Source organism: Podarcis pityusensis (genome assembly GCF_964106645.2).
Source record: "Podarcis pityusensis genome assembly, chromosome: 1".
Taxonomy (NCBI): Eukaryota; Metazoa; Chordata; class Lepidosauria; order Squamata; family Lacertidae; genus Podarcis; species Podarcis pityusensis.
Genome location: NC_138028.1, coordinates 54,244,434 through 55,397,866, shown reverse-complemented (window position 1 = coordinate 55,397,866; position 1,153,433 = coordinate 54,244,434). Strand labels below are relative to the sequence as shown.

The window sequence follows — 1,153,433 nt, the reverse complement described above, 5'->3', positions numbered from 1 at the left end:
TAATAAAAGATTCTTTTCTGAGAAAGCACTGATGGTGTTTGTGAGTAATTTTTGAGGTCACTTTGCCACCTAGATAATATATTCCCGAGGATTGCATGATGTGATCCACATTTTCATAAATGTGCTGGTTTCTCAACCAGCTCTACTAGACTGATAGCATCCTGTCCTCTGGCAAAATAAAGTAACAGCTGAAGAGAAAAGAGATCTCCCTGACACTTCAGCTAAATTCTTTCACCAATTTGTGTTCTGGAAGGGATTATTCCCTGAGCATGGAGGTGGGGGGGGCGGAGGGAGTGAAAGGTTTCAGACATGTACAGAGACATGTATTCTGAGCAAAGATGGTAACATTGGTCTTCCCACATCTGGGAAATAGAAATTAAAGTACGGGGGGTGCAGAGGGTTAAGTAGGTGATTCAATTGGCTTAAGAAAATCTCTGAAAATTTAAAGTTGCATTATAATTAGGTGTGAGGCAGGCAGATAAATATTATTTTATAATTATTTTTGTTCAATAAAACTTGATGGAACTAAGTCACTCAAAATAGGAAGGGTATTATAAAGTAACGAGACCTTTCATTACAAAGAAGAACTTAACCAAGGTTATGTGTTCATATATTGTTTGAGATAATATTCAATTCATATATTAATTAAGCTATGGAGATATTTTTACTAGGCATCTTGGGGGCCCTCATGGGCTAGTCTGTTCCTGGCCAACAATTTTTATTATATTTACTTAAATTTTTGTTAGCACAAATTCTATCATTTTGCATTTAGGCTAGAAAAGCCCTAGGTTTCTTGCTGCTGATTATGTATCTTATAAATTACAGAGGAAAATGATACTTTGATAGATGATTGCAATCAGAATGATAATATATAATTTTGATTAATCAAGGGAGTTTGATTAATTTCAGTGTTGATCTTTGAATAACCCTGTGCTGAAATGGTGTTTACTGTCATTCACTGTTAGTAATAACAGGGAGCAAATTGAGCTCTCTTATTTGAACCTCCTTAAAACACCAGCCTGATGACTTTCTACATTTTCAGGTGTTTAATTAGTCTGCTCAAAAGTAAACAGGATGCAGAGGTGTTTGACCACAATTCAGAATCATTCTGAACATGTACCAAGCTGTACTGCCACTGTCAGCTCTTGAGAGGGTCAGAATCCTTACTCTATGATTATTTCTCATCATTGCTATAGCAGGGTAGTTCTGTTGTATGAGGTGTGAGGATTATTTCATGGAAATGTCACCATCACCATTTTCACTGATTTGCAGGAAAAGGTAGGTAGGGAAAATGCAAACACTTCTTCAAAGTTCCCTTCTCACATTTCCGAAAAGCCTTTGAAGCTCACACATAGCAACCAATTGGTCAGAATGGCACTAAGGGGTCACATGTCAATCTCCTGATAGCTACGATTCTATTATATGTCTGTCTCTCCCCCCACTTGAACCTCTTCCCCACCAGTACCAGGGCTTCTGTCCTTCAACATGCCACACCCATACCAAACATTTACATTACTCCTATGCCACTTTAATAGTCATGGCTCCCTCCAGAAATGAATCCTGGGAATTGTAGTTGGCTAAGGGTGTTGGGAACTGTCACTCTGTGGGGAGTAAACTACAGTTCCCAGAATTCATTTCTGGCAGGTGCCATGACTATTAAAGTGGTATAAATGTGCTTTAAATTAGGTGTTCTTGGATCTTCTGAGTGCCTGTAGCCTTCCCTGCCATGGTTCACAACTTTTAGCTTAGTCCAGGCATGTTATGTACCAATAAGTAATAGTTGTGTGTTAAAGGTCTCTTGATCCTTGTCCGTTTTCCTTCTACCCCAATACAAAACCACACTGCTGCAATAATATAGCAGCAGAGAGAAGTCAATATAATCATCACCAGATAGACATATATTATGCGGTGCTTTCAATGAAAGTACACAACCAGTTGTTTTCATAGGTTATGAAACTTAGGATACTGGATTGTTTGGAAAAGGAAAATGTACATCTTGAGTACCAAATACGGACCTCCCAGTAACTGAGGTCCTCACATAAGCCAGAACATCACTTTGGTGATCTAGAAATTTCCCCTTCCTCTTAACATTTTAGAAGTGGTGCCAAAGTCACAGACTCTGTGAAGGTCAATAAAGTTCCTCTTTGTGCATGCATGGGTGAATGCTGGGCACTGAGCATCTGTTCTAAACCAGGGAGACACATGGAGGCCATTATAAAAGTTCTGCCTAATGTTCAGTTCTGGCCTCATAGTTTGGCTTCTAGCATAAAGACCCTTGCCTCTCCATTTTGAATCACAGTGGAATAACCTAACGCAAATCAGTCACACTAATGTCACCATTTGCAATTATGACCTAGTGGAAAATTGCTATCTAATACACATAGAGATTGCACCATCATGGAAAGTTAAACTCTGCCATCCAGGCCATCAGTTTGGAAACTGCCATGATACAACTGTGAATGGATGGCTGCCAGCTTCAGTGTTCAAAGGGGATTGATCAGATTTTGCATAAATGAGAACTCATTCTAATTACTGTGATTTTGGCCTCGGCTTCACCAACCTAGAAAATCTATATCTGTTTGGTATCGCTGCAGGTGGTGGCTTACAAGGCTATATATGGGTGATTTGGGAAATTCAAATATAATCCTTCTACCTAATATGGGGAAGATATGATCTATATCTATATAGAGTTTATATGATCTCCAAATAATGATCTATTATAAGGTTACCAGATTTTTTTTTCAATGAATCCGGGGACACTTTTCAACTTCAATGGATTTTGTATGGGGACTGATTTGTAAATCCGGGGACTGTCCCCAGGAAACGGGGACGCCTGGTAACCTTAATCTATTAAGCAGAAGGATCATAGTCTAAACTTCTGTCTACAGATTAGTTTTCTATGCGCAGGGATTTGTTTTTGTGATTATTTGTTCAATAATGTGGAGAATAATAGTCTGCTGCTGCACAAACATAGGATTACCACTTCTGTGAGATGATGATGATGATGATGATGATGATATTAATAGCCTTCCCTGAAATCATCTTAAGGTGGTGTATAGTAAAAACAGCAAAGAACAATTAAAAACACCCCCCAAAAAGCAGATAAACTAAAACCGTACCAAACAGACACTCAGGACAAAGCCCCATTTATACAGCTGGAACAAAAACGTCTTCAATCATTTGTGTAAAGTGCAGATAGTGGGTGCCTTTCATATCTTGACAGGAATGTTATACCACAGAACAGAAACAGCCACATTAAAGGTGCTGTTCTGGGTTGCTATAGAGTAGGTTTGTGTAATCTTTGGAACTTACTGGAGAAACTCTCTCACAGAATGCTTGGGTGCATAAAGGATAAGACTGACTCTTAAGAACAAAACCTCAAATATAGCAGCTTGGGTAGGATGCATAAGAGCACTTAAATGCAACTTAACCTTCACTTTACATAGTATGAAACAATGAACAAAATGGACATCAGCTGTGTTATTTAGGTAACTGTTGGTATCATTGACAACATCAAGGGTCTCATCCACCCCCTCCATTTTGGCATTTTGGGCATGGGTGCCAAGGCTGCTCCAAACATAGTAGCCCCTTCCTCAAATCCTTTGGGTAACCTGCTTTTGTTTTTCTTTCTAAGAGCAAGCCACATGTAATATTCTCTTTATTTGCTCAACTTTCAACCAGGAAACGAAAATTGAACAACAACAAACCACAAAAACTATGTAGTTTTCTGCCCCAGGCTGACTTCTGACATATATTGGGGTAGGAGAATATCTCAATCAAAGCTGTTATGTGTTGCACCCACACACTGTAACCTAATACATCTTTGAGGAACAAATACAGTACTGTAAAGGAAGAAAAGCAGAATCTAAGAGAAGTCAGATGTGCAAATAAAGTAACTTTTATGCTTCATGAAGTACCATGTTTTTGAAATCTCTGCTTGCCTTAACACGAAATAGACTAACCATATTTTTAACTACGAAATTAATGCTGTTTACTGAATTAATGATAAGAAAGAGACTTATCTAAATAATGATTTCTTCTTATAAAAAACACACCACAGCCCAAACCGTTACTTTGGTACATTAAAGCTGCACTGATTCAAAGGAACATTGCCTTAAAAAAGATTTAATGGGACATGAAAGCATAAAAATAATGCATTATTTTATAAGCCACTACGGCTTTCTTAGAAGGAAAGCTTCCTACACTATATGACTATTTTATAGATCTTGGCGACTCCTCTAAACGTTCCTGCTGATTTCTCTGCATTTCTTTAGAAATAGGAACTTGAGACTTTTCATAGAAAGACAAATAAGACTTGGTCTCATAAGAACACAAGAATAACTCTGCTGGATCAGCCAGTGGCCAATCTCACAGGGGACAACCAGATTCCTTGGGGAAGCCTACCAGCAGGACCTGAGGTCCTCTCCTCACCTGTGTTTCCAGAGCTACACTGCCTCTGAAAGTGACTAGTAGCCATTGATCACCTTAACCTCCATAAATTTGTCAAATCCTCTTCTAAAGCCATTCGTCCAAGTTGGTGTCAGTCATTGCCTCTTGTGGGAGCAAATTCCACAGTTTAAGTATGAAGAAGTACTCTCTTGTCTATCCTGTATCCAGAGGTGGGTTTAGGGGAGCCTGACGGGTTTTGGGGAGCAGAGCCTTGGAGGCCCTGCAGGTGATGCTGCAACTATGATTTAGAATTGCCACTGCTGCATCTTCCAACATTCAGCTTCATTTGACGTTCATGAGTTCTAACATCACAAGAGAGGGGGAGAAACTTATCCAGATCCTTCCTTCTAAAACGTGCATGCTCGTAATTCTGACTCAGAAATCTTGCTCCAACCATTGGTCAAATTAATAGCTGGCTTATAAAGTAGACAGCCCTGAGTAGTAAATAAATCTGGTGATGTGAAATGAGAATCCTCATTAGTTGATAGCTTGGAGATATTTAAAATGATATTGTTATCTGATCCAGACTAGGTTACTGAGTATAGTATATTCTGGATAGGAATGCCTTCAAAAAATTTTCAGGCACTGTAATTGGTTCAAAAATACAGATTATTTAGTTGGATAGATTGCAAAAAACATGTGATGTCCATTTGAAAAGAATGTCATTTGCTCCCAGATGGTTTGCCATAAGCTTCAAAGCCCTAAATAATTTGGAATGAATATACCTAAAGCTCCACCTTCTTCCATATGAATCTAAAAATCTTCCTTGAACTCTTATCCCATTAAAATCAATGGGACAAATCAGTCAGGATCTACCGTATTTTTTGCTCTATAGGGCGCACCAGGCCATAGGGTGCACCTAGTTTTTTTGGGGGGGGAAATAAAGAAAAAAAAATTATCCCCCCCCCCAGCCCCAAAGAGCAAAGAAGCCAAGACAGCCAGTGGGATCCATCCCACTGGCTGTCTTGGCTTCCTCTTTAGCCACACACAATCTTTCCAGCCAGGAGAGGCTGTGCGCGGCTTTGGCAGAAGCCAAGACAGTGAGCGGGATGGATCCCGCTCGCTGTCTTGGCTTCCTTTTTAGCTGCGAGGCTAGGGCGGGGGAAGAATGGGTCCTGGAGTGAAGGCGAGGTTGCGCACAACCTCGCCTTCGCTCCCGGAGCTTGCCGGGCGGAGGGCGGGGGGAGCCCGAGCTTCCCCTGCCCCCAGCCCCCAGAACGGGTCCGGGAGCGGGGGCAAGGTTGCGCGCAACCTCGCCTTCGCTCCCGGAGCTTGCTGCTATCTGCAAGCCTTCAGAGCCTGGCGGGAACTCCTGCCGGGCTCCAAAGGCTTGCGGATAGCTGCCCAAAGCCCAGGGTGTGCAGCACTGTGCTCCCCGGGCTTTGGGCTGCTATCCGCAAGCCTTGGGAGCCCGGCGGGCACTCCCGCCGCGCTCCGAAGGATTGTGGATAGCTTCCTGAAGCCTGGAGAGCGAGAGGGGTTAGTTCGCACCAACCCCTCTCACTCTCCAGGCTTTAGCGAAAGCTTGCATTCGCTCCATAGGACACACACACATTTCCCCTTCATTTTTGGAGGGGAAAAAGTGCGTCCTATAGAGCGAAATATACAGCAAATCTCATTGACTTCAGTGGGAATTAATGGTGACTAACTTTCAGAACAGTCCAAACTCTGACCAGCTTTTCTCCATCTGGATGATGGAGGTGGTGTCTTTCTTCCCAGCTGTGCCTGGTTATGTCAGGGCAGGGCTGTTTTGCCCATGAGGTTGGCTTAAGCAGCCTCCCTGGGTAGCAGAACCCTATGAGGCAGTGCCCTGTGGGTGCCCTGCTCATCCCTGCCACCACCAAGGTTGCACAGCTCCTGAAGCTTCTTCTGGTGAGATCTTGTGGGATCTCGTGAAACTCTAACGAAATCTCATGAGATCTGCTGCTACCACCACACAAACCTGGTAAGCAAGTCTTCAGCAGGACGGGAGTGGCGGCAGGGAGAGTTGCAGGACATTTCTGTTTTGCCTCAGGTGGCAAAACAGGATGGGCTGCCCTTGTGTGAAGCTCTTCCAGAAGTGGGAGTGGGGACTGATACCTTGGAACTTCTAACTGCCCCAACTTAAACTGCAGGTGGAATGAGCCTACCTCCCATGGAATTCCCACTGGAATCAGCATATTGCTCCAAAACGGGATGGAGAGTTCAGGGCAGGCAGACAGCTGTGTCAGCCAAAGATCAAGCCAGGGTAGTTTTGCTCTCTCCCCCTTTGCACAAGAGGTGTGATTCTACATGTGGCAGTGGTTCTGCTGCTCCCTTGCCCTGGCTCTGAATATTGTTGAAATCCTAACCTAAGTTTTTAAACTTGCAACCCCCACCCCACCCCACTCTGTCCTCCAAACTTTTTCTCCCTGTTAAATACAAATTTCCTTTTGCTGCTTCTTCATCTTTTTATAACCCACTACCTAACATGCAATTGCTATGATTGAATCTTCAAAGCCTTGCAGAGATACAAGATATTTTTAGAGTAGCCCCCTGGACCCGGACCACAGGTGGCAGTACATGTTTAAGTTTGAAATGCACTTCAGTAGCTTCTGTAAGTGAATTGAAGGGGGTGGGGAGGGGGGTAGCTTTGCTTCCTTCTTACAGCAGCTCTTAAAACCTCATTTTGTTCATAAACTAAAGGATGATACACAGAGATAATACCGAGAGCTCATCAAGTATTAAGCAGAGATGAACAAAATGATTCATACTTTAAAAGAGACAGGAACAATTTGCATTGTAAATTAATGGTAGAGTGAATTTCCCCCAACCCCTTAAAGCAGCCCCTTTTAAATAAAGAGAAGTTCGGGCTGAGAGCCCTTCTTACAAATTTCCACAGATATTTTCCAAGCAAATTAATTAGCTTGTCAAAACCACATATAGATGAATTTATTAATGAGTCCATTTCAATTCAGGGATGTATTTGGTCCACTGATTTTTTGAGCTTTCCCTGTTCTACTTGCATTGGTAAAAAATGCCATTTTAGTTCACAAATGGCAAATGTCCTGGTACTGCTGAATATTAAGTTGTCACATACTTAGAAGAACACTCTCCACAGGAAGATGAAGCAGATGCAATAATAATTTTAAAAAAATATATCAAGCTTGTTTTTTATTATTATTACCGCAGTATCAGTTGAACAACTTTTCTCATCAGAATACATATATGATAGATGCCGGTTTCAAAATCATTAATTTTGAAGGCAAAAGCAGAAAAGAAGAAGAAGAAGAGAAGAGTTTGGATTTGATATCCCGCCTTTCACTCCCTTTAAGGAGTCTCAAAGCGGCTAACATTCTCCTTTCCCTTCCTCCCCCACAACAAACACTCTGTGGGGTGAGTGGGGCTGAGAGACTTCAAAGAAGTGTGACTGGCCCAAGGTCACCCAGCAGCTGCATGTGGAGGAGCGGAGACGCGAACCCGGTTCCCCAGATTACGAGACTACCGCTCTTAACCACTACACCCCAACACATTTTAAAGCTAGAGTCTGTTCTTTGGGGAGGGGAATCTGATCAATAATGGTCAATAATTTTATTCTTCACTATGACTTAAATTGCACTCCTTTCAAAACAAGCTGCATAGTTTCTGTGGATAATGAAAAGCCTAAATTGTATACTTAATAATCACCAAGCCCAACTTGCTTTAAAATGGATGGCAGGAGGTATTCAATAAAGCAAAAGTTATCTGATGTGTCAAAATGTAGTCAGAAGGAGGGTTTTGTTATGTGTGTTGATTTAAGTTGGCCTTAATGTGATCCCCATGCTGAGGAGCTTCTGTTTATACCTTAAAGAATCCTTCTTTGTTTTCAGCTTTTATAGTACTATTGCAAGACCGAAAGCAATCCTAATGAGTGTGGAGTCACCACTGTATATGAAGCCCAGTTGGTTTGTGAAGCCAAGGACCAACTTCTGTGTTGTATCCATTTCAGACCACATTCACAGCATACATGATACCACTTAAAACAATCATTGCTTCCCACAAAAACTCCTTGGAGCTGTAGTTTGTTAAGGGTGCTGAGAGCTGTTAGGAGATCCCTATTCTCCCTCACAAAGCTACACTTCTCAGAGTGGCTTCATAAACAATCCCTCTTCACAGGAAACTCTGAAAATTGAGGGGAATATGGGTTTTCTAACAACTCTCAGGACCTTTAAGAAAACTACAGCTCCCATAATTCTTTGGCTGTTTAAAATGGTATCACAGTTCTTTAATGTACGGTACGAATGTAGTCTCAGTCATGCTAACAGTAGACCTATTAAAATTAATGAACTTAATTTAGTGATTGTCTGATTTCAATGGAACACCTGTGAGCATAGTTCAATGCAACCCTTTGTTTTGTTTTTGCTTCACCAATTCCAGGCTGGCACAGCAGACCGGTCTGAATTGGGCCCTTCTCTGGGAGATAAACTAGCACAGGATTCAGTAGATCTGTGGGCAGCCCAGCTTCATCTCTAGACTCCTAATGGCTCATTTTGTGTCTCCCACTGGTTACTGCCAGCAGGAACACCACCACAGATGGTGTTGCTTCCACCTTACTTGAACAGGCACAAATGGAATAAAATAGTGTTACAGAAAGCCTGGTTCAAAAACTATTCAGGGCTTTAAAGGTTAACACCAACAACCTGAAATAGAGTTGGAGCATTGTTGGAGTTATGTGCTTAGTTCAGCAAGCCCTAGTTCGCTGTTTGCATTTTGGACCTATTTCAGTTTAAGAGGTTTCCAAGGACAGTCCCATATAGAGCACATTACCACCTGGATGTTATCAAAGCATAAATTATTTCAACCAATCTGAGTCTTCTAGATAAGAGGAGAATTGATGTTCTAGCCTAATCTGGTAACTACTGCTGCCTAGGCCTCCAAAAGCAACACCACATCCTACAGCACCCTAAGCTGCAGACCTGAGTGCAACCCTATCAAGTGGTACACATACTCAGAGACCAGCTAGTCTTGAAAATCAAGAGTGCTTCTGTCAAGAGTACTTCTGTCTTGTTAAATGATGCACAAAATCAGGCAAAAAGACTATGTGAGCTGCCTATTCCCATTGAATTGTATTTATTTATGAACTAAAGCAGGTTTTGAAAGACTTGGCATTGGTCCCACCATGCACTAGGGAATCACCGTCTTCCACTCATGTTTACTGCTCACCAATATACATCACAAATGTTTTTTTTAAAGAAAAGATATTTATTGAGAATTTTAAAATTACACAGAAAAAAGAAGGAAAAAAACAAGAGAAAGAGAAAAAGAAAGAAAAAAGTAGATAAAAGTAACAATTAAACAATACAAATCAATAAAAACCAAAGTCAAAAAGAAAAAACAAAACACACAATGCATCAAAATCAAAAAGCAAAAATAAACAAAAAAATTAAAAACAAATCCAATATTCCCAAACCCTTAACTTTCATTAACTTATTTCATCGACCTCCTCACACCTTCCTTTTTTGTATTCTAGTTATTAATTATCTCAGCAAATCCTTTCCATCTTTCACAATATTCTGTCATTAAATTACCTTAATCTATTTTAACCTTATCTTACCATAAAAAACCCTAAAACTTAAAACTTAAATCTTATTTATACCAAATTCTTTTAACCATAACATATTCTTACATAATTCTTTTTAACATTTCTGCTAAAGCCAAATAATTTCATTCCAACATTTTTCTAATAGTCATTAATTTTACAATACTTTTCTAAATAAATTTTTAAAACTTTCTTCCAATCTTCATCCATCGTCTCTTCTTCCTGGTCTCGGGTTTTGTCAGTCCTTTCTATCCCATCCATCTAGTCCATCAACCTGGTGACCTTATATCCGAGGCTCTTAAGTCTTTTTTTTTCCTTTTTTTTCTTTTTTTTAAAAAGATATTTATTAAAAGTTTAACAATTACAGAAAAAGAGAAAAAAAGAGAACAGTAAAAAATTACAATACATTACATCAAAAGAAAATAAAAACCAGATTAGAAAGAAAATAATACAGCACAACAATAAAAACAAAAAAAAGAAAGCAAAAACATTTAAAAACAAAAAACATTCAAAAACACATCCAATATTCCTTATCTTTACCTTTCATTTACCTGTTTCATCGATCTCCTCACACCTCCCTTTTTGTATTCTAGTTTAGTTAACTATTTCAGCAAATTCTTTCCATCTTTCTCTGCTTTTGTTCTATAATTTATCTTAACAATCTAATCTTTAATTTTTCCATTTTTACCCATTATCAATCAACTTTTACTTAAATCTTTATTACATTTCTGTTAAAACCATATAGTTTCATTCCAACATCCTTCTAACATTCATTAATTTTGCAATGTTTTTGTAAATATACTTTAAATTTTTTCCAATCTTCTTCCACCGACTCTTCTCCCTGGTCTCGGATTCTGCCAGTCATTTCCGCCAGTTCCATGTAGTCCATCAGCTTCATCTGCCATTCTTCCCTGGTAAGTAGATCTTGTGTCTTCCAGTGCTTTGCAATGAGTATTCTTGCTGCTGTTGTGGCATACATAAAGAAAGTTCTATCCTTCTTTGACACCAGTTGGCCGACCATGCCCAGGAGAAAGGCCTCTGGTTTCTTCAGGAAGGTATATTTAAATACCTTTTTAATTTCATTATAGATCATCTCCCAGAATGCCTTAATCTTTGGGCATGTCCACCAAAGGTGGAAAAATGTACCTTCAGTTTCATTACATTTCCAACATTTGTTATCGGGCAAATGATAAATTTTTGCAAGCTTGACTGGTGTTATGTACCACCTATAAATCATTTTCATTAAATTCTCTTTTAAGGCATTACATGTCGTAAACTTCATACCAGTGGTCCATAACTGTTCCCAGTCAGCCATCATGATATTATGTCCAACATCTTGTGCCCATTTAATCATAGCAGATTTCACCATTTCATCTTGTGTATTCCATTTCAACAGCAAGTTATACATTCTTGACAAATTCTTAACTTTAGGGTCTAACAATTCTGTTTCCAGTTTTGATTTTTCCACCTAGAAGCCTAATTTTTTATCCAAATTATATGCCTCCATTATTTGATAATAGTGGAGCCAATCTCGTACTCTATTTTTTAGTTTTTCAAAACTCTGCAATTTTAATCTGTCTCCCTCTTGTTCCAAGATTTCCCAATACTTCGGCCATTTGGCCTGCATATTAAGTTTTTTCTGTGCCTTTGCTTCCATTGGTGACAACCATCTTGGGGTTTTATTTTCTAACAAATCCTTATATCTTATCCAAACATTAAACAATGCTTTTCTAACAATATGGTTTTTAAACGCTTTGTGTGCTTTAACCTTATCATACCACAGGTATGCATGCCAACCAAATACATTGTTGAAACCTTCCAAGTCCAGCACATCCGTGTTTTCAAGAAGCATCCATTCTCTCAGCCAGCAAAATGCGGCTGATTCGTAATAAAGTTTAAGGTCTGGCAGGGCAAATCCACCTCTTTCTTTAGCATCTGTTAGTATCTTAAATTTTATTTGAGGTTTCTTGCCCTGCCAGATAAATCTAGAGATATCTCTCTGCCACTTCTTGAAACAGTCCATTTTATCCAGGATTTGCAAAGTTTGAAACAAAAACAGCATTCTTGGCAATACATTCATTTTTATCGCAGCAATTTGGCCTAACAATGATAACTTCAAATTTGACCATATTTCTAGATCCTTTTTCACTTCAGCCCAGCATTTTTCATAATTATCCTTAAATAAATTCACATTCTTAGCGGTCATGTTAACCCCCAGGTATTTTACTTTCTTTACCAGTGTTAATCCTGTCGCTTTCTGAAACTTATCTCTCTCCATTTCAGTTAAGTTTTTCTCTAAAACTTTAGTTTTCATCTTGTTCAACTTGAATCCTGCTACCTGACCAAATTCTGGAATCAGTTCTAATACTCTTTTAGTACTTGATTCTGGTTCCTGTAAAGTCAATACCAAGTCATCAGCAAATGCTTTCAATTTGTACTGTTTGGCTCCCACTTGTATACCTTTTACCAATTGGTCCCTTCTAATCATATTTAGCAAAACCTCCAGGACCGAGATAAAAAGCAATGGAGAGATTGGGCAACCTTGTCATGTTCCTTTCTCAATCTTAAATTCTTCCGTCACTACGTTGTTCACAATTAATTTAGCCTTTTGTTCTGAATAAATTGCACCTATACCGTTTCCAAAACCTTGACCAACCCCCATCCCCAGTAAATTCTTCTTCATAAAACTCCAGGAAATGTTGTCAAAGGCTTTCTCTGCGTCCACAAATATCAAAACTGCTTTAGTATTGATCTTCACTTGTAATTTTTCTAGGATGTTAATTATGTTCCTCGTATTATCAGACAAGTGTCTGCCTGCTTGATCTTTATGAATTACTTCTGTTAACACCTTTTTTAATCTTTTAGCCAAAATATCTGCAAAGATTTTATAGTCCACATTAAGCAATGATATGGGGCGATAGTTCTTAAGCTGCGTCTTTTCAGTCTCTGTTTTCGGTATAAGTGTGATGTACGCTTCCTTCCACGACTCTGGTGCCCAAGACCTGCTCCGATCATAATGCTGTGAAGATGGAAATGAAATTGATGCCAGTTGGTTCCTTCAGATGGAGGATGAATGACTCTTTGTTTAGGAATGAAGAATTTACTAAGAAGGCCCAAAAAACTTTGAGAGACTATTTTGAGATAAATATGAACACTACTGTGGAAAAAAGAGTAACCTGGGATGCAAGTAAAGCTGTCATGAGAGGATTTTTGATACAACAGAATGCAATTAAGAAGAGAATGCAAAATGAGAGAAAAAATAAAATTCTGGAAAAAATAAAGGAAGGAGAGAAGAAATTGAGGGTGAAACCAAAGTCCCATGAGATTTTGAAAGAAATAAAGTTATATCAAGTACAATACATGAAAATGATGAATCAGGAAATAGAATGGAAGATCAAACAGATGAGACAAAAGACATTTGAATCGGCAAATAAGTGTGGGAAACTGTTGGCTTGGCAAATGAAAAAAAGACAAAAACTTAACACCATTACGAATTTGGAAGTAGAAGGAAAGAATATACAGAACCCAGTGGAAATTAGAAAGTGCTTCCAGAGGTATTTTAAACAACTATATACACAGGAGAAGCAGAAAGAAATGGACATTGAAATTTTTTTGAAAAGGAATGGACTACAAAAAATTTCCCTAGAAAATAAATTAATGTTGAATTATAAAATAACAGAACAGGAAGTAGAAGGGGCCATTCAGAATATGCAATTGGGTAAATCTCCAGGACCGGATGGACTGACTTCTAGATATTATAGATCTTTGAAAGAATGGTTAATACAACCTTTAAAGGAAGTCTGTAATGAAATATTGGAGGGGAAAAGGGCACCAGGCTCTTAAGTCTTTTCCATGTCCCTTTTGCAGGTCTTCTTCATGTTTATACCTGTACTTTGCTTTGTCTTCTGCTCCTTTCACTCGGGGAGACTCCAGCTTGACAATATTTTTGTCCCTTCTCGACAAGTCAGCCCCTTTTCCATAGTCAACACTGAAATCCATGTGGTATTTAAAGGCATGTTTCAAGCTCCCTCCAAAGTTAAGGGCCCCCACAACTCCGAGCTCCCCCCGGCCCAAAGCCAGACTTGAAAGGTCCAAACATCCCTGCATAGGGGGGTCTATCCAGCCCCCCATCTCCAAGCCAAACAGAACTCCATCTCTCCAAATCTGACTTTTTCCAGGTTCGTTCGTCAAAGCCAACAACTCATGTTCCTGCTGGGCCACAGCTCCCTCCATCTCTTCCACCCGAGGTCCAGCAGCAACCTCCTCTTCCACCCGAGGTCCAGCAGCAACAGGTGATAAACATGACCAACTCTGAGACTACTTTACATAGAACCCAACCAGTAGAGGGTTGAAACACACAACACCATAAATCCCATGCACTGAGTCATAGGAGGAGCAATGGTTGCACTCAATCGTCTTTTCACCCTTCATATGACACATACCACAGCCCCCTTTCTCAACCCAAACAATTTTCTAAAATAAACGAACATGTCACTGGACTTGAGTGCTGAAGATTGTGGCATCAAAGGTTACAAGCACTTGGTACTGCAGACAATACCAACAAGAAAGAAAAGTGGGAAGCATCTAAAGAAACTGGTGTGGCTGCATAAGGAGCTTACAGATGAGCTGAGAGTTAAGAAGGGCATGCATAAGAAATGGAAGAAAGGGGAAATCACAAAGGAGGTGTATATATGAGTAGCCAACAATTGCAGGGGGAAAGTCAGGCTGGCTAAATCTCAGAATGAGCTCAGGCTTGCAAGAGAGGTTAAAAATAATAATAAAGGTTTTTTCATCTGAAGTAAGAGGAAGAAGAAGCAAGTGGTAGGTCCTTTGTGTGGGGAACATGGAGAAATGCTAGGATAAGAGGTAGTAAGGAAACACTTAGCAGCTTTAAATGAATTCAAATCTCCAGGGCCTGATGAGCTGCATCCAAGGGTACTAAAGGAGCTTGTGAATGTAATTTCAGAGCCTTTGTCTATTATCTTTGAGAATTCTTGGAGAACAGATAAGGTCCCTACAGACTGGAGACAGGCAAATGTTGTCACCATCTTCAAAAAGACGCAGGTAATTACCAATCTGTGAGCTTGACATCAATACCAGGGAAGGTCCTAAAACAGATAATTCAACAGTTAGTCTGTGAGCATTTAGAAAAAGATGCTGTGATTACTACCAGTCATGTCATACCAATCTTATTTCCTTTTTTGATGGAATTACAAACTTGGTGGATCAGGGAAATGCTGTGGACATGGTACATCTTGATTTCAGTAAGACTTTGGAGAAAGTCCCCTATTATATTCTTGTGAGGAAGCTGGTAAAATGTGGGTTGAATGAGGTAACTGTTAGGTGGATTTGTAGTTGGTTGACAGACTGAACCCAAAAGAGTACGCATTAATGATCCCTTGTCGTCCTGGAAAAAAGTGACAAGTGGGGTGCTGCAGGGTAGTGTCCTGGGCCCACTGTTGTTCAACGTCTTTATAAATAACCTGGATGAAGGAATTGAGGGAATGTTAATCAAATTTGCAGATGGCACCTACTGAGAGGGGTAGCTAATGTCAAAGAAGACAGAATCAGAATTCAGAATGACCATAACAGATTGGAAAACGTGGCACAAGCTAACAACATGAATTTCAATAGGGGCAAATGTAAGGTTCTGCATTTAGGCAGAAAGAACCATGGCCCAAAAAGCTGTCTGTGGACAAACGCCAGCTGCCCTCGGCCTGAAAATGAGATAAGCACCACACCCCATAGTCGCCTTTGACTAGACTTAACTGCCCAGGGGTCCTTTACCTTTACCTTTCTTTTTTTTTACCTGACCCAGAAGCTCAAGGCATTTCAGGCTGTCAGTTGGGCTTCTAATTCAAGGTGCACAGGGTACACAGAAAGCCAATGCCCACACCTTTTATTTGCAACCAGTTGGAAAGGTGTTTTCATCAGCAGAAACAAGATGATTGCAGAGATAAACACAGAGGCAAAATACTGCAAGGCCCCCTAAATCTCCACTCTCCTTTCTTGCATGTTTATAGCACATATCATTAAGCTGCACCAGGGTGTACACAAGGGAAAATGATGAACCAAGGAGTTCACTGAGTCTGATGAGTTCAAAGCTTCATATATAAATATATGCCTTGTAATTTGAGTAGACTAGGGCACTTGCCTCTCTGAAAGTTTGATTCACTAGCACAGAGTGAAATCCTCTTACATGTGGCATGTACACTTTGATTAAGAATAGATCCCCACATGCTTGGTGGACAGGAAATCAGTATTTATCATTTATTATTCCCTATGTGAAATTTTATTCCCATTCGTGGACTATACTTGCAGCCTACAGGACATTACTGAGTCTTTTGCATCTCTTTCCATAACCGTTCAAAGAATTTAAGGTAGATGGCCTTTCACTGTGTTTCCTTCTGTTCTGCTTCATTTGAAATTCACTCCATCCTTTTCTGCACTTCTTTCACCCACTTTTACCAGAACCTATGTGTTTACAACAGAAAAGACTGGAATTTGCATCACACTCATCTCATTGTTGGCTTCCATCTTCTGCCAGGTTGACCCCATTGGAGTTATTTAACATGAACAGACCACAAGCAAAGCTTTTTACTTAGATGATTAAGCTTTTAATCAGAGTGAATTGCTCATTTTTCATGTGAATGTATACCTTCCCTTATGCAAGTCAATGGAGAGAGAGAGAGAGAGACTCCATGGGAGGACAGAAGCTCACTACTCAACAGCTTGAGATAACAGGGGCCTTACTGGAGGGTGAAATTTTCCTCATCCCAGGCTTCCCTTGCAATTTATGCTATTTTCCCACCACCCTCATCCAGTGGGAAGATCTCTTTTTCTCATGCAGAAAACATTGTATCCCCTACGATCAGTGAAAGAGCAGAAGTGGATCCCCACCACCAACTCTTGGTGTATCAGGATCCTTGCAGTGGGGTGGCATTCCTGGGGATGCATGCTGTTTTTTTCCACACACACACACACACACACACCCTGTGATTCCTATTGTACATACCCACAAGTGGTAAAATATGCTTTTATATGGTGAACCACCACAGCTATCTTTCTGAAATTTGTCAGGCTTCATCCCCTCAAAAGAGGTGACTTTCCCTCCCAATTGCATCCAATTCTGCAAGAAGAGAAACAAAAAAAAAGTTATAGACTTTTCCTTTGCTTTTCTAAAAAACAAACAAACAAACAAAATAACCCCAAGGTGCCCTGCATGAGAACCCCTGGATTTAACTGCCTACTGTTTGACAACCTTAATTCTTGATAAAACCTGCCGTAGCTCAGATTTTATCCATTTAAGGCATATCAAGCATGAGCAGAGCTGTCCAACTCCAATCATATTTCCCACACAGTAGCCCAATGAGAAAGGAACCAATTCATAATGTAATATCACTCCCAGGGACACTATTAGGATTTATATATAGCTGTCCATACAAGGGCCACAAGTAAATGGTTGAAAATACTGCCCCCGCTTCACGCACACCCCTCAGTTTTTCCACCCTGGAGATGGGCCTTCAAAAGTAGGATGACATTTTGGCTCCAGTCCACGCCACTTTAAAGCCCAGGAGACAATATAGTCAAAATGATATGCCACATTTCACTCAGACTATAGCTTTAAATATCTCCCTGTGTCTGTTTCTTTAAGTAGGCAGCTAAGCATGACTCTTACTTGCAAGTAAATGCATTTAAAACTGAGGTGCAATATTATTACCAATTGTATCTAATGTTGCTTTATAAACCATTGTTAAAAAGACCATTTATTGGAGCTTAGAATCCTGAAAGCCAATATGGGAGTAATATGGAAAAATGGCTCCTATTAGCAGAATTCCCCCCCCCCCAACCCAGTCATATTTTGTATTATGGCACTGACCTTTCCGATCTTAGTTCCCCAACCACTGGATAAAGTAAAAATCCATAAAGTCTCTGTAGAATTGCTCAGAGTTTTTTAAATGGTATTTTCAAGTGACTCTAGTAATTCTTCCATTTCTCTAATGATTTTTTTCCACTGCCTTCAGCAAATTAGCCTTTTCTTTTTCAGAGAAATAATCGGCAGTTTTCACATTTACTGTATAGTGCTGTGTGTGATTAATAGTTCGCCTTTGAAAAAAATATTTTTTATTTTTGGAATTAAATAAAAATAGTGGCATACACTTTTTTACTGTGATGATTCCCCTACTAATAGCATCTCATGTTAAAGGCCATGTCAATTAACCAACAGACCTTATAGCTATCTAAAACTGCCAGTATTAAACATTGTACAGATTTGTTTGTGGCAAGGAATAAACAACTTGACCTATTCTTAACTGTAGCAACCAATCTGCAGAGCAGAATAAAATAAGATTAAGTATAACTTGAAATGTATCTATGGAATCTGTCGGGTACCAAACAGACTTGTTCAAGTCAATAAAATATTGAAATAACCATTGAATATTTTATGATATCCTAGAAGGGCATCCCAGGGGCCATGGAATATGATGGATCTTCCTCTCTACGGGTAAAGAGGGATGCCCACTTTCGGAGAGGAAATTCCACACTTGGTTGCATTCCTATAGTGATGATCTATAGCCATTTTTTTATTTGCTGCAATTGCTCTAATGCTGGATAGGGAGAAAATGGAGTATTCGAGGGTGTGTTGGGGTAGAATATAAGAAACTATGGATCAGGCCTTAGAGTCCCCACAGAATATAGGGGGGAGTTAATTGGCCCTGGAACTGTCATACCCAGGAAGTGACTTCAGCAAAACATGGACTCCCACTTCCCAGTTGGAACTTCCTTCTGCTCCACCAGCATTAGCAATAGAGGACTTTCAATTTGAACATGTTAGATTCTCCTAACAGAGGGTCCATGTTGTACTCGGCTCCTGAAACTCTTCCCCAACCGCCTTGTGGGCGCGGCTTGCCCTGCTCCAAGCCGGTGGTGCCACAGTTATGCCACTGGCCTTTAGCCAATCGGCATTGTGGCAAAGGTTGGGGGTTGGGGGTATCTATTTGGCAATGCGACGTAGGGACCTCCTTTTGCTTCGTGCTGCCGAACACCTGCCCACCCACCCGTTAATTAGGTCATGTTTGGCCTTGCTTTGGACTTCGGTTGGCTGCCTGTTTTGGAATGGGGGCCGGGTAGGAATTTTTCCCAATGTGGCAGCTTGGCTGTGGCCACTTGGTTTTTGCCTACCTCATCACAACTGTGTAAGGTTTGGCAGTTAGGCATTGGTTTGGGGGGAATGTGGGGAGGGGAGGTGCGGCCATCACCTGCTCCTCCAATGAATAGGGTATTCCGTTAAAGGAATCTGGGGGTCTGGATCTCGTCCGAAGCCCGGAGAGGGGCTAGGGCCATGCCAGGAGCCCCGGGAACCCCACGGGTGAGCACCAGGCAATATACACTGATGGAGAGCTCCCTGCTGGTTGTTTAGCCTTACAGGGTTCCTGCAGGGTGGGGCAGGAGCCAGGTATAGTTTTGATACCAATGCCTAAGTCAATACCAGTCACATTTGTGTATTCAATAAAGTTGTGGCCAAAATTTGCCCATTAACATTTAAACTAAATTCTGTCTCCACTGTGTCTTTATTTCCGTGAGGGATGGGTTTTGGGGCTTGGAGCACAATCATTCCACTCTGCCACATTAGAAGAAAGAGGGCTGGGAAGAAAGTAGAGCAGGTGTGTTGGGAACCTCCGACATAGCTGTCAACTTTTCCCTTTTCTTGCGATGAATCCTATTCGGAATAAGGGAATTTCCCTTAAAAAAAGGAAAACGTTGACAGCTATGACCTCCGATCCCATTCAGTGACATTTTGGGCCCTGCTGAAAGAGTATTCCAAGAGAATCTTCAACTTGATGAAAACAATCCTACTCTCATTGTTGAAGTCTTTCAGATAGATGCATAGTTTCCATTCCTTTTGGTGTCTGTGTCAATGGGTGGGGTACATGACATCAAGGGTAGAGTCAGTAAATGAAATTTTGCTTTCCCTCCACATCTTAGGTGTAACTGATGTACCTACTGAAAGGGGCTTTGTGAATCTAGAAATTGGTCTACAGTTGGGGGCAACTGAGCCCTGGAATGTCAAATATGTCAGTTTTAAAATTACTCTGATGGCACAGGCTGTAGCCTGAACTGCAAGAGGGTGGGAAGGAGGGGAGACTAGATAACCCAGCCCCTCCTTTGATCCTCAGTGCTGCTTTGATTTTTATTCCCTGCCTGCCTGCCTGCACTAAATAGCCCTTTAACCCCTGAAACTTATTTATTGTCCTGCTAATTCTCTGTACTGGATAATGAGATAATTAGGTGTGAAAAGAACAAAAAGGACTTGGACAAAGTTAAACTGAAAACAGATTTAGCTTTTATTAAAGATTTTGTTAGGGCAGTAGTTTAAACAGCTATTATAAAATTGTTCTTGGGAGAACATGCTTATTTTAAAATTATTCAAACCATAAAATAAGCCATAAAGGGAACCATTACCCACAAGAGAAAATGAAAACAACCACAAGAGAAAATGATAACAATATAGGAAAATATATTCCAGGAGTTATCAACCATTTTGGGCCAGTGAGCACATTTGGAATTTTGAGAAAGTGCCGTGAGCATCAGTCATAAAATGGCAGCTATGGGGGTGTGGCATAGCACCACTTAGACCCCATGTGGGAATGGCATAATACAGAATGGCTGCCACATCTGAAAGAGCAGAAAAAGAACCACCACCACCACAAGAATTTTATTATTTGTACCCCACCCATCTGATTGGGTTGCCCCAGCCAACTGGGTGGTAATACTCCATCACTCCATCAATGGCAACAAGACACCTATAACAGCCCCTGGTGCCCTTTGGTCCTCTTCTCTGTTTAGATGGAAGGTACGGGCAGGGGTACCTTTACCTTTTTTTAAGTTCCTGTCATCTCATAAGAGATATTTAAGAGTGACATTTAAGAAGACACTGAGCCAGTGCAACCATAAACTGAGCAGGAAAAGCAAACGCTCTTTCATGCATGGTGGATTTTTGATGGGATATTTACTGAGACATTTTACTGGTACCATAAGAGGTATTGGTGGCCACACTGGCACTTGCCAGCAGCACACTGGCAACCCCTGAAGTATTTAACTTCCTTATGAGTGACCGTCAACCCAACATATTATATGTGCATGCGTGTGTATGAATTTACAACCCAGCCACGAATTTTCAGGGCAGTATACTGGATGTATTTGGTTGGGAGGATGCATGCTTTAAGGTGGAAATATTCTATAGGAATGAAGCCTTCAGCTTCATGGTGAGCAGCCAGCTTCAACTTACCGTACTTTAGCATTAATACTGCACAGCAGTCAGAAGTTTGGGTTGGGGGCATATTGCTTCATTTAGTTGTAGGCCCCCACTTGCATTTACTAAAACTTGCTCTGGGAAGTAAAGTCACATAGACTGCAAAGCGGATTTCTTCCGAGGATTCAGGATTGCAACATACTGAAGCTTCGTTCCAAGTTTAGGCTGTAGCAGCCTAGCTGGGATATGGAAGACTCCATGAGTAAGAATTCAGTAGTATTTAAAACATTGATGATAAACGCTTCGATTCTCTCTATGATCTTTCTCTTTTTGTAAGAAAATTGCATCCTGGCAAACGTTAGCTTTAAGATTATCCTGTTCAGCACTGGATAAAATGTCTGCTGATGGACAGAATATTCTTTTTCAGTCTGCTTAGGGCAGCCAAATACCTTGGGCTACTCATGCACACAGTTATAAAACAAATACTAGTGCCATACCCATTCTGCTTGACTTCCTCCAGAAAACAGTTAAAGCTTTTGTAATTAAAAAATAATCACTTGTGTCAGATCCTAAATGAATGAAGCTACAATTAACTCCAGGCAGCTCTAATCAATCATCTTTTCTTGGAGTAATTAAAATTCTTTTCATTTATGTCAAGCAGTTGCCAGGTGGGAATGTTAGACCTCTCCCTCACAGTACAGTATGCAGAATAAAGAATGGAAAAGTACATTGGAAGCTGCTGCTGGATTTCAAGCCATTGTGTTTCTTCAAGCAAAGATCTGTTCTCTCTGTCAAATGGTATTGTGTGTGTGTGTGCATGTTTAATTCATGCATAGCTTCAAGCTGATGCCCTAAAGAGCACTGCTGAGCATCATAGTACAGTGGAACCTTGGGTTGTGAATGTGATCTGTGTGGGAGGCACTTTCGCGATCCGCAGCACCGCGTCTGCGCATGCGCAAAGTGCGATTTACTGTTTCTGCACATGCGTGAGTGCCAAAACCCGGAAGTAACCCGTTCCAATACTTCTGGGTTCAGTGCGGTGCGCAACCCGAAAGTGTGTAACCCGAAGCTTCTGTAATCCGAGGTACCACTGTATCAGGATTGCAGTCTGTTGTGAAGCATCTTCCTCTTGGTGGTGGGAATCTACACTGACTTGCTACTCTGCTGCACCCAATAATGGGCAGGTGAGTCAGGTATATGAAGGTGGCCCTGACACCATCAGTGCTCATACTAAGTATATGGACTTTCAAGTAGATCCATTTTGAGTGATCATAATGAATATGTTTTACATTTTCATTGGAGCAGAATCAGGTTGGGGCTTGAACCTGAATTGTGTCCTTATTGTCCCTAGTTCTATTCTTTTTGCCTTGCAGAGAGGATCACCAGAAAAGAAACTCATCAAGAATTGTCTTTGTATGGATCTGTGATACACACACCAATAGCACAACAATACTGTGTTACCCCAGTATTTCTGTACCAACATATAAAATATGAGGATGGTGTAGAACATTAAGACATAAACATCTTGTAAAAAATAAAAAGGAAAACACAGATAATCATTAAGTTGACTGTCCAATAAAGTACAAAAATAAAAAAACGAAACAGATGCAAAGGCCTGTCAGCAATTTTACAGGTTTATTTAAGTTCTCTCCCAGCCCCCCAGCCCCCCCCACACCAGAATTATGCTTGGGGGAAATTAGTAGCACTGAAATATTCCTGATGTCTCCCAGAATAAATTACAGTGGTACCTCGGGTTACATACGCTTCAGGTTACAGACTCCGCTAACCCAGAATAGTGCTTCAGGTTAAGAACTTTGCTTCAGGATGAGAAGAGAAATCATGCTGTGGCGGCGCGGCAGCAGCAGGAGGCCCCCATTAGCTAAATTTGTGCTTCAGGTTAAGAACAGTTTCAGGTTAAGTACGGACCTCCGGAACGACTTAAGTACTTAACCTGAGGTACCACTGTACAAATATAGATGCTCAGTGACTGCCATATTGCAATTTACCATTTGAGACAGACAAATAGTGTGGGGTGTGACTGCCTGGATTGACCATTTTCTCGCCTTTGTTAATGGGAAGACAGATGGTAAAATGGCATTGAATTTAACAGAGAAATGAACTTGTATGAATGTTGGTAGAAGTACTGAATGGGCATCCATTGTGGAATGTTGGAAGAGATTTCATGTAAGACACAACATGGTGGTGGCCCTGAAATGGTAATGAATGCATAATGAATAATGCATTTCCTTAATTATGGATTAATTCATCATGATTAATGTTTTTATGATGGAAACCCAAGGCACTGATAATGATTAACCTATTTATTACAGAGTGTTGCTGACTACAATAATATTTTTGCAATATTGGCACTATGAACACTACATCTTTCTATGCTATTTATGTGAACACAGATGCAGGATATTTTAATGTTCCTATTGCCATCTCTCTGAGAGAGAAAAAGTAAGCTGAATGAATTGAGCTGCAGAGTTGTCCAGTTTAGGTCTCATGAAAGTCTAATCTTGACAATAAATTATGTATTAAACAGACTTACAGTCCTTTTCTTCTAAAATAGCACTGCTAAAATTATTTCTGGGGTGCACATTACCTTGAGACCATAATAGAGACAGTGTGAGAGGTGGCCCATGGTGTTGCACTGGGAAGTGGGAATTAGTGAAAACTGCTGCCACCTTCCTCCAGCAGGAGCATCTCTTAGATCCCAGTTCCTATCACTGAACATAAGGAATCCTTCCATTTGGAGTTGGCCAAGTCTGGATCTAGCCCTACAAAAAGGAATGTAGTAAAAAGGAATGACGCACACACAATTGCTCAGGATTATCCTGAGTTACATGAAACAAAGGACTGCTTTGCAAAATTCCTGTGTAGAGGGGAGGTGACGTATCGGGATTGGCTGTGGCTTCCCAGAACATGTCTTTCTGCATCAGTAAATGTGCATTCCTTCTGGGAAGTGCAATCTATACTGGGCTTTTGTATTATATGAAAGCATCCATCTGATATCATTTACTGTACCCCTGGTACAGTGGTACCTCGGGTTAAGAACTTAATTCATTCTGGAGGTCTGTTCTTAACCTGAAACTGTTCTTAACCTGAGGTACCACTTTAGCTAATGGGGCCTCCTGCTGCTGCTGCGCCACCGGAACATGATTTCTGTTCTCATCCTGAAGCAAAGTTCTTAACCCAAGGTACTATTTCTGGGTTAGTGGAGTCTGTAACCTGAAGCGTCTTATTTGTGTGAAGTTACATGATTTTTGTAGTAATGGTACATGTTGAGATATGACTATGATCAAAAATACTCCAAAATAGTTCTGCTTTGGTTCTGCTTGTGGATTGTGAAACAACTTCTAGGGGTTGTAAGATTGGCAAGAGGTCATTTTTTTATTTTTAAACCAGGTCTTCTAGGCAATGAGTTCTTCATCCATCCACATGATTCATAGTGGCAGAGTAATGGCATAAACATGTGGTCCCTGCCTTGATCTCACTGGGTAGCCAAAAACCATCCAGGATGCAACCAAGGAGATATGATGTGGTAGCTCATCTGTTCCTGCTGCTGACATTAAGAAATGGTTAATGCCTTTTGGAGTGTTATATCTTGATTGGCATTGAATCAACTTACAAGCACAACAGCCAGAGAAAACTATATGAATTGGAAATAAGATGGTTACTGTTGGTGATATAAGGCCATAATAATACCACAGACAGACACAGACATGGGTAACTGTGATTTGTTTAAACTCAAGTTCATGAGAACAAGACAATATTTAAACAGTTTTAAATCTTGGCTTTTTCTCAAAGACAAAGAATTTAAGCAAACCATAGTCCATCTAATTCAGACTTCATGGATAAATGTGGTTAGTTTCTGATCTCTTCCTCTATCAAATAATTGGGGTGGGTGGGGGTGGGGTGGAAGGCCAAGACCTTACTCTGCATTATTTTTTCTAGTGGGAAATCATAGTTTTCCATTACATCTGAATTGAGCTAGAGTTCAAACATCAAATGGAATCAGTAGTGCCCTTTCTTCCTTATTTTACTCTCCCTCTGTAAATAAAACTGTGCCATCAACATTATTTATACTGCCTAGTATTGATGTTGTTACTGCTGTGCTGCTTATTTGTGATCCCATAGTTGGCACAGCAAGTTCTGTTCTCTAAGCATCTTATCCTAAACCACACACCATACTTTCCAAGCCACAACAAACCACAGCTGATTATTGGAGTTTGCAAAATCTAGTGCCTTTGCCCACATACTTTAATTTCAAACCATGCATGCAAAAATGGTTCACCCGACATCATTATCCGACATCACCTCTCGGCCTTTTGGCTAAGATCAAGTGAAGTGTCTGGTGATTGACAAGTGGGTCGCCAGATTCAGCTCCTCACTCCTGAACTAAGGGGAACCTAGAGTAAAGTGATGTGTAAAATGTCTTTTGTAATCTCCAAGTTCCTTCACCACCAGTGCTATAGTTTTGACTACAATGATATAGAAGATGAGGGAAAAGCTCAATGGTAGCAGGCTGGTGGCAATTGTTCATGAAACATGCTAAAGTTCACTAGGGGAACATGGCAGGTTCAGTGCACTTACAATGCATTCTGGTCACAATCAAAGGGATTTTTTTTTTTTTTTTGGTCTTTTCATTGTTTTTCCCCTCTGATAACAACTCAGGGATACAAGAGAGAGAAAGAGTAGGCTTCAGTTTTGTAAATACTTTTGTGAAGTTGACCTTAAAACTATAGTAACAGCAGCCGTTTGATGTTCCTACACATTTATGCAAGAAATATGACAAGGCTTCAGTTTGACACTTTGAAAACAATTTTGGAAACCACAAATGCTGGAGCTGACTTCTGGAGGAAGCAACAGTTTTTTCAATAGGATTGTGTGGTTAGGGTCCTTTAATATTAGACATATGGAAATTTAACTGTTGAGGGGGATTGACTAGACTTTCAGTTTCAAAACTTGTATGGAAGCACAAAAGTCTGAAAACATGTCTCTGGGTCAAGAAGACCAAAATTATTGGGGTAGGCCCAGGGAGGAGCAAATAAATGCAGTGATATATTTTAATAATGACAAGGAACACTTAAGAATTCATAGTACTTGCCAAAAGTGGACATGTAAATTAAATCAGGAATAGCTTACCTGATGCTCTCCAGATTTTGTTGGGCCACAGCTCCCACCATCTCTGTCTATGGTTCATACTGGTTGGAACTGACAGGAGTTGGAGTGCAAGAACTTCTGGAAGGCCACAGATTTGCCACCGTTGGCATAACTATATGACAATTTAGGATAGATTTTAATAGATAAATAAAATAACAATAAACATGTAGTTTGATGCATTATTTTCTCAGTAGAATTCCAAGCATTGTACTTGTATGAAAAAGAGGTTGCCATGCTATCAGACCATTGCACGTGAAAAGAAGCAGATGTTATTTCAAAAGGACATTAAGATATGCCATTGGTAAGGTGCATTTTTAAGGTGAGTCAGTGCACCTCCCCACCACCCCCAACTATGGGATGACTGTACCAGAAAATTCCAGCAGGTACAGATGGTCTAGTTGCACACCAATGGAGATTATCTTAAAAAATTCCAAAGCTGATTTGAATCAAATTGAGATTGAGGGGCTTCCGGGGTGGCGCCATCGGCAATGGCGGACTCCCTCTGAACTGGAGGGACTAGCTCCGCGCGAAACGTGTCTTTTCCGCTACGGCGAAGCGGGGACCCTTTTAAAAATCACAGGCGGATGAAGCCTGTGACCATGGGACTCGGCGGGCACCCTTAGCACCCCCCCAACCCGCAAAGGAACCCACTAACGGGCTCCGAAGCGAAGAGGGGGAAGCGGCGCGGTGCTGTGAGTCAACTGCTATTTCTGTGGAGCGAAGCCGCATAGCCGTTGCCGGAGAGCGCTGCCTTTTTCCTGGGACAATTTGGCTTCTAAAATAAGCACCCGTGAGTGCTTAAAACTTTGAACAAATTGGACTTTAAACAAGGATTTGCGAGCAGAAAGGAATTGGATTCAAAAATTTACTTTAATTTGGTACTGAAACAGGAAGGTCTAAACAGGAAGTCAGCCTTCCGTTTCTTTGTAGATAGATTAAAGCAAAGACAATGTAAACTAGAGCTTAGAAAATCGCTTCTAAAGGATTGGCTTTCATCATTTAAAATCCTCGAACCCCCCTTCAGCAGCAGGAGAAGAAGGGGGATCTTTTTCGGACTGTTTAAACCTGCAGAAGTGAGAAGTAAAGTAACTTTCCACCGTCCTGATCCTGGAGCGGGGTGTCAGGACTGACGTTTGAAGCTCATTGACCAGAGACAAACGTTTTTGACAGATAGCTAAAAGAAGAGAAACATAGTGATTCCAATGTTTCCTTTCGCATTTTAAAGGAACAAATATTGACAAAATATCTCAAAAAAGAAACTTTGTTGCAAGAACAATTATAAGTTTTCCCCCTAGAGGGAGACTGGGAAACTGTAACTAATTCCAGGGAGCTTGCAACTGTCACAGATTACAATCGTGGGAAAAGGCTTGTGACCTTGTAGGACAATGTATTCAGAAGCTCTGTTGTGTGCTCTCTGTAAAATAAATGCTCTACTGGAACAGTTAACCGAGAAGATGGATTTGATGACTAATGCGGCCAGAATTTTTGAACAGGCAGTGGGAAACTATATGGAGCCCACTCAGGAATTAAATCAGGAGTGTGCCCTGACAGAACAGATGAGAGAAGAGGATGTTGCGGAATCTTGGGCGCCAGAGATGGAGGGAGCTGCGGCCCAGCAGGAACATGAGCTTTTGGATTTGACAAATGAACTTGGAAAAAGCCAGATTAGGAAAGATAAAGTTTGGACTGATTTGGAAATGGGGGGTTGGCTAGACCCCCCTATGCAGGGATGTTTGGACTTTCTGAGTCTGGCAGTGGGCCGTGAGATGTTTGGAGCTGTGGGGGCTCTCAACTTTGGAGGGATTCTGAAACATGTCTTTAAATACTACATGGAGTTTAGTCTGGACTATGGAAAAGGAGCTGATTTGTTGAAAAGGGTCAAAAATATTACCAAGCTGGAGTTCCCACGAGTGGAAGGTGAATATGAAGAAGAGCTGCGGAAGGGACATGGAAGGGACTTAAGGGCCTCGGATATAAGGTTACCAGGTTAATGCGCTAGATCGATGGGATAAAAAGGACTGACAAAACCCGGGACCAGGAGGAAGGGACGCTGGATGAAGATTGGATTGTTTCTATTTCTTTTTTTTACTACTAGGATTGTTTTATAAAACTGATGACTGTTAGAAAAATGTTGGAACGAAATTACTTGGCTCTAGCAAAAATGTTTAAAATAAGATTTAAGTTTTAAGGTTTTTTATAAGATAAGATGAAAATAGATAAAGGTAATGTAATGACAGAATATTATGAAATATGGAAAGGATTTGCTGCGATAATTAATAACTGGGATACAAAAAAAGGGAGGAGGAGGAGGTCAAAGAAAGAAGGTAATGAAAGTTGAAGATTTGAGAATGTTGGTTTTATTTTTATATGTTTGTGGTGTATATTTGGTTTTTGAATTTGTATTATTGGATGTGGTTTGTTTTCTTTTTCTCTTTTTTGTTTCTTTTTTCTTTTTCTGCTTTGTCTTTTTTTGTAATTTTAAAAATTTTCAATAAATATCATTTAAAAAAAAATATGAATCAAATTGAGATTGAGACTAGCTCCAGCATTGAGATTAATTACAAAGGGTGTGAGTGAGTCTGTAACCTCCTTGCTTTCATTTCTCTTTTTCATGAGATCTGCACCACAATAAAACTATTAAAAGTGAGCTGAATGCAATTGCTGTTTATTGAGTCACAAGTTGTGTGATGGAGTGAGCTGACATTTCATTGTGTGTGCCAAATAATGCACACATGAATGTGACATTCAGCACAATATAGTTGTGTGAACCTGGCCGTCAGAGAACAGTTTGCCTCTGTGTTTGCATATGAATTTGGATATAGCTGCTTTCAAATTTGTTTCTAGTTCTCCTTTTCTGCTGTTTTATACTGTAGATGCCAGAAAATATTTTAGACACATTAGACTTCTCATTCTTCTTGTCAGGACTCTCCTTCCCACCCACTGAAGAAACACGGCACAGGACTGAATCTTCCCACTTACCAGGTGTCATGCAGAGGACTTGATCCGGCATGATGTTGTTCAATGCCAATTTATGAATGGCTTCCAAGTGTGCAGGGAAGCCATTTGTGAAGGAGCCTCTTCCATCGTGTGTGTGTGTGTGTGTCCTTAGCCCAACCCCTCCCAGTTGTTTCAGGTTGTCCCCAGGGTGGCTTATGGCAGATCAGACTAATCTAGGTGCCACAAATCAGGGCCACAGAGCAGATTGGTGGGGGTGGGTAGGCTGTGCACAGTCCTAATCTTTATATTTTAATGGCTTTGTATTACTTGATTTTTATGTTTTGTAAAGCTGTAAAAGTCCCAATCCTGATAAATCTGGATGAAACCATGAAGCTGAAGGCACATACTGTTTGCTACTTTGCTTGAGCACATCTTTGGTGAAGGACTCTCTGAAGTATGTTAATGGAAGTTGGGGATTTCTAAATAACAACAATGTTCTACTTGGAAATTGAATATAGTGAGGTTGGCAGATCCCTAAACGATGCAGGACAATATGCTAAATAAGCTCTTTTGAAAGACTGCATGACCCTTGGAAGACGGCCAATAACTTGCTTCTTGAGATCTGCAAAAAGGAAAGGATATCCTTATGGTGTTATGCCCTAAAAAAGGTAAATTTAAAACTAAAGGAGGGTTCTGCCCTCTTAGAAGTTCAAGTAATTTTTTAGTCCTCATTGAATTCCAAATTATTGGTGATTTTTTTACCTTATGTTTTGAGAGAATGACCAGCTTTTCCCAATAAGTCAAGTATCAAGGAAAGTGAAGGTGCCTCCCTACTGAAAGGTTTTTCAAAAGTTGAGTATATTGTTTTTCAGAGAGCGTATGGCCCTATCTAAATCCCTATGCTCTTTGACCTTCCAGATTATCTGGCTTGAGTTTCCATTTATTCACTTCATCCAGTCCATTCCAGTTTTACTGACATTGCAGATGACTTGGGATAGTAAATGCAGACCATAGTAGAATTCAGGTCTGCGTAATAGATAGGATTGGGTTAAAAATTCAAATCCATTTCTTGCACAGCTCTTGTGGCTACCCACTGAATATTTCAAGTTGGCCTGGTAAACACTTCTGCCCATTCACTCCATCTACTACTGCTTCTTTTAAGAGCAAAAATCTCAGTAATTGGTGCTTGAGAGGGGTGGCAAGATTCAGCTACCTGCTCTTTGCTCCCCATTCCCAACCAACCAGATGGCTAGTAGAATTTCAGCTTTAAAAGTATTCTTTTGGGGGGGAGGGGAGGGGAATTCTCTGCATGCACTGTGTTGGATTGGAGCCCTGGCCTTACAGTTACTTTCTGTGCTCTTTAGGCTATCCTTCATTCTTTTTTGTCATGTGTATTTCTGGAGACTAGCTTGGTATATTTTATTTTGTCTTAATTTATTTCTGGCAAGCCATCTGCTCAGTGCACCAACTGGTAAATACCAAACACGAGCACCCTTGCCAGCACAGCTTATGTATTCCTGTCAATTTCTGCCTGCTAAAAAACATGCTTCTTTTCACAACAGCCAGAAACCAAGGCGACAGGAGCCAAGAATCAGTGTTCTGATCTTTTCTTCCAAGTTGTGTCATGTTGCACATTTAGAACAAAAGGGGAAGGCATTTTAATTCGAAACCCCTTCATTTCCAAAAAGTCTTATTTGCTCCCTGGCACATTCCTTGGAAGCTACCAGAAGACGGAAGTAATGAGAAGACTAAATAATACTAATTTTTAATGACAGATAATATATATATATATTGTAATTTCACTCAAAATGTGTCTCTAGAAGAAAATACTGCTTTTGCTTAGTGCCAACTAACATCATAGTACATGCCTTGGGGGCTATAATAATGGCCGGTTCTTTCCAGTAACTGGATTATGAAGAGAAGTATGCATCATGGACATTTTTCTCATGACTCATTTTATTTAGTATTTTTTTTAAGAGGGTCATTCAGCTGAGAGTTGTATTCTGAAGAAAAAAAATGTGATAAAAGGAACTGATCTATTCCCAAGACAAGAGGCATGCAAACATTCCAGCAGAACATGATTCTGAGAGGATAGAGATGGTGGCTATGCTCCCTATCAACTTTTTAAGACTAGCATTCAGCTTTGAAGACTTCCAAGGTCAGCTTTAGTCTTTAAAATCAAGTAAAAAATATTTGCATTCATCAGCACTACCCACTCTGATATTTGGGTTGGGCAACATTTCTACTCAGCCATTGGACTTTCGGAATCAGACTAGAGCCAAGCTGAGAGAACATAAGAAGAAAGCTTTAAGTGGGAGGTAATATAGTTCTCATGATGTTAATCACAGGCCATCTTGACATTCGTTTCCAAAATTATGATCACCACCACCACTACTGCTGCTTTGTACCATCCCTTTCCTTGTTTACATTTTCTTCTCTGTCTTAGAATAATGTTGGCCAATCAGGAATCACATAATCAATATGATAATGTTACAATTTTATGCAGCCAGACATATTTGGCTTCATGTCACTGAGGGCAAACAAAATCGATTGAGATTCAAAGCAATGCTTCCTATACTGGTCACGTTGGGGAGCCTAGCCTATTAGGAATGTGAGGGCAAATAAAGGATATTTCAGAGTGTGCTTCCTGAAGGCGTGATCATTTTCATCCTCTTCACAACCCCAGAAATGTGTGTGCATTGTCTCAGTTCAAAGATACGTTTTCACAAAATAGCATGTTCCCCATTGGCTTAATCCTAGTATTTAGTCTTCCATTCATCAAGCAGTCAGAAGGGAAAAGATATTTGTTCACAATGAGCAACCAGACAATATTTTAAAGCAAATTATCTGACACAGTTGCAAATTATGATGTCCTTTGTTTGTTGCTTCACAGACACAGGGCTGACATAGAATCGCTTCTTCTTTAGGATTAATTAATTTAACAAGAGAAGTCATGTTCATAAAATATGCCTTCAGTGTCTTCAGCTGTTTTACTCTGGTTATAATTATGTCTCATTATCTTTAACTTTATGAGCATTTCTCTACTCTTCTGTTGTTATCATTACTAGCACTGTAGAAATTTTTATTAACCAAATTCGCACACACAAAACCAAAGCTCACAAGAGAAATTCATTCCTGTACAGATGTTCAAATCAGATTAAATGCAGAACCAAGTGGTGTGGATGGAATGGAATTAAAATGAAGAGGGTGAGTCTGTCAGATCTGATGGCCAAAACTGTACAGTAACCTAATAGATATTATTATTCACAAGAATACAGAGTGTGAAATCTTCTTAGGCTGCCATAGACGGGACCAACACTCTCCCCTTGAGCTGTATATGGCTCAGTGACTTCAGTTATGTCACAATCTTTATTGATTTCAAAGGAGATGTGCCAAGTGCATAACAAGTAAGCATTTGGCCAAGACACTGGAGATTAAATTAGTATTTTAGATCTGGTCCAGGAAACACTGGAGCTGAAATTATTGTTTTAGGTTGCCCATAAATAATTTTGGTCAGCATCTTCTCATTTCATTTGCTTCAATTTTTCTCATGGTTAATTTCCATATAATAGAAAACAATAAAGATTGATATGGTAAACCAACAGTGATTGGATAAACCAGCAGATGGATCCCAACCTACAACTATATTCAAGGGTGTTATGAATCTTGTGCTTGGAAGGTTCCTTATTAAAAAGGGTCAAAATGAACCAATAATTCTGGTAGCAAGAAATATTTCCCCATAAATAAAGAGGGCCAACATGGTTCTTCATGCTTTTGCCCAGTTCCCTGATAGTTAATTGGTTATGGACTATCTATGCAGCTTCTATAATTTGTCCATAGGAAAGTAGTGTACAGAAGAAGCAATGATCCCAACAGCCTTTATTAGTTGTGGCTCCAGGAATCTGCATACAGGCCCATTGCTTTTTATTCTTTAAAAAATGCTTAGGGGCAGTGCCAAAGCTGCATGATCAGCACTGGGGGCGGAGAGCTGGTGGGGGCATGGCTGGCACATGTCCTGGGGGCATGGCATGCCCCCTGGAGGGACGTGGCACTTCACCTGCGGGGGCGTGGCACACATCCTAGGGGCGTGGCACATCGCATGTGGGGGTGTGGCACCCAGCGTGGGGGGGGGCGGCACATGTCCAGGGGTGGCCACGATGGTACCCCCTCCCCGATGGTGCTGGGGTGGTGTGTTCCCCCCATTCCTCCACCAGTGTTTAGGGGTACTCTCATTTTCCTATTCATATTGAAATTCTGCCCCTCAATGAGGCCAAATTTAGTTTCACAAAATGTTTAGGGGTATGCGTACCCCTGCGTAACCCCCCCCCCCCCCGAATTAAGCACTGTCCAGGTCTATATGCAGTTAACTATACTGTTACTCTTTGGGTACAGTTTTGGGATGTGTGTATAACTGACATGATTCTTTATCATTAGTCTTCCTGCATTGTTTTCTGAATGAAGACTTATTCACAAGACCCACAAGAAAACTATGATCTAGGAGCCATAAAAGCATATATAATTTTTGCACAGCACAGCATACAATGTATCATTATCAGCTTATCCATATTATCTGAATAAACCAATGCATGGAAAATATCTATGTAAGAGTATGGAAAAATGTTCTATATATTGTTAACAGAAGCATAAAGCCGAGGTTAGATTATAGAATATGATATTGAGTGTATGGGTTTGGCTTAGAAAAATAGACTGCATCCTAATGACAATATATTATAAGAGATATATCTGGTAAGGGAAGCTGTGTGCAGCGGTATATGCAAATCTTGAGTTTTTATAAAAAGAATAAATAAAAGTATGCACACAAAGTGTTTTATGGTGATGCATATGGAAAACATCCCCCGTTAGATGGATTCCTGTGAGTTTTCAACTAATAAATATTATGACTTACTAATTCATATTACCAAGTGTTTTTCCAGTGAGCTGCTTATTTCTGATCATAAATAACAACACTGTTTTACTAATAGCTTTTTAATGAGTAATAAATAATTGCTCCATTAATATAAAGTGCACTAATTTGTTCTACTCATGAACTTATTTCTCTCTTGTGTATAAAGCATAGATTTCAAAATTATGGATACCCTTATCCTATAAGGTACAATAATAATTATGATTATAAACAGATTAAGTGACAGAAACAAAATAAGGTTATATTTACATCAATGGAGGTGGACAGGTTTTGATATAGTTTCCAATGCTTTTTCACGTGAAGGTCGTCTGGTTTGAATGAGAGCAGTTAAGAAGTTGGGAATTAATTACACAGTATATATAAAGAAAGGTGATGGAATCTGGTTGCTTTGGTCTTACATTTAGGGTTTTTGCTGCCAGAGAACTTCATCCCAGTCTCATATATTGACATGTAATTAGGAAAGGCCCAAACACAGTTTCTTTATTTACCAAGTGGGGATGCAATACTAACTTAATTTACTTGTGTGAAAACTCCATTGAATTCAATAGGACTTACTTTTGAGTAGACATGATTAGGTTTGTGCTGTAACTCTCCGTGCTTCGCAGTATATTTTTGGGTTCCATGTCTGAAGTAAGCCTCTTTTAGGAAAACTATAATCACATCTTGAAATTTAAGTTTGATTTTTGCTTCCTGTGAAGTATCAAACACACAATCTCACATAGTGGTCTTTGTTCTTTCTCTCTTTTACCTTGGTGAGGTTTGGGTTGAGCATAACTACTCCATTCTGTAAGAGTAGCAGCCCCATTGAGATGCTCTACCCTTTGGAGCCTGATCTAATCTGATGGATTGCAGAATGCTTTGAGGAATTTTCTGGCTCACATGGCTGGCACTCCTATCAAGGCTCTTGTCTCATGGTGGAATGGTGAGATGCATAGAGTCTTTGACATGATCACTCCTGAGAGCTGCAGAGCATGTTGGTCCCCTTGGAACTCCAGTGACCTGTGTGCAATGAACCAGGAGGGTCAGTGGTTAGAGCTTAGGTGGTGTAAGTCTCAATCTGAACCTGACTGAACATGCGTGAAGCTACACAACTGGTGAAGAAAGCTGACTTCTCTGCCACTACTGAGCCCACAAGCAGCAATCTGGCAAAACTTTTCTGAGTGGTGAATGGTATCCTATGAAGAAGATATCCTATTCTCTTATCAAGTGCGCATGGACAGACATTCTCAGGGGTTATTGGTAGATAGGGACTGAATTTAACATTTGATTGATTGCTGGTGTTACAGTTTTTAAGTTACTATAGCAAAGCACTTTGATCTACTGTTACCCAGCTGCGGCTCTGAATCAGATGGAAATATGGTGAGAGATCTGTTGCAATAATGCCACTGTTAGATTTTACACATGCTTATAAGACTATGTTCATAAAAAGTATAATTTTGAAGAGCTTTAAAATTCATAATAATAAAGGTTCATAGAAGAAGACACACAAGTCAGTGTTTCTGTAAATGCCTTGTTATTAAATTGCTAACTCCACTCATTGATACAGTAACCACATGCAAAGGTGGTTTTGTTTCTCATTTATTTTTCTGATGAGACTCTGTCTCCAGTGGGGCTTCGGTTTTGATGTTGTTTTCCTTGCTGTTGACTGGATTTATTTTCTTTCCACAGAAATATCCCCTGTGTCATCCTTCATCATTTTAGAATACAGTCTTTATGCTTACACACAGAACTCTAGTTTTGTTCAGGGAATTTGGGGCTTTTCTTAAAGAAAATGGTGGCGTTCCCTTCCCCTTTGTATGAATGAATGGCCCTGATTTAATTTATAACAGTATACAAAGTGAATGCATACAAGATGAGAAAGGATAATGTGTCTAGTTTAATGCTTTTCAAGAGGCCCAGTTACAAGGAATATCCATCTTTCAGATTTGGTGGTGCTATGGCATAAATAGTAAATATTATACAACAAGGCCCTTTATATGATGGCATCAGGTCATCACTGTTTATCTCACTTTTAGCACTGGAAATCTTGATAAGGTGCTCTAAGATGTGGTAGGTATGATCATGCTGGCCTGGAATGAGCTTCAAATCTGTATGAAGCTTTATGCTTATATTTGCACTTGGCCAAAATATAGCAAAGGGCAGAATCTGCAAATTATGCCATGATCAAACACTGAAAAGCTGAAATTTGAACTAAATTGTGAAAGGCCCCACAGAGCTGGTGAATCTGGAAGGAAAAAGAAGTAGTGCTAATCGTGGGGCAAGAAGGACAGGAGAACTATAGGAAGGACTGAAGCTGAATGCTCAGGACATTAGCAAAGTAGAATACAGTCATACCTTGGTTTTTGAACAGCTTAGTTCTAGAACATTTTGGCTCCCGAACGCCGCAAACCCAGAAGTGACTGTTCTAGTTTGTGAACTATGTTTGGAAGCTGAACGCCCGACAGGGCTTCTGTGGCTTCCAATTGTCTTCAGGAGCTTCCTGAGCCAATCAGAAGCCACGCTTTGGTTTCCAAGTGTTTTGGAAGTTGAACGAACTTATGGAATGGATTCCGCTTGATTTCTAACTGTAAAGATCATCATGTTTCCCATTGGAGTAGAGGAAGACTTCCTCTTTCATCCAGACATTTTCTGCAGGGATCACACTGCATTGGTAGCACCTGAAGAAATAGTGTGAAAGTGCTTTGAGGTCATTTCACAGTTATTCAAAACATGAGGGATGAAAAATTCTAGCATGTGGACAGAAAAAAAAATTCTATATATTTATGAATGCTGTTGTCCACCTTGAGCTGCATGTCAGTAGCGTGAATGATTCATTCAAATATATAAATAATGCCACCCTCCACAATAGCACATTGCCCTACATTCCACCACCATCCCATCAGTTTCTATCACTTTTCTGTTGTTTATGGCAATAAAGTAATTGTTGAGAGAGCGAGAAAATGTAATATTAATGCAGGATATTACATTCATCAAAACTGAAAAGTAGCTGAAGACACCCATCACCAGCCACATTAGTTAGCCCTTTTCAATACCCATCTGTTCTCCTTGTGATCACATATCTGAACTAATGGAAAGGCAGGATGCCAGAGTGCATAGCTGCCAATAACAGAACAGCTGTGAAAAATATGTAGCCTAATACAATATTCAAACCTGTAAATATTGGGTTCTCAGTGGACTGTCACTTAGTCTGCGCAAACACATACCACAAAGAACTCTCAACATCAATTGGTAATACAGAGCATCGTTTTGTCACTCTCTGCATTTTGTGATTCACCAATACATGCACTCAAACACTTACCTTTTATTGTGGTATAGTTGCTGTTTGATCCTAGATTTCTTTGAGATAATTTAGAGCTTCATGTCCGCAGCTTGGATCAGCTGAAGCTGTACATGAGAGAGTGCATGTCGTTTCCCCCCATTCTCACCAATGGCTGGTTGTGTCTAGATCAAGAAGTGTTCAATGGCTGCAGACATGCCCCACTCTCATTTTCCTCTGGCTAAGCATTAGATTTATGAGCATGGATGCTGGGTACAGAGAGCCCCTCTATGTTTTTGCTTCTGTATATAACACCTGGTATTCCAGAATTCTAAACCTGTGGAGTTTAGAATTAGGGAAAGAAAAATACCTGTGTCTTTCTGAGCTATGGTGAACCTGGTTATTAAGATTAAATTTTGATGTAGCCATCTGTCATGGATGCTTTAGCTGAAATTCCTGCATTGCAAGGGGTTTGACTAGATGCCCCTCAGGGTCCCTTCCAACTCTACAATTCCATGATTCTAGAAAACCACTTTGGAATCATTGTCAAATATGCAGTGGATACTAACCATTCATCCATCTAGCTCAGTATTGGCAGCAACTCCCCAGGTTTTCAGACATGAGGTTTTTTCCCCCAGCACCACCCAGAGATGCCAGGATTGAATTTAGGGTCTCTGACATACAAAACATGTTCTCTACTACTGAGGTATAGGCTCTTTCTCAAAGATCCTTTAATCAGATACTGCAATCTTTAACATAATTATCTGGAAGTAAGTCCCATTGAAGCCAATGATTAATCCTATTACAATCAATGTCTCTTCAGCTCGTTCCATTATAAAAGTAAGTACACATCCACTTCCAATGTATTCTCCTAGCTTTTGAGCAAAAATATCACAAATCCTGTATGTATTATCATATTTACCTGACATCCCTATTAAAATTCCAAATGTGCAAGATTCCTTAATCATCAGTTCAAACCTGCCTAATTAGAATGTTCTCATTAAAGTAATTAGTCCCTCTCCTGAAGGGCTAATCCATTGATCTGTAATATTTTCATGTTAAGCCTTGCACTAATGCCCTTCCCAAGATGAAGGTCTGTCAATATTAAAAGAACTTGTGTGAAATGATGATTAAAGAGATTTCTGCTTTTGTTTGTAATTTTCATTATAAATGGATGGAATAACAATCACAGTACTTTTAATATGCCATCTTTCATCTATAGGGCCCTACAAATATACATTTGTAATTACCTTTGGTTAGTAACACCAATTATCATATTATATTAGGTTTTTTCCTACACAAACAGTTTTTCTGGGTTAATAGTCATATTCAAAGCTAAATCTCTGCTATTTTACATGTTCAAATGGGTGCATTGGATTCTGAAATTAGCAGCAGGAGAGGGCAATATCTACTGTCATGGGCTGGCTGGATACAGAGGAGTGGTGGAAGGAACCAGCTGGAGAACTCCAAAGGGAACCCCCAGGAGAAGAAGGCTCAGAGGCTGGGGATTGGTGGTGGGATGAGAATGTGTGGTCAGAGGGAAAAGAGGAAGCAGACTGGAAGGAGGAGGTGTCAGAAGCTGAAGAAGTAACAAGGTTTAATGAGCAGAGAGGTTTAATGTGGCAGAGAGCGGTCCAGAATCAGAGGCAGAAGCAGAGACTGCAGAGGAATGGGGGCTGGTTGCTGAAGAAGCCTGGGAGTCTCATGTCCTGCTGTGACCAGCTCCTCTCCTACCTGGTCTCCCAGAGCATGAAAAGGAATGAAGAGGGCACAGCAAAGAGAGACAACATGAAGGAGCCTCAGGTTGCTGGGAAAGGACCTGGGGGGAAAGGAACCTTAGAGAGTTGTGGAAGGCGGGGACCTTCAGTCCTCATAACTGTCTCATTGGGACAAGACCTATTGGGAAGAGTTGCTGTGATCATTAGGCCTGAGGTGTTTTGTTTCTTTGAATAAAGAGTTAATTTCACTGACACACTGAGAATTATTGCTGACTTGTGCCCAACTCCCTTCTTGACACCTTTGTAAATTCCCTTGATTCATATGTGCATTGATCTGTGCAGAGGCTGTGCAGTTCAACTTGCTGTGAGGCCTGCAAGGTCTGGTCCCTGCTCTCTTTCATGCCTTTTTCCACTTGGATTGAGAGGGCAGGGCCCTGACTGACTCCAACTACAAAGGTTGCTACAGCTGTTCAAGGTGCCTCAATTATATCTATTGTTAAGCATTAATATTAACGTGATGTAAACTTTGTTATGTCTTGTCATTACAGTGGTACCTCTGGTTAAGAACTTAATTCATTCCTGAGGTCTGTTCTTAACCAGAAACTGTTCTTAACCTGAAGTATCACTTTAGCTAATGGGGCCTCCCGCTGCCGCTGCACCGCCGCCATGCAATTTCTGTTCTCATCCTGAAGTAAAGTTCTTAACCTGAGGTACTACTTCCGGGTTAGCAGAGTCTGTAACCTGAAGTGTTTGTAACCCAAAGTATTTGTAACCCGAAGTACCACTGTATTAAGAAATTGTCTTTTGTTTTTTTTGTTTTTTGTTTTTTGTTTTTGATGTTTGTGAGCCACTTTGAGCATGGAAAAGCAACATACAAAGGAACAGTGATGATGATACATAGGTTCTCTGTGGAATCTTTAAACTGCATTGCACTAAGAAAGAAAATCTGTTTCTACTGCTCTGCGCTGACTGTAAACCCTATGAAGACTTTGTTCTCTACTAATCAATTTCCTCCAGCTCTTTTCCAAGTCTTCCTATGGACAACTTGGCTTGTTCCCTTATTTCCAATAGTATCATCTTTAACAAGGTAGGCAGAAGTAATAATGATACTACCCTCAAGTCTAGAGAGGCTTCTATGACCAAATAACCACTAATGATTTTTTTCGCTTATATGCTGGAGGTTGGGAATATTTAATTAACTGGTACAGATAAGCCGGTATCTGCATTAGCTGCTTAATCTATCTTGCAAGATTGTGTTTTAACTAGTGTTGAGCTTTAAGTTCTCAGCAGAGAACAGCACCCACATTTCAGTCAACCAAGAAGAGCAGGAAGGAATGGCATCATTATGAATGATTGGGAAGAGTTCCTGCACACCAAGATATTGTGCAGAGTGCCTGGGAGGGCAAAAGATTCTGGGTGCCAAGCCTAGGGGGTGCTGCTGGGTGTCACAGCTATGATGTAGTGTATTCAGCAGAGCAGAAGTCAAGATGCAGAGTGCGTCAAATTTTGGCCTCACACAAGGTGCTGGTGAAATTTGAAAAACCAAAGTCTGCCCCTTCTGAATGCACACACATGCATGTACACGCACGCATGCACGCACACCTCTAACACAGTTGTAAAATTAGGACAAAGAAGTTTCAACCCAGTGCCTCTACAACATGAATTTAGTTTTGGACAGCAACTCTGCATCCATTTGCAAAACGGGAAGCAAGTTTTGCATAGGGCAAAAATGCTAGCAAACTGTGCTTATGCCCATACTTGTTTTGGTTCAGGTTTTTTCTTTCTTTCTTTTATTTGTCCTTCAGTGAAACTGAGTATTTTTGACACCATGAGCATTATGGAAATGCTGACCTGGGACACTGTTTTGATAATGGATATCTCTGTTAATTTAAGACAGCTTCCTCTTAACTCAGCAAGGCAATACATCTTCATTAATGAGAGAACAATTTGTGTCTGTCAGACTTCAATTTGAATCTCCTGGGGTTACTCCCAGTGATTTTCTATATTTATTTATTATGCCTTATTGTGGTTCTTCCCCCCATCCTTTTGTCTATATTTCCTTCTGGACAAAACATCCTTTGTTTGTTTAGCTGAGATGCTCAGTTTTAAATTATGCATAATGTAATTGCTGTAAAATGCCTATTGCTTAATCAAATTGCTACTCCCCCCTCCTTCAATAACAATGCTTTGCATTGGATTTTCTCATTCTTATAAGTCCACTTTATATTCATTCTCATTCATGGTCTTATTCTAAATGCATAAATCTTCACTTTATTCGATGTATTATGGAAATCTATATCACAATATTTCCTTCTCACTTTGGCCAGGAAGCATATTCCCTGCTGTTAATTGTTCTGAAGCTGTTGTCATTGACACATTATATGGCATTAAACTGCATTGCCATCAAGTATACCTTCAACAGGGAGCAATATCTAACTTTTTCTGTTAGAAGAGTATCAGTTCCAAGCAAGAAGTTGTATGTTGGTTCTGCCGTTATTGACGGTCTTGAGGACACTGATTGTAACCATCATAAAGCCACCTCTGCCTTTCCCCATCAAGGTCCTCAGTATGGGTCTTTTACTTCATAATGGTTAAGGCTAATCAACATATTTAGCTGTAGAATTAAAAGGGGGAAAGTAAGCACAAAAAGTAATATCACTTTGGGGCCTTTTAATTCGAACCTTCCCTACAACTTAGTGAAGTTCCAGATAGGCCTGGGATGTGGTTTAGATAACATTAGCCGGAGGGATCATTCCCTTTCAGTGGCTTCCTTAGGTATTCTTTCTGTTTTTTTAAACATTTGCTATTTATCAGTCCTAAATGCTAAGCAAGGAATTCACTTTAATTTCAATGAGAGCCAGACTGATCAGTGTGGTGGACAGAGCTATGGAGCCATCCTCCCGGTCTGACACCTCTACAGCTTACTTGCACAGAGATGAAAGAAGTGGCTGCAAAATCAGAGCTGAATGGACATGCCAGTTGAGCCAATCTGGAGCTTCCACCAGTGCATCTGAACAACCCTGACCTCGCCACTTCCCCAGCCAGCTCTGGCCCCATCTAAGTAAGATGCAGATACACCATTTTGAGGAGGGCAGTTCCAGGGCTCTGCCCTACTACACCGGCCCCTAATGAATAATGGTTTTTGAACTTCTAGCTCATTAAAAAAAAATCTCTGGACAAGTACCTCTTTTGTGCCTTCTCTGTTTGAAGCATCATTGCTCAATAGTTAAAAGCAAGGTGTCTAATTTCAGAAAGATAAGCTGTCATAGAGAACTATTTTAAGACTACACCATATGGAATTATTTTAAGACCACAGTTGTTTTTCCTGTGTTGCTATTATTGCCCGTAGTATATGGATAAAAATTGGAAACCTTTAGCCACTTTGAAAATCGATGCAAACTGCTTGTTACTCAGATGGACTGTCATACAACAGAAGACTGTGCAATTAATGAGCTGCACTCTCAGATAAAGCACTAAGAAACCTATATCACCATTTAGAAGTGGAAAAAAAAAATTATTACTGTTTTAAAAAGTGATGGAGCATGTGATTTATACTGACAGATTTACCCTCCATCTAAACCTTGCAAAACATGGTGAATTCCTTGTGAAAAGCCAAACTAGTTATCCTCATAGGTGATGGGAGAAAGGTCTGAGCTGTCATGATCAAGGGGACCAGACTTAGGTCCACAAAGCTGAAAGGCTTGTTGCAATTTTGCCAACAGACACAACCCGTTTACTTGTAGATTTACAATGAACAAGATTGGAACAGATATTACCGAGAGTCCTTTGAAAATCAGTCAGGCATGGTGACACACAAGTAGTTTTACTAGCAGAAAAGGTTGCCTAGGACTTTATTTTCATAATTTAACACATGCAATTATCAAAAAATAATTGGCTGCAGTAAAAGTAAGACAAGGGCAGTTTAAAATGGGTAAAAGGGCACCATTGTCATGTTAACCAAAGGTGGTAGAGAGCTCACAGCTCATTGCCCCCTTTATTGTTGTTTAAGTAATTGATCATTCTCACTTCCAATATATTGATTCTCCTCATATGCAACAGAGAAAAATAAAAACAATTGCTTTTTCTTTCTTCTTCTTTTTAGGAATGCAGATCTACATGCACCATTCATAATTACAGTGAGACTATGGCAAATAATGTCATCTTTCTCTTTTAACAGAAGACTTGTTTGCTTCTGGGCTACTGCAGTTGTATAATTTGGGGCTTTCACTAGCTAAGGGGATATATTATTTATTGTTTGTTTATTCTAAAGATTTATACTATGCTTTTTGCTCAAATAGCCAACAACCAACTGCTTAAAATACAGAAAATATGCAAAGCAATTACTCACCTTTTGGAGATGGAGTGCCTAAGAGAGATTCCTGGAGGAAGCATGATTTTAAAGCCTCTCCGAAGCTGAGTGCTGGGGATCGGAGCAGACACTCACCTGACCTCAGGTGCTTATGGAGACATAAGGGGTACATGAAAACAAGGTTGAAATTATGAAAATACAAGCACTTTTGCATTTGCACTGTACCCACCTTGCCCCCCGGTCTTGCCCCTCCTCTACTTCCTGGTAAGCAGCAGCAACACAACCAATTGCTGCCCATGTGAGCAAGGGGCAGCTGTGCATGATGTGTTTGTGCATGATGGGCCTGGAACAATGAGTTGCCCCGGCCACTCTGGCCAGCTCCCAACACATATAAAAACATAATAAAACATCAAATACTAAAAACTGCCTGATACAGGGCTGCCTTCAGATGTCTTCTAAAAGTTGTATAGTTATTTATCTCCTTGATTGGAGGGCTTTCCACAGGGAGGGGGTCACTGCCAAGAAGGCCATCTGCCTAGTTCCCTGTAACTTCACTTTTCACAGTGAGGGAACTGCCGGAAGGCCCTTGGAGCTGAACCTCAGTGTCCAGGCTGAACGATGGGGCTTTAAAGGTCAGCACCAACTCTTTGAATTGTGTGCAGAAAAGTACTGGGAGTCATATGAGTCTTTGGTGTCCATTTTGGCTGTCTTAAAGCAGCAAGTTTGGGAGACAGGTGAATATGTGTTAATCTGTCTGTGTAAAGACTGAGGGTTATGTTGATCTTCGGACTTCCAGAAAGGGGTAGTTTTTAAAAGCACAATGAAAGAACGTTTTCAGTATCAACTATGGCAGAGGTGGCCAATGCAGCAGTTGTTAGACCACAACTCCCATCATCTTTGATAATTGAGCATGCTGGCTGGAGCTCATGGGAGTTGCAGTCCAGCAACACTTGGAAGGTACTGCGTTGGCAATTTCTGTACTAGAAGATGCAGACAGCTATATTTTTTATTAGCCTTGGGGAGCTACTTTCCATTCCTCTGACTTTCATTTATGGAAGTGTAGCTTCTGAGTTATGCCTCTTGCTTCTTCCTTCTTCCTGCTACACATCCAACAAGATCAACTAGTCATTATTGCTCTGTATGTTTTCCTTTTGAATTCACAATATGTTTTGGAGTATTGTTGCATCTTTAATTCTGCTCAGTTTACCACTGTAAATGATGCCAACCAGGCAAACAAAATGCTTCCTGGCCAGTAAAGCTAGATAGTTTTAGCAGTGCCCTTCACCACAGTTATTGTATATCTTTGTAGCTGTTTGAGTATATTATTTGTGCCTTGGCAAGGAAAAGGAAGGGGATATGAACTTTCTTGAATGCTCTTGCCTTTGTCAGCTTATATACAGCTTGTGAAGGGATGTGAAAATGCTTATAGAATATCTGTTTACTCCAAGGAAAGAAGGGAGTGTGCTCTCTGTTAAAATATATTTATGAAAATGAGATTCAAATGACTGCATTGCCACACTTATCTACATAAACAAACAGATTCAAGGGCACCATGATCCCGCAGTCAAATAAAAGTTTCTCTAAAGCCACCATCACTTTTACAGCCCCACATTTTTTACACTCGCTTAAGTTGACTGAATTATTACCGTAAATGCAGGTGGAGTGGTAAATGAGGTCATGTCTTCTGGTAAACATTTCATTCCACAGAAATGAGAAATAAAAGTGGAGGGAAGTTTATTTCACTACATAGTGCTTTAGATACTTGCAAACTCTTGATCTATTTCCTATAAATGTACAAAGGGACCATCGCTGAAACTACATACACAGCATTAAAGGTACCGTGCTGCAAACTTATAGTAACTCATCTTTCCTACTGTAATTTGCCAGCTTGTTAACAGCGTGTTCAGCCCTTCCCCATCCCATGTACCTCACCATGAATGGATCCATGAACTCACTCCTTCCAAAACACCTGACATGGAAGCTGTTTAGCACAAGAGTGGCAGGTATCAGGGCTGAGCTATAGCCTTTAGGTACACATGAGCAGGTAGATAGTAAAGGAGGCAGGAGATGAGAAAGGATTCAGAACGGAATCCTTCACACAGAGGGAGCAAGAGGTGGGGTTTGGCAAAAACACAAAACAAAAAAAACCCAGAAAGTTTCCTCTTTTTTGTTTGTTTTTGAAGTTCAGATCTCCTTGAGATTGTCGGAATCTTCAAATGGAATTCTTGAAGCTCCTGATTCAGATGTAGAGCAAGCTCCAGTCTTCTTACCCATCTCAAATGGTGAACAGCGACACAATACAGGAACATTTGGTGGGGCAGGGCAAGTGGGGCAACATTGCTCACCTGGCTTCCTAATGCTGAACACTGCTGATTGTTTCTGAGAGGGAGATGGAGAGGAGCAAGGCAGTGGAGAGCTTGCTGCAGGTGCTGCAGGGGAAGCCTAGAATTGACTCCACCACTGATTCTGTGCTGCTCTGGCACTGCAACAAACTCCCAGCCACAAACTCTCAGCGTTAAGAAGTCAGGTGAGCAATGTTGCTGCACCAATATTGTGTCGATATTCACTCTTTGAGATGGGTGGACGCTATTTGGCATAGATGGAGCTTGCCTCAAATATGTAACAGGAGCTTCCATAATTCCATTTCAAGATTCAGAACCCCCTTAAGGAGATCTAAACTTTAAAAAAATGCTCAAAGGGCTTCTCCTTCCTTCCTTCTTCCTTCCTTCCTTCCTTCCTTCCTTCCTTCCTTCCTTTTTTTCTTTTCTTTTTCAGTACTCTGCCTCTTGCTATCTCATCCCTATTTCTGAAGGGGAGAGGAAACTCAGCTTTGGTTATAGGAAAAGGGTATAAGTCTACAGGGAGTTATGATGTCTTTTTCCTGCAAGGGAAAAGTTAATTCCTTCATTTGAAAAAAAAAAAAAGACTGTCAGCATTACTTGGACAGCAGTTATGGAAGAAGGAGAGGCCTAATAATGTTTGCCTATCTTCCTGCTACTGTTCCCCAGGGTTGCTTGATGATGATGATGATGATATTTATACCCTGCCCTTCTGGCTGGGTTCCTTAGGAAGAATGAAGTGGCAACAAGTGGATGAGTGCCAGCAGAATTAAAGCAGAGGGCCATTTCACAACAGACTGTACTCCCCTCAATTCTGCTTGCAAAAATTAGAGCAGACCAATCTCTGTATACCTGTGAAAGCACACACATGAACACCAGTTTCAATACCTTTGACATGCCTATTCACTGTTGAATCATTCTAAGGCAATTTGGATGAAGCTGGAAGAAAATGTCCCTGGTGTCATATTAGCTTGCAAACTAGAGCAGTTTAAGAACATTTACATCCCCCTACAATCAGTGTGTCTTAAAACACAGTTGACAAGATGGTGCTGGATCATGCCCTGAAATCATCTGCTATGTTCTCATCTTGCTGTTGGCACTCCTGTCACAGCTGTTGGCCACCAGCTTTTCTAATGGGGGTGACAGAAGGCACAGCATCCCAAGGGAAGGATTATTTCTCTTTAAAGTATATCCAGAGACAAACAAGATTAACATTCCTATCCTAAGCATATTACTTGGAAGTAATTCTCATTGATTTTGAAGTAATGTGCTTAGGATCAGGATGACAGACAGATGCAAATGTATTTGGGTAATGCAAGAACAAGTTTTTTAAAAAAATAATAATAGTCAATTTAAAAGTAACCCGATACTTGAATTTAGGAAGTTCCTGTATAAAATTAATTCTGGCAAGCTGCTTTAAAGTAAAGATCCCTTTCCTCTACTCCCAACATGCATCAAAATGCCCCTTGTGGCAAAAACATTTGAGCCAAAAAAAAAAAAAAAGGCTGAACTGAATATTCACTCATTTGGGCTTTGGGTTCAAAAGCAGTTCTTTCATGGACCCCAAGATATTTCCTTTAAAAAACCCCAAAACAAAAACAAACCAAGGATAGAATCCAACGTAGCACTCTCATTCTGTCAGTGCAAGGATTCCTCCTTTTGCAGCTGAATGTTATCCCCTTCTCCTTTCCTGTGCACCCCAAAATCTGAGCTTCCCCAACCTTCTGGAGTACATCTGGGAAGGATGCAGGGCACATGCAGGAGAGAAGGAGGAAAGTCCATGATGGGATCTGGCAGTTGAATACTGCTCCTACACATTGTTCTTTCTACTTTATTATTGTTTGCTGTTACTCTACCCCCAATGAGCCATTCTCTGTGCCATTCTCTCCTGTGCATTCCAGGCATCCTTATCCTTCAAAGAGTGTCCAAAACTAATCAGGAATCATAGTAGCAATGAAGATGTCAGATGCTATACAGCCAATCATATTTGCCCTAAATGGCTTCAGCCCTGTATACCTGAAGGGGTGTCTCCACCCCCATCATTCAGCCCAGACACAGAGGTCCAGCGCCGAGGGCCTTCTGTCGGTTCCCTCACTGCGAGAAGTGAGGTTACAGGGAACCACACAGAGGGCCTTCTTGGTAGTGGTGCCCGCCCTGTGGAACATCCTCCCATCCGATGCCAAGGAAATAAACAACTCTCTGACTTTTAGAAGACATCCAAAGTTTTAAATATTTGATGTTTTATTGTGTTCAGTGTTTTAATTTGTTAGAAGCTGCCCAGAACGCACAACACACAACACAGTCAGATGGGCGACATATGAACATATTAACAACAACAACACTTTTATTGGGCAGCATATAGATGCTCTTAATGAATAACTAATAATAAATAACCAGTTTAAGAAATCTGATTTACACCCTAATTCCCTTCTGTTCTGCTTTACTCTAAAGTAAGTTCACCTTGCAGCCTCGAGGAAAATGTTTCCTGGGCTGAGCACCTGAGTGATCCTAGCTAATCAGATTGTGAAATAATTCATACAAAACATACTCAAGGCAATGCTTCCTAAATAGGTGAATGCTTCCCCTTCTTTTGTGGCGATGCACAACAAATCATATTTTCATTTCCCCCTTCCCTTTCTAGCTTAGCCCTCTTCATGAAAGGCAATATAGCATTGAATAGCAGCCGCAAAATAAGCAACGTTTTCTGGGTCTAAGACTGTGCAATTTCTGCTTTCTTGCTGCCTTGCAATTTACAAGTGATTGCTAACCCCTAGTGGCAGCTTTACAGGGAAGTAGTTGCTCCTTCTAGCTGTAGCCAGCCTTTGACAAACAGCTAATGGATTGCAGAAAGAATTAGTGGCACATAAAAGCCCACAATTCTCCTTGTTGAAAGGGAATTGTATGTGGGCATAGACGCGTGAATGGATTGGTCATGTTGCATGTCATGAATATTTTTCAAACATTTACACTGGTGAAGAAAACGCAAAGCTTGTTGGGCAGATTAAATCCCCGCTTCGTGATTTCTCTTATTTTGGGGTAGAGGTAGGGAAGGGCACTTTAATTGTTAAATACCATAGAAGAGTTTATTATATAATGCAGTCTGAATGTAGCTGTGAAGTACTGATTTAATGGTCTATTTTCTTCATGTAAGCCAAAAACGTAATTATTACAGCTTCATAATTTCATGAAGTAGAGCATGCATAATCAGGATGTGCATTGTGCACACACAAACACAACCACGCGAACACACTTGCATGCAGACGCACTTTCAATCCTGCATGACTTGAGTATGTAATCCTACTAAAGCCCTATACATGCATTGATAGAGAGAGGGGTGGGGCCCCACTTTAAGCCCCAACACTAAATCTTCCACCCTCAACTGTGCATTGCACAGAGTTGTGTACGAAGCACACACAACACATGAGTGCTTCCTGCACAAGAGCAGGGACTGCATATGATTCTGACACTCAATTGTGACTGACAGGTCAAGCTCATAGTCAGTGGGGCTGATTTTACCTAAAACTGCCCAGCTCCAGTGCTTTGGGGGAGGAAAGTGAATCCCTTTCAGTTCTCCCTACAAATCAACTTTAAAAACACAAAAACCACTGGACCAACCTGACAGCAACTTTTTTTTCAGGTATACTCTCATTGGAAAACCATTGTGGCTATCCTTCTGAAATATGACAGGTTTTGTTTTTAGTAGAGGCTACTTTGCCCGCAATTATTTCAAATTCTATAAATCAATAATTAACTTATAGGCAGGGCCAGCCCACCCATAAGGCAAGGTGAGGTGACTGCCTCAGGTGGCAGAATCCACAGAGACGGCAGATCCAGTTTCCAAGGAATGCATTGGCTGCCATTACTCCTGCAGGGCCAATGGCAGCTGCAGTGATGCAGCACGCTCTTTGAAGGCCAGATATGCTACCTCCTTGGCAGCCCTGCCCCCAATGCTGCCTCCATAGTGGCCTCTTGGTGGCGCTGCTGGTTTCCACCCTCCTGCTGCTACCAATGATGATATTTATTCCCCACCTTGTTCCTGTTGTAGATCTTCATGCCCCACTTTTTCCATGGTGCAGCCAGGGCATTTTGTGATTCATTTCAGGTGCCAAACATCTTGGACTGCCGCTGGTTATAGATGCCCCTCCATCCATATGCAAATAAAAATAAACCCTGGACCTATAGTTCCCTAGTTTGGCAAGCTTAATGCACCCTGGTAAAGGAGGGGTTGACTATGCCTATAAATTATATAAATTTCTCTTGGAAGGAAAAGTTGTGGTTGTTTTTTTAAATTTCCCAATAGTGAATAGAGATTGGGGGAAGGCCTTTCCTCTAACTTATGAGGCCTTGGACCCTGAAAAAAACTGGGCATTGAAGAAAGAACAAATGAATGAATAAATGTGAATTCTAGTGAAATAAAAACTGCTAATTTATTGAGTATATACCACTGATAATTCATTTCCCCCAAAGCATAAGAAAATGTTAATTGTGTCATATGCACTAATATATTAAACTCTATTGAAAAGTGGGTGCTGTATTAAATAAATATGAATCAATTACAGAATTCATCATGAATATATCTCTTCCATTTTCCTCTGTATGAAAACTGATTTTTATTTGATTTTTATGTTTGATGAAAGAATTCTCAGGAGTTAATTATTTCTTCTCTTTGCCTTTAAAATTAATGGTAGTATGGTTGTTTTATAGCCATTGGTAACCTTTTGCTGTATATTGATCTGCTGTTTTTATGAGGATGTGGATGACACTCTTTGCTGTAAATATTGCTAATAATACGTGGAGGAGACTTGGTGGAGAATATAAATTTTGATCTTGAGCCTTAGTACAGTCATTCTGATGCATTGGATAGCTCAGTCGGTAGAGCATGAGACTCTTAATCTCAGGGTTGTGAGTTCAAGACCCATGTTGAACAAAAGATTCCTGCATTGCAGGGGATTGAACATGACCCTCACTGTCCCTTCCAACTCTACAATTCTATTATTCTTTATTAGACAAACTTTTCTGAATACAGGTTTCGACTTGCTTGCACAGGAGTGGGCGACCAATATGACCCAAGTGGTCCACTTGCTAAAGGAAATGATCAGCTTTAAAATACAAGGTGGAAGCCAAAATGCTTAGGAGAGAGGAGTTCATTCTGAAGGGCTACTCTTCACATTAGCTGGTAGAGAGAAGCAATCTCAAAAGACAGCAGCTTATTTGTTAAGTACAATTGTCACAGCAAGAATGAGGCATTGATACTTTGTGATCTATGAACTCCACCAGACGAATCGGGACTCAGCTAGAAAGAAAGAAATGGTAAAGAAAAAGCCATTTATATGTACTGTATGTGCGATATAGCATTGTGCCACCAGATGGTGATGTAGAGTCCTGTTTTTCTCTACCTGTTTTCCCCTGTTTAAATTTACAATGCTTTAAACTGAAATGCTTCTTTGATGTGTCCAACCTTGGTTACTAGGCTGAATAAAAGATGTTAGCATTTATGCATCTATGAAGTTGTGAGCCAGTGCTCTCTGACCTTTGCTGGCTGTAAACAAGAAAATGGAGCAAGGCAGCCTCTGAAGGAAACCTCACTCGTTATATTCAAGGATGAACAATTTTATGGTGGGAAATAAAACAACCGAGGAGTCAGTATGCATCTGTAAATGAGTGTGAGGTACTTTTTCTCCAGCAGTCTTCCACATTTGTCAAAGAAGGAAATAAGGAGCTTGATTCTAGTGTGGGCCAACTCCAAATTAATCCTTGTGCTAGTAATATGATTTACAGATTATGGTTGATGAGAGAGTGGGAGGACACTCTACTAGTACTTTTTGAAATAGTTTATGTTATTCATTTCCTCACATTTATATCTTTCTTCCAATGTTGAATCAAAGGTGGCATACATTTGCTACCCAGGCATTCACTGAACCAAGTTCCAAGTACAGCCGTACCTTGGTTCTCAAATTTAATCCATTCCGGGAGTCCATTCAACTCCCAAAACTGTTCCAAAACCAAGGCACGGCTTCTGATTGGCTGCAGAAGCTTCCTGCACTCAAGCGGAAGCCGTCTTGGATGTTCTGTTTCCAAAAAACGTCCGCAAACCAGAACACTTACTTCCGGGTTTGTGGCATTTGGGACCCGATTTGTTCGCGTGCCAAGCCATTTGAGAACCAAGGTACCACTGTACTGGCAAGACCTGGACCTGCTTACCTTCAGCATGGAGGCTGCAGACCATTTACTGGGACCACTGTACTACTGCTTTGTTAGCTGTCGTACTAGGGCATCAATGAATGATCCAGTGCCAGAGTCTCACATCTGAGCCTCGGAGTAGCCCTTTTCCATGTTACACATGTTGAACACCAATCAGTTGCCTGGAGTAGCCCTACTCCTGATATCCATTCATTCAGCATCCATGTCTGAAAAGTGACCCACGAACACATATAGTTTCCTCTTCTGAAGGTCCCACTCAAGCTCAAAGCACGAATATCAGGGGGCAGGGCGAGTCTGAGTCTGGGACACCAGGTGAAGGTTAAGAAATATCACATAGCTCCTTTTTCAATAGGACTAGGGGTGGATCTAGACAATATAAATAAGTCAGAAATTAGATTTTTTTAACAAAAGAAAAAATCTCAATGGATAATCGTGTTTTAAAATTTCCTGCTCTCTGACGCCATCTGGTGTTGAATGTTTATAGCACATTCAAATTGCTGTTTCTTTACTAATGTAGCTTGGAGCTCAGACACAATCCTGAGTCTTGTTGGTCTACTTTAATTAGTCCTCTTTCTTTTTTTTAATGACAATAGTCTCCACTTCTTATGCCATTATAGCTTTATTTTGGAGCCCTGTGAACTGTAGTACCCTGCAGGATGCCTTGTGAATGAAAGCTTTCTAAAACAAAGAAACTCTTCAGAAAATTCTGGGAGGAATTGTGAGAAAATTCTTTGGCAGATTTGAAGATTTGTGAAAAGTGGCTGAGGAGACGGGGAATAATAAGTAACACCCAGAGACAACAGTGGAGGAGAAAACATCACATTCACATTTCATTTACATCCCTGTTTTCAAGACCAGCACATCTGAGGCCTCATACGAATTTGATAAATTCACAACAAAATGCAACATGCCAATTTCTTTCTCTGCTCAAAGGGGAATTTACAATTTGTGAGCATTGTGGTATACAATAAGCAGTTCCACATGTCTTAGATTTGCAGTTATGCTTTTTTTTTCTGTATGCTCTCTCGTTAATGATATCTTAGCAAGTATTTTCTTTCCAGTGAAAGCAATAAGCAATGTCTGTATTGAATTAAGCCTTTAATAAAGAAGAAAGGTTATAGCTTAAATTCAATAAAAATAGATCTAAAACCAAACGTTGTTCTCATGATATAATTTTGCCCAATTTTATTCTATTTCAAATAGATAAGGAATCTGAAATACATAATATTACAGTACTGAGCTGGATGCAGCCTTTTATGTTATAGTTCTGAATTGGTGTGAGAAGCTGCCCTTAAATCTTTCTTTCTTTCTTTCTTTCTTTCTTTCTTTCTTTCTTTCTTTGTTTATAAAAATACATATAGCAAACAATCCCCACATACACCCACCCTAAAAAACAAATCACGCTTGTACAATGTAAATAATACAGTCAAAAATAAAGTATGTTTATAAACAGTTAAGTACAGATTACATCAGTTAAGATGGCTTCAACTCTATGCCTTAGCAGGTTGTCTCATTTTATCGGGCTACTGCTCCTTTGAACTCAACTCCTATGTCCTTTTATCTCCTTTCATTTCACTGAGTGCCACTTTTATTCAGTGAAAAGCATGCCGCAACTTCTGTGTGACTTTGCAAAAGTCCTCTCAAAAAGTTTTCATCATATTGCAGACCAAGAAAGAAGGGGTAGATAAAAACACAGGATATTACATTTCACAGATTACCAAACTCATCATCCTTACCATCTATGGCAAACAAACCAACGAACCCATCTTGGATTCTTGAGAGATACAGTGGCCTTGGGTGGCATGCCTCTGGCTATCAAGAGATCTTGCTATTTTGCTTCTGCTTTGAATGGAATGCAGAGAAAGATCCTGTTTGTTCAGGCCTATAGTCTGATAGCGGTGATAATCAGGCTCACTGTCGTAAGGTTGTGGTGTGTGTGTATGTGTTTTATTATATCCCTGACTGTGCTTCTGCTGGCAGTATTCCAAGGACATTGATCACAAGAGCCTGAAACTTGCTGAAAGCCCAAGGAGAGGCAAACTGCATTTACTTAGGTGTGTAGTGAATTTTCATGATCTAATCAGATTAAAAAATATATCCAAGGATCAAAGGCAACACACACACACATGCCTTCGTTGAACATGCCCCAAAGATATTTTTCCCAGCCTGATCTGGAGGAGAGTGGGAGAGGGAGAGAGAGAGAGAGAGAGAGAGAGAGATAATATGCACAGGAACATTAAGTTTGATAATGTGCTCTTCCTCCTTTCCTCCCTCCCTATGTTAGCACAGCATTTACTGATGTGCTTGATCCTGCAGTCAGCAGTGAATTCATTCACTATTTATTAAGGGAACATTCCCCTTGATATGCACAAATGGTAAGAAGACCCTTTGAGCATCATTTTATGCATCCCATCTGGGGGCACACACAAATAAAGAGCTGACAAGTAATCTCCTGCTGACATTTGAGAGCCTGTCCTGAAACAGTGGCAGCAGATTTTCTATGCACACATTGGCCCTTTTTAAAACACATTAAGCATGCAAGGCTTCATCTGTTACCTCATATTGAATAATGAAGGTAAGGTGTATTTGGAAAGTCAGAAATCTCCCAAGGAAAGAAGCTTGCCTGCTCGTAGGAACATTACACAAAGCTGTGGTACAAAACCTTGAATGTCGACTTCACTGTGCAGAATGAGACCTGCATATCTATGTCATGCAGCCCTGCTGGGTACTATAGTGATTACCAAATGACTGGAATCATAGACGCTGGCTCCAGGGGGCCAAGACACTGTAGGTCCCTTCAAAAAAAAAATTGAGGGGGCCAGGCCTCCTGATTGTTGGAGCTGGGCATGGAGCGACACCAGGACATCACACAACGTCAGGGTGTTGTGTCGGGCCTCCTCAGTGTGCTTCAGAAGATGCTGTCTCTGACTGGAATTGGTAGGATGAATTTCCTGCAGTGAATACCAAAGTAAACAAGACATTAAGTGCATTGTGGGCATTTCGCGTGCATGCTTCAAAGAGCAAGATTGGGGCTGGGCTGTGTGGGGATGAGAGGATAGCCAGTGGTGCCAGCTATATGCGCCCCTTCCAAAATAAGTACCAGCCTATGGTAAGATGTGGCGGTGTGAAGATTTAGCCCCCTTCGCTTCCCAATGAGTCATGGTTTCAAGATTGCTTTATATATATAAAAAATTATATATAATTTTTTTTATTCATTTTTCTTTTTCATTCATTACATACATCTCAAATTCTTAACAATTACTATATATTCCTTCCTCCCTCCCCTCCAAGACTTCCCCCAACTTGCGCTTCTGGTTTGTTTCTATTTTCACCCACTTTGCTATCTCTTAACAGAAGAAGTTATTAATAACATAACATCAAACCTAAAAATATAAAAATAAAAGTAAATACACCATCATATTTCACTATCTTCTAAACATTTTCTGATGCTGATAATGTGAATGTTTATTTAAATCCTGCCATCAAGTCTATTGACTTTCTTTGTTTCTGCAAATATAATATGAATGGTTCCCAATCTTTTTCAAAGTCTCTGTTGTCTTTTTCTCTTAGTCTATCTGTCATTTCTGCCAGTTCTGCATAGTTCACAGTTCATTTCTATTGTGTCTGTACGTTACTTTTAGTCATTTCCTGGAGTAAAACATCATCATCATCATCAATTTTAATTCACAGGTATGATAGGTTTGACTGTGTTTTTAAATACAAAAACAACCAAACTTTTCGGGCAACATAGAATATGGTCACTGAAAACTACCAAGCACTCTCATTGCTTTAAACCTATACATGCTCTTTGCAGAAGTCGGTTAATCAGTGCAGCCAATAAAATAGATTTCTAGTTTTCTGAGAGAGGAGACAATGGTAGGGGACCCCTGAATAAATACAGCTCACTACTGCTTTGTCTGTGAATGTTGTAGTAGGAGATTACATGGAGGAGAGAGAAACTCTGGGTTTTCAAACTTTGTACTTAACTTTTAATTGCCATTTAGCTTGATTTAACTCCCCATGCTTTGATTTCTGCATCTCCAAAATGAAGTAAATATCACTTACCTACCATTTCAGAATGCTCTTAGATTTAGTTAATTCACTCTGAAAGAGATCTTTGAGAGCCCTGGATGAATAGGGCTTAATAAGTGGTGAATTAAATTGACTTTCAGTATATATTAGTCATGGATACAGAATAAAGCACATCAGAATGTAGAGTTTCATTACACTGTTGTTCATTTAAGCGGCCTGATTTCTCAGCCACTTTCTCAGCTTTTACTCATATGAATCCCATTGACTTAATGAGACTATTCATATGAGCAAAAGAAAGAGCTTGTGCAAATGAAGCCAACGTCATCAAGATGAGTTGGTTAGAGGCGCAGAGAAGAAACGAGGACTGTTTTGGCATTTAAGACTAGAGCACAGAGCTCAAGGAGAGCCTGCGAATCCTGAAGGTTCTTGTACAAAGTTAAAAGTGTTGCTCTTCCAAAAAATGTTATTTTGAAAATGTTGAGATTTGGCTTACATGGGCATGATGTATGCAGTTAATAAGCTCTGTTAAGGCTCCCTGATTTCAGTGGTTGAGATGTAAGCACAACAGTAAGTCTACTGATGTTCTCTTGCTTGGAAGTGTGTATGTTTAACTCAGCCTTTCCCAGTCTGATGTCAGTCAGATGTTTTGAACCAGAATCCTCAACGTTATCCTACATGTGCTGGCTGATGGGAGTTGTAGTCCAAAACTTCTGGTGGGCTATTTTAATGCATCATATACTTTGTAAGAGTCAAGTAGGTGGAATGAATAGGCCTGGGGAGATCTAGGTTAAAATCCCCATTCTGTAAAAATAAAAAATAAAAATAAAAATTGGTTGGAGAAATCACTTTCTCACTACCTCACAGGGTTGTTCTGAGCATAAAATGAGAGAGACGTCCACATATATAGCACTTTGTTCTCCCTAGAGGAAAGACAATAAGCATAGGGGTGTTTTATTTCAATGGCTTAACCCTTTAAAAAATAAGCTGTGTTGAATGTTTTTCAGTTTCAGTTTAGGAATAAATGCCCACCCTCCAAAATATACTTTGTCAGTGAGAATATTCGTTTTCAGCTCAATCCTGGGGTGCTTCCAGGCAGCTGCCATTTTGCAGGCAAGATACAATGGAGTGATTCGAGTGCTGGATTAGGACCTGGGAGACCAGAGTTCAAATCCCAACTCAGCAAAGGTAACTTTGTGCCAGTTACTACCTCTCAGCCTAACCCTCCTCACAGGTTCATTTTGATGATAGGGAGAAGTGAGCACATTGGAGAAAAGGTGGAATATAAATGTAATGCTAAATAATAAATAAAAATTGCATATGAGCACATTCAGGTTGCACAATTAAAGTGTATTTGGTATTCTCACACAACAAACCCAGTGCCCCCCCCCAAAAAATAAGTTTTTAAAATTAAAAATATATATCTTTATTTCCAAGGATTCAGGTCAGGTAGCTGATGTAATCTGTACCACCATGGTGAGATTCACCACTGCAAAAATTATTTGTGATAAGGATATTGTCAGGGGAATGCACTGGAAAGTGTGGGACGTATGTCACAACATTGTATAACCTCCCCAGAAACAAAACAGGATGAATACTGAATAAACTGTTGATGTCATAGAGCCTACCCGCAAACCACAGCGCAAATAAATCAGGAGGAATGCTCAATAAACAGGTTGTCTTGAAGTGACCCTTGGTTGGCACCATCATTTCCCATCCCTGTTGTTGATTTGGCACATTCTCCCACTTCCCCAGCTGCTGCTGTTTCATTTTTGGATGAATCACACAAGAAAGTGTAACCCGTCAGGGATCACCCATTGCAATACTACAGAATTTCTAGAATTTGGCTTATGTAACGGTGATCCCGGAGGCGGGTGTGAGCAACTGAATTGAAAGGCAACATAGTTGAATAAATGACTGTTCAGAAGGAATGTTGAAAAGATTCAGCATGTTTAGGCACTGATGATTCTCAGGGTGGGAGATACAGGAAGCTGCCATGCTCATATCAATCACATCAAACCATTGTTACTTTAGCACAATACATAGCTGTCAACTTACAGATTTGAAAATAAGGGACCAGCAGCCTCAAAAATAAGGGATCAGCAGCCAAAATAAGGGATTTTAGTCAACCAGCTGAAATGCGAAGTTAAAAGGGAACAGATAATTTGGGAGAGCAGCACTGGTTTTTAGCCCTTCGTTTCCAGAGGTTGCTGCTCAAGACACCAGCTGATGAAACACTGCAATTAAATAACTACAAGCAGCAACCACTTTTCATGCAAAACAAAGTCCAAGCTATGAAGATGCTGCTGCAGTTCTGTATCTTTTCTCTTGTGCTCCATCTGCAGCTCTCAGTTCCATCAGGCGGGGCGGGAGGGGGGGGAAATAGCGCCCAAAGTAAACCCACAGATCAGACCATCTATGCTAGTCTACCACTACAAATCTATGGGAGAAGCGCTTGCGGTCCTTCCTCCGCTTTCCCCCTCTATGGTTAGCCCTTGGAACACCTGCCTGTACCTTCCCCCCTCCTCCTCCTCCTGTCTCTGAACTGCTTTCTCTATGGTTGCCCTCGCTCTCCTCTCAAGGCTCCTCAGCAATTCATAGGCCGCGCCAGGCTGCCCATATCATCCGGGTCCTTCAGCGGTGCAGCCACAGTACGGCCTAGCGGGAGCGGTGACGGGCAGAGGGGAGGCCCCAGGCAGAGACGCTCAGTTTGGCAGCCGCGAGGAGGATGGTGGTGGAAGGGCCCGAGTCTCCAGCCAGTCCCAGCAGGGAGGGGCTCCCGGGGACCAAAGCTGGTGAGAGGAGGCCAGAGGGGGGGTGGGCCAGGCAGCCAAGCAACACAGGGACGGAGGGAGAGGAGCTGCTTCCTTTGAAACCCGGGAAATTTAAGGGACATCATCAATAAGGGACAGCAGCGGGACACGGCGCTAGGATAAGGGAGTTTCTCGCCAAATAAGGGACGGTTGACAGCTATGGCACAATATTAACTAAACTGACAGTGGCTCTACAACGTTTCGGACACGGATCTTTCCCTTTGGGACTCGGGAGTTTCTAGACTAAACCGCAGACCTCTTGCTTGCAAAGGATGTGTTTTTCCACTGAGCTGTGGCCCTATAAATGAGGTAGTTAATGAAGTTCTCCCCATTGATCTGCCCTTACTCTACAAAAGTGTATGCATTCTCTAGCACTTTTCCTCTAAGAAGTTCAGAGTTACATTTGCATTTTTTTCTTCCTGCAGTGAGCGCACTGATTGGGAAAATAATCTAAACTAATAGTCCTTAATCACACAACAAGAATTAAGTGGCTTGGGTATCTTGGGAGACCAGCTCTCTATATCATTATTGACTAGATGTAGCAACTAGAGGCCCAGGGGCCAATTCCAGACCCTGAAGGGTTTTCATCAGACTGCCATCATGACGCCAAATTGATCTCCCCCTCACCACACACAGAGACATAGATGTAATTTAGCCACTTTTTTCCAGGCTGATAAACAAGAAAGGGAACTTCAGTGCCTTCTCCTGCCTGGTAGAAAGCAAGAGAGGCTTTGGTAGAGCTCTCCATTTTGGGAAGTGTTGTATTTCAGTCGAAGAAGATCCGCTTTGCATGCAGAAGGTCCCAGGTTCGATCTCTTGATTCTCCAGGTGTGGCTGGGAGATACTATTGCCTGAAACATTGGGCAGCTGCTACCAGTCAGTGTACACAATACTATGCTAGATAGGCAGCTTCCTATGCTATACATACAGGTTCAAATCACTTGAGCATAAGCCACTACACAGAAAGATGGGAAAGAGCAGCTGAGATGTTTCTGTGTAAGCCTCTGCTGAAGTTTCTCTTGACACTGGGGAAGAGGGAGGTTGAAGACAGCTTTGCCCAGGACTTTGTTTAATGTTGGACCATATTACATTCTTCTTCAAGCAGTGGTATCTCACGTTAAGCCCTCCCTCAACCAGGATGTTATCTAGTTGACGGTAATCCAGAAAAGATGGAAAGTGCAATCACAACCCACTGTTAAGGTAGCATGGGCAGTCATTTCTCCATAATTTTTTGCTATTATGGCTTAGTTGAGCTCCACCTCCCTCCCGCTTCCACCTCCTCTGCCCACCTTCTCTGCAACACTGTTGTTTCTGGGAGTGAGCCTGGTTATTTCCAGCTAGTTGGGGATAGCAGCTGCCAGCCGTAGCTGCAGTGGGCTAAGTTTGGTTAACCTTCCTGCCCCAAACACACACTTTATTAGCCCTTTAAAAAACCCAAATGTGTGCAATATTGATAGTATGTATACATACTCCAGCTGTGCTCAAATGTATTTACCATCTCCCGGCCTCAGCTGCCCAAGGTGGGAGGAAGATCGATAGATCTTTCTGCTTCGGACACTGACAGCCCATCCCTTTCATCTGGTTACCTGTCTGTGGGTTGCAATTTCTATAACGCTTGTTAACAACCCTTAGATGTTCTGAATCACAGGAGGTTGGCTGCCTTGTGCAGCTGATGTGTTGCATTTGTGTGCTTTTGTGTTTCTGTGAATTGGGGGCAAGGATGGCGTTTTGTCTTTCACATTTCTTCTTTATGTGCTGTACACGTTCTAGTGGAAATTTGATCTCCGAGATCAGGGAGAAGAGTCGGTGGAAGAAGATTGGAAAAAGTTTAAAGACTATCTACAGAAATATTGCAAAATTAATGAATGTTAGAATGATGTTGGATAGAAATTAAGTGGTTTTTAGCTGTAATATTATAAGGGAATATGAAAAATGGATTATTAATAGGTTAAAATTCAATGTCACAATATTTTAAGATTAAAGACTAGGATAAACAAAGAGGGGAAGGATTTGCTGAACTAACAAACTGAATTGGAATACAAAAAAGGGAGGCGCGAGGAGGTCCGGGAAACAAGCCAATGAAAGACAAGTAACGGAAAGATTGAGTTGTTTTTAACTATTTTTATTTTGTATTTTTCTTTTTTCTTTTTTTCATTTTGTAATACTTTAAAAATTTTAATAAATATCTTTTTAAAAAAAAAGAAATTTGAAAGGTGCATGGGCTTTTCTTGAAAGAGAAAAACCCTGTGAAATAATGCCTCCATGCACACACATCAGAGAAGTAAGAAACTGGTCTGTTTCCTACCCTGTCCAGCATCATTGGCTACCCAGTGGCATCTATATATTTTCCCTTCCTGTATATTTTGTGCTTTACTGTAGATTTGATTTTACATGGTGATTTTCTGAGTTGTATGCTGATGAACAATGAACAAATGGTTTGCTTGATTTTTTCAAATATATTATTTCCTAATTACAATAATATATAGACATACTGTACATGCACACACACACACATGCACATCACCCTGTATTGGTGCCAGTGTGGTGTAGTTGTTAAGAGCGGTAGTCTCGTAATCTGGGGAACCGGGTTCGCGTCTCCGCTCCTCCACATGCAGCTGCTGGGTGACCTTGGGCCAGTCACACTTCTTTGAAGTCTCTCAGCCCCACTCACCTCACAGAGTGTTTGTTGTGGGGGAGGAAGGGAAAGGAGAATGTTAGCCGCTTTGAGACTCCTTAAAGGGAGTGAAAGGCGGGATATCAAATACAAACTCTTCTTCTTCTTCTTCATGCCATGCCAACCATTTTCCTCTAATTTCTATGACAATACAACTTGAAGATCTGACATAACATTTTTATACTGAAAATAATCCCTTGCTCCCCTGACCGAATGTGGAGGCCATCATTTCACATCTGAGCCTGTCTGTTTTACTCCTTTGGTAATGTTAGGCTGGCATTAGCTAAGACCTGCACAAAATCCATTTGAAATTAGGCAGTGTTTTTGTTTTGTTTTTAAAGTAATAGCTGTCTTATTCCTTGTAAAAACTCAACAACCTCAAGAAACAGTGGGACTTCTTCAGGGCAAAGACATCCATCAACTGTCTGGAATTGATTCCATTGCTAATGCTGTTTTCTGTCTTAATTTCAAGGAGCTATACACAGATCAGCTGCTGTTGGAACAAGCACAAGTTCATCTTTTTCATGCTCCATTCCCACAACGAGGAAAGAAGAGAGGGTTTCAGTGTAACACCACGACCCTAGGCAATGTGTTTGCTACTCCATCTGCTGGCTCCAATGCTGAATCCTGCAAACAGCATTGAACTGGGCCCTTTTGCGAGCCAAAATGTGTCAGTGGTTTTCACTGACATAATGTACCATCGCACAGCAGGTTAGACATCTGGTGAGAAGCCTGGAGGGATCCTAACTCTGTAATTTGCTGGCCGGCAATGTTAGGCAGGGAGAAGGGAGTCAGTCATTGTGTAGTGGTAAGTTCAATTCTGGGTGGTCCAATTAAAAAATGTTCTCAAACAGTGCAAACTCTATTTCAGACCTCAGCAGTCCTAACAGTTGCCACCCATATGCCAATCCCCTCCTGGTGCTGGCAGTAATGATTTGCTGAGAACATGATGCTGGCAGTCCAACCAATTCAGACACCAGATGACTTTCTACTGTCTATCGGGCAAGCATATTTTATGCATTTGCTTCCTTTGTTAGAAAGTAGCAGTGTCTTCCTGGCAAGGCAAGAAAATAAACTTGTGAACATTTTCCTACAGAATGCTGTTGCCTGAAGTTTGATTCTACTTTTTGAGAGAATATCACCATTGCCATTTTGAAAACAAAACAAAAATCCCTTTCAAAATCCAACCTGCACGAAGGCCACAAATTACCTTGATGTAGGCCACAATTATTCTGCAATTGATTCATTTGCCTTTCAGTTCCAATCAGCCAAATGTTGGTGCTAAAAGAAGTAAAGTCATCAGACAGATGGGTTTTTAGGTGACACATTTGAAAAGTGTGGATTGTTTCTTTTTGTTTTTGGACCACTTGCATTCCCTTGAGGAGAAATGTTAGCCCTACCACCACAACTACCATGCACAATGGTGCTTATTTCATGAAAGTGAATTATGCCTTTGTGTTTTTCTCCTTTGAAGACCCTCCTTGAACCAGTTCTCTTTCCCCTTGAAATAAGTGGTGTCATTTATACCACACTGCCTGTGGTATTCTGCCTGAAGTTTAACACAATGGTTTTCAAATGGCATTACAGTGATTACGCAGTTTATCAGGCACCCTTTCCTGGGGACATCAGTAGTGGCAGACGAGCTTTCCCAAAAGGCATATTTGTGACCTAATGGATGAATAAAGAGACAGACACAGAAGCTGGGTTGAACTAGGGCCACTTTATTTAGGCTTTTAAACTTATGCTGATGTAGAAAATGAAAGTTTCTTGAATTCTTGGTGCTGGATCAATCCATTCAGATTATTTCCCTCCTTTTTCCTGGTTCACTCTGACCTTGTTTAGAAGTAAGAACTTTCCACTCTTGGTTATGCTAAATATGAACAATAATGCATTATAATTATGTATACTAGTTGACCCATTATCCCAATACTTTTTGTATACCATTTTTTTGGGGGGGGGGATATAGGTTATTTTTAATGACAATTCATGAAAAGTTTGGAAAGAAGCAGACACTTAATGCAAGAGGCATTTGAATGCAGGACAAAACTCATACTAGTCAAATCCATGGATGCAATGGATTCATTTAAAATGGATTCCTCTACCATTCCTATGTTGATGAAACCTGATTGCTATATGCTGTTGTGAAGAAACGTTGAATGTGTTCATTTCTCTCACTTTTATCCACAATGGAACATTTTAATCATGTTGCTACTTTCCTTTTCTATTTCCATTCCCACATTAATCCATCTGATGTGCAAAAACTCTATTGCCCTTCAAGTAAAATCACTTTGCAGCTGCCACACACAAAAATCCAGATTCCTGCCCTTATGCTTCTCTTGGACCCCCTGCCTCTGACTCCACTGCCAATGGCTAATTGGCAGGCTTTACTGATCTTCTGCACTAGCAGTTCTGCTTTCTTCCCCCCACATTGCTTGGCCCAAGGCAGCCTGGGATATGCTCCCTCACTCCAATCGTACACAAGCATGAAGTGTTGTCAACAACAGACGTTGCAGCAGGCCTGGCTTTGGGAGTAGTGGCATCAGCGAGAGCAGAGGGTGGCCTCTGAGGCAGTTTTCTATGCTATGTCAGGAAGCCAACCTGCCTTCTCACATCCTAGGAAGACTGTTTCTGGTTTGATTAATTGGCCAAGTGAAATGGGGCTTTTGGACTAATTTACTTGTTTGGCGTTTTGTGGGCCCGAGAGTTTGCTTGTTCCACAGCATGGTAATTCCACTGAATGTTGAAACATTGAAATAAAATTTGGTACACAAAGCTACTTTTTGGATGCAAAGCCCACCCAGACATGCTCACCCAGTTTCAAGGACTTCACTGGTATAGTGATATGCTCCATTGGTATAGTGAAGCATTACATAGTGAAGCAACGTTTGAATGCTTCGTTGTGTCAAACTAACTCTAAGTTTTGCTGCTAATGTGTAGAAGTGTGTGTGTGTGTGTGTGTGTGTGTGTGTGTGTTTGGCATGTCCGATCTGTTGGGTTTGGAACTTAACAGGTTAAGTTGTTCCCATGATGCCTCAACATTCTGACGTCAGCTTTAGAAGCTGGGAGGAGTCTGGGAGGAGTTTCGTTTCTGTTCCTCTCTGGTCTCTGAGAGAAAGAGGTCGCAGTTTGTCATGGCTGCGGTGAGCCCAGGAGATTCCTGGGGAATGTCGGAATAAAGGACTGATATTAGACAAACCTGGTCTCTGTGTGTTTGTCTGAAGCTAAGTGAAGCTACGTGACAGTTTTCGCTGCTGTGTTCAACTCTGCTGAGGCGTGACTGGAGAGCTACTGGAGACGGAGCTGAGTGGCGCAGCTCGGAGGAAGCGCGCCGGGCATAAAGAGCTAATTGGGGACCGTAAATCAATTAGCGGGGTCACGCCAATAAATCAATTGCACAGGTTATGGACCCTTAATCACCGATCGTAAAAACTGTCACAGGAACGCTTTGAAGTGCCGGAATGCGTTTGAAGTCGCTGGCAGGAGTTTTTGCCTGGTGTTAAGAGGCAAAGGAGAGCTGCGGAGCTCAGAGCAGCTGAAAGACGCAAAGTGTTTGCCTGTGCTGAGAGCTGAGTGCTGGGAGCTGAAGAGCAGCTGGAAAATCGTTTCCCCACGGATGGGTGCCGGAGGAGCTTGTAATCTGTGAGTACAGCTTGGGGCCCCTTGGGAGAACGGAAGACAATGGCAGGCAGCCAGGTCTTGGAGGACGTTCCGATTGAACAGCTCACTCTAAGAAGTTGGGCAAGGGCGTAAAGTCAGCAAGGGCTGCCTGGGATGTGCTGTGAAGCTTCAGCAGGAGGCCAGAGCCCTGGAGAAGTATTGAGAAAAGCCTAAAGATGGCTGGTGCCCCTGTTCCTGATGTTTTAGCCTCAAGGAGTGCTAGTGAGCAGATCGGGGGGGGCGAAGGATTCCAAAGGCAAGTGTAAAGGCTTGTCCACTGTGCGTGCTGGAGTGGAATGTCAACAAAGCAGGTTCCCAGAAAGCCGCAGTGGGAGCCAGGCCAGAGGGGGCGGAGCTGGCAAGGAGTGCTTTTCCGGAAGAAGGAGAAGGAGGCCAGCTGGGAGGAGCCCCGGGCAGTGTTTTTCCACTGGAGTTCGTCGTTGCTATGTGTGCAATTTGACGCGACGCTTGCTACGTGTGCCCATGGAGAGCGGAGACAGCTGGGCAGGAAGGTCCCAAGGTCAACCAGCTGAGTTCTCATGGGAATCAGTCTCGGAGAGGAGGCCAGCGTGGGAACGCAAGGGAAGGACGTGGCTCAGACGCTGGGGAGGGTTGTTTTCTTATCACTGCTTCTATGGCAACTGTGAAGAACAACTCCAGCCAGGACACGGTGACACGCTGAGTTTTGAATACTGCTGTTGGTCAGCACCTGCTAAGCGAGCCTGCTGGCGAAATGCGGAACTGCAGGGCTGTTTTCAACAGGACACAACTGTGATGTTAGCAGACGGAATGAGAAAGTCGGTTTCTGCTGTGGCTAACATGTTTTTTTCTCCTTTACAGGAGGAGCTAGAGGTCTACGTTGTGCCAGGTCTGAATTGTTGTTTGTTATCTGTATCAGCTCTAATGAAGCAGGGATACAAAAATTTGCTTTGAAAATGACACCTGTTCCATTTTCAGAGGGGGGAAACAAGTGGCCAACGTGAAAAGGGGGCAGAACAATCTCTTTGTTCTGGAGTCACCTCTGGAGGGTGGTGGGAATGCTGGAAAAGCACAGGCGCAGTGTGCTAAGGTTCCCAGTCATGTGCAAAAGCTGCACAGGTGCACAAAAGGGTACAAACTCCGGAAATGTGGGAGGTCCCTAGGGTGCAGGGCATGCAAGGGTGCACAGGTACATGGTTTTCCCGGGTTTGGGAAGGTAGCCAAAGAGCCCTTTGAGCTCTTTGAGGCAGGTGGTCCAAAGGTTCAGGACATGATCTTCTGTGGATATGATCCTGCAACCAATGGGTGGAAGTTTGCATACCCAGTGGGTGATCAAACCAAGCTGCTGGTCAGTAAGCAGGCTGAGTTCTGTGAACAGGATGGGTGTTCAAGACTCAGGGATAGTTCTGTTTTTCTCTCAGAATGTCTGTCTGATTCTGAGGAGGAAAGGGAGGCAGAGGCTGATCCCGGTGATAGGGACCAGGTCCAGGATCAGGGTTCAGAACCCGGTGATGGGGACCAGGTTCAAGATCAGGGTTCAGGGCAGGTCTGGGCATCTCCAAAGGTTGTGAAAGGAGTGTCCAGGTGTGAGGCTTCATCTCCGGTTAGCGTAATGGAGAAAGCTCACAAACAGGGTGTCAAGTCAGAGGGGGAAGGATCTGACGGAGAAGACACAACTGCTGGCCCAAATGGGTCAGTAGGGTATCAGGTCACAAGTGCGTGGAAAAGTGTCGCACAGTGTGATTCTGGGAGTGTTGAAGGGGTTCAACAGGTGCCTGGGAAAGATGCCGGGAAGTGGCATAAGGCAAAGGGGAAGGTGTTGAACTCAAAAAGGTCTTGTCAGAATGGTTCGGCAAGAGGGGGTGTTGGGTTTGGAACTTAACAGGTTAAGTTGTTCCCATGATGCCTCAACATTCTGACGTCAGCTTTAGAAGCTGGGAGGAGTCTGGGAGGAGTTTCGTTTCTGTTCCTCTCTGGTCTCTGAGAGAAAGAGGTCGCAGTTTGTCATGGCTGCGGTGAGCCCAGGAGATTCCTGGGGAATGTCGGAATAAAGGACTGATATTAGACAAACCTGGTCTCTGTGTGTTTGTCTGAAGCTAAGTGAAGCTACGTGACAGTTTTCGCTGCTGTGTTCAACTCTGCTGAGGCGTGACTGGAGAGCTACTGGAGACGGAGCTGAGTGGCGCAGCTCGGAGGAAGCGCGCCGGGCATAAAGAGCTAATTGGGGACCGTAAATCAATTAGCGGGGTCACGCCAATAAATCAATTGCGCACGATCACCCTTTCTGGTGTGGTGGCATTGCAAGATGACAGTGGTTTCTCCAGGGCTCCAACAAGGGAATCGTGACAATGGAGTTCCATTTGGATAGGGGGCACTGGCGTAAGCCCACACCACCTATCAGAAGCTGAATCCTAGCCTGCATCCTGGATTTGCAAATGGGGATGCAGACTGGGACACTGGCTGGGCTGGGGGGGTGGAGCCAACAGAGCAGGAAGGCCATTTAAACAGTTCTCACCTGGGACCCTACCTGCTTTTAGCCCTTCAGGTTCCTCCATCTGCTCTCCTTGGTTCAAGCTGATGGTTAAGGTCTTTGCTGTGGCTACCAGCAATGGTGGCCAATCCGCAAGGGGCTGCAACTGCTGACCACCTGGAAAAGGGATAAGTGGCCATTCTGCAACATCCCTAGTGTGTGTGTGTGCTGGAATCACAGATGCAGCTTGATCCCACACATTAAGAGAATATTAACCTACTAGACATGAAGTTTACCTCAAGTGAAAATCAGTGTTGCCCAATCTTGACCCTGATACAGTTGTCAAACTTCTATTTTCTGAATTACTTCTTTATCATTCCGCCCTTTTTTTACAATACAAAACTGGATTGCCACCTGCGTCCAAACTGTATCTGTGAATAACAGATTGCAATAATTATGTTAGTGTTCAGCTGCCACGCATTAAAATGAAATGCAGCAATGAGGATGACTTATAGCAGAATATACCATTTTGATTTCGAAAGCTGATAAGCAGAGAAGCATGAATTATTAAAGTGAATAGTGACATTATAGAAAGGCCAGTAATCAAAAATTTGCTTGCACAAAACAAGAAAGCTGTGACTAATTTCATATAATGATGTTTGCCTAACATAATGGTACATTTAAAGGTCAGCTTAATAATAGAAGGCATTTGATTCCAAGAGAAAGGAGTACCTTCATCTTTACTGTATAATCCACTTGACGCACACTGCATGTTCGATGACATAACATAATCACGCTTCTTGAAACATAAGCTGGAGGCAACTTGTAGACTGAGAAGGTCTTTTAAAATTGTGTAACTCTTCTATGATCTGAGAAAGGAGTTTGGTAATGGGAGTTTAGAGAAGCTTCCCTTCTTTGTTTTGACACATCACAGTAAGCCAAACTGTAGTTTACCTTGACAATGGAAATGTGTGGGCTCTTGTAGTGTGATCTTTTTGTCTCCCACAATGTGCTGTACTAAACCAAGCCAAGTTTTGGCTTAACTTGTCATCCAAAGTTAACTTGAGGTTAAGCTCTCTTCTCACCGAACACACTCTCTAGCCAAGAACAAATACAGTGGTACCTTGGTTGTCGAACTTAATCTGTTCCAGGAGTCCGTTCAACTCCTGGAACTGTTCAAAAACCAATGCTTCCGGAAGCCGTGGAAGCAGCATCGAACGTTCCGTTTCCAAAAAATGTTTGCTAACTGGAACATACCACTGTAATGTGGGAGTAAAAAAAAGACTGGTGTAGCAAAGCAGTTGTGAGATCCTCTATGGGAGTCTTCACATTTGTGTGGTCACAGTAAGCGATCATTTGGCTTACCATGATTTGCAAACCAGACCATTCTGTGTTAAGCTGCAGAGGCTTCTGTAGGCCTGGCTAGAACTTGATGCCATAATATTCTCAAAAGCTTCTAGGTAGGTGAGCCAGACATATATTGTCTGGAGTTCCATAGCTTGTTCTGCATTGCCAAAAGAGAGGATGTCAAAAGAGCAGACCAATTTGCATTTGCTTCCCTGGACAACTTTGATTTTGCCCTGAGCTCCTTCGGGTAAGATACAACAGACTTGTCCTAAGACACACATATATGCAAATTTACTAAGAATTACAGAATTCACTTATAATTAATATAAATAGAAATATTTAGAATAATATAGAAACATAAATATAATTATTCTCACCAAAGTGCAGAACAAGACTGCGACCATATAAGCTGTTTGCCTGCCTGCTCAGTCTGCTGTCCAGGTGTTAAATTTTCTATACATTTTATTTTATTTCTTTTGATTATTTGCATAAAATCCCATAATAATGAAGTATTTTTAAATCATGAGTTGGTCTGGTCACATATCATATCAGATATCATATATTTAAATAAACATCATCCAGTTGCATCATGCCAAGAAGGCCTATTTTTATCATCTCACCCATTTTCTTTTTATTCTAATGTCTAATAAAAAGTTGCCAGTTTGGTTGAAAGGTCTGAATTGCTTCTACTTCCATTCTCAAATTCCTAACATTTATATGCCACTTGATTCTGAAAAGAAACCCTTAAAACAGTTCATAGAATGAATGAAATAATGAAATTATCAGTAATAATAGTTAAAAACAACTAGTGAAAATATTCAATAATTATTAAAATCAGCAATAAGCTAAAAAAAACCACTCTGCTTAGGTCAGCATTCTCCATATCTGGGTAGGGTTGCCTAGACAAAAATATTTTTAGCAGGTGCTGAAAAGGCACCTGTCTGGTGACAATAAGCAGGAAGTTGTGAAAAATAAATTATTTTAAAAAAAAATCAATTTCTTACAAACGTGGAGCAGATATCATGTGCCACTTATAATAGTGCCAGTTCTGCAGTTTTGTTCATAACCATGTGGTCCCACACTTGTCTTAGTCTATTAAAGGTTCTCTAGGATTTTGTTATAATCATCCTAGATAACAGCTAATAACTGGCAGGATGCCATTTATGTTTATTTATCTGCTGATTGATATGATCTAAAAACATTGTGGTTGGATTCAGCTGCAAAGTATGCCACCTGGAAACAAAAAGCCAGCTGTGCCTGAGTTGTCAACTCCCTCATCTATCACAGGTGAGGTTCTGACTTTTTATGCTCTTGTTTTTAGCTCTTTAAAAGGGTCCCTAAAGCCATGGTTATATATGAAGCCACAATGCTGATGTATCTTTAAGGATACTGGTTGCTGGGTATAGAACAGGCTTCCTCAACCTCGGCCCTCCAGATGTTTTTGGCCTACAACTCCCATGATCCCTAGCTAGCAGGACCAATGGTCAGGGATGATGGGAATTGTAGTCTCAAAACATCTGGAGGGCCAAGGTTGAAGAAGCCTGGTCTAAAGGATGTGAGCTGTGAGCAGCGATGGGTGAGATATTTCCGTTTCTCATTTCCCCAACCTTAAATTCAGTTCTCCACATTTCCACAGTGTTAAAAAAGGTCCCCATGGAAGGTCCTCTCCCAATTTGCCCTTTTTTTTTGGTTTGCAATTTTTCTATATGTCATGAATTTTGTATGCTGTTCTCATGAATATATGCATTTTTATGTACACTTTACGCAGAAAATGCATCTTTGTGTACATTACTTGGATAGAAAACCAAAGTGCAAAATTCAGAGAAGTGCAAATTTCCAAGGATGACTATTTTGGTTCACATATTGCTTCAGAAAGTGCGAATTCTCACCTTTAAAAGTGAACTGAGTTTAATTTCTCTCGCCTGCCCATCCTTACTTGCACAACTTGTAAGGCTCAGTTGCTTTCTTTTTGTTCATGTTTTAGCCTTCCAGTCTCCAAATAGTAGAGAGCTTATGCTTGGTGGTGGATATAACTTGGTGATACATTGTTTTCTAGCTGCATAATTATTCTCTGCATCTCTTGCCAAAATGACACATTCACAGAGCAGCTTGAAGGCATGGTCACAATCCAACACAGAGCTGACTACTTAAGTCTTAAGCTGATTGATTTCAATAGGCTTAATCATACTTAACCCAGTGTTGGATTATGATTTGGGGTTGCTTAAGGGGCATTACATTTTCAACAATTTGTATGAGTGAGCACCATATTTTTTGGTAACCTTTTTTCATATTTCCAAAGTGTTTGGGGTGTTTGTGGAAAGCTTGACGAGATGTACTTGTGGATATGCTTTCATTACTCAGGCTAAAATGGACATTCCGTTTTGCCGTCCTTATTGTCTACAGATCTAGTATCAGCATGATATATAGGCAGATGGTATTATTTTTTGCAATTTCCCTGTCTATTATAAATTTTATATGATGTTGTACCTGAAACCACATAGTCTTTAAGCCCATATACAGCTCGTAAAAGTGATTCACTGGACAGCGAGCCAAGAAATACCTGTCAATATGGATGTCATAGAATTCAGATGAAAGCAGAAATTGGATTAGAATGTCCACTTATTTGTCCCATGTCCAGAATGGAAATCAATCCAGTGGATGTGAATGGTATTTGCTATTGTCGTTGCTTTTAGTCCACAAATAATAGGTTTACATTCCCACCACCACCATCTGCATTGTGTTTCCTTTGGATTGAAATGGACGGGGTGGCATAACATAATGACCACATATGTTACATATTTTTTTCTGTCACAAAAAGCTGAGACAAACTAGTTTTTGGCAGAAGATGACTTGCATGTCGAGGTCCCCAAGCCACCCCCCTAAATAAATCACAATTCACACAGAATTTTTGTTTAAGGTTTTTGGCATAATTTTGGCCACAACTTTATTAAAATACATACATGTGAATGGTTGCTTAGGCATTGGTTACGACTATGTGTCCACACCCCGAGACAGAACTGACTTCCAGATTCCAGCGAAAGCCAGTATGGGAAAACAATATTGGGGAGAGAATGGTGCTGGGCACCATACCGTTACCCCTCCCCACATGCTCCCAGGGGCTTGCACGGCCCTAGCCCCTTGCCGGGGATACGGACAAATGTATGGCAAACCCCTGGATTCCTTTAACGGAATTCCCTTGCAGCAGCAGCATTGGAGGGGCAGGCACAGCCAACCCTTACCCCTCCACCAACCAAATTTTAACCAATGCCTAACCACAACCTTGCAAGTTGTGACGATTTGCTACGCAGTAGGCAAAAACCAAATGGCACCAACCAATCTGCCGAATGGACAAAATTCCTACCAGGCCCCTGCCCCCAAAGCAGACAACCCCATGACAGGCATAGCAATGTCAAATGCAACAGCCATGAATTACGGAGGGTGGGTGGGCGATCCGATGCATGCAGCAAAAGAGGCCGAAAAAAGTTGTGTGCCAAGAAAATATAACCTTCAGGCCAACCCTCTAAATGGCAACAATTCTGCCCAACAACCCAATTTGGCCCAGTCACAGTCATGGCCATCCAAATGGTTCCACCCAGTAACCCAGAGGAATGCTTTGTTAGACCCCACCGCAACACGTGCTCCATATGAAGGAGTACATGCGTTGCAGTAAAATGGAAATGGTGCTGTATGCAATGAACACAAGGTGGAACAGAAAACGAGCCCATCTTATTTCCCTACTGGTGAGTCAAGAATCTGTGAAGATGACTTAGGCAAGCCAGGATTCTCCCAGCATCCCCACCCCAAATCTACAATCATGAAATAATAATAATACAGACTAACCTCAAAGAGGTGGTGCAAGAATGTCATTATCAGGAAGACAGCTCAGTGGGACAGCAGATGAGTTGTAGGTTTGAGCCCCACATTGGGCTAAATATTCCTGCATTGAAGGAGGTTGGACTAGATAACCCTCATGGTCCCTTCCAACTCTACAATTCTACAATTTTATGTTTTATGTGAAGTGTGACATTAAATCCATAGCATCACCAAGGTTCTCACTTGGCAAAACTGGGGGAAATTCTGATTTCTTGGCATGATGCTGCCAGTCAGCCTTTACCTGTGGTAGATAAGTCAATGGCCTGGCCTCAAAGAAGGCACCTTTCATATGCCATAATGTATGAACTGCCATGAGACCCCCGGGTATAGGGTGGTATATAAATTCTATTAATAATAATAATAATAATAATAATAATAATAATAATGTAAGAAATGCTTTGAAAATTATAGCAAAGGTTACTGCTTCTGCATGAGTTAAAGACAGTAGACAGAAATGTAATACTGGGAAGCCTTTATCAATTTTTGACATATAGTACATTCTTCAAAACATGCTGATAGCAATTGCTGTCTGTAATATTTTAGATTTTAAATCGTTTTAAATCGTTTTAATGTAATTTTACGGTTGTGAGTTGCCCTGCACTGCCTATGGGGAGAAAGGGTGGATTATAAATTTGAAATAATAATACTTAATAATAAGATATTTATTTGAAATGTTGCAAAATGCATATTAACTGGAGTCTATGTAATTTTGTAAAGGGTTCCTATGGTGTGACTATAATTAGTTAAAAGAAGCTTAGAAAAGAGGTGTTAAATAATAATTTGTTGCTTTTAGTTATCGCGGTTGTTGTGACAACTTATTTATATTCTGTGTTTAGCCCAAAGACCTCCCCCAAATCAGAGAATAGCATATTAAAACAAAAGACGCATTAGATTACAATAAAATGTCATAAATCAACGAGGAAGTATAACGTTTATAAGGCTGTAATACTAAACACACTTACTTGGGAGTAAGGCCCATTGAACTCAGTGGGGCTTATTTTGGAGCAGACATGCATAGGATTGATAGATTGGCTTTGCCTGATATTTCTAATTCATGTACCACTTAACATAACAAAAGTTCCAAGCAGGTCACACAAATTGCAATTATAAAATTATAAAGCAAAAGTATGTTCTGCCAATAGAGATACAGCAAACACCTTCCATTTTAGTTTTCAAACATCTGTTGAAAACCTTTCTATGCTCCCAGTTAGGCAAATACAGTGTATGGAAATATCTATCTGAAATAAGTTTTTTTTCTGATTTTAACATTTTACAAGGTTTTTATGTTTCTTGTAAACCACTTTGATTTTTTAATGAAGAATGGTGCACACATTTTTAAAATAGATACATAAATATTTAATATAAATATTTTTTAAAAAATAATTTATTTTGCACTGTTTAAATAGTATATTTTAAAGCACATATATTGTACATAAAAAAGAAGTATGTAATGTACTTGCAAAGTATGGTCATTGTCATCAGGGCCAGGTAGGGACCCCAAGATCTCCTGCAATTCTTTTGCAAAGTTTTTTGCAGATAAAGTCGCTCAGATTCGGAAGGAGGTAGACTCCACTGTGGGAACAGGGCCTGTGCGGGAGAGTGCTAGAGTCCTGTCTAGTCATGTTATATGGGATCAATTTCAATCTGCTACCTCCGAGGATATGGACAGGCTGCTTGGACAAGTGAAACCAACCATCTGTCTTCTTGATCCTTGTCCATCCTGGCTGATAAAAGCAAGCCGGGAGGGGCTGGGCGATGGGCTCTGTGGAGTGGTGAATGCTTCCCTCTGTGAGGGAGCCTTCCCAGACCCGCTGAAAGAGGCGGTCATTAAACCACTTCTTAAAAAAAAATCTTTAGACCCGGCCAGTATGGCCAACTATCGTCCAGTCACAAATCTTCGATTCTTGGGCAAGGTGATTGAGTGGGTGGTTGCTGAACAACTCCAGGCATGCCTGAAGGATGCGGACCATTTGGATCCCTTCTAATCGGGATTCAGGCCTCATCATGGGACTGAAACTGCCTTGGTCACGCTGGTTGATGATCTCCGGTGGGCTAGGGACAAAGGTGAGAGCTGTTTCCTAGTTCTGCTGGATCTCTCAGCGGCCTTTGATACAATCGACCATAACATCCTTCTGGACCGTCTAGAGGGGCTGGGAGCTGGGGGCACTGTTATACAGTGGTTCTGCTCCTTCCTCCTGGGCCGTGTCCAGAAAGCGGTGTTGGGAGATGAGTGTTCAGACCTCTGGGCTCTCACTTATGGGATGCCTCAGGGTTCCGTCCTCTCACCCATGCTTTTTCTATATGAAGCCACTGGGAGAGATCATCAGGGGGTTTGGGCTGGGTGTTCATCAGTATGCAGATGACACCCAGCTCTACCTCTTTTAAATCAGAACCAGTGAAGGCAGTGAAGGTCCTGTGTGAGTGCCTGGAGGCAATTGGAGGGTGGATGGCGGCCAACAGATTGAGGTTGAATCCTGACAAGACAGAAGTACTGTTTTTGGGGGACAAGAGGCGGGCAGGTGTGGAGGATTCCCTGGTCCTGAATGGGGTAACTGTGCCCCTGAAGGACCAGGTGCGCAGCCTGGGAGTCATTTTGGACTCACAGCTGTCCATGGAGGTGCAGGTTAATTCTGTGTCCAGGGTGGCTGTCTACCAGCTCCACCTGGTACGCAGGCTGAGACCCTACCTGCCTGCAGACGGTCTTGCCAGAGTGGTGCATGCTCTAGTTATCTCTTGCTTGGACTACTGCAATGCGCTCTACGTGGGGCTACCTTTGAAGGTGACCCGGAAACTGCAACTAATCCAGAATGCGGCAGCTAGACTGGTGACTGGGAGTGGCCGCCGGGACCACATAACACCGGTCCTGAGAGATCTGCATTGGCTCCCAGTACATTTCTGAGCACAATTCAAAATGTTGGTGCTGACCTTTAAAGCCCTAAACGGCCTCGGTCCTGTATACCTGAAGGAGCGTCTCTACCCCCATCGTTCAGCCCGGACACTGAGATCCAGCACCGAGGGCCTTCTGGCGGTTCCCTCATTGCGAGAAGTAAGGTTACAGGGAACCAGGCAGAGGGCCTGCTCGGTAGTGGCGCCTGCCCTGTGGAACGCCCTCCCTTCAGATGTGAAGGAAATAAGTAGCTATCTTATCTTTAAAAGACATCTGAAGGCAGCCCTGTTTAGGGAAGTTTTTAATATTTAATGCTGTATTGTTTTTAACACTCAGTTGGAAGCCGCCCAGAGTGGCTGGGAAAACTCAGCCAGATGGGTGGGGTATAAATAATAAATTATTATTATTATTATAATGCCATTTCCATCTTTTCTTTGAGTCTGAGAAAAATACATTTTGGGTCTCTTCTTCACCCTCACTCCAGGCAACAGCCTGCCTTTCTAAAGTAACACAAACATACTTAGGAACTTTGTTAGAGATTATAATTGCATTGGTACTTTTGTAAGTGGCATGTTGAAGCCAGCAATTTATTTAATGTCAGCAGAGGGGCTTTTCTGTATTTTTGACATGTCCATTCACTGTTTGAACAATCATCAATGGGACCAGGAAATACTTAAAAATACTTACAGGGCATTTAACGTTTTGCACACGCTGTCAGCTGAAAGCAGAACTGATACAGGATCTGTTGTTTGTCTTCATTTGCTGGCACTTAAAACCATTGAGCTTTTAGTTTGATTTTGGTGGGCATTTACCAGAAATGATTGACAATGGCATGGCGACAATAGCTTCACACTCATGGACACTTCAAAGTGGGAGGGAGAAACTTGTAGAATTATGTTGATCCACAGGAAAAGAGAATTGTTTTCCCCCTCTATGACTGTGACTATACCATGCAGCCATGGGGAAAGAAAGGGGTGGTAAAATGTTACAAATGAAGCAAGTGAAATCCCTACCCTTGCCCTGCTGGGGGAATGAAACCATGTGACGACCATGTAGAATTAAATGGACATAGCTTTATTAACAAGAAAATGACAACAGCAGGCAAATTGGAAGTAAGAAGTGTGGGCAGATGACATAAATTGCCAAGTGACTAAAAAAGGGCAAAAACACCTGGTTTGGGCCATGAGCCAGCCAATAGAATGAGTCCTTCTCTAATAATAATAAGTATTTTATTTTCATTTTTTAAACAGAATTTTGATACATTAACATCATTTTCAAATCTGGAATTGCTGGAATCTCTTAGGCTCCCCCCTCCCCGATTTCCAAATTTCCCCTTATTTCTTTGCATCTAATTACATTTTTCTAATTTCTTCTTTTATCACATTCCTCCCCCTTTAACTAATATTACATTATACGTGTTACAATATTTCTGCTAACGTTTTTTAAGTATACACAGTGGTCTTTAATATATTCTATAAACTTTTTCCACTCTTGATTGAATTTCTTGTCATCTTGGTGTCTGATCCTCATGATCATCTTTGCCATTTCGGCATAGTCCATCATCTTGGTTATCCACTCTTATTTGGTTAGGAAGTTTTCTTCCTTCCACTTCTGGGCAGGTAACATTCTTGTGGCTGTTGTCGCATACATAAATAGTCTTTTTAATTCTTTTGGTATTTCATCTCATATCAATCCTAGTAAAAAGGCTTCTGGTTTTTTTGATAAAGGTTATCTGAAACTTTTTTTCAGTTCATCGTATATCATTTCCCAGAAGCCTTTTACTATCTTGCATGTCCACCACATATGGTAAAAAGTGCAATCTTTATCTGTACACCTCCAAGATGAGTTGGAGGTGTTTTTATACATTTTTGCTAGTTTTACCGGAGTCAAATACTAACGGTACATCGTTTTCATGCAGTTCTCTTTCAATGTACAACAAGCCATAAATTGTAAGTCCTCTTTCCATAACTTTCCCCATAGATTAAAGGATACATTGTGACCCACATACTTTGCCCAGTGAGCCCTGCTCTTCTTTGCCTCCTCCCAAAGAGGAGTTGAGGAGGCATTATGGACAGCCCCTGCTGATCAGCATTCAGCAGAGTACATCCAATGGACCCAAGGACCACCTCAATGCAACTTGCCTTGAGCCAGCCTTGAGCCAGCTGTGAGGTGTGTTGTGACCATCAGTCATCCTGTAGGTGCCTCAAGGTACCTTGCCAGTAACTCACCCTACCTGCAATTCCCACCCAATGAGCCAGATCACAGCCTAAGGGTGGAGTTGGCCAAAAAAGAGGAGCCCACAAGGCCAGGTTAGGAAACCCTCTCAAAAGTTCACACTCAGCCCCTCCAAAGGAGCAGCTAGCCCAAGCCCAAGTTGACACCAGGAAGGGAGGATGCAGTGCTATGCCAAAGAAGACCAACACCAGTGTAGCATCTCAACTCCCCCATCTGCTGCACATTCCCTCAAATCTGCTTCCCACCAAACAAGGTAAAGCAGCATGATGCAACAAGGAGGAAGACTGCATGGCCACTGGGCAAATAATAAGCAAATTAAAGTTCAAATATCTGAAATCCAGAGTGAGGAACCTTCAGTTTCTGAGTCAATCTAGGGCCATCAAGCCATTTGCCCCCAAACCATGCCTACTTACCCATCAGCTGCTACCACTGCCTGCACCTTCAGATCTCTGCTGCTGCCTGGCTACTTACAGGAGAAGCAGAGCAAAACAGTCTCCCCATTTTAAAGGTGGGTAAGGATTCTTCTAAGGGTTCTTTGCTACTTTATTTAAAGGAGCAAGTTGTTGTCTTATAAGTGGAAATGAAACACCCTTTGTCACAGCCAATCTGACTTCAAGGACATTTTTATCCACATAATATGGTGATTTTGTTTAATGTAGTATAAGCAAATATTTTTCTGCTTTGGGACAACTGTGTTGGGGGGGGGGAATTGAATCCTGCCATTTCTGAATAAATGCCAAGCAGTGACATTTTGGAACAATTAACTTTTTATAGGAGGAATAACCATTGATTAAGCAATACAAGATAAAGGACAGTATAAAATAACATGGGCTGGAGGTTTGTCATAGCCACACCATTGTCATTTCATTTCATTTACTTAAGTTTTTTTTTGGGGGGGAAGCAAAATGTGTTTGTTTCACATGGTATTGCAAACTTGGAACTTGGCTCTCTGAAGGTTGCTCCATTTTGAGCCAATTATTTTGGCTGGAACAAAATAAAATCCTGTATTTGCATTTCTGTGAAGAACAAGCTTTTCATAGACAGATTGTGGGATTTACTGCCACCCTTTGGGGTCTGCAAATGCCATGGCTGTGACATTCCAAACTTGGCATGAAACTGACCCAGCCCATGGAAGATTACAACATATGCAAATGAAAATGGATAACAAAAGAATCAGAGGTAAGTTGAGCAAGAGGAGTTTTAAATCTCCACTCATTAGCAACAATAAGCCTTTAATTTAGAGAATGAACTCTGATGGTCTTATTCTGTTACTTTAAGACACAAACATAATCGGTGCCTGCTGAGAAGTCACACCATATTTTATCGCAGTATAATTCAAGCATCTCAAAACCAGTGCAGAGTAGAGCTTAACTAGAGGATAGCTAATTTGACTTGGCTTTGTGGTGTATTTTAAGTGGATACAACAAGAAAGTGTCTGTTGATTTGCAGTTCATAACAGAGAACTTATTCATGACTGGTTTGGTTATGTATGTAACAAGAAGGGACAGTCTTGCCCTCTGTAGTCTTTCCAAAAATGACAGCCCAAAGGAAACAGATTGCATGTGTATCAGGAATCAAGTACACAAATACACATTTGGCTCATGTGATCTGCTTTGGTAGTTAATGTGGCCTGAGTTCATCACATTTCACAAAGTACAAGAGAGGTCCTTGTCATAAGTAGCTTCTAAGCTAAAATTCCATGGAGAAGGGAATTCCAATAGGAGAAGGGAAAAGAAACAGAGGCCAGGTTCAGGGCTGGCCCAAGACGTCTTGGCACCTGAGGTGAACCACAGCTTCCACCAGGGAAAAAAGAGTGAGTGAAAATCTAGTGGTACCTCAGGTTAAGTACTTAATTCGTTCTAGAGGTCCGTTCTTAACCTGAAACTGTTCTTAACCTGAAGCACCACTTTAGCTAATGGGGCCTCCTGCTGCCGCCATGCCACCGGAGCCTGATTTCTGTTCTTATCCTGAAGCAAAATTCTTAACCTGAAGCACTATTTCTGGGTTAGCGGAGTGTGTAACCTGAAGCGTATGTAACCCGAGGTACCACTGTACATCAGAATCAGGTGGGGAGTGAAGATCTACATTGAGAACAAGGGTCGAATAAAGATCTACATCAGGAACAAGGAGGTAAATGAAGTTCTACATTGGAAATGAGGGAGTCAAATCAACCTTACCTGACTGTCGAAGTGGAAATCAAAAGCTGTTGTGGCCTCTGAATCATGCCCAGTGGCTGCAGGGGCCCAGGAAACGCCAGGGGGCAGCCTCTGCCATTTCTTCCCTTGGGTTGGGAGGAGACCAGCAGCACCTCCTATTTCCCAAGAGGCCACTGCTGAGGCAGCATGTTGGGGGCTGCTGAAGAGGCAGCAGATCCACAGAACATGGTACAACTGTACCAGCATGGAGCTGCAGCAGCAATAAGCTCCATTCTGGTGGATTCTGTGACAGCCTCAGCCTTTTACTTCGCTCAGAAGACCCCATCATGGAGGGTTTACTTCAAGATCCTGTTGGTGGGCACCTTAAAGGCAGTACTTCGCCCACCCACTTGTATTCAGTTCCACCACCAGCCCAGCACAATGAAGGTTTGGGTTTTAGTGTAAGACATTTAGCACACACTTCATGTCTTTAGTTAATGCCCATTTTAGTTTCATGTTAATTTCTTTACTGACCAACAACTACAAGAAACAATTACAACTTTATCAGTGTCATATGATGTTGATGTCTTAGAAATCCTTCTTCTTAAAAGGAGGAAGAGTGAGGAAAGTACCGTATCTAAAAAGACCTACATCCCAAGGCTGCTTTCTGCTCCTCCAGCCCATCTATCTTTCTAGTGCAGACATGCAGAAAGTGTAATCAAATTCATGTTTCCAGCTAATAGTTGTCCTAAATAAGCAGCTTTGACTCAAGTTTTGCCACAATGCGGTTTATTCTAATTTCTTAGAGTGATGATATATCAATTAAAACTAATCCATCTTCCAAGTAGGAGCTGTTTCAGACTCCTTTTATCCCGAGGAAGGGAGTGCATGAATCAGTAATTACAAAGCATTGCTCAGCTTCCCCCACTTAACTTTCATCTTCTGAGGAGATTAATAGCCATCCTTGGGACACCAGCTGCTTTCTATTTATCAAAGGGATGCCAGCGGCTGGCAGCTCTCATGAAAGACCAAGGAAAACTCTCTGTGTGTAGTGAGTAACATCCTTGAGATCTTGCCTGGGCAGTGGGGGAGGGGGAGAGAATCGCTATTTGTACATTATTAGTCAGGTTGTCCCGAGTAGTTTGTAGATATGATCTTGTGAGTGACAGAGCAATCACAGAACCTTTCCTTTCCTTTTCCTCACAGTGACATTCAGATCCATCAGCCAGTCAGGCTTAAGGGCAATCAGAAACTCAGTTTTTGATTCGATCTTCTCACATTCATGACTCTGTTATGAAAATGTTGCCCTTCTCTTTGAAATTCAAACATAACTGCCCCATCAGTTCTCATGCACCTCCTCTGAAGAGTTGGTATTACAAGTTGGATGGCTTGATCAGCAGAACCATTGGGGTGGTTCTAGTGCTTTAATGTTATAAAACATGCCCTTGGAGGTCAACAAGGCTTATATTCAGAAGCTACATGCAAACAAACACCATTGTTTTGTTTTCTTCACACCCAATTCCATTTGACACGCTACTCTGCTGTTGGTGCCATCCTACAATGAATTTGCATGGGAATTAGTCTTAGCCTGGAAATGCACTCAGAATTATCACTTGATGAAAAAGGTGACCTGTTCTTTTCTACTTAATTTAAAGCCCAACACATTGGTGTTCACTCAGTGATTTACAGTATCGAAAGCACATTGCCTAGTTCTTGAATGTGTACAGTAAATTGCCATGAAATAGCTTTATTTCTGTTCTTGTTCCTTTTCTTTCTATGGGTATTCACGAGCACTTCTTCCACCAAGTGGGTTAGAAAGAGTTCAGACACAGGTCAGTACAAATGAGGACATCACATCTCCTTTTGACATCATTTGTAGCAGACATTGCATCAAACTATGACAATAGCAATGGCAATAGCAGAATCAGGATTCTGTCCTAACAACCTAATAGCATAAAAGATTGTGATATTATAGATCTTTCCTTGGTTCACATCTTAATTATTGCAGAAATAAAATATCTACATATGTCTATTATATACGTATATACATATACGTACTATATAATTCAAAGCATTTTTACGTGCTCTTCGTAACAAATGAAATTTGTGCTACAAATTAAAGCAAATTCAAATACATCAGAGACAGGGGACTCCCCTGAGAAGGAGGCTAGTTCACCAACACAGGAGCCAGATATATGGAGAAACGTGACTCAAAGAAGTAGGAGGCCCAGGGTTCGCTCTGATTGTTTAGAAATACACAATCGCTTTGAGGTCCTCTCCCCTAGCATGGAAGACGAAGAGCAGACTCCATTTGAGGATCTCTCCCTCATTACAGTCGATCAGGTATATGAAGACGAGCAGCAAAGTCAGCCCTCAGGGAATGTGCAGGCGACCTTGGAACGGACAGCTCACGGAAGAACCCCGACCAAACCCAAGAGGAGGCGTGTAGTGGTGATAGGGGATTCCCTACTGAGGGGAACAGAAGCAGTGATCTGTGGGCCTGACAAGATGTCTTGGGAAGTGTGCTGTCTCCCCGGGGTTAAGATCCAAGATGTAACTGAACGACTGCAAGGAATCATAAAACCCATTGACAAATACCCCTTCCTCTTGGTTCATGTGGGAACCAATGACACTGCAAGCAATAGCCTCCAGAAGATCAAAAGAGACTACGAGGCTCTGGGCAGGAAATTGAAGCAATTAAATGCACAAATTGTCATCTCACAACGGTTGGGAGGAATGTTTTTGCCAAAAAACTCAGAAACCTCATCAGGAGGGCTTTAAACTGACTAATGTGGGGGAGGGAGACAGTGCTCCTGAAGGTAGGAGTCTATCAATTGATGAAAATGATCATCCAAATGTCATAGACCAAATGGAGCAAATAGCACGCAGACCTAGTGGTGGGAGGAAAAAAATCCTTAAATAAGAGTCACGGGGGAATGATTAATGGACTTCAATGTCTGTACACTAATGCGCAAAGCATGGGAAATAAACAAGATGAGCTTGAGCTCTTGGTACAGCAAACTAAATATGACATAATAGGCATCACTGAAACCTGGTGGGATAAGTCCCACGACTGGAATGTAATAATGGAGGGATACAATCTATTTCAGAGAAACAGACCAGACAAGAAAGGAGGAGGAGTGGTGTTATATGTCAGGGATGTGTATACCTGTGAAGAGATCCAAGATTTAGAACCTCAAAGCCAAAGTGAGAGCATTGGGGTCAAAATTAAGGGAGAGAAGAATAACAGTGACCTCATTGTGGGAGTTTACTATAGATCCCCAAGCCAAACGGAGGCCATAGATGGTGCCTTCCTGGAACAGATGGCCAAGCATGCAAAAGGCAGGGAGATAGTAGTAATGGGGGACTTCAATTACCCGGATATTTGTTGGATGTCAAACTCAGCCAAGAGCATAAGGTCAAACAGATTCCTCACTGGCCTTGCAGACAACTTCATTGTCCAGAAAGTGGGAGAAGCAACAAGAGGAACAGCCATTTTAGATCTGGTCCTAACCAATGTTGATGACCTGGTTAGTGGGGTAGAAGTGGAAGGATCATTAGGCGCGAGTGATCATGCTCTTCTGAAGTTTACTATACAGCGGAAAGGAGCAGCCAAGCATACTAGGCCTCAATTTCTTGACTTTAAGAAAGCCGACTTCATAAAACTTAGGGAAGTGCTGGGTGAGATCCCATGGACAGTAATACTAAAAGGAAAGGGAGTTCATGATGGCTGGGAGTTTGTTAAGAGGGAGATAGTAAAAGCACAACTTCAGGCAATACCAATGAGACGGAAACATGGAAGGTTCCTAAAGAAGCCAGGGTGGCTATCTAAAGAACTTTTAACTGAGTTAAGATTAAAAAAGGATGTGTACAAAAAATGGAAAAGGGGGGAAACTACCAAAGAGGAATTCAAACAAATAGCCAGCACGTGTAGACACAAAGTCAGAAAAGCTAAAGCACAGAATGAACTCAGGCTTGCTAGAGAGGTTAAAAGCAACAAAAAAGGCTTTGATGGGTATGTTCGTAGCAAAAGGAAGAACAAAGAAACAGTGGGGTCACTCAGAGGAGAAGATGGTGAAATGCAAACAGGGGACACAGAAAGGGCTGAACTCCTCAATGCCTTCTTTGCCTCAGTCTTCTCCGATAAAGAAAACAATGCCCGACCTGAAGAATTTGGAGCAAATGATTCAGCAGAGGAAACACAGCCCAGAATAACTAAGGAGATAGTACAAGAATACTTGGCTAGTTTAGATGTATTCAAGTCTCCAGGGCCAGATGAACTGCATCCAAGAGTATTAAAAGAACTGGCAGATGTGATCTCAGAACCACTGGCAGTCATCTTTGAGAATTCCTGGAGAACAGGCGAAGTCCCGGCAGACTGGAGGAGGGCAAATGTTGTCCCTATTTTCAAAAAGGGGAAAAGAGAGGACCCAAATAATTACCGCCCAGTCAGTCTGACATCAATACCAGGGAAGATTCTGGAGCAGATCATTAAGCAAACAGTCTGTGAGCACCTAGAAAGGAATGCTGTGATCACCAATAGTCAGCATGGATTTCTGAAAAATAAGTCATGTCAGACTAACCTGATCTCGTTTTTTGACAGAATTACAAGCCTGGTAGATGAAGGGAACGCAGTGGATGTAGCCTACCTTGATTTCAGCAAGGCATTTGACAAGGTGCCCCATGATATTCTTGTAAAGAAGCTGGTAAAATGCGGTCTTGACTCTGCTACCACTCAGTGGATTTGTAACTGGCTGACTGACCGAACCCAAAGGGTGCTCATCAATGGTTCCTCTTCATCCTGGAGAAGAGTGACTAGTGGGGTGCCACAGGGTTCTGTCTTGGGCCCGGTCTTATTCAACATCTTTATCAACGACTTGGATGATGGACTCAAGGGCATCCTGATCAAATTTGCAGATGACACCAAACTGGGAGGGGGGCTAACACCCCAGATGACAGGATCACACTTCAAAACGACCTTGACAGATTAGAGAACTGGGCCAAAACAAACAAGATGAATTTTAACAGGGAGAAATGTAAAGTATTGCACTTGGGCAAAAAAAATGAGAGGCACAAATACAAGATGGGGGACACCTGGCTTGAGAGCAGTACATGTGAAAAGGATCTAGGAGTCTTGGTTGACCACAAACTTGACTTGAGCCAACAGTGTGATGCGGCAGCTAAAAAAGCCAATGCAATTCTGGGCTGCATCAATAGGAGTATAGTATCTAGATCAAGGGAAGTAATAGTGCCACTGTATTCTGCTCTGGTCAGACCTCACCTGGAGTACTGTGTCCAGTTCTGGGCACCACAGTTCAAGAAGGACACTGACAAACTGGAACGTGTCCAGAGGAGGGCAACCAAAATGGTCAAAGGCCTGGAAACGATGCCTTATGAGGAACGGCTAAGGGAGCTGGGCATGTTTAGCCTGGAGAAGAGGAGGTTAAGGGGTGATATGATAGCCATGTTCAAATATATAAAAGGATGTCACATAGAGGAGGGAGAAAGGTTGTTTTCTGCTGCTCCAGAGAAGCGGACACGGAGCAATGGATCCAAACTACAAGAAAGAAAATTCCACCTAAACATTAGGAAGAACTTCCTGACAGTAAGAGCTGTTCGACAGTGGAATTTGCTGCCAAGGAGTGTGGTGGAGTCTCCTTCTTTGGAGGTCTTTAAGCAGAGGCTTGACAACCATATGTCAGGAGTGCTCTGATGGTGTTTCCTGCTTGGCAGAGGGTTGGACTCGATGGCCCTTGTGGTCTCTTCCAACTCTATGATTCTATGATTCTAGGTTCTAAGAACAAGGCAGAAAGCTACAACCAGCCAAATAAAAGAAGCATCACCACTTCCACTAAATAACCCTTGTGAATAACCAGATCTTCAGCTAACATTGAAAGGTTAAGGAGAAAGCACCAGTCATATCTTGGCACAGAGGCACTTCCAAAAGCTAGGGCACCACCACCAAGAAGGCTTTCCTCTGTCATACAGTGGGCCTCTACTAAAGCTGGCATTACTTAAAAGAGCCTCCCTGGGAGATCTTAACAAATGGGTTGGTTTATATATGAGCAGACATTTTCTCAGGTAACCAGGTACAAAGCTGTATAGGACTTTGTAAGCCAGTACAAGTTCATTGAAATTGGCCTGGTAGACATGGGCAGCCAGTGCAATTGTTTCAAAATTCATGTTAGATGTTCATGGCAAGCCTGTAGCTTCTGCACCAGTTTCGAGGGAACCCCACATAAAACACATTACAGGGTGTTTAGGCCTTTGTTTCCAGTGCCTTTCCCACTGCACTGAGTACAGCAGATAGGCAGGATAAACACAAAATCTCAATAGAGGAAGGCAAATAGGATATAACAGGCATGATTGAAACCTTGAATGGAGAGTAAAGCTGAAGGGTATAACCATCTTGGCTGGCTTTTAGTGCAGGCCCAGGTCATTGTGCCTCAGCTTTCACAGTCACCACCCACCATGAAACACCACTGGTAGGTTTGGTGGCAACAGGTATGTTCTATGATTTGGATAATATTTTATTCTCTTGCTGATTGTGCTGTTTTGAATGTGAATTTTATGTTGACTTTCTTCAGTAATGTTTTATTTTGGGTTGTTTTATTTGATGTTTTAACGTGTTGTAAACCCCTTTGAGATTTTTTTCTCTTAAAAATATAAAGCGGTATAGAAATGAAAGGGATAATAATAACTTATTCAAAAGAAACAGACTTAACAGGGGGAGAAAGGAAGAGCTCCTTTCTATGTAAAGGTTGTGTGTACAAATGCAAACAGACAAAGCTGCAAAGCTGAATGCAGTTACCTATAGTGCTGGGAATCAAATACAGTTTTAGAATGATAAGGCAACTATCAGTGCCTCAAGCCACCAGAAAGTAACTATTCCAAAAATCATGGGGGAGGAGGAGGAAGAGACAACTATTTCTATATATTTATATCATCTATCTGTCATCATTTTCTGTGCATGGTAATCAGATTACAGTCTGTAAGATAGTTTGTTTTTTAATGACTCCAAGTTGTGACAGGAAGCTTAGCAATCGGAAAGAGTCTAATATTGTTACATAGGTTCTGGTCATCCACCATACATCAGGGATGCAGGATAATCTCATTATCCCTTCCTTGTACAGATAGTTTTCTCCTGTTATGTTGATGATTTCCAGCACGTTTCACGTAAGTTTTATTTTCTTTTTTTCTCGTGGTACCTCCTTCTTGGAAATAAAAATACAATTTGTCACTGGAAATGAGATAATCATGTATCGTTTTGCTTTTTTATCATTATCTGTATTGCATTACAGTACATCCCTGGGCAATTTGAGTACTTAGGTTGTGTGGAAAATACAGCAATGGACTTTTCTGGACAGGGCATCTGCATATTTCAGTTTCATTACCTTTCAGTGCATAAGGGTGACATACTCACATTAGCGAAGACATTGTAGTCAAATGATTGCAGCAGGAAATTGAGTCAGGCTTCTGTATTCTATTAAGGATTGGGCAAACTAACTGTAATGGATAATTTATCTGATTAACTTGTTTCTTCCCCCAGTGTGCTTTTTAAATGTAAGTTTAATGGTAATTATTTGGAAAACACTTTGTACAGAAATATTTCAGCCTATTAAGTTCACTTGAGTTTAATCCTTACATTTCTAAAGGTCATAAAGGAGTAAAATAACATATTGGGAAAGGCAATATAATGAACTCATTTATTCAGCAGAACCTGCATCTAGTTTCATTCACAGCTAATGAAACATCTACAGCAGAGGAGGCAGTCTAAACCTAGGGATAGGCTTCATTTCCCCCCGGTTGGTTGGCAACTCCAGACCCGTACACCTGAGGGCTTTCTAATCAACCCTCTCACTATTAATGCAAAATAAAAGCCCATTAACATTTGCACAAACTAATAAGTGTTCTCATAGGTCTGTACCATAACAGTTTTCACAAGAGAACTCATGAAAGCCTTGTTCTAGGTCATGGCTCCTTCTCTCTGAGTGCCTCCTGCCCATCACATTGTCAAGCTTGCAACCTCCTTGTCTCGCTCCTCCTTCCTAATCCTCTTACCACTCCTTGGAGGTTTATGAACCTCTTGGGCAGCTGAATGTTCACCTGTTCACTCAAGCTTTTCCTGCCTATTAGTGCCTGAGCCTGCTCTGTTTACTAGGGTCCTAGGCTGCAGTTATAAACTTCTCCAGCCCAGGAGGGCACTGCAGGATGGTGTGGCTGCAGTTGCCAGCCAGGGTGGAAGGTTAAGGGGTGGCAGCATATTGGTCAAAATTGGGACCAATATGCTGCCACCAATTCCATCACATGACAGCAGCAGGGCCAGCTCAGGATCCAGTAGATCCTTGCTAGACTAAAGCCTCAAGTGCCTGTCACTGCCCCATGCTCCAGTTGCTTACTTTGGAGTACTTGGGCAGGAGAAAGAGTTGGGTAAAAACAGACACTCCAAAGGGCTGCTTTGGAGGTCCTAACACAGCATCTTTTCCAACTAGGGCTGGAAATGATAGTGCAAGTCCCATCACCAGTGAGAACAGATGCTCAGAATGGGTATGGGAACACCTGCAGCAACTTCACTTGCAGGGAAGAGGTAAGCCTTGAGTAAGTGCTTGAACAGAGCACTCAGAAAAGGTTTGAGCTCTTGCAAGCACTCAAATCAGATCAAGTGCTCAGAAAATTCAACCCATTTAAGTGATGCTTATGTATCCATAGTACGGTAATTGAAGAATAGTGTCTATTGTGGTGTGCCAATGAAAAAGAACAGGAACACCTTCTTTTGTAAGGGATTTTTTTGAGGTAGAACAAGAACATAGGAATTGATTTGCTGGATCATCTAATCCAGATCTGTCTTCAACTGTGGAGCTGACCCTCAGAAACATGGCATGTGGTGATACTTTGAATTAAGCCAAAATTTGCCTATTAAGCTTAACAGGCCTGTTTGCAGGTTGCTAAGTTGCAGCCCCCATTTTGTCTCAGCTTCTGGAAGGGGGATAAAGTTTGCCACATATGCTGCCCACCCCTTCACCTATATCTTATGTTGCAGTTGGCAGCCTTAGTGATCCTCAGAGACATCCCTCCGCCTCTTTCTTCTTATAGTGAGAGTAGTCTGGGAAAGTCTCCCTACATTGCCTAGGCAACTCCTTCCTGTCTTCTGTTCAGCAGCACAGTGTGGGAAGGTAGGAAAGACTCCATACCGCCTAGGCAACAAAGCAACTCATTTCTCTGTTCACTGTGGCTGGGGAAAAAACTAAAGACGACACAGAATTAAATAAAGGTACATAGGCATTTCAAGAGCGGGTCAAAATATATTAGGAGTTATTTTTCTGAGAATTTTCTTTTCTGTCTCCACTCAAAATGTTGAATTCTACCGCCACCTCAACCCCAAGAACAGTTGATGAAATGCTCCTGCAAATACTCTCTCTTGCCACCCACAAATAGCACGAATAATTTTGGGAGACCATTTTCTCTCAACCCTAAAATAAATGGATGAGCAGAATGCTATCTGCCTCAATTCTTAGCCTATCCTATATAGGCTCCCATAGTTGTATTAATGGGGGAGCAGGTCTGTTTGCACAAAGGAATGTGTGATTGTCCCTTTCTTCACCTGCAGTGAGTGGAGGCACCCACAATTTAGACATTCTCGTGGAACATATCGGAGCTGTTCCCAGTCCTGAAACCTAGAGCAAACCTCTACATGCAAGAAGTCTACTGTGCATGTATTACCATATATTATTACGTGTGTGTGTGTGTGTGTGTATTATTACCTTTGTAGTGAGATGGCCTAGAATCTTTAGATTTTCTTCCTACTATATATTTTCTTGTGTATGTGGCTTTGTGAGGGATGTGTGTGTTTGTCAAACATTTCAATACAAGGTGCACTGGGATGATGCCAAGTGTTTTCAGTCTTTGATTTTCTGTGAGCCCTCAGGCCATGGCTATAGTTCCCTGAATTCCAGACTTTTGTCCATGAAGTAAGCCACCACAGAATATAGGAAGTGATTAATGTTCATGTACTGCTACCCTGAGGACCTGACCTTGGCACTAGTGGGACCTGACTTGGTGGGGGGGAAATCCCTATCTCATCTTTCCTTAGCATTAGTCACTGTAACCACCGCTTGGCCTAGATGTTGAGCAGCTAAGTGAATCACAAAGCTATCTTTTATCTTCAGCACACATAAATTCTCCCATACATAACCTTTACAAATAGTAGGAGCATGTGGGCTGGGTGGGAGAAATGAAGAATGCATAATGTACGGTTATTTTTCTTCTCTTTCTCACAAGGGACTTTTGTTTCTAAATAGCTCTGCTGTAATATTAGCAATTACATGAATCATGCCACATGGTTTTAACTTTCCTGGTTGTTATATAACGATAGCTTAGTAGTTTTAGAAATAAGCTTTCATTATGAACAGTGAAACTGTTCAATTATTCAATATTCTTCCCCCTCTTTTTTGGAGAGGAAGCTATTTTTCTCGTATGGGGTGCTATAAGACTTGAACATTGTGAATTCTAAAAACTGACCTGAACCGCATCTCCAGAAATAATATTACTATCAGCCTAGTTATGTTTCAGTTTTTGCATTTCTCCTAATATTGCCATGGCTCAAAAAAAATACTATGTGTTTAAAAAATGTATCTTGAGAGAAAATACATTCAGACAACTGCATTTTGTGACAAAATCTGCTCAAAAGTCTATTTCAAAATATCTAAAGCAAAGTTTTATGTAATGGTTATTTAATTCTCAGATTTTGGTAGAAATTGGGACAGAAGAGATTTATGAATGAACAGCTGTGAAATTAACATGTACTGCAAACAGATTAATTGGTCCATCCCTATTCATGTCTGCTATTTGTATCATTCTTGGCAAATTATCCTGGTTAATCTGTGCACATTGCACCAGCACTTAACAAACCATGTGATGTTGTATGTTCTACCTCTCCCTTACAAGTGCTTCCCTTGCTTTTTCGTCAGCTTCTGTTTTCTTATCCAGGTTGCTCTTTTCCTTTCTTTTTTAACCAGGCATCAATGCCAGCCCCTCCAGCAATATGATAGTGCACATAAGCAACATGTAAATGAATACTGAATAATCCTATTCATATAAAAAAGCTATATCTGTATGAGCCTAATCATTTGTGCCACCATTTGAGAAGATCTGCATATTTCCTACATCATCTAGTTTGATCTCTGATCCCACCCTGCCTAACACATGTCCCATTGAGGATCTCACCTGCTCACATTGCCTGAAAACCCTGAGGTAAAGAGCTGAGAGACAAGTTAATGACATAGAAGTTATCATTATTACTATACCTTGATGATCTGCAGCAATAAAGAACAATGCAATAAAGAGCTGGCAAGAGGCAACCATGCATACACTGAATGCCACCCTGGGCAAGATCACTAGCTGAATCACCATTTACTTACTTACTTACTTACTGTCAGAGCTGCTTCCAGATCCTAGCTCACAGAGGATCACGCTAGCCAGCGATCATTAAATAAAAGTCTTTATTGAGTTACAGTTTCCATTCTCAAGCTGCTGCGTGCAACTCTACGTCTCATGGTTAGATCGGCGAAGCTCCATCTGAGTCTCCGCCCCTTGTACACCAACTTAATATCCTAGCCTTGCTCCACCTTTTCCGCCTGACTGTTCTTCTCTGGGTCCCTCTGCCCCCCGGGGTCTCTTCCTTCCGGGATTCCTCTGACGCTGACGCTGACCCCCCTGACTCTTCTCCCTCCTTTCGGCGGGCTTTAGGACCTGGCTCCCTTTCCGGGCTGCCTACTGCGCCACCTTCCTGTGCATTTGAACTTGGCACGCGCGCCCAACCTTCCACCTTCCGTCTGACCGTTTCTTCGCTCCCCGATGGAGGTGTGGCCACTCCTGACTCGTGCCCTCCCCCCTGTTGTGAGCTGCCAGTGCTTGATCCCTGGCGCCCTTCCTCTTCCCTGCTCTCTGGCGGTGACGCTGGTCCTGATTTCCAACTGCTCCCCTCTGAGTCCCCTCTGGCTCTATCTTCCTGGGGTGTCCCCCTAGGCTCCCCCCTTGCCCTGGCCACTGGTGCTCCTTTCTGTGAATCTTCTGATTCACTGGAAAGACTCGGAGATCTCGGGTCGTCGTCATCACTCATCTTTTCTTCTGCCTCCTCTCCCTCGCTCTCTGTTTCCTCCCTTGCCCTTGCCTCTGCTCCTGAACCCCTGACATCCATCCCCCCCTCGAAGCCCCCTCTTCCCCCCTCCCCTCCTTCCGGTGCGGGATCTGGGTGCTGCCGTGTCAGGGGGACGAATGTCGGATACAGTTCGCTTCCCGTGGCGGGCCGCCATCCGAAGTCTTCCGGTTCTTCCTCCCTGCTCTCGTTGACGACGGTCACCTCCGCTTCCATCTCTGTGCCGCCGTGCTCGAAACCCGGGTCGTCCCCGAAAACGTCCATGTCCGTCTCTCCTTCGTTGCCTTCTGGAGACGTTGCTCGTCCTGGACCCTCCAGCCACCTTCTGTGGAACTGCTCCTCTGGTCGATCATCCCACCAATACGAGGGTTCTGAAGCAGATCCCGAGGGTGACCCCTCCGGGGAACGGGCGTCTCGTGTCGGTTCCTCGTCCGAGTCGAACCCCCGGAACGTGCTGGCTGAAAGCGTGGGCGTGAAAAGCCAGTCGTCGAAAAAGTCTGCTGGCATTGGCCTATGTGGGAAGAGGGCATGAAACTCTTCTTTGAGCAGAGGTTTGTCTAAAGCGTAGCCCGGCACCCAGCTGTTGGCACTGGCCGGGGTGCCCTCCTTGGCGAGAAGGTATTCTACCCCCTCTTCCCCCCATCTGGAGTCCAAAATCTCCGTGACTTCGTTGATGCGCTCCTCCTGTGCCACTCCCCCTTGCCCGGTTCTCTCTCGGAGCGGACCCGGTGCCGTTCCTGGTTCCTGAAACCTGTGAGGTGCCTTGTAGGGAGTGAGCACCGATCTGTGGAACACCGGATGCATTCTGGAACCCTCCGGAAGAGCCAGCCTGAAAGCCACCGGGTTGACCTGTTCGTCGACTTGGTAGGGCCCCAGTTGTTTATGCCCTAGTTTCTTCTTCGCCAACGACCTGGCCGGCACTGCGTGGGCTGCTAACCAGACCCAGTCTCCCACATGGATCTCTTCGCCAACCCTTCTGTGTTTGTCCGCTTGTACCTTGTATGCGTGTTTAGCCAGCTCCAGGTGCCGCCGCAGCTGATCGTGGACCTCCTGCAACTCCGACGCGAACGCATCTGCTGTCTGCGGCTCCCCCTCCCCCATTCTTTCCAGTCCCGGGAAGGTTCTAGGGTGCCTCCCGTTGTTGGCGAAGAACGGCGTGACCCCCGTGGACACGTGCTTCGTGTTGTTGTAGGCGAACTCGGCAAGAGGCAGGTAATCCACCCACGTCGCAGGCTGTTGATTCGCATAACATCTCAGGTACTGCTGCATGATGGCATTGACCCGCTCCGCTTGCCCGTTGGTCTGCGGGTGTCTAGCCGACGCCAGGTTGATCTTGACGTTCAGGAAGCCCATCAGCCTCTGCCAGAAGTTTGAGATGAACTGTCGCCCTCGGTCGGACAGAATAGACCGCGGCAGACCGTGAACCTTGAACACGTGGTCTATGAACAGTTTGGCGGTTTGTTCCGCCGTGGCCACCTTCGCACACGGAATGAAATGTGCCATCTTGGAGAACAAATCCACCACCACCAGCACAGCCGTCTTGCCCCTCGAGCTGGGCAGATCCGTGACAAAGTCCAGGGCCACTCTCTCCCATGGCTCGAACGGAGTTTGCAGCGGTTCCAGCAGTCCGGCCGGCGGTCTGTGCACTGGTTTGGACCTCTGGCAGGTGTCACACCTCGCCACGTAGTCCGCGACTTCCCCTCTCATTCCGGGCCACCAGAAGTCTCTGGCTACTAATTCCACCGTCTTCTCCTTGCCAAAGTGCCCGGCAGTGGGCGCGTCGTGCAGCTGCTGCAGTACCTTGGCGCGAAGTTCGTCTCCCGGCACGTAGATGGCCCCTTTACGGATGAGCAAACCATCTCGCAGCTGGAACTCGTCGGTCGCTGCCGTGCCCCTGTGCACCTCTGCCATCTTTGCTTGCGCGAAGGAGTCATCCTGCAACGCTCGTCGCACCGCATCCAGGTCAACTGTTGCAGCAGCGCACGCCCACACTGTCGGTGCGAAGATGTGCATGGCGGCCGCTGGCGTTGCCTCCTCCAGATACTGTGGCTTACGGGAGAGAGCATCCGCCATGATGTTGGTGTCCCCCGGGACATACTCTATTCGGAAGTCGAAATTCGCAAAGAACTCAGCCCAACGTATCTGCCTCTGGTTCAGGAACTGTGCCGTGCGCCAGTGCTCTAGATTCTTGTGGTCCGTGCAGACCTGCACCGTGTGCTTGGCGCCGATCAGGAAGTGCCTCCACGCTTTGAACGCTGCATGAATGGCCAGCAACTCCCTGTCCCAGATGGTGTAGTTCTGTTCGGACTTGCTGAGCTTCCTTGAGTAAAACGCTCCCGGCCTCCAAACCCCCTGCGGGTCTTTCTGCAGCAGGACTGCTCCCACGGCTCTGTCCGAAGCGTCTGTCTCCACCCTCATCGGCCTGCTGGGGTTGACATGAAGCAGCTGCTCTTCCGACGCGAAGAGACGCTTGAGTGCCTGAAAGGACTGCTCCGCCTGCTCTGTCCAGATGAACTTCTTTTTCTTGGAGCTGAGCGTGTCCGTGATGGCCGCTGTCTGCATCGCAAAGCCTTTGATAAACTTGCGATAGAAGTTCGCGAAGCCGACAAACCGTTGGACCTCCTTCCGGTTGCGTGGGCTTTTCCAATCCAACACTGCTCGGACCTTGGCGCTGTCCATGGCGAGCCCTTTATCAGACAACTTGTAGCCCAGGAAATCCACCTCGGTCACGTCGAATTGGCACTTCTCCAGCTTGGCGTAAAGCCTATGTTGCTGTAGCCTGCTCAGCACTTCCTTGACGTGTCTGTCATGCTCCTGCTGCGATTCCGAAAAGATCAGGATGTCATCCAAGAAACAGACGCACGTCTTGTAGAGGAGCCCCGCCAACACGTGATGCATGAAAGCTTGAAAAACGTGGGAGCCATTTTGCAATCCAAAAGGCATAACTCTATATTCGTAGGTGCCCAGGGGCGTGAACATGGCTGTCTTCCACTCATCTCCCTCCCGCATGCGAATGAGGTTGTATGCCCCTCGCAGGTCCAACTTGGTGAACACTCTGCCCTTCCGTACCTTTGCGAGGAGGTCGTCGATTCGGGGCATGGGGAAGTCCGATGGCTTGGTCACACTGTTCAAGATGCGAAAGTCCACTACAACTCTTTTTTGGGGCGTGTCCCGCTTCTTAACAAAGAATACCGACTGCCCCCCGCTGCCTTGGACTCTCGGATGAAACCGCGCTCCAAATTATGATCTATGAACTCTTTGAGTTCCTGCAGTTCGTCCTCAGACATGGAATACAGCTTCCCTTTGGGTAGCGCCGCCCCCGGCAGCAGGTCAATTTTGCAGTCATATGGTCTGTGGGGGGGTAGCCTGTCTGCCTCTTTCTCGCAGAAAACCTCCAAAAATTCTGCGTACTTGTGGGGGACCGCTTGCAGCGTGCCTAGCTGCAGCTGTGACTCCTCTTCCCCTCCTTCCTGCCTGGGCACGATGCAGTGTTCAGCGCAAAAGGAAGAGCCGAAGGTCAGCTGCCGCTGGTACCAAGCCAGCGTCGGGCTGTGCTTGTCCAGCCAACTCATGCCCAATACAATGGGCGTGTCCGATAGTTGAGTGACATTGAAGCTGATGATTTCCCTGTGATTCCCAAGTCGCATCACCATTGGTGGCGTCTGCTTCACCACTTGCCCCCCTAGCAGCTCCCTGCCATCCACCGTGACAACCTGCAGGGGCAGCGTGGCAGGCAGCAACTGTATAGCGTGCCGGTCGACAAAGTCCTGCCCTATAAAGTCCGCATTGCTTCCGGAGTCAATGGTGATTGGCACGTCCATGGTGATTCCATTGGGCAGCTGGAGCGACGCGGTGAGCTTCACTACCGGTTTGGGCGGGAGGGGGTCCATGGGCTGTAAAATCTCTGGGGACTGCTTCACTGACACGTCTGGTTGGGCCCCAGTGCCTCTTTCTCCAACCAGACTCCTTCGTTTCCCTGCTGTGGTTGTCCTTGCTGCGTTGCTGCAGTTACCATTGCTGAGGCTGCAGTGTGCTTGTGGAGCCTCTGGGGACACTCTTTCGCCATATGCTGTGGATCATCGCAGATGTAACACTTCCTGTTCCCTCTAGGAGGCTTCGCTTTCACTGCTGCCGGTGCTAGGGCTCTGGCTGCTGACTGAGCCCTTGCACCTCCAACCTCCATAGGTTCCGCTCCTCCTCCTGGCGGAGGCGTGGATTGCGCACGCGCTGCTTCTCTGGGAAGGAAGGAGGAGCCCCTGGCTGGTTCGCGCCCTCCACGCCCTTCGTCCCTGCTCCACGGACGTCCTTCCAGCCGCACCCCCACCGCCAGCGCCCTCTGAACGATCTCCTGCGTGGTCCGGGGTCTCTCCCCCCTCGCAATTTCATCTTTAACCGAGCCGTGCAATCCCTCCCAAAACAGGTCTCTTACAGGAGCCGAATCTCTGTCCCATTCCAGGGCACTGACCAAAGCGAAAAAGCGGGCATGGTACTGCCTTACGCTGGCCCTCCCTTGCTTCAGTCCATGTATCTCCTGCCGAGCAAGATCCACGTCAATGCTTGATAAAAAGCACCCATCCATCGCTTTAATAAAGGCATCCGCATTTTGGAGCGCCGGATCATTATCTCTCCACAAATTGCGCAGCCATGCTTTAGCATCTCCATGCAAATGGGACATGATGAATCCCACCTTCTCTTGCTCATCTCTAAAGTCTTTGTTCAGCAGTTGCAGTGCACACATTACATCTGCTCTAAAGTTGGGGTACTGTTGCAAATTCCCATCGAAGTGAGAGACCAGACCGCCTGTTCGTCTCCCCAACCCAATCCCCTCCGGTTTGGGTGTCAGTTGCCCTTGCTTCGTAAGCACTTCCAACCTGACCTGGAGATCCCTGTAGGCGGCAGCTGCGTCCTCCTCTCTCTTCCTGGATGCAAGAGCCTCGGCATTCAGTCGTGTCACTGCTTCTCTGAGTTCCACTATCTGCTGTTCGGCCGTCATGTTGTCTGCCGTTCGTGAGCTCGCTAGTAGGCACCCTCTTTCTCTCCTCTCCGCGAGGACGTAGATGCCCACAATCTAGAGATGGAGCTTACTGTCAGAGCTGCTTCCAGATCCTAGCTCACAGAGGATCACGCTAGCCAGCGATCATTAAATAAAAGTCTTTATTGAGTTACAGTTTCCATTCTCAAGCTGCTGCGTGCAACTCTACGTCTCATGGTTAGATCGGCGAAGCTCCATCTGAGTCTCCGCCCCTTGTACACCAACTTAATATCCTAGCCTTGCTCCACCTTTTCCGCCTGACTGTTCTTCTCTGGGTCCCTCTGCCCCCCGGGGTCTCTTCCTTCCGGGATTCCTCTGACGCTGACCCCCCTGACTCTTCTCCCTCCTTTCGGCGGGCTTTAGGACCTGGCTCCCTTTCCGGGCTGCCTACTGCGCCACCTTCCTGTGCATTTGAACTTGGCACGCGCGCCCAACCTTCCACCTTCCGTCTGACCGTTTCTTCGCTCCCCGATGGAGGTGTGGCCACTCCTGACTCGTGCCCTCCCCCCTGTTGTGAGCTGCCAGCGCTTGATCCCTGGCGCCCTTCCTCTTCCCTGCTCTCTGGCGGTGACGCTGGTCCTGATTTCCAACTGCTCCCCTCTGAGTCCCCTCTGGCTCTATCTTCCTGGGGTGTCCCCCTAGGCTCCCCCCTTGCCCTGGCCACTGGTGCTCCTTTCTGTGAATCTTCTGATTCACTGGAAAGACTCGGAGATCTCGGGTCGTCGTCATCACTCATCTTTTCTTCTGCCTCCTCTCCCTCGCTCTCTGTTTCCTCCCTTGCCCTTGCCTCTGCTCCTGAACCCCTGACACTTACTTACTTACTTACTTACTTACTTATTAAATTTATATACCATCCTATACCTGGAGGTCTCAAGGCTGTTCACAGAAAAGATCACAATATATAAAATCAAAATAAAAACAATACAGTGGTACCTCGCAAGACGAATGCCTCGCAAGACAAAAAACTCGCTAGACGAAAGGGTTTTTTGTTTTTTGAGCTGCTTCGCAAGACGATTTTCCCTATGGGCTTGCTTCGCAAGACGGAAACGTCTTGCAAGTTTGTTTCTTTTTTCTTAACACCATTAATACAGTTGCCACTTGACTTCGAGGAGCAACTCATAGAACACAGTGTGGTAGCCTTTTTTGAGGTTTTTAAAGACTTTGGTGATTTTTGAAGCTTTTCCAAAACTTTCCCAACACCGTGCTTCGCAAGACGAAAAAAAATCGCAAGACGACAAAACTCACGGAACGAATTAATTTCGTCTTGCGAGGCACCACTGTACCCCCCCCCAAAAAAAAGAGCCACATTTTAAAAGGTATAAGATGTCAATCAGGTCAACCAAAGGCATGGTTAAAAAGGAATGTTTTTCCCTGGCTCCTATTTTTTTTTTTAATGATATTTATTGAAAATTTTAAAATTACAAAAGAGAACCAAAAAAGAAAAAAAGAAAGAAAAAACAAAGAAAAGACAAACCACAGTCAAACAATACAGATTAATAAAAATCAAAATCAAAAAATAACACGACACAATTAAAAAACAAAAATATACCACAAACATTTAAAAACAAATCCAATATTCTCATATCTTTAACTGTCATTACCTTCTTTCTTTGACCTCCTCCTCCTCCCTTTTTTTGTATCCTGATTATTAATTGTCACAGCAAATCCTTTCCATATTTCATAATATTCTGTCATTACTTTACCTTAATCTATTTTAATCTTATCTTACTATGAAAACCTTAAAACTTAAATCTTATTTTTACCAATTTCTCATAACCATAATATTCTTACATAATTCTTTAAACATTTTTGCTAAAGCCAAATAATTTCGTTCCAACATTTTTCTAACATTCATCAATTTTATAAAACAATCATAATAAAAGAAATAACAATCCAATCTCCATCCAGCATCTCTTCCTCCTGGACCCGGGTTTTGTCAGTCCTTTCTATCCCATCAATCTAGCGCATTAACCTGGTAACCTTATGTCCGAGGCCCTTAAGTCTCTTCCATGTCCCTTCCGCAGCTCTTCTTCATATTTATAGCTATATTTTCCTTTATCTCCTACTTCTTTCACTCTTGGGAACTCCAGCTTGACAATGCTTTTGACCCTTCTCGACAAATCAGCCCCTTTCCCATAGTCCCCACTAAGCTCCATGTGATATTTAAGAACATGTTTCAAAGAACCTCCAAAATTGAGAGCCCCCACAACCCCAAACATCTCACGGCCCATTGCCAGACTCGAAAAGTCCAAACCTCCCTGCATAGGGGGGTCTATCCAACCCCCCATTTCCAAACCAAACCAAACTTTATCTTTCCAAATCTGGCTTTTTCCAAGTTCATTTGTCAAATCCAAGAATTCATGTTCCTGCTGGGCCGCAGCTCCCTCCATCCCTGGCGCCCAAGATTCCGCAACATCCTCTTCTCTCATCTGTTCTGTCAGGGCACACTCCTGATCTAATTCCTGGGTGGGCTCTATATAATATGCCACTGGCTGTCCAAAATTTCTAATCGCATCAGTCATAAAATCCGTCTTCTCATGTAGCTGTTCCAGTATGGCACTTGTTTTACAGAAAGCACTCAACAGAGCTTCTGAATACATTGTCCTGCAAGGTCAGAAGTCTATTCCCACGATCGTAATCTGTAACAGCTGCGAGCTTCCCGATTCAAAATTGGTTACAGTTTCACAGGCTCCCTGTAGGGGAAAAACTTCTGCTTGTTCTTTTCTTTTAAAAACAAATCTAACAACAAAGTTTCCTTTTACAGATATTTTGTCAATATTTGTTCCTTTAAAATGCGAAGGGGAACAATGGAATCACTATGTATCTCTTCCTTTAGCTATCTGTCAAAAACGTTTGTCTCTGGTCAATGAGCTTCAAAGAACATCAGTCCTGACACCCCGCTCCAGGATCAAGACGGTGGAAAGTTACTTTACTTTACACTCGCTTCTGCAGGTTTAAACAGTCCAGAAAAAATCCCCCCTCTTCTCCTGCTTCCAAAGGGGGTTCCACAATTTTAAATGATGAAAGTTAATCCTTTAGAAGCGATTTTCAGAACTTTAGTTTGCTGTGTCTTTGCTTTAATCTATCTACAAAGAAATGGAAGGCTGACTTCCTGTTTAGACCTTCCCGTTTCAGTGCCAAATTAAATTAAACTTTTAAGTCCATCGGCAATGGCGGACTGCAGTTTCTTGAAGATGGACTTCTGGCAAGCGATGGGCTGCACCTCACAACGGTTGGAGGAATGTTTTTGCCAAAAATCTCAGAAACCTCATCAGGAGGGCTTTAAACTGACTAATGTGGGGGAGGGAGACAGTGCTCCTGAAGGTAGGAGTCTATCAATTGATGAAGATGATCATCCAAATGTCAAAGACCAAATGGAGCAAACAGCATGCAATGGATTCCCTCTGAACTGGAGGGACCAGCTCCATGGGAATCGGGTCTTTTCCGCTACGGCGAAGCGGGGACCCATTCAAAAATCACAGGCGGATGCAGACCTAGTGGTGGGAGGAAAAAAATCCTTAAATAAGAGTCACGGGGGAATGATTAATGGACTTCAATGTCTGTACACTAATGCGCAAAGCATGGGAAATAAACAAGGAGCTTGAGCTCTTGGTACAGCAAACTAAATATGACATAATAGGCATCACTGAAACCTGGTGGGATAAGTCCCACGATTGGAATGTAATAATGGGGGGATACAATCTATTTCAGAGAAACAGACCAGACAAGAAAGGAGGAGGAGTGGCGTTATATGTCAGGGATGTGTATACCTGTGAAGAGATCCAAGATTTAGAACCTCAAAGCCAAAGTGAGAGCATTTGGGTCAAAATTAAGGGAGAGAAGAATAACAGTGACCTCATTGTGGGAGTTTACTATAGATCCCCAAGCCAAACGGAGGACATAGATGATGACTCTCTGGAACAGATGGCCAAGCATGCAAAAGGCAGGGAGATAGTAGTAATGGGGGACTTCAATTACCTGGATATTTGTTGGATGTCAAACTCAGCCAAGAGCATAAGGTCAAACAGATTCCTCACTGGCCTTGCAGACAACTTCATTGTCCAGAAAGTGGGAGAAGCAACAAGAGGAACAGCCATTTTAGATCTGGTCCTAACCTATGTTGATGACCTGGTTAGTGGGGTAGAAGTGGAAGGATCATTAGTCACGAGTGATCATGCTCTTCTGAAGTTTACTATACAGCAGAAAGGAGCAGCCAAGCATACTAGGACTCAATTTCTTGACTTTAAGAAAGCCAACTTCATAAAACTTAGGGAAGTGCTGGGTGAGATCCCATGGACAGTAATACTATAAGGAAAGGGAGTTCATGATGGCTGGGAGTTTGTTAAGAGGGAGATACTAAAAGCACAACGTCAGGCAATACCAATGAGACGGAAACATGGAAGGTGCCTAAAGAAGCCAGGGTGGCTATCTAAAGAACTTTTAACTGAGTTAAGATTAAAAAAGGATGTGTACAAAAAATGGAAAAGGGGGGAAACCACCAAAGAGGAATTCAAACAAATAGCCAGCACGTGTAGACACAAAGTCAGAAAAGCTAAAGCACAGAATGAACTCAGGCTTGCTACAGAGGCTAAAAGCAACAAAAAAGGCTTTGATGGGTATGTTAGTAGCAAAAGGAAGAACAAAGAAACAGTGGGGTCACTCAGAGGAGAAGATGGTTAAATGCAAACAGGGGACACAGAAAGGGCTGAACTCCTCAATGCCTTCTTTGCCTCAGTCTTCTCCGATAAAGAAAACAATGCCCGACCTGAAGAATTTGGAGCAAATGATTCAGCAGAGGAAACACAGCCCAGAATAACTAAGGAGATAGTACAAGAATACTTGGCTAGTCTAGATGTATTCAAGTCTCCAGGGCCAGATGAACTGCATCCAAGTGTATTAAAAGAACTGGCAGATGTGATCTCAGAACCACTGGCAGTCATCTTTGAGAATTCCTGGAGAACAGGCGAAGTCCCGGCAGACTGGAGGAGGGCAAATGTTGTCCCTATTTTCAAAAAGGGGGAAAGAGAGGACCCAAATAATTACCGCCCAGTCAGTCTGACATCAATACCAGGGAAGATTCTGGAGCAGATCATTAAGCAAACATTCTTTGAGCACCCAGAAAGGAATGCTGTGATCACCAATAGTCAGCATGGATTTCTGAAAAATAAGTCATGTCAGACTAACCTGATCTCGTTTTTTGACAGAATTACAAGTCTGGTAGATGAAGGGAACGCAGAGGATGTAGCCTACCTTGATTTCAGCAAGGCATTTGACAAGGTGCCCCATGATATTCTTGTAAAGAAGCTGGTAAAATGCGGTCTTGACTATGCTACCACTCAGTGGATTTGTAACTGGCTGACTGACCGAACCCAAAGGGTGCTCATCAATGGTTCCTCTTCATCCTGGAGAAGAGTGACTAGTGGGGTGCCACAGGGTTCTGACTTGGGCCCAGTCTTATTCAACATCTTTATCAACGACTTGGATGATGGACTCAAGGGCATCCTGATCAAATTTGCAGATGACACCAGACTGGGAGGGGTGGCTAACACCCCAGAGGACAGGATCACACTTCAAAACGACCTTGACAGATTAGAGAACTGGGCCAAAACAAACAAGATGAATTTTAACAGGGAGAAATGTAAAGTATTGCACTTGGGCAAAAAAAATGAGAGGCACAAATACAAGATGGGGGACACCTGGCTTGAGAGCAGTACATGTGAAAAGGATCTAGGAGTCTTGGTTGACCACAAACTTGACATAAGCCAACAGTGTGACACAGCAGCTAAAAAAGCCAATGCAATTCTGGGCTGCATCAATAGGAGTATAGTATCTAGATCAAGGGAAGTAATAGTGCCACTGTATTCTGCTCTGGTCAGACCTCACCTGGAGTACTGTGTCCAGTTCTGGGCACCACAGTTCAAGAAGGACACTGACAAACTGGAACGTGTCCAGAGGAGGGCAACCAAAATGGTCAAAGCCCTGGAAACGATGCCTTATGAGGAACGGCTAAGGGAGCTGGGCATGTTTAGCCTGGAGAAGAGGAGGTTAAGGGGTGATATGATAGCCATGTTCAAATATATAAAAGGATGTCACATAGAGGAGGGAGAAAGGTTGTTTTCTGCTGCTCCAGAGAAGCGGACACAGAGCAATGGATCCAAACTACAAGAAAGAAGATTCCACCTAAACATTAGGAAGAACTTCCTGACAGTAAGAGCTGTTCGACAGTGGAATTTGCTGCCAAGGAGTGTGGTGGAGTCTCCTTCTTTGGAGGTCTTTAAGCAGAGGCTTGACAACCATATGTCAGGAGTGCTCTGATGGTGTTTCCTGCTTGGCAGGGGGTTGGACTCGATGGCCCTTGTGGTCTCTTCCAACTCTATGATTCTATGATTCTATGGTTAAGCAACACAGATTGAAAACAAGAAATATTGTTCTTTAAAGTATGCTTTGTTTCCATCATCTTGATGATTGAGTATTTCAATGAACAATAGACATGAAATGCACAATTTATTTGAATAAACAACACAAAGAACCAGGAAGATATTTTAAAGACAGCTCTAGGAGCATTAATGAATTCTTCGGGCCATTATCCACTGGAGTTATTAAAGATCACAAATGAGAGGAAATAGAAAGTACGGGGGGGGGGGACTTTTGTGATGAAGAAGAAAGTGGTATGCCTGTAATAAGCAAGTCACGTTGTCTGGGAAAGTGAATGAAATATAAAAGGGATAGATTGCACATATTCTGTTTAGGTTGGAAGGCATGCAAAAGTACAAAAACAGCTTACTCTACAAGCAATCCAGTTTAATTTTTAATGACATGTTATGATCTGAGTGTCATAGAAGTACATTTCTACTTTCTACTTAGTTTGTTGCTTTTTTGCTTTCCATATTCATGGGAGATTTCCGGAAAAGAAGGGAAATGAAAATATTGCATTAAATGATTAGTAGTGGTGTAGAAGCCTTACTTGGATGTTATAAATGGCTTTTGGGGTGCTTATTGAGGTAATGTAAACAAGTTTCTGACCAGGTTTAATCACTGATCAATATATTGTCATATCACACTACATTTTAAACATTGGGAAAGAACCGTATGGTTCCAATTTCATCAACACAAAACGTAGACTTTTTCTGGACACAATTAACATAGACATTAGGACTGAACTTCCATTAGATGTTCCAGACATCGCTTTTATGTCATGTAAAAGATCGCCAAAAAATGTGAAAATGAACATTCAAGGAAATGTGATGACGATGGAATGAAGTGCTGTCTGAATGCAAGCTGCGTGTTGTAGCCATATAGTTTCCTTAACTATCAGCCCTGCAATAATCCCCCATATTTCACACATGCAACAACAAAGATTCTAAGTGCCAGTTGTTAGAAAAGAATGGCAGAAGACAATTTGCTTCCTGTGTTGTTGTGAATGCCTATTGTCAACTGGCTGACTACTAAATAGATCAGTGGCTCGGATTTTAGTAGGCTCTTCCAAGGCAATTCATAGGTCCTTAGTCTTTTTCTTTATTGGCTTGTGGGTGGTGGTGGGAGCTTTTGTGAGCCAACAACATTTCCAACAAATCAGCAATATTACAAAAAAGTGGCAAGCAATTGTGCACACCGCTGGGAGAAGGGAAGAGCAAAGCACATTCACAGCAAATATAAAGTCCTTATAAATCAGAGGAGTGTTCCAGCAATCGGGTAGCCAAATCTGATCCTGAACGCAGTGGTGTGTAAATCAAAACTTAATTTTTAAGATTTACTGACAAGATTTATAAAGCAGAACTCAGCTATACATTTCTGGCTCCTTAGCATCTAACTCGGGAGCAAGATCCATGATTGTATGAGAGCACACAGCAGCACACGTTAGAAACAAAACAAAGCTCTAGGAACAAGTTATACCTATGCAAAATTCCAAGTCATCTAATATTGTACCTCAGGACTCTCACAAATAACAATGAGCAAAACTTAAGACTTACTTTCCATGGATCTGTATGTGAACATAGTTGGAATGTATTGTGTGTCCATTGAGTCTAGTAAGTTTCTGGGACGGATTAGCCTGCAGGAGCTACATGATATCCCCCCCTTCTATCCTCACAAAAGCCCTTCAAGTAGGTAATAATAATAATAATAATAACAATAATAATAATAATAATATTTATACCCCGCCCATCTGGCTGGGTTTCCCCAGCCACTCTTTGACAGCTCCCAACAAAATATCTCTGGGCTAGTAGCATCTGGGCGGCTGTTGTTCTGTAAAAACAAGGTATTTTCTGTTCCTTTGGGATGTCGGTACCTGTAATTTCTAATTTAAAAAAAGCTGCTGGTTTTTAACAAAAGTTATTTTAAACATTTTTATCATCTCCCAAAACGCTTTTATCACCTTACAAGTCCACCACATATGATAAAAGGTACCTTCTTTTTCTTTACATGTCCAAAAGATATTTGTACTTGTCCTATACATTTTTGCCAGCTTAGGAGGATTCATATACCACCGGTACATCATTTTCATATAGTTTTCTTTCAGAGTACAACAGAGTAAATTTCAGGTGACATCACTATATTTTCTACTGTATCTGCATTTCTTTCTTTTTATGTAACAACTGAAATCAAATCTATAATAGTTTAAATTTTCTCTGTAGAATATAATGTTGAAATGAAATGAACTTTCAGGAAGGCTAAACTGAGGAACAAAGGGAACCATAATATTATCATCTGACCCCCTCCCTTTTTTTTCCACTGAGGGGATGCATGAGTGCAAGTTTTATCATTTGGTGTAAATCCATCCAGTCTGTTTTAACGTAAAAATCCTACTAATCCAGAAAATGAAATACAAAGATTAAGTTGCATCACACATACAGCCCAGTATGACTCATTCATTTCACTCATAAGGCACATTTTAAATAAACTATTAATTTTTTTCTTGTGCTCTCTAAATATAAAAATGTACTCACAGGAATGACAAATTTATTACTGCACTAATTCTGCAATTTGAAGCATTACTCAAAGTCTACCCAACTGTCTAACAACGAATCACTTAAATTAGTTATTTTGATCCAAGTAATGATTCCATAAAATGGGGATTTATGTTAAAATTTTGCAAGTAATTTCACTTTATTAGTGACACACCATAAAGTAATTATGGAGCTGGTAATTGCAGCAGTGACACCTTTTCTTCTACTTAAAGTAAATAAAATAGCATTAAAAAATAAAATAAAATCACAAATATATAACCATTGGCAATTATTAATGTAAACAATTAATCAGAAATTGCAATGGCAAAGTAAATAGCTGTTCCCTGTACAAACTTAATTATGCCTTTTATAAGGGTCGGGAACCCAATCTCACACTATGAATTATTTAAAAACAACAACAAACCTGATTTAGGTGCATTATCTTCTCAACACTGCAAATGGAAGTGGATGGATTCCCAGTGAATAATCACAAATGTGCCTGTACACAAAGCCTCATATTTTGGATTCAAAGTGCAAGCAGGAAAATGTTTATTTGGAGGTAAATCCCACTGACTTCAGTGGGGATTAGGCCCAAGTAAATGTGCAGAGGATTACAGTCCCATAAACCATGGTATAGCCTGGAGAGGTTCCATTTCCTTTGAATGCCCATTTTGTTTGCAGAAAATATGGATACCTGGTCACAAAAAAACCCCCACATTCTGATCTCTTTCAAATTTTAGAACCAGAAGGAGCATTTAAAGCATGGGTAGGCAAACTAAGACCCGGGGGCCGGATGCGGTCTGGGAATCAGCATGTTGTTACATGAGTAGAATGTGTGCTTTTGTTTAAAATGCATTTCTGAGTTATTTGTGGGGCATAGGAATTTGTTCATTTTTTTCTTCTTCAAAATATAGTACTGGCCCCCTGCTGAAAAAGTTTGCTGACCCCTGATTTAAAGGGACATTTGCTTATATCTAGAATCTTGGCATGAAGGAAGCAGATCGCGTGATGCCCTCTGGGACTATAGTCTCCGTCAGCCCCAGCCATCAAGTGTTGTAGTTCAAGAACTTCTGAAGATCTACAGGTTCAACATCCTTGTCCTGAACGGAGCTCTAATGCCTAATCACAAGGTTCTTTACCAACTCCTACAATCCTGACAAGGAAGTTGGAGAGGATAATACTGAATTCCTGTAACAGAATGATAGGAATTCCCCCACCCTCCCTTAGCAATGAATTATTATTATTTTTTCTCTCTGTGGAAGAAATGTATACTTCTTTTGTTCTGAAGAAATACAGAATTTTGAACAGCCACATTTTTGTATGCACCCCATCCCCTCTTTAAAAATATTCTTTCAGCATTTCGCAGAGAGTTGCAAAATCTATATGTATGGAGCATGGGCATGCATTTCTGATGGCTCTGGGAGACAGTAGAAAACATTCTGGGCATGCATGCATTCTTCCTGCAATGAACATGATTTAGGAATGGAAATGTAATGGAGTTCTTTACTCTTGTTCCTTTCTTTTAAAAAGAAAGGAACACCTAGCTACTTTAAATGAACTCAAATCCCCAGGGTCTGATGAGCTGCACCCAGTGGTCCTAGAGGAGCTTGTGGATGCAATTTCAGGGCCTCTGTCTATAATTTTTGAAAACTCTTGGAGTCTTATCCTTCAGACTGAATTATCCTCCAGACTGGAGGCAGGCAAATGTTATCTTCATCTTCAAAAGCGTGTGTGGGGGGTGTATGTGGAGAAGACCCAGGTAACTACTGACCAGTCAGCTTGACGTCAAAACCAGGAAAGGTCCTAGAACAGATTATTAAACAGTTCGTCTGGGTGCACTTAGAAAAGGATGCTGTGAGTACTAAGACCCAGCATAAGTTTCTCAAAAACAAGTCATGCCAGGAGAATCTCATTACTTTTTTGGTAGAGTTACAAGGGGTATGCTGTTGAAGTAGAGCTTCTTGATCTCAGTAAGGCTTTGGACAAAGCCCCTCGTGATATTCTTGTGGAGAAGATGGTAAAATGTGGGCTGGATTAAGTAACTGTTAGGTGGATTTGAAGCCGGTTGACTGACCAAACCCAAAGAGTGCTCACTAATGGTTCTTTGTCATCCTTGAAAAAAGTGACAAGTAGGGTGTTGTTGTTCCTTAGAAGGAGGAATTGAGGGGATGCCCAGCCAATTTTCAGATAACACCAAACAGGGAGGGGTAGCGAATGCTGCAGAAGATAGAATTGGGATTCATATGACCTTAAAAAGTTGGAGAACTGCACCCAAGGTAACAAAATGAATTTCTCTAGGGACAAATACAAGGTTCTGCACTTAGGCAGAAAGAACCAGCTGCACAAATAAAAGAAGGAGGATACCTGGCTTGCCAGTAGTACATGTGAAAAAGATCTAGGGGTCTTAGTGGACCACAAGCTTAACATGAGTTAGCAGTGTGATGCAGTAGCAAAAAAAAAGCTAATGCTATTCTAGGCTGCACCAAGAGAAGTATAGTGACCCAGCCAAGGGAAGTAATAAAGATAATAAAGGGTCTGGAAACCAAGCCTTATGAGGAACAGTTGAAGATGTTTAGCCTGGATAAGAGCAGACTGAGAGGAGACATGATAGCCATCTTCACATATCTACAGGACTGTCACATGGAAAATGGAGCAAGCTTGTTTTCTCCTGCTCCAGAGGGTAGGACCCAAACTAATGACTTCAACTTACAAGGAAAGAGAAGTAGCACGTGTAGCAAACTAGCATCCAGGTACACACTTGTAACAGCTATTACAACTAAACATCAGGAAGAACTTTCTCATGGTAAGAACTGTTTGACAGTGGAATTGACTCCTTCAGGAAGTTGTAGACTCTCCTTCACTGGAGGGTTTTAAGGTTGAATGGCCATCTGTCATGGATGCTTTAGGTGAGATTCTTGCATTACAGAAGAGTGGACTAGATTACATTTAAGGGTCCCTTCCATCTCTACAATTCTATGACCTGTACACTGTGAAGGAAACAACCTTTAGTGCATATCAAGGCATTTAAATGTCTGGGCACTGCCTGATAAACACCCTGCCCTAGTTGAGTCTGTGCCAGCAGCGTTGCAAATCTAGATGCCATAGCAATAGATTGGATGCCCAGTTGGGAGCAATACAAGTTTCCATAAAAAGAGAGGAGGTTGAGGTGTCAGTGACAAAAACATTAAACTGCTGTTAAAGTGAAGATTTATCTTCAATGTGTTTCCTTTTTTAATCTGTTTTTACTTCCACACCACACCATGCAACAAAAATAATATTGATTAAGCTGTAAATAGAAATTGACCCCCTGCATTGAAGAGTATTCAAGGAGTCACATAACGTGTTTTTTTTTAAAAAAACAGCCACAATATAGTATACAAACAGGATGAAGAATATTTTGTTTAATATAATTTTCAATCTACTTTAATATATAATACAATTTTTTCCTCTGGAGTATTCACTGTTTTTTAAACCTATAATCAAAACAAATTACCCCATTAATTGGATCCACATTTCATTTTTCTTGATTTCGCTAACCCTTTTTCTCATTTACTTTGGTTGAAGACAAATATATTGTAAGCGTGGTGCATTTGTGGCCATTTCTGCAAAACAGCCCCCTTCTATTGTGGGAGTTGAACAGAAATAGTCATGTGCATAAAATTGTAGGCAAATGTTTGGATGACATTTTGAAGGCTATGGTTTTGACCCCAAAAAGATTTAAGGGTAATAGGGAGCACTTGTTACGGCAGCGGCGGGGAGCTTCTCCCTACTTCCCCAACCCCTGAAGCATCAACCAGAACACCAAGCATCCCTACCTTACTCCTCACCTCTTCATCTTCAATACAGCATTTTAAAGGCCTCACTCAACAGGGGTCTTGCTGGTGCTCTTAGAAGCCTTAGTTTGGAGCAATATTCTAATTATGCACTGGTCATTGCACTGGTCATTGGATTTAAGGTTTGGGGTTCTTTAAGTAGTGTTTTACTGATGTTTTCTTTGAGTCACTTTCAGGATCTAACAGTGGAACATGTGATTTTGGAGGGTCCTGATTATTTGGATATGTTCCAATCTGGATTCTGGCTTGATTTCGGAACTGAAACAGCCTTGGTTGCTCCTGCAGATGACAGGCTGAAATATGGATTGGGCTGTATGGGAAATACAACCTAATCAGTTCTAGCCACTTCTCAGTGGTTTTAGATACTATTGATATCCTTCTGGGATAACTTGCCAAGTTGGGCATATGGGGCATGGCATTTTAATGGATCCAGTCCTTACTACAGCATAGTTCTCTAAAAGTACTGCTGTCGGATTTCTGTCCCACCCCATGACCTTTGATTTTTGCCTGTTAAAACTTAGCAGTTTTGAGTTGACTGGAAACAGAGCCTTATAAGGAATGGTTGAGGTAGTTGGGTATGTTATCATGGATAAGAGGAGACTAAGAGGGAATATGATAGCAATCTTCAAATATCTAAAGGGCTGTCACAAGAAAGATGGAACAAGCTTGAACCAATGACTTCAAGTTACAAGAAAGGAGAAAAGTGCTGTTGGACAGTGGAATGGACTCCCTCTGAAGGTAGAGGAGGTCCTTAAGCAGAGGTTGGGTGACCATCTGTCACAGATGCTTTAGTTGGATTCCCGCATTGTAGGGTGCTAGACCAGATGGCCTTCAAGGTCCCTTCCAATTCTACAGTTCTAAGATTCTGTTACTTCTTTCTCTTCAGGTCTCTTTGTGCTGCTGGTTTAACATTGTTGAGTAGTTTAATTTGTGTGTGTGTGTGTGTCTCTGTGTGATATGACACATCTTTAGGAGATTAAATGGCTGTTTTTATTAACTGGTTTTGCAAAACTGTTTTGCATAGATCCCAAGATTCATTACATAGATCCCAAGATTCTCATTCTGTGTAGCTCTGTGCTCTCTCGGGTTCAATATGTGCTGCAGTTCTAAGCCACTCTAAATAAAGCAAAGCTCCATGCCCTTCATTCAGTATAATAGGGAATGTAAAACAAGCTATAACCTGTCCCCTTTCAGCCAGAGAGGATGAAATTTGCAGGTTCATGCGAACTCCCAGACTAAATTAAGGCTGGGAAAAGTAATACGGATTCATTTTTCTCCTTGCTGGGATGAGTGGAGGCTTGTTTATTACCTTATAATAAGTAAAAAGTAGCTTAGTGGTGTGTATTTGTGCTTATGCATTTTTAGAAAACTTTGCAGCTTCACCTGGGCTCTCCTGATGCTTGTTTTTATCTTTCAAAAGGCCTTGCCTTGCGAGGATGGCTAGAATCCTATATGGGTTCTGAAGAGCTCTAGATTTATTTGTTTATTGTTTAAGCAGAACAGTGCAAGGTTTTTGTACAAAACAACAACAACCCAACAGCTTTTAATTTTTGAAAGAAGAGAACACTTCACTGTTGTGCTTTAACAGCAACATTTCTTTTTCCAGACATTAACATACAACGGGGACACACACACTTCTTGGAAACACCATAGACCTTGAAATATATGGCACAGAAACAGAGCAACAGAGTGACACAAGGCTTTGTGGGGCCCTGAGTCAATTTGCTAGGTTTTTAACAATACACTTTGACTTAGGGGGGAAGGAAAGGCTCCTCAAATACTCCAATTTATCTCATTATCCCCCCTCCCATGCAGAGGGATACATTGATGTACACACCTGGCTTTTAATAATGTTGGAAATTATCTTGCATATGTATTAATTTTATGCCACTGAACTATATTTGTTTGAATCTAATGCTTACGTAATTTTCTTAATCTGTAAGATGCCTTGTGTTGCAGCCTAAGATACATCAAAACACACATGTTTGTGCCAGTGCCTGTGTGTTACATAAGCTGTAGTCACAAAGCAAAGAATATACATATATGAAGCAGACCTTAATCCTATTGAACTGAGTACTTTTGAGTAACCAAGCAAGAGATCAAGCTCCTCTTTATTTGAAAGATATATTCAAGGGCATATGAACAGACAGATGAACCGCAATCATCTGTTTATTTTGTGAAACATGAACCACTGAAAACTGCACCCAAATTCAAAAAGTTTCATATGATAATACAAATATTCCAGTATTTTAATGATTGCTATATCCATAATTTTGTTTTTCTTTTGTATCCATGTTCAAAGGCACAGGTGTGGAGTTTGGGGTGTCGATTATGAACAGTCATCAAAAGGACACTTCAAAGAGTCTCCCTCCTTTCCCCAAGAATAAAGAGAACTAAAGCAGGACAATGATGGAAAAGGAAATATTATATGCATAAAGGCAACACGCTAGGCTTTGATTATAGAAGAGAAAGCTATACCAATAAACAAAAATAAAGTTTTTATTAACGAAAGTTTTCATTGAGGGGGAAATGCAATCATTATCATTGTAAAGTGACAATGAGGTTTGCCATGGTTCAAAGGATTGCCATTTCATTTTGAACAAAATGCAGCATTGCCTGCTTTCATGTATACACTAGAATATTGTACTGTCAATCCAAATTAATAGACAGAAGCCATATACTAATAGCAAACTCGTTTTTTTACTGTGGGTTCTTATGTAGCCAGTAGCCACCACTCACAAGAGGGAGATATCAGTAGGCTCCTGGCTATGATGCCTGTACACCAAATCCTATTTGTGGGGAATGCACTGGTGAGCAGAAGATTCAATCCTGCCAGCTTCTCTTCAGGGAGGCTCTTGCAAAGCAGCACAGCAGGATTGTATGTTCCTGCTCGGAGTGCAGTCAAGAGGCAGGGGAAGAGGTGAGGAAGCACAGGATCTTCTTCTTCCCCCACCCAACTCCTTCCCAGCCATAAAAACACAAAGTAAATATTAGTTCCTCATCCAAATTATGTGGGTCATGTGTTCTCTGGGCCAGGATGGGTTGGGTAGGGGCTTAAATTAGATAGGTGGGTTGTGTACAGCCCTAATGTTTACTGCATTCCTAGCTCCCAGCATGGTCAGTGGTGATGAGAGTTCTAGTTATGAACTTAATTTGTTCCAGAGGTCCGTTCTTAACCCGAAACTGTTCTTAACTAGAGGCGTGCTTTTGCTAATGGGGCCTCTTGCTGCCGCTGGGCTGCTGGCACACAATTTCTGTTCTCATCCTGGGTCAAAGTTCTCAACTCGAGGTAACTCTTCCAGGTTAGCGGAGTTTGTAACCTGAAGCGCTTGTAACCTGAGGCATTTGTAACTCGAGGTACCACTGTACTCTAATTTTGTGGGGTTTGGCTGTGCATCCTTGAAGAAGCACAAGGACTCTTGTTGGATACAGAATGACCAACCATTTGTAACAGTAATGTAGCAAAGGTAGTGCTAAATAGCCAGCTCAAAGACTAAGGGGTTGCATGAGTGGCATGCCACTAAAGCAACAGGAATTTCGTTTCCCTCTCTCTGCACACCCAGATCCCTTGGAGCAGATTTTGAGGGTGTGCTGTGAGCTACAGGGGAGAGGAAGGGGAAGCCCCATTGCATAAGTGAAAGTCTGTTAAATAAGTGGAGTACACAGCATTGGATAAAACCTTAAGTTTTGTTATGTATGGCAACAATTATAAACATTTCAAATGTCATGGATGGATCTAGAGGTGTCCTTCAGTAGATGGACAGAAGGTTCTCCTCCTAATTTCACCCAAGTTCCTGACATCTCCCATCCTTTTTATGTTATGATATCCAATAGCCTTTTCACAATATTGTGCAGAATATTTCACAATATCATTGGAATTCCTTCAGCTGGCATATCTCCAGAGCCTACCCTGTAGCTTATATGTAGACCAAGGCCTGAGGTCAGATAATAATTTGTGCAATATAATTTAAAAAGTAAACAATGTGGGGGGTTTTCAGTCTCTGGGTATGGATTTTTAAACTATCACATGTTGGAAAGCGGAACACGACAAATTTTTAAGCGCTATATATTATATAGGTTCTTGGTCCAAATTAAAATACAGAAAAGCATATGTAAGAAAGCAACAAGAGCAGATGTGGAAGGAAGTAGGAATGCATTCCCAAGACTTCAAATAACTTTTCCCCCCAAGGGAAGTGGTCTTTCTGTACCTTCTCAATGCTCGTGGCCAAGAAACCCCTTCTAAAAAATGATGCATAAAATATGGCGGCAGCTCTGCTCAAAGCCAATTTAAAAATAGTGAGCATCTGAAATAGCGTAGTCTGTTTTCCGTGCCTATTTCTGAAATGGTTTGGATTTCAAAAGATAACGTTTTTAGCCATTTGGCATTGAGCTTGCAAAGTCCATTTCCCTTAAAAAAAAGAATTTCACTTGAAACACTGGGGATGTCTATATTTGCTGCCTCTCCTCCCCACCCCACACATTAGACAGCATATGCCAGGATGTGTTTAAGCTACAGATTTCTGGATTGCTGAACCTGCCCTTAACGCCTTTTCGTTTCTCATTCTAGGAAGACAAACTGAATAGATGTATATTTCAAAAAACTTTAGTTTGCAATACTTTTTTATCATAATGAAACAAGGGATAGGAACTTTGAAGTCAGAGGGATAACACCTAATTTTGGAAATATGGATTATATATATATTGGGAGACTAAACGACTGGCATTGTTCTGGGCTTTCTCCCCAGTTGCAGATAAAGGAGATCATAAGGGTTTGGAAGCTCTCTTACAAAGTCCTTCAGAAAAGGGATCATTGCTACAGTAGATGGTGGCCACAGTCATAGACAGTTTATTTAAAATTCTAATGTCTATTAGCTTGATACCTAGAAATAGAAACATCTCAATCAGTGGCAATGTACCTCTGATTGCAGATACTGCATATAGACAACAAGAACAGCTGTCACTATCTTATCTTCTTGCAGACTTCCCTGGAGCATTTGACTAGTCACTGTCAGAGATTGATGTGTTAGATTTGCAGGTGGAGTTGGCACATTTGTACTTATATTCTTTGTTTTGCTTTATTTCTTCTTATCCTATATACTTCCTAGGCTCCCTGATTTTATTTTGTATCCTTTGTCCAAGGAGTTCTTTCTGGAAAAAAGGCCTGTAGTCTTAATAGCTATAGATATTTTACTTTCAAAAAATGCTTCAGTGCCTTGGTAAATGTTCTGATTGCTCATGCATCTTAAACAGTTTGTTTGCAAAGTACAAAAAGAGAGAGGAATGGCTGGCAGGTCCTTCAAATATTCTGTTCTTTTCATTTCACATATTGCAGATACACAAAAAGCCCTGTGTAATAAATAAACATACCATCTCTATGTTTGGATGTGAATTTTAATCTATGCTAATTTTATACACAACAGTTGCTGCAGCCAGATTCTATTTACAGTCTTTCCGCAGTTTGGGAGACATTGATATCCTCCTGAAATAAGTGTTTTTGTATAAAACCCCTCAGTTGCTGTGTGTGCTGATAACTGATAACATCAGTGGAATGCCAAGAGCTGTGTTTATCAAATAAATTAGAAAGCCTGAGACATGAATTCTGCACCAACTGGGATAAGGAATTTCTAATTGAGCAGCCCCAGAGGACACACAGCAGAAACTCTTAGCCATTATATCAGCCAGGGCTTACAGATTTGAGTAATGGTTCCAATTTTTGACTCATACATACCAAAGCATGAAATGAACTACCAAGGCACACTAACAATTCAGAACATGGATGGGGAATCCTTGGCCTTCCAGATGTTGTTGGACTCCAACTCCCATCAGCCCCAGCCAACATGGTCAAATGTATTGGAATCTGGAGTCCAATAACATCTGGTGCCCCATGCCTGGCTCAGAATATAAAACTCAGATCTGAAAATGTTGAATACCAAAATACCCAAATTCACATCTGAGCTTTTTCTCTCTAAATTTGCAGAAAGTGAAAATGTGCTCACAACTAAGGAATCCTGGAATTTATGCCCCTGGTATAGAATGTTTATCATGAGTATTTAAAAATGGCTGTCTTCATGTGGACTCAACATCTAAAGTATCCCTTAATGAAATCCAAAGGAACATTTCTCTGTTCAGAGCTTAAAACATGACTAATGTTGAGCTGGTGGTAGGTGAGTGCATATCCTGTCTCTCTGTGTTACCCAGAGGCAGTCATTTGAAAGGGACTCTTCAAAGCCTGTTAGAATGTGGAAGAGAAGGCAGGTATGTTTTTCATGGATGAGAGTGGATTATTTTCAGCTCCTTGATTTGTCCATTGGGACCTCTGTTCAGGACAAGGAGCTTGCTAAATTGAGATACTATCATGAGTCACTTTGCCACCATCTACTGTTAAATCAGGATTGAGTTTAATGTTACTGAATAAATCATTTTCTGCTCAGAACCACAACATATTTTTAGTGATATTACAGGATGTTCAGTCACTGAGTGGCAAGAAAGGAATTGGGCAGGCTATGTAAACTGGATTTATAAAGTGATTTATACACAAGAGCAAAATGAGAATCCCATCTCCAAACTTCATAAAACATAGCCAGGTCATTTTGCATTACAAAGACAGATGTAGCTGCTAAGAGCAACGTTTTAGGGCTTGTGTTTTAAGGATACTGTCAAAAAGAAGGTGTTACCGATAGTTTCATAAATGAAGCTTAATAAAAAGAAGAGCAACAGCTAATGAGCCATGAATGTATTCTGCAGTGATATCAATTTCTATTGGACATGTGGCCCTCAACAGGGGGAGAAAAGCTTGCCAAACTCCAGCCTATCAAGAAGCACATCCACTAAATGTGCTTCCGAACACATTTTCAGAACATGTTGATGCATAACCAACCTGCTGGTTTCCCCCAAGGATTTCGGCATTTGTGAAATACAGACATCATTTCATAATTAAGTTTATCACAGGTAGAATTTGTATATGCAAACAGAAAATCCTGTACCTCACCTAGAAAATAATTAGATCTTCTTTGAGGATGGATTAGTTTTTTTATGGCCAAGAGATGCGGGTGGTGTTGTGGTCTAAACCGCCGAGCCTCTTGGGCTCGCTGATTGTAAAATCAGCAGTTCGAATTTGTGATACAGGGTGAGCTACAGTTGCTTTCTCCCAGCTTCTGCCAAACTAGCAGTTTGAAAGCATACCAGCGCAAGTAGATAAATAGGTACCAATGTGGCAGGAAGGTAAATGGCATTTCCATGTGTTCTGGCACTCGTCATGGTGTTCCATGCACCAGAAGCCATTTAGTTATGCTAGCCACATGACCCAGAAAGCTGTTTGCAGACAAACGCTGGCTGCCTCAGCCTGAAAGCAGAGATGAGTGCTGCACCCCATGGTTGAATTTGACTGGACTTAACCATCCAGGGGTCCTTTACCTTTACCTTTACCTTTACCTTGCTTTATGCCCATTGAGTTTAAAGAATGCATGCATGTTCAAATATGTGAGTCAAGACTATAAAGTATTCTACGCAAGGTTTTTACTGAATACTATTTGCAAGTATGTGCAACTATTTGAATAGGAGGTGTCATGTGACTGACTGACTGATTGACTTCAAGAGGGGGAAAGGCCGAGTTCCAATTACTTTTTATTCCTGTAGTTTAGTGGGAAACATAATTTCACTTACCTCTCAGCCTGGCCTGCCACACAGGGTTGTTGTGAGAGTAAAACAGGAACTCTCAGAGAACCCAACTTGAAGGGAGGGATATAAATGTGATTATAGCCCTATTCAATTACCCAGAAACAAGAAACTGTCATTCCAAGAGGAGAGGGGCCACGCCACACTTCTGCGCTTGCATTTCAGGCCAGCTCCTCACTGAGATTGCAAATAGGTTGAACAACTGTCTGCTTTAGGGCAGCCTGTCAAACAGATGTAGGCTATTTCTGTGAGCTGGAACCATGAACATTGGGGATGGGCCAATATGGGGCTGAGGTACTCAAAGCCCCACTCTTCCCATCCATCATTCTTCTTCTTCTTCTCACATATATTTAAATGACTAAATATGGCTTATGCTATCCCATATCCATACAATATAGGGGAGTGGCCTTGCAGTGCAGAAATAACATGCTCACCAAATCCACTTACCCCCTTTTAGAGGTGCAGCAGCTCTGTGTCGGAGTCTCTCTTTGCTGGATGATGAGCTTTGGTTCATGCTCCTGGCTTGAAATCCTGCTCCATGTCAGCCTGCCAAATTGGCCAATGGCAGGCTGGCACAATGGGCTGGGCTCACTGAGGGCGGGCCTGAGGGAACCATCAGGCTTCCCTTGGGTCTGCTCCCAGAGGATTTAAAGCAGCCCGTACCAGCCCCCAATATCCAGCTCTTCTTCATCAGATCAAGCTCAGTGCAAGACCGGGGGATTTTTCTGGATAGCAAGTGTGGGATCTACAAGTGTGGAACAGCACCGGGGGCACCTAAGCTACTGTAGAAAGATAAAGAAAACTTTATTTTAGAGACAGTACAGTGTGCTTTATTTCAGTGTCTGCCCTGCTGTGTTGCAGGGTGAAATAATATGCTTCAGACAGCACCATGCATTTGTTGTTGTTGTGTGTAGACAACAATTGGTGTCTAATTTGTGCAATAATACTTTTTAAAGTGTTGCCCCTATTGAGGTTTGGTGATAAATGTCAATGCTCCCTCCTTCCGGCAACAAAATGGCTAAGGCTGATCCCACTTCTTTTTCTAGATCTCCCTACAATGTCCATTTTGCAATCCTTTTACATGGCTTCATCCTCATCCTAGGTGTACCTCATGCACAGAAAGCATCAGGCTGTCCCCTTTAACTCACAAACAGCTCTCTTGATTTCAGGAAAATCACAGTGTGAAACATTTTAGGCAAGAAAAGTATGGGTAGGTTAATTTATTCTATTACAGGGAGATGTGTTCTCCTTGACTTGAGAGGCAGATTTTACAGCCCTTACAGATCTTTCTTTTCTTTTCTTTTCTTTTCTTTTCTTTTCTTTTCTTTTCTTTTCTTTTCTTTTCTTTTCTTTTCCAGTGAGGAAAAAAAACCCAACTCACAATAACTATTGCTGGAGGAAAAGTGTGCTCATCATTTCTGGAACTATCTTAAAGTTCTACGTATTGGTCTTGTTTAATTTATAAACTTTATCTTATTATTTCCTTATTACGCGTTCCTTAATTGCTTATTACTTATTTTTTTAGTAATAAGAAAAAAGCAATAAGGGAAAGTTGATAAAATGAAAGCTGACCAACACAAAATGATGCTAGCATGATTCTTAATTAGATGGAATCACTTTACCAAATTGGGAGGGGGGGGGGAATCTAGCCAGAAATATTAAATGGTGCAGAAACAGCAGCAAACAAAATGTGACTTCTCCCAAACTGTTCCTGAGGTGGGACAGAAGAATCTTTCTCACACCTACCCACTCAAAGTAGAATTTTTTTCAGTCAGCACAGCCCTAGTTTTTCCAAGGAAAGAATTAATCCATATTATATGACTTGTATTTAGCTGAAGATGGTATAGCTAATCCATATTTAATAGCTAGATGGACAATTTTAAGCTGGTGCTATTAAACTGATGTAATAGGACTTATGCTGATTTAAGCTCAGTCATATGAGCTGATGTGCTGAGTTCAAAGAACTCACAGTACCCATGTGAGAAGGGGGACTTTAGAGAAGCCAGTGTGAAGTCATTAGTAGTACACTGCTCCTGCCATTAGGACCAGCCCAAGCCTTGGGATGCTGTCCATAGAGTTGGGGACCATCATAGGAAGCAGGAAAGTATCAGTTACATTCACATATTCCATTGTCTTCCAGAGAACATAAGCATACTTTTGCTGGATTGTGTGCTCTGTAGAGTTAATAGAATAAAAGCAGCCTGAACCACTGATTTCAGTTGGCTCAAGCATACTTAAACCCCCACCCCATAGTGTTACTCATGTAACGGGGGCATTGCACTGTTATTGCAGAATGGGGCCATGCTCCTAGCTCCAACTCTGGCACTCTGAATGCTGCTGACCCTGCCTCTGGATGGATATCCGCACATTAGTTGTGTGTTTGTATGCAGTGAAGCAGCTGCTCATGTGTAAGCTTCCATGTGACTAGGACACCAACATTATTTCTTGTGCACAGGAACATCTTGTTTATTATTTATTTATTTAGGCACATATAAATCACACTTTCCCATAAAACATCACAAGGTTTCATACAACCTAAATAAAAATAAAAATAAAAATGCCACAGCGAAACAATTAAACGTCAAACACATTGGTAAAAGCCGGTTAGCAAAGAATCTCAGGTTTGGAAGGCCTGTCTGAATAACGCAGCTTATGGAAGACATCTAAAAATGGGCAGCGCTTACTCCTGATGAAGCATTGTTGACAATGTTCAGCCCCTGGTATAGGTCAGCCAATTTCAGTTGCTCATTGATAGGTTGCAAACGATTACACTAATGCATGGACAAACGAATATAGGGCTAGTGGTAAGCCAAATATTGATAAAGGGTTAGGAGTATGGCCCACAGTGAACTCCTCCAGAGGGTTTGGAGCACAGGTGGCGCTGTGGTCTAAACCACTGAGCCTAGGGCTTGCCGATCAGAAGGTTGGCAGTTCGAATCCCCACGACAGGGTGAGCTCCCGTTGCTCGGTCCCAGCTCCTGCCAACCTAGCAGTTCAAAAGCAAACAGTGCAAGCAGATAAATAGGTACCGCTCTGGCAGGAAGGTAAACGGCGTTTCCGTGCGCTGCTCTGGTTCGCCAGAAGCAGCTTAGTCATGCTGGCCACATGACCCGGAAGCTGTACAGCGGCTCCCTTGGCCAATAAAGTGAGATGAGCGCCGCAACCCCAGAGTCTGGACCTAACGACTGGACCTAAAGGTCAGGGGTCCCTTTACCTTTACCTAGATGCTACTTGGGAAGGGGTGTGTGATAAACTGTTGCTCAATCAGTTTTCTCTTGTGCAAATGGGTGGGCATCATTTGCTGTTGCCTATTGGTTCATCTTCCTGTTTCCATGTGATGGAAGTGATGGTAAGAAGAACAGAAAACGAGAAGCTGATCTTTTAAAGCAAAATAAAAGGGACAATTCAAATAGGTGCATTTTTAGTTAGCCTTTTTGTTATGTAATTCCAATTGTTATTCTGAACAGAAACATACCCTGAGAATAACAGAAACTAAAGCGACTGAGCATCTGAAACAATAATTTGCCAGACAAATTATTCCTGATTAATCAGTGACAATGAAGAAATTGTATAAACTGGTGCATTCATGAAAGACATCATGTTATATTCATAATGTCAGAAAGCTGAAAGAATTCCTGAAGATATGCCAATTCTCCTCTTGTAAGAGCTGTGAAGGAGAGACTATTTTGGCAGGCGCAGTTTGTTATGTGGGATGTATCTGCCCAAATTCCCTTCTCCTATACCACTATTAAAGGCATGACCCAGGCCCTCTTTTACTGGTCACTGTCATTGGAAGGCTCTGTCAGTTACCACTGTAAGTGGTAAGCCAAATATTGATAAAGGGTTAGGAGTATGGCCCACAGTGAACTCCTCCAGAGGGTTTGGGGCACAGGTGGCGCTGTGGTCTAAACCACTGGGCCAGCTGACTCAAGCTGCTGCAATGGGACACTGCGTAGAACAGATGTTCTGATAGCATGATATCTGCAGGAAGCCTTCTCCTACAATATGGATAGAGTATGTAGGAACTAAGATGGTATTTTAGGTATCTTGGTCCCAAACCATACAGGACACCATGAATCTGGCCTGGTAACTGATTGGAAGCCAGAACAATTCTTTCAGCAGCAGCATAATGTGATGTTGACATTCTTCCCACCCATCACTAAAATAAAAAATAAAATCAATACCATCTCTGTAGCTCAACTGTGCAATCTAGGTCACTGTGTGATCCAAAGGCATGCGTATAAATTTCAACTTATAATTGTTAAATTATGTGCTAAATTATGTAAGAAGCAGCAAATAACACTTTTGAACTCAGTCTGAACTGATAAATCCTGTTGCAAGGTTGTGTGTGGTTTATATATTATGGTACAAGTAAAAAAATAAAGACAAGAACATAGACTGAATCATCCTTACTGCTAGTAGCTGGGCAAACCAATTCATTTATTCTTTTTTTATTTTCATATTCAGGTCTGGTTTGAAGTACTTGATGTTTTGATAAGATTAATGATGACTAAAGAAAGGGGATGCATAGAAGGTGAAGTAGTGCATATTGTCTAGGAGATAAAAAGTTAGTATTTCCCTCCCTGTTTTCACCCTGGTGATTATTTCTGAGAAGTAATTTTATGAGATGCCTGTCATTTGTTTTATTCATTGTGTATTTCTTTTCTGTCCTCTGAATCATTTTCATGGGCCCCATTTGTCTAGCATGTAGCCTTCACAAATGTAAATCAACCAAGGAGTGCATGGACTCCAGGAGAGTAAATCCCACAAATAGAAAGTTTCACCCCCCACCATAAATTAACTGCCATACATTGTGACATTTTGCTGAATCCATTAGCAGTGACGGGGCTGTAGTGGAAGTCACAACTGAAAGGCAAGGAACAAGCAAACAAAGTGTCATAAGCCAACTTTGACTTCAGAATGTTGCCCTGCTATTTTGCACAATCTATTCTGAACATGACTACTATGCATGAGTTCTGTTTTCTTATTGAGGGAAACCTCAACAAATGACTACCAGTGCTAGGCTTCAATGTAAACGGACAATCTATTTTGTTTTGGCTAGATCCATTTAGCTCTCCTTGCCACACAGGAGCCCATTTAGAAGACTCAGCATGATGAGAAGCCTCCGATTGACTGCAACAGTTCCAAAAACTGGAATCTGCCCGGCGTTGTGAGAAGAATAGTGAGTAAGGAGGTGGGTGGTCAGTGGCAGCAGCAGTGCTAAGGGAGGGCTGGAAAGAATCTCTCAGTAGGTAGCAGCAGCCACTTGGAACTGCTACATTCTCTCAGAGGCTTATCACCATGTGAAGCCTTATTCACAGGCTTCTGTGTGAACTCTGGCTATGTTTTAAGACAAAGCAACAAGCTAAAATAAAACTTTAAAGCACGCAACAGTGGCTTAGGTTACTTATTCTACTTTACAAAAAGCCATGAATGTATCTGTTGATTTCTTTGAATCCATTTCAAGTGCTGGTCATAACATTTCAAGTCGTAAAGAATAATTTAAAGGCAGGAGCAGCCTGTTTAAAGACCTTTAGAAATTTGGCCTGCACACTAAGCCAGCACACTGTTCCTCCTCAGATCAGAATGTGAGAACTTATTCTATGTTTTAAATGTCTCAGAAATGTGCTTGGTTGGTAGAGGGTCTTTTTGGATGCACCATTCATCTCCTGGCCAGAGAAGATCCACTTAGCTAATTCCTTGTTCACACACCTGCCCACCCACAATGTTTGCATCAAGAAAGCTGATGAGAAAGCAGCTGTTCACATATAGGCTTCTACAGCCACATATAAAAAAATAATTCTATATCTAAAAACAATATAGAAGCAGTTTTCTTCATTTTAAGCAGTTCACCAGCTATAGCTACTCCAGGATAAGGCTAGTTTAGCTATATTGATTTGTGATCTGGTAATATCCCAGTTTGAACTACTGTGATCCATTATATTCGGGAGAGTCCTGAAACATGACGCAGAAGCTTCAATTAGTCTAGAACTCAGCTGTAAGAATTCTGTCTGCTGTCGGTAGGCAAAGCTATATTACACCAATTATTAAAGAGCTACACAGGCTGCCTACTTTCTTACAGGCCCAATCCAAGGTTCCAGTGCTTAGATTTAAAAGCCCTAGATGGTTAGGGACAAAAATACCTGAAGGATTTTTCCTGCTGACGGTGAAATAAGAAGGCCTCTCTAAGGTGGAATCTATACACATATAAAAACACTGTGAAAATGCTTTAAAAAAAAGTTTTTAAAAAAATATATTGTATTTGCCATAGCTCACAATCTCCATCTAGTGTCACATTTGTATATTGCACTTTAAAACACACTCAAAACGTTTTCTTTGCATCTGTATAGCTGAGTCCTAAGTGAGTTACTTTCTTGCTTTCTTGCCAATCTGCACTATGTCTTCACTTGCATTTGGGAAAGAGCCTTAAAAGTCTGCATTCAATTGCAGCTGCTTGCATCACAGAAAAGGCTTTTGCTCTAGTAGCGTATTGACTTTGGAATGCCCTTCATAGAAAGGTTTGACTGGTGTCAGGATTGAGGTCTTTTGCATGTGGCTAAGGAATTCTAGTTCACCCAGGCATTTTTATTTATCTTCATTCTGTGTTTTGGTTTTTAGCTGTTGTCTTTTAGCTTTTACTCTTTACGTATTATGGGATTTGTTTTTGTTATATTTGTTACCATCATAGCCATTTATCATTTTGGATGAAGGGTGGTTCAGAAATCTCTAACCTAAATAAAACAAACCAATTGATTTATTAAATAAATACTGCATATATGAGCTGCAATAAACTAAGTCACACCTTTTTAAAAGTCAGAGCACACCTTTTCAAAGGAAGTCCATTGACTCCAATGGGTCTATTCTGGTTATGATTTTGTTGGATTCGGCCCATTGTATGTGTTTCCTTCATGTGTAGCATTTGTCAGGAAAGTGTTTCATGCTTAGAAAGCTTTATTCCAGTGTCATGGTTATAGGGGATGGTGTAAATGAGAGAGGATTAAGTTTTCCTCCCATCCAGCTAGGATTACCGCTCAAATTAATGCAGTGCTGCAGGAACAGCGGATTAAAAACTGTCAACTCAAAATTTTGATTTCCTGCTCAGAACAACAACAACAAAATGTTGTAGGTTTTACTTGTGGCTGTTCCTATGAGATTTTTTTCTTTACAAGATGAACTCAGAATACAAACCGTGACTGTCATTCAAAGGCAGTAAAGTATGTGGGGTTATTGCAAGCAGTAGATAACATACAAAAAATAAAATTGTTCATCTTATTACTCCATGCAAATATAATGTGTTGCTTGGCTCCTCATTAGATTTCTTCCCGCACAACCTCCCTGCCGATCCTCTGGTGACATTGCAACAAAATAAACCTAACAAATCAAACATGTGCAGCAATCTACTTTAAAGCTTTCACATTGAAACAATAGTTTAGAGAGTTCTGAGGCAAAATAAATAAATACAGTGGTACCTTGGTTCTCAAATTTAATCTGTTCCGGCTGTCCATTCAACTACCAAAACCATTCGAAGACCGAGTCACGGCTTCCGATTGGCTGCAGGAGCTTCCTGCACTCAAGCAGAAGCTATGTTGGACGTTTGGCTTCTGAAAAACATTCACAAACCGGAACACTTACTTCTGGGTTTGCGGTGTTCGGGAGCCGATTTGTTCCACAACAAAGCCGTTCAAGAATCAAGGTACCACTGCAAATAGATGCCTAATACCTGACTAAAATACATGGATGAGATTCTACTTGACTTTTTTTTAATTTTTACGTAGATATTTTCCCTTCCGTAACTCATACTGTACAGCTGTCCTATTTTAAGTAGGACATCTCAGATTAACAGAAGTTTCTATTCCTGGTTTTTGATCCCAATCCCAGATGTCCTGTTTTTGATCCCATGCTCTGGCCATGCCAGAGCACAGGACCAAAATACACATATTTTGGGGTTCTGAACTGTGGCATGAGAGTGGGCCCCTAGACAGGCACCTCTTTTAGACGCTTTTAGCGGGGTCCCCAATGGACTACAGATCCAACCCAATGCCTAATCTGCCAAAAGTTGTGATGATTGCTATGAGGTAGGCGAAAACCTAAAGATAGAACAATTTGTCTGTATAAGGTAAAGGTAAAAAGTAAAGGACCCCTAGATGGTTAAGTCCAGTCAAAGTTGACCATGGGGTGCGGTGCTCATCTCGCTTTCAGGCCAAGGGAGCCGGTGTTTGTCCACAAACAGCTTTCCACATCATGTGGCCAGCATGACTAATCTGCTTCTGGTGCAACAGAACACCGTGACGAGTGCCACAGCACACAGAAATGCCATTACCTTCCCTCCGCAGCGGTACCTATTTATCTACTTGCACTGGCATGCTTTCAAAGTGCTAGGTTGGCAGAAGCTGGGACAGAGTAATGGGTGCTCACTCCTTCATGCAGATTTGAACAGTCGACCTTCCTCCCTGACTCTGAACACGGGGATCATATATTCCCATCTCAACATTGTTTTTGAAAACTCTGTGGTTTCCCCACTAAAATTTATGGTTTTGTGGACATTCAGTGCAAGAAATGCCTGTCAAGTTGTATATTGAAAATGAAATCATATTTCTGACACTGAGTAGCGGGGAGATTTCTTAATAGGTTTGGAAGCTGTTGCAATAATATTGAACTAATTTTGGACCCACAAGTGGAGGCAGCTTTTATGAACCAAATCTGCCAGAAGTAATTGATACCCAAGTTGATTGTGTAATGATAAGACTCTCTGGCCTGCCCACCTGAATTATTGCTGCAAAGGCAGAGAAAGAAGAGAGTGAACCAATGACTGTTTCTATTGTGATAATATAGCTCTAGCTAATTCCATTTAATTGGTGATGTATAGTCATTATCTTCTGGTTGTGTTTCTAAGTTGTGTTTAAATAAATTAATTCATGTCGGGGGGGGCATTACCACTGCATAATGCAAACAGGGATTGTTCACATTGTTTAGTGGGTTCTAAATCTCATGTTATTGGGATGCTGGAGCTGGGGTTGCTGTTGTTTTGTCATTTTGGCAACATTGCCTAGCAGAAATTTGACCTGAACTGGGAAATTTTCTTTGCTGCCATTGTCTGGATTGACTGTTGCATAGACAAGCTATTTGCCGAGCTGCTTGGGGTGTGTGGAGAGGAAAATAAAATCATTTAACAGACTATATTTTGATTGATTTGCAAATCAAACAGCAGAACAGTAAGGGAAGATTTCTCCACTAAAGTCACTGACCCAGGCGTGTGCAGAGCTTGTATGAGGCCAGAGGTGGGAGCCTTGCCTTGGCATGAGAGCATAAGTTCAGCAGCTGGCTTAGCCCTCTGAGACATGGGGCAAGTGTACCTGGCTGCCCACCCACCACTGCTGGCCAGGCCTTCACTGACCCAGTAGACAGAGCATGGAACAAACTCAGGGGTACCAAAGTGAATCCTGGATTTGGGAATGATTTTCACTTACCGGTGTTAGTGCCCAGAAAGGGAAATGATCTGATCACTTTGAAAAATGAGAATCACAATTTGCTGAAGCTTTCCCTTTCTTGTGTGTGGTGTGGAGCAATCCTAAAAAGGGATTGTCCTCCAGCGTGCATGATGGTGGATCTAGGAACTGGGGGTGCCTGGTGAGCCTAAAGCATAATCTGTATAATTTCTTCTGCAGAAGCCTCATTAAAGTGAATGGAAACTGCACATGAATACCATGACAGGCATTTGATTGCAATAGCACATGTTGATAGGAGGGAGGAGAGCAACATTAGTATTCTTACCTGCTGTTATCAATTTGAATTTGGCTATTTTAAGTGTATTAAATGCTTTGTAGCCTAGCCAAAGCCTCTGAGGTTGGGCAATGTAGAATAAAATCTAAAGAAATAAAAAGGAAAAGACATTCTAGCTGAATTCAATTCACTATTAATTATGATTAATTTCCATTGAAATTGCTGGAGAACAAGCATTCTTAAATACGTGATGTATTGCAGCCCTTACATTACCTGTCCTTATTTATGAACAGAATAGCAAAATTGTAATAACAGGTTAATATGCCACTGTTGCTCAAGCAGGAGACCTTTTGTGCAGCTAATATTTGCCTTTCACTCGGCAGTTCTCTGTACCTCTGAAAAGCCACTTCAGAGAGAGCAGGGCACCTGCACAGCAAAGGAATCACTTGAAATTGGGCAGAGAGTTCTTGTGTCAGATTGATTGTACAAGATGTCTTTTGCTTGCACAGCCATGGGATAAATTTATTATTATTACTATTATTAATAATAATGGAAAAGTAAGTAATGTGCTACTAATAATAATATGAACAATGCAGTAATATTACTTAAATGGCTCTTATAAAGTGACCTTCAACTGAAACAAATGAACAAACGAAAATGCACAGCAATGACAAATGTTGAAGACGCAATCAAGTTTCAGGCTAAATCACATAATTGCAGGATGCCCAAAACTTTCCAAATCCATTTTGCCTCAGTAGACATAATAACATAAGAAAAAAAGTTACATCACCAAATTGGATCAAGTGGTAAATTTGTATATAATCCAATCTCGTATTCTAAATACATACCGGAAGCTGCTTCAGAAGATGATAGATGGACACTTCACTGAGATAAATCTATAATTACACAGAGATTCATTGGCTTTTAAGAGCTCAGGCATTGTTCTTCTTAAGAAAGCTAAATAACGTGCTACAGACATATAGGAAGATTGCATTAAAAAGTTAAAAAGACACATTTATCAGTAGAAGATCAAAAATCCAGAGGAGAAGCAAGAGGAGTATTGTGCAAGTGAATGTTCCTGTGTTGACTTCTTCTAATGGGACTGGATAGTTGAATCCCACTCTTTGTGATTCCGATCGTTGTGGGTGTACATCAACAATAATACATTCCCAGATATGCAGTCAACTGTGAGTTCAGACCCACCATAGGACATCATCTTTGAGAACTCTTGTATGTCTAATATTATGTCTAATGAATTCAGCAATTGATCTGAAACTAAAATCTCAGATGTGGAAACCTGAATCTTGTGAGAGTATGAACTACATTGTATTAATTTCTATGATAAGTAGCCTTGAATTCAATTACACAAAGTAAGGCTTTGCCTTTTGAAGCCTTACTATCCATTCTTATTTTTTATTTCTTTAGGGTTGGGAATTCAAAATGAATTCAGTAATTGATTTGAAAAAGAAAGATACTTGCAGCATGAATACTGAAATATTTACCATTTTGGTAATTTATTTACTTCGCTTGGAAATTCTGCTCTCCTCTTGAGAATTATATTGGGATTTTATGCACATTTTGATTCATTTACTTTTTTTTTGCACATTGCTGATGTAGCAGCAACTTGAAAAGAAATACTGAAGTGGAATGGAAGAAACAGAATCCTGTGGCATCTTAAAGTCTGATTCATTTGGCTTTCTTACACAAGTACATAATTAATAACTTTCATGAACAGTTGGTGAAGGATCTTGATGATTGCATGTATATTATGTGATATTATTCTATACCCTGCAGATACAAAGATGGGTCTGGATTGATTTTGTTTAGAAGATCAGTTTTACTAGTTAAAAGGTAAAGGATGCCCGCCCGCCCGCCCACACAATGGAAAAAGAGCAATGCAGTACATTCACACCATAAGTTTAAAATATTATTATACCATTTTAAACAATCACAGACTCCCCAAAGAATTCAGAGAGCTATAGTTTGTTGAGAATGTTGAGAGTTGACAGGAAACCCTTGTCCTCATCACAGAACCACAATTTCCAGAGACTGGCAACACCTCCCCAGGATTTCAGGCAGAGTTTTCTTCCAGGTTTTTTTGTTTTTTGAGGTGGGAGCTTCTGTATGCAAAGCAGATGCTCTACCACTGAGTTCTGTCCTCTTCTCCTATTTTTTGGAGAGAAGCTTCTACAGTACCTTGGATCTCAAACACCTTGACTCCTGAACAAATCGGCTCCCGAACAAAACCTGGAAGTGAGTGTTCTGATTTTGAATGATTTTCAGAAGCCGAAAAGCTGGCGCGGCTTCTGCAGCTTCCGATTGGCTGCAGGAGCTTCCTGCAGCCAATTGGAAGCCTCGCTTTGGTTTCTGAACATTTTGGAAGTCGAACAGACTTCCAGAACAGCTTCCATTCTGCTTCCAAGATACGACTGTATAGGCTACCAAGTGAAAGTTCACTTCTAAGGCGAATAACAGCTTCTGGGTGTGTAACCTTCCCTCCCCACATCCCCTCAACTTGAGTTTAAAATAACCCTACCCCTTCATATCTGTTATTTAGAAGAAGAAAACTAGACTTGTTAAATGCAATTGTCCATTTAATGTCACATCTAGTTTGGCCCTGCAGAGGAAGAGAAAGTATCACCCTCTAGAGTGGAGGAGAGTCTTATGTCTCGCAGATGTGATGCCTGCCAGAAAGTCACACATTTTATCCTAATGGTTCAAAATAGGCCACTTTAACTACTGAAGAAATCCATTTCCCATGCTCCCGAGCATCACTGGCTTCATTTGCAGAATGAAAGTTTGCAGATAGAAAATATTCAATAGGGTTCATCCAGCTCCAGTCCATTTTCCACCACCCTCTGCTGTATATTATCTCAGAAGACTTACCTGCCTTCCTTTGAAGCCTTGAAAGGGTCTTTCCCTTAGATTTCTACATAAGCGTGTGTGGGGGGGGAGAGACCTATTGCATTTCCTGCCCCAAAGAGAAGGCAGCTCTTAGGGGAAAAGAGTTGGTTTGTTACCTTCATGTGCTGCAGGGTTCGTTAATAAAATACCCAATTTTTAATACCTTGACACCTTTAAAAAAAAAGCATTAAATCCGCACAATATATTTTCTTTAGCTCTGCTACCCAAGTATGGTTCATTATGTTTAACATCTGTTTTAGGCACACTGTTTTTTTTTTCTCATTGCAAGTAAATCAATAAATCAAACCTTGGTTAGGGTACTTGGAGCCTTAAGACTGGAAAAAATGAGAAACGGAAAGAAACAGAAAATGAGAGCTCCTCCTACCCTAGGGTTACCAGACATCCCCGGATTTGCACATCTGTCCCCGGGAAACATGGCAGCAGCAGCCTCACAGCCCGGAGCCAGCCTGGTAGCGCAGTTGGCTCTGACTGGCTTCAAGAGCTGCTTGCTGCCGATGCCACTGCCGAAGGGGAACTGGGGATGTCCAGCGGTACAGATCTCCTGCCCCCTGCCCCCTTTGTTTTGACAGATCGGTGGAGGCTCAGGAGTTGCATGTGGGTGGCCGTTGCCTAGGAGGGGCGCAAGGTGAGAGGTTTCTCTGTCAGGCAAGGTGCAAAGCCCTTCAGTCAAAACAAAGGGGGAAGCAGGCAGGAGATCAGTGGAGGCTTGGGAGTCACGGGTGGGCGGCATGCAGTTGCCCAGTTTTTCAAAAAGTCTACGCATTTATGTTTCACAGGGTGCGAAAGAAGGGCTTTGCAGCATACGCGGCAGAGAAACTGTGCAACTTGCGCCCCTCCTGGGCAATGGCACACCACCCACCCATGACTTCTGAGCCTTCCCCAATCTCCTGCCCCCTTCCCCCTGTTTTGACAGATCAGGGGAGGCTTGGGAGTTGCGGGCGGGCGGCGCGCTGTTGCCCAGCTTTTCAAAAACTCTGCACAGGGAGCAAAAGAAGGGTTTTGCACCTTTATACAATATGCATGTGTGCTTGGGCTCAGGGTCTTTTGCCTCACCATCCCCACTACTGACTCCCTGTTGCTACTCAGCTTCAAAAGAAAAGAAAAGAAAAGTGTCCTCGGATTCATTGAAAAAAATCTGGTAACCATTATACCCCTTAATGTGAGATTAAAAATTTACACATAAAATGAATGCTGGTGGGACAAGGATTATCTACTGCCCTGTTACTGTGCAGAAAATCCTTCTGACTCCCCAGCTACCTCTGCAATATATAGCCCTCCTCCCAACTCCGCATACACTCACCTCTGCCGGAATAATGGCAGGGCACTTTAGCAAGGAAGACAGCAAAATAGCTTGAACTGGCACAGCAATGAGATGACTCAATTTCTGCACTTTTATGCCATGCCTTCAAGATGGAGCTCGGTCTAATCTAACAAGGCAAATAATCTTACATTCCGTTTAAATGCTTTTGATTGCACAAATCACCCAGCAAATATATGGATGTGTGAGAGATGTGCTTAGCTCTCTGCAGTGGAGAAGAAAAAGAAGAATAAACAAGGTTGGGATCTGTGTCTGTGCCAGTAGTGGAGAAAGGGGGGTGCGGGCTGCCCCAGCTGTCATCACTGAGGGATGTGTGTGACAAAATGACAAAAATATGAGGGGTTTTTGTTTAAAAAATGGGCTCACGAAACTTTTTAGTTCAGTCAACAAACGTAACGGAGCGTGGCTGGCACTGGGCGCCACACTGCAGGGGCCGGCACTTACCGTGGGTCTTGCAGCGTGCTCAAGCCATGCATCTCTCCTGGGAGTGATGTGGTGGCTAGGGCACCTGCAGGCTCCACGCTGCCTGAAACGGCAGTGCACCCCGCCCCCATGGCCAGCTTGCCACGCCCCCATGGGCAGCTCACCCCTCCCCTGGCTGGAGGACGCACATGCCGCACCGGGCACCCGAGCAGCTAGCTATGCTGCTGCTATGTGCATGTACATTTGTGCTAGTGAAAGCGCAATTTTAGGGTTGTTTGCACATTTACACCAAACAGAGGTGCAAGCTGTTTCTACAGATGCCTAAGTGTTTGTGTGAAAGAGTGAACACTTTTTCTCAAATGCTCATTCAGATCATACAGGTTAAGCCACCACCTTTTGAAATTAAGATATACAGATCCCGAACTCCTTAGCAGTCAAACGTTTTGGCTCCCAAATGACGCAAACCCAGAATTGAGTGTGCCGGTTTGCGAACCTTCTTTGGAACCCAAACGTCCACTGCAGCTTCCGATTGGCCACAGGAGCTTCCTGCAGCCAATCACAAGCTGTGTCTTGGTTTCCAAATGTTTTGGAAGTCAAATAGATTTCTGGAACAGAATCTAAATTAAACATTCTAATATTCAGGGGAAATCCCTGACTGGCATTAGAAACTGATGTTGTTCCATATTTGCCTGCAAAAGTGACCTTCCAAAATTCACTAAATTTTTAGCTGTCCTGAAACACAAGTACTCCATATTCTTTATAGATTGTCCTCTGGACTCAGTGTTTATATCAGGCAAACTCCGTTTGACAACTTTACTTTCCCCACACATGCCCTCCCATAAACCCCTTTTATGACAGCCTGTGTCAGAAATATTTTGTGTCAAAATGAAATTCACTCCATTTATAAAGTATCCTTTAGCACTGGCCTCTGTTTGTTGCAGTTAACCTTGCACCTCTGAGTACCAAATTCTGCTCAAGGCTGACTCTTCACTTTGTCCAGCTGATCCAAACTGAGGAAAATTAGAATGAGCATTGCTGCCTTTCTCTCTTGGTTTATCTAGTTTACAAGCAGCATATTTATATATGAAATAAAAGAGAGCAACAAACAAAGCTTGGAATAAGTACTCTGATCTTTTAAAAGTTAAATCAATATTAGTAATGCATAAAATGATTCACCTAACTGTAAGTTTGTAGTGTAGCCTGATATAAAAAATTATTTTTATCCAATAATTAAAGATGCAGGAATCCTTTCTTCTGTTGCATCTGTTCACTCTTAAATATGCATACAGGTCTCTTTCTTTCACACACATGTATTTCTTTTCATCACTGAGGCTACAATTACACATTCACTTACTAAGAGGTTTGTACTTGTGATTTCTGCATTTAGCTGTGATTTGTGCATTACACTGGGTTGGTCTAGATAACTGTCTGGGTACCATCCAGCTCTACAATTCTATGATTCTACTAGGGGTGTGCATTGACTGCAAGATTTGGGCCCTAGTTCAGTGCTTTGAAAAACAACCTTTCTTGGTCCAAGGTGCCTTATAGACTGTCTGATTCAATTTAAAGGATTCAGCTTTTATCTGCATGCCTTTTGTTGTGGATATCAATTCAATGGCATGGTCCTAGTGGGATCGGATGCAGAGCAGCAAGTTAAGTGGTTTGGTTTGAGGACTGAGTAGGCTTGAGCTCTGGGAACTTCCACCTTGTGGACCCTTACTTTTCCCCACCCCAAATCCTCCATATTTGCTGGCCTGAGCTGCTATTGCATCTTGTCAGGGTAGGGATTGAGCCTGAGACTGAGAAGAGGACTTCTCACTTTTGCTGTCTCTGCCTTGTGCACCTCTTGAACGTCTTCCCTGACTCCCTCTTCCAAACCGCAACTGCTTCGGGTCATAACTTTTCCAACAGCAACAGTGAAGGTGAATTTGAATTTGGTGGAGGGAGAATTCAAATTGTCAAGGCTGCTGTCAACACTTCTACCATTGGGGCCACCATTTGGTGGTGGTGGTGGGAAAGACTGCACACAAGATTTGACTTCTATTTGTATCTGTCATGAAGTGGCTAGGTGAAGAGGAGTGGTGGGAGACAACAGCCAGGGGACCCTAGAGAACCCCCAGGAAAAGAAAGCTCAGAGCCAGGGGATTGATGGTGGGATGACAACGAGTGGCCAGAGGGAGAAGACTGAGGGGAGGCGGTGTTGGAATCTGGAGGGGCGACAGGGTTTAGTGAGCAGGAAGAGTCTGTGGCAGAGTGCAGCTCAGACTCTGCAGCTGAAGCAGAGTGGGGGTCAAGAGGCTGCTGAAGAATCCAGGGAGTCTTCCCCTCCTGCTGCAACTAACTCCCCCCCCCCAGTCTCCAAAAATGCACAGAGAAATGAAAAGAGCAGAAAAGAAATTAGTTGTGTGCAGACACACTTTGAGAAAAACCTGGGAGGGTAGAAGCTTTAGAAAGGGGTGGGAAGACAGAGACCTTCAGTCCTTGCAACTGTGTCTTCGGGGCAAGACCTCCTAAGAAGATTTGCTGAGATCACCAGGCATGAGCTGTGGTTTGTTTCCTTGAATAAAAAAGAATAAGATTTATTTATTTTTGTTGCTAACCTATCTGCAGCTTTTGGGAGCAGCTTGATTTGTTTTGCAGCTGTTCTGGTTTTTTCTGTTCAGCATGTTATCTGGGAATCAAATCTGATGTGTTAAAAACAACATTCAGTCCTTCCTCCATTCACTTTAATGAGGAATCTAAAAATGGCTATAACTCCTTCCCTTTTTCACAGAAGTGCATAACATTTTCAGGCAATTCCCTCCAGATTGGGTTGTAAGCATATACATGTACAGTCATACTTCGGGTTACAGCCGCTTCAGGTTGCGTCTTTTTGGGTTGCGGAATGCCAAAACCCGGAAGTACTGGAAAGGGTTACTTCCAGGTTTTGGTGGTTGCGCATGCGCAGAAGCGCTAAATCGTGCTTTGCGCATGCGCAGAAGTGCCAAATCACAACCTGCACGTGCGCATATGTGGGTTGCGAACGCCGCAGGTTGCAAACGTGCATCCCGCACGGATCACGGAGAGTCCACTGTATCTCAGTATTACATATCTCCCTAAACCATTCATGGACAGAAGATACTCCCCTTTTTCCAAATACCTGATTGGTTCATATCACAGTATTTGTACTTTCACAGTATAACATAAGAATGGTCTATAGATATATCCATTTCTATGCTGGGCACAAACATCCAAGAATCTAATGATAGTTCTGCACACCACTGTCAACTCCACATATAAAATGGGCTTTTATATTAATTTTTCTGGCAATAAAATTTTAAATGTAGGAGTTTCAACTCAGGTGACTCAGGATTTTAGTATGGGAAATGGTTCTTGGTGAAGGCATCCCCATAAGATATTTAAAGAATAAATACCTGGGATTTAAATTTGTGGGTGACTTCATTATCTATAATAACATCCAAACAGCATCAGTAGCTTGTGCTTCATGTCTATCTTGAATTTATAACCAGAGCCCATAATGAACTCATATTATTGCAAACAGTTGCTGAGCTTTGAAAATGTATATCAATGATGCTTATGTTTGCTCTTTATTAAAGCTCAAACAGGTAGATACATTGAAATCAATGGGTTAAGCAACTTAAACTAATTGTTTTAATGGGTCTATTGTCAGTAGGAAATAGTTGGATATTGCCTATTTTATTTTGCTTAATATTGTGGTTTTATGATGGTATTGGTTTTAATTGTTGTAAGCCACTTTCAGAGATGTGCATGGAAGGGGTGGAAATTCTCATCTAAATCAATAAGACCCAATATTTTTACAGATTTTTTAAAATAAAAAAATATTGTTGATACTGGGCAGGGAGTAGGCGGGAGTTTTGATAAGTTAAAGTGGAACCAAGCTGTTTTAGGGAGCAATACATATCCCACTGAATAGCAAATCCCCCACATATTTTAATGTCTGTATACTGCCCGCATTAACCTTAGTACTGCCTTCATACTCAACTCTTAACCTTAGTACTCTACTAATGGTTGCCTTCATTAACCTTAGCCCTCAACTCAATTGTAATCTTTGGCTTGAGTAATCAGAAAAGTGAAAGTAGACATATCTCCTCTGGCATCTAAAATGCCCACACAATTTGTTAACCAAGACAACAGGAGTAATGGTATTAAAAATGATATTTGAAACGTTCGGGTGTTTCTTTTATTTTTTTACTTTTTTTAATATGAGCTAACTGCCTTGGGTAATAGTCATATATCTGTCAAAGAAAAGGAGACAAGTATTCGATGCTGAAATTCATTCAGCCTTCTGGATCTTGCTTAGCAGCCTATCTATGACAACAGGGGTAGGCAACCTAAGGCCTGGGGGCTGGATGCAGCACAATCGCCTTCTTAATCCGGCCCATGGATGGTCTGCAAATCAGCATGTTTTTACAGGAGTAGAATTTGACCTTTTATTTAAAATGCACCTCTGGGTTATTTGTGGGGCACAGGAATTTGTTCATTCCCCCCGCCAAAAAAAATATATAGTTCGGCTCACCACATGGTCTGAGGGATGGTGGACCGGCCCACAGCTGAAAAAGGTTGCTGACCCCTGTATTACAACAACGGAGGAAGGAAAATTTGACTAGTAATGCTGTGCTGACACCTGTCCTCAGGGACAGGGTTTAAGTTTGATGAGGCCCTAAGCTACATGGGACCCTTTATATGTGCAACTGTCCTTTGTCAACAACAAATTGTCACTGGTTTTTGTGTTGAATATATGCTATATGGTAATTTATGGACCGTTATCTAAAGCCATTTGCACATCACAAAATATGTATTTTATCAAAGTAATTGTTGAACTGAAATAAAATTAATTGTACAATTGTTTTTTAATTTAATTATATTTGTAAATGTACATCCAGGGTTTTTTTCCTTTAATTTTTTGGGGGAGCCCCAAGAGAGTGGGGCCCTAAACTATAGCTTGTTTAGCTTATAAATAAATCTGGCACTGCCTGTCCTCCATTTTCTCAAGCGTTTTCTTCTTAAGGTGCTCTACTCAGGTGGGGTCAGTCCAGCCAGCAGCAGGTGATTTCACTGAGTGCAAGTCTTTTTGCCTTATAGGGCTTGCTCCATGCAGTCCTATAGCCTCCCACAAAGAGAGCACAATGAGACCAGGGAAGCCTTCCTAGATTGAGACTGGCCAGCTGCAGACTAGATAGGGTGGGAATCATAAGTCATAGCTACTCTGTATAGGTTGGGGATCACCAATGGAAGCCAACCTCCCTGGAGCGAGAAAACTTGCACACCTGGTAAAGGGTTCTGAGCTCTCTGTTGTGCTTTTTGTGATCAGCCTACAGGGCATAGTGTTTGTATGTGAGCCCTGACCTGCAGGCTGGGGTGAAGTGGGGAGATCCAGGCAAGGGGCCACTCAGACAAATGGGGTCCTACTTCTGTTAGTACTAGGTGGTGTTATAGAACTTGACCTGTTCCTGAGGCTCTCTAAGTTCAAATACATTGTGAAATATGTGTGGAACAGAGTGTGGCTACAGGAAAACTTTTTTCTTTTTCTTTTTTAAAAAAACTTGACATTTCATATGATAAAGCTAAGCCCTGGTTGTCTCCACTGACTTTAATGGGGGAGTAGAAGAAATGAAGAGTGGAAGTTTTAAATATATGATGTTTCACTGTGTTTTTATGTTCTGTTGGAAGCTGCCCAGAGTCGTTGGGGCAACCCAGTCAGATAGGTGGGTTATAAGTTGTTGTTGTTGTTGTTGTTGTTGTTTATTCAAGGATTGTTTATAGTCTGTACATACACTATCCGTCCTAACAATGTCAGTGCCTTCCTCTGCCCTAACCCCCAAGGCAGACATGATACAGGAAAGAGCAGTGATGTTCAATCTAATATAATTTATTATTATTATTATTATTATTATTATTATTATTATTTACATAATTAAGATTGCCATAACAAATATCAACAACCTCAGATATGCAGATGACATAACTTTGATGGCAGAAACTGAGGAGGAATTAAAGAACTTCTTAATGAGTGTGAAAGGGGAGAGCACAAAATACAGTCTAAAGCTCAACATCATGGCCATTGGTCCCATCACCTCCTGGCAAATAGAAGGGGAAGAAATACAGGCAGTGAAAGATTTCACTTTCTTGGGCTCCATGATCACTGCAGATGGTGACAGCAGCCACAAAAATAAAAGATGCCTGCTTCTTTGGAGAAAAGCGATGACAAACCTAGACAGCATCTTAAAAAGCAGAGACATCACCTTGCCGACAAAGGTCCGTATAGTTAAAGCTATGGTTTCCCCAGCAGTGATGTATGGAAGTGAAAGCTGGACCATAAAGAAGGCTGATCGCCGAAGAATTGATGCTTTTGAATTATGGTTCTGGAAGAGACTCTTGAGAGTCCCATGGACTGCAAGAAGATTAAACCTATCCATTCTTAAGGAATTCATCCCTGAGTGGTAACTGGAAGGACAGATCGTGAAGCTCCAGTACTTTGGCCACCTCATGAGAAGAGAAGACTCCCTGGAAAAGACCCTGATGTTGGGAAAGATTGAGAGCACAAGGAGAAGGGGACGACAGAGGACCAAATGGTTGGACAGTGTTCTCGAAGCTACCAACATGAGTTTGACCAAACTGCGAGAGGCAGTGGAAGACAGGAGTGTCTGGCATGCTCTGGTCCATGGGGTCATGAAGAGTCGGACATGACTAAACGACTAAACACACAACAAATGTATATGTTGCCCATCTGACTGGGTTGCACGAGCCACTCTGGTTGTCTCTCAACAGAAATTAATCCTGTAGCCAAGTAAAAATATCTTATTTGCTAAAATAAGAGATTCAGATTTTGTATTTGCAATGGGAGTGGAGGTGGCACAAACCTATTTAAAGAAAGAGAACCAGCTGCCAGGGTGGTGTTGTCAACTGAGCACACATATAACCTGATTTCCTAAAAGTAACAGCCTTTCATATTCAGTGCAAGATATTAACAGATGTATATCAGGGACTCTGCTGAGACTGTCTCTTTGAATATTTCCAGTATTTATCTATTGTTGACATTTTATACACATTTTTCTTGCGAAATCCATTAGCCTGCTGTGTTATCAAGAAAAAAATATTCTTTCTGTATTAAAAAAAAAATCACAATATTAAGATAGATATCATTGTAGTAACGGAATAAAAAAATTGAAAAATATGGCAGTGAAGGAGATTGCTGGCTGGGAACTGGCTTCTCGTTGAGAGCATAAATGTTTAACTTGTTTCTGTTGCTGTTTTTTTTAATGAAAAATATATTCCAATTTGTATGGGGGTTCTCCAGCAGGAGTGTTTAGCTTCGCATCCCGCTTGGAAATTAGAGAGAAATTAAAGAGTAGATGATTGATTCTTCCATTCTTATACCTGATAACTGTTTGTGGACATTTGAAACAAGCCCTTTCCAACCCAAGAGCACAGGGAGCACAGCTTCCAAGAGGCTCATGATGATGTAATTGTGACATCAGGTGACTGACAGGTGGGCAGACAAATTTGGCCTGTGAATGGTAGGTCAGATACAGATCTGACCCACTAGGGAAATATATTTTCCCCTCCCTTCTGTGTTCTATGAGTACTTCCTTTTCTCTGTGCTGAGTTTTCCTTCCAAAGTTCAGCTTTCTTAGATAATGTCTGATTGTAGTATTAAAAACTCAGTATCTCCATGCTATAGATAATTTTATGCATGTCTGTCATGTCCTCTCTCTTCCTTATCCATCATTGTATTTCAGGGCTGGCTAGCAACATAAGAAAGACCCTTACTACAAATTTGAAATTGTTTTGCTTGGTATGCTATGCTGTTTATCTTCTGTTCCCTTCTACTTTCCTCATCTCTTTCTCTAAATACAAGCTTGTTACTGAAATAGTAAATGCCCTGTTAAACTATCTATAGCAAGCACAGGATGATAATTAACATGTGTCAGTTCTGCATATTTCCATTTGTTAATTAGAACATCACTACTTGATTCAAAGATAAAAAAGCTATGCACAACAATTATTTTGGTTTAGCAAGTGTTTTACTGACAGCTTGAAAATTGTCAGTAATAACACCGTTAAAAATAGGGACAGAGCATTGGAATTAAACTTCTTTGAGAGACTGTTGAGCTCTAGATATCGTGTTTGACTATCACTGTGCTTTTAAAACAACTCTATCATTCTCATTCCATTAAGAAATAGAATGCAGCTGAAATCTGAGACATGGGGCTAATTCACCCATTGATCATATTGGGGAGCTGCTTCCCACTGTCATATGTGTGTGTAAATCTGAACTTATTTCCATGGTTTAACACTGTAGATCATGGCATTAATAATATGGTTGACATAACTCTAATATGACAGGAGACCCTCCCTGATAAACTTTGGTGACCCTGGTACAAGCCAGAGAAACTCAGCACAGAGAAAAGGAAGTACTCTTTTAGTATTAAAAGAACTGGCAGGTGTGATCTCAGAACCACTGGCAGTCATCTTTGAGAATTCCTGGAGAACAGGCGAAGTCCCGGCAGACTGGAGGAGGGCAAATGTTGTCCCTATTTTCAAAAAGGGGAAAAGAGAGGACCCAAATAATTACCGCCCAGTCAGTCTGACATCAATACCAGGGAAGATTCTGGAGCAGATCATTAAGCAAACAGTCTGTGAGCACCTAGAAAGGAATGCTGTGATCGCCAATAGCCAGCATGATATTCTTGTAAAGAAGCTGGTAAAATGCGGTCTTGACTATGCTACCACTCAGTGGATTTGTAACTGGCTGACTGACCGAACCCAAAGGGTGCTCATCAATGGTTCCTCTTCATCCTGGAGAAGAGTGACTAGTGGGGTGCCACAGGGTTCTGTCTTGGGCCCGGTCCTATTCAATATCTTTATCAACGACTTGGATGATGGACTCAAGGGCATCCTGATCAAATTTGCAGATGACACCAAACTGGGAGGGGTGGCTAACACCCCAGAGGACAGGATCACACTTCAAAACGACCTTGACAGATTAGAGAACTGGGCAAAAACAAACAAGATGAATTTTAACTTCTCAACAGTGTGTAGATGAACATACATGACTGTTGGTTGCACACATGTGAGTCCAGATACACACTTGTAACACCTGCATCATTAAACCTTGCAGGCATCTCAAAGGTTAGAAGGGTGACTAATTCATACTCTTTTTGTACCCATTAAAGATGGGTCCATGACCTACAGTTCTTGGGGTGCATCCAAAATGCTAAAAATTGCTTAAGTAATACAGCAGTATCTTTTCAGAACAAGCCCCCATTCCAACATATGATATATGGTGAAAGACACACCCTGTCTGTTTATAGGCTGTCTTGAATTAGCACCACCATTAAACTGACAAGTCTTTTCTATCTGGATTTTCACTGTTTGAAATATGTAAACCCTGTTGATGTTTAGTTGTTTAGTCATGTCCAACTCTTTGTGACCCCATGGACCAGAGCACACCAGGCACTCCTGTCTTCCACTGCCTCCTGCAGTTTGGTCAAACTCATGTTCGTAGCTTTGAGAACACTGTCCAACCATCTCATTCTCTGTCGTCCCCTTCTCCTTGTGCCCTCAATCTTTCCCAACATCAGGGTCTTTTCCAGGGAGCCTTCTCTTCTCATGAGGTGGCCAAAGTACTGGAGCCTCAGCTTCAGGATCTGTCCTTCCAGTGAGCACTCAGGGCTGATTTCCTTAAGAATGGATAGGTTTGATCTTCTTGCAGTCCATGGGACTCTCAAGAGTCTCCTCCAGCATCATAATGATGCTTAAAAGTCAAGGAGGGTAATAATTGAGCTTACCCATTGAGTTTTTTTCTCTTGCAGGGTAACCGTGTAGAGATGCTACTGGCATGCAACAGTATCCCACAGATGATCTTGAATTTTTTGGGCCAAAATTGTTGTCACTGTCGACATGGGTTGCCATACTTCTGGATGTTCCCAGACATTTTTGCCGATTTCCGCCCAGACACTGCCAACTGCAGTGTTCCAGATATGTCTGGGAAATTCTGGATGTATGGCAATCCTAGCATAGGCTGGCAAGAAAAGGGAGACTTGGTACTTTAAATACATGGACCCTAAGCTGTTTTGAGTGTTATACATTAGTATTTGCATCTAGAATTGGGTAGCATACAGACACCAGTGCAGTGGTTTGAGGATCTGAGCTATATGGACATACCACCAGGGCTGGCCTAAGACATTTTGGCACCTGATACAAACCACAAAATGCCCACATCCCAGCCAGAGAAGAAAGGGTGAGTGAGAAGCTGCATCAGAAAGAAGGGAGCATTAATATCTACATTGGGAATAAGGGTAGAAGGCAACCAGCAATGCCTCCCATATGACAAGAGACCACTTAGAGATGGCATTGGTGGGGCCTGCCAAGGAGAAGGCTGATCTAACCTCTAAGGGGTGAGCCACAGCCATTGTTGACACTGTGGCTGCCGCAGCAGCCCCAGTGGGTAACACATTCCTTGGAACATGGATCTGCTGGCCTTTTGAATACAGCCACCCTGCGGTGGTCACTTCACCTTGCCCCATGCATGTGCCAGCACTGCCCACCACACTGCCCCATAATGCAGCTGACATATGCATTCAGAAGTAGCATGCATGCTCACAATGGGTCCCAGGTTTCAGGAAATTTGGTGGGTGGGGCCAGTGGCTTTTTTTCTGGGGGTACGCATACCCCTAAACATTTTGTGAATCTAAGTTTAGCCTCATTGAGGGGCAGTATCTCAATAAGAGTAGGAAAATGAGAGTATCCCTAAACATTTTTTTTAAAGAAAAAAGCACTGGGTGAGGCAGTACATACTGAGGGGAGGGGACAACAATGCAACCGATGAATATATCCTATCATGCACCACCTACAAAAGTCAGTGGGAAACACTGAGATAGCTTTCTATTTTATGGCTCCAGAAATCTATCATGTGTGGGTGGAAGGCACACAAACACACACCTGGAAAGAGTGACCTACTTTTTCGTGAATGGCCTACTGTGGTCATAGCTTTGGTCATGGCTCACCTAAATCTCATTCATTTCAGTTGACCCAGTCTGGATCCAATCCAGTATGTCCCAGAATATTTTCTGGTCATCAAGAAGTTTCCTCCAAACCTGTGAGCATTCACAGAATCAATAGATGGTAGCAGTTCTGAAGACAGTAATTGCCATGATGGATGAGGCTTCATAAGCATTGCAAGGCTTCAAAAGAGCAGCGGATGATGAATACTGTTTCTATGACTATTCTTACCACTTAAACATTTTGACTTCTTGTCTGGCTTCACTTCCCCATCACAGCTAGAAGAGGGTAAGAAGTAACATTGTATGGTCAAATGAAAAAGAAGGACAGCTAACTGGATCCCATCACCACATGGCCCCCTGATCCATATTGTTCCTGATTGCTGCAAAACATCTACATTCTGGAGCCTGAGGGAAACATATTCAACCAACCAGTCCCACTAGCAGAAGCCCATGCAAGGACTTATGGTAGAGTAACAGGGCTTTCCCCATTGTTTACCCCCCCCCCCCATGAATTGAGAACCCCCAGGACAAGATGCAGGGAGAGGAGAGAGAAGATAATTCGATCAGGAAGGAGAAAAGCTTGTGCTGACAAAGCAATCTGCTTAGTGATATGTTGAATTCCTTCCTAGGAGTTTAATTGATAGCTACATGTTTAGTTAGGAAGGACTTTCCCTTTATTGATTGACAGCAATAATGTCTTCCATGCAGCACGATGCATGGCTTGAACGCTTGCCTAAGCCAGCTAAGGATGCTCCATAAAACGTATTTGTTCTTTTCCTGGTCCCTCTGGTTTTGACTGATCACTTTTGCTCTCTGCTTGAGGTAGACTATCAAAGCCTTGCGAAGGGACTTTTCAAGAACAGAAGTAAGGGATGTAAGACTCCTGAGCATTTCTAAGTCTCTCTCTCTCTCTCTCTCTCTCTCTCTCTCTCTCTCTCTCTCTCCCCTTTCCCTCCTGTTTTTGCTTCTGCCACCCACCAGCCCCATACTTTTTCACCCTTCATATATAACATAAAAACAACAGACAAGCTTCCAGGAAAGACAACTTGTCCACTTCTGCCATCCCCTGAAATGTGTGTCCACAGGGACTTGTTCACTGTATGATAGGATGTATACCAGCACCATTATGGTCAGTGTCATGTTCAAACTGATGGTATGTCATTGCACAGTCTCCCTAATCATCTGCAACTTGCAGATATCCCTTGATAGATAAGCTGAAGTGAATAGGATTCCATGAGAAAAGAATGTTTAAAATAAACTACTGTAGGGGGCTAGATAATCTTCAGATGCCTTCATTCCCCACCTCTGTGAGGTTGGATCCAAACTTAGACATGGTAAGAGCAGACCCACTGAAATCAATGGGACTTTTGTCACACTTGACAAACTTAAGTGCCATTTATTTCAATGAGTTTATTCTAAGCATGTATAAGTTTGGATCCCACCCATGAGAACTGTGGTTTTAGATGCATTTATTTAAACCATCTTTAGAAAGCTGTAATGATTTGTAACAACATCAGTTAAGTAAATTAAAGTATTTGTCATTCATATTAGCCTCTATGCCGATAAGCCCTTTAAGAAACAAACATGCAGCTATTTGATGTAGTAATAGAAGATGCTTTGTTCAATCTGTCACACGGATCTTAGTGACTTCCAGGATGAAACAGTGTTTGTGAGAGAATCCAAAATAGTTTTTCTTGAAACAGAGCATTTGTGTGATTTGATCCATCTGTTTTATCATTTGATCTGTGATTTTCTGCAGACAACAATATTGCCACATGCTGAGTCTTTAAAAGAACTTTAGAATCATTGCTAATAAGACTTGCCTTTGTGACAGGGTGACAGGAAATTAAAATGATGCTGCCATTTATTTAGCTGCGTATATTTGCCAAATAAGGCTTCGTTTCTCAATAGACGGTGGTTCTGATTTTATAAACAACTAAGCTGCTGTCATCAAGACTATTCTTTCATATCAAGCACTAGGTGATATAAGAAAATCTCCCTCAAAAGCTGTCAGTTTCTGGTCAAGGAGCCATTCCCAAGGGCTTTTCTAAACAATGCATACAGATGTTGTATGTGAATCAGTCCTTTGATACCAGTTGATGTTCATTGTACTGTCTAAATGGGCCTTTCATCACAAGAACATTCAATCCAGCTAATGGTAAGCAGCTAAAAATTATATAGATTTCTGGAATTAAAACAAAATAGTGTAATAAAAAGGCTCCTTATTTAACTCACAGGCTAATAGATCTGTCTAGAGTAAATATAAATATATAAATATATAAATATAAAAATATAAACATATAAATCCAAAAAATAATAATTTCTTAGCAGCAAATAAAATAAAAGACTATGTAGGCAAACACGTGAAGACAATCTTTCATTAAGCAGAAGGATATATCTCTAGGGGTTGCTTTATTCCAGTCATTCTTTTAGTAGTATACCAATGCAAGCAGAAGTCCTTCTGTGAATGGAACAGCTTAGATACATAGGAAGCTGCCTTATAGTACTCAGTCAGAGCATTGATCCTTCTAGTTCAGTATTGCCTACACTACCTGGCAGCAGCTCTGCAGGTTTTCAGGCAGGTGATATTTCCACCCCTACCTGGAAATGCCAAGGGTTGAACCTTCATGCAAGGCAGATCCTTTACCACTGTACTATGCTCCTTCCCCAACCCATAGTTGCTCCATGCGCTGTGTCTGAATACAGTAACTAAGGCTGGTATCAAGCTCTCACCTTGGCACTCTCACAAACATAACTAAAACACATCACTTTTTTTAAAATCTCTGACATCATGCAACTATCACAGCAGCTTGATGTTGCTAAAAGAAAACAATGCCTTAATTATTAATCTCTTTTCCCAAAAAAAGTATTCAGAAAAGTAGAGGATTATGGTATCCTAGAGTGCTTTTCATAATGATTCTCTCTTTTTTTTAAGCACTTAACAAAGCATGGGTTTTTTTATTGTATTATATCTATCCATCTGCTGGAACTATGCTGTCAATGTAGGCAAGCAAAGCCTCTATTATGCCTGCAACAATAGCGTTCCCAGACCATTGGACATTAGAGCAGAAAATGTTGCTGCTCATTTGGCAAGGCGTACACAGGAGCCCTCCTTCCTGAGACTTTGTGGCTTTCTTTTTTCTTCCTGTGTAATATTCAAAGCTAATTGGGTATTGAAAATTCCAGCTTAGATTTCATAATAGAGCACTTCAGTGAAACCCCTAGATAAACCTATTAAGAAGAATAGAGAAACCTATGATTTTCTTCTTCTTCTGAGCCCTGGGTTTTAGCTCCTGTAGTCCAAAGTATAAAGCTGCCTTCAGAGCATCTTTATGCACCTTATTCTTGTGTGCACACAATATGATCTTGGCAGGCTAATCTACTTAAAGTGTGTCAAGTTTATTCCCCCAACCTCCTTCTATCCATTCTTTGTCATGGGAGTGACATCGGCAGTACCTTTTAGCACAGTTTGTGTAGTCTTTTATTAAGTTTGAAAAGGTAAGGGGGATAAAGATGCATGAAATATGAGGGTTTTCCCACCCCCTGTGAACTAGAAATCTAGTCCTGTTGAAAACTTCTCTCTTGGAAAGACATCGAGTTGGGAAGGGTGCTAGTAATTTTATGAGTCTATGAGCTGATTCTGCAGACAAGCAAAATGATGCTAGTGGTGATGGGGATCAGAGGGAAAATGTTGAGGCTAGCACAGGGATTCTTTGGGAGGTGCACCCCATCTATGGGTATTCTGTCTGCATCTTGTCCTAGTGACCACAAAAGAAAAAGTAAAAAGATAAAGGACCCCTGAACAGTTAAGTCCAATCAAAGGTGACTATGGGATTGCGGTACTCAACTCGCTTCAGGCCAAGGGAGCTGGCATTTGTCCACAGACAGCTTTACAGCTTTCTGGGTCATGTGGCCAGCATGACTAAACCGCTTCTGGTGCAATGGAACACCGTGATGGAAGCCAGAGCACACGGAAACACTGTTTACCTTCCTGCCACAGCGGTACCTATTTATCTACTTGCACTGGTGTGCTTTCGAACTGGTATGTAGGCAGGAGCCAGGACAGAGCAACAGGAGCTCACCCCATTGTGCGGATTTGAACCAACGACTTTTTGATTGGTAAGCCCAAGAGGCTCAGTGGTTTATACCACAGCGCCACCCGCCGACCACAAGCTTGTTCGTTGTCCAGTAGCAAAAGCTGCTGCTTATTTTATCCCATAGCAGTGGAAGGCTGCCATTGTTGGGAACAGGAAGAACGGAATGGGAAGAAGGAAGACATCCTATCAGAATTGTCTTTCATGTAGGTTGATTTAGCCACTATTCTGCACAGCCCATAGCAATGCTAACCTCAAAGTCAGGAAGTTACAGGCTCAGACAGGGAACCTGAGTTGGACAATGGTTAAGGTAAAGGGACCCCTGACCATTAGGTCCAGTCATGACCGACTCTGGGGTTGCAGCACTCATCTCGCTTTACCACCACTGTGAAGGGAAAGATACCCTTGATCCTTTCATTTGTCTCCAGCTGTGGCATCTTTTCATTTTTCAGTCTCAGAAGCCGAAGCAGCCCTCAGTTAAAACAGTCCTGCTGCTGAAGAAAGAGAAACAAGGCAGGAAAAACAATAACACTCAGATAACAGCCTGAGGCAAGCGTCCCCTTCTTTTCTGCATTGGTGAGGGGAATTAAATGCACCCATCATGCTTAACTTGGGCTTTATATAATCTTTATACACACACACACACACACACACTTACTTATTGGTTTTTCACAATTTTATACATTTTAACTTTAACCTTTTCAAACATTAAAATAAAAAGTTCTTTTAAACCTTCAGACCTCCTTCCCTCCCTCCATGGTTTCCATATTTAAGATTAAATTTTCTGCATCTTTTACCATTATCAATCTATTTTCTATCTATAGTTACCATAATAAAATCCACATTACAAGTGCCATTACATGTCAATGGGCTTTATATAATCAATGACTGCCAAAGTTCACAGAAAGAGGGACTCAGTTCTAGTACACATGCAACATAACCGTTGCCCAAAAAGTGTGTGTGTGTGGGGGGGGGGAATTTGAATTATAGTGATGAAAGTTAACTTGAAATAAGCACATCTATTCACAAAGCATATCCGTCCTCAAAGGAAGGGAGGATAAATTAGTCCTTGGTGAAAGTTTATATAAGTAATTGAAAGAAAATATAGCGAGAAATGGGATACAGCAAGAAATTGAATTCTTTCATTTAATACAGAAAGTAGAAAAAAACTCTGAGAGACACATAATGTAGACACTACAATAGGTATCCAACAGTGAAAAGAAAAAAGTGTTGTACCTTATTGTTACAGAGTTTAGCAGGCAGTATTTTCCTTTCTCCCCTTGTAACGTAATGGAAAACCATGCGAGGAGCGATGTCCTATGGTTTCAAGGTTATTGTGAGAAAACTTGGATTATGCTGTTGCTTGACAAAATTGAGCAAAGACACCTGAGAATACAGAATTAAGGTTGTGGATGGTATATTTGACCTGTATACCAGACAAACAATCCACTGAGGCATTCTTTCAGTATTGTTGTATCAATTCTGTTCTTTTCAATGAGACTCACATAGGTGATATACCCCATGGATTGTTCCTTCAGTTATTATTTGCCAGCAATAAATGAAGTGGCAATTCCTTGGAACCTTTGCAGAATTAAATAGTATATACTAGACCTAAACTCTATGCTGCATTGTAAATTACCTGTGCTCCAAAGCCTGTAGGTAACAGGACTGTGGTAAGCTGTATGGGTTACTTCTGCATGGTCCTAAAGATTCTGCTTTTTATGCCAGTCCCCTTAAAAAGAAAAGAAAAGGGAGGGGGGAGATGCATAGCAGAAAAACAGAGTGCAGATATGGAAACACAGTTAAGCAAAATGGTAGCATTAACTATAAGAAATGTACCCAAATATGAATTGTACAAATTGAAGGAGTAAACAGTCCTGACTTTGTTGAAATTAATGCTACATAGGAAATCAATATGGGACAAAGGATATTAAAATGGCTGTTTCATGTATTAGATCCAACATTTATAATGAAAGAGAGTCAGAAAATGAAACAAAACCCACAAATAATGTAAACTGCAATGTGAATTTCAAACTGGATTGTTTAACCACTGGAGGCAGCACTAGTATTTTAACATGAAATTTGAACACAAGCACTATTATTATAAATATTCAGGATGTGTCTCAGGGGAAAAATATTTGATGACACACAAATATATTCACTCTTCAGGCCTGCATTATTCTGCTACCATATATTTAAAACTTTGCCATCACACCCAAAGAAGAGACACAAGACACAATAAGCATGGTGAAAACAGGTTATATTTATTAAAATATATATATATAAAATAGGATCTGCAAAAGCAATTAATCAGATTAGCCAAGCCAAATTATTCAGGGCAGGAGAATTCTGCAATAAGTGGTGGAGGGGAGCAGATTAGATCTTCCTGCCAAAAGCAAAGAGTTAAACTATGGAGTTCACCATTAGATAATGTTGCGACGGCTGCCAACTTGGACAGCTTTAAAAAAGGAAACAGACAAACTCAGGGCAGATAAGGTTATCTATGCATACAAGTCATGATGGTATTATATACTATTGGTAGTATCAGAAGTCATATCCCTCTAAAATACCAATTGCTGGGAGAGAGAGAAAAAGCCTGAGGGGCAGGGACTGTGTTATTGTTAGATACATTATTTTTATTTTTTCCATCTGAGTACTGGGAGGTAAATGTTTTGAATGAATGAATGAGCAAACATGAGTAAGAGGGCCAGGGGTGGCACATCCCATTGCAACACTTATGACAAAATGGGAAGCTGCCACTCCACCGCTGCCAAAGTCTCTCTTACCTAGGTCACACTGTGGGGCCTGCAGAGCAAAAATGGGTTCCAGTGAGTTCTTGTGGCGCTCTCACAGGAACTCATGGAGCTCTTGTGCGATCTCATGGAGTACATGAGATCTCCTGTGATTTAGGTGAGATCTTGTGATATTCCAGCAAGATCTCATGAGAGCTTGCTGGAAGCTGCCATTGCCATTCCTGCTTCTCTGTCAATGGCAGGGGCAGCAAGATGAGTGGGATGGCTGTGTGCACCTCCTCTTGGCTTTCTACCACCTGAAGTGGCTGCCTCATCTCATGGGCAGGCCAGCCCTGGAAAGGGAAACATCACACGCATGTCCTGATTGTGGGCTTCCTGTAGGCATCTGATGGCCACTGGTGTTGCAATAGATAGACATTTTGTCTCATCCAACATGGTTATTTTTATGTGCCGTTCTATCACTAAAACATTACTGAGGTTACCAGTGTTTGGTACCTGCTAACTTAAAATCTTAATTCCTCTACCTTCTTTACATGTTTATCCTATCTACTTTGTTTGTCCTATTCTTGAGCTCTTATTCCTCAGAACCTTAGCAGCTATTTGTTCATTATTTATTTGTCTCACAAAAATGTCGCGTGCAGTCTTTGTCTCCATACTGAACTTTCATCATCCTCACAGAGGCTGCACATATTTTCCAATGTTATATCATATTTACCATCAGCAATCTGAATGCTTTTGGACATGCCACAACACTGCAGAACCTTAAGCAGCGTTTAAGGGAGATTCTGCACAAATCACAGATGAAAGCAATCAAAAATCAAGAGTGATAAAGAAAGGTCTGTTGAAATTCTTTTTTTAAAAAAATATTTTAAATTATTGAAGACAGATCAAGAAAATAAAGAAGGTTTGTTTGTTTGTTATCAACCAAATGTCTAGACCACTCTTCATCATATGGCACAGAGCTGTTTTCAAACATAATACATAAAACAACATATTGTACAGTGCACTAAATAGCCACCAAAAAATCAGTTAAAACCAATTAAGCCATAAGAAATAATAGAACTGTAACATATTGAAATAATCTCAATGAATTTTCTCGAAAGGCATGAAAGAAAGAAACCCGATGTCAGAATTCCAAACAGGTTGTGTCCAGCCACACCTCCACTGGGAGAAGGCTCCACAATTTGTGTGCCATCAGGGCCAGCCCATCCATGAGACAAGGTGATGTGACAACCTCAGTTGGCAGTAGCCACAGACACAGCAGATCCCAATGCAGATCTCCTTCCCTGGTGGGAAGAGGAACGCCATTTTGTAGTTCACCTCAGGTGCCAAAATGTATTGGGCCGGCCTTGGGTGCCACTCCAGAGAAGGCTGTATCCTAGAAACTCTATCTCCACACATCCCCTCAAACTTAGAGCCCTTTTCAGTTGATATGGGGAGAAGCACTCCAAAAAGTATCAGGATCCCATATTTTATAAGTCTTGCAAGTCAGTATTAACACCATAAACTGAGCTTGGTAAAATATAAGCAGCCAGTGCAGACTTTATGAAATAGGCATTATAGGATTCTATACAGACATATCCCTCAGTATGCTATCAACAGCATGGTACATTAGCTGGTGCTTCTGGACCATTTCTAAGAGAAACCCTACACAGCTTGCATTATAGTAATCTAAAGGCATGGTTACTAAAGTTTGGATCACTGTGCCAATGCTATCCCGGTCGAAAAGTCGCTATAATTGGTGAGTCAGCAGCAGCTGACAGACACATGCTCATCCAGGGCTACACACCTGTTCTTTCAAAGTGAGTGTGATACCATCTAGCTATGTACCAAATTCCCAGAAACAAGAAACACACATCAACAGTGCCTCCATCTTGTCAGGTTTCAGCTGAAGTTCATTGACCCTCATCTAACGCTTTGCTGCCTCCACCATGTCAACACCAATCCAGGATACCATAGCTGATGGTACCAAAAGCTGCTGAGAGATCCAGAAGTAGCAATGTGGTTGCAGTTCCCATCTCTTTTCCAATACAATTCAACCAGGATGAACCAAGACATCTTAGTACAGACCTTGGCCTGAAACCAGATTGAAATGCATGTTTCCCTCAGACATCTCTGGCCACTGTGAGAACAAGATGCTGAACTAGATGGGCTATTGACTTGATCCAGCAGGCTCTTCTTATTGTCACATGATATGGGTCAAGATAAAATGCAAGAATGTCTGGAGTTGCATGGCCACAGCTCTTTTGAGAGCCTTGCCAAAGAAGGAGATATTAGCAATTGGATGGCAGGTATCACAGATCTAAGGGTCCAAAGAGAACAATTAAAGAAGAAGTACAATACTAACTATTTAAATGAAGAACCCCCTCCCACAGTGAGATACCCACTCATTCCTTCCATTTAGCTATTAAAAACTGTCCATTAAACTTTAATTAGTTTAATGTTAAGTAAACGTCCAGTGCGCTTCCAACGCCATAAGTCTTATCTCAGCAGAGAATTTCATGCAGCGGTTGAAGAAGGCAGGAGAGTCAGTACCTTTCAATGAAGAATCCTGGAGCAAGCACTTTGGAACTAAAAAAAAAAACTTTATTTACAAAAGAAAAAACCCTGGCGATAAAGCACACATGCTTTATCTCCGGCATAAAGAAAACTTTACTCTAAACTTAACTCATATTAGCAAACACACCCATGCCCACAAACTGAGTCTGCGAGTCAGGTCGGGGGGGGGGGGAGAGAGAAAACACACGGGTGAACTGACTATTTATACAAACTAACTCACATTCCTGGATGCTTAATGACTTCCAGCTGCTCAGTGATTAGAGCGACTTGTTACCTCTTAACCCTTTAGTACCAACAAAAACCAATATGAGCAAGTATCAAGAGAGCAAGTTCCCATGAACAGACCTCTACTAACAGGCTGCTCAACCTGTGGATTTTTTTTGATGATTCTCCCTTTCCCACCTAGTCCCATTCGCTCCTCCACCCCCACCCCCCAAAAAATGCTCCAGTGGGTTTCAGCAATCTGCTGAAACAACATGAGCTCATATGATAGACTAGATGGAAAAGAGAAAATGGCCAAAAAACTACAACCACTCTACAACTGTGTTTACCAGAAGAAGTCTTGGCCTGATAAGAGTCCCTTCTGTGATTGCAGGATTCAAGTCACTGTATTTTTATGTAGGTGTAAACATTCTTTCATATCAATCTAAATAAATAACAGTGAAAAATTCAGTTCCACGAAAAATTCAGTTCTGATAAGAATTCAAATATTAATTAAGTACATTTGCCCCAGAGATAACATGTACCTAATGATTTTTATATACTGTATTTATATGGGATATTATATGCTATTTATTTATAAAGCTGCTCCTGTGAGGACATATTCATAGCATTTAAATCAATGACCCATTCACCATGATACTATACCTGTTTCCTTGAAAGCAAATGCCAACTTCAGTAAGTCTCTATGGATCTGTTCTCAGCAATTAGAGCCTTGTAGTTTTCCTTGTGGACTTTTTAATACTTCTGCTTATGGTTTTGAATCTGTGTGCTTTAGTTGTCCTGGAGGGACTTGGAAGCAAGACTCAGAAGAATCCTATACATGTCTACATAAAAGAACTTTCCATAGAGTTGTATTGAATTCCTTACTTACTTACTTACCACCTTCAGATGCTTCCCCCATGGTCCAACAAGATATATTTAAACTATAGGCACTGAAATGGCTGGAGGAGAACCTGTAGTTTATGTAAACTACATAAGCCTAATGCCTGTTTGATTATTTTAGGAAATAGAGCTAATCTGAGGAACTACAAAAAGTCTATTGGGAACTCGTGTGTGTGTGTGTGTGTGTGTGTGTGTGTGTGTTTAATGAACTGGGCAGTGATGTAAGATGAGTAAAAATAGCATAAAGTACTCTATGGAACGCAGCTGAATGCCATAAAACAGGTGCAGGAAACTTTTGGTGCTCCAGATACAGTTGAATTCGAGCTCTCATCAACCCATCCAACATGGCCAGCCAGAGATGATGGGAACTGTAGTGCCAACAGCATCTAGTAGGCCACAAATTCACCAGCCCTGCCATAAAACTACCGATATCATGACAACATACACCAAAATTTTATATTCTCTACTTGTAAGAAAGAATCATCCTTAAAAGGAACATGCTTGGGCCAGGTAAAAGTATGAAAGTATTGACACAAATCTTTAAAATGGGCTGAATGCTGGCCTTACCTTCACATGTGAATGTTGATGATCCAAATGAATATTGTGAATATCCGAAAGCTCGGAGATACACCAGTGATGGTTAACATTCACCTAAATAAAATTGTGAGCGTTCTCCAGTGTTAGCTGGACAAGCAACAACGTACTCCCAAAAACCTATTCCAGTGAAATACCCAAATTTGTTTAGGATTCTCTACATTCTCATATGAAAGTTGTGATTTACTAGATTTTGAACTTTTACCAAAGAACAATAGGAGCTGTTATATTTTGCTCAAAATATTTCTTGTTTGCAGCTTGCACACTATCTTTTCTGCAGCACATTTACAACCATTTATGTAAAAATAACTTTTAAAATTGAACGTCAACATTTTATATAGAAAAGTGTCTGCAGAACTGCAGAGAGAACATAACTGAGTGAAACTATCACTCAGCTGATGAACAGCATGCCTGGTAGGCCAGTTGGAAGGGGGACGACGCACCAATTCTTCAGGACCTGCCAAACAGTTTGCAATTTAGAGATATTGCACAGCTCCAATGGGTGGGAGTTTCAGAGCTGTAGGGACACCACAAAGCGTCCTTATTGTCTTAGTGGGTAGGCACACCAGGAGATCCGACGAAGCAGATCTTAAGCTGTGGGCAGGACTGTATGGGTGTGGGTAGTTGAAAAAATAGCTGATGTCCACAGCATCCCACTCCCAGTTTATAGAGTGCTAAAAATAACTACAAGTGTTGTGCCATGTTTTAGTGTAGTGCCATGTAATTGAAATCAACATTGACTCCATCATTCTAGATCGATGTAAATGCCACCCTAAGACTTGGAAGTTAATGCTAAAAATATGCCTATGTGTAACTAAGTAAAACTATGTAACAGAAAGCAAATTCCCCTGCACCAAGCAGTCAAAATTCTATAAATAATTCACCTTTTAAATATGTAATGGAGACTTTAAAGGCACATAACTCTAGCACTCTTGTATGTGAAAGCTCTTCATTCTCTGCCACTTTAGATATTTATAACTTTCAGAAACAGAATTTATTAATATTTCATTGTAACCCAAACACTAGTTAAACAAAAGAAGCTTGGGGAAGTAGTTAACCTCTTAGCTGAGAACCAAGGAAAACCTGCCTATTATTATGTTCAAGTACACTGTTGTCTGTTGGCCTCTTATACAATATGATAATCTTTATTGTCATTGTCCCATACAGAACAACGAAATTGAAAAAATCTACATCAGACATTCAAAAACCAACAAGCTTGCTATCCCAGCTATCTCAGCCTGGTTAGCCCCCTAAAAACTCTGATATCCCATAATTAAATACAATAGAGAATACCTTACACTGTGTTTAAAACCAAAATCACATTTGGATAGAAACTGTTTCTCAGGCGGCTAGTCCTAGTCTTTATAACCCTGTACCTTCTTCCAGAAGGCAGAAGCTGAAAGAGATCATTTCTGGGGTGCGCACTATCCTGCATTATGTCTGCAGCTTTCTTATGGCACCTTGAAGCATAGATTTGATCCAAGGTGGGAAGAGTGCACCCAATTATTCTCTCTGCAGTCTTTACAACCCTGGACAGCATTGTTTTTTCCCTGACTGTGCAACTCCCAAACCACACACACAGACCATAAGTTAATACATTCTCAACAGTACAATGGTAAAATGCCATCAGCATCATGCATCAGTTCATACGCCACCTCCATTTCTTCTTTGTAAGCCTAAAAACACCCCTAGTCCAGCTGGAGTCATGGCACAGATCTTGGAGTCTTGGGGTATTTCTTGAATAGGAAATAAAATCCAAAACAAACAGAGTGAGACAAACCTAAAAGTTGTTTAATGAAGCATTTCATTAAAAAAATGTTATGGTGATAGCCTAATTAGGGCCATTGGTTTCTTATAATCTTTTGAGATCCACCTCCCATTGTTGCTAATCCATGTCCATTTTGTGGAGTAAAATCTTAAAATGCATTTTTTTTCCCTGGAGCAGAGAACCTAACCACTACTGGCATTTGTCGCTTTGTAACTGCAAGGTGGAATTATTGCAATGCTCTCTACATGTAGGGTAAATGATTCCAATGTGTTCTACATAAAGCTGCCCTTGAAGGCTGTTGGGAAAATAGAACTACTGCAGAATGTGCCAAAGCTCATTTCCTTAGTGGTGTTGGTAGATACAAGTATATTCAGCTGATTTTTTGTGACCATTGCGTTGGCAGCTACTATGCTCTGGGCACAATTCAAGGTGCTAGTTTTGACCCATAAAGAAAAATATAACCCATACCCTAAAGTCTTTCTGGTGGTCTCATATAGAGAAAGACAGAAACAGTGTTATCGCATTGCCTGTCTTCTTCAGCTGTTGCAGCATTTTGAGGAATAGGCACTAAAATACACAAGGACAATGTAAGATCCCTATAGCTGTGTGAAGAAATACCGTATTTTTTGCTCTATAGGACGCACCGTACCATAAGGACGCACCTTCTTTTAGAGGGGGAGAACAAGAAAAAAAATTCTCCCCCTCTCTGCTCAGCGCCCCTTCAGCGAAGTGGCAGGAGAAACGGAGCCCCTTCCATTTCTCCTCCTGCTTGGCTGAAGGGGCGCTGCGGAGCTCTCCTTCTCTGCTGAAACCAGGAGAGCAAGACTTGCTCTCCTGGCTTCAGCGAAAGGAACCCGAAGCCTGCGGAGTGCAGCGGGAACTCGTGCTGTGCTCCGCAGGCTTCAGGCAGCTATCCCTGAAGCCTGGAGAGCAAGAGGGGTCAGTGTGCACCGACCCCTCTTGCTCTCCAGGCTTCAGCGAAAGCTTCGGAGGCTTCGTGTTGCTATTGCTGAAGCCAAGGAACCTGCATTCGCTCCATAGGACACACACACATTTCCCCTTAATTTTTGGAGGGGGAAAAGTGTGTCCTATAGAGCGAAAAATACGGTACACGGGGGAGGAGCTTGAGTCTTCCAACATTCAGCTTCATTGTATGTCCCCGAATTCGACTGTTAGGAGAGAGTGAGAAAAACAAAGAACTAGCTCACTTTTTAGTAAGTACATTGGGGGGACCACTGGTTTAATCTACATAAAAATGAACTTCTGGTCAGAGTGCAAAAACACCTCTTTTTCGCCCCACATGAATGAATATGCACTTGCCTTCTTACAACACAGTTTGACATGCCTTATTTGCTGAGACACAAGACAAGTGCTTGGAGTTTGCTGAGATCACATCCAAACCACCCACAGATAAATATTCATTAATATCAATACAGTAACACTCAGTTAAATGCACTAGTCCAGTAAATTCCCACAAGACATGTGTACACAAGTGGTGATATGAAAGGCAACAATGCTATTAACCTGTTATTAAGGATCTGCAGCTATTGCAAGAATAAATTATTTTACTGCTTGGAGGCATAGCCAATTCACAAAGACAAAAGTGGAGATGTAATGTTCCTCTGTTGCCTCATGTACCTGTAATTTGACTGGTACATGTTTCCCGTTGCCAGAAAGGCAACTCACTCCAACTTTTGATAGTCAGCTTTCAGAAGGCTAAATCTTCCAGGGCTCAAGAGTCTCTAATCAACACAATCCCCATGAGCCAGTCAGCAACAGGAAGGGGCTGTCAAGTGCTCTTCATTCAACAGTGCCTCTGAACATCCTAAACTAGTCTTCTTCCCTACCCAGCGCTATACACCACCAGAAGGAGCCAGTTTTGTTTTGGCAAATGCATGCAACTTCCTGGCCAACAGGTTGAATGAGACTCACTGAAGATCCTTTTTGAATGTGTCATGTCCTGAAGAAGAATGAAGAACAGATGAAGAAGAAAGTGCTGAATATGTGGATGCGGGAAGTTATGTTCTGCCATCAGTCAACATCCTTCTTAATATGCAAATTAACCATCTATCTGACTCTTTCCACTTAATTAGAGTTCAACACCCTCCACTGGAATTCTTTCAAAGTTCTGAAGTCATACCAGAAAGAGATGCAATATTCTTCAGTTCCAGGGTGGCATCATTCTCACCAAGATGCTTCAACAATTGGTCTCATGGAAAACTGAAGAGATAACGCATACAGTTTTGCATGTTAATACAAAACTACCTAATTTGCTCTTTCCAAGACGATGCACAAACCAAAACACAGCTATCCTTCAAAATCACACTTTTCCAAATATTGTGATGCAGTTTGTCAACCAATTAATGTGCTTAAGAAGGCACATATGAGTGAAAAGTAACATACAAAGAAACTTTATATTATAGGAAATTGTGTAAGGCTTCTAAGTCCATTACACTTATCCTATCTGCTGCCTGAACTTATTCAGACCTTGGCATGAGCTCAGAAGACATTATAGTATGGCAGAAGTTCAACACCTATGCTACACTAGATGAAAGAGGAAGCGACCTTTATACAGGGGATGTCTGCCCTTTCCTGATTGGTGAAAGCTCATCAATCAAATTGCTCTCACCGCTCATTCTAACTGAATGAAGTCTTTCAGAGCTTCTTCTGCTATGGGGTTGGACAAACTCAGCCCAATTTAAGAGTCAGGGGTGCACCAGTGAATATATTTCCCCCCTCTCCATTTATTATTGCACTGGTGGTCTGTTATTGTGAGAGCACCAAGGAAATGCATTCATTTATTTATCTGGTTCCATTTTTTAGACAGTTGGTATTTAAACAGAGGAACTTAATCAAATATAATGAGAGAATGGAAGTACTCTGATGAAAATACTATTGCTGACTTGACAATCACTGTGTTATTCAAAATACTATTTGGAAAGTTTGAGCTTTTTGATTATGGCTGCTATTTATAACTTATATTCATAATCTGTCTAGAACAAAATGTATCATTTAGGCTGATAAAAGGGAAATGGGAAATGTCAGGAGGTTTTTCTCCATAAACCAAAACTGATAATGGGCCTTAAGTCTTCAACTTGCTATGTAAATACAAATCAGTGTATAGCTGCGTATACAAATGAAACCATACCGAGGCAGAATAATGCAGGGATATTCGTTTTAAATTTAGCTTTTCAAATGAATATTCGAGCGAGGTTTTGAAATGTTTTAACTCTTGTTTTAACTTTGTACTCTATTGGAATTATGTGTGAACTTGTTTTTCATAAAATATATTGGTTGTCTTTTGTCCTAAGAAGCAGTCGGGAAACCTCTAGAATAATTTGGAGTCAACATGTTCCTATACATAGAGATTATACACATTATAGCAGGCATAGGCAAACTTGACCCTCCAGATGTTTTGGGACTACAACTCCCATCATCCCTAGCTAACAGGACCAGTGGTCAGGGATCATGGGAGTTCTAGTCCCAAAACATCTGGAGGGCCGAGTTTGCCTATGCCTGCATTATAGGGATGACATACTCAGGGTAATGCATGAAGAAGAAAAACTAAAGGAATATAAAAAACTTAAAATACAGTCTCAAGTCACATATTTGTAACGCTCTCATGACCATTAAAGTTTTTACATGAAAAAATGTCAAGTGCTATTGACAATGGATTTCTGTGATAATGAGGGTTTATTCTCTCTACTCCCATTCCGTGGAGAAATATTGATTATTAATTAAAAGTGCAACCTTTCATCATATTGAGATTGGTTCTTTCTCTCTTGCTTTTGCATAATCAAAATAGGAATCACAGAGGAATTCCTTGGGTGTCTTGATGAAACCAATTCAGTTGATCCCTAAAGGAAGAGGGTTAGCTGACATGCATTGGGCCCAATGAACAGTTTCAATTACACCTTTTGAGTGTACTTTTGAAACTGTTCTTAACCTGAAGCACCACTTTAGCTAATGGGGCCTCCTGCTGCTGCCGCGCCGCCGGAGCCCGATTTCTGTTCTTATCCTGAAGCACTATTTCTGGGTTAGCGGAGTCTGTAACCTGAAGCGTATGTAACCTGAAGCACCACTGTATTTATATGCAATTTTGCCTAATTAATAAGCATATTTATGCAAAGCAATTCCCCACATATAAGGCCCTTTTGCATGGTATTTTCACTAATGCATGCATTTTTATTTACCCTTATATGTGCATTTTTATACATGTTACACGGCAGGAGAACTTCATTGAAAAATTTGGAGAAGTGTGAATTCTGAAGGATGATTGTGTTTGGCTTGCGTATTGTTTCAGAAAGTGTGAATTCCCCCTTCCCCCTTCCACACAATCAAATGAATCTCACTTCAGTCAATCAAAGGCAAACAACCATGCCCTGGGTCCCCATCAACCTTCTCTCACTGCCCATGTAAACTAACAGATGTGTAGGAAGAGAACCTACCAAAATGACACTGACATAAAAACCTCAAACATATACCAAGTTGGAAAAATGAAAAAATAGTGTGTAAGTTTATCCCTCTCCCCTCTATTCTCTCCCCCTACCTCTGGATACCATATTGCCTTACATTGAACGTAACCAAAATACTTTATAATCTGAACCGAGAGAGAGAGAGATCCCACTTTTTTTGTAATTCATGAAAATCTTTAAGAAAAATTATTTTAAAAAAGAAAGAAAGTGTGAATTGGGTGAGTCTGTATTTCAATGCAAGCTGAATTAAATCTCTCCTCATCTCTAGTTTGAAGGCACAGGGTGTTCGTGGTCATAGAGAAAATTAAGAAAAAATAATGGAAATAGCAGCTACGCGCAAGCCAAGTGATAGCCCACCCACACCAAAATGTGCTACAATTGTGGCACACACTGCAGATAGGATTTCTGCCAAGAGTGGGTGGAATAAAACCAGTAATTGACTTCAATTGCAGGGCCCACTTGATCTTAGGAACGCATGTACACCTGTTGAATATCTAATGCCAGTAGCATTTCCATTCGGAATGTGGCTTGTTCCTCCTTCTGCTCTTTCCTTGTGAGGGGGCAGGGTGACTATACAGGCCACTATCAAATATTCTGATGAATGTGGAAAGATTTGAACCATGACAATTAAGCAAGCTTGGCTGCACTGCCACTTACTATTCTGTTTCCATTTTTAAAAATCATACCCTCCGTGTGGAAACTGGAAGGCATGATCTTTCCAGCAACCAGAAGAAAATAAATTAATTACTGGGACAGCCTATTAATTTACAGCCCATTTATCAGAAAGACCTAATGACCCTTACATCACTCTATCACTCATTCCGCAACCTGTTTTACCACCCCTGTTCCTTACATCTGTTCGTTGTTGTTCTGCAGATTTTTTGAGAGGCTAGAAAATGAGCTGCCAGCGGCCAGTTCTCAACAGTGAACAGAGACTCTGGGGCAAAGGGTTGGCAGAGACCTAGTCCAGCTGAGGCAGCCCTAGTGCCAGCCTTGCTTTAGTACTTTTGGCCTGTTTACATGATCATAACAGATGGGTTCTTATTCTCTAATGTTTTGCTACTTGCAAGAATAAAATGTTGCCTGCTTGTCATTCTATTTTTCATGCTGAACAAAGGTGAGCTCGATGGCTGGAAAACAAACCAGGGATGTGGGACAAAGAGAGGGAAATAATGGAAGCATCACACCTCGTTTTTTCAGAATGAAATGAGGTTGTGTGATCTCATTTCTTACCATTTGTAGATAGGTTTTATCATATTAGACTAACGTGCTTTGTGTTAAATGGCATATTATATGAAACTGTCTAACGCTAAGTTAGATCAGTGGTCCATCTAGAGTAGTACGGTCAACTGTGATTAACAGAAAAAGAAAGAAAAAATCGCCTAAAAAACTGTGATTAACAGCAGCTCCCAATTATCTGCACCCACTGTGGAGCTTCTTTCTGAGTAGGCCTGCAGAAAATTGCACTGTCAGTTGATTTATTTGGCATTCCCAGTGGAACCCTTTACAAGCCTTGCCTTGTATGTATATTGACAACATGCCCAATATATAGATCGAGGTGGGGGGATATTACTTTCTAAGTATTTTGGGCTGAGACTTTTTGGAGCATTTACTTTTAAAAAATAAATAAACCACAACCCAAAATAGTTCAGTTAACAAAGGACCCGGCCTGTGCTCCTGTCTACAAGGCTTGTCAGGATTTTGAGTACTTGGGTGTGGGTGGGGTGTAAAATGTTGTAATTTCTAATGTGGCTATTGCGGTAAACTGATTTTTTTTCCAGAAAGGGGGAGCTCTTTGCCAAGGGTGCAAGTGACCATAGGTATGCCTCTGGGAGGAATCTCCCTTGATATAATTTGAATCCATTTATCTGGGCCCTGGTCTCCAGAGCAGCAATGTTTTTCCTTGCCAAAAAAGCATAGAATATAGTTTCAGATTGAAGTTTTTGTTGGTCCTTCACTTCTGTCTGATGTGACATAACTGAAGCTTTCTACAAAAGACAGCAGAAAAGTGCTTTCCCCAAGGATTAGTCACAAAACTGCAACAGAATAAACTCTTACTGCAAGTTCTATGCCTGAATATAGCTTTTTTGTTTTTGAATGTTGAATCACATCTTGCCAAGTCCCATACCTAAGCCAAGTGAATCAATTTACTATGTACAATTTGCTATGTCCAACACAAATTGTTGATCATGTGAAGTAAAAGCCTCGCCTTTATGTACCCAGGAGTTTAATTATCCTATATACGTAGAGAGTTCTTTCCCTGGTGCTCAGTTCCTACAGTGAAGAGATTCAATTGCAGGTCAGGATAGACAGAAACATGCCAGAAACTCAGATACAGATATCAAGTAAGCTGTAGTAGTCATCATTTAATACACACTAGTCAGTATTCAGCAGGCACAACAGTTTTTACACATGTATTGAGAAGACAGGTATTGTTAGAGAATATGCTGTATGGAGTATGTGATTATACGGTTGCAGCTCACTCTAGTGTGGAGCTTGACGTCTGCTTCAACTACACCATTAAACAAAATGCAGCTGCTCAGCTAGAAACTATAGAATGTTGTAAGTAGGCCAGGATATAATTAATCTCAGATGACATTTAGGCAGGTTGTTGCAATTACTGTAACGCCACAGTTCTAATGCTTTTTAATAATCACTGTACTGTAGTTGTTCTGTACCAGTCATCCTTCCCTAAATAATGTTATTTAGCATCTGCATGGTGCTTGTAGTTTCAGGAGGGGGGAAATCCTCAGTTTCCCTCCCTTTAGAAATAATAAATCCAAGGTTCTAAGTAGTAATATTCATTTTTTAAAGAAATGCTGTAAGTCAATGGCAAAAAAATCCTGAGCTGTAAAACGAAAATCATATTCTCTAGAGTAGTCTCACTGAAAATGATGTATTTGATCTCACAGCTTTTTCATTGACACAATAGCTGTTTCTTCAAATCTCACCTGTGATTAACCAGAGGTTATTGAAACATTCTGGTGTGCTGTGGAAGCTAAACATTAGTCACTGCAAAATGGCTGTGCACGATAGTATTTAGGAGCCCAAGTTAGTCCTGGATGTTAGGCAAGTCAATGGGAAAAAGCTTAACAACTTTCAGGGTTTCCCAAAGAAAGCTCAACAATTTTATATGTGTGTAGAGCTCTGGATTGGTGCTGGCTTGGAGTTGGCAGGCTGAACAAAGGAAAGACTTAGGAGACTGGAAAAGGCCTGGAGGTCAATGGTTCACCGGTCTGACCTTCTCTCTCTCCCCCTCTCCCAACACACATAATTATAAGCACAAGCAATATTGGCCTCCTATTTTCCACATTAAATAGCCACCGTAGCATAATTTGCTGGTGGTCTTACCATACTGAAACCAAACATGAGAATGTTACATAGTAGCAGAGTGTTTATTCAGCAGGAACTTGGGGAAGTCAGCTCTGCACCTCTCAGGTAGGTATACCTTTGCCATTCTAAGAGAATGAGGGACATGTTCATAGTGAGTTCTGGCACACCTCTTTTTCTAGAAAAATAGCACTGCATACTAGCTATAAGGGAATGAACCTGTACATCTGTGGGAGTATGTAAATTCAAAGATGAAACAAACAAGCTCACAAGCTCTTTTGGCTTAGCATTATTAGTGATGCTTTGTAAATCTTAGCTTGAACGAAGTGGCTGCTGAAGTTTTAGCAAGTTCCAACTATTTTAATTTATTCAGCCTTCCTGACATGGCAATCTGCATAGTATTACCCATAATAATGGGATTTTACTTTTCTTAATTTATCTTCCAAGAGTTACTCTATCCTTAGTCTGTCTCTAAAGCTTTTACCATGGCGATTATCTGCTGCTGTAGTGTGAGGAGTGACACACAAATGTAAAACGAAAGAGATTTTGAGGTGATGCTATTTCTGTTTGATCAGCCAATTGGGTGAGCTGTATTACAATTACCCCACTTCCATAGCCCGAGTCTCGTCCAACTGCTTGTCAGAACACATGCCATGATTGATAGATGCACAAGCCCTCCCACTGTGTCGGGTGATTGGCATAAGAAGGCAAAAATTAAATGTCACTCAGCACAAGTTTAAGCAAATGAGGCTGAGAAAACTTTCTTTCAGATATTCATTGAATGGAAGGAAATGGGGATTTCATGAGCTGTCCGCACCTCTGACTTCCATGTGTTTATTTGAAGACTGGAACACATTCTGCAAATCACTCAGCAATGCAGGTGTACCTATCTCCACACTTGTCATGGTCGGGCTGGATACAGAGGAGTAGTGGTAGGCACCAGCTGGGGAACCCCCAAGGGAACCCCCAGGGAAAGAAGGCTCAGGGCCAGGGTATTGCTGGTGGGATGCCAATGAGTGGTCAGAGGGAGCAGACTGGGAGGAGGAGGTGTCAGAAGCAGGAAGAGGCTGTGGTGAAGGGCAGTACAGAATCAGAAGCCAAAGCAGAGGCTGGATAGAAGTGGGGGCAGTTTGCTGAAGATGCCAGGGAGTCTGCCCCTCCTGCTGTGACTAGCTCCCCTCCCCCTGGTCTCCCAGAACACCGGGTGGAATGAAGAGTGCAGAGAAAAGAAAGACAAGATGAAGGGAATAACCCAGGGGAGGAGTATTGGAGGCGGGAAGGCTGAGACCTTCAGTCCTTGAAACCACCTCATTGCAGAAAGACCTACTGAGAAGAGATGCTGTGATCAGTAGGCCTGCACTGTTTTGGTTTCTTTTGGGTGTTTGGGTGTTTAATTGGTGACCTGCTTCTGACTCCAGCTCCTGACAACACTTCTGGAGGAACCATTACAAAGTAGGGTTTCCTACATATAGTGGTACCTCGGGTTAAGTACTTAATTCATTCCGGAGGTCCGTTCTTAACCTGAAACTGTTCTTAACCTGAAGCACCACTTTAGCTAATGGGGCCTCCCGCTGCCGCCACGCCACCAGAGCACGATTTCTGTTCTCATCCTGAAGCAAAGTTCTTAACTTGAAGCACTATTTCTGGGTTAGCGGAGTCTGTAACCTGAAGCATATGTAACCTGAAGCATATGTAACCCGAGGTACCACTGTACAGTTGCATATACGTAGGTTCTGTCCTGTCATTTAAAGGAGAAGAACAGGTACAGTGTGGGCAATCCTGACCACCCTCATACCTTTCTTTATCCCCCATGCAGACAAACAAGAGGCATCATTAGTATTTAATAACACATTCCAGAAGATTCTAGTACATTCAGGGGAAGGGCCACAGCTCTGCTTTGTATGCAGAGGGCCCCTGTTTCAATCCCTGGCATCTCCAGTTGGGGCTTGGAGAGAACCTTGTTTGAAACCCTGGAGTGCTATTCCCAGCCAGTATGGACAGTACTGATGCACTATGCAGCTTCCTATGTTCCGTATCAAAAACACAGGATGTGAAGCAGGGAAAGTGGCATGTGTGGTCTGGGGACATTTCTGAGGGCCAGTTAGAGAAGCATGCATGACTGTATTCAGGCCCTGAGCCTGAGGTCCCCCACTTTGGTTCTAAAACCCCATGGAGCAGGGTTTGCCCCGACTGTTGCCACAACAATGGAATTTTCAACAGCCCCTGTTCTGGCTTTTCATTATAGTTCCCACCCCAGCTCCCCCAAAGCTGCATAATTCCATATTGCCTGTCAACCTCTCATCACAGCAAAGCCCATATCCTACCTGACGCACAACACTTCTTCACACTCCTTAAAAATAGATACCCCCAAGAAGAAATATTCAACAGAAATCTTTCCTTCTGATCTTTAAAAGCATCTAACCAGCAGTGTCAACACAGTCGCTCCGTGCCAAAGCCTGTGCTTTCCATCTTTCCCACTTAAGTCAGCAGAAGTGTTGGGATGAAATACTCTCTATCAATCCCAGCAGCCTCTGTTTTCTCCACATCAACAGACTGATTTATCTCCATCCATCCATCCAAATATTTATGCAATTCAGTGTGAATTTCTCTACACCCATGTACTCTAGACATGATTGATTTTAATTCAATAATTGAATAAGGGAACATGCCGGTGCACAAATCAAAGATAAGAATTTACAACTGCATGATTCTCCCTCCTCACATTATAGAGGACAGTCACTTTCTACCGGGTGATGGGTGGAGAGAGAAGATATATGCTAACAAGAATCTGAGAAAGAGAGTGTGTTAGATAAACTGGTCTTGGAAGATTGACAACATATCCATCTTATATCTGCAGGAAGTACAGCAGGAGGAGTTGATTGGTTCTAATTTGAATATCATGAGCTTGCGAGTATTAATGCAGTGTGTGACATTTCTTACATCAGCTATCCCAGAACTTGGCAACCAATTGTCTACAGATGTGTGGATTTATTATAGGCATTTTTGACATTCACTGCTGTATGTAACACCAGCATACTGTACATGGCATTTGGTCTTCAGAGCTCAATGAATCACAGATGGTAGTAGACCTACAGAATGAGCTGGAACTACACAAAGCCCAGTTAGCAAAGGAAGCACAAAAAACCGTTTGCAGACATGCACTTGGGGATTTAGAGAAAGACAGACATTTAATGGTACAGCAGATTGTCACTGATCAGATATTACTAGAAGCAGCTTCTGCCACCAGATATATTATATTACTCATGGGGAGGGTAACACTGTTTTGAACTGGAATCAAGGCTCCCCACAATGCACAACTGTCAGTAGAGCCCCAATGTGTGTGAGTTCCTGCTTGTGTGTAGGGTTTCCATGAGACCAGACCCCCAGCAGGTCAAGTTTTGTTTTGTTTTGCAGCCTTGTCCAACATGCAGTTGCTGGAGAACACAGATGTAGCATTGACTCTGGGGTTATAAGCACAGTCCTGCTTCTCATTTAACTCAGCATTGCCCTACATGCAAGGAATGTGTGCAAAGGGTTGCTATATACTTAGTATGGTTGTTAGTGCAAGACAGTGTCAAGGTGGTTCATTAATTGCGAAAACTTATTCTGATTTTCTTCCAAAGGTCCAGAGTAGCAGTGTACATGAGAAGGATGTTAGAGGGGTTTTTTCACTGGTGGCAGATGACAGAGACTGTGACACCACGAGACTGGTGTAAAACAAAACCAAATAAAGGTTTTATTTCAAAATAACAAACAGCAAAGCTTGTGGGTGTTTTTCCTGCAGGCAGAGTTCAAACGGCAGCTTTTCTCCTTTTGTAGTCATGGCCAGCTGCACCCAATCAGCCCAGAGCTTACAGAAACTGTTCTTAAAGGTACAAACATGTTTCTGTTAACAGTGTCTTGACAGTGTCAAGGTGGTTCATTAATTGCGAAAACTTATTCTGATTTTCTTCCAAAGGTCCAGAGTAGCAGTGTACATGAGAAGGAAGTGTGGGGGGGGGGGGGTACCAGTGCAATTTTTCTGGAAAAGGGGGTTCTGGAACTCACCATGAACACCTCCCTTGCTTTCTTATAATGACAATGGTGCCCACCTAAAAGGTGCCAGAACTGAGTTCTGATGAGTTCCAAATAAAAGAAAGCCCTGGGGGCAGGGTACCCCATTATTAAAATAATAATCAGCATCTTTTTTATTGAAAAAGAAAATTGCTCAATGAGACTTACAACAGTATAAATGACATATCATCAACATATTTTTAAAAAGGGAAAGAATCCAAAAGGAAATAGGAATCTAATAAACTAGAACAGCTACTTGCATTTTTAAACACACACACTTTATAAAAATAAATTACAATTAAAATTAGATAAACTATTGATGTAGTAAACTATTAGCTACCTCATCCAGCAAGAATACTAAAAAAAAGATTGGGATGCTAAATATATATACAATCCCCAAACCCAAAGGTAACAATATTTTTATAGTAGTCAGAAACCCTCTTTCTCAAATCCTGAAAAATGTAGTCAGCTACATTTCTAACGAGTTCCCGTTCTAAGACTCCCACTCCAGCTGTCACTTAAACTGCCTTTCCCTTCTTTTTATTTAAGTAAAGTAACTATTGTTTCACAAGGAGACGGGAATGTCCCTGGCTGGTTTTTACATACCTTCCACTGCTAGCAGAGGCACAGTTGATGGGCAGGAGGGAGAAGAACTTCATTGTAACAAAGAGGCTATGAAATTCTTTGCTTGGGGAAATCCAGTGCCTTGGCTGCATTTAGAAGCCAAGTAAAGACTATTTAATTTCAGCTCTTTTATTTGGCTTGATCAGCTCTCAAAGGAATCTTTCCTTTAAAAAAAAGGGGGGGGGGAGATCCCTTGCTTTTTGTGTGTGTGTGTTATATCTGCCGTTTTATCTTTTAGTATTTAGAAACTGTAATATTGCTGCTTCTGATTAAAAATGTTATTGGGTACCCTCATCAGGGATGATTCATAAATTATTGTATGGAGGACTGCAAAGCCGGGTGCCTCAGTATAACCATTCATATTCACACGCCATCCATCATGTGAAGAGGCTACGCTTATTAGCTCTACCTCTCCTGTTGCATCCTCACTGGCCATATGGAGACCCTGTGCATGTAGAGAAAACCCCTTGCCAACATGTGGGCAGTGGGGCCCTGAAGACACACTAGTAGCAGCTGGTGCCAGCAAGTAAGGCCTCACTCTGACCCTCATGTGATGGGGAACATGTGACTATAAATATTTGTAAGGGGCTTTATTGATCACTTCATTGAGAGCCACGGGGCTTATGCTAGTAACAGAAGATTATCTATGGGAGCTTGGGGCTATTCTGTCCAGCTTCCACATACCATAGGTAGGATTTACACTGAGCTTTTTCTTGAAAGGACTATGAAGCAAATGGCTTATTTCTCTTTTTACATATATATATAGTATTTATTAATTTTCCAACAATTTAAACACAACACTACAAAAGAAAAAAAACAAAAAAGAAAAAAAACAATGCAATACAATACAAAGACACTACATAACACTAACACATAAAACTAATAAAACAAAAACAAAACCATTTCATTATCTTATCTTTCGTTCACTTGTTTCCACAACCTCCTCACACCTCCCTTTTTGTATTCCACTTCTGTTAATTGTTTCAGCAATTCCTTTCCATCTTTCTCTGTTTTCTATCCTATAATTGTCTTAACACATTCTAACCTTATTTTTCCCTTTAATACTCTATTAATCTATTTATACTCAATTCCTTATAACATTTCTACTAAAGCCATATAACTTCATTCCAACATTTTTCTAACATTCATTAATTTTACAGTATTTCTGTAAATAATCTTTAAACTTTTTCCAGTCATCTTCCACCGATTCTTCTCCCTGGTCTCGGATTCTGCCAGTCATTTCCGCCATTTCCATATAGTCCATCAACTTCATCTGCCATTCTTCCCGGGTGGGTAAATCTTGTGTTTTCCAATACTTCGCAATAAGTATTCTTGCTGCTGTTGTTGCAAACATAAAATAAGTTCTATCCTTCTTTGGCACCAATTGGCTGACCATGCCCAGGAGAAAGGCCTCTGGTTTCTTCAGGAAGGTATATTTAAATACCTTTTTCATTTCATTATAAATCATCTCCCAGAATGTCTTAATCCTTGGGCATGTCCACCAAAGGTGAAAGAATGTGCCTTCAGTTTCATTACATTTCCAACATTTATTGTCAGGTAACTTATAAATTTTTGCAAGCTTGACTGGTGTCATGTACCACCTATAAATCATTTTCATTAAGTTCTCTCTTAAGGCATTACATGCCGTAAATTTCATACCTGTGGTCCATAACTGTTCTCAGTCAGCCATCATAATGTTATGTCCAATGCCTTGTGCCCATTTAAACATAGCAGATTTCACCATTTCATCCTGAGTGTTCCATTTCAACAGCAAGTTACACATTTTTGACAAATTCTTAATTTTAGGATCTAACAATTCTGTTTCCAATTTTGATTTTTCCACCTGGAAACCAACTTTTTTATCCAGGTTATATGCCTCCATTATTTGATAGTAATGGAGCCAATCTCGCACTCTGTTTTTCAATTTTTCAAAGCTCTGCAGTTTTATTCTGTCTCCATCTTGTTCTAAAATTTCCCAATATTTCGGCCATTTGGCCTCCATATTGAGTTTTTTCTGAGCCTTCGCTTCCATTGGTGACAACCATCTTGGGGTTTTATTTTCTAGCAAATCCTTATATCTTATCCAAACATTAAACAGTGCTTTTTCTAACAATATGGTTTTTAAATGCTTTATGTGCTTTTACCTTATCATACCACAAATATGCATGCCAGCCAAATACATTGTTGAAACCTTCTAAATCCAGCACATCAGTATTTTCAAGAAGTAGCCATTCTCTCAGCCAGCAAAAAGCAGCTGATTCATAATAAAGTTTAAGGTCTGGCAGGGCAAATCCACCTCTTTCTTTAGCATCAGTTAATATCTTAAATTTTATTCGAGGCTTCTTGCCCTGCCAGACAAATCTAGAGATATCTCTCTGCCACTTCTTGAAACAATCCATCTTGTCCAAAATCTGCAACGTTTGAAACAAAAACAACATCCTCGGCAGCACATTCATTTTTATCACAGCAATTCGGCCTAGCAATGATAACTTCAAATTTGACCATATTTCTAAGTCTTTTTTCACTTCAATCCAACATTTTTCGTAGTTATCCTTAAATAAGTTCACATTCTTGGCAGTCATGTTCACCCCTAAATATTTCACTTTCTTTACCAATGTTAATCCTGTCTCCTCCTGAAACTTTTCTCTCTCATTCACAGTTAAATTTTTCTCTAAGACCTTAGTTTTCATCTTATTCAGCTTAAAACCTGCTACCTGTCCAAATTCTTGAATCAGTTCCAATACCCTTTTAGTACTAGATTCTGGCTCCTGTAAAGTCAATACTAGGTCATCTGCAAATGCTTTCAGTTTGTACTGTTTAGCTACCACTTGTATGGCTTATTTCTCACTCTTGCTGTAAATATATTCACCACAGTTTTTTAATGACCGGTAAAAACTCTCACTCATGTGAATATGAATTCCCCAAACATAGCTTTCATCAACATTATACTGAAGTGAAGGCAAACTTTGGCTGCAGTCCTTCACCCAGTCACCTGGGAGTCAGCCTGCAATGGGAGTTTCTTCTGAGCAGACACAAATTGCAACTGCTAGTAATGAAATTGTGATATATCTGTAGTTCTGTTGTTTCTTCCACATTCATTGTCTCATGACATAATTTTTGAAAGTGAAAAAAACCAAAAGAAAAGAAAAACCTGTGGCTGTCTATAAAATCCTTACAACACCTGCAATATTCTACAACAGAACACAGCATAGACTTTTCTTTCCTGTAGAATTTTGAATTTCTTGTTTCATGCTCCAGCTAAAATAAAATGCAGCTGCAGATGTGCAGCGCTCCAATCATTTGTGATAGCTTGTTAAAGTGAGAAATGCAAAAGGTTAATTTTCTAATTACATACTCCCTAAGTTAAATTATGCATGTTATTGCACCCATTGACACTCTATAATAGAACTTTTTATAGCAAAGTGATTTACTCCAGAGTTATGTTAACTAATAGTGTGGTGTATTTTTAGAGTATTTGTAGACACTGAGGTTAGGGGACCAGCCCATTTCTAAGGAGTCTAAACTTTTTACACTGCAGTTTCTATTTAAGAGCTGGGTAATATGCTCACCCCCAATTTTGCAGTCCAAAATTGTGAAATGTGGGTAAGGGAGTATGCCTATAGTAAGTGTGAAACTCTGAATGTTGGGTAATTCAGGACAGACAAAAGAAAGCTCTTTTTCACAAGCACATAGTTAAATTATGAAGTTCACTTCCACAGGATGTAATGGCCACCAACTTGGGTGGCTTTAAAGGGAACTTAGGCAAAATCAGAGGCAGTATACATCTGAATACTAGTTGCTCATATTTGTCTGTATGCTCTACAGACAGTGACTGAATATAGGATTACAGTTTCAGAGAAAATTGGCTAATGTGGAAGCAATGAAGTTGATGTAGAAGGATTCATTGAATATTCAAGTTTGAAAACCACTCTGCAACTTAAAAAAGAAAGATTTTTTTTTAAGAAAAGCACTGAGCTAGCCCCTTAGCAAAAAGCATTTTAAAAAACCATTTATGTGCATGTGGAATAAATAGTATTGTTGCTTTCATCTGATTCTTTAAAACACATAATTGTTTACATACTGTCCCAAATCTGATTACCTGTTGTGTTTTGACCATTACATTGAAAAGGGTCTGATGCATCTAAGATCTCCTCATGTGAGATATATCAATTTCCTTTACTGTCATCAAACCCATATGGTGTCTACTCTTAAGTAGTTTTCCTCTTTTGAGGGAGCACTTAGCACTGACTTTTCTCAGTGCAGGCCTCTGAACAGGCCTACATACACTATATATGCACTACATGCATATTATCAGGGTCCCTGACTATTGCACAGTTCATCATCATGCATACAACTTGTCCATTACATGCATACAACTCATACATTGTTCATGTGCAGTCTCTATTCCAAACATTGGTAGAGCGGGCAAGTGTGTGAAACTTTGGTATGTGGGTTAGGAAACGCAATCCCCAGTTCTAGCTCAACCCACTCACCCCAATCCATGTGTTCACTGAATGTGTGAAAAGGAGTAAAAGAGGTTTCTCTATTATAATCAAGACCTACATTGTCTTTCTAGTACTGTCAAATAGCAGTCTGGGTAAAGCAGCAAATCAGATATAAATGATTAGCAATGATCTAGTGCACTAACCTTATGTCAGCATAGAAACAGATGCTTTGCACTCTGTAAATTTACCATTTATTAAAGATAACAAGATGAATGGGCTTATCATTTACTCCATAGTAGATCCAGGCTTGCGAACCACCAGTGAGAAAATTTGTGGAAAGCTTCTGGGATAGAATGGCCAAGTGGCAGCAAAGCAGGTGGGGCAGGAAGTGGAAGGGGTGAATGAAAGAATCAGCAGGTTCACCAGAGAGGAATAAATATCTTGTCACAATCTTTTTGCTGAAAAATGCTCCCCCCCCCCCGCAATGATTTCTGCAGAGTTTGCTTCCATCCTGATACATGGAGGACAGGAATCTAGCTTACGGAGGTTAGGTATTGGGAAATGGCTGGGATATTTTCTTTCCCTTTTATATCTGCCCTTTCCCCATTTCATATTAAAGCAGAGTTCTTCCCATCCCGGTTTGACTCATGCCTATAATGAGTAGGGGCTTTATCATACAAGGTCCATTGCACCAGCTTAAGTTCAGCAGCAAAAACAACTGGTGTGCTGGTTCAAAAGACAGCTAGATTCCAAATGGTTGAAATGATAACTTTTAATAAACACAGTTTATTTTTATCATAAATATAAGTTGCCACCAAGTTTATACAGGCAATTAAGAAAATATATTTCTGTAATAGGTGATCTCTGGTTTTAATTTTTTTACATGGTTTTTATTGTATATTTGCATGGTTTCTGTAAACCATTTTGAAAAACCATTTTTATGTATTATTTTAATTTATTACCCAACCTTCATCCTAAGGTCCCTGGAAGGGTTACAACAAATAAAACACCATATTAAATAATACAACTTTAATACAACTTACAATCATAGAAATAAGATGGGCCCTAGAAATATACATCTCAAGTATCAAGTGAACAACGGTGTACAAACATTTTTTGGAATAAATAAAAAAACCAAAACATATTATATGAACTAAATTTTAATTGGTGAGTAAGGTAAAGAGACCCCTGACCATTAGGTCCAGTCGCAGACGACTTTGGGGTTGCAGCGCTCATCTCACTTTACTGGCCAAAGGAGCCAGCGTACTTTCACTTCGTGCTTTCAGACTGCTAGGTTGGCAGGAGCAGGGACCGATAGTCAGCTGTTTATTGTAGTATACTCTCTTATAATGCAATCCTGTAAGCCTCAGAAGTAAGCCTCAGAGTTCAGGTAGCAGGATCTAGTATTACAGCGTTAGCATACTTGAAAAGCTGGTGTTTCTTTTGGAATGTTAGAGCAGTGGGATGAATATCTATTCCTGCTTTGCATGAGTCACTCACTTGATTTGCTTAACAAAGTTATAATTTGACTTTGAAAATTTCATTTATGGTGGAACTATGTGAAATGAAATGAAAATGACTTGTGTCAAGCTGAACTTTTTTCAGTGTTGCAAATTGGGAGCTGAATGATGCTCGCTGAAAGAAATAGGCACGTTAATCTCATGGATCTGCTCAAATAGAGCACCTCACTGTCTTTTTGTGAGTGTGACCGCTAGATGAACGGATATGTGTTATATGGCTATGTGCCGACACAACAAATCGAAAACCATTTCAAAACTGTTTTACTGAGGGCCCCTTTCAGATTGCTGTTTTGTATTATTTTTTACAAGTGTATCCCGCAACATGCCACTAGTGGTGGATTTCCACTGGACCATCACATCATTCCACTCATCAGTCCTTCTGCAACATTTCCGCAGTATCATCCCAATACTGCCATCTGAAGGGGCACTCTTGCACTTTGCGCAACAAATCAGGACCAAACAAACAACTGAAACAGGATTTCAGACATACTGTAAGTTATAGGAGATACATGTATTGGAAAGAATGCAGGTAACTACTGAATAGTCAGCTTGATACCTAAAACAGATAACAAACAACAACAAATTATTATTAAATTAAATAATAAATGGTGATTTGTTGTTGTCAGAGCTGCTTCCAGATCCTAGCTCACAGAGGATCACGCTAGCCAGCGATCATTAAACAAAAGTCTTTATTGAGTTACAGTTTCCATTCTCAAGCTGCTGCGTGCAACTCTACGTCTCATGGTTAGATCGGCGAAGCTCCATCTGAGTCTCCGCCCCCTGTACACCAGTTTAAGATTCTAGCCTTACTCCACCTCTTCCGTCTCTCCTTTCTCCTCTGGGTCCTGCTACCCCCCGGGGTCCCTTCCTTCCTGGATTCTTCTGACGCTGACGTTGACCCCCCTGACTCCTCCCCGTCTTTTCGGCGGGCTTTGGGACCTGGCTCCCTATCCGGGCTGCCAACTGCACCGCCCTCCTGTACATTTGAACTTGGCGCGCGCGCCCAGCCTTCAACCTTCCTCTCGACCGTTTCCTCGCTCCCCGATGAAGGCGTGGCCAATCCTGACTCATGTCCTCCCACTGGCAGTGCGCCGCCTGATCCCGATGCCTGGGACTCCTCCCCCCTACTGCACTCTGGTGTGGACGCTGGTCCTGATTTCCAACTGCTTCTCTCTGAGTCCCCTCTGGCCCCTTCTTCCTGGGGTGTCCCCCTCGGCACCCCCCTTGCTCTGACCATGGGAGCCCCTTTCTGTGAATCTTCCGATTCGCTGGAAAGACTCAGAGACCTCGGACCGCTGTCATCGCTAACATTACCTTCGGACTCCTCCCCCTCGCTCTCTATTTCCTCCCTTTCCTGTGCCTCTGCTCCTGAACCCCTGACATCCATCCCCCCCTCGAAGCCCCCCCTTCCCCCCTCCCCTCCTTCAGGTGTGGGTACTGGGTGCTCCGTCGTTGTGGGGGTGAGTGCCGGATACAGTTTGTCCCCCGTGGCGTGCATCCAGCCGGATAAGTCCGGCTCGTCCTCCGTGCTCTCGCCGACCTCGATTTCCTCTGCTTCCATCTCTTTGCCGCCGTGCTCGAACCCAAGGTCCTCCCCCAACACGTCCATGTCCGTCTCTCCCCCGGTCTCCTCCGGGGACGTTGCCTGCCAAGGACCCCCCAGCCACTTCCTGCGCCACTGCTCCTCTGGTCGATCGTCCCACCAATAGGAACGGTCTGAGGCCGACCCCGAGGGTGATCCCTCCGGGGAACGTGTTTCTAGTGCCGGTTCCTCGTCCGAGGTGAACCCCTGGAATGTGCTGGCTGAAAATGTGGGTGTGAAAAGCCAGTCGTCGAAATACTCGGCTGGCATGGGCCTGTGTGGGAAAAGGGCATGAAACTCGTCCTTGAGAAGAGGCTCGTCCAAGGCATAGTCCGGCACCCAACTGTTGGCGCTGGCCGGGGTACCTTCTCTGGCGAGAAAATATTCTACACCCTCTTCCCCCCATCTCGAGTCTAAAATCTCTGTGACCTCGTTGATGGGTTCCCCCCTTGGCGACCCCCTCCTTGGGGGCGTCTCCCTGAGCGGGTCTGGTGCCGTGCCCGGCTCCTGAAATCTGTGAGGTGCTTTGTAGGGCGTGAGCACTGATCTATGGAACACTGGGTGCATTCTGGATCCCTCCGGAAGTGTCAACCGGAAGGCCACTGGATTGACCTGTGCCTCGACTTGGTAAGGGCCTAGCTGCTTATGTCCGAGCTTCTTCTTCGCTAACGATCTGGCCGGCACCGCCTGGGCTGCTAACCAAACCCAGTCTCCCACCTGTATGTCTTCCCCAACCCTTCTGTGCTTGTCAGCCTGCAGTTTGTATGCGTGCTTTGCTAGTTCTAACTGCCTCCGAAGCTGTTCGTGAACCTCCTGCAACTCTGACGCTAAGGCTTCCGCTGCCTGTGGCTCCCCCTCCCCCAGTCTCTCTAATCCCGGGAAGGTTCTGGGATGCCTCCCGTTGTTGGCGAAGAACGGTGTCACCCCCGTGGACACGTGCTTCGTGTTGTTGTAGGCGAACTCAGCGAGCGGCAGGTAGTCCACCCATGTTGCCGGCTGCTGATTTGCGTAGCATCTCAGATACTGCTGCATGATGGCGTTGACTCGCTCCGCTTGTCCGTTGGTCTGCGGGTGTCTTGCCGACGCTAGGTTGATCTTGACGTTCAGGAAACCCATCAGCTTCTGCCAGAAGTTCGAGATGAACTGTCGCCCCCGGTCGGACAGGATAGACCGTGGCAGACCGTGAACCCTGAACACGTGGTCTATGAACAGTTTGGCGGTCTGTTCCGCTGTGGCCACCTTTGCGCACGGAATGAAGTGGGCCATTTTGGTGAACATGTCCACCACCACTAGCACTGCCGTCTTGCCCCTCGAGCTGGGCAGATCCGTGACAAAGTCCAGGGCCACTCTCTCCCATGGTTCGAACGGAGTTTGCAGCGGTTCCAGCAGTCCGGCCGGCGGTCTGTGCACTGGTTTGGCCCTCTGGCAGGTGTCACACCTCGCCACGTAGTCCGCGACTTCCCCTCTCATTCCGGGCCACCAGAAGTCTCTGGCGACTAATTCCACCGTCTTCTCCTTGCCAAAGTGCCCGGCAGTGGGCGCGTCGTGCAGCTGCTGCAGTACCTTGGCGCGAAGTTCGTCTCCCGGCACGTAGATGGCCCCTTTACGGATGAGCAATCCATCTCGCAGCTGGAACTCGTCGGTCGCTGCCGTGCCCTTGCGCACCTCTGCCATCTTTGCTTGCGCGAAGGAGTCATCCTGCAACGCTCGTCGCACCGCCTCCAGGTCAACTGTTGCAGCAGCGCACGCCCACACTGTCGGTGCGAAGACGTGCATGGCGGCCGCTGGCGTTGCCTCCTCCAGATACTGTGGCTTACGGGAGAGAGCATCCGCCATGATGTTGGTGTCCCCCGGGACATACTCTATTCGGAAGTCGAAGTTCGCAAAGAACTCAGCCCAACGTATCTGCCTCTGGTTCAGGAACTGTGCCGTGCGCCAGTGCTCCAGATTCTTGTGGTCCGTGCAGACCTGCACCGTGTGCTTGGCGCCGATCAGGAAGTGCCTCCACGCTTTGAATGCTGCATGAATGGCCAGCAACTCCCTGTCCCAGATGGTGTAGTTCTGTTCAGACTTGCTGAGCTTCCTGGAGTAAAACGCTCCTGGCCTCCAAGCCCCCTGCGGGTCTTTCTGCAGCAGGACTGCTCCCACGGCTCTGTCCGAAGCGTCTGTCTCCACCCTCATCGGCCTGCTGGGGTTGACATGAAGCAGCTGCTCTTCCGACGCGAAGAGACGCTTGAGTGCCTGAAAGGACTGCTCCGCCTGCTCTGTCCAGATGAACTTCTTTTTCTTGGAGCTGAGCGTGTCCGTGATGGCCGCTGTCTGCATGGCAAAGCCTTTGATAAACTTGCGATAGAAGTTCGCGAAGCCGACAAACCGTTGGACCTCCTTCCGGTTGCGTGGGCTTTTCCAATCCAACACTGCTCGAACCTTGGCGCTGTCCATGGCGAGCCCCTTGTCAGACAACTTGTAGCCCAGGAAATCCACCTCGGTCACGTCGAATTGGCACTTCTCCAGCTTGGCGTAAAGCCTATGTTGCTGTAGTCTGCTCAGCACTTCCTTGACGTGTCTGTCATGCTCCTGCTGCGATTCCGAAAAGATCAGGATGTCATCCAAGAAACAGACGCACGTCTTGTAGAGGAGCCCCGCCAACACGTGATGCATGAAAGCTTGAAAAACGTGGGAACCATTTTGCAATCCAAAAGGCATAACTCTATATTCGTAGGTGCCCAGGGGCGTGAACATGGCTGTCTTCCACTCATCTCCTTCCCGCATGCGAATGAGGTTGTACGCCCCTCGCAGGTCCAACTTGGTGAACACGCTGCCCTTCCGTACCTTTGCGAGGAGGTCGTCGATTCGGGGCATGGGGAAGTCCGATGGCTTGGTCACACTGTTCACAATGCGATAGTCCACTACAAGTCTTTTTTGGGGCGTGTCCCACTTCTTAACAAAGAATACCGGACTGCCCCCCGCTGCCTTGGACTCTCGGATGAAACCGCGCTCCAAATTATGATCTATGAACTCTTTGAGTTCCTGCAGTTCGTCCTCAGACATGGAATACAGCTTCCCTTTGGGCAGCGCCGCCCCCGGCAGCAGGTCAATTTTGCAGTCATATGGTCTGTGGGGGGGTAGCCTGTCTGCCTCCTTCTCGCAGAAAACCTCCAAAAATTCTGCGTACTTGTGGGGAACCGCTTGCAGCGTGCCTAGCTACAGCTGTGACTCCTCTTCCTCTCCTTCCTGCCGGGGCACGATGCAGTGTTCAGCGCAAAAGCAAGAGCCGAAGGTCAGCTGCCTCTGGTACCAAGCCAGCGTCGGGCTGTGCTTGTCCAGCCAACTCATGCCCAATACAATGGGCGTGTCCGATAGTTGAGTGACATTGAAGCTGATGATTTCCCTGTGATTCCCAAGTCGCATCACCATTGGTGGCGTCTGCTTCACCACTTGCCCCCCTAGCAGCTCCCTGCCATCCACCGTGACAACCTGCAGGGGCAGCGTGGCAGGCAGCAACTGTATAGCGTGCCGGTCGACAAAGTCCTGCCCTATAAAGTCCGCATTGCTTCCGGAGTCAATGGTGATTGGCACGTCCATGGTGATTCCATTGGGCAGCTGGAGCGACGCGGTGAGCCTCACTACTGGTTTCGGCGGGAGGGGGTCCATGGGCTGTAAAATCTCTGGGGACTGCTTCACTGACATGTCTGGCTGGGCCCCAGTGCCTCTTTCTCCAGCCAGACTCCGTCGTTTCCCTGCTGTGGTTCTCCTTGCTGCGTTGCTGCAGTTACCATTGCTGAGGCTGCAGTGTGCTTGTGGAGCCTCTGGGGACACTCTTTCGCCATATGCTGTGGATCATCGCAGATGTAACACTTCCTGTTCCCTCTAGGAGGCTTCGCTTTCACTGCTGCCGGTGCTAGGGCTCTGGCTGCTGACTGAGCCCTTGCACCTCCAACCTCCATAGGTTCCGCTCCTCCTCCTGGCGGAGGCGTGGATTGCGCACGCGCTGCTTCTCTGGGAAGGAAGGAGGAGCCCCTGGCTGGTTCGCGCCCTCCACGCCCTTCGTCCCTGCTCCACGGACGTTCTTCCAGCCGCACCCCCACCGCCAGCGCCCTCTGAACGATCTCCTGCGTGGTCCGGGGTCTCTCCCCCCTCGCAATTTCATCTTTAACCGAGCCGTGCAATCCCTCCCAAAACAGGTCTCTTACAGGAGCCGAATCTCTGTCCCATTCCAGAGCACTGACCAAAGCGAAAAAGCGGGCATGGTACTGCCTTACGCTGGCCCTCCCTTGCTTCAGTCCATGTATCTGCTGCCGAGCAAGATCCACGTCAATGCTTGATAAAAAGCACCCATCCATCGCTTTAATAAAGGCATCCGCATTTTGGAGCGCCGGATCCTTATCTCTCCACAAATTGCGCAGCCATGCTTTAGCATCTCCATGCAAATGGGACATGATGAATCCCACCTTCTCTTGCTCATCTCTAAAGTCTTTGTTCAGCAGTTGCAGTGCACACATTACATCTGCTCTAAAGTTGGGGTACTGTTGCAAATTCCCATCGAAGTGAGAGACCAGACCGCCTGTTCGTCTCCCCAACCCAATCCCCTCCGGTTTGGGTGTCAGTTGCCCTTGCTTCGTAAGCACTTCCAACCTGACCTGGAGATCCCTGTAGGCGGCAGCTGCGTCCTCCTCTCTCTTCCTGGATGCAAGAGCCTCGGCATTCAGTCGTGACACTGCTTCTCTGAGTTCCGCTATCTGCTGTTCGGCCGTCATATTGTCTGCCGTTCGTGAGCTCGCTAGTAGGCACCCGCTTTCTCTCCTCTCCGCGAGGCCGTAGATGCCCACAATTTAAGGGATGGAGCTTACTGTCAGAGCTGCTTCCAGATCCTAGCTCACAGAGGATCACGCTAGCCAGCGATCATTAAACAAAAGTCTTTATTGAGTTACAGTTTCCATTCTCAAGCTGCTGCGTGCAACTCTACGTCTCATGGTTAGATCGGCGAAGCTCCATCTGAGTCTCCGCCCCCTGTACACCAGTTTAAGATTCTAGCCTTACTCCACCTCTTCCGTCTCTCCTTTCTCCTCTGGGTCCTGCTACCCCCCGGGGTCCCTTCCTTCCTGGATTCTTCTGACGCTGACGTTGACCCCCCTGACTCCTCCCCGTCTTTTCGGCGGGCTTTGGGACCTGGCTCCCTATCCGGGCTGCCAACTGCACCGCCCTCCTGTACATTTGAACTTGGCGTGCGCGCCCAGCCTTCAACCTTCCTCTCGACCGTTTCCTCGCTCCCCGATGAAGGCGTGGCCAATCCTGACTCATGTCCTCCCACTGGCAGTGCGCCGCCTGATCCCGATGCCTGGGACTCCTCCCCCCTACTGCACTCTGGTGTGGACGCTGGTCCTGATTTCCAACTGCTTCTCTCTGAGTCCCCTCTGGCCCCTTCTTCCTGGGGTGTCCCCCTCGGCACCCCCCTTGCTCTGACCACGGGAGCCCCTTTCTGTGAATCTTCCGATTCGCTGGAAAGACTCAGAGACCTCGGACCGCTGTCATCGCTAACATTACCTTCGGACTCCTCCCCCTCGCTCTCTATTTCCTCCCTTTCCTGTGCCTCTGCTCCTGAACCCCTGACAGTTGTAATAAACGATAATTAAATTGTCAGTCTGTGAGCGCTTAGAAAAGGATGCTGTGATAACTAAGAACCAGCATGAGTTTCTTAAAAGCAAGTTATGCCAGACAAATCTTATTTCTTTCTCTTTTTGAAAGAATTACAAAATTGGTGGTTCAGGGGAATGCTTTGGATGTAGTGTATCTTAATTCTATTAAGGCTTTTGACAAAGCCCCCCTGGTATTCCTGTGGATAAACTGGTAAAATTTGGGCTGGACGAGGTTACTGTTAGGTGATGTAGTAGTCATGCGCTGCCAGCCATGGCAGAGATCAGTGGAGGGAGAAGCCAGCCAATCAGTCAAGTCTCAGTGGGGTACTTGCCTGGAGACAGAGTCAATACACAAGGTTCAGGAGTATCTCACTTCACATAGTCAGGCGATACAAGGGTCAAGAAAGCTGAGGGTCCAAGGTCACAAGAAGCAGCAAGGTCTGGTCAGGAACAACAAATGCTGTTTCCAGCAACTGACTGAGGCTGGAGACCCTGCTTAAGAAAGCTGGAGCCAGCTGGTTCTCATCAGGAGCAAGAAGGCTGATCAGCAGCAGGTAGAGTCACTTTGCCTTCTGCTCTTTCAGGCTGCTGCTCAGCAGGTGAAGCTGACTCCTGGCCCATGACAGATGACTGTGTAGCTGGTTGACTGACCGAACCAAACAAATGCTCACTAATGGTTCCTCGTCAATTCAGTTCACATTTAGAGGCCAATCTATCCAATTTGCAGTTTTTGAAACAATATGAGAACTGAAATGCAAGCATTCTTTGAAATTCTCCCTCTTCTGAATTTTGCAATGCAGTTCTCCAGCCATGCAATGCGTTCAGAAATGCATATAATGAGATGAAGTGTAAATAAAAATGCATTATATTATGGGAAATTGCTTTGCAAACGTGTGTAAATTAGGGAAAAATCCATACAAACATGGATGTAAGGAGAGATGTGTAACAAAATGCTGGTGAATTTGGAAGAGAATTTTTTTAAAAATACAGTTTTCAAACTGTGGACTAGATCATCCCCAGGGATCCTTCCAACTCTACAATTCTATGATTCTATATGTAAAAGACATGTTGAAAACTGGATTTAGGATTGAAAGAACAAGCAACTAAAACTGACAGACCTGCCTATCCCTAGCTGGCATAGCATCTCATTCCTAGATGCCTTCTAGACCCGTAAATGCAGCTGGTAGGCTGCAGAAGAACTGTGGACAGCAATGCCGCCCCCACCCCCCAGCTAATAATAATAATAAACCCTGTGGCTGCCTCATAACTAAGTCAATTCTGCTCCCCTTTGAAACTGTCTGTGAAGATTCCTTGCCCTCACTCAAGGGGAATTCACTTGTGCATTGCTGTACAGTGCTCAAAAAGATTGCCACAAAAATATTTGGTTCATGGTTAGCCTTCACCATGATTAAGAAAATCAGGCTCATTTAATTTTGATGAAAAGAAAATAGAAAGAAAACCATTTGGTGGAAACATAAGTTGGCATTGCACATATGCTTTATGAATTATCATCTTGTGTCTTGTGTTTACTTGAAACAATCTATTTTACAGTAACAGAATAATTTATTTTTTTCACTTTTGCTGTTGTGGCATATGAAAATCAAACTGTCTCCTCTCTCTGTCCTACGCTGCAATGCCAGCAGAATAGTCAACGAGTAAGAAAACATGTGCAGATTTTAAACTGGTAATGAATGATGGATGAGCTAAAAGGACACAAGGACAAAAGTGATTTCTTTAAGCTACAGTAGTCTAGCAACTGAAGAAGGGAGCAGGGAAGGACTGAAACTGAGGGGGTTTTGTGTGTAATAAATTGAGCCTATATGATGTGGGAGCAGCAAATACATTTCTAAAGTAGAAATTCCAGGAGATTGCTATATCATTGGTTGATGAAGTCCAGATATTCTAATACTTATTGTAAAGTGTCATCTGCATCTTGCAGAAGCTGCAGTTGGCATCATTTCCTGGTAACTGCAACAGGTAGGCAGTAAAGTGAGACAGTGGGGCATAGGTAAATGCTATACAATACACCTGTCTGTAATATTTGCTGGGTGCTTGAGGAATCTGCACCTCAGGGACTAACATGTGGATCGGAATTTAACAATCTGCTAGGATTTCACACTTCCCAAATATTCCAACATAAATCTCATCTCAAATCATTATATACTTACATTTTTAAAGAGGGAATGCCATTCCCAATCTTTAGCTGAGGTCAATTTACACCCACCAACTGAAGGAGGAAGGCTCCCAAAAGGAGGGGTGAGGGATACCCCCGTCGCCTCTTCTGACCAACTGGTTTTGGGGGAGCAGACCTCTTATAAAATGAGGCCCCTCACTTTCTTCTTTGTCTCTTTTCAGCATCCTACTCTTCCACCCTCTTTTGCCATTCACCATGTAGGGCTGAGTAGGGTTTTTTTTGGAGATGTTCTTTCATTGGTCTTTTTTGGGGGGGGGGTCCTTTTTATCTACTCTACCCTGCTCTTAATTTCATTGGCTTTCGGAAGCTTACTTTCAATCTGACTGTTGTCTGCTGGCACGTAGAGGAGGCAGAAAGTGGATTTTAACATGGGGTAGCACCCTGTGGCATGTTTAGTGATTGGTATATCACAACCCCCCTCTTATCGTTGACTGACTTGGGGGGCAGCATGGGTTTTGAACTTTCAGGACCTGGCACATGTCACCTGTTGGACACTGAACAGCAGGGGTGACTAACACAGGTAAGGTCGCACCCCCATGACTTCCCTTTCGGGAAAAATACTATTGGCCTACCATCACCATGCCTGTGTTGAATCTGAGCCAGGATACGGGAATATTTTATAGAATATTAATTGTAAAATTGTAGAAATGGGTTGATTGCCTTTAGTTTAGTGAGTCTCTACTTTTTGTTATATTGCTATTGTGGTTCGAGGACCCGACCCCCGCGATGTGAAATGAATACACAAGGACACGTGATATAAGGTTAATGGGCATGGAAAGGCCACAACTTTATTGATTACAGCAGTGAAAAGGTATTGGCTTAGGCATTGGATATCTAAAACACGTGGGTTTATTCACCAGTAGGTGGAGCCTGTTGATGCTAATCCAACTATAGGCTCCCCCCTGATGTCACCGAGGGTCGTGCCATGGCCTCCCGCCAAGCAGGCATCGGACAGAACACACGACCGCCAGATTCCTTTAACGGAATACCCAAAAATTGAAGGCATAGGCGATGGCCACACCTAGCCCTTCGACACACCACAACACATTATTCCAATGCCTAACCTACCCACCAATACCACAAAAGTTGTGACGATTGCTACGAGGTAGGCGAAAAAACCAAAAAGCCTAATGCCAAATGGAAAAACTCCTACCAGGCCCCCTGGACAACCAGGGCGACCAACCTAAGGTCCATAGCAAGGCCAATGACCTAAGCCCTAACTCTAAGGGAGTGGAGGGTGGGTGACTCGCGACGAGACGACGGCGAAGAATGAGGCCAGGGAGAGGCTGGCACCGCAGCATAAGGCTGCTGAACACGCCCCCTCCGAGGCACCTGGTTGGATGCCTGCAGAGGGGGCATGGACGCCAGCCAGGTGAGGTGGAGGCAGGGGGCAACCGTCTTGGATTACGCCGGACAAGAGTGTAAACAGAGGCTGAACATGGAGCCTGGCACACTTCCCTTGCGTAACTCTGCAAGCTATCCGTGCTCTGCGAAAGTCCTCCTCAGGCCTCTTTCTCTTGCCGGTAGCAGAGCGTACACAGCGGTGAGAAGCAGATTGCAGACAGTGGGGTAATAAATTCAGAGCAGACACAAGGCAGTCCTTATCTTCTCTTGCCTTTAATCATGAAGAATAACACCATAAATTCAGACCTGGCGAGAACTGACACATTCTCCCTCTCGCATAGCGTCCCAGAGTCAGACTGAAAACACTCGGAGTCAAACCCCTCCCTTAAGTGTTTCTAACCACGCCTCAGGAAAGAGACGTCACCAGAACTCTTTAACTCTGTGAGTTCTGAAACCATTAACACCCCCTCTCGTCACGAATCCTGAGGGAAACTGTGAACCCCTATTTACAGACCTCTTTGAGTTCAACTCACCTCCCATTGCCTTTTGCCTCCCACTGGCATCTATCCCAGGCAATTGTTGAATCCCTTCCACACTCCCAGAATCACACTGTGCGAAACCAACCCACGCACTGGTGACCTGAAACCTCTCAGGTGGAATCCCCTTTGTGGTCCGAGTTGACCGCCGGAGCACAACCTCAGGCGCTCCTCCTGACCCACTGGGGTCAGCAAGTGTGTCTCCCAGCACAGAGGACTCCCCCTCTGACTTGCTGCGTCTTCGGGCCTCCTGCACTTGGCTAACAGGAGATGAAGGCTCACTCTTGGGTTCCCTCTTAACCTGTGGAGAAACCCACCCCTGTGCTTGACCATCATCAGCAACCTGGTCTTCAGCAACAGGCTCCGCCTCTGCCTCTCCTTCCTTCCTTTCTTCCTCCCTTTCCTCCCCCTCAGAATCGGACAAGCATTCTGAGAGAAAATCAGAACCAACCCTAGGCTGTGACCAACCACCCTGCTCAAAGAACTCAGCATGCTTGCTGACCAGCAGCTTGGTCTGATCACCCTCTGGGTATGCAAACTTCCACCCATTTGTTGCAGGATCATACCCACAGAAGATCATGTCCTGGTACCTAGGACCACCCTCCTTCCGTTGCGCTGTTGGTATTGGCACTGAAGCCCTGGAACCAAACGAACGGAAGAAATTCACCTGTGGCTTCCTCTTGTGCAACAGAAAATACGGTGTGTCACCTACATCGTGATTGTAGGACCTGTTAAAAACAAAGCTGGCAAACTTCCAAGCCTCACTCCAAAAGCTCTGAGGCAGCCCAGAGTCACACAGCAAAACCCTGACAGCTTCAGCCAGTGCTTCACTCCTGTGCTCTGCCACGCCTCTCTCTTGAGGAGACTTTGCACCCGTCACCTGGTGACGAATTCCCTTTTCCTTGAAGAACTCCTTCAGAGCAGACCCAGTGAACTGTGACCCACGGTCGCTCCTGAACTCTTGCACCTTGGTGGAGAACCTTAGTTCCACCTCCGCAACCCAATCCTGGATGAGTTGCGCCGCTTCTCTCTGCGTCCTGAGAGAGAAAGACCATAAATTCTGAGAAAAATCATCCGCTATCGTTAGCAGATACCTGGCCCCACCCAGACTCTCACACTTCATTGGCCCTGTAAGGTCTGTGTGAACCAACTCAAAAGGTTTTGTGGTTACCCTCTTTACCTCGGGAAACCTGCACCTTTGAACCTTGCTGCATGCCCTGCACACTAGGGATCCCTCACATGGCGTGATTTTACAACCTTTGGTGCAGACTGGCAACCTTTTAACATCCTCCAGACAAGCATGAGACATTCTCTTGTGCCATACATGAACACATGAATCATGGCTGGGAACACTAGCACACTGCGCCTGTGCTTTCCCTGCATTCCCACCACCCTCCAGAGGTGTTTCCAGAACAAAGAGATTGTTCTTGCTTTCCACGTTGACAAGTTGCCTCCCCCCTCTGAAAATGGAACAGGTATCATTTTCAAAACAAATTTTGTATCCCTGCTTCGCCAGAGCAGAAATCGATAACAAGCAACACTTCATCCCTGGTACAATGAAGCACTCCAGCTCCGCCTGCAAAACAGAAACATAGACATTTGCTGCTTTAGAAACATTTCTTTTTGTCCTGTCAGCTAATGTAACAGTCATTCCAGCCAAAACAGCTCTGCAATTCTGCAGCTCCCCAGCAGATGGCGTTATCAGGTGATGACTCGCTCCTGAGTCCAACACCCACTTCACAGTTGTGTCCCTGCTGGCATTGCTCTGTAGCGTTGCCATGCCAACAAACGTCTGGCTGCACCTGTCCTTGGCAGTGTCCGTAACCGCAACACCCGGCGTTGCTCTGAAGACTGGACTTATCTCAGAGTTCCCAGACAACTCTGCAGCACGTATCTCCCTCTGCAGCAGATGGCTGGCCTTGAAGCCTTTAGCTCTGTCCTGTTTCCCAGGCTTCGACTCACGACGCAAACAACTCTTGGCAGCCTTTGGAAAAAGAGGCTTCTCTGAGCTTTTACTGCTCACCGCCCCCCCACTGCTCCCAGGGCTCCCAGGACGCTTTCCTGCACCCCCAGTGATGGGTAAAGGGCCCCCAGCAGCTTGCCTCTCTCCAAGCTCCTCACGCAGACATGTTGCATCACCCACGCAGCTTTTAGACTCTGCTAAACCAGCAGCAACAGCAGTAGTGGCAATAGTCCCTTCGCCCCCCTCAGGGGTCCCACAGCCTTTCCCAGCTGTGCACCGGCTTTCCGTGCTTTCTTGCCTTTTCTGTCCTGATGCAGCCATCTCCCGGCCCTTGCCTCCGCCCCCAGCTTTACACGCTTCCTGGAGAGCTACCCAAGCGACCTCAGGCTTCCTTGCATCCAGAACAATAGGCCTCAAATCAGCACTCACGTTCTCAGCCAGAAAAGTAAGCACACGCTCCTCAGCTTCACGTTGGCTTGCAACCGCCCCAGCTGACGTAGACATCGGCGTGACTGTTTCCCAGAGCTTAGCTCCGACTAGGGACAACTCTGCTAAATAACTCCACTCCAGCCACGAGTTAATGGTTAACTTCGCACATGGCAGCTTAAGCTCAAAGCCGTGTTCCTGGGACTGAGCCATCTCCTCCCCCGGGGTAAGCTTACTCACGTCTCGGCAGTAGCTTCCTCCGGCCTCCGGCAGATCGGCTCCTCCTCCCAGCGAGCTCCTTCCAGCTTCAAAGACACAGCTCCAGAGCTCCAGCTGGCCCCAGCAACTTTTCAGCTAGTATGCTGGCTTCCCCCACACGTGGGACGTTCCTGCAATGCTTCAAAGCGTCGGCAAGCATCCATAACCTCTTGGGATACGCCGGACAAGAGTGTAAACAGAGGCTGAACATGGAGCCTGGCACACTTCCCTTGCGTAACTCTGCAAGCTATCCGTGCTCTGCGAAAGTCCTCCTCAGGCCTCTTTCTCTTGCCGGTAGCAGAGCGTACACAGCGGTGAGAAGCGGATTGCAGACAGTGGGGTAATAAATTCAGAGCAGACACAAGGCAGTCCTTATCTTCTCTTGCCTTTAATCATGAAGAATAACACCATAAATTCAGACCTGGCGAGAACTGACACATTCTCCCTCTCGCATAGCGTCCCAGAGTCAGACTGAAAACACTCGGAGTCAAACCCCTCCCTTAAGTGTTTCTAACCACGCCTCAGGAAAGAGACGTCACCAGAACTCTTTAACTCTGTGAGTTCTGAAACCATTAACAAACCGCCCCCTGCTAGGGGCGGTGCTCGGGCTCCCGCTCACAACCACTCCCCTCTCTTCCAGGGAGGAGAGTCTTTATCTTACCATCCACCACTTTTGTAGCTTTTGTGTGTGAAACAGTTTATAAAACTGCAAATAAAGGAATTAAAAAAAGGGAATAAGACAAAGCCTCTCTCTCCCTCTCTAGTATTCCACTTCAGATTGCAAACTTGGCAGCTGATTCATATTTTAAAAGGCAGAAGAAGAAGAATCCCAGAATGACCCATAATAGTACTTCTGCCTTTTAATGTTCAGTCTGTGTATTGAGACATTTCTGCCAAAAGACAAATTGCTTGCAGCAGAACGTGGGCATCTAGTTTATATAAACAGCACTTCAGAATTATTCAGTTGCATGATGATAATCTTCTGCCTTTATAATCTTCTCCCTTTTTAATACCATCAAAGAAATGATTTTTCTTCTTAAGATGCAGTAATCTTTGGTTGTGTAAATAGATTTTTCAGATTCTTGCACAGTTACCTATAAGGTCCTTCAGCATAATGCTTATGAGAAACTATTCAGTGTGATTTAAGAAGTCAGATAATCTTATTTATTTCTCTTTTCTTTCCCGTTCCTTTTGTGTGTTTCCTTCACTCCTCTTTTCTCTCCTTTTCTTTTCTGAGGTCTTTTCCTCCATTCATCCTTGGAAATTTTGCTTGTATATTTTCATGGCTGGTTGGAATGTTGTGCTAGTTCATAAAAAAGTGTGTGGGCAAAAACAAAAACAAAAAAAATAAAAAAATAAAAAACCTTTGCCCATTATTTGATAGAAGAAGAAGAAAGAAAGTTCATGTACACCAGGTGTGAGGAACCTTTGCTTGCCCACAGATATTGCAGAACTACAACTCTCATCATCCATGACCAGTGACTATTCGTGGTGGGAGCTGTAGTTCAGCAGCACCCATAAAGCCAAAGGTTTCTCAGTCCTGGTTCATACTGTATTGCAAATACAGGTATTTTTCCTGATGCTACATTGATTTTATTTGATCGCTGAGTGATTGCTGGATCTGCCATCATTTAAGGCTACCGGACAGATAATCATGTAAAAGAAAGGCAGAGAGAGAGAGAGAGAGAGAGAGAGAGAGAGAGAGAGAGAATTTTCCATGCAACAGCTGATGATGAACATGTTCCACAGACTCTGGAATGTTTTTCAACAATATGAGTACTTCTGAAAAAAGAATTATTATTATTAGTAGTAGTAGTATTAGTATTACTACTACTACTACTACTACTACTACTACATATTTATTATGACCATAGGTCAGCATAAGGTAAAAACACCTATATACATAAGTAGAGCGTGCTAAATAGGCAATAGGGCAACTGTAGAAGTAGGGGTTGAAGCAGGAGTATTACTGAAGAAGTAATACTCAGTGACAATATTGTGAAATGGTTCTGAAAAAGTCATTCATCTGAGGCATGAGAGCAAATCCCATGAGAAAAAAAATCTCATCAGGGAAAATAAATGGCTGATTGAGGCCAATAACATGGTCCACTTTTTGCCTGTCTTGAAAGTCAGAAGATCTCACTTATACACATATGAAAACATTTATTTTTCATTTTTGATACATACAAATCCAAAATAACAAATGTCTCCACTTCTGACAACAGCACAATAAATGGGACTATGAAATATTGATTCAATTTTAATATCCTCTTCTTTAATATCCTCAATATTACATGTATATTCAGTGGTGGATGTAACAAATCAGTCCATTTAATATATGCTCACCCTAACTTGGGCTGTCGGTTTTTCCATAAGAGCAATATGCCACTATCTTTTACAGCTTTCTTCCACCATTCATGTTCCAGATCTCTTCCAGTTTTAGCAATGCTGAAATAGGCCATTAATTTTACCAACATTCTAAGCTATGATCTAGAATAATATTTATCTTCCAGCATCTCCCAAACTATAGACTTTCAAAGTTAAAACAAGGTACGTGGCTTAGGTCATGGCTGAACATTTTCTTTTTCTTTTTTCTTTGCTATCCACTCTTTTTCTTTCTTTCTTTTTGCAATCCTAACCATGAATAGCTTTGTATTCTATTAATTTCCCCAAAACACTTTCTTGAATATCCATCACACTCTTCCCACTACCATCTGAGGAAGCATATTTTGCAGGCTTCTGAATTGCTTCAAAACCTATTTGATCATACATACCAGTTGGATAAAGAAATATTTGTGTGCTGGAAAGGCAATGATTCTTTTATCCACACCCAACATCACCACATGGCATCCCTGGGCAGCTGCTGGTTTCCCAGCAATTGAGACAATCCCAGGGACACCGTTTAATTTCTTTTCTGGTGCTCATTGCAGGTGGCCACCATTTTAATTTCCCCAACACTGTCCTTGAAGTAGCATTGTTACAACGAACTGTGACAGTGGTTGCCTTGAGCTGATCAAATGAGCTCCACTGGACAAACACTGCACCCAGTAGGCTCACAGTGGAGGTGGGAGGAATGGCAGAAAAACATAGTAACATAAAAAAGAGCTGTGGTGGATCAGGCCAAAGGCCCCTCTAGTCCAACATCCTGTTCTCACAGTGGCCCACCAGATATCTATGGGAAACCCACCAGCAGGACCGGAGTGCAACAGCACTCTCCCCACTTCTGCTACTCAGCAACTGCCATTCAAGAGCACACTGCCACTGACAATGGAAGCAGAACACAGCCATCAAGGCTAGTAGCCACTGACAGCCTTTTCCTCCATGAGCTTGCCTAATCCTCTTTTAAAGCCAGCCAAGTTGGTGGACTTCATTACTTCTTGTAGGAGTGAATTCCACAACCTCGGAAGGTGGTGGGCTTTCCTTCCTTGGGGGTTTTTAAGCAGAGGTTGGATGGCCATCTGTCATGGATGCCTTAGCTAAGATTCCTGCATTGCAGGGGGTTGGACTAGATGACCCTTGGGGTCCCTTCCAGCTCTCCGATTCGATGATCCTATGTGTGCTGTGCAAAGAGCACTTAGTTTTGTCCAACCTGAATCTTCCAACATTCTAGTATTATGTCTTTTAATGTCTGACGCTGTATTGTTTTTAATATTCGGTTGGAAGCTGCCCAGAGTGGCTGGGGAAACCCAGCCAGATGGGTGGGGTATAAATTATTATTATTATTATTATTATTATTATTATTATTATTATTATGGAGGGGGGATCCTGTCCACCATGCATAGTTTCATACAGCTGTCTCATGTCTCCTCTTACTAGCCTTTCCTATAAATTAAAGAGCCCCAAAGGTTGTAACATTTCCTGATAGGGAAGTTGCTCATCTCCTTGATCATTTTGGTTGTTCTTTTCTGAACCATTTCCAGCTCTACAGTAGGAGGGCACCCAGTGCCAAGGACACCCACAGAACTGGAACCCGCCTTGCTTCTATCATATCACATTTGTCTTCAAGGGGGGAAATATTCTCAGGGGACAACAGCAAAGATGTGGGTGTTTCTTGATTAGTGTACAGGGCTTTATTTCCGCTGTTTTGCCAGACAAGATTTGGTTTTCGTCATGTTTTGCCTCCAGACCTTTGCTAGAACAACTTCTTCCCTCTACTACCTTAATTTTATTTTTGTTTCGGAAGTGTTTTTTTGCCTCATAAGGAAATGCATTCTGACAGAGAGAAGAAAATAAAATAAAAGCTTCTCCTTGAGAACATAGCGCAAAGAAGCAGCTACCTTGTAAAACAAGAAGTCTGTGAGGATTTTTCAATCTCTCTTGTTATCACTGAAAGTGTAGAACGAGAGTGGGGAGTGATCGCTCAACAAGAGCCATTGATGACATGAAAAGTCAAGAGGAACAAGGACATAACACTGAACTACAGATAGTTACTTTCTCTTATCAGTCTCAGTCTTTTAGCACCCTCACTGTGATCCAGAAAAACACTTGGACAAATGCATTTGCCATTAATACACACAAGTCCCATATACAGGCCCAAGCTCCACTGCTGGTAAGGTAGTGGTGCTGACAGTATATCTCCCCTTCATTTCACTCCCCTCCCCATCTCCCATTATGATTTAAATAGAATACTCTCAATGTGACACTAATACAATTGTTCTGACAGTGCAAGTATTTCTGCTTTCCAGACAGAATGATTTTCCTCCTCCTCCTCCTCCTCCACCACCACCACCACCAGCAGCAGCAGCTGTTATGGGGGTTCTCCCAATCCCACAGAGCTGGTGGTGAGGGAAGTTAGGGCATGCAGGGGAGCAAGGAAGAAAAGCCACAGTGTGCTAGCAAAACAACGTGGTGGCTCCCACTATTTAGTTGAATCCAGCCCTTAGTCCCCGTGACACTCAGTAAGAACACTTGCTGGTGGTATGCCAGGGACATTTGCATGACCAGCTTTAACACAAGGGGAAGTGAGACAGGCCACCCCAGCAGACAAATTCTGGAGTATCAACGAAGGGCAAATTGCCACCTACATACTTGGTTAAAAATAAAAACAAATAGTAACAGGAAGAGACCTGTTCATATATCTATGGCAGGAATAGGATACCTTAGCGGGTGAATGCATCCCTCCAGGCCTCTCTGCCTAGCTCCTGGGGCTCTCCCCAGGCCGCCATCACCCACCAGACCTGCTTCACACAACCTTTATGTTTCGTTTGACTAGAATGTGCCCTTGCCCTCTATTAATGCATCTTTCTTGCCCACATGGAAGACAGAGGTGGATGTGTGATTAAATTAACACCTGTTGCTCCACCCACATTTGCTTCTGGCCCCAAACGCTACTAGCATGTGCCCCTTAAAAAGTCTAGAAGGGAATGAAGCCCTCAGGCTGGGCATAAAGGTCCCCCCCCCCGACTAATGGTGACAAAATATCGTGCACCCCCCCCTCTCATGGATTCAGAATTTAGCTTGCAGCATCTGCTCTTACTTCTCCTAAGGGAGCCCTACTTCAGTTGCACTGGCCTGAGAGTGGCAGTACAGAAGAAGCCTCTTCTGAAATACACTGTAGAAGAAAGGCACCCCACCAGAGTTTCTTCACAGAGCTGGGCTTTCAAACCTGTCTCCACCTCACACACAGTGCCTGGGGAAACAGATTTTAGCAAAGTGATAGCTCAGGTTGGTATTTCCCCATTCTAGGAAGCAATTAGGCAAGAACAGGAGCACAAAAGTGGCACTGGATAAAATACTTGCAATTGTACCACAGAATGAATTATGGAACACTAAAGTGGGGGGAGACCTGTTAGGATTTTTTTCTTTAAATCATTGTTGTTTCTCACATACTTTTACAAAAAAAAATCGACCTTCTGGGAGGAGATCTAGAAACCTCCAGAAACTTCTATACAATCTTATAAGTTAAAGCAAGAGGGTTTTTCAATGGCAAGCTTCAAAGAAGCTTGTATTTGTAGTGAAAGTCAACTGTCGCTTGAGAGCCAGTATGAGATGAAAAGGTCCTAAGAGTTTCATTGGGGTGCTTGAATAGAAAGCTTTCCTGGATCTGAAGGTTCAGCAGCAGATTGCTACTGAAATTTCATTTAAGCATTTAAGGAGTTTGGATTTGATATCCCGCCTTTCACTCCCTTTAAGGAGTCTCAAAGCGGCTAACATTCTCCTTTCCCTTCCTCCCCCACAACAAACACTCTGTGAGGTGAGTGGAGCTGAGAGACTTCAAAGAAGTGTGACTGGCCTAAGGTCACCCAGCAGCTGCATGTGGAGGAGCGGAGATGCGAACCCAGTTCCCCAGATTACGAGACTACCGCTCTTAACCACTACACCACACTGGCTTGAATTGAAGAGTGGGATAGAAGACCATCAACAACATCACCATCCTCATCACATGATGGAATCCAGTAAATACTAGGGGCAAACCTTCAAGATACAGTTGCTTCAAGAAACAAGAAGTGACCCGCTGCCTCTGACAAACAGAACTATATATTGGAAACACTTTCGCGTTCTGCCTGCCTGATGTGGGAAGCTTCTTTGTTGGCACCCCAAGAGACTGGAAAGACACAAGGATGCATTGACTGTTCTGCCACAAGCGGTGATGGGAAGACGAAACAAGCTTAAGGTAGCCACATACTTTCCTGGGTCTCTTTCCTGTGGTGACAATGAGCTGCCTTAAGCAGTTTAGAACAGGGTAAGGCTAGCCAATCAATTATTAAGGTAAAAAATGAGTACAATGGTACTTTGGTTCTCAAACGTCTTGGTACTCAAACACTCAAAACCCCGAAGTAAGTGTTCCTGTTTTTGAATGTTTTCAGAAGCTGAACATCCGATGTGGCTGTTGGCTATTGTTTTCAGGGTACCTGCACCAATCAGAAGCTGTGCCTTGGTTTGCGAACATTTTGGAAGTCAAACGGACTTGTGGAATGGATTAAGTTTGGCCCTTTTGTTTCTGCTATTTATTTTGTGTTTTTGTTTTTGAGGCTTTTTCAGTTAATTTGTTTTTGTGACTGTGTGGAACCCAATTCAACTATTGATTGATTGATTGTGTGACTGTAAATTGATAAAAGCCCCCCATACAAACAATGACTATAATCAGTGCAGGTAAAAAAACAAATTAATTCATTTTTATCATCTACAATACTGTCTTATTTTATAGTACAGTACATTGATTATTGCTTTCATTTTATGGATCAATGGTCTCGTTAGATAGTAAAATTAATGTTAAATTGTTTTTTTAGGGGTTGTTTTTAAAAGACTGGAACGGATTAATCCATTTTGCATTACTTTCTATGGGAAGGTGTGCCTTGGTTTTGGAATGGACTTTTGGAAAGGATTAAGTTTGAGAACCAAGGTACCACTGTATGCTTGATTTCCCTTTAACATGGTCAGGTGAAGGATGCCTTCTGTGGGGATGGTGCAAGCTATACTCCTTCTCTTAATGTCTATGTCTCTCCATTTCTTTTCCCACTAGCACCCCTAAAAAAAGAACCTAGACCACAAATAAATGGCTGTCATGTGAGTGATCCACATTAGGTCAAAGCATAATCTACTCCAGGGCCCCAAGTTGTCAACTGAAGTCCAATGCATTACATTGCAATCGGTCTGAGTAATATTTGAGCTTTGTCATTTGATGCAGCAAATATTTCTATCATACAAGGCATGGAGAAAGAGCAGTCTATCGGTTGGTTTTGTTTGCAGGGAAGCAGAGATTTTACTTTTCAACTTGTTTTGTACGGCGGTGTTCAGGAGGCATAGGTAACCGCAGAGATTGGCATCATGATTTCATAGAAATAAGTCAAATGAAATAGATTTTCTTAGACAGATGGAAATTAGTGCTAGGTAGAAAATGAAGATGTGAAATTGGAATTTGACATTTAAATGAGAAGGAATTGCGTCTGCGATGATTTGACAGGATCTTGGATAAAATGACAAGTCATCTGTCTTCGTAATACAAGGTAGAAATTGGCCATCAATTTGGATCAGGAATATGCTTCTCTTTCCTACCCCTTGCTGGGGAATTGTACAATGAGGTGTGTTGGGATTTTACATTCCTCTCAAGCATCTGCGCCAGAGGCAGGAGGACAGATTAGTTGACATCCCACTGAGTTGCTTTGGTACAATATGCCCCATGTAAGAAACACAAATATTTCAATCCTAATTTATCAACATGATGCTGGTACAACAGAATCTACTTAAAAGCTTATGTATCCCAAGAACAATATTCATTGCTGACAATGGCACATGGAAGGCTAGGTATGACTCAACCACTTTTTGACCTCAAATATAGCAAAAGACAAATTGAGCGGAGGAACTTTGTAAATCCATAGTTTAATTTGATACCTCTTTCTTTCTTTCTTTCTTTCTTTCTTTCTTTCTTTTGAAGTGTAGAGGAGGAGGCTATATCTGAACATGGGTTGTCCTTGGATAACCTTGATAATTAAGTGTAATGCAATTCTAAATAAAACAGGGGTGAACTGCTTAGGATACCAAACCAACAAACTAACAAAAAACCCTATAAGGAAATGCAATAAATATAATTAGATAAGAATGTAGGGAGACGCCTTATACAGAGTCAAGCCATTGGTACTTCCAGCTCACTATTGCCTATGCTGACTGGCAGTAGTTTTCCCAGGTTTCGGCCAGGAGTCTATCTCAGCCCTGCCTGGAAATATCAGTGATTAACCCTTTGTATGCAAAGCGTGTGCTTTCCCCCTTGAGCCACAAACCTTACCCTAGTAAGTTGATTTAACTATAGAGTCAGGGTTCACGTCACTGTCTCCTGGTACTTACCAAATCTGGTGATACACAGACATTCTCTCACCTAGGAATGGAGGAGGAAATAATGTAAACATAATTTGGTTGCTCCAAGCCAGTTGGGTTTTGCTGGCAGCAGACCACCTCCTGTGTCCAAACTGAGCACCTGCTTATGTCCAAACTGTGCATTACTGCACAACTAATTGTATTCAAAATTAAACAGTAAAAAATGTGTATGTATACACATTTATATGTATACACAGAAATATGGATATGCATCATCCATATAAAAAAGTCAAGTGCCGTGTAGTACCTAAATTTCTGCATGATTATTTTATAAATATTAATAGAAAAATGTTTTTAAACAGATAAAGGAATTTTTATTTTTTATTTTTGAAATTTATATACCACTCTTCATCATAAGATCTCAGGGTGGTTCACAGGATAAAATACAAGATAAAAAGACAAATAAATAATTAAAACAACGAAACAATAACTGCCCTCTTCCCACAGGCAAACATTAAAAGGCTGTAGAATACTAACCAGACTGGTTGAAGGGGAATTGTTGTTTGTATCTGTTTTTGTGCAGATATACATAGAGGTCACAGGCTTATTTTCAGCAGAACTGGTAGAAAATAACTCACTTCTTATCCACATGAAGGAGCAAGATTGGAATGGGGAGGAATCTCTGCAGATAAATTCAACATTGATGTTATCAGAAAACCCCACCCCTACCATCGCTTTCCATAGTGCTGACCATTCTCTCATGCTTTGATAGTGCAAAAGAGTTGCAGCTTGTACTGTTACAACCTGACTCCTCATTCTCAGCTGGAAAACACCATCTGGAGTGAGTAATTTGCAAGTGAGACATGACAGTAGGGAGTGGGAAAGCGTTCAGTTTAGTTTACAGTTAAATGTGAACCTACCAAATTTGCAGTTTCTGAAATAATAAGACAACCATCCTTTGAAATTTGCACTTTTATGAATTTTTGCAATGCAGTTCTCCAGACAAGTAATGCGTGCAAAAATTGCATATAAAGTGTGCATATATTAGTGAAAATAGCATACAAAAATGTATTCTACTGGTTTGCAAACATGGGTCTGTTTGGCAAAAATTCAACATGTATACATTAGGAGAAATTTGCAGTAAAATGCTGGTGAATGGTGAGAACATTTTTACTTTTTAATTGCAAATGGATGTGGAAATGTGGAGACTTGAACCTAAGATCTGAAAATGAGAAACGAAGAGAGACCAAAATGGATCAATTTTCCCATGGACAGCAGGCAAAAAAAAAAGTGGGTGAACCCTCCACTTGGTGACCACTTTCTCCTTGCAACTACCTCAGTCATTTCCCCTTTCAATAAAGGATTCAGTGCACCTTATCCCACCAACAGCTTTTTATCTTAAAATTGCCTCCTAGGGTCTAGTGACAAAGGTTGTAGGCAAGCAAGATAGTTCCACCTTTAGATGCTGGAGGACCAAGCTGGTGGACAATGAACCATTTTTATGGAGACACAAATGAGGAGAATCATTCAAAATTTAAAATCCAAATGAACTCCATGCTCTAGGTTGCCTACACTATTTAATGGAGGTGAAGAGCTCTCTAGAAGTAGACAGTATGCTACTTGAATACAACACATAGGTGAGTGATAGTCTTTTCTTTTCTTTTTTTTATTGGACCAGTTCTGAAAGTGAAGCTTTTCTCATCTATGCAAAAATAGTGGGAGCATTTGATGGAGTTCAAATATTTGGTACAGCACCAATAGGGATATAAGAAGGAAATGAGATTGGGCTAATATGGAATATTTTTTCATCTGGCAAATTTAAATTAGCCTGTGCAACTCTTCCATGCATTTACCATGTGCCCACACTCCTGCTAACTGAGTGCTAACTGAGTGGGAGATGTGCCATGGAATGAAGGCAGAGTTCATTTCCTAATGGTCTGTCTGATAAATGTCATTCAGGCTTTATTGACTTGTACAAGGGAACTAATTTTCTTGAAGGAGGACAATGGTCTTACATCACAAGTGGAAGATCTTAGGTGATCACAATTGCCTATAAACAATGGACAAATGTCATGACAAATTCAGTCTGCAGGCCTGTTTGCAGTAATTAACAGGTGTGAATTTCTATTTGCTAGTACAAACCTCCCACTGTGCAGGCTTCTGCTGGGTTTCAGCTGCTTCCTGACTGCATTTTGGCTTCTAAAAAAGTAGCTGTCACCTCAGTGTTGTTCCTTCAATACGTTAACTCAAATGCTTATTTTAAATTCATTTGAGATGTGTTGTATTAAGGACTATGTATTAATGGTACTGTGTATTAATGCAATGATGAGCTTATAGGGGCTGTAAATGAGTAAGTTTATATGCATTTTAAAAACATAGTAGCCTGGACATGTAGCTATAAAGTCTGTTTGACAGACTATTTTTACGTGTTCTACCCCAATCACCTCCGCATAGAACATTTGCTTGGGTTACCGAATGGAGTATTATCAGGTATATTCAAAGATATCATTTGTACTTGTTCCTCTCCTTTCCTCCCACTTCCATTCCTTTCCTAATTCCCTGGTGGACAAAACATGATGAATCAGCCAAATGAGCAACAGGAATGGCACTGTGGTCTAAACCACAGAGCCTAGGGCTTGCCGACTGAAAGGTCAGCAGTTCGAATCCCCGCGACAGGGTGAGCTCCCATTGTTCAGTCCCAGCTCCTGCCCACCTAGCAGTTCAAAAGCAAATCAAGTGCAAGTACATAAATAGGTACAGCTCCGGCGGGAAGGGAAACAGTGTTTCCATGCGCTGCTCTGGTATGCCAGAAGCAGCTTAGTCATGCTGGCCACATAACCCGGAAGCTGTCTGCGGACAAACGCCAGCTCCCTCGGCCAATAGAGGGAGATGAGCGTGCAACCCTAGAGTTGTCCGTGACTGGACTGTGGGATGTAAACACAGGAGCAGTCAATGACAACATTCCTAGAGTGTACATGTTAGAACATGGGGAGGGATGTCTGTCCAGCAAGCAGGTAAACTTCCTGGGGACGGACTTCCTCCGCATGTGACCAGAGGTGGGTGTGGCCTCACCTGTGCAGGTAATGACAAAAGCACAGGGCAGGCAGCCATCTCTCTCTCTCTGCCATTTTCCTTCGATGAGGAAGCATCTAAAGATGCTCTCTTGGCTCTCAGCCAAGAGAGGAGGAAAGGACTATCTTGCTATAAGATAGATTCTGAATGTATATAACCTTTTTAAGCCTGTCTGCCTTCTGGGATCATATTGTGAACAGAACGTGAGTAAACTCTTTTATACTTTCATAAAGACTGTGTTGTGTCTTGTATTTTAAGAGGGAACAAAGGGGAAATTACCAGGGTAATTATTATAGAGGTTCTAGCGAACCTGTGCACACGTTACCGTTGCGAACTTAAAGGGGAATGTTTATAAACTCTGCTGATATTTTGGGAACTTGTTAGCACAAGTTGGATAAGGATATAATTAGTCAATATATCCTCTCCTCCACCCCAGAACATTCCCACATGGACCTAATGGTCAGCGGTACCTTTACCTTTTAATGGCACTAGAGTAGACCTGGTGAGTTTCTTAGAAGTGTTCAATCACAGAACAGAAATATGTGTGGAGTTGCTGCTTCAAAGGAGAAAGGTAGACAGTACCTTACCATTGGCAAGGCAAAGGAGATGGTGTTGGACTTTCGGAGGAAGAGAGGGGAACTAGCCCCATTGTATATCGGAGGGGGGGACTGTGTGGAGAGAGTCTCTTCCTTTAAATTCCTGGGGGTCCATCTTAGTGAAGACCTTACTTGGAAGGTCAATACAGCCCAGGTGGTTAGGAAGGCCCAACAGAGACTTCATTTCCTTAGGGTCTTGCAAAAGAACAATGTTAGACAGCAACTGATGATTTCCTTCTATCGGTCCACGATAGAAAGTGTTCTCTCATACTGTATTACGGTGTGGTACGCTGGTTTGACAGCCATGGACAGAAAGTCCCTACAGAGGGTGGTGAAGACAGCACACAATATCATGGGCTGTCCCCTGAGTCCACTAGATGTCATCGCAGGAGACAGTTGCCTCAGAAGAGCGAGGAACATTCTCAGGGATGACTCACACCCTGGCCAGCACCTTTTTAATCTCCTGTCCTCGAGCAGGAGATATAGAAGCATGATAAGCCGCACCAACAGGTTAAAGAACAGTTTCTAACCCATGAGCCATGAGGCTGCTGAATGGAAGACAGCAACATTGCAGCTGACGTTCAAGGTTGGTGGTCATACGACAGCACACAGAGTGTAACAAGGACTGAGAGATTGGGGGGGGGTCGTTTAATCTCACTGTAAACAAGTGGTACAGTGACAATAAAGCATTTCTATTTCTATAGAACAGTTTACATACTGCAATGGGAAAAGAAATTACAAGCACTTTGCTGCTTCCAAGGCTTTTTAGGGTAGATGGCAATTAAATTGAATCATAGAATCATAGAGTTGGAAGAGACCACAAGGGCCATCGAGTCCAACCCCCTTGCCAAGCAGGAAACACCATCAGAGCACTCCTGACATATGGTTGTCAAGCCTCTGCTTAAAGACCTCCAAAGAAGGAGACTCCACCACACTCCTTGGCAGCAAATTCCACTGTCGAACAGCTCTTACTGTCAGGAAGTTCTTCTTAATGTTTAGGTGGAATCTTCTTTCTTGTAGTTTGGATCCATTGCTCCGTGTCTGCTTCTCTGGAGCAGCAGAAAACAACCTTTCTCCCTCCTCTATGTGACATCCTTTTATATATTTGAACATGGCTATCATATCACCCCTTAACCTCCTCTTCTCCAGGCTAAACATGCCCAGCTCCCTTAGCCGTTCCTCATAAGGCATCGTTTCCAGGCCTTTGACCATTTTGGTTGCCCTCCTCTGGACACGTTCCAGTTTGTCAGTGTCCTTCTTGAACTGTGGTGCCCAGAACTGGACACAGTACTCCAGGTGAGGTCTGACCAGAGCAAAATACAGTGGCACTATTACTTCCCTTGATCTAGATACTATACTCCTATTGATGCAGCCCAGAATTGCATTGGCTTTTTTAGCTGCCGCGTCACACTGTTGGCTCATGTCAAGTTTGTGATCAATTAAGACTCCTAGATCCTTTTCACATGTACTGCTCTCAAGCCAGGTGTCCCCCATCTTGTATTTGTGCCTCTCATTTTTTTTGCCCAAGTGCAATACTTTACATTTCTCCCTGTTAAAATTCATCTTGTTTGTTTTGGCTCAGTTCTCTAATCTGTCAAGGTCATTTTGAAGTGTGATCCTGTCCTCTGGGGTGTTAGCCACCCCTCCCAGTTTGGTGTCATCTGCAAATTTGATCGGGATGCCCTTGAGTCCATCATCCAAGTCGTTGATAAAGATGTTGAATAAGACCGGGCCCAAGACAGAACCCTGTGGCACCCCACTAGTCACTCTTCTCCAGGATGAAGAGGAACCATTGATGAGCACCCTTTGGGTTTGGTCAGTCAGCCAGTTACAAATCCACTGAGTGGTAGCATAGTCAAGACCACATTTCACCAGCTTCTTTACAAGAATATCATGGGGCACCTTGTCAAATGCCTTGCTGAAATCAAGGTAGGCTACATCCACTGCGTTCCCTTCATCTATCAGGCTTGTAATTCTGTCAAAAAACGAGATCAGGTTAGTCTGACATGACTTATTTTTCAGAAATCCATGCTGACTATTGGTGATCACAGCATTCCTTTCTAGGTGCTCACAGACTGTTTGCTTAATGATCTGCTCCAGAATCTTCCCTGGTATTGATGTCAGACTGACTGGGCGGTAATTATTCGGGTCCTCTCTTTCCCCCTTTTTGAAAATAGGGACAACATTTGCCCTCCTCCAGTCTGCCGGGACTTCGTCTGTTCTCCAGGAATTCTCAAAGATGACTGCCAGTGGTTCTGAGAGCACATCTGCCAGTTATTTTAATACTCTTGGATGCAGTTCATCTGGCCCTGGAGACTTGAATACATCTAAACTAGCCAAGTATTCTTGTACTATCTCCTTAGTTATTCTGGGCTGTGTTTCCTCTGCTGAATCATTTGCTCCAAATTCTTCAGGTCGGGCATTGTTTTCTTTATCAGAGTAGACTGAGGCAAAGAAGGCATTGAGGAGTTCAGCCCTTTCTGTGTCCCCTGTTTGCATTTCACCATCTTCTCCTCTGAGTGACCCCACTGTTTCTTTGTTCTTCCTTTTGCTACAAACATACCCATAAAAGCCTTTTTTGTTGCTTTTAACCTCTCTAGCAAGCCTGAGTTCATTCTGTGCTTTAGCTTTTCTGACTTTGTGTCTACACGTGCTGGCTATTTGTTTGAATTCCTCTTTGGTGGTTTCCCCCCTTTTCCATTTTTTGTACACATCCTTTTTAAATCTTAACTCAGTTAAAAGTTCTTTAGATAGCCACCCTGGCTTCTTTAGGCACCTTCCATGTTTCCGTCTCATTGGTATTGCCTGACGTTGTGCTTTTAGTATCTCCCTCTTAACAAACTCCCAGCCATCATGAACTCCCTTTCCTTTTAGTATTACTGTCCATGGGATCTCACCCAGCACTTCCCTAAGTTTTATGAAGTCGGCTTTCTTAAAGTCAAGAAATTGAGTCCTAGTATGCTTGGCTGCTCCATTCCACTGTATAGTAAACTTCAGAAGAGCATGATCACTCGCGCCTAATGATCCTTCCACTTCTACCCCACTAACCAGGTCATCAACATTGGTTAGGACCAGATCTAAAATGGCTGTTCCTCTTGTTGCTTCTCTCACTTTCTGGACAATGAAGTTGTCTGCAAGGCCAGTGAGGAATCTGTTTGACCTTATGCTCCTGGCTGAGTTTGACATCCAACAAATATCCGGGTAATTGAAGTCCCCCATTACTACTATCTCCCTTCCTTTTGCATGCTTGGCCATCTGTTCCAGGAAGGCATCATCTATGTCCTCCGTTTGGCTTGGGGATCTATAGTAAACTCCCACAGTGAGGTCACTGTTATTCTTCTCTCCCTTAATTTTGACCCAAATGCTCTCACTTTGGCTTTGAGGTTCTAAATCTTGGATCTCTTCACAGGTATACACATCCCTGACATACAACGCCACTCCTCCTCCTTTCTTGTCTGGTCTGTTTCTCTGAAATAGATTGTATCCCTCCATTATTACATTCCAATCGTGGGACTTATCCCACCAGGTTTCAGTGATGCCTATTATGTCATATTTAGTTTGCTGTACCAAGAGCTCAAGCTCATCTTGTTTATTTCCCATGCTTTGCGCATTAGTGTACAGACATTGAAGTCCATTAATCATTCCCCCGTGTCTCTTATTCAAGGATTTTTTCCTCCCACCACTAGGTCTGCGTGCTGTTTGCTCCATTTGGTCTATGACATTTGGATGATCATCTTCATCAATTGATAGACTCCTACCTTCAGGAGCACTGTCTCCCTCCCCCACATTAGTCAGTTTAAAGCCCTCCTGATGAGGTTTCTGAGATTTTTGGCAAAAACATTCCTCCCAACCATTGTGAGGTGCAGCCCATCGCTTGCCAGAAGTCCATCTTCAAGAAACTGCAGTCCATGATCTAAGAATCCAAACCGTTCCTGTTTACACCATTTGCGAAGCCAGCTGTTCACTTCCACTATTTTTCCCTCTCTCCCTGGACCACGTCGTTCAACTGGGAGGACAGATGAGATCACAATTTGTGCATTTAATTGCTTCAATTTCCTGCCCAGAGCCTCGTAGTCTCTTTTGATCTTCTGGAGGCTATTGCTTGCAGTGTCATTGGTTCCCACATGAACCGAGAGGAAGGGGTATTTGTCAGTGGGTTTTATGATTCCTTGCAGTCGTTCAGTTACATCTTGGATCTTAGCCCCGGGGAGACAGCACACTTCCCGAGACATCTTGTCAGGCCCACAGATCACTGCTTCTGTTCCCCTCAGTAGGGAATCCCCTATCACCACTACATGCCTCCTCTTAGGCTTGGTCGGGATTCTTCCGTGAGCTGTCCGTTCCAAGGTCGCCTGCACATTCCCTGAGGACTGACTTTGCTGCTCGTCTTCATATACCTGATCGACTGTAATGAGGGAGAGATCCTAGGCTTCCGGGTTGGCGCCATCGGTAATGGCGGATTCCCTCTGACTTTCCGAAGGATCAGCTCCGCGGGATCGGGTCTTACCGCTGCGGCGAAGCGGGGGCCCTTCAAAAATCACAGGCGGGTGAAGCCTGTGAACGTGGGACTCGGCGGGCACCCTTTGCGCCCCCCCAATTTGCGAAGGAACCCATTTACGGGCTCCGGAGCGAAACGGGGTGAGCGGCGCGGTGCTGAGAGTCGACTGCTTCTTCCGCGGAGTGAAGCCGCACAGCCGTTATCGGAGAGCGCTGACTTTTTCCTGGGACAATTTGGTTTCAAAAGTAACTACTCGTGAGTTGGATAAAATTGGATTTAAAGGGAGAAAAACAATTAATTCGGCACCGAAGCGGGGAGGCATAAACAGGAAGTCCGCCTTCCGTTTCTTGTAAACAGATCAAAGCAAAGAGACTGTAAGCGGAAACTTTGAAAGACGTTTGAAAAAGGACTCAAATCCTAACATGAGATAAGCGATCTCCCCTCCGGATTGCAGGAGAGGGTGGGGGAAAGGTTTGAACTGTATTTTTCTGCAAAAAAAGAGAGGAAAGGAAGCTAAAATCCACCGCTTAGAGCCTGGGAACGGACTGCCTAGGGACAATAGGAATGCCATTCTGTGAAAAGCACTACTGGTAAATAGAGTACTGTTGACAGCTAACTCTGCAAGAGAGATACAGTGTTTCTGGTCTTCTGGTTTTAAAGTAACTGGAGATTAAGAGCAATTGAAACTGTCGTCTTTTTGTGAATTGGGGGATTTAAAAAGGTTGCTTTCTCTTTAAAGTTACAAGTTTGGACTGTTACTGTGTCACCCTAGAGGAGGTTTGACATTGTTACAATAACAACTGGGCCAGGGGAATTTTCCACTTCAAAACAAATCCTAGCCGTGGGACTGACCTTGGATTCTAACTAGAGTGTTATGGCAGATGGAAGAGGAAAGTTAGAGTTGCTTCAGGAAAAAACTACGAGGTCTGGTAGATCATTTCATACAGATACTGGGTCGCAGCGGAGAGCATCAACATCTGGTCCGTCTGGACTATCTGGATTATCAGGGGCTGCACCTGTACAAGTTAAACCAAAAGAAATGTCGTCTGAAGACGTTTAGGAAAAATTAATGAATCTTTGAAAAACCTAAGTAAACAAGTAGCTGAAACAAATAAACAAGTAGCTGAAGCATCAGTTAAAATTGATCAAAATACTACAAGTATTAACAATTTGGGACAGAAGGTGAACACCAACACAGAGACCATTGAGAAATTGTTACAGGAATCTACTTTGACCCGAAAGACAGCTGAAGAAGCAAAGGACATAGCAACTGCTACTGAAGAGAAGATACCACCGATATATAGGCAACTCGAGGACCACAGTTTGATGTTGAATTGAAGGAGAAACAAACGAATCTGAGAATCAGGGCCGCACCTGAACTTGAGAAAGATAATTTGATTGACTTTCTTACGCAGGAATTTGCAGACTTCTGGCAACTGGATTTGGGGAAGGAAGAATTTAAGATAGTGAGTGCATTCAGGCTTGGAAGAGGAGGAAAGAAGAACAAGGTGAGAGACTGTTTGATCACCCTTCGAACAAAAGAGGAGAGAGACAAAATCTTGAATCTGCATTTCCGAAAGACTCTGGAAATACATCAGTCAAGTGTGGAGATATTTAAGGACATTCCAAAACATCTTTTGGATTTAAGGTTTAACTACGGAGATCTGGTTGCCCTGTTGAGAAGCAATAGAATCATCTTTAGGTGGGAATTTCCCCAAGGCCTGTCTTTTAAATATAAAGGAAGAAAGATAAAAATAAGATCAGTCGACGACAAAGATAGATTTCTGAAAGATCATGGAGAAGACTTACAGAAAGAAGTGGAATCTGGAGAAGAGCCAAGAGCACTGGAAAGAGGAATACTAGACATAGCAAATTTATCGTTTGGATTGCATGGTTCAGAGAAAGTGACACCACCGACAGAACAAGAACAAACACTTGGTGCAGTTGGAGGTAAAGCAAAGTAATTACATCATGGTTCTGCAACTATTAGGCTGGAATTGTAATGGCCTTAACTCTCCTCGGAAAAGGAAAAGTGTTTTTCATTTACTAAAAAAGGAACAATTGGACTTGATTTGCTTACAGGAAACACACGTGATAAGGCTACATAGAAAAGTACTGATTAATAAGAGATTGGGACAGGAGTTTATTTCATCTGACAAAGTTAAAAAAAGAGGAGTAGTGATTTATGCAAAGGAGAGATTATCACCGAAATTTATCTTTAAAGACGATCAAGGAAGATTTGTGGCAATTGAAATTCAAATACAGGGAGAGAAATTTTTGATAGTAGGAGTTTATGCACCGAATGAGGGGAAATCTGAATTCTTTAAAAAGTTGCATGAGACCTTAATGGACTATTTGGATTACAATCTGATTTTGATGGGAGATATGAACGGAGTGGTATCTACAAACATGGATAAGGCACAAAGACAGGTAGTCACCAAGGATGGTAGACTACCGAAAACATTTTTTGAGATGACAGGCAACTTGGACTTAGTCGACATTTGGAGAACAAAGAATCCCTTGGGAAGAGAGGGAACTTTCTTTTCTGAAGCCAAGATGACATGGACTAGAATTGACCAAATATGGGTAACTAGAGGAACGGCACCAATGATAAAGAAAGCGGAAATTTGTCCAAAAACCTGCTCCGACCATAATGCTGTAAGGATGGAGATGAAACTAATACCAACTGGCTCCTTCAGATGGAGGATGAATGACACCTCATTTAGAGATGAAGATGTGATTAAGAAGGCCCAAAAAACTTTGAGAGACTATTTTGAGATAAATATGAACACTAATGTCGAAAAAAGAGTAATCTGGGACACAAGTAAAGCGGTTATGAGAGGGTTCCTGATACAACAGAATGCAATAAAGAAGAGAAGCCAAAATGAGAAGAAAGACAAGATTTTGGAGAAAATAAAAGAAAGTGAGAAGAAATTGAGAGCAAAACGAAAGTCGCAGGAGATCTTGAGAGAAATAAAGTTATATCAAGTACAATATATGAAAATGATGAATCAGGAAATAGAATGGAAAATTAAACAAATGAGACAAAAAACATTTGAATCAGCGAATAAATGTGGCTTGGCAAATGAAAAAAAGACAAAAACTAAATACTATTATAAATTTAGAAGTGGAAGGAAAGAATATACAGAACCCAGCCGAGATCAGAAACTGTTTCCAGAGGTATTTTAAACAATTATATACACAAGGGCCACAGAAAGAAATTGATATAGATCAATTTTTGAAGATAAATGGATTACAAAAAATCTCTCAAGAAAGTAAATTAATGTTAAATTATAAAATATCTGAACAGGAAGTAGAAGGTGCCATTCAAAACATGCAATTAGGCAAATCTCCAGGACCAGATGGGCTGACTTCTAGATACTATAGATCCTTAAAAGAGTGGTTAGTACAACCTTTAAAGGAAGTCTGTAATGAAATATTGGAAGGGAAAGGGGCACCAGAGTCGTGGAAAGAAGCGTATATTACACTTATACCAAAAACAGAGACTGAAAAGACTCAGCTTAAGAACTAGCGCCCCATATCATTACTATTGTTAACAATGAGGTGACGGAGGAATTTAAGATAGAAAAAGGGACACGACAAGGCTGCCCAATCTCCCCATTGCTTTTTATATCAGTCCTGGAGGTTTTGTTGAATATGATTAGAAGGGACCAGTTGGTTAAAGGTATACAAGTCGGAGCTAGACAGTATAAATTGAGAGCTTTTGCAGATGATTTAGTATTGACATTACAGGAGCCAGAATCTAGTACTAAAAGAGTTTTGGAACTGATTCAAGAATTTGGTCAAGTTGCAGGATTTAAACTGAATAAATTAAAAACAAAGGTTTTAGAGAAAAATTTAACAGTGATTGAAAGAGAAAGGTTTCAGAATGAGATAGGTTTAACAGTGGTTAAGAAAGTGAAATACCTTGGGATTAATATGACAGCTAAGAATGGGAACTTATTTAAAGACAATTATGAAAAATGTTGGACGGAAGTGAAAAAAGACTTAGAAATTTGGTCAAATCTGAAGCTTTCACTGCTAGGCCGTATTGCTGCGATAAAAATGAATGTATTGCCTAGAATGTTATTTTTGTTTCAAACATTGCAAATTTTGGATAAGATGGATTGTTTCAAGAAGTGGCAGAGAGATATCTCTAGATTTGTCTGGCAGGGCAAGAAGCCTAGAATAAAATTTAAAATATTAACGGATGCAAAGGAAAGAGGCGGATTTGCCCTGCCAGACCTTAAACTTTATTATGAATCAGCAGCCTTTTGCTGGTTGAAAGAATGGCTGCTTCTTGAAAACACAGACATCTTGGATTTAGAAGGTTTTAACAATGTATTTGGATGGCATGCATATTTATGGTATGACAAGGTCAAAGCACATAAAGCATTTAAAAACCATATTGTTAGGAAAGCATTGTTTAATGTCTGGATAAGATATAAGGATTTACTTGAAAATAAAACCACAAGGTGGTTGTCACCGATGGAAGCGAAAGCACTGAAAAGGCTCAATATGGAGGCCAAATGGCCAAAATACTGGGAAATTCTGGAACAAGAGGGAGACAGATTGAAACTGCAGAGTTTTGAGAAACTAAAAAATAAAGTGCGAGATTGGCTTCATTATTATCAGATAATGGAGGCATATAATTCGGACAAGAAAATTGGCTTCCAGGTGGAAAAATCAAAATTAGAAACAGAACTGTTAGAACCCAAAACTAAGACTTTATCAAAGATGTATAACTTGCTGTTGAAATGGAATACGCAGGATGAAACGGTGAAATCTGCTATGATTAAATGGGCACAAGACGTTGGACATAACATAATGATGGCGGACTGGGAACAGTTATGGACCACAGGTATGAAGTTTACGGCATGCAATGCCTTAAGAGAGAATATTATGCAAATGATATACAGGTGGTACATGACACCAGTCAAGCTTGCAAAAATCTATCATTTGCCCGATAATAAATGCTGGAAATGTAAAAAACTGAAGGTACATTCTTTCACCTCTGGTGGACGTGCCCAAGGATTAAGGCTTTCTGGGAGATGATATATAATGAATTGAAAAAGGTATTTAAATATACCTTCCTGAAGAAACCAGAGGCCTTTCTCCTGGGCATAGTCGGCCAATTGGTGTCAAAGAAGGATAGAACTTTCTTTATGTATGTCACAACAGCAGCAAGAATACTTATTGCAAAGTACTGGAAGACACAAGATCTACCCACCCTGGAAGAATGGCAGATGAAGGTGATGGACTATATGGAATTGGCGGAAATGACTGGCAGAATCCGAGACCAGGGAGAAGAGTCGGTGGAAGAAGACTGGAAAAAGTTTAAAGACTATTTACAGAAATATTGTAAAATTAATGAATGTTAGAATGATGTTGGATAGAAATTAAGTGGTTTTTAGCTGTAATAGTATAAGGGAATATGAAAAATGGATTACGAATAGGTAAAAATTTAATGTTACAATATTTTAAGATTAAAGACTAGGATAAACAAAGAGGGGAAGGATTTGCTGAACTAACAAACTGAACTGGAATACAAAAAAGGGAGGCGCGAGGAGGTCCGGGAAACAAGCTAATGAAAAATAAGTAATGGAAAGATTGAGTTGTTTTTAACTATTTTTATTTTGTATTTTTCTTTTTTCTTTTTTCATTTTGTAATATCTTGAAAATTTTAATAAATATCTTTTAAAAAAAAGAGAGAGAGAGATCCTCAAATGGAGTCTGCTCTTCGTCTTCCATGCTAGGGGAGAGGACCTCAAAGCGATTGTGTATTTCTAAACAATCAGAGTGAACCCTGGGCCTCCTACTTCTTTGAGTCACGTTTCTCCATATATCTGGCTCCTGTGTTGCTGAACTAGCCTCCTCCTCAGGGGAGTCCCCTGTCTCCTCCTTGGTGGTTTGACTTAGTTCATTATCTGAATGGTTTGGCTTGAGGTTTGGCTTAGTATATTATCTGAATTTAGGATTGTGATTAAGATCCTCCTTAACCACAATATGTAGCCAAGGTTTGTTCTATGATTACAGAAATTAACCATGAACTGAGGTTTGGATAGCATAATGTGGCTTGCTGTGGTCTCATATGTACCATACATTTAAAGCAGTATTAAACCACTTTAACAGTCATCACTTTCCTCAGAGAATCATAGGAACTGTAGTTTGTTAAGGGTCCTTAGAGTCAGTGCTTTTTCTCTGGCGGTATACAACAGAACACAGTACTGGCACCATTCTTTTTTCTTCTTTTTTTTCAAATCTTGTGATGCCAGCACATCTTCAGAGATGCCCATGGCAGGTGCACACACACACACACACACACACACTGCCTTCCCACCCTTTAGCTGCCTCTGGGTGGGGCCCAAAGCTTTCAGTCAGTGTGGAGGGAGGGAAAAGAAGAAGCCTGGGGTGCAGGGGTGGGTTTGGGGTGGATGTGGCCTGCGCATTCGCAATGGTGCAGGTGTAGTGCAGCCTGGCTGCTGTGAGGGAACAATACAGGGCAAGCTGGCAGCTGGCTGCCTTGACTCCTTCACATATTCTAAGGTTGAGCTACCTGTTCCATCAAAGTAGTTTCTGAAACTTCCCTGGCTCAAATTCACTCTACCATACTGACTGGGGCGGCGGGGGGGGGGGGGCGGGGGCGGATAGGTTAAGCTGTCCAGAATGCTTAAATTTCAAAAACAGCTAACTAATTAAAATTTCAGGGCAGGTTTCTGTGAACTTGTTGCCACACAATGCACCATCTACGTTTTTACTCATTCATTGAAAGTCAAAATGATCAGACATACCAGGTTGAAACTGTAGAGGTGAATCTCCTCCTGGTGTGGCCTGTTCCTCCCCCCACCCCCATAAGCAACCAAAATAATATCCAATAATCTGCTGGCTCAATGTACCTTAGTGAGGGAGGTGAGAGATGATGTGGTGACTTCAGACTGCTTTTAATAAAGGAGTGAGGCAAAATAATAATAACCCTGACATTTTACGTGTGATGGGTTTTGCTAATGAGTTTTCCTTCTGCCTTACTGAAAAGGATTACATACAGATGCATCCCTTTGGTGTAAAGATTATCTGTAATCTGTGGTGCTGGACAGTTTGATGTTTTCACAGCATGCCTTCTGACATGCCTTTAATGCAAAGCCCATGATGCTCATTTCCTTGCCTTGGTGTTACTAAGGGTTGGTACTACACATGCAGTAAAATAAAGGGTTAGAATGGACTGTACCATTTTGAAATGCATGGTTGGGATCCCAATGTTGAATTTCCCCTGTGAGCTTAAAAAAGAGAGAAAGAAATATGTTTTAAATGTGTTTAAAACTAGCAAGCTGGGAGAGGGTAAACTAGAATCTCCCTCACCAATGTGCTTCTTTTTTTTAGCTGCAGAAGGCTTGGAAACTTTCCACAATCGGGGCCAGAAGTCTGAAGTGGAACAATTTGCTCTACCACCTCAGGACCTATTCTGTTGGATGTGTGGATCAAAGCTTAATCTACTGGTGTGTGGCTGCATGTTTTCCTTGGTTATTCCCAGTAAAGGATAAAGAACACATAAATAGCCAAGCCGAGAGATCCATTTGCTCAACAATAGCGGAAGAAATGCCACACTGAAGTGCATCAAGTCCATTAGTCTATGTCATATATTAGGTATTTTGCATCAAACACCATTATTTGTGAAGCAGCGCAGGAGAATAAAGAGCACGACTTCTTATAATTGCAGGAGAAAGAGCAGCAGGCTGCTCTCAGTTTTCTAGGTTTCCTTTTCTTGAAAGAAAAAAGGATATTTATGACATGCCATCTCCTTTCTCCATTTAAAGCACTACCAATTATCAGTGGACATTGTGCAGTTTAGTTATAAATTAGCAGAAGAGAGTAACCCAGACAAAGCACTTAAAGCTCCTTAGCAAAACAGAGTAAAAAATGTTGATCTAAATGAGGCCAGAGATATTCAATTAGAGAGCTTAAATCCTCTTAAAGGAGAAAATCTTGTTGCCTTCAAAGAGGCTTTGGGCTTTGTTTGGGCACATTTGAGTGTAATTGTGTTACTGGATCTTTTATATATTTATTAGTATAGAAGATACGGAAGACTTGTATATGATTTTCTTTTTAAAGCTCCATTATGCCTTCCCTTCCTCCTTTTGACCGTGAACAAAAGTTTAAAATATTATTCAGGTAGATGGTTTCACTTCTTTTCCTCTCTTTTACTGTCCATTAGTTCAAAAGCTGCAAAAATGCACGGGCTTAACAATTCTGCACAACTAGGCTCACAAGGTCAATATGATACTCATTAACTCACTCATTTCACATCAAGAAACGTGTTCCTTGTTAGTTTTCTTTTTTCTCATTTTTCTACTTGTACGTTCAGCTCTCCACATTTTCACATCAGTTTACTCTTTTAAAAAAAGTTTTCATGAAAATTCATCAGCATTTTGGTGTTTCTTCTAATATACTTTCTTTTTTTTTCTTTTTTCTTTTTGCAAAACGGCTACCTTTAATACAGTCTCTGTCTGTGCTATTTTCATTAATAGATGCACTTTACCCTAATATATGCATTTATTTATACATTATTTGGCTGGAGGACTCCACTGCAAAACACAGAGAAATGTGAATCTTGAAGGACTGCTGTTTCGGGTCGTATACTGTTGTAGAAAGAGAACTGAATGTGAACTGAACTGAATTTCTCCCCCATCCTTACTGATGGTGAACTTCTGTAAATAGAGCCTAGCCACAGTTCTCCATGCTCTGGTAACTTTCCATTTAGATAACTTATGACATATATTTTAGTTGGTGCAAAATGTGACATTCATAGTTTTGATTGGGGGTGCTGTGTCTGACCATATATTGCCAATTCAGAGATAACACAACTGCCTTCCTGTCACGATTTAGTTGGCTCCTTGGCTTAATTAGGCAGCAAGCAAACTCCGTCAGTTTTCAAGCACTTTTATTATATACCGTATTGGCCTGGATATAAGCCTCATTTCCCCCCCAAATTCCGACTGTAAGAAGTTAAAGTACGGCTTATATTCACGACCTTACGGTATGCAGCCAAGAGCTGGCAAACAGCGCCAGGAACGCGGCAAAGTGGCGCCTGCCCCACGCGTAGTCCCCCGTCCTCTCCCCTAAGGCCAGGAAGGGAGAGACCGAGGAAGGGGAAAGGCTGCCGGAAACGCAGTGTGGCTCCACCCTCCTCCCAGTATGCAGCCAGGAGCAGCAAGGAAGGGAGCGGTTTATATTCAGGTATTTTTTCTTCCCCTCATCTGATTTTAGAGGTGTGGCTTATATTCAGGTGTGGCTTATATTCGGGCCAATATGGTACAGTAATTACACTCAGAGCCGCTCCCACAGCTACCGACTCCTTTCAAGACATTGAGGCATCTGGGCATTTCACCGCTAACAGGAAGTCCTCCAGAAGCCCCCCTTTCGTGTATTTGATTGACAGCTTTCCCTGACCCTCGTTAACCTACAAGCACAGGGGGATTCTGGCTGGCATTCTACTCCTTCCTCTGATGAATCATCCTTCTCTTGTGTTGTTGCTAGAGACCACTGATCAGTGCCTTGGCCTCTCTCCAGCCCTCTCTCTCTTCCCTGAGAACTTATCTCCTCTTCTCCGGCAGAGGAGAAGGGGGGTTGTGGGGAGCTGTCTTCAAATGGCTGAGAAGGAAGGAGAACTACTCCTTCCTCCTCTAACTCTGTCTCTCTGGGGAGCCCTGTCTCTGACACTTCCTTATTTGCTTTTGTAGGCTCAATTCAAAGTGCTGATGCTTGCATTGCAAGCCCTAAAAAGTTTTGGATCCAAGTGGTTGAGGGACCAACACTTCACATACCAACCTGCCCGCATGATAAGCTCAAGGTACAATGCCCTGCTCCAATGACCATCTCTGTGTGAGGTGTGCTGTTCCTCAATATGGCTTCTCCAGGTGTCCTGCCCAATTTGTGGATTGTCTTGGTGCCAGCTATGGCCACATTCGCACCATACATTTAAAGCACTGTGATACTTCTTTGAACAATCATGGCTTCCCCTAAACAATCCTGGGGAATGTAGTTTGTGATTTTTGCATTTCTGTATGCTTGCTTTGCTGTTGTTGCTGTTCAGTTTTAAATTAATTATTTGTATTTTACACATTGTGACTAATTTTGACGGCTTATAGCTTTTAGCAATAAAGATTTTATTCATTCAGTGTGTTAAGACTGCTGAAAGTTCTTAGTAAAGGTAAAGGTAAAGGTAAAGGTAAAGGTAAAGGGACCCCTGACCATTAGGTCCAGTCGTGACCGACTCTGGGGTTGCTTTATTGCTTTCATCTCGCTTTATTGGCCGAGGGAGCCGGCGTACAACTTCCAGATCATGTGGCCAGCATGACTAAGCCACTTCTGGCGAACCAGAGCAGCGCACGGAAACGCCGTTTACCTTTCCGCTGGAGCGGTACCTATTTATCTACTTGCACTTTGACGTGCTTTGGAACTGCTAGGTTGGTAGGAGCAGGGAACAAGCAACAGGAGCAACCCCATTGTGGGGATTCGAACCGCTGACCTTCTGATCGGCAAGTCCTAGACTCTGTGGTTTAACCCACAGCGCCACCCGCCTCCCCTGCTGAAAGTTCTTAGGCAGCCCCTATTACCCACACAGGCAAGATGAGGGGAATAGGGAGCTCCTATCAACTCTCAGCAGCCACAACGCACTACAGCTCCCAGAATTCTTTGGCGAAAGCCATGACTGTTTAAAATAGAATCATAGCATTTTAAATATATGGTATGAATGAGACCCAAGTTATGTTTCAGGCACCAGGAAACTGCTATTTTATTCATCCTGGCAACTTGCAACAAGCCGCTGGCCATGACTGAAGAATACCCAGTGAAGAAAGATCAGGACAGAAGCAGTGCAGAAAGAAAACATGGAAACCCCGCTCCCAATACGGAGAGTTTTGTATACAAAACCTGAATTAACATTGCATGGCACTCTGACAATTGGCTAGAAGCAGCAGCCATCTATAACAGTGACTGTCAGTAGCAGAAGAATGTGGTGGTCAGGCCTGGCAGAGACAGCATGCAGGGAGACCGATACATAATCTGTACATTATCAGGAAAGGCCCAGATCTTCGTGTACAATGTGCTGCAGCTTAACAGTCCCTTAGGATCAAGCAGTTAGGAAGAAATAGAAAGCAGGGAGGGAGCCCCTTTGGATTTTAAATAGAGAGCATTATCCTAATATTTATTTCTTATATGACCTGGGAATATACAAGACTGGATAAATGTGTCAACAAGCATTTAATAGCTGGATCCAGCTTCAAGCCTGAAATGGGGTGGGGGGGGAGAAGAAGCATTCTGATTGGACTGCATCTCTGGGAAAAGTCTGAGAATTCTTTGGAGAGTCTGTATAAGTTGCCAGCTTGTTGTCATATTTGTAAATAAAGAGAATTATTTTTATAATAATTCAGCAGCATGTGACGTTTATTCCAGCCATAGATCTCAAACGAGCTCAAAGAACAGCTTTAGGGCTGAGCAACAACTGTATAAATATAAAACCAAGACAAACAGGCAGATTTCTTCACTATATCACAGGAGCACAGATTCTGCGCCTGCACCAACAAAGAAGGCTTTATATATGCCAGCAGAATGTACTTTTAAAATGGCGACCTTATGAGCCTCTGGCATTCTCGATTCATTTGATGAAGAGATGGTCTCACTCTTTATTGTAGGGAAAGTCTGCATGAATAATCAGTCGACACACCCATTCTTTAAAGCTGCCATTTTGCACTACAGGAAGAATCAAGTGTTTCATGCTAATCTGGTTGGTTTTAATGCACTGATAGAAAGCATCCATTATTTCTTGGATCCTAGGCACAAGCAAGTAAGTCCTGTTGATTGCAAATTGAACTTCCTTTTGCATAATTGCTGTGATTCAGAGGACACCGGGTTCGGATTATATAACCAGCAGAGTTCAAGTATAGAGCTGGAAATAAAGAGGTGAGGCGTTTGTGTGAGGTTAACTAGGGCCTCAACTTTATTCAACCTAGCATGAAGATCTGCATTATTTAAAACTGTGTGGGTGCTGTCTTAAATCAGGAAATGTCTTTCTTCAGTTACAGGCAAGCTTGCCCTGCTGTGCTGTGTCCAGAACCAGTGAACCTTCCCACACCAAAAACTCTGCCTGGTGTGTTGCAAGCAGCCTACATCATTCACCAGCATCCCTGGTCACTGTGACCTTACATGCCCGTATTTTTTAACAGAAGCCAATGGCCGCGATTTAGCAAAAAGTTAGCCATATTTAAAACTAATAAGAGTTTAAGATTGCCAAAACTGTATACTTGATTGTTGCTTATGTGTTTCAATAGAGTACTTGAGGTCTATTGAAATCAGGACAAGGTAGGTGTGGTTATTTAATCCAGCTGAAGTGAGCCAATAGTTTCAAAAACTTTTTTTGTGAGAGTGCATTTGTGGGAAATGTGAGAAAAAGAAATGCCCCCAAAGACTGGATGTTTGTGGAATTTCTCCAAAGTATTTTTTTAAGGATGAGTTTGCTACAGGTCCTATTATATGGAAAAAGAGATGATTATCCTCATAGGTACATGGAGACAGCCATCTTTTTCCTCTATATACCGTATTTTTTGCTCTATAAGACTCACTTTTTCCCTCCTAAAAAGTAAGGGGAAATGTGTGTGCGTCTTATGGAGTGAATGCAGGCTGCGCAGCTATCCCAGAAGCCAGAACAGCAAGAGGGATTGCTGCTTTCACTGCGCAGCGATCCCTCTTGCTGTTCTGGCTTCTGAGATTCAGAATATTTTTTTTCTTGTTTTCCTCCTCCAAAAACTAGGTGCGTCTTGTGGTCTGGTGCGTCTTATAGAGCGAAAAATACGGTAATTACCCAGGAAAGGACTCTCACTTTCAGTGTCCTTAGACCTCTTCAGATGTTCACATAATTGGTTAAGCAAATATGCGGGGGGGGGGAGCATGTGCGTGACCATCACTGTTCCTGTTCATCACGACCAATTTGGAGGGGTGACTGTGTTAAGCAGGGAGCTTGTGGAGGCATTCTGCATGATGTAGAACCCCGTCTTCCAGAATTCTAAATCACGTGGTGAGTAGCCAAGAGTACAAGATGCCATCAGCTCAGATGCTTGCCCATTGCCCCCAAATTTTGGGTGATGACTGGGAATGACAAAAGGAGACAGAAATGGCACATTCATCCTTGCATCCACTCATATACTGAATGCTTAATGTGATTATTATTTCAGTGCCTTCCCCACCTACATAGTGGGAAGGGAATAGTGGGAGTGAAATTTAAAGTTGTATATAAGTTAAACTATGACAAATGGGATTGAAAAGAGAAACCATTAAGATCGCCTCCTTGTTATTGAATCACATATGCAGTCTTGCCTTGGCCAGTAGTTAATGGCTTAGGGTGCAGGAACCTAGTCTGAGTGCAAGGCAGATAAATTTATTTTAAGTTAGGCTTGCCATACGTCTGGAAAATTCCTAACATGTCCTGGTGAAAATGCAAGGGGGGAATTTTGCCGAATTGGAAAAATGTCTTGGAAAACCCAATGTATGGCAATGTGATGGAAACAGCAGTGGAAACAGCTCCAAAGGCTTTTTTGAGGGAAGCTCAACACTTTGCATGTGTCAGGAATTTTACCTTTTGAAATATGGCAACCCTATTTTAAGTTCACATTCTGTTCAGATTTATTTGAGGGGTAGGATGAACTTTCTGAACTGATCTTTGAAGTGGGGGTCAATTTCAGCTTGATCCCCTACCCCTAATTAGTAAACCCATATTTCATTTATTTTTGGTTGTCTTCTGCTCAGCTGAAATATTAAAATGCACATACATTCCAATTCTCTTTTTGACTTGGTGCAATTTAATTTGCGCCCCCTTGGACTTGCCACTGTTGTAGTGAAGTTTCAGGAATTAGCCAAGCATTAAATACATCTAATATAGCTTTGCCAGGTATAAGATCTGCATAGTAGTCTAGGGCCAAATGGTAATATGTACACTGCTCTCCTCATAGTATCTTAGCACAGCAATCTCCAACATACACACGGTTAAAATTCCCTATTCTGCAATGAATGTAGATAATGAACTCCTTGGACATCACTTGCATGCTCCATAATATATGTTCAGGTGATAGCAGACTTCTTAATTGAGGTGAGTGAGGTTGATAAAGCTTTTGATCCAGTCTCCTATCCACTTTGATCCCTGAATGGCGCTAGCATACTTGGTAGGTTGTTTATGTTTGTACTGCTAAATGCCTGCCCCTCTCTCTCTCTCTCTCACACACACAAAGCAGCAGTCTCAAGAAAGACTGTTCCTCCTGCCCTCTGGTGCCTGTCATATCACTGCACTCATCCTTACAGAGGGCTGTGTGCACATTGCACAATTGAGCTAGTAGCATTGAAAGATTATCTGTCCTAGAAGTGATAACTCTTCAAAGAAAAGGAAAAAAAGAGAGGAAAAAAGGTTTGTGCAGCAGCCTTGCTCACTGCAGATGACATAAATTCCTTCATATTTATTGAAAACAATCTGAGAGGAAGGTTGATTCTAGTCATATATCAGTTAAATTGGTATTTTTGTGATTGTAGCATTGGTCATGGGCATGGGAGTTTCTTTGCCACGCAGTACCATTTGCCTTAGACCCTCAACACGGGAATAGAGCTTTGAATTTATTGCACATCCTCCTACATCATGTTCAAGGGCAGGGGAGACAGGAGCTTGCCATTGCCTTCCCGAATAGCACTGTGGCAGATCTTTGTTGGGCTGATACCGCATGAGTATATGAAGCTGTCTGCCCTGTTCAATGAGGGGTATTGGCTGCTGTGATACATTTGGATCTTTCTGATTTGAGTAATGGTATGCATTTTTATCACTGATTATGTGTGTGTGTGTGTGTGTGTGTGTGTGTGTGTGTGTGTGAGAGAGAGAGAGAGAGAGAGAGAGAGAGAGAGAGGAGTCAGACCAAATAGGCCACTACAGTAACCCTTCAAGGCTATTTCTCAGCCCTCTTACCTAAGACATTTCAAAATGCAAAGGCGAGGCATTGAACCAGGAGTATTCTTCATGCAAAACATGTATTCTGGTACATGTTTTATATGTACATCTCCTTCACACATTTCTCCAGCCTGTCACAACAGCCTTCTCTGTCTCCCACTGTATGCCACAGCCTGGATTCCCTAAGGAATTAACACCTAGCACAGCCTTTCCTCAACCTAGTGTCATCTGCATGTTTTGAACTACAACTCTCATCTTCCCTAAGTATTGGTTGTGCTGGCTCGGGCTGATGGGAGTTGTAGCTCAAAACATCTGGATGGCACCAGGTTAGGAAACAACATTTTAGGTGGGAATTTGGCTACTTAAACCAAGCATTTTTACAAGCAAAACTGGGGGCCCAAACACATGGCGTGCTAGATCACTACTTCCATGCTTTCTTCACCTGATATTGTAGGCTGCTGAAGGTGAGCAGGCAATTTTTTCAGTAAGCACTTGGTGACCCTTGTCAAAGGAGTAAGACAAAGAACAGGAACTCCTTACACACTCAAACACACACACACACAGTCCAAGGCAGGATCATATTGCTGCTGGTTTTGGAGGAATGGTAGCATCTCACAGAGTGTGCCTAGAGTCTGTTTTGTCCTTCTCAGCAACTAGTTTACTCTGTAACGATGGTTATTATTATTATTATTATTATTATTATTATTATTATTATTATTATGCCATAGTTCTTTGAGCTCCGTAAGTAGGAATGTGGCAAACACATAAATAGTAATGCAATCAGTAGAGGTTCAGAATGTTCTTCTAGTGCCTGAAAATTGATTTAGGAAGTTCTGTGGTACATAGATATAGATTCGCTCACACATTAGCAGGGATTTTAGCAGTCAGGACTTGAAGCTGGGAGAATGTGATGTTTGCATTCCTTACCACACTGTTCCTCACTTTTCATGGACTCATTGTAGGGCATTTTTCCAAAAGAATGTTCTCTTTTCCTCCGCCGTGTTCCTGTTCTTTCACAGTCTGTGTGGGTGGGAAGCACTAGCCTCAGAGATAACACCTGGATTGCTCAAGTGAGCTGAATGCAGTGATTGCAACTCACAGATGTTAGAAGCTTTTTGGTATTTTAACACTTTGGACTTCAGGTTTTTTGTTAATGACCCGAGGTATAGCCTTGGGGTTCTGTTGTTCCCTGGAGCTATCCAGTGTGGGGTAATTTGAGTTGATCAAATGACCCTTAACTGAAAACAGTTGGAGATGTGTTCTGCAGCTGAAGCTTGCCATAATAATATTGTTCAAGGGATTCATGCTGGTGGTCTGCTGAGCATTTGGGAGAGATTGCACTCTGGCGCTGGCCTGAGATGAAGGAAATTCTGAAGTCACTGTTGCATTTTCTCTTCATTTAAGACAGTACTTGCATAGAATGATGCCGTCACTATAGACACAAAGTTGAAGCAATCTTATTGTGCAATCCTTTGATCCCTGGGAGGACATCTCAAGGGCCATTTTGTGAATCTCCCTCTTTATTGACTGAGCAGGATGTTTGCCTGCTCTGAGGGATATAGGGAGGTCTATCTTTGGAAGTCCTCTCCTGCTGCCAGAGAAAGGACTTTTGCCATTGGTGATGCTCTGATGGCACAGGGGCAGGGTTCTGTGGGCAATCCACTAGATCAAAAGATCTCCTATCCCATTGCCGTGTTCTCCATCCCTCACTGGCTGCCTAAAACCATTTGGCAGGTTCACCAACACAGATTTGCATGTGAAGTTAGTGATGTGTGTGTTCATACCCCTGCTTTTGAAAGGCCTAGAATGGTTGCCATGAATCTCAGACTGCAACTTGTCAAAGCATATCTACTAACCCCTCTTCTTTGCCACCATCTGTTCCTGCCCTTTTTCTGCTGGCCAGCTCGAGCTACATAGACAAAGAAACTGAAAGGCTCTGATGCCTTCTTATGTTCATGTTCAGAGCATAATTTTATGGCAGAGTGAAGATGACAGGTCGGAGCATAGCAATCAAGTTTCCATTTAAACACAGCTTGAAAAGAGCTAAATTAATAATGAGTAGCTTGTCTGTCACCTATGAAGCAATTTATAAGAAATGTATTAATAAAAGCCTAAATCATGGCCTTTTATTGGAAACTGCTCAACATCAACATTGTGCTGCTACAATTCAGTACAAAGGAAATGATAAAAGATCATTATTGGCCATTTGCAAATGATATTTCTGCAGTCATATGCCAAACCACATAGTGCAGGATTCTGGACATCAATGATATAAAGGATTAATTGCATGTGCATAGCATCAGAAACAAATGCCTCCAGAAGCCTAAACAGAGTGGGCGGGAGTTGTAGATAATTTGATCCTTTTTGTTCTTCAGCATTGCACTGGTGGCAATGAAGCCTCTGAGATGGATTGGTTAGGCTGGAGTGATGGCATGGATTGTTTACAAACTTCCCAAGTGCTCATGGAATCAGGCTGTTGACTGCCCTGTGTACCTGTGAGGGAAGAGAGGTTGTCATTTGGCTGGAATTATAACCCCACCTAGGGCCTAAGAGCAAAAGTACTTTTGTGGGGCATTCTGAACATGAAAACTGAGCATGGATGAGAGCGGAACTAAGGAGCAGGAAGTCATAGACAAGGCTGCTGAAGGAATGGTTCAGAATAGGCAACAGTAAGAAGCAGGTAGGTGAAAGAGAAGATTTCTGGGGAAAGGCAGATAATGGACACGGGGGAGACGGTCAATGTCATATATTAAGGTCATATTCACACAAAACATAGAAAGCACTATACTACTTTAAACAGTCATGAAAGAAATCCTGGGAACTGTAGTTTGAAGAGGGATGAGAGTTATTAGGAGACCCATATGCTTCTCACAGAACTACCATTTCCAGAGTGGTTTAACAACCAATCCCCCTTCTAAGGGAACTCTTAAAACTGTAGCTTTACAAGGGGAATAGGAGATTCCTAGCAGCTCTCAACACCTTTAACAAACTGCAGCTAACAGGATTCTTTGGGAGAAGTCATGACTGTTTAAAGTGTTATCATAGTGTTTTAAATGTGTGATTGTGGCCTAATTTGAACTAACCAACCTAGCATTTGGTTGCAGGCTTCTAGTAACTTCTGTTGATATATGTGAGAAAGTTGGTGCATTAGAATGTTTGTCAGCTAGGAACTATTACAAGTTATTTGCAAGGCTAGAATAACTTTGAAAATAACATTCAAATAAAATTGTTACCTAGTCAATGCAAGGCCTGTTAAAGATAATACCATTGGAGGATTTTGATACAAACACAACTAGCTCCTCAAACCAGTTGCAACCTACCATCAAAAAGATTTATCCTTGTATTAAATCGTCACTTGAAATTCTATTTCTGAAAGTGTTGTCTTACTTAAACCAAAACAAATATTTTCATACATTAAGTATGAATGTAGGAAGCTGTTCTTACCAATCCTGCTTTAAAATAGACATCATTGTCCAAATTACTGTTGCTCTAACAGTTGTCTAGGCAACAGGCCTTCCTCAAATTGGAGGGGTGTGTTGTACATCCCTTAAATAGCCCACTTCTTAAAAGTATTATTTCAACCTGAAACTCCACTGACTCTAATGACAGTAGGGTAGTTTGAGATTTGGAACCTCAAGCCACTATCCAGTCTCTTAAATTCAATCAGTAAATTTTATGTATCAATTTAATTATAATAGATTATTTGCTTCTGCAGTCGCATTAAATGTATCAGCAGGAGGTCCAATATATTAGTATACATTCTGAATAACTAAGCATGTTATGCAAAAGCATAAAAGATGAGGTTGCATTATCAGAACTTCACAGCAGCTGTGGCTATCTTATCTGGCCAGCTGTTCTTTCTTGCCTTCTGTAAAATACAAAAGCAATATGTTTCTTGACATATATCAGAGACTTCAGCTTCTTGGACAGCAAAACCACTGACAAGAGCTTTATTTGCTAATAAATATTTATAGCATTTATAGCTTTTATACCACAGTGTTTAGAATACTGGAAAACATCACGCATGTGGCAAATTCTGTCAGCTTGGGCCTAGGAAAGGGCATTCTGTGGGGCTCTTTTCAAAGAGGTTTTTCTTTTCCATGACAATCAATTCTTCAAGGTCAATATCATAATGAAATGGAATGAACAACATGACTTGCTTTACTGCATATGTGAGCTAAAGGTGTACCTAGATTCCACAGTGAAAAATGGCCTGAAGATAGATGGATGATAGATAGATATAGATAGATAGATAGATAGATGATAGATAGATAGATAGATAGATGATAGACAGATGGATGGATGAATATATTCTCAAATCCCTGAAGAGTTATATTTTGGACCCTGTTGGAAATGTTATGTGTGTCTGGCATAATGAGCTGGTGGCCATTGGCCAAGGAAGTCCTAACTGAAGCATGTATAAACAAAGTAGTGAGTAGTGTTCTAGAGTATCATGGGATATATTTGGGGTGCTCTACAAGGCTTGAGGAGACTTTTGAGAGTCCCATGGACTGCAAGAAGATCAAACCTATCAATTCTGAAGGAAATCAGCCCTGAGTACTCACTGGAAGGACAGATCCTGAAGCTGAGGGTCCAGTACTTTGGCCACCTCATGAGAAGAGAAGACTCCCTGGAAAAGGCCCTGATGTTGGGAAAGATGGAGGGCACAAGGAGAAGGGGACGACAGAGGACGAGATGGTTGGACAGTGTTCTCGAAGCTACTAACATAAGTTTGACTAAACTGCGGAAGGCAGTGGAAGACAGAAGTGCCTGGCATGCTCTGGTCCATGGGGTCACAAAGAGTCAGACACAACTAAACGACTAAACAACAACAACAAGGCTTTCACACATGCTTAGAGCCTTTAGCACAGCCAAAAAGTAGTGAAAACACCATCTGCTATCTGCTCACTGCTCAAAAATGTGATCAGGACTACATTTGAATGATCACAATTTGTTCCCATATTCTGTCACACACTTAATATTTAATCTACTTTATTCATGTTTTCATTACTAACACTTTGTGGGATGTAACATTATTAAACTACTCCATATATATAAATAAAAAAAATCCTTCCAGTAGCACCTTTAAGACCAACTAAGTTAGTTCTTGGTATGAGCTTTCGTGTGCAAGCACACTTCTTCAGATACACTGTGTATCTGAAGAAGTGTGCTTGCACACGAAAGCTCATACCAAGAACTAACTTAGTTGGTCTTAAAGGTGCTACTGGAAGGATTTTTTTTATTTTGACTATGGCAGACCAACACGGCTACCTATCTGTAACTGGATCCATATATATATATATATATATATATATATATATATATATACACATATATATACACACCCTCATTAAAATTAGGCCAAGTCTGGCCTGCAGGCTGTTCCCCCACAAGCCACAGTCACCTGCCCCTTACCTGACATCATATGTCAGGTGTGATGTCAGTTGTTGGGTACATATTGAAACAACTACAAATGAAGAATTGGGAGTTTCAAGTGAGCTCTGATTGTTCCTTAGGAAGCAGTCCTAACTGCTGGCACATTCCCCACCGCTGCTTTAGGAATGATCTACCTGCATGAAAAGTATAATAAGTGTTCTGGAAGTTACATTTGGACAATTAAGAGATCACAAAATTTTCTACAGCTGACATCTGCTGGGAGGAGGCCACTTTCATGAGTAACAATGACTCCCTGTCAATGAATGATGAAAACAGTAAAAAGCAACCTGGGAGTCCTCAGCTAGAGAACCACAGGCCTGTTCTAGTTTACGGTATCAACAAACTTTGCACACACTTTTGATAAGCCACAATACGGTTCCAAAAATATTATTTTCAGACTATCATGTACTGGGATACATAATTTGCTCCTTGTGGTTTAGTACATTGCCATATGGCTCCACTGGGTCAGAAGATATATTAAAATAACTTCTAAAAAATCCCACATTGTTTGGTAATTGAAGGCCATGCAGGCATACAGTTGTGACTTATAGAAGAGTCCAAATGTGAAAAAGCCCATGTTGAACTGTTCAGTGTACATTAATGCAAAAAAAGTTTGCCCTTTTAGTAGAAAACAAGACACGGCTGAAAGGTTCATTATGAAAGTGTCATGTTGATGTCCTGATCCCTTCTGTCTTAGCAAGAAAAGAGAGATGACAAGAGAGGGGGAGGGAGAACCGTCACTAACCTAATGCCATCAGAAATTCATTTAAAAGACTTTTCATCCCTCGCCAACTTCTCTAAAAGAACGAATTTGTTCTTCACAAACCAGTCCTGTTCTACTCAGCAATGTTATCTCTGTCCCCAGGGTTGTCTCTGCCCTTTAGAGCATGACAGCTTGATCAAACTTTTCAAATTGCATTTCCCCCCCCTAATTCAAATAAGATTTTGCTAACATATAACTGGATGGGGAAGGGGGGGAAGGAAATGAAAACTTCTTCTATTACATCAAGAAACAATAATTAAGCACAAAGGGTTCTAATGTCTAGTTCCCATAAAGAGCAGGTGTGCAGTTGACTGATTCTGGGTTTGGTACCAATATGAGCAGCAACTGGACACTGGCGTGATTGAATGTTCCTCCATTTAACAAATATCTCCAACAATTAGAAAACCAGTATCTCAGGGAGAAACCTAGAACCCTTCTACCCAACATCTAATTTTCAATGTTCTAGACATAGGAGTATTGGGACATGTGACATGCCCCCTAAAGGCTGGCACGATACAGTCTAGAAAGAGCATTACTTCCTCATCTGCTATTGTTGTGAACAGGCCAATGAATCTGAGTTTTCAGATAACTTTGCCACATCCTCTTTGCACTGTGGCAGAATATAGAAATAACTTTATATTGAATCAAGGACACAAGAACTGGAGTTGTTGTATCCCTGAAAATGCTACTGCTGGAGGCAAATGCCCCAACAAACTGAACATAACCAAATGTGCATAACCTCAGTTTACAGATCACTTAAACTTGTGTGGTGCTAATTATTGCAACAAAATGTCCATGCAGACTTGAAATGTTTACAATGGCTTATTGAAAATAAGGTGTTTGAAAGATTTAGGTGTCAGTTGGTCATTTTACGTTGCTTCTTAGAACACGTAGGAGAATTGGTTTCACTCCATGGATATATTTCCAGTGAGCTGATGTCAACTGCCACTGTAGCCTTTAATGAAGGATGATCACCCTTCTGTTCCCCAAAAGGAGCTACACTAGGATTTGTGCATATTCACAGGCACCATCTCTTCCACCACCTATCTCTGCCCCAGAACTTACCTGGTGGCAGGTAGAGGATGAGGGAGCATCAGCAGAAGGGTTTGAGCATAATCAACAGTGTCCACTTTGATTCAACTTGCAATAAATCACTTATGGAAGCACCCCTGGTTGAAGGCCCATGTCACCCCTAGTCATCGATAAAGGTCCCACTCCATAAAGGAGGCACTACAGACACATACTTATGTACCGTGTCTTAGCAAACAAGTGGATTGAAAAAGCTGAGTCTTTCATATGTAGTGAGATATATGGACCTTCTGTCTGGAAGACTGCCTCTTCAAGATGAAGTCTACAAAAATAAGAAGGTTGCCTCTTCAAGTTGAGGTCTACAAAAATAATAGCAGTGTGACTCTAGTGGAATAATTCTGGATATTCCAATTTCCAAGGGGGCTGGAGTTTCATGCACAGGGATACTGCAGCCAGATCTGTGGGGCTGTGCAGCTGCAATGCTGCTGTAAGACTATGTCTTTCATACTGTACTGAGAGAGAGATAATAGTCCATCTTGGTAAGAATAGGAGAGAACAAAGAGAACATTATCTGGAGAAAGGAGAGAAAAGTCCTTGTCAGAGAGCAGGAAAGGAAAATAAAAAGAGCAATTTTGAATCTCTTAAAATAACCCGTTTGTTGTACCTGGCTTAGTTCTTCTCAAGGATATGTGACTGGTGATCAGCCTTGCCATTTAGGTTGTTTGCACATTGCAGTCCTTTAGAATTAAAGTGATGCTTTTCCTCAGTTACCTGCAAGTGCAATTAAAGCAGAGGTTCCACAGAAGAGGTTAAGATAATGTTATATTATCCAGAAATGTCCTCCCCGTGCCATGACCTTTCTATAACAAGCATGACCAAGTAGAGAACTTCACCAGTCTGCATTTTTTGAAAAAGCATTGCTTTATTGCTTTTTATTCCCTGCCCTGGGTTCCTTTGGAGGAAGAATGGGACACAATGGTAATAAATAAATAAAGTTTCTCATGTGGAAGGGCTGTTCATCAAAGGTCATCTTCAATCTTAATCAAATGTTTCCTGTTCACAGGTTCTGCCCATTTGGGGTGGGGTGGAGTTCCAGTTGATCAAAATTAAAGTATTAGTATGAATTATGCTACTGTTACTTTCTTTTTCCGTAAATGGAGAATACTGATTCTCCCCCTACCCCCCTTTTCCGACAAAGAAAGAAGTATTTTCTTCATTCTCAAAGAAAAAGTTAGAGGAAATAAGTAATTAAAGCCTCTTTCTCCACAGATGTCAGGAGTGCTCTGATGGTGTTTCCTGCTTGGCAGGGGGTTGGACTCGATGGCCCTTGTGGTCTCTTCCAACTCTATGATTCTATGAGACACTAGGGCAATTAAGTGAGGCTATTCAGCTGGACAGTTAAGTGACTATTCAAGATTAATGCTCAAATGATGATCAACAGGACACAATAAAGCCAACAGAGAACCTGGAAACAAGAAATCTGAAGGAACAGCACAGACAACAGTGGACTACAATGATTTGCCAACAATGAGAACATAAAAAGAGCCTGCTGGATCAGGCAGTTATCACATAATTGGAAAGGACTATGGAGATTATTCTAATCTAACGTCTTCAGTGCAGGAATTTTTCACTCAATGTGTGGCTCAAACCCACAAGCCTGAGATTAGGTGTCTCATTTTCTACCAACTGAGCTAGGCCAATAGCCCTGCTAGTGTTGTCTGGAATCTCCATGAAAAGTGACTGAAGGATAAGGATGTTGGACAAAAGAGTGGTTGTGTAAGCAACATTGGTGAGCTAGCTGGGTGTGTGTGGGCTTCCTACACATATGTAGATCTTGAGGAGAAGCTTGCATGTAGGTCTGGAGCTTGCTAATATAGGGTTGTATCCCCACCACCACAAATGATCGTTCTACCTACGCTGAACATCTGAAAAGGATGATATAAACTTGGGTTTTAGTGGAACGTGCTGTAAAATAAGTGTGCTTGGGAAAGACGCATTACTCTTTATCATGGAATTCAATAGAATTGCAGCAGCCACACCAACAGTGGGCACATTTATTTATTTATTTATTTTAATGGAAGCAAGTCCTCGATTTAAATGAAACATACTTCTACATAATGTGTTCAGGATCAAAGTTCAACAGTCCTTAAATCCAAATAAAGAGGCATGAGTCACATTTGGATTGTGATTTGTGCTTGTAGCATCACCCAGTAGAAAACCTATCCAGTATGCAGTGGGGAAACATTGTGAGGATAATTAGTGAGCAGGTTGTATTTCAGTTTGTCTTTCTTGTACTGCTGAATCAGTGTTTCTCAAACTTCCAGTGACTGAGACACATTTATGTCCATCACCTGAAAAAGTGTACATTTAGTGAGGAAGTGCAAGAAGTACAAAAATAGTATTTCTGCTTTTCCTCCTTGAACAAATTCCAGCAAAACAAAAACATCAGAGAGCAGACAAAGAAGAATATGCTCTCCCTTTCCAGTATACTTTTTTCTTGCAAGGTCCTTGTAGGTGTTTTTTCTTTTCTTTTCATTCAGACATAAAGCTCCTACCTGTATCCTGTTATGTACAAATATTACATTTGAAACTAGCCCACATCTTGCGTCAAGACTTAAGAAAACAATGACTCACTGGGCCTTAGGACTTATTAATCTTCCCCCCAATTAGTTACGTTTTTCAAGGGAAAATATATACTGTATCCAAAAGCATTGTGGTGCTAAATAAGCTTTTGAGTTTTACCAGCGCAAAGCTTGCTCTATTGCTGTTAAGGCATCTCAGCACTTTGCTGAGTGCTGTACAGAGGGCGAACCATAACAAGCAACATGTCTCTACCTCAAGTAGATCGCTGTCTAAAGGCAAGGGAAGGTTCAGTGAACCCACACTGCTGTGCAGAAAGCACATGCTTCTCATTACAGCAAGAGAAGAAAATAGCATACATGAAATTGCTCTGTACCATTATTTTTGCCCTGTCTCTTCCTTTTCTTGTTTTGATTATTTTCGGCAAGTTCTTTTCTTTAAAACAACATGCATCATGGTGGGTGTGGGCATGTACATATGTATGTATACACACAATTGAGGACAGCAGATGAAAAGAACATATATGTGTTCCTCAGTTTAGTTGAGCTTTGAATACAAGTCAGTTCTGAACATACCTGAACTTTTGGTGTGTTTTGTACATGCCCAAGTCCCTGTCCATCCTCATATGACTGATTTGAAAGGTGAGCACCAATTTGCTAATGTACACATGAAGTTGCGCACAAAAGTGGAGGGAGAGAAATGTAAACTCTTTGCAGTGTGTGCTTCTACGACCATATCTTCTGTTTCTACTGGTGACTTGGTTTTCACCACTTTCATATTTGAAGCTGGCATGTCTTAACTCAGTGTCTTTTTTGTTTTGTTTTAGTTCACTGGCAGAGCATCTGCTTTGCATGCAGAACATCTAAGTTTCCATCTCTGGCATCTCCATGTAGGGCTGTCTGAAATCCTGGGACCCACTGCCAGTCAGTGTAGGCAGTTCTGAGCTAGATGGGCCAATATTCTGTCTCAGGGAAGGCAAACGTCTGAATCAGGGATTCACCTCTGTGACTAGAACATTCCCATGTGATTCAGAACCCTGGCCAATCTGGGTACAATGCACATCTGAAGAAGTGTGGGACAGTTAAGATTTGATTTGCAAACTTTAGCATGGAATCGGGTCATTTTGCTTCAGAATTCAGAAAGATTGAATTCCGCAAGCATCCCCGATTCCTAGAACTGTGAGACTCAATCCACCTAAATTAAGTACTGGTATTTAAACTGATTGACATCCTACTATAAAAGTCAAGTCCTACTGTGACAAAATAATTCCCCAAAGAGATATATATCCCAGTTATAAGATTAAATGTGAAGGTTAATTGTGGAGATAAAACCATGTTTGTTTTATCTACACCATTATCCTTCCAAAATGAAAAGACACAAGTAAATGGATTTGGGAATTTCACAGTCCAAGATATATTGAGCTGGATTCAACTAAGTAGGTGTGCTAGCTTGAGTCAGGGCAATAAATCCCCCTAGTGCAACAAGACATCCCCTTCTCTCCTCCTCCTGTCCCCAATCAGCTGTTGGGGGTCTGGAGAAGTCCTAGAACATAGTGAGGGCAGATCATTCAACTGGGCAAGCTGAAATATCTGTGCTGAAAAAAGCAATAGGAAGAGTGTTATGTTGAATTCCTCGTATTATTTTTCCACTGACATCAACAATGTAAATATATATCCCCAGGTATATAGAAAATTAAACAGATGAACTTCAGTATATATAATAAACACAATGCTCACAATATGGCTAATCTATAGCAATGCATCCTCAGTTACTATCCCCAAGTTCCTCCTTCTACATGTTGAGATGCATAATTTGGGCCCAAAGGATGGAGGACAAAATTGGTTGGTGATGCATATGCTGAATTCCTGCCAGACATCCCTCAGGCCGCCATTTCACAGCTTTCTGTGGGCTCTGCTTCTGACACTAGACTATTTCCTGTGGATGCTGTTTTGCACCAATTCAAATAACATCCTATTTTTCTACAATTAGTCATCAAGATTTCACTGTTTGGTCATTATGAGATTTAAGTTCCATTTTGAAGTACAATTCACAAGCTCCTAAACTGCCAGGCCACATATAATTCATCTTCCACCGTTAAGATGCTGCGTGTTTCTCTTTCTAAAATGATACAATCTATTTTCGTAATTTGCCATCTCACAGAATGAGTCAATATTGTGAAATAAGCACACCCACAAAGTGGGTGAAAGCCCTAGAGCAGCAGATGCTGTTATTAATAGAACCAGCGGAGTTATATATACTTGCCAGTCACAGTACATGACAGCCAGGGCTTCAAGCTTATGTTCCTGTGGCTATAAGTTTAGGAATTTGTCCTCAGAGGTTGGTGGTCCTGGCTCTAGTCCTCCTAGCCTGCCCCTTTTCCATAGCCATGGATTTGCTGAGTTCATTTAAACATGATCGTGGCTGCTTCCCTGTGACTGGAATCTATTACAATGCTATGAAATGAGCTTTGCAAAGCATATAATGAGAACCAGCACCATACATAAGCCAGATGGGAAAGTAAGGATAGAATAGTCAACCCCAGGAAGTTATGGAGAACCCAGCTGAGAATCTACTGACATAGATAGAGTACAGTGATGTAGCAGAAGCTCATCATGATATTTTCCCATCGCTACACCCACAAGGAGACTCTAAAATTCAGGCAGCTATGTTGATCCATTATTGTACATTCACACATAATGAAAGAGCAGCATTACATATACAGTGGTACCTCGGGTTAAGTACTTAATTCGTTTCAGAGGTCCGTTCTTAACCTGAAACTGTACTTAACCTGAAGCGCCACTTTAGCTAATGGGGCCTCCTGCTGCTGCCACGACTCCGGAGAACGATTTCTGTTCTCATTCTGAAGCAAAGTTCTTAACCTGAGGTAATATTTCTGGGTTAGCGGAGTCTGTAACCTGAAGCGTATGTAACCCAAGGTACCACTGTAGCACAATATGAAACATGTGCAGAGGAAGTCAAGCCATATGAGGAATGGTTGAGGGAGCTGGGCATGTTTAGCCTGGCAAGAGGAGACTGAAAGGAGATATGTGAGTCATCTTGAAATATCAAAAGGGCTGCTACATGGAAGATGAAGCAAGCTTGTTTCTTCATGCTCTGGAAGCTAGGACCCAAACCGATGACCAAGTTACAAGAAAGGAGATTCCAACTAAACATCAGGAAAAACTTTCTGACAGTTAGAGCTGTTCAACAGTGGAACAGACTCCCTCAGCAGAGTGTTGACTCTCCTTCCTTGGAGAGAAGGTGGCCATTTTTAAGCAGAGGTTGGGTGGTCATTTGTCACTGATGCCTTAGTTAAGATTCCTGTATTGCAGTGTTGGAATAGATGGCCCTCAAGATCCAAATCTACAATTCTGTGGTTTTATTTTATTTGGCTCAGAACAACTGTAATCCTGTGCATGGTTTCCTGGAAGTAAGCTTTACTGAACAATGTGGGACTTACACACTTATAAATATATCGCTTCAACTTGTAAAAGACATTGAGCTTCTGTTTTCAAAAAAAGATCTTCAGCCAGCTGAAAGGCAACCTTTACTTTTTAATTATGAGTGCAAAAAATCTCACACAGAATTGTTACTTCTGGCATTTAAACCATGAATATGAAGTGGGAAGAAAAGGAAGAAGAAGACAGCCTCTACTTGATTATTTTCTTTCTTCCTCTATGTTAATCTGTCACAAACAAAAGCAAAAGCTTCAGTATCATCACATTTCCGGGGCAACAGCAAGAAGGTGTCAGTTACCCAGCACTTTAGCAGATGACTTTACTGTTGATGCTGTGCAAAAAGTCTATGAGCTATACACTGACTTGTCCTTCCATTGCACCACTGGTATGGTAGCCATGCTTCTTACTTGACAGAACACTCTCTTTTATTTCTTTTTTTACCTACTTACTTACTTATATAGCCTGCCTGCCTTCTACCATGGAACCCAAGGTGGCATACATGTGGTTCCCAGGTGGTCATCTAATCAAGTAGACCTACTTAACTTTAACAAGGTGGTGGGCTCATTGCCTTCAGAGTGCACCTTGGCACAATTGAAAGGGACCTCTATTTGAAAGGCTCTCCAGTCATTGTGATTGAAAGGTAAAGAATGGCAAAAAAAAAGAAAGAAAGAAAAAGAGGAGGGGCCTTGAAGATGTCTATCAACAGTTAGCACTTGGACAGCACACACTGAGGAGGCACACAGGTTGCCTGATCCCAGTCTTTCCCCCTATGGTAATATGCACTTCCAACTAAATTATAATAATTCTATTTAAATATGTGTTTATGTAAAAAATAACATATGCAAATATATTCCCTATTTTGTCTTCATTTTTAGTAAATACAAGGGACATATGGGGAGGGATCACTCTTTTCCCACTTTGGAAAGGCCCCTGAAATGCAACTCAATTTCAGCTGTGGCCCCGGGCTTCTACTTGAAGAGTTTTGGTGAAATGATATGAAAGACTGTCCCTGTATTTATACCATTCCAACATTTCTTATGGATGTTGAAAGCTGATATCAGTCAGGAGCAATGAAGCACAGTTCATGCTTTATCTGCCCTATACTTCTAAGAGAACAGGCTGAAATAAGCTCTTAGGAAAACTAGAGTTTTGTACATCTCCATGGCAATTTCTGCTGCCTTAAGTATATGGAGCTATTGCTTAGTCTTGGTATTTTTGGCATAGGAAGATCAGCACGGGGGGGGGGGGGAATACAATGGGTTAATCAGTTTAATCTTGCAGCCTCCTCCACATTACTGAAAGCTGAGTATAGGGAAGGTGATGCAAGCTGCACAAATGCACACATTCACACTTGTCATTGCTCCCACGTGTGTCTGTTGCTCAATGTGGGCAGTAAATCTGAAGATATTTCCATACAAGCACGAGAAAAGAGCAAATGGAATTCACACACACACATTCACATCTCATTAAAAAATCTCCCAAGCATAGAACATTTTTCTTGCAGCCAGGATCATCTATTGCTCTTCTTTTTCTGTTTTATTATTTCTTTCTCACTATCAAGTATACAATTAATAATGAAAGACACTTGAAGCTGAGCTAATGCTCCCAGTTTGGTTCCTTCCTATACATGTTAACTATTTACTTCATATATTTATATACTCTTCTCCTTCCTTCGGTAGGTGGGTGGTGGGCACCCATGGAGACACCTCTTGAATTTTGCCACCTGAGGCAGCTCCTTCAGTCTGCCGTATGGACAGGCTGGCCCTGATACGAAGACAGTCTCTAAATGGTTTCCAAAGTAACAATACGTATACATAACAAACAATGAAAAAGTTGCATTATGTGACCCATGAGAGCAGGAAATAACCAGACACTAAAATGGTGATGGGATAAAATCAGGCCAATTCTTTATTGACAGCAGCAGGCAGGGCAAGGGTTGGCATGGCATTCATCATTCCACAAACCCCAGATTGATTGATGGAATGGCTCTGCTGGTTTTAGACCACCCCAAACCCATTCCATGGGAATTGGCCAGTGTTGAACCTTGCTGTGGTTCAAGCCAAGCAAGCAAGGTGTCACTGGGTGACCAGGGTACAGAATCAAACCAATCCTCCCCACAGGACCCTTATGAGGGCCCCCCCATTACTATGTTGATCCTGCCATTTTCCTATGCCATTTCCCTCAACAAACCATGTTCTTCCACCTAACAAAGGAAGGCCATAATTTCACTGAGGGAAAAGTGAAGAAAGCTCAACCAAGTGCCATTCAGGTTGAGAGAGGAAAAAAATCATTTCCAGCCCGCCAATGAGTGATGCAAAATTGCTCAGTGAAGGCTCTAACTCAAGGGTGGGCAAGTGGGAAGCTCTTGAGGGGAAATTGCCCTGAGCTCCAGAGGAAGCAACTTTATAAAGGCTTTTCCATCCCTTTTGCAAAGGCTCATGGGACAGCTTTTTCCTATGAACCCATTGCATGAGTAAAATGGCAAAACTTTGTCCAGTATATTGCTCCAATCTGTGGGCCCCAGTGCTGCTGGGCAAAGATGTCCCCACTTACTGGTTTCTATCACTGTGTTCTTTTGCATCAGAGGTGGTTTAGTCATGCTGGCCACATGACCCGGAAAGCTGTCTGTGGACAAACGCCAGGTCCCTAGGCCTGAAAGCAAGATGAGCACCACATCCCATAGTCGCCTTTCACTGGACTTAACCGTCCAGGGGTCCTTTACCTTTACCTTTAGGTAAGTAGAATATAGGGATGTATATAGGGTCACCACACATGTACATACAGTTTCCTAATGTCATCAACCTCTTTTTCTCACTTGAAATTCCTCAAATGTTCTGCCTTCAAAGAAACTCCTAGTTTGATTTCAAATTTCATTCGCAGTAAAAATTTCAGTAGCTACTTTATGGCAGATAGATTGGACACATTTTTCTAGCAGTCATGTATTTTCTGAGTTCTTTTCTATTTTCTGAAATGCTGCAATTTTATTAGCCACTGGACTGAAACAAAGATTTTTTTTTACTGCTTATCATAAATTGAATGTGTTTAGCAACTCTGCCATATAGTCAATTGCATACAAATTGAGAAGCAGCTCCATTTATAACCATTTCATGAGTATGCAAACACACTGCATCAGCAGGAACTCAGCTTTTTAATATACCACAGTAAAGGCTTTGAGAGCATCAAAGTCAGTGGAAAGATAGGTGTAGATAACACCTGTGGTTTTTTGTTTTTTTTTAACGATACCTAGTTTAAAATATCAAAATAACTCTTGTAAATTTCTCAGGGGACAAATGCTTTATGCTTCAAATTTTCCTGGCATCATGAGTCAAAAATATGAAGGCAAAGACGCACGAAAGAGAAGTATGATAGTACTTGTCAGAAATGAGCATATAATGTACTATTAAGAGATAGTATATTAATGAATCATAAAGCTCAAGCAATATGAGTGGGTAATCTCCAAACTTTCTTTCAGAGCTGAACTGAGGATTCATTATGACATTGTTTCTCTCTTTTTCTTTCTCTTTACATATTTTTTCCTGTTCTTTTATTGTACCCACCTCCCAGTTTTGTTGTTGAGGCAGAGTAGGCTGCAAGTATTCTTCAATAAATAAATGATGGGTGGGATTCAACTAATGGGTCCCGTTAGGGGAAACCCTGCACAAGGACTTCCACTTGTTCAATGAGACTCCCCCATCTTTCATTATGCTCCTTGCCCCTCCAAAATTTTGCTCAGGGGGGTGTCAGGAGAATCACCAGAACAGTACAAGGGAGAGAAGAGGGCAATGCTTTTCCTGATGAATTCCTCCTGATTTCTGTAAGAAATGAATGCCCCAGCATTCATCCCTATGGAGGGCAGCTCCATCCCACCATAACCACTGAGCTGAAAACCCCACACAAAGCTTTCCTTTTTTTTCTCAGTCTCACTCAAAAACTGTATTGCTTCCTTCATCTTTTACTAGGGGAAAGGAGAGAAGCAAACTAGCTTTCACTTTCCAACAGTGTTTCCAGCTATTTCCTAGTTGGCCATGTACAGTGGTACCTCGGGTTACATACGCTTCAGGTTACAGACGCTGCAGGTTAAGAACAGACCTCCGGAACCCAGAAATAGTACCTCGGGTTAAGAACTTTGCTTCAGGATGAGAACAGAAATTGTGCTTTGGCGGCACGGCGGCAGCAGGAGGCCCCATTAGCTAAAGTGGTCTTCAGGTTAAGAACAGTTTCAGGTTAAGAACGGACCTCCAGAACAAATTAAATACTTAACCCGAGGTACCACTGTACCTAGGGACGCGGGTGGTGCTGTGGGTTAATCCACAGAGCCTAGGACTTGCTGATCAGAAGGTTGGTGGTTCGAATCCCCGCGACGGGGTGAGCTCCTGTTGCTTGGTCCCTGCTCCTGCCAACCTAGCAGTTCAAAAGCACGTCAAAGTGCAAGTAGATAAATAGGTACCGCTCCAGCGGGAAGGTAAATGGTGTTTCTGTGCGCTGCTCTGGTTCACCAGAAGCAGCTTAGTCATGCTGGCCACATGACCCAGAAGCTGTATGCCAGCTCCCTCGGCCAATAAAGCAAGATGAGCACCGCAACCCCAGAGTCGGTCAGGACTGGACCTAATGGTCAGGGGTCCCTGTACCTTTACCACTGTACCTGTAATTTCCCTGCCAAAAATGTGACAGGCATGTGTTGCCAGTGTACATTTTAAAAGTCCCAATAAGTTGCTCTGGCTTCATTGACCCTCTCCCATTCAGATTCCCAAACACTAAGTAGCATTTCCTCTACCCCAAAGCATTTTTAAGCTAGATATAGTTTTTATATATAGTGTTCTTCCAACTTCTGATAAGTAAGAATCAAACTATTATCATGAAAAAGAATATGCAACTACAGGTGAGATTAAGAACGTACAGGACATTTCAGTTGGCACTGTATGAATAACCAAATATTCATAACTTGCCTATCGTGGCTTGCTTTGGATTTATGTATATCAGAAAGAGAATAAAGCTTTTGGATGACATGGCTCACCAAAGGCATGGAACATTAAGCTTATGAGACCTTGGCGGCTCTGCAAGGTGAATTGAATGCTGTGGTGATTTTTCTCTTGGCCTCCACAATGAATCTTATTTCACTTTGGTGTCTCTTCTTTTCTCTATCGAAAGGAAGAATCCAGAGAGCCTCAATTCAATTTGCAAATTGTACAAATTTGCCCATTAACTAATTTGTCATTCAGCAAGGAAACGAATCAGTTTTTATTGCTCCTATTGATTTCACTGTGATAAGAGTTTTCAATGCATTTCACTTCAGCTGAAGGAAAATTGGGCATGCCTTTGCATTAATGTTCAGAATTTTTCTCACGTACGCATGTACAGGCATGCAATATTTGAAATCAGTAGAGTTATGCCAGAATTACATTGATTTTAATGAAATTAGCTCCTGGCTTTGCTGCTACAGGTGGCCTTTTACTTATGCAGGTATTCTGGATGAGTGATTGAAACTTTTGAAGAAAAGAACCCATATCATCTCACTAATTGTTGAGCCTATCCCTTCAATGTTAACCAGGAATACCAGGTTCCTGGAAATGTATGTTTCCTATATTTTGAGGACGTTGTCTTTTTTTCCATTACCCTCCCCACGCCAATCAGGTTACCTTTAATAGGTAAAGTATAGCAAATGACAGTTTCATTACCATGGTAACATACTTTTTCTTACATGTGATCAAGCTGCCTGCCCCCCCCTTTCTTCTTTTTTGCTTTGTTTTAGAAGAGTAAAGATCACAGATGTAAGGAACGTGGGTTCCCTTTGCCATTTAATACATGGAATAAACACATTTAAGGAAAGGATCTATACCCTAATAATAGAATATGCTTATACTTAATTACTCACTGCTGTTATTTTGAAAGCATAGTGCTGTAGACAAACAGGGTGACTCTCTGCTCCATGGAGTAATTAATAGTGTTGTTTATTGTGCTATAAGTTTTCTCTTTTTGTCAGACACAATTTGTTAAGTAAATTAGAAGCTGAAATGCATATGGGCTTAAAATATAGCAAATAATAAAGCATTACCAAGGATTTAATGATACTAAAATAGCTTAAGGGAAAAATAGCATTCTGATGAGAACAGTTGCCATGGTAATGAGTTAAAACCTCCAGTATTTAATATGTGCACAATTTTGGAGCCTCTAAATTTCTACCTATGTTTTCAGAAGCAAACACAAACAGATGGGAGAACATGAATTGATGTTCCACTATGGACAAAGTATCGCCATCTTAATCCCGATCCAATCCACATTATTTAGAACTTGCACTGAAAAGCATGAAATCTGTTCAAAAGAAAAAGTGTTTAAGACTGGAGATCAAGATATCTTCATGCACCAAAGCACAGACACTTGTAAGCAGCTATATCCTGTGGTCATTATGTGGTATAAAAGTCCCTGCGGGAGGTCAGTTGCAGTCTGTTTTTTTTCATATTTTAGTATGGATTTTATTAATAGGTAGAATTTACTCATTAAACAGGCAGAGTGCTAGATGGAAGCTAAATTTTCATCCTGGGGCAAATTGTTAAATACTAGTGCTGTGCCAAAAGTTTCTTTCACATTTTTTTTACCTGCTACTGCCCTGAGACCTCTGGGTATAGGGAAGTATATAAATTCAATTAATGATAACAATTAATGAGAAAAGAGATTGCAAACAAAAGCTATCAAATGAAAGATAATTTTGGTGCATCATTGTGGATGGGATGCAGGAATTCATTGTTGTTGTTGCACTCACTTTTCTTTGGGGGCAGCCAAGGGACTGTGAGAATGTCCTTTCCTTCTACCAATATTTTCTCAGGTGGTCTGGATTAGTTAGTTTGTGTTAGCTAGATAGGTGCATATGAAAATGCAAACCAAACTGAATTTCTCCCCCATCCGTATTGGTTTTTGTGCTGCACTGTGGAAAAGGGACTCTACTTCCTCACAGCACCTTACAAAATCACTCAAGGTTTTCTCATGAGAACAAAATCTATAGTTGCTCCATATAAACAGGGCAGCCACTTTTGCCCTTAAATACATAAATGCTGTTGTAAAATGTTTCTGTGGTTGGGGATATATAAATATTCACCTTCATTTTATTCCACGCACTTAATAAACAAAGCACAATGTAATTGTTCTTTCGCTTCCATAAAGGAGAATTGAGATTCCACCCCCCGCCTCTGTTGTTCCAAACACACCCAGGGTATCTCAACTGGATTTATGATACAATAAAAAATGGCCAATAACTGAGCATCTTTATAATAAATTTTCAAATTATTAATGTCCATACCCTGCCAATTCTCTGCTGTAATACTCTCCTAGGTACCTTAGATCCCTAGACCCTCGCCCATCATTTATAAATTTACCCAGGTTCCCATAAGCATCTATTTTATATATTAATTGGTACTGACTAATAAAATTCAGCCAGAACAATTGCTGCCAATTTACAAACATCTTACTATCTATTCTACCTTGTTATCTTTCTCTTATTTCCTTTTATTTCCTTCTTGTTATCACCACACACAGAGATAAAATTAACTGGGAGAGGGATCCAGTGATTATGGCTACAGTCTTACAGCAATTTAAGCTGAGTGTTAGCCCTACTGAATTTAATGTAACTTACTTCTGAGTACAACATGTACAGCAACGAAATGATATGAAGACAGGTTTATTTTATTATTTTAAAGATAGCAGCAGCAACAACAACAACAACAACAACAATACTTGTGCTTGTTTGTAAATTTTGGGGCCATGTTTTACAGGAAATCAAGGATATAGTGGGCATACTGATCTATTCAGATCCATAACTTTGTTTGCTGTCCATTTTCACAAATGGATTTGCTTGTAGCCACTCAACTAACCATTGCCAAGGGATGGAGGATTAATTCGGCCTTTTATCTTGATACCTGGTTCAAGAAGGTCTTATTTATTTATTGAAATATCTGAAAAACTATTACTAATTGCAGTATCTGAAAAACTCACTCATTATTTTCCAGTTTCCAGGAGCAAAGCGAAACCTATGGATTATGCAGCTATATGGTGGTCATTCCAAAGACAAGCTTATGGCTGATGAGTTCTTGCAAAGTATAGGTTTGCCTGTATTCCATGACTTATTATTGCTGCTCCATTGTGCTCCCATGGAATCATGACCATATTATTGATATCATTGTTATTATCTCTCTGCAACATAGGAGCCAACTCCTAGGGTCCCTTTGCCCCCCCCATATAATATTTGAGGGGGCCGCCTTCCCAATGTGGATGGGCATTGTCAATCAAATGGTATGTGTGTGATGCATCTTGTGAGTGATTCTTCAGGGCAGGGCTTAGCTATGCCCCACCCCCAATATTTTATTCAGGTTGGCACTCCTGCTCTGCAATAACCATTTTTCCACTCTGTGCAATTTTCTTTCTTAAGTTGTGGACCATATGATGTCAAACAGGCAAGCCATTGTTCATTTTTGTCAAACATTTGTATTGGTATATGTAGCAAAATATCATCTTCATCATTGTTTTGTCTACAAATGGATGCAGGAAATGGCAGGAGTTAAGAAGCATAAGCTGCTTTAAGGGAAACCAAATAAGGTAGAAGTGAATTATTAACAGAACAGTTGCCTAGGGTTGAGCATTTACAGATTCTTGGGCAAATATAGCTACAGGTTAAATGTTGTGTGGAACCATAAGTTTAATCCCACAGAGAAGCAAAGCCTCTATAGAACGAAAGGGACTAGTATTGATCCATCCTTCCTCATAATGAAACAGACTTGTAGCTATATGTAACTTGCATCTAGAGGTTACCATGTTTATTGTTTTTTTATTTATTAAATTTCTAAGCCACTCTTTATCCGAGGATCACAGGGCAGTTACTTTATCCATTAAGGTTTCATATGCTACAAATCCAATACCCTTTTTGTGGTGTCCAGACCAAGCAAGTTGCCAGGCCCCTGCAGGGGTGGGGCCGGGTGGGTACATTTGTCCTGGGCATTGGAGGGCTTAGCTGGCATGGGGGGGGGGGGCTCCCAGGGACCAGCTGCTTTTTTGTTTATCGTAACAAGACTCCTGGATCAAGCCGCAGACAAGCTCTGCCTGCCCCTGCAAGTTGCAGTTAGTTCTCATGGAAATCAGTGGAACATGTCACATTGATTTCCATGAGAACTAACTGCAACTAGCTGATTTAACACAGGACCAGGTGAAGATGGATTAAGTAGAGGTATCCTTCTGCTTACCTCCACTGGCTGAGCCAGCCACCCATTCCTCCTGTCCCACTCTTGCCTTCTGCCTCAGTCTCCACGAGTGGCTGGTCTGCAGATGTGGTGGTCGCCTCAACAAGCATCACCAGCATGGGAGGCTAAGTGATTCAATTGTGCCCTAAATCTAGCCCTGACCCTAACCCTTTTTGTCATTTTGGAATTTGATTAATTCCCCTTTTTAGCTGCATCCTGTAACGTGGGATACACACACACACAAATGCACACCCACATCAAATTTCAACTCTAAAGACAACTCTAATAGATGTAGTAGACTGACGTAGAACCAATTCACAGCAACGTATCAGATCCTGGGATTTCTTTCCCAATAACAATAAAGTTTAGCCTTGGGTTGTAAGTGCTTTCTTGAAAATATTTGTGTTGAATTGACATGTTGGTCATTGCACAGTCAATGCCAAATTATTTAATAACTTTTAAACTTTTTGCTTTAGGGTTGAATAATATCTCAGCTTTAATATAGTCTTCCTTGCCAAGGGTTTTATTTATATTTGCTCATTTTCTCTTCTTGTAGCAAAACTAATTCATTACAACAGGAAATGCTTGGCTAAAGAAGGATGCTTTTGAAAAAGAAACTGAATTAGAGGCCAAAGGAAGCCCTGATACATCAGTAAAGAGCACACCATCTGCACTGCTGTGTCCCACTGGCTATAAAATATATAACCACCGTTCTTCAACTATACCGAAAAGGCTCTGCCTAACGGTCTCAAAAAAATATGCTGCTTTATCTCAGCTGTTTTACAACCTTAAACAATAGGGCAGTCCTCCTGGGAAAGTGAATGCCAATATGGTATATGATTACTGCATGAGTTACCTAGGCAGAAAAATGTCAAGAAAAATATAATAGGCTTTGGGGGCAATGGATCTTTTTTTAAGTAGAAATGTACGATTGCTTCTTCTGACTTATTTATTCTGTAACACTTTCCTGATTTAACAGCAACTAGGATAACAGCTAATCAGTTACACTTTACCAAACAAAACTCCAAACACTCTGCCTTTTAATAATAATAATAAGGGTGTTGTTGTTGTTGAAAAAGTGATCCAAATAACATGTTGCTCTAAAAGGGATGTTAAATATACTTTTTCATAGAAAATCATCATCATCAACAACATCAACATCACCACCACCACCACCACACCACTATATATGCTTAATGCTCAGGTAGATATCTGTAACCAGAGAGAGATATTTCAAATCAACACGTGAAATTCAAGCTGTTTCTCCTTGCTTTACACTAACCCTTACTTCGTTGGGTCAGTTCCTGCAACATTCGGTCTCTTCCATCTATACAGCCCTCATTTTTCCCTGCTGTGATGCCTCTAAGCACATTATCAGTTGGTTTCTACATCTCCTGAGCTTTCCTCCCCCTTTACTCCTTCACCCAACTGCCCTACGTTTGTGAGATCAAAACAGAATATGTTTGTGTTTGTCTATATCTATCTATCTATCTATCTATCATCTATCTATCTATCTATCTATCTATCTATCTATCTATCTATTTATCTATCTATCTATCTATCTTCTATTGTGATATATCCTGCTAATACATGTTACATCCACTCACACAAAATATAAATGCAATCAAGGAAACCAATTGTTGCATTATGGTGGCTTTAAGGAGAGCATTTCATAAATGTACAGAAAATAATGAATCAGGAGGTAGTGGTATAAAAAAAGGTAAAGGTACCCCTGCCCGTACGGGCCAGTCGTGTCCGACTCTAGGGTTGTGCGCCCATCTCACTTAAGAGGCCGGGGGCCAGCGCTGTCCGGAGACACTTCCAGGTCACGTGGCCAGCGTGACGAAGCTGCTCTGGCAAGCTGGCACCAGCGCAGCACACGGAAACGCCGTTTACCTTCCCGCTATAAAGCGGTACCTATTTATCTACTTGCACTTAGGAGTGCTTTCGAACTGCTAGGTGGGCAGGAGCTGGGACCGAAAGATGGGAGCTCACCCCGCCGTGGGGATTCGAAACGCCGATCATGCAATTGGCAAGCCCTAGGCGCTGAGGTTTTACCCACAGCGCCACCCAAGATTCAGGGTAAGTGTTTGTTAAAAGATAACTTGGTCCCTGCCCACCTAGCAGGAGCAGGGAACCAGTGGTCCTTCAGGTGTTGCTGGACTACATCTCCTATCACCACGTACTGTTGGCTATGCTGACTGAGGCTGATGGGAACTGGAGTCCAACAGTTCCCGTGGGGGGCCACAGGTTTCTCATTCCTGCTTGGTAGGATTATTAGACAGAAACTTGTTGAACTAACCTTATATACTAAGAAAGCAACTATATTTTGAGCATTATGCACAGAAATTTAGGAAAACAATATTCTCAAGATGGGAACCTGATTTAATAGGAAGAAACTTCTTTTCATGGGACACTCTCACTAAATGCAGGGAGGTGGTGGTTTTTACCACTCCCTCCTTTCCCCTATGATTTCCTGAACCTCCTAAAAATCTACTCCAGAAGTTTGCGAGTTCTATTGGGACAATGTGGGAGGTGGCACTGGAAGCTGAGGGAAATGGTTAAAAGTAGCCTCCTCTGCCATCTTTCCTCCACCAGAGGCCTGTGCTGAATCTCAGTCCCTTCCACAAATGGAAGCCCATACATTCCCATAAGGGCAAGTCTATTTGATTATAACTTTCTGAAGGGCATCTTTTGCAAACAAGGTTTGACTTCATTGAAATGAATGAGGAAACCTACATGCACACAGAGGTTCCAGTGTCTTCAATGAATCACTGGATCAAGATGCCTTTATGCAATAGTGAATACCTTAGTGCAAGTGATGCATTACTTTTTCATGAAAAGAGACTGGGGAGACAATACCTTAGGTTGCACCTTACTGTCACCATGCACTAGACCAGGGTGGTCCAACTTTTCTTTTTTTTAAAATGATATTTATTGAGAATTTTAAAGTTACAAAGAAAAAAAGAAGAAGGAAAAAATAAGAAAAAGAGAAAAAAAGAGAAAAGATTAAATAAGAGTAACAATTAAACAATACAAATCAATAAAAACCAAAATCAAAAAGAAAAAACAAAACACACAATGCAACACAATAAAAAAACAAAAATATACAGCAAATTTAAAAACAAATCCAATATTCCCAAATCCTTAACTTTCATTAACTTATTTCATCGACCTCCTCACACCTCCCTTTTTTGTATTCTAGTTGTTAATTATCTCAGCAAATCCTTTCCATCTTTCACAATATTCTGTCATTAAATTACCTTAATCTATTTTAACCTTATCTTACCATAAAAAACCTTAAAACTTTAAAACTTAAATCTTATTTATACCGAATTCTTTTAACCATAACATATTCTTACATAATTCTTTTTAACATTTCTGCTAAAGCCAATTAATTTCATTCCATCATTTTTCTGATACTCATTAATTTTACGATACTTTTCTAAATAATTTTTTAAAACTTTCTTCCAATCTTCATCCATCGTCTCTTCTCCTGGTCTCGGGTTTTGTCAGTCCTTTCTATCCCATCCATCTAGTCCATCAACCTGGTGACCTTATATCCGAGGCTCTTAAGTCTTTTCCATGTCCCTTCCGCAGGTCTTCTTCATGTTTATACCTGTACTTTACTTTGTCTTCTGCTCCTTTCACTCTGGGAGACTCCAGCTTGACAATATTTTTGTCCCTTCTCGACAAGTCATCCCCTTTTCCATAGTCAACACTGAAATCCATGTGGTATTTAAAGGCATGTTTCAAGGCCCCTCCAAAATTAGGGGCCCCCACAACTCCGAGCTCCCCACAGCCTGAAGCCAGACTTGGAAAATCAAAACATCTCTGCATAGGGGGGTCCATCCAGCCCCCCATCTCCAAACCAAGCAGAACGCCGTCTCTCCAAATCTGACTTTTTCCAGGCTCATTCATCAAATCCAATGACTCATGTTCCTGCTTGGCCACAGCTCCCTCCATCTCTGCCACCCGAGGTCCAGCAACAGCCTCCTCCTTCATCTCATCTGTCAAAGCACATTCCTGGATTGATTCCTGAGTAGGTTCTATATCGGTACCCACTGCCTGTCCAAAATTTCCTATCGCAACTGTCATCAAATCCATTTTCTCATGTAACTGTTCCAATAAAGCACTTGTCTTGCAAAAGGCAAGCACCAGAGCTTCTGAGCACATTCTTATTCAAGGTCGAAGTCTGGTCCCACGATCTTAATCTTTTACAGCTGCAAAACTCAGGGTGGTCCAACTTTTCATACCAAATGGGCCACAAAAATACTTTGACATGGAACCCATGGGCCTCACACTGCCTTGACATGTAGTGGGGGACTGAAGCCAAAAATTGATGCCTTCACCCCCCAACCTCACACTGCCTTCTGGAAGTTGGAAAGGTGCTAACTAGGCTTTGAGAAGGAAGCAGGGGTACTCTAGTCAAAGCCCTCGTGCCTCCTTCCCAAAGTCCAGCGCTATACTTACCCAGCTTTGGGAAGACAACATGAAGGCTGGACGATAGGGGCATCAAATGTTGCTGAGGGCTGCCAAAAAGTCTTTGAGAGTTGCATGGAGCCCTCAGGTTGTGCATTTGTCTAGACATTTCTCAGACGCATTCAAAATGGTGTCAGTTTGAGAATAACATCAGATAACAGTTTAGTCATTGAAACAAGTGCCAGAATAAGACATCAATAAGCACAGCAGCTGGCCAACTGTTTATGCTTTTAGGACTAGCTTTCTCAATCAAAAGCACAGACAAAAGGTAGAAGTGCATGGTGCTTTTTCAGTTCACTGAAGAAAATGATTTAAATGCTGCTGCCAGATTTCTCAAAGGAACAAATAATGCTGCCAATACTGTTTATACCAAAATGTATGATATAGGATGGGGAAAACTAAACCTCATACTTTAGAGATTTCTTGTATTTTCTTCAAGAAGCGAAAAGTAAATTTCCACCCTACTCCTCACATACAGAACTGCAGATGGACTGATTTTATGATGGGGGTGGTTTGTTTTCTTTCTTCTGTTTTTCTTTGCTGAAGTGTTAGGTATTGATCACTTTGGGAGACAGAATACAGAACTTCATGGATCAATGGCCCAATCCGATATTGTATCCTATGGATTTATGCGTCTTTCACGTTATCACTTTGCCTCCTAAGATTTAGTGTGTCATTTGGGTAGGTACAAGTAGGTTGTTTGATAATTTATAATGCAGTGCAGGTAGGGTGAAAGTAGGATATGAATCATGATGGTTTTCCCAAGTACTGGAATACATCTAAGAGAGGCACAAGAATTGCTTTCCACCAGGTCAGGGGCAGGGAGATTCAGGAAGATGGGCTTTATAAATATATGTAAATATAGTTAATATAATCCAGTGAGGGTGAAAATAATAAAAACATACAATTCAAAACAAATAAAAGAAGAAAAATCTGTTTGTACAATGATAAGAAATAAAGAAATAGAACAATGCCAAGTAAAGATTTATAATTTAAAAAAGGTAAGGAGGGAGAAGAATTGATGCTTTTGAATTATGGTGCTGGAGTCCCATGGACTGCAAGAAGATCAAACCTCTCCATTCTTAAGGAAATCAGCCCTGAGTGCTCACTGGAAGGACAGATCCTGAAGCTGAGGCTCCAATACTTTGGCCACCTCATGAGAAGAGAAGACTCCCTGGAAAAGACCCTGATGTTGGGAAAGATGGAGGGCACAAGGAGAAGGGGACGACAGAGGACGAGATGGTTGGACAGTGTTCTCAAAGCTACCAGCATGACTTTGACCAAACTGTGGGAGGCAGTGGAAGACAGAAGTGCCTGGCGTGCTCTGGTCCATGGGGTCACGAAGAGTCGGACACGACTAAACGACTAAACAACAACAACAAAGAAGGGAGACATTGTAAAGGTTATGGGATTATAAATGTGTGGAAAGGGTGAATAGGAAGAAGATTTTCTCTGTCTCTTTTAATACTAGAACCCAGGGCCATCCAATGAAGTGGAATGTTGGAAGTTTAAGGATATATATAAAAAAGACCTTCACACATCACACCATTAAACTGTGGAATTCACTCTTGCAATATGTTGTGTTGGTCTCCAAGTTAAATGGCTTTACGAGAAGATTAGACAAATTGATGGAAGATCGCTACAAAAGTTGGATGCCGTCCCCACTCTCTGCCAAGTTATAGCAAGAGTGGAGATTATTGTGGCTTTAAGAAATATGGTTTATTCACCTATTTACACCTTCAGTCTGCATGGCGGGAGTCCAGATCATACAGCATGGTCATTTCTAAAGGGGCTCGTGCCCCACAGCAGTGCAGCCATAGAATCCAAGACATCTCTCCCAGCCATCCTTCAGCCAGCCTGCCCAAGATGAATCCCAGTCTTTGTTCTTCCCTCTTTTTCTTCCCAGAATATCTTGCTCAAAACTTGTCTGTCAAACACACACCCTATCAAATTGGCAACTTCTGTTTACCCAGTCCAAAGGATTCCTCTCAGGTGGCCTATCAACCCCTTTTGTCATGTTAACAGATTTGCTCTTTGTTGGACCAGGCCGGCTGGCTTGCGTAAACCAGCCAGGGGTTCCTTGTCTGGCACAGTTCTGCAGCTTGTACTTTCATCCATGTCCCAATTAATCAAAATCCTACCATTTATTAATTTATAGGGTTTGCCACCCCCCCCAAAAAAATCCATAACACTATGTTCTACTTCCACCGTCTGAGGCAGTATGCCTCTGAATACCAGCTGCTGAAAATTACTAGTGGGGAAAGTGATGTCTTTGATCCTATTTACAGATTCCCCATGTTTGGCCACTGTGAGAACAGGATACTGGACTAGATGGGCCTTTGCCCTGATATAGCTTGGGAATAAATAAGGCCCATGTACTCATTTGTGGGCCCCCCAAATATAGGAATTGTCCTGGACGTGATGTGCACAGAGATCAATACCTATTGTGGATTATACTGCAAAAGAGGAAGTTTCCTGAAACGTTCATAAAAGAGATTGCTAGGGAGTATATCAAGAAATCCATAATTATTTATTGAGTCACTATGCAACAAACCTTCAATTTTGTTAAGAATCAGCTAGAAGTAAAGCAGGTTTGTGGATTTGCATGTATGAAGTCCAGGTCACTGTGTACAGAGGTGCTTCCCTCAGAACAATTTTCTTAGCACTGATGCATTCAAGCAATGTTGACAGGGTGCTACACCTTTACACTTTACAAGGATGGTAAAGTGGCTACGCTGGAACAAATGAGCTATTCTGTTTTTGTTTTGCATTGTATTATGCAGTGCATGGAAAACTGGAAGCCGGTAAGCACAATATATGTATTGTCTATAGAAAAGCAGCATATCTTAAGATGACAGGAGGCTGGAAATCAGCTAAGACAACCTAAATTGTGGTCATATAAAAAATAAAATATCTGACAGATCATACAGAGCCAGAGACGCAATAAATTTATTGGGTCAACGATTGATCCTATTTAAGCCAGTGTTAAAGAGGTAGCTCTATGAATAATAGTACACTTGAGCCTAGATTAACCTTAACATAAATTGTAACATATTCAGTTTGCAGAGTTCTTACTGGTAATTCCAAAGTAAAACATTTGAAATAAGCAACTGCATCAATGTTGCTGCAGAACTCAAACAGGGAAATTGGAACTGTTAAATCTATGGAGACTAATATACCGTCTAATGCAAATTGCTACATAAACTCTCCCTAGGGCCATCCCAGGATATATTGCTGCTACATGAAAGGAGATATATACAGAACTTTCTGGTAGTAAGAGCTGTTTGACAGTGGGCTGCACTGGCTTGGAAGGTGTTAGTTTTTCCTTCCTTGGAGGTTTTTAAGCAGCGGCTGGATGTCCATCTATCATGGATGCTTTAGCTGAGATTCTTTCATGGGGGGGGGGGCCTTCCAACTCTACGATTCTATGATTTTTCTGGGCAAGTTCAACCTTCCTCTGTATTTTATGCACAGAAGGTAACTGGAATGGTGGTTGAATCTTAATACAACACTGATGACTGGAGAACATCTTCCACTGCTGCCTACTTTGTTGCCACTTGGACAAATGTTGTGTGCATGATTGCTGCCTGAGTGCGTTACCTGGGCTCCTTCTCTCTGCCTGTTCACAACTGGTGTTGTGATGGGAGAAGGTGATGAAATGAGAAACAAGGGCAGCTCAGAAGGTCTGCAAAAAGTATCATCACTACTGGATTTCCAGCTAGTGACTGACAGGGAATGCACCCCTGCAATAGCTACTGGTGGAGGCAGTGGCACAAGTAAAGGGGGACTGAGAGAGAAAAGGGTGGGAGACAGACAGAAAGCCCAGACCCAAGCTTAAAACTAAATAATTGTTCTTATAATAACCAGCTGCTCACGTGCAGATGATGCCGGATAGAGCTGATGGAATTAGCCCTGCTTCTCACCTTTCCCGCTCTTTTTTCACTGAGGATCTCATTTTGAATGTCACGTTTTCTTGATGAGAGAGTTGTCAGTGTAGCCTTTTCAAAATGTAATCGAATTCAATTGTTGAAACACCCTTCAGTTTAACATATTGTGTTAAAACATTTCCATTTCCTCAAGAGCTTCACAGTTGGCGTTGTTTGATTGTTAACAATACAAATCTCATTAAAACAATACAGTAATGAAATAGAAGATTCGAGCTGAGAGATCACGAGAATGCCTGTATGACCATGTGTGTCTTCAGAAGCTGGTGGAATGCCAGTACAGATAGGGTTGTATTTCATCAGGGAGTGTATTCCATAATACTTCTGCTACCAGTGGAGGCAGTGGAAGACAGGAATGCCTGGTGTGCTCTGGTCCATGGGGTCATGAAGAGTTGGACACAACTAAACGGCTAAACAACAACCAGTGGAAAAGCCTGCCTCTGCATTTTCAGAAGCCAATAATCATCAGATTGTGGCAAGGCTAATTGGGTTTCATTTGCTGATCTTAATGCCCTTACTGGGCAGTGGAGGAGGACATGCTAACATTGGCCATTGGTTATCTCCACCTCAGTGCCATCCACCCTGTTAGGAACCCCATGGCTTGGACATTAACCGCCTTGCACCTTGCATACCTTGTCATGTCCAAGGCTTCTACCTAACTGACAGGTACCCCTACAGCAACAAAACCTGCAGCAGAGGATGTGAAAAAAGAAGTGCAAAAGAAAACTACATTGCAGCATCAAGAGAACACCTGAAAGAGCTTGAGTATTTATTTAAAGCAGAAACGTTTTATTTGCAGTTTGATGAATTATGTATTATAAACAGCTTCAAATCTCCGAGAAAAGCAAGGTAAAATGCTCTAAATAAAGAAATGCACATAAATCATTCCTGTTTTAGGCTTATTTTGCTACCACACAGTGGCAGAGATGGCAACACTAGGAGACAGGACGCAGGTGGTAGGACAAGTTCAAAGACGGCTCGCATGATATATATTACAAGTCTAGTGCAAATTTACTATGGTTATACTGGAGATGTCTGATAGCAAAGGTGGAGTTTTTGAATGTCCTCTGCTCTTTTCTTGTGAAGTAAACACGATTCAGAACAAAATCTATTGAGAAGACTTTGCACTGTCTTGAAATGTGGGACTTTCATAATTCTTTTCGGATTATTGTTTCATTTTTATTGTAAGGGGAATGGTCAAGATTATACACATCTCAGCTATGATGTTCTCTCTTTCTTCCTTCAAGTTTGTTTCTGCATTTCTTCACGGTGTGTCCATTTGAAACCAGTTGAAAACAGATTTGGGTGAGTGGTCCTGGCAATGGGCAGTGCAGCCACACTTGCCCAATGACATTGTGTATACCAAAATCACAATAATCACTTCCTTCTTCATTCAGCTGGGGCATAGAATCATAGTTGGAAGTGACCACAAGGGTCATATAGTCCAACCCCCTGCAACACAGGAATCTCAGCTAAAGCATCCTTGACAATTGGCCATTCAACCTCTGTTTAAAAACATCCAAGGAAGAAGAGTCCACCACTTCTCGTGGGAGTCTGTTCCACTGCTGAACAGCTTACTGTCAGAAAGTTCTTCCTGATGTTTAGTTGGAATCACCTTTCTTGTAACTTGAAGCCATTGGTTCATGCCCTACCCTCTACAGCAGGAGAAAACAAGCTGACAAGGTGACAACCCTTTAGATATTTGAAGATGGCTATCATATCTCCTCTCAGTCTCCTCTTTACCAGGCTAAACATATCCAATTCCCTCAACTGTTTTTTATAAGGCTTGGTTTCCTGACCCTTGATCATCTTGGTATCTCTTCTTCACACCTTCCAGCTTGTCAATATCCTTAAATTGTGGTTCCCAGAACTGGACACAGTACTACAGGTGTGGTCTGACCAAGGCAGAATAGAGTAGGACTATTACTTCCTTTAATTTGGACACTATACTTCTGTTGATGCAGCCTAGAATAGCAGTAGCTTTTTTTGCTGCTGCATCACACTGTTGACTCATGTTAAGCTTGTGGTCCACCAAAACCCTAGATCCTTTCCACTTGTACCCCATCCAGATGTCCCCCATCCTATATTTGTGCATCTGGTTCTTCCTGTCTAAGTGCAGAACCTTACATTTGTCCCTATTGAAATTCATTTTGTTAGCTTGTGCTTGGAGGGTGGGGGTGGGAATCAGACAGCCAATAAAAGAAAAGTGATGTTACTTTTAATTAGCAGGGGTGTTGAAATCAGAACAAACCAAACAGCAACCCCAGAAGTGAACCAGCTACCTTTTTACTATTAGACTGTAACAATGTTATATATTGTATAAATAAGGTTTCATGACCTTTAGAGCCAGCTCGAATCCAATAAATGACATCAATCCTGGATCTGTCCATGGTGCTGTTTATTGGCACATATACTGGACTTCCATAATCATCTATACAATTTTATTTTTATGCACAGAGACTGAATTATTCAATCCTTACATATTTACCATATTTTAAGAAGCTAGTAAGAAAAGCTAGCTGCCATGGTGAGAGGCTCTGTCTCTGAGCAAGGCCAGTTTTATTGTGCTTGAACATACGTTTATGCTGCAAAAATATCCACATTTCCTTATTGAAGTGAGGGATTTGGGGAGGTGTGATTCTATTTTCCTAAGGTATACCACCACTTCCTCAAGGTGTCATTAAAGACCTTGTGAAGATATCGTGTTGATGGGAATGAAGTTTTAATTTATATGGTATAAAGCAATGTACTTTATACGTTTGGAAGTTTTCATGCTAGCTCAATGAAAGGGTGATTTAACTAGGACTGGGGCCTTAACAGACAGATCTGAGGACAAGTTGGTGGTGAGATACTCAGCATGCAAAAGAGGGGTTGAAGCTATGCATATTTTGATTGGTGGACGTAGATGTGGAATTTTCAGCCAGACAGCATGAATGGCTGGGGCTGGACTAGTGGAGGCAGACAGACAGACAGACAAAGTCAGATGTTGGCCAACAGGAGCGTTCAAGGAGTTTGAGCATTGTGATTAAGCAGGAAAAAAGGAGCCAGACAGAAGTGGACTGGGGGATATGAAAGAAGAAGGTTGAGTAGTTTGGTGGCTGAGGACGAGCTGAAGATAGCCAAATCACCTGGCTCAGACTGAAGAGACAAGGAGAGAATCTGTTGTGACAAACTCCCCCACTGAAATGAGTAGTGGGGCAACATGACTGAGTCTGTGTGGGTTTTTTTTAACCTTAGTCACTCCCTGTCTACAACAAATGAAAGTTCTGAGTTTCTCTATACAGTGGTACCTTGGGTTAAGAACTTAATTCGTTCTGGAGGTCTGTTCTAAACCTGAAACTGTTCTTAACCTGAAGCACCACTTTAGCTAATGGGGCCGCCTGCTGCTGCTGCTGCGCTGCCAGAGCACAATTTCTGTTCTCATCCTGAAGCAAAGTTCTTAACCCGAGGTACTATTTCTGGGTTAGCAGAGTCTGTAACCTGAAGCGTCTGTAACCTGAAGCGTCTGTAACCTGAAGTGTTTGTAACCCGAGGTACCAATGTATGTGGTAGCATATATTATGAATCCTCAGCAAGGACACTTGATATTGGGGGTTCCTGTGACAACTTACCGTATTTTTCTGTCTATAAGACACCCCCATGTATAAGATGCCTCCTATTTTGGGGGATTCAGATTTAAGAAAATGGGAGGAGATGTATCAGTGTATAAGACGCCCCCTAATTTTTGACATTTTTAAAGAAATAAACCTAGTCTTATACATGGAACAATACGGTATTCCCTGAACTCAGTGTCAATGAAAGTTGAGATATGATGGAAAATGAAAACTGTATTTTTATTAAGAAACACTCCATGAGGGAAAAAGCTGGAGTGTTTCAGTATTAATGACACAAACTTATTTTCTGTCAGAAGTACTTTTACTTCTAATTCTTTGCTAGTCATTGAATATAAGCTGTTGGTAGTAAACTTGACAGTAGCAGGTTTCTCAATTTTAGAACGGCTGGGATGGTTCTACAGTGGTCATGTTACATTCTCTGTTAAAACCTGAAAATCTGCTTATTCAATTAAAATACCGACGACGACAACAACAACAACTTGTATCTATTCATGACCTTCAATCGGATTCCCAGGGCAGCTTACATAAACATGGAATAACAAGTTTCAGAAATGTGGCATAGAATAAAAGCAACAGCAACTGTGGATATAGAAAAGCAGCAGAAAATAATTTGGCAGAGATTTGCCTGGAGAGATGGCTTAGTATATATAGCAAGGAGTTAGGAAAAAGCCAGGGAGAGTCACATAAAAACAAACAGGTAAGATTTATTTATTTAAAATTATTTGCAACTCACTGTTCCTCCCTAATGAGATCAGGGCAACATACAGTAAAATAATGCTATAAAATACAATCAAACAGAAGAAAACCCAGTTAATGTTTGGAAGAAAGGTTTTCTGGGTGTTATTGTAAATGTGCAGAGGCAGGGAGTGATGATAAACCAAAATGGAATAGAATAGATAATATTTTTAATTCTTCATTGCTCATACCTATAGCATCTTTAAGATAATTCTGCAGGGCTTACAGTGCAGTCCTAATATTGTCTACTCAGAACTGCTATTGAATTCAGTGGGGTTTATCCCAAGGTAAGTGGGGTTAGCATTGCCATCTTGATTGTGCAGTGGGGTAAGGATAGACTATATTTTTAGAACTAATTCTGTTTAAGAGATTGTTCTCAGATTTACAATGGAAAGCAGGTATAGGAATGAGAAAGTATGGGATAAAAGAAAGAAAAAAATGTCATATAAAATTAAATCAAAACAATCATCTCTTTCTTAATGGGTAGCCTAGGATCTGAAAATCTTTAAAAGATGAGCTGATGCTATCTACAAACACTGTTCAAAAATCATGGAGGCAGCAAGTTAACTTTCCTGCCTTAACTTGCACAATATCTTTGCAATCGAGGGACACAGCAGCTGGACTCTTGCCGAAGGAGTGTGACTGCCCAGCCGCCAGATGACAAATGTGGTATTTCTAAGAGCACAAATTAACATCTCTGTGAGCATAACACAAAAGATAGAAATCTGATGTGGAAGAAAAACAATAAATGAAAAAGAAAGGCAATGCAGTTGTAGGAGAAATAAAGAGTTTGTTGGTAGGAAAATGATGCTGGGGATATGGGGATCATGGCCCTGACTAAGGATGGGTAAATCTGTTGGTTTTGGTTTCTTTCTGCTTCTCATTTCTTCCAGTCCTTAGTGCAGTTCTCCTCATTTCCAAATCAGTTTGTGATTATTATTATTATTTAGTTCTAATGAAAATTTATCAACATTTTAGTGCTCAAGTATCACACTGCTGTGTACATTTGCTTAATATACATCTTTCTGCAAGAGATTTGGCCTGTTATAATGGATTGCTATTTGTTATGTTTTGAGGCATACTTTACCCCTAGTATATGCATTTTTTTTTCACATTCCTTGGCTGGAGAACTGCATTGCAAAATGTGGAGTATTGTGAATTGTTTCAGGAAGCAAAAATTGGGCAGGTTCACCTTTAAATGTTAATTGTTCCAAATTTCTCATCCATTTCTAGTTCTTAATCTGATCTTCATGGTAATTGTGGATGCTTGTGTTTAGTTAAAAAGAAAAACAAAGAGATGGGGAATTCTGAGAATAAAATTAAAAGATGAATTTCAAAGTGACACCTTGTTTGGCCTAACAACCAATATTTTGAATTTTTTAAAAAAAATTAAACAGATTATAAATACCACATAAATGGCTGGTAAATTGTGCCAATTAGCAGAATTAGAAGGGGAGAAGCTTAACTGGACCAACATCCAATTAAAATGTGACCCACAATTTGGTTACAATTTGAATTTCTAAATTGCTCTAATGCTCCAGCCCCCTCTTCCCTCCCCCCTCACAAAAACCTCAGGAAATTCCTTCCTGTTTCATATCAAGAGAGAGAGAAAATTATGTATTTTTGTGCTATTTGTGTTAGTAAACCATCCTGTGATCCTCAGATGAAGGGCAGTGTAGTGATGATGATGATGATGATGATGATGTGTGAGAAACATGGGCAAAAAGTGTTCAACATTTAGCACAGAACTATTGCCTGAAAACCTATTGCTAATTTGTACTGAGAAATGTAGAAACTGCTACACAGCATAGAACAAAGTATCTCCTGTGCATACATGACAGGCATCAAATTCCCCTATTTTATCCCATAAATCTACCACTACCACATCCATTTCTGTCTCCAGAGTAACAGCAATGCTGTACTTCTGGAAAATGGCTTTTGTCTGTGACATTACCCATTTGACAGTTCCATTTGATCTCCTGGTTCTGTCAAGCCCAACTTCTTTCTGGAGCCAACAAACTTACCTGTAGAATCTTATTGTAATTGAAGCACAATTTCATCTATATTAACTGCTTCCTAAAGACCTCACCACATACTAATCTGGCACATGTTTATGGTGAGGAGGATCACAACATGAGATGACCCGACGGTTCATTGATCATTTATATAAATGTTCCCTAAGTCTCTGAAATATGCCCTAGACACTTGCAGTGATTTATTACAGTTTATAACTGTGTTGACTTTAAAACAGAAAGCTTGGCTCACAAGTTTTTTCAAATGTCAACATGTCTGCCAGGATGATGAACATGAATTTATATCACTGCATTACCTCATGGTCCGCACTGCCTCATGGTCTGCACATTGGGTGGTGGAAATAAAAATTTGCCTCACCACAGTTCCTCCTACGCCATGGAAATCACAAAGCAAACTAGCACTGAAAGGCATTTTAAACCTCATTTTTATCACATTTCTCATTTATGGACACAGGAGCAAACAATCTGTTATTGAAAGTCCATGCTCTACACACCAGCTCCATAAATCTGCTTACCCATTTGACCCCCACCCCACCCCCCGATATAGGAAGAAATGAAACTGCTTTACACCACAGGTCCATCTACCTCACAATATTTGGGTGAGGAAGCAGTGGTCCTCCAGATATTGCTGGGCCATACTTCCCATCATCTCTGACCATTGGCCATCCTGGCTGGGCGTGATGAGTGAAGTCTAATATCTGGTGGCTTCAACTTCTTGTCTCCACTGACTGCTGTTAGCTCTCCAAGGTTTCTGACAGGGTTATTCCCATATACTATCAAAAGGTGTTAGAAATTTGAGATCTGGGTGGCTCTTGATGTTTTATCTGAAATATTGTCAGGGTACCAAAATGTTTGTCAGACATGAAGAAAAAGACATTTACCTATAATAAGAAAAACCCATTTCCACAGACCAATGCTTTGGTGCATATCAATTGTGATTCTCTGTGTTGGTCTGTGATGGAGATATTACTCCTGTTATTCTCCAATAAGTAAGAATGAAGCTTTCAGAAGCCAATGCTTAAGCTATTCGATATTGAGTGTGTTCATTACTAACAAGTGCATTAACATGTGAAATAAAAACGTTTGGGAAGCATTAAACATAGCACTAAGGAGAGATTGCTCCTCAGCACAAGCATTTCTGTTTTCTGGATGGAACAATCTCATGTCTATTTCCCCCCATGGTGTTCTGGGGGTAGTCTTTACCCCTCCCCCTGGGCCATTTTGGGGTGGCTTCGGGGGCACAGGGGGAGGAGAGGAGGAAAGCACTATTGCACTAGCAGAAATCTTTCTTCAGGCTTCTGCTAATGAGACCCATTTGTTGAATCCAGCCCATTTTGTTCTAATATACTCATTTTCCATGCATTCTGTGTTTTTTATATATAGCTGAGAACTGCATTGCAAAATACAGGAAAAAGGCAGTGGCATTCTGATCCACGCATCCAAAAGGAACAAATTAGGTCAGATTGCTTTAAAATATGGACTGGACAAAATTCCCCATCCTATCTGTAAATTCCATCTTAATTTTGTGGATTTTTTAAAAATAGAAATCATGTTCCTGAGCATCCAGCCCCGGTGACATGTCAGCCGGACAGCCAAATAAGAGTTCTGCTCTGATGCTAATGTGAGCCCATCAGGGAAGTGAGCCTGGCAATAGGAGTGTGCTGGGCAGATAATACACCATAAAAACCAGAGGGATAAAACACCTTACAGCCGCTGCCTATGCTTTCCCAATAAAGCCAGACAGAAGGGATGGAAATGAGAAAAGGGTGCACTTGCAAGGCAGTCATTCTTGCTTTCAGCAACCTTTATGGCTTTTCAACAGGCCACAAAAGGGCATTCCTCTAGAATATGAATCAGATATAGTCAAGGCTTCAGACAGTAAAAGTAACCAGCACTAGACCTCCCTCTTTGGGCCCTAATAGCTTTTTCCACCTCAGTAACCTCTCCTGGTAAACAATGCAAGTGATTTTAAACAGCATTTCCCTTCTCTCCCTTTGATTATTATTCCAAGGGGGAGGAGGGTCTTGAGTAACTCTCAAAGATTTAGCAGCCATAAAGCAACCTCCTACCACCTCCCCCGCTCCCTCTTTGGATTCACTTCACAAACACCATAGCTTGGGTTTCTGTGAGGAATACATGACTGACACAGAACTGGAAAGAGTAAAAAAGGGAATTCTAAAGCTTGGGTATTCTCTCCCCTAAGTACATCCCTCAGACACACAGGGCGATGATATTAGTTGGGGCGGGGAGAGGCATTTTATCACTGTCTCCGGAGAAAGTGTAGAAAAGCCCATTTGATTTATGCCATACTAGCCTGTTCCAAATCATCGCCCTTCAAGCGCCTTCAGTTGAATGCATTTGCAATCTAGATACAGGCTTTCCCAGGGCAAAAGAATATATCCCAATGTATCATGCCTCCACTATCACTTGCTCAGAGTACTTGAATGATGGATACTTGTCAGTCAAATGTCTTTGAAACGTCTAGCAGCAGAGCATTTATGCCTGCCCCTGTGATTCCCATGGCTACAAATCAGCTCTGAGGTTGTGAACTGGTACAGCGCACATACAGAGCAATGGCATTTCTTGCTTTCTCAGCATTAATCTGCTCCAGGATCTGTAAAGGATTACGACAACAGTAGGGGTAGCAGCCCACGTACATACTCTTTACAGTGGATTGGTTCAGCTCATTGTTTATTATTTTGCCACCATTTACATAAAGTTTGGCCACACCTGATGGGGAAATCTGCTCATTTGCTATTAATAGAAGCCTTTCAGAGAAAGGTTCAGCTTGTGTGGCTTCTCCTGTTCCTGGGCAGTGTGAGAAGAGGAGAGCATGAACACTTCCTGATTTTGCAGCTGTAAAGGGCAGAGAAAACCACACTGGTTCAGCTCATTGGCATCCCTGATTCAATTTTTTTTTTTTTTTTTTACCAGAATACTTAGATTATGTGTATCAACTTGAAAGTACTTGGGGTGGGGAGTAGAATATAATTTGCTTATTTTTATGCCACCTTCCACATGAAAATGTTGTTATATTTACACTGTACTTTATATAAGTGGTGGTTCTAACTTGTTCTAACTTGTTGATTCAACTCGATTGTATATAAAAGAAAATATAATTTTTTTGGACAGAATGGATTAAACTGATACACACGGGGGGGTTGCTATGGATTAAGGAGATTTCTGCAGGGTGAGAATCCAATCAGTTTATTTCTACTAGCTGAACAGGGAAGAGTAGAATAATAATACTGAAAACAGAAATTGAAGAAGGGAGGAGTTATGTCTTTGCAGAAAAATCTTATTGATATTCTTTTTCTGTATGGACACTGGCACAGGACTGACCTCACAACTAGTCTCAGGAAGCACTTTGTATGCAGCATATGTAATGCAGTACTGGGTAAAAAAATAGATTTCTCTCGGACTTCCGGGTTAGCGCCATCGGCGAATGGCGGAGTTCCTCCGACCGGAGGAACTGGCTCCGTGGAAACTGGGTCTTCCCGCCGCGGCGAAGGTGGGGACCCGCTAGAAATCCCAGGCGGAGGAACCTGGGGTTCGGCATGGCACCAGGAGCGCCCCCCTTCTCACGGGGAACCCCATTTCGGGGTTCCGGAGTGAAGTGAGGTGAGCGGTGCTGCGAACTGATTGCTACTTTCACGGAGTGAAGCCGCATAGCCATTGCCGGAGAGCGCTGACTTTTTCCTGTGGACAATTGGATTTAAAACAAGTACCCGTGAGTAGAAATGGAAAATTGGATCAAGAAATATCTTAATTTGGCACCGAAGCAGGAAGGTTCAAAACAGGAAGTCCGCCTTCCGCTTTTTGTACATAGACTGAAGCAAAAACCTTGTAAGCTAAAGCCTGGAAAGTCGTTAAAAAAGTCTAAATTTCCTTCATTTATAACTACTGAAACCCCCTTGGAAGCAGGAGAAAAGGGGGGGGGGGACTTTGTTTAATGCCTGCAGGAGAGGGAGTGAAGAAAGATAAGTTTCCACCGTCTCTAACCTGGGAACGGGGTGTCAGAGACAGAAATTGCTGGAGAGGTTTATTGACTGTGAATGAAATACTTTGACAGATAGCTAAAGAAGAGAAATAAACTGATTCTAATGTTGCCTTTTGCATTCTAAAGAAACAAAATATCTGAAAAATGAAAGTAATTTTCCTTTGTTGTACTTGCCTTAAAAAGATGGATACAAATAGAAATTGTCTCCTCTAGAGGGAGCTTGCTAAATTGTTGCTGCAGTCTACTTGAGGACTCTACAGCTGTGAGATTAAGATTGTGGGACCAGTCCTTTTGTCCTTGACTAAATATGAGCTGGGAGGAAGTTTTGGTGCTTGCTTTATGCAAGACAAGTGCTTTGCTGGAACAGATGCATGAGAAGGTGGATTTGATGAATGAGAAAATGGATTTGATGACTGTTGTGGTCAATAACTGTGGACAAACAGGGAATATTGATACAGAAACCATTCAGGGACCAAATCAGGAACCTGTATTGATTGGGCAAGTGCAGAAGATAATGGAGGAGGTTGTGTTTCCACCTCAAATAATACAAATGGAGAGACCCGAGGCCCTACAGGAGCATAAGCCGCTGTTTTTGAAGATTGGAGTGGGCCAGGGGGAGTCTGGAGCTGAGAAGGTTCTTAACTTTGGAGAGACTTTGAAATATGCTCTTAAATATTTTTTGGATTACATTGATGACTGTGGGGAGTGGGACTGTGGGGAATGGGCTGGTTTGATGAAGGGAGACGGAGATAATTTTGGGTTGGATCCTCCCAGAGACCTACTCCTCAATGAGAAAGGAAAGAAATTAAGAAAGAGACCAACAAAAGACAAGGAAAAGTGCAGGTATAAACAAGAAGAAGAAGATCTGCAGAAGGGACATGGAAGAGACTTAAGGGCCTCGGACATAAGAGTACCAGGTTGATAGACTAGATGGAATGGACAGTAAGGACTGACATGACCCGAGACCAGGAAGAAGAGACGTTGGATGAAGATTGGAAGAAAATTTATAAAGAAAAATTTTTATTTAGGGAATTAGCCTAAAATTAATGAATATTAGGGAAAATGTTGGAATGAAACTATATGGCTCTAGTAGAAATGATATCAGGAGTTATGTATAATTGAGTATTAAGTTTCAAGCTCTAAGGTATTTTACGGTAAGATAAGGTTAAATAAATTAAGGTAATTTGAATAACAGAATATGGGGAAAAGATGGAAAGGATTTATTGAGTTAATTAATAGGTTAAATTGTTAAGATAAATTATTTAATAAAAATTGAGAAAGATGGAAAGAATTTGCTGAAATAACTAATTAAACTAGAATACAAAAAGGGAGGCGTGAGGAGGTCAATGAAACAAGCAAATGGAAGTTAAAGATATGTAATATGGGATTTGTGTCTTTTTCTTCTTCTTTTTTATCTTTTTGCTGTATTGTTGTATTGGTTTTTATGTTTTGCTTTTTTTCTTCTTTTCTATGTACTGTAGTGTTGTTTTTTATTTTTTATTTTTTTCTGTAATTCTGAAACTATCAATAAATATTTTTTATTTTTTTTAAATAGATTTCTCTCTTAGCAATATCTAGCTGGTGTACTCAGGTACAAGAAGATGTGAATTTAGGACAGATCTGGATAATGTATAGTTAGTAGTCAAGGAAATCCAGTAGTACATACATTTTTTTTTCCTGGAGTGCTTTTTCTGAATTAGCTCAACTTTATTTCACAAGGGGGGAAGTGCTTTGAGGTGGCATGGAACCAGCACAACAAAGCTTTCTATTTAGCTGGCAGATAAATGGCATTTTGTGACCTTTGAAGGTACCTAAGGAATAAGGAGAAGGGCTGGCTTCTCCATCTGCAAAAAGTTCTTGGAAGAGATTGCTAGTGCAAAAAAGGAGCAATAGGTTGCTAATGCTGCTCATAGGGTGGAAGAGCTCAGGAGCCAAAGCTCACAAGTTGGCAGTCACATTTTTCTACAAATGGAAATGGAATTAACTGGAAGTTTGCAGTGTGAGGTGTTTTACTGCTCCTTCCGCTGATAAAATTAAGTGATATCAATAAATATTATTTTAATCCAAAGGAACATCACGAAGGAAAGCTTGGCCCATGGAAACTGAAGAGGGGAACCCAAATGATCCAGGAGATGAAGCAGCTCCCCTCTTTGGAAAAGTTGCAGCATTTCAGACTTTTTAGTTTACTGAATAGGTTAAGAGGTGACAATATAAAAGTATATCATAATGCTTGGCATGGAAAAGTGGATAAATAAATGTTTTTACCTCTCTCTCATAATGCTAGAACTCGTGGGCATCAAAAAACCTTTTATTTGGTAGATTCAAGAAAGATAAAAATTACCTCTTCACAGAGAACACATTTAAGCTGCGTAATTTGCTCCTGGAGGAAGCAGTAGTGGCCACTGTCATGGAGTCAGCTTTGCCTGCTGAACAGCAGCCTGAAGGGGGAGAAGGAGAAGTGACTCCACATGCAGCTGATCAACTGTCAAAGACTCAGAGGATAAGGCACTGATGAGAACCAGCTGGCTTCAGCCTTCTTAAGCAGAGCTTCCAGCAGCAGTCAAATGCAGGTAACAACGCTTGTAGATTCTGGCCCTACCTTGTTGCTTCCTGCTCATCTTGACCCTTGACCCCATAATCATTGGATTCCCTGACCCCGGGACCATCTGACCATGTGGATTGCTGTTCGCCTGATCCTAGGACTGGGCCTGACTTCAGATGTTGACTCTGCATCCAGGCAAGTACACTCCAGAGACTTTTCAGGCTCGCTGGCCTCCCAGTCCACTGATCTCTGCATGTTGTTGCTCAGCCTGAGACTATGATAGCTGCCAGCTTGGGTGCTGTTAAAAGAGGATTAGACATGTTCCAGGATGAAAGAGTTATCAATGGCTGCTAGACATGATGGCTGTTCTCTGCATCCATGGTCAGAAGCTTCTGAATACCAGCGTCTGGAAACTGCAAGATGGGAGAGCGTTGTTCTGCTCAGGTCTTGTTTGTGGGCTTCCCAAAGCCATCTGGTGAGTCACTGGCTTGATGTGGGATGCAGGACTAGATGGGTCATTGGTCGGATCCAGCAGACTCTTCTTATGTTAATTGCTGAGGGGAGTGGAAAGATATATGCACCTGAAATAGTTTACATTACAGAGGAACACAATGCTTTATTTTCTAGTGTTCAGTTAAAAACATAGAATCCATCATCAGAAGTGTGGAATGTCAGCAAATGTTAAGAAAGGCATATCTATTATGCTTGCCTTACAAACTTCTAATTTTGTTCTAGTGACATTTTTATGCACGGACTGTTTTACTACATTTTTTTGCACACCCACTTCCTAGAGAAAAGGCCTATAGTAAAACTTAATGAGAACTTGTAAAACAGACTAATGAGCTCACAGGTTTGGGGAATATGCTATTCAGATACCAGCTGGATCCCTCCACAGCAAGCTCAAAGTTTACTAACACTTGGACACCAGTTCACAAAGCATGCCTTTCTTACTGTTTAAATGGCAAAAATCTCATTTACCTTTTCCTTCTTTTTGGTGGGTGCTAATTAAATAGGTTATTCTGGCAGAAAAGAGAGCCAGCTAATGTTGACTCATCTGCCATGGTATCCTGCAGCTTTTTGCTTTCTCTACTCTAACAAAGTGCAAAACCAGAAACTCAACAATCACAATGTAGTTATTGAACGAGTTGTCAAATTTCAGAATTACACACACAAAGGCAACTCATTAGGTGTCTTCTGCTGTAGTAAATAACTTGCTGACTGAATTAGCTATGCGCTGCATGTTTCAGGGAATAAGCCTGACATCTACTTCCTTCCAACTTCTCTGTAGGAGCACAGGATTGTTTTTCTTGTTGGATTTGGTTTCTGTGAGCATCTCTTGAAGGAGCTGACAGTTTTAAACTGCCTTTCAAGGGTCTAAAGTAGGGGGGTGGGGAACACAATGGTGTCATCTCTGCAACAAATGAGGGAGCCACCAGTCCTTTTTCCTTTAAAACACCAAAGAAAGCAGGCTATGGGGATGGAGGGGGGACTGGAAGCCCTCCTAGTATTAAAAAGTTAGGGAGACTCTGTGAGTCTTTAGGAGTTAATGATGTCACATCAACAAATCTACCTTACATGAAAGGAGTCAGAAGTGACTTGCTGGGTAGAGCCCCTACACTACCTTCCTCCTTTCTTTTAGGAGAAAAGAAGTTTGGAAATGAGTATTTTTCACACCAAAAGAAGTCTAGATTTTATTTTTTTTACAGGAAATGCTTAAAAACATGGAAATGCAAATATTCGTGCAAATTTAAGGAATAAAAATAGAGAGACTCTGGTCCTGCACAGTTGTATCCAATTGCACGTCATAATTAATGGAAGGCTCATTGTCCCAGTAGGAGCTTTCACAAATGAAAGGGAGAGGGAAGTGACTTTTTGCAAATCCTTCCTTTCTCCTGCAGCATCCCCACTCACCCCAGGCTCATGCCACTTCCCTAAAAATTCCAGAGGAATCCAAATCCTCTGGAGCAGATTGGAGAAGAGCAGAACCATCCCTCTCCTGCCATTTACGGAAGCCTTTTATGGATCAAAGAGCTTTCTGTGAGTGGGATGACACCACTGGACAAACAACCCATAGAGAGATGCTGTGTAATAATCTCATTTTATATGACTTCTTCCAGGTTGCCAAAGATGCAACACACAAGCACTTTACAGTAGTACAGTAGAATCATGCATAGAATGCAGTTCATTCCTCTGGAGTAATTTCTGATTGGGTCTTTTATTTCCTTGTAGCCCAATGGCCCTAATAGCCCTCTAGCAGGATTTCTGCATCTAATGTACTCTTGAAATTGCTATTTGTTTTGGTTGTTCACTTGCACAGATTTAGAATTTCTCAGGAGGGCCCAGAACCTTGTGAGATCAGCTTCTATATCTCCTTTATAGCCTGATTAAATTGTCTTTGCATGCCATGTTTTCTAATTCTGTTCTCATTCAAAGTGCTGTTATTTGAATGCTATCTAATTTGTCCGATGCCATTTATATAATGCAAGGGCCATTATTTGGAAGAGAATTACTTACATCCAGCTTATTAAAGACTCATTCGGTTGCATATATGCCATTTCCCTCTAGGTTTCCCTGTGTGGTTATTAGCCATAACTGGTCTTTTCTGGTGTAAACAACACCACATATAAAGAATGATCTGATTTCCAACTTGTGCATTCCAATTTGTTTCTCTTATTCCATCTAATTCTTTTTAATGGCTTTCCCTAACAGCTTATGTAAACATAAATACTAACCTTTTGAAAACATTTTATGGACTCCCATTAATTCCTGAAAGCTTTTTTGACAGAACACACACCAGAGAGGTGCATTGTGCTTTCTATTCACCGACGCAAATAACACCACAGAGCACCTTCATTTTAAGAGGCTTTTGTTAGCCTTAATCTACTTGTAACAACTTGTTAACAAGTTACTGAGTGGTATGGTAGTTGGGGTGAAACCCAGTGCTATCATTCTGCTCACATAATGGCTCTGGATCCAGCAAAGCAGTCTGCTGATGTAAAAAGAAGAGTAGGTGATTTTCTCCAATGTGCTGTTCGCTTTCCAATGCCCACAACACTCTGGATGAGATTTTGGGGCATGTGGATGGTTGTAGTGGCAAGAGGGACAAATGGGTGAGAATTGCCTCCCTTTCTTTGTCTTCAAGCGAGCATGTTTACTGTATCAAAAAAATAAAAAATACATTCACAGTTGGAATGAGAACACTGGATTTCAACCCACACAATAGCCAGTGTGATGTCTTTGGGACAGTCACTATCACTCAGTCTGATCTACCTCACAGAGTGAGGTGCTGACCTTTAAAGTCCTAAACGGCCTCGGCCCAGTATACCTGAAGAAGCGTTTCCACCCCATCGTTCAGCCCAGACACTGAGGTCCTCCTCCGAGGGCCTTCTGGCGGTTCCCTCACTGTGAGAAGTGAAGTTACAGGGAATCAGGCAGAGGGCCTTCTTGGTAGTGGTGCCCACCCTGTGGACCGCCCTCCCACCAGGTGTCAAGGAAATAAACAACTATCTAACTTTTAGAAGACATCTGAAGGCAGCCCTGTTTAGGGAAGTTTTTAATGTTTGATCTTTTATCGTGTTTTTAATATTCTGTTGGGAGCTGCCCAGAGTGGCTGGGGGGGGGGGCGGCCAGATGGGCGGGGTCTAATTATTATTATTACTATTATTATTATGAACCATATATACTGCCTTCTATTCCTAGGAGGAAAGGTAAAATATAAATATATATATTTTTTGAAGTGTCAAGAAAACAGTTTAAACAAGTAAAGCATTGCTAAGCAAGAAGAGCAAGGTTAAACAACAGGATAAAGAAAGAGAAAAAGCAGTTCAAGTTGGACTAGATTTCAAATTCCTGGTACTATCTTCAAATTTACAGGTGCCAAGTGCTTGACATTTTTCCAGACCAGTAACCGCAGTGGCTTTAACTAAGTGTCTGGAGGGCAGGAAACCTTGACTGACAACATTCATTATTATAATTGCTATATTGACAGCAGCAATCAAAGTGGTAAGAGCTGAAAAAGAACACAATTGCTGCTAGAGAATTTACTAAGGTAAATGAAGGCTAGGATAGACATGACTGTAAATCATATTTCAACAAGGCAGTTCTGTAAAGTTTTCTGTGATTTTTCCCAACTAGTGTCATTACATCAAGCCGTAATGATATAGCTTGATGTAATGATACTAGCTGGGGAAAATATACATCCTGTCATATTGGCACACAAAATACCAAGCATTCAATACAGAAAGATCCTATGTGAATTTCTAATTGAGAACATGTCTATTTAAGTAAATAGCCAGGGAATATTTCAAACATCTGGATGCTCAGAGCTCTAGATAACTAAAGGGGCTGTTTATATGGGTGAAGAGGTTCATAGTGAGGACACTCTGTGATTCAGATTAACAGGAGGATTTGGATAATCAAGATTTAGATAACAGGGTTTCATTAAATTTAGTAGATTGTGTACAGGAATCATTTAATCTATACTCAACAAAGGCAGTCCATGATGGAACACCAACAGTATTTTTTAAAAGAAACTTTGAAATGAGATAGAAAAAGTGAGGCAATTCTAAAACATGGTGCAAACTTCTTGCAAAAAGCCCAGTAGGGGAAATATAATTTGAGACTTTGATTTAAAAATTACTTTTGAGTATTGTCTGGCAGCCTAATTATTTATATGCGGCTTTTAAAAAAAATCAAGCTATCAGATATTAGGTGCATGCTGAGTATGGAATTTGATATGTTGAATATGGAATTTTCTATAGCAAAATGAGATTTTATCTCAAACATGTAAGATTCCATTGCAAGCTGTTTAGGGAAAGGAATTATTGCTAAGACAGACTTCTGCAACCTGAGTTGGCTGGAGCTGATGGGAATTGAAGTCCAAAACTTCTGGAGGGCACTAGGTTTGAAAAAGGATGAGCTAAGAAGTAGCTGAGGAAAATAAACCTCTAGTTTGAATTGAAATCACTAAGATGTTCTCATGTTTATCTATGTTGTTTCCTCATAAGTATGCAGTAAAAATGTAGCAGAAAAGTCATCAAAGGCTTCATTGCTCCTAATTCTTTTTAAACATCTAACATAAATCTTACTAGCACATTTTATACATGCCAGGTCCCATTTTTATTGAGACTGAGTAGATTTAAATACCAAAGATATTAACTAAGAGTTTCGCTTAGCTAGTTCTAAACAAAATGAAAGAACTGAGATATTTTCAGAATTATTCTCATTGCATTTCAAGTCACTCAGTATGAAATTGTGATTAGGTCATATAGTAAATAGCATTTTTAAAAAGCAAATACAAAACCTTGCAATTCTCAGCTTGCACAAACAAGTCATCTGTTATTATTTCTCCGTCTGCATTCATTCAGCTTCATTACCAAAGCTTTGCAATGATGATGGAGGAGGAGGAGGAGGAGGAGGAGAAGGAGGAGGAGAAGGAGAAGGAGAAGGAGAAGGAGAAGGAGAAGGAGAAGGAGAAGAAGAAGAAGAGATAGACATAGCTGAACTCTGCCACAATGCTATTTGAATCCCAAGGCAGCCTAATTAGTTAGGTCCCATTGTAAGAACAATGTTTTGCAATTATTTCAGCCTATGGTTTACTCCCCAAACACCTGATGAATATACAGTGGTACCTTGGTTTAGTAACTTAATCCGTTCCGGAAGTCCATTCTTAAACCAAAACCGTTCTTAAACCGAGGCAAGTTTTCCCTAATGAGGCCTCCCACCGCCGGTGCCCTTCCACCATTTGGCTTCCATTCATAAATTGAGGTAAAATTCTCAAACCAAGACACTATTTCTGGTTTTGCGGGGTTCATAAACCAAATTGTTCTTAAACCAGACTGTTCTTAAACCAAGGTACCACTGTAAATGTAAGTGCATTGGCATAGCTGTTGGTACAATCCAACTCAATCCATCCTAAGCATTTTGATGCCAGCAAAGAAAGACTTGGGGATCCAATCTATGTATCTCTCTTTCTGTGTTCAGTTGATAATTGAAAGTGGCTACTTCTATTACTAACTACTTGTTTTGTCAGTAACATGCACCTGGAAAAGAGGAGAGTAAGATGAGATATGAGAGTCATCTTCAAATATCTTAAGAGTTGTCACATGGAAGATGGAGCAAGGTTGTTTTCTCCTGTTCCATAGGGTAGAACCCAAATAAATGGATTCAAGTTACAAGTTACATCACGAAAAACATTCTGACAGTAAGACCTATTCAATAGTGGAATGGACTCCCTTGGAAGGTGGTGGATGCTCCTTCCTTGGATGTTTTTCAGCAGAGCTTAGATGGTCATCTGTCATGGATGCTTTAGTTGAGATTCCTGCATTGTAGGGAGCTGGACTAGATGAGTAGGTCAACCCTAGAAGTCTATTATTCTATGAACATATGCTGAACTAAAGAAATTAGTCTTAAACAGGTTGACTACCACTCTCTGGAATTACAATTTTATGCAAACCTTCTCCAGAAATATGTTAAATGCTTCTAGCGCCACATTGTTAGTCCTCACCCACAACATTGCACATGCCTCTGGCCCTAATTCTTGCTGTTTTGTGTCCAGCATACAGTACATACCCACGTACATGTCTATAGCTGTACATGGGTAGGCACCTCACACAATCCAGACACTTGAATGATTGTTGGTTGTCAATGAATGGTGCACCTACATGCACACAGTTGTACATGGGCAAGTGCCTCTTTGCAAGATAATGTGCTGCGAAACATATGAAGGGGCATGGTCGCAATGCACAAATGTCAGGGAAGGGACCAGCAATGTGATTCCCCTTCCACACACTTTAGAATACTCCTGGTCTGAAAAACCAGAGCTTCAGCTTCTGGCATGAGTCATGCCTTACAAATGCAGAGAAGTTGCTTTATTAGATGATCCAGCATTTAGATAGGTTGTGTGTGTGTGTGTGTGTGTGTGTGTGTGTGTGTGTAATATATTGAGACGGGGAGGATGGAAGAGTTATCATTAACACCCATATGCCCTTTTTGGCAAATACCTCATCAGTGCTGAATACTATATTAAATGATCACAGATGCATTATATTATTATTTTTATTGAACTGGTAATGTGTCACAGCTGGGCAATTTGTGCCTATGGGCTGTGATAAAGAGCCTTCGTAGAGGACTTGTGCCAAAAATGATATGATTATAGCTGCCATGTGCCAACTCTAGCAGTTGTCCATTTACTCAGTTCCACAACCCGCTCGACCTCCATCATTCTGTTTCTCCCCCTCCCTTTTTGTCAAGACTTCTGGCTTAGCCACTCAGATATTAGGCACATACTGGAATTGTGTGACATAACCCTTTATGGGTTGGCTCTCAATCCATAATGAAAAGATCATATGGATCCTATTTTTTCAAAGGGAGGAGGGCAAAGGTGACAGAAATAGCATGTGCTTTGCAAGCATAGTGACTGGGATTTCCAGCTGGGTAGCAGGGCTGCGAAAGATCCCTGGCAGAGATCCAGGAGATCTGCCAGACAGAGAAGACATATAGTGGGATTATCAGGCCAATGGTCTGATTCCATATAAGGTAATTCCATATACCCAGATCCCCCCCCCCCCCACATCAGAGCACTTCCTAGGGAAAGTCACATTTTCAAGCTAAAAGACTCAAAAGAAGACACATGTATCAGACCTTCAGTGTGCAAAAGAAGGGAGGAATGGTGCAAATGCATCAATCTATTAAGCATGTGGCAGAGAAAGCCCTGGAGGTTGTGTTGGGGAAGAAAGCAGAAGAAGTGGGTGCTGGAATTATGGTACAACATGCCTCCAGGATTGTTTTTGAAGCAGGATTGATGACATCATAACTATTGTTAGCTACCCTGGGCACTTTTTTAAAGGAAGAGAGGGTTGTACAGATGTAACTAAGGCGTCACTTATCAGCAGGTGTTCTGAATTAATTGATGGGTTAGCTTTGCTCTCGCAAGTGAATGAGATGATAATGAGGCTTTCAAGTTTGTGACAGATTGGCATAAAGGGAGTCAAAGAATGAGGAAAATAATCAAGCAGAGGTTGTATACTTCTTTCCTTTTATTTGATGAGGTTCCTGTTTCACACCAGCAATTTAAAGGGTAATGTTTCTTTGCAAGATTGCTTGCATTTTTAATTAAAAGGTAAATGTTACATTTCAGTTGGCTTTTGTTGGAGCTCAAAGTGCTTTAAAAGTTGAATCTAAGCAGTAAGAAGTAAACAGGAGGCGCAACATCACAGTCCTGCTGATCCTTATGCTATGTTATACTTTGCTTTTCTTTGGTGTTTATGTGTGTGTAATAATGGCTCAACACAACACCTTTCATTTTTGAACTTGTGAGAGAAGCTTTCAGGGCTACCATGATGAACTCCTGCAGTTCAAAATTTACCAGTAAACCATTGCATGTTTCACACATTACATTCAGAGAGTGTGATAATCGGTTCAGCTGCAAATTTGTACAGTGATTCATGTGCAACATTCAGTGAATGTATCCATGTATACAAAGCAAACACTTCTATGGTGTGTAGAGATTTCTTGTACCTTTGTGTTCATTGTAATATGTGAACAAATTTATTATTTTTAACTGCTAGCAGATGAAAAAACCCCCAGTAAAGTACCCTTCCCAAAAATTAAATATGGGAATAGCAAGAAGTTTATTCTTTTCTATATTACTCACATTTACTATAGAGGTGCTGATTTTTTTAATTCTTTTTGGCTAGTAATGGGTAAGCACCCACCTACTATAACCAATGACTTAAATGGACTTCTTGAATTGTGCAGCATAACCTTTCTATTTGGGGCTCATCAACATAATGTAGATCAGCGATTGCCTGGCCCCTGGGAAAAGTTCAGAAATAGTTACAAATCAAAGGTTAAGCATCCTTGCCATCTGATATAATTCTAATGAACAGAAAGTTTGGCTCATCACACATAGCTTTGACTTAAAAGGGGGAGAAAAACCCAACTTATTTCTACTTTAGTGCCTTCTTTCCCATTTGGCTTCTCATTGCCCTCATTTTAAAACCACTTGTAATTTATCTGGTGGTTCTAATTAAGCTGTTCCTAGGGATTGTAAGCCTTATTTAATGAAATTCATTAATGTATTTATCTATATAATAAAACCTAACCTACTCACCGGGCTAGCTTTCCCAGGCTCCCATGGCTCTAATAGGGGAGAAAAATCAAATGTGCACAGCTTAAATTTTAAATACATGCCTGCAGCATAAGAAAGCCACAAGGTTCCTGTAAGAAGCTTAGATATTTGCAGACTCTGAACTTCTCAATAAATAAATCTAGACCTGATACAAAAGACACTGATCCTAGCAACCTAAACTACAGATAATCCACAGTGTCCTAGTAGACTGAATGCGTGTGTATTTTAGTGCTCTCTGCTCATGCTGCTCTGAACCCTTCAGGAAACCTTCTTGAACTTAATCCTGCCAGACATTGCATGTGGTAGCAGGATGCAGGTATTACCACAGGTCTACACTCAATGCCACCTTAGAGCTTATATTATTTATATTATTTAATATTTATTTCTACTCAAGGCGGCTTCAAGATAAAAATAAGAACAGCTAAAAACATAGGAAAAGCCAATCATATACACATTAAAAACAACTAATAAAACCATACACATAATTACCCCAACACTACCAAAACAAAACTAAACTAAAAACCTAGCATGGGACCAGCTCTTTCATTAAAAACAGTCAGTTCCCTAAAGCCTGATGTGACAAGAAAGTCTTCTTTTTGCAGGCAGAAGGACAAGGAGGTAGTCAGTCTAACTTCTTGAAGGAGGGAGTATCAAAGTTCGAGAACAACCACCAATAGGCCTTTGCTGCATCCCTACCAAATTCCTAAGCATGAAATAAAATAGGTGAATCTATTGACCCAAGTTCTATCATATTGATAGAACAGCAAGGACAGCCAAAATGGTGCCTTCCACATGTTAAGAACATAAGCAGAGCCTGCTGGATCAGTTCAGTGGCCCATCTAGCCCAGTATTCTGTTCTCACAGTGGGTAACGAGAAGCCTATGGTGAAATCTGTATGCTAGACTTGTGGGGCCACAGCATGCTCACCGCTTGTGATTCTCAGCAAGTGGTCTTCTGAGGTAGAATGCTTCTGACAGGCGAGGAGGAACATAATCACTAGGGTTAGGGATCATGGATAGCCATACCTTCCACAAATTTGTCTAATCCTCTTTGGAAGTCATCGAAGTTGGTGGCCATGATTGCCTCTTGTGGGAAGACTACAACTACAGGGTTGGACTGCAACTCCCATAATTCCCTATCATTGGTCATGCTGACGAGGGCTGATGGGAGCTGGAGTCCAACAACCTCTGAAAGTCCCCCATGTTGGCAGCCCCTTACTAAGCAGATGTCCCTTCCATGGACCATGACTTTGAATTGTTTGCTTGAGAGCAGCCTGAACAGGCCCGGATTAAACTGTTCTTAAATGGATGTTGAGCATCATGGTGGGAATAACAAAAGAATTTGAATGAGTGCCGGCCATGAAAGCTTCGTGACAGATGTGTCCATGAGGTAGCGAGATAAAAGCGAGGTCTGATCAGAGTACACTGGCAGTCAATGAACATCAACGCCACGTACAAGGGCACAAACGGCAAAAGGAGACATCAATCACTTGTAGGTTTGGTTAAAAGTAGAGTTGGGTTGCCTGAAATAGTTGCTTTCCACTCACTCTGTCTCCAGCTATGCTGCATCTAACCAGTAGTAGAGGCATTTAAAAGAAAAGGCGCACACACCCCAAAAGAGAGAGCGAGAGAGCTTCTAACTGCAACCTCGCTTGAAATGTGCGTCTTGCACTGGGAACTGCATTAATCATTTCCATCAACACAGCAAAGAGGTTATTAAGTGTTTGCCACACAAAAAGATTTAATTTCTCCAGCTGGACTCTCTTGCTGCTTCCTCCCAGCACACTGCTCCTGTCACAGTGGTTTAGCACCATTTTAAAATGCATTTATTTCAGCCTCGGGCTAGCATATGCAGCCATCGTGCTTGTTTGTTCTTCCTTCATCTTCACTTCCTCAGTAATTGAAGAGGGGTACTGAATGGAAAGGTCCTGATGAGCCGTGAGAAATCAAGCTTAGCTTAGGTGCGTATTGATGTGAAACGATTCATCTTTCCAACCATTTCTAATGGGAGAAATAAGACTTGATTCATCATGTTGCCTCTCTATCGCCCTTCTTTTAAAAATGCCTTTGATCAATGGCAGCTCTATAGATGAGGGGAATCAAAAAAATACTGTATATATTTATATCCCACGGAATGAATGCATTCTTTTATTTGTACATAATAGATACGTAATTGCCTGTTGTGACATAGGCCATGTGTTTAGGCTGCTTTGTTATCAGGTGTACACGCTTGAAATATACTCAGAGTCGAGAGTGGATTTCATGCTCTTTATTCAGCTCATAGTGGTGAGGAGGAATGAATGTCCCCTCAAACTATCTGCTTTATATACATTATTTACACAATGGGCTGCACTTGATTGGCTAATTCCGGAATTCTCCTGTAGGCCAATCAGGTTGTGGAGATAGTAGTAATGGGGGACTTCAAATACCCGGATATTTGTTGGATGTCAAACTCAGCCAAGAACATAAGGTCAAACAGATTCCTCACTGGCCTTGCAGACAACTTCATTTTCCAGAAAGTGGGAGAAGCAACAAGAGGAACAGCCATTTTAGATCTGGTCCTAACCAATGTTGATGACCTGGTTAGTGGGGTAGAAGTGGAAGGATCATTAGGCGCGAGTGATCATGCTCTTCTGAAGTTTACTATACAGCGGAAAGGAGCAGCCAAGCATACTAGGACTCAATTTCTTGACTTTAAGAAAGCCGACTTCATAAAACTTAGGGAAGTGCTGGGTAAGATCCCATGGACAGTAATACTAAAAGGAAAGGGAGTTCATGATGGCTGGGAGTTTGTTAAGAGGGAGATAGTAAAAGCACAACTTCAGGCAATACCAATGAGACGGAAACATGGAAGGTGCCTAAAGAAGCCAGGGTGGCTATCTAAAGAACTTTTAACTGAGTTAAGATTAAAAAAGGATGTGTACAAAAAATGGAAAAGGGGGGAAACCACCAAAGAGGAATTCAAACAAATAGCCAGCACGTGTAGACACAAAGTCAGAAAAGCTTGTTGGGTTGAAATAAACGACAGACGAATGACAAGTGTCATATGGGAGGCATCTGCCGAGCATGTCTCGGGAAGTCCCTTTTATTGAATATTACAGCATTGCCACATATGTGCTTGTTGCTGATTGGTTAAGACAAATACAATGCAAGGGTTGCATATAGGCATTAATCATCAATAGATTAAAGGTTGGGAAAGGGAACACATGGTTAGACAGGTATGAAAACCTCCTTATTAAACTATTACTAGTGATTGATATTACAGAACTTAAAAGAACATAACTATCACATTCCGTAGATGTGGTCAACCATGCATTAAGAACAGGTCAGGGTACAATGTTTCATGAACTCAATGTGAACTGAACATTCTAGGGTGGATGAGGAAGGAATGCTTCAGCTCAGAGCGGTTTGCCAGACTCATGTGCAGAAGCAGAACTTCCCATCAAAAGCTAAAGCACAGAATGAACTCAGGCTTGCTAGAGAGGTTAAAAGCAACAAAAAAGGCTTTTATGGGTATGTTTGTAGCAAAAGGAAGAACAAAGAAACAGTAGGGTCACTCAGAGGAGAAGACGGTGAAATGCAAACAGGGGACACAGAAAGGGCTGAACTCCTCAATGCCTTCTTTCCCTCAGTCTTCTCCGATAAAGAAAACAATGCCCGACCTGAAGAATTTGGAGCAAATGATTCAGCAGAGGAAACACAGCCCAGAATAACTAATGAGATAGTACAAGAATACTTTGCTAGTTTAGATGTATTCAAGTCTCCAGGGCCAGATGAACTGCATCCAAGAGTATTAAAAGAACTGGCAGATGTGATCTCAGAACCACTGGCAGTCATCTTTGAGAATTCCTGGAGAACAGGCGAAGTCCCGGCAGACTGGAGGAGGGCAAATGTTGTCCCTATTTTCAAAAAGGGGGAAAGAGAGGACCCAAATAATTACCGCCCAGTCAGTCTGACATCAATACCAGGGAAGATTCTGGAGCAGATCATTAAGCAAACAGTCTGTGAGCACCTAGAAAGGAATGCTGTGATCACCAATAGTCAGCATGGATTTCTGAAAAATAAGTCATGTCAGACTAACCTGATCTCGTTTTTTGACAGAATTACAAGCCTGGTAGATGAAGGGAACGCAGTGGATGTAGCCTACCTTGATTTCAGCAAGGCATTTGACAAGGTGCCCCATGATATTCTTGTATAGAAGCTGGTAAAATGTGGTCTTGACTATGCTACCACTCAGTGGATTTGTAACTGGCTGACTGACCGAACCCAAAGGGTGCTCATCAATGGTTCCTCTTCATCCTGGAGAAGAGTGACTAGTGGGGTGCCACAGGGTTCTGTCTTGGGCCCGGTCTTATTCAACATCTTTATCAACGACTTGGATGATGGACTCAAGGGCATCCTGATCAAATTTGCTGATGACACCAAACTGGGAGGGGTGGCTAACACCCCAGAGGACAGGATCACACTTCAAAACGACCTTGACAGATTAGAGAACTGGGCCAAAACAAACAAGATGAATTTTAACAGGGAGAAATGTAAAGTATTGCACTTGGGCAAAAAAAATGAGAGGCACAAATACAAGATGGGTGACACCTGGCTTGAAAGCAATACATGTGAAGAGGATCTAGGAGTCTTGGTTGACCACAAACTTGACATGAGCCAACAGTGTGATGCGGCAGCTAAGAAAGCCAATGCAATTCTGGGCTGCATCAATAGGAGTATAGCATCTAGATCAAGGGAAGTAATAGTGCCACTGTATTCTGCTCTGGTCAGACCTCACCTGGAGTACTGTGTCCAGTTCTGGGCACCACAGTTCAAGAAGGACACTGACAAACTGGAACGTGTCCAGAGGAGGGCAACCAAAATGGTCAAAGGCCTGGAAACGATGCCTTATGAGGAACGGCTAAGGGAGCTGGCCATGTTTAGCCTGGAGAAGAGGAGGTTAAGGGGTGTTATGATAGCCATGTTCAAATACATAAAAGGATGTCACATAGAGGAGGGAGAAAGGTTGTTTTCTGCTGCTCCAGAGAAGCGGACACGGAGCAATGGATCCAAACTACAAGAAAGAAGATTCCACCTAAACATTAGGAAGAACTTCCTGACAGTAAGAGCTGTTCGACAGTGGAATTTGCTGCCAAGGAGTGTGGTGGAGTCTCCTTCTTTGGAGGTTTTTAAGCAGAGGCTTGACAACCATATGTCAGGAGTGCTCTGATGGTGTTTCCTGCTTGGCAGGGGGTTGGACTCAATGGCCCTTGTGGTCTCTTCCAACTCTATGATTCTATGATTCTAAGATTCCTAATGTAGAATAGCATGTCCCTATTTTCATTGAAGAGATGTTGGAGGGTATGGTGCACAGGGATTTTTTCGTCCCCTGGTTGTGGGCATTTCATGAACTCATAGAATTGCAGACTTGGAAGGCACTTAACACCCTGCTACACTCTCACACGTCTTCAATGAACAGAAGAAATTGTGCATGCAAAGAAGAGTTCGGTGTTTCCCAAGTCTGAAATGTCTGGTTGAGGAGCCTGGATCTTCTCCCCTGCCAAATGAGTGATCCCTTGATTGGAGTTTTCTGCCTTGGAAAACATTTATGTGCATCTTTTTTTGGGATCTGTTTAATAGTCTTCTTCCATGATGTATTCATGATCCCTGCAACAGGTGGAGTGCCCTGATGACAAAACGAAAAAGTTGCACCAAACTCAGCAACCAATTGCATGTGGTCTAAACCACTGAGCCTCTTGGGCTTGCCGATTAGAAGGTCGGCAGTTCGAATCCCTGCAATGGGGTTAGCTCCCATTGCTCTGTCCCAGCTCTTGCCAACTTAGCAGTTCAAAAGCACACCAGTGCAAGCAGATAAATAGGTACCACTGTGGCGGGAAGGTAAATGGCATTTCCGTGCACTCTGGTTTCTGTCATGGTGTCCCGTTGCACCAGAAGCGGTTTAGTCATGCTGGTCACATGACCAGGAAAGCTGTTTGTGAACAAAAGCTGGTTCCCTCGGCCTGAAAGTGAGATGCGTGCCACACCCCATAGTCGCCTTTGCTTGGACTTGACCATCCAGGGGTCCTTTACCTTTACCTTTTTGCATTCTCCAGAAAGCTCAAGCTGAGACCTCAGACTGAAATTTTCAAATAATTAGCCATATTTGCCTATTACCTTCCCTATTTCTAAGAAATAAACAGCAGCATTTTTTCCCTGGCATCAATGGGTGGGGTGGGGGGAGTAAGAAAACGGATTTGAAATGTAATTGTGCCCAGTTGACTATAATGCAGAAATTAAAGAGCTAATCTTGAAATGAGACTTATCTTTCTCTAATCTGTCATTTACATCTCCGATGCAGGTTCAACAAGCAGCTGAGGCGTTTCTTTAAAAAATAATAATAATATGTAAACCTCTTTCCTTTCCTTATCTCCACCCCCCTCTTCGATTTCTATTTGTTCGGCTACATCCTGTTTAATTTCACTAAAAATAAAGGACTAACTTCACCCGCTGATTTATGTGTAGTCATATCACCTTAGGCTTGGAGCTAAAGAAATCTGATAAAATTAGCAGAACAAAGCAAGGTCAAGACGTGAAAGGAATGAGGATGCTGGCAACGAGGCCTGCCAGAGCTGGTGCTGGAGCAATGCAAAAATAAAAAAAATAAAAATGCATGCCTGCTGTGCCAGAAAGATACCTATAAGAATGCTGGCCACTCAATGCTAAAACATTTCCTTGGAAGTAAGACTCTGAGATAGCAATATAACCTACTTCCAATGAAACATGCTTAGGACTACAGAGCTATGTTTTGAAGTTAAAATGGTAGACTGAAAACTCATCCTCTTTTCATATAGATATCGCATGTCCTAAATTGCTTGATAAACGGGTCTGCAGTGCAACCTTTAGGAAATGGTATGTTTTAAAATTACGGCCACCTAGTGGTGGGAAAGAGAAATTACCTGGAGAATTTAAGGCACAGCTGGGTGAAACCAATTTCTATATTTATTTCAAAATGATTTTTTAAATAAATATATGTAGAGCAATAAAGAAAATTGGGAAAGTAAGAGATAGGCTTGTAACCCTTGATCAAATATGATTTAATATGGGTTTTTGTTTTGGTCTTGTTCTATAATTAGCTGTGATTTAAGTGTTTGCTGTGAAATGACCTATTCATTCTGTTTTGCTTGCGCTAAGCTTACGCAGAGGTGAGGTTATAGCTGGAGTTTATGGAGAATTTGTTCTGAATTGTTTGCAGGGCAGTTAAATGAGCATTCATCCTCATTTGCGAAGGGCATGCTATATTTTGCTTATAAAAATTCTTTAAGAGATTGCATTAGCCCTTCGTGCAGCCTCAAGTTTCTCTTTTGTTTCCTTGATTACTTAATACACTAACTAAACTGGATTTTGGATTTGCTTGTAGGGTGTTTGTACACTCTCCCACTTGTTGTTCTGTCCATGCTCATCAATACATTTTTCTATTGCTTTCCTTAACCACAAAAGCAGTTTCTTTTTAAAAGTGAACTTGTTGCACTAGGTCAGCACAACACTTTAATTGACCTCAGTTGCACAAACCTTGTTCCAGTATGCACTTCAACCCTTCCTGTAGAATAATGTCAGTCTAGAGAGCCCCTGGATTATTGTGAGGTAGAGATTCTAGTACGTAAAGTATTTTTTTGCTGGTTGTGTTCTTGTAAGTGCTACTTAGCATCAGCTCTCACCTTGCTATATTAAAATTTTAAATGAATTCCTACGTTGAAATATCCAAAGCCAGCAGCATCTGAGCTCTTCTGATGCCACTATGCCACTATGACTGATAAAAAAAAACCTAGTAAAAATCAATCCATCGGAAAGGGAAACCAAGCTCGCTAATGACAATTTGCAGCATATAAATCACTTATCGCATGTAACGTTCCCTTTTACCACAGAAAGAGTTCCAATGTAAAATGTAGTAAATCACTTGCATCTAAAATATTCTACAAGGTTTAAACCAGGCATCACAGAGCTTACACAGAAAGAGAAAACTTGACGTGATGTAATGTGAATAGCTGCATATAAAAGAGAGGTCAGAGATATCTCTGACAGAGGAGGGGGTGGGCAAAGATTTTCATCCCCCCCCCCATTCTCGCTGCTCACACTCCTAGCTTCAAGCAGAAGGCTGAGGTTGAGTGAAAGCTCAAAGCCAAATCAAATGTCTAGCAGCTGGGGCATTTGCTAGTTCTAACCACTTGCTAGGTAAACCCTTCTTACTATATATATATATATATATATATATATATATATATATAATTTTACTTTAGAAAAATAAAAATGTCTCTCTGATGAATCACTTCCTGGGTCACTCAAATAGTTACCCCTAAGAAGGGAAACGATGATTTATTGTCTGGCTTTGCAGCACAAGCTTATACATATTTAGCCAGAAGCAAGTCCCAGTGTTTCAAAGTGGTTTACTGCCAGGTAAGTAGGCATGGGACTGCAGCCTGAAGATACAAGTCCTTTTGAGGCAACTTAGCATTAAGGCCAAATTCAATAACAAAGCCACATAAGACAACATAGGAACTCCTCAGGGAAGTCTGCATCAGTTGACAGCTGTAACTTAGGTCACAGCCACACCATACATTTAAAGCAAGTGGCTTTCTCCTAATGAACAGCAGAAGCATAGAATTGCAGAGTTGAAAGGGACCCCAAGAGTCATCTGGTTTAACCCCCCGCAACGCAGGAATCTCAACTAAAGCATCCATCCAACCTCTGCCTAAAAACCTCCAAGGAAGGAGAATCCACCACCTCTTGTTGGTGTCTGTTCCAAAGACCCCGGGGGGGGGGTAGTTTACCCTTCACAGAGCTAAAATTCCCAGAACCCTTAACAAATTACAGTTCCCAATACATAAATGTTATTTAGATGTATGGTGTGAGTGTGACCTAGTCATAGAGTACCTGCTTTGCATACATTTTCAATCCTTGGCAGCTTCATTTGGGGCTCAGGAAAACCACTGAAATTCCAGAGACCATGTTGAGTTGGATGGTCTGACTCAAGAATAAGGCACCTCCCTATGTTCCTCTGTAGTCCTGCTGATGCAGGCTCTGGTGTCCTTTTTTGGCCTCGGTTTCTCATGCTCCTGTTTCTTATCACAGAGAAGTTTGTAGCAGATGGCCCTGTGAATGGGGGAGTGGGGCATTCCAGCAGCAGCTGGATGCACAGCTGTCCCCTGCTAGTGACACAAGCCTGTGTAAGTCATCTCACTTAAAATGCCACGTGAGGGCAAGAACCGCCATAATAGGTCTCGATCGCTTTCTAGTACAGGGCCATTCTCCTCTGTGCTTGCAAAGTTACAGAGATTTTGGTCCTATGTGCTGCTGTGGAAGGAGAGTGATTCATAGAATCAGGCTGCTAGTTGCATAAATATTCACTAATTAACCAATTAAAAATGACACATCTGTTTAAAACATAGTTTTTGTGCATTTACAATCTGAACATTTCCAAAGTGAGTAGAGTGTGTTATCCAGTTATAATGACAGGAAATTCACTATTCTGTTAAATCTTTAGGCTGCAGACTAAATCCTTCTTTGCATTTCTAGTGTGCTCTGCCCATGGGGAAATGTGGCTTCCATCCACTGTAAGGATGAGCCATCTGCTAGCTAAGAGCCAGAAGAGGAGATCCAAGAAAGAAGTCCGAAAAGCGGAGGGGAGATGGCTGCATGGTCAGCTAGGGTGATGCCCATCTACACACAAGGGGAAGAGGCTTCAAAGCAGGTATGCCAGGAGGTCCTCCCTGTCTGGAGCCACATTCCCATGTGTCCATTCTAGGCAACAGGAAAACGTTGTACAGTGGTACCTCAGGTTACGTACGCTTCAGGTTACATACGCTTCAGGTTACAGACTCCGCTAACCCAGAAATATTACCTCAGGTTAAGAACTTTGCTTCAGGATGAGAACAGAAATCGTGCAGCGGTGGTGCAGTGGCAGCAGGAGGCCCCATTAGCTAAAGTGGTGCTTCAGGTTAAGAACAGTTTCAGGTTAAGAACAGACCTCCAGAATGAATTAAGTTCTTAACCCGAGGTACCACTGTACTTAACTGCTTCAGTGATGATACATCCCACAAGTACTGAATAGAATTGTACGTCAATTCGTGAATCTCTTAGGGTCCTTATCTGCTGTTCCAAGTAAAGATTTCTGGTTAATTTGATTGGAAAGCAAAATAAATAAATAAATTCCCATCTATCTTGCAGACTCAAATGATTCGACTTTAGCACTCCAGAATGACTGCAGTGATGAAGGACAGCCATAGGCCAAATATGACTAAGAATGTATCTCTGCTAAGGGTTGGTTGGTATCCATCTATCTTGGAAGACAATGGAGCAGTGCACCTTTGAGGGTGAAGTCAAACTGTTGGAGACTTACAGTGCCTGCTGTGGCTGTAGAGACTGATGCAGCAGAGACATATTTTGTTGCAGGTGGAGGAGATGAAGGCATCCGGTTGTACTGATGTGGGTGTACCATGGCCTGTCTTCTGTCTGCAGTCCTCCTAGTGGTCATTCCTCCTCTGGCTACTGCTGTAGTCACATAAATCGCAAACATGCTGGGAATGTGGGCTTGGGAGAGCACATCTTTGTTTGAGACTCTGTCCTGCTGGACGCGGGTGGCGCTGTGGAACTCACCATGAATGCCTCCTTCTTTCTCTTAGAATGGCAATGGCACCCACCTGAGAGGATGCCAGAACTGAGTTCCAGAGTGTTCCCCCTGAAAAAAGCCCTGGGCTTGGGATGTGGGTGGCACTGTGGGTTAAACCACAGAGCCTAGGGCTTGCCGATCAGAAGGTCGGCGGTTCGAATCCCCGTGACGGGGTGAGCTCCCATTGCTCAGTCCCTGCTCCTGCCAACCTAGCAGTTCGAAAACACGTCAAAGTGCAAGTAGATAAATAGGTACCGCTCCGACGGAAAGGTAAATGGCGTTTCTTTTTTCTTTTTTAATGATATTTATTGAGAATTTATAATTACAGAGAGAGAAAGGGAAAAAAAGAGAGAAAAGAAAAAGGAAAAAAGGTAGACAAAACTGAAATTAAACAATACAAGTCAATAAAAACAAAAGTCAAAGAAAAAACAAAACACACAATACATCAAAATCAGAGACAAAAATAAACAAAAAAATAAAAACAAATCCAATATTCCCAAATCTTTATCTTTCGTTAACTTGTTTCATCGACCTCCTCACACCTCTCTTTTTTGTATTCTAGTTATTAATTATCTCAGCAAATCCTTTCCATCTTTCACTATATTCTGTCATTAAATTACCTTAATTTATTTTAACCTTATCTTACCATAAAAAGCCCTAAAGCTTAAAACTTAAAACTTATTTATACATAATTCTTTTTAACATAACATATTTATACATAATTCTTTTTAACATTTCTACTAAAGCCAAATAGTTTCATTCCAACATTTTTCTAATACTCCTTAATTTTACAATGATTTTCTAAATGAATTTTTAAAACTTTCTTCCAATCTTCATCCATTGCCTCTTCTTCCTGGTCTCGGGTTTTGTCAGTCCTTTCTATCCCGTCCATCTAGTCCATCAACCTGGTGATCTTCTATCCAAGGCTCTTAAGTCTTTTCCATGTCCCTTCTGCAGGTCTTCTTCATGTTTATACCTGCACTTTACTTTATCTTCTGCTGCTCTTATTCTTAATTTCCTTCCTTTCTCTCGGGGAGATTCCAACTTGACAATATCTTTATCCCTTCTCAACAAGTCAGCCCATTCTCCATAGTCGACACTGAAATCCAAAAGATATTTGAAGGCATGTTTCAAAGTCCCTCCAAGGTTAAGGGCCCCCACAACTCCAAACTCCCCCTGGCCCAAAGCCAGATCCGAAAAGTCAAAACATCCCTGCATAGGGGGATCTATCCAACTTCCCATCTCCAGACCAAACAGTACTCCATCTCTCCAAATCTGACTTTCTCCAGGTTCAGTCGTCAGAAACAACAACTTACGTTCCTGCAAGGCCACAGCTCTCTCCATTTCTATTACTTGAGGTTCAGCAACAACCTCCTCCTTTATCTTCTTCACCACTTGCTCTGTCAAAGCACATTCCTGGATTAATTCCTGTGTGGTTTCTATATAGGTATTCACTGTTTGTCCAAAATTTCCAACTGCAACAGTCATCAAATCCATCTTCTCATGTAGCTGTTCCAGTAAAGCGCTTGTCTTGCAAAAGGAAGCACTAAAGCTTCTTCTGGGCACATTCTTGTTCAAGGTCAATGTCTGGTCTCACGATCTTTAATCTCTACAGCTGTAGAGTTCTTCAGATCGACTCTAACAACAGTTTCACAAGCTCCCTCTAGAGGAAACAATTTCTCTTTGTATCCGTCTTTTTAAAAGCAGATGTAACAACAAAGTTCCTTTCATTTTTCAGATATTTTGTTTCGGAAAGGTAAATGGCATTTCTGTGCGCTGCTCTGGTTCGCCAGAAGTGGCTTAGTCATGCTGGCCACATGACCCGGAAAAACTGTCTGTGGACAAACGTCGGCTCCCTCAGCCAGTAAAGCGAGATGAGTGCCACAACCCCAGAGTCATCTGCGACTGGACCTAATGGTCAGGGGTCCCTTTACCTTTACCTGCCGTGGGATGCCCCAAATCTTGGCATAAGGTATGACTACTACAGGTTGCCTTTGTAAGTGGGAGAAATAATTGTGTCTCACTGGTCAGCTGCCGCCTGTCTTAAGCTGGACAGCCCACAGTCAATACCGTTTTGACCTGCCACTCTCCACTTGCTTCTATCAGTGCTTGGAGCTCAGAGTACCAGAAAAGTTGACTTCCGGGTTAGCGCCATCGGCGAATGGCGGAGTTCCTCCGACCGGAGGAACGGGCTCCGTGGAAACTGGGTCTTCCCGCCGCGGCGAAGGTGGGGACCCGCTAGAAATCCCAGGCGGAGGAAGCCTGGGAATGTGGGGTTCGGCAGGGCACCAGGAGCGCCCCCCTACTCACGGGGAATCCCATTTTGGGGTTCTGGAGTGAAGTGGGGTGAGCGGCGCGGTGCTGCGAACTGATTGCTACTTTCACGGAGTGAAGCCGCACAGCCATTGCCGGAGAGCGCTGACTTTTTCCTGTGGACAATTGGATTTAAAACAAGTACCCGTGAGTAGAAACAGAAAATTGGATCAAGAAATATCTTAATTTGGCACCGAAGCGGGAAGGCTCAAAACAGGAAGTCCACCTTCCGCTTTTTGTATATAGACTGAAGCAAAAACCTTGTAAGCTAAAGCCTGGAAAGTCGTTAAAAAAGTCTAAATTTCCTTCATTTATAACTACTGAAACCCCCTTGGAAGCAGGAGAAAAGGGGGGGGGCTTTGTTTAACGCCTGCAGGAGAGGGAGTGAAGAAGGATAAGTTTCCACCGTCTCTAACCTGGGAACGGGGTGTCAGAGACAGAAATGGTTGGAGAGGTTCATTGACTGTGAATGGAATATTTTGACAGATAGCTAAAGAAGAGAAATAAACTGATTCCAATGTTGCCTTTTGCATTCTAAAGAAACAAAATATCTGAAAAATGAAAGTAATTTTCCTTTGTTGGACTTGCCATAAAAAGATGGATACAAATAGAAATTGTCTCCTCTAGAGGGAGCTTGCTAAATTGTTGCTGCAGTCTACTTGAGGACTCTACAGCTGTGAGATTAAGATCGTGGGACCAGTCCTTTTGACCTTGACTAAATATGAGCTGGGAGGAAGTTTTGGTGCTTGCTTTATGCAAGACAAGTGCTTTGTTGGAACAGATGCATGAGAAGATGGATTTGATGAATGAGAAAATGGATTTGATGACTGTTGTGGTCAATAACTGTGGACAAACAGGGAATATTGATACAGAAACCATTCAGGGACCAACTCAGGAACCTGTATTGATTGGGCAAGTGCAAAAGATAATGGAAGAGGTTGCGGTTGCACCTCAAATAATATAAATGGAGAGACCCGAGGCCCTACAGGAGCATAAGCCGCTGTTTTTCAAGATTGAAGTTGGAGTGGGCCAGGGGGAGTCTGGAGCTGAGGAGGTTCTTAACTTTGGAGAGACTTTGAAATATGCTCTTAAATATTTTTTGGATTACATTGATGACTGTGGGGAGTGGGACTGTGGGGAATGGGCTGGTTTGATGAAGGGAGACGGAGATAATTTTGGGTTGGAACCCCCCAGAGACCTACTCCTCAATGAGAAAGGAAAGAAATTAAGAAAGAGACCAACAAAAGACAAGGAAAAGTGCAGGTATAAACAAGAAGAAGAAGATCTGCAGAAGGGACATGGAAGAGACTTAAGGGCCTCGGACATAAGACTACCAGGTTGATAGACTAGATGGAATGGACAGTAAGGACTGACATGACCCGAGACCAGGAAGAAGAGACGTTGGATGAAGATTGGAAGAAAAATTATAAAGAAAATTTTTATTTAGGGAATTAGCCTAAAATTAATGAATATTAGGGAAAATGTTGGAATGAAACTATATGACTCTAGTAGAAATGATATCAGGAGTTATGTATAATTGAGTATTAAGTTTCAAGCTCTAAGGTATTTTACGGTAAGATAAGGTTAAATAAATTAAGGTAATTTGAATAACAGAATATGGGGAAAAGATGGAAAGGATTTGTTGAGTTAATTAATAGGTTAAATTGTTAAGATAAATTATTTAATAAAAATTGAGAAAGATGGAAAGAATTTGCTGAAATAACTAATTAAACTAGAATACAAAAAGGGAAGTGTGAGGAGACCAGAAAAGTTGGTGGTTTTTTGTTTGCTTCTGTTTTTGGTGGGAGAGATACATGCTTCCCCACCCCTTGGAAAACTAGCTTACTTTCCTCACCCTCATCACATTACTGGAACCCTACAGCTACCTGAAGGAAAAGTATATAAATTATTGGTTAATAACCAGCTGGGAATTCAAATAAGGCTGCAATCTTAAGCATGCTTCCTTGAAAATTAACTCCTCCAAAATCAATAGGATCACTTCAGACAAATATGTTCAGTATAACAGTTTTAAAGTGAAATATACCATTATTTCACTTCAGAAATCTAGCATGTGGATCACAGCTCACTTGCCCCACCCCTTCTATTACCTTTACCCGATCTGTACCTCCCCAAAAAAAGATTTTCCCGTGCTGTTCTGACACACATTAAAAATGTATTTTTCATTTAGTTGTTGCCACTTGCAAGCTCACAGAAACACATACTGTTAAGAGGTGTAGCATATAGCAATTTATTCTTTTTATCATTTCTGTTAAATAACTGAGGCCATGTGTGCGGGAGAGACATAGTATATCCATCATCTCCTGAATGCTGAACATTTAATGCAGATCTCCTATCGATCCTTTTTCCTTCAAATACTAATTTTTATTTATTTCCCGTCCCTGAGGGGTTTAGCAAATAAAATATGATATCCCTTCCAAGAAGGATTTATAGAGCCTGAAGGGAGATGAAATAAGTAAGCCTAGCTTATTTCATCAATTCTTATTCATAAGCCCCTTTCAATTATTAGCTGCCTTAAAAAAACAAAACAAAACCATCCTCTTTCAAAACATGCATTGCTGTGGCAAAGAGGAACTGTCCAGAGTGAGAAAAGAAACTCCATCTTTACCTACCATTATCCAGAATTTTCCAGATGCAAATCTGCAGTGTTTGCATGATCTGCAGAATTTGCATGAATGAAAGTTTGCTATATTGAGATAAAGAATGAAACCTAGTCAAGCCCAAGGAGAACTTGGTTCTACTTTATGCTTTTCAGGTCTTTCTTTGAATTGCACCCTTTCATGCTGTTGTATTGATTTTATGTCAATATACTGTCTAAAGTTCAGTCTGTGGAGATGTGATGACACGCACACACACACAAAAGATGAAGTTATTTTACATTTCAAGAGGCTATACCAAGACTCTCTTCTGCTGTTAAACTGCCTATCATTCTATTCATTCTGTCATTCTCATTTATCTCCTATTTTGAGACAGAACTCATTTAAATGAAACTGGTTTAAAGACTGAAGCAAGAGATGGATACAACCTTGCTCTTACTTCTGACTTTGGAATGGTATCAACTTGTTGCATCCGCTTGACATTTTCTTAGGCCAAGTTTACATTATGCTGGTGGAGTGGCTACCACCAGGATCCCAACGCACATGTCAGTATGCATGACAATCTGTTGATATGTAGACAGGCACTCAAGTTGTTTGGGCTTATTATAACTACTCCTGGGAAGCCCTGAGAAATAAGTTGTTTGAGTCAATTATGTAGCAATGCCTTGGAAACCCTATTAATGCAAGCAGGTAACCCCACAGAGAGGCAACTGGCTATGCTGCCAGCATAATGTAAATTTTGTGAACCTTACATCAACTCAATAATCAATGGAAGAAATGTTCTCTGAAATACATACTGTTGTATCTACTTCTAAAGTTACTAATACAGAAACTATTGTTGCCCATGATTGTACCATTCCAAATAATGATGCAATTCTTTGCATGGATAGATACTTATGCAGCCAGATAAGACAGGAATATCTCCAGGGACTGACATGACTTATGGAGAAAGGACAATAAGATGCCAATGGAGAAACAGGGGTGGTTGAAGCAAGATTGATTCTGTACTAGTGAAGAGCATCTTTGACATGCATCTGGGAATCAGTTTAACAGTTTCAATGTTTCAATGATATGCATAGCTCAGAATAAGTAAACAACAAATATACCACAGATCTCAGACTGGTCTTACAGAATATTGCAATTTGTTCTATTAACTAAACTGATCTAAAGGTAAAGGGACCCCTGACCATTAGGTCCAGTCGTGGCTGACTCTGGGGTTGCGGCGCTCATCTTGCTTTATTGGCCGAGGGAGCCGGCGTACACTTCCAGGTCATGTGGCCAGCATGACTAAGCCGCTTCTGGTGAACCAGAGCAGTGCACGGAAATGCTGTTTACCTTCCCACCAGAGCAGTACCTATTTATCTACTTGCACTTTGACGTGCTTTCAAACTGCTAGGTTGGCAGGAGCAGGGACCGAGCAATGGGAGCTCACCCCTTTGCGGGGATTCGAACCACCGACCTTCTGATCGGCAAGTCCTAGGCTCTGTGGTTTAGCCACCTGGGTCCCATCTAAACTGATCTACTTTATGATTTATTTTTTTTACAGAACTTGAGCAGATTCACAGGACAATTGTCACTTATTTTTATTTGTTTGTTTTACTTTTGAAGCATTTGTTCTAATTTGGACAGTACAGTACGATCACTTTTCCCTCTAATACTATATTTCTAACTTTGTCAACAATATTCCTTTATAGTAAGTATTATTTTTTGATTTTTATACATAGTGTAATAAAAATACATGGAAAAGTGTGGGTCCTCAGAGAAGGTTTAAAATAATAGGAGAAAATTGCTTTAAGTGTATATTGCCTTTTCACATCATAATTCTCAATTCGTTTAGAACAGCCTTTCATTTCCATGTTATAACACTTCAAACAGATATGGCTTACCCTGTGCTATTTTTCTAGAAAAATAGCTTCTGGAACTCACCATGAATGCCTCCTTCTTTCTCTTAGAATGGCAATGGCACCCACCCGAGAGAATGCCAGAACTGAGTTCCAGAGAGTTCCCCCTGAAAAAAGCCCTGGGATTGGCATGCTGGTGGCGCTGTGGGTTAAACCACAGAGCCTAGGGCTTGGCAATCAGAAGGTCGGTGGTTCGAATCCCCGCAAAGGGGTGAGCTCCCATTGCTCGGTCCAAGATGGACAGGTCATAGTGGAGAGTTTTGACCAAATGTGATCCACCTGGAGCAGGAACCGGCAAGCCACTCCAGTTTCCCTGCCAAGAAAACTCCATGGACAAAGACAACAGGCATATAAAAGTTATGATGCTGGAAGATGAGCCCCTCAGTTCGGAAGGCATCCAACATGCTACTGAGGAAGAGTGGAGGACAAGTACAAGTAGATTCAGAGCTGATGAAGCGGCTGGGTCAAAGCTGAAAGGACGCTCAGTTGTGGATATGCCTGGAAGCGAAAGGAAAGTCCAATGCTGTAAAGAAAAATATTGCATAGGAACCTGGAATGTAAGAACCATGAACCTTGGTAAGTTGGATATGGTCAAAAATGAGATGGCAAGAATAAATTTTGACCTCCTGGGCATCAGTGAACTAAAATGGACGGGAATGGGCGAATTCAGTTCGGATGACCATCATATCTACTACTGTGGGCAAGAATCCCGTAAAAGAAATGGAGTGGCCCTCATAGTCAACAAAAGAGTGGCAAAAGCTGTACTGGGGTGCAATCTCAAAAATGATAGAATGATCTCGATACGAATCCAAGGCAGACCTTTTAACATCACAGTAATCCAAGTTTATGCACCAACCACTGGTGCTGAAGAAACTGAAATTGAGCAATTCTATGAAGACTTACAACACCTTATAGAAATGACACCAAAGAAGGATGTTCTTCTCATTATAGGGGATTAGAATGCTAAAGTAGGGAGTCAAGAGATAAAAGGAACAACTGGCAAGTTTGGCCTTGGAGTTCAAAACGAAGCAGGGCAAAGGCTAATAGAGTTCTGCCAAGAGAACAAGCTGGTCATCACAAACACTCTTTTCCAACAACACAAGAGATGACTCTACACATGGACATCACCAGATGGGCAGCATCGAAATCAGATTGATTATATTCTCTGCAGCCAAAGATGGAGAAGCTCTATACAGTCAGCAAAAACAAGACCTGGAGCTGACTGTGGCTCAGATCATCAGCTTCTTATAGCAAAATTCAAGCTTAAACTGAAGAAAGTAGGAAAAACCACTGGGCCGGTAAGATACAATCTAAGTCAAATCCCTTATGAATACACAGTGGAAGTGAGGAACAGGTTTAAGGATTTAGATTTGGTAGACAGAGTGCCTGAAGAACTATGGATGGAGGCTCGTAACATTATACAGGAGGCAGCAACTAAAACCATCCCAACGAAAAGGAAATGCAAGAAAGCAAAGTGGCTGTCCAATGAGGCCTTACAAATAGCGGGGGGGAGAAGGCAAGCAAAGTGCGAGGGAGATAGTGAAAGATACAGGAAACTGAATGCAGATTTCCAAAGAATAGCAAGGAGAGACAAGAAGGCCTTCTTAAACGAGCAATGCAAAGAAATAGAGGAAAACAATAGAATGGGAAAAACCAGAGATCTGTTCAAGAAAATTGGAGATATGAAAGGAACATTTCGTACAAAGATTACCATAATAAAAGACAAAAGTGGAAAGGACCTAACAGAAGCAGAAGACATCAAGAAGAGGTGGCAAGAATACACAGAGGAATTATACCAGAAAAAAATGGATGGCTCGTACACCCCAGGTAGTGTGGTTGCTGACCTTGAGCCAGACATAATAATAATAATAATAATAATAATAATAATAATAATAATAATATCTTTATTGTCATTGCCCCCTTCGGGGACAACGAAATTACTTGACTGCTCCATAAAAACACTAATTAAACAATACAGTATAATACAGCAAGGGAGATTAGATGACTTTCAAAGTCTGGGCTTCCCATTCAGGGCCGAGATTGCTCTGGAGAAGAAGCTGTTCTTAAGACGGCTCGTTCTTGTCTTCATCGTCCTGTATCTCCGTCCCGATGGCAAGAGCTCGAAGAGACAGTGACCAGGATGCGATGGATCTTTTACTATGTCCAGTGCCTTCCTATGGCACCTTGTGGCATAAATCTGCTCTAAGGTGGCGAGTGGGCAGCCAACAATGCTCTCTGCTGCCTTAACAACCCTGCACAACCCCATCCTGTCCTGGGTAGTACAGCTTCCGTACCACACACATAAGCCATAAGTAAGCACGCTCTCAATGGCACAGTGATAGAAGGCAAGCAGCAGTTTCTGCGGAAGATGGTTTTTCCTTAGTATTCTCAAAAAGTACAGTCTCTGCTGCGCCTTCTTCACAAGCCCCCTTGTGTTGACACTCCAGGACAGATCCTCTTGTAATTCAATGCCCAAAAATCTGAACGTTTTTACCCTCTCCACACAGACCCCATCAATCAAAAGTGGCTGGACGTTGCTCTTCTGTCTCCTGAAGTCCACCACAAGCTCCTTTGTCTTCCTTGTATTTATGAGCAAGTTGTTAGCTCTGCACCACTCTGTCAGCCACTCCACCTCATCTCTATAATCTGTTTCACCCTCCCTTTCAGGGATGAGCCCAATCACGGTTGTGTCATCTGCAAATTTAACAACCCTGTTATTAGGGTGAGTAGCGACACAATCGTACGTGTAGAGAATATAAAGGAGCGGACTGAGTACGCATCCCTGTGGTGTTCCTGTGTTAGTCTTAAGCACATTAGAGGTATAAGGGCCCAACCGAACCCTCTGGGGGCGGTCTGACAAAAAGTCCAATATCCACCCACAAAGTGATAACGGAAGCCCCAGATCTTCCAGTTTAGACATCAGACGTTGTGGTAGAATGGTATTAAATGCCGAGCTGAAATCTAAAAAAAGCAGTCTGGCATTACCCCCCCCCCCCCGCTGCTCCAAATGTGCAAGGACGGCATGGAGGGCAATCGCAACAGCGTCCTCTGTCCACATCCTGGAGAGTGAGGTCAAATGGGCCTTAGAAAGCACTGCTAATAACAAGGCTAGTGGAAGTGATGATATTCCAGCTGAACTATTTAAAATTTTAAACGATGATGCTGTTAAGGTGCTACACTCAATATGCCAGCAAGTTTGGAAAACTCAGCAGCGGCCAGAGGATTGGAGAAGATCAGTCTACATCCCAATCCCAAAGAAGGGCAGTGCCAAAGAATGCTCCAACTACCGCACAATTGCACTCATTTCACACGCTAGCAAGGTTATGCTTAAAATTCTACAAGGTAGGCTCAAGCAATATGTGGACTGAGAACTCCCAGAAGTGCAAGCTGGATTTCGAAGGGGCAGAGGAACCAGAGACAAAATTGCAAACATACGCTGGATTATGGAGAAAGCTAGAGAGTTCCAGAAAGACATCTACTTCTGCTTCATTGACTATGCAAAATCCTTTGACTGTGTCGACCACCGCAAACTATGGCAAGTTCTTAAAGAAATGGGAGTACCTGATCACCTCATCTGTCTCCTGAGAAATCTCTATGTGGGACAAGAAGCTGCAGTTAGAACTGGATATGGAACAACTGATTGGTTCAAAATTGGGAAAGGAGTACGGCAAGGCTGTATATTGTCTCCCTGCTTATTTAACTTATATGCAGAATTTATTATGTGAAAGGTTTGGCTGGATGAATCCCAAGCTGGAATTAAGATTGCCGGAAGAAATATCAACAACCTCAGATATGCAGATGACACAACCTTGATGGCAGAAAGTGAGGAGGAATTAAAGAATCTTTTAATGAGGGTGAAAGAGGAGAGCACAAAATATGGTCTGAAGCTCAACATCAAAAAAACGAAGATCATGGCCACTGGTCCCATCACCTCCTGGCAAATAGAAGGGGAAGAAATGGAGGTAGTGAGATATTTTACTTTCTTGGGCTCCATGATCATGGCAGATGGTGACAGCAGTCACGAAATTAAAAGACGCCTGCTCCTTGGGAGAAAGGCAATGGCAAACTTAGACAGTATCCTAAAAAGCAGAGACATCACCTTGCCAACAAAGGTCCGTATAGTTAAAGCCATGGTTTTCCCAGTAGTGATGTATGGAAGTGAGAGCTGGACCATAAAGAAGGCTGATCGCCAAAGAATTGATGCTTTTGAATTATGGTGCTGGAGGAGACTCTTGAGAGTCCCATGGACTGCAAGAAGATCAAACCTATCCATTCTGAAGGAAATCAGCCCTGAGTGCTCACTGGAAGGACAGATCGTGAAGCTGAGGCTCCAATACTTTGGCCACCTCATGAGAAGAGAAGACTCCCTGGAAAAGACCCTGATGTTGGGAAAGATTGAGGGCACAAGGAGAAGGGGACGACAGAGGACGAGATGGTTGGACAGTGTTCTTGAAGCTACAAACATGAGTCTGACCAAACTGCGGGAGGCAGTGGAAGACAGGAGTGCCTGACATGCTCTGGTCCATGGGGTCACGAAGAGTCGGACACGACTAAATGACTAAACAACAACAAAAAACTGAGCACCCTTAACAAACTTCAGGTTTCAGGATTATTTGAGGGAAGCCATGGCAGTGGTATGCTACTGCTTTAAATGTATAGGACGCAGGTGGTGCTGTGGTCTAAACCACTGAGCCTCTTGGGCTTGCCAATCAGAAGGTTGGTGGTTCGAATCCCTGTGATGGGGCGAGCTTCCGTTGCTCTGTCCCAGCTCCTGCCAACCTAGCAGTTCGAAAACAACCAGTGTAAGTAGATAAATAGGTGCTGCTGTGATGGGAAGGGAAATGGTGTTTTCGTGCACTCTGGTTTCCATCACCATGTTCTGTTGTTCCAGAAGCAGTTTAGTCATGCTGGCCACATGACCTGGAAAGCTGTCTGTGGACAAACGCCAGTTCCCTCGGCCTGAAAGCGAGATGAGCAGAATACCGCACCCTGTAGTCACTTTTGACTGGATTTAACTGTCCAGGGGTCCTTTATGTTTATCTTTTTACCTTATAGTGCCAATGGGAGAAAGATATGTGGACCAAACATCTATATGCATAATGAAAGGACTGAGAAGAGTTTTTGAGTGATTAGTGAAGAGAAACAGAGGTGCAGAGATTTAGATAGGTTAAAATCCAAGGACTAAAATTTTGTGCAGGATAGTGCAGGAGCAAGCATAAGATGTAAAGAGCAGGTGAGAAGATAACAGAATGGAACAATGACTTTAGAATAAACAAAGCAAACCAGGAATAGAGGGCAAGAGATCTTAAATAGCAGAGTTGGTATAAGGACATATCAGAGATGAAAACCTATGACTCTCTGGGTGTCATTGGACTTCAACTTTCATCAGAGCCTCCCAGCATGGGGAGGGACATACATTCCCCATCCCTCACTTAATCAATAGGTTTAGGAAGGAATGGGCTGTGAAGAAAAAAGAAGTTTTAGTGTATGACTGAAAAATGCTTTGGGTCAGCTGAAGATGACCCCATTGTATTGTCCTAGCCCTGATGAAAAAATTATAGCATTGCCAAAAACAGGATCAAGGGATACAAACTTAGCTCAGTGTCCTTTGCTTCTATGCACCTTCGTGAGTCTGATTCCTAGTGTGGAACAAGACTGAAATTCCTATGTTTCTCCCTGGTGCTTGAACATTTTACTTTTTTCAGATTTCATATTGGATTTGAAACTCCGCATTCCATACATGTACAAAGTACAGGATTGGGCTCATGCAATATGCCACCACTAGTTACCTCAGCTTGCAGTCCAGAGCTGGAAATTTATCAGGCCTGAAATCAGTACAGAAGCTTCATTCACATGACAAGTGCATTACAGCAAGAGGAGGAGGAACATGGAAGTGTGCTTCAACCCCATAATCTCTCTATATATAGCCAGCGTCAGCCACTCTAAGGCAGAGAAAGAGAGTCTTAATGGCAAGCCTAATGAACACTATGGCAATCTTGGACCACTTAATCTGCCAGCGGCTTTATGAACCTGAATAGATTTTGCTTATGCAAGTGTTTATTTCCCCTTTACTCTTCCAGTTTTGCTTTTATATATTTTTAGTCAAGCCTCCTGCGTACTCGAGCTAAAAAATTGCTGAGGTTTTCTCTCCACACAAATTTAGGACATTTCCACTCATTGCGCCACATGAATCAGCAAACCTTCCTCCTTAAATACCAAGAAAGATATTCATTCTCTCTCTCTCTCTCTCTCTCTCCCCCTCATGCAAGAGCGAAAGCAGAATTGCTTGACCTCCATATAGACGGCAAACTATAGAAGTCCCAATTTCTTTCCTCCTGTTATGATTATTTATCTCTTTCTGTATAAAACTATAAACCTACTAACTTACTTCTGAGGACAGTTGATCTAGAATGCAACTCAACTTTTTTTTTAGTGAAACAGTCCTCCTTTCCTTATACAACATGTCTTGAGCATGTCAATATGCTGTGGAATTATTTAGTTGTAAAGCTCATGTTAGCATACCTTAACTTATGTATGCCTTTCCTGAGGAAATCATCTTGTAGTGTTCAAGGTAGGACTGTTTCACTTTTAAAAAAAGTTGAGTTACTATACATGTTGTCATTTTTGTATCTGTTGCCAGATACAATCCAGTTCAAGTCAATTAATCTTACATAACTGTTACCCCAGTCGTGCAGCCCTCCATGCCTCTCTATCTGCCCCTTTAAGCTCCTCCTACTCCATACTACTAGCTCTACCTCATAACCACAGTGAGAGTTTTTGCCTGGCTGGAACGTGTCCTTGCGTTGCAATAACTTCTCAATAGTTGGGGGCACTAAAGAACACCAGTTGCTCAAAAGCCTCAGGAATGTATTTTCCCAGGCCGGTGCAAAACTAGGCTTTATTTCACCGGGGTCAAAGATCCAGTTTTGCACCTCCCATGCAAATTTGCATATCCACAGAGAGACAGGCTGGGAGCCCAGGTGGGGATATGTTTGTTCCTCAATCCAAAAAACGTTCCTCCAAGTTGGGGCGTGTGAGAGTGCATTCCCATTCAGAAAGACATACTAGTTCTATCTGAATATTCTACTCACTGTTAGAACTGAAAGGAGTATGACAAGGCTGTATATTGTCTCCCAATTAATCATGTGAAGGGCTGGACTGGATGAATCCCAAACCGGAATTAAGAATGCCGGAAGAAATATCAACAACCTCAGATATGCAGATGACACAACTTTGATGGCAGAAAGTGAAGAGGAATTAAAGAACCTCTTAATGAGGGTGAAAGAGGAGAGCACAAAATATGGCCTGAAGTTCAACATCAAAAAAACGAAGATCATGGCCACTGGTCCCAACACCTCCTGACAAATAGAAGGGGAAGAAATGGAGGCAGTGAAAGATTTTACTTTCTTGGGCTCTATGATCACTGCAGATGGTGACAGCATCTTGGGAGAAAAGCAATGACAAACCTAGACAGCATCTTAAAAAGCAGAGATATCACCTTGCCAACAAAGGTCTGTATAGTTAAAGCTACGGTTTTCCCAGTAGTGATGTATGGAAGTGAGAGCTGGACCATAAAGAAGGCTGATCACCAAAGAATTGATGCTTTTGAATTATGGTGCTGGAGGAGACTCTTGAGAGTCCCATGGACTGCAAGCAGATCAAACCTATCCATTCTTAAGGAAATCAGCCCTGAGTGTTCACTGGAAGGACAGATCCTGAAGCTGAGGCTCCAATACTTTGGCCATCTGATGAGAAGAGAAGACTCCCTGGAAAAGACCCTGCTGTTGGGAAAGATTGAGGGCACAAGGAGAAGGGGACGACAGAGGATGAGAGGGTTGAACAGTGTTCTCGCAGCTACTAACATGAGTTTGACCAAACTGTGGGAGGCAGTGGAAGACAGGAGTGCCTGTCGTGCTCTGGTCCATGGGGTCACGAAGAGTCGGACATGACTAAACGACTAAACAACAACAACTCACTGTTAAGAACACACAAGAAGGAAAAAGGAGTACACTTTCTCTGGTGGGAAGGAAGGGAGGCTTCATGTATATAGGTCCCCATGCAAACTGGAACTCTGATTGCTCATGGTTCCAGATCATGTTGAAACCTGTACATGAGAAGAATCTGTCCTTCAGACACGTGCTGTACACGTGGATGCTAAAGAAAGGGCTACTCATCTCAGCCCTGCATTCATGTTAACCATGAGTAGAATGCTTCAATAAATATTTAAGGTTAACTCTATTGGAGCTGGGTGAGCACTATAAGGCAAATGTGACTGCACACCAAGGTTTGTACCTGCACTGGCTAAGCATGAAGAAGTGAATTCACCACTTTAGAGCAGCCATCCTACTTGGCACACTCATGGTAAGCTCAAGAGAGCATTCCCAAATCAGCCTTGGAAGGCATTCTAGAGCATAGTTTATGAAGGGAAACTAATATATGTCTCTTCACTGAATTAGATGTATTCACAAGAGGGTATTGGGTGTTGCTGTTCTGAAGGAAGATGAGGGTGATATTTATCAAAGCAAAAATAAATTTTACATCAGATATAACTTTTGAGTCCAGCAATTGTTGACTTGTTTCTTGCTTCTTTTCACATTTAGCCGCACTCTCTGCAGCCATACAAACTCTCTGACTATCTCCTTTATAATCATAAAGCTACAGTAGGTACAAGCCTCTGCTTGGTGCCAGCTAACTATATCAACATTTTTCCTTCCCCAGTAGCTACCTTGAGAAAATACAAAAATATCTCAAGGAAAGAGAAGTTGTCTTTTTAAAAACAGCAACAACTGCATAACCAAGTCAAATCTACCATTTGGAATTCCATGGGAATGGAAGGAAAATAAAGACAGAAATTGCTCTTAAAATCAAGCATTTTGTTACTCCTCGCAGGTCTGGAATTCTCCAGAGTCTTCAACACAGTAAATATGAAACATTGAACACTAAAGAATCCTTAAGCACATCATAAACATAGTGCTTACAACATTTTATGGTAGAAAACTCCCCAAAAGGCAACAAGTATAATAATTATCTTAGTAAACTACTACACAGAAGCCATATCTATTTTTGCAAGCACTTGTATTTGGAAAGAGCAAAATTACTTGCTGTGGGTAATTAATGGAAAGGACCCTACTTTTTTAAAAAAAAAAACTATAAAAAATAGATACTTATATAAAATGGTTTTTTTCCTGTGCACTGCCAATAATTTCCAGTTCTGTAATCAAATGATGTAGGCATGTGTGAGCAAGCATGCACGTTTCCATACATCATAGGGCAGATGTGGGTAACTTTGGCCCTTCAGCTATTGCTGAATGACAACTCCTTCAGCCCCAGTATGCATGAGCAATGGCCAGAGATGTGGGGAGTTGTAGTTCAGCAACAACTGGAACTCCAAAGTTTCCCTCACACCTGTTACAGAGAGTACAATACACCCAGCCTTGAGAAGATTAGAGAGACATCCAATTACAATTAACATTTGTGCATATAGTACTTCCTCTAGAGTTTTCTTTCTCTTGTATCCAGAGGAAGTACTGCATGATGCACTTTCATTTTTATTATATGTAAGGTTAGCTGAAACTCAGGTCTAATAACTGAACAACTACAATCAGTATCTCTAGCCATAAAGTTTTGAGAAAAGCTTAGGTATTTGCTAATATTGAGAAAAGCATTAGTGCAACCTTGATATCAATGAAAACCTTGCCAGTTAAAACCTGTGTGCTTAATTAATGAGGAAGTGTAGCAGAAACACAGTTGCCAATTCCCAAATGGCTATTCTCAAATGGGGATGAGAATGCAGAACAATAACAGTTTCATCATTATGGCAGCATTTAATTGCTGGCTGTTGTGCAAAAATGACAGAGAATCTTTCTGATGGACTTCCTATTTATGGGTAGGGGTAATAAAATTAAGAATATTGGATACATTTGCTACAATGGTCATTAGTAAGAACCTGATTGTTTCTCGTCCCCTCCGCCCCAAGTGTTTTCTACTTTCAATAGGGAATAAAAAGTATTGAGCAATGCTCAGATACTAAGTACCTTCCAAGGCACAGCCCATTATCTGACTGCTACAAGTAAAGCAGCAAAGCTAATTACTATGCATTGTCTCCTTCCTTGGCATTTGAGTTGATGTTATCTGTCTATAAACCTTATCTGATCAGATCAATTTCAAACCAAAACCCTGGTAGAAAAACAAGTTCAAGCTTTGTATGCATTTTGCTCAACCAACTCTCTTCCTCTAATTGAAAGAATTTGCATATTATGTAGTTCTACTGCAAATCAGTTTTTAGTCAAGTGATCACACATAATATATCTGAAAAATTACCACTCCGCCATGGAAAACCAACAGGATGACTATTGATGAATTTCATTGATTTAGGCAATGCATGTAACAGACTGAATGTGTGATGCTCACAAAGCTAGAACGTAACCAATGATAATTAATTTTTTTTTCATGTTTTCAGACTACTCTAACATCAAGCAAGGAAGCAGAGCAGTATCATCACTACTGTAGAGTGAGACTTAGAAGAACTATTATCCCTTGGTGAATTTCATGGTAGCCATTATCCTATATGCTAACTGCAATTTATTCTCTGTATCTCTGTTCTTCTTTTTGTTGGTATCCATCTGTCTCAGGAAACAATGGAGGAGTGCTCATTTGTGGGTGAAGCCAAACTGTTGGAAGGTTGCAGTGCCTGCTATGGTTGTAGAGATCAATATGAAAGAAAAATGTTTTGTTGCAGCTGGGGTAGATGAAGGGATCCAGTTGTGCTGCTGCAGATGCACCATGCCATTTTTTCCTCTTCACTCCTCCCAGCAGTCATTCCTTCTCTTATCACTCCTATGGATACACAACCTGACCATTTGTCTCTGGGCCCTGCAGTCATCTGCAAGGGGTGTTCCCAGCCTTCATTTCACATTTGATAACATCCTTGTAAAACAGAGTTGGTCTGCCAACCAACCCGGGGCCTGAAGCCAACTCCCTGCAGAGCACATCCTTGGAGATCCTGCCTTCTTCCATTCTGTGGACATGACCAAGCCAGCATAGACATCGCTGGGACAGGAGTGTGAACATGCTGGGAATGTGGGCTTGGGAGAGCACATCTGCATTTGAAACTCTGTCTTGCCATGTGATACCCAAAATCTTCCTAATGCAGCACATGTGGAAGGCATTGAGGCTTCGCTCCTGACAGTTGTCAATTGCCCACAACTCACTTCCATAAAACAGGGTGCTCAACAAGCAAGCCTGGCAGACCTTCATCTTGGTGTTGGATGTTAGCACCACACTCTCCCATACCCTTTTGGAGAGGTGTGCCATTGCTATAGCTGCCTGCCAATACAGCGGTAACTCGTGTTGCGTAACCTCCAGGTTATGGAATCTTCGGGTTATGGCCGTGGCAAACCTGGAAGTGTATACTTCCGGGTTTCACCATGTGTGTGTGTGTGCAGAAGTGGTCGCGCCACATGCATGCGCAGAAGGGCGCCTCTGGTTATGAAGTTTTCAGGATACGGCCGGGCCTCCGGAACGGATCCTGTTCATAACCGGAGGTACCACTTTACACTTCTCCAGTTCAGCATCATTGGAGAGGTTGCTGGTTATTCTTGAACCCAGATAGGCAAAATCTTCTACCACCTCAAGCGTGTGATGCTGATGATGTTCTGACCCGGGATGTTGGTCTTTGCCATTCGTTATTTTGGAGCCTATTTGGTTCAATATCATGTATTCTGGAATGAAAGCATGGGGTAACAAATGGGCATTAATTAGTGTCAAGTTCTCCTGTGATTTTTTTCCCCCAAAACATCCTCCATCAGTTTATGAGAAAGGAAATTGCATTTGAAAATTATGAATGGACTTATTGTGTGTCAAATTCTCATTGCCCTTTTTGTTGTGCATAACTTACTTTCACAGTGGCCAAAGGGTACTTGTGAATGTCCTTTCATTCATTCTACACATCACCTATCCACTCTTCTGAATTCTGCTTTCTTGGTGCCTACATTTCCTGAAAAACCCCTTGGCATCCTCAGCTGAGATTTCCTATAAGCACCTGGAGGTGGGTAGCCTCCCTGCTGTGCACCTGGCAACTATTCATTGTTGTTGTTGTTGTTGAAGTGAAACCTTCCTTTTAAATAAATCAGGGCAGAAACACAAAAAATCAGTGACCGCACCTATCACAGAAATTCAGTAGACAGCCTCTCCATGCTCTTCAATTAAAGTTCAGGGGCAGATGTCATAAAGTATCTTTTCTCATGAGGATTTTTCAGATCAGAAAAAGCAGGTAGCTTCTTCACAGGCCACAGAGGATTGATGAAATACACACAGACACCATTCATAGCTAGGTTCAGCACCTTGAAATGCTAAAGCACTCTGAGAAAGAGGCAGAAAAAATGGAAGCCTCTTTTGCAGGGAAAGAAAACTTGAAAAATTGGAGGTTCATTTTCAGTATAGCAGTAGTATGAGTGAGCATATGTTTCATTACGTATATGAAACACAGCTACACTATGAAACTCACACTTCTCTTAATTGTGTGATGCAGTGTATAAAAATGTGTACTATTAAGGAAAAGCATGCTTTAAAATGCATATATCAATGAAAGTAACATACAGTACAAAACTGCATATTGGGGGAAGATGCTTGTTAAAATGGGAAGTGTGCGCTAACTGCAGGTAAATTTCCATGAGGGCGTTAAACAAAAAATCACAAAGCAATGCAGAAATGTGGTAAGGTAAACTTAAATTGGGAAAAATTGAGAATGGAAAGAAATTGAAGATTTTCCCATCTTTCTTCAGTCATAGTTATGCAATTACTACTTCATCAGAGGCAAATTGCTGGATCAACACCATAACAAGTGAAGTGGACAAAGTTAGGCTGATGAGGAGGAGTTCATACAGATCCCTCCCCTTTAAATTTTGGGAAATGCATAGTATCCTTGTCTGTGGTACTCTGAACTATCCCATGTAGCTCTCTTGTGATTGTCTATAGAAGCCCTAAAATCAATAGCTGTCGTAGTAAGCTAATGATTGTTTTTGATAGTGGCGGGGGGGGGGGGCAGGAAGAATTTGCCTCTCAGCTCACTCCACTAACTAAGAAGCTTTACAACAATGAAAAGAGGCTTTCTTTCCATTATCTGAGATTTATTTTCCATTTCATGATACTTACACAAAGCTACTGACAACTCAGCTTCCCTCTCAGGACTGGCATTTCTCTAAGTGATAGTATATTTAAGGCTAAGTTTGAGAAACATCATTTGCAGAAAATAATAATCATAAATACTTCATTTCATTCCACACCCTCCCCAAAGAAATAAGAGAAATGTTGGGAACATTTAGCAACCAATTGCCCAGTAAGAACATGGTTTGTCCAGTGATGGCAACTGCCCCAGTTTGTTGTAGCTGCCAACACTCTTTAATATTCTGAGTCTGATGCCTACACAGTTATCAAAAGCAGACACTTGTTCTTGCTCAACCAGGCAAAACAACATTTGAGCTGATTTTACAGCCCCCTCTTCCTGGGCTTTTCAAAATTCCTCCAGATAAATATGCATGTTGTCAAGTAAGGGGGAGGGGGGAACAAACAGCAACTTTTTTCACTGACTAGGATTTTATTAATTAGCATTTAATAAACCCTGCATTTTTGGCAGAATATTATTTTGCACCTCCTGCATAGAAGAAAACAATCTGACCTGCATGGAACACTACTGTGTCTTATAGAGGGTTTTTTCATAAATGGATAAAAAGATGGCAGGAAATCTCTAACCCAATCCTGAATTACTATATGGAGGATGTTAAGTCATACAAAAATCAAGATCTAATCAGGCTACAAATGCCTGAAAATTATGCATTAATTTCTCTCAAGTATAAAGGCCCTGATCCAGCTGTTAGCCATAACTTCTGTCCCATTAAAAGCAATGAGGCTTTAATTGGTCGTGACTATTTTTTTGTATTTGACTCAATTAGACACCAGATGCAGACCTTCTAAGCCCATCCCAAGATAAATAGATTTTCCTGGCAAAGGAAATGTTGCTTCTATGGACAGTAGCAACATCCTTATTGACCCCATGGTCTAGACTGGTGCTGCACCAAGTAACCTGAAGGACAGAGCTGAGGTAGACCAAGGCCACCCAGTCACTTATACGACTCATTATTACATGCCAGGTCTGCCCCTTCATCCACAATCATTTCAGGGATGAGCTTATTGCATTCAATAACAGGACCACCAAACCAGTGAGCTTAATGGATAAGCTACCAGTGGAGTAGTAGTAAGGCTGAAATGGGGGACAGGGACCAAACCTCTAGGCCTCCACCCCAGTGGGAAGCCACTTCACTCCAAATATACATTCCCCAACCCACCACCAAATCTCCCTGTTACATGTCCACCCAGACACACCCTTGTACCATCATCCAATGTCATACTATAGAGTTGGGAGTTTAGTGCCATAGGACATTAAAAAGGTCAAGGAGAAAGAACATCCCATGCTGCCAGGCAGAAGACAGTAATTTCACTACAACTCTCCTACACCCATCTCACACTAGGAGAACGCAGAAAATCAAACTCCCCCTTCCCCAAGGCTCTAGTCTTGAATAAGGATCACAGGCCTACAATTACATACTTTGACTGTTGGCATGTTCCACCTGTACTGCTCCAAGGAGACAGCAACCCTCCACCGCATGGACCAGTATCTGCTACTGTAGGAAGGCAAGCTCTGGACCACACAGGCATCCCAGCTGTATATACTTGGCCAATACGAATCATTGCAATCAAGCACAAATACTCTCTTGCTCGCAGGCAGAATCTATCAGCACAAACAAACTGGTACAGGCAGAATAGACATGCGTAAGTTTGTAGTTGGGGTGATGCATCCTGTTTTGCCACTTGAGGCTCTGCTGTACTACTTGCCACACCACCTCTGCTGCCATGCTGCTTCTGCTGCTGGTGGAGAAGGGGTGCCAGCGTCAGTGATGATTTCTCACAGTTCATGAGATTTGGGTGAGATCTCATCACTAATCCTGGTGCTGCTTCTCTGCCAGCAGTGGCGGGGCAGGTGGGGTACCTGAAGGGGTTCTCCCTCAGGGGCTTCTGCTGACTCAGGCAGCTGCTTCACTCTGCTTCATGTAGTTACAATAGTTCAGTGGATCATTTCCCCCTGGGGGAGCCACCTGGCATTATGCTCATTGGATAAACTTGACACTATCGCTAACTTCCCAGGGACTTTGTGAAGATAGAATGGCCTCTTGTGTATGCTAGCCTGAGCACTATGCTGCCACTTGTCCTTAACTTCCCAAAAGTTTTCTTCTATTACGAAAGAAGCTTTGAGTTCTCTTCCCCTTTCTCGGGGAGTTTCTTTATTATTTCAGCAGGTGCAGGACTGAGCTCATTGTTGTGAGATGGTGGCGGGTGGTGTCTCTGTTTTGTATTTCTAGAACTCTGCAGCCTCCCCAGCTTCTTGATCTGAAACAGCCCAAGCTAGTGCCAAGTTATCCTGGTGACATTTCCCACAGAGCTTTAATTAACACTCAGGAAGCCAGAGAGGTTGGTTACTGAGCCCTGAGATTAGTGTAGCCTCTGAGTTTGTTTCAGAGCAGTCCCATGGCTTGTGTGTGTGTGTGTGTGTGTGTGTGTGTGTGTGTTTGTTTGTGTGTGAGTGAATGCTGATGTATTTGTACTTTTAAAAAGGTAATGTCTTTTTTTAAGTCTGTAAAGGTTAAAAAACAATGAACAGCTGTTAAGCACATATTATTTTAGCTTTCCCATGTGTAATGATTTTGGAATGAGGAATGGCTTGAAACAACTTTATTCTCCAGAGCCTCTAAGACAAATTTCTAGGTCTTGGGTCTACCTGGGTGATATGAACTTAGGGCAAGTCTTCAAATTACCAACTTCTTTATACTAAAAGAGTGTCTCTAAATTAAGAACACCAATGTTACTGCATGTTTAGAGGAAAGCCCAGGTGATGATGCCATAGGTATCTTTCCAGGAAACATGGGCACCCAGGAAGGCTCCTGCTGGCAGACAACTAAACAGGTAAGTTGAAGAATGAAAGGAAGGAAACTCACATGTGGCTCTTGGCTACCTGGAAAGTGAGATAAGTACAAAACAACAACAACAACAACAACAACAACACACCACCATGTCCCATCCAAACAGATCCCCCCCCCCACACACTCCCCTTTCATAATTTTCCAAATACAATTTCTGATTTCATAAGGAATGGTCAGGTTAAAAAAAACAGAAAAGCTACAAGAGAAATTTTGGTTCAGCAGTGGTTTGAGCTCCTTGGAGAAAGGGGTAGGGTGCAAATGTGATAAAGAAGCAATATATCAAGAGATTGAGGTACCGGTTATTACTGTATCAGCCTTCATAACGCGTATTTAGTGCAAGGATTTCTTTTGGAAAGATTAGCTAAGCAGGTTGCTGTTAATGTTTAACCATCCTTGAATTTCGCAAATGTGCTGATCCCAAAGGAAACTTCCTTTTCAACTTTTAGTTTCTCTTTGTGCCTTGCTGCTCTTCTCTCTCCTTTATGCTTTACTCTTGGCATTCCAAAGCTAATCTGCATGAAGCATAGCAAGTACTCTTGAAAACCTTAAAAGAATACTGATATAATCCAAACATTTATAATGCTATGGCTTGCAGTGAGAGGAAATTAAATCATTTTTTCCCTAGCAAAACTAGGCTCCTATTAGAACACCAGCAAGCATGTAATGTTGATTACTACTTAGAGACTTCAGCAAATGTCTTTTAACTGAAGTTGTTTTGAAGCTGTCCCCTAGCAATTGTCTTTCTTTTTCAGCTGTAATTAACAATTAGCCACCCAGACAGTAGCTGTATTGTTGTTTTTTTCAGTGTGTTGAAAATGTGTTTTTTAAAAACAACAACATGGCTGTCCTTTTAAAATTAGTAGTAAACTTAACAGCTTTTCTAAAAGCAGTTGTTTGCAGTCCCTAGAGCCGGGGGTGGGAAACTGTTTGCAGCTGGTTGATCAGATACTAATGTCCCCCCAACCTCTGTAAACAATTTTGACATATAAGTGGGACTGTATGTTTGCAACCATTGATGTTCATTGTGATGCTTGCAGAAACATAGAACTGTGCAGGCATTGCCGATAAGATGATAAGGGGTGCTGGCAGACCCCGCTTCTGGCAGGTTTATTTACCTGCCACACACTTGATGTAATACATAGTGTCAAGTGGGAATGGCCTGGAGAAAATGGCCTGATGTGCCAAATTAGGCTCCTTGCCAGGTCTAGACCTCTGGGTTCCCCACTGCTGCCTCAGGGGATGTTAGTCAAATGGAGCAATAATTATGTTTCTCACTTTATGTTTCCAATGGAGGAGCTCAGGTTCTTCCTAGACTGACTTGTAGTTCCAAACAACTGGGAGAATTCTTGGATTGGGAGAAACGACAGCATAGACTTCTCCTGTGTGGCCAAGATCTCCTAACAAAGTTTTGCAACATGGAAAAGAGTGTTCTGTAGAAATTCTCATGACTGTGGGGTGAGAAGGGACCAACAAGGGTGACACCACTCCAAATTTGACTTCTGTTTCCAAGTGTGCATTTGATAGAACAGAATCCAAAACCTTAACTCAGATTTTATAGGCACCAAGATCTGCTTGCTGGCCGTATCCAGTGCAGGAGGAAGTCTGACTACTAAATCACATGGAAGGCTGTTTCGTGACGCTGTGTAATGCTCCATTCCCACACTAGAAGGAAATGCACAAAATAGATTATTATTCTTTAAACAGCAAACTGAGGTGATTGGATGATGGCAAGATTGGGGCCAAAATAGAGCCTCTGGGAAACAAGAGGTTGGTATCAACATGTTCAGGTTATTTACTCAGATAAAAATCTTTAAATTTAAATTTCAACCACCCCCACACAAGAGGACTGATAATGCTGAACCGGACAAGAAAAATGGGATGGGGTGAAGTAAACTGGCCTGTTTGATCCCCTTACAGCTTACAATATCATGAAGGAAAGCAATAGCTAGCTGGAAGTCTGAACAGGAGTGCTTCTGTTAGGCATTAGGGATAAAATGCCCTATTTAGTTTCAGGTCCACTTTATCTAGCCTAGGCTGTGTATGCACATTATACCTTTAAATCACATTCTTTCCTTCAAAGAATTCTAGGCATTATAGTTTGTTAAGGATTGCTGGGAATTGTAACTCTGAGGACTAAACCACACTGCCCGAATTCTTTGAGGGAAATAATGCACTTTAAGTGTGCTTTAAAGGCAATGAAAGCTGGGAGGGAGAAGAACCTTTCAAAGTCAACCTACTCTTCACATATAGCACATACAATCCAGCCCTGTTTTGCCATTTTTAACTTCCATACAGAAAGTTGTTTGCAATCTGTTAAGTTTCTTGAGCAACTGCATATTCTAACCCACCACCAGCTGAGCTTTTCCATTACAGAGGTTTTTGCTGCCAGAAGTGCAAAACTATATAGGCAAATCTTGCATATGGGCACTGCTTTTCAAGTGGTCCATTAATACAGTAATGTTGACAGCTGGGGAAAAAAATCATAGTATAATTTCCTGCAGTGCTTTGGAAAAGAAAAAAAATCCCCTTTCAGTCAAGTAGTGATTGAGCAGCTCTGTTTTTTTGTGAGGCAAACACAGCCTCTTGCTCTGCTGTTGTTTTTAATTTCTGCTAAGTCATCTCTGTATTTAGCCACCTTAGTCACAAGTTTTTCAAATGCACCAGCTCAGTAACAAACAAAGATGATTATATTCTAACTACAGCTTGACACCTGATTAGTAGACCAAATGTTTTAATCCTGCTACTTGAGCCACTAGTAGAAAATGTTGTAGAGTCCGGGAGACTTGAAAAGTGGAAGAAGGGGAAAGTACAGTTGGAAGAGTACAGTTGGTCACAGCAGCAGAAAGGAGCCAGGAGATGTTACCTCATGATGTCTTCCCATGAGACACCAGTAACCTAGGAATGCTGACCCCTAAGTACTAGAGCAGGCTTCCTCAACCTCGGCCCTCCAGATGTTTTGAGACTACAATTCCCATCATCCCTGACCCCTGGTCCTGCTACCTAGGGATCATGGGAGTTGTAGGCCAAAAACATCTGGAGGGCCAAGGTTGAGGAAGCCTGTACTAGCGAATGGTGCACTAACTGATTTGTTTTTAAGGAAAGTTCTCCATTTTACTTTTTTAAAATTATATATATATATATATATATATATATATATATATATATATATATTCACTTGTACTTCTTTAACAGTAAAAATAATTTAAAATAAATGAACAGCTCTCAGGCACTGTTACTGCAGCATTGTGACTTATCAATCCAGACATATGAAGGGCCAAAACGCATGGAGCAGAAGCTGAACTTCATACCTAATCTGACTTTAAAATTTATTCTTTGGCTGCAAGCTTCAAATACACAGAAGCAGTATAATGAATATATCTCGGTATTAATCTGAACACTAGGTAACATTTTGGGAAACTATAAGGAGAGAATGGAGACTGAAGGCAGCTTTAGATGCTTTTAGGAGCAAGGATACTAGGTTGCTTGAGTTACTTGTGCATTCAATTTTTTGCTTCTGACATAAACCCACCCACCTGCAACAAAAATGGATTTTAAGTTACAAAGATGTGCAAGGTCCCATTTGAGGTGTTAAAGCATCAAACATTGTGCAACATCCAACACTTCCTTAATAAAGTCAAGTTATCATCTTTTGTATCACTGGCCTGTAATAATGGTGTGGAACAAGTTCCAGCACTTCGTTTTATTCCATTGATGGTATATCTTGAATTCCAGTATTTCCTCCAGTACTGATTTTGCTGTTTACTACTACCTACCGTAGTGTATTACCTACAGTCCACAACTAAACTCTGGCTTGCTTCTTGAATCTGAATATATCAAGACACTATGGTGTAGTTTGGGGTGTCCCAGAACTAATAGCATTCTGGTCGGTGTATGGACCCATTGAGCATGCTCACATCAGTAGTTCCATATCACAGCTATATAATTATTATTTTTTTAAAAGTGGTTGCACTACAATGACAGTGCCTGCAGATCTGAAGAATTATGTGCCTTTTGAGAGAGTTTATGTCTTTAAAGTGTGCCAACATAGGAATAAAGATCCTAAGCCAGGATATGTAACCTAATACAATTCATCTGCTTCTGTTTTGCGCTATGCTTCAGTAATATTCCATAGGTCTTGAAAATTCATGCATGTCAAGGAAACTAGAGCTGGTTTGGTAAAATACATCAAATCTTCTTTCCCTAATCTGTTTCATGCCATAGAAGCAACAATATAGCAGAACAGCTATAGTCATACCTTCCAACATTTCTCCAATGAAATTAGGGACATCCTATTCCGTAATAATAATAACAAAAGTAATATTTATACCCTGCCCATCTGACTGGGTTGCTCCAGCCACTCTGGGCAGCTTTTAACATGTATAAAAACAGAATAAAAATATTAACTTTAAAAACCTTCCTATACATGGCTGCCTTCAGATGTCTTCTAAAGGTTGTATAGTTACTTATCTCCTTGGCTTGGAGATCACATAACTCTATACCCTCCAACATTTCTCCAATGAAAATAGGGATGGCCTAAGGAAAAGTGGGACATTCTGGGGTCAAATTAGGAACTGTAACAGCTTCTGTAAATCTGGGACTGTCCCTGGAAAATAGGCACACTTAGAGGGTCTGGCTACAGTTGCTACTTTCACTATGAAAATCACTGGGTATTGTCTTCGCAGCAGTGTTCACTTGGAACTTTTTTAGTAGAAAATGTCAGTTGTGTCTCAGCAAAGCTCATGCCATTCCTTTGTTGCCTGGACACATGCATGGTTGTTGTAATGTTTTTTCCTTAAAAAATAATAATGAATAATTGCTTTTAGGTAAACCGGCATGGCGAGAAAGAGGTTGAAAGGCCCTACCGGCCGGTTATTTATCCTTCCCCTGGGCGTGGTGCCAAGCACTGCTAGTGGTCAGTAGGCACCATGCCCAGGTGACACCTCCTAAATACCTGCCACCATTGGCCAATTTGGTGGCAGGGGTACAATCCGGCCAGCCATAGGCTGGTTCATAGGGAAGACACGGTGCCCGCCCATGAAGCCGCCCACCTAGGAAGGGCCAACAGACCTACCCTACTCCTATATCTGGCAAACTATTCACATGTAATCTTCAGGGATATGAGATAAAAGGCACGATATTGTTGAGAATGGATGGGGAACCTCAGGCTTGGAACCCAAAGTTGGCCCTCAATACATTTCTGTCAGGCCCTCAAGACTCTCACCTGGCCTGCTATTCAGCCTCTTTGTGGGCTTTTTCTTAGCAGGAATGTGCGCTGTGGTAATTCCTCTTACTTGCCTGGATGAAGAGGTAGAAGGGCACATGTAATCCTCTGATTTTGCATGGGTTCAGTCACATCTATTAAGCTGCTCACTTTTGCCTCTGGCTTTGACTATCACTTGTATGTGGCCCCTCAAATGTTGCCCACAGGGGAATTCAATCCTTTGCCCTAAAAGGGCTCCCCGCTACTGGTTTTAGAATATACAAGCCTCTTTGGGGTAACAAATGTTGAAGCACAGCCCAGGCAGCCATTTTGCTTCCTTTTGAATCAGCCTAATAGAAATGAGATTTTATTCAGTGTTTTACTGATGCTCCCATTATACACCAGGACAATCAAGAAATGTCAACGACAAGAGAATGAAATGAATTCAATCCCGAGCTCCAGTTCTGAAGCTGCCTGTCATTGACTCTTTGTTAATATATAAATCATTTAGTGAAATGCAGGCATTCTGAGGAGGCCATCATTTGTATGCACATGAGTGTCTGCCTGTTTTTGCCAAGAATGAGTCATGTTTGATGAACATCAAACAAATACTTGGTCAAAAATTGACATTTCAGGCCCCAATTCTGATTATAGAATCAGTATCTTCAAAACCATCACCAGTATACACTCTGTGTAACCTGCTAACATAAAAATTATATGTTAATATAATATGCTGTAAAATTTACCAAAAAATGGGATAATGCAGGGAACTATTACAGATGATTTGGATATAGGCAATTTGAGAGAATGAAGAGGAAAATGGTAAGCTTGGGTGGGGTTTTGTTTAAAAAACACTTCTGTAACATAACTGTCTCCAGGTATTATTAATTTTTATCCATGTAGGGGCACAAAGACATACCCACTATCTTTGCTCACTCACACCTTACATTTCTGCATTGAGTAAGGTCTAAAGGAGAAATGTTATGAAGTTTGACTGACTGTACTTATAATCCTTCCAGCAGTAGAGACTCCTGACCATACAGGGCTCCTGATTGTTAGTACCATCTGATCCTCCCTACATGTTTGTTCTTGTCCTCTAATGTCAGGAGGTATGTTCAAGGCAGCTACATCTTAATCTTCTATGTAGCAGGATCTCAGAGAATAACAATGTTCTCATAGATTCCCTACATAATAATGACTGTGCCTTCATACCAATGATATTGATACTTGGAAGCTGAGCATTGAAGAGCATTTCTCATGTCTTTGAATTAGAAGACAACAGGTACAGATCAAGGGTGTGTATTGTGATATAGTTCTCCATCAGCGGCGTAGCGTGGGTTATCAGCACCCGGGGCAAGGCAAGTAATTTGCGCCCCCTAACCTGGGGCAAGGCAAATAATTTGCGCCCCCTAACCCGGGGCAAGGCAAGTACAGTAATTTACTCTCCCAAGCAGCAGCAGCAGCAGCGAGGCTTCTCTTTCCCCCGCGCTCTCCTGGAGCTGCCTCTTTTCTTTCCTTTTTTCCCTTTCTCCAAGGCTTTTCGCTTTCTCTCCTTAATTGATTCCTCCTCCACACCGCAGGGTTTCCTAGCTGCTTCCCCCCCCCCTTCCCCTCTCTCTCCTCCTCGCTCTGCTTGCCTTGCCCTGCACCGGCAGCAGCAGGCGCAGCCAGACCCCCGCCAGCCAGCCCGCCCGCCCGCCCACCCGGCTTCCTCTCCTTTTTTTGCCCGCGGCAGAAGGCTTCGCTCTCCCCCTTCCGCGACCTCCTTGCCAAGCCGAGCGAGCGCGGGCTCCCTAACCCGTGGATTTTAGTAGGGGCAGAGAGCTGCTAGTGCGAGCGCGCCCCCCGCCCATGTTGCGCCCGGTGCGGCCGGCCCCCCTGGCACCCCCCACGCTACGCCACTGTTCTCCATTAGAATCATAGAATCATAGAGTTGGAAGAGACCACAAGGGCCATCAAGTCCAACCCCCTGCCAAGCAGGAAACACCATCAGAGCACTCCTGACATATGGTTGTCAAGCCTCTGCTTAAAGACCTCCCAAGAAGGAGACTCCACCACACTCCTTGGCAGCAAATTCCACTGTCGAACAGCTCTTACTGTCAGGAAGTTCTTCCTAATGTTTAGGTGGAATCTTCTTTCTTGTAGTTTGGATCCATTGCTCCGTGTCCGCTTCTCTGGAGCAGCAGAAAACAACCTTTCTCCCTCCTCTATGTGACATCCTTTTATATATTTGAACATGGCTATCATATCACCCCTTAACCTCCTCTTCTCCAGGCTAAACATGCCCAGCTCTCTTAGCCGTTCCTCATAAGGCATCGTTTCCAGGCCTTTGACCATTTTCTAACATTTTCTAACATTTTCTAACATTTTCTAACATTTTCTAACATTTTCTAACTAACATTTTCTATAAACTCGCCAAGCTCTCTGCTGACATGAACTGAAATATCCTCTATGCCGACTTCCACTCTTCTGAAAGATTTGAAATAGCACTTCCTCTTGAAATTCATCATCATTTTCTGCTAAATAAAAACTTGAGGGGAAAGAAAAAAGATGATAAACTTTGACTCCTTCTGACAGCTGACCTTTCAGGATTTAAAAAGGATGATAATAACAATGCAAAATAAGTCTTGACTTGGTCAAAACATTATCCATCATGTCAGCCAAGGTCCTTCTTGGATTGCCAGTGTTTAATGTTCTGTGTTCCATAACCCCCATAATTCAAAGATAAAGCTAGGTACATTCACTTGCCTCTTTTCTTCTCTTCTTCCTTCTATTGGTGTCACCAAGAGTTACTGTAATTAATACAGAACTCCCATTCACGGGAATCTTGCAATGGTTGGGATATGTCACTAAAACAACTAAACTTGAAAAAAATTAATAAAGAACCAACAGGGCATCAGTCCTGCTCAGATCAGTTTGTAGGCAGAAAATTACCAAACAAACAAACAAACAAACAAACCCAACTCCTCATAAAAGTGTTCATTTTCGTGACTTGACTCTTAACAAAAAAAATCCATCCTAAATGCCCTACTGATTAGGAAAGGAAGCTGCAGCAACCTTAAAGTTATTGCCCTGAACACACACACTTTCCACTACATCCTCTCATATACATGATCACAGAAATATGAGAAAAGGTACAGCAGCAGTAATTTGTGAGTGTTGTAAATAATAATAGTGTGAGGAGGCAAAGATGTGCCTCCATGGGTCCCCACAGGAGACTCCACTGACAAAAAAAACACACCAAGGCAAGGCTGGAAGGCACAAACACCAAGAGGGGTGTAGCATCTTGAGCAGGAACACTGACTTAGGCCCCAGATGGGTGCCCAGTGGTGTGCGTGAGGTAATGTGACATCATGATATCACATTGTGTCGTGACGTCATGACGTCATGTTACGTCGCGTGCAACAAAGCGCCACCTGGGAGTCCCGGAAGCCACATCGGAGGCCCCGTGAGGCCTCCTGCAGCCCTGCAAGGCCTCAGATGCAACTTCCAGTGCTTTGAGAAGACCTGGAAGTCACGTCAGAGACCCCACAAGGCCTTGGACACCATCTGTGAGGCCCTGTGAGGCCCTGGACATGACTTTTGGTGCTTCGCGAGGCCCCAGAAGTTGTGTTGGAGGTCGAGGTACCGAGCACCCATAACAAAATTTTGTATGTGCCTGGCCCCCCAGGGCCCCCTATGGTTGGCACCAGTGAGCTTGAGGGAGAAAGCAGAGGGAGAGACAACTGCAGGAAAATCCCCAAAACATTTGGAGCTTACTACAGGAGCCAAGTCAGGTACAGACAGGCAAGGATTAAGGTGGTCCCTTCTATCTCAATGCTGCAGAAGACCAAATGTTGCAAAGCTAAGTGTTGAGGGTAGCAACATAAATTCCTAAAAAAGGAACACTGGGTGCATATTGAAGGGTGGCATTGAGGGAAGGAACAGTACTAATTTTTGAAATAGTAAGTTGGCACGGGGGTGAACCTAAGAACAGGAAGCTAGGAGGAGTCCATAACAGGGTTCTCTGGTGAACCTGATTTCCAAGTTCTAAGAACAAAGAACCCACCATATCAATTCTGAAGCAAGAGTGGCATAGCATTCTTAGGAACCTCAAGGTTAGAGGGGAGACTATTCCATTGTGAAGTGTAACATAGAACTACTTCTACTAATAATAATTTAATATTAACATAATCTTTTTCAACATTTTCTCTTTTTTTCTAAGGTTTGTTAGATAATATGTTGCCATGCTTGAAGGCCATGCATTTCCCCCTTCATTGTTGCCATCTCACATCACACTTTGACTGATTTAGGTGGCTAGAGCCTCACATGGCCTATGGCTGTTTGGCAACTGCTTTCAGGTGGCCAAAGCATGCAGGAAAAATAATAAATTTTAATTTCCAAATCATCAGAAAATGCCTTTGGAAAATCAGTTGGATTTGAGCCATAATATCACTCGAGCACTTTCAAAAAGCCTACACTGTTTGTAAGCCATGTTGTTGATGCTGTGTGCAGAGAATTCCCAGTACTGAGCATATTGTGAATGTCTTGGCAACATTTATAAAGCAAAAGACAAAACTCTAAACAATTCAGTTTGCTGAACAAAATGCACCTCCTGTGTTGCTTGCTGTTGCAGGTATGTCATGCTCCATTACTGCTTCAGTAGAACATCAATAGAACACAACAGCAGAGAGAATGCAATGGAAAACAAGCTGAGAATGTTCAATAAACCCATAGCCATGCTCTAGGCTGTGGTCAATAAAACTGGATGGGAGGCTTTCCTATTCTGCTTTTCTTTCCCTCCTCCTTTTGAATTTGAGAGTCACTTCTCCCTAGGAGGTCAGTCTAGTTCAAGAAACATAACACACCTTCAGAGCAGCAGTGCCAAAATTCTAGAAAAGGCAGAACTAAAATGTTCATGGGATAAAGTTCTCTGTGCCAAATGCTGCAGCCCATGAGGTTGGAATGACATGCCATGCAACATGTTATATTTCCTAAGCTACACTGCAAAGCAGGACGTGGGTGGCATTGTGGTCTAAACCACTGAGCCTCTTGGGCTTGCCGATCAGAAGGTCGGCGGTTCGAATCCCCATGATGGGGTGAGCTCCCGTTGCTCTGTCTCAGCTCCTGCCAACCTAGCAGTTTGAAAGCACCTCAAGGTGCATGTAGATAAATAGGTACTGCTCTGGTGGGAAGCTAAATGGTGTTTCCGTGCGCTGCTCTGGTTCGCCAGAAGTGGCTTAGTCATGCTGGGACATGACCTGGAAGCTGTACGCTGGCTCCCTCGGCCAATAAAGCAAGATGAGCGCCGCAACCCCAGAGTTGTTCGTGACTCGACCTAATGGTCAGGGGTCCCTGTACCTTTACACTGCAAAGCAACATCAGAAAGGATTGATTTGGGGGGGGGGATGTGGGAGCTGGAAATATTCTTATCACTCAGCCTGCCTGCTGCTCTCCCTTCCCACTTTGCCACCCTGTGAGGGTTCTGTCTATGCAATGTAAGCCTCCATGAAAAATCTCACCTTGCGGGAAAGTAGTGGGCATGGGAGCACCTAGATAAACTCCCCCCTGCATGCCAGTTATCCCCTGGAAATTGCCAAAGAACACTGGCAGCATTCATAAGAGCATAGGAAGAGCCTGATGAATCAAGCCAAGGACCAATGTAGCCTAGCACTCTTTTCACATATTAGCCACCCAGATACTTGTGGGAAACCTACAAACAGGACCTGAACATAAGAGCAGTCTCTCCTGCTTTGGTTTCCAGCAACTGGCATTCAGAAGCATACTGCCTCTGACTGTGGACACAAGGCATAGCCATCATGACTAGCAGCCATTGACAGCCCTCTCCTCCATGAATTTGCCTAGTCCTCTTTCAAAGCCACCCAGGTTTATGGCCGTCACTGCCTCCTGTGGGAGCAAGTTCCACAATTTAAGTATGTGCTGTGTGAAAAAGTATTCTTTTATCTGCCCTGAATCTTCCAGTGTTCAGCTTTGTTGAACCTTTTCTCTATCTACTTTCTCTGTGTCCTGCATTTTTTGAAATAACTTCTATCATGTCACCTCATACTCACCTTAAATTCCCAAATGATGCAACCTTTCTTCATTGGGAAGTCACTCTATCCTTTGATCATTTTCAAATTTCCTATACTTCCAAGGAGGATCAAGGACAACAGAGCCCTTCTTGTCTTTTTCCTGTGGACACAACTGTTTACTCCGCTCTCCAAGATGCAGAAAATTTACCTCAATAAGAGAAGCCAATGGGGAGGACTTTATTCAGGGAATTGATGTCTCATTTTGTGTAGCAAAACCAATGAGGAAGGTCTTTTCCAGACTGGACATGTCTTTTTTTTCTAAACTGAAGTGCCACAAATGTTATATATAATCTTTCCTCATAGGGAGTTGTACCATCTTGCTTACATTGATTTTCACCTGCCATTCTACTGCCCATCCGCCCAGTTTGGAGAGCTCTTTGCAATCCCTTTTGTTTTATTCACCCTGAACAATCTGGTATCATTGGAAAATTGGGTTTCCTGAATTTCAATCCTAGCTCTAGATAATTTATGAACAATTTAATAAGCATAGGTTGTCTAGGCAACACACAGTTTCCTCCAATGTTTTCAAATGGCAGTGGGAATCTGCACATATATTAAAAATTATAAAGCAAATTGTTTTTGATTTAAATTTTATTATATTTTTCAAATGTGTACAATTTAAACAACTTACTTACCTCCCACATCAGCTTACATGGTTGAAAGAAATCACAAATTCTCTGTCAGATCCATCATTGTTTTCTCAGTACCAAAAACTGAGCGCACCTGAGAGTTACAGTCTCAGTTAAATCAATGTAAATGAATGTTCTTTCCAGAGTGAAAGAGAAATTGTGAAAACCAGCTAATTGTGTCCAGGGTCAAGTAGATGTTGGTGGAGATGACAGTCCAAGATCTGCTATGCTAACAAGCATGTACCAAACAGATTTAAAAGTTTCTTTTTCTTTTTCTGCCCACAAGCAAACTCTTAACTTGTGTGTTAGCTTTTCAAGCAAAGCCATCTGCTTCTAACTCAACAAAATAAAGTTTGAAGACCTGATCATTTAAAAATGAAGAATAATCAGAGAACACATTTCAACCAGTTCTGCAAGATTTTGATTGAGCTCATCAATTGTGTAAAGTAGCAATCTTTTAGAGTAAAGAAATGAAGAAACAAAAACATTGCTTTCCATCCACTCACCAGGCAAATGCTATGTGAAAAGGCACCTTGTTTTCCTGTTTCATCTCTGCCTAGTGTTCTCTGCTTCATTGCTGGTGTCACAATTTTTACTGTCTGGGACTTTCACCTTTGTAATCCTCAGGGTTAACAACAACCAAAAGTGCAGCTTGACACAGCGGCTTTTTCTCTCTTATCTGTTCCATTTCCCTCTGCTTAAGCATATGCTTCTTGTTTTAGAATATAGATTTTTAGTCATTTTGTCCCATGATGGCATTATTAGCTGTCTCAGAGATATGCTATCTCTTCTATTAAATCTAACATCTCCCAGGCATTCTTCTCTTGCACACATAGACAAAGCCAAATATTCTCCAATATATTCTTATTGCCTTTCAGCTGAGCAAGCAATATAACAGCAGAAGGGGAGGGGGGGCTGGCAGCAGACAATTGCAGGACCTGTTCTGTGTTTAGAAACATCATTGCAATTGCATACTGTGGGTGATAGGCAATTCAGTGGTGCCCAGAGTAGACTCACTGAAATCAGTGGATTTAAAGGGTCCTAAGTCTAAGTTGGTTAAATTGTGCTGTTTTACTGTATTTTTATTTATTTATTGCATTAATAATTCACCCTTCATCCCAAAGTAACCTAAGAAAGCAACCATATCAGCATAAAACCATTTTTAAAATCTTTAAAAGAAATCCCAATACAGATGCAGACTGCGAAAGAGCTCTAGTTGTAAGGCTTGTTGGAAGAAGAAGAATTTCATTAGGCACCAAAAAGACAACAGAGATAGCAATAATCCATTATATTCTTCTCAAAATCCCTGGGCCTGCAATTTGGCAGGTTTAATCCACTCTTGAGGGCCTCATGTGTCTGCAAATTTAATCTGCTTCTGCCAAATAGGGAAAAAAAGTTATACTGTACTTATTTTTAGATTCCTCAGAAGAGTGAATGTGGTGTACTAAAATAGGTTGCCATGCAAATAAAGTTTGAAGATATGATCATTTAAAAATGAAGAATAATCAGACAACGTATTTCAACCAGTTCTACAAGATTTTAATTGAGCTCATCAATTGTGTAAAGAGGCAATCAACAGTAAAAAGTCAATAGTCTGTGGGCATTATTGAATAGGCAAACCCTTTTATATGAGCTGAGGAGCCCCATAGTCACCAGAGCCCCTGAAATCAAGAAAGCTTGCTGTAAATATTATGTTAAGAGAATGAGTTTCAAAACATCAGTACGCAATGTCAAGTTATACACACATGTATCAGAGTGGAGGGCAATCTTCTTTCTATATGTTGGTTATCCATATGCTCATCCCACTTGTTAAAGTATATCACATCTGAACTGTCTCATACACATATTATGATATGTAATATGTGCATTTCTTTTAATGGTGGCAGAATTGACAGTCAGGAGATCTGAGTGTTATAATTATTCTGGCTAAACGCAAAGCAAACAGTTTCCTATTGCTACTGAAAGCACTTGAGCCAATTAATACAATAGTAACATTTAATCACAGGAGAAAATTACACCATTTCATGTGCTGAGAGCAAGCCAAGGAGAAAAACAACAACAACTGTGCCATATGGCTTATCATGATGCTTCCTGTAGGTTTCACAAAACACTGCAGCATTAAAACTGCATGCTCTGTTTAAAGATGATAAAAATTAAGGATGCCGACTATCTTAGATGTTTCCTCTGTTCATCCACAACAGTGATGGGGAAACGTTGGCCCACCAGATTGTTTCTGAACTACAATTCCCATAATCCCTGAGTACTGGCCATGCTGGCTGATGATGATGGAAGTTTGAGTCAGACAACATCTGGTGGACCTCAAGTTCCCGATCTATGAAGTGAATTATACCTGTGGATTCTGCACTTTAAAAAATAAAATAAAATTTAAAAACAACCACTACATCTAATTAAACTCAACACAGTGGCCAAATATTATGTTCCAATTACTCTGGGAAGCAAGTGAGAAGTGACATGCATCTTACCAGTGCAGTGAGGGGTGATAATAAATAATAATAAAATTTTATTTATACCCCGCCCTCCCCAGCCAGAGTCGGGCTCAGAGCGGCTAACACCAGTAAAATTACAATAAAAACATAATGGGGGGGGGGGGAGAAAAAAGAAAAGAAAAATTAAAATACGGGTTAAAATACAATTTAAAATGCAGCCTCATTTTAATAGTAGCCCATAGATCAAATCCATAAGGGGAGGGAAAAATAAGTCCAAACCAAAGGCCAGGCGGAACAGCTTTGTCTTGCAGGCCCTGCGGAAAGATGTAGTGCATGTAGTTACGCTAAGATGGATAACTCCCATTTCTCAGAATTTTTATAACAGTAGTACCATGAAACACAAGTCACTGTATTTGATGCAGGGTCTGTCTCAGAGATTCAAGCAACAGAAGTCACTATTGTGGATATTCTGATAAAGCATGTTCTCCAATAAATGAGAGCACGTGTTGCGGTGTGGGCCGCCGGGCCAGGCCTCTTGTTGCCAGGCAGGTTAATAATTGTTGCCTGGCATTGCGATTGGATAACCGGGTTGCTGGGGCAAATTGTATGTTGCAAATTGGGGGGGTGGGACCATAGTCTTTAAATATTGGTGCACTCTGGTTTCTCTTTCTCTTTGCAGAGTGCATCGGATCACCCGCCCACCCACCCTCTTTTCCGGTTGACCTTGCTTTGCCTGTCATGGGGTCGTCTGCCTTGGCGCAGGGGCCTAGTAGGAATTTTGCCATTTGGTGATTGGCTGTGCCATTTGGTTTTTGCCTACTACTCAGCAATTCGTCACAACTTGTAAGGTTGCGGTTAGGCATTGGTTATAATATGCTGGTGGTGGAGGGGTCAGGATAGGCTGCGCCTGCCCCTCCTATTGCGCTGAAGGGAATTCCGTTAAAGGAATCCTGGGGCTTGCCATGATTTCATCCAATCCCTGTCATGGGACCAGGGCCGGCAAGCTTTCGGGGAGCTGCTGGGGTGAGCGGCGTGGGTCCAACGCTTAGCTCAAATGACCCCCAAGTTTGACTTTCCCTTCTACTGGCTACCGATCGGACCTCGAGGTGTCAGTTCTGTCCCAGGCGGGGGGGGGGGGGGCAGGTAGTCATAACCAATGTCTAAACAACCACTCACTGATTTTGTATTTTAATAAAGTTGTGGCAAAAATAGTGCCCAAAAACCAAAACTAAAATTACGTGTTATGTGTGAAGTTATTTGAGGGGTGGCCCGGGGACCTACACACGCAATAATCACTTCCATGCTCACACTGTGGCTTCACTGTTCACAGATCCTTCTGGTATATCACAATTTATAACTTACAAAGACTGTTGGAGTTTCAGGAATGTATTGCTAGCTATGTGAAAGATGTAATTGCAACAAGGTCTTTCACAGTATCACTGTGTGATCAGAAGTTCTCTACGCGACCCTAGGAATACAGTCAAAATGTGATGGGGCTGTTAGTGGACACTTTTAAAGGGATAACTATTGACAAAATCTATATTCTTATTGGAAGGCAGATTTATGTCCCTATTCTCTCTGCTTTCCTTTTATGCAGAAATTTAATTGTGTGGTTGTTTTTCTATGCTGAATATCATTGATTATACTGGTCGTATTAAAAAGAGAGTAGTGTAACATATAGGCTGTAGTTAGCAACTCTTCTCAACTTCTGTAAAGCCAAATGGGAGGACATGAGCTGTTGCAATATACTGGGGTAGCAAGGGCTTTTGCTTTTCCTCTAATCAAGTTCTAGGAAGCAAGGGTGAGGCTCTGAAGAAGCAGAAAGGTAGCCTCAGAAAACATATTGAAGCACTGTGGCTCAGGGGTAGCGTAGGTGCTTTGTATGCAAAAGGATTTCCATGTAGGACCGGGGGAGACCCTATCTGAAATATTGGAGTGCCGAAGCTGGTAGGCATAGGTAAGCCTTCCTCAGCCTCATGTTTTGGAGTACAACTCCCATCACTCCCAGCCAGCATAGTCAATTGTCAGGAATGAGCAGAGCTATAATCCAAAACATCTAGAAGTCACCAGCTTGGAGGAAGGCTGGTGTTGACAATACAAATATATCTGGATGAATGTTCTGACTTGGTATTAGACAGATCCCTTGGTATTAGATCCCTATGGTTCTGTTGCAAGACACCAGCCTTGCATTATAATATAAATGATATAAGATTAGTAATATAAGGGTTTTTACAACCTCCCTGTTCTGTTATGCATGACAACTAGATGGAGTGGGAAGTTTCATATGTCTGACAAGGCAACTTTCAACCACTGGTCATGAACAGAAGCAGTGGCAGATGGTATCACTATCTTATAGATTCAGCTAATAGCACCTAAAGGAGCTTTCCGCTGTGTGCATGAGTCAGTGTAAGATTTGCTGCTTAACAAATAATAATAATATTGACTGTGACAACCACAGTACCTGGAGATAGACAGTCAGGTCATGTATCCACAAGAATGACCAGAAGAGAAATGACTGCTAGGAGGAGTCAGAGAGCTGCCAACTTGATTATAATGGAGTCTATGGACATCTATAACCTTTTTGATCATCTAAGAAAATTAAAGTTGTATATCTTCAAATTTCTACCTTCTCAAATTCAATAATTTATTAAACTGCATGTAGTGTTGTTGTTCAGGAGTTGGGTTTTTTTTGGGGGGGTCATTGCTATGAAAAAGAAAAACATCAAGGATAGGATATAATTATTCAGAACAGAAAGTGCTGAAGCCATTTTGATAATCAATAGCCTAAACCAAAGGAGATCAGGGTGTAACAATTTAAATGTGTTCAAAGTAGATTCAGAACTATTGATTTGATTTGACTCCAGCACTGCGGTTCTCTTTGAGTCATATGGTATAGTTATTCTGTCCTTCAGGAGATTGCATTGGTTAAAAAAGAGACCACACAACTCTCTCTCCCCACCCCCTTTAATTGTATTGTCACCTAATACTGCGTAGGAAGGTGTGTTTTTCCCCTCTCCATCATTTGTTCTGCATTCAAGAAAGAAGAATGATTGCAAGTGGGTGGCTCTTGACAATTTCCAAGTAGGCTTAGTCTCTTACAGACTGTGAATCTAATGCTTTTATATAAGCTTCAGAGAAGCATTTAGTTGTCAGGGACATCCCTAGCAATGTTGACACAGGTAGAGTGAATAAAACTCTTTCCCGATCTAAAAGAGAGAGTTCTAGGCAGTGCTTACTTACAAAAGAAATATATGAGACAGGTAATGGAAAACCTTGATGGTGCACACTTGGGTGAATGTTCCATTTGTCTGTCGCCTGCTGGAACAAGTGTTGTCTACATAACAAAAGTGTGAAATCAAGGAACAGATGATGCTAAAAAGGGGGGGGGGACAAAAAACAAACCCTAGGTGGTTTCCAGTTGTGTCCCATCAGCATGATGAATTTCCCCCTCCATTCATGTGCACCTGGTGCCCTCCCCAAATCTGATATCTAGGATTGTGGAAAGTCTTCATTGCAGGGGCCACATGTGGGGAGAGTACTGTTGTGCAAGCTGAAATCCTTGCATTGATGGGACGCATTAGTTGGCTATTGTCCCCTTCTGTATATAGGAGAAAAAGAAGCAAGGACACCATCCCCTAGGGCAGACATAGGCAAACCCGGCCCTCCAAATGTTTTGGGACTACAATTCCCATCATCCCTGACCACTGGTCCTGTTAGCTAGGGATGATGGGAGTTGTATTCCCAAAACACCCCCAAGTCCAAAGGCCTCCTGAGGAGGCCAAGCATGGAGCTGAGTATGGCGTGGCCTCAATGGCCACAGCTCCCCCTTCCCCTCCTGCCTCATCCTCTCTTGCAATTTATTTATCTACTACACAGCCTCACAGGACTCAAGACTTCTTTAAGTTAAAAATAATAATGTGCCAGGGAGAATGTAATTCCCCTCTGTGTGTAGCATCTAGTTGGGCCCAACTATTTGCATTCTTTCCTTCCTAATGAAAGGGAAGGTGTGTAAGGAAACAAACTTAAGTTGCATTTCTGTTTTGGTGCAATGCAGGAATAAAGTGATCCTTATTTTTAATGAGGATTTAGCTTTCATTCTCAAAGGGTTCTTGGAAGCACAAACAACAGGAAAGACAGAGGTCTAAAACAATAGTAACAAGGCCAAAATGACTTTCTACTTCATGAATTTCCAAGAGCCTACTTAGTAGGTAGGGATCACTCCGTTCTCTTTGTTTAGTAATGAGCAAATGGCAAAGCCTGGCTGGTTTTGCCAGTAGACAACAAGCAACCTTCCAAGAAGCAAGCGGGGAGAGTTTCAGAAAGATTCCAGCTTCTGTTCTACAGGATCATTTTATTAGTCAAGTCCAACTATACAGGTGCTTCATTAAAGTCTCCCACACCTTGATGTGTATCTGAGAAACTCTCACTGCAATTGGCAGCATTCTTTTTCCAAATGTTGTGATAAATGGCAAGAGCATCTATGAAGAAAGAAGAAGAATTTCAGCAACAGATTAAACAGGAACTGCAATTAATGAACTACTCAAGTATTTCCAGCAGTATTCTGGCAACAGCACTTGAGCAAACTGTGCTCACAGAAATAGGGTCCTAGAGAGCTTCTGTTTTCCAGTAAACATGTTGCCAACACACCTGTGTCAAAAAGCAGCTGAAAGCCAAAGAGCAATAGAAAGTCCCCACAGTGAAACGAAAAGCAGCTAAAGCTGTAATCTTATGGCCATGCATATGGAGAAGATCCTAGTAAAGTATCATGCATAGTGATGGGTAGGGAAGGGGGGGGGGGAATTCAATTCAGTTTGTATTTGAAGGTGAATGTAAAGGTGAATCTTCACTTTCTAAAACAATTCACGAACCAAAACACAGCCGTCCTTTGAAATGTATACTTCTCCGAATGTTGCAGTGCAGTTGTCCAGCAAGTAATGTGTATAAAAATGGATATATGAGGGTTATGTGTGCATCAAAATGCATAATTTAGTGAAAATTACCTGCAAAAATTAGAGGTGTGCAAGGTCATCCTGCTTCACTTCAGGGCCCAACTCAGCACTTTGGATTGGACCCCTATTGAGTTCAGATTGCTTCAGGGGGGGGGGTCGCCTTTGTCCTTGAATATGAAGCAATATTCCAAAAATTGAATCTTAGATCATCCCAATGAGCAGCACTAGGAAACCCAAATGGCCATGTCGGTGCTTCCACATAGGTGCATGGAACATGCAGATGTGATAGCCTGCAAAGAAGGGGCTAACCCTGCTGAATTTCAGACAGGTAGATCCACAGGTGGTGATGCTGGTGCTACTAGTAGCAACTCTACCAACTCTGCCTGTGGTTACACCATGGTTGCTTCATAGAGGCTTCATCATGCTACTAGTGCAAACTTATTGAGTTTGCTTTGGGAATGTGCAATGGACTCAGCCAGCTCTGAAGTCCCAAACTGAATCAGGCAGATTCAGAGAGATTTGGGTGTCACTTCATTTGCATTGGGACAGCCTCAGATTCTTGCAGGTAGGGCAGGGTAGTTCAGATTCAGATGCAGGGGTTAGGCAGGAAAACAGGCACCAGGGAGGAGGGAAGTGGCTCTACCTAACTAACTATTATTGCTAAAGAGTAACAGTAACTAAGATACCAACAAAAAGCAACAAATGATATCTAAGACAGAATAAAGAAGGGAACAGAATGGATTTGGAAGGGTGGGAAAGAACTGAGAGAAAGCAATCCAACTCCAAGTGGTCTTTGCAATATTCAGAGGACTAGTCAAAAAGTGAAGAAAACAAGGCGTTGGCGAAAGGTTTTATAGAATCACATAAGTGATCAGTTTATGGACCTTGTTTGTTTGAAGCTACACAATGATACTTATCATAGAACTGTCTTTTAGAAGGTGTAGCCATACTATGAGTGAGAGGGAAATATAGAGGGTGATTGGAACAGCAAAACGGGCAAACATCTAGCACCCTCATCCCCACTACCCCATATCATGTGTCCACTCCAGACGCCCTGCATCTTTGGTCCTTTTCCATACAATGTTCTATATGCTGGGAAGGGCTAAGCCATATGCTCATCCCAATTGTAATCACCAGTTAAAGTATATCATATCTGAACTATGGGTATGCATTAGCAATGACTAAACAGATATATAGGGATGCAGGTTGCGCTGTGGTCTAAACCACAGAGCCCAGGGCTTGCTGATCAGAAGGTTGGCAGTTCGAATCCCCACGACAGGGTGAGCTCCCATTGCTCGGTCCCTGCTCCTGCCAACCTAGCAGTTCAAAAGCACGTCAAAGTGCAAGTAGATAAATAGGTACCGCTCCAGCGGGAAGGTAAACGGCGTTTCTGTGTGCTGCTCTGGTTCAGCAAAAGTGGCTTAGTCATGCTGGCCACATGACCCGGAAGCTGTACGCTGGCTCCCTCAGCCAATAAAGCGAGATGAGCGCCACAACCCCAGAGTCGTTAGTGACTGGATTTAACGGTCAGGGGTCCCTTTACCTTTAAGTAGATATATGATCACAGAGTTAAGCCCAGTGCCACCAGCCCTATTTATCTGCTTGGTGATGGGGACTAGTAATGCAGTTTACCACTTTCCCATGCCACCAAAAATAATCACATTTGTTTGTTTGTTTGTTTGTTTCATTTATCTACAAGGTTTATACCCTGCCATTCATCACATGTGATCTTACAGTGGGTCACAGCAAACAAACAAATATAATTTAAAGCCAGAATTCATAAAATGTTGCCATCCCTCAAGCAGAACATAAGTGATCAGTTTATGGACCTTGGTTGTTTGAAGCTACACAATAATTCTTATCATAGAACTGTCTTTTAAAAGGTGTAGCTGTACCCTTAAAATTGTGTCATACAGACTTAGTTTTCTTTAAAAACAACTACTACTACTCTGTGTACCCAATTACTTGCATTGAGATGGATTTGGAGCCTTATCACAATGGTCACTGAACAGTGTAAGTTGTGCTGATGTCTAAATAATGGCTGAGTATATACAGCCAACCCTTTTTCTTTTCTTTCTTTTTTTTATATCTGCAAAAAAATAAAATAAAAATGGATCTCTTTATTGCCTAACAGGAAAAGAAGAAACCACCAGAGCTCTACACAGAAGCTTCTTTTATTCTTTTTATATTCTGTGTAATTCATCTGTTGTGCTACAATATAAAGCTCAATCCCTGACTGAGTCTAAGTGTGTCTTATTTGGGATTTTGGACCTGAGCATTCTGGGAGTTGGGATAAAGAACCAAAATCTTTATTCTCACATGGCTCCATCTTTGGATCTTCAGGCTTAGCTTTGTGTTCTGTTTGGTGCTTCTAGGCTGAATCAGTGAAAATAAAACTGTTTGAGAAAACGGTAAACCAAAATGTAGGCGCAAACATACCAAAGCAGAGGTTAAACATATCCCACAAAGAACAGTTTTAGATTTATTACAGCAAAGTTAACTGATGGAGAACTGGGGCTTCATAAACTTCAAGCTCCTGTCTGCAAGTCTATTTCAACTATACTATCAGACCAACAAAAAAAAATACCAATAGGGATACAAATGTGGCACCCGTGGATCAATAATGTATCTTTGGGCCAGGGTTGGTTCAAGACTGCTTTATTTATTTAATGTATAGCCCACTCTTCCTTCCAAAGGAGCCCAGGGTAGCAAACAACAAGTGAAAAAAACATTAGAAATATCTTTAATAAAAATCCAATATAGATGCAGACTGTGGAAAATCTTAATTTAAAAGGCTCATTGAGAGAGAATGGGTCTTTACTACGTGCCCAAAGCAACACAAATGTTACCTGTCTAATATCAAGGGGAGTGCATTTCAAAGGGTAAGTCCGACAATGCTAAAGGCCCAATTCCTACCTTGCGCCAAATAGACCTTCTGATAAGATGATATCTGCAGGAGGCTCTCACCTGCAGAGTGCAATGTTGAATTGGGTATATAAGGGGTAAGATGAAATTTCAGACTCATCCAAGGGCTTGACAGTAGTTTATTTTAGTTTCTTTTACTTTGATACCCATTGCATATTCCATCAGACTACAGGATATATAGAGAGATGGGACTTCAGGGCTACTCTATCAGCTCTGCCAAGATACCAGCTATGTTAGACTTTTCTCTCAACTGTAATCTAGCACCAGTCTTTTCACCAGGGAGAGATAGGACTGTCAATGCCTCTCAATAAATTCTTCTTAAAGAAAAGCTCCATCAGGCTTCTCCCTGAAATGTTGTCTAGTAGCAGTTGTTCCATTGGATTGTAGCACATCTCCATTCACTCTGGTAAAAGACAAGCAACTTTTGGCTCCTTCTCCCCCAAATCCTTAAATTCTAGCTAGTCAATACAAAAATTTCATGACTAAGAATGAGTTTCTGAGCTTGGTTCCCCACTGCCGCCGCATTCTCCTCTCCCAATCCCTTTTCTTTTTTAAAAATTCTGTGTTACAAAGATTTCTGCAAACTTGACGTGAAGGCTGGAAACATGAACCCTGTCATGTGGGAATCCTTTGCAGAGACAGTCAGGTCATGTATCCATAGCATTGAGGAATGAGCGCTGGGAGGAGTGCAGAAGAAATGCCATGGTGCATCTGCAGCAGCACAACTGGACACCTTTAACTGCCCTAGCTGCAACAAAACATGTCTCTCCCATAACTGTCTCTACAGCCACAGCAGGCACTGCAACCTCCCAACATTTTGACCTCAACCCCAAGGCACACTCCTCCATTGTATCCCAAGACAGACATATGGCAATCAGCCTATGGAAGAGGAATCATGCTTATTGGATTAATTGTGGTATTATCTTAAAAGCAATATCCTTAAAAGAAGCATTCTCTTTTCTAGAATATAAGGTGTGCAGTATGTTATCTGGGTTGACTAAAGCTGAGGACAGCTAGCACTGCATCATGTCACAAGCATACAATTCCGCTGTCTGAGTTTGCATGAGATGCAAGGAGCCTTTCTTCTCTGAGTGTTTTACATTTCTGCAATATTAAGTTGAAAGCAGATAATGGAGATTATTGAGCAAGAGACTGTAATTAACATGTTCTGTCAGACCTCAGCACTTCAAGCAATTAAAGTAATTGAATAGAAGGATGGTGTGTGGTTTTTTTATCCGAGTCTGGCAAACTTGAGCAATGCATACTGTCAACCAAATAACATACACAGCAGCGGCAAGGAAATTGGACATCAGATGAGGCAATGAGATGATCGCTGAGGATTTCATATTTTGATTTGGGCTTTAACCAGAAGGTTAATTTTGATTCTTAATACAGTGCTGCCAGCTGAAAGGAATCCAAGGCTCTTGAGAGTGTGGGGAGAGGTAGGGGAAACCCGTCCTGGACACAGCTTGGATTAAGTGTGCAAACTGAAGTTCACTGACGTTTAATTAGGTCACATATTTTTACTAGAGAACTCAGAAACTCTGTTGGTTTATTATGAGCTCATAGTAGGGATGGAGGAGAAATTCAATTCAGTTTGCATTTAAATGTCAACTTACCTTATCAGCACTTTCTGGAACAGTTTGTGAATCAAAACACAGTCATCTTTCAAAATCCACGCTTCTCTGGCATATCCTAGCGGACACCCTTGTAACTTTCTGCTGAACTAACTGTAGTGTGGCAGGTGGCACTGTGGTCTAAACCACTGAGCCTCTTGGGCTTGCCAATTGGAAGGTGGGCAGTTCGAATCGCTGTGATGGGGTGAGCTCCCGTTGCTCTGCCCCAGTTCCTGCCAACCTAGCAGTTCGAAAGCATGCCAGTGCAAGTAGATAAATAGGTACCGCTGCAATGGGAAGGTAAACAGTGTTTCTGTATGCTCTTGCTTCCATCACGGTGTTCCATTGTGCCAGAAGCGGTTTAGTCATGCTGGCTACATGACCCAGAAAGCTGTCTGTGGACAAACACTGGCTCCCTTGGCCTGAAAGTGAGATGAGTGCCACAACCCCATAGTTGCCTTTGACTGGACTTAATCATCAAGGGGTCCTTTAGCTTTTTTACAGTATATACATTATCCTCTAATCTTTGATCCATAGACAACTGAATTTTGATTTGATAGGGGACACAAACTGTAAATGGTAATATGTTAATTTATATCAACTGACAATGTACATGAAGACTGCTTTATACTGCAGACTGCAGACATGCAAATGAAGTCCTTTCAGGTGCCGGGCAGTTATATGGTGGTATCAAGTCCCATGATGAAGAAGCAAAACAGTGACCGATTCCTCATCTTTGTAAATACAACCCCCCCAAGCACTTACCTTTAAGGCAAAACACAGAGGTTCTTTGATATGTAGGAAACAGGAATAAATAGAAACTAAGCAACCTTTATAGCAGAGGTGGAAATGAACTTTAGGTGGTGTGTCAGGTCAAAAAAAAAAAGAAAAAACAATAGGTATCAAACTGGGTAGCTTTATCTAGTGTTTGGGTGGAATGTTCCCTTAGATAAAATCTTCAAGTGGTATAAGATCTTCCTCCAGTGTAGGATCCCACGGTTTAAATTGGTATTTTCTAAGTAACACAAAAAGTAATGGTAGCTGTGTGGACCCATAAGCAATCTGGAGAGCACTTTCACTCTTCTTTGACAAACGGGGGAAATCAGGTCACCTTTGGTACTACACAAGATTATTTAAAATCAAACATATCACCGATTCTTTCCAGGAAAGTGAAGAGGTGTGCCTATAGCAGCAACAGTCAGCAACTAGAAAAGGAGAAAGAGCGAGAGCACCGAATAAACTAAGGAGTGAAATAGACACTGTCAGTAATATTTCTGTAAAAGTTCTTCATTTGCCTTTTTTTTCAGAATTGTTCAATGAATCATGCATGTCTGTTATTACCAATTTTCTGGGAAGTTTGCAGCAAGATCACTGGCTTATACTTAGAGTTGTGGCTTGGGAGCACCAAAGTACATCTCTAGATCTGTTAAGCTGGTGTTATGTGCAGTGAGACAGAAATTGTAACATTTTTCACCAGGATGATTCTGATGGGCGAACCTAGTTTCATTAAGCAACTGGAACTAGCCGAGTGCTTTAGGAGAGTGTCAGTGGAGATTCATCACGCTGACTGCTTAACTGTTCAATTCCTCTGCCGTTTGCCGTTTGCTGAAGTGTATGCAGATAGATACCGTGTGTGTATATTTTTCCTCCTAATATTATTGCATGAAATATAATATCAAAGGGAGCTGAGGGTTCTGCGAAAGAACAAATAGATTTGTCTACTGCTATTCATTCATGAGCTTTCTGGGTTTTTTAAAATGTTCCAAGCAAAAGAAACAACACCATGTGATTTAAGAGGCCAATCCAGCACTGTAAATAACATACAAAGAAACAGCTTTTGTGAACACTTCGCTGATAGCCCAGGGGCTGAAATGTGTTTGCTCAAACTGTTCATTAAATAATCATAAATAGGAAATAAAAGTCAGAGTGACTAGTTCATCTCTTTCTTGTACAACATGCAAAAGTGAATGCAGAACTCACACAGTAAGAATAAGGTATGTGAACCATTTTAAGGCTTCCTATCCTATGATGGAGGCTTGCTTTTCAAAAATAAAGCAGTATTTCCCAATTATACCAATCATGTTTTTTTAAGTGAGTAAAAGCTTTTGGCTAGTGCTTATTAACGATGTGCCCTGCAATGTGATTTGTTTCCATTATTTAAATTTGCACTCAGTGGCGTAGCGTGGGTTCTCAGCACCCGGGGCAAGGCAAGTAATTTGCGCCCCCTAACCCGGGGCAAGGCAAGTAATTTGCGCCCCCTAACCCGTGGATTTTAGCACTCGAGTCTCTTCCGCACCCCCTCCAGATGTTGCGCCAGGTGCAGCAGGCCCCCCTGCACCCCCACGCTACGCCACTGCTCCCACCACAAGTCTTCAGGACAGCCATCCGAAGGCTGGCGCGGGGAGAAGGTCTCTCCGCCCGACCGCCAGGCTTCGGAGCAGCCTTCCGAAGGCTGGTGCGGGGAGAAGGTCTCTCCGCCCCACCGCCAGGCTTCGGAGCAGCCTTCCGAAGGCTGGTGCGGGGAGAAGGTCTCTCCGCCCGACCGCCAGGCTTCGGAGCAGCCTTCCGAAGGCTGGTGCGGGGAGAAGGTCTCTCCGCCCCACCGCCAGGCTTCGGAGCAGCCTTCCGAAGGCTGGCGCGGGGAGAAGGTCTCTCCGCCCCACCGCCAGGCTTCGGAGCATCCTTCCGAAGGCTGGCGCGGGGAGAAGGTCTCTCCGCCCCACCGCCAGGCTTCGGAGCAGCCATCCGAAGGCTGGCGCGGGGAGAAGGTCTCTCCGCCCCACCGCCAGGCTTCGGAGGAGCCTTCCGAAGGCTGGCGGTGGGGCGGAGAAACCTCCTCCCGCCGCCAGGCTTCGGAGCAGCCTTCCGAAGGCTGGCGGTGGGGCGGAGAGCCCTCCTCCCGCCCCCAGCCTTCGGAGCAGCCTTCCAAAGCCTGGCGGCGGGAGGAGGTCTCTCCGCCCCACCGCCAGGCTTCGGAGCAGCCTTCCGAAGGCTGGCGCGGGGAGAAGGTCTCTCCGCCTCACCGCCAGGCTTCGGAGCAGCCTTCCGAAGGCTGGCGCGGGGAGGAGGTCTCTCCACCCCACCGCCAGCCTTCGGAGGAGGTCCGAGGACAGTGGGGTTCCTGCTTCCTCCAGGAGGGCCGGCCAAACGCGCCCCCCCCCAAATGTTGCGCCCGGTGCGGCCGGCACCCCTGGCACCCCCCACGCTACGCCACTGTTTGCACTTATTCATTTTTACAAATTACATTTATTCTGTTATTTTATTTGTTTTCAACACATACATTTTCTTTCTGCTAATTTTTAAAAAATAATAGCTTTATTTTCAACATTATAAAGAAAGTATGTAATACTAAAATATGCATAAATGAGCACACTTCTAATGCACAGATTTACTAATAAATATATACCAGTAAATTCTGTAGCATACCACCCTAATCTCTGAGTGGTGTGAGATTCCAGGCGTTCCAGGCACTTACCCAAGTTCCGTGTTTCCCTTCAGAATGAGGTGCAGTGGAAACTGTGTTGTCTTTATGTTATATGGTTTATTTACTCATATATATAAGTTGAGCGGATGGATGTGTTCAGAGCACTACCACCCCTTGCTTCTCTCACCCCTTGCTTCTCTCACCCCTTGCTTCTCTCACAGCCACAGCCTTGGATTCAAACAGAAATCAACCATTGTGCTCTGACTCTCTCTCTAGCTTGCTGCTTTCCCTCTAGTTCACATCACAGCCCAAAAACTCTACTCCTGACTTTGTCTGTTGAGGGAGGAGCTGCCACCCATTTTCCATCTCACAAGAAGCCCCCGAATACAAATGGACCGTTACCCAGGCGATCACCTAATCAAGAAGCCAGCCTGGATTATATTTTAACATTTGCTGGATCCAGGGGTTAGAGGTGTCATAACACACCCAAATTCATAACAAAGTAGTTGAATTATACTTTATCAAGCCATTCTTAAGTAAAATGTGTGGCTGAGCAGTATGCTATACTTTCAGATTCTAATACTATTTCTGAACAAACCCATCCTTCCTTTCTTTAAGAACACAAGAAGATCCTGCTGGATCAGACCAAAGGCCAATTTAATCCAGCACCCTGTTTTTACAGCGGCTAGCCAGATGCTTATGGAAAGCACATAAGCAAGACTTGAACTCAATAGCACTCTCTGCTTCTACCGTTTCCAGCAACTGGTGTTCAGAAGCAACTGCTTCCAACAGTGGAAGTGGAATATATCCCTTAGAGTTAGTAGCCTTATTTTCCCATTTGTGCAATCCACTTCTAAAGCCAAGTTGGTTGGCTATGATCAGCAATTCAGGTTCCAAGCACAGTCTATGTAAAATGAAGCTCTGTGTTCCCCATTCTTTCATTTTGGACTCGCTTTTTGCAGAGTCCATGGACCTACAGAAACAAAGAGATGAGAGTGGAGTGTGGGGTGGAGATAGAGCTATAAACTACTGAAAGACAGAAAGAACAGGACTTCTGGGAATGCTGCTCCATCTCAGGGCACTTTATTGACCTTACACTTCATCTTGATAGATGGGGGTAGCCAAATCACCTTGCTTCATGTTACAATTAAGTATTTTTGGTACAATATTTTGTATACCTCTAAATGGTGAACAACCTTGAGAAAGGTAGCTGGTAAGGCATCTATGTAAGAGATTGTTAATTAGATGTGTACAAAAGTACGAGCAGGGGTTGAAGATAGCTGAAAAGATGACTCCTACTAGGCATAATGATTTCAGAAGAGAAATAGAATTACATTTTTATAATGGGCCGTTTAAAATAAAACTTTTCTGAGGTCTTGCACTATTGGTATATCATTGGTAAACTAAAAAAACAAAACAAGATATACCTTGATGTTAATAATAGCTGTTGGAAAGGATGCTGACTCCATTCACATACAGTAGTCCTCTTTAAAAAAAAGATAGCAACTTTTAGAAGAATGTTGTAGAACAGATAGTGCGACTGGACACTCTGTCCCCATTCATCCTTTGTACAGTCTAATTTGGGTTTCTGAAAGAAATAATAAAAAATGAGAACTTAGAGCCTCTAAGCAGTAGTATATAATTACTAAATGGCTACAATCTAGCACTTCTGCTATAAAATAACGAATGAATGAAGTATGTTACATAGCCCCTATCATTAAATTGAGATAATGCGTCTACCTACATGAAGATAAGGACAAAAGGGAAAGGGTGAGATCCAAAATAATGTTAGTGTAATTAGCTGGAAAGCAGTGTTGCTGCCACCAAGTACAATACAGTGGTACCTTGGGTTAAGTACTTAATTCGTTCCGGAGGTCCGTACTTAACCTGAAACTGTTCTTAACCTGAATCACCGCTTTAGCTAATGGGGCCTCCTGCTGCTGCCATGCTGCTGGAGCACAATTTCTGTTCTCATCCTGAAACAAAGTTCTTAACCTGAAGCACTATTTCTGGGTTAGCGGAGTCTGTAACCTGAAGCGTATGTAACCTGAAGAGTATGTAACCCGAGGTACCACTATAGTATTAATGGTTGTGTTAGAAGCTGCAACACATCTCTTGAAAGCACAAGACACGACACTAAGTATAAGGCTCCTGCTGACCCAGGTATGAGAAACCAAAGAAACAGGGGCAGAATGTGGCCCTCCAGCCTTTTCCAGCTCCCCTTTGGAACTCATCCAATTCACACACTTTTCCTCACCAGGCCACCAGAATGTGTCCTTGGACTCTGGTGTCCTTGAGCCTCTTACTTGTCTGTATTGGAAGACAGAGAAGGGTGTGCAAATGTGTGTAGAAAGTAGCCTATTGTGCACAGGTGAAATTTACATTCATTGTATATCAGAAAGGCACCACAGTAGAAACAATCAAAAACACCCCTTGGCCATCTTGGAATTAACATCAGTGCAAGTAAAACTATACACACCACCTATGAGAATCTACCTAGAATGTTATTTCCCCTTTAATATTTTAATGAAATATATTTTCTCATAACTGATAGAATGATTGGAAAAGAAGACAGTGGAAATGTTGAGCACAGCATTATTTTCAACATACCAGCATACCTATGAGGTTATTTTTATTTAGTATTTTATTTTTTATTTATTAAATTTGTTTTTCACTCTTCACCCAAATCTCAGGGCAGTTCACGGCATAAAAATAGAAGTTAAAAACACCAATACACAATAAAAATAAGAACAGAAATAAGACAAAGCAATAACCGCTTTCCTTTTGCCTCCTTATGAAATTTGTTCATTTTTAAATATCTCTGTTACCCTTTGGAATGCTGTTTCTGCTATATCATTTTGCACATCAAATCTTTGCGTCTTTCACATGCTCTTAATTCCCAATAGAAATGTCATACACACCACCATGCAGATTTAAATCTTGTGGTGACACTGGAGGCTGTGTTTAGATTTATTTGCTTCATCATATTTCTCTCTCATGATACTTGTTTTTAAAAGTCATTGGCAATGCATGGTGTATGTGTGGGAGATGCTTTGCCATTTATTTCCTGAGACAGGAAAAAAGTGTCGACACTTGCTATCCTGCAGGGTAAAGCACTCTGCTTTGGGCCACACCCTGAGAGAGGACAGAGGAAGGCAGGAGGAATTGGTGTAGCAAGACTTTGCAAAATGCATTTGGCTGACACTGGATGTAAATAATTCCCATTTTTAGAAAAAGTGAAAATAGATGAGATCCTCGTTAACAAGGGTCCTGGTTGTGCACGGGCCCCTGAGACAACCCCCGCCAGGTTGAAGGTGCTGGGCGTGGCCCAGGCCTTGTCTGTATGGCCCCACAATCATACCAGGCCGTTTGAGCCAATCAGTGCAGGTGGCATGATTGGCGGGGGCCTATAAAAGTGGCAGCGCGACGTGACTGAGACACTTGCTTCATGCTGCTGAACACCCGCCCTCCTGTCCTTATTTGTAGGTGTTGCTGCTTTGGCCTTGCTTTGGATATTGGTTGGTTTTGGAACAGGGGCCGGATAGGAATTTTTCCATTTGGCAAATTGGCAGTGGCCACTTGGTTTGCACCTACCCCCTTAGCAATCATCACAACTTTGTAAGGTTTGGCGATTAGGCATTGGCTTAATGAAGTGTGTGGGAGGGGAGGTGCGGCCATCACCTGCCCCTCCATGAATAAGGGTATTCCAGTAAAGGAATCTGGGGGTCATGGATCTCATGCGAAGTCTGCTTGAGGGGCTAGGGCCATGCCAGGACCATAGGAACCCCGGGGTGAGCTTCAGTTGGTTGCCATCGATGGAGCTCCCTCATTTGGTGTTTACCCTTTCAGACTACCAGCCAGAGAGGCAGGAGTCAGTTATAGTCTGTTGCCAATGCTTAAGCCAATACCACTCACTTTGCCGTAATCAATAAAGTTGTGGCCTAAATTTTGCCCATTAACTTAAACCAAAATTACGTGTCAATGTGAAGTTATTTACTTGGGAAAGGGCTTGGGGGCCTTGGGACGCAACATTGATTATACAGTGGTACCTCGGATTATTCAGGTGGTACCTGAAACTGTTCTTAACCTGAAGCACCGCTTTAGCTAATGGGGCCTCCTGCTGCCGCTGCACAGCTGGAGCCAAATTTCTGTTCTTATCCTGAGGCAAAGTTCTTAACCTGAAGCACTATTTCTGGGTTAGCGGAATGTGTAACCTGAAGCGTATGTAACCTGAAGCGTATGTAACCCGAGGTACCACTGTGTATATATATATATATATATATATATATATATATATCTGCACATCCCACTGTGATGTATTTGAGTGTATTTTTAAGAGAATAATTTTCTGTCCCCTTCCCAATTTCTCTGGGAAGAGTGGAATTGTGGGTATGTGGTACACAGAATGTCCAGCGTTTTCCAAGCAAGCAGCACCCTGGGGAAACTGCTTTTTAGTGCACAACTGCAGCAAAGGGCAATTTGGTTTCCTGCAGATTGCAGTTTGTTCTGATTTAAAGCTAAAGAGTGGGTTTTCCCTGAGAAAGGAGTGGTTCAAAGGGGAAAACATTTTCACCCATGCCTAGAAAGTTCAGGTCAAACAGAAAACCGTTGGCATGGGAGAAGCAGAAGTGTGGACAAGTCCATACCCTCTGAAGTGTGGTGATGGGTTTTTTCCCTTTAAAATAAACACACACAAACCAAAATCTCCAAAATGGTCCAGATATATTTAGAAGTCCTTTCTCTGTTTCAAGGTGCTTCAGACAGTGGCGGAGCTTCATACTCTGGCACTGGGGGAGGGGGCAGATAGCAGGCGGGGGCAGAGCCGGCGCATGTCCTGGGGGCGGGGGGTGCTGCCCGCAGGGGCATGGAGCCCAGCACGGGAGGGCAGCCGTGATGGCACCCCACCAGGATCATGTTGTCAGGGGCAGTGTGCTCCCCCCGCACTCCTCTGCCTCCGCCAGTGGCTTCAGAGAGACACTAACCCTCAATCTGTCCAAAGCTGCCCACTTAGGTATAAAGGTAAAGGTAAAGGGACCCCTGACCATTAGGTCCAGTCGTGGCCGACTCTGGGGTTGCAGCGCTCATCTTGCTTTATTGACCGAGGGAGCCGGCGTACAGCTTCCGGGTCATGTGGCCAGCATGACTAAGCCGCTTCTGGCAAACCAGAGCAGTGCACGGAAATGCCGTTTACCTTCCCGTTGGAGCGGTAACTATTTATCTACTTGCACTTGATGTGCTTTCAAAATGCTAGGTTGGCAGGAGCAGGGACCGAGCAATGGGAGCTCCCCCCCCCCCCGTTGCAGGGATTCGAACCGCCGACCTTCTGATTGGCAAGTCCTAGGCTCTGTGGTTTAACCCACAGCGCCACCTGCGTCCCTCACTTAGGTATAACGTAAAGGTAAACGTACCCCTGCCCGTTCGGGCCAGTCTTGCCAGACACTAGGGTTGTGCGCTCATCTCACTCTATAGGCCGGGAGCCAGCGCTGTTCGCAGACACTTCCGGGTCACGTGGCCAGCGTGACAAGCTGCATCTGGCGAGCCAGCGCAGCACACGGAACGACGTTTACCTTCCCGCTGGTAAGCAGTCCCTATTTATCTACTTAGGTATAGGCAGTGCTTTTTCTACTCCTATTGAAATACTACCCCTCAATGAGGCCAAACTTAGATTCACAAAATGTTTAGGGGTATGTGTACTCCTGTGTTCCCCCAGAAAAAAAAGCACTGGGACTAGGATTTATCCAAATCTGATGCACACCCCTGAACTTTAGCAATTTAAAATGTTCTATATGCTGTGCCACTCTGAAAGGTTTATATATGCAGATGCATAGCACTAAGAGCAAAATGCATTATGGTTATTAGTGTTATGTAAAAAATGTGTGTCCATGGTCTATTCTTCACTGTTAAAAGTTTTGGATCGCATCAGCTCCCGTGTCTTCTCAGAGCAAGCTGTTCTTTTGGCACAGATCACAGTACATCTTGCAAATGTAACCACTTATTTTTCTCTCTTTTTTTCCTGCAGTGACTTGCTTCACAGCAGACCTGTAACACTTAATTAACAAGCCTAATTTGAAGAACAACATAGCCAAAAAGGAAAAAGTGTGTGCAGGGGGGAGACAATCAAGTTTTCGAGAGCCAGTGTGGTGTAGTGGTTAAGAGCGGTAGACTCGTAATCTGGTGAACCGAGTTCGTGTCTCCGCTCCTCCACATGCAGCTGCTGGGTGACCTTGGGCCAGTCACACTTCTCTGAGGTCTCTCAGCCTCACTCACCTCACAGAGTGTTTGTTGTGGGGAAGGAAAGGAAAGGAGAATGTTAGCCGCTTTGAGACTCCTTCGGGTAGTGATAAAGCGGGATATCAAATCCAAACTCTTCTTCTTCTGTTAAGCGTAAATGGTTTTCCTTCAGTTTGTTACACTGCATTCAAAGAGATCAGTGAACATTAGAGAGGATCATAGGCACCAGTTCTAGGATGCCACGGTCCCTTGCCCCTCCTAATAATTTTCTTATTCTCAGCCCCCTCAACATTTTCTCCCCCCCCCCATCTGCCAACCTTCCCACCTCCCTCCTTCTCAGCTAGGCACCCCCCTCTGATTCCGGCTTGCTTCCAGGAGGAACAAGGGGGGCACAGCAGTGGCAGCAGGTGTGTGTGTGTGTGTGTCTATTGCCTGCCTGGCTGCTTGTCCCCCCTTCACCCGCTTGCTTGCTCCCTCCATGTGCTATGACATGGAGCATCCCAGAAGGAGTGCACAGGCAGGTGGGAGGGCCAGCAGAATACCTGCTGGTGGTCCTGGGAGAGACCAGCTTGAGCTTCTTTCAAATTCACAGGGGTGAGGCAAATTAGTTCCCAGTGAGAGCAGACGCATCAATGTGAACTCAGTACTCATGCAAGTTTTCCTGCAACATCTGCACAGTCATTCTCATCAAAATGCCATCCCGTATTCTTTTATCCCATTTAATCATTTCTGTGTTTGTTTTTTTTAAAAAAAATAATTGGATTTTCTGTGGAAATGCTAAATCCAGATTTAAGAAATATGAGATAGCATTTTGATGAGGATGACATCATGTCAATGTTATGCAAAACTTTCAGGCATGAGCATCACCGGGTCCACAACAACTGTGTAGTTGTGCCCTGTGTATACACCATGCATTTAAAGTACATTTAAAGCATCCCCAAAGAACCCCGGGAACTGTACTTTATACCTCACCAATCTATAATTTCCAGCACTCCGCAAAAGCTACAGTTCCCAAGATTACTTGGGTGCACTTTATATGTGTTTTACATGTACAGTGTGAGTGTACAGTGTGTACACTCACAAAGGTGCTATATAAATATACACAGTATATAAATATGAGCACTTTCATGGAATAAGGTCCATGGATGACTGCTAGACATCATAACTGTGGGAGCTGATTACTAATTGCACTGGAAGAAGCAATGGCAGAGGTGTCTCCTCCAGGCCCTTCTTGCAGGTATTGCAGAAAGCATTTGATAAAAACGGGATGTTGAACAAGATGATACTCAAGTATGATCCAGCAGACCTTTTGCCATGGTATACAACTTTAATTCTCTGTGCAGATACAAAAACTGATACACATGCAGGCACACTGCTGGAAACAGGGTGTCTCTGAATACCAGTTATTTGGAATCAAAAGCAGTGAGAATGAATGTTGAATATTAGTCACTGGGATCAGAATTAGGGAGAGTTTTGTTGGATTCATGCCCTGCTGGCGGGCTTCCCATTGCATTTCGTTAGCCACCACGAGAACAAGGTGCTGGGCTAGATGGGCTTTTGTCTGATTCAGTAGGGCTCTTACATTATTATGATTCTTTGCTGCATAATTCTTTGCTCCTTGAGGGCTTATTGCCAATTGAGAAAGGTGCTGGAGAAGTTCTCACTACAAAGGAATCAACAATCATGCAAATGCCAATCACCATTTCACCCCTTAAATTTATTATTATCGAGGTCCCACACTTCAATTATTTAGATCATTGAGCATTTTTGCTCCAAAGGGACAGTTTAGCCATTTCAATGCAATGTCATATTGTCTGAGGAAATTAAATGACATGAAATGAAATATTTCGGGGGCGGCGGGGGGGGGGGAATCACCCTAATAGAATGATTGAATTTGTTCAAAGAGTCACTCTGAGGACTGCTTTTACGCATACTTGCAGAAACGCACATGCTTATATGACAGTGTAATATCAATAAAAACAGCAAAAATGCCTGCTTCTCAGTTTTTTGAAGAAGTAAACATTCTTTAAAGTACAGTGGCACCTCAGGTTAAGAACTTAATTCATTCTGGAGGTCCATTCTTAACCTGAAACTGTTCTTAACCTGAGGTACCACTTTAGCTAATGGGGCCTCCCGCTGCCACCACACAATTTCTGTTCTCATCTTGAAGCAAAGTTCTTAACCCGAGGTACTATTTCTGGGTTAGCGGAGTCTGTAACCTGAAGCGTCTGTAACCCAAGGTACCACTGTATTCCATCAAACAGTTTCACTGTTCCTTAATCCCTGGGACCTTGAAACTGACATCAGGACACTGACCATCTCCTTCAGGCCACGAGTGATGAGCACCCCCAGATTCTAACATCTTCTTGCCTCTCCTCCCTGTACAGTATATTGCTTTATGGACTAGGAAATTAACATATATACCCACTTTATATATATAGATTAATGGATGTCAGCAATAACAGTGACTATAATTTGAATGAAAATTGAATATGCTTCACCTTGGTGGGAACAATGGTGGACTGTGTGCCTGCTTAGGCTACTGTCCAGGTACTGACTGTTGATGGTTCAGTTCAAGGTCCCTGTTCTCCTTTTATTAAGGTTATTTCTCTTTTAAGCAGACTGAAAGCAGAGGACTTCTCTTTTAAGCAGATCTTCAAACAGAGATCTTCTTCAAATGAAGAACTCTTCTCTGAAAGCCCTTCATATGTGAAGTATGACACTAGCACCTTAGGGCAGGTGGGTAGGTCTTCCTTGTAAACACCAGGGAGAGAAATGAGAAGGATACGGCACCATTTCTGAGGAAGGGCTTGGAAGCAGCGGAGACATCACCAATGGAGAAGACAGATGGAGCAGCAATTAAATGGTGTTGGGTTCTTAGTTGCTGCCCAGCCATTGTGCATTCTGATTCTCATGTGCATGACCTCAGCATAACCATTTATGTCAATGAAGGGAAATGTATACATGGTGCCATTATGCTGTTAAAGTGAATGGGGAATCTGCATGAATACATTATAGTTTGTATGTCTACAAGATATCACAGCATTTGTTTGTTTGTTTGTTGGGGAAAATGTATGAAAAATATGGTTGCATATATAAAGTAGTGTGTAGAATGCATTGCTGTAAGAAACTGAGGCTACTTGGGTTCCTATCACAAGGGTGCACATCTCTTAAATGCAGTGAACATCATGCTTTCCTCCTTTTCCTATGATCATCCATTTCAAAGGACAAAAGTTGCACAATTTTTCCAATGTTATGCACACAAATAATGGGAATAATTTGTGAGAAATGATCCAGAAAACGATCTGGAACTTCGACTATCTTTTGTCTTTATTTTGTCTAAGTGGATGGAATGCATTCTTCCAAACAGATCCACATACTACATGAAAGTGTTCGTGCAAATATTATTGCCTCCAAACATCACACCAGACAAACAGAATTCATAATTCACTGTGTTCCTGTTCAGATTGTGAGCCCTTCTGGAAGGGGCTTGCCTATTTCATTATTTGTATGAAGCTCAGCAGAACACTAAGTGCTTAACGTATTATAATTATAATAATCTTTTTTAATGCATGAAACTAATCAAGTAGTGAGACAATGCCTAGTCTTTGGTATGCACAGGTAGAGAGCAGGCAATGAGACAGAAAATGTGAACAATTCATAGGTTGAACAGTATTTTGACAATGTTTATAACACTAAAAACTTTATCAATGGTAGGCTTTGCAAACTGAATACAGAACTTCAACAATGCAGAACTACAGTGTGTCTGTGTATATTGTGGGTGGGGAGGGATATCAACCAAAATGGATGTGAGCATTATGTACTTCTTTGATAGACTTTGGGTTGCAATCCTCATAAGAAATAATTAAAAGATAGACCTTCCAGTCACCAAGCAGAAGATTCTAAATTAAGTTGTCCACATAGTTACAAATTTTGTACCAAATAGATTGAATATGCAGGCATTCTGCACTCCGGAAAATTGTTTTTAAGTTTACAAATATTTGTTCTTCTGTACCTGTGCCCTAAAACCAATGATATTTTTTTCCCCACCGTTTGATATGGAAGTTGCCAAAATATTTCAGTATCAAATATGGGCTTTCTCTGTGGTCTTAGTTAATGTTTCAATCTGTGTATTACTGTTCGGCATTTGTTTAATATTAATTGTTCTGGTTTACCCATTTGGTATTGATGTATGTCATCACAAATAAATATATATATATATATATATATATATATATATATATATATGGAAAAAACATAATAGTAAATGCCAGTGTGAAATGTGTCCGCTTGGATGTGAAATAAATTTTTATGTTGAGTTTTGTAAATTGATGATTAGATGCATTCCTTAGAAGGCCGAAAGATAACATTTCAGTATTTGAAATGAGAGAGGAAAACAAGATAAACTGATTGATCTAGATATTTTTTCCTTGTATTCTCCAGTGGTAACACACATAAATGCAGTAGAGGATAGATTACAACAGCAGGTCAAGTCTGCCAGCAAATGCCTGTTTAAACTAGTACAATTTCTGAAAACACTGAAAGAAATATACTACAGTCTTTGGGACCAACTTATTCCATTGTTCCTTTCCGCCATTTCTAGTCTTTTGGAACCATTTCTAGTCTTTCTAGGTTTTGTTTTTTTACAAGATAGCATCCAGGTTTTCTCCTGCTAGATCCTTTCAGATCCTTAATCTTCCCTCAAAATGCCCCTGGGAATAACACTATTGTATTGTATTCATTTGTATTGGTAGTTTTATTGTATTATTATTATTATTATTTGGAAAGTGTGTATGTTTTTATTTACTACACATTTATTGGAGGTATTTTATATATTAAATAAAATAAATAAACAAGTAAAATAGTAGTAGTAGTAGTATTAGCATTCATATGACTTCTACATTTATACCCCACTTTTCCTCCAATGAGCTCTGGATAACATACATGGTTCTTCGCTTCTGCATTTTATCATCACAACAACACTGCGAAGCAGCTTCGTGAGGTAAGTTTAATAAATTTAAGAAATAAATAAATAAGGCTAAGAGACAGCAATTGGCCCAATATCATTCAGTGAGTTTCATCAGTGAGTGGAGATTGAATGCTGGTCTCCCAGGTCCTTGCCCAATACTGTACTTCCGCCGATATACCACACAGGCTTCTTCCAGCAATATTCTTGCTATTCCAGAATATTGTTGTTGTTGTTTAGTCGTTTAGTTGTGTCCGACTCTTCGTGACCCCCCTGGACCAGAGCACGCCAGGCGCTCCTGTCTTCCACTGCCTCCCACAGCTTGGTCAAACTCATGCTGGTAGCTTCGATGACACTGTCCAACCATCTCGTCCTCTGTCGTCCCCTTCTCCTTGTGCCCTCAATCTTTCCCAACTTCAGTGTCTTTTCCAGGGAGTAGCCAAAGTATTGGAGCCTCAGCTTCAGGATCTGTCCTTCCAGTGAGAACTCAGGGCTGATTTCCTTCAGAATTGATAGGTTTGGTCTTCTTGCAGTCCATGGGACTCTCAAGAGTCTCCTCCAGCACCATAATTCAAAAGCATCAATTCTTCGGCGGTCCAGAATATTAATCATTAATAATTCAGACAGGCATCTACTTCTTATAAGGTTCATCATTTCTCCATCTTTTCATACTCAGACAATAAAGATTTCTCCACAGAAACTGGGTTTTTCCTACATTTCTCTCCCTCCCTCTCTCTTTTTGTTTGCCATTTTGCTTCCTGTATAACTTGTTTCTGAACCTGCCAGTTTCTCTTGAGTTTTCTCTTCCCCCCACCCCACCCATCCCCTGTTTGATTTTGCTTATCTCTTCACAGGGCATTGCTTACCAACTCTCTGAATTTGTTGATGTTCTGCAGCAATCTATATAAAAGCCAACCTTGCATTTTCTATTGATATTTGATCAATGGCTCTGACAAAATATGTGAGTGATTATTCATAGGCTGGCTTGATACAGTGATTGATGTATGGCTATATTTAGATCATAAAGATGAAACAGTGCCCAGATAGACTGCATCTTGATATTGCCCTGAATTTGGAAAAGCAACAGATTCATATTTCAGCGACACAACTGAGCATTTCAAAGGCTGCTTTGGAATCAAACTAAAATTACTTTGCAAGGCGTTTCGGGTGGCTCCATTTCCTGAGCACCAGATTTTGGAATGGCTTCACTCCAACCAGGTTTCATTCATGTTCTGCCCCATTTCATACTACTGGGATGACTTTGTCGGGAGTGCTGGAAGTGAGGAATATGCAGAATTGTGATTCCTCTTTCAAGAACTGGCTCACCATCTGCATAGAAGCATATGAGAAGATAGAAAAGAAGACTGCATAACTGACCAAGCATCCCATTGAAATCAATCAGCTGACTTTGTAAAAATGAATTATTTTGCAATGAAAAACATTTTGCTAAACTAAAGCTTTATATAAGGATATGACTAACTGTTGACCTAGAGATTGCTAGAGAACAACAATTATCAACCCTGACTATAGGCAATGTTGACTGGGCTGGTGGGAATTTTAGTCAAACATCATCCAGAGGGCCACACTGCTTTAAAGGTTAATTTGTCTGTTTATAGATGTCAGGGATCGTGCTGAGAAGGGCTGCACTGAAGAAGAATAGTGGGAGCCACCTCCTCCCCCTGATCCTGAATCTTCTCAGGAGCAGGAGGACAGTATAGATTTGGAAGAGTGGTTTACAGAGGGACATAGTTCAGAAGGCAGAAGCTGGGAAATACTGGATAGGGAACAGCTAGCAGAAGAAACACTAGAAGAGAGAGAGTTAACAGATTCACAGTCTCTGGACAGCATTCACTCACACCCTTCCCCAAAGACACAGAGAGCTCAGAAGGTGTCAGAACAGAAAGCGCAGAGGGTACAAACTCAGATTACAAGACGTAGGAGTGACATAGATTAATAGGGACGGGGGGAGTGAGCCTTAATTGGGAAAACCGTCATTTCTAGGTAAACGTGCTCTTTTATCTCTCACTGTGATTATTAAAGAATCTAACTGGTAAGACGTTCCTTTTGATTGATCTTCTTATTTACTGTCACGGGGGAGGAAGCCAATTCCCCAAAGCCTGATAATAGAATATATACCATTAGGATGTTCTATTAGAACATATATTTTCAAACTGTTCAGATCCAGGATCCACTTTCAACCCAAATATGCATTTGGTGACTTGTTTCTTTCCTTTGTAAGATTTTTTACATACGGCATAATGCTGTTTTTTAATCTTTTCCATTAATTTGCATGGTGGTGCCTCTGTTCTAACCCACCTTGAATCAGACCACAACCCACCAATGGGCCCCGAGCCACCAGTTGAAGACCAGAGTGTGAAAACACATACAGTGGTACCTCAAGTTAAGAACTTAATTCGTTCCGGAGGTCCATTCTTAACCTGAAACTTCTTAACCTGAGGTACCACTTTAGCTAATGGGGCCTCCCGCTGCTGCCGCACTGCCGCCACATGATTTCTGTTCTCATCCTGAAGCAAAGTTCTTAACCCAAGGTACTATTTCTGGGTTAGCGGAGTCTGTAACCTGAAGCGTATGTAACCTGAAGCGTCTGTAACCCGAGGTACTGCTGTACATATATATATCAAAACATCAACAGGATAATGCTTTTATTGGAAACAACAACAACAACAAAATCACCCAATAGTCAGCAAGTTTTGTTCGACTTGGCTTCAGGCTAGATGTTATGTTAAACAAAAATAAAAATAAATGTTTCTGTGGTGGCGGCGGCAGCAGCAGCAGCATTAGGTCGTGGCAATAAAGCCCCAGTGTGGGTGAAAGTATAACTTCAGAAATATAGAGAGGGTAATTTCAGAATTAAATTATTCAGGAAATGACCCGTGAAATGGTACTGTAGGAAGAACTTATGACATGGGGGGGGGGGGCAAGAGGTCCATATTACAAGTTTGACCTGGGTCCCTAAAGTGATTTGAGCCCCGGATCTGTGTGTGGAAACGTGAATCAACACCTGTCCAAAAATAGCTATGCAACAGCCTCAATATTTCTTGTTTGCAAACGGAAACCGTCTACATGAAAATATACCTAAATAACAAAACAGATATTAAATTCATTTCTAACATAACAAAAGATTTTTAACATCAGTTATACATCTTTAAATGTAGTCCATAGGGCTTAGTGGAGAGGCACATGTGGAGAGGCAGTCCTTAAAGTTTGCATGTTTATGTGGTGGGAGGAGTTGTCTTGAGGAGAGGTTTTATGAAGAAAGAGATAGAGCAAGAGGTCTAGATTTTGGGAGCAGACATTGATAAAGAAAGGATCCTTTGTTTAATGCAACTGAATCACTTACTTCCCTGGAAGATACCCGCTTGGCTGAGTAGACAGAGTAGGTTTCAAAGCTACTTAACACACTCTACTCTACAGGATAATGCTTGGCAAAGCCTTTAAACACAGTCCCACTGCTACTGGCTGAATAACATGTTTTGAACAGGATCTTCAGCTGAACAAAGACCAACATTATCTAAAGACCCTCTGCCAAAATTGGTTTGAGAACAACTGAAAGTATCAAGTTTGTATCAGTCACGAATGGTGGGAATGGCTTTGCTGGTGCATTTGCACAGCGCAGAACTCCCCACCACCCCGCCCCTTCCACTCTATTTTCTAGTAAACAGCAGGGACTCCATTGTCAGGAGGTCAGGTAAGCATTGCCTTCCCAACCCGTCACCCACTACATGTTGTGTTCAGCAACATGCAAGGGAAAGGTCTTAGCTCTGTTGCAGAGCACACAATTTGCATGCAAAAGGCTTTAGAGTCAAACCCTGGTGTCTGCTGGTAGAGTAAGGTTTCTCCTGAAACCTTGGAGAGCTTCTGCCTAGGCAGAAAAATGGTCTGGCTTGGTATAAGGCAGTGTTTTTATGTCCCTATGTTCAAATAATAACTCTTTGTTTGCAAAAGTGATTCGGCAGATGAATGTATTCTACTAATCACTCCTGTTTCAAGGACAGGATGTGTTATAAACCTGAAAGCTTCACATCATGTTTAAAAGGATAGAAAGGTTGAGCCAGGATTGCTCTACCTCTTAAAAGGTTATCCCCCCCAGAAAAAAAAAACATTGTCAGATGAAAAGGAATTGTGTTCTAAATTAATCTGTCATTCTGCTGTTGTTAATAAAGGTTTAGCTTCCGACTGTGCCTCCTATTTTATTAATACTTTCAAATTTCACTTTGATTTTGAGGAACAACCAAACACTTCCTCATTATTCATTGCTGTTTGCCATTCTTTAGATGTTACAGAGCTTATTCCTGTCATATGCCTTTGAAAAGAGATTTCCCTCCACCCTTCAGCATCAGATATGATGAAGCAGTTCAGTTACAGCAGCACACTTTGACGAACAAAGGGAAACTTCTCTTTTACCACCTGTCTAATAATTGTTCCTTGCACCTTCAGCATGTTTAGGGTTCACCCCCCCTCTACTGTGTGAACATTGTTCTTTTAGTTTAAAAATAGCATCTCCCTGCTTTTTGCTTAGTTCCCTGCTGTTTTGCAACAATGTGAGGCTGCTGCTATTGCTAGAAAATAGACAACAAAGCATTTGGGCTTAGGTTTCATTTATCTCCAGGAATTTTAATACATTTTAGAGATTAACCTTGAGGCACCTCGGTTCTGTCACTTGTCTCATGCGATAGTAGACTAATTAGTGACTCCTACATAGAAATGGACAATCTGTCAATGTTGGTTTCTATCATTTTCCCAATCTTCAGTTCTTTACTTTCCCTGTCCTCATGAAAAATTGTCAACATTTTAATGTGAATTTATCCTAATATTCATATTTTTGTATGCAATTTCCCTTAACATAATGCATTTTTAATGCTATCTGCAGGACCCTATTCTCCCATATGAACCTACATGGGCTTTGAGTTGGTTGGAGGAGGCCCTTCGCTTAGTCCCACCAACCTCACAGACACTGGAGTGGGAACACAGGTTAGGGCCTTCTTAGTGGCTGCTCCTGGGCTTTGAAACTCCGTTCCTAGAGAGGCTCCCTGCTTGTTGTTCTTCCTCCAGCAGGTGGAAACTGTTTCATTCCAGCAGACTTTGGGGAACTGACTGCTTTTAGAGAAATGGTTCTGAACGGGGTATTGTACTGTTTCCCCCATCTCCCACCAATTATCTGCATTTTAATAGATTTTGTTTACATTGTTTTCATTCTATAGATTGCTTATGTATTTTTTAACCAAAACCTTATATGTTTTTAGCTAAGTTTTTATTTACTTATAATTGTTTTCATTTTTGTGAACCGCCTTGAGTCCCGGTATTGAGAGATGTCAATTAATGTAATAAAATAATTAACGTAATGCATTTTTTAATGCACACTTCCCCCTAATATACTCATGCTTGTGCACATTATTTGGTCAGGGAATGATACCACAAAATTAAAAGAAGTGTGGATTTAGAAGGATAGCTGCATTTCAGCTCTCATATTGTTTGGGGAAATACAAATTACAGTGGTACCTTAGGTTAAGAACTTAATTCGTTCTGGAGGTCCGTTCTTAACCTGAGGTACCGCTTTAATTAATGGGCCTTTTTGTTGCTGCCTCACCGCTGGTGTGCTATTTCTGTTCTCATCCTGAGGTAAAGTTCTTAACCCGAGGTACTATTTCTGGGTTAGCAGAGTCTGTAACCTGAGGTACCACTGTAGGTTTGCACTGACATGCAAACTAAACAGAATTTCTCCCCTTTTACTCCTACAGGTGCCTCTTGCATTTCCCCAGCCTTTCCAGTTTCCCAGGAAACCTCTATCTTGTTGCTATGGCCAGCATAGATCCTACTCCCTTCAAAGATCTTCCCTAAACTAGCCAGAATGGTGAAATGTATTCAGCTCTCATGGGAGAGCTTTTTGCAAAAACTGCAAAACGATACTTTGAGCAGGAGCTTCTTCAGAACTAAACATTCCCTGATGAATTACTGCCTCTCACTTCATCAATGCATTAGGTTTCCTGTTTTGTGATATATTGAATTTCGGAGGTATCACTACTCTCTTCTGACCTTTAGTGATCAAGCATTACTGTATTTTGTGCCACACCAACACTAGATATGCCAGCTGTGCCATGGGCAGTGTTTCTTAGTATTATCAAAAGGATTAGAGCCATCTTTAAAACTCTGTGTGGGGCTTCCCTTGCACTTGGTCGGGAAACTGTGGTTGATGCAGAATGTTGCAGCATAATTATTGACAGGATCAAAATTCAGTTACCATATTTCACATCTTCCCGAGGAGCTGTAATGGCTGCTAATTTTTTTTCAATTTTCTTTTACTGGGCCAAGTTCAAGGTGTTACTATTAGTATGCAAAGTCTTCTGTTTAGTTGAAGGATCACCTTAGCCCATACATGCCCATATCTGTGGAAGTTTATTTGTTTTGTCATTCATAAAATTTACAAACTGTTTGACTGTAAAAAAAACAAAACAACACCCTCAAAGCATCTGACAAAAAGTTAAAACAAGAAAATCAAGAAAAATTCACAACCCTATTCTAAAACGTACAAAAGTTAAAATGCTGTAACAGATTAAAATCACCTCAACTTTCTAAGCATTTGAGTAAAGGTAAAGGGGACCCCTGACCATTAGGTCCAGTCATGGCTGTCTCTGGGGTTGCAGCACTCATCTCGCTTTATTGGCTGAGGGAGGCGGCATACAGCTTCCGGGTCATGTGGCCAGCATGACTAAGCCGCTTCTGGCAAACCAGAGCAGCACACGGAAACGCCGTTTACCTTCCCGCTGGAGCGGTACTATTAATCTACTTGCACTTTTAATGTGCTTTCGAACTGCCAGGTTGGCAGAAGCAGGGACTGAGCAACAGGAGCTCACCCTGTCGTGGGGATTCGAACCTCTGACCTTCTGATTGGCAAGTCCTAGGCTCTGTGGTTTAACCCACAGCGCCACCTGCGTCCCATTTGAGGAGGCTTACCTAAATAAGGAGGTTTTTGGCACAGGCTGAAAAGAGTACAATGAAGATGCCTCCTCGATCTCAATAGGCATATAATGTGCCATATAATGTTTGTTTTGCACTTGTGAGAAAATGATCTTTTTAGTGTGACAGCACCCATTCTCTATAACTCCTTCCCTATTAACATTAGATAGGAGTCATGGTACAGTTTTCAACATACTTCAAAAGGGTTTTGTTTTTGACAACAAAAGACATGTAATTTTATTAAGAATTCTTGTTTAAAATTGTGTTAGTTTCATCTATATATTTTTTTATAATGTCATTATATATACTTGTATTTAAATTCTGTTAACTTTTGTGGCACTTTTCTATAAACACTATTTTATGCAAACTGTTTAGAGAGTTTTTATGGAGACTCCATTAAACAGTCTATAAATTTTGTTAACTAAATGAATAAAATTTATATATGACACATTCGATCTCCAAATGTCAAAGTTTTCTTTACCTGTCAATGACTTCATATCTGAAAATATGAGAGGAGAAGATGAGAATACAATTGTTCTGCACTTTCTATTGTTCGTCATTTCTGAATAAGTAACCAAAAAATAACATCATGTTCTGTTATTTATTCATTTATTTAACAAACCTTTTCAAACATCTCTAGATGCCTGTCTTGATACATTTATACTGCTGAGAGCTGCATCACAACATTTGGAGAAGTGTGGAATCTAGTAGCCAAGTTCTGATCTACATATTAGTTTGAGAAGTAGAGATTGGGTCATTTTGGATTGGAATTCATTATGGATAAATTATTCAAGTATCCTTGCAAGAGATGAACAAGACTTTCATGTGTCAATAGCCACGTTCTATGCTTGTTCTTAGACTCAAAGCTATTCTCAGTGGCTGGAAGGGCATCAAAGCCAGCTGACAATATGAAATTTGGGGAAACGGGTTGAGATAAAGGGCCCCTCCAGATTGGTGTTTTATTGTGTACATTTTCTGAAACATATTCTTAGCATAATAATAGTGCATTAGTGGTGGATGTAGTCTGCTTTAGTTTGTTCTGCAATGCTTCTCCAATACCACTTTTTCTGTCCAAAGCAGGGCAAAAATAAACCAGAACATCTGTACCATAAATGTTATGTGATTTAAGCCAGAAGTTATAGGATATGCACTGACTGGAAATGAAGGATCTGTATAATGGAAATGAAGGATTTGTGTAAATCTATGCATATCCACAGGCCCCTAGTGTATACATATGCATGCAAGGACACACTTCAAAATCACTCCCTCTCATGCAACCACTTGAAATACCATCAGTGAAACACAGTGCAAATATTCTCTGTGCTAATTTAACTATTCAGATGGAACAGGCAAGGACATTTGCAATGTGCATTGCTCGGCAGTCAGTGGACATGGATTACCAAGCGACAGGGTCATTAAAACAGTTCCTAAGGAGAAAGGAAGAAAATATACCTTACATTAGCATTAATCTCCAAAAGATTTTTTTAAAAATAATAATTTGGCCATAGGCACTGCCTTCTCCTATTTTTACAAGTCATTAGGAACAAGTCCTGAATTGTTTAAGCCTGCAAGGGACAATGGACGCATTAGCGATAAACTGTCGTGGCTGCGGGAAGGATGAGGAAACATAATTGTAGCTGGGGGAAGCCCATGTTTTGCAATAGTAATTCCACTCGCATGCTTGCCCGTTTTTATGCATGCAAGGAAGATGACTGCAGACAAGGAAGATAGGTGTTGTGATGGTTTAAAGCAGGGGTAGGCAACCTAAGGCCCGTGGACCAGATGCGGCCCAATAACCTTCTCAATCCAGCCCGCAGACCGCCCAGGAATCAGCATGTTTTTACATGAGTAGAATGTGTCCTTTTATTTAAAATGCATCTCTAGGTTATTTGTGGGGCCTGCCTGGTGTTTTTACATGGGTAGTATGTGTCCTTTTATTTAAAATGCATCTCTGGGTTATTTGTGGGGCATAGGAATTCGTTCATTTCCCCTCCCCCCCCAAAAAATAAAAAGTCCGGCCCACAAGATGGTCTGAGGGACGTTGGGCCGGCCCATGGCTGAAGAAGGTTGCTGACCCCTGGTATACTTGAAGGAGTGTCTCCACCCCCATTGTTGTGCCTGGACACTGAGGTCCAGTGCCGAGGGCCTTCTGGCAGTTCCCTCACTGCGAGAAGCCAAGTTACAGGGAACCAGGCAGAGGGCCTCTCGGTAGTGGCACCCGCCCTGTGCAACGCCCTCCCACCATATGTCAAAGAGAAACACAACTACCAGACGTTTAGAAGACATCTGAAGACAGCCCTGTTTAGGGAAGCTTTTAATGTTTGACTTACTATTGTAATATTGTAATATTTTGCGGCTGGGGAAACCCAGCCGGATGGGTGGGGCATAAACAATAAATTGTTGTTGTTGTTGTTGTTGTTGTTTATTTCAGATCAAGCATAGCAGAAAAGAAATAATGTCACAAGGTACCATCCTGCACATGTTCCATTAAGTATTGGGGACTATAGATAGTGCAAATGCAAATACAGCAGGATATAAGCTCTCTAGATACAGGGCTTTTTCTCAGCACCTCAGTTCCAGCACCTCTCAAGTAGGCACCATTGCCATTCTAAGAGAATGAGGTAGGTGTTCATGGTGAGTTCCAGCACCTCTTTTTCTAGAAAAATAGCACTGTATAGATAGCTAAGTAAATAAATAAATATGTAAAAATGTGAAATATTTTCTCTGTCCTTGCTTGGTTGGTTGGTTGGTTGGTTGGTTGGTTGGTTGGCATTCATCTGCCTCGGACAGTGCTTTGCTGCTTCTGCTCTCATGTGTCTTTGTCACATGATAGAATCATGCACCTATTGAATTAGAAAGAAGCACTAAAGCGCTGTGCAAAAGAGGCAGGAAAACGTAAGCTCTTTTCACAACACATTTGAGAAATCGGAGGATAGGTTTCAGTACAGCACCAGTCTCTGTTTATATGCAGAATGCTTCATAGTGTTCTCTGTTTTCAGCTCCCTCTAAAATTCCTCCTACATTTTTTATGATGGAATTCACTCCCTTATCTTGCCAACTAAAGATCCCCACGTTGGAGTGGATGTAAAAGTGGGAAGCCTGGCTATATACAATCCTAACAGGAAAAAAAGTGGCAGCTTTCTTCAAGCGATGATCTAATCACTGAGATTGTACTATGAGTAAACCAAGCTTTGAGGACAATCTTCCACAGAATTAAAAGACAAGAATGAAATATTGCAGATGGGCAGATAGTAAAAAAAAAAAAAATGTCTATGGAAACAAATTATCTCCAGATAATCCAATTGCCTGTTGCTTGCAGATATCCAATCTGTTAATTATTTCCATTCATCCTGAATCAGATATCTGCTACAGAGATTCATTAAAAGCCCATCCAAGTCTGCAGAACTATTCAGCATCTTTTATTTCCATCAAAGCTCCGCATCATCTTCATTGCTAGGAAAGCCCTGAAGGCCGAGTTGCCTTCCTCAGATATATTGACATAAATCTTTTTATTGAAGTCAGTGGAGCTTATTGGTGTGCATTTTCCAATGCTCCCTGTCACATCTGCTGCACCTCATCTGGAGGCAAGGAAGATAGCTGGGGCAGAGGGACTCAGAAGTCTACCTTACAATGACAAGATTTCACACCTGGATCACCTGCAGCTTTGTCTGCCCCAGTGTTTGCCCCTGCCTTTTTCAAGCCAGCAGGTAAAAAGGTAAGCACCAAAGGAACTGTGGCTATGTACATATTAGCAGCTTAAAATGCAATGTGATCCCCACCACCACACACACTGATTTCAAGTTGCTTTACACACCGGAGAGAGGGCAGGGATGTCTTCACCGAATGCATATTACCTGTTTTGTTTCTTCTTGCCTGACCCTCACACCCTAACTCCTATTTATGAAGTTGTTATCTGCCCATGAGTCGCCATCTGCACATGTGCAATGGGTATCTTGAATGTACACACCTCAGCTTAACAATGAAGTGAATGTGGCTTTCTTTTTCATATCAGAGACAGTTAGTGCACCATGCTCAGTTGGAACAAGTTGCTGCTCTTACACTCAAACTGGAGCCCTGTACACCAGTCACTTCCTGTCACACAGAGCATCCAGTCCTCTGAAACCTAAATTTGATGGAGAAAAATCACAAAATCACATTGATATTAAATGCAACTTCTGGACTATTTTTATTCTAATAACATAGCTGCCGAAAGATCAATTGGATTTTTTTCTGAGGTCAAAAAGGGCATGCATTGCTATGTAAAAAAGCTTGTGAAAGTATATCCCAAACCACAGCCTTGTTAAGTTGAAGTAGGGAGATTTAAGATGATTTAACCGCGTTGGCATTAATCTGTTTAAATTGACTTAAATCAAATTATTCTGATTTAATGGATTGGGGATGGAGTGTGCAAGTAACAGCCACAAAGGAGTGCAGAACCACAGCTAATTTATGGTGTCTTTCAATATAAATGCAAGGCTAGGGCATACAGGGCAGAAATCCTGAGGCGCTATTCCCTGATGGAAAACACTAGAACACTGTCAATTAGAATAAGGGTTCAATTCCTTTAAAATAACACACAGACTCTCTCTCCAGTCATATCCAGTGCTCAAGTGTGATTAGTTAATGACCGCAGATCCATTGCCTACATGCTCTTATTTCTATTCACATTTCAGCTGTGCTATAAGGGAAAATTGGTGACCCTTGTTTTAATAGGTTAATCAGCACCTGAAAACCTGATTTGTGGCACTTTTTTTTGCTCCTTCTTTTTTTTTTCTTTTCTTTTTTTTTTTTTTTTTGCTAAATGAGAAATATGCACAAATGAAACATTTCAGCACAAGGTTTGTGTGTATGAAAATAAAGCCAGGATGAAAATGCCCAGGGGTGTCTCCAAATGGGCAGTACGGTGTGGGTAAGATCCAAGCACATACTGGAAAAATTAGGTTGGTACATTTAAAGCGAAAAAGTGCTTGTTGGCATAGTGCAGGAAATTCACTCAGGGAAAAAGAAACAGATCTTTTGAGGTTAGGAAAGGGATTGGGGAAATGCATTGTGTGATGAATGAATAAATGAATGAAAAGTATGGCTAATAGTTTGTGGAATGCTCTCCTCAGGGAGGCCCACTTGGTTCCATCCCTATCTTATTCCCCTAGACCTTTGGACCTTAATTTCCCCATTAGCAGTGGCAAAGCAAGGTCAGGTGGTACCCGGTGCAGAAAATTTCTTGTCACCCCCACCCCCCATTGAATATGGTTTGACTTTATTTCATATTTTGGGGGGGAGCCAAAGTTGTTGAGCTTCTTTTGGGGAGATCACATGCCTTGGACTACTGCAATGTGCTCTATGTGGGGCTACCTTTGAAGGTGACCCGGAAACTGCAACTAATCCAGAATGTGGCAGCTAGACTGGTGACTGGGAGCGGCTGGCGAGACCACATAACACCGGTCCTGAGAGATCTGCATTGGCTTCCAGTACGTTTCCGAGCACAATTCAAAGTGTTGGTGCTGACCTTTAGAGCCCTAAACGGCCTCAGTCCTGTATACCTGAAGGAGCGTCTCCATCCCCATCATTCAGCCCGGACACTGAGATCCAGCGCCGAGGGCCTTCTGGAGGTTCCCTCCCTCCAAGAAGAGAGGTTACAGGGAACCAGACAGAGGGCCTTCTCGGTAGTGGCGCCCACCCTGTGGAACACCCTCCCTTCAGATGTGAAGGAAATAAGGAAATAAGCAGCTATCCTATCTTTAAAAGACATCTGAAGGCAGCCCTGTGCAGGGAAGTTTTTAATATTTAATGCTGTACTGTTTTTAACAGAGTGGCTGGGGAAACTCAGCCAGATGGGTGGGGTATAAATAAATTGTTGTTGTTGTTGTTGTTGTTGTTGTGATGAGAAGTCTGCCTGCCACCCTACAGCTGAGGGGGAGGTGGCGGGTGGACAGTTTTGACAGTGGGAAGCCTGTGCGTGCCATACCCACCCACAGCATCTCTCACAGACGTTGAATGCCGCACTGCAATTTGTCACCTCCCTCGGAGGTGACACCTGGGGCAGACCGCACCCACCTTGCTCCGCCCCTGCCCCTTAGTGGAGTGAAATTGAGTTGGTAAGCATTTTAGTTTGTTCATATACTTGTGTTTGATGTTTATTTTAAGCTCACCTTTCTTAAGCCCGCTGTGGGGGCGGGCTAATTTATTGTTATTATTCCTACTGCTACTTCTATTACTACTTCATTACAGTTGCCTGTAAAATCACTGATGACGATGTATGAGCAAAGGCAGTTCATGAAGTGCCCTAATCCCCAACTGCATTTCAAATTGAGCCCAGAAATAAATAGGCAATCAGTGCAGCTGGTACTAAGTCACTAAATTCGTTTCTGAATCTCCAGCATGAATCTATAACGTTTTAATCCTATGGTACCCGGAAGGATGTCCCAAAGGTCATAGGATCAGTTAGAACAAGCCTGCCCTCAGAAAGGGAAATCCAGCCTCAGGTGCTTCCTCTGTAAGGCTACAAAGAGGCCTGCAGTTATTCCTCTCTAGGTGAATCCTGTTGGTTCCAATGGAAAGAAATCTGAATGGGAAGAGAAAACTAAAACAAACAAGCCTTCCCTCCTTTAAATACAAAACCAGGAGATTATTGCAAAGGTATCTTTCAACCTTCAGCAATCTCTGTTTTTTGATTGCCTTACCCATCAGTGAAATGCAATAATTGTTGCACTTTGGATTGCTGTTTGCAGTTAGACCAAATCTATTCAAAACTGCAGGATACAATATTTGTATAAGGTTAATGAAAATGTCAATATGCAATTAACAGCATTAGCTTAACAGATCTGACCTATAGGAAGGAGACAAACGGCCAAACGGGCAGCAAAAATGAAAACTGGTTTTATTTATTTTGATTATTAAAAACATTTATATATTTATTTCCATTTCCAAATAAACACCCAAGGTGGCTCAGATTTTTTCCTTTTAAAGAACAATAGTAAATAAGTAAACAGCACTACCAATAACTTGACAATAAAACAAATTTAAAGCCACAGGTATGATAAATTGATCACATACTAAGGAATAACTCTCAATGAAATACATAGGATGTGCTTCCAGGTATATGTGCATAGGACTGAGCTGCTAATGTGGAATAACATGTCCCTTCTTGTGCTGATTCCTTATCCACTGCAAGCTTCAATATCTTTTTTTAAAAAATAAATCCCGTGATTTATTACTTCTATTTAACTGCCAGCTGTGGTTGGTATGCCAGCTTCATCTGTTCCTGGGCCACAATGGCCTGACCCAATTGGTAACCCCAAGGTTTGATTACTGTAACATGATTTAAGTGGGGCTACCCTTGTACATGGTGCAACAGCTGCAGGTAGCACAGAAAACAGAGGCCAGGCTGAGAATTGTCTTTTAATCAAGCAGTGTTTCTGGATTTTTAAAATGATGCTTTTATCGATGTTTTCTTTATCACTGCATAGCTTTTGTATAGTCCACACCAGTGGTTCCCAATTAGTGATCTCATACCCTCAAACATTTCTCCAATGAAAAAAGGGATGTCCTATTCCATTTATTTATTTATTTATTTTATTCCCCGCCCATCTGGCTGGGCTTCTCCAGCCACTCTTGGTGGCTTCCAGCAGAATATTAAAATACAATAATTCAACAAATATTAAAAGCATCCCTAAACAGGGCTGCTTTCGGATGTCTTCTAAAAGTCAGATAGTTGTTTATTTCTTTGGCATCTGATGGGAGGGCGTTCCAAAGTGCGGGCACCACCACTGAGAAGGCCCTCTGCCTGGTTCCCTGTAACTTGGCTTCTTGCAGTGAGGGAACCGCCGGAAGGCCCTCAGCGCTGGATCTCAGTGTCCGGGCTGAACAATGGGGGTGGAGACGCTCCTTCAGGTATACAGGACCGAGGCTGTTAGGGCTTTAAAGGTCAGCACCAACACTCTGAATTGTGCTCGGAAACGTACTGAGAGCCAATGTAAGTCTTTCAGGACCGGTGTTATGTGGTCTCAGCGGCCGCTCCCAGTCACCAGTATAGCTGCCACATTCTGGATTAGTTGTAGTTTCTGGGTCACCTTAGCAAATGAAAACCTTAGCAGGATTTTAATAACACTTGTAATGTAGTGAATATTATGGATAATATGGAAAGATATAAAATATGGACTATGAAATAATATGCAGTTGAGAAGGTAGACAATAGCATCCATGGAGGGGAAGGTGGGAAGTCCAGAGATTTGGAGAAATCTCTAAATAGGGATATGTAATTTGGATTGTTATAATTCTATATTTGTAAAATCAAATAAAAATTATTATATATGTAAAATGGGAGGCTTGGGCGGTGGTGAGTTGGGGCGGCACCTTCCCATTTCATATCAGGTGATGAAACAGGGTGGCACTGTCCTTGCCCGTCCCTCAAAAATGCCATCTAAGAGGAGGAAAGGAATTCCTGCAGCAGGGCCTCCCTTTCTTGAATGTACACTCTGTAAAATGGAAGACCTTGCAGTATGAGGAGACCAGTCTTATAGCACACAGTCAACCCAAGTGGAGGTGATGATCCTCTTGTCATTGCCCCAGTCCCATCCTTGAAACTACAGTCTGTAAAGAGGAAAGAAGGAGACACTCTAAGCAGAACAGGAAGAGAGAACTGCCTTCTACTGAGCTCCACCCAGTGCCCCTAGGTTGCCCAGAGTTGTCGACAGGGGTGTACGAAGGGGGTGCAGGTTCCATGCTGGAGGGGACAAAATGTCGGGCAGCACACACAGTTGCTGTACTGTCCTCCTGCTGCCTCCGCCCCTCCTCCCCGCATGGTGGTTAACTGTTTCAGCTGCACACGCAGCACCCGGAACACTGTGTAATGTTGCATCCTGTGCGATGCATCCTGTTGCGTACGCCAAGCTGCGGGTTCCTTTGCTGGTTTTTACGCTGTCGCCGCACACTCCCAGCGCCATCCAGTGTGGGGTGCCAGTACAGAACGATGGGGAATGCAAGTGGCATCAGAGGCAACATCTCTGGACAGGATCCGTGTGCTCCTATTCGTCAGATTTTGTTGCTGCCTTCGGTGCTGTCGGCACACGGTGGATCCCACCACAACGTTACATGGCGCTTTGGGCACGGCACCAAAACAGTTAGCTGCCATGCAGCTGGGGCAAGAGCCAACACCCGAGTGGAGCCGAGCCTTCTGCTGCTGTGGCTCAGCGTGAGTTAGGGGGTGAGTGTTGGAATCCGGGGAAGAGCCACCTGCAGCAGAAGCGCCAGCAGCGCTCCGACAGGCTCTGCTCTGTTCAACTGTTGGTGGCTCTTCCGTGTACTCCAATGCTCGGCCCTGGACTCTTGGCCTGGTGTCCGTGAGAGCCCGGTGCCCTGGTGCCATGCACCCCTAGTGCCAATGGTTGAGACGGCCCTGCTCCTATATAGGATATAGCCAGTGCCAGATTTATGTATAGGCTAAGTAGGCTGAATCCTAGGTCCTCTAAATCTAGAGGGTCTCATCAATCTGTCCACTCCCCAGCAAGCAACCTCCCCTCTCCCAAAATTGCAAATCCAATACTTCATGCGAGGGCAGGGCAACTTGGGGCCTCTAAATCTAGGGGCCCTCGCCAGCCTGCCATCTCCCCAGTGCTGTAGTCTTCCCTCTCCCAAAATTGGAATCCCAAGACTTCATGCCAGGGCAGGGAAACTCAGGCCCAGCAACTATAAGACTCAGGGCTAGCCAGTGGGGGCCCAATTTGAAGAAGTGGGGCCCAACTTTAGTTTTTTTCTGTAGGGACCCAGTTCACAGCCAAAGTCTACAAAATGTCATAGATATAAATAAAATCCATCTAGATTGCCCTGGTGTGGGGGCCACTTTAGGAGCGGCCCGCAGGGCCCAATTTGGCCCAATTGTTTCAATTGCCTTAAGGTCAGCCCTGATGAGTCTGTGCAGGGGTTGGACTGACAATCCCTGCACATTCTAGGTCCCTGGTGTCACTATTCAGAGTACAGATTCAAGGACTTGTAATGTAAATAAAGGGGGGCACTTATTGGAAATCAGTTTTGTCACCCCCCCCAAACCCCAGGACGATGAGCTCAGCTACCTTTTATTCACAGTTGCATAAGCACTACACCACAGCATGGCCATAAAGCTGTACGTTTAACTGCTGAAATACACACCCAATATGTAGCAACGGAGATTTACCGTATGTTACTGCTTTATGAATGAACACTGTGTTTTATTAATGGACTGTATTTTTGGAATTACCTAAGAGCCACCAATAGGGATCTCTAGAATCTGACAGCTAACCAATTGGGTACTACCAAACAGCGACCCCTATTGCTGAAAGCAGGTAGCTAGCAGGAAACGCTTCAGCTCAGCCTTTGCACTGTTGATTGAACACCCCTGCTGTGCAGATAATGGAGAAAGATCATAAATTGTATCCATTCTTTTGTCCTGGCCAACTCTATTACGCTGGTGTAAACCCTCGTGCGCCAGGAACCCAGAATAAGAGCAAATAAAATCCGCTGATATGTCAGCGACTTATAAGACTTGTCAACCTGTTATTCCAAAGTCTTCCTAGATTATAAAGCTCCAAAATTCAGGCCAAAAGAGAGCAGGTCTGGAAAGAGTGAGCCATACAATGGGCACCACCAGTGAAAAGGCCCTGCTCCGTGTAGCTCCTGCCTTTTCATTTGATAGGGTATCCACTTGCCCTCCTTCTTGACATGGAATGCTCTCTATTGGAGTCTCCACGTCCAATATAAAGACCATAAAAAGGGAGAGCAGTGACCTTGAAGTTCCCAACAGCTGTTAAGCAAGCAAGCAAGCAAGCAAGCACAAAGCTCACCTTTGTCACAGGTGTGTCACACATATGTCCTGGCCAGGCCTGCACCCAATCTTGTTTCTGTACACTCTTGTTTGCTCTCAGTAACCAAAAACATATTATCAACATATACAAGGAGAACAGTTGTTTTCCTTCATTTGCAAGGAATCGTACAAAACAAAGTGGCACTAATAAAGAAAAGTTCCAGGGTGGCAACAGAAAGGAAACTAAAAAATGCTTTTGCAGTTCATCAGAACTATCCAGCAATATCAAGTTATAGGAAAACTGGTGCTATTAACAGTAACCCTAGTTGGTTAATTGATTTGACAACTTCCATGCACATGACGTGGTGCTAATTCCCCCCCCCCAAAAGAGTTAAATGAGATTCAGGTGAGGGTCAGGTGCCTTGTCAATCCCAGCAGGTATATAACAGGAAGACCCGATGGCCTGCCCAGGCTGATGGCGCAAAAACGTGGTTACAAAGCATGGATCCACATGGATCCTCAGGATTTTTACATTGGGTCACCCCAAATTCACCATCAGATCACATAGCATGCCCATGGCTACTGCCTGCACCAAAAAAATCACACATCCACTGTTTCGTGGGGCCACAATGCCGCAAAAACCTGGTTACAAAGCACGGATCCACATGGATTCTCAGGATTTTTACATTGGGCTACCCCAAACTCACCGTCAAATCACATATCATGTCTGTGGTCACAGCATGAACCACAAAAATCATACATTCACTGTTTAGTTCAGATTTTTTTTTCTTGTTTCCTCCTCTAAAAACTAGGTGCGTCTTATGGAGCGAAAGATACGGTGATTGGGAACACCACTTTGTCTAGCGTATGTTTTCATAAAAGTGCAGTTTAGAAATAAATAAATCAGCATAGAGGAAGTGGCAGCATCACCTTCCTATCCTAGCCAGAATTGGTCTGGAGCAATAGGGACTCATTAGCAAAAAGCATATGAGAATTTTTCCGTGTTTGCAAGCCCTCCTCTTTTGCAATTGTTCTGTTGGCAGACTGTTAATAGCAACAGTGCAGAGGTCTGACATCAGTGCTGCTGAGGTTAACAGCATAGTAATTAGTTGGCAGGTGTGCATAAAGCAGAGGGCATGGCAGACGTGGAGGAGAAGGCACTGTCGGTGGAGAGGCCGCATGGATTTTTTAAGCTCAAAAGAAATGGAGGTTGAACTTTACTTATCCACATCACAGCCATTGTTGGGAAATGGGAGAAAGGCTGACAGCCCCCTGCCAAGTAGTTGTATTCTGTCTGGTCTCTTTAAAAAATGCAATTAGCTGGAGGGTGAAGAAAGCAGAGAAAAAGAGGCACACAAAAAGAGTTTCCTCATGCACATATTCTGGAATGGTCTTCTCAATTTAGTGGTGAAGATTCGAGATCTTCAAGGTTTTCTTGATATAACTATACAGTCATACCTCGGGATAAATGTGCTTCAAGTTAAGTATTTTCCGGTTGCGCTCCGCGGTGACCCGGAAGTAACGGAGTGCATTACTTCCGGGATTCGCTGCGCACACATGCGCAGACGGTAAAAATGATGTCATGTGCAGAAGTGGCGAAACGCGACCTGCGTATGCACAGACACGGGTTGCGTTCGCTTCAGGATGCGAACGGGGCTCCGGAATAGATCCTGTTCGCATCCCAAGGTACCACTGTATAGCCAGGAGGTGCATCACATCTAACTTGCAATGCAGTCTTAAGTATTTAATAACCTGAGAAGAAATGGATGGATCTAGACATAATTTGATCGCCATTTACAAGCTAAGAGTGTAAATGTCCATTAGTTGTAGACATAAACTATGGTGATGTTCTTTATTTTTCTTTTATTTAAATATTTGCTTAGTTCCCAATATCCAAAAAGAGGAGTGAAAGTTGCTTTAACAATAGCAATAGCAATAATACACATGGACAGCAGGAGATCTTAGTAACTTTATGAACTTGTTAGGTATAATAAGTTCATGGGTTATCTATTCTAACATGCATGTGCCGGCTTATGACGATTTGTTGGTTAGATGAATTTGTTTTGTTGCCCAAGCTTTTGCTGCTGTTTCCCTAGTTTATTGTATATTTCTTTTGTAATGTGTTATTGTTTATCTTCCTGATTGGTTTTATGTTATGCTTTATGTTTCAAAAGTAGCTTAGACCTTTTACTAGGGCTGCACAGAGGAAATGTTTTAGAAATGGGCAAACTAGGTATCTTCATGTAAACTGACTACATTTGTGTTCCAGTCTCGACAAACAAGTATAATGTATTGAAACACCTAAAATGACAGTGCCCAGAACAGCAAGTCATAAAAATGACCAGAGAAACAGCACTCTAAACTTATTCATGAGTGGTGTCTGGGACCTGGTATAAGATGTAAATGTTGTTCAACTAACTGGGAGCAGTGGCCATAGTGCTATTAATTTAATATACACATATAATAAATATACACATAAATGGCCAATTGTCGAGAAAATCTAACATGGTCCCATGAAGAACTGTAACAGTTCATGGGTGACTACCCAGTTACTTGTGAAGTAGCACCACACAGGTATGAATCCTCTGCTCAGCAGCTGTTACATAGCAACTAATAATAGCAATAATATTAATAATACCGGTAATTTCCCCTAATCTCAGTTAACAACTCTTTAGTGGTCTTAGAGTGTCAGCCTCAGAAGTATGCTGTCCGTTTGTGATTCTGGGCATAAAAACCATTTGGCTAAGAATTATTTCTAGCCCTGGTGACCGGCAACTTCAAAAATGTGAACACAATTCCATATATTCTTGTGTCTTGTGTAGTGTAATACGACAGGTCCTTCTCTAATATTCAGCAAATATTCAGCAAAGCAGGAAATTGGTTGCTGCATTTCCAGATCAGTTATTCCACAAGAGTTTAAGAAGAGACTTTACTCTGTTCACTGAAGTTTTGTCTCCAGCTAACATGGTAATGCACCCCACATCAAGCCTTTATCTACGCACTTCATAATATAAAAGTTCATTTGCTGCACTGAATAATGGGCACATTATATTTCTAATTAAGATTACTCATCTGTTCACACCCACCCAGATTTCCACAGCTTTTAATTTATCATTGCTTAGTTAAATATACCAAGTTTAATCACAGTAATGCCAGGAATAAGGTTATTATAACCAAATCTGTAGTGAATCAGTATATTCTTTTGGAAGAGATGAGTAGATTTGGAAGATCCCCCCCCACCCCCCACATAGTGTTACTCACCCAGCTCCTATTATATCCAAATGCTAAATTACAATTGTCACGCCAAAGTACATTTCACCGTTTTCTTTTTTTAAGTTTAACTTTCACTTCGACGCTGCATATTAGTTTAAATGTACAATGTAGGGTTCCTTAGTAGCAATGAGTCAGGCTCTGTAAAAGCATCCTTCCCTTACAGAACTCGTCACATGGAAAGAACAAAAAACACCAAAAACCGTTCTCCATCCTTCTGTAAAATTCTTTCCTTGAACTGATGGAAATGTTCAAGAATCCCTTCTAAATGTTAATACTCCATGTTTGACTGTATCATTTACATGGTATGTGCATGGAATGCTTCCCGGAGTGCATATGGAGGGTGTCTGTTATAAGTATTTTCAGAAAAATAAAGTTAAGCAAAGAATCCCTTCTAAATACATTTTGCAAAATAAATCAGCTGTGCTCAAGAAATAGTATGGTAGGTTTTGTGTAGATTAGTTGTTGCGCATGCTGAAGTGAGTCATAAGCAACCTTTTGAACTGGGAAGGGGGAGAAAGCCTGCTATCAAAATTTAAAGAAAAGTGCTTATGGGGGTTGGCATATGGCAGCAGACAACATCCTGGATGGCCACAAAAGAGAATTGGGAAAATTCATGGAGGCTAAGGCTATCAAAGGCTACTAATCTTAATGTCTGTGTTCTACCTCACCTGTCAGAGGAAGTCTGCTTTTGAATACCAGTTGTTGGAACCACAAGAGTGCTGTTGTGCTCTGGTCCTGCATCTGGTTGGCCACTGAAAGAACAGGAAGCTGGGCCACTGCCTCACCCAGCAGGCTCTTCTTATATTCCTAACATTTCCGATCTACACATGCCCATTTGTGTGCACAGAATGCCCATGCATACAGAAGGCTCACAGTGATGCTTTCTCAAGGTTCCTGAGTGCAATGAGAGAGCCTTCCGCACTCGTAGGCTCTCTACACCCACCATCCATTTGATTGTGGCAAAGTTACAAGCACTGACATCATATATAACTATGTTCAGGCAACTAGCAATACAACTTGTCATGAGGTAAATGTTCTTACAATTTTAGTTAAACACAGGTGTCCAAAATTCTGTTCACCACTCTCACCTTGGTAAGTGTTCTTTCACCCTTTAATGAGAAACCCAAGCATTTTCCTCTAGGTTAGAGCTGACGAAAGGGCAGGGACTGTCCCTGAAGCTTGGCTGAACTTCACCATAACCACATAGAAGAAGAGCCTTATTTCCTTCTCTAAAACCGAGTTGGAGAAGAGCCCTGGGCTTGCTATTTTAATACAAAGCTATTGAGGTGCATGGAGCACTTCAGCTGTCCAATGCCAATAATAATAATGATAATGATGATAATGATAATAATTTATTTATACCCTGCCCACCTGGCTGGGTTTCTCCAGCCACTCTGGGTGGCTTCCAACAGAATATTAAAATACAATAGTCTATTAAACATTAAAAGCTTCCCTAAACAAGACCCTGTTTTCCCTACTGACTTCAGAAACGAAGGTTGGAGCTGGTTGTTGTCATCTAAAACAAAGCAATTAGCAATCTAGCACCTTCTCCCCCCCCCCCCATTAAGGTCTAAAATTGGAGGTGCAGAGGGTGTGGAAATCATCTCACATTTCTGCTGAGCTTGTGATGTTCTAGCACTTTTGAAGTCTAGTGCAACTGCATCAGCGATCTCTAGGATATTTGCTAGTTCCCACCTTGGAACAGTGGAATGGGAACAGGAGAGTATCCTGTCTTCACATGGAGATGCACCATGTACTCAGGTACAAAGGAGAAGAGCAGGGTTACAAATTTAGCCTTGCAACATTGCACTTGCAAAGCCAGCTAAAGGTTGTGGCCCATTAGTTAAACACAGTGTGGAAAAGCAAACTTAGCAAGGCGTCAGGACATGCCAATGTATAAATTTCCAGCAAGGAATGAGAGTGGTGCTGTAACTGGGATAGGATATTTGACTTGTTCTAGAATGGTTTCCAACACAGCTGGGAGTTTTCGTTAAACTTGTCTGATATTTACCTTATCACCAACTCTTAAGGTATTAATTAAACACTTTCAGACACCCAAAACTATAGCTATCTGCATTCTTTTTTCTTCAGGCTTTTCATGGTCACTACCCTTAGCAGCAGGCTGCTCAGCCACCATTGGTTCTCACACTATCAAGCTCAGTCAGCGTTAATTACTTATGGTAATGAATAGTTGTGTTCCCTCAGAGTTATTTCCTCTGGGTTCTTCCATGCTTGTTGTATCTGTATTGAAATCTCCTTGGCTGTGTAATAGTTGCAATTTCCCACTCAGCTTGTGACTTTTCCAGCCAAAATACGTTTGGCAGCATCTGGGTCCAATGAACTGGGACTTTTGTTTTTAAATCCCCCATTGCAGATGTTCTTCAACCACTGGAACACTTCCAAAAGTCCCCATTAAAGCATGACCAGAAGACTTCACTTCTGTCCTTGGCAGACATGAGAGGATTCTTGTATGATAACAGCTACATTTTTTTCCTGCTTTGAACCACACAGAACTGAACTTCAGGATCTACGTATGCAGAAATATGGTAAGAATGGCATGGAAGAACAAGGTGGAAGAGCCCTGAAATAGCACAAATGACTGTGCAGAAATGACAGAAATGACTGGCAGCGGCTTACTAGGCTTTCTAGCAGAAGTATTCCCCGTTTTCACCTGAAGAAGACTGGAGTTGAACCTGTGACTTTCTGCAAATGAAACATGTGTACTACTGAATTATCACCTTTTCCCAAAGACAGTGTAGTGTGTTAGACAGCTTTGACCGTATCTGGATCAGGATAATCTGACCACTGTCATTCATGCATTGGTAACCTCCAGGCTGAATTACTGCAATGCACTATATGTGGAGCTGCTCTTGAGCTTGGTCTAGAAGCTGCAGCTAGTGAAATGTGGCTGAGATGGCTGAATGAAATTAAAAGTTGACCTTTAGAAGAGACTCTTATGGGGGGGAGGGGTGCTAGCTCCACAAATATGAATGCATACCCAAATCACACAAGTGAATATTCAATCGGGCGGGGGATTTAACTGAATTGCATGGGACAAGGGAAGTCATACTGAGATGGTGCTAATTATAGTGCATTGTTTTAGTGCTTTCCATTTTCAGAGTGCAGACATACAGGATGGTTCAGTCCTATTGTAAGATAACACAGTTGACAGAAACATGCATTGAACCAACGTAGGATAGTAGTTCAGCACAGGCACAGCTCATGCCTTGCAGCAAAAGGTACTCCAGAATAAGCGGAATCTGCTTTCCCCCCGGGACACTTCTGCTTCTGGCTGTGTACAACAGAAACCCAATTAGGAAAATCATAAGCTGCCAACAAGATAGGCCCCAAGGCCTCATATATATTCTTCCAAGAGAAATGCTTTCCAATTCCAGGTGTTCTAGGCTGCAGGCTATTGATCAGCTCTGATGGTAATGATAAAAAGATGGTGTATTTTATGAAATGTGTTTATGGTAGAAGTGTGTTTGTGATAGAAAGAGGCCATTCATGTATGCTTTTTGTTTTACATGGTTCTTTCCCCCTTTCCCTGTTGCTCTCATTCCCACTTTTCACATCAGGTTGGAATCAAATGAAAAGGCCAAATCAGTTTTTTTGTTCTGGGTTTCCTCCCTTGTGTTGTGAAAAATTTAGCTCCAGTGAGCTATCCGTGGGGTATATGGTCTTCCCCTGCTTTGTTTAATCCCCACAACAACCCTGTGAGGTAGGATCACATCACTCTGTTCCACCACTGCATTAGGAGTGACTGAACATTTCAGGACTTCCAGTGGAGAGAGACAGCAAATTTACCCAGAGCTGCAGGGCCTGCAAAGATACAGTCAGCTGCCTCCCCTTTGGGTTGCTGGCAGTCACTAGTTATTTAATGTATTTGCTTCTCCTGGTGTTCAGGCGCAGATCTCTAATAGCACACGTGTGTGCCCTGGCAAACACATCCAAGGACTGTCTGCATTAAAGACTCGGTATTCCATATTCCAGGTACCTGCAGAGATTTGTGAGTTCATAGCGTACTGTAGAAATCATGATGATACAGCTGCAGAAATACCGTGCTCCTGCCAACTGCATCATTCCATCATTTTGAATGGTACCCATGGAATTAATAATCATTTGAATGGTTTTAGGGCAGGCCCAGTGTATCACTTAAAAAACCCAAAAACCTGTGGATTTTAAAATCCCCTCTAGGTTTCCTATTGCTTAAGTGCTTCTTGATACCAGGAACTTGGTTAAATTGCTTATATGGAGAGAGCGGTGCTAAACTGCAAGTTGCATTAATTCCCCTAGCTGCTGAGGGATCTGTACCATAATGGGGGGTCATACAATAAAACCTCAATACTAATAAGAAGCAGCAAGAGATACTTTCAGTAGGTTTGGTGTTTCATTCTTCCATTTACACGTACATGTTTTATCACTGACTTTGTGTCCTTTAGTAAAAGTTGCCTCTCTAGACAACGTAACCTTTTATTGTTTTCTAACACTTAATGATTCTCTGCCTCTTCCATTAGGAGCTGGTGTTTATGAATGACTCCTGTATCTCACCAATGTCATACATTTCCAGATAAGCAGGCAGAACTCTTTATAGGCCACTGGACATGCTGGTATATAACAAAGGAGTGCAGGTACAGTAACAAGATATCCCAAGGGCTGTTGTTTCCTTTCAAGGAAAGGGTAATGAAAGAAAATTGGAAAGAGGAGTCTGAAAATATCAAATAAGAAGCTAGGAGTCCAGAGATGAAATAATACCTATGCTAAGGGAGCGTGCATGTCACTGAGGCAAATTAAGAGTGGATTGGAACCATAGCAAAGTCAAAGCGAGCCTGGAAGATCAGATGCAAAAATCCCAACAGAGATTTCTATATCAATGTTGTTTACTGCTATAAAATTACCCATAGCTGTACTCCTGCTGCGTCAAGAACTTAATTAGGATACCTAAGCTGGTCAAAGCTCCAAAGGAAAAAAATGGGGGGGGGTGAGATAGAGTCTAAATAGCCAGGGAGAAGTGGGGGACGTACTTAGAGCATATCTTACTGCTGGGCTGGAAACACTAGAAAGGTTTGCAACTCCATGATTATCACTAGTGCAAGAGGAATTCTCCCTCTGCTCTCCACTGCACTCCTCCCACCCTCAAATCTGGTTGTGGGGAAACTCATAACGGATTTAGAGGGTGCACAGGGTGGGAGAACATTCCGCTCCATGAGGAGATATTATTGCAGAATGTCCACCATAGCACTACACTGAATACAACCCAATGTACCATACAGATATAGGTCAGATCTTGTCTTTAAAGTATTGGTAGTTGGTTGGGTGTGTGTGTGTAATATCCTTGATTGCCGCTTGTTTGATGTCCAATAGCAAGCTATTGTTACTTCATATTTTAAATTTTGCAGTACTCATAAGCTGTCCAGACTTTGATCTCAGATATCTACATATTGACAGGCAAAGGCCTAAATTACTTGGGCTTTCTATATATGTAGGAGGATTTCCTTCTATTTAGGGGTTCGCATATGCAAGGGAGACCTTCTTAGCAGTTGCTGCATACCTGCCAAACGCCCCATTTTAAGTGGGATGGCTCTGCTTTATTTAAAGGCACCCTGGGCTCTGCCTTCATCCCAGAGTGCCCTAGTTTAGCACATTGGGTAGATGAAAAAGAGTGGCTATTATGTGGGTGGATGGGTGGGAGAAGGAGTGTGGAGATTGGGGTGCCGATGGTGGTGATAGGAGCACAGAGTTGCGGCAGGTGGGCAGGGCAAAAGAGCATGGAGATTAAGCAGCACAGTTGGAGAAGGAACACAGAGATCAGGTGTGTGAGTGGGGGAAAGAGTGAGAGAAAGGCAGACGGGATGGCATGGGGAGGGATGTCCCACTTTGCCTTTCCAAAATGTGGGAGGGTATGTTGCTGTGCAGTTTGTGGTGGTGTGTGAGAGGGAGAAGACCTTCTCTCTGGTGGCCCCTGGGTTGCCCTCCTTTCTGAGGTACATCTGGTTTCATCATTGTATTCCTTTTGGCATCAGGTCATAACATACATGTTTGCTCAGGCTTGTAGGGTTGGAGGAGATCAGAATAATCCTACCATTGTAGTGCTGTTTCTATTTCTGATTGCAGTTCAGTTTCTTTTATAGGCTACTAATGTCTCTTTGTTACATAGTTTACTTGTACTGAGCTAAATGTCACTTTCTTTGAACTCCATAGTGAAGGATGGGAAAGAGTCCCCAAGCACTGTTATCATGGTGAGGAAAATGAAATTCCATACTAGTATGTCATCCAAGTTCTAGCTTTCATGATAATAGCAAGCCAGCTTCTTTTATTCTATTAACCTCTTAAGAAAGAAAAAAAAAAACTTTTAGCAAGTCACCTGCATATGTAGACATCCATATAAGCTTCCATGATTTAGTCTATTGTCCCTTTAGTAGTTTTATCATTAATTCCCAGCAAGATATTTTAGTCTGCAAATGAGATAATCTACTTTTAGACTCCAATTATCTCTTAATATCTGTGGTAATTTTGGGGAGCCAAGTTCTACATAATTTTTTTTATTTAAATGTGATATTCAATATACCATCTGTGATAACTTCAGCATATCTTTTTGAAAAGAATTTAGGGCATGTGAACAGTGTGTGGGGGAAAGTGTTTCTGCGACTGCAGTATTCCAAACTTCTTTTATTCAAGCGAGAGCAAAGAACTATCTGAAACTGTTGTTGCTGGCATCCATCTGTATCTTTGTCATTCTATTTGGAGGTATTCTTCCATTTCCCAAGTTTGTTATATTTGGCATGAGAATATTTATATCAGCTGTTTTGACTGCCAATAAACCAGCATCTATTCTGGCCTACTGCTGTAGAAAGACAACTAAAGCAGCATCTTTTTTTTCCAGTTTTGTCTTAGTTATACAGGGTGGAAGTCAATATAGCACTAAGTGGGATATGTGTCTGTGGAACAAGTTCTGTTCACTCAAAGGGACTTCCACTCCTCCCCCAGCATGCCACCTCCTCAGCTCCTAAACCTGTTCTGTGTTTCCCCCCAACCATCCAAAGAAGATATAGGGATGCAGAGGAAGGAACAGAGGGAAGTCATGTTGCACATGCAAAAATTTAGTTGAATCCTGTCCATAATCAATGAGCTTTGTGGGAAGAGAGCCAATCCATAGCTACTAGAGAAAGATAAAAATGCCCACTTCTACAAATTGAAGTCCCAGCTTTTGGTGACCATATGCAAAGTTGATCAAAGTATGCATTTAATAATTGCATAGAAGAGAAGGCATTTTGGCCAGTGCAGCTTGGGGTGCACGTGTCAGAACATCTGCATGTACTGAAATTATATTTCGTATCCTTTAAAGATAGGCCCAAACTAACACCTACACCCAGTGCTTTTTTAATGGGGGGGATGCAGAGGGACGCATACCCCTAAACATTTGGTGAATCTAAGTTTGGCCTCATTAAGGGGCAGTATTTCAATAGGAGTAGGAAAATGAGAGTACCCCTAAACATGTTTTTAGAAAAAAGCACTGCCTACACCAATACCTTCACACCTACACCCATGAAAAGAAAGAGTGGTTCTCTGCTGCTTTCAGGGCTGTTTGGGAGAAATTTTCCCTGTATATTCTTGAGATGAGGAAAGTAGCTGCTTACTTACTAACATCATGTGTTAGGATATTTCCGTTCCACCTTAAAAGGGAGCAGGCTTTGTGAGTCACACAGCCTGCGCATTTCCTGTTTCACAGGATGTTTCTGTTGTGTCTTCGTTTTCGCTCTCTGTGTGTCAGAGACACTGAAGCAGGCAGTCATGTTTTTCTTTGTTCTGATCAACGCTGAATAAAACTTGTAAATAATGCTCTCCTGCGTGCAATTTTCGCTGTGCATTATCTGCTGATAGAGCGTGCATGAGTTCTGGAATGTGGCAGGCTATTTCTGGAGCTCGTGTCGCTAATTGCTGATACTGTATCTACGGGAGATCGATGGATCGTCCGGCACCCGGCTTGGGGGCCATGATGGACTTTGTCTCCCTGGCAGTATCCCAACATTATGAAGTGACCTTTATCTATCATCTATCTATCTATCTATCTATCTATCTATCTATCTATCATCATCTATCATCTAGTTCCCGCCCTCCCACCAGATGTCAAAGAGGGGAAAAACTACCAGACTTTTAGAAGACATCTGAAGGCAGCACTGTTTAGGGAAGCTTTTAATGTTTAAGAGACTATTGTATTTTAATATTTTGTTGGAAGCCGCCCAGAGTGGCTGGGGAAACCCAGCCAGATGGGCGGGGTATAAATAATATGTTGTTGTTGTTGTTGTTATCACACATTTTTCCCTGACAGGATCTCAAGGTGGCTTACAAATTTAAAATAAGAAAAACACAGAAAAAGCCATCATTAAAAAACAATTAAACATTGATAGAATTAAAAAGTGCCCCACTCCAGCTTTTTAAACTAAAAAAATAAAAAAAGTATCACAACCCCTTACAGTGACATGAGACTTCCTTGCCCACTCAGCACTTCCTGGAATGCCCATGAGAAAAAACACTACATCATATTGTAAAGCTACATAAGGCAAGCAGCAAAATGACTGTTCCAAGAAAATTATGAGAAAGAGAGAGAAAGAGAATTTTCCTGCCTCCAATGTTTGGGGCAAGGGAAGACAGTGTCATCTTAGAATGAATGGCTGAAAAACTGGGACTAAAGCTTCAGCCCAGCTCTAGTTATACTATCAAAGGTAGAAATGTCTTATTTTCCTTTGCATCTGCTTTTTTTATGACCTACTTTTTATACAAAGAGGCCAAACTACTCCCTCACATGAGCCTCTAAGTCAAACGTCTCCAGCCTTCCTGGTGTTTTTGACTACGGCTCTCCTCAGCCACAGATTCTTAGTGCTAAAAATGTTTGAATACTTTTTGTGGAGTTCTGGAAGTGTGCCATAAGATGGACTGGTAGCTGCAATGCTCATTGTGGTTTGAAGGGCTTAAAGATGTGGCAGTGAGCGTTTAGGATTTATTCTGTCCTTATTTATTGGCAACTTCCCATGGCACTGCCATTTGAATTTTATTTTATGTGAAAATGTGAATCTTCTGTCTCTCCTTAGCCACAATTTGTGGCTTATTTACACAATGTTTGGTATGATCCCTGTGGTCAGAGGCGCAGCGTGGAGGGTGTCGTGGCCCAGGCACAATTTTGAGAGGTGGATATAAACAGACATCCCCACAGCAGGCTCCTTCATCGGAGCCTGGTTTCGCAGCAGAAGGAGCTGTGCCTTGGCTGCGACGCTTGTGCCTGGTGCAGCTCTGCCCCCGGGTCAGGTTTGCTGGTGATAAGGGAAATCTAAAACCAACAGAAGGCATAGGTTGTGTTTGAGTAAAATGTGCACTAACTAAACAGAGAGAATTTCATTATTATGCACTGGCACCCAGGAAAGTGAAAAAGCTTTACTTGGTAATGCAAAACTTAGAATACAAAGGCTGCAGCCTGGCCGTAGCAGCTCCGCTGTTGGTATATACATTGGTATATACATTGAGTCCACAAGGTTTCGAAGAATCAAGACAAAATAAAGATTATTCGAATATAGATATGAAAAGGATAGTTTGCTAGCATGCAAGCAGCATCCCATTTTAGCAAAAGAACAGAATAAGGGTTAAGCGCAAATCCTCTTTCCTTGTGGGCAAAACTCCCCGCTGCGTTGCGACTGTTCTTCTCTATAAGAACTCAGTATGGGCTCCTTGACACTTTTCTCCCAGGCATATAAAACCTTTGTGCTCATCTGAGATCCACCTTAATCTAAACTCTCAAAGGCAGCTACTCCCAGAAATAGCTTCTGGTATGTGACTTTCAATACATACACACACAAAAAACAACAACAAGGGAGATAGAGGTTTTCCATTCACAACTCCAGATAGCCAGCCTCAATGAAATCCACCATATTCCAGTTTGTTTTTGTTGCAGATAACAAGTTAATCCCATAACCCCCAACCAACAAACATGCAAGATATTGGATTGTCTTATAATACGTAACAGTTTATAAAAGTAGCATCCATTCACATAGCCCATATAAGAACATTTCCTCCACAATCCCCCAAATTAATGACACCCGTCCAATACAGAAATGATGAGTTGAAATGTCTTGGTGCAGAGAGAATTGCCTTCTTTTGCACTGATGCTCAGCACAATTCCTTTGGGATTTTGCTGTGGAAAAGAAGAGTGCTTTTTAAAAGTAAAAATAATAAATGTATATGTAAACCAGCCACCTGCCTCCTCATTGTATATTTTTTGTAAATTAAATTAGTGTTGTGAGGGGTGGGGTGGGGATTTAGGCTGTATGCCTGAGTCCCTTCTAATTCCTGGATCCAGCAAATATTCAATTATTGAATTAACCAGGCAAGGGGCATAATAGCCCCCTAAAGTATGTTAAGGTAACAAACGAAGTGGCTCTGTACCAAAAGGCAAATGGGTGGGCCCCATTCCCTCAGCTGGCTGGTAGTTAGGAGTTGAGTTGTGTGAGGGAGCTGGAAGCTAGAAGCAGGCTGAAGGCTGGGTAGCTGAGAGACAGGGCCATGCATGCCAGAATCCAAGGCTGTGGCTATGGGAGAAGCAAGACCTAAGTGTGTTAGTGCTGTGAGCCCCTCCATTGTAGGTTCAGGTTCTTTATATATGTAAATAAACCATACATCCTAAAGACACCACAGTCTCCAGTGTCCCTTATTCCAAGGAAATTGAACCCTGAGCAAGTGTCTGAAAATTTTGGAAACTTGCACCGCTTGGAAATTGGGATGCTGTGCAACATTATAATATAATTAAATTTAAAAAGAAGAAGAAGAAGAAAGGATGATGCAGCGCTCAGAATCTGCCCCAGAGGGTGGGACCAGATGCAGTTGTCGGACCTGTTTCCTACTGACCCCACTCATCTGCAACTCTCACAGTGGGCATTGTGGGGGTGTATTAGGCTGTGCGGCAGTAGACTTTAGCCACAAGCTCCAGCTCTATCTGTACCAGTAAATATGAGCACTTAGGCTTCATTTTACAGCCCACAAGGTCATTGCATTTATAAAGAAAATAAAGGCTTTCATCCCAGAAGTGCCAATAGGTGTTACATGATTCCCCCCCCCCTTTCATTTTTCAAACTAAATAAGAGATCAGCAGGAGGTTTGCTTAGTCAGAGACCAGAACAATCCTGCTGTTCTGCTTCCAACAGCCCTTTCTATCCTTTCCTCATTTTGACTCTTTCCACAGCTTGCAGCTGTTTATTTTCGCGCTCTGGGTTTGGGGTGGGGGTTGTTTTCATAATGTTCAATTTTTAAATTGGCGTTTTTAATCTGTACTGTTGCTTAATATTGGATATTTTTATATTGTTTATCACCTCAAGGGTTCTCGTGGACAAAAACAACGTTTTCTTCTGATAGCCTAATCAATGTATTAAAAGTCTCCCAAAATTGAAATGGAGGAAGGGAACCAATTTTTAGGATGCTGTATTTGACCATTACTCCAAATGAGATGAACTGAAGAAAAGGCATGTAACTATAATTCTGCTGATGCAACTACAGATGAGCAAACGCTTATTGACAGAATTTATACCCAAGATAGTATCTTGAATGATATACTTTAGGAAAATCATAGACACACTGAGAAAACAGATGTGTAATGGCCTCTTAACTTTTTCCATTATAGCTTTAAATATGCTGGAAATAGCAGAAAGATGTATGAACATAAACTGAACTTTCTCTCACTACCCTCATGTCTACGATAACATATGTACGTTATTGTATTGCTGATACTGTATTTTGTTTTGATGCTTCATGCTTTATGTAGCTACCATTGTAATGTATCCTGGAGTCCATAATCATTCTTTCAGTCATATTCTGACACAGCTGGAGTTCCTTTCTTTGAACAACTGTCTTCAAAGGCAGCCCCCAACAGACCATGTTACAATAATCTAGTCTGGACAGTTGGACGATGTTAGAACCAATCAATTCTTTTCAGTTGAATTTAGTTGATTACTGGGCTCTGCTCTACCCAAATGCATCACAGCAGGAATGTAGTACTGCAGAAATAGTTCACTTCCCAATTTTGGTTGCTTGTCCTGCCCTGCAAATCAAAGAATTAGGGAGTAAACCAAACACAATGTCAATTTGGTCAGCTTGCTCACATGACCTAGGAACCCAGCTATTGGCACAAAATATGGTTTAAGACAAACTATTTTATTTTATTTTATTTATTTATTGCCTTAAGAAAATTATACAGACAGCAAAACGAAGAATCCTGAATTAACATTGCCTTCTACCTATAAGAAATAATAATAATTATTACAATAATGAAAATACTAAAAATACATTTACTTCCCCTTTTGAACTTCTATTCTGGTTACAATATATTACTATTCTATAAGAATCTATTATATCTTTTGCTGTCCCATATATTATTTTATTTCCCAAATTCAACCTAACCCCTCCTCCCCACTGCTTCCCTTCACCTGTGTGAGATCTTCCCATCATAATATTTTTTTCTAGTTGCTTTAATAAAATAGAATAACATGAAAACTGTTAAATTATAATTACTTCTTTTGTCCTTACACGCTTAACAATTGCCTAATAAGAGTTCTGCTTTAACACCATATTTCTTCATGTATTCCCCTATGCATTCCCATTCTGTATAGAATTTTTGATTGGAGCAGCCCCTGACTGATGCAGTCATTTTTGCCATCCCAATTTGGTCACATGACCTAGGAACCCAGCTATTGGCACAAAATATGGTTTAAGTCAAACTATTTTAAAGACTTGTTCCCTCTGCTAGACTTGGGCTAGCTCAGTCAGCAATAGCCCTACTCCTGAAGAGAGTTTGGAATTGGTGTAAGCTCTCGCAGCATAAATTTCACTGGCTTCCTATAGTTTGGCTTGCTCTGCACATGAGTCAAACCCTTTAAAAAAATGCTAAGTGGACTCCAGCAGCCTCATGGAATTTGCATTTAGATGCAGAACCAGGCTAGACTTGAATGAGTCCTTCAGAAGTCTACTTCAGATGATGAACAGAAAAGAAACGATCCTGAATTGTCAGATAAATATGTTGTGCTCTCCAAATGTTGGACTGCAACTTCCATTATCCATGAAAATTGACTATCCTGACTGGGGCTGATGGGTGTTGGGAGTCCAAAATCCGGAGAGCACCTTTTTGGCTACAGAAAGGAGCAGAACACAACCCCTTGCCTGGCTGCTCAAAAGTAAAGCAAGACCTCACATAAATCACCAGCAGCTTCTACGTGTTGGGTTGGGCAGTCGGGTTTAAAAGGGACAAGGATGTCTATATGAGAAATGGTACTTCAGATACAGTGCATGGTGGAGAACATGTCACACCTTAGTTTTTATAACTCATTCTTCCTTTTAGCTACAGCAGGTTTGCTGGTGATAAGGGAAATCTAAAACCAGCAGAAGGCAAAGGTTGTCTTTGAGTAAAATGTGCACTAACTAGAGAGAGAGAATTTCATTATTATGCACTGGCACTCAGGAAAGTGAAGAGGCTTCATTTGGTAATGCAAAACTTAGAATACAAAGGCATCTCCTGACCCATAATATTATGCTCTGTTGTTGTTGATGTTGATGTTGTTGTTGTTGTTGTTGTTGTTGTTGTTGTTTTCGGTATGAATTCACTGAATTTCTGTACTTATTTGTTTTTATATGCCTTTGTACTACCATATTACTGGCTTTATGTGATATTTTTGTTTAATGGCATTGTTTACTGTTTTTATGTTGTACATCACTTAGAGATTTATAAAATATTAAGTGGATCATAAATATTTTAGATAAATAAAATAAGTATTATCAAGTGCAAAACATCGTACAGCGCCCTCCAAAAGGAAGTCCAAAGCAAAACATTATCTGACAACTCATTTGATAATCAATATAATATGCAGGATATATATCATGAGCTACTCTAATGAAGACACCAATAAATTACCTTCAGACTATACTGCCCTTTAAAATTTCTGTACACACACAGAGAAAAATAGGAACAGTTTGGTTTAGTAAGATACACAAATTTAGGATCAAAAAGCAAGGGTGGGGGAAATCAAATACTCATTTCACTATTTTGGGATCATGAATTGAAGCTTGGTGGTTGAAGGATAGGGCAATTCCTGTTGTTTAAACAAGCAAGCCAATATTCTCTTTCCCCACATTCAGAAGGCTATTTAAGTAAATGGCCTCTAGAAAATGAACTGTTCATTGATCTTCTGCAGACTGGTTTGTACTCATTTAAGTGGAACTAGAAATGGTGGGAGAAATTCTGTTAATGACTGCAACTATATAAATCTTTTGAGAATCCATTTAAGGACTCTCCTCCATGAGCAATTCTCAGATTAACTCAGAGAAAAATGATTTGCTAGAACCTGGATATATTATTTAGGCCTAGGTTGACATGGAGGACTGCCTCTTTTCATATCAACCTGCCTAGGTGTTAAGTTCAGCAGAACTGATTCCCTCTATAGTACATTAAAGTGTCTTCTCTATTGTAGTCCTCAGGTTGTGGAATGACTCCCCTCCAAGGTGTGCCTCAGATAATCATTATGTGGAGTTGTCTTTTTTAATTGGTCAAAATACACTTCTTTCTCCATGAGTGGATATTTTCCCACCTGCTGCTACACTATTATCCTGTACCACCTGTTTTGATGATTTTTAATTCGTTAATAACAATTCTAATGATGATAACAATAATAATAATAATAATACAGTGGTACCTCGGGTTACATACGCTTCAGGTTACATACACTTCAGGTTGCAGACTCCGCTAACCCAGAAATATTACCTCAGGTTAAGAACTTTGCTTCAGGATGAGAACAGAAATTGTGCTCCGGCAGCGCGGCAGCGGCAGGAGGCCCCATTAGCTAAAGTGGTGCTTCAGGTCTAGAACAGTTTCAGGATAAGAACGGACCTCCAGAACGAATTAAGTACTTAACCCGAGGTACCACTGTACTAATGTAGTTTTGAGGTGGCAAATCACTGTCTTGACTGCACAGCTTCAGACTAAGGAGTTGTAACCCACTACAGAGAGAACAAGGGTCTTAGTGGCTTTTATGTTCCTAAAACAGATAACAGAAGGGTGATTGCTTCTCTTTGAAAAACTGATAACTCTTGTTGTCTGCTGCTTCAAGATTTAAATTACACAAGTGTTGGAAAAATGTGAAGGGGCTTGAAAAGTGGTTCTCTCAGTCAGCACTTTCTGTGTGGAAGCATTGACACACACACACTGCTATGAGCAATCACCATTCAGGTTTGAAATTGCTGAAAATGGAAGGAAACTCTACTTGTGCGTCTAATGTAACCAAAGACTCTGTGCAATAACTAGCTCGGGTCTAGCAGATGTTTTTAAACTGGAAATACAAATGATGGTGATGATTAAAATTTGTATACCACACTTCTTCCGGAGATTTCAAGGTGGTTCATAGCATAAAAGTACAAAATAAAAACACAAAATCCGTAATAAAAACAATCACATTAACAAAGCAATAGCCCCCTCCCACAAACACATTTAAAGGGACATCAAATTTCAATCAGCCAATGACATGGTTGAAGAGAAATGTTTTTGCTTGATGCCTAAAGATATGCAATGAATGCACCAGGCGAACCTTCCTGGGGAGAGCATTTCACAAACAGAGAGCCGCTGCAGAAAAGGCCCGTTCTCATGTTGCTGCCCTCTGGATCTCTCATGGAAGGGGCTCATGAAGAAGGGCCTCGGATTATGATGGCAGGGTCCGGGTCGATTCATATGGTTCACAGAGCTGGAATTGGTATTGAAGATTGTGTATTGCAGTTATAGGATTCCCTAGAGCTGAACCTTAGATGGCAAGCCAATGTAATAAAATTGCACATGCCCACTAAGATGGAAAGTGTTAGGTGCATTTTTTCAAAGCCATGAATAGGTAAAGGTAAAGGGACCACTGACCGTTAGGTCCAGTCGTAGCTGACTCTGGGGTTGCAGCGCTCATCTCTCTTTACTGGCCAAGGGAGCCAGCGTACAGCTTCCGGGTCATGTGGCCAGCATGAACCAGAGCAGTGCACGGAAATGCTGTTTACCTTCCTGCTGGAGCGGTACCTATTTATCTACTTGCACTTCATGCTTTCGAACTACTAGGTTGGCAGGAGCAGGGACTGAGCAACGGGAGCTCACCCCATCGCGGGGATTCGAACCACTGACCTTCTGTTCGGCAAGTCCTAGGCTCTGTGGTTTAACCCACAGCGACACCCGCATCCCAAAGCCATGAATACTTGCATACAATTAAGAATACCTTACTCATTTGTCTCCTTGCTCATTAAGTTCCGCTGTGTTGATTCTCCATTCTTCCATGTAGATAGAATGAAGAGCAGGGACTTCCGTGTTGTGGCCCTTTCATTCATGTATGTTTCAATGACAACTTTGGAAAGCCTTTGCCTAGTATGTGCTGGGGAGCTTTATCTGCTGCTTGTTTCACATGATGATGGTTTGTTGGAAAGTGAGGACCGTGGGATTGAAAAGGGTTCATACTCTCAGCAATTGCTTCAGAGTTCCATTTGGACAAGGCCAGTCAGATTCTGCTAGACTCAATCCTTGGCATCGCTCTTTATACCCAGAGTCTCCCTATCTTAAAGAAGAAAAAGAAAACCAGTGAATTATGAGTAGATGCCATTAAATCTTGAAGCTCTCACCTATTCTCACACTGCATGTCTTTCAATGGCATGCAATATCTTCACAATCTCTAGAAACTGTCTGCTAGAATTAAGCAAAAGGTCTTAGGGGTTTTTGTGGGGGTTTTTTACTCCTGCTTGCCTAGGATAGTGAACTGAACCTCGTTATATAATGAGCCACATTTGTTACAGTTCCAACAAAACGGAACTGAAATATCTTTTGATACCATAGCTTTAAAGGGAAGTGACTTCTGACTGTCGAGCTTTAGCCCCCTTGCCTCCTGGCCATTTACTGAACAGCAGCAAATGAGTCATTTTGAAGAAACCAGATTCACCTTGCCTTTCATTAGCTTGGGTTATTTGGATGGAAAACATTTGGGATGCAAATGCTAGGATGGCAAAAGCAAGCAGATAACCCTGCGGCTAAAGCAACAAGATCAGCGCCACATTTTAAAGTCCTATTTTCCTCTTTTAATGCTCCGACTGCTGGTTCCCGATAATGACGTTCTACCTCCTTGCATTTGCTTTTTTAAAAACTCATGAAATGGTGGTAGCTATATTGTCAGGAAGCCTACGTTGTTGTGTTGTTGTTGTTGTTTTTTAAAAAAATAGTGATCTCGTAGAATTTATAAATCTTCAGTTTGGAAAGAGTTGATGGGAAAACCAAGTCATTCTGTAAACAAATAAGTCAATATTCATAGTATGGCCTCTATCCAAATTCAAAAGCAAAGGCTCACTCTTTTTTTTTTACTTTTTTTGACTAGTAAATACTCCCATGAGTATTTACTAACACAAAAGCACACACACACACAAAGAGAGAGTGAGTGAGTGAGTGAGACAGGTGGGGGGTTAAGTAGAAGAAATGGAGGAAAAACAAAAAAGGAACCCCAGCAGACTCAGTATATAAACCCCACTGACAAAGTATAAAGCCACGGTAAGAAGTGAGTTAAGCAGCTGAGCAAGTTTTGGCAGTGTGGAAGGGAGACCAGGGCAGATTACTCCTTTCTGACCTGACAGATTTCAGACTTCTAAGTAAATTAAGTAACAACAACAGCAATGATAATGATAGCTGTGGTGCCATAAAAGATATGTAGGTAGAAAGACAGTGGGGTGTGGAGGCTACCTAATTTATTATCCAGACTGTCCCATGTGACTACTGGACATGGTATAATGAGCTCCTGACTCCCAGGAAATGAGTTCATTCCCTTGAGACCAAAGTGGCTAACTTGGAGAAGCTGGGAGAGGAAAAGAGGTTGACGGATAAGGCCTTTGGGGACGTGAAAGCTGTGTCACACTTTCAGAAGGCAGTTTCCACACTGCCGTTGAAAATAAGAGTCTCTGGAAAGGAGGGAAATGCTATCTCAATAGTGACCCATTCCTTGAAAGAGAGGCAGTTATCCTCTCATGCTAAGGATGCTCATCTGAGGGGTAGAGGGTTCTTGGTGATTTTATCATTATGGACATAGGTAGCTGGGTTTGTGGCATCTACTTTGTAGTGGTGTAAGAAGGGGGGTGCAGTGGGTGTAGTCCACCCTGAGTGTCACCATTAAGGGGGTGACAAAATGGCAAAAATATGTGTTTTTAAAATAAGAAATTTCCATCATGAAAAAAGGTTTTAAGTGCTTATGCTTACAATGTTCAGTAAATAAACCAGAAAATCACACTTGGAACTGTAAGTATCTTATTTTTCCTTCTTTTAATAATTTCAGTGCGGGGCGTGACAAGAAATTTTCCACACTGGGTACCACCTGACCTTGCTACGCCACTGCTACCTTGATGAACGTGGAAGTTATGGCCATCTTTAGATTCCCTGTTATAATAAATGAGGGAGGCAGATCTTCATTATATTCAGAGCAGCTTAGAAGCCAAACTGCAGATTAAAGCAATGATAGAACAGAGCAACTCACAGACAGATTTGTTTTGTTTTGTTTTTTTAAAAAGTCTAAAACCTCACAGATACAAGGCAACACCAATTGTGAGACCTGAGCACATGTGTCCCATGTACACATATGGCATTAATTATGAAGGAGTCTGTGTGCATAGGTGCTGTTCATGTAATAAATGACCTTCCCAAAATCTCACACTCTTTTTCAAGTTATACTATAAAGGTAAAGGTAAAGGTACCCCTGACCATTAGGTCCAGTCGCAGACGCCTCTGGGGTTGTGTGCTCATCTCGCTTTATAGGCCGAGGGAGCCGGCATTTGTCTGCAGACAGCTTCCGGGTCATGTGGCCAGAATGACTAAGCCGCTTCTGACGAAACCAGAGCAGTGCATGGAAACGCTGTTTACCTTCCCGCCGGAGCGGTACCTATTTATCTGCTTGCACTTTGACGTGCTTTCGAACTGCTAGGTTGGCAGGAGCTGGGACCAAGCAACTGGAGCTCACCCTGTTGTGTGGATTCAAACTGCCAACCTTCTGATCGGCAAGCCGTAGGCTCTGTGGTTTAGACCACAGCGCCACCCGCTATACACATGTATAAAAGGACCCATCAAGGACAATCCTACTTCTTGTTCTGGATCCTTTAGAACATACTGCACTTGAAGAGATATTTGGCAAAGTGAAAGTTTTATTTGTGGAATTATATCTGAGATGTTCCACCCACACAAAACATCATTTAATGCTGCTTCTAAAACTGATGAATGTGTATGTGAGATGATAGTGATAATTATATTATTTGTACCTCTCCCATCTGACTGGATCTGATGAAGAAAATAAATATATCTAGGTGGGATGATCAGTTTGAAACCTCATTCCAGGTTCTGATTCCATACATACTTACCTTTGAGTAAGTCCCACTAAACTGAATAGGACATACTTCTGAGCAGGCAAGCATAGGAAAGCACTATAAATAGCTCTGAACATTTATTTATTCACAGCATTTATATGCCACCCTTAACAACAACCACAGTTATCTGGGCAGCTTACAACACAAAGATAAAGAAATGTTTTAAAATGCAAGGCCCACCACAGTAAAACAATAAATCATATGCACCATTAGGACTCAAACAGTGGTGAATAAAAAATGTGCCTGGCTATCACAGATTTAAATAGACCAAGAAATATTTTGAAAGGTTAACTCCAAAATAACTCCATGGCCTCACAGTTACTTTACATATGCATCAACCTAGGACAGGTGAGCCTCATAGGAAATATGAGGGAAATCACTCAGCCTCCCTCTTTGGGAACATTTTCTAAAAAACTGAGTAAATTAATTTGAGGCAGCAACCCCACAAATGCCACTCAGGTCCTACCATTGTAATTTCCAGCTTTTCTCATAATTTACAGTATCAAAAGACACTGAAATATCTATGAGATCAATAGAGACCCAAAATCCCCCTGTTGATTTCTAGTTGAAAATCATTGACAAAGCCGCAAGAACTGTCTTACTGCCAGGGGCCATGAGCCAGAATGTTAAGGATATAACAGCTCAGTTTGCCAGAATGTGAATGAGGGCAAAGGAGACAAAGGAGAACTGTCAAGTAATCTCAAAATAACCAGATATTTGGATTTGCAAATATAATTTGTGGAAGAGTGAAGTTCTGCAGCAGCCCACCACACTGACAAACCAGTGTGGCCTAATAGTGACCAGATATGGTGCCTGTTTAATATTTAATGGAAGGGAATTCCAAAGGGTAAGTGACAGGACACTAAAGGCCCAGTTTCTATAAAGTATGGAATGGACCTCCTGATAAGATGGTATCCTCGGGAGGCCCTCATCTGCAGAGAGCAGTAAGGTTGACTGGTTATATGAGAAGTAGGGCTCTATACATCCAAATCAGTACCAGTACCTTAAACTTAACCCAGTAACTAACTGGCAGCCCCTGCAATTCTTTTCCACAGCAATGACATCATATCCCAGTGAGCAGTCGAGCTACCACTTTTTGCACTAGCTACAGCTTCTAAACCAGTGGTGGCCAAACTTGGCCCTCCAGCTGTTTTGGGACTACAATTCCCATCATCCCTGACCACTGGTCCTGTTAGCTAGGGATGATGGGAGTTGTAGTCCAAAAACAGCTGGCGGGCCAAGTTTGGCCACCACTGTTCTAGACCAAGGTCACCATGTGGGGGTAGAGTAGCACATGTTGAGAGAAGGTGTGTGACATTCCTCTGAAGAAGACTAATGGAATCCATAATTGTTTCCCTTCTCTCTCTATGGTTGATGCCATGGGTCTATTGACAGAGGATCAGACGGACAGCACAAATGCAAAATTTTCTCATTTTTAACTAGCCTCATCATTTCACCATCAATTTAAAAATTTCAAACAGGTCAGGTTGACAGTGGCAAGAGCAAGAGAAATTCTTCCAAATATTTCAGTATGCGCTTATTTGCAAAACCGTAGATACTAGAACATTAATCTGGAAAAAAGAAAAGAAAAGAAGCAAAGCCATTTGGAATGATAGGTTTGAAAAGCCTCTGTGTTCAATGTTAGTAATTAAAATAATACCGTAGGCACGTTAATATTAAGCAGTAGCAGAGCACGGAGAAACACCACTGGGAACATTATCCTGTGCTATTTCTTGCTGCTTATGTTTTGCTTGAGAAAATTAATGCTAACATTGATAAGCCAGACTCTAAAAGGCTCATAACAAATTCAGGTCAGACTGAGCTTTGCAGTCATATTCTGAGAGTGGAAATCATTTCAAAGACTTAGCAGCTCTTTTCTTAACATTCTCAGAAGCCTGAATAACACCCAAGGCGATCAGATAGGTGTCAACAGGGTTTCACCAATGGAACTTCAAATTAAGCTTTTATTGTAATGCTGATTTGGGAGGGGGTGGGAAGGACGTGACCATTTTACTTGATGTTTGGTTTCGGTAAATAACAAGTGGATTCCGCTTTTGTTTTTTTCCAGGGTATTTTTTGCTTTTAAAGTTGGGCTTTCAGCAATTTGGGAGAATTTATCTTCCTTTAGAGGTTCACTCAATGGAGAGCAAACAGATAAATCTTTTCTTTGTTTGCAGACCCATCCAAAGAAAGCACATCTCTCAAGGTAAATAATTTCTTGAATCACAAATGGATTTTGCTGGGGTAATCTTAGGGGATTGGTAATAGGATTTGGAGCCTTTCACTTCTAGGATGATCTTTCCAGTGGCACAGGTGAGCAGTCATCAAAAGTAATTTCTGGCTGATAGCTGCCTGGTGGGCAATTCAAAAGGAACTGGCAGGCCTCTGGTAGGCTGTGAGGCACAACAGGGACAACCATATAAAAAGACAACTGCAGCAGTACCCTCACAACAACTTTTGAATCAATGAAGAATTGAGCGCTCAGAGTGCAATAACAACGAGTAGTTTGCTTAAGTACTTATCAGATGTTACAGGACAGAGAGGTTTGCCTGGTTGCAAGTCCCTTTGCTTTGTCTTGGGCAAGCCAAAGCGACTAACAAATTTAATAAATAATTAAATAATAGCAATAACCATGAGCCCAGAGGCCAAACACAGCCAATTGTGCATCTCTGTTTGACCCTTGGGACTCCTCCCAGGCCGTACCCTCACAGACATCCTTTCCCCAGATGACACACTAACTGTCCCTGCTTTGCAGTCTCCTTCAGGGCTTTTACCTGGCTTGAAGTACGGTATCTATGAATTCTGATAATGCTTCTTGTTTGCCTGGATGAAGGATAGAGGGGGAATACGAGTACCAGTTCGCTGAAGAAATCACATCAATTGCTCTGCCCATTTTTGTGTCTGGCCCCATCCACTTCTGGCATCTGGCTCCTGGAAAGTTGTCCAGAAGTGAATACTGAAAAGTCTTCTGTTACCTTTTTGTAGGGGCTTAAAACAAACATATATGAGAGCAAGCTGCTGCAGAGAACTGTTAGGAAACCCCTATCCCCCTCAGAGTTAACAGTTCCCAGAGTTCCCTGTGAAGAGGGATTGATTGTTAACCTCAGTCTGGGAATTAGCCCTGAGAGATGAATAGGATGTTCCTGACAATTCTCAGCACCCTTTACAAACTACAGTACCCAGAATTCTTTGGGGAAGCCTCGGCTGTTTAAAGTGCTATCAGTGCACGCAGTAAATGTGGCCCATGTAAGAACACAAAACAGCCTGCTGCCTCCGGCCACTGGCCATATAATCCAGCCTGGGATGTGGGTGGTGCTGTGGTCTAAACTACTGAGCCTCTTGGGCTTGCCGATCAGAAGGTCAGCGATTCAAATCCCTGCAACAGAGTGAGATCCAGTTGCTCTGTCCCAGCTCCTGCCAACCTAGCAGTTTGAAAGCATGCCAGTGCAAGTAGATAAATAGGTACCGCTGTGGCAGGAAGGTAAACAGCACTTCCATGCACTCTGGTTTCCATCACGGTGTTCCATTGTGCCAGAAGCGGTTTAGTCATGCTGGTCACATGACCCGGAAAGCTGTCTGCGGACAAACGCTGGCTTCTTCGGCCTGAAAGCGAGATGAGCACCACAACCCTATAGTCACCTTTGACTGGACTTAACCATCCAGGGGTCCTTTACCTTACTTAATCCAGCATCCTGTTCTCACAGTGCCAGCTATGTGCCACAATAAGAACCTGGGTGCAGCAGTATTCTTGCCCCTTGTGATTCCCAGCACCTGGCATTCAGAGTCATGCTGTCTCCTACAATGGAGGTAGAATATAGCTATCATAGTACTTTGAAAATGTTGTACGTTTGTGTGAATATTATTATCTGAAGAAAGGAAAGAAAGAAGCAGCAACTGACTCCATACTGTTAATGTAAGATTATTGCCTGTCTGGGTAGAAACACTATATACTTACAAGAGTGTTAACATGCCTTTGAAAGGGGTTTTGTTCAAAAGGTAAACCACAAAATACTGATGAAAGTTGAATGGAAATGAATCATCTTGCTTAACCCTTTGATTATTGGCATTTGAGAATCTGCCAACAAGGCAATTGCATACCAATAGCAGAATTAAAGAGCCCAATTAGGAAGTGTGTTGTGTAAATAAAATCCCACGGGAAATCAGAACAGTATTAGTAGCTGCTCTGTTGGCAACTCCCACAGTAGTTTTCCCCCCTTGCAGTTCACTTTATTTTTTATTCAAGACCAGATTATTACAGAGTAACTTCTACATTTATTTATTTCAAAGTAATATTTGCAGAGGTTTCTGAATGAATCTCCAAAATGAATGCCCCAAACAACAATAATGCCTCTTTTCAAAAACAAACTTTCCGAAGCAAAAACAATGGCGAGATCAGACCACATCACTTTGAGAATACCATCCTAAGTCTCCAAATGAAAGGTAATTGTACTTTTTAAAGCAATTGCAGATTGGCCTGAAGCCTGGGCACAGCAAGAATTTGTGTGAATGTTGTTTAATATTATAGATAGAATGACTGGTACTCAGGTATTCTTAACAGACAAATCACATTCCTTTGTAGGGTTATGTAGAGGTGATATTTTTCAAGCAGCATCATTGTTCCTAGAGCTTTTCTGATCTGCATGTGACCTGGCTCCATAGTGTCTTCTGGGCACAATTCAAGATGCTTGCTTTAATTAATTAAGCCCCAAACACACCCAAGAAATGGGAACCACTATTATATCCCAGTGTGACTGACAAGCATTAAGTAGTGATAAGAGAGGATGGAACTACATGACCCTTCAAATACAATGCCCTTTAAAGGCGTCAGAGAGAAAATCCCAGCAGGAATGTGCCTGATGGGTTCTGTTCCTTCATGTGTCTGGAAAACACTTATAAAAGATGCGGGGGACATGTGACAGAAGGAGAAGGTGAAAGACCTATTGTGCGAGCAGTAGTCTTCCACTGACAGGGCTGGTTAGGTGAAACCAGCCCCCTAATTTTGGCAAGGTCCCCAGTCACATGGGGACATAGATTCTTCCATAATTTATGTCATATATGTGTATGGGCTGCACTTGCATAGAGCACAAGTAAGCACACTCCCATCTCTAGGCATGTTTAATTCTTCCACGTTGTTGTGGATCATCAGGCATGCAGTATTACTATCTGCTCATATGATGCTTAAATTCCTATACAAGCTCCCTGCCTGCTACCAAATCCAGAACAAGCAACTTGTCCTGCAGCATTCTTCATGGCTCCCACAGCCATGTCTTCCACTCTTATATCTCTATAAACCCCTGTCCATCCTTTTCACACCTCCAGTACCACCACCCTCCACCAGAGTGTGTCTTCTTTTTAACAACAGGAACAATGGAAGCTTTGCCCACCTAGATCAGTATTGTCCACACTGATTGGGAGAGATTCTCAGAATTTCAGAGAGGAGACATTTCCAGCCCTTTCTGTAACCACCAGGAATTGAACCAGAGATCTTCTGCATGCAAAGCAGATGCTCTACCACTAACCAATGGTCCTTCCCCCAAATGTTATACATTTGTAGGTGCACAAAGATGGATTCTTGGTGCAGTTCCTGCAGATATGGGAATCCCTTCCTTCAGAAACCTAAAATCCAAGCAGCTCTTCATAGTACACATTTATTCCACCCTCAGCCCTCCTTTTTAATGCATGCAAACATTCTGAATATATTTACGCACTCCAAGGTTGCTTGATTCAATGAACTTACACTGCAGCTTGTCCTTGTTTAGCATCTACCCACTCGTTCCTTGAGCTGTGTATTATGAATGTCTCACCCATCAATGAGAAATACACGAAAAATCCTGCCACTGTAAGTCAGGGATGCCCTTATTAGGATGTTGGCTTTGTGTTGGGAAACTCAAAGTTCAGTTCCTCACTCAATGGCAAAACACATTTTCTAGGCCAAACCAACATCACAGACCGGATGCAGGGCCAAATATTACCCTGGCACCCTTGTAAAAAGGGCAAGATATTTAACAAATACATACAGAAAAATAAGCTATGGCTATGTTAGCTATTAGCCCATTCTCCAGAAGGGTAAAGCAGTCTCACCACACAGCACAGGGCAAGAGATGTACCTAAATCTGGAATAAAGAGGTAAGACACAGGTCAGTGGATTGAACTAGGTTCATAATTTATTAAACATTATTATGATAAAATGTACTTTATGTACTGTGTGGGATACTAAGGGTGATATTCAGCTAGATTTTATTCCAAGTAGACCCATCAAAACTAATGAGCATGTCCAAGGTTCATCAATTTCAGTAGGCCTACTCTGAGTAAAACCACCCTAATTTCAACAAGAGTAACCACATGGCTATAACCTGCCTGAAATTTGAGCAAGCCTGCCCCTGCCTTGGGTTAGAGGTACTTCAACAATTTATATACTGCTTAACATCACAGTCACTAAATGGTGTACGATGAGGTTAAAGAGATACAATAATGTTGAAATCAGTTAAAACTATCCATACAATCAGGGGGGAAAATGCTTAAAATGCCTGATGAAAGAAAAATAAAAAAGTATTCAGCAGGCCCTGGAAGTTCAGCAGGGATGTCTGACTTCAGCTGGAAGGAAGTTTCACAGAATCGGGGCCAGAATACTTGAACACATTGTTCCTGGTGGATTCTAGTTGTGTGTCCAAGGCATGGAGGAATCACTAACAGCAAAACCTGCAAAGGCCTCAGTGATTGGGAAGAGATGTAAGGAATCATTTAGCCCTTAAGATATCATGGACCCCGGTTGTTAAGGGCCTTGTAAATGAGTACAATTATGTTGAACTTGTCCCTTGGAGAACAATAAATAAATAACCAGGCACATCAGTGCAAATTGCAAGTACACAATATAGAGGTGGAAATAATAATAATGATAATAAAATCCTGCAAACTACAGCCAACCTCATATACAACCAAACACCATCATTATCATGCTTGGCCCATTAGTGACCACCTAGCCCTACACTGGGATGTGGGTGGTGCTGTGGGTTAAACACAGAGCCTAGGACTTGCCGATCAGAAGGTCGGCGGTTCGAATCCCTGTGACGGGATGAGCTCCTCTTGCTCGGTCCCAGCTCCTGCCAACCTAGCAGTTCGAAAGCACATCAAAGTGCAAGTAGATAAATAGGTACCACTCTGGCGGGAAGGTAAACGGCATTTCCGTGCGCTGCTCTGGTTCGCCAGAATTGGCTTAGTCATGCTGGACACATGACCTGGAAGCTGTACGCCGGCTCCCTCAGCCAGTAAAGCGAGATGAGCGCCGCAACCCCAGAGTCGGCCACGACTGGACCTAATGGTCAGGGATCCCTTTACCTTTACCTTTAGCCCTACACTAGGATGAAAAGGTAGCTGGGTGAGTGCTGCAAAATCAAAAAAAGGGTGGGTCAGGACAGAATGAACTTATGCAGCCTTGTAGGCTCTGACCCTGCCTAGTGCCAGCATGGCATACATTTGCATGCTAGTGCCAAGTGTGCCGCACCCAGTTCCTTCAGATTCAGCCTGACTTGAACCCCACCCAAACCCTCCTGAGATGGGCAGGCAGACCTGCTATGCTGTTACTTTCTCATTATGCAAATCTCTCTGTCTTTCTCACTCTTTTTGTGCCTAATTAAGTCTTTCCTTGTATGTCAGCCTAAAGCAAGATAATCTCTACTTTATAAAGATTAACCCCATTTATACCAATTAACACATGGTAAAGAAGGCTTTTAATGTTTTACACCAACAGAGAAAGGAGAATGCTGTGGAGCAGGATTAGAGTGGATCACCTATTTCTTTAGTTTGAAACGTCTCATTAAATAATATATTATATCTGCCAAATCTTTTGTACTTTGGAAATTGCAAGTGTTTAAAGCTGCAGAATCTATTGCAAGGGAGTTAAAGAGAGGAGAACACATAGTCACAACTGCTATTCGGGAGTAGGAAGATGTAGGAGGGATTGCAGTAAAACGTGATGGCTGCAGCTCAGCATACAGGATTCTGGGTTAATGGGGTGCCACGACTCCATTTTGAAAGATGTATGGGAACTAATATTTCTTAGTGATTTTTACCAAGGTAGAAAGGGTAACACTCATTCCAATATGTGATATTACACAAATTTAGATAGCTAGACTCAGGTGTTGAGAATATTTCCAATGGTTATTACACAACTGTGGAACTTCCTTTCCTTGCAAGATACCTAACATATAATGGCCTTAAATGGTCAAGAATCAGCCAGTACTTAAGAAAGGATGCGGCTATGTGAGGAAATGATTATGATCATATGTTTGGAACCGGAGCGGGAAAGCTGATTTTAAGAAATTAAATTAAATTAAATTGGTTTGTAATAATTTGTAAAATTAATAAAAATAATTTGGAAAAATAATCAGCCAGTAGTTGTGAGCATGTGTGTGGGAATGGGGCTCAGTGTTAGCAATTGTCATAGTTTTATGTGTTCTTCAACTCCTGGTGAGCCACATACGGAACTGGGGCACATAGAAATCTACAATGTTTTATATTGCCAAAATACCACAAAATCCTGAGATTTGCCAAACATGTTTTATTTTGAGCATCTCAAGTACATTTTAACAAAATACATATTTACTTATGGGTAGATATGGACGAATGCATGCAGCATCCAGCTTTATAACAGAACTCTCAATTCAGCAGTGTTCATCTCTTCTGAATGTAATTCCATGCAATGGTTGGGGAGCTGTATCTGCTGGTCCCAGTTCCATCTGTGTCTCAACATGAACCATTGTTGTTTTTTTAACAGACTTTGTAGTGTGATAAAAATACACTAGCCTTAGGCTGCAGGTTTCTAAGAGGGAAGGGATTCTGGACTAAATCTTGCTTAGAATTTGTGCGCTGCAAGGACTAACTGTGTGTGTGTGTGTGTGTGTGTGTGTGTGTGTGTACTCTTGTGTACACATATTGTGCACTCTTGTGTACTCTTTTGTCACTTGCTGTGGTGCCAGTGAGATATATCTGTATCTATATCTATATCTATAATCACTGGCACCACAGCAAGTGACAAAAGAGTACACAAGGTTGTTGTACTTCAATGCAATTATGAATAAAGAGGTTATCTGAGTGTCAAGCTCTGGAGAGAGAAATGATTAAAAAAAAAAAAGTACCAAGGTGGCTGAAGTTAGTGGCAAAGTGACCAACTCAATCTAATGGGAACTGGGCAGCTAATTGTTCTTTCTCATTCCTTTGAAAAGTGCTGTGTTCTGGCAGGAACCTCAAGGTCTTAAACCTCTTGGATGGAAAATGAGCTTGACTGTGTTAGTACCTGGCAGCATATTGACCGTTATTAATCAGCAGCATTAGTAATGAAGATGCTACTTCATTATGTTGACAAATTTTCAGTGCTGCATTAGAAACGCAAAGGGCTAAAAGCGTAATCCAATCCATGCAGATGTTGGGAGGTGAGGAGCTATGGGTATAGTCCTCTCTCAGGACTGTGGTGCTTTTTAAATGTTACATTAGCAACTATGGGATGTGTTTTCTCTGGGGTTTCGTCCCACATAATTACTGCACTGCTGAAAAATCAACAACCTCATGTAGTCTTTAAACACTACAGAATATAGATGGAAAAGCACATTCACTCCTTTAATGTTTAAGGGGCACCTCAGTATGTGGAAGCACTTGTGCCTGAAAGCACTCTTGAGTCAAAGTCTCTGTCCTGACACAGGAATACTGACTAGTGAACAAGTCACATCAAATATCCCTGTATTTGGAATTTCACCACCACCTCTGATCCTGAATGCTCTGAAACATAGGAAGTTGACTTAGACTGAGCCAGACCCCTTGGTTCCTCTAGCTCAGGAGTGTCTACATTGACTAGGCTTTCAGACAGGGCACATAACTAGCTCTACCAGGAGATGTCAGGAACGAAACCTTCTGCATGCAAATCAGATGCTTTACCAATGAGCAATGTGACCCCTTCTTTGTCTGTGGCCACTTGTATAGGAGTCACAAGTATTTTCAAAAATATTGATACACTTCAGCTTTAATTGTTTTCCCAATACTGCACAATACTTTAGCTTTATGAGGGTAATGTTCATTGAAAAACAAAACTAGAGAGAAAAGCAATGTGCCTGGATGATGATTTTCACCAAGTGCCTCTTCTTAGACTTTTCACTCTTGAAAAAGCTCAGTGTCAGTGTCATCAGAACCAGTGAGAAGTTTTCCTGAAAAAGGCATCTCATGGATGGTTTAAACATGCATATTAGTTACTTGGCCTCACATCAGGATATTGACCTGCATATGTGAATGAACATCACAGGTCATCATGGAACATTACCTCACAGTTCCTCCAACACTATGAAATTTGTTCACTCATGCAGGTGTCTGACATTCACATTTGAACCATCTTTTAGTTCATGTTCTGCTCCATAGTTATCTCTGTCACCAGGAAGAAGCAATGGCTCAAACAAGAGAATGAGAAGCAGGTTTACGATTTCCCAAATGCTGGATTGAGTTTGTGGTGGACAGGAATAAGAGTTTTAGGTCAGCAATGCAGGGACAGGAGCCTCAGGACCATGGACAGCAATCCTGCTACTGAGTGAAGAAGCTGCCTTATAGCAGGTTTGTTGCAACTGCTAGAATTTTATCGTGTGGCCTAGATTTATCAAGACCAAACCCCTGCCTGAATGCTACAAAATGCCAGTTAAAATGCTATGCCCTTTTGGGGAGCAGTTTGCTCCTTCTAAATGACAGCTGTGGAAGCATAGTAAGACTTCACTGACCACCAGAGAAGTTGGTATCATCCATTCCTCAGGGCCCATAGTTAGAGGTGCACCCTCAGGTTCAGGCTAATTGTAGTTGTGCTTGCGGGTCTACTCATGATGGTTGTGGGTCCATCTCTTCCTTTGAACTACTGATATACATAAGCAAAAGTTTGTGCAATTATTTTTCTTCTTCTAAGATGAGTAGTTTCTACATGGAGTGATAATAACAGTAGGATATTGGGAGGATATTACCAAACCCTTTCTCTTCTCCTCTCCTCTTCCTGGAAATGTAGTCTGTGTGTAGATCCTTGTTGTGCCAATTCCAAAAATAACTGGTATCACACAAGTATCAGCAGTCAAATATGCAAACAACTCACACATGAATAAAAAAAGGATACGGTCACCTGTTGGTTGTTGGCACATTCTACCTCTTGCATGGGCAGTTTTATTATGGGTGGGATGGCAAGTATGTATTGGGTGATATGAGCCAAATTTCTATTCCCCCTTTTTTTCTCTTTCTCTGTCTCTCAGGTTATACCAGAGCCCTTGTTTACCATCTATAGAAAAAAGAACCAAAAACCTGGTTATTGAAAGTATCTGGTTACCCTTTCAGTTTTCTGCTTAGACTGGTTGGGTTCTAGTTCAGGTTGAAGGTAAATATAAGATGCTAGGTTTTGGTCCTGTCTGGGTTTCAGTTCAGATACTATTTGAGATGGTGCTTAAGGATACATTGACACCAGCTTGCAGAGAGGAGCACCAAAGCAGAGTCTTGGATGAATAAGACTTTGTTAAAGGGATTTGAATGAGGACAAGGAAGTGGTCTGATGGACAGGGGGAACCTATCTCAGACAAAATGGCTCAGAAGCAGGAGCAAGAGAAGGAGATCAAAGGCCATACAGAATGCAAGATTGCCCAGAATAGGGGACTCAGAGAACCAATGTTAGTGGAGACAGAAAAGGAAGCAGATGAGAACAGAGAGCTTCAAAGATAATGAAAAGTAAATCTTAAAAACAAAAGTGAAACCAGCTTATTCACCTAAACGTGCTGTACTCTTCAATATCAGCAGAGGGGTAGAAAAACAGTCTTTCCCCTCCATCCTTTGAAGTTACTGAGCCATAGAGCTCTGATCAACAGCTGCTACTAGCTGTCCACAGAATGCCTGCCATTGTTCCATTTCAATAACAGTACGAGTACTCATATCACAGAGAGGCATAGAACTCATCTCTCAATAAGAGCCTTGAAGGCCCCAGGGCAGTGTTGCTTTCATAAAAGGAATAGATTTGATTTACTCTGCTATTTTTAACAGAATTGAAAAGGAGCAGAGGGAGAGTGTCTCATCACTGTATCAGTCCTGACATGCTGACACCCCAAGCTTCATTCGATGAACAGCCCTCAGTCAGCTGGCGTATGTCAAGAAAGCATGCAGAGTGGGGACATTTACCTTCCACTCCCATCTATTTTGCCTAAACTAATATCATAGTTGTTGACACATCCTTATTGATTCAGACCCAGCTTGGTCTATGACAAGCTTCCTGTTGGTTGCCTGGTAACCAAAACAATCTTGCAAAGGTAGCCAGGAGCCGGCATTCCAATTCCAAGATGCAACTTTTAAACTTTTGTTAAATTAAGCATTTGATTGCTTTTGGGCAAACCACACTACTGGAATGTGTTTGTGGGGTATGTGTGTATTTGTGCATATTTATTTTTAATGACTGGAAGAACGAAAAATATAATTCCCTTATAGGTACAGAACAATGCACACAACGTGTCCAGAGGAGGGCAACCAAAATGGTCAAAGGCCTGGAAACGATGCCTTATGAGGAACGGCTAAGGGAGCTGGGCATGTTTAGCCTGGAGAAGAGGAGGTTAAGGGGTGATATGATAGCCATGTTCAAATATATAAAAGGATGTCACATAGAGGAGGGAGAAAGGTTGTTTTCTGCTGCTCCAGAGAAGCGGACACGGAGCAATGGATCCAAACTACAAGAAAGAAGATTCCACCTAAACATTAGGAAGAACTTCCTGACAGTAAGAGCTGTTCAACAGTGGAATTTGCTGCCAAGGAGTGTGGTGGAGTCTCCTTCTTTGGAGGTCTTTAAGCAGAGGCTTGACAACCATATGTCAGGAGTGCTCTGGTGGTGTTTCCTGCTTGGCAGGGGGTTGGACTCGATGGCCCTTGTGGTCTCTTCCAACTCTATGATTCTATGATTCTATGAACTAGAGAAAGAGCATTTATGCCTATTTGTGCAATATTTATTAGGTAGAATTAATCTAATTTATCTCCACTAGCTCCCTCCCATAATTCCCCTGTGATTTTTGAGTTCAGTGAATGGTCCAAGTGTCACATTGCATAAGGGGGCCTCTTGTGTTATAATGGCTAGGGAAATAGCTATGAGGTTTCTTCTTAAAGTTTGTGTTGGGGGTTAGAAGTTCATTGTGCCTACACTTGTAGTATTGTTCATATGAAGGACATACATTTGTCAACTGCACGAGGGGAATGTGTGGTCATTTTGGTACTTCCTACCCACCTCAACTTACCAGTAGTGGAGAAAGCTGGGAAAATGTTTTGAAGCCAAGGGTCCCAGTCCTCTCTAGGCAACCTCCCCAGATAAAAGAATGGATGAAAAGGCAATCAATGGCTACTAGCCATGATAGCTATGCTTTACTTCAACTGTCAGAAGCAGCATGCCTCTGAATGCCAGTTGCTGCGGAATCACAGGTGACAGGAGAACTGTTGCATTCAGAGCCTGTTTTTACCCTTCCCATAGGCATTTGACTAGCTACTCTGAGAACAGGATGTTGGACTAGATGAGCCACTGGTCTGATACAGCAGGCTTTTCTTATGTTCTTGTCCCTGATCTATGCTCACAAGCTCATAGCGCTTGCAGAACATACAGAAGTAAGGGTGAGGGCTGCCTCTGCTACTGTGATTCCTCTTTCCCCCTCCTTCATCCAGTCAGCCAGTGAATATAAGAAGGGGACTTGTCTGGAATACTCTCAGGTGAGCAGCAACAATTCCGTTGATGAAATGAGTAGTTCTCTATGAATAGGAAACCCAGAACCTGGTTTAATTACCAGTCATACAGAATTTACCTGGAATAGGCAGAGCAAGAAAGACCTGTAAGAAAATGTTGCAGTGTGCTATGCTCCTGACTGGGGCACCAGCCATACTGGCTTCCATGAGGCTCCATTCTATCCCCCCCCCCCTATTTTCTGTTTTCCTTTCCCTACAACAGTCAGCTAGCATTTTGTCATGACTAAGCATGCACATTCTATATTGGGCTTGTGTGTGTGCATGTGTGTGTTTGTACTTCAGCAAAATCTGAGGTTTTCCCAAGCCTGCTTCTACCCCCTCTTCTGGGTTGACGGTGCCATTCTGCTTTTCTAGGAATCAGCACTCAGACAATCAGTTCCCAAAAAGTATTTAGGGTTAGCTTGAGAATAACATCTATTCGCAAAAGAACAGAATGTACTGAACCTGACTATTGATGTGACGAGACAGAATTGAATAGTAGGTTGCTCGAAAGTGGTTAAGCCTTGAGCCTAATGAAAGTTGCTTGCCTTGGAAGTTACACTCTTTGTGCCCGATGTGGTACCAATACAAACTCTATTTGTAAAAGGCCGACTTTTTTCAAACCACCAAAAGTTTCCAGAGGTATTTCTTCCAAAGGAACTCAACCCTGTAAATCAGGGATCGGCAAAAATGTTTAGCCCTGGGCCAGTCTACTGTCCCTCAGACCTTGTGGCAGGCCGCAGAAGTGGCATCGGGGGGGGGGGGGCTGGAAGAAGAGGCAAGGGGGGCAAGTAGTCCTCCTTCTCACCCCCCAGCCCCAGCCCCAGCTGCTGTGCTTACCTTCCCACTACCACCACTGCTGCTGCTGCTTCTCGTGGGTAGGCAGAGCAAGCTTGTCCGCTCCACTCTCTGGCCCACAGGAGCACCAGGGAAGTGGCGGCAGAGGGAAGATGAGTGGTGCAAAAGGGCTGGCTCCAGAGAGGGGCTGCTTAAAATGACACTCAGCCAGCTCAGTCCAGCCCCCTTCCTCCTCTAGGCAGGGTGGGGAGAAGCTAGGAGGAGGGAGGGAGAAGGCGCCGCTGCAGTGTCTGTGAGGGAGAGGGGGGGAAATGGAATGGTGCAAGGGGGGAGATGGCACAGCCCGAATGAACAGAATCCCCATGCGGATCCACAGACAGTCCATGGGCTAGATCCTGAAGGCAATTGGGCTTGGTCCGGCCTGCAGGCCTTAGTTTGCCGACCCCTACTATAAATGTTCTATGTATATGATTTTGTTGTTGTTGTTGTTGTTGTTGCTTTTCACAATAACATTTCAGGGTGGGTTAACATGATAGAATATAAAATTATAAAATCAGATAGAAGTTTTCCATTTCTACAACTGGTTCCAAATGGGACAGAACAGTATAAATTCAGCAAAAGAGGTGGGTACCATAAAACAAAATATCTTGCCTGTCAAAGGCCAAGGTAAAATGGTGCGCTTTCCAGCATATGGCAAAATCTGTGCAGTGAAGAGATTTCCACTGTTCAGGAAAGGAAGAGCCAGACAAACTCATGGGTGGTATTCAACTAAAAAAAAATGAGAGAGGGAGAATCCACCCCTGTGTGTATCCTGCACTGCCCCCCAAATCTGTTCCAAAGGGTTGGGGAAAAACCAGAACAGATTTCAGGCACATTGGAGGTGGGGGTGGGAGTTGTGCATGTGGAAACTGAGGGACAATCATATGAAGAATCCATTCATAATCACTTGCTACTGTGGCAAAACAAGGTACTAATGGATAGCTATGTAGTTAATTTGCTCTAATGCTACTGGTCACAGAGACTGTCACGCTATGGGCCAAATGCTGTTGTTTCTTCTAGGCTGGCATAATGAAATTTGTGGCAATGGGGAACTGAAGCTAACACAGGGCTTTCCCCAGTTTTTACTCTTGTCATCATGTTTTGAAGGCACCTCCACTGCAAATCCTCTTTTAAAGGATACTCTCATGTTTCCTTTGCACCCACTGGCCTTTATTACAAGTGCATAGACTGTATATTTATATTTAGTACCAGTTCTTAGAAAGTGACAAAAGGTTAAGTGCAGGTAAGAACATATGGCACTGTTTGCTTAAAACAAACCTCATCCATATGTAACACACTGGTCCATGCAGTGTTCTGTTCAAGTTTACTTTCCCAGGCATAATGATTAGGTCTAAGTTAAATGGCATCTTTGCAGGGACTAACACATTATGCTGCTAATAATATTAATCCATAGCACTCTGGAAGAATTAAGTATTGTTATTATCGTCACTGCCTGAATTTGCGAATTGTGTGTTTATTCACTAAAGAGACTAAGGATATTACCACCAGTTAACACAATATTCCACAGTCTTTACATCAGACTGTTCTTCTACCTTATTTCAAGGGAGGTGACTCAGACATTTAAAATAGCAAGATGTGGGAGGCAGAAAATTTTGCACCTCAGAGCTCAGGGTAACTGTGGCCCAGACTCAATTACCAGTAACCAAGTGCACTAGCAGAAGTCAGTGCAAGGATTCCCACTAGTGCAGCAGGATCCCCCCTCCCTGTGCACCCCCTCCTCGCCCCTGGACCTGCTCTTTAGGGTCAAGCAAACCCATATACCAGTGTGTGGGAGGAGGAAAGGGAAGGTTGTTCCACCAGGCAAACAGAAATGCTTGCACTGACACCACTAGAAACACAGCTTATATCACAAATCTCAAAATGTGGGTCCACCTCAATGCTAATGTGAGGCCTTTGATAATGGAGGGCTTGGTGAAAGAGAGGCTTGCACAAATAGTAAACAGCTGAGGCTAATAGCAAGACCACGAAGAGCCAACAAATAATGACTGCTTTTTCAGAGCCCTTTGTTGCCCTCTGCTTTTATCCCTTAGACATATACCAAGATGCTCAAATCCACTGTTGTTATTGGGCTGCAAGGACAAGGCAAATACGAGTAAGCAGTGGTGAGAGGAGGAGGAGAAGAAGAAGACGAGTTTGGATTTGATATCCCACTTTATCACCACCCGAAGGAGTCTCAAAGCGGCTAACATTCTCGTTACCCTTCCTCCCCTACAACAAACACTCTGTGAGGTGAGTGGGGCTGAGAGACTTCAGAGAAGTATGACTAGCCCAAGGCCACCCAGCAGCTGCATGCGGAGGAGCAGAGACGCAAACCCGGTTCACCAGATTACGAGTCTACCACTCTTAACCACTACACCACACAGGCACATCAGGGAATAAATCAAAGTTATACGTCAGGGTTAGGATACATTTGTGTATCTTTTCCACTGCATGCCTTTCCTCCAAAGTTCTGGCATAACTGGTGGCAGGGCTCCAACAATGGAATGGCCAAAGGGCAGATGTTCCAGAAAGTGATTGGGATCCAAAGGATCCTAAGCACACCATGTACCCCAAACCAGGGGGAAATCTAGGCATGCTTCTCTACGTTGTCTAAACCTGCTCTTCCCCTTTCTCTAACATTGCTTCCAAAGGGAAGGAAAACATCAAAAAATAACAACAGGAAAACAAAAGAGGAATGGAGCCTTGTTCTTCTACCCTGCCAGCCTGATAGGATAAGGTTTCCTTCATATTTCTACCACTTCCTTAGGATTTCAAGATAGTGGGTGATAAACTGTGGATTAATGGCTCCAACCTACTATATATGTGGTGTGTGTGTGTGTGTGTGTGTGTGTGGTATAATTTCTGTGACAGCGCTGTGGATTCTTGATGATCACTGCATGTTGATTAATGCATTCCATGCACGGGGGAATTATCAGCAAGCATGGTTGTGCCTGGTGGATGGTGCTGGAATTTTGAAGGAATTTTGAAGGACGGTTGTCAATGTTACTATGGTGACTTGTTTCTGCTGTAAATTACTAGCTATTCTGTTTAGCTTCTGAAAGCACATAGGAGGTCTACTGTTATGTCCATACAGTGCTGGCCGTGGGACTAGCCTGTTAATATGTTCAGTTTTAGGTGGGGGGAAATAGCAACAGCACACAAGTTGTTGACAATTTTCAGATATTTTGATGTCTGAACAAACAGGAAACAGGGTGGTTCTCTAAACACCTGCTTCCTTCAGGCATTACACATGTAAAGAAGGAAAGTATGCAAAGAAAGGCTGTAGCACATGTTTTGTTAGGTTTTTTATATTCTGTTGGAAGCCACCCAGAGTAACTAGGGCAACCCAGTCAGATGGGTGGGGTGTAAGTAATTTATCATCATCATCATCATCATCATCATCATCATCATCATCATGTGTTTCACATCACCCACAACAATGCACAGCTTCTCCTATTCCCTCTCAACATTTGAGGAAGTGGAGTCTTTCTACACGGATCTCTCTGTAGATTTTCCCGGGTCCTGAAATTCTCTGTGATCAGGTTTGCAGGATATGGGAAAGCCTATGCATGTTAGAAGTCTATGCATTAAGGCCTCCTTGCTTCTGACATTCATTCTGACACATGGATGGCAAGAGAAGTCATGTGCTAGTTGTATGGAGTGGAGAAAAACTTGATTCCATTTCCATTTAAAGGCATTTACACTTTCTGAAGTGAAATAAAAGCACAGCTTTCCTTTGAAATTCACACATCTTTGAATTTTGTAGTGCTGCTCACCATCCCCTGTATTTGTACAAAAGTGCACATTAGTGTAAAATGTACACTAAAATGCATATGTTAGTGAACAATAACATTCAAAACTGTGTTGTATTAGGGGGAATCTTTTACAAAAATGTGTATATTCGGAGAAGTTTACCGTTGAATTGGAAATAATTTTTTTAGAGGGGGAAAATTCAAACTGATTTGAAAATGTGGGGAACTGACATTTGAGAAACTGAGACAAACCAAAACTGACAGTTTTGTCCATCCCTAGCCAGGAGTGGAATCAGAGGGGCAGGTCTCCACAGACCAAGTTTACAGGGAAGTTATATGTGGAGGGGGCTACTACTGCTTGAGGAAGCCAAATTTTTTTGTTGGTTTTTTTTTAAGTCTTTTGAGTTTTTTTTACAGCCTTCTGGCCTGTTCTGTTCTATCTGCCTTCTGTCTTACCTGTTCCCTGTTGGCCTTCTGGGAAAAGAGTAAGGCCAGTCTGTCACGGCAGCTAAAGGAGGACAGTGGATCCTTCATTTTATCCAGCATTCTAAAATATTTTTGTTCAACTCATCCCTTATGGAGGGGAAATTGAATGCAGCTAAACATTGATCTTGCAGCAGGGCAACCTGGGAATAAGTTCCAAATGTTCCATATTACTAAGTGCTTAAATTTTTATTCATGGTCTTGGTCCACTGAACTAGTGGAAGTAATCAGAAAGAGACACGAGTCAGACCAAATATAATTAAAAAATTGAAATGATTTATTTAAATCAAAGCAAAAAATGATGAAAATATCAAAATTCTGCAATATCTAAAAGATAAGAATAAAAAGAATGTACAAATGAACTATAAGAGAGCATTTCATAAATGTAATATGATATTCAACTGGCAAATAAAAATAGGTAACCAAATAGATACTGATAACGCATACTATTTCTAAGCTCTAAATTATATTCTCTTAAATTTAAACTAGTTCAAAGCTTACTAAATTCCCAGCCTTATAGCAGTTTATACTAATGATTAATTTTGTAGCTGGGGTAGGCAATATTGGTCCAAGGAATTGACTTCTGTGCCCAAAGTGGGGAAATGATTCCAAGATCTAGTGCATAGGCTCCAGACTGGTTCAAATGGGAAATAGGTTTAGGTAAAAGTACAGTGGTACCTCGGGTTACATACGCTTCAGGTTACATACGCTTCAGGATACGGACTCCACTAACCCCAAAATAGTACCTCAGGTTAATAACTTTGCTTCAGGATGAGAACAGAAATAGTGCAGCGGTGGTGCAGCAGCAGCAGGAGGCCCCATTAGCTAAAGTGGTGCTTCAGGTTAAGAACAGTTTCAGGATAAGAACAGACGTCCAGAACAAATTAAGTTCTTAACCCGAAGTACCACTGTAGAGGGGAAATTGTTTCAAGTTGGAATAGTGAAATAAGAGCCTCACAAGGGAATAAACAGAAAGTAAAATTAAGATTAAAAGTATCTGGGGAAAGTTAAAAGGCAGGATTCTACATCTGTTCAAAACTGTTCATGAGCCAGATATTCAGGTCCAAAAAGACTGGCTCAGTAAAAATGACTTTAGAAACTGAAGGAGGGACATGCTCAAAATTAGAAATCCTTTCTTCTCTCAGAGGGCAACCAAAAACCTTTTAGAAACATTAAGCAAAGAAGAGAGCAGTCAGGAGCACACACCTGTAAAAACAGAGGTTTTTTTTTTCCTTTTTAATTAATTATTAGGATGGATTGACATATTCCCAAGCCTTATCAGCATACAAAGACTCTCTTAAAGGTCATTCGGAGCTGCTAAGAAGTCTTGTTCCCTTTTCATTCTGGTACATGATCTCAGCTTCACTAAAGCATTGCCAAGCCTTCTGTTTCTCATGTTCCAGCAGGGTCCAGGCAGACAAGAGACGCTTTTGCCCTTAAAGCAGACATCCAGGCATTCTTAAATCATGAGCCAGAGTTTGTTCTTTTTTTTGTCCAGAGTTTGCTTCCATTTCACATTGTAGTTCTCTGTGACGAACATCTTCACCATATATGCCAATTCCCTGCCGCCACCCTCGGAATGAGCAGAGTAAAAGCTTCCAGGCAAATTCATGATAAAGAATAGCTTTGTTGTTGGCATTTGCCTGTCTCAAGAGAAAACAGAGTGCGCCTCCGAGGGTGAAGCCAAACCGCTGTGTCATGAGCACCAAAGTGACCTCCCTGGGGAGCAAAACTGGGCAGTGTGTATGGAGGATAAGAGTTTTCCTTCTCCTAGATGGGCTATATTCCCAGGTTGATGAACCCGATCTGCTCCTCACTTCCCTCAATAGCATATGCAGAAACTGCCTTCTCGAACTTTGGAACCACAATTGATATTGTCCACTCAATCTGCCAGAGCCTGTCTCTGCCTGCAGGGGACATCCCTAACTAGTAGAGGGTATGAGACCCATCAGCTATCCTCACCTGGTTTAGCTGACTAGTCAAAGTGTTATGTACATCCTAGAACAATAGGCAGGTAGGACTGTAGAATGCAACAACTGATTGGCCTGCAGGAGAAGACCAATCAGGCTCCAGGAGGGAAGCAGAATCAGCCAATCAGACAGGACTCATTGTGTAAATAATGTATATAAAAGCCTAAGGTTTGGGGGGGGGGGGATTCAATTACTGTTTTACAAGCTACAATAAAGAGCATGAAATTACTGCAGGACTCCGAGTATATTTCACAAAGCAAACATCTGAACATAAGAAGAGCCTGCAGGATTAGGCCAATAGCTCATCCTGTTCTCACAGTGGCCAACCAAATACCTATGGGAAACGTCCAAGCGATTTCCCTTCCTGTGGTTTCCAGCAACTGGTTCTCAGAAGCCCACAGGATCCTCAGCCCTGCTCTATAGATAAGTAAGTAGGAAGGCAGAAAACTAACAAAAGGAACAGGTAAACAAGGCTATAAATATATCTTAAACGTATTTCCGTCTTAAACCCCGCTAAAAGGCCTTATGCAGGCCTTTTTAACAGAATAAATTAAATTTAAATTGGTTATATGATTCCCCTCAAAAAACAAATTTCATCAGAGTTTCCTTTAAGGAAAACAATTCATTGTTTCTGTGCTTCATATCTGGCTGAATAGGACTCGCGTGGCTGGGTATGATGTAAAGCAAGCATTGTACGGATGACTGCAGTTGCCAAGGGGATCGTGATGCAGGCCTATCTTCTCTTGGAGGTGTATAATTGCAGGTACTCAGAATAGATATAAATCCTTATCCTACTTTCAGTGGTGCTCAGCAACCCACCACTTTCTTTGGAGACAAAAGTAGGAAGATAAAAAAAAAAAATTGAAATTCAAAGCGGGTGGGGTGACATGGCAGGGCCAACGTGCAGAACCATCCGGTCACATCCCAAACATATTGCAAATGTGTTAAGTCTCTGGGGGAATTCAAAGGGTCTGCTCATACTGTCACTTTCTCCCTACATCCCAGAAGCCATATGCTTGCAATAGCATGGGGAAATGTTCTCGGGAACCAGGTTGAATAAGGATACACTGAAGAGTGATTCCACAACAAAGTGTTCCCTAGCATGGGCATTGCTTCTGGCAAGGCTCATGCTAACTTTTCCTCCCATTTGATCATAGCCATGTGCAGTGCCAATGGCAGACAACTGTTCGCACTACAAAAACTCAGTGTTTGAATTGGCCTAAAGATGTACGATGGAATGAATCTATTTACCATGTGTTTCCCATGAGGCAAATTGGAGCTACACGGAGGGCAACAGAGATCAGGAAAGCTGTGTGAGGAATGAGAATGGGGAATAGATTCAATGCAGTTCACATTTAAAGGCAAAATTATCTAATTTACACTTTCCAAAACAATGTGATACAAAGCTATCCTTCAAAATTTGCACTTCTCTGAATTTTGCAGTGCCGTTCTCCAGCCAAGTATTGTGTACAAAAATGTATCTACTAAAGTAAGATGTGCATGAATGTAACTTACAAAAATGTATTCCAGGGGAAATTGCTCTGAAAAAAGACATCTATTAAGATAAAGTGATGCTAAAATGCTGACAAGTTTTCATGGGGATTTTAATTATGAAAACAACATAGACTGATGTAGAAATATGGGTAACAGAACCTAGGATTTGAAAAATGATAATCTTAGAGAGATCTAAATTGATAGATTTACCCATTCCTAGTAAGGTACAATGGCTAAACTCTTTTCTTCTTCTGAGGCCACAATGTTAATCCAAATTAATTTAGCTTTTAATTTAAAATAAAAATGGTGCAGAATAAAGCACAACTTGACTGGCTTAGTTACATGGTTACTAACAGAACAAGTGGGGCCTGGAACAAAATATTTCAATGTGGAGTACTGCTATTCAGGGTTCTATCCACTCAGCCACCTTTTCCAGCACACTCCAATCCACACACATCCCAAGCCAAACCAATTAACATTCCATGCCAACTCAACATGCTTGGTCTTCATTGAGCTGTAGCTTTCTGTTTTTAATGAAAGGGCTGGTGCGATTCTGTTTTTATTGCAATTAACTGTATGCATTTAATTGATTTTGTTTGTGTGCGTATTTAATTCTAGTAAAGGGTAAAGGGACCCCTGACAGTTAAGTCCAGTCGTGAATGACTCTGGGGTTCTACTCTAAACGACTAAACAACAACAAGGAGTCTCCAAGCGGCTAACATTCTCCTTTCCCTTCCTCCCTTATTTTGCTACACTGCCCCTTTCCTTCTTCACATGTCCTTCTCCTCTCCTTCCCTCCCTTTCTACTTCACTTGTTTCCTTTTTTCTTGACAAGCAAGGTTGTTTGATGTTGTTTGGCTCTGAAGTGTAATAATAAACACCTGGATAGCTCATTTGGTTAGAGCATGGTGCTGATAATGCCAAAGTTGCAGGTTTGATACCGTTTGGGACAGTTTCCTGGTCCTGCTTTGCATGGGGTTGGACTGGATGATCCTTAGGGTCCCTTCCAACTCTATGATTCTAGGCTAATATAACATTCATTATTAAAATAAAATAAACTGCAGAGGTTGGAAGAGCATGGCTGAGGTGGTTTTGCTGTACCAGCTTCCCACCGCCATGCTTCGTTGCTGGTTACCAAGAAGGGAAGTGAGGCTCTGCAGGCATGGTGGCAGATCCAATCCAATGCTCCCAATGCTGTACCTCCACTGTGCTCAGCTCCCCACTGCCTTGTCCCTTCCCCCCTCATTAACTGGCAGTGACATGCAGCTTGTTAAATAGCAACACAGCCCCACCCATGGCATGGTGACAGCAGCCCCTGTTTACTGGTGATAGCAATTATTCCCTGGCCTGAAAGGTGGGTGTCTGGTCAATTCACAATGCCTGTGAGCACTCAGATTTCACCATGTTAATCGTCTATGATTTCCATTATGCAGGGCTACGTTCTTCATGCAAATAGGTGGGCTACGGTGTCTTTACTGTGTGGCATTATGACACGTTCCTGGCTTGACCTGGTCCCATTTTCCCATATTAGTTGGCTTTGTTTCTGACCTCGTCGTGAGGCGTATTAAAATTATGAAAACACATACCTAGAATAATTTGACTTCGGAATAAACCTATTATGTTCCTTAGGCAGAACTGGTCATACGCTCTCAATAGGAGAAACTTTAGTACAGTGGCTTTGGAAAGGATTTCTTCCCAGCTGGCTCATAAACTTGTGGAGGGAGAAATTCTTTCCTTTCCTCATTTGGATACTTCCTCCTCGCTTCTTGATTTGTAGCATTCATTTGCTGGCTGCCATAACCCACCTTGTCCTGAAAGCTCTTGCTAAATAGCACTATGTGTATTAAAACAGCAGCTCTATGATAACTGTTCTTCAGCCAAGATTCAGAAGCTTTCAAAACAAAGTATGACCCAAAATGCCCAGTAAAATCAAATTGTAATAGGGCAGAATAAAATGCCAGCATAAAACAATATAAGCATACTAAAGTTTAAAGGTGTTTCCAGATGGGCTCTTCTATTGCAAGTTGGTCATTCAGATCTGATTTTTCCTGTGTGTGTGTCTGGCCTATGAGCTTCCAATACATTCCCCTTTCCTGAGATGTAATATTTATTGCTATTCTGTTGCTTGCTCTTCAAACCAGTGGGAGGAGATGTATCTGAGATGCATTTTCCTATCCTTTGCCTCAGACACTCCCTCTGCCCTCCACTACCTTCTTCCACTCTGGAATTTCAGTGTCCAAGTACACAATAGCTAACTACTAGCCTTCTCCACAATGCACACAGTAGAAGCTTGGGTTCTTTTTTTTGGGGGGGGGAGGGAATAGCCATTTGCATTTTTTAATACTGAGGTCTTGTGCAGTATTCAAATCCACATGTACTGTGATTATACTTTCCAAGTAACCTCCTACATTTACTGTGTAGCGATCTTGAGAGAGTATCTCGTCTCTTCCAAACTTGTCATGTAGCAATCAATGGAAATACTGTAGGTAACAAGTTTCCACTCCAGCAGTGACTGCAGATGTAAAATGTATTATTTTCTACTCAAGTTTCCACATTAAGGGGAGATGTAGATTAAACATTTTTTAAAAAATTAAGGATTAATTTAAATGGCAGTGACAAAGGGTAGTATTCATCCCATCAGCACATGAATTTTCACTTGCACAATGAGACACCCACCCTCTCACAAATCTGCTCCAAATGGTAGAGAAAACCCCTAGAACAGATTTAGGAGTAAGTGGGGAAGGAGGAGAGGTGAATATTCCATTGCTTAAGGGGAAATCCTTCTTCTGACAGAAGGTTCATTGAGTGCTACATTGGATTCCACTCGCTGTGTGGATGCCACAAGAAACTTGTGAGAGTGAGCGGTATTGATTACACAATAAGCTCCTATCTGGAAGCACCTTAAAAATATTGGGTAGCTATAGCTATATTATAATATATAATATACAACAATACAATGGAATGCAATGCAATGCAATGCAATGCAATGCAATGCAATGCAATGCAATGCAATGCAATGCAATGCAATGCAATATATTCAAAGACAGTTTACTTATTGCCTCTTTTCTTCCAACCTGCATGCTACCTTCAGTGAGAGACTGTGGCAGGCTTCAGTATCACATAAGAATGTAAGAGCCTGCTGGATCAGGCCAAAGGCCCATCTAGCCCACCATTGTGTTCTTACAGTAGTCAGCCAGATGACTATGGGAAGCTTGCAAGCAGGACCAAAGCTCAACCTCACTCATCCCATTTGTAAGTACCAGAAACCAGTATACAAAGGCATAGGGTAGAGGAAGAACACAGTCTCCCTGACTAGTAGGCATCAATAGCCTTATCCTCTAGGAAATGTAATATCACATTTATAGGAGACATATAGAAAACCAATTATCAATTTAGCTTCATAAAATGTGTGATATAATTGATTTCATTTATTTCTGTACCACCTTTTCACAGTGACCTGTGACCAAAGAGACTTGCAACAAACATATATTTATCAACATACATTATTATTATTATTATTAGGGAGAAAATCAGTTTACAAAACATAGTAATAAATTCAAATAGGGCAAAATCAACTATTCAGAAAACATAAAAGAAACTGAATATCAAAAAAGAAAACTATCTATATTTAACTATATACAGTAGGTACAGAGCAAAAAAGAATGTTAACAGGCAATTAAGTTAACATTCAGGTTTGACTATTGTACTGGTAAAAAGAGACCAACACATCTCTCCTATCTTTTCTTCAGCCACAGCTTCCAAATCATTCCACCTCAACAGTCCTGATGTCACAGTATATGCTAGGAAGCTTCATGCTAGAATATAAGGTGAGAATGAAATGAAGGTGTCAGAGTGTATCACTGACAGGCATAGAGAGACGGTATCAAGGGCAGGGAAGCCAACACAATTTCTCTGCTCTCCTCCACTTCGGACAACTTATTTTGTTGTTTTTAAATATAACTATTCACATATTGCGCTACAAAAATACTCTAGGTGTCTTAAAATGAAAAAGCAAAATGCTTACAAAAGGACAACCAAGATGTCAGGGAACTGCCATCAGCTCAGAGGCAGGAGGTGGAAGGGCAGTTGGGTTACAGGGAGCCGCCAAAGATCGTGAGAAGCGGCTCGTCCTCCGGGGAGGAGCGAAGCCATGGCTCCAGTGGGGAAGGGATGCTTGGCTCGGAAGATGCAAGGGAGAGCTGCAACACCGAACCTGAGCAAAGCGGGGGGGGGCAAGTCCCCCTTTGCCCATGCCCTCTCTGAGCAGAAGGCTTAAGCGTAGAGAGGGGAGGCGTAGGACGGGGGTAAAAAAAAAGTTTAAGGACCGCCCACTCCCAGATTCTGCTAGCGACTGAGCAGACATGGAATTGAGTTGATCTGCATTGTGAACGTTTTGGACAGATAGTAAAGCCTTGAAAATACCAACGGGGAGTCTTGCCTGATTGCTCTCGAGCAACCATGCCAGCACACATAACAATAGCCATTGAAATTCAAGCCAAGCAAACTAACACAACAGAGGAGAATAGTGAGTCTCTTGGTCTATTTAGCCCAGTGCTATTAATACTGACAGTGGATTTCCAAGGTTTCAGTCAGAGACCTTTCTCAGCCCTGCCTGGAGATGCCATGGACTGATCCTAGGAACTCCTGCATACAAAGCAGATACTCATCTTGTTTCTCCCTCTTCTTGTTCTAGCAGTAGCACACACAAGCCATATATATTGTTATGGGTTTGGAGGAGGGGGAGCAGGCTCTATGCAAGATTCTTCTAATGGTTAGGCTGGGCACCATCCATTCCACTTCACTGTCCAGGCGACTTGGTCATTTAGTGTCTTCTGTATAGTTGGCAGTGGTTTGTGAAATAGGAGGAAGACATGTGGAGAAGACCTGTCAGGAAAAGAGAAAGTGAAGGAGACAGCAAGACCGAGCTCCATCAGAGGCGCTAGGAAGCTTCGTTTCGTCAGGGTCAAGTTTACACTTCCAGAGTTAACACTAAATACATGACTTCTGCTAAATGAATCACAATAGCTGCTAGAGGGCCGTGAAAATTTGTGTCCTGGGCTTTTTAGATTCGTCTACCCATGTACTATCTGAAACCAAAGGGGCACATTGGTTGCCAGATGTGAAATATATTGGCATTCTTTTCAGCTCTCCTACTGCAGTAAAGTGACAGAACTCACAGCCTAAACACAGAAGGAAATAGGAGAAATGATACAATTATTCTGTGAACTAACATAACAAGTAGGAAAAGACCAGTCATATAATGCTCTCACTATCACTATCCAGTCGCCCCTAGGAGAATTATCAGCAGTTAGTAGTTAACCTTTGCCCTACTACAGCAATGAGTCCCAGCCAGCAAGTGGTCAAGGATGATGGGAGTTGTAGTTCAGCAACATCTGGAGAGCCACATGTTCCCTGATTTACAAATCAGGTGAAATTGTATAACCAGTGCTTTTTTCTGGGGGGACGCGGGGGTACGCATACCCCTAAACATTTTGTGAATCTAAGTTTGGCCTCATTGAGGGGCAGTATTTCAATATGAGTAGGAAAATGAGAGTACCCCTAAACACTTTTTTAAGGAAAAAAAGCACTGTGTATAACTCAGTTGCAAATTATACTATTATACTTTCCTATTAGATGCCCAGGGAGAGAGAACAACTTTTTCCTGCATGGCAACTCACAATTTTCTTGTACCCTTTTGGGCAAAGATTATATATATGAAACAAGCAATAATGGATTCTTATCACTCCTCCCCATTTTCTATCCATAGATTGAAGAGGATGTGACATAATTGTGTTATTTCAGGCAATAAAACAAATCATCCACCGCAGAGAAGTGATCATGCAATTTCAAATGGCTGATTAGGCACCTGGATTTTGAAGCTGGTTTTTTTATGTTTTAAATAGATCCTACTGTATTTCCCCTTTCAATTGTGAAATATATCTAAAGAGATGTGGGAAAAAGAGGCTTCACATAATTATATATATTTGTTTTCTGTGGGAGGGAAGATATTTTTTCTGCCCTGTGCATGTATTTTTATCAATTTACAATGTAATTCTGTGCATATTTGGAAGCCAGTCCAACTTGGATTCATTTGCAAGTAAGCAATATACGTAGGTTTGCAGTCTGTAAGGATATTGGTGAATTGAATTGTGCATGTATGGTTATATGAAAGAATTGGAAGGAACACAGAAGCTGGAGGTGGGAGGAAGTTCCTTATGAAACTTTTAGGAGGAACAGATTGAGCTTCCCTGCCTCCCCCCTCCTTGCTTTCCCTTTTCTTTGTCCAAGAATTTCATACTGTGGGCTCTCTTGTTAATTTACTGTGATACTTTAAGAAGCAAGGAAAGCTGTTATAAATCCCACAGACAAAAGAGGAGCTGTAGGAGGCTGGAAGACAGATGATGATTATATCACAGAGTAGTGTGCAGTGTGGCAACCTATTTATATTATTTTGTAAAGCCCAAGGCAATGAGGTCAGATCAATTTGATTCAGTCTACATAAGGTCAGCTGTGAAGTTACGATCCACATCCAAATTCATCCTAAACTCTTAGGGCTGAGGGTTTTGATCCTAATTCTTATTCATTTGCACTTCAATAAAAAGAGGTTTTTTTCATGTTTGGGATTGAGTGGGGGAGAGGGAGAGGGAAATGGAAAGAGAGGTGAAGTGATTGCCAACTTGACCATGCAAAGGCCTTCACTGAAGGTTTTTGGGTCTAGGAATGGAATAGTAGCCAAGGCAGTGCCCTCCAGATATTGTTGTACTCCAGTTCCCATTGTCCTTGATCATAGGCTGTGCTGGTGAGGGTGGATGGAGGTTGGAGTCCAGCATCATCTGAGGAGGCACCACATTGGGCCACCTTGAGCAACAACAATCAGCAATAAAGAATTTCACATAGAAGAAAACTCAGGACTGGGGTTATAAAAGTACAAAGCTGTTCTGTAGCATGACAGGTTGTGACTGGTACCTCTAAAAGGTGCATATATTCTGCCAAGGTCATGACATAGTTCTGCCCATAAGACAACCCAATGGTTCTTTGACCTCACATGACTATAAATACTTCCAGGTCAGGTTTGAAACTTTGTTTTGACAGCAGCCAATCTCTGGCCCTCTTGTGGCTTCCTAGTTTTGTGTCTGATTGGTCTATATGTCTGTCTGTTTCTCTTGTATGTCCTTGTCTTCCTGAATTATTTCTCCACCATTTTTTGCTGGATTTCAGACTCTGACCTTTATTGAAGCTCCTAGGGATCTACCTCCATAACTCCATCCATTACTCTCTTGTATAAATTCTAGCAAGATTCACTTTTCAGCTTGCTCTGGTGATAGTCATTAAGGCTGCAGATGAAAAACAGCAATTGTGGTCATTAGATTGGAATATAGTTAGCTTGCTCTTTTGCATGCTTCAAATCTTTTCCCCTTGCACTTGAGAGCTGTAGACCAAGAACAATTATGTGTCCCTTCCCCAGCAACGCATATGAGCTAAAAGCAGGTCTCAACAAAAGCAAAGCATTTTTTAAAAATCATTGAAATGATCTATAATCAAATTGTTACAGAACAACAACACCATATCATATCAGTAAAACAAAAAACAAGAACCCAAGAACAAACAATTCAATAAACAATAAGTTGATATCCATGTATTAATTAAGAACAATCCTGGATCAGTTAAAAGGGGATAGTGGAGAAATCCCCCCCCCCCCTTTCCCAGTTCATCAAATGCTAGTGGCCATGAAGAAGCAGGCTGACAATCTAATTTATACACCTGGAAGTAATATCTTGGAATCTACTGTTTGTGGAAGAACTACCCATGGCAAAATTAAACAGTGACTGCTGTTACTATATCTGCTGGGCATGTAGTAGCCTATTCATAATTAATTTAGCCATCCAATTTCATGTCTAATAGATCCATTTAAGAGTCATCAACACGTCTGCCACTAATCACCTCACCCCCTCAGTTGCACAAGGTCAAAGCAGAGAAGGAATGGAGACTGAATTCCTCTCTCCCCTACAGGTGCTTTCTTCAGGTTAAACAAACAAACAAACAAAAACCAATTCTTTGGTGCCCATCAAACACATCAGTCATCTTTGGTTGGCAGTTAGTTACATTCCATAGAAACATCACTGTCTATCACAGTTATATCCTTAAGGTGGTGTACAGTTGTGTTTTTTCTTGTTTTTCATTTTATCCTTACAATAACCCTGATAGTGACTGGCCCAAAACTCACTTCATGAGTTTCTTCTCTGATCAGTAATTCCAATCACACTCTTTGGTTCCATGCTCAACAATCAAACCACTACATCACATATTTTTTTTATAAGTAATAAGCTGAAGGAGCATCTCCACTCCCATCGTTCTACCGGGACACTGAGGTCTAGCACCGAGGGCCTTCTGGCAGTTCCCTCACTGTGAGAAGCCAAGTTACAGGGAACCGGGCAGAGGGCCTTCTTGGAAGTGGCACCCGCCCTGTGGAACGCCCTCCCACCAGATGTCAAAGAGAACAAGAACTACCAGACTTTTAGAATACATCTGAAGGTATCCCTGTTTAGGGAAGTTTTTAATGTTTGATGCATTACTGTATTTTAATATTTTGTTGGAAGCCGCCCAGAGTGGCTGGGGGAGCCCAGCCAGATGGGCAGGGTATAAATAAATAAATAAATAAATAAATAATGATAATGGCATCTGCTGCCATCCTGCAGTCTTATAATTCACCCAGACATCAGAATCATTGGCCATAATAAATTAAAGAAGGTCTTGGTTATGGATCTCAATCTATCACAACAAATACAGTATGGTGCACTGATTTCATTGCAATTGGTGTGTATTTGTTAACTACTAAGATATTAAGGGTGGAATTTAACACTGCTCTAAGGAGATCGTTCTGTCAGTGGAAATGTGTTGTGGGCGTGGGAGCCAAGTTGCATGATTCAGTTGAATCCGGCCCTTAGTAAACAGAAAGGGGGAGAATATTATCAAAGCACAAAGAAATCAAATGTTGCAAAAGCACAGATGCTGAAATGAGAGTGACTGAAGTTGTGATAAAAAAACCATTCAGATTATTACCTTATGTATTGCCTTTAGATTATAATCAGAACATACAGCTAACAAGCATAGAAGTTGTATTAACTTAAGCATTTGCATTTTCTTGCCAGGAATACAGTGGTACCTTGGGTTAAGTACTTAATTCATTCTGGAGGTCCGTTCTTAACTTGAAACTGTTCTTATCCTGAAGCACCACTTTAGCTAATGGGGCCTCCTGCTGCCACTGGGCCGCGGGAGAACGATTACTGTTCTCATCCTGAAGCAAAGTTCTTAATCTGAAGCACTATTTCTGGGTTAGCAGAGTCTGTAACCTGAAGCGTATGTAACCTGAAGCGTATGTAACCCGAACTACCACTGTATCTCTGTAAGGATAAAATACTGCACCTATTTATTTGGGAATGAATCTCAGTGAAATCAGTAGTAACTGGCATATGGCCTTGCCTAATGTAATGGATGGATTCCTATGTAAATTTGAAGGTTGGCAGGTTGTTGCTTGTGGTGTATTCAGACACAGTGAATTAATGGTGCACTGTCCTATTAGGAGAAGACCAGACCAGCTTCCAGACGCTACCTATTTCTACTGGTTCTTTCCTTCGACTAAGTCAGAGAAACCCTGCCGTAGGCTAGGAATGTACAGCCCTGCCAGGGGGAGGTATATAAAACCTGGTTTATCAGAACAAAATAAAAAAAATCCTTCCAGTAGCACATTACAGACCAACTAAGTTTGTTATTGGTATGAGCTTTCGTGTGCATGCACACCTCTTCAGATATGATATCTGAATAGGTATCTGAAGTAGTGTGCATGCACACGAAAGCTCATACCAATAACAATAACCAATACTGGAAGGAATTTTTTTTAATTTTGTTTCGACTATGGCAGACCAACACGGCTACCTACCTATATCTGGTTAATCAGGTGAGTTATGGAAACCTTTGAATAAACAACATTCATCAAAAATCTCTACTAATCTGTGAAAGCTGTAAACCTTACTTTTAAAATACCAAGGGGAGAAGAGGTAGATTAAGAAAGTGTATTGATTGATTGCTGTATGTTATTCTAGTCTTATTGGATATAGAACAACAAACAACAACAACAACATAAAAACCGCTAAGTGAAATGCTGGGGTGACAAATTCTGGCATGACAAGTAAATATGGATCAGGATAAGATTGAACTTCAAGTATATGTGCTTACCTGTTTTGTTTTTTTACACACACACAAAAAATTGTAAACTTGCTGGTATTGACTAAAAGCTATTTTGCTCTATGTGAAGTGTCGCTACTGCTACTTGTACACCTAGACATTTATTTAATACCAATGTTTTAGGCACCAAAAGAACAGTGATCCTGTTGTCCACTAGTTTATAATCTACATTAAGTGAACAAAATAGAGAAGGGGATGAGAGCTCTGATACTGACAAATGACAGGAGGAAGTCATATGACAGTGGAAGTGTAGGAAATTGAGGCTATACCTGAGAAGAAAAGCTTTGCTGGAAAAGTGGATCTCACTTTGAGGAAGGGCATACAGGAAGTATGGGGCATCATTTCATGAGAAGTAATAGCTATGGGAAAGGAAATTGATGGTGAATGAGCTTCATACGTTTTTGGCAGTGATAAGTGTTCAAAGGGGAGACAGTCTGGACTGCAAAGCAACACACTAAGTTTTAGAATATCTATCAAGGGTTTTCTTCTGGTTTGTAATAAGAAAATGGGTGCTTCCAATCACACATTGTGGCAAATGGTTATTTTGCTATTAAGAGACTGGGCAACTGCTTCTTTCTTCATTGCATGTTGACTAATGAACTGACGTGAGACTGGGTATTCTGAACAGAGAATTAAAGAAAATAGATGTAACAGAGGAGATAATGGACAGTCAAGGACTGATGGTGCCTGAGTGTGGTGCTAACCAGAGAACCATTTTCTTTTTAGAAACTGCTTCTAGGTAAAATGTCAGGTATGGTGCTCTTGCCATTAGTGGAACAAGACTGACAATATTAAAAAGAGACTCAATCTCTGAAATCAGAGACCTTTATACATGTGCTGATAGCAGGCACCCATCTTCAAAAATTAATCCTATCATAGGAATAGATACAGAGGTCTAGAAAATGTTGATTGTCCCTCCAGTTTCTATCTTGAAGGTGTGGTCTTTAGCAGAAAAGGATATTTTGTGGCCTAAGATGGACATGGTAAGGAGGTAAGACAGGGTAGGGAAGAGGAGTAGGGAAATAAAATGGAGAAAAGCATAGGAAGTGCAATTTCCTGAGAGCAAAATCAGAATATTCCTGAAGTATAATGTACCATTTAGCAATAAAGCACATGAAAGACTAACCAGATTGCTTTTTTGACCAATTTGCAAAATCGGTGAATCATAAAAATAAGAGATAGGAAATGTCTATTAGATCATCTACGTCATTCCCCCTCCAATGTAGAGTGAAATTAAGAAATGGACAATATATGCTGTATGTTTGGAGAACCTTTCTAAAAGTTAGAACTAAGACTGGAACAATGTTCCGTGGGAAATGGTGGAAATGACATTGTTTGAAATAACTAATGTTCTGTAGAAAAAGAGAGGGGGAGAGAGAAAACAGACTTGCAGATCCGTCCGAAATACTCAGCAGTCCCAAACACGGTTCCCAAAAGAACCTGAGGAGTCAGTATTTAGCTCTATGTGAAGTTCCCAAAAGAACTTGACTTCAGTATTCCTGTGTAGGCCAGCCCTTCCCCCTATTCTAAACATCAGATGTTGAGCTTTCACCTGAACTTGGCTAGAACCCTCCTTTTGATTGGGAATCTTTATTGCACAGGCTCCTAGTGTCAGAGAGAATTCTAACCACATTCAGAGCCAGTGTGGTGTAGTGGTTAAGAGGCTGTGGACTCGTAATCTGGTGAACTGGGTTCGCGTCCCCACTCCTCCACATGCAGCTGCTGGGTGACCTTGGGCTAGTCACACTTCTCTGAAGTCTCTCAGCCCCACTCACCTCACAGAGTGTTTGTTGTGGGGGAGGAGGGGAAAGGAGAATGTTAGCCGCTTTGAGACTCCTTCGGGTAGTGATAAAGCAGGATATCAAATCCAAACTCTTCTTCTTCTTAAAAGAATCCCCATTCAGACATCAGTGCATGAAGATCAGGAGCGTAGAGTCAGCATGTATGGGGATGTTAGGAGTGGGACTGGTGCATGCATGGTCTTGCCTCATAGCTTGAGTCCTCCCATGTTATTTTCCATATGCCTGAATAGAGGTAAAATTTCAATTCAATACAATTTACTTTTAATTATGTATTCTCTTTCTTTTTTTTATTTAAAAAAATAATATTTATTAAATTTTAAAGGGTTACAAAAAGAAAAAATTAAAAAACAGCATATTTAAGAAATACAAAACATCACATCACATCACAATAATAGAAAAAAAACAAAAAGAAAAAAGGGGAAAAAAAGAAAATACAATAAATCTTCCCATATCTTATCTTTCATTTGCTTATTCCCTTGACCTCCTCACACCTCCCTTTTTTGTATTCTAGCTCAATTAACTATTTCAGCAAATCCTTTCCCTCCTTTCCAGTTTTTGTCCTCTATTTTATCTTAATATAATGTAACTTTACTTTCCCTCCTTCACCGTTTAGCAATCTATTTTTCCTTAATCCTTTATAACATTTCTTTAATTATGTATTCTCAAGGTTTGCTGCCGTAAGAGATTATACTAGTCTGCCAGGGATTGAGGAAAGGGGGATTGTGAAAGTGGGATTTTGTTGGTGCAATCTAGAGAATCATGGAGAAGTATTCAACCAAATAGTTGCACTATCACAATGATTAGTGCTACCACCAGTGTTTTTCCCCTTTTTCTGGGGGTATGCAGGGGTACGCAAACCCCTAAACATTTTGTGTATCTTTGTACTTTTGTCCATTTACTGTATTTACTTTTCCCGTTTTAAACTATAAAATGGTGAATTTCTTGAGTCAAAATGAGAGTACCCCTAAACATATTTTTAAGAAAAAAGCACTGGCTAGCACTGTGGGATTTTCCCATTCCCCCCCCCCCCATGTGTGCCCTCTGCCATCCCCAAATCTGCTCCAGAGGGGTTGTAGAGCTGCCAGAACAGAGTTGTGGGGTACACAAGGGAAGGAGCAGAGGAGATTGTTCCATTGTGCAAGAAGAAATCCTTGGGCTGACAAAATGTTAGCCTTAATGCTACATTGGATACAACCCATAAACATTAGCCAAATAATGTTGCAAACAGCCTGAGCTTCCTATGAGCATTTCCCCTGCAGTAGGTCCCATTCAATTATTGTTGTTGTTGTTGTTGAAGTAGAAAGCTTCTTTTTCAACTCGCTTTAAGGAGTTGGAGCTCCTTTTGAAAAAGTTTCAAAGAGAGCTCCCACTATTTTTGTATAAATGACAATCATTGGATCGCAATTATGCAATAATCATGAATCATGGCTCAGACCATTTCCCCATCTAATCCAGAATCCTGTTGTCATAGTGGCCAACCAGGTGCCCCTGGGGAGTATGCAAGCAGCATCTGAGAACAAGGGCGCCCTCCTCTCCTACAGTCTCCAGCATTCAGAAGCATGCTGCCTCTGATCAGGGTGGCAGAGTTTAGTCATTGCATGGCCATAATATTATTGCACTATAATACTATATTATCCCATTTTGGGGTCCCATTTTGCAAGTCAGTTTAACATTTACATTCTATGGTTAGGCTTAGGCTTGGATTAATTCAAGCCCAAACCTAAGGAGAGACCCTCTTTTTATTAACATGGGTTTGAGTACGACATGGCTATTATTTTCAAACATAACATGCTAATGAACTCTTGTCCTCACGGGAATAAACAATTGCACCATTTCCCATAATGTGAAGTGTAAAGTGTTGGCACATGGAGGAATAGATGACAATAAAATAAAAATATTTGAGTTCCTTCCGCATTAAACCTCAAATTGCTTAGCATGGTTTACAAGATGTCCTTATTTCATTCTAGTCCCTCAGTAATATTTGCTTACTTATATATTTATTTACAAAAATATTTATATACAAGTATTCATTTTTAAAAAAAAATAAAAAGAGTGGTTGACAACAAATCTACTTAAAAGTATACTCTCTCTCTATATATATATATTATACGTATATATATATATAAATGTGAAAATTGAGAATCAATGGACTGCTAGGAAAAGATTTAATCAGTTTAGAAGCTGAAACAGAGGATTCCTGCTGAATCTTTATTGACACAGTATTCCAGAATACTGAGGACAATGATAAAGGCTCAGTTTTTTGTTGTCAAATGAACATCACCAACTCAGGAAATGGCCAGTGATGTTCCTGTAGATGATCTCAGTGAATGAACTGGGATACAATATCATGAGAGAAGAATGACATAGCAGAAGAAGTCCTGAATCCAGGTCACACTGAATTCACTATAGCAACTGGTATTTAAAGGAGAGATGTAGCCAATCCTTTGCACATTAAACAATTTTCAGATGAGCAGTTAAAAATGCATATCAATATCATGTAATTGTTGGTTGCTTACACACCTAAAGCTGAATTTCAAAAACTGCAAATAACTAACAAGCTTTCTAACCTTTATTGGAGAAAAATAAACTTAAGTCTGCAGTGGTATACTTAACATTCACATATAGCAAATATAATGGATCAAAGCAATGGAAGACTGACTTCCTTGAGATGTACTTACCCATGGAGCGATTCTGAGGGCGTCTCTGACATCTGAGGTGTTGAAAGTAAACAAAGACCAATGGGTTCATCAAAAATAACAGTCAACAGTTTCTCAATTGAAAGACCAACTCTTTCTCAACAAAAACACATATTTGATGACGTGTACATTGTGCTGATGTTTCAGCTAAATCTAATTTTAGTGATTGCTGTCAGGTTGGGAGGGATATGCCATCCCTAACATGTATTCTGTGCTAGCTGCAGCTTCTATGGTGTCTTTAAAGGTAGCCCCATATAGAGTGCACTGCAGTAATCTATTTGGCTGGTTACCAGAGCATGGACTGCTGTAGCCAGGCTGTCTCTGTCTAGGAAAAGTCCTAGCTGACCTAATGTGCTCTAAGCCACTAAAGCCACCAATCCCTTGAGCTTCAAGGGATAATAAGGTTGAGCCTAGGAGCACTCCCAGACTATTTATCTGTTGTTGCTGCTCCACCTCTTTGAAGGCAGCGTATACCACTTTTGGCACAATGAGGCATTAATCACTCCCTGAATTCACCTAGTCAGTTGATCCACCTGCTAGCTCTTCTCAGCTGTGAAGAGTCAAGTGTGTGGATGGATTCCAGCATCTTGTCTAGCTCCTCATGCCTAAACAAGTGAAACTGAATATCAAGAAGCCTGACTGGATACCTCTCAAGATACTGCCCCCAGTTCTGGTGTCAAGTTGAAGTCTTATTCACCAAGGAGTTCTTTTTGAAGAAACAAAAACATCATGGCCGCTGTAGAGTTGCCTCAGCATTCCCTCCCTCCCTCCCTCCCTCCCTCCCTTCTTTCCTTCCTTCCTTCCTTGGGGTTGACTTCACTGAAGTGACTGAATGGGATGAGTGTATGTCTGTTTCCTTCACCTCCTCGGCAGCATGTTCTGCTTCATCCTGTTTCTGTCAGGCCCTAATCCTATCACAGATTTTTAAGCTGAGGTGGGGAGAAGAAAGCATGGCTACCTCATTTAATAGTAAAGCAACCCTACCCTGATCCTCTGTTGCAGCCAACCAGGCCGTAATGGCAAAGAGACCCCTGGTGCAGGCCCTGGCCCAGTTGCAGGGCACCAGAGGTAAGGCAGTGGCCAATGGTTGGCACACAGCAACAGCGGGGGGATGTAAGCCAGGCACCCACACAAATTGTTTTATGGATGTCCGGGCCCCCAGGACCCCCTGGAGATGGCGCCCTGTTTGTGGAATGGTCTCCCCAGGGAGATGCAGCTGGTGCCTTCATTATACACCTTTAGGGGCTGGGCAAAAGCATTTCTCTTCAGTTAGGCCTTTTGCTGATTCATCTTTTACCCCTTTTAAATATTTGTGGGAAGGGGTGAGGGGATGGGGGGTATTGGTTTGTGGTTTTGTTCTTGTTTTTATTGTGTATTTTGTGTTTTTACATTGTAATTTTATGTTGTGAATCAACCTGAGATCTACAGACGAAGGGTGGTATGCAAATAAAATACTAATAATTTTTTTTTAAAAAACAACCACTGCCACCCTGAAATCCTACCTCACCCCCCACCAGGTCCCCATAGTAGCAGAAATCACCCTGCTCTCTCATTGGGGAAGGGGGTGGGAATGATCCCAGGAAAGAGTCATCTTAATTTTCAGGACAACAAGAGTTGAAACCGCATCAAGGGCATCAAGTATTTATCTTAGGTTGCAATTCATACACATTTACTTGGGAGTAAGGCCCCTTTTCTCAGTGGAACATATTTCTGAGTAAATATATATTTGGCCACATAATCCTTCACTTTTAATATTAAAGTAGCCAGGCTTTGAGGGGATAACTGCTCATTTCTTTTCCAAAATAATTAGATTTAGTGATGTATGTTTTAGAAGTCAGATGATGGGGAATTTTTTGTTCACCAGTGTGGACTTCAAAGGGAATGCAAAGCGCGATGTACCAGTTTCCTGGGTATGTATGTTAGAAATGCAGAAAACAAGGTTACACGTGTAGGAGGGGAGGGCATGTTGTCAAGGGAGACATCTGTGTTGTTATGGAAACAATCCTAACACAGCATATGGACATAGAAAGATATAGAGATGCTTTATACTTCGTCAGACTGAGACATAGCATACCCACAGAGTTTCACTTCCTCACAGCTTCATCCCAAACCTCCCCAGCAATCTATGCAATATTTAAACCACATGGGAAGGAAACTCTTGTGCAGATTTGGGGCACATGATGGGGAAGGAGAAAAGGAAAGCCCCGCAGTACTAACAGGAGCCCTTGCACTGCCTTCCACTAGCATGCCAGGTTAGTTGAATCTGAGACAGTGAATCTATAAACACAGTAGGAAAAGATGTGTGTCAAAATAATTTGAATAAAACAGATCAAGAAAAGTTTAAGAGAGTATACCAAGCTGCAACACCACTGGTATCCACCTGCAACATCTCAGAAAACCCAGTTTCTCTGGTTCTCAAGGAAATGTGAACAAAACAGATGAAAGGGAACTATTTCAAATGCAAAAATGTAATTAGGTGGACAAATTATTATACCACCAATCTGCACTAAATAAATTGGTAAATCATTTTGAACAAGGTTCTTATGTGGTATTATGAGATTCCTCAACTAAACAGATTAAGAAACATGACACAGAAAGGATTATATAGTGGTACCTCGAGTTAAGTACTTAATTTGTTCCAGAGGTCCGTACTTAACCTGAAACTGTTCTTAACCTGAAGCACCACTTTAGCTAATGGAGCCTCCTGCTGCCACCGCGCCACCGGAGCACGATTTCTGTTCTCATCCTGAAGCAAAGTTCTTAACCTGAGATACTATTTCTGGGTTAGTGGAGTCTGTAACCTGAAGCGTATGTAACCTGAAGCATATGTAACCCGAGGTACCACTGTATATGAATATAACTGGTGGATGGTTGACAAGAAGCCATCTCATACTGAAGCAAAGGAACTTGTTTACCTGAGTTAATTATGTATTACAAACCTCAACTGGCACAAAACTTTACCCATTTGCTTTCCCCTCGTTTATGAGATGGCTAAACACTGAATCATGGGGATAATGTGGCCTAACAATAAATGTGTTGAACTGAACATCACAAGCAAATATAAAAGGGGCACTTCCACTAATGCTGTGCTCATATTAGTCAAAATACCTTATTTTTCTCTCTATAAGACGCACCAGACCACAAGACGCACCTAGTTTTTGGAGGAGGAAAACAAGAAAAAAAATATTCTGAATCTCAGAAGCCAGAACAGCAAGAGGGATCGCTACGCAGTGAAAGCAGCAATCCCTCTTGGTGTTCTGGCTTCTGGGATAGCTGCGCAGCCTGCATTCACTCCATAAGACGCACACACATTTCCCCTTACTTTTTAGGAGGGAAAAAGTGAGTCTTATAGAGCAAAAAATATGGTAATTTAGAAAAAAATACTAGGGAAATTTGCTTGCAAAAAAGGACACGTTGGCCAAGATTGTATATAAGAATGATTGAATTAGATAAAATGAATATTTCATGCAGAATTGCATTTAAAAAAGAAAGAAAAGAAAGAAAGAAAACAAATGTGAAAATGAAGAGAAGCAAACCTAATACTGGGGAAATGAGAAATCAAGTGAAACCAAAATTATGAGATTAATCCACCCCGGTGTGTGTTTGAGCTGTTTCAGACAAAAATTGTTTGATTACTGTTGTCAAATCTTGAAATTAAGTACTTGGTGCTGCCTGAGAAAAGAGCCCAAAGTGGATTGAAAGGTGGCAGGTTCAAAGGTTTATTCATAGATCCAGCAGCATAGTTTAGCTTGAGGAGAAGCCCAGTGATTTCAGCCAGAGCTTTAATGCAAAGGTTTCTTGGAGGCAAACACTTTTAAGAGGGGAACTATATACTCATTTGCTTTTCAAGCAACTGGTCAAAAAAACAATTAAACAAACAAATTGCTGGGGACACTTTTTGAACTGTTAGTTGTAAATCGAGAGGAAGGACCTTCTAGCTACAATAGCTATGCTCCCCACACATGGTCAGAGACAGTATGCTTCTGAATACCAGCTGTTGGAAATAATAATAGAGGAGAGTGCTTATGGGCTTCCCATAGCATCTGGTTGGCCACTGCAAGAAAAGGATGCTGGATTACATGGGACGTTGGTCTGATCCAGCAGGCTCTTCTTATGCTCTTAAGCAGCGCTGTTTTTCTAGAAAAAAGAGGTGGTGGAGCACCTTCCATGTTCTCTTATAATTGCAATGGTTCTCACCTGAGAGGTGCCAGAACTGAGTTTGAGTGAGTTCTGGCTGGAAAAAAGCCCTGCCCTTAAGCCAAATGTGATTTGGTTATTCAGATCTAGGAAGTGCAGTGTGCAGCTATCCTGAGGGATAAATATGACTTCCTAGATAGTCTGCATGCCTGTTAAATTACAACCAGCCCTATGAATGTAGAGGAGAGAGACTTGAGACTGCTAAATCACATGTTCACATTGTTCTACTACCACTATAACACTTCTTCTTCTTCTCTCTCTCTCTCTTTTTTTACAATAAAACAAATTTCTAATTTAATGCTGCAGTTGTAGAAATACTACAGTGAAGTTTGCATTTTGTAGCTTTCCCTAAATCTATGCCATTCAGATGCCATAGTAAATAGCAATATAAAAACGCCTCTCTGATATATATCTTTCCATGACAAAATACATTTGATCAGAAAAAAGAGAATAGAGCGTCATGCTGGGTTTTGCCTTCCTGTTTCAAAGTCAGGAAACAATGGATTATTACGCATGCCAAATATTTTGCTGCAGAAGATGTGCCTCATAATTATTTGATCTCTTCCATCTTGTGACATGACTTCCAAAACATAATTATAATATAATATCATTATAGGGTCTTCATTTAAGAGACTGATTGACATAAAGCAGCATATGTTTGACCCCTGCCAAGCACCTGCAAAACCATTCATCCAAAAAAATCAGTGCTGATTGCAGGATCAGTCCATCGCAATGCTACACTAAATTGCCCATGCAATAAACTGAAAAAAGGATAGCCCCAACTATTTTGGCTGTCATTGGTCTGTGATTGTGATGAGTCCAATCATCACTGGAAGCAGATGCTGCAACAAATTTCACATTTGGAGGACTTCCGGGGAGGCGCCTCCGGTAATGGCGGAATTCCTCTGACCGGGAGGAATCTGCTCCGTGGGAATTTGGGTCTGGCCGCCACGGCGAAGGCGGAGACCCGTTAAAATCACAGGCGGGAGAAGCCTGTGAACGTGGGATTCAGCGGGCACCTTTTGTGCCTCCCCCACTCGCGGGGAACCCCGGTTTTTGGGGCTCCGGAGCGACGTGGGGTGAGCGGCACGGTGCATCGAATTGTCTGCTTCTTCCACGGAGCGAAGCCGCATAGCTGTTGCTGGAGAGCGCTGACCTTTTCCTGTGGACAATTTGACTTTAAAGTAATTACCCGTGAGTAGATCTGAAACGGAAGAATTGGATTTCTAAATGTTTAATTTGGTATTGCAACGGGGAGGTTCAAAACAGGAAGTCCGCCTTCCCCTTTTGTAAATAGACTGAGGCAATGAAGTTGCAAGCTGGAGTCCTGGAAAGTCTTTTGTAAAAGATTAAATTTCCATCAATAAAGAACATTAAACCCCCTCTTGGAGGCAGGAGAAGAGAGGGGGAAGTTGCGGATTGATTATGCCTGTGGGAGAGAGTGAAGAGATTTAAAACACCGCTGCTCTGACCCTGGAAACGGGCTGCTAGTAGGACTGACGTCTTTTGGAATGTTCATTGACAGCGTTTAGACCGTTCATTGACAGCTAGTTAAACAAGAGAAATACATTGTTTCTACTGTCTCCGGCTGCTTTAAAAAGGAGTAAAAGTAACTGAAAATTGAAACTAATTTGAAACTAACTTTGGATTGTTGAAAAGAGGATACTATTGACTATTACAAATAGAAACTGTTTCCCCCTAGTGGAAGTCTTTGAAACCGGTTGTTTTATAAGAGCTGGGCTAGGGGAATTTCCAGCTGCAAGTTAAAAACCGTGAGACTCTGGGACTGACCTTGAATCTTTTAAGTGTTATGGTAAATGGAAGAGGAAAAACAGACCAGTCAACTGCTGACAAAACATTAAGGTCTGGGAGGACTTGGCAACAATCCAGAAGAGGTCCATCATCAGGCCCCCTGCTCCTTCTGTTGCTGCCTTTGTACCAGCATATTTAAAACCAAGAAGAATGTCGACAGAAGAGGCTTTAGTGGCTGCATTTTATAAGATAAATGACTTATTGGATCAGCTTAACAGGAAAATGGACACAATAAATGCGAAAATGGATGTTTCAATTAAAAGCAACCTAAATACAGAAAGTATAAATAATACCAATACAGAAACCACCCAGAAATTGATACAGGAACCTACTTTGATACGGCAAACTGCGGAGGAAGCCAGGGAAAAAGCTGTTGTTGCTGAATGTAAAGTAACACAACTGGAGAGAAAGAGAAAGAGAGCCCCAGCCCTACAGAGGCAATTTGATGAACATAAGTTGACGCTTGCTATGACTGGACTTAAAGAAAAACAGACGAATTTGAGGATTAGAGTTCACTTTTGGTGGACATGCCCAAGGATTAAGACACTTTGGGAGATGATTTATAACGAAATGAAAAAAGGCATTTAAATATACCCTTTTGAAGAAGCCAGAGGCCTTTCTCCTGGGCATGGTCGGCCAATTGGTGTTAAAGAAGGATAGAACTTTTTCCACGTATGCAACAATAGCAGCAAGAATACTCATTGTGAAGTACTGGAAGACACAAGATTTATCTATTCGGGAAGAATGGCAGATGAAGTTGATGGACTATATGGAATTGGCGGAAACGACTGGCAGAAATCCGAGACCAGGGAGAAGAGTCAGTGGAAGAAGACTGGAAAAGGTTTAAGACTATTTATAGAAATACTGTAAAAATAATGAACGTAAGAAAAATGTTGGAATGAAGCTATATGGCTCTAGTAGAAATGCTATAAGGAATTAAGTATAAATAGATTAATAGAGTATTAAAGGGAAAAATAAGGTCAGAATATGTTAAGATAATTATAGGATAGAAACAGAGGAAGATGGAAAGGAATTGCTGAAACAATTAATAGAAGTGGAATACAAAAAGGGAGGTGTGAGGAGGTCGTGGAAACAAGGGAATGAAAGATAAGATATTGAAATTGTTTTTTGTGTTAAATGGTTTGTGTCTTATTTTGTTATGCTTTTTTGTCTATTTTGTTGTGTTTAAAAGGTTGAAAATTAATAAATATTATTTTTTTTAAAAAAACCAACAAATTTCACATTTGATTTTGGCAATTTTGGAAATATCGGCATATATTGGCAAGCATAGGTAAAAGTGGAAGTGTGAAACTTCCATTGGGTTTGGGGTTTCTTTTTTATGTAGATGTTACATAGGCAAGTAAAATGGGTTTGTCACATGTGGAACAGGCTGTCTGCAGCAGATGGGTCCCACAGTTCTTAACACCTCATCAGTCTTGAAATACCATGACTAACCTGGTCTCCCAGGTTCTAGTACAACCACTACACTACTCAGGTTTCATAAAGAAAAATAAATCACCAAATCCAATTGGCATTAACTTGAGAGTTCTTAAATAACTCAAATGTGAATTTGCTGATATTCTAATAAAATTAGGTAGGTTGTCCCAAAGATCTAGACTCTAAACCAGAGGACTGTAAAGTGGCTTATGTAAACAGAGAGAGATCTGGGGTGATCTCATAAATTAGATACTAGTTAGCTTAACATCTGTTCCAATAAAATTGGTGGAAAGTATTATTCAAGATAGAATTGCCAAAATAAAAAGGCGGTGTGAAGAAATGCCGAAGGATGGATTGACATTAAGATGACAAGTGCAGTTCAATATAAACAAGTGTAAAGTGATGCACAATGGAGGGGGGGGGGACCCACCCCTAACTTCACATATATGCTAATGGGGTCTGAATGGGTAGCCAACCCAGTGAGTGGCAGCGGTGAAGAAAAACCAATTCCGTGTTAGTGGGTATTATGAAAGGGACTGAAAACAAAGCCACCACTTTAAAACAAATCTGTGGTGTGACCACATTTGGAAAACTCTACAGATCTGGTTGCTACACATCAAAAAGGAGATTGAACAGTTGGGAAAGATCAGAAAAGGACAACCAAGATCATCAAGAGGCTGGAGCAACTCCCCTCTGATGAAAGGTTGCAACATTTGAGGCTTTCTAGTTTAGTAACAGAGGACATGATCGACATATATAAAATTTTGTATGGCATGGAGTTTTTTCGGCCTCTCTCATAATAATAGAACTTGGTGTCGTCCAATGAAGCTGAGCTTTGGAATATTCAGGATAGTAATTCTTCACCCAGCACGTAGCTATGAACAATGGAATTCACTACCACAAGCTACAGACATAATCACCAACTGGGATGGTTCAAAAATATCCATGGAAAATGATGGTTTTCAATGGGGACTATCATGAGGGTTGTCTACTACATCCATTATCAGTTTCGGGTGCACATGGTTAGGGTGAGTCCTACCATACTCATGTCCTACTTGCATATCTCCCCCTGATTGGTCACTGTGAGAATAGGTTACATTTTGATCTGATCTAATGCAGCTCTTTCTCATGTTCTTATGTTGTAAAAATGAGATTGACATTCAAGAATGGTCCATTTTGCACCACTGCTCCAGAAAGGCCCCAAGTGGAGCAGAGAAATGTGCTGATCTTCTCACCGCAAATTGCTTCCTCTCAACTGACAAATTAGGTTCCACTGCAATATGCTAATTGAGAGTCAGCTCTCAGCCAGTGCACACCTGGCTACAGAAATGGTCCCCAGGTCCAATAAATAAAACCCATTCTGGGGAATCATAGTATCTCAATTGTAAACACATATGTGCATAAAGATAATCCCAGGTTCATTCTTCAGCATGTGTAGTTAAAAGGATACTGAGCAGCTGATCCTTAGGGATTAGCTGCCAGTAACACTACATAATACTGGGCTAGATGAACTAGTAATCTGATTCAGCCTAAGCAACTCCTTGTGTCAATATGTCTATTCACTTTTACGGGTATTCTTTGATGCTTCTATAAAAACAGAACTTTGTTGAGCCTATGGGAAATTCAAGGTGAAAATAAAATAAAGCAAACAGAGGAAGTCTTATCTCACTTTCATATATATATGTCTATGAGGCAAGGATAGAGCAGCCTCATTTTCAAGTTAACGTTGTCTACTCTGTCTCCAATGTCTTTGTTCTGAGTACTACATCATGACAGCAAGTCATGAGCTTGTAATGGGGGGGGGGTTGCATCTCTTTAGGGTTTCTTTGTCCTAGAAATTAGAGGTTTGGCCCTTCAGAAAATGTATTTTGAAGCATGGATACACTTTGATTCTCAGACTGTTTAGGAAAGATCAGGTAGATTCATCTTTAAATGTGAACTACCGGTAATTCCGATTTCTCTTCCATCCCTTCTTCACATGCACAAAAAGGCATAAGAAAACTTTTAGAAAATATAAAGTCTAGTGATATTAAAAGAAAGAACTTTCTGAAATGGCTAATTAGTTAAGAACTGATGAACTGGAGTGAATCTCAAAAGGTAATATGGTTCATCTACCTGAAATTGGGATAGACAGATCCATTGAAGTCTGATGTGCCCCAGTTTTCTAAGATATTTTTTTTAAAAAAAGAAAAGATCCATAGAAATCTACACAGCACATAATGGGTAAAAATACAACACTTATGATGTGGTCTGAGGCATGTAGTGCTGTTTCCATTCCTTTTCATTTTTTAAAAAGACAATCCAGCTCTTTAGAACTCCAAAAGGTTAGTGCACTCATCTCCTTGCATAAGTTATGTAAGAAATGCTCCAAGTCCCTTTAGAAGTTATGGGATTTGATAATGAGCTGGGAAACGTATGCGGAAAACATGGCTGGCAGTGCTACAGCTCTCAGACCACCCCATAAAAGGATCCAGAGGACTGGGATTCAGAAGCAGATTTATTACCTGTTGTAATTTTGTGATCTGACCAGATGGAGTCAGGTGAGTCCTCTTGAGTTTGGCAGATTCCTTCCACATCCCCAAACTGAAGAAAATTCAGGGTTTGTTGACTGGAAATAGCTCCTACTGAAATGTGTAAACAGCAACAGCATTGCCAGATTTTCCCTTTGCTCAAAAAAGTTGATCTGTGCACCAAGCTTTCACTGTTCCACAGACCATAGTGAAAGCCCCTCATTTTAGTGCACTTCTCCACCATGGAGTAGTTAATTGAGCACAATATTTTTAAAAATAATGTTTCACTCTTCATTTTTGTAGAGAGAACACTTTTCATGGGACACCATGAGGAGCTTCTCTTAGGACCATATAAAGATACTAGTAGTACATCTCTCCATTCTTTCTAATCCTATGATGCTAAAGCATTACCTACCAAAATGCTTTCCCATACGAGGTGGACGCAATACTGGGTGAATGTATCTTTTCCAAAGTAGGTCAAAAGGAACTTGGGAAAGAGAATTCTTAGTATGCATTAAATACTTCATCTACTGCTGGTCCAATCAAATTTGGACCACACCACACCATTAACATGTGTGTGTGTGTGGTGGTGGTGGGGAATCAGGAGATATACTTCATGTTCCCCTGACATTTCATCTAGTTTGACCCTCACAGCACCCTATCAAGTTCCAGAAATTCATTTTAAGGTCCATCTCAAAGGTGAATTGATGTTCCCATTCGCATTTGCACACTGAACATCAATTCATGTTAAACATGAATTTGTATATTAGTGATGTTATTTGAAAATGAAGTTTCAGGGATACTTTATTATGCTGTTCCTTCTGTCACATAAGACAGTCTGATGAAAATAAAAAATAGGAATCTTTAATTAATTATAATGATAATCAAGAATTAATAATAAATTGGGAGATAAAACATTGAAGATTTCCCTTTCATTTTCATCTTAATGAGACCAGAGAATATACAATTCAATTCGAGCTACAGAAATTTATTATAAGTTATTATATTTTTTTCTACCTTAGTACAGCCGCTAAGAGATAGGGAATGAGTCTGAACTCATTCAGCTGAACCTGTCAAAGGCATCTGCTCACTTGCACTTGGATAAACCAGTAACATCATTTGCCATATACTGGCTGCTAAAACCTCTGGGCAGACACTGCATAATTGTAGCTGAACTAATCCTGGGCCACCTCTACCCATCTTTGCACTTTGCTTTCTTCTAGTGGTGCCATTAGGTTAGGACTTTGCAGTAGAAGCTCAGGGTCACACTCACAAAAATGAGCAGGGGAACCCCAGATGCAGCAGGGCTGGTGTACTGTATTTTGAGGTAAGTGAATTGGATTTTCTGCATCGACAGGGGGCTGGACTTTGAGGTTCCCTCCAGCTCTTACAAGTTTAAGTAAGGTAACAACCACACAATATAATTCATGCACATCTCATACACATTTAAAGCACATGGCCTCCCCCAAAGAATTCTCAGAAATGTTTGTTAAATGTGAGGCCACGTTCTTTAAATGTGCATCAAATAGATGGTGTGGGCAGGACCTAATACACATTACAATTGAAAAAGAGCACATTGGGTCCTAGGTCTTAAATGACTTCACAGGACCGCCATCTCTTCCTAGTGGTTGAGCTAAATACTTGAACCCTCACTGCCCTTTGGGTTGCTGTTTTAAGATGGTGTCTGAGAAGAATATTTGCAGGTACTCCTTCCCCTCATGAGTTGCAGTTGGATTCTTATGTAAGTGGCTCTAAATGCATTCGTTGTGTCTCTCCAAAATGCCTCCTAAAGATCTTTCTCTACAACATTGGCACATTGTACACATTAGAATTTTCTGCATTTTCTCAATTCAGCGCTAGCTTGTATATATGTAGAAAGAGTTTGGGATGCTTAAGAGCATCCACAAACTTAAAGGTGCCTGACAGAATCCAAGCATTACATATTTTCCTGATTATTAAGAAAAAAACAGACAAAAAACCCCTTATTTCATTCTCACATGAATAATAGGAAAATTAAGGAAGCAATGGCAATTTAGACAAAAAATGGTTGAACTAGGACAGGGGTCAGTAAACTTTTTCAGCAGGGGGCTGGTCCACTGTCCCTCAGACCTTATGGGGGGCCAGACTATATTTTTTGGGGAAATGAACGAATTCCTATGCCCCACAAATAACCCAGAGATGCATTTTAAATAAAAGGACACATTCTACTCATGTAAAAACACACTGATTCCCGGACCATCCATGGGCCGGGTTTAGAAGGCGATTGGTCTGGATCCAGCTCCTGGGCCTTAGTATGCCTACCCATGAACTAGGAAAAAGGTTTAAAAGGGAGCGGTGATGGTATTTTTTTCCTGGAAATCTCCCCGGTGTTGGATAATGCAGCTCAAAGTACACAGCCTGTCCTTTGGTATAAATCCAGTTATTTGGACAAACAGCAGCCCTGGGATGAACCAGATATGTTGAACAAACTACATCTGCACTTGCTGAGTAGACTACATCACAATGTTCTATTGATTTTGACTGGGGCTGCAGGAAAAATGTTAGCAGTTCATTTTTAATGGTGAACCAGCAAATAGACAGGTCATAGGAAATCTCTCTACTGAGGAATTAAGTACATTGATTCATATGTGTCTCTCTCTCTCTCTCTCTCTCTCTCTCTCTGTGTGTGTGTGTGTGTGTATACACACTCTCTCTTTCTTAAATTCCCTTAGTCTTTAATGCTATTTCGGGAAAAAGAGAAAACGACATTTTGCAAAACGTTCCTGGGAGAGTATTACAAATTATATTTCTTGTGTCTCACACAGAGGATGCTTCATGGTAATCCACACTCAGGGTCCTTTTTACAGGTTTCCCTTCAGCCTGTAACAGTCACTTGGCAGTCTTAGGAACAAATGCAGCCCCCATCACAGCTGTGTTAAGCATTTCAGTTTGCTCAAGAGACCTTCCACATAACAAGCAGGTCAGTTCTTCTACAGACTGTTGATCTTGCTCACTCTTAAGACTGAGTAGTATGAATTAAAACAAAAACAAAAAGGCAAAAAAAAAAGTCATAAATTATAGACTAGATTGAGGAGAAGGAAAAAATACTTAGATAAATAAATTCTGATTTGACATACAAATCATTATCCTCAATTAGATTATTAGATTTTGTTGCAATAATTTACCGCATGAGGAAGTGAGCCCATCATATGTAGATAATCTTACATCGTTGACAGGCAACATTGGGTCTCAGCATTGATTCAATTAAACTCTACGTAAACCCCATCAAAGGCATTTGATTCCAATTAGAAATGCATCAGACTCATGTTTGTAACTGAGCTCCATTTATACACTTTTGGACCTCTGCAGACTTGCTCAAGTTCTGTTTTTAATATATCAACCTCTTGTGACCAAACTCATGGTTCTATAATTTGTAAATGTAAAACAAACAAACAAACAAAGTTCAAACTAAACCTATATTAATTACATGGCTTCATCAGCAGCCAATCCTAAATGGGAACTAATTTTCGTAAGGACTGCAGTGCACAGGGATGGGAGGTTAAATCTTCCCCAAGCCAGCCATGATCCTGGAAAGAAAGAAAAAACTCTCAATAAATCAATTATCCTTTAAAAAAAAGCACACAAAAAAACCCCAATTTGTGCCAATAGGAGCTTTTCTTCTTAAGGTTAACTGTAACACAGAAGGGGAGAGTAATGATTGGTTAAGCCTGTTTTCCCTGTGTGCTATGGTCCCAATGAAGGTCACCCTAATCTGTGCCTAGGATTGAATGTTTTGAAATCTGACGTGGATGTTAGCTACACCATTAAAATAGCATCTACTTTGGCTCCCAAACAGAAGACTTGTGAATGGCAAAGCCACTTCTCAAATTTTGTTCTTCATGGGTATCCTCTGCCAACTAGTGGATGGTATACTTGTATTACAGTGGTACCTTGGGTTAAGAACTTAATTCGTTCTGGAGGTCTGTTCTGAACCTGAAATTGTTCTTAACCTGAAGCACCACTTTAGCTAATGGGGCCTCCTGCTGCCGCTGCTGCACAATTTCTGTTCTCATTCTGAAGCAAAGTTCTTAACCCAAGGTAATATTTCTGGGTTAGCGGAGTCTGTAACCTGAAGCGTATGTAACTTGAAGCATATGTAACCTGAAGTGTATGTAAACTGAGGTACCACTGTACACTGGAATGAATATACATGAATTTGGTTTTCAAATATCTTTTGAGACAACTTTGATTTAGCCCCTCAAAGGGATGAAGATGTGAATTCAACTTTCTTATAAGAATATAGTGGTCCAGTTGAAAGTAGGAATGAGATCCTTTTACTTCTTTCATCCCGTAGTTTTGGATTCCACTCTTCAGCCAGAGCTCCAAATCTTTAAAATTTGGTCCAAAATAAAATATTTTGCAGTGGCATGGGGGATAAATAGGATTAGCATACTTCTGCAGAAATGCAAAAGATAGATAACATTAACATATACTGTTTGGTCTTCAGTTAACTTTACCAGAGTAGCACAAAAGGCGGGCTTACTTCTCCAAATCCATCCCCTCCAGCTGTTGAGAAAGGGAATGTGACAGAAAATCTCCAGGAAAAGATACAATAGAGACAAGAATGTGGAAAGCCTATAGGAAATGCATATGGGAGTGTCTCCTCCTTTTACCTACCCCTTTCCCCTCTCAGCTGGAACTCCCCTTCTCCAAGATTCCAAGTTTCCAGCCCCTAATATGTGGCGTTCTTTAGACAAATGTGCAAATACCCAACAGGAAATAATGTCATTTTGTCTGGTTGCAATCAACTCACAGTAATGCCAGTAACTTTTGACACTATTAATTCAGTTAACAATACAATACATAAAAAACCAGACTGCAAAGATATTTATTTCAGCAATAGTAATGTTGACTATTTTATTAGCATCTCAACCCCAAATCAAGTTAATAAGAATGTATCAGTTAAACGGGTCATTCACGAGCCACTTTCTGGCTCCCATATTGGGTCTCAAAACCTTTCATTTTAAAACTTGCGAGTGGTCTGGACTCTGCTGCAGACCTGTGACATTTTTGTTGTTTTAGTCACCAGCTTGATCCTCCAGTTCCTATTCTTAAACAGGCCATCAATTTGTTTTAACTCGGTCAACATATGCAACAAATGGTCCAGCTCTACTTAAAAGGTGCAGATATTACATTTCTTCTGTCTGAATCCTGTCATGGAGAGTATGCTATGGAGTCGACCACTTTACCTGCTTGCCTTCTGGATTTTTTCTCTTGCATAGATAGAAGGGCTAATCCTTAGGTAGATGGAAGCTGTCCTACTCTTAATTGGCTGATCACATGCCCCTCTTTTATAGTCTGTTTGAGGACCTCTCAGCTACCCATTAGACTGTGACAAAAGGGTCTGGATGTGGTCTACCAGTAGTGACTGTTTGCTCTGCAAAACAGCAGGACACAAGTCTTCATGAAAGTTGCATTTCCTTTCTCCCTAGCTGCTGTTTTCCTGAGAGAATTCACTCCTAGTGAAGTACAGAGTTTTCCTGGAGTTGTCCACATCCCAGTTTGTATACATCCATTTTGAAATGGCTCCCTCTTAACTTTTGGAAATGGCTTGAAACCAAATGATGCTTCTAAGACTACCACTTTTGAGGACTCTGGTATTTCAGTTTTGCCAGCCTGTGTAGAAATGCATTTGCACACGTAACCTTTTGTTGTACTCTTTTAATGCTGTTTCCAACTGCTCCTTTTCTGTAACAACTCTCTTTTGTTTTGATAAGAAATTGTCTGTTGGCACCCACCTTCTTAACGAAGGAGTCTGCCTATCATTTGGCTACACGTACTTTTCTTAAAAGGAGTTGCTTGCCCAGACAAACAAGGAGGACCAAACATTCCTACCTTGTGGCTTGTGTTCCTTTCCCTTCATTGTTTGGAACACCCTGAAAGATCTTCAAGCTGTTGAAAAATAGTCCTTGCCACTTGCATAAACACTGGGCAGACTGAGAAGCTTTTCTCCCATTAAAGGCACCATGGGGGTAAAAGGGTTTCAAAGGGCTAGAAACCCTTAACAGATGTCATGTACAAGTACCAGAAGGGGATCCTAACAGAACAACCCTGTGTAGTGCTTTGTCACTAGGATAAACTCAGAGACATGTGCTGGTAAGAGGTATGTTAATGGCAGCTGGAGTTGGTGTTAGACATGGCACAGTGTGTCCCGAGTCACCTCAGACTGGCTTGCTTTACTACCAAATTATGTATTTAGAAATAACTTTATTTTCAGAGGCTCAAAACATAACCTCCACTCTCCACCAGCTTTCCATCCTCCCAAACATCTTCCAGTATACTCTCACTTCCCAAAATACCCCCTTTCCCTTTCATTCAAAGACTTACATGGAATGTGGAAGAGATACATTATTTCCATTCCCCACCACCCAAGGCATCCTGGAGTCTGAGCTCATCAATGAACTGTGGATCAGCATATAATTGTGCCCTGTAACCCATGGGAGATGGAGTTCTCCCAAGAGCTACTGCTGGAATTGTAGTACATAGCATGCCTGCATGGTTGGGCTCTAGGACACTGGCTGTGGTGATTGGGTGGGTGGTGGGTGGGGAGATATGCAAAAAAACCCTCCTTACTTCTGCTCTTGGTACACTGAGTCATCTAAGCTGCTTCCCGTTTCCCCATTTTTAATGCAGGAATATTATTTCACCAGAGGATGATTTCCACTAAGATCTGCTTCCCACACCACAAAAAAATAGATCCACACATTTCCACCAACACGCTGATTGTATCACTGCTGTAAAGCTGGGTGGGAAGACACGTCTTCCAAAAATGTTCCACAGGGACTCCACATCTGCCTTCTCATTTGGGAACTGTAGTACTTATGGCTTTTACTTTTTCCATTCATTTGACTCTAATCAAAACAATTTGTTAGAACATCTTAATTTCTTTGTTAACCCCTTGATGTTGCAAGTTCTTCCTGAAAGTTATCAGTACCTTGATTGCATTTTAGCTCATCATGCTCAGACATCTTTTGATTGTGCTGGCTAGTTAAACAACTTTCAAGTTTGCATCCGTGAGTGTTTTCATTCAACCAAAGTAATGACCTGAGTGTATGTTTAGTTCTAGATCAGCAATAGTAAGTAAAACCATGGCCTAGGACCATTTTAAAAAAATATTATACAACCAGCCCTGTCAAATCTAACTTCTCCCACCCTCGCTGCTGCTGCCACATGTCCTCTTCCCATTCTGGAAGATGTCCCAAAAGCCAGAAAGAATTTAAAATGTATTCTATGGTTAATTATCTTTATTTGTTGCAGAAGGCATCCAGAAGTATGGATAAATCTTTGGGGGATGAAATTTACACACTTTTGGTTGGGGGTTGGCTTGCATTTAAGTCAAGGTGGACTAGGGGTTTGCTCTCTTTTATTTGACATGGGGGGGGGGATACCAATGGGAAGCCCCCCAAGAATCCACTTGTGAATGATGCTACATTATGACATAATTTTGCTCTACCAGGACAACTCTGTTCCAAATTCCAAAGGGAAGACTTCCAGGCTGCTGAAGCCATCCAGGCTTCCAATGGAAATGGCAATAAAGCCTGTTTGTTTGTTTGTTTGTTTGTTTGTTTGTTTGTGAAGAAAACCCTCAGCCACCTCAACTTTAAGGTTAAGCCCAGCCGCCACCCAAGCATTCTTCATTTTGTCTGTCACCCGAAAGCCACTGATACCCAGCCTTTTTTGTGGGGGATTAATGGTCCCATGAATATGGAGCATGGAGATCTCTGGCTCAGCTTGAGTTAAGACCCCTTTCCGTGATAGGCTGGTGTTATGGCAACTGTTGCATGGCTTCTTCCTGAACTGTTTAAGTAACATTTTAAAAAAACCGATATGTGGGGAGAAGCCCATTCTGCAAGCCTTTCCCCTTGACAGTGTAGACGTATGAAGGGACCACAGCACGGGCTCCTTCCATGTGGTCCAGGACTTTTCACATTATCTGAGCAGGGTGGGATGGAATTATGCTGCAGCAGGTCGCAAACCATCAATACAATATGAACCGGGTTGATTTGGCCACTATTCTTCACACATGGTATGCTAATGTTTACATAGGCTAAAAGTAAATATATTACTAATGATGAGTTAAAATCCAAACTGTTGTAAGTTATAAAGTTTTCATTTTTTAGGAAAATGCAAGAGAGGGGAATGTAGAATTTTTAACCACCTTTTGACATCAGAAGCCACACTAAAAATGATTTCTGTGCAAATACAGAAAAAACCAACAATATTTTATTTATAATCTTATTTTAGTGTTTGAACTACAAATCCTGGTTCTAGAATTGTTTAAAAGATCATGGGTTTTATAGATGCTCACATGAAAATTAATTTCTTGGATTGTTTTTGTTTTTGTTTTCTTCTTCCACAGAATGGTCCCTTCAGGAAATACAGAACAGGTCATTATGTGAAAAATAAAAATAAAAATAAAATATTTTGTTATTTTTGCTGTTGTTGTTCCTTGATTGTTCTTATGAATCTACCACTAACATCCATTTCCCTGTTGAACCATTTCAAAAAGGGCATGAGAATAAAATGAAATGAAGAAAGACAAAATAGACCGAATCTCACCACTAGAATTCACCATAAAAATTCCCAAAGCGTTAACAGAATTCTTACAAAAATCCCTAGACCAGTTTTTTTTAATCTTTTTTTTTTAGAGAATCAAGTTGTTCTATGAAAAATATGGCAAATGGGCTTGGGAAGGGGGAAGAAGAAAGGGGAGGAAAGAAGTAGGGTAAATAAGTGCAGCAAAAAGAGGTTCTGAGGAATACACATAATTTTGTCTGCTTTCTCTCACAATAGAATTTTTAATAAATAAATTTCTTTTTTTTGTAAAGACACTTTTTTTGAAACAGTAGATTTAGCCCAGTCATTTGTGTCATTTTTTTTTAATAAACTGTCTTGTGTTTTAAATCTGTAAATGTTTTAGATCTGAGTCTCTTGCACATTGTCTTTTGAGTTCATTCGGATCAATAATGGTTCATGCACTGAACTGTGTATTGAATTTATTGTGTTAACTGTTGTTGTGTGGTTGAAAGGAGACTTATAAGAGTTATAGTGATTTAGGTGCTCATGCTCTATTGCTGGCATGGGCAAATGACTTTCTATAGGCGTGTCACCTGTAAGCTCATCATCCACATTAATGATCTCTACAGTTCGTGTTGGAGCATGGTGGTTTTGCCGGTGATGTTGCTTTCTCATTTTGTAGAAAATGACCAACATCACCGCTGCCATAAGAGTGATTGCCACAAAACAACCAATTATGATTTTGGTAGTCTTCATAACCTCATCTATTCCTGGAATCCCATTGCTCAAATCTGTCACAGCGATGGTGAATGTTTTTTCCGTTGACCTTGTGCTCTGTGGTGTGAGAGAGGTTGTCACATTGGTGGTGTCCCATTCAATGACCGGTGTGGGCCAAACCTGCTCTGTTGTCCGCGCCTCATCCTGAGAAGGTTCCACAGTTTCTACTGTGATGGTTGAAAAATAAGTAATACACTCCTGTGCAGTTACATTGAGTGTTGCAGAAGCTGTGGTATTCCCAACAGAGTTACTCACCAAGCACGTATACAAGCCCGTGTCTTGCGCAGTCACCCTCGTAAAATTTAACGTGCCATCGCTGAGCACAGAAATCCGAACCCTATAAGCCCCATGTGTTATAACAGACCCATTTGGAGTAATCCAAGATATGGAGGTCAGGGACGTCGATGCTCGGCATTTCAGCTCTGCAGCCATGCCTTCAGTGACGTTGAGGTCTGTTGGTGGCTCCACAATCACAGGAGCGTAGCACGTGAAGTAATTCAGGTCCAGCTCACCAATGTACCTCCCTTTCAAGCTAGGAGGCGTGTTGCAACGGGCACAGCATGCAGTGTTCGAGGGCGCTTTGTCTTTAATCCACCAGCTGAGCCACAGGATGTCACAGTTGCAGTTCCAAGGGTTGTGATGTAGGTGGATCCTTTCTAGACGGAGAGGTGTAAAGAGGTCGTGAGGCAGTAGTGTTAGATTGTTGTGAGCCAGGTTGATCTCCACTAGCGACTGAAGGTTATCAAAGGCATTCCTTTCAATCACTTGAATCTGGGATTGGATCAGCCACAATTTCTGAAGGTGCATTAATCCTTGAAAGGACCCAGGCTTGATAGCAGTTAAGTGATTCCCAGAAAGGTCTAGCTCATCCAGTTTTACAAGTGGCGTGAGGTTAGGGATCTCCCGAAGGTTGCACATAGCAAGGTTCAAATACCTCAAATTGGACAGACCTTCAAAGGCACCTTCTGAGATATATGAAAGCCTTTTCAATTCCCCCAAGTCCAACCTTCGCAGGGAAGGGATTCTATTAAAAGCATAAGAAGGAATACTCTCAATGGGGTTGTTTCGCAACCAAAGCTCCTTCAGTTTTGACAAGTACACAAAAGCCCCATTTGGGATGGTGCTAAGACGATTGTCAAAAAGTTCCAAAGTATTGAGATTAGCCAGACCATTGAAGGCCCCTATTTCAATTGTTCTAATGTGATTTCTGCTCAGCTGCAAGACTTCTAGATGTCTCAGGTGTTTGAAGCTATTCACCTTAATGATTTGGATCTGGTTCTCATGGAGATTCAATAACCGTGTGTTTGTGGAGATGGCGTCAGGGACCTCTCTCAGATTCTTCCTCACACAAATTACTTTGCTAAACTGATTGCTGCAGGAACAGACAGACGGGCAAGTCTGAGCTCTGACCAAACCAGCCACCACAAGAAGTTGAAGAGCCAGTAGCACCACAAGCAAGGGGTCAAATAGGGCCCTGTTAAACCTAGGACCTATCATTATCTGCTGTGGATGTAAGGTCATCTTGTTCAACATTCATAATTTATTTGGTGTTGGTCCTTCAGGAGTTCCAATAGTCTGAAAGAAACAAATAAAGAAGGATCATGTTAGCTCCAATTGTTAATTTGCGCTACAATTTCCTCAACTTTATATATTTTTAAAATGGTAATTTTATGAAATACTTCATACACATAATTTCCCATTCACCTGCCTTCAAATTTCTGGGGAATGCATCTTAATATACTAATGGAGGCTTAAAATTGCTACTTGAGCCTTTGAACTCTCTGTTGAACTATGCAGCCTAGTCACCAAAAGAAAATAACACATAAAATGGCATACAATTCTAACTGAAATATAAGATCGTTTCCGGTGGTGCCAATTCTTCCTCCCTTTTGCAGTGCTCTGCACCCCTTCCCACACTGTTCTGAAGGGCCATTCAATCTTCTGGAACAGATTTGCAGGGGCCACAAGGAGGGGAGAGGGAGAATTGGCAAGATTCTGCTGATGGAAGCCTGTGCTGTTTCTGGCAGCAAAGGGACATGATTGAATACAATATTGGAAATCATGAAAAAATTCTGCAAATGAATAATAATAATAATAATTAAAAAAAATATGAAAATGCAACACTATCATTGTTGTGATATATGCTTGTCTTGTTTTTGTTTTTTTTATCAAGAAGAACTTCCATGAAACCATGCATAGAATGGAACTGGAATGTCATAGCCCATGTTTGTTTTTCCGTTGATACAGAAATTCTAACAATTAAGATGGGGACCCAACATGTCAGGGAATGAGTTCAGAACAAGAACCAAGAATGGTACATTTTGAAACTTCATTGCTGCTTAAAAAAATGGAAAGAAGTCGAGACAATTGTTTGAATGTAAAACCAAAAATGTGGCCAATGTAGTTTGCCTCTAGTTTACCAAGAGCAGTGATTAAAAGGCAAGCATGAGTATAGCATTGACATGCATGTATGGTCTATGTGACACAGTCAAATCTGCAGACTCCTATTGCCTTTACTTCTTGTGCTATTTCCCCTAAAGGACAGTCGCCATGGTGTACACAACATAGAACTGAGGAATGGTGCAAGTAAAGCTTTTACTACTTGAATAGAAATGCTCACCAAATGCTTATTGTTTGCTTCTTTCAGGAAAGCAGATAAAAAGGAGTTTCTGTGAACTGCTGAGCTGAGCATCAGCTCTCTCCCACCATTAAGCAGACTCATCTGATTTCCTGATACACTCTCCACTATCCTCATATTTGGCCATAGCAGCAGAGAAAGTCTCATTAGTAAATGTGTGCTGAACACAGGAATAAAGAATGGCTATTTAAACGACAGAAAAAAATATATCTCCCATAGCTGCAGGGTTAGCAATTTCAGTGTTACCTCCAAAAATGTTTCTTTCGGATCTTAGTGTAAGTGAAAAAAGACCTTTCGACTCTGCAAATGATCATTACTATTCAAAGTCTCTCAGTGCTGATTCATTTGTGGTAGCTTCTAAAAAACCCAGCCCTGGCTTCATTTTCAATCTGCTACTCACTGCAAGGTCCCTGTGCTGTAGAGATTAATGAAATTTCCTATAAATCAGCCAAAAGTGAAGTCTTATAAATTACAGCAAGCGCCAAGCACATTTATAACCCAAAGCACACAGATGCATAATACATGCATTTAGTTGAACAAAAATACTATCAGCCAAAGGTTTTCCATTTTAAGCTTCAAATTGTTTCATTTTGTAGTAAGGAGGTGGAGGTGGAAATGGTATACTTTGAAAAACAGGGTGAAAATATATTATTATTCACATAGTAGTCTATTTAGTAAAAGGTGATTTTTATAATCAGATAATATATATTTATGAATTTACTTATGCATGTTTGACACTAGCTTCTTGCAGTAACAGAAAACTATTAAAGCTTTTGTGCAGCACTGTGAAGACTGTATTCCATACGTTTCCTCAGAGACGAGAGGTTAAAAGCACCGGGTTAGAATGAAAAAACGGAAAGCAGCACCAAAGAGCAAGAGAAAAGAGCAGAAAGAAGGAACCTCAGCAGGTGCTAGGACACTGTTTATTGAAATGAATCTGGTGTGTTTTGCCATTTCTGACACTTCAGTCCTACACATGTTTACAATGAGCTGGTTTGCAGAGCCAAACTATGGCTTTGTACAAATGCAGGAGTGTGCAGGCTCCCAGAGACGAGAGAATGGCCACTTTTCTCCTTCTCTGCGTCTTCTGCTGCCAGTTAAGTCTTAATTTGGTTCAGTGTGTTGCCCAAACCCAGGCTTATGGTTTATATTGCTTCAGCAAACCAAGGTTTGCCCCTGGGTTTACCACTCATGGTTTGTTCTGAGCAAGACAAACCTTAATCCACAACAGTACAGCAGCAGCAGTTGCTATCTCCTCTACAGGAAACCTCAGGTTTGTGTGGTCACACCAAGCCATTGTTTGGCTTAGTGTCACATGGGAATCAGCTCTCAGTGTCCAATAGAGCTTACTCTCAGGCAGAGGTGGATTTAGGGGAGCACAACCGAACCAGATGCAGAACCTCAGGGGTGACACAGGGCATTCCACAACTATGAGGTAGAATGGAAGGCGAGAGGTGGGAGGGGAGGGTTACCACTGCATAGGGGGCCGCTGAAATTTGAGTCCCCCAGATTCGACACTGTCCCAGGAGTATTGTAAATGTGTTCTGGTATGTGTGTTCAGGAACACTCTCTTAGTGTCTGCTGATGTACCCCTGTTTATTATTTTGTTTTAAAGCACAGGTTTAATCATCAATAAACTTAGTTCAATTTGTTTTCAACCAACTGTATTTTTTATACAGGGGAAGAGGGGGCGGGCAGGTGGGGGGACTACTCCCTGATCCTGAATGAGGCAACTGTGCCCCTGAAGTACCAGGTGCGTACCCTGGGAGTCATTTTGGACTGTCCATGGAGGTGCAGGTCAATTCTGTGTCCAGAGCAGCTGTCTACCAGCTCCATCTGGAATGCAGGCTGAGTCCCTACTTGCCTGCAGACTGTCTCGCCAGAGTGGTGCATGCTCTAGTCATCTCCCGCTTGGACTACTGAAACGTGCTCTACGTGGGGCTACCTTTTAAGGTGACCTGGAAACTACAACTAATCCAGAATGTGGCAGCTAGACTGCTGACTGGGAGCGACCGCCAAGACCACATAACACTGGTCTTGAAAGACCTACACTGGTTCCCAGTATGTTTCCGAGCACAATTCAAAGTGTTGGTGCTGACCTTTAAAGCCCTAAACAGCCTCGGTCCAGTATACCTGAAGGAGCATCTCCACCTCCATCGTTCTGCCCAGACACTGAGGTCCAGCGCTGAGGGCCTTCTGGTGGTTCCCTCACTGTGAGAAGCAAAGTTACAGGGAACCAGGCAGAGGGCCTTTTGGGTAGTGGCGCCCACCCTGTGGAACATCCTCCCATCAGATGTCAAAGAAATAAGCAACTATATGACATTTAGAAGACATCTGAAGGCTGCCCTGTTTAGGGAAGTTTTTAATGACTGATGTTTTATTGTATTTTTAACGTTCTGTTGGAAGCTGCCCAGAGTGGCTGGGGAGGCTCAGCCAGATGGGCAGGGTAGAAAATAATAATAATAATAATAATAATAATAATAATAATAATAATAATAATTTTAACAGGGTTATGTGAGAGCTGTTTCTGACCATGACACCAATCTAATGTCTGGCTCACCTGTATATGCATAACACTTGATAGGTCATCATTCAACAGTAAATCTCTCAATCATTTCTGCTAAATATTTGAACCGCTTCTGTTGAAAACTACTATTTGAAAAACGGTATTAGGAGATCTGGAAAATGATTTGTGGTTTTTGATCTGTTGCAAGCAAGCCACCAAATGATGAACATGCATATGCAAATTATTAATAAAGGTACCTGCTGTACCCACCAGATATATGTCCATTTTCTGTTAACTTTTATACCATGCCTCAGGGAAGAGACTGCAGCACTTTGTATGAAAAAGCTCTCAGGTTCAAACACCAGTGTCTTCAGGCAGGGCTGAGAAAGGCTCTAATCTGCAAACTTGTAAACCACTGCCCCTAGACAATACTGAGGAAGAGGGACCAGTGGTCTGACCTGTAATACAGCAACTTCCTCATATAAAAAAGGAACATCCTTACCAGGGTCCAAACCCATCCTAGGGTCAACCACTAATAATTAAAAATGAATATTTCATATGATCTTTCTAAAACCCAAGCAGCTCATTCCAATATCTCAGCTGCAGTCATGTCTACAGAGGAAGGATGGTGAAACTGTTCATTTTGGTTCTCTTAGTATCCCACATTTTCAGTCTTAAGTTCCTCAGACGTCATCAAAATTCTTTTTGTGTCTGTGTGCAAATTTCTCCTATTATACACATTTTTAATACATTTTCCCCAATATGCACATTCATAGTATTAATGCATTTCCACCAATATATGATTTTGTATGCAATATTTACCCCAGTATATGCATTTTTGTGCTTTGGCTGGAGAGCTGCATTCCAAATTCAGAGACGTATGAATTTTGAAGGATGGCTGTGTTTCAGTCCTCATAATATTTCAGAAAGTGCAAATTAGGGAGATTGGCCTTTAAATGTGTTTTGAATTAAACTTTCCTTCCATCCCTACCACAAAGTAGTGGCCAAGCTCCAAATCAGAGTGCCTCTCTGAGCAAAATTGAGATAAGTGAACTATTTCTTAATTTGCAACACTTGAAGTGAGATAAAGGTTGTGCTTGCTAAACCCCAGAAACTGTCTGGATGGCCATACTTATCTAGTCCAACCCCCTGTAATGCGGAAATCCCAGCTAAAGCATCCACGACAAATGACCATCTGCTTAAAAACCTCCAAGAAAGGAGATAGACCGGAACACTGAAAATTATCAAGCGTCTCTGTGCAAAGTGTTTTTGTTTGATGTGTTCTTTGCTTTGACATCACCATTAACATGTACATACTCAACACCATGGCTGCAGTAGCATCCCTTGCAAGGTTGCTGAAATAATAATTGTAGTTAATAGATAATTGTAGATAATTGTTCTGGGCCGATAGTCATGGTTGCTGGGGCACACATACATGGTGTGTTGTTGTGTCCCTGGGAAAAGAAGGGAGTGTTGTTGTTGTTTTTGGCATGGAGGTAGATATTTAACACTTCCCTCCTCTTTCATGATCTTGATGAACCCCCCCCCCCCGGTGCTGCAGTTAGATTTAAGGGGGAAACTTCCCATTATTGTCAACCAGAGTTTTTCGAGTTTTCTGTGTCTGCATATAAATTGCAAGAGGGGAAATAAAGGTCCAGCCTCCCCTGCAATTTAATAAAAGTTGAGCTCCATGCCTGAAATTAACTACAGAAAAACTAATAATGTGATTGCAAGTGACACAATTAGCATCATGTATAGTTAGGTGCTGGGAAGAGTAGGAGATCTATGGTTGTATAAAGTGCAATCCTTGAGTGGATTTTGGCACAGGATGACACATTAAGGCTACATTTGTAAACACCCCACTTTTAACAGAATGGACCTATTTCCAAGTAAACACACACACACACACACACACACACACACACTTGTGCTGAAAAACTTTTATGTTGAAAGACTAGCAGAGAAGCAACTAAAAAGAATGTTGCTCATTTGTCTTTTTGTTTTGTCTTGCCTACTCTTTTCCCCTAAAGGACTATGCTTGAATAATGAATCACATTAGCTAGTGATAAAACAGATAAAGGAAACATGGGACCAAAGTCCTCTCTCAATTATTCTATATTGTTTCCATAAAAACAATAATATAACCAAACCCAGCTTGCTACAGTTCATATCAGAGCTGGGAACTAGCAATCTTGATATGATACATCTTATCATTTGGACGGGGCTGTTATTCAGTAATGTACTTTACATGTAAAAGGTCTCAGGTTCAACTTTTGACATGTAAAGTACATTACTGTACTGAACAACAGCCCCGTCCAAATGATAAGATGCATCATATCAAGACTGGATACAAGATTGTGGGAGGAATTATGGAAGATGCAGAGGATACTTGTTTTCTTAGTGAATTGGGGGTCTTTAAATGAATAGGTTCCACAATATGAGTAGTGCTTGGCTGCCAGGCAATGATGGAATTCAACATAGCAGTAAGGAGATTGTTATGCTTCCACTGACCTATATCCGTGCCTGATGCAGTAACCTCCCTTCCTCTCTTCCTACACAGAGTGGATTTGTGGGAGTCAAGGGGGAAGAAGAGAGGTAATCCCCATCACACTTGCAGAAGTCATTATGAGGGCTTCTGCTTGTGGAATGGGTTAGTTGCATCTGCCCCCAGGAGTTTCAAGTAGTTAGCACGTGGTAAACTAAATTCTGGTGTGACATTCACTTTTGTAACTACCAAAGATGCTTATTTATCTAAAACTATAGTAAGCGAGGAATGCAGACTGCTGAGGACCTTCACTGAAGAAGCCATAACACTGTTTATTCCAGTTATATGAATATCTATAACAGAAGATATAACAACACTTTCAAGATGGTGAACATAAAATGGGGAAATGTATATGTATTTAGGTTGTGCTAAGACAGGGGTCAGCAAACTTTTTCAGCAGGGGGCTGGTCCACTGTCCCTCAGACCTTGTTGGGGGCTGGACTATATTTTTTTGGGGGGATGAACAAATTACTATGCACCACAAATAACCCAGAGATGTGTTTTAAATAAAAGCACACATTCTACTCATGTAAAAACACGCTGATTCCCAGACCATCTGCGGGCCAGATTTAGAAGGTGATTGCACCAGATCCATCCCCCGGGCCTTAGTTTGCCCACCCATGTGCTAAGGTCTACTAACTTATACACTTCCCTAAAGGGAAATGAGAATGCAAGTATAATCATCAGGCAGAGTTGTGCCAAAGGAGTTTAGGTTTTAACACTGTTTTATGATCTGCATTTTATTCTATTTCTGTACACCACTTGTGTATTCTCTGAATGTAGAGTCGTTTATAAATTCTAAACTAAACTAAACCAAACTAAAATAAATATTCTCCCCTCCCAGCATTTTGGAGTTTGAGTGTACACAGGACACCTTTAAGAGAACATGTTCCATGGAAAAGTTATTTGCTAATTGAATACTATTTAGGGCTTATCCATACTTCTTGTCTTGCTGCTTCCCTCAGAGGAAATCTGCCAGAGTAGATGGCAATCAGGTTTTCCATGGACTGCCATTTGTTCTGATTTAAAGGTAAAGAGTGGGTTTTCCCTGGAAAAGGAGCAAGGCAAGGGGAAAACAGCTGATACTCATAGCTGTCAACGTTTCCCTTTTTTAAAAAGGGAAATTCCCTTATTCCGAATAGGATTCCTCACAAGAAAAGGGAAAAGTTGACAGCTATGCTGATACCCATGTCTAGAAAGCATGGATCAAGTGGAACAACGCTGCTTGCACACATGCTTTCTAGGCATGGGACAAGTCCTTAGAGTTTGACCTCTGATAAATTATCTATCATTCCAACTCATAACAATCTAGCCAAGTTACTTTGAATCAAGAGTTTCTAACTTGAAATTTCTACTGACCACTTTAAGATACAAATCAGTGGTTTAATGACACAAGGTTTTCTAATGGATTGTTAATCCTTGAGCTATCTAAGCTTCACTTCAGTAACTCCTGAAGGGAAATTGATCTTCTGAAGGCTTTTTGCTGTTTTTGAGTTTCCTTATTCTCAAGGACTACATCATAAGGAACAAACAAGAGGGAAATAAAGGAAGACCAGACAGCTAATCAAAGAAAAATCCAAAGTAACTCAGGAAATAGAAACCTCGTAAATATTCAGACCACCGAGTTTATAAACCACGTGTGCTCACTGAAGAGAATATATCAAAATTGCATCAGTGTATTCTAAATGCAGTGGTTTCATGCCAAGGAATATTTCACCTGGTAATGATTAAATAGCAACACCTCTGTAATTAAAGGGAGTTTCAGATACAGATTTGCTTTGTAAACAATTATCAACATATTACTAACATACCTGCAGGTTCGTTTCAATCTGAGAAAAATAAAAATAGCCTAAAAAATAGCATAAGCAAATAGGTATGCTATCTCATCTACCTCTCTATCCAATGAGTGTATTTTGAAAAAAGTAAATGACAGTGTATGTATCCATCTATCTATTATCTACCATATCTCACTGAATCAGTCCTCAAAAGTACTATCAAGGTACCTCACACGAGCATTAAATTAAGTGCCATATTTTTCGCTCCATAAGACGCACCAGACCACAAGACGCACCTAGTTTATGGAGGAGGAAAACAAGAAAAAAAATATTCTGAATCCCAGAAGCCAGAACAGCAAGAGGGATCTGGCTTCCGGGATGGCCTCTTGCTGTCCTGGCTTATGGGATAGCTGCGCGCAGCTTCTCCCGGGCTGGGGGATGAAGGCTCCCCCCTGCCCAGAAGTAGCTGCACGTGGCTAAGACAGAAGGCTCCCCTAAGAGCCATGCTCCCTTTAAAGAGCGTGCAGAGCATGTGTGCGGCTCTTGGGGGCTTTTCCCCAAGGAGGGAGAGGGGCAGCCCTTCTCCCTCCTCAGGGAAAAGCCCTCAAGAGCCGCACACACGCTCCATGCGGCTCTTAAAGGGAGCGCTGAGCAGAGCCTCCCGTCTGCATTCACTCTATAAGCCGCACACACATTTCCCCTTACTTTTTAGGAGGGGAAAAGTGCGTCTTATAGAGCAAAAAATACGGTACATATCAACAAGAAGCAATGTCTAATTCTGAATTATTTTATTTTTGTTTTACTCATTAAACCAATATTCAGGTTTGAACACGTATGCATGAGGTAGCACATAAACACAGCCATCCCACTCCACAAATAGTGTTGCTGGAAAGCACTATTCTGTCTCCATTTGTGAGTCCCATCATGAACACCTTGGCTGAAGATGTTGTTTTTTTTCTGAAAGGTTGGTTGGCAAGGATCTAGCAAACCAGGACAATGCAAACTGGAAAGTTTCCTGCCAAACCCTCTATTAAAATGGACAGTAGCGTGGAACTTCCTAAAATTGTTTGTGCTCAATCTTACTCCAGTTCCTAATTTATTCAAAGCCTTTTGACTGGCAGTGGAGAATGCTGCCATTTTGGATGCCCTTTACAAGAATTTCTTTAAAGTCCACCTAAAGCATAGAACCAGTCTTCTCTTTAAAAAAAAAAAAAAAATTATTAACCGACCAATCACATCAAATCAAACCAAATTACATAAATTCCAAATTACACAGCCGAATTTTAAATTTTTGTTGGGGGTACCCATATTTCAAGTTCCGAAGGGATCCAATCAACTTCTTGCTTCTTACTGCTGTTTTAATGTCCACAAATCTAACCTTATGATATTCACAGTACTATCCAGTCTTTTCTTATTATTTTTCCACATCTCTTGTTGTTATTTTCATATATTTTTCCTTTCTCTTTGTGACCTCTGATAGTCTCCGCAAGCTGGTTAGAACAGTTTGTAATCCTGCGTGGATATTTTTTTTTTTTATCCAGTAGCCATATCCAGACGTTTTCCATATAACATCACTTCCATACATCAAAACAGTCTTAGCGTCATTAATCTTCACCAATCTGGCTCCTTTCTCAAAACCTCTGAGGAGATTCACTAGGAATGCAGTCTGAAAAAAAGTCCATTCTTCCTCCCGGCTATAAATCCTTTGGCAAGATGGCGACTCCGAATTAATTGCTGCGCCATTCCCAAAAGCTCTTATTGCTTCTCGGTCTCCATAAAGCATACTTTTGGTTAAAGTTTATCTCCACACAGACCTTAATCATCCTGCTTGGGTCAGTTCAACCGACGGTTCTAACGAGGAGGGGTTCTTGTAAATCACATAGAAGGAAAGTAAAAAAGCCCCCCCCCTTCAGCCCCGTTGTCAACATACCCCGCCTTTGGTGTATCTTCATCGTAAAATATTCCTGTTTCTCCAGCCCGTCGTCTTCTTTTGCAGAGGTCACTTAAATTAGCAGACTTCACTCCCCTTCTTCACTTGAAATATGTGCATTTGCTTCTTTTGTAATTAATTATTCCAAATTGCTGCACCTAGTGCGCGATCAGAGACAGCGTCCAGGAGAGCCGAGGTCCACACGGGGGCATTCTGCCTAGGGCCCTCACCCCCTTCTTTTGAATTAGGGGGTGATTTATGGGCACAGCAGGCAAGGGCAGTGTTCCCCATTTCCTTGGGGCAACAAGGGAGGCTGCCTACTCCCATAACAGCCTCTTAATTACTCCGTGTGGGTCGGAGAGATGGTATTGTCGGCCAGCTTCCAATGCGCCCCCTAGTGGCCCCCTGTGGATTCATTAAGTGCACCTTTAAACACAATCTTAATCAAAATTCTCTCCCATGCCTAGCTACAACTGTGGAAGATATTTGAGTCTTCTCTTAAGCAAGACCAGAAGACTTTAGTCATCCAGGGCTATAACTAGTTTTTGATCTATGAACTCAACTAGTTTCTCAGTGTAATCTCTCTGGTAAAGCCCTGGCATGGTTGAGGAAATCACCAATGGAATTGGATTTACCAAAATACACACAGCACTAAGGATCTTGCTGTCCTCACCTATGTTCTGACAAAGCACAAGGAAATAAAGTTAAAGCTCTCCAGCATTTCAGTTCACACTGCAGCACCCCTCCCTTCCCTTTCTCAGCATCCAAGGAATCACCATGTAGCATCTGTGAGTGGCAACCCTGAAACCCCTCCCACTTCTGCCTTCAAAGTCAATTAGTAAATGGCCATTTTGTTTCCTTTCACAGTAGAACTTCATTTCTGTAATAGCTGTAATTTTTGTCACTGCCGCTTCCCTTAGTACCTTATGAGGGCACTCTGTTATTTTGATTAAATGGTCCAAAGTAATTCACATAGTGTTCCTTTGTACTTGGAAAGAGTGCTCCTTTGAGGGCCAGCAATTCTAGACTGACAACGGCCTATCTTCTGGCAGAACAGACCTAGGGTCGCAGTGGGAAACAGTTTTAGCACATTTGAACCAAATCTATCCAAGTTATTAATGCTCCAGGAGTTAGTCCCTTCCTTTTGTACTTTTGCTTCTAGGCTGGTATGAAAGCATCCTGCAGGGGACTGATTTGGCCTAGGTTCTCAGATAGCAAAGGTTTTCAGAAATGACTGGGTATTTTTGTTCACTTATGCCTTTCCTTTTCCACAAGCAGCTCAAAACAGTGTTCCCCCTTTTTAGTTTCACAAATTCTTATGAGGCAGGATAGTCAGATATAGTGACTAGCCCAGTGGGCTTCATTGCTGAATGGATGCTTGAGTTTTGGACTCTCCAGCCCTAATATGACATTCTACTCAACACAATACACTGAGTCTCTGTTACTTGACAAATAGCTTGTTCATCTAGGAGTGCAGTTTAAAATGACCCCTTTGTGTAAAATGACCCCTTTGTGTTGGCTCTTCATGTGCAGCCAGTCTTGAATATTTAAGGAGTTGTGAAAGTTATCTGAATTTGATTTCAAACTAAGATACTTAAGTAACAGAGGTGGGTCATAAGAGTATGCTGTTGAGAAATCAATGCTGAGCAAAAAATATATGTACAACATAACTTCAGTGAAGCCTCCAAAGCTTTGAACTCAGGAGTCTAAAGTTCATTTTCTGCACTCAGATGATGAGAAATCTTCATAGCAGGAGAGGGAAACATTTCAGGCAGAGGGCAACAATACCCCTCTGGCAAGTCATCTGGGGCCACATCCCAAAACTGGACAGGGCTACACACACACACACACACACACACACACACCATCCCACAGAGAAATTGTCCATGGACATGTAAAAAGTCCGATCACTGCCAAGTAACTCCATCAGTGTCCATGCATTTGCACTATTTATTTTTATCATCATCTTCATTTTCATATCTGACATTCATTGCAAGGGTTACAAGGCTGCTTACAGTGCTATAAAATACAATATTAAAGCCAGCTAAAACAATTTACAGAAGAATAGGGTTGGTCCTAAATATATATCTGATGTCAAAGGTCAGAACAAATAGGTGCTTAGTCAGCATTTTCTGAACAAACGGATCATCCACACGTTCTACATTTACTCAAAAATCAAAAGCAAGTCTCAATGTGCTCAATGGTTAGCTTGTAATAAGTTATCAGTCTGAAAATGCACACAGCTCCACACTAGCCCTAACTATTTCACTGAATTAAACCTACTCCCAGGGAAGCATATGCAAGTGGACTGGAGTCTGTCATGTGTGCCCAGTTGCGTGTGGAGTCTTGCAGAACATACACGAGGCCAGTTCTCAACTCAGAGGAGGAGACTCTCTCCAGGTTGCAGGTTAAAGCTGTCAAATGCCATGAAAAGAATAAAGGGGGAGAATATTTTTAGGGTTCAATCTTATAAACCAGGATGGCTAACCTGTGGCCCTCCCTGCCTACTGGCTTTGCTAGTTAGGGCCAAAATGGGAGTTGATATCCCAACCACATTTGGAGAGCACCTGCTATACACACATATTTGGGGAAATGAATGGATTTGCTTCCAAGTATACATGCATAGGTTTACTCTGTGAGAGAACTGTACTTGCTAAGTGCATTTTGGAATTTACACGAGGATCACCCAGCAAAGAATGATGGGGTGGATAAAGTTAAGTCACCCAGGTTATGAAATTCTGGTACATACTAGAGTGAACTAACATAGCAAAATACTTCAGATCTGAAACAGTCACCATTCCATTCTATTACATAATGTCACATTATCGAAGCACCCAGCCTGGAAACTCATTGTAGGGTACATATACTTGGGGGTGACGACCCTATATTGCATGAAAGGCCATGGATGGGAATGCTTAAAAACCTGCTGTCCAGCAAACAGTGACTATACCTCTTGTCCTTGGTAACTATGGAAACATTCTGAATGTAAGATTGGAACATAGACATTTTGTGGTCTACAGTTTACAAGCTGTTTATGTAATTATGAATGAGCATTCGACTGTTAGGGGGGGATAAAATTATTATACCGCTATGGCATTTTGGAGACAAAAAATAGGTATGGAGAAGCAAGAAGTTAATTTTTTGGAAAATTACTTGTTTTATTGACATTTTATGTAACAGCGACACATTGTTGTTGGTTTTTATATTGGGATTTGGGGATTTTCTTTCTGTAGGAGGGACTTGTAAATCCAAAATTAGCAATATGACATTTTGAAATAATGTCTCTCAGCAGCTTCACAGCAATTATGTCCTTTTTATGCCCAGTGAACAAAACCAAGGTCAGAGTGTATTTTCAATTAAACTCCGGGTGTTACGAAGTACAGCACAGCCAGAATTTCAAGCACATTATTACCAGATCTATCACTGCTGAGCAATGAATAGGTCACAGGCACTCCTGCGTACAATATTTGTATCTGTTTCAGTATTGCAACAGGGAAAACAGCTCAAGTTGATTTTAGAGGTGGCAAATGACATAAAATTAAGAAAGCTGTGTGATGACTCAGGGGGGAAACTAGCAGCACTCAATATGGATTTTGTGAGTTAAAAGTTGAAGAGCCATGGACACGGTCTTAAGGAGTTGCAAAAGAGACAGTATTAGCCACTGAAGCCAGTAAGAAGCTTGGCTGTACAAAGGTTGAATGCAAAAACCAGAGCTCAGCTATTGTTTGCCATTTCTCAAGTGAAGTGGATAAGTTACAGCAACATGGAAGCTAAATTCAGTCCTGAGGACCTAACCAAAGGCTATATGAATGGCATGGTTATCAATTACCTTGTGGCTTTTAAGTTAAATACCAGGCTTGGGGAAGGGGGAAATGACCCATGAGGCGTTTGCTAAGGCTTCCCTCCCTAGCCACAATATTGACGAAAATCTGTCCCCTGTGGCAATTTACATTAGGAGAAAAGTTTCCATTAGCACCAATGGGAATTTTTTTCCTAATGCAAATTGCTTCGGGGGAATTTTCACTGAGAATGTGACTGGGAAGGGAAAATGTAAAACTCTCCTAGCCTGAGGACAATTGTACTCCTGAGGACAATCCTGGCCCTGTGTCTGGTATTTGATGTTTTAAGCAACACAACATGATTGCTAATCACATCATTCACATCAAGTGCAGTTACTAGGCCTTGACTCTCAGGACAGAGACAATAAGAAAATTTTCACTGGAGCCAACTGTTTGCTGGAGCAGCAAATTCTGATACGACAAAAATGAGCAGAAGCTTTAAATCATTAAAAAGCAGATGAGCACGTTACTAGATGGATTCAACTGCAGAGCTAAATAGGAATGCAAGGCTAAAGGATGAGAGGAAGCGACTAAGATTGTGGAGAGTAGGGACCTGGGCAGGTAGTAGTAAGAGAAGAACCAAGGAAAAAACAAGGGCATTTGAGCAATCTCAAATTACCCCATTATGCTTCCCACTTACAAGAAAGGGGAAAACAAAGGGTTGCATCCAACAAAGCCTATTTGCACAATGACTTCCAATTGAGAAATGAAACTCCTGCTGTCTTCTCTCTGTGGTCTCTAAGCATCCACCCCATCTGTTCTGGAGGGTTGAGGAAAAGCCCAGAACAGATTTGGAAGGTCCATAGATGGAGAGTGTGGTGTTTACACACCTTCCCATTAATTACGTCTTAACTTCATATTTTCCTAACCACAAAAAGTCTGATTTATTTATTTTTGTTTAAAAAAGTTATTTAACGGTCTGAACCTAATTTTCTAGTTTTATTTATTTAATAAAATGTATACATCACTTGAATGTAAAAAGTCACCAATTTATATATATATATATATATAAAAGTAAAATCAAGAAAGATTCACAATCCCACTTTAAACCATACAAAAGTTAAAATACTAAAACAACTTTCTAAGCATCTGGGTAGGCTTGCCTAAACAAGAATGGTTTCAGCAGGCACCAAAAAGAGTATACAGGGAAGGCACCTGTTTGATCTCAATAGGCAGGGAGTTCCAATGTGTAGGTGTTGCCATACTAAACAACCAAGTTCTTACAAATGCAGAACAGGTATCCTGTGGCACCTGTAGTAAGCCAGTTCCACTGACTGCAGAAATTGAGTGGGGATATGTAAGGTAAGCAGATCTTATGGGTAAACTGGTCTCAAGTTGCTAAGGGTTTTATATACTAAAAGTAACATCTTGAACTTGGCCCAGTAACAAATTGGCAACCAGTGCAGATCTCTGAGCACATGAACTACTGTGGCAAGGCCTCTTGGGTCCAGGAATTGTGATAGCTGTGGAATCAGATGCAACTGGTAAAAGGCACTTCCAGCACCTCTAAGCTGAGCTTCCAGTGACACAGCCAGATCCAGAATCACCCCCCAACGTGAATCCCTTCTGCCAATTACTGACAGCCTGGAGATGACCACGGTTCTTTATCACGAAACAGATTGTCCTTCAAGCCAAGGGCACCTTCAATTCTAAGGCACATAGCTTCTCCACATAATCCCAGGAACTGCAGTATACCCATCAGAGAGCTACATTTCCCAGCACTCCTAACAAACTGCAACTCCTGGGATTTTTTAAAAGTTACATGTTTACCGGTAAATATGTTTTAAATCATGGACAAGAAGGACTGACAAAACCCGAGACCAGGAAGAAGAGACGTTGGGTGAAGATTGGAAGAAAGTTTTTAAAAAAATTATTTTGAGAATTAGTGTAAAATTAATGAGTATTAGGAAAAACGTTGGAATGAAACTATTTGGCTTTAGTAGAAATGATATAAGGAGTTATGTACATTTAAGTTTTAAGTTTTAAGGTTTTTTTTATGGCAAGATAAGGTTAAATAAATTAAGGTAAATTGAATGACAGAATATAGTGAAAGATGGAAAGGATTTGTTGAGTTAATTAAAAGGTTAGATCGTTAAGATAAATTATATAACAAAAATTGAGAAAGATGGAAAGAATTTGCTGAAACAATTAATTAAATTAGAATACAAAAAGGGAGGTGTGAGGAGGTCGATGAAACAAGTAAATGAAAGATAAAGATATGGAACATTGGATGTGTGTTTTAATGTTATTGGTTTTTTTTTGCTGTATTGTTGTATTGTTTTTTATGCTTTTCTCTTTATGTAATGTAATGTATGCTTTGTTAAATTTTTTGTTGTTTTCTTTTTTCTGTAATTCTTAAACTCTTAATAAATATCATTAAAAAAAATGTTTTAAATCAGGCTTCCTCAACCTCGGCCCTCCAGATGTTTTTGGCCCACAACTCCCATGATCCCTAGCTGGCAGCACCAGTGGTCAGGGATGCTGGGAATTGTAGTCTCAAAACATCTGGAGGGCCAAGGCTGAGGAAGCCTGCTTTAAATGAAGGGTGTAAACACAGCCTAAGTAGGACACATGACCACCTTTCCTTGAATGATGTAAAAAAAGAAGAAAAACATAAAAAAGACAGAATTGTAGGTCTTAAGTATTCCTATCATGCATTTCCATTTTAAATTATTTTATCATTCATGTGACTAAAATCAACTTAAAAACTTAACATTCTTAATATATATTCTTCAGCATAGATTGTATGGCTGCAACATCAGTGAAGTCTATCATTTGGGCTTCAATATGTGCTCCTTTTTAGAGATATAATCAATCATATCTAAATATAAATCATTGGGGGGGATTTTGAAGTGTCATATTGTCTCTCAAATCCAGTGATTAGACAAATAAAGAAAAGATATTAAAGAATGGTCTCTGTTATAGTTAACAATTATGGAAAGAACTGGTGCTATAAAACTGTTAGCTTTGCCAAAATTAAAACCACTTCTTTCAAACATTCGCCATAACAATTGATTCAAAAGATTTGGCACGATGGCAAAAAAAAGTCACAAAGTTCATTTATCAAGGGAAAAGACCAACACTTGCAAAGACTCTGAGGCAAAAGCAATTAGATCAATGGGGATGAGGAGAACTACGTGTCCATAAATATTATGAAGCAAATAAATTAAGAATCATGGTGTCATAATAAAGAGACAGCTTTAGAGAAGCTGTATGTAGGCATGGAAGTAATGGGGACACATTTACAATTAACTGAAATGAATTCCAATAGGGACAAATAAGTTTTGGACTCATGCAGGAAGAACCAGATGCACAAACATAAAATGGGGGACACCTGGCTAACTAGCAGTACATGTGAAAAGGATCTAGGGGTCTTGGTGGACCACAAGCTTAACATGAGTCAACAGTGTGATGCAGCAGCAAAAAAGAGACAGCAAATGGTGTTCTAGGCTGCATCAACAGAAGTATAGTATCAAGATCAAAGGAAGTAATAGTACTACTCTGTTCTGCCTTGGTCAGACCACACCTGAAATACTATGTTCAGTTCTGGGCACCACAATTTAAGAAGGATATTGACAAGCTGGAATGTGTGTAGAGAAGAGCAACCAAGATGATCAAGGGTCTGGAAACCAAGCCTTATGAGGAGCGTTTGAAGGAGCTGGATATGTGATCAATTTATCATTGAAAATAGTTACTTCTGTTACTAACTACTTGTTTTGTCAACACCTGGAAAAGAGAAGACTAAGAGGAGATGTGATAGCCATTTTCAAATATCTAAAGGGCTGTCACATGGAAGATGGAGCAAACTTGTTTTCTCCTGCTCTGGAGGGTAGGACTCGAACCAATGGCTTCAAGTTACAAGAAAGGAGATTCCAACTAAACATCAGGAAGAATTTTCTCAGTAAGAGCTGTTCGACAGTGGAATGGACTCCCTCAGGAGGTTGTGGACTCTCCTTCCTTGGAGGTTTTTAAGCAGAGGTTGGATAGCTATCTGTCATTGATGCTTTAGCTGAGATTCCTGCATTGCAGGGGGGTGGACTAGATGACCCTTGGGGTTCCTTCCCATTCTATGATTCTATGAACAGAATTTTGGTGTGGGGAAAAAAGTAGATTTCAAATGGGGAGCAAACCCTTTGGAATTTTGGAGTGCTAATCAAAGAATTAAATACAAAATATGGATGACTCAATGAAAGAAAACTATATCAACAAATCCTTAGGGAGAATTTAAAAGTATTACACCAATGGCATGTTATGCCAGTACATCTGGCAAGAATAACAAATACAAATAATACAGAATGTTGGTGAAATTGGTATCAATGAGGTTTATCTTTCTATCTAGAGAAAACATTTTGTGGTAATTTTGAGTAATCAGTGGCAGGAAAAGAAATGCTTAAATAGTCTGCTAAATCCGACACGATCCACAGTGATAACAGAAACAGAAGTAAAGTACAACATGTCCCATGTAGTTTCTCCTTTGGAAGACATAATTAAAATATGGAATCCAAAATTTCATGGATCACTGTCAATAAAATTAAATACTCATATGCACAAAAATAGTCTTGTAACTACTGTAGTGTGTTAAACATGGGGTTATCTTTGTTGGCTGCTTATGAGCTTTACAGTTGCAAAATAGTGGCACCAGTGGCATATCTTACCAATCCTAAAACAGCTCCACTGGCTTTCTGTTTGTTTCCAAGCACAATTCATAATGCTGCTGTTAACCTTGAAGTTCTTATGTGGCTACAGTCCAGGGTATCTAGAAGTAGTACTGCCTTCTGAACCTGCACAAGAGTTGATATCATCATCAAAGTCCCTTGGCCAAGCTCCTCACCACACATCGGAGATGTCCAGTTGCTGTTAGTGTCCTATTTACTCTGTAGTGTCCTATAATATTCTGGAAGGGACCCTCAACTGCTGCCTTCACTCTCCTCACCACTCATCGGAGATGCCCAGTTGATGTTAGTGTCCTATTTACTCTGTTTACTCTCGAGTTTCAGCCTTCAGGTCAAAACCTTTTAACTGATTCAGATATTTTCAATGTGTGTTTTTGTTTTCTTCATACATTGAATGATTTATTTCCATTATTTATAAGTGATATTTTATATCATGTGCCTCTATTTTGCTGTTTATATCTGCAGGGTGTTTGTTTGTTTGTTTAAAATGATTTCCTCGTTCTTATTTGTTGTGAAATAGTCACTTTTAGATTATTGTTGTCCAAATTAGGCATTTTTTCCACATATTACATTGATATCTCTATCTATAGATAACATCTGTAAAAGGTTAAGGGATTGGGTGGAATCCTAGTTGTCAAACATTAGTTGAAGTGGTGCATCGCCCAATACTCTTTTAGCATTGTTGACAGGGTACCCCATTGGAGGGGTCTCCTATCCAGAAGCCAAACATAGGGCAGATGAGCCATAGGGCTTCCAGCCGTAGCCTTAGGATGGCCAACTCACTAGATCAACATATTGGGAAGGCCCTAATCCATGGCATGACCCTGAAGCAGTTCCAGCCCTCTGGCAGGAGGGTGAAATGGATATACACCCAATGTCTGAGCCTAAGTTCCACTTATACCTGTAATCAATAAAGTTGTGGCCAATTTTTATCCAAATTGTTGTCTGCTTGTGTTTGTTCTGTCGCACCTGACAAAGTATTAGGCCGGGGAAGGAAGGCACTGTGACTGCAGTAGTTGCCTTTAGATTGTTGTTAGGTATGTGGACATTAGGCATTTTGTTCACATATTGCATTGTTAATATCCATATCTATATATCATATCTGTAAAATGGGGATTAAATATCTCACAAACAAACAAACAAACAAAAACCTCATGGTGATGTTAACAGACCATACATAATGAGGTTATAAAACTTGGAATATACCTAAAGAAGTCAATAAGTGACAAGTTTACAGCTACTACACTTAGGAAAGCCACAATCAGTAGCTTGGTGAATGAACTGTTGACTATGAAGTTCATTTCATGCTGGAAATCAGCAAGCTGGACCAGTTCAGTCCTTCATAAATATGGAAATAATCTATGAAACTGGCCTGGCATTTACCAGCACAAATTACACTGCTGTCCACATTATCTCTTTTCTCCTTTATGCATTTCTCAACAGTGAATCTTTAAGGATAGTAAAAAGCTGAAATGTAACTGCTACTTTTCCATTAACGATAAAAAGAAAAGGAGGAAATGGGTAATTTAATGCGCAGGTCATTCACGTGCATGGCCTAGCTGGCTGGACTCAAAAAATAATATAGACAAGTTGAAAGAACAGTTTATGCAGAAATTGAAAATTACAAATTTTTTGAAAGAATTTCAGAACCATGAAAGGGTGGAACAACAGTGCACAACCAATCCATGCAATATTGATTTTTTAAAAGGGAAATCTGTTTACTTGCTTGAAGATTACTAATATAAAGCAACTATTCTGCTGTTATTTTAGTCATATTTAAGTGTGTGTGTGTGCATCCGAAGGGGGAACTACAATGACTACAAAACTGGGGGTGAGGGAATAAAACAATATATTAAAACCATATACATTTTAAAGCATTTTGCTACCTAAGTAAGTAAGCTGTAATTCCCCCACTTGATTTTATCACAATATGTTTAACAAGACACCTGCAATTTAAAGTATAGCAGAGTACGCATTTCCATGGATCATGTGCAGATCTTTACATGTACTTCATAGGATCTTGTCTCTCTAGCATGGGCATTTACAGTGCAGTCCTAAACATGGCAATTCAAAAGATAGTCCCATTGAGTTTACTCCCAGTAAACATATATATAGCATTGCAGCCTGAGTGGACTAATTGATAATAATGACTTTCATTTATAGAGCCTTCTGAATCTGGACTCTTCTCAGTGGACTTGCAGTTAACAAGCATGAGGGACATAGACACAGCATGAATATCATGTATCGACTGCTCAAAATGCTCTGAGATGTGCTACCTGAAACCATTAATAATAATAATAATAATAATAATAATAATAATAATAATAATTTATTTCTACCCCACCCATACAACTTACAGGAGCATGGTAGGGCTTGATTAAAAATATAGGGCGGTATTCAACTAAGTTTTATTCAGAGAAGTCCCACTGAAGCTATTGGACCTCACTTGGTCATGTTCATTAATCTCAATAGGTCTACTCTGAGTTAAATGCAGTTGACTATCACCCATAAGATAATTTGTCACAAATGTGTTAACAACTTAAAGCGTCTAAGGCGCTGTCTTTGGGTCTCGTTCAAATAAGTAGCCCTTCCGATGGCACAGTGCCCTCTGGCATGGAGCTACAGTGTTGGCTAACTAATAGAAAATGGGAAAGCTGCACTTAATGAATCAACAAAGTCATTTCCTGCAACTGTCTGCATTTCCCTGGACACCTTCCCCTCCAAGTGCTGACCAGGCACAATGCTGCTGTTCAGCACATGACAAATAGCAACTGCAGGATTCAAGGCTTTGTGACCACAATTCCATTACATGAGAGCAGGAGCAACATGCACACGCCATGTTACCTAATCTATCCATCAGTATCTGCAATGATTCTTGACAGCTGGCCTTTGCTATTATGGCATTTGTCTTCATGAGCCCAGAGACAAAGGATTAGCTGAAAGTGGTTTGGCTGTGAGTTATCCCGTCTCTTATCACAATTGTGTTAAGATAAATTGTGCGGCAAGTCAGCCATTGTGTACTATATGTATTGCAGGTTCTGTTCAAACCCTTACAGTAACATTTTTGGGGGTACCTCTATGCCTTTGTGGGACACGGGTGGCACTGTGGGTTAAACCACAGAGCCTAGGACTTGCCAATCAGAAGGTCGGTGGTTCGAATCCCCGCGATGGGCCGAGCTGCCGTTGCTCAGTCCCTGCTCCTGCCAACCTAGCAGTTCGCAAGCACATCAAAGTGCAAGTAGATAAATAGGTACCGCTCTGGCGAGAAGGTAAATGGCGTTTCCGTGTGCTGCTCTGGTTTGCCAGAAGCGGCTTAGTCATGCTGGCCACATGACCCGGAAGCTGTACGCCGGCTCCCTCAGCCAATAAAGCGAGATGAGCGCTGCAACCCCAGAGTCGGTCACGGCTGGACCTAATGGTCAGGGGTCCCTTTACCTTTCCCTATGCCTTTAAGAAGGCTGGCAAGCCTACTCCTTTGACAACCACAGTTGACCACATCCACATGCAGTTACAAGGAGATTTGGTCCTAACATACCAGCTTCATTTTAGTAAATGAATAAATGCTTTCAAGGGCTCCTCCTAAGTGTCCCTTTAAACAACATTCCATTGATGTAGTCTACAGGAATAACCAAATAACCTGATAACGAAAGCAGCTATTCTTTACCTCTTTTGACCACTAGCCAAGCTCTCTTGAAGTTCTATGCTATGAAGGGCCAGATATCATTGCAGAAGAACTGAAAGATTATCATTTACTATAGCCACATAAATTTGGTGGCTTCCCTATAAGGTATCAAAGTAGTACAGGAATGTACCTTTCAGTTTAATTAATGGTATGTCAAGCATTTCTAATCTAAAACCTCATTTTTCTCCCCAAAGGGATACTAAATCCGCTGTTTTAAATTGCATTTACCTGCAGTTTGGTGTCCAAGTTGTCAGCTCTGGTACGATTTATTTTTTTCCTTAAACACTGTACAAATTACCTAGCCATTTTAAAATTATATAGCAGCAGGAAGCAAAGTTGCTGGGTTTTTTCTTTTTTAATGATTCAGGGTGCTTTATTTCAAGCTCACTTACAGGTACACTAAAAACAACTACATTTTTCAAAAATGAAATTTAACAAGCAACACTTAAGAGTGAGAAAAATGCTCGCTAGACTAAACTTGATCACACTTCACTCTCCTTTTTTCTTTTCTACTTAGAGGTGAGGAAAGAAGGAAAGGCAAAGTGTGAAATACAACTGTGGGGATTGGGAAAGTCGATCCAATCCCAAGAGGGCTGACTAAATGCCTGCATGCTCTAGTTTAAAACTTGCCAATGCTGTATCTCAACGGTGCTTGGGATTGCAATAAAAGTCTGTTTGTGAAGTTAAAGAAAAACACAAGTTCTTTGAGGTATGTGATATTAATTTCATGGCATGTGGTAGTATTTCTTTTCAATCAACATCATGATTTGTACAAGCTATTCTGTTTTCTAGTTGCTTTTTTGCAGTATTAATACAGACACACATACATTCAAGTACATGTGGTGCTCTCCTCAGTTAATGTTGGACCCCAGCTATCACACAAGTTACTTGAAAATTGAGGATAATCATGCTTTGATTTTTTTTTTAACCCACCACCAATATTTCCCTAAATCCATGCTTGATGTACAACTTATAAATGTGACACATTATAGGTTTGTCAGAAGTGTCTCTCTTTATTAGCCAATGCAACATCAAAAATGCCTAAGATATCCCTACATCAAATTGCTTCTCCCCCTCTCTCTGTTATTTATGACTAATTACATTAATGCAAAAGAAAGAAATGTCCTCCATTCTTAATTCTTTCTCAAGGCTTGGATAAATGATTGCAAATGAAAAATGAAAAGAACCCATGATATTGTCTAAAAATGATATCAATGATCCCCATATAGGACAGCTCCATATTCCTGCATTGCAGGGGGTTGGACTAGATGATCTTCAGGGTCCCTTCCAACTCTACAATTCACTGATTCTATGATATATAGCCAGGTAAAGCCTTTTCAGGGAAATTTGTATAACTTTGCATTTATAAAGTGACATTTATGAAGAGATTTTACTTTCTTGGGCTCCATGATCACTGCAGATGGTGACAGCAGCCACGAAATTAAAAGACACCTGCTTCTTGGGAGAAAAGCAATGACAAACCTAGACAGCACCTTAAAAAGCAGAGACATCACCTTGCCAACAAAGGTCCGTATAGTTAAAGCTATAGTTTTCCCAGTAGTGATGTATGGAAGTGAGAGCTGGACCATAAAGAAGGCTGATCGCTGAAGAATTGATGCTTTTGATTTATGGTGCTGGAGGAGACTCTTGAGAGTCCCATGGACTGCAAGAAGATGAAACCTATCCATTCTGAAGGAAATCAGCCCTGAGTGCTCACTGGAAGGACAGATCGTGAAGCTGAGGCTCCAATACTTTGGCCACCTCACGAGAAGAGAAGACTCCTGGAAAAGACCCTGATGTTGGGAAAGATTGATGGCACAAGGAGAAGGGGACGACAGAGGACGAGATGGTTAGACAGTGTTCTCAAAGCTACTAACATGAGTTTCACCAAACTGTGGGAGGCAATGGAAGACAGGAGTGCCTGGGGTGCTCTGGTCCATGGGGTCACGAAGAGTCGGACACAACTAAATGACTAAACAACAACAACAAATATTTACCTCCTCCAATTTCCCTACTCTAAACAAGGCAATTATGTACTCTTTGTTCAGGTATATGATAGTGGTACTTCTGAAAAAAGTAATGATTAAGTCTTTCAAGATATTAATAACAAAAAAATACTAACATCCTTCCTTCACCCTGCTATGCAATGGGCAGAAAACTTTAGTATAGTTCAACTTCATAGATTTAACTCAAACATGAATTAGCAATACATAGACTAAACGACTAAACAACAACAACAAAAGTAGAAAAGCAGAGGTGACAGAGTTACCCATTATGCTCAAAGCTTAATCTTAATAGGGTCTGACTACACATCGAATGCGGGACACGGGTGGTACTGTGGGTTAAACCACAGAGCCTAGGACTTGCCAAATCAGAAGGTCGGCGGTTCGAATACCCGCGATGGGGTGAGCTCCCGTTGCTCAGTCCCTGCTCCTGCCAACCTAGCAGTTCAAAAACACATCAAAGTGCAAGTAGATAAATAGGTACCACTCCTGTGGGAAGGTAAACGGCATTTCCGTGCGCTGCTCTGGTTCGCCAGAAGCGGCTTACTCATGCTGGCCACATGACCCAGAAGCTGTATGCTGGCTCCCTCGCCAATAAAGCGAGATGAGCGCTGCAACCCCAGAGTCGGCCACGACTGGACCTAATGGTCAGGGATCCCTTTACACATCAAATGAGTTATAACAATATGCATAAAGCTATCAGTACTGTATTAAAATCTGGAAACTGCAAACCTTGATGTTTTGATTCCTTTTTTATTCATATAAAGGGAAGAATAAGTGAACAGATTTTCCTCCATTTTACATAGCGACAGACTGCAAAATCTGTCTGGAAAAGTTAAGGAAGCATTTTACTAAACTATATCTTAGGTATATGACTGATTGTAGGTGTGAAGGAATGAAACTGCTCCACCATTTCATTTTTCTCTCCTTTATTACAAGAACATTTTTTTTCTTTTCCCTTCTTTCCTTTTCGTTAAAAAAAATGTGTCTGTTCTAAGTTAACAGAAGAAAAAAATATGCAGCCCAGCAACTTGGTAGTTAAGGAAACATGTATCCTCAAGATTTAAGGGAGAGAAATTGAGCAGGTTGAAAGGATGGAAACTTATCCACAAGTGTACTCCCCTTCTAACTGACCATGAGGTTCAGGGGGAGAGTAGAAATAATGTGTATAAGGAGACAGTTGAAACATAGTATGATCACAGTGGAAGATAGAGAAAAAGGGAGTATTTGTGTGAATGCTGAAACGATGGTGGTGGGGAAACAAATTGAAACATTGTGGAAGTATGTCAGTTTGCATTTCTTAGTACATAAAGTATTGATCCAATGTACGGTATCTTTCCCATTCTACTTAATTCAAGAGAAGCTTCTCTGTGTGAAAGAAACAAGCATAAGGTTCATGATGTTTGGGTTGCTCCTTCAGAGAAGCTGAGTACAGCTGGTTTAAACTGGTTCTCTTATCTTTTCTGTCAAGGTCATGCTGACTATAATAATAGGCAAGAAGGAGCCTGGGTTTCCCTTTCCCTTTCTGTCTCTCTTTCCTTCTTGTGTGGTGTTCTGTATATAGTATGCCTATTGTTAAAGTTTTAGACTTATTATAAGTTATCGTAAGTTTAAGTTAAGTCTGCTGCAACTGGATTTCTTAAGGACAGTGCCAATCCTGAATGTATTAGATTTGTGACCATTATGCTCATTTGCCTTCAGTAGCAGTAAAGCCCTGCTGGATGAAATACAATTGCCTCTCGTCTATTTTGTGGGAATCCTGCAATGTGTTTAAATTTTTACTCTGCTAACTATACATTGGAGTTCTGCTCTGGATCAATATCGAGCAGGATTTCAATGACAAAGTAAGGAAGCACAGTAGAAGCACTGCACAAGGAAGAAGCCAGGAAAGGAGGCTGCAAATGGAACTGGAAGCTCAGCTCTGAGAAAGTATTGAGCAGGTGAGAAAAGTAATCTAGTCTAGCTTGAGGTGGATACAATTTCTTCTGTCATTTTGATTTTGCTCCTTGGTATCAACATTCAAAGTGTTCTTAACTTTTTCCTTTTTAAGAACAGGTTTCCAAAACTGGAAAAGGTTAAGCTTTTTAAAAGTTGTTGTTGTTGTTAAATTTGTCATTTTATTACTCACCCCATACCTAATTGCTTTCATACTCTACCGAGGACAGAAAATTGGCTGAGCCAGTGGGTTTTGCAAGTGCCAGAAGCTGGAGCGTAGAAGCATAGAATTGTATAGTTGGAAGATACCCTAAGGGTCATGTAGTCCAACTTCCTGCAGTACAGGAATTCTGCACACAGCTGTCCCAGGTGGGCTTGAACCACCAACTTTCTGGTTAACAGCCAGAAACATTGATCCACTGAGCTACATTCGGGGGGGGGGGGGCAGTTGGCATGCACACTATACCTTTAAAGCACTTTTGAAACTCATTTCGCTGTCAAAGAATTCTGGTCATTGTAGCTTACTGCTCACAGTAACGATACCTAGAAACACTAGGACCCTCGTACCTACGGTACCGCCTCTCCTGGTATGCCCCGTGGAGGACCTTAAGGTCCATAAATAGCAACACTTTAGAGGTCCCGGGCCCTAAGGAAGTCAGATTAGCCTCAACCAGGGCTAAAGTGGGCCTAAATGTTTTGCTTTCTGTAATATAAAAAAAGTATTCCTCAATTTTATTGAACCTCATAAATAAAATGTCATTCATATCATGTGCATGGGGAATATGTTAATTGAGAAAGAATATGTGATTTTGCAGGATCAAATAACTGTAGTTAAAAAATGAATATAAACCAAAGTCTTACGTTTAAACATATCAGTCAGTGAAATTAATTGATCCATGTATAACTCAGGTTAAAATAGGCCTTTTAAAATCAGCTTTAAATAAGATCTATCGAATGTGAGAAGGTATTCATTGGTTAACGTATTATTCCCTTGATATAGGAAATATTGTAAAGTTGATTTTTGAAGTAATGAATTGCCTGTGATTTAGGTGGAAGTTATACCCTTGAAAATTTAAATTACATTGAGACATTAATTTTAGTAAATTAATTAGGAAATAAAGTAAATGAAAGATAGTTAATTTGACTGAAGTAATGTAACAGTATGAGAAATTTAACAGTTTAAGTTTTCCTTCTTATTATTCACAGAAATTTGTGTCTTCTACCACTCTACAGCATCTATTAATGACATCCACATATTTAGCCACCCATGGATAGCATGAGAGTGTTAGAATTCCTGCTCCATGATTGCAATCATGGGATTTTTGTCTATCACATGATGGTGTATGTTTTGACTCCACAGAGTGGGAAGTGATGGAGACAGGATGTTTGTGTTACTGTGTTCTGTGAAGTGGGACTATTGTCCTTTGTTCTTTTTTCTCTTTGCTGTCTGATGCTAGAGAGAGATGGAGCCATGTTGCAGTGCTCAGTGTGTGTTTATATGTAAATAAAGTAGATTAGCCAAAACTTGCTGAGGTCTGTCACGCATGATGTGCAAACTCTGCGGATCCCTGAGTGTGCCGGTGTTGGTTGGCATTAGTCGCTGTGATATTCGGACAGAAGAAACCTTTTGAAGTTCCTGAACTATCAACCAGGAGGGAGGGAACATGCCAGTTGGGCATGTGTCTCTGGCAAGGTCCTACTCGAGTGTAGGCTGAACTCCTGACAGAGATATCTCATATTTTCCTCATATTATTTGTGCACTGTGCGTCATTCTCATCTCTGAAAAAGCTCTCTAGTTAGTCAGTTAGTTAGTTAGTTTATTAAATTTCTATACTGCCCTTCATTGAAGGATCACAGGGCAGTTTACAATATAAAAACACAAAATTGCATAAACAAATACAATACCCCCAACCTACAATATTTTATTTATTACATTTAAATTTAAAAATGACTTCTGAAGGGCTGGCAGTTTATGTATAATTATGCATCATAATTATGCCAATATATGTTGAACAATTTCAAAAAAGAAAAACAAAAAGGGAGGGAGGGAGGGCAAATGAGCATAATAAAAGCAAACAAAGTGATACTTGAGTCTTCCGCGAAGATTTTGACAGAGGAGAAACCACTGTATATGAAACACCGGTGTACTGCACCCTGATATAAGAGCACAGAGTCCAATCCCTCAAGATGCTGCACATATATGAAGTTCTATCCAAGTTTTCCTGCCCCCTTAAAATCCTGTTATTATTATTCTACAGTGCTTTATACAATTTTAGGCATGATCATCATATAAGCACTTTTGTCACCATTTGGCTGGATCAAAGCAGAATCTAGAATAGTGTGATCTACCAGTTTCTTTCACTTCCTTGGCCTGGCCTGATGACCCAATTTTATTTTAACACAGCAATTTTTACAAAGGATCAATTTTCCCAAAATGGATGTATGAAAAATGAAAATGCAACAAATATGTCAGCAATCAAGTTCTCCCAATATCGACCACATCTTCCACTGCAATTAGTCCTCCCACAGGGCACATTGGGATTTACAGAGAAGGTGCACAGGATGGGACACAGGAGCAGCCCCCCTGTCCCCACTCTCACCCCACACATGTCCTTATGTTGAAGATGAAAGCTGAATGAACTGAAAGTGGCACTTTATGGGTAGAGAGTGTTTCAGTTAATTGATGGGAAATTCATGATGGCTGGTGGGGAAGCCAACTTAGGGCCCTGTCAGGGAAAAAGACAAGGTATAAATAAATACATAATAACAATAATTTCTCCACTACTTTGTAGTTTTTTAAAAAAAAATGCACAAGTCAGAAACACTTAGCATGTCATTTATGGTTTTGGTATCATAGATTCAACCCTAACTCTGTTTAGGATCACTGCACAGACTGATCAGAAGGTATTCTAGCTCCAAAAGGCCACTCAAGAGTTAATCTTACAGCCAAAGCCCACTCAGTTGACTCACATGGTGTGGAAACACTGTTGGAAAAGCTTCCATAAACCATCTGAGAACACTGAACAAAATGCTCTTTAATAATCGTGAATGAAGTACAATCTTTGATTCACTGTTAATTACCTGTTTGACCCACCAGAATTATCTGCAATTTAACAGCATAGCAGGTAACAACTGGAGAGTTCTAAATCCCTGCCTGAAAGATTGATAATGTTTTCTTCTTAACAGACAGACAGACACAGTCCTCAGTACTATAAGCAGTGCTTTTGGGGGGGGGGTACACAGGGGTACGCATACCCCTAAGCATTTTGTGAATCTTTGTACTTTTGTCCATTTACTGTATTCATTTTTCCCAGTCTGAACTATAAATGATGGTTTTCATAGTACTGGGTTATAGAATGGAAAATACCATAGTGTGCATGCCATTCTTTTATACCATGTTGTACAGGATTTTAAAATGTTATGGCTATCCTTGTTAATCTATGGATTTTAATAGTTAATTGTTCCCATATTACTGACCTCTAGAAGATGGTTTGCAACATGCTACTGAAATGATGCAAGTGTTAAACAAATGCCAAGTGTTTAGGACAAACTCTCCAGAGAACCTAAGATGTCACTTTTATTCAACACTGCATGGTTTTACACGGATACAAAAGGTGAAAGAGTATAATGAAGGACTGGGAGAAGCTTATATACTGCCAGGCAGCTTTGAAGAGGTAAATAATTAAAGATCCAAGGAAAGCAAAAAAAAACAAAAAACAGTTTGTAGGGCTATCAGAGGTCTAGCATATATATGATGGGCAAAAGATTAAAGATAGGATGAACACAGATGCTCAATGGAAGTTCACACAACCTCCCATGTCTTAAAACAGGGATCACCAATGTGGTGCCCATGAGCGCCCGTGCACGCATATTGGCCTTCTCTGGCAGCCACAGGGTCCCCTCCTGCTGTGGAAATTAAGGTTGCATGAAGTGCTCTGCTGTAGTCAGTAAAAGACATTCTGCTGTGTGTTTGGATGTGTATGTGTATGCATACACACAGTGCCCAGTCCCTTATTTGCAAATATGCTCATGGGCCCCCCAAAAAACTGGCAATGCCTGTGTTAAAAGGAAATGTGAAGGATCAGCTTCATTCCTTCACACTTGACCCTACTGGCTGCACATTTGGCAATGATGAAAAGGAGGTGTACATGGGCACTAATGTGTTGTGCAAAGCGCCTCCACTGTAGGGGGAATCCTGGGCTAACATGTTTGTTGGTATGTGTGCAGGGCCCTTTCTCAGGGCTGCCAACCATACAGCTCACAGAGGTGTAGACAAGTGGACGTGCTGGAAGCAGGCCTCACACCCCAAATGTTTTATGGTTTCCGTTGTTCTACTTCTTGTTACCTATGAAGTGAAGAACTGTTTCTCATACACTAATGTTTTGTCGCTACACCCTGTTTGTTCAAGAAAGGAGTTGGTTAATATTTTCACATAATCTTAAAAGTTTATTCAAACTATAATGCTATTGTATCAAAGGGGCTGAGTAAAACAACGTCAACAATCTCCTCCTCCTCCTCTTCCTTGGGTTTTTTTTTCCTCTCTCTCCTAGGACAAATGCCTGACTCTTTAAAAAGAAGATTACATTGCTTTTTTGCCTGAGAATTCCTCCATTATGCGGCTTTTAAGCTTCAGTTTTAAAGCCTGAAAATCCATCTATTGTGTGCAATTTCACACCTTGAAATTAAGATTAGTCATATATATGTGAACCCAACACAGCTCCTTCATCACACAGATTGCTCAGAACTATAACCTCAGAGATATGACTACAATCTCTGCTTTAAAATAAATCCCTCAATGCCAGTAGAGTGGTACCTCAGGTTAAGTACTTAATTCGTTCTGGAAGTCCATTCTTAACCTGAAATTGTTCTTAACCTGAGGTACCACTTTAGCTAATGGGGCTTCCTGCTGCCGCTGCGCGGCCGCCGTGCGATTTCTGTTCTCATCCTGAAGCAAAGTTCTTAACCCGAGGTACTATTTCTGGGTTAGTGGAGTCTGTAACCTGAAGCGTCTGTAACCCGAGGTACCACTGTATTATAATATGAACATGATGGGGTTAAATTTAGAACCTGTTATCATCATCTAGAACACTGTGCCTTCTAGGCAGAGGGCCTTCTCAGTAGTGGCACCCGCCCTACGGAGCGCCCTCCCATCAGATGTCAAGGAAATAAACAAGTATCTGACATTTGAAGGCAGCCCTGTCTAGGGAAGTTTTTAATGTTTGCAGTTTTATTCTGTTTTTAATGTTTTGTTGAAAGCTGCCCAGAGTGGCTGGGGAAATCGAGCCAGATGGGTGGGTAGAAATAAATTATTATTTATTATTGTTGTTGTTATTTTTCCAGATGTTGTTGGGCTACAATACTCATCATTACCAGTCAGCATGGCCAATGGTCAGGGATGATGGGAGTTGAAGTCCAGCCATATTTGGAGGGTACTGCTCTATGGACAGATTCTACCTTTAGACCTCTCTGTCACCCCCCCCCCCCCATTCTCTCTCTGTTCCTTGTCCATACATAGCCTACAAATAAAGTGGGTATTATATGCATTTTAAGATTCCCATTCAAAACCCAAGCAATTATTTGAAATGGCTTATAAAATACCCCACAAAACTGCCAATATTTAACTCTTTCTTTTTTTTTTAAAGCGTTTATTAATTTTCCAATAAAAACATCCAATTAACATATCAAATCAAATCCAATAAAAATAAAAAACTAAAATAAAAAAGGTCCAATTGTCTTCCAAATTGTAATAATTTTGTTTTGACTTCCCACGGTCTGAATTTCGAAGTGCATTCAACATCATAGTTCTGCCTCTCATCATCCTCAATGTTATTCATAATTCCATGTCCGATTTTTCCCTTCCACATTTTGACTCTGGTTCTATGATCCTCACTCATGTCAGAAAACCGATACTTTTTTTTTTCCTATGGAGTGCAGATTTGTCCGTATATTGTACTCCTTGAGCTGTTTTTTCATCGCACCACTTCATAGAATCATAGAATCATAGAATCATAGAGTTGGAAGAGACCACAAGGGCCATCGAGTCCAACCCCCTGCCAAGCAGGAAACACCATCAGAGCACTCCTGACATATGGTTGTCAAGCCTCTGCTTAAAGACCTCCAAAGAAGGAGACTCCACCACACTCCTTGGCAGCAAATTCCACTGTCGAACAGCTCTTACTGTCAGGTAGTTCTTCCTAATGTTTAGGTGGAATCTTCTTTCTTGTAGTTTGGATCCATTGCTCCGTGTCATTTAATTGCATCCAATTTCAAAGTTCTGTCCAGCTCTTTGAGTTGTTATTTTGGCAGCTCCCAGATCGTTAATCTTTCCCGTCCAGGTGTTATCAAAGAAACAGAGAGAAATTTCCTTCTGTACCCTCCTTGTTGATTTATCTTAAAAAGAATGTTTGCAATGTAGCCATATATCAGACAGTTAGTATTTGGCCTTTGGAATCTTCCCAGTCCCCCCCTCCGGGTCCTAGAGGGGGGATGCCAGACATCCATTTAGCCCTCTCTCGCTCGTAATCAAAAAAACATCTTTTTGCAAACAGTTGTATATGTAATATTGTTTCCAGTCTTTATAACCAACCATCTGTTAGCTCCTGTTTCTCTTAATCAGGGAAGTATTTCAGATATTCAATAATGACGTGGTGGGAGACGCCATTTTGTCCTTTGTCCTTTGTTTTCGTCTTTAACAGACATTTCCGGTCTTAGAAGAGAAGTGGCTGCGAGTAGATCCCAATTATATATGAAAGTCCATCTGAACTCACTTTTTGAAGAGCAATTTAAGTTCTTAATGAGACTTGGCATGCATTACGGATTGATGATGTTAAGGATAAAAGAATGTTTTTTTTTACATACCAAGCCCCTCCACATTCCAAACGTCATGATGAGGATCTCTTTGAAGTTTGATCTTTTGCATCAGAGACTGTACACACTGCAGGTTTTTTTTCCAGCTTCTTCAATTCAGAGCGTGTCTGTTTGTTTTCCAAATCTTTATATTTTCCCAAACAGATGCGTCTGGCTATGGGGTGGCGTTGCAGGAGTGTCAGCTGTCCCTAGCTCCGTGACCCAGTGCCCCTGCCGTCTGCCACATCGGCAATCTGGGGCAGACCGCGGGTCGTTGAGACAGTCCTCCCCTGCCCTGGGGAGGCTGCCAGGGCTAATTACCCCCATATCAGCCCTGAATTATCGGAACGGCTGAAGCACGATTGTGTGGGATCAGCCATTTTCCACCGCCGGAAACAGGAAGGAATATTTAACTCTTTCAAAATATATAGACCAATACTTAGAATATAAATATGACATTTGAAACTTAAAATATGAAAATTTTGGACCAAAAACAGTGAAGACAAACTATTCCTCAAAGCTACTCTGTGATACTCTATAGCAGATGTTGTAGGATACACATCCCATCAGCCCCAGCCAACATGGCCAATGGTCAGAGATGACCAGTCTTGCCCAGATTGATAAAAAACAACACTGCTTTTACTGAATGTATTCCATTAGCCAGAATTAGATGAAATAAAGGTTTCATGAAGAAGTAATTCCATGAAAGAGTGATTTCTATGCAGCCCACTCCTTTCTAGAGGAATGCAGCACCAAGCCCTTTGAAACAGGCTATCTTCCTGCTGAAGACAACAGCACAATCAATTTGATCTTGCGCGACTGATTTAGTGAGTTAATATATTCACATATTTTACATACATACATATGCAAAGCCATACATACAATGCAGCAGAGATTGGAATTAGGGCCTCGGGAGAGGAGAGGAATCACTTACCTACTGAGTCACCACAGTCCAGCATTGTTCCAGGGTAGTCATATGTAACCCATTAATTTAAAATATAATTATGCTCCGCTACTAAGTACATATGCACAGAACCTTACACAACCAAGGAGATATTTTCAAAGCTTTCTCCTCTGCAGAAACATCTGCAGTACCTATTTTTAAACCGAGGACCTAGCATTATGTCTTCACTGAAATTAAGCTAATCTCGGCACACTGAACCAAAAGAGCATATTTCTAATTAGTAGTGCTGCATAAGGAAAGAAAGAGAATTCCATTCAAGTCCCAAGGTAGAATCCAAATCTCCAACAGACGTGTCTAATGTTTGCTGTGAGTGATTGACAAATGGATGTTTCAAGAAAATGAGCCAATTAGTCCAAAGCTTTAGTTACTGTAACTGCTGTGGATCATAAAATGCAGGTTCATCTCTTTTATATCTATACCATAGAATGGTGTATGCATTGAGGGAATGGGAGATAAGTGGGAAGATGCCTGGGCAACATTAAAAATTCCATCACCTTGGCATGGATCTTGATGCTCAGGAACTACTTAAAGGGCAGAGTCAGTTGGCCTACAGATTACCACTGTTTTCACAACAGCTTCTTGCTTAAAAGAAGAAGGGCTGACCTTTAGGGAAAGCATCAGAGTAGCGCTACAGGAAATACCCAGATGACTGCCAAACGAATACAGCAAGGAACCTGGAAATACAGAATGAAATCTAACCCAGACACTATTAAACATGTGGAATCAGCTGCAAAGCTGCCTGTAGTAAAAAGAAATAGGAAAATAGAGTCAACGATGAGCTCTTAACCAATGGGAAGGGGAATACAATGTTTAACATTTTGTACTCTCTGCTGGAAAGAGACAGCAAGATGTCTTAACTAGAATATCATATTTACTAAGAATAATTTACAATCCCAACAGGTTTCTTCTCTTTTCTGGTGCTCCCCAAATTTCCTGGACTCGATGTCTTCAGTTAAGTGAAGCTTGCCTAAAAGTACAGCTACAGATTTTAACTGCAGTGCATTACCCTTGCACAAAGTATAATACCAATGTGCATTTGATGTTCAGACTCAGTTCTGTGTGGCTTTTCACATTCATGGAATATGATTTGGCTTTCACACTGACATCTCATTCAGCTCACCCTATTAATCTCCAAGTATTTACGCAAGTACCTGGCTGATATAAACAGGAGCCAAACTGATTTGAAATCTACATGCTTCTTTCTTATTTAACAATGGGGACTTCCCAGCCTCCTTCGAGACTATTAATTGATGCAATCTATATGACAGTAAAACCATAGTGTAATATTTACAACTAGTCAGTGTTCTGAATTGACTGATCAGATTATACTATGGCATGCATATCTTATTCCAAAGGGAAAACCTGCTGTTGTCTTAAGAATCAATGTATTTATGTATGCTGCTTAATTAAAAGAAAAGGGGGAAAGGGGAAAGATAACAAATTGATGGCTGAAACAGAAAAAGTTTGATCTTAAAGTTTCTACATGATATATAGGCTACAATCCTAACCTTGATTACCAGAGAGTAGGCTCAACTGAATTCAATAGAATTGACTTCTGAGTATACAGTACATTTTTAGCAGTGTATGTTATTATATTGTTATTAATATAATACAAATGTTCATGCAAAAGATCCTCAAATAGCAATTTTCCCACGAATGTATAACTTCTGTCTTCTTGGATCCCCTTCTTTCTCCCCCCACTACAAAAGACCACAGAAGGTCTGAAGCAGAAGGGCATTGCACTATGTACAATTTATTATAGCCGGCTTTGCCTGGTTAGGAAATCTTCATTAGCATACACTTCTCAACCAAAATTAGTAAAGCTGAAAAATGGCCATGAAAATCGCCATTTTGTGAATAACCATAAGCATCAGAACACACAATTTGCTATCAGTTTCCATGAGCTGCCTCAGGGTGGACAGTGTTTTTATAACCCATTACACTATCTTAAACTTGTACGTTCTTATCAAGGTTTCACAGTTTCCATAAATTGGTTCAGAAATGTTTTATCTGAAGAACCAACGTCCCATACTACCGGGCTTGCAATCAGCAACCATTTATAATGAATCTATATTAATAGCTCAGTGTTCCTGCCTTAAAATTATACTTCATAATAAAATTCAGTAAGTTTCCTAGGGTCAATGCCACTCCCATGACTGGTACTGTCTTTATCTCTGCTTTCAACTTTTTGGGTTAATACACGTCAAATCATACTGCCCAATTCCTACTTTTAGTCAATCTGAAGCCAAAGAGTTTAAACTAATAATCTACTGGTGAGACTTTCCAAAACAACCCCCTCCTCCACATCATCATAAGGGAGGTCATTCAGGTCCCTTTTTCAAGCTTATAGGGCATTTCCTTTCAAACTGAATCTCCCCAGTCTCCCAAGTGCACAAATTCAAAATGTTAGCCTTTATCTTGGAAATGTTCTGAAATTCACGATAAATGAAGCCTGCTTTAATCACACATTTCCCACTCGGTATTTTCAGCTATTGCAACAGCAGTTCTTGGCAAGGTGGCCAGATGGAAAAGAGGGTAAGGCTCCTGTACCTTTAATAACTGGGTAGTGCAGTGACTCACCAGGCCAATCACAGTGCTGCTTAAAGCAGAGCTCTTTATTAGCCATGGTTTCTGGGAGCATAATCATTCCACAACTTAAAACAAACAGAAAGCAGCAGTTGGTGGTTGGCTTAAGAGTTGGCAGGAAACAAGGGGTAACCAGACAAAGCTTTCAGATCCTTATACATAAAAGTCATGCTGTTTTCGTGAGCAAGTGGCTGGAAATATAAAGGCGGGGGGGGGGGTAGAACTAGAAACACCAAGACAGGTGTCTCAATGCTAGAGACAGATTCCCCCAAGCCTGCCTTCCTAGTGGACACCTGTCCAATGTTCTCTTATCAAGCTCAAGTCTCTGCTCCAGATTCCAAGGTGATGCATTAAGGATAAGTATCATCTCTCTTTCTCTCTGGACACTAACAATTCATGAAGCACATTCTTGAATGGAAACTAAACAGAAATAATACATTTTGAATAGTCAGGACAACCATGAACAACCATCTCAGTATGAGAATGATCAAATTCTTTGGTTCTTCAAAGACAACACTTGACATCATTTAGGATCTCTTTCCTGGAATCCAGAAAACCAATAAAATAGGGCTGGAGTTAAACAAAAAAAAAAAAAATGGGTTGATAGATGGACTGAAGTCAGAGAAAGACATTTGTTAATTGAAATGTCAATATAAAACTACCATTGAAATGAAGAGAGATTCTGATTTTGGCCCACAGATTTGAGGTTTTCCACCAATCTAAATCAACATTGACAACTACAAGATCACCCCTTTATAATAAAGCTAAAAAGTACAAGCTGTACTGTTGCCAGAGTTATCCGTGGAGGAAATAAATATTTATTAAGATTTACATGGATAACTCATATCTAAAATATTTGAAATGCTAGAGGAAAGAGTCCTTGTAGCAATCAGTCTATACGCAGATCAAAGTGAGACATCTACCAACATAAGCATTTCAGATGCTCATTAAGAAGTTGAGGAACACAAAAAGAAAGCTGAGGACTGACTGCTCAGCCTATAAGGAAGTTACCAGTGAAGATAGAGAAAAAGACAGAAAGGAAAGCAGGTCTTCTTAAGCAAGCAAAGTAGCCTGGGTGGTTAACTGCTAATGACATACACACAAGTTTCTCTGATACGGGAAGGAAAACTTTGTATTGCTCTAAAAGGCAACAGACTTTTTACCTTTTGGATCTGAGCAAAGAGACAAATAGCCTAATATGATGGCAGGCTGTCCTAATTCTGTGATTTCACAGAAAGCTTTAACCAAGTACTGTAATTAATTTCTACAAACTAAGGTTTGATTTAAAATATTTTGAGGGGAGTGTTGTTGAAGCTGCAAAATAAAGTAATCATGTAATTATCTAAGATCTTAATTACAGAAGAGCTTCTCCTTAATGCCAAACACTTGTGCACATACGCTAACATCTACTGCTTGTTATATTTAGGAGCAAAATAGCTTTCCCATGGGAACTGGGAGAGGGAATACTGGTTGGAACTTTCCATTAACAAAGAGGCATCATCTAAGGTCATTGTTCACAACCAAAGCAGCAATATGAGAAGAACCCAGACAGCAGATCCATAGACTTTCATATTTACTGAAATAGTTTTTATTTCTCACATTTACATGTCACTGTTTACTCTCTCTTGGACCCAAAGCAGTATTAATGTGCTTCCCAGCAACCTCCTATCTAGGCACTGACCAGACCTATACCTGCTTGGCTTTAGCAAAGTAGAGACTTTATATGCCATGGAATCCTGTTTATAAGTATATTCCAAGTTGTGGAACTATTGCCATGTATTTAACTCAACCCACATTGGCAAATATATTCTTTAGTTCACTTTCATTAGCCTTCTGGTGTTATGTGATAAATATAGGAATCATGCAAAGTCTTCTCTATATGCTAGGGGTGGGGTAGCTCTAGCCTATAGGCCAAATCCAGCACAGCACAGATTCCAGCTTGGCCCATGAGACTGTTTACCTTAACCTCCTGCCTTGACAGGTGTGGGGCAGGTAGAGATCTGGCTGGATTGGCAGTTGCCATGGGGAACGTGCTTACGCAGCCAATCCATGCAGAATGCAGAGGTGGAGTCACCTAACTGCCATCGGCTGATGGACAGAGAGTTCAACATTGCTGGATTGGCTAGGCAACAGTCACAATCAACAGAACAATGATATTCTTCTTGGATCTTCAACAATATGTTTCCTGTTGATATATGAATTCATCTTGTTTCATTGGTAAGATGGCAACATAGTCGGTAACAATTTGTGGGTTAGCTGTGGTAGCAACATACTGTATTTTTGAACACTGTAGTAGTAGATATGGATACAGTGGTACCTTCGTTCTGGAGGTCCGTTCTTAACCTGAAACTGTTCTTAACCTGAGGTACCACTTTAGCTAATGGGGACTCCTACTGCTGCCACCGTGTGATTTCTGTTCTCATCCTGAAGCAAAGTTCTTAACCCGAGGTACTATTTCTGGGTTAGTGGAGTCTGTAACCTGGAGCGTCTGTAACCTGAAGCATCTGTAACCTGAGGTACCGCTGTACTTGGTTTACCTTTGCTGCTTGATAATCTGCTTCAGATAGTTCTGTCCAGATAATAACTTCTTGTTGAGCCTTACTGTTGCTCAGCCCAGCACAGAACAACCCAGACTATTTGGAGCTTTGTAGTGTTGCAGTTTTGTAGCCCACCAGGTCTATGAGCTATCAGTATAAGCAAGCTTGAGCTTGTGCCACCTAAAATAGTTGAGCTGTGCTCACATAAACTATTGGCAAAAGGCTATTCATTCATCAGCATGCTTGTCTCTGGTCTAAACCTTTGTCTGCATAAAGGATGCTCAAAAATATCAAATCAGTGGAGGAAAGGAATTAGCTATGAAGCAGTACACTTTAATGAGAGCGCTCACTACTGTTGATTAGTAGGCCAATGTCCCAAAGAAGTAATCCTCCTTTACTAGCCTTAGAAATCAAGGCAACATGCAGAAAATAATCTCTCAGTTCTGAAGGGCTAAATATGTTGTCTATAATTCACAGGCAATAATGAATTCTAAATCCTAACTTTCCTGAAGGCAACTCTTGCTCTCACCACTAGTCATCAGTATCTTCTTGCTAAAAATAACTCCTCAGCTCAGCTACAGTTTTCCATAGTTGTGCATCATTCTGCCTCCCTTTAATGTGCTCATTTAGTTGCGCTAAGCGATGGCAACTGGGAAGATTGCAAAGATGCCCATTATAAAAGCAAAACATCTATCAGATGACATTTCCCCCCCCTAAGGCAGTCATTAAACTGGATTACAACCACAGCAGTTCAGCCTTGGGCTGCTGAAAAGCAAATTGGACATTAATTGCTGCATTTGAGTGGTTTCTCCTGCACGATTATCTATAATAATATTACCATAAAGGCCTCGTAAAAGGTGCAATCCACTGTCTCCCACCTACTAAGAAAATAAACACTTTGCTCAGCAAGTAGCATCCAATTATAATGTGCCCAACACTTTATATAACCTCGAGGGTGTAAAAAGAAGGCAGTTGGTCTTTGTTGGTGAAGTTCAAGCTCCCTTGTCTGGTGGCTTCAATTTAAACTGACCTACGAAACACTGAAGTAGCCCGATCTATCTAATACACCCAGACTGTACACAGTTCTCTAGCCATGCATTGTCTCTCAGTGCTTTGCTTGATGTGTTTCCTCTTTTATAGCCCACCATGTGATCATCTGGTTGGCTGTGATATACGGCTGATGTGTTGCATACAATATGAGGAATAGAGTAAAATGGGTGTGGTGTAACATACTTCAGAGAGTGATCCTATAGACCAGCGGTTCTCAACCTGTAGGTCCCCAGATGTTGTTGGACTACAACTCCCATCATCCCTGAGCTCCGGCCTTGCTAGCTAGGGGTGATGGGAGTTGTAGTTCAACAACATCTGGGGACCCACAGGTTGAGAAAGGCTGCTCTAGAACAGGTTACTGTACTGTGAAATTGCCCTATTATGTACAATCTGTATACCAAGTTTAAACTGCAGTGGCACCTTCAAGCATAGTACGAACTAGCATTCCTAAGAGTGCAACATTCAAACACACACCAGGTGTCCTCTATATGTGTTTATGTGTTCATATGTGGATGTCAATTTGGAAGCTGATAGTTAATGGCATGTTCAAGCAAGCGCTGCCCTTTCTTACCTTCTTCAATGTGCCCAGTACTTTCTGTGGTGTTTTCATTTGAAGCCTCCACTAGTGGCCACTGCCAGAGGCAATGCATGAGGTTTAATGGCCCAATGGACTGATCCAGTGCGGGAATATTTCTCCTCCTGTGCAGCATCCTGTGAGATCTCTCTATCTCACCAGCTGCTGCTGCAGTACAAATCATATTGTGTATAATGGCATGTCTGCCTTGGGAATTTATGGGTATGCACTGCGGGCAGTGGTGGCGATGACGACAGATCAGCCAGAATGCATACACGTTTCAAATTGCTGGAAATCCCCACTGGGTTGTACTGCAGGAAAAATGAGAAAGCCTGCTGGATAATCTGTTTCTCTCTGCAATGAGCAAAGTAAAACAACACTAGGCAATGATGAAAAGAGGAAAAGGAGCAGCCTTGAACTATCACTTCCCTCAATGTTCCAGAGGATAGCTCTGTACCAATGGAAACCAATCACCATTGCTTGAATTCTCATATGTTCTGGCAGAACAGCTGAGAAAGAAGGAAGGAGGGAGATTTTGCGGTGGGCAGAATTAGGGACGCCAAAGTTTCCTGTCATTATGTGACAGTGACAAGCAATTTATGAGCTCAGAGTTCAACTCGGAATTATTACCCCTCCAGAAATAACACAGACACATGCATTTCACTAATTGCAGTTGTGCCGTGGCAAATTCATTTTATCTGCCATAACAGGGAAGCAAGCAGAATTCATCAGGCTTGCTCATAGATAGAAATGGGAGAGAAATTAGATGCAGTTTGCAGTTAAAGGTGAATCCGTAAAATTTATACTTTCCAAAACCACATGAGAACCAAAACACCACCATCCTTTGAAATGAACACATATCTGAATTTTGAGATATAGCTCCCCAATGAACCAGTGTCAGCACAAATGCATCTTTTAGGGGAAAGTATGCCATAAAAATGAGTATATTAGTTGAAAATAACATAAAACGTGCATTATAGTAGGAGAAATCACTTGCAAAAATATGTACATTTGTCAAATGCTGATGGATTTTCATGTTTTTTAAAAAATAAAAAAGTGCAAATTGCTGCAGAAATGTGGAAAACTGAACTTAAGATAGGAAAAAATGAGAAACTGAGGGAACCAAAATGGACAGCTCCTTCCATCCCTATTCACTGCACATTTTCCAGGCAAAAGATTGCTCATGTGTGTTATATGCTGTATTCTATGAAGCTGCAAGGATATGTTATGCAACTGAACTGCTTGCTTTTTTAACAAGAGAGTAGAAGCTGTCTGGTTCCGCAGATTACAGGTTTGAAATGGAAGTCATTCACTTGTGCAATATGCTCACACATATGCTCATGAGGATATTTTTTTTTCCAGGAACAATCCAATAACTAAAACATGAAACCTATGATTTCATTCTTGAGCTATTGCCATCTTTATGCTTCAGCAGAAGCATAAAGTAGAAGCCTTTGATGATGACTGCAGTGTCTAGGCCGATTCATGTGTGGAAAGGCAGTATTTTGGGTCCTGGGGTCCTGTGGCTTCAGAGGTCACAACTAGCACTTTGAATTGAGCCCAGAAAGTAATTGGCAGCCAGTGCACATGGGCTAGAATCTGTGTAAAATGCTCAGATCTTCTGGTCCTAGTTAATAATCTGGCAACCTAGAGATTTCCAGGGCATAGGCGACTAAAACCATGTTATTTCTGTCCATACAGGGAAACTAAGCAAGGGTCAGTAATGGATCCATAAGTATTCCCCAAGCAGAGTACCTTTAAGTTGAGTGAAACTTCTTCCGGAACAGATAGAACAGGATCCCATAAATATGTTGCTTCGGGGGCACTATGCTGGGCAACATATTCTTTCAGACAAAGCAGCACATTCTGTGTTAGTAGATGGGGGTGGGAGTAGGAGGAAGGGAAAACATTGTTGATCTTAGTCCCCCTAGTTCCCTTCCCTTATCAAAAACTTCAACTTCACTTCCTTCATTTTTATTGCAACTTCTAGAGTCTGACAGAAGTGCCCTGCCTGTGTTGCTTGATGACAGGATTTCATTAGTCTATAATGACATTTTAGTGCTTGTTTTAATCATTTCAAGTGCTATTGCGTCCTGCTGTGAGAGATTGTTTTAAATACCAGAAGGTGCACTGCTGGAGTAAGGGCTTCCCTTTTCACATACCAATATATGCAAAAAGAAAAAGAAAAGCAGTTGGGTGATATTTTGCATGGTTTATGAGGAAATATTAAAAGCTATAAGACAATATGAATTGTTTTCAGATTAAAAGCTGGCAATGGGTATTATTTACAAAACGTTAACATTACCAAAGCCACAGAATATGGGATATAATCAGGGCTTTCCCCCCAGCTGGACTCACCAGAACTCAGTTCTGGTACCTCTCAGGTGGGCGCCATTGCCATTCTAAGAGAACAAGGGAGGTGTTCATAATGAGTTCTGGCACCTCCTTTTCTAAAAAATATAGTACTGGATATAATATACACCAGAGTCATCAAACATTTTGGGCAAGAGGCATATTTGGAATGTGGAAAGAGTGCTGTAGGCTCCAGTTACAAACTGCGTGTCATGGGGCATGGCATAGCACTACATTGTTGCTGTTGTTATGTGGGACTGTGGCATAACACAGTATGGGCCTTGCACCACTCAAAACAGAAGAGTGTGTGCCCACTTCTAGCATTTATTGAGATATTTTGTGGGTGTCATGTTGATGAACCTAGAATAACATGTTCAAATCAACATCTTATCTGTTCTGGAGAAAATAACATCACAAGGGGTGAGCGAGCAGAACCCCAACCCCCAAGCCTCAAATATTTTGTCAATAAAATAGTGGGGCTTGAGTTTCCTGGGAGAGTCAGGTCTAACAATATTAGCAACCCAAAAAGCCCCAAAAGAAGTTACGGGAACTGAAACCTAGAGCAGGAGTCATTTTCAGATCAGTTGTAAGAATTGCACAGCATCTCCACTTCCTGTAGCATCAATTGTAGTTTGCAACAGCAATTTTTGCATGCACTCTTCCTTCTATTCTTTCTTGTTCTTTGCCCTGTCCTAACAGGTCATAAGATAAAACTCACAAGGGCTAAAGAGTGAAGATGTGCTCAACTAACAGTTGACAATGAGGCACAAGGTAAATGTAGTTTATAATAGGACAGACATATGTCCTGAATTTCCCAGATGTAGATAGAATATGGCAGTTGGAAACAGTGTGTGGGCAGAAATCACTGAAATGTCCAGGAAAATCCAGACGCATGGCAACCCATGTTAGAAGTCTAGATTTTGGCAAATTTCCTTTAAAACTAGCTCAAAAAGTCAGTATTTTAAGATTTTGCAAAGAAAGCTCAACAACTTTTGCGTCCGGATTTTCACTTTCTGAAATATGGCAACCCTGGTTTATAAGTACATTAATTCAATGAGTAGGAAGATGCTCATGAATCAAAGTTCCCAAGGAAAGTTAGGAAGCAGGCCCAGAGACAGAGGGAGGGTGTTTTGAATGATAAAGAACTTCTAAGTAGCAGCCAACTTGGACTAACAAGTTCCAGGCATGGAATGAGTCATTTTTATCTTCTTACCAGGTCTCCTGCCTATATTGGGTTATTTTCTTTTTAATTGGTTTTTACCAACGATTTTCTTGTGTAACAAATTGTTATTTGTGTAACAAACAAATAAACAAAGAAAAGTACATATGTTGTCTCCACTTTTAATTCACAGTCTTTTTCACAGTTCGTTTGCATTCGGTATGAGACACTGTTGTCATATACATTATGCAGTTTTATGTCTTCCCTGATCAATGTAAAGAAATAGCATCTTAGCCTGCAGTCTGGCACTTCATCATTCTTCAATATTTTCCTGGCAGGACTAGTGGAGCTATGCCAGGAGACTGTGGAGATTTGTGTATATTGCATGGCAATTCTTCAAGAGATTTCATGCTTGGTGGCTTTGGATATTGGTGGATCTTCAGTCAGTCTGCACTGAGGGTCCTACCTCCTGAATCCTAGTTTAACAGTGGCTGTGGGTGTCATTAAAGGGACACGGGTGGTGCTGTGGCCTAAACCACTGAGCCTCTTGGGCTTGCCGATCAGAAGGTTGGCAGTTCGAATCCCCGCGACGGGGTGAGCTCCTGTTGCTCGGCCCCATCTCTTGCCAACCTAGCTGTTTGAAAGCACATCAAAGTGCAAATAGATAAATAGGTACCACTCCGGCGGGAAGGTGAATGGTGTTTCCGTGCGCTGCTCTGGTTTCACCAGAAGCGGCTTAGTCATGCTGGCCACATGACCCGAAAAAATTGTCTGCGGACAAACGCCGGCTTCCTCGGCCTGTAAAGTGAGATGAGCGCCGTAACCCCAGAGTCATTCACGACTGGACTTAACAGTCAGGGGTCCTTTACCTTTACCTTTTTAAGGGTGTCATTAAGTTTCAAGGCTCATACCTTATTTCTCTGTATAAGACCTCAGCTGAGTCAGAATCTAAAAAGCAGCTTGAGACTGGAATTATAACACTCTTATCTTTACATTACGCCTATGTGGAGTTTGGCTGGAGCTGTTCCAAGTCAGGGGTCAATCTTTCACTATATCCTGAAAAATATCCTTAAAAGGGGGCTATCAAATAATCTAAGGTTGGGGAGAAAGTAGTGATCTTCTTAAATTTTATAATTATCTGGCCCTTAATACTCAGGTGAATTATGAATTATCATTTCCCCAAGAGATTCTGCTTGCCCTCAGAATGTAAATCAAACTTGTCAGCATGCCTGTGAATGTGTAGTTTTGAAGGGTGCTTGTCTGTTCATAGAGATTTCAGGTTCCTAGGAATATACATATCCCAGGACTTTTTGGAGTTGATATGCTGGGGAGAGCATGGTCAGCAAAAACACAGGCAAAAAGAACACTTTGCATTACTTGGGGTCACTCTGCAAGAGAACATCTTGCACAAAACCTTGTGTTGGTTCCCCTTTTGTTCTACCCTTACTTGCTACAGCAACCCACACAGGACATATGCTCTTTCTCCTGCTGTCTACTCCATATGCTAGCTTTGATTAATTAAGATGATTAATCTGCAATCAAATGATGCCCCAATTTATCACAGTGTTTATTCAGTTAAAATGTTCATTCCCCAAAATCATCCTGTAACTCTAACATCTTCTACCTCAGTTTGCTTGTCGAATTTGCTTCCAGGGATCATGAGTCATATCTGGGGAATGAACATGACTGGCATTTTTGAGTCAAAGGGTTACTCCTCTGACCTACTTCCAACAGGATCAACAGCTGCAGGCTGGCTATGGAATGCACAGATAAAACACCGCTAGACAGTTATATGCAGGTAAGATGTTTGGTTCCAGGTTTTCCCTCCTTAAAAATAGTAACAACAACTCTCAACTGTGCCTCTACAAATGCTAAGATGAGCAAACATGCAACGTACTTGCACATCAAAGAGATATAAAGAGGCAAATTTTGATCAGTGCAGATCTTTTTTTCATTAGCAGATGAGGGGAAAAAATAATCAGTTGAATTGTATATCTGAAATTGAAAGAGAAACTGAAAAAGAATCCTGCAGTGAAAAGCCACTTCTCAAACCCCTGTCCACCACAATAATTTCACTGACTCATTTAAGCAACAATAGCAACACGTTCCATCTACAACAATGCCATACAAAGAAATGCAATTTTATTTTTATGCTGTTGAACAGCCAGTAACCTTCTAAGACTATATTGTAAATTTCTAACAATAAAGTTTCCAGCTATAAAGGAGGAAATTCTTTTGGATTGTTTTGATATGTGCAAAGGCTACTTTTTATGTACATATTTTATTTGCATTAAATATTCACCACTCTAATCATGTTACACATCTGCTAAGATGAAGTCTGGCCCAGTAAAAGTTGCTGTCTGAGACAGAACAGAAAATGCCCCCTCCACATCAAATTCCCTGTTACTAAGACCAGTCAACTTATTTTGACACCCGATAAAGAAAATCTCTTGTCTCTACCACTTCCTGGCAGTAAACATTTAATAATCATAAATTGTTCCCTTTCATGACACCCAAAATCAGCTGTCCAAGGCAGCCACCTCCACTCTACTTAATTGTTAGGCCATCTGTGGCTAAGGCTTCCCTTTCCTCTTTATTATCTTATTTACTTGCTACAGGTTAGTGAACAATAGAAAAACATATCTCCCTTAGCAACCTAGTATTTGATTTAGTGGTTGCAGCTTTCAGAAACAATTTAACATGTCGTTTTATCCTGCATCCTCCTTTGCATTCAGTCCAAATCCATAATAATTCCTCAGACCTGAGGGTACATCTTTGGATTGTCATTGAGATGACAGAGCAAATTTATAAGAGCAAAATGCAGTAGGAATCATGGCATCTATTTATAGCCAAGTCCCCCAATATCTCTCCCATAGATAAACATTTCTACTTATAAAAACCCTTCCAAATATATTTGGTTCATGGACAAATATATTTGGTTCATATCTGGGCATTTTGCAGCATCTGCATTGATGGCCTAGGAGACCAGGCTCTGAAATCAGTCTAGTAATTTTGTCCCAGAATAACTGATGACAGGCTTCAGGGGACTTGAGCTCAACTAACAGTGAAATCTTAATATCCTATACATGTCTGCTTATAAATAAGTTCTATTGTGCTCAGTGCGATTGGAGTGCACTGGATTGTAGCCAATATTAATGCTCTAGCTTAAAGGTAAAGGGCGCTGAATACAATGTACTCTGTCTTTCTAATTAATAGTAGTGGTCTCCAAGGCTGGGGTCATGGGTAGCTGTGCCAAAATCTTGGTTTACAACACTTCAGAACCTGGAGCATGGAGAGAAAGTTTTTATACTAGGCCTGGCCGGAAAATTAATACTATCTGCAATTACAGAAACTTAGGCAGAACAATTCTGTTATCTTCTGAAAAGGCCCCAAAGGCAGAGCACATGCATTTTATGGGTGCTCACCAGCCTCAGCCCTGGAGCCATTCACAATATCATTCAAACCTATTAATAAAATAACCCTTCCATAACAGTCCTGGACTACTGCAATTTGCTATATGGGGGGCTGCCCTTGAAGACTGCCGCCAGAAATGTGGATGCTAGATTAGTAAGTGGGGCAGCCCAATGGGACCTTGTTTTGCTGGTCTTTAAAGCACTGCACTGGCTGCCAGTGAGCTACTAGGCCTAATTCAAGGTGGTAGTATTACCATATAAAACACCCAATGGCTTATGACACAAATACATCAAATTAGGACCTTCCTCTGTATCAACCATCTTGAACCCTAAAATAATCAGGCGAGACCTTTTTGGTGCCCCTACCAATAACTGACCCATGACAGGACCTTTTCAATGGTGCTTCCCTGTTTGTGGAATTCCCTCATTATTGACTTTCAGGAGAAGGTAAGAACATTACTGTTTAACCAGGCATTTGATGGCCGAAAGATGCTGTTCTTGGCAACCCTGAAAGAATGTTTCAAACTATTTCTAGAATGTTTTGAATTGTTGTTGTTGTTGTCGTTGCATTTGCTACCCTGGGCTCCTTCAGGATGAATGGCGGATATAAACTGAATCAATAAATACATAATATTCTATACCTTAACTACTGTTCCTCCATTAAAAGAGAATTTCCTCTTCTGTCCACATTTTTATCTGTGATCCAAGTACATCTGCTCCCTCAACTTGGCAGCAGGAAACCATTCCCAACAGAGGGTGAAAAAGTGCTTATTCTAGACACACCTTCATCGACAGTAAAGGGCACTTTTTGCAGACAGCCTGTGAGTAGGGAATTTTAGAGGCTGCCAGTTTGACGTTTAGGGAAAATAAAAACACCAGTTTAATAAAATGCTCCAACAGTGCAGGCAAACAGTATGGAATATTACATTTGTCCTCCTCGAGGAAAAAAAAAGCCCAACAAAAAACTCAGTAGCAACAAGGTTTCAGGGTTGCAGAAAGTTTGTTGAGAAAGAAGAGCTATGCTGGTCTGAAATGCTATCAAATAAAAAGTGAGCATCCCCTCAGAAAATAGTGTCCAGGTAGGAATGATTTTTAATGGTTTTCTAACGGGGCCCAGCTGGTTCATTCTCAGCTTTGCAACAAAATACTTGTGTGGATCTGCACAACTGATTTAATCTTGCCACACTTTGGTTTTACTGTTATAAATTGATAATCACACCAGAGCCCAAATTACAGAGGAAAGAAGAAGAAGAAGAAAATAAGAGGACTTAACTCATGAAAGGCACTACAGAGGGGGTGGGCAGAATTATATTTTGTCATTTAATACAATAATTCACTACACATTCATTGTCTTGAATGCTAAAATGGCAGAATAGTAATACAACTGTATACAAACAATTACAAAATTATGGGGTAAAAAAAATCAAAAAAAATCTCAGATGTTAATAGTTTTGGGGAACATGAGTAAAATGTTTTTCGCCCAGTGCTGAAAATATATTAATGAAGTTAGTAGTACCAGGTGAGCCTCCCTGAGGTGAAAATTCCAATAAGTGACTAAGGATACTTAAGGAACTTGATCATGGTGAATTCTGGTACAAACTAAGGCGCCATGTGCACTATATATTTAAAGCAGTATCGTATCACTGTAAACAGTCATGGCTTCCCCTAAATAATTCTGGGAACTGTAGTTTTTAAGGGTGTTGAGAGTTGTCAGCATGACTGTATTACCCTGAGAGAGCTACAATCTTCAGAATCCCCTGGGAAGCAGGTTTGATTGTCAAACCATTCTGGAAATTGTAGCTCTGTGATGAGAATAGGGGGTCTCCATGCTCCCAGTTGCTATTGTAACTAAGTTAAAGTACTTGGAAATTAAGTAATCACTCATTCTTCTCCTGTCTACCCATGCCTCCAAGTCTCTCCTATGTCTCATTTCAGTGAGCCTATTTTATATTGTGTGCATCTTAGGACTAGCATCTGTCATACTGGTACTATGTAAAGTCCTACATACATAAATATAACAACAATCTGGTGTAATCTGGAACTTCTTTATCATTCAAATACCCATGAAAAGTGGAGGTGCAACACCATAAATTCTGTAGCCACATAATAATGATGTTTACGTCAGATGGTATTTTCAAGAGCACTCAAATATTGATCTAACTCTGCTCCAGTGGTGAAGTCAATGGGAATTTCACCATTGATTTCAGTAGGAGGAGAGAAAATCAATTCCCAGCACTTGTGAAAATTTCACAGTCGGTCATTACTGATTGAGAGAATATTCAAAGAACTAATGATGGCGGTTCAGTTTAGAGCTTCATATCCCATTGCGCACCCCATGAGCCACTTGACTCTCTGCTTTGTTTGGAAATCTATATGTTTAGCATTTAAAGCTTTTTTTGCTTTCCTTGCTTCGCACCTAGCAAAGGCTTCCCCCCCATGTGCTAATGGTTTAATTATATTCTTTCCCCTTCATTTCTTTAGGAGTCATCACTAAGATTAAAATTCTTGTTCAAAGCAGATCTACGCAAGTAGGTGACTTTAGGGTTCATTTTCTAATTGATCAAACAAACTGCTAATTAAATGCATCTGTGCCTAATCAAAACATGGCTACATAAGCACAGTGTATCATTTAGCTGGGTGCATGAGATTGTATTCATCAAGGGGAATGGAGACTCAGCTTGATTAGTAAGTGGTGAAACACATTCAAATCCTTTATTTAGGCCAACTTATACCAGAAGCCATGTTTAATTATTTATGTAGATTTTTTAATAAAAGATATACAAGTTTTACTCCTTAATATGATGTGTTCAGAGTAGCCCAACAATGCTGCTAATGATGCTCTTGCCATTTTTAGTCTTTGCAACCCTTTGTGAAATAATAAATTTCTCCATGTTTCAAAGAGTCATATCTATGTATGTGCAAGCATAGAAAAAACAGTGAGGGAGAGGCGTTCTCTTATATACTGAAAAGTGTTGTGTGGAACTATTCAGGCCTATTCTTTTGTGTTGCTGCAACTTACCTGTTTTGGTGCAAAGACAGATCTCCTGCATTGCAGAGACTGGAGAAACACGGGCTATTTAGCTTCCACTTTCAAGCTTGCTTAACTTTACTCCTGCATAGCTGTCTCTTGGTATCTTCTATTCTATACCACCCTTTCCTTTCACTTCCAAACTGCATGGGCAGATGGCTGGTACCTGCCATTCTCCACTTGACTATCTTGACTCGTATTTTTACTAGCACTCTGTTTTTTTAAATTCTTCTCTTTAAACTCTTTTAAAGAATTCACTGTGGAAAGGGCTTTGTCTTTTTATTTATTTATATTATTTTTAAAAATGGTGAAAGGAAATACTTTCCTTTAAAACAAAATTGATGAGTGCATCGATCTCAGATCTTCAGTAGCCACCCTCTCTGGCTTCCTTCACTTCAATTAAAGCACATGGAAAGGTGTCACGACGTAATGTCTGCTTTTTTGTAGTGATGTGTAAAATGCTATGCTATGGGAGCCTTTTTGGTTGAAATTTAAAAAAATAACAATATTTAAACAAAAAATACATATAGAAGAAATCCTACAGGGCTTTTCAAATTGTGAAGAAGTGTTTTATTGGGGGGGGGGAATGTTTTATGGGAAGAATAAGAAAAGCCCACAAACACACTGATGTAAACTAAATTGAATCCCACACCCATCAAAATTTTAAAGAAATTCTTTAAAAAATAAATAAATCCTAACGTGTCCCACAAATGACAAAGAAAAATAGAAACCTCTTTTGTGATGGAATAAAACTCTCAAGGAATTAGAGAACAGGTTTTGGTACATTGGCGGTACAATTTCATCCTTTAATGGACTTGTTTAAAAGCACAGGACACTTGCTAGGAATTCCCTGACTTCCACTCCATTTCCACCAAGATTCCACCCTCCTTTTCTCAGACCTCTGCTTTCTCTTTCCCTCCAAAGTTGCTTCATTTTATTCCTCTTTTGCAGCCAACAATATGCAGTTTCTCCTGTCCTGAAGAGTGGAAGTTTGTGACCTTTCATATATCGCAGGGTGTGTGTTCCATGCTTGCTGCCTGTGCTCTGTGGGCAGCTTCAGACTGATGCACAATGTTTGAAGCTGCTTTCAGAACACTTGAGTGCATAATTCAGGGTGGATAATTGCGTGTGTTGCACCAGAAATAGCAAAGAGTCTGGTAGCACTTTAACAGATTTATTGTGCCATATACTGTAATGCAACAATTAATCTGTTAGTTGTTATGAAGCGGCAAGTCTCTTTGTTGTTTTTACCTTCACATAACTATGTATGAAACCACTTTCTAGTATGCATGGTGCTTGTCCTTGTCCTAAAGATAAACAAGTCATTTTCATTTATCCACCATCACTTTGTCTCTCTCATTGCTCCTCTGCTCCTCTGCTGTTTTGTGTGTGTATATATATTGCAGATGTTCTAGTTACTGCTTATTGATTCTGGTTTGTTTCCACCTGTTGTTTCGTTTATTATATTATTTTGACAATACCAGAATAAAAGGGGGAAAGACACAAAAACCACAGACATACAAAAATCAAAAGTATATATAAAGTCAATTATTTATGCTATTTACTCTAAAGCATCTGTACCATATAAAATCTTAAAATATTCCAAGGCCACCTTTTGATTGGAAAAGCAATATGCTTTTATGCAATGTCCAAAAAATGGTTCCCAACTTAACATAAAAGTATCTTGTTGCTGTCTTTTATTTTTCTCATATAGTATGTCCACTTTGCCATTAAAACAAAATCCCAACTTTTTTTAAAGTAATTCTTTTGTTTAGTGTTCTTTGTGATCTCAGTATGCTTGACACAATTAACATATGAAACCCATTTCTTATGTGTTTGTCATACTAAGCCCTCCATATAATTTGATAAGGAGAAAGCATGGAAGATACTGTTGTGTAGAACAAAATGCCCCTTTTCACAATTACCTGATGCAATGTCCTAGCCTCTTCATTAAACAGCAACCTAGCTGTCGTATTTCAAACATCCTCTGTGTGCTGAGCAGTAATTCTCTCCTCATGGCTCTGTTTTTCCAGAAATAGTTTCGAAGACTCTTTTACTTTCTGGGTGGTTGAAAGGTAACAGCAGGCCATTTCCCTCTGTGTACATGTTGGATATGATGTGCTGTTGTACAGAATGTGTTACGATTGTCAGACTTCCGGGTCAGCGCTATCGGTGAATGGCGGAGTTTCTCCGATCGGAGGAACGGGCTCCGTGGAAACTGGGTCTTCCCGCCGCGGCGAAGGTGGGGACCCGCTAGAAATCCCAGGCGGAGGAAGCCTGGGAACGTGGGGTTCGGCAGGGCACCAGGAGCGCCCCCCCTACTCACTGGGAACCCCATTTTGGGGCACCGGAGCGAAGTGGGGTGAGCGGCGCGGTGCTGTGAACTGATTGCTATTTTTACGGAGTGAAGCCGCACAGCCATTGCCGGAGAGCGCTGACTTTTTCCTATGGACAATTGGATTCAAAACAAGTACCCGTGAGTAGAAACGGAAAATTGGATCAAGAAATATATTAATTTGGCATCAAAGCGGGAAGGTTCAAAACAGGAAGTCCGCCTTCCACTTTCTGTATATAGACTAAAGCAAAAACTTTGTAAGCTAAAGCCTGGAAAGCCGTTAAAAAAGTCTAAATTTCCTTCATTTACAATTACTGAAACCCCCTTGGAAGCAGGAGAAAAGGGGGGAGAACTTTGTTTAACCCCTGCAGGAGAGGGAGTGAAGAAGGATAAGTTTCCACCGTCTCTAACCTGGGAACGGGGTGTCAGAGACAGAAATAGTTGGAGGGGTTCATTGACTGTGAATGGAATACTTTGACAGATAGCTAAAGAAGAGAAATAAACTGATTCCAATGTTGCCTTTTGCATTCTAAAGAAACAAAATATCTGAAAAATATCTGAAAAATGAAAGTAATTTTCCTTTGTTGGACTTGCCTTAAAAAAATGGATACAAATAGAAATTGTCTCCCCTAGAGTGAGCTTGTTAAATTGTTGCTGCAGTCTACTTGAGGACTCAACAGCTGTGAGATTAAGATCGTGGGACCAGTCTTTTCTGACCTTGACTAATGATGAGCTGGGAGGAAGACTGGGTGCTTGCTTTATGCAAGACAAGTGCCTTGCTGGAACAGATGCATGAGAAGATGGATTTGATGAATGAGAAAATGGACTTGATGACTGTTGTGGTTAACAACTGTGGACAAACAGGGAACATTGATACAGAAACCATTCAGGGACCAACTCATGAACCTGTACTGACTGGGCAAGTGCAGAAGATAATGGAGGAGGATGCAGTTGCACCTCAAATAATACAAAGGGAGAAACCCGAGGCCCTACAGGAGCATAAGCCGCTGTCGTTGAAGATTGAAGTTGGAGTGGGCCAGGGGGTGTCTGGAGCTGAGGAGGTTCCCAACTTTGGAGAGACCTTGAAATATGTTTTTAAATACTTTTTGGATTACATTGATGACTGTGGGGAGTGGGACTGTGGGGAATGGGCAGGTTTGATGAAGGGAGATGGAGACAATTTTGGGTTGGAACCCCCCAGAGACCTACTCCTCAATGAGAAAGGAAAGAAATTAAGAAAGAGACCAACAAATGACAAGGAAAAGGGCAAGTATAAACAAGAAGAAGAAGATCTGCAGAAGGGACATGGAAGAGACTTAAGGGCCTCGGACATAAGACTTCCAGGTTGATGGACTAGATGGAATGGACAGTAAGGACTGACACGACCCGAGACCAGGAAGAAGAGACGTTGGATGAAGATTGGAAGAAAATTTATAAAGAAAATTTTTTATTTGGGGAATTAGCCTAAAATTAATGAGTATTAGGGAAAATGTTGGAATAGACGATATGACTCTAGCAGAAATGATATCAGGAGTTATGTATATTTGAGTATTAAGATTCAAGCTTTAAGGTATTTTATGGTAAGATAAGGTTAAATAAATCAAGGTAATTTGAATAACAGAATATGGGGAAAGATGGAAAGGATTTGTTGAGCTAATTATTAGGTTAAATTGTTAAGATAAATTATTTAACAAAAATTGAGAAAGATGGAAATAATTTGCTGAAATAACTAATTAAACTAGAATACAAAAAGGGAGGTGTGAGGAGGTCAATGAAACAAGCAAATGGAAGTTAAAGATATGTAATTTGGGATTTGTGTCTTTTTTTCCTTCCCTTTTTTAATTTTTTTGTTGTATTGCTGTATTGGTTTTTATGTTTTGCGGGGTTTTTTCTTTTTTATGTATTGTAGTGTTGTTGTTGTTTTTTTCTATTATTATTCTGAAACTATTAATAAATATTAATATTTATTTATTTATTTATTTAAAAAAAGAATGTGTTACGATTGTCAAAACACTGCCTTTGAAGTGTATCACCAGGTCATACGCACACACTGGGGGAGGTGCGCACTATGTCATCACGTCCCCCAGCATGTGTTTGCTGCGGCCTCATGCCTCCAGCATGCTCATGTCACTCGCTCACATAGCGGGGCATGGTGACATAGTGTGTGTATACCAGGGGGGCATGATGATGTAGCACATGCATACCCCACGCCATGCACATGTAGCTGTGCTGCACCTTGTGTGTACCTGGCCCCTCCTTTAAAATGTTGAGGGAGCTATGGCACCCAGAGCCCCTTAGCCCCGGCACCTATGCTAGAAGGGGACCTAAGCACCACATGGCCACACTGGAATGGGGAATCCTCTTTGAGATTCCTCTTCAGTTTAATTAGAGAATAAACCATTTTACTTTATTTTTATGTAACCTACCTGTTTTCTTTCTCAATTATAATATCAACAGAGCTTCTTAATATGGACCATGGGTTTGAATGTATTCCTTCTCTCTCTCTCTCTCTCTCCCCCCTCTCTTGCAGTGAGGTTCCTCACTTTTCATGGCAAATTGGCCTCTAATCCCATACTGGCTGGGTGGCCCCTCAAAGGTCAGTCACCATCACCCGGGCAGCCAGGATGTGTGGGGCCACTCCGACTGGTTACATTGCAGGGTGGGATTGCCTGCCAAAAGCCTAGTTTTTGAACCATTCAGTCAGTGGGTCACTAGTAGGTGGAGTCTTGTGGTAGGACCTGGAGTCAGAAGCTTCCACTCTGGTCTGCCAGGCAATTTCAGTACAGTCGGCAGAAGAGCACCTATGGTTAAAAGTGATGCGGTCCTCTTTTTCATATGCAGATTTTACACTTATTCTGTTCCTTGCGTAGTCCAGCTCTTAAGCACAGCATTGGCAATCTCATTACTAGTGCTGTGTCAATAAAATCTGATTTTTAAAACCACCATTTAAAGAGAAAATGAATTGTATTTGCAAATTATCAATGGGTCTAGAACATTTCACTGAAATTCTGAAGGGATACCTTTGAAGTGGCTGGGATTTTTTTGTGTGATGTTTAAGTGTCTCCTTTTCATTCTACAATTCTCCTCTCTGGTGGTCTACACTTTCCTAAGTGTCTCCACTTCTGGAAAATTCTAGTTGTCTTCTGATAGACTTTCTTGTAATGTCAGAAAGCTAAGGAGACTGAGGTTTTTTTAATGACTTTTCTTCCAAACAAAATCAGGGAGTGCACCAGTTTGAAGCACTTGATATCCACCCTCCTCACCTTTCTTCATCAAAGGGGAAGGCATCCTCTTCCTATGGGTCTTTTTTAGACCAGGAATCACAGGTAGCTGGAGAGACTGCAGAATGATAAATACTTTACAGAGAACTGTTTTAATGAATGAAAGTGGGGAGGGAAACACACCTCCCTTGGCCACCTTGAAACAATAAGGTAAGCCCAACACATGGAAATTATACAGTGCCCTGCAAACAAGGCAGGAAAACAGAAACCTTTTTGGGGAATACAAAATCAAGGACTGTTTTCTGTACAGTATTAGTCCTGTCAGGGTTTTGGATAACTGTCAGTCTTTGAAGTTTAGAACTACTGTTCTTGTTTTGTCAGCAGCATTGTGTCACTGTCTACCATTTACTGGGAAGTGGGAAGAGTACTGTTGCATTCACATCCTGCCTGCAGACTCCCATAGGGATTTGGTTGGCTACTGTGAGAACAGAATGCTGGACTAGGCAGTCCTTCAAACCATTCCATCAAGGCTCTTCTTAAGCACACATCAGTACATTTTTACTTTTCCGTGTTGAATAACTTTAAAGTTGTTGCCATAGCTACAATCCATATTTTGCTATGTGTTCTTTCTTCCCAGAATTGACTCCCTTTGCCTTCATCCTTCAGACAGCTAAGATGCAAGGCACACCTTTCATACCAAACTGGCTGTGGCGGTACAAGAGGCAAAGCTGTAATCACATAGACACTTCCAAGAAGACATGGCTGGTGCTCTGAAAACATGCCCTTAGAAAAGTACAAATGGGGATGCCAATTCTGAATGATTTAAAATTGTAGAAACAAACACCATGTGACCCACAGGTTCCCCAGCTAGGTTCCCCAGCTACTGAAGTGTTTTTACAACCTACTTTCCAATGTTGCTGCTTTCCCTGTATGCCTCCGCACGGTAGACATAGCTGAAGGGCAAATAGGCTATGTTTTTCAAAAGGCTTATTTTATAATTAAAGACTCAAGTGCTTCGTGTGGAACATGAATAATGTATCTTATAAATCTTCTTTGATATATGTATACACAATACTGAATCGTTATTTAGTGGTAAAACTAAAACATGAAATAAGTAAAATATGGCCTAAAATGAATAAATGTGCATATGTGGGAGGAAAAGAGGGCTCCAAGATATGCAGCTCATAAAATTGCAGGAGGTTATTATTATTAGGTACAGCACCTTTTGAAAGAACACTTTAAAGTCATTTTCAAATAATTAAGATTGAGACTCAATATTCCTGAGAATGAGTTCTAATGTTTTTCAAAGACTGATTTAGAGAGGTAAAAGAGGCACTTTCAGCCCTTTTTCAGTATGGTTTGAACCTCCTTTACGAAGTTAGCCAAGGGTTTGCATCAATTGGGGTCACAATCCAACAAAAATGAAAACGTTTATGCTTAGACACATGACCACCTTCCATACAGCAAAGTGTTTTCCATAGGTTCACATGGTAGGGAAACAAGAACTCGTTTTTTCCAAAATATGCCAAGCAGTCCTAAGTAATTTCTATTTCCTCCTTCCACTTTCTGACACAAAGCAACAGCAGGAAGTACAAATATGCCTTAGGTGGCCTTCAGACACATAGTTCTGCAGTGCATAACTTAGCACATCTTCCTGTCAATAAAATGTTCACACACAGTTTATGTCCTCACCAAATGTTGTATAACAATAGGGCAAACAGTTTCATATAGAGTAGCCAAAACCAGTTATAGATACAGCTCCGAAGGCATAAAAATAGCCACCCCTACAGAAATGCACAGTACTTTTGAGACAGAAAACACAGGTACCATAATGACTTTTACTTATGCAATGTAGTTACTAATGCAGCCAGCATTATTGAATAGACAATATCTTAATGACTGAGTTATTGGGCAAAAATTAAGTCCATATTCAAATATGTAAGAATCACTATAAAAATAAAACAGTAATGAGAAAGAAAATGTTGATCAAGAACAGTGATTAGTGGAAAGCCACTAATATTGGTATAATGGAATCAGTGTAACCAAGCAAATGTTAAATCTGTTGGCACAGTGATAGATGAGAGAGTGGATAATCTTGGGATTGCAATGCAGGCTGCAGTCAGAGTTGAAGGATCCATCCACCAAATTCAGCCTATTTATTATAAAGTAAAATGGATGCAATTAAACCTGCATAATGCCCACATGCTAGGTTATCTACTTGACAATTCTACTTATCACTTGATAACCTGCATTATTTTTTTAGATTTTTTTTTAAAAATTGCAAGTGCTGGAAAGTGACATAAAATTGTCATAAATATTAATATGGTTTACAAAGTTACAACCACTGGTAGATTGTCTTTTGAAGATCATAGCTTATTTCCCCTTCAACTACGTCCTTAAAACTTTGTGACTAGCATTCTGTACTATTTGCAGGTTCTGAATGATATTCAAAGGCAATCCCCACCTAAAAAGTACTGCAACAGTCTAATATGGAAGTTGCCAAAGTATGGATCCCTGTGCAGGAAAAGCTTTAGCTGGTGAAGGGCTGGAGCTGAAAATACACCCTCCTAGCCACTATGGTCACCTTGGTCTCAATGTGGATCAATGAAAAGCTGATTATTTGCATATATTGAACTCATTTTTGACCACATAAAAACTGCATGAATCTTGGTAGAGCTGTTACTTCAAATGGAGGGTTCCTATTACTAGTACAGAGCTCAGGAAACACACATGTAAACACTTTATTCCAGCTTTCCCTAACCTCTTGCCTCTAGATGTTTTGGACTACAACTGCCATACGTCTTGATCATTGGAAAGACTAGCCTATTCATGCAACGCATGAAATGAATTTAAAGGAAAGGCAGAAATAGGAAATATGAGATTGAGCTGTTTGACAAGAGAATTTCCAAATTCTTGGTAGTGCAGAAGCCTAAAAGTTTGAATTTCAGTAGATCTGAAAAGTGCTGGCATCTGGGAATTTGAAGCATTTACAAACACTTGTCATAATGTTAGAAAGGTAGACCTTTTCTAGGTTAATGTATCCACATTCTTCACAATTCAATAGATGCAGAGAGGGTGCTGATTCACCAAAGTGAAAGAAATGAAAAGACTTCAAAATTCGTAACAATAGTGAAAGAAAATGTTAAACCAGACTAATAAAACAAACACCATGATCACAATATGATCATGATAATATCAGATTTTAGTTTCACCATTAAAACATCTATTCAGCTTAGCCAATTATATGTTGAAACAACAGTGCTGATGTCATGTAGCATAAGGAGCAGTGTAAGATTTAAACGAGACTCATCTGCAATCAGAAACCTGAGCACTAAATGTGACATGGAACCAGGGATGGTGTGAAATTTTCAAGGAAAATTCATCTGTCTTGCAGAATTCCCATTTGGATGTCAAATGACTCATCTCAAATGAGCTTTCTTCCAGAGTTCCCACTGCATGCTGAACAGAAAAGGATTCTGAATTGGACCTCAGGGCTTATTTTTCACATATCAGTGATCTGGCACAAAGAGAGGAAACTGTTGCCCAATTCCTGGATATATGAGAATTCCACTTCTATGCCTTTGGCTGCATATATTGCCTGATATGAAAATCCAACAGATACCCAAAGTGCAGTTTTTCAGCAGCCCTGGAATAGGCAACCTGATTGTCTAAACACAAAAAGGATTTAGATTTTAAGTTCTGAAATGTGCTCAGCAATTTATCAGAGGGTGACAAGTAGTGATTTGGTCATGTGGAATATCCTTTTTTTAAAAAGCTATTTTACTACTTGTATATTGAGGTTGAGAGTCACTTTGTGATGCCTCCATCACTTCAAAAAAATGGTTACATGACTCATTCCACAGTTGGCTAACCAATATGAGATGTCTAACCAGCTGTAGTAAGAAACGAGGAAGCACATGCTACTGTTCTCTTTTTTGGGTTTAACACATCAATTTAGGACCTGAATAACAAATTGAATTGGAATGACACACAGCAGCCCTGAAACAGGTCATTTTGTTTCCAAACACTACAAATACAGACAGAAGTTGAATCTGGTGGTCACTGCATACCCCTAGTATATTGGAATATCTGCTATCATGGTAGATAAAATGGGTGTTTATTATATTTCTGGTTTCCTACACAATATTTATGATTCCACTACATGAGCTTTACCTATATAATGGGAAAGGAGCACAACTCTTTTGAGACAGTTAGCAGATGAAATGGTCAGTTGAGAGTGGTTCAGAATTCTACTCATTCACTGTAGATCTGTCAAATCCACATCCTGATCTGAAAATTCTGGAAGCCTTTCTGCAATTCAGTCAGTTTTCAATGTGGCATGCTTACATGAAGATGCACTATGTAATATCACAATAGCCACACGTCCTGATTGTTTTCATAGCCAACCATCCTTATTCCGCAATATTTTAACTATTTTATGCCAAACACCCTTGAATCTCACAAGAGATGCTTGCATCTATAAAAGTGAAGTGTCTAAAGCTATAATTCAGGGACAGAACATAAGGGTGGTATACAAATTTAATAAATGGTAATATTAATAATATTGAGCATATTCTATGCAGCCAGAAGCTGCACTCAAATGTAGCACATGTTCATTTATTGCCATTAATTAGCATTGGACGTTTGTGGTGAAATGGAAGGCCATTCATGTCACATTTCTTCCCACATCTGCTTTGTGCCAGTTTGAGGAAGTGTACATCTGATGTGACATGGATGGATACACACCCAAAACACAAACGACACAAACACACCTCACCACAGACTTCCAGTATTACCAAGAAGCATGGCAAAGCTTTTCCTGCAGATTTTCCAAATGGTAAAAAAAGTTATAGTTTCTCCCTCCCCACCGAAAACTTGCCATGCGAGTGAATAGGGAAAACAAAGCAGATTGGAACCCAAATCACAGACTGAAGCAGTCTGAGCATATAGCGACTTGCTAAATGTAACATGAATAAAGGGCAATTAGAGGAGGAGAAAAACCAGTGTATCCACAGCTTGGAAGTAACAAAATCTATTCAAATCTCATGAGCACTTGAAAAATGGCAGCCTTAAGCTCATTAAGTTGTGGACACGGAGCTACATCACAATGGATCTGATAGCACATGCAAGAAGATACCATATTTTTCCGTGTATAAGACGTTATTTTATTTAAAAATTATGCTAAAAATTGGGGCTTGTCTTATACACGAATAGTGGAGAGTTGGGATGGAAGATTGGTGGCTGCCGCGAGTAGGAGATTGTCAGTGGCCTTTTTGTGGGTTATTGGTGGGTGTAGCAAGGTCCACTGGCTATTGGCAGCTGCGGCAATAGGGCGGGCGATTGGTGCTTGCTCTCAGCAAGTGTTCAGACACTTGGTGGCTTCATGGGTAAGCGATTTTCAGCAACTCCCCTCCCCCACCCAAAGCTCAATGAGTCTGTGCAATCCCCTCCCTGAAAAAAAGCTCTGGGCAATTTCCCCCCATTTTCTCAATTTTTAGTCTCAAAAAAGAGGGGGCGTCTTATACACGAGGGTGTGTTATACATGGAAAGATACGGTACCTTTGCATGCAAACAACATATATAATATACTTTAAAATATAACAAATATACTAAAGTTAGAGTCTAAGACCTGCAACATTATGTGGACTGTAAAGGTGGGATCATGCAAACAGTCTGCCTTGCCATTAGCGTCTCCATGTGACAGCTCATTAGACTGGCTCCTAGCAATGGAGTCAGGACCTAAGTACATTTGTGTTAGCTGGAACATACAAAGCAAGTAGGAAACTCCTGCTGGGAACTCAGGGAGAAAAGCTCTTAGATGTCTCTGCACAGGGCTAAAGAAGTGTTCGGGGATAGGTTGCCCCATAGAGTTCTGTTGCAAAGTTGCCATTAAACAGCCAAAAGAAAGGCACCATCTGAGGTGAAAAACAAAAGAATAAAACCGGTAACTGGTATGAGAGCAGAATACCTGCTGCTAATAGCAACAACGGCAGCTCTAGGTAGCATGGCCATTAAAGATATACAGGGCTGCCAACCCAATTGTACAAAAATCCCAGCGAAAGAAAAAAGTCGTGCTTTAGTCATTTCAGCGGCTATGGCTTCTACAGGGCTGGTTCAAAAGGGGGAGGGTGTTGTTTTTCCTGAAGATTTTTGCGGAAGATGCAAACTGAAAAATGCCCCTGAAAGAAAGGAGAATTCACACCTCTCTAATGAGGTAAACAGGCACACCTTTCATAAATTCATTAACAGTTTACGACCATATTTCAGCTGGCTGCTTTTCTTCTAAGCTTGGGAGTACTTATAAACTGTGTGAATGAATCTGAAAGTGCTATTAGCAAAGCCCCTTGCACTGGCCAGATGAGAAGCTATTCTCCCTGTAAAATGTTGGATTAGGGAGCAAAGGACAACCAAAATGATCGAGGGGATACAGGGGCTCCCCTGTGAATAAAGGTGGTGGCATTTGGGACTTTCAATTTAGAAAAAAGGCAAGTAAGAGATGATATGATAGTAGTTTATGGAATTATGTGTGGAATGGAGAAAGAAGATAAAGGTTTTAGAAGAGGTGTAGAAGACAGATGGAATGATGACTGGACAACAGCTAACAGAAACAAAATAAAACATTTTTGGTAGGGTGTGTGTCATATTTTCAAACATAACCTAAAATGCTGTTCTTATGTTCAAATGTGTTCGCAGGAAAAATTCAGAGCCGTTCCTTGATTTTAAGTATGACTTTCAAATAAAAATCCTTCCTCCTCTCTGCCCTACTCTGTGTGGTCTAGAAACCTGTTTCATTGAAATAAGTCCTCAGCCCTATTACTGAAAATATTGAGGAAAATGATCTAACATCTATAATGAAGATAGTGACACTCTGAAATAGCTCAATTATTGTTATTTTTTCTCACCATTCAGAAATGAGTGAAGAATAAAGTGTAGATTATCATCTGAAAAGGAAGAGAAACACCTGTGGAAGGACAGTTCAGATTTCTGCCAACATGCAGGTTGGAGTCAAATGGATGCTACTAGACAAAGGTGACTATTGAAAGCAAAAATAAAAATAAGCTTTTTCCTCTGACATGAAATTCCCACACCTGTTAAAAGCTACCTCTGAAATAAGAAAATAATAATTTATTTCTGTATGTATTCTGTGTGAACCTTCTAATAACATCCCAAAATTTAATTTACATCCATTGCCCTAAATCAGCCAGTGTTCACTGCAGTCTGTGATAATGTCAGCTGGACTTCTGCCCCTGTTGAACCTGACATACAGTGGTACCTCAGGTTAAGTACTTAATTCGTTCTGGAGGTCTGTTCTTAAGCTGAAACTGTTCTTAACTTGAAGCACCACTTTAGCTAATGGGGCTTCCTGCTGCCGCTGCGCCAACAGAGCACGATTTCTGTTCTCATCCTGAAACAAAGTTCTTAACCTAAGGTACTATTTCCGGGTTAGTGGAGTCTGTAACCGGAAGCAGATGTAACCTGAGGCATATGTAACCCGAGGTACCACTGTATATTTAATCACCAACCACTCAATTGGCTCATTCTAAATTTTTCTAACTATATATGTGAATAAAGGCTGCCTTCCCCCCAACCCAAACAGGAAACTCACTTCTTTGAAGAAGATGCAAACATGGATCTTCATCACCTGACTCCGCCAGAAGAAAGAGAGTCAGTACAATTCGACTTCTTCTTTCATACAAACTACAATGAACATTTCAGTTCTTTGCATCTATAGCCCAAATCTTGATCTCAGCAGCTAAATACCAAGAGAACGACTGAGGAGGAGTCACATCACTGTTGGATCAGAACTGATGCTGTGAGGAGGAGGAAAGAGGAAAGCTTTGGCACACTTCAAATATATGAGCGTACCTCCCCATGCTGTCCTCTTCAAACATCATAAAGAATATATCCTTATTCCTTCATGCCACAGGATGAAGCACAAAACACTGCAGAGGACTCCAATGTGTTTTTAGGGAGATGACAGAAGAAAAAAGATGTTCCCTTTGCTTGCTACATGTGTGTGGTATAGATATACACTGTAAAATGTAACTGCAGTTATTATACTGGTTTTCTCAGTGCACTATGCATCAAACTTTCAAGTCTTAAACAACATACTCTAATTTGTTTCTTATTGAATTTACAGCAGATTTCTACTTTGCTGATTTGAAAATCAAGCCAGTTGTCCATGTCATGTGTTGAAAGGGTACTGATAATTCCTAAAATGGCTTAAAATGATATTATAGGTGACAGGAAATACTTTATATGCTCAAGTAAACTCAGAGGAGATACAATAAACTTTTGCATGCCTTCATCCTTATTGGTACAGTAAGCATCTAAATTATGCACCAACCTAAAAGGTTGAAGCCAAAGGGTTGGAGTCACCCTTATCAATAGTTTTGAATAACCTAGTGTGCCTTGGTGTTGGAGAATGTATCCCATGCCATTTCAGGGCAACTTGCTAAACTCTGTGATAGTTCCGTCAGAATCAGGCTCAAAATTCAAGGTCAAAGAGAAGGGCCAGCAGATGCTATGTAATGAAAGATCAGTTCTCTTCCCTGTGTGCCAGGGTCTCCAGCCACATCAACGGTGTCCAGGAGATGCACAGTGGTTGAATTCTTGCTCCATCAGTGAAGTAGTGGTCGTATTTCTGTGAATTACAACTGCTCTGGGATGGTGGGGCCACCCACATCTGGGGAGAAGGCAATGGGCTAAAAAGCTTTATGTATTGGCTATTATGCTATTTCAATGAATGGAATGGGCTAATACACAAGAGCAATCAACTGCAAATGATCCTTGTACCACTACCATAGTAAATTGCAGCACAAATCTTTTTGAGGCAAATTGCAAGAACACCTTTAGCCAGTTAAGTTAAAAACAAAACAAAACTCAAAAGGGTTAGGACTTGAAAAACAGCCAAGCAAACAAACATATATATTTTTCTTCCTAAGGTACTATAACTTTGGTGTTAATCAGAAAAAAGCTGAAATGAAATAAATGATACTTAAAAGAAGAGACCAAGTTTCTGGAGGATGAGTCTCCCAATAAACCACATGCACCACTTACAGTAATTCTGCAAGGGATGTACATTTGGAATTAATGATGCATTCAGCAAATAAAGGATGGATTCAGATGGCAGCATCCTTCACAACTCATTTAGTGCTGTACATTGGAAGAGGGGCAAGGACTCACAAGAGGATATAAGTGGTGCGCATAGGAAATGTGCTAGTGTCTCCCTTCTGTGTGGAGTTACCCTAATTCCTGCATTCTGTGACATCCATAGCAAGCACAACTTCTGTCTCTACCATTAAATTGAATTTAAATTTAAATACTTTATTGTCACTTGTATACAGTGAGATTACATAAGCACCCCCCACTCAGCTCTCTTAGTCTTAATTCCCCTCATTTACTGATGCACACCCACCAAACCTGAAAGTCAGTTGCCCTGTTGTTATCTTTTCATTCAGCAGCCTAACAGCCCACAGATAGAAGCTGTTCTTTACCCTGTTGGTGGGACTAATCATGTTTCTATATCTTCTGCCTCAGAGCAGGAGATCAAGAAAGTGCCGGCCAGGGTGTGAATCATCCCTGAGAATTTTCCTCACTCTCCTGAGGCAATGTTCTTCCGCAATGTCATCCAGTGGATTCACAGGACAGCCCATAATATCTTGTGCTGTATTTACCACCCTCTGTAGGTACTTCCTATCAGTTGATGTCAAACCAGCGTACCACACTGTGATGCAGTATGAAAGGACACTTTCTATTGTGGACCGGTAGAAGATCATCAAATGTTGATTGACATCGTTCTTTCGCAATACTCTGAGGAGATGGAGTCTCTGTTGGGCTTTCTTAACCACCTGGGTTGTATTGATTTTCCAAGCAAGGTCTTCACTGAGATAAACTCCTAGGATGGTAATGAGACTATGAGACAAGATTTCAGACTCTTGGGGGACAGGGGCTTTCTCCTGAAAATTTGACCCTCTGGTCAATGTGTCCCCTGAGGTTTCCTTTTCCACTGCTAAAGCGCAAACTCCTCTGCCAGCCCATTTAGCTCCTTCTCTTCTCAACTGCCAATATTTTGCTTGTGATATTTGTAGGGGCCAAAATCATGAACCTACTAATCCTTGTCTAGCTTTCATTTGGATCAGCAAGAAAGGAACTGCACAATCTCCCTGTGGTTTTACAGGGAAGCTCTCCTTTTTTGAAGATAAAACCCTCCAAAGATAGCTCAGTTTCTCTTTAAAATAACAAGATGTAGAAGGAATCACTAGGTAAGAAAATGTAGTGGACTATTTCTATGATACGGACTTAGAAGGATCTGAGATAAGAGTATACAATGAATGGGGAAGGTAGAATAGTAAGTACTATGTGAAGGAAAAGGTATTTAAACATGAATAGGATAGCAGTCTCAGATACAAAAATGCAGTTTTTTTCAGTAGAAATGCGGGAATGTCAAATGATGAGGGTCACTCAGCAATTATGGATGGATGGATGGATGGATAGATAGATAGATATAGATATATACTGTAATGCTTTGCTGAAAACCAATAAAATCTAAGCAAAGTGTTTCTCTGTTCTCGGATAGCTTTTTAATTGGACACAAATATGATGGCGTTCCCAAGTCAAAGAAGGACAGATCTAAACTGTTGGGGAGGGGGAGCTATTAGAATATTTCAAAGGAGATCAAGGGTATAAACCTCAGAGATGGCAGAGAAAGCCAACAGAAGGTTAATCAATTCTCCTTTTAACTTTCATAAATAAGATCACGTTTAAATAGAAAATGAGCTTATGGAGAAGACCATATGTGAATGGCATTTGGCGGGTGGGGGGAGGTGGACTGAAGGTTATGAAATAAGCAATTAGCTTTTCTAGTAAAGAGCATTTGAAAACTGAAATGCTTAATTATCTTGTGTCATTCTTTTCACTTTGCCTTCATATGGGGATTGGGAAGTGAAGGTAACTAGACAAGACAGTGCCATCATCCTGCCTCCTAAGTTATTAAGCAGCTACTGGTACAGGCATAAGCCTCTCCCCGAGTCACCTCTATATGTAACTTTGGAAAGATCCACATATAGACAGATGTAATGCCTGCTTCATGCATGGGAAAGTCAGTTTCAAGTAATCTAGGAAAAGAGGCAAGCTTATAAAATGAACAGGTTATGAATGCATGCCATTGCTGATTTCAGCACAGGCATTATACTATATTGCTTTTTTATAAAGAACTCACATAACTATGAAAGATTCCAATTAACTTATGAACGATATATCCTTAGAACAATGTCAAAATCAGAATCATGCAGAAAGAGTATGATATATATTTTATTAGGCTAAAAGCTCATGTGTCCATTTGCCAGGCACCAGCAAAACCAGTCTATGGCAATATTGCTACAAGGACTATAAGCATCGTTTGATTTTAAATGCTGTACTGTACAAAAATTGGAGAATGTCCTGCATTTGTCAGAATCTGACTGTGGCAGCATCAGGCTGTAAATGGCTTTAAAGTCCTAAATGGCTTAGGTCCAGAATACCTTAGGGATTGTCTCTTTCCATAACATCTTATCCACTCCTGCTTTTATTTTTGGATTAAAAGACTAGATTTTTATTATTTTTCAGCTGCTGAGAGTCTGTTTTGTTTTGTTTTGTGGTGCTCTAATTACATTGTATTTTAAAAAATATATATGGTGTAAACCACCATGACTAGCATATATACCCTGGATAAATTAATCGATCAACCAAAATCAAAAGGGGGGGGGGGAGAAGAATAATTAAAAAAAAAACAAAAACCTGACCCAATTTCTAGACATCCCAAACCAGCCACCATGCCAAAATCCTGGAACAATGACTGCTACTTCAGCATTCATTTTGTGCAATACTACTGTACAATAAGTACTGTATTCAGTAGCATACTTCAACTTTGGATGAATGATTTACACAACATCTGCATAGATTATATAGAGTTCTAGAGGATGGGAGTTTAACAGACACACACACACACACACACACACACACACACACACACTACATATCTATGTTTGCAATTTTTTTCTTTTGGCATTTTGTATTAGGCTGCTTGTCAGCTAGTTTGAGAAAAATCAATGAGGCAAACAATACAATGCTAGCCTGAGTTATGCCTGCTGGACAGAGCTATAGGATCACAACCAAATTGATAGTAAACGTTCATAAAGTCATGCACAACAATATCATTGTGTCAGAGCAATCCTGACCCAGCAAAAGCTGAACACTAGCAGGACCAAAAGTGGGATAGTGGCGCTGGTAAAACAATTAATGATGCTACAAAGTAGTCAACAGAGTCAGAATCTTTACTGGTATGAAATTAACATAGGTAAAATTAGCTTAGCTAAAAACCACTAAAGTCAGGTGAGAGTCTTTGTGCCAAACACTTTACTTCCCAGCCACACTGCTGAATGTGATTCCAACTAATTCATTAGTCTATCAGTGCATTAGGGATATATCAGTCCCAACAAAGTTAACACAGCTCACACTTAACAGACAAACAGCATCACAGTGCCCTGGGGATGTTTGCCTATCTGACTCCTAAGTATATGAAAATGAAAAAGATCTCCCAAAATCCATTCAAAGAAAATGGGGAAAATGCCCATGAACATCCTCTCCCTTGTATGTCAAGCAATTTCTGGGAACATAACATATCTCTACAGAAACATGAGTTTATAAGGTTAATTGCAACTGAGTACTTTGGCAGCATTCTGCAAATCATTTATACTTTTAAAAAGAAGAGATAGCTAAACAAGAGATTTTTCTCTTAACATGCAGGGTTATATGTGCCCCAACCATTTTCCCCTGTTAAAAAAAGCACTCTAATCGTACTCATTAGCAACAAGATTTAAATAAGTAATTGGTGTTTTCACTTTGTGACCTTGAAGGAGAGCACAGCTTTCATGTACTTTGCATTCATTATTGCTAACAGAGTTCAGGGTCATCTGGCTTCCCCACCTCCACCCCCCCCCCCGCTTTTCTTTTTTAAACCCACTGTTTATAGGGATACTTCTGTCCACTGTGATCTGTGTCAGAAATCTCATTTACAAGAAGCCAGCCGAGCTCAAAATTGTTCTGCCTGCTCTAAATGTACAGTTTAAACCTTTTCAGCTCTGGAGATTTGGCCCATTTTATGGCTTAATAAAGATCAGCAAATAAAATGAATTTGGGGTCTCAGCACAGTTGCTTGTGGATTCCTGCCAACATCACATATCCAATCATTCAATTAGTGTTAATAGCACTGTTTGCTTAGAATCTTATATACACAATAGGAGGGAAAGTTTTAGGTCATAATGCATTGGCAGAGGTTTAGGGACAAGCTTCACAGCATCATATATCTTCTATATAGCTGACAAGAGCTATTACCTCATTGATCTAAGCAGCATCAAATTCATCCTTATTTAAAACAACATGCAAACAAGCATTTCCAACGTGTCCACATAATAACTGCCACAAAAGATTTTCCCCCCTCTGGTATATTCAAAAGCTGCCCTACTTTTCTGGATTACATGATAACAAAATAGTACAACCACTGTTTTGTTTTTGGAGCATTTTGTATAAAGTGTCTGAGCTTTGTAGACAAATCAAATAAATGCACTGTTTCCACACAAGATTCTTAGGGTGGAATTCAACCGTGAACTATTACAAATGTTCTGTCTGCACAAACATATCAGCTTGCCAGATGGAAAAATCCCCCCCTCTGCTCCTCAGCTGTCATAGGGGTTATCTCACCCACCCCTAGCCAATTTCAGGGGTGCGGGGAGGGGGGGGAAAGCTTCATTGTTCAAGTTAAAACTCTCGTGAAGAGCTTCTACTGACTAGGTTCATTAGGTGAATCCCACCAGTTCTACTGGTGGCAATTTGTAGTCTCTGCATAGCACTGATGCAAACTGTACATAGTACTGATATATCCTAAGGGTCTAACCAGATATGCCATTTTTCTCGCCTATAGCCCTGGTGGTCTTGCCTATTTGATCATAAAGAACTGGTGCAGCACTGCAGCACCATCCCTGCAGTTAGAGTCACAGTCATAGAGCTCAGTTTGTCTGGTCTCTTATTCTATCCTAAACAAACAAAACAAAACAAACCCACTAGTCTGTGCAATAAGTTTTATTTCCAAGGCGATGCACTTCTGCCTTTCAGGAGATGAATCTTCTGGACTGTACTTGCTCTTTGATGTTAGGTTAGTTTGAATATTTTCAGTTGCCAAAAATCAAGAATGTACCTGGATCTGTATGGTGTATGTATGTGTTTATTCTACTCTTGATTGTCCTTAAATAGTCGTATCTTGAACTTTTGGGTCAATATCTGTTATTACGACTAGTCCCAGGGTATCATCAAAAGTCAGCCAGAGGTTATTTCTCCTTAAATTCTAAACCTATTCCAACCGCATTTGATATACTGATGGCAGTTCAGATGTTTCAATTGATGTAAAATGTTTCAGAAAGTTTGTTATTTATTTATTTAAACTGTTTATGTGCTGCTGCCTTTCAGGGCAAAGCCCTCCTGAGGCAGCTTACAAAAGATCATTAAAACCTTTAAAAAACAAAACGAAACAAAAACACACACACAATACAGTAACTAAAAACAGCAGCAGTTTAAAAACCCAGCTCAAAACATTTTAAACAGGACACTTTGAAGCACATATGTTTTAAAAGTCCATTTGGTACTGTATAATTTTAGAAGAAAGAAAGAAAGAAAGAAAGAAAGAAAGAAAGAAAGAAGTAACAAATCTACAAAATGTTCCAAGCAATCTGATGAATATTGGCTCAGGAAATAGGAGAGGTTTTTCACGAGTTCTCCATAGGGGAATTCCATAAAGAATAAAACAGCTCTGGGTTGCTGCAAGCTTTTTCCCTTACAAAAGTTCCATTTTATTTCATGCTAACATTAAGCTCTGTAATGCCTTGGAAGTAGAATGTGAGAAATGTAAAGAGAAATAAGGCTTCTGTCTTTAATCTGTGGTATTTACTGTTTGGGATATATCTGGGCTGCCTGAATAACTCTCTAGAACTCCATAGAACACAAATATAGAATGTATTATAAGCGGCCGGTAGCATTCATATTCATATCTCTATCTCTATCTGCATAATCGTATACACACCTACTCAAACATGAGCTCCATTGTGTATTGGATCGCAGCCTTAAACTGTTATATTGAAACATGACAATTGGATTTAATATTGTTTTCGACCTGGTATAAGGCAGGGGCAGCCAAGATTCTGCTCTCCAGATGTTGTTGGGCATCTCCTTTAACTCTAGACATTGTTGGGGGATGATGGGAGTTGTAGTCCAGTAACATCTGCAGGGCACCATGTTGTCTACCACTGGTATAACTTTTTTTTTCCTTTTCTTTTCGAATAATTAAGATACTCTGTACATTTGTTGCAACATGTAGCAGAAGAATGAGTGAGCAGCTGACTTTTTAAAATGGTGAACTTTCCATTCTACTTATTTGTAATCTATCGTTCATTCGTTTTTTCATTTTATTTCTCTAGAAAGAATTTTTTAAAAAAACATTTGTTTTGTTTTTTCACTTGGTCAATAGCACGTTGTTGTTTTGGGGGAGTATCATCACAGTCAACATGCTCCCCACCTCCTAGGGTGATGCAGACAAATCTATATTACTTGCCTTTTTCTGTGACTAGAAAAATGTCAAGATGCCTTTGTTCTAGTCACAGAAGTAGCTGCTGCAATCAGCTGTGTGTCCCTGCTTCAGACACACAGAAAACCAAGGAGAAAATCCATCAAAATGTTATGTCAGCACCTGCTCTCTACTTCATCGCTTATGCTAATTATTATATTTAGCCCACTTGAAAGTAGATCATGGTTATTTCTATCCCATTTTCTTTCAAGCTGTATACTTAAGGTTGGGGTGTTCATTTAATTTTGTAGATCAATAAAGTTTCAGTGTCCCTAGATGACATAGGAGATTATTATTCTGCTTTGATATATTTTATTTTAAGGATTTTCTTAGATAGTAAATATTTAATGCATATTTAATCTATGTGTGCTTAGATAGGCCTGTGATGAAAAATACAGAAAGCAATACACTGAATTAAATCAAGACCCCAATCTATGCATTTCCAAATGAACACAAAGTAGTTAACAAACAGAAGGGATGCATCCTATAATATATTTTCCCCTAATAAATAAACAGGACATTTAAACATATCATTTATTTCAAAAAGTTACATAAGGTATTCATTTTAGGAGTTGCTTCCATGTATGTTTAATTTGTTTTTAAGAAATCAATCATAGCATGGTTACCTATAATAAAGGATTGAGGTAGAAAGAGGTTATTTTGGGATTGAAGCAACAAAAATCTATCCAACTGTAGTTTCCCATCTTGAATTTAACAGGGCTGAGTGAATCTCACGTGTGGGGCATGTTAGAAAATACAGAGAACTACAATGTGCATAATGAAGCTCTGTTTCTGCACTAATGTCCTCATCCAGTAATCCATACTTGAAAGCAAGCTCCTGAAAATAGATTTGCAATGAGAAATCCCATCCCCGATTTAGTGGCAGAAGCTGTTAGTTCACCAGTGAATTGCCTCATAAGTTGCTGCTGTTGCCATGTCAACCTGGGGGTTGTGCCAGGCTGTTTTAAACTAGCGTGCTTTAACCTTGGGTCTCCATATGTTGTTGGACTGCAACTTCCATCATTCCTGACCACGAAACAAGATTGGACTTGCAGTCCAACAACCTCTGGTACCCAAGGTTGAAGAACTCTGTTTTAGATCCAATGCATGTGGTAGGTCATAGTCCTCATTTGGTGTTTTCTGTTGAGTAGAACGATACTGATGACTAAATGGGGGATATGCTAACAACCTCCTTGCCAAATTCTAGGCAACTCACTATCTTGCAAGTTTCAGAATCAGAATGTCAATAAGCCTCTATTTGGGTGTTGGACAAATGGTTTGGTTCACCCCCAGAAACTGATGGTTCTAAAGGCATTTCTAGCAAACAGTGACAGTGGCTTGGCTGAAGAATTTTAAGTTATAGAACTGTGGTAACTCCTTTGCATGCTTTATCTATGCCATCCCTGGCTCAAACAGCATTCCGCTACCTGTGTTGACCACAACTCCCACCAGTCCCAGCCAGCATGTCTGCCTATTTAAGAGAAGAAATAGTCCCCAGGTGGCTTAGGAATTGCAGTTGTAAGACTGCTTCTGAAAAACGTTGTCTAATCCCGGCATGTTACATAATTATCAACACTCATTTGTAAGCAAGGTTCTTAAGTGTACCATGGCAGCTCAACACCAGGGATTCTTGGATGACGCTGATGATCTGGAACTCTTCCAGTTAAGCTTTTAGCCTGCTTTGGGGAATGAACCTGCCTCGGGCCAACTATTGTCTGAATCACCCTGTATGGTTTTTCACGCCATAAAGCATGGTATTATTTTGGATCTCCTGCCAGGGTTGGTAACTGGGGACACCACTTTGAGATGGCTCAGTCAACCTGATGAGATGATTCAAGTGATGGCCTTGGGCATTTCTGCTCCTTTCCTCATGGGGAGCTGCATGCTTCTGTCTTGTCTCCCATATTATTTGATATAGAAAAAACTCTGGTAGTGTGCTAACCACGTCATCCTTTAGGCACGCACAACCTAGTCACCATTAACTATCCTGCAAAAATGTCAAGGTTAGGTTCCTGCAATGAGTTTGATGTTAGGCTGCATGGTAGGCTTGTCTGGAAACTGCAACTGGTTCAGAATGTAGCAGTCAGACTCTTAGCTGAAGCCACAATGAATGTTTTATTCCAGTACTTTGAAACCTACGTCAGCATTCACTTCTTTCTGGGCACAATTCTGGGCACAAAGAGATTGTGTGGGAGAGAACAAGCTGGAAGGTTAAGTAAAATGACCCGTACTTGTATTAAAGCACAATAAAGTGTGTATTGTTAGCATACAACAGTTTCCAGCCCTGCTTCCTAATACAAGGAACAGCACAGAAATGAACTTTAAAATGAATTTTCTCACATAAAATTAAGACTGCAATCCTCAGCACTCATTGAAATAATAGGATTTTTGAGGAAGCATGCAGGGGACTTTATGGCCTGTTTTTACATGAAGACAGCATGACATTTTTTTCCCAAATGTGGCAAGATGGAGTTGGGCCACGAAGAAGCCATTTCTAGCCATGCAGAAATGTTGGAGGCCCAGAAAGGGTTCATGGCTCCCCAATGATGAAATCCCCCCCAGTTGGAGGTATGTTTATTCTACTTGCTGGCATCCTTTGTCCCCTACTGAAAATACATCTGTTCCATTTGACCTGTGAGGGCTGTCGTGCTGACGGTGCTTTTGTCTATTGTTTTGTGTCTATGTATTCTGCTGCCACTGGTAATTCTTATTTTTTATTAGATTTATATACAGGGCAATTCACAAGATAAAAATACAGGATAAAAGCACAAAATAAATAATTAAAAACAATACCCCCACAAGCACATTTAAATGCCACAAAATATTAATCAGCAGGAGGCTTGGTTGAAGAAGATACTGTTGTTGTTGTTGTTTTATTGCTGATGTTTTATTTTGTATTTTATTGCCAAGTTCTCACTGCTCTGAGAACTTTTATAGAAGGGTGGGGGAGTCTACAAATGTAACAAATGATGATGGTGGTGATGATGATTCAAGATGATGACATATATTTTCTTCCTATCAAATGCTTGTAAATGGAGGCCTTACTTTGAGCACCTCACCATTAAAGCATAGGACTGAACACTGGGCCTTTTCACTGACGACTGCTCAGACCTCTCAACTCAAAGGCGTTCTCAAAATGGAGGACATAAAAAATAAATAAGCCCCCAAACATTAAAAATATCAAAGAAAATGCACACTAAAGGGAGAGTGAAACAAAGAGCTACAAGCCATACTAGTCCACAGACACAGTAGAGGCCTATAGTCCTCGATCCTTCTGCCTCATGCAGTCTTGGAGAAATGCCACGGCACTGTAATTATCTCTCCTCCAGCTTTAACTACAACTGGGAGTCCCAGCTATTCATTATGAGGTGATGATGACAGCTCCAGGAGGGCAGGCAGTAACTGACTTGCTGAAAATCACACTGAATATATAGGGTGGGATTCAGTATCTCACACTTCCAGTCCTTCTATCTATGCAAGCATTTCAGCTAGCCACCCTCCACTCCTCCTGCACACTGTTGACTTACTGGTACAGGAAGGAGCTTTGCTGCTGCAACAGCCATGTCCTAGGACATGGGGATGGGAGAGGTTTCCATCCAGATGTTACTGGACTACAACTCCCATCGTTCCTTTCAATTGGCTACACTGGCTTTAGGAACCGGAGTCCAACAACACCTGCAGGGCCTCAGATTCCCCACCGCAGTCCTTGAGCCATTCAACGTGTATTCCCTACCGCAGTCCTTGAGACGTGTAGCTTGAGCCATTCGATTCCATCATCCCAGACAGTTTGCATGCATCTTTTATGCTCCTTCTCATTGCATGGAATACAGTGTGATACATACCTTTCAAATTAACAGGCAGGTTGCTATTGCTGGGATAAGAACTGCCTTGCTGCATCAGATCAAGAGGCCAGCTGGCACTCTACAGTAAGCAGAGGTTCAAAGAAAGTCACACAGGTATGAAATGAGGGAGGCAGACATTTCCTGCTCTAGTCTCTAGGATCTGGTAATATGTACAAGGTACACTTCCTCAGAACAGGGAGGATTCAGTTTTAGCTAGTGCAGTTAGCAGCCATTAATAGACATCTCAAAGCAAACAACTATGATCACAGTTGGTGGCAATGAGTTTCATAAATTAATGCATTTTCATTGTCCAAATCTACAGTATCTTTAACAAAACAAAATAAGAAATTGAGCTGCAAGAACTGCACACAGTATTCTAAAGTGGTCCTAGATTTATATGGGAGTATTAACTTACTTCCTTTTTTAAAAAAAAATCAGTCCCTCTCCTAATAAAGTTGCCTTTCTCCCCCCTGATGCCACACACTGAGCTGATATTCTAAGGTGACTTCAAGCTCTCTTTCCTGAGTTGCTGCAGCCAATTTGCACCCCATCATCATTTGTATGAAAGTTCAGCATTTTTGTCCCACTTTTCACTTTGGGTGGGGAAATAGATATAACTATCTTCCTGGGTCTCTTAGCAGGCTGTGGGAACGGAGGTGAGAGAATCAAAGGCTCCTATTTTGTGTGATAACATATTTTATCCTCTGTTTTTTGTACTTCTAACCATGGAAGGCAAAAAAATAAAAATAAACTTACAGTAACTTTCTCTTCTAATATTCTACCTTAGGGTCCCCCACCACCACCACCATCTTGATACTAGCTTTCCTTTCCTCTCCTTCTCACGCAGCCTGTAATGCTTCTCCCTTAGCAGGTAGTAAAAGTCACATTAATGAAATATGAAGAAGGCAAGCCAGTTTGTCAAATGTTTCCAAAAGCACCATGAGAAATAACTTTGTCTAAAATTGAAATTCTCTATGCTGGGGTAGCTAGCATAGTGTTGACTGGGAGTGCAGCAACTTGTGTAGGGTACTGGGTTGGCTACCCCTGCTATATGCACTTACATGGGAGTAAGTCCCATTGAAGTTAGTGCTAGGACTAGATGAATATTACCTAGCTTCAAGTGAAAAGTATTCATCCCCACAGTACTTTATTTTTTTAAAAAATATATATTTTTAAAACCATTTTAAGAAAACAGATCAAAATACCCATTACATTCCCCTCCTTTCCCCACCCTTCCCTCCCTCTCCCACCCCCTAAGGCCTTCCCTCAGCTCCCCTCTCTGATTTGTTTGCACATTTTATTCTCTGCATGTTAAAAATTGTACATATCATTGTCTTCTCTGTCATATATTCTGCTAATAAATTTGTGGGTGTTTATTCAAAACCTGCCAAGGAGCCCAAATCATTTTGGTGGGTTTTTTTTAGATAGTTTGTAAAAAGTTCCCATTCTTCCTTGAAGTCACGGTTGTCCTTCTCACATAATTTATATGTCAACTTTGCCAACTCCGCATAACTCATCAGTTTTTCTTGCCATTGTTCTTTCGTTGGGGTTTCCTCATTCTTCCATCCTTGTGCTAACAAGACTCCTGCCAGTGTTGTTGCATACATAAATAAATTCTTTGTTTTTCTTGGCAGGTCTTGTCCTAAAATCCCTAGCAAAAACACTTCTGGCTTCTTTACAAATGTCATTTTAAACATTTTTTTCAATTCATCATATATCATCTCCCAAAAATTTTTAACATTCCCACCACATATGATAAAAGTACCTTCTTATTCTTTAGATTTTCAACATATATTTGACCCAGTTTTGTACATTTTTGCCATTTGTACTGGTGTAATATACCATCTATACATCATTTTCATAGAATTTTCTTTCAAGAGAACAATCTGTAAATTTCAAATCCACCTTCCCCAACTTTTCCCAATCCTCAAATTGTATATTATGTCCTATATCTTGTGCCCATTTGATCATAACTGATTTGACCTCCTCATCTTTTGTTTCGTATTCCAGAAGAAAACTATAGTATATGCTTTCTTCAGCAGCTTCACTTCTTCTTCTATAACCTCCTTTTGAAATCTGGAGGTCGTGTAGCTAAACCCTTTTTTATTATCTTCCTTGTACATCTCATATAATTGTCTATTATGTAGCCAACTCTGAAAATGGTCTTTAATTTCTTCATAATTTTTTAATTTCCATTTCCCTTCTTGGTCTCTCAGTAAATCTCTGTATGTATGCCACTTCCCCTTTTTCCCAGCCGGTTTGAATATCGAAGCTTCGATTGGTGATAGCCACCAGGGTGTTTGTTGTTCTCTTAAATATTTGTACCTCTCCCACACCCTCCATCCCCACAGTACTTTAAATAACATTTACAAATTATGGTTGGACCAATCTAAAGATCCATCTAGTCTGGCATTCTGTTCCCAGTGACCAACCAGATGCCTATGGGTAGGCTTCAGGCTGGACTTGAGTGCAGTATCTCTCTCCCACTCATGTTCTCCAGCAACTGATATTCAGAGGCCTGCTGCCTAGTAACCACTGATAGCCTTATTTCTCATTAATTTCTCTAAACCCCTTTTAAAGCTGTCCAAGCTGGTGGCCATCACTACATCTTGTGATGCTGAATCCCATAATTTAACTATGTTCTGGTGTGAAGAAATACTTCCTTTCATCAGTCCTGAATTGAGCTTCATTGGAAGACTGTGTTCTAATATTATGCGAATATTATGCTACTTTCAGTACTCTTTGACTAATTTTACAAATTTCTATCATGTCCTCTTTCAAAAGCCACAAGATACTTGGATGGTGATACACTGGTGGTCTTCAAGGCTTTTGTTGTTCTTGGGTTGTTTTCCACTTATTTTTTTCAGACAGTAACATTTATATAAGGTGTGTTTGGACTGTACTCATCTTGAAAATGTGCTAGACAGCCCTCATTATAACATCACAATACAAATAGCAAATGTATCCAAGAACAGAGTACTTAAGGGGCCAGGGAAACCATACAGGATCCCTAGAGTTTTCAGAGACTGAACTGCAAATTTGGAGGCTCAACCTTACTGATGATAATGTATACATTTTATTACATCAGGCAAGGTCAAATGAACAATTCTTATATTTTGGATTGTGTTCAATGGCACCAACATTCAGCAGGCAAGAAAACGACTAGGCTTCATTTACCCAGGCAAGATCTGGGGACTGGAATGTGTGCAAGGGCTGGTAAGCAGCTGATTTTCCCTATGACAAAGGTGTTCCCAATCAACCAGAAAAAAAATAATTATTTCATTAAAGGATTCTAACCCAAAGTGCAAAGGTACATTGTGGTATGTAGGCAGTTAATGCTGATCAGTTGACAGGTGTAAAATAACAAAGCCAAAACACACATCAATGGGAAAAGTAAACTATCATATTTATAAGATCAGATTCCTCTGTGTTGAACAAGAAGAGAGGTACAAAAACCTGCCTTTCAATGTTAATTGCCTAAAATACCCTCCGACCAGCTGAAGAAAGCTGCATCCTTCATCTATTACTAGCAACAAAAGACAACAGAGTAAGCAATGACTCCAGTTAACCCACAAGTCACTGGTTCTGTTTCAAAGCCTCACTTGCTTTCTCTTCCTCTGGCCACTGCTGCTTAGCAACCTCAACAGTGCTTTCATAGTCTATATTTATTCTAGAGGGATTTCATTCCCCCCCTCCACTTCTTTTTCTTTGTGAAAGTCTATAACGGAGATTTTTATTTTTTTTCAAAGAAAAGGAAAAAAACGCTTGTTTTTCATCTCTTAACTGGGCATCCCAATGTCCTCTTTTTGTAATAAAATAAATACAATCAGATTGTGCTTGGCCAATAAAAGAAGTGCTGGACATCTTCTATTTACTTGGGATTAGAACCACATCTCACACACCCCCTCCAGCCTTTGGTACCCATTTCAGAAGTGTGCTTGGGCTTTGAATTCCCTATCTACAAATCACGGTCCCTTGCGGAAATGGACATGGGTCTTTTGTCAAACTCTCTGTTTGAACAGATAGCTCCTGAAGAAATCTTTTCATTGTCTTGGGGAATATCCTGTGCTCTACTTCACTAACGCTTTCAAGTAGTCATGCAGTTTCTGAGTAGTTGGCATTGGAGGAGAGAGGGGGAGAGATTGTGCCGCATCACTGACTCACCGGCAGATCTTGCATCATGCAGAGTGGAGAGAAATGATATTCAGAGACCAGTTTTCACTCTGTCTACGCAACAAAAGGCACAGGTTTTTCAATACATTTGTTTTTGGGGTTTTTTAAGGGAGGGGGAATACAGTGGTAGAGGTAAATTGCTTCATTGACCTGTGGGGAAACAAGGAAGATGGCATATGGCAAAAAACATATATACTGAGTGTGGGGAAAGTAGTGAAGGGCCCCACAATCCTGGGGTCTCTTTATTTCCACACTCTTTTTCATGCACTTTTCTCTATATAACTTTGTCCAGCCTTTATTTATAGCAGGGGTAGTCAACCTTTTTATACCTACTGCCCACTAATGGATCTTGATGGTAAAATTTCTTACCACCCACCAGTGCTCGATAGAAGGAGGCTTCAGCTTGTGCATAGAACCCCCTACCGCCCCCCCTAGAATCCTGAAGCGCCCACTAGTGGGCGGTAGGGACCAGGTTGAGAACCCCTGATTTATAGGATGGGCACCAGGACAGCACAGCTATTGCTCTGTCATCATAAGATATGGGGGAATGGAAGACATGGAAAGGCAGGGTAAGAACCTGATAACTCTACATGAACTCCTGTCCACTTAACAGGATCATTATGTGATCTTGAAACCAGAGTTGTAACTCCAAATGTCAGACAGCCCTGCCATTGGGAGCGTAAGTGGAGGCACTGTTTATTTATTTGCTCTGTCTCACTCACTGGATCATCACCTTGTCATGGTGAGTTGGACTTACACATCACTTGGGAAGACAGGAGAACTAATGCCAGTGTACTGGAAGAAGCAAAGATCGCCAGTGTCAAAGCAATGATTCTTCAACATATACTTCGTTGGACTGGTCATTTGTGAGGATGCCTGATTATTGTCTTCCAAAGCAACTACTCTACTCTGAACTTAAAAAAAATGGAAAGCGTAATGCTGGTGTTCAACAAAGAGGTTCAAAGACTCTCTCAAGGCAAATATTTAAAAATATAGTACAAACACCAACAACTGGGAAACACTGGCCTGCGAGCGCTCCAGTCAGAGAACAGCCTTTATCAAAGGTGTCATGGACTTTGAAGACGCTTGAACACAAAAGGGAGAAATGTGCTAAGAGGAAGTCACGCTGGGCAAACCCTCACTGTGATCAACTCCCGTCCAGAAACCTATGTCCCCACTGTGGTTAAGATTGTGTTCATGGTAGACAATCTTACTTGGCTATAGGTGATCACCAAAGAAGAAGAAGAAGATTTGCTCTGTGTATCAGATGCTTTTTCATACAAAATGCTCAAGGCAGCTTATAACATTTAATTGAAAACAATTAACATGCTCAATTCAAATGCTAAGTATACAAATGCAAGGCCATAAAATACTGGAAGAAACAAGCTATTTCATAATAAAACCCAGAAAAACAGAACAAAACCCATTTAAAAAATATAATTGAAAACCAAACTAGAAATGCTTTCTCAGTCACTGGCAGTATTCCAGCAATGAAGAAAACTGGCAAGCCTCCCTCAGGGAGCTTGTTTTATAATGTAACAAGGTAGGAGTGCCCTACCTTGTACACTCATTCACACACTGCACTGCTTTAATAAGTGTGTAAAAGCATTGCAGAGTCACCCCTCTGGCAGATCTAAATTGGTAGACCTAGTGTCCATCTACTGGTGGAGCTACATCCAGAAAACACCTTTCCACTCACTTTGGAGACTCTCAGTCCTTTCCCCGGCTCCTTTCACTTCATCCAACCCTTAATTAATTTCATTACTTCTACAAGCAACTTTACAGTGCCTTCCTCACTGCATCCCTCATCCCCCCAAAAGCCAGGTTAACAGTACTGGACTTCAGCGTTGTCATACATTACCATATTTTTCGCTCTATAGGATGTACCGGACGATAAAACACACCTAGTTTGGGGGGAGGAAACAAGAAGAAAAAAATCCTGAACCCCAGAAGCCAGAACCGCAAGAGGGATCTGGCTTCTGGGATAGCCTCTTGCTGTTCTGGCTTCGAGGACAGCCTTCGAAGCCTCCACAGGGCAGCGGGGTGCCTTCAACCCGCTGTCCTGCGGAGGTTTTGCACAGCTAACCCCAAGCTAGAACAGCAAGACGAAGCGCTGCGCAGCGCTCCGTCTCCCTGTTCTGGCTTTGGGCTTAGCTGCGCAGCTTGCATTCGCTCCATAGGATGCACACACATGTTCCCTTACTTTTTAGAAGGGAAAAAGTGCGTCCTATAGAGCGAAAAATACGGTACTTTCCATCTCCCTTCACCAAAATGGGTATAACAACACTATGTTATTTTGCAGGGCTTCTATGGTCCACACTTGTTTAGCCACAATCCTGCCCCCTGCAGTATGGATGTGATAATGATGAACTTCATTTGCATTGGCATTAAGAGAATAACTTTCAAAAGATTTACAAACTCAAAAGAAAAACTTTTTTTGTTTGTTTTTGTTTCTAATCCCAAGTTAAAAAGATCACAAGCCCCTACCTTTGCTACTACCTGTTGTTGAGTTGACACACTATTCCACAATCACTGCTACACTAAAATGCTGGATACCTGCTTTGGTTTCAATGGGGCAGCAATCACTTCTCCACTAGCAAAGACCAGCAGAAAAGGATTAGCAATAAGCCAAAAGTCTAGATAATAGAAGTTTCACTTGAGCTTTCTCTTTGTCTAATTGGTTAGCTCTGCTTTCCTAAATGTTAGTCACTGCTATGACTTCATTTGTTGGTTCAAAACCACTGAAAGGTGGGAGTAGGCTAGTTTCTCACAAAACAAAATGAATTTGGCCTCATATCTTAGGTTCTACAAATGGTAGAAACACTCCTTTTTAATGAAAGCTGGGAGTTGGGGAATTATGGTTCATCGAAGATTCTGAATTAGAGAAATGTGAGTGATCTCTTGCTTTGGTGTGTATTGGCAGGATGTGCTGGCTGCATTATGTGGCTGTACAGTATTTAATTCAATGGTCCAAATCCTACTTAGTACTTCATATTAAGGCTAACAGTGTGCGTTAGTCATAATGAAGCAACTAACTAGAAAATCATTTCTTGTTTATCTCAACTTTCCACAATAGATTAGTATTTATTTTGAAGAAAAAAGGAACAGGGAGGCTTTCCCCACTGTATGTAAAGGCATATGATAATATATTATCCAATTCACACGTGAGAGAGGTGAGCTTTATGATCAATCTGGGATAATGCTGCTGAATAAATTGAAAGCTAAGCATGCATGAACAGGTTTAGTTGTTTTGTTTTTACCACATATGGTTATTAATGTGCTTCATCGCATAATGTAGAAAATGGGGTTAGTACCAAGCCATGTATTTAAAATAAAATAAAATGGAAGAAAGCAAGAGTCAAATTAGAATAATAGCTGATACAATACCTGAAATTAAGATGCATGAAACAAGGCTGATCTTCTGTGGTCAGGGAAAGCCTGGGCAAAATGATAAGTCTTCCCAAGACATTTTAAGTAAATGACAATTTGTGCTTGATGCATGACAGAGGGAATGGCATTCCACAGTATGAGGTCAAGAGCAGAAAACACCAGTTTTGGGGTCACTGACCTATGATTTTCTGTAGGGTACAGAGCCACAAGTAGAATTTCTACAAATTATCTGTGTGATCTTACAGATCTACACAGGGGCAGGTGATCTTTCAGGTAACCCATTTTCAAATTTCTCATGACTTTAGGTTATGAAGACCTTGAGTATGGCTTAGTGACTGACCATAAGGCAATGCAGTTCCCTCAGCACAAGTGCAATGTTTTTGTGTTAAGGTGCTCCAGTCAACAGCCAGGCCACAGCAATATGTACCAGCTGCATTTTTTGGATCAAACCTATGGAAAGCCCCAAACAAGAGGTTGTTTCCTTTTACTGCTGCTGTTGCTCCCAAAACAGGGAAAGGAGAATTCAGGTTCTGTCTTCCCCTTCTCCTCCTCTCCACTGCAGCCGCAGCAGCACTCATAGCAGCAGTGGGAAAGAGATCTGCCATTCCTTCCTCCTCTCTTGTTTCTCAGTTTTCTCACATGGAGAAAATATTGATTGATTGATTGATTGATTGATTGAATTTATATACCACCCTATAACCAAAGGTCTCAAGGTAGTTCACAGAACAGGATGAGGTTTTGGGAAGAAATCTAGAATTTTGAGACTCAGAATGGCAGGAGCTCTGTATATACAAGGGTACTGCCAATTATCCTACGCTTGATGAAAGGAGTTGGAAACTCCTTTCAGATATGCAATGAATATCTATGAAGTAAACACTGTACTCTCTATACTCTCCTGAAGTATTCCTGACCCTTTGAAGATCTACCTAGACTCTGCATACCACATACAAGCATAGAAAGCACTATGGTTGAAAGTGCTCTCTTTAAGCAATTCTAGCTGCTCTGACCACCATGCAATGCATAGAAACTGAAATATGGAATATATCTTTAGGGAGGGGAACCAAGATCAAAGTGACATTCACATTTAAATCCAAACTAAGATGTACAGTGACAATGACATCATTTTATTCTTATTATACCGCCTTTTTCCATACAGGGAGGCTACTACAGCAGTGGATCATAACAGCTTCCCATTTCTCTTCCTGCTGTTAGGATTGCGCATTTCCCCCCATTAAAAATTCCTGCTGGACTCATCACATTTGCCAGACCTGTTCTACACTAGAGGTTGGTTCAGGAAAACATTAACCTATGGATACTAAGAGCAAGGAAATCAATACTGTAAACAAATAACGTAATCTCCACAAAGGATGCAGCTAATATCACACGTAAATAATGAGGAAACCTTTATCTATACAGGTGTATGGACCTTCTCCCCTCCCTCTGCGGCCATCTGTTCAGTACGATTGGTGGCAGATGCTTTATTGATGAAACTGCTCTGAGTTTCATCTGTGAACAAACCGTGTCTGGTGGGGGTTCTCCCCCGCCCCTGCATCTTTCCCATAACTATAGGTTTTCTGATGGTTTGAAATTTAAGTCTTGCCATTCTGCAGTTCTCCCAGCTGGTTTTGGCTTATATAAGAGCTCAGCTACAGCGCTGCTGAGCAAATTCAAAGAGGTTAGTCTGCTTTCTGGGGCTTAGGAGATAAGCTGCACAATTGTTCAGAGTTCATGGTGTTAACTTTCATGTATAGAACGTGTGGTGGGCGCTTTAACTCAATTAACTAATTGAGTCCATACTTCAGTGTCCCAGGGTCAGGGACCATCCCTTTCCCCCTATCTGTCTGTCTGTTTCTTCTCCTTACAATGAAGCCTAGCCTAGCAATGCCTTTCTATGTAGTCACTGATTAACAGCAGCAGCAACAACCATAATAAATCCAGTGCAAAAGAAAAGCAACGACAATGGAAGTAGACTTGTATTTTGGGTCTTCAGCAAGAGAAGTTTATTAGCATATGCAAATGTGTTTCCACACAAAGACAAGGGCTTGGAGACAAGTCCAGTGCATGAGCTGGGATATATGTGGGGGGGGGGGAATTGTGCACAGAAGCACTGCTCTCCTATTAAGAAAGTTGAAAATGGGGGGAGCACTAGTGATCTGGGCTCTATTTTTGGGCCCCTCCCTCCCCCCACCGCAAGACCAAATAGGTAATCAATATTGGCCAGAGTATTGGGCAGCACAGGTGGCTGATGGGAGTGACGGGAAAGTGTATAAACTGAGATGTTGAAAAGCAAATTGGTAAGTCACACAGTGGTTGCTGGGATAGGGCAGGTGTTCAGCACAGGCATGCTTGACTGTGCCATTACCTCTGCTTGAGTTGCTGAAAGGAGAACTGAGGCAGTCACAGTTCATCTCAAATAGCCTTTTCATCTCAGTCCTGCTCACATTTGCTACTTCCAACAATAACAGAAGAATCCCAGATGTGTGTTTCCTTGAGCAGAAAATCACACACACACCTTTTCTTTTCCTTCAGGGGCTGGTGCTCAGATATACTAACCACATGGTACCTGCTCAGAAGTTTGAAATTGCCACATTTCCTCCCTGGTTGACACAGAGAATTAGTAACGTTGTGTACAACTGAATGATCAGATGCTTCAGAGGACTCCCCTGCTCGTAAACACACAGACTGAGGTTTCTGTCATCTGAATTCACATTCAGTGACAGGACTATTGGTGTGCAGAGGCCTGGTGGTGAATGATCCTTCTGAGTACTCATTGATTCATTCATTCATTTTTTTAGAAAAACTACCCTTCACTGGTTAGGACGTGAGAGGTTTACAAAATACCATTCAATGTGTTCAATAATAATAAAAAACATTTACAATCTTAACCATGATTTAAAATAATGGTTTTAAATTCACGCCATCACAGCACTACAGCAGAAGGCAACACCCATGGCCGAAAACACATCCACCTCTTCCAAAAGCCCCGAGGAAGAGGAAAATCCACAGATGGGATGCCACCACCAAGAAAGCTCTGCCTGAATCACTAGTCAATGAGGTTCCCCATCAGAAAAACAGCCTGGTACAAAGGTGGTATGTAGGGAAAGATGGGTCTCTACTGACTTGGGATGGGTGTTGCATGCCAGTGTGTTTTTCTGTTGGATTATGGCTATTATCACAATTAATGGTTACTTTAAGAATTGAGGCACATCTATGCTATTAAAAGACCTGGCCATTCACCACGGGTTTCTGAGATGGACTGCTAAAATTCACATTAATAGGTTGGAGAGAAGACACAACTTTTTTTCTTGCTTCTTGGGGTTTTTTCACTCCTGCTATGCTTGGCTTTGTACAACACTGTGAAGTTCACTAGTGAAAGGGGAAGCAATGAGTGAAGAGTATTTAGGAGTGGTTTGTGGTCCAGCACGTTTAACTTAGTGAATTTATGGGACAGCTTTGCACCTATCTTACTAACTCCTCAGTTCTGACTGGCTGATTTGAAAACAAGTAAGAGGAAGAAACAAAGAAGAATAATTTCACAAAATAAAATGTCAGATTTTCTAAGACATTATGGCAATATCTATGTACTCTCCTTTTCTCTTATAACAGGATCTTTAGAGAAATCCACCCTATCATCATTATCATCAATGCCTCCATTTTATTTTTATTGTTTTTGCCTTCTTTCCACAGCTTTCCGCATTCCAACAGGATCTCCAAACCTAGAAACTCAAAAAACTGAGCTCACATTGACAACCACAAAGAATCACTATCCCAAGAGCTATAATCACCAAGAATGATAATTCAGGTGGTGAAAACTGCACAAATTAAGAGGTTTTTGAATTATATTTTATAACCACAATGATCCTAAAGCCCTCTTTATATACAGTACTACACTTCCTTATAATTTAAACATAAGTGTTACCATAGAAAATGAGCCTTCATTTGAAAATAAGTCATAAACAAGAGGGTTCATTTAAGCCTTCACAGAGTGTCCCCCCCCCCCCAACTGCTAAACACAGTTGGATAAAAATGCAGGACAAAAAAAAGAAGCAGATTGTGCATTCCTAGCAGAGATGAGCCTGGTGCTGTTACCACTACCAAAACTTCAATTGCTGAAGAGTCGCACAACTATGAAGCAAAATGAAATAGCTGTTTCATCTTCTTGTGCCATTTCAAAATGTGCCATATTCCTGTCCAGCCAGAAACTCCATGGGGCTTACTTCCAATTCTGTTCACACACAGGATTTGTCTGCAAAACTGGACCAACCATTTTCCGCTATCTTCTTCGGAAGTTGTGGTAAAAGGCTCTGAAGCCAAAAAATTTCGCTGAAGCATTCAATGTATGATCATAAACATTCCTTCACAAAGAACATTCCTAGACACTGCATTTTTTGCAAAGCAAAAATGGATTTCACATAAATAGTTAAGAGATGGAAAATAAACCTACCAGAATACCTAGTCCATCTTCTGCCCTTCTCCGTTCCTGGCCAATAATGCAGGTGCTCTAGTGGTTAGTCTATCTGCTTGAGTTACACAGACAAAAGACTTCTTTCTTGGGGCCAGCAAAATAGAAGCCAACCCTCTTGTTACAAACTGCCAGTCTTTCTTCATAGTCTCAATCTGTTTAAAATATGAAGAGAATATTTCATTCAGTATTACGTGGGCAGCAGGGACACTGAATGACTGCTGCATTCATTCAAGAAAAGAGGGAGTTCATAGCAGAGCCCCCTCGTGACAAGCAAACTCAACAGCTGTGGTGGCCTTTCAATCAATGAGATAGCTCTTCACAAGTAAAACCTACCCAAAGGAGGTGGGAGTCATACAGAAGTCAATGGTCTGCAACTCATGGTTTACCAGGAGAACCCTGACGTCTGAGTATGAGAAATACAGAGGCCATGGAGCTTCTGAGAGAAAAAAATGGGGGCGCAAAATGACTGCAAATTTTCTCTCATTAAACCCAGCTTGCAGTCCTCTTACTGAGAACTCGAGATGGACAGATCAGCTTAGGTCTGTCCTGTTTCATTTTTGCTGGCAAATAGGAAGCTTGGAAGTAATTTTGGAAAGGATGCATACATGGAATGTTTGCATTTAAATTGCATGCATTATTAACTGCATAATTGCACACATTTCACCCAAAATCCAGATTGTTCAATGGAGAATGACTTCTGTTCCCACCATGGACCGTCCCTCCCCTCCCCTCTCCCCACGTGCCCCTGGAGGGGAGAGAGGGAGGGAAGGTTCCATTGCATGATTGCAAGTTGTCCAGAGGGAACAATGACTTTGTCAGATGCAACCCATAATTTTGAGAGCAATTTTTACACACCAAAATGGCATTGCAAACTCTGACTGGGAGTTGCACTTCCAACTGCAAGCAAATTCTGGCCCATTGGACTGAGTCAATCTGCTGTAAAAGCCTACCAAATTCCTCCTCCATCCTTATTGGGAACTGCTTTATTATTTTCAAAGGAGAAAAGTTGTCATGGCAGATCATTGGTGCCCATCTAATCTGAACTGAGCTAGTTTCATACATGGGATTCTCTAACATAGACTCTTCTCTGGGTCTCAAAAAACTCTAGTGGTTTTAGGGTAATGTTAAACCAGCACCAATAGTGGAAGAAATATGACTTTCATTAATATGACTTCTGAATTCTCTGTGTCTATAGAATCCAAATGGATATGACCAGCACCTACTCCCATTAAAGTCTGTAGAACAAATGTCACAGCTTGTCCAATAGAGGGCAACAGTAGACACATAATTCTGAAAATTCCACCAGTCTATGAGTAGAAATACAACAATGCTGAAGGTATTGTATTTTTTGTTTTACACACAGCATCGTATGGGAGTTGCAATGCTGGGGCATGGTCCCAACTGGTCCCTTCATGTTGGCAGTAGGACTGGATTACTACTACTTTACCAGTTGTCCCACACAAGAGTATTACTTGATTCCAATGGTGTGAGACAAAGGTGAGGTATTGTGGCATATCTGACACCCAACAGCCAAAGAATCCTGATGTAGGGTCGTAGTTCAGTGAAACAACATCTGTTTTTTCTATACTCTGACTATGACTTTGTCAGATGCCAGACAAGGGGAGCCTTAGGGACATGAAGGTCCTTATGCAAATCTTGTATGTTTGAGCCTTGTAGAGACATAGCAGTTCTATCCTAATTGTTATTAAACTTTGAGCAAATTAAAGGGGTTTCGGTATTTTATAGAAATTAATATGGGGATGCTTTATATACCACAGGCTGTAACAAAAACTGTTTCTTTACATCAGTGCAGTTGGTGAAGATCCATAGGATTGATCTGTAATACACTTAGGCTTTGCCCTCACACTATATATGCAGTAACTGCTTTACTGTGGAGCACAGTGCACATCTATATAATAGTAAAATAGGCATTTTAGTGGTGGTAAAATACAAACATACTGCTATAAAAAATACTTTCCCCCACCCTTCTCATGTTGTGTCTGAAGATCCTAAACCAAATTAAACATCACCTTAACAGCTAGCCTGGTTCCATTTAACTTTTGGAAGAAACTGAGCTACTAATGTGGTCAGATGAGCAGTTTATGATTGTGTATAAAGGACTGTGGCCTTTTAACACCTCCTAAAAATAAAGCATCGCCAAACATGACTAGGTCAATTTCAGTAGGTCTTCAACAACAGTAGCATCAAGGTTTCATTTAGAAATATACATGATGAACCTTCCTCTTTCCGTGCAAGGGAGAGATGAAGCAGAAGCCATTAAGAAAACAAAACTTAGATCTTGGTCACTGCAATGTTGCACTACAAATAGCACAGAATACTGCTCTTATACAAAAGAAATGACAGGCTGGAAGAAATAAAAACGGTTTGAGAAATGGTCTATAAATACTATAAAAATTTGCAGGGTGCTTAAGAGCTAAAAAGGTTGTATTCAACTAAGTCTTGCTCATTGTAAACCCATTAAAATTAATGAGCCTAAGTTACCTATGACCATTAACTTCAATGGAATTTAATACCACACTAAGGTGAACGGTGCATCAGGGCAAGCATTTTGGCTTGCCAGACCAACCGATTCCCCCTCTTCTCCCCTTTACACTATTCCAGGGGATCTCCTGGCCCCTCTAGAGCCAATTCAGGAGGTGTAAAGATGGGCGGGAATCCCCACTGTGCAAGGGGAAGCCCTTGTGACAGCTGAATCCCGCTCATCATCTCCATATGCCTGAACATCTTTCTGTGTCATTTTGCTTCAGTAGTCTGAGCAAAGTAATCAAAGTATTTATGCAATGAATTCAGCCATTTGTCCCGGTTGATGTGTTTTCATGAAATGATCAGTTATAATATCCAAATATTATTCTTCATTTGTAATGACTTATGAATCATTTGACCAAAAATTACAACTTATGGAGGCTATGCTGGCATTTCTTAGTACAATTATTCATTGTGCATGGTTAGTCACAACCAGGCTTTCGACAGGGCACACTAGATACTTTTCGGAGATGCACTGAGGAGGGTAGGAATATGCCATATGTTACATTTGTGTCATGAGAGCCATGTGCATAACTTGAGAAGCACCAGCCATATGGGAGGAGCTCAGTTTTACCTCACATCATTTTTTAACCTTCTAGGTCACACCCACAATGTACATTTAAAGCACTATTGTACCACTTTAACAGTCATGGAGAATCCTGCAAACTGTAGTTCATTAATGGTCCTGACTTCACAGAACTACAGTTTATAGCACCCTAGGAGCCACCAACTGTTAGGGGTAGAGGAACTGTAGTCAGAAGAGGAGGGCACATCCTGTTCACCCAGGACCCACTGGTGCTCCCAAAGCTAGCAACTGATATGTCCCGCCCGAAACAGTGAACATCTACGTGTTTAACAGTTCTGCAAGACATGAGAGTGTAATGAGTAATCTTGCCTTGCTCCATCTTTAGAAGCTTGGTGAGTGGATGTGCCAACCTGTTGGGAGAGCTCCATTGCTTCTGTGCAGTTTTAAGCACCTTGTCCTGATCTTGGACTACACTTTCATCACTGCCTCTAGCCTAGCTGTGACTTGATACCCATGGCTGAACTTGTATCTCTTCTCTGTCTCAATAAAGATCTATTCCTTACTCACAAGTAGAAGCGTCTGTTGTGGTGGTCTGGGCTGGAGCCATGACAAGCTTCAACCTTGAAATGTGTTGTAAAGTTACAAAATGGGTTAAAAAGCATTCCAAACTTTGGAGAATAGGGTATAATCCTAAAGCATTTTAGGTGCAAACTATTCAAGTTCCGGTCAATAGCTTCCAAATTCAGGACATTACTCTTTCCTCAAAGGGACAGTTTTTAATTCAGATGCTCCTGACCATGTTGAGATTCAGGTTACACTATCACTGCAGCTATCCTAAAGTTACAAAAGCAAGGAAAAAAATCATCACCTTAAGAGCTGGCCTGGTTCACTTTTCCTTCACATTAGAAGGAAACTGAGCTAATGATGTGGTCTAATGAGTGGTTTATGCCTTCTGACAAACTAAATGAGGTTTGTCAGCATAGGCTCTAGGCAGCATGGAACTGCTGCAATTTTACATCTCATTGATTACTAGAATGAGGATTGCAAAAACATTCATAGAGCATCAAATATCCTTCACAGACCACAGAAATTCAAGCCTTCGCAGAGAAGAAATAAAATGAAGCAACTGGGTAGCACATTGTTTTCTATGTGTATATTGTGGCAAACTGACCTCTATATAAGGTAATAATAAAACAATAAGGTAAAAAACTACAGAGGCTGAAATTCCATGCGTTACATACAGAATTCCATGGGTTCTGGACTGGGTTACATGTTAACAGGCAGTTCAGGCACCAATGATACGCTTGCTTTTCATGAAAAGCACTAGAGTGTTTATTGCACAGTCACAGAGAATGTGCACTACACCAGCAATAAGGGTATATAACAGACAAGTAACATTAAAGAGGGGTCTACAAAATTAATACTATGATTCTAAGACTTTCATGGTATTCCTGCTATATAAATAGCAATTATTAGTCTTAATTATAATAAAGCAAAATTAACACCCAGGAGTTGATTTTTGGGTGAAAGGACTGTGAGATCAATTCAGTTTTTGCATTGTAAGCCAAATCATATGCTCAGAGTGTTCTCAGAGGCACTCCGTTCTTTATTTTTATTTTTTTTATAAGATATTTATTAAGATTTTTAAAAATATTACAATAAAAATGAAAAAAAAAACAAAAATACAAAATAAAAATAGTTAAAAACACACAGATTTTCCATTACTTATTTTCCTTTGACTTATTTCCTGGACCTCCTCATACCTCCCTTTTTTGTATTCCACTTCAATCTGTTGGTTCAGCAAATCCTTTAAAAGTAAAAATATTTGATTTTTAACGATTTATAACCCTTTTTTCATATTCCCTTAAAGCATTACAGCTGGAAACCACTTAATTACTATCCAACATCATTCTAACATTCATTAATTTTACAATATTTCTGTAGATAATCTTTGAATTTCTTCCAATCTTCTTCCACCGACTCTTCTCCCTGGTCTCGGATTCTGCCAGTCATTTCTGCTAGTTCCATATAGTCCATCAACTTCATCTGCCATTCTTCCACAGTGGGTAAATCTTGTGTCTTCCAATACTTTGCAATGAGTATTCTTGCTGCTGTTGTGGCATACATAAAAAAAGTTCTGTCCTTCTTTGGCCTCCTTTAATCCTAACTATGGCTTTTGCACCTGGCTCTAGTTGGTAGATATTGAGGTTTTAGCAAAAAAATAAAGTAGATCTGTCAAGCCTGAAGTCTGCCCAAACCTGTCATAAAGTATGCCTCTGAATAAAAATATAAGAACATAGAACTAGCATGCAGGATTAGGCCCATGGCCCATCTATCACAGAGGCCAACCAAATGTCTGTAGGAAGCCTGCAAGATGGACCTGTTCTGAACACAGTGACACTTGGCCCACCTGTGATATCCAGAAGATAATTCTTTTAATGGTTATCTCCAGTGTTTTTTTTCTGGGGGTATGCAGGGGTATGCATACCCCTAAACATTTTGTGAATCTTTGTACTTCTGTCCATTTGCTGTATTTATTTTTCCCAATCTGAACTATAAAATGGTGATTTTTCTTGAGTCAAAATGAGAGTACCCCTAAACATTTTTTTAAGGAAAAAAAGCACTGGTTATCTCAATTATTTACCTGTTAAAAAGTAAACTAACTAAGGCTGCAATCCTATAACAACTTGCCAGGGAGTAAGTCCCATTTGACTCAATTCATGCATATGGTTGCTGAGCCACCTGAAATGAAAATTTCTCTTCTGCCACAACATTGCAATAATGCATTTTGTTATTGACCACATCAACTGATATACACAGAAAGCTTCTGTTGAGTTAGATAGGAGCTGATTTGTAGATTCATCAAGGGTGTGTGTGCAAAACAACAATGGAATCCAGCCATACACTGGAGGAGAGAAGAGAAAACACAGCTACAAGTACTCACAAGACTACCACCATCACAGAAAAAAACCTATATGATACAAGGCTGACAAAGACCAACCTCCCACAATCCAGACCGCCATATACAAAAACTAAAACCATTTAACTCAATCAGATGATCTCAGAGACAGACCATTGGTTGTCATTTGTACAACCTATTTATATAACACATGAATTCAGCATTAGAAGATACTCTAGAAAACTATTTTACAGATGGAAAATACTGGTGGGGCTAAGAGGGTCTTGGTCTAGAAAGGCAATCCATCTATAACAGAGAACGCAAAACCTTGCAAAGCAGAAGTAAATGAGCCAAGTCCTCAGATCAAGGAGAAGCTCTATGCTGGAGACCACTCAAAACAAAGATCAAATCACTCAAATAAGCATGCCAATTTAATTACTTCTTAGAGGTAATAATTCTAAGCCTTGCATAGTAGCCCAGACACCAAATGCCAATAACATATGTTATTATCAGGGAGTAGTTGACTATATGAGCGTCATGACAATTGCTGGAAACTGCAGGAGGAAAGAATGCTCTTGTGCTCAGATCTTGCAAGTGGGTTTCTCACAGGCATTTGTTCAGCCACTGTGAGAACAGGATGACTGGATGGGCCATTGGCCTGATCCAGCAGGCTCTTCTTATGTTCACATTTGGCTAGAACTGGGCCATATCAGAGGCAATAAACAAAGGTAGTCATCGTAGGTGTGGTAACCTCTCACATGGAGAAGGTCTTTAGCTTCTTTGCAAATGTAAGTAAATCCCAGGGAAGGGTGCTGATCTAAATTAAAACCTCCAGCAAAAATAGCAACATCCTTTCATTAAGAAGCCTGAGATTGAGCAACATATTTTTAGAGGGAAAAGAAACAGAAAAGGAAATAATATAAAGATGCAATAAAATCAGGATGCAGATTATAGTGGGTATATAGCTCATAATGTACGCAGCTGAACAAATAAAGGGGCAAAAATGAAATCCTGTTTTAACTTTGACATCTGAGGCCTCACCAGCATATGCAGACTTAGGCAGTACAATCAACTGTTGCACTTCAGACTACAGGCAGAGATACATGTAACCCCCCCCCCTTTTTTTTTTTTGCAAGCAGTAAATAAAGATCAGTATATCAGGAACAAGTATCAAAGCCCTCTTGTGCCAATTGTTTATGAGCAGTGTGCTGTTTGGAGTCACACAGAAAGCACACGAAATGTGACACCGCCACTGCATTGACTCTGACCGAGCTGTTATTTTGCCAAACCCAACTGCGGAAAGAGCCAAAAGATGAGGAATTTACAAGGAACGACATCACCACAATCACACTGGAGAAAAAGAGGGAATTAAATTTTGGGCTCCTGTCTGCAGTAGAAGTCATAGAGATATAAGTGACCAAGTGACATAAATGCATATTTGACTATGCTCTATAACACTCCAATAGATGGCTTGGGAAAGGAATACCCTCTTTTCTTCTAAGGAGAGCTGGGGGGGGGGGAGACAGAAGGGGGTTTGCCCATGCTCTCAAAATAGAGATGTTTTTGAAATATTGCTTTCTTGCTCCAACCCCTCCTTCCCCTTTTAATAAACTTTGCATGACTACGCTGTTTATCTTACTCATGCTCACAATTTTCACACTCAATCATTCTTTTTAGGGTGGTGGTGGGAAATCTCTAATAGAACTATTCTGTGATACATGGCTTTGGCATTTAATATAGTTGAGGGTTTTTTATTAAATATGTATATAATAATAATTTATAAGGTCACACATCACACTGGCATCTGGGTGACCTTATAAAAATCTAAGCAGGAGGTAAATAAAGACTAAAGATACGTGTAGGGGATAAAATGTCAGATGTCATATTTCCCATCCCCCAATGTACATTTGTTAAACCTAAAGTACAAGTTAAATATATATATGGCATTATGGGTAGGGGAAAAATCCCATAAACAATCATTGTGGTTACCCTTTTTATGTGAACATTTTATTCTGTATTGTAAAAATAATTTCATACGATAATTTCTGGCCTATCTGTGAATCTTTCAGAGCTCGGATATATTCAGCTGCATTGTTGTGGTTTTGCTATTTTATTGGCTTTCACTGATTATTACTTTTGTACTCATTACATTATAAACCACTTTGTAAAGAGCAATGCAACTTCTGTGAATAAATAAAACAAGAAACTCGTGCACAGGACTGGGCTAGACAGCACTTAAATCCACACGGGCCAGCAGTACTTTCCAGCTGCACATTTTCAAAATGATCTAGCCTGATTTCTCCTTTAAAAATTATGCTGTTCATTCACATTTTTCCTAGATGCTTACACATTTGAATTTATTATTTATTGAATGCTCCAGGGCCTACAGGCTATATGTTCAGTAAAGCCCAGAGTGATATGGAAGCCCAGAACTAACATTCCCTGAAAAATACCATCTGGCCCATGTCACTGGGCATGTTGTTCACCCAACATGTGATAACAGCTTCTTTTTTCTTTGTGATAGTTATGACTGTTCTCTTTTGATGCTCCCTCAGCAGTGCAGCCTTATAAAACTAAGCATTTGCTTGAATCTCTGTAAATGCCTTTTCTCCTGAGTTGAGCAAAGATCTTAGAGTGCCCTTTGTCATTATTTGACCCAAACAAATATAGTGGTACCTCCACTGGCGGAGGAACAGGAGTGCAGAGGGAGCAGACCGCCCCCAGCACCACTATTCCGGTAGGATGCCATTGCGCCCCCCCCGGACATGCACCGTGCCCCCCCAAGCGCCAGGTGCCACACGCCCCCGGGGTGCACGCTACGCCTCCACCTGCTCTCCGCCCCCAGTAGCGGAGCATACAGCTTCGCCACTGCTTGGCTCCTGAACAAATCGACTCCCAAACGCTGCAAACCCAGAAGTAAGTGTTCCGGTTTGTGAATGTTTTTCAGAAGCCGAACGTCCAACGTGGCTTCCACTTGAGTGCAGGAAGCTCCAACAGCCAATTGAAAGCCGCACCTTGGTTTTCAAACAGTTTCGGGAGTTGAATGGAATCCCGGAAGGAATTAAGTTTGAAAACCAAGGTACCACTGTATGTAATGCACACAGACACACACACCCCGGATCTCCTACCGATGACAACTTCTTTTATACCCTTGCTTGTGCTGTCCACTTACTACTGTGTTTTGCTTTGCTTTCCATTTCTCCCCATCTTGGGAGACTGGCAACAATCACAAACTCTAAGGGCACTATTACCAGCCAGCAAATAGTGCAGCAACATATTTATTCTCCAAAATAAAATGCATTCTGACAGAGTTTTAGGACATTTGGAGTTACCAAGAGTGAATTCACAGCAATCAGCTCATCACTAAAACATTTATATTGCTACACATTCATGGACAGCTGCAACTTCATAGCTAAAGCGATGCTGCAGAGAGTATAGCCATCTGGATTTCACAGTGGCAGAGAGACTAAACAAGAAGTCCTACACTTCCAAACATCTGATCAACAGGGGACACATATGAATAATTTCCATTAGCTGCACAGCACAAGCTTTTGTTGCTCAAGATTCCTTACAGTATCAGCAATGATGGGCATACTTCTTTGACAGAACCATTTAGTATTGTAAGCAATGATTCATTACAGAACTCAGTGTATGGGCAAGCCTATTTATTGTGAACAGCAGGCAAAAGTTTATTGACTTCAGTGATTTAAAAACTGCAAACAGGATCTTGAACTACTTTAGCTTGCAGGGAATGGGGAGGGAGAGGGAGAATCACCCAACACTTTCCATATAAAGTAAAATAGAAACATTTTAGCATCTCATTTCAGTTTATTAGTATGAATGAATGGTGGTTGTTTTGGAAATTCTTACTTGAATGTAGCCAACAATATGCACAAGTAGCATAAACTAATATGTGAAACTCAAAATCCTGCACGCACTGAAATTTGGAATAGATTTAGAAGTGACAGGAATGAAGCAGAATAAGTCTCTTTTGTGGAGCAAGAAAAGTTCCAAGAAACTAGAGGACAGGTTTTGTCAAAGTACTAATCTATGCTGGAGTTTATATTTTCCCATCTTTGTGTTAGAGTCCAGCAATGAATTTCAGTAAATGGAGAGACCCTCTCTTAAACACTGTTTTACTCTTCAGAAGTGGTGGTCAATGCAATTCTTCACAAAAAGATACAATTATTATTTTAATTTTATTTATTAAATTTCTATACCGCCCTTCATCCGAGGATCACAGGGTGATTTATAATATAAACATACATAACCACATAGCAAGGCAACAAACCAAAAGAACACCCACTACACACACACACACACCCTGTTTAAAAGCCCATAGATTGTTTAATTAGCCAAAGGCCTGGGAGAAGTGGAATGTTTTTGCCCGGCATCTAAAGATATGTAACAAGGCACCAGGTTTGGAGCTATGGTTTGTGCTGGATGGCTTATGCCTGGACCTTGTGTTTGCTCCTGGAAGTCCTGGTGGATGTCCTGGAGATGTTTATCAGCTCCTTTCCCCAGTCTTGCAGATTTGATCATTGTCACTTATGCTCTGGTCACATCCAGATTGGACTACTGTATGTGAGTCTACATTTGAAGATTTTTTGGAGTCTTCAGATCCTGCAAAAAGCAGCAATCCAAGTGGTTCCTGGTATATCACTTTTTTTCATTTGTGCTGGCTTCCAGTTTATTTCTGGGCACAATTCAGAGTGAACTTGCCCAGGCAATGCATCTGAAGTAATGTTCTGTGTTCCACTACATTCAGAAACGTACTTGGCAGAGACACAAGAGCAGTCCTTCTTGGTCGCAGCACCAAGATTGCAGAATTTCCTCCTAAAAGAGGTTCAATTCCCCTCTCTCAAGGTGGATGACTTTTTTAATTCACCTGTGTTTCAGTAATCAAGTGAAGCATTTATTTTTAATCTCATTGTTCTTATTCTTATATTGTGATTTTAATCTGAAAGCCACTTTAAGGGCTAGAGAGCAGAGTAGAAATTGCCTATATTTCTCCATGGTTATGCCCCAATTATGGGACTCCCCGTTTGGCAACATGCATTCTCCCCACATACATACACACTATACATTTAAAGCATTCCCTACCAAGAATCCTGGAAACTGTATTTTGTTAAGGGTTCTTCTCTGTGAGGCATAAACCACAGCTCCGCAGGGCTGGGAGAGATGTGATTTAAATGTATGATGTGTACATAGTCTCAGTCTAAATCTAAAGACATTGCTGTTCATCCAGGTATTTAGTGCTCAGATGTGATGGGTTTGGGCATCTTACTTGCTGTGCTTAGATGTATTTTCAAAAGTTTTAAAATGTTCAATGTTTTTAACTGTGTATGGCTGCTCTGTTCGCCTTTGAGAGGAAAGGCAGGATAGAAATTTAATAATAAATAAAACATTGCTCCCTTCTTGTTAACCTATCCTCAATTTTCCAGTTTCTTTGACTTAGGCAGATATCAGAATGGATAAATCAGTGGCCCTTACAGATCATCTTACATATAGTTTGCATTTGAGGAAATTAAACATTAAAAAAACACACAAGCTAGGTGACTAAAAATAAAAAATTCTGCACACAAACATTGTGAAAGCGTCCCTAATGTTATCAGGACTGGATTGGGAGGCAGCAAAACTGTTGCCTTTATATAAAACAGATCTAGCCATGCATGCAACTACACAGCTAAGCTAAATCACATTTATTGATTAGAAGGGAATGTGTGTCGCCTCTTGTATCAGAAGGCTATGCAGATATCCTCCACAGTGAAATCTGTCCAAGCAGACTGAATAATCTAGGTTTAATATTTTAAACCACACACAAAAAGGCGTGTGTGTATGTGAAGTCAAGCAAAATAACTGCAGCCACAGGAACTGGGGAGTGGGGCTGGAGCTTCTTAAAATAACTTTTTATTTAGCTATTTTAAGGAGGATTCAGTCAGCAAATTTTAATTCTCTGAAATGTGAACATCTCACCCTAGTTCCAGATCTCCAACAATTGACGGCATTAGACCCCAATTCCATTATGCATGATGAGTATTTGAAGTAAGAAATTACTAATCAAGCCACTCCAGATTTACAGTCATTAACCACTGACCTTGAGTGCAATGCTATTAAGTCTGCGCCTTTGGAATTCACCCCCGTTTCATCACCTAGATATAATAGAATTTCTTCTGTATTAATAATTCACCTTAGCTTGACTGATTTTGGCAGCCAAACCCTTCTGAAAATTTCAGCTTTGAGTTTCCTACCCTGCTTTCTGGAGAAATACCATATAAGCAACACCTGGATTTAGGACTTGTAAGCTCTAGCACACATTATGGCAACTGCAGCACTGTTGAAAGTTACCGTTTTGTTTTGTTTTCTGACTAAGGGCTGAGTAATGACCTAGATTTAAATCCCAGCGTATTCCACTGATCAACCTTCTTTTTCCTTCCAGACAAATTATCCCAGCTCCGTCTCAGGTGTAAGACCCCCACGCAAATGAGAAGCACTGGATTGATTCTGCTGCTGCTGCATTGGTAATTTCACCCCCCCCAAGTCAGCTTTCATTTCATAGGAGAAAACCATTATGGCATGTTTGAAACAACTTCTAGGTATCTGTGATGCTTACACAGTAAGCAAAATGTAAGGAGACTGCCTGGTTAAGTGCATTTCCAAACAAACAAAGAACAGAAAACTACATTTTTAAATTTTATTTTTGGCACATTGCTTGGGTCTCAAAGACAGAGGTTAAACCTAGTTTTGGACTGCACTACTTCAGGTTGTGTGTGAGGGACTCACTGGTCTAAATGGTCTTAAATACCATAAAACAATCCCCTGCATATAGGGTTGCCTTCTTTCTGACATGCTAGTTATGTTTGTTGCTGAGGGTGGATATGATTTGTAAATGGACAAACATACATGCAAGCATCTAAATATAGTGTAAAAGTAGTACAGTGGTACCTTGGGTTACATACGCTTCAGGTTACATACGCTTTGCTTCAGGATGAAAACAGAAATTGCGCGGCGGCGTGGCAGCAGCAGAAGGCCCCAATAGCTAAAGTGGTGCTTCAGGTTAAGAACAGTTTCAGGTTAAGAACGGACCTCTGGAATGAATTAAGTACGTAACCAGAGGTACCACTGTATATTCCTCCGGAAATGGTTTTATAAATTATCTGCTTTGCTGTATATGTAAGAAGCAAGTCTCACGGAAAAGCTAAAGCATAATAATCAGCATTTTCTCAAAGTCTTAGGGATCCTATGTCCCTGAATTTCAGTTGGATTGGATTGGATATAGCCAATCCAACAATTCTAGATAGCCCAGTTATCCATTTCATTGCTCTCTCTCTCTCTCTCTCTCTCTCTCTCTCTCTCTCTCTCAACATCACTACAGTATGCCACCCCATTGATTCATCTCACATACGATAAGAAACCTAAGCCTCTTGCATGACACCTAGTATGGACTCTCAGGAGATGATCCTCTATATCAGACATGAATGAACAGAAACAATGACAATACATAAAGTACACAAGTGTTAAAACCAGTGTTCTGTCTCTCTCCCTCTCTTCTGCAAGCCAAATTTCTTTGAATACTATATTATAACAAACTGTAAACTAACAGGTGGTTACAGGCTAATCCTATCATCTCGACGGGCTTTTGTGGCACAGAGGCTTGTGTGCTATAGCAGTTACAACAACAATGTATATGGGGAAAGTGGGGCAGAACTCTTTGAAATATGTACATTTTTCTAAAGAACAATAAATAGTTGATCCAGGAACTGACAAGGTTAAAGCAAATAAGGCCTTTAAGAACCATATTGTCAGAAAATCATTGTTTAATGTCTGGACAAAATATAAAGACTTGCTGGAAAATAAAACACCAAGGTGGCTTTCACCTTTGGAAGCCAAGGCCCGAAAAAGACCCAATATGGAGGCTAAATGGCCAAAATATTGGGAAATACTAGAAAAGGATGGAGACAATTGGAAATTGCAGAGTTTGGAGAAAATGAAAGACAAAGTGCGAGATTGGTTACATTACGCTCAGATTAAAGAAGTTTTTAAAAATGATAAGAAACTAGGGTTCCAGGTGGAGAAGTCGAAATTGGAAACAGAATTGCTAGAACCAAAGATTAAGGTACTCTCAAGGATGTATAACTTGCTGTTGAAATGGAATACACAAGATGAAATGGTTAAATCGGCTATGATAAGGTGGGCACAGGACATTGGGCATAATATCATGTTTGAGGACTGGGAGAGGTTGTGGAGTAATGGATTGAAATTTACTGCATGTAACGCTCTGAAAGAAAATGTAATGAAAATGATTTATAGATGGTATATGACCCCAGTCAAACTTGCCAAAATTTACCACCTGTCTGATAATAAGTGTTGGAAATGTAGAGAGTGTGAGGGAACGTTCTTCCACCTCTGGTGGACTTGCCCTAAAGTGAAGGCGTTCTGGGAAATGATTTATAATGAATTGAAAAAGGTATTTAAATATACCTTTACTAAGAAACCAGAGGCTTTCCTTTTGGGTATTGTCGGCCAAGGGGTGGCAAAGAAGGACCAGACATTTTTTATGTATGCAACAACAGCAGCAAGGATACTTCTCGCCAAACATTGGAAAACTCAAGATTTACCCACACTGGAAGAATGGCAGATACAACTGATAGACTACATGGAACTGGCTGAAATGACCGGCAGAATCCGTGACCTGGGAGAAGAGAGGATTGAGGAGGACTGGAAGAAATTTAAGAACTATTTACAAAAGTATTGTAATTTGAGTGAATGCTAAATAAGATGCTAGATTAAAATAACTGAGCACCACTAAATTTAGAAGTTTTTAAGAAAATAAGTAAGACTGTGAAAATTTAGCTCCTTCCGAGAATTATAAGATTATGAAATATAGAAGGGATATAAGAATTTAAATAAGATGATAAATTGCTGACAAAATGTTACAACGATGAAAGTGGGAGCGGGAGATGTGAGGAAGTCCAAAGAAAATGTGAAAATATGTTAAGATAAATGTTATATTGTTTATTATGTTTATTTTTATTGTAAAACCCAATAAATTGCTTTAAAAAAAAAAAAAAAAAAAAGATCCAGGAACTGTTGGCACTCGACTAGGCACTAGGACCCAGAAATTAACGCAGCCCCTGAACTATACAGTACTGAATGCAGCAAGCAACTGTCCTTATGGTAAGTGTGATCCATCCAGCCAAGGAATAATGCTCGTAATAAGTCCCATTGATTTCACTGGTGGAATTAAACACATGCTTAAGTCACTCCCACCAAAATTAATGGGTTTTTTAAAAAGTGATTGACTCTGGCTACATAGATGTTATAAAGGTAATTTTTATGGACTGATTTTAAAATGCAAAAGCAACTACACAAGGGATGTAAAATGCCTTTGCAGTGAAGACTGGGTATTTTTTTTTAAAAAAAAAATGAACTACTAACCACTCTGATACTTTCCGCATTTTTGTAGGGGTGCCCTGAGACTGGGGTGGACTAGGGAAGGACGGCTGGTAGAGTAAACTGGATATATGATTGTTACATTGTTATATTGCCAAAAAAATCAATTACAATTACAATTTTTAAAATGAGCTGAGAAAACTATAAGGGGTGTTAGAAATCAAGACTGGAAGTCAAACGATGAAGCCCTTCCATCCTCATGCTTCAAATGTCTGGACCTTAATCTGTCAGAAACAGGGGGCACAGTACCACACAATTGTTCTCCATAGCGTCAGATAATGGCCAAAATAAAAAAAATCCTTCCAGTAGCACCTTTAAGACCAACTAAGTTAGTTCTTGGTATGAGCTTTCGTGTGCAAGCACACTTCTTCAGATACACTGAAACAGAAGTTGCCAGATCCTTCTATATAGTGAGAAGGTGGGGAGGGGTATTACTCAGAAGGGTGGTGGGAATGGGAGATTGGCAGATAGCTGAGATGAGCCTGCTGACGACTCTTAACGACTGTAATAGGTCTTACAGGAAAAGGCAAGGGGTGAGAAGGTGAGAAATGGCTTAGTCATGTATAATGGGATAAGAATCCAATGTCTTTGTTCAAACCAGGTCTCTCCATGGTTTTAAGTTTGGTAATGAGTTGCAATTCAGCAGACTGGAACCTTCTCACCCCTTGCCTTTTCCTGTAAGACCTATTACAGTCGTTAAGAGTCGTCAGCAGGCTCATCTCAGCTATCTGCCAATCTCCCATTCCCACCACCCTTCTGAGTAATACCCCTCCCCACCTTCTCACTATATAGAAGGATCTGGCAACTTCTGTTTCAGTGTATCTGAAGAAGTGTGCTTGCACACGAAAGCTCATACCAAGAACTAACTTAGTTGGTCTTAAAGGTGCTACTGGAAGGATTTTTTTTATTTTGACTATGGCAGACCAACACGGCTACCTATCTGTAACTAGATAATGGCCAATATTGGAAAAGGGCTGCTTAAGATTCGGTACAGCTGTTTTGCAGCTACTTAGGCTTTCCTAGAAACTTATTCCTTTCGTCTTGTGAAATACACAGGCTCTCCTGAAGATCTGAAGACATAATTATGATGTTAAAAAGTTCTTTTAACCCCCAGCGCAGGTTACAGCCAACAAGCAATGCCTATTTATAACATTTGTGTTCCACCCAACCCCAAGGATCTCAGAGGAGTGTATCTGGGGTCACTCCATTTCAACCAGCACTCTATTAGGCAGGCGAAAATAAGATTTTGGTTCTACCAGGCCAACTATTTACCCTGCTTAGAAAACAAAGGTATTGGTCACATCTTGAAAGTAATACGAAGGAGGCATTTTCACCCGATTGTAGATTATTATTACGCCCAAAATATATCACAAGCACACTTCTATAGAGATCATTCAAAGCACATTTTTCACCTCTTAATTATCACTTAGGTTAAAGGCTTGTGAAGAAATATGCTAGCACATTAAATGTCCTTCTGAGGCTGGATTGCCTGACTTGCCTCTGGCTTCTAATAACCTGAACTGTTGCAAGGACTAAGATGGAAATACACTGATTAACAGCATGCAGTTCTGTAGAATACCTTGGGACCTTAACATTTCACTCGTCAGTTGGGATTCTTGTTATTCCTAATCACACCATCTACCTGTCCCTTCAGGCTTCATAGTAATGTCATGATAAGATATCTCTTCCCTCTTTCTTTTTGTATTTCAGTTGCTATGTACCTCAAAGAGATTAGCCATCTTTTACTTGTGACCTCATAGGACGCATCTATATATTATCTTTTTGCTTAAAAGTTCAGATGCTATTTCTGGCATCCAGGCAGAAGGATTGCTAAGCACTATGCCCTTTACTTTGAGCAGGGTACATTCAGAACACCAGATGTGGTGTTCTCTCTGATCTAGGAAAATAGGAAGTTAATCAACAACTCTGATACAGGCTAGAAAAGGATTCATCTCTATTTCAGCACATCTCTGCTCTTCCTCTTCCTTTTCAGACTTCCTCTTAGGCCTGATGAACAGAAACATGTTTCTGATTGTGTTCCCTCCCTCCCTCCAGCTTTCATTGACTCATTCAGCTGAGCTGGGATGAATTTACATGAGCAGAACTAATCCAGCAAAAGAATATTAGAGGAAGTTCAGATATTTAGGAGAGAAAAATGCGATTAGTCCTGCTAGGACTGTGTCCATTCAGAAAGTGACTGAATGTTCTACCCAGGTTGAAGATTTGTTGTGCCTGAGATGCTAGCGCATTATGTTCTAACCTGGCCTTCTCCATATTCTGCTAGATTTTCCAGCTTCCTTCAACATTAATTGGAAATGCCCTAGAGTTGTAATGTACAACTACACATTAAGTTCAACCAAGGGAGGATTTTCCATCCAGTTCCTGGTCTCTCAATCAGTTTAGGTAAGCCAATATACCACAAATAGAGACCAGGTGTGCCAGACAAGACAAAGCAAATAGATGGCTCTCTCACACATAAGTCACACACCACCCCAAAAGTCAATTGTTATGAAAAATTATCAAGCACATTGATAATTACAAACTACAGTTAGGGATTCCTATTTGAGCCAAAGGCTTAACCAAACATCTCTATATATGTCTAGCCAGAAGCATGTCCCATTGCTGTGATCAAATCAGTCCCTGGTGAAGTTTTGACTTTTGTATTTCTGCATCTTCTTGGATTCTTAAATTTTTAATTGCAATTATTTTCACTTGCTCTTGATTTTATTTTATAAGCCTTTCACAGAAATTTGTAAGGGGGAGTCTTGTGTATAAACCCATAATCAAACTTTCTTTGTTTATGCAGAGGGAGGAAAAAGAATTTGTGATAACAAAAATGAAAAGCCAAAAAAATACAAAAGGAAAGGAAAATCTCACATACTATTTTCATTTTGTAGAGCCACAATTAGAGAGGGATCACTGAATGAGAAGTTTCAAGGATGATAAAATATGTAGAGGAGCAACCATAAAAAGAAGTTGAAGATTGTGGCAATAAACTGACTACAAAGGTTGTAGGAATGCTCCAGGCATGCCATATATATTGCCTTAGGGAAGGAGGCAGGGCTAGTTGGCGCTCTTCAGCTCTAGCAAAAATCTAGTGTCAGGAAACAAGCATATTTTCTTAGCTCTAGCAGGTGACAAGACGCTAATATTTAAGTAAAATACACAGGCTTCCTACATACACACAGTATAGTTTTTCTCACATACTACATTAAAGGAAATGGTTAGAAGTGATGCCCTAATGGTTGAAAGACTATAAATGACAATTTTTAAGGGTTTGCCAGAATGTGTGTACATTAAAAGTGGTAAAGCAGCGGGCCCTGCACCAAAACCCCTGGCATAGAAGCTCCATGTCAGAACTCCCACTGAGTAACGTGGATCACGTAGCTCCCCATGGTACTCCAGTGACCTGCATGCAATGAAACAGGGGGCTGGCAGCTAGAACACAGGTGGTGTAAATCTGAGTTATTTATACCACATGGGTGGGAACTCATGTTTCTTGTCTGGCTGTATTAAATCTAGACACTGCTTTGGAGATGTGTGGAGGATGACATGGAAGAAATATGGAGACATGCTTTTTTTCATCTGCAGGTAGTAAGTGTGTTCAGATATATATATATATATCCACATTTTCTCCAATGAGCTCTAGGGGCTTTACATGACCCTCATTTTCTCCCCACAAGGAGCTTGTGAAGTAGGTTAAGCTGAGAGAGACTGGTCCATGAAGAGAGCTTCATGATGGAGTCGGGTTTTGAAGCCTGATCACCCCAGTCTGAGCCCAACTGCCGACCCACTGCATCACATTGTCTTTCTTTTAAACTTGTGCAGATTTGAAAGTTCTTATTCTTCAACCTAATTAATTCCTTAAACAACCAAACAAACAAACAAGCACAAGCCAGGTTGCAAAACAAATCAAGCTAGTCAACTTTAAAACCTAACAGATGGGAAACAAATGCCAAAGAAAACATGTTGTACTGGAGAATTTAGAGAGAGACTGCTAATCTTGAAAATAAAAGACAAATTAATTTAAGTACAAATTAACCATTTCTTTTGAATCATGCCAAGACAGAAAAATGCACTTGTATACTGGCGGTGTTAAAATTAACACATTCTAAATCTCACCCTATTATACATTATTATTTACTGATAAGAACCAGCAGAACACTGTTCCACCCAGTAAGTATAACAATGTCTTACATTGTGTAACTTATTTTCCTGGGTTTGGTTATAAAAGAGCACAGAAAGCTGCCTTATACCCAATCAGATCATTGGTCCACCTAGAGCAATTTCATTTTTACTTTCTGGCAATTTCACTGAGACTTTTCCAAGATGCCATGAATTGAATCTGGGACCTTTTGCATGCAAAGCAGTGTACTACCAGTGAGCTACTGCCCTTCCCCATTCCTGTTAATCTGCTCACTAAGCATTTCTGCTGAGGAACAATGATGGAGGTCATTTTTACCAATTATTCACCCTCTGCAGCCCCCCCCCCCAAAAAAAAACCTACTTTGGAAGGTTGGAACACTCTCTGGAGCAGTGTTTGTGACTAAAAGGGAAAGGGGCAATCAGCCAAAATCACCTTCCACCACCCCTTTCTCCAGTGTAAGCCTCGGCGAAATGTCAGCCCCTTCTATTTGCCAAAGCGTCACAGTGGATGCAACTAGCATTGTCCTGATTCATGAACTGAGAGTAATTAATCCCTATTTGTTGGCTTATTTTTACCATTTTTCTTTCTCCTTAATGACTGCATGGTTTGTTGTTCTTGTTCTTTGGTACAATATACTTTTATTGTGTTGTGGAATGTTGAAAACTCAATATGCTAATGAAAATTAAAGTTACATAAATTAAGAAATTTGAGATGGGTATCTATAGAAGAACAAGAATCTCTTATTATTATCCCCAAGGAATCAGCTGACCCCCTGTATCTCATGGTGATGCTGAATAACTGTGTACGACATCCGGGCAGAAACAGCACATACAGAAATTCCATGGCAGATGCCATCAAAGTGTAAAACTCATTTTTTCCTGGAGACAAATTTAATCACAAGCTATCTGTTTGATCCAATGGCAGATTATTCAGTTCAAGAAAGTGCGGACTAGAAACTTACAGCTTTGCCTCTTTTAAATGTCTCCTCGGGTTTTGGAATTCCAAAATACCTTATCTTGTTGCCAAAGAGAAACCAGTGGCAATAGCAATTCTCCATTAATCCACTTTTGATTTCTGAAACCAGTTTTGATGTATGGATTTTGTATTTCTGAATTTTGTTTGGACAAAGTTTGTCCCCACTGCCACCGCCAATTCCTCTCACAGAAGCTGAATAGACTTGGGGTCAGCAAATTTTTTCAGCAGGGGGCTGGTCTACTGCCCCTCAGACCTTGTGGGGGGCCGGACTATATTTTGGGGAAAAAAATATGAATGAATTCCTATGCCCCACAAATAACCCAGATGCATTTTAAATAAAAGGACACATTCTACTCATGTAAAAACACACTGATTCCTGGACTGTCTGCAGGCCAGATTTAGAAGGCGATTGGGCCGGATCCAGCCCCCAGGCCTTAGTTTGCCTACCCATGGACTAGACTGACAATTGTTTCTTAATTCAATGCCACATTCTTTAGCACACCTACCCTCCCAGCATAGGCCCCTGAGGTGGCTATCTCACTCTCTTCTGTCCTGGTGTGGGGTGAAGAACCTGTTTCCATGTAGCAGTGTATGCCCTATCCTGAAAACATCTGACAAGTAACAAGGGGAGGCATTTCCCTTATCAATTCATCATTAGGAATACAGAAGCACAAATGGGACACTCACAGTTTTTATTGCACACTCTTAATTGTAGGCACAGTAAGTACTGACAGCATCACTGACCAAAAAAAATAATAATTGCCAAACTTTTTGCTCTTGCCTGGCCTTTATGCCTCTGAAACAAGGCAGCTTTCCCCATCATCACATCCATAAGCTAGGCAATGCTGTACTTCATCAGTTGCTTTCCTGTCTGCTATGCACTTCTGCAACTAGCAGGAACTAAGGGAGGTAAAAGAAGGAAACCCTGATAGGATCAGCTGGCTTCCCATTGGTCACTGCTGCTGTAGGTCTTGCTTGTGTGGTGTGCCAAGGGAAAGAACATCCTTGCCTCAGCAGGTTGCCTGTAGAGAGAAAGGAAGACGATGAGGAGAGTCCTGAATAATGGCTAGCAGCTTCATGTGAGTGAGGTTCACAAGTATGTGCTTAAGAATGCTGTAGCCCAAGTGCTTTCCCATTCTGCATGTTCTTCCAGCCCCAATCGGTGTGTCAAAATAACGTACCCAGGCAATACTTACTCCTCCAGTTTGATGTAGGAAGTTCCACTGGAATGGTCTTCAGCAACTGTTTGTTCTGCTCCATTATCTCCTGATTCTGAGCCTGCAAGGGGGGAAAATAATAATCATGTGTTCTTGACCAATGGTAGTAAGCAGTGAAGATGTGCTTGCTAGTCCCTAAGCAAGGCTATGCAGAACCTTCCCTAATGTGTGATGAAAACTTACCTGGGTGTATGTGAGTTCTGCATTCCCCACACCCTCACACCCCATTTTGCCATATGAGGCAAGCTGGGAAGTACCATCCCACCACTTCTGCACCGTCCTGCCACCACCGCTGCAGAAGAGGTGCTGGCATTGGCACAGATTTCTGGCAAGATGTCCCCAGAAACTGGTACCAATGCTGGTGCTGCTTTCTCCCCAATGGCAGAGGTGCCAGCGAGGCAGGGCGCTGCCTTGGGGACTTCTGCCACCCGAGGCAGCTACTTCACCCTGCCTCATGGGTCAAGCCTGGCATTCTTCAACAGTGATGCCTTTCCTGCACAGTAGTTATTTGCCCAATATGGGAGATACTTTCCACATTGTAGGAGGACAGAATGACCATGCATGTGTGAGTGCTCTAGGCACCACTTGGAGCCAAGGGAAGGAATGGAATGTGTCCAGGGGTCAGTTCTGGGGCATAGGTCTCCCCCAACCCTGCTAAGCCCTTATTTTGCTTACCTGTGTGTGGTATCTCTGTTGGGCAGTCCTGGTTGCAGTGGTGGAGCTGGCATTCCTGCCTCTTGCTGGTCTCACAGTACAACCTCTGTAAGTATTCTGAGAGGAATGTTATTCACCTGCTCCCACCTCTTTGTTCTTGGCCCCGGCTGTCTGTTATTTGTACAAAGTGATCCCTTTCAGCAAATTGTTCAGGTTCCCTGTTGTAGGAATTCTCTGTTGTATGCTGCAGCTTGCTAGACAAGAGGGTTGACTGGTGTAGAAATGCACTTCACATCTTGACATAAGAACTGTGCTCCTTTGTGAGTATAGTCCCAGAACTGTGCCATGATGAAGTTCAAGTTAGTCAGAATCCCACCTTCAATAACCCTCTGCATGTGTTGAGATTCTGCGTTAACACATGAGGGAGGGTTGCAGGGGTGAGTGTGTGGTCTCCAGTCCACCACCAGCGATCTTTGCTTTCTCCACAATTCCTGAGGGAAACTGTATAAAGCAGGGAACCTTCTATACCAGACTTCCTCAAACTCGGCCCTCCATATATTTCGAGACTACAATTCCCATCATCCCTGACCACTGGTCCTGCTAGCTAGGGATCATGGGAGTTGTAGGCCAAAAACATCTGGAGGGTCAAGTTTGAAGAAGCCTATTCTATACCCATGAAGACTCATAACACATTTTACAGCTCTGGAACAAAACAGGATTCTAAAATGCACAGGGAACCTAAGCAGATGGAGAAGGCTCTCTGCTTCACACAGTCACTCTTGAACACATGGAGGGCCACAAGATGGGCAATGGAACCAGAGCTGACACACTAGTCTCCTTGTCCCCTTGTTTATTACATTGACCATGAACCTGCGTGCCTGAAGAGGATTAATGAAGTTGGTGGTTGGTGGGAAAAATGTGAGTGGAAGTGTTGAGCTCTCAATTGATTACAACAGATTGTTTCTACTTAGTGCATCACAGTAATGCTCTTGTCAGACTGGGACTGACAATGAAGTGAATATAAGCTGCCAACTGAGTTTGCCACAGCCCTAACATTCCCCCACCGTACTAGCAGTTTCTGCCAGTGTGTGCCACAAGACTACTGGATGTTGTTGGGCTGCAATTGCTACCAGCTCCAGCAAGCATGGCCAACAACTATCCTGTACTAAAATATTATAAATCCACTGTGTTGCATCAGTGCAAAGAAAATTACTAGTGAAGTCATCCCCATGCAGCAAGCATAACTCAATTATAAAATATGCACAATTAAGTAAATAAATATTACACCCCCCCATACACCATTAAACTTTAGGGCTGCGGTCCACAACTCACCTATGCTTGTATCACATGCTTCCACACAAACAAAATTAAGTACATCATTTCAATTGGTTTGTGGATCATATACTGTTCATTGATATTTCTTGATCTAATGCAGGCTGGGGGGGAAATGTTTTGCAGATCACTTGTCAATTATTCTGCTGAAAATTCCTGGAGAGCCATGGAACTGACTCATTCAGTTAGTCCATTCAATAGAAAAGGCCCCAGTGGGAGTAGCAGATTGCAAAGCTCACCACAAACATCATCTGCCTGGGACATGTGATCCAGCCAGGGCATGCAAAATAATGCTCCTTTATTTTTAGTTCTCTAACTGCAGGGAAGGACTTAAATTCTAACCCTGAGTCTAAAAAGCTCACATCAAGACTTGCAAGCTAACATGAATCACACCCTGGGCTTTTAAAACACAAAAAGAGAAATGTGAAGAGACAACCTACTGAATACTTAAGAGTGCAATCAATTAAGCAAGTCCAAAATTCTTTCAAAAGGACCTTGAAACCATCACAAAACAAATGGAAGATACTACATAACAATCAAAATTGTGAAATAATAAAGTGTATAGAAACCAAAGGTGACATGGCCAAGGTAATACAGGATGCTGAAAAAATCCCATTGTACGTGACATTATAAAGGGTATAAAATGTTTCTAATTTAGGAGTGGGCCAAATGGTTTTCCTCAATTTTGTTGTCAGTTCTTGGTGAGGAACATTTTGGTAACTTACAGGGGGACAAATAAGGCTGTCTCCTCCTCCATCATTTCCTCTTTCTGTCTGTCTTTCTGACTGTGTATTTGAGCTTTTCCAACCCCAAGAAAGTGCTAGATAATCTCTCCTCCCCTTGGATAATTTACATAAAATGGCTTCCCCAGTTTCTCTTTGGAAAATTTCAAGTTGCCATTTTCACACATATCTAGTAGGGACCACTGCAGTAGTCCAGTCTGAGGAAGGGTGCTCAATTAATGCACAGATAATGGAGGCCAAGACCATCCTCTCTAGGAAAGGCTACAACTGAGCAAAACTGGAAGAAAGGCATGACTAGCAAACATCGCCACCCAGGTATCAGGGGAAAGCACTGGATTCCAGAGCTTCCCAAACTGTGTACCTGCCCCCGACTTTTTTTAAAAAATGGAAATTTATCTCCTGAGCCAATCTGAGGCTCAGAAAATATGCTCACACCCTGCTTTCAAAATCTTTCCTTGAAGAAATAAAACACTGCTGCTTTGCAGTAAAAGCCCACATCTCATGGGGGACCCTCTCGTTTCTAATGAAATTATGCCTCAGGGCCAAGGAAAGCAACAGAAAAATCTCAGTGAAGCATCTGCTTTGAAAATCTGATTCCTGGAAAACAGGCTGCAGGAAGGAGGGGGCTGCCGAAACTACAAGTCCCAAAGCTTCTGGCACCAACAACATCTAGCATCCAAATTGCTCAGCTACCCTGAGAAAAGTTCACGTTTCAGGGTCCTGGCACCTGGGCTGCAAATGAATCCTTCAGTGCTAGAGGGAAGGAAGGAGAGAGCCTCCAGCAAAATCTCACTACAGCCACCATCAGAAAATGGGGGGGGGGGGGAGAGAGAGAGAGAGATTGGCAGTTATGGAACAGAATATTCAGGGACTCCTAGTGGGAGGTTGAGACAGCTCATGGGAGTTGGGTGGTGGGTGTGATAATTTTTTTGGAATTGTGCAAAAAATCTTTGTGAAGCCAGTGTGAGATCTAGACCGAACACCACCCTGCCCCCACCCATCTGAATACAGATGAACTTACTAGAACTTTTATTTCTTATTACAGGAGATATAAAAAAGAAATCGTATGACACTTCTTTGTTATTCAAATAATACGTGTGATATGGGGGCAGGGAAACTCTCCATTGCATTACAATACAGTGGTACCTCGGGTTAAGAATTTAATTCATTCTGGAGGTCTGTTCTTAACCTGAAACTGTTCTTAACCTGAAGCACCACTTTAGCTAATGGGGCCTCCTGCTGCCACTGTGCCACCACTGCATGATTTCTGTTCTCATCCTGAAGCAAAGTTCTTAACCTGAGGTAATATTTCTGGGTTAGTGGAGTCAGTAACCTGAAGCGTATGCAACCTGAAGCATATGTAACCCAAGGTACCACTGTACTTGTTCAAAGACATGTAAATCCGCACTGGAGGTAGAAACTGCAGGGGGGTGGGGATCTATAATATCTTCCAGTAATGAGAAGCAGTGATGCAGTTGTAGGGTCTATGGTTATCCAGTGCTTGATTGGACAACATTTAGTTTTTCATCTTGCATTGCAATTGCTATGTAGCTTCACAACGCCTGAGATAATCTCTATCATGAAATGAGACTCAAATGCATTCTACCTATACCTCTCCAAAATGCATTATGCACCTAGCAGGCAGCATAGGAATGTACACATGACCTCAAACAGTACCAGCATACAAGAAGGTGCAGCACAAAACTTTCTCAATCAATATTATTAATGTGATAGTATTGGATTTGACCTCTTCTATCCTTGGCAATCATTTCTGGAAAGGCAGGTGTGTTACTGGATTCTGCCATTTTACCCATTCATGTCCTACAGTCCGATTCTGAACCGGCAAAACAATAAATTTCCTAATGAAGGCCATAACGTGGGAAACCCTGCTCATTGCTTTTAATCAGCTGTAATCACTCCTCCATTGAGAAACTATGGCAGAATCAGCAGGAGTTCTTTCTCTATCTGCACATGCCAGTAGCATTATTTAATGAGCTTAGACTAACATCAGCCTTGAGTTCTCTGCAAATATGGTGTTGCAAGTGAATATCTTACTAGGAAACCTAATTCAGATCTCTTTCATTCCCACAGAAACTGAATATGCTGAAATACGTTAATTACTATACTTTAAACTATTATTTATTATTGAAAGAGCTTTAGGCATTTCTTGCAATAACTGAGCACCAAACCTTAAATATACTCTGCTTGTCTTGCTACCCATAAGACAATCTTACCACATTTAAGAATAACTATGTGATTGTTGACCCCAAATGGTTATGTTCACATTTCAGGTAATTCTGAGTAGAGGATACAATCCTCTCTTTTTTAAAAAGCACATATTCAATAGTATAGGATGTTCCATTCACGCCAAGGTATATGAATCCTGAACTAGTCAAGTTAGTGGGTTTGCTAAAAGCACGCTCTATGTGTATGGAATCCAAATAGTACACATTTATTTGGTTCAACATGAAAAGAAGCTTGTGATCAGCAGCCTGATTCCTGTCACCTGTGGCAAGTAGGTTTGCAAAGAACTGCCTACAATACACATCCACAGCAAAAGCAGAGTGCACAGTAAATAGAACCTATAATCAAATATCCCGAACAGTGCAATTGAGGCTGGCCTTGGACATAAAAGGAAGCAGTCAGAAACAGGATTCTCAAGCGATTCCTACACTTTCCCAGCTATGCTTCTGATGTAATGCCCAGCATATTGACTTATGCATCTCTGCCGTGTGGGATGAATAAAGTAGACAAGCATCTCTGCTGGGGGGGTTACCAAGCTGTTGTTTCAGATGTTACACTGAAACTGTCGAAAGAGGGTAAAGGCTTGATCACACTTTCTCTTTCTGGCATTCCAATTGATAATCCAACACAGTAATCTGCAATCTGAAAATCCCATTTAGCCATGCACCTCTCTACAGGAGATGTTCAAAACTTTGTTTTGTTTATTTATTTCTTTAAATGAATACACTTGATTATTTTAAAAAAACCCTGAAAGTGGCTTACAAAAGATTATGTATACAGTACGATGAGTCAGTGACCCTGGTTTTCGTGAATGGGGAATGCTCTTTGACATTTCCCATTGGCCAGAGCATGAAGCAGAGCTGCCAACTGTCTCCCCTGCTGTTTGCCTGGCCATAGAACCCTGAGCTTTGGCACTTGAAGCAAATGATAATTGTAAAAGGTTTTGATTTATTTGGAAAAACCCATCTTATCAATATGATCACAGATGATGATGTGCTATTCCTTTCTGTTCCTGAAACCTCATTACTTGGTGTCATGCCTCAACTTGCTATATATAGCAAGATATCTGAGTTCACTGTTAACTTCATCAAATTTGAGTGAGTGTATATGCACCCTGTCAAACCTACAACGGCAAAGTCAGAAAACAACTAGCCTGAAACTCTTTGCTACCTACCCACCAACCTTCCAATCAGCAAGCCCAAGAGGCTTAGTGGTTTAGACCAGTGTTCCCCAACCTTGAGCCTCCAGCTGTTTTTGGACTACAATTCCCATCCTTGAACACTGGTCTTGCTAGCGAGGGATGATGGGAGTTGTAGTCCAAAAACAGCTGGAGGCCCAAGGTTGGGGAACACTGGTTTAGACCACAACGCCACCCGCTCCCCTGAAGCAAGATGAGCACCACACCCCATAGTTGCCTTTGAGTGGACTTAACTGTCCAGGGGTCCTTTAGCTTTTACCTTTACTACCTACTTTAAATACCTGGGAGTGAACATATCTAAGAATTTATCTAAACTATAAAAATTGAACTTTATGCCCTTGATAAAAAAAATTAACAACTAAGCTAAAAAAAACTGGTTAATGCTAACATTCTCAGGGTTGGGCAAAGCTTCTATAGCAAAAAAATGATGCTATTACTGCAGCCATCTTTACTTATTCCAAGTCTCACCAATAAGCATACCCATATTTCATGTTAATAGATGCCAAAAAATATAGGGTCAAGAACAGGGAATGGCAACCTAAGGCCCATGGGCCACAAGCAGCCCATGGGGGTCATTTAACTGGCCCATGGACCCCCGCTGCCTGTTTAGGGACCCCCGCCACCCGCTTGGTTGGCTCCCGTGCACCATGCTAAACCAGCCCAGAGCAGAGCAGGTACTGCCTTCTGTGATGCTGGCTGGCTTCCCATTGGCTGCAGGAACTTCCTGCAGCCAATGGGAAGCTGTGCACGCCTCCTCTGCACCGGAAGGAGCGCTGGAAATAGTGTTTGCGCATGCATACGTGCACGCACACACTCCAGCCCACTGCAGCGTCTGTGGGACTGTGAACCGGCCCAAGCCACAAAAACTTTGCCAACCCCTGGTCAAGAAAGAAGGGTCACAAAAGTAGGAGGTATAGCGATACCTATCCTAAAATGGTATAAAGACTCTGCTCACTTGCACAATAGCCTTTTGATTTTACAAGGCTTATGCCAGCTCCCATGGTTAAAACTGGAGGATGATAGAGGTCACGACATTATGCTTTTATTCCCTTATCAGAAAATGGACAACAAGACACCAGAAGACATTATTAACCCCTTTCTAAAATCAGATTTGACCATGTGGAAGCAATGGAGACTGAAACGTTTACCTTTTGATTCCCCTTTGGTTTCAATAACTCTTTCTTTCACACAGCAGCCAAATCAGCCTCATTTGCTAGGTGGGAAATGGTGGGATTATATAAACTCAACGACTTCTGCACTGAACAAAAGCCCCTTGCAGCTCCAAAAATAAATTTTATATTGGGAGATATACCACGTCTCTGGTTATAGATACACCAGATTGTACATTTTCTATATCAGCCAAATATAAAGACTCAAGCATTATGCAACTTAGTTTTGAGCTGCTCAGCAGAACCAACCCACTGGGAAAGGAAATCATCTCGCAACTATATAAAATCCTCACAAAATTGGCTACCCTTCCTTTCACTTCATTAAAACTAAAACGGGGGGGGGGGGGGGTTTGAGAAGAATTAGAGGAACAACTCTGGGAACAACCCTGGAGTAAACTACAACCTGGATTAATCTCAATCAGAACTCAAGAAAATACTTTAAAGATAGCACATTGCTGGTACATGTGCCCAGCTGAATTATATAGAATTAGTAATAACACATTCAAACTTTGCTTGTGAAATGCAATTTATCTAGTACACATGTGGTGGCTTTGCCCCAAAATTATTCCCTTCTGAGAAAAAGTTTTTCAAACAATTAATCAAATGATTGAACAATTGCTACAACCAGACCGAAAATTAGCCCTGCTATCTTATTTTACTCTTCAGATTAAGAACATAACCAAGAGATTGTTCTCCACTTACTAACTGCAGCCTGAGTAGTGGTTGCAAAAAATATATATTAAAAATTAAATGTTGTTCTTTTGAAGCCTGGATTTCACAAGTATAGGACATTGTGCTTAAGGACTAATTAACCATTTCACAAAAGGAATATCGATCTGGGAGGGAAAAGACTCACACCTTCTATACAACATGGTATCCTTTTATTGACTTTGCTAAGACAATCAAACATGGCTTTCACCCTCCATCAACTTCTGAAACCTTCTGGAGAGACACTTTCATTTGATTGCCTTTCTTGGAACGTCTCAAACTACAACCATCAGCCACTACGTTTCTTTCTTTTCTGCACAACTACTAAGCTCTGTTTTCCTAATATAGGTATGTTTTGTTACTTGAAAGTAAATATCAATTTTTTAAAAAAGATAAAACAGTAAAATCAATAAAAATCCACAACTATACTTTTAAAAACATGCAAAAGTTAAAATACTGAAACAGATTAAAATTGCCTGAAGTTTCTAAGCATCTGGGTAGGCTGGTCTAAACAACATTTTTAGCAGACGTTGAAAGAGTTCTGTGAAGGCCTAAACCAGGTCTGTGTGCCAAACTCCAGCTCTTTAGGCCCTGTGCCACAAGCAGGGATAAGGAGATCAATCTATTCCCATATCAATCTGCAATTTTTCAAAAAAAGCATCATGACTACTGAAAGTAAGCTGGTTGATACAGTAGTGTCATTAGCCAATATTGACTGCTCTCAGCAGCCAGCCAGCCCCTGACAGACACACACAGAAACAAACCATATTACTTTTTATCAGAATTTGAAAGGTTATTATGCACAGAAGAGGGAAACAAGTTCTTCCAAATCCTCGGTTAGAGGAAAAATAAGTTTTGGCAGACACTCAGAAGCACACACAGGTGCTGAAATGTCCTGCCTAAACAATTTACAGGACTGAAATATAGGCAGACAAACTCTCTCATGCACACATGCTCAGAGTAATTTAGTGAATTATATGTTTTTTGATACTCCCATAATGTTATACCAGTACATGGAGTGGGATATCAGAGCCACAAATTCTTCCACAAAGTCTAACAGCTCTGAAATCCATGCCACAGAGTAACTGAGTCAATAAATATGAGAAGTGTGGAGCAGTTCTCCTGGGATTTGTCCTAAGAGACATCCAGGGAATCAATGAAGATGAGCCAAAGTACTAGCATGCAGCCACCACTGCATGTGTGTGTGTAATTTTTTTTTGTGTGTGTGTGTGTGTAATTATTGCTTTTCAGCTGTTTCTATTTTAGGTGTAAGCTACCTTCAGTTGAAAACAGTATGGGTGATGAAACCATGCCACAGGTCTGTCCTAATCAGGAGAACTTGAATAGTTGCATTTATTGCTGAACAACAGAACTTACTATACAGGCACCCCCTTTGCTGGGTTCCAAGTCACATTCTTATACTGCTGAAAAGACCAGCGAGCAGACAGAGATGTCTCCACCCAGTGCCCATTACCTGATTTGCTTCCACATGCTGAAGTCCACTTCACTGGAGCTGCTATCTGTCACTTGCTCATGTGTAACTGCTGCCTGAAATGTACACACCTCAGCTTAAGTTTTCTAATCAGATGAAAGCTGGTCTGAGGTATAGCTCATCAAACAGGACTACTTTTCAAGAAGCTACAAGATACCCAAGGATTGTGGCTACCATCATGTGCACTCAGCTTCAAATACCAGCAGTCCGAGGTGGAGTAAATGGTAATGTGTACACAGCATAAGATTCCAACTAGTTCCCATTGAGTTAAAGATGAAACCACACGGAGAAGGGAGGGGAGATCAGGCATGACTCTTAAAGAGACAGTTGACACACAAGGTCCATTCAGACCATACCCAGGGCTTACTTACTTAAATATTCCTGCACAGCCCTAATTGATCACACTCTACTTAAAGCAATTACTTCATTGCCTGTAAAGTGCTTTAATATAATAGTGCATGTAAAGGCTTGCTACTACTAAAGTGCACCACACTATTTAAAGAATGCTTTAACAGCCTTATTGCGGAGACAACCCATGAGAAGAAAGAAAGCAAGGAAATCTGACAACCATACAGAAGATACTAGAGCTTAAATTGTTCACCAGCTTTCCCTTGGCACTATTTAGATTTAAGGAAGACACACATGTTTGCAATGATGCACTCCGTAGTTTGCATTTAATTTGCATTATGTAATGCAAAATGTAAACACTCTGCAGCTGCAAAGGCAATGGAAAATTAGACCCACTAAGGTTCCATTGTCCTGTTGATACCAGAATGCTTCAGATAAAGTGACTTAGAGTACAGCCTGCAGCCCATTTGTCTTGCTTGCTGCAGTATTTAAAGAGATACAATTACATTCTACTTTCACATAAACAGTAGGGCTAAGCCAGCCAAGGAAGCACTTTTAAGCCACATTGATGTCAATAGGGAAATTGGGCCTAATGAAGTAGGTAGTTTCTCTTACACCGAAACCCACGGGACTTCAGATTGTTCTCTGGATTGTGCCTAGCATGTTTTATGGATAGTTGTTCTTTTGGAGTGATGCGGTTGGATAGCAATAAGTAGATAGCAATCGGATAAGGAAGATAAAGGATGAGAGCAACAACTCATATTTCTCCTAGTACTGAAAATCACACACATTCATTAGAATAATGAAGAAATATAAATTGTCATCCCTACCACATTGTTCATCAGATACATTGCCAAATGCACAGAACTGTGAGCTAGTCTTCCAAACAGCTTAAGAAGCTCAAAAAGTAATACAAAGTTTTGGACAGCATGTAACAGCAATAAGCTAGTTTCATCAACTAGGAGTTAGGGAAAGAACTATGCAAAGATGTAAAGCATGAGTAGGCAAACTAAGGCCCGGGGGCCAGATCCAGCCTGCGGACGGTCTGGGAACCAGTGTGTTTTTACAGTTTTTACACGAGCTTTTATTTTACATGTGTGCTTTTATTTAAAATGCATTTCTGGGTTATTTGTGGGGCATAGAAATTTGTTCATTTCCCCCCCTTCAAAATATAGTCCAACCCCACCTCAAGGCCTGAGGACAGTGGACTGGCCCCCTGCTGGAAAAGTTTGCTGACCCCTGATGTAAAGCATAGCATTTGAAATGGAAAGGGAACCTTTAGAAGGAAGTATGGATAGCAGCTGATGGTTTGGCAACAATTGTGGTCTGCCCCAGTTCTGATCTGTGACTACCAACAAGAAGGAATGACATCTGTCATGTTACTTTTCCCAAAACCAAAGATGCTTCACACATGTAAGCTCACTGCTTATGTTCAGTAATGGAAGCTTCAAATGCTGACTAACAAATGTTAATGAGCCATTATAGTAGCTCAGTGGTAGAGCACATGGTCCCATGTTCAGTCCTGAGCATCTCTAAGTAGGACATGAAAAACTCCCATCTGAAACCCTAGAGAACTGCACAGTCAATGCAGTGTCTTTTTTTTTAAAAAAAGGAATAATTTATTTCAGTTATTTTTTAACAGTATCTGTATTTCACCCGATAACCAGCTTCTCACATTCGACTACAAGAAAACCAAGTGACAAATGATATTTTGACTGTCCCCCAAGTGGTTCTTTCCTTCCATTTCAGCTGATTGGTGCTTGTTTTGGCATCAACAGGCAAGTACAACAAGCAGGGAGGCATATTGGAATTGACTGTCCTTCTGAGCATTGTATGGCATCAACATGGCACTGGGGCACTCTTACCTCTTACTGCCAGCCAGCTTAAAGGATGGAGAAGGGTTGCCTTTTCACCCTGGAAGCAAACAGGTGCTTCCTCAGCCTGTCTTTTGGTGAGCAGGCCAGGAACAGCAAGGATCAGGTAAGGTTGTGCCAGAGTGGTGTCACTCAGACATCATCATTATTTATTATGATAGATGGTCTTTCATTCCTACCTCTTTATACATTCTGGAGTATTAGCAATAAAGTTGTGGCAAAAACAAAAGGCAAAAACAAAAGCAAGGGAAAGCAAGCATCAGTGAGATTTTGATTAGTTTACCAAATGCAACTATGTTACATAAGCTTAAAAGGAATTACATCGGGTTCCCTATTCATTACTGAGCCCAGTTCAAGATCTTAGTGCCTTCTGCTGGACTAATCTTCTCATAGCCTAGGATTGCAGGCAGAGTTCCTTTTCTATGTTCCACCTTTAAGAGGAGTGTAGTATATAGAGAGAACCTTCTCGGTGGTGGCACCACTCTGTGAAATGTCCTCCTGGCACTGACAATAGAATCTTTTCTTTTTTCTTTATGCTCTAGTTAAAAACCTTTTAATTTGCCCAGATATTTTGGAGGATAGTATTTTAGCTGATTGGATGATTTTATTCCTCTTAAGGGTACTGTACTGTTGGTTGCTCGGTCCCTGCTCCTGCCAACCTAGCAGTTCGAAAACACGTCAAAGTGCAAGTAGATAAATAGGTACCACTCCTGCGGGAAGGTAAACAGCATTTCCGTGTGCTGCTCTGGTTCACCAGAAGCGGCTTAGTCATGCTGGCCACATGACCCGGAAGCTGTACGCCGGCTCTCTCGGCCAATAAAGCGAGATGAGCGCTGCAACCCCAGAGTCGGTCACAACGGGACCTAATGGTCAGGGGTCCCTTTACCTTTACTGTTGGTTTGTATTTCAACCCAACATGTCACTGCACAAAAACATGTATCATATTTCAGCCTAAGCAGTAAGTATTTTATTGTTTATACCATCTTTATTCCAGCTTAATCTTCTTTTCCCCCTCATAATAGCTCAGTAAAAGAATAGACGTTTAATGGAAACCTTGTAAAAGATGACTGAATGATCAGAAATATTAAGCAAACTGCTCAAAGAATTTAAACTTTCAGTCTGATCCAATGCATATCATTTATATTGATGATATGCATTGGATCAGACTGTAAGTTTAAATTCTTTGAGCAGTTTGCTTAATATTTCTGATCATTCAGTCATCTTTTACAAGGTTTCCATTAAACGTCTATTCTTTGTCAGTAGAATTTACTGCCTGGTATGCTTAGGGCTATTGCCTTAAGACTTCCAAAAATGAAAGATGCTTGATAAACAATATCAGAAGCAACTGCCAGACACAAAGGACAACAGATCTTCTATATTTTGTGTGCAGAGGAAGTGATTTCCATGGATGCAGCTTTCTTTCTTTCCCCTAATTCTGCTTGACAAAATGCACCTGCCAAAACTTCTTCTACTCCATAGCTATTTAAGATCTAAGAGCACAAAATAAAATATTGGGGGAGGGGGGACAGGTAAATCCCACCCACATAATCAATCATGTGACAAGGTGCATGCAGACCATTTGAATGGCAATGCCCATCAACTTTGAGGGAGGCAGCCCCCTCAAATATTTTATTGGGGGTCAAAGACCCCTTGGCCCCTAGAAGTTGGCTTCTATGGCTAAGAGTCCTATACACCTGCTTCCCCCAACCTGGTGGACTCCCGTACAGCTCCCACTAGCATGATGGGACTCTAGATGGGTTTAATGGGAGCTGAAGTCCCAAACATTTGTAGGGCACCATGTTGGGTAAGACTGCTATACACTGTCACGTTCTAATTTCTAATAAATAAAGGGTCTGAGATGTTTGTTACCAATGGGTGCATGGTTGAGGCATCACCAAACTGCAGCACTATACATTAGACTCCTCATAGAAGTATGAAGAACAGTCACCTATCAAGATTGTATCGAGTCTTTGATATCCCTTTTAGCCCAGGCAAGATGAATACGCACACTCTACGGTACTCATCTGCTAATTGCATTATAAAATAAGCCCTTCCCCACAAAAACTCAGGCCGCAATGAACTAGTCAGTCTTTGTAGATGGAAAATGTGAAATAGAAAGGAGTCAATTGGAAAGAGAATTGAATCCTTCTTAACAACAGGATAACAGGGAAAGGAAAGCAGGATAACATGATATGGAAAGGAAAGGGGGGGCAGTAATAAGTCCACAAACTAACCATAACTATTTGATTACAGTCCTATAGCATGCCAGGGCAACAGGAGAGCCTCAGTTGCTACTGCAAAAGTAGTAGTAGTGCCCCATTAAGATATCTATTAAGATAAACACCAGGAGAATCCTCTTGGTTTCGGCTGCAGAAAGCCTCTTTGCTTAATATTATTACTTTAGCAGATTGCATTCAGGTCAATGACATTTGAATGTTTTCCAGTCTAGCATGCAGAAAGCCAACTAAAATCTCCTAGACCACCTGATATCAGCTTCCTCACTCTCAGACCTGACAAGGGAATTAATGAGCCAGTGCCTCGCATCTGGAGGTGATGACCCTGCTGATTGCATCGCACATGAGGGAGCCTTGTGTGCTGGGTCAAGGCTTGACACCTGTGGATGTAGGCAAAGGGAAAAGGACAGAACGGCCTTTGCCTAAGCAATAAGCTCCTCTTGTTGAGGGGTCCTCTAGTTTCCCATGTAGCATCTCAAATATGCAACATGAAGTTTTCAGACAGTTGTTTCTGAAATGTGTAAGGAAGAAGATGCAAAATGAATTTGGGGATGTCCCAGAACACTTCTTATGCATAATAAAATAAAAACTGAGAGGAAAAACCTGCCTGTCGTCTTTAGGCTTTATGGGGTGAAAATCCCATAAATTGCAAGTGCTGCATCATTAAAATGCTTCCTGGCTTCTGAAAGTTAAGCTTACACCAAGCTGCATGAATCCTGCTGCTGCAGGATAAATACTGAGAGATCCATTTGTTCAACAGCTATGTCCAGGCTCTGAATCTCTGTGGCTTTTCAAGACAAAGGAGCATTAATGGTTTCCTGTTTTTCATAGCTATGATTATAGATTTGGGGTTATCAGAGTAAACCAGGAACAAACAACACAAAAAACTCCATTAGTTTTAATTCTAATTTTAAAAAAATGAAACAAAAACCAGTCAAACATATTGCAGCAAATGATAAACGGACTTTCCTTCCATCTGCCAGTACACTTTCCCATTCTCCCAACCCACAGTGATGGTTTTGTTCCTTGGCTTGCAAAATCACAAGTGAAGGATCTTTTTATACGTGTTTCTGAATCTGCATTAAGCCTGATAGGCATTGTAGTCTGCCCAGAAGTTACAGGGATAAAGATTCTTCCCACGCAGGTTTGCTGTTGTTTCTAATTGTCAACAACAGCTACACTTCACTCGCCTGGAGCGATCCAATTAACATACCATCACTACAGAAAATATTGTAATATTTTTAGTGTCTAAGCATGAGGAAAGTGTCTCATATTCTTCTTCTGCTGTGGAACTTGAGCTCCCAGTTAGGGCTCTAGTCTAGAACATTAACAGTTTGGGATAGGAACAGGAAACAGGCAAGCTTTTCTCTTTCTTCTTTTTGTAGTGAGTTCTGTATAAATATTTGTTGTTGTGAACCAGATTAAAAAAGACAGGAAGAAGGGAGACAAGCTCTTCTAGAGAGTGGGACACACACACACACACACACACACACACACACACACAAACACAACATGCCCTGAAATATCACTATGGCAACATTTATACAATGCACAGAAAAAACTGCAGCTTTCTGTATTTGCTTCCTTGGATACCAAATGCAAATGCCCCCTCTCTTAGTGCGTGTGTGTCTTTAAGCCATTCTTTAGTCTGCAACAACATTATTTCCCATCCCCTCTCCTCTAATCAGTACAAATGGATCATATACATACTTCTGCCACATTAATAATCAACCACATATTAGCTAAGCAAACACACAGCCATCACTGCAGGAAAGTGAAATGAACAGCTTAGAGATTTTCTAGTAACATGTGTACCCTTTCTGCTGTTGCATGAGGGTTATACAACACTATGAAAATTTACCAATCAGTGCATAAAATATGTTGCCAGTCCTTTGATCAGTCTAGGAAAGTCAACAATTACCTTTACAGGGAGAAAAGTTGCTTCCTTTTTGTAAGCTTAATATAAATCACAGCCCAACATCACATCTCTCAGCTTTTTGCAAAGTGAAATAAATCCTGCTTAAAGAGAAAATGGGCTGTCCACACTAAAGGGTCTATTGCTATAAATAATGGCTTGCAGGATCAAGATCCCCATGGCTAGTAAACCACTGCCATTATCAATTAGCAATGTTGTTTCTCTAAAAATTAATTGAGTTGGTCTTTAAATAGGTGCCCACATCTTGAGGAAAGGATCCACATTAAATTCTGCTTACAGGATTTTGCATCACTGGTTATTCTTATTAATGGACCAAAAACCTCTTTAATGTGAAGACACATTAGTAGAAAGATATATTCTTACACTGCAATTCTGCAGACTATACTTTCTCATTCAAAATGCCCTGTAGATAATTTTAACTCCCCCAAAATGCATATTTAATGCCTTACAGCAACTCATTCCTTATTCTAAAGGAACAAGAGGAGAAACCTTTGCAAAATTCAAGTTATAGCCTTCAAGTTCCTGATAATACATGTACAGATCAGAATATATTGTATGCATACACTGTTTTTATACTGCCAATTTTTATGGAATGGAATGTAGAGCTATCTCATCATAAACTGTCCACATTTCCCCATAACTCAACAGTATCAGGACAGAGATATGTAAATGCTATACATATACAGGACACAGAGAGAGAGAGACAAGGGAGAAAAGGAAACTTTCTAAGATATATTCATAAGATAAACATATACTGTTATGATGTTGGATCTTTCACTGGCTTTCTGAAAAGGCAAAGCAAAGGACTAACCTTCTACCCAACAGAAACTACATACACCTCAGAAGTGTGAAACCATTGCTTCCAAGATTTTGATGGTAAATATTTTGCATCATTAACTATCAGGCGGCTAAGAATCATTTTCATTTTTAGATTAGCTAATCTTGGATCGTCCAAGACCAAGCACAGCAAATGAAGCAAGCCTTTTAGAGCCAGTGCTTGTTCCTTTTCACTGGCAATTCATGCATTTCTTTTTTTATACACAAAATTGTTCCCTATTCACACACTCCAGGCTGTCACTTTCCTAGCTGCCTGATGTAATTGCAGAATTGCTTACCCCTTTATCCTGAAAAAATAGGAAGGCATCTTGGCTAATTATCAGATGCTGATGAATGTTGCACTTATATTCTGACACAGGCAATAGAAAACAGAGTCAGCCACATAAAATTTCCACTCAGGCGACTATGGAATCAGTGTTGCTCATCCAACATAAGGAAGGGGCAAATCAAGGTTTTTGAGCATGTTTTAGGTGCTTCCAACATTTCCCCTGAGCAATACTGGAATGCACACCTGAATGTCAAAGTCCCTCCCGTTACAAGATGGAGAGTACTAAACTCCAGCCTGAGCCACATGCTTTTAGCTCCCATACTAACTGGATTTAGCATCTCTGCAAGCGCGCAGTCACTCCTACACAGCAGTGAGGTTTGTTCCTGTTGCATCCCCAGTTTGTGACCATTCCCACACACATACTTAGTGACATTTCAGGGCTTAGGTACTATCCTTGTAGCTTCTCTGGCCCAGCATGAAATAGTGATGGCAGTACCCTACTGTCAAATGGCAGGGTGGCTTTGCCTAATGATCTCTGATTTATGGGATAACAGCAGAGTGATCCTGTGGCAAGAGGATTGATTTTTCCACACTATCTTTGCCTTCTCCATCTCCTTTCAGGACTTGTTTGGCACCAGCATAATATCCATTCATGCTCCATCATTGCTGCCGCAAGAACTGTCCATAGCAGGACAGCAATTTATGACAGAATATGCACAAGAAGGATAAGGGGGAATCAACCAGTTTCCTAGATTGACTAATATATCCCCCCCCCCCCATGTGCACCTACAATAAATAATTGCCTGAAAACACAATTCAACTTGTTTAATTAAGGGAAATATGTAAAGAATGGAAGTGACTCTTTGCTGGGTGTCTTGTTAAAGGCATTGCAGGATTAGGACCCGATTCACAATTCCCTCCATGTGTATATGTGTGTTTGCGTTAAAAAATATCTGATGGACACACTTGGAAGCTGGGTCAAAGGTTTGCTGCTTTCCAAGTAACTAACACTCAAATCAAGGGCCAAAGCAGGGGGATGCCTTTGAAAAAGAGATGCTCTGATTTCCACCCCCAACTTTCTAGCAGGTGTTTCGAAGTATATCTCAGAATTATGTCTAATGCTTATGCTGCTGGGTAGGAGGGCAGGCAGTTGGTGAAGCAACTTCAGAAGTGATTGTCCAAATGGAAAGAGGAGGAAAAATAATAATGAAGACTTCCATCTTCCAGTAAGAAAGAAACAGAGTACTGGGATTGGAGGGAGGGGTGAAAAGTTCATTGAAGTACAATATTTTCCCATTGCCCCCTACATCCATTTTGATTTGCTTTACGTTTTCACCTGAAGTCTTTCAGGGTTATTCTCTGCACATGGAGGCAAACATGGTAGTATGAGTCACATGTGAAAAAAGGAGTCACATTTAGCAAGAAGGTGGTGGTGCACACAGGCAAGGAAGGCAAAGAAAAAGAGACGGATCCCTTTATGGAAGAAATAGCCCCCAACTTTTCTTGCCATTCTGCTGTAAGTCAAGCTAAATCCTGGCTCTTTTCTGATTTTGCTTCCTCACTCTACATCCATGTACAGATGAGATCTTATCCTTTGGGGAACAGAGAGTTAGTGTTCTTAAGTGGACAGGTTATCCAGCCTATGCTCCTCATCAAAGAAATAGGCCACAATTATTGGCTCCCCCACCGAGTTAGGTGAAGACCAGTCAACACTAATGTGCTGTTGGCATTGGCACAGTGAGGGGTGAGGTTGTGATCCGATGCACACTTACTTTGGTGCAAGTCTCCTTGAACACAGTAGGACTTATTTCTGGGTAAACATGCTGGGGATCAAGCCGTTGCCTCCTGCCCCCCAGTCCTAAAGGACCCGCTGAATTCAATGGGCCTCTCTTCCAACTAGAAGTCGGAAAGCTGAATGAGCTGCAAACAATCACAGAATTACTAATAGTAGCTTAGATCAGATAGTGACGTCTCTGCTGATGGACCCATAATCTCGCTGCCAAAGGCATGTCCTGGGGGAGCAGGAAGGATTTACCCAGCAAACCACAGCCAAAAGGAGCTAAGAGGTGTAGAACGGAGTGCGCTTGTGGTGTGTGTGTATTTGGGGGGCAGCTCCCTAAATTCTCTTCCCTCAGTCGCCTTTTGTAAGCCATGGGATGCCAAAGACACAGCCTCCTTTTTCCCACCTGCTCGCCTTATTACCATATTCCCACGTTCATACACCATGTCTGCCCCGCAAGGTCTGCCAGGATGGTGTCCTTTACATAGGATCCCTTCGATTTCTAATCTCCGTCTTCCCCAAGTCTCTCTCTCTCTCTCTCTCTCTCTCTCTCTGTGTGTGTGTGTGTGTGTGTGTGTGTGTACGTACATCAAACTCCTCAGGCTGTCATGAGAGACCTGGCAGCCTTCGGCCAGTGAGCGAATCAAGCAACGCACCGTCACACACTGCAGGGGCTTTCCGAAGGCAGAATCCCTTCTCAAGGCACAGGCATCACCCAGAGAGCCGCAACGTCGGAGCAAAGCTCGCTGGCACAACCGCCCCCCTCCCCCCACAAAGAGAGAAAACATTAAGCTAGGATGGAGTTTCGCGGTTCTCCCTCCCAGCCCAGCCAACCACCCCCAACCCCAAGGGGTGGGGGGGAAAACCCAGTTCAAACTCCATCACATGTGTCTAATGGCAGGCAACAAGACACGGGAAGCAGAAAGCGAGAAGAAGAAAAATGGCACTCACTGTCTTTGAGAAATCGCCCAGAAGGAGGGAAATATCCAGAATGAAATTCCGATGGGGAAAAGGGGGGAAAAAGAAAAAAAGAAAAGAAAGGTGTGGGGGGGAAACAAAGGGGGGAAACAGAAAAAGACCACGGAGGGCAAAACTACATCATTTCGGCAGCAAATCCAATTTGACGGAAAGGAAAAAAGAAAGGAAATTCAATATCCATCTGCAATTTTCCATCTAGAGTTCAGTCCAGGCGGGCTCGGGCTCCAATCCACCGCGAGTGGGCTGCTTCCGCGGCACCTTCCTTTACATGGTGCGGCTCCCTGCTCGCCTCCCCCCGTCGCTCTTAAGGACGTGGCTGCTGCTTCAAATGTCCCCGCGTCTCTCAACTTGCGCCTTCGTCGTCGGGGGCCGAAGCGAGGCGGGCAGCTGGCTTCTCTCTCCCGCTCGCTGCTCAAAAAGAGCAAGCGGAAGGTCAGGTCTCTCCGCGCCGCGGAGGGGGAGTCTTTCTCCTCGGAGAAACTTTTTTATTCCAGCCTTGGATCTTCTCCGGGGATGCTGGATCCTCCCCGCCCGCCCCCCAAACTCCCCTTTTCTTCCAATCCTCAGCCACCTTGGAATCCCTCTCGGTGGGAGAGAAGCGTTTTTTGCTTCTGCGGAAGGTTTCCCTTGCCGCCGCCACCACCAGCAGCAGCAGCGGCAGCCCCGTCTGTCTGAAACGGCCGCTGTTTGGTTTAATAACACGATTTTGTTGTCTGCTCAGCTCCGGCCAAGCGGCTCCTTCTCTGCGAGCGGATCCATGTGCGTCCACGTTACATCGGGGGTTCCCACGGCCGCGCTTCCCGTGTCTCCCCCTCCGCCCTCCACCGAGGCGCGTCCCCTTGCAACATCTGAAATTATTTTCTCAGAAAAGCCAACTTTGTGGCTCTTCTTTTCTTCTCTCCCTCTCTGCCCCCCTCCGCTGCTCTCACGCTCTCCCCCCTCGCCGATCCCAGGATCTGATTAGATTTCCAATCACAACCCAGTGCGCAATCGGATTTCTGATTTCAGCCAGGAGCAAGCCAGCAATCCGGAGCATCCGCGTCTTCTCCTCGCCAAACTCTCCGCGTTATTATATCCGTTCGCCTTGCCTCCAACTCCTCTGCATTCCCCCCTCCCAGAATCGCACATCAAATGCAAAGAGATGCTGATGGTGGCGGCGGCAAGCTTGGTGGCGGGAGGAGGAGAAAGCAGGAAGAGAGAGAAAATAAAATTCCCACCAGCTGTTAAGAATCCATGATCATCATTTATTTTTTTTAAAGGAGAGTCCGCTCCCAGGGTGGGTGGCTTCGAAAGCCCCTCTCTTCTCGCACGTCCTGCTATTGCTTTCCGATCCTTCCCGGCGTGCAAACTCCCCCTGCGGGAGGCGTCCTCTTCTCCTCCGCGCTGGATTTCACCAGCCCGGGGCTTCCCTTCCTCTTCATTTTGCCTCCCTCTCCATCTTTGCACAGCCAGCCTTTCCAGGACCGACGATGCCCGTGATCAAGTTGTTCTTTGGGAATATGGGATGGCTGGTGGGGGGGGGGTGGTGAGGGGGAGAGAGAGAGAGAGAGGCGCGCGCACACTCCAAACACCCTTAAAATAAATGTAAAGTGGGGGCGGCGATGATGATGGCCGTGATGGGAGGGGGCTGTGTTCCCTGGCACCCCCTCCGCTCCCCGCCCCCCACCGCCGCCTTCCTCCTCCTCCTCCTCTTGCAATTTCGCGGCAAGCCAAGCGAGGAAGGCGATCTGGCGCCCGGCTTTCTATCTCAGCTCCACAAGTTGGACTCCGCGCCCGCGCAGCGGCGCTGGGCGGTTCTCCCCGCCTTCCGGCACATGTCAGTCCCGCTGGCACATTCCTGGGAGGAGATCGGACGCGGCTCCTTGCAGCCCTTCCATCACTCGGTCACACAATTGGGCGGCTCGCTCTCTGCTCTGCCAGCAGCTCCGCCTTGATCTCTCCCTCCCGCCTCGGGGAAGGAAAGGAAGAAGCCGGAGATCCAGTTGCAGGCAGCGCGCTCGCGCTCTTTCGCCTTTGCGCTATGCAATGGCACCCCGAGATTTGGAGAGAGGGCACCGGGCCAGTCTTATTGCTTACAAGCTTTCCTGTTCTCCGTCAATCTCTCCCCCCCCCCCCCCGCTTTACCTTCATCTCTCTACATCGCCCCCCCCCCCTTGTGATCAGTAAAATACAATTACCCAATTACCTCCCATCATCTTAGCACTGATTGGTCAATTGCATTAGCGCTTGATGTCAGGACAAAAGGCGCTCCTGCGATAGGGCACTGCTGCCACCCGGCGGAGAGCTGGAAAACAGCCTTGGGTCTGTTAACCTCAAGGAAACTTCCGAAAGTGGGGAAGGAGTAATTGAAAAACAAGGGCTCATCTTGAGGAAAGGAATGTCAAAACTCATTTTCTTAAAAGCCTGCCTGCAGTGTTCACAGGTGCACGCCTAGCCACGGAAGGGGGGGGGCAGGGGAATTAGCCAAGGAAAATGAGAGTGCGCAAGGCATGTTGATGCTTTCCTTTCAGATCTCTCTCTCTCTCTCTCTCTCTCTCTCTCTCTCTCTCACACACACACACATACATACACACATTTTATTTACAGCCCCATGCCATGCATGTTTACTCAGAAGCCAGCCTCACTTTCGTCGACAGGAGTTTCAAGTAAATGCACATAGGATTGCAGCAATAGTCTCATTAGGGCTCAGTGGTTTCACATCCACCTCTACCCAACATAACAAAAAATTACCGGTATAAACCACCAAAATCTCTTTAAAGGCCTTCAGATCATGGAGATCAGTGGAAGGTTCAGTAGGGAAGGCTAGCGCTAAAGGTGAGATTGCATGTATGCCCCTCCCCAGGGACTGCAACTCCCATTATCCCTGACCATTGGATATGCTGGTTGGGGCTGATGGGAATTGGAGTCCAACATCTGGTGGGCAACAGGTTCTCCGCTTGGGATCCAGATATGAGGAAGGAGAGAAGGGACTTGCTCTAACCCAGACTTCTGGGAGTAAGATGATACGGTACTTCATGTTTCACTGCAGTTGTTACAAAGAAGGAAACCTTCAACACAGTCCTTCTACAGAACTGGTCGACTTGTTCCCACCCTGATGTTTGCTCAATGAACTCCCATCAGCCTCAGACAGCATGGCCAAATGGCAGCAATGCTGGAAGCTGGGTAGTCCATCAACATCTGGAGAGCTACAGTTTTCTTATCCTTATTCCAGGACATGATCACCATCAGAGTAGAAGAAGAAGAAGAAGAGTTTGGATTTGATATCCCGCCTTTCACTCCCCTTCAGGAGTCTCAAAGCGGCTAACATTCTCCTTTCCCTTCCTCCCCCACAACAAACACTCTGTGAGGTGAGTGGGGCTGAGAGAAGTGTGACTAGCCCAAGGTCACCCAGCAGCTGCATGTGGAGGAGCGGAGACGCGAACCCGGTTTCCCAGATTACGTGACTACCGCTCTTAACCACTACACCACACTGGCTCTCCCCAAGCCAGTGTAGTACAGCATCTCCCCAAGTTCCCAATTAACATTTAAAGTTTTCTTTCTGAATATATTACAGGGAATGTACATTGAATGGTAAATATGCATAACAGCTAGTCATTGTGCACATTCACTGGGCCTCACTGAAAATGTGCATATAATTTTTCCATGATGAGGGAATGTTGCACATTTTCCAGTCACCATAACACAATCCCCAAAAGGCTTTGAGGACTGTGCATATATTGATGAATTTTGTCCATTCTCTGGCTATTTTGCATAATTCCCAACAGGGCTTGGGCAATGCACATGTCTTAAATGCTTTTTGTACATGCTCTGGGCACATATATTTAATTATTATTTATTCAAATTATATCCCTCTTCCTCCAAAGGAGCCTTTTTTGCAGCTCAATCCCCTTTTCACCACTTCCAACTGTTCTCTGAATTATTTATTAGATTTAATAAACAAAAAACAAAAATATTTATCTGGAGCCCCACCTTTCTTCCTGCTGATCATTGGATGGTATGTTGTGGGTAGTGTAAGAAGAAGAAGAAGAGTTTGGATTTGATATCCCACTTTATCACTACCTGAAGGAGTCTCAAAGCGGCTAACATTCTCCTTTCCCTTCCTCCCCACAACAAACACTCTGTGAGGTGAGTGGGGCTGAGAGACTTCAGAGAAGTGTGACTGGCCCAAGGTCACCCAGCAGCTGCATGTGGAGGAGCAGGGAATCGAACCTGGTTCACCAGATTACGAGACTACCGCTCTTAACCATTACAGCACACTGGCTCTTACACTAGTGTAAGTTTACGCAGTGGGTCAGAAGCAGCCTGAAGAGTGCAGATTCCACTCAACCAGAAATAGAAAAAGCATGCTTATTGGAGACTATGTATGCTCACTGGAGAATGAATATACTGCCCAACGAGTGTATAAAATGCAGTCAAGATATGCACCTTCCCCAAAGCCTGTTGGGGGATGGTGCATAATGTTCTGAGAATGGACAAAATTCAGTCAAAAAATTGGAGATTTTATATTTTGACCGGGAAATGTGCACAATTCCCTCTTTGTGGAAAAATTATGCACACATAATCCATGAAAGCAGATGAATGTGCATAGTGGCCAGTTTTATGTACATCAAACACTCAATTTACACATGAGAGAACCAAGTGAATGATAACCAAACAAATATATTGGGTCCTTCCCCCCCCCCCTTTCTCTGAGCCAATTGGGATCAGGCAAAAACCAATTGAAGGAGGCACATGTCAGCTTCCTTCTCCTGACACAGCACACATGGCTGTTGAGCTTCATCTTACTTAACCCAAACTTGGAGCAGAAAAACATTTCAAACACCCCCACATTTGTGTTACTTTTTCAAGAGTGTGTGGGTTACTGCTAAGCTGAAGTCTACTGAAGAGGGGTCTGAAGAGGTAGGGAGTTGTTCCACAGAACATAGTTTGCCTTAAGCATAAATTGTTCATCATAGCAGGAAGTTCCAGAGCTTCAGAACTTTTTTTTTTTTTTTTTTTTAATGTTTAACATTCAGCATGCAGAAACAATTGAAGACTGAGTATCCAAACTTGATGAAGTTTCACACATCGTTAAAGTTTTCAAGGGTGGACAGGGAGTGGGCAATCTCCCAGTTGACTCATGCATAGGGGAAGTCTTCAGAGTCAAAAGCTGCTGCTGAAAGCCAAGCATATCCGAATATGATTCATTCCACTCCTGCATGCTTTCCTCTCAAAATTAAGCAGCCAACTTTTCTCTTTCTTCCCAACTCCTGTTATTCCCTGGAGTTAAACCAATGAAAAAAATATTATATGCTATATATCATTCTCTTTCAGCTCCCCTTTAGATAGATAGATATAGGCAGATATGTAAATATGGTTGATAGATACTGATATTGCTATAAGAGTCACTGGATCTATGCCCACTAAGTGCATTGAGTTTAAAGGTGATTTACTCCCAGGTTAAGTAGGTATTGGATTTCAGCTTTCTTTGCTGTTTGAATTCTTCCCGGCTACAATATTCCATGTTTTCCTAGTATTTGAAAGCAACTAGTGTTGAGGTGAATATGAAGTTAATGGATAGAATGAATTAATAAGACATCATCAAGGGAGTAGTCATTGTCATACTCCAGTCCAGATTAGATCACAGATTTATGCACAAACCATTGAAATAAATGGGACTTTAAAATGTTAAATCTTGCTTAATCATGCTTGGGCTGCAATCCTAACCATATCTCCTCAGAAGTAAGTTCCACCAAATACAATGTTTCTTGCATCCATGTAAGTGGGGTTAGGATTGGAGACCGAAAAATTTGTCTTTGAGTGCTGTCAAAATGCATTTGTATGGCATTATAAAAAGAAAAAGGGTTGAGGGAAAGAATTCCACATGCATGTCCATTTCTCTTGAAAACAAGATAACAGCATTTAATTTGGAATATTTTATTACAGAAAAATATATTTTGCCTTTTTTCAAGTTGCAGTTAGTTTAAACACTTTCAAGTGGAAATGCTTTGAAGCTATGATCTGAGGGGCTAGCCATTTAACTTTCTCTGGTTTATTAGTTGATAAATTATAATAGCCATATTAAAAATAATAAAATTTAAAAGTGGAAATTAAAGCCTTAGTCTCAGCATATTAGAGCTCTGATATGTGTTTAATCATATCTATTTCGTTGACTATATTATCTCTATTTTTCAGTGTATATATTCCAGTTAGAAATTCACACTCTAAAGTAAATTGCAGCAATATTAAGGGTTCCTAAAATGTATATTTTTGGCAAAGTTAAAAGGAATATTAGACTGTATTCAGAGCTGTGCTGTAGCTACAATTTGAAATTTAAATGAGACTCCTAAAAGCTGTGACTCCCTTTAAAAAAAGAAAGTTGCTGGGAATCACAAGTAGGCAGAAAACTGTAGCATTTATCTTGAACTTTGGCAGTATTCATCCAATTCTGCCCCCAAATAGCCATTTCGTTTTGGAAATAAACATTTTAGACGTGTCCAGCACACACATGCAAAAACCTATTTGCCTGTAATTTGGCAGGCTTTCTCCACTTAGACAACCAATTTAGCTGAAATTTTCATCCACTTCTGTCAAAAGGAAGTGAAGTTATAGTCAGATTTTTTGATTTCTCTGTAGTGAATGGGTTGGGTGGAATGGAGCAGTTTCAGACCTCTGAGTCCAGTCAAGCTGCCTCTGATTGCTCTGAGCTGAGTCATTTTTACAAAGTGTGAAACTGGGGCATGATTTCAATCTTGTGGTCATCACACACATCCCTTGGTCACAGATTTATAAAGTTATTCAGATATTATAGTCCCCCCCCCAATGGGGAAAATCCACATTTAAAACTGAATTTGATTTAAGTGTCATGGCTTCCTCACAAATAATCAAGGAAATGTTAATACTGGTGGTATACAGGTGTATGGGATAATTATCATGGAAGATTATTGTAATCTCGAGGAGATAATGATCTAATATGGTCAATCCTTCCATCTTTGGTCTCTTCCTAACTCTCCTATCTGTGTTTCATTGCTTTCAATATCCCTTGTGAAAAGGTCTTTGATGACACTGGTCAGCAAAGCCTTTGATGTATAGCCTGGCATTTTTGTCTTTTGATGTAAAGAGCCTGTATTAGCCCAACAGGACACAGGTCTATAAAATATCTGGTTTGGGGGCATGTCGGTCAGAAGCTCAGCAGTGGCCACAGTGCTTCTCAGTGGCAGATTGTAGCGCTGCTTGGTAATGTATACTTTGCTTGCTATTTGGGAATAAAATCTTTAATCTTCTCACCCACTTGCATTTGTATTGCTTCTGAATCTAACTTTGAAAGAACCATCTTGCATTTGGCAAAACAACGGGGTGCGGGGGGTTACTATTACTTAGGTCAGAACTTCCCAAACTTTTCCTCTTCTAGGCAACTTGAAAATTGCTGCCTGCTATAGCTATCATAGCATACTGTGTTAGAAGCTGTATGACTTTTATTACATGTTTACAGACATACTGCAGTCTGGGAACCCCTAGTTTACTGCAGGTGAAATCTATGGTTTATTTGTCTGGTTTTTCTTCCTAGAAGCCTTCGGAAGAAGGAAACAACTTTGGGGTCTGCAACTGCTGGCATGTAGCAGATAATTGTCATATAAAACATTCTGATGTTAACTTGCCCAATACTTCCATTGCATCATATAGTGTCACTAGGAGGTTTTGCCCATCAAATCAAAGGATTTTGGATTTGCGCCACCCAGGCTCTATCCTATCTTTTCTTCCCTCAAGACAAGAGGCAAGTAAAGGAGCTACTTTCCTAGGAAGCTGCACTGGGGATGGGCAAATGTTCAGAACTCACACACATTGTGGAAATCTATCATGAGACAGAGGGCTTCAGTTTTTATTACACATTATTGGCCTATGAAAACTGTAAGTATATTGCAAATGCCAGTCCTCATATGGCAGATGCAATTTTTCTGTGATGTCAACTGCTCGAACAATCAGAGAATGAGGTGAGGAACTGGGAATAGAAGAAAAAACCGCAAAGGGCATCTATTTGCATGGAATTCTGCCTTTAGAACATGACAGAAACTTATTGCCAAGGATCAGGCTTACTGGATAGCTTTTCGGGAAGGAACCAAGCAAGTCCAGCAATGGGTCTCTATGCCCAAGACAGCTGCTGTAGGACAGAAACTTGGCCTTTCCAATAATTCTCAGTGACTTCCTCTCTTCCCTCTCTCCATATATATACCTGGCTTTACAACTGATAAGCTCAGTTAAAGGATTCGTCTCCCCGATCCCGATTTGTGCCTGCTAAGCTCTATAAGTAGCTTCTTCCTAACAAATGCTCTGCTTCGTGAAAAGCTTCCACTCTCCAGCTCCAATCAATTCCATTATCATGTGATTGTGGCAGTGTTTGTGCAAAATTCTCCTTCCCTTTCCCTTTTCTGGATCATGGCATTGCCACTGTTTCCCAAATGAATGTACAATAATGAGGATGAGAAGTTCATTTTAGAATAAATTTGCTAGTTCCAGAGCTCTGTGCAGAAGTGCCTGGGAAGTTGCATGTGACTTGTATTTCATCTAACCTTGAATTAAGCTATTAAGCCCCCATTTCAGGTTTTGTCTGGTTAGGAACAGAGAACTATTTCCTGGGAAGGAAAATATTAAAATGTTGCAGATGCTCCTTGTTAACTTGATTCCAATCCCCACAGAGCCTTTTTCTGTTTGTTTGCTTTTGCAGCCGTCCAGCTGGGTTAACAGCGCAAGTCTCAATCAAGAGCAACAATTTGTGATAGAAGATGCCTGCATTTTACATGCATTCTTTTCAATAGGAGGCAGATTGCTTCATTGAAATGTCTGATGATCGTTGGAAATGAAGCTAGTGGCATCTGTGCATCTTTTGAAACTGTGGTTGATGGAGCATCTCACAGTGGAGAACAATAAGAAGCTGTGAACGTTACATTCCAAGTTCACTCTTCATATATGACAATGGTCACATTCCCCCTCTACATGGGAATAATCTCACCAGTCATATATGGGGAATATCACATTTCTACAGTGTTCCTTACTAGTTGCTTTATTTTTTAATAATGAAAAGGAGTATAGCTGGTGATTGAAAGAGTGAAATTACCGTTGTCTCACTTCATGTCATGCTGGTACTGTATAGATGTTTGGATTCTGATCCTCTCCTAAATTATTCTGCCCTAATTTCTTCCTTCAAGGCCACTGCTGTGGGAAGTAACTATGGCTGTGCTCACATTAGCATCTTAAAACACACTGAGGTTGGGATTATTTATTTTGCTGTGTTTCAAATCACATCCGTTTGTCATTGTACACACCAGTATGATTGGATTGTCTGCTGTCTGTCTATACCAGGGCAGAGAGGGAGCATAGAGGTCTTCACATATGGTTAACATTTACAAAATGGATTGGAGCTCATTTGGGAGGAACTGCTTCCAAATGCAGTATTTCATTATTATTATTATTATTATTATTATTATTATTATTATTATTTACCTATACCCGGCTCACTCTGGGCAGCTTCCAACAGAATATTAAAACACAATAAAACATCAAACATTAAAAACTTCCCTAAACAGGGCTGCCTTCAGATGTCTTCTAAAAGTCAGATAGTTGTTTATTTCCTTGACATCTGGTGGGAAGGCGTTCCACAGGGCGGGCGCCACCACTGAGGAGGCTCTCTGCCTGGTTCCCTGTAACCTCACTTCTCACAGTGAGGGAACCACCAGAAGGCCCTCAGAGTTGGACCTCAGTGTCTGGGCTGAACAATGGGGGTGGAGACGCCCCTTCAGGTATACTGGGCTGAGGCCATTTAGGGCTTTAAAGGTCAGCACCAACACTTTGAACTGTGCTTGGAAAAGTACTGGGAGCCATTGTAGGTCTTTCAGGACTGGTGTTATACAGTCTCAGTGGCCACTCCCAGTCACTAGTCTAGCTGCCGCATTCTGGATTATTTGCAGTTTCTGGTTCACCTTCAAAGGTAGCCCCACGTAGAGCGCATTGCAGTAGTCCAAGCGGGAGATAACCAGAGCATGCACCACTCTGGTGAGACAGTCTGCGGGCAGGTAGGGTCTCAGCCTGCATACCAGATGGAGCTGGTAGACAGCTGCCCTGGACACAGAAACTACAGGGAGGGATGTGGATAGTGGATAACATCATGTATACAGCTTCACAAGCCAGCTGAATGAAGAGAAAATGGGAGTGTGTACAAAACCCCAGAGATCCAGGTTCACCCTGTGATCAAAAATCTCTCTGTGTTACGGGTGCTGTAAATAAGGGCTAAGTTAAGTGTTACATAAAATGCTAGGCCACTGGGAAAATGCACTCCCTAGATTGAATTGGTTGGAGAACTGCATCACAGGATTTTGCGATTCACATCTGATTCACCAGCTGTGGCCGTTCCTGAATAGAGATCTCCTGGTCTCAGTAATCCATGCTCTGATAACCTTATAATTGTATTATTGCAATGTGCTCTCCAAGAGACTACTCTTGAAAATGATCCAGAAGTTCTGGTATCACAGAATGCCACTGCCATGAGGCGGAGTGAGGTGAGGCCATACAATGCCTATGTTGAAAACATTGCAACCGTCTGTACTGGGTAGTTACTGGGATTAATTGATTTAAGTGTGCAAAGCCCTAAATGGCTTGGGTTCCAAATACTGAATGTTTCCCAAGATTTTGGAAATTGGTTTGGAAATGGGAGGAAATGCTGTTTCTTTTTTCTTTAAGCAAGGATGCAGAATCATGGCCAACAGGTAATGGGACTGAAATATGTGGAATTGGGTATAAAGCAACGAAGATCTAACAAATAATTATGGACTACCCTTGGAGAAAACTTCACCATACTGGATCAGAGAAGCACTATGATTGACATTTAATGATAATAAAAATTGAAGAGCTTCTTTTGGCCTTTTTTGGGGGGAAAGATGAACACGAAAGGACTGGGAAGTGATGGGTTGAAGATGAAGGCCCTGTGCAAGAGGCAGGGTAGAGAGGATCTCTCAGCCTAAGGGAAGAGGGCAAAGCTCCCAGGTGAAAGTTGGGAGGGTTCACTGTTCCATGTGTGAAATAAGGGTTAAGATTTATATTTGACAGAGGCCTTTGCCATTTCCTTTTATTCTTATTTCTCTTCTTCATTTCCTTCTTTTCTTTATTTTTGCTTTTTTATTTTTCTTCTCTAGATTAGTGTGATTTTTATTGTATTTTATGTTGAAAACTTTAATGAAAAATTCATCATAAAAAAAATAATCCAGCAGAATGTGCTCAACACTGGATTCACTTATACTCTGTTTTTTTTCCTTTTTTACAAATGCAGTTGCAATTATCTTCCTATTAACTGAAACTTAAAGTGTAAGAACAAATCAATATAAATAATAACCAGAGTTTATTTCAAAAATATGTTTATCTAACAGTAGCAATGAATTGTCTGATAAAATATTATCACAACTGTAGCTAAGGAAGGATTTGCATGCCCTGGAACAGCAATAAACCAAGCAACACTTATCCCATGAAGGAAAAGTTCACAGTGGCTGGATTATGGTAATTCAACAGAATGCCATAGCAATTCATTGCATTGATTGGAAGCAAAGTGCACCACAGTTTTTGTACAGCATTGGGGGGTACTCCCCAAACCCTAATAATACAGTCCTAATAAGATCTGTAACTGTGACATCTGTGACTCCATGGATCTCTTCATAAACACACCCACAGCCCAACTGGTAGTTTAACCAGATGCCTCTTATACAACTGTCTGTCTTCTCTCTTTCTCTCATATATATGAGTGTGTGTTTGTGTCTGTGTGTTGTTTGTGTGTGTGTGTGTGTGTGAGAGAGAGAGAGAGAGAGAGAGAGAGAGCCGTAAAATGAAATCACCCACACACTATATCATCTATCTATCATATATCTGTCTATCTATCTCTATCATCTATCTATAATGAAGGGAAATAAAAAGAAAAGGGAAAAAAATCAAATCGTTATTGAATATGATAATACTGCTTGGCTCCACAGCATATCTACACAAGTTTTATGGCAACACAACATATTCCTGCTGTAGGAATCGTATGGATAAACATTTGCTGTCACCTGACTGGGGAGGGCGGGAAGTAGTTTTCAAACTACAGAAGCATTTCTTCCTACTATCCTTGTATCCTCTGAGCTGAAGCATAACAATCTAATATAATCATAAAGATGTTCCCCACCCTTCATCCGTCTTGCCATCTTCACTATTCACTGAGCTACAGGGATGGTCTGAAAATTGTTTTGGTGTGTTCTCTTTGGTGCACACAAAAGATTATCCATGTTTTGATATGTCGCAGGAGTGCAATGCATTGTCAGATGGCTTTTGAAAATTTAAGTTTTGTTAATTTTGAAATTTTCCAGCTGACAGCAAGCAATCTATTGATTATTACCTTTCTCGACGCAGTGTCGGAGTGAGGGCAGAGTAGAAGAACAGAGAATGAGAGTGAAAAATGTGGCTGAAGCTTATGTGGTGTTGGCATTGCAACGATTCAGATCCCCAGTAGCCTGAATTGAGGCAATAACCTAGCCCATATGCTGGTGAAATATTAAGGGGTGAAAGGCAGAGTCAAGCCCACTGCTATTGATATGCCCTAATGCCATCAGTGAATGCCTTGCATTCCTGGCCAGCAAACCACAGAACCCAACCTCAATAACAAGTTCACTCCAGGATTCAGTTGGTTACCGTTTCACCTCCCTTGTAGGAAACTTTGTCTTCTTAGATAACAGCTTACTTTACACCAGTAGGAGATGGGGACAGAAGATGAAGAGAAGGGAGGTCTAAAGTTAGGCAGGTGCCCGTGTTCTAACCGGGACACGGGTGGCGCTGTGGGTTAAACCACAGAGCCTAGGACTTGCTGATCAGAAGGTCGGCAGTTCGAATCCCCACGATGGGGTGAGCTCCTGTTGCTCGGTCCCAGCTCCTGCCAACCTAGCAGTTCGAAAGCACATCAAAGTGCAAGTAGATAAATAGGTACTGCTCCGGCGGGAAGGTAAACGGTGTTTCCATGCACTGCTCTGGTTCGCCAGAAGTGGCTTAGTCGTGCTGGCCACATGACCCGGAAGCTGTACGCCGGTTCCCTCGGCCAGTAAAGCGAGATGAGCGCCGCAACCCCAGAGTCGGTCACTACTGGACCTAATGTTCAAGGGTACCTTTACCTGTTCTAACCATTTTAACATGGGAGTGTCTCCACTTAGACTGGAGAGGGATGCCTCTTCTCAGCCATCCTGCGTGATGGGGGCAAGGACCAGTGAACTGACCGGAGCAATAGTCAATGATGGGACCACTCTCAGCCTCACCATATGGCTAAACTGCAGGCTTCATGACAGGTGGTTAGGTGTGAGCATCTGAGAGACAATTGTGGCATGGATTGGCAAACAAATTTATTAGGTAACTGGAGAGCAGAAAACACGCATGCATATTCTAACAGCTCTAGCTCAGTTTGCTGTAACTGTATGTAAAATAAAGGTTACAACATAATTTATTAACTCTGATTCTGGCTTCTTCCCAGTATATATTTCTCCATCTTCCTTGCCATCTGCAAGCTTACAGTTTCCTTAGCAGAGTGCCCGAGACGTTTGTAAATTCTGGTAACCAAACTGCTTTCACAGCATTTGCTAGCTAACACTCTCCAGAATAGTTGCACACTTTCTTTTGTTTTGATGAACTGCAGCCAGTTTGTTTGTTTGCTTGCTTGCTTGCTTGCTTTTTTAGAAGAAAAAAAAATCTATCAAGACTATAGGGTATAATGTTTGTAGATACAGAAAGCTGTATGATATAAACAAATATGTATCCTGAAGGGCAATTAATGTGAGCCTACAGACACATTGGAACCGCCATACAGTATTTGAGAAATAAGCAAGCAGTAATTCCAACTCTAGGCTTGTTGAGCCACGAAATAAACCCATGTTCAGAAATGTTTAGGTGTTTGGGCAATTTTGCAGAGTACACCAGAGGATATTCCATAAGTTTTACCATGAAGCTATTAAAGGGGTATTCCAGTGGCGTAGCTAGTCATTCGAGTGCCCGGTGTGGCACACACATCCTGCAGCCGGGGGCGGGGTGAGCCACCCATGAGGGTGGGACACTCTGTGTGGAGCCTCTCCCTCAGCTTTAGGGTGGCAGAGGGTGAGGCAGTGGGCAGACGCAAGCCCCACAGTGCCATTTCAGGCAGCACAGAGCCTGCAGGCACCCAAGCCACCACGTCACTCCCAGTAGAGACGCGTAGCTCGGGCACACTGCAGGCCCCCCTGTAAGTGCCAGCCACATTTTGTTGTGTTTGTTGACTGAACTAAAACGTTTCATGAGCCGATTTTTTTTTAAAAAAAAAAACAACAACTCATATTTTTGTCATTTTGTGATGACACCTGGGCACCCACCGCACCCCCCTTCCTCTACCACTGAGGTATTCCAGGACTCTGCAAAGTGGAGAGAAAGCAGCCATCTTTGAACCACATGACATACAAAAGTACTGTTGTATAGGAGCCAGGTTCACCCATATACCCAGCATTGTGGTATATTATAAAGTCACACAGTTGTACTTTCCCTAGACAGTTAGGGAAACCTCCACTAAGAATAGGAAGGGAATGCTTTTCTTTGCTTTGTTCTGGTTTTTTGCAACATACCCCATCAGACATTCCTGAACTTGCTTGCAGATCAAAATGCAACTCCAAGTTAGATTTCACACTTCTCTGGATTTTACAATGCAGTCTTGGTGTTCAAAAGGTGCACATATAAATGCATATTTTATGTAAAAGATGCATACAAAATGTAAATTTTATACAGAAGTGCAAGAACTGCAAGATTCACTTTGTATCTGTGTTTGAAAGCAGGGTGATCTATTTTGGATATAGTATCATAGACAAATTAGCCCAGGGGCTATTGTGCTATGTGGCAACAAAGAAGAAGGCTTTCAGTTGTGGCTCCCTGATTATGGAATGCCCTTTCCTTTGAGCTCTCCAGGGACATTGCCTGGGAGTTCGTGTTGGGCCTCCGACGCTACTTCTGGAAGAAAACTAGAAGTTGTGTTGGAGCTCTGTGGTATGGGGAACAAAAAAATTGTGGGGGTCCAGGCCCCCAGAGTTGCACCAGTGTTGTAGTCTAACAACACCTGGAGGGCAAGACATTTGCTACCTTTGACAGCAATTAAACCGAGGTGGTAAGAAAAATGTAGAAAATGAGGACTCCAGAACAGAAAGGCAAAAATAAAAATAAAATGTGCCAAGCACCAGGAAATTTATTCCAGGAAGAACTGAACATTTTGTGTGTGTAAGACAAACACACACAAAGATATCAGAAATAGTAGTTTTGGAGAGGTTGGATGAAGGAATACAGTCAAAATAGAACTTAGTTGAAAGTACAGAAGAGAGATGCAAAAGTGATGATCTAAAAAAAGTAATGATCTGTTGTCTTGAATTTGAAGATGGCTAAAACTAGTAAAAGCACAGTAGACACTCAGGAAGAACTCAACAAGAACTTGAGAAGTAAGGCAGAAGTTATAATGGAATAAAGACAAAAGTGAGAACTGTGGTTAAAAAAAGAGATAACATGATTATTTTGAAAGATTGCATTTCAAAGGCACAATCCTGTACTTACTGTAAGGCCTTAGGGTAGGCATAGGCAAACATAGCCCTCCAGATGTTTTGGGACTACAACTCCCATCATCCCTAGCTAACAGGACCAGTGGTCAGGCATGATTGGAATTGTAGTCCCAAAACATCTGGAGTTTGCCTATGCCTGCCTTAGGGGCTTCTGAGTGCAGTGCAGTTGTGGCTGGTGCTCATTGGGACTGGTAGGGTCGAAGGCCAACACTAGGTGGATCCAGAGCGAATGGCAGCTTTCTGTAGCAATCCCCTCCTCACCAGCAAACTCTATTGCGGCAACTCAAGAAATCAGTAGTTGCTTTGTTGTTCTTGCTTCATGCCATATACAGCCTCCTTTGTTCTTACAGAGAGCAGGTGACAGGCAGAGCCAACTAAGCCTAGTTTTGTCTCCATCCCATTCCCTCTTGAGGCAACACAGAGGTAAAGGTGGTTGAGGAAGGTAACAGACAGGGGCACCTCCTGTCCTGGATGGAAATAAGCAGCCAGCCAGGTGGAGGCTGGCTGAGGGCAGCCAGTGGTTGGCAGGGCAGCACCCTGTTCGCACTAATGGTCTAACCTCCACTAGTGCAGGGAACATACAGCCCCATAAGCAGAGATGAAAGTATGCCAGTAGGGTGGTGCTTACACCCCCAGTCTTCCAACAAGCTGATGGGAAGCTCCAATCACATAGCTGCCCACTGACCATGTGCCACCGACAGAGCAATAGAAAATGGGACATACTGGGAGTGACTATGGAGCTACTGCATTCTCTCTGCCCCTAAGCCTCTCTTCCCCACTGACATTCCCCAGGAACTGGTATAACTCTACACCTGTCCTAAAGCTGGCATAGTTGATTCCTTTTCCTTGCCACTGCAGCAAATGGGAGGTAAAATCGGACATGTTGCCTGGTCTCCCTCCCATCCAACAGCAAAACAGCAGCACAACAGATACTACAGTTCCTCTACTAATGGTTCTTCCCCTCCTCAACATAATCTCCTCTGTAATCTTTTTTAAACCATTAATTTATTAGAAGCCTTCAGGTAAATTATTTTTCAAAAGTAAAATGTCAATTAAAAAAGGGGGAAATGATATATCAGGCACAACTTTAAATGCATGAGAAAATATTGAAAAGAAGTAAAGCAAAAGAATTAGGAATGTATTTTTTTTAAGGGGGTGTTGGGAAAGTGTGGAATCTCAGCTATTTATTTATAGTCACTTTATTCCTTTATTTCCTCCCTCTTCAGCCTGAATTTTAATATAAACCAAGCCAGTCAGTTTCAGGATGCAATCCTACATTCACTTTGCAGCACACAACCTAAATGCACAGCTGCATGTTCTTGCTCCAGACTGAAGAAAATGGATACAGCACTCTCCAAGGACAAGGACTCTTCCGCTAGAAACACTACATACTACAAATGAGTAAACAACTAGATATGGAGGGTTATTTATATATGTTAGAAAGACAATACCTGACTTTTGGCAATGGAACACCTCAGAAAAGTGACATGAAGAGAAACAGGAAGAAGAAGAAGAAGAAGAAGAAGAAGAAGAAGAGTAGTAGTAGTAGTAGTAGTAGTAGTAGTAGTTTGGACTTGATATCCTGCCTTTCACTCCCCTTAAGGAGTCTCAAAGTGGCTAACAGCCTGCTTTCCCTTCCTTCCCCACAACAAACACTCTGTGAGGTGAGTGAGGCTGAGAGACTTCAGAGAAGTGTGACTTGCCCCAGGTCACCCAGCAGCTGCATGTGGAGGAGCGGAGACACGAACCCGGTTCACCAGATTACAAGTCCACCACACTTAACCACTACACCATGCTGGCTCTACTTCCAACCAGGGACCACTTCCAACCAGTGAAATCATTAAAGTCATTCCTGAACTGTATTACTTCAGACTACAAAAGTAGGAATGTGTGAGTGAGGGCTCTTTCATGTGCACATATTATGGGTTAGGTTTAGAAATATTGATGTTTCCTTGCCTATTATGTCAACAATAAGTGGTCTCAAATGCTTCCAATAAATTGCTGTCAGCTCGCAGAATAAGAAGGAACTGTGCCAACCTATACGTCTACTCAAAAGCAAGTCTTGCTGAGTTCACTGGGGCTTCCCCCCTTTATTTCCTTTTACGTGTGTGTGTGTGTGTGTGTGTGTGTGTGTGTGTATGTGTGGGTGTGTGTAAGGGACTGCAAGGGTCATTTACTCCAACCCCCCTGCAATGCAGGAATCTTTTGCCCAACATGGGCCTCAAACCCACAACCCCCAGAATATATTTGCTTATTGATATATATGGAGGAGCATTCAGTTATGCTGCCTAGCATTTACCGCAAGCAGTTCTACCACTTCATTTGCTGTTTGTGTGAACTACACCAGACAGAATGAGAGACAAAGAAATGGGAGGAAAGGTGGAGGGGAAACCTCTGTGAATATGTGTCTGGGGAAATCTGACAAAAATACAGAAGAACCCTATCAAGAGAAAAAGGTTCATGGCACAACTAGATAATAACTTCTTCTTCCACATATGCTGTAGGTGCAGTTTCCTGTATTCTTTTCAAGTATTCACAGATGAAAGTTGGTGCCGTTTCACAGTAGTTTTAAAGACACTTTCATTTCAGTCCTCTATTTTCGGGTGCTTATAGATTTTGAAATAAATTACCCTCTAGGCTTGAACTTTCTTCCTCTTATTCTAAGCCCCAAAGGTGGTAACAGTTTCTGGAGAGCTGACAAAATTCCATTTGGCAATTTTTTTTCAGAGGCTCTGATATGAGGGTAGAGAAGGGGGATAATACTGTTTTCTCAGCATGTCAGATATTTGGGAGCCTTTTCTCTCTTTCTTCTCGTGTAAGAAAAAAGTGAACAAACAAAAATGGTGTCCCTTTTTGAACTGCGATACTTGGCACATGTTTCATCCTCATCAAGTGCCAACACAAACCTGGGAAACAACTTGGTTTGTCATAAATAGCTTCATGCTCAAATCGGTAGAGTAGGCATGTGGGCTGCTTTTCAAGGAATGAATATGACAGCAGGCACAAAGTCAGTTCTCAACTATGGATCTCCAGGATGAGGAAGAGTTGTAATCCAGTGATAGAGCACATGGTTTACAGGCAAAAGGTATCTATTAGCTTGGAAAGATCTCGTACTTGGCCCTATCCATCTGGTTTTAATATTCACATGTATTTAACAATGGCATGGGGTCTCTTAATGGGGAGCTGCTTCTCATGCTGCTGTATGTGCTGTATGTGTGTGAGAGAGGGGAGTGGTTGTCAATATCTGACTGAACAGGAACAATCATGATGATCCATTATTTTTTTTCATTTCCTTAGGCATGCCTGAATGATTCCTTGTTATTCACAATGTTACTAGACCATCACATACAACGGAACGTAATGACAGCTCAGGTATTTAGCTGTTGGGGTGGGGGGCGGGAATAAGAGATACCTATGCAACCACATCACAGTTCAAATTTAGTGTGTTACTGAAATCATTCCTAGGCAAATTGTTCAGATACTGTACAGTTATTTTCCTCTCAGTCTGCACATAATTCCCCCAATCCAAAGAATGCCATCTCCCCAGACTTGCTTTCTGCTCTCTGTCTCATCCTACAAAGCACAACTGTTGTTCATCTTTGCTCCGCCAACACTACCACCCTCAACAACACAACAAAAGTCTCCTGCTCTTCAGCCAGTCTTCTTATTCTCCATTGTCACTGAGTCAGGCTTGATAACACTGTTCCAGATCTGTCAATTAACTCCAGAAGCCTCAGGTTGTGTCCATCTTTAAATGCACTGATCTCATGAAAGGAACAACAACAACACTTATTCAGACAACACACAACATTTTCCTTCCCCTTTCTTGAATGTGTTTACAGGATATTTGCTATTTATTCCATGCATCTAGTGAAGAAAGTTCTGGCTTACATATAGAGCATACCGCAACAAATGTATTAACACTTTAAAAGTGCCATCTTTGTACATGTGTACTCAGAAATGAGACCTATCCAGTTCAATGGGACTTGCTCCTAGATGTACAGGACTGCAGCACTAGGTTATCTCAGTATGCAACAGATGAACACAGTTACTCTCCCAGAATTCATGAATTCATCTTCTCTTAATTCATCTTCTCACATTATGGTGTGCATGCTGCTATTTCTTTCTCAATGTGACAAACTTTCAGATACACCTTCAGGACATAATTGTTGTGATGCCAAATAAAAATGCAGAAGTGCCAGTTTAAAATGTTTGCACAAAAAGAAAAGCCATCATCATGTATCACCATCATTAACTATAAAGAGGGAACACAGATATCTTCCACACCCAGAAGATTTTTGAGAATAAGATCTCAAAAGTTATGCGGGTATCATCAGAGGCTGTTCAAAATAAAGTTGCGCCCTCACATATCCCCGAGAATGGAGCTGAGATTTTATGTGGAAAATGTGAGCTCACCTTTATATCCTCCCCTGTTGGTTTATTTTCAAATTTAGATCAGCCTTACCTTAAGAAATCATTTTGGATGCTTGCACTGGAGTGACAGTCAGCACAATAAAAAATATGACGGCTGGTGATGAAGGTGACATTGGTCCTGCAGGAAAAGAGACATGGATATTACAGATTATCAAAAATGCATGTGTCTTGGGTAGTTAAATGGAAATCAGGGAAGATAGATACATCTGTTATATGAAGGCATGCCAGTTTAGTCGAGACAGAAATTGTGGGTTGGAGGCAATGATGTAGTAGGGTGTATGGAATGTTAGGGGAGTGGCAGTACCACTGATGGAGGACGTGCTATGCTCCTTCTGCCATAGTTTGTCCACCATTGGTCCCCTGCACTCAGCTCTCACCTGTGGCTCCTAGAACTGTCGGCGTGAGACAGCAGCCACACCCCAGGAAACAGCTTCGACTGGTGACTAAACCAGGTGAAGCTAGCCAGTGGATTATGCACTGCCCAATCTTGCGCCCCAAGGAGGTCATTTTGGTGCTGCTAACACAGCAGTCTGACTTTACCCCCTGGAGACACACTCCACTGTTTCTCAAGACAGACAGATGCCAACAGTGGCAAAACACAGTCATTGCTCAATGTGGTAGAAATATGGACCTACATACAAGATACACGTTGATCTACCCACACGTAGGTGAGGAATCATATAATTATTTGCTGCCTTAGAGTTTTTAATTTGATTCAACACATGTAATTATTATTAATATTGATTATTTTCAGTTGTTATCCCTGAGAAACGTAGAAAATAACAGGATTTAGTTATCCAAAAGTTTTCAAACTAACACGACCCTTTAAAAATTAGGTAAGGAACCAAATGTTATATAAATGATATATAATACTGTTTTATAATTTGTGACTGTTTTGTAATTTATGGTAATTTAGAATTTAAATGTATTTTCATGTAATATTTGATGCTTCCAGCTGATGAAGGTGAATACATCGAAACAGGGCCCTGTCCTGATTTCTGACTTCTGCTCAATGATTGAAACTAAGACCTCCACGCCGAATCTGACTATGGACTAACATAAACCTATCTCTGAAAAATGTTGGACGGAAGTGAAAAAAGATTTAGAAATCTGGTCAAATTTGAAGCTTTCACTGTTGGGTCGTATTGCTGTGATAAAAATGAATGTATTGCCTAGAATGCTGTTTTTGTTTCAAACATTGCAAATTGTGGACAAGATGGACTGTTTCAAGAAGTGGCAGAGAGATATTTCTAGATTTGTCTGGCAGGGCAAGAAGCCCAGAATAAAATTTAAGATATTAACTGATGCAAAGGAAAGGGGTGGATTTGCCCTGCCAGACTTTAAACTTTACTATGAATCAGCAGCTTTTTGCTGGTTGAAAGAATGGCTACTTCTTGAAAACACAGACATCTTGGACTTAGAAGGTTTTAACAATGTATTTGGATGGCATGCATATCTGTGGTATGACAAGGTTAAAGCGCATAAAGCATTTAAAAACCATATTGTCAGGAAAGCACTGTTTAATGTTTGGATAAGATACAAGGATTTGTTGGAAAACAAAACCCCAAGGTGGCTGTCACCGATGGAAGCGAAAGCTCTGAAAAGGCTCAATATGGAGGCCAATTGGCCGAAATATTGGGAAATTTTGGAACAAGATGGAGATAGACTGAAACTGCAGAGTTTTGAGAAACTAAAAAATAAAATGCGAGACTGGCTTCATTATTATCAGATAATGGAGGCATATAATTTGGACAAGAAAATTGGCTTCCAGGTGGAAAAATCAAAATTAGAAACAGAACTGTTAGAACCCAAAACTAAGAATTTGTCAAGAATGTATAACTTGCTGTTGAAATGGAATACTCAGGATGAAACGGTGAAATCTGCTATGATTAAATGGGCACAAGATGTTGGACATAATATTATGTTTGCTGACTGGGAACAGTTATGGACCACAGGTATGAAGTTTACGGCATGTAATGTCCTAAGAGAGAATATTATGAAAATGATATACAGGTGGTACATGACCCCCGTCAAGCTTGCAAAAATCTATCATTTGCCCGACAATAAATGCTGGAAATGTAAAAAAACTGAAGGTACATTCTTTCACCTTTGGTGGATGTGCCCAAGGATTAAGGCCTTCTGGGAAATGATATATAATGAACTGAAAAAGGTATTTAAACATACCTTCTTGAAGAAACCAGAGGCCTTTCTCCTAGGCATAGTCGGCCAATTGGTGCCAAAGAAGGACAGAACTTTTTTTATGTATGCCACAACAGCAGCAAGAATACTCATTGCAAAGTATTGGAAGACACAAGATCTACCCACTCTGGAAGAATGGCAGATGAAGGTGATGGACTATATGGAACTGGCAGAAATGACTGGCAGAATCCGAGACCAGGGAGAAGAGTCGGTGGAAGAAGATTGGAAGAAATTCAAAGATTATCTACAGAAATATTGTAAAATTAATGAATGTTAGAATGATGTTGGATAGTAATTAAGTGGTTTCCAGCTGTAATGCTTTAAGGGAATATGAAAAAAGGGTTATAAATAGGTAAAAATTTAATATTATTACTTTTAAAGGATTTGCTGAACCAACAGATTGAAGTGGAATACAAAAAAAGGAGGTATGAGGAGGTCCAGGAAATAAGTCAAAGGAAAATAAGTAATGGAAAATCTGTGTGTTTTTAACTATTTTTATTTTGTATTTTTGTCATTTTTTTTCATTTTTATTGTAATATTAAAAAAAAAATCTTAATAAATATATTATAAAAAAATAATAAAACAACAATGACCATCAAAAAAACAACAACATAAACTTATCTCTATTCATAAACTCTTATCTCTAATTCTGTAACAAATTATTGTGTTATACATATCTTTATGAGTTTGAGTTTGTAATCTCTATTTGAATTTGTAATCCTTGTCGGAATACATACTTTTGAATGGATTAGTTTTTGTTACTATTGACCATTGATTTCCGAGTAGGGACCGCTCCCACTAGTGAAACTTACATTGGCCTGAGTTCTTGGTGTGCTTTTTCTCTTGATGCATAGCAGTGGCTGGCAATTTGCTCAGCAAACTGCCTCACCACTCTAATTTTCAATATCTTGGGTTGTTGTAAGATGCAACTTGTTTATGAGTTCTGCCTTGCAGTGAGCCTCTCGCAAACCAAATCTACACTCTCATTTTTCATTCAGAGTTGACTTCAGCACATGGTTAAAGAGACATGAATATTCCAGAATATCTCCATATGTCAATTTACTACCACAGGCTAGGCTCAGACAACTTCTGGAAATTTTTAAAAATATGTGATGAATCATTGTTTGGAGAACTGTTGAGACAGTTGCACCACCCCACCCACACGATGAAATCCACTTGGGTTGACTTCACCCTGTCAAAATGGGTTTGTCACTGATCAGATGTAAAAAGGAAGAATGCCCTTGACAATTTCTCCACCCAAACCAAGTGCCATAGCATCTGACAGCAAGGGGGTGCAATGTGTAGAGTAAGAGATGCTGCACTCCTTTGATAGTCAGCTGTTGAGCAGTGTAGGAGAAGGCAAAGAGATTTTCCCCAATAAAATGAAAAATGTTTATTTTTTTTAGAAAAGGAAAAGAAACAAGAAACAAGGCAGCACAGTGAAAATAATGCAAAGCATGCATACTACATATGTAATTAAACTTGTAAGACATCTTTTAACTCTGCACTCTACGCTACTGACATGATAGAGGCTCATTAATCCACTCACAAAAAATGTGTGCCTGAGGTCAGGGCATCAAGGACTTCCTTGGAAACCTCTGGAGAAGCAAACGTTTAAGCAGACTTTCTCATGCAATAGGTTTGGTTTCAGTAGTCTAATATATGTGATTTAATCTCGGGTACTACTAAGTGAAAGGTTTCGTTTTGTTTCGTTTCACAGGAAGAGCAAAGCTTCCCCATCCCCATATTTTAGTGCTGGCTGTAGCTCGTTCTTCTGAAACACAGATTATCTCCTTTTCAATATGTAAACATTATTGACACAAACAACCACAAGGAAGGTTTAAAGATGCATGAGTAAGAATATATACATTGTCTACCTCTTCTTCTTTTTTTAAGGTAAGAAAGAGCAAGAGACAAGGCCCCAGCCCATCCCTCAAAAATATGAAACCAAAATGGATTTTGGTGTTTTAGCTGGCCTAATAAAAAATATTGCCCTACTATCGATAATGGAGGAAAGTTCTCTCACAAAAGCCACTGCATCAGCAATTTGGAAGGCTTAATTCAGTCTGGAAGGGTTTCTGCACCTGTAATTTTTCCTCAAAGTGGGGGGATGTACAGCCATTTTTAGATTTCCTGGTTATAGTGAATGGGTAACACATTTTAGAACCCAAAACACAGGCTGAAGGTGAGGGCAGCCAGAAAGATCTGACAAGTAATGTGAAGTCAGTGCTAGACCAAAACATTTTACTGTTGAAAATGGAGCCCATATGCCTTCTTCCTGCTGAACCCAACATTTTGAAAAGTCTTGGTGCACCAACAAGACTCCATCCTTGCATTCATCCATCCTCTCTCATGGCACCACCTGAAGCAGATTGCTTCACTTTACTCCATGGTAGAATTGGCCAAGTGTGAAATATTCCTGTGAAATCCTTGTCACTACTGTGTTTCTGAATGCATTCAAAACACAATGGGAGATACAGGTCTCATGCTGCGCATGCTGAACACTACCTGAGTGTTTCTGAATGAATGTCAGCACAAACCATATCACCCTAATGACACCAGTCCTGTCAAGGTAAGTTCTCATTCTGTGAGGATATCCAACTAAACAAGCTGCCATCATGCCAGGATAAGTGGGAGTCCATGTACAATGAGATTGTGATTCAGTAGTTTTACCACTGGGGGTGAGCAAAAGGACTTGGCATGTCAGACATGTAGCAGAACCTTTTCTTTGATACTGTCTTGGAAGATTCAAATTTAATTCAAAGAGCCTGGAGCGATTTAAAGATGGAAAGAAGGTCAGATACTAAATGCCCCCTTACCTGCATGATTTTTTTTTACAAGCACTATTATCACTGTGCGTTCTGACTGTAGTCAGTTTAATTAACAACTATGCCATGTGTTCTGTCCTGTGGGGCTAGATTGTTCCCATATATGCCTTCAAAGAAGAGAAAGAACACTCAGATCCTACACCAAAGTACCTCAAATCCTATTCATTACTGAAAGACCTCAAATCCTATTCATTACAACAAGAATCAGCAACAACAAGCAACGTATAATGCAAGGAAATCTGTGTCGTAAGTGATTGTGGTCATGGATTCTGTTTTCTGCAGTTGACAGATAATTTATTACGGTCAAAGACCAGCTCACATAACATAACACAATAAAAATAGCATTCATAAAGATAAAATATACAATCAGAGCAGATTGCAGCAATAGCTCATGAGTTAAAACTGAGATATATACATACACCTGTACAACTGAGATTTGGACTACCATAAAAAATTGACCCTGAGGCGCCCCAAAGGGCGACTTCAGCATTTCCCTAGTAAGCTATTTTATTCTAGAGGATGGTCTGTGCCTACAAATCTGGGTGCAGAATCTGGCTACCAGCCAGGTCATCTTATGATCTTTGCCTAAGAGGAGAGAATTAAGTTTAGACTTGTCTGAAAGATCAGCGAGCCTCTTCAGCAAAGGATCAATGGTGCCTCTACGTATCTCAACATAAAAAGGACATCTAAAAAATATATGTTTGAGGCTTCCTATTTCCCCCAATGGGCAGGCGCAAAGTCTCTGTGTGTACGGGACCCTTCTATAGGAGCCTTCCAGAACCGGTGAGGGCAAGGCCGAGCTTCTAGCAAGAGTAATAGCCCTTCTTAGGTTTCTGGATGTGAGGAAATAGAGATATGCTGCTGGAGCGGCTACGTATCTCCCGTTTTCTGCAGTAGTTAAATAGATTACTAGACAAGCAGTTTCCTGCTTGGTTGTTTGAGGCCTGCAGAGATGGGACAAAATGTACTGGCACCAGTTGGAATCACACGGTTTGGCAGGCAGCAGAAACCAGCAGCTAGACAACTGTAGGAGAATGGGTGAAGGCCATCTGGAGACAATAAAGATAAGAGAGGAAGCATTCCCTGGACACAGTCTGCAGGACCACAAATAGCTCCAAGGCAGACACCTTGCTCTGACAACTTTCAGAGCCAAATTGAAGCCTTATGTCATGGTGTACACCCTGATGACTGCATCAAGGCTTACCACTCATAAGAACAGGACTCCTGCTGATTCACACCACAAAGGCTGATTGAATCCAGCATTCTGTTCTCATAGCAGCCAACCAGATACCTATCAGAAGCCCACAAGCTACACAGGAGTGCCACTAATATTCCCCACCAACTGCCATTAAGGGGTATTCTTAGTCCAAGTTGGGACTATCTTTACACCTTGTGGTAGCAAATTCCATAGTTTCATCTGCCTTTAACTCCCACCATTGTGTTTTGCTGGATGACCTCAGATTCTAATATCATGAAAAGGGGAAACTTCACTTTCTACACACCATGCATAATTTTACACACATCTCTCATGTCCCTCATTTGCCTTTTTTAAAAGCTTAAAACTCAACAAATGTTATAGTGTTTTCCTCATAGAGTTGTCGTCCTTTTCTGCATCTTTCCCAGCACTGAAATATTTTTCATTTACCAGAAGGGCACACAGTATTCCTCACTACTGAGAGAATTAAATGCAATAATAATTATTTGTGTTTGTAGGAGGAGGGGTTATTGGTTTTGTATTGTTATTGTTCTCATTTTTATTATGCATTTGTGTTCTCCTTTCATCTGTTGTCAACCACTCTGCGATCTTCAAATGATGGGTGGTATACAGATTTAAAAAATAATAATCACTAATAATAATAATAATAATAATATAAATTTTATTTATATCCCGCCCTCCCCAGCCGAAGCCGGGCTCAGGGCGGCTAACAACAATAAAACAGTATAAAAGTATAGCATAAACAACACTCTAAAATCAATCATTATAAAATTAATTAATTCAGGCCACTGGCAACCATTGGGCCAGAGCTCCGCGAAGATTACCGAGGGAGGGAGTCAGGCTGTGCCCTGGCCAAAGGCCTGGTGGAACAGCTCTGTCTTGCAGGCCCTGCAGAAAGATGTCAAGTCCTGCAGGGCCCTGGTCTCTTGTGACAGAGTGTTCCACCAGATCGGAGCCGCAGCCGAAAAAGCCCTGGCTCTAGTTGAGGCCAGCCTAACTTCTCTGTGGCCTGGGACCTTCAAGATGTTTTTATTTGAAGACCGTAAGTTTCTCTGTGGGGCATACCAGGGGAGGCGGTCCCGTAGGTACGAGGGTCCTAGGCCGTATAGAGCTTTAAAGGTTAAAACCAGCACCTTAAACCTGATCCTGTACTCCACCAGGAGCCAGTGCAGCTGGTGTAGCACCAGGTGAATGTGATCTCGCAGCGAAGACCTCGTAAGGAGGCTCGCTGCAGCATTCTGCACCCGCTGGAGTTTCTGGGTCAGTCTCAAGGGCAGCCCCACGTAGAGCGAGTTACAATAATCCAGTCTGGAGGTGACCGTCGTGTGGATCACAGTAGCTAGGTCAGGGCGAGAGAGGTAAGGAGCCAACTGCTTAGCTTGGCGGAGATGGAAAAATGCCGCCTTTGTTATAGCTGCAATCTGCGCCTCCATGGAAAGGGAGGTGTCGAAGATTACACCCAAACTCTTAACGGATGGTGCTGGCACTAATTGCGCCCCCGCAAGAGATGGGAGTTGCCCCCCCAATCCCATATTGCCCCGTCCCAGCCACAGGACCTCTGTCTTCGAAGGATTTAGCTTCAACCGCTTCCCACGTAACCATCCAGCCACAGCTTCCAAACATCTGGTCAGTGTGTCTGGGGCCGAGTCAGGATGGCCATCCATCAACAGATAAAGTTGGGTGTCATCGGCATACTGATGGCAACCCAGCCCAAAACTCCGAACAAGCTGGGCGAGGGGGCGCATAAAGATGTTGAAAAGCATCGGGGAGAGTATCGCACCCTGAGGTACTCCACACACCAAGGAGTGGCGCGATGACAATTCCCCCCCAAGCGCCACCCTCTGTCCCCGACCAGAGAGAAACAAGCACAGCCATTGAAGGACTGTGCCCTGGATCCCCACGTCGGCAAGGCGGTGGTCCAGAAGTTCGTGATCGACCATGTCGAAAGCTGCTGACAGATCTAGAAGAATCAGCAGCCCCGACCCGCCTCGATCCAGCTGTCTATGAAGATCATCTGTTAGGGCGACCAGAGCCGTCTCGGTCCCATGACCAGCACGGAAGCCGGACTGGAATGGATCCAGAGCCGATGTTTCATCCAGAAACCCACCAAGCTGTTCAGCAACCGCTCTCTCAATCACCTTACCCAGGAACGGAAGATTCGAAACCGGGCGGTAATTGGATAGATCTAAAGGATCTAATGATGTTTTCTTTAAGAGCGGGCGCACCACTGCCTCCTTCAGTTCCCCTGGGAATGTCCCCGTGCCAAGGGACAAATTGATGATATCCCCCAGGAGAGCCCGCACCTCGTCTGGACACGCTCTAATCAGCCAAGACGGGCACGGGTCGAGAGGACAGGTGGTGGGCTTTCCAGCTCGGAGGAGTCTGTCCACATCGGCTGGGGATATCCGGTCGAAGTGGTCCAATACTGGACCCAAGGACAGTCGAGGGGCCTCCAGTTCCTTTATTGTATCCAAATTGGCAGGGAGGTCATGGCGGAGCAACAAGATCTTCTCCGCAAAAAAGCTAGCAAATGCCTCACAGCTAAGTGTCAAATTGTTATTTAAATTTGGCTGTCCCTCAAGGGACGTTAAAGACCTGATTATACTAAATAATTGCGCTGGGCGAGAGCTAGCGGATGCAATGGAGGCCGAGAAGTATGACTTCTTAGCAGCCTTCACCGCCATCTCGTAGGTTTTCATAAAAGCCCTATAAGATGTTCTTGAGGCTCCGTCACGGGCACCCTGCCATACTCGCTCTAGCCGTCTGAGGTCCCGCTTCATTTTCCGGAGCTCCTCGGTAAACCAGGGAGCCCGGTTTCTGCGGGGTCGCAGAGGGCGCTTAGGTGCGATCTCATCAATGGCTGCCAGGAGCTGGGTATTCCAGCCCTCAACAAGCTCAGTCAATGAGTCGCCAGGGGGAGCAAGGTCCCGCAAGGCTTGGCAGAATCTATCAGGGTCCATCAGCCTCTGCGGGCGAGCCCAAATTGGCTTGCCACCTAAGCAGGGTGGGGGCGGAAAGTCAATCCTGGCTTTCAGAGTGTAGTGATCAGACCATGGCACCTTCATCGAAGGAGACATGATCACATCTATACCTACGCCAAAGATCAAATCCAGCGTGTGGCCTGCTTGATGTGTGGGGCCCGAAACAAACTGGGAGAGCCCTAGTGTCGCCATGGAAGACACCAGGTCCAGAGCCTGTGAGGAGGGAGTGGCATCAGCATGGATGTTAAAGTCCCCCAATACCAATAGGTTAGGGAACTCCAAGGCCCAAGAAATGTAAAGGCACAGGGGGCGGATTCTATGGTAGAAAGTGAAGATTCAATGTGTAGCTGACGACAGTGGAGAGAGACAAAAGAGAAATTTGCCTTTCCCTCCTGTGCATTACAGTGGATATGAATATGTGAGGGCAGAAAGGTCAGAGAACAAGGCCTTGAGCAGTGAGGAAAACTCCAAGAAGTTGATAACTCTGGATGATGAGACTAGTGAGTGACAAGAAGTAGGTAAAGGAGGTTAAGTGGTCCTAAGGATATAAGCACATTCTGGTCCTTTCCTACAGAACAGTGTGGGAGTATAAATGATTGCAAAGCAGAGAGTGAGGAGTGAGGGGGAGACAGTACCACAAGAATAATTCATTCCGTGATCTGACATTCATCAGTAACTGTCAAAACAACACCTTGTGCACACACAACAAAACAACACAGAAGAGGGAAGGAAGGCAGAGAACACGTAAATTGCACTGCAGTCTAACGTTAAGCAAGAATAAGCAGGGCAGAATTACACTTAGCAAGAAGCTCCCACTTGTTCTCTTTCTGTCAATCATGGCTGTTGCTCCTATGGCCCCAAAAGAACTCAAGGATGCTCTCCAAGTAGGCTGGAGGGGACCACGTGCCCATCCCAGAAGAGCCACGCTGCAGTGGGACAATAGTGCAACAATGGCAATGGAACTTTCTGGGGCTGGAATTGGAGACCAGTACTAGTTCGAGGTAAGAATAAGTTTCTTCATTGTACCAATGCTCAAACTCTTATCTGGGATCCCTTCAGTGGAAGGCCTTAGAAGCTATGTCACAACTATGTTTCATCCCACATTTTTAATGGTGTCAGATTTGAGGCTTCTATAAACTCTGACAATTCATTACTTAAGTATCAAGCAATGGCAGCAAGGAACCTATAAGCAAAATGGAGCCCTCCCAACATGCTTTTAAATCACTTTTATTACTCCCCATCATAGCTGTCAACGTTTCCCTTTTCTTGTGAGGAATCCTATTTGGAATAAGGGAATTTCCCTTTAAACAGGGGAAACGTTGACAGCTATGCTCCCCATAGCTCCTGATAGTAGCCAGGTCTGAGAATGGGGGATTAAGCTTCAAGGTGAGCTGTCAAATGAGTCAAGTGAGAAAGTGAGTCCTTGTCCCTGTTCCTGCTAGAAGACATGATTGCAGAATTTTAAGGCCCAGAGGCTCCATGGAATTAGAAGAAAGAAACGCAAAAATGAGTATTCAAGGTCAAGCTGAAAAAGGGGAAGAGTCAACACACAACAGATCAGTAGATGGGATAGGCATAAAAAGGAGAAAGGGTGATGACTAGGAACTGTAAAATCAGAGGTTAAAAACCATTGTCAAGAAGTCAAGTAGTATGGAAAGAGGTTAGAAAGAAGAGGATAAGGGACTGGTACTGTGTTCATGTGAGATATAGAAAAGGATGTTGGATGCTGGGGGGACATACTGCCTGAGTTTGTTGTGCAGGCTTGAAATGGTCCACTAATCAACTCAACCTTCCAAGTTTTAAGGTAATGTTTAATTATGGAGACACACAAAGCGCAACATTAATAAGTAAATATTCGCAATTCAGCTCCAACTTGAAATGGGTTCTAGAAAGAATCCCATGCTCTGTACATACTGGAGCTTTCTTTTCATTCAAGCACCTCCATGCAATTGCTTTTGGTGGTAAAAAGTATGAGCTGATAAGTCTGGCACTAATAAATTTACAGTGTGGCTTCCCAAATATATGAAACTCCCTGAGCTGTGCCAGTGCAAACAGCATTATGCTCTACTCGGTACAGGCGGTGGGGAGGGGGGGAAAGCCTATGGTTATCTGGAGACACATAGGGCATTGAAATCATGATTAGCTCTGTGCAAGGCTGCTGGCAAAAAGGAAGGTGGTATTATGTAAATCCCTGTGGATCTGAAATAATTTTCCAAGCCTGGCATGATCACCATTCAGTTTTGCCCTCCCCATTTGCCATGCAACTCCCTGACAGTAAATAATGAAATTATTCAGCAGCACTTTCCCGTGCAATCCTGGCTCCTGTTTGGTCCATTTGGATGCTCCATCCATTTCCTGACCTTTTGCATTTTTTGCAGCAGATGTAGGCTGCTACAATGGGTCTAGCTGGAAGAATCCTCTGAATGGTTGTATTGCCCTAATTTCTGTGCAGTGCAATGCATAGAATATGGTCATAAGAACCTCAAGAATTTCATTTAGGATGCAAGTCAATTCTTTTTTGTTATCTACACCCCTTGCCTAATATTTCCATGCTTCCAATAAAGAAGTGCATGTACATGGGGTGGGGAGTCATAGTTCAACAGCATTAAGAGAAAATGATTCAAAAATATAATCAGCAGGTCAACAAGGCATGCTTTTGTCAAATAATTTAGCTTGCCCTAAGTGAAGTTCTCTGGCCCCCAGCATCTGATGTCAGAGCTTCCTGTTCACATCTATAGTTCAAGCTGTCCTAATTTGGTTTTATGGTTCTATTTTGCATAATATGTGAAAATTACCCAGTTATTCTTCCCTTCTCCATCAGAAGAAATGCTCTAGCAGATAACTCTTCTTTATTCATCTCTCCATCATTCAGGCACTTAGCTATAGATTCATGATATATATTTATGATAATAGATATATTAAGAACACAAAGAGCCCCCACTCTCTCAATTTCAGTTTTTCAGACACTAGTTCAAGCTTCCAGCCTGGGCTAAATCGACATATAATGGGGTGCTGGAGTGAGTCTGTCTCTCAAACTTAGGGGAACAATAGGGTGATATTTAATTCAGTTTTACTCAGAAAAGACCCACTGAAATTTAATTTTTTTTGTAAGTTAGGTTCTTTAATTTTAATGGGTCTGCTCTGAATATAACTTAGTTGAATTTGTTGTGTGATTTGAGATCTAGAGGCATACATCTATTTTCACATGTCCTGTTTGCATGATTCTTGGCTCTCACAAACAGCTGATAAATCACGAGGGCAGAGAGGGAGGGAGAGAGAATCAAGGAAGGAAGGATCATGCCCACAAGTATGTTATCTCAGTAAACATACTATTTTCACATTTCTGTTTCTCGTGGCTGTTTTAAGTTGCTGTCTTCCAGTAATGTTGTACAACTTTCAACTTTTTACTTCCTCATGTCACAAACAGAATACCAAAATATAAGTATATATTTTAGATGTGTAAGCATTCAATCATTTCCCATTATATACCAATACAGTACCATCAAATTAGGTTAAACTTGAGGCAGAAGTTCCAATGTGTATTATTTCTCCTTTGCAAACAAAAAAACATATCGCATCACTGCCATTTCTACAACATCTCTCTTTTTCCTGGTAGGTGTCTCCAAGCACAAACCTATTTCATGTGTAAGTACTGGCAATGGTAATGAGATAGTATTGCTCCAGGCTCCAGATTGCTTCACTAAGCATGGGGAGCTTGACTGGAAACAACAGACATTCTAAAAGAATGAAATGCCAACAACCCATCTTGCTAAAATGAATCCTTATTATTCCAACTATAAACTTTGTAAAAGGTCAGCATTGAAAATCTGTGAGTTTAAAGCGTTCACAAATATGGCAGAATGAGACCTCCTAGTGGTGCAGCAATAAAACTGCTAGAGCATTTGCAAAGCTAAGCAGGGTCCAGCATGGTTTCAAATGAGATTCCTGCATTGCAGGGGGTTGGACTAGATGACCCTCAGGGTACCCTCAACTCTACAGTTCTATGATTCTAAGGCACATGTTCATAGAATCATAGAATTGTAGAGGTGGAAGCGACAATGAGGATCATCTTTTGTCCAACATGGGGCTTGAAGCAAGTTATCCAGTTGTACTCATGGTTATATATATACTTATTATTACATTTACTGACGTGTTTTTACAGAGTCCAACAGTCACTAATGAATTAATGTGCCTGGACCTAGTAGAAAGAAAGACAATGGCTGGATTTCCTTCGTGTGCCTCCTCCTTGAGATGTCCGGAGGGTGGCAACATGAGAACGGGCCTTCTCTGCAGTGGCTCCCCATCTGTAGAATGCTCTCCCCAGGGAAGTTCCCCTGGTGCCTCCATTATACATCTTTAGGCACCAGACAAAAACATTCCTTTTTAACCAGGCCTTTGGTTGATTTGATTGACATCCTTTAAATTTTTTTTTTGGGGGGGGGCTATTGGGTTGTTGTTGTTTTTTTATTAGGTATTTTGTGGTTTTACATCTTGATTTTATTCTGTGAACCGCCTTGAGACACATTAGGTATAGGGCGGTATATAAATTCTAATTCTAATTCTAATTCTAATTATTCTAATTATTCTAATTATTCTAATTCTAATTCTAATTCTAATTCTAATTCTAATTCTAATTATTCTAATTATTCTAATTCTAATTCTAATTCTAATTCTAATTCTAACTACTACTACTACTATTATTAAAAACCTGAGCATTATGCAATGTGACACTCCAGGAGTTTCTTACAAGAGTATGGCCCCTACAGGTCTCTGCATCAATCAGGGAGCTGGAAAGTCCAGATTTTCCTCAATCCTCCACAGAAGAACCTGCTACCACCACCTGCTGATTAACAGTGAGAAGTAGGACCCTCTTTTTATTTGGTTGTGTAATTCAGTACCAGCATGTAGAGTGAAACTGGGTAATCTAGAACTGCCCAGACCAGAGCACATCCATACATTCTGAAACCAGTACAAATAATTATTTTTGGGAAACAGTGTTTCAGTTTGAGTGTGGAACGTCCATGCTACATGAGTGTGGTAACCGTGCCCAAACTGGTGGTTTCCAGACATGGCTGGATTCCAACCCTCTTAAGTCAGACAGAGCGGTCAAGGAGTCAGGGATGCAAAACATCTGCAAGGAACCAGATTTGGAAAGGCTGTGCTATAGGGCAACAGTCTGAAGCTTTGGGGGGGGGGGAATTGCTATCACAGTATGTAATGCTGTAATGACAGGACCCTGATTTATTCATTCTCCTTAAACTTTATGAAGGGCTTAAAAGCATAAATGTGAGAACTCACTGAAAACAGGGCTGCTGCGGAAAAGCTCAGGATTCTGGCAGATGTTCTTTGCTGTCCTTGGTACTGAATTTACTGTTGCAAAGCTTTGGGCTGAAGCTCTGTGTGGGAAATGTAACGCAGTTTGGGGGGGGGCAAGGATGACATTTGCACTAATCCATATACCAAGGATGTTTTATGAGGAAGATGCTTACCATTCTTTTATCCACAGTGTGGGTGGGGGATGCCACACACAGGAATTTTGAATACAGAAGAGGAAGGAGCAACATGAATTCTTTATTCTAATAGGAGGAAATAACATCTGTTAACACAATGCTTACTGACAGCAGTGAAGATATCTCAGAAATTATTAGCCAGGTGTGAGGATGTTTCTGAAATTCTGCAGGTGCAGGCAGTGTACTGCTGCCCTAGCCACATTCCAGCTTCGATAATATCATACTTTCAAAAACCACATCTTGTGAAGTGTAAATTTCCCTGTCAATTTATGCTAGTTAAGTTATGTGGTGTAGCACAGCTGGTACATTATATCTTCTGCTTTTGCATTCCAGCTATGATGTGAGTTACATTTAGGGATGCTGCAAAACTGGACATCAAGTCCCTTTGATATCTCTGCACAAGGCGCTACTCCATGACTGCCTTCTGGAGGCTCTGCACTTTCCCTGATTAGCCTGAATGCTGACCATTCTTGCAATGTATAATGACAAAGTATTGATTTCACCATTCAGTATGTATTTATCTATCCCTAACCCATCATTTTTCTATGTTACTGTATTGGTTATTTTAAGAATTGACTTGTTCAAGTGCAAACTGAATGGCATTTTAATAAGGGAAAATTGGTATTTTAGCACAGACAAAATGAAGGATATTTTAATAATAGGTCCAACTATCTTAATATGAGATACAGTACAACTGAAAAACAACAACACTCTATAACTTGATCGTTAAGAATTTTGTTAATACCGCTTCCTTTCCACTGCTGCTAGTTTTGTCTTGATATCATAGTCTAACCTGGAGGAGAAAGAAAACCTGGCCTATGGCTCCCATAAATCATTACCAGGATCACCATTGCCACTTGCTGCCTACATTGCACATAAGCAGAACAGTTATCACCGGAATCTAGATAGACTCTTTCCTCTCTAGACTTGATAGCTAACCCGTTAGGCAAGAACAAGTAGAAATTCCATGTTTTTCAACTGTTGCTATAGGGCAGACGTCCTCAACCTCAGCCCTCCAGATGTTTTTGGCCTACAACTCCCATGATCCCTAGCTAGCAGGACCAGTGGTCAGGAATGATGGGAACTGTAATCTCCAAACATCTGGAGGGCCAAAGTCGAGGAAGCCTGTTATAGGGGAAAAGTTGTCCAAAATGGACTCATTTTTTTATTTATTTACAATTAGTGCTCCTTTAGTATCCCAAGGGTAAGATGTGTCAGGGCATGTGTGATGGCCTCATCCCATCCACCCCAACTTTCATGTGTTCATTGCAAGGCAAAGAGACAAGCTTATAAGCCCCTTTAGAACTGAATGCTCAATGCCCCACACCTTCTATAAGCTTAGAACTTTTTAACTCCTGAAGATGGTTATTGTGTATTGAGCTGCATATTACCTGTGTGCCAAATGTCACCTTTCTGTGTTGCACTGGATATGCATTAACCATTGGGGTTATATTGTGGTTCTTTCTGTAGTCATAAAGAGTTGTAGAAATGTCCATTCTTCAGATTTTTCCCCCCAACAGTGATCAGGATTCCTTGAAGCTCTCTAAGTATTTGTCTACCTATCCTCTGTGAAGTACGTAATATATATGCTCTCGGCAATGGTTCAGTCCAAGTTCCCTTATTTCCTTTTATCTCTTGCAAAGTTCTGAAATTGGATGCAGTAGAGGCAAGTCTAATTTCCTATCCTAATGCAAATTCCTGTGAAACAACTGAATTTGCATCAGGACTTGAAACTTGAGAATTTTTACACCATCCCTATTTTGTATGCAAAAGCTTTTGGATCCTTCTGGATTAAAGTGAATCCATAAATATGCATTGTTATTAGACACAAGAGATTTTCTTGAATGACATTTAAGGCCATGCCAAAAACAAAGATAGATATAGCGTATGTTAAAAGTAGACTTCAGAAAGAAGTGTTGTAATTTCTTTTCAGTTGATGCAGATATCTTAAAGGTCTCATATATTGGTAGGTAATACTGAAAGTGAATCTCTTTTTATTAAAGAAAAATTCCAAATGCAATCCAAATGAAATGTCAGAAATAACAAGATGCTTTTGGCTCTAAGGAAATGACACAGCACCCGTTTAAGATAGCTGGACTGCGTTATATCGTGCTGATAGTGAAATGTGTTAGTTCAGTTTTACAATGTTAAAATTAGAAAGAATTCATTATTATTTTTTTGCAAGAGTCCTAGAGAATCTAGTGGTAAGATCAGGAATAATGAAAAGGTTGGGCTGCCTTAAAATTAATCCATGCATTATTAGAAACCAAAAAAGAAACCAAAAGAGATTAGAACTACGAAACTGAGAACAGCTACATAATACTCCCTTTTCTTATTGTCGTGGCCTGAGAAGGGAGTTTGTCTATACTGGATGGCATGATGCCCATATGATGGCTTATGACATGATTAAAACAACAATTCTCAGTAATGTGTACATAAATACAACCCTAATATGAACCATAAAACAGTCACAAAGCCTCCATCAAATTCACTGATAGTGGTGGCTAAAATAACCCCAAATTTTCCCAGCAGTGAGACAATGGGAAGACTCCCTCTAGATCTAAAGACTCAGGCAGGCTGATACAGGAAGAAGCGGTTTTTTCCCCCCAGATACCTGGACCCTGAGTTGTTTAGAGATTGTATGTCAGCATTAATGCCTTACATTCAGCCTGGAAGCAAACAGGCATCTTTGTTGCCTCCTCATGCAATGCCAATGGAACTCCACTGACTTTAACTCTGAAACTGCATTATTATATTTAAAGATTGCCAAAATGTTGAAAGCACTGTAGTTTGCATAGTTTCTCCTCCCCAAAGAAGGGAGAAAACCTATTATTACTTTATGCTATCCAACAAAAGAAGTCAGAATTGATTGGGAGAAAATAAAAAAAAGCAAATATTCCCTAAAGGCAACCTGAAATATCAATAAGCTACATTAATACTTTTGAATGCTAAAAAAAAATCAATGTGTTTTCTAACCTTGGCCAATGGTTCCTCATCTTTTGATTACTCTCAGAACATTATACAACACCTTGGAGTAAAACACAGAATACCTTACACTCCTGAAATCAAAGAGAAACACAAGCAGATAGAATATAACTCTCACCATAACACCTAAATGTTCTCCTAAGATTTATTTTTAAGAAAATGGCAGAAGGAAATGTCAAATTTTGAATCTTTGTGAAAAGATGAAGCTTCAAAGCAGAACTTGCTAGATTGCTAACATAACAGCAAACCAATGTTCTTCTGTGAAAGAACTCCATCTTTCAGCACATACATCCTTAACTATACAAAAGCATGAGACAACATGACTACCATATTAGCTTTGCTTCCTCAAAATACACATTGCTTTATATTATAATTTCTTTTTTACATGAATGAAAAGTGTACAGTGGTACCTCAGGTTACAGTCGCTTCAGGTTACAGATTCCAGAAATAGTACCTCGGGTTAAGAACTTTGCTTCAGGATGAGAACAGAAATCGTGCTCCGGCGGCACGGCGGCAGCAGGAGGCCCCATTAGCTAAAGTAGTACCTCAGGTTAAGAACAGTTTCGGGTTAAGAACGGACCTCCAGAACAAATTAAGTTCTTAACTCGAGGTACCACTGTAATTGGAAATGGTGACACAATTTTCTAGTCTATACATTTGTTAGTTATTCACATTATTGTGGGCCTAGGCCTTGCATCACATTATTGTGGGCCTAGGCCTTGCAGGAACCCATCAAATATCAATTTCTGATGGGAAGCTGTTCACATGGTCAAGAAGATACCGGATAGTGTCTAGCTGACAGTCATGTGCAAGAAAAGGTGATCTCAGGTAAAACTTAGGAAAGGTTGTCATGACTCACAGAAACTGGGTCACCACCAGTATTCCAAACACTAGAACCGGGTAGGAATAAAAAGTATATAGCAGAGTGGAATAAACAATAGTGTTCCTCAAGGATCTGTGTTGCTACTGGGGCAGATTAAAGAACAACGAGGTGAAGAAGTTGGAGCATGGCACTCATGAAATGATTATTTGACAGTAAAATCCCAAGCAGGCTGTGAAGAGCTTCAAAAGGATCTCTCCAAACTGGGGAAATGGGCAACACAAGTGTAGATGAGATACAGCCTAAGTGAAAAATGATGCAGATTGGAACAAAAGATTGACATTCGCTTAACGCTCTCTGTTAATCTGCTTCCTATGAAGCTGTTTAGCTACTAATTGCTCTACAGAGGTTTTGATAGTCTTATGGCCACAGTCTGGCTGCTGTTTTAGTTGATCAATTTATTTTAATTAGTTCTGACTTAATAATGTTTAATAGTTTGTTAGTTTTAAACTATGTTGAAAGCTGTCTTGAACTGGCAGAGAGATGAATAGATTTGTAAGAGAGAGCTGGGGCGGGGGAGACTAGTCACATCCCAGATACACAGCAACTATATTAAATTATCCTTGAAAGAGATATTAAAGCCAAAACAAACAGCTCACCTACACGGTGTGTTCTGTCAACTCTCAACAGTAAGTTGAATGTTACAAATTATCAGAGAAGAAAACAAAATAGCAAGTCATTTAATGTCATTTAAGGGTACAAATTGGGTTCCAATGGGAAGAAAAATATACACAGACTATACCTATAGACCAGGCATAGGCAAACTCTGCCCTCCAGATGTTTTGGGACTACAACTCCCATCATCCCTGACCACTGGTCCTGTTAGCTAGGGATGATGGGAGTTGTAGTCCCAAAACATCTGGAGGGCCGAGTTTGCCTATGCCTGCTATAGACATTCCAGATTTCCTAAAGTTACAGCACATAAACAGACACATTGAATGATCCATACAACTGCATACAAATGCTCAGTGCTTTTTTCTGGGGGGACACAGGGGTACACATGCCCCTAAACATTTCGTAATTCTAAGTTTGGCCTCATTGAGGGGCAGTATTTCAATATGAGTAGAGTACCCCTAAACAATTTTTTTTAAGGGAAAAAGCACTGCAAATACTTAGGGTTCCCCCCCCTACCATTTTGCATATAATTAGTCAGACTTCTTTTTTAAAAAACAACAACCCATAAACCTGGCAATGCTCAGGTGGTTCAGACATAAGATAGTTGATACCAGCAAAGCACAATCTTGCCAGACCCACCAAATTCTGTGTATATATCTGTTTAAATCAGATTCCTCCTCCATTCCTACCAGCCGGGTAACCAAAGGTGATGTTTTTCTGGCTAGTACCTTTGTGGGCTTATTTACAAGTCATGCTCTGGAGCAAAGAACTCAACATTTCCCTCCCACATGCTCCTGGGAATTTTTTTTTAATTAAAAAAAACACTTGGATGGATTATAAATTGAATTAAAACAGACTACTGATTTGGTATCAGGGAATGATACTTTGCTAAGCAGGGTGGCCAGTGCACATCAAAGCATGAAGAATTTTCACTGGTCTCATCCACAGCCTGCCCCTTTGCACCAGTGCATGAGGAACTAGGAAGCTGAGGAGAGTGCTGTTGTTGTTTAGTCGTGTCCGACTCTTCGTGACCCCATGGACCAGAGCACGCCAGGCACTCCTGTCTTTCACTGCCTCTAACAGTTTGGTCAAACTCATGTTGGTAGCTTCGAGAACACTGTCCAACCATCTCGTCCTCTGTCGTCCCCTTCTCCTTGCGCCCTCAATCTTTCCCAACATCAGGGTCTTTTCTAGGGAGTCTTCTCTTCTCATTAGGTGGCCAAAGTATTGGAGCCTCAGCTTCAGGATCTGTCCTTCCAATTAGAACTCAGGGCTGATTTCCTTCAGAATGGATAGGTTTGGTCTTCTTGCAGTCCATGGGACTCTCAAGAGTCTCCTCCAGCACCATAATTCAAAAGCATCAGTTCTTCAGCGATCAGCCTTCTTTATGATCCAGCTCTCACTTCCATTCATCACTACTGTGAAAACCATAGCTTCAACTAAACGGACCTTTGTCAGCAAGGTGATGCTACCTGTTTACAAATGTGACACTCGTAGTTCATAATCTTTTCAGGTGGGTTCCCCTTAACAGAAGGTACACGTTGATTACCACAAAAACAAGCAAATGAAAAAGCTCACTCTGACCTCAACAGCAGAAGACAACACGTGGAAATGAAGGGTTGGCAGGCACAGTAGGGAGTTGTTGTTTTTTAGAACCACCCCACCATAGAGCATTGCTCCTCCTATGAAGTCTTGCACAAGCACATGAGAGTAAAAAAGAATAAAAAATAAGGTCGCTTGCCAAGAAACATATTTCACTCCAAGTGGCAAACTCCTCCCCTCCTTTGGCAATTGCCCTATGGAAATGGTTATTGAGCAAATAACTGATATGTGGATTGTTATTTTTTGCTTGTTTGCTTTTTGTTCTACCAGTGCTATACGGATATGGATTCAGAAAGATTTACTTTCTTCCTTATAAAGCCTGAAGAATAACTTACAAGGAAAAAGAAAGAAGGAATATGCAGTGAAAGATGGTTATTTGTACCCCACTATGCCTTCATCTCGGCACTTTCAAATATAGAATTAACAACTGACAGCCATCAGTTGTGAGTCATACACACTGACATTTTCTCTCTCGTCTTCACTTCTTGCTATAGAAATTGCTCATATTTCACTCCTGCCCTCCCACCTCATTTCCAAATTCTAACCATAAAATGAGTTGATATAAGAAGGGCTGAATAGAATAATGTGTCTTTCAAAAGCAGAGGGTGTTAAGCTACATCGTCATAGCCTGATATGTCACATAGCACTTTTCTACTCCTCAAATGGTCAAATTCTGGATGGGGGGTATGATCAAAAGTAGCAAAGGAAATATTAGAAAGAAAATGTTCTTAAAGTCAGGACAGTGAATCAGTAGAATCAATGGACATATTGCTGAGTGATTTAAAATGGATCAACAGGCATCACATCTAAAGATGTTTTACCTTGGGTATTAGATTAAGTATTAAGGAAACACATATTTTCCCAATACACAGAAATGTGAAATTTGGTGTGCAGCTAAAGTCAACACAGCTGGATTAAGGTGGCTGTAAATTATTATTATTTTTTTTAATCTTACTCCATTAAAACACAGGACAAATGGACTGTTATAAAATAGAGACCAGGTGTATGTGTGAATGTGTTTGTCTGGCCATACCTACACATATAATTTAGAGTGACATGAATGATGTATATTGATGGTGCTATATAAATAATAAATAGTGTATTTCACCTTGTTCTAAATAATAATAATAATAATAATAATAATAATAATAATAATAATATATTATTTATACCCCGCCCATCTGGCTGGGTTACCCCAGCCACTCTGGTCAGCTTCCAACAAAACATTAAAATACACTAATTCATGAAATATTAAAAGCTTCCCTAAACAGGGCTGCCTTCAGATGTCTTCTAAAAGTCTGGTAATTGTTGTTCTCTTTGACATCTGGTGGGAGGGCATTCCACAGGGCAGGTGCCATTACCAAGAAGGCCCTCTGCCTGGTTCCCTGTAGTTTTGCTTCTTGCAGTGAGGGAATCACCAGAAGGCCCTCAGCGCTGAACCTCAGTGTCTGGGTAGAATGATGGGGGTGGAGATGCTCCTTCAAGTATACTGGACCGAGGCCGTTTAGGGCTTTAAAGGTTAGCACCAACACTTTGAATTGTGCTTGGAAATGTACTGGGAGCCAATGTAGGTCTTTTAAGACCAGTATTATGTGGTCTCAGTGGCCGCTCCCAGTCATCAGTCTATCTGCCACATTCTGGATTAGTTGTAGTTTCCAGGTCACCTTCAAAGGTAGCCCCACATAGAGCACATTGCAGCAGTCCACGCGAGAGATAACCAGAGCATGCACCACTCTGGCAAGACAGTCCACCAGACTGAGGATCAACAACAACTTGACTCAAATACTTTGTGCCATTTATTTCTGCATGGAATGGCTGTATGAACTAATAGAAAGGAGGATCAGCAGACATCAAAATGAGGTGTGAGTCATGGTGCATGCCATTACGTAATGCATCAATGATTGCAATGGAAGCTGCATATACAAGAAATCAAAGGAGCAAACTTGATATAATGCCTAATGCATTACTTCCACTGTATATGGTAACTACACATCTAGTTCCTCTTTCCCTTCCATAGCATCTGATACAATCTACTTATGCCTAGCATTCCAATGTTTTATATCCTCCTTCACTCTTCCTGCTCCACCCTCCCCATCCAGCAGCAGCCAATGAAGGTAGAACAGGCAAATGAAACACAAAACTTTATAACATCACCTCATGCAATGAACTGCACTAAGAAGTATGAAACTGGAGGAGGGATGGAGTTGTCATGACTGGGACAGGGGCAGAAGTCTGAGGTCTGCTGGGAGTCAGAATCCATGGGGCAAGCAAGTAACTGGGACTGGAAAAAAGAAGTCAGAACCAGGGGAGAAATAAAGAGAAAGGAACAAAGTAGTAGTCGGGTCAGAAGACTAACAAAGGATTCAACGACATGGTGAAGTTTGGAAGTACCATGCTGCTTAAGCAAGACTCGATTGGGACAGGAAGCCTACTGCTTCCTGTCCTTGAAGGATCATCATGACCAGCTTGGTGAGCAGATGTCCAGGGCCAGAGGGAGTACTACCCTGAAACACTTCCACCTGAAGTTCAGTGGCTTACTTCACAGGGCAGTCATCCTCAAATCCCAGCAGCTTCTGACAGGAGCTTAGCATGTAGCTGTTATTGTCAAGTCTCAAGTACCACCTATTAACCTGAGGAAAAGATGTCAGTTCAGATAAAGTGAATCATGCGTAACTCCAGTTCAGACATAAACTGGCTCCAGTTAGGCATAACTGATTCTAATGGGATTTAGGCATAACTATCTTCTGGATGCGGGTGGCGCTGTGGTCTAAACCACTGAGCCTAGGGCTTGCCGATCAGAAGGTCAGTGGTTCGAATCCCCGCGAAGGGGTGAGCTCCCGTTGTTCAGTCCTAGCTCCTGCCAACCTAGCAGTTCAAAAGCATGTGAAAGTGCAAGTAGATAAATAGGTACCACTCCGGCAGAAAGGTAAATGGCGTTTCCGTGCACTGCTCTGGTTCACCAGAAGTGGCTTAGTCATGCTGGCCACATGACCCGGAAGCTGTCTGCGGACAAACACTGGCTCCCTCGGCCTATAGAGCGAGATGAGTGTGCAACCCCAGAGTCGGCCACGACTGGAGCTAATAGTCAGGGGTCCCTTTACCTTTATCTAACTTCTGGATCAGGACATCAGAAACCTGTCCCATTGTCTTAACTGAATTCACTTTACAAAAAAATGTGCCTCACAATGAAACTTAAAATTCATCTTTCCTCATTCAGCTATGAAATCAGAAATCTGTGTAACTGTATACACAAAACGTGCAATCAGGACTGTTTATTTTTCATTGGCTTAAATGTGATTTCTTCAGTATAATTGAAAGATTGAAGCCTGAATATGCTTTTTTCCCATAAGAACAAAAAATAAGGAAAAGCAATTCTCAAAATTCTGTACAAAATTTCACAACTTGGTTCAGGAATTAAGAGAGGGAATGGAAAAGTGCAATCTTTGAATATGCTATTATTATTTTTCTAGCTTTCACATTTCCCTAGCTTTTTATGATACATTGTAAATCTGTTGGATTTCCTTTAAAGAAAATGTGAACAGACTTATTTATACTCATCAGAATTCATGATTCTCAACATGTCACTTAAAATTTTTTAGTAATAATACATGCTTCTATTTCTGCAGCGCGTGATAGATTCTCACCATCCCAACTGTTTTCTCCTAAATCTTAACAGCCTCTCCTGTTTTTGTACAACAAAAGTCATCAAAGAATAAATTAATAAAAGTAGTTACTTATACCCATGATCACTTGCAGGAATAACTTGCCAGAGGTAAATAAACTGCTAATGTTTATGACAGACTCAATTGACCATTATGACGTTCAGCTATAACAAACCATTCCATTATATGAGAATTGTGAAGCTTTTGCTGAACAAAATTAAATCATTGCATTTCTGTGCTTTATTTTATATGCATATAAGAAATGTCAGTCTGACCACTATGGATCACTGTAGGTAAGACTGAGAGAGTTCTTAGCAATAAAATAAGCTCTTAATTGTACTGGAAAGGTCATTTAATTCAAAAAAGAGGCTGTTGCTTTGTACAAAGACCTGAAAGTGCACATATAATGCCAACACATTAGACCATAAGGTAGTATTGAATGTTGTCCACCTGCTGGTGGAAGGGATGTCAATTTTTTCTCTCCCCCCTCCTACTGTTAGTCCCTGGCACATCCTCCTAAACAGGTTTATTGGCAGCATTTTATTTCAATACAAATGTGCATCAAAAATGGGAGGCCGAGGAAAGTTGCAAGTGAACTAAAGAAATCAAAAGGTGAACTAAACTGCAAATTCTCCAGTTCCAGAACTAAGGACCCCTCAAGATGTCCTTTTTATTGTGCATTGATGATTTGTACTTGTCATAGTACAGGGTGGTTATATGCAACCCTGCTCTCAATACTATTTGTGCCTGCACATTTACTGCTTCATTTCCAGTCAGGGGATGTTCCATAAATTCCTGCCGAAATCCTGTAAATTTTCATAACACAAATGATCCAGGACATTGCTGCTTTGTGTGTGCCATTTTTGTTGCACTATATTGGAAGAATGGCTGGGGCAACCCAGCCAGATGGGTGACATAGGGTGGCGCTGTGGTCTAAACCACTGAGCATCTTGGGCTTGCCAGTCGGAAGGTCGGCGGTTCAAATACCCACAATGGAGTGAGCTCCTGTTGCTCTGCCCCAGCTCCTGATAACCTAGCAGTTCAAAAGCACACCAGTGCAAGTAGATAAATAGGTACTGCTGTGGCAGGAAGATAAATGGACTTTCCGTGTGCTCTGGTTTCCATCACAGTGTTACATTACACCAGAAGTGGTTTAGTCATGCTGGCCACATGACCCGGAAAGCTGTCAGTGGACAAACACTGGCTCCCTTGGCCTGAAAGCAAGATGAGCATCGCAACCCCATAGTCGCCTTTGACTGGACTTAACCATCCAGGGATCCTTTACCTTTACCTTAATAAAATTCTTATTGTTATTGTTATGAGTGTCTGTCCAGAAAACAATAATGCACTAACAGCAGTGACGAACTGAAGAAAAATTAATAAAACAGAATGATTCATGGGTGGTCCCTTATAAATTCACCAATGCACAATTGTTGTGTCAATGAAATGTTGCAGAATATACTCATGAAAACATACCACTCTGAAGGGACCTAAACATTTTGGAAGTCTTCAGGTGAAACCAGGATTCATGTATTGCAGACCACAATTAACTCATGGAAAGGGGAGGAAAATCATTCATTTCCAATCTGAAACTAAGGTTTTGGCAAACCTTAAATTAGTGCATTGGTATTTCTAAAATCAAAAGTATGCTATTAAGAAATGGATGCACTTTGTATTGCATCCCATGCCTGTGAGGCCTAAAAAGTATTTACAGGAACAGAAGTATTTACTTGTGTCTTTGTGAATATGACATTGCTTTCTTTTCTTTTCTTTGCTAACAAGCTCTTCGTCTACTTGACTGAACATGTCATGCATGAGGACAGTTATCCAGTACTCTAAATGAGTACACATCTAAAACTGCAAATCCCAACACTCTATTAATGTACCCCTGCATTAATAAGTCTGCTTTAGGAAAGTCTTCAAAATGTTATCATTCCAGAAAGTGTCTGTTTTGCTCCTCGTACAAACTTTGGGAGGAAGGCAGGATAACTGAAGTCCCGTGTATTTATTTACTTCTCATTTCAGTTTACAGAGTGCCCTAGAACAACAGTTCTTTGCTTGGCATACCAAGTAAAACACACACAATGCGAAAGACATTACAGTGACATACTGTATACTATGATTATGAAGTAGGGAAAACTTAACAAAACCAAGACAAATCATTTTAAAATTGTGACAATGGAATCCTGCACAATTAAGTACACAGTCCTATGGTCCCTGGAATCACATCCTAGGGGGTCAAAGGATAGCGTTGATCTATCCCATCTCATGGAGGGTGGGGTCACTGCAATGAAGGAAGAGGTCTGCTCTTTCAGGCCTCCTAGCTGTGAGCACAGACATTTCTGCTGCCCTTGCAGGTCTGTTGTCAGAGCCTTGGCAGAAGTAACAGTAGACTGGTGGGAGATCGGGGAAGATTTTAGATTAGCCAGAACCCCAGACGTCTCTCAGCTCTTTGAGATTGGGGTGCATGCTACAGTATTCTTAGTGGAATAGGTAAAAAAAAAAAAAAAGTACTTCCAAAAAATCAAAGAATGAGATGGGAATGAGAAAAATCTGCGCAGCATCAAGAGGCTTACAATGAGATTCTCAGAGAATTCCATCCTTACAGGTTAAGTACAAGATTGCCTTAGTCTGAGATACATGTGCTGATGTAGAAAGATGATTTTCAAAAAGAAAATGCAATGCCAATTCTTCAAAATGTTTTCTGGCTTTCTTTTAATATCTTGCAATTAGAGGGATGGAGTGTAGAACAGTCAAGCTGGGCTGCAATCAAAGTACAATTTTATTTTGTGTTTATGTGTGAGAGAGAGATAAAGAGAAGTTATTTTTCCTGCTCTGAGAAACTTATTCTTCATTTTACCTTGCCACTCATCTTGAATTCAATTAAGCTAGTCCTTGACAGATTTTGCTGCTGTGTGAGTCATATTTAATTGCAACTGTACATTCACATTTTTAAAAAACTGACACTAGTCCAAATACAATCTTTACACAGTGAGATACTAATATATGAACACTCCAGGCCTGCCTCTGCTTTAGAAAAGCAATAGTAGAAATAATTCCATACCAACGCAATCTTTCAAAATATAATGATCAGGGTGTGGGGAGCTGGAATCATTTATCTGCAAGCATGTTCTTACCCTGAAAGGTGTGGTGTACATCTTTTAATACATCAATTAATTAATTGCAATTACACAACCCAAACAACTCTGGAATCCAGACTGAAATTTTCAAGCTTCCATTTTACCATTTTGCTCTTGAACATGCAACCTTGCATTTGCCCAGGCAGGAGCATTATGTGACCCGTGAGAGCAGCAAAATAACCAGCTTCTACAAGGGTGATGAGATAAATCAGGACAAATCTTGATTGACAGCAGCAGGCGGGGCAAGGGTTGGCATGGCATTGGGTCCCAGGATCAGTTCATCATTCCACAAGCCCCATGTTGATGGAATGGATGCGCTGGGTTTGGATCACTCCAAACCTGTATGATAGGAGTTGGCTGGTGTTAAAACTTCCCATGGTGCAAGCCAAGCAAGCAAGGTCTCACTGGGTGACCAGGGGGCAGATTCCAACCAGGCAGACAGCTAACCCACACTTGGGTTTGCCATGGTCAATCTGCAGGTCCCTTATGGGGGCTGCCCTATACTATGCTGATCCTAACCAATGCCATTTCTGCCCTTGTACAAACAATGTTCTTCCGCCTAACAAAGGAAAGCCACTGCTCTGAGCCCTTTCTGGCCCTGTCAACCAGTGCCTCCAAATTGCTCAGTGAAGGCTCTAACCTGAGGGTGGGCGGGCAGGATGCTCTCAAAGCAGAATGGCTGTGAGCTTGAGGGAAAGCAGCCTTAGGCTTCTCCTTCCCTCTGCAGCAAGGGCTCATGGGACAGCTTTTCCCCACGAGCCCATCACACAGAGAAGATACTGGGCAAAACCTTGCCCAGTATTCTGCTGCAATCTATGGGCCACAGCACTGCTGGGCAAAGACGTCCCCTGCTTATTGGGGACAGAACAGGGCTTAAAGGGGAAAGTGGCTTTGGGAGACTTACGTACATATTTATATTTATTACATTTATATCTCACCTTTCATCCAAGGAGCACAACGTAGGACATGTTCTGAATGAATCACTGCATTAATGGTCACAACCTCCCCACACCCCCGGGTTGTGGTTTCATAATAATTCAGACTGCTATCCTTCCACTTGTTAAACATTATAAAGTACATTATGAATGAGAAACATACTGGTAAAAAGGTAAAGGTAAAGGGACCCTGACCAATGCCATTGGTAAAGGGACCCTGACCAAGTCCACTCGCGGATGACTCTGGGGTTGAGGCACTCATGTCGCTTTACTGGCCGAGGGAGCCGGCATTTGTCTGCAGACAGCTTCCGGGTCATGTGGCCAGCATGACTAAACTGCTTCTGGTGAACCAGAGCAACACACAGAAATGCCGTTTACCTTCCCGCTGGAGTGGTATCTATTTATCTACTTGCACTTTGACATGCTTTCGAACTGCTAGGGTGGCAGGAGCTGGGACTGAGCAACGGGAGCTCACCCCCGTTGTGGGGATTTGAACTGCCGACCTTCTGATCAGCAAGCCCTAGGCTCAGTGGTTTAGACCACAGCACCACCCACATCCCATACTGGTACCAGGCTGCAATACAAGTGTCTAGAATGGTAAACTCAAATCCAACACATACAAAGATTCTGACTAACTGGTGTCAAACCAAGGAGTCTCTCCAAAATGGACGTCAGAGGATTAGGTGGTCTAGACTCCACTGGATTAGAGTTGATATTTTGGGGGTTGTGTTTTTTTTAAAAAGGAATCGAGTATAATTTATTGAAAATTATTTCTGGTCAGAATTGCATCCAATTTTTTTGAGGGCATCAATCCTACCAAATTTCAGGAGAACAGGTGCACCAGTTTTCCTGCAAGGGCAGCTGTTACTGTTTCTATGTGTGTAAGAAAGGAATAAATTAATCTCCGTAAGTGTTTTGACGGTAAGTGGTCTGAAAATTGCAGACATAAGAGAGTTACCCTCTCAAAAGCCAAATAGGTATTTTGTGCAAGGCACCTTTAAAATTGATTTTGAGGTAGGAGGAACTGAAAGGAATTCATTTTCAGATAACATCATTCCCTCCAATTATAAACTAGGCCAATCCTGAACCTGGTGTTTTCTTAAACTAGAGACATAAATTTCAGTTTTACAAAGCTGATGTCTCCCTCTCTTCTACTCTTACATACTGACCTTTTTTTTATATGGTAAGTTTAGAGTCATAGTTTCGCTTTTAGTTAGATGTTTATCTGCTGTTTTTTAGAAGTCGCTGAGATTGCTGAGATGCCGCAGTGCAATTCGGGGATTCCTACCTAGATCTTGCACAGATTCTGTTCTCCTTAATAAGAGAATTTTCATATGGTGGTCTGTGAGTTTCTTAAGAAACCATAATTAAAGTATGCTGCTGATTTATCATGTGCATGTGTGCTTGTTTGTTTCATTTCTGGCATCTGGGTGAAGGCACAAGAAGCAAATGCTGGGCAAGGTAGACTCACAATTCAGTCAGTCAAAATGGGAGTATGGACAGGCATCCTGTTGAGTCAAGCAATTTAGAAGTGGAGTGATTTGAGCCAAGAAAAGCTATTTGCGTAAATTCAACACTGTTGGCAGGCTCTGTCAATAGCAGCAGTAGATTAATGGATTATGTTTGAATAATGAAACTGTTTACATCATAGCATTTGATTTTTGTAGGCATTGTATACATGTTATACATTTAGTTCATTGTTACGAAGATATAGAAGGCTTTGTCTGCATATGTTAGGTGCTATACAACGATATGCATGTCAACATATCCACAGTTTGTGCATCTCTATTCAAGTAAAGGCATGTCAGGACATCTATTCATTCATTTTTAAAATGGAATCTATCTGTCTGTCATTTTCATCAGCTATCCCAAGGGATAAGTGAATCTAATTCTTCTCTGTTTTTTCACTTTAATTCTGTTCCCTTCCCTGTCCAAATTAATCTGTGACAATGAGAATAAAAAAGGTGCTGAAATATACATTTCAAATATGTAATTTTATGGGTGCTTTCTTTTAAAATGTGAATTTAAATGTGTGTTTTCTCTCAAAATAAATATTTAAACCCAAATCTTTATATGTTTATACTTTTGAAAACTGTTATTATTATTTTTTTAATGGGAGAAATCCAGTGGTAAATTCTGTTTCAATCATCACATGAGTCCTAGACATGTGTAGACCCTTCCTGAGAAGAGGAGGACAGTTCAGAATTACAACAGAGCTTTCAGGGAGGTCACAGCTCAGAGGCAGATGAGCAGAAAGGTTGGGAAATAATGGGAGAGTAGGAGGAAGAAGAGAAAGCACCATGGGGGTGACAACTGATGGACACAGTGTTTTTAGAAAGCATTCCAGACCCCCCGCTCCCAGAACCCAGTGAGCCTTGAAAGTAGGAGAGCAAAGAGCTCAAAGGCAGAGGGTGCTTAGGGATGACACATGAGAGAGTGGGAGAGACGGAAGGGGTGGAGATTCACTTGGGACTACACCATTATCCAAGAGGCTGTGTTCCAAAGCCTTTCTCTCTAAATGCTGAATAAAAAGCAGATGATAAAAAACTTTTTCTTGTCTTTGTACGTTCCTGGGCAACTGGCCATGGGAGTTGCTTGCAGCCACCTGACGGTGTCTAGTCATTTCATACTGGAGTTCAGAAAGATCAAATTCCTCTAGTATCCTTACATTTCCTCCTTTTTCATGTGCAGACTAATGTTACAGAAGGACAAGGATGCTGCCACTTTGACAGCTGCTGCTGGTTGAACATGTCACATCTTATACGGCAGTATGGTGTTTTGGCACTCAGTGTGGCTAGGGCAAAGGTGAGAACATTGTAATGGGGCAACAGTCATTGAGCTCCATTTTAATTTTTTAGGAAGGAGGAAGTGAAACCTTCATAGTTCACGAGAAAGATTAGCATTTCCAATTGAACAAGTAACACACACTCATGTCTGGCTCTCTTGAAAATAAGTGCTAGGATCAAAATGGTGCTTTTGTTTGTTTGTTTTTTACTTAAAATGCAACTTAGTTCATGATTATGTGTGTTAGCTTTTAGTTCAACGTCTTCATGTTCAAGGGATATGTGATCAAAAAGTCACTTTTTTTGCGTTTCCGCCTCCACTTTGCTAATGTAATGCAGAAAAGTGAGTCACACAGCTATTCAGTATTGAAACATATAATTGTGCCCTGAACACATATACCGAATTTCATTACTGTATTTTAATGTTCAGTGGAGTTATTGCATTACAAACAAACTGACCAAGCAATCAAAGCAAATATGCCTGTTATTAATCCAAAAGCCTCACTTCACTTGGGATGATCAGAAATCCTAATTCTGTGAGCAATGCCTATATAAAATATACAAAAAACAAAACAAAAACAAAAAAAACCATTGTGGAGAATAAGTGGCTGAAATGGGAGACTATTAATGCAACTGTTTGCTGTTAACTAGAGTGGTCTGTATTCATTCTCTTTGCCTTTGAGTCACAAATGGAAAAACTAACACGAAACTAAAAACAGAATAAATAAATCATAATGCTTACTAAAGAAACAGTTCAAGGGAACTTGAGCACTGAATTCCTGAGAAGTGATTCTAAAATTCCATATAATGGATGCATAATTTGTGATTATTTCAAGAAGTCTTCTTTATATGAAACATATGGCATGAATTTAAATATATATAAAGATTTGTTTTCTTGCTTGCTAACCAAGGCCAGGAGAAAAACTCAAAATGGTGAAATATGGAAGACTATTCCATGTAACGAAATACAAAAAATGTCAGTATATTTTATGTCCCTTTTAATATACTTTTAAGCATCTGTAAACATATCAGCTGTTGTCCTTGCAGTGAAAGATGGGCTGCCCTGCAGAACCCATGTTTTTGCAATTCAGTTTGGACTGCCCAGAAGTCCTGAGTCCTTCCATGTGTGTCAGAAACAAAGCTGGAAGGCTACAGAGAGATGTGAGCAGGAAAGTGGGGCTACAGTGTGCATTGTGTCTGACTGGAGCACTTCTTAGTGCAGAAAAGAGGGGAAATGCTCACCATCTCATAACATGATGTAAGCTATGGAAGACACAGATACACACTGACCCCCGAAAACACTTCCACAAACTTTTCTTGTCCCCTCAAAGTAGTTGAAAATTGTCCACCTGCTCAGGGTCTCCTAAAAGCAGAAGGGGGTTTTCAGCTCATCTCCATAATCTGAATGAGAGCCAGATAGCTGTCAGAAACAGTCTACCTGTGTGTCTGAGGGGCTGCAATTTGTATCATTATTTATACATGACAGGGACCATGCCAAGGAGTGCTGCACTGAAGAAGAATGGTGGGAGCCGCCCCCTCCCCCTGACCCTAAATCTTCCCAGGAGCAGGAGGACAGCATAGATTTGGAACAGTGGTTTGCAGAGGGGCATAGTTCAGAAGGCAGAAGCTGGGAAATACTGGGTGGCAAACAGCTAGCAGAAGAAACACTAGAAATATCTGGATAGCATCCGTCCCCCCCTTCTCCAAAGTCATAAACAGCTCAGAAAGTGTCAGAACAGAAGCACAGAGGGTACAAACTCAGATTACAAGTCATAGGAGTGACACAGATTAATAGGGATGGAAGGGAGAGTGTCCCTTAATTGGGAGTACCACCATTTCTAGGAGATGTGTTCTTTGTTCTCTCGCTGTGATTATTAAAGATTCTAACTGGTAAGGTGTTCCTTTTGTTTGATGTCTTATCCACTGCCATGCGGGGAGGAAGCTGATTCCTCGAAGCCTGACAATACAATTCTGTCAGCGAATGGTTTCATTTTCTCCTTGGTGTTTTCTAAGGAGGTTTTTCTTCAGTAGAAGGAGTGACTGGCAATAGCAGTTGGTGACTTGAGTGTGGGAGGTGTTGGAGTGATTGAGTGGGTGGTGCATTTGCAAGTATTGGCGGTTGTGAGTGAGTGGAATGTGATGAGCGATAGTGAGTGAGTAGCTGATAGTGTATGATTTGTGTAGATGTAAATAAGAGTGTGGTGTGTAACATTTTATGAGTCAGTATGCGCCTTGGTAAGAGGGAGGCTGGAGAAGGAAGGGCTCGCCAGTGTGGGGCAGCTGTGAAGAATGCCAATTCCATGCTATGGATCATTAGGAAAGGATTTGAAAGCAAAACTGTCGATATCATCATTTTGTCATACTAACCTATGGTGTGACCACATTTGGTGTACTGTGAACAGGTCTAGTTGCATCACCTCAAAAAGTATATTGTAGAATTGAATATGGTTCAGAAAAAGGCTACCAAAATGATCAAGGGGATGAACCACTCCTCTATGAGGTTTGGGACTTTTTTGTTTAGGGAAAAGGCTAGTTAGAGGTGACATGATGTTTACAAAATATGCGTGGTATGGAGAAAGTGATCAGATAAAAGTTTGTTGGGATATTATTTACTTGTTCTTTTGTATTGTAGTTTTATTTAACACGGCATTGCATTGCCTTACATTGCAGTTCCTCAGTTTCGCTGTTTCTTTCATATCTGCACATATATAGTGTTTGTTATTTTGTAAACTGCTTATAGACTGTATTGTGCATTGTATGGATATATTAATTAAATAAATAAGATCAGTTTCCATGCTTGTAGACCAAGAAAACAAAATCAAATTCCAAGTTAAAACGGTTAACATGGAGACAGTACCCTGAAGGTGAGTGACTTTTTTCCCCAACCCATGAACATCTCAATCTCATCCCATAACGGTAACCTCTCGTATTTACTCTTAGTTGGTCAGCTCTTATATATTTAAAATTTAAACCTGAAAAAGAGACTGACATACAATAATATATATCTGAAAATCCAGTTAAAATAAGATTTCGCAGCACAATGCATGTTTCTAGTTTTATTAGTTTTAGCAAGTATTTTGAAGTGCAGTTGTACACCCATCTTTCCAGAAGCAAAACTATCTATATTTAATAGAGAATACTCCCATTAAAGTGTGCACAGATTTCCAGCCTTCAACACTCCATATATTATTTCTAAAACTCCATCTTTTTAAAGCTTGTGGCCTACCAGACATTGCTTCCCACCAGCCCCAACTAGTATGGCCAATGGGCCAGGTATTTCTTTCATTACTTGAAGATTCTTTTCATAAAATGAACATGCTGGCACCCTTGTTCTGTTTTCACAATGTGTTCATAATTACAATTTAAAAAAAAACAAAACTCAACAGAGCAAACTTATAATAAGGTAAAATTACATCTTATGAAATAATATAATTTCCATAACAGCTAGTTATGGAGCTAGATAGTTGTTGTTGTTTTCAACAAGATCTGGAAGGTAAAAGGTAAAGGTGAGGGTAAAGGACCACTGAACTGTTAAGTCCAGTCAAAAGCGACTATGGGATGTGGCGCTCATCTCACTTCAGGCTGAGAGAGCCAGCGTTGGTCCACACAGCTTTCTGGGTCATGTGGCCAGCATGACTAAACCACTTCTGGAGCAACGGAACACTGTGACGGAAGCCAGAGCCCACTGTCTGTAAATATAGCTCAAGAGTTAAATGGGACTTTTTCCCAGCTAAGAGTCTATAGGATTGCAGCCTGAATCCCATGGGTGGTGAGCTAATTTTCATATAGGTTTTTTGTGGTTTTAGGAAAAGGTTACAAACCACCATGACATTTTCCTGTTCAAAACACCTACAATTCTCTTATGGAAATAGGTGACTATTGAATTTATCGCTGATGGAAAAATAGTTAGCTGTTAGGAAAATTATATTATTTCATGGATGTAATTTTACCTTATTATAAGTTTGCTCTGTTGAGTTTTATTTTTAAAAAAATGTAATTATGAACACACTGTGAAAACAGAACAAGGGTGCCAGCATGTTCATTTTATGAAAAGAATCTTTAAATAATGAAAGAAATACCTAGAAACCCTGTTATTATGCCTTTTTATATTAAAACAAATCTAAACTTATTAAAAGACCTTGGAACACAGCTTTTCCACTTCTGCTTTCCCTTACATTGTTTGAGATGATTTGCTGTATTTAATTTTAATTATTTGAATTAGCACTGCATATTTAATTATAAAGCACTGAATGTGATTAATGCAAACAGTAGGAACCTTGTTGTCAAAAGACAAAGAAATAGGCATTTTCCACGAACGCAAGGAGTGGGGGTTTTTTTTGGGTTTTTTTACTATGCTCTCTCTGGCTAAAATATAACACACACCTGCACCAACAACTTAAACCAGTTTAACAGTAATTCCAGCTCCTAGAGAACCCAGTGAACTGTGTTTGTTTAGAGGGTGTTTTGAAAGACTTAAGGGATACACGAGTCAGGATGCTAGACAGGAATTGCATGTCTCCAACCTGAAAAGAACAGATACAGTAAATACCTGATACAACAAAGTCCGGTGTCATTTAGTGATTAAAACAAAATACACCACTATTGTTGAAAAAATAAATAAATCTGTAATGGTAAAAAACATGTCAGAAGACCCTACCATTTGACAAAGTAAGGAGACTACCTCAGGCGGCAGGTACAGTGGAATGCAGATTGGTGATAGGACATTGGGTAACTATTATTATTATATATTTCTTTATATCCCGGCACTTCCCCTAGCAGGAACTCAGGAGAACAGTGTATGTAACACACAGCCTGCCCATTGCTAGCTTGTTTGTGTTTACATACAGTGAATTACACTGCCTCATCACCAGTGTTGAGGTAAGATCCAAATTCATGTCTGGTGGGCTTTGATACACAAGAATGTTAAGAAGAGTCAGTGGCCCAACTAGTCTAGCACCTTGTTCTTACATTGGCCAGTCACATACCATAGGAAGCATGCAAGACTGGCCAGTCACTTACCATAGGTAAGCACTTCCCCCTTCTGTGCTTTCCAGCAAATGAAATTTGGAAACATATTCTCTCTGACAGTGGAAGAAAGCTGTCAGGATTAGCAATCACTGGTAGTCTTATCTCACATGAATTTTTCTAATCCTTTTTTAAAGCCATCCAAGTAGGCAACCATCACTACCTGTGGGGTGAATTCCACAGTTTAATTATATAGTGATCAAAGAAGTACCAAAAAATCCAACATTCAGCTTCATTGGAAGTCTTTGAGTGTTGTAAGAGAGGGACAGAAGCTTTTCTCTATCCACTTTCTCCATACCATTCAGACAGAGGTGTATCTACTGCGAAAATAATGAAGCTTAAGCTTTAGGGCCCCTAATCCAGGAGGGGCCCCAGAAGTGACTTTAGTCCACATTGCATCATCATCATTATCATCAATGGGTTCAGTAGACCTAATTGGAGTTGTATGGGTCAAATTGATTTTTGTTGTTGTTGTATATATTTCAACAATCCCAAAGTTTGAGAGACAGTAGCACAGATGTTGTGAAGATGGTCTTAACAACCCCACTGGAGAAGATGACAGTGGTTACCCAGACTTGGTTGCTGGTTGAGAAGGGGTTTCTATAACAGTTCATGCTTCAGGGTCCAAAAAATGTAGTTCCGCCAATGTGTACAGAATTTTATAAACTTCTGTCATGTCATCTCTTACATTTTCTTTAAACTAGAAAGCCCCAAACATGACAACCTCCCCTCACAGAGTAACTCTATCCCCCTGATCATTTTGGTTGCTCTTTTCTGATCTTTTCTAAAGCATTCTAAACTTTGTTGTTGCTGCTGTTGTTGTTTTTAAAAAACCAATAAAACAGCAAAAACTATATGCCAACAGCAGTTATATGATATAAAACATATCTGAAAAAAATGAGAGAGCACAAAAATAGCACAAGATCACTAAAATTTCAACCATTCATATTTCCTGAAAGGAAACAATGAAAGAAACAGCGGGTGACTTAAAACTAAGAGAAAGAAAGAAGAATAATTTATTGAAGGGGGAGGAGAGGGGAAGAAGCAAGGTGAATAATTTAGAAGGGTTTGTAGTTCAAGGCAGGGGAGAGAGAGAGAGAGAGAGAGAGAGAGAGAGAGAGAGAGATGGAATAAATTAAATGAGTGGTTCACAGGTGAGTGAATACTCAGACAATGACAGCCCTGAGCAATGACAGCCCTGAGCTGGGATCATTTGTAGATCTCAGTCTCTGCCTGGGGTACCAACTTGAATAAAATATTGAGGGGGGCAAGTAAGCCCCACCCCACATAACTGATCACAAGGCACAGCACACACACACACACACACACACACACACACACTATTTTAATGGCAATGCCAATCAACTTGGGGGCCAGCCCCCTCAAATATTTTATTGGGTTCCCTTCAGCCCTCTGGAGTTGGCTCCTATGGTCTCCATCACTCTAGCCCTATTTAGGAGCTATTAAAAGGTATAAGTTAATGCTTAAATTACCACCAGCAGTGAGCACACTACTTCTGTCCCCCATGCCCATTTTCATCGGAAGTGGAAAATGAATGTTGGCAGCAGGCAGCCTCCATACAGTGCCCCACACACTTTGAAATCCTGGAAAATCCATAAACAGGGATTTTTTCATTCTCCTGGGTTACCGTTTATATTTCCATAGTTACTCTGCAGTGTTACCAGTCTCTCTTTCCTCTCCCAATCTCTTCAAACAACTCTCAAAATATCACCAGAGTTCTCCCCCCAATCTTCACAGAGAGAACTTTTCCGGACTCTAAAGACAGTCCTATGGGCCACATATGGCTGTGCTTTCAGGCATCCCACAGATGGTTACATATAAATTGTCTTACAAACTCAGTGGGGACAGAGAAAGCATCGCATTCTCAGGCCATATTTTATTACAATCTCTACTCCACTTTACCTGTGGAAGTTTCAATCAGCAAAAAGAAAGAGAAAAACGAACTAGGCAAGCTTGAGGTGTTTGCTGAAACGTCGAGAAACTAGAGTATATGTCCCAGCTTCGAAAGCTACAGAAGTTAAAAGACATCTGGCATGGACATATTTTTATATGATAGTTCGTCATGGATTTGAACCAACATCCCCCCAGAGAGATTAAACAGCTTAACAGCCAGATGCAGCAGATTGGTATTTGGCATATGTGGAGCTGATAAAGTTACCAATTTCAAAGTGAACAGAAAGGATTGCAAATGTTCCAGCCACCACAATCAAAAATGGGAATTCTCAAATTTAAGTTTGTAGGTAAGGCAAGTAGAAATCTGTTTCAATCAACTAAGAGTTGTGGTCCTTGAATTGTTCCATTGACCCATGATCCATTGCTTTCAACAGAGGACTTTTTAAGAGTGGTATAAGAGACAGAGGATACTTCAATAAGGTTCACAGATTGAATTTTGCACATCAGATTTTAGTCTTCTGGCACAACAATGCACCTCTAAAAGAACCACAAGAAACTTTGTTCTGACATTTGAACAAGAGCTTGTGTATATAGCCTTGACTGCATTAAAACAATGAGAATAAGAGTCATGCCTCCTTTTTCAATTCTCACTTCCTCATACTGGTTTAACTTGTTACTTCCATTCAGTTACAAAGAAATCAGTTTAGAAATGTTTTTATATCATCATCTTTAAACTTCTATCCCACCCTTCCTCCAAAAGGAACCAAGGGCAGCAAACATCAAAATATTAAACCAGTACAATTTAAATTGGAATATAAATATATTTATAACACTTAAGAACAAAACCATAAAAAACACATCAAAAAAAAAAAAAGAACATCTAAACACATTTAAAAGCAGAGTTATTAATTTCATGGTTGCCATGGCCAGTATCTGCCATCAAATTCCAGGGGAAACTGGAATGTTTCTAAGTTATTTCTGAAAGCCAATAATGAGGAAGATAGATGCACCCCATTCACGAAGGCATTCCACAAATGAGGAGCCACCACCCAGAAGACCTTGTGATGGGTCAATGTCAACCAGCCTCAGCACCAAGAGGGCCCTTCCTACTGATTGTATGGCCCAAGGTGATTGATACTGGGGAAATGGCTCTTTTAGATATTTGGGTCCCAAGCTCTTTAGGGCTTTTTGAGATAGCACTAGGACCTTGAACTGGGCGCAGGAGCTTACTGGCAGCCATCACAGAGCTTTCATGACCATCAATACATGATCCCACCTACCAAACTATCAGCTGCATTCTGCAGTACCAGCAGCTATTGGACTATCTTCAAAGGAAGCCCCGTGACATGAGTGGGAGATTACTAGAGCATGGACAACCAAGGACAGACTATCCCTGGCCAGGAACGGCTATAACTGGTGAATAGCCTAAGCTGGGTACAAATACCCCAAGACACAGAAGCCACTTGAGATTATGAACCTGTTCATTTGGGGGAATTCAACACTTCCAAGGACAGGGCATACACCTAATTTTTTCGGCATGGGAACCAACTATTCACAGCTCCTCTTTCTTGTTAGGGTTCAGCCTCAGTTTATTAGCTCCCATCTAGCACTTCACTGCTTCCAAACACCAGTCCAACATTTTCACAGCTTCTCCTGCTTCAGACGGGGGGGGGGGGGGGGGGAGAGAGAGAGAGAGAGAGAGAGAGAGAGAGAGAGAGAGAGAGCTATGTGTCATCAGCATAATGATCATAGCAGTATGCTTCAAATCCTTGGACAACAGCTCACAACAGTTTCAGATAGATGTTAAATAGCAAAGGAGATAGAATGCACCCTTGTGGGACCCCCACAATTCAAAAGCCCTGGGGCTGAGCAATTACTTCTGGTGACAGCCCTGCAGTAGGAACAGAACTGTTCCCTCCCTCTGAGTAGTCCCAGAAGAATAACACAGTCAATGATGTCAAAAGCAGCTGAGAGATCAAGAAGAACCAAAAGAGTCACACTCCACCTATCTCTCTCCTGAAAAATTACTTCTTGAGACATTTTTGCAAAGCCCTTTTAAAAATATAGGAGATGGACAAATTGACATATTTAATTTCTACCATATACTTCAAACAGAGAAATGGTGCTGATAAAATAGCTTTTACACCAAATATTCCCAACCTTTTGCTATAAATTATTTGTAGCAAAATATTTTATAAATTATTTTATAGCAAATCTTTGCTACCTTTTGATATAGATTATTTTCCCCTGTAAACAATCCTTCAGCTGATGGCTAATTAATTAATGCTAATTAATTTTGTCATATGTTCAGAAAAATCTGGTAAGCTTCTGATGGCCTGCACATTCACCTCCCCTGGATGTCCTGTGATCTGAAAATTTCAATGCTCTGTCGGGCTCTACTCAGCAGAAAGAATCCTGCTGACAAAAGTGCCACGGGCTGTTCTCACACCTTCCTTCTGTCAGACAGACTGCTATTTTAAAGAACTGTTGCAATCCCTCACTTCACGTGCTGTGTCAAAAGCCTTTGCACGTTGTGATAATTCTTCAGTGTGTACAGAGACGGAGGCCATATCCACATCATACGTTTAAAGCCCTGTTGTACTGTTTCAACAGTCATGATGCTCCCGACAGAATCCTGGGAACTGTGGGCCATATTCAACTAATGAGTCCCATCTGTGGAAGCCCACCCAAGGACTTCCACTTCTGCTACGGGGCTTTCACCCCTCTTCTCCCTCATGGAATTGGCTCTGAATGAAGTTCTGGAGAACCCCCAGAACAGCACACAGTTCCCCCCAGAATTGCTCTGTCTGGCAAGCTGAAATGCTTTTTCTCATGGAGTGTGTTGAAAACACGCCCCCGGGAAGGCTACCAACTTCCCAAGTCTTTGGAGCGTCTCTCCAGTGGTCCTCCAGCTGTCAACATTTCCCTTTTTTTAAAGGGAAATTCCCTTATTCCGAATAGGATTCCTCGCAAGAAAAGGGAAATGTTGACAGCTATGTCCCTGCCTGTAAATCTCCCTCAGTCCAGAGAGACCGATGATAAGCGACCCTTCTCTCCTGAGAAGAGCACGCCAATCTTCTGGCATATCATAGCAGAAGAAAGACTCTATCATAGTTCCTAAACTACTTTATTTACAGTCTTATAATACAGAGACTCCATCAGCACATCTGTGCTCTTTGAACACCAGTACAGAAAACTTTGACACATACAGAAGTGAAACTAACTTCCAACAGTACAGGTCCATTCTAGAACGCCCAGAAAACTACAATATGGTGCAGAGTTTCTTATTCCTTGGGCACTTCCATTTGTTCATACCTTTATTACAGACCTAGCCTAGTTATGAGAAGCAAGTGGGGAGAGTGATCTTTGATCGCCCATTCATGGAAAAGTGCATTGTCCATCACAAACACCTTAAAACCATGTTGTGTTCTACATTCTGATCTTGTCTTCTCTTGAGGGGGGGGGGGAGCATACTGGCTGAAAGGGAAAGTCAGTGGGCCATTCCCTCTCATTTTTAGGCATGTTGTGGGGGAACTTCATCTTAGACACTTGTGGCTTGCAGCTGAGAAAGGCAGAAATGGAATGGTGAGGGTAAAAAGAAGAGGCAAAAATATACAAGCAAACTGATTTATACCAAGCATACTCTTCTTCCCACTTGGCTCCAGCACTCTCTGATGCTGAATAGACAGCGGCTGTTTGGCTTTTCTATAGCCATCTGACCTTTCCCCAGTGTACATTAGCCTCCAGCTGATCCAACCTCAGTGGCCTTTTGGGGCTCATGGACTTTGTCAGGTTTATTGGACTTTCAATAGTCTGAGCCTCAGGAAAATCCTTTAGTGCAGCCCTTCTTATCACAAAGCAATTACTAGATTTCTTTAGACTTGTTGAAATTCAGGGACAGAACTTACCACAAAGGTTAAGGAGTCAAAAAATCAGATTAGATCTTGGTTTCAATCAGTCCTCCTGACTTCACCTCCTAACCAGGCATTCAGCTTCTCAGGGCACATGACACCAGCAGGCAGTGATGTGTGTGTGTTGCAGGGAATCAATTTGACATGTAAAGGTGTCTGAATGTGGAAAATATGTTTGGTCCAGATTTAAAAAGGAATTTTTGGCTTTGGAGTCATCATTATCATCATTTTCCATTCTAAGAGGACAGGTTATCTCTATGGTTTTAACTGCTTTTAATGCTGTATTTTTATATTGCTTGTACAGTGGTACCTTGGTTCCTGAGTGGCTTAGTTGTCAAACAAATTGGCTCCTGAACACTGCGAACGTGGAAGTAAGTGTTCTGGTTTGCGAACGTTTTTCAGAAGCCAAATGTCCGAAGCAGCGTCTGCTTGAGTGCAGGAAGCTCCTGTAGCCAATTGGAAGCTGCGCCTTGGTTTTCGAATGGTTTTGGGAGTCGAATGGACTCCCAGAATGGATTAAGCCTGAGAACCAAGGTATGACTGTATTGTAGTAATCATTAAAAACAAAAATATAGTAAACAAACACCTTTCACCCTGGCTGCAGCATGTCATCAGGATATTGGATGTAAGGATTGCTTTGCTATGGACTCACTCCATCCACACCTACCATAGAATTGCTCTGCAAAATAATATTATTTGGAAAGCCAAAAAGCTTTCTTCTTCATACACCTCCCACAATATGGCTGCTAAACCTGATGACTATGTTCTACCTCTACTATCAGAGGTGGTATGTTTCTGAATGCCAGTTGTTGGACACCACAGGAGATGGGAGTACTGTGTGCTCAGGTCCAGTTAATGTGCTTCTCATGGGTATGTGGTTGGCCACTGTGAAAAATAGGACAGGCATTGGCCTGATCCAGCAAGTTCTTCAGTGTCCCACCATGGCTAACCTGATCCATGTGGAAAGCCTCAAAGCAGGTCAGGAGGGCAACAACCTGCTCTTTCCCCCCAGCAACTGGTAGCCTTTGATTGTGGATGTGGTATATATTAGCCATCACTAGTATTAGCCATTGATAGACAGCATTCATATTCAGAACCCATATTTGCTGATATGCACAGAGATTATAGCAAGTGACACTGATATGCAAATGGAAGCTTGGTTGTGAATGCAGGTCTTATAGGAAGCTTCATTATACTGAGTCAAACCATTAGTCCATTTGGCTCAGTACTGGCTCATGGACCAGCAGTTGGTCTCAGATAGGAGTCTCTTTCCGAATCCAACCTGGAGATGTGAGGGACTGAACCTGGGGCCTTTTGTATGCTGTACCACTAAACTCCAGCCCTATGCTGGACTAGGGTATATGTATTCCACTTTGATCTAGGAAGCTCAATTCCTGGTCAAGTAGCCTTGCCAATATCATTGTTTAGGAATCAAGCAGGAAGATGAATCACTGGAACAAAGTTAAACATGGCAGAGTATACTAGCATCCTAAGCCAAGTGCATAAACCATGATCCATAACCCCTCTGGTGCACAGGATTCTCTCTGTGGGTTATGGCAGAGAGAGATTCCATGGCAATCAGGAGACTGTGTTTGTGTAATGTAGATCACAGCCATCAAGTGGAAATAGATCCTGGATCACAGCCATCAAGTGGAAATAGATCCTATAGATCCCAATGTTTCTTAATACCATGTAACAATTGAGAGGCATTAAGATTGCATTATAAAATATTTTCAGCTAAATTTACACAGCAATAATTACCATCTGGGCCCTGTGAAGTTACTATTTAACTCTGAATATTTGAGCTCTGCTACTTTAATCTTTTAGCTAAACCCTCACAGCTGCTCAGCCTGATATACAACTCAGTCCTTGGGATATTTTTCATGCAACTGACTCAAAGTAACACTCTTCCAATAACTGACCTTCTGCTATGCCACACAATCACAGATGACAATGGTTCATGCCTCGAGCTGTTTCAACAAGTAGGATAATCTGTATGTTGCTTTGGCATTGTGTGCAATGATCAAGCAGAAGTTTACAGCAAGATTAAACAGAGTTAGATAAAACTGGATTTCAGTGGCAGAAAAAATTGGTGTGCTGCGGAATGAGATGATCATTCAGGGCATTATAGTAATACCTCTGCAAACTATATGACAATGTAAAATGTGTCTGTGTTTGTATATCTGTGTTGTTAGTGCTCCACAAAGTTCCACAGTACAGGAAAAACCCAACCCACTAGGTTGGAGATAGCACAGATTGAACTCATCAGATTGGAGATAATTTACAATTTCTACCAATGAAAAGAGGCAAGAGCCCAAGTAAGATGGAGATTGGTAGTCCTGGGGCTGCAAAATAGAATGCAAAGTAAGGCAAAGGTAAGACCCTGGGCAAGGACTACGGTACTTATTCAGAGTTCAGCACCATCAGAAGAGTTCTGAAGCAGAAGCAGCAAGTTGTCTCAGTACTGACCTCGAAAAACTGCCCAAGTGTTTATACTCTTGGCTACGTAGTCAAAACTCAGCCTCCCTCCCCCGAGCATTGTATTTGGCAAGGTAAAGGCCTGTTTTACTTTTCCTGAAGCCATTGTTTTCTTTCAGGAACAAGGGTTTCAAGCTGCAGGGTCTTCTTTGGGAGAAAGTGCCTCAGATCTCTCCAGAACCTACAAAATGCCCATAGGCCAATAATTGGAATCTGGTGGAAAAAATGCCTCCACAGTGTTCTGTGTCCTCCAGAGTCTACTGGTGTGTGAAACCCCTGTATCTAAGGATTATTGGTCCAGACCCATGAGAGCAACATAAGCATCACTCAACATACTTCACAACACACTTTGTGTTTATTAGACCAGAATTAGGTCTTCTATTGCCTGGGAATGATGCTGAACATCATTTCCTGCAAAGAATGATGAGACTTGTAGTCTAACACCATTACTCACAATCAGAAAATGTCATTTTTCACCAGAAAGGAGACCGGATGAGGCTCTCCTATCATCACTAGACTTTCCTCCCTATCCTCCTATTCTCCTAACATTCAAGGTCTTTGTAAGATGGGAACAGGTAGCGGGTAGACCAGGGTGCCTGGGTGCAAGAAGAAATCAAGTAGGAGGCCTGTTTAAGGGGGACAGGGCCTCCCTGGGTTCTGCCTGTAGCAATTCAATCAGTGATGCTCACATAGTTGAGTGCCCACCTTTGTTGAATGCCTACTTCATTTCCACTTAGGATTGATGTATATGGAAATGACAACTGATCTCAGTGAAGCCACTGGATATCTAGTAACGACAAGAAACTCTTTAGATGGAGTAAAAAAGCTGCACCGGCTGTTTTATCTATTTAATGCTAACATTCCAATTGGAGGCTGGCTGTTAGAAGGTAGGGAATGTTGGCAAATATAAGCTAGCCTCTCAGATAGCAATTAGAGCAGTCCTTGCCAACCTCACTAATTAATTATCTATACAACTAGCTTCATAGAGAATGTACTCAACACACACTGCTTTTTTTGAAAACATATCTGAATGAACGTGACATCCAGTGAAAGGTAGAATTTAAAAATAAAACCCCAACAACTCAGTTAATACAATATCCTTCCCAACATTAGTCTATTCACTGGTTACAAGCACAACAGACACCTCACCCTGAAGAATCAACTGCTTCATTCCAATTGCTTAGGGGCCGTGTGGAAAATATCAGTTTTGTGTTTGTGTGAATTCTTAGAATAATTGTCGCCACTTTAATAAGATCAGAATCTTATTAAAGTGGTGACAATTATTCCAAGAATTGGAATAGGGGCATGTACTATGATGATATAATTAAGTTGACAATATAACATGGACTTTAGTGAATTTCACCCTGAAGCTGTCATACATACTTGGTGGAAAGGCTCTCTCCATATTGGCCAGTACAGGTCCTGCAGACTGCAGGGGAGGTCTGTTTTTTTATCTCCTCAGCAAGCAGAACTCATGATGTGGTGGCACACGACAAGGCTTTCTTGGTAGCACCAACCACACTTGCTGAACTTCCTCCCTATGGAAATCAAACTGTCTCTTCACTCATGTTTAGTCATTAGTTGAAGACATCTCTTAACAAGGAAGGTTTGGTGAATTAATATTGTATTGTAGCTGCTATTTGATTGTTTTGTAGTATTCTTCTGTATATTGGATATACCGTAGAGATGTTATTATTGCTATTGTTATTTATTAATTACCTTTCATATACAGTATGCCCAGAGACAATATAGAAAATGTAATAAAACAGCTAAAAAAACAGTTATTGAAATAGTAGAAGTTAAGTTTTAAAACAATACAAAATGGAGACCTATTCATCCAGTTAGGAAAGCTTCATGGCTCAAATGTCTTCCATTGTTTCCAGAAAGTGCAAATAATGGGTGCCTGTTATATCTTGACAGGAATGCTGTTCCACAGAACAGGGGCAGCCATGCTAAAATCCCCTGTCCAAGTTATAACCGGATCCCTTTAATGGATAATTTTGACTCACTAATGTATATGTTGATTGAATTGTTACCATCTAGCTTCATGAATCTGCCAGTAGACGTGACTCTGATCAATTGGTCATGGTGCAAATCCATAGCAGAGAAACAGTCAGTAGGGGTAGCTAGCTCACAGTACAATGCTAGACATGTATGTTCAGTTCTGTGAAGGAGTTCTAGGACTCCACATTTTAAAATATAATATTCTTTTCCAGCATGTGTTTATATGTAAAGGTTGTTTTATTGCTTGTACGTTGCTTTAGGGCCAAACTAGGTCATGTAAGAAACTGCATGATCACATTTCACACACAATGTTTTACTTTTTGTTGATGTTGAGCAGCAACTTGGGCGGGGTGTTGTGAGTCAGGATTGGAACCACAGTGCATGTTGATTTAATTATTTCTCCCTATACATTGAAACTGAGCTTTCAAGGCAAATAGGTGATCATCTGTCAGCCTGGAAAAGAGGAGACAGAAAGGAGATATGATAGCCATCTTCAAATATCTTAAGGGCTGTCACTTGGAAGAAGGAACAAGCTTGTTTTCTCCTGCTCTTGAGGGTAGGACTCAAGCCAATAGTTGCAAGTTACAAGAAAGGAGATTCCAGTTAAACATCAGGAAAAACTTTCTGACAGTAAGAGCTATTCGACAGTGGAATGGTTTGGAGGCTGGATGGCCATCTGTCATGGATGCTTTGGAACAGATTCCTGCATTGCAGAGGGTTGAACCAGATGACCCTCAGGGTCCCTTCCAACTCTAGAGTTCTATGATTCTATTCTGACCTGACACATAGCCGCTTGATATGCGTTTTTAGCAAATGAAAAATGTGCTGGCATTAGGAACTGTGAGGCCTGTCTTCAGGTCTTAGCCCATAACCCTGTCCCTTATTACCTCTTTCATATCCTAAGAGTGCATCTTGTGTGGCGTTTCCTGCTTTCAGCTATGCCAGCTCTCAGAACTTGTGTAATAGCATTTGGGCCCTTTTTGCAAGTGATGGTTATAAGTAAAACGCAACCGCATAACAATGGACTAGGCTCTTTATGTATCGGCTAAGTGAGAATGAATCATTTTGTTCCTTTTTTCACCTTGAGATTTGAAATCTCAGTGATGCAAAAAATATCAGAGTGAAACAAAGTCCATTTTTAATAGCAACCTGAGCAACACCTTCAGACTGATAAAATCAAATATTTTTGCATGCTTGACTAATCCAAAGAAAAAAGAAAAAGGATTTGGGATACAGACACTCTGGGGTTAGCCAAAGCTGGTTTAACAACTTGACACGCACAGAGAACAAAGAGCTGCAGCAGGAGACTTACATAAGGCTCCCAGGAGGGTATTCCACCAGAGTTATAACATTTCCAAATATGCCGTATATTGCAAGTATTACCTTTGCTGTTGCATAGGAACAGATGCACTGAAAGAGACCCGTTTTTAATAAAGCAATTTCCATTTTAAATAACATGAGGTAGACACTGTAGAAATAGCTTCCAATCCCACAAGAGCCAACTCCAGCTATTAAAATGCAGTGGTGTCCCTGCCATACAAAAAGTGGCTGCTGTGGCTCCTCAAGCATGGGAATTGTGGAGAGCAGGAACGGTTAAAGCTTCTGCTGTCAAAAATTAACACTGTTAATTAAGCTGTTGCTTTTGTGCGGTGTGTGTGTTTGGTTCCAACATCTTTTCATTTTGCTGCAGGCATCTCCCTTTTATTTGCTTGAATTTTACACTTAGTAATAAGATGGAATGTCACCCTCACTGAACTTGTAAGAATGGCTTGATTGCTTTTAAAAACTTTTTTATTTGTTTGTTTTGCCCATTGCTTTATTGTCTTGTACACTGCTTTGATAGCTTCAGGATGCAAAGTGGCATAAACATTTGTCATCATTTGCAGTCACGCAGAATTCCTTGTAATTTTTGCTGTGCTTCTCCAGATAATATACTATGCATCTAGGCTATATTCATTCACTCTGAACACTTTATTTTTTGGCAGGGGGAGGGGGAGGCAATATTGATGCCAACCTGCCACCTGAGTGTCCAGGAGCACTGAGAGAACAGGGGCAGCCCTAAATTGTATTTCTGCTCCTTAAAGGCAAATGTGAACCATCCAGAACAGACAAAAGAGCCTTTCCTGGCTGTACCGGCTCTTATGTTTGACTGAGCTTCAGTTTATTTGACCTCGTTAAGTCCATCACTGTTTCCAGGCACATGTTATGGGGATCCCCTACATTACATTGATCAGATGAAAGGAAGGGCAGAGCAGAGCTTGTAGCACCATCATGCTGAGGGAAGCTCATCCCAAATCTCTGATGACTTTACCCCAACAGCTTAATGTTACAAAACTTGAGAAATTAACTCTGCAGAACTCTACAGGGCAAACCCTGTTGGGAAGAACACTGGTCTCCCAGTACCACCATCTGTCTTCTGCCAGTGAGTCATGAACAGAAACACTGAAACCTGGTGCCTCCAAGTTCTGCAGAATATGGCATCATCAGTGTACAGAGGACAGAAGAAATAGTATTTTCACACTTCCTCAGCTGCAAACTGCCATCTATGCTGTTCAACATCTACTAGGAGAAGTCATCAGAGGACATGGGGTTTGGTGTCATCAGCATGCTGGCGATGCCCAGGTCTATTTGTTTTTAATCAGACCATGTAAGGCAGTGGAGTTCTTGATATGTGTTTGGATCAGGAGTTGACAGAATAAGGGTAAATAAACCAGTCTAGATAGTGTGGATTGATTGGCTGGATTTGGCTATCGGGATGGCTTGCAGTCCACTGTTAGATCCACATGGAAGGTGCTGTTAAACCTTGCCTTCTTCCTGGATTTCCTGGTGGCAGCTGTGGCCCAGAGTGCCTTTTATGAATTCTGTCTAATATGCCAGATACATCACTGCTAGAAGAGATTGTGGCACTATCATTTATGCTCTGATGACTTCTGTTTTAAATTGGTGTAATGTGCTCTAGATAGAGCTGTCTTTGAAGGAGGTTTGAAAAGGTCAGCTCGTAAACAATGTAGTAATCCACAAGTTAATATGCATGATCTAAAATTTCTTCTTTTCACAGAAATCATTTCTTTTGAAGCATCCACACTTGCTAGGGCCTTTTCAAAATGTTTGCTCTTACTTTAAATGCCTAAGTGGCTTGGCTGCTGATTCTCCTCTGTTAACCCCCAAACACTTAAGATCTTCTGATGAGACCCTACTCAACTCACAGCTGGCTTTAACTATCTATGAAAGCAGGGATCGAGCAGTCAATTGGTTGGCAGAACCTTTCTAAGCAGCTTGCCCATGCAACCTCAAATTCAATAACTGACATTTGTCCTTCTGCTCAGGGAAGGCCAAGCACGCTTGCAGTGCAAACCCCAGAGCCAGTGTGGAGGAGCAGTTAAGAGTGGTAGACTCGTAATCTGGTGAACAGGGTTTGCGTTTCCGCTCCTCCACATGCAGCTGCTGGGTGACCTTGGGCTAGTCACACTTCTCTGAAGTCTCTCAGCCCCACTCACCTCGCAGAGTGCTTGTTGTGGAGGAGGAAGGGAAAGGAGAATGTTAGCCGCTTTGAGACTCCTTCGGGTAGTGATAAAGTGGGATATCAAATCCAACAAACTCCTCCTCCTCTTCTTCATCTTCCACATCTAGTGTGGCATATTAATCAAATCAGTTATGTGCCCTTTTATCTACTAGGTGCTCCACAAATGAATCACAGCAGGCATCAGAGATTACTTTAGTTTCACAATGAAAAATGTCCACCCCACAGCACATGCAACATTCAAAGTGTTGGTGCTGACCTTTAAAGCTCTAAATGGCCTTGGTTGTCTCCATCCCTATCGCTCAGCCTGGACATTGAGGTCCTCCTCCAAGGGTCTTCTGCTACTTTCCTCACTGTGAGAACTGAAGTTACAGGGAACCAGGCAAAGGGCCTTCTTGTTAGTGGTGCCCTCCCTGTGGAATGTCCTCCTTTCAGATGTAAAGGAGATAAAGAATTACACAACTTTTAGAAGACATCTGAAGGCAGCCCTGTATCGGGAGGTTTTAACGCTTGATGTTTTTTTTTTTTTTTTTAAAGCAATTTATTAAATTTTACAATAAAAATAGACAAGATAAACAATGTAACATCGGTCTTAACATATTTTCACATTTTCTTTGGACTTCCTCACATCTCCCGCTCCCATTTTCATCGTTGAAACATTTTGTCAGCAATTTATCATCTTATTTAAAATCTTATATCCCTTCTATATTTCATAATCATATAATTCTCAAAAGGAGCTAAATTTTCACAGTCTTACTTAATTTCTTAAAAAACTTCTAAATTTAGTGGTGCTCAGTTGTTTTAGTCTAGCATCTTATTTAGCATTCACTCAAATTACAATGTTTTTGTAAATAGTTCTTAAATTTCTTCCAATCCTCCTCAATCCTCTCTTCTCCCAGGTCACGGATTCTGCCAGTCATTTCAGCCAGTTCCATGTAGTCTATCAGTTGTATCTGCCATTCTTCCAGTGTGGGTAGATCTTGAGTTTTCCAGTGTTTTGCGAGAAGTATCCTTGCTGCTGTTGTTGCATACATAAAAAATGTCTGGTCCTTCTTTGCCACCCCTTGGCCGACAATACCCAAAAGGAAAGCCTCTGGTTTCTTAGTGAAGGTATATTTAAATACCTTTTTCAGTTCATTATAAATCATTTCCCAGAACGCCTTCACTTTAGGGCAAGTCCACCAGAGGTGGAAGAACGTTCCCTCGCACTCTTTGCATTTCCAACACTTATTATCAGACAGGTGATAAATTTTAGCAAGTTTGACTGGGGTCATATACCATCTATAAATCATTTTCATTACATTTTCTTTCAGGGCGTTACATGCAGTAAATTTCAATCCATTACTCCACAACCTCTCCCAGTCCTCAAACATGATATTATGCCCAATGTCCTGTGCCCACCTTATCATAGCCGATTTAACCGTTTCGTCTTGTGTATTCCATTTCAACAGCAAGTTATACATCCTTGAAAGTACCTTAATCTTTGGTTCTAACAATTCTGTTTCTAGTTTCGATTTCTCCACCTGGAACCCTAATTTCTTGTCATTTTTAAAAACTTCTTTGATCTGAGCGTAATGTAACCAATCTCGCACTTTGTCTTTCATTTTCTCTAAACTCTGCAATTTCCATTTGTCTCCATCCTTTTCTAGTATTTCCCAATATTTTGGCCATTTAGCCTCCATATTGGGTCTTTTTCGGGCCTTGGCTTCCAAAGGTGAAAGCCACCTTGGTGTTTTATTTTCCAGCAAGTCTTTATATTTTGACCAGACATTAAACAATGATTTTCTGACAATATGGTTCTTAAAGGCCTTGTTTGCTTTAACCTTGTCATACCATAAATATGCATGCCATCCAAAGGTATTGTTAAACCCTTCCAAATCCAACACATCAGTGTCTTCAAGAAGTAGCCAGTCTTTTAGCCAGCAAAACGCTGCGGCTTCGTAATACAACTTTAAGTCTGGCAGGGCAAAGCCCCCTCTTTGTTTTGCATCGGTTAATATCTTAAACTTAATTCTGGGCTTTTTGCCCTGCCAGACAAACTTGGAAATGTCTCTCTGCCACTTCTGAAGGCACTCCGTCTTGTCCAAAACCTGAAGTGTTTGAAATAAGAACAACATCCTTGGCAATACATTCATCTTGATAGCAGCAATTCGGCCTAACAAAGAAAGTTTCAATTTTGACCAACTATCTAAGTCTCTCTTAATTTCTGTCCAACATTTTTCATAATTATCCTTAAATAGACTTAGATTTTTTGCTGTTATGTTTACCCCTAGGTATTTTACTTTTTTCACCACATTAAGTTCCATCTCATTCTGAAACCGTTCTGACTCTGTATTAGTCAAGTTTTCCCCCAAAACCTTAGTTTTCTGTTTATTTTTAACGCTTGATGTTTTTATTATGCTTTTAGATTTGCTGTAAGCTGCCCAGAGTGGCTGGGGAAACCCAGCCAGACAGGCATGGTATAAATAATAACATTATTATTGTTATTAGCCAATGGGTGCACTTATACCAGAATGATAATGGAGGCAAATGCAACCTGATCTAGAAATTGTTGTAAGCTTGTGATCCATATGGAAGAGTATGCAGTGGAAACAACTGTCTAAGATACAAGGCCCCTCAAAACTCTGCATGGAACCACCAGATCCTTTAATCTTGACTTTGGGTTTAAGCTCAAGGCATTTACAGCCAATTCTCCATTCCATGTACATTTCGTTCAAAGCAGTTTTAACTAGTGTTGCCTCTTTCAAGCACCCTAAGCTTGTACTGGAATCTAATTTCTTCTTTGGTCTCTGCTTTAGAGATGAAGTTAGATTTCTTTTATGATGAAAATTATTCAAAAATATAACCTTATTTAAATTGTTCAAAATCAGCGACCGAATACAAATTATAGCTATGAGGCCTTACATCCCAGAATGTTGATTCTTGTGATATCTTGGCGGTTAGCCAAGGGGGAAAGAGGTTCAGATTTAGGGCTACGGACAACACAAACTTCCTGAATGCCAGAGAGTTCAGTTCTGGTTCAGTGAATTTCCCATGCATGTATGCTGGACTGTAAGGGCTGTGGAACCCTTCAGGATGAAAGATCTCTGCTGTAAATCTATAAATGAATAATACCCATTATATACTAAATGGTTTGAGATAGAGGAAGTTATAAAGATGAAGGGGATGCCAAAGATACAAAGGAGCTATTAAAAAAGAACATCTTCCACCAGTCATTTCAAAGCATGACAGCAGACATGTGCATTAATCCAGACAACAAGACAGGACCCTGCAATGCAATTCAGGGATTGTGCTGTACAAAAATGTTAGGTAGCATGGTTTTGTTTAATGAGTCATGAAGCTGGAAGGGACCCAATGGATCTTGTAAGCCAATCACCTGTTCTAAAACAAGGCATCATCTATCTAAAGCATCCTGGAGCAATAACTGTCTAAACTTGTACTAAAAAGCTGGGAGAAAGAGATTTTACAGTTTCTCTGGACAACTGATCCAGTTGTTGAACTGGTCTTATATGCTTGGAAGTGTTTCCTAACATTTAACTTAAAGCAATGTTTTTTTTAAATTGGCTGGGTAGGAGACAGAGATTTATGTCCCAGCCTCAGGGGTTAGGGGGAACAAGAGTTCCCCTCTGTACCCCAAAATCCAACACCATATCTGAAACTTGTTAAGACATCTCCTTTCCAAGAATATTAATTGCATGTGCAATATATCAAGGTCCTTCATCCTTTCTGTTTAACATATTATTGTGGTTCTCTGTGTAGTCCCTTCCAGTTGGTCAGTATTGTTCTAAAATGTTGTTAACAGTTGGTGTTCAGGTTCATCTAAAGCAGGAGAGGGGAGCCTCTGACTTTCAGGCCAAGCTTGGCCCGGCATGAGTCCCAATTTGTCCCAGAAAGCCGTTTTTCCAAAGATCTGGAAAATGCTGTCAGGTGTGGGGCAGATACAGATGAAACTAGATAAGGAAATTATTCGTAGGAACTGAATCTGCAGCCAACTCCTTCAGAAAGGGGACTTGAAAGTCGCCACCTGCAAGCCGAGAGGCAACAACTTCAAGCCTGCTGATCGGCGGAGCTTCATGACACTGAATAGGCTTTTTACAAGCTTTGTGTGGTGCTTTCCCCCTTATGTCAGGTGAATGACCCCACCCAGCTGTCAAATTCAGCCCATAAGGATCTGGACCAGCAGCCAAATCAAGTCCCCAACCCCAAACTAAAGATTCAGTTTGGTAGCCTTGATTAAACCACAGCAATGTTGATAGTGATTGCAGAATCACACAAACGTGCACAAACTGCTTTAAAATAATTCTAGTTGTGTGTTCCTGTATCCATGCAATCACCAAATTAAAGTGATCTAACATACCAAGAAAAATAGCCGGAGAAGCACAATTAATATTTGTGACTTACCACTGTTAATTACATAATTAACAATGCACTTTTCTGTACTTCACCTCTCACTGAACACACTGTTTATTGTCTCCCCAGGGAAAAACCCACTGTGTGTGATACTCCACGTAGCTGATGAAATGGGCTGTCCTCCACAATAGCTTATACCACAATATATTTGTTAACTTCTAGGGTTCTATAAAACCCTTTGCTGCAACAAAGTAACACAACCGAGCCTCCAGAAATCACCATATTTTAGATGGAGCAAATATGAGAACAAGCATATGCACATCAGAAAACAGTGAGATGACTGTAGTAAGTCACTCTATAATGCATACTAAGGCTCTTATTTGGTATAAATATAACCTGTGCCCAGTATTAGTGTTTTCTAATATCTGTAAAAGAGAAAGGACCCAGTCTGCCTCTGCTAACAGGTATGGCTGTAGTCCAGAGTGCCCTTTTTCTTATTTCAAAAAAGGCGATTGCTTCTCTTTTGAGTACCTCCTTGGGTAATTGGCAATGTTTACAAAAGCAGCCACCGTTTTACATTAGAGGTTCCAGCGGGCGCATTGTGTGTTGATTGCTTTCTCTGTCGATTCATTTGGTTTGCTCAGTAATGAAATATAAATGAAACTATCAAAAACATGCAGCTCATAAAATTTGAAGGGAGATGGACAGCCCTTTTTCAAGATGACCTGCTCACATTTAAGTCTCCATTCAACCTTGATAGGTTTAGCCTCTTCCCAAAATCTCTGTGCTAGGGCAACAAGATAAGAAAGTGAGGAAGCATTTGGGGGTGCTCTCTTAATTTGAATATAAATGTGCTTATACCAATCCATTTATTTTGCTGGAAAGTGTTTTTGGTACATATAGACTTTGCCAGTTTGCATGCATTAGAGGGGCTTTAACACATAAACCGTACTATTTATGTGCTAAAGCCCCTCTAATGCATGCAAACCAGCAGTATCTATATATACCAAAAACACTTTGATACATATAGGCATATATAGAGCTAATTTTCAGTAAGTGGAGATAGCCAGAAATTTTATCATATAGTATCTCAAACTTCCTTCTCTAATGTGACCCTACAGGTTCGACTCCTTACTGATTCAGAATGATGAGCGGCATTTTAACAATATTGTAAGAAGAGGTTTGCTCTTGGGGAAAACCCTACATCCTTCCCTACAGACTTCAACTACAGCATGCCATCACCCACAGAGGCAGGCATCCACATGCAGATTTGTCTGTTTGGATGGGATGCAGCGCACGATCAATGGTGCACTGGGGTCAGTTTGGACAGTACTGTAGTGAATAGTTCTTTGAGAAAAGATCTGAGGTGAATTGTGTCTAAGCACTAATCTATACCTCTTGGACTAGCATGCAGATTTCACAAGTTTCTAAACGTTTTGACACAGTTCTACAAATATATCAAAATATGTCTTTCAGTATGTTTTTTATGGAGAAAATGCACAGATAAAAGTGGAAATGGAATAGAATTATGGCTTAAAACGTGCTCCAGGGAAAGAGACCAAATCTAGATGGAGTCATCTATTTCTAAACAAAACCTTGACCTCCTGATGCATTATTTGCAGTAGCAGAAACTCAGATGGCTCCAACTCACCTTTCTACATAACTTGTGCATAGTTAACACCAGGTAACAAGATTCTCAGGGTGCTGTTTTTGACAAAAACAAACCTTGTTGGCATGAATACAATTTGTTTTGGGGGACCAGGACATTTCTTCCATTTGCTTTCCATACAAAGCCAGACAATGATTGACCTTGTTGCAGAGCAATGAAATGCAACACCATTAACACTGGGAGAGAAATGAATATTGTCATTAAACAGAATGGAGTACATATTGGGAAGTGTGAACTGAGAGCCAAAAGAGAACTTAAATATTCTGAAAGTTGCCCACTCCATTCTCTTCTCCAGGGATTTATTATCGTTAGCTGTTGTTCTTCCACCCTTAATAAATTGAATAATAGGCTAACTAAATGCAGAGCAATCAATTGCGCCAGTTTTTTATATGAAATGTTATTCATCCCACAAAAGGACCTTGGCATGTTTTTCTTTTCTTTTTTCATTTGACAAAATCTCTACGGGGCTTTGGGTTTTTTATTTGCTTCAATGAGCCTCAGCTGAATTGAATATTTACCATGTTGCTTAAGTGGTCATGTTCCATTAACTACTTAAGTGCCTCTACCCCAATTGCTTCAAGTTCAGCAGAACCAGTCCCCAAGGAAGGAAACAAACAAACCATTGTCGTGCCCATCCTCCTTCCAGAGCAAATCATACTGCAGCATAAATCTCACTGCATTATAAAGAAAATTAGGCCTGATTCTCACATGGATAAATTGAGGGATTCCACGTGCACCTTGGTTCAGGGGTGTACACACCCAGCGTTGCACATACTGGCTTATCATTCATTGAAGATGGAAGGAGCATGGGAAACAAGGATGTCACATGCATGCTGCCTGACCACCAGCTGAAAATGTGCATGGATTTCTTATGATCCACTGAACATAAGAGAACAAAACAGTCTGCATCAATACTGGAATGGTTTTAAAGATGCAATAAGGATTTTTAAAAAAATTGTTTTATTACTTGTTGCTTGCCACTCTGGGCTCCATTGGAGATAGGGCAGGATATATGTTTAATAAACACATTTAATAATAAATTATTAAATTTAGTTTAGTTCAGTTCACCAAAACCTGAGTCATTCAGTTCCCCAAAATGTGAGTCATTACTGTGAGAGCTGGATTTAATAACTGGAGTTTTGATAGAGAGAAGCAAATTATACACATATTGTTTTGCGGTACCAAAATGTAATTGCTGCATCTACATTTAGGCAAATAAATTTTGCCCAGGAGGTAGTTCAAATATGAAAAATGTGTTTGTTGGGTTTTTTAAATGTAGTTATCAATGAAGTGTACATTATAGCTTTTCCTAGAGTGCAGGTTTTTTCTTCTACTCCAAGATAAACACACTCCTTCTGATCCATATCTCCTCATTTTAGCAATTTCCGGTAAGTAAACATACATTGTTACATGCAACTATCTCCCAACTAAATTTATTAGTGCTTGTCCGCTGTCAGAGAAGGCGGCAAGGAGAAAATGAATGGAATTTTTATCCCGCCCTCAAACATTTGTTTGCATTTGTGGTGCAAACCATTTTATTGCCCTAATCTAGGAGGGGGTACTATGTATTCACCAGAGGTGCCACCTTCTCTGGAGGATTGAAGGGGCCTGCCCTGATGTTGCCTGACATCAGGACATTGTGCGCAGGGCCCTCTGAACATTGAGGGGGCCCAATTCCCTCAAAAAAAAGAGATTGAGGGTGCCCACAGAGCCTTGGCCCCCCAGGAGCCAGTGCCCTTGCTGTGCACACATCCATGTGCTGGGACAAGTGTAATTGCTTTACTTTGCTGACAAATAACTGCTTGAAGTGATTATACTAGCACAAAGCCTGGATTTGCTTTTGAAAGCATCTGAATTATAAATAGATCTTCTATGTATCTTTCCTAGCTTACACTTAAACAGGCTAGAAATTAGTGCTTATTTGCAGCAAACAAAAATTTCCAACAGGTACACGAGCAAATTCATTGGCCAGGAGCCTTAACCTGGTTAAAATCAATCAGAAAGCCAATAAGCTGGATTTCATCAATTTGCAGCTAAGAAAACTCAGCCTGAATCCAGACTGACGTTCCACAAAATGCCATCCTCTTTCTTTAACACTTCTGAGTCATGAAACAAAGAAGACAGCGATTCCACATGATATATGCATGCCTGGGAAGTAGGGATATACTGTATATAATAGAAAAGTGGCTATCTATCTAAATATCATTTAGAACAGGGTTGGAAGCATCAGCGGTGGAGTTAGCTGCTCAGGTGCCCGGTGCGGCGCACATGCCCTGCACCCAGGGGTGGGGCGAGCCGGGGATGTGGCGAGCCAGGGATGGGCACACTGCATTGAGCCTCACACGTTGCGGAGGATCTCGCTCACGCAGAGCCGCTCCCGGCCCACACGGCGGTGGCACGAGCAAGTGATCCCACGCAGAAGAGCAACACGCTCAGCAGGCGCGAGTGCACTGAGCCTCTGCCACCTACATGCACATGGACCCTGCGTGCCCTGGGAGGATCCAGTTGCGGCCTCGCCTCCTCCGCCTCCCGCTCCTTGTGTGGCTGAGGCTCAGCGAAGAGGTCCCCAGCGAAGGTCCCCAGTAGTGCCCGCAGCGCTGGATCACCCTCACGCGTGCCACTCCACAGCAGCCCTGCCCTTGCAATCCACTTGTGCAGCAGCGGAGCCCACCCACTGAGGGGGAGGCAGCTGAGGGGGAGGCAGTGGCTAGGTGCAAGCCCCACTCTGCCATTTTGGCCAGCGTGGAGCCTGCGCCCAAGCCACTACCCAGCATTTTGTCACCCCCCTCAGTGGTGACACCCGGGGCGGCCCGCATCCACCGCACCCCAATTCCTGCGCCACTGGGGAGCATGAGGTGTCAGTGCTAAATGTTACCATCTGGACTCTCTAGCCAGCCCTTGGGAATTTTCCTTGGCCAAACCCTCTTTTACCATAGCACAATCATCCATGCCCCTGCTTCATGGCCTCTTCAGGGTCTTCTGCTTGACTGGAATTGTCCTTGAACTAGGATGATGGATGGATGGATGTGTGTGTGTGTGTGTGTGTGTGTGTGTGAGAGAGAGAGAGAGAGAGAGAGAGAGAGAGAGAGAGCGCTTCTTGCTTTTACATGGCTGGAATGTGGCCTACTGTACAAATATAAAAGTCTCATCCTTTGCTCCACCCACTTTTTGCCTCTGGCCCAGCCCACTACTAGTATGCACCTTCCAGGAAATTGTTTTGGGAGGAAAAAGCCATGGTCAGATTGGAAATGGTTCCAGCTATGATTTAGAGCAGCATAGTGGGGAGATTGCTTAAAAGTATGGTTCTTACTAAATCTAGATGCATGGAAAATTAAAATGTCTGGTCATCATGGAAGAAAATATACTCAGAAATACTTTAGTACCATATGCTCCAAGGCTGATTCTTGATTTTAAAACAACAGAGGTCTGGTAAATCCTGATCCTGATCCTGCCACCACCCTCCTATTCTTCCTTGTTCCAGCAATTATCCTCATGCCCAGGGTTGTTTATCAAAATCTTGTTTGAAGCTAATTATTCTGGATACAGCCTCAAGTCATACCCAACTACCCAAGAAAACTCTCATCTTATAGCCCAGAACTTAGAATGGATGACAAAATCCTGTTTTCGATATTGTGCAATACATGACCCACAGCATTCTCCCTTTGTTCTTGCTATGAGTTAATCTGATTGTTGGCAGATGCAAGCCACAACGAGACATGAAATATATTATAATTGTGAAGCTTTCGACTAGTGTCCCAAGAGAAACACAAATGATCAATTTCAGTTGTTTCTTTCTCCCTGCAGGCAAGGAAAAGCAAAGCATGTGTTTGTGTGTGATACACTGAAAATGGATGGCTGGATGTGGGACACCTTTATTCCCTCATTGCTTGTTTACCAAGGATTATTTATCCCACTCTCCACCTAAGGGTCTTCTTCTATGTCTTAATGATTTGTGGGTTCCTTTTATACAGTTACATTCACAAGAGACATCCACTACAGAAACAGGAGGGAAAAAATGCTTTGGGTTTCAAATTCCAGACAAGGCAAAAATATAAATAGTCACCCTGGAAGTCAGACTATTCTAAGACTGCAGGTATTTAGATTTATGCAATGTGGAAAACTAATATTATCTGGGTAGGATCTGGACTCTGAGTACAAGCAAAGTCTCAGCCTGTCATATTGATTTTCCTGTTTGTCATCATTTCAGGAAAAAGAAAAGAAAGAAAAGCTCTCCATTTTTACTTCCACTTGCCCTTGGGATATTTAAGTTCCTTTGATTGATTTAGAGCCATTGCATTTATTTCTGGATTTCTTCTAGCCAAACTGATTCTTCAGAATGTAATATTTCAATGTACTGGGATCAAAGGAGGCCTCTACAGCTCATCAATTTAATGAGGACTGGTCATTCATTTTTATGAGTTTTCATCATGTCCTATAAAAAAAGAAAGGGGGGGAGCACAAGTGCTATAGATTTGTTATCAAACAGGAGAAAACACAGAAAATGACTGGATGGTAAATGAAATTAATTGGTATCTGGTACAAAAACAAGTTAGCTATAACATTAACCAACAATCCCATTAATTATGAATTTAATTAATAAATCATATTTAACATTGAAATATGGATTTCAGACAATTAAATAAATTCAAAAAGCCAAAAAAATATTGGGCCAAATTATTTAACTTAGATCCTTTAGTACGTAGAGGATGGGAATAAAGAGAAACTAGATAATCCTTATGTAAATACTTCTAGAGATTAATTTTAGGTATTAAAATAGGTATTTTGAAAGCCAATGGAAGTCAAATTGGGTAACTTTACCTAGTGGTTGGGGAGAGTAAGAAGTCCTATCTTCAGATGGTATATGCTCCTTGTCCTCATTTTGGGGATAATTTTTAAAAAAGCTATATATAGTTATATAGCAAATGTCAACTAACCTTAAAATAAACTCACATTAAAATGTATTTACACATTGTCTAAGAGAACTAGAAATAAATTTCTATCTTTCATGTTTTTATATTGTAAACCACCCTGTGATCCTTGGAACGGTGATATATAAATTAATTGACTGATCAATTAAAATTCTAGGAATTGTGTAAAGTTCCACTATGGAGAAAATGGTACCAAGGAGCAGTCCATGTGGTGCCCTGGAGATGTGGTGGACTACAAAACAATTTTCACCATACCTTACTATTTACCCTGCTGGCCGGGTCTGATGAAGTCTGTAGTCTGGAACTGGCAGACACCACATGGCCTATCCCTGCTATATTCCAAGCCTCAGTCAGCCTAACCTCAATTAGATATGATTTTTAAACTATATATTGTTCCATCCCTGGCAGTGATTTTATTGGTTTTTGGGTCACCCCAGGAACAGGGGCATTTGACCCCACTACAGGCTCATGTAGAGTTAACTACAGCCACAATAATCAATGCCCAGTTAACAAACAAAACACATCCATATAAAGCAGAAGGGCTAATCACTGAAACCTATGCCTTTAAAAAAACAAAACAAAAAAAGCCAGTCCCTGACTCACTTCTGAGAAGATCTTAGGTGTGTGTTGAAAGAAGTGGAACCTCCTTAACCTGAATATGCCTAGACTCAGGCACTAGAATGAAACTAAGCACGCTTGCAATCTAAGAAGCAAAATGTGTACTGTCGCTGATGTTCCATCATAGCTGTTAATACAACAGTGAAAACCAATATGAAAGATGACAAGAAAAAGTATTAATTCAGTTAGAGATAAACATCAAAGATGAACAAAGGAGTCAATACACATTCCTGAGAGTTGCTGAAGAAAATAATAATAAACAGTTATTTATTTTTTTATCTCTGCCCAGAAGTATTAAGTGGCTATAACTGACATATGTCAATATGGATTGGAAAGTAATTTCAGTTTGTGTCAGGGAACTAATTTAAAGCCCACAAAGCCTTGGACACAGTTTTTCCCTATTCAACTGCCCCTACTGTCTACCACCAATCATTTTGCACCCATAAAATATAAAGATACGGAACATGGTAAATCTTTACTGTATAGACTCATAAGCCCTATCCAGTTGCTGTCCCTCCCATACCAATTATAATCACGCAAGAGAGAGGGAATGGGTCTTTTGGCCCCGCCTCTCATATTTGTTCTTACACCCCACCTTAATGTGTTGAGGCTAAACATCTGCAGCATGAAGACTGATGTACTCAAATGGATACGTCTGCAAACTGAAGAAACTGTTCTGAGCACACACATACCTCAACCAAGCACACAACACAACCTATTCTTTCAGCTACAATAGAAGGTTTCAACCCTAATTTCAGGGTGTGGGGAGACCTTATGGGTGCCAGGAAAGGCCTCTGCAGGCACAGGTACACCCAGGGGCACTGTGTTGAGCCTTCAGTCAAAGTCAATCATGTCATATCTCCATATACAAAGCCAACAGAATGTTCTACCAAAAGCCCCACTTATGCTAGATGAGACCTGCCCACCACTCACTGATTCAGGGTCAGGGTCAAGATTTAGAATACTGTAGTTCAGTGGTTCTCAGCTGGTGGTCAGTAGAACCTAGGGGTCTGTCGCAACATTCACATAATAAAAAAGAGAAATCAACATTTTTAAAAGTAGGGGTCCATGGCTTGGCTTTTGAAAAATAGGGTGTCCACAGTACTTAGCTAATCGGGAAACACTGCCATAGGTGAAATAGAATATTTACAAAGTAATCACAGTCTCATTTGGCTTAAGGGAACTAATATTTTCATGTATTGTAAGCTCTGTGAAAGAGCCAGTTGAGGAAAATTAAATCTGCACCCAAGCTGGGGGATCACATATAACATCACCCTTGAACTTGATTATCTTTGTTTTTCGACCCTCCTCTTAATATACTACAGACCAGGCCTTAGGTGCAGCTTTCCCTTGATTCTATTTACAGCCGAATAAATCATCCCAAATAACTTTTGACATTGTGAAACACATTTTTAATGTATTACCCTTTCTGTTGTCTTTTTGTAGAAACTCACTACATACTGAAGCAATGGTAGAATGAAACTTCATTCTTGACGTGGCTTCGGAACCAGCAAAGCATGCTAATAGCATTTCTCGAATGGCCATACCTCTGAGTCAGCTCTCCCAGAGTTGGCCTCTTGGGTCATAGCTGTGTCTCTGAAAAGGGCCACATGCCAGACAAACTAGAACACTGTGCAGACATCAGTGAAATGTCCTTATGATCAGCTCTATCTTCACTCACATATGAAGACAGTTCAGAAACTGCAGCTAGTTCAAAATGGGTCAATCGCTGACAGGGTCATGGCGAGCTGATCACGTTTCTGAACCCAATTCAAAGTGCTTGTTTTAACGTATAAAAATCCTTTATGGCTCGGGGCCACAGTTTCTCTAGTAGCACCTCTCCTGGTATGAACCTACCCGGAAGGTTTGATCTTCATCTGAAGCCCTCTGCTAGAGGCCCGCTCTGAGGGAGGTTCAGGAAGAGGGTCTTTTAGTTGTAGCTCCCCATCTGTGGAATGTTCTCCCTGGTGAGATACACCTGGTGCCATTATTAACATACTGCTGACACCAGGTTAAAACCAACCTCTTCCCCCAGGCATTTGACAGATTATACCTATTTGGGTAATGGCCTATTTGATGAAACGTTTGAAAGCTTTGTTGCTGCTGCCTCTGTTTATGGATATTGAAATGTATTGTTTTGGTTCTCTGCTATGCCTTTTTGGCTCTTCACTTTTTTGAAAGTTGCTTATAGACGTTGTAATAAGTGACTAAAAAGACATAGAATGATACGAGTGTGGAACCGGAAGGGAGCCCAATTGTCATTAATCCCTTTGCAGCACAGGATTAATAATAATAAGTCAAATAAATAACTAAATAAAAACAACAACAGCCATTCCCTCCCACAAAAGAAACACAGAAATGTTATTAATTTGCAGTACAGTGGTACCTCGGGGTACATACACTTCAGGTTACAGACTCCACTAACCCAGAAATAGTATCTCAGGTTAAGAACTTTGCTTCAGGATGAGAACAGAAATCGTGCTCCAGCGGCGCGGCGGCAGCGGGAGGCCCCATTAGCTAAAGTGGTGCTTCAGGTTAAGAACAGCTTCAGGTTAAGAACGGACCTCCGGAACGAATTAAGTACTTAACCCAAGGTACCACTGTAATGCTGATTTTCAAAAGCCCAATCAAGCAACAGCGATTTCTGTGTATCTCCCTACTAGAAAAGTCAATCTGAAGGATGTGGTTGGTCAACTAGACTCGGTGTGCTACTGGATGCTAAATGGGTAAGACATGACTAAATCTACATATGGGCTAATGCATACAAATCTAGATATGAAAGCCATTTTGGTTCCTACATTCTGCCCTCTTTGGACCTGTGAGAAGAACATCAAGGTGTGAATATCTTTCTATGGATCACATGATTCTCTGTTATGGGGCCAGTGTGGTGTAGTGGTTAAGAGCGGTGGACTCGTAATCTGGGGAACCAGGTTCGCGTCTCCGCTCCTCCACATGCAGCTGCTGGGTGACCTTGGGCCAGTCACACTTCTTTGAAGTCTCTCAGCCCCACTCACCTCACAGAGTGTTTGTTGTGGGGGAGGAAGGGAAAGGAGAATGTTAGCCACTTTGAGACTCCTTAAAGGGAGTGAAAGGCGGGATATCAAATCCAAACTCTTCTTCTTCTTCTTCTTCTTCTATTTTCAATAACCTTTCGGAAGCATGAGACAGCATCTAAGAACTTTACTAAAAATAATCTGGCACATTGTTGGTCCTGTATCACTAAAATCCATCCTTGTTAATGAAATGTCTGCAGTGCCCACTTTGTTGGAGGAAGCAAATGCATTTTCATAGCTTAAAGAGATAATAATAAATCATCTTAAGGTCCAGGTTTATTAGAAATGACTGAAATACATTACAGGGCAGCAATAACTTGAATGGTTGGTTTACCAACCAGTGGGGTGGAATTAAAAATGCATTAAAATTTATACAAAGGAAAGTAAATAGCAGAGAGTTAAGATTGGTTTTGACATAGTTAAATGAAGCATTATTGTGTGTTGTGTGACTAATAAAATAAAACAGGAGAAACATTCCATTTTGGATGCTGAGAGATGGTGGGGGGGAAACCCCATTATTAATTAGATGTTCTGCTTGTTTCTCTCATTCTGTGTCAGCAATGCATTTCAGAATGGGGAGCAGTGTGGGGGTTGTTCTCTCTGAGCTTGTGGCACATCAGAAATTCATTTGGATTTCACCAAATGTAAAAATGAAAACTATACACCAGCCTTGTAAACAAGCCCATGAATGTTACTAGCCTGGGGTGGGGGACTTCCCTATTAGTCTGCAGGGAAAAGATATGCAGTTCTACTCAATGTTATTTTTCTAGAAAAAGAAGTGCTGGAACTCATCATGAGTGTCTCCCTTGTTCTCTTATAATGGCAATGGTGCCCACCTGAGAGGTGCCAGAACTGTGTTCCAGTGAGTTCCAGCTGAACCAGCTAAAAGCCCTGGTTCTGGCTGTCCTTCATCAACCCTCTATGGTTCCTCTGGCAGCTCAGTTGTTTTCACTGGTAGTGAACAGAGTACTCCATCCCTTCTGCCAAAGCATGCACATTTTCCATTACAGAATTCCATCCACTCACCTTCATACAGTTCCTTGTTGCCCATGGCTATAGATACAATGCTGCTTTACGCAGTAAATCAGAGAGGCGCCTTCACAAAATGCAATAATACGATATATAGTCAAAAGACTACCATTGTACACCTATTATTTCCTTAAAGAGTCAACTCTTAGGCCAACTTCTGTGTTGCAGCTCAAAACACACAAGAAGGGGTGAGATGAGAAGGAGGTAGACACCAAGTCTGGAAACGCTACATGTTCAGAGGATGTGCACACAAAGTTGGTCCTTTTGTTAAGAAAAACTCAAAGATGGATAAAACCATTCAAAGGATTGAGCTGCAAATAAAACGTTTCAAGTGCGTTTTAAGTGCAATATACAATGTGACATTAGATGGCGATGGCGAGCCTTATGGAAAATTCAATGTATTTTTAAAGACGCTTTTAAAAAGCATTTTCAGAACAGTTTTTATATGTGTGTGGATTCCCCCAAAATTTGTTTTCTTACTAAACCTTTACTATAAAGCAAATTCTTCCTGGCTGTTTAATCAGCAAAGGATAATCTTTTGCAGAGCGAATTAATACAACGTATTCCAGGTAACTACTGACTGATCAGCTTGACGTTGATATCAAGAAAGATCATAAAGCACATAATTAGACAGTTGGCCTGTGAACACTTAGAAAAGGATATTGTGATTACTAAAGTAAGCATGAGTTTCTCAAAAACAAAACAAAACAAAAAACAACCATGCCAGACAGATCTCATTTCTGTTCATGATAAAGTTACAAGCTTGGTGGATCAGGGAAATACTGTGGGCGTACGGTACCTTGATTTCAGTAAGGCTTTTGACAAAAACCCCATGATATTCTTGTGGTGAAGTTAGTAAAATGTGGACAGGATGAGGTAACTGTTAGGTGAATTTGTAACTAGTTGACTGACCAAATCCAAAGGGTGCTCACTAATGGTTCCGCATCATCCTGGGGAAAAGTGGCAAGTAGGGTGCCACAGGGTTCTGTCCTGGACTGATTGTTGTTCTATAACTTGATAAATGACTTGGTTGAACAAACTGGTAACCAACTCCTTGGTTGAAGGAGGACAACCAAGACGATCAAGGGCCTGGAAATCAAGCCATATGAGGAATGGTTGAGGGACTTGGGTATGTTTAGCCTGGATAAGAGAAGACTGAGAGGAGATATGATAGCCACCTGAAACTATCTAAAGGGCTTTCACAAGGAAGATGGAACAAACCTGTTTTCTCCTGCTCCAGAGGCTAGGACCTAAACCAAGGGCTTCAAATTACAAGAAAGGAGATTATATCTAAACATCAGGAAGAACTTTCTGATAGTAAGACCTGTTCATCAGTGGAATGGACTCCCTCAGAAGGTGGTGGACTTTCCTTCACTGGAGGTTTTTAAACAGAGGTCAGATGGCCATCTGTCATGGATGTTTTTGGTGAGAGTCTTGCATTGCAGGGTGTTGGACCATATGACCCTTAGGATACCTTCCAACTCTACTATTCTATGATTCTATGATTTAGTCCACTATAGAGCCTTCAGCATTATAATAATTATTGAATGGGGGCATGGACAGTGATCCTTGGCTAGGGTGTTATGTTTTCTTACATTCATGTGCAAAATGTGGGCTGATATATGATATGAGAGAATCAATATCATTAATCGACCGCTACTGTTGCTACACAACACACAAATTGTGAGCATGTTGCAGGTGGAGGAAGAAGTGGTGTCATCGCTGCTGGTCCCTACATCTCTCTTGGCCTCCATGTGCTCATTTCAAAGTAGTAGCAGGACCTGTGGATAAACATAGGCATATGTCTGTAGGCTCTGGACATGCTGCCTGATGTCTCCCATCCTACATACAGAAGGCAGGCAGGCTGTCAGTTGAATCTATGGAACGAACAGCACTTGAGGCAGCAGAGTAGTTTAGGGTACAGGGTGGGACATATGGGTTAAGTAAGCAGCACTAACCTCCAGCACCTCACCCTGCTCCCTGCCTCCTAGCATCTGTCACCTGACACGACCGTCTCACTATCTCTAACAGTATACTCCCAATTCCCTCTGTCTTCTACATGTTCACTGAATAGGCGAAACAGCTTGCATTATGCCACTTCTCCAGCAACATGCTGGAAAAACAGTGCTTAAACTCAAAAGGATTCTGATTATTTTGGAACATGTGGGGTGCTTTATTTAGACCCATCACCACAACCAAGACATAACACAAAGAAAGCAACTGAAACCCAAGATACATCCATCCATCACAACAAGGTATCAGAGAACGCTATGGAGTTTTGAAAATGTGCTAACAAAAGTGAGGTGGTTACGCCAATGATTTGCCCTCTACAGTGATTCCAGTATATTTTCCTTCTGCTCAAGCTGCCAAAGGAGTCATCCCAAGAACTAAACAACAACATTTGCATAGGCAATGTTAATATCGCTTGGGTGACTCACTCTCTGAGGCTTTCCCAGGCACAGACAGCTGTGAAAAACATCCTCCGCTCAAGACCTGTAATCTTACTTCTCAGGGCACCATCTGCAAGGAACATTTTTAATGCTCTGTTTAATGCAACTGATCCTCAACTGGAACACAAAAGCAGCAGAGTGGGGGCACTATGTTGAAACCCAGCTTGACTGTATTGCAGTTGAAGAGTACCATGGGGTCAGTTTGGAGAAAATGTAATTTGCCCACCACATAGGGCATGGCAGCAGAGTGGGTTCTTGTGGGCCCAGGCACAGTGAGCCCATGGGTGCCAGGGGAGACCCACAAAAGGAAATAGACATATGGCAAGCCATCAACTGGGATCAAATAGGCCACAACTTTATTGTTTACAGATGTAATATGGTGTTGTGAACTGGCAGGACACCGAGGAAGGGAAAGAGGATCCCAGCGAAGGGTGTAGCCACAATTGGTGCACACCGGGACAAGCTGAGGATGGGGAAGGGGAGGCTGGGGACTTAGGAAGTACTCAACGGAGAACAGAGGATGTCAGAGGGGCAGCCGACAGTTCACAGGAGCCAGGGAAAGTAGATACATCACAGAACCAGAGGTGCGCGCTTCTCCGTGAACAGGACAGGCTGTGAGGCATCGTGAACAGCAGGAAACACACTTTAAGAGACCAAGACAGGCAAGAGAACACACCCCAGCTTACAAGTTGATCAGAAGAAGATCATGGGACTCGTTCGGTCCAGGAGGAGGTTTGTGGTCACTCAGCTTCATTGAGCTCAGGGCAGGTGGCAATCACATGCTTCAGTGAGGGGAGAGACACAGCTACACAGTTGGAGCAAGCTCCGAATTCTGTAAGGGACCTTCGATCTCAAATTGGAGTGGGATTGAGGCATTTTACTCTCTGTGAAAAATAGTGATGGTTCCAAGGTCACCCTGTGTTCTTCGTGGCTGAGTGGAGACTGGAACCCTGGTTTCCCAGGACACAGGCAGCACTCTAACCCAGCATTTCTCAATTGTTGACCCCCAGACATTGTTGGATTATAACTCCCATCATTTCTAGTGAGCATGGCCAATGTTGGGAATGATGGGAGTTGTAGTTCAAGATTTCCTGGGGACCCAAGGTTGAGTGAGGCTGCTCTAACTACTATGTGGTACTGTCTCTTCTCACCTCACTGGTTCTTACACTGCTTTTTTATATGTATATCTTCAGCCTGACTGAGCTGGCCATTACTTCATTCACTGATTTGTAGTCTACCATTGCTGAGTTTTTTTTCTTTCGTTCAGTGAATTAAGTCTTTAGAAGAAATATATTCGGAGAATTTTTTCTTTCTTTTAAAAACTGGGTAATGCAGATGGTTCACATGTCTATAAATATACATGTATGATATAGAGACGTGGGCTGCAGTTACACTAATTATGCTACATGAAGGCCAGCCACTGGGGACCAATTTCTGCTGCAATGATCAGAAAGTGGTGCTACAAGATTGTGTCAATTTCTGCTCCTTGTACTGACCATTTTCTTACAACTCCAGACAACTCAAAATATTATCACTCTTCTCTTATAGCAACATTTTAGCGCTGTGCCAAAACCTTTTCTCCAACTTTTCAAAACTTTTTATTTCCCTGTAAAATAAGACTTCCATTATGCTGCCTTATTCTCAAGGTATGGTACTTCAGAACATCTTTGGTTAGTGGGGAGTTGCAATTACCTTACCACCATGAGGTAGCCAAGAGTGGAGGTATGTCTGTGTTTCTTTCCATTAAACATTGTTTTTTCTACACTTGTGCAGCCTCCCCAGCTACCAAAGTTTTCTATATGAGAGAGAGAGAGAGAGAGCGCGCGCGCACTCACTCAGTGGGAGCATTTACTTCATAACGCCTTACTCTAAGCTTTAACTTCAGAACAGGAAGCCAGCAAAACTGGCTATGGAATGCCTGAGATCAGTGTTCACTGGTTTTGTTTTTAGAGAAGCTCTTCCTTTTCCCTTAAAAAAGAAATCAAAAACTATTTATTTAAATGCAAAATGACTTCACTGTTAAAAATAACAACGAAGAGCTGTCCGGTGCACAGAAGGGAGCCTGCCCACACCCTCATGCTTGCAGAAAATCCGAGCCAGTATCAGGATGCCCAGGTACCAAGGAAGGCTGGGAAGGTGCAGTCTACTGGAAAAATGACTTGTAGAATTAAATAATAGGCACTCACAAACACTCCTTGGTCACCTTGAAAGTTAGGTATCTGTTCCAAAAATCCTGCACCCAACGCTTGAGAATTTCACTGACATTTTCTCTCTCATTTGATAATTTTTGAATTTCTTTTCTCATTAATTCATGGAGAAAGGTAAAAAAATATGGGAGAAAGTCTGGGTACAGCACTACCATATTATTACTAATGATGACTTAAAACAATTGAAGCCTGTCCCGCATGAAGACAGAAGTAACGTGCTAATTTATAACCATCAAGGCTTCATCTTGTGAATTTTCCTTTTTCCTTCCTGTTGTTGTTTAATTTTTTAATGAATAGGAATAATAAGATGGCTAGCAGCCTAGTCTAAAGGGGCATGACTACAGAAACCACCAAAGCCTAAATATCAGAGAAATTCTATATACAAGAAACGTATGATGGCACATCCTATGTTGCTTCCCATACAGTTGTAAATGGTCATTCACTCTTCTGGAGCAGATCTGGGGCAGGGCATACAAGCTACAGGAAGAGAGAAATTAACAAATTTGCCTTCCCCTTTCTATTAGTGAAGGTTGGGAACTGAAAAAAGGGGGATTTCAGGTACTTGAAAGAATGGAAACAGTAACTAAGCCATTATTCCTAAAACTGAGTCTAATCTATTACTGTGATGATGATTATGACTACTAAGCTGACTAATAATAATAATGTGGTACTGAAAAATATTTCCCGTTTGTGACAATTTTCCAGTATGTTGCAAGGATCAGATATATTGAAATATATATTTACATTGTCCTAACGTGATGAAATAGCACAACAAAATCAGATTGGTTGTAACTGCAATACGTCGTACTATTAACTACATGAAACCCAGTTGTATGGATTTAATTAAATTAATGTTTAATTCAGATAGAAGGAAAGGGCAGCAATCAAGTCAGGGTAAAGATGCAAAACAGGAATAAGAAAGGTGAATATATGTGGAAAGGCTTAATCTCTACTCCATTGAAATTTTTCTCTGGAAATTGAAACTGAACAATATCTAGCTCTAATTGTTTCCATCTCAAGTACTAGAACAAGCCTATTACCACCTCTCTTTCTGACAATCTGAATTGCTCTCAACTCAAATGAAACTTTAACACTTCAAATTCAAGGTCACGGAGAGTGGGGGAGGAATGAGTCTTCAAAAAGTCATGTTTTCTGTCATTGGAACAATTAAGATATCTATCTAGCTGTCAGTGTCTAATTTTGCTAATGCCTTTAAAAATACATTGAGATGCATTGATCTGTGTCATAAGTACTTCAGAGATGGAAATAATTATGATTTCATAGAATGTAAACCCATTACATGAAATTATGATAGAACAGAGAAAGTGAGCAGTACCCACCTGGTCAAAATTGCCTTCCAAGTCCCCCCCCCCCCCCCACAATACAAACATGCTAATTGGAGCTGGCAACCTCAATTACATTGACCGTTGACAATCTTTGATTGGTAGAGGAATCTTGTATACAAATGCTTTGGAGTTCACAAATGCACTGAAATGCTGACTTGTGTATGGTACATTGCTGCATATGCAGCGTTTTTTTGCCATTAAAAAGACCAAAATATGCTAATTGAAATATTGAAGGTGTGTGCTGGACAACAAGAGGAAACTGATTAAAGATTAAAAGCCACAGGATTCTATTTCAGTTTGTTGGAGTGATATTTTTCAGTTTTTCAGTTTTCAGTCAACCCCTGGGTTTCAACTTCATATGTTTCTTCAGACCTCCAGTATTCTTGGCAAGAAGGTTATCAAGTTATATGGGCTATTGCAAGATAGTCTCTCCTCAGTTTAGGAAAAGCCTGCACAAGTGAGCCACCCAAATGTCAATGTGCATTCCACTAAACATGGGCTTCTCAAAAAGAAGTCATAGGGTCTGGAATCAAGGGTCTGGAATGGTTGAGGGAGTTGGGTATGTTTAGCCTGGTGAAGAGGAGACTGAGAGGAGATATGATAGCCATCTTCCAATATCTAAAGGGCTGTCACATGGAAGATGGAGCAAGCTTGTTTTCTCCTGCTTCAGAGGTTAGGAACAAATGTCCAAGTTACGAGAAAGGGGATTCTGAATAAACATCAGGAAGAACTTTCTGACAATAAGAGCTGTTCAAGAGTGGAATGGTCTCCCTTGGAAGATGGTGGACTCTCCTTCATTGCAGGTTTTGAAGCAGAGGTGAGATGGCCATCTGTCATGGATGCTTTAGTTGATATTCTAGAATTGCAGGGGGATGAACTAGATGACCCTCAGGGTCCCTTCCAACTCTACAATTCTATTGTTCTATTCCAGACTTTCAAGTATTGACAATTCTCCCATTGTTGTACTTATATGCATGCAGCAAAACAGGAGCCATTATTATTATGAAATTTCTCAAAACGTCTCATACCAACTTAGTAAAGAATTGAGCCACTCCTGATGTTTTGTGTTTTGCTTCATGGGCCAGAAATTGTGCAGACATGGTTTTAGATAGTCCCGGGCTATTAGACCTTTACAACTTTGTGGAGTGTGTAGGCATAGGCAAACTGGCCCTCCAGATGTTTTGGGACTACAACTCCCATCATCCCTAGCTAACAGGGCCAGTGGTCAGGGATGTTGAGAATTGTAGTCTCAAAACATCTGGAGGGCCGAGTTTGCCTATGCCTGGTATAGGGGAATCATACCATTAAGTGTAGTAGAGAGGTACTCCACCCCCTGCCTTTCTTTCCTTTCATCCTTTTCTTTTCTTTCTAGTAGCCTAGCAACATTACTGAACAGAATGCTCCATTTAAATAATGTTATGTCACAACATTGTTCCCATTAGGTATTATTTCAGGAATGCTGCTGAAGGTTTCCTCTCCCTTAGTGGTTTTTAAGCAATGGCTGGATGGCCACCTCTTATGGAATTTTGGTGTAGCAATACATTCCCTGCACTGTCAGAGGGTTAGATTAGATAACTTCTGCGGTCCCTTTCAATTCTATGATTCTATTAAGTTCAGCCTTTGAACATTCTCTCAGTAGTCTGAACTACTTCATAGGACTGTTGTGAGGGGACATGATAACCATACAAGCAATGGGAAGGGCTACAGTAGCAAGAAAAACTTAGCCCCTCTCACACGACATCTTTCTGACATGGGCTTTGCCCAGGATATGAAATAGACAGACGGTTTTAAGTAATTGTTAATATTATTTAAGATACGTTATTGAATATATGTGCCTTGCTCTGGGATCTTTCAGTGAAGTATGGCCAATTTATTTATTTTTAACTAATATTATAATGAGTGACACATTCTTGCAGAGGATTGCCTAATCCTTCCCAATAGTGCAGGGGTAACCAATTCGGTGTCCAATGGTTGTTTTTGCACTACAACTCCCATCAGTTTCAACCAGCATGGTCAACACTTAAGGATGATAGGAGTTTTGTTGCACATTTGGAAGGCATCATGTTGACCAACCCTGTGGATCTTGGAATTCTTTATGGACTTGGCAGATTCATAAGGCTGCAGGTCTTGAACCATTTAAAAGTCCAAATGAGTGTCTTAAAGTGAGTCCAGAAACACACTTGGAACTGAACTAGATAATGGAAGATTGGTGTAAGAGAAGACTTTCTACTAATATTTTCTAAAACTGCAGTTCCCAAGTAGTCATAAAAGGTAGCCCCACATAAACGTTTACATAAGCATGCAGCCTCGTTGTGTCTTATCCAGCAAGTTTGCACGGTTGTGAGGCTCTGTCAACCTTTCATAAGGACAGTAAACTGAATGTAATACCATGGTGTATGTTACAAACCACCCGATGTACTCCTGAGGCAGTTTGCAGCCATCCTGTTGCTTAACTACCCTATGTATTGCCAGATGTTCTGATTAGATATTATGTTACCTATTATTTTTCATGAACTGGGATAACTAGAGGCAGCTGGATGATAGCATTTTAATCTTTTTTATTCATTCCTTCCCCTTCTGTTAAGGGCATGCCGTATTAGCAGAGTAAAGCAGATAAGGATAGTGGTGGCTAAGCTAGTTTGTGTTAGTCTCTCCTTACTGGCTTCTCCAGAAATATGTATAAGGAAGAAATTGCTTGAAAAGGATAGCTTCCTTTTATCTTACCTACTCAGCATCACAGAAGCCTTAGATGAAACAGTCTCAGGTGTACTGTCCCGTGGGCATGCTTGCAAAAATCCCATTACTGTTGAAGGGAAGTTACACAAATGCTTTAGGGCAGAGAGAAGCTTTCCTCCTAATTTAACAGTGAGCATTTTTATTAATCTATACTCTGCTCAATGAGGATCAGGGAAACGGGATTTGATGACCAGCATGCTGCAACACCATACAGAAGTTAGGGATTATGCTCACCCAGAGAATGGTCCGAAGGTACACAATATGGTTAAACAGTTGAAGTTAAGGGGATCTAGTCATGAGCAGTGCCTGGGAAGCAACATGAAGAAGCTGTTCTGAACAACTTGGAAGAAAAATATGGCCATCACAACAACATCATACATACATATACACATACAACAACAACATACATACATACAGCAAAGTGGAAATGTTATCCATCTTAAACCAGGCAGAAGATACTTTTAAAGCTATATGTATTATATTAGTCATCCCTGCTATAACTGGATCCAAACAGATCAGTGTGTGTAATGGGAAAACTGCTGTGCATGGTTTATTCAAAACATGGAACAAAGTTTCATGTGTGGGGCAGGTATAGATGTGGTTAGAAAGAAACAGAGTGCAAATTGAAGACTGCTGATGCTTCCATCTTGCTCTGCTGGAGAGAGTGGTGAATAAAGGTCTGAGGACCTTTCTATGGATTGAGCATTCCTATATTTCTGAGGGTTTTATTTTATCTGCTGACCTCAGACAGCATCAGCCAAATTACTGTTTATTTCTCCAACAAGGGAAAGTAGAGCAGAACCAATCCTATACTGCTTTTCTTAGGTCAGCTTGGATGCTAAACACGGCAAACAAAGAAAGCCAACATTTATGCAGAGCTGTCAGGACAAAGGGGGTGGGGGCGGGAAGCTGAGTGAGAAAGTGCCTCCTTGCTTTCACTCCTACAGCAGTGGCACACAGCAATAATAGTATGATTCACAATTCAACAAGTTTCCTGGCTAGAACTCCATTTCTCATTTTGTTTTTCTATATGGATGCTTATCTAGACAGACACAGCTTCTTACACACCTCTCTCATTATAATATTTAGTGTTATGCAAAACTATGGGGGGAGAAGAGGGACAACAAAGAAAATGATCCCAGGGCATATTAGGAAAGGAAAGCAGAACATCAGCAATTGTCCAGCAGGTATCATAATCGGGCACATGCACAGAAAACACGTAAGGGAACTCTGTGAGAGTAATTTTTAGCACTGGTACAAAAATAGCCAACTTGTTTTCCACATTTTAATGTTAAGCTATGCACTGCTGTGCTAGTAACATTTTATTTAAAAACAGACTACAACACCCATTCAGTTGAAATACTCCATTTATAATAATAAAAACAAAAGATAAAGTTAACAACTCTGTAGCTTTCTGTGGTTAACCACCATGAGAGTACTGGAAATGACAACTAAGTTCTTGCCAGTGACTCAGTGATGACTTGAAAGAACCTATTTATGGGTTAGCCGGCTGCATGAAATAATTCATTCTGGTCACTTTCAGCAAACTTGGAGCTGAAAGGAGCCAACAAGAATTATGATGACAATATCTCCAGAGGAATAGCAGACTACAATGAACATTCATTCATCTCACTGTAGTTAATTAAACTATTTAAATGAGTGCAAAATATACAGTGAAAGGAAAGTGAATTAGGAATGTTTCATCACAGGCCTAAGCCACAAGAACACCACTCCTGGAAATTTCACATTGCAATGAATAAGGGTTATATAAGAGCAGTACACAGTGGATTTTCTCCTGTGGATTGAGCACGGACTTTTAATGAAAAGATATGTAACTTTGAATTTCACTTAGAGATGGATGGCCCTCCAATAAAATCATATGCTTTTTTCACTTTCCAGTACTATCTGATTCAATAGTTTCATATTTCTAAAATCACTTTTAAAATAAAAAAGCTGGATATTAGTGTAATTTGAGATTCTTTTAATGGAAGATGCCAGGCTCTGTTATTAAGCCTTCACAAAACTAATGGCATGTAGGGATGACACATTAAAAACAAAAAGATACCAGGCTAACATACACCTTTTTTTTCTAATTTCCATCTCACACTTTGATCTCAATTTTACTAGATTTATTTTCCAGCTCCGTTTATATTTTTATATGAACAAACTCAGTGCCTAATGTTTCAGCAATAAAACAGGTTTTTACTCTTTTTGGGGGGCGGGGGGGGGGAGAGGAGGACTGCCAAACTCACCACTTTTCCTTTCCTCATTACATGCTCAAATATATGAGACTTATACAGAGCTTCACCAGTGAATGAGAGGCTGAGGAAATCCAGTTAGTGAGCCAATCCAGAGAACTGCTATGAATTTATTAACTCCTTTTGGCATTACTCACTAATCTCTTCCATCTCCTAGTCAGGACTTTCAAATTGACCAGATCAGCTTTAGCCAGGACTGAGTTTGAAATAAACCATCCAGAAACTCTCTGAAAAAGCTTCATTGGTTGGCAATTTGATTCTGCAGACAATACAAAATGCGCTGGCAGAGGGAATTGAGCAGACCATCCTGCAGATTGCAGAGCTCAATGTGAGGAACCCTTTTGTCACTGATGCTCAGTCCCTGCCAGAGCATCTCCCAAGAGGACTTTTTGGAACTCGGTGTAATTCAGTTGCCAAAGATGAATTCAAACAATTCACTTTGGAAAAGTTTTGTTTGAATTAACAACTTTTACACCCCAAAACAGGAGAGCAGGTTCTACGCATTGTCCATTTTCATCTGCATGCCTTCAAGAAGCTGCTTTTTACTGCTATAATGGCTATTAAAACAAAGTAGTGCAAAAGACTGGATGCTGAAAATGAACAAAAATGTGCTCTTTGATTTGGATTTATTAAAGGCCCCCAAATATTATTTATAATTAAAAGTTATGGTATTTCAATCATTTTGAAAATACAAATAAAATAATAAAGGGAGTAAGGTTTGAAGGGGGGTATAGGATTTTTATATTCACCAAAAAAGGACATGGGCTTTAAAAATGTTAAGAAACACTGCTTCAGAGGCTCATAATTGGATGCACATTAACACTCTTATTTTTATTTTATTTAATAGAATTCATATTATTTATTTATTACACATACATCAATTGATAAATAAAACATACACTAAAGCCAGCCTAAAACTAAAACAGAAAAAAAAAACCTTATCCATCTATCTGTCATCTATCTATCTACACCACTTAATCATCAATAACCTTTAAGGGCTGCATATGCCAACTATTATAGTCTTATAGCAGTTAGGACTTTTCTGTATACAAATACAAGCAAGCCTTTTGACACGTCAGTAAAGGTTAAAATAAAATCATATAAAAATGAAATCTTCCATGCAATGTCAATAAAATTTCTTATATGCCATAAAGTGAAATAGTTTAATTTTTAAGGATTTTGTGGCAGTCAGAGGGCAGGATCCCTAATGATACCATCCCCATAACTCATTGTTTCCAACACTGAATCCACATTACCTTCAGCCGATCTACTAAATTCACATTACTGTCAGCAGAACTTTCCATACAAGAAAAGAAATGAAGCAAATGGCTATTTAGGGAAATCCTTCAGGATCCAGAGAGCACAGCAGTCTGGTCAAGCAATAAATCATCATGTCATACCAATATAGTGCTTATGAATCATGCACACGTTCCTAGAGATCTACAGATACTGTTTACCGCCAGGCATTTTGCACCAAGAGGTCAGTGAGATAAAATCAATGCTGCCATTCTTTTAATAGCTACCTTAGGCCAATGCTTCATTTCTAAAAAGAAAGTGCAAGAGTTAATGTGTGTCTCGAAGCTGTACTTCCTTCTCCTTAGTGCCAGATATGAGGGATGGATGTGCTTATTCAGTAGTGTGAGAGATGTGTTCTTAACATTCTTAATATTCTCAGAGATATCATAGTGTGCTTACCTCATATACCCCTTTTTCTCTTTACTTATTCCCCAATTCTTCCTCACGAGTTGCTGTGATGCAAAACGGACGTCTGTCTTGTCACAGCCAATATAATATTCTATTGCAAATCAGGTTTGGTAAAACAGTGCAGATGTGCACCATTTACTTCATAAATGCTTACCCTTATAATTTGTAGAAACAGCTGTATGGTAGCACCTAGGGACATTGTATTACCCCTGTCTATGGTCTCAGTGCATGAGCAAGAAGGCAAGGTGGCCCACACATCCCAATTATAAACTCTACTGCCACACATACTGTCCATATGAACTTTCTAGCTGTTCTTTCAAACATTTCCCTGTGAAGCCTTTTCTCTTTGTGATGCCTCTGCTCTTTCCCTGGCATATAATTGAAATAAATAGTGCAGAACTGTACTTGGGGTGTATTTTTTGTGTGTCTCTCTGCTGGCCAATTCATTTTAGCTGCAAATTTAAAGCTGCGTAGTGATGAATATTAATGGCACTATTAGTATGTAAAGGTGGCATTGGTATTGATGCATGGCTAAATGCACAGAATATAGAAGAAGAGAGAGTCCATCTATTTGTTAATTCTATTCTCTGAACACCTAGACTCTCCCTTTGCTTCCATATTAAATCTTGAAATGGTACAGAATTGTCTACAACACTATCCATTCCTATGCTCTCTTCATTGCTATAGATTCCATAATACTAAATTTAGAACCAAACAGGGGGGAAAAGATGGGACCTAGATTTGCATAAAATGTGTATATGATAATTCATATGGATAGGTACAAATTATAATTGAAACAGAAACACAATATATCTCATCCAAATGAGGAAGACTTTGACTAGGTGACCTGTGTTGCTGCTCAGTCTACTACTCAGGTGATATTTATAGGCAGTTTCAAGGTCCTCCTCTCCCTTGAGATTTATTTTTTAAAAAAACCTATCCTTAAAGAGGACTTGAGCTAGGCAGTCCTTTCAGTAGAAGTCTCTTTCAATCTGTCTGTTCAGATTGCCCTTCAGATGGAGGACTTTTGCCACATGGACACTTATTGTGGCTCAAGCTGTGATCTGAAAGTACATGAGACAGCTACCTTTCTGAAGCTAAGCATATCTGCATTTGGTCAGTGGGTGGCCACCTGGAAATCATATGTGTGACACCTTGTGTTTCATGAAGGAAGAAGTGAAGATTCTATGATCTCCAACCATAAATCTTGAGGGTGGTCCAGCAACACTTCCTTGTGTGCATGCTAGCTCCCTTGCATAGCAGAGTGATGATCACACAGCTTCGCATTGAAAGAATCAAGTTGCACATGGCCAATGGCAATAAAACTCTCATGGAAGTGGTAAACCTCAGTCCAGCATTGTTTATTTGAAAGGCAATATCCATCTTGACGCTAGAAGACTATTTACAGCTTTACTACCACACAGATAGTAAGGCACACTTCAGTCCTACATGCTGCCAGCACTCAGCTCAGCAGTCTCTCCTCTGCAGGAATCATGCAAGTCCACAGATATGTGCTCCCCAGCTATTTATAGCTGCTGTGGACTAAACAATCTTGCACCTCAATGCTTCAAAAATCTTCAAGAATCTTCTCTCAGTTTCTGGAAACAGATGGTTCTTTCTCACTTACTCTAACAAGAAAAGCGTGCTCAAACAAAAAAATAAACAATTAAAAACAGTCTGCATCCAGATAGCAGTACCAGGGCTGTCTTAAGCATACGCAGTGCCAGGGTGCAAAGATCCGTACAGTGCCCCCCACCCCCCAGGTTGCCCAGTCCCAGGCACGCAGGAGGGTGCAGCCGGCCAGCTGCCTCAGAGTCTCGCTCAACCCTGAACTCATGGCGCAGAGCTGCCCGCAGCAGAAGAGCACACCATGGCGCTCTGACCAATGGGCGGGCTCTTGCCCAGACTCAACTCTTGGGCCCCAGACTCTTGGTCTGGCGTCCCTGAGAGCCTGGCGGCCAGGTGTCCTGCACCCCTAGTGCCTATGGGTAAGACAGCCCTGAGAAGTACTATCTGCAGTGTAGGCTGAGGGACACAAAGCTGATCAAATTATGCAATGGGGCACACAATGCTACCCTCTCTCAGACCAGTAGTAGTTCAGTGTCATGAACACGTCTGCCCAAAGTACAGAAGTACAGCATGAGTTAGAATGCAGTCAGCCACAAAGAGGCTTGCATTTCTCTCAGTCAGCCACAAAGAGGCTTGCATTTCTCTCAGCTGGAAGCAGTCGGCTGTCAACTCCCCCCCTTCTTGACAATGAAAGGAATGCAGAAAGAAGCACAGGCAGGCTCGAAAGGTAGGAGGGGAAGCATTTCCTCACTGGAAGAGAAGGTAGTTAACCCCATGAGCCCAAGGAGTAGACGAATGAGGAAGGTATTAGACAGAAAACAAACCCAGAAATGTATGGGTCATAGGTTCAGGATATTCTGCAGAAGCAGGAAGCACTCTTCAGAAGGGACAACTGAATCGTAAGACACAGATGCTTGGCTAGAGCATCAGAGGCTAATTGTTTGCTTTGCAATAAATCTTCAAGCTGATTACAACTTGCGTGCTGTGTTATCAAGACGGCAGCCTGGGCTCCTGACACTCAGCGTGCCTTTGGTGAAACACTTGCTTGAACTTTTCCAAACTGGAAAAGTTCCCTGCACACAAAATGCTAACATACCTAAGACATGGTCTCTAGCTATCTTTCTCCAAAAATTCCAAATACTAGAAGACTTCAATATCAGGAATAGTCACATGGCCTGCTGGGCTTTGGCCTGAAAGCGATGACTTCTCAATAAAGGTCTCTATTCAAGAAGCAAGAGGTGGACATACCAAGAAGAGCACATCAGGCACAGACATTTCTTAATAACCCCAACATCCAATAAAATTGAATGTTGGGAGTTTCAGGTCAGACAAAAGAAAATACTTCAGTGGACAGTAAAACTATGGAATTTGCTCCCACAAGAAGTAATGATAGACACACCAGCAACTTGGATGCCTTTAAAAGATGATTAGACAAATTCATGAAGGACAAGACTAGCATTGGTTACTAGTCACAACGACGATGTTCTATACTCACTGTCACAGGCAGTATACCTCTGAATGCTAGTTTTTTTGGAACTGCAGGCTTCCCATAGGAATCTAGTTGGTCACTGTGAGAACAAAGTATTGGACCAGGTGGATTCTTAGCCTGATTCTTAGCCTGATCCAACAGTGCTCTTCTTATGTTCCAAAGCCCCCGTCCACACACACACCTGCCCAAATGCCTTCGGACTCTTCCATTTCAAATGGATGGTGGAAAAAGCCTCCCAGATATCATTTCCTCCATATCCAATTTAAAAATCTGCTTGAATCAGAATTTTCCAGCCACTCTATTTGACACAGTGGTACTTCTAAACAATAAATTAAGTTTACTGAGCAACTAAAATAAGTTTACTGAGGTTCACCTTGAAGCTGTTGAAGAAAGTCTTATTTTCAAAAGTATTATAACAGTATCATTAGTACAGTCGTGCCTTGGTTCTTGAATGCCTTGGTACTTGTACGTTTTGGCTCCTGAACGCCGAAAACCTGGTTTCCGAACGTTCTTCGGAACCCAAATGTCCGACACGGCTTCTGCAGCTTCTGATTGAGTGCAGGAAGCTCCTGCAGCCAATTGGAAGCCACACTTTGGTTTTGGAACATTTTCAGAAGTCGAACGGCCTTCTGGAATGGATTATGTTCGAGAACCAATGTATGACTGTATAAGAAAGAAAAATATTAAGTTCCTAAAGTGCCCCTTTTTGAATATGCGGCAGTGGGCAAGAACTGGGAACGAGAAAGGTGTCATGACCACTGATGGAAATCACTGTGCTGACTTTGTGAGGTCGCCATACATCATCACACATTTTGTACTCTAGTACATAAAATAAAAATGTAAAGTATCTTCCTTTTGTTCTCCATTTGCTTCTGTTAACTCAGAGATCAAATAATTGATTGCATTTAAACACTCAATTACATTTCTCTTAGAAAATGTCATACAATTTATTTTAAATAGCCCCCATTTTCATTGGCACAGGATTGCAGAATAATCCAATTCATTTTTATTTGCAGCACAAGCACCAATTTCCAGTTCTCAGAAATCTGTCAGTCTTCCTCTGTGTCCTAGGCTCCATTAGAAAGTGACAAAAGGAAGCATTATGCCTCATTAAGCAACACTGTAAATGGCTTCTTGCCCTAATCTATATCTGAAAATCATTTAAAAATAAAATGTAATGTCTGCCTGTAGTTTTTCAAGTATCTTCGTATGCCATTGGGTAAGAAAATTAGTGCTGGTGATTTTCAACCAGTTTGTACTGGAATGAACTTCAGGGTCCATTCTATTCTATTCTATTCTATGAATAAATTCCACAACTGTTTCACATAAATATAGCACATACGAATTTAGGGCCCCCTCTTCAAAAAATGAGAAAAGAATGCAAGCGGAAATAAAATGTGCACTGTGGAAAAAATGCTAACCAGAATTTAGTCAAAACACACTATTCCCATTACATTAAGAATTTCATTTTCTTTATCTTTTTTAAATGGAGAGAATCTATCTTAATTAAGATAGTAAGTAATTTAACCCTGGTCTGGTAACTTAAATGCATACAAGAACTAAAGATCTTCACAATAAGTAATGTATTAGGAAGAAACCCCAATTCAGTTAAAAGCTGAGGAAAGCAACACAGATTGCTGGCTGCCTTAGGCAGAGTCAACCTGCCACTCCAACCTACCAGTCTTTCTGCACTAGTATTGTCTGTGTTGCCTTGAAATGGATCACTAGGGTTTCAGGGTTTCCCCAGACCTATTTGGAGACTGAACCTTTTGTATGCAATGCTTCTGCTCTACCACTGAGCCACAACCCCTCCTCCCAGTACTGGGCGGATAGCAAAATTTCCTGTTACCTTTAGCATCTTTTGGTGCACTCCGCAAGTCCCCATTCATTCATTTGTCCATGTTATTCAAGTATTCAAAAGTTATAAGGAGGACCAAAGGTATATATAGATACAATTGCAGTACTGTGCTTAAGAGAGGCCATTCAGATTCTCAAAGTATTAGAAATAAATGATGCAATGTCTACCGAAGAGGTCTTGCTTCCACAGCCTGCCCTGTCATATTTCAATACTTCCTTGTTACACAATTCATCATTTCAAAAAGTGCAAGGATACGACAGGATTCCCTTTGGGAGCAAAGCCACTGATTCTAACCGATTTGGGGACCACGGGAAAAAGAAGAAATAACTGCACATTTTAGCAAGGTTGATTTCATGAACCTTATATAAATTCCTTCAAAAACTGAAGGCTGTTTCTCCCCCCTCCCTCCCCTGAAAAGTAAATTGAAGCCGATAGGAATCTAGCTGAACGTTAATGCATCATCAAGCAGAAGGGCAGGATATGAGCACATAAATTATCCTATATTCATTAGGTAAATTAAACATGACACTGTCAGGGCTGTGACTTGAAAGCATTACAGTGTAATCAAGATAAATAAACAGGATGTTTGTGGGAGGGAAAGAAGCTAGCAGAATAGTTCATGCACATCTGCTTGATCAGAACAAGGCCAAGGCAGAAAGCTTATGAAACGGCTGGGGAATAAAAGAGCATCTTAGTCCCAGCCAGACTAAGAGGTTAATCAGATGTGCTCAATTCCACACTTCAGTTCAGCCAGGATCACTTATTTTATATCTTTAGACAATGTAAACCCCAGCCTCCCAAAGTATTGATTAAGACCTAGGGTTGTGAACAGGAAGACAATGGCTTGCTTCACCTTGGGTCCCTTTGGGCACAACCTGCTTCAGCTTAGGTCCAAATAGAAGCATTGCTTCAGATATATGATACTTGGGCATGCCTTCCCATTGATCTGAAGAAATGGCTAACGGGGGAGGGAAGACCGGTGTAGCAACAGATCACCTCCTTTGGCTTGCATTTGGAGAAAACTTCTCCTGCTTGCACCTCTGGAACCAGCACTCAAAATGGGATATGGGACTGTGCAGATACACAGACCTTTTCTTTACACATTTGATTACTTATGTTTTGATGGGGTAGCCTGAGGGCAACCTTTCAATGTGTGCTTGTATGTATGTATTTACAATGCAATTTAAGGCTACAATTCAGAATGCCTTCCCCACAGAGTAAAAGTGCTTCTGAATATATTCTAGGAAGAGGCAGCACATTTGGATATGACATCACTTGTTGGGTAATTAATTGTATGGGAAAATATGGCTGCTCCCCATGTACCAGCAGGGGCAGCCATCTTTCCCCCATACAATGCTCTTATGACACTACCAGGAACACTGTACAGAAAAGAAGGTCTCCAAAAGTACATGGGAAACAGTCATTCTTATCCCAGAGAATTATTGAAAAAGGGACAGAGTGTCATAATATGCAGACATATTTTGGAATATTTACTTACTTACTTTGTGAAATAGGCGATGTACTCTGCAGCTTCTCCAAGCAGCCTCAAGCTATTCAAAACACAGTATTTTTCCAAAATGAAAAGTTGGTTTTAAATATATTAGATTTCCCCCCTAAGAAATCCACACAGAAATGCGATGGAACAGACTTGCTTGCATATGGAGGCATGGGGTGAAAATAGACTTAGCGCACACACTGTGCTAAGTATCCATATAAAATGAGATTATCTGTCAATAAATTTAGCATGTATTTTTCTAGACAAGGGGGGAAAAGTTACTATCATTTTGGAAGATCTGCTTCTCATGTGTCTGAAACACCCTGTTTCCATGGCTAAATAGGTTTCACTATATACATCTGGCTAAGTAACAGTATGTCTTATACAACCTGTAATCATGGCTAAGTAGTTTTCAGCATATGCAATCTGGCAACTGTTCTTCATCATGAAGTGCTGGCACTCTCATTAAGCTCCTCTTAAAACAGCAGGTGAGCTAGTTTACACTTGGAATACAAAGAACCACACTCTGCAACCTGCTTTCATAAATGGGAATGCTGGTGATTGCTAAAACAGTCGTGGGATATAGCAGCGTGGAAATGTTGACTTTACCTGCACAGACCAAATCAGTATTTCATTAGAAGTACAATAAAACTGCATTTACCTTTTGTACATCAGGATGCCTAGTTCTGTAGGTAAACAGACCAGCATTGTACAGGTGTTATCTCAGTTCACATAACTCCCAGTTTGTCAGTACAACAAGCTCAAGGCTGTTGTACTGTTAAATCAAGCCTGTATCTGGGTGGGAAAATGCCTGCCCAAATCACACTCTGTGAGCATTCCAAAGCCCTGGCCACCAGCACTAGAGCTTAACAGAGAAGGCTAACCCTGCCACTCTTGCCGGCCAATGTGGAATGGGGGGTGGGAACACAGAATAAATGCCTCTTTGTAATGGCAGCTTCTGGGCTGGTGCAGCAAAGAGACTTGGATGATGACTGTTGCCAACATGTGACAGCAGCAGGGAGGCCTCAGGCAGGGCCATCTTAAGCATATCCGGCGCCGTGGTGCAAAGATCCCTCAGGTGCTCCCCCCTTTCCCAGAGTTGCCGACTTGTCAACCTTTTCCCAAGCCTCTGCAGGGATCGCTCTCCTCCTGTGGAGGCTTGGGAAGGAAGCTGCAGCTCGCCAGCCATGTGGTTGATGGGCACAGCTGGCAGGCGTGCAGGGAAAGGGGAGGCCACCAGCAAAGCCGCGCAGCTCCCCCACATGCTGGGGCGCCCCTGAGACGCCAGTGCCCTGGCGCAATGTGCCAGTAAGCCCAATAGGAAAGACTGCTCTGGCCAGAGGACCCCACCCCTCAATACCACATTTAACTGTTTTCCACTGGCTACCACTGGTGGTAGCTTCTGCTTCCCTGCTGTTTGAGTAGCTGCATTTGTATGCCTCTTGCTGATGGGGCTCCTCCACTGGGACTGGACCTCCACCACCAGCAGAGACTGATGGGTCCAGGCACAGCTTGGTAGAGGGATACCTTCACTTCATCCAGCCCCGCTCCAGCGTGGCAGATTGTTTTGTCTGCCATACAAAAATTCAGCAGGGATAATCACTCCAAAAAAAGGAGTAAAATAGGGTCCAACATCCTCCTTGGTCAATCGAGTCACTTTAACTGGTTAGGAATTATTTGAAAATCGACATTCAAGTGCCATTTTAAATTTAGAATAGTTGAAAGGCACAAACAATACCAGAAAGATAGCCACATGATTAAAGAGCTGAATCAAAGCATTCTCCATTAACACAATAGGTGGAATCACAGAGGCAGAAAACACACGTCATTAGTTAAGTGAAAAGCATACTTTATGGAGAACTAGTCCTTTGTAGCCTTCAGCTACACACACACGAGAAATAAACCCCCTACTGGAATCACAAAATCAGTCCCAGCTGAGTCTTTGCAGGGAGATGTAGCAGGGCCTCATTAATTTATAAGAATAGAACTGCACGTTACAAGAAACGCTGCGCTGCTGCCAATAATGGCTGCCTCATGTTGAGTTCTCCTTTCCCTACAGGTGTGTTGTACAACTCAAGCCAAATCCTGATGTCATTGTGTTAAGTATTTCTCTGTCCCCACTGGCTACAGCCAATGATGTGGATCATGGTGCAGTTCAATAAATACACAGTATAACTATGTCAGGATATAATGTAAGATGTCCTACAGGTAATGAAGAGGGACAGGAAAGCTCAACATGGAAAGTGAGGGACCTATTTTGGTGACATGTTCCTTTTAATGTAGAATTCTGCTATAAAACAAAAAGGAGAAAGTGTTGGTGACTTCTGAGTCCCTTTGTAAGACATTATTTGAATGTTATCTGTGCAGTGGTGATAATGTGCATTATATGTTCATAACCATTACCACCATCCTAATCAGCTGGGGCAGAAGCTTCAAGTAGGCAGGGGAAGCACAAAAGCAACAATGTGATAGAGACTGTTCATGTTGGGCCTAAGACCCAAAACAAACATTTGGGTCTGAACATATATGGAAGAATCACTTGACTGAAAGCACCCTGGGATCAGAATCTTATTCAGAAAGTTTAAATATCATATTAAATGTTTTCCATGTATTTGGTGTTTTCAAAGAAGCAATTCAACTTCTCTGTTCTGAAAGCAATGTCATATGGAGACCTATGCCATGTGCCACCCTGGGTTAAATAAATGGAGCTGTCTATATTGCCTTAATAGAGATGGGATTAAGTATCATTCTACCTACCCTGTAATTCATGAAGAGGAATATACATTTCAGGGATGTCTGCTTCTGGTAAATTCTGAGATTGCTTTGCTGACAGCATACCATGGGCTTCTGTACTGAGTCCTGATCAATATCTAGCTCCCTTGTCTTGTGCTGTATCTACTTCCCTTTATCTATATGGGAGATAGAGATGTGCCACTCCATGTGCCAAGCTCTTTCAAGAATTGCAATAGCCAGTGAGCCGTTGGGTGGGCCATGCAGGTAGGGCTGTGTCGCTGTACCAACCTCCCAGTGCTAGACGTCACTGCCACTTACAGCACAAGACAAGGAAGCTAGATACAGCACAAGACAAGGGAGCTGCTGCTGTTTGTGGCTTACTATATACTGGTGCTTCTCCTTTTTAGTTATTATGGATAAATGGTTGCTTATGGATAGCAAATGATTTGCACATGCATTCAAGTGCAATCCTGAATGCTCATCTTAAAAAAGAAGAAGAATGGAGCAATGAAGAGGAAGGAAGGAAGGAAGGAAGGAAGGAAGGAAGGAAGGAAGGAAGGAAGTCCACCACCTTGGGAAAACAAAGCTTATCCTGGTGACTAAGGAGTCTGATGAGTAAAATGCAGAAGAAGCAAAAACGAAAAAATGTTTTTGTTAAAAAAATATTTGCTTACTTACTTACTTATTAGCTCAGGGTAGTATACAATATATTAGCTCAGGGTAGTATACAATATATGGTCCTCCCTTCTCAATTAAACCCCACAGCAATTTTGTGAGGTAGGCTAGGCTCAGAGGCAGTGATTGGTCCAAAGTTACTCAGTGAGCTTAATAGCTGAGTGTGGATTTTAACCCTGGCCTCCCAGGTCCTAGTCTGACACCTTAAGCACTACACAATGTCACAAAAACATGAAGTTCTTCATCACACATGGGATTTGTGAAACTAACCCATGGAATTCATTTCCACAGGCTACTGTTATGTCCAGAAGCACAAATAAAAGAAGTCGATAAATTGGTTGAGTATGAGTTTATTAATGTGTATTAGAAATATTGTGATTTGAAGAAATTTAACCAAAAAAATGAATTAGTAAATAAGTCTAGTGCCACCTCAAGGAATTGGGACCAGGAGAGAGAGAGAGAGAAAGGGGATGCTGCTGCTGCTGCTGCTGCTGCTAATAATAATAATAATAATAATAATAATAATACACTACTCTAGTTCTCATTGTTTTAAGAGATAAAGTGGCAGTGAAATGAAGAACACAATACACTGAAGCTGAGAAAATGCAGTTTAGAAACATGAAGTTAAAGATGCATTTTCCCCTCATTCTCTTTCAGCAGTGTTTGGCCAAATTCCCATTAATCTCTGGGTTATTATTAGATAAAACATTCGGTCTGCCTTTTCACCACTCCTACCAGCCACAGGCATCACCTTAAATACACTGCAATTGAACATGACATTTAATGTCAAGCTCGAAAGTACTAATGCAATTGCAATTGTCTCTGGGACAACCTGTAGCATGACCTTCCCTCTGATGTATTTGAGCCACATATCCCCCCCCCCTTTCTGTCTCTTCCCTGCACTACCGACTCAAGACATTCCGTTCCAGTAGGACCGATACATTCCCCACACCACCTCATCCAAATTAATTTGATCCACCATCTTATTTCCTGGCTTCCATGCCATATTAGACAGAAGACTTCGTAGAGTCTCAGGTGTGACACAACCACAGGATGCTCTGCCGCATGCTATTGGAATTTAAATGGATGTTGCAACTATGTGGATAGCATTTTGTTTGGTTAGTTAAAGTCACTGAGGCCTTAAGGTAGATGTGACTATACCTTTTTGGAAGGGGGGAGGGCACTGACAGCCACGCCTCTGGAGCCTGCATGTCGGTAGTGGATATGACCAAAAGCACATGCATCTGCCAAACCTACAACACACATACCACACACTCATCACAAACACAAACCATGTCTCTCTCTCTCTCTCTCTCTCTCTCTCTCTCTCTCTCTCACACACACACACACACCTCTTCTGAGATCATTCCCTAAAAATCAAGAGCTTCTGAGCCCCACTTCCCCATTGAATCCTTTAAGTGGTGAAGAAAACCCCCTCTTCATTTTCAAAAAATGATCTCTGAAGAGCAAGAGACAGTGATTTCTCTCCTCCCCATTATAGCAGAAGTGAACTTAAGTGAGCACTACTGCTTCAGTTGCACTGGGTGTGGAGCCTTGGGGACACCAAAACCATTATGGAAAATGGAAGGCAAAAGGTTGGGGAGGCAGAATTTTGACGTTGCACAGAACGCCACTGAAATTAGAGACTCCAAGATATGCCATTATAGTACTATGTTTGAAGATGAACCATTTCTAGACATTCTTAGCAAGCAGGAAACCAGAGTTATCCTTCCTGTTTCCTGTATGCTAATATCTTTTAGCAATGGTGCTGAGCCAAAGGGAGAAGAGACATATTTGCAAGTGAATTGTGGGTAAGCAGCAGAGCACTCAATTTTGGGAGAGCGCAGGTGGACCATTGGGAGTAACTTCATGGGCTGGATGTAGCCCTCTGCTCTTATGCCAAGAGTGGAGAACCTGCGACCCTCCAGATGTTATTGGACCTCATCTACCACCAGCTCCAACCAGCAAGGCTAATGGTCAGGAATTATAGAAGTTGAAATTCAACAACATCTGGGGGGCCACAGCTTCCCTGGTTTAAGCCTTTGGCAGCTGCTCTTTTGTGTTGGGGGAGGTTGCTCCTTGCTTGGAAAAAATCTCATCATATTCAGTCATCATGCACCCTGTGATCTTTGGATGAAGGGTGGTGTACAAAATAAATAAATAAACAATAACTAAATAACTAAAGATTTCAGGCTACACAAGCCTCTTCAGTGTTGTATAAACAGAAGTTTCTGTTGCAGACAATGAATTTGGAACTTGTTTGCTACAACCAGGCAACTTCATAGACCAAGGGTAGAGAAACCTTTTCAGCCTGAGAGCCACATTTTCTCATGTACCATTTTCTGGGGGTTGCATGCCCAGGGCCAGCTCAATACATATTGACACCTGACGCAAGCCAAAACATGTTGGAGGGCAGGGGACCTGCCAGGGGAGAAGGGGTGAGTGAATATCTGCACCAGGAACAAGCAGGGAATAAAGATCAATGGTGGGAACAAGGAGAGAATAAAGATCTACAATGGGAACAACTGGCAGATCTGGCCTCGAAGGAGCACACCACAGCCGTCAGTGCCACCATGGCAGCAGCAGTGGGTGACACATTCCTTTAGAGACCAGATCTGCTGCCCCTGTGGATCCTGTTGCTTAAGGCGGTTGCTTCACCTTGCCTCATGAGTGGGCCAGCCCTATGAATGCCAGTGGTGTGAGGAAAAAACATGGGTGGAGCAATGGATATAACTCTTTCCTTTGTACAGTGGGCTACATTCCAGCTCCACAAAAGCCATAGGCTTCTACACCTACCACAAGTCCTCCATTCAAGCAAGCAAGAGGCCTCATCACCATTCATGGACTGTAAAAAAGGTGTGTGTCTGTGTGTGTGTGTGTGTGTGTGTGTGTGTTCCTGGGAAGAGGATCACCTGGAAAGAGTCCTCAAGGCCACATTGTGGCACCTAGAGGGCAATATTTGATTCCTGGGCTTGAGGATTACAAATGAATGCCAAGCAGATTATTATCTTGACTTACTAGTTTTATTGCATTGTTTTTTAATAATGCATGGTTATGGTTTTGTATTTTTATAATGTTTTACTGATTCTCATAATAAATCACTCTGCCTTGCGGAAAAGTGTTATAAAAATTTAGAGAATTAAAACAAAAAAAGTCCAAGGGCACCATCTGAGTTGGACTGCAGCTACTTCAATTTAACAGAATGGGGCGGGGGGGGAATGATGCTTTAAAACAGGAATGTAAGAATATGCAGAACATTATTGCATCAGGGATAATGTTTGGCTTTAACATTAAAACCTGGGAGTTAGGAAAGGAGCTGAATAGATGAATTGCTAAAATCAAACAAATATTTTATTATACAAATACCTATTAAACAAAAGTTATGGAAGAGGATTCTGCTGAGGCAGAACTATTTTTGCAGAACCAATAATGTTTTTTAATTTTGCGTGTTGGATCAAGAGGGTTGTTATTTTTTGTAATATTAAAAACACTGGAGAATTAAACTCACTTCCATACAGCTACAGTTACAATCTCAAAGTGCATATCCAAGATACATTAGGAGCCAATATGTATGACTCCATCTTTGATCCAAGAGCGCCACTCTACACCCGATGCCCTTCTAAAAATTCTGCAAATCAGCTGTTTGGAATAACAGTAGATCAAAAATGGTACTCTGCCTTTTGTTCAGAAAATTCATTCTGTTCATGATTCAGATATTCTTTAGCTGTGATTTCTGCACTGCAGGGGCTTGGGATTTTGTGACCCATTTCAGATAAAGTAAACCAATGCAGGCAAAAATTAATATAGCAAATTTGGCATGAATGAACACTCAGCAACATAGCCTGCATCTGAATTCACTGGCACATCAATAAACCTCCATAAAGAAACAAACAGTATGAACAGGTTATGAAAAGTATGGTTTCAGTTTATTCACTTGACTAGAAACTGTCATCAATGAGTTAAGATGCAATGAGTTCATACTTCAGGCTATTTTAAGTCGGCTTGGCACTGGAGACTCTCTTCTGGAGGATTATGGGGAAATGAGGTGTCAGGATCTGGCAGAGTTAGTACAATAATACAGAATCTGACAGTGGTCAAGTGAAGCTCCTGGCTCTGCTGTCCAAAGAAAAGATTGTCAAGACTCTTGATGCATTTGGAACAACTTCTCGATATGGCCTCTGGACACTAGGAAAATGTCATTAGAACACCACTCTGCACAGTAGTAAAAAGAAGAAGATGCTGCACTTTGGAGTATATCCTCTTCAATCAAGTCAACCTTAACAACGGATCTGCAAATAATCAGTAATAATCACTATGCAGTCTCTTGAGCAGAACTTGACATCCCAAGGCAGCCAGATTTCATTATTTTAAAGCAAGTTTCTAGCTATCATTGTTTTTAATATAAAAGTTTGGAAAGGTGCATGTAATGAACCATTGTGCTGGAAGAGCAACTCATAAGGCTGGCCTTGCTCCTTATAACTAGCTGAAGAGTACAATCAGTACCAGTAAGTCCCTGAAACCTGCAATCGCCACCCACTAAAGGACAGCTATGCAATATATAGGTACCCTGGTCAGGCTGGAAAAGTAAAAAAAGAAGAAAGTATCTCAAGTATTTTGCTTGGCCCCTCAGAACTGAAGACCCAAAATCTTATGCTGAGCACTTCCAACAGGAAAGGTGGTGATAACGATTCCCTTTCAGTTTCCTGTCTTACTGGTGGATTTCAGTATGTGACTTATACTTAGGCCCCATCTGCGCTATACATTTAAAGCAGTATTGTAGTACTTTAAAGAGTGATGGCTTCCTCTTAAGAATCCTGGGAACTGTAGTTGTTAAGGGTGATGAGAGTTGTTAGGAGATCCCTATTCCTCTCGCAGAGCCACAATTGTCGGGTGGCATCTAAACAGAGTGATTTATTAAAAATGTATTGAAGCACATTTGTCTGCCAGGTAATTCATGTGTACCAGGTTTCTATATAAACTTCAAATAACTGCTTCACATTCCATGGGTTCAAGCCCCTCTCCTGGAATAAAACACATTTATTTAAACGCTCTGGAAACTAAAGAACATTTTGTAGCCAGGTTACTGTATATGCCAAGAAATCAGTGTATGTCTTGTGCAACTTGATTCAGTTCATTGGCTTTGGCACTGCTGCACTTCATCCACATGTCTCTAATGCCTGGCACTGAAGTATAAAAATATATATATAAGAACATGCCTCTGAGGGAAGGCAAAAAGTTCACATATTATTTCTGCGAAGTTCTGTAATAGCACTGTAGATCCAGCCAGTTCTGATGCAAAATGGAGACGTGCCAAGGGACAGATGAAGGGCAGAAGGGAAAGGAGGGAGTAAGGAAGGGAAATATAGAAGACGAAATGTATGTTGGAGACACCTTTCAATGCATGGAGGGATGGAGGAGATATAGGACAGAAAAATGACTTCCTCTCCCCCCAAATACCCCCCAGCATTCTTCATAATTACTTTTAGAAACCTATGTTGGAACATTCATCTACTTTGGAGAGATCCTTTCAAAAGTCTTCACAATGCATTTTTGCTCTTACTTCCCTGAACCATTTTGTGTCATTAGCAAATCTGACCATCTCACTGCTCACCCATAACCCCAGGCAATTTATGAATAAGTTTAAAAAGACAGGTCCAAATACTGGTTCTTGGGGATCCCACTACTTACACCTGGTCATTGTGAGAAATATCAACTTGTTCCCACTCAATGTTTCCTGCTGTGCTTGATCTCTAAGCATAGCTGTCAACTTTTCCCTTTTCTTGCGAGGAATCCTATTCGGAATAAGGGAATTTCCTTTTAAAAAAGGGAAATGTTGACAGCTATGTCTCTAAGAGGGAGGAATCTCGTGTTATGGAAGACAGCTTCCTCCTTCCTGTTGGCTACCTAAGGTGGTGTGATGAGTAGTTTAGTCCCCTTCTCTGCCAGAGGTAGCCACACAAGCCTTCCTCCTGTGGATGGGGTGGAGCAAACTGTAGGATAACCATGCTTAACTCTAATTTATTCATAAAGAGTAAGTTGTCCTGTCAGGCTTTCCTCACTTTGGGAGGAACTATGTCAGGGATAGGCAACCTTCAGCCCTCCAGATGTCTTGGCCTACAACTCCCATGATCCCTAGCTAACAGGACCAGTGGTCAGGGATGATGGGAACTGTAGTCCAAAATATCTGGAGGGCCAAAGGTTGCCTATGCCTGGACTAGGTAATCAAGTCTTTGTTCCTCTTCAGTATACCTGAGAAGCTCAACGAGGAGGTCTGAGCTGGTTGGTCCAAGTTCATACCACAAGCCATTATTGAGTTCCTATAACAATAATATAGGAATTTTAACCACTTTGTAACTAAACCACATTTTACTGCCTGTGCTACATTTTCTGAATGCTGGATGGGAAAGCACATGAATCTGACCTTTGGGGAGTCTGTAAACAGCCAATTTTTAACTTTCCAAACGTGTGGTCTTTTTTATGCTAGGGGAAGAGGGAACTTCTGGAACTCACAAGGGCATATTTTAAAGGTCTAACAGCCTATATTTCCATGCTTTACTTTGCTGCATGCTGTATGATTTTAAATCTCTGCTGATGTTCTCTCACCAAAGAGCACTTGTCCCAAACTTGGATCCTTGCATACATGAATTCTCCTTTTCTTTTTATCCAACACAAACTCCCTTCACTGTTAATAAGTGACAGAATAGTCTTTTCATCCATGTTCACTGGTGATGCTTTGATATGGTTTCTTTTTCTCCTATAGAACATATAGTGACAGTTGTATTATTATGATGCAGCATAGGGATGCAGGTGGCACTGTGGTATAAACCACTGGGCCTCTCGGGTTTGCCGATCAGAAGGTCAGCAGTTTGAATCCGTGCGATGGGGTAAGCTCCCATTGCTCTGTCCCAGCTTCTGCCAACCTAGAAGTTTGAAAGCACACTGGTGCAAGTAGATAAATAGGTACTGCTGCAGCAGGAGGGTAAATAGCATTTCTGTGTGCTCTGGCTTCCGTCGCAGTGTTCTGTTGTGTCAGAAGTGTTTTACTCATGCTGGCCACATGACCCGGAAAACTGTCTGTGGACAAACGCCGGCTCCCTCGGCCTGAAGTGAGATGAGAACCACACCCCATATCACCTTTGACTGGACTTAACCATCCAGGGGTCCTTTACCTTTACCTATTAGGATGCAGCACACCCAGATTTGGCTACATGCTTTGTCAGTAGATTCAAGCAAAGCCAAGTCATGTTAAATGGGTGGTCTAAGCCAACTGGGGCAAATGAAGCTGATTTAGGTAAAAGTAATGGTTTCCTAGATGTGATTCTAGCTAATCAGGGTGAGATAATGATCCAATAACATCACACAGGCAAATGACACATTTTCTGGACAATGCCTGCTGGATATGTGATGCCATCTTTTCTTTTTGTTCCTGAAAAATGGTCATGAAAACCACAGTTTTTTCTGCCCACAGTGCTAAATGTAACCTGTCCCTTTCAGCACTTAAAATACTGAGTATCTGGCCTTTTTTAGAAAAGAATTAAGATTTAAGATCCAAAGCAATGTGATTAACATGATGTTTGAATCAGTCCTTCCTTAATGCAGCAAAAATGGAAAACACTCTAGGAAAACAAATGTGGTTTTTCCATTGTCAAGTTATAGAAAGTTGTGAATACAAAGACTTTGCAATTTCACAGACATCAATGGGAGTACTTTACAAATACAGAGCTCTGAATAACAAACATATCCAGTCTATTTCTGCTGAATTACAACATTTGGTTGAAGCAGCACAGTACAATTTGTTTTAAACTATGAGATTCAGAAGTCATTAACATGAAGATTATGTGAGTTGTTTGCCTTCTCTCTGAGTCAAAGTTAAAAGAAGCAGGCAGGGATAAAGGGCAAGGGAATTTACAGGGTTTTTTTTGTAATTTAATTATCATGTTTTGTTGCATGCAAATTTCTTCTAGTATCCAAAGCATTTGCTAATGAAGATGATGTGGGCATTGTTACTACAGCCTAGATTTGGATTGCTAGTAATTTTGGCAGTGCTATTTGTCTAGAAAAAGAGGTGCTGGAACTCACCATGAATGCCTCCCTTGTTCTCTTATAATGGCAATGGCACCCACCTGTGAGGTGCCAGAACTCAGTTCCGGTGAGTTCCAGCTGAAGAAAAGCCCTGAATTTTGGTAATCTGTGAATCAAAATGTGTGGTTTAAATTAGGTTGTTGTTGTTTTAAAAAAGAATACACTTGCAATGTGAATGCTTGATTTGCTCATTCTCTCTCTCCCCCCACCCCCATTGTTGAGAATGAAAAAAAAATCCAGTATTTCCCAGTCTTATGATATGAGAGGATGATTATTCAGTTTTGCATTTTTTATTTCAAATTAGTTTTTTAAAAAATACCTGTAAGTTTCCGAGACCACCCCACCTCAACAGTGCTATCTATGTACCTATATGACATGTAGCACACAGACATATTTTTAGTGGTTGCTTTTTATTTAAGTTAAATTGGGTTTTGAATTAAGATAATACAGAATTGAGACTGCAATACTGATCAGGTTTTATTTGTTCCATAAGGTTATATTATCTATTAATGTGTTTTACTCACCAAAAGACTTCAGGACTATAGGCTACAAACAGAACTTATAATTATGCTTTAATCCGCTTCCAGTTGCAAAGAGCAATGTTTAAATGCTGACCTAACATAACAATTTGTTGAGCTCTGTCAGCTGAGAAACACTGAAATGCTCATGAATTCCCCTGACTTAATATATACCTTATATTTAGAAAGAGAGAGGATTTAGTTCGTAAACATGCAGAGAATTCTAATCAAATGCTAGTTAATTGGCTGATGCTAAGAAATGTTTCACTTCATACTAATAATTTTCATTCTTCATGGAAATCAAAACTTTGTGACTTCTGGCTCAATTGCTAACACATGAAACTTGGATCCAATCATGTAAAATTGGACTGAGTTGTATCTTCTCCCACAAACACAGCTAGGGAGCAAGAATCCACCTCCCCACCCTGACCTAGTTGGTTGCCTAGCTGTAACATTTGAACAGGACATACACTTGTAAATATCCAGTTAGGTAAAGGTAAAGGTACCCCTGCCCGTACGGGCCAGTCGTGTCCAACTCTGGGGTTGCGCGCCCATCTCGCTTAAGAGGCCGGGGGCCAGCGCTGTCCGGAGACACTTCCAGGTCACGTGGCCAGCATGACGAAGCTGCTCTGGCGAGCCGGCACCAGCGCAGCACACGGAAACGCCGTTTACCTTCCCGCTATAAAGCGGTACCTATTTATCTACTTGCACTTAAGAGTGCTTTCGAACTGCTAGGTGGGCAGGAGCTGGGACCGAATGACGGGAGCTCACCCCGCCGCAGGGATTCGAACCGCCAACCATACGATCGGCAAGTCCTAGGCGCTGAGGTTTTACCCCAGCACCACCCGCGTCCCTAATATCCAGTTAGGAGCCCTGAAAAGTGTAATTGACTTCCCTCACTGTGCATTGAATATTTTATAACCTCCAACATTTCTCAGATGAAAATAGGGACATTCTCTTCTATATCAGTATTACTGCTTGAGAATTTCTTCCTATTCAAGTATAAAAGTTATTAGAGGAAACTGTAATATTTTAAGCACAGAAATCTTTGGATTTATGTAATGCATTTACGGACGCCTGAGGGAAAAAGAAAACCCCAGATTAATAAATACAAATGACTGTGTGTGTGTGTGTGTGTTAAGACTATATAATGTCATGCATTTATGAGTATATTGAAAGCATGATAACTGAACAACCATTATTGTCCTGATTGTGCAGGTGTATGATATGGGGTATCCCAATGTTTATTTGGGGATCCAGGCAGTGCCAGATTTACGTATGAGCTAAACAATCTATAGTTTAGGGCCCCACTCTCTTGGAGGCCCCAAAAAAATTTAAAGGGGGAAAAACTGGATGTACATTTTCAAAATATAAAAGAACAAATAAAATAAAACCTACATACAGCAACAGTGTTTTGTGTATTGTAGGCTCCAACGATGTAAGTAATGGACCCCGCCTGCTAGCGTGCCCCCAAAATATAACTGGTTAGATACCTAGTAGGTCCATAAATTACCATATAGCATATATTCAACACAAAAAACAGCGACAATTTGTTGTTGACAAAGGACAGGTGGACATATAAAGGGCCCCATTACTTTCAGTAGCTTAGGGCCTCATCAAACCGAAATCCGGCCCTGGGTGCAGGGACATACAAACTTGAGTTTGGGGATACATAAACTTCCCTTTTTTAGTGTTGCAAACTTCTGAGCAAATTAGGAATGTGTAAGCAACTGAAGTGGTGAATCCTGGATGGATCAGTTGCACAGACACCCACCCCCAGGGATCCCCTTCCATAGCTACTTTGGGGTTCCCCTTCACCCAAATGCACAGATTTCAGAAGGAGCCACAAATTCAGCTAATTGGAGAGATTACTGTCTTTCCCCCATCCATATGAGAAGCCAGGCAGGAAGGTGCTTTGGAAGGTGCTTTGCTCCAGAGGATCCTTCCCCATCTTCCCAAATCCCCTTCCTCTCTAGGAATCTATTCTGCTTCATTTTAAGCCAAGTGGTAGGATAAGATCTCTCTGCATCTCTCAAAGCAGGAGCCAAAGAGCAATTGCCCGTTACACACACAGGTGGTGGGGATTCAGCGACATTTCAGGTTCCTAAACAAAACTGGCAATGAAAATTGAGGCAGTAATGCAGAGAAAATGGGCAGGGACCTAAGAGGTTTGGACACAGAGCAGACCCCATTGTGTGTGATGTCGCTGAGGGAAATGGTAAGAGCGTGCAAATGAGAACCAAAAAATCATTGCTGCTTCTCTCTTTGCCTGGCCAGGAGATGGAAGGCACAATGAATGAAAAGGTCGAGAAAGGTTTGAGGTTTGTTTGTTTTTGAAGAAGGGGGGAAAGGCCTGTATTTGGGAATTCCGGTCTCTGCATGACAAAGTGATAACTGTGATGGCTTAAGTTAAGGGTCTTTGTGGTGGTCCCGGCATTTTTGGGGCAGCTGGAGAGTATGGTCTTTCACGCAGCGGTGCAACCACTGAGCTTCCTTTATGCATAGGGAAAAGATTGAGGACAAAACATCTTCCAAGCTGGGTCTTAATCTTTTAAAACCCAGGCACACTCAAACATAAAACTGCAAATGTATCTTTATCACCTCCAAAATAGGGGATTTTCTGCTGGGCAAGGAAATCAAGATCCCAGTGATCAGGCCTGACTTGCTGCCTGCAGAGTTCAAGGCTGCTCTGTGCTGTCCTTCTTTCCATCCCATCAGTCTCAAAATCTACCAGCCACCACTGACACATGGACAACTGCATACTATTTGTTCCACTTGTAATTATATAATCTTCAAATCTATTTGAGCTGCAGAAGTATTGCACAGAAACTTTCCGAGTCCATCTTATTATGGTAAAACACCCAATACAAACACACACTTTCAAGCTCATCTGTCAGTGTGATTCTTTCTGCCCTGTGATTAATAAGGCAGTTCAATAAAGAACATATATAGAAGCCGGATAGTTGCAAAGCTTTAAAAAAAGCAATAACCACCAAACCTGTTGATTTGCTCTAGTATTATTTGTTGGCTTTGCTTTTGCACAATACGTTTATGTTTATGAGCTAACAGAACTGTTAAATGTGCCACAGATGTGAAGTTGAGTTCTCTTTCTCTGTTCTGTGAATGGTATGAACAGGAGTAAAAGGCTACTTATTCATTAGTGAGATTTAATAAGAAGGGGTCAGAATGCCCACACATCCATGTTCTACCCTAATGTTTGATGTGTTCTGAAAAGCCCAATTCTTTAAATCTCCTTTTTGTCAAGTTTATATAAAAAAGAATCTTATCTACACTATTCAAACATTTCCTTTCTTCATTTATTTTGACTTTACCATGAGCAAGTGGGGTGGGTGGTGTTGAGGGCAGAGCAACATTGCCATCCCCACCTGACTTCTGCCATTAAATCATTAACATATTCATTATTTCAATCCTAACCACTTTGGTGGGGGGGGGGGGGACAGAGGTCAGGTATATCCAGGTAAATGCATAGGGTTGGCTATAATTTGCTTTTAAACATCTTGACCCATCATTTATTTCTCATTAAAGATCCCCACATTTTCAGCTCACCGAATTACCTAAAGTAGGGTTGCCATATTTCAAAAGGTGAAAATCCAGATACAGCAGTTGTTGAGCTTTTTCTAGTTTGGTCCAAAGTCGCTGAGATTTTTTGGCAAAGTCTCAACATGGGTTGCCATACGGCTGGATTTTCCTGGACATTTAAGCAATTTCCGCCTGGACACAACTTCCGAATGCCAGATCCCAGCGATGTCTGGGAAATTCCAGTCGTATGGCAGCCATACTTAAAGAGGTTCTATTTTTTATTATTATTCAAAGATTATTGTGATTTCTGTCTGCAAAGTGCCGTGTAGAACAGTGTCACACTGAATAGTGCCTAGTATGCTATGGGTGCTACATAATTCTATAAATAATTGCCAATATAGTGGCAAAATAAAGCTGTATCAGAAACTTCAGTCTATTATTCTCACTGTCTGGCATCATCTGCGCTCCCAGTTTCTCTTCCTACACTTCTGTCCATTGCCGCAAGCCTAGACTACTAGACTGCTGTAAATTGTTCTGCACGGAACTGCAGCTGGGCCAGAAAGCTGCTACTTCCCGACAGAAGTCATTCATGGGGAGCATCTCTCACTAGCATTCAAAAGGATGCAGTGGCTTCCTATAGTTTGTCAAGTTCAATATAAGTTGCTGGTTTTCATGTGTAAAGATAAGATGGCAGGCATCCTACAGACCTAGCTTCCTTTTCTATAGTCCGTTTTGATCTCTAATATCAACTGACAGTAACTTCTGGGCTACATCATCTGGGAACTGAGTCCATTTAATGAAGGCATAGAGAAAGGCATTGCGTGGCGAGTTCCTGCCCCCCACCAAGGATAAATAAAGAAACCAGACACCAGAATTTAAGGTTAAATGGGCGAATTAGGCCACAACTTTATTGAATTCAGGAATGAGAGGCATTGGCTTAGGCATTGGTCCTATCGACTATCCGGCTCCAGCCCATTTGCTGGAGACACGGGAAGGGTTAACACCATAGTGGGGGAGACTCCTGCTGAGGCACGTCAACTAGGAGCTCCCCCGGGTCACCGCTCGGGGGCATGCCTTAGGCCCACACCTCCATAGGCTTCTGACAGCGCCATGCCCCCCGGAGTCCTTTACTGGACCACCCTTCATTCAGTGGGGAGGTGATGGCGTTCCTCCCCCCCCCACATCCTCTTAACCCCTTCTTACCAATGCCTAACCGCCACATGAGCAATCGCTCGCCGCCGATACTCTCATGCCTGAAACCAATCCATTATTCCCTTTGCTATGTCAGTCAGCCAAATATCATTTCCAGCATCCGAAAGATGCACGCCATCAAGCCGGTAGAGGGCCTCGCAGTTGAAACGTATGCCCAGGTGATCAATGACCCTCCCACCCAGGGCTGCCACTCTACGCACCACTGCCCAATCCAAGGCTTTCCTAGCCCTATTTATGGCTATTGGGCACCTGCAGTCTCTCCAAACCCGCCTCTCCATCAGCGAGCCCCAAATGATGGTGACATTTGGGTAAGAGGCCTTAAGCTCCTCAAAGTCACTAAAGATGTGCCACATCAAGTGGTAAGCTAGATCATTTTCGCCTAATTGGATAACTAAAGCATATGGGGGGGGGGGCCTCCGCTGCCGCTCTGGCCATAACTGCGGCCAACATCTCTGCCCAGCGCATTCCCCTCCGAGAGATCCAAGATATATTGATGTCAGATGGTAAGTTAAGGTGTGGCCCGAGACCGGAATTGATGGCGCAGACCCTGGCCCAATGCACAGTGCTATGCCCCATATCCAGATGCACACCCTCATAGCTCCTGCAATAAAATTGAAAGAACAGGGCAAGGTCAGGTAACCCCATGCTGTGCCCGATTATCCAGATGCGCGCCCTCATAGCTCCTGCACCCTAGGTCCCCGTTAACGGCATGGTTTCTATCCCAGTGGACAGTGCAGGGCCTATAATCCAAATGTGCACCACAGCGTCACCTGAAAGCAAAAGAAGGTAACAAAGCCAGGTCAGGTATACTGTGAACAATCACAAGGTCTTACGAATATATCCCTTAAATGCATCAGACTTCCACTGCCCCCAAGTCCTTCATCCTTTCAGCTGAGAGTCCCAAATGCACTGCTGTGGTGGCGGCCCCAATCCTAAAGGAGTTAGCCGTGAATTCAGCTGAGGGTAAACCGCAGGTAGCAATCGCCCTTTGCATAATGCGTGTGGACTGATGCCGTGCAAGGCGGGAGCCATCCAAATGTATGAGGAATGGACCTGAGACGGTTGGTCTCACGTACATGAAATGTTTAGTGTCCTTTACTGCTGATCGGTTTTGGAACATTGGACATGCAGGACTAAATTGGATCTGAACAAGGTCAGGTCTCTCAAACTACCCCGGGCAGAGGAATCTGGTTGGCCCTTACAAACCACTTTGCCAATGCGCATAGCGCCAAAGGCAATGCAGCTGAAAATAACCGGGCCTTGTCCTCGGACCAACAGATACTTCTTAATTTATTTTATTTTATTAATTTATTTTTATATATTTTTTATTTTTTTTTATTTTGGGATTGGCATAGAATGTCATAAGTTAAGGGCCTTCTACCATCACTTTTAGGAGGCTGCAGCCTGCGCCAGCCCTACAGTGCCCTTCACACTAAGAAGTCCACACCAGGGTCTATGGATTAAACAACCTTACAGAGAAAGGAGATTGCCGCCTACTGGATGTTTAAGAGTCTTTTCTGCACGACCCAGCACCCTCCAATGTACCAAGTATTGCAGGGCTTCAGCCAGGCCACGCCCCCCCCCCAGCCACCCGATTGGCTGGGTGGGTGGACGACGCGGCCGGGATTCCCCTGCTCTCGCAGGGGCTGAAACTAGCCCCCGCTCACGTGGGGTGGGCGTGAAGCCCGCAACCCCACCTCCTGGCCAGGTCCGGAAGTGGCTTTCTTGCAGTCGGCCTATGCGTGTTTACTTACAAATACCTTTTGCTGCCTTTGGTGATCCTTCCTCTTAAGTGTGCATAGGCTTACATTGTTAATGGTGTGCCTGCCAAAGCAAAAGTCACTTCCCAGGAGTCTAGCCATGCTCTAACCTGAAAATTTAGTTGCAGGACCTTCTTATTTGAGCAGACTTTTATTGGCCAATGGCATATGTGTAACTTGACTTTATAGCATTTAATGGTGTTGTAGTTACTTTACTGTGCAATTTATTCTTCTTCTTTTTCCAGTACTATTGCCTGTTTGAATCTCTGATATAGATAAGCAGCAAAAGCTATATAGATTCATAAATATAAGAATGGGACCCTTCAGTAGCCTAGATCATACAGTAGTGATTTTTAGAGTAAGAAGGGCCAAGAAAACTGGGAGTGACAAGGTGTGTATAACAAGAGACGATAGTAGGGGAAAGATTTCATTATTATTTTTTAATTAACTGGTTTGGATATGTGAACCATGCAGAATGTAGGTGACAAATCCTTTGAGCTGAAAGAAAATCCATTCCAAAGTAATGCTAGATCTTACCTATAAATTAAAAAAAAAAAAAAATGTCCATTGTCCTTTCACAAAAAAACCCAAGCACTAATGCTAGTGCTAATCCATTGTGCCTGATTAAAATGAGAAAATCTATTTAACTCAGAGAGAAATTTGTAGACCTGAAATTCTGCAAACCTGACAGTTATTCCTTTCTCCGTGGAAATGCAATTTCTCTCAGAACTAAAACCTTTTTTTAATAAAAACAAAGCACCACTCTACAGATTCCTTCTTGTAAATAGGCCTCAAAGGAGGCTTGGTGCTTACGATGGATCTGATTAAAAATTTTATGGGGTCCATAACACCTTAGGATGCACTTCTAGCTTAGTGCATTAATATTTTATATACTGAAAACAAAACTGCCATTACTATCAATGTGGTATTTTGTTTTATCTGAGTCCTGCAGTGCTCAGGCTTGCCTTGTAGGATTTAATTAGTATGTCAGAATGGAATTGTAGCTCTTTTCATTCTCTCCTGCTTTTTATTTGTACTTACCTGTGAAAGATGACATTTTAAATAAAAAAGTTTTCATTCCTTTTCTTCAAGAAAAGAAATAGCATATTCACTATTAAAGCATAGTATTGGGGGGGGGGGATGGCGCAAGAAGTGAGGAGGTGGAGAAACTGAGAGGCTTAAAACCCATTTTGGGATTAGGACTATATACACAGGAATAGCTGCAAATCACTCAAGAACTAATTATAAAATATTCCATTTAAGGCCGATCCAAAGTTCTGACCAGAAGAAATTTCTAAAGGAAGTTTGGAGTGTATGAGTAGTATGAAATTCCCTTTGAAAAACCCAACTTATCTCCAGTTTTGTGCCAAAAAGCTGGGTAAATCCTTACTGCTTCACCCTCTAGTGTTGTGCTCTGCAACACAGTACAAGATAACAAGGGGGAAAGCATCAACAAGTTGCCTAGGTAACGAGGCAACTCTATGCTGTTTTCTCTTCTGGCACAGTAACAAGAAAATGTCTGTTATGATCACGGAGGTGAACAGTAACTGACAAAATGAACTTGAAGTTAAGAGGAGCACTTGGATGAGGGCGAACGTTGTTCCCCTATCAAAGTATTGACAAAATTGAGTGAGGGGAGGGCTGAAAGTTCACAGACAGAAAAGTTGATAGAGAAGTTTTGACACAGCTCTAAGTTCATATTTGGCAGGGGCCAAGGATGATGGGGACTGTAGTTTAGCAACATCTAGAGGACCAAAGTTTCTCCACACCTGGTCTACTGTTATAAGGGACACTTGAACATGAATCTCCATAAGCAAAGATCACCAGTGTTGAAGCAATGATTCTTCAACATCAACTTCGTTGGCCTGGTCATGTTGTGCGGATGCCTGATGATTGTCTTCCAAAGCAACTACTCTATTCCGAACTTAAAAATGGAAAGCGTAATGCTGGTGGTGAACAAAAGAGGATCAAAGACTCTCTCAAGGCAAATCTTTAAAAATGTAGTATAAACATCGACAACTGAGAAACACTGGCCTGCGAGTGCTCCAATTGGAGAACAGTCTTTACCAAAGGTGTCATGGGCTTTGAAGACACTTGAACTCAGGACGCAAGGGAGAAACGTGCTAAGAGGAAGGCACGCTTGGCAAATCCACACCGTGATCAACTCCTGCCCGGAAACCAATGTCCCCACTGTGGAAGGACGTGTGGATCCAGAACTGGCCTCCACAGTCACTTACAGACTCATTGTTAAAACCGTGTTTATGGAAGACTATCTTACTCGGCTATGAGTGATCGCCAAAGAAGAATAACATAAATATCCATAATTCTGCAAGTCTCCAAGTTTACATATGGTTCTCTATCGCAGTAGGGATTGGCAGCCAGTAGCAATTATGAAATGGGGGGGGGGGGGGCTCATTGTTCTCCCAGCTTCCCAGCCCATAGGGTTGCTGCCTCCAGAGAGGTCTGAGGCATGGGGAATTCAGTTCAATACAACACATGGTAGCAAGAGCAACATATTGGCTCTCAAGCCACATGCCACACTGAGCTCTTAGCACAGCACCCTCCCCCTCATGGTAAGCAGCAGTGAACCCCTATGTAGGTGAGCTGAGAGAATAATGGAGCCTCACCATGGGCGTAGCAAAGTGGGGGCAGGGAGGGGCAGCTGCCCCCCAATCAATAAAATTCAATAAAAATACATAGCAAACTGAGGTTCTGCCCCCCTAACAAAAATGCTGGCTATGGCCATGAGCCCCACCCACACTACTCTCTGGCTGCTGCTGCTACTACTGTCGGGATCCATTATCACCCCTCATAAGAACATATAATGAATTTCTCAACACTGGTAAGAGCTAGACTCCATTTTCTCTGAGTTATTTGCAGTTATTTGAGCTCCTATGGGTACAGAAGACTCACTGGATTCAAATAGCATGCAGGGATTCTTCAGAGTTTATAACTGCTGGAGATACAATTCTTCTCCATGTAGGATCATATTAGAATGCTAAACAGTGGAGTTGTGGCGGGGGGTGATTTATTTTTACTGTTTGAGCGGAACAGTGTTGATTTTATGTTACTAATCATCGCTCTATTTCAGGCCAGGAAGAGCAGTGTTCCACCTAGTCAGAACCCAATGTGATATCAAGTATATGAGCCAATAAAGTTCTGAGCCGAAACGATTTTGCATGAAATAATTGGGAAAATTCTCCTATGTAAATGTTGCCACTGAATGTTTACCAGATCTTATCTGAGGGCTTGAAAATGTTTCAAACAGTCTCTGTGAATATGGGATATCTGTATTTGACACGCAGCGATATTTGATTGCACCTCACTTCCTCTAGTCCTGCTGCTTTCCTATGGGGAAACTGCTCTTTAGCGCTCAATTGGAGCAAACAACAATTCAGATTTTCTCAGGATTGATGTTTGCTCTGATTTCATACTAAAGAGTGGGTTTTCCTTAGGAGAGGAGTGGGGCAAGGGGAAAACCATTGGGATTCACAGTTTTTAGGTCTGGGACAAGTGAAAGTGTGAGTGAGCCCTGAGTATCACTTTGTCTACCCTCATCTGGTCAATTATTGTAACCAAACGCTTGTTCAGGACAGCCACACCAGCATCTGATGAAAAAGAAAGATAAAGTTGGGTGTTATCCACATAGACCAAATTTCAAGATAACCTCTTTCAGGGGGTTTCATGTAGTTGTTAAACATCATGGAAGTAAAAAATAGAACTCCAAATCATGACAGCCAAGGAGTAGCATAACCTCTAAGCATCAGTTTCTGGAAACGTCCATCTAAGGAACAGAGTTATCACCAAATAGTGCCTTCCACATCTAACCTGGACAGTCTACCCAGGAGAAACCATGGTCAGTGGTACCACTAAGTCCTAAATGCTGAGTATATAGCACAAGCTTAGATCTTGGTGGTGATACAAGCCAGGTTGGGCCCCCTCATTCATAATTAAATCATGGGTGACATACGCACCTGGTATTCAGCAACAGAAACAGCAGTCCAGAGAACAGGTTGGTAAGGAACCTTCCCATTGGGACAAGAGTTGAAAGAGGAACTAGGTAGATGTTGAATCATTATTTCCTCTCCAACTTATCTGAACCTCACCACTATATCTTCACCCTTATGGGTCTCTTATACAACGCGTTATAAGGATAGCCATTTTATCTGTATGCCACATCTCTGTGTACATTTTGCTCAAAGCAGTTCACTACCAACCATGAACCAAACAACAATAATAAAATGCATCAACAGTAAACCAGTATCCATCATATCTTATCTCTGAATAAACAAACAAACAAACAAAAACCCTGTAACATCCTGCTGGGAAGGGTTGTTTTTTTTTAACTGACTCCGTTTTATGCCCTGCTCATGCTGCTAATGATTTAATTGATTATAAAATTCATTTTAAAGCTCTTTTTTATTATTAAAAAACATACTTTTGTGTTTTTAATTTGGAAGCTACCTTATGGATCATTTGCGGGGCTGAGAGTCAGGGTAGAGAATTTCTAATAAAATAATAGTAATGAATACACACAATTAAACGCCCTTAGTTGTAGGCTCTATATGATAGCTTGAGGTGCTTCCTCATTCAGTGATATCAAAGAAGCCTAGGTAGTTGTGGAAGTGATACTGAGATTTACAGCATAATCCAAACCCATATCTGGAGCTGTTGCTGAACAATTTAGTGGATTTCTGGTTGAAACATCAGGTCTGGATTCATTCTAGCCCGGCTTCGGCTCTGGTCATGGGACCGAGACGGCTCTGGTCACCCTAACAGATGATCTGTGCAGGCAGCTGGATCAAGGTGGGTCGGAGCTGCTGATTCTTTTAGACCTGTCAGCAGCCTTTGACATGGTCAGTCATGAACTTCTGGACCACCGCTTTGCCGACATGGGGATCCAGGCCACAGTCCTTCAATGGCTGCGCTCGTTTTTCTCTGGTCGGGGACAGAGGGTGGCGCTTGGGGGGGAATTGTTGTTGTGCCACTCCATGGTGTGTGGAGATACTTTTCAACATCTTTATACGCCCCCTCACTCAGCTTGTCCAGAGTTTTGGTTTGGGTTGCCATCAGTATGCTGATGACACCCAAATCTATCTGTTGATGGACAGCCATCCTGACTTGGCCCCAGACACACTGACAAGATGCTTGGAAGCTGTGGCTGGATGGTTATGTGGGAGCCGGTTGAAGTTAAATCCTTTGGCTGGGTCGGGACGATATGGGATTGGGGGGCTAACTCCCATCTCTTGTGGGGGCACAATTAGTGCCAGTGCCGTCCGTTAAGAGTTTGGGTGTAATCTTTGACACCTCCCTTTCTATGCAGATTGCAGTTATAACAAAGACAGCATTTTTTCATCTCCGCCAAGCTAAGCAGTTAGCTCCTTACCTCTCTCACCCTGACCTAGCCACTGTGATCCATGCAACGGTCACCTCCAGGTTTGATTATTGTAACTCACTCTATGTGGGGCTGCCCTTGAGACTGACCCAGAAACTCCAGCAGGTGCAGAATGCTGCGGCGAGACTCCTTACGGGGTGCTCACCGCAGGATCACATTCACTCGGTGCTATACCAGCTGCACTGACTCCCAGTGGAGTACAGGATCAGGTTTAAGGTGCTGGTTTTAACCTTTAAAGCCCTATAAAGCCTAGGACCATCGTACCTACGGGACCACCTCTCCTGGTATGTCCCATAGAGGACCTTATGATCTTCAAATAAAAACATCTTGGGGATCCCAGGCCACAGGGAGGTTAGGCTGGCCTCAACCAGAGCCAGGGCTTTTTCGGCCGTGGCCCCGATCTGGTGGAACGCTCTGTCACAAGAGACTAGGGCCCTGCAGGACTTGACATCATTCCACAGGGCCTGCAAGATGGAGCTGTTCCGCCAGGCCTCTGGCCAAGGCACAGTCTGACCCCCTCTCTCCTTCTGTAATCTGTCGGAATCTCCATTCGACCGAGCTGATAAGGCTCATCTTCGGAATCGCCTCCCGATGATTAATTGACGATTAATCCTCATAGAACTCTAACCCAATGGTTGCCATTAATTTGATTCTGAATTGATTTTAGAATGTATTTTAATTAATTGACTGTGTGATGTTATGTACACTGTGCTATTTTTACTTGTTGTTAGCCACTCTGAACCCGGCTTTGGCCAGTGAGGGCGGGATACAAATAAATTATTATTATTATTATTATTATTATTATTATTATCCAAATAAGCCAAGATGAGCAAGTTGGGAATAGGTGAGTCTTGGGCTGTCCTGGATGAGGCTGTCCCTCATCCTGGTTTTGCTGGCGATACACTGGCATAACTCATCCTGGCATAGTCAGCATAATTAATCCAAAAGTAGGCATTTTAGCTGCAGGATGGGGCAAGGAGCTACCCCTATTCTACCCCTTTTTCTGCTCAGTCACTAGGCTTTTAGGGATGTAGATGATAGGGCTTGTGTGTTTTGGGTTCAGTATAAAGATAATCTATTCTCAGAAACGCTTGGTATGTCTATGCTACGGCTTTATATATTAAAATACATTTCATTGGGGGACCCATACAGAGAAATCTGTTAAAAATAAATAAACTCACTAGATTATTTAATGAATATTTGTTCAGGCTGCATATTGGAAGGGCTCTTTTCACCACATTAAAAAACTGTCAAAACCACTTTGCGCAGATTGGATGCTGATGTTAAACTGCAAGGGAATTCTGGAGGACACCTCATGATTGATGTTGCAAAGCATGCCAGAGGAATTAGTGATTTAGTGCTCGTTGCAGAGCCCTGCCCAATCTTGCAAGGTTTGCAAAGATGACAGCTAGTATCAGCTGTTTGCAGTGGTTGAGGCTTCACTGCTTCTGGCAAAGGGAGAGAGAGGGAGAGAGAGGGAGAGGGAGAGAGAGAAGGCCATTAAGAAGAATAGTGTGTTAGAATTGGAGGGATCAAATAAGGTTCTTTTCTGTATGCTCTTTGCACACACACCCAGAGTGATCTGCATATTTTTAAAGGAAAATTGACAGCGTTTCATGAGGGCCTAAAGCCTCTGGGCCAGAAGCTGCCATGTTGGTAAACAGAGAAAAGAAGGAAGGGAAGGGAAAGGGAGATGCAGAACTTGCACACACTGTCCATTCCTTCGTGCAAAGACTTTGACAAACTATTAAGCCTAAAGTATCTTCTATGTAGATTCTGCCAGCTGTTCCTGTAAAAGCCATCATAACATCATATCACACTGCACAAGTGATTCTACATAGAGAACCACTTCAAGCAAAAAAACAAACAAAAAGAGTACTCATACAAAGAACAAATTGATGCTGAATGCCAAGCAACCAACCCTTAAAATGAAATAAACAAAGCAATAGGAGCACAGAAATAACTACATTGATGAGAACTTGCCAATTTTAAATTAGCCGGTGGAACACATCACCCAGTGGACAGCTATCCCCTAATCCAAAAGTGGACAATCTGGCTTAATGAGCCTCAAGCAAAAATATCCCACAATTGGGAGAAGTGCTGTTCTGCCTGACCTGATTAGGTCCTTCATTTTACTCAAGAGAGTTTTGCCAGACTGTCTGATTGAATCAATTGATTGATTTCTGCCAGCATAATCAATAAAGCTATGGGCTTCTGTTAAAATTAGGGATGCTTGGTGAATCTGATCGTTGTGATTTCCAGTATGAATTGACTTCATCTGCACCTCCTGAGCTTATGTGTGCATTATAAAATGGTTAGCCACACACAAGCTTTTGCATATCCTGAATGTTTTTGGCACAGTTCTTCTTCTTCTTCTTTTTTAAGGAAAAAGTGGTAAATATCTAGTTTTGAGAGAAATACATATATTTAGAAATGAGCATTTAAAGAAACTATGTTAAATATGTAATGCATATTTATTTATAAATGATTAATATATATAATGGAAGGGACTGTGTTATTGAGTGAACTCATGCAAAAGGAACACAGATTGCACACTGTCTATACCTAGTTTAAACAACCATGGATGTTTCCTCTCATGACCCCAGGTTATGACACTCCACTTACAGGAAATGAAGCCATGGATCAGAATTAGAGATGAAATTGCCCTCAGAACCAGCCCTACTATGTTCTTGTTACCACAGGAGTGTCAGAGTAAGAATAACCTGCTGTGCCAGCACCTGCACAGGGTGCATTACAGTAATCCAGGGCAGTATCTAAATAATGTATACTGGCAGAAGTGTCTCCACCCCCATTGTTCAGCCCAGACACTGTGGTCCAGCGCCGAGGGCCTTCTGACGGTTCCCTCCCTGCAAGAAGTGAGATTACAGAGAACCAGACAGAAGGCCTTCTCGGTAGTGGCGCCTGCCCTGTGGAAGCCCTCCCATCAGATGTTAAGTAAATAAACAACTATCTGACTTTTAGAAGACATCTGAAGGCAGCCTTGTTTAGGGAAGTTTTTAATGTTTGACGTTTTATCATGTTTTTAATATTCTGTTGGGAGTCGCCCAGAGTGGCTGGCGAAACCCAGCCAGATGGGCAGGGTATAAATAATAAATTATTATTATTATTGTTATTATTATTATTATTAATGTTTCACATCAGTGCAAGGATTTCCACTTAGGCAATGGAACTTTCCTTCCTCCCTCCCCCAATGTGCGCACCCCGCACCCTCCCCAGATCTGCTCCAGAGGTTTGGCAGAGCCCCTAGAACAGATTTAGATGGTATGCAGGTGGAGGGAAGGAGGGGGAAGTTCCATTGCTCAAACAGAACTCCTTGCATTGATGGAATCAGTCACTTAAAGTCACTTTGGATACAGTCTCCAGTCCTGAACATACCAGTGCCTGGACCACTGTGGTCAAACTAGCCCAATCCATGATAGGAATATGGCCTTGGCCTTGATCTACATTGCTGGAACTAGGATGGATGCCTTGAACATCCTGACTAGGTCTGGAGCAAAACAGTCCCCATTTTCATTTAAGATCCACAGATAATTATTATTTCAATAATGCACATTCTCTTTCAGTTGTACAGACCCTCCCCTCCTCCATGAGTAACAGATTAGCCGAGTCCAATGAAAAATATACTATTTGAATGAATGAAAAGCACAGATTTCCTTCATCTTTGCCGCTTTTACTTCTCTGAAGGAAAATGCATTCAGAAAGTACATTCTTCAGTAAACACAGACATGGCTGACAGATCCCAAATAGTTATGAGAATCAGTTGGAAAGATAAAAGAGATATAACTTGCCGCTAGACAAGAGGTTTCCCCACCCTTACCCTAAAGAGTAACAGAGAAATAAAAATTTCAGAGAGGTTCATGGAGATGGAATTGAGGCAATTTACAGATATGCCAGTCTGTGGAGATTGGTACAAAAGCTGATGACAGGGAAGGAGACAATAAGATAAAAAGTAGGGCATTTGGAGAAGAAACAGAAAAAAGACAGAAGAATGAAATGAAATGTATTGTGATGTAACACATTGTATTTTCTTTATGCTGAAAAAGAATAAGAAGGTAGCCAAATACAAGACATACAGTCTCAATTTATGTCTTCATCCCAAGTTCCAAAACTGTGAGGCAGGAACAGACAGTCCCTCTCAGTGTATGGATGGTCTGATTAAGAGGACATTCTCAGTTGATCTGTTATGGGAGAGACAGTGGAGGAAGCAAAACAATTATAGGAGAGAAACGTGAATTGCCTCCCAGATTCTGGTGGGAATTAGCAAAGTATTGAAGGCACTGGTGGGATATGGTTCTTGAGACGAGCCTAGAGGAGACCAACTCATTTTGTTCAGGCTGCCATTTCTGAACAGTCTTCACAAAGCACATTTATGTAGCCAGGCCTCCAGCTTAGAAAGGCAAGAATAAGGTTAGACAATGGGAGAGAAGTCTGTAGCCATGCAAGCAGTCACAGATGGCATTCATGGCAATCTTCATCTCTGTGATGATCATACAGAGGGTAGCAATGAAAGCAATTTTGGTTCTCTCAGTTTCTCTTTTTTCCAACCTTAAATTCAGTTCACATTTCTGCATCAATTAGCTTTTTTTTTTTAAATGAAGAAAATTCAGCATTTCAATATGAATTTCACTTAACATATTATTATGCAGTTTTGACTAATGTACACAATTTTTCAATCAACGTCACATAATATTATGCATTTTTATATATTATTTCAACCAATTTTTATACACACTCCCCCCCATATATATGCATATTGTAAACGTTGGTTGTAAAATTGGGTCGCAATATTTGAATGAGTGTGAATTTTGAAGGATGGCTATGTTTTGGTTCTCACATTGTTTGGAAATTTCAGCTTTGATAGTTTTGACTTTAAATGCAAATTGAATCATATTTATCCCTGATCCCTAACACAGGATTAAAAAACACACACAAAAATTGAATTCAACCAAATGGTAGTTTTCATTCATACATTCTTTTCTTCAGACCTGGAATAAAAGCAAGTAAGTTTCTGGGTTGCTAAACTGGCTCTATTCTCAAACAGGTTTAGGGGGTGCTATTTATAGAACAGAAATGAATGGAATTCAGCTGACGGTAATTCTAATAAACATGATGGTAAATACGGTAAGCAGTTTTCAGCCAATGTCCCACATACTGAAAAAATGAATGCGGGAGGCAGCTAGGCTGTACAAGGTAGCCCTGTGCTACAAAGAAATGGCCTTCAATGTTGCTTAAGGTCCCACAATGAGTACTGGGTCAAAACATATTGGTTCCTATAGCAGAGCCCAAACATCCTCCCTCCTAGGCAGGCCTGGATTTAGGTTTGATGAGGCCCTAAGCTACTGAAGGTAATGGGGCCCTTTATATGTCCAGCTGTCCTTTGTCAACAACAAATTGTCGCTGTTTTTTGTGTTGAATATATGCTATATGGTAATTTATGGACCTAATATGTATCTAAAGCCATTCACACATAACAAATAGGAGCCTAAACAACACAAAACACTGTTGCTGTATGTACGCTTTATTTTATTTGTTTTTTATCCTTATATTTTGGAAATGTACGTCCAGGTTTTTTTTCTTTAATTTTTTCGGGGGCCCCCAATAGAGTGGGGCCCTAAACTATAGCTTGTTTAAAACATCTTGCTGCACATGTGTGCTCTCATCTGGTCCTACTCACAGCTTTTCTTGAAATACTTTAAAGGCCTGTGGAGAACATAAGCCTCACTTCAAATTAACATAGAGACTGGGATTCAAAACATGTCACTGTAAAGCCAAATGCATATCAACATGCATGGTGCATGTTGTTCAACTTTATGAAGCACCTATTGTGCTGGTCTGCACCAAACTTATTCAAATCCTATACCACTGACACATTTCACAGTCAGGATTTTCTTAAGGCCTCTTGTCACATCACAGACACACACAAAAAATGCAACTGATCTTTAAAAATAGATTAAAATACCATCACGGATGCTGCCTAGGGCTATGCATTTACTAACATCACTTGGTTGCTCAGTTCACTGAACTGGTTCACTTTTTTATGCCTGACTTAGCAAAGATGCTACGAAAGGGAAAAAAATCCAATATATCTTATACTTTGATCAGCTGACAATACTTCCCATTTAATCTAGTGCTGAGAGAGTAAATCATTAAATCACACCCTGACTTCCAAGGGTAATACAAATGCTGTAAATAAATCTATTCAAAAAGGCATGGCTAACAGAAGAAAGCAGTAAATACCAACTCTACCGGCTGAGCCAGAGAAAATTTTTCTTATCTACCTGATGGGTCTGGTGGAAATAGCCAGATATCACATCTTTTGCAGCAGATGCTTTGATTTACGACTGGTTCTTTCCATCCACAATCCATGGAAGTGTGAAGATCGCGAGCTAGACTCTGATTAGAGAAATAATGTCACTTTGATATTTCCAGCGTATTAATTGGAAAGGAGGTAACTCCTGGTCCAGATTGGGGGGGGGGGAATTGTGGTCTGCCAAAAAAATTCAAAACTAAAGTCATATCCTTCCCTAAATAGTAAAGATTTCAGTGGTTTAGAAAGGTGTTAGAGAAGTGAGCCTCTGACGGGATTTGGGAGATTAAAAATGTAACTGTAATCTAGAAATAAGGGAGGGAAGGCAAATAAATTTGATTCGGTTTGCATTTAAAGGTGAATTTACCAAATCCGTACTTTCTGATACAGTACATGAACTGAAACACAGCCAGTCTTCAAAACTGGCACTTCTCTGAATCTTGAAATGCCGTTCTCCAGCCTAGTTTCAAAAATGCAGCTACTAGGCTAAAATATGAATATATTGCACATATTGTTGAAAATAACATACAGGATACATTATATTAGGGAAAATTGCTCTGTACAGAAGTATATATTATTAGAGGAAAGTATTTTGAAAAAAAAGGTGTATATTTCACAAATCTTTATAACAAAATGGTTTTATTAGAATAAATTCTCACTAAAATGCTAATGATTTTCATGGGGATTCCTTAACAACAACACGCACACCACCAAAAAAATCACAAATTGCTGCAGAAAAGATTGCTGGGAGAAGATGAATTGATAAATTCATTCATCCCTAGCAGAGGGGGAAAGTAACAGAAACTTACAGCAGATGATTTGCGGGCGGGGAATTGGTTTTAGCAGAAGGTTCTGGTTTTCAGACATCTGAAAGTATTGATTTGATCCTTAAAGTATTTGATCCTTAAAATTCTACATTATCCACTTTTTAGTATTCTATACACTGTGGTAAGGAACACTAAAGAGTACATCAATTGACTGTAAACCATTGTTCTAACCCTGGTCACATAGATACGTTATTTATTATCATTGATGTTCATGTCATTTCATTAGAGAAGGAAATATTTAACTTTATTGCCTTCAGCAAAGAACAATGCACTTAAAAAAAACCCTCAACAGGTGCTTATGGGAAAGCAAATATCCTAACCTAATCATGCTTCCTGTGATGGAATGCTTAAAGGCACTTTGGAGAGGAGAATGACAAAATATATTTGCATAGTTTGTGCTGCAGATTTTATTTAATTTAGCAAGAACGACCTGTGAGGTTTAAAGCATTGTCAAGAGCTGTAAATATAAAGTGCCTTTTGATATTTCTTAATGCAAAGCAAGTGCTAAGTAAAAGGTCCTCTGGATTCAGAGCTGAAGCCAGAGTAATGAAGTCAGGCTTCACAGCCTTGAGTGTAAATCTGTAGAGGGAAGCTGTGATGCGAATAAACTATACTAGCTTGGATAGAGTATACCAGCTGATTCATTAAAAAAGGAACAACTCATTTAGCTAATGTTGCTCTTGACTACACAAATCCAATTTCAGGTTATTACCCATCCACAACATGCAGGAGTCGCTTCTTTTTAGGTGTAATATAAGCACACAAATACAAAAAGAGAGAGATGCTTTCTACATTTCTGGGAGAGGCAAAACTAGGACTAAGCAAAAACAACCTTCCAAAATTCTCCACGCTATTTGTGGGTGGTGAAATGCAGGAGGGGAGTTCACTTAATATTATTGGAAGAGAAGTGAAATTTTGAATCACTTAATGCTGAATGAAATGTTATTAGTTCGCATTGGTGAAGGAAACAAGCAGTAAGCTGAGAGTTGAGGACTGGAAGAAATAGGGGGCAAGACAGTATATAAACAGTACTAAAACTGGATGCATGGATGGGAAGTTTTTCACCATGACAATTCTGCAGTGAAACACTCAAGTTCTCCAGCAACTCAGGAGCAGCTTTGAAAAGGAGAAAACAAAATTGTTCAAAAATTCTTTTCTCAGACATTTTGACACAGCCTGATGAAAGAGCTGCGGCTGTATAAATGCTGTGTGAGGATCCAACTGCTGGTCAACTCGTCTCAAAAAAAGATATTGTGGAACTGGAAAGGGTTCAGAAAAGAGTGACAAAAATGAACAAGGGGTTGGAGCAACTTCCTATTGAGGAAATGTTAAAATATATAGGGCTTTTTAAAAAAGAAAGGGTGATAAAGATGCACATGACAGCAGATAGGGAGAAGTTTTTCTCCCTCGCCAATAATACGAGAACTCGGGAACATTAATGTTGGAAGATTCGAGACAGGCAAATGAACATACTGAAATATTAGTGTCACCAACTTGGCTGGCTTTAAAATTCATGGAGACTAAGTTTATTAATGACCACTAGCCATGATAGCTAAGTTCTCCTTCCACTGGTAAAGGCACTCTGCCTCTAGATACTAGCTATTGGGAAGCAGAAGTGGGGAGAATATTGCTGTACCTCAGGTCTAGCTTGTGGCTTCCAAAGCCATTGGTTGACCACTATGAGAATAGAATACTGGACTATACAGAAGCCCTTAGGCCATGGGTAGGCAAACTAAGGCCCTGGGGCTGGATGTGGCCCAATCGCCTTCTAAATCCGGCCCACAGATGGTCCGGGAATCACCAAGTTTTTACATGAGTAGAATGTGTGCTTTTATTTAAAATGCATCTCTGGGGTATTTGTGGGGCAAATAATCCCCTCCAAAAATATAGTCCGGTCCCCCACAAGGTCTGAGGGACAGTGGATCGGCCCCCTGCTGAAAATGTTTGCTGACCCCTGCGGCTTAGGCTGTACTTGGCCACAGGCTGTACGTAGGCTATACAGTTTGAGTTTGGGACAAAGTGAGATATTTAAAGGCAAAGCTGATCCTCCTCATATCTGCAGGTTCAGCCTCAATGAAAGGCGTGGGACTCTCCTCCCGCCACACACATACTTCAGCATCTGGTTACTAATAAGCGTGCTTAGCATTATGCCTGTGAATGTTATAACTCTGCAGTCATAGAAGATGACATTTTTATGAATTAAAAATTTATGGGATGCCTTTGAAAATAAAAGAGCTGGCTTCTACAGTTTTGATTGAACTGGGTTACAATCAGGATAGCTCTCATGTTATGAATCTGAAATTCACAAGTTCAGTGCGTTTAACAAGGTCCAAATGCAGTCTTAAAGGATATGGGGGGAATAGTGTTTCCCTGTCCATATACATCTGGCAGAGGTGTTAATGCATACATAGCATTTTATGTTATGCATATGAAATGGAATTCACCACTAATGCTTATTGCACCTATCACCCACCCAAATACAATAACAATTGTTAGACTTTTGTTCTGTGAGAAGACTTTACTAATGGTAATAAGATTTGCATACTAGACCTCAGATATCAAGCAAATATTTATGACAGTCAACAAACCATTATATATCTATATCTGTATCCAGATAAATCTATATATAGAAAGATATGCGCGCACCCCCCCCACACACACTGCTTTTTTTAAAAACAACAACAACAACATGGTTCTGGTACACTTCTAACATTTGGGGGGAAAGAGGTGCTGCATACCCCTAGAAAAAATCACTCTATATATTTAAAAAATCAACCACAACCTCAGGAGAACAAATGTGACAAGTTGGGAGCTAGCAGATATTACAGCATTCAGATATATAAGGTAATGAATTCAAGTATTCAAGTCTCCAGGGCCAGATGAACTGCATCCAAGAGTATTAAAAGAACTGGCAGATGTGATCTCAGAACCACTGGCAGTCATCTTTGATAATTCCTGGAGAACAGGCGAAGTCCCGGCAGACTGGAGGAGGGCAAATGTTGTCCCTATTTTCAAAAAGGGGAAAAGAGAGGACCCAAATAATTACCGCCCAGTCAGTCTGACATCAATACCAGGGAAGATTCTGGAGCAGATCATTAAGCAAACAGTCTGTGAGCACCTAGAAAGGAATGCTGTGATCACCAATAGTCAGCATGGATTTCTGAAAAATAAGTCATGTCAGACAAACCTGATCTCGTTTTTTGACAGAATTACAAGCCTGGTAGATGAAGGGAACGCAGTGGATGTAGCCTACCTTGATTTCAGCAAGGCATTTGACAAGGTGCCTCATGATATTCTTGTAAAGAAGCTGGTAAAATGTGGTCTTGACTATGCTACCACTCAGTGGATTTGTAACTGGCTGACTGACCGAACCCAAAGGGTGCTCATCAATGGTTCCTCTTCATCCTGGAGAAGAGTGACTAGTGGGGTGCCACAGGGTTCTGTCTTGGGCCCGGTTTTATTCAACATCTTTATCAATGACTTGGATGATGGACTCAAGGGCATCCTGATCAAATTTGCAGATGACACCAAATTGGGAGGGGTGGCTAACACCCCAGAGGACAGGATCACACTTCAAAACGACCTTGACAGATTAGAGAACTGGGCCAAAACAAACAAGATGAATTTTAACAGGGAGAAATGTAAAGTATTGCACTTGGGCAAAAAAAAATGAGAGGCACAAATACAAGATGGGGGACACCTGGCTTGAGAGCAGTACATGAGAAAAGGATCTAGGAGTCCTGGTTGACCACAAACTTGACATGAGCCAACAGTGTGACGCGGCAGCTAAAAAAGCCAATGCAATTCTGGGCCTCATCAATAGGAGTATAGCATCTAGATCAAGGGAAGTAATAGTGCCACTGTATTCTGCTCTGGTCAGACCTCACCTGGAGTACTGTGTCCAGTTCTGGGCACCACAGTTTAAGAAGGACACTGACAAACTGGAATGTGTCCAGAGGAGGGCAACCAAAATGGTCAAAGGCCTGGAAACGATGCCTTATGAGGAACGGCTAAGGGAGCTGGGCATGTTTAGCCTGGAGAAGAGGAGGTTAAGGGGTGTTATGATAGCCATGTTCAAATATATAAAAAAAAAGATGTCACATGGAGGAGGGAGAAAGGTTGTTTTCTGCTGCTCCAGAGAAGTGGACACGGAGCAATGGATCCAAACTACAAGAACGAAGATTCCACCTAAACATTAGGAAGAACTTCCTGACAGTAAGAGCTGTTCGACAGTGGAATTTGCTGCCAAGGAGTGTGGTGGAGTCTCCTTCTTTGGAGGTCTTTAAGCAGAGGCTTGACAACCATATGTCAGGAGTGCTCTGATGGTGTTTCCTGCTTGGCAGGGGGTTGGACTCAATGGCCCTTGTGGTCTCTTCCGACTCTATGATTCTATGATTCTAGACCCCTCAATGATGCAACTCAAAAAGCTCTCTAAGGATTGAACAGAAAGCTGCCTCATAATTATGCATTTTTTGGCCTGTTGCTAGATTCTACAGTAGAAAAAAACACATCAGAGACCATTTCAAATTCTAAATGACTGTAAGGACAGCACCTGGCCTTGAAGGGAGTTTTAGTAAACCTTCCATCTCAGATATTGAAGGGTAAAATGTTAATATGTGCCAACAAAACAACACTTGCGTGCCCAGCCGCAGTGTCCCGGTGCGCCCAACTACTGAGTGGTAAATGAATGAACACAACTTTCTGAGATTTGGAATAGCCACAACTTTATTGATTTCAGATGTAGGAAGTATTGGCACAGGCACTGGGCTTGTATCCCTCTCAGCCCCCCCTACTGGGGGACTGAAGCATGGCAGGGTCTATTCAGGGGTGGATCCATTGCAAAACACAGGTTTATGTGGATGCCTACCAAACGCTGAGGAAAGCTCTTGGCCCGTTAGCCCTACACAATTGGCTCTTTGGACAGAGACCCTTCTAATGGGGTACCCTGTTATCACCACAGCAGGGAACAGGAGGTGGGTGAGTCACCACTTCACCACACCCCGATTGGATGAAAGACTATAGGATTCCGCCAAAGGCCTAAACTGCCAAAGTTGTGACTAGTGCTATGGTGAAGGAGAAACCTGCAGAGCAGGGGAAATTCCTTCCTGGTCCCGAATATGGCAACAGTCCAAAGACCACAGCAAAGATCTCCTAGCTGAAAAGGAAATGGTTAGAGCAGTAAAAGACTATTAATGAAGGGAAGGGTGGGTGATGCTCCCGGCCGACTGGGTGCTGTGTTTGGGAGTTGGCCAAGCTAGGTAGATGGTGGAAGGACCTGAGCAAAGCCTGCCTCCCTTAGATCCGCTCACCATGCCCTGCCCACTCATCCCCGTGGCTGCCATGGATTGGCTTGTTTGAATAGATGGGTTTTGGCAGGAACCTGTGAGCCTCTGTGGCAGCCGAGGGGGACAGGAAGACAGGCAAAGATGGCATGGCATGCCCAAGTGGAGAGGAGGTTCTGTGTTGGGCTGCAACCACCAGGAAGGGCGGTAAGCAGCCGTTCTGTACATGGTTATTTTTAGAAAATACAGATGTGTCATAAATTGGTTAGGCAGACCAAGTGAATGTAATGTATGTGGTGCATTGTCTGATGTAAGTAACTCTAGTACATCCAAATCTTTTATTCTTTGCTGAGCAATAGATTTGGCTTGCCCTAGGCTGAAGGACAGCCCATAAGGAGGGGGAAAATACAACAGCACAAATATTTTCCATTAATGCTTCCTCTTGCCTCCCAAGCAGACACAAGAATCAAGCAACACTTGATATACCAGAGACATTAGGAAGGCAGAGGAGCAGATTTAGAGCCAATAATGAATGGAATATAAATATAAAGATAAGTTTTGCAATGTTTCAGTCCTCTGGAAAATAACAACTAAGTTGCATGTTCCCTGTGCTTATATAATATGCTGTAATAAAGTCAGTCATAACTCATGCTGGGAGCAGTAGTGTGTACAATCTTTCATGTGGCCTCAATATGATATATAGGAGACAGGAGATCTCCTGCTGTGAGCAGCAAAACCAGACATTTCGAATAAAAAGGAGAAAAGGGGGTAGAAAGGGGAATAAATCTTGGCACTGCCAGTCCTTCACTGGAGTAAAAATGTGGCTCGTCTAGTTTTGGGGAAATTATCAGCTGTTTAACTGTCACAAGTGACATAAATTTTTACATAAAAGTGGGTTTTCCATGTGTCTCAATAGGCTCTGCAGTTGAATTGATCCTCCAGTGACTGAGTATAAATCACATGATGCCCATTGAGGCTGGGATTTGAAATTGAGCTGGAGGAACTCAGTGAAAAGGAACAGTCAGCTTCCTCTGGGATCTATAAATCCGCATGAGTGGCATGGAACAAAATAGGAGGGGGAAAGAGGGTAAAGAAATAAGTGAAGTATGAAAATAAAAGCAAGAGATGGTTTATAGAAAACATAGTTTCCTAGTTTGGGAAAGGAAATTTGATCCAGTAGCAGGTAGAAAAGGAAGTGATGGGTGATGGCATCACATCTGATGGGTTTGTTTAATCACTTAATTAATATCTGTTGTTTGAGCATGAATAAAGAAAGTGAACTTCTTGGGTTCCATCCCACTTGATTAAAGAAAAAGAATTGATTTTTTAAAAAAACCAGCATTCAATAGCATGATGGGAAACTGTAGAGCTATTATATTCAAGGCTTAACATCGGCTTAATATAAAAAAATGTTATATTTAGGACTTAATACCTTGTTTAGAATTTGAAACCTTTTTTAAAATTTACGTGAAAATGCATATCCATTTTTGAATCAAATTATATTTAAGTAAGAAAATTGGTTGATCTAATAAATATTCAAGATATGTGAGTGCATTTAGGCTGTTTTGTGGGCTTTCTGCTGGTTATTCCTGGTGGTCATTTATTGCCCAGTTGGATAGAGATGGAGCTTCTGCTACCAGTGGAGGGGACACTATGTGCTATCCTAACCCTACCCCCCAGCCATCAACATCAAGAGGATTAGGACTGCAGCAATATAGAATTAAGCTCTTTATAAGCATCCATGCTTAAATGTTCCGTTGTACTTCAGGATTTATATGAGAAGCTGAGAAAACCTATTTGAAGTGGTGGCAAGAGTCAGCAGGGACAATGTGTGCAATTGTGATTTCCCTCCTTTTCTCCTATACACATCCACTGAATATCTGAAAAGGGCTTGTGTCATGCTGGGAGAGAGAAACGATTTCAATATGATATATAAAGCAAGAAGACACATGAACAGAGGGAGACAGGAACAATTGTTTCAACTATAAAAAGTTCTGTGTGAAGCATGCAATCTTCCCATTCATCTGTAAGGCAGAGATCAAGCTAATAGGCTGCCTCATTTAGGAAATGGAACATTAGGAACTCAGTTTTGAATGCTTTTGCTATTATATTCTTTTATGACTGAAGCACTATTGTTTGATGAAGCATTTTATCTGAGATGGCATCTTTCAAGAGATTAATGAGCTACTAGACCTAGCAAGCTTAAACGAGCATTCTTCCAAGCTTTAAATACATCCCAGTTAATATTAATTAAATCACAAGGAGCATGAGAAAATAACACTTATATGCCTATAATAACATAATATTATTGTGAAATTTTTATTCTGGCAATAGTCCTGGAATTTGGATAGGAGAAACTTAGACAGGCACAACGTAAGGTCACTGAGGACAAACACCACCCACTAGGCCGTAGGGTGGCGCGGTGCTGGGAGTCAATTGCTTCTTCCGTGGAGTGAAGCCGCACAGCCGTTGCCGGGGAGCGCTGCCTTTTTCCTGGGACAATTTGGCTTTTAAAACAATCACCCGTGAGTACTTAAATTTCGGACAATTGGATTTTAAATAAGGATTTGTGAGCTGAAAGGAAAATTGGACTTAAAAGTTTATTTTAATTTGGCACTGAAACGGGAAGGTCTAAACAGGAAGTCAGCCTTCCGTTTCTTTGTAGATAGATTAAAGCAAAGACATGGCAAACTAGAGTTCTGATAATCGCTTGTAAAGGATCAACTTTCATCATTTTAAATTGTTGAACCCCCTTCGGAAGCAGGAGAAGAGGGGGGATTTTTTTCGGACTGTTTAAACCTGCAGAAGTGAGTGTAAAGCAAAGTAACTTTCCACCGTCTTGATCCTGGAGCAGGGTGTCAGGACTGATGTTTTTTGAAGCTCATTGACCAGAGACAAACGTCTCTGACAGATAGCTAAAAGAAGAGAAACATTGTTCCCCTTCGCATCTTAAAGGAACAAATATTGACAAAATATCTGAAAAAGGAAACTTTGTTGTTTGATCTGTTTTTAAAAGAAAAGAACAAACAGAAGTTCTTCCCCTAGAGGGAGCCTGTGAAACTGTAACCAATTCTGAATCGGGGAGCTTGCAGCTGTCACAGATTACGATGGTGGGAATAGACTTCTGACCTTGCAGGACAATGTATTCAGAAGCTCTGTTGTGTGTTTTCTGTAAAACAAGTGCCCTACTGGAACAGCTACATGAGAAGATGGATTTTATGACTGATGCGATCAGAAATTTTGGACAGGCAGTGGGAAATTATATAGAGCCCACCCAGGAATCAGATCAGGAGTGCGCCCTGACAGAACAGGTGAAGGAAGAGGATGTTTCTGAATCTTGGGCGCCAGAGATGGAGGGAGCTGTGGCCCAGCAGGAACACGAATTCTTGGATTTGACAAATGAACTTGGTAAAAGCCAGATTTGGAAAGATAAAGTTTGGTTTGGTTTGGAAATGGGGGGTTGGATAGACCCCCCCCTATGCAGGGAGGTTTGGACTTTTCAAGTCTGGCAATGGGCTGTGAGATGTTTGGGGTTGTGGGGGCTCTTAATTTTGGAGGGACTTTGAAACATGTTCTTAAATACCACATGGAGCTTAGTCTGGACTATGGAAAAGGGGCTGATTTGTCGAGATGGGTCAAAAGCATTGTCAAGCTGGAGTTCCCAAGAGTGAAAGGAGCAGGAGATAAAGGAAAATACAGCTATAAATATGAAGAAGAGCTGCGGAAGGGACATGGAAGGGACTTAAGGGCCTCGGACATAAGATTGCCAGGTTAATGCGCTAGATTGATGAGATAGAAAGGACTGACAAAACCCGGGACCAGGAGGAAGAGACGCTGGATGAAGATTGGATTGTTTCTTTTTTGTTACTTTTTTATTAGGATTGTTTTATAAAATTGATGAATGTTAGAAAAATGTTGGAACAAAATTATTTGGCTTTAGCAAAAATGTTTAAAGAATTATGTAAGAATATTATGGTTATGAGAAATTGGTAAAAATAAGATTTAAGTTTTAAGCTTTAAGGTTTTTATAGCAAGATAAGATTAAAATAGAGTAAGGTAAAGTAATGACAGAATATTATGAAGTAGGGAAAGGATTTGCTGCGACAATTAATAACTAGAATACAAAAAAGGGAGGTGTGAGGAGGTCCATGAAACAAGTTAATGAAAGATAAAGATTTGGGAATATTGGATTTGTTTTTAATTTTTTTGTTTATTTTTGCTTTTTGCTTTTGATGTATTTGTGTGATTTGTTTTTTTTCTTTGACTTTTGTTTTTATTGACTTGTATTGTTTAATTTCTCTTTTTGTCTACTTTTTTTCTTTGTTTCTTTGTAATCTTAAAATCCTCAATAAATATTATTATTTTTTTTTTAAAAAAAGGAATTTGGATAGGAGAAACTTAGACAGGCACAACGTAAGGTCACTGAGGACAAACACCACCCACTAGGCCGTAGGGTTACCAGACGTCTCTGGTTCCTGGGGACAGTCCCCGGATCTGTCCCTGGACAAATCTGTCCCTGGACAAATTCCGTCCCCGGAATGTCCCCAGATTTGCAAATCTGTCCCTGGGAAACGTGGCAGCAGCAGTCTCATCAGCACGGAGCCAGCCTGGTAGCGCGGTTGGCTCTGGCTGGCTTCAGGAGCTGCTCGCTGCTCGCTGCTGCCGCCACTGCTGAAGAGGAACCAGTACGTCCAGTGGTACAGATCTCCTGTCCCCTTTGTTTTGACAGATCGGAGGAGGCTCGGGAGTTGCGGGTGGGGAGCCGTTGCCCAGGAGGGGCGCAAGGTGCACAGTTTCTCTGCCAGGCAAGGTGCAAAGCCCTTCTTTTGCACCCTGTGAAACATGAATGCGCAGAGTTTTTTAAAAACTGGGCAACGGCCACCCGCCCCTGACTCCCGAGCCTCGCTCAATCAGTCAAAACAAAGGGGGAAGGAGGCAGGAGATTGGGGGAGGCTCGGGAGTCACGGGCGTGCGGCCGTTGCCCAGTTTTTTAAAAAAAAAAAACTCTGCACATTTATGTTTCACACGGTGCAAAAGAAGGGCTTTGCATGTGTGCTTGGGCCCAAGGTCTTTTGCCTCACCATCCCTACTACTGACTCCCTGTTGCTACTCAGCTTCAAAAAAGAAAAGAAAAAAAAAGAAAAGTGTCCCGGGATTCATTGGAAAAAATCTGGTAACCATACACTAGAGCTTGCTTGAGATTTTAAAAACATGTAACAATATAATCCTTCCAATCTGCATTCAACATTCAGGTGTCACAACTTGTGCAGAGTACCTTTAGAAGAACAATGGCAAGTGTACTGAGAACCTTTAGTAATTTTCCTTTGTTTGACAAGTGTTGCTCTTTTGGGGTTCAACCTCTGCACCACTGCTACAAAACCTTAATACAACAGCACAATCGTCATGCATCCTTTTAGAAATCTCATTGAATTCAATGAGACTTACTCCCAGGTAAGAACATATAGATGGAAAGGGATCCTAAAGGCTGGTCAAGGAATCCCTCCAAAAATCTCTACTCAACCCCTGAAACAGGCAACTAGCCAAAGCCCATAATGCATTAAGGAAGGAGAGTGGGAGCGGCAAAAGGGCAAAGGACTTGTGGGGGTCTCCAGACCCTGCCACCCCATCTGATCGATTCCAAAAAGGAGTGGGTTGGAAAGGGTGATCGCATGGGCCTGCCGGGTCAGTCTCCTGAGTCTTCATTTGTATAAAGCACTCCCCATACTTTTAGAGCGGTGATGGCTTGTCTGACTGCCTTGTGTAATGTAAGCTCATCAATGTCTCTTGAGAGAGCAGAGTTCAAACTGAGATCTTTGCTACTTTACAATACCTTTATGGCCTGAGACCCACAAGGAGATTCTGCACATACCTCTGTTACACAGAGAGAAATCTCTAAAGCCATTAGCTATCCCTCCCTCCTTTTTTTCCTTCAAGGAAGAGTAGTAACAAAAGGTGCTACGTTACACTGTTATTACATGGAAAAGTTGGATATTTCTACCCAGCGATTCCCTTTCACTTGCAAAGAGTGGAAAAGCACTTTCAGTGGAAGTGTGTTTTCTTCCCCTAGAGCACACCCTCTCCACTCATGCGCCTTTGCTTTGATTTGCCTGGGTAAAGTCAAGAAGAGGCCAGATGCTGTTTACTAGGTTATGAGACATGAAGAGAACACGGCCCAAGGTGATGGATTTCATTTGCAAAAAAGCTATTATGCTGCTGTCAGCATTTTGTCAGCGAGCTGCCAGCAACTATGACCAAGATGTGCCTCTTTTCCAGCATACCACAGCAGGATATTCTTGCCCTTTTAAAGGGATATGAGGTATGGGATGGTAGAAGCTTCACAGGAGGCAACTAGAGATGCAAAAGCCACATTAGTTGTTCCTACTGTTGCACAAATTTAGAAAATTGCCACCAAGTGTTTCCCCAATTGAATTTGAAGGTTCCTTCTCCATACAGAAAAGGAAGAAAGAAAACATTTTCAATTTCTCAGTAGTTCTGCACAGTCATGTGGTATTTCAAACCCAATAGTAAGAGTCAATTGGCACAGCACAATCTTGCTTGCAAGTAAGTCCCATTGAGTTCATGGGTGGTGCTATGGTCTAAACCACTGCGCCTCTTGGGCTTGCCGATCAGAAGGTTGGTGGTTCGAATCTGTGTGATGGGGTGAGCTCCTGTTGCTCTGTCCCAGCTTCTGCTAACCTAGCAGTTCAAGAGCATACCAGCGTGAGTAGATAAATAGGTACCGCTGTGGCAGGAAGGTAAAAGGCATTTCCATGCACTCTGGCACTCATCACAGTGACCCGTTGTGCCAGAAACGGTTTAGTCATGCTGGCCACATGACCTTTAAAGCTGTCTGTGGACAAACTCTGGCCTGAAGTGAGATGAGCGCCACACTGCATAGTCACCTTTGACTGGACTTAACCGTCCAGGGGTCCTTTACCTTTATGCCTACAGCCTAAGGCTGTAATCCTTAACAGACATACTCCATTGCAGTAAGCCCAATTTTCTTCTATGGAACTTAGAATCATGTAAAACTCTGCATTGTCAAGGATCCCTGTTGTAGGACTAACTAAGGAAACGTGACTGAGTGACAGGCTCAAGTAAGTTTAAACAGTTCAGTGGTAGTTCATTTGTCTTGAGGACTGTAATTCTGTTCACAGACTTGGGTTCACAATCACATTTTGTAAAGCTTATGCAAGGTATACCTTTAGTTTTTTAAGGCATTTCCATATATAATATCCAGTACTGCACTCTGTGTGCACTATGATGTGCATTCAGAACTCTTGCACATCTAGGCTTTCTAATTCACCCCAGTGGAGAATACAACTTTTGGACTCTAGGCACACAGAAATGTTGCCTCTATTGAAGAAAGCAATCCTGTCAAAGGTCAGGAGAGCTATAACCTGAGTCTCCATGCTCCACAAGAGTTGTTATTGTTTTTTAGAGGGGTTGTAAGGGTCTCCTGGTGTATTTCAATTGAACGTTCTGCACAAGCCATGACTTCAACTGTCATCAATCCCTGTTATTTGCATAGCAAAACAAAGCCCTGAAATCATGCTAAGGTCGTTCAAGCTTCACTATCAGCAAGACACAAGTAGTATTAATAGTGCAAGGTTTTCCCATATCACAAAAGTCCCATTGCTTTAGCAAAATCTGCCACTAGCTTTGAAATTTTTGCTCTTTCCCTGAATAAAACAACAACCCAGAACATATATTTTGTTTGCCAATACTGCTTTTACTGGTTCACTCGTGGGTGCATACATTTTGTAACAAAAGCTCCTACTGGACTATTTGATTTTAAACAGAGGGTGTGTGCCAAGTATATGTCAAAAATATGCCTAAAAAACAAATGTGATATGACCATTGTATTAGACTAAAGGGTGGGGAAGTGATTGGTATGCTCACAACAGATGCCCAACCAAATATGGAACATGCCACTACGACAGCTTCAAAAAGAAAGCCACTAAGTTGTGCTCTGTATTGTTCAATGCACTTGCACAAGAACAAATCATCTTAACGTCTATCAGTATAATATAAAGCTACCTTTCCATTCACATTCCACTCAGTCTCATATTCTTCTTCTTACCCTACAAATCACGTTAGCAGTATGATCTCATGGGTCTTAACAAATTTGAGGAAGGCTGTATGAGTAGGAGTGGGGAGGGCTGAAAACATACCAAAGCAGGAACAGAATTAGTTAGCTTAAACCCAGGAAATCATTCCAGCACTTAAGCTATATACTATGATTGCATTGGCACCTTTCCTAATTTATAAGTGAGTTTAATTTGGAGCAGTGCTACATGGAAGGTGTGAAGATATGAACCTTGAATTTTAATGGAAAACATTCTGGATAATTTTCAGCACAGGCCATGGAAATTAATGATGCACACATTCACTCGGCTGCTTCCCAAAATCAGAGTGTGCATGTCTCTGTGTGAAGGTTTGAGCAATTCAGAAAATGAATGACCCTCCGGTGGAAGTAAGAAAGTCCTAGTGAATTAGTGATTCCAGGCCGAAGACAGCATGCACAGATTTATTGCAAACCTGAGACTTTTCTCTTCCTTGCCAAGCAATACCCAGTGCTCTAAAGAGAGCAGAAGCTAAACTCTGGCATGTTTGCTCTGCAGGTGCAGAATACCAGACTTTACACTGCTGGTTCATTCACTTCTTTTTAATTACTTAATTCAGTACTGATGAATACTGCCCGAGTTAGAATAATGGAGCAGGTAGCTGAATAACCAGATTGACAGTACAAAACAACTTCCCCCTCCATGGCATCCTTCAGATGTTTTGGACTCCAGTTATCCCTGATCATTAGCCATGCTGGCAGGGGCTGATGGGAATTGTAGTACAAAACACCTGGAAGCCACCATATAGGGAAGGCTGGCACAAGGAGACCATCAGACAACTCCCTTAATCATTGCCTTTATCTGATTTCCTTCATCAGTATCATTGGCTTGTTAACCCTGATCTGAAAGACCTACTGTTTGTTTTCCTTGTAAGGGTATATCAAGATATATATCAAGGGTATATCAAGACTTAAACTGCTTCAAATCATTCCATTTGCCAAGGAAATCTGGGAACTTTAGTCCCTTGAGACCGAGACCAAAACTTCTATTTCCAAGGTCATGGATACAAGTCTCAGATACTCAGAGTACTCACCTCAAAAAGGAGATGACCCTTATAAGCCTCAAATTCAGAATCAGACGTGCCGGTATCTTTATTTGCATCAGCCACTAGCCATATCAATAAAATAAAATAAAATACAATGTACAGAAGATAGAGGTGAAAATTTAACTATACAAAATACATGTTGGGAGTTTTCTTTTCTGGCTTGTATTTCAACACAACCCTGAAAATAATTCTGCTATAATTCTTCTGTTAAGGGGAAATGGCACTAGATTTTTTTCTTCTTCTTCATAGTGTGAACTGATCTGAATGTCAGTTGCTTCTAACACTATCATTAGCATTATCAGTGGTATCTGAAGAAGTGTGCCTACACACAAAAGCTCATACCAATAACAAGCTTAGTTGGTCTCTAAGGTGCTACGGGAAGAAATTTTTTTGTTTTGTTTCGACTGTCATTAGCAATCAGGTACTCCCCTACAAAGTTATGGGAGGGACCAAAGTACAGTGTGTGTTTTGTATGTAGAGAGTCTTAGGTTCATCTTCTGATACCTAAAGTTTAAAAGGACCAGGTTTCAGAAGATGTGAAAGACAACTGCCTGAGATCTTGATGAGTCACTGTCAATCAGAGTAGACCCTATAAGATTAGATAGACAAATAGTTCTAACCCAGTACAAGAGATCTTCCTATGATCTATGTGGAAATCCATCAACAAGTTCATGTCCACTGTTTTAAGGCATTCCACTTCAGGGTTTGCAGTGCATGAAACCCCATTTTATCTTACAGAATCTAATGAGGTGCATTACGGATATTTATTGCAATATAGAATCCTGAAACATTTTCATTTTTAGCATAACCATGTATCCTCATTGAATCAAGAGAAAGAAAAAGAAATCATTCATAAAGATATGGATGTATTTATTTCCCTTTACCTTCCTTACTGTTCTGCTCTTAACAGAGGGAATAGTCAACCAAAAAAGCCAGCAGGAAAAGGAGAGTTTTAAGTGTGTGTGTGTGTGTGTGTGTGTGTGCGTGTGCGCACGCATGCATTTAAAAGTATGAAAATGTTAGGTTATCAGCCTGGATATGCCATGTTTCATCTCATCATTGCTAGATGTGAGCAACAAAAACAGAGTTAATGTTCCATAGTCAAAGCAGAAGTGACAGTAATGCCGAAGAATGGACTTTTACACAAAGAACTCCTCAGCAAAAAATAATAAATAAATAATAAATAAATAAATAAAAGAAAATAAGGAGGGAGCTCAAAATGTCAAGTGCAACAGAAGTTTACATTATTTCAAGTCCTTGACTTCTGCCCTGCATAAGCTTCTTAGTTCTCTGTGTGTCCAACACAGTGGACTTGCAACATATTGTTGGCATATCACTCATTTCCCCATGTTAATCACTAGAAAAATCAATAGAGCTAACATCGCTTGTGTGAAAAACACCTCTTCCTTGCAAAGAGAAGGAAATCATCCTCATGAAAAACATTTCTCCCGGGGAATAAATGCATGAATAAATAACTTATTAGAACATTTGGGAAATGCAATAGCACTGAGCTTCATCACTGCAACTTGTTCACGGTAAAACCTCCTGTTTTTTCACTCACAGCATTGCGTTCGTCATTAGTGATGCTTTAGCGAGGTGGATTGATGGCAGGCTCTTGTACATTAATGTATGCTTGAATGGGCAAAGATGCTATGGGCCCATACTTGGAACCAAGCGCTAATGATAGCAAAAGAATACCACATTGATGGCAATCCCGCCCCTCATCCCCACAGCAGTTGTGGAAATACAATAATTGAATGCATTCAGATGAAAATGTTCTGAGCAATTCTCCCTACAGGGGGAGGAAAGTCAGCAGCTGAACCATTGCAACATCCAAATTCCTGCTAGTTTACAGCAGCCATAATAGGGAGCTGCAGCCAATCTCATTACAGTCAACAGGAGAGAATTAACAGTGCCAGCTCCAGGGCTGGGGTACTTTAAGGGCCTATGTTGGGATTCTCAGGAGAATAAGGAAGAACAGGATCCTGTGGATCCATGGCTTCACTAGACATGCCCCATTCCTGGATCCACTACCAGTGGAGCATCTGTAGGCCAGTATTAAAACTGGCTTGCCATTTGTTTCTTGAACTTATATAATGCTTTATATTCCAACAAATATCTAAATAGTATAACTCCTCCAACAACAAAAATCAGTACTATATAAATATATATAATTTCCATGTTCTCTGCAACCAATACTAGTAATTAACAACAATCCACATTTTAAGTAACACAATTAAGCAATAAATGTCTCTAAACAGTAGACATAAGTAAAAATGAAAATGAAACAAGAGTGAATAGAATACAAAATAAAGAATACATCGAGATACAGCTTCAGAGCGCAACGTAATTACAATATATGTCTTGAGAATCTCAAAAATGTCACATGCACAAACAGCATCCTCACATGTAAGAACACAAATCAGGAATTCAGGAAGCAAGCTGTCAAGACTCAGTTACCACACCCTCCACACACACCCTACATAGCGTGTTCTCCCTAGCAGAGAGCACGTGTTGCGGTTGGGAACAGGCCACCCTCCAGTGACTAGGCAAATTTAGTTGAATCCCGACCATTTAAATGGTTAAACTGGGTTGCTGGGGTGTTTTGATTGTTGCCAATTCGGAGGAGGGGTCAGAGTCTATATATACAGGGGCCAGACGTTGGCACGGCCTCTTGGCCGTTTTGCATCGGATCACATGGAGCACTTGGACAATCTTCTCATTGTCTGGTTACATTTCTTTATTTCTTTATTTTCCCCTTCTTTTTAATCCTCTCTAGTCCCTTAAATAATTTAATTCCCCCCTTTTCCTGTTCAATTTCCCACCCCACCCCTTACCCTGCCCTGTAGGAAGATTCTCCCTGTATCTGTGGCTTGCCTTTCCCAATAGTGAGAGAGCCCCCGTTAGGGGCTTTCTTTCGCAAAAAGGTTTCCCCCATTTCTCTTGTTGAAATTGTGGGGCTAGTCAGGGCTGTTCCCAACTTAGCTGGTATCACTTTCGTTTATAGTATCCCCGAAGGTTGGCTTTATGGCTCCCTGTGCCTCCAAGGACTATGAGCACTCTGTATATGCTCTTGAACTATGCTGTTTCTGAACAAGTTTATTTTCTTTAAGTTTGTTTTGCCCTGATAGTGGCGACTGCCATTTTAGAGATGAGCCATTGTGGCTTAGTGGCTAAAGTGCAGGACTAGGACCTGGGAGACAGGGTTCATATACCCCTCTTAGCCATTGTTATAACAAAACAAAACAAACTGCTCCTTATGGGCTATTCTGTTGCTGGGTAGTTCGGCCCATTTGTGATAAAAGAACTTTGGGTTTCTTGAAGGGGTGCTTCCCTCTAAAAGGGCAAGCAGGGGTACCTGGACAAGCTGTGGGCTAGCTCAACTCTGCTATTTCACTGGAAACATTTATGCCTGGCCTAGCAGGTGATCCTAGGGCTTTGCCCTAGAATTCGATGGCCTGGAAGCGTTTCAGGCCTCAATAGTGTCCCCATGTGGTCCATGAAGCATTGGTTTCACTGGGTCAGCGGATAGTGCCGATAATGCCTAGGTTGCAGGATTGGTCCCTGTATGGGACAGCTGCATGCTCCCCCATTGCTCTACCTGGACACTTAAGTCCTTTTGGTGGTTACCTCACTGCGAGGGATGTAACGGGCGCCATGTTTGCAATATGCAACTGGGAGAAAGCACCTTTGCGTGCGTTGCAGAGCACGGCGCTGCACGGGCTGCAATTGCATTGCATTGCTAGGAGATTTGCAGTTGCATTGCACGGAGGGTGTGTGCATTGCATGGAGGGTGTGTGTGCATTGCACGGAGTGTGTAGTTGCATTGCACGGAGTTTGTTGTCGCATTGAACAGAGGGTGTGCAGTGCACGGAGTGTGTAGTTGCATTTCATGGAGTGTAGTTGCATTGCATGAAGGGTGTGTGCATTGCAGGGAGTGTGTAGCTGCATTGCATGGAGGGTGTAGTTGTATTGCACAGAGTGTGTTGTTTTGTTTTGTTTTTGCATTGCACGGAGTGTGTGTGCATTGCACGGAATATGTAGTTGCATTGAACAGAGGGTGTGCAGTGCACGGAGTGTGTAGTTGCATTGCATGGAGTGTAGTTGCATTGCATGAAGGGTGTGTGCATTGCAGGGAGTGTGTTTTGCATTGCACGGGGTGTGTAGTTGCATTGCACGGAGGGTTTGTGTGTGCATTGCACGGAGTGTGTAGTTGCATTGCACAGAGCGTGCTTTTTGCATTGCACGGAGTGTGTAGTTGCATTGCATGGAGAGTGTGTGCACTGCACGGAGTGTGTTTTTTGCATTGCACAGAGTGTGTGTCTGAAAAGGAAGCTGGCTTGGCGGCAGCTTGGTTGGGACTTCTTTAGGGGTTCTGGCCAGCATCGGCCCTGTAAATTTACATATCATGATGGCAGCACAAGATGCCCCCTGCCCAAGCGGGGGCTGGAAGCTGGCAAGCAATAGCTCAATACCTTTTGCCCATATTCCCATTTTATTTAGGGATCCAGTTGGATATCGTTGCTAAAACATACCACTTGGCTATGGAGAAGCTGTCTGCCTTGAAGGAAGTTAATTTGTAATACTTCCTCTGTAGCAAGTGATGCTTCATCAGATCCGATCTTGCTGGGTCACTTAACTAATCTTCCCACTAGGCCAGGCTGCCTAGATTTCACCCCTCTCATATCCAAGAATCTCCTGAGGAGTCTGCTCATTCTCCAGAGAGGAGGAGGCGTGTTCTGGTCTCTACTTATTCTGCTCCAGCACCAAGTCAGTCAGTCAGTCAGTGTCGGAGAGGGAGAGAGACTGAGTCTTAGAGATCATGTGTAGAGATAAGGTTGCTGCTAAGGGCAGCTGCAGACACTCAGTGCAGTGCAGCATTTATTTATACTTAGACCTATTAAGCTCTGTATATAGTTTGTATAGTTGTAGATAGAATAAAGAAGATATTCTACAGAGCTGCTCTCCGAGTTGTTTATATACTCTGCTAGACTCTGCTGAACTCTGCTGTGCGACGACTGTCTTTTTGTTGGAGTGAATCCGGTGCTCACAACTCTAAGCTGTGAGTCCACAGCACTTTGACCTGTTCCTGTGCAGAAGGTGGTCTCTGGAAGTGCTACCCAGCTCGCCTAGCCCAGTTGGGGCTGAAGTGGATGAGTCCAGTTGGTGGCACTGGCTCAAGGGCGATGCTGACAGAGGTCCCCTTACCTTTGTGTATGCCTACCAAGTGTGGTGAAGGCAGATATCAGGCGATGGTAGCAATTCCTGAATGTATGCAATAGTAGTTCGCCATGGCAGGATACCTTGAACCCGCTCAGGGATTTTCAGGTTCATGCTGGTGCTGCTGGATCTTTGCCCTTTGGTTTTTATTTCAAGGGCTGCTGGTGTGCAAAGCTAGGGCCTCAAGCCTGGTGTGGTGAGGCAATCATGTGACATAACTTTTCTTGAGTTTTCCCCATTGTAGTAGCAGTTCACGTGGCCCGAGGAGTTCAGTGACCATCGGATCTGCTTTTGGTCTGATAACCAGGTAGTGGTGAGCGTCTTGGCAAAACAGTCCTCATGCTGTAGCACAGTCTCTGCCCCTCCGCTCATGCTTTCGAGCTGCGCCACTTAAGGTTTAATATTGTGCTTTCTACTCTCCAAATTACGCTGACACTATCCGATTTTCAGATGAAGCGCTTCAGATCCTGGGCTCCAGACTCAGCTATTGCCAGACTTTTCCAGACCTGTGGCATTATGACAACAATTAGTAATTTCAGAGAGCGGCAGCTTCCATTTCCCCTTCTGCTTTTACCTCTTATGGGAAGGCTTGGATGGATTTCTTAGCCTTAAGCTGGCAGTTCTCGGCCATTCAGAAGAATTGGCCCCCATCCTCTGAGCAGATCCTGCAGTATTTGGTCCACCTGCTGCAGATTGGGCATGCGGTTATAACTATCCGAATTCAGTCCGCTGCAATGTCTGTTACATTGAAGCTTTATTTTTCAGAGACCCTTGTATAAAGTTTGCAGTGCGCAGGGCCTTGGAAGGTTGGAATAGGCTCCAACCTCATAGGACAGTGGGCAGGAAGTCAGTCACTTTTTACCTATGCAGTATCTGCAACAAGTTAAAACTTGTCTGCGGGTTAAAGATCAAGGTGAGACTCCTTTCAGTAGTCCATTGCATTTTCGCACTGAGGGTTGGGAAAATGGTTGTTGGAGCCAGCACGGGGCTGAGAGTCTGGAGGCTTATTGCTTCAGGACTTTTCCTTATCCTTTGGAGCTTGTCATTAGAGTTGGTAACTCTAAAACAGACTTAGTGGGCAGGAGTGCCACAATCAGGCTTCCCGCCACAGGTGAGGAGGGCCCTTGCCCGGTTATGGATAACAGAATATTTGGCTTTTTATTCCCTGGGGGCTGGCCCGCTCCTAGTGCATGAAAATGGGTTCCCGTTAGCCCGGCATCAATGTGCTTACGTCGTGCACCAGTTATTACAGCCTGCGGCTTGCTTACCGCTGAACACTCCTCATTCCTTACGATTAGGTGCTGCTGCAAAGGCTGCACACTGGGGGCCTGTCAGTAGACAGGATTGTGAATACGGGTCATTGGAAGTCTGACGCTGACAAAGGTTATATCAGGAAGTGTCACAATGATGTCTGTGCTGATGCTTGTCTGTTATTTCCTCTTTTTTCATAGGAGCAGCTGTGCACATTTGAGCCACAGCATTGTACACTAGGCTGGCAAGCATGTTGACGAGTTTGGACTGGGGCGCCATCTCAGTCTTCCTGCCCATGTGAACATATACTGGATGTCCAGATGGGGAATGCTTTGGGAGGAGATCCTTCCTTTGGTGCGGTCGAGTGTGACCTGTGCAGGTCCTCCCGCAGTGCTGGTGGTACAGCTGGGCGAGAATGTTTGCGGTCTTCTTCCAGCATAAGTTTGCATTCCTGCATGCAAGAGGGCTTGGATTGAGTTGATGGCAGCTCTCCCTGGACTCAAAATAATTTAAGGCATTGGTTCAAGGTGGTTTGGAGGGGGGGTTGGAGCACCTGTCCCCTCCAATGCGCAAAGATGTTCTATTAAGGGAATCCAAGGATTCGCCATGCTTTTGTCGACCCCTTTTGAGGGGTAGGGCCATGCAAGAGTCCCTGGGAGCATTTGGGGTGAGCTTGAGTCTGATCCTGGTTCATTGCTCCCCCATGCTGTTTACTGGAACTGACGATATGGTGGGGCCCAGTCGTCAGTGCTGCCCTGCTGAGGTCAGGTGCAGCTAGTCGGGAACCAATGCCTAGACAAACTACCACCGAGCAGGCCAGAAAGCATGTTAATAAGGCGGTGGATAATAGAATAAAATAAATAAAGTAAATAAAATAACAAATAAAATAAAATAGGTCCTTGCTTTAGGTGGTTCTGTAATATTGCACCCTCCTAATTTTCTTCAAGGCTATTGCCCTCTTTAGGGCAGATGGGGTGCATCTTTCCCCTATGGGGAACGACACCTGGCGGGATGCGATTGCCTTGGGATTCATTGCTCCCCCACAATGTTTGCTGGTACTGACGATATGGTGGGGCCCAGTCGTCAGTGCTGCCCTGCTGTGGTCAGGTGCAGCTAGTTGGGAACCAATGCCTAGACAAACGTACCACCAAGAAGGCCGGAAAGCATGTTAATAAGGCAGTGGAAATAAAATACAGGTCGTTGGAAATCGAATGCATTCAAAGATTATGTTCGTTAACATTATTGGTGTCTTACAAATTTTGCTTGTTTTATCTTATTTATCAGGTTTAGCGGTGACCCGTGTTTGGATTGTGGGGCACAGTATCGTCCATTGGGCTGGCGTCGCAGCACGGCAATCTGGATTGGGTCCAGATTCCGGCTTTCCTCCACATATTCGCTTGTCTTGGCTGTCCAGACGTGGGATGCGCTGGTCGGAGTTCCTGCCAAGTATCCGGAGGCAGTTGCCCCTGGAGGGGCCGCCAGCTGCTATTGTGGTGCAGCTTGGTGAGAACGACCTGGTGCCCATGGACTGTTTGTCACTACGTGCTGCAATTTTGGGTGACCTGGAGACGCTGCGTGCAATGGTGCCGACAGCGAAAATTTTTTGGTCAAAGCTTTTGCAACGCTGCGTTTGGAAGGGCAGTCGTTGCCCGGCTGCCACTGAAAGGGCCAGAAAACGCATCAATTCTGCTGTGGTCAAAAAAGTTTTGGAGCTGGGTGGCGATGCAATTTCCCACCCCGAGATTCTTTTTGAGAGGCCATCCTTTTTCCGAGCTGATGGCATGCACCTTTCCGCTTCAGGGAATGAGGCTTGGATTGGTGCGGTGGTGACCAAGCTGAGGTCTTGGTTGGGGCTGTGAGTGGTTTGGCGGTGAGCTGAGGGCTCCATGGCGGTTAGGCATTGGTTAAATTGGTGCTTGGAGGGGTAAGTGCCTACCCCTCCAAATGATGCGAATGGGAATTCCGTTAAAGGAAATCCAGGGGCTTGCCATTCTTTCGTCCTTGTCCCCGGAGTCGGACTTGGGCCGTGCAAGCCCCACAGGAACATGAGGGTGAGAAGTAATGGTCTGGTGCCCAGCTTTATTTCTCACCCAATACTTGTTTCCCACGCTGGCTTCCGCTGGTGTCCGGAAGGCCAGCTCTGTCCCTGAGGGCAAGGACAGATAGTCATAACCAATGCCTAAGCAACCACTCACATTTTTGTATTGAATAAAGTTGTGGCCAAAATTATGCCAAAAACCTTAAACAAAAATTGATGTGTAAAGTGTGAATTATTGGGGGGCTACTGTGACTCAACACGCAAAGCGTGTTCTCCCTAGCAGAGAGCACGTGTTGCGGTTGGGAACAGGCCACCCTCCAGTGACTAGGCAAATTTAGTTGAATCCCGACCATTTAAATGGTTAAACTGGGTTGCTGGGGTGTTTTGATTGTTGCCAATTCGGAGGAGGGGTCAGAGTCTATATATACAGGGGCCAGACGTTGGCACGGCCTCTTGGCCGTTTTGCATCGGATCACCCGCCCTCCCTCCCTTGTTTAAGGGGGGTATTGAAGGATTGCTTGACCTTGCTATGCCTGTCATGGGGTCGTTCGCCTTGGTGCGAGGGCCTGGTAGGAATTTTGCCATCTGGCTGATTGGCTGGTGCCATTTGGTTTTTGCCTACTGCGTAGCAAATCGTCACAACTTGTAAGGTTGGCGGTTAGGCATTGGTTAAATTGGTGCTTGGAGGGGTAAGTGCCTACCCCTCCAAATGATGCGAATGGGAATTCCGTTAAAGGAAATCCAGGGGCTTGCCATTCTTTCGTCCTTGTCCCCGGAGTCGGACTTGGGCCGTGCAAGCCCCACAGGAACATGAGGGTGAGAAGTAATGGTCTGGTGCCCAGCTTTATTTCTCACCCAATACTTGTTTCCCACGCTGGCTTCCGCTGGTGTCCGGAAGGCCAGCTCTGTCCCTGAGGGCAAGGACAGATAGTCATAACCAATGCCTAAGCAACCACTCACATTTTTGTATTGAATAAAGTTGTGGCCAAAATTATGCCAAAAACCTTAAACAAAAATTGATGTGTAAAGTGTGAATTATTGGGGGGCTACTGTGACTCAACACGCAACACTCCACTCCACAGTTATCACTTAAAAAAAAAAAAAAGGAAACACTCAAAATGCAACAACTGACAGTCATGTACAATTCCAACAGCAGATGAAAAGTCAAACGCACATACACACAAATTCATTCCCACCCTGTCTCTGTCTCACCTAGGTTTTGTTTGAATTTGGAGGCCTTCAGGAGTCAGGACTACTTACACACGTATTGTCTTCTAAAGGAGGACTTGATTTCCATGTTGCAGTGGGCTGCATTATAGTGTTTTAAAAGGAACTGAACTGTCTGAACTGTAAGTATTTACCTGGGGGGTTGCGTTCTAAGGTATCGCACAAGTCAGCCCACCCCGTTCCGCCCCCTTCCAGTGCTGAAAATGGTGTGTGTGTCAGCAGTCACACACAAATTGGGAATTCCCTGTTTATGTACATGTTAGCAAGTTGGTGACTGTTGGCATCAAAAATGCTACATGAGGCCCAATAGGAAATACAGGAAGTCTCTGTGTCAAAAAGCAGAGTAATGACACACCAGTGACATTGTATATAGTCTTTGTCTGGAACAGATATACCTTTAAAGATGTATTGAAGGCACTCATTTGGTTGTAACATTTACTGAAAATGTAATAATATTTCCAGTGGACTTTACAAACTTTTAAGTCTAATGGTGATTGTTAACCATTCACCAATGTAAATCATATAGCTCCTCTTGTTTATTTACATGCAATGATAGATTAAACTGAGGCACAGCTTGGTCCAGGGGAAAAAGAGATCTATGACAACAAAGAGAATATTTTGTTCTCTTGTTTGAGAATATATCTTGTTTGAGAATATACACAGATACTTTCCATCACCTTTGAATAATCATTAGTAGTCGTCCCCTATTTGAAATTAGACAGAGTTGATCTCAAGCATTTTTATCTTAAGGATGTTACTGAGAAATTCCAGAAGAACTTCTCTTTTCATATTTCTCAGTAATGTGCAAAGAGAGTGCTTATGTTTACAGCACCTCCATTGAACTGCTTCCTGGATAGGTTGTGAGAAGCTGGTTTCAGGCACTAGGCCTATTGGCACACCAACTCTACGTTCGAAAGATGGCTGCAAACATGATGTGAAGCCTAGCAACATTAACCCCGCTGTATGGGAATCTCTTGCAGATGAGCCAGTGTCTGGAGACAGGTTGTGTATCCACAGCAGTAACCAGAAGATGAATGACTGCTGGGAGGAACACAGAGAGAAGAAATGGCATGGTTCTTCTGCAGCAGCAAAACTGGATGCCTTCATCTGCTCCACCTTTGATAAAATATGTCTCTCCTGTATTGGTGTCTACAGCCACAGCAGACACTAACTCTCCAACAGGTTTGATTTTTCTCCCGATGATCCACAATGGATATGTGCTTGTTCCTCCTTCACACACTATTCTTCCTTCAGAACTGCCAGGGAACTTGAGAAGCCACCCTCAACTGATTGTCCTTGGGGTGATTCTGTTAGGGTTTTAGTTGAGTTGAGTTTTGAACACTGCAGAAGAGAAATTGCAACAGGCATTGTTCCTCTACAGCGCTTGCTGATGAGACCAAATAAAAGTCAAAGCATCAAGGAAAACCATTCACATCTGACTCTTTGATGCCCATCATGAGAATAACCGCTAGGTGTTATGCTGTCAGCCTGGAACTAAATGTAAGGCGAATGCAGACAACCCCATTTAGTATTTGATATTTGCCCTATCTACCCTTACTCCCATTCACCAACCTGTCATTCTGCGCAGCACATAGCATGGGCACTCAGCTCCTCCCTGCTTCTTACTGAAGAAGGAAAATGTTTTTGACTTGATGTCAGTGCCTACAAAATGCAGGCAGAGAGTGATGAGATCAGCTTGAAAGCTTTCTGTTATACAAACAAGGAGAGAAGGCATTTCTCCCTCTTGCCATCAAATTCACACCCAGTGAGATGGAAGGTGACCTCCATAAAAAGGGGGCTATTTTTTTGAATGACAGAAAGAGAAGCCAAAATTGAAAGGGCTTGAAATGACTTTTTCCCCTTAGTCTGCATTGTGCTTTAAAGTACCTGAAAGGATGCGTAAAACTATGCAAGTATCCCTGTCTTGCAGGGGCGGCCTTGTGATTATGGAAAGGGAGGATGCAGCCTCAGGCAGCAGATTGGGGTTATAATAAAAGGGCATCAAACTATTACTTAATTTGTTGTTATTGGGTTGTTTGTTGTTTGTTTGTTTGTTTTAACTCCCAGTAGTGAGTGCTTGTGGAATTCTTTGCCTCGGTTGTCAAAGTAACTTAACTGACTGCGCACTAAGTTTTTGCACTAACAGAAGCCAGAACAAGATGCTGCTTTTGGTAATTTAACAACAACAGCAGCAAAAAATATCCCCATGCAAGCATTCATGGCACTCTGCTTAGGAAAGAATGGTGCACAGATGCAGGAGGATGAGAGAAAGAGCGAGAGAGAGAGGCCAGATGTAAAAGAGGAAAGGGACCCTGAAACTTTAATGCCTGTGTAGAACAGAGACTTCTGGAAGATATAGCTTGCCCTTCCACATGTATCAGGAGGATTTTGAGTGTCACATGGCAGGACAGAGTTTAAAACAAGGATGTGCTCTCCCAAGTCCACATTCCCAGCATGTTCACACTCCTGTCTTAGAAACATCTATGCTGGCTTGGTTATGTCCACAGAATGGAAGATGGCAAGGTCCCCAAGGACGTGCTCTACGGGGAGCTGGCTTCAGGCACCAGGCCCCTTGGCAAACCAACTCTGCATTACAAAGATGTGAAGCAATGCAAATGTGACATGAAGGTTGGAAACTTCAACCCTGTTGTGTGGGAATCCCTTGCAGATGACTACAGTGCCTGGAGACAGTCAGGTCGTGTACCCATAGCAGTGGCCAGAGGAGGAATGACGGCTGGGAGGAGTGCAGAGAGAAGAAATGTCTTGCTGCATCTGCAGCAGCATGACCAGATGCCTTCATCTGTCCCAGCTGCAACAAGGCATGTCTCTCCCACATCAGTCTCTACAGCAGAGCCTTCCAAACTTTTCATGTTGGTGATACAATTTTTGACATGCATCATTTCACAAAATAGTAATTCAGTTTTACTAGCAAACTGGAGGTTAAACTAACCTCTTTCCAGCCCCCGGAGGAGCACAAAGAGTGTTCACTTGTTGTGACACACAGTTTGGAAAGCTCTGCTCTACAGCCACATCAGGCTCTGTAACCTTCCAAGAGTTTGACCTCACCCCCTAAGGCACACTCCTCCATTGACTCCTGAGACAGATAGATACCATCAATAGCTTGCCCTCTTCTACATAACTAGGGGCAGGAGTCCTGTCCTTTTTTGTATCTGGCCATCTAAGAGATGGGGGTAGAATATATAGAACAAATCCTACGTAGGTCTACTTAGAAGTCCCATTGTGTTCCATGGATTGGAAAGCCTGTACTCAGTTTCTTGATCTACCTACTGTTATCTGGGCTGTACCTACCTCTGGTTCTGCACACTATTAGCTGCCCTGCCCTGCACCCTACCAGCCCCCATCGACTCTAGCACAATATTTCAATTATCCATTCCATGTTCAACTCTATAATATCCAGCACTGTACACAGTAGTCCAGATGTAGCTGTCCCATGTTGTTGTTTAGTCGTTTAGTCATGTCCGACTCTTCGTGACCCCATGGAACAGAGCACGCCAGGCACTCCTGTCTTCCACTGTCTTCCGTAGTTTGGTCAAACTCATGTTCGTAGCTTTAAGAACACTGTCCAACCATCTCGTCCTCTGTCATCCCCTTCTCCTTGTGCCCTCAATCTTTCCCAATATCATGGTCTTTTCCAGGGAGTCCTCTTCTCATGAGGTGGCCAAAGTATTGGAGTCTCAGCTTCAGGATCTATCCTTCCAGTGAGCACTCAAGGTTGATTTCCTCCAGAATGGATAGGTTTGATCTTCTTGCAGTCCATGGGACTCTCAAAAGGTCTCCTCCAGCACCATAATTCAAAATCATCAATTCTTCGGTGATCAGCCTTCTGTATGGTCTGTCCCATACATATGTATAAATGAATTACAATACACCCCCCCCTTTTTTCCAAATCACCTTCCTAAGATTTCCCATCATGGAATTTGCCTTTTTTGAACATCATTGTCATTGCACAATCCCAAGAGTTTATCCAGGCTCCATCAGTGTTTACTTAAAGTCCAGATATTTGCTCCATTTACCATTTTTTTGCTTATCTACACAGTTTATGTGAAGAATACACATCCTTTCTTTGCATTCAGTGAACAGTTGTGCCTCTCACTTTAAGTACCTCAAGGAAGAAGATTGGCCATCAAACAAAACATGAAATATATGGCTATATTTGCTTTCAACAAGCTAAGACCCTTGCAGACTGTGCTGTGCTGTCCTGTCCCACATAAGAAGTATTCGTTGAGTATGCAGTAATTTTTCACTAATGTATATATCAGCTGTGCAGAATTTATCTGCTGGAATAATTTGCTCTGCAATTCCAAAACACCCCACTCTCCAGTCTGATACACAAAGTCATTTTCAACTCTAGAGTGGAAGTTTCCCAAGGACTGAGCATTTGTCAGGGTTTTTAGTTTATCAGTGCTTTCCAGGAACAAGTGTAATAAATCCAAAGTTGGATTAAGAATACAAAACCCTTCAAATAAGAACTCTTATTTGCAATATTACTGCTCAACTTCCCCTGGGTTATGTAATTTAGAGACTCATCATAATGGGTTCCATGCAGTGACAACACATGTTCAGAGATTGCTTGTTATCAGCTATTGGGCAATTTCACACAGTCAGAGTGTGATCAAAATAACTGCCAGAGAGATGTATAACCATCTCCTAATGGTGTCGTCTTATCTGTTTAAAATGTCATCTCACAATGTCAGAGAAATCATACAAGCACTTAAAATTTCCCCATAATACTCTGTATAAAATTCAAAGTTATTATCTTTGGATAAAAGTGAAGATATTTCTCAAATCCAACAAAACTTCACAAAGGTCACTTTTTATTTTTTTCCTACATATTTTAGAACTTGGGTAAAAGGTAAAGGTAAAGGACCCCTGACCGTTAGGTCCAGTCGCAGATGACTCTGGGGTTGCGGCGCTCATTTCACTTTGGGCCGAGGGAGCCGGCGTACAGCTTCCGGGTCATGTGGCCAGCATGACTAAGCCACTTCTGGTGAACCAGAGCAGTGCACAGACTTTTGAACTGCTAGGTTGGCAGGAGCAGGGACCAAGCAACGGGAGCTCACCCCATCGTGGGGATTCGAACCGCCGACCTTCTGATCGGCAAGCCCTAGGCTCTGTGGTTTAACCCACAGCGCCACCCGCGTCCCCCTGGAAAGTTAAGTCCAGTCAAAGGCAACTAAGGGGTGTGGCACTCATCTCACTTTCAGGCCGAGGGAGCTGGAGTTTGTCCACAGACAGCTTTCTGGGTCATGTGGCCAGCATGACTAAACCACTTCTGGCACAACGGAACACCGTGACAGAAACCAGATCGCACAAAAACACCTTTTACCTTCCTGCCACAGCAGTACCTATTTATATACTTGCAGGAGCGGGGACAGAGCGCAGGTGGCACTGTGGTCTAAACCACAGAGTCCCTTTAGAACTTTGATGAAAGCTCTTACTATAGATGTGTTCCACTTTTGCTACCTGATCAGTATTTGCGTGTTGAGTCCCACAGTGCCACCCACCAAAAATTCACACTTCACATGTGATTTTTGTTTAAGGTTTTTGGCATAATTTTGGCCACAACTTTATTCAAATACAAAAAATGTGAGTGGTTGCTTAGGCATTGGTTCCGACTATCTGTCCTTGCCCTCTAGGACAGAGCTGGCCCTTCCGGACACCAACGGAAGCCAGCGTGGGAAACAAGTATTGGGTGAGAAAATGAAGCTGGGTAACAGTTCCTCTCTTCTCACCCTCATGTTCCGGTGGGGCTTGCACGGCCCAGGTCCGACTCCGGGGACAAGGACGAAAAGAATGGCAAGCCCCTGGATTCCTTTAACAGAATTCCCTTCGCATCATTTGGAGGGATAGGCACTTATCCCTCCAAGCACCAATTTAACCAATGCCTAACCGCCAACCTTACAAGTTGTGACGATTTGCTACGCAGTAGGCAAAAACCAAATGGCACCAGCCAATCAGCCAGATGGCAAAATTCCTACCAGGCCCCCGCACCAAGGCGGACGACCCCATGACAGGCATAGCAAGGTCAATCGAGCAAAACAAAAAAACCACCCTATAAAAGGGAGGGAGGGCGGGTGATCCGGTGCAAAACGGCCAAGAGAACGTCCAACGTCTGGCCCCTATATTTAAAGACTCTGACCCCTCCTCCGAATTGGCAACAATCAAAACTCCCCAGCAACCCAATTTAACCATTTACAGGCCTTGGGTTCCTCCAAATTTGCCTCGTCACTGCAGGGTGGCCTGTTTTTCCCAACCGCAACACGTGCTCTCTGTTATGGAGAACACGCTTTGAGGAACAAGTCTATCAAGTGGTTCACATAAACAAATGGCTGATTTTTCTTCCCTGGAAGATTATTCTTGATTGTCCAGAAGTTTCACAGAGTAATTGTTTGAAGGCACGTGAGTTTAAATCCCAAAATTCTGGTGGCTTTGTGGGGGAGGCCTCTATTAGTTGAAGAGCTGTCATGTTTCTCACAATGGGCATAAGATGCTGTTATATCATGACACACCATCATCTGAATAAGGACATTGTATGGGGGAGAAATGGTGATGGCAAAATATGTCACAAAACAGAAGAAAGAGCTCATGTTACTACCTAGTCAGGTCTTGCCTGCAAAGCCTACATGGAACACCACCACCACTGCTATTTTCTATAAAAAGAGGTGCTGGGACTCACCATGAACACTTCCCTTGTTCTCTTATAATGGCAATGGCGCCCACCTGAGAGGTACCAGAACTGAGTTCTGGCAAGTTCCAGCTGGAAAAAAGCCCTGACTGGCACTAGTGAAATGGACAAGAAATTGGGGAGGGGGGATATTGCCTCAGTGCTAGTTAAATTAAAGAAAGAACATATAAAGGCAAATATATGTTTGCATTGGTAGAAAGTTCTTCATTTCCAGGAGATGAGTGAAGTCTGGATCTTCTCATAACGATCCCACAACTAGTGAATGTTTAAATTGACATGGGAACAAGCCAATGCATTTTTTTTTTAAAAAAAAAAGTCTTTTAAATGTTCGAAGTCAGAACCACTTTTAATATTCTAGTTGCAGGCTTTTGGAAAATGTTATCTGAAGTGAATGTTTAAAGACGAGGCTTCTCAGTTGAAATTCAGGATCTCTTATGCACAAGCTGTACTGGATCTAATGACTGTGTCTCATTCAAATGTGATACAAATATAGAATTGAATAGAAGGAGACCTAGAAGCTAGATTGGATTATGACACAGACCACAAAGTTATTTTTCAGGGGCTAGGTAGTTAACAGACCATTCCTTTGTGGAGAGGGGGGGGTGCAATGCTACACAGGTATCACCAGTAGTTCATACATCTTTTTTTTAAAACACACACATACACACACAAAGATGCAATATTTTCCTTAAATGGAGAAGTTGTAATGATAGAATGTACAGTACTGAAGTTGTCCATGCCTGTGTGTGCATGGCGGAAAGCAGTTCTGGGAACCATCAGTCAAGATGAAGCCTAAAACGGCAGCTATTTTGACAGTTAATTGTAGTAAGACTTTCAGTAATAAGTAATAATCCCCACCCCACCCCGGTTTCTTGAATCATCTCCCTACGTTTGCCACAGCAAATATTACCTTGGGATGAGCCAGAAAATCTCAATGTGTATCCATATGTAAAAAAAAGCAGGCCCTCTCCTTGGCAGATTCTACCTGGCAGCCATGAGCACATAAACCTGTTCCAGAATTTATTTTGCCCAGTTGCTTCCCAGCCCAGATTCTGATGCGCTAAGGTTGATGAGATTTGTAGCTACACACAAGTTCTTCAAGGTCAGTTGGAGGAGTAAAATCTGATTTTCCAAAGTTGGTAGATATATTTATTATCTACCCCACAAAAGACAGAACAAGACAACAGTTGCATGAATGCACACTTGTGGAGTCTCTGTTCATTTCATTTAAGGCATTTAAGCCACATGCATAGTCAAATCCATGTTTAGACCGCCTTTCTCCAAATAAATGAAATAATGCATCTGATCCATTTAGGAGCTCTTAGACTAATGTTACAGGGATTCCACTCATGCAACATTATTATTATTATTTTAACCCAGCAAGCATATCAGCTAATGTAAATGGAGGAGGAATTTATTCAAATTCATCCTTTGAATCAGCCCATCTGCACTGTTTTGTAAGTTCCTCCAACCCTCTGGAACATATTTTGGGGAGGGGAGGGAGCTATAGTAGGACAGGGCAATCAGAGAAAATCTCCTCCCCTCCTCTTACAATAGTCATGCGTCTGAGGGGTCCATTTCACCTGTAATCTAATTTGAGCAAAGTGCTGTACAGTGGAGGAGAAATTGTGGGAAGCTTTACTTTATAGACTACACTTTTATCCTGTGTGAGCCACATAAATTGTATAAGGATAATAAGAATGCCTCCCTCAAACAAAAATATCTTTTCAGCCTTTCCTATAATTTCCTCCTTTTTCTTGCCCACAATGAATAGATGTTCTCAGGCTGAAATAAATATATACATATACTCTCACTTTGTCCTACTAGGTCCTACCAAATCCTTGATTATTTCTTGGCATTAACTATGATTGGTGACCTTTATTTTCCAGGTACAGTTATTATTATTGTTTTGCACCATGCATTATCCTACGGGATATCGCCTGGCCCATATGTCTGACTTGCTCACAAGGCTGCATCATGCTGGTTACACAATTTTCTGTAATCTGTGGTCTTTAGAAAGAATAATAATAATAATAAACACATTCTGGACCTTTTTGTTCCTTCTTTTTCACAAAGTATTCTTTAAATGTTTTTCTTTTTTAGATCATCACATAAATTAGAGCACAAAATGTTCAACTCACATAGGTTTGTCAGATGTATCTTATTGTTTAAGTCTTCTGTCAACAAATTATTTTACTTCAAATTGTCATGTCCCATTAGAGCAACAATAGTCACTGTAGGCTCAATAAGGCTCATCATACATTGTTAATTACGAGAGCTATTCAAGCATTTGTGATCCATTGTGTCAGCAAAGTTTGAAGCAACTATAAGCAGGTAAGAACGTACCATAAAATCCTGAAACATTAAAAACATGAAAATCCAGATACCATTAAAAACATGAAAATAAAGTAATAAGTATTACTAAAAAAAATAAAGTAATCAATACAACAAATAAATGAATTGCAATAAAAATCAATCAAAAGGTCAGCAATACAATTGGAGGACAAAAAAAGCCTGGAATATTCCCACATTGTACACCTTATCCAAGAAGGCAACCAACGTCCCAATGGTAAAAGGTAAACCTATTTCTGCAACATTCCCTGACTTTCCCACTGACATCACTTCTGGCTGGTCCAAATGACAGTTAAGAATGACCTGATTCTGTACAACCATCACTCCCAGATAGTGTCTCAGAAGAGAACAATATGCTTGCTAGGAACTGATTAGATAAGGAATTGCAGAACAGTGTGTAATAAGCATACTGATAAACCCTAATTTCAAATTTACAGTCAAATTCTTTTGGTGGCTTCATGTAGACCATGAAAAAAATATGTGCCAAAACAAAACCATACATAACTTCACATAAGCTTCCGAGCTAGTGAAGAAGCATTTCCGAGGAGGGCTACCCTTTGGATGTCTTCTCCAAGAAAAGAAATCAGTAGGCTTCCTACTTGATGCCAACAATGCATTCCAACTTCTCACTTCATATAAGAAGATCAATACGGATTTGTACTGCACAGCATAAAGTGCCAGTGAGGAGTCCTGAATAATCAGCAGGGGTGAATGGCTGCTTTGAATTCTTCCCCACCCCCAGTAATCCACTAGGGCTACTGAAGCTGTTTCTGTCATATTAATGGATAGTTGTCACTTGCTGGTGAACACTAGAGAGTTGGCTTTTCATCATATTTAGGGAGTAGATTCTTAAGGTGCTAGTATTCTATCATGACCACCTGTATCGACCCAAATTTATTTTGGGATTTGTCCAACAGCAGGTGGAAGAAGCCAATGGACTGAAAGCCTTTTGGGTTTCTTCTTCCATAGCTCGGGAACTTGGGGAAAAGATTTGTTGTATCATTGCGGTGGTGGTGGGGATGAGCTACAGTGGTACCTCGGGTTAAGAACTTAATTCGTTCTGGAGGTCCATTCTTAACCTGAAACTGTTCTTAACCTGAGGTACCACTTTAGCTAATGGGGCCTCCTGCTGCCGCCACGCTGCTGGCAGATTTCTGTTCTCATCCTGAGGTAAAGTTCTTAACCTGAGGTACTATTTCTGGGTTAGCAGAGTCTGTAACCTGAAGCGTCTATAACCCGAAGCGTCTGCAACCTGAAGTACCACTGTACATTCTTCTTTAATGCAACATGCTAGAATGGAAATCTACTGTGCTGAGATGATGACAATATAATTTAGCAGGCTTATTTTAGATTTATATAGTCTTCCAGCCTCAGCTATCCTGACATGGTTTTGAACTTTGATCAAAGTTTTAAAACAGTATTAGGATGTTCCTGTAGTCCTTTAGAAGAGCATCTTACATTCTCCCGAGGGTTTGAAATACACATCCTATGCATGTGACTGTTCACCATGCCTACTCGATCTGGTCCAAAACATCAGGATGACAGCAGCTTGGGGAAGGCTGCTTTAGGATGTGTAAATGGGTTGCATCTGGACACACCAGTTTGAATTCACATATGGAAGAATGACTTTGAAAGTTATCATGGCACTGAATGGAATGCAGCAAGTTCTCTTCCAAGCTAAATACAAAATAACTTCATTTGATTGCAGCATCAAGCTGCCAGAGCCAACTTTAGAGCTCACAAAGGGGGGAAATAATCAACTTCCCAAAACACTATGTTCTGTGATAATGTCACAATTTGCACCCACGTTCACAACATGGAACGCTGTCAACAAAGTCAGACACATCCATAAGACTCATGCAGAAGAGACTGTCCTACTGCTATATCAACTTCACTGAAGTGTCCAACATCATCAATTTTAAGGTCATCTTAACATCAATTCCCAAAAAATAAATCACCATCAGCAGTAATATTTTTACAAGGTTGTTTTCCTCCTCTTTGTAACAGACTACTAAAAAAAAATGACATGGATGAAATAGAAATGGCACTCACAGTGCAGCTATGCACACATTCTTGGAAGAGAGAAATGTCACGGAACTTGAAATGAAAAAAGAAATAAATAACTGATTACCTGTGCAGGATTCTTCATTGGAAAACATCCCAAATTTCCAAAATGGAGTCCATTTGCTGGTTTGTTTGTTTTCTCTTACTCTGTATGTCTCCTCATCAACAGATTGAATAGGGCAATTTGCTTTTGTTCTTCCCTCTGACCCTTCCCCACTGTTTTTCTTTTCACTTGGACCTGGTTAGGAAAATATTGACATTGAAATAATTAATTCATTCTATATAAACAGTCTTTAAAAATACTAAAACGTTTCAAATGCTTCACATTTTCTCCACAAAAATAGCCGCAAAACAATAATAGATTGGTACAGTTGTCAAAAACATAAACTCTTCTTAAATTTAAGAAGAGGTGATGATGGGGTTTTCTGGTGGAACTGCACGTATTTCTGTTCAATGATGAAAAGAAATATCGAAAACAGAATATTCAGCAGCAATCAGTGAAGCAGTTTGTTAGGCACAACCTGCCAGTAACTGGTTATGAGTGCAACTGAGTGGGAGCAAAAAAATATTTCTCACTGTTATCTATGAGTGCACAGCAGTGCCTGTGGATGCGGGCAATACCTCAGAAACCACCAGGTAACTCAAAAGTGTATCCCCCTTTATAAAATTTATGCACTGCTTGATTGTAAGAAACCTCAAAGCGGTTTTGCATACATAAAAAATTAAAATTAAGGAAAAAATACAACCCTACTTTAAAGCAACAAGATCCTGGGAATGGATAATACAGTGGTACCCCAGGTTAAGTACTTAATTCATTCTGGAGGTCCGTTCTTAACCTGAAACTGTTCTTAACCTGAGGCACCACTTTAGCTAATGGGGCCTCCCGCTGCCGCTGCACCACTGGAGCACGATTTCTGCTCTCATCCTGAAGCAAAGTTCTTAACCTGAAGTACTATTTTTGGGTTAGCGGAATCTGTAACCTGAAGCCTATGTAACCTGAAGCGTATGTAACCCGAGGTACCACTGTAATAATAATAACAATTTATTATTTATACCCCATCTGACTGGACTTCCCCAGCCACTCTGGGCAGCTCCCGACAGAATGGATCATTTCTTGTCCTCTGTTGTGTGCATTTCCAGAGACAATATGTAACCACCTTGCATAATTAGACCAGCTCTACAATTTTATGCTTATAAAGGTACACCTACTATAAAACTGCAGGCAAATCAGTCTAGGGTTGTTGTTTTTACTATGTACCTTTAAAACTGAATTTTGGGGAGTAAATTTGCTGCGCTGGGAAAATAACGTGGAAAAAAACTCAGAAGGATAGAAGCAGTGGCTAAGAAGTTATGGTGAATGGGGGAGATGCTTCAGGCTTGTATTCTGCTTAATTGGTACCAAAGGTCACAGAAACGAAGTGTAAAAATGTTTTGACAGGAGTGGATATGTGGCACAGAGGCAAATGGATTTGAATGTTTAGCATTTTCCAAGCAAGCAGCACTAGCAGAACTAGTGGTGAATATACAACCAACAATAACCAAGTGATAACATTACATCAACACCCCTGCCACCATAGTACTGTGATTCGAGAGCCCTGGTAAAACCCTTCCTTCTCACTGGAAGCTAGATCTGTCAGTCAGTCCCACAAGAGCTTTTGCTCTCCCTCATCTCTCCAAGTTGGTGTTTTTCTTATATGACAAGTTTGGGGAGAAATATTCTGCACATTTTTCATTTTAAACAATCTGAATTTCTGAAGTGCTGCAAGCCACTTTGGAGCTTCCATTTCAGTTCAGGGTTATTATGAAGAGATACCACTTAAACTCAGACAAGCCCTGAATCTGCCAGAAGAGGCCTTGCTTTAGTTCTTGAGGCATGATTCATTCTTTCAAAACCTTTGCACACCCTGTAGTACACTCTCATCCCAAGACTTTGAACAGAGCCTGGTGTACATAAAACTATGCAAAAAGGACTCTGTTTACAGCAGGCATAGGCAAACTTGGCCCTCCAGATGTTTTGGGACTACAACTCCCATCATCCCTAGCTAACAGGACCAGTGGTCAGAGATGATGGGAATTGTAGTCTCAAAACATCTGGAGGGCCGAGTTTGCCTATCTATGCCTGGTTTACAGCTTGCTTTCTGCAAGGATCCTGGCCATATGGAAGTTGTCAGGGGTTCAGGAGCAGAGGCACAGGAAAGGGAGGAAATAGAGAGCGAGGGGGAGGAGTCCGAAGGAAATGTTAGCGATGACAGCGGTCCGAGGTCTCTGAGTCTTTCCAGCGAATCGGAAGATTCACAGAAAGGGGCTCCCATGGTCAGAGCAAGGGGGGTGCCGAGGGGGACACCCCAGGAAGAAGGGGCCAGAGGGGACTCAGAGAGCAGCAGTTGGAAATCAGGACCAGCGTCCACACCAGAGTGCAGTAGGGGGGAGGAGTCCCAGGCATCGGGATCAGGCGGCGCACTGCCAGTGGGAGGACATGAGTCAGGATTGGCCACGCCTCCATCGGGGAGCGAGGAAACGGTCGAGAGGAAGGTTGAAGGCTGGGCGCGCGCGCCAAGTTCAAATGTACAGGAGGGCGGCGCAGTTGGCAGCCCGGATAGGGAGCCAGGTCCCAAAGCCCGCCGAAAAGAGGGGGAGGAGTCAGGGGGGTCAACGTCAGCGTCAGAAGAATCCAGGAAGGAAGGGACCCCGGGGGGTAGCAGGACCCAGAGGAGAAAGGAGAGACGTAAGAGGTGGAGTAAGGCTAGAATCTTAAACTGGTGTACAGGGGGCGGAGACTCAGATGGAGCTTCGCCGATCTAACCCCTAGACGTAGAGCTGGGGCGCTGCGGCTTGAAAATGGAAACTGTACTTCAATAAAGACTTTTGTACATTACTGCCGGCTAGCGTTGGTCCTCTGTGAGCTGGGACCTGGAGCCAGCTCTGACAGAAGTGCATTTACATATGAAGGGATCTGTTCAGACCTTCCAATGAATGCACAGAAGGTTGGATCATGAATAGCATATATGATACCACCCTTGTATATTTTTGCAACCTATCTCATTGAAGGTATGGGCAGGCATATCTCCTTCAGATTTATGTAATCTAGCTGTATCCACCTTTTTCTTTTTCAAACACAAACCATCAATGCTTGTCAATCTTCTGAGTAGACAGTCTGATGAACGTAGCAGTTTCATAAATTGATTTTATCAAGTTAAACCTATGGTAAATCTGAGCTACCATCCTTCTCAAACTGTGGACAGAAAAAAGAATCATCAAAGCCAGTTTCTTTCTGTAGGGATTAATTTAAAAGACAACTGCACTGATAATTAAAAATTCCAAAACTTTCAGTAATTTCAAATATATTTCAAATCCTTTTTTCTTCTTTTTTAAAAAGTAAATACATTGAATGGTATTAGAAAATAATCCTCAAGCATATATTATGTTTAATGGAAGCTATGGAAGCCACTATGTCAGAAGAGTTCAGGACAGTATTTTCAATCTCTCAATATTGTTTTATTAAATCTCAAATGAATTTCATATCTTTTATTACTTGTACCAGCCATCACTATATTTCATTTTCTGCAAGGAGGTTACATATTGTCTCTGGAAATGCACACAACGGAGGACAAGAAATGATCCATTCCCAGGCAAGATCAGATATTTCTATTCTTCAGAAAGCTATTAAAAACTACTACCCAGATGATATTTGTCCTTGTCTTTCATTTTCAAGATGACAATATGATAGGACAGGGTGGTACACTATTTGGATCAAAACACAGTGCTCCCAGATCTTTTTTTCTGACCAATAGGGAACCAGAATAAGTGGCTAAGAGTAAAAATGACCATAAATTGGACTCCCCACTTATTAGCAGGGGCGAAATGTTTATTGGGAAGACTGTAGTCCATCAGTGGATCATTTCAGATACTTATCTAGACTGAAGATATATTAGCAAGTCCTCATGGAAGTGCATACATGTGAACAAATTCTATCTTTGTATGGCTACCAGGGACATTCTACGGAAAAAAAGATGGTGGCCCACATAGGTATATGGGAGCGGCCATCTTTCTTCCCATATGAAGGGTCTGCATATTATCAGATCCATGCATGGGTGGCAAAATTGGAAGGTTTGCTCCAAAATATAGAGAAAACTGGATTCTTCCCCAACCCTACATGCAACATCACTTCCATGAAAGTGATAGTTTAACAGATGAACATTTGGACAATGAAATGTGGCAGATTTTGCAGGTTTTGTTTGCTTTGATTAAACACACATTCAGTCTCGAAAGGAAAGGAAAAATATTTTTTAGCAGGTTAAAGTATTTTGATTCATATGTAGATGGGGAGAAAAAAAATCCCTCACTGAATACAGATGTTTGATAGTCAGATCCTCCCATCCCAACTTTCTGTGAACACTGATCCTGGTTATGATGTTCCCACCTTTCTGGTATAGCAACCTTTTAAAGGAGGTGGGATCCATCTGCATCACATACATGTTTGTTCATTTGAAAAACAACAAAACAAAACCTCATCCTCTATTATGTTTCAATCAGGTGTGCTTGCCCCCACCCAATCATTTCAGCTTGTTTTGTGGCCCTCACATTTTAGATTCTGATTGGGCTGCATTACTTGTCAGGTTGACGAAAGGATGTCATCCATCACCAGCTTCTATTTTCTGCTTTATAAATTTTGATGCCTCAAAATGAATTTTGCCAAGACTCGTCTTTTTGCCTGCTCTAACAACTGTGATTATTACCATGTTTCAGAAAACAAAACTGCACATTCTTTCCTCTCAAATGCTGAGCACAACAACTTCAAACTGCTGATTGGGATAACCTCAGGTAACTATTGGTAATCTAATTTCAAATATCCTTTTTTCTAATAGAATGAAGGCTAAACTGAATGTGACCCAATACATTGCTAGGAGGCCAGGAATATATCAGAAATCTAGACAAGTCTCCACCTGGGACTCTCAGTTTCTGTGAATAAAATAAAATACTCCTTTTAATTTAATAACGTATTTTTATATTTATATACACCTCCTATTCTTTGTGTTCCATAATGACTTGAAGCAACAAAGGAAGAAGCACTATTATGGCAATGATTTTACTAAATTACACAAAAACTAAATAGCCCTACCCCTATTTCTTAATGTCAGAAATATATGGCCACAACAGTCTACAATGCCACAGGAAGTCATAAGAGTCTAAGCTCTGCAAAATACATATTTTTGAAAGGAAAAGAAACTCCCCCCAACCTCTGTTAAATTTATAATACATAATAGATGTCAAGTCCCAATAGTTATTGCCTGGATTCATATGCATATTTTTCTATTGCCTAGAAAATGACTAGAAATATGTACATATTAAATATCTGTGTACCACTCATTGCTCAGTTCTTCTTCTGTGTAGTTTATGCCATTGCTATGGATATTACTTATACAAGTGCTACTTATTTTACATATGCTTTATTTTATTGTACCAATAGGAAATATGAAAGTGTTTTTGGGCTTTGTGTTTTTGCTTTATTACTACAATTTAACAGCAGTGTTGTAGAACACGTTGTTTTTAAACATATATACATGAAGGAGCATATCCTACAAAACCAATTGTCACGTACAACAAACTTATCTACACCTGAACAGACTTATTTCCTTAGGTGTTTCTCTGTCCTCCTTTCCAGATGTTCATTTGACCATGCAAATCTATTGCAGAATAGGAAGCTGCCTTATACCAAGTTAGACTTTCGGTCCATCTAATTCAGTATTGCCTACACTGATTGGCAGCAGCTCTCCAGAGTTTCAGGCAGGGATCATTCACAACCCTACTTGGAGAGGACTAGGACTGAACCTGGGGCCTTCTGCATGCAAAGCAGATGCTCTACACTGAGTTATGGTGACTCCCCAATTATTCCTTCCATCCACCATTCTAGGAGGTTTGTGCACTCTTTCTGATGCTTAAGCAGGACCACCTTTCTCCATTTGGCCTGCTGATCGAGTAATGGACAGGAATAGGCAGGAGGATGGTGGTGTTTTAAACACTCAGGGAGCTGCCACTGCTCACCACACTGCTTGCTCCCTTCTTCGTTCTGTTGGCTTCATCTTCTCCTGTGACTGCTATGTCCGATTTCATCACAACTGCACAGCTTGAATGGACAGAATTGCCTGAAGTGCTGTTGGGGACAGGGGTGGGACCTGTCTTTTAATGAGGGGAGAGGGAAGTGTGACCCAAGTGGAGGACACTTGCACCCACCTAGAGGCAAGTTTAAGAGAAAGGGGAACTCCCTCAGGCACCTGCAGATCCACAGAAATATGGAGTTAGCTCTACAGATGATTCCCAGGAGTATAAAGAACAAGCAACTGAAATTTTATAAAATAGATTTGGACAAGAAACATGCAACAGTACCACTATTACTTTTACCATCCTCATAATCCTGCTGTTCAGCTGCAAATAACTCTTGTCAGTTAATATCTGTTAGATGAACCAAACTTAGTTTGCATATTTTCTGGAACATAAGGCAGCCACCTAGTGCTGCTTCAACCAGATGTTGTTATGATGCCTATATAGCATCCTCAACAAATGGCTTATCTACATAACAAATGAAAATAGATTTGGTTCCAATCCAGCAATTGTGCTTCCGTAGAACAGATTTTCCTGCACAGCAGAGGGTGGGAATAGATGACTCTCAGAGTTCCCTCCAACTCTACAATTCTATAATTCTGTGATTTAGTAGGGATGTGCATTGGATCTGTTTGTACCCCAAATAAAAAGGCAAAATTAGGGTGATTTGGGACAGACTCAAATTCCTGAACAGGATCTTGCTGTTAGCAAGGTATTTAAGGAAAGGTCAGGAATGCCAACATCTTCTGAGTAGCTCTGTTGCCTCTGTTTTTCCAAGTAATTTAAATGCAGAAACACTTCCCATCTTTTCCAAGAAATGAAACCAAGCTGATGGGGGAACTTGGGATAGAAAAGGGGAAAGGGCGGGGAGGGGGGAGCTGGTTGAGAAGTTATGACAGTCTAATCAAAGTGAATTGTCCCCCAGCCAATGCAATCCAATCACAGTGATTTAGGGGAGGGATGATGAAATAAATAAATAGAATTGTTCTCCTCATGGGTTGTCACTTTTCTCCACGTTTTGGCCATGCGGGCAAGGCATATTCCCCCCGATTGTTTGGTTTCCTAAGAGGAGATTAAAGATCTATGAATAATATTTCATTCTACCTGTCTTCATTGCAGATGAAAACTTCTGGATGGATCTGCCTGGAACTCAGCAGAGTTAGTCAACTCTGCCTGCAAACTTCATCCACTTACACGAAAAGGAAAACAGATACAGTACTTTTTCTTTTCTTTTTTTAAGATTCTCCATTATAGTCAATGAGGGCAAAACACAGCTTCAGACTTCACACATCAGATTTTGACCTGAATAATATATCATATCAAAATGACAGCGAATGGATCTGAAACATATTGGGCTGCTTCTAAACAACAGAGCTACAAGATTAACCTTGTGGTCACTACACATCCCTCCCAGTTTTGGATGACAGGGTACCATCAACCCTGCCATAGTTCAGACCACATGAGATTCCTGCTCCATGTGCCTTGTTAATTTAACTAGCAGTTGACCTGCCAGAATTGATGTAAGGAATTGAATCCTGCTGGCAGGTTGGATTCTTATCTCACCCCCTGTGGACCAACCTGGACAGGTGACTGACACCGGTCAAAATTAAAAGGTGGCAACTGTAACCATTGGTGATTAGAGCAACCTTGTGTTAAAGGAAGAGAATTCCACAGAACTGGTGCCACAATACTAAAAGCATGTGGTCCAGTCACTGTTGTGCACTATTCCAATCCAGATTAAACACATTTTCAAAAGGATCTCTGAGAAACTCTAGGGAAAAAATTCTGTTTGGTATTATCTTTCTGTTTATGTTAATAATTCAGAATATAAGCAATCCCCACAACCAAGAACTTATACATTGACCACTATGAATGAAACATATGTTGTAGATATTTTCCCACATTTATTATGCTATTTTTGTGATAAAGAAATGACATGAGAAAACTTAGTATACTTATTTGTATAACATTATTCTTGTTTATAAAACCCAATAAAAACAATAACCAATCCCCCATCTCCTATAAATGGCTGCGGCTAATACAATAAAAAAGAAATATGTGCAGAGCTTCAGAAACTATGGTCTATTGGAAATCCAACTGATGCCCCTGGAAAATAAAGGATATCCAAGTCTGTTGTATTTCTGTTTTTATAGACTTGTTAGAATTATATCCAAAGTCAGGAATGTATTACTGATGTCTCTGCCCCCCCCCCCTTTCTGTATCTGTTAAACTATTTCAAACCTGTTTTTGATATGATTTTATTCTATAGTTAATTTTGCATTTTAATAAATAGAAATAAAAACTAAAAAGTATAAAAGGGTATCTGGTAATTGTTTGCATGGCTGTGAAAACAACTGATACATCTCTCTCTGTTCAAGGTTTGTAGAACTCTGTATTTGACAACATTCAGTGAATTCTTTGTCATGATCTTCTGTTTGCCTCTTTGCTAATTCTTCTCAGTGGAGGTGGAAAGAGGTTCCATTTGCAGCTTTGGAAGGTCTAAGTTAGGCACTAGCTTGCTGCTGATAAATCAAAGATTATTCGGTTTCTAAGAAAGTCCAATTTACCAACTGTCTATTGCTCATAGCATCAAAGATCTTGGGATCTTACAATCACAAGCAAGTTAAGGAAACAAGATTGGATGACTTGAGTAATGAAGTAGAAAAATTACTTCTTCTTCTTTTGAAAAATTGTTTCCCATTTATCTTCTATATCAATGTTAACACTCCAAGCCAGAGATATACAGGGTCATTTATCCACTGTAAAATGATCTGTTTTCACTGCTTTGTTTCTGACTTGACTATACTAGTATATAAATTGTATTCTTGGAGGAAGTGGGGTAATCAAGATGCAAGCATTTGCCTAATGCCTTTTTAAAAGGAATATTTAGCTTCTAAATTCTATTTGGCATCTTTTTAATCACATCTTTGTTTATGTTTTACGCTGTTGTATCCAGAACAATTCCACACACCCCTGTAAAATTCAAGTTAGAAAGGGGGAGAAAGAAGAAAATGGTGAACTAGAGATGGGTGAGATGAAACTGCAGTGTTGCTTGCTTCAATTAAGAGGTTCACAAAGACACAGATAAATTTTTATCACCTCCTTTTGTCCTTGAGTCTCCACCGAAGAGAATTATTATTTCAGCAGTTGGAAAGCCACATAATCAGGACGTTTGCATGATGCAGATGAACAGAGGATTAGACATTAGCGTCTCGAGGAAAATGAACTCAAGGAAAAGATCAGCATACAATGCATCGATTCCCAGGGCAGTCAGCAGAAAATGAACATATATTGACCAATGAGTGGAATAATAGCTTTGTTGACAAGCTCATAGGAGACATTCAATCTCTACACCAAGTGGGCAGAGCAGTGGAGTTGGAAAGAAAATGAATCATCTGCTCTCTTCCATTCACCATGGCCGCTGTCCTTTGAAATATGGGATAGAGAATAGCACTGGTTCTCGCTAGTTCCTCTGGCCATTATTCCCAACCCCAACCCATCAGACGTAAGAATCACCAACTGATAAAATAGTCCCAACAGGATGCCTTGGTATCTAATTGCAGTGCTTTGAGTACTCAGTTGTGCTTAGAAATTCCCATTAATTAAAAACAGTAATTGAAATACCACCTCCTGGGAAATAAGGCATAATCCTGTAGGGGTTCTGGATGCATTTAAGTCAGGAGGGGATGTTGGCTAGGGAAGAGGGAATCAGTAGTTTATGGACTGTGTCATAGTTGATTTAGATATGAGATATTTTGCCAAACAGCAGGTCCTTACTTTCCCTAGTTTATTGGGGTTAATGCCCCCCTATTTTCCACTGCTTTGGGTTAATTTCTCCAATTCCTTCTCCCTGCATGGGGTGGAATCTATACTTAGCAAGTCCTTATCTTCTGCAAGGTGAAGAAAGCAAAAGCCCTACTAGGAATGGGAGAGGAATTTGATTCAGTTTGCATTTAAAGGTGAACCTAATTTGCACAATATGAGAACCAAAACACAGCCACCCATTGCTCTGTACTTTGCAATATAGTTATGTAGTCCAATTATGTGTACACGTATATGTAAAACTGCATATATTTGGGAAAGCTGCTTTGCCAAAATTGCATACGAAATTGCATACAAACTTGTGTATATTAGGAGAAATTAGCAGTAAAATCCTGGTGAATTTTCATGAGAACAACTCATTCTCTCTTTCTCTTTGTGCTATTTTCTGATGAAAAAACAAAGAAAAAAACTATTGAAAATAAAAATAAATAGCAGTTAAATGCAAACACCACAATGGAGACCATTTTTCTCAGCTGAGAAAGAATGTCAGAACAAAAATGTCTTCCATTGTTTCTGGAAAGTACAGATAGTGGGTGCCTGTTGTATCTTGACAGGTATGCTGTTCCACAGAGAAGGAGAAGCTCCACTGAAAGGCCTGGTCCAAGTTACTGATATTTACAGTGGTTGCAAGAGATGCATTTTCCCCTGTAACCACCTCTTATACTGTTACTTTGCAAGTTGGCAGCAAACATTAAATTGGGAATTCCAGTACTGTCGTTGACAATTTACATTTCCTCTGTGTGGTGTAGGGCTTATATCACACAGAAAGAATAAAACCTAGACATATTGGTTGTGTATGTGTTTGTGCTAAAAAGGAGAGCTTTTACAAAATAACAGAACTAAAGGAACAACTTTCATTTTGAGCCTCACAGCTCCTCCTTAAAAAAGAAAAATAATAGTAAAAATTGTAATGAAAGGGATTTAGTTTAGAACTTTTGGTGCAGAAAGATAATGAAGAAATATGACTGGAGTTTCCTACTCCAAACACATTAAAATGTAAATATTCTTAAAAGATTCTCAAAATAGATGCAAAGATGGAATCTTGCCATATGCCATTACTCCAGCTAGTACTTTTATTTACTTGAATAACTCCCACAGCAGTCATTCTTCATCACCCTTAGCATTACTAATGGGAGCTGTTAGAGATGGAAATAACGATGAACATGCACATTGTGTGGGCGCTATTAAACTTCATGCATTTTTTTTCTTGTCACTGGTTACATGACAAACTGCTAAAATGGAATGTAGAAAGATATTATGTGGTCTGTGTATCCATGCCATGTAGAATGGGGGAGATATGATGCTCACAAATACTTTTGTCAGTAGTGAAAACCACCATGTCTCTCACTGAGCTCAGAACAAATGGGAAAACGTGAGATCAAAAATCAATGTTCACCTTAGGAACCGCTGACTTGCTTCAAAGGGACAAGATTACATGAGCTAAGCACTCCTTTTGGCAGCCTTCGACAGCTAGTGGCCCTTCAGTTGTGAACTCCTTTAGCCACAGCCAGTAATGGTCAAGGTTTAAGAGAGCTTTGGTGCAACACCATCTGATTGGGCCCAGGTTCCCAATCCTATTCTGTGGGTCCGCATTGTGATTTGCAGCCTTCATGTCCCTGCTGGTAGTCAGCTTTTCAGTCTACACGGCCCATTTTCTGGATTATTTCCTATTTGGGGGATCCAGTGGGTCTACATGATGCCATTTACCTACGTAGGCATTTGGACTTAGAACTCCTGACCTGTTGGACCACTTTGTTGGAGAAAGAACTGAATTTCATTGAAATGCAAACCTGAAGTGCAGTGCAATTTCAAGAGCATTCCTATCCTAATCAAGCTTTTAAAATGTGGATTGGCATTGTTACCTTATTTCCTAAATGTAGACTTTGTTGATGTTAGGGCATGTGCAGAGTGTCCATCCTAATTCCAGCAAAACACACATGAGGCAAACAAACTCATATCTAAGATCTCAGATAAATGCTACATTTTTGTGACTGACTCCCAAAGCACAGCTTGTAATCATTTCCGAGTATTTCTGCCTTGCTTTTTAGTATAGAGTTAGCTTCATTCCTTCCTTAAAATGTGGGTTCCATTTTTAGATGCTTCTAGAATAAAGAAATAACAATCTTTCACGCAGTTAGCTTCTGGGGAAAACCAAGCGCAGGAATAAAGCACACACCAATGGATTATGCTCTCACATATCTGTTCTCCCTGCCGGCCTTCTTCATGTGGTACATGTGCTTACTTTGTTGATTAAATATATAAACTCAGTTGCTGTGATGATGTTTCAGCAAACAGGTGTGCACTAGGCTATTAAATCAACTCACTCTCCCTCAAAAAAGATTTGGAATGAGATTCTTAGAAGGCATTATCCTATGCTGACTCTCAAGAGAGCCAGTTCAGTCAGTGGCTGAATCTCAACACTGTGTGTCAGTAGGGGAGGGGAAAAAGAGAAGGGTGAAGAGCAATTTCTCCAGGTCAAGGGAGGCAAGAGGAAAAATATGAGATGGTGAAATAGAATGACAGGATGACAGACTTTGCATTCTGCTGCAGAAAAAGTGAGATGTTAGCACCAAAAAGCCCACTGTGTCATGACTGGTTATATGATTACATTTCTGTAGTTAGTGCCAATGTAGCAATTCCAAACACTTTGAGCTTCTTCCAAATCTGTACTGTGCAGGGTAAATTGCTGATATCTACGCATTTTATGACTGGGGTTGGGGGAATCTACACAATTACCTTTGCTGGTTGAAGTATTAACTGAAATGTCTTTCCACTACTCAGCCTTGCATACCATCATCTTTCCAGTAAACTGATATAGAACAAAGTTACTTTAAGGGAAATCTTAACGTCTTTAAACATAATGAGGCACCCAAAACAAAATTAAACAGGCTTAAACCCAACAAAATGAATGGATTCAAGTAACCTTAAATTTGTGTTGGATTGAGGGCAACACATTGTGCAGAATGAGATAGCAGACAGAGGCTGAGATCCAACTGCACCTGTCTGCTAGCAGAACAGACTTCTGCTTGTGCAACATGACTTACTCTTCCTGTAAGTTATGACTTAATCTTCCTGCAGCCTCTTGTACATTCACCAAATCAGCTTTGAACACTTGGGAGACCTTCTGGGGCAGGTCTGGTGTGGGGTAACAGTCTGTAGGAGAGAAAGGAGCTATGGAGAATCCACCTTCACAATATTGGTTATCATCCGAAAATTGTAGAGTTCTGGACTGCAATTTGAAATGGTGTGTGATGGATTAAATTCTGACATGCTAGACTACTCTCTTATGTACTAGTTTTATTTACAGCCATATCACTTATTACTATATGCAGGGAAGCGCTTGTTTTTTGCTGTAAAATTGTACCCCTACCCCCACACTTTAGTTTGAAGTAGTACAGTCCAACAACCAACTAGTACAAGTAACAGGCAAACTATTCCTGGCTAGATTCAGAATTGGTCCAGAATATATATGTGTACTCACTGGAAATTAAGAAGGGGATATTTCCCATTTCAAGTATAATGTGCAGAACAGCTTCCAATCCCAATGAAGCAATAGAAGAGGGCACAGTTGTTACCATATTGATCAGGGGCAGTTGTATCTGACATACATCTGAACCTGATTCTTATTCTTTTTTATAAATATGAGTGATTGGGGAATTAATCTGGCATCAGAAGTACTTTACTCCACAGCCCCTGGATTTATTCCTTCCAAAGGACTGATTGTTATGCATCTGGTAAAGCTGACTCAGAAAGTAGTACATTAACCTAAATTAACAACAGCTTGCTGGCAGTATATTAGCTAAATGAGCAGGAGTTCACACGCAAACCTTAGGACCCCTGGGTTTAGATTTTCTTATATATTATTTATTCATTTCATAAAATTTGTACACTGCTTGATGGTAAAAACAACAACAACCTCAAAGCGATTTATAAAACATAAAATAGTAAAATCAAGAAAAAAATACAAAAAAATTAAAGCATACAAAAGTTAAAATACTGAAACAGGTTAGCATTACCTCAAGTTTCTAAACATCTGGATAGGCTAGTCTAAACAGGAATGTTTTTAGTAGGCACCGAAAACAGTACAGTGAAGATGCCTGCTTCAGCTCAAGGGGAGGAAGTTCCGAAGTATTGTTGCTGCCTTGATAGTAGAGTGTCGTCATAAAGTTTCTGGGAAGGGAATAGTTATTTTCTTAAGTTTTGGCCCTTCACTAAGTAAAACATGTTTATTAATAGAAAAACAAAAGAAGCATCTATTTAGGAACAGTTCACTCCAAGATAAGAGTTTGAAGGCAGGTCCAAAAGAGATGATGGAATGAAAACAGGATGCAGACCATGAGCTGGGGGGAAAGAAAGAAGAGGATAAACATGAGGAAGAGGTAGGGAGGATTTGTTAATTTTTCTGTCATGAATCTGAAGCTGGACTTTCCATCATTAAGAGATGAGGCAAGGAACTGAGAGCAGGAGAGAGAATGGCCTTCAGCCCCCAATGCCCCTATTAACTCAGAAGGACTTAGGCAAAGGGAACCCATTGTGCTATCTCTCTGGCCCACCTCCTGCTCAGAAGCCCCGATGGAACCACAATCTCCTCTGCTCTGCCAGAGCTGACAATTGCTAATGCCAGCTGGGTCCCACAAAATAAAGAGACTCCTGTCACAGAAAGCAGATAGAACTGCTGCTGCCACTTGAGGCTCAGTATGAGGTTCACTTGCTGCTGAAGTGGCATTTGAGCTCTGCTCTCATGGAAGCTGCAACCTGAGCCCTGCACTGAGCTGTCCAGGGTGCTACTGAATCCCGAAACCCTTTTAAAGCAAACGGTGCAAAAGGTATAAAGATAGAGGTACAGAGGTACCTCGGGTTCAGTACTTAATTCGTTCTGGAGGTCCGTACTTAACCTGAAACTGTTCTTAACCTGAAGCACCAATTTAGCTAATGGGGCCTCCCACTGCCGCCGGGCTGCCAGAGCATGATTTCTGTTCTCATTCTGAAGCAAAGTTCTTCACCTGTAATTTACATTAGACACAATTCAGAAAAATTAAAAACTTTGAGGTCTCAAAACAGAGGAAGGAACTCAATATGTGTATATGTACGTGAAGATTATTATGATGGCATGGTTTTCTTTGTAGACGTGGGGTTTTGTTTGTTTTGCTTTGGTGTGTTTTTTTTGGATTTTATGTTTGTAGTTTTTGTTGTAATTTTGCATTTAAAATTAAAAAAAAAAAATGAATCCTGAAACCCTTGCCTACCCTTAACTTATACCTTGTTCACCTCCACCTCACCTTTTTTGGTTTTTCCAAACCCCAACACTTACTTTGGGTTAGAACTCCTATGTTTCTATTAATTTAGTTAACAGGATTTATATGTGATTAATCATAAAAAACCTCTTAGACTGCATAAAATATAAAACATACATAAAATTACCAGTAAAATCTTACATTTTTAAAAATAAAAAATAGCTTAAATATTTTCATCATTAAAGATACATTATAAAATTACATATTAAACATATGTTAAATTTGTGTGTTTTGATAGGTTTGCCTAAACAGATTTTTATTTATATATAGTCAATGGCCAGGCTGGTCCCAAGTGTAGGTGCTGCCATACTGAATGATGCTCAAGGAACTGTCCTTGCAAAATAAACATTACATGGCACTTACAAAAATGCTGTTCAAGTTGTTAATTAAAATAGAACAGGGGAAATTGAAAAAGAGCAGGGGGAATCCTCAACAGGACAGATTAAAATAAAATTGAAAATGCTGGAAGGTCAAGTGTTCCCAGGCAATAACATAGCCTTTGAGAAGCACATAGCAATCGGATGCAAAGACAGATGCCCAGCCTGGGGTTACAACAGGCTTCCTTGTCTGGCTTCCTTTGGGCAGGAATATGGAGTAACAGGACACAAAACCATGCACTCAACTCCAAGAGGAACTGGGGCAAATAAACTGTCAAGACTGCACTCACAAGCAAACTAAATTTAGGAAACCAAAGTCAGAAAACAAATGCTAGGCGTCTCGAATGCAAAATATGTTCCACACGAAATAAATAAGGGCAGAGGTGCCAGAATTTCTGACAAGGGGATTGTATAGTCATTTGATGGGTGAGCCAATACCAGGTCAGACAGTCAAAAAGAATCACGTGTCTCTTAGTATTGTCAAATAAACAGGTGTCAGGTTATTGCTCTGATCGCATTTGGGAGATGCAAGGGAGACTGGCTTGGCTCATCTTCTGGAAGCTCTATTGCTCTCAGGCATTCAGGTGCTAGGACACTCATTTCCATTTCTATGCTACTAAGTCCTTACCCGCTATAAAGAAAGAAAATGAAGTTTGGGGGATATGCATGCATTGTTATCACATAAAATTTCCTGTGCTGTCCCTGACAAGAAGAACAAGGGGACAAGGGAGAACCATGTGCAGCTGCTTGCTCCAACAAAGCTTTTCCCTTTCCTTGAGGAGTGGAAGGCCTTGAAGGAGCAGTCCTCTCACTTGAAGCCTAGCACCCGACTTCTTGTCACACAATTTCCTCCTTGTATGGAGGGAGTTGTTTTCTTGGGTGTGCATTATCTGTTGGTTGAGACTCTAGAGGTCCCAATACATGATTTCCTTGCTCAAGCACCTCCCCACTACTATCCCCATCCAATGGCTTCTGGCTTCAGCTCAGTCATGATGGTTGGAAATAGGTTGGGCAACTTCTTTAAGTGTTAATGGTTTGGTAGTTCTGGACATGCCCTATCCATCTGCATCAGAGCACCAGCTGCTGCTCAGGGTGGGGTGGGGATCAACACATCCACACATACACACCAGAGACACACAAAAGTGAAATGATATCACCTTTTAATACAAGTGTCTAATTAATTAAGATTCAACTTGCCCCTGTGATAAATGTGAAATGATTTAATTATAATCAAAATGATCTAAATTGAATAGCTTGTGTTTCAAAGAGTCACTCGTGTAGTGCTAAGAAGCTCATTAAATTCAATTTGCAGGAATGTATTGCTGTCATGTTTCTTTCCTGAACCACAGTATTATATTAACATTCTTTGATTATTTCCCAGTAGGGTAGCATTTATACGGCACACTATGTAAAAGAAAAGCTCAGAAGAGAGGTTGAAAGATCCATTTACCTTTCCCCATATCTTTCGACACTTATTCTGAAAGAGAAATATTCATGCAAGAAAGTGTTGTGACATGTCCTTTGTGTCAAGGAAAAAAGGAGGAGTGATAATGTGCTGTAGCTGCTGTTGCAAAGTTCATGTTTGCATAGCAGTCATTTCACATTTGTGTGGTCCTATTTTGTTTATTTAGTTGAGTTGTGGTCTAAACCACTGAGCCTCTTGGGCTTGCCAATCAGAAGGTTGGAGGTTCGAATCCTCACGACAGGGTGAGCTCCCGTTGCTCGGTCCCATCTCCTGCCAACCTAGAAGTTCAAAAGCATGCCAGTGCAAGTAGTTTACCTTCCCACCCCGCTGCGGTGGAAAGGTAAACAATTTTTCCGTGCGCTCTGGCACTTGTCACTGTCTTCCATGCGCCAGAAGCAGTTTAGTCATGCTGGCTACATGACCCAGAAAGTTGTCTGTGGACAAACGCCAGCTCCCTCGGCCTGAAAGTGAGATGAGCGCTGCAACCCCATAGTCACCTTTGCCTGGACTTAACTGTCCAGGGGTCCTTTACCTTTACCTATTTAGTTGAATTTATAGAGATGCAGTGGTAAGAAAATTACGGTGTAAAGATTCCATTCCCAGAGATGCAAGCATTGTAACCTGAGTAAAATTTCAACTGATTATTTGGTAGGCTAAATTTTTATAAGTGCAATGTCATGCCCCCCCCCCCCCAGGAGGATCTGGCCAATGATGATCTGGAGCCCCCAGAAACTCAGGACAAGCTCAGAACAGGTGAGAAAGAACCAGGACCCTCAGGGCAGACTGGCAGAGGTCAATCCCCACAGAAAGGAAGTTTGGCATCTGAAGCAGAGGTAGAACAACCTCCAAGACCCTAGGAGCAATAGCATCTCAAGAGGCAAAGACCCTCACTATCAGGGGGAGTGCTCTGGTGCAGAAGATGCCTCCATGTGAGTAAAGGGCTGCTCAGGAGTAGGGTCTTCCTCATGACAAGAACTTTCTGCAGAAACTTCTAGGAGGCTACAGCTCACCCCAGGGTAAGATTCTGGTTCAAAAGCTTCAATGCGAGGCTGTAAGAGGTGCTAGAACCATGTCTTGCTACCAGCATGGTTTCATGTAGCTGGTGTCTGGGTCTGGCTCTTGGACAGCCCCATGGCTTGCCTATTGCCTGAGCCCCTGTTTGAACCTCTATTTATCTTGACCTCAGACTGTCCCTTAACTTCCCTCTTACCTGGGCCCCTCTCTGGGAGCCTTTGAAGGGGGCAGTGGTAGAATGGGATGGAATCTTTAACATTTTTCAGAATGCTTGAAAAGAACATTCTCAGAAAAAGTTTTCAGACAATTATCTTCTGATACATTTCAGGTCAGTTAAAATGGTATTAAACAGTATTGCTAGTTCATGCTGGTGAACACTGAGCTAAGAAGATAGAGGGGGAGGACAGAGGCCAAACCCAATGCTTCCTTCAACAATATTAAACAATAATTGCAACTGGATCCACAGCTGTGTCACTTTATTCATGGACAGAGAAGTTAATGGCCTCTAGGAAAGTAGCACATGATAAATCAAGAACTAGAAAATAGTCTGGTACACATCTGAAGTACGAGCCTCATACTTCTTTGCAATAAACCCGAAAAACATGAATTTCCTTGAAGGAAATCATGCTAGGATTTGTGTCCTAGTCTTCAAAATCCTTCACCAGTCTGCCCTATTCAATTCAATTTGTTCTGTGGTGGCAGACAGCATTAAGAAGTGGTCTGTCAGGCAGGCAAAAAAGATAATTAAAAACCTAGTAAGCAGCTCAAAATGAAAGATGGCTCCCCGGGATAAAATGACCACCAAATCAGTAAAACTATATAATGACAAAATATGCTAGTGTGAATGATGGGGGGAAACCTGCTAGGGAAAATAAATAAATAAAGGCTTGCCTCATTTATTTATTTATTTATTGCTACTCTAGTTCTTCAGGCATTCAGGCGCTCACGTAAAAACAATTTCTCACAACCCTCTGCTGCCTCACACACAGGTGCAGGTGTGATGGAGGAAGCATGGAGCAGGCCACAGGAGCATGAATAGAAAAGTGTTAAATTGCTTCTTTATCCTTGGCTGTATGGCTTCAATTTTTCAGCACGAATTTCGGAAAGAGCATGTTCCTTTTCAATGCGGCTGAACAAAAATTGGGTCTATCTCTAGCTTTTCTTTCTTTCTTTCTTTCTTTCTTTCTTTCTTTCTTTCTTTCACCTCCTGGGGTTTGCTGGTTGTTGTGGATTTCTGGCCCTAAGGAATGTGTCACTAATGATAGCAGGTAGGCCAATAGAAAACGAGCAAAGAGGTGAGGAACTAAGGACACCAACAAGACTATGGCGAATAAGGGACAGATAAAGTAGGAGTAAATTGCACAGAGTGTATTCTGCAGCCAACCTAATGGATCACCTCCACAACATGTCACAGGATGGAAGAAACTATGCCCTCAGAAAAATGCTGGAAGGTCTGGGGCCAAAAAAGGCGTAGATAAAATTGCTACCATCTGTGATTTAATTCACAATACATCACAGACTTGCTGTCTACTACAAAGGCATAGTTGGATGAGACATCCAAGCAACTGGACATTTTGAATCAAGATAGAGGACAGAACCTTTCAAAACTGCAGTGATTTTAATCAATGATATCAAAACTGCACTGAGTTTTAGGTTTGACAGAATTGCCAAGCAATGCCAGGTATGAGGCTGATAATTTTATTTTTATTTTTTAAAAATCAAAGCCAAAGAAAAATGTGGACAATGGAAAACACCTTGTGTTTTAAACAAGTATTACAAGTTGCCAACTACTCTGTAGCCTGAGCCAAGGAACCATAGATTTCAGTAACAATTCTACTTTCATATACCAAGAGCTGAGCATTTACAATATCTGCATAATATGCTAGATCAGTTAATACTGTTTTGCTGGCTCACGGTTCATAGAGAACTTTGCACAGGTCACCTTACACAGTGTTTTCAAGGTGATTAAAAAATAAGATATGTAGGTTAATAAGTAATTTATTTGCTGCAGACTTCTGGGGTGGCGCCATCGGTAATGGCGGACTCCCTCTGATCTGGAGGGACCAGCTCAATGGGAAACGGGTCTTTTCTGCTACGGCGAAGCGGGGACCCCCTCAAAAATCACAGGCGGATGAAGCCTGTGACCATGGGACTCGGCAGGCACCTTTAGCGCCCCCCCAACCCGCAAAGGAACCCACTAACGGGCTCCGGAGCGAAGAGGGTTAGAGCGAAGATCAATAGATGATGATAGATAGATAGATATAGATAGATGATAGATAGATGATAGATAGATAGATAGATGATAGATAGATAGATATAGATAGATAGACAGATATAGATGATAGATATAGATAGATATAGATAGATAGATAGATAGATAGATATAGATAGACAGATATAGATGATAAATAGATAGATGATAGATAGATAGACAGATGATAGATAGATGATAGATATAGATAGATATAAAATCTATCTATCATCTATCTATCTGATATAAAATGTGAAAAGATTTTATATTGTTACGCGGACAAAGACAAGGCATTTTAGATATAAGTGCCGCTGAATATTTAAAGGATCACAAGAGGTTAGAAGTCCCTGCTTTATGGGGTCCCTGGAGAGACATAAATATTTTATTCAACAGCCTACAAATAAATGAATATATAACAGACAATTCACTCATTGTTTTCTAGCAGGAAATCAGGGGAAAGTGTGCCATTTGGTGAACTGTAAAAGACTCATATTGACGAAGTTATCTTCTTGACTTAACCCTAACTTGCTTTACAATGTAATAAAAGAAGGGTTAGTAAATGCAATGTTGCCATTATCACCACAAAAGTGCTAACGAGACCAGATCTCACACATTGGAACATGCATTCAATGTGTATGCACACATCTTATGAATTCTAGTATGAACATATGCATTTAAGACTAGCCTCTTGACTAGCAAAGAAATGAGAAACTGCTGTATTCCCTTTGCCCAGCCACTGAGAAAACACCAACTTCAGTCTTTATAAATACATTCAATAAATAAAACAAATAATTCTAAAATAACACCAGAGCTCAGAACACACTTTGCTTTCCTAACTCTCTCTGTACATCTCTGTGTGTCTTAGAAGGTAAGGGGAAAGAAAACCTGGGCGGATTCCAATGTATATCATTTCCCTGCTCTGCTGAATGCTGGAGTCAGCATATTAGAAAAAAAGACACTGCTGTAGTATCAAACAGGTCATGCTTGGATGTGAGACTGAACTAAACTACTCACTAGGAACTGTACCATAAAATCTTTCCAGTAAAATTACAACTTATCTTACTGTCCTGTTTCCAGGTTTAAGGACTTCTCTCCCGCACTTCCTCTCTTTGAAACAGAAGCCAGAAAAAATGAGTAATATAACTAATTTTGGAAACACCACATCTAAGGTCTGCTGTAAGTCGGTTTCCTTTTACTCCATTTTCCACATTTGTTTCCCCTAACTACAACCAGTTATGTTACAATGGTAATCTGATAATACACACACATAAAGATGTGATTTTTTTGCATGGGTCTTATTACACTAAATATTATGTTTTGCATTTCAGGAGCCAATTCAAGGTGCTCACATCATTAAGGGTCATCCAGCAATAGAGCCCTTATACATGCAACTCTTGTTACAGGCTGATACACTCTTCAAGAAAGCACCAGGGGCAAAGCTACTTGCTGCTTCCCTGCTTCTGTGATGATGAATGCTCCTGACAACATTAACACCCCAATATGGCTGCAATTGGGCTTGCATATAAGCAAATGTGGCAATAATTGTACTGTTGCATGAGTACTTACTTTATATTATTGATACTCTCCTCTTACAAAACTTGTGAGATAAAGTAATTCTCAGTTTTTGTGAAACACTAGCCAGCTTCAGTGTTTGATTTTGTTGCTCCCCATTCCACTCCCCTCCAAAATTCCCGCTGATGACCTTGCACCCTGATTCAACCATCCTGAAGTGCTAGAAGAAGCCATCTTTTGCCCACTCCCTTGGCTCCCTCAAACTTTGGGGTGCTTGGAGAATGTGCATATATTTTATATCTCATTTAGCTGTCTAAGGTTAGACCCTGAATCTTATTTTGAACACTAGTAAATGAGAGTAAGAACAAAATAAAAATGTGGCTTCCTATGAGACTGCAATCTGCATTTTTAGTGTTCTCAGCTTTATTTTATACATGTTTATCCTAATAGTAAAACAGTGATAATGGCAAAAAACACCAGTGCAGACTGATTTTCTTTTCTGTGCTCTCAGATTAAATCTTTTCACCCATTTTTATACCATTCCACTCCTTAGCCACACACACACACAAATATTAGTAGAATAGTCAAAAAACATATCTGATCCTGTGTCAAACCTACAGTATTTCAGTGACTTTAAGCTTTGGCAAAACGAGTTGTCTCTTTCCTACAAAAATAAAACAAAATCCCATTGGTTGCTATCAAAATTGCCTTTCATTGTTAATGATGCTCTTAGCACAAAAGGATCCTTGTAAGAAAGAAAAGAATGGAATCAATGTGGGTCATAAGAAGCAAGGGTACTGGCAAAGAAAATGAAGTCGCTTTAATGGGCTATACTTAACTAAAATAAACTGTTTCCTTTTATTGAACTAAAAGGCCCACATTGCATTTTGAAAGATCCTTTCTATTACGAAGCACATCAAACCATTAAATATTGTTAGATGTTTGCCAATGCTTACGCACACAAGCCTTTATGTAACCATCTCTTAAAATCAATCAGGCACCTTGCAAACATGTGGTTTCTGCTGAAAGCAGATTAAAATGACCATCAGCACAAAATATAAGTGAGCAGAGAATTGAATTCTCTGTGCTTGTAAAGGGGAGGGGAAATCCTCACCTGAAAGCAAATACCAAAAAGTGAACACTGGAAATCCACGGTGCTTAAGAGCTGATGCAAACAATCTGAGATGAAAGGACTTGCCCTCAAACATTTCCCCCCCTTTTTGGCAAAGGAATGCAAAACAAATCCACACACAGTCAAAACAATTTGCTCTGAAAGAACTTTGAGTAATTGAGTGAAAGAGCCACAGACTAAAGTAGTACAAGATTTGAAGACTAGATTAGAAGCCCTGCCAAACCTAAAATGCAATTGGTTTCAGCTTCCAGAACAAATGCAAACACAAATCTTCTCTGTATCCTGTTATAGTGTCTTTTAAAAGACGGTTGCTACCTGTCACAGTTAATACTTTCAGATAACTGTTCTATATGCAGTCTGAATGTTACCAATGATGAACCATTTTCAAATAGGGTAATTATCACGGACCACTAAATTAAGGTGCTGCTCTCTTTATTATGTTTGGATGTCTTTATGGATACAAATCTCTCTAGTCTGATTTATCAGACAAACAGGAAGGCAATAATGATTTTTGTTTTCCAGATTCCCCCCCAAACTCAGTTCCAATGCAATTATAAAAAAATAAAATTGTCCTGACATATTTAATTTGTGAGGTAAATAAACAGAAACCATTAATTCTCAGTCGTATAAATGGTTTCTTTGCACATTTTGTAGAACTAAACATTGTGGTCACAGTAGATAGATTAATTGTTCCACCAGTTCTTTTGATTTTTGCAAGAAATTGCTTTGCCGACTTGTTATCTAACCCCTCTTGATGAACAGCTGTAGTTCAAGTGAAAGGGAACCTGGGACTTTGGTTGAAATTAATTGGAATGCTTGTTAAACACAAGGCTTATTGGATTTATAGTGCAATCCTATGCGTGCTTGATTGGAAGTATCTCCAGCTGTGTTTGACGGGGCATACTTGTGTTTTGCAGATTGAAAACTTAGTCTGAAACATTAAAACTGTAGAGCAATGGGATAAAGATTTAATAAATACTTTTAATAAATAAAGAAATTCACCAAAAACCACTGTCAGTAGGATCTAAACCAAGTCTATAGCCTGTATACTTGTAAAAGGTCTTGCTTGCGAACAGGAGTGTGTGAATCTGAACTTATTTCTACGGTTTGTCTTTCTAGATTGCAGCATAAGTGAAGGTTGACATAGAATCATAGAATCATAGAGTTGGAAGAGACCACAAAGGCCATCGAGTCCAACCCCCTGCCAAGCAGGAAACACCATCAGAGCACTCCTGACATATGGTTGTCAAGTCTCTGCTTAAAGACCTCCAAAGAAGGAGACTCCACCACACTCCTTGGCAGCAAATTCCACTGTCGAACAGCTCTTACTGTCAGGAAGTTCTTCCTAATGTTTAGGTGGAATCTTCTTTCTTGTAGTTTGGATCCATTGCTCCGTGTCTGCTTCTCTGGAGCAGCAGAAAACAACCTTTCTCCCTCCTCTATGTGACATCCTTTTATATATTTGAACATGGCTATCGTATCACCCCTTAACCTCCTCTTCTCCAGGCTAAACATGCCCAGCTCCCTTAGCCGTTCCTCATAAGGCATCGTTTCCAGGCCTTTGACCATTTTGGTTGCCCTCCTCTGGACACATTCCAGTTTGTCAGTGTCCTTCTTGAACTGTGGTGCCCAGAACTGGACACAGTACTCCAGGTGAGGTCTGACCAGAGCAGAATACAGTGGCACTATTACTTCCCTTGATCTAGACGCTATACTCCTATTGATGCAGCCCAGAATTGCATTGGCTTTTTTAGCTGTCACACTGTTGGCTCATGTCCAGTTTGTGGTCAACCAAGACTCCTAGATCCTTTTCACATGTACTGCTCTCAAGCCAGGTGTCACCCATCTTGTATTTGTGCCTCTCATTTTTTTTTTGCCCAAGTGCAATACTTTACATTTCTCCCTGTTAAAATTCATCTTGTTTGTTTTGGCCCAGTTCTCTAATCTGTCAAGGTCATTTCGAAGTGTGATCCTGTCCTCTGGGGTGTTAGCCACCCCTCCCAGTTTGGTGTCATCTGCAAACTTAAATATATACATAATATATACATACATACATACATAATATATACATAACTTAAATATGACATTATATTCTGCATCATGAACCTTAGTACAAACCTGATACCAGCCTCATCACAAAAATGTGTCCTGAAGGCATTCAGTGAAGTTATCCTGAGCTCCTCACACCTTGTAAAAGTCAACTCATGCAAATCAAGTTTTTAGCAAGGTCTGTTCAGACTCCTGGATATGGAGCCATCAAAGAGATGGCCAGGTTCAGTTAATGGCTCAGTATCACAGTCTTTCACCCTTTTGTTAAGCCAAACATACAGAGTGAAAAACAAACAGGGTGACCAGTTATAGCCATTTGCTCACTAGGAAATTAAGAGTTAATTTGCAAGATGGGTAAGGCGAGAATGGGCAGGAACTCTTGGGAAAGGCAGGGATTGTTCATCTCAAACCTCCCCTCCCCTCCCCTTCCCCACTAAGATTAGAAAAAACCCTTATTTTCAGTAGTTTACTACCTATCATGCCTATCATAGCCCCAAGCAGAAACTAATTTTCTCAGCAGTCTCAAGGAACAGCACACACCTGCTTTTCTTTAGGGACAGTAATATACTTCTCTTTCCATTTCTTAACTTGCTATTAGTTCTCTAGCACAATAGCCAGGCCAACATTCTATAGGCATTGAAAATGGTTAAACAGAATAGAATTAATACACCCTTATCCCTCAGATAAGGATGCATTAATTCTATTTGAGGGACGTGGGTGGTGCTGTGGTCTAAACCACTGAGCCTAGGGCTTGCCAATCAGAAGGTCAGTGGTTCAAATCCCCGCAACGGGGTGAGCTCCCGTTACTCGGTCCCTGCTCCTGCCAACATAGCAGTTTGAAAGCACGCAGTGCAAGTAGATAAATAGGTACTGCTCCAGCAGAAAGGTAAACGGCATTTCCGTGCGCTGCTCTGGTTCGCCAGAAGCGGCTTAGTCATGCTGGCCACATGACCCGGAAGCTGTCTGCGGACAAATGCCGGCTCCCTCGGCCAGTAAAGTGAGATGAGCACCACAACCTCTGAGTTGTCCGTGGCTGCACCTTACTGTCAGGGGTCCCTTTACCTTTTTATAAGGATAACTAAGCCTGAGGGCATTCTTCACCCATGCTGGTTAAGTGGCCATATGCAATAGAAATAGGCTTGCACTATTAATAGCCCTCAGAAGAGGGAAACATGACAGATGAAACCCTTGCCACGCATATTACACTATGGCTTGAGAGTGCACCTGCATCTTCTTCACTGCGATGGAAGATACAGGTGTCTGGTCCTTCTGTTGCACTCGATAGCCTGCCCTGAAGGGTCTCCAACCAAAGCAGTTACGTTTATTACACCTGTTCCACCAACTGATATCTGTATTCACAAATACATACAGCATCCTCTTATTTTAGGCCCGCTTGTTTGGCATGGAGGGCTTTGGAGCCTCAGGGATCAATCAGTGACACTGAAAATCTAATTCTGAACTCACTGAAGTGACTTTCCATAATGAGTTCTCACTTCCACACTCCTGAAAGGCATGGCTAATAAAGTCACAGATCAAAGTCGTGGTCAGTTCAGTTCAGCAAGGGAGGGAAACGGCAGATCTTCAATACTGTAATTAAGAGAGCCATCACTTAAAGGTTTGCGCAGGAATCCACAAATGTCATTTATAATTTAAAGCAAAGGATCCATTAGCACAGCCCACCTTTTACTGCATGACTGATTCACAGCACTCAGTATTAAGCTGACTGTGGCCAGGACTGAAAGAACTGCACAACGAGTTTGGAACAAGGGAGCTTTGAGCTTCTGTTTCTCAAACAGCAGTCACACACACCACAACGTGCACATAACAAATCAAAGAAGAATATGCTAGTGAAGGGCCTGGTCCCTTATACAAGCTTGGCTAGTTTGCAAATCTCTCAAAAAATAAGAGGCAAATGTGACCTCTTTCTACATTCTCTCTAGCCACAGTCAAATTCCCAACACCCCAGGGAGGAGAGACAGCTTTTCACAGCTCAGGAGTGCCCTCCACAGAGGAACTATCTTGGCCTGAAAGAAAATTCTCTGTGACTAGATTTCAGTGTGCTTGAAAACACCCTGCTGCCTATACCTGGAAGACACTAAAATGCCTGGTGGGGAGGAGACAGACAGACCGAAACACAGCACTGAAGATCCTTGGCTTTTCAATCATTGCGATTGCAAATGATACAACTCCTGCCTGAATTCTCTGTTGACACCACTCCATTAGATTGTGTAGGACAGAAGGACATGGCTCTCCTTAATACCTCTGGAGGAGGTGAAACACCCCCTTCAGGCAAGAGAATTCTCTAAGTGGGTGGGGGCAGTGTTCCTGCCCTACTAGGATTTTACTGGGATGGCAGAATTCTTACTCCTGTGGAGTAGGGATGTTAGAAGACAGCGATTTCCATCTCATCCTGGGTTTGTCAAAATCAGTGCTGTTCCCATTCCATTACAGTTCAACTTCTGTTACATAAAACCTCCATTATTCACCTTACTATCCAATATGGGGGGAAAACTTACAGAATTTAAATGCATTTCAATGGAAGTGAAACTTTTTTTCTTTTTTCTTTAGGCAGGAAGTAACCACTTGCATTTGCTTGCCTGAATTCTGTTCCTGACTTCAGATGAACATGAGAATTGTAGCAATTTCTGCTCCTGCTTCTGTTGGAATTGTCCAACAGCCTTACTCTGGGGTGCAATGAGTAGCATATAACATATTTGCACTCCCAGATTTTGAGTGCTTTGAAGTGACCATGATCTCAGCTGAAAAAAATAACTCCACACAGCTCAGGGGAAGAACTTCTCCTAGGGAGCCTCAGCTGTCTGCCATATCTTTGCATTTAGTGATCATTGGCCCATTACTTGAGGTTCAAAATGATGCTTGTCCAAGTAGCAAGTTCTCTCTGTGGAGCAGTCATCCCCAGTTGAGGATTGTGGGGTTTTGCAACTGCCCATGATCACTGGCTGCAAACGAAAGCACTGGAGGTGGGTGGTTAGATGGGTGCTGTGGATAGTGGACAGAGTTTGGAGCAGGTATGAAACAAACTGTTTCTTCATGTTTGTGAAAGTAGCTTGCCTGTTTCTGAGTGAACCTAGGGCAGGGCAGTCTGCTTTAATCCACAGAAAATGCACCTGTAACTAAACTGAATGACTTTTCAAAAGTTGTTGCTATTTGGCTTTAAAAATCTTCTGGTGAAAGGGTGGGAGCCTCAAATATTAAACACTTGGATATGTCTAAAATAGCTCTGTAGTTCTCAGCGACTGAATACTTTCTAAAGTGCTTGGAGGTCTTCTATTGAGTAAGCAGCATATGTGTGTGTGTGTGCATGTTAATTAACTGAATATATATTGTTTTCCTCAAAATGCATGCTCCCAATTTTGTTGTCGAACTACAATATTGCTCCAACCACTTTTCTTCTCTCTCATCAACATCTTAATAGGCTTGGTTCATAAGTACTTCCAGTTGGCTTATGTTTTTGGCAGAGCTGCTTTCATCCCCATTTCACTGCACCACAATTACATTTTGCAATGTCCCCTTGTTTAAACAGCACAGAGGAGCAATTATTCCTTGTCCTATAATCCTCTCTCAAGAAGTCTAGAGGGCTAATTCCTTGATGACTGTTTAGAAAACTGGTCAAAGCTTTCTTTCCTTTCATTTTAATTTTTCCCCCCTCCAGAGCTTTGGAACATAACAGTGCTTTGCCAATACACATTACAGAATCAGGGAGACTGATTCATATAAGAGCATACTCCTTCATAAATAAATAAAATGCCTGCACATAGAAAACTTAGATATCCACCAAAAGGTTTCGCTGGAGCCCTTCTCCCTGACATACTAGTTTTCTCTATGTTGCAAAGATGTGATGACGTAGAGTATTTTCACAACACAATTCTGTTAGCATAATGCTACAGCAGTGTAACAATGGGTGGGGTTGGGAGCATGTGGGGGAGACATAATCTTAAATATAATTACGGTACATAGTTGTTCATAAAATGGTCCACTCAACTATTATTGTCCAGTGTTACACCACCACCTCTTTTGAAGTCTGCTGGTTGATTATTTGGCAGATTTGGCCAAGGTTAAAGGCATACATCAGGGTAACCCCCTCACCATATTTGGGGTGCTAGGGCCATCAGTCCCTGTCTGGGTGTCCGGACAGAAGCACCTCCCCCAGATGGGTTACCCTGATTCCTTGGACTGAGGGGAAGGCTCCCACCTCACTGGGATCCAACCCAGTGCCTTATCCACCATCAAGTTGTGGCAATTGCTATGATGTAGCGAAGTGTTTCCCAAACTTGGCTCTGGTCCACTTCTTAAACCATGCCCCCAAGCTTGTCCATGACTGGATGAAGCTGGAAGATCGCTCCGCTGCCACAGCTGCACTGGACCACAACTGCCTCTCTCCCCTAGGTGGCAGGTAATAAGCCATTTTATGGCTCATTTTAACTGCTTTCATCTCGAGTGTATCTTTTTGTACTGTAATCTTATTGTAGAACATATAGAGCCTACGGTGTTCAGCAGTGTAGAAATTGTTGAAATAAATCAATATAACTACATATTTCCATCAAAATACACCTAGCATACACCTAACTTAGTTGCAAGCCTAATAGTGATTTGTTCACCACTAATAATCACAGTTCTGTTCTCACAGAAAATGAATAGGGTACAGGGATTCCGCTTGGCAACATAATTTTCAACATATTAGAAATTCATTGATTTCTGTCTGCAAAAATCAGCTTTACATAGTTCCCCCAACTTACACAGAACTATGTAAATCAATGCATTATTTCTCTTGATACAGTGTTTTTACCTGCAACTAAAACACTGCAGTACCAATGAAATGTGATTTATCCCAAGGTGTACCATGGCAGTATTCAGGTCTAAAGATTTAAAGCACTTTATTTTTAAAAACACACATAAAAATCCACTACATTATTATTACTGCTTTTCTGTGCTAAAAGGTAATAAGAAAAAAATATCCATAGAACTTTTATTCCCCCCCCCCCATTCTACTTTGGGTTACTTTGTAACCCAGTTATTAAAAAAGACAATTTTTAACGTCACATCTACATTAGATCCATCGAAGACCACACAGTTATTTTGGGATGTGGTTAGTACTATTTTGGGAGTGAAGTTAAGCACATGTGATACAGGATGTCTGTAATGCAACCTGCACATTTCCTTGGAGACTTTGATATGTGTACCACATGATCTCAGATATCCATGGAAACCAGAGTGTCTTGAATGCCCTCTCTTTCAGAAACAAATGATGGAAATCAAACATGCACTGGAACACTGCCCTGAATGAACACCAAAAGATACACTGTCTATTGCTTTCAATGTGATATACATCTAAATGTTCACCTCCATATTTAAATCATAGGGAAACTTCCAGTTTTAAAATGTCTGTCTAAGTTAACCCAAGGGTTTGTGAATTCAGCCACCTGTGCCTGCCCCCAACCCATGGAAAGTGAGCTGAAAAGAAGATGGGTTCACAAGAATTATCCATACAGCAGCTATAAAATCTGAGTCAGAGAATTTTGGAAACACATTGCACATTTTGAAAAACAGAACACCTCCTAGCCCGTTTGGACAATTTTCTTTTGCCACCTGTGTTCCCTTTGTGTGTCATTGACAGCACAGTAAAATAATAATCAGCAGCAGCAGCACATATGAACAGTTGGGATTCAACCGTTTCCTCAAGATATTAATGCTATTTTACATACAAGTTCAAATGTATATCAATTAACTGACTTTTCTAATTTTACTCTACAGATATAATATATCATGTAGAATTTTGTAGAGCACTATCTAACCTAATGTCCAATATCCTTGGATTTTCTGAAGAAGCCAGCTAATATTATCATGTTGATTTCAGAACGGGATGCCACACATTATTTATCATTTTACTAGTTATCTATTCCTCCCACTTCTGTTCTCCTTTAAACACAAATGTAAGTGCCCATTTCTTCCTCCCAAGTACAACTCTATCCATCAGCTAACTCAGCAGGACACTGATCATAGACCAAGACCCCTAGGCACAAGAGTAACATGACAGACTATCATCATAACAGAGCTTTGGACTTTTAAACTCTTAGCTTTACAGTTATTTGACATGTTAATTGGAACCATCATAAAGTATAATTATATTTAAATTTTGCTTTAAGTGACATCATTAAAAGAAATTATTGCAGCTCTTATTGTGTCAAAGAAATAACAGCATTCTGCTATAATTTATAGATGTTAGACTTCATATTTCCTAAATAGAGGAAGTACATAGGGAAAAGCAGGAGGCTTACAGTGGTGCCTCGCAAGACGAAATTAATTCGTTCCGCGAGTTTTGTCGTCTTGCGATTTTTTTCGTCTTGCGAAGCACGGTGTCGGGAAAGTTTTGGAAAAGCTTCAAAAATCACCAAAGTCTTTAAAAACCTCAAAAAAGGCTACCACACCGCGTTCTATGAGTTGCTCCTCGAAGTCAAGTCGCAACTGTATTAACGGTGTTAAGAAAAAGGAAACAAACTTGCAAGACATTTCCGTCTTGCAAAGCAAGCCCATAGGGAAAATCGTCTTGCGAAGCAGCTCAAAAAACAAAAAACCCTTTCGTCTAGCGAGTTTTTCATCTTGCGAGGCATTCGTCTTGCGGGGCACCACTGTATCTTGTTTTGCTAAGAAATAACCCAGAAATTAAAGTGTGATTGCCATTTTTCCCCCACTGCACACTCAGCAGCATCATGCAATCTAGTGAACAGATTTCGATGTCTATAATGATTCAATCCCTTCCACAAAATTCTTTCTCCCTATTTCTGCATCATGGCTGCATTTCCATGTAATTCAGGTAAGTTTCGAAACAAGTCAGTTAAAAGCAATGAGTTACAAAGCTGACTTGCGTAACTGACCAGAGTTTGTTGTAAAAGAAAATCCCTCCAAGTGGGGCGGGCCAGTGCACTATATCTGATCCCATGTTCTCCCATGCTGGACGTGCTTTTGTTCTGCTGTATAAGATCCAAAGTCCATTGATGGTGAGCTGAGGGAGGCCATCCCCTTTCACCTCTTAAGTGTCCACTGGGTAACTCCTTCCACTTTGAGTAGTCTATGCACTGGAAGAAAAGTTCTTGGATGATTCAAGGTAAGGTAGGGGCCTTAAATTTGTTGTAAATGGCCTGGCAATGTTGCAGTACACCCAGAAGAACCCCCCCATGCCCTATGAGTGAGCAACATGATGGGGAAAGGGAACATTAGTCCGCAGTCGTGTAGGGAACCCACCCCCCTCTGCACCTTGCTCTTCAGGATCAGAGGAAGAAGGACTGCATCCTTTTCGCATCCATTTAAATACAATGTAGCATGCTTTGCCACAGTGCTGCTGTAAGATGCCATCTTGCTGCTTCACAGATGGAATGTGTAGATTAAGTTATTAATTACAGCCAATTTTCCAGTCCCATTACACTCAGCAGTGGGATTGGATTCTTGTCAGTTCTGCAGACTGCACTTGTAGCTCATATTTTTCAAAGTCAGCACAGGGACGGCATTTTAATTCATTTGTAATGAAGCCCTTGTCAATAACTGCATATTTTAAGGGTGGGGAATAATCTGAATTGAATGATTTCATTGCTTTAACTGAAGAGTGTGGCTGTTTATAGCTGCATAGAACTTTGGCAAATCTACTCTCTGATATTTAGGAACGCTGGATGGGTGGGGGGAAATTCACAGAAACACCTGGCTGTGATGCTGAGCCTTTGGATGATATCTATCAGAAGCAGTGTTTCCTGTTGACACAAAAACCAAAAACAGTCATGTGAGCCTGGTGTACATAATCCTTTCTTCACCACTTTTCCTCACTTTCTGTAGCCCATAGATAGGGCATACCTGTCTTTATTCCTACTCCTAGTAGAATGCAAGAAGGCATCATTCTCTGTTCTGTTCTGTTTCTTTTCTGCTACAGTGCATCTTCTGCCAAAAACTACATTATTTGTCTCATTGCTATTGTGAAATTATGTAGCATATGTCATTAGTTATGCACATTATGTTGTCATTACATTATTCTACCCCATTTATTTCAATGACAAAGAAACGCAAATGGTGGCTCCCCATTTATGGAATGCTCTCTCCAGGGAGGCTCCCCTAACACCTTCAGTGTATACTTTTAGGTATATACTGTTTCTGTTTTGGTTGGAATTCTCTGACATCCTTAACCATAAGACCTTCTTCCTGCAATGAGGGCACATTTTGTGTGGTTCTCTCATGTGTGGGGACACTGCACAATCAGGACTACTGTACAATAGGGTTTCTCCAATGGCTGAATGGCCAAATAGAAGCTTGCACATTTGAATTTCTCTGCCGACAATCGTGCACATCATGTGGTGAGTGTAGGAACAAGACCCAGTGATAGGGATGAGGTTAACAGTGTAGCTCTACTTTCAACAGGGCAATGCCCTACATGCAACAACATTTAAATAGGATTTACAGCAGCTGTCTCAGTATGACAAGCCATTCAGTACAATTTGCTCACCTTCTAAACCAAGCATTTTTCCTCATGCCACTACACCAATGGGAGATTTGAGAAACAAGGTTATGGAGAAAGGGTGAAATATGGTAATCCTGGCAGAGTTGGAATAAGGTAAGCAGGCGTGCTAGGCTGAGCAGTAACAAACCGGATGGGATTTATAGCACCCAGACATTGAGGAACCAACCACTGGGGATTTGGGAGTGGAACAATGAGAAACCTCTCATTTCACAGTGAGCACAGAGCAAGAATAAGGAAGGGACTTTTAAACATTGCAGATCTGAGACATCTCTTCCTCTTCCACAATAGAACAGGTACCACGCTGTACATCTCAGCATGCTAAAGTTAGTTAAAGATATTATGGAAACTGGAAAATGTTTCCTGCTTGGTGCTTCCCCTGCCCCCTCCATAGAATGAGTAAAAGAGTTCCATTTGTCTAGCTCGATTCAACAAAGGATGCATGTAGTGGTAGCAAAACTGTTTACCTCTTACCTCCAAAATTGCTGTGGAAGGCTCAACATCATCCTTCGCCTTTCAGGAAGACTATATTCTTGCAGATCAAAGTGGGTGGGAGACCCTTTGCAGATTGGCTTTGCTTCTGTTGATCAACCTCTGACTAATTTACTAGCCAGAAGCTTAAAACAATTACAACACATGCTTTGGCTGTCAAGATCTTACTTGCTCAATTTTCTAGACATCAGCAAAGGAGCATGATTGATACACAGTGTGTCAGATTTGCTTGTTAGGAAATCCAGTATTCCACCACCCTCCCTCTGTTTTATTATGAGACCATTCTGTTATTTTTATGCCTTTCAAATGTCTTTCACACTGTCTTGGCAGGAATATGCTTCTATTATTGAAGTACATTTACCACCACTGGGCAGTAAATTTTGAAGAGATTTTTCAGGAGATGATTTCACATAGATTAGTTACCTCTTAAGCAATGTTTTCCCCCCCACATGCTCGTTTTGGTTAAATGCACCGGAATAGCTGAAATTTGTTTTAAGTCTGTGTTTAATAATCCTTAGGGTAGTGCTGTATTTAACATGTAACATTTTCAGCTTGCACACACACACACACACACACACACAGGAATTTCAGGGAGCTTGTAATATTCCAAGAGACACACAAAACCACTGGTATCATCCAACATCACACAGGAGACTTTGCTTGTGCAACAGAACATCATCCAATGGAATTTCCTCTTCCACTCTTTCTCACTGTACCTGCAAGAGAAGATTTGGAGGACACTGGTAAAGGGGGCTGTACATGGGGAGAGGAGAGAAAGGGTAAGTCCGGTGTACTTGTGCATAGACACCACTGTATATAACCACATCTCTCTCTCTCTCTTTTACTCCTGTTCACTGCCTCTCTCAGTTGTTGACATCCATATGTTTTGAGAGACAATGGAGTGCACCTCTGGGGGTGGGGGAATTCAAACTGCTGTGTTAGCAAGCACCGAAGTGACCTTCCAAGGTGCACAAGCCTGAGCAGAGTGTATGGAGCTCCTGGGCTGCCCAGACAAAAAGACCCCCCTCTGTCTGGCTGATGTGATCCAAAGGAAAGCCCTGTGGAACACCCTCCCATCAGATGTCAAGGAAGTAAACAACTACATGACTTTTAGAAAACATCTGAAGGCAGCCCTGTTTAGGGAAGTTTTTAATATTTGATGTTTTATCGTGTTTTTAATATTCTATTGGGAGCCGCCCAGAGTGGCTATAGAAACCCAGCCAGATGGGCAGGGTATAAATAAGTTCTTGTTGTTGTTTATTACAAGCTTGGCTGCAGGAGTTGCCGGAACAAGGCATACAAGGAGCCATCCAACCATCTTAGGGACTACACTCCTGATTTCTGTAGAGTTTACTCATTAGCATTTTCTTCTCCCAAAGATATCCTGCAAGGCAATGGACATTTAGGACCAGAGTTTCCCTTCTCCTGCATGGGTTATCTTCCCAGGATGATGAGCCCCATCTGCCCCTCACTTTTCTCTACAACATATGCAGAAACCACCTTCTTGATCATTGTACCCACTAGATTTAACTGGTGAGATCAGTCAGACCAGAGGAAAATTTGACCAGCATCCTGCCTTGACCAGCCAGATGCTGGTCCTTTGCATGACCTCTTTTGCATGAGGGCAAAAGTTCTTCTCTGTTGATTGCCTTCCAGCAATGGATATTCATGTAGCTTTTGTTTAGATACCATGGCCATCAGCAAACCTATTCTTTCCGTAAGGATGGAGAAAAAAATATATATTCAGTTCACATTTTAAAATGAACAACCTTATTCACACTTTCAAAACAATAAATTATTTTGGAAACCTGTCTTTATCTGTCATATTATATTTATATTGTTGTATAGCAGCATATTATTTACTAATATTCAGCTGTGTATAAATTTCCCAGTTAGTTAATTAGTGGAGAACCACTGCCAATTTAGCTACTGAACAGCATTTATAGGTTTTCCAACGTGTTGTTTAGCTTATACAATGATAAGGTCACTCACCAATTGTAGCTAGAAAGAAAGGCACTGTGGTGTGAAATTTCTCAACCATCTAGCTATGTTATTTGCTTTGAAAATTCTGGAAAGGTTTCTTTTAGTTTCAGAGAAAGAGCTCACAAAGCAGATAATATAGCTAATAATTGGTATACGTGGGAGGAAGTAGGTAGCAATGAGATATGTACACTCAAAAGTCTTATTTGCATTACGAGTGTAATATTTGCTGCTGGGAATCATGACACAGAGCTGGCTTGTAAAAAAAATAAAATAAGTGCCAGCCTTTTCATTGACTTCTGATTGTTGGTCCTAGAGAGTGAGTAGAAATACCTGAGTAAAATAGCAAGCTTGAATACTTCCTTCATTCTTTTGTGGATAGTTCACTCTGTTGCAAAGTAGCCAATTCATTGTATAGACTGTCTTCAACTAAGCTTACCAGCTAAGCCGGAGAAGGAGGAGTTGCAGCATTAAGTTCAGTTTGCAAAAGGATTATTATTATTGCTGTAGAAAGAAATTCAACAGATGACAGGTGGTAAGCACATTGGGTGGGGGTAGACCTCTAATTACCCAATAAATAGTGCTTTTCCAGGAAATGGATACATGATGATACTTTAATATCACCAAGATTACAGACATACTGAACCCAAACTAGACTTGTTGCCTCAAGGCATCATTAAATGTATGGGAGAGTTCTGGAATATTATTCTAAAGCAAACAGAAATTTAAAGGACATTTTGGAGCAGGCATGGATAATAAATCAGGATTGGGGGGAAGTTTGTTTTGGTTCACATTTTAATGTGAAACAATCCTAATTGACATTTCCCAAAATGATATGCAAACTGAAACGCTGCTATTCCTCCAAAGTTCACACATTCCCAAATTATATGATGCAGTTCTATGATGTATGCCTCTACATACAAGAAATATTCTACAAACACCTGTCCTTTTACAGCAGAAAGTATGTTGCAAAGAAGGGTAAAGAAAGCAAAGGGAAAAAAGAATGGGGGAAAAAACTTCTAACACCACTGTTTGTGTAAATGTCAAAGGCATGTCATTGATGTGGTTGCACACTGGTAAAAATAAGGCTCTAACAGCAAACATCCCAGCACACAATTTAATTTTCTCTCATCATAAAAGCAACTTCTGTGGATAATGAGAAACCATAATTGCAGACATTAGAATAATCAAAGATTAAGGAACCAAAGGGCAATGGGAGATTTCAATTACCTATTTATTTTGCAGCACATCTACAGACCCCTTCTGTATATAAATACTTCTTGATGAAAGAGTACACATCAAAGAAAGAGACAGAAGAAGGAAGAGTCAAGGGAAGGAAAGAAAGAAGCCAATTTCTCCTAAATGCAGCTGTATTCAGGTGCTCGTTATTTAATTACATATATTACAATTGAAGCTTCTCAGTCAGGAATCAAGACCTCCAAATTTCCAAGGGGCACACTTCTCTGCATTCTCTATGGATGAGGTCCTTGCGGTCAAACATTGATATAATCCAAGGTCTTTCAGATGTCAACTAGTGCTGAGCCGCCAACCATTCTGATTTCATTTTGTTGCTTGGATGAAAACAAAAATAGATAGTTGTTTTCAGCAACATTTCAATCCCCTCTTGAATATTTTCAGGATTTACTTTCTCGTTTCTGCAAGTGGGCTTTGCAGCATGGCCATATGAAGAGCCAAGCTGGATTCATCTAGTCCAGCACATCACACTTCTAATGAGGAGCACTCACATGCTATAGAGAAGCGTAGAAGCAGGGGGAAAAAACTATACCAGGCCTGCTTCAGAACATAGAGATTCCATTTTGCTGTTATGGCTAATAACTGTGGATACTGAATTGCATCCAGTGTAGCACTAAGGTGAACATTCCATCGGCTCAAGGGTTTCTCCTTCTGCAATGTAATATTCTGCACCGCTAATCCTAGGCTCACACAAAACGTTAATTGAATATTGCCACTTGTTGTCTAGCTCTGCTCTAAGATTGTCCAAGCCAATGAGGTAGAGGATTCAGAAGTGCTTCATTTTATGTGCTTTGAATCAATCTCAGTCAAATTCTTAAGGTGAACCCACACTTTGGAGAGAAAAAAAGAGATTTGTCTACTTACACAAGATGCCAGTACCCTAAGACCACCTGTCAGGCAGACAAAGCAAGTCAGCACCGTGGGTGATAGGCAGAAGGGAGGCTTATAAGCCATCCCCCCCCAAAAAAAAAACCAACCCTACACTGAAAGCCTGTGTGAAAGGGCTATGAGGCTGCATGGCTACCCTGCCCCTTCTGTGCCCACCAGTTACACATTCAGTGTATGTGTATGTGAAGGAACCACCAGCACCTTGCTTGCTTGGAGGATGTATATGTGCATACCTTGTTATGTGTTTACCAGATGCATGAATGGTGGATGAATGGGGACATGGCTGGGAGACCCACTGTCAACCAGGAGTGTGGCGAGCCATAGAGGCTAGCACACTAAGCTAAGACCCTCTTATTCAGACAGGTCTTGTGTTTTAATGCACTTTAATCGTTGCTTGAAACTACTTTTGTAATGTTGGTTTTCTAAGATGCCCTGAATCTCAACTTAAGAGAAAGGCAAGTAAGTAAGTAAATGTGGCCAAGCTCATCCACATCCCTCAATGCACAAGTGATTACATTTGAACATCCTAGATCAGGCATAGGCAAACTCGGCTCTCCAGATGTTTTTGGCCTACAACTCCCATGATTCCTAGCTAACAGGACCAGTGGTCAGGGATGATGGGAATTGTAGTCCCAAAACATCTGGAGGGCCAAGTTTGCCTATGCCTGTCCTAGGTCAAAGACTAGTCATGTGGAATGGCAAAGAAAGATGCTGGTAGCCTCCTCTCTGCAACAGGTTGCCCAGACGGATAAAATACAGCAGAACTGATGTCCTCTTCAGGCTTCTCTAGTAAGAGTGGCACTCACAGCTGGAAGAGCTAGGAGACTGAGGAAGAGGATTTAACCAGCACTGCCTTCCCCAGCATTTCCTAACAGGAGGCAGCTTGCAGTTCTCCCCTTGTGCACAGATAGCAAGCATTTAGGTTCTAAGTTTATATCTGCAACTTCATGAGCTCATTTGGGTGATAAGTAAATGCTCTTCTGTCTGCTGCTTTTCATTGTGAAGAGTCTGTGATTGCCCTCAGTTGGAGACCACTGTATTTTACCAGTCAAACATGTTTTATTTCCTCTGTGGTCCTTTTATATGTCTTCTTTCTTATGATGCTAATTTATGGCTTATGTGCTTTCCTGACAGTACCTGTCTCATTAAATTTGGCTCCCATGGCTTTGGCTGCACCCAGCTTCCATGTGAAGAGTACCCTTATGGTCTCCCTCGGCTGATTCCTACATCTTATTACTTATTTCTACATAAATGAGATTATCAAGAAAGTGAATGTATTGTAAAAAGGAAAGGGGGAAGACACTTTTATCTACATAATTTGAATAGAGTATTTTAAACAGCGATATAACCTACATTATAACTTTCCCTGTGTATAACAATTAAAGGACCTACTTAATAGAACATAGGCATCTTTCTGCTTTTAAAAATAACTTGATGCAATTCAAATGAATGCATTCCTGCAAAGACTACATGGAGTAAACACACAGGATTCAATGAAAGTAGCGGCTGATTTCAAGATGGCTGCTTGGATTTTCAAACAACGTTATCTGCCATACTTTCCATTTCTATGCATTTTTGAATGAGTTCTGCTCCTAAGCATCACATTTTCAGAATGCCTATCATTGGTCTAAATCGGTGAAATTACAGTTCCCCCACACCACCAATTTCTAGCTGCAAAATGTTGAATGGTAAACAGTCCTATATTCACAATGAGCAGAATCCAAAAAGCTTTAACTAATTGTTGTTATCCACACCTGTTAATGTTTGTTCTAATAATAGCTCAGAACAAATGAAAATCTGTTTTGGAACAACATTTAATTCATCTATAGTGGTCAATTGGCAAACACAGTAGTTTGCTGAACATGACATCAAGTACAGAGAACAAGTCTTACTGTAGAATAATCAACATGGCTTTTCCAAAGACAAATCTGTCCCAGTAACTTTTTAGATTTATCTAAGAGTGCCAGCAAACATGTGTATAGGGGTGACATAGTATATACCTGAACATTCAAAATGGAGTAAGAGTATAACTTCTTTTCTCAGACTTAATTATTTTGATATTTTTTTCCAATTGTTTTAATAATGTACAAATACTGGTATTTCACTTTAGGTACACCACCTTGGAATTTAGGTTTTGGATGAAGCACATGCTTCAAAATAAAATAGTAATGCACAATAGGTCCACTTATGGACTGGTAATTACTTAAAGAACAGTTCTATAATGGAAGGTTGTAAAAAGCGGTGTCTGTCAAGGATCTGCATTTTTGACTGGTGATTTTTGACTTTAGAAATAAATGTGGTGAGGTGAGTAGCTAGTTGTACAAGTTCTCTGATGATGCCAAATTATTCCTGTTGTTGAAAACAAAAGGATCTCTCCAACCTGAGCAAATGGGCAACAAAATGGCAAATGTGGTTTAATGAAAGTAGAATCATGGTGGGAAGGCCCTCAGAATTATCCAGTTCAGCTCTCTACTAATGGATGAAGCCCACTACTAAAGCATTCCTGAAAGATGGCCTCCCAACCTTTGCTTAAATAGTAAGTATAAAGTGATGCACATTTTGGTAGGGGAGGATTCCTAACTTCATATATACCAGGCATAGGCAAACTCAGCCCTCCAGATGAGTCTTGGGACTACAACTCCCACCATCCCTGACCACTGGTCCTGTTAGCTAGGGATGATTGGAGTTGTAGTTCCAAACTATCTGGAGGGCCGAGTTTGCCTATGCCTGATATATACAGTGAAGGGATTTGAAAAGGCAGTGCCAGCTCAGGAAAAGCTATCTTTTATTTATTTAAACAATTTATATAACCCTCAACTACTATGGTCTCTAAAATGTGTACAAAAAAACACACACACCGCAATACAGAAAATCAGTTAAAAATATAAAATCAAAATTTAATCAAACTGTGAGTTGGAATTTAAAAAGTATCCAATAGGCACCAGATGTTCAACAGGGAGGGCCTGTCTGACCTCAACTGGAAGTTCCAGAAACTGGACCCACAGCACTGAACACACAGCTCTTGGTGGCTATGAGGTTGCTCAGTAATAATGATAACAAAAGCTTTGGTCACCACATCGCAAAAAGAACAGCATAGAGCTGGAAAAGGGGCAGAAAAGGCAACAACATTGACGAAGAGTCTGTAGCAACTCCCCTATGAGGAAAGGTTACAATCTAGGGAAGTGAGTAACCGGGAACATGATAGAGACTTATACAATTATGCACGATGTAGAGAAAGTAGGGTGGCACCAATGGGATGTTTTCCTAATGGTGATTAGCATGTATAGAGAGTTCTACCTAACTGGGGAGAGAGAACTTATACCTTTCCATGTCCTGCATTCCCAAGGATGCGCCTTCTATTTATTTATTTTTTAGAAAACCATATCATGATTGCTAACCTATATTAATATTAATATCGCAAGTAGGCCTTTATTTAATCCCAGTCCTGGTGTATTGCAGACATGTCTTGTATTCTCCAAAGCTGCTAAGGTGCATTGAACAGCAAGATTCCATTATTTATCTCTTTCTAATCTAACAAGCAGCATATCTGCCTAGGGACATTTCCTGCAGTTCAATATATGGAACATGCCACTGAAGTCAATGCACACCACACACACACACAAAAAGCACATTACTGCTTAACGTCTCCTTCCATCTGTCATTACCTTTCCAGCCAGTAATAACTTGGTTCTTATGACAACACACTAAAGGAGGTGAAAAGGCCAACGGAATTTCAAAATAAGATGTGCCCACTCTGCATCTGTTCCTCAACACGGTTGCATTGATGGAGTGAACCCAACCGCAAAAGACAAGAACATGTTACAAAATGCCCATAGGCAGGAAGGCAAATAAAAAACAACAACCAGCTGCTTTATCCAATACTAGCAGCAGATTCCCAGAAAACACTTGCATACAGAGCTACATTGTGTGAAGTTATTTTAACAGAATGAATGAGGTCAAGTCTCCTTGTAGGTCACCACTAATTGAATACACAGACAAAAAAGGAAGATATGTTTAAAGTGCATGTGGTACTGTATTCCATTCCTAATTGAATTTGCTATTTATGGAGTGACATACAGTATAGTATTGCTCATTTCCAGTCTCTAAAGATACACATACAAGGTTCCAGCTGATTTTCAAAACACAGATGATACTTATTCCAATACCCTCTCTTCATAGTCAAATAATATTTCTAAGCATATAAGTGGACCACTTTTCATGACGGAAAGGCAAAAGTATAGGAAAACCATAAATGAAAATATGATTTAGATCATAAGGTAATATAAGGAAGATCAGGGAAGGACATTTTCCTTTTTTTTTTTTAAAGCAATTTATTAGGTTTTACAGTAAAAATAAACATAATAAGCAATATAACATTGATCTTAACATATTTTCACATTTTCTTTGGACTTCCTCACATCTCCCGCTCCCACTTTCATCGTTATAACGTTTTGTCAGCAATTTATCATCTTATTTAAATTCTTATATCCCTTCTATATTTCATAATCTTATAATTCTCAGAAGGAGCTAAATTTCACAGTCTTACTTATTTTCTTAAAAACTTCTAAATTTAGTGGTGCTCAGTTATTTTGATCTAGCATCTTATTTAGCATTCACTCAAATTACAATGCTTTTGTAAATAGTTCTTAAATTTCTTCCAGTCCTCCTCAATCCTCTCTTCTCCCAGGTCGTGGATTCTGCCGGTCATCTCAGCCAGTTCCATGTAGTCTATCAGTTGTATCTGCCATTCTTCCAGTGTGGGTAGATCTTGAGTTTTCCAATGTTTTGCGAGAAGTATCCTTGCTGCTGTTGTTGCATACATAAAAAATGTCTGGTCCTTCTTTGCCACCCCTTGGCCGACAATACCCAGAAGGAAAGCCTCTGGTTTCTTAGTGAAGGTATATTTAAATACCTTTTTCAGTTCATTATAAATCATTTCCCAGAACGCCTTCACTTTAGGGCAAGTCCACCAGAGGTGGAAGAACGTTCCCTCACACTCTTTGCATTTCCAACACTTATTATCAGACAGGTGGTAAATTTTGGCAAGTTTGACTGGGGTCATATACCATCTATAAATCATTTTCATTACATTTTCTTTCAGGGCGTTACATGCAGTAAATTTCAATCCATTACTCCACAACCTCTCCCAGTCCTCAAACATGATATTATGCCCAATGTCCTGTGCCCACCTTATCATAGCCGATTTAACCGTTTCGTCTTGTGTATTCCATTTCAACAGCAAGTTATACATCCTTGAAAGTACCTTAATCTTTGGTTCTAACAATTCTGTTTCTAATTTCGATTTCTCCACCTGGAACCCTAGTTTCTTATCATTTTTAAAAACTTCTTTAATCTGAGCGTAATGTAACCAATCTCGCACTTTGTCTTTCATTTTCTCCAAACTCTGCAATTTCCAATTGTCTCCATCCTTTTCTAGTATTTCCCAATATTTTGGCCATTTAGCCTCCATATTGGGTCTTTTTCGGGCCTTGGCTTCCAAAGGTGAAAGCCACCTTGGTGTTTTATTTTCCAGCAAGTCTTTATATTTTGTCCAGACATTAAACAATGATTTTCTGACAATATGGTTCTTAAAGGCCTTGTTTGCTTTAACCTTGTCATACCATAAATATGCATGCCATCCAAAAGTATTGTTAAACCCTTCCAAATCTAACACATCAGTGTCTTCAAGAAGTAGCCAGTCTTTTAGCCAGCAGAACGCTGCGGCTTCATAATACAACTTTAAGTCTGGCAGGGCAAAGCCCCCTCTTTGTTTTGCATCGGTTAATATCTTAAACTTAATTCCAGGGAAGGACATTTTCCTGTCCCTTCCTTCGCCCTATAGCCATCTGTGACTCCCCAGAGGTTTGGGGACCTTTCTGAACAACATGGGATGAGACATATGAGACAGCTTGTGGAGGGGGAGATTGCCCCAAATCAGGCTTCAATTCTGGGATGCTACAAAGCATCAAGGAAGCCCCCTGCACTTCTTTTGATTACCCTTAAAATACTTTTTTAAAGGGCTTGTCCTTTTCCTAAATCAAGGGTAGAGAGCCTTTGGCTTGTGGGCCTAATTTGGCCCAGCACATCTCCCCATTTTCACCTGCAAAGAACTTCCCACATGCACCCAAATCCTGCACAAAGCAAGAATGAATTACCTAGGCATTAGCTGATGAATGTAGTGTTCAGTCCTTGGTCACTATCTCCCCTCCTTCCCTGCCACCCACAGGGCAGGGGACCAGCCAGGACAAAAACTTTCCCCACCTCTGGTTGTAAGGTTAGTTTCAGGTTGGTATCTTTTGGGATGGAATGCCACAGAGAGGATAACACAAGCAAATTTTGCTTGCCCTTTACCACCACCACCACCACCAGACTTCACGAGTACTATACTATACCCATCCATCAAGATTCACAAATGTTTGTTTGCAGTTCCAAGGCAATGATGAAGGAAACTTGTTTCAGTCTGAAGATGATAAACTGTAAGCAGCAAGGTAGAGGGACCCCTGACCGTTAGGTCCAGTTGCGGATGACTCTGGGGTTGCAGCACTCATCTCGCTTTACTGGCCAAGGGAGCCGGCGTACAGCTTCCAGGTCATGTGGCCAGCATGACTAACTTGCTTCTGGCGAACCAGAGCAGCGCACGGAAACGCCGTTTACCTTCCCGCCAGAGTGGTACCTATTTATCTACTTGCCCTTTGACGTGCTTTCGAACTGCTAGGTTGGCAGGAGCAGGGACCAAGCAATCGGAGCTCATCCCGTCGCGGGGATTCAAACCGCCGACCATCTGATCGGCAAGCCCCAGGCTCTGTGGTTTAACCCACAGCACCACCTTAATTATGTCCAATTCATTGTTTAGATTCTTACAGAAGGCAGTTATTGTTTCCCTAAATGTGTCTGATTAAAAATGTGTCTTTTTTAAAAGCAGGCAACTGCCAGCTCCTTTTCTCAAAAATCTGTGCACCTCTCATTTTCAGGGACTATTAATCAAGAACAAAAATAAGTTTGCCCCTGAAAAGATATTTCAGTTTAGGTAACTGTCTCATGTACTGGTCTGATGTGTACAACGATGTAAAGTTCAAGTTAATTTTGTAGTTCATTACTTACTAAGTCTTATTTTAAATGCATCACAGAAGCACAATTACTGACTAATCTGCATGAGAAATCCATTCTGTATTTCTTCTTTTATGATAAATTACTTCCTTTCTATGAGACCCCTCCTTTACACCACAGCCTCAGGAGATCTCTTCCCACAGTAGGAGGACTTCCGAAGTGCATGTCAGATAATAATATTAGTAGTTTCCTTACCTTGTTCAGCAATTCACTATTTCTGAGGAATGCCACAGGTTGCCCCAGGGTGTCTCCATGCATGGGGGAAACCATGCTGGCAGCACAATCTATTGTTATTTTTGTCATATTAGCTACAAAAAGGGAAGGAGGGGGACTGGTATTCTTTCAGTTGTCTTTTCCCTACTCCCTCCAGTCTTGTCTTCTCTCAATAAAAAGAGTCAGATGCAAATGCCATTAGGATTTCATGGTCCAGAGATGTGTGGTATATGAGATAACATATCAGAGAATGCAATGCCCCAGTTTCAACAGGGCTACAATTCCTACCTATGCTAGGCCTATGAAGCAATCCATATTTACCTCAACCTGACATGATCACTAAAGCAAGCCTCTGCATGCAGCCATCACATGAAATGGAAACAAGATGTGACTAGAGGCACTTTCCCCTGCCAGACTTGATGTTCCCCACTTTTCAAGAATGCCAAGCTCCCCTGGTGATTTCAAGGACAAGATGAAAGAAAAACAATGTCCCTTAAATGTATATTACTAGCTACCACAACATCCCATCAGAAGCACACACCTTACACCAGGGGCCAGCAAACTTTTTCAGCAGGGGGCCGGTCCACTGTCCCTCAGACCTTGCTGCTATCTCACACCTGTGTTCTATTTTTTAAAGAAATAATAATGTGCACTTGGCTTTGTGCACCTGGACATAAAAAATAAAATGCTGCTGATAACACTGATAGTTCAATAGTGTCTCTTGCATGCAGATGGTTTTAATAAACATATTATACACTTAATCTGTGCTGACTTACTGAATATCAACTTTCAAACAATTTGAGCAGCTGAATATGTATGTACCGCTGGGAAACCATTGCTTTCTCCACAAACTGCCTGCTAATACTTTAATAGCTAGGTAGAGGAAGACATTCATGGAAGGCATTTGTCAGTCAGGTCCAACTGGAGAATAAGCCCCATGCTTTAAAAATCCACCACCTCTCTCTAGTTGAAAACAGGTGAAACACCAAAGGTTCCAGATACATTTATAACAAAATACTCGATCCACTCAAGTCGCCCAGGCTTTGCCATCTGGGCATTCAGATAGCAGCATGCAAATTCCTGAGCACACCAAAAAGCATTATGAATGTAGATTTGTTTTGAAGTGGAACCCCTGCTGCTACTTCAATAAAAGCCCTTGGTATTATTTTGGAATGATGGAGAGAAAAAAGAAAAGAAGCAGAGCCTTTCAAGGCAGCAAAACTATTGGGTTAAAGGCATTTACATCAAGATTTCTAATGTTTCATTTTTCATTGTGTGCAAATTATTAAAGATTCAGCTGCTGAAGGCTGTGAAATGCATCTCGTTTAAAAGTGGCTCTACTATTAACATATCATGCAGCTCTTCATTTCTGAAACACAGCAGCTTTCCATCACTCTAACCATTGCCCAGACGATTGTTTAAGAGCTGTTTCTTTTCTGATGGCTGGGTGTTTACTGTTTCTCTGAGTTGTAAAATATTCCATCCTAGAAGTTGCCTCTGGAAGGAACATCTGGAAGCATGACCATCTCATTCACAGGACTCACTGCTAAAAAATGTGGTGGCAGCCACCCAGGGCAGTCTTTAGCATATGCGCCACCTGGGTGCAAAGATCCGTCCAGCGCCCCCAAATTTAGTTTAGATGCCTCCAATTGGGGGGGGCAAACTTTTTGGGGAGGGGGAAAGCCGAAGTTGTTGACCTTTCTGGCGGGAGGGAAATCGTTCACCTGTAACAATGATGCAGTAGAAATAACTGCTTTTCTTTTGTTTCCTGGCTCGTCGAGAATATGGGGGGGGGCTTTTGCTCCATTGCTTTTCACTGCCGCCGATCGATAGCGGCAGGTATACAGTAGGTATACCTTTGGCGCCCCCCAGAATTCAGTGCCCAGGTGCCCTGTACTCCTTGCACCCCCAGGTAAAGGTGGCCCTGCAGCCACCAGCTTGACTGGCTTTAAAAGGGGATTAGACAAATTAATGCAGAACAGCCTTATGGTCATGATGGCTGCACTAACTCCCAATTGAATTGCAAAGTGTTTGAGGACCAGGACATTCATAGGGACGGTGTCTCCAAAAAATTTTACACATCACTTGGGAAGACAGGCGAACTAATGCCAGTGTACTGGAAGAAGCAAAGATCACCAGTGTCAAAGCGATGATTCTTCAACATCAATTTCATTGGACTGGTCATGTTGTACGGATTCCTGATGATCGTCTTCCAAAGCAACTACTCTATTCCAAGCTTAAAAATTGAAAGCGTAATGCTGGTGGTCAGGTGGTCAACAAAAGAGATTCAAAGACTCTCTCAAGGCAAATCTTTAAAAAATGTAGTATAAACACCGACAACTGGGAAAGAGTGGCCTGCGAGCGCTGCAATTGGAGAACAGCCTTTACCAAAGGTGTCATGGGTTTTGAAGACACTCGAACTCAGGATAAAATGGAGAAATGCACTAAGCGGAAGGCACGCTTGGCAAATCCACACCTTGATCAACTCGCATCCTGAAACCTATTTCCCCAATGTGGAAGGACATGTGGATCCAGAATCCATATAAAAATGTAACATATAAAAAGTTACATTAATTCAAACTTATTAATATGTATAAACCAATATCAATTCATTTCCCTTCTGACACATCCTCACTTTCAGGCTCCGGATTCTCACCCAGGGTCCAAACAAACTCTCAGCTCACCCACAAAAGTCTCAGAACAAGAAGAGTTCCAGGAAACAGACGGCCTCACCTTACTTTAGGTTTGTTTTTCATGAGCAGGCCCAGGGTGGATGGTACATACTCACGCTGCCCACACCCGTGTCCAAATCAGATGCACTCACCACACCCAGTTCCAGGTGCAGCAGGTTTGTTGAGTTCCCCAGGAGGTCCAGAAGATGGGGAAAGGGCCTCCCGCCACTCACAGCTTTTTCTTGACCCTCCATCCTCTCCTTATCCTCAACAACTGCCCTCACACCAGCAGAGTATTGGACACACAGTGCTGCACAGCACCACCCAAGATCCCCCTGTCATAGTGCAGCCTGTTAGTCCAAGGACCAAAGACAGCAAGTAGACTCCGCTGGCTCCCTGCATGGAGAGCAGGGTTCTCTGCAGCCCAAGCATAGCGTACAGAATGCCTCCCATTGAGGCTTATAGAATGCATGTAATGTGAAAGCATTTATACAGCACTTTTCAAGTTAAATGTTGTTAATATTATACCTGTCTTTAAAAAATAAAAAGTATTTCCTAGGTAAACCTTTTGTCATAGCTTAGGATGTATGTGACCTAGCTACAAGCCCTGCTGGGAAGAACAAAGCACCACTTTATGACACCAAGAGACTTATCACATCTAAATAATGCTTAGAACTATAAAGGGACCTTCCTAAATCACTGTACGTTTGATATGCAGCAAATATGGGTCAAATTTTCACTCTTCTCTTTCATCTTTCAGCATACCTGCAAAGTGAGCCATGTCATGGCCTTTGAGGTTTTCAGTGCAAGAAGAAGGCTTTTTTTTTGCATTGAAAACCCCAAAAGCCATGACAGCAGCAGTATGCATTTTTAACACTGTTTAGTTATTGTGTTTTAAGTTGACTTGTAGACTAAAATTACCTGGTAAAGCCTATTCATCTAAAAATACTCAATTTTGAAGCAGATTCTTTAGGCCTTAAAGCTACAATGAAGTACAGAACAATGAGATGAGGGCATGACCAAGTGATACTAGAGATACACAGATATTATTTCATGTGATTACATATAGGATTCTTCTGTTGCATTCCTAAAATAAACCCAGTAGATTTACTGTATTTTTCGCCCCATAAGACGCACCAGACCATAAGACGCACCTAGTTTTTGGAGGAGGAAAACAAGAAAAAAAATATTCTGAATCTCAGAAGCCAGAACAACAAGAAGGATTGCTGTGCAGTGAAAGCAGCGATCCCTCTTGCTATTCTGGCTTCCGGGATAGCTGTGCAGCCTGCACTCGCTCCATAAGATGCGTACACATTTCCCCTTACTTTTTAGGAGGGAAAAAATGAGTCTTATACAGCAAAAAATACGGTACTTTCAACATAGCAAAACACAGTTCACATTAACAATTCTAGATTAAGTGTATTTTTAAAAGGGTAATCTTTTCCCTAGCTATGGTTTCATTAAGTCATATAAAAGCATAGGCAATATTGTTAGGGCATTATCCAATTAAGTATTTCCATTAGCTCAAGGACTTCTGGGTATGCAAAATACTTCTCGACCCTCTCCCCTCCTTGCACTCCCCACATGCCCCTTAAATCTATTCTGGTGGTACTGTAAGTCTCTGGAGCAGATATGGAGAGGGGCTGTATGGGGAGAAGATAGGGAGGGATGTTCCACTGCAAAATTGAAATCCTTGTAGTAACAGAACCATTTCATTGGATGCCATCCTTAGGTAAAGGTAAAGGGACCCCTGACCATTAGGTCCAGTCGCGGATGACTCTGGGGTTGCGGCACTCATCTTGCTTTATTGGCCGAGGGAGCCGGCATACGGCTTCCAGGTCATGTGGCCAGCATGACTAAGCCGCTTCTGGCGAACCAGAGCAGTGCACGGAAACGCTGTTTACCTTCCCGCCAGAGCAGTACCTATTTAGCTACTTGCACTTCATGCTTTCGAACTGCTAGGTGGGCAGGAGTTGGGACCGAGCAATGGGAGCTCACCCCGTCGCAGGGATTCAAATCCACTGATCTTCTGATTGGCAAGCCCTAGGCTCTGTGGTTTAACCCACAGCACCACCTGCATCCTTAGTTTGAAGCAATTAAAGAGAGTGAATGAACTGCATTCCTCATGTGAATGGTACATTTCCGGTGCAGAAAGGACTGCCCAGTCCTATATCAGAAAGTCAGCCTCCCTCATTCAGCAATCTGTTTGCATTTGTGGCAGGGATTTTGTACACATGGAACAACTGTTCCATTCATTCTGTTCCATTCATGCATACCTACAATAAATAATTGTTGAACACAGAAAAAAACTCAAGAGTCTATCAAAAGATTCACCTTTTGCACATGGATGCCAGCAAAGGAAGGCACCAGCACAAATCAGTAGTCAGTTGCTATCTGTCCCTACAGTAATATTTGCTGCAGCAAAACTTTGGAAAATTATGAATGCCATTCATTCATTAATCAGACTCCAGTGTGGAACAAACTTTCTTAACAGTGCACAAATCTTACAACAACTGATCTCATAATAGCAGCTACCCTAGGCGTCTATTCCCTGCTAGTCTTTCCCATAACTACTTCTTTCCATGCATCTGTTAACAGGACACTTTGGTTCCTTCTGGCATTATTGTAGTAAGAAAATTGATGACAAGATCCAATTGATCTTCTTATGGAAAGGGTGCAGAAGTGAGTCACTAACCTTTCAGAGGTACTGAGTTTGGGACGTGTCTCAGGCTCAACTCTGCATGTGGTGTTTTTTTTCTGATGAGTGATAGTTTGTCAAAAAGATAATGAGTGATAATACAACATGCTAGATATAGTTAGTATCTACAGAAGTTCCACAAGCTGGAATTAAAAATTGGCTGTGTCTACTGCATCCATTCACACCAGCATCCCTGCTCCCATTGATGGCAGTCTAGATCCTTCTGTGAACAATCCATTGCATCTCCCCAAACTATTTTTGTAAGAGTGAGCTCTGATGAATGGTTGGACTAATGACAATAAAGGCTTCCTGGCAGCAGAGAGTGTCAACATCATATGGGTCAAAATAAGCCAAGCCTGAACTGAGCTCATAATGACTCATTGTACAAACTGGAGGAGTTTTTTTCCCCATCCCACCCCTAGTTTCAATTTTTGTTGTCACCCCTAGTTTACCCCTGGTATGGAGGAGGTTTTCATACTGAAATGACTACTGAACGTTTGCCTGGCATTTTACTCCGTTCAATATTTGCAACCTTGATGAAAATGTTTCCCCGCTTAGACTCTTTTCCAGATCATGAAAAATTTATGTTCCCTGTTGAATCCAATATTCTGAAATGATACCACCTGGATTCTATTTATTCAAGCACACCTGGTGCTGCCTCTCTTTTTAGACCCTGATGCAACTTTTGCTTGCCATGAACATGAATCATAATTTCTGGATCAGCTGTGCAAATGAGCCTTTTTGCTGCTTTCCCCAAGTGTTGTATACATTCCATTAGGCAATATAGAAGGGAATGGCATCTTGGGCGGAGGAAATAAAGAGGAGTGCTGACATGAACTGCCTACCTACCATAGTTTAGAAGGAAATGGGAAGGGCCATATACATCTAACACATTTTTGTTCTTATTTGATTGGCTTTTAAATTATTAATGGAACTGTGAACAACAGAACAAAAAAATGTTGAAGGTTTGCATTCATATATCCATCATAATATGCATAGCACACATCCTGCTAAACACAGTATTTTTTCATAGACCCAATCACCTGCTTGAAGGGAAGGTTATCTGATTACAGTCAACTCCATCTCTCCCCTTCTTCTGCCAGATTTTTAACTGATGCTGAAGCTCAGAGACCTTTTCATTGCTTCAGCAGGGATGGCACCCAATAATAGGAACAAGCATACAGCCCACAGTTGTACACAAGGTGTCTCTTTCTGGACTAGGGCCAAAGTCTTTCATAACAAATATCAAAGAGAAATGGGTGAAAAGCTACACTAACTGCCACTTAAAATGTACAATATTTTATATGGTGAAATTAAAGTAATGTTCAATAAATGTGAGATCTTCAACCTTCTTTTAAAAACGGAATCAAGGAAAGATTTTATGCTCAGAATACTACAACAGATCTGCCAATCTTACATGTTTGTTGCAAGGTGGCCGCAAATAGTGTGTGTGCTTCTCTTTCCATTATACATTTTACCAGCACTCTGCAGCCACTCCAGCTGCCTCCACTTCCTGGTCTGAAAAACTCACATGTAGCATCTTCAGGGCATCTTTCCCTGAGCTTTCACTGAAGCTTGGGAAGCCAGGGAGGCTGGCAACAAAGTGTCTGAGCTTGGTGTTGTTTCTGATTTTGTTTTTGTTTTTTGTTTTACCATAACCATAACAACAAAAAATCTGTAACTTTTTCTTAAAAGGAGACGACTTTCTAAAAAATAAATAAAATGAATAAAATCTGACAGCTGTGTCCGATGCACAGTTGGCAGTGCCCCACATTTCTGTGCTTGCAGAACAGTGCACAAGTGCTTGAGATATAAGCAGCACTCATAGTAAGAGGTGGTCTGATTTAGACAAACTCTCTATTTTTTTGTTTGTTTCATTTCTATTCCCTTGTCCAGTTTCAGTAAATTACCTATTGTCAGCTTCTTCAAGGTAAGTGATGGCAAAGCACCAACTCCCTGCCAAGTATTTAAAGGACACCTCTATTGTCAGCCAAATGAGCCATGGCAATAATTCAAAGAGTATGGCTGACTTCAACAGCGAAAGGTAGCAGGCACAAAGGGAAGAAAGCAACAATCTGTGCCTAATAACAGGAGGTGGCTTCTGCTGCTGCTGTGCTCTCTGTCCAAAGTAGTCAGTCAGTTGTGCATGCAATGCCTGGGGCAAATTAGACTCAAGAGCTAGCAATATTATGCTAGTCATAGAAAACAGTGTTAAAATGAAATGTGTTGACGAGTGTGCATTATCCCATTATACATGGGCTTCTTTACGATTATGAAGCGGCTTAGTCATGCTGGTCACATGACCCGGAAGCTGTCTGCGGACAAACGTCGACTCCCTCGGCCTATAGAGTGAGATGAGCGCGCAACCCCAGAGTTGGTCACAACTGGACCTAATGGTCAGGGTTCCCTTTACCTTTTTATACTAAAAACTGAACACTTACCAAAGCTGTCCTTAATTATTATTTTAAAGACATCTGAGAATGCAATGTTCTACAACACTTACCTGGGAGAATTGGGACTTACTTCTGAGTAGATATGAATAGGATTTCAGTGTTAAAAGAAGGATTGATAATTCCATCTTGCTATGAAGCATTTAAATTCCAAAACTGAAGGTTGGCATTATGAAATAGAACACATCCACCCAAGATGAAGTATTTAGAAGCAGGCTTATTCCAATATACCTGACTGTTTGTCATTTTGCTAGGAAAGGATTATAAGTAATGGCAACCAATCTGTATTTCTCATCAAGACACATTATATAATGAGACATTTCAAAGAAAGTTTGTGCAAGTATATCTACAATTCAGAAGCTACTGCATATGTCCAACTACTTAAAAAACACACACCACACATTTAAAATGTGTCGTTGCATAGCATCCTAAAATCCATAATTTCCCTGACATGTTATGCATATTATGAAATGTAAGGCTAGTCTTATTACTTTGAATATAAAAATGAGCTTCAGTTGTAACCACATCCTGCCATTCTACAAATTGACTGTTGCACAAATGATCAATCTTGTGTGCATCAGAATACCAGTACATACTGATAAAACCAGGCCAGCTAGACAACACACACACACACACACACACACACTACCCTATTGGAAACACTCCGTATGTGTGTAGATTGTGCTATTGTTTCAACAAGGTTTGCTATGAGGTCAAAGTCTTGTAGTGAGGTTAGCATTATTGTGCTAATTGTGTCTAATACCTGAATTATTTTGCTGCCTTTTATTCAACACAGTGACCGATAAGTACACCATATATCTGCTCAAAAGACATTTTCCTACTCTGTATTTTTTAAAAAGAGGATTAATGATGCATCCTGCTGAACATCAGGAAAATGTACAGTGACCTGTTTCCTAGGCAAAATGCCATGTTAGGGGACGTTTCTACCTAACAATCTTCCTGTTAGTGCAAAGAAAGTCTGTGAAGAGTGCTATACATTTTTGCAACACTTACTAACCAGTGGCTGTTGAGGAGGCAATATAAAGGATTCACAGAATCTGCTGCTTTGTTTATTATTGAGATTTACACTCTGCCCTTCAAGCATATTATCAGAGGGCCTTACAATAAACTATTAAAAGCACTATAAAATAAAATCAAAATACATCAAAGCAAGCTGAAAGCAGCAAATGGATACAAACAGCATAAAAATAACACCAAAATAACTAGAGTAAAAAGAGATGAAGAGAAGTTTCACAACTTGAAAAACAACAACTGGAAAAAAGTATTTTGTTATTGAAAGATGTTGTTTTTTGAAGATGTCACAGTGGGCTCCAGGTGAGTCTTTCTGGGGAGAACACCAGGCCTTGCCACTGAGAAGAATTTCTCACTGCTGTGTCCATGGCACTTCAGATGGCAAGGGAACCAGAAGAGGAGCCTCTGCTCTGTAGACAGAGACCATTGGGCTCAGGAGACAGAGACCAGAGCCCTTGCCTCACCCACCCAAAAGTATTGGGCCCAGGGACCATGCCTAAAGTATTCCTCCATCAACACATCCACAGCTGTGGGGCACTGAAGAACTAGGAAGATTTATAGCAACTGCTCACATGCTTGGAAAAAGCATGGGATTCACCTATAACAGAGGTGGGAGTGGGAAACAACATACAGAGGAGATTTGTATTTATCCCACTGAACATCCTGCATAGATAGTTAATAAAATGTGGTCCTTCAACCTGGTTCTGTGTCTTATAATCCACTGGGGTGCAAAACAGTGTTCTTTTGGCCACCAGCAAATAAAAATATACCCGTGCATACTGGGGCAGGGCATGGACTAATAAAATCTGCCGCTATGGTTTTCAGATCAAGTTCAAACAGTTGAAATCGTCTGCAAGTTCATTTTGTTCCCCTGTGTAGTTGCCCAAGGTAAACAAATGTGATGCTATGGAGAAATCATGCTGTATTGATTGATTTGTACAGTCCATTTCACAAGCTTAAAATTGCTTATTTAATTGAATGTGAATATTTGATTCCACAAATTGTTATGCATCTCAATAGTAGGGCTTGAATGGATTTATACTTAATAAGCAGGAGACTGTAAAAATTCACCAGACTCATCATCCTAAACTAAGACCTGCTTTGTGTGCCTTCCCATCAATATTCACACCTTGCGGCCTCTCTTTTTGGTCACTCATTCATGATGCCAGCCTCTACATCAATGGGGTCCCATGCATACTTCCACCAGATACACATGGTATATGGATATTAGCCAGATGCAACCATATTTACATTTATGTATCCTATTGTATCTTGAAAGCACAGGGTAGAATTAGCCTGATTTAGTGTAGGTTAGGCTAGGGGAAGAGACATCTTGCTATTTCTAAGGCAAAAGAAACAAAGCAGCTCTCTGTTATTTGTTTCAGAGACACAATAAATCATTAAACTGACCATGTTTTGTCCTGGGAAACAATACTACTTCATTTATTCAAGTTATACTCTGACTCACCGCAAGAGCTGTTAACTTTGTTCTTTTTAAATGAAGTCTCAGGCAGTTATCAGTTCAAACCATGAAGTATACTCATGTTACCATGGTGATAGTTGCCCAAAAAATAAAATAAATTAAAAGGCAAACCCCTAACATTTCACAGCAATTCCATTGCTAAGCAGGAAGGCAGCAACACAGCTTGTGGACTTAGCAGCAAGCCGAACGGTTCTCTATATTTATGAAGATGGGAGCAGAATGTGAAGTGCTTTTCTTCTTCTTTTTTAACTGAAAGCCTACATGATTATCCAAAGTCTTATTAAGGTCTTTGTTTAGTTGATGATGTCTTGTACACAGAATAATGGCAGGCATGTGGTGTGAGGTTATCAGTCCTTCGTCATGCTGTTCTATAGCATAATAATAGGCCTCCAGCACCAAGTCGAGAATAAAACAAAATATTTTCTTGACACTTTTGTGCCCCATCATATCAAACAGAGAACAGAACTCTGTGCCAAAAGCACATTCTCATTGATATAGCACTGTGCTGAAGGTTTCACACAATTTTAAAAAAATAAAAATTGGAGAGGAGAGGGCAAATCAAAGTGGCCTCTGAAATTCCCATGGCAGGGAGAACTTTCACAGGGGGTGGGGTGGACAGAACAACTGCTCTTACCATAGTAAATGTACAAGGTGCCAGGTAGACTTTTTTGTGCTCCATTCTTTAACTCCCCCCCCCCACATGCTCATTGTGTTAGACATCTCACAAAGGCTCACAGTGACCACAAAATATTGTGTGGCCACTGTAAGGGAGTGCTTCCTTGCTGAAAAAAATTGGTGCACCTCAGTGAGTGTGTTGTGGTGGTTTTGTTTAGCTTACATGGAGAATAAAAAAGAAACCATTTAATATAGAAAGCACAATCTTCACTCATGTAACCAATGAAAGTTTTCCTGATTTCTTGAAAGAGGCAGGAAAGCCAAATGGCTCTTTCATAGAGAGAAAGGAGTTTTGCCAAAGCAGGACCTGTGCTCAACACAGCACTAGTTTGATAAGCAGATTTCAATTTAAGCAAGTGCTGGGGGGTTGTGAGCCGCCAAAAGAACACATGATACAAGAAAGAGTTATTAAATAAATATTAGAAACCATGAATGAAAACAGAGGGAAAGCATCCAGAAGCTTAATTTAAAACTGCTGTCATCAATATTAGTGTAGACTTGTGGTCAGGCTTTGCTGAAATCAATGGAGTTTAATGCTTGTCCAATGACTCAGTAAACTAGGTAGTAAATTTTTCAGACTGAGCCAAGAGCAGTCACAGTTAATCAACCTAGCTCCACAGGTTGAAATTCACAAAGGAAGATGGTTTCCTTGTTCTCCCCCACACATTTCTAAATTCCTCTTTGGAAAGGATGGAAGAACCTGACATCCATTTTAAGCTTCCACATACTTAGGAGAAACTTCCACATATTCCCACCCACCCACCTCCAGTTAAAAAAATAAAACAACAGCAACCCAGATAATCAAACTTAATGTCTCGGAGAGGGGGATTCCATATATATTTAGGCTTACCTGTACTTAGTCATATGAGCTTCATGCATCAAGAAGCAATATAAATATAGCTGGAGAAAGATATCACCTTGCCAACAAAGGTCCGTATAGTTAAAGCCATGGTTTTCCCAGTAGTGATGTATGGAAGTGAGAGCTGGACCATAAAGAAGGCTGATCGCCGAAGAATTGATGCTTTTGAATTATGGTGCTGGAGGAGACTCTTGAGAGTCCCATGGACTGCAAGAAGAACAAACCTATCCATGCTTAAGGAAATCAGCCCTGAGTGCTCACTGGAAGGACAGATCGTGAAGCTGAGGCTCCAATACTTTGGCCACCTCATGAGAAGAGAAGACTCCCTGGAAAAGACCCTGATGTTGGGAAAGATGGAGGGCACAAGGAGACGGGGACGACAGAGGGTGAGATGGTTGGATGGTGTTCTCGAAGCTACTAACATGAATTTGACCAAACTGCGGGAGGCAGTGGAGGACAGGAGTGCCTGGTGTGCTCTGGTGCATGGGGTCACGAAGAGTCGGACACGACTAAACGACTAAACAACAACAAAGGAACAGGCAGATCCACCGATTTCAGCTTCTTCGTCATGACACTAGAATTTGTGGGCATCAAATGAAGCTGGTTGCTGAGAGATTCAAGACGGATAAATGAAAGTACTCATTCATGCAGTGCATAGGTACAGCCATGGAACTTCCTCCCACAGGAAGCAGTGATGGCCTCCAACTTGAATGACTTTAAAAGAGGACTATGCAGAGAGAAGCAACGCCATGGTGTATCTGCAACAGAACTACTGGATGCCTTCATCCGGCCAGCTACAACAAAACATGTCTCTTCCGCTTCAGTCTCTACAGCGACAGCAGGCACTGTAACCTTCCAAGAGTTTGACTTCTCTTCCAATGGCACATTCCTCCATTATCTCCCAAGACAGATGAATGCCAACAACGACAATTGCAGGGACCCTCTACAATTCTATGGTTCTATGGTTTTCTGAAATAGCCTTTGCCACAGGCAACCTACTGCTTGGAGGGAAGAAGAAGCCTTTCACAGCATCCCAGGTCAACCAACAGCTCTTCAAATTGTCCAATTCTTTAGCTTACTCAGAAAATTATCACATCCAGGCAGCTTCTCTTATCAAAGGGAAAGTATGAGTTTCTGCTATAAGGACAACTCCACAATTAGACTGCACCATCTGAACATAACAAGCCCGTCTGTTCCCCTTTCCTGCTTTGATTGCCTATATGTGTTTTGAGGGTGGAGAACAGATTAGAAAATTAAGCTTGTGGAGAGAATGAAAATTACAGGTTGCAACTAATTAATATAACAAACATGTCAATGCTTCAGTTAATCTATTAAGTCCTTCACTGCAACTGAGGAAGCACAAATGGGTGTGTGTTTTTTGCATTACTTTTTCTGCAGAAAAAAAAACCTGAGCAAATCTTAAACACAAAACACAAGTGAGATAGCCTGGACATGTCCACTAAAGTTCTGGTGATGGAATCTCCCTCTAAATCTCATGAGTGTGCTGTGTGCATTCATCATTAGAAATGTAAAGTCTTCTTGTCCCAAGACCCAGCTCTTTTTATGTGGCTGCCCCCATTGTCCTTGACATTCTCCATATCAGGAGGATGAATAAACCACTAAGCAGTTTACAAGAAAAAAATGATCAATAAAATGTTAAAAACAAGCTATTAAAAACATTTGAAAGATCATTTAAAATCTGGTTAGGTTTGCTTAAACAAACAAAATTAAGCAGGCACTGAAAAGAGCACAGTGAAGACAGCTGCCTGATGTCCATAGGTTGTTTCTTACAAGTGTGGAACGAGTATTATGTAGCACTTCTAACAGTACCTGTTCCACAGATCAAAGCAGTCAAATAAGGGGTAAGGAGATCTAATACCACCGTTCCTTCCTTAGAGCAGTTGTACCACTGTGAGCATCACCTGCTCAAAAAATGTGTGTTGGACTCATAGGGTCACTTGGACTATCTCTAGAATTGCCACCCTGCAGCCTTGCTCTTCACCAAACATGTTGATATATGCACACAGAAGAATCCTGATTGGCTAGAATTTCTCCTTATGTGGAGGAGTGCTATGCAACACATAGATCCATACAAGGACCATGTGCATCTAACATGGAGCCTGTAGAGGCTGTGGCCAGTGCATGGTGGCTGCATGGATTGAACGGTTGACAGATATGATCTCACTCCCAACAGGTGAGGAGTATTTATACATTCCTAGGGATTTTGAAATATTTCCCTGAGCAGCAATGCTCACAGAAGGTAAAGTATCTGTGGTATTGAATCGTCAATATTCTTGCATGCTGCTTGTTTCCATATGCATTACATTTCAGTAAATCAATCTGAAATACATTTATCTGTGTATTTAAATAAATGGAACCATAAAAACCATTACTATGAGACTTGGACAAACAAACAAACAAACCAGCAAACCTTCAAATGACTGGGGTTTTAAGATGGGGCAGAGAGGAGAGGAAAAGAAGAGGAATGTACAGGGAGCTGTGCAAGTGTCAGAAGTTTGTCAGTTTCATTCTTCTTCAAAGTGAAGGATGAAAAGGGTCACTTAAATCACATTTCTGCCTCCTGAACTTTTCTAAAATAAAAACAAATGAAGGCAATATGCAGCAAACTGCAGTGGTCAGCCAAGATACATAACATCTTCCCAGAATGACGAATGATAGCCGTTGAAAAGGATAGTTTGATAAAAGGACAAATATGTTAACCCTGTCTCTGTTTGCCAGTTACCATTTACCCATGTGTTTTTCCAGACCCAGTCCTGAAACAGTATCATTACAGAGCTTGGAAGAATTAAAAGGAAACTTAATCTATAATCAGTACCAACTCCTCTCCACATTATGGTCTTTATTCTTCATGCCACATAGCAGTTTTGTTCAATGGCACAGAACATTTTGATCCCCAGACTGTCTTTTGGTACAAATGCAAAATCAGCTGTGTTGGCTCATTAAAAGTTGAATATCTGTAAATATTCACTTATATGTTTTGAATTTTCAACACACTCCAAGCACACACACACACACACACACACACACACACACTTTCTTATGTTGATCTGTTTGATCTCATGTTGAAATAGTTGTGTAGCAACCTAGAACTGCCGGTACGATAAGTTTATGTTTAGTGTCAGAAAGATTAAAGCTCAAGAGAAGATGTCTTGAGATTCCTCCCCCAATGGATTTTTTTTCCCCAGATCATGAAGAACAGGGGAGCTGGGGAGGCAATGGAGTGCTGGATATATGTTAACTGGAAATAAAAATACACACAACCCATGGTCATCTTGCAACAATAAACCAAGCTCAATCCTGCCCCTGCCAAAAGTCTGAATAAATTCTAAAAAGGAAGCCTCTTCTGCAGGGGAAAAAAAAAACTTTTGGGAAACTGAAGAGTGGGTCTTGGCACAGCACACTTCTATTTAATTTGTACAATAGATCTATAAGGGACACGGGTGGCGCTGTGGTCTAAACCACTGAGCCTCTTGGGCTTGCCGCTTGCAAGGTCCATGGTTTGAATCCAAGCGATGGAGTGAGCTCCCGGTGCTCTGTCCCAGCTCCTGCCGATCTAGCAGTTGGAAAGCACACCAGTGCAAGTAGATAAATAGGTACCACTACGGTGGGAAGGTAAACGGCGATTCTGTGCACTCTGGCTTCCATCACGGTGTTCCATGTGCCAGAAATGGTTTAGTCATGCTGGTCACATGACCCAGAAAGCTGTCTGTGGACAAACACTGGCTCCCTTGGCCTGAAAGCGAGATGAGTGCCGCAACCCCATAGTCGCCTTTGACTGGACTTAACAGTCCAGGGATCCTTTACCTTTTACCTTACAATAATCTATAGTTCTTCAATGTAGAAAAAAATGTGAGCAACTATTTCTTATGACCTATTCAGAAAGTGAAGGCAGCAGGAGCTGTAGAAAACACCATCACCCATACCTATCTTTAATTGTAAAAATAATTAAAATCCTTCAGATTAACACTTACAGTGCTTCCAATTTATTTGCATGTCCTACCATCTGCCATCCACCTTCCCTTGGGAATATTTGCTTTTTTTCAGCATCCATTCATTTCTGAAACAGAGCCAGCTCTTTACCTTGCTCAGATTATTTTGTGCATAACAGGTTGCCAGAATGCCAGACAATTTGATTAATTTGGGGGAAGGGGCGGGCTGCAGCTGGCTTGCTTTCGAAAAGGCTATTGAGTATTAGAAATGTTAATATGCTTGTTAGCAACATCATTTGCTAATGAGTTACAGTAACTACATAGACATATCGAGTGAGTGTCGGAAACTATCCGGAGCTGAGAAGAGTTGCAAAATGCCTACTAAATTATGCATATTGACAATACATTACCACCATATTTAGACTCATCCAACAGTTCAGAGTGAACAGAACCCTGCCTTAAGGTTCCCATAAACACATAGAGATACTGAGTGAGCTGAAAAAGTCACATCTTGTCTAAAATGCTTATGCACTACATTCTGTAACGTACAGTGGACATAAGCAATCCAGTCTATAGAAACCATTATCAACATATATACCATATTCTTTGCTCTATAAGAAGCACCAGACCATAAGACGCACCTAGTTTTTGGAGGAGGAAAACAAGAAAACAAATATTCTGAATCTCAGAAGCCAGAACAGCAAGAAGGACTGCTGCGCAGCGAAAGCAGCGATCCCACTTCCTGTTCTGGCTTCTGGGATAGCTGTGTAGCCTGCGTTCGCTCCATAAGACGCACACACATTTCCTCTTACTTTTTAGGAGGGAAAAAGTGAGTCTTATAGAGCAAAAAATACGGTAAGTTGAACATTTCATCTACCTGCTTTCAGCAAAAGGCTCTTAACCTATTATTATTATTATTATTATTATTATTATTATTATTATTTCTACTACTACAGTATTATTATTATTATTCCCAACCTTCACCCTAAGGTCCCAGGGCAGGTAACAACATTAAAACATTAAAACACAACATTCCAACACAGCATTAAAAACAGTTTAAAATAACTAACTATTGCAGAAATAAGGGGGATCCTAAAAATATACACCTGCTCTCCTTACCAGAACAATTTTATATACTGCCTTATTTTTTAATAACCAAAAAACCCAGTAAAACAGCAATATAAAATTATATGCAAGCATATAAAATAAAATAAAACAGAAATTCAAAATATTCAAATGTGTAAAACAACATCCAATTTTATAGTTCAGGGAAAACCTGGGCAAAAAGATGTCTGAAGGAACTGATAGTTGCTGCTCTGCATGTGGCAGAAGCAAGGGCATTCCACAGTACATAGACAATGGTAGAAAATGCCCATTTTTGCATGCCCGTCATGTGATATTCTGTAGCACAGTGGGTAGAGTCTCCCCAGATGATATGTTATCTGCCCATGTATAGACCTGTAAGATCACTAAGCTAGGTCTGTGCATTTTTACATGGGGAAGAATGCACAATTAAGTGTTTTCAGATGGTGAATGATGCACAACTAAGCTTGGTCTGACTGTTTCTAAATGATACTGGATTTAAATAGATTTAAACATGCTTAAATTTGTTGGGCTGTGGTTCATATTCTACTATTAAATGGAGCTTCTTGAAACCCCCTTTGATGAGGAAGACTTTTTTTAAAAATATATATTATTGAGCGTGCAGGTCATGTTCTCTTGTTTTCTATGACCTTTCTGGAGTGAGTAGCTTACAAGCATCAACATTTTTCATTTCTTTAATGACCTAAACAGAAATGTCAATGAAGTTTCCTGGAATGTTCATCTTCTCAACTAAAAATAGCCATTGCGTTTCACTGAAAACGTCACTGCACAAAGAGAAAGAAGGGGAGGGAAAGGTGACTAAAATGGTAAATGCAATTATGACGATTTCCCAGAATATTGAAGATGATGAAAAACAAGCAATATTCCACTCCATAAAAAAATGTTTATACACAAAATTTTGATGAGAAAAAAAAGTCTAGTGTGGAATTTGCAGAGAGAGAGAGAGAGAGAGAGAGAGAGAGAGAGAGAGAGAGAGATGACCACATGGACATAAGAAGGTAAGACTGGGAATATCTCCTGTTTGAAACCCTGGAAAGTCTCTGCCAGTCAAATAGACAATACTGAGCTAAATGGTCCAATAACCTGACTCAGTATAAGGCAGCTTCTTGCTTATCTAGGAACATGTTATGGTACTCACAGATTTAGACAATTGAAAATCATAGTAGCCTAGACACTGAAGATCAAATACAATAGGTTAGATTCAAATTATGTGAGAAATTGACTGATGCAATGTCACTTCGTACCCTCTTCTCTGCACTGCAGACCCTTAGAATGCTGTTAATATTTGTTGGAAGAGTTGGGAAACCTGTTTGGACAAGGTAACTCACTCAATTCCTGCCAGTTCCCCTCTCCTACACCAACCAGATGTGGCACACACATCCTACACCATGCAGGATGGCCCTCTAGCCTTGTGAAATAGTTTTTGTGAGTCACAGGAGACTGCAGTGGAAAGGAAAAGTAAGAATATCCTATTGTGTGAGCTGCTATTTACTTCGGTCCAACAGTGTCCTTCAGCTAGAAGATGGCCTCTTCTGTTTGCGAACAGCTATTTTTGATGAGCATTGCATGAGAAAAGTGATCACAATCCTGAAGTAGTTCTTCCAGTTGCACAACTTCTCAAGCAAGACCTTTCTACAAGCTCTTTTCAATACTTTGAATCTAGAATCTTTATGACAGAGGAGGGGTGGGGAAACATTTTCAACTCGAGGGCCTTGTTCCTTTCTGGTCAACCTTCCAGGGCTACATGCCACTGGTGGGTGGGGCCAGAGGCAAAAGTGGCCACATTTAGAGACCAAATCAGAGTAATGAATGTGAATCATTGTAACCATATTCAAGTTTCCTTGCCTTTAAGCACCCCCTCTTTGTTCTCCATCCAGGCAAACAAGAAGCATCAATCTATCTGAGACCCTGGAGAGCCTTGGTCAGTCAGTGGAGACAAAACAATAGGACCAATGGTCTGAGTCGGTATAAGGCAGCTTTCTATGTTTCTGTTTTCTATGTTCACATGGGCAATGTTTTTAGTAATTTCTTACAGGTATCGCTTGCATGAAAGAAGCCAATTCTGTCAGCCAATATGCCACTTGATCAATACATTTTCTCTGCATGAACACACACAGAATGAAGACTATATCAGAGAGGAAGAAATATTTGATCTGTGTAGCAAGCTAACAGCAAGAACAAGGAGCGACGGAAAGTGGCCTCCGGGTGAAAACCAACTTGTCTGCTCCAGCTTCTAGGCTTCATTGCCTAGATCCTCACGACTTCTAATGATATCATTCCTTTATACATCTCATAAGGTTCATCCAACTCTGTGCTTTGAAAAGCACACTTTCCACAAGGAAAAAATGCCCTCTGTCATTGCTTTGATATACAGTTCATGGAAAGCAAAGCATGTCGGCATGATTGAGGGCACTCGCTGATGATTAGCGGAGGAACTATGCTGAGGTCTGTTACTTCCAAGCTTAACATGGTATTTCAGATATTTCACTTATGTTGCCTTGAGAAAGCTACTGGCAAAGCTTGTCCAAGTTGTTCCACAAAGAAGTAAAGTGATCCAGTGTCTGATTCATTGTATGCAACTGAAAATATATATATATGAAGCAATTATGCCGGTTTGATTAACAAGCAAGACTCTACAGGGAGACAACTATAATCATGGCTAACAGAGCCACAGTTTACTGTGTTCAGCATTCAGATTATTCCACAATCCTACCAAGGTGGAAAATAGGGATCAAACTTTCTGAAAATCTCAATGTTGAGCTTGTTAACAAAGATTCTTGCTAATTCTCGTCTCCCTCCTTGATCGTGACTTTTTCCTTCTTCTTCCAGGATCTTCTAAAAGTAAAATGACTCCTGAATATTTTGTGCACTATTGTATACCATGGTCAAGAAGGTGGTTTCTGCATGGGCTGTACAGGGTAGTGAGGGGCAGATGAGGCTCATGAACCTGGGAAGGCAGCCAATCTAGGAGAAGGAAAACTCTAATCCTAAATGTCCACTGCCTTGTGTGATATCTTCGGGAAACGAAAAGGCTAAGGAGCAAACCCTACACAGATATGAAGTGGAGTCCCTAAGATGACTGGCTGGCCCATTTGGATAAGAAAATAGGCTTCCAAGTGGAAAAGTCAAAATTAGAAACAGAATTGTTAGAACCCAAAACTAAAAATTTGTCAAGAATGTATAACTTGCTGTTGAAATGGAATACTCAGGATGAAACGGTGAAATCTGCTATGATTAAATGGGCACAAGATGTTGGACATAATATTATGTTCGCTGACTGGGAACAGTTATGGACCACAGGTATGAAGTTCATGGCATGTAATGCCTTAAGAGAGAATATTATGAAAATGATATACAGGTGGTACATGACCCCAGTCAAGCTTGCAAAAATTTATCATTTGCCCGATAATAAATGTTGGAAATGTAAAGAAACTGAAGGTACATTCTTTCACCTTTGGTGGACGTGCCCAAAGATTAAGGCTTTCTGGGAAATGATATATAATGAACTGAAAAAGGTATTTAAATATACCTTTCTGAAGAAACCAGAGGCCTTTCTCTTGGGCATTGTCGGCCAACTGGTGCTAAAGAAGGACAGAACTTTTTTCATGTATGCTACAACAGCAGCAAGAATACTTATTGCAAAGTATTGGAAGACACAAGATCTACCCACCTTGGAAGAATGGCAGATGAAGGTGATTGACTACATGGAATTGGCGGAAATGACCGGCAGAATCCGAGACCAGGGAGAAGAATCGGTGAAAGAAGACTGGAAAAAAATTAAGGACTATTTACAGAAATATTGCAAAATTAAGGAACTTTAGAAGGATGTTGGATAGAAACTAAGAGGTTTTTAGCTGTAATGCTTTAAGAGACATGGAAAAAAAAAAGGTTAACAATTGGGTAAAAGATTAATGGTAAGGATTTGCTGAACCAACAAATGGAACTGGAATACAAAGAAGGGAGGTATGAGGAGGTCCGGGGAAATAAGAGTAAGGAAGATAGGTTATGGAACATTATTGTGTTTTTAACTGTTTTATTTTGTATGTTTTTTTTCTTATTTTCTACTTTTTTGCTGTACTTTATACTTTTTTTCTTTGTTTTGTGTATTTTTGTGAAACTTTAATAAATATCATTATTAAAAAAAAAAATAAGATGACTGGCTGGCCCCTTGTATGCCTCTTTGCAGCAGCGGAGCATGTCTCCATGCTGGGTGGGGTGGGGTGCCCACGCCCATGCAGGGGGTGGGGAAAGCTGTGGAGGGCAAATGGAACCCACCACACCCACCCAGCGCTGCTGCTGTTGGAGCAACAACAGCCCCAAGTGGCATGGTTGTTGCACCTTTCTTGCACCACACACCTCAGATCTGAGCCTTGCAAAGCTGCTTGGGGAGGGCAGTGTGGGGATGCAGCAACTGTGCATCTGAGCCACTCCTGGGTACCGGCAGGGAAGTTTCAGCAATGAGGGAGGCGGGTGGGCATCCTCCTAGCAATGGGCCACTGGTGAGCTGACTGATCCCATCTGAGGGGCCCCTGTGTCAATGGAGGGTAAGCAAACAGGTGGGTCTCTCCCCGACGTGGATTCTGCAGCAGGGCTGGTGGTGCGCTGCGGACTCTAGATAATGCTCTGATTCGGATCCGGCTGCTGATCTGCCCTCGTTGCCTTTGGCAGAGCCCAGCTGGCCAGGGCAGCAGCAGCTGCTGCCCCTTGGCAGAGCGTGAGGGAAGGCGCCTGGGCTGGAGCTGAGAGGCTCACTCCTCAGCAGGCTCCCACTATGAGGAACCTGGAGAAGGCTGGCGGCGAGGAGCGCTGGGGGCACCTGTGCCTCAAGCAGCTCAGCGGCATCCAGAAGCTTCAGTGGAAGTCGAACCAAGAGCCTGTCAAGCAGCGCCTCAGTGGCTGCCAAAGCTCCCATGCGGCCTTGGCACCCAGCAAGGTGGGTGCTACTGATGGGCCCCTGAAGGCAGTGGCAAGGCAATGAATGGCCTATCATGTTCCCACACCAGCAAACTCCAGCAGCCTTGCAAGGCTGGGATCCAGGGAGGGGGGTGACGGGGCAAGAAAGATGCAACAACCACATGCTGCCTGTGGTGCCCCACCCTCAAAGGCACCAGGATCAGAAAAATTCCAGGATCCAAGAGTGGCAGTTTTTTTAAGGAATGCTCGCCCCACTAGTAAATGCATTTACTGTCTATTTTTAAATTCCATGTACAAGTTCTACTTGTCCACCCAGCTGACGCAGCACTTGAGTGTGAAACAGGCGTCCCAAAGCTATCACCCCCAACACAGCCCGGCCTGCCCTCGTGCTCCTTCCATGAGTGTTGCTTCCTGCAAAGCTAGGAGAGGAGTGCGGGGCTGCGCCACAGGGGAGGCACTTGCCTGAGGTCGCCTGTTTTGCGCCCTCTCAGAAATCTGCACCCGGATCCACAGCCGCCCTGTGGCTTGACTAGGGCTGAAATGTTTAACTGATTCCTCAGATAAATCATTTAAAGCTACTTTTAACTTCAGTCAAACATTTCAGTGCTAGTCAAGTGTAGATGGCTGAAATTCTGTACACACTTACAAATGAAGAAAGCAGATCTGGATCATGCCTTTCTTCAGGGGAGAAAAATACTTTTATTTGTTAGAAAAGACATCCCCCCCCCCAACACTTATGAATCCAGGAGGCAAGCATAAATCCATACATTAGTAGCAAGAGAACATATAATTACTCCTGCCAAAAATATGTGCTTGGAATGCAAGGATTCAAAATCACTTTTATTTCAAATTACTTTTTTAAACAGTATGATTTGCTGAATGTATTATTATGGTCTCTTCAGATGAAAGAAAAAACAGATTAATAGCAAAGAGCATATTGATTGAAATGTAATTTCTATTACCACTGCTAAAAGGTGTTTTTGCATGCAAGTTGGAGTTTCAGTAAACAAAGCTTTTGTGCATGTTGCTATAACATATTGTTGCACATTTCTATGCAATGTTTTTGCCCATTTATACAAAATGGTAAATAATAGTTCACAATGTTCAAGTGCAGCATTTGCTGCCTTTTAATTTATGGTTACCAGACATCCCCGTTTCCCGGGGACAGTCCCCAGATTTACAAATTTGTCCCTGGACAAAATCCATCCCCAGAAAGTCCCTGGATTTCATTTAATGTCCCCGGATTTATATTTTAAGTGTTGTAGATTTATTAGTAGGGAATGAATGTTGCGTTTCATTCATTCAACGGCACAAGACACATCATATGGGGACTTCTGGCAAGGCAAAATGGCGGATGCCACGGCAGTGAGCAGCTCCTGCATGGGTGAGAACATGGGACGCAAAAACTAGGATATCCTAGGTCAATTTCTTGTGCACCATACTAAGGACATTTCAGTTGCCCCAGAGTCAACTACATCATGGTACACACATAATGATTCATCATGGTTTAGAAATATAGGTTCCCATTCCCAACTGTAATATAGTGTTGCTTATACAATACATAGTTTTAAAGAAAGAATTTGAAATAGTGGTGCCAAATGACCATACAATTCAAGAGATACAGTCCGTGAGACTTCTAAGCAAAACTATGAAACTTTTTTCTTGTATTTCATGGGATTTTGGCCCCACTGTTTTTTCTCTTTGTGTTTCTGACAACCAAGGATAACACTTCAAGCATCTGATGAAATAGGCTCTAGTTCATGCCACAATAAATTTGTTAGTCTTTAAGGCACCCGAAGACTCTTTGTTATTTTTGCTGCAACCGACTAACACAACTACCCTTTAAAAGTTGCAGGGAACAAATAATGATAAGCAACAAACAATGTGCACAGGGCTCTACAGCACATTTTCTAGCTTGCTTGGGAATATACAAATAGCCACTCTTCAAAGGACATTAAAATGACTGAATATGGCAACAAGAATTCTATTGGCTCAGAAATGGAAACAAGAGGAAATACCGATGATTCAAGAATGGAGAATGAAATTGACTGACTATGCGGAACTGGACAAACTGACCGGGAAAATAAGATATGCCCGAAACCAAAAGTTCATCGAGGATTGGGGAAAATTTGCATATTATCTGAAAAATATATGTGAGGTGCAAGCAACGCTAGTGGGGTTTCAAGAAGCACTGTAAAATATTAAGAGGTATTGCTGAAAGTAAATAGAAAAATATGGGAAGACAAATGGCAATGCAAATAAAGGAATGCGTACTGAAGGGTAAAAATGGATGATTACCAGAGAAGTTGAAGGAAGTCTAAAATTTGTATTTTGTTAAAATTAGGTAAAATTTGGATAAAATTGTATGATTATATTGAAAACTAATAAAAATTTATTAAAAAAAAAAAAGAATTAGGCATTCATTCAAAATCCAAACATGGTAAGGGAGACACCAAAATTGTAGTATTCATTCATCCCAGAGCAGAAGATCTGAGAACTCTCAGTATGAATCAGGTTTTGGTTCTCAGCAAACCCATCCAACTTTTTGGCAAACAGGATCTTCAATGTTAAACATGCTTTTGCAACGTCAGGGCAGCATCACTTGGGATGTTGCTACAGTAGAAGCTAAAGCAAAAAGCCTCTTGTCCTTCTCTTGTGTATTAGTGCAATACCTCTGTGCACATCATTAATATTACTTAGTACGTTCTCAGTGTTAAAAGAGATGTACACTTTGATTAAACCTGTCTTTGGCTCTGTAGTTTAATATGTGGCATCCCTGCAGCATAAAGGTCACCATGATGCTATTTCTGGGGAGAAGAACTGATCAGACACCAGGTCACTCCACTGATTATCTGGGGCCTTTATAATTTTCTTTGCTAAGCTTTATTAATTATCATCAATCTTGGTCTGCAATGCCCTTTAAAAAGTAAAAGGCTTGAGTTTTCCTAGATGTATGGATGTCTACTGAGAAACAGTTCTGTGATAGAGACTAATGCTTCGAGGTTAGGAGATTTTTTTTAAACAAAAACCAAAACCACAAAATCCTAAGGTGCCAAAGGCAGACATCACACTGAAACATGTGAGAATCCTAGATCTTTGCCACACGCCAATGAATAAGATACTGACAACTGTTTGGGAGGTATAAAACCACAGATTTACTAATAAGTAAGCATGAATCTGCAAGGAGCATGAATTAAAACTAATTATCCCCCTGTGAAGTTGACTAACTCTAGGTGCCCCAGACTTTACTTTCTCAGATGGACAACACCACCGGTGTGCTGGTCCCGGGGGGTTACTGTGCGGCATGGTCCGAGTCGAGTCCGAGGTCGAGGGCGTGGTATGGGGGCTGTCCGTCAAGGCTGAAGCGGGGTCCAAGGCAAGGAGTCGGGTGAGGTCAGGAACTCTGGCAGAAGAGCAGGACAGGGTGCCGGCAGGAACAGGTTATCAACAATGTTGCTTCCGCAACCTGGGACTGGGCTGGCTGGCTTTTATCTCCTCTGAGGCATAGGGCAGCCCCGGCCCACAGGTGACTCGCCTCTCCTGGCCTGGAGGCGAGCACCCCTCCTGCGAGAACTTAGTTCTCTCCGCCTCTCTGCCCTGAGCCTCTGCAGCTCAGGAGAGGCTGGAGGGTTACTGGACCCAGAGGCAACCTCACCTTCCCCTGACGGAGCTGAGAGTGGAGCACCTGCAAGCAATGGGTCCTTGATCATCTCCAGAGCCAGAGCAGATTCAGCTGGTTTCTGCTCCTGAGGATCTGGCAGAAGTGAGGGCCCTTCAGGTTCAAGACCCAGCCCCGGCTCAACCAGTCCTGGAGGCGGGGACTCCTGTGCAGGTTGGGATTCCTCAGGTTCAGCCTCTGAATCCGATTCCCAGGCCATCACATCCGGGCTCCAGTCCACAGATTCATAAAGTGGCTGATGTGCAGCCTTTATTGTTAGCCAGCTTTAAAAGCAAGCAGATGGAATCCTTGGCTGTTCCCCACTGGACAGTGTTCACAGGGAAGAAGCATCTGAGATTCAAGTGAGGTTACTCTCCTTAATCACACTAAGCCAGGCAGCATTAAGATTCAGTGTTGCAAGGCAGCTCTTCACCCAGATGATGCCTTCAAGTGCTCATCAAAAGTAGCTCTAGACCCTACTCTGTTTGACCCAACCTGGCAGCTGTGACAAAAAGAGAGACCACAGAAAGCCTAGGCAGCAAGGAATACTACATCCTAGTCAATCATATAGTGTGAAGTAGGTGAAAAAGGAGAACAGGGACAACCAATCTCAAAACCAACAAAAACTTACCCCTTGGCTCCCCAAAAGGCAGGGAGCAATGAAGCCCACTGTGCAAAGGGAAGGGTGGCAGGGGGGCTGTGCCAGGGATTAAGAGAGCAGGGAACACTTGACACTACCCATCACTGGCTGTCCTATGATACTGACACAGGCCAAGTAAAGACACCCAGAAGTCTCTCCTACTACCCAAAGCAGATGGCACATTCAATGCTCAGTGGAGTGACATTCTCAGTTTATATTTCCCATAGGGGAAAACCCCCAGAGAGAAAACAAAGTAATACAAGCATCCAGACATTCTGCCTCCATAATTTCTCTGGTAGCCTGCATTTCATTTCATTTTCATTTTCATTTTCTTTATATATTTATAGACCACATTTCTAGACAAAGTCCTCTCAAAGAAGCAAGCTACACTATATGCATAAAATTACAATGTTAGATTATATTAAAAACCAATATTTCAAGAAGTACAAAACAGTTTAGCTGGTATACTCGGAGATTTGAGAAATAATAAACACCCTTCTTATGGAAGTACAAAAGTCTTTCTTTGGAATTGTCAGTTATTTATCTTCTCTGAAGGTGGACATTTTAATTATGTACTAAAGGAGATTTGTGGCTTTCTGTTGTTAAGTGCTCTCTCAAAGCACTGCAGTGACCTAGCCCAGCACAAAACACCTATCTTACGAAGCTACAGAATAAAGCACAATGGAAATATATGGGTGGAGATGTACAAAAGTCTATGGAAAATCTTCCCAACACCTTTTCAGAAGCCTCCGGAATTCCAAAACATCTCTTTACTCTCCACTGATTTCGAAAAGCAATTTGGAGATTTGACACCATAAGATGCTAGGCATAGAAGAAAAAGATTACACTTCTCATTTACCAGTGAATGGCTTTTGGAACTCATGAGTTTGAAGAGCATCTTGTGACTTCTAGGAAGCACTTTCGCAAATCACAGTTGGGGGAAAATGAGCATGTGATCCTAGCCTTGCTATATATGGCTTGGTCTCATGTTAATTTGACAGCTGACATCAACTAGGAATGCACAGTAGGGAATCTTTCTGATGAAAACCAAAAATGCATTTGCTAGCCAACATTGACAGCAGAAGTTCCACTATAAAGCAATTAAGCAGTACACTCACACAATATTCAGCATATCCAGTCAAATGACATCTTCTTTGGCCTCCATATCTTTAAGCCACCATGATCTTTTGTATGAGAGAAATTCATTTCTGAAGAGAAGAAGAAAAACCAAAAGTTAAATAGACTTAAATTTTCTTATAAAAGATCTTTGCATGCTTCACTCATTTCTGTGGGGCCTGAATGTTCATCAGATGGCACCCCAAGAACTAAAAAGCAAGCAAGCAAACAAACAAACAAAAACAGAATTCTTAAGATACCAAAGTTACAAAAAATGAGTGGGCTTCAACTGGTGCCCTAATATTCATGGATGGGCTTTTGATCCCATGGATGTGTCCACAAATGGGAAAAGAGAAGAGGGAACTTTTGCCAAATACTCTCACCACTGCACTCCCAGTGGCCCCACCCAGCATGAGCACCTGAGAGCTGGGGAACTTTCCAGAAGTGGGTGAAAGATGGCATGGGGGTTGCAGAGGGAAATGGGCAAAAATTGCCTTCCCTCTTAGGGCACAGACCAAAACCCTTCTGTTAACTCAAGTCATACTGTGAATGACTAAGTGCTTTCATAAAGAAAATCAAGGAAATGGTCTAGTGTCATCAGTGAAAAACGTCAGGTTATTTAATACTTTTTTTAAAAAAAAGACCAGTACTAAAATCTGATCACTTCCCTGAGAAAGTGGGATATATTAATATATTTTAATTGCTTCAGTGATTCAAAGCTCATCAAGAATACTAATAAGAATAACTATGAACAGAAAGATAGTATGATAGGTAATTTAATAAAGTCCCTCTTTTTGCACAAAGACTTGAGTACTTGAAAAGATACTGGTGTCAACATGTATATCTTCATGAAGTGAGAGGAGCTGATATACAGCATTGCTATTTTCCTGCTTTTCATGGAGCAATGCATATGACATTCTATATCTGTGTATTTGTGAAGGCATAATCTCCTGCATTTTTGCAGGCAGCAAGAATAATGAGTTGGATTCATACTTTGTCACTTTTAGACTCCCTGCTGAAATAAGTGAGGCCCCACCTGTACTGGCATTCTGATAGCATTCCCTTGATCTTTTGGCCTACGTGTTCTGTTTTAATTCTTGTGTTATTTTAACTGGCTTGTTTATCACATGTTTTATTTACAGATGTTTATAAATGTTTTAGTATTTTGTTTTATTTTTAAGTATGTTGTTCATATTTTAATGTTTACATATTTTTGCATTAAGTAGTATGTGCATATGATAATAATAGTAATAATGACCCCACTGAACTCACTTCACACTTAGTAAATTAGTAGGTTGTGTCTACTCTAAGCAGATAAAGTATGGAGCTTTAGTCTCACCAATGAAATCAATGGGACAAGTTAGTAACTACCTCGGTTTTCAAACGTAATCCATTCCGGAAGACCATTCGACTTCCGAAACATTAGAAAACCGATAAGCAAAGGGTGGCCTGCCAATTCAATAGAGAAAATTGTGGAAAACAACAGATACATGCAGTGGAACCCGTTCAACGTCCAAGGCATGTTCGAAAATGGAAGCATTTACTTCCAGGTTTTTGGCACTTGAAAACCAAAACATTTGGCAATGGAGACGTCCAAAAACTGAGGTACCACTGTAATTTCAATGGGAATAAGGATGTTGAGAGTTGTTGGGAGACCAACATTTTTCTCACAGAGCTACAATTCTCAGCACTGTTTCACTATCAATCCCTCTTCACAAGGAACTTTGAGTTGGGCTGAATGTATGGTATGAATGTGGCCACAATGAGAACCCAGCCAGTCTCTCCTCATCCTAACTTGACAGAAGGAACACCTAAAGGTAAAGGTAAAGGGACCCCTGACCATTAGGTCCAGTCGTGACCGACTCTGGGGTTGCGGCGCTCATCTCACTCTATGGGCCGAGGGAGCTGGCGTTTGTCCGCAGACAGTTTCCGGGTCATGTGGCCAGCATGACTAAGCCGCTTCTGGCGAACCAGAGCAGCGCACGGAAACACCGTTTACCTTCCCGCCGGAGTGGTTCCTATTTATCTACTTGCACTTTGACGTGCTTTCGAACTGCTAGGTTGGCAGGAGCTGGGACCGAGCAACGGGAGCTCACCCCGTCACAGGGATTCGAACCGCCGACCTTCTGATCGGCAAGTCCTAGGCTCTGTGGTTTAACCCACAGTGCCACCTGCATCCCTAGGAAGGAACACCTAGTTGCATGTAATGTGGAGCAGCCATTGTGCAAAGTGACAGATATACTGATGACTGAGGGGCTGGTAATGGCTCAGAGAGCCAATAGTGAGGAAGGCACCCTTCATAGAAATCAGTATTTCAGGAACCCAGAAACCATAACTGGAGCTTTGTCCTGTGAGGCTAGGAAGCTTGTAAAAGAAAAGGAGACTGGCCAAATGGGACCCAGGCTTTAATGAGAAGCTGAAATGGAATAATCTTGGGCAAAAGAGCAGCCAAACCTATTCTGGGCAAGGTCTGTTGGTCAGTTGAAATTCCCATTGTCCCCTGCCCATCCCTGCTTCATCTACATTAAGAATGTCATCCAAGCTTGAAGTACAGCCATTTTTAGATAGATGAAGTTTAACTTCATCTATCAACCTTGCTCTATGGTCTAAGCAGTGAAGCAAAGAACACTTTTTCAAATTAAACATTAAGCAGTTATTTATGGAGTCGGAACACAAGTGCTAATGTTGACATTTGGTCAGAACACAATGGCAAAGCCCTCTGCTGTTTCATGAAGAACATAATGACTAATGAGGTTTGTAACTACCACAATTAGTCTGGTTTTACATCTCATCCGGAAGACTAAGCTACACTGTGGCTCCCAAGCACATTTTCTAAAGGATGTGGTTAAGCGTTGCCTCAGACGTGAAAAATGAAGCCTAGTGACCACCTTGTTTTGAGTTGTAGGAATCAGTTGGCCCATAACCTGAGACTTGGGCCCATCCTCTGTTGTTGGTACTACTCTACATTTCAGTCAGTGTGATCAGAAAAGCATGCACAGCTCCAGCAGTGTCTTCAGCAGAACACCAGAGTTTTCCTGCTTTCCAATAGTCAGCTTTCTCCAGAGTTCCTGGTTAAAAAAACTCCTTACCCATTCAGTTCAGTTTAGAATCTAAAGTGTTTATTGTCACGTGACACAAGACAAGCACAAGCACAGTAGCTACATAAACTTTAAGAGATGCCGGTACACCATGATCTACTCTACTATAATACAGTTATTCTGGTCTTAGAAGTAAACCTTGTGAAAATACAAACAGACAGAGATTCACTAGCACTTTAGCATACTAGCTCACCATGCTAAACTGAACCATATAACATTGAACCTTCAGCTTTTCCACATCAATTCAATCCAAATGCCTTCCAAATAAGTTGGAAGTCTGGACAACATTTTGTATCCTCTACAATATCCTCCACCTAACATTGGGGGCTAAAAATGCCACACACACTATGTCATTCATCTATCAGCAAAATACTGAGCATTCTCCTTCTTCAGTATCTATTTTTCTTCAGTATTTTAAAAAGCACAAATTCCTGCGTGAGGGAGAGTCTCAGTATGCACACTTGAAAACAAACCAGCTCATTTACGGACAATTCCTGGGCCTGGATCAGCCAAGAGTCTCCTAAATTTAACAGGAATGTCTCATGGGAAGTACTCAGCAGAGATCTTAAATCAATTTTGTCAAGTTACCTAATTTGTCAAGAGGAAAAAAGACAGTTCTCCAGAGATAAGTGATTGAAATACATCAGAACAGCAGAATCAGGTGCATCTTGGGAAATATACTTTGTGGGCTTTGATTTGAGCTGTCACTGAAAACATGATTCTGCAATTCTTTTTTTGGCAAATGGGGAACTTGTAAAAGCTTTGCTTAGACTAACAAGGCTGCATTTCTTTCTTTTTCTTTTTTGTTCTCAGACACAAGCCAAAGATCACAAATCAAGTGAAAAGAAGAGAAATTAAATAATCAAAACTGGGGACTGGGTTCAAATATTAGAAGCTGCATTTGCCTTGGTAATGCTTTTTGAATAAAGCCTTTAAGTAACACCTTTAGCAACTGAAACTAAATTCTATTTGTGTCTGTCTGTTTAGCTATCTAATAGTGGACTTGAACCAATAGACCCAATTTAGTCATGTGAAGACAACATGATAAAGCTCCAGTATTTGCCCATCTTGAGCTTCCTGCAGCAAATGAGAGAGGTAGGTAGATATAAAAAATTAGATTTCCAAGTGATGAATATCCTTTGCTGTCTACTATGCTGAGATAATTAAAGCTTTACTATGCCCTTTTTATTTGAGTTCATAGCAAGCCATATTACCAGCTTATTGTCTCATTGTACATAACAGCCCATAACATAGCAGAAAGTAAAATATTGAATACAGATGGGCACAGCAATCCTAGCTGGAGAATAGCAGTGCAGCAGTGCTCCTGTCATATCTGAATCCCCCTACTGGCTCCAGCTGCTAGGAGACAGCTTTCTTGTTTACAATTTTCCTCTGCCCTGAATTAATAATAATAATAATAATAATAATAATATAAAAATATTACTTGTAATATTTCTCCCAGCCAATCTAGGCGGCTTCCAGCATAACAAATGCACAGCAAACTGTCAAACATTAAAAACCTCCCGATACAGGGCGGCCTTCAGATGTCTTCAGAAAGTTGTGTAGTTGTTTATCTGTTTGTTTCTCTGGTTTCTCTTCAGATCGTATAAATCTTTCGCCTTTTTTTTTATCTGTTTGACATCTGATGGGAGTGTGTTCCACAGGGCAGGTGCCACAACCAAGAAGGTCCTCTGCCTAGTTTCCTGTAACTTCACTTCTCACAGTGAGGGAACTGTCAAAAGGCCCTCGGAAATTCTGTGGCTTTACTCTGGTTACTACCAGTGGGAGACCTGCCAATGGTAACTTCCTGCCCAGATGGGTAGCGGTTGAGCTACAGTAAGGTTACCAGATTTTTTTTTCAATGAATCTGGGGACAGTTTTCAACTTCAATGGATTTTGTATGGGGACTGATGTGTAAATCCGGGGACTCTCCCCAGGCAACAGGGACATCTGGTAACCTTAGGCTATACTGGAGACCCCCACCCTTTCCACCCATCACAGCACACCAGCAGTACTTTTCTCTGCCAACAGACAGGGGACTAGATTCAGATAGGTAGCCGTGTTGGTCTGTCACAGTAGAAATATATATTAAAAAAATTTTAAAAATTGTCCAGTAGCACCTTCGAGACCAACTAAGTTTGTTCTTGGTATGAGCTTTCGTGTGCATGCACACTTCTTCAGAAGAAGTGCATGCACACGAAAGCTCATACCAATAACAAACTTAGTTGGTCTCGAAGGTGCTACTGGACAGGGGATTGAGCAGCATACTAACCCACGCCCAGCCATCAAGGGGGCTAGAATTCTAGCATAAGTAAGTTGTGTTTTAGTCCTGCAGAAATAATTTAACTTAGTCATTGTTTATTTCAAGGGACAAAACTATGACTCAAATCTAGCCCAGTAAATTTAATTTCCTCCTTCCAGTTAAACACCTGGTACTTGTTGAGGGATAAGGCCCAGGCTGCCTTAAGCCTGTAAGGGCAGAAAGTCCCAGGAGTTTCATACATGCCTTCAAAGTTACATTGGAATATGTAAGATAGGCTGCTCTCAGTCTCTAGCCTGTCTTAGTGGCTGGAGAAGGGAAGGACGAGCTGTATGCAAATAGCCTTCATACTTGCATAACCTCTAATGTTATGGATGTTCCCTGTGTGAATCAGATAAATGAGGCTACACCGCTTTTGATATCCTTGAGAAAATAAAGCAAATCGCCGTTTTAAAATTAAGTCACAAAAATGATTAATGGGTGCAAGCTCTGTGACAGCAATGGGTGGGTGAGGGAGCTTAGACTAGTGGAAGGAGTGATCTGAGGGGCCTCAATGTCACCCTCCATTGATTTGAGTGATGCAGCATGTCAAGGATAAAGAACGTCATGTGGGAACAGCAAGGAAGCAACAATGCATGGTATTTTACGGCATCACTTCCATTGTCAGTTACAATAAAACCTGGGGACAGACCTTGGGAGGTAAGCCATACATTGATTTGTTCTTGAAGCTTTGATGGTGTGTTGGTTGCTGTGTAATCTTTCTTAAACCCTTCAATAAAAAAGTACAGATTGTTTTCAGAAGACCCTGCCGGTGGCTTTGACATATGCATGATTGATTGTTCACACAGCCCATGTCTCCATTGTTTGTTATACAAATATTTTCAACCTTCTTTTAAACATGGGAGCAACCCAGCATGAAGCTCCAGACAGCCAGGATTTCTGTTACTAAATCCCAGCTCTAGAAAGCATCTCAGCTGAAGGACAATTTGCCTGGCTTGACACCTTAGATGCAAAAAGTGCTACTAGGAATAATGGCATGGATTTAGCTTGCTGTACTTCCAAGTATAAGGCAGGCAAAACTGCTGCCTTAGGAGTAGCACAAAGCTTAAGCAAATACTCATTTGAATCAGGCAAATTTGTTTTGATGAAATTCTCATCTCTTGCATCTTTCTTTATCTCACTGGATGTATTCAACATACCTTGTCTTAGTCAAGCAAACATACTTTTTATCTAATTTAATGTATTAAATTTTTGCATCGGTAGAAACCTTTATTTGAACTATCTGCCAGCTATAATATGAAGAAAAGTATTATAACAAATGTATTGGCTGTATTTTTACATCCATAATCACACCCCATTGTGATAAAATACTAAAAATTAAAGGGGAAAGGAAGATGTTTTAATTCATTTATTTAACAACATTTATAAACCACTTGATTGTAAACAAAACCTTGAAGCAGTTTCCAGCAAATAAAATAAAACAAACGTCAACATTATCAATTAGAAATATAAAAATATTTTTGGATATGGGAAAAGCTAAAGGGACCCCTGACCATTAGGTCTAGTTGTGGACGACTCTGGGGTTGCGGCGCTCATCTTGCTTTATTGGCCGAGGGAGCCGGCGTACAGCTTCCGGGTCACGTGGCCAGCATGACTAAGCCGCTTCTGGCAAACCAGACTAGCACACGGAAACGCTGTTTACCTTCCCGCTGGAGCGGTACCTATTTATTACTTGCACTTCATGCTTTCGAACTGCCAGGTTGGCAGCAGCAGGGACCGAGCAACGGGAGCTCACCCCGTGGCAGGGATTCGAACAGCCAACCTTCTGATTGGCAAACCCTAGGCCCACAGAGCCACCCGTGTCCCTCTTTTGGATATGGTATGAATGCTAAATATAGGATTGAAAGGTATGAATGTTATATGTAAAGCAGGACACCATGACTGAAGGAAAGAAAGGGAGCAGGATATATTGATCACTGATGTCAACAGTCCTGAATATCTAATTGGGACTACGTACTGTATAATCAAATGAAATGGCACACACAGCTCTGTAGCTGTAGGAAGTGGGAAGATCCTCTGGTGCCAGTCTTTTGTGCCTGCACAGGACAGTCCAACAAGAGATATACATATGGATGCCTGATCCATGTACACATCATTCTGACCTGGAACATGGCACGAGATTCCATAAACCATCTAAATATTTTTTTCCCTTTCTTTGTCACAAATTCATTGCGGGTGCAGTCCGAAAGGTATGGTCCGGAAGATGGAAGCAGGGTTGGAAGTCACAAAATCACAACATCACAAAAACTCTTGTGATTTAGCTGTGATTCCTGCATAGATAGGCTAATTAGCAAAGGGCTAATTTGGGCAGGGCAAAGGGCCATGGAGGCTTTCATGTGGGCAGATAAACCTCTCTGAAGCTGGATCAACCTTTCTGAGGTCAGATCTCTCTCTTCTTCAGCAAGTGAGATCAGATGCTTCCTACAGCCCCTGGGGCAGCCTTCCAGAGCCATAAGATTGCAGGGTTAGTTAGTTATTCTATTTGTATACTCCCCATACAGCTTAGTTTTCTGGGCAGTCTACAGAAACATTATATATATAAATGTTGTTCAAAATCTCGCATGGTAAAAGCATTAAAACAGCCATAAAAATCACAGCAGCAACAAACTAACGTAAGCATCTAAAGCAATAGCAGCTAAAACAATTTAAACGCAACATAAAACCAAAAAAGAATGAGAAAGGATTCCAGCTAAACTCTAACACACCATTTAGATACAGATAGGTAGCCGTGTTGGTCTGCCATAGTCAAAGCAAAAAAATTCCTTCCAGTAGCACCTTAAAGACCAACTAAGTTAGTTCTTGGTATGAGCTTTCGTGTGCAAGCACACTTCTTCAGATACACTGAAACAGAAGTTGCCAGACCCTTCTATATAGTGAGAAGGTGGGGAGGGGTATTACTCAGAAGGGTGGTGGGAATGGGTGATTGGCAGATAGCTGAGATGAGCCTGTTGACGACTCTTAACGACTGCAATAGTTTCCTGTAAGACCTATTGCAGTCGTTAAGAGTCGTCAACAGGCTCATCTCAGCTATCTGCCAATCACCCATTCCCACCACCCTTCTGAGTAATACCCCTCCCCACCTTCTCACTATATAGAAGGGTCTGGCAACTTCTGTTTCAGTGTATCTGAAGAAGTGTGCTTGCACACGAAAGCTCATACCAAGAACTAACTTAGTTGGTCTTTAAGGTGCTACTGGAAGGAACACCATTTAGATGTACCCACTATGATTCAGGGAACAATAACAAAATTATTTACCTGGCACTTAAAGGCCATCCAATAGGCACCAAGTGAACCTTTTGGGGAGGGCATTCCACAAATGGGGTACCACCACCAAAAGGCCCTCCCCATAGAAACCATGCATCTCACTTCATTAGGTGGGGGGACCTAGGGAAGAGTCCTCAATTAAGATTTCAAGGACTAGGCAGGTGGTTGTAGAAGAAAGGAAGGATAATCTGGCCACATACTCTGCCCAAGAAAAACAAATGGAAGGGTATCCTCCCCCCCTGTTCCCAATGCAAAATATTACATAGTTCTGTAAGCACTTGGGATGAGCAAGTTGTCTATCAATCAAATAAATAAATAAATAAATGTGCTACATACATCAAAGAAAACACGCACAACCACCCAACACAATGGGGGGAAATGAAACATAATTAATGGTTTGATTAGGAATGACTAAAATCACGAATCATTAATAATTGAGTGATTAAGGATGATTAGTCATTCTTGATCAAATAGACATTCATCATTTTAAATAACTTGGTTGATTTCATCCTGTATGTCTTTTTAATGTGAAAAATAACTTCAAAGTCCCAGACTAAATATGCAAGCAGTAAGTATTATTTACTCAGCCACCCTTTCCAGAAGCAGAGTGCAACGAAGATGTTAATGAAGAAGCATTGTGGAAAAAAGCACAGGCCTTCAGAAAAAGATGTGGGCTTTCGCCTAAATAATGTATAATCTAATTTAGAAAGATAACATGAATAGAGGAACATTTCAAGATTACAAGATGTTCTATGGGGAAACGTCCCATCTTTCTATGTCACCATGATCTTTTTAAAAAAGCATTTCAGATGTCCATCAAGTTATAGAACAGGGTGGCGGGTTTTGTTTGTTTGCTTGCTTGCTTGCTTGCATTTTAATCAGGATATTTTATTACACAAATGTAAGACATTGACAGAACAATTACAGGCGAAAGTCCTTGAAAAAAGATGAGATTTTAATGAAAATTCAGGGAGGAAAAGAGGGGACAGTTTGTAGAAGACAAGTAGGACATTTTCAGCAATGTTGTGTTGATTCCCCCTTCCACCAAACAATGATTTTTTTTGGTCCATTCTCCATTACATAATAAGAAATGAAAATGTGGTGAACATTGTCAAAAGGGTAAGGAAATTTTGACAAATTCTCATGGGTGGGATTTTAGTGAGGAAGTTGCCTTTGACCAGTGGCGGAGCTTCATGCTCCGGCACCAGGGGGCGGAGAGCAGGCGGGGGCAGGGCTGGCGCACGTCCTGGGGGTGGGGCACACATCCCAGGGACAGGGCGGGGCGTGCCGCCCGCAGGGGCATGTTGCAGGTCCTGGGGCGTGACGCGCGGCCTGCAGGGGCTTGGCACGCAGCGCGGGTGGGGAGGGGCAGCCGCGATGGCACCCCACTGGGATCGCGCTGCCGGGGGCGGTGTGCTCCCCCCCCACTCCTCTTCCTCCACCAGTGCCTTTGACTCATCTAGTTCAGTATTGCCTTCACTAATTGGCAACAGCTCTTTGGGATTTTAGACAGGGTTATCTCCCAGTCCAGGGCATCAATCCTGGAGATGCCTTGGATTGAGCCTGGTATTTCCTGATGTCTCAAAATGGAGTGTTCTGAAGGTAGGACAGGGCTGGCAGATGCTAAGCCGCTTTCACAGTGAGCTCCAGCTGGTGTCAGGCTCCATCCCTGGGCCCAGTCTGCCTGCCCCACACCTCCATGGCTACTGTCATGAGTGGCTTGAATGTGGATGTGCTGTTGGCTGTACCACTCTTCAAAGCCTCAGTAATACCGTATTTGTTAGCAATTTCACTCCTCCGATGCTGCAGATGAGATTGTTGTAAATCACATGCCTGTCTGGGACGAATCTGGGAAATGAAGACCGTCTTATCTCTTCCGCTGTGGGTACTGTTACACTTTACTTTCACTTTTATTTCTTTCTGTTTGTTCTCTTGGAGCTGGAGAGAACAGACACCATTATGCTTTTGTCTGTACATAGTGTCTAAATAAATAGTAGATTAGCTCTATCATGTCTCACTCTTCTTGCTGTGTTATACCAGAAGATTAGTGTGCATATACCAGCTGGTATATGTTGCTAGGAAGTGCACTGGAACAGAAGGGAGATGCCTTTTCGAGAGCTGCACTTACCAGAGGATGCTCAGAGTTTTGGGGGCTTGCAGGCACCCCCAGGGCATTTTTCCAACAGTATTGGCCACACCCTTTCCCCAAATTCTGACTATGGCTTAAAGTGTGGCTTAAATTTGCAACCTTACAAAAATTGGGGCTTTTCTTTACCTTATTGCTGCTGAAACAGACATATTGTAAAACGGAACAGGTGTGAGTGCCTGCATAATTTTAAGGGATCGGCTTATATTCAGGTATTGTCTCTCCCCCCCCCCCTTGAATTTTAAAGGTGCTGCTTATATTCGGGCCAATACGGTAATAGCTCTGCACCAGCACTACAAAAGCTCAGATTCTAGACCAAAGACGTCTAACACAGACAATTCTAGCTGGGTGGGGACCTTTGTTGGATAGGTCACTATTGGGGAGTTTGGGTTATTTTTCCCCCCTGGCCCTCTGTTTTTTAACAGCAACCTGACTTACAGCTTGAGGAAAGATTTCCTGACACAGAATTGAAACCCCTGCCCCCAAACACTCCTCCCGTTTATCATGCTTGCAAACTTTGGGTCTGTCAGTCAGACTACTGTCAAAGGCAATAACACAACTGTATGGTAATCAAAACGGGATGCGGGTGGCGCTGTGGGTAAAACCTCAGTGCCTAGGACTTGCTGATCGTATGGTCGGCGGTTCGAATCCCCGCGGTGGGGTGAGCTCCCGTCTTTCGGTCCCAGCTCCTGCCCACCTAGCAGTTTGAAAGCACCCCTAAGTGCAAGTAGATAAATAGGTACCGCTTTATAGCGGGAAGGTAAACGGCGTTTCCGTGTGCTGCGCTGGTGCAGGCTCGCCAGAGCAGCTTCGTCACGCTGGCCACGTGACCCGGAAGTGTCTCCGGACAGCGCTCGCCCCCGGCCTCTTAAGTGAGATGGGCGCACAACCCTAGAGTCGGACACGACTGGCCCGTACAGGCAGGAGTACCTTTACCTTATGGTAATCAAAGGGTTTGGAACAAAAGATGACCATTTGCTTCCTCCCATTGTTAAAATTAATAATAATAAAATTGAACATTGTGAATGTAGTTCATTGTCACCCTTGCAGAAAGGTATGGCTATTTCATGGCTCACTCATGGTTCATGATCAATCCACTTAACACATTCCTTTGTCTGACGATTAGGTTATCTTTCTTGTGCCCTGCCTTCACTCTGAACTTATCTAACCTCTGGTTTGGTTTGCTTCCCCCCACCCACCCTCAGCTGTTCTGTTTTGCCTTCAGGCTGAGCCCTTGAACTGAAAAACAAAACAAAACACCCTGTTGCTGGATCAGCATTACAAATGCAAATGCCTTCTCCAGGCATTCCTCTCTGCAATACTCCATTATGACAGCAATTACCACCCCATAAATCTAACTCCTTTCTGTACAAAATAAAAAACAACAAACAGGAATGTAAAAGATGCTGTCCTTACCAGACAATACAGACAATGCATATTATCTAAGCAGGTACTTGATATTACACATTTGGGGATTGAGAGGGGAAGTGGTGTTGGTGAAACAAAACAAAAAAAAACTATCCACTATATTTAACCTGTAATACCTTGGTTTGAAAATGAAAGATAAATGATGATAGAGAAAGAACGAGGAGGAGGATCTGTCAAAGAATCAGATGGATCTGAGTCCCAAACATAATATACATGCACTAGGAGGAGTGCTGGATTTGAACATTAGCTGAGCCTAATTCAGAAATTGCAAATCCAAGCAGGTTTGTAATGCAAGTATTAAAACTCTGAAAGTTCTTCTCTAACTCAAATTAAAGTCCAAGCCATAGCAGAAGTGAGCTTTCCCTTCACCCTTCTTTCCACCCTCCTGCTGATCCACACACAAACACACAGATACATACCAAATCCTTTCCCAGCTTTTTCTTTCTTTCTTTCTTTCTTTCTTTCTTTCTTTCTTTCTTTCTTTCTTGCTGCTGCTCTGGCACTGGCACATGCCAAATGAAAGGAGTGCTGGGAAATGTTATTTTCTAGTACTGCTGCTCGACAATTCAAACAGGCTTCAATAGAACTGAGCGTATTTTCTAGCTTGAGGGAAACTGTTCAGTTTTTAGAACCCTATTTATTCTCAGAGCAAAAAACATCCTCTACCCTAAAACTTGAATTCCTGCATTTTAAAAATATGGATGTTATAACAGAACAGAACAAGACCCAGATCCCCCTCCCCCTTGCCAGGGATCGATGAATCTGTCAATTTCATTTTCTTTCATTTTCTTTCCAGTCTGCAGTTCAATTGGCCATATTTCCACAGTATTTGCCTTTTAACCTCCACTCCACACACCCTTCTCCTGGAAGTTTGTCCATATTTAAATGTATTTCTCCCCAAAGTACATGCTTTGCATACAAAAAGTCCCAATTTCAATCCCGATTCTCTCCAGGATGACAGATGAACCAAGGGCCTGACTCAGTGTAAGACAACTACCTAACTACACTGTGAGTAATGTTGGTAGTCCTATCTCCCCCCCGCCCTGAAATTTAGTTCAGTCCAACCAGGGCAGCTGTGACAGAGAAGCCAGATTGTCCCTTTCCCTCTCTGTTGTACATCACAGCCTTCCTTGTTTGCTTCTGCTAATCCCATTGACCCCCTTTGTACACAGCAGACATTGTCATTGGCATCTTGCTGCTACACAGCTTGCAGTAGAGAGGATGAGCCTTGCAAAGTCCCAGCTGAAGCTGTTAGCTGAGGAACCTAACAGGACAGCTTTCTCCTTAGCATGCCTAGAAACATAGCTGTGAATTTGTACGTGCCTTGAAATACCCATTATTACACAGTCTTTTTGAAGGAGAGAAATTGTTTGGATTTTTAATGCCTTTAGAATATAATGTTGGACCAAAGCTGATGGAGGATGGGAACCAGGCAAATTGACACCCACCAGAAAGCTGGAAAAGGTTCCTGGGAAGAATGACTTGTACAATTATCTGTTCATATCACATATAATCTTGAACTCTTCTCCACCTTTTCGGGGGAAAACTTTTCTTCAAAGGCACTTATGGAAATGTTGCAGTGACTGGATAAGCAAATGCATTGTCCTATAATGCAGACAGGCGATATGTGGCTCTTGAGATGTTGTACTGCAACTCCCATCATCCATGACTATCGACCATTCTGGTGGAGACTGATGGGATTTGGAATTCAGCACCATTTATAACGGCCCCATCTGGTTTTATGGTTTGTTAACTTGTTTAACAACAGTAAGCAGAGGGTAGGAGCACTGTAGAGCTCCCTATGGATCTGTTATGAAACAGTACTGTGTAACTTGTTCATAAGTTGGCTGGGCTAAGGGTTAAGCAGTGAGTTAACCAAGTAGGTGGGCCCAGCTAACCAGGATAGTGAAAACTCAACACCCTGTAAAAAGTGTCAATTTGTTGCTTATTCATTCAGTTTTGAGAGACATTCAAATTATGATTGTTGTCAAGTGGGTGAATTGGCAACAAAATGAAAACGAGATTCAATGTAAGTAGGGGTAAACTGATAACTATGTTATAAAAGAAAAGAAATCCACTTAATGTTCATATCCAGTAGCAGTTGGGGTGGCATCTCCTGGCAGCTGAGTCACTGCTGGCTGCTTACTGGGAGGAAGAGAGGGAGAGATCAAGTTGGCTATGAGGTCAGTGCAGTGCAAATGCACCTGCAGACCCAATCCAGTGCTGCTGCTGCTGCTGCTGTGTTTGCACTGCACTAATCTCCCCTTTGCTTCCCCCTCCCCCTCTCCTTCCAGGTAAGCAGCAGCAACTAGGCTGTCACATCGCAACATCAGTGTTGGGACCTGAACTTTCTGCAAGTGTTCCTTCTCAACTTGCAGATTCAGCAACTGGTGCTTTAAGAACTTTCAGGACTCAGAAGGGAATCAGAGAAGTTGGCAATCATGCATAAGTTTCCTATAACAGGGAAAACCTATTAGTTCATGATGTGGACATGCTCTCATTGTGCCAGCTCACAGCTTTTCTTCCCTCATCCCTCCAGTGTTTTGTCCTGGTCTTTAATCCACATTGTAGAACATCACTTGCCTTAAGTGACTGTTCAACAATCTAATGACTATCAGTGCTGTTGAAAGCATTTCCAGTATCTGCCAAAATGTCTTTGTGTAAAAATTCAACCCAAACAATTTGCAAAATGCATGTGCAGTGCATTACCTCCTCCAGTACCATTAAACATGTCAAGAAAGTAGACTCATATTGCTTAATTATAGATGAATTATATTGTAGCAACCGTATCATAGCCACAGTGATTCTAGAAATTGACAACTGTGCCTGTAATATATCAGGTTTCATTTTCATCATTTTCTTTCACTATCTGGCTATAAACTAGTCTTTTAGAATAATGATTAAATGATTCAGCAACATATTTAGCTGCTATTATTATTATTATTATTATTATTGACAGAAGAAGGCACCTATTGTAAATCAGAGCATGGGTCCAACTATCTACACTGACCAGCAAAGACTGCATTATTTCAGATATAGATATTTGCCAGCACTATAAGAGTCCAGAGGTGGACCTGGATCCTTCTACATGCAAAATGGCTGCTCTCCTTCCAAAATGGCTTCAGTCCTTCTTAAAACTAAATCCAGCATATTCATCACACATATGTACAGATGAACCATTTTTAATATACTGCTTCAATTGCTGCCATTGTTTAACTGCCCCCCCCCGATGGGTGGGTTCACTGGTGTAGGAAGTGGCAACATTTAATTTAAAAATAATCAGATAATGTGTGCAACATTTAACATGCATCAGAATACATGATACTGCTGGAAATTGTTTTCACTTATTGACAGCTCCATTTATAGCTTTCACATTTGGAAATCCCATATGGATAATTGAAAATCCCATTCCTGTCATTGACAGAGCTGAGAATAAGGAATGAGGCATTAAAACTATCACTGGGATGACCCCCCCCCCCATCCACATGGTGGTGGTTTTACAAGCTACTGTAAAGAAGGGATCGGACACCATAGCAAAATTATTTTCAACAGGATTCACATAGCAAAAGTAATGCATTTCAATATCAAGGGTACTATGGACTGCATTTTCCCTGATAAAGATTTCTCTTTGTGTGTGTTGGTGCATGCTCGGTGCTCCTGAACAAATCAGCTTCCCATTTCTCATTCCTTTGCCAGTGGAAAACTGTCCCACATTGGCTAGTCAATTCTTTGCTGACACCAGAAACAAAAAGCAATAACCTGGAATGGGATGAAATAGCTATTTGGGTCTGTCATTTAAATAGGGAACTGATGAGTAATAGCCTGACACCATGAGAAATAGCCTGACACTGCACAATAGCTAACTGGATCTAGGCTTTGAATGAGGAACTGATGACAATAGCTCAGATTACACAGAAAAGCTAGATGAATCTCTGTCTCCTATAATTGGGGAAGTGATGAGTAATAAGCTCAGCATGAAGCAAAATAGCCAGTCAGTGCTTTGAATCATGAACAATGAGCAATAGCAAATACCAGAACTCTGTGAAAATTGACCGAACATGCAATGCAGTGTTAAACAAAGTGAATGGGATAAGGGGGAATGTTTTCACACAACCCTACTTCATGGTTATAATGGAAGTGGCCTACATGTTGGGAAAAACCGGATTGCGATGTATATATCCCCAATAGAAAAATGATAGATTTTGTTGTGTGTGTGTGCATCTAGCATAATGGAAAAGATCTCCATTACTAACTGTATTTATTGCTATGCTTTGAAAGTGTCTGCACAAGACAGGTAAGGAAGCAGACCTGGGTAAGTGCTGAAGTCTGGAAGTTGTATGGAAACTCAGTGGATATCTGAGACACGCTACAAAGTTGCCATGAAAATTGAGTACTTCGTCATGGAACAACGGAAAACTCTGGAGAAATAGATGGGACAAATTCTCCACATCTGTAGGCAAAACATTACTGGGCCAAAGTTATCTGGCCAAGAGCCAAAGTTGGCCTGAGGGTCCAGGCTAAAGATAGCAGACGGCTGCAGCCTGGCAGAAATCCATAGGAATGATAAAAACATAATTAAAAAAATAATCACATGCCATTTTACATCTGAAGTTTGTCAAAGACAATAAAGAGAACTCTGATCCATAAAATAGAGGAGCAGATGCTTAAAAAACTGTTTGCTGACGGCCAATGATGTAACCATCAAGTCACATGCTGCTAGTATATTTAGTGTTGGTAGGTGGGGGGAAATAACACAGCAGAAGAAAGTGGTAAAATGAAGTCCAACAAACATGTTCATGGTAAAGAGGTAATTGCTGCATACCCTGGAACTGTAACACAAAGCTGGAATTCAGATTCTCCTGCTCAAAAAATGTAGGCCATAGTACTGGAATGCCTTAAGGGAATGGCTAGCAGCATGTTGAAAGAGGACTAGCATGCAATCTATTGAATTATTTTGCAGTCTCAGTTTATTGCATTGACCCCATGGACCTCAGCAGACTGCTTCTTGACCCTGGCTGCACCCTTTCAGTGCTCATGTAAGCAGTTTATTTGTGTTAAGCAGCAGGAATGCCAGAGCGACTAACTCGTAGGTAATGCCATTCAAGTTTGTCCCTTAACTTCTGCAAAAAGAAAACTTCTGTACAATGCAGTAAGACTTGGCGTTGTCTTTTAAATGCAAGGACTGGTCCTTGAGGAAGGATTTACCAAGCTGACTGACCATTAGATCCAGCATCGTGGCAGAAGGTGTGGGCAACGCTCACTTGCCAGTTGCCTTTCAAACAAAACAAAACAAAACACCACACACTTACAAACACAACTTTGAAGCATCTCTATTTGAGGTCATCAGACTCACCACACTGAATGAGATATTTGAGCTCATTAGGCTGGGAAGGGTAAAATATGTAAAATGGCTCAAGGTCAGGCAACTGAATCATAGGGATGGATCTTCTGGCCCGTTACAACCCTTAAACCCTCTTTATATCACTCCATGCAGAAAAGGAAGCAGGCTTGCACTCACTAGCTCTGCCCTCAACCCCTGTGATCCCCTTTTAGTCTTGAACATGTGGAGGCTGGAGGCAAGGCCAGCCAATCCTATTTCCTGCCTGTCACATTTCATACATACACAGAAGAAACAAATGTAAAGAACTTTAACTAACAATGGCATATATGGGGTAAGGCAGTTTCACAAGTAAACTGGTCCCAAGCTGTTAAGGACTTTATCTACTAAGAGTAACACCTTGACCTTGGCCCAGTAGTTGATTGGCAACCAGGGCAGCTTTCTGAGCAGAGGTGTTACATGCTGATAAGGTCTCACTCCTGTCAGCAGTTGTGCCACAGCATTCTGACCTAACAGCAGCTTCTCAATCAAGCACATCTCTTCCAAGTTGTGAGCTCTGAACTGGATAAGAACAGCAGTGCTGGGAGAGAGGTGCTTAATCCTTTTCTTCTTCTTCCTCTTCCTCATCTATACCATGGTCCCAAATTAAATTGATCCCTGCTGCTATATGTCTTGCAGCAGAAAACACAATAACAGGATGGGTAACTCTATTTTCCCCCAACATGACAAACAGCATCTTGGTGGGAAACGGTGATTTACATTGGGGAAATGGTGCGCCACTGCTCCAGTCCAATTCAGAGTGCCAACATCCACATAGCTGCTTTTAAGTCAAAGCTAATAATACAGAGATACCTGATCATAGAATCCTCATGTCAGCATGTACAGTTTTGATTTTAGAGGGAATGGTAAATTGCCATAGACAGGTTGAAGATATTCAACGGTCAGAAAGGACTCCTCCTGAAAGCTGTTGCTTGAGGCTAAATGTCCTCTCTCCACCAGCAAAAGTGTGTTGAATAGTAAACTAAAAAATGAACTTTTTGGGGGGAGGGAGTGTCTTTCTCTTCCCAGTCTTCTGCTTTTGTTGATCTCATTAAAATATGGCCTGGTTTCTGTGTGATATCTGATCTTTTGATATCTGATCTCTGATAGCATAAATATTTGGTGAATAGTCAATAGATATTTGATATATGAATTTAACACTGAAGGATTTTCTTTCCATGTTTGATATCGGAGTTGATATTGAACAATATTGAATACAATTGTGGTTAGTGTCAGGGAGCACTTATATCTAATACAAAATTATATATTTGGGGTCCCCCCTTGTGTTCAATCTTCATGGAATGTTTCCCAGATTAACTTGTCTACACCCCCCATGCATATTCCACAACAGATAACATGCAATCATATTTAGTACCTGTCAGCATCTGATCTGATAAATAATAAGCAACGGTAATTAGTGTTTGACAGTGACAACTTGGGAGATTTCATAAGTGAAAATGTATGAGATTTCATATGTGAAGCCTCCTGAAATCAAAGCAATCACAAGATGTCAAAAAGTCATTCAGATTTTGAAGTAAAAATTGAGCATTCAAATAGTGAAGTGAAAATTGCACATTCCGGCTGTATGTTCAAAGGTCTCAGAGTTCAAGTGGCAGATTCAGAAATATCACCCCCAAAAAAGTATGATTATTTATTTTAGCTTAGCTAATACCAATCCCCTTTAGCATTACACTGTTAATTTGCTTGTGTCGTCTATAACATCTCCTGTTAGCAGAATGTGAGCATTCCATTTTGAAATAATGTTGGTCTTTACTGTCTTCTGCATTGCTTCTCTTTTGTGCCTTGGGAACTACATATATATTGCTCTGGATTCCATGGCAGAAGAAGGGCAGAATAGAAACATGAGAAAAAATGGTTAAATCACTGGGTGTAATTTTGAAAACCCATGGTTCTTACAGCTGCCTATTTTCCTTTGAAACTACACAGGCAGGTTCAAAAGGGAAATGGGTGTCTAGCGGATGGGAATGCAGCATTCAAACCTGAAGTAGAATTTAGGAATCTATTCAGGATTTCCAGCTAGCAAAGCATTCTTACTCAAGGACAATGTAAAACTGGTCAAAAAAAGGAAGCAGCAGTAGATGACAACACACTGTGTCTATGATGCACACCAGCACAGTCACTCTTGAGCAAACAGCAAGAGGTTTTATTAATGCAAGAAATGACAGCTGTGTCACTGAGTGGCTTTCCCTGTCTGATTTGAAAGAATCTGCTCAGTGACTGCATGGCTTCCTGATAATTACTTGAAGTACTATTAAGGAGAGAAAAGAGATGGGGCATGATTTATTTATTTTGCTCTACCTAGACTTCTTAGTTCGAGGGACACTGAGACATACAGAGATCACCCCTCTTTTTTTAAAAAAAAAATTTATCAACATCCCTTGAAATGTCTTAGAACCTGAAAATTCACCTTGAAATTTTGCTTTGGGCCCATCCAATAACTCTTTTCCTTTCCCCTCCCAATTCCTCAGATGTTTTGTCTGGGCTGGAACCTCCTAATTTTCTTTGACATTTTGGTTCAGAAATGCTATTTTTGGCAGAAACTCTCTTTTAATTCACAGTGATAATTCTCCACTCCTAGGTACTTTGGGGGGAACAATTCAACTACAGGAATGTGCAGGCAAGCTGGAATCATTTGAAAGGGGGCTGTAACAGGGGAGATACATTCCTCTTGTCCCATGAGACACTGGATCATCTAATGGGAATATTGAAGATAAAACCCCTATTGTTAAGTTCAATGCTTTGGTTCTAACAGTCATAAAAAACAGAGCACTAATTTAAATTTTATTTATTTATTTAAACCATCTACATACTGCTCAACTACAATAATCTCTAAGCAGTATACAAGAAATGCAATACAGGAAAGGTAAACATTGATCAAAACTATAAAACCAGACTTCAATTAAAATATGTGCTGATTCAATAGGTCCGGACAGTTCCATGAGGAGGGGACCTGTCTCATCTAAACTGGAAGGAGACCAGTGCAGCATTATGGAATACTAAAATGAAGGTGAAGCCCACTACAAAATATATTCCTGGTGTGTGTGTTACCTGAGCATGGAGTTTGTGTTGCCCAAGAGAGCAAAAAATAAGGCTTATCCACACCTCTTCTTGTCTGGCTGCTTCCCCCCAGGGAAAATTACTCTTTAGCATTCAGTTGGGGCAAGTGGCAATTTTGGTTTTCTCTAAAGAGCAGGTTTTCCCTGGCAAAGGAGCAAGGCAAGGGGAAAACCACTCAGACCCATGCCTAGAAAGTAAAGGTCAAGACAAATTCCTGCTCTAACTTGGGTCTTACTTCCTGTGCAAAATTTGGAAAGGGTTGTATCGGTCAAAGACTTGTGCAATGAAAATTCTATTCCTTCTCCTCTTCGCATACACCCTGTGCCCCCCTCAAATCTGCTTGAGGGTTGCTGTCAGAGGAACCCCAAAACAGATATGTGCTGAAGGAGGGAAGAAGGAGAGAAGTTCCACTGCACAAGCAGAAGTCCTAGTAGAAACAGAATGACTTGGCTGAATACATCATTCAGAGAGAGGGGGGGGGAGAGAGAGAGAGAGAGAGAGAGAGACTTTCAGATGTGCAATCAGTCTGTATGCAAAACAGTGGAACAGGAGGTGGTAGTAGAAGAAGAAGAGGAGGAGGAGGAGGAGGAGGAGGAGGAGGAGGAGGAGGAGTTTGGATTTGATATCCCGCTTTATCACTACCCCAAGGAGTCGTCTCAAAGCAGCTAACAATCTCCTTTTCCCTTCCTCCCCCACAACAAACACTCTGCGAGGGGAGTGAGACTGAGAGTCTCAAAGTGGCTAACATTCTCCTTTCCCTTCCTCCCCCACAACAAACACTCTGTGAGAGACTTCAGAGAAGTGTGACTAGCCCAAGGTCACCCAGCAGCTGCATGTGGAGGAGCAGGGACGCGAACCCGATTCACTACATTACGAGTCCACTGCTAGATTTATCATGAATGAAATCTGAGAGGACAATTTAAGTAGACTGACTTTTGCTGCAACACAATAACTATGTTAATAATGGACCACACTTCAGGGCTTTTTCTCAGAACAGCCACTCCACCAGTAAGAGGGGCGTAACATAAAGTGTACTGCATGGTTGCTGTGTCCTACTCTCTCAGACCAATCTGCAATGTGGGGTTAAAAGCAAGGGATACCACTGTAGAGAGAAGGGGATATAGTAATAGACCCCTGGGTTATTTCCTTAGTCACATGTCCATGAACACTGGGGCTGAATCTTTTAGATAAAGGCTGCAAACCCATGAACACTTTCCTCAAAATAAGCTCCACTGAACACAGTTAGACTGAGTAAACATGCATAGGATAGCGGTGCAAAATAGCATTTTTCATCTATTCTCTCCCCAGATCTTATTGCTGATAACCTTGGCAGCAGGTACATTATCACTGGTATTGTTTAAGATTCTCTTGAGGTTAAGCTAGCAAATCCTAGCTTTGCCTTTCTATGTCCGTCCTTCATTTCTTAAAATGCTCAGAAATTATAGCATTTTGATAAAGCAGCATGGCCAATCTGCAGCATTTTCATGCCCTGGCAAACTTTAGCGAGGGAGTATATTTGCATGCACATTTTTTCCTGATGTGTACTTTTTAATCATGCTTTTCATTTAGAAGCTTTTATATGAAATGTGAAATTGGCTCTTATTACGACGACTTGCAGTAAAGGCCATATTGTTCCTATGCGATTGCAGACTTCATTTCCACAGAAAGCACTAGAGGTTCCCAAAGGGGATGTGGAACACAAGTCAAATTCTGGAGCAATAGAAAAAGACACAGGGGAGAGTTCTGATTATGTTACATCGAAGGGGAACATGTGGTTATACTGTAGTCTAATAAAGCCCCAGTGTTTGCAGCAGACATGTGACTCTGACTGGAATAAATCAATCTAGCAAAATATATATTCTTCCAGCAAGATAAAAAAATAAATAAATTTGTTCATCTCTTTCAAGAATTCGCTCTTACTGAATCTGAAATATTGTTTTTATTCTAACCAGCAACACTTCCACTAAGACTCTTGCTGATTTCAACTGCCAAAGACAGATTGGCACAAGGTCCTTGTCATCACATCACTGGCATGTTGTAAGAGCACTCATTGCTGGAAGGAGGCATGCAAGGTCTTAGGGACTCCAGATTTGTGTAGAGTTTACTCCTTAGCATTTTACTTCCTCCCAAATATATCTCACAAGGCAGTGGAGGTTTAGGATCAGAGTTTTCCTTCTCAGGGCTACCTTCTCAGGTTGACAAGCCCCATGGGTCTCCCAACAATTCTCAGTGCCCTTAACAAATTAAAACTCCCAGAAATCTTTGGGGGAAGCTATGGCCAATTAAAGTGGTATCGTAGTGCTTTAAATGTATGGTATGAATGTGACCTCTGCAAAGAGGCACACAAGTAAAGACTCTTTACATGCTGACCAAGAACACTGTGGTGCTAACTAGTATTACCTGGGATAATCTTTAGAGGATTCAGCACGTTGCAGCCCCCACCTCTTGCTCCCCAGCAGCAGAAAGATGAGCACATCCAAGCCACCTCCAGCAATATACTGCTGTATTTAAAGGCAACTGGTCTAATAAAGAAGAGCATCTAATCACCATGACAACTGATGTTTCTTGGCAGGCAATGAAGCAAGCCTCTGATCGGAAACTGACACTCATTAACACTGCTCTAGCTGTGCAAGGGGCTTGCTTGTTCACTTGTTTTGGATTTTTGTTTAAAGGTCAGGCACAAAAGAGTAAAAAGGCATATTTGAGGTTTTTAGAAAATATAGTGGTTTGTTCTATTGAATACCCCAGTTATAACAATGCACAGATTTATTAATAGCTGATCTTTTCAGCTCTCTTTATGTATTGATAACATTTATTCATTTCATTTCAAATGGGCTCTGAGAACTATGCATTCACTCTAATCACTAACAATAAGGTGGTGGGAAAGTGTATGTATGTTTATATATATATAGAGAGAGAGAGAGAGAGAGAGGAAAGTAGAAAGGTTGCCTTGTTATGGTAATCAAGGTAGCTTATTTTCGGGTTTCTTTCTTTGTGGAGTTCTGTACACAGGTTTTCAGCTTTGAATAGATACTGAAAATCTATCCCAGAAAACAGCATCCATGACAAAAGAAAAGGAAGCCAACATGGTATCCTAGAATAAAAGTCACACTTCTTTCACAGGTACTTCAAGGGATACTATTTCTATATGGCAACTGTATGCTGTACAATCCATCAAGTGACAGGATGTGTGTCTCTTCTGCACCATTTCTGAGATTCCATCCTTGGCATCTGCATTTCAAAGGATCAGGTTGCAACTGATGAGCAATATGGAGATCCTGGTGAGCTGTTGACCATCAAAGAAGAGCAACAAGGTGACCAAAGGTCCACATGTGCCCCCAAAGGGTTTGAGATTGGGGGTGAAAAAAGCATTCTATTGTAGCCAACGTAATAGGGTGCAAGGTGCACTTAGCTGTGAGGTGTGTTTGGTGCCCACAATGGTTTCTTAGGTTTGCAAACACACCAAAAGTTTGGAGGAGGCCATACTGCACTAGATGGACAAATATTCTGGCACAGTATAATGCAGCTTGCTATGCATGTGTCATGTGTGATCATAGCAGAGTTCTTAAGCGAATAAAGATTGCTGCTCAAATAGTCCTTCACACAGGCAATATAGGAATGCAGAGCGTTTCTACTATAGATCAGTTATTTTTGCTGCCTTGGACTCCTCCTTGCATTTCCATTAATGAAAGACGATCAATCCTGCTGTGAGGAGGCAAACTGCCAAGTCAGTCCTTTCCTCCAATAACTCTCAACCCCTTAACGAAAAGCAACAGGTCCCAGTAGAAATTAATATTGAATCAAAGGAAGTTGGAAGTGGAATGGGGGGAAATTATAAATAAACTACTTAGCCATTACAGTTTTGAAAATAATTGGCAATTGTCTCCTTTGCCAGAGCATTATCACATTTAATCATAATCTGATTTCCCATGCAATTTGAACTCTAGCTGTTCTCTCTGGTAGCTGGCCTAGAGCCCTGGAAGCCTATGGCACCTTTTTTTGCAGCGCTCTTTGACCTAATGTGCACACTGGATGGATTAAAGGCAGCCAGGGTGCCTTGGAGTAATGGTCATAGCTCAGTGGTTCAGCATCTGCCTAGTATGCAGAAGATCCTAAGTTTGATCCCCAGCATCTCCAGGTAGAGCTGGGAGAGACTCCTTGCTTGAAACCCTGGAGAGCTGCTGCCAGTCAGTGTAGACAGTACTGAGTAAGACCAATGGTCTGATTCAGTATAAGGCAGCTTCCTATACTCCTATGCTATGTTTTCCTCGCTGCTTTCCCAGCCTCATGAGATCTGTTTATCCATAAGCAGCTGCTGCCACATGGAGAATATTCACATGCATTCATTTGTTTGGCATGTTTCTAATCTTCCCCTCAATGAATCATCAGGGTGTCTTTCATGATGAGGTCTCTGGGGTGGGGCCAGTTATGTGACTTGCATGATCCAGCCAATTAGGTTGGGGTCAGTCATATAAATCTTTGCAACATAATTTCCACTGCTCCAGGTGGGTATTGCAGCAAAGATCCATACAGATGACCACACATAATCAGCTGGGTCATTTACAATTGTCAGTGTCATACATATTTTATCATCATCACCATTGCCACCTATTCTTATAATAATTTATAACAGTACTAATTGATTTCTGAACCTTATCCCAATTGACCTGAATCTGTGTGGCAGCATGTTATAGATCATAATGCATTAGACTCTCTTGCACCCTGCATCTAAAGTCTGTGCTTTCCTGGGTTTGAAGAATTTATTGAGATTCAGGATACCTGGGAGAGCTCATCTAAAAATATATGTATATGAACCTAGAAATCCTGTGCCGTTTTAAACTTCAACTGATTCAGGTGTATAACTTCCCTATGCAAATAACAGTCTTCCAGTTCATTGTCAATCATCTCTTTCATGTTAAAACCATCAAGCTAGGAACGAGGTTTAAGTGGAACTGCTCAGAGGGAAAAATATCCACTTGTTTACACTAAATGATTCTGAAAAATCATTGGTGTGGAATGATGGAAATGCCTTACCCTTTTTCTGCAGAGGGTCTGGCTGCAAATGCTGACATAAGTATTCTGGTTTCAGTTCTGTCTATTTGGTACTTCACTTCAATTTTTAATCAAGTCACTTTAACAGATATTTCCTTTCGGACTTTTCAAATCAGGGTGTGTGTGTTTTTTTATATAAAAAAATGTAATTCAACATTTGTTGACAAAAGTATTAGCAGTCAATGTACTCATCTAATGTGCCTTTGTACAAGATTATGTTTTGGGGCCATAGATGCTGAAATCTAAATATGTTCATTACTGATGTTAAACCTGAAAAGGCAACTATAAAAGCCTAGGATGGTGGACAGGGAGAATGCACCTGTGACCTCTTTCATATGCTTACCATAAAGTACCTTATGAGGACTGAGATGAATATTCTTTTCTTCTCCATCATCAGGTCTCATTACAAGACTTCACAGTGAGTGGAGTAAACACAGGGTTGTGTTCCACTTGTCCTCCAAGTCCTGGAGAGTAACTGTCTACAGTGGAGAGGATTATGCCAGTGCCGTAGCAAGGGAGGGGTGGGGGTGGGATGCATCAGGTAGTGGGGGGGCTGTAGGGTGGCCAGGGGGCTGCTGTTCATCCTGGGGGGCTATAGGGCTGCACATGTGATTCATGGTGGCATAATCACTGTCCGTTCCACAGAAAGTTGAGGTTCCTCAAAACAGCTCAACAACTTCAGGTGCTCTTCTAACAAAAGCTGAACAACTTTGGGTGATCATCCAAAAAAAAAAAAAAAAAAAAAAAGCTCCGCCCCAGGAGCCGGTAGGGATGGCTATGCCACTGGCTTCTGCACTTTGGGAGACCCTCTGCATATTTGCATATTTTAGTAACCCTTTTCCCCGAGTTCTAAAGCACATCGGGTGGCTCCCCAAATGCCGAACATGCCCACTGCAACACTCACCCTCCACAATTTGGAGGGTTCCCAAAACAGTGACAGGTAGGGGTGGATCGAGCATGCTTGCCCCTACTGCCCCCCCCCCAAATGTTCACACCGATTGCAATACCCAAAGAGGTCTCTGGTCTCTGGTGCTTAATGGTCATAATCACTTTTATGATTCCATATGGTTATTCTCTAGAAAAAAAATATACAGTCTAAAAGCAAAGCAAAGCTTGCACTGGTGGGTGCTGCATTGTGGTTTAGCATTACTAAATTAATTGCAAAATTTCAAATTTCAAACAGTATCCCAGAATGTAGGATGAAGATCCCTACACAAATGGTTTCAACCCTGTCTATTTGATACACAGCAGTCCTTCTATTGTGTAGTATAAGAAGCGGACCTTATGAGCAATAGCACAGAGATGAAAGGATTGCTTTTTACAGATATAAGCAATTTGCCATTACAAGGTGTACCTAGCCTAAGTGGAATTTGTGTCAACAATAATATTGCTCTAAGGTCAGTAATGTTAAAAAAAAAAAAAAGCAAAAAGGAAGAAGCAAGCATGCATAATGGGACAGAGGAATATAGAGTAATCTACAAAGCTACTGAATTAGTATCATAGTTAGATTGTTGTAAAGGGTACTGAGGGCTTGACTTGATAGACAAATTGAAAGTTTCTCCAGGAACTGTATCTAACCAATGGTTCTATCCCAACAGGAATCTTTTCAGCTATTCTATTTCTTAGGCTTCCTCGGTGTAAAGTATGCCCCTGCCTAATTTTAGCAAACACAATTTTTAAACCCTGCAAGGGAAGAAATGATGGATGAGGTTTGCATTAAGCACTCTCTCTCTTCCCCCAAGTGACTTTTAAAACAATAAAAATAGGCCATCCAGGTATAGTTGCAAACATTTGCATGTAACGTGTAGATTGCCAGGCAATGCGTAGATCAATTCCAAGTGAAAACATACTTGTGTCCTATTTATTGTGCTTTCCAGTCCTCTCTTAATAAGTTGTTATATTATCATTTAAATTATTCTAAAATGGCATTTTAAATTGTGTACAGAAGCTATTGGCAGAAGAAGGAAGAAAACGACTGCTGAATATGCTCTCTGATTCGTCTAGCAAATTAATAGATTAAAACATAGCAAGGGTTAGAGAAATCTCAGTATCAAGGCAAAAATAGCTATTATTATTTTTATTATTTTAAAAGACAGAGAGAGGATGAAATGGGGAAAAAGGGAAAAAATCAGGCATGACATTTGAGCTTCTTGGACGAAAGAAGGGATGTTAGAAATCACAAATTAAAGCCCAGTTTGTGTCCTTAGAAGGTCGGTGATCCTTTCTCCATGGTGAAGGATCAGTTGTGTGTCACATCCCAACACATGATGCAAAGGGTGAACACATGCATGTAGATGCCCAATTGCATGGTTGTGTTCCTCTTAGGAAGGAAAGCAGGGGATGGTCTCTGGATCCACAGGTCTCTGGATGGAGTGCTTTACTGACCAGCTATATGCTGAGTGTAGATGCATGGGGGGGGGGGGGGGCTTGGACCTGTTCTTCCACTCCACACTTTACTTCCTTAGTGCATCAAAAGGCAACAAATAAAATAGAAAACAGCTATATCTTGTGTAAGGAGTTTCTTCTGTATTGGTCCATATATGAAGGGATCACCGTACTGCAGATCCTGCCTCAACAGAATTTCACTCTTTTCAAAAGAGTTCTTGTGGGGCAGAACTCAATAGGTTGCGTCTCTCTTGTGCAATATGGTGCTCCTGGCCTTTGCATTGCCTTTGCGGTGGCAACATTTGCAGTGTGTTGGAAATGCATGGTCAGCTTGTTTGCTTGTAAAGCTCATTGTAGAGTGTGTGTGTGCCTGTAAAAGGTCAGTTCTAATCAATCTATTCATCATCTAAATAGAACCAAAACAAAATTAAGGTGGCTGGAAGGCCTTATGCACTCTTTCACATTTCAGCAACTAAGTTGATGGAGAGGCGCCACCAATTTGCTATCTCACACAGAGCCTGCTTTCATTTGTTCTCTTAATGGCCCATCACCCAGGCAATTGCATATATAGCCTGGGATATATTTTAACATTTATGGGGTCCAGGGGTTAGAAGGACCTGCATGCAGCTTACTTTCTCCCTCTTAAACTCACAACAATATTAAGAACAGACACCAAATAGTACAAATGGCATACCTCAGAATTTATGTGAAGTCCTATGATTCTTACTATGCACCCTCATGCATGTATTACTGGTATACATCATGCACAATGCTGTGTTAGTATGCAGTATTTATTCTGACAGTTACTGCAGCAAAAACATTCTTCCGTTGGCTCCTTGCAACTGTAAAGTCATATGCACTTTTATTTATTTCTTTTGCGACAAGAGGGGTATTTTGTGAAAGGGTTGGGGGCTTGCCCATCTGACAAACCCAATCAGTTCGGCAGCTTTCATTTTGGCAGATTTCATTCTGGCAGAAGCCGTTATCGATATAAAACCACTCAAAAAATTCAGAAGTGTAGTATTTTCCATAGAAGACTGCAGATCAATAAACACAGAGATGTCCCTGCTGCCCTGCTAAGATTTCTTCACTGCACTTCATGACAACACATCGATACAACTGTCTGGGCACCTGGACTTTTCTACAAACTATAAATCCCACAGTGTTATCAGTCACTCTAATTTAGTTTTACTGAAGGTTTGCTTTTGATTAAAAGCTCAATGTTTCAAACAGTTGCATCTCTGGCGAATGAAAGGGCTACAAGCAAGAGTACTCACAGGGATTAAGGGCACTGCTCAGGGTTTCTTACAAGCATTCCTGTAACAACAGTAGATTTGTCAGTCTTTAACGGATAAACCACATTCGGTGCAACAGGTAAGCATAGCTGAGGTCTTTAAATGGGATCATCACCCTTGAGAAGTGGTGCCTGTATATGAGAAAAACTCCCCATTAAATTATGGGTGACATCTAATGATCTGCATCCACTTACACAATAGAAATTCACTTGTGCAATGGCAGGTGGGGGTGTGGCTTAACCCACAGATGATTTCAGGGATACAAGAGGCTGCAGGGGAAAGAGAGGAAGGAGCAGATGTCTAGTGGCACTACACTGGATCTCACCCTTAGATAAAATAAAATATATACAGTGTTGGATCCTAAAATAAATTAACTTAGGGAAGTTCATAGAACATTTTCCATCCCGGGCTCTCTCTTTTGGTCACATTCACCTCCTCAAAAGAAAATGTGAGGTGGGCTGTGGGGGCTCTCTGGGGAGAAGGAAGGCAAGTTTCCCATTCTCACCATTTGCTCACCCCCCACACCAGGCCATTGCACCACATGCCACATTGTTCAGATTCAGTAGCACCATCTCCTAGGGACTGAGCCCTTTAGGGCTCCCCCAGTATTTTTGGGAGGGGGCTAACCCCCCCCCCCCAAGTCCAAAGGCCTCCTGAGGAGGACAAGCACGGAGCTGAGCATGGCATGGCCTCCATAGCCATGGCTCCTTCTCCTCCTGACACAGAGGGGGAGGTGGCTGGAAGCAGCCCCAGGTTAGTGGTAGTGGCAGGAGGAAGTGCAGTCATGGTCATTTCCACTGTGCTGCCTGCAGCTATGCTTGGCTCCTCTCAGGCTCAGGAGGAAGCCACCACGGAGCCAAATGTGGCACAGCCTCAATGGCTGCAGCTCTAGCTCCTCCTCCTGCCATGGAGAGGAAGCAAGCTGGAAGCAGTCGCAGGCCAGTGGCGACAGCAGGAGAAGACTGTCGTGCTCTTAAAAGAAATAGCAACAAGGCTACCCAGGAACTTCCTTTTATTTCCCCTCCCCTTTTCAGATTAACTTCAAAAGTGAATCTTGTTTGAGGGGGGGGAAATGGTTCTACAACAATGGATCACACTTGCCAACTTGGATTCATTGCCAACTTCAATTCATTATCCAGAAATCCCGACATCATCAGAGTCTGTATAGTTGGCAGTCCCTCAATAGCTGTAAGACTAACTGAAATCAAGCGAGATTGTAAGCAGATGCATGTAAATATTGGCAACGTATGTAAAAATGCTTTTAAGATCAGGGAAGAATTGTCCACTTAAAGTGATTGACTGGTTGCTCAGAGAAAATGCACATATTTGACTCCCAGCCAACTTCTATGCCAATTCACTCTTCTTTCAATCCATGCAGTTTTTGTACTCTCCATAGCATCAAATTCATTCAGCAACACACTTATGGGCTTCTTTGATTTCTGTAGCAACCAATTAGCATGTCACTCCTTCCCATCCACTTGTTCATACTGTACTTACCTAAGGAGGGAGGGAGATGAGAGGCTGCGGGATTTTTGAAACTGTATTTCTGCCTATTGAAAATTCCCGTAATGATAAATAGGAATTCCATTTCATGTGGCAGCTAAACCATCATCATCATCATCATCATGGGGAAGAGGAGAATGCATTTTCGGCTGCCTAAGAATTTTTGCCAGAAAAATTGAAATATAATGGGACTTAAATTTGTCAAGACTAAATGGGTCTGCTTTGAGCCTAAGAAAGCAATCCTATCGCAAGTTCTGCCAGGATGAGCAGGGTTAGGATCAAGTGGATATCTGGCTGAGCTGGGAGGTTATTGGCACAGACAAGGTGCATTGGCATAACTCCCATTCTGCCACTCAGCCAGATGCACCAGAGATACTCTTCATCCTTGGCTCAGCCCAGTGGATCATGAGCCAGCACTAAGCCTGGAAAATGGGGCATTCCGGAGGCATGACAGAAGGGTGGGGGACTTAGGCAGGCTCCTAAGCGTGTTCAGGTTGGTCTTGTGACCTCACAACCAGTAAAGGTTAAGTCAGCAAAAAGGGTAGTGTAACTCAAACACTTAAATACTTATTTTAAAGGCTTGTTGTCCCTCTTCTAGGCTTCGGCCAGTTCAACCAGCTGTAGTCCCCCTGCTGAGTGGAATTTGGATCTGGTGTATTTTATGCCAAGTCAGTTGATGCCAGATTGCTGTATGTCATCTGCTTCTGCATAGGACTGCTCTCCAAGTCTGAATCCAACCCAGCAGAAGTGATATATTGAAGGAGTTTGTCTATTTTCCAGACAGAGTTGTGTTTTTATTGCAACATGGTCCATGAAAAGGCCTTCAAAATATTTCTGTCCTTTGAGGACAATAATAGGACTAGAGCCATAATCCAGAAAGACTGCAGACTGTTATCCCTAGTTCCCCAAACCCACCTTTGCCATCCTGAGTACCTCCAGATGTTTTTGACTACAGCTCCTCATTGTTGTGGCTGGGGTTCAGAGTGGAGGGTACCAGGTTGTCAAAGACAGGTGCTGGGGGTTGAGGGATGCCTTTATCTCTAGTAGCTGCTTCTAATTGTATTGAGTTACTTCCATTACATTGTTAAGGCTCCTTTGCTGCCTAGTCCTTCTTTCTGTTAACTTCTTAAAATTTTGTCTTCCTGTTGATCTAGTTTCCCGTGCCTTTCTGCCAGCAGGGAACCAGTAACGAACAAACCCAGAACTAGTGTATGTGTGTGTGTGTGTGTGTGTGTGTGTGTGTATTACCCTCCAACATACAGCAGAGGAAAATCAGGATGCTCTGTGGTGTAGTGGTTAAGAGCACTAGACTCGTAATCTGGTGAACCGGGTTCGCGTCTCTGCTCCTCCACATGCAGCTGCTGGGTGAGCTTGGGCTAGTCACACTTCTCTGAAATCTCTCAGCCTCACTCACCTCACAGAGTGTTTGTTGTGGGGAGGAAGGGAAAGGAGAATGTTAGCCACTTTGAGACTCCTTAAGGTAGTGATAAAGCGGGATATCAAATCCAAACGTCGTCTTCTTCTGACATGAGTCAGGCCCCCCCAAATATGCAGCTTTTGAGGCTGCACTCCCACAGGAACCAGGTGACTTGTGCCAGAGCATGCTCCCCCAAAATGGGCATCTTTGGGGGCCACGCTTTCGTGGGAGCCAAAACAGGACACCCCAGAATCCAATTAGAAGCCTGGATGACTTCTGTAATTCTGGGATGTCCCAAATGAAGTGGAACAGTTGGGGGATATGATGTATGTATGTAAAATATATATATTTGTAGGAAGAGTGCTGTTGTGCTCATGTCCTGCTTGCTTTCAGACTTCCTATGGGCATGTTGTTGGCTACTGTGAGGACAAGATACTTTGTATTATTTTTGTATTATCATCACATACAGAAATATCAAAGGAGATCTGACTGGGCTTTACACCAAGCCCAGACGGGGCATTTATCTCAATTTTGACTTCAGCCAACCCCTTTCCCATGTATTTCAGTTACTTGCCATAAACAAATGAAATAGCCTTAACCGTTATGAGTGCAAAGAATCCTTTCAATTAGGGACGGCGCTTTCAGAGCAAGCTTCCTCACCAGTGGGAATGATGGAAGAAATATATGTGCTATTGAACTCCTCGACAGTGCTCTGCTTGGGGATATTTATTTAAATAAACGCAAGGTCGTTATGCTGGCATGAGGACACCACAGGTTCTCCCTAAAGTGCTGCTCTTTGATTACATATTATCCATCTTGCTATTGTATCTCTGCCTGAACTTTGTCAGCTTCAAGTGAGCAGCTCCTGTTAAATTTAGGAAAAAAACCCCGAGGGACGCCAGTCTCATAAATACAAGGCTGCGGTTCTGGACAGTTAGCAGAAAGAACAGTAGGAATTCTTCTCTGTTGCCTGCTTCATGAAACATATGTCATTGTCTGAGAAATAGAGCCGAACCAACACATTAAGCACAGGTGTACAGCTGGTGTTTTAAGCCATCTTTTCACACTGTTCATTATAATTAAAATAAGAAAAACAGGTATTGCATATATAGGAAGGATTTTCAGTAAGAATAGAAAACAGTCAACATATTATGATTTATGATTTACATTACACAATTCTAATGTACACAATATTTTACAGTTATTTATCCTCGCATTGGCAGCAACCACAAAAGGTAAGCTTAATATTTTAATATTTTGCAAATTAAGCTGTTTTAAATATGCATTTTATATTTGACTTCCTTTTGTAATTTTTTTTTTAAGTTTGCTAACTTTGCTGTGTTGAATTTGCATTATGTACTTGACCTCTTTTGTATTTTTTTTTATTTTGAAACCTTTAAGGTAATATTTTTGTTTCCTATTTAATTATGTTGCTTTAAATATATACTTTATATTTGATTTTCTTCCATAATGTTTTATTCAGGATTATTCTGTTTGATGTACGTCATAAACCACTTTGAAGTTTTTTTCTTAAAAACGAAATAATAATTTTGTTGTGTATTGAATAGTGTTAACTAAATTATTAAATTTTTTGGTATCAGTTTTAGTATCAGTTGTGGGTCATCCAAAAACCTGAAACGGTGGTCTTTTATCTTACAAGCTTGTTGTGAGGTAGAAGCCCATCATTTTAGGTTTTTGGATGGCAGTAGGCAAGTAATACTTAAAAAAAGTACTGTATTTTTCGCTCTATAAGACGCACCACTGTATTTTTCGCTCTATAAGACGCACCAGACCATAAGACGCACCTAGTTTTTGGAGGAGGTAAACAAGAAAAAAAATATTCTGAATCCCAGAAGCCAGAACAGCAAGAGGGATCGCTGTGCAGCGAAAGCAGCGATCCCTCTTGCTGTTCTGGCTTCTGGGATAGCTGTGCAGCCTGCATTCACTCCATAAGACGCACACACATTTCCCCTTACTTTTTAGGAGGGAGAAAGTGAATCTTATAGAGCAAAAAATACGGTAATTTGGCTCCCAGTATTCAATAGGTTTACTGAGACCATGAATCCAGTTTCCCCTGATAATGTCCTGGACCACTGGGTGATCACCCATCTGCCTTCAAAAACTAAAGTTGTTATCAGTCAGAGAAAATGGCTCTGCCTTGAAGTACCAGGATGATTTTCAGAAAGATACTATTTTATTTTTTTAGGAACATTTTCCCAGTTGTTAACTGGAATAGCAGCCAGGGCTGATTCAAGTGTGCATGTACTGATATAGCACATTCTGTTCATTGAAACTATTTTGGCTTCTGGGGGAAAAGAAAGTTCCTATATCTGATGGTTAAATAACTGAAATACCCGAAACATTGCACCTGCCAAACTCTGAGAATGCAATGAAATTCCAGTCTTGGGTAGTTTTTTGTGTTCCCCCTAGCAACAAGCCACACAGATATTTCCTCATGACCTCATAAACCAATGTTCCATTTTGATTATGTTTCAGTGCCACCTTTTTTTAATTTACTGACTATTCAGTTCCCACAAAAAGGATTGTATTCCTGGGGGGAGGGGAGGCAAAATCAACCCAATTGTGTTAGAAAATAAAACATTCCCTGTAGATTCACTTACTTTGGGCTTTAAATTTTGGGTGCAGATTTTGAGACGTATCCAGAACAGAATTTCAGCATGTGCATGCGAAGTACAAATAACACTTTTAAAAGTTGCGTATTTCACAGACTATTCATAAGGAGGAATGCAAGCAGGCAATCTTGTTATCCTCCTTCAGCTTTAGGCACAGCAAGGACCACAAATCTAACAAATATTAGTAGCAACCACAACAACAGTATTAACATGAACCGCTGGCCCACTGGCGCGCTTATGCAGCCCAGTGTAATCTATTGTTCTAAATCTTTTTGCTCCTTATTGGCTTTGAGAATAGAATTATATTCACCTGTGAGACTCCACTAGAGCTTGCATTATCTTTCATAATTTATACTATGGAATAAAGAATATTTCTGGTGCACAATAAACAATAACATCCAAATGAACTTTTCTCCCTAAAGAAAATGTAAGCACACCATCTGATGAGTAGCAAAACAAAACCAGAGGAAAAAACAGGTCAGAGGAAAACATCTTCCTTCTTGAAGACATAACTTCACCTTGGCTATATGAAAATGCAGATTTATATTAGCCTAATGTGTTCTTATCCTTTAGAGTTAGTCCCAAAGGCTCAAATCCTTATTTCTGCAGTGGAACATGCCAGTTTTCAGAAGTGAGAAGCTATTCATGGGATCACTCAACCAGTTTTCAAATTATGGGGGGAGAAGAGAGAGGCTTAATGGTATCTACAAGCCCTCTATTACACCCTACTGCCCTATAAAATTTACAATAAATATATATAAAATAAAATCTACCTGACTCCCAACAAATTTGGAACAACAGTAGGTAAAACAACAACATAGCAGCATGGTCCACCAAATGTCATCTTTAAAAATGAAGCATTTAATGAAAAGAAAATGAAGTCCAATAATGCAAATATTCAAGAACAGGGTTCTTCTTTCATAGTCTCAGCACCACTGTAGAATCAATGTTTTCCAAGGTACTCGATCTTGCTTCAGATGTTCAGTTTGAATGTACAAAGGGGCAAGCTGGAATGTGTGGAGTGAGCTGTTGGAAAAACGCCCTGGGGTCGGGCTGCAAGCCCCCGGAACTCTGTGTTAGAATTCCTGCTCCATGATTGCTCCTGACTCTGAGCATCCTCCAGTACGCACAGCTCTGGAAAAGGCATCTCCCTTCTCTTCTAGTGCGCTCAGCGACATATACCACATGGTATATGCACACTACAATTCAGCATGAAGCATGAGACATCATAGAGCTAATCTATTTATTTACACACTATGTACAGAAAAAAGCATAATGGCGTCCATTCTCTCCAGCTCCGAGAGAACAGGGGGAAAAAACCCAAGTAAAAGTGAAAGTACATTACAAAGTACATACAGTGGTACATATGCTTCAGGTTACATACGCTTCAGGTTACAGACTCCGCTAACCCAGAAATAGTGCTTCAGGTTAAGAACTTTGCTTCAGGATGAGAACAGAAATCGTGCTCCGGCAGCGCAGGGATAGCAGGAGGCCCCATTAGCTAAAGTGGTACCTCAGGTTAAGAACAGTTTCAGGTTAAGAATGGACCTCTGGAACGAATTAAGTTCTGAACCCAAGGTACCACTGTACAGCAGAAAAGATAAGACTGTCTTTCATTTCCCGCACTCTTCTCAGACAGGCATCTGATTTACACCTATCACAAATGCAGCATCAGAGGAGTGAAATTGCTAACATGAGCTGTGCTTACTTGCTGCTACTGCTGGTGTTTGTGTGTGTGTGTGTGTGTGTGTGTGTGTGTGTGTCATTCTCCCCATCCAATGCAAAGACCCTTCCATTCTGTTTATACTGATATCACTTGCTGCTTGTTCTGATGGCTTTTGGAACTGTAATGAACTGTACCCACCATCCAACTGTGTTCCAACTGAGAAAAGTTCTGTACCTGTAGCCACACCCCTTCCATTCTCTTGTCTGCCATCCAGTCTGCCATCCGCATGGCACCTAGTATTGCAGAAAGTGTGTTTTCCTTCATGGAGAGCACGTGTTGCGGTGGGGGCCGACAGGACACTCCAAAGTTGTGGGGCGGGCTAATTGATCATTGGCCACTGTTGTGATTGGGCTTCCCTTGTTGTTGGGAAGATGTTAATGTTGCCATTTGATGATTGACAGCCAGAAATGTTAAAACTGCCTGCACGAGGCGTAGAGCTTCCTCTTTTCGCTCCGTGCATTGGATTGCCCATCCCCCCTCCCTATATTTAGGGGTGTTCGCTTTGACATTGCTATGCCTGTCATGGGGTCGTCTGCTCTTGGGGCAGGGGCCCAGTAGGAATTTTGTCCATCTGGCTGATTGGCTGGGGCCATTTGGGTTTTGCCTACTGCGTAGCAAATCGTCACAACTTGTAAGGCTGCAGTTAGGCATTGGTTTATGGTTTGGTTGGTTGAGGGGCATGGATTGGCTGTGCCTGCCCCTTTAATGCTGCTGCTGCTGCGATGGATTCCATTAAAGGAATACAGGGGCTCACTATTGCTTTTGTCTGAACCCTGTCAAGGGGCTAGGGCCACGCAAGAGCCCCTGGTTGCATTTAGGGAAGGCTGAGGACAGGTTCCCTGCTCTGTCGCTATCCCCAAATGTATTCCCCTTTCTGACTTTCGCAGGCTTGTGAAATGTCAGTCTGTCCCCCACTGGGGGGCAGATAGTCACAACCAATGCCTAAGCAACCACTCACATTTTTTATATTTTAATAAAGTTGTAGCCAAAATTATGCCAAAAACCTTAAACAAAAATTCTGTGTGTTGTGTGAGTTATTTGGGGTGGCCTGGGGACCTCGAGATGGAATTCTGATCCTGTAGGATATTGCCAGTCTGTGCAATCCACTTCACTTTAGACTACAGTGACAGACCCCCTATTAAAAGGAAATAAGGAGAAAAGGTGCAAAATGGAAGTTGGTTAACTTCATGGTATGGCCTGGAGAAAGGGGTACAGCTGTACCACATACCCATATTTACTACCAAAACAGGTTTGCCACTCTGGTGGATGGAGGCTTCACCTGATATTTTGGAGTTAATTTTTGCACTGATGGTTGTTTCCCCTCTGCAGGTGTTTTTTGACTTAAATGTAATAAAGTGGTCCAAGTTCCACCCAGCCAATGTGTCAGATTCTTTACTCATCCATCAGGCCACGATTACCAAAGCACTTTGCAAATTTTGCGTTGCAAATCTCCCTTTAGTTAACTATTAAGTATAATAGATTTCCCCCCTCCCTTACTTTTAAGGCATCACAGCTGATCAATTATTAAGCAAACCTTTTGAAACATACTATACTAAGTGTAAAATGTAATTGTCCCAGTGTTTTGCAGCTTGTTGTGTCAATTATGTATGCTCCTTTTCTGTCCACTATAAATTATTGGGCACATCCAGATCTTTCCTTCCTGCTCATTTAGATACTTGCAGCTTTTGATAAAATGTGCAACATAAATCTTACAAAGGAAAGAAAGGCATGAATAAGAAAACTTGCCATCGAGCAACTAAATCTTAAAACATCAGTGTAACTCTATCCTGGGTGAATATTGCTATTTGCACTTCTCTGTGCTATATAAATGTTGAACTTGCCTAAATCGTTAAACCCCTTCCAGCAAGCATGCTGCACAGTGTTTGAAATTCCCACTGTTGTGTTTGTCCTTCAGCAGTAAAATGGCCTACTTTGAGATTCTGATTATCTTACTTCTCCAAAAGGAAAAAAAAGAAGAAAAGATCGTGCTGAGTTAAGAAACAGATGTATTGTGGGAAAGGCAGTGGCAAAGCTTAGATTATATACAAATGAACAATTTTAAGAGCACAAGTTCCAGTAGTCAACCGTTTGCACGTTTCTGCATTAAATAGTACAGCATATGCAAGAAAGAAAACCAAATGCTACCAAATGATGACAATGAAATGAATTCTTACAAATAAGTATATTTGAGCTGGCTCTAGGCACCAGCTGCCATTAATCCACCATGCTTCCAAGTTGTTTATTTTCTGCGGAATGGTGCAGATGTAACACCCCCAATCTGTTGAACATTTGTCCAGACTGGGTTTTTTTGTGTGTTTTTTTGCAGAGAAGAATAGGGTTTTGAAGATCATTCTGTGAAGGGAAAAATTGCACAGCTAACCAGCTGGAACTATGATGCAGATCTAGGGCGTTCCCTCACGGAAAATCGTGCTTCCTTAATTCCAAGTGTCCAAAATGTTTCCTCAGATTTTGCAGTCTCCCAATGGGAATGTGCCTTAGCCAAGCCCAGTGGCAGCATGGTGCAGCAATGGTGAACCAATGCAGAAGCCAAGTCTTTAACTGGGGCTTACTGTATGGAACATATAACTCCAATCTATTGATGTTTAACAAAAATTATATACTGCTTGATTGTAATAAAACCACTAAGCAGTTTATGAAAATTTAAAAATGGTGGGAATCTTAGGTGACATACCCATGCAATGGAAGTTGTCCCCAGTTCCAGTCTCCACACAGAGGCTGCTTAAGGTCCAAAATCGTAGAATTATAGAATTGCAGAGTTGGATGGGAACACAAGGATCATCTAGTTCAACCCCATGTGATGCTCAAATCTTCTTTGCTCAAAATGGGGCTTGAACCCATGACCCTGAGATTAAGGGTCTCATGCTCTGCTGACTGAGATCCTACCCAAAAGTTCTCTGAGCAGCTTACAATTCCATTAAAAAATTAGAGAGAAAACTATTGCTGCAGAAGATCAGGCTTCAGTAATACAGTTCCAGACATTGATTAATACATCAGGTTGTAGGTACAGGTATATAGAACAACAAAGAATCTCTGCTGCTCCGGTTTCAAGATATAACACAGACTCCAACCCACTTCACAAGACTCACTGACTGACTAATGAGCTGACCTGCCTTAATCACTTATATAGGCAGCACTGAGCCATTGCCATAGCAACCGCCTTGGCTGACCCTGCACCTGTTGACTTACCTCATACCATGATCTATGCTCAGGAAGGAATTTCTTCCCTGAGAGGCTTTATTCCTGGATACTCTCCCATTTCCAAAATATGTTGTCATCAGTATCTCAAAGAACATAGAAATAATTGTGCTGCTACATACAACATAGGCTGCTGTGAAGCTTTTTGAACCAAAACATTGATTCCCAAAGCAGTTATTAAGAGGGATAATAGAAGGCATTCTCTCTTCTCATTTAATGTCATCAGGTAAACTGCAGGATGTATCCACTCATTAACCTTGGTTTCAAAACCCATTGCAGGAAACAGCAAGGCATGTTCTGGGTAATTATGTAATTCTTTTACAGACAGAACAACAACATGCAAGATACTTGAGTAATAGTTTTATAGGTCTGTTATTGCTGTTCTTGCTATTGCCATTATTGGAAAGAGCCCATAGGCAGCACACAACATTCAATTCACTGCTGAATTTGTATATCTGAGAAATCCTGGTAATTGTAGTAGCACACCCTTGGAACCTTATGCTGATTTTATTAAGCCATCATGTTGAATAAGAGAGACATAAACACAGACTGAGTTGAACTAGTGCCATTATATTTAAGCCTAAACTTATACCAATACCTGCAGAAGAAAACAACTATTGGTGCAGGAACTAACTTCAGCATAGATCGAAAACTGCAGCCACCAGGATGACTAATTCCCTATAGAAATAACATAATTTACGGTATAAGGAGCCCCAACGAGAGATTACAAATTCCTAAATATTGTTGCACAAGTTCATCCAGTAACTCAAAACATATTAGGTAACCTGCTGAATGCGTTATTGCATTTATTTTGCAACGACCTACTACTTTTTCCCTTGTTAAATATCTTGTTTTATGCTGAGGTCCAGAAGTCACCAAGCAAATGGAAATAATATGGAACATTAATCTGTATAAATCAGTAATTCTTACCATTGAAGGGGAAACAAAACTCTTCAGGTGTTATCCAAAAAAAGAGAGGAGCTAATTAAAAAAAAATACAATGCTTCAGGCTCAGCAGATATATATATATATACAAGCACAAAAGTATAGTTTGAGAATCAACTGTCTAATGAATTTTGCAGACCTGGGCAACTAGGAAAAGCAGAAAATTCATTTTTGCTTGTAAAGGGATGCAATGCTCACACAGAAGGCATAACAGCCAATTTTATTGGACTGGTATTTGGGCTATAATTGCACCTGAGCAGACAGCATTTCTATCAAATGAGATGAATGAAATACCTGACTGCCTTCTGGTAGGGAAATAGGCACGTTACGACTCCATTAAGTTGGAGTTCCATTTTTGATTTTTTTCCCCATTTCTCCTTGGGCTGTTCATTTGCCTTATGCATATTTTAAATAGTGTGGTATGGTCTCACATGGAAGAAAAGTTAATTACTTCAGATTAATCAGCTCACGGAGCTCACATTTCCCCTCACTCCGCAAAGGCGGCTCTGAGCTCCACACAATACAAGTCCGGTTTAGTACCTTCAGACAACTTGAAGGCTACTCTTCACAACTAGAGTCCTGGGACCAAGGGAAGGATTGTGTTTACCAGGGGAGATGCAATTATCCAGGACAAGGTAAGACAGCACACATGTAAGCAAAATGTCACACTGAGATTTTTGTGGAGCTGGGGAGGTTTAAATGATAGCGACATTTTTTTTAAAAAAAGTCCTAGGATGGAAAAACTTTTTCCACTCGAAAGCTACATTCCCTCATGGGGGAACCTCCAGGGGCTGCATTTCAGTGGCAAATGCGGCCAGAGGCAAAAGTGGGTGAAACATTGGATGTAACTTATACCTTTGTACAGTAGGATACATTCTAGTCACACAAAAGCAAGGTTTCAGCCATAAGTTTCTTCCCACACCATCTAGGCAAGCAAGTGGCAGTATAAGTACCCAAGGACTCATTCCAGTCAGGCAAGAAAACAAGAAGGGTATAGAACATGGCTTTAGGAGAAGCATGTGTTCCAGGGCCTAGGATCCTGCCCTGGGTCCCCACACCTCTAGGAACAACAATTTTCAAGAATTTATTCTGCTCTCAAGAATATCACCCAAAATACTTCCTCACTGTCAAGGAGCTATCAACAAGCCAGGGCAGGCACACACATGGAAGGCATGGAACACAGCAATGTCCCTGGTACATCTTAATGAAGGCATTGCTGAAACTAAGCTCTAAGCACACCCTTCCCCCTCTAGCCTCTCACTCTGGATCCCTCCTAAGCAGACAAAAGCTGTGTTGAGGGGGTGAGCTCCTCCTCTGGGCCTGTCTGGCTCATTGCTCAGCAATGTGCAGGACCCTACTTTAGTGGGGAGAGAGGGGGAAGGAGAGTCAGCAGGGCTGGGACTGTCTGCATGCACGCTGTGACTCTCAGCTTCTAATCCTGTCCTAGAATGCCCTCCTTGTTCAGACTCCTCAAGTCTCTTGCTTCTATCAGATCCCAGGATGTCCCTTCTGCTGACTGCACCTCAGTGCCCTACCACCAAGCTCTGGGTCCTAAAGTGTCCTCTTTGGACTCCTCCCTGGGGGGCTCTTGGGAGGCAAGCTCCCACCATTCAGCCAGTCCCTGACCCCCACTCTCGCTGGTGGCAAAAAATGAGCCATTGAAGTGAAGAGGCATTTTTTTGTGTTGGCTTTAGTTATTAGTACAAGTCTTCCATCTCTATGGTAGACAACATTCCCTTACCCCTCCTCTTAAGTAAACAGCAACCTTTTCACTGATTTCATTAAAAAATATGAGTCAGATCCTACATACCAAAGGGGGGAAAGATGGGAAATAACGATATATTTTTTATTTATTTTTTAAACCCTTGTTATTTTCTTGGCATCTGTGCATAAGTTATTAGCCCGATTCACAAGTCACAGTGTATTTCTGCATTTTGTTTGTAACAGAAGTATTCCTATTAAATTTAATTATGTTATTTATTTTAAGTGCTGTTTGGGAATCCCTCTTTGCTACTAGTTCTTCATACAATAACAGAGTACATAACATGGTTGTTTACTGGTGAGTTCTTACTGCTGTCATCTGTTGCTATAGGCAACTGGATCCGGAGCTCTGATGGAGGCACCTTCAGGGATACCAAATGGAACGGATTTCTAAACAGTACTTTCACCTTGAAGCAACACCAAATCATGTTTACTTTTAGAAGTCTGACTTCTGACATACCTACAACAGACAGCTATATCAGATTAGAGTCTATGATATGTTTCCCAACAGATCAGGGTCAGAAAAGTGAGGAAAGATGATTTACACTTGCACTGCTAAACAGAATAGTGCTTTAGGGTCAAATGGGGAAGACTTAACAGGAATTTTCCCTCCTGCTGAATATGGATTACTGCACCTCCTCCAGTTTCTGTTTAGAATCCCATGGCTGAATGCAAAACTTAGGAAATCAGCATGATTTTTCAACACGGGTTGTAAAATCTGAGACTGAAAAAGAAAGTGCCATTGTTACCTAATGATATCCTTCAGCACCAGACATCCATGTATGTATTTGTGGATAGAAAGTGACAATTGTGCATTATTATTATTTGGAGGGGGGGGTTCTCAAAGTACCAAAGTAGGTGTAGGAGATCTGAGATGATAGAGTAGATCAGGGCTCAGCTTGTGAGAACTTTCCCTGCTATTCCCATCAAACAACCAGTAGGACAATCTTTGCTGGTGAAAGATGCAACACAACCTAGCAGCTAATGCTAATACATCCAATAATAAACTTCTGCACCTTCCAGGCAGGAGTGCATAAAAGCTCAGTGGTATTTTTTTGCTAATCCTAGAGAAATGTGCCTGTCCATGTTCTGACCCACCCCTGAAATTCTTTGGACAGTTTGCCTGGCTACAAATTTACAAATTGTTCTAAAAAGATTTCTGCAAATGAAAATCAGTATCAACTGTAGCTGCTTCCAATGCCAGCTTTTTGAGTTAATGTAATGCTAGAGCTCTGGCGTGCTCTGGTCCATGGGGCCACGAAGAGTTGGACACGACTAAACGACTAAACAACAACAACAACCATGCTAGAGCTCAGGTAGAAAGTAAGAGAGTTGGTACCTCAAAGAAGAGGTACCTGATCACAGGACTTCAGAAATGCCATCACTGGGTTTACATGATGAATGGTTGCAATACCAGCTATACTGATCCTGCTAATATGTTTAGACTGTGGGTGTCAGGTGTGTTGATCTCTCACAAGCATTGTAATAACCTGGGAAAGTTGACATTTGGAAGTAACCTAAGATTGCACTGAAAAGGAGAAAGCCCTTTATCCCACCCTGCATCAAAATGCCACAAAATGTCACCATGAAGATATTACAGAATAGGCACCAAACAAATATCTCAATAAAGAATGATTTATTTATTTTTTTAAAAGAACTTCAGGTGCTACCTTTGATGTTTCTTATGTTACAGTTGAGGAAATGGTGGACTCTGTTTTCCCTTATAGGCATTAATTCCCCCCCAAGTAGCACAAATTAATTACAAAGAAATAGTGGCCTTTAAAAGATGTTAGTATGGGAAAATAAAACAAAAATGGATTTAGTGAACAACAGCAGTAATTTCATATAGACAATGATTTAACCTAAATAGGTCTAACAGCATCCAAGTGATGAAACTACAATAAGAAGTACAGTGGTACCTCAGGGTTACATACACTTCAGGTTACAGACTCCGCTAACCCAGAAATAGTGCTTCAGGTTAAGAACTTTGCTTCAGGATGAGAACAGAAATCATGCAGCAGTGGCGCAGCGGCAGCAGGAGGCCCCATTAGCTAAAGTGGTGCTTCAGGTTAAGAACGGTTTCAGGTTAAGAACGGACCTCCGGAACGAATTAAGTACTTAACCCGAGGTACCACTGTACTAGTTCTCAAAAAGCCAAAACCCCATTCCCAAATGTTCTTGAATTCAAGAAAGACAGGAAGACCTAAGGTTTGTTTCAAAACTGTAGCTGCTATCGTGTGGACAACAGCTAAATTAGTACAAAGAATTTCTCATTCTGTGACACCAGCTGATGAATAGTTTAATACCATACAACCAATTCATTTATTACAGAGCAGTAGGAGTACCTGGCCCTTGTTTTACTAGGAACTGCTGCCATTTATGAAGGTGGAGTTGTGGGTTTTCATGATATTCAGCAGCCCCCAAACAGTTCTGGAGCTGAAAAATCACACCACAGTTAAGATATGCAAATATGCCCCAGCACACATTTAGAACTTAAAGCTTCCCATGCCAAATTACAGTTTGCATTTGAACAAAAGCAAAGAAACAAATTTTGTGTCTAGGCAGTAATTATATTTTCTCTGCCTCCATTCTGCTTTTTTCCCTGCTGCTTTCTCCATTACAATGAAGTGGGCTTCTCCCACACCAGAAACCTCTGAGGAATCTGGATGCTTGTGCTGTTATCTCAAATACAGTCGAATGTACACACCCACACCTGTGCAACTTTTAGAAAAAGCAGCTTCTTAAGTCTACTGAGTGACTTTCATCAAAATCTCAATTCAGAGGAAGAAATATCTGCATTTGATATCAACTCATCTTAAATTAATCTTAAAAGCGAAGCTTTTTTCCCCAAATTGTTTTTCAGAAACAAATATATTTTCATTTGCCGTTAGAGTTTGCGGAACACTGCCAGAAGTTCTCAGGAGCCAGTCCAATTGATTTCCCTCATGTGCTTCAAATTGCAACGGCCTTTTAAGTAAGGCAGCTGGGTGATCGGATAAACTATTCTTGGACACCTGTTTTTTGGTTTTGTTTTTACAATTCTGACCGAGTTTGAGGCAGAGACTCTCAAGTATTCTACTAGAAGCTTGATAAACTTGTGGCTTTGGCAACAGCAGGTGCTATATATTTGTTTATGATCTGGTCTCTGGTATATCCTAACTGGGCCATATGTCTATAGATCTGCCACAAAGACATATATTTGGCCCTATAATTTCTTGGTGATACCGATTTCTGCTCATGTCAAGGCTCAGCCACTTTGGAATGCAGGTTGAACAGACTCCCTGTGAACCTGATCTGTGGCCATTCAAGAGCAGTGCCATTAATTACCAGGTTCCCATTGCTTATTGGACTGCTTCTGAACAGAACTTGCATCCAGAGGCTCAGGCGTGCATATTAAGTGTTCCTAACACCCACAAGTCACAGGTTCTCAATTTATGCACCTCCACGACCCTTTGACAGCTGCACACCAAGAGAGAAAGTCCCAAGTTATGCACAGTGACCACGGCAAGTACATGTGAAGTTACAGTTCAAACAACTACACCTCCTGAGTCACCTGCCTAATCCGGAAAACAAAGGGTCGTATCAGTTATCATTGCAGAAATGGAAAGAATAGTACTGATTCAATATAACTTTCTTCCCTCTCTTCCCCTCATGTGCTACTGCACCCCCCCCACACACACACACAAAAAGAAAATCTACTTTCGGTTTTCTCTTCAACCCTCCAGAGTTGAAAATCATTGTGGATTGATTCTATATTACCCCACATCTGTCCAATGACTTTGCGGGTGAACATATAACAAGATTGCAATCACCCCTTCCTTCTTCATTCAGCCAGAGCATGTGCAGAGAAGAAAAGGCAGGGATAATCTAAACAAGGGAGGATTTTCAACTGTGGATCAAGTAACCAACCCAACCCTTGTAGATGGCAGGATCTAGCATCAATCTAGATTGAAGGTGGCACATTGAGGACAAGTATGAACAATTCTGGATTGAGAGAAACACCCAGGGAACTAACAACAGGCCTGGGGGAACTGTATGCTTTGCAGAAGTGCAATAAAAAAGGGGAGAGCCCCACAAGAGTCCAATAAGCATAGAGTAGGATCAGTGGGCACAGAATGGTGCTGTTCTGTAAAGGAGAGGAGGAACTGAAAACTTGGAAGCAGCAAATTTAATGGAGTCTCCTGAAAGAAATTGTGGCCGGCTGGCATTCTGAACAGAAATGCTCCACTATTTGCCACAGATCACACTCATCATGGTTGTCATTTATAGAGCTGTTATTCATACATAGGGTGTATATGAAGGATTCCTTCCTATGTATTTTGAACTGGTTTGCTAATACTAAACCAGAAGCAAGGGTTACAGCTCCACACTCACCTTTCATCATCAAAAATGTGGTTGCTGCATTTTTCTAATAGTCTGGGAATCATGTGCGTTATCAAGAGAAACATTGCCTTAGCACATAGCACTGTACATTTCCTCTGCTCTATGGCAAAATTGCCCGTGAGGAATTGGCGGGGGGATATATCATCTCCATATATTTGGTACATACAAGTATCACTTCTCTCTCATCTCACCTTTTTCAATGGGTATTAGGTCAGGCTGCAGTGAGTCACCAAGGAGCCAGCAAAGAAAACCCCTCCTATCACAACTTCACACCGCTTGACCTTGGGAAAAAGCTTAGTGTTGACTGGTGGCACCAAAGGGATTAGCAACCGCTCCATTTTTCCTACACTGTCTTCAATTACTTTGATGAGCAATTAAAATGCTAATTAAAAAAACAATCCAAAACGCTGTGCTCAGAAGGTTACGAAATAATAAGCTCTTATACATTTGCCACAATTGGAACCGATAAGGAGGTCAGAATGCAGATGGAGTAGAAAGGTGTTAAGGAGAGCAGCTGTGTCTCCATAATTTATTTTATTTTTTATAATTTATTGGAGGTCATTCTATTTCATTTTGTTACTGTATCACTATGCCTAACTAGCTGCCCTCCCCCCTCCGCAATTAACTTTTTCTCCTCTTTTCTAACACCCCCTCACACACACTCATGCACCTCTTTTTCCATTCAAAATTAACTGGAGAACCACAACATATATGCCTGTAGCAAGAGACAAGCTCTCTACCACTACACACACAAGCAGTCAAGCTGTTTTGAGTTGAAAACTGCCAAACTTTAATCACCATTTCAGGACTAGACATTCCAAGCAAAATCATTGCAAATGACCCAACCAAAATAAATTAATATTGCAAACAAACATTGCAGTTGATTTCATCTGGCTATCACCTGCAACCATAGGAGGGACTCGAGTGAACAATATTAAAAACTGGTGGCATGTTCTCCTTCTCAAACCCCATTAAAAGAGGACAGGACCCATGCAGAACTTCCCAGTGGATCATGCCCTATATTCTGTGCAATTTTTTTTTTGAAATATTTAAATGAATAAGTATCAACAGAAATGTTAAAAGAATCACTGCTGTAATTAGTGTTTTAAATTCCTCTTCTGAGATGTCAGCGTCTTCACTTTTATTTCTTTCTAAAACCCCTTAAGCCTGCTAATCTAGCTTCCTTCCGCTAGATTCATTTGCATTCTGCATGCTAATTTTTCCTACAGGTTCTGGCCATTCCAGGAAAAGTATTTCCTTGTGTACCATTTTGGCTCACTCTTCCTTCATTTCTCTTCCCCAACTCCCTATAATTCCAGCTTGAAATAGCTGCCTCTCCTATTAGACACTCAGATTGCATTGTCTAGGTGAAAGTGGCTTTGCCTTAAGTAAAACAGAATCACCTGTGACGGAACTGTATTAAAGAGCTAAGACCAATTGGAATAGGTTCTTTTTAAAAAAAGAAAAGTGTAAAGGAAGTAAAAGACAATAGATTGTATAATTAAGGTATTTAAAGAAGCGGTGATGAAGAAGTTGCAAGGTATATCTCCCTGTATCTGTTGCCTCTGACCACGATTTAATTTGAACCAGACTTAACTACATCTTAGCTACAGAGCCTGTATTCAAAGTCAGGACTTAAGTGTGCCCATGGGTAGAAGATCCATAGTGTTGCCTCAAAGTTTTGATATATCTTAAAATCATAGAATTGTAGAGCTGGAATTCTACAATTGTTGGGTCATCTAGTCCCAACCCCCTGCAATGCAGAAATCACAACTGAAGCATTCCTGGCAGATGACCATCCAACTTCTATTTAAAAAGGAGAGTCCACCACCTTCCAAGGATCTTACTGTCATAAAGTTCTTCCTAATGCTAAGTTGGAATCTCCTTTCTTGTAATTTGAATCCACTGGCTTGCGTCCTACCATGTGGAGCAGCAGGAAAGAAAGCTTGCTCCATCTTCCTTCAGTTACTTGAAGATGGCTATCAGATCACCTCTCAGATTTCACTTCTCCAGGTTAAACATACCCAGTCAGATTTGTCAGACCAGAGGCACTGGAAGGGGAGATGCTATAATGCCTGAGCCCATCAGATTGGGACCTAGGACCCTGAAGAGGGACCTCAAGAGACTGTACGCTCAGAAACTGAACCCCCAATGAACTCTGCAACAGGTTGGTCTGTTAGTACAGCCAACAAATCTGGAAGGAGATGTTTGAGACTAGAGGCCCACTTTTTGAAAAGGTCTTCCTCTGCTCAAAGAAGGGGAAGCAATTGTGAAGGATATTCTGGCCTTGAGAATATAAAAGGATTCAGTCCAGGTCTAGTCTTATTCAGAAGTTGGTCAGATGGGGTTTCATGGTGCTGCAACTACTGGCATGCCTTGCATATCACACACCATGCATTTTTTGTCAAGATCAGAACAGGTCACCACAGCACATCTTGCTTGTGACTCATTATGTGGACTGTAGCTTTATCATACCTTACAGAAGATAGTCATAAATGAGTCCAAATGGTTTGTTACACCTATTCTTGTCATCTTTACTTAGAAGTAAGTCCCACAAGTGCAATCAAGTTATATAACCAGGCCTTTGGCTAATTAAACATTATATGACCTTTTAAATGTGTTGTTGTATGGGAGATTATAAGGTATTGTTGTTATGTATTTTGTGTCCTCATCTTTTATTTTTAAGTTGTGAACTGCCCTGTGATCTTTGGATGAAGAGTGGTATACAAATATTATTATTATTATTATTATTATTATTATTATTATTATTATTTCCAACTAAGCAAATTTTGGATCATAAACTGCTGTTTCCCTGTAACTACATTCTCCAGAAGAAAACCAAACAAATGTAAATGAACTGTGAAAAAGACTCTACAAATTTACAGTGGAGAGGCTATATGTATTTTTCCTTGTTTATTTGCTTTGTAACATAAGAATTTTTAAAAATAAAAGCAATTTTTAAAAAATGAAATAAATTCCTAGGAGCAATCCCAGTTTATCCAAAGTCCCTTTTCTGTAGATTATTATGAAACTTTGAAGCTGTAATCATGGTTCAATCACTGAAGACAGACAAGTAAGAAATGATAAAAAGAGCCACATGGCAGCACCATAAGGAGTGTAGGTAGATAGATTAAAACTGAGACATCATTTATTGCCTAATGCATATCTCCTCATTGCACCTCCCAGACACTCCCTTCCATCACTTCACTCTAATATTTCTGTGCAAATCACCCACATCATCTGTCTTGGAGTGTTCTTTAAAAGGTGCAGAGTATAAATGAAGCACCCTGTTGCTAATGGACAAGAGAATAATCCTAGCAATTGTATGCTGAACAGTGTGTGTGTGTGTGTGTGTGTGTGAGAGAGAGAGAGAGAGAGAGAGAGAGAGAGAGAGAGAGAGAGAGAGAGGAGTATCCCCCTTTATAATTAATTTGTTCATGATTTGCTTGGACAGAAAAAGAAACAAAAGAGTAATAGGACACACCATGGATGGAGAGCAAAGGTATCCACAAAAATAGCCTATATGGAACAGAAGTAGAGTAAAAGCTTTTCAAAGGTACAGCTTGTCTCTGTCATGAATTCCACATACAGCTGTAGTACCTCTTCTTACCCACTGCCTTGTGGGACATCTTTGAGAGAAGAAAAGACAAAGGAGTAAAGCCTACAGAAATCCAGAGTGGAGTCAGTGGTGGAGCTTCATGCTCCAACACTGGGGGGCGGAGACCAGGCAGGGGTGGGGCTGGCGCACATCCTGGGGACATGGTGCCCAGCATGGTCGGGGAGGGCAGCCGCGATGGCACACACCAGGATTACGCTGACAGGGGCGGGGCGCTCCCCCCGCACTCCTCTTCCTCTGCCACTGAGCGGAGTCCCTAAGCTGGTTGGCTGGTGCCTTGTACACCACCTTCCGGCAACTCCTGCAGCCAAGCTGGTGCCAAATGTATTGCTTTCCTTTCTTTTGGACCATGTCAGTGCAGCCAAGAGGGAGGTCTTGTTGTCTGGGCAGCCCAGGACCTCCATACACACTTCCAAGGCCTTTTCTCCAGCAACATCCCTTCAGTACTGAAAACACAGCAAAAACAATGCAGCAGTTATGAGGCAGCTCTTCTAGAGGGATTCCTATCACCTGCCTGAATAAAAAGATTAAGAAAATGGTCAAAATGCACTGTAAAGACACAAAGAGATGGGATTAAGCGATTGGGGGAGGGAACCAAAACAGTCATGTGGACTATTGGAAAACAAGTTGCTTGGGCAATAATTCAGACTGACAGATGGCTTTTGCCCCTCAGCTGGCTGGATGTGCAGTGACAACCATACTTGTTAAGAAGATAAGAAGGAAGTGAAAGACTGACAAATGGCCATGTAACGAGTCCTAACAAGAAGTGGGCAGCATACTCCCAGGTGGGAGCATAGCCTTGAGTTTTACGCAAAATCATAGATGCCTTCTAAAAAGAGTGCAAAAAATAGACAGTTACTATAGCTGTATGCTTATGCTTCACACACAACACGTACTCCCTTGCAAGGTAAAGAGTGGCTTAAAGAAGGTGATTTAGATAGTTGAATCTTGGCGAGAAAGGGTTAAACATACTCATGATAAAATGAACAGCCCCAAAGGGGTACTTTGAATTAAGAAAACCCACAAAAAAACTATGGAAGATCCTCTAACAGATCTGATGCAGCTTCTTTTGTCGAGCTACCAGATTGCCAGGTGAGACTAAGACAAGTAACTACAATGATAAAGGAATAATACTTTGAATTTGCCAGAATGAATTTGCAGTGCATAAAGTACTTATCTTCTGACTACAATTAAGGATGTGTCAGCCCACACAAACAAAGATTATGAGAAGAATGGAAATTCACTCATGTTGATATTTTTTTCTGTAATTCTCGTTTCCCATGGAAACACTCCATCCATTTTTACAATTTACTAATTGTTATTTGAATGGTGATTGTGTCGGGGGTGTGTGTGAGGAAATTAACTGAACACAACATTAAGCTTTCATTTTTAACATCTCTTAAAAATTGATCAAAATTATACATTTAATTTGAATTATGTAGCTAGTAAAATGAAACAGTTTAATGGGCTTGTCAGGGGGAAATGGTCGATGTTAACTGCACAGAAACAGTTTACTGGACTTCTTGGGGAAAGCTAGTTGCTGTGGAGATAAGCACATTATTCTACAAGCGTACTTCAGTTATGAGAGGTAAATGCAACTTTCCTACATAAAGTAAGTGACATAATGGGGCATAACGGCAACCATCTTGTTTAGTGGTCACACATCGCTAATGTATCACAGATTTGCACATTAGTCTTGGACTTTGCATCACAATGAAAGAGGATGCACTATGGCATCATGGAAAGCCAACACCCGATACAAAAAACCTTTAGCATGTTGTACCCCCTCCTATAAATACAAACGAGCCATAGCTTGCTTTGATATCTCTACCATTTTCAATAATGTTAGACCCAGGGTGCTTCCCCCCCCCCAACCAGAACCTGACGGAACTCAGTTCTGGCACCTCTCCGGTCCTGTGGGTGTCATTGCCATTCAAAGGAAACAAGGGAGGGGTTCATGGTGAGTTCCTGCACCTCTTTTTCTATAAAAATAGCACTTGTTAAACCCCTGTGCATCTTTGTTCCTCCATGAATCCAGCCATTATAGTAAAATTTAACCTAGCCTATAGCAGTCAACTTCATACATGTCTCTAGCTTTGTGTGAACACACATACTGCTTTGCTTTAATGTTAGTGTTCCAGCACGCACTTAGATATGGTCATGCAATTCCTCTTATTAATACTGGTAAGTTAGAAATTAAATCCCCAAACTAAATTCTATTTCTTTGTATAGATTTTATAAATGCGTTATATCTCAGGACCCTCAGGGCTGGTGATGCTGTCAAAGCTCTGGTCACTCTGAATTGAGCACAATTGCTCTGAAGCAACTTCTTCTGAATTTCCAGAGCTCTTTAAGCTCCATGGAGTACCAAGGAGCACAATGAAGCAGGGATAGAGGCTGAGAACTTAGAGTAATGTGAAAGCCCACCAATGAAGCCTACTTGCTGGCAGTAATGGCAGTGAACAAACAGTGCATCACTGCAGCCATTGCATCCTGAGTATCATGTACCTTAACTTTTTTGAGAGATGTGGACCCAGAGAGTTATAATAATTATCAACAAACATCCCCCTTGGGAGAAAGGTAATAGAGAGAGTGTGATGGCTGGTTTACTATGTGGTCTTGAGTGAAACTGTTTTACTAGATCCAATTCAGTCAGCTTTCAGGCTTGGTTTCTGCCTTGTTCACCCTAATGCATAACTTGTATCAGGAGAAAAACAGGGGGACCATGACTCTGTTGATTCGCCTGGACTTCTGAATGGCTGTTGATACCATTCACCATGGTAACACCATGAACTGTGAGGGTAACCATGAGGTCAGTCAGGGCAGTCATGCAGTTCTAATCCTATTTAGTGGCTTGGGATGGATTACTCAAATTCCTGTTTCTGGTAGTATGGGGTTCCACAGTATTACATCTTGTTCATCGTACTATTTAACATCCATATGGAACAGCTAAGGAAGGCCATCTGGGAATTGAAGTGCCATCAATAGGCAGGTGACAACCAGCTCTGTTTCTCTCCATGTCATATGGAGTGTCAACCTGAATAAAATATTGGGGGAGCCCAGGTAAGCCTCACCCCGCGTAATCAATCACAAGACGTGGCACATGCACACCATTTGAACTGCAATGCCCATCAGCTTTGTGGGGGCCCAGTCCCCTCAAATATTTTAGGGGGTGGCAAAGGAGTTGGCTCCTATGGTGTCATCTGATGAAGGTGAGGTGGTGGAATAATTGAATTGTTTCCTGAGTTTGGCAATGGTCAAGAGGAGGAGGGTTGGAAAACTGAATCTCAATCATGACAAGACAGAAGCAATATTAGATGGATAATTCCTCAATACGGAAAGTGGAATTCAACCTGTTTTGGAAGACCCACATCCCTTAAGGACCAATTTCTCTCATACCAACCTACACAGGAGTTAAAATATTCTATGAAGTCCCTTATCAGAATATCACTATCAAAAATAAAGTAGCAGCAAAAGGCTGTCATTGACAGTCTCCCATGTATGGAATTCCTTCCATAAGGAAGCTCATCTGATTTCTCGGTTGTCTTTCAGATACTAGGAGGTTTGAGACATTTTTATTATCTTCAGGAATTTTAAGTTATTTTTTAAAAAATAAAATCACTAAAACAGGAAGCTACATTTTAAAGACTGTAGCTGAGTCATTTATTTTGCTGCTTAAATTGGTTTTGATGTTAACGTGAATTTGGACAGTGTGTTTGTTTTAATTATGTGGGAGTTCTTTAGTAGTGTTTAATTATTCCCCTGATTTCATTGTAATTTGTTATCATGAACCACCCTGTAATATAGTTGTATAAAGGGTGGTATACAATATTAAATACCATGGGCGGTATTCAACTAAATAGTGCAGTTTGTGCAGTTTGACTTCCCTTCCCTTGTCCCTGAATCTGCCCCATACAGTCCCCACATCTGCTCTGGGGGTGCGGAGGGGAACCCAGAACAGATTTAAGGGGTGCATGGGGGCAGAACAGGAGATGAGGGGAAGCCCTGCTGCTCCAAGCATAAGTAGTTCAACACATACAAAGAGCTACTTATATCTAAGATTTTAAGTTGTTTAAGCAGTTTTTTTATATTGTGTTTTAATTGTTAAAACCCACCCTGGGGCCGTAGAGTGAAAGGTAAATAATAATACAACACTTAGCACAGTTTGATGACAACCCATCAATTAATGAAAAACATTTTTGTGTGTGGAAAATAGCATTAATCATAATTTCATTAGACATTCTAGGTGGAAGTACATGTTGCTTTAGCAAACACATGCTCCAAAAATATTTCCTGATGCATGTGGAGGGCAAAGCAGAGAATCAGCAGGTGCTCCTGCATGTCAAGGAGGGGGTCGCATTCCTGAGTCCTCCCTCCAAGCTACTAATCAATCACACACAGGCACCGAACGGGTTACCAGGCTTTATTGGCTGCTTCTCTGGCATCAACTACAGAACATCAACAGCAAGTCTAAAACACGGTGTGTCCTCTCTCTTCCCATGCAGGTGAACTTGAAGATTTATAGTGGCTGGGGAATGCTGGCAACCAGCAAACGCCATCACATAACCCCACTTGGGTGACTAATTGTTACCACCTGGCCTGAGGGACCCCACCCAGTGGTACTTGCTCACAGGATCACTACTTCATGACACTCCCTATATTCTTTTCCTCACAGTGGACTTATTTCTCATGTCAGAGAAATGGAAGGAGATAGGAAAAACTAGGTAGGGTACAATTGCTGCGGAGAATCTATGGACAGGGAAAGTTGTGTGGTTAGATACGGAGGTCTGGAGGGGCACTCACAGTTCCCCATCCATGGTTTAAACTCTTTCTCCCATGCATATGCCCCCTTCAAGCCTAATAATAATAATAATAATAATTATTATTATTATTATTTATTTATACCCCGCCCATCTGGCTGGACCTCCCCAGCCACTCTGGGCGGCTTCCATAGAAACCAAAAATACAGTAAAATATCACACGTTAAAAACTTCCCTGAACAGGGCTGCCTTAAGATGGCTTCTGAATGTCAGGTAGTTGTTTATCACTTTGACATCTGCTGGAAGGGCGTTCCACAGGGCGGGCGCCACTACCGAGAAGGCCCTCTGCCAGGTTCCCTGTAGCTTTGCTTCTCGCAATGAGGGAACCACCAGAAGGCCCTAGGCGCTGGACCTCAGCGTCTGGGCAGAATGATGGGGGTGGAGACGCTACTTCAGGTATACTGGACCGAGGCCACTTAGGGCTTTAAAAGTCAGCACCAACACTTTGAATTGTGCTCGGAAACGTACTGGGAGCCAATGTAGGTCTTTCAAGACCGGTGTTATATGGTCTCGGCGGCTGCCCCCAGTCACCAGTCTAGCTGCCGCATTCTGGATTAGTTGTAGTTTCCGAGTCACCTTCAAAGGTAGCCCCACGTAGAGTGCATTGCAGTAGTCCAAGTGGGAGATAACCAGAGCATGCACCACTCTGGCGAGACAGTCCGCAGGCAGATAGGGTCTCAGCCTACGTACCAGATGGAGCTGGTAAACAGCTGCCCTGGACACAGATTTGACCTGTGCCTCCATGGACAGCTGTGAGTCCAAAATGACTCCCAGGCTGCGCACCTGCTCCTTCAGGGGCACAGTTACCCCATTCAGGACCAGGGAATCCTCCACACCTGCCTGCCTCCTGTCCCCCCAAAACAGTACTTCTGTGTTGTCAGGATTCAACCTCAATCTGTTAGCCGCCACCCATCCTCCAACCGCATCCAGACACTCACACAGGACCTTCACCGCCTTCACTGGTTCTGATTTAAAAGAGGTAGAGCTGGGTATCATCCGCATACTGATGAACACCCAGCCCAAACCTCCTGATGATCTCTCCCAGCATGGGAGAGAGGACAGAACCCTGAGGCACCCCACAAGTGAGAGCCCAGGGGTCTGAACACTCACCCCCCACCACCACTTTCTGAACACGGCCCAGGAGGAAGGAGCGGAACCACTGTATGACAGTGCCCCCAGCTCCCAGCTCCTCTACACGGTCCAGAAGGATGTTATGGTCGATGGTATCAAACGCCGCTGATACCATCTGCTGAATAGTATTGTATTATTTATACCCTGCCCATTTGGCTGGGTTTCCCCAGCCACTCTGGGCAGCTCCCATCAGCAGCAGCATGCAACAAAATATCAGACATTAAAAACTTCTCTAAACAGGGCTGCCATCTGATGTCTTCTAAAAATCAGATAGTTGTTTATTTCCTTAACATGTGATGGAAGGGCATTCCACAGGGTGGGCACCACTACCAAGAAGGCCCTATGCCTGGTTAATTACAATATTACAATTAGTTGGGTATTCCTACATTTGTTCTGTATCACACAGTGCATGCCTGGCATCTTTGGAGGATGTGCATGGATAGCACACAGAAAAGCCAACACTGAAACCCACACTGTTAGTAAATGCATACTTAATGTTAATATGATGATAACAGTTCCACAAAATACCACTTTATTCTGTTGAAAAGATCCCCTTAGTCACTATGTGCAGGCATCTAATCAATAAGGACAGTAAGGTAATCAACACTGTTTGAATCAGCATGCCTTTCAAAAGAGAGGGGGGGGGAGGAGGGACAGGAATTTCAAGATGCCAAATTCTCTAGTTATAAAAGCCCACTTCACAAAACAGAAGACTTTGAAGGCATACTCTGCATAACCATTGTGAGGAAATGAGACCTTCAAATATTTCATTAAATGCTCAACAGTTCTTATGTTCAATTTAAACTATATACCCTTATACATATAAATGCTCCATCCAGAATATTTATTTGACAATAAAACACATTTTGGAATGGCTCCCATTTTCCCAAGCTGAAAGGTACTACTTACTATACATCACCCTATATTACAGACTGAGACAAAGTACAATTCTTATTGTAGAACCAGCTAATAACAGTGAGCCACTTTGTATAGTTGAAACATGCATTTACTTCATTTACAAAGACGCTCCAAAACACATATAGCCGTTTCATTGTTTTTAAGACCAGTATTGCAGTTGGTAAGATTTTATGCATGCATGCATACACACACACACACACACACACACACACACAGAGAGAGAGAGAGAGAGGGGGGGGGGAGGAGAGAGTTCTTTACATAACTAATACAGAAATAGAAAATTTAGATTACAACAGAAATGAGGACACAAAACATATTAGGAATTAAAAGCCAAAACATTATTAAAATCAGGAACTTGCAAGGGGGGGGGGGGAGATAGTGAAGGATGAAAAAAATCTCCAATCCCTTCACCTGTGTGCCACAACTTGAGCTAAGAGGCACTGATCAGGTTGTCAGCTGTTCATTCCCTCCATAGAATGCTTGCTTAAACAAAGCATGGAAGCATGCCAAAAGACCCTCCCACACACACACACACACCGTCTAGCAGATGCTCCTGCCAACGCCCAAGGTATGCTCACTTCCACTCACTATTTAGGCTGGTCAGTAATAATGTGAAGACTGAACAATCCCACTCCCCATGTTGATGCATTTGGATGGTCACCGTGGGAGTCAAGCTAACCTCCCCCCTTTGACTATGTTGCATGCAAGTTATGATGACAAATGCCATTGCTTAAGGACTTAATTCTTTTGAAAAAGAGATAAGTGACAGATCCTATGGAAACTCAGAAGTAAGTTTCATCGAGTTCACTCAGGTAAGAATGGATATTATTCCAGCTGAAATCATTATTTCTTCGTAATGCCAAGTGCTTGATAACCTCCAGCAAACCAGGGATGGGAATCCATGTTTACCTGGAAGCAAAGCTAGCTAAGCTCAATGGGACTTCCTCCAGAGTAAGTGCCAATGGGAACTTAGCCTTAATACCCAACCATAAATTGTTTGGTTTTTTGTTCCCCTACTCCCCAACAGTAGCTCTTTCACCAGAGGCCAATTCTGAGATTGATTCAAAATTTAGTTGCAGTTTGCCAACTAGCACTCAAGTTTGGTTGCTTTTGTTATTATGTATTTAGTTCATAAAATTCATTCTCCACTTGACTGTAAAAAAACAACAACATAACATAACCTCAAAGCAATTTACAAAATATAAAACTGTAAAACTAAGAAAAAATTACAACCCTGCTTCAAACACGCAAAAAGTAAAATGCAGACCCAGAATCCCTATTCAATGCACTGAGCTAACTACTCCTTAATAAGAAGGAAGTTTACCAGCAGATGCCTAAATATAAAGGTGGATTCCTTCCCTTAAATGCTCATATCCAGGAATTTCTAAACAATTACCAAGTCTGTTCATTGGTCCACCTTGTTCATCAAAGGTAGACAACCAAAAACCCTCCAGATGCTGTTTGACTCTATCTGCCAGCAGCCCCAGTCTGCTTCCCAGTGTTCAGGGATGTAAAGAGAAGACTATGTGGAGGGCACATCCAGAGTGCACTACATTGGCTACCTCTGACCTGTTCTGACTGGCCATGGTTATCTATGGTTTCATAATGGAATGCAAGTTATTGAACCTCTTGGGTGCAAAGCATGTACTCTATCAATGAGCTTCACTCCTTCCTGGAATCCTGAAGTCATCAGCAGGTTGCCAAGTACCCTTTGCACAGGCTCCTAAGAGTTGTGAATGTCACAAAGTATGTGTAGAAGAAAGAATTAAACAATTGGAACATTAATGATAAGGAGCTAATGCATTGACCTGTCAATTTGGCATTCTTCTGATACATGTTATGTTTATGGAATGCCATCCAAATTAAGGAGATTAATGCTAAATTGTGGAGTGCTCTATTAATCCTAAAGAGGAAAGCTGTTTAAAAAGTTAGCCAGATTGCAACTTCAGCTCAGAACAGGATGTTTTGAAGAGTTGAAACATTGCCCATTTTTTGTGATGATCAAGACCTGGGCTGTGATCCAAAGAATCTATCATATGCCTATGAGTGAGAAGTGAACCATACAAGAGGCTGGGGCTGTCTCAGTTATTTATTTATGGCTATAGCAGCTCCAAGAGCCATAAGGGACAAGCCACTTTTAGCTGAAGAGCACCTTGCATCTGGAAGCTTATCTGCATCTTCTCTGGATATTGAAATCCTGGATTAGGCCCTGGTTCTTAGATTACTTTTTACTAAAACTCTGGAATGTTAAGTCCGTGGCTGAATGAATCCACTGATCAGTGCTAGAGGGTTCAAAGAATGAAATCAACTGATGCTTTTAACTAGTTGGAAAAGTGTCTCTCTTTTTGCTTTTTTGGATAGCCCTCAAAAATGTGCTCTTGAATCTACTACTAACTCCAAATCCTTAGTTTCAAAACCTTTCATGGCTTTTGCTTCTTCCCTCTCATGTATAGAGAAAACCCCTGATGTGAACCCCAATTTGAGTTGAGACAGCATGAAATATAACCAACCCCTAAGGCAAATTGCTATAGGCTGTGGAAATAGGCTATTTTGTTGTTTCTACCATACAGATGGAGTCACTTTACAATTACAGTTAAGAGTTCACAGAACTATCTCCAGTTTCACAACACATGTCAGGCTTGCCCTTCAAGCATCCCCTTAATTAGATATTCTGGAGGGCTAGCTATACCCCATCACATGCGGTTTGCGAATGAGTCTTATTTGTGTGTTTGAGTTTGGACAATTTTGCCCTGGCAAGCACATTCTGGATCCCAGAAGAGCAGCAAATGAACAGTCAGGGCACCAGGTGCTGGGATGAAATTACACCAAAATACAGCAGTAGGCAGGGTATGGGTTTCTATGCCAGTAGGGTTATTCCACTCACCCCCTACTGGTGAAATGGGATCTGTTGGCATTGGACCACGCCAGTCCCATTCCATGGGAGTCACCCAGTGCTGAGCCCTTTTCGTGGTGCAAGCCAAGCTGGCAAGGTCTCACTTGGCGAAAAGGGCAAGGATTCCAGCCAGACATGGTTTACAAGCACATTACAGATATGGTGGGAGGTAGTGGAGAAGATAAATTAGTATCAATGAAATAATTTGAGTTCTCAGAGGAAAAGTAAGCCTTGGAAAGGAGCTCTCTCTCTCAAAAGGTCTCATCTTTTTCTATCTGACCCCTCTTTTCTTTTCAGATTCAGATAGGTGGCTCTAAAAAGCTTCCTATCCCTGTATTCAGCACACTTCAGACTGTACTGTCTAGAAAGAAACTTTGTCAAGTGAGCAAGTTGAACTTGAATGACAACAGAGTAGCTGATTACCATTACACACTTTTGGTAGTAAGACTTGATGTTGTTGTTTTCAAATGTGTGTGACGCATTAGCATGAAAAGTGAGCTGTTTGTTGCTCCCCCCCTTTTAATTAGGGATACTAAAAATAGCCAAGTACTAGTTCAGCAAGGTGTCTTTGAAAGATTCAACAGAGTGCATTCAATAGAATGGAGAGGTAGTAGCCTGTCTACAGTGGCATGGGTTTAGTTCATTGTAAATCAGAGAAATATAGAAAAAAAGAGCAAGATTTCCCAAGTACTTCCACATACAAACAAGAATCTAGTCTAATTCTTAAGCAATACAAGTGAAACACCTCTAAACCTTACTCACTCTATTCTTCCTTCAGCTGTGTTGTCACTAGTAACCTTTAATTCAGACAAATAAGTTTGAGAGTGAGCATTTGTCTTTCTTGACCTTCCTGAGAATGCTAGACAGGGATGATGCTTTTTATTTTACTTGATACAATGCCTAGAATATTGTCAGGTATAAATATTAACATTAAATAACTGGAAGGCTTTTATACAATACTGTAAATTGTTTTCCTTTACTCCGCAACAGCTCTTACACATAGCTTTTCACGCTAGCGCAGCCACAATCCAACTCTTAACAATTTACTGTTTTAAAAATCTTAAGTATGCTACACAGAACGTTTAATCTCATGGTAGATCTGGTTGTACAGGTTGTAAAATGGCTGCAACAACAACAAAAAATGTCAACAGTTACTATTTATATAGGTGGAAGGGAAGCAGTTGAGATAGGAGTTGTTTTCTAATAACTCCTATTCACCTCACAGAGCTACAATTCTGAAGAGTTTCCTGGGAAGAGGGATTGACTATTAAGCTACTCTGAAATTATAGCTCTGTGAGAGGAATAGGAGTCTCCTAATAACTTTTAGCACCCTTAACAAACAGCAGTTTGCAGCAGTGTACAGTGAGACAACTAACATGTTTTTTGGAGGAATATGCAAGGCAATGTCTTTGTGCATTACTACCTGAGTCTTCATCCCACTTGCAGTTCCCAGCAATTGATACTCAAAAGCAAACTGCCTTAGAAAGTAGAGGTAGAACATAGCTCTCAGGGCTAGTAGGCACTGATAGCCTTGCTTTCCATGGATTTGTCTAATCCAAGTCAATAAAACTAAAACTACTAAAACACAGCAACACAATAAAAAGTACAATAGAAACAACAGTGAAAACAATCTCCAGTAACAGCAGCACTATTGCTCAAAGGGGCTGAGTAAACAGCCAGGTTTTAACCAGGCATCTGAAAGCTAACAGTGAGCCAGCTGGATTTTAAGAAGGAAGAAGTTCCAAAGATATCAGAACAGAAAAGGGCCGCCTTTGTGTCACCCCCCAGACAGACGTACCATTCCTGGTGTTTCCTAAGGAGGACTACTCTCCTGGACAATCTTCACTCCTAGGCAGCAACAAACAAGGAGAAGTGCAACCTCTGGAACTGAGGTCCCAAGTCACTCTGGGCTCTATAAATCATCTGTAAACCTCGAATTTGGCCCAGAAACATATAGGCAGCCAGCGCAGATCTTTAAGAAGCATGTCTCCATGGAACAGCATATTACACTGTTCTTTCTAGTAGGCAACCAGAAATATAAAAGCAAAGAACCAACCTGGTTAGTATTCTGAGTGTGCTGAGGGGTGTTTACTTTGCAATCCATGCTGCTTATTTACTGTCTAATGCTGAGGAATAAGCCAACACTAATGGTTGTTACTAATTAGTTTTTTAAAGAGCCCACTGGGAATTCTAACTAAAAATTACTGTGCCAGACTCGGAAGATTTGACCATATTTTAACTGTCTGACTGTGTGGCTGAGGCAGGCAGGAAAAAAAAGGGGGTGAAAATAGCTTTAAAATGTAGCATTATTATTCAGATGTGTTAGCAGCTATTACTCAGCATCAATTATGCATTAAAGACGAAGAAGTTTATTTATGAATGTTTGGTGCAATATTTATTTATACATACTGTATTTCTAGACTTCTTGTAAGAGGGCTACTTTACCACCCCACTTTATTCTCTCAAAAACATGCTTTTGAAAGCATGATAGTGAGCTGTGTGAAATTGGTCCTGTTCTGGGACACAAAGGAGACCTGCTGAAGCTGCTACCGATGTAGAACATATTGTTACAAAGATGAAACGTATGGATAATGTGTAGAAATAGGAAAGCGGCAGAAATGCTTTAAAAAAAAATTGCAAGTTAGAAGACTTCACCAAACACACAGGGAGGGAACTAAATGTTTCAAAAGGCCTAGTGCTAACTCCCAAGATTGTCCCACCAAGTCATGCTATTTGTAACATGCAGTGCTGCTTATGTTATTCATACCATCTGAATTCTTTCACACTTGTCTTGCCTTTGGCAGGAAGAGTGAAAAACAAAAGGCAATCATGTCACAGCATGGGGTAAGTGAGGTGTTGCTACGCGTTGTTAGAGAAAGTATGTACCACAAGGATGCCATCTTTTTGTATAAAATTATGTATGGCCTGGAGAAAGTAGAGAAAAGTTTTTCTCCCCCTCTCATAATGCCAGAATGTGCGGACATCCAACGGAGCCCAAGGTTAGAGGATTCAGGATAGACAAGAGGTAGTGATGTCCACCAACTTAGATGGCTTTAAGAAAAGGTTGGACAAATTCCTGGAGGTCAAAGCTGTCAATGGCTCCTTGTTATGATGGACATGGAGGCAGCAATGCTTCTGAATACCAGTTGCTGGAAGCCACAGGAGGGGATGCTCTTGTGCTTGGGTCCTGCTTACCAGTTGCTCACAGGCATCTGGTTGGCCAGGTGTGAGAACAGGATGCAGGACTATTATTGGCCTGATACCACAGACTTTCATCTTCTACTGGAAGAGATTCTATCTCCATCCTGACCCACAGCATCAGTTGTACAGGAAGTGAGGCCCACAACAAAAAGTTGTGAGAGGGTGGTGTTTCTGCCTTCTGCCTTTCTGCCTCCAATCCATGTCTTCTCTTCCCAAGCAAAACGTTATTCCCACTGCCCAACTTACTTTCTGCCTCACACCCCAAATCTTTTCATGGCTCACTATGATTTCTCTGAGGCGGACTCATACCTGGACACTGAGAAGTAGGAAATGGTCTTACTCACAGCAGCAGCTCTTCCAAGCCAAACAAACCCAAAAGTCAGGGAATACAATGATCATGAGGCCAGGTGTCAAGACAAACAGGAAGCAGCAAGGTGGGACTAGGAATTACAAACATTGCTACCGGCATCTGATTATGGCTGGAAACTCTGCTTAAGAAGGCTGAAGCCAGCTGATTCTCATCAGTGCCTTCTCCTCCATGTCCTTGAAGGCTGATCAGCTGCAGGTGGAGTCAACCCCCCTTCAGGCTGCTATTCAGCAGGTGAAGCTGACTCCTGGCCCATGATACCAGGTCTTGTCTTTCTTTCTTTATTGCCTTTATAGTTCCAAACCCCTTCCCCCTGGTGGCCTCAGGACCACTGCATTTGGGTCCACAACTGCTAGCCTTTATGGTTATCAAAAACAGAGATCAGCAATTGCTTCTTTATCACAGAAATCTAGGTGTAGCCTGCAGCACCTGGGAGAAACTAATGCAATTAAGTTGCTCACTGGGGCAAGACGGTTTGAGCATATTACACCAATCCTGGCCCAACTGCACTGCCTGCCAATTAGTTTCCAGATCCAATTCAAAGTGCTAGTTTTGACCTATAAAACCTTAAATGACTCAGGACCACAATACCTCAATTTAAGATTGGATTGAGGTCTTGGGGGGGGGGATGAGTTCCTTGTCTTTTAATGTATATTTACAGTATATAGTTCATCTTAGGTGGAGGTTTTCATCAGTAATAATAATAATAATAATAAATTTTATTTATATCCCGCCCTCCCCAGCCGAAGCCAGGCTCAGGGCGGCTAACAGCAATCAAATAATCAAACAATCAAATAATCCAACATTCTAAAAACATTTCATTATAAAAATTAATTAAAATCGAATTGATGGCAACCGTTAAGCAAAATTCTGTGCAGGTTGCCAGAGGAGGGAGTCAGGCTGCGCCCTAACCAAAGGCCTGGTGGAACAACTCTGTCTTGCAGGCCCTGCGGAAAGATGTCAGGTCCCGCAGGGCCCTAGTCTCTTGTGACAGAGCGTTCCACCAGATTGGAGCCACAGCCGAGAAAGCCCTGGCTCTAGTTGAGGCCAGCCTAACCTCTCTGTGGCCTGGGACCTTCAGGATGTTTTTATTTGCAGACCGTAGGTTCCTCTGTGGGGCATACCAGGAGAGGCGGTCCCGTAGGTATGAGGGTCCTTGGCCGTATAGGGCTTTAAAGGTTAAAACCAGCACCTTAAACCTGATCCTGTACTCCACCAGGAGCCAGTGCAGCTGGTATAGTACTGGATGAATGTGATCTCGCAGTGAAGACCACATAAGGAGTCTCACTGCGGCATTCTGCACCCGCTGGAGTTTCTGGGTAAGTCTCAAGGGCAGTCCCACGTAGAGCGAGTTACAATAATCCAGTCTGGAGGTGACCGTCGCGTGGATCACAGTGGCTAGGTCAGGGCGAGAGAGATAAGGAGCCAACTGCTTAGCTTGGCGGAGATGAAAAAATGCTGCCTTTGTTATAGCTGTAATCTGTGCCTCCATAGAGAGGGAGGTATTGAAGATTACACCCAAACTCTTAACGGACGGTGCTGGCACTAATTGCACCCCCGCAAGAGATGGGAGTTGCCCCCTCAATCCCATATCGTCCCATCCCAGCCAGAGGACCTCTGTCTTCGAAGGATTTAACTTCAACCGGCTCCCACGTAACCATCCAGCTACAGCTTCCAGACATCTGGTCAGTGTGTCTGGGGCCGAGTCAGGATGGCCATCCATCAACAGATAGAGTTGGGTGTCATTGGCATACTGATGGCAACCCAGCCCAAAACTCCGGACAAGCTGGGTGAGGGGGCGCATATAGATGTTAAAAAGCATCGGGGAGAGTATCGCACCCTGAGGCACTCCACACACCAAGGAGTGGCGCGATGACAATTCCCCCCCAAGCGCCACCCTCTGTCCCCGACCAGAGAGAAACGAGCGCAGCCATTGAAGGACTGTGCCCTGGATCCCCACGTCGGCAAGGCGGTGGTCCAGGAGTTCGTGATCGACCATGTCGAAGGTTGCTGACAGGTCTAGAAGAATCAGCAGCCCCGACCCACCTCGTTCCAGCTGCCTGCGGAGATCATCTGTTAGGGCGATCAGAGCCGTCTCGGTCCCATGACCAGCGCGGAAGACGGACTGGAATGGATCCAGAGCAGATGTTTCATCCAGAAACCTGCCAAGCTGTTCAGCAACCGCTCTCTCAATCACCTTACCCAGGAATGGAAGATTCGAAACCGGGCGGTAATTGGATAGATCTAAGGGATCGAATGATGTTTTCTTTAAGAGCAGTAGTGGTTGATCTAATATCCTGACTAGTCTGATACAATGCCCTGAATAAAATGTCATAATATGAAATGAGTTTGCATCAATGACCATATCAGAAATACAACACATGTCAGATTGCTCTATAAGGGTATAGCTATGCATCCTAAAATTATTGTGAGAGAATAGACCTAGTCCAGCCAAGGCACACAAAAATGTGCTGAGAGGATCACTGAAGAGGAAATATATACCCATTTCAGCATCTCTCGGTGCTTTCTATTTTTAGGTCCATGTTTCTAAGCCTTTCCAGGAATGTGGACAGGTTTTATTTTTTCCCAAGCTTATTTCAAAGGAAGTTTCACTTTAATTCTCGAATAAAATTGCTAGAGAACAGCCTCTGCTGACAAGTCACTGTGAAATTCTTTCACCAAGGCTGCCACCTCTCACCCTCATTGAGGCAGCAGCGACAAATTCTGCTTTATAGCTCTGTTTCCATATCTTTGTGCCAAGCGTCGACACTTTTGAATAATTGGAGACTTGGGCAAATTGAGATACTAAAATGAGTGGAGGGAGCTATCCCATCTCAGTTATTATTCATCCTGTCATATTGTTCAGAAGCAATGCAAGCGAGCTCCTTTGAAATCCTGGAAGCAGATCATACTTGACACGCTTCCTGGGGACATTGTTTCCTGCAGGGTTAAGTTCAAGTGCTGCCAAACTTGTGACATCAAAAGAGTTTATCCTACACAAGCATGTCATTGATTGGCCATATTTTGGAGCAGCACATGCTGTCTTATGCCGACTCAGTTCAGCTATGCAATATGCAAGAAACCATCATTTCTCCTTGGCTCATTAGGGACTTTTGTCCCTGTGTTGGGGCAAGCATATTTAATTGTCTGCAGCTTCAGTTTACCCATTTCCTTATCTAAATCAAGTGCAACACTTGGCTCAAGAGTCTGTAATTAAATGTCCCAATGAAAAGCCACTACAGCATTGCAGATTTGAGTTGGATGGCTCAAGATTTGCATCAGAGCGGATGTAACATTAATCCTTCAAATCTGGCTGGCATAGATGCTTTAGTGCAAAGCATTTTAAGGAGGAATCCAAATAGAAAGGTGTCAGAATATAAAATATGTTATACAAATTACCATGACCAGGAGGCAGAGGAAAGAAGGAAAGAGTCTTTAGGAAATCAAAGCAGGTATCCAGTTTGTGTGATTCCCTGGACACTTTCATTTACTATAGGATACAAAACTGCAAGATGATTTTCAAATCCTAGCATCACTTAAGTGCACAATGCATGCACATTTAGAGTACTGTATGCAATTCAGCTCATTTTATCTCTCACGCAGTGAGCAGGGAATGCAGCTAGAATGATCTAGGAGGAGATTTCTTTCCACATAAAAAGGCTTGAACAATTGGGGATGCTTAGCATAGGGAGGGAAATACTATAAAGATACAGGAGAGTTAAAAACAACAACAACCAATATATGGCACAGTATTTGCCATTTCTCAAAAATGCAAGGTCATCTACCTCAAAGTGAGTATACCTCCTATTTCTGGAATTTACAGAATGTTGATATATCACCATCAATTCTTGCTGGTGAAACAGCTTTTTTCTTCTTGAGCACAATCAATAGGCAAAATGCTGAACTGGATGGACCTTCTCTATTTTTATTCTGCTTATGGTCATCTTTGACTACTCTACAAAGGTCTGCTTGAATTTAACAATGTTTGGTTATTATTCTATAATGACTTCCTTCTTTCACAGGGAGGAAATGTCTGGTCCTCTTTAAATAGGGGTCTGGAACAGACCAGATGTCCAGAGTGCCTCTAAATTCTATTATTTCGTTTTTTAAAAAATGTAAGAACCTAGTTAGATCAGACCCAAGTATAGACCAGCATTCTATTCCCACAGTAGCCAATTATATGGAATCAAACAAATTGAATTTCAACAGGAACAAATGTAAGGTTCTACACTTTGTCAGGAAGAACCAGCTGCACAAATATAAGATGGAGGACACCTGGCTTGCCAGTAGTACAGGTGAAAAGGATCTAGGGGTTGCAGCAGCAACAAAAATAATGTTATTTTAGGCTGCATCAACAGAAGTATAGTGTCCAGATCAAGGGAAGTCATAGTACTTGTTCTGTTCTTCCATGGTCAGACCACACCTGGAACACTGTGTCAAATTCCGGGCAGTACAATTTAAGAAGGATATTGACAAGCTGGAATGTGTGCAGAGGAGGGCAACCAATATGATCAAGAGTCTGGAAACCAAGCCTTATGAGGAATGGTTGAGGGATGGAGAGGACTCTCTTGGAAGGTGGTGAACTCTCATTTCTTGGAGGTTTGGAAGCAGAGGTTGGATGGTCATCTGCCATGAATACTTTAGTTGAGATTCCTGCATTGCAGGGGATTAGACTAGATGACCCTCGGCATCCCTTCCGATTCTACTATTCTATTATTCTATGTATAGTGGTCATGTATCCTGCAATACAAATGGCAGTCCTCTAATTAGAAAATCTTCAATCTGAAGGTGCCCTCTATTTGGGGGATTGTTGAATCCAAGTGCATTTTAAATATAAAGATCATTATAAAAAGGGAGATTAAGAGCCTAAAAGTTGGCCATCATAAACACTGGACAGCCAACTGAGCTGGCACACGAGTCAACTGATCAGTTTTTCCCAATACAGCAAGATGCATTGTATTGTTATTTAAACTAAAGGAATAGTTTCTAGATGACCTACGCACATCAACTAGGATGTGCATATTACATGCCCTTTTTTGTCCTCTTGGCAGGGTGTGTGTGCAATGCATTTCCTCCTTTTGGGCAAACTGTAAGTGGGCACCCTAACCATGTGCCCACAGAAAGCCCACAAGCAGCTGCCTAATTTCCCCCAGAACAGATCTTGGCTTCAGAGTTTAGGCTACAGAACTTGACAACTTCATGTCCGCCATCTGATCGCCACCCAAAAGCAATGTGTTCCTGGTTCACACAGGGACTATTTATCTAGAGCTTCCATCTGGCAGTAGCAACTATTTCCTGGCAAGTACCGCACTCAGTTGAAAAGCACCTTCTCAGCATTCACTTGGTACCACTACAGGTCCTCCTGCACAACTTCTAATAGTGTTAAGATTCTTCTGTAAGTACCAGAAGAAGTGAGTTCCCAGAATGCTTTGATAATCTGGTTCCTTTCCAGTGACACAAAAATAAGTGCTGGATGATGTGAGCAAAAGAATGCATGGAGACATGGCCAGAATGTCCCTTTCTGTCTGACTATACCACCACCAATAGCTGCTGCAGCTTCCCAGAAATTTCTGACCATATGTAAGAACTTTCGAGGCTTCCTGTGAACTAGGCTACCTGGTATGGCTAAGTCACAGCACAGTGGGCAGTGGTGACTAGTGTGCCTTAGGGCTGGTAGGGCAGGAGGCCAATGGTAGGTGGAGGCAGAGCTAAAAATGAATAGAATCAACTTGCTGTGGTTTTGTCCCCTCCTTCCTACAAGGTGCAATAAAGGAGAAGGAAATGGATAACCAGTCTAGAGATAACCAACTCTAGATTGGTTGCAAGTAAGACGGCAGGTTGAAGAGAGCTGGCAGAGGGCAAATGGAGGTTGATGGGGCAGTGCCCAACTTGGACAGTGGGCCTGTTTTCCATTCATCACAGCAGATGAATTGGTTTCATGTTTCAAACACCCAAATGTGGCTTGTCTGTGTGGCGCTATTTCACTTCCAACAAAACACACACACATGACGAAGACTGCTGCTATCTGAGATTATTTACCCCAGAATCAACCATTGCCATAAAGAATGGCTGCTGAGTTTGAACATAAATGTGTTCTGCTTTGTACTGAAGTATTAAAGCAAAATCCAGATCTTAAAATGCAGGTAAGATAAGGGCCACATTTTCTGCAGGCCTTAGTTCTGCAGCAGTTTCTGTTGTTTGGTCAAGAGCAACATGTATATATTTTTATTTCATTACAAAACAACAAGTTGTATGTGCTGGGGAGATGGATTACAGAGTACATCCAAATGCAGACTCATTTCCTCCCTGCCTGTGAATGGACAGGCAGTTTGCCATTCTGGGTTCTGTGTCATTCACTTTCCCTACATATGCTGCAGCTTGTTTTATTCTTTCCAGTAATACGGCATGTCGAAATGGCAACAGCATCTCTGCCAGGAAAACTTTCAGAGAGGCTTGAAAGAACTGTGACAAGAGAAAATGCTAGCCATGAAATTATTTAAATAAAATAAATAAAAATGTTAACATTGGTTGTTTGGGAGAGAGAAAGAGAAAGTAAGAGACAGAGAGAGAAAGAGAGAGATCATGCCAATTATTTCTTTTTTTTCTAGTGCCTCTGTACTCAGTGTTTGTCAAACAATAGCAGAAAACTAATCTCTCCAAGGGCACAGGGTAAACACACTGGATTGAAATTCATAGCTCGCACTCACTGCAGCTCCGCTGTCCTTGAACCCTGCCACTTTAACTATCAAAATATTAACCACAGATACTGGATCAGGAGGAAAACACATCGCAGGGTCAATCCAAAGCATTTGCAAGCCTTTCATGCCAGGGCAAGATGCTGAGCTGGTGCTTTAGTCAAGCCATCTGAGTCACAGAAGCAATCAGTTTTGAGGTCAAGCATGGCGGCTCTCTAAGACTTTCCCCTCTCTGATTTCAGTCAATTGGGTCTTGTGAAATGTGTTACACATTTAACAACTTGACAAAAAAGCAAACCACAGGGCCACTCAAGATTCTGCTGCTCCTGCATCAAAGGGAGCACACTGACCTGCAAGCGTCCTCTAGTGAGAAAGATGTTTTGCAGCTGGGATCAAAATGATACACAAGTTAGGAGAAAGAATGTCTCACTATTTACAGCCTTAGGAAGGATGTGAAAACGTGCCCTCTTCCTTTCCACAAAAAGACTACATGCTGGTAGTATTATGCTTGGGACAGATACCTTCAAATCTGCTGGTAAATGCCACCTTTTGGCAAAACCAAGTTGCATTCTAGGGATGCATGGTACACCCTGAAGATATCTTGCTACTCTTTGTGAAGCATTTTATCTCCCCCAATTTTTTTTTGGCTTGAAATGTTAGACAAATCTGGTGTCAGCTTTAGACATATCTGGAGAACAGTACCACTACCGGTACTCAAGAACAAATTCAGTGTTAGCTACCATAAAAGAAAAAAAATGCTGCTGTTTCCATTACCTGAAAACACTAATATGCAAATAGTCTTAAAAGGTTGGAGTCCCATTGAAGTGAGTCCTATTGAACTTGAGAGGACATATATTTGAATAGACACGTAAAGGGTTGTACAGCAAAAGTTGTAGCAGGTTCTGGGTGAAACCAGAATCTTGACCTTGTGACTGCCATCTTTATTTGATGCTGCCAACTAGCATCCTTGAGTACTGCCCTCCCTTGTTGATCTTAATGTATGACTCCTTAGCTAGGTCACAATTTTGAGCTGAATCAGAAGGGCACCATTGAATACAACCCACAATGCAAGGCTGGCCAACTTTTGTATTTTTGATTTTGCAGGTGTTTGCTCTGACAGATTGGCACCACTTAGTTTTTCTGAGTGCACATGATATAGCAATACAGTGAGAATTTATATGAAATGTATACAAAGGGAAATGGAGTGGTTTTTTATTTTATTTTATTATTTTTTTACGGCACCTTGTGAAAATTTGCAAGACCACTGGTGAGCTACATATAAAAATGTGTTGCATTCTGGTTCTGTAGGTCAGGAGCTGTCTATACCTGCTGGAGGAGATTCATTTCCCCAAAATCAGAAATGTAATTGCAAGGTGTTTGATATGCAGTTCATTTTTTATCGGGGGGGGGGGAGCCAATTGCCTAGTGAAAAATCTTTACTTTCTTGTTGTGCTCCTATAAAACAGAAATATAACCACCATTGTAAATTTGTTCTAAGCTCCCAGTCACTTGAACAATAATGTAAAACATGGAAAATGACTTTCACAAATGGGACTATTAAACCTGGCCCATGAATGATAATCTAAAACCTTGCAATCCTGGGTTTCTGCTACTTGCTTCTGTATTAGATTGAGTCTCTAGACATTTCGACTAGTAAAGCAGCTATGATGATTCAAATGCCAATAACATTCTGGTCCAGCCCACCCCTTTTGGTGACAGGAGGGGTTTTGAAGAGAGGACCAAGGAACGTATATAATGGTGGCGAGAAAGTCATAAATTCTATGAAAGCAACACAGGGAATAATCATCGGTCAAGACTTTAATCATCACAAAAAGCCAGTTCAGAGAATAAGGAGGATTCTAGGGGTAATAGCTTTAAAATGAAAGCGTCCGCAGAGAGCATTTGTTTCATTACAGGACAATTGAGCCATTCCTCAACCTTGTTTATCTTTAGCTTTCCCTGTTAGACCAAAGAGTGAGAAAAAGAGAGAGAGAGAGAATTTCTTCCTTGCTACAATAAAACTGCAAAGTAAAAGAAACAAAGTTAAGACAATGTTGCCTAGCAGGTCTTGCACGAAGCTGCTACAAAGCATTCCGTACTTTGGCACCTTGTTACTTTGCAAAACCTACTAAATTTGCATGCTATATTTTAGAGTAATTATATATCTACAATTGCTAGCTCACAGGTGGGCTATTCCCGGCTTCCAAAGAACAAGTATGATATTGCTATGGGTTTGTTATCAGTTTTGTTGGGATAACAGAATATACATAAGCTTTGCTTTGAGTGACTGATCACACTGAAATGTTCCCACCATGGTGATTTGCCCAGAGGCATCTCAAAGTAAAAGTGAATAGTAATGTCACTGTAGCTTTTATTTCAAGGGAGAGCTGGGAACCCGTGGCCCCCCAGATGTTGTAAGACTCCATCTCCCATCAGCCCCATCCAACAGAAGCACCTGAACCTGGGACATTGAAGTGACATAATTTACTGAGAAATAATGGTTAGCAATTGCTACATTGGACTATTGTGAATAGGGAAGATAAATTAGGATGGGAGGTAAGGACATGTATCCTCCTCTCCCCCAAGCCTTTCTGAGTTTATGAGTTTCTGTTAAGAAGAAATAGAATTGCCCCAAAACATCCAAGTAAAACTGTAAAACTTGATCCATGATCAAGTTGTGGATGAGCATGGTCTTATTATGGAGTGACCAGACATCCAATAATTGCACCACCAAATCAGAGGGTTAATGTGCCTCACAAGCAGCCTTACTGATGTTCAGGCCCTGCATTTTCTTAGAAGTAGGAAGAGGAGAGAAACTCTGGCTGTGGCTTATCAGCACCCTCCTTTTCTTTTGTGCTTGTTTTTTGCTCTGTGCCTTCTATGGACAAGAGGGGGCTTTCTTGTTGTGGATGCTTGTGGGCAACAATTCATACCACTCAGAGTTTAAGAGTAAGGAGAGAAAGGTGTTAAGTTGCTCAGAAACAGCTGAGTGAGAGTCTGTTGGCACAGAACAGGGCTCTTTTTCTTTGACTGTCTTGTCCTCTACCTAGATATTTGGATAAATTGGAAAATCTCACTGTAGTTTTGCTTGTTTAACAATGCTGTCATAAGGTAATTTGCTGTTTACTGGACCTCTATATGATTTTGAATTTTTTTGTAATTGTTTCCTTCTGTTTATTTTTATTACTTTCTTCCCTGTTCTGGGATAGGAAATATTCAAGGGAGAGCAGCCTATAAATGTTGTAACTAATACACAAATAATTACACAGGCTAGCGGAGGCGTTCTAGGGTTTCAGGTAGAGGGTTCCTACCTGGAGATGCTGAGAATCATACCTGTGACTTTCTACATACAAAGCAAATGCTCTTCCACTGATCTTAACTGTAAGACAAATAAATGTCCCCCCTTGTGTATGTAGACATTTGCTTCAAGCGGAGAGTGTCAGGAAGGAAGGCAAAGGAGTACAGAAGGCTCCTACTAGCCCTACCAAAGGGCTGTTTGCTCCATCATTAAATGCAAAAATTTGGAGCTGGGTTTCCAAGAGATCAAGTTCGCCAAGTTCATTCAAGAGCAGTAGTTTTTCAGACACTTATTGCCATGCTGCTGCCCACAATTGTTCTGTGGCAGGGTCATGGCATTAATTCAAAAAGCAGGAGACTCAATGCGTTATCTAAATGTGATACTTGGTAGTAAAGCCAACAGTGGCACCTTGTGGTAAACAGTCGTAGAAAGCCTATCCTGGAAGACTGCTATTTAAGAGAAACATTGCACAAAAGCAACATTTCAGCACCACTAATGCGCTCATTCTGAAAGCCAGCTCTGAACAGGTCTATGTTCTACATGTTCTATACACTAAGGAAGTCTAGCTCTGGTCAAGCAATGCCCAAGTGAGAGAATCTCTCAGGAACTTAATGTACTTTACTGAATTCATCAAAGGGAAAGGCAATGTGGATATAATAAATATACAAAATCTTCTTTACAGGTTTGGAGAGCTGGAATTTTGAATGTTTGGACTAAATAATGTCCAGTAAATATGTATGTTAACGAAGCAGCGTGATTGTAATTCCTGTGTACTCATACTTTCCACAGCACTCTACTATTAGGGAAAAAACATATGAGAGACAGTACATATGCTTCACGCCATGATACCAATGACCTCCTGGGGTGCCTGTCACCACAAATAATAATAATAATTATTATTATTTATTATTTATACTCCGCCCATCTGGCTGGGCTTCTCCAGCCACTCTAGGCAGCTTCCAAAAAACAAACAAGTCATATGTCATTTCTATGTTGTTTTAGCATTCCATGCATTACTAGAGAAGTGCATGATGCTATGTTAGCCCTGTGCAGATATTCTACATGTGAACAAATATACATACAGAGGGTAGGATCGTACTTAGTGGCCTGACACCAAATTTCCATGCACATCTGCACAGGAGCTGCATGTGTAGAATTCAATACACATAGGCTGTGAATACCAAATACCTTTTCTGGCAAATGAAGGGTACAGATTTGTGTGTACAGTGCCTACATTCATATTGGCATATATATAAATACGAACCTGTGCAGGTGGGGCCATGGATATCTGGAGGCTGACTACAATAATGAGACAGAGTCTGCAGGTGCAATCCTGATCCCATCTTTATGCCGTCCATTTTTATGCGCAGGAAGCACACCATCTGGGCAACAGAGGACTCCACTTTGCAAGGAATCAAAAGGCTTGTTTGTGGGTTTTAATTGGAATTGGGCTCCCCCCCCCCCTGAGCCCACCATCCATATATTCATAAATATTAGCTGTAGTAGGCAACCATAGAGAAAGAAAAGTGGGGGGAGAGAGCTATTGCTGTTTTTGATGACATTCTGCCCAACTGATTGCCCAAATGCATAAATATCTGAAAGTAGAAAACCAGACTGAACGGCTGCTCAAAGTGCTAGCAACCCCAGTACAGCTATCCCTCTCTCTGCCTCAAAGGCTTCACAGTGCCACAAAGTCACTTTCTTTTAATGTTAATGATACCCATGCCTCACTGACTCCAGGAGCATTCACACCTATGCTTGAACTTTACTGTCCTGCGGCATAGCTGTTCTATTCTGTTTGCTATCACTGTAAAGCAATCGAGAAAACAAAAAAGGCCAGTGGCCAAGGTCCCGGTACAATTCCTCACTAAAGGCAAGTCAGGATCTAGTGCCTGTGCTACTTCAAATGAAGCCTAGCTTCATGCAGATTGATCTGGTCACCATGTCAGAACTAATTTTGCACAAGCCTCCAATCTTCACTCTGGATAGGTTTTGCCACAGTGCCTGAGGAGTAATCTCTATCACAGCTGTTAATAGCGGGCATTGGCTGTGACTGTATTTGTGAATTTCCCTTAACTTTAATGCCTTCTGAAAGCACTGATGTGCTATATTCTTGAAGCGGGAGGCTTGTTCCACTGATCCATTACCAAAATACTCCTGGACTGGAGCGGTGCTATGAGAGTCTGCTGGGAAATATGCAAGATGCAGCACCTCCCGTGAATAATAATCAGCTTGAGTTAGATGCACAGTAAATAAAAAAATGCAGATTAATCTTCTGCTATGTTGATTCCTAAGTGACTTTTAGAAGCAGCTTTGCCTGTGGCATAGTGCAGTCAAAGCCATTATCCTCCCATACAGTACAATAATGACAGAACACATGCATCATAATGTAAACTTACAACCCAGTGCTAGGCAGACACAATTAGTCTGTCATCTTTTCCAGCAGAAGCAAAGGCATCAGTTATGGCCTTGGCGAGGAAATAAAAAATAAGTAAAGAAAATAGTCTCATTCATATTTATCAGATGACTTTGCATTGTTCAAAGCTTCCTCATGCAATTGACATTTTTTTGTATTCCATTTCTTGGCTCACTTAGTGGCAATCCAGTTCAATCTAATCCATATGTAATCTAAAAAATAATATGACCTTCACAAAGAAAAAACAACAACCCCTCTGCCATGGATCGCTCCCACAATTGCCTGGTTTTTTTTAAATAAGCTCTCACTCTCTTGCTTTCCTTTTTTGCTTTTTGAAGGGAGCATTGCTAATGGTACACAGAAGATGGCATCACATAATGTTGATCTTAAACCTGTTTTTCAAAGCTTCTTGGCAGCAGTTAAAAATCTGTTCGCTTTTTTAAAAAAAGTACTTTCATTGTGATGAAATTGCAATGAATTGACCTGAGGAATTCAGATCCCTTGGGATTAGTGGGTTATAGGATGATCCCTGCAAGATTGGTTTCTGTAAAATGGGTTTAAGAATTTCTTGTTAAAGTATGTGCACCACAGGAACACTGTATTGTCAGTGTGGTGATATAAATAAAAAAAAAACCTGCTCCTTTTCCCTCATTGGGTACCCAAGAGCTCATGTAGAATCCTTTTGTAGGTTCTCTATCGGTAGGAGAAAATAACAGAGACCAACCAGAGAATATTGAGAAGCAAAGCAGCTGGTAAGTCTGATCTTTATTAACTGTTAATAAGGTGCTCCCCCCACATGCAGGAGAGAGGAGGAGGACCCAGAGCCATGTATGCAAGCACTTATATAGACATTTTCAATTGCCCGCCCTGGTGTCCAAGACCACTCCCAGAAACATCATACATACATCACAGAAGAGGTGTAGCCCAAGACCACCCCCCAGATACATCATACCTACATCACAGAGAAGGCAGTCTACAACAGAAATCTGAGTGCGCTGTTTATCTCCTGTCTGGTAAGTTACCTGATTGCATTATCTGGGTTTTGGCTACTCTTTTGTTATTATAACTACTTAATTCCTGAATCTAGGTCACAGGCTCACACCCTGTTCATATCTTGAATGTGCCCTTAAGACAGGATTTGTGAGGACAGGATTTGTGAGGAAAGAGACAAGGGGGATGTTTCCCACTTTGACATTGCAGAGAAATATTTGAGGTCAATTTGTTCAGGACCTAGTCTGTGGGGTTTCAGACATGTGGTTTATATATACAGTTATGAACATTTAATTTTTTATATATATGAACTTAAAATTCTTATAACAGTGGCTTAGTAGGTAGAATATTGATATACATAGCTCTGTGATATAGTCCCATTTTAGAAGTCAACTCCTAGGGGCAAAGGTCCCTTCACCTCCCCCAATAAAATATTTGAGGAGCCCCACCCCCAAATTGATGGGCATTGTCATTCAAATACTATGTGATCAATTATGTGGGGCGGGCTTACCTGCTTCCCAAATACCTTATTCAGTTGGCGCCCCTGAGTCCCATGATTGCTTTTTTTGGGGGGGGGGGCTCTGCAGAAGTCTAGATATGAAAGAAAAACAGTGGGCTCAGATCAGTGATTTTTCTCCCAGAGGGAAAGTTATACATAACATGAAAATTAATTAACTGGATAAAAATGTACTAATTCTGAAAGAAGATTGCATATTTTCCAGATAACAGGTCAAATATTATATTTTCAAATGCTTTAGACCTGCCACCGAAATCAAGAGGTTTAAGAATATTTAATTCTGTGTTGACTGCATTCACTGTGACAAATAAAAAATTAGCTCAGTTTCGTACAAGGGAAATGTATCTTTCACTTTGTCCTTTGTGAAAGTAACATTATCATCAAACCTTAGCCAGTATGTCTCAGCATGTGTCACTTAATTGATAACAACCTGCTATGCTTGGTTTATGCAGGTTAAAGGGTACTGATTGCTGCTGATTGAAATGAAGTTAATGATGAGGTGGGGCAGGAGGAAGGCCATTGTTACACTCTGTAAGGCAGAGCTTTGTGTTTTCTTCTCCTGAATGTAAACTGAACAAGAGGCATCGAGCATATGCATTTGATGTTGGAGAGGGAAATCTGCAACTTTTAATCAAAGCAATATCAACCACTAATAGCTATCGTGTAGGAAAGGCAGAAACGCTCTGGGTATCTTGGCCTGTGAGTTCAGAATCTTTCCAAGCCCTTCAGTAAAGAACGGAATTTCCCAGAACTGAAGCTACAAGAACATCAGCAGTGTAATGATGAATGGCTGTATCTGAGTAACAGGTTTATATGCCTCAGGACAGTTAGGAGAGCATGAGTAAGTCAGAAAGTGTGCTGAGGGGGGAATCATTCTCCCTCCTTAATGCTATGTTGCTTTCTGTTTGCTTGTTTCATTTGTTTCATAACACCCACTTTTCTTTGTAAATTCATCACTATGACCACCATATAGGGTATTTTTGAATTAGCGGTTTAAAACGCAGGAAGGCCATTTCCCCCTGCTGCATTTCAAGACACGCTAACATGATACTGTTTACACCAGAAAGGAGATGCGATGTCTTCACAAAAATCACACAACCCTTTTATCCATCCCTCTATCACTCCAGATTCAGGACGTGGGTGGCGCTGTGGGTTAAACCACAAAGCCTAGGACTTGCCGATCAGAAGGTCAGCGGTTCGAATCCCCCCAATGGGGTGAGCTCCCATTGCTCAGTCCCTGCTCCTGCCAACCTAGCAGTTCGAAAGCATGCCAAAGTGCAAGTAGATAAATAGGTACCACTCCGACGGGAAGGTAAACAGCGTTTCCATGCACTGCTCTGGTTCGCGAGAAAGTGGCTTAGTCATGCTGGCCACATGACCCGGAAGCTGTACTCCGGCTCCCTCGGCCAATAAAGCGAGATGAGCGCCGAAACCCCAGAGTCGGTCATGACTGGACCTAATGGTCAGGGGTCCCTTTACCTTTTTTACCACTCCAGAGCACCTATGCATGTCATCTTTGTGTGTGCACTCATTAGTGCATGCACAAAAGCTGCCTCAAATAATCACACCATTGATAAGTATAGAGTGAATGTGGTTTAAGTTTTCTAGTCAGTTTGAAGCCAACCAGTTTGAGAAAGCCACTTCCACCCATCAGAGGAGGTGGAGTTGTAGGCTTCACAGCCCCACCATGCGTGCGGCGGCTGGAACCCAGCCCCCGTATGACTGGGGGGATTCCTGGCCATGTCACCTCCTGGCCAGCCAGTCAGCTAGCTCTGGGGGTGTGGCCTGCCTTATTTAAAGCAGGACACAGCCGGGGATTTCCCTCTTTGCCACTTACCAGCTGTTCCTGCTATTCCCACCCTCCCGCCCTATAAGGTTTTCGTTCTTTGACCTTGCTATGGACCTTGGTTGGTTGCGTTGAGGGGCCTGGTAGGAATTTTTCCACTTGGCAAATTGGCACCGGCCGCTTGGTTTTTGCCTACCTCGTAGCAAATTGTCACAACTTTCTTGGTATTGGAGGTTAGGCATTGGTATTACTCTGTAGATGGAAGAGGGGAGGTTACGCCATCACCTGCCCTGCATATTGAAGGGTAGTCGGGTAAAGGATTCTGGGGTGTGTGGCCCTGTCTGAAGCCTAAGGGGGTGAGGGCCTAAGGAATGCCCCCTAGTGGTGACCCCGGGTGAGTTCCTAGTTGATGCGCATCAGTAGGACTCCCCCTACTGGTGGTTAACCCTTCCCGGACTTCTAGCAGACGGGCTGAAGTCGTACATAATCACTTAGGACCAATGCCTAAGCCAATACCACTCATTACCTGTAACCAATAAAAATTGTGGCCTTATTTAGCCCATTAACCTTAATAATTGTGTCGTGTGTCATTATTTCCACTGGGGGGCGGGGCAGGAACTCACCACGCAAAAATAAACATATGAAATAACAGGATCTATGCAGATTGTGGCTAATGTCGTGTCAATGTGTCTTCAAAAATCAGAAGAGGTAGTGCACTGGATGCAGAATAAGCTGTAATGTGAACAAGCATTTGACCTAAGCAGAGTTTTTTGACATTCACTTGAAAGGTGAAATTCAGTATCCACTCCTAGTTTTCTTCTAACTTAAAGACACTCTACCACCATGTACAGGGCTGGCTCCTCATACAATAGGGTGATGTGACCCTCCCCTAGAGTAACTATATAGAAGGAAGATAACCAAGAGCAGAAAGTGATGTCTGAATTGTGCAACTATTAAAAGGATTGGCCTTGGCAGTATGTGTGTGTATAGGAGAAAGAGGTATCTCTCCAATTTAGGTAGCAAGTTGTCTAAGGCTGGCATTGACTTTGTACATTCCCTTTTATTGCTCTTGCATTGAGTATTCTGATCAATAAATTCCTTTTTTGCTTACACAATACCATTATATAAAGCAATTAAGTACATCAGTGTGAAGGTTCTTTAATTACATATATTGCAATTCTATGCCACCTAAATCATTCAAAATTCCAGCTGCCCAACCCCAATGAAATTGGGATCTTTTGCATTTTCTAGGGAAAGCCATAACTTTAAACAAAACCATCCTTCCTGGTCTACATTCAGCACTGTCCAGTGTGAAACATTTCTGCCTTTCAACAATTCAACGGGTGCCTTTATTTTAATGCTGCCATTCATTGTCATGTTCACTTCTGATGAGATATACTATGTTCTTTGAAGAAACCAACTTTTGTCTCAACCCCCAACCCTCACACAAAATGTTATGAATTCCTGAAACAGATTCCTTCTTTCCCCATTATAGAATTACAGGAATGGCAAAGATAGCTTCCTTTTCTGAAATACATTGCTATAATTTAGAGTCTAGCAGGGCCTCCCAAAAGCACATGGGGAGTGTGACATGGCCTAAATTGTTAGCATCAAGAAGCTACTAAAATGAGATAATTCAGAGAGCTGGAGTCACAGCAGCAAACACCTTGAACTTGCAAGGTGCCTGACAAGCTTCTGCCTCCACTTTCTGTAGCCACAAATCTCCACTTCCTTTAAATTAGGATGTCTTCAACAGTAGCAGGTTAAAGCATCTCCATACAAACCTTCTATTTTGTTCCTACTAGCTAATTCCTAATATATACTGCTAGAGTGGAAATCAGACAAACTGAGGGCATACTGCTTTGTAGGAATGAATAAATGAATGCATTTTGGTTGGGCACTATCTGCTATTCCCTTATTGTTAGACGTATCTGAGAACCTTAAATTGTGGAAATAATTGTTTTTCATAACTTCTGTGGTGCTTGTTTATGTATATACACCCTTCTCTGAATTCTCTTAGGTTCATCGAATTATCAAGGAGTTATATGCAAGACAAATAGAAAGGAAATAAAATCAGAGGTATGAGAAAACTGGAAAGAATGTATCAAGCCAACGACTAATGCAATCTAGTTATTACCACATCCTCTACTACAAAAATTAGAGAGAAACTATTCTCAATATGATCTGCAGTGATCACAATATTCACCGTCTCCCTGTATCTGTAGTGTTTGAAAGCAGTCCAATTTGTTTCAGATATGATCTGTGTTATTTTGATTTAATTCATTAATCAAGTATGAATCTGATCTGTTAAATCCAAAGCCCTCTTTTTCTTCCCATTCACTATAATGGGGAATTTAAAAATGAAAAACTTCATTTACTCCTTTTCAATGAACGTTACAGACAAAGGAGTCCTTCCAGAGTGGATCAAATCTGCCAGAAATTGTCAGTGCTCCACAGGCAACGTTTTGGACAGCTTCATTGGCTAGTGCATTGGCCTAGCAAAACAGGGAGTTATAAGGAACAGAAAAGTACAGAAACATCAGAGTGATAGAACAACACAAGTCTTTGGGCTGTTCTGGCTTGGGGGATTGACTCAGGAAGGAAGGAAGACCAGCGGATCACCTCAAGTCACCTCATCATATGGTCAATGCACAAAGCCAATGCACGCTGCTAGCACATACACCTTATACAGTGGTACCTCGGGTTACATACGCTTCAGGTTACAGACTCCTCTAACCCAGAAATAGTACCTCGGGTTAAGAACTTTGCTTCAGGATGAGAACAGAAATCGTGCTCTGGCGGCACAGCAGCAGCAGGAGGCCCCATTAGCTAAAGTGGTGCTTCAGGTTAAGAATGGACCTCCGGAACGAATTAAGTACTTAACCCGAGGTACCACTGTATGTGTAAAGTATATGCTTCATCACCCTTGTGCCCAAAGCATATTACTTCTAGCTCTCCTTCAACTCCTATATGCAACAGGATCAGGTACCATAAATGGCATTTCCTTGAACTCTGGCTTCTGTCACAGTGTTCCGTTATGCCAGAAGTGGTTTAGTCATGCTGGCCACATGACCCAGAAAGCTATCTGTGGACAAACGACGGCTCCCTCGGCCTGAAGCGAGATAAGCGCCACACTCCATAGATGCCTTTGACTGGACTTAACTGTCATTGGGTCCTTTACCTTTATCTTTACCTTTACTGATACTATATGGCAGAAGCTCAAATGATTCTATTTCCCCCTCAAGCCAATACATTTCCCCCTTCAATGACTAGATTGTAGCTGTTAAATCAATGCAAAGATAATTGATTACTGTCCTAAATTGCTTCTCCCTGCATCTTACAGAAACCATGTCTGTCAACACTCTAGCTGGCTATTTTTCCTCACATCATTCTGTTCATGATTCTTAAATTACAGGCAGTCTTAAACAGTCTAATCAGTATGGGTTTATAACCAGGGTTGTGTATGATCATAAAATGAACATATACTGGAAATCATTGAGGAAATATTCATGTAAACACTATCAGGAAATCGTAACTTTATGTCTATATTGATCATAAAATTAAGAGTTCTAAGATCTGATCAGAGCAATAGGCAACTATTTCTAACCTAGCAAGTTTAACAGGCAATGGGTAGTCATACATACAAGGACAATAACAGGGTCATGACCTAGTGGCATAGTTGCCAATCTTCTCTCCCACTTATGAGCCAGATACTGCCTGAGAACACCTGAGGCCCTGCTTCTGTGATACCCTTCTCCTTTTCTAAGGGAGATTACAGTGACTTGGAGGAGGAATAAAGCAGTTTAACTCTTCACACAGGCAAGCACAAACCATAGTATACCAGTTCAGAGGACACAAGGTAGTATGATTTGCCGCTAACAAGGAAGGCAATGAGCTGGTTGTAGCATGTGTTAGAAAGAAGGAGGAAACACGCAGGTTCCAAACCTAATTCACATGCCTTGTCTGAATATATCCTGTTTCTCAAAGAACATTGATAAGGGAAGATTCTGACATGGCTCAGCAAAGGTTAGTGCTGGGTTAAGTATGAAATCATACTCTGTGAAAAATAAAGAGTGAAAACTGGCCAGTTGAGCTTCTGTCACTGTGTGACAATGATGTGAGAAGGTGCACATGGCAAACATTTCCCCTTGTATTCATGAGCATTACTGTCTAGGGAACTTGAAATCCCTGTCATGTTTCTTTCAGCTCCTTTTAAACTGTCCATATATTTTTTTAATTCATAAAGGGAAGATTTTTTTTTTTAATTTTTAAGAGGATTGCTACATGGGGCGGGGGAGTATTATGGCTAGGAAATGCTATCCTCAATCCTTTCCTGAGAGAATTCAAGTTATACTTTGTAATTAAACTTCCTTTGAAATTGAAACAAAGGAAGAACTTTTCATGAGAGACTTCTAAGGCTCTGAGAACACTTTTTTCTCTCCAAACAGGCATGGAAAGCATAGCAAATACAATGAGATCAGGAAGCTGAAGAGCTAACTTTGAACTAAATTTCAGTCTGAAAATATACAACCTTAAATATGTACAACCCAACCCACCCTCTAAAAAAGGCTAAATGCTTGCTGCATACAACAGAAATAAAAGTACACAGCTTCCCTCAAAAAAACATATTCTTGCTATCTGTTGTGGTGAAATTCCATAAATGACATTATGTTATTCCACCCCATTCATTTCAGTGGAAATGAAAAGCAATGCAAATTTGGGGGACGGGGGCAGAGAATAATCAGTTACATATTGTTTGTGGAGTGAAAGGAACAACAGCAAATTCCCAGCATATTCACTGGATGAATTTCCATTCGTGATATGGGACAAAAAACCAAACACCAGCAATTTCCATTCCAGTTTCCGTTTCTGATGGAATTCTCCAACACCCCTACTCTGATGCACTGGCGGAGGAAGAGGAATGTGGGGGAAGCGCACCGCCCCTGGCAGCATGATCCCGGTGGGGTTGCATCATGGCTGCCCCCCCGCCTGCGCTGGGCGCTCCGCTCTTGCAGGAGGCGTGTCCTGCCCTCAGAATGTGGGCCCCGCCCCTTTGGACTGCACGCTCCACCCCCAGGATGCACGCCTGCTCTCCGCCCCTCCGGTGCAGGAGCATGAAGCTCTGCCACTGCTCTGACAGGATCCTATCAGGCTGCTGCAGCCTTCAGAGGCTATAAAACACCAGACTTTTACAATATGTAACCCAAGTTAGCTAGGGAGTCCATATTGTTCTTAGTAACACCTGTCTGATTTGGATCACGAAGTGGGAAGGATTAAGTATTTGAAAACAATGAAAGCAACTTGTGTAATTAATTTAAAACATCAGCAATATCTAAAAATTTGACACATGAGATGTTCATACGATCATTCAATATGCACAAGCTCCAAACTGAAGTGGTTTTACCACCACCTTTGCAGAAATTATAGTAATATTAAAAATAAAAAGCTCAAATTAGAACAATTAGTTTGAGAATCAGGCTGTACATTCTCGTAAGTGTTCAGCAATTTTCTACTGCCACATTTTCCAAAGTTGATAGACTTGATCTATATGAGGAACAAGTATGGCAAATGGTTCCAAGAGGAATTTTCTGTAAATATTGTATGCTTTCTTGTACATCTCCATGGAGATATGTGAAAGTACGCTGGTAGCCTAAATTAGCAACATTGTAATAAATTTCTTTTCTTGTATTGAGCCTTAAGAAGAATATCATAATGAAAAGCAGGTTTGAAGTGAATATCGAATATTGCCCCCAAGCCCAAATGAAGAAAAGTCTAAATCTTCTAGAAACAATGTATGCTTAATGTCTCATTTTCCTGAACATTATTACACACAGCACTCCACAGCAGAAATGCCTTCATCATTTGACATCTCACAGCATTATTTGTAAGCTGCTCTAAGGCACATTTTAAAGGCACAAAAGCACCCACCCATCTTTCTCGATGAAATTGATTTACAGAAAAGCAAACAGAAAAACAATAGTACACTAGTAGAAATGATGAAACAGAATAATTATTTATTACTCTGTGATCCTGTGAGTGATGATGAGTTAGATTAGCATGCTGATGAATGACAAAGACTTGATAACTCCAAACTCATTTGCGTCTTCACTTTTGCTTATTGAATTCTTAGCAGTTCAGGGGCTCGTCAACTCGAATCAATTTGTTACAAAACGAAGTTTAATTCTTTGCTCAAAATCAATGCAACTTTTAAACTGATCTAACAACTTTCCAGTGGGCATTGGGATTTATTTATTTATTTATTTAGACCTTTCCAGAAGCTAATAAAGTGACCAGGGCTTAGAAACTAATGTGCAAGAAGAGAGATGAGGGAACAAATGTAGATAGTCACTGGGGGAGGAAATCACTCTGCATGAGACTCTGTGGATAGGATTATACAAACAGTTGTAGATAAAATATATGCCCAATAGCAACCATTACATAAATTATCTAGAGCCGGAGCCATTCTGTGATGGAAATGGAGGCACCAATTACCAAGTGCATTAAGAATTATAAGATATTATTTTAAAAATTAATATTGATTTTTCTTCTTTTTATAACTGCCGGAGAATCATATAAAGGATTCAGTTTGCAGACCTTTGTCCCTTGCTATACCAAGTATCCTAGATTCCTCTAGTCAAATATATTCTATAAGTCTGAGGCCAACACCAGATGCTCAAAGGAATCTGTAAACCACAACAATGACTCATGCCACTTCCCCATTCCAAACCGCAGATGGTGATCTGATCATTCTCTGAACAGAAGGATTGGAAATTGTCACCATTTTATCCTTGTTAAGACACCAAAAGCTTAGTATCCTATTTTAATCAGGATAACTGGCCAACGACTTCAGTGAATGTAAAGTACGTGTGTCAGTGTGTGCTTGGTGAGGACAAGTTGCAGAAAGCTAATTGGGTATACGTCCACAGGATGGTGATGACGGCAATGATGAGATCTATTTATTCTGTCTTTTTGAAATATTTCATAGTGAACAGAAGTATAACTATTGCATCCAAAGAATAATAACGTCTCAGTGGAAGTAGACCCAGCAACAAAAGATTGCAAAGTGTTTAGGGTTTCAAACAGAGAGACAACTAGCCATGCCCTCTCCTAGGATGTTTGATTCTATTCCCCACTCCCCAATTTCCTGTGTGCTCTTCCAGTTTCAGCCCACATTTTGAAGCCACTGAGCATGCTCAGTCCTTGTTGGGCTGTTTTGTGCCTCCACCCCCTTTAGGGTTCTTTGTAGAGTATGTTGTTGTTGTTGCTGTTGTTTGGGTTCCCCCAAACTTGCAAAAATGAAGTCACTATTAATATAGATTATAAGACTTGAGGGTGAAAGTGGGGACCAAGGCCTTGCCTTTCTTTTATGGTATTTGTGAAACTAAGATGCCTATTCTTCTCCTTCATCATTTATAGACTACCAACACATCATTTATAGACTGCACAATACAAGAGGTCATGTACCTGGTTCACATGCACATATGCCCACTCATAGGACTCATTCCCAAAAAAGGGGCAAACAGTTCTCATGGGTTGTGATTACAGGTGTGCACACTTTGGCCTGTAGATTACCATAGGTTATACTCTCTATGTGTAGTGGAGGAAGAACAAACCCTCAAGCTTGCATTATGTATTCACTGGCTATAAATCAATTAAACATAAAGAGGAGGTGACCATTGCATGCTTTCTAGCACAAAAAAACCCCATATCTAGAATGTTTTAATAAATATGAATTTAAGGCTGGGTTTCTACACACACATACTAGAAAGTAAGCCAATTTGAAAATGGTGGACTTACTTCTGAGGAAGTATGCATAGGATTGCACTATGAAATCTCTGACAATGCTAAAGGTTTGCTAAACTGGTTTATTAAGAAATGAAAGGGTAGAATTCATTGCTGTGCTCTTCCACACATTATGTTTGCACAAGCATTGCAGCTTGCCAGATGGAACAATCCCCCCTCTCCTCCTCAATGCATTGCCCTGGGGATTTTCCCAACCCCAGACATTTTGGGCATGCAGAGGTGGCAGATGGAGAAGTTGCATTGTACAAGCGAAAGTTCTTGTGAAGGACTTCTCCTCATGGGACTGGTCAGGACCCAATCAAAGAGTTTCACAATTTACTTAAGACAACAGTCAACAAATAGTTGAAGGGAACATTATTTCTCACATGAGGAGTACATATGAACAACAGCATCTTCATTGTCGTTAGACATAAGGAATGAGTTCAATATTCTGCTTGGTCAGATAGTTGTCATTGACTGCCAAATACTTTACAAAATGACTGATAGATGGCCTATAATAGGTTAGTCACGGAATCAGTTTATGGATGCATAACCACAGAAATACTCGTTCTATTATTCAGTTTTGCAACAGCCGCACTGAGGATTTCCAAACACCTTTTAAGAATTCATAAAATCTCAGTTATTTTGAATCAATTCCACATAACAGAATTAAATGGGCCTTAATTCCTTGTAAAACCAGGATAGAACAAACATGGGAAACCAGCCAAAGTAAAGCATGCCTAAGCTACCTTTATTTCAGTGAGGCAGTTACGCATATGCTTAACCCTCTTCCTTTTAGATCAATGGAACTGGAAACTACTTAACTTTGGCTGGGTCATGTCCATAATTAGGCCCAACTAAGTTCAAAGACCAGCCTTCTAAATTATACACACATTTGCACATAGATTAACCAAAGCAGCTTTTACAACTTTTCCCTTTGCCATTAATCATTATGATCAAGTCTGTTGCTGAAATGTCCTACTATAGAGAAAATGGATTTTGTCTCTTTGTACTAATGAACTGCAGCCTTGATCTGAAATGACAGCACTTCACTAACACAGAGGGTTTAGGATGGCTTGCCATCTGTTCATCCGTGTGCAAGTTCAAAGCATACACAAGCAACTAAGCCTAATTAACAGTTTTATGATCTCAACCCTTCTTGACTTTCATCCATGAGGGGTTAAAATGTGGTGAAATATAATTACTTTCAAGACCCATTCTGAAACTATTTAAATGTTCGTTTGTGTGTGTGTGTGTGTGTGAGAGAGAGAGAGAGAGATCGTGAAAACATTAGGGATGCTCAATAAATTTGATCAGTTTATATTCTAACACCATCTAACACAACCTGCACCTCTGAACTGCGTGTACTGGAACATACTTATCAGTTGGTTTTTACATTTCTGCAAATCATGGCAAGGACTAACTTACACTATTATGAGGTGATTCAAGGATTGCCTTTTAAAGAAATTCTTGCATTACAGGTTATGCCACTTCAAGCAACCATTACCTGTTAAACAAGAAGTGGAGTTGGGGGCATTTAAATGTCCTCAGATCACCTCATAACAGGATGCATAATTTGATAATCATTTTCAGGCTTAAAAAAACCACAACTGTACATTAATGTAGAAGTGGAATGTGATGGAACAGACTTACGGTAACAATGAACATGCAACAAATTCAAACTAGGTTGATCTATCAGTCCCTGGAAAGTATTAGAATTCCATTTGTCAAGGACACATCTTTTAATTGTTTACAACAACTCCTTCAAAAATGTATAAATAAGTGCTTTCAAAAGTCACCACAGATTCTTACCTCCTAGTATGCATTGTTAAGGCTTGCCTCACTCGGTTTGACAGGAGCAGATCTGGCAAGTGGCCTGCTGAACATCATGCCTGACTCTTCACGTGTTACAAAGGCATCTCTGTGTTGTTGCTTATCATCTGCCTACTTCCCTCTGTGCCTCTTAAATTGTGCATAGGGTTAACAAATTTTAGCTTTAGTTTCAGTGGCAACTATCCATTTAATGACTCACCAGAATGTGAATCAAAAGCCGAAGCACAGAAAACAACATGGAAGAATAATAAGAAAACAGTCATGTGAAGGAAGACCTTTGTGATTTCCCAAGTTACATATATATTAAAAAGAAACTGACACATCTCAGTGATGATATTGCTCCATCTGGCATTTCTGATGTTCACCTTCAAATGCAAGAATTTTTTGTGTGTGTTCTTATGCTACTCTAAAATTTTCTGTTTTGGGAGAACTCATTTTCTCAAAATATTGTATTTCCTTGTTTCACATATGGCAACAGGTTCATGCATATCTTTAAGACCCAAAGCTCTCTGACCCTAACATAACTATGTTTTCTGCAGGACTAGTAAGCCTCAATGTGTATGGTATACAATGTGTATGGTGTATACAGTACATGTAGTAGACCACATGACAGCTTTGTCCCTGACATCCACACTCACCTGCCCCCCCAAATCAGTGTCATCAGAGGAACACCATCAAGTATATATTCACATGGACTTTCCATATGATCGGGATCCCCAAGTGCAAAGGATTCCCAAGCAAGTGGAGAGCATGTCTACCTACACTTGAAGGTTCTGTTGAATGGATGGGCCTTAGTGTGCGTGAAGGTGAAAGGCTGGGGGACACTGGGTGTGGCCAGTGCACATGGTCCTCTACCTCCTTCCATGAGTAGAGTATACATGTGGTGGACATACTTGTGAACAGCTATTATGTCAGCCTGTGGAGTAGCACTTCTCCACATAGCTGTTTCATTTTATCATAATGTATGATAAAGTAGTCGTATGTAGGTACTCAAGAGAATGATCACCCATCATACTATTTTAATTACCTGAATTTCCAGAGACAATTATGTGAATGGAAAACTAGTTGTTCCTCACCTAACAAAGGATATCCATCATATTCAAAGCCCACACTAAGGATAAAAATATGCTCTTTCCATCACTTGGGAAAACAGTGCCACCATATTCATTCAGGCTCATTTGTTTATGTAGCATATTTTTTCCACAGTATGATCAATTTACTTATACATTCATATGAGTAATATGATGTACTAGGTGCTTGGTGCTGATGTCCTCATGTGATACTTACAAGAAAGACCAAGTTATTTCCAAGAAAACAGCATCTAAAATATATGGTGGAGAAAATAAAAGCTAACTTCTTCAGTGAGTGATTTATTTATTTTTTACTTGCTGCACAAATTAGAAAAAGTAGTTTTCTGCCTGGATGAGTGCTGTATGAGAATAAAATAGGTCTGCTCAGATGACCCAGAGCAGGTCATTTGACTCTGCAGATTCAAACATTGATAATCGCCCACATTAATTGTTCTGAAAACAAGTGTTGTCTATACCTTGAGCTCCCACGTTGTCATACCTTGGAGGTGATCAGTTACCATGGCAACTAGCACAGCATAACAAGCTGGCAGCATGCTTGAAAGGCCATCATTCTGGTAGATGGTGATCTTAATGAGAAAAGGTTAAGTGGGTTGCAGTGCCTCAGCAAGGTAGCTTACCTCACTTGTCCCTGAAGATCACCTAGGACAAAAGTTGATTGTTTTGATAGACATATCCAGAGAACATGAACAGTATTTTTTTTAAAAACAAAACAAAACCCAGAAATCTCAAATAAATACCCTGCATGTGTTGCTTTAGTTCCTGAAAGAGAATGTTGTTGATATATGAATGTCTATTATGTATGAGAAGAGAAGACTCCCTGGAAAAGACCCTGATGTTGGGAAAGATTGAGGGCACAAGGAGAAGGGGACGACAGAGGACGAGATGGTTGGATAGTGTTCTTGAAGCTACTAACATGAGTTTGACCAAAGTGTGGGAGGCAGTAGAAGACAGGAGTGCCTGGCGTGCTCTGGTCCATGGGGTCACGAAGACTTGGACACGACTAAACGACTAAACAACAACAAAATTATGTATATGTCTAATAAGATCACTCACTCCAAAACCATGCTCTCCCACCTTCTTTTCACCACCAAAATAACAGTCCTTTGGCATGCTTTGGTATACATTTTCATAAGGTTTTGTTCCCTGCTCATTGCCACCTGCTCATTTCCCTCTAAGCAAGCAAGTGAGCAGACAAAATGCTGAACCAAGCTTTTCATCAAAGCTTTTTTCAACCATTATCAAGGGGAGGAGAAACCAAACTCATTGGAAGAGTATAAGAACTTGGATAGAACATTCAAGAGGTTAAAGCCAGGTGGTTGTGCTTACCTTATAAGTGGTATAAACTGGTCAAGGAGTCTCTGTTGCTCTTTAAAAAGAAAAAGAAATAAAAGAAATAAAGCCAGCCCAGAAGAATATCCTGGAAGATGATACTGCATTGGTGCATGGGCATTCCAGAAAGTCCTGCCTGGCTGCAAGTGCATCTGAGAAAAGTTTAAAGAGCAGTGAAGACCCTTAGCCAATTTATATTATTTATAAGTTAAGCTCAACACACACACACACACACACACACACACACACACTTTCTCACTTTCCCCTGCTGCATCTGCAGAGAAGAATTGGCCAGAGTACCAAGGGAGCATCTTGTCTGCTATTAGTCTTATTGTGTGGGAAGCAGGTGCTGTGGTCTAAACGACTGAGGCTCTTGGGCTTGCTGATCGTAAGGTCGACAGTTCAAATCTGTGTGATGGGATGAGTTCCCATTGCTCTGTCCCAGCTCCTGCCAACCTAGCAGTTGGAAAGCACACCAGTGCAAGTAGATAAATAAGTACCACTTCAGCAAGAAGGTAAACAGCATTTCTGTGCACTCTGGTGCTTGTCACAGTCCTCCATGTGCCAGAAGCTGTTTAGTCATGACCCGGAAAGCTGTCTGCGGACAAACGTTGGCTCCCTCGGCCTGAGAGTGGTGGTAAGTGCCACACCCCATAGTCAAATTCAACTGGACTTAACTGTCCAGGGGTCCTTTACCTTTTTCACCTTTACCTTATTCTGTAAGCTGCTGTGGGAGACTTCTCGCTTGAGGAGAAGGGTAAACATGTTTTAAATAAAAAAATACAATTTAGATATTTTTTATATTAAAAACACCACTACCATTTATCTTTATTAGATACAGTTTGGACGTTGTCTTGAACAAGTGGTGCAACGTTTCAGCATTGTTAACAGTTAAAGTCATTCAAACTTTTATCCAACACCACTGGGTTCAGAAAGATAGTAAAAGGAAGAAAACATGGACTTTCATCATGACCAGGAACAAGTGGTGGGGACCAATCTGGCATCAATGCAAAGTGAATATACCTTTTTTGGTGACCAACAAATAAGGTAATCATTCATTATGGGAAATGTGTTTCGATAAAATCTTAAGTTCCATCAACACAAAAATCTTACTAGTTCCTGTGCTGTTGCACTATACCGTACCATGACTGGCCAATCACTTTAGTCTGAATGTGTTGACAATAAATGAAGGAAACAAGAAGTTTTGAGAAATACCTAAGACACCCGATATATTCTTCTCTGGAGTTCACAAAAGGAAAGAACATGACATACTTATAAATTCTCCTCTTTCCTTTTATCACATGATGTGTGCAAAGTCAGGCTCTCTGCAAGGAAGGCTACCCAAATTCATTATATCGCCACTTTACTATGATGGCCCTACATTTTTGGCTGCCATTAGAAAACATTTATTGCTATAAATGGCAAAAGTGTTGCAAAATGAAGCAATGATCTGTTTCCAGCTTAATAACCAGATTGGCTGAAAGAAATAATGATAGTCAGACCTCAGTTCAAATATCCATGAGTCTGTAATGATCAAAGAAGTGCTATTCCTCTTGACTGAGCTATGCAACTTTCTCCTTTGGGGAGCTCAAGAGGAACACACTTAGCATTTTCACATTCAGTTATGAAATGCAAACTAGCCAAACAATGAATCTATTTCTTCAATCAACCGTTCAAATCACTCTTTCCCAGTCTGCACTATTATGAAGGGCTGCACAAAGCAGAACTTGATTATTTCAGTGCATCTTCATTGGCAATATAGCTTCTCATTTATTTTAAATAATAAATGAGCAGCCAAATCAAGCGCATTCACTGATGTGATGATGCTTTTCTTATTCAGAACATTTAGGACTGGGGTGGGAGGAGAATTAGCCTTCATATATTGTATTATACCAATTTATCAAAGGGACACAAATGGGCAGCTACTGGGAACTGAACTTAGCTTTGGAGTTCTCAGTGATATAAAGGTCCGCTAACTAAGCAGGCACACAACAATTGTTTAGTGGTAGGAAGTGGGTATTTCCATACACGCACAAGAATTGAAATGAAACGCTTCCAGCATCCCCTCACAATTCATCAGATTTTATTCCCATGGTGGTGTACATTAATTTTGTTTGGAATGTCAAAACATTTGGCGGAAAACTGGTGACAACCTTGAAACATACCAATCACCTCTCTAATCTTTTGCTAGGTTTATTTAATAATAATTTGAGCTTCCCTGAAATTCAAACTAAGGATAACACACACAGAGACACACACATACAGAGAGAGAGAGAGAGAGAGAGAGATGTTTTTAAACAGAGGTTGGATGGCCATCTGTCATCATGGATGCTTTAGTTGAGATAGCAAGGGGTTGAACTAGGTGATCCTTGGCATCTCTTCCAACTCTACAATTCTATGATTCTAAGACAGCCTTGTAAAAGGAAGGCCAAAGCTTGCCAATGTCACAACCACATCTTCCCTAGCAGGTGGGCAAATGTGAGTGAGGAATAATCTGCTCTCTCTCTCTCTCTATGGAAAAAATGAATGTAAATGTGCCTCTAAAAATATGTTTCAGGTATATATTTAAACATGTATTTTATTGTGATGTTTTCAGCATATTTTGTCGCTGAACATACGTTTTAAATTGACTCAGCTTTGGCATGCTTTTTTTTTTTTTTTTTTTTTTTTTTTTTACTATTGCATCGTTCAAAAAAGCACAAAATCCAATGAATATTCATTGTGGTCTAACCCGCACATTAGTCTTGGAGAAGAGGATGAGGTCAGTTTGCACTGGAGTGCCAAGACACCAAATAAAATTCTCAGATATCTCAGTTCAGAGTCAGTTCTTCCTTCTCATTCACAGCTTTTTACTATATCTTAGACTTGTTGCATCTCCTTGATTTAGAGCAGTGGTTTTCAACCAGTGTACCGTGGCATGAATGATGCTCAGGTATGCCATGGGCAACACTGGCCTCTGTCCCTCTTTCCTTCCCTCCCTCCTCTAATGCCCTCTCGCGTCTCTGCCTCCCCAAGATTTGCACAGCTGTTGCAGCAGCCCTGGCTACAAGCTCCACAAGTGAATGGTGCCTCTGGGAGGGCAGGGGGGCAGCAGTGGCTGCCCAGAGGAATCCCAAGTAGAGAGGAGAGGAGGATGTTCAAAAAGGGGTTAGAGGCTGCCAGCTCTGCAGGCAAGGGGTGACATAACTGGGCTCCTGAGCCCCACAGGAGTGCCGCAGAAAGAATGTAGTTGCTCAAGGGACCTGTGGACTTAAAAAAGGTTGAAAACCTCTGATTTAGAGGTTTCCATGAAACCATGACCAGAAGCATATCCAACGGTTCAAAGGGATTCTAGCAACTGCAAATCAACACCTTTCTATACTGTTGAATAATATATCCACAAAGATAGGTGTGGCGACACTTTCTGGTCAACCAATGATCAACAGCAAAAGAGGATGGAATAATATGGGTTACACTTGTCACTCATCAGGCGGAATGAGAACTTACTATACATGGAGACCAAATTGCCAGGGCAAAAACTCCAGGTGGAAAACAGCTTATTCCTGAAGCTCTTTTTAACACAATTCTTTCTGTCCTGCTTTCCTGCCTGCAAGTTGGGAAATGCATTATATATCCATTTACTTCTTACACAAAACAAATGCCTTTCCCCCCCAAGTCAACAGTCATTCACTCAGAAATACCTCACAGATAAGAATGCCCACATTTGTGAAACCATTGTACTTTAAAAAAAACCTATAAAGTAACATACTGGCATGGAGTGAGAAAAAACTCCTTTATGTAGGAATTCACATTTCTGAAGGTCACCAATGGGTGCATTGGCTAGTACAGGTAAATTAGAATGAAATGCTGGTGAGGGGACCTTTAGATAGTTAATTCAATGGATCATGAATACAGTATCAGAATGCAGCTCATAATGTACCATTTAGTATGCCATATCAATATTCAGCAGGATATCTACAAAGGTGGCAGAACCAGTGAGTTTCTAAGGGGAAGAAGAGAGAATTCTCCAGCACTATAGCTTAGCTGCAAAGTCAGTAATGAATAATGAATCCAAATATTCCTGTAAGGAAGGAATAGGAGCAGACAAGAATATGGAAAATGCAATGAATACTTCCATTGGCCTCCTGGATGTTTAAGAAATGGAAAGTTTCTGTAATGATACCTGGTAGATGATATTAGTTGTGATACTCTGGCCCTCCTGTTATACATGTCAAGGTCAACACCCACTGATGGACAAACCGACCATTCAGAAAATGGACTTGAGCTATGCTTCCTGAGCCGCTGCACCTCTTTAGGAAATATGACTTCGTGAGTCAACAGCAACTTGTTTTCTTACGTCTCAAAAATGAATAAAGTTTTCAAAACCTTAGGAAGAAGACTAAAGCCCTGTCAACTGATCCTTGCTGTTGATAGTGGAGAACAATGCATGGTGGAAGGTTCTAGTTGTTTTCTTTTCCTTTTGTACTTTCTTAGGATTTCTTTCCTCCATAAAGAAAGACAGCTGTGGCTTTGAGACAGCAGTCTAAAGATGGCTGGAATCTGACCACACTTTCTGAAATATGATACTTAAATATTACTGACATCAGATCTTGATATTTTCTTTCAAGGTAGCCTTGACAAATCCAGATACAACTATACTATATGAGTCTGGCCAGATTCTAAAGACCCTCAAGAGATCTCTCTCTTCTTCTTGTCCTGCCAACATCTGAAACATCTTTAATGGGTATTCAAGGGGAAGACTTCTCATTGATTGCTCTGAAGCTCTGAAATTCCTTGCCATGACACAACTGAACTTCCACTGGCAGGCAAAGGCATATTATTTAGGCAGGTCTTTTGTTCATGAAGTAGTCTGATAAGAATCATATAAGGACACCCCCGCTTTTAGAAGAAATGCCCCTTATATTGGTATCAGTGCAACACTCTTTGCACCCTGTGGAGCCAGGAGCAAACACCACGAGATATGCCACTAAAATAAATAATTAAATCACAACTTGTTTTAGCCAGTTGATGTTTTACCTGCCTACTTGTTTGGTTGGTTTTGCATTAAACTTTATGGCAATTCTATTTTATTTTCTCTTTTATTGTGAGCCCCATTAACGTTTGGTGGAAGGGCTGAATACAAATATAACAAAAAAAAAATTTGTAAACTGTCATCCAAAGCTTAAATGAGCCTAAAAATAGGTCCTGAAAATAATACTTTTATTTTGACTGATGAATACAAAATTATTTATATAAGTATTTAGTTTTGCACATTGCATAATTAACTTTGGAATGCCCTATCTAAATATGTGGTGATGGACAGTTCTTAGATACACCGATGTAGTTCATGGATTCTCGTGCTATCATTGTATATTAGCCATGACAACTAAAAATGGAACTTGGACTAGATGACCCTTGGGTCCCTTCCAACTCTGAGATTATATGAAATATGCAGAGCAACCTGAGTGTCAATTGCCATGCACAAACAATATAGTTACTAGCTACATGCTTGGTTTGTGACCTGAACTACACAGACCATTAGCCAGGGAAAGTGATTTGTTTGTTCAGAACTGATTCTTTGTTTTACCTTCAAGTAGGTAGCCGTGCTGGTCTGACGCAGTCAAAATATATAAAAAACTAAAAATAAAAAAATTGTCCAGTAGCACCTTAGAGACCAACTAGGTTTGTTCTTGGTATTAGCTTTCGTATACAGTGGTACCTCCGGTTACGTACTTAATTCGTTCCAGAGGTCCGTTCTTAACCTGAAACTGTTCTTAACCTGAAGCACCACTTTAGCTAATGGGGCCTCCTGCAGCCGCCACACTTCCGGAGCACTATTTCTGTTATCAACCTGAAGCAAAGTTCTTAACCCGAGGTACTATTTCTGGGTTAGCGGAGTCTGTAACCTGATGTGTATGTAACCTGAAGTGTATGTAACCCAAGGTACCACTGTACCAAGAACAAACTTAGTTGGTCTCTAAGGTGCTACTGGACAATTTTTTTCACTTTTTGTTTGTTTTACCTGTTTGTGCATATGCATTTTTAAAGGAAAATGATATATCCTTATAAAACTATGCTTCTTTCACCTTTGTTCTACTGCTCCATCAGAGTTTAACACTTACAGTTTTAGTAAAAAAAATTAAGCAACACAGAAGAGGGGCAAATGACAGGACTCTTTTGCACTGCTGCGAAACACTTTACTTCAATTCTCACAAATGGCTTTTAAAAAAGAAAAAGACCCCAATGATTTTCTTCTGCACTTGAACTTCAATTACTTTTCTCAGGTGCCAAGTTCCATTATATGCTGAAAATCAGAAAACCCTATTAAATTGCTAATTCTTATGGACTTGTCCATACTGCAGAGAAAAATCATCCTTTCCATCTATTCATTGGATAGACCAATCCTGCCTGGTGGAGGAAGAGGGTGTAGTGGCATGGCTCCAGGATGCCTGGTAAAAACTAGTACAGAGGAGACAGCTGGTTGGGTCAGAGAGGTGATCAGCACCTCTATAAAAGAGGGAATGATCCCTGCCAGAGGAGGTGGTAAAACTACTTAAGAAGCCCACCCTGGATCCAGAAAATTACAACATCTATTGATCAGTCACTAATGTTCACTTCTTGTGCACAAGTGGTTGCTAACCAGATCCAAGCTGTCCTGGCCAAGACCAATTTCCCAGATCCATTTCAATTGGAGTTACGTCTGGTTTTGACATGGAAACCATATCTCCCCTTCATCAGAAAGCAGATTCTCCTTGATCTCTTCACAGTTTTTGATGCCATTGGCTATAGTATTCTTTTTTTTCACCCATAAAGGCAAAGGGCCCCTGGATGGTGAAGTTCACTCAAAGGCGACTATGGGGTGTGGTGCTCATCTCTCTTTCAGCCTGAGGGAGCCAGCATTTGTCCACAGACAGCTTTCCAGGTCATGTGACCAGCATGACTAAACCACTTCTGGTACAATGGGACACCGTGATGGAAACCAGAGCTCAGAGAAAGGCTGTTTACCTTCCCGCCGCAGCGGAACGTATATATCTATTTGTAATGGCATGCTTTTGAACTGCTAGGTTGGCAGAAGTTAGGACAGAGCAACAGGAGCTCACCCCGCCACATGAATTCGAACTGCCGACCTTCTGATTGGCAAGCCCAAGAGGCTCATTGGTTTAGACCAAAGCACCACCTGTGCTTTATGTGGCTCAGAACCTCAGTATCCAGTGCGCCTCTACATGAACCTACACCGATCCTGTCTTTGTCAACAGAGGCCCTGCTTTGCCCCCACCCACGCACCAAGGAAGATGCAGAGGCCTTTTGTTGTTGGTTCCCAACTGTGGAATGCTCTTCCCAGAGAGAGGTGATTGGCACCACCAATAGCAACTTTTAGGCACCAGCTAAAAATGTCCATATGTACCTTAGCATTTGATTCTTAACTGGGGTCACATGGTATGATGATACCCAACTCTGCATTGGCATTCACATTTTAGTATAGTGGGACAGGATTCATCCTTTTTATGATATTGCTGTTGGAATTCTGCCTGGGTCAGAGGAATGTGCCACAGCGTAGGCACCGGCAGATATTCCTGTCGACCTCCCCGCGTCTCCACTCTGCTGATAAGCAGGCGAGGTCCGGCGATTCTTCTCAGATGTATGAGAGGAACACACCGTTCTTCCTCTCTCCCCTTTGGTGTCCCCAGGGAGGGGAAAGAAGCAGACAGAAAACTATTTACATCATTTATTTCTGCCTCTTACATCAGTACAGAGAATCATGTCTGCACTCAACAACAGCAAGAAGAAACTCCTCCCAAGTACATCCAGTACGGGTCATATGACACACACACACTGAGCTAACATCCAGTGCTCAGTACAGAATGGACTGCCCCTTTGTTCCCATGGCAACAGTCACAAACATCCTGTCTGGCTTTCCAGCCACAAGCAGCTGGCTGAGCTGCTAGAGCCTTTGCTTGCTGCAGCATTGGTGCTTTATGGTAACATACTCCCCCTAAAGTATCAATGTGTGCCGCGAGCAAAGCGTCATCCAGAGAAGAAAACAAACAGTTGTTATATTTATAACATTCCCCTGTTGTTTCAGTTCCACCCTTGGAACTACCCGCCACTGGTTTAACCAATGTACCTCTCTGGTTGTGTGACTTCGCATTACCTCGGTTAACAACTCTCTGTTGTGCCTTTGTCTCTGACTCAGACACAGCTTCAATCTGTCCTTGGTCGATTACAATAGCAACATATGCAAGGTTAGCAAACTCCTTTGAATACCTCTTGGGTGGTACACCCTTCGTTGCTCTCTCAGACTTACGTATGAGGTGCTGATCATCTGTGCTCACTGGTTCAACCTCTGAACTCTCTGGAGAACCAGTACTAAGCTTAATCAATGGTTCATCCTCCTCTTCTGAGGGTCTAGTCATTATGTGAGATTTCCTCTCAATGACTGTGACAACTGAGCTGTCTGAGCTATCGCTGTCATCATCAGTACTACTGAACTCAATAAGATCAAACTCATCATCATCATTATCATCAGAATCCTCTGTGGGAAATGCGTGAACAATCAACCTCTCCTGTTCAGGAGCACTTTCTAGAAACTTTGTGAGAATCACCTGACCAGATTCAGACAAAATTACTCTGTAGAGACCCTTTTCATAACCCACAAAAATGCCTCTGGCATTCTTTACTCCACCTGGAGCTTCTGTTCTCACATGAGACCCGAAAACCTTGAAATAGGCAACAGAAGGTTTTCTATTGAACAGCTTCTCAAAAGGAGAACATCCCAACTCTGTTGAGACTTTTCTCAGCCACACATGAAGATAGGACGCTAGCGATTCGGCCCAATATTCATGTGGCAAATGTGAACTCAGCAATTGCGCATTCATTCCCTTTTGCAATTCCCTGTTCACTTTTACACAGACCCCCCTGTTCCACGCTTCTTGCGAAACTGCCACTTTGTGGTCTATCCCTTTTCCATCCAGGAACTTCTGAAACTTCTGTAACAGAAAAACTTGTTTGTCATCTGTGAAAAGACAATCAATGTTAGCATCATGCATACTTTTAACCTTGTCACAAAACTCCTGAAACTTTTCCAAAGTTTCTTGCGGTTTCTCCATCATATAAACCCAAGAATAATTTGTGAAACAATCCACACACAAAAGGTAATACTTTGCACTGCCTCTAGATGGTTCTAGAGGACCAATCACATCAGCATACACCCGCTGAAATGCTCTGTCGACCTTCTTGGTCTTGGTGCTCACACTGGTCACACCTGCAAGAGAGATTTCGTTAGAAACAGAAGAATTACATTTCATGTAATCACTTTGATCAAAAGTCAACAAATACAGTCCATCTTTCTCTTTGGCAGTAAGAAACAGTTCTCCATCTTTGTAGATCTTGCAGCTTTTAGCATCATAGGACAGTTTCAGTCCTTTCTTTGCAATCTGCGACATGCTCAGCAGATTAAATCTCAGTTCTGGAACCAGGTAAACATCGCTTATAGTCAAGTTCAGACTCTCAAGATACACAGTCCCAATTCCAGTTGCTTCCAACTCCTGACCGTTGGCCTGTTTCACAGTGAAGCTTTGCTTCTTCAACGTCGAAAACAGTCCTCTGTGCGGGCGCAAATGTTTTGTACAGCCCGTGTCGATTATGAACGAGTTCCCAACATCTGGCGTGGTTCCTTTCGCCATCATAGCCTTTGCAGGTTTCACCTGGCACTTGGTACGGCTTTTGCCTGACGCCTGAAGCTTCGTAGAGCTGCTCTTTGCTCCTCTTGACTGGCGCGGCTTCTTACAGTTTCGCTGTAGATGCCCAGTCTGTCCACAATTGTAGCATCGGACAGCACTCAATGCTACACCATGCTCTCCAGTAGCATCAGCAGTGGGGGAATTAGAACTCTGTTCTTCCCTCCCCCTGTCTTTTTCTTCCAGTGCAGCAAGTCTGTCGTGTTCATTCAGGACCACAGCACAAACTCTCTCCGCGGTCAGCTGCGCGGCCGGTAGGGAACCAAGCTGACTGGCAACAACCTTGTAGGTGCGGCTAAGGCTGTTTATCATCATGAAGCAAAACACTTCCTCCTGAAGACGAAAATTGCGTTCCACCATCTGTTGACGCAGAAACTTCATTTCTGTCAGGTGCGCTTGAACATCTCCATCAGGCGCAAGTCTCAGATTGGTCAATTTCTCAAAATACAGCAACGCTGAAGAACCAGCATCTCTCTGATGCGTTGTACGCAGCGTGTCCCATACCTCTTTCGCATTTTCTAAATGCTGAACATGCACCAACTGATCATCTGAGACACACAGAATTATAGCAGTCCTGGCCCTTACATTCTGTGACTCCCAACCTCTGGTTGGTGCTGCAGGGATGGGGTTTTCAATTACATCAAAAAGCCTCTGATTCTGCAGCAGGGCCTTCATCTTTACAGACCAAGATGAATAATTGTCATTGGTTAAGGGAGGTGGGCAAGGCAAACCTCCCCCTTTCTTGGCATCCATCTTGAAGCCAAGCCTCCAGCTCACAATGTCAAACAAGCTGTAAAATCCAACAGTTGTTTTTTCCTTTCTCACGCAGCAAAACTGCAAGTTGTTTACGCTCTTTGCACCTGGCAGCTAAACTCAGGCTGCTATTGAAAAGTCCCTTCCAAGAGCTCGTAAACCTTGTAGCCAAAACATTCTCTGGTTTTGTTTCGCTTTCCCAGGCTTACACTCAGAGTCCAGCCCCTTTGCCAGTAACTTTCCAGGACCGTTACCTAGCAACAATGCATTTCAATAGGACATCTTATCTACCACAAAAATTTGTGGAATGCAGGCTTCAGCCTTCAAGCTGCAGGCCTCTTCCTCCGGAGCTTTTGTTTTCTTTGAAACGCAGCTCCGTGAACCAGGGAATTAATCTTCCTGCGTTCACACTTTTAGCCCGAAATGCAGCATACCTTGAACTTTGTTGCTCTGGAAAACACCTCTTCTTTCCACCAGCTGTCTGTGGAGCCTCTGGCTTCTTTCAGACGCTTCTCTTCCTCCTTGGAGCAGAGGAGGACAATCCACCAGCCTCTCATGCAGATGTCCGATGAATCGCAACCATCCGAAGGCTGCCACTGTTGGAATTCTGCCTGGGTCAGAGGAATGTGCCACAGCGTAGGCACCGGCAGATATTCCTGTCGACCTCCCCGCGTCTCCACTCTGCTGATAAGCAGGCGAGGTCCGGCGATTCTTCTCAGATGTATGAGAGGAACACACCGTTCTTCCTCTCTCCCCTTTGGTGTCCCCAGGGAGGGGAAAGAAGCAGACAGAAAACTATTTACATCATTTATTTCTGCCTCTTACATCAGTACAGAGAATCATGTCTGCACTCAACAACAGCAAGAAGAAACTCCTCCCAAGTACATCCAGTACGGGTCATATGACACACACACACTGAGCTAACATCCGGTGCTCAGTACAGAATGGACTGCCCCTTTGTTCCCATGGCAACAGTCACAAACATCCTGTCTGGCTTTCCAGCCACAAGCAGCTGGCTGAGCTGCTAGAGCCTTTGCTTGCTGCAGCATTGGTGCTTTATGGTAACAATTGCAGGATGAGCAGATTTCGCAAATAACATTCTATTATCTTTTGGTTGTTTTAAATTTTGTACTTTGTCTTTCCCCCCATTGGTAATTGCTTTGAGATTTTATGCAGTAAGCAACAGATAAATAAACAAATAAAACAATAATGTCAAATGAGCTGCCAAATCCAAAACCAGCAGGTTAGAATGTGGGAGGGAGGGAGAAACATCAATTTTAATTAGTGAAAATCTGGACACACAAGTTGTTGAGTTTTTTTCCCCCAAAGAAGTTTTTGAGCTATTTTTAATGAAATTCACCAAAATCTACACTTCTGACATGGGTTGCCTGAACGTTTCAGTGATTTCTGCCCGGACACTGTTTCTGACAGCCGAATCCCAGCTATGTTCTGGAAATTCCGGACGTATGGCAACCCTATTTTATGCCTCCTTTTGCAATATTTTTATCCTAGCTTCCAGAGTTTGATAAGGGAATAGGACGTGGCTGTCAACTGCCCAAACTGAGAAGGACACCACAAATTCCAGAGTCCATCCTGGCTTCTGTCTGAATTCCTGGTTGTCCCATTTTGGCCTTAATGAGAATGGGGGGGGGGGGAGGCTGTTCTCTTGTATGAGTCACCTGTCTCCTGTGGGCACACAGCCCGAAAAGACACATGTCCCACTTTTCCTCTGAGACATGTTGGAGGGTATGATAGGAAGGTTTTGTCTCCAGTGGAGCCAACACTTCCTCTTATTTGTCCTTGGCATGCCCACAGAATACCCCTCTTTTTGCCCTCTCTGCTACTGGAGCAGCAACAGCAGAGAAGCTGTAACAGCAAACCTTTCTGCTGCTATTGCTCCAGGGAGACCTCTTTGACTAGACCTCTCTCTCTAAGGGCAGATGTTTCTCCCACCCACCCATGAAGAAGGAAATGCACCATAATATATGTACAGTGGTACCTCGGGTTAAGGACTTAATTCGTTCCGGAGGTCCGTACTTAACCTGAAACTGTTCTTAACCTGAAGCAAAGTTCTTAACCTGAAGCACTATTTCTGGGTTAGCGGAGTATGTAACCTGAAGTGCATGTAACCTGAAGCATATGTAACCTGAGGTACCACTGTATGCTACCCCAGTGACACGAAACAATAACTGGTTTCATTTCTTGGTTTCTCTTTATATTGTTCTCAGTCTGGCATCCATCTTGGAAACTCTCTCAAAAGCACAAATCTAGTGAAAATACAATTTTAGCTTTTCTAAATAAACACTTTTGCCTTTGGGCCACTAGGTGGGAACCATATAACCATCTCCTTGTTGTTGGCATCTGTATGTCTTGAGAGACAGTGGAAGAGTGTGCCATTGGGAGTAAAGACAAACTGTTGGAGAGTTGAAGTCTGCTGTGGCTTTAGAGATCAGTACAGGAGAGACATGTTTTGCTGCAGTTGGGGCAGATGAAGGTGTCCTGTTTTGTAAATTATCTAATGAAATACATTCTCAGGGACCATGGGATTGCAGCCTCCCTTAAATCTATGCTATAGATCCCCCCATCTTTAACCTATGGATGAAAACTCAATGTTCAGTTTTGTCCTAAAAGAGCTTGAGAACATTCAAGTAATGACTTTAATGTCATCATTAATATACTGTTTTCTGAAGGCTTCTAATGTAACCTTGTAATCAGGCTCCAAATTCTAATTCTAAGTTAGAATCCATCTCAATGGAGTTTTGTAAACGCTTCATTGGCTTCAATGATTTTTGATTTGTTTTGTTTTGATAAAAGCGTTTGTATCACTGCATCACTGTGCAATCTCAGATTGTTGTAAAGAGAAATAAATTCTATTTTAAGAAGCATTATTTTTGTAATTGAAGCTGTCCTTCTATCCATAAATGGGAAGCTTTAAATAATTTAAAATGGTTTCATCCCTGCTTCTCAACTGATTCTGTGATGTCAGGCATGCAGCACATTTGCTAATGAGTAGTCTAACATTATACAGCGACATTTATTATGTAAAAGAAACAGTGTTTTTAGATTAAACATTTAATTCTGGGTTGCTTACAATAGCAGGAACTCACATTAAAATGGAAGGGAATAGAGGTTGCACTTCGGTCAAGCGTATTAAAGTAAGATTTTAAAGAGAGTCAACGAACTGGTGCTCAATTTGGCTGCCAACATTTCTCTCTCTGCTCTTTTCAAGTTCAGGATCTATGTAAGAAGAAAACAACAAACGGAATAATGGATTTTAGGGGGAGGGGGGAATAAAGCAACTTCATACACATGACCTTTGTTAGCTGATCTGTAAATTGGTGCAATATTTTCATTTTACAGCTCAATGATAATATAAGGCTTCTAGCGCCTTCCCCATTTTACAGCTGAACAATCAAACAAACTTTTAATACTGAAAGCATTTGTCTGATATTAGATCTGACTATCAGGTGAAGTCTGTGTTTGGAAATGGCCTATAAAAACTAAAAGCAAGGATCTTCGGCCAAACCAGATATTCAGGTCCCTCTCATGTTTGTTAAACACATGGCTGCCTCATTCAGAGAGTTGGGGGGTGGTCTATTTAGCACAGAAATGAAGTGTTGAGGAGTAAGTAAGCCCCCGCCCACTCCTTTTATGACCTTGCTGCACACTATCACTGTAAGCAACCCTCCCGCTTTGTAAGATCAGTGCAGGAGATGGAAAAACTGCATTTAAAAAAGAATGAAGCACAAGCAAGTTAAAGTGGGAGGAGGTTTCATTTCTCTTCTCCTGTGGGCTACATTTTGTGAATGGGGGACAATATTTGCTTGAAGTATACAGTTACTTTTTGGGGGGACGTGGGTGGCGCTGTGGGTAAAACCTCAGTGCCTAGGACTTGCCAATCGTATGGTCGGCGGTTCGAATCCCCGCGGCGGGGTGAGTTCCCGTCGTTCGGTCCCAGCTCCTGCCCACCTAGCAGTTCAAAAGCACCCTTAAAGTGCAAGTAGATAAATAGGTACCGCTTTATAGCGGGAAGGTAAACGGCATTTCCGTGTGCTGCGCTGGTGCTGGCACGCCAGAGCAGCTTCGTCACGCTGGCCACGTGACCCGGAAGTGTCTTCGGATGGCGCCGGCTCCCGGCCTCTAGAGTGAGATGAGCGCACAACCCTAGAGTCGGTCACAACTGGCCCGTACGGGCAGGGGTACCTTTACCTTTTTATACAGTTACTTTGCACAATGAATCCAAGGCTGGATCTATACAGATATACAAAATGCTACCGGGGGGCGGGGGGAGCTCCCAAGGCAATCTGCCATGGACTCTGGATTCTGCTCTACAGCGCCATCTGGTGCCACATTTTTAATTACATGTTTTAATGTTATAAATTGACCTGTGTAGCTGAGTCCCAAGTCTGAAACTGGAATTGCTGGCTTCAGCCCCTGCATTGCAGCAAGGGTTGGGGCGGCGGCGGCAGTGTACAGTGGGCATGGGGGACTGTGGAAGGAATATTGGGTTGGTGACTGCACTCACTTTTTGCATTCTTCCTCAGTAACATGGTTTTTCAGGTCTGCCTTTCAGGCTAATTTTCCTTTAGAAACTCATGCTATTATCACTTACAAATGTACAGGTGGAGCAGGTCCAATGGTGCCATTGAGCAATTTTGGATGCTGAAGCTAAAGGTCTTGGAAGCTTCTCCTGCTCCCTTTAGATTGCAATGAGTTGCACTTCACTTCAGTTGGCAGAATCAACAATGACAACCCTTTTAAATTGCTTAGGAAAACACATATTTAAAATAAACATTGTAACATGAGCATCTATAGCCATGCATATAGGGGGGTTTTGCATGGAAAGTTTGGCTGGTTCATGATACTAATGATTACTTTACTTGGTGGGGGGGGGGGGCTGAACTATTTATAAATTAGTCTAAGACCAAGATTGTGATTTTTTGCAAGCACAGTCCTACAGTAGGTATAGATGGTCCTTGGATCAGCAGGCAATGGAACAAACTTGCTCATTTAGCTACCTGGGTATATTCTTTCATTAAACCTTCTCTTGGAAGTGTCTTATGGAAGCAGTGAACGTAAAGAAACAGAAAACCACAGGGGCATCGATGATGTCCTATTACGATAGGGGTGGTCAGCTGAAGATTGCTAAAAATATTTGGTAGCGCTTGCCAGGGTGGAGGGGCCTTCAGAAGAGTAACAGTGAAAGAACATCAAGGAAAGGCAAAATATTGCTGGGACAATGCTAACAACATTTATTCAGAGAGTTTCACACGTTGCTAGGTGGTATCTTAAATTTATAGATCACTTGCTTCTTTCTTTTAGCTGCTAAGTCATTATGATCTATAACTTTCAGTCTCTGGGCTGGACAAGTAAAGAAAAAAATGTTCCTATAAAGCAAGGTATTATTAATGTCAAACCAAAGACCAATGAACCATTATTCTCCAAAGGAATTGGAGAAGGTAGCAAACGTTGTTGAAACAGTAGAGCTCTCAAAGGTTACTTATCTTCTCATAATTACGTGGAAAAAGAGAAGTGAGAATAAAACTGATATATACCTTTAAAAAGAAGGTTTGCTATTCTTGAGAATAAATTAATGACTGTGTTCAGAATAAAAATATTTAGCACTGACCTCTGCAATATGTCAAGGGAGACTTGTATCATATCTTATAATGATTCACTTCATTGCTTTGGATATTTTTAAGCCACTGGATACCCATATTTTGCTAAATTTTTGTAGCCAACATTTCCTCAGGTTCTTTAGGTTGCAATCTTATACACACCAAGTCCCATGAAATTCAGCAGAGCTTACTTTTAAGTAGACATGCATAGGATTGCTCTATAAGACTAAACCCTTTCCAGCCTTGATGTATTATAACAGCAGTGTTTCCCCTTGTCTATTAAATCAGTGTGTCCCCCCCCCGCCCATGCTCAGTTTCCTTATCTGCGCATTCCCAGGTTTCCTGATTAATAAGTCTCAGCAAACACTATTAACCTAGCATTCTCGTTAATAATCAGCTGCATTTCCTACAGACCATAAAATGTGCTGTAATTGACAGGCAGAGAGTTGCATTTTTAATAATATAATCTCATTTGACAGCCGTCTCTCTGAAATCCCTTCTCCCGCATTCCCACACTTAGGTTCAGAGTTGCAATTGTTGTTGCTGACCATTTGAATCCTGGCAGAGAGACCTGGCTTTTAAACATTTCAAATAAGTCTCTTCAGCATGCTGCTAATATCAAATGTTATTAGGATGGACAAGCTGCTCCTATACCTTACAGTGGCACAAGAAGAATGAAAGGACAGTATGGTTTTCCTCCAGCCTCCCCTTTTTTCTCATACTTTTTTTTGATGGATATAATCTATTTGGATACTGACTAATAAATAAATAAATTTTTAAAAATCCAGCTGCAGAGAATTACAGAATGGAACTAGAGTATGTTATTTAGGTTTTATTAAGTTTTAATTTTAGCTCAATACAGTTCTGAGTTTACAAATACAGTCATACCTTGGAAGTTGAATGGAATCTGTTCCGGAAGTCCGTTTGACTTCCAAAACTTTTGGAAACAAAAGTGCGGCTTCTGATTGGCTGCAGGAAGCTCCTGCAACCAATCAGAAGCCCCGTCAGACGTTCGGGTTACAAAGAACGTTCACAAACCAGAACACTCACTTCTAGGTTTGCGGCATTCGGGAGCCAAAACATCCGAGTACCAAGGCATTCAGGATCCAAGGTATGACTGTAAAATAAAATAATATAAATGATTTAGGTAGGGCAAATTCATGGCCACCTACAGTTAGCAGAAGTAGAGATGGTTGAGGAATTGGAGTGGCTTGTGTGTGTTCTTCTTCCCAACCTCCATATGTTGAATGAAGGGCTGATTGAGAAGTCAAGTTCACTCCTGGAAACTTGTCCACACAATCAGAACCCATAAATACGCTGGGTCCTCCTTCAGATCTTTGTTTGGTGCATAGTGGTCTTGAGGGTGGAACCAGGAAGAGGCATGCAGGGCTGATCCACTTTAGTCACATGGAGTTCCTTTCACAATAAATTAATCTACCTATTAATTATGTCAAGTGCTGTGGGTCAAGTACTTCACAGTGAAGGTATAAGGAAGGGAAGATCATGGTTTTGTGACAGAGCACATGCTTGGCATGCCAAAGTTACAATGAAACCATCTTATCATTGGGTCCATCTTGCCCAGTATTGTCTACAATGACAAGCAGACCCGAAGATGCCAGAGATTGATTGAGGACCTTGGGTATTTATATATACATATATATATTGCATGCAAAGCATCTGCCCTGAGCTAAGCCCTTTCACATAGTTGAAAGGCTCTCAAGCAATATGGCTCAGCCTCTTTGCACATCAATTGCACTATAAAATACTCTATACTGTCCCCAAAAAGCTGCTCCAAGGTGCTGGAGAACCTTCTAGAACAACATAGGAGGTAGTGCAGGAAGTTGGAGGGGAATTTGATTAAAATGGCATTGCTTGTTTTGCTTGATATTGGCAAACAGCAAGACTTGATTGGCTACACAGCAGATTAAGATGATCCCATTCACCCCACAACCCCTGATTAACCACATGAAAATCCCAACCAATCAAGGAAATAATGGTGCTGAGAAAGCAAAATGCAATCAGAGTAAGAATAAAATAGAAATAGTGGATGGTTGAGAAAACTTTTGTTTCTTCAGAAGCAGCCCATTTGGCAAAAAAATGAAAATGAAAAAAGACCATAGAAAAATTTAGATGCAGCCAGTAGTTTTAGGTTATTTTAACGGACTAAAATTTAATTGAGAAGAACTAAGCATCTTGACCCAATAGACAGAGAAAATGCAATTGCTGAACCTAAGATAGAGGAAGGAATACACACACACACAAACACGAGCGTCGACACACACACACACACACACAGACCCTAATGTTCAGCTTCTGAAATAATATACAAAACAGGTGTGTTTTTCTAACCTGTTTACATTGTTTTCCAGCTTGACAAGCTCCAGAGTCTGGTATGCTTTATTTTTTTCCAGATATATGCCTCTTAAGCAAATAAAGGCATCATTCATTTTTATCCCCCCATATATTTCGAGCACAGCTTCACCTTAGGGAGTAGCAACATTTTCCTTTGGAATCTGTCTCTTTTTCTAAATGGAAAAAAAGGCAATTTCTAGAGGACTTTCATTGAGCCCTGCATACGAACCCAAATATTCTGAACTTTCACAAGTTGCCATACAGCATTAAATACAGCTGATCACAAGAAGCAAAACAAACAGAAATCTGGACCTGCGGCACCTATCCCGCTGTGATGACAGCCTGCAAAGTCAGCCTGTTTGGATGAATTGCAATGGAAACAAAGAAAAATAGTGAGAAATGAACCTTCCAACACAGATCGCATCCCCCACTCAGTATTTCTGAAATTCCTTGGCCTGACCCTCAATAAATGATGTCAGTGTGACACCTAGTGGCAGTTACCAAGTTAACCCTCCATAAGAGTACAAATCATTTTTGCATGCCAAAAGATTCGTGACGCTTTTCGCCAGGGAAGGGCAGTTGAACTGATGGAGGCAAAAGCCACTTGCACTTTTCTGTTCAAGTTCCAGTCTATAAAATATGGGCAGCCCTCTTATCAATGTGGTCTTCAGAGGTCAGTTACCTTTAACTTGGAAATTATTTTTGTCTCTGTTTTGGCTCAGCATCCTTTGCAATCATAAGAATATAAAACATAAGAACATAGGAAGCTGCATATACAGCTTAGGCCATTGGTCCATTGAGCTCAGCATTGTCTACTACACTAACCGGCACTGGCTCTTCAGGGTTTCAGGCAGGAGACATTCTAAGTTCTACCTGGAGAAGTTAGAAGAAGAGTTTGGATTTGATATCCCGCTTTATCACTACCCGAAGGAGTCTCAAAGCGGCTAACATTCTCCTTTCCCTTCCTCTCCCACAACAAACACTCTGTGAGGTGAGTGAGGCTGAGAGACTTCAAAGAAGTGTGACTAGCCCAAGGCCACCCAGCAGCTGCATGTGGAGGAGCAGAGATGCGAACCCGGTTCACCAGATTACGAGTCTACTGCTCTTAACCACTACACCACATCTGAGACCTTCTGCATAAAAAAGCAGATGTTCTACTACTACTGTGCTACAGACCTTCCACATCAGAATCAGATGGGCCTCCTGCTTTTTCCAAAAACATTGCAATGTTTGCAAAATGGAGGAGGAGGAGCAAGAAGAGGAGAAAGAGGAATTGTTCTCAAGCTTGGTGTATGAGGCTGGGTGGGGAGAGAGGCTTTTGGTGATAGGTTGAGCTTCTAATCAGAGGCAATGATTTTATCAGAGTTCTGTAATCACAGTGCTTTGGGAAGGGATGTTGAGATGATGTGTCACATTGTTCTTGAGTGTTCTGTGGTCTTTGCTAGTTCTGCTAGTGGTGTTTGTTTGGATCATGCTGAACATCCAGTTCCTTCTGCCTCTGTGCCACATGCCCACATTGCACTTATTTCTGTGAGTTTTCGTGCCAACTGAGTAGAGCACAAGCCATAAACCATAACTCTCTACCTCCCCTCCCCATTCTTCTGGCAAGTAGCAGATTATTTTTCTAGGGGCAATGTACGCCATTTTAATGATAAATTTGTTGCCCAGAAATGCACAGGGATGGGAAAAAATTTCTTTCACTTACAACTCTATTTTTTAAAAAAATGATATTTATTGAGAATTTTAAAGTTACAAAGAAAAAAGAAGGAAAAAACAAGAGAAAGAGAAAAAGAAAGAAAAAAGTAGATAAAAGTAACAATTAAACAATACAAATCAATAAAAACCAAAATCAAAAAGAAAAAACAAAACACACAATGCATCAAAATCAAAAAGCAAAAATAAACAAAAAAATTAAAAACAAATCCAATATTCCCAAATCCTTAACTTTCATTAACTTATTTCATCGACCTCCTCACACCTCCCTTTTTTGTATTCTAGTTGTTAATTATCTCAGCAAATCCTTTCCATCTTTCACAATATTCTGTCATTAAATTACCTTAATCTATTTTAACCTTATCTTACCATAAAAGACCCTAAAACTTAAAACCTAAATCTTATTTACCGTTTTTTTCGCTCTATAAGACGCACCAGACCACAAGACGCACCTAGTTTTTGGAGGAGGAAAATAAGAAAAAAAAAAATCTGAATCTCAGAAGCCAGAACAGCAAGAGGGATCGCTGCGCGGTGAAAGCAGCAATCCCTCTTGCTGTTCTGGCTTCTGGGATAGTTGTGCAGCCTGCATTCTCTCCATAAGACGCACACACATTTCCCCTTACTTTTTAGGTGGGGAAAAAGTGAGTCTTATAGAGCAAAAAATACAGTATACCAAATTCTTTTAACCATAACATATTCTTACATAATTCTTTTAAACATTTCTGCTAAAGCCAAATAATTTCATTCCAACATTTTTCTAATACTCATTAATTTTACGATACTTTTCTAAATAAATTTTTAAAACTTCCTTCCAATCTTGATCCATCGTCTCTTCTTCCTGGTCTCGGGTTTTGTCAGTCCTTTCTATCCCATCCATCTAGTCCATCAACCTGGTGACCTTATATCCGAGGCTCTTAAGTCTTTTCCATGTCTCTTCCGCAGGTCTTCTACATGTTTATACCTGTACTTTACTTTGTCTTCTGCTCCTTTCACTCGGGGAGACTCCAGCTTGACAATATTTTTGTCCCTTCTCGACAAGTCAGCCCCTTTTCCATAGTCAACACTGAAATCCATGTGGTATTTAAAGGGATGTTTCAAGGTCCCTCCAAAGTTAAGGGCCCCCACAACTCCGAGCTCCCCCCGGCCCAAAGCCAGACTTGAAAGGTCAAAACATCCCTGCATAGGGGGGTCCATCCAGCCCCCTATCTCCAAGCCAGACAGAACTCCATCTCTTCAAATCTGACTTTTTCCAGGTTCATTCATCAAATCCAACAACTCATGTTCCTGCTGGGCCACAGCTCCCTCCATCTCTGCCACCCGAGGTCCAGCAACAACCTCCTCCCTCATCTGATCTGTCAAAGCACATTCCTGGATTAATTCCTGAGTGGGTTCTATATAGGTACCCACTGCCTGTCCAAAATTTCCGATCGCAACAGTCATCAAATCCATCTTCTCATGTAACTGTTCCAATAAAGCACTTGTCTTGCAAAAGGCAAGCACCAGAGCCTCTCAGCACATTCTTGTTCAAGGTCGAAGTCTGGTCCCACGATCTTTAATCTTTACAGCTGCAAAGCTCCCCAGTTCGACTTTAATAACAGTTTCACAAGCTCCCTCTAGGGGAAACAATTTCTATTTGTATCCACCTTTTTTTTTTTAAAAAAAAAAAAAGCAGATCTAGCAACAAAGTTTTCCTTTTTCAGATATTTTGTCGATATTTTGTTCCTTTTAAATGCGAAAGGGAACAATGGAATCAATATGTTTCTCTTCTTTTAACTATCTGTCAAAAACGTTTGTCCATAGTCAATGAATTTCCCCAAAACGTCTGTCCTGACACCCCACTCCCAGGTTCAAGACGGTGGAAAATTACCTTTCTTTACTCTCTCTTCTGCAGGTTTAAACAGTCTAAAAAAGGTCCCCCCCTCTTCTCCTGCTTCCAAGGGGGGTTCAGTAATTTTAAATGATGCAAATTTAATCCTTTATAAACGACTTTTTAAACTCTAGCTTGCCGTGTCTTTGCTTCAATCTATCTACAAAAGTGGAAGGCGGACTTCCTGTTTAGACCTTCCCGCTTTCGGTGCCTAATTAAGAAATTTCATAGTCCAATTTTCCGTTCTATTCACGGGCAGTTGTTTAAAATCCAATTGTCCACAGGAAAAAGTCAGCGCTCTCCGGCAACAGCAATGCGGCTTCACTCCGTGAAAGAAGCAGTTGATTCAAAGCACCGCGCCACTCACCCCACGTCACTCCGGATCCCCAAAACAGGGTTTCCCCGCGAGTAGGGGGGGCGCAAAGGTGCCAGCCGAATCCCACGTCCACAGGCTTCTCCCGCCTGTGGTTTTTGATGGGTCTCCGTCTCGCCGTGGCGGTTCAGACCGTTTTTTCCACAGAGCGGATTCCTCCCGATCGGAGGAAATCCACCATTGCCAGAGGCGCCAACCCGGAAGTCCCACTTACAACTCTAAAGGTGACACCAGACTTAATTTGACAGGTGTCTTACTCATGTATTTCTCTCACACATATGCCTGTTTTCATAAAAGTCTCTATATAAAGCAATAGGGGTGATTAAGTGAATCTTTATCAAGCACCCCAGAACTGTAATTTGGCAGCCTCAAGGTTATCAATGCATGGATGACAGTGGTCAGGCTATCGCTGTCTAGGAATGGCTACAGCTAGCAAAGCAGACAGACCTGGTAAAAGGCCTAGCCACAAATGACACTTGGGCTTCAAAGTGACAGAACTTAATCTAGTAATACCCTCAAGCTATACACTTGTGTCTTCTTCTTTTTTATAATTTTTTAAATTAATTTTCCATTTTATAATATATATAACAGATCTTCGTTAACCACTTTACTTCTTTTGTTCATATGAGCCTGTTGACTTCCCTCCCTCCCACCTCATGGTTTTCAAAATTCATTTGTATATCATAGCATTTATACATTTTCCATTCTACGTTTCACTCATTCAGAATATCACAATTTTAAAATAAAAATAAAACGGTAGTGACAATTATCATTACAAGTCTTCTTACAACCCTGCTAGTGTTGTTAATTGCTTACAATAGTCCTTCAAGTATTATATAAATTTACTCCAGTCTTTTTGGAAAGCTTGATCACATTGATTTCGGATTTTTCTGGTCAGCTTCGCCAATTCCGCAAAGTCCATCATCTTCATCTGCCACTCTTCTTTCATTGGTATTTCTTCTTGTTTCCATTTTTGGGCTAAATAGACTTGCGTCTTCAGAGGGAGTGTAACCTCATCCGAATTGGGTAACTTGTCAATCTCTCAGAACCACCCACCCCAAGAGCCTCCATCTTCCTAGGATTCAGAGGGTTTATTGACTCTCATCCAGTCCACCACTGCATTCAGACACCAATCTGGAGCTTTCACAGCCTCTCCTGATTCAGATATTATGGAGAAATAGAGTTGTTACAACATCAGCATACTAGAGGAATGCAAGAGTAATTAAAGAGATTCCCATGTTCCCAATAAAGATCAGTGGAATGTATTTCCAAGTCTATGTACATAGTCTTGGACTGTAAGGATGGGGAATCTTGCTGTGGCATTTAATAGCTATGATATGAGATTAAATAGTAAGCACTCTCCCCTCCTTACAAGTCTCATATTTCATTTATTAAATTAATTTAATCCTTCCACAATCTTTTCTCTGTCATACTTGTTAAAATATGCTCTAATCAAAATCTTGCTAAGAAGAGTTAGATTGATCAGATATGTTGTATTTTTCATTAACTCTGCTACAACCTCATTTCTTTGTGAATGCTTATTTGCAGAGCTTTTTCAGTACATACAAAAGACAACAAAAAGTGTGTGAATTAGGAAATGATGTTTCAGGAAAGCCATTGCAAATCAACGAAGAGAAACATATTTAGTTATATGTCTCAATGGTCCATACAACAACATTCTAGATAATGTATTACCAATATACAGTGCCCATCATAATCAGCTGTCTCCATTCATTCTTGCAATACATCCATTTTTTTCCATCCTTGAAATAAATGCCAGGTAAAATTGGCAAGTAACAAACAACCTTCTTTGCTTATTCAAATATATTATCTTGATCTTGATCTGAGTTCTGTTTTACCTTGATTTCAGGGCTTGGAAAAAAATATCTTTAAAAACTCGACCAGTCGTTCCAATTCCAATCCCTTCAGAATTAACTAACCATGTTTAGTTAGTCAGTTATGTCAGAAAAATATGTTTCTATGGTAACAAAACTAACAGTGAAAATATCAGTTTTCAGGATGGGCAGTGATCTCATCAGAAGCTCTTGGTGAGATTTGTATCTCGCAATGGTCAGCCAAGCCAGGTGGAAAGACAAGAAGAGTACAAGGAGGGATTTTAGTTCACCAACTTAGACTCTGCTCCACTGAGCACTCACACATGGCTTGCTCATCCCAGCACTTTTATAGGTTGACAGTGTTCACTTTTATCAGTAAGCATGATATATTTCCCCTTAAGATTTTTCAATTTCACCTGTGGAATTTCATCCTCAGAAAGAGGAACTATTGTGACCTTAGCTAGCAGTCTTAGGACCACCTGATGATATTGTTGCATTCAAATGTAATTATAGGTAGGGTATTTATTTTCTACAGGACTGGCAAAGGCTAATAGACTAAGGTAAAACAGCAAGGGCCGCTAAGGAAGTAGGAAGGAAAAATTCAGTTTTCTGGATATAGAAAGTTACTACAGAGTGGATGTTTTATTGTTGCTGGTACACTGGATTTAGGAGAAAGAAAAACTTTTAAGACTTATGGAGGAGTCTTCAGTTAAACCAAATATTCAAAACGTCTTATGGATGTCCATTGTTGCTGGAATGGTATCTGTCTGTCTTGGGAGACAATGGAGGAGTGCACTTTTGGTGAAATTACCCATAGTGGACAGAGCTATCTAACAAATATCTATCCAAGAATATGGGATGAGCATATACAAATCTTAGCCAGTGAACCATCAGGTATCACATCTGTTTTTGATGAAGAAAGTTTCAATTTAAGCAGACATTTAGGGGGAAATGGAGTTAGGAATATACCAATAGTGGGGATAGCCAAACGCTTTTGAGCAGACAGGAGGTTCAATCTGCATACTTCCTACTATCCTACGTGATCTTCAAATAAGGAGTTACTTGAGTGGGACTTAAACAAAGACAAGAATGAACGAATGAGAAGATGGACTTATTGAGAGAAAATGAAACTAAAAAAGTTTCCAAAATATATCAGATCCTGTTTTTAAAAGTACTATATGGTAATGATAAAAGCTGTTTGATAAGGAGGGCAGGATTACAGAGATGCCAAAGAAAACTGTATTAAAAAGGCAATGCAATATACTCAACCCTGTGAAAATATAAAGTAAATAAGTCAAACAGGGGGTGAAAAATGCTAGTTTTGCAAATAAGACAATGGGGATTTCTGCCACATGAGGGGGAAAAGTTGGAAGTAAGATAGTTTAGGTCAAAGGCCATCACTATTACTTGGGATGTGTGTGGACACCAACATTCATCTTGTATCTGTGCATTTTTAAAAAACTTAATAATCTGTTTCTGAGTCACACTGCACTCCCTTGGCATTAATCTGTAATTTGAGTTCTGAGTCACTTGGTATAAAATAAACTTATTGTTCCCCATTCACAATCAGTCTTCAGAAAACTCAGGTTAAGAAATAGAAGTAGCTGCATTCAAGTGACAGAAAATACATGAAATATTGTGCAGTGGCCACAAAAGTCACCTTGCATCTGCAGCATTTGGAAGCATCCCAGTCTGTTTCAGATCTGCTCTGTGTTGCTCCAGTTTAATTCATTATTTTGGTTCACATCTTACCTGTTAAATAAAAACTCTGTTTTGTCCCTATTCATGATAGAATGGCTATATCTCCGCACTTCCTTTTCACATATGTGGATTAAATTTGCAGGCAAAGAAACTCTGCAAAATGAATTAAGCAGAAAAGTCTGGGAGGGGAAGTTGGCCAGAACTGGATGCAAATTTTAAGCATGGTCACTCCTTCTGAAGGGCCAAAACCTGCCACATTTCAGAAAGATAGTTGGAGTGGTTCTCCCATCAGCTCAGTGTTTATTCTCTTTGCCTGGGATGAATAAAATAAAATAAGGAGAAACCAGAATTGAAATATTCACTCATTCTTATTCATTTGACCTTTTGCAAAATTGAAGCCCACAAAACAACTCTGAAGCTTAGGAAGTCCCTGATCCATCCTACGATGCCTTATTAATAGCACAATCCCCCTCTAGAACATAATATTACATCCCAAATCACCCCAGTTCAGGATACACACAAGAGTCAATGCAGACCCCTAGTAAATGTAACCGGTAGCAATTATTGAAAGAACCAGCATCTCAAGTGAAAATGATATATCAACACTTGAACTAATATCCAAAGCTTCATCCAATATATACGTAAGAAGTGAATGACAGTTGTTCCTCAAGGAGATTTAATCTCACTCAGTTCAAAATTTTATACTGGTGTAAGTAATAACTGACATATATTCTACTCCCTTAGGACCTGTACATCTTCTGACAAGCTTTAGTAGTTTCATAAATGACACTTCCATTCAAATAAATGGAAGGAGTTTGTACTGGCAGCATAAGGGGACAATCAAGCATCTTTAAGAGACAGAATAACAAAAATAGCCTATATTAGAACAACTCACAATTAGTAAAGAAACTTACAATGGGAATGAAATAAAACATGATCACATTTGACCTCTGCTCCCAGCAGTGTCTATTTCTGACTTCCAACAAGATGCAACAATTAACACTTCAGATATGTGGTGTCCTTTGAAGGTTATGTTAGTTGAATCTTATAAGTATTTGGCATCACAAAGGTTTTCAATGTATTTAGTGGAGATGAAATAGCATTTCTGTTTCAGGAAATGTCATTATAACAAACTTTCAGGAGCAAAGCCTTTCTTCACTTGTTAATGAAAAAGAGGATATCCATTGCTATATTATTCCACGTCTGTTGAATAAGAGGTGCAAGGATCTCTTTTTGAAACTGTTTGCAACAAGAGTGGGAAAATGAGGTTTCATGGTATAGATGAATGTCTCAACTCTTAATGTAATTTCCATGTTCTCAATATGAAATCAGTTTCTTGAAGTTAAATGCAATATCTGCTACAATATCCTCTTGATGTTGGACATTTGTATGTATATTAAAAACATCTTTCTAGATTCTTCTCAATGATCCAATTGGAATTCTACCCAGCATCAACTATTATTAACAGACTATGTGAAGAGTATGTATCCTCACCATGGACCCATTGTTATCCAGAATCATTAACGGTAAGTTCTGAAAATGTTACAAGTTTCTAGTACAAATACTAAGGTGTTTTTGTTTGCGGTATGTAATTTTATGACTGTTCTTCGACCAGGAAATTTAAAGGGCTGTCATAATAAAAGTTAAACAATTGTGGATAGGTGTATTCTTAATTGCCTGTGTGTGAATCTGAACTTATGGTATTGTTTATCTCTGTAGATCATGGCATGAGTATAAGATTGACATAACTTAAATATTACATGAGATTCTCCATCTTGAATCTTGCCTGACCCTGGCACAAACCTCATACTGGCCTCATCTCAGGAAATACTTCACATCATGTAAAGTTCAACACATGCAAATAAAGTTGCTATTCAAATTCCTGAATGGAAGCCTTCAAGCTAATGGTGGTACAGGAGGCAGACAAAGAGATGGCCAGGTTCAGTTAATGCCTCATTATCACAGATATTTTACCCTTTCGTTAAGCGAAACACACACAGAGTGAGAAGCAAAAAGGATGACCAATTTTCATTCATTTACTCACTAGGATGGGCAAGGTGAGAAAGGGGCAGGATTTGTTCATTTCAAAGCCCCTCCTTTCCCCAGCACTTCCCCAGCACACTTCTGCTACACTTCAAGTGGAGGTATTCCTCCTCCAATTCCAGTGTGTGTTTATGGCAAAATTTTCATGCCCACATTTCTGTAGGCTTTTTGAAATACAGGGGTATCTCAGGTTACATATGCTTCAGGTTACATACACTTCAGGTTACAGACTCTGCTAACCCAGAAATAGTGCTTCAGGTTAAGAACTTTGCTTCAGGATGAGAACAGAAATCATGCTCTGGCGGCACGGTGGTAGCAGGAGGTCCCATTAGCTAAAGTGGAGCTTCAGGTTAAGAACAGTTTCAGGTTAAGAACAGACCTCCGGAACGAATTAAGTACTTAACCCGAGGTACCACCGTAAGGAAACTTTCACGTGTGAGAGGAATAAACAGCTTTCAGTAAAAACATGGAAACAATGTCGATGAATCTATTCATCAACAGCAAGGGTCTCATCAGTTTATACAGCTAGCACCCCAAATGCAAGGCCTACGCAAATCCCACTGAAATCAACGGGATTTGTTTCCATATGATAAATATAAGAGTGCAGTGCATATGCTTGGGTATTTCCAAGTGAAAGGCACTAACTCTTTGAAAATGTTAAAAAGACTAATCCATCTGGGGGCAAATTATAATCCATTTGCTTAATTTTCTCTTTTGCTTAGAAAAACATCTTTTAAAAGGCACAGATTTAATAGCAACACATTCTTTCATTCTCCAAATGCAGGGAAGGGACGTTAAAATTCCAATTACCAATTGTGCCATTTTATTGCATTTCCCCCTAAAAAAAATTAGAGGTTCTATGGTCACTTGGTTGTTAGTTCTCAAATGGCTTAATTATCTTAATTGCCTCAGAAGCAACAGTAAAAGTTGTGCTTTTGTTTCTTTAAAGGAAAGGGAGGGAAAATAATAAAGTTACTATTTTAAAAAAACCCAGGGTTTTCACTAGGTTTCATTTCAATTAAGTGCTGAAGTAAATCAAACGGGAACAGTGAAACCATGCCACTGTGGTATGTCACACAGCCTTTCAGCTAAAGGAGGTGAGTAACTGCTTTACAGAAAATGTGCAGCGGGGAGGAATTTCAGTTAATCAAGCACTAATGCTATATACAGGCTCTTAAGGTTGGCTGTGGTACACTATTGGAACACAGAGGGCTCTTCTGTTGGCAAAAGCCAGTGTTCTCATTGCACTCCATGGTTCTGCAGCATGCAAATGTATCAGAGAGAGACCACTTTCCACTCCTAGAGGGGACAGTGGGGGTTGGATTCCAGCTGCACTTCCTTGCATAAGAACACCCTGTTCCCTAGACAGGGAACAACCATAGCACCACATTCAAAGGAAGTCTGCACTTTGCCAATTTGGCATGGACCCTGAAGGGGAGGAAACTAATGAAGAGAGGGGTGGGAAACACAAGTATCTAGCATTAGAAAAAAATTAAAGGAGAAACACAGAATATGCCCCAACTGAGAGGAACCTCAACAGCTTATCCTTATCCACCCATAGCAAAGGCTGTAACCTGGATGATGTGAGTGGATGCAGATTTGAAAAGTGAAGACTAGAACTGCTAGATGTTAAGGTTTGTACATGGCTGTGTCAGGAAAGGCCCCCAAAAGAGAGGTCTTGCAGGGGAATGGCCATTTAACTAGATAGATGTTAGATAGATATAGCTACACACATCCCAATTCTCTGAGTGCAGATTGTGCATAGAGTTTAAGCACTCCAACAGATAGGCCAAAATCCATTGATCCCACATTAGATTTCTAGGAAGACAGGTAGCTTCCTAAGATGCATCTAGAATCCAAAAACTTAGTTCTCTGTCTCTGTTTCAGACTCTACCTCAAACTGCAGTTTTCCTCCTCAGACTCCTTTTCTTTTAGACACAGAACTGGATTACAACCTACCTTTGTTGAGAGGGCTTCATCTGCCCACTTCTCTGATTATTCTTACTATTCAGAACAATTCAATAAAGATTTGGCAACAAGAAGCAATTCACTAGTTCCCATGGCAACATATCACTTGAAGTTTGGCTAGCAATGAAATATGCCAGGCTAGATCTCACCAGCTGGTATTATTAACATTATTATTGATAATAATAACAACAGTGACACATATCTCTTGTGCCAGTCTGGTAGGGTAGGCCCCTAGCAATGGGTAAGCAGTCTTATTGGTGGTGTGATGGCCTGGGATTCGGACTCAGAGGCTGAACCTGAGGAATCCCAGACTGCGCAGGAGTCCCTGCCTCCAGAACCAGCTGAGCCGGGGCTGGGGCCTGAGCCTGAAGGGTCCTCACCTATGCTGGATCCTCAGGTGCAGGCACCAGCTGAGTTTACTCTGGCTCCTGAGGTGATGGAGGACCCATTGCCTGCAGGTGCTCCACTCTCAGCCCCGTCAAGGGAAAAGGAGGTTGCCTCTGGGTCCGGTAACCCTCCAGCCTCTCCTGAGCTGCAGAGGCTCAGGGCAGAGAGACGGAGGGAACTAAGTTCTCGCAGGAGGAGTTCTCGCTTCCAGGCCAGGAGAGGTGAGTCACCTGTGGGCCGGGGCTGCCCTATGCCTCGGGGCAGATAAAAGCCAGCCAGCCCAGCCCCAGGTTGCTAGCCTGTTCCTGCCTGCACCCTGTCCTGCTCTTCTGCCAGAGTTCTGGACCCCACCCGACTCCCCGCCTTGGACCCAGCTACAGTTTTGATGGACAGCCTGCATACCGCACCACTGACCTCGGACTGGACTCGGACCTCGCCTCTCGGTTAGCCCCTGGGACCAGCACAGGTGGTGATAGGCAAAATATGGGTGTCGGAGGCTTGAGTCAGGATGGTGTTGTTCATTTTGGAAATTTTTCCTCCTCAGGGCTGATTTTATTATTTATTTTACAAATTTATAAACCACCTCACAGTCTTGAGCCATCATAGTGGTTTGCAACGAAAGCAATTAAACAGATTTTATATAAAATACAAATAAACCATTTTTACAGGTGTCCAGTTAATATTTGATAAATGACTAGATCACGGCTCAGAGAAAGTCTTCTTAAATATGTCTGCTGGTAGCCCTGATTATATTACTCTTTAAATGCTGCACGTTCTCTAAGAAGATAGATAATATTGTTGCCATCATTTAGCCATGCTTATTGCCTTGTGCCTTCATTTCAGATGTTGGGGAAAGTAAACCTGGGACCATCAAATGAAAGGATACCAGCAGAGATATTGTGATGTGGAAGGTACCACAAAACTGAACAGCCTGGTCAAAATGTACCTGAACGCTCAGCTGTCTGTAAAATATCACATCTGATTATTGCCAAAGCCAATGTCATGTGAAGTCACTTGCTGAAATTAACTGGATAATGAGGTGGGGCTAGCATGTGGGCAACCAAAAGGGCCTGTTGATTAAAGCAGGCCTAGCAATAAACAAGACTTCCCACAACAATACGCAATACTCTGGGGGTATAGACCTGAAAGCAAACCAAACACAGTGCAAATTGCCTAACATCTCATATGTCTATGAACCTGTGCAGTGCTTGTGAACATCAATACAGCAGTTGCAAGATTGCTGAAAAAACGTCTTACATAACAATTTTGTTTTCTTTCCTTAAAAAAAACCCACAAATTAATATAGCAGCTAAATTAAACTTGACATTGTTTAAAACGTGACCCAATCTGTTTAAAATTGGGCAATCACTCAGTACCCTGGTTTTATTAAGTCTCGAGACAGAACAAGCTTAAAATATATTAACTTAGTTTAAGGAAGTCTGTTATTATGACTGAAATGTCACTGCTCACAATTCAGCAGGTTTCTTTAAATGTTATATGACTTACCTATATTACTCTAGTCAACAGTGATGGATATTTTCCTTTGATGCTTTTTTCATTAGGAAATCCCAATTTTCTACAACATGCTGCCATGTGCCTTCACCTCCTACCTTTCAGATCAGAAAATACTATCAAAGATCAAGCTCCTCTGCTTCAGAATTTTCTTACAGCAAGGTCTGACATACTACCACAACAGCTGAAGGGATACATACTACAGCACGACCCAGTGCCGGATTTATGTATAAGCTAAACAAGCTATAGCTTAGGGCCCCACTCTCTTGAGGGCCCCAAAAAAATTTAAAGGAAAAAAACCTGGATGTACATTTCCAAAATTTAAGATAAAAAACAAATAAAATGAAACCTACATACAGCAACAGTGTTTTGTGTTGTGTAGACTCCTATTTGTTATGTGCAAATGGCTTTAGATACCTATTAGGTCCATAAATTAGCATATAGCATATATTCAACACAAAAAACTGACAATTCGTTGTTGACAAAGGACAGCTGCACATATAAAGGACAGCATTACCTTCAGTAGCTTAGGGCTCCATCAACCTAAATCCGGCCCTGGTACGACCATTGTGAAGGAACTTTCATCGCTGGAAATGATATGAGTGAAACCTAAGGCAAATTTCAACTGTTGTAGGTTGAGGTTCAATCACCAGTGTCTCCTGGAAGCATTGAGATAGACTCCTCCACCATCTGAAACCCCAAAAGAGTTACTGATGGTGTGGACCAAGGACAGGAAACCATTTTCAGCCCAAGGGATGCATTTCTTGATGGGGAACGTCCCTGGAGCAACATGCAACTGGTGGGTGGTGCTAGAGACAGGTGGGTGGACCAATGGATGATTGTATAGTAGGCTATATTCTAGACACACAAAAGCCAAAGGTTTCTGAACACACACACCTCCATCCTCCATCCAACCAAGAAGTATTATCAGAGTCCAATGAAACATTCCAGCCTGGTAAAAGCACCCGAAGAGGGTGAAGCACAGGGCCAATGATGTATGTGGCCTGGGGAGAGGTCTGAGGGTACATAGAGAGCCCAGAGGGGTGGCATGTGGCTCCTAGGCCTGATGGTCTCTACCCCTAGTGTCAGCAAAACTGAACTAAATGAACCAATGCCTGACTTCATATAAAGCCATTTCCTAATTCTACTGCATGTTCCACAACCATGCCCCCAGGAATCAAAACAAATAAATTGCCATTGAGTAATTCCTCCCCTCAGACATATGCTTATGATGCTCCTACCCACGCTGACACCCCCCACACCTTATGCTTGTAAACTTTCTTTTGCTGAGGAGAATGGAGAAAGTGGGCAGATCTCCTTCTATGTTTCAGATCACATATGATGGTGCCCAGTTCATGCAATTCAGCTGTATGGATTTATTTGTTTGAAATAATTTCATTAGGTTACTTTCGTTTGTCTTCCAGTGTAAACCATATTAACTTGAGCTTTGTCTTAAAGAGGGAAAGAGCATGTACACAGACAGTCCTTAGTTCACATCTCGTCTCAGCTGTATACATGGCAGGTTGCTTTAGGTACTTACTTCCATTTGCTATGTGGTTAATAATAACCTTAGAGTCATCCTATAAAGCAGAAGGGTAAGATGTTCACCACAGAAAAGAAGTACTTCTTCACAAAGTGCACAGTTATGCAGTATTATATTTGCTTCTATGGGATGTGGTGGTACTTCCACAATATGTGGTGATCCACCAATTTAGATGGAGGGATATCAATGGCTACTAGTCAGGATGGCTTATACCAAGAGCGGAAATATCAGTCTATCTCCCCACACACTGAGGGCCAAATGTGAAAGGTGGATGGGGTGACTGACTGTAGGGTCGCAATATTCCAAAGAGCAAAAACCTGGACACACCACCGCTACCATCGCTCACTTCTGTCACTCACTACTTCCCTGAGGGTTGCTGGCGCCTGGGAAGGTGGCAAAGGGGCTGCGTGAGCAGCCCTGCACTGAGAAAGAGAAAGGAGAAGGGAGGGAGGGAATGAGGGAGGGAGGGAGGGAGGAAGAATAGATGGAAGGAAGGGAGAGAGAGAGAGAGAGAGGGAGAGAGGGAGAGAGGGAGAGCGCAACACTGGAGGGCACTGGGGAGCGTGGCGGCTGTGAAAGAAATAATGATTTCAGCAAGCAATCACCCCCGTTACAATGTTCCCGGGTTTCCATGGACATTTTGCCAAGTTCCAAAAATTCCTTCCAGATGCCATTTTCAGCAGTGGAATCCCGTATATGTCTAGGAAAACCAGGATGTATGGCCTTAGACCCACTGTCAAGAAACAGATGTATGTCACAATGATATTTTGCCCATGTGGTTTGAAATCAAACCACATGGCAAAGCCACAGGGCTGTGCAAACATGGCATCAGCTGATTGTCAGGGTCATGCATGGATGTATGCAAACTCCAAGCATCAGGTGTATGGGTCAGAGGTTCCCCACCCTGCTTTATACATGACCTCCAAGATGAGAGGACAGACAAGACCTGTCTCTAGACAGCAATGCAGAGAGAGTATTATTGTCTTTATGTGAGTTTACTACAGACATCTGGTTGGCCATTGTGGGGAATGAAATGCTGGACTAGATAAGCCTTTGGCCAGATCCAGCAGGACTTTCATTCTTTATTTAAAATATTTAGCGGCTGTGGGGAGGACTGCAGGGCCTGCTCCCCTCCAAGGCCTTTTCCAACTGGCCCAGGGGGTGTGGCCCAGGCCCTCTCTCCCAGCTATAAAGGGACTCCTGCTGCGGGGAAGCCTTGGACCACCGGCTGGGTGAGGACTGCAGGGCCTGCTCCCTTCCAGGGCCTTTTCCAACTGGCCCAGGCCCTCTCTCCCAGCTATAAAGGGACTCCTGCTGCGGGGAAGCCTCGGACCATCGGCTGGGTGAGGACTGCAGGGCCTGCTCCCTTCCAAGGCCTTTTCCAACTGGCCCAGGGGGCGTGGCCCAGGCCCTTATTTGGAACAAACTTTTGGGGAAGTGTGGGAAGTGTTCTGCCATTGCTTCCCTGTTCCAGGTGGTTAATGTGCTTTAAAATGTCCTCAAGCATTGAGGTGGCAATTTAATTTTTTTTCTTTTTTTCCTTTTTTCCTTTGTTGGGGGTGGGTGGGTGGGATGGATATTTGGTTGGGGATTAATTTTAGTATAATTGTTCTGTTCCTTTCTTTTGTTATTGTTGTTTTATTGGTTCTGTATAGTTTGTGTTTTGTTTTAAGGGGCGGGATCAGGGCTGCCTGGGAGTGGGGCCTCAGCCAACACGATGGCTGGGACAAGTTCCACGGGGGGGGGGGGGGAGCACTGGGACATCCGATCTCGGTGATCATGGGCAGGAGGCGGAGTTACGCTAAGACCAGACCATGTCATTACCGAGATGGCAGGTTTAGTTGTTGTTTGAAGACTATCCCTGCCTCCGGGTCTGGCCTTGACTGCATGGATACTGGAATAAACAGGGGAAACCCACATGACCTGAAGGTGTTTCTGTGTAATGCCAGGTCAATGATGAATAAAACCACTGCCATCCACGACCTGATTGTGGATGGAGGATTTGACCTGGCATGTGTGACAGAGACCTGGTTGGAGGAAGCAGATGGGCCTGTCCTTGTCGCTGCTTGCCCACCAGGTTTCTCTTATGCACAGCAACCCAGGTCATGTGGGTGGGGAGGGGGGGTTGCAGTGATTTTTAGGAAGTCACTAGCTTGCACCAGGCGTCCTACTGGGAAGATCCAGTTTTCTGAGTGCATGTTCTGGAAGTTGGGCAATAGGGGCAGTACAGGATTCCTTTTGGTGTACCGACCTCCCCGCTGCACCAAGGATTCCCTGTCTGAGCTGCTTCAGGTCGTGGCGGATTTTCTCCTGGAGACCTTACAAGGGGCTGCTCGGGACTTCATGGAAAGCATAGCCTCCATGGGGCTGTCCCTGAATAAGTTTGGCCCAACTCATAGTCATGGACATGCCTTAGACCTGGTGTTCACCTCTAGTGACGTGAGTGATCTGACACTAAGTAAAAGTGAAACAAAAGAAGTGCCATGGTCAGATCACTTCCTGGTGCAACTGGACTTCTCTGCGACCCTTCCCCTCTGCAGAGAGGTGGGACCAATTCGGATGGTCTGCCCCCACCACTTAATGGATCCAAATGGTTTCCAGAGAGTGGTAGGGGATGCTTTATCCCATGTTGATGGCCTTTCAGCTGATTCCCTGGTGGCCCACTGGAATGCGGAGTTAACCAGGGCTATCGACTGTCTGGCTCCGAAGTGCCCTCTCCGATTGCATGGAGCCCGGACAGCCCTGTGGTTTTCTTCGGAGCTGAGGGCGATGAAACAATCGCTGAGACGGCTAGAGCGTCGGTGGCAGAAAACTCACTCTGAATCTGACCAGACACAGGTTAGAGCTCAATGTCGAGCCTACCAAGTGGCGATAGTGACGGCGAAGAAGACTTTCTTCACCGCCTCTATTGCATCTGCAGAAAATAGTAGCAGGAGACTCTTTCAGGTGGTTCGCAATTTAACGGAACCACCTTTACCACCGGGCCTTGTAAAGACCCCAAGATCTCCTGCAATGATTTTGCAAAGTTTTTTGCAGATAAAATCACTCATATTCGGAAGGAGCTAGACACCACCATGGGAGCAGGGCTGGGGCGGAAGAGTGCTAGAGCTCTGGTCAAGTTGCATGGAATCAATTTCAATCCGTTACCCCCGAGGATGTGGACAGGCTGCTTGGACGCGTGAAACCAACCACCTGTCTCCTTGATCCTTGCCCATCCTGGCTAATAAAAGCAAGCCGGGAAGGGCTGGATGATGGGCTCTGCAGGGTGGTGAATGCTTCCCTCTGTGAGGGAACATTCCCAGATCCGCTGAAAGAGGCTGTCATTAAACCGCTTCTTAAAAAACCATCTTTAGACCTGGCCAGTATGGCCAACTATCGCCCAGTCTCAAATCTTCCATTCTTGGGCAAGGTGATTGAGCGCGTGGTTGCTGAACAACTCCAGGCATGCCTGAAGGATGCGGACCATTTGGATCCCTTCCAATCGGGATTCAGGCCTCATCATGGGACTGAAACTGCCTTGGTTGCGCTGGTTGATGATCTCCGGCGAGCTAGGGACAAAGGTGAGCGTTGTTTCCTAGTTCTGCTGGATCTCTCAGCGGCCTTTGATACAATCGACCATAACATCCTTCTGGACCGTCTAGAGGGGCTGGGAGCTGGGGGCACTGTTATACAGTGGTTTCGCTCCTTCCTCCTGGGCCGTGTTCAGAAAGTGGTGGTGGGGGATGAGTGTTCAGACCCCTGGGCCCTCACTTGTGGGGTGCCTCAGGGTTCCGTCCTCTCCCCCATGCTTTTTAACATCTATATGAAGCCGCTGGGAGAGATCATCAGGGGGTTTGGACTGGGTGTTCATCAATATGCAGATGATACCCAGCTCTACCTCTCTTTCAAATCAGAACCAGTGAAAGTGGTGAAGGTCCTGTGTGAGTGCCTGGAGGCGGTTGGAGGATGGATGGCGGCTAATGGATTGAAGTTGAATCCTGACAAGACAGAAGTACTGTTTTGGGGGGACAGGGGGCGGGCTGGTATGGAGGACTCCCTGGTCCTGAATAGGGTAACTGTGCCCCTGAAGGACCAGGTGCACAGCCTGGGAGTCATTTTGGACTCACAGCTGTCCATGGAGGCGCAGGTCAATTCTTTAAGCCAAACTTTGCAAGGTAAAACTCCACCTGGTACGCAGGCTGAGACCCTACCTGCCCGCAGACTGTCTCGCCAGAGTGGTGCATGCTCTAGTTATCTCCCGCTTGGACTACTGCAATGCGCTCTACGTGGGGGCTACCTTTGAAGGTGACTCGGAAACTACAACTAATCCAGAATGCGGCAGCTAGACTGGTGACTGGGGGCGGCCGCCGAGACCACATAACACCAGTCTTGAAAGACCTACACTGGCTCCCAGTACGTTTCCGAGCACAATTCAAAGTGCTGGTGTTGACCTTTAAAGCCCTAAACGGCCTCGGCCCAGTATACCTGAAGGAGCGTCTCCACCCCTATCATTCTGCCCGGACGCTGAGGTCCAGCGCCGAGGGCCTTCTGGCGGTTCCCTCATTGCGAAAAGCAAAGCTACAGGGAATCAGGCAGAGGGCCTTCTCGGTAGTGGCGCCCGCCCTGTGGAACGCCCTCCCATCTGATGTCAAAGCGATAAATAACTACCTGACATTCAGAAGACATCTTAAGGCAGCCCTGTTCAGGGAAGTTTTTAATCTGTGATATTTTAGTGTATTTTTGGTTTCTATGGAAGCCGCCCAGAGTGGCTGGGGAAACCCAGCCAGATGGGCGGGGTACAAATAATAAATTATTATTATTATTATTATTATTATTATTATTATTATTATTAATCGCCCTGTCTAGGGTGGCATTGGTGCAATGTAAGTGGAAACTAAAAAACTCTGCATGCTATTTTAATTTACACAGTGCTAGGTATTATAATTACTTCACATGAATGAGTGAATGAATGGAGGTGTGATCTAGAGAAAGCACCACTAAATCCTCTTAACTTTGACAAGAGATAACAAAGTGTATGCCAAAGCAAAGGGGCTTACATTGGCAGAATGATGCTCTAAATAAATATATACAGACCTAAGCAAGTCAACATTTTTGCATATTAAACAGGCACCTGCAAAGCACCCAAAAGGTATTTTAAAGTCCCTTTGCCAGAAGTTTAACATTACAAAGAAGTTTGCATAGCATACTTTAGTTACTTCACATAGACTTTGAATGGGTACACTACACTGGGCTTCAGCCAGGGAAATAAAAAATAATTAGTCACATAGGGAGGCAATGAAATTTTTAAATTGCTTTGTAGAATAAGAAAGCTACCCCAAATAGTATAAAAAGCTTCTGCTGCAGTACATTTTTTTATTAATTTATGTTATTCATTTAGAATTACTGTTTCATCCTATTTGAAATATGCCTAACATTGGTACCAGCCCCTTAAGGGTTTTGGGCTCCAAATTTTGGAACCTGAAATGTTTTAGAAAATGTTAGGGAATACTTAACTTTGGCTGACTCACCGCTCAGTGATAGCAAATTTGTCCAGCTTCCCAAAGGACGGAAGTATTGAAGAATACAGAGGCAATAACTGAAGTTGGGGCGACAGAATTAGAAAAATACTGATCTGTTAGAATCTCCCTCTATACATTTGTTTTTGCCAGTAGGGATGGGGCAGAAATCCAGTCTGTTATCATTTTATTGAGAACTTAACCACTCCATACAACCTGAAAGAATATATGGACCAAAGCATAGAAGTGGTTTGAAAGCCAACCTTCCATAACCAGAAACCATGCGTAATGTGTATATTCAAGAAAAGTACACACATAAATATTATTATTATTATTATTATTATTATTATTATTATTATTAATAGGCAACAGTGCATTAGTGAATATGTGCAAAAATGTGGGCTGTGGTAGTGGTGGCAGTGGGGTGTGTGTGTGTGTGTGTGTGTGTGAGTAAGAGAGAGAGAGAGAGAGATTTCCAGCAGAATTACGTCAATGCTTTTGGGGGGGAGGGATTTATACTATCGTTCCGCAGCATTCCCATAGAGTATCAAAGCTTTGGAAAGGAAATATTTGTTTATTTTATTTATTTCATAAAATTAAATATTCCGTCAAGTACTGAGTTCCTCAGAATTCTCGTCTGGGTACAGATTTAATGGTGAATCTACCAAATTCACACTTCTTGAAACAATATGTGAACTGGAAGGCAGACATTCTTTAAAATGTACACTTTTCTGAATTTTGCAATGCAGTTTGCAGCGAAGTAATGCCTATAAAAGGCATAGATTAGACTAATATTTGTATAAAATGCATGTATTAGTGAAAATAACATACACAAATGCATTATATTTGGGGAGAATGGGTCGCAAAAATGTGTTTATTCAGAAAACTGATCAAAATGGTATATATTAGGAGGAATCCATACGAAAAATACAATGAATTTTCACGTTGACTTTTTAAAAAAAGAAATCACAAATTGATGTGTAGAAGTGGAGAATGAACAAGACTGTAAATATGAGAAACTTGGTAAACCAAAGTTCACAAATTTGTCCTACTAACCAACAACCTTCCCATTGCTACTGGTTTAACTGTGCAAGTTACCTTGAAAAAACTCCAGCCACAAATAAATATGATTATAAAAGAATTGAAATAATTCAAAATCTCACAATTTTAGCAAAATTCACTGCAATAGTTAGGCATGCTTAAACCATAAATATAACTCTGTTTTGGATTGAGGCTTCTTTCTTTAGAGCTACATTCAAAATAACCCTATTTCAAATTAGTGGTGTGTTACTGTGTACCCCACATATTGGATGAGCGTAACTGTCCTGGGCAAGGCATAGATATGGTGATATGGAGAAAGAGAAAGTAGGGATGGCTGTGTGTTGTGAAGGTTAAGCATAACTGTAGCTGACGTTTTTGTGTTACGATCCAAAATAACATTGGGCATGTTTAAAACAGCTGATTTCAACAGGCTTCAGATGCCAAGCACATGTGTTGGACTGTGGCTACTGTGTGCTTCAGAACTGAAGCAGAGGAGCAAGTAGACTTTGAAGAATGTATAAAATAGAGAAATGGGATGCAGGAACAGCTCACCAGCTGGTAGGGTACTTCCACAGATTGGGAGACAGCCTTGCTCAGTTTCACAGCTTTGTTTTTAAAAAAGCTGTAAAGATACAATAGGGGACAATGTCAATCTCTAAGTGGAAAAAAAAGGAAGCAAAAAAGAAACATAGTAATGGTGGTTGTGCCACTCATCATTTGTGGTGTCAAAGACTACTTACTGGACATACTGCTCATTACGTTTGCACAAGCTTGTTCTATACAGCACTAACAATTGCTTTTGACGGTTTCCCAGCTCAGGAAAGATAAAGTACTGTGAGTGCTGAGAAAGACAATAAACAGAAGCACTTCTACCTTCTGAAAAGATAACTTGAACTCCCCCAACAGTGTGCAGAAAGTGCACATTAATTGTGCTATAAAATGATCCTCTAGAAAGGCTCTGATGGGGAAAAAATATTTGGCTATCTTTCCTATGAACAGAGCATGCTACAGATGGCTCTTTGTCCCCTGCTAACCAGATTAACTTTCCCCAAACATTTCCCTTTAACCTTCAAAAGCTTCCTCTACTTATTACCCACATTGTCAGAGCACTCCACAGAGTATAACTCGTTTTTAAATAGTCACAGTCATTTGATAAAATAAGCCCACTGTGGCTGGAGCTTACACCAAAGAAGCATGAAAGTGCTCAGGAACAGAGAGCTGGACCACAATGAGAAGCCTAGCTGATTCTGACCTTTTCATGAAAGGCAGTAAATCAAGGGTTTAGACAAATTGAGGCGTATTGAGATTAGGCTAATCCATTGGCCTTTGAACTCCTGGACTTCTGCATGCATTCATTTTCCTGTTCAGAGCAAAGGCATACTCCAAATGTTGAGATACTGGGTCATTGTGGAGTGGGGATCATTAGTCAGCCTATTGAAACAGCTCACTTTGTTTACTTCCAACATCTTTCCCCAACTAAGCTTGTGAGCCATAGAAAAGGACACAGATGGGACTTTAAAAATATATTGTTTTATATGACACAGAGGACATCAGCTGTGGAGTCGTCTTCCAGCAGTGCTGTTATCAGAACTAACACATTTGTCCAAAGCCTGAAATGAATTTCAGATCAGCACAAGCACAATATTTTACTGGAAAGTTTACTTTAAAACAAAAACAAAAACTTCAAAGGTGTATGGAACTTTGGTAATTAAGCAGTGCATAAATAACTTAGAGAAAGAAAGTAGCAAATGTTCTGTATAGAACTCAATTAGCAATCACTTTTGTGTCAATAACCCCTTAATAATCTGCTAGGATACTTAACATAGTCTGATGCAATTATATTAATTTAGGGAGATGCTGCTGGGGTGCATCTTTTGTAATCCCTCAGAACAGATTATTCAACAGCCTTCCTTGCATCATTGACATGATGCATGACTAAGGTTGCTGCAAACCTTAGTATGAGTAGGCCTGTTGAAGTAAGTGCAGGAGTGATGTAGCCATCTCGATGATGTGATCCTAATCTAATGGGTTCAACATGCTAAAGATTTCTGGTTTAATGATTATAGTACCCTGGGTCTTTGAGCAGTCAGTCACCAAGCATAAAAGTGAGCCTAGCGAACAGAGATCTGGGGGTGTCAGCCAGTTTAGAGCCTTGCCACTTCCCATTCTTAAACTTCTTTCCTCTGAAACAAAGAAATGGGTAGTCTTAGACAATCACTGACTTGCCATCCTGCCAGAAGTGCCTTGGGCAAGTTACAAACATGTTACAAGCCTGTCTCACAGCCAGTAATGGATGGCAGGTGGAGCAAGCCTGCTTTCCCAACATTGGTGTTGCTGCAAATTACCTGCAACAAGGCCAAGGTTGTGTAGATGCGCTGGCAGGAGCCTGAGGCTGGCTCCACAGGTGCAACTATCTGCATGGACCTGACCTCATCCCCTCCCAGCCCTGCCTTTTCCAGGAAATATGCAATAATGCTGGCATCAGGAAGGCAGTTCTTCTACCCCACACCAGCTCTTAAGGTATCCTAGGTCTTCAATATAGTAGTATGAGTTTGGGCTGTCACAGTTGTCACTGGCTTCCCCTGCATACCAGTCCTCAGGATGAAAGCATTGTAGGAATTTACACCACTCTTTCTGGTATTCTAGAGGAGACATATTCACTGGGCAGAAAGAAACTGACATGCCAAGAGGTCTAACTGCTATATATTGGGTAAAAAATAGTTGGGCTTGAAAGACAATGGAGTGAGCCTCCATGAGTGAAGTCAAACCACTGTGTTAGCAGCACCAAAGTGACCTCCCAGGGTGCAAACCAGGGTAGTGTGTATGGGGGTCATGGGCTGCCCACAAGACAAGACACACACCCCCCCCCGGCCTTGCTGATGTGGTCCAAGGAAAGTAGAGTAATACGTTTGTCACCAGCTTGGCATCAGGAGTTGCAGTAAAGAGGTGTACAATATAATAATAATAATAATAATAATAATAATAATAATAATAAATTTTATTTATATCCCGCCCTCCCCAGCCAAAGCCGGGCCCATGGCGGCCAACAACAACAAAACAGTACAAAAGTACAACACAACACAACACTCTAAAATCATTCATTATAAAATAAATTCAAATCAAGCCACTGGCAACCATTGGGCCAGAGCTCCGCGAAGATTGCCGAGGGAGGGAGTCAGGCTGTGCCCTGGCCAAAGGCCTGGTGGAACAGCTCTGTCTTGCAGGCCCTGCGGAAAGATGTCAAGTCCCGCAGGGCCCTAGTCTCTTGTGACAGAGTGTTCCACCAGATCGGAGGCACAGCCGAAAAAGCCCTGGCTCTAGTTGAGGCCAGCCTAACCTCTCTGTGGCCTGGGACCTTCCAACCCTCTTAGGGACTCTACTCTGGATTTGTGTAGGGTTTACTCCTTAGCCTTTTATTCTCCCACAAGGCAGCAGAGGTTAAGGATCAAAGTTTTCATTCTCTTAGATGGACTACCTTCCCAGGTTGATGAGCCCCATTTTCTCCTCACTTCCCTCTACGGTACGTGCATAAACCACCTTCATGATCCACTATTGGAATTGTCTGCTCAATCCACCAGAGCCTGTCTTTGTATGAAGGGGAAGTCCCTAACTCACCAAAGATTTGAGATCCTCATTTGGTTTAGCTGTTTCCTGGGGTATGACCCCAGAAGGAGCATTATATGTACCCCACCAGAGGTACTACCCCTCCCCTAACACCCCGTACACTCCAGAAAAAAATAATATGAGCAATATTAAAAAGAAAAGATATTTTTAGCTATATAAAGCAGCAAGCATGCTCAAATTGACTTGCATATACTTAAAAGAAGATAGATGAAGCAGATATACATTTTTATATTAAAAATAGACTTCCTTTGTTACATTTTTGAATGAAATGTATTAGTAATCCCTTGCAATAAAAAGATAAATGTGTATGACATGCTGAGTAATGTTTCAATTGTGATTGCTACATTTGTTAACAAACTTAATAATATTAAAGCCACTACAGAAAGCTATCTATATGCAATCAAGGCTTGTGAATGTTTTACCAATCTAGTAATGTGTGTGTGTTTGCGAATGTACACACACAGTTCACAGATTATGAAAAAGGGAAGATGCAAATGTGACAAATTGCATACAAATTGATAGGGAACGGTCATAGCTCAGTGGTGGAGCAACTGTTATGTATGCAGAAGGTCGCAGGTAGGGCTGGGAGACAATGCTGAAGTTGATGGAGCATTGGTGTGACACAGTGTAAGGTGGCTCCCTATGTTCTATTGTAATTGCTTATGGAAGAAATGCAGTAACTACCTACTCCCTGGGTCACTACCCTGCTAAAAATTTGTTCACTGACACAGATTATAATTTAATTTACGATCTAAATGCCATTTTTACTTAATTGTTATTCCCCTCCACACACACACTTTCAGCAGATTTGAAATTGTGCCTTGTCATGGCCCTAGCCTCAAACAACAGCCAATGCTCAGAGACAGAGGTGGATCAGCCCATGAAGTCCAGGTCTGTCTGAGAAATTGGACCAGGTTCTCCATTCTGAAAGGATGGTCATGAACCTGTGGGCTTCAGATGTGGGCCACCACCGAAGACTTCCCCTGAGCTCCAAGCAACAGGCAAAAAGCCACAGAGGAGAATTGGGTTGCCCTTTTAAAAGGTCACACTCTTCAGGCATGGGCTTGAACTAAGAACTGGTAATGTAGCTGGAGGAATTTAAGACCTCAGCCATCCTTCAGCTGTTGTCAAAAGGAGCTGTGCACATGGAGCTATCCAAGGTTCTGAGACTCTGCCTCAAAGGTTCTTGCTTAGGACAGGTCAGACCACTGCGAAACTACAAGGGGAAGGAGACTGTCAACAATTATTAAGAAATATTCTTCCCCTGCTCACCACTTACTATCTGATAGATTGAAAATCTGATAGAATTTCCGACTATATTGCACTTATTATGCAGGATTTTCTCCATTTGAAGTTAGCTCCCTGTCCCATAATAGACTATAAAGCTAGCCAGTAAAGGAAACTCACATGCCATGTGATCAGACTGTTATCACACAAAGAGAACACCCGAATCTTCAAATTACCATGAATTATCTCTGACTTTCAAGTATTTTCAGGCTTTAGGTTTCTCTGATAACTTGCTAAGTAGGGGAACCTATTACCTCAGATAACACAAACAGGGTAAATGAAGAGGTTGCAATTTATACTTGCTGGAGCAGGACTGGAGTCTACAGGATAGAACAGAAAGTATAAGAATGCAGCCTTTACACAAGTATTGGAAAGCTGTGGCCCTTCAGATGTCAGTGGACTCCTAACAGCCCTAGCCATCATGGCCAAAGGTCAGGAATTGTTGGGAAAGGTCAGGAATTGTTGGGTTAAAGGTTCCCCAGCCCAGCTTTATGAAAGTAGCCCCCCAAACAAGTTTTAATAGTGGTGTGATTTCACTGTTTCAGAGTTCTACTCTCACCCCAATGATCTATTAGATCCTATGGAAAATCTTTAAATCTTTGTCTCCCACATTAAGGTTTCAATCCTAGGCATAAATTCCTATGATTAAGACCCATTGAAAGGTAATGCATACTGCAATCAAACTAGCAATATTGGTAACATTTCCACTAGTACAAATCTTGATACACTAACACTATGCAACTGCAATGGAGGAAATAAGGTGTGTTTATTCTAATGTTATTCTCCTTTACAGAACTTAAATATAAAGTTAGAGAGATCGTGTCTTCCTTAGAACTGCCACCCCTTTTTTTTGATGAACTGGTTGAGAGCATTCATAGGAAAAAGGAGTGGTGAAAAGAAAATTTCCCTAAAATTAGAATGGGGCAGAAGTAATTTATGAGGATTTAAATGAAGATTTCAGCTTCACAGACAAGGTAACAGAAAGCTACCCCCCCCCCCCCATTTTTCACATTAAAAGCAAAGGCCTCACTGGCTGCTGATTGTGGACAATGAGACTCTGCAGTTTTCTGAAATCCTTCTGGCTGTGTTCCTCTTCCTGTGCCAATCATATTCCCATGGTAACAGTGGTATATAGTGTTATTTCCATGGTGATCTGGCACAGAATGAGGAACACAGTCAGAAGGAATTTAGAAGGCTGTGTGAAAAGAGTCTTGCCCACCATGAAGTGGGACTCCCCATCTCTACAGCCTTCTGAGATACTTCTGAGGCTGTGTTCCTTTTTCTTTGGCAATCACTAAGGAAGCAGTACTATAGAGGACCTTTTCCATGGGAATCTGACTGGCACAGGAAGAGAAACATGACTGAAGGAACTCAGAAGGCTGTGGAGACATAGCATCCTGCCAGCTGCAAACAGTGGTTGCAAGATTTTTAAAAAGTGTTAATCAAAAAAAACCCCTACCCTCACCACTTCATCTGTAATGTAAGGTACGACATCTGTCCCCCACATCCTAGAAATCCAATTCTTCCCTATGAGAACAGTCAAAATTCCTTCCCTACTTTTGTGGGTGGATAGTCCTACAAAAAGAGTAATTTGACATCCATACTCAGACATCTTCTTTCAGCAAAAATGATACAAACATTGACATCGGACGCATATGATGAGCAACCCTATTTAACCAGCAACAATAGATTGGGGCTTGGATCAGTGCTGGATTTATGTATAAGCTAAACAAGCTATAGCTTAGGGCCCCACTCTCTTGGGGCCCCCCAAAAAAAATTAAAGGAAAAGAAACCTGGATGTACATTTCCAAAATATAAGTTCAACAATCACTTTGATAAAATACATGTTTTGTTATGTGCAAATGGCTTTAGATACATATTAGGTCTATAAATCACTATATAGCATATATTCAACACAAAAACAGTGACAATTTGTTGTTGACAAAGGACAGCTGGACATATAAAGGGCCCCATTACCTTCAGTAGCTGAGTGCCTCATCAAACCTAAATCCAGCCCTGGTTTGGGTGCTGCTCTCCCTAGGACAAATATGCTGACCTGGACAGATGTGAGTTGTTGTGCAAGATATGCAGAGAGCACCAGGTCAGTGAAGGCTGCCCTGCAAGTATGACCTCGAGGAAATATATCTATATCCCCTGCAAAGTGTGACTTGAAGTCCCAAAATGTGAATCCTGCAGAAACATCCGCAGACACATAATAGGAAATGTCAAAATTGCCAAGATAACAAATTATTTCTTGAAGAAACCAAATAAAACGCATGCAGTTAATAAGACTAATAGAAAATTACCTAATTGGGGTTTTCATAGAAGAAGAAGCTGAAAACACAAGAGACTTGCAAGTGGTTGTCTCCACACTTGCCAGTGGGCTGCTTTCTTTCCATACCTTCAGACACACTGAGCCTAGGAGAAGTATTAAAGGCCCTGACAAGCACATTCAGTGCATTGGAGAAAAATGTATTCCAAGCACTGAACACTAGCATCAAGGAAGCCAAAATGCTTTTTAAAAATGCCATGGGAATCCCTAGCAGCTTTCAACATGGAGATGTAAGGAATTTTTCTATTTCAGCTACATTCACTTCACTTTTCTAGTCCAAAGCTGAGACTGGAATTGTGGCAGCGTGTGTGTGACAGAGAGGGAGGCTATGTGATTTTGCTTTGTGAGCATAGTACTGCATTGGCAATATTAATTCATGAAGGTCTCCTGCACCACCCATGATAAGTCACAGAGAATCAAATAACAGGCATTACATAGGATGCGAGCAGGAAGTCCAATATTTCTTTATAAAGTGTATTCCACCTCTTTTCCTTCCATTTTAAACAGTGCAATTCCAAAAAATGTAATCTGCATCTTTTTCCAACCATTCTCCACCAATGAATGAGAAAACAACTTTCATTTGAAAAAGATCAAAAGGGACAGAACATTTCGGAGAAATGCACATAAATGGAGTGCAGGATTTTTGTGGTGCCTTTGCTCACTTTAAAGGTGGCAAATGTGTCCCTCCTTTCATTCTGAAAATCATATTTCTGGTGGTTTGCACTCTGCAGCCTTCACAGGTGCCCATGCTAGCTAAAACATCAGTGATATTGTCAGATGGGCTTTCCTGTAAATGAAGAAGGCAGAGATTCTGCCTAACATCTGCATGATTGTTGGCCATTGTTATTTACCATATATAATATATTTAAAAATTATTAAAACCAAAATTGCCACACATGTCAATCTCAGGCAATTAATAGACATCCTCCTCAGCTTCCCATACCTTAAATGAAACCCTGGAAAAGACATTATGCAGTAGTTCTTTCTGTAGGGGGTTTTCAGATCATACTCACCCACCACCCATGGCTACCTCACAATGATAAAGAGAGCACAATCCCACATCCACTGAATTTTAAAATAAATTCTAAAGCACCCTGCAAAAGAGGTGGCAAAAAATGGAAGAACACTTTGAGAAGTCAGATTTTGACACAGCTCTAATTTTAAAAGCTAGTAGATCTCCTGTTGTTTTCCTAGGTACACACTGTCTCTGCTTACAGCATTGTGTTTTACATTTCCTGTGCTATGATAAAATATGTGCCTCAAACAACTTATCCAACTACAAGTGCAGCCAAGCACTTGAAACTCACACCATTATTTTCAACTGTAACCTAGCACAAATCTGCACTGAAGGTATGCAACTTTGTGTTTGAGAGCTAACAAGGGCTTGCTCTGGAAAGCAGTCTGTGTTAACAAAACTGGATGGAAGCCATTAACAAATACATTTCTATTGGAGATATACTGGCAACTATTGAACCCTTTTGTGTCATTAAGGTTAGAACAAGATGCAGACACAGTTGAAAACTAATCCACAAATTAGCCCCATAGACCATGATACAAAACAAAAATGACCTTGTGCTGTAGCATTCTATCTCAATCAAAACTTTTTTCTTGTTCTTTTGAGGGTCACATTTCTGGAATCTGGAATCTACAGCTTGTATATAGAAAGTCTGGATATATAAACTATGGGTTCTGCTCAAAACCCATACTTGAATTACTTGAGTTACTCAGTAAAAGATTTAGCCTGGTCAAGAGTTCAAGAATCTGGAACTTTGATGTCTCTGGGTGTGGCAGCTTCCATTGCTAATGAAATAAACTGCTATTTAATGTGAACAGAATCTTGTCTTTTTAGCATTTGGAATGGTTGAGACAAATGTAGCAAAGAAAGAACTGATTCCTTTATTGAAGGAGTAGAACAGATCCTACTTTCTTGTGACTTCATTCCAGTCTGCTCTAAAAGTATAAGAAACTGCTAAAATAAGCTTCTGCAGCAAGTGTGGTTCTGGTATTTGTATATGCTGGCTATCTGGGATACAGCTCTGCAGGAACATTATACTCCTAAATCTGGTACTGAGGCTTGGGATGGAGCTAAAATAAAGCAGAACCCAGGCCACCTCTTCTAACAAAAGAATCAACCTGAAGTCAAGTTCGATTATATTTTCAAAGTTTGTGTATCAAAGGCTGGATAGACATGTTCATTTCTGAGCAGCACACTATATCTGAAATGACTATAGTTCATAGTTGATCAGTTGTATTAAGCCTCTGACTGCCCAGCTGTATATCAACCCTTTTCATTAGCCCTTTCTTGAATATAAATATTGGAAGTGACCTTGATCAACAGAGTTAAAGGATGTTCTGGTAACTGTCATGGGTCTTCATAGCTTTTCAGAACTCACTTTCATAGAAAGCTACCTATTTATTTTGTAGAACTTAATAAGCCTTCCCTACATATAAACCCACATTCCATCACTGGCTTACTTGCCTGATTGCTTTCCCAATCCCATTATCTTAACATGCAGCACCACTCTTTAATGTCACATTTTAAAAATATAGTTGCTAATGAATTGCATTTACTTTCTATACTACGGGACATGGAAGTCTCAAGGGTCAGACACTTTCTATTATTCCTAGTATACTAACAAGGTATTTCACTAAACTAGAAACGTGCTGATCACTGCTGTTGAGTTTTAAAACATCTTTGGCAAAGACTGCATTCAAATAATTTATAAGTACTCTCAGCAGCACCTTCATCCCTTTCCCTCCTATTACTTTTTAGTGCGAGCTGAAAATTGTCAAAACTAGTGTTGTTGCAGCGCAGACTAGAGATAATGGTGGCCACAACAAATATTGTTTACTGTGTTGGTGTTGCCAGTTTCCACTTATAAAGCCCTTCAAGAATACTGTATTATGTTAATGGCAACTGTATTTTCCCTACCTTTTGTAATTGTACATATTTTACACACATTGCCTGAGAGATAATTTTGCCTGGGGACAAACAAGGGAAGGCAGTGGTGGGCTAATCACAGAGGAGGATCTCCAAACTCAAAACATTCTCTCTCTCATGCAAACAATGAATAAGTATATAAATTTTGGAAATAAAACTCATCTACTCAGTTTTGCTCTCTTACTGAGCCTGAACATCCAAAACCAACCCTTCCATCCTAAATGCAGTGGGAGAGATTGAGGTGGGACTGGGTGAGAAGTAGAAATGGAGTGGATGTATCTGCAAGGAATCCAGAGAAGGCATTGGGGAGTCATGCCACCTCCTGCTCTCTTTCTAGCCATTAGTTTCTATGGCAACTAGTCGCCTACTTGGCCCACTAGAGATGCATAGCAGTTTTTGCTAGCTCCACTTACTTTACAAAGAAAGTGGCAAGTGATTGACCATTTTAGACCCTCCCCCACTTCTGCAGTCACGTATAATGATTGAGCACACTGTTGCAAATATTTGCATTTTATTGGAACCAATGGGGGTGGGGAGAGCACCTTGTGTTAAACCAAGTGCAAGGAGCAAGACTGGAATTAGAGGGGGGAATTCCATGCAAATTTGCTCACCATCAGGATTTTTAGAATGTCCCATCCTGACTGATAAATATCTATTTCTAGATGAGGTGAAAAAGGAGAGGAATGCCAATAGCTGGGATTAAACGTATCATAATTTAACTGAAAGAACACAACATACAGATATGATATAAAATAAGGTACACTTTCTGGGCATCTCCTCTTATTATGTCTGCTTAGTCATATACAAACCTCCCAATCTGCAGGAAAACTGATTGCCTTGATCACTTTCATATTGGAGTTCTTGCACATGAGTTGACTTACTTTTTGAGGAGATTTCACCCCTCCCATACACAAGAATCTCCTGATCATCTCCTGATGGTCTCTGCTGACTCTCCAGAGAGCAGGAGGCGTGTCCTGCCTATCTACTTATTCTGCCCAGCAACATATCTGTGTGTGTGTGTGAGAGAGAGTCAGTCAGTCAGTGTATCGGAGAGAGTGAGAGTGTTGGAGATCCTAGAGATAAGATTGCTGTTAGAGCAGCTGCAGACTCTCAGTGTAGCATTGATTTATGCTTAGAATATTCAGCTCTGTATATAGTTTTGTATCATAGTTGTAGTTATAGAATAAAAGGAAGATATTCTACAGAGCTGCTCTCCGAGTGGTTTATACTCTGCAAGACTCTGCAAAACTCTGCTGCGCAACGACTGTATTATTGAGACAGTGAATCTGGTGCTCTCAGCTCTAAGCTGTGAGTCCACAGCACTGTGACCTGTTCCTGTGAGAAAGGAGGTCTCTGGCGGTGCTACCCAGCTCGCCTAGCCCAGTCGGGGTTGAGGTGCAAGAGTCCAGTTGGTGCACTGGCTCTAGGGCGATGCTGACACTTTTTACATTGGATCTGTACCCTCCCAGAAGGGTGAAAAGCAGCATAAAAGCATCATAATACCTTCAGTGAAGCACCTTTTCACAACTAACTTCCAAAAGTCTGGATGCTAAGAACCCCCTGTCTGGGGTACCCAATCCTTGTTACCAGTCCTATCAGGAGGGCTTCGCTCTCTTCTGGGCACCCTCCTGTGGGGCACATACTAGCGGTGGGCCTAGGCTGGTGGAGGAACAAATGTAAATGTTAGGTTTACACAGCTGGCACACTCTCACACCCTTCTCTATCTTCTCTCCAGCCATTCAAGAAGCATTACAAGGGTTCAATGGCACATTCCAACCTGGCAACAACACTTAAGAAGAATGTGAAGTGGGGCTGTTGAGGGGCATTGCCTGAAGAGAGGGGGTGTGGCCTGGAGAGAGTCCAAAGGGCCAGCTAAAGAGGCTTGGAGGACCACATTTGGGCCCTGGGGTTCCCCATGCCTGACCTGAACCGAAGGTGCAGGAGAGCTTGTGGAACTTCAGAATACTAGGCTTACATCAAAAGTTATCCAGAATGCTTAAGAATGTATCCTCAGTTAACAATTATCTCTAAATTAATTGTCCATGTGTGCATGTTTTGGTGTGGCAGAGGGAGAAGTCCAGTAAGAAAGAGGGACATAATTTTTTAGAAATGATTTATTTTAATTCCTATCATGAGATACTTTAGTCAATAACAACACCAGCAAATAAAGAAAAAGGAAGCAATTATTTAAAAGCTCTGGGCTTGGATCCAAACTAAATTAGTTTCACTTAGTTACCACTGAAATCTATAGGACTTAAATTAGGTAATGACTAACTTATCCCATTGATTTCAATGGCATCTAAGTTCAGCTAACTTAGTCTGGATCCATTATGAGCATGAACCTTTCTAGGCTTGTTCAGTAGCTAAAGGTTGGGATTTGGATACACAAAATCATGGTTTAAATCCTTATGCAGCTATGAAGTTCACTGGGTGGTTGGAGTACCAGTGAAGATATATAGTGACATTTTCACCATGTTAAAGAAAATGGGAATAAGTCACAAGGTAGAAAGGTAAAGGACCCCTGGACGGTTAACTCCAGTCAAAGGTGACTATGGGGTGTGGTGCTCATCTCGCTTTCAGGCCAAGGGAGCTGGTGTTTGTCCACAGACAGCTTTCCACGTCACATGGCCAGCATGACTAAACCACTTCTGGTGCAACTGAATACCGTGATGGAAGCCAGAGCACATGGAAATGCCATTTATCCTCCTGCCACTGTGGTACCTATTTATCTGAACTGCTAGGCAGAAGCTGGGACAGAGCAACAGGAGCTCAACCTATTATACGAATTCGAACTGCCGGCCTCTGATCAGCATGCCCAAGAGGCTCAGTGGTTTAGACCACAGCGCCAAGATCACATATTCACATACATTTTTTTCTACACCATTAAACTATTTCAGTGTTCTGTTTATTGCCAACATCTGTATCACCCAACATCTGAATAAGTTATTAAAAAAAAACCCTTGTATTCTAACTAGGGAAGAATTGAAATGACCTGACAAAAGCAGAGGTGAATCAGGCACTATTACAGGAGATTGGTTGGGTAATAACATAAGACAGCTCCACGCTTCATATGCCTAATATGTTTCCAAGCAGTGTTAATTTATAGATAGTGGTTAATACAAAGCTACTACTGCATAATAGTCAAGGTTAGAGACCCACTGTAATTTTATCATAATGTTGATACGGCCAAGCATATCGATAGTGAGCTTTAATAAAGATGTTTTCTAGTCTTCTGTTACCTATAGCCCAAGACAAAGAGTGATAAATGCATGGAGGGCATTTCACCTCACAGCAAATATCTGCAAGTGGCTCATGTCATATTCCCAATGAAAGAATAAAATGATCTGCATCATAACTGGGTATCAGTAAAACAAAATGTCCACACTAGCTTTGACCCTTCCTGGACAGAGAGAGCCTAGCCACTGTTATCTATACTCTGGTCACCTGCCAAGTTAGACTACTGCAATGAAACATTTGTGAGGCTGCTCTTGAAGAAAACCAATTGATTCTCGCTAGATCAAGCTGTGATCTGGGCTGTGATGCCAAGTTATTGTCAACCATTGAGCCCCATTGCGCTAAGATGCCCCCCCTCAATGCAAATGGTGGCAAACTGAAATTTTTAAATAATACTGATGAACAAAGTTATGACCAGCACTCACGGGCTGAACCAAATGACTTAATTTTAAAGCTTTCCAAAGATAGATATAAGTTGTCCAATTGCTTTCTGTCCACAGTTCTACATTCATGAAAGTGGGGGTGTTTTCAGGTTTATAAGAGATGAGGAAAACACATTTTAAAGCAGGCTTCCTCCACCTGGAGCCCTCCATATGTTTGGAACATCACCCATCAACACTGACAATAGCTGGAGCTGATGGGAGTTTTAGTCCAACAACATATGGAGGGCACCCGGTTGGAGAATGCTGCTGTAAACCAACTCACAGCACAACTGTGTACTTGCCTATTCAGAAGCAAGTTCTATTGGGTTCATTGGGTATAGGATTGCAACCTTAGAAACATGCAGGTTTTCACTGCAAAAGGAAAACAAGAATGGTTCTAGAGAAGATTCAGCTGTTGTGTTCTACATTAATAGGAAGAGAGTGGGAAATAGAGTGACTTGTAATACACTGTGCCTGGTTGCTATGGGAATGTATATATTAAAAAGGCAAGAAGTTTTTGTGTGCTATGGATGTGTCAGACAGTGAAGGATTAAAACTACCTGATGCTGATTTTTAAATGAGGATGGAGTGCTACTGTTTTCCTCAGTGCTGCTGCTATTAGAGTGAAGAATGGAAGAAAAGTGTTGCCTATTAAGGTTTAGTTCCTGATGGAAATTAAGCTCTATTTATTTTACTTTGTCATCTATAACTGTAGACATATATACCTGTATTGAAGTTCCAAGTATTTTGCAAAATTTATAGTGAAATACTATGCATGCCTACTCAGAAGCAAGCCCTTACTCCCTCAAAATCATGGCCCCGTCTGTGCTATCATATAACTTTAAACAAGAATGGCTTACCTCCAAAGAATTTTGGGATTATGTAGTTTGTCCTGTGTGCTGAGAGTTGTTAGGAGACCACTATTCCTCCCAAAGAACTGCAATTTGCAGAGTGGCTTAACAATAAATCCTTCTCTACAGGGAGCTCTGGGACTTGTAGCTTTCTGAGAGAAATAAAGGTCTCCCAACAGCCCACAGCATTAACTATAGTTAATATAAATATAAATATTGAAGAACTAGAGTGAAATGAAAAAGAAAGCTATAAAATTTTAAAAACAAAATGAACATGCCATTTTGAAACAGACACTATACCCTCTAAAACAAAGTCTAAATCAGGGATGGGAACCCGTGGCCTTCCAGACACTGTTGGACTACAACTCCGACAACCCCTGACCATTAACTATGCTGGCTGAGGCTGATGGGAGCTGTAGTCCAGCAACATCTGGACTTCCAACTCTACAATTCTATGACAGTTGGACAGTCTTTTTACCATATGAGAGTAAAATGACATTTCTTTTTAGAAACCCTGATAATGCTACTTGAACCCTAATCATGCTTTTTGCTTGCTCGCCTGGAAGGAGGACACAGAAGAGAGTGTGTGTGAATTACACTTCTGTACAAAGATCAAATCTGCATGCATTGCTCTGCCCACCTTTGCCTCTGACCCTAACCCACCATGAGCATGTGGCCCTCAGAAGCTTGCTCAGAAGGCAATTTGGCCCTCAGACTTCAGTGAGTTCCCCATGCCTAATATACTGCAATAGCCATTTGGCAATATTGGTAAAATGCTTCAAGGTGTATAGTAAACCGTCTACAAAAAAACTTAAATAAATACAAAATAGTTATTAGCAGAACACCTAAGGCAAAATGTTGTATATTTTATTTGCACGGTAAAATATATAATCCTGAAGACAATTATGAGCACATCACTCTGGCAGAGGGAATATTATTTAAGAAACTAAACTGGTGGTAAATTAGAGATTAGCAAAACAAAGTGTTATTGGCACTTTGAAAACGAATTCTTTCTGAAAATGAAGTATTCAGCTCTTTCCCACCTTTCACCCTTCCGACTAAATGATAAAAATCTTACCCTCCATGTTTGAGAGCATTAGCGACATATATTGAAATAGATGCAGACTGCCTCCCTTCTCCAAGTCATCAGGTTTTAAATAGTAATGAGATAGTAAACTTCTGCCAGCATTACACTGTACGTCTTCTTTGATTCAGTGCCCTCATTCATCTTGCTGCTCTCTAATTTGTAAAGATGTAGGCAACATATAAATATTCATGGCAGGTCTGAAAATAGACCATACAGCTTTCCCTCTTTGTGCTAGGAATAAACACAACATGAAATAGGGTTACGGGCAACTCTGGGAAATGATACACATCAGCCATCCCTCAAGGAGAAAGAAAGGGATGGGGTAATTGAGACCCTGCCCTGCAAATTAATCCCAGGACTGGTGTAAGCTTTAGCAAACAGTGCCGAGAGGTGAAGAACAAAGCAAAGATTGAATACCTTATTGGAACTCTCACTCAAGCTTTCTGATGTCCAAGTAAGAATCTCAGGCTTGACAGTAGATGCAAGCCTCATCCTATTCATATTGTAAAAGAATATTCAAAAGCAGTGGGCCTATTGTTTTACACTTGCTGCCATATAGAGGTCCATAACTCAAGAAATTAAACTTTACTACGGTTGCCACTTGATTGGCACTGAAATTATTCCATGTTTAAACTATTCCTTCTGAAAATTATTGGACACATGCTGACATATGCTCTTCTCTGCATGCTCATCTTTGTCCATAAGGAAATCTGAGCACTGTACACAAGACACATTAAAACAATATAAACAAGCAACAAATCCTTTCCTTTCCTTAGGAAGTGTGTATTCAACTATCTATGCCTGAATTGGAGAAACTGTGGCTAACCAGATGTTGTTGGGCTCCAACTTCCATCAGCCTCAGCCAACATGGCTAATGGTCTGAGATGGCAGAATGTGTAGCCAAACAACATCTAGAGAGTTCCCATCCCTGAACTATGCTAATTCTACAGCCGTCAAACTATGTGAAGGATGGTTTGGTCACAGCTGGATGAAGTTCATTTCAGGCATATGGTCTGAGGATAGTCTTACATTCACAGCATGTGCAGATATAAAAACCCAAATAATCACTGAACTGATATATAGTAAATAGACTATTCCTTGGTGTCACAAACATGAAGGATAAATTTCCCTAACCTCCAAACATGAATACAACTGCTAAGCATTAAATATAAGGCTGTATGCTTATATTGTTTCCCCTTTGGAAGAAGATAAAGAAACATTTTCTTTCTACCCCAGACATTTGGCCTTTTCTTAAAGCACATAGTCATTAAGCAGAAAGAAGTCTCAGAGGAAACCTGGTAAAACTTGCTGAGGGGAAAAAGTTTAGCAAGACTAATGAGGAGTATGATCTCTCAAGCCGTGTGACTAAGGATATGAATAGCTAAAACTTTAACTGGATGATTTTATGATTATGCACATTAAAAGAAATGATGTTAAATTATTTTTGCTGTAATCTCTAAGGTCAAGGTGTCATATTTGACATATCAATCAAGATTATTCGTACTGTGTTGAAGTAGTTAGAGTAGTAAAACATATTCTCCCAGATCAATAGATCTGTTAATGCAACGTTACTGGAATATACCAAAGCAGAATATTCACAGGTAGGAAATTGTTTTACGAGTACACTATGAAAGGAAGACATGGGAAGAGTTTGAAAGCACAACAGTCTATGTGCTGGGGCATCCTACTTCACATGTGAATGTCATTCTGCTGGTTGTGTGTGAATTTGTATCACTTCTCTACTGCTAGGTGAAGAGAGGTGGCCACCTCAGGCAGGTGATTAAGGAGATGGTGGTGAGATAAAGGACAAAGACCTGTGTATGCCACATGACTTATTGTGTACCTCCTAAACAAGCTTGCTGCTCTTCAGTGAGGTGAAGGATGCTATCCCATCATCCAGTCTAGTTGGCTAATGTGTATGGAATAGCGGGAGTGGGGAGCTGCCAGCTCATCCTTCATCTCAGGTAGCAAAATGTCTTTGGTCAGCCCTGATCACCTCACCTCACCTCACCTCACCTCACCTTGTGTATGAAGAAATGAGCATCTACAGGGTGGAAAGTGTGTATGTGAATCCCACATGACTGGACTGAGTAGAATTTTGTCAAAACTCCTGGCACTCCCTCCAGTTCTCACACTAGAAAAGAGAGTTGTCTCACACAAGGAGCCATTTTTGAAATGTAAGATTCCGGAGTAGACCTGATGCTTCCAGTGGGGAAGGAATTTTTCAAAATGGACAGAGAGCAGAAGAATATTGTCTGGGAATTCAGAGTTCTGGGAGTTACAGTGTTCATTCCAGTGCATCTGTCTTCTTTAACCCCTTTAACCAATGTTCAGGAGACATTGCTTGATTTGCTAAATTCTTGAGAGAGAGAGCCCTCTTTCACTGTAAAAGCAAACCCAAACGAGTGTCGTGTGGTAGTTTAAATATGAACAGATTTATTATAGTACACATTTTCATGGACTAGAGCCATGAAGCCAAATGGAGTGCCACAAAGTTTTAGATTGCAATAAATCTGTTTAGCTTTAAGATGCTAAAGGACACCTGGGCAGAGCAATCCTAGCAAGTTGGGGGCAGGAGAAAGAAACTAAGGCAGAGAAACTGCCTAACTAGTACCCCTCCCAGAAGGGCAGAAGATGGGGGGAGGCAACATTTCTCAAGTTTTTCCTCTTTGGGCTGGTGCTCGCTGCCCCAACACAATTTTCCCTCCAAGTACTTCAGGGCTGAAATGCTCCCTGTTTGCTTTCAGAGCAGTTTGGGGGGAATGGGAGGGTGGAAAAATGCTGGATCCAATAGATACAACACCTTCCACAATCTTCCCTAGTGTGCCCCATTTTTCTATTACAGTACCACCATTGGTTCCCCAATGGTCAAAGAATAAGTGTGGCAGAGACTGCCATACCCTCAATGGGGACGCTTGCAAGGGAAGACCTCCTTTTTCCATGGCCCTCCCTCTCTGCAGGCTCTGTCCCCCCCAAAAAAAACTTTCCCTCCAAATGCCTGGTCTTAAATCCATTCTATGGTGTGGGAGGACAGGCTACATTAGCAATGTGTAGTGGAAAACACATTCTGCATTTTACTCCCTTTTAACACCCCCCCACACATCCATCACCCTCATTGTTGTAGGTAAGAAGAGGTTATTCTGCTGGCAGTTTCCTCCACCTCCAAGAAAAGCAGGGGGAAGATTGTGAAATTTCACAGTGTAATCAAAAGAGTCAATACATGTTTCCCATCTCATTGAGAATTCAGGGAGACAGCTGGATTGTATTTGAAACCGTAGACTGTGACATTTTAAAGAGTTTGTGAGAACAACATATATGTTGCTTTTTCAGTGACGTGAGTTCAGTTTGGTCCAAGAACATAAAACTAAAGCACAAATATGTTTTAAATGGATTTTTAGGGACGGGAAAAATCAGTGGATCTTGAAGGAGGAGGAGGAGGAGGAGGGAGAGAATCTTGTCCCAAGATCACTGGAATGGTATAGAAATTTGATCCAGTTTGCATTTAAAGGTGGAACTACCTAATATGAACTTTCTGAAACAATACACAAATGGAAACAGTCATCCTTCAAAATTCGCACTACTCTGGATTTTGCAGTTCTTCAACCAACTAATGTGCACAAAAATGCACAAACTAGAGTAAAATGTGCATATATTACTGAAACTAACATATAAAAATATATTATACAAAAGTATATTAGATCAGGCAAAAGTACATACAAAATGTGTACAACAGGAAAAAATCACATTAGACTAATGATCAATTTTCTTGAGGACTTAAAAACAAAAAACACCCTACCAAATTGTTGAGGAAATGTGGAGAACTGGAGATTCAGGGAAAAATGAGAAAACAAAACCTGACAAATTTCCCCATTTCTCCAAAGGCCCAAAAGCGACAACATACTTTGGGAGCAAGGAGAGAAAGAAACAGGACATGGCTACATGGACCTTTGCACTCCATGCTGGTGCCAGTGAGGGTGAGGGCTGCAGGGCATGTTAAGGCTGCTCCTCCATCCCTGTCCTCTTCATTATTTGGCATCCATCTCCTCTCACTTGGATGCAGTACCAGTTTGTTACTGGTCACTGTGGGTCAAGTAGGAATTTTGGACTTGCCAGAAAAGCAGTATGAACAACTGCCTGTTTTGGGGTTTTTAATCACTTTTTGGCCAATTATTTCTCACAGAGGTGGAGAACCAGCTTGTCACTGGAAACTAGAACTCTTTCACTGGCCAAGGACCTGGTTAGCAAGCTGATGAGCTTGTGACTGAATAAGGCAGCTTATGTTTGCACAACCTTCATCAGCAATAATTGATCCACAATAAGCATTTCAGGCATTGCTTGAATAGCTGTCTTGGACAGTCTGTCTAAACATGGCCACTCTATGGGCCTTGCTGGTCCTTTACAACAACAACAACAAAAAGTGACACTGAAATTGTTATTACGGCTATTATTCTCTGCTAATGGAAAAGTGAAAAAGATGTAGGATCTAGTTTTGACAGTTCATTTTGTAAAAAAAGGAAGTATTGCTTGTTTTGATTTTCAAGTTATACATCATATTTTAACCATTCACACCTTGTACAGAGAGAACCAAAACATACAAATTTTGAAAAACCACCACAAAGAAATGTATATATATATATATATATATGTGATGGGATGATGAGCTGCTTGTGCGTAAAATCGTATCCCCTCAGAGTTTGTTCAAGTCCACAAACCTCTGTCTGTGACGGAGCCCCTCAGACATGGCTCCTCTAGTCACTAGCAGATTCCGACAGTGGTTGCTTTCGGAATCGCTTCCAACATAAAAGCTCCTTAACGGAAACACGTCTTCTGGACTCTCTGCGTGACAGTTTCCGGCGAGGAGTGGGTGTCCCTACAGGAGGTCCTGAAACCTCCCCACTGTTTTCGCTGGAAGTGTCTCTGAGCCATCCCTCCAGCTCACTTTCCCTCCGCTCACCTCCTCTCCCCCTACTGGTTCCCTCTTCAGCTGCTGAGTCTCTCCCAACCTGTGTGAGCCCCTTCACCTCCCTTCCTTCCGATGGCAGTTCCCTGACATCCACCTCCCCTCCAGGGCCCCCTTCACCCCCTCTCGCCCCCTCCTCTACGGGCGGTGAGGAGGCAAAACCCCGGAATGAACTTCCTTCATCTTCCGATGTCTCGAACACTTCTCTCCACCTGTTGCGGTTCCTGGTCTCGAAGTACTCCTCCTCCTCAGAGTCCATCTCCCCTTCCCCTTCCGAGTCCGGGAATCCTTCCAACTCCTCCTCCTCATCGGTGGTCCCAAAGTATTCCCTCCGGAACCTCTCCACAGGCTGAGGTTTCCTTGGGAACCTTTGATGGAACGTTTCTATCAATACCTCGTCATTGATATCTTCTGCCATTACCCAAGTGTTTTCTGACTCCGGTTCTCCTTCCCACGCTACCAAATACTCCACCTGATCCCCCTTCCACCTGGCGTTGAGGATTTCTGCCACGTGGCTGCTGCATTCTCTTTCTTCTATGACCGGTCCCCGAGTGGCCATCCCTTCTCGTCCCCCCTCATACGGTGACAGTAACGACCTGTGAAATACTGGGTGCAGTTTCATGTGGTTGGGTAACCGAAGCCTGAAAGCCACTGGGTTGACCTGTTGAATGACCTCAAAGGGACCCAATCTCCTGGGTCTTAATTTCTTACAACCTCCTTTGAACGGCAACCCTTGGGTTGACAGCCACACCTTATCTCCCACCCTTATGGTTTCACCTTCCCTTCGGTTCTTGTCTGCCTGCCTCTTGTATTCTTCCTTCGCCCTTTCTAAGTTGAGTTGGAGCTGACGATGGATTGCTTCCATTTCTTCTACAAAATGCTCGGCTGCCGGGACGCTCCATCTCTCCCCTTCTCCCCCTGGGAAAGCCCTGGGATGACACCCATAATTAGCCAAGAAGGGGCTCATCCCTGTGGACACATTCTCGGCATTGTTGTAGGCAAATTCCGCCAGCGCCAACTTTTCTACCCAGTCATTCTCTCTGTCATTGACATAACACCTCAGGTATTGCTGGAGGACACCGTTTGCTCTTTCCGCCTGCCCGTTGGTTTCAGGGTGCCGGGCAGTCGAAAAGTTGACCTCCACCTGCAGTAAGCTCATGAGCTTCCTCCAGAACCTGGAAGTAAATTGTTTTCCTCGGTCTGAGACCACCCTCAATGGCACTCCGTGCAACCTAAAAATGTGTTCTACAAATAACTTCGCTGTCTCTTCCGCCATGACTGCATGCGAGCAGGCTACAAAGTGGCACATCTTTGTTAGTAGGTCTACCACCACCATGATGGCTGTTTTCCCCTTGGACTTCGGCAGATCAGTCATAAAATCTATCGACACTGCCTCCCAAGGTCGTTCTGGGGTTGGTAAGGGTTCTAATAGCCCCGCCGGCGCCCGCCTCTCCCCTTTGGCTCGCTGGCATTGCTCGCACCCTCTTACATACTCCCGTACATCTTCCCTCACCTTAGGCCACCAAAATTCCCTGGTGACCAACCACATGGTTTTGTGTTGTCCAAAATGCCCCGCCGTGGGGCTGTCGTGCAACTGCTTGAGTACCCTCCCCCTTAAGTCTCCTTCAGGGATATACAGTGCCCCTTTGTAATACAAAGCTCCATTTCTTTCCTCGAAACCCCCTGGTTCCTCTCCCTCACCCCTAAGACCTCTGAGCTTATTCTGGGCGTATTCATCATTCTCTGTTTCCTCTACCAGTTCTCTTTGTCCCACCAATGCCGCCCCACACACCCAGCGGTCCTCTGGAATGACATGTCTCTCTTCGGGTGCTCCCTCCCCCTCCAAATATTCAGGTTTGCGAGAGAGAGCGTCCGCCCTAATGTTCTCTGGGCCTGGCACGTAACAAATCTCAAAGTTAAATTTGGAGAACTCCTGGGCCCATCTCACTTGCCGTTGGTTGAGCACTCGTGCCGTCCTCCAATACTCTAGGTTCTTGTGGTCAGTGCACACTTGCACCTTATGTTGTGCGCCAATTAGCAGGTGCCTCCATCTCCGGAACGCCTCATGAATGGCTAGTAGTTCTCGGTCATACACCGTGTAGTTCCTCTCGGATTTGTTCAGCTTTCGCGAAAAAAAGGCACACGGTCTCCACTCTGACTCCTCCTTCCCTGGCTGCAGAAGCACCGCCCCAATAGCTCTGTCTGATGCGTCAGTTTCCACTCTCATCGGTTTTTGTAAATCCACATGCAGGAGTTGTTGTTCCGAGGCGAAGGCCCTTTTTAGTTCCTCAAATGCTCGCTCCGCCTCCTCAGTCCAAACGAACTTCTTCTTACTGCTGAGACAGTCCGTAATGGGCGCCGTCAGGTGGGCAAAGTTTCGGATGAACTTACGATAGAAGTTTCCAAATCCTAGGAACCTCTGCACATCCTTCCTTGTTTTGGGTGTTTTCCATTCCAGCACCGCCTGGACCTTGCCGGGATCCATGGCCAATCCCTTGTCTGACAGGCGATACCCCAGGAATTCCACCTCCTTGGTATGAAACTGACACTTCTCCAGTTTCACCCACAGCTGGTTGGCTTGCAGCCTGCTCAACACTTCTCTGACGTCTCTCACATGCTGCTCCTCATTCTCAGAATACACCAACACGTCGTCTAAGAAGGCCACACAATTCTTGTAAAGCAAAGGCCCCAGGACGTGGTTCATAAACGATTGAAAGCACGCGGAGCCTCCTTGTAGGCCGAAGGGCATAACGAGATATTCAAATGCCCCTAAAGGGGAGAACATGGTGGTTTTCCATTCATCCCCCTTCCTTATTCGTATCAGGTTGTACGCCCCCCTTAGGTCCAGCTTTGTGAAAATCTTTCCCTTCCGCACCCTTGTCAAAATGTCGTCAATCCTGGGCATAGGGAAGGCCACTGGTTCTGACACTGCGTTCAAGGCCCTGAAGTCACACACCAGCCTCGGCTTGTTCGTGTTTTTTTTATCCACAAAAAACACTGGGCTGCCCCCCACCGCCCTGGACTCTCTGATGAACCCTCTCTTCAGGTTCTTGTCAATGAACTCCTTTAGCTCCTGCATCTCTCTGTCTGACATGGCGTACAGCTTGCCTACAGGGAGCTGTGCCCCAGGGAGTAAATTGATTTGACAGTCAAAGGGTCTATGCAGGGGTAGTTGGTCAGCTTCCCTTTCGCTGAAGACGTCGCGGAGATCTGCGTATTGTCGTGGTACCTTCACGTTCTCCGTTACTTCAGTCCCTGCTAGGGTGGCTTGGGCCCCTGCCAAACCCTTTCCCTCTTTGCAGTGTTCTAAGCAATGTGCTGAACCAAAAGAAACCACTCTCTGATGCCAGCCCACCAGCGGATCATGTAACGCTAGCCAGCTCATCCCCAATATAATGGGAGCTCCTCCCAAGGTGGCCACATTAAACGCTATCAGTTCGGTGTGCCTTGCCACCTTCATTATCATTGGGACGGTCTGCAAGCTGACTTCTCCTCCCAACAGCTCCCTGCCATCGATCGTGGTCACCTGCAGGGGGTTGCTTAAAGGGATCGTCTGTATCTGGTGTTCAGCTGCAAACTCTTTGCTCATGAAATTGCAGGAGCTGCCTGAGTCCAACAGCGCCTTTATCTTTAGAGGGTGTCCGTTTGGCAGCTCTAGCGCCACTTCTATCACTAGGGCGGGTTTAGGAGGTTCTGGCGTGGGCACTTTCACTGCTCTTTGGCCTGGCTGCTGTGCCCCGACGGTGGCAGCCAGGCGTTGGCTTTTACTTACTCCAGTATTTCTTCCTCCCTTCCCTCCACAGCTCCCACCATCCCTTGCCATTCCTTCCTCTGGGGGCAGACTCTGGCAAAGTGACCTGGCTGTTGGCAGAGATAGCATTTCCGGGCGCCTTTTCCCTCCTTCTTTCCCCCCTCACTGGGCTTTGAAACTGCGCGCGCGCGCGCGCTGTTCCGATTTCCATCGGCTCTGCCGGCGGGAAAGTTGGCTCTGGAATGTCTGGAATGCGGAACTCCTTCCAATGTTCCCCCTTCCCTTCCTGCCTCTCCAATGCTCTCGCCTCCTGGCGCGCTCCTATGGTCAGCGCAGATTTGGTCAGCTGGTCCATAGAATCCGCCCTGGGGCCCCGGGAAAGTTCGTCTTTCACAGCCGAAGAAAGCCCTTCTTCAAATAGCATTTGAATGGGTTCCGCCGATAAGTCCCACCCCAATCTGTGAACCAGCATGGTGAACTCAGTCCAGTACTCACGGACAGATCGGCTCCCCTGTTTGCAAGCCATTAACTGTCTGCGCACCACTCCCTGTTCAATATCGCTGGAAAACATCAGATCCATGGCGCGAAAGAACTCATCGTGTCCTTTAGGACGTCACTATTCTCTGCCATCAGGGGTCTAACCCAGTCTCTCGCCCCCTTTTCAAGATGCCCAATCATGAAAGCCACTCGTGATTCCTCGTCAGGGAATTCATCAAACTGCAGATTGAGGGCATATTGCATCTCTGTCCGAAAGCCATGATAGTCTTTGGGCTCCCCCCCAAACTTCTGCACCAATCCTGGTACCTTTCTGGCGAGCTGGGTGGCTTTCCCCTTTTTGTCTGCATCCTGAGCCCTCCTCTCCTCAAGCCTCGCCGTCTGCAGCGCTAGCTGGACCTCCAACACCCGGTACCTTTCTTCCAGGCTTGGACCCGCTCCAGCTCCTGCTTCTCCGGTTCCGGCTGGGTTGCTCATGATGCCTTCTCCTGCACAAGCTGCTTTCAAAGACTGTCGGAATGCTGTGATGGGATGATGAGCTGCTTGTGCGTAAAATCGTATCCCCTCAGAGTTTGTTCAAGTCCACAAACCTCTGTCTGTGACGGAGCCCCTCAGACATGGCTCCTCTAGTCACTAGCAGATTCCGACAGTGGTTGCTTTCGGAATCGCTTCCAACATAAAAGCTCCTTAACGGAAACACGTCTTCTGGACTCTCTGCGTGAAAGTTTCCGGCGAGGAGTGGGTGTCCCTACAGGAGGTCCTGAAACCTCCCCACTGTTTTCGCTGGAAGTGTCTCTGAGCCATCCCTCCAGCTCACTTTCCCTCCGCTCACCTCCTCTCCCCCTACTGGTTCCCTCTTCAGCTGCTGAGTCTCTCCCAACCTGTGTGAGCCCCTTCACCTCCCTTCCTTCCGATGGCAGTTCCCTGACAATATATATATATATATTCAAGAAGACCATTCTCCTTTTATCATCCTTCATGAATCTTACACATGGATTCATGCAGCTTAGGGTCCATATGTTCCCTGAAATAGGCAGTTATTCTTTTTAAAGCTAAAAGAAAACAAATGAGCCCATTTGTTTTTATAATGAAAATTAAGGGTAAAGGCAAACAAAACCCAATTGTTTCATATTCCCATTCACTTTCAATTGCTTTGTACTGGAGGCACCATTTTGAATTGAGTACATTGGCTTGGATCCCAACTCTAATCCTGACAGCAAAAGGGATGGGATTCCACTGCTTCCCCCTTCCCTCCACAGTCACTTGCACCTTCTTAAAATCTGTTCCAGAGAAATTGAAGACCCTCTGGGACTTAGGGGTGGGCTGCAAGAAAGAGGGGAACTAGTGAATATTCTCTCTTCTCCCCACTTCACCTGAGAATATTTCAGGTGCATCCAAAGCCTTCCATGCTATTAATGTTCAGAATACAACCTTAAGCCTGGACTACAGTGTGCAGTTCAAGGGGGGGGGGGGGCGGAGCAGTAAAACTGACAGAGGTAATTGAGCAGTTATGAAATTTAATCATATGTAACAGCAGCTTCATCTCTCAACACTTTTAATCCCTTGAAGACTCACATTTTCATCATGACTGTCAGTGGCTGATTATAAATAGAATTGTATAGATTGTGTTGTGCTTTGGTTTCTCTAAGTTCATATTAAATTATAGTTTTTTCGGTACATTTTAATATGTATTTAAGCTGTATATGTATTGTAATATGTATTGTGAAGAATCTTTCCATAAAAAGGTTTGACTTTCGGTTAGTCTGTCAGCCCAAGTCATTTTAGAATTTACCTTAGGAATGAAAGATAACCAAAATTGTGAACTACGTCTCACTGAATTTCCAGGACACCTATTCCAACTGGGATAATATTGCGACTGCAGCTGTGAGTACTACGTTAATAAACATTAGCATCCTGACCTATGTGGAATATTAAAAACGACAATAGGCATTAGCCTCCTGACAAATGAAAAAGAGCTGTATTTGAAGATAAATATATAAGACAATGAAAAAGTAGTGTGGCAGTAAAAGAGTGAATAAAGATAGAGAGAAAATAGTTGGGCAGAGTACCTGAATCAAGCTGCAGTCCTAACCCTATTTACCTGGGAGTAATTGAAACCTAAATAGAAATTAATAATCAGTTTAAGATAAGACTGGGGGTTTTTTTGCCATCTGCAACTTGAAATATTATGGCTATTATTACAAATTTTCACAAGTAAGTGACATACTCCCCCTTGTATTTTCCTCTAATATTAAAGGATGTGGAACATTTCACTTGCATTTGCTTTTATCTTCCAGGAGCAACCAACACGACACAAAAATGAGACATGATCCATGGCTATTTGTGGTAGGACATGTTTCATAATGTATCCTAATAAAATTACTATAGCACAGAAGCAACTTAACAAGGCTGAGGGTAATTGAGCTGTAACACACACAGTGTATGAAGCTAAAATGTGTTTTTAATCATCATCAGTATCATGGCTTTTTCAAGGTTCTCTGTAGATATTTTCCTCATTTTGTTGAGGAGGAAACCTATGGTTTGAGAAAAGGCTTATCTTGTTAGAAGAATTAAGGCTAGACTAGCTTGCTGCTCTGTACTAGATTAATTTGTTTTCCCCAGGACATAGCATCACTTTACCTTTACACATGAGTTTGCCTATCCAGGAAAATGATGGTTGAATACTAAGTTACTTGGAGAATCATGCTGCTGCCTAACTGGGAGGTCAGCAGATGTACTTTATTCTTTGGCTGGTCCTGTTATCCATCTCTCTTCCTTTCAAACATCCCTCCCTCACCAATTATACTATATACTGAGGTAGGCATATAAGAAGGCACTGTTTCCCTTCCATGCTATGTCGCATGCAGCAATGCTTCCATTCCCCTGCACCCAAAACTATGTTATTTTTTCTCACTTTCTGCTGTCTGTGAAATTACACAACTTTGGTTGTTAATTATGTAAATAATGTTGTCATTACATTATTCTGTTCCACTCATTTAACTGCAAATGAAACACAATGCATTTTTTTGGGGGGGGGGGGCGTAATAAATTCCAATTTGGAAGCAATAACAACTGCAAATATCAATCACATTAACTTGATTGATTTCCATTTCAGACATGGGATGAATAAGTGAACAATGGCAATTTTCACTCCCATTTCCATTTTTGTCAGAATTTCCCAATTCTCATATACCTGGGGTACTCATCTATACCTCAGATTGGAAAGGTGGCACCTGGACAAGTGTTGCTTAGAGTAGGTGAACTGGGAGAATACATGACAACACTTGACAAGAAAAGGCACAGGTTTTTTGTTCCCCTCCCCCCCCCCCCAGTTTTTCATTCGACTGTGGACTAAAAACGGTATCGACAAGTCTCTGCCTCGCAAACTGGAAATTATTGGGAAAGAATTTCTGCATTAAGACTCTATCAATGTCCTGACAATGTAGTCAATTTCTTAGTAGTATACAGACATCCAATCAAATATAACAGAAGAAACCCCACGTTGCTTTCTAAACATCCTGTGAAATTCACTCTTAGGATAATTAAGTACAGTGGTACCTCGGGTTACAGACGCTTCAGGTTACAGATGCTTCAGGTTACACACTCCGCTAACCCAGAAATAGTACCTCGGGTTAAGAACTTTGCTTCAGGATGAGAACAGAAATCGTGCTCCGGTGGCGCGGTGACAGCGGGAGGCCCCATTAGCTAAAGTGGTACCTCAGGTTAAGGACAGTTTCAGGTTAAGAACAGACCTCCAGAACATATTAAGTTCTTAACCCGAGGTACCACTGTAGAAGTTTTAAAAGAGAGAGAGAAAGGGGAAGTTGTTGTTGTTTCCAATTTTGCATCTTTCCTCCAAATATTCCAAGAAAATGCATAGCATCACAGAACAAAATGTAACATCAAGAATGCAATATCTTGGTTCCTCTGAACTCTAAACACAGAACATTTTCCAGCTGATGACAAAGCATCATAGGATGTCCTACTATTTCTTTCCGAGGTAGTGGGGGCACAGAAGGACAGAGCAGCAGCTATATCATAAGTAGGCATTGGCGCAGTCTGACTGCCAGGCTTCCTGCACTTGCAGAGAGCTGTCGTCTGTCAGCCTTGGCAGCTTGTGGAGGATCAGCAGCAGGTGCAGCAACAGGCTGCTGAAGTGTACCAAGCAGCCTGAGCTCAAGGGTTCTTCTCTGTTGTTGTTTTCTGTTTTTAAACTCCTGCTGGGAAATTCAAATACTCCAACTCCCACTTATGGCTTGCCTTTGTTTTGCCTTAGGATGGACCTAGATGCAGTTCTGACCCTTGAAATACAATGATGTGGAGGCTGGCTCCGCTCTCAGAAATCAATGATCACTTTGCACCAGTGTTTTCCCCACTGCAATTACTTTGAAAGACAGAAAGTTATCCCCTAGTGAAGGGATCCTTTCACACGCTTTAGCTATTTAACTGATTGCCAGTTCTTATTTGCCACGAGACCTCAGGGTATTACAGTAGGATACCAATCAAAATAAACTTTGTCCCCTCAAATCTGGTTGTCTGGACATTTATTTATTTTTGGAAACACATTTACAGTTTGGGTGAGATCCACTTTCACTGACAGCTCCGGGTCAGGTCTTTTCTGCTGTCCAAGTCATTCTCATCTGGGTGCACCACTAACAAGTCCAAAGGGGCCCTCATGTACTGCCCTGAAGTCCACGAAGCAAGGCAGAGGCTGATGGTGGAGCCTGCCAGCCCATTTAAAGGGCCCACCATGCTGCCTGGTCCTGCTATGCTGCCTAGCCCTGTGAGATGCAGAAGCCCCAAAAAATCTCTGGTGCAGGAAGAGGCCTTGCCCCTATCCTGACTATGGCAGCAACTGCACCACCCTGCTATCTGGCTACCACTCAGAAAGTCTTCATCTGAAGGCAACCCTGTTTTGGGACGTTTTTAATGTGTGATGTTCTGTTGTATTGTTGTTGTGTTTTTGTATACCCTGTTGGAAAACCCAGAGTGGCTGGGGCGACCCAGTCAGATGGACGGGGTACTTTTTTTTTTTTACTACTACCACCACCATCATTACTACTACTGGGCTGTTATTTGTTATTAAAGCATTTCTCCAGTTACCTCTTTGGAATAGTCAGTTCTAGTGCCATGGTGATGCATCATTTCCAGCTGCAAGCTCAGAGCTGGTAAACCAAATCACTTGTACATTCCCCTGCTTATTCTTGCATCCCCCTTTCCACCAATTTCCAATGATTTAAAATACAGTGGTACCTCGGGTTAAGTACTTAATTCGTTCCGGAGGTCCGTTCTTAACCTGAAACTGTTCTTAACCTAAAGCACCACTTTAGCTAATGGGGCTTCCTGCTGCCACCACGCCACTGGAGCACGATTTCTGTTCTCATCCTGAAGCAAAGTTCTTAACCCGAGGTACTATTTCTGGGTTAGCGGAGTCTGTAACCTGAAGCGTCTGTAACTTGAAGCGTATGTAACCCGAGGTACCACTGTACAGCAAAACACAAACCGCATTAGACAATTCCATCTATGCATGTTAGAAAAGGACCTAGTGCAGACCAGTTCATGTTGGTTCTCAGATCTGACTCTCCTAGTTCTGCTCCCAAGGCTGCTATGGTTATAGCCATGTTCTAGAAGAAAAACCTGTTTTCATTGCTGTACAATTTACCAGCATGTACAATTTACAAAACTCTGAATCAGAGGTGCTCAGGTCCTACTTGGCCCTTGTGAGAAAATGATGCTGGAATAGATGGGTGATTGGCCTCATCCAGCAGGCTCTTCTTATGTTCTTGGAGGTGGGAAGAATGTTAACAGAGGCAATAGACTGATATAAGGAACAGAAGGGGCAATGGAAGAAAACAGCACTTTGAGGACAGTTCTCCTGTTTGTTGTTTTTTGATACCTACATACGAATAGTAGAGACACACACCAAAGTATTAGCTTCTGTGTAAAACCTTTACCTCAGGCACAGGCAAACACAGAGTACTTGAATGCTGAAAATGCTTACAGCGAAAATGCCTACAAAGTGTAAATGTTTACATTTACAAATGCAACACACTTCCGAAATGGTGCAAACAAGTGGTAGGAAGCAAACGTGCTGGCATTGCTTTGAGCTAAGGCAGAAAACTCAGCCTGGACTTGCTGTTCCTTAAATTGAAATGGGAAGAGATGCTTAGGGCTCTTTAGCACTATTACTGCAAAACAACGCATTCATTATATTAGAGGGGATTATATGAGGAAAGGATGCGAGGCCCAAACTACATGTGACTTTATATTAGGAGCCATTTTCATTAGCCTCATCTCTTTAGATAAGGCAACTCTAGAAACTTCAGTGCTGCATCCCATCTATTCAAACTAGGGGCATGCAGAACTCCCCTCCATTCCCCCATTTATATTTGCATTTAAATCCTATTTTGTCCCATTTTACAGTCATTTTTATTGATTCATTAATTTCTGTTTCCCACCCTTCATTGCAATAAATGATCAAGCCAGTCTTATGCTACGTTTGATTATTTCCATCCAAACAACTTAATATTTACACACATTCCAACCTTGTCCAACTAGGACAATTTCTTGTAAAAAGAGGAATTTTCAAATGTGCAGTCTAACTAAATTGCATAAAGGTTTCCACTCTATTAGTTTCACTGCTCTCTTGCTTTCACTCTTCCTGTGACCTTTCCCTGACTTCTTGTCTATTTCTTCAATGCAAAACAATGACCATCAGCAGAGCTCTGCTGGATCAGGCTAAAAACCCATCTAGTCATATATTCTGACTAATCAGATGCTTATGAGAAACTAGCAAGCAGGACCAAAACAGTTAAATTTGAGTGAATGAACACAATTTTGTTTTTATTTATTCAAATAAAAATGAAGAAATGAGGGCTGTTTGACAGTGGACTCCCTTGGAAGGTGGAATCTCCTTCATTTGGAATTTTTAAAATGGAGGTTGGATGGCCATATGTCTTGGATGCTTTAGCCAAGACTCCTACATTGTAGGATGTTGGACTAGACAACCCTTAGGGTCCTTTTCAGCTCTACAAATATATGATTCTATGATCAAGGATTGGAAACCTGTCACACTTCAGTTGTTGTTGGATTACAACTCTTATCATCCCCAAGCATTTGTCCTCCCCACTGGAGCTGATGGGAAGGAAATCAGCCCTGAGTGCTCATTGGAAAGACAGATTGTGAAGCTGAGGCTCCAATACTTTGGCCACCTCATGAGAAGAGAAGACTCCCTGGAAAAGACACTGATGTTGGGAAAGATGGAGGGCACAAGGAGAAGGGGACGACAGAGGACGAGATGGTTGGATAGTGTTCTCAAAGCTACCAGCATGAGTTTGACCAAACTGCGAGAGGCAGTGGAAGACAGGAGTGCCTGGCGTGCTCTGGTCCATGGGGTCACGAAGAGTCGGACACGACTAAATGACTAAACAACAACAACAGCTGGAGGGTCACGGGTTCCCCATCCCTGCTAGAGAGGTTACCAAACACACAAGGCAGATCTTATGTTCTTAAATTGCATTTTGAAATGAATTCTAATGGCTGCTGAAGTATGCCAATATGCCACATCTCCGTTGCTTAATAGCATTGTGATGGATTTGTGCACAAAGACTGACTAGAAAACAGATTTCTAATGTTAAATCCTTGTGGTTTTTATTATCTCTGCTCTCTCAAGACAGTAAACAAAAAATAAGAACTTATGACTCTAAAACCAACCTCAAACCCAGATTGTCAAAATTAGACTGAGCTTGTTTGTCCTTTGGCTTTAACAAGGGTAACTACACATGTAATTCTCCCATAATTTGATATTTAAACATGTTCAGAAGGAACCAAACCTATCAGGCTTCCTAATCCTCAAGGGAAAATTCTCTGTGGAGAAAATGAATCAAATGAAAGGCATGGAAAACAGATGAATTTCTAAAGTCAGATACACACAGAGAGAAGGCTAGAGGCTTGGGGGGGGGGGGACGCGGAATGCATTATCAAGACTCTCGGAGCTGCTGATTTTGGTTTTCAAACCAGGGCATTTTCATTAACAAACAGGACACGTTGGGGGCTTTATGAAAACATTTTCTTCTATTTGCAGGAGGGAGAAGTCAAGTTATCATGGATTCCCCTCCAGTGAATGAACCAAGTCATTAAAGTGACATTTGCATTGAAAGGCTTTTCACTGGGCTTTTTGTCAGGCTTTTCAAACAGGAATGGAATGAAATGAATGGGGGCCAGCTTACAAGTGATGCCTTGTTGAATATATGTGGGAGCAAACAGCCACCATTGTGGGCGCAGGTGGGAAAGAAAAATGAATGGACAATGAGGGTTGCTGAGAGGGACAATCTCATTATTGATGGACTCTGTGTGTAGCTTTAATGAGGTTTAGGAGGAAAGCAAGGACCCAACATAAGATGAGCTTTCCTTCTATTTTCAAACATAAAAATCTGTAACAGTAGAACTGCTGAAAGAACTAAAAATGCATTGTAGTTGCTGAAGTATGATACTTTGGATGAAGGCCGGATTTTCCTCTTTGGGTGTGAAGCGGTGTTATGGAAGAGCTAATTCATTTTGGAGCAGTTCCACTTAAGCCAATACCAATGGTCCAGAACAGGCCTGAAGCCAGAATAACAGACAATAAGAGCCAGATTGGGGCTGTGGGTGGGGGAAGGAATGCCTCACCCAAAGAACTTGAAAGAGCACACAATTGTATAAAATGTGTATATGCTAATTTATATGTATAGGTGTAACTGTTCAAATAATTAAATCCAAAAACATCTCACCATACGAGGTGACCAGTGTGCATGCCTAGGTGTCAAGTGTTGATGGGAAACTTCAAGGCTCGTATTCTTTCCTTCTTCATATTTATCATCTTTAAGCCAGACTTCGACAGAGAGCCCCTTAAAAACAGGACTGACCTCCAGCAGCCCATCAAATTGAGGACTGTCATCTGCAAATCAGGACTCATTGCCAATGTAAATTGCCATGCAAGTTATGCCTGCTGAAATTCCCCTTTCTACACAGATATTAATGGCATTCTCTTTTCCATCTTACCACCCTAAATTGAGAATTGTAGTCATAGTCTGTTCAGAGAACCAGATTCCCCAACATGTGGGCAGCCACAGGAATGCAAACACAGTGACAAGCTAGCCTGTAGACCATGTGCTATCAACTGGGCATCTATGGGTGCACATGTATCTGCACAGGCATTCCTTGTTGTTCAGACTGCATCTTGGGGAAGCAGCCAAGGTAGAGAACACAAATATTCGCCTTAAGTGAGTGGTCCCTCCTATGACAGCTACTGGAAAATATTGTCAGTTTTTCTTTTGTTGGGCAATGAAAAGCTGCAGAACATCACAAACCAAAACTAATAATCAAACAAGAAGAAAACGGCTGCTGATGTCTCAACAGTATCACTGGAGCCGAATTTCTCTTTCAGAAGTGATGGCTCCATAAACAATAATATTCTGTTCTCTTCTTTTATTTTTCACGACGGCGGCAGCATGACCATTGTGCTTTCATGTGCCTCACTGACAATCTTTTTCGTATCTCCTCTCCAAACCTCTTTCTTGCCTACCCTCCTTGTTTCCTCTGTCCTGCTGCTTCTGGCCTTATGACTGAATGTACTGATTAATTCACTAGGCAGCACTTTCAGCTGAAGGTTTTGTTGCCATTTGTAACATTTGCTACCTGCTGTCTCCTGTGCTTTAACCCCACAAAGTACTTTTGTGATATGCTTTTCAAAGCAGTAACTGTCCTCTTGTTTCAACCTTTTAAGACAGACACACAGCATCTACTTGTCTAGTGAGGAAAAAACATAGTCTATCTTTAGCCTTATCCAGACTCATGTTTTTCTTCCCTCAGGTGTATTTTGCAGTATGTCACTGATGCAATAACAATAGTGTGTTAGTGGTGGATTTATACTGGACTATCCATACACCATTGTATTTTATGGGTGCATTAAGATGTGGGGATTATTGCATTCGTTTTCCTGGTTATAATGCCAGCACTTCTTTCCTAGTTCCTAATGTTCCTTTCACACTGAATTACCTGATGCATTGTGGAACTGTGGTTTTCTGATCAATATACTGCCATGTCTCCCTGAATTTCATTCACACCAGTGGCCATTGCATGACACAACAGTGATCATTATTGGACATGCTATCACTATTTATGCAAACAGGTACCTTTGTTCCCTCATGGTTCACCCATGAAAATGGTGGGGAAAGAACTCGAAACTCTAGGCCTCAAATTTCATCAGATGGCATGATCCATAAAAGCAATGGGGAAGTTTTGCTGAGGGTAAAATTGCTTGCATCCACTGGGATCTTAACTCTGCTGTTATAGCAGATTAATCTCAATGGGTGTCTAGAGCGATGTCCAGCCCTGTTTTGTTGGATGCATTTCAGTTGGTGAGGCTAGATGTTGTGAACAAGGTGTTTGGATTGATCAGGGCAACCACTTGAACTCTGGAGCCCTGCCCCTCTTGGCTGATAAAAACTAGCAGGAAAGATACAGCTGACTGGGCCAGGGAGGTGATTAATGTTTCCTTGTGAGAATGAGTGCTCCATGCCTGCTTTAAGTAGGCAGTAGTAAGACCACTTCTTAAGAAACCCTCCATGGATTCAGAATATGAAAGTAATTACCAGAAGGTGAACAATCACCCCATCTAGGGCAAAGTTATTGGGTGATTATCATGGACCAGGTCCAGGTGCTCTTTGAGAAAACTGATTTCTAGATTCATTTCAATCAGGCTTTTGGCACAGAAATTCCTTTGGTCACCCTGCATTATGACCTCTGTCACAAAAGAGACAGAAAATGCATTCCTGTTAATTCTTCTTCACTTCTTAGCAGCTTCTGATATCATCAGTGCTTGTTTTGATCTATAAAGTCTTCAACAGCTCAGGACAGCAATACTCCAAGGACTGCCTCTCATCCAACTCAGAGCTGTGATCATCCTCTGAGGCTCTTCTTTGTGTGCCTCCTTCACAAGAGGTCTGGGAATGGATATTTGCCCTGGTGATTCCCTGTTTGTGGAATGCTCTCCCCAGGGAGGCTCGCCTGGTACCTTCATTACATATATTTAGGTGCCAGGCAAAAACATTCCTTTCTCCTAGACCTTTGGTGAATTAATCAGCCTCAGGCCTTTTAAACTGGGGGGAGGAGTTATTGTTTTGCTTCCTATTTTGTTATATATTTTTGTGATTTTATACTGTAAACTGCCCTGTGATCCTAATAGTAAGGGAGATATATAAATTTAATAATTAAAAAAATATATATTATGACTGGGCCATTGAGTAAGCCCCTTTTCAATAGGTTGCATAAGCGGAACTGCAAAGCTGATCATGAAGGGACTCAAAATGGACATGTAATGGCACTCTCTGTTAACATCATAGAATAACACGTTTATTATGACTTAAGTTTCTGCAGGCTAGAGTCCAATTCACCAGACACAACTGACAGATTGAGCTCTAGTCCATGAAAGCTTATGCTGTAATAAATTTGTTAAATTATTCCCAAGTGACTGTGAATAAACAGCCATGGACTATTAAGCACACAGCAAGAAAAATGCTCTATTCCATAAATATCTAGAGATGCTCACAATAAGGAAAAGTAAAACAAAAAACAACAACAACAGATAATGTTATATTAAGGTAGCATTTGTTAATGGGCTCAGTAAAGTGTCTTCAGGATTAGGCAGAGAAAGGGAGGCTGTATTTACCCAAGTTCCCACTTAAACGTTGTTATAATCCATAATCTGTCAGTGCATCTTTTAGTAAGGACTCCTGTTATTCATAGGGAATAAAGATAGTTCCGTTACTGAGTAATAAATTGGCATAAAATATCAGATTTCAACCAACCATATTTCCCCTTTTGCCTGAAATCATATTATTCCAGAATTTGTCCTTGACGACAAATAAAGTGAGACAATAACAATCATTCCAGCTGAAGTAACAAGCTTCTCTGGAGCTTGAAAATGCAAGCAGCACCCATCAGCATCTTCTGCTAAGTGAGTCAGACAGTTCTGGCAGACATTTTGCATCATTAACTTTACAGGTTGCCATACTTGCAAGGCTTTTTCCTTTCCCCACCACCCTTATGTGGGTGGGGGCAGATCCATGTCTCTCCCCCCACTACTCTTAAGGGGAAAGCGGCGACAGAGATCCAATTTATTACATTTTAGCACTACAGGGTTTGCATTCAGCAATGTAAAAACTACTTATGGTTCGGAACAGAACTAGGTCTTTTGACGGAAACCAGCCGTCATCAAAATGGTGCGCAGCATAGAAAACACACAGAGACACAGCAGTATTTTCTAGGTGGAGGGCAGCTCATTCGAACTTCTCTCCTGTCCGGTATTTTTTCTTATCCTTTGTCTCCCTGCCTGCATGGCCGTCTGCCAATGTCACACATTACATCGCCCAATCATGGCTTTACAACACCCATCACCATATAAGGTCAATACACCCTACCAGGAAAGAACACCCATATATGGTTATACTGCTAGCGAGGATAGGCTGCATCCCTGAGTTCAGTGAGGGACTAGTAGCATTACAAGCTACTACCATGGCTGCATGGCTCCCACAGTCTTTGGACCTGTTCCTGCACAATTTGGAATCATTACTCTACTGCACCATTTGCAGTTTCATGCATGTCTCATGACCTGTGCTGGTATCAGTACCCTGTGTGCCTGCTCATAACTTTGTCATTTACTTGGTTGGAGGAACACAAGAAAAGAAGTGATGTGGCTACAACCAGAGAAGATTTCTCAATCTGAACATATCCTGTGCAACCACTCTCCCCAAAACCAGTGACCTGCAACCAATGGTGTGAATGGTCTGCTACAATTTCACTCCAAAAATGAACAGCAGCTACATCACTACAAATGGTGTGTGTGGAAGGACCCATCCATATCAGGAGCTAAATTTCTGAACATTTAATAAATAAATTCTGGCAACTAGATAAAGTTGCTTTGATTTCTAGCACCAATTCTGTTTCTGTCCAAGAGAATTCAGAGTTAAGCAGGAGCTAATATTTTTCCTCATCCCTATATATCGGTTCCATTTTTGTTTACCTTAGCTTTTCCTCTCTCCATTTGAATTACATTTGAGCTTGGAAAGGTGAAAAGGTTAGACCAAATGGTTTGACCCTAGAGTTGGCTCAAAGCTGTAGGAGGAAATTACTGAAAAGGCTTTCGTTAGTTTCCTGTTCTTGGACATTTTTTTTGCTGCCTCGAGGCAACTGAAATATTAAAAGGGGAATAGTCTAGCTGCATCTCATAGTGTGTTTACCAGTCGATAGACATCTAAGCAGTTGTACTACAAAAGCTCCACAGTGAATTAGTCCGACGAAGGAGCAGAGCAGAGCTCAGGTTCATTCCTTGCATTCACCACCTATCCCCTGAACTGCTTTTGAGTGCTACTGTGAGGATTTCAGAACATTTCCCATCTTGCATCTGCTGCAGCAATGGAAAGCATGTTCACAGTCATGTTTTGTCTCTCTTACCATCCCCTGCACCAGTTTTAGGCAAGGCTCATCAGCTTTCCATATGAAACCAAATAATTTGGAAGCCAGGTCCCTAAAAGTATGCTGGTTCCACCACCCACTATTGCTGTTTGTCTCCTTCTATCTCATGGAAGTCCATTGTCCATGGAATCTCCTCACATAATATAGAACCCTGAAAATCATCAATATGAGGAGGAAGTGTTTGAAGTGATTCAAAATTATTTAGGGGGGGCGGGGTAATGGGGGGGTCAGGGTAATTGCAACAGCACCTTCACTCCCACTCTTATTTTTTGAAGTGTTCATTCTTTCATTTATAAATTTGTATTCCACTTTTCTTTAGAAAAATTAAGTAAAGCTATCTACAACATAAAATTCATATAAACACATCAGTTGCAAAAAATATCAAAACTGCTAAAAAAACAACAAATCACTTCATTACATACCATGAATAAAACCAATAACAAGATAAAAGTATTCAAGTACAAGCAAGGGGAAACTTCATTTCCCCATACTTCAGTGATGACACTCGTTTTAGGGGCTGAGGGCTGGCTTCCAGGAAAAAAAATGGTGCTGACAAAAACCCATTTGGACCATCAACTTTTTTTGGGGGGGGGGGGGAATGTCCTTCCTAAATCATTCTCAGTTTTCCACCTCCCCACCCCCCAAAAAATATCCCTTTGACTCAGCCCTAAGTAAAACAAAAAGATGTATGAAGGTGATGCTGGAAATCTGGTTAGTGTGGCTGTATTTTGCATATCAATAAATCTAATGCTGCGCTCCATCACAATTAAGAAAAAGCCTGGTAGCCAATCGAGAATGTTCATAATATATCACAGCAGACATGGCACCATAACATTCTCTCAGATTACATTGTCAATCATCATATCTAAGAAGGGCAGGAAACCTATTGCCTACAGTGGCCTTGTCAGTGTACTGATCCCAAGGACTATTTATGAGCTGCAGAGGCCAAGAGCAGAAGATAAAATAGAGCAAGTACTTAATCAGGTCAAAAGCAAAAGACCTCATTAAATCTTTCTCCCCTGCTTTTACTTGCAAGAGAATGCATTCTGGGGGTGAGTGGGAGAGACTCAGGGTGTCCTCTTAATTAAAAAGTGTGTCTTTATTATTAATACCATTAATAAAAGTTAGGGATAGTTGTAGGTTTGTCATCCCACAGACTTGCCATTGCTTAAGACAGAGATTGAGACGCTCAAGCATGGGTAGTGGGGGTGCTGGTATGTGGCCCTTCAGCCTTCTCTGTCTTGGTCATGGAACTCTCCCCAGGCTATATATCCATCCCAGTTACACCTCTCACTTACTCCAATTTACCTGGTTAGAGGTTGCATCACACTCAATGTTTAACTAGCTGGCTGGAGGGATTCCAGCATCTAGGATAGAAGAGGCCAAGAATCACTCCCTCTAATAGTGGACTTGGGTGGCAAATAATTGCAGCCAAAACAGGATAGCTAATAAACAAAACAGATTCATTTGCATCCTTAGGGGAACCCCAAGGCATGCAGAAGTCCAGCAGGTATTGGGGGGGGGGGAGTAAGTGGGCATCCCACCTCCAACCCCAACGCCTCATGATAGGTGAGAATCCTCAGTAGCCATGGAATGCTGAATGTCAGTTGTAGGGAAACAGAAAATTGGGAGGGGAGAAGCACTATGCTGGAAGAAGGGACAAATCTGGATGGAATCTCAAAGAGGCAAACTCTACATTGAAACGCTTTGTTGCTGTTCCTACTGTTTTGACTGAAGCAAACAGTTCTCTGCTACAACTTTCCCTTACAACATGGCACTTAACAGGAATTGAAAAGACGGTTCATTTTCCTGAGTCTTGAGTTGACACAGAAAAAAATCTATCTTCCATTTATTCTTTTAGAGCAACTCATATCATTTTTCATTTTTGTAAAGTGAACTGGGTAGAATTTGCCCATCTCTACCATGCAAGCAAGGTATTTCATTTGTTCTCACCAAGCATTCTCATGATACTGTATTTCAAACCTTTTCTAATACAGATTAAACCATGTACATTATCCTCTCTCACACCTACATCTGAACATTGTGGAGGAGAATTGCTTTTCTATGACAGTTCATGCAACCACACGAAATTCTTACATAAAAATCAATGAAATGGAAGGACCAAAATGGCATTAACTCACACACATCTCAAGACGGAATTTTTCATACACCAATTTTTGCAGGTTTTATCTGGATAATTCAAGCCATGGGATAGCTCCCAAAAAAGTTGTTAGACTTCTGGCTGTGCAATGAAACTTTCACACCCTCTCCTCATGCTCATTCAACCTCTAAATCTGGAGGGGTTTCCCCTCCACCTGGGGAGCGTAGACTCAGGGAGCATGGGGGGGGATCAGAAGCAAATTCTGTTGCACAAACAGGAATCTTTCACCAACATTATGTATATGACCCATGGTATGCCACAAGCAGAGAACAGAATTAAAGAAGGAGAATGACCTCCAAATTCTCTCAAGGACAAAGTGAACTGAGCAAGCTACATGTCACTCAGAAGCAGAAAGAGAAGTGGGGGTTAATAAGAAGGGAATTTTTTTCTTTCTCTCAAAATATTATGAATAAGAAGATCTGGATGCCATGGAAAAATCCATCCACTGCTTTAACAAGTAGGCTTTATTTTTGTTTCTTGTGAAATATTCATGGCATATTAAAGCTGATCTTCAGTTTTTGTTTTCTTCTCCACAGGCTAATTTTCTTCTCTCCCCACAAACAAACATTCACAATTGTTCATTAGATGGCTTCTGGTTTATTGCTACAAAGTGAAGAAATGAGGAGGCAAGTCTGCCTTGCCCCCACCCCCCCATTTGCTCAAACTGCATAAAAACACAATAAATTTTTAATTACTTATTTCAGTCATTTAAAATTACTTCTCTCAAAAACTGCTGTCCTTACAAGACAGCGGGCAAATGAAAAGCAAAGAAAGGGAAAGAAAGATCTAGGGTCATGTAGCCACAATTAGACAATTAGTTTTTGTTTTACCAATTTGCACCCCTGTTCAGTCTGAAGAACAAGCAAATATAAATTCAGATAGCGACTTCATTTTCAAATAAGCTTCAAAGTGGCAAGGTGGTCACCTGAATGATTAGTTATTACTTTAGGTTTTCAAATGAAAACACTTTTAAAAATAGTGTCACCATTTAAAAAAATAAAAAATATAAAACTAGAATATTGGCATGCAGTATGTCCTGGCCCACCCCAACTAAGGAAGCCATATATCTGATAGTTAAGTCTTTATTGACCAAAGAAGCACTTACAGAAGCTCACGCAGTGCTCTGGACACACACACACACACACACACACACACACAAACACACCCGCTCTAGCCACTAAGCAACTGTCCCTCATAGATCTGTGCCCTGCAGAGCAGTTGCAGCAACAATGAGACTGCCACCCCTCTCTCAGCTTATATACCCTTCCTTGATGGGTTGTGTGCTTGCATCACGAGACTTCTGCATGGAAGTCATAGTTGCTTATCCTGCTTCAAACCCAATCTGGTTGTAGGAGAAAGTGGAGCAGGTGATGGCGGGGAGTCTATTGACCCATCTATTGCCTGAACAGCATATTCTTCTTTTGCCACATCCTGACACCTTCTTCCGTCTCGGACTGCCCTGACTCTCCCTCTTCCTCCATTGCCCTGGCTCCTGCCTTGTTGGCAGCATCAACCACCATAAATTGCTGGCCACCTCTTTTGCCCTCTGCCTCCACCATACTGCCAGTCCATGACACAGTAGAAGCTTCAGAAGGTTTCCCACATTTTCGCTCCTGCTTTGCAGTGGCCCTGAATCTCCTTCATGCTTGACCATCCACTCTGCTCCTGTGGCCCTGAGGGATGTTTTGATTCAATGGCTTTTCTACATCACTGGCAGCAATGGATTGAGTTCCAGGTCTGGGCAGGGCTAAACCCTAATGACTCTGCTCAGCAAATTTCCAGATTGGATTATCCTGGTTTTGTACCAAACAGCACAGTTCAAAAACGATCCCTCATCCAGACAGCTTGCATGGCCAAACTACCTCACTTCAACAGAAGAATGTAGCATATGCTTTTACACCAGGGGTGGCTAATCTTTTTTGGCCTGAGCAACACAGACACCCTTTGCCAATCATCCAGAGGTCACTTCACACTCTTGTGTGCAGGTGGGCTCACAGAAGACAAACACACAGTTCTCCCCTCAACTAATTATTGGAAGTCAGCTGAGGAGGGAAGTTATTGCCTCTTCGCCATTTGTCAAACATTTATTTTTTTGGGGGGGAAGGAATATTTGGGGGGTGTTATTGGGTTGTTGGTTTTGTTTTGATTTTATGTATTTGATATTTTATGTGAACCGCCCTGAGACCTTTGGGTATAGGGCGGTATAGTAAGTAAGTAAGTAAATAAGTAAGTAAGTACAGTGGTGCCTCGCAAGACGAAAAGAATCCGTTCCGCAAGTCTCTTCGTCTTGCGGGTTTTTTCGTCTTGCGAAGCAAGCCCATTAGAGGTTTAGCGGCTTAGCACTACAGTATTAGCGGCTTAGCCGGCTTAACGATCAGCTGATAAGCGGCTTAACGATCAGCTGATAAACGGCTTAAAGATCAGCTGATAAGCGGCTTAACGATCAGCTGATAAGTGGCTTAGCATCAGCTGTTAAGCGGCTTAAAGATCAGCTGATAAGCGGCTTAGCATCAGCTGTTAAGCGGCTTAAAGATCAGCTGTTAAGCAGCTTAGCATCAGCTGTTAAGCGGCTTAAAGATCAGCTGATAAGCGGCTTAGCATCAGCTGTTAAGCGGCTTAAAGAGCAGCTGATAAGCGGCTTAGCCATCAGCTGATAAGCGGTTTAGCGGCTTGGGAAAAAGGGGGGGGGGAACCCCGCAGGAACTCGCAAGACATTTTCGTCTTGCGAAGCAAGCACATAGGAAATTCGTTTTGCGAAGCACCTCCAAAACGGAAAACCCTTTCGTCTAGCAGGTTTTCCGTCTTGCGAGGCATTCGTCTTGCGGGGCACCACTGTAAGTAAGTAAATAAATAAATGATAAATATGTTTGGGGACCTGGATGAGGCCCCTGAACTGGAGGTTAGGTTCCCCTGCTTTGGGCTACCCTCTGAGATTAAACCACAGGGCTCTTAAATAGATATTCTGTATCAGAATTCTGTACCAGATATTCTGTACCAGATATTCTGTATCAGAGCTGATACAGTACAATTTCACAGTAGGCTGAAAAGAATGGCAATCAGTACTCCAGAGAGTTACTATTATATTATTAGTAAACAATGAGTAAATGAGAAATTTACCTGGAGCAACAACAACAGGAATGGCCCATCATCAAACTGATTTATTTCTATACAAACTCGTCTTGCATATGCATGGATAATGAAACCACAGTGCTCATGTCCTGTCCCATGTAGCTAAAAGAAGACTGTTTTCATGTAATATGCATACACCAGAAGGCATATCCAAACATAAATAATACATGTGGCTGTGTACCACCACCTCACTCCTTCAGCTTTCTGGGATCAGCTGGGCAGGACCTGTGGTCAAGTCAGTTATATTCAGTGTTCCTTAAGACAAGAGTGGCATATGAATAGCTTTGCTGGTATGGCAGAGACACATGGGACTAATTATATCTTATTAGAAATTCTTATGTTTTCTAACCTGAAATGTGGTTTAAGAAATACGTCTTAGGCTGAGATACTGGTAATTCTAGTGCATGTATCCCACAACCTTGCCTATGAAATGTTAATTCCCTTTGTGTGGGTTTGAAATAATGAGAGGGTTGCAAAGGAAAACCTGCCAGCCTTGAATAAAACATGTCAAATGCTTTAAGTTAGCATCAGGTGGTTTTGTAAAACAATGCACAATTTGCATGATCAAGAATAACAATTCTTCTAAATGTCTTGAAATCTCAACACAAGCACTAAGGTAATCCTTTACTTTCTCTTTGATTTACTGGTGGAATAAGGTGGGCAGGTAGAAGAACCAGCAAGCGATCTTTCTGATTGTTCGGTGACTGTCTCTCTGACTAATTTCTGATGCATGATAATATCATGAATAGATGCTTCCTGGAAACATCTGAAATCTGGATCAAGCCAGTAGTACTGTTTTGAATCTTTGTGATATTCAGTTTAATGCTGTGTCGAAAATTTCTTTGGCACTCTATATCTACCATTCTCTACCACGTAATGAAGAGGCAAGACCCAGCTACCTTGTAGTACAAAGTATGGGTTGAACTACATTTTATTATTTGCATGGATCTTTTCAGAGGGAAAATAGCAGTGCAGGAATCTCACCAAATTTGAACAACCTTGGACAACTGTATTCTGGCAAGAAGCAGGACTAGCCATGACTCCTGCACCTGAGCTATACTATTAAGGTCAGTAGGAAGTCTTTCCTGCCTCAACAGCTCCTGATGCCCTGGGTTAGGCAGGTCAACCTCAAAGATGTTCAGTATACAGCCCACAGAATACGACGGCCCTGAGCAGCTGGCAGACTGATCACCCAGAAAGTTGATGAACTGTTCTTATCCTTACCAGCACCATTTCTTACATATTTCAGCCAAGATATGATGAATTTGACCTGTTTAACTGCAACCTCCTCCTAACAGCAGCCAATAACACCCAGCATAGATTAGGTGAAAAAGAACCTGCCCCCGAAACAGAAAAAAAATCTTTACACAGCCCCCAAGCAATTGGTAAAAATGTGTACTGCACCTGAAGTTTAACTGGGTTTTGGAAATTCAGTTGGAAAGGGTGACAGAGCATGAGCTTAAATAGTCCCACAGTCCCAGCATCTTACTTTTGGTACACAATAATAGTCCTTTTCTCAGTAAGTCAACTTTTAGATATGAAACCAACCAAAGGACCAACTTTGAGATATGAAACTGACATTTCCTGGGTGAGGCATCTGACTGCAAGACATAAATTGAGAATTCTGTATCTCTGTGTTTGCTAACATAAAGCCGTGAAGCAGTTAAAGGGAATGATAAAAGGTGTTTTCATGACATTTCACAGTATGAATTGACCCTGCTCCTGACTTTTACAGAAATGAAAGGCTGCAATTTACATTCTGTACTTTACTGTATAATTTGTTTTCCCAGAGCTACATCAATCTACTATCTGTTAGCTGATGGTATGCAACCAGTTGCAAATGCTAATTGGAAATGTGTGCTTTATTTGTCAATGTGTGACAATGAGCAAGCTAGAAAATATTTTTGGCGGGGTGGCAGTTGGTTGTAGAATTCATCATTGTTCTTCTGGGTTTGTGTTGTTGTTCCTATTTGTTTTCATTGTCCTTTTACCGGAATGTTGTTTACCAGAAAAAAGAGGAGTCTCTTCCATTCTGTTCCTCAGTCCTTGGCACAGGACATGTTCCAAGGGGAAATTGTTGCTTTACTAAAGACATAAAGGCACACTAAGATTATTATGCCTCTAGAGGGATAAAGGAATGATAAGAAATGAGAACCAACCAAGTATATCTAATCCCTCGGAGGTGAATTTACCTTCATGATAACCACACTGCCTTGAGTGCCTTTGTTATCATCCGTATGTAAAAATACACAAGGCGACAAACAGATTTCAATTTTTGAAAGCACATGGAGCTGTTTAAAAGTGGCATTAAAGCTGCAGGAAGGGAAGCCATTCAGATGAGCTGGCTCCCACAATTCATTGTTTTTCAGGGGAGGAAATCCACTACTGGTTCATACTCTTACCTGAGATAGGGTCATCACTCTGCATCGGGATGTTTGCTTATAGAAGGAGAAGGAGTGGGAGAAAAGGGAAACAGAAGAGAATAAAATAAAAGTGGACTCCATGTTACATGTACTTTGGGTTAAAATCAGGTTTTTGTTCTGATACTGAATATTTTTGCTGTGGCTTACCAACTCATTTTAACTATGCAGCTTTTCTAGATGAGATATGTTGCAGTCATGGAAAGATAGCAAAATCCACATGGAAATAACAACAACAACAACAACAACAACAACAACAACAACAACAACAACAACAACAATTTATACGATGTAGGGGTCAGATGGGGTTACCATGAGGAATTATAGAATATACATCAAGCCATCGTGTCCACGATGAAGACATTGTGTTGACTGGGTTTGATATATTGATGATAATTTCTGATTAAATCCCATAAGATTCTACATTCATGCCCTTTTGCCTCTGCTGCCCATTTCTCCCTGCTCTTCACGAATCACGTACACACTTAGACAGGCAGGTGTCCTGTGTCCTCAAAGACTGTGCAGTTTCGTCTTTGTAGTTTTCTGATAGTTAATCTTAGGGCCAGGAAACAGATCTCACATGAAGGTGATACTGATTGCTTTCTTCCTGGCCATCCTCCTTATCATATGTATTGCTTGTTTATTACCTCGGTGTTGCCAGATGCTCTTCTTTGTTTACCCCAGAAATATTTGTGCTTAATTAGTTTTAGTGGTTTAACTTTCTCCCCACATGGGTTTGATGAAATGCTCAGAGGAAATATGATTGGTTCTTACGAGCACTGTGTAAAAGATTCTTTTGCTAATAAAATGGCCTGGTGAGGGGTGTGGTTTACGCACCTTTCTCCGAGAGCCTTGCTGGTCAAAGCCTCGTGTCTTGATTTTTAATCAGGGTCCAATCCTTCCTTTACTTTGCAAACGCAACAATACCCCGCCCATCTGGGCAGTTTCCAACAAAATATTTAAATACAATAGTCTGTTAAACATTAAAAGCTTCCCTAAGCAGGGCTGCCTTCAGATGTCTTCTAAGAGTCTGGTAGTTGTTCTTTTCTTTGACATATGGTGGGAGGGCGTTCCACAGGGAGGGTGCCACTACCGAGAAGGCCCTCTGCCTGGTTCCCTGCAATTTGGCTTCTTGCAGAGAGGGAACCGCCAGAAGGCCCTCGGTGCTGGACCTCAGTGTCCAGGCAGAACAATGGGGGTAGAGACGCTCCTTCAGGGGGCAATGTAATACTCTGAGACCCCCATGCCAGAAATGTTGTTGTTGGCATCCATCTGTCATGAGAGGTAATGGAGTGCATGCCTGAGGGTGAAAACCACTGGAGAATCACAGCACCTGCTGCGGCTGCAGAGACCGGTAACTCGGAACTGCTGCCTCCCACATTGTTTTTACTATGTTAGCAGCACCAAAGTGACCTCCCCAGAGCACAAGCCTGGGCAGTGTGTATGGAGATTTTGGGCTGGCCAGAAGACAAGTCTCACCCCCCCACACTTGGCCTCGCTGATGTGGTCCAAAGGAAAGCAGAGCAATACATTTGGCAACAGCTTGGCTGCCAGAGTTGCCGGAAGGAGACGATGCCATCCAACCATCTTAGGGACTCCACTCTGGATTTGTGTAGTGTTTACTGCTTAGCCTTTTCTTCTCTCAAAGATGATATTAATAATATTTAAGTTAGTGAAGAAGGAAATAGGGGGTTCTTCAAAATATCAAAACCACATGATTACAGACATTTAAGTCAGGATTTGCTACTGAGGAAAGAGTGAAAACCTCAGGACAAACTCTTATATGGAATGCTAAGAAAAGTCCCTACAGGAATTGTTTCCTGGAATTCTATTGTTGTTGTTGTTGTTGTTGTTAGTTTTCAGTTATATACTCATTTCATTTTCCGTTCTTAGACAGTAATACTTTTGGACTTCCAACCCAACATTCCATGACAGTTCCTTGTACACCTTAATTAGCTGCCTATACAATAATACAGGCATAGGCAAACTCGGCCCTCCACATGTTTTGGGACTACAATTCCCATTATCTCTGACCACTGGTCCTGTTAGCTAGGGATGATGGGAGTTGTAGTCCCAAAACATCTGGTGGGCCGTGTTTGCCTATGCCTGCAATATTACCTTCATTTTATTTTCAACCTTTTCATGTCCTTTATATTGTCACTGCTGGTCAGAAGATATCCCCTACGTGGAATTTGTATTTAAGATCGAACTTTTGTAAATATTCCCCTAAATACTTCCACTCACTCCTTGTCGGTTTATCATCTACAATTCTTGTTTTGGATGTCATACTTGTAAGTTCAGCATATTCAATCAATATATTTAACCACTGTTCTTTTTTTCAGCATCTAGTGTATACTATCCCTGCAGCTGCTGTTGCATATAAGAATAAGTTATGGGCTTCTTCTTCTTCTTCTTCTTCTTCTTCTTCTTCTTCTTCTTCTTCTGGTATCTCATTCCCAATTATGGCAAGAAGGAACACTTCCAGTTTCTTAGGAAATGTATTTTTTTTAAACTTGTTGAACACCATTTCCCAAAATTCCCTTGCCTGATTGCATTTCCACCATAAGTGAATAAATGTACCCTCAGCTGCTAGACATTTCCAACAGAGTTTTGCACCTTTTAAAATACATTTTGGCCAATCTGTATTGCATTTTTTGCATATTTTCTCTTATTTGGAAACATGAAGATAAGTTCATTGTGTGGCTCCATAATTTTCCCCACTTGTCAATTTCAACATTATGCCCAATGTCAATGGCCCACTAAATCATTGCCTCCTTTATAAATTCATCTTTAGTTTCCCATTCTAGCAATAGCTTATATATTTTAGTGATTAGTTTTTTATTAGGACCCAGAATCACTTTTTCAAATTCTGAAATTTCTTGAATAAATCCTCTTTATCTTTTTTGAACTTCTCCTTTGTTTGGAAATATTGAAACCAATCAGGTATCCAATTAGAAATCTCCTGCCTGTCTCTTAGTCTTATATTATCCTCTTGGTATTCAAGGAGATCTTTATACTTTCCCCAAATTCTATCCATAGTTCACCTTTTTACTCCAACTGCTTCCTTTCTAAAATGTCTTTGTGTCCAAACCTTAAATAAACTTCTTCTAAACACATGGTTAAAGAAACCCTTGTGAACTCTGGTTTTTTCATACCATGCATACGCATGCCACCCGTAAATCAGATCAGCCCACTCTAAATCCAAAATATTTGCATCTTTCAGTTCTATCCATTCCTTCATCCAGTTTAAGCAAGATGTTTCATAATAAAGTTTCAAATCCAGGAGAGCAACCTCCCCTCCTTTGTTTGTCATCTATTATTTTATATTTGATCCTTGGTTTTTTCTTTTGCCATAGAAATTTTTGTATGTCTTTTTTCCCCATTGTGCAAAGTTTTAGATATTACAGGTATGCCCTGAGAATGCCCTGAGAATTGGGGCACCAGATGATGCCAACCCAACGTCCCCAAGACATGGCTCCAAATCCATTTTGGTGTGGGGTTAATGTTTGATGATAAAAGACTAATAGCAACAATACTGAATTAAACGTTTGGGGGTGGGGGAGGGGGTGCAGTGTCTCCATCCTCCTGTCCCAACCAAGAGCAGCGGTGTTAAATTCTGTGGGGTGCAAGTGGCTTCCCTACAGATAAGGTGCTCATGAAGGAGCTCTCTGTACCCTGAAGAACTGAATCAACAGCAGGTGAGCAGAGGATTTGGTCCTGTGACATGCTGATTTAGGTGTTGGGGCACTGGGCAGGACGCAGGCAGGTGTAAGGCAGGAAGAAGGAAAGATAGGGTGGGAAAGCTACTTGCAAAGGAGCACCCTGAACCCCACATCCAAAGGCGAGCCCCCTGCACCTGCTTCTGAAGGCATCCCCCAAAATTTTTGCTTTTCTCTGGGAAGATGCACCAGGCCCAGTAGATCCCTGTTGTCTCCTCCGAGACCTTTTTCCTGCTTCTCCTTTTTCCTGTCTGACTACTCCTTCTTTCTGTTCGATGCCTGCCTCTCCTTCCTGGCCCAGTCTGGCTCAGCCCAACCCACAGCAAAATCTGGGGCTGTCTCCACCTGTGTTGGGCAAAGCCTGTATTCCCCTTCCCCAGAATTGGCCTGATTCTGTGGTTTGGGAGTCAGCTAAATCTGGCACACAGCACTACTGAGAATGGAAAATGGAAGCCTCTTTCATTAAGGAAGAACACTTGCAAAAATGGAAGACAGATTTTGCCATGACAATAGTATTATTATTAATTATTATTATTATTAGTGGCTTATACCCAGAGGTCTCAGGGCAGTTCACAGAACAAAATCGAAATATAAAACCACAAAATATATAATCAAAATAAAAACAACAACCCAAAAAGACAACCCCCCCAAAAGACCACATTTTAAAAGAGCATGGGATATCAAACTGGAGGTCAAGTAAAAAGGACTCTGTTGGGTTTTAAGCAAGTAGGCCGGCCTCTTAAACAGTGAGGCAACTGAGTGAACATTTCTAGCCTGGAAAACTAACATTTACTACAGGATTTTTTAAAAAGGTGTTATCAAGTGAAGATAGGGGAAAGGAAATGAAGGTGGGCATGGGGACTTGTATGTGTATTAATGAATATTCATCTTCTCATTTATTATCATGTTTACAGCCAAAACTGCCAAGCAAATTGTATTCTACTTTGAGTCCCAAGGGGATTTTTGTCTCCACAGTCTGGACTGGTACCAAAATAAAGCACATTAAAAAGAGAGATACGGCAAAGAAGGTTTTTAATGTTTAATGTGCTGTAGACAAAATGCTTATCATCATGGCCAGTGGGGAAAGGGCAGCAAATGAATCAAGGCCCACATAACGCTGGTGTGTCACAAACTCATAATCATTTGAGGAAAATGAGAAGTGTTTTGGAATGCTGCTGGGAGGGTGGGGGGGGGGAAGAAGCCCACCAAGAGCATATTCCTAAGAGCATGAAGTAAACATATGCCACAGTTCATTCCATCTTCCAAGAGCTTGAATCAGTGACAGCTGCATCCTGTTTTGCTGCTATTAATAAGAGCAATAAAATTTATATCCTACCCAACTAGGAGACTGATTTCACTCCATTTTGATTAATACACAGAGTTTAGCATTGATTATCTTCTTGTTTGTTTGCCTATAGATCGCTTAATGTAGAAATAGCCTTCTAAGCGATTTATAATGTATAAAAACTGCCTGTACACGTGTGTGTGTGTGTGTGTGTGTGTGTGTGTGTGTGTTCTACAATTTAGAATAAAACAATCCCATTAAAACAGGAGGCTCAGGTTGAGAGATCAAGGGAATGCCTGTGTGAACAAGTCGACCATCAAGAGCTGGCAGAATGCCAATAAGGATAGGGCCTCTGGTATTTCAGCAGGGAGTACATTTGGTGCCCCTGGTGAAAAAGCCCACCTCTGCATTATCTTTGCCATTCAAAGGACACTTCAAACAATTCAGATGATCAAACAGACATAGGTTGAACAAATGGCGACAGAGTAGCCTTTAAGCTAACACTTTTGGAACATTCATTTTAACTCAATGAACCTATAGTGCAATGTGCAGATTCACTTGATTTGGACATAAAACTTGTTTTGAAAAGTTTGGTCAAGACAATGGTGTTAAACTGATAAGCTTGGAATTTCCCCATCACAAATACAGATTTCATCCACTGGTGCTCACAAGCGGACCTGTGTCATCACAGATCAGGGGTCCCTGTGGAGCTCAGTGCATTTATTCATAACTCTCTCCCTTTGCCCAAAAAAATTATTGGAGTCAGAAAGAGAGAGATAATTATAAGGTGAAGATGAACGGCCTAATCCAGTGCCTTGAATCACCTCATTTTTCTGCATTATTCATATTTCTTGGCTGAGTTCAGCAAATGCAGGCTGAATGCTAATGCTTGTGATGCTTTGCTGCCTGCCTGCTTCCACCATATTTCTCTCCAGAGAGATATCTCCAGCGAGTACCTATTCCCATAGCTCACAATTTAAGAGTTTTACAGCATACATCACCAGCTTTCATTTATTCCCGTCTTTTCCTCTATACTTTAGAACTATTGCTCTCAAAGGATTGGGGAGGGGAATCTTGTTTGTATGTAGGGATCTTTCAGTTTCTCATTTCCCCAATCTTAAGCTCAGTTTGCCACATTTCCACATCAGTTTATGTTGTTCTTGTTGTTGCTTTTAAGTCCTCATGAAAATTTATCACCAAATTTGCACAGCATAGCCATTTTGAAAGCATTTTCCCCAATATAATGTTTTCTTGTCTGTTATTTTCACTAATGAATGCATTTGTATGCACACTGTCCCCCCATACATGTGTTTGTGGACATATGTTTTGGTTGGCCCTTAGGGAAGGGAATAATAATAATAATAATAATAATAATGGGAGAACTGCACCACAAAATTCAGAGAAATGTGAATTTAGGTTAGCTATGTTTCAGTTATTAATCTAAAAGTCTGCACAGGCCCATTTAGTTGTATTAAACTAAATGTATTAACTAAATGTATTAAACTGGCCCATTTAGTTGTATTTGTGGCTCAGCACGAAAACCATACAGGTGCTCCTAAATAATTGCATCTGAAACACGGAGATACTACTCCCAGCTCCTTAAATATCACTATTGTAACATATGTTATTATTATATTCACAAGACTCATAAAATCAATTCTCTGGGTGCCATACAAATAAAAAGAGAAGAAAAAACGTAATAAAACTACAATAAACTAAGGGTGACATCCAATGATGATATGACAGGCTTTTGCCAATCCATAAGAATGGACCTGTTGTTACTGAAATCCTGTTTTTAAAATGCTGTTTCTACTGAGTTTTATGTTCTAGCTCTGTTTTATGATGGCTGTTTTATTGTTTTTATGTTGTATTTTTCTATACTGCTTGGAGCTTCTTAAGTATTAAGTGGTTTAGAAGTGCATTTAAATATATAAATTAAATGAAATTGTGCAATGGAAATCTTCACCCAGTCCCTCGTGCACCCCTAAAATCTGTTCCACGGGGTTCCCAATGTGTGTGGGTAGCTGGTAGGAAGAGAGGAAGGAGAAGACTTGTTGCACAGGTGCACCCCCTTTCACGCCGCATTGTATCTCTCCCTAAGGCAACAACCAGCATAAAGACTCGGGTACGAAGCAGCAAAATAAAACCAAAAGAATAAAATCTATATATATAGCATGGAACTAAAAAACACATCAAATGCATATAGGAACTTAAAACCAAATTTTAAAAGAGCTGGAGCAGTGGCGGATCTTGGGGTCTCAAATTTCAGTGGCCAGAATTCAGCATCCCTCTGCCTCATTCTAAATCATGGTTGCAGTGTTCCCAGTGGGGCCCCTGAGGCTGCATGCCCAGTGCAACCAAACCAGTTGTGCTCCCCTAACTCTGCCTCGGTCTGGAGAACAAAAAAGTATTTAACTGGCACTGGAAAAAATACAGACATGCACACCAGGCCTGTAGTCCATAGCTGGAAATATGTAGGAGGCACCATTAAAAACACCATCTTTCTCATGCTCACCCTCTAAGCTTTAGTTTGAGGCAGCACACAGAGAAGCTCCTCTGTAGAGGACCTTAGAGTATGGGTAAGTATATATGAGAGGCAGTGCTTTGTAAAGTACTGAGATCCCAACCCATATAGGACTTTATAGGTCATAACCAGCATGTGAAATATCTCCTTGCTCAAACATGATTATAAGTACCTGTGATTTGCTAGAGAAAGAGGATCCTGCAACCTGGATTGTCAAAACACTCTGAAGAAACTAGCATCAAGGCCAACGTTTCCCTAAACGGTCTATGTACCTGTAATAATTATAGGGGTTGCTCATGCGTAAGTTACCGCCACTCCTGGCTAAGTTGCCTGGTTAAACCTTTTCTGTCTGGACAGCCCTTCACTTCGTGGCTGTTTCAGTCGCTAGCAGAATCCATCAGTGGGCGTTTCTTAAACCTTTTCCAGCATAAAAGCTGTTTGACGCCAAGTCTCCTCCTACTCTCCCTGCGCAGAAGTCTTCTGCGCAGGGAGGGTGTGGGTAGCGGAGGACCCGTGCTCTCCCCACTGGTCTCCGGTGAGGAGTCCTGGAGCCACCTCGCCGATTCCCCCATCTGCCCCCCTTTATCCCTGGTGTTACGCTGATTTCCTTCCCCAGCTGGTGAGCTGCCTCTCTCCCTGCTGGGCCCTTCTCCAGCATCGCTCGGGAGCCTTGCCTCCGCCTCTGGCTCCGATGTCAGTTCCCTGACATCCACCTCCCCCCCAGGACCCCCTCCATCCCCGGCCCGACCTTTTGATCCAACTTCGTCCCTTTCCTCGGCCGACGATGCGGGGAACCCCCGGAAGGAGCTGTCGCCATCCTCTGAGGATTCAAAACCCGCTTCCCACTCGCTTCTATCCCTTCCCGCGGGGTGGGCCTCCCAGTCTGATTCTCCTTCCTCAGAAGCCTCTCCTCCCTCCTCTTCGGAGGCAGAAAAACCCACAAAATCCTCTTTATCGTCTGTGGTTCCAAATTGCTCCTCCCAGAATCTCGCTAGTGGTTTCGGTTTGTCCGGGAACAGGTGGTGGAATTCCTCCACAAGATACCCGTCATTGATTGCCTCCGCGGGAACCCACGTGTTTTCCAACCCGGGTTCTCCCTCCCAAGCTACCAAGTACTCCACCTGGCGTCCTCGCCACCTTGAATCGAGTATTTCCGTGGCCAGGTTGTGGTGTTCCCTCTCCTCTATCTGCGGGTGTGTGGTGACTTCTCCCTCTCGCCCCGGGAATTCCCGCCCCTCCCTGTACGGTGAGAGTAGGGACCTATGGAACACCGGGTGTATCTTCATGCTGTCAGGCAACTTGAGCTTGAATGCCACGGGGTTCACCTGCTGTGTTACCTCAAACGGTCCCAGCCGCCTTGGCTGCAACTTCTTGCACCCCCCCCTTAAAGGGTAACCCTTGGGTTGACAACCACACCCGGTCTCCCACCCGTATGGTCTCCCCTTCCCTACGGTGCTTGTTTGCCTGCCTCTTGTAAATTTCCTTGGCCCGTTCCAAGTTCATCTTAAGTTGCTGGTCCACAAACTGCTCTGCCGCAAACTGCTCTGTTCATTATGCTGCCTGCCTGTCGCTGCGCACAAGTAACGTCAGTGACTGACGGATTACTGTAATAATTATAGGGGTTGCTCGTGCGTAAGTTGCCACCACTCCTGGCTAAGTTGCCTGGTTAAACCTTTTCTGTCTGGACAGCCCTTCACTTCGTGGCTGTTTTAGTCACTAGCAGAATCCGTCAGTGGGCGTTTCTTAAACCTTTTCCAGCATAAAAGCTGTTTGACGCCAAGTCTCCTCCTACTCTCCCTGCGCAGAGTCTTCTGCGCAGGGAGGGTGTGGGTAGCGGAGGACCCGTGCTCTCCCCGCTGGTCTCCGGCGAGGAGTCCTGGAGCCCCCTCGCCGATTCCCCCATCTGCCCCCCTTTATCCCTGGTGTTGATTTCCTTACCCAGCTGGTGAGCTGCCTCTCTCCCTGCTGGGCCCTTCTCCAGCATCGCTCGGGAGCCTTGCCTCCGCCTCTGGCTCTGATGTCAGTTCCCTGACAGTACCCATGAGTAGAGAGTAATTTTCTGTCACTTATTAGAAACAGGCCTATAAGCAACCAAAGCTTTGAATTTCAAAATATATGGATCAGAAGCCAAAATATCATGAATCAGTTGAAGGAGTGGGGGACTAGAAAGTCAATCTCTGGCAGCTGAAGACTGAGCCTCAGGCTAGGAATGGAATGATATGAAGGTGAGAAAGAATGAAAAATCTGTAATAAGATTTCAAGATTGTAGGGGATTCTTTTTGGCAAATTTACTGAGATGATGCATAATTTCATGCCATCTGAGAAAAAACTCTTAAAGTTATTTTCTCCTCCCTTGCAACATAATAAAATGAATGTTTTTTTTTTCTTTATGCAAACTTTGGCAAAGGAAATGCAAGGTTATGTTTCTTGACCAGGTGAAGAGCTCCCACAACTGCAAATAAATCAAAAGCAGCACTCAGTTTATTCCCCGAATTAGAATATTTTGTGCCATATTCGAAAACCTCATTTAGTAATCCCCTCTTCAGCAGAGTCTGAAGCCATAGCTCTCAAGCAGTCCTGCATAGAACATTTATTGCAGCAACAGTCAGATGAGAGCATTTTGCTAGAAGGAGACTTCAGCCGGTACCCCAATGCTTTGCAATCACTCCAGGTGAGAATGAAAGCAGAGCAAACCTGATGCCTGCAGGAGACATGTGGAGCATCGCCTGGTGATTTTGTTTTTGCTTCATTACAACCTTTGATGAGAGGCTTCAAACTCAATCAAGAACAGCACCAGAGTGTGGGTTATTAAAACTTTCCCTGAAACCTTTTGACTTTTCTTAAGAAAATTGCTCCCAGAAAGGGAGATCTGTGTATCTTCCACCCGCAACAAGACACCTAACCTGGGGACAGAATTTTTATCAGGAAAAGAGTGCTGGATGTGGCCCTGGCTGAAGAGGGGCAAAATTACAGGCTTGCTAATGTGCCTGCTGCTGTGTGTGTTTGTGTGGATGTGTGTGCCCCACCCCCACTTGGGAGAATGGATCCAGTGAAGCCAGGGACCTGATCTCCCACAGCACCCAGGCCTAAAGTGCTTCAATTTCTCTATAATCAGAGGAGAAAAGAGATTAAATGGATCAGTCAGGGTTGGGATTTCCAAGTCTCCCATGCACAACCAGAACTTGGAAGAATGGGGGGAATTTTGACAAACCTTCCCCATGCTGATCTGTGTTGAAATGATCAGCACTGTGTACATTTTTCAAGCATCCTTGCACCTCTCCTTTAGGGCTCCACTAGATTCCCAAGCCCTGTTTATTCTGAGCAGGAATATCTCAAGTTGCCTTTAAATTTATGCTTCAGGCAGCGTTAGGTAGCAACTCTGGTCCCATAAATTTCCCATGGTTTCCCCCATAATTATGTGTGTATTACACACTAGCCCTTACTGATCCCTTCTTGGGTTCTTGCATATCTGGTCCTATGCTCTTGTGTTTCTTAAAAGGTAAAGGGACCCCTGACCGTTAAGTCCAGTCGCGAACGACTCTGGGGTTGCGGCACTCATCTTGCTTTACTGGCCGAAGGAGCCAATGTTTGTCCGCAGACAGTTTTTCTGGGTTATGTGGTCAGCATGACTAAGCCACTTCTGGTGAACCAGAACAGTGCACAGAAACACCGTTAGCTTCCCGCCGGAGCGGTACCTATTTATCTACTTGCACTTTGACGTGCTTTCAAACTGCTAGGTGGACAGGAGCTGAGACCAAGCAACAGGAGCTCACCCCATCACGGGGCCTCAAACCGCCGACCTTCCGATTGGCAAGCCCTAGGCTCAGTGGTTTAGACCACAGCGCCACCTGCTTGTATTTCTTATACAATTACAATTTACCTTTGCATCCTAAATGTCAAAATTCTAAATATGATTTTAATTTGGCCTTGTGGGGGCTTTGTGCAGAGAATGCTTTTGACTCTGCATGGCTAGGGAACTGGACTTGTGCCAGCTGCAACTGGTGGTGACTGTCATGTGAATTGTCTCACCCATGTGATCACACGCAACTCTATACAGTAAGAGATATATAAATGAATGTGTTTCCCCCCCGACAGATATAAATGAAGCTTTCCAGTAATCCTTATAATAATTAGGAGATGCCAAAGCATGTGCTCTCAAGGCTGTACATTGTAACCGCACACCTGTCCTATGACACAACCATTACCGAAGGACTCTTCCTTGTCAGGTCTAGTGTCATTGATTTTTATATGCATAATTACAATGAATCAAGCAGGAATCATTCTTCAAGAGAATTTCCCTTTTAAATCATTAACAAGGTTCCTTAGAGACAGTGTCTTTCGTTTTAATAAGAGAAAGCTGGCTTGCCAAACTGATTCTGGCAAAGTGCCAAAGAACGAAAGGTGCACACATTCTCACCTGTAATATTCTCTCTGCACATTGGTAAAAACCTAGAATTATGCAAATGGATTATTCATCTCTGATTCCCTACTTTTGGATCAATTGCTTGAATTATCAAAAGTTAGATAAAACACTAAACCAGAGGAAAAACCAATCAGCAAATCCATCCAGGATAAGCCTTCCAAAGTCTATGTACAATATGAACCCCCAATTCAAACATTCACAGAGTAGCAAAGGACTTAGCTATGTTAAAACAGTACCCTCATTGCAACACAACGTATGAACCTACCATATGGATGTGGAGTATAAACAACACAGGAACTTATTCTTCAGTTCTTCAATTGTGCTATATAGCTTTGTGAACATATCACAGGGCTAGCCCTTCCATTAGGCAGGTTGATGGAGTTATCTTAGACAGCTGATTTTGTGTGCCATGAAATAACAGGTATTCAATTTTTTTTGTTGTTGTTACTATTATTGCCAGGAAGAAGAAGAGGCACTTGTGGAATGCTCTGCCGCAGGTGCCAAAATAAGTTGTGGCCATGGATACCTTGATCTGGGTACCTTGACTTAAGTGGCCTTGGGTAGCTTGACTTCAGGCAGCAAAATGTCTTGGGCTAGTCTCTTGAATGTGTTGCCTAAGGAAGCTGGCTGTAGTATATGAGTCAGAAAATTTGTTGCTTTATTTCACTTCTTTTTTAAAAATTGAAGTGAAGAGAGATGGAAGCTGGCATGAACAGTTATTCTCATTTCACTTTAATTCTGGATGAAATCTTCAGCACTCAAGCTGGGGTTTCTTTTGCTTGTTTTTGAAGAAAGTCTCTCCCTCGTTTGTCTTTGGTAGCTCCAGGCAGTGGTCATTGAATTTTACTGCTAAGAATATATTTTCCACAAGCAGTAAGAGAAAGCATTGTTTTGTAGCATAATAAAGATTTTATATTGTGCATTGTGGCATATATTTTATTTCTCACAAATGGTGCATTTAATATATCTACAAGCAATCAGTATAGATATTTATTAGCAAGCTTCATTGTCCACTTGCAATTGGCAAGCTCCCCCCAGCTGGGCTCATCTCAGCTGAGTTAATTTTGACTCAATTCACATCAGGCTCAAATGAACTCATTTACACTCAGCCCCATTTTGAGCAAAAGCCCAATGGCACTTAGAGGGTTGGAGGCCTCCCAGTGTGTCCCCCCCTGCTGCCTTTTTGAGGCTGGCACCAGGATGCTCTCCCAACCTCACTTAGCCATGCTTGCCAACATGTCAGAGAAGTGCACACTTGAAATTTTCCCAACTCATCATTGCAGAAGGCTGTGCTCCAGTACCTGTATATCATATTCCTTTACTCTACAGCAACCTGCCTTGCGGTTCTCTAAAAGCCAAGGTGGTGTCCTTTCTTTAGATTAGAAATGGGCTAGGAAAACACTTGTCTTATAATCTAAACAGCAAATGAATATGCAGCTCAGCATAACGAATGAGCCTGGGATGTGCAGTTCCAAATGTGTTGTGGCCCAATCCATTCAACTGAGAAGCACTTGCCACTACATAAACCAGGGACAATGGGCACTTTAAATGAGCAGTTTTGGAAGTGTCCATTGCTACCAGGACACCTGGGAAATGAAATGGATTTAATAATAATAATAATAATAATAATAATAATAATAATTGTACTCTGCCCATCTGACTGGATAGCCTCAGCCACTCTGGGCTGCTTCCAATATAAATAAAAACATAATAAAACATTACACATTAAAAGTCTTCCCTATACAGGGCTGCCTTCAGATGTCTTCTACAAGTTACATAGTTACTCATCACCTTGACATCTGACAGGAGGGTGTTCCACAGGGTGGGTGTCACTACCGAGAAGGCCCTCTGCCTGGTTCCCTGCAGCTTCACTTCTTGCAGTGAGGTAACTGCCAGAAGGTCCTTGGAGGTGATAGAGGTGGAGACGTTCCTTCAGGTATACTGGGCCGAGGCTATTTAGGGCTTTAAAGGTCAGCACCAACACCAGCACTGAATTGTGTTCAGAAAGATACTGAGAGCCAATATTGGTCTTTCAGGATCAGTGTTTTATGGTCCTGGTGGCCAGTCACCAGTCTAGCTGCCACAGACTAAACATTATAATCCCCAGAGTTCACTAATAAAGCTGGTTATTATGAACTTCAGCATTTTTAAAAACTGTTATTTCTGTATTGCTTTTCAGATGGACCTAACAAAGCAGTTTACAGAAGATTATTACAACAGTAGGCATTGATTTTTTAAAAGTTACAATAAAATAGAAAATACAGTACAACTTCCTTGTTTAGAAAAAGCTGTTGCTGATTCTTCTGAATCTCCTCAGAGCAAGAAGGTTCTGGGGCTAAAATAAACTCATGGACACTCATCTGGGGTAGATTTTGGAACAAGAAGGATGCTACAGTGCCCTTTGTTAGGATGTTGTAGTGATGGTTTTACATTACGTAGAATTTAAATAGAACATTGCTTTTACTGTATATTAATGTTCTTTCTCACTCTGGGATTTGTGAACAATGAAGCACAGGTTAGAAATAATGTTTATAAATTAACATTAGCAAATTTTATGCAAATCTGTGTCCTTTTTTGCCCCTTTCTTCTTTTCCATGGGTGGCTGATGGGTTTCTGTTGTATGGGGTGATGCAGAAGTGGACACCCTATTCCCCACAGCCTCTTCTATCCCCTGAAAACCCATTTCTAAATACTTGGAAACTCTTTGATAAAGCCAAAAGGAAAAATGGGCACAATGCTATATGGATCCCAGGTATGGGTCCTGTCCTAACCTTTGTTTCTACACCCAGTATACCTGAAGGAGCGTCTCCACCCCCATCAATCTTCCCGGACACTGAGGTCCAGCACCAAGGGCCTTCTGGCGGTTCCCTCTCTGCAAGAAGCCAAGTTACAAGGAACCAGGCAGAGGGCCTTCTCGATAGTGTCAGCAGCCCTGTGGAATGCCCTCCCACCAGATGTCAAAGAGAAAAACAACTACCAGACTTTTAGAAGACATCTGAAGGCAGCTCTGTTTAGGGAAGCTTTTAATGTTTAACAGACTATTGTATTTTAATATTTTGTTGGAAGCAGCTCAGAGCGGCTGGGGAAACCCAGCCAGAAGCACAGGGTATAAATAATAAATTATTATTATTATTGCGTGGTGAGTTCCCGCCCCCCCATGGAAATAAAGACACATGACACAATTATTTAAGGTTAATGGGCATCTTTCCGCAGGGCCTGCAAGACAGAGTAGTTCCACCAGGCCTTTGGTCAGGGCGCAGCCTGACTCCCTCATCTGGCAACCTGCACAGAATTTGCTTAACGGTTGCCATTAATTTGATTTTAATTAATTTTTATAATGAAATGTTTTTAGAATGTTGGATTATTTGATTGTTTGATTATTTGATTGTTGTTAGCCGCCCTGAGCCCGGCTTCGGCTGGGGAGGGCGGGATATAAATAAAATTTATTGTTATTGTTATTGTTATTATTATTATTATTATTATTATTAAATATGGCCACAACTTTATTGGTTATAGGTGATGAGCGGTATTGGCTTAGGCATTGGTCGTAACAGACTATCCGGCTTCAGCCCGTCTGCTTGAAGTCCAGGAAGGGTTAACCACCAGCAGGGGGAGTCCTGCTGATGCACATCAACTAGGAATGCCCCTGGGGTTACCACTCAGGGGCGTGCCTTAGGCCCTCACCTCAATAGGCTTCGGACAGGGCCACACCCCCCAGAATCCTTTATCGGACTACCCTTCAATATGCGGGGCAGGTGATGGCGCTTCCTCCCCTCTTGGCTGGGAAAACCCAGCCAGAACGGCGGGGTATAAATAAATTATTATTATTATTATTATTAATATTATTAATATTATTAAGCAATGGCAGAGACCTTTGCGTAGGAGCAGAAATGCTGCCTCGTTTTCATGAAGGACCAACTCTATGAGATTCTCTGAACTTCTTTAGTATTTTAGCAAAGCAATTCCCTTCAGGTTGCATTGTTAAGTCAAAGATGATGGCTATGAAAGCTTTCCCCCCAAAACCACTGAAGCATGAACAGCTATAAATATTTATGGGGAAGAATAAACTGCAGAAGCATATCGAAATGTAGCTGAGCAGGTGAGGACATGCACCCTTTCCCAAGACCCTGCTAGACAAGCTCAAGGCCCGCTGCTTACAATATATTAACATTAAGTTATGCCACATTGCTCCTCACAACATTAATACAAGTTGTGTCTCTAGCAAAAGAATCTCTCTGAAGGATACAATATTTGCTGATTTTTTTTTTAAGTCTTATGCAAAGGCAGGTGTCAAAAGGCTAACATTATCTGAATAATGTTTCATCGCCTCCAAAAGTGTGTTGGGAAGAAAAGAGAAAATGAAGCCGAACCAAAGGAAACAACAACAACAACAACAACAACAACAACAACAACAACAACAACAACAACAACATATTTACAACAACAACAACAACAACAACAACAATATATTTACACCCCGCCCATCTGGCTGAGTTTCCCCAGCCACTCTGGGCGGCTCCCAATCAAGTGTGAAAAACAATACAGCATTAAATATTTAAAACTTCCCTGCCTTCAGATGTCTTTTGAAGATAGGATAGCTGCTTATTTCCTTGACATCTGGTGGGAGGGCATTCCACAGGGAAGGCGCCACTACTGAGAAGGCCCTCTGTCTGGTTCCCTGTAACCTCACTTCTCGCAATGAGGGAACCGCCAGAAGGCCCTCGGTGCTGGATCTCAGTGTCCGGGCTGAACGATGCGGGTGGAGACACTCCTTCAGGTATACAGGACCGAGGCCGTTTGGGGCTTTAAAGGTCAGCACCAACACTTTGAATTGTGCTCGGAAACGTACTGGGAGCCAATGCAGATCTCTCAGGACCGGTGTTATGTGGTCCCGGTGCCACTCCCAGTCACCAGTCTAGCTGCCGCATTCTGGATTAATTGCAGTTTCCGGGTCACCTTCAAAGGTAGCCCCACGTAGAGCACATTGCAGTAGTCCAAGCAGGAGATAACTAGAGCATGCACCACTCTGGCGAAAACCAGATTCAGGAAAAGCAATAGAACATTCCTTTTCTGTCCCTGGTCAAAGTCAATATGAAGACCATCTGCAAACTTATTTCCTATTTCCCAACATTTTGGGGGAGGGGGAGAAGAGGGGGAGCTGAGGATGATCATACTTTCTGCTTCCCCTACCTTGCAAGGAGGAAGGATTACTCAACCAGGGACCCTGTTCTACTCACATAAGGTACCTGCACAACTCAAATCCCTGGAAAAGCGGGGTGTGAGGGATGGAAATAGGAGTAGAGCTGGTGTTTTAACTCTCTCTCTCTCTCTCTCTCTCTCTCTCTCTCTCTCTCTCTCACACACACACACACACACACACACACATTAATAAAGCCTGCTCAGCATGAAGTTCATGTGATAAATCAAGATCTCCGTGTAGTGAAAAATCTTCACATGTTTCTATCAAGAAAGAAATATTAAAAGGGCCAGAAGCTCCAGGCTTTCCTGCCAAATGTTTAGAGCCTCTGATTTTTTTTGTTCAAATTACAATGCCACGGTAGAAATTTTTCACTGGAAATACACTGAGCTCGGCACAGTAACATATCACAACATTGCTGTGCAATGCCTCCTCGTCCCTCACTCATTAGATAATATGATCCATAGCCATGCATAGCATTGCTGCTACATGGGCCTATTATCAGAAAGTACGTGATAAATATGCCTGAGTCATTCTTGCAAGTAACATTGGAACTTTGCTTGGCACCATGCTGTAGCTTTGATTAGCTGGGAGGGACATCTCTTCTGAAGAGTGACGAAGTACCTCTTCAGAACAGGCTCTCACAGCTGCACTTTTATATATGACTCAAACATTATTATTTTTAAGAAAATACATGTGTCAGGCAGATGTCAATATAGAGATGAGTCCCCCAAAGCATTCAGGTTTAATAAGATTTTGTGGCAGTATTTTACCTCACGTAGGCTCTCTCTCCCCCACCCCCGCCACCCCCATGTAGCATTCACCCTTAAGAGCAACAACAACATTGCCTTTGTTGGATAAAATTGGGCTGCATTAGGATGCAATGCTAAAACATGTTTTAGTGTGACAAGAATGTACTTTGTGATGTCTTCACTTGGGCAATAATTGAAGGCTACAGAATGCGGACCCTTCAGCCACCTTGAAATTAAAGTAACCACAACAAAAATCCTAGTCCCCATTCATGAAAATTCATGGGTATTTTCTCTCCCTTTTGATAATGATTAAATGCAGTTTATTTTATCATTAATTAATGGAGTACAGCTGTAAAAAACAACACCACACACAATTATTTTTTAGCACAGCACTGTAGGCAATATTTAGCAATTTCCAGGCATACCCTGCAGCCATGAAACAACTGCTGGGACTCTTGCAAATGGCTGAAGCAATGATAATTGCTCCGAGCCAGAGACCAGGCACCATCAGCTTGTAATTCTTAGCTGTGAAGTGTTGTGACTGTTTCCAACATTTCTCAGCAGTGCCAGAAGCTGTTTCACAATTTGCAAGCCATGGAAGATTCAAATCGAATATTTGTCTGAGATTAGCTGGGCCTTAGCACACAGCTTTCACACTACAGGCATTTCATGATTCTACCTTGAGAGAGCGAGAGCCACACTTCAAAAAACAACAAGCTTAGTTTTGCATTCTTGAATACAATATTCTTGATACACCCAAGATGCACATTATTATTATTATTAGTACCAGGAGGATGTGCATTGTTGCATAAAACTCCAGCATGAGAGGGATATCTGAATTTAGATGGAAGAATCTTGAGCCATTGGAGTACTGCTACATGAAAGAGTCTACTCAATTTCTGGTGACTGCTGCATGCTCAGCAGTTCCAACCACCTGGGAAACCTTTTGGAGGTTCAAGGGTCTAAAGGGTATAGGAGGAAAATGGGGCCAGGGAGCTTCTGCATCCTGTCTGTGCTTCCACAAGCATTGACTGTAACCCCGTGAGATAGTTCTTTCTCAACACTGTATCTGGATGAGTAAAAGGGCCACATGTACCAAGAAAATATATATATAAATATATATATATATATATCATATATATATGAGGCTTTCACTCTGAGACTGAGACTGAGACAAAGTGGGATCCAAATTACATTTGCAAGCAAAACCTGTATATATATTTCCATTGGCGTGGATCCACACATAATGTTAAGCTACAGTTTGTTTAGTTATGATTTGTTTAGCAAATCCTGAGTTAACCATGAGTTATCCCCACAGATGGCCAAACAGATCATGGATTGCTTCTCTAAAATTTGGTTTGTTTTTTAGCTGCTCTCATTTCACAGCTTCACAGATGAGGTAGCCCAACAAACCATGGTTAAGGAAGCATGTTGGGTTAACATGTAACGCCAAGGTGAAGTTAAAACATACCAATGTTATTCACCAACAGCAAACAATGGTTTGTTGGCTGTAAGCAAACTAAAGGTTATTAAACCACTACTTAGCATGATGTGTAAACCAGACCATTGACTTGTAAGTTTCTTTCAGATGTGCTTCATCTTTAAAATAAAATAAGGTCTGGTATTAGATTGTGGGAGAGGGAGGGGGTTGTTGGGGGTTTTTTGGTCTAGTTTTTATTATGTTGTATTTTATTATATTGTATTTTTATATTGTGGACTGCCCTGAGATCTATGGATGAAGGGTGGTATATGAATTAATAAATGAATAAAAATAAGTAATAATAGATATGGCTCCCCTACAACCTTGATTGAAATCAGTCCATAAAATGTTATTCCCCCAGGTGAAAAAAACTAGCATCCTTCCCCACATACCATCTCTATTAACCACTTGTGAAACACTGAAGGAAACAAGATCAACTTATCTCTCCAGTTTACCAAAGCTTTCCAGCCTGACTGCTTGGAGGCAATGTTTATTTATCATACATGGCCAGGAGACTTGCTATTATTTACAAGTCTGCTCTGTTTATTTTCTTCCATGTAGTATTTCTCACGATACTAGGATGCAGGCGCCCTTGACGAAGCCACAAAAGACAGCATTATTTTTTAAAAATAGGAAAGAATTGAAATTGTATCATCTAAGGCAATTCTCCCATCAAGCTCAGTTTCCACGATTTCTTGCAGAATCTGTACTTTCCAGAGGCATATTCTGGAATGGGCACTGCATGTATACTAGGTATAATGTCTTGTGAAACTTGTAGATACCCTGATGCAGGGTAGCCAGTCCCAGAAGCGGCTCGCTGGGTGGGATGAAGGTCAATGTGCTGCCCTGGCAGGACCAAAACAACCTTCCCACTGCCACACACTTCCCACTTCTTCATCTCTTGGGAATATAGCATAATGGCTGCATCCCACCTGGAGAGTTGCTTCTGGCCAGGCCTTGGAGGTTTGTAGAGCTGGCACAAAAAGATGGTGCCTACACTCAGTACACGTAGACACAAAAGCCACCCTTCTACCTTTCCCAGAAGGGGATTAATGATAAAATGCTAAATCAATTACCACGTTGCAAAATATATGAAGATTTGGGCTCACACTTACCTCCTTAAAAAGAGAGTTAATAATTTCAAGCTAACATCACTTCTGCAGTGGTTATATATAGCTTGCATATGGCTCTAAACAGCTGGGATTTTTACATTTATGCAGAATGCACCCTGAGTTGCCATGGTTACCAACACCTTCCCCCCATCCCCCTGAAAGCCCAACCTCATATATTTATTTTCATGAGTGGAAAAGGAATCTTGGTTCTTCTCACCATCCCTCCTCACGCTTCTTCCCCCCACTTGCAGACGTTTGCATCGCTGCTTCGGAAAAGGGCTGCAGAGGGACCTCCTCTGCCATCAGTCTTCCAATCAAAGCTCTCTGCTGAGAAAGGAGGTCAAGGAGGTGATTCGCAGGATTTGTTTAATGGATTAACTCAAGGTGTTTGAAGCTGCCAAGTGGGAAATCATTTGGGCTAGCCAGAAAGTCAAAGAGGAGATCGTAAAAATAAAGCTTTCCCTCTTTTTCTCTCTCTCTCTTTTTTTTACTCTTATGAATTTCTCACAGTATTTTTTGCCCTGGTTGTTCCAGCATTGGGGCTTTAAAAAAGAAAGGAGGCCACTTTGCATTCAGAAGAACCAGAGGGCACAGCAGTTGCCATGCAATAGTTTGAATGATGCCTTCAAATAATTAAACGAGTCCCATCTCTTCCTAATTATTCTCAGTGTGAAATCTGGTTCTCTCCTCTGTTCTTGGCATCTAAAAGCAGCTAGGCTTCCTAGATTCCAACAGAGAAAAACACAAAGAGAGCAGTTGCCCCACCGTTGATCTCTCATTCAATTCACTGGTTCACTGAACAGAGGGGTGTCCTTCTACAGTGTCAGGGAGCAGTGCCAAGGGCTGCTTACACATGCTCGTGAACAGGCAGGTGAAGGTTTCTCAGCAGAGTGATAAAATGAAGTTTATAAGTCAATGAGTGTCAGAAAGTGGGCTGGGACCCTCCTGTGGGCCTTGTGCTACTTTCAGGGAGTGGCTCCTTGCCACAGCCTGTTCAGTGCCTCTGTGCCCCCTCCCCCTGACATGTCATAGCCTTTTGGATGGACCAATGTCAGCACCAGCAACTTCTGGGATGCTAAGTAAAGGTGGTTGGAAAACAGATGCTCGGCACAAGATGGGTGGCCAGGAAGGAATTTTTTTCCCCTCAGTGAGGAGAAAGGGCTATAGGAAGTGCTGAAGAAAATGAGACAGATAGAAGGAGGAGGAGGAGCAGGAGGAGGAGACAAAATAAATTGGGAATGGCTAGGATAAGGTAAGTGAGAAACTGTTTATAGGGGGAAGAAGTGAACGCAAAAGGACCTAGGAGGAGGGATGAAAGAAACTGGCAGTGAGAAGAGGGATAAGGTACATACTGAGTGTGAAAGGAAAATGAAATAAGAAATTACAGGAGATGGGTAAAGATATTTTGAAAGGCATGCAGGGATAGTGAGGGTATTATACCCTCCCTAACAGTATTTTGAAGAGTATTTTAGAATTGTCCAGTGAGTAAAGAGCTTGACTTGCAACTGAGCTGGTGCCAGGACCAGGCATTGTCAAGGTCCACATCGCTGTTGGGTGGGGGCGGGAAGGGACTACCATTCTCTAGATACTCTCTCATCCTGTGGACTCCATCTGTGTTCACTTGCTGTCTCCAAGCATGCAAGCAACGTCAAGTGTCCGCTGGGTGGTTACATAGATTGGGCTCAGAGAAAGAGCGAACAAGGAAGTGGGCAACAGTGCCTTGAAGAGGAAGATGGAAACTCCATGTGGGCAACTTGATGAAGGGCTGCCTAAACATGGAGATAGCAATAAATTTCAATCGGGAAGACCTACATCTCATCACTCTCTTTTAGCCTTCCTTTCCCATTCATGAACGAAAATTCACAGGGCATTACTGAGAGTGAACACACTGATTGACAAAGTTCTTATACTGTAGCTAATCTTCACAGAGCTTTATCCGGTAGTAAGTGGATGTTAGAGTGGTACTTCTAGGCCAGGGGAAAGACAGTGAAACCTCTTCAACCACATGGGCACTGCCTACAGCCTGATGGTGGCAATGGCTCCTCCGATGAACAGAGGGTTTATCCTGCTATTCGCTTGCTTGCTTTTCTGATGTTTTCATTGCACTTTGGCTCTTTTAAAACCTGCAGCCAACCATCAATATTTTTGCCTGTGAGTGGACAAAGAGATAACATATCTTTTCTAGCTCACTCTTTGCTGAGCTTGCCCAGTGACAAATGAGATGTATTACTATAGAATGGGCACTAACTAAACCTCTCTGCTGTTCCAGCCAGTCTGTGGTAATCTGAATGTTATCAATAAAAAACTTACTGTGCCCTTATAAATCTGGTACCAGGCTTCCATTTTTCTGTCTCTGATGGAACTAGGGCACTTAGAAAGAATAGATGTGTGAAAAAGTGAATATGGAATTGAGAAGGAACTGTGAGGATGAAGTCTCCTATAAAAACATTGCCTCCTTCAAGTTTATTTTCTAGTCCCATTCATAAATCATTGACTGCATATCAGTTTCCACAAGCTAGTGAGGAAGATCAACCAGACATTTTACAAAGCTCTGTAGGACAAAAGCAACATGAACAATGAATGAATATTCATTTTCTGCCACAGGATTAAAGTATGACAGCAGCCTTCCCCAACCTAGTGCCCTCTAGTGATTTGGAATACTTCTTCCATCATCCCCAATAAGAAGCGGCAGGAGAGAGAAGCCTAACTCATAATTAATGACCACCATCCACTGTCAGCAACGAATAATCCCCGTTTCATTAATTCTCATATCACTCTCTTCTAATAAACAATATTGCATGCCTAAAACAGCCTGTCCTATACATTTTGGGAGTTCCACATACAAGAACATGGTTACACCAAAGACCCAATAGATTTGACATACATGACCATGTACACAGCCATGTTTCCCTGCTTAAGGAGGCTATTCCAACACTGATGACATGGGCACCACCTCCGTCCTCCATCTACATCAATGCATCATCTAAAACAGGGTGCTGCAGTCCTCAAGGTGTTTTTGGGTGGTCCTCTGCAACATTTGAAGCAAATGCCCCCAGCTCTTGTGCTGCTTTCCCCAAGCCAGGTAAGTGAGGTGCTAGGCTTTGGGAAGGAGGTATGAGGGCTCAAACAGGGTCCTAGAGTCCTCCCTCCTCCTTCCCAAAGCCTAATTACCACTTTCCAAGCCTTGGGAAGGAGGCAAGAGGGTACTAGGACCCTGCCAGAGCAGGGAGAGAATCAAATTTTGGCCTAAATCCCCCCTGCCCCACATAACGAGGCAGTCTATGGCCCATAGGTTCTGTGTTGAAGTACTCTTGCACCCCAAGTGGTATGAAAAGTTGGGCTGCCCTGATCTAAAATATATTAAGGTTCAAATATATTAGCACCTTGACAAGGAAGCACTGAAAAAAAGAAAGTAGACTGAGTAAGATATCCTGTAAGGATGTGTATTGGCTCTACCTTTACTCCAAATAATGAGGCAAATTTGTGAGGATAAAGAGATTGTTCTGAGTCAGATTGCACCATTAAAAAGGAATGTTAAGGCGGATCGAAGAGTGCCCAAACTTCCAAGTAGCTCTTATGTCCAGGTTTTTCCCTTAAGTTAAACAATAGTCATTGATTCTCCCCCCTCCCCCAAACAACAACAACAACAACACATCCCACTTTTTCTTTTCTGATAAATGATACCCAGATGACAGGGGAATGATACCCTCCTTGATGAGGGTGGGAGTGGGATACAGATTTTTTAAAAAAATGCATTTTGTTAATTTTTTAAAGCTAAAAACTGTACCATAAAATTCAGAGCAGTGTGAAATCAGTAGGATAATTACATTCCAATCTGTGCATTCGTCTGAGGTGCAAATTAGGTTGGTTTGCTTAAAAATTGAACTAAATGAAATTCCTCTCCATCTCTCGGACAGTAAATGTGAAAAGAGGGGGACAGCTAGTGATGTGTATACATGTTCAGGTGGTCCAGATCTGATCAGTTACCATCAAAATTCACAGCATGCCCATGTACTGTGCACAGCGAAATATAAGGTATAATAAGCACCCTTGTGTGTAAATATGTTGCCTTCCATACGTATTTATCCAGAATAAGAATATTAACTGTGACAGCCATTCCTATCTACTTCCCATAATGCTTCAATTTGATACTATTATTTCTTAAGTGGTCTCAATATAACATGTTAGGAGACCAATCTGTCCAGTTTTTTAGATGGCTGCTCAGCCACACAGGTGCTTATCATCTTAGGCACCTTTAAATGAGCAGGCAGTCTTAATTCCTATCTGCTGTGGTGTAGTGATGGCATTTCAAATGGCTAGATAGCTAATCCATCTCCTCTGGATAAGCAGAACACATTTAGTAAGTAATTGCAACTCTTCTGGCATGAGATTCTCCGGGCTGGTTGCCATATATACGTGTGTGTGTGTGTGTGTGTGTGTGTGTGTGTTCTATGCAACTCACTTCCACTGTCTACATTCTTTTTTCTCCTCAGGGGATGAAATTGTTCTGCTGCATTCTTCCATCCTGTAGATGGTATTTAGACATTAAAGCCAGTGATTTCTTAACAGTGTGGGGGTATAACTGGGAGGAAGGGGTGGAGAGAAAGCTGTCTGCCCTTGACCTCATCAGTGGTAATGTTTGTGACCTATTCTGGAAGGACATGTACAGAAGTCTGCCCAATGTGAGTTCCATTTTGTTTCCAGTGCTAATGAGTCAAGCTAGTCTCTCTGTCTCTAATCTACCTACCATATACAGTTGTACCTTTGATCTCGAACGCCTTGGCTCCTGAACAAATCAGCTCCCGAACAATCAAAACCCAGAAGTGAGTGTTCTGGTTTTCAAATATTCTTTTGGAAGCCGAATGTCCGACGGCGCTTCTGCGGCTTCCAATTGGCTGTGGGAGCTTCCTTCAGCAAATCAGAAGCCGCACTTGGGTTTCCGAACATTTTGGAAGTCGAACGGACTTCTGGAACAGATTCCGTTTGACTTCCAAGGTATCTTAGAAAGTGATCTGCCTGTTTGTGCTATATACTTTCGGATGCCAGTTGAGATTTCAGAGAGAGTGTAGTGAATGAAGAGTTTTGCATTTCATTGTCTCATACAGCCATAAATTAATTAATAAGAAAGCAGATATACTAACTCTTGTTTTCAGTAACTAAATGCTTCCCATATCCTGTGTGGCCCCTTAAAATTAATTGCACTGTCATTAGTTTTGATCCCGAAAGGGCAGAAAGTCTATGGCAAAACTGCCTGTTTTTCCTTACACCATATCCACTACTTCTGTTCCTAATGTTAGCTTTTGTAAGAAATGTTTAGCTCCAAGGAAAAAGCTACTTATACAGAAAGAATACCAGCTTGTATTATTGTTATTATTATTTTACATTGATACCCTAGGGATCAAAATAGTCAGTTTCTCCTCAATGGCATTTTAGTGGAAAGCACAATGAAGTCATTTGACAAAACAGACTTTTGAGAAAAAGTAACAGTGTGGAGACTTAAAATAAAAGTGAGCTGATGCCCTTTAGCAACACTAGCCAGATGTTTACCCTTAAATTGTCTCTAATTAACATAAATCAATATATGATTTTCATAAATACATTAATTGCTAAGGTAGATGAAGTAGCTGGTTTTTACCATTGCCCCTCTGACATTTGCTTTCTCGTTTGAAAAGCTTGAGCTTGTCATTGAAAAATATTCATTCCATTAACTGAAAAAAATATGTTGCATGGGTGGCAGTGGGGAGAAGAAGGAACACACCAACAATTGGGATAAAGCAAGGCATAACTTTAGTAAAGGAACACAGCATGGGAGCTATGTGGAGAAGATTGTCATTCACATGTGTGGCGATCACACAGGGTCCCCAGACGGTCTATTGATCCCTGTGCCACCACAGTGATTGCTTTCCCGCTGCCACCAACCAGTTTCTCTCGGGTACACACAGAGTCCAGACAGTTGTTGACATTAAATCAAATAAGCAAGTTTATTTTATAAGCCTTAACAAGTTTATGGTTTCAGATAATTTTTCTTGTCAGTTTCTTAATCTTAGTTTCTATACTGGCTTATACCTTTCCTAATAACTGCTAACTAATTATCCCAACTGTCTATCTGACTCCTATCAGTTTCTCTCACTCTCTCACAACACAACTCGACCAACCCACAGACTTATCCTCCCTCTTCCTTCTCCAGCTCCCAACTAACTTCCACACAACTCCAACTCTAACTCTAACTCCTCCCCTTGGATTCCCACTGGCCAATCACTTCACACACATTTAACCCTTTCCTTATGACTCACCTAGGAGGCAAACGCCACAACATGAACAAGGAGAAGCGGCTCCTCCAGATAACTTTCCTTTGGAGCATCCATCCAGATTTACTTGCACAAAGCTTATGCAGACTTAGACTAAGGACCAATCCGCACTATACATTTAAAGTTGTATCATGTCACTTTAGACAGTCGTGGCTTCCCCCAAAATATCATGAGGATTGTAGTTTGTCAAGAGTTGCAAGAGGCCATTTCTATTCCCCTCACAGAGCTACAGAGTGCTTTAACAGTCAATCGCTCTTCACAGGGAAATCTGTGCAACAGATCACTTCATATGCAGATACCTACATTTCCAGGGCATGCTTTAAACCATCCTTCCCCACCACCCAAAAATGGCAGTCTGGTGATACCCACGGGCATGATCTGTGAGCTAAGATACTCCTTGGAACTACTCAGTTCACTGTGGAGATGAGACTTTTCTCAGAGCTTTTCCTTTCCCAAGGATATTTGGGAAATTTGAAAAAGAAGTGTGAATTTAGGGAACTTGTGAACAGATGGGAGCACCATTTTGTGACAGGCATTTCAAGCAGATTCAGTCTAAAATTGTACTTCAGCGGGGGGGGGGGGGTTCAGTTCTCTGTTCAACTCCTTTTACACACACTTGACAGACACCACTCAGCATGAATGCTCTTGACTACTGCGGAATGTACATAGAGAGTGACTGAGGTAAACAGGGCATACTGTGCTACTGGCGTACCACGGGGAAGACACCTGCTGTGTAGTTATGTCCTTACACGGTGATGAAAAGACTGCCGAGAACTTATATGATATTAGACAGACACATATTGATTTAAACACAAAAAAAAAAACTTAGCCGAAGAGAATCCAGAGAACCAATATGAACATAACAAAGCGTGCATTACCATGACAGATGGTCACTAACAGAACACAGTGGGTTTTGTGATTCTCATTCAACTTGTCCAAGAAAATTTCACCAAAGGATAATGCCTCCCCTTCCAAGAGATTAAGAAACACATATATCTCCCTTTATCATTCAGAGCATGAAGAAGGGTATTTATTTTCTCAAGGATGTGTTTGGTTTGGCACTGTGACAGCTCAGATTTGTCCAAATGGTGCAAAATGTTGTGACATTTCAGTAAAACATTGCTGTGCATAGTGAGAACCATCTCTTTGCTCTATAGAAAAACAATGCTCTCGTGACAGATATGAAATAAGATTCCAACATTCACAAGGAAAAGGTTTTTGTTATTTCATACAAAGCCATAATTTATTGGGGGGGGGGAATTTTCAGGAAAATGTAACATTTCTTTTAGAAAATATTCATCATGTCTCAAACGTCAATATGTCATATTAGGAACATGAAATGCATTATGTATAACGCGATTTACCATAGAATTATCATGTCTGGTATATTAAAAGTACAGTCTGATAATAATTACAAATTACATTCATCTAATTTCCTACATCAGGCCCTAAGTGTGCTATTTTATTTGTAATCCAGGCAAATGCAGAAATAGTGTTGTCATCACTTACATTTCTGCTTTTGAATCTTGGACCCAACAGAATTGCAGCAGCACGAATTGTATGGCAACAAAATTATGTACTTTCTCCCAAACAAACCCACCAACTATGTTGACAAGAGGAAGGTCACAAGCAAACAAAGCACTGAATCCTTGTTCTCTCTCCTGTGAGTGTCCTCCAAGAAGCAGAAATGCATCTTGCTCTTGCGTGTGAGAGTTATGTTGTCGTGTATGTACAACTCAGGACTTGCTTGTCCTCGGTGTACAAAAATTGTATTGATCAGATACTGGTACTTGTTACACAGTTTTAGAAATCATTTTGGGGAATAACTATAACTATATAGTTATATAACTATATAGTTAATAACTATATGGACACCTTGTCTTAAACATTTTGGTCAACCTAAAAGAAAATATTTAATAATAATAATAATAATTTTCTAAAAAAACAAAAAAATGGCTTGTGGGGAACCCCTCCCCCCAAAATCCAGAATTCTTCCGTGTTTTGTTTTTTTCATCCCCCCCACTAGGTTTTCCCATCTCTAATGAGAGGTGCAGTCCACTCTACAACATATGCATGTTCATAAGAAAGCCTGAACAGAGTCCTGCATCCAGAGGACTCTACACTTCACCGTCCTCTGCCCAGCAGGCTCCCTACCCAGCCTCTGTCAAAAGTATACCTTTCTTTCCCACATCAAACTCAAAGGGAGGATTATCTCTGAACCCTTCACTCTCCTTGACTATTTTAATTGTGCTTCTGCCACTTCTTGTTTCCCCAAGTCCCTGCTTTTCAGCCCATTGCCAAATCTGTTCTTCTTTTAAAATCTGTTTCTTGATCATAGTTTCATGCCTTTTTATCCACTGCACCTGCATTCACTCCCGCCCACCCCAACTTCAAACATTTCTTCTGGGCTACCTCTCATTTCTGTATACAGTGGTACCTTGGGTTACAGATGCTTCAGGTTACAGACGCTTCAGGTTACAGACTCCGCTAACCCAGAAATAATATCTCAATTTAAGAACTTTGCTTCAGGATGAGAACAGAAATCGCATGGTGGCGGCATGGCGGCAGCAGGAGGCTCCATTAGCTAAAGTGGTACCTCAGGTTAAGAACAGTTTCAGGTTAAGAACGGACCTCCAGAATGAATTAAGTTCTTAACCCAAGGTACCACTGTACTTTCTGCTGCCCTGTATTTTCTTTTTTTCTTTTTTTCTTTTTTTTAATGATATTTATTACTTTTTCAAAATTTCCAACACAGCAACAAACACAAAGAAAAGGAAAAAAGAAAGAAAAAACAATACAAATATCAAATCAAGCAAAGACAAACAAAAACAATTTAAAAACACCTCAAATATTTTCAATATCTTATATTTCATTCACTTATTTCCAGCGACTTCCTCACACCTCCCTTTTTGTATTCTACTTCTATTGTTTGTTTCAGCAATTCCTTTCCATCTTACTCTGTTTTCTGTTCTATAATTATCTTAACACATTCTTACCATACTTTTTCTTTAATTTTCTATTAATCTATTTATACTTAATTCCTTATGACATTTCAACTAAAGCCATGTAATTTCATTCCAACATTTTTCTAACAATCCTTAAATTTACAGTATTTCTATAAATAGTCTTTAAACTTTTTCCAATCTTCTTCCACCGACTCTTCACCCTGGTCTCGGATCTTACCAGTCGTTTCCGCTAATTCCCTATAGTCCATCTATTTCGTCTGCCATTATCCAACACTTCAGTGTTTTCAAGGAGCAACCATTCTCTCAACCAGCAAAAGACAGATGATTCACAACAAAGTTTAAAGGTCTGGCAGGGCAGGTCCACCTCCTTCTTTAGCATCCATCAATATCTTAAGCTTAACTCGAGGCTTCCTGCCCTGCCAAACAACTCTAGGAGCATCCCTCTGCCACCTCCTGAGACCCTCCATCCCATCCAGAGCTTGCAATGTTTGAAACCACAGCAACATCCCCATCAACACAGCAGCCCCCATCCCCACCACAACAACTTGGCCCAACAGTAACATCTTCTGATTTGACCATATTTCCAAATTCCCCTTCTCTTCAATCCAACGTCCTTCGCAATTGTCCTTAAGCAGATTCACATTTTTGGCGGTCATACTAACCCCCAAATACCTCTCTTTTTCAACCAATGTTCGTCCTGTCGCCTCCTGAAACTCTGTCAGGCTTTCCTTCTCCAACTCAAACAGGGCTCTGGTCCCCAAATTTATCTGCTCTTCTCTAAGTTCAATCATAACGAATGTCAGCTTATGTTCATCAAGTTGTCTTTGTATGGATGGGTCTCTCTTCTCCAGTTGTATCACCTTAAGTTCAGCAGCAAGGGTTTTTTCCCTGACTTCATCTGCAGTTTGCCGTATCAGAGTAGATTCCTGTATCAGTTTCTGGGTGGTTTCTGAACTGGTATTCACCTTTTGTCCCAACTTATTTAAACTTTCTACAATTAAATCAGTCTCAATATTTGCAACATCCAGTTTCGCATTCCTCGCATCTGTTTTCTTATGGAGTTGTTCCAGCGAATCATTTATTTTCAATAATGCAGCCACTAAGGCCTCCTCTGTCAACATCCCGTCTGCTTTTTCCCTTCCGTTTGCCATAACACTTTAGAAATTCAAGGTCAATTCCAAAATCTCACACTTTTCTTATCTTGCAGTTGGAAGTTCCCCCAGCCCAGCTCCTGTAAAGTAACCAATTTCAAAAGCTTCCACTAGGGGGAAACAAGTTGTAATTGTATCGGTCAATATGTCCTCTTTTAAACACAGTTTCAATAATCCGAAGTTAGTTTCAATTTTCAGTTACTTTCCTCCTTTTTTAAAAACAGCCGGGAACAGTAGAAACAATGTATTTCTCTTATTTAGCTAGCTGTCAATGAACATTCTAAGCGCTGTCAATGAACATTCCAAAAAAACCCAAAAACCACCAATCTTACTAGCAGCCCGTTTCCAGGGTCAGAGCGGCGGTGTTTTAAGCCTCTCTGCTCTCTCCCGCAGCCATATTCAATCCACACCTTCCCCCTCTCTTCTCCTGCCTCCAAGAGGGGGTTTAATGTTCTTTACCGTTGGAAATTTGATCTTTTACAAAAGACCTTCCAGGACTCCAGCTTGCAACTTCATTGCCTCAGTCTATTTACACAAAGGGAAGGCAGACTTCCTGTTTTGAACCTCCCCGTTACGATGCCAAATTAAACTTTTAGAGATCCAATTCTTCCGTTTCAACTCTACTCACGGGTAATTACTTTAAAGTCAAATTGTCCACAGAAAAAGGTCAGCGTTCTCCGGCAACAGCAATGCGGCTTCGCTCCGTGGAAGAGGCAGACGATTCGATGCACCGCGCCGCTCACTCCACGTCGCTCCGGAGCCCCAAAAACTGGGGTTCCCCGCGAGTGGGGGAGGCGCAAAAGGTGCCCACTGAATCCCACGTTCACAGGCTTCTCCCGCCTGTGATTTTAACGGGTCTCCGCCTTTGCCGTGGCGGCCAGACCCAGATTTCCATGGAGCAGATTCCTCCCGGTCAGAGGAATTCTGCCATTGCCGGAGGCGCCTCCCCCGGAAGTCTTAACTCCCATTTTCCTTCACCTACTATTTTGTCAGGTGTCTTAGTTTATTGCCTGTTTGCATTATTCATTCAGCCACTTGGTCTCTCAGCTCCCTATCATTTACCGTATTTTTTGCTCTATAAGGCGCACCAGACCACAAGACGCACCTAGTTTTTGGAGGAGGAAAACAAGAAAAAAAATATTCTGAATCTCAGAAGCCAGAACAGCAAGAGGGATCGCTGCACAGTGAAAGCAGCAATCCCTCTTGCTGTTCTGGCTTCTGGGATAGCTGCACAGCCTGCATTCACTCCATAAGACGCACACACATTTCCCCTTACTTTTTAGGAGGGAAAAAGTGAGTCTTATAGAGCAAAAGATACGGTAGGTCCTATACTCCCTGTGTATAGGTCCTCTTTCATGTATTCATCTTCTTGCCCCACAAAACTACTCCTGTTGCTGGATCCTGTGTGAAATTGTAAACCCAGACAAACAGATAACTTTACCAGAAGTTGAACTGGAAACATTCTGACAGTTTTGTTCCCTGATAGTCACAACATTCCATGACATCACAGCAGGTCAGCCAATCTGTGTCACACACTTCATAACAACGAGCACAATAAAATATAGATGGGGCGTACACATCTGAAGATCTGTGCAGTATGAATTCCCAATTTTCCAAACCAATTACACATGATGAAATTCATTTGCTGTCAGGACATTAGGTACTAATCAGACATGAAAAATGTTACAGAGATGGAGACCCAGCTAATTGCAAGTATTGCTTTACAACGCTACTGCAATTAACACTGACCAGCAGTACCAATATCTCACTAACCCTACACATGAATGTTTTAGGTTATTGGAATAAATTCAATAATTAACATACTTAAGAAATTACAATGTGTTTATTATGTTAATAAGGATGAGAACTGCTGAGCTAATGTGCATGTGCTTTGATAATGAACAAATAATCTTCTGATGTGCATGCAAAAATTCAATTTTATTATTATATATATATCCAATCTCCCTGTTACAAGACAATAATAGGACTGTATTGAGTGTTAGCTGTACTCAGACAAGACTCATTAAAATTAATGGACATAGCTTAGGTCTATTAATTTCAATGGGTCTACTCTGAGTAGGATTTAGTAAGCTATAGCTCATAGTTCCTCAGAAACATTTGTTGTTACATTCAGTTGCTTATCTACTACTACTTCGGCTGAATATTTGCCAGTAATAAAATAACATATTCTGGAGACTTTCAAATACCTCTCCCCTGTGGGCAAAAAATACATATACTGTAACATATGCCTAGACTTTTTTCAGCCTGACCAATCTAAACAATGCCCCAACCCAAGAGTCTGTTCAGCCACCTTAGCATTTGTAGCTGGAGTCAGTCACAGCCCCAACTTCCCAGGCCAGGTGGTCCCATGTGAGTCAATATCAGCATATAGCACAGGTTCATTCTTTGTTAAGAGGCTAAGAATAATGTAAGTTGAGTCTCAACATACTGCATGTGGGTAGATGCACTGAAATGAATGCATGGAGATTACAGTACATGAAAACAAGAAAGAAAAACTGCTTTCAGAGTGACAGGTTGTCCTGCACAGAGAACAGAAAACCAATAATGTATGCCTGCAGGGATACCATAAACCATGATTTAGCAAGCAAAGCTCTTCTAGATTATATAAATTGAGTTCAGTGTGAAGTATCTAGAAATACTTGCAAAATCCTCTCCCATTCCAATTTTCTTACAGATTTTAGAATTCCATTTGTGTATGTTAAATCAGACTCATAGGCCCATCTAGTTCACCATCCTAGATTCCCCCCCCCCCATGGCTAATGAGATACAAATTGTCTCTGGAGGTCACATAGAGCCATGCTACCTAATAGCCATTGACAGAGCCATCTTCCGTTATTATTTTCCAATCTGCTGCAAAGAAATCTAATCTACTGCCTATCACAATGTCTTTTTGCAATGCTCCCCAACTATTAATTATGCATTGCAGGAAAATGTACTCTCTTTTATCTCTCCTCAGTTTCCTGCTATTTCTTTGGATGACGAGAAGTCATGATACAGAGAGAAAACTGCTTCATTCTGATTTTGTTTGTGGAGCATCACTCAACGTGTTAACGATCCAACACATTCATTTTAGATTTTTGGACTTTGTTCAGACCAGAATGCTGCATCTGTCTGCAAAATGCACCACAGTTTCTTCCTGTCTCCAGTTACTGAGGTAATGTGTCACAATGTGCCATTCCCTGATGGCTCAATATACAAAGTAATGTGGTGGACAAATTAGCCGATCTGAATCTTTCTACACGATCAGTTATTGTACAGTATCAGATGCAAACTTTTAAAGAAGCTTGGTTTTGCGGAAACAGTAACTGAAGAGTTTAAGCATATTTATTCTGTGCCAAGAGTGGACCTTTTCATTTCCTTGAATATTGGACAAAGCAACATCTGAACATACAGAAAGATGGCAGGGTTTCACTGTTTAGTCATGCCAACCACGCAGGCTACACAGGTGCATAAAAAGATCACATGAATCACAATCAGCCTCAGGTTTAATTGCTAATGTATTACAATTTAGGAGGCTCAGAGTCAGGCCTTGTTACGCATACAGGAATTCTGAACAGGGTAGATTTGTAGGGTGGAATAATTATGAGTATTGGTGACATCACTAGCACTGATGGGGTTGCTATGCGCAAATGTGCCTAATCCACATATGAAACAGAGTTGTGCGGATGCCACGTTTGACACAAAAAGCTTTCTATGTAGGGTATGGATGCTGGCTATTATGTGGCTAGATAATTTCATAATTATCATTTCATGATTGTCTATAGTTTAACAGCACCAGGTGGTCATTGTCAAGAAGCCTAACCAAAGCAATTAATATTAACAGTTCTGTGGCAAGCATCTATAGCCTGCAAAATTATTTGTAGTCTCCACATCAGGTTCCATAGGGGGATTTGATATGAACTCCCTGCAAAATAATTAGCATATTAGAACTGCTCTAATCCATTATTTCTAAAACAACAGAGATGTTATCAATGGCTCCTGACAGACAACACAGGCAGTTGTCAAGAGCATATCTTGACTTGTCAACCATATTCAGTGAATACTCAAATATCTGATGTGAGACTTCCCTTGCACTTGATCCAGAAGCTGTGGTTAGTGCACAATTCTGCACAATTACTGGTATGAGTGAGACCTTATCAGCATATAAGGTGAGACCTTATCAGAGATTTGCACTGGTTGCCCATTTGCTACCCGGGCTAGTTCAAAGGACTACTATTTGTATATAAGCCCTTAACATCTTGGGACCAGTTTATTTGTGAGATTGTCTTCCCCATATATGCCCACTTTACCACTTCAATCAGTGGATCTGGCACTATTACAGGTACCACATAATACCTGTTCAGCATTTCTAAGAAACTGGTCTTTTAGTGTGACAGCACCTACAGCAGGGGTCAGCAAACTTTTTCAGCAGGGGCTGGTCCACTGTCCCTCAGACCTTGTGGGGAGCCGGACTATATTGGGGGGGGGGAATGAACAAATTCCTATGCCCCACAAATAACCCAGAGATGCATTTTAAATAAAAGGACACATTCTACTCATGTAAAAACACGCTGATTCCCGGACCATCCGTGGGCTGGATTTAGAAGGCGATTAGGTCAGATCTGGCCCCTGGGCCTTAGTTTGCCTACCCATGACTTACACCTTGGTACTCCCTGCCTATTAACATCAGGCAGGTGCATTCCCTGTATTTTTTTCAGAACCTAGTAAAAACATTTTTTTTTTTTAAGATAACGCCTATCCAGACATGTGGAATGTAAATGTAGGTTTACATTTGTTCTTAGATGATTGCTGAGTTATTTATTTTTTTTGACTGTTTTAAATAGTTGTGTTTAACCGCTTGTACTGATAATTTTATTTTCATTCCCTTTCTAAACTGCTTTGAATTCTGTTGTTGTTGTTTTATAATCAAGTAGTGTACAATAATAATAATAATAATAATTTATTATTTGTACCTCGCCCATCTGGCTGGGTTTCCCCAGCCACTCTGGGCAGCTTCCACAAAGACCAAAAATACACTAAGATGTCACACATTAAAAACTTCCCTGAACAGGGCTGCCTTAAGATGTCTTCTTAATGTCAGATAGTTGTTTATCTCTTTGACATCTGATGGGAGGGCGTTCCACAGGGCGGGCACCACTACCGAGAAGGCCCTCTGCCTGGTTCCCTGTAGCTTTGCTTCTCACAATGAGGGAACCGCCAGAAGGCCCTCAGTGCTGGACCTCAGCGTCCAGGCAGAATGATGGGGGTGGAGAAACTCCTTCAGTATAAATTATATATGGAATAAGTAAATAAGGAATCAATGGTTAAACTATGGAACTCACTCTCATAGGGGGCAGTTCAGGCCTCTAGATGTCTTTAAAAGAGGATTAGACAAATTCAATGAAGGAGTGGGTTATCAGTGGCTACCAGCCATGATAACTATGCTTTGAATACAGTAATGTTTCTGAGTAAACCACAAGAGGGAGAGTGCTCTTTTGTTCTATTCCTGCTTGTGGGTTTCCTGTAGGCATCTGGTCAGTCACTGTGAGAACAGGATGCTGGTCCAGATGGGCCATTGGCATGATCCAGCAGGCTCTTCACATGTTCATATGTTACTTGCAAACTGGAGAACCAGTCATGGGACCACATTATACCCTGCTGCAATACAACATTTCTTTCAAACATAATTTTAGTGGTGGGGGAAGACCATGGGGGCACCAGGGGAAGCCTCAGTGGGCAGAGACACACTCATGAGCGACCCCTGTCAGATCCTTAAAATAAAAAAAAAAAAATCTTTTTTGAAAAGGTTTTTTGTTTTGTTTTTAAGAATTACTCCCTATGCATATTGCTTGACTCCCAGCAGTGAAGATGACAAATGATACAGAGCTGAGAAGCAAATTGCTGAACCTGTCAGATGACATGTCACGGTGACGTATCCAGCATGAGATGTTAATTAACTTAAACAACTTGACAGTGTTATCGAAGTGCAGAGCACTTCTATCACTCACACCTTTAGCTTGTTCATTCTCGAGCAACACATGCGTACTTCTAGAAAGAGTTAGGCCTTGTGCACGCCTGCCTGGAGCAATATGTTTGCTGACTAATAGAACTAGACGGAAGGATAATCTAGAAAGCCTCCTCCTTAACAGTCAAGAATTATAGAGATAAGACAGACACCGAAAGGCTATATAATCTAAGGATATCCTGCCATAAAGATAGCACTATCAACTACTCTGAACACCGTGCACAGTTCATGCTCCTGACTTGATACACATCCAAAGGACAGTTGCACCAGTTTAAGGGGACAGTGGAGCAGTTGCATTAATTTTTTTTTAAAAAAAATACCACAATACATTTGCTACAGAGCACTCCTACCCCCTGCTGAAGTCCAGTTGAGAGAGAGGTTAGAATAGGAGGGTGGAGATCTGTCGGCTGGATGTTCTGCTGATTTAGAAACCCCCCAAAAAGCTCCATGCTTGTACATGTACACAATAGTTGTCTTTTGCCCTGATCTAAGGCATTCTGGAGTGTATGGGATGGCCCTAGGTCCACTGAATCCCAAATCTACTTGTTCTGGCAGTAAATTAATTTCCCTCTCATTGGTTTCAAATAAACAACAACACCAACATATTACTGAAGCTGTCGGTCGCTCGTTACACAAAATGGTCTCCAAGTAACTTACACCATATTTAAAAGCTTTAGGTAAAAAATACATTATAATCTAAACACATTTATGGAAAACACATTCACAGAAAACCACATGCAATTCATAAAAAAATAAAGCGATCCCTAAAAACAGCAGAAAGACTTTGGCAGAAAAACAAAAACAGCAAATAGCATCAATGTAGTCCATCCAAAGCTTTTGGGAGGGGGAAGAGGTAAGTCTCTATCTGGCAGCAAAAACACCAGGTGGCTCTCACTGAGAAAAGCATTTCACAAACAAGGAGCCACCACTAAAAAAGGATGTGGGTCATCAATTCCTTACAACATGACCCTTTATCATTTTCTTCAAATATATTTAAACATTCTGGTTATGAGGTAGTCATTATGCTACAATTTGTGATGGTGATATGAAAGTCATAACTTTTGTACATTTCCACAATCCCACCAGAGATGTCTACAGGTACCCACTTGCTGGCATCCCCTCCAACAGTGTGGTGAAAGTGTAGAATTTATATAGGATAACCTCTGAGGTGTTAAGTCCAACTCATGAAGCATTTTAAGTGCCATCTCTTTATTTCTAGCTGAGATGGACCTAAATGGAGAGTTTGTTCCATCTCGCCTGCCATTCCTGCTCCTCCAGTTTCAAACCCTGTTCTTGCTCCTACATTATTTTAAGACTTTTACCATTCACTTCTGATTTCAATGAGGGTTTTTTAAAATCTTTGAAAAGGAAAGGAAATTTGTATGCAGAAAATGCCAAAGACTGAACTTCACTGCCTTGTCATTTCAGTAGGGGACACAGATGGCCAATCACCTTGTGCTGAGGCAGCTCAGAAAATGCTTTTTCAACTATTATACATATAGATGGGTCATGTCACTTTTCTTTAACGCCTGAAAAATTCCATTGCCATTACTTCAGCTGTTTTCTACTCAAAGGAAAGCTGCAAGAATAAATAAATCTGCGGATGTGTTACAATATGACAAACCCAACTGTGTTTTCTTTTCTTTTCTTTCGGCAAACATTTAAGAGTTTCAAAGAAGACTCCAGGCTACAGATCAGCTCGTACTGCAGAACAGTAGTGTAGGTAAGGGTACTTATTTCATATCATGATGCATCTACATTGACTATATCAGTAGGCAGCAATGTAAGACATGTGAACAGTAACTGGCCCTCCAAAGAATTTGCACAGCTTTAAAATATGCTGCTGGGCCAGGCATGGCCAATTTTCTAGGTCACACCCACATATCCTCCAACATTTCTCCAATGAAAATAGGGACGTCCTATTCCACAATAATAATTTTACTATTTATACCCTGCTCCTCTGAGTGGGTTGCCCCAGCCACTCTGGGTGGCTTCCAAAATATATAAAAACATAATAAAACATTAAACATTTAAAAACTTCCCTATACAGATGGCCTGGGGGTCAGATAATTCCATACCCTCCAACATTTCTCTGATGAAAATAGGGATGTCCTAAGGAAAAGCAGGACATTCTGGGATCAAATCAGAAACTGGGACAGCTTCTGTAAATCTGGGACTGTCCCTGGAAAATAGAGGCAATTGGAGGGTCTGTACCCACCACTGATTCTGCTGCAAACCCTGGTTAAGTGCTTTAGCCTGGCTGAAATTTGTCCTTGAACTCTTGTTTTTAAATTTTTCATAATGCCTTTTAGATGGAGGAAGGATAAGGATAAGCATACAGTGTAGCTTCCTATGAAAAGTTAAGAGTCACTTCCATTACTCCACCTACATTTTGCCTCTGGCTCCACCCACCACAGGCATGTGGCTCTCAGAAAGCTCCTTGCCCTCAGGTTGCAAACGTTCCACACCTCTGACTTGTGCAGATGAGTTAATGGCAGTTTCTCTCTCATAGCTCACTTGCAGATAATTTAAAGCAGTATCATGACACTTTAAACAGTCATGGCTTCCCACAAAGATTCCTAGAAACTATAGTTTGTTAAGGGTGCTGAGAGTTGTCAGTTGACCACTATTAGCCTACTATTTCCAGAGTTCCCTGGGAAGATTGTTAAGCCGTTTGGGGAACTGAAGGTCTGTGAGGGGAGCAGGGGGCACCTAACAATTCTCAACACCCTTAACAAACTTTGCTTCCCAGGATTCTTTGGGAGAGAAGCCATGACTGTTTGAAGCAGTATGATTGTGCTTTTAACTGTATAGTGCAGATGGGGTCCTTCGACTTAAACAACAACACCCTGAGACATCCCAAAATTGTGGCTGCAATCCTCCTCTGCAGGTTTACTTGAAAGAAAACTCACTTGAACTCAACGCCATTCCCTTCCAAGGATTAGCCTGCCCGGCATACGAAGCCCACAAACTCTGAGGCCAGCGTTGCAGTGCCTTTCAGTTCAAAACAGACTTAAGGTTAAGTGATAAAAAGGGGGGGGGGGGGACAAGAAGAAAACAAACCATGGGAAGCAACCTGTTTACTCCCATTGTTCTCGAGTCAAACTGTTTCCTTTAATATAAAGACATTTCTTTATACTTTTTTTTACAAGGCGCTTGAAGGACAAAAGAGCCCTGCTGAGGAAACTTATTGCAAATGTGACACAAAACAGCAGCTTGGAATCTAAAGTGGCAAAACCACCATGTCAGAATTAGTAAACAGCATCAAAAAGCTCTTGATGCCCTCCCAGCCGCTAGTTAGCATTCACTGTGGTGCAGCTGCTGTCTTCGCTCTCAGACACTTCCCGGCGAATGAAAGGGGGAAAGAAAGAGCCATTTGTTTTCCTCCTCTGTCACCACTAGGGACTCCAGAGCTCTTTTCAAGCCCCCTTCAGCATCTTGACACTTGACAGGCTCAGAGAAAACAAGGCCCTGTTAAAGAGGACTGCCACAGAGCAAACGAAGCAGCTACAACAGGGCAGCCAGCAGGCCAGCGTGGGGCGAGTCGGTGGGGAACCGCAAGAGGCATTCAGAAGTCGTGCAATACAGCATCAAGAGTGCTACTTAGAGTGGGGAGGGAACACCAAGCAGGGTGATTTTGTTGGAGTTAATTAACAAGAAGACAAGGAGCCACTGGGAATTCAGCTTTTATCTTCCACAAGGGATGGAAGATTCTATAAATTTGGGTCCTCTCAGTTCTTCATTGTTCCAATCTTAAATTCAGTTCTCCACATATCTGCAGCAATTTGCAACATTCTCCCCCTCTCAAAAAATGCTCAAGAAAATCCATCAGTATCTTAGTGTGAATTTCTCATGATAAACACATTTTTTTGTATGCAGTTTTGACTGATGTTCCCATTTTTGCAAGCAATTCCCCTCAATATAATGCATGTGTTTCTGTTACTTTCCACTAACATATTCATTTGTATGCAGACTTCCCCCCAGTATATGCATTAAACATTATTTGGTCCAGGAACTGCATAACAAAAATTCAGATAACTCTGAATTTTGAAAGATGGCTGTGCTTGCTTCTCATATTGTTTGGTAAAGTACAAATGTGATAGATTTGCCTTTTAAATGTGAACTGAATCAATTTCCCCCCTCCCATCTTTGTCTCCCACATCCTCTATATCCACTTAATTTTGGAACAAATAATCATGCCATTGATCTAGTTGGATTGGCTATTTAGGTGAAGGCCCTTCTGGAAAAATAATAATGAAAAAGCACACACTGTGTTCTGCAGAGACAGAAAATTGGACTTGCAGTAAGCCAGGCATTTTCTTCAAACAAGGTTGTTTCATTGTGCACGTTTCCCCCCATGCGTTGATATCAGAGTGTTGCATGGTGCAACAGAGATGTCAATATGAACCAAGCAGCCCAGGCTAATGTAAAAGGAGAATACTTGGGGTTTTAGGGTTTTATATCTCCAATATTTGGGACAGAGAAGGTATGATAGTTGTGTGTAGCTCTGGGGAAAATTAGCAGATCTTTTGTCACAGAAGACTCACAATGTTTATCTCCACGTGTTTGCTCAGAACTAAACCTCACTGATTACAGTAGAATTTACTTCCTAATAGGGTGCTTAGGGGATATGACTTAGGTTGCTTGAGTCCCATTGAAGTCAAACAGATTAAAGCAGCCTAGCTGTATGCAGCCATAGAAATATTTTCACATGGCACATTTTGAGACAAACCTACAGAAGAGCCCTGCTGGATCAGACCAAAGGCCCATCTTGTCCAGACAACATTCTGTTTCCAACAGTGGCCAACTTGTGGGAATGCCTATGTGAAGCCCACCAATAGGTCATGATGGTAAAAGTCCTTCTGAGTGTCTGGTATTTGGAGGCAAATTGCCTTTGATCCTGGAGATATTGTACAGCCTTCAGAACTAGTGGCGATGGCAGCCTTGTGGTATGCCCTGGCAACTCTACCCACTGGAATGGAGGTTACAGGACATTGCATTAATCCCCAGGCCAGTCCAATCATTAGGTGAGGTGACGTCACTGCCTCAGGCCACAGAAGCCTCTGAGGCAGCACCCTGCCCACTATGTTGCTGGCAGAGAAGCAGTGCCAGCATCAGTGCTGATTTCTGGTGAGATTTCACCGAAATCACATGAGATCATGCTGAACACATGAGATCTCACTGGAAATTGACACTGACGATGAAGGCAATAGGGTACAGGCCGCAGCAGGGCAAAGCAGCACTCCCCCTTTTGCCTCAAGCAGTGAAATAGGATATGCCACCCTAATTAATCCAGACATATATTTTAAATCAAAAACAATACAATCCCCTTCCAAATAATAAAGCTCAGTGCCTAATTGTTTTACTTTAGGCACTGGCAGTAAGAAACCAAACATCTGCAATCAAAGTTCCACTTTGATTTTCCTCCTCCACCACCTTAACACTTCCTAACACAGGTTCCGCTAAGTCCCTCCTTGAGCAGAAATTTCTCCTGTAATCTTATGCTCTTCCCCCAAATCTTTAATTTATCACTCCAGGATAAGTGATAGCCACTGAAATGGTTCCCCCTCAGTTCTTTATGCCACCACGAGCTCCCAAATTCTAGGAAGTCATTTTTTGTGGGGGAATTTAATTCAGTGCCTTGAACAGCCAGTGAAAATGGAAATGGTTTTAGAGGGCCAGATCATTCAACAGAGATAATAAAAACTACAGTGATGTTTTATTAAGTCCTTGGACTGAAACTGAGGAGAAAACAATTGAAATATCTATCACCTGAAACGTCTCCAAGAAAAAGGCAGAAAAAATATGTAATTGCATCCCATTAAAGCATACTAAAATTTTGACAACCGCAAAATATATTTAAACAAACAAACCTATCAGACCAATTCTTGTATAACTGACTGTTATACAATTAAGCAGACACTTCATTATAAAAACATTAGACATCTCCCATCTATCTAATTACCAAAGATCTCTGTTATTCCCCGAGAAATTAATGCGTAGACTTATAACTGGAGCTAGACTTATATGAGAAGTTGTAAATTACAAGCAAATCTAAATGCACATAATGTAGTCATAGCAGATTGTTGTTATTCTTATGAAAAGTTACCATAGCAAGTTGACTTTTCCTCAACAGCCATTCCTCACCCCCCCCCCCATTTATGTCTAACACCCCCAACCTGGGTTGGGTTCCAGCCAGATGTGTATTATTTATGAAGCAAAATCCACATTTGGTGCACTCCCGCCTCAAATGTTCAGCTGCAATTTGGAGGCTTTTATGTTTTTAAATTCTCATCTAAATAGCTATAGAGAAAATAATGAGAAATTCAAGGCGTTTTCTTCATGTTCTGTCAACTTAATGTACAAGTGGCACAAAAGGCACTTTGGACATTTGATTCCTTTTCAGCCACAAAAGCCAGGTAAAATAACACAAATAGCTATTTCAAGACTTCCTGACTTCACTATCATTGTATACACATTTTTAATAAAAACAAAACAAAAAAACACAGAGCAGGAAGTTTTACTATATTCTCTGGAAAGAATAATAAAGCAGGCACTCCTCAATGAACTTCTTTATATTAGTGATTGTAATGTCTATGCTGTTACTCAGCAGGTGCTTTTAGCATGCAAAATAAATTGCTCACTGACATCTGTCCACTTCCTGAATTGCTCACGTGATCAGCCTTGGAAAATAGAAAGACAGGTGCTCAGAAATGTAGCGCAAAAATAATTCTCTCTCTCACTCACAGATGCTCACTAACCCACCAGCACCATCAGTCAACTCTGTTTAGAGAAGATGTGGAGAACCTTCCCTGGTCCCAGGCCCACATTCCATCTTGGGCAACCTTCTGAGTGTAATATGTCAGTGATGGATGAGCCAGGGGCAGAGGCAAAAACTGGGTGAGGCAATGGATGCGACTCTTACCTCTCTCTATTCACCATGCTACATTTCAGCACTGCAAATAAATATTGTAGGCTCTTCATCCTCCATCCAGGCAAGCAAGAAGTATGATCAGAGCTAAAGGAACACATTTCAACCCTATGTAGTGCATTTAAACACAACTGGCTAACCTCTCTCACAACTCTGCCCTTTTCCTTAAGGAGTAGAAAGCCTTAATGGGTTGAGCATCCAGCTTGGAGCCAGGAATGCTTCCTCCTCCTTTCTGACAATTCCCTCTAGGTATGCTATCTCCATTGACCAGTCAACATTGGGGTGCAGGTCCCTGGCATGGAGGGACTGGGTGCCTCCATGGATACAGACTCTGGATGTCCTGATTCAGGAGTCCTTGGTTGAAGAGCCCATGATACAATAGGCTGAGACTCTGGATCAGACCTAGGTACTTGGGCTGGCTTCCAACCCTGCAACTCTGCCTCCAGTGCCACAAAGTTTGGATCCCTTTGACTTAGTCAGAGAGCAGGTTCTTGTTCTGGGTATGGGCCCAGCAGGGGCTTACCATGATGATGACCAACAACAATACCCAATATCAATATAAAAAACAACCAAGCAGCAAATGAAAACAAAGAAAATAACCAATAGTATGACTCATTAATAACTTGTGTTGGATTACAAGATGATGTTTACCTGGTGTCAAGATGGACACCAGGCAAGGATCCCTGAGAACGCTGTTCTGAAGTGTTGAAGGTGCCACCCAAAATGCTCTTGTGCTGGTCAAGAGCCATCTTACCTCAGCCGGTGAGGTTATCCATATGGAGCTGCAATTTATAACACAATCTCCTAACTGTGAGCTAAAGACACATGTTTACTACCTCTGTGACACTGAAGCAAAACAAATATTATATTTCAAGTTATTCACATATCAGAACAGTATATGTATTACACAGACAGACAGATAAACACACAAACAAAAAGCATAGTAGGCAGCTGAAGTCAAAGCAGTACCTAACCATTTGCACATAGTCATCCTTTTCCATTTTTGGATTTTTAAAATCCCCTTTATTTTTTAAAATATTTCTTAGCTAGGGCTCATTTGCATTTATAGTATTGTGCTGCAGTTTACTGAGGACCTTGATACTCATGAAATATGTTGCAGAAATAAAGGAAGAGAAAAAGAGTAGAGAGAAATATTGTCTAATTAATTGAATTAAAGTCTGTCTGATTAAAAAAAACCAAACCATTTTCTTGTTGCAGAGCTGTCAGCCTGAAAGTACATTATGGAAAATATAGCAAGACAACTGTCCTTTTCAACCTGTTCAGGGTAATAATAGCTCTTATCAACCTGACATTCTAACAAATGTCCCATACTAAATGTCGAGTGAGATTTCTCGAGTGACAAGAAAAATAAAATGCCTCTTTTCCCTTGCAAAATACAGGGAAAGGGTTTGGGGTTTTTTAAACAGTGAAAATTAGCAGGGTTTTTTTAAAAAAAATTCAAGCAAGCACAAAAATTGAGCATGAATTGCTTGTGATCTGCAATAAATGGGGAGGCTTGGGATGATAAAAAAGTGTGTTCCATTTGCCTTACAAAAGTTCTCCTTCTTAAACCTGATTCAAACATATATTCATATGCCATTACATGTTCTCTGCTCAAAGTACTTATCTATAATTGTAGTGCTTAGCTGCTAATGTTAGGCCTGTGCACCAGCTCTGACTGAATCCTGGATCCCAAACCGAATCAGGCTGAATCAGGTAGATCGGTGACTTGGCTGAAGCAGGTTGAGGCAGCTCCAAATTGCCCCAGGTTTGGTCTATCCACCTGGAGCTATCTGGGGCTGTTAAAGGGGGTGGTAGTCGAGTGCTGAGGGGACAGGAAGAAGGAGATGCGGTCTGGATAGACTCCTCATCATATGTTTAATTAAGGTTTAAGACTCTGATCAATCAGGGACAAATCTGACTATTGAGCAGGGGTCGGCAACCTAAGGCCCATGGGCCATTTAACCAGCCCATGGACCCCCACTGCCCGCTCAGTCGGCTCCCGTGTGCCACACTAAACTGGCATGGAGCAGAGTGGGGACTGCCTTCTGTGATGCTGCCTGGCTTCCCATTGGCTGCAGGAAGCTCCTGTAGCCAATAGGAAGCTGCGCACGCTTCCTCTGCACTGGAAGGAGCACCGAAAATAGCGTTTGAGCATGAGCTTGAGCATGCACGCCAGCCCACCGCAGCATCTGCGGGACCGTGAACCGGCCCAAGCCACAAAAACTTTGAAAACCCCTGCTATTAGTGTTCCTCCTCAGAACTGTTGGGGTCCTTCTAGGAACAGAACAGAGTGAGACAAAGCACACAACCAAGCAAAACAAGATGTAGCTGGGCCCCTTTGCCAGCATTCTTATACATTTCACGTTATGTTCTTCAGTTGGAAATAACCCTTCCAGGTATTTCAAGCATCAAGAGATTAAAGTGAAAAGCACCTCTGAAGTAACAGACAAAGTTTCCCTGATGTTTATTGGATTGATGTTCTCGACTCCAAGCCAATTAAATCCCATTAGCACATGCGGCTAATTAAGTAATCAGTTGTTAGAACAACTGCCTTATGTTTGCTCAGAAGAAATCTGATTTAATGAAGTGAGGCACTTTGATTTGGGAGGAACCATCCTTTAAGAGTCACGATTTGCTTGTGCTGTGGTGACGTGCTTCAAGTCACAATGTAATGCAGATCTAGAGCAACACCTAGCGGTCACGATGGAGCACATCACATCAGGCATGCTGCTTAGAAATGCCACTCGGTGGCCTGTGACCTCCTCCTCCTTTGTCCCCACTCTCTACCCCTCCAAAGGCCTCTTGCTGCATGTGTGCTGCTTGAAAGTATAAATTAGGCAAGAGACATGATGCTGGTGCTTCAAGAGCTACTGTTGCACTAGTACTCCCAAATTTATAATGTCTTGTGATGTGCACAGACAGAGAAGAAACCTTGGAAAAGCAGCATGTCACGTACAGTTCACAACAGAGGCGGGAAAAAGCAGATCAGGGTTACTCACGAGATAGAAAAGAAAACAACAGAAAGCGTGAACTTTGAATTGGCGAGACACTAATGGTGGGATGTGCCCAAACTGAAAAAAAGTTATATGGCTGTAGTCTCAACCCTTATAAACCCTTGTGCTCCGAGCCCCCAAAACCCATCCCTCATGGAAATAAAGACACAGTGGAGACAGCCTTGTTGGAGGGCAGGATATTTAAAGCCTAGTTTTCCAGATTTCTCATTTTGTGGGAGTATATAAGCCATTGCAAAGCTGGTTATTGTGATGAAATTTTGTATGCAGCTAATGATTGCTGCCATATTTATTTATGTCATAAAATTTATATAATGCTTGATTGCAGAAAACCTCAAAGTAGTTATACCACTATACCGGTTGCACCACTATAAATGATAACTGCAAGAAAAGGCCCAAAGTTGAGACATATGAATTTTCTAGATTATATTCTATTTTAGGATTCCTGAAATGACATGAGCACAGTTAAGACAGAGAGAGCGAGAGACCGGGTGTTTTCTAGGCATAAATTTTGAAGGTTTAGTTAGGCTGTAAGCAGTCAGGGTGGAAGTTCTTAACGGCACGCTTCAGGGTGTAAGTAAGTGCATATTAACTGTCATAAATTTGGACTCCCATCAGGAGTTGTGTGCAGTTTTCACTTGGAAAGTGATGTCATTTCTATTTAGTTTACTATGTGGTACATCTTCCAAAACAGGTGTACCTCAAGATGGAGAGACTTCAGTCTTCTGCATTAGAACAGCAAATATAGTAAAAGATATCACTTCTTATCCTGATACTTATCCTTGAAAGCTACATCACACCAATTTGGTTGACTGTATTGCTGGACAAGGGATTATTTTAAAGAAAGGCATAACTGAAAACCGCACCACCACCTCTGGGTTTTTCATCATTCTTCCTTCCTTCTTAATGTATTCCACCATGAACACTTAAAAACTTGAACTGGTCAAGAATGTGCTTCCCACTCCTTTTAAAACAGAATGAAGAATAATCTTTCAAAGAGACCATAGACTTTCCCAATCTTCTAAAAGCCATACTCCTTATGATTCATTTATTTTCTTCTCTTTTATTGTTACAAATGACTTTAATGATATTTCAAAATTCATTATAATGCCTTGAGTGCTTTTGCACATTGAATCAATCTTTTTTACTTGTCAGACCTTGGAATTTCTACTGTCTGGTGCTGTTACTGGTTTGGAATGTTCCACTCCATTCCTCTCCTACAGAAGAAAAAGAGAGAAGAGAATGCTCTTCTTGGGTGACATGATGATCACAGAAAAAGTGAGAGTTGCTAAATGCCACCAGGGTCATTTACCAGACCATATTGTTGCCAATTTATTTCTGGCAGTGTCCCTGTGCCTTGTACATTTGCCTGAAAGGGAGAAACATGGCACATGGTGTTTCCCTGGCATAAAGATGAAGTAACAGTGAATAATTTAGCATCCCCTGCAACATTTCTGCATTTGAGGTAGCTATCTGAAGGCCTAGGAGATCTGCTTGTGCAGGGGGCACAGTTGCCAGCTCTAATGAGTCATGTCAGTGATTCAGATTGTACTAAGCACATGCATTTTCTACTGTCATCCATTCATTACTACTACTATTTGCAATTCACTTTGTGATTTTACTGTTTTATCCTCAATAAAACCACAGTCTTCCACTGGATTATTATCATCTTTATCATCTTCACTTTCCTCTCAGTCACTCCAGGACGTCTTCCAGATTGGATTATTGCAATGTGCTCTATGTGGGCCTGCCCTTGAAGATGACTGAGAAACTTCATCTGATCCAAAATGTAGCAGCCACACTACTGGCTTGAGTTGCATTTAGAACTCATGTAACTCCTGCTTGGGGTTAACATGGCAAATGGCAAAGATTTAATCGGATGTGTCAGGGAACTGCCATCGGAGCTGGAAGCGGAGGGAAGGCTCCAAAGGGATGGCGGAGAGGGTCCCAGTAGGGAGAGAGGGAGCCCGTCTGCTGGGGAAGGAAATCAGCGTAACACCAGTAGAGAAGGGGGGCAGATGGGGGAATCGGGGAGGAGGCTCCAAGACTCCTCACCGGAGACCAGCGGAGAGAGTACGGGTACTCCACTGCCCACACCCTCCCTGTGCAGAAGACTTCCACACAGGGACAGTAGGAGGAGACTTGGCATCAAGGAATTTTTGTGCTGGAAGAAGTTTAAGAAACGCCCACTGACGGATTCTGCCAGCGACTGAGACAGTCACGATGCTGGAGGCTGTTCAGTCAGAAAGGGTTTAACCAGGTAACCTCGCCAGCAGTGGTGGCAACTTACGCACGAGCAACCCCTAAATCCATTACAGGATGCTTTAATTTAAAGATTTAACGGGAAGATTTTGCTATATTAGTTCCTTCAATTTTTTTCTATTTTAATTTTCTTTTTTTTAATCTTTTGCTTATCATTATTTGGCATATATTTTAATGTAAAGGCACACTTACATTCTTGTTTGGACAAGCCTACCCAAACATTTAGAAAGTTGAGATAATCTTAATCTGTTTTAGTATTGTAACATCTGTATGTTTGGAAGCACGGTTGTAATTTTGATTTTTTAAATTATTTTATCTTTTTGTAAATCTTTGAGGTTTTGTTTGTTTGTTACAATCAAGCAGTGTGTTAATTTAATGAAATAAAATAATAAATATTTTAGTTGAAATTTTCTTTTAAAAAAATTGGTGAATTAGTGAATTTCTTTTTCTGTGGTTATGACTAGAGCTTGGAAGATTCAGGACAGGTGAAAGGAAGTTACCTAGTACCTAGTTATGGACTCTATTCCCACAAGAAACAGTGATGCCAACCAGTGGTGGAGGAAGGGGGTGCGGGGGGTGCGGTTCACCCCGGGTGTCATCACTGAGGTGGGTGACAAAATAACAAAAATATGAGTGTGTTTTTTTAATAAAAAAATTGGGCTCACTTTTGAACTTTTTAGTTCAGTCAACAAACATAACGAAACATGGCTGGAACTGGGTGCCACACCATGGGGGCCGGCACTCACCGCGGGGCCTGCAGTGTGCCCGAGCCACGCGTCTCTCCTGGGAGTGACATGGTGGCTTGGGCACCTGCAGGCTCCGCTCTACCTGAAACGGCAGCGTGGGGCTTACGTCTGCCCACCGCCTCTCCCTCAGCCATCCCACAGCTGAGGGGGAAGCGGCAGAGAGGCTACACCACTGATGCCAATAAGCTTTGCTGGCTTTCAAGTAGGATTAGACAAAGCCATGGAGGATATTGATAGCTAATAGCCGCAGTGCTATGTTCTACTTCCACTGCTGGAGGCAGTATGCCTCTGAATGCCAGTTGGTAGGAACCACTGATCGAAACAGTGCTGTTGCACTCAGTGCTCAGTGTTGGTTTTTGGGCTTCCCACAGGCATTTGACTAGCCACCATGAGAAGAGGATGCTGGGTAAGGTGGTTCATTGGCCTGATCCAGCAGGCTGTTAATGGTATCAGGTAAGGTTTTTAATTTGTCATCAATCAAACTTTGGTTTAATCAAAGTTCTCCTGGTCCAATGACACGCCTGCCACGCTTGGGAAAGGTTCAGATGTGCTTCTGAGAATGTTTAAAGCTCTCTTACCACTTTCCCTCCCTTTATTTTTCAATGGGAGGGGAAACAGACCAAAAGTGCTTTTAAAAAAATAAGCCTGTCAAGTTGAGCAAGGCTCTGGATAAGATGGTAAAAGGCATTGGGATCCCCACTACCATTACCTTAGGATTCCAGGCATTCTGATTCTCCTAGCCCCTAAAAAAAGCACCCTTAGAATTTGAGGTGGTTGTATCAGACACATGCACATTTTTGTAATAAAGAATCCAGTGAAATATCCTGGTTTAAATTGTCATTATATGTTTTGTCAATTTCCAGCCCACCCTTGGTCTTCAAAAATGCCCTCAAGGTGGCTCACATGAAATCATAAGGATTATTAAATGCAATTATATGCCATTTAAACATAGAATAGAATGGAGGGATAAAAATAAAGTGGGTTGCTGTTTTCTTTTTCTAATAAAATTGTTACAAAGCCATGCAGCTTTGTTGAAATAGTGGCAATAAAGTCAAGTTTCAACATAATTGGACACTGAAAGCTCATGCAATCACTTGGATCTTTGAGAAGTAAAAAGGAACAGTAGCAAGTTCTTATATATTGCTGCAGTCCTTTAATCATCTTTCTCCTTTGCAGCTTTTAGATGCTCCTTTCTCCCATATTGCAGGCGGAGGCAGGGGAGATGGATAGAGATGTGCTAAAAGCTAAGCTGTTTCTTTCTGCTCACTAGTTAGTTCAAAAACCAGCACCAGGCTTAGCCACCTCACCAAGCTCATCCAGTAGCTGTACCAGTTACTGGTACTCATTTGGATTGGAATGGCCAACTTTCTGCCATAACAGCACCTATGCCTCAAATTAAAAAGGAGTCCTCCCTTTTCTTTTGGGAACACTGCTTAACTTCTAAGGATCCTTGCTATCTAACCTCCATGTACATTGCTATATGTTGCCCTCCAAAAATGACAATGTGGGGCAGATACCTGCCTGCTGTTTTGGCCTTGCAAGTCCCACCGACCATGCTGGCAGTGGCTGCTTGGAGTTGTAGAGTAAATAATTGCAGGGAACCAGTTTTGTGAAAGCTGGTCTAATGTTGTTATTTATCCCTTGCTTCCACCAAATAGCAATGAAGCAGCCCCACCTAGAGACATAGGAAGTTGCCTTCTACAGAATCAGGTTGGTCCACCTAACTCTGCATTGTCTTTTTATATATATGAACATGGTGTAACGTTGGAAAATGTTGATTACTTCTCCTACCTGGGCAGTTATCTTTCGACGAGGGCCTACATTTTGTTTACAAAGTTATTGTACTACCAACCTTACTGTATGCTTGTGAAACATGGACCATGTTATATATTCCATCTCCAACTCCTCGAAAGGTTTTCACTGGTGTCTCCAAAATTTTTACACATCACTTGGGAAGACAGGCGAAACTAATACCAGTGTATTGGAAGAAGCAAAGATCACCAGTGTTGAAGCAATGGTTCTTCAACATCAACTTCGTTGGACTGGTCATGTTGTGTGGATGCCTGATGATCGTCTTCCAAAGCAGCTACTCTACTCTGAACTTAAAAATGGAGAGCGTAATGCTGATGGTCAACAAAAGAGGTTTAAAGACTGTCTCAAGGCAACTTTTTAAAAATGTAGTATAAACACATTTTTTGGGAAACACTTGCCTGCGAGTGCTCTAATTGGAGAACAGCCTTTACTGAAGGTCTCATGGACTTTGAAGACACTCAAACTCAGGACACAAGGGAGAAACATGCTAAGAAGAAGGCACGCTTGGCAAATCCACATCATGATCAACTCTCACCCGGATGTCCCCACTGTGGAAGGACGTGTGGATCCAGAACTGGCCACCACAGCCACTTACAGACTCATTGTTAAAACCGTGTTTATGGAAGACAATCTTACTCAGCTACGAGTGATCGCCAAAGAAAGAAGAAGATATATATATGCTTTATTGATTTTAAAAACTGTGTAACATAAGTAATAAACAGGAAATGAAAATGAAAATAAACAAACATACATTCATTCCATAGTTGGTGCTTGTTGTATATAACATTTTGTAGTTGGATTCAACATGACCTCCGGTCCCCCCATTTTGGTTCCCAGATTATATTCTTTATCTGCACACTAAACTTTGTCTCCTCTAGGTTGTTTCAATTACATTAATTTTACAAGATTCTCCTACTATTACATGCAGAAAGTCATTCCAGACCTGCCAACGGATTTATATTTTTGCAATGTTCTTTTAAATAAACTCTGTATACATCCCACTCTCTGTTGAATTTTTCATTGGTACCATCTCGGAACCTTGCTGATATTCTGGCTAGTTCTGCATATTCTCGCAATTTGTTTTGCCAGTCTAATTTGGATGGGATAGCTTCTCCTTTCCAAACTTTTGCAATTAAAATTCTCGCTGCCAATGTGGCATTGATGAAATCCCAAAGAAATTAAACTCTGCATTGTCTACACTGATTGGCAAGCAGTTCTCCAGGGTTACAGACAGGGAACATCCCTAACCCTATCTTCAGATAACAGGGATTGAACCAGGGACCTTCTGCATATAACGCTGACACTGAGCTGCGGCCTACAGGTGATCATTTGGTTTTAAACCAGGCCTGTCCCACTCCTTTTGAATATAAAATGAGTTATGTGTGTCTTTCAGTGCAGCTTCCTTTGAGCTCAGGGTTGTGAGTTCTGGAGCCCCATACAACCTGTATCTTGGGGCTAGGCAGAGGGGATGGTCCATTTGCCTGCTGCCCTATACTCTCCATCTCTTCTCTTTTGTTTAATTGCCATTTCATCCCCCATGCTGCAACAGGTCCATGCCAAAGCACATTTCCCTCTGCATCTTGCTCCAGAGTGCTGATTCTGCCCTATGGAGTCTCAGAGTTATGGTAAAGCAACATCATTCATGTGCAACCCAGACACCAGCCTGTCTCCCCTCCTCCTCACAATCACATTACTTGGTGCTTTGATCAGTGATTGGGTGTTTTCCCAGGAGCCAAAGAAGCCCACAACAAACAGAAGTGTGTGACCTTATTTCTGTAATTGGAAGTTGTTCAGAACTGTTTTTAATGCAGTGTTTTAATGTTGTGTTTCAGTGCTCAGTTGGAAGGCTCAAACAGTGCTGATTCAGTAGCCTTGTCAGATTCAAGGCATCATTTGATGAGACGGTCATCAAGTGAAAAGCATGCACTTGGGAACTCATGCACGTAGGAATTATCTTATGTGCTGTGCAAATGTCTATGAGATTTTGCCCAAAATGCTGTTTGTAAACTTAAGAAATCAATGCTAAGGCTGAGCTAAAACAGCTTCCCATTTTAAATTGATTTATCTTAAAGATGTATGCCTCCTCTCTTGCTCCTAACAAATAATGTATTCTGCAAACCTTTCATCACTGTTCAAAAGCATCCCCTTAACAAATTGGAACAATACCCATGTAAAGGTTCGTCTATTCATTTATGCAACCATATTTTGCTCTGCCTCCTTGTGTCTTAATGTGCTTTGTTTTCCCTCTGTTACATTGTTACATAGACAAACCTACATTATCTTGATGTGATTACCATTTGTGATTTTAATGTATTTTTATTATTGTATTTTTAGTGCATATTTAATTTATGTGATTTTGATTTTCAAGCGTCGGAAGCAATCATGCATAGGGATTAAAAGAATGGAATATAAATCTCTAAAGAAACAAACATATAAACAAATATAGCAATCCTAGGCAGGCATACCAACTCAGAGCAAGGACCATTGAGTTCAGTGTCCCAGACAGTGCTTTCTTTTTGTAAAATACAAGGTGCTGGTGGTACTCATAGCTTGATAAAAGTGCTGTTGGTGCCAGGACAAAATGGCTCACCTGTGTCTCTTTTAGAAACAGGATTACTTTCCATAGCAACCTTCGTTCATGTTGCACTTGCACTGTATTGACTGAAATTACCATCTACCCCCCCCCCCCCCAATTCTTCCTAGAACTGTGAACTTCAGCTGAAAGCTCTTGTGTAAATTCAGGTAGAAGTATAGTCATACCTCAAGTTGCGTTTGCTTCACGTTGCATTTTTTCAGGTTATGAACATGGCAAACCTGGAAGTGTTTACTTCCTGCTTTGCGCATGCGCAGGAGAGATCTACGCACTTCACGCATGCGCAGGAGCACTCTATCATGTCACGCACACCCGCAGAAGCGGCGCTCTACTTACGGGCTTTTCAGGGTGCGAATGGCACCACGGAATGGATCGTGTCTGGAAGTAGAAGTACCACTGTACTCTGTAGACTTATGGGATTAATATGGAAGTTCCATCTACCTTCTCTTCCATCAGATTTACACAGGTGTGGTTTTTTTTAATCCATCTTTATTCCAAACAGAGGGACATCTATTCAATCACACAAATGTCACACTCTACCTAGTACCCATTATATAACACGACATTTGGTTTGGAGCAATACTTTACAAGCCTTACTGCAGCTCCTTAAAACAGAAATCTTCATTCACAGCTTTAGGGTTTCCGGGTATGCCCTCTGCCTATTTGGATGGGAGGTTCAAATAACATTCTAGCCCACCAAAGATTTTGTATCTGTGAGTCCAGTCTCGAGGATATCTCACACTACTTAATATGATGCCCCCAGGTGTCAATTTCTCACCTGTATCCTCTGCTCCTTGTCAATCAGACCCTGCCTGCTCTGGCTGCTGGAAAATTATAAGTCACAAACCTAGTGGGGTGAATGGCAGGTGCATTTTGATCTGTAACTATGCACTAATTTAAAGAGAGGATTCATGTCCCTTTTATTCTGGAGGGGGATTTTTATTGTACATTACTTTAGTTGTTCCTTTTTGTTTGTGTGTTGCTTGATAAAATGTGTTAAGTTGATTTCTATCAATATATGTATTGAATTGAAGTGTCCTATGGCTGTCAATCACCCAGCTCCTGCTACCCTCCTGAGGAAAACCCCACCCAACCCTCCCACTATATATAAGGGTCTGGTGACTTCTGTTTCAGTGTATCTGAAGAAGTGTGCATGCACACAAAAGCTTATACCCAGAACAAACTTAGTTGGTCTCTAAGTTGCTGCTGGACAATTTTTTTTTAATTTTTATATATATATTGACTGCATCAGACCAACATGAATACCTACCTGAATACTGAGATAAGTCAACCAAGGATCTGACTCAGTTTAAGGCTGCTGAATGGTGGGATGGGGGAGTGTAAGGAATGCATTCAGAGCCACATAATAACTAGAGATCTATTTGTTCTCATAGAGTTAGATAGTTAAAGCTGTCACTTCAGGACTATCACATTATTGTCTGGAAAATTCCCTCTGGACCAACACATGAGAGACACACTATTTTCTGGTAATCATTCAAAGATAGAAACTATCACACCTGGTGAAGCTGTTGCTAGGGTCAAAAGCAGCAACTGTGAGTTTTCCAAATGGTTAATTTTTTGTTGTATTGAATCATCACATATCTTCCTTATTCCATCTTATTAAAGTGACAGGATTCCAACAGATTGAGAATTGTTCTCAATGTGACTGCCTGGCTCCACTTACTCTATCCACCTCTATGTCGGGGTTTGAAACATCATGTTACACCCAGGGATAAGGGTGGCACTGTGGTCTAAACCACTGAGCCTCTCGGGCTTGTTGATCAGAAGGTCAGCAGTTCGAATCCTTGTGGCAGGGTGAGCTTCCATTGCTCTCTCCCAGCTTCTGCCAACCTAGCAGTTTGAAAGCATGCCAGTGCAAGAAGAGAAATAGGTACCGCTGCAGTGGGAAGGTAAACGGCGTTTCCGTGTGCTCTGGCTTCCATCATGGTGTTTTGTTGCGCCAGAAGTGGTTTAGTCATGCTGGCCGCATGACACGGAAATTTGTCTGTTGACAAATGCCGGCTCCCTCAGCTTGAAAGCGAGATGAGTGCTGCACCCCATAGTCACCTTTGACTGGATTTAACTGTCATGGGGTCCTTACCTTTTCTTTTTTTAAAACTATGTGCATTGAAGTGAAACAATAAGTAAAACCTTTAACTTGGGGCAAAAGAGAGAGAGCAGTAGTGAGTTATTTGTATTGATCAGAAGATATTTGCATTTACTTTGCAATAAATACTGTGCAGTGAAACATACGGCTCCTCTGTGTTTTAATTAAATCGTCTAAAAGGCAAACGTCAGATCAAGCAATCTATTTAATAGTTAAATTCTCCTGCATAAGAGATCTTCTCCTACACACACACACCAGAATCTCACACTCTCAGTGTGTCTGGGAAGCATGCAGTATTAGTCATCAATGCACTTAGATGCAGGTATGCAATAAGTGAAGAGGATTTGTCTTCAGGATTCAGGTTAGATGATCCAGGACTTTTAGTGCTTCACTTGGAAGAAAGATGCTCTCCCCAGCACAATGTCAATGACAGGCTGCATGAGCTGCATATTAATGTACTGCTGAACACTGCCAGTTTTCTCAGAGGCTCTTTTGTGAATAGAAGAGACTACACTGGCAGACAGGTGGGGAAATGCAGCTACTATATTGCCAGTAACATGTTAAGATCATCAGCGTTTCCTTGATGAGAAAGGCTTCGCCATACATAGCACTATTTCAGCTGAGAGCTCAATCCCCAACAAAGTATGAGGAAAGCCAACAGAGAAAACAGAAGACGCTTCTTCACTCTTTGACTAATGTGGATGAATGAAGGGGTGAGATGTAATAAGGCATTGCCAAAGAGGATTTTGCATTCCATTTTGTTCCTGAGGAATACACAGACAGAACTAAACATGGGTTACAATGCACCTTGACTGTTTTTGCTCTTCTGCTTTAGGCATCAAAATGCACATCTACTCAAAAGTAAGCCTCACTGAGTTCAATGTGACTCACATACCGGAAGATGTTACACATTTGCAGCATAAGAAGCACAATTGAAGGCCTAGTTCTCAATGGTGAAGTTACCATTACTAGGAAGCAGGTTCTTTCCTCAAGTTATTCCCTATACTTCAACCCACATAAGTGAAAGTTAGACAGTCGCAGAGATGGAGAAGAATTCAAGCATCATATTCAAGTGCACTGGAATTTTGAGGATAAGAACAGATCAGCAACCTCCAAATCATGACCCCATCTTCACTGCCCAGGAACCCAGGATGCGGCTATGTGTGCATGGCTCCAGTAACACAAATGTGTGCCCATGCACAGAGCATTATCAATGTTCCTTGCAAACACAAGGCTTCCCTCCATGCATACACACACACCTGTCATAACAGCAGATATTTTGCTGGTTTCAGAGTTTGTTAAAAGAGGCACAATGTTTTTTAAGTGGCTTTAGCCTGTGAGTGACATTTCATTCATTCATTCACAAAGTGCACAGGGCTAAAGCACTAATGGGGAACATGTGACAATCACCTCCAGCCAGCATGGGCAATGATAAGGAGAAATGGGAGTTGATCCAGAAACAACTGGAGGGCCACCAGTCCCCACCACCACCACATCACTGGCCTAGTCACAAACTTAACAGGAGTAACTAGAGGGCAAATGAAACACAGCACTGCTTTGCATTCATGTGGTGGTGGTAACAACAACAACAACAACAACAACAACAACAACAACCCTATCCTACTGGGTTGCCTTGTAATTCGCAAATAGCGGTACAAGTCTCATTAACCTTAATAGGGGTTGTGCATTGGAACTTTACAGCATCTTCAGAACCAACCAAAAGGAGAAAACAATTTGTATTTTTTACAAAGTGAAGGAGACTCTTACTGTAAGTCTCTTAAAATTAACTTGCAAATGCCAACTTCTTATGAGCAAGGGAGGGGATGGGTAGTTACCTTTCTCCTCTGTCACTGTTCTCAGGACTGGGAAAAGCTGCTTATTCTATAAAGCTGATTGCCAGGGAATCCTGGTTTTGTGAGTACTTTTATGGTTTCTGAGGACTAACCTCCTACAGAATAAGGGTCACAAGGTTATCCAATAGATGTCAGTGGCAAAGGAGAAAATAAAAGCATGCACACCTCTGTACTGGGTTGGTTGTAAGGTTCTTTGATGGACTTCTGCATTATATCCAACTTAGGGACTTCAGTAGGTGTTGCCCTTCTCTCCAACCATATGACTGACAATTGCGGGACCAGGAACGGCTGTGAAGATGTCATGGCTGACTTCCTACTATTGGTATTTGGGCTTTTGGTATTTCCATAGATTTGCTTGTTGTCATACTTCACATCACCTTACCAAGAATACAGGCACCACCCTAAGACATGGCCTAGATATACATGAAGCTACTGCTGTGCTGAATCTAAGCAAGTCTGGATCTAGTTAGTACCTGGATAGATGACTCCTTGGGAACCAGACGTATAACTTGGGTTCCATGATGGAAAAAATGGAATATAAATGTCAGAATATAAATGAAAATGTAATAGATTGACCTTTGCATATGTAGGGTTGGTATGCATCACTGAGTTTCTGCCTTTTCTGGCATTCCAGACCACATTGACTCAGGCTATACATGCCCAGATTGTATGGTGCGGATACTACATTTTTGCTCTGTGAGCAAAGAGGGTCTTCCATTCATGGAGCTGATGTGTGCAGGGCCTTCAAAGTTATGCTAAACTTTTCAGCGTCTGCCGTCCACCATCACCGGCCACCAATATACATGTTAATGTAATATATGAAAGAAGAACACTGGTACAAAAGAGGCAATTATGGTTAAAGATTCCTGCAAAATAGCCTTGAAATTCAAGCATCACAAAAATAGTCTCTTCCAAAAAGCTGGCACAAGAGGCAAAGAACACACAGTATTCACCATCTGGTTTCCAAAGTCTGTATTTAGTACAGTTTATCCTCATATTGAACTTCTTCTAACACAGCTTAATAATACAGAAAACTTTTCCTGGGCTACCTTCAGCTTCTGACTTAAGTAGACTTTATAGTGTTTAGTTTCATCCTCTGGCTGACTGCATAATAATGAAGAAGTCTTTCCAAAATACAGAGGTCTGGAGAGATTAAGAGGCAAGGAGTATACAGCCTGATTTTAGGTATGTGTCTTCAAGCAATTCCTATGAACCTCAGTGATGCTTACTTCCATACAGCATAGCATTGCAGCCTTGGTGAATTTTGTTCAGAGGAAGATGTTTAAAGGCATGCTAAATAGAATGCATACCGACTGTGATCAAAGGCTAAGGCCAGCAGGTCTGTTTTGTAGCTGGACATAGCAGATATATCCAGAAGGCTTTAACCTACACTCAACTTATTTCATGTTCTGCAAATCAATAACTAATGTGTAGCAAGTGCACACCATTCTACAGCAGTGTTGGGGAAGCTGTGGCCTTCCAGATAATGTTGAATTACAACTTCCATCATCTCTGTCCATAGGTCATGCTGGCTGAGAATTATGGGACTTGAAGTACAACAACATCTGGAGGATCACAGGATCTCCATCCCTGTTCTGCACTCAGGAGCACATTAATACTTGCATTTTTGGTTAATTTTCCTGTGCCTGACTGTTTTGTTCTGAAGTGTCTGCAATTTCACACTGCTTTCGTTGTTTTTGATGATTTATTTAAGTATGCCTCTCATTTTGTTATACTGCTTTATTTTAAGATATTGTAGGCTGCACTGAATGGTCCTCTTGCCTAGAAAACCAAGGTTAGGATATAAATAAGTAGCCTGTAGCAACTGCTGTAAGAAGATGGAGTTAGCAAAATAACCATCGATGGGGAAGGCATTAGGCAGCCTCTGCTAGCATGAATTACAATGTCTGCTACTGCATTTTATATGTGTATAGAGATAGACAATTTGGACATCACATGCCATTTGCTCTGAATAGAATCATTGCATGTAGTACAGCAATGTTGTTCATGAGTTCTGTCCTAGACTGGCTTGCTCTAGTCACTGTTATGCTGTTGCTACTTCTGTACTCTAAGAGGTTAAACACATAGCCAATTTTCTGCAAATGAACTCTCTAAAATGTTTCAATGGAAAAGCATTATTTTAAAAAAATCCTGGGTTCAAGAAGGAATTATGTTTAAACAACCTCAACAACAGCACATTTACAAATTACATAAACACTGTTAACAGATGATTGAACACATTTATATTTTCACTTGGGTCAAATGAACTACTGATATTACCAACTCATTCTTGTTATTTAAGACTGTTGGATTTAATAGCGCTTACTCCCAGGTAAGCAAATAAGTCTAGGATTACAGCCTTAGGCATCTATCACACTGAAACAGGCGGCAATCATTTTAGGCTTGTGCAATTGACATGTGATAGCCAACATGTGGGTCCTTTTGGACCCAGAAGGTGGAATAGGGAGGTGGAGGTGGGAAGAATTGGGTTGGAACAGGGGCAGGGTGGGGAAAATGGGGACAGGGCAGAATGGGGTGGGGTGCACTTATATGCATTCCACTGACGCGCACTGGGGCCAGGAATGGAGCCCCCGTGCAAAATGGTCACCACCTGTATACTGCTTAATATTTGAGAATTTCAAAGGAGTGTCCAAAACCCATATGATAATAAAAAACCCAAATAAAAATGATACAATACATGGTAGTAATATAAATTCCTCCAGGGTGACCCACAAAAAACACACACCAGACAATAGCAATGATCCAGGAATGCTTGAGCAAACAGAAAATACTTTGGTGTGTGCCAAAAACATATAGTAATAAGTGCATGCCTTAGTTTTAAAGGGAAGTAATTTCACACGGCAGATGCCACCACAATAAAGACCCTACTTTGAGTGGCCTTGGGTTTAATTTCAGGAGAGTGTGGCAACATCAGCAGGGCCTCTGAAAATCTCAGTGACCCAGAATGCTGTTGTGCATACCGTATCTAGAACCTAAGTAAGTAATTTCTAAGTAATTAAACCACACCTCAGAGGTTCTTCATTGTTCCTCATATCTGCTGACAGTCAGATTCATGGGTCATGGATGGGCCCACATTCTGCTTTGACAGTAGTGTCACACTTTTCAAGAAGCTGGCAAAGCGACATTGTGTGAATGAACATAAAGGCATAGTAAGGACCAGTCTGCCCCCATCTATCAGCCAGAAAAGAAGCAGCTTTTCCAATGTTTGCTTTTCTCTTTCCTCCCCATCCCCTTTTCATTTTGTAGCTCATCTATTAGACTGTGAGTCTTCAGGCAGGTCTGTCTTATTTTTAATGCATGTACGGTGGTTAGAAAATTGTAGGTGCTTTATCAGTTTTAAATGATCATTATTTATTATTTTCTTAAAATGGAATTCTGCAAGAGCAAGGATGATTGCTTTTACTTCCTTAAAATAACCATAATTTGAATGTGTACAACTCAAATGAGAGCATCCCATGTTTCAGCTTCCCTGCCATTACTCATTAGATTCATGAAATACTGTTTGATGAATAGCTATTAGCCTATTCAATAAATTTTCCTCACTGTACATCATTTTAGAAGCTTAGAGTTTCAAAGTATTCTTGCAACCAAACCCATCTACTAATATTGCAATGACCCAAAACACCAAGAATTTGTAGATGAGAAAGTGGTGAAACTACCACCAAATTATAAATAAGGTTTTGTTTCTATTTTATAAAGCAACAGTGTTTACTTGGGACCCTTTTCACTTTTAAAAAACTTATCTGGTATGTGCTACATGATCTTCATGTGCACATTTCCTAAGGAAGTGTCTTGCTGAACCAGGCAATGGTCCACTTTGTCTTCCATCCCTTGCAAGAATCCCAGCAACCATAAACTGCTAGATATCTAATGTGGTTTACATTCTGCCATCCCTAGCATAGAGAACTCTTGATACGAGTTCTGAACACTTGATATGTAGTTACTATTGACAAGATGACTTGGACTAGTCAACGAGACAGTTTTAGAGCAGAGCAAACAAACAAACAGTGCTAGAGTTAGGCATTTTACACCTGATGTGAAAGGTCCAGGTCACACCCTTTGCTTTGGGCAGGAGCTAATAAATTCAGATGGGGGTGGCTAACTTTTGGCTCTTCAGATGTTGTGGGATTTCAACTGCTTCAACTTCACCCAGCCTGACCTATAGTCCAGGATGATTGGAGCTGTACTGATCTAAGGCATCACTGATTTAAGAAATACAAAATGCAGAATGATGCTTTCCTTTTGGAATCTGATGCTTGAAGTGACTGCTTCTTGGTAAAACTGACCAGAAAAAGTTTTAAAAGGTGTACATGCATAGGTCCAAAAGTCTCTTCAGGAGCCAATTGGAGCAAAACGGACATACACTTCATAAAGGACAAACAGCAAAAAGGTGCTCTAAGTTCAGAGAGCTCAAAGGGGGTTTAACGAACTAGGTACCTAGGTCACTGGGATGCTGTAAATGCATAGGTCCAAAAGTCTCTTCAGGAGCCAATTGGAGCAAAACGGACATACACTTCATAAAGGACAAACAGCAAAAAGGTGCTCTAAGTTCAGAGAGCTCAAAGGGGGTTTAACGAACTAGGTACCTAGGTCACTGGGATGGTGTCCTTATGAGACTGCTGTTTCAAGGAGTGGGAAGATTACATTCAGGCTCTTTAATAAGCTTTATCCTAGGCATCTGCTGAAGGAAAGAAACATGAATAAGTTGGCTGTTCTGAAATGAGCAGAAAGTTATGAGGGGAATTAAATAATTCTATATGCAATAAAAACAATTTCCCAGTGGTTCTTATTTTAACACCCATTTTTTCCCATTGGCAACCACACCATCTGCATAATTTGATTCACTACAAGGGAATTTTATTGTCAAAAAAAGATGAGCACAGTGACTTTAGGTGTAACTCCTTCGACTATCACAGCTGTTCAATTTGTCATCAATTCCACCACCATCACTTCCATGGGACATACTATTCCATACTAATAAGACATAACTAACCACTTGGCTGTACGCATCATCCTCAGCCCACACAATTTGTGCTTTTGGTAGATCAATGTTTGTTTGTTTCCTATTTAGCATTCCAAGATGACCTTGCCAGTTGTCATCCCAGCATGTTTCAGAGGAAAGGAAGAATTCATGTGTAAAGTGCCTAGGGTTTTCGGATGTGGAGCAAGAGTCATAGGGCCTGGAGGGCTAAATGATTTCAGCAGCAAAAGGAACAACTGAGTGATCATACCTTACTCAAGGAGGAAGAAGCAAACTTTTAAAAAATTGTTAACCACATTTCTTAAAATGTTTGGATAATATGTTTTCAGATTTCCATTTCGCCTACATCTTTGCTGAGGACTGTTCACTGCAGTATCACTTTACTTTGGTTTGTGCCATCTCAGAGACTTTCCCATAGCAACACATTGACAAGTACCAGAATATAGAAAGGTGCACTTTTACATAATACTTGAAGCAATATACCCACAGAATGAACTGTGGTATCTTCTGCACTGTTGAAATGGGGGGGAAACATACACACTTGAAAAAAAAAATCCATACCTATAATAAACCAAGTGAAACACTCTCTGAGACCATATACAAGTTTCTATTTTACTTCCAAAAATGCTCCTGGATTTTCATAAATCAGCTAGTTTGCCACAGAATATGTCAGTACCGCCTTTTTATTGGCTGAGGTGTAGTTCTGCAGTACAGTCTAGCTCTGCTGGATTTTAAAGGATAATTGAGTAGGTGTGGAGGGGGGGGGACATCAACATTTAAATGTACCAACACAGTTTTGTTGGGTTTTAATGCTACATTCTCATTGGCACATTACTCTGGAGTACGTCTCATTGAACTTAGCAAGCCTTACTTCCAAGTTAATATGTTTGCTATCTGACGGTGAGTTATGAATGTCTAGATTTGAAATCCTATCCAGTATGACTTTCAGATAACTTACACTGATTTGAAATCCAGGTTGAAAATGGAAATAATGCAGTGTTACAAAATGTTTTTTTAAGAGGCACCCAACAAATACTAACGGGCAGACAGCATTGCAGGACAGAAATGCTTCTCACTTTCATATGATAATTTCATGCAATTTGGTCCAACTACAAATGACAGCATCATCTATTCACCTATTTAGCAACTCAATGATTGCCTCATGTCAAGTAGAAAGTCTTTCCAAACTCCTGCTGAGGACAGCTCGACCTCAGTAAGTAAAAGCACAAGACTGTCTCTTGTTACCTCTCTGCACCTTTAGATTTGATATCCTCAGGGTATCCCATGCAACATCAGTTTCCTCCATCACCTTAGATCTTTGTATCTCAAAAGACACTGTTTCGAAGATGTATGTAAAATGTTTTCAAACCCAGAAAATGAATACCGTCACGAAGCATTTGCAATCCTTGTGTTGAATGGAAGGACAGGCAGTTTGTAGAAGAAATGCCAAAGCAAAACAAATCTAAAGTAAATGTCATCTTAACTAGAGAGAGATTGGAATGTCATATTTCAGAGCAGCAACACGAATGGCAGGCTGGCATATTGCTTTCGGGAGATGAAAAGGAAAATGCATCTGGGTTTACCTTACCTTCTTTAAACACCTCCCCCTCTTCAATCTATTTTCTGCAAAAACAATCACTAAACCTTCAAGGAGAAAGTGACAGGCAAGACACACACACACACACACACACACACACACATGGCATCACTAGGCGCTTTGATTTGTGCTGTGACAGAGCCTTTTTATTACGTTTTCAGTTTAACTGTACCACAGCCTTTAAGGAAATAAAACTCTCTTTATTGAACATATTAAATAAAAAGGCAATCAAGTAGTTTTGCCTTATTGATAGGTTAAGTATCAAATATCACCATTTAAACATTATATGTATATAGACTTGCATAAAAAGATCGCTCGTGACATGATGCAACCTCTGCCTTTTCCTAACTGTATACATCTCACATCCAATGAGTGTCTCAGACGGCATCCAATAATTCACATGTATGCACTAAGATGGAGCAAGATATTCCCAGCAAGCCCTCTTGGGAACCGTTACTCCTGTATTTACAGAAGGTTCCTCAGCCTCTTGAAAAACCAATGTGATGTCAGTGTGGCAATCAAAATACTCCGGTGAAGGAGTCCTTTCGTGTCACTCCACTGCAATCACATTTCACTCTGAAAGACTAATTGCAAGGTGGAAAAGGCTAAGAAAATCTCAGATCCTTCACTTCAACACCTGTACACGAAGCAAGGATGAACATGAAAGCTAAACCACCAGACTCAGGGAAACAATCTGTCACAGTAAACCACAGTGGTCCAAGTGTTGCTTTAGATGTATATATGCATCTCACCTTCGCACAAACATTGAAAGGGGCTAGGAAAATCAGATGTGGCTAACATACTGACCAGGCAAGAAAAAGAAAGACAGCCTATGAAGATAAATCTGTGCACCCAAGTCCCACCAGCGACACAGACATCACAGAGAAACTTTATATAAGAAGCAGCAGCTCACAAACCCTGACTAATTCCCATTTTGCTATCAATCTACACTAGCCAAGAGTAGCAGGAGCAGCTTTCTGAACCCACATATCCATCATTTCAGCTGAGCAGGCAGAAATGCACAGAGGAGGAAGGGGTAAAAAAACAAACCCAGTACCAGCTAAGGGAACACAAGGACTCAAATCCAAGTTAATGCCTCAATAGAGGTAGGCTATTAGTGTATACTATACACTTATTTTTCCACAAGCCACAGAAATCCTCTAAAAGCTTTCAAAATACATTTTCAAAACATTGTACATCAGCAGTATGCAAGATTCTTTGAAAGGTGCTATCCTGCCCAGCAAAGAAAGAGCAAAGGAGTTGTAAAAGACAAGCACTTGAACCTAGAGGCAACTCCAGCATGGCATTAGGCACTCTCTCTATATACCCAAATCTCTTTTTCAACCATGGAAAAAATCTCATAGAACAGAAAGAAAAAGGAAGGAAGGAAAAGGTGGCAACACCTCTCGACTTACCTTTCTGGTAGTTCCCCCTGTTAATAAAACTTCTCCAAGGGCAATTAAAATTCCTCCAGCTGTACCCGAAGTCACACAGGAGCACAAAAATTAGTTTTCAGATGGTCCATCATTTCCTGATCATCCAACCCTGGGGAGGGGAGGGAGAGAAAAGGTGTCCAAGAGACTTTGCCAAAAGTAAGTCCAGAATTCAAACACTATTGGGGGGGGGGGGAATCAGTGGCCCAATGATAGAAATCCCCCCTCTGCACGATACACCTTGCTCCTTGCTCACCAAAACTGTATAGCAAAACTGTCAGTGGTAAGCCTCCAATAGCGGCTGTGTATGCTGCAGATGGTACGTCTCACTGTTACCTTCCCTGATGGGTAGAGGTTTCAAAGAACGGCAAATGCAGGGAGCCCCCCACCCCCTCAAAAAAGCCAGGTGGACTGCCAGACACTCACTCACGCTGTCTAATTAATCAAGAGAGGGACGGATTGGTCACCAGAGGCACCTCCTGCCACGGTGCACGGGATTATGGCAAGGTTATTAATCTTGCTTTGCTGCATCCCCCCTCCACCCCCTACATCCAGCAGCCTGCATTGAGATGATTGCCAGCTCTGTCTCTGTCCCTGTTCTACTGCATTTTGCTCAACCCTCCCTTGCTGCAAGTGAAACACAGTGGAGAGAGGAATACTAATAAGGTGGTTAGCTACAGTTTCTTCAAGGCATTCTACGTAGTCTGTGTGCCTCTCTCTCTCTCTCTCTCTCTCTCTCTCTCTCTGTGTGTGTGTGTGTGTGTGCACAAGTGTGTGAGGAAGAGAGCAGGTCTGTGCCTGCATGTTTTCTAGGGGAGGGGGGAGCACTCTGTGAATTCATTTGCACTTGCTCCATGAAGGCAGCTTCCACATTTGGCAAAGGAAGAATTTATTTGGATTACTTCTGTTAAGGAAGATCAGAGGCAGGGATCTTATTTGATAGATGATATAAAGGAGAGTGAGTGCTCAATTCCCTGGAAGCCTACAGCCATGCCTTGGCAGTTAAGAGAGAAAGAAATGTTCACTGAAAGAGAGACAAATTAAGTAAATAAGGCTCTGAAGAGTCTGGGGCAATCTTTAAGGTTCTGGCTCCACACCTGAAGCACTACATGGAAATGGCCATTCAGTGCTGTGCCTGAAATCATATCTCTATCTATCTATCTCTATCTATCTATCTATCTATCTATCATCTATCATCTATCTATCTATCTATCTATCATCTATCTATCATCTATCTCTATCTATCTATCTATCTATCATCTATCTATCTATCTATCTATCTATTTATCTATCTATCTATCTATCTGTCTGTCTATCTGTCTATCTATCTATCTATCTATCTATCATCTATCTATCTATCTATCATCTACCTTTTCAAATGTCCTTAGGAAAGAAATTAGAAATATCACCTGGGGGTTTTTTTTGGGGGGGGGGGTCTGGGGTTGGAGAAAGAGTGAAAAACTGCACCAAGACTAGTCAAAACTTGGTGCAGTTTCCTCCATTCCCCAGCCCAGTTTCATTCTCAGCTGTTTTCCCTCAGTGTCAATGGGATATTTGCTTCTACTCTTTCCTCCCCCAATTCCATAAGAGAAAAGAAAACCAGGAATGTGAATATGAAGTTCTTCATACAATGCCTTGGCTTTAATGAGATGCCTTGGAGCAAAGAGGAGAGAGTAAAAGGTTGGCTGAGCAGTGGCTGTCCCCACCAGTGCATTCATCTTTGATCATCCATGTACAAATTCGTGTGTAGAGCTGCACTCAGCGGAATTTGTTCCCTCAGAATATCGAAGCCACTACTGCTTGTGCCAAGCTTTCCTCGGCGTTTGAGCAGGTAAATTATTCTTGGCTGCAATCCCAGATCTATCCAGCAGATGCTGCTAGATATGACTCAGTCAAGAGCCACAAGGGGAGAAACTTATGACAAACAAGCATACACATACTTCAGGGAAGTTTCTGCATACTGGTTTAACTATAAGGCTATAAAGTGGGACAGGATACCCCAATGGAGATCAGTGATTCACATCTAAGGTAAGTTATTTGTAAATCATAGAAATTAAGAGCACAGGTTACAGAAAGCTGCCCACTCTCTCGGGGGCCCCAAAAAAAATTAAAGGGAAAAAAACACACCTGGATGTACATTTCCAAAATGTAAGATAAACTTATTCTTAATTGTATTTCAGTTCAACAATTACTTTAATAAAATACATATTTTGTTATGTGCAAATGGCTTTAGATACCTATTAGGTCCATAAATTACCATATAGCATATATTCAACACAAAAAAACAGCAACAATTTGTTGTTGACAAAGGACAGCTGGACATATGAAGGGCCCCATTACTTTCAGTAGCTGAGGGCCCCATCAAACCTCAATCCGGCCCTGGCTCTACCATGGAGCTATGGGCCTTCCAAAGTTGAACGTTAGTTAACTGAATAAAGGTGACACGTTAAACACATTGACCAGAAGACACTTGTTTTTTGTCAGTTTAACATATACCGTATTTATCTCTCCACATTCCAAGAGGCAGCTCAAGGTGTCCTGTTCAGTTCCTCCCATACGATCACCAACAAATCTATGACACAGATTAGGCTGAGAGATATTGACTAGTCTAAAGTCCTCTGGTATGTTTCATGGCCTAATAGGAATTTCAGTCTGATACTCTCACTGCCACACCATACTGGCTTTTTTTGTAAGGTGTGTCTAATGGAACTAGTGTTAGATGTTCTGGTTCAGGAGGAACATAGCAAGACTCTGAAGGCAGGCAGTTGTGCAACATAGCTTAAATGGTACCATTGGACCTTGGATGAGAGAGCTCGCGTTTTTAGATCAGGAGTGAGGAAGTCCAGGCCCAGGAGTCTACAGCGACTTTCTCTGTCTGGCCCTCAGACCACTCCCTAGCCCTCACTGTCTCACCCACAGGTGGATTTGGGGCAGTGCAGCCGGTTCTGTGCCTCAAGCCTAGGGGGCGCTGCAGGGTGTCACAACTGTGATGCAGTGAATTGAGCAGAACGGAAGGTGAAATTTGAAAGACCAAAGTCCTGTCACATCCGTCCCTGGCCCTGCTCTACACCCTGAGTGTTTTTGCCTGGCTGAAATGTTTCCTTGAACTACAGTAATGCTTCTCGCTTGCCCGGATGGAGGACTGAGTAGGGTATGTGAGCATGTGTAGAAAATAGCTGACTGTACAAAGATTGCTCCAGCCACATTTACCTCTGGCCATACTTCAGAAAGGAATGCAGCTCTATGGCTGAAAAAGGTTCCCCACCCCTGCCTAAAATATACAAATCCTGCCAAATTGAAAAATAGTTTAGATATTTTCTAACAAAAATTTCACATGGACTGTACCAGGCTACATCCTCTGAGGCAGTGGAAGCTACTACTAAGTTGAGATAGGATGATGTGTAGAGTAGGCCTGTTCTTGGTCTGATTCTTTCCTACATTTTTTTTTCTTCCTAAAGAAGCCCAATCATGCTAATGGACATATTTGGTATGGTTAAACCTTGTTTGTCGAACGTATTCTGCTCCAGAAGACTGTTCCACTTCTGAAACATTCAACAACCAAGGCACGGCTTGCAGGAGCTTCTTGCACTCAAGCGGAAGCCACATCAGACATTCAAGTTCTGAAGAATCTTAAAAAACTGGAGCATTTACTTCTGGATTTTCGACATTTGGGAGACGAAACGTTTGAAAACTGAGCCATTCGAGAACCAAAGTTTGACTGTATTAGACAGGAACCAGGGGTGGGGAAGAAAATTGATTCAGTGCACATTTAAAGACAAGCCTACCTATCGCTTCTCGGCCTTTTGGCTAAGATCAAGTGTAGTAAAGACAAGCCTACCTAATTTGCACTTTCTGAAACCACACATTCACCAAAACAAAGTCATCCTTTGAAATTTGCACTTCTCTGAATTTTTGCAGTGCAATTCCCAAGCCAAGTAGTGTCTACAAAAATGCATATGCGGGTCACATACAAAAGTGCATTATATTTAGGGAAATTGTTTCCCTAAAATGTGGTTATTTGGCAAAATTGCATACAAAATATGGATGTAAGGAGGAAATCACAGTAAAATCCTGATGAAGACTTATAAAAAATATGCAAGGTGATATGAATTGAACTCAAGATTGGAAAAATGAAAAACTGAGAGAAAGCAAAATTGACAGAATCACCCACCATTAAATTGACCTGTTCAGCTCAGTTTACCAGAAGACAGTATTTTGTGCCCTTGAGAGCATAGATCGGTTTGCTGATCTGCACTATTAGGGTGCCACTTTAAGTAAACATTTTCTTTCTATAGGTACTCCACAAGTATGTTCACCCCTGTGGCCCACTTGGGGTGCCATGATGGGGAATTGCTTCCAAAAATCATTCAACTTTGATTTGAAGCAACATTTGAAGTGTCAACAAGTGTAAGCTTGAAGGAGGAGGAAGTTAATGCCAGCACTGAGAACTGCTGGAATAATATTGAGGACATTGTTTGTCAGTGTAGAAAGTGAGGAAGTTGGATGGAGCAGATGATTCACTGGAGAGTTAGGCATTCTGCGCCAGCCTTATGAACTAGTGCATACTAACAATTACTGTGGAGATCCTATTACTATAGGTATAGCTTTTATAACAATTTTTGAAATCTGATTCATATGTAAAATTATTATTAGTTATTTGTGGCCAGATTTGTATAATGGCAAGTGGCCATATTACAAGTAAACAACATTGGCTCTTTGCCAGTGCCTGATAAGCTCTGAGTAGAGACCATAGTAGCAAATGTTGGCAGGAGTTGGGTGGAGGCTGTTCCCCTTGAACTCCAGGAGCAGCTATTTTAGCCAAGCCCTCCATGGTTCTGCAAGCGGAAACAGCAGGAGTAAAAACCAGCACTGGCATATTGAGGACTGCTGGATAGCTACAAAAACAACAGACACCCCCCCCCCCAGTGCCTCTAAATTACAACTCAAAGCTGAAGCTATAGAACTTCAGAAGGCTGCTTGTAGGCTGATAACGTGTCAAGGGTCAGTGTCTTGGAGGAATGAGGAAACTATTGGGAAGTGATAATGTTAAACTGGCTATTTTTAGTTTACTCTGATAATGCCTTTTGCTTGTCTGGATAGAGGATAGAGGGGAGTATGTTAGTGTGTGTAGAAACTAGCCAAGTGCATAATGCTAAAACTTGCATTTGTTGCTCCACTTTTGACTCTAACCCATCTGGCCCTCAGAAGAATGCATAAAGGGAATGCGGCCCGTGAGCTGAAAGAGGTTTCCCACACCTGTCTTCATTTCTCCACAAAATACATTTTTATTCTTCAGGTAACATGCTCATTTGTCCTGCACTTCCAGGCTACTTCCAATGACACTCAGAGTACATTATTCAGCTTAAAGTCAGACTACCCTGTCTTGGGAAGGAGAGTGAAAATAAATCCTGTAACAGATAATGCAGGAGAGATTTTAAAAGTGTATTTACCTTAAATAATTATTGCATAAAAAGTTGAGTGTATAATAAATGCAAATGAGTGACTCAGAGCTTTTTGGCCACACTTGAATACTCTAATGAATTGCCAGATATAAGAAGCTTAATATCTGCAGGATTTCAAAAGCTGTAGCAAAAAGAAAAGACTAAATGTTCTTTTTTGACATAATCTGTAGAAACGCCAAGGACCTGGGTCGCCCTGACATGAGGGATGCTTGAGAAAATCAGTTTTTGGGAATTCTGCTATGACCTGGTCTGGCACCTTCTGGAATAATGTGGAAATTGAAATTTAGATTTCTACCAACTTTTGCAACTTTCCTTTGTCTTCCAACCCCATTCTCAAATCAAAGAAGCATCAGTCATGCATATTTTGAGACAACATTTTTTTTTTAAAAAAAAAAGACATTTAAATGGAAATATAAATACAAATTCTTGTGCAGTAACAGGACAGAATGGATTTGTGAGTTGAACACATGCAAAAAGACCTAGACCCAATGTAGACTTATTCTTAGATCAATCCAACAAAATTCCAGAAAGATGTGGTCAAGTCAAATGAGAGTATGAAATACAAGTGTGATTAGTAAGTGTGTGAACAGGCAAGTTTAAATACTAAGAAACTGGTGTGTTTTTCATGTTGCTTGCAGACACATCGGTCACTTTAGTTATACCAAATGTCAGTGATTAAATAGGATAATTCTAGTTAAAGTGACTGGTTAAAGCGACTCTCTACTGACTTGCTATATTCATTTCCAGTATTAATCAAGCCTTCATCTCCCCTTTCCCATATTTGCCCCCTCATTCTCCAAGAACATATGAAGTCCCTGCTGAACCAGGCCAATGGGCCAGCATCCTCTTCTCACAGTGGCCAACCAAATACCTGCAGAAAACTTGCTGCTGAGTCCAGTTTAAGGTTTTGTTATTAGTTTCCAGACTCCTGCACAAATTAAGACCAGGTTATCTGAAAGAATATGCTTCTTACATTGTCCTGCACATCTACTATGGTAAGGGTTCTGTGGCAGAATTGGGCAGAGGACAAGGTGCTAGAATACTTTTTCTTTGTTTGGAATTCCTGGGTTGACAGCTGACAACCTAATTTTGAACAGAGTGTAGCACATTTCCTAAGAAAGGAGGTGAAGCTCATTATTTCACCCCTTGGATATTTGGATTTGCAGCTCATGTTCAAAATGCAAATGCATACAGCCTATTGTCATGTAACAATGGTGTTTTAAGTGTCTTTGGGCATCATGGCAAAAAGAAAAATTGTTTGGGTCAGCAGAAAAAGAGGGGGAGAGCCTTTCCCCCTTATTCAGCAGAAAGAGAATGAGAGGTGTGTAGTAAACATAATTAGGAGCTATGTCTAACGATTGTGTCCCTAGGAAGAAATGTTTTGAAACAGAACTATTCTTTTTCTTACTAGACTTCAGACAAGTTGGAAGCAAAACACTTGACAGTTCTAAGGTTAATCCAAATTAGGTGTGAAATGAGCACTTCATTTGGCAGCAGAACTGATGGTTCCACCCATAAGAAGAGAATTGATGAACTGGATATAAAACATGAATAATAATTATTGGCTGGCATCTGTCTGTCTCAAGAGATAACAGAAGAATGCACCTTGAGGGGTGAAGTCACACTGTTGGAGAGTTACAGCATTTGCGGTGGCTGTAGAGACCGATAGAGGAGAGACATGTTTTGTTGCAGCTGGGGCAGATGAAGGCATCTGGTTGTGCTGGTGCAGATGCACCATGGTTTCTTCTCTCTGCGCTTCTCCCAGCGATCATTCCTCCTACGGTCACTGCTATGGATACAAGACCTGATTATTGTTAATATTATTTTAGGGTTGGTTCACATCTGAAGGCAGCCCTGTTTAGGGACATTTTTAATGTTTGATGTTTTATTGTTTTTTAGTATTCTGTTGGCAGCCGCCCAGAGTGGCTGGGGAAACCCAGCCAGATGGGCGGGGTATAAATGTTGTTGTTGTTGTTGTTGTTGTTAGCTGCACGCAGTGCTCCAGTGGCACTCATTTTAACAGTCATAATTGTGAAGACACTCCTACACTTTTTCAACTTTAAGATAGGACCACATGAATGGGTGATATCCCAGCATACATTGCACAATAAGGTTATTAGTGTGGCAGCCATTATTGATGACAGAAACTTCTGTGCCTAGTTGCTTGCTTTAAGGGACCCTGTTAGCAAAAGGTAACAGTTCTAATGCTTCAGTTTGCCTTTTGCCATGCAGCTAGTGTTTAGAAGGATGCTGTCTCTGACCCCAGAGGAAAAGTATGACCATCATGGCTAGTAGCCTTTGATATCCTTCTCCTCCATGAATTTGTCTAATCTTCTTTTAAAGCCATCCATGTTGATGGTCGTGACTGCCCCCTGCAGGAGTGAGTTCTATAGTTTAACTGTGCTCCCAAATGGAGACTAGAACCTTGCTCTCCCAGCCTACATTGAGTGATGCTATCAAAGGAAATGCATATGTTCCATTAAGCTATTCTAAAATGGATGCTATTAATTTCTCTGCAATTCAAACAGATGCTCCTTGAAGGAAGCTGTAAGGATTAGTTTCAAAATATTTAGCCATCTTAAGAACATGCCCAAATTAAGCCCAAACTTTACTGTGCTACAGAACTGAATTTCAATTCCCTTTTTCATCTGAGGGGCACATCTTAAATTTTTAGGTCTTTTGGAGCAGGATTCAATCACGAATTCGCAAATTCAAGTTACAGTTGGTTCTTGAGCTTTTCTGCAACAAAACCGCTTCTGCAAAGGACTCTTTGTGATAAGGAAAATGATGAGGCAATGCACCGGAAAGTGTGGGAAAACACTTTCTTTTTTAACCCATCAGAAAAGCTTGTAAAACATAGTGCTACACAAATGTCTGTCGCAGAACTGATGGTGACAGTCACTATTTTTCAGGAGGCAATATTGAAATGCACATATTGAAAAGTTAGACTTGCACAATTGAAGTGGATTACAGCGTCCTGTTGGCCTAACACTAAAAATCCACTTCAAAAAGTAAACACCACCACAAAGCACCAGACTTCTTGTGGTTAGTAAACTGACAGGGAAATGTGCTGAAAATTATGGGATGAATGAATGATTAACAGAAAGACATATAAACACCCTGCAATCAGATGAGTATAAATGCTCATTGTCATAAAACCCCATAGAAAACCAATAAAAATAGCAAGGAAAATGAAACTGTCATAACATTATTCATTATTATTATTATTAGCATAAAATGTTGGGACACAGAGAGTTCAAAATCCAGATCACTGACATCAGTTTGGAGAGATGTGTATGCAAATAAAATGCAAATAAAGTGGCTGTAGCAAAAATAAAAGCCAATGGGATTTCCCTGGGTAAAATAGGCCTGTATTAATGCAACATAAAACTTTCAAAGATCCAACAGTCTGACAGAAGGCTTGTTGCTCTAGCAAACAGGAGTGAATGAATGTAACTCAGAACTGGCAGAACTTTCCATGACTTTAACAGCCTGATGAAAGGCTTGCTGCTTCAGAAAATAATACAGTTGGATATGCCAAATGGTGCACCAGCACAAAGAATGTCACACAATCAATTCCTCCTCCAGTGATGTAACACTTCTATTCTAGACAGAAATGCCAGGTATATAAGTTTGGTTAGTGACATTAGCAGTTGTCTTAATTTGTAGTATGTGGCCTGGCTCACTACCTGAATCTTCTGGAGCTATCTGCATGCCATGTCTGAATCATATCATATACATCAGGGATGGCCAACTGGTCGATCATGATCAACCGACTGCGGAGCGACCCTGGTCGATCTCATGATCCTGATATATCACCCTCCCCCCCCAAAAAAAAGGCTCAACAACTTTGCTGAAGCCTCCCCAGAAGAAGCTCAACAACTTTAGATCACTGCCAATGTTTTTATAGTGGGAGTAGATCACAGTCTCTTGGAAGGTGGACATCCCTGATATACATGATAGCCAGTGCTAGTCATATCCAGAGGAAGCCCAGTGATTTGAGTACATCTACCCTCAATATGACTTAGTTGGCTATCTATGGGTGGAATTTATCTAATAAGTCCTGGCAGCCCTGCTCAAGGGCTTCCACTTGCACAAAGGGGCTTTCCCCCTCTTCCATCCCTCAACAACACCTGAGTAGCTCTAAGGGGGTCAGGAGAACTCCCAGAACAGCATGCTGGAGGGAAGAGGACGAGGTTGTCTGTCTGGCAAGGTGCAACTTAAAGGCAATGTTCACCACAGTGAGGTGTTCAGTTCCACCATATATATCTAACTTTACATGACAATATGTGCCAATTACAAATGTCTACCTCACACAGTTAGTATTAAGGCTCATGACATTCTATGATCAAAGAAATGGTGTATCCTAGTAATGGTGACAGACCAAGAAAGGAAAGGCAGAGCCAAGTGTCGGTGTATGCTAATAGTGGGATAAACTGTACTGTCAGCTGATAATGTTCAATATCATAAATACTCCTCTCCACTTCTAAGGAAGAAGAAAAGCCTTGTCATTTTAAGAAATTTTGCCTCCAGTGCCAGAGAAACATTTCATCTTGCTGCTTCTTCAGACATAGATAATAGCACCGTGCCCTTCATAGTGACATACAAGTGTTAAACACCAATCAAGTTGTGTGTTAACCTATGACAGTTTCGGTAGGGAGCAATTCACTCAGCACTGACGTGTTGCCACTCACGGAGAGAAATGTTGCACCTGTTCATTCTTCTGCAACCAGAAACCAAGCCACCGCAGACATCAGCAGGGTCGAGATGGATTTAACTGTTTTGTTTTCCTACAATAATCCTTGGGGATCCCAAAACATTGCAGTTTCTTTTCAGTGTTCCAGCCAGTCAGCCTTACCTGGAATAAGTGCATAGGAGCAGCTGTGTTGTCTCAGGCCTGTGGCCCATCTGGTCTTGCATCCTGTGGCTTCCCAGCAACTAGTATTCAGAAGAATACTGTTTCCTGCGGTTGGAGGTAGAACATGGTCAAGATTTGTAGCCACTGATAACCTTATTTTTCATTAATATATCTAACCCCTTTCAAAAGCCATCCAAATTAGTGGCATCGGTGCCTCCTGTGGAAGCAAATCCAGTAGTGAAGAACATTTTGGTCCATCTAGCTCAGTATTGTCTACTGTGAGTGACAGCAGCTCTCCAGGGTTTCAGAGAGGAGATTCCCACTCCTATGCAGAAGATACTGGGAACACTGATGCTCTGCCACTCAGCTATGGCCCTTCTGTCATTATGATTCCATTTCCTTCCTCCTGAGAGTTCACATCTCCTCCTGTTTCTGGGTCTTAAGTAGAGCTTTTGCCACATTGTATTTTCTTCCACTCAGTATGATTATGACTCCTTGTCCCAGCAGGCCCCTGTTGTCTGTTATTTGCAGATACTCATTGATAACCCCAGTGCCACATGGTCATCATCCAATCATCATTATTTAGAGTTTGAAGAGTTTGGATTTGATATCCCGCTTTATCACTACCCAAAGGAGTCTCAAAGCAGCTAACATTCTCCTTTCCCTTCCTCCCCCACAACAAACACTCTGTGAGGTGAGTGGGGCTGAGAGACTTCAAAGAAGTGTGACTGGCCCAAAGTCACCCAGCAGCTGCATGTGGAGGAGCGGAGACGCGAACCCAGATCACCAGATTACAAGTCTACCGCTCTTAACCATTGGCTCTGGGGCTGAGAGACTTCAAAGAAGTGTGACTGGCCCAAAGTCACCCAGCAGCTGCATGTGGAGGAGCGGAGACGCGAACCCAGATCACCAGATTACAAGTCTACCGCTCTTAACCACTATACAACATTGGCTCTCAAACAGAAAATGTCAGAAAAGCAAGTGCCAAACATCTTTAAGTTTTCAGGACCACTTGAGCTGATCTTGTGAACATGTGGGAAAGCTTTCAGAAGGATTCCACAGCCAGTCTTCTGCATAAGAAAACAGAAATATATATCTCCACCTCACTTTGTCCCATACTTCATTCAAAGTTTCATTTCCATTCAAAAAAAAAAATCCACAACTAAACAGAATTTAATTAGATTGCTCTAAAATAACTATACTGTGAAATACATCATTATCTACACATGGTACGAGGGACATTTTTCAGCCATGGGCCAAATGGACTAGATGATCCTTGAGGTCCCTTTCAACTCTACAATTCTGTGATTCCTTTCTGGGTAACCTTCTGAGGGTCACATGCCACTGGTGGGAAAAGTGAAAGGAACAACTAACTTTACCTTTGTAGATTAGGCCAGTGGCGTAGCGTGGGGGGTGCCAGGGGGGCCGGCCGCACCGGGCGCAACATGGGCGGGGGGCGCGCTCGCACTAGCAGCTCTCTGCCCCTACTAAAATCCACGGGTTAGGGAGCCCGCGCTCGCTCGGCTTGGCGAGGAGGTCGCGGAAGGGGGAGAGCGAAGCCTTCTGCCACGGGCAAAAAAAGGAGAGGAAGCCGGGTGGGCGGGCGGGCGGGCTGGCTGGCGGGGGTCTGGCTGCGCCTGCTGCTGCCGGTGCAGGGCAAGGCAAGCAGAGCGAGGAGGAGAGAGAGGGGAAGGGGGGGGAAGCAGCTAGGAAACGCTGCGGTGTGGAGGAGGAATCAATTAAGGAGAGAAAGTGAAAAGCCTTGGAGAAAGGGAAAAAAGGAAAGAAAAGAGGCAGCTCCAGGAGAGCGCGGGGGAAAGAGAAGCCTCGCTGCTGCTGCTGCTTGGGAGAGTAAATTACTGTACTTGCCTTGCCCCGGGTTAGGGGGCGCAAATTATTTGCCTTGCCCCGGGTTAGGGGGCGCAAATTACTTGCCTTGCCCCGGGTGCTGATAACCCACGCTACGCCGCTGGATTAGGCTTGTTTCTACATTTGCTCCCACACCCTCTCTATACCTTATCCAGCAAAGCAAGAGGCAAGATCAGAGTTCAAGAAAACCTAGGGTTGCCATATGACCGGAATTCAGGATTTGGCTGTCGGAATCTGTCCAGGTGAAAATCACAGAAATGTCTGTGAAAATGGCAACCCGTGTCAGAAATGTAGATTTTGGCAAATTTCCGTTTAAAAAAACCTTAACAACCCCCCCCCCCAAAAAACCCCCTCACTTTTTGAAATGTGACAGCCCTAAGCAAACATTCCAGCCAGCTAAAAAAATACTTGGGGTGTGAAGCAGAGCTGGTGAGCAGTGGAGCCTGGGGAGAGTTGCAAGGGCCAGATAGGGAAAACTGGGGGCCACAATCTACCTATGAGCCTAAGGTTCCCCACTCTAGTCTGCATGCTTATTGGACAATTCTAATTATTTAGTGTTATGTTCATAATCTAGTCAGTTGTATGAATGAAAAGGCATTGAAGGCAGAGATGTATTTGTATTCTATGAACATTTCCTTTTGGAGCTTGACATTTTGAGAGATGGCATATCAGTGAGACAGAATGACTACTGCACAGCAGCTATGGGGGAGAGGGATGAGACAGAACTTAAAAGTTTGTTTGTCTTTTGGCAGAATTATCCTATTCACACTTACGTCCCATATGCAGTAAGTCCCATTCAACATACTTCTTGGCACAGAATTGCCGGTGGAATATTGGCAAAACTGAATCCTTTGTACCATATAATACTACTCTGGGGAACACCTGCAGTTCTGCAGATATCCAGTAGAGGGGGAGAAACACTATACTGTGGGGATCAATTTGCATATGAGACTCCATGCTTTAAATTGTGAATGGGCAAGTGAACTATCCAGATGAGGGGGAAATAACACATGTCAGAAGGAAGGGAACAAGCACAGTTTTATTTTTGATGTACCGAGATGGGCTTGGCAGAGAGAGAGAGAGAGAGAGAGAGAGAGCGCTCAGGAGAGGCCTGGCTATGCATGGTCAAGCCTAGAGATGTGATATGTGTATTGTGAAACGGTGAGAGAACATTAAAGCTTAGTAATCAAAATGAATCACCTGTGAGTCTTGAATAAATTACCCACTTCTCAAAGCTATTTGGCACACTCACTCTCAGATATCCATTGCCAGTGCCTGGCGGGACTGGTATTTTATTTTATTTATTGGCCTTTACGTAGCATTCATTACCGAGGTGTCTGAACTCCTTAATGAATTTACCCTCAGCATACATGCCCCTTTGAGGTAGGGGGAAAGAAATATCCGATAGAAAAACACTGAGCCTAATGTACTAATTGTGCTTTCAAATGTGGCTCCTTGTCTTGCTTCATGGACACCTGGTGTGATAATTGCTCTTCCTAATGCATGGACCATAAAATGATACGTTGCCCAAATTAGCGATCCATTTAAAATATTTAAGCCAAAAGAAACACCATGCTTAGGAATTAAGGACAGAGTCAGACAGCTGGATCCTGAGAAGGATTCTGTATCAAAGGCTGAATTCACACCATATATTTAAAGCACTGTGATACCACTTTAAACAATCATGGGGAAAGAATTCTGGGAGCTATGGTTTGTTAAGAGTTGCTTAACAATCTCTCTTCCCAGGGAGCTCAGTGAGGGGAATAGAGGTTTTCTAATAACTCTCAGCAACCTTAACAAATTACAGCTCCCATAATTCTTTGGAAGAGGGGAAGCTTTTAATGTTTGATTTTTCTTTTCTTTTCGCTTTGTTTTATTTGTATTTTTGTCAGAAGCTATCCAGAGTGACCGGGGCAACTCAGTAAGATGGGTGAGGTATAAGAAATAAATTTGAGGGTGGGCCACATAGTGGATCCCAGAGGTTTCTGGAGTTATGGGGAAAAAAGCACGGGTGACTTGGCAAGCACTGCCAAGGCTACCTCAGATTCATCCTAGGTTGGGCAAATTCTTCCCAGTATGCACCAGGTTTGCATAGTCCCTGGGCTCAGTTCAACACGATAGTGCCGGTCAATAAAGTCCTTAATCATCCTCTTACAGATAATCTTTAAGTGTTTTAACAATCTCTCCACTGCAAGACCAAGATTGTGATTTCATGGGAGGCATTTGTTTTCTCCACTAACTTGTGGCTGTGAACATAATCACAAAACTTGACAAAGCAGCTCTTAAAACAGACTGGTAAGTAATGGTGCCTCTCAAGCATAATCTTGGTCTGTCCCCCATAGTGATTAGGGTGCTGTGGGCTAGTGTGTTGTACATGCTCTCCCTTTTTACTAATACATATACACATCTCTCTATCACATTTACACACTCCTGACTGTTCGGCATGATTGACAAGCAAGGGAAGGATCCTCTTCTGCAGCTGTCACATGCTTCCATTTCTTCATCCATGGGCTCTTTATGTCTTGAACTGAATTGGACTGTTTGCTGGAGGCAAGCATTCACCTAATGGTTCTGTTATGTTGTGGGCAAACATATCGGACGACACAACGATTCTTCAAACAGCTCTTGTTTATTCAGAGGCCAGAACTGAACTGAACTAAAGAGCTCAGTCAGCCTGCTTATATAGAGCTCCAGAACAACGTAACTGTAGCAACTTTCTAAAACTATCCAATCACTGAACGTCACTTTCGATCCTTCATTTGCAGAACTATCTACAGTATCCCCCTGCTGGCCCAGGGTGAGAACTTCAGTACATAACAGGTTCACCTGTGGTTATGTAACCAAGGGAGCAGTTGTATCCACTCAGCTGGATTGACTTAGTTGCGCTAGAACTGCTGTGATGGATTAACCACACTCTCTGATACCCACACAGGGTTGTATCCAATGGTAGTTGTATTCAGAATAGAAAATAATAAACATCACCAACTTAGGTCCATAAATTTCATAGGGTTTACTCTGAGTATAACTTCATTGGACACAACTTATAGCTATATTTTTCATCACCATATTTTACAGTTGGACAGCATGATGATATCTAGCTAGAGAGATGTGTTAATTAGGGCTGCCATATGTCCAGATTTTCCTGGACATTACTAGGATTTCAAAGGCAGAATTGACTTCCGGAGGGAATTTGTGAAAGGTGGTGCTTTGTCCTGGATCTTAGGAAAGTCAATAAAAAAATCATGGGTTTGGGGCATTTTTGTATAAAAGAGCTCAACAAATTTGGGGAGTTTCCCCCCCCAAAAAAGGCTCAGCAATTTTCAGGGTGTCCTGGTTTTTACTTTTTGAAATATGGTAACCCTATTTGAATTATTTAATGGGAAAATGCTTTAACTTTGAGAAATAAATAATATACTGCAGGTAATTCACAAAAGCTGATTTGTGATCACAGAAAGCATACACAATGCTGCTTAGTATTGTGTTGTATAATGTCACACTGATCTGATGGTTTTATCAGGGTTCGCCCAAAGGACCCTCATGAATCAATCAACTAATTCCCTCTCTGCTAAAAAGTGCCATTCTAACTAGCAAATTCAGGACCTTGTGTGGTAAACAGAAGGTATCAGCTATGCAAACCCTTATTATCTTCACAACACTGAGGTATTTTACAAGTTGATGAATTTACAAAGGCAAATAAGGTAGAAGAAGATGCCCACAACTAATTAGCAGTCATAATTCTTATAGCATTATGTTTGCACCATATTTCCCCATGCCAATTTGTTCACTTAGATTGTAGCTTAGAACACTACAAGAAGTTTCCATTTCCTTGAATTCCATTAAAATATTTGGCTTTTAAAAACACACATCTCTTGGACCCTGTCAGAGGACCTTAGGACGTTCAGTTGACAGAACATTGCAATGTCACAAAATACTATTTTAGGTCAGAACTGTGTGAAAATCTCTGAGAGTAACCAGGGACTACAAAATGTAAAAATATGTTTATACCCACATACAGTGTTATTTTATCACCTATATATTTTATCAGCATGATTCTGCAAAGTTAAGGATATTTTAAGGACCTGGCTACATATTCTACTAAATGTAATTTCAGTCACAACCTTAAAAAAAAAAATGTAATCCCTGGTGTGAGCATTTCCACTGAAATTCACTTACTGCAATCGGCACCAATGAATGCTCCCTCTGCCCTATTTTTACAATGGCATGGCAGTGATTTTCATTGGGATCACATTATGAATGGAAAAGCTTACAGCTACTCACCCTATGTGCTGTGGTCCCAACAGAATTCCCTCACCCCAAAGCCAAGGACTTAATAATAATAATTCCCTGATATGGTTTTAAGCCACACAATTAATATGTTACATAGTTTGCTATGCCCTTACAGATGGTGAAGAAAGGGATAGATAGAGTGCCTGAGCTTTGAGTCCATAGCAAGCCTGGAAAGGAATCCAGATTTAATATAAATATTTTCTGTATCATGAATTATTTTCTATTGTCAAAACTTGAAGACAATATAGAAATTTGAAAGCAAGAGGAGTAAACAAACTGCACAATCTGCAGAAGGGAGTAGAGACATTAAAATGAGAGGATATCATGGAAAAGGTACAATATTTATTGAGGACTTGGCATTTTATTAATATACCAATAGCCCAGAGTCTGGCAATATGGCCTCTTACACATTTTTAATTCATTAATGGAAGATTCTGCCCCACCCCTGGTGTTAAAAACAAACAAGCAGTATACTGGTAGAAGAATCTACAGAAACTTTGGAGGGACTTAAAGCTGTATGAGAGAAGGATTTATAGATATCTAAATTTATCTGAAGTCATCAAAAGATAAGTTATGGAAGACGTTTAGCAAAATGACAACAAAAATAAGAATTTTTTTTAAAAATTGATTTGCTGATATCTTACTGCACCAAAGGTAAGCCACACCTATAAACTATAACAGCTGAAGGGGTAATAAAATAAATGGAACATATTTTCATATGTGGTGGGAGTGTAATATAGTAAATACTTTTTGGTATATTGTTAAAGAAGAATGTGAAACAAAGGAACCAAAATATTGATAAAGAACAAATATTATTGTTATCAATACTTGATGGAGAGATCAAGAATTTAGTAAAGGTAAAGGTAAAGGACCCCTGGATGGTTAAGTCCAGTCAAAGGAGACTATGGGATTGTGGCGCTCATCTCTCAGGCCAAGGGAGCCGGCATTTGTCCACAGACAGCTTTCCAGGTCATGTGGCCAGGATAACTAAACTGCAGCAGAACATTGTGATGGAAACCAGAGTGTATGGAAATGCCATTTACCATCCCACCACCTATTTATCTACTTGCACTGGTGTGCTTTCGAACTGCTAGGTTGGATTTGAACTGTCAACCTTTCGATTGGAAAGCCCAAGAGGCTTAGTATTTTAGACCACAGCACCACCCATGTCCCTTATCTTATCTTACTGATAAGCAGGGCACTTGGCAGTGGCAAACAGGTGGATGTCAAGTTAACATATGTCCATAGAGTTGGAGTATTTTAAGGAAAATCATCTTGCAGATGCAGAATGCTAGAGATGAAATATATGCTGTGCATGGTATGCTTTTATTGATTTTGTGAACAAGAGAAACAACAGCTGGAGATCACCAAAAACTCATGGATTTATATGAGATGACAAATTTTAGAGATACTATATGATCAAGTATTTTTATTTCTGAAGGAAAAAAAACAATGAGGTCATTTATTTAGAAATTACTTTTGTGATGAAGTTTTTATGTTGTTTTATGTTTATTTTGTTACTGATTATGCCAATAAAGGCTGAATGAATGAAAGTATTCTCTCTCTCTCTCTCTCTCTCTCTCTGTGTGTGTGTGTGTGTGTGTGTGTGTTTGTGTGTGTGTATCTCACTGTCTACAGTGCCAGCTGGATCACAAATAGTTTTTTAATCGTCTTCATACAAGTTTCATCTTTATTCCTTCAAGTCATCAAGTTTCTATGTCTTTCCCCTCCCTTTCTTTAAAAAAAAGTTATAATTACATTTCTGCAATGGATTCAGCCATTACCCTTCAACATTTCTCCAGTGAAAATAGGGACATCCTAAGGAAAAGCGGGAGATTCCAGGATCAAATCTGAAACTGGGACAGCTTCTGTAAATCCAGGACTGTCCCTGGAAAACCCAGACATTTGGAGGGTCTGACAGTCATCTTATGAGATCCTAGTTTACAGCATCTGTTAATGATAGGTGCTGTTGGAAATGACCCTGAAAACGAGCTCCACTGCCACACAGACTGTATAACTAACTGCTGAGGACAGTTGCAAGTTATATGCTTCTATATTTTTCACCCAATTATCTAACAGCTCAATGCACATGGACAAAAAATTGAGTTGTAGTTATTGTATTGATAAACCCAAATGGACTTGGGGCTCTGAGAACATCTCTTGTTAATATAATGACCAAGGCCTGTTTGTGTAATGGCACAGAGAGTCAATCCCTCTTGCATGACACCATCACTCTCAGAAGAAAGCTGATGCTGTGCAGCCGGGGAACTATTTCTTGGAATGATAAATGCGTATTCATCTTACACTTACCATAATGATGTTGTCTCACTTTGTTCTGTATAATAGACGACATGATCAGTCAGGTTAAAACCAGTCTTCTACAACCTGGTGATCTCCAGGCGTCTCAGGCTACTGCTCCATCCAACACAGCTGTGAGATCTGCTTTTATCAGTTGCTGGAAACATAGGAGGGGAAAGTACTGTTCTTCTTGTGAGCTTCCCATAAGCATTTAGTTGGCCACTGTAAAAACAAAATGATAGACTAGATAGGCCACTGGCCTAATCCGGCAGGGATGTCTTTTGTTCTTGGGTTGGGAAAGACTGCCTTACACTTTGCTCTATTCTATTATATTTTTCATATTTCTATGCTGAATGAGACTAAGATGCAAATCCTTTTTAGTCACTTAATCAAGCTCTAATTTCTGCAAGCAACTGCATCCTCCTGCATCAGTCCAACTGATGTTATTGACCCTTCATCACTGCTGTCGTTCAGTCACAAACCAGCTTTCTGTTCAAATACTGGATATGTAGTATGAGTCCTGCGAACAAAAAAAGTAATTTGGTCCTGATTAAAATTTAATGTTAAGGTGATTGGGTTTCCACACTGACAGAGCAGCAAGTCTTCATCAGATCAGCACTACATGGAACGGCTCCAAACAAGCCATCCATCCTGCAAAAGTGACAAGTGCATTTATTAAAATGTCCATGGCTTATAAATCAGAGCAAGAATTGAAAGAAATTTCTGTAGGATTGATATAGAAATATATCAGAGCAGGTGCCCTGAAGGCAGCCACAACTGCAATTATGGAATGTTTCCTTTCCAGCTCCTTGTTTTTAAGCCACTTATTTTATTTCCAGTTTCTTATGCTGGAAGAAACAAGGTGAGGAGGCATACAAGGTGATCTCTGCTCCTGTTTATGTTATCATGCACCACCAGTATAACATACAATCTTTTGGGTTCGCAGAGTATATCTACAGGAGGAATGGGAAAGTTTTTACAAGAAAATGCAGTACTGCAGATGTTGGGGCTAAACTGGAACATATCAAGTTGCCTTATCCTGAAGATGGTCAATCTAGCACAGAATTGCATACTCAATTCTCTCTTGGAGGTCTTGGTCAGCCCTGCTGTATGATTTGACAGAGATTGACCATGAGACCTCACACCTTATGGGAAGCACTTGCACAGAAATGTTCAAAGTAGTGCTTGAACCCAATTTGAACTTATACTTGCATATAAAAACCATGCATGTTAATTGCATTAACTGAATTAATGTCCAGTGCACTAAGAGATGCAGCCTCTGTAACAGTTTTACTAACTTAGAAATACTGCCCCGGGAGCAAGTCCCATTGCACTTAATGGAACACCCCTAGTTTTGCTCTATAAGTGCTCTATATGCACATAATTCAAATCAAATATATGTGTCAAAATCCAGAGATTTATTTAATCATTCTGCAAGTGATTCAGAATGACCTGTGGGTGTTCTAAGATTCTTTCGAAAATAAATAAATGAATACCAGCTTATTGTAACAATTTTTTAAAGAATAAAAAACACCAAAATACAAAAATGCTACCATGTGTCTAGGGTAATATGAGCAATCTAGACCAGTGGTTCCCAAATGGTGGTCCGTGGACTTCAAGGGGTCCACATAACCCACCCAGAGGATCCATGGCACCAGTCACATAAAAAACCCTGCAGCTTCAGGTCTCCCTTTTGCGGTGGGGAGGGGGGCTCATTCGTGCCCTACGGAGGGAGAGGGGTTCTCGTGGGATCCCCTCCATTTGCCCGAAGGTTCTTTGTGTTTCATTTCCCCCGCTCCCCTTCCCTTTAAAAAATAATCTTATTTGTTTTCGAAAACAACTGCCCTTCCCCCCCTCCCATCGCTGTTTAGAGGCCTAATTTGATATGTATTAAACAAGAAAAGAACCAAATTAAAACTTGGATGTTATCAAGTTAAAATTATTGTTGAGAGCCAGTGTGGTGTAGTGGTTAAGAGAGGTAGTCTCGTAATCTGGGGAACCGGGTTTGAGTCTCCGCTCCTCCACATGCAGCTGCTGGGTGACCTTGGGCCAGTCACACTTCTTTGAAGTCTCTCAGCCCCACTCACCTCACAGAGTGTTTGTTGAGGGGGAGGAAGGGAAAGGAGAATGTTAGCCGCTTTGAGACTCCTTAAAGGGAGTGAAAGGCGCGATATCAAATCCAAACTCTTCTTCTTCTTCTTCTTCTTCCCTGTTTGCTGAACTGAAGGGGGAAGCCAACTCATGTAGATGTACTTACACATCTGCCAGGCTTTCAATCAGAGGCAGTTAATTTCTTTAAATGAAAGTATGGCTGCTTCACTGTGATGTTCCATGGAAACTACAGAAAGTTTCTGCAGCGGAAGCTAGTTGTGCAAATCAAGCTGAAGGTACTTGGGTTCTCTGAGAAATTACCCCCAGATGTAGCAGATGGTATGAACACTGGGTGAGAATAACAGTGGGAAATATGTCAGCATGATCATGTTTTTGAAAGGCTTCATCTAATTAGCAGGTGCTCAACCCACTGGATGAGTTCAGCATGAAGAAGACTTTACAGTGTTCAGAAAACGAGCCCATCCAAACTGTAATAAGAACTCTTCCAACATACGGTACTAAAGTCATGCTGGGCACCTAACTGTCAACAGAATGTTGACTGAAATATGCTAAAAGAATTCTGAGGCTCGGCGGGCACCTTGAAGCGCCCCCCCCCACCTGAAAGGAAGCCTTTTCGAGGCTTCGGAAGGGAGCGGGGGAGATGCGCGGTGCTGCGAGCGGATCGCTGCTCTCACTGAGCGAAGCCGCGTTGCCGTTGTTGGAGAGCGCTGACTTATTCCTGGGACATTCGGACTTAAAAAACTAACCGTGAGTAGAAGAATTGGATAAAAGAGCAAGATTTGAATTAATTTGGAACTTTTGTGAAAGGACAGGAAAATTTAAAGCTGCTTAAAAACGTCTGAATTGGCTACCGCGGTGGAAGCGTAAACAGGAAGTCCGCTTCACTGCACTGTATAAAGAACAAAGCAAAGAGATTTGGAGCTAAACGTGGGAAAGCTGAATTGAAATAAGTGTTTCTTTCTGACCTGAGAACTTTGGAGAGATCTACCCTTAGGAGAGTTAAGGGAAAGACTTTTGATTTTACTGGATTGTTTAAATTGAAGGATTAAATGAGTGATCTGTCACTCAGCTGTCAAAGCTGTCAAAGCTGCTAAAGTTGTTTGCTGGCTGCAAAGGAGATACATAGTGGCCAATTTTACTGGGAAAAGATTGGAAAGGACTGGAAAGTTATATTGTGTCTTTTACTCTGGACTTTTTTTTTCTACTTAGTATCTTTCCCCTGTGGTTTTAAAAAGACAGTAACTTGCTAGGTGGTAACAGTGTCCATCTAGTGGGACTCTCTGCAATTGCAGGAAAGGAAAGGAATTTTCCACTTATAAACAGGAAGATCAGACGTGGGAAAGGAATTTGACCTTCATTCTGTTATGGCTGATGGTCATAAGGACCAGTCAACCTTGAGATCAGGAAAACCTTGGACACATAGAAGGCAATCATCTGCTGGTTTGCCCACATCGGCAATACAATCTAAGTCTGGTGGAATGTCTGAGGAACTTTTAGCCAGTGCTCTGACTAAGATTAATGAATCAATACAGCAGCTAACTACAAAAGTGGGGGAAACGAACAGGAAGGTGGAAGAGACCAATCAGAAAGTGGATATTGCAAACAGGAAAATTGACTTAAATACAGAAACATTAGGTAATTTGGAGAAAAAAGTAAATAGCAATACGGAATCTATTCAGAAACTGCTGCAAGACTCAACGTCTATACAGGAAAAAACTGCTGCTGTAGAGTTCAAATTGGGGCAGTTGGAAACTGAAAAAGTACCAGACTTACAGAAAGAGATTGCAGAACATAAGTTAACGTTATCTATGATTGACCTGAAAGACAAACAAACGAATCTTAGAATCAGAGCTGTTCCTGAGTTGGAGAAAGGTACTTTGATAGACTTTTTGACACAAGAATTTTTGGACTTTTGGAAATCGGAATTGAAACAAGAGGATTTTAAGATCGTGAGGGCCTTTCGACTGGGGAAAGGAGGAAGAAAGATCAAAATAAGGGACTGTTTGATTACTCTCCGATCCAAAGAAGAAAGGGACAAAATTTTGGGTTTACATTACGAAAAACCCTTGACAATTATACAATCAAAAGTGGAAATTTTTAAATACATACCAAAACACCTTCTTGATTTAAGAAAGGACTTTGGAGACCTGGTGGACTTGTTGAGAAAAAATAAAATACTCTTTAGGTGGGAATTTCCCCAAGGTCTATCCTTTAGCTTCAAAGGAAGAAAGACCAAGATCAGATCAGTGGAGGAAAAGAACAAGTTTTTGAGTGCATACGAAGAAGACCTACTGAAAGGATTGGGAAAAGACATTGCGATACCGGACAAGAGTCTGCAAGAAAAAGGGAAACCAACGCCACCGACAGATATAGACAATCTTCTTGGGGCTGTTGGAGGAGTAGGAGAGTAGCTACAAAATGACACTACAAATTTTAAGCTGGAATATTAATGGCCTAAATTCGTCGGCTAAAAGGGGAAGAGTATTTCATACATTGAAAAAAGAACATTTGGACTTGATCTGTGTACAAGAGACTCATGTGACAAGGCTACATCGGAAAATTTTGATAAATAAAAGATTGGGAGAGGAATTTATTTCATCGGATAATGTAAAAAAAAGAGGGGTAGTACTTTATGCGAAGGAAAGCCTGTCACCAAAATTTATATTTAAAGATGACCAAGGAAGATATATAGCAATTGAAATTCAATTCCAAGGACAGAAATTTTTGATAATAGGCGTGTATGCACCAAATGAGGGAAAATCAGAATTCTTCAAGAAATTGCATGAAACTCTTCTGGACTATCTGGATTACAACATTATTTTGATGGGAGATATGAATGGAGTAGTGTCTACAAATATGGATAAAGCCCAAAGACAAACAGTGACAAAAGATGGAAGACTGCCAAAGACATTTTTTGAAATGACTGACAATATGGATCTTGTGGATATTTGGCGAATAAAGAACCCCTTGGAAAGAGAAGGAACCTTCTTCTCTGAAGCAAATATGACATGGACAAGAATAGACCAAATCTGGACAACTAGAGGACTGGCTCCTAAAATTAAAAAAGCGGTGATCTGTCCGAAAATCTGCTCTGATCACAATCCAGTAAAGATTGAAATGATATCAATGCCAATTGGGGCCTTTAGATGGAGGATGAATGACTCCTTATTTAGGAATGAGGAAATTATTAAAAAGGCTCAGAAAAATTTGAGAGACTATTTTGAAATAAATTTGAATACTATGACAGAAAAAAGAGTGATTTGGGATGCTAGTAAAGCGGTGATGAGAGGATTTTTGATACAACAAAACGCAATTAGGAAAAGATACCAAAATGAGAAGAGAGAAAAATTTTTGGAGAAAATCAAGGATGGAGAAAAAAAACTGAGAGCGAAACCGAACTCACAGGAGATTTTAAAAGAGATAAAGTTATACCAAGTACAATATATGAAATTGATGAACCAGGAGATAGAATGGAAGATTAAACAGATGAAACAAAAGACTTTTGAATCGGCAAATAAATGTGGGAAGTTACTGGCCTGGCAAATGAAAAAAAGACAAAAGCTGAACACGATCACGAACTTGGTTGTAGAAGGGAAGAATATACAGAATCCTGGAGAGATTCGGAAGTGCTTTCAGAATTATTTTAAACAGTTATATACGCAGGAGACTCAGAAAGATCTAGACATTGACCGATTTCTGGAAAATAATGGACTACAAAAAATATCTCAAGACAGTAAATTAATATTAAATTCTACAATATCTGACCAAGAAGTGGAAGGAGCCATTCAGAATATGAAATTGGGCAAATCTCCAGGGCCGGATGGACTAACTGCAAAGTACTACAAAACTTTGAAAGAATGGTTATTGCAACCGTTGAAAGAACTTTGTAATGAAATACTACGGGGAGGAAAAGCACCCGAGTCGTGGAAAGAAGCATACATTACACTTATACCAAAAACCGAAGGGGAGAAGACACAGTTGAAGAACTACCGTCCCATATCCCTATTAAATGTGGATTACAAAATTTTTGCTGAAATTATGGCTAAAAGATTAAAAAATGTATTGGTAAAAGAGATTCATAAAGACCAGGCGGGCTTCCTACCTGGGAGACATTTGTCAGACAATACTAGGAACATCATTAATATTTTGGAAAAATTGCAAGTTAATATCAATACTAAAGCTGTTTTAATATTTGTAGATGCAGAGAAAGCGTTTGATAATATTTCTTGGAAATTTATGAAGAAAAATTTGCAGGGGATGGGGGTAGGCCAAAGTTTTGAAAATGGTATAGGTGCAATTTATTCGGAACAAAAAGCCAAGCTTATTGTGAATAATGTAGTTACAGAAGAATTTAAGATAGAGAAAGGAACAAGACAGGGTTGCCCAATCTCCCCATTGCTTTTTATATCGGTCCTCGAGGTTTTGCTCAATATGATTAGAAAAGACCAATTGGTTAAAGGTATACAACTCGGAGCTAAACAGTACAAATTGAAAGCTTTTGCTGATGATTTAGTTTTGACATTACAGGAGCCAGAAGCTAGTACAAAAAGAGTGTTACAATTAATACAAGAATTTGGTCAAGTAGCAGGTTTTAAATTAAACAAGATGAAAACTAAGGTATTAGAGAAAAATCTTACAGAGATAGAGAAGGAGAGGTTTCAGAAAGAGACAGGATTAACAATTGTTAATAAAGTGAAATATCTAGGGGTGAATATGACTGCCAAAAATGTGAATCTGTTTAAAGATAATTATGAAAAATGTTGGTCAGAGGTGAAGAAGGATTTAGAAATATGGTCAAAATTGAAGTTATCATTGTTGGGCCGAATTGCAGCGATAAAGATGAATGTATTGCCTAGAATGTTGTTTTTGTTTCAAACATTACAAATTGTGGATAAAATGGACTGTTTCAAGAGGTGGCAAAGAGATATTTCTAAATTTATCTGGCAGGGCAAAAAGCCCAGAATAAAATTTAAGATACTAACAGACGCAAAGGAAAGAGGGGGATTTGCCCTGCCAGATCTTAAACTTTACTACGAATCAGCCGCTTTTTGTTGGCTGAAAGATTGGCTACTTCTTGAAAATGTGGACATTTTAGATTTAGAAGGTTTCGATAATGTGTTTGGGTGGCATGCATATTTATGGTATGACAAAGTTAAAGCGCATAAGGCCTTCAAGAATCATATTGTCAGGAAAGCATTATTCAATGTTTGGGTGAGATATAAGGATTTGTTGGAAAGTAAAACACCAAGGTGGCTGTCACCAATGGAGGCTAAGGCTTTGAAAAAAACAAATATGGAGACAAACTGGCCAAAATATTGTGAAATTTTAGAACAAGTTGGAGATAAATTAAAATTGCAGAGCTTTGATAAATTAAAAACTAAAGTTCGAGATTGGCTGCATTATTATCAAATAAGGGAGGTTTTTAACTTAGATAAAAAGATTGGTTTCCAGGAGGAAAAATCTAAACTGGAAACGGAATTGTTAGAACCTAAAACTAAAAATCTGTCAAGAATGTATAATCTGCTGTTGAAGTGGAATACACAGGATGAAATGGTTAAATCTGCTATGATTAAATGGGCGCAAGATGTTGGGCATAATATTATGTTTGCTGACTGGGAACGGTTATGGACCACAGGTATGAAATTTACGGCCTGTAATGCCTTAAGAGAAAATATAATGAAAATGATTTACAGGTGGTACTTAACCCCAGTCAAGCTAGCAAAAATTTATCATCTGCCTGATAATAAATGTTGGAAATGTAAAGAAAATGAAGGTACTTTTTTTCACCTTTGGTGGACGTGCCCAAAGATTAAGGCCTTCTGGGAAATGATATATAATGAATTAAAAAAGGTATTGAAATATACTTTCTTGAAGAAACCAGAGGCCTTCCTCTTGGGCATGGTCGGCCAATTGGTGCGAAGGGAAAACAGCAATTTCTTTATGTATGCGACAGCAGCGGCAAGAATACTTATTGGGAAATACTGGAAGACACAAGAATTGCCTACCCGAGAAGAATGGCAGAGAAAAGTGATAGACTATATGGAACTGGCTGAGATGACCGGCAGAATTCGAGATCAAGAAGAAGGGTCGATGGAAGAAGACTGGAAAAAATTTAAAATATATCTTCAGAAATATTGTAATATAAAAGAATGCTAGAAAAGGTTGGAGAAGAATATTAGACCGTATTGGCAGACAGAGTATAATGGAATAAGTAAATATGAAGTGTAAAATAAAGATAGAGGAGAATTAAATACTCTCGAATGTTAAAATAAGTAAATGAAAAGAAGGTTAGAAGGATTTGCTGGAGATACGATTCAAATTAGAATACAAAGCAGAGAAGTGAGAGGAAGTCACGGAAATAAGTAAATGGGAAAACGGTTTTAATGGTTTAATTTGATTTTTTTTTTTGTTATTCTTTTTTATTGTGATTTTTTGTCTTTTGTATTTTTCTTTGTACTGAGTGTTTTTTTTTTTGTAGGAGGTATGTGATTTGTTTCTCTTTTCTATTTTTCTTTTTCTGTAATCTTAAAATTGGAATAAACATGCTTTAAAAAAAAAAAGAAAGAAAGAAAGAAAGAAATATGCTAAAAGAATTCTGACACCAAGGCCAACATCATTTCTTTTGAACCCTTCTCATAAATATATTACATCATTGTTTCAGACTAAATAATTAATTATCTTGCTACAATTTTCCACTAAATTAACTTTGCTGATAATCACCTCTGTTACTTACATCTGCCATTCTACACACACACACACACACACACACACACACATCCTAGATTTTTATTAAGGCACAGAAACCAGAAAGGTCGTCACATCAGCCTGTGCTAACATGCCACTGAAATAGCCAGTGTGGTGGCTGAGCAGTCAGCAACAGAATATGAGAAGTTTGTTTGCACTGAAGTCTCAAACCCTGCACAGTTTTCGCCAAAGTTGGCCTGTACAGTTGGGTGCAGAATTGGAATAAATTGAACAAAAGCAAGAAATGCTGGGAAGAACAATGATTATATAGGGGGCATAGTCAACCAGAGAGTTGAACCAGATATTTGCAAAGATTTGAAAGTTACTGAATTGTCCAACTTCATCATTTACATAAAGCAGGGTGGTCCAACATGCGGCCCTATATGCTTTTTTTTGCAACCTCCAGCAACGTTTGATACACCCACCCACCCAGCCCTCATGCTGCTTTCCTGAAGCTGGATAAGTAAGGTGCTGGGCTTTGGGAAGGTGGTGTGACAGGGTCCTAGAGTCCACCATTCTCCTTCCCGAAGCCTAGTTAGTGGTTTCCTAGCTTTGGGAAGGAGGTGGGAGGGCTCTAGGACCCTGCCATAGCCTTGTACCTCCGTTCCAACGCCCAGTGCCTTACTTAGCGGACTTTAGGCAGACAGCACAAGGGCTGGTGTGCATGTGCCAAATTGTGGACTTGCTTCCCTCCCTGTGTTACAAGGCAGTGTGCAGCCCATGGGTTCCATTTTAAAGTGCTCTTGCAGTCCACTTGGTATGTAAAGTTGAACCATCCTAACAGGGGTGCCGACTTGCCCGTAATGCATCATGTGACACATCACATGACACGTCCTGACCCTGCCCAGCAGACTGGGCCAGGCCACACGGGCATCCCAGCCCCACAATGCCAGTGCTTGCATATCAGGTGGAGAATGGGGAACAACAACCATAGCATAGGGTAAAATGAAAAAAGAAGGTGCCTTAAGCTGCTTACAAAATGTCAAAAGGAAAGGGCCATGGCATGAAGGCCATGGCAGGGCAATCTGCAGTTTCAGGGAAAGCCTTGCTTCTTGTGGAGGATAATCTGGCATATAAAAAATGATGGAACCTGAGTTGGCTCATCTAAAATGTGTGGCCTTCCATACCTTGTTGAACTCCTACCCCCATCAGCCACAGTCAGCATGGACAATGGTCAGAAGCAATGGGAGATGTAGAACAATAACGTAGAACTTCCCTGAACTATGGAGAGGAAGACATGATAGCAGGCATGTCCAGGAGCCAGTCAGTTTAGAGCTCTTCTTCGACAATTAATAATCTCAAGTGGAATGTTGTTAACTGAAGTGAATACAGTTTAGGTTGAAGCATCCTGGTGCTTCTTCAATCAGTATAAAGTGACCAATGAGTCGAGTCTCCACATTTTGCTAGCCGCCATTTGAAAATGAAAGAAAGGGAGGGGGATAATATTTCATTTGTTGACAATTTGTTCCTGTCAATGCAGACTGTGCCCTTTTGTAACAAAACAATTCCACTAAGGGACCAATGGTTTCCTCCCAGGAGGAGATATGTTTAGAGGACAGGGTGTATCAGAGTAACTGAAGCATTCCTTAAGCCTTTTCAAGCCCGACATCCGACCCCATCCAAGATAGATTCAGGGGTTCAAAATAGAACTAGACATATGTTCAGTGGCTAGACCAACAGGATTCCCATGCAGGTCAACATAATTATGGCATAGTTCACAAGTGGGAAAGCAAATCTCTTAGCTGGACTCAAGACAACACTGGGCTTTCTATTTATATTCCTTTACTCCATGACAGAAAAGCTTGAGTTAGATGCTGGATGGCCTTGCCATAATGAAGCTGTCTGTTAGAATGCGACTCACTCATGTATGACCTACAGATCCACACCACACAGCTAACACTGCATTAGTTGCCATTGATTGTCTCCCAGCTCTTTCCTGAAAGCAGTGGCTAGGAAAACATAGGGCACAGCAGCAGATCACCTCCGAGAGACAGCAAAGGCAAACTGACAGTATCAAAATGCATATGCACAGCCAGGGAACGCATCCTTTGAGATCCAAACCTGTCAGATGTGGTATTTAAATTAAACTGTCATCTCCCCCACTGCACATGCTGACGGGCTTAAAAGTGCCCTTTAGAAAATTGTTTTGAACAACAGCGTAAGGGCTTGATGTCAGCCTGCTGCAAATGGTTCTAATTTGTGCTGGGGAGTATGGAGGGTGTGATGAAGAGAAAATACTTACGCATGCCAACTTTTGAACAATCCAAAAGAGAGCGGCTGAGGCTCCTCCCCTGATCTGAAAGCCTCCATCCTCAGTTTTATTTTATCCACAACACACACAATTATAGGGAAACAATGCTTGCTATTTAAATATAGGCTTTTATTCCAGTGATATTTCAAAACGTGTACTAAAAGCAATGTCATTTAAGACTGTTTTATACAGTGGTACCTTGAGTTACGAACGCCTCAGGTTACAAACGCTCCAGGTTACAAACTCCACTAACCTGGAAGAGTTACCTCGAGTTGAGAACTTTGCCCCAGGATGAGAACGGAAATCATGTGCCGGCAGCTCAGGGGCAGCAAGAGGCCCCATGAGAGAAAGCACGCCTCTAGTTAAGAACAGTTTCAGGTTAAGAATGGACCTCCGGAACGAATTAATTTCATAACTAGAGGTACCACTGTATTGGGAAGTTGCAAGGCCAAAACATGTTAAGAGTCATCCATAAGAAGGCAGCCTTTGGGGAGACAGGCAGGACTCTACTGGATCCCAAAAGGTTCTGTGGAAATATAGAAGACAAGCATGACCTCTAGGCCTGTTCTATTAGATGTACAGAATGGATGGATAAAAATACAGAATCACCTGCCCTCCCTCAGTTTCTCTCACTCTGCTATACATACACAATGACAGTAGAATGAGCATATAATCTTCAGAGGTTTGTTTTGGAGGTGGCTAACCTTCTTTGACTGAGGGTCACATTATCCTTGGCCAACAATCACCCTTCACCAACCATACCACATCCAGTGGTGGATGTGACCAAAAGTGGGTGGCCAATTTCACATACAGAACACATACTGACACAGGACACAACAATACAAAATTGACCAGAGCACTCGGCACGGTGGAAATTGCCCAGCAGAGGCAAAGTGGGAAGCAGCAGCTGCTGCTGGGGTCTTTCTTCTTTTGATGTTTCTTTTCATGATGCTAATTAGGAGGCTTGCCCCTCCTTGCATTGGTCCCCCAAACTGCAGTGAAGTTGTTTAGAAAGCTGACGCTGGGCATACCACCCTTCAAATGTGTCACTGCCAAAAAATGTTGGAGAGCCATCAGAAGTAGTTTCAGAGGGGCTGAAACCCCTCAGCTGGGGTTTTGTCCCTACTGCTATACAGTGGTACCTTGGGTTATATACACTTCAGGTTACATACACTTCAGGTTACAGACTCCGCTAACCCAGAAATATTACCTTGGGTTAAGAACTTTGCTTCAGGATGAGAACAGAAATTGTGCTCCGGCGGCGCAGCAGCAGCAGGAGGCCCCATTAGCTAAAGTGGTACTTCAGGTTAAGAACAGTTTCAGGTTAAGAATGGACCTCCGGAACGAATTAAGTACTTAACCCGAGGTACCACTGTATTAGGATAAATTCACACTAAAATTAATTTTCATTCTGACTTCTTTAAAAATAAATAAATCACAAACTGATGCGTGAACTGAAAAATGTGTGAGTTGAAAAATGTGAAACTATGAGAAATCAGAACTGACAGATTCGCCCATCCCTCCTTCCCAACTCTGTGCATTCTCTTCTAGGCATATTCAGCTTTGTACGCTGGCAAATCAGCTAATTAAGAAACTTTGTTAAACATCAGCAGCTGGATTGCTTAAAGCTGGGTAAGTTCTTTTAATAAACCCATAAATATGCTGCAAAGCTTGCAGGACCTGACAGAGAGCTGAGCTGTTTTCAGCAACTTCAGCCCATCGCTTTGTTAAAACACCTTAATTGACTATTAATTACTTAGAAAACCACAACAAAGTTTCCTCCTATAAGAGAGGGGACAGACAGCCGGGGAAGGGTTGAGTCTCAAACCAAAACTAGAATTTTGGAAGGTATGAAATAAAGAAACTGCCAGAACACTGTGCATTTAGATATTTATTATTTAAAGCATTTATAACTCCATGGCATGCTATAAAATAAAAACAACCAACTAAATCATAAAATATAAATAACAGCCCATAATAAAATACACCACGAAAAAAACAACCGTTCTGGATCTTATATTCTGACGGACAAACAGCATCTTATGCTGAAGCAAAGCATGCTTCCACCTCTTCCTTTTTACTTTCATTTATTACAGGGATCCATGAATTATCCTTATTCAAAATGCAGCATTCAAGAAGAAAACACATCCTCCATCTCAAGTGAAATTGGATCTAAAACATTTCTCCTGTACTCGCATGTGGTTGACATGTTTAGGGGAAATCAGCATCAGTGACAATCACCACATCTGCTTACGAAGTGATGTGAAACCTATATTGACCAGATTATGTCAGTTATCTGAAAATGGCTCTTTCCCACTTACTTTTGTCCCACTTTAACAAGGCTTAGAAATAAGGACAAGCATTGCATGACACACAAGAGGAAATAAGTAAATAGGGGATGATCAATTCCCCACTGCACCCTCCTCCTATATGCACTGCCCCACATGTGGGAATTACTTCCCTTCTGCCAATGTCTTCCCAGTCCTCTCATGAGCAGAAAGCATGTGGGAGAACTGCACACTTAATTTTGGCCATAGTAGACCCACTAGTTCATTCCCATGTGTGAGAGACAGTACTATTCTCCAATTTTTTGAAAGATTTATCCTGAAAGGGGGTTCTATTTTTCTGCGTGTTTCTCGGGGCTCTTTAAAATTCCAGTAGATTGGGGGGGGGGGTGAAATTCAGCTTACTTTGTTGCAAGGGGGCTGTGGATGGCCTGTGTGTCTTCCCACTAAACATTCTTCCAGCACTCTGCAGCCTCCCTAGCTGCTTGCATTTCTTGATCTGAAAAATCCCCATGCAAAATGTTGCTGACAACTTCCCCTGAACTTTCACTGAAGCACAAGAAGCTGGCTACCAAGCGCCTGAGAATGCAATGAAAAACTGTCAAGCACAAGGTAGGCAGCTTCGAAACCCGTTCCTGTGCTTACAAGAAAACCCAGCTAAGGGACATCATGGGGTTTTCAGGAAATGTGGGCACCCAGGAAGACTGCAGTGTGAGGGAAACTTGAGAGATGATTTGGTGAATGAAAGAAAGGGCACTCACCAACACCCCTTGCCCGCCTTGAATGGAAGTTTGACGTAACAAAAACATTGCACTCTTCAGAATTTCAGTGACATTTTATCTTCAAAACACAAATCATTTTCATGAAATTGAATGGGATTTTTTTTAAAAAAAGAATTTTTTTTTGGCACAGCACTAGTGAAAACACCCTAAAAGAGCCAAAGAAATGCAAGGATACTAAGAGTCTCCCTCCTTAGACCTTCCCCATTCCTTTGCTTCTTTGTACAGCCTATTCATCCCCTCTTTTCCCCTCATACACCATTTATCTACCTGACTCTCCAGCATTTTCCTCTTTCATCCCTGGCTGCCTGGGAATTAGCCAAGGTCTCCATATTTGCTTGTAGAGAAAACCATATTTTAGAGGCTGCTTTAACTTTTGGTACAAAATTATGGATATCGAGCTATATTTGCATCATCGTTAATTTATTCTGTTCCTTTGTTGGTTCAAAAATAGAAGATCAGCAATTAATCATTGTCACATCATAAAAAAAACCCCAACCGTCTGCCCTTAATTAATGATTCACTATGCTAACATTTGTAAGACTTACCAGCTCTTCCCCCCAATGGAGCAAGAAGGAACAAGATTAGGCTCATGTCTTTCACTTCCTCTTTTACCTCCCCTATTTGATGGGATCCTGCATCCATTGGCAAGTGGAAGCTTGCATCTGGTGTAGGAGGAAGGAAACCTCAAATCCCTTATTTACAAGAGTGTATTTGGGCCATAATACACTTGGCAACAGCACCTCAACTTTTATAATTGCATCTAGATTGTAATCAGGCTTATTTTGTCCACATGGGCATAGTTGCCTGTGTCTATGCATTGCAATTTCACTGATGTATGCACCTCCTTTTCTGGAAGGAACATTAAATAAGCTATTAGCAGGAAAAGAAATCAGCAGGCTATTCTTAAAGAGGCAGATTCCAGTGACCTCTTCTCCCTTGTTGTGCCCACTTAGTGGAGGCAGGCAACGCCATTTAAAGAACATCTAAGTCCGGTTTACAACAGTCACCCTACTAGCATTACAAGCACTAAAGAGCATGAAGCTGATGAGTTGTGAAGTGAGCTGATTAGGGATTTTTGCTATTCACTGCCGCACCTGGCGGAACAAACATGCCCGCTGGTGCATTGCCAGGGTATTCACTGGACCTTGGCATTTCGACAATGAAAAAGGGGCTGCCTCAGGAAATGGTATCAAGTGCTATATGCAAATGGAGCTGAATGGCAGAATAAACAGAAATAAATGCAGATGCCATAAGAATAGCAGGTTGTGATTAAAGTGGGGAAATGTTTTCAGCATTTGGAGGGAGGGAGGAGAATCCTGTGCACACCAGCACTTTCTCCTACATGCAGTCAGTCCAGCTCTGTGACTGGATTGTTGTGGAGAAGTTAAATATATAATGCACCAGGCCTTACATTAGCAGCAATTTCTATGTATGACATTACTATGACCATTTGTCATAGTAGGCCACGTACAAGAACACAGCTCCATTTCACTATGCAATTGTGGGCCTCTGCAGATGCTCTGGGTGGGGAGAAGATCTCAGTGCTGCTTGTATTGTAGAACTGCTTCTGAGTTGTAAGATACAGTGTGCCATTTTTGGGTTACACTGAGTGTATGTTGCTTCAAAAAAACTTTCACCGGCTTCCATGGCTTTTATCCTCCATTGGAAATCCCCTTTATCAATTCTGAGTTATGTCTATTAGCTTCGTTTGGCACCATAAATAACATTTTCCAGCATGAAATCTAGATAGGATGACCAAATTCTGCACCAGGTTCTAACCCTAATGTATTCATGTACAAATGCATCACTGGCCATCTAAGGCTATTTGTTGCATACTCAGACATCACAGAGGAATAATATTACTAGTCCAGTGGCACTTCTGGACTAGCTTAGCCTGCAGATGTCCCTAAGCATCACTGTCATCATTTCAAGTGGTTGGAGACCTTTCAGATCCATCAAATCATTCTGCAGCAGAGTTCAGCAGTTGAGCTCACCCCTAGTGGTGGTTTGTAAAATAATAGAATTGATGCAGGCATATAACTCTAACAGAACTTAAAACAGAATCTCTTCCAGGGGTATACCCTATGCCCTGACACTCACTATGCCTGAATATTCACTATATGCTATGGAGGAAGTTGGCATTAGTTGGCAAAACCACAAACAGAGGGTAAGCACATCAAAATGCACTAGGCATGAGTAACTTAAGTAAACATTTGTAATTCTGTGTATGCACATTGTTAAAGAATAGTTTTCAGTGAAGGTTAAAGTATTAAATATGCTTGCAAAGTTCAATGTACCAATTGTTTTATTTATAAAAGAAATCAGTTTGTAAAAACTCAAGTACAAAGCCCCACTGCCTATAGCTCAGGGGAAGGGGAGTATGTTACAATTGAATGTCATTTGGCATCATGTTGCCAATGACCAGCTGCAAAAGAACAGCTCCCAGATGTATAACTTACCCCTGCTTTCTGACAACCAACACAAAGGTAACTTGCAACTCATACTATACCCAAATCCACAGGTCTTCTAAAGTGCTGAACTCAAAAGCAGTCAGATTGGTTCTGCGGTGTTCAACACAATATTAACCAATATTAAGTGTGAATTGGTAGAGTTGGAGTGAGAGAGTGCAAAACATGTGAGAGGGTATAAAATGTGTGTCTGAAGTGAGAGGTTGTCTTTGAGCATGCTTTGCCTCCTGTCCCAGGACCCTGATAGCCCCTAAGAGTATGGAAGAGCTCTGATCTTCTGCGTGCAATTAGAGACATTGCCTGGATTTTCTTGGCCTGGCACAATATTTGTATTCAGCCCACCCACCCTTCCTTTTGAACATGTGTTTGAATGATTGCTAACTAGAGATGCCAACTTGTTAGAAATCTAGCAACCACTGCTCTGTGACCTATTGGGAATTGTAGTCCCTTCATCTAGAGTTTGCCTTGGTATGAACATGAAAGGAAACTGCATATCCCAGAAGACATTTCCCTCTTGTGATGTATGTGCAATAACAAAGAAAAAAAGAAGCCCAGCTTTCAGCCTTCCTATTCTGACATCTGGCTAGGAGGAGAAGAAACTGAGGGAGGGCTGCTCTTTCTAGCCCCTGGGTCCACTCCCAAGAGCTCTGAAGCCCTCACTCAGTGTCTGAAGCCTTAAGCCTTAGATCTGGTTTATACATTTCCTAAATTGACTAATGTGCACAGTTAACTGCCTGAATGACTGATCTAGTCATCTAAGCAGTGTCACATAGGAGGAGATGAGGGATTTCCAGGTTTAAAGCTCTGCCTGCCCTTGGATGCTTATCTGCATATGTACCGTATGAAGCAGACCTTGTATTATGCATTTTTGATACTCATATCAACCATAGCCAAGTAGGATTGGGTTATGTATTTTTAATTCCCAGGCATGACACTTGAAGGTTATTAAATTAATGTACACCTAACCTTGAAACATAACCTTCTTACAAATCGGATGCTTTTGCTGCTGTTGTTTCAGGAAGAAAAAGACTTGAGTCCTTCAATTGTTACAAAATTGTCTGACAGATTAATATATTTCCCTGTTCGTTTCTGTCTTTGATAAAGTGCAAAAAACAATAGGTAAGGACATATATTTCCCTGGCACCTTTGTGCATCGAGTCCTGGCATCTCTGGAGTGCTCGGCCCACATCACCTTGCAGCACTATTTCAGGGCTCAGCAGATGTTACCCCTATGCTTCCGGTGTCCATGCTTGCTTTCCATATGTTCTACTTGCGTAAGTGCAAATGAACAGATGCTACAAAGATACCAGAAATCTCTAGTGCTCCCTTCCTTACACACACAAAAACCCCACTTCCTTGTAAAGCTCCCTCTGGGATTTTCTCTACTATCTGGAGAGCTCAGAAGTGCAAAACAGTCGACTGTGGCTGAGGCAAAAGCACCTAGGATAGTCTTAGCTAGCAGCCCTCTTTGTGCCACTTAATCTACACTTCCCTCCACTGTGCAGTCAAATTTAATGGCAGCTTCGTCTCAGGGCATAGGGGAGGGGTTAAAAAGCCAACATTGATCATCTCTGCCTTTGCTTGGTCTGTAGCCTCTTGCTCCTTTCGCGTGGAATTTATAACTGTCAAAGGCAGGGCTGTGAATTACACAAGAATCAATATAGTTATAGGTAAGAAAAATGTGAAGTCCCCTTACTGCAAATCCCACACAGTTAATGGATGGTGTTTTACAACTGGGAGTTGGGGGGGGGGAGATGAAAGAGAAACACAAACACTCCCAGAATGCGCCCCCCCCCATAAGATCTGGTAAAGGAAGAGAGGAACACAGTATGGCACAATGAATGAAATACTATCTTTCTGCATAAATTGATCCCTGGTGCTTGTGGAACAGCTGGAGGAAGATCTAAGCACTGCCTCCCATTCACTGCTTCCCCGTTGCAAATCATCCTCCTGCAGTGAGTTAGGGAGTCCAGACCTATGCTTTACACCTCCAGTGTAGTCCCATCAGAAAACACGCTAGGAAGGTATAGGATTCTGCTTTTGTGGATTTTGAGGTGGGAAAGTATCTAAACTAATACTAAATTAATTTACAGCTGAAGCTAACTGGACCATTATTCTAGTAAAAGAAAAACGAAAAACTACTAAGCTTGCAGAGAAGAGCAATGATGCAAAAATGCTTTCCCATTGCTTAAGCAAGCTCTCACACTTTAGACCACAGGAAATTCTGAGTTGCTGCATCAGAGCTCTTTACAAAACCTCAGGTACTTTGCATAATAATTAAAATCCATTTCCTTGTGGGATTATGGCATGTTTGAAGGGGGTCCTCCCTTAGGTGTACCTTGGAGACAAGTGTCTCTGTTAGCTTCCAGCCTCATCTCCCTCACCTTCTTGTCAGTCCCTGAATATGTGTAACCCATTACAGTAAAACCACCATCAGTGAACCATCCTTTATGAAGGTGAGGATATTTACACTCTGTCTTCTCCCTTCACTTTTAATGAGAAGATGCTCTGGGGCAAAGTCTGTGACAATTCTCTGTGGACACATCCAGAGTGGGAGTTATTTTCACCTGTCTCCAGCATGACAGGTGAGAAGGTGGTACTCACTTACACAGCAGGGCACCTGCTGTAAATTGTCTAGTTTATTAGAATACAGCCAAAGGCAACACTTTCTTCTGTATTAAAATTTTCTCTTCAGCCTGGTGTTTTGGTAAAATGAAAGCTCCTCTGCTTCCCTAGTCCTGACAGCTCCAGATTTATGGGAAACTGTCATATTTGACTTATTTGCTTCTACCTCTGAACTGCCTGCTTAACTAAACCAGCCTGAAATATTTGGTACCAAGCCAGGCAAAATCAGTAATGTCCCATGAAACTGATGGGACATGCTAGCCATGATTAACTTAAGTCTTATTGCTTTCGATGGAACTCAACACTGCAACTCTGTGAACAGCAGTTAATGCTCAACAAGTTCAGTGGGATTTACTCTCTGTCAAGTGTGTTGAAAGTTGCAGCCTTAGTCATGATGCACTGCAGATGGGCTTGGGCCATTATCTTGAAAGTGCTTAGATTCAGGTGTACAGAGATCCTTATCAGATAATAAGGGCTATAACTTAGTCATAGAGCATTGGTTTTCATGCAGAACATCCCAGGTTCAATCTTTAGTATCTCCAAATAGGACTGGGAATGTCTGAAATCCTGGAAGGCCATTGTCAGTTATTGTAGACAATACTGAAATAGATTAACTCAACCTTCGGCCCTCCAAATGTTTTGGACCACAATTCCCATTATCCCTGACCACTGGTCCTATTAGCTAGGGATCATGGGAGTTGTAGGCCAAAACATCTGAAGGGCCGCAGGTTGGGAGTGCCTGGTCTAACTCAATACAAGGCAGTTTCATCCATTCCTAAATGCTAAATGTAGAATAAATATCCGGATGTGGCTTCACCTATGTACTTGTAATAATACTTCAGGCCTTTCAAACCCTCCACAAATTCTGGTTTTCCTCCAAAACTCAACCACAAGTCAATCAAAAGAAGCTGAGGTGATAAAAAAAAGTAGATGGTAGAATCAAGATGCTTCGGAGAAGAGCAATTGTGGTTAGTTAACTTTCTGTCAACCTGTTACACCATGGTTAGTCCAAGTGGTGGTTTCTGGATGTTTTGAACTGCAGCTTCTATTATCCTTGGCTGTTGGCCATACTGGTTGGGGCTAATGAGAGTCCAAAACTTCTTAAGGGCACCAAGTTGGCTTGTCCTGTGTTACACAATAATATTTTTACTACCAGGTGACTGCTTAGTAGAGGCAGAGTGAAGGAAGGAAGGAAACTTCCCTCTTCTACTCCACCAGTGCTGAGAGACCAACAACAGAACAGGGGGAGCAGTGCAGTTCTACTTTCTTGATCTTTGGCACTATCTACAGATGCAAGAACTAAAGAAAAAGAAGGGGGAAAGAGTAGCCTCTATGAATGATACATGAAGTCCTTCAAAAGAGTCAGCAAACACAACTTGGAAAGAAAATGGAAGGGGGGGAAAACTGGCTTGTGATTTCAAGAGCACCAGAATAAAATAAGGCAAAGTTACCTTGACATAGCACAGCAGGTGCTAAAAGCAGAAGACTAACTCTCACATCAGAGGCTGAAGCTATGTGAGCCAGGTCTGGCTGATATTGTCAGCATGTGTCTCTACGAGAACGGCTCTGTGAGACTTGCTCTTTTCCAAGTGCTGCTTTACCAAATCTTTCTTCTAGATTGCTTCCCAACTACTGCTTAAACAAAACAAAGCAGTGGCGGGGGGTGGGGCAGGGTGGGAGATACTCTGTCAGCTTGAAAGAGACGAGGGACTATTTAAAATCTGTACAAAAGTTTAATCGATTTCTAAATAATATATCAACTCCGGTTGCTCTTAATAATCTTTGTGTAACACATTTCAGTCCAGATGCATTACTTATTATTTATCTTTAATGAATAATAAATGGGACACTGATATTGACTGAAGAAGTGATTAAATATTCCATCAGTAACAGACCACAGAAATCATTTTCAATTATTAATAAGCTATGCATTCCACCTGTCAGGTGCAATAGTCTTTTGACATGAATGGCTTATTTCCAACACCATTTTCCTAAGGCAGGTGAGTTCTGCCAGTTAGGCCAAATATTGTGTATGGTGCACACTATTTTTACCATTCAAGGTGCAAAGGGCAAAGGTCTTTCTGAAGATGAGACTGATCACCGAAAAGAAGTTTTCAGGCATATACTGCAAAACATACAGATTGACAGAATATGTTGATCTCAATGCTTAAAGTGTGGGACCCATAGTACAAAAACATCTGGATGACTACAGTTTCTCCCGAACCCCTGGCCTACCTGGCATCAAACCAGTATGTCAAGTCCCCAGTCCAGGGTCAATCCATGTGTCTAAAGCAAAGTACAGTCCCACAGAGATCCTAGAACATCCAAACTGAGGTCCATCAACATGGGCAGTTGAGCAGACACAACACCTCAGCAATGCTGCCCTTTTATACTTTGCCTGCTGATTGCAGCATCTGGGCTTGATGAGGCATGGGACTTTGACCTGTTCTAAGCCTACCTCTTCCCAGAGCTTTGAGATCACCTAGCCAGCTAAAAATATACATCTCACATGTCAAAAGCCTTGGTAAAAATGTGTGTGCTTCCCTTTACTGAGGGGCTGCCACAGAATGCCCTCATCTGGGCCACTGCTAACCCTCTGAGCTTCTGAGGGCAATTGATCTTAGCACCTGAGAAGGACTTTAGGGAGGAGATAGCCTTTCAGGTATTTGTGTCCTGAGTTGTTTGGGGCTTTAAACACTGACATGAATTGAATTGAAATAGGTCCAATCGTGACCGACTCTGGGTTTGCGCGCTCATCTCGCTCTGTAGGCCGAGGGAGCTGGCGTTTGTCCGCAGACAGCTTCCAGGTCATGTGGCCAGCATGACTAAGCCACTTCTGGCAAACCAGAGCAGGACACGGGAACTCCGTTTACATTTCCACCAGAGCGGCCCCTATTTATCTACTTGCACTTTGATGTGCTTTCAAACTGCTAGGTTGGCAGGAGCAGGGACTGAGCAACCGGAGCTCATCCCATCGCGGGGATTCGAACCGCCAATCTTCTGATCGGCAAGTCCTAGGCTCTGTGGTTTAACCCACAGATGATAGATAGATAGATAGATAGATAGATAGATAATAGCATTTGTAAAGTTTGAAGTCTTTTGCAAATAAACAGTGGGGGAAATGTCCTGAATAATTGATAGTATAGAAAATCAGATCCAAAACATCTGAAATTATTGTCAACATCAAATGTTGGGCTTGCATGCATGCTTCCTCCCCCTCCCCCCATGTGTAAGTATTAAGGTTCTTCCCATGAGTCATTTAGTTTATGCAGATGACATTTCACAAATTGCTGATCACAACCTACTCTCATCCTCATGAATGCTATAAACTCACAGATTGAGGGGATAAGGAAAAAGGTCATCTGTTTCTCGTGTCTGTCCCTGGAGATCTTTTATAGAGTTTATAATACAATTGTTGTTGTTTTAACTGTGTTAAATATTTTGAGTAGAAATATATCAGTAAGATCAGGAGATTAATTTACCAGAACATGTTATCAAAATAATGCCCTGTACCATCTCTATCCCATTTTGGTATGGGGAATAGAGGACGGGAAGAAATTCATCCAGTTCGCATTTTAATGTGAATCTACCTGATTCGTCCAACATCCCCAACCAATGCTCAAACCAAAGTGAAGTTCTCCTTCAAAATGTAAACTTGTCCAAATTTTGTGATGCAACCCAAAACTGGATATGTTAGGCAAAAGTGCATAAAAACATAGATATTAGTGAGAACAATGAACAAAAAATGCATTACATTAACAAAAAGTGCTTGCCATATGTATGTGTGTGTGTGTGTGTGTGTGAGAGAGAGAGAGAGAGAGAGAGAGAGAGAGAGAGAATTTCATACAAAAATGTGTAAATTAGGAAAAATGAACATGAAAATATGCACAAATTTTCAAGCAATTTTTCTTTTTAAAAACTGAAAAGTACTACAGGGATGGATGGGATGAACTGCTCTTAAAATTGGGGGGTGGGATGAAAAGCAAAGAAGCTGATTAATCCATTCCTAATGGGAAGCATTCAAATCTGCAAAAATACATTACAATAGAGAATGGAGAATGTGTAAAATTATGATTAATCCCTTTATATACCTAACTACAAGAGAATTTAACAAGTCTTGTGTAAGGATGGATTCATCTTTCAGTTTAGTCTGAGTTTCCCATTTCTCATTTCTCTACTCTTAAATTCAGTTCTCCACATTTTCCCCCATAGTTTACAAGGTCTTTTCTTAAGTCCTCATGAAAATTCATCATCATCTCTCCTAATATACACATTTTTAATGCAATTTTGCCTAATGTACACATTTTCGCAAGCATTTTTCCTTAATGTAATGCATCTTTGTATGCTGTTTCCACTAATACATTCATATGCATACATCATATAGGTTGAGAACTGCACTGCAAAATTCAGAGAGCTGCGAATTTTGAAGGATGCCTGCATTTCAGTTTGCGTATTGTTTGAGGAAATGCAGGTGACGTAGATTTGCACACACCCGAGCACAATTCAAAGTGTTTGCTCCCATCACCCAACTGTTCCTACCTATTTTTGCCTCCTCATTAAGAGACAGCAAAAAACATAGAGTGTCAGGGTGTCAGATGCAGGTCAGCACTCAAATGCAGAGACAGGCAGGAAGTTTAATTCTTTAGCCAAGAAAACAGCAAACAACATAGAGAAGCCTCAAGGCAGGACCAGCTTCCATAGCACATTTGACTGGACTGACAGTTCTTGTTTCCTACTACCCCTTAAGTCCCCTCCTCTGAAGGTTGCCAACATAGGCATAAACTGTGGTGGGAGGGAGCCCTTGCTCATTGTTCTGCCACATGCATAGCTCTTCATGTCCTTCAGCAGCCAACCATTCCTCTCCTCACTTCATCCTCTGACCTGTCTTCAGCGTTCTACCACCACTCCTTGGACTCTGAACCTTCCTCCTCTGAGGCTTCCCTAGGGGGTTAGCTAGCTGGTGCCTCCTACCCCTCCTTGCCATCCAGCCAGTCCCTGACACTAGGCCCTATGAATTGTACATTTTATCCAAAAAATTATCCCCCAAATTAGAACCACAGCAATATATGGCACAATGTATATAAAAACAGAGGGGCATGGATGAAGCCTGCATAGGAACAGGTCAGACCATTGGTCCATCTCATTTAGTATTGTCTATACACAGTGGCAGCAGCTCTCTAGGAATTCAGGAAGGAGTTTCTCTCAACCCCACCTGGAGATGCCAGTGGGGATTGAGTCTTGCAGGGCAGACACTCTGCCAGTGAGCTCTGGCACATCTCCAAGCCAGTATATGAAGCCCACTCCAGCTGGATTCTCCCTTTCCCCCTATAGGTCCGTTCTACTACCAGCTACCCAATGAGAAAGTTCCTTATGCTTTCTTTTGCTTTTTTAAAAAAATGTAGTCTAGTGTTTATTGCAAACCACCTTAAAAGCATTTGTTTTTTGAAAGACGGGATCTTTTAAAATTATTTTTTGTTTAATGACTTACTTAATTAATTCCAACATGTAATCAAATATAAATATCAAAATGCCATAATTATGTATTAAGTACCCAAAAGAATTCATTCATTTCAATTTTGCAATAATTTAAAAACCAAATTAATATACTTTACTCAGTCATTGCAATAGACTAGAGCGATTTAATTATTCAGTCAACTTTTTTTACATTTTCCAAATTTCAGAAAGATTGGACAAAAGAGCAATTTTAAAAGGGCTTTGACACAGCCTGACTCATTTTTAAACTAATAAAGCTTTCATTGCTCCCCTTTCCACACTCCTTGGAATCTTTCTGTAACCTATTCAGGATTCGTTCAAAATAAAGCTTTCTACACTTTCACTTTCATTGTTCTGTCTTTCTTATCCCTATGATCTTTGTGTGAGCTGTACACTTAGTCCAGACTATACTGAATGTAAACAAGCACCAATAATGCAAAACTATCAAAAATAAGGAAAATGAAATGGATTGGTATTTTTATTTTGCTTTTCCTAGTCATCGTTGTTTATCCATACATTTTCAATATAAAATTGAATTGGGTACTATTGTTTTATTTTTCTTTCGGCCACAAAATGAGAGCACATTCATACTCCTGTTCCTAAATTATATCTTTAAAAAGATCAGATCATGTTCCTAAGACACCAATGAACTAGGATCTTATGATAGCACCTATAATCACACATTGATGAAAATCATGGGACCTTCCTTCCATATCTGATTCCAGCATGAGACCTCAACTGGCTTTTCTTGGGCTCTGCTTGAGGCTATGCCTTCATTTGTCCAGGAGCCCATTTCAGTCTGCATGTATGCATGCAGAAAATATTCCAGTATCAGCACCCTGGACAGCACATCTGTATGGCTCATATGACTCAGAGGAACCTGCATTTCCAAGTAACTGGGACCACTACATGAAGTCAACTTGTTTCTCCTTTAATTTTGCTCTAGTTGAGCATTTCTCCTGACCAAAGTGTTTAATGCATACATATTTTCTTTAGTGTTCTACTATTTATAATAATAGTGATGGATATGGGTTAGAACTAGGTATGCTTGGAATTAACATCATCAAAGCCATGCCTTGGAAACCTTAACAAGCGGTCCGTTGTAGAGAGATTTTGTTTAAAAATGGACACAAGTAATGGAGTGTACATGTGCTCCATTCTTCAGTTTGATAAATTTCCTTTCTGCATTTAAGGAAACTGAGTGAAATGGTGAGTGAAATGGACAGAACTCATGAGACTGAAGAGGAAAAGAGCACTACTTCAGCCCAAATAGGCATAACAATGCTCCCTTTCCATTTTTAATTAGTTCAGCAGCCTGATCTGCCTGACAGATCCTAGGATAGTGCCCAAGAATAGAAGGCAAGCTAGCCTGCTGTAGCTTATTTGACTCCTTATCCTCCAAATGCTGAAATGAATCTATTATTTGTTTGCATTACATCAATAGTATTCCAAAAACAATTTACTCAATGGATCTGCAAGAATGCAGGGCTTCACCTTTCCTGAACTTATTCCTTCCAAACAACAGCTCCTTGTGCTATGGTGACCTTTAACAAGGCTTTCAGAGTGCTGGGGTAGTTCCTAACCCAATGCTTTGAAATGACTTGCTATTATACACAGGAAAAGGCCATTTTATACTGTGTAACTGCTTAAATGTAGAGGTGCTGCTAAGGGTGGCAGAGAAACCTACTTTAGTTTGCATTTTTCAAGTCGCACTTCTCTGAGTTTTGTGATGCAGTTTTCCAACTACAAAAAGTGTAGGAAAGTGCATGCATTTGAAGAATGCATAAAACTCCATATATCAGTGGAAATATTATACCATCACACATTAAATTGGGGGGGAATACTTACAGAAATGTGTTTTAGACAAAAAAAAATCTTTATACTGGGAGAAATACTCAGTAAAATGCTAACAAGTTTTCATGAGGACTTCATAAAGAAAGAAAAAAATGCAATCTGATGTGGAAATGTGGCAAACTGAATTTAATATTGGGGAAAATGAGAAAGAGGGAGAAACTGTCATTGGCATATTTGTCCACCCCTGCTGGCCACTCTATGAGTCTTTCTAACCAGATGAAGACTTGAAAGTTGGAGTTTCCAATCCAAGGCTGACTCTCTTTCCACAGCCCCAGGCTGCTTCATAGTCAAGGTCCTGGAGATTTATGGAAGTATGTAGAAAGCTGTTTTTCATGGGCTTCTGACTATTAAGGAACAAAATGGCTACCCAGCTGCTGCCGCCGCCACTACTGTTCTTCAGTATGCCTTAATGTGACCAGAGCAGCAGGCTTTCCAGAAGTGCCTTCTGGCTTCTCCAGTGGCAATTCCTTTTTGTCCATAGCTCCCATTCTGGAGAAAGCCACAAACAGCTGTTCACATCCTACTAAAGCAAAAAGTACTGGCTTTAGAAGAAGTAGAAAAAGCCACAGATCTACAATGCAGAAATGTTACTGTTTGAAAGTACTGTCTACATTTGTCACTTGCCAATAATTTAAATTCCCTTTATTCATCTGTTCCAAAAATAATTAGGATTTTAAGCTGCAGTAAATATGCTTGTTCAACCATTAAAGCAAAACAGAATATTAATTCATCACCATGAGCACCAGAACTATAGGACTATATAGTTACAAGACTAACAGTCACAGCTGAGCTGCCTACAATACTTCAATAAGTTTTTTTAAAAAAAGTGTAGCTGAAAACAACAATTCTCTTTCCAACTAGGAAATGGCTGTCCAATTCCATTTGTTGGAGTTATCATCAATTAATGAATAGATGTAACCAAAAACAGTAAGGCCAGTTTCTTTAAAATTGCCATATTAAGGCCAGTAAAGCTTATGACTACCTTTAAATAGCATTATGATCACAACTAGGTCAAATCGGCTGTTGTTTATATAATGGCTGATGGTCACAGTTTATGATGTCCCCTGCAGTGGGTAACTTTTTGATTTCTTGGCATGGTTTGCCTTTATTTTGAGTTTCTTGAATGTTTGTGTATCAAGTCCCCCAGCCATCAAGGGAGATCCATACAAACAGCTCATGCATGTCTCAATGTTCATCCATAACCACATCACAATACTCATCTGAGTTTTACTGAACTATCTGGGCAGCTGGCTACTATTTCCGACGCAGTGCTTCTCCATCTGGGGCCATTATTTGCTACATGTGCCTACTTGCATGCAAGCAGATTTGGACTGGGCCCAAAGAACATCATTTGTGTCCTTTATATCTCACACATCTGCGCAGTGTTCTAGGTATCAACATGGACAAAGTGGCTTTCTCTAGAAACATATACAGATGTAGACCAGCTTTAGTCAGACAAAGGCTTCCTTGGAATGCCCATAGGAGGATGTCATAATGCAACATCCTCCCATGGCCATTTAGGAAGTGCATTGACTGGGGACAGTTCTGGCAAATGGAATGAGGATTCTCTCTCTCTTTTTAAGGAAGAAGGAGAAGGAGAAGAAGATTCTGCACATGCCTCAACAAACATAACTTTAATCATCAGAGTAAGTGTTCAACTTCCCAACCCACCTGGTACCTTCAAATTCGCCACAATTTCCCCAATGCTGTGAAGAAGGAAGAAGAATTGCTGGTGCAAAGAGTTTCATGAAATCAGTGGGTAGGGTGCAGCACAGCACTAGATATAATCTAATCACTCACAATTTAATGGAATTCAGCACTGTTCCAAGTTATTTGAGGGGTACTTGCAGACACACCAGATCTCCCTGATACCTCAGTTAGTAGCACATAAGATTCTTAATTCCAGGGTTGTGGTTTTGAGCCCCACACTGGGCAAAAAGATTTCTGAATTACAGGGGGTTTGACTATATGGCCCACATGGTCTTTTCCAGCTCTATAATTCTATGATTCTGTGATTTGAGCCAAGCACTAAATACGTGAATGAATTCCTGTCAAAGCCCACAGCCCATGATATTATGTCCCCTGAGATGTGCTGCATCTGTGTATACCTGCATCTGTGTATACCTGGTGGCGCCTTGCACTTGGCTAATGACTGACAGCCACAGGTTGTGTACACACACATAGTGATTGATTATGGAACACATTCCAGCTCTCCAAATCCAGGACAGGGTTTTTCATTAAACAGAACCCATCCATGCAGAACTTCTCCCTGGCTACAATGCACAATATGATGCATTATGCATCACAGATAGCAAGAGCATTTATAAAATAACACTTAGGTTGTTACTGTTGTTGTTTTTTGCAAAACAAAATCACTTTGGACCAGCGGACAAAATACAAAGCAAATAAATAAATAAACCTTATTTGGGCTCTGCATTTATGAGTCACCATCAGCTGTGCAGCTGTCATGACATATGCAAACACAAATCACTGTGGAGGAAAAAAGTGTTCATAGGGAAATTGCCGGTGATGACAGAAATACACTTTTAGCTCCAGTGGTCTCAGACTTAACAGCGCTGCACATTCATTCTGAAAAATTACCTACCGTAGTCCAATCAATGTTAATGAGGCAGCAAAAAAATAAAAAAAATAAAAAAAATTCCTCACACCAGACAGTGAGAGGAATGTCATGATGAGGTTCATTATGCATTCGTGTAGCATACCATGAGTTGGCTTCAAAAGATGATTAGACAGATTCATGAAAGATAAGGCTATCAGTGACTACTAGCTGCAATTATTATGTTCTCTTTCGGAGACAGTATGCCTTTAAATGACAGCTGCTAGGAAACACAGGTGGGGAGAACACTTTCACACTTGTGTCCTCCTTATGGACTCCCCATGGACATCTGTTTGACCACTGTGAGAACAGGATAGTGGACTAGATAGACTTTGGCCTAATCTAACAAGCTCTTCTTCTCTTTTTGTGTTCATCCCAATTTTAACTTGGAAATTGACAGAAACCTTTGTTGAAAGACATACCCTCCCATTTACCCTTTTAGGTAAGGACAGATGGGGAGGGCTGTGTTGGCAACACCAGACAAATATATCCAAATAAGGCATTCCCTGGCAGACAATGGGAAGGGAGCAAGAGTGACAAGGGAAAATGGGAGCTGGGAGAAATGGAGTGGAAATTGGGGGAGAGTGAAGGGGATAGAGCATCTCAACCAACAGAATAGGAGTTGGAAAGGGTCTTGTGAGCTATCTAAACCAGTTTCCTGCTCCAGGCCTGAAATCCACAGCTACATCATCTCAAACACAGGCTGCCCAGATGCTGCTTGAAGACCTCAAGCAAGAGAATTGCTTCCATTATCAAACTGTTCTTATCACTGAGAACTTTCTTCTAATGTTGAAATCTTGGGCAGGGGCGGAGCTACCTGCCCTGGCACTCGGAGCAGTGGGGGGGCAGGGGTAGCCAGCCTGCGGGGGTAGGATTAGCCGCCCGCATGGCGTGCATCCCTAGCCGCCTGCCACCCGCACAGAGAGCGTCAGGAGGGGTGCCACTAGTCACCCGCGGCAGCATCGTCCCTAGCGGCCCGCCGCCCACGCAGTGAACATCCGGGGGCATCGCCTATGCAGTGAGCATGGGGGGTGGCACGGCAATGCCACCCGCCCTCATGGTTGACACCCAGTGCGGAGTGAACTCCCCACACCTGCCTTCCTCCACCAGTGCTCTTGGGCTACAATATTATTTAGGGAGGTTTGTTGGAGTTTTTTCTTGCTGTTCGTCATATTAATCTTTGTATCTTTTTGATATTATTATTATTTATCATTTATGTGGAAATAGTTCAGTTTCACTGTGTACTTTTTGGTGTGTTTTATTTATTGTTTATTACTACTTTTGTAATTATCTAAATCTTTTCATGGTACTATAAGTTTTTAGGGGGGTCTCCCCAAACCCTAGAAATGAATAAATGATAGGATTTTAATTATTTGGATATGAAGGGAATATGCAAGCTGCAGAGGAATTCCTATGCAAAATGATCTGGCCAAGCTTGGGCCATTAAGAAACAATACAGGGCTATTGAGGGCCATTGGCATTGCAAATGAACTATTCTTCCCCCCTGTCTTGAAGTGTGAGCAGAGACTGGGGATTTGGAAGGTTGCCAAGGTAACTGTGGTGGTGACAGGAAAAAGGTGACTTGAACAAGGCAGAGAGAGAGAGAAAGACAGAGATGTTTCTTTAGCAGGCTACCTGAAGGGAGACTGGGAGAGATGCCTTGGGCTCCAGTTCTATACTGCTGCGAGAAATAATCCCCTTTTGAGTTGAGCATGCTGTAACTTCATCTAAATTCATGTGTAAATATGTGAATACTGTAAATCATATTCCTTAAAACTACAGTACGTTTCCGAGCACAATTGAAAGTGTTGGTGCCAAAGCCCTAACCGGCCTCGGTCCAGTATACCTGAAGGAGCGTTTCCACCTCCATCGTTCTACCCGGACACTGAGGTCCAGCGCCGAGGGCCTTCTGGCGGTTCCCTTGCTGCGAGAAGCCAAGTTACAGGGAACCAGGCAGAGGGCCTTCTTGGTAGTGACACCCTTCCTGTGGAACGCCCTCCCACCAGATGTCAAAGAGAAAAATAACTACCAAACTTTTAGAAGACATCTAAAGACAGCCCTGTTTAGGGAAGCTTTTAATGTTTAATAGGTTATTGTATTTTAGTGTTTTGTTGGAAGCCACCCAGAGTGGCTGGGAAAACCCAGCCAGATGGGCAGGGTATAAACAATAAATTATTATTATTATTATTATTATTATTATTATTATTATTATTATAGCAGCCTCTGCTGCATCTACATTTCTCTGAAGGACCACGGATCCTGGTTGAAGGCCAAGCCCCCTGGAGTCCCATGCACGGCTCAGCAGGGATTGGGGTGGCCTGTAACAATATGGTAAGCTGCCTTGAGAATAGTTTTAGCTATGGAAAGGCAGCATACAAATAAAAATGATTGTGTTTCTGGGGTGGGGTGGGGGCAAGGAAGAGGTGGAGCTGGGCCAGCTAAGGGTCTGCAGAATCCTAAGCTAATGCAGCTGCTGGGCCTCTCTGCTACATGAGCTTAGAGCTGGCACACCAACATGGGATGAAAATGCACTGATCAGCATGAATGGTAGGGCTTCTGATATGTAGGTGGTTCTGCTGCTTGGTTCAGACCCACCACTCTCAGTTAATATTGCTCCTTTAACTATTTGCTATTGCAACATGTAATAAAGGGATGGGAGATAGTTCAGTGGTAGAGCACTGGTTTCAGTCCTAGCATCTTCTGTTACAGCTTAAAAAGACTCCTTCTTGAAACCCTGGAAAGCCCCTACCCATCCCTGTAGTCAATACTGAGTGAGATAGACTAGTAGTCTGGCACAGGATAAGGCAGACTCCTGTGCATCTATGTGACTTCTACAAAATTAAGTGGGCACTGTCTTATTAACCATAAAACACCATGTAATGCTGAAATTGGACATTGAACAGAAATGATATATTTCAAAATCATAATTGTATGTAACCATTTGTAGTGTTCAATTAATGAATGGCTTATAGAACCCTGCCACAGACCTCAGCTTCTTTTACTACCACCAATTGCTACTCAAAATTATACCCCATAGATATTGTCTTTCCTTCAACGCTTTATTGATCTTCTGATTCAACTGTACAGAGTCAAATGTTTTAGTGGAAATGCTTCATAACTAGACTGATATCAGAATTGGTTTCATTGTACGTTGAAGGAGACCTATATGTCTGCTAATTAAAAGTACAGTTCTCCTGGAACACCTCCAGGCTTGGAACGATTCAGAAGCCATAAGCAGTTATTGCCGCTCAAGGTGCATAGTTTCTATTTAAGTGACTCTGATGAATTACCAACTCTTTCAAATGCTAAAACCAATTATTCAGGGCTCAAGACAAACCACTGCCTCAATCTTTCTCACTAGGAAATATAGAGCTAACAGTAAATATCACAATATGTAATGGGGGGGGCATCTTAACAGGAAAGCAGAGAATCAGCTATACTATTTCAAGAAACGCGATTGGTAAATTGGCCATGAATATGGATTACTCATATCGAAATCCCAACAAAGTTGCAATCCTAGACACACTTGCTGGTGAGTTAGCTCCATTGAACACAATAGGAAATCAGATTCCATGGCTTTTTGTGCCACCTTTGTACTGATCACACCCAGCTGTACCCGTTAACTTTTTCCTTCCAACCAAACCAGCACCTCCAACTATCTAATGTTTCTGTTTTAAATGCTTCACTAGCAAATTAGGCTCAATGTGTTCAAGAATAAAGTTATCCACTTTCCTCTTAGTCCTTTTTGTCATCCGATACTGATGGATCCAATGTGCTGATCAGCCACAAATCCTTGGCTTTTTATTATTGAACTCTATATCCAGAATGCCTGCCACCAAAACAACTGACTATTGCTCTCAAAGGAGAAAAGGGAATTTCAGTGCCTGTGTCCAAAGTAGCACGAAGAGCTGAAGCTCCCTTTTTCTTTTCTTCTTCTTCCTCTTTTTAAAGAGACACTAGCTGACTCCAGAGCTTAGCTGAGCAGCATTATCATACAACTGTTATATAACTGTTGTCAACCTTCTTAGAAGAGAAGGGGGAAATTCAGTCAAGTCAATGTGAGTCAAAGATGTGCAAGATTTTCTCACTCTCCCTGCTTCTTGCTTACATGATAGAATGTGTGTCTTTTTGCTTCCCAGTTTGTTTTTGAAAAGAAGGTTCTAAAAAAGTGAAATATCTGAGTACCTGGGGTGCAATCTCTCCCTCCCTCCCAGCCACCCCACTCTGAAATGGTCAGCGGAAATCAGTGCAATTCTTTCAGCCATTGTGTACCATGATGGTGATATTCTGCCTGTCATGGGCCAGAAGTCGGCTTCACCTGCTGAGCAGCAGCCTGAAGGAGCAGAAGGCAAAGTGATTCTATCTGTTTCTGATCAGCCTTCTTGCTCCTGATGAGAACCAGCTTTCTTAAGCAGGGATTCCAGCCTCAGTTGCTGGAAACAACATTCGTTGTTCCTGGACAGACCTTGGTGCTTCTTGCTTCCTGTGGCTTTGGGCCATTGGCCTTCTAGATGCCTGGATCAGAGGTGTAAGAAGGTCAGGTGGTACCTGGTGCAAAAAAATTCTTCTCAAACCCCCCTCCCCATTGAAATTATTAAAAGAAGGAAATATAAGATACAATCACAAGTGTTATTTTCTGGTTTATTTACTGAACATTGTGAGCATAAGCAGCTTTGGCTTAGTGGCCCAGGAGGTCGTCCATGGTGCTTCCACACTCTGGAGCCCAACCGCTGTTGACAGGGGCTAAGGCCGCCCAGCAGCCTAAGAGGTCGTCCATGGCGCCCGTGTGCCCTGGAACCCAACTGCTGTTGGCGACCGCCTCAGCCTCCACAGGCACCCTCGGCCTCCATGGTGTCCACTGGCCTCTGTGGGAGGCCTTGGCCTCCACAGGCCACTGCTTCCTCGGCAGGCCACCACAGCGGCCCAAAAAACCCAACCACTGCTGGCGGAGTGCTAAGGAAGTCAGCCTCGGCTGAATTAGCCCTTTCCTTGCCTTCACCCCGCTCCCAGCCTGCAGTCGATTGGCCAGCTGAGTTGGGGGTGGGGCGAAGGTTCCAAGGCAAGGAGGGCAGCATCTGGGACTCAGGAAGCCCTGCCCACCGGAGAGGAGAGGAGCTTCAATAAGTTTTTTTTAAAAAAAATACTTATTTTTCCCAGTTTGTCACCCCCCTCAGTGATGACACCCAGAGTGACCCGCCCCTACCGCACTCCCCTTCCTCCAGCACTGCCCTGGATCATCTGACTGTTTGCACTAGCTGCAACTTCTGGGCCTAATTCAGGGTCAGCCCACACAGAGTGCATTAAAGCAATCAAGTCTGGAGGCTACCAGAGCATTGGCGACAGTACTCAGCCTATCCTTCTCTTTCTTTCTATGCCATACTTTACTTTCCCTTTTCTAATTTTGTCTCCTTTTTTTTTGTCTTTTGCCTTGGCTTCTTTTTTGGATCATGCTGCTTGGCTCTTTGCATGAACCAGAGCAATTATATATGACTCTGTAATAGCCAAAAGGTTGGAGACCCTGCTGTACATGGGGAACAATGTGCTAGCACAGCATTATAAAGGAGTGTGGAAACATACAGTATAATGTAGAATTAATTTATGAGAGCGCTATAACACAATATAAGGTGATGAGAGAGAAAATGGAAAAAATGATAATTCCATATTTTAGAAAATGCAATGTGATAGAAAATCGATAATACATTGAAGCCCATTTAGACAAATGTCTTGTAATAATAAACCTGTTCAAAGAATAAATGCAATGTGTGCCAGTAATTTCTTCTTCTTTTAATTTTTACTTTGGAGCAAAATTTCTTTTAAATGAATATATTATGATTTAGTTTATGGGGCTCTATTTAAAGAGGAACAAAAAGCTTTTAAATGTGTATTCAAAAGTTCAAGAGCATTGCCAACAAATGTAATATATGCTAGTAGGAGGGAGAAGGGTGGGCATAGTCAAGTTATCAAGGCTGAAAACCCCTATGGCGTTCTGCAACATGGTAGTTGGCGAATGTAGAACAGGTTGCAGAATAAAGAGAGGCCATGTAATTCAGTGGGTATGTAGTTTAAGGGCTTGGTTAAAATCCCATCTCAGCTGTGAACTGTTTGGGAGTAATTATTTGAAAGCTCAACTCCCCCATCCATGAAATCTGACTAAAAGTGTTCCGTCTTGTAGCTTTCTTGTAGAGCTTGAATTAATTATGAAAACATTCACTCACTAGGGCTAAAACTCAGAATGGCTCGTTCTGCTGATCAGGTCTACCAGCTCTGCACACCCTCCTCCATCTTCAATTCCTTTTGCTGCTTTAAGCTGACAGGGATAGTGATAGTGAGATAGTGAGGCAAGTGAGTTCTGAGCTATTGCCTAACAGGGCTAGAATTCAGCCTGGAGTCTGCTTTAAGCAACATGCCTGAGTCCGAGAATGGTGTGTGGACTTGATCTTCAGTCCTGGCTTCTGGGTTGCTTCTCAGGCTTTTCTCAGGTTACTTATTTGACTCTGACTGATCTTATGACCCTGATTACTGATTTGTTCCATGGCTCCTGCTCTGGGATCATTGAGTCTGTTGCCTGACAGGTGACTGCCCCAGACCCACTGTTTATGACTACCCCGGGCATCCCTTAACTTTATTCTGACCTCACAATCCTAGTACTCCAACCAGTGCCAGGTGGCTGGATCTAGCCACCCTTTTAATTTTCCAAAATGCCCTGACCTTGTGATGATCTCCATGCTGACCAACCTTCTCAGGTGTTAAGATCTGCAAAGTTTTGCCATCCTCAGCTGGGGAAAAGGCTTTCTCTGTGGCAGCCCTGCAACTTGTGAAGCTCCACTTCTACAGAGGGGCTTCTAGCATCTTCATTGTGTTCCTGTGCTGTGTTCCACTCAGAATGGTTTTGTGTGTTCTATTATTGTAACGGTTTGATTAAAAATAAATAAATACATGTTTTATTGTTATAATCCATCCCAGGACATTATGGTGAAGGTTGAGTAACAAATTGTAGAATCATAGAATTGGATGGAACTCTAAGGGTCATCTAGACCAATGCCCTGCAATGCAGAAATCTCAACTAAAGCATCCATGACAGGTGGCCAATCAGCCTCTCCTTAAAAACCTCCAATGAAGGACAGCAAGCCACCTTCCGAGGGACTCCATTCCACTGTTGAACAGCTATTTGCTATCATAAAGTTCTTCCAGATGTTTAGTTAGAATCTGATTTCTGGTCTCCTCTCCACCCTCCTTTTTTCTCCCTCACCACCTTCAGCACACCAGAGTTTTCCCCAGGCCATCTTCAGTCACCTCAGGAAGTGGCAGTGGAGGAGGAGGCAACAACAACGGGTGGGTGGAAGAGAAGATGTTCCATTTTCTGTTTTGCCTCAAGTGGCAAAATGTCTTGAGAACTGTGCCTAGTGCTCCGTCAAACAAGGATCTGACCGTGCAGTCATAGACCCTTCACAGCACCTGTGGTCTCATGAATTATCTGTGAAACTGGAACTTGAATCACTAAAGAATATTATGTCATTTTCCTTACCCGCTGAACTTGTTTGCTGTTTTGACCCCAGCTTGCGGAACTCCCCCCGCCATCCTTGTCCAGGGCCTATGTATATCAAATTGCTTTTAAGCTCAGTCATAATTTAGAAAACATTTTAATTAAGCATAAGTCACTTTGGCTTTCATGCATTTGCCTCTGATGTGTCGACATCGACGTGCGTGTCAAAACAAGTGTATATAAAAATGAGAGCATAATGGGGAAAGGTCCCCCTTTGTTTTTCCTTCTCTGTGCACACAACTGTAAAGGTGCTAGTTCCACACCTTTCTAGGAGTGCTCTGTGGGAGGTGTGATTAGCCCCACCAAAGTGCTTGCTGCCTGCTGAGGTCAGCAGTTTAAAGGAACAATTGCAATGGTAAATGGCCAGCATTTAAAAGCCATGAGCTAACAGTTCAGAAACAATCAGCTGCCAAGAGGCTTCTAGTGACAACCTTCCTATGAAATATTGAAACCATGTTGAAACATCGTATGTTCAACAGATAATGGAAACAAAAGCTTCCCCCACCCTCCGCTGCCAGTCTTTCTGAGAACCCAGCAGAATACAATGTCTTCTGGTACAAATTCCAAGTGATCAAAGCGGAAGCTGTTTAAAATCTTAACTTTACTGTAAATGGCTTTGGAGTCATGAAATAATGCATGGACATGCTAACTTACACATAATGCAACCTATGACATAATTTATACTTGTCTCACACCTGCATTTGCCATGTCCTGATCTCCTCAATCTCCCCTCCTCCCTCCCCTTTGGGTAGAAACAAAACAAACCCACTTTGTGTGCGTTTCTGGCCGATGAAAAATAAGCAAGCAGATCTTGGGCACCTAACCTGTTTCTTCAGAGAACAGAAAGCTGGCCTCTAGGTCCCCTTCTTGTCTGGCCACATTGTAAATGTCTGTGCCGGCTTATAATCTATTTCCTTTTCCTTTTCAGAGTCCGTCTCCTATAATTTTAATCTCAAACCTTATCTGCACAACTCACAATATAATTTCACCTTCACTTACCCCTAACATGTAGGTTTGAACTCCTGCAAGAATTTGTAAGATCAAACAGCACAATATTGTGCAAACATAATCTAAACAGGGAGAGGACATTTGCTGTCACTAACACCTCCACACCAAGCCTTTGTAACCTTTCACTTTTCACTTATTGTCAGCTTCCTTGAAGGCCAGGTGGAAAAGTGGAATATAAATATAGTGATATGGCGCACTCTGTATAATACTTACTTACTTAAAAAGGTAAAGGGACCCCTGACCATTAGGTCCAGTCGTGACCGACTCTGGGGTTGCAGTGCTCAACTCGCTTTATTGGCCGAGGGAGCTGGCGTACAGCTTCCGGATCATGTGGCCAGCATGACTAAGCTGCTTCTGGTGAACCAGAGCAGCACATGGAAACGCTGTTTACCTTCCCGCTGGAGCGGTACCTATTTATCTACTTGCACTTTGACGTGCTTTCGAACTGCTAGGTTGGCAGGACCAGGGACCGAGCAACAGGAGCTCACCCTGTCACAGGGATTCGAACTGCCGACCTTCTGATTGGCAAGTCCTAGGCTCCGTGGTTTAACCCACAGCGCCACCCACGTCCTACTTACTAGTAATTATAATCTACCTTTTTCTGCAATGAGCTCAAGGTTGTATGCAGCTTCACCCCTTCCTCATTTAATCTCTACATCAACCCTGTGGGGTAGGTTAGGCTGAGAGGCACTGATGGCCCAAGGTAACCCAGTGAGCTTCATGGCTGTGTGGGATTTGAACCCTGGTGTCTTAGGCCCTGATCTAACACACTAACTATGGCACTGTCCCTGGCTTAGCTCCAGAAAGGTCTTCCATCAAGTCTCTTGCTAATGAAAGAAGCTGAAGCAGTGATTCCCCCACCTCAATTTCCCTATCTACCTGCACTCCGGACAGCACTCCTATGCTGTTTTGAAGGATCCCCACCCCCCGCCCAAAAAAATCTGGAGCCTACCTTTGAGGTATGCAGAGGCTAGAAGTTCTGCTCAAGGGATCACTCGATCCAGGGGCTAACTAATGTGTTGCCCTCCAAATGTTGCTGGACTCCATCAGCCTTCTCACCATTTTTCACTTTGGCTGGAGCTGATGGGAGTTTGAGACCAACAACACTTGGAGGACAACAGTTTGCTTACCTTGAGATAAAGTGATATCCCACCCCTGGGTATATACTCATGCATGATACTGGGAGCTGATGGTGGTTTTGTTTTGTTTTGTTTATTTTCTTTAAAACAAATAAAATGAAGCATGTTTTCCTCTGCTCTTCTGCTTGACTTCTGCAGGCTTCTCTTCCACTCTCCTGCTACTCAGGCAAAATAATTCCTTACCCTTTCTGCTTCCTTATCTAGCTCTGTGCACTTTTTTAACCTTGGCTTTTCTCATTTTCTTCAAGAGCCTAAAGCATCGCTCAAAATCTCCCAGAGTTCATCTCCACAGTGGTGTTACAAGCTCACTCTGTCAGTGCCGTAGTGTGGGGAGGGTAGGGTAGATCTTCTGTCAGCCTTACATGTACGGATATCTGATGCATTTCTCTTTAAATCTCACCTCGCTATTTCTCATTATGTCTCCTGAATTCTGCTGATTTGAGACACCAAGGAGAAATTCCAAGGCATTAAAGAAGATCTATTTCAGCAATAAAGGAGATGCAATCTCTTCCATTTCTCCAAGAGCTAAAGAAGGAAAGGATGAGAGAGAGAATATTTCTTTATGGGGCTGACAAAAAAAGGGTGGCTAATTAAACATTTTTTTATGAGAGTTACAGCAGTCAGACTTTGCACTTCCTCGTCTGTTATGTGTTCTCCTGGGCAAAATGGCATAGAATAAAACAGTCCCTGTAGCAAAATACACCTGCTATTTAGTCAAAAAGGCATGCTGCTTCAACATGCTGTCTGATTTATCTTAATTTTTAGGCCTTCTCATAGGGCTCAATGTGTACTGCAGTTTTATCCAAATGAAACCATCCAAAATAACACTTCTTCATATATATCTATTGCAGGAAAAATGCTGTGTTATTATATAATACTGGACTTCTTTTTTAACAAACCATGTTTATGAACATGAAAAACAGCTGAAATACAGCTTTTCGGGGGGGGGGAGGTCATTGAGCAATTTATAGGTGATGAAAATAACTAGTGCTTTCGGAAAGTAAGTCCAAACCTGTAGGCAGAAACCAGAGACTTGCCCCAGGGAAATCCTTCCTGTCCAGTCTTGGGACCTGGGTACAATATTCACCAGGGCATTAACTGACATCAAGAGTGACAAGAAGAAGGCCATAGAGCATCAGAAATTGTATGTCTTCTATATGTATGTGGATTTTTGCTCGAGTCATCTAATTTCTGTTGTTTTGTTAGTCTTGGATTAGCCTTGGACCTGCCAAGGGGTGGGCAGTTGATCAATGGTATGTGTGAGGGAAAGGCTGTTTTCCAATGTGGGTGCAATTTGGTACACTCTGAATAACACCAGAAGAAAATGCCTCAGAGCTTCAGGAACTGACTTACTGATGTTATCCTGGCAGGGTGAGTTGCTACTCATTAGCATGATTTAGGGTTTTTATTTTATTTTCTTCAAAATAACAGCCATTAATGGGTCTTAAGGGAAGATAAGAATAAAAGTAAAAATTATCCCAGGTCATCTGCTTAATCTGTCTTTTTATTTCTCTTTTTGGGAGAGGTGGGGTGAGGGAAAAGCTGTATCAATTATTTGAAAGACACATGATATATATATAGCACTTCTGAAGCTGTGTAATTGTGAGGGTGCAGTGGAACAAGCTGGGATTTTTAATTACCTCTCACACCAGCAGACTGATTTTTAAAAAATAAAAAATAAATCACCAACCCTAGTTCAATGAATCTGTAAATGCCTTAAATTCTTAAATAACAAGTACAGATATATTTGCAGTGATTGCGTATATTACACCACAGCTTTTAAGCATGAGGAGTTACAGAGTGTTGCTGCACTTTTTTGTGGGTTGCTTTTAATTGGATGAATATCTGGAACACGTTTGAATGTATATTTCATAATTACTCTTAAACCCTCAGCTAGATTGAATTTTCACCTGTAGCTGCTTATCCTTTCTTTTTTCCCAGCGGAATGCAAATTTGATAGAATCATACCTAAGGAGGGATGAAGATAACAGGGCACAACAGCAGAACCTAAATATCAGAAGTCAAACCTATCCAATTACTGACTGATCGTACCTGCAACTCTATTGCATCCCCTATCGAGAAATATCCATTAGTGAAAATGAAGGGTTATGGGCGAAATAAATGTTGCCATGTCAAATTTCTTCATCATTTCCTGACTGGATGCCAGATCGTGAATCCTGGCTGGAGGCCAGATATGAAACCACAAGAGGAAATAAAGAAACTTATCTGGCTAAGATACTACATTTTAATCACTTCAGCAAACATTTTTGATGAACTGATTGAAGCTCAATTGACGCGAAACCTCCTCTGCTGTTGTTCAAAGGTATATAAGCCAAATATTTGTTCAGTCTTTTGGGAAGGGGATGCTTTGGGAATCGATGGGTAATAGATAACAGGAGGGTTTTTTGGGGGAGGGGGTTGCATGGTGATGAGGCAAGTTAATAATTCCAAAATCAATATTGGGAAAATAGCTTCATTGCACAATCAAAATGTCACAAAATGGCAGTAGCTGTCAGCAGTGAAGTGCAGGCAGGGCACAGCATTGCTCCCCTAGTTTTGTAACGCTGAATGTCACTGTCAATTACTGAGAGGAAGAATAGGTAGAAAGCAAACTAGGTTAATAATAATAATAATAATAATAATAATAATAATAATAATAATTTATTATTTATACCCCGCCCATCTGGCTGAGTTTCCCCAGCCACTCTGGGCGGCTTCCAATCAAGTGTTAAAAACAATATAGCAAGCTTGTGACCATTCAAATTCACTAGCAGAGCCAATCTGGCACTCTGACCGGGGAACCAAAGCTTTCCTGCTTTGATCTCCGCCCTCCCCTGCTCACTCACAATCCTGGTACACAGCAGCTGTTAGGAGGCCAGGGCTATGGTGGTGCCCCTCCCTGCTGGCTGCTCCTGCCATTGGCCATGTAAGAATCTTAAAGATGGAATGCAGGGGAGGCAGCAGACATTCAAATGAGGCCTTTTCAGATGCTTTGGCAGTTTCAAGTTGCACCCAGACATCCCAGGAAGAAAAAAACCACCTGGTGGCTGATCCCCCATATCTGCAAATACAAAAACCAGCTGTCACTCAGATTTGTCTCCTTTCTTATTTGAAAAAAATGTTTCCTAATAAAATTTGGGCTAATAAAAGTATGGTCCTATTTTGCAATTTCCCTTATGGTCCAGCCTGGCTACCTTTACTTTTTGTCTCATTTTAATGATGTGTGTGTTTAGGGAAAATCCAGGATGGGAGGTACAAGTCACAAGTAGTTTAAGATTTATTCTGTGGCAAAGAACCCTTGAGTTTGCCTGAAGTCACAAACCAGCTAAGGGTACTTGATACATTTTCATCCAAGTGCCCAGAACACAGCTGACAACCACTCTAAGTCAGAAGGCCTTTTATAGCTTAAGAGAAGGACACTTTTCATTGATTGCTCTCTAGTTTGTTCCATTTTATAATGGCACTCATCAGATTGGGCTTGCCTGAGGTCCTTCACAATAGGTTTTCACTCATTTACAAAAAAGTTACCATGGTTCCTCTGTTTCTGCAGGCTCCCTCATTTCTTGAAATAACACAAGAAAAAGGATATCATGATAACATTTCTTTTAAAATTGTTCTGTACTAGACAGTCATACAACTTGGGTTCAGCTCCCTGCTCAACCAAGAAGAATTTGACCAGCTAGTCTCTTATAGCCCAAGCTGAAGCCCAGCCTCCCTCACCAAGTTCTGCAGTCAGGTAGCCACATAAGTAGAAGGCTCCCAAATATTTGTAATGGTGAAAGTGCAAAATCCAAGAGGATGTCTTTCCCTGAATGAACAGTCACTTACATGCCAAATGTGAAAGGAATAGAGCGATCCAATTCCCCCCTAGGCTAGGCTCTGGCGGTAGGGTGCTGGATTGAGAGATGATGTCTCTCCACTGCCAGCTAAGCTAGCCTCCTATTGACTGCCACTGATGCCCCATTCCACCTGCTAAATGTATAGTTGGATGGGAGAACCACTGGTACCATCCCCACCAGCAGGAAGCCCTGAACAAGGATGTTCTGTGGGTGGGACTGAGCTGGCCCAAGATCCCTTGGACCCCAAGCAGGTCTCACTGTCACAGCTGGCTGCATCAGGTTTGATCCAACCCATATCCCTGTGGCAGCTTGGAGATGGTTCAGGAATTTGGACCCATTGTCCTACTCATCCCCCACTTCCCTTGCACACCCTCTGTTATTGTCATTATGAACAGCCAGTCTGCAGATGTGGTGGTGGCTCCACCTCTCAGCAAAGCTGGTTAAGATGTAGGTTTAGGACTGAAGCCTATCCGTTTAATCCAAACAATCTATTCTACAATAACAACAAAGAACAAACAAGCCTGGCTTCACAGGTACATTGGTAGGATATGGAATGGCTGGGAGGGAGAGTCCTGAAAAAGCTTCTAGGCCTGTCAAATAAGTAAGAGAGAATTGTAAGACTTGAAGATGAAGACATTTGTTATATAGATGGGAACAGATATCCCATTTCACAAAACCTTGAATTATCTCCATAAGGAGCCCCTAATTATCTACACCACCATGACTGTTCCCCAGAGGTCAAATGCGTTCTTCACCTATAGCATAATCCAGCACTTTTGTACAATTGTATGCAAAAAAGTTTTAGGAAAACAGCACCACTAAGCATATTGGTTTCTTGTAATTCCTGCCAGACAGTGAGAAGCTGGAGGACAGTAAAAAGGTAAAGGACCCATAGTCCAGTCAAAGGTGACTATGGGCTCGCTTCAGGCTGAAGGAGCTGGTGTTTGTCACAGACAGCTTTTCTGGGTCAAATGGCCATCATGACTAAACTGCTTCTGGCACAACGAAACACCATGATGGAAGCCACAGCGCGCAAAAATGCTGTTTACCTTCCAACCACAGTGATACCTATTTATCTACTTGCACTGGTGTGCTTTTGAACTGCTAGGTTGGCAGAAGCTGAGACAGAATAACGGGAGCCCCATTGCGCAGAATCAACTGCTTGGAGGACGGTAATGATATTAGACATCATGTCTGCCTTCAAATTAGTGTGGCAAAATTAAGATGTTGTGTAGAAATATCTTATTTTGAAACAGTGTTCCATGCATGTGACTTTCTAGCTTTGAAATTCTCCTACCACATATACAATCCTTCAGAATTATTTAAGTCTTGAACTGCTGCCAGGACAGCTTGTGTTCACTACCTAAGTGCTGTGGATGTCAGCACAAGGGCTGATTAATTAATGCAGGAAGAAATTAAGTGTTGAAGTCAAGAGGGTTTAACAGACCATTGCTGTTGAACAAAGTTTTATAGAATGGATGACTGCATTGACTAAGCATCTGCATTTCTATCCAGATGGCTTGCTGGTCTCATAAGGTCAGAATTCCAGAGGACAATGCTTAGAGATCATGCATTTTCTGGATATGGTATGCTGACAAAGATACTTTTAAATCAAGGTGTTTAAATCAAGTTATTAGCAATGAATAAATCACATGCAAACACAGCCCTGGCAAAATAAATATGCTTCAACTATGCTTCAACTTCAACTATGGCCTTGGCATCACCTGCATATATCTCATTTTAGTCACACCCAGCAAATGTGCCAGGCCTATAGTTACGAAATGAACACAGGAAAGGCAAACTGTATGACACACAGACAGAAAATTGCATCCTTGATTAAAGACTACCTGTTGTGTCCAGGGTGGAAAGTGGCAGCTCTTCACTATAAGGTATAGTTTCTTCTATTGGTGGCAGAGAACCCAGGCCACACTTGGCTTTTGCTGCAACAAAATAATTATTTGCCAAGGTACAGAGTCCAGCCTCATGATTAGCGTAACATGATCTCCCTCTGCCCCCCCCCCCCGGGTTTGGAGTGTCAGAAAAAGGACCATTTGCCTATATCAGGGGGCCAGATGTTGCTTGAGAAATCACACAAGACATTTTCTCGATACAATATGATAACATTGCTTGAGGTTAAAAGAATCCCGCAGTCATTTGTTAGAATCAATTGGTTTTATTAGGATGGTTTTTGCCTTGGGTGCTTTTTGTTTATAGAAATAAAACAAAATGGTAAGTGACTAAAATTTGGAGACATTGTTTAGTACTGTGCAGGTGACAATCTTTCAGAAGGATTATGTCGCAGATCTACTTCTGTGTAAATTCTACAATGAAAAGTGCACCCAGCTTTAATCTCAACCCAATTTTTAATATTCACACACACAGTTAGGGAAAAGAAAGTCTTTTGCAGATTATTCAGGTCTTTGTATATTCTCAAACATACTAAAAGTATTTGGAAGATTACTCTCACTCTCTGTCTTCACCCTATCACCCATATTCTACTCAAAGCTCTGGTGCATGCACACCATTGAAGGCAACAGAAAATGCAGCCCCATGTTCAGTAAGTTTCAAAATTTTAATGAAGTTTCAGTTTAAGTCATACTGAATTGTGCTTGTTATGGTGGAATGTTTTCTATCCAGTTCAGGAAATCCTAGTTACCAAGGGGACTATTGTATAAATGTGAAGGCATTCCTCTGACTCCTTTGACATCTATCACTCTATGCAAGTTCTCCAGGGATGCCTGAGCACTGATAGGTCACTTTCTAGAACGTAAGTTAAATGCTGTCTGTATGGTTTGTGCTGATTCTTTAATTACAAATTAATTATCTCCATCTGCTCTACAATTTTCTAGTTAATAGGGTTGTGCATGTGCAAATCAATTTGTTTGTGACCAAGGTCAGGCTATACTAAAGATGCCAACAATTGTCTTGTAAAGTAATGTACTTCCATTCAGGAAGACTCCACTGCCCTGTTTACGTTCCTGGCCAAAAAGTTTCTAGGCCAAAACTAAATGCCTTAGTTTGCAAGAGGTGCTCTTGTTTCATTTATTTCTCTTGGCTATGCCTGCTGCTGCTGCTGATTAATGGGAGTAATTTTTAAAACGAGAGGTGTTTTATTCTTATTTTTTTAATTTAAGATTGACTGACTGTTTGATTAAACTTCCTCCAGCTGGGTTTTCATATTGATGAAGTATCTTTCCTACACTACCTGGTATAAACGGGTGAGGGGGAAAGAATCTAAATTGCCTGGACATAAATACCTGGCAATATAAAAAATCTCTGCTGACAAGACAAGCACAACAGCACTCTCCAATTCTATGATTTCATGCAAGTGGTATTCAGAAGCATTGCTCCCTCCAACTGTGGAGGCAAAGCATAGCTATCATGGCTAGCAGCTACTGATGACTTATCTTCCACCTCTTCAAAAGCCACCAAAGTTGGATTTCAAGTGCCCTAGACAAGTTAGCACCCCACTCAGGCTGGGATGGTAGTGAGGCAGGGGGCTGGGACCCAGCAATGCTACACTGGAGGTCCATGCATTCCTTGAAGCATGGAAAGCTATAACCAAGTCTTCAGTGATGGGAGACCTGAGCAACACTGCTGAGTTCAAACCACGTGTACAATAACTGGGGCAAACCCACTGATATGTTACCTGATAGAACCACAGTGCACACATATTTCAGTTGCACAAAAGAAAAATTGAAAAATTAAAAGGGGGAAAAAGAAATTAGGACAATTGTTGCGCAATTTATTCACCTGGATTCCTGGAACATATTTGGGAAAACCATGTCTTTCTCAGGGAAATGGGGACTGTTGAAACATATGTGTATCTATTTATTATTATGTAAACATTTTGCATTTACACATAGCCTTAGGGAATTAATCTTTTCTCTACACTGAATTGTAAATTTGCCCAGGAAGCTGTCGCTCTGAAGTCTGATGCAACCAATCTGTTTAGTTTCTCTTTCAGTTTCTCTCTTAAGGCAAGAGGTGGAATTTAAATGGTGAGGGAATGAAATTCAATCAGCCTTCAGTCGACAGCTTCCCTATACCATGAAATACACCAGGGGATTGGCCCTCTATAGTACTTGCGACTTGCTGCTCAACAGCATATACTGTTTGAATTAAATTCTGGGTTTTGCAGGCATTTCATCCAATAACAGATACTTTCTTCCCCTGGAAGAATTACAGACTGAGCTGTTATAATATTTCCCTTGTGTCTAATTTTTAATTCACAGATCCCCGTAGTTGGAATGAGATTCTCATTCCATTCTCAGAGCTTAGTTTTTTTTAATTCTTTGAATACACACCCTTAATTTCCATTTCATGAAGAATGAATTTAAGTATGATATTAACTTGTGCCCCAGCATCTAATTTGACATTTTTGATTATTTGCCTGGATTCTAGCAAAAAATTGCTTCATTTTGGACTAACATCTTTCCAGTGAGGAATACTGTCATCAGTATTGTGTAAAGCAGGGGTTGCCATTTGGCGTGGATGGGGTGGCAGCAAGCAAATCTGGCATTTTAAGAGAGTGCTGTGACCATCAGTTATGAAATGGCTGCCATGGAGATGTGGAATAGCACAAAAGGGCTGCCACATCTAGAAGAGCAGAAAGATAGACTGAACTTCAAAAAGGTGCAGGCTTGCCCTCCATCAATATAAAAAGGCACTTATACTAGCCTCCACTGTGCTTGCTCACAGGAAGAAGTTCTTTGCATCTCTCCCCATTCAAAATGGAGGGTGCTCAATCCTGGCATCCACTGACATGGACATCTCTGAGGGGGCATGTTCCATGTAAAAGAGGCTAGGTAGTCTCTGTACTGCATTAAGCACCTGTGATCTTCTTGTCCTCTCCATGCCCACTAGGTCTGGCTTATCTTGCAGCATTGCAATATTGTATTCCACCCTCCACAGAACTTTGGCTGATTCTGAGTTCATTTCCTAATAATACGTTTTGTCTCTGATCATGGTACCATGATGCCAATTGCAAGTGCCACTAAGTCTCCCACTTCTAACTCCCTCAGCTTTCTGTAACTGCAGTTATGACACGGCACTGTAAAAAAAGTCTCTTATATCTTTAAAATCTGCCTTCTTTTTAATATACCTTCTTCAAACTACCTAGTCATTATATCATCGCTTTCCTGTTAAACGTAGTAAGGGCTTTCTGAGCAGTAATTTCCGGGAAAGAAAATAGCTTGACTCTCATGGCATTCCTCCAAGAAATATAAAGAATTGTAGTTTTGTGAGGAGCGGAGAATAAGGATATCTGACACAGGATTCAGAGTACTCTTACATATCTACAATTCTTATTTATTTCTGGAATTTCTTACACATCCTTCATCCTAAGGTCCCAGGGTGAGTTAACAGAGCTTTGACCGGCCTCCGCTATAGGCTGGGCATTTAGGGTCACTGGTCCCATGCTGTGGAACACTCTTCCAGCAGAGATTTGGCAGGCAGCCTCACTTTTGACTTTCAGGCGTCTCTTTGAAGACTTTTTTGATGCCAACAGGCCTATGAAGTTGTTTAGAATTTTCCTGAGTAGCCTGTCATTTTAATTATTGTTCTGTACTGCTTGTGGGTTGTTGTTTTTAAGTGTTTTACATTGCTGTCTACTGCCCTGATATTTTGTGAGCGGGCTGTGTGTGTGTGTGTGTGTGTGTGTGTGTATGCTTTTATAAACAAAGAAAGAGAAAGAAAAGTGGTATCACAAAGAATGAAAAATCAATAAACTGTGAAAGTACAACTGAAGTGATACAACTCATAGCACTATTTCTAGGGAGTGCAACTAAAAATCTATACTTTAATGGTCAGGTAAACAGGTGAGTTTTAAGTAGCTGGTGAAAGATGCCAATTTTTGGTGCTCTGTACGGAGCGAGTGCCACAGTTTGGGGGCTACCACTAAGAAGGCCTATGGACATTGAGGGAAATCAAATATTTTAAAATGTACTTTAAAATCATATAGTTTACCCAACAAAATAGTTTGTGCTGTAGTTCCCTAAATATGTGTAGAAATGATGTTTTGGAAATGGAGACAAGACAAAGCAAATATTAAATTGTCCATGTTTCCTTATGAAGAGTTATGGTCTTCAACATAATCCCAAGACTCTTTCAGAAAATAGTAATTGGAGTGCCAGAAGGAAGGAAGGAAGGAAGGAAGGAAGGAAGGAAGGAAGGAAAACAGCAGAAGGTCATCATTATTTCAGATCAAGTACCATGCATATTAAAAACTAGAATCTTCTCTAATAATGAACTCAGGTGGTGGTAGTTTCTATTTGGGGAACTTCCTGAGTATGGAGAACTATAGAGGCTTGTAAATTAAATGAAATCCCAAAATGAACAGACAATAATTTGGGAGCTTCCATCTTTGAGGACATAAAAATAATAAAAGACTAGACTAGATCATCTCCCTGTAGATGGATCTATTAGTTTGACAATGAATGCCAAAAATGCTGTTTTTGATGCTACTTGGGGGGTGGATTGGGTTAGGAGCAGACTTTTATCCAATCCCAGCTGCACTAAAATCCTCATTTCCAATCTGGATTAGAATTGGGGGGGGTGGGGGTGTTCGGGAACAAAAGTTTGGGAGGGCACAACCCTATGCGGGTATTACAATCCAGTATAAGTAATCACATGCTAGCTCCATTTTGCTCTGTTGCCAATTCAGTTGCCTTCCATGAACTGCCAGTTGTAAAATTCACACTGCATTTTGAAATATCTGTGCAGTACTCTGATAAGATCGGATGAACAGTATTTAGAAGTTCATTACTCTCTGGAATAATTCCTGAAACTGTTTCTGAATCCCTCACATTCCATTCCAGCATGTGGTATGTTCAAAAATGAAGAGCCAGGCAACATTCGGGCAACAAAATGGTATATATTTCAGCTAGGTCCTGCATCCAGTATCTACAAAACTTTCCATCTCCTCCTAAGGAAGATAATTCATTCTCATCTTTCCCCCCTATATAGTAATTAAGCATGATTCTCAAACAAACTCAAGCTTACCATATTACAGACGCTTCAGGTTGTACAATTTCGGGTTGCGCACTGTGCCAAACCCAGAAGTAGAACAGGGTACTTCAGGGTTTCAGCGCTTGTGCATGCGCAGAAGCACCGAATCATGACCCGTGCTGCGGGTTGTGGATGCTGCGGGTTGTGAACGTGCTTCCAGCACGGATCACGTTTGCAACCAGAGCATCTACTGTATATGATGTACAGTGGTACCTCGGGTTACAAACACCTCAGATTACAAACACTTCAGGTTACAGACTCCGCTAACCCGGAAGTAGTACCTCAGGTTAAGAACTTTACCTCAGGATGAGAACAGAAATTGTGCGGCAGCAGCACAGCAGCAGCGGGAGGCCCCATTAGCTAAAGTGGTACCTCAGATTAAGAACAGTTTCAGGTTAAGAACGGCCCTCCGGAACGAATTAAGCTCATAACCAGAGGTACTACTGTATTGATTAGCGATGCTCAGTGATGTGTTAAAACAATACATTTTTCTCTTACCTGGTTTAAGAAACAGGTGGTGTTCTTTCATCTTCTCCTGCATGTTTCTTCTAAACAAATCACACTCAGGGGAAAGCAGAAGAAAATAAAATACTGTCTTGAATCAGTGCTAATAGTTGGTAGTCTCCATCTCTGAGGAGCACCTTCCAACACACCCTGCAGCTGTAAAAGCTGTTCCCAGGATTCCTTTTAATGAACAATTTCAAAAAGATTTATTTGGTGCTTATATTTTTCAGAGAAGGTTAACAGAGGATTTTTCCCTCTCATAGAATGAGGCCTGTTGTGTTGTTCTTCCTGTCTGTCACATATTCAAGGGACTGGGGAAAAAATGCATTTCCAGGGGAGCTAAAATGCACTGGAGTCTCTGATTCTATCGCCTCAGTGATAACAAAATATCTCCAAAGAGAGAGAAAGAAAGAGATTGGGGTCTCAGCAAAACCCAGGAGGCATAGGGATGAAGTGATGATAAAAGCAGCAAAATGTTACCTGGAGATTTGAAGTGGATATACAGATTAAAACTAAAATAAAATAAAAAAGCCTTCACATAATAAACTTCAGTGGGAACTTCAATAAAACTTTGAACTCCTCTGTGAGAGCTAAAGCTTTGCCGCTTATCATTTTAAGCAAAAATCCTGGTCCTCGTAACGTATACAGAAAGAATAACATTGTCAGTTGGGCAAAAAGAATGTGCCATCTTTCACATCTGCTCAAATACTTCTACAGCTTCTGAACAGCTAAAAGCACTTGAGAATCCACACCTGGGAAAGTTGTGTTGGAATTTAGGGAGGCCTGGTAGAGGATTTCATGTTTCACTACCACTGACTCCTAGTAAATGTTGAAACAAAATTGCACATATAAAGGTTTTCCACTCTGATATAGACTTTACTGCGATGGACCAGGGATCCAACCTCAGGTACACATTCCCTTCCTTGATATGATTAGAAGCTTCATGGGCTATTCTAATGGTGTACCTCAGTGAACTGGAGTAAAGTTCCCCCTACAAACATCAAAGTGTGATGGCAGTAATGCCCTCTCTGAATCACATCAGAGTCTCCACAAAGCCCTGCGTCATTCTGTTATTCTGTGCAATTTAGTCTCTTCATTTCTTTTTTCTTTATTTGATACATTTATTTTATCTTATTATTTGTCCAAGCATAAAATCAATGCCTCGTCCTGAAATTCCAGTTTCTCTTTTTACATATGCAAAATTATCTTGGTTGTACCTGCAGTTTCTCTTTTACATCTATTAATAACGTCTCTAAATTTGTCTCTAAGCGTCACTGACAATTAAAAACGTTTAATTGCTCTGATGGTTTCCTTAACCAACATAACTGGTTGGGTTTACAATTGTTTCTACAACTTAGTTATTTGTTTCTCAAGGTCCACGGGCTTTCATAGAGGAGAGGTTCTCCAAAACATTTCCTGTAGTGGACTGAAAACCTCTGGAATAATAATTATTATTATTATTATTATTATTATTATTATTATTATTAAAAATCACAGCAGTAAAGGTATTTTCCTTTTTTAAAAAAGTTAAAAGTATAATTTAAGCTGTTTTTTTTTAATTAAAAAAAAACCATCCTTCATTGTTCTGCTTTAACGTACTGTAAGTATAGCGTTCAGATCCAGGAAGGTAATAGTACCTCTCTATTTTGCCTTGGTCAGACTACACCTGGAGTACTGTGTTCATTTCTGGACGCCACAGTTTAAGAAGGATATTGACAAGCTGGAATGTGTGCAGAGGAGGGTGGCAATGGTTCAAGAAAATGCATGTTAAACTATTCACAGCTTGTATTAAGAATCTACTTAGCCAACGTGTTTAGCATAATAAATGTATGCTGTGTTAGTTAAACAGAAAACTGAACAATCTTTGTGTCTCCAGTGGCAGGCTTTGTAAGATGTTGACTGTAACAGCAAGAAATGCCTAAGGGAAAGACAAATTTGGGAGGAGAGATAATGCGAATGAGGTTTTTGAAACCTGAGAGCCTTTCTGTGGGATAAGGGAGTTGATTCAATCTGTCAATCTAGCCATAACAATTTAATGCCTTTGTTAGACTCTGGGAATCTCAGAGTCTAACACGTTGGTTACGTAGATTCTTAATACAAGGTGTGAATAGTTTGACATGCATTTAGCCAGGGCTTTTTTTCAGCTAGAACTCACTGGAACTCAGTTCTGGCACCTCTCAGGTGGGCGCCATTGCCATTATAAGAGAACAAGGGAAGCGTTTATGGTGAGTTCCAGCACCTGTTTTTCTAGAAAAATAGCACTGCATTTACCTTAATCTAATGAAGAGCACATCTGTTGTAGAGTTCTTCAAAGCTATACTTGTCCACCTGCAATTGAAGTGATATAAAAAGTGTGTTCTGTTATGTTAACTGGTGCAACATTCAGTCTAAAGAGTTATGCCCCTTTGTGAAGTAAACATCTTAGTTTGCCTTGCAAATAGTTGATACTGTAAATAGTTTGGTTTATCAGTAAAGAGGAAACCCATCTACTTGAAATATATTCCAAATGAACACCAAAGGAGGTTCATGGAACAAGTGGTCACAATAATCAAACACCTGGAGACGATGCAGGTACAACCAAGATAATGCTGCATATCTATACTCACTCATACCTCCAGCTGTTAAATATTCCCACCCGTCTAGTTTTTAGAGGATACTGAATGTCACTGTTTCAATTTTCTATTCAGAGAGTTAGAAATGTTCAAAATGCTTTGAAAATTGCCTGAGCAGAAATGTCCTTCCTATCAGCTCTGATAAAACAGTTTGAAGCAATATCCTTTTGGTCTCTAAATGTGAAAGTTATTTCAAATTGCTGATAAATCATTTTGTTTGCTATACTCTGTGGGGTGAAAATGATAAAATATGTGCTGGATCCCCCCCCCCCAAGGAAGAGTGTGGGTTTCAGCATTTGGAAGCAGGAAAACATGTTTTTATTTGCATAAAAGTTCTTCATCTTGGCATAATTCTCAAGTTGTGTAAACTTATTTTTAGGCAATCTGGGTGTTGCTACTAAATAATATCTGAAATAATATGTTCAAAAATATACATTCATCTACAATTCATTCACCTTCACTGATTCACTACAATTCATTTAATACATTCCATAATCCGTTCACTTTTAATCCCCATATAGTTCCACACTTTTATTGCCACACAGAATCCTATCAACCACTGCAATAATAAAAGTAACAACACGGGGCCATGCCAGCAGAGTCCAATTGGCACAACAGCCTCCCTCTGGGCTCCTCCCAAATCTTCTGTGGAAAGCCTCCCAAATTTCCAGCTTTGATTTAGAGAGCACATAGGGGAGAAAAGAGAAGGGAAAATTCCATTGCTTCGTGCTATCAGAACAGGAGCATTGGATACTGCCACAGACTCAACAGGTGCTCAGGCTGTACATTGAAGGGCAAAAAAAGAAAGAAAGAAAGGTATTTGGGAAGAGGAATCCATGCTTCCTCTGCCTTCGGTGTCTCATGTGCAAAGGATGTGCCTACTCCACAACCAGCCTTCCCAAGTTGAGTGAGAAAAACTGAAAGGGACTTCTACGTCGGCTTTCCTGAATGCTCTTAGAAGCCTCCTCACAATTGGAGGGGATGATGGTATTGTTCACCATTAAACAGATTCATAGACCACTTCACAACATAAAGCCATCAAAGGGATGTACACAATCCAAACAGAATAAAACACAAGCTCTTAAAACAAAATCAAGTCAACAATAAAGTCAGTTCAAGATCCTGATAAGACAGTTCAACGCGTTTAAGGATGTGTTCAGCAGAATGTTCTTAGAAGCCCATTTCAGACCTTCACACTCAATATGTGCAAATGCCAGAAGCACATATACCTCTCCAGCCCCTTACTTACTTTTTAATCTCATGTGTCAAGGCTGAGAGCCTAAATTTATCCATGAGTTCTAGTGTTTTGAGAGAGGAAGGGGGGCAATTATCCCCTTTTTCATAGCATGCATCATTTCATAAACTTCTATCGAGTCAACTCTACCTTTTTTTCTATACCCAAAAGGCCCAAACATTGCAATCTTTCCTCGTAAGGGAATTCCTCTACCTCCTTGATCATTTTGATTGCCCTTTCCTAAATCTTTTCCAATTCAACAATATCTTTTTTGAGATGTGGTGACCAGAATTATATAGCTAGATGCAGATCAGCATTGTATTGATCAGGCATAGGCAAACTCGGCTCTACTGATGTTTTGGAACTACAGCTCCCATCATCCCTGACCACTGGTCCTGTTCGCTAGGGATGATGGGAGTTGTAGTCCCAAAACATCTGGAGGGCCAGGTTTGCCTATGCCTGGTATTGATGGTATGAATTCTATTCAGGGCCTTTAGTTGCTGCCTGACTAGTTGCCCATGACTTGGTTTGCATGCATGGTCAACTCTAAGGAAGATTCTCCTCCCACATGATTACCCTTAGCCCCCTATATCATCTTGTGCAAATATCTAACCTACAGATACCTGTACACGAAATATGACAAGCAGTCACTCTGGCATGTTGGATCCAGGCCATTATCTGCTTTAACATCCAAATGCAGCATCTTTAAATGTGACCCGAGGCTGGATAAAGTCAGCGCAAATGCTACAGTACCAGTGGTTTTGCCCATCCAACTCATGCAAGACTCTGCTTAGCAGTAGCAGTGAACAGTTATCAAGGAGCAATCCCGCACAGACCACTTTTCGATGCTGGGGCTAGTTGCCACTGCAGCCTGGAGCTTTAAGAGAAGTGAGGCTGGACTCACTGACAATGGGAATATTTGCTTTTCCACAATCACAAGATTTGCTGGCCATCGTTATCTGCTGTAGACTGAAATTGATGCATTTGCTTTATAGAATAGCTTATTCCAAAAGTTCAGGTCAAGTAAAAAATGTTAAAGCCACAAAGCTCCATTATACTTATTCAAATCATCATCCTCTCAGCTCATCCTAATCTATCAATGGCCAACTAAAACATTTTATACTGCTTTCGGGGTTAGGGGTCAGAATGCTAGACCAAGGCTTTGGGTATTCCACAGCTGAAGAACATATATGAATAATGCTTCTTTGAATGCCCTTACAGTTTTCATGAGACATAGTGATGCTAAACTAGTGAGTAGATTACTGTTCCACTTGATCAAAGTGGTCATTGAGTGGTTCATAAAGTCATTACTGGAAGCTTACATTGAAGATAATAGGACAGGTGAGTCATGACATAACCCTCCTGCAATGGCACACCTCTGTCAGAAGGTGAGCTGTGGCACTTTGCAGCATCTGAAAGTATCACCAAGGGCAGCCTCACTTAGCATAATAGTCCATTGCCAATGAAAAAAAATGCATGTTTCTGAAATAAAGCTCACTAAGAAGAAAACACCATTTACAATGACCAGCTAAACTGGCAAACGTTGCAGTACCATCAGTCTAGGAGACAGCTGTTTTTGGGTGTGTGTTTTTAAGCACTTGCTTCTTAATATTCCAAGATAAGGCAGATATTTATCTCTGCTGCATCCAACTTCCCTAAAGTGAAATAATATAATTTATGCATGTATTAAAATATGCAACTGATTGGATCCTAATTTTGCTTGCATTGCTAACTACCTTGGCCAGTTGCTTTAATTAGAAATGGTCTTGGGCAGCAATAAATTCTCCAATGATCGTGGGAGGCTGTCAGTCATATATAGGCACTTTATACTATGTCACTCTCTTGGGCTATAATCCCCGCATCACTTATTCAACAGTAATCTAATTGAAGTTAACGAGACTGTTTCAATATCAGTGACTTGAGGATAGTTGCCTATCTCCTACTTGGAATGTAAGTACCACATTGGCTCCTATATGGCAAATGTAGGACAACTGGAGGGGGAGGGCATTGTGTGTAGTGTGTGTAGTGAAGAGAGACAAAGGGAGAGAGATGGCTGATACACTCTACCAGGCCAGATCCATTCCTTCAAAGGTGATGTATGGCCTCATATGAGAAAACTCACCAACAGTTTAAACTTTTCCCCTGTATCTGCAGTTTTTATCTAGAAGTAATTTTCAACCAAGGAGGAGAAAGATAACATCTTTTAATCTTGCCAAGCTTCCTTTAGCAAAGCTGGTTCTGGTCTCCCAAATACACCCAACAATTTTCTTTTTTCAAAAAAAAAAGCAAAATAATTATAAATTAATGCCACCCATTTATAAAGCCCTTTTTGTCATGATCGAAAGTCATGGCACATCCAAGGCTCTCACTTGCTGTTGATAGAGCTGCAAATGTATACTAAGGGGAAAAATCACTTTATCTGCTATAGAAGTGTAACTGTTTACGTGGGGGAAACAAAAATGGTTTAATAGACTGCAACAATGCCACACAACAATTTAAGAAAAGACGCAGCTGAAGAATAGAGAAGTTAAAGAAGCATGTGGGAGATTATACAGAAGCAGAAGGTAAAATATCCCAAATTGCTTCTGCTGCTTTCTTAAGATTTACCTCTGAGAGCTGTTTAACCTTACGGAGAAAATTATGAATATGCAAATCGTTTGTTAGTTAAATAATGATGTTGGCTTGATTTCCAAAGAACGCTTGCAACAAATACATTTCCTCACTCACTAATTACATATAACCCATGATTTTCTAAGGTGAATTACACAAGCCCAATTAATAGCTTGGTTTTTTGCTCCTGAAATTTGTTGCATAATCGTGCGTCATCATGTATTGAGCTTCTTTTTTAAAAACAACAACAACCTGGAAACGACACGAAAAGGAATAATAACAAATCTTGAGAGGCTGAAAAAATACAGGCTTGCACAAATGGTTGGTGTAAATACAATGGATTCTGTAACAAAAATGTTGTCTAAAGGCTCAATCTCAATAGCCTGATTTAAAGCCCAGTTTATATCATAAGTGTCACCCAAAGATGTCCATGCAGTTGCCCAATGAAAATCCGCTTGAACAATAGGACTTCTGGTTCTGCCCCCAAAATTTGCTCTCGAGAGTTCCCCAACATTCTGGAACAGAGTTGAAGGACGTGGAGGGGAGGGCAGAAGGTGGAAGAAGAGGCAGAAGTGCTGTTAGGCAAGTGGATGCCTGCTTGCATTATGTTGGTTCTCATTCCATAATGTTTTCTTGGGCCATATCGGTTGTCAGACTGTGAGTGGGAATGGGATGACTAAGGCTACAATCCAAACATCCCCACCCAGCAGATGGCTTTGTGGAGCAATAGGGCCATCTGCAGTCCAGGTGTACATAGTGGCCAGGGCAGGTAGCAGGAGGTAGTAAGATGGTTGTATCAGCCTGGAACTGTTGCAGTGATCAGACTCTGCAGTTGGTCTCCGTGTCATTGCACCATGAGACTGGTTTGGCATCCAACCAATCTCAGCCCAGCTCAGCCCCTTCCCACCTCTGGAATTCACTGTTTTGGGGTTTTCACTGGGTACTGCCAGTAGATTTCCCACCAGCAGTGCTCCTACCCACCCATATGTTCAGCAGGTCAGCAAAATGGAGAGTCCTGCATTGATCAAGTGAGTCTTAGCAGAGAGAGCTTTGTGGAGGGATGCATCAGCCTAGTCCAAACACCACCTTCACCAGTTTAGCACAATGGGGAGTTTAGATTGCTCTGTAAATGCCAGATAACAACAAAACCCCAAAGAGATTGTCCAAAATAAAGTAGAAAATATCAAAATGTATGTCGATGTATTTGGCATGCTTCCAAGACAACAGGACTTTTCTCAGGGAACTGCAAACATATAAGAAAACATTTTCTTCAACAATATGCATGTTATCTCTCATTGGGAAAAAAGAACATTTTGGAGTATGGAAAGGTTTATATGCATTCAATTCCAAAACTGCTTATTTTAAAACAGCAAAATAATTTCAAAATGTCCCCGGCTTGTACAAGTTCAGACTTTTTGTAGGGGATGACCAAATGCTTTCACCATAGGTATTTATGTATCAAAAGAAAAGGGGGGAAATGTTCTAGTAAGAGAGGTAGCCTGTATTCGGTGTCTTCCTAATATGTTAATCCCAACTCCCACTCAGAAAAGTAAGCATTCAAATATCAAAGCCTCTACCTGCAATCCAAAACATTTCAGTTCTGGAAGAGTATTAGCACATAAACTTATGTTTATATGGGATATGAGAAGAAGTTATACCTGCTTCTATAGAAATCCCATTTCAGCAGCCTATTAATGTGAAAAGCTGCTGTCAGTTAGCACACAGATTTTCCATTGTTTTGTTTCTTTTATTAATCCTACTGAGGCCTGCTGAGATCAGCCAGTCATTCATTCTTTCCCTACATATTTATACCCACCCTTAAAATACTTGTAGAGCGTCACTCCACTCCACCTCACATCAACATCTAATTTATTAAACTCTTTCATCTTGTCGTCGGAGGGTGTTGTTTGCTTCTCTCTGCCTTAACCATGGGGACACAAAGGGTTTTGTTTCAGAAGGTAATTTCTGAAGGAAAATAACATTTGCCTTCTGCATTCTTTTAAAAGTGTTTTATTTATCATTAACTAGAGATGACAGCATTTTAAGAAAACACACCTCAGACAGCAGGATGAGAAACTGCTGGCTGAAAGAAACAGAAGGAGGATGTCAAAAATGAAAAAGAGAGAACATCTGGGAATTTCCTTACTGATGAGACTGGCTCTCCAGCAACATAAGGCATTTAGCATGGTGTTCATATTTTAAGCCTTGTTTTGTGGATTCATTTTTCAGGCAGATCAGATTAGCCAACTATCATGAAATATATTTTTCACTTATTTTGTGTGGTGTTTTTTCAGTTCCCTCAAAGTGCTTACACACTATAAAGTTTCTTTTCTACAAATATTAAAATTGGGGGAAAGGTTAGAAGAAGTGTAGGAAGATAAATTAATACTATCATGTCATCCAGTTCAGGGAAGATCACTCCCATTAAGGGTTCTTGGGGGGGGGGCTGAATCAATATTAAAGAGCAGCATCATTGTGCCCCTTCTCAGTAAACTCAAAATCCCCCATTCCCCAGTGTTTCCCTTTCACACACACACACTCCTCCAAAAAGTGTGCAATATAGGCAGGGGACACTTTAAATACTGATTACAAGTATGCCCATTGAAAACAATTTGAAGGCAACCTATCTGAAGGTTCATTGGTAATCATGGGAGTTGTAAATGCCCATAGCAGGGCTCCATGGAAATAAATGGACATGTGAATGCTAAATGGAGTGAAAACCTGGAGAAACATTAAATGCCAACATGAAAAAAGTTTTGTTATTGTTTTCAAGGAGAATGGCTGTTCCATGTGGAACACTTTCTCTGGTGGATGGCTCCAAAATAGTACTATGCAGTAGGTTGGCTAAGGTTGATGGCTGCTGGAGTTCAGCAAGAGCTGGAAGACAGCACACTAATGACTCCTGCTTTCAGCTGTTGCATATTTGCTGCTTTATGTAGAGAGTCTCTACACCACTACTGCACATTCTGAATGGCTATTGCTGGCATGGAACTTGTGCTTAACATGGTAGAGTTCAACCAGTGGAGTTGCTACTATTTGAATGTTTTATTGTGCCCTATGGGGATTTCTCTCTGTGTGTGTGTACACATGTACTTGACTCCGCAAAAGCAATTTTGTCATCTATTACAGTTCATTGGAAGACGCCTATTAAAAACAACAACAACAAACCATGGCAGTAAAATGACAGCAGTCAGTGTTTATGGTGCGTTAAGTTCACATTGAGCAACACCAAAGCTCAAAGGGATTCACTCCTGAAACTTAGGGCCTTAGAGTGCCTCATTCTAAACTTCCAACTGAGAGTCGGCCTTGTGCTTCTCCACAGAGAACTTTGTGTGACTTGAAAAGCCATGGCAGGTATTAGGAAACTTTGATTTCCCCCTCCTTTTTCCTAATGCTCCATTAACCTCCAACATCTGTTCCCTCTCTGCACAGTCAGCAGCTCCACTAATCTCTCCCTGCGCTCTCTTCCTTCTTCACCGAAACAGTCATCTTTAATAAAATGGTGCTCCTCTCTGCGGCTCCCCCTTGTTGCACTCAGCCCAGCCACAGGGAATCCATAGTGCTGTCCAGGCAATAGCTTTTCTTTTGTCTCAGCAGTTTAGGGGCCTAAATGCACTCACAGGTCCATTAGAAACTAATGCACAAACTTCTGCATCCCAATGTTGTGCATTAAGCTCCTTTACTTTCTGTAAATAGCAGCTATGTGGTCTAAGCTCCCTGCAACTTGCAAATGGGAGCTAGAGAAGTTCTTGTCTTCTCAGGAGGTTTGCATTCAGATGTGTTTTGTATGTGTTTTATGGTGAATAATCACCATGTACTAGTACGGTGTGAAGGTTAGAGTGTTGGACTGTGACCTGGAAGAATAGGGTTCAAATACCTATGGACATTCCTGTGCGACCTGGGACCAGCCCCAGTCTCTCTCAGCTTAACCTATCGCACAGGGCTGTTCTGAGAATAAAAGGGAGGTGAGAAAGGTGAGATATAAATTTAACAATACTATCAAATAAAAATACTGAGCTTTGGACTGTATACAGATGCTCAGGTCAGTATAGAGCATTCATAATCAAAGGTTTATCACAGAGATATGGTAAATCACAGGTATGTAGAAGTTGATGAAGTGACAGAAATGTAATAAGTGATAGAGAGAGAGAAAAGGCAGATCTGTCACACACTGTCCAGTGAAAGTATACTTGATCAAGGCTTTAAGAATTGTGCTAGTTCTTTTTCTGTCTTCTGTCATAGCTAGGTATGGAGAAATTCAATTCAGTTTGCATTTAAAGGTGAATCTACCAAGTCCACACTTTCTGAAAAAAATACGCAACCCATTAGACATAATTGCATAGAAAAATGTGTAAGAGAAAATTGCACTGATATACTCCTTTTATGCATACATTCCCCTAACGCATACATTTTTGTACACAGAAATACTTGCAAAATATCACAAAACATTGGGAAGTGCAAAATTCAAAGGCCAGCAATGTTTCTGTTGACATATTTTTTTCACAAAATTAGAATTAGGGAGTTTTGCATTAAAATGCAAACTGAATGAAATTTCTCCCCACCCCTTGCTGTCTGTACTATTGCATGCGGAACTGCTTCTTACAGATAAACCAAAAGCACATTTTTTTAAAGGAGTCTTCATATTTTACATTAACAAAAAAGCCCAAGAAATAGCCAAAGATGCATTGATTTGAGTCATAATGTTTTAGGAAGAAAGCCAGAAAAGTGGATGAATAATAGATCCTGCAGAGGCATTGGAAGCCAAAGTCATATTAGAAATGCCTGATCAAACTTTATTTGATCAAAAAGGAGGCCAAACAGCATAGGTGCAATCCCTGGATGCCACAGATAATGAATGAAACTTCTAACATTCTTTATTATGATGATAGTACTACCTCATTGACTTTTCTGGTTGCAGGAACGTCTCTCCCCCCCCCTTCCCCAAATTGCTCTGTGAAATAGCAACATATCTATGGTTGTCTCTCTCCTGAACAGGGAGAAGTTCCTGGGGCAAAAGTATCCACATTTGGCTTCATCTGGAATGAGAGGCTGATGAAAACTCAAATGGTGTTTCAGAACATTTCGGTTGAGTAAAGATGGAGAAAAACATTGAGTAAAGATGAAGAAAAACAAAACAAAATTTGTACAAGCAGCAAATCCACTGTTCTATGTCACTTTGCATGGACAGGCAGAGTCCCCCCAAACCCTGAGTGGCCTCCATGTGGAATAAAGACTCAAGATAATGTGCTATGGGATTAAAATTGGCCACAACTTTATTATGTTTCAGATGTGGGTAGACCTTGGTTCAGGCATTGGGAGTTTATCCCTCCCAGTCCCCACCAGGGATCTGGGGAACATCAGGGTTATCCAGAGTGTGTGGGGGGTGGGCTGGCTCTGGAGAACATATGTTCAAGCAGAGAGAGCCCGCCCCCATTACGCCGCTGTTGCAAGGGAGAGCAATGACAACCTCTCAGCGTGCAGCCAAAGCCTCCCCTCAAACAACCCCTTTAACGGGGAACCCTGGTATCACCGCCACAAAGAGAAGGGGTATGTGAGTCACCGCTACACGCCCACCCCCAATTTAGAGAAGATAGATTAAAGGATTCTGCCCAAGGCCTGATACCACCAAAGTTGTGACTTTCCTGACTGAAAGAGGTACAAAAAGTGCCTTTTGGCCTACAGGTCTCAGTTCATCTCTTCCTTTGGAAGTATCGAAAACTACAGTTTCTTCATTGTTCCAGAACCTGTTTCCCTTGGTTCTTATCCAGCAAGAGCAGCAGTTCATTTCTGTGATGTGGGCTCACTTTCTCAGAATGGAACACCCCCAAGAATTCTCCAATTCTTTCCTTGTCATTCTGGGCCTTTTGCCTACATTTAGTTTTCACAAAGATGCACGGCACCATGTTTCTGCAGTGTTGACCATTAAATGGTACAGCCAGCATGACAGACAGTCAGAATACTACAATTGTGAGAGACAGTGGGCACATCCGGGCAACCTGTTTCTTAAGCATTCATCCCATTTTGTTTGCAGGGAGGTTAGACAACATTGGCTATTTTTAAAGACCATCGTTTGTGGGGAGGTTATATGATTCTGCATCAAAGCAAATGTTATTTCACACTTCTCGGGGCATTTTCCTGTCACTTTCTTTATTGCAAGAAGTCCGATCTTTAGGGAAATGGGTTTGTTGCTCAATACTTTCCGGCCAACTTAATTGTGTAAGCTGCATTTTCATTATGGGACTGAATCCTACCAGTAAATAGCAACAGTCTGGAAACACCCAAAGAAGAAGGGCTGGGTGACGTGGCACCAAATTAATTTAATCAGTACTTGATCTCACAGGAGCCCTTTCTTGCCCTGAAAGGAAAACAGATGTATTTATTATTAAATTTATATGCCACTTCTTCCAGTCGTTGGATAGTCTGAGTAGTTTCCTATATAACTTTGTCTTACTGATTTTGCTAGTATAAAGGAAAGCTGGCAGTCTCTAGGGTATGTAGGGCTTACGCTTTCCAGGCCCTTGATATGTGCTGTGAAAAGAATGGGCAATCCATTGTGTGACAATGTCACTATCAAGAATCAGCAACACTTTTGGCGATCGAAATTAAGTAATAAATTCAAAAGGGAATTAAGACAAAAGCAAGAGTTGCTTTTTGAAGCCTTATGAAGAAAGTGGATGTGCCAGCAGTTGTTTTGTTTTTGGGTTTTTTAAAGCAGCTTCAGCCAAATTAGTAAAGAGCAAAAAAAGTGCTGAGTTTTTGCATGAATTTTGGATCACTTTTCAAATTAGCTACAAATTACTCTGACTGCTGTGTTGCATAATTGTGATACTTTAATAAATTGATGTTCTTAATACTTGCTCAGTATTTACTTAACATCCAATCACTATTTTATTAGCTCTAAATGAAGTGCCGTATGAAGTAGGGCACTTAATATAAAGTGCTGATCATAACTACTGGTTACTGAAAGCAAACAAAGCTTGCCTTCTGTATAGATTGGATATCTTGGCCACCTTCTCTGGCATATGCACCAGCTCCCGAGGTAAGGCCGTCATATATTACTGTATAGAAATAACTCTGTAGTCTGCCTTGGAGGTGTTTCAGAAACCAAAGCCCACAACTACTTTGCAGCATAAATCACCATCATCATCTAATTAAAAAAAATAAGAATGTGAATTATTCTTAATTAACCAATCTTGAGCCATTTCTAAGATGTTATCAAGCTTTAATCCAGAAATATGTTATTTTATGGAGCACTGGATTCAATTACTTCCCAGTTTGTGATGACTACAGTCACAGGGTTTACCAGTAATTGAATATACTGCCTACCTCCATTACATTATTATTATTATTATTATTATTATTATTATTATTATTACTAGTAGTAGTAAGATCTAGAGTTCTCAAAGCAGCTAGCAACACACACACACACACACACACACACACACACACACACACATATATATACATACACGCAGATACATCAAGAAGAACATACAAAACAAAAGAACTGGCCCCACAGTAGCTTATCACAGGGCAAATGGTGTCAGTTGACCCTGTGATGAAGTGGGGACTCTGTGGTGAAGTGGGGAGCAGGCCTTGATGTTCCTTTTTCTGCCTCTGTTACCTATTTTCCCTTCCCACAGGGCAGATGGTATTGGTCGGCTCTGAGGTTGGAGTGCACCTTGATATATACAAGTTTCACATATTCTGCTTCTTCCATTATATCATTGATCTGCCTTGTGAGCTTTTATTGACCCAAGTCAGTACATACATTTAATAAACAAATCCAACTAAATATACAATCTCCACTAAGCGCAAGCAACTCTTTAAAATCACATTATTCAACTGTGTCTGATTTGAGACACAGCTTTGACTTCATTGGGCAATGTGGTTAACTGCTTATATTTATGTTTTGCTCTTCAAGCAACTCCCCCCACATCTGTCTTCGACTTTTTCTATACTAGTCAGACTGTTTCCATGCTATGTGTTTTATCCAGAACCTCAATCCTTTTCTTCACTTGCTTTTTGTTTAGCCACTTTCCTTAAAAACAGTCAAACCAAATGCAATCCTGCTAAGATTAAGTCATCAAACTCTCACAGAGTGTCCACACCAGTACCTGGTTACAACGTTGTTATTCTTCCCAATGAAGACAATTTTTCTTGCTGGTTCATTTTTATCCTGGGTAGACATTCATAATGCTCTCACAAAATTTAGCTTTGCTGGCATAGAAATGACTGTTGCCTGATCAAGTCAATTTTAGCTAAAAGATCCCACTGAGTTAAGTGTAGCTTTTTCATTCAAGGTTTGCCATCTTTGGGCATGTTCAATGGGAAAATCCATTTCATAAGAGGCTCTCTGTGTGCAGTACTTGCCCTTATTAAGCAGTTAAGTTGCTAGGGATGGGAAGAAAAACAGAAAGCCAAGGAGAGCAAGCCAGTGTTCAGAGCTAGCAGGCTTTTCTTTTGTCATCATCCTTCATATTTTCGAAGGGAATGAGGCAGTGCATGAATGGGCTTTATGATGCCATCTAAGGTTACGTAAGCTAGTGTGCATTCCCGGAGAGAAATAGCTTTTTAGCACCCTTTATATATAAATTATGTAAAGCTAACCTGAATTGCTTCCTAACATCCTGACTGCTCTACAGCTGGACTCCCAGGACTTGTCTTCCACAAAACTGTTCCCATCCTGGTTGGCACCGTACTGCACACACAGAAGTACAGTTGCAGCTCAAGGAAAGGTTTTTCTACACACACACACACACACACACACACACACACACAAACACTTGATAAAACATGAGAAGGCCACTATGAAGAATCTGCTGATTCCTGGAAATTGTGTGGACTATCAGGACTATTGTCTAAGAATATAAGAAAAACCCTGCTTGATCAGCCCAGCTAAAAACTTTTTTGTATCAGCTTGTGATTTTGACGTGTAATTTTAGTATGTTTTAAAATTACTGATTTTGTTTTAGTGGGGTTTTTAAAAGTCTGTTTTTAATGATTTTTCTGGGATTTTAAATGAGTCTTTTAGACTGCCCTGTAAACCACTTGGATGGTCTTTTGTTCTAGTTCATGTTACTTTGCTAGTTAACCACATTCAAAACATTGAGGAAGCTTTAATATTTTGTTTGAAAGTATTTTTGGTTGCTATTTGCCTACACCAATAGAAAAGGGTTTTCTACGAACAAAAATATCCCCCACCCCCACTGAAAACCCCCCACCCCATGAACAATTTTTCAGTGGATGGTTTTGAAAGTCTAAAAAATTAAAAAGGCCTTCTTTGAACCATTTATCTTCATCTCCTCTCCTCTCATGAACTTCTGTCTTCGTTCTCCTTATCGCCGAATCCTCAGTGTTCAAGAAACGTACTCATTTTATACAAAATCCCATTATGCCTTTGTGCTGTGAAGGTCAAGGGTGAACGTTCCTTGTTAATGTTGTGCCAAAAAGGAGATTGGTTTTGTGGGACTCTTTTTATTGGGCTGTTATTTTCTATTGTCGGATACAGCATTTAAACAGGCGAAAATGCTGGATTCTCCAGCTGGCACCCCTTTATTTAAAGGAAGCCATGCAATAAGCCTCTTTTTATTGCTCACATGCAGGCAGACACTGCCCTGGTGTCACGCTCTATAGTTTGAGCCACCACAACCACCATCCCATTCAGATGTATAGTCATACCTCGGGTTGAATGTGCTTCAGGTTGAGCGCTTTCGGGTTGCGCTCCGCAGCAACCCGGAAGTAACGGAATGTGTTACTTCCGGGTTTCGCCACGCACGCATGCGCAGATGCTCAAAATGACATCGCACGCATGTGCAGCAGCGGCAAAATGAGACCTGCGCATGTGCAGATGCACCATCGCATCTTATGTTCTATTCAGGATGTGAACAGGGCTCTGGAACGGATCCTGTTTGCATCCCAAGGTACCACTGTAGAATACGAACGCCAAGAGAAGGAGGCCTCTATGCATGCAGTATAGCCCCGCTTCTACCTCACACCCTAATCCAACGTGTGAAAAATACTCCTGAAGGAGGCAAATAGGTTTTTGCGGCTTGCTTTGCAGACCCTAGTGCTCTCCAGATGTTCTGGACTACAACTCCCATCAGCCCAACCCACTACAGCTGTGCTGCTTGGGCTTCAGGGAGTTGTAGTCTAACACATGAGGAGGGCTCTAGGTTGAGGAAGCCTTACAAATGGAACGTATGTGTTTAAAAACCTCCCCATGCCAACATTTCTATTCCTCACGTTGAAATGTAAACTGTGATTTGTTAAATTTGTTCCAAGATCTAAATGGTTTCAGTTGGGGGAGGGGGGGAACCAACCCTATAAATGGAGCTCCAATCACTTTAAGTGGCAGCAGAGACTCATTAAGAATGACAAGTGGAGTACTTTTATAGTATATTTAGAGAAGTCTTGAGTGCTGATGAGACCCTTCAGCCTGTGAAACTGCTAAGCATTGCTGATGAGGCTGGATGCAATACACTTTCTTCCTCAATGAAGTATTTCAAGAAGGGAACACAGCCTCTTTCTCTGCTTGAAGTATTGACTTTGCCGTAAATGCAATGACAGAAAAGGGTCGTGGGTATTCTTGGGTTTGTTTGTTTGTTTGTTTTGTTTTGTTTTGTTTTGTTTTTGTGGACAGACTTTAGCCTATTCTACTTTGATAAGTAGCAGTTGCACACATTAAGAATGTTTCAGTCTTGGTGTCTGAATCATTATCTGTAACCTATGTAACATTGCAGGCCTTGGCTTCCATGCACAACGCTTAATTACTGAAAGCTTTCTTTGTTTCATGTGTCATTTGTTAAAATATTGTTTGTTTTTGTGATTACAGTCATTAGCATTCCACTTATCCCAGAGCTCACAGTTATCTGCGGGTGTTGTGGGTTTCCCCGGCCCATTTTAGCATTATTTTGTACTAATTTTCACCATTGCCTGAGGTAGTGGCAACAGCAGAATAAACATTAGCAGCCTCTCCTCGCAGCAACCATTCTGTTTCTCTCCGGAAGCCACTGGACATCCCCTACCCACCGTAATGCTCCATAATACAGTGGTACATTGGTTCTCAAATGCCTTGGTTCTCAAATGCTTTGGTTCTCAAACTCCGAAAACCCGGAAGTAAGTGTTCCGGTTTTCGAACATTTTTCAGAAGCCGAACATCTGATGCAGCTCTCAGCTATTGTTTCCAGGGCACCTGCATCAATCAGAAGCTGTGCCTTGGTTTTCAAACATTTTGGAAGTCAAACAGACTTCCAGAACTGATAAAGTTTGGCACTTTCATTTTTGCTATTTATTTTGTGTTTTTGTCTTTGAGGCTTTTTCGATTAATTTGTTTTTGTGACTGTGTGAAACCCAGTTCAGCTACTGATTGATTGATGTGTGACTGCGGAAATGGATAAAAGCCCTCCATCCAAACAATGACTATCATCAGTGCAGGTAAGAAAAAAAATGTTTTTATTTTTTATCATCTACAATACTGTCTTATTTATTTTATAGTGCAGTACATTGATTATTGCTTTCATTTTACGGATCAATGGTCTTGTTAGATAGGAAAATTCATGCTAAATTTCTGTTTTAGGGGTTGCTTTTGTTTTGTATTACTTTCTATGGGAAAGTGTGCCTTGGTTTTGGAATCCTTTGGTTTTGGAACGGACTTCCGGAATGGATTAAGCATGAAAACCAAGGTACCACTGTAATGCAGCAGCGAAGACAAATAAAATAGCTGCCACAACTGCCACTGTGGCTGTTGAAGGCAGCTCCTGCTGCCACCACTGTACTAAAGGAAATACCCCATCCCCCGCATACCCCAAAATGCAATGAATGCAGAATTCACAGAACTTTCATTCACTTGCCTTTGCATTCATTTTTGGACAAGTGGAGATTGAACTGAATAGGCTCCATCTACACAGAAGCAAACATTTCATAAATCCTGAAATTAAAGCGCACTCTTGCAATATGGACCAGGTGCATCTTTCATGATCCAAGCCATGCTCTGAAGAATCGCACACCTAGATCTGAGTGTCAAGGTGGGCATTTCCCTTCCTTTTTCCAAACACCTTTTAGGCATTTCTCTCCATAGGATATTGTGTGGGCAGACTGTGTGGTCCATACATGCTTGCACCACCCCCTTTGTCAGGCCCTGCAGCAGCCCACCCTCACACAGCGCTACCCAAATGTTGGGAAAAGGTTTGAAGAAAGAGAAGCCTTCTAAATATGTGTGGAATGTCCCAATGAGACGAAACTCTGCACACTCACGTGAACAACCAATGCTCATTCAGGAGGCTTTCCCCTTAGAGACAGCCTCTCGGGCACCCACGGTAGTGCGTCCAGGGGGCAGGACAAGTTGCCCACAGGGGCAGGGTGAGGATGGGGTGAGCCACCCACAGGGGCAGGGCGCACCATGGGGCCTCTGGAGTCTGCCTGCCTCCTCCCACTCAGCTGCCCTACAGCTGAGGGGAGAGGCAGTGGCCGGACAATTTAGGCATTGCGGAGCCTGCGCACGCCCAAGCCACCACATCTCTCCCAGGAGACATGCGTGGCTCAGGCGCGCTGCAGACCCTGCAGTGAGTGCCGCCCGGCATTTTGTCATCCCCCTCAGTGGTGACATCCAAGGCAGGGAGGATCGCACCCACCGCACCCCCCTTCCTCCGCCTCTGCCTCTCATGCTTAGACAGCACTGGGGAGGGGACAGTGCAGGGTACAATAGTGGAGGCCAGATGAGTGTGGAATTCATTTCTCAGAGGTTATCATTAGAGTCTTTCTGAATGCAAACAAGAATATGGTACTGAAAAATATGTTCCAAGTATTTTGTTCATTTTCTGATGCCACTTGATCTACTGTGCCATGTGGATATTGCTCTTTTTTCATGGGTGTTGTTAAATTCTGATCTTATTCATAAAGAACTTGGGCTGCTTATTTCTCTGTTTGAATTCTTTTTATCTGCTAATATCGTTTAATTTTCTAAATGTTTAAATGCTTTTTAATTATTATGGTACTCAAACTGTTTATTTTCCCCATTTGAGATGGTTTTTCTTGCTGTTACCTGCTGCTATCTTTTCAATGTTATTTTAATGTTATTAAATTATGATCTGTTATATGATTATGTTTTCGCACTATTTATAACTGTTGTAAAATGCCTTGTGAGGGCAGAAACTCTGAAAGGCAGGTTAGAAATTCGTTAAATGAATGTATGTTAAATCCAGACTATGGATTCAAATTGCCCATATTGGTAATATATGAATATAAGCAGCAGTTCTCGACAAGAGATTGCTGGCAATTGGGTGGTTAGTGCAGAGTCCAATTTACATACAGTCTACCAGAGACAGGGAATCCCGTTGGCAACTCTTGGAGTGCACTTGCAAATAATAATAATAATAATAATAATAATAATAATAATAATAATTTATTTATACCCCACCCACCTGGCTGAGTTTCCCCAGCCACTCTGGGGGCCTTCCGATCAAGTGTAAGTACATGTATTGTTCTTTGGATCCTAGTTAAGGACGGGTAAATCTGTCCATTTTGGTTTATCTTAGTTTAGTTTCTCTCAGGTTTCTCTCATATTTTTCCTAGTCAGCTCTCCAGATAGCCCCAAGTGTTTCTGATTTAGTTACTTATTTTTAAACAACCTCATGAGAATTCTGCAACATCGTAGCACACATTCATCCTAATATACACATTTTGCAAGCAGTTTTCCCTAATAGAATGTTGTTATGTATGTTATTTCCACCATTCTATGCACACTTTACGCAAGTATGTGCATTTTTGTACACATAACTGGGCTGGAGAACGGCGCTCTGAAATGTCAGAGGATGGCTGTGTTTCAGCTTGCAGATTGTTTTGCAGAGTAGAAATTCAGGAGGTCTGTCTTTAAGGTTTTTTTATGCTCCCAGACCATGTGAAAAAGAAGGAAACAGCAACACTGCCGCACCTATCCTCAAACATCAAAATCTATTTGTAAAGGATTTGAATGTGTTGTCATGTGGGATGGGAGTATTACATTGCTTGTGATACATGCCCAAGCTTAGCTTTCAATGAGCCTTTAAACCAAAGGGGAATTTCAGAGCTAGGAAGCAGAATCAGGTGTGCTTCTCCATGTATCTTCAGTATGTTTCTTTGAGAAGGGGAAAGTGAGAAAAGTGGCATTGGCAGACTGACTTAGAATGTTTCTGACGGAGGCTGGGGAGAAAGCAGTCTGTGTTAGCTCTATCAGCATTGCTCTCCTTGCCACCGCAGAGTACAAACAGTCAGTAATGCAACCAGTTCATTCCGAGGAGCATTCCGTATTTGGTGCGCGAGTGAAGCACGCTGTCACAGCCACAGCGAAAGCGGTGAGAAAAGCTGGAAATCATGCAGCAGCAAAGCAATAGCCACCCAAAATAGAAATGGTGCATCGCTGTTGTCAGAGCAACCCTTCATGATGATTGTTGTCTAGTGCAGCAGGCTGTAGATGGCAGTGTGACTCAGTCTCTCGGTGACTAAATCCTGCAGCTCTCAGCAATATGTAAAAGGCGGCTGGCTGAACCACTGTACACAGTTTCTTGGAGACATACAGCTTCCCCTTGGACTCGGGAAACAGTTGAACTCCGGCATCTGAAATGGTGAACAGTCTCTTGGGATACCTGTCTTTTCCTTTTGCAAACCCATTCCTTGCTCCTTCCTCTTTGTAGCGTGACAAGCTGTGGGTTTTGCACCTTACGTTGTAGTTTCTATTATCACCATAGTTGTTTCACATGACATATAAAGGAGACAATTGCTACAGTACACATTGATATGTTTCTGTTTTTAGGCAGCAGAATTAATTTTAACAGCAAAGATTGAAAACGTCACTTGTTTGTCTCACGTTAAACATTAATTATACCTGATGCATGGGATCTGGAACAGACTTCAAAACTGTGTGATCGCTTCCCCTATTTCACACATGAAACTATAAGAAGAATCCTGCTGGACCGCTGAAATATCCATTTAGGGCAGCACCCTAGTGCCCTAAATATCCATTTAGGGCAGTTCCCAGTGGCCAGTCAGATGCTTCTAAGTGCACAGGTACTTTCCAGCAGCTTTTAGTCACAGATACACTGCCTCCAAACATGGAGGTTCTATTTATGGAGGCTCCAGCATGGTGAGCTGTTGATAGACCTACATGCATTTGCTTAGTCCTCTTTTCAAGTGGTAGTGACCACCACCACATCCTATGTCTGTGGATTGCATAAGGGGAAGAGCAATCAAATGAGGATGGAAGAGGGAGAATCAACAGCAGTGGAACTGTCAAATCATGAGCCCTGTCAGTCTCACACCTGCTCTGGAGGAAGGTGGAGACTCAACTGGAGGGAAAAGTACAGCAGCTCCCGGGCTGGTGAACTCCTGCTTCCATCATGGGAACATGTCAAACGGAGGAGAGGGCCTCCGGCCTGCATCCAACATGACTCTGGAAGGCCCCCATTTTGCGCAGTCTGCCATTCGAGTGCCAGGGCAGCCCTTTCTGCAGAGGCTGGGCTGTGGGGGGCTTCCAATGGCAGATGTCCATCTCCACTCACAGCGAAGGCGATTCTCAAAATCCTATGGCTTCTGGAACACACTCCCAGGGATCAGAGCACTGTACTCTATTAAATTATACTTCTCCCTTTTTCTTTTTCTCAATCTTCTGCCAGTAGTTTTATGGGATGACCCTGCGTTCTCATATAATAAGACTGGAAAGGGGTGGGTGGGACACCATAATTCCCTTGGAACCTTGTGAACTGCAGCCAAAATGTTGATGGCAGCTAAATGGTGTGCTCACATCATTCAAACGGCGTGAGGTTTAATAAACTATATTATGATGTTGCCACAGTGTTGAAACTTGCTGAATTTGTGTGATTAAGAGAAGGAAGGGAAAGGAATGGAAAGAACTTTGAGATTCTGGCCCCCTTTCATAAATTACATGAAATAGGGGGTGGGGTGGGGAATAAAGCTACTTAAAGTTTTTTCACTGTTCCCAAGGAGCATGTCAGTATCATAGCCCACAGGCAGAGGTACCTGGCCTCCCCCGAGGCAATTGAGCGAGATACTGTGTGTTTACCGTCCGTCTGCGATCCCGGCAGGCTAGGTAAACAACCCCGGCGATCCTCCTCAAACGTGAGAAGAACACACCCTCCTCCTTCCTCCCTCCCTGCATTCTCCCAGGGAGGAGAAATGAGACAGACAGGAGTCCTTTCTACATGTTTTATTCCTGTCACTCAACAGTACATAGAAATGTGACTGTTCCCTTCAGACTCCATCAGAAGAGTCATTCAACTCCTCCCCTGTACTTCCAGTACAGGTCATATGACACACTGAGCTAACATCCGGTGCTCAGTACAGAGAATAGGCTCCACCTTTTCTCCAACAGTACATCTGCACTGTTTTGCATTCCAGCCATCTGGAGCTGGCTTTTGCCTTGGTGCTTTTTCCCAACATCCTCCCCCAAAAGCATCAATTGGCAAAACATTATCCAGAGAAGAGAACAAACAGTTGTTATACATATAACAGTCCCCTGTTGTTTCAGTTCCACCCTTGGAACTCCCCACCACTGGTTTCACCAGTGTACTTCTCTGGTTGTCTGGCTTCCAAGGAATGAGTGCTTCTGCATTACCTTGGCTAGCTACCCTCTGTTGTGTCTTTGTCTCTGACTTAGACACTGCTTCAGCCTGCTTTGAGTTGTTAACAATAGCAACACACGCAACAGCTAAGTTAGCAAACTCTTTTGAGTACCTCTTTGGTGGTACACCCTTTGTAACTCTCTCAGACCTGCGTATGAGGTTCTGATCCTCTGTGCTCACTGGTTCAACCTTTGGACTCTGTTGAGAACCAGTAGCAATCAGTGGTTCTTCCTTCACCTGTGAAGGTCTATCCATTGTGTGAGATTTTCTCTCAATGACTGTTACAACTGAACTCTCTGAGCTATCACTGTCATCGTCAGTACCACTGTAATCTGTGACATCAGAAAAATCATCATCATCATCTGAATCGTTT

General features: G+C 41.6%; 1 protein-coding gene and 3 long non-coding RNA genes across 11 annotated transcripts; 1 reads left to right on the top strand and 3 right to left on the bottom strand.

Moving 5' to 3' along the window:
* Positions 1-396,907: 396,907 nt before the first annotated feature.
* Positions 396,908-398,023, bottom strand: LOC308475410. The gene is made up of 2 exons (XR_013985160.1): positions 397,536-398,023; positions 396,908-397,057 (listed from the first exon to the last, which is right to left on the bottom strand). It is a non-coding gene; the product is annotated as an uncharacterized lncRNA (long non-coding RNA).
* A 39,588-nt stretch (positions 398,024-437,611) lies between these two features.
* Positions 437,612-1,061,708, bottom strand: LRRC4C (leucine rich repeat containing 4C). 6 transcript variants are annotated; one of them, XM_081001811.1, is made up of 6 exons: positions 1,060,928-1,061,707; positions 816,823-816,912; positions 744,173-744,343; positions 592,809-592,895; positions 531,171-531,343; positions 437,612-443,653 (listed from the first exon to the last, which is right to left on the bottom strand). In XM_081001811.1, the coding sequence occupies exon 6, from the start codon at positions 443,609-443,611 to the stop codon at positions 441,701-441,703; it is 1,911 nt and encodes a 636-aa protein (XP_080857937.1). In that variant the 5' UTR covers positions 443,612-443,653; positions 531,171-531,343; positions 592,809-592,895; positions 744,173-744,343; positions 816,823-816,912; positions 1,060,928-1,061,707; the 3' UTR covers positions 437,612-441,700. The 6 variants fall into 6 exon arrangements, with proteins under 6 accessions (XP_080857937.1, XP_080857940.1, XP_080857939.1 ...); XM_081001814.1 differs by lacking the exon at positions 531,171-531,343 and having other exon boundaries at positions 1,060,928-1,061,708; XM_081001813.1 differs by lacking the exon at positions 816,823-816,912.
* On the top strand, positions 482,076-508,030 carry LOC308475364. 3 transcript variants are annotated; one of them, XR_013985124.1, is made up of 5 exons: positions 482,076-482,217; positions 487,213-487,284; positions 489,326-489,470; positions 506,579-506,698; positions 507,267-508,030. It is a non-coding gene; the product is annotated as an uncharacterized lncRNA (long non-coding RNA). The 3 variants fall into 3 exon arrangements; XR_013985126.1 differs by lacking the exons at positions 506,579-506,698; positions 507,267-508,030 and adding exons at positions 493,567-493,613; positions 500,307-500,689; XR_013985125.1 differs by lacking the exons at positions 506,579-506,698; positions 507,267-508,030 and adding an exon at positions 500,307-500,689.
* LOC308463097 lies at positions 552,255-555,660 on the bottom strand. The gene is made up of 3 exons (XR_013979442.1): positions 553,628-555,660; positions 552,917-553,013; positions 552,255-552,757 (listed from the first exon to the last, which is right to left on the bottom strand). It is a non-coding gene; the product is annotated as an uncharacterized lncRNA (long non-coding RNA).
* Positions 1,061,709-1,153,433: the final 91,725 nt, after the last annotated feature.

Bases quoted from the DNA above. Each gene is read 5' to 3' on its own strand.
- LRRC4C (XM_081001814.1), bottom strand. From the start codon at position 443,611: ATGTTGAACAAGATGACCTTACATCCACAGCAGATAATGATAGGTCCT.